The sequence below is a fragment of the Diceros bicornis genome, chromosome 37, assembly GCF_020826845.1.
Source record: "Diceros bicornis minor isolate mBicDic1 chromosome 37, mDicBic1.mat.cur, whole genome shotgun sequence".
NCBI classification, from domain to species: domain Eukaryota; kingdom Metazoa; phylum Chordata; class Mammalia; order Perissodactyla; family Rhinocerotidae; genus Diceros; species Diceros bicornis.
Genome location: NC_080776.1, coordinates 4,370,913 through 5,524,345, shown reverse-complemented (window position 1 = coordinate 5,524,345; position 1,153,433 = coordinate 4,370,913). Strand labels below are relative to the sequence as shown.

The 1,153,433-nt window shown below is 36.3% G+C and overlaps 3 protein-coding genes across 12 annotated transcripts; all 3 read right to left on the bottom strand.

Moving 5' to 3' along the window:
- Positions 1-174,115: 174,115 nt before the first annotated feature.
- Positions 174,116-197,440, bottom strand: VWC2L (von Willebrand factor C domain containing 2 like). Its single transcript, XM_058532948.1, has 2 exons — positions 197,049-197,440; positions 174,116-174,273 (listed from the first exon to the last, which is right to left on the bottom strand). The coding sequence occupies exons 1-2, from the start codon at positions 197,436-197,438 to the stop codon at positions 174,124-174,126; spliced, it is 540 nt and encodes a 179-aa protein (XP_058388931.1). The 5' UTR covers positions 197,439-197,440; the 3' UTR covers positions 174,116-174,123.
- A 3,701-nt stretch (positions 197,441-201,141) lies between these two features.
- Positions 201,142-799,366, bottom strand: LOC131398997 (sperm-associated antigen 16 protein-like). 4 transcript variants are annotated; one of them, XM_058532944.1, is made up of 7 exons: positions 799,231-799,364; positions 671,541-671,684; positions 624,878-625,063; positions 561,243-561,369; positions 484,240-484,305; positions 450,193-450,319; positions 201,142-201,502 (listed from the first exon to the last, which is right to left on the bottom strand). In XM_058532944.1, the coding sequence occupies exons 1-7, from the start codon at positions 799,338-799,340 to the stop codon at positions 201,327-201,329; spliced, it is 936 nt and encodes a 311-aa protein (XP_058388927.1). In that variant the 5' UTR covers positions 799,341-799,364; the 3' UTR covers positions 201,142-201,326. The 4 variants fall into 4 exon arrangements, with proteins under 4 accessions (XP_058388927.1, XP_058388928.1, XP_058388930.1 ...); XM_058532947.1 differs by lacking the exon at positions 201,142-201,502 and adding an exon at positions 343,317-343,815 and having other exon boundaries at positions 799,231-799,363; XM_058532946.1 differs by lacking the exon at positions 201,142-201,502 and adding an exon at positions 345,334-345,377 and having other exon boundaries at positions 799,231-799,363.
- Positions 799,367-1,049,538: 250,172 nt separating this feature from the next.
- Positions 1,049,539-1,151,330, bottom strand: SPAG16 (sperm associated antigen 16). 7 transcript variants are annotated; one of them, XM_058532937.1, is made up of 12 exons: positions 1,151,215-1,151,330; positions 1,113,386-1,113,907; positions 1,103,200-1,103,246; positions 1,101,946-1,102,041; positions 1,097,158-1,097,276; positions 1,089,439-1,089,576; positions 1,078,815-1,078,922; positions 1,076,613-1,076,730; positions 1,069,775-1,069,844; positions 1,061,090-1,061,199; positions 1,052,019-1,052,101; positions 1,049,539-1,050,499 (listed from the first exon to the last, which is right to left on the bottom strand). In XM_058532937.1, the coding sequence occupies exons 2-12, from the start codon at positions 1,113,510-1,113,512 to the stop codon at positions 1,050,319-1,050,321; spliced, it is 1,197 nt and encodes a 398-aa protein (XP_058388920.1). In that variant the 5' UTR covers positions 1,113,513-1,113,907; positions 1,151,215-1,151,330; the 3' UTR covers positions 1,049,539-1,050,318. The 7 variants fall into 7 exon arrangements, with proteins under 7 accessions (XP_058388920.1, XP_058388921.1, XP_058388925.1 ...); XM_058532938.1 differs by lacking the exon at positions 1,151,215-1,151,330 and adding an exon at positions 1,118,858-1,119,604; XM_058532940.1 differs by having other exon boundaries at positions 1,050,435-1,050,496.
- Between the last annotated feature and the right edge of the window lie 2,103 nt (positions 1,151,331-1,153,433).

Genomic DNA, 1,153,433 nt, shown 5'->3' with positions numbered 1-1,153,433 from the left:
TGGTCTGTTGGGCCTGCCTCCAGGATCAACACTTGGAAATTACACAGCATATTCCCAGCAAGCTTACTACAATGATGCCTGCTTTCAAACTTCAGAGCTCTCTTGGATGTATCTTTCTCCATGCCCTACTGTCCCATTCACTTTACTCACTAATTTTCCCACTTGAGACCTTTGGCAGAAGCTTCCTCTTCCTTGTTCCTCTCATTCATTCCCTCATTTCTATTTCCAGAGCTACCATCTTAGTTAAGACTTGTTCCTTTGTACTTGGACTATTGCTTTAATATCCTAGCTGATTTCATGGATCTGTGGTCATCATCTTCTCTAGTCTTTGCTGCGTCTTTGATGGCAGATACATCTTCTTAAAGTACAGTTCTGATATGTCAGTCTCCTCAGAACTTTCCATGGCACGTGTATTCCTACTGAAAAAAATCTCAACTCTTCAGATTTACACTCCAAATCCAAACTTTCAGTACAATTTTCTCCCCTTCAGACATCCTACATTTCAGTTAAACTGTATTATTCTTTTCCAAACACACCCCATGCTGTCTAACTTTTGTGTCTTTTGCTAATGAGGTTCCCTCCATCTGGAATATCTTCCTGAAATATGTCATCTGTCAAATTCCATCTTTAAAGATCCATCCAAAATGCCACCTACTTCATTAAGCCATTCTTGAGTTCCCCAACAAGATATGTTGTCTCATTTTTTTTTAGCCTCTCAGCAGACAAATACTGATAAAAGACAGCTTGTAAACAGGTGTTCATTTAGGCAGCTACTTATTAAATAAATTAAAAGAAAACACTGTACCAGGTACACTTTTTTATTTATCATGTATATACTTATCACATTCTGTCTTATAATCTTGTAAACTTTAGGCTCATCCATTCATTCATCCTACAAATATTTGTCAGGCACTTGCTATGTTCCAGGCACTCTGCATATGAGTGGACAAAAATGGGAAGCTCCTAAGTCTGTAAAGCAGGAACACGTAAGGAGAGATGGTTTCAGTGCTTGCTCGATAGGAATTTTAAGATCTGGAACCTGGACAAGTATTTCCTAAGTGGCAGAATTATTGTTTTTGTATATTAAATAAAGTGTGTCTGGGTGCTGAAGTGGTTGGCTGTATATAAGACAGCAAGCCCACAGTTCCAGCTCTTCTAGAGTGGTAGTTAATTCATTCTGCGCCTTAGCTGCACCCCTGGCGGTGACAACGGGGGCCATGCTATTCCTTTGTATCAGTGTTTGTATCTTTGTCCTCTGTACATCCTATGTTCTGCTTATTTGCTGATTTAAGAGTAAACCAAAATAAAAGCCCATTTCATACTATGTTCAAATGATAATTCTTACCCAGGACATATCTGCTTAGGGTCTTCAGTACCCTATTTTTGAAAAGTCAAGCCTCACAAAGGTGAGGGGCAGGCTTTGGCACTCAATACCACAGGAGACATCTTGGTCTTACTTCATTATCTACAGAATTACACTAGACCCCACTGGAACTTCCATTTTCAGAAGCTGATGCATCACACTTTTTAGAGCAATAGAGAGAAGAGACTCTGGTCCTGTGACCTTAGTTGACTGCACGTATTTTTCTGTATATAGATAAGCCCCAAAGCTGCCCTTTTCTTTCAGGGGAACAAGATTTTCTGCATTTAGTTTCCATCGGGAGGGATCTCTCTTAAACACTCCTAACTCTCTCTGTACCATCTCCTCCTCCTCCTCTGCACAGAACTAGAAAGAGTTACCGGGGTGGTGGGGTGATGGAGGAAGTTAATTTATCAAAAGTCTGTGCAAGGCAAGTTTAGCATGAAGTGAATAAAGTGTTATGCTCCTCATTTGCAAAGACCACTTTCAAGGCCCTGATTAGAGACTCTTCAATTCAAAGAGTGTTTAAGGTTAGTTGCTGCAATGATATACTTAAAATGCCCTAAAATCCTGCAGCTCATATTGCTACCAGGTGGGCTGGCTGGATGTTCTAGGTTCTTATTCCGTGTGTTGCAAAGGAATTTGTGAGCGAACACAAGCAAGAAAGTTTTAAGCAGGAGTTTATTGGCAAGGCGAAAGTACATTCTGAGAGAGGGAGCTGGCAGGCTCAAGGTGAGTGACTGCCCCGAGGTTTGAGTAAATTTTAGATTATATAGGTGGTGGAGGGGTAAAGGAGGGGATTGAAGGAGGTCTATCCAATTGGCTTGTTGCCTCCTCCCTCACGTCGGGAGGGGGATTTTTTTCCCTTAGATGGTCCCTATTGGAACTGTCATGGTATCCATCCCCCACAAGGGGGGTCAAAATCGCAATGTAAATTTATTATGATTTTAGTATAATAAGGGTGAGGTCAGGGCAGGTCATGTGGTGGCTCTTTGTGCACCTGCTCTGCTGCTGGGGATCTTTAGTTTTTCACGGCTAGGTGTCAGGATTTGTGGGTTTCTCTCGCTCATAGCTAGCTCCCTGCCTGGCTGCAAAACAGGACGTTGTGGGTGTTAGGTGTTAGGTGGCCCTCCCAGGAGGCTTCTTTTATGTCGACTTGTCAGCTTTTCTCTCTTCCCCTGCTCATGTCTGACTTAGGACCTACATGTAACAATATATGAACGAGACTTAGAAGTTTTCTCAAATTCGTCAACAACCCCAAAGACACCTCTACTAAACCCTCAAAAAAAAATCACTATGCTAGAGGAAAGAATGAATTATCATTTTTATCTCTGTAGAAAATATTACAAAATTTTCATCCTATGAAAAGGCAATGAAAGAGTATTCAGTGAAAAAAAAAGTAAGAAGAGTGTTAGGAGTCCCAGAAAATAAATTAATAAAAGTATTATCGTGTAGTTTGTGATGCTTGTCAGCACTGAATTTTTAAAAATTTGTTATGATTTCTCTGATTCTAAATGAATACTTACTTTGCACCTAATTTTGTATTTTTTTTCCTTAAAAAAAGTTCTTGAAATTGTGTTGACTTCAAGCTCCTCAAAGCCTGGATCCACCCCTGGCTTTCTGCATCTTACACTCTAAATCAGTGAGGGGTGACAGTCCTAGGTAAGTGTGTCTACTCTGCAGATCCAAACTTTCTCTGGGTAGGCTGTTCCAAGTTTTAGATCAGTGGTTCTCAAACTTTAGCGTTGGTCAGAATCAGTTGGACCGTCTGTTCTGCTACCCACCATCCCCAAAGTTTCCGATTCAGTAGGTCTGGGTTGGGATGTAATTTACATTTTTAACAAGATCCACAGGATACTGAGGCTGCTGTTCCAGGTACCCTACTTTGAGAACCACTACTCTAAACCACTGGTTCTCAACTTTGGCTGCACAGTGGAAGCACCTGGGGAGATTTTTAAAATATTGATGTCTGGGGCAAGTCCTTAGTGAGCATTCTGATTTAATTGTCCTGAACATGACGCATTTTATATGCTCTCCAGGTGATGCTAATATGCAGCTGAGATTGAGAACCAGTGGTCTAGACTGTGGGGCAGGATTCTTACCCAACTTGTGCAGTAGATCTAAACTATACCCTTGAATATAGCATTATCAGTATTAAGGGTGACATTTTACACGTTATTTGTTGTGCCCGTGAAAGTCCTCTGATGATAACATGTGACATATGTTAACTAAGAAGCCTTTGTTATATGAAACAATTGTACATACCATTACACCACCTATAGCTTTTTATATTTTCAAAATATAATGTCAATGTGTATTTGGAAAAGAAACAATTTATATTTTCAAGTGAATTTTTTGAGGAGGTCGTGTTAGAATTCATTAAATGGAAGACATTCTATAAGAACTCAGCAAATTAACAATCTTTATCTCTGACTAGAAGATGGATTTTGTAGACTTCGGGTTGGTGTGCGTATTGCATACGTAATTTACCATGCTCTGGAAATCTGAAGTAGCTTGAAGTTTCTTAATAACTTTTTTTGTATTATAATTTTATCTTGTCAACTAATTTCATGTCATTTTCCTATTTGATCTTGAAAATGTATTATTGTACTTTATTTAATGCTCAATTTATAATTTTTTCTCACCAGAAACTAAATCTCTTATGATGGGTTTTCTACAACATAGCTGTTAGCCTTACTCACCAAAAACCAAAAGGATTGTGGCATCTCTAGATTTCTCTTTTCCAGAGCCCTAAAACAGCTGGCCATTGACCCTCTAGTGAGCAGTGGTTTGAGGTGAAAGTAATTTCTTCCTTTGAAGATCTGGGTGCCTCATGGAGATGGGAAGTCTTTACATCTTACATCTCTATACTTATTATCATTCCATTTGGAAAAACGTGTCACATAGGGCCAAACAGATCCAGTTATACTGTGGATTCTGCTTAAATGAATACCTGATGAAGCGGTAAACATTTTAAAATGAATTTGCTGCTCCCATCAGTTCTTTGCAACTCTGTTGCAAGCCTGAAAAATGTATCAAATAATGAAACTTGATAATCTGACCCTGCTAAATGCTGCAAGCAATGTCCCAGGCTGCACATATGGTGAGCCCTTTATTTATTTAATTCTTAATTTAAAAAAAAAAAACCAAAACTCTCTGTAGAGAAATGTGGTTTCCATCTTCCAGATAATGCATTCAAAAATCTGGCTACCCATGAAACTTAAACAAATTGTATTGGGTTATTTGGACAAATATAGAATTAATTTAAATTACGTATAGTGTGACACTATCATTGACTATGACAGAGGCCAGTATTAAAATGGGAGCGAAAAATGCCTGGCTCTAACCCTCGAAGGAGGCCAAGTTTCAAACAGGGATGTTGTCTTAATTGGCAGTTGAAAGCCCACCTAGGGAGGTTAGCTTCTCTCTCATAGCCGTTTGAACTCCATGTGAATAGTCCTTGGGGTGAGGGAACATATTCTGCTACAAAAGTCATTATCAGGGCTGGAAATTCATGCCTCCCAGAAGCACAACTTGTATCCAAGTGCCTCATTTTACCCTGGTGAGGGATTAGCATGCCTCACAGGGGCATTGAAACTAATTGTTACAACAAGTTAATTAATGACATGCACAGAAGGAGTTATTCTCTTGCATGGAGAGGGCTAGAAAGCCAGCATATATCATTTTTCTTAATAATTTAATTCTAATGGAATGATCATGATACCACCTTGTTTCTGTGGGTCTTCAAAAATTGAAAGCTTAGGTGTGATTTTATTCGTGGCTGGGGATGAGTTAAACAGTCTTTCAATGTCACTCTTCATTTTCTGTTTTCTCATACCTACAGAGCAGCTTTTGAATGATAACCACGACTTATCATAATTACTTGTCCATATGAAAATGCAGTGTTGACCCTTCAGCAGTAGAAAATGGATTTTTTTTTGTGTGTGAGGAAGATCAGTCCTGAGCTAACATCCATGCCAGTCCTCCTCTTTTTGCTGAGGAAGACCGGCTCTGAGCTAACATCTATTGCCAATCCTCCTCCTTTTTTTCCCCAAAGCCCCAGTGGATAGCTGTGTGTCATAGTTGCACATCTTTCTAGTTGCTGTATGTGGGACACGGCCTCAGCATGGCCGGAGAAGCGGTGCGTCCATGCGCGCGGGATCCGAACCTGGGCGGCAAGTAGCAGAGCAGGGCACTTAACTGCCAAGCCACGGGGCCGGCCCGAAAATGGATTTTTAATTTATTTTTTTCCAGTTATAATGATGAGTTTGTACTGAGCTTGTTTTGGACTCTACGCTCTTTGCGACTAATAGTATTTTTTTTTTTTTTTGAGATAGTGTAAGCCTTTGATAGTGGATATCTATTGCTTTCGTCTGCCATTTCTCCTTCTGATAACAGTACCTCAATTTTCCTTTGGTGAACCAGCCCATGCCCATTTCAATTCATATGGTTGGGGCGGGGTTTGATCCCTCTCCTGGGCTCTGGGGGCAGGTACACGGACCATGTATGGTAGATGAGAGCCCACCATCTGTTTAGACACACTGATTGGTTCAGGGATAGGCATGTGATCATGAAACCTGGGATTCTTCCTGGAAATTTCAGAAAAGAGAAGTCTTATATTTTTCTTTTGGTGTTGCTAAATTGGTAGGATGTGATTTGAGAGCTGCTGTTGGACCTCTGTGTCAATAATTGAGGAAAGACTATCTGAAGAAAGTAGACCCAAGAGATGGAGGGGTACAGATGCCTGAAGTTTGAGCACCTGGATCCAATCGTGCCTGAAGTAGACCCCGGACTTTTGAATTATGAGTGTCAAAAATTCTTCTTTTTGTTGAATTGAATTGGGTTTCTGTTACTTGTAACCAAGAGTACTCTCACACATAAGTTCTCTGGTTATCATTCCTAGGATATTAACAAAGACAAAAGTGCAAATAGAGTTCCCCCAAATTACATGCATGTACTGAAGTGTCCAGTGCGTTGTGTTCCTAGCTGATTTCTCTGCATTATAATCCACATCAATTCTAAGGCCCAGAGACTCTGAGGCAGGAGGGAGCTAAGAGTTTCTTACTTTAAGGAGGAAAAACTTGGAAATGTGGAATGCTTTCATGAGACATTAGGAACATTATTACCTCCTTCTGCGTCTAAATGTGAAAACCCTTGTCTTTATTTATAAGCAAGATTTGACCAAAACAAACAAAAAATAAGAGAGAGAAGTAGAGACATTTCTTTTTTGTAAAGTTTATAAATAGCTTATTCTGCAGAACGCCCAATCTTTGACAGAGGAGAAAGCTGGAATGGTTGATAAATGGGGGTAAATGTTTCTAAGCAATGATTATTCCGTTTAAACTTATTTTCAGTTATTTTAATACAAAAAGATATTTAATTAGGTGGAAAAGAAATGACCACAGGAGAAGCGTGTTGTTAACCCCAGGCAATGGTATCTTCAGGTCATTTTATCTGAATTTGCTGCTCCCTTTCATGCGTTTGTATAGACTGTTCCATTCTGTGAAGACTTTTTGCACCGTGTTAATCTCCTGGCCATCGAAGTCTGAAAGAACATAAGAGGGTCATTTGAACGGGGATAACAGTAGCCTCCTGTTGCCTTTTTCCTGCTTCTAGGTTATAAATTCTGGGGCTCAGAACAGAAGTCAAGTCTTTCTGAACAGCCAGTGCCCTGTTACATATTGGCCTCAGTGGTTCCATGGGTCAGCGGGCAAGAGCTAAGTGGAGACTACTTGTAGGGATGAGCGAAGCTAATTAGCTCTGATGGGAATCAAACGTGGGATCTTGGCATTGCTAGCATTATCCTCCATCCCCCTGAGCACACTGGATGTAGAGAGACAAATGAGAAGCTGGCTGGTCCAGCCTTTTGCTGGCCGTAGGGCTCACCAACACAGGTGTCAGTGCCTCTGAAAAGGAAGGAGCTGAAATCAAAAACCTCATTCCACCACTCCTCAGCCCCATCTCCTAACATTTGACCAGTGAATTAATATCAGTAAATTAAATCCACTTTTAGTGGGGGAGGAACTTAACCTCCTTAAAGAAAACTTTTTTTTTTTTTACATATATTTTAAGTATCTACTATATGCCGTAGGTGTTATGGGTTGAATTGTATCCTCCCAAAATTCGTATGTAGAAGTCCTAACGGCCAGTACTTCAGAATGTGACTTTACTTGGAGATAGGCTCTTTACAGAGACAATCAAGTTAAAATGAGGTAATTATGGTGGGCCCTAATCCAGTATGACTGGCAAGATTATAAGAGGGGAAAATTTGGACACAGACACGCATAGAGGGAAGAAGATGTGAAGAAATATAGGGGTATCATCTACAAGCCAAGAAGAGAAGTCTAGACCAGATCCTTCCCTCATACCTCTCAGAAGGAATCAATCTTGCTGATACCTTGATTTTGAACTTTTGTCCCCAGAACTCAGACCATAAATATCTGTTATTGAAGCCAAGCAGTTTGTGGCGCCTTGTTATGGTAGTCCTACTGCTAATACAGTTATCAGGATATCTCATTTAATCACCCTCTTTAAGATAGTTATTACATTTCCACGTAAAATTCAGGAGACTTGTCCATGGACACACAGCTAACTAGTAGAAGAGCCTGGATTATAACCCAAGAATTTGATTTTAAGTTTAGTGGGCTTTCCTCTCCCAAAAAACAACTTCAGGAAGCTAAGGTAAACAAATTAATTCTCTCAAAAAAGGAAAAATATAAAAATTTTAGAAGAGCACAAACAAAATTAATGTTAATGACCACTCATAGGGTCCATCCAAATTTAACAAATGTTAACATATTATATTTCCTTCAGATTTTTTCTTAAATAAATTTCAAATATTTCTCTTATGTTTCTGTTTATAAATCATTTTTTCCTCTTCCCCAAAGGCACACACAACCATTAATTTGGTTTATATTCAGTCCATATTTTAATATTTTCACCATATATATTCTCTAGTAAAAATAATTCTGTGCAAGGTAATGCTGTAATGGAAATCATTAAGCACGTCCTTTGGGTATGTGTGAAAGAGTTCTATTTAGGTTAATACACCTAGAAACCAAATTGATGGGTTACAGGTAGGAACTTCTCCATTTTTACTAAATATTACCAAATTGATCTTCAAGTGGGTCTTACCAAGTTATACTTTAATTTACAGCATATGAGAATTAGTGTTTCCTCACATCCTTGGTATTGTTGGACGTTAAGTTTTTGGCAATCTGATATAATTTAAAAATATATCATATACATACACATGCATAATATATATGTGTGTATATATGTACACATTTTATATAGTACTATTTTCACATTTTAAAATTATGTGCTAAAGGTATTATACTTTATTTATTCTATTCCAATTTGCTTTTTTCACTCAATGTATTTGGGAGATTTATTTAAGTTGATGTGTACTGTTTTAGTTCATTCATTTTTACTGCTATATAATATTCCCCTCTATAAACATATCATAGTTTATTTATACATTCTCCTCTTGATGGATATTGAGGTTGGTTCTAATTTTCTGACAGTGGCCATCAATATTGTTGTGAACCTACTCACGCATGGCTCCTTGGACATACATGTGCGAGTTCCTCTATATGTCCAGGAATGGAATTGTTGAGTCATAGGATAAATATGCCTTCAATTTTACAGATATTGCCAAATTGTTCTCTCAAGTAATTCAATTATTTTGCAGCCCTAACAGCAGAGTATGAGAATTCCCATTGTTTTACCCCCTTGTTAACAACACTTGGCATTGTTCCATTTAAAACTTTTTGTCAATCTGATAGATGTGAAATATCATTCTGAGATGAAGCCAGTGTATGCTGGTAAACTGGCAAATAGCTAAAAAAAAAAAAAAAGTCTCCAATATGTAGTATTTGTCCACTTGCATGGTGTAAATGTTCCACTATGGTCAATCTCAAGCTACCATCATGGCGTCACTGAATGTGACAATGTGGAGATGGAAGAGACGGGTACCAGGAGCTCTAGCATGATGGTTCAAGCTGTTTTCCTTTGGCACACTACTGGTTAAATTCATATTTTTCTGATTACTAGTTAGATTAAGCATCTTTCCATTCTTTTTTTTTTTTTACCATTTGTGTTTCTTATCCTATGAAATTCCTGCTCATGCTTATGACCATTTTTCTCTGGGGCTGTTGGTCTATTATTGATTTGTGAAAGTTCATTATGTACTTTGCGTAATAATTATTTGTTGGTTATGTATAACAAATATCTCCTCCCAGCTTATCTTATCTTTTCACTTGTTTTAATGGCATTTTTTGTTGCACAGGAGTTTTTCATTTTAATGTAGGTGAGTTTATCATTCTTAGTTTATTGTTTATCCTGTGTGTGTTTAAAATTATCTCCTACCACAAGTTTGTGAATACGTTTTCACAAGTTTTATTTTAAAGTTTTTGCCTCTATTTTAACATAGTTAATCCTCTTGGAATTAATTTTTTTTATGGCATGAAGTAGGGGATCTTATTTCAATTGCTCCAGTAATGTTTGTTTAATATGCTGTTATTTCTCATAAATCAAATATGTAGGCTGCTTGTAGCTTCTTCAGTTTGTTTCATTGGTCTATTTACTTATTTATGCACAAATATCACACGATTTCAAGCTATAGTGATAAAGATACCTCCCCATGCCCCACCAGGTTCTTTCGCAAAGTTATTTTGGTGCTCTGGGTGGTATGGTATAGTAGTTCAGGGCAAACTGGAGACAAATTGGAGAAGAATCTTCATTCTTCTATTACTATCTTTCTGACCTTGGATAAGATTTTAATCTCTCTGTGCCTCAGTTTTCTCATATGTAAAATGGGGATAAAACCGTCCCTAACTTATACATATGGTTATTACGGATTAAAGAGTTGTGTGTGAAGTTCTTAAATAAGTACCCGATTCACAGAAAATGCTGTTAATTATTTGCTGTTATTCCATAACTAAATTCAGAGTCAGTTTATCAGGTTTCCTAAAATATTCTACCAAGATTTTCATTGAATTTATATGTTAATTTGGGGAACAAGTGACATCTTATGATATTGAGTTTTCCTTTTCATGCAAATAGCATATTTTTTTATATAACTGTCTTTATTTTCAAAGTTTTAAAATTTCATATGTAATACTAACATAGATCTTTAGTTGTATCTCATATAAAGTACCTTTTATTCTTTGCCATTACTATAAATTGTGCCTTAAAATTGTAGACATTTTCTTTGGTATTAGTTTTATTTTTTATTTTTTTCATAATTAGTTGTTTATTTGTTTTAATTTTTATTTTTTTTAATTTTTTTTATCGCAGTAACATTGGTTTATAGCATTGTATAAATTTCAGGTGTACATCATTATACTACTATTTCTGCATGGATTACATCATGTTCTCAAGTTCACCACCCAAATACTAATTACAATCCATCACCACACACATGTGCCTAATTATCCCTTTCACCCTCCTTCCTGCCCCCTTCCCCTCTGGTAACCACCAATCCAATCTCTGTCGCTATGTGTTTGTTTTTTGTTGTTGTTATTATCTGCTACTTAATGAGTGAGATCATACGGTATTTGACCTTCTCCCTCTGACTTATTTCACTTTGCATAATACCCTCAATGGCCATGCATGTTGTCACAAATGGCTGGATTTCATCGTTTCTTATGGCTGAGTAGTATTCCATTGTGTATATATACCACATCTTCTTTATCCATTCGTCCCTTGATGGGCACTTAGGTTGCTTCCATATCTTGGCTATTGTGAATAATGCTGCAATGAACACAGGGGTGCACATATCATTACGCATTGGTGTTTTCACGTTCCTTGGATAGATACCCAACAGTGGAATAGCTGGAACGTATGGTAGTTTGTCTTGACATGAGTACAGCCATGTTTGGCTGCTCCATTGACCTACAGCCACTAGCACAAACAGAAATACCAAGCTGCTTTCCGTGTGGTGGGAACTGGCCCTTCCCCCACAGAGAGAGTTGCAAGTTGTAACATTTCAAGGCTCTTGGAGCGTCGTAGCACGGGATGGACTGGCCATCTGTGCCGGGCTGGGACGATAACCAAAGAGAACAATGCACGTACACAACTACTGGGCTGGGACGTTAGCCAGGGGGCTCAGTGCACATACGCCACTGATAACCATTTTGTGCATGGAAACACTAAATGCTTGCTCTGCAAACTCTGTAATTGCTTACTCTGAAAATTACTGATGGTATAAAAACTGCTGGAAACTGAGACCCGGTGAGAGTTCCACCTGTGGAAGGGACACCTTGCCCAGGACGTGTGATCCTTGCCCAGCTGTGTCGATTGACAGGGCTCTCCCGGCAGTGGGGCGTGGATGCTGTGAGTAACTGATTTGATGTGAAGCAATTGATTTGATATGAAGTAATTGATTTGATGTGTTCTCTTTTCGGTCAACCTGGTGTTTCTCTTTCTGGTTGATTTGTGTCATTTCTCTTCAGCCGATGTGGGTGTTTTCCCTTTCCAGTCGGGCTGATGTTTTTTCCCTTCTAATACTTGACCTATCTAGATCTGTTTGCAGACTGTCACCTTTACTATCCTTTATATAATAAAATATACCTCCAGTCCATTTGTTTGGAGTGGAAAGTGTCTTTTACGTCTCCGATCGAATCCTCGAACCTCTCATAACATAGTTCTATCCTTAATTTTTTGAGGAATCTTCATACTGTTTTCCATAGTGGCTGCACCAGTTTGCACTCCCAACAGCAGTGTGTGAGAGTTCCCTTCTCTCCACATCCTCTCCAACACTTGTTGTTTCCTGTCTTGTTAATTATAGCCATTCTGATGGGCGTGAGGTGATATCTCATTGTAATTTTGATTTACATTTCCCTGATAGTTAATGATTTTGAACATCTTTTCATGTGCCTGTTGGCCATCTGTATATCTTCTTTGGAGAAATGTCTGTTCAGGTCTTTTGCCCATTTTTTAATTGGGTTGTTAGTTTTTTTGTTGTTGAGATGCATGTGTTCTTTATATATTTTGGAGATTAACCCCTCATGAGATGTATGGTTTGCAAATATCTTCTCCCAATTGTTAGGTTGTCTTTTCCTTTTGTTGATGGTTTCCTTTGCTGTGCAGAAGCTTTTTAGTTTGACGTAGTTCCATTTGTTTATTATTTGTATTGTTTCTCTTGCCCAGTCAGACATGGCGCTTGAAAATATGTTGATAAGACTGATGTCGAAGAGCATACTGCCTATGTTTTCTTCTAGAAGTTTCATAGTTTCAGGTCTTACATTCAAGTCTTTAATCCATTTTGAGTTAATTTTTGTGTATGGTGTAAGGTAACGGTCTACTTTCATTTTTTTTGCCGGTGTCTGTCCAGTTTTCCCAACACCATTTGTTGAAGAGACTTTCCTTTCTCCGTTGTATGTTCTTGGTTCTTTTTTCAAAGATTAGCTGTCCATAGATGTGTGGGTTTTTTTCTGGGCTTTCGATTCCATTCCATTGATCTGTGTGTCTGTTTTTGTGCCAATACCATGCTGTTTTGGTCACTATAGCTTTGTAGTATATTTTGAAATCAGGGCCTGTGATACCTCCAGCTTGGTTCTTTTTTCTCAGGATTCCTTTAGCTATTTGGGGTTTTTTGTTGTTCCATATCAATCTTAGGATTCTTTGTTCTATTTCTATGAAAAATGTTGTTGGAACTTTGATAGAGATTGCACTGAATCTACAGATTGCTTTGGGAAGTATGGACATCTTAGCTATGTTAATTCTTCCAATCCAAGAGCATGGAATATCTTTCCATTTCTTTGTGTCTTCTTCAATTTCTTTCAGCAATGTTTTATAGTTTTCGGTGTACAGATCTTTAACCTCTTTGGTTAAGTTTATTTCTAGGTATTTTATTCTTTTTGTTGCAATTGTAAATGGGATTATATTCTTAATTTCTCTTTCTGCTACTTCGTTGTTAGTGTATAGAAATGCAACTGATTTTTGTATGCTGATTTTGTATCCTGCAATTTTACTTTATTCGTTTATTACTTCTCAAAATTTTTTGGTGGATTCTTTAGGGTTTTCTATATATAAAATCATGTCATCTGCAAATAGTGAGAGTTTCACTTCTTCCTTTCCAATTTGGATCCCTTTTATTGCCTGATTGCTCTAGCTAGGACTTCCAATACTATGTTCAATAGTAGTGGTGAGAGTGGACGTCCTTGTCTGGTTCCTGTTCTTAGAGCGATAGGTTTCAGTTTTTCACCATTGAGGATGATATTAGCTGTGGGTTTGTCATATGTGGCCTTTATTATGTTGAGGTATTTTCCTTCTATACCCATTTTATTCAGAGTTTTTATCATAAATGGATGCTGTATCTTGTCAAATGCTTTCTCTGCATCTATTGAGATGATCATGTGATTTTTATTCTATATTTTATTAATGTGGTATATCACCTTGATTGATTTGCGAATGTTGAACAATTCCTGCATCCCTGGAATAAATCCCACTTGATCACGGTGTATAATCTTTTTAATGTATTGTTGTATGTGATTTGCTAGTATTTTATTGAGGATTTTTGCATTGATGTTCATCAGTGATATTGGCCTGCAATTTTCTTTTTTTGTCTTGTCCTTGTCTGGTTTTGGTATCTGGGTAATGTCGGCTTTGTAGAATGAGAAGGAGCTTCCCCTCCTCCTCAATTTTTTGGAAGAGTTTGAGAAGGATAAGTATTAAGTCTTCTTTGAATATTTGGTAGAATTCACCAGGGAAGCCGACTGGTCCTGGACTCTTATTTTTGGGGAGGTTTTTGATTACTGTTTCAATCTCCTTACTGGTGATTGGTCTATTCAAATTCTCTATTTCTTCTTGATCCAGTGTTGGAAGGTTGTATGATTCTAAGAATTTATCCATTTCTTCCAGGTTGTCCAATTTGTTGGCATACAGCTTTACATAGAATTCTCTTAAAATCTTTTGTATTTCTGAGATGTCTGTTGTAATTTCTCCTCTTTCATTTCTGATTTTACTTATTTGAGCCTTCTCTCTTTTTTTCTTGGTGAGTCTAGCTCAAGGTTTGTCAATTTTGTTTATCTTTTCAAAGAACCAGCTCTTGGTTTTATTAATTTATTCTATTGTTTTTTTAGTCTCTATTTCATTTATTTCTGCTCTGATTCTTATTATTTCCCTTCCTCTACTGATTTGGGGCTTTATCTGTTCTTCTTTTTCCAGTTCCTCTAGGTGCATTTTTAGATTGTTTATTTGAGATTTTTCTTGTTTCTTGAGAGAGGCCTGTATTGCTATAAACTTCCCTCTTAGGACTGCTTTTGCTGTATCCCGTAAATTCTGGCATGTCCTATTTTCATTTTCATTTGTTTCCAGGTATTTTTTGATGTCTCCTTGATTTCTTCATTGACCCAATTGTTGTTCAGTAGCATTTTGTTTAATCTCCACAAATTTGTGGCTTTTTTTTGTTGTTGTTGTTGTTTAATCTCTACATATTTGTGCATTTGTATCCATTACCCTCTTATCATGGAAATAGATAATTTTTCTTATTTGTGGTCTTCTCTTTTCCCCTTAAATAAGTCCCTTTAGCATTTCTTGTAGTACTGGTTTCTTGGTGACAAACTCTTTTAATTCTTGCTTGTCTGCAAAACTTTTTATCTCTTTCCATTTTGAATGATAACCTTGCCAGGTCAAGTATTCTTAGCTGTAAGTTTTTCCTTTTAACACTTTAAATATATCATGCCACTCTCTTCTAGCCTGTAAGGTTTCTGCTGAGAAGTGATATGAGTTTTAGAATCAGTTTAAATTTAATAAAATATTTAGGTGATTTTTATAACAACTTTTTGAATTTGTGAATAATTTGGGGGAAAATATTTTATAATATTTCCTTCATGATCATGGTGTACCTCTTTATTTAATTTAAATTTTTTTAAGTCCTTGATTAATGTCATGCAAGACATGTTAGTTATCCTTAGGTACCTTACAGTTTTTAATTGCCACTGTGAATGAAATCTTTATTTCTGTTACATTTCCCACTTGGGTATAACTGTAGATAGGAATGCTATTGATTTTTGCATATTGATCCTGTTGCTGAACTCTATTATTAGTTTTTGTAGTTTGTCTGACATTTTCTTGATTTTTTCTATGTCGCCTATCCCATCATCTGCAAATAATGACAATTGCATCTCTTCCTTTGTATAACTCATGTCATTTCTTTTTAATATATTTTATTGACTAGCGAATCTAAAGAAATGTTGAGCAGTGGGAGTTGTAGAAGATAATTTTGGACATTTTTCTTTGATACTATAGCAAAACTGACAGTGGCAAGGTGAAATCTAAAATCATACCAATAACCCATTTGTACTCTGTCACACAAATATCTGTTGAATTATCTTGCATTTTGAATAGGTCGTTTACCTATGCTTGATTTTTTATCACTATGCATTATCATTTAAAAAATATTGGTTCACTGAGTTATGCAGATATTCTAAATGACAAATTTCATTATAAAGCATAAGAAAATTACATTCATTTAACATAATCACTTATCTCATCAGAAGAGTCTTCAAATATTGGGATGCTATCAAACTCATGGTCATGAATACAAGATTTCCAAAATGCGAATTTTCCCTTGAAAGCTCAGATTTTATCAATTGGCAATATATATTGTTAATTGTCAGTTTTCCTTGAAATGACAGACTTTCTACTGTATATTTTAAGAAAATATATGTCAAAAACAAACTGTTGATAACAACAGTTTGTCTATCAGTCATTTTTTTAAGTAAAAACAGTGTTCCATGGAAAAAGTGGTAATTCATTTCTCATTCAAAACAATTAAACAGTAGCTTTTTCTCAAGATAACTTGAGTATGTCAATGTGCTGCAGAAAGTGCTTTACATATACTTCTCACTTTGTCACATTGAATACTAAAAAGATATGTACCCAAAGATGGAGATTTAATAAAATTAATAATAGATCACTTTGTGAAGGTCATTCTTAAGCAAAACTGGCTTTTTTGGGGGGTTGTTTTCTGCAAGTTCATGGCAGTGAAATAGAAAATGACTACTAGTACAGTTTAGTGTCAGTGCCTTGGTTTCAGCAGTTTCACCCATCGGTGCTTTTGTTAATATCAGTGCAAATGTTAACACCATGAAATCAGCAAATAACATCCTAATATTATTATAAACATAATTTTGACCTTGTCTATCTTTTCTAATCCCTTTATTTAAACTTTCAGTATTATTATGTTTTAGGTGTTTCTGTCCTAAGTAACATAATGCTGAAATAAAAAAAAACATTTGATGGTCTTTTATTAGGTAATTTTAACCCATTTATATTTGTTGCTATTACTGGTTTATTTGAACTTAATTCACATTTTTTAATTTTTCTATCACCATATTATTTTGTCTTATTCTTCCCCTTTCTTACCTTATTTTCATTTATTTTTATGGAGTGGATTGATATTTTTTTCTCAACTTTTTTTTCTACTAGTTTGAAAATTTGATGTTTGATTTCTTTTTTTAAGTATTTCATTAAGCAGTTTAATATTATTATCACCATCATTGTTGTTATATCTTACCTTTTCTTTTATATTTTATTTCTTTATTTCTCTGTGCTTCATTCTGGGTGAATACTTTTTTTTTTTTTTAAGATTTTTAAGACTTTATTTTATTTATTTATTTTTTAAATTTTTTGTTTATTGTAGTAACATTGGTTTATAACATTGTATAAATTTCAGGTGTACATCATTATACTTATACTTCTGCATAGATTACATCATGTTCACCACCCAAATATGAATTACAATCCATCACCACACACATGTGCCTAATCATCCCTTTCTCTCTCCTCCCTCCCCCCTTCCCCTCTGGCAACCACCAATTCAATCTCTGTCTCTATGTGTTTGTTTGTTGTTATTATCTACTACTTAATGAGTGAGATCATACGGTATATGACCTTAGGGTGAATACTTTCATACCTGCCTTCAAATTAATTATTTCTCACTTTGTATCTAGTGAATTATTTATAATATATATGGAAATTTTTATTTTAGCTAATTTTTAATATCTAGAATTCTAATTGGCTTTTTTTCTCTTACCTATCTATTTTTGATTCATCTCTGATTGCTTTGGTTTTATAACTTTTGTTCCTATTTTATAAAAGTTATTCTTTTATTTCTTTGAGAATGTAAAACATACCTACTTTAAAGTTATTTTCAACATTTCCTAATTAGATTTTCTTCCCTTAGCTCTGTTATTTATCATATACTTGACATTTTAGTTTGCAAGTTCATCTTGAGTGACAATTATTTTTCCTGTTCTCTGTGCTGGTTCCTTCCTGTCTGTGGTTTTGTAGAGGCCTCTACACAGACTCTGCGTTCTCCAGTGTAGAGCCAGGTTTCATACTGATGCCTGTGTGTTCTTGTCTCGTGGTGATATAGGAGAAAATACAGACGCAATAGTGAGCTTTTGGGCAGCCTGGCTGGGGTTCCACTAGCATGGCTGTCTCTGTGCCACCTAAGTATATTGCATCATATAAACCAATGTCCTGGGAATTTGCATAGCTTTTTCAGCTTCTTTTTAATGCTTCTGATGCCTTATTTTCAGGTCCTTAGTTTAACGCAATTAGTCTGGTTCTGTTACTTCCCCACATCCCACAGGAATCAAAATCTCAACTGTTCTTTCCAGTTTTTAATTCTGCATATTTTGTTTTAAATATAAGAATGTGCTGTTGTGGGATAAACATTTGTCCCCACCCCCCCACCTCAAATGCATATGTTGAAGCCCTAACCCCTAATGTGATGATATTTGGAGATGGAACCTTTGAGAGATAATTAGGTTTAGATGAAGTGATGAGGGTAGGGCCCTCATGATGGGATTGGTGCCCTTACAAAAAGAAGGAGAGACATGAGAGCTTTCTCTCTCCAAGATCATGCACTGAGGAAAGGCAATGGGTGCATGCAGCAAGAAGGTGGCCGTACACAAACCAGAAAGAGGGACCTCACCAGGAAGTGAATCTTAACCTTGACCTTAGACTTCCCAGACTCCAGAACTGTGAGAAATAAATTCCCGTTGTTGAAGCTACCCAGTCTGTAGTATTTTGTTATAGCAGCCTGAGCTGTCTAAGACATGTACCAAGAACAATTCTGGAATCTGGTTGATCTGGTGGCTGTAGCCCCCACTTGCCTCTGTTTCTGTTCTAATTCCAGCGTTTGCACATACTTATACATTTTTAAAAATGTCAAAGGAGAAAAGCAAGACAAAGGGGCAGAGAATCTATTTGAAGAATAATAGACGAAAACTTCCCTAACCTAAAGAAGGAAACTGACATGTAGCTACAGGAAGCACAGAGAGCACCAAACAAGATAAACCCAAAGAAGCCCACACCAAGACACATCATAATTAAAATGTCCACAATTAAAGATAAAGAGAGAATCCTAAAAGCCGCAAGAGAAAGGCAAGTTACATACAAAGGAAACCCCAAAAGGCTATCAGCTGACTTCTCAGCAGAAACCTTCAGGCAAGAAGAGAGTGGCATAATATATTTAAAGTGCTAAAAGGAAAAAAATTACAGCTAAGGATACTCTACATGGCAAGGTTATCATTAAAAATGGAAGGAGAGATAAAAAGTTTCCCAGCCAAGCAAAAATTAAAAGTGTTTGTCACCAAGAAACCAGTACTACAAGAAATGCTGAAGGGACTTACATAAGGGGAAAAGAGAAGACCACAAATAGGAAAAATTATCTATTTCCATGATAAGAGGGTAATGGATACAAATGCACAAAAAAGAGGTTAGATATGATATCAAAAACATAAAATGAGGGAGGAGGGGAGTTAAAGAGTAGAGCTTTCACACAGAGGTCAAACTAAAGAGACTATCAACTCTGTATATGGACCCCATGGTAATCACAAACCAGAAACCTACAATAAATACCCAAAAACTAAGAGAAAGGAACCCAAACATAATACTAAAGAAAGCTATCAAACCACAATGGAAGAGAGCAAGAGAAGAAGAAAGGAACAGAGAAGGACTACTAAAATACTAAGAAAAAAAGTTAAAAAATGGCAGTAAGTACATACTTATCAATGGCTACTTTAAAAGTCAATGGACTAAATGCTCCAATTAAAAGACATAGGGTGGCTGATTGGATAAAAAAATAAGACCCATATATATGCTGCATACAAGAGACACACTTCAGATCTAAAGACACTCACAAACTGAAAATAAAGGGATGGAAAAAGATACTCCATGCAAATGGCAATGAAAGGAAAGCTGAGGTAGCAATTCTCATATCAGACAAAATAGACTTTAAAAGAAAAACTGTAAAAAGAGACAAAGAAAGGCATTACATAATGATCAAGGGAACAACCCAACAAGAGGATATAACACTTGTAAATATCTACTCACCCAATGTAGGGGCACCTAAATATATAAAGCAATTATTAACAGACATAAAAAGAGAAATAGATGGTAACACAATAATAGTAGAGGAATTTAACACTCCACTTACACCAACAGATAGATCATCCAAATAGAATATCAATAAGGAAACATTGGCCTTAAATGACACACTAGAACAGATGGACCTAGTAGATATATACAGAGCATTCCATCCAAAAACCGAACAATACACATTCTTTTCAAATGCACATGGAACATTCTCCAGGATTGATCACGTATTAGGCCACAAAACAAGTCTCCATAAATTTAAGAAGATTGAAATAATACCAAGCATCTTTTCTGACCACAACGGTATGAAACTAGAAATCAACTATAGGGAGAAAATCAGAAAAGCCACACATATGTGGATATTAAATAAAATGCTACTGAACAACAATTGGGTCAAAAAAGAAATCAAAGGACAAGTCAAAAAATACCTGGAGACAAATGAAAATGAAACTAGGACATGCCAGAATTTATGGGATACAGCAAAAGCAGTTCTAAGAGGGAAGTTTATAGCGATACAGGCCTATCTCAACAAACAAGAAAAATCTCAAATAAACAATCTAACAATGAACCTAGCAGAAATGGAAAAAGATGAACAGACAAAGCCCCAAATCAGTAGAAGAAGGGAAATAATAAGAACCAGAGGAAAAATAAATGAAATAGAGACTAAAAAAACAATAGAATAAATTAATAAAACCAAGAGCCGGTTCTTTGAAAAGATAAACAAAGTTGACAAACCTTTAGCTAGACTCACCAAGAAAAAAAGAGAGAAGGCTCAAATAAGTAAAACCAGAAATGAAACAGGAGAAATTACAACAGACACCTCAGAAATACAAAAGATTATAAGAGAATACTATGAAAAGCTATATGCCAACAAATTGGACAATCTGGAAGAAATCAATAAATTCTTAGAATCATACAACCTTCCAAAACTGGATCAAGAAGAAATAGAGAATTTGAATAGACCAATCACCAGTAAGGAGAAAAAAACAGTAATCATAAATCTCCCCAAAAATAAAAGACCCGGACCAGATGGCTTCCCTGGTGAATTCTACCAAACATTCAAAGAAGACTTAATACCTAATCTTCTCAAACTCTTCCAAAAAATTGAGGAAGGTGGGAAGCTCCCTAACTCATTCTATGAAGCTGACATTACCCAGATACGAAACAGACAAGGACAACACAAAAAAAAAAGAAAATTGCAGGCCAATATCACTGATGAACATCAATGCAAAAATTCTCAGCAAAACACTAGCAAATTGCAACAACAATACATTAAAAAGATTATACACCATGATCAAGAGGGATTTATTCCAGGGATTCAGGGATAATTCAATATTCGCAAATCAATCAACGTGATATACCACATTAATAAAATGAAGAATAAAAATCACATGTTCATCTCAATAGAAGCGGAGAAAGCATTTGACAAGATACAGCATCCATTTATTCTAAAAACTCTGAATTAAGTGGGTATAGAAGGGAAGCACCTCGACATAATAAAGGCCATATATGACAAACCCACAGCTAATATCATCCTCAATGGTGAAAAACGGAAAACAATCCCTTTAAGAACAGAAACCAGACTAGGATGCCCACTCTCACCATTCCTATTTAACATAGTATTGGAAGTCCTAGCCAGAACAATCAGGCAAGAAAAAGAAATAAAAGGGATCCAAATTAGAAAGGAAGAAGTGAAAAGGTCACTATTTGCAGATGACATGATTTTATATACAGAAAACCCTAAAGAATCCACCAAAAAACTTTGAGAAGTAATAAACCAATATGGTAAAGTTGCAGGATACAAAATCAACAGCAGGAATCAGTTGCATTTCTATACACTAACAACGAAGTAGCAGAAAGAGAAATTAAGAATACAATCCATTTACAATTGCAACAAAAAGAATAAAACACCTAGGAATAAACTTAACCAAAGAGGGGAAATATCTGTACACCAAAAACTATAAAACATTGCTGAAAGAAATTGAAGAAGACACAAAGAAATGGAAAGATATTCCACGCTCTTGGATTGGAAGAATTAACATAGCTAAGATATCCATACTTCCTAACACAACCTATAGATTCAATGCAATCTCTATCAAATTTCCAACAACACTTTTCATAGAAATAGAACAAAGAATCCTAAAATTTATATGAAACAACAAAAGACCCCCAATAGCTAAAGCAATCCTGAGGAAAAAGAACAAAGATGGAGGTATCACACGCCCTGATTTCAAAATATACTACAAAGCTATAGTAACCAAAACAGCATGGTACTGGCACAAAAACAGACACACAGATCAATGGAATAGAATCAAAGCCCAGGAATAAACCCACACATCTATGGACAGCTAATCTTCGACAAAGGAGCCAAGAACATACAATGGAGAAAGGAAAGTCTCTTCAACAAATGGTGTTTGGAAAACTGGACACCACATGAAAAAAAAATGAAAGTAGACCATTATCTTACACCATACACAAAAATTAACTCAAAATGGATTAAAGACTAGAATGTAAGACCTGAAATTCTGAAACTTCTAGAAGAAAACATAGGCAGTATGCTCTTCGACTTCGGTCTTATCAACATATTTTCAAGCACTATGTCTGACCGGGCAAGAGAAACAATAGAAAAAATAAACAAATGGGACTACATCAAACTAAAAAGCTTCTGCACAACAAAGGAAACCATTGACAAAATGAAAAGACAACCTAACAATTACAAGAAGATATTTGCAAACCATACATCTGATAAGGGGTTAATCTCCAAAATATATAAAGAACTCATGCATCTCAACAACAAAAAAACTAACAACCCAATTAAAAATGGGCAAAAGACCTGAACAGACATTTCTCCAAAGAAGATATACAGATGGCCAACAGGCACATGAAAAGATGTTCAACATTGTTAACTATCAGGGAAATGCAAATCAAAACTACAATGAGATATCACCTCATGCCCCTCAGAATGGCTATAATTAACAAGACAGGAAACAACAAGTGTTGGAGAGGATTTGGAGAGAAGAGAACTCTCATACACTGCTGGTAGGAGTGCATACTGGTGCAGCCACTATGGAAAACAGTATGGGGATTCCTCAAAAAATTAAGGATAGAACTACCATATGATCCAGCTATTCCACTGCTGGTTATATATCTGAAGAACTTGAAAACACCAATGCGTAAAGATACATGCACCCCTGTGTTCATTGCAGTGTTATTCACAATAGCCAAGCCTTGGAAGCAACCTAAGTGCCCATCAAGGGACGAATGGATAAAGAAGATATATATACACAATGGAATACTACTCAGCCATAAGAAACGATAAAATCCAGCCATTTGTGACAACATGGATGGACATTGAGGGTATTATGCAAAGTGACATAAGTCAGAGGGAGAAGGTGAAATACTGTATGATCTCACTAGTTAAGTAGTAGATAATAACAACAAGAAACAAACACATAGAGACAGAGATTGGATTGGTGGTTACCAGATGGGAAGGGTGGAGGGAGGAGGGTGAAAGGGATAATTAGGCACATGTGTGTGGTGATGGATTGTAATTAGTATTTGGGTGGTGAACATGAGAACATGATGTAATCCATGCAGAAATAGAAGTATAATGATGTACACCTGAAATTTATACAATGTTATAAACCAGTGTTACTGCAATACACAAAAAATTAAAAAAATTAATTAATTAATTTAAAAAAATGTGTTTTAAACATATTTTTTTCTTTCTTTCTTTTTTTTTTTGTGAGGAAGATTAGCCCTGAGCTAACATGTGATGCCGATGCTCTTCTTGTTGCTGAGGAAGATTGGCCCTGAGCTAACATCCATGCCTATCTGCCTCTATTTTATATGGGACGCCACCACAGCATGGCTTGAGAAGTGGTGTGTCAGTGCACTCCTGGGATCTGAACCTGCGAAGTCTGGGCCACTGAAGCAGAGCGTGCACTTAAACATTTTTTAAAGTAGCTAATTTTTCAGTACTGTGTGTGTGAGTGTGTCATAGAAAAGGTTGAAGCGTTCATTCAAAGCACCATCTCGACTGGAAGCTTTTAGCTTATTTTTTTAGGAAGTTCTGTTAAATGGTAATACAACAGAGGTAGAGGTCCTGGATTCATTAGTAGAGCATTTAGGATAGGGGCAATTATGCATATTGAATTCTCTGCAGCACTTGCCACAATGTCTTGCATGGAATTGGTACTCGTAATCCATTAAACCCCTGGCATTTGTCAATTTAATATTCGTCGTTTGAATTTTTCCAAGCGACCTCCAGGTGGCCCTGGAATTTTGCTGCTCCCAGCGTGTCCATCTCAACATGACTTTGTGGTTCTCTATTCTTTATCAAGTGATCTTTATTGCATATCACCATCAAGTGCTCACAACTGAACTTTTTCATGTGTGTAAAACAGAGGTGAAATAAGAGACATGATTTAATAAAAAATTAAAAAGCAGTAAACTTATGGCTTGGATATGGAAGGGAAACAGGTGATTCTCAACAGAATGTCTTTCTGGAGAAAACCAAGATCCTTTGCAAAATGTTCTGAAATAGTGAATTCAAGGATATGTAGGGGACTCTGCAAGTATTCCTAATGAATGTCAAATGTCCAATGTAAATATTTGGTGATTGAAATAATTTGAATTAGTCTTGGAAGTTGCCTATGTGATATGATTTGAGAAACAATAGGAAGACTCCACTGCCCCTAAATTTCTCCCCTAGTGTCATAGTGTCTGATATTTTGTCATGAGAGATTGATTACTTGTGCTAAGTATTGACCTTTCTCTGAAGACATATCTTAAGATTTATATCCATCTGTTGTGAAGGGAGCAAGCACATTGCCACCAACACTGTAGGCTAAAGGTTTTGAGGTCCATGGACCCAACACTTCTTGAACATCTCTTAAGTGCCAGAGACTCTTCTAGATGCTGTAGATGACACAAAGGTGAAACATAGGTACTTGTCTTTTCGAAACGCACAGTCCAGTGGAAAAATGGATGAAATGAAATATTAAGACATAATGTAATATGTGATATAAAATGTGTGAACAAAGCTATCCTCTGGCAGCTTAGAAGAGGGAACAATAAATGGTTCCAGGAGAAACGAGGAAAGTCTTCAGAGAGGAGGCCACATTTGTGTCTTGTGAAGGATCAGGGGAATTTGCTTACTAGGAAGAGATGGAAATGACTCTTCTCAGGATTCTGAGAACCCTAAGTCCAGATCTGGAAGGTGAGAAGATGGGGAGAGAAATAGGTCTCTGGGAAAAGGGGTAGGAATGTTAGAGACAGAGTTTCCTTCTCAATTGTGCTGTTGTCTGTTCCAGCCAGTTAAGAAACATAAGAAAAATCCTTTATTCCATGACACTAGGCACTATTCCTAGCCTAAGACCTCAATGATTTTATTTTACTTATTTATTGTCACCACATACTTGGGGTAGACTGAAGATAAAGCTTGCCTAGAAGTCTGAAGGCTTAGCTTCTAGAACAATTGCACCATTTATTAATCATGTAATTCTGTGCAAACCATTTAACCTCTTGGAGCTTCAGGTTCCCCAATAAGATAATGCAATAATAACAGCTGCTCTGTCATTACAGTGAGTTCTTAGGATACAAAATTAAATAGCAAATTTGAAGATACATTGAAAATTACAAAGGACTACACAAATATAAAATTAGGTATGAAGCATCATTCAGCAAGTTATTGGGTCAGACTAATGCAAAGATCACCGGGGATGATGGGTCAGTAAAGGATGGTTTAAGGCACACAAGCTAGTAGAATGCTACAGGATGTTTTTTTCCCTGAATATATTTTCTGAATTGTCTTTGAACTGCTGCCAGGATGAGTGCTCATCTACTATACACTTGGGTATCCCAACCTGAGTCCTATTTCTAATCTGCCATTTTGCAAATGAGGATATGAATATAGCTGGGGATATGTAAACTCATCTTTAATAATAAAGAAATAATTTAAGGGAATGCCACTTGGCCAGAGGGGCAGGGCACCACCTTTGTAAACAGACAACCACTACTTTAGTCATGAGGAAAAGTGATTTGAGCTGTTCTTTCTTAGCACATACTTGCTAATTCAGCAGAAATCGGGACCCACATCTCCCATTACACTGTTGTCTTTTGAGGAAAACAGCATTCCTACTTTTGTTTTCTGTACATGATACAAAATTAGCTAAAGGCTAATAAGCTAAAGTGGTAACCTTGAATTTTGTGAAAGTTAGGGAAAATTTAATGCCAAGAGTTTTACGTCTGCAACTGAAATTAGTCCCAGTGCACCCCTTCTGCTCTCAGATTCTGGGCATGCCAATAAAATACCAGAAGACATGCAACACAATGAAAATTGGTTCTTTGGGTATCGTAGCATCTTGACTTAGAAGGGCTTTAACCTTGGCCTCATACTTCCTGCAGGGGCTTGTTGCCGATGCTGTGTAAGTGCTAGAACTATCAAACAGCACTCAGAATTTTTCATCTGAGTAAAATTAAAAATGAAACCTTCAAAGTCCTATCGATTTTAAACATGTTCTATATGCATTAAATTGAACTGAATGGGCTGAGAAATGAGCATTTCAGCACGTATAGGTAAGAATTATTTGTGTGAGAAGAAATTACTCACATGCTGTATATCCAGTGATGTACGTATTTATCTACATGGGTAGGTAACACCAAAGCATTCTGTTGACTCTCTCTGAGATAACTAAGAAGCAGTTTTCATTCAGGCCACTTAAATTTTGCTCAAAATTAATCTATCATTAGCTCTTGGCTTTGCTTCTCTAAAACATAAGTGGACAAGACTTAATGAAAATTTTGACCATTGGAAACTCTGAGTAAGGGCTTCAGCATGAATAGAATACAGAAAAATGTGAGGCTATACAGATTCATGATCTCCTGATCATTGTCTCATAAGTCTTAATTTGGCTGGTTTCTCTATGTTATAATTGGTATTTTCCCATCATATAGTCTTGTGCAAGCTTATCTGTTTCATGATTTTAACTGTTTTCTGTATTCTTAGAACTCCTCGACCTGCATCCCAGTCTTGAGGTTGGCCTTGAACTTCAAACTTGTATATCCAATGGACTGCAGGAGAAAGCTATTTAGAAATCTCACTGTCCCCTGCAATTCAACATGTCTAAAGTTTGACTTCTTATATTCCCACAGACCCAACCTATTCTTCCCCTTGTATTTCAGGTCTCACTCAGGCTGTACTGCTCCTCTCTCAACTTCCATATTCAACTCTCAAGTCCTCATTATTTTAGTGCCTAAATTTAGCACACGTGGATCCACTTCTTTTTATCCCTATAAACAATGCTCTTGTGTAGACTCTCTCTCTTTTTTTGAGTGCTGTGCTGTCTAATCCTGCTTCCAGTATAGTGTCACTTTCCCCAGATGCGTTTTCATCGTGTAGCCAGAACCGGAATTCTCTCTCCGACGTGCAGATTTGACTATGTAGCTCTCTCTTTAGAATCTCTCAGTGGTTTCCTAACATCTGCAGACTGAAGTTTAACTTCTTAACAGGGCTCGCAAGGTCCTGCCTGATTGACCTACACCTGCCTTATTAGCTTCATCTCTCAGTCCGGGCGCACCATGGGTTTGCTCGTAACGCTCCACACTTGCACTGCTGCTTCCCACAGCGTGTCTTGATTCGTGGTGTTCCCTCAGCTGCAGCAGCCTGCTCATCTCTCTGCATCGAGTTAGCTCTTGTGCATCTTTCAAGACTCAGGTGCAGCATCTTATTCTCCTGAAATCCTTCTCCAAAATCCAATTTGAAGTAATTAATCCTCTTTTATGCCCCACTGCATCCTATGCAAACCTCTGTATATTGAAATTTTGACAGTTTTGTTTGTGTCTCTACTTCGCTAAGCTGTAAAGTTTTTGAGAAAAAGACTATTTTGTACTCAGCTTAGTACCTCAATATAAAGCTGAATGCCTTTCATTTGGTAAATGATTAAAAATGCTCGTTAAATTGTCTTTGAGTTAAATTAATACATTTAATAGTTTTACATAAGATTTCATTTCCTTTGGCTGGGAGTCTTGAATAATTGTGTAAATTATTGAAAAAAACCTTGGATGAATTCTTAATTTAGATACTCTGTGTCACTCATACATTGAAAACAGGTTTTAAGAGCAAGCATTGTTTTAAAAAAAATAGTCCTAAAGAATATACATCAAAATTTCAGCTTAGTTTTTTAAGATATTGGCTAAAAGTTTCTGGGAACTGGTTGCACTGCCAGAATTATAGGATGTTGCTATCACATGTAAAACATGTAGTATAAATTTATTTTAATTATTAGAAATGTGAATACCTTTATGTGTAAATTATTGTTCATAATTCTCATCAGATTAAATAACTCACAGCCTCTGAGGCCCCTTCTAGTTTGGAAATTTTAGGAATCCCTTGCTCCCAAAGAAACCTCAGAATAAAAAATGTTTTAGCTTGACCATAGCTGCCAGATCAGACCATTGCTTGGTCATGTTGGTCGTCTATAATTGCAAAGACCGGACCCATCATTTGACCACCTGTATCACTCTTGAAGAAAGCCCAAATGCTTTGTGTTAGCATGCTCTCTTGGTCATTTTACCAAATTTCCTCACAGTCTAAGGATCTTGAAAGTAAAGAGGCCACAGGGTCTAATTTCTCTGAAGAAACAGTAGGTTAATTTAAAAACATAACCATACACAACACCTTAACTGTTTCCTCTCTCTGCCAAATACTTTGTCCGAAATGGATCCGCTAGATGTGAGGAGGGGTTTGCACATTACAAGTCTTTTTAAAGACATCATTGTGATAGTCTATTTTGGTGCTTCTGTCCGAGATGGAGTAATATACTTCTTTCTAATCAAATGGGTTTGCTCTGCTGACCTTCCATCCATTTGGTGAGTTTTGGCACCAAAATGCTGAGCAGCTGGATCTCTAATTTAAGAAACCTATAATTCACATATTCCTGGAAATGAGGAAGCATTTTATGTTTAGAATGAAGAGGATTAATGCAACACTCAAGAATTTTTTTTAGAGAGACTTACATATCCCTCCTGAAATAAGAACGCCAAGAAGAAGGAAGTAAGTCAGCAGGTTCAGGGGTAAAACTGATTTTGTATCTTGAGGATGCCTGCAATATTGATGTAATTTTTTTCCTTCATTAATTCACTCATTCGAGAAATATTAGTTGAACATCTGTTATGTGCCAGTCACACTGCTTAATGTCTCATTAACTTGTAGCGTGATGGAGGGGACATCTAAAGAATGATTTACTTATGTAGCCATGAATTTTCCAAAAAGAGAAGTCTAGAAGCTATGGGAGACCATCATGAGGGAACTGACCCAATTGGGGTGTGAGGCTAATGCTCCCTAATAAGTGGCATTTAGGCTGAGTACTGGGGGATGGAAAAGAGAGAACCAGGGGAAGGAGTGCAGGGTGGGGTAGGTCAAGGTGTTCCAGGCAGAGATTATAGAGCACACAGTTCCCTCTAGGGTGAGCTGTCCTGGTCACGCTGAGCTTTGACACTCCCTCTAGTCTCCAATGACCCTTCCCTGGATGTCACCATGCTTTTTCCTTCTGTGTTTCAGATCTGACCTTTCTGAGCTCATCAGTCAGGACATCTTGCTTCTTTTTCTAGGCCAGTGTAAGACTTTACTGAAGAGCGAAGGGAGAAAGTGGTAAATGACAAATTCAGCTAGAAGTAATGAAATACTACAGTGAAGGATGAACCCTCTCCTTAAAAATAGAAACTTAGGGGCTGGCTGGGTGGCGTAATGGTTAAGTTCATGCGCTCTGCTTCTGTGTCCTGGAGTTCGCAGGTTTGGATCCTGGGCCCAGACCTACACACTGCTCATCAAGCCATGCTGTGGTGGCATCTCATATACAAAATAGAGGAAGACTGGCACAGATGTTAGCTCAGGGCTAATCTTCCTCACGCACACAAAAAAGAAACTTAGCTTCAATGTGCTCTTTAACATTTCCCTCTGCTTAGAAGCAGCTCCCAATGTAGGAGTCCAGTAAATGCCTAAATTAATATATATCATTAAATTCCTAGAAGAGGAAAAAATTTTAAGTTTGTAGAGTTCCCCCCATTTCTTTATAATCTCTGATCATTGGGCGAGATTTTAGATTTTTAATACTAATAATTTCATTTCACCTATGACATAAAGAATGTAACTCTGTCAATGAAGTCAAATTTCCTTTTTCATAAAGAATATAAAGACATGCAATAATAATGGGTGAATTCCACAAACAAAATATTGAACGAAAGGTGCCAGGTTCAATAGATACCTACCGTATGATTCTGTTTACTACATAGAGTTTCAAAACAGGCAAGAGGGGTGCTGTCTGGAAGTTCACACATTCTTGGTAGGGGTTATCCTTGGTGGTGGTGAGAGTGTTGCCTAGAAAAGGGCACATGGGCACTTTTGGGGTGCTAGTGATGTACTCTATACATCCCATGTTATAAGTATTCTTATCATATGTGCACGTTTAGGTATACATAGTGTAAGTCAATAAAAAGTTTTAAAGAAAAGATATCCACTTACAGTGAATCTTTTATATAAAGGAAGAAAGCATTTGGCATTGCAAACGCATTCTGGCAATATCTACAGAGCCATTAAGAACTGGGTCTTTACAATGATCCAGCTCAATAGACACAAATCAAGTCTCAAAGAAAATTACATTGAACTAGATTATTTTAGTTTAACTTCAGATCTGGTGATGCTAAATATACAATTGCTCAAACTAACCAAAGAGTTTTAAAAACTGTATCTCAAAGTGTGCCAGAGTAGAGGGTTTGAGAACACATTTCTAGGTTGTATTTTGTTTCATGCGTGATGCGTTTCCAACATGCCCTTTTATTTCTCCAGAAGACAGCTAAAGGAAACTGTATGGTGCTGTATACACCCAGCCTACACACAGTAAATTTATATATACCGAAATATAGATTTTATGGTAAACAAAGAATATTTTTCTGAGTTGACATCATTTCAATAGGCGTATGAGTTTGATGACTAGCTTCCCATTTTCTGTGAGAGCAAATCAATGGGATGGAATATATGATTACAGATATATGTTCTGGTTTTACTTTCACAAGTGCAAAGCAGGGAAATGTATCATCGCACGCTGCATTGATGTTGTGAAATGTCGTAATTCTGTGCACCTCCCCTGTTTTTTAAGATACGTTATGCTTTTCAGATGTATCATTCCACAGCTTTGCTGCTGTGACCCTGGCCTTCCTGCTGGTTGAAGGATAGCTGAAGGTTTAAAAAAAAAAAAAGGAAAACCCAGTCATAATGTTCTAACAAAGCTACTATAAGCTGCTGACTCCAGAGTCTTGGTAGCTAGTGCCCCAGCTTCCGATGAAATGCACAGTTCTGGAAGAAAGCGAGTGGGGAATGGAACACTGGTTGTCTCTGCCCTCATTCACAAGTGATGCTGGGCCTCTCATACTACTATTTATATCTGAAGTGTGCCTTGTAGAGCTGCTCAATAACTCATGAGCTGGAAGGTACAAGTGAGTATCTAAAGCAAACTTAGGCAATTAAGGTTAACATGCCTGAGAGCAGAATACTTGTCAGGCTGAGAAACAGGCAATTGAGTGGTGAGAACCTCCTGGAACATTGCTGAGTTCTCTGGAGAACTGAAAGAGCACCCAGCCCAACCAACAGGATAGGAGTGCACCTTATGTAAACAAGTGAAGTGGCTTGGAGAACATTCTCCAACTGCATGCAAGTGCCTATCTGGATACCCAGGGAAGACATTCTCTGTTCATATTATAGGAGTGGTGCCCTGCAGGGCCACATCAGGTAGTAAACAGACCAGGTAAATGGAAGATAAGTCATCTTGAGCAGAAATGATTGTCTAGTTGCAAAAACGAAAAACCCAAACAAAAGCAAGCAAAAACCCCAGGATTATGTTTATGTTAATATTTTGTACATTTAATAAGAAATATTTATATTTATATATATCTTATTGTCATTGCAATCACTTTAGGTTCCACAGCAGCCTAATTTTTCATTCCCCTCTGCAACTCGCCTTTGCACATGTTCAGCCTCCCTCTGAAATAGATGGACCACATGAGCCACAAATGATTAGGGACGGGAAATTAAATCTATGAACAAGCAGATCTAATGAAATGCTTCACAGCAAGGCAAAGGTGGGTTAAGAATTACCGTAGGCTAAACAAACCTGCAATTGTTAGGTACAAAAGATAGAAAAAAGTATGCTAGCTCTATGGAGATATAGCAAGTATGTGATCTTCATGACATAGCCATCAGTCCGTAATATCTATAGCATTTTACATTTCTCTCTCTATATAAAAACCCGTACTATTCACACATAGATACAAATATACACACACACGCGCCTTAGACATTTGATACTTGCAGTTTGTAAATCATACGTCTTATATTTATATATCCAATAACCTCAAATGTTATCTATAAGATACTGCCTAGCATCTTTTTGTTATCTGTCTGTAAAATTGGAACACAGGAAACTTCTTGACAATTGGTTTCAAGACTAGTCTTGTGAGTTTACAGAGCACATGGCCATCCTCACATTGTCATTTCCAAAAATTTGGAAAGGGATCCTTGCTCAAAAATATGTCTCTTGTTTGCCTCCTGATGCTTTAACAGGGGCCGCAGATTTCCATTCCACAGTTGAGCCTGGTACCAAGTAGAAAGAGTCAATAGATCAGGCCAACAATGCAAATACCATTGAAGGATGACATTACCCAAATTTCGACTGAGATGCAAGGACAAGTTTTCATCAAATGCAGTGTACTGGGTACTCAAAATTGGGTGGAAGAGAGGGAATTCCACTAGTCAGTGAACTGACCATAGAGAAGAAGGGCTAATGGCACCAGGACAAGTAAGTGATTCCTTCACAAGATGGAGGTGACACATCTTTGCTTTTTTAATTTGCTTTAAGCTCTTGGTTTTGTGCCAGGCACATATCTACTGATTTAGATGGATTTCATTATTAGCAAAATGGGACAGTTACATGGGCTGAGCTACATCAGTAGAAACTTCACTTTATAAATTGCAAGAGGGCATTGACTACCTCCTTCGTTCTTTATCTAGTCTATTCCTCTCTTAAAACTCACAAGTTTCGTCTCCCAGGAAGCCTTCCAACAGGCCCAGGATGATGCGCTGGCCTTTCCCAAATATTCCCAGTGTACCTGTTCATACCTAGAGCACAGCACTTCCCTCTCTGTTATGGTGGACTTGTCTTGTTTTTTTGCCCATCAGACTGTAAGCTCCTTGAGAGCAGGAAAAAAGTAATGCCTCATTTAGTTTTAACCACAGTGCCTAGTTTCCTACCTGGAACCTTGTTTATTGAATAATTGAATAAACTCTTTAATTAATATGACAGACTAAAGGAATAGACTGGATTTCAGTGGTTGGGTTTTATTAACATAATGCATGTTAAAAAGTCAAATATATTTTTCCGAATTGAAAAAGGACTTAGTAGTATTTTCCTGAGATCCTGATCTATAACATTTGCGTCATGAGCTTGCAGTGGAGGAATCTTAGAGTCTGGATGAACTTTGTTGTGATAACTGCAAATGCCCTAGAGAGTGGTGACTTTTGAAATGGCTACTAGGTTATGAGAAAAGTAGGAGGTTGAGGGCGACCTTTGCCTAGTAGCTAAAGAAACTGTGTGTGTGGATACCTTTCCCTTGAGATGGTAGCTACTAGAAGCCAGTGACAGACCTTTCAACAAGATTAAAGAGATGCTATTAATTGCTATCGATCATGGGTCAACAAATTAAATTGCATCTGCAGCTGCATCTCTGAAAGGTCTAAATGAGAAATGCAGTTAATGGGTCTGGCTGACCCATTGTGATTAATTAAAAAGGGAATGAAACCAAAAAACAAACAATGGCAAAGAAAAATGTAACGGGAGCAGGGTGGGCATCCTTGGAAATCTCAAATTGAAAGGCTCTCCCAGGACTGATATTTGCCATTTAATCCTATATGGCTGGGGGAAAAAAAAAACAGAGAAGGCCACAGCTGGCTAAATATAGTCATGCGTCACTTAATGACATTAAATCATTAGGCGATTTCATTGTTGTGTGGATATCATATTGTGTACTTACACAAACCTAGATGGTACAGCCTACTACACACCTAGGCTATTTGGTACTAATCTTATGGGACCACTGTTGTATATGTGGTCTGTCGCTGACTGAAACGTTGTTATGCAGAACATTACTATAATCCCGTTTTTGAATTTCCAGAAGCTGATGAACAACAATATGAAAATGAAACAGACATTTTATGTTTGAAGGGACGTGAGCAGAGAGAGGTGTTGGAAATTTATAAGCAGTTTCTATCACAATATGCAAATAAATTTTGCTTCACTGTGGGTGAGATTAACATTTGCCACCAATCAGTGAAGAATTCTGTTATTCTTGCCGTTTCAATCTTTGACTTCCATTTCAGGAATACTATAAAAAAATGTATGACCAGTGGAGAACTTTGGTTATTCAAATGACAATTATTCAAACTAAGATGAATAGAATAGAATTGGCAAATAGAAACAAAGTGGGCTGCCCTGGCGATAAGCCTATCTGACATTGATCTTAAATACCTGATGTTATCAGCATCTTTGGCATAAAATCTAAAATGAGATTATGTACCGCCTCCAAGGAAAGCATGAGTTCCACATTTTTGGTGGTTGTTATTAGCATCAATATCCTTCTAATCCCTTGAACTAGAAATGTAGTCTATTTGAATTCTTGAATCTCCATTTGATCTTCCATGAAGTCCTATTGCCCCAACTGGTCTGTTCAAGTCTTACCACTACAGGATCAGATCCCCATTATTCTTTCCAGGACTTTTGTAATTGCCTCTCATTAGTGTCCTCACCTCTCTATCCCCAGACCCCAGTCTACCCTTCACTCTGCTATCAGAATTGTTATTCCAAGACACAAATATGGCCATATCACCCTCTTTTTTGACATTAGCTAATCTACAGTATCAATAAAATTTTCTCATTAGTTAATCTACAGTATCAATAAAAACCAAGTCGTCATCTTCTAGGGCCAAACAGTGGGATATTCTTCCTGGACACATTCCTCACTGTGTCCCCCCATCTCCAACCTCACACTCACATCACACCTGCCTGCTTGTCACACTCCAAATATACTATTCATTTTTTTCTGTGCTACAGTATCATCCCCTAAATACCTGCCCAACTTGTACCCAAGCTACAAGGTCTAAGTCCAGAATTATCTTATCCATGAGATCTCTCTTATAATGTCACTAGTCCTAAGGATAGCTAACGTATAATAGGCTCTTCTTATGTGCCAGGCTCTATTCTAAGCTATGTTATGGGTAGTAGTCTGTTTAATACTTATAACTCCCTGATATGAAAGCTGATTTTGCCTCTTACTAATTGTGTGAGCCTGAGAAAAGCATAAAATCTCTCTGAATCTCCGTGTTCCAGTCTGCAAAATGGGAATGCCAGTTCATAATAATGGTGGTTATAGGGACGGCTGAAGTAGTGAATACAAATCATCGTCTCATGTAAAGTAGCCAATACAGAAGGGGCTCAAGAAATAGCAGCTGAACTTTATCTCCAAATTCCTCCCAACCCCATGTACCTCGCATAACTAATTATCTGGAAGGTTTTAAAACTCAAACTTACTTCTAAAAGTACAGCTTTTAAAAAATGCCCCTACTCAAAGCTAGATAGTAATGCAAGTACTGGGATTAATTAAATTGGTGTTTGAGCTTCAAAGAACTACAAGTTTAAGATTTTCAAAAGTTAAAAAAGAAAGCCATTATTTGACCCCTCTCACCCATTTCTCTCCCCCCTACCCTTTAAAAAGAAAAAAATAATAGGAGCCGACCTGGTGGCATAGTGGTTAAGTTTGTGCATTCTGCTTTGGCGGCCCGGGGTTCACCAGTTTGAATCCTGGCTGTGGACATCTCACCGCACATCAGGCCGTGCTGTGGTGGCGTCCCACAGAGAGCAACTAGAAGGGTGTGCAACTACGACATACAACTATCTATTGGGGTTTGGGGAAAAAAAGGAGGAAGATTGGCAACAGATGTTAGCTCAGGGCCAATCTTCCTCAAAAAAAAAAAAGAAGAAAAAAGACTAATTTGGGGGAAGTGAGAGGTGATAATACACGAAATAAGCCTAGCCATGAGTTAATTGTTGAAACTGAGTGATTTTAAATTGGGTTCATTATAGTCTTCTTAAAAAAAAAAGGAACTGCACGGTTTACACCTGTATGTAGAATTTGGTTTATACCAGGAGTTGCCCAAGCTATTCATGGAGAGAGAGCTCTCCACAATACAGAACAAGCTCTGTATACCTTAGTTTAGGGCTCCCTGATAAGACCGAATCAATAATTTTTGACAAAAGGACTATTAAAACTAAACTAGCAATTAAGGAAAGTTGTGGCAACACTATTTTTTTTTTTTAAGATTTCACAAAACACGCAGATGGCTTAAGAAGCTAGATCTGGAGACACCCACAGGTGATTTTCTGGGAGGTTGTTTTCTCTAAAAAGTAGACGCTGTCATTCTCTGGAATTTTTTAAATCAAAATTGTAAATTAGTTTCTATTATCTCTAGCTTCCCTTCTTTTCCTCGCTACTATAATGGTAATCAAAAATCAAAAAATCAAAACCATTTCTAACTTTTCTATCTTCTACCGTCACTCTCTGGTTCTTTAATCCATAATACATTTATTTGTTTTCCTGCCATAAAAAAAAAAGCCATCAAATCATTACCATAACTGAGAATATTTGGAATATAAAACAAATTATGAATCCGTAAAATTAAATGAAAGAAATTTCTTTAATTCGGTTCATTTAACTCTTATTCTGTGAAAGGCACTATGGCACGAGCTATGTCTTGTTCGTCAAAAGAACAATATGCCTTTTAGGTGTGCAAGATGGAGCAGGGAGAATCAGGTGTTCATAGCAGACGGTACAGTTTGAGGCTCACTGATAAGACTGTTACCTCAATTTGAGATATAAATTCCTTACAGATGTGGTAAGAAAGTATTAGGTGAGGTTGCTGGCTCAGAGAGAGCATTTGTCTTTCAAAATTGTAACCACAGGCCCTCCAGGACCAGTTCAACGGAACCCATCTTATTGACAGAGTAATTAAGAGTGGTCTTTGAGGAACAGAGACCTCTTGTCCGGTTCAGACCAGTTGAGACCACCAACCCATCAACTGGGCCTGTGCAAATGCTTGATAAGTGACCCTTTTGAGGTCAAGGAGCTAAAATCTCCACCTTCAGATCACGGTAACTCTGCCATTTTGTGAACACGTGTCCTATGAAGAGCCATGAAACTTGACTACGCTTGAGCAGATCATCAATTACTTCACTTCTCCTTACCTCCAATCATCTATCTCCACACTTCAGACCACCCTGCCCTTCATCCCATAAATCGTGCCCCAAGCCCTGGATCGGGGAGACAGATCTGAGAACCTATGCCCTTGTCTCCTTGCAGATCGATCTAGCCATAATGCTGATTTCTTTTCCCCAAAGCTGATGCCATAATAATTGGCTTTTTTAATGCACATTGGGCAAGAGAACCCCAATTTTGTGCCGTAGCAAAATCATGAAGGCACCTTTCTTTAAAAGAGTAATATTCCTAACATGAACCTTAAATACCAACAAACACAGGTCTCTGTCACAGTTCATAATTTTCTCTCCTGTGCTTTGAAGTTCCCTCCCATGAAACTTGAATCAAAAATGTCCTATAAACAATCCTTTGCAAGGGACATAGGGAGCAGAGAATCGGACTCTTGGGAAATTGAAAAACAAGAGAGTCTAATCTTGTTTTAAGAAAATGTTGGTGGAGTGGAGATGTGTATACATATATGTGCAGATTCCATGCTGACGTTTTCTTAGTGGTTGGCTTTCCTCTTTCTTCCTCCAGCAATGCAGAAGATGATGGCCATTTATAAAATATCGTTCAGTTTTACTCTGTGTAGGCAGCATGTTTGTCTCAAGGAGAAGAAAAATAAGTTTGTTCTTACTCTGTAAGGAAAGCTTATGCACATATAAAAGACAGCATCCTCTGGGTGCTGATCATCAGCAACAGTTCTTGCTCTGGGGCTCTGTTGCCCCTAGGAGGTCAATTGGTAGAAAGCCTCTTGTCTGCTGCTTGTCCTACTCAGCGTCTAGAAGGGAGTTTAACATGAGATTCAAAAGAGTGATTTTCCCAGCACAAACCCCCCAATAACAACAAACCCAGGACTCTGTCAGAGTTCACAGCTCTCAGTTGGCAGGTTCAAATCCCTACTGGACTTCAGAGGCATTACAACCAAATACAGTGCAATGGATGGTTTAGATCATAAGAACACCCCCCCCCTCAAATTTCAGAAAATCTAAGAAATTTAAATATAGAGTGTATATGAGATGATTTTAAGGAGTTATTACTAATTTTGTTAGGTTTTGGTAATATAACATATAACATGATTTTGTAAGAAACTATCCCTTCTTTTCGAAGAGATGATTACTTCAAGATGTAGGGCTGCAATGACATGATGCTTGATATTAGCTTTAAAATACTTAAGGGAAAAGAAGACTAGATGAAACATTATGCAAAACCTTGATTCTGCATTAAAAAAACTGTTGATTCTGGGCAATAGATAAATGGACGTTCTTTATACTCTTTTCTCGATTTTTGCTTATGTTTGAAAATTTTTCTAATAGAAAATTCCTGCTTTGCCGTTTACTAACCTATGACCTTGGACAAATCACTTAACTTCTTTGTATTCTGATTTCATGAACAGCAAAGCAGAGATAATAAGAGTCCCTCTCTCGTAGGTGTCCTGTGTGGGTTGAACAGGATGTTCTGCATTCAGTGCGTAGCACAGGGCCTGCCACAGAGCAAGCACTCAATAATTATAAATTATTATTAGTATTGTGCATGGATATGGGGCCAGGAAAATATTTTTCCTATCACTTACACTCTCACTGCTGGTTTATTTGAGCTTCCTCTCTGATCCCCAAGTCAGCCTTGCCTTATATTATGAAAAATGAAAATGTACACAGGCAAATGCTAAAGCTAATGCTTAATTCTAATTGCATATAGCTCTAGTGACACATGTACTTTCAGATGATAGAAGTCACTGAGAATTAGTCATTAAGTAATGAGGACAAGAAAGAAAATTGGGAAGGAAAATATACCACAAACAACGTTTGCTGGTTAACACACTTTATATTTAACAAAATAATTTTTTAATAATATATTCTTTTACACATCAAATATTGTTGCTAGAATCCCGTTTTTACAGTTTAGCGTTTAGTTTGTTTTTTGTTTTTCTCACTAGTTTTCAGGCACACCATTTTTCAAAGATTTTAGAAACTGAATCGTTTTTAACAGGCGTCAGCTGACAAACAGGATGTTGATCCCTTATTTAAACATAGCTGTAGTTAAAGCCGAGAACCAAAGGCGGAGGAGGAACAGGAGGACAGAGGGGACAGTGTGGCTGCCAACAAAGCCTTCAAAAGAACAAAAAAACAACAACAGATGAGACCAGAACTCTGTTGTTCAGAGTTTGGAAAGAATTTCTCAATGACCTGGGTAGAAGGAAGGTGTAAAATGTTTATCGGTTGATGAGAAATTCTGTCACAGTATAAGTTCATCTTTCCCTAAAGGGGGAAAAATGTCAGCGCTACAAAGTCTTAAAGGAAACAGCTTGTGGTGAAACTCTGAGAGAAAAAAAAAATCCAACAACAACAATAAAAAAAAATCCCTCTCTCTGGCTGGTAACAGAGGCCACTGAGCAGCCTTCATTCCGCAAACTCTCTGAAGAGAGTTTCTTGATGGATATTATACTCCACTCTAGTAAATTCTTGCTGGGACTATCACTGTGCCAAGACTTTGATGCAAAATTTCTGTACCCTGGCTTCCCAGTTGCACTTTCTTTCTGTTTTCTAAAAAGGGCATAGTAACTCCTTAATAATAGATAGAGTACTATGCTGCATGGCTCTGTTAATGATATTTTCTGGGTTTCAAACCTTACTCCTGTCATTTATTATTATTATTATTTCTTTCCGAGAGTGTGGATTTTTGAAGCTGGCAACAGGCAACCTCAGGGCAGAGAAAGCTCTATAATACATCTCTGTCTAGACACAAGCTGAAGTGTGGAATGCCTTTACTTTGGAGTGCAGGAATAAATCATGCAGAATTGTTCATGAATGATTCATGACTGTCTATATGATGTATCCGTGGTGGCAACGAAAGGCACCAACCTTGCTGCAAATTGGTGTTCTAAGGGAAGGCGGCTTGATGTTCTTCCCCAGATGGCGCCAGCATGGCTGTTTGTATCATAACACAAGCACAGTGTGCGTGAGAAGTGTCAGGTCCAACTCATCAACACATTGATTTTGGAAAAGACAACTCTTTCTTGATGACAGAAGGTGCTTCCGGGAAGGAGAGGCTGACAATTTTAAATGAAAACCCGGTTGATGAGACTAAAGAAATACGTGTCCTGAGGGTGGACCTGTGGCATGGAAGCATCTCTCCCTTTGGAGGAGACTGATCCCACCCTCTTGGGGCTTCTGATTGTGCATGTCCCAAATGGTTCAGAGGTCACCAAAGCCACAGGCTCAGCCAGAGCTTGCCTGGTATGTCCCCTTGGCAGAAACCACTTTACACTGATTTTTCTAGACCATTGGTTCTCAAGCAGGTGAAATTTTGCCCCCTTCTCCACTCCTTGGGGACATTTGGCAATGTCTGGAGACATTCTGTTGTTACAACTAGGGTGTTGCTATTGGCAATTAATGGATAGAGGCCAAGGATGCTGCTAAACACCCTAAAGATGCTCAGGACAGCCCCCAACAACAATTAATTGGCCCAAAAAGTCAATAGCACTAAGGTTGAGAAACCTTGTTCTAGAATGTGGCACTCCACAGGAGCTATGGCAGAGCCCAGGTTGGGGTAGGAGCAGAAAGGAGAGAACATCGATAATGAAGACAACCTTCAAGTTTCCTCAAGGACCCTATAGATGTACACCAGGGTTTTCACAACAGGAGAGTGGAATAAGCAGCTAACTATGCCATGTAGTTTCAGAATTGCTAAATTTGCACTTGAATCGAGGTGGCATCAGATACCCTGTGTATTTTATTTTTTCTGTTACTCTACTAGCAGCATTACCAGGGCAACCTTGAGACTCTTCAAAGGTTCAGTTTAATTGTTCAGTATCTAATATATACATTTTAAAAAATGTTCAACAAATGGAATCGTATTGTGCAAGACTCACTCTACCCTAATCTTGAGTTGAAATCAGCACTTGAGGTGGAAAGAGTGTCCTGAATCTGTGTTTTAGACGTAGGGCTGAGTGGTCATTACTATAACATGGCAAACACAGTCCCGAGCCATAAAAACTGCCTGTGTCTACTGCTGGCTTCCAGCTAAATGTGAACTCAAAAGCCAGAAGTGTTCAGAAGGATTCAGATTCACAGTGGGGCTACTCACTCTGGTTCTGGTATTTATAGTGCCAAGTGACAGAGTGGGTTTAGAGCATGTTTAGTTACAATTTGAACTTAAATTCAGCATCATGAGAAAGTCTGGTGATTAATGCTACGATTTTGAATACTCGTCACACTTTGGATTCTCTAGTCAAGCTTATGATGTTCTTCTTGTATTGGTTTTTGATTGGCAGTTTCAAGGTTTTGGGTATGAAATTTGTGGTTTGTAAGAATCAAATTGTGAGCCCCCACATCATACACCAAGCACCAGTTCCCCACCCTGCCCAGCAGTGGGTCCATCTGTGTGCACCTCTCTTTTCTGACCCTACAGGGCAGGATTCACTCAAGGGAAGTGACTGGTTAGATGCTTTTGCGTCTTCCTGGTCAGGAAGGGTCCTCTCCCCTGACATTCCTTTACAAAAGCTTGTTTTACACAACTCAAAACCTTACTGTGTGGTCAAATCTGGCCCCTTAGACTCTAAAGATGAAAAAAAAAATTGCTACAGGAGAAAAATGCCATATACGACGTATAGAAGAGTAAAAACAGAGTAAGTCGGTAGACGGTGAGCTGGCAGGCCAGAGGTGTCACCAGAGAAGGAGCCTGTCCAAGGCTATTTCTTTCTTTTTGTTCCACAAATCCAGTCATCAAGTCACCATCAAGCATGGATAATTACAAAAGCGGTTTTGATAGCTATATAATCTCTATATTTTATATAGCAAGAGAGAAAGAAATTTCCTCTTAGTAAAATATTCACTTTTGTCAACCCTAAAAGGTTTGCTGGTGACCCTGTTGTAGCTGGCAGGAGTTTGTTTGTTTGTTTTGTTTTGTTTTAAACATGTGCACTGTAGAAGCCATAGCATCCTTTCCTCATCGGTTGGGAATTTGTTCTACACAGTCTGCTTGCCTTGGCATTCGCGCTTTGAACACTGAGCAGGCTTCCACCAATCCCCGTTGTGACAGTGACAGATGTTACATTCATCCACTTTCACTTCAATGCCAGCCGGAATTATGGTAGTTCCTGCAAAGCAGTTTGGACCTGGAACACACACATACATTGATCAGTTGATTAAATCTGAGAGGCTCTCTTTCTCCCTTCCCACCCCACCCCTCCAAAAAATCCAACCCCCGAGGTCAGACTACTCATACTGGTTTATTATCAAGGAATTTTCTAGCCATCTCCACAAATGCAAACTTTCAACCTTACTATCTTTTGCACACAGGTCATATTCTCCATGTTCATCATGCATTTTTTTTTTTTAAAAAGATCCAATGCTCAAAAAATCTTATTGTCTGTTACTGAGTGTTGCAATTTTCTGAAGTAAGGTTCTATGGAATAAACTCTGTTTGCTTTATCCGGGGGGGGGTGTAAAGGCTGCTGAAGTGTCCCCTGAAACTCGAGTGAGGGTCTAGTATGATCTGCCTCAGACGATGTTCGCTGTGGTCTGTCCTCTTGCTTCCTGTGGTGGGTATGAGGCAGTGAACTCACTCACTCCCGTTTCGGCAGCACCCTAAGCCCAGTTCCTGGAATCCGGAGCTTGTTTCTTGATGACAATGAATAATTCATGACCAGATGATTTATTCATGTCCCAAACAAGCTTTGTTAGAGGTTCATTTGATTTTTATAAATGGAGTTCCTTTAATCTGCTGGCTATCTATTTTTTTTCAAGAATGACCCAAATGGTTGGCTTTTGAAAGTCAGTAGGAATTTTATTTTACTATTTCAGATTCAGAAAAGCCTTCCTGAAAATGTCACTTGCTCATCATAGATGGATGTTCTTAAAATTCACCAATCTCAGTTTTTTACTTCTTGTCTTTCCTTTCCATTTATTTATTTTCTTTCTCCTTTTTTTTCTTTTAACGCTCCCAGTGTAGAAATGCCCGTGTTCAGTGTTGGTGATATAATTTCTCAAATTCAAATGGAATTGCAGAAATAGAAGTACAATGATGTACACCTGAAATTTTTACAATATCATAAACCAATGTTACTGCAATAAACAAAAAATTAAAAAAAAATGCAATAAAAATTGCTTCCCAAGGTGCATTATAGTGGAGTGGTACAAACTGCTGTTTCTTTGAAACGATTTGCTATGTGTCTGAAGCACATATTTGGATAAGAGAAGGAGCATTGAGCTGTATCTACTAGTGATTTATTAATCCAGCATTACTGGCCACTTGCCATAACCACTACGAAGCAACATGGCAACACAGATCGATATCAGTGCCCTACTTTCACTTTCTCACCACTTGATAAAAATTTACAAGACTATCTTTACCACCAAATAAATGAAATCAGGGGCGATTTGTGGTTCCACTTCATGATTGGAATCTTGCTCTTACAACAACGGTGACTATTGAGTTACAATGTCTGTTTATCAACACGAGACTATTTAACATGCATGGCTTTAATTGCCCATTATTTCAGAGCTCCCACACCTCAATTGTGCACACACTTACCAATGGTGTTTGTGAACCCATGCCTTTCCGTGGACAAACACGTGGGGCATGTGCCTGGGCATGGAGAGCCAGCAAGAGTAAGAGGGTTGTAGTGGGTCAAGGCTGACAATTAAACAGCTAGCCAACTGTCTGCTTTTGCCCAGGGGGGCATTTCTTATGATGCCATGGTTGTAAGTCCCTGATGACCCTAATTGCTGATTATTTAAGGATCACTATATCAATTCCATAAGTCTTAGGAGTTAGTTATTGTTTGATAGATTGCACTGTCTTTGGGACTACATGTCCCTGGGGAAATTCCACACCAAATCATGAATTTGTTCTGTTACCAGAGAGTTCTGTTACCAGGGAGTCCTCAGAGAACTTGGCAAGGAGGCTTTTTTAGAATGTTGCTGGTTCTCCCATGGCTGTTGTTGACAGACCTCTTTCAGCCCAGCCAGTTGCAGGTGCCCGAGCCAAACTAGCTTCAGAGATCAACCTAGATGACCACTACCTTCTGTTTTCCTGGAGCCACTCCAGAGGAGGTAGTGGTTTCTCTCTCCATCTCCCCACTTCTAACCAACTCTTTTCATTCCAATTGTGTACTTTTAACTTTTCCAGATGGGGAAAGAAGAAAATATATTTTTTCTAAACAGTGGTTCTAAAGCAAAGAAGTCCCTGAAACAGGCAGAATATTAGCCAGTAAGAGTTTTTCCAGTTTGTTGAGAGGATTTGGAAATTTTCCAGAAGAATCTTAACTCTGTGCGTGTGTGTGTGTGTGTGTGTGTGTGTGTGTGTGTAGAGGCATGCTGCTTGCTCACAGGGGGCAGGTTCATCTCTATGGCACAATAAGAGAAAAAGGCAGGGAGGGATCTTGATGAAAAGAGGTTTCTGACAAGTCATCATGCATGTCTTGAAGAGAGATTTTACTTGGGCTCTGGTTTTCATATCTGCCCCTTTCTGCATATGTCAGTGCCATATGATCAGAATGTATTTGATCAGCCTCAGTACATCTTTCTTAAGAGTGATTTAGAATTGGCTGCACTCTCAGCTCAGGAAATATTAATTTATATTGATTGACAGAATGCGAAGAAAGACGCACTTTGCCGGGATTGACTAGTCAAAGGCCCTGCCTATAAATAACATAGCAACCTCTCAACCGTCTACTTGGCAGCCAGAGGTATTTTACAGAATCGAAAACTCCTCTTTGATCTCATTAGCCGTGATTTTATTAGCACCCTTCTGAGAACTTCAGGTGTAACTAAAGCAAACCTCAAGTTTGCAGTTAATAGTCTTATCTGCTTAAAAGTAATTTAGATAATTGTCAAGCAGAATGGTTGGCACTATTTAGAAACCGTTCTGGTTTGGGACCTTCCTCTTTAGTAGTGGTGACAGTAAATGGTAATTTGCTTTGAGCACGTGAGTGTCCTACATGAGTTCTTTACATAAGAAGTATATCCTTCTGTCTATTCTATTTTTTTAATTTGAGAGCTGCTTTCCTTTTGTCTCGGTTTATGTGAAAGAATAAGTTGCTTAGAAGAGTGAACTCAGCAGCAAAAGCAACATGTTTTAATGCAGAAGACTTGGAGAGACTCCAGAGGGAAGCAGTGAAAATGATTAAACTGAAGGCTGGCAAATAGGACCTCTGAGAAAAGGTTAAAGGGATTGGAATTATTTAATCTAAAAAGAGAAGATAGAGGAATAACTCAATGACTCTCAGGGAATAAAGTCTTATTATGTGAACAGTGGTGACCGACAGATCGTTCTTTCTTCTGACGCCTAGAATAAGAGGAAATGGAGATACATTGATTCTCAAGGAATTCGAAACATGCACACGCACACATACACACACAGGTGATTTGCTCAGAGAACTGAGAATTGAGTGTGGCAGTTACCAACAGTGTGATGAGAAGTTCTCTCTTAGAAATCTATAGGAACGTAGGAGGTCTCCTCTGTCAAATAGATTAAGGTCATCAGCTCCTTGAAAACAGGAATGAAATATCTGTCATTTCTTATGGTCCAGGCCTAATGCTGTGTCTGGCAAATATTAAAAAATCAGTGTGTGTTTGTTTAACTGAATGAAACAGTATGAACTAGCTAGTTATGTATTGGAAGCAAAATTATTTTCTGGTCTTATGTATATATCAGGCCTACCCCTAGTAATATAGGTATAGAAATATTTGTTAATTAATGTTAACACATAGTAATAATTTCTTGAGCGCTTACTTCATGCCAGGAATTTGTCCCATTTAATCTTTCCAATAAACTGTATAAGATGCACATTGTCATGCTCAGGATACTGAGCCTCAGACATAGAAAATAACTTTTTCCTGAGGTCACTTATCCAGGGAGTGGCATCAATGGGATATAAACTCAAATCTCTCTGACCTATAAGATGCTTTTAATTGCCCAGGGAAGGAGGCAGATGTCTAGGAATGCATTGTTGGGTTCCTTTGCCCAGATCCTGAGCTTCTGATCCGAATTTAGAAGTCCAGATGGCTTTAGTATCGAGGATGCAGACTGAGATAAGAGATTGGATGGCTAAAAAGAAATGAGACTGTTTTTCTATAGATCTTTATCAGATTTACTGGTTTTATATTGTGTATCCATATAGTCTCCAGAAATCATAATTTATCTAAAAACTGAAAGAAATTTGCCATGGAGTAGATGCTTGGGCAGTGAGGCTTCAGCTTTCCTTTGAGCAACAGTGAAGTTCTCACTGGTCTTGAAAGTAGACTGACGAAGAAGCAGAGTGAAGGTGGACTATGACTCAGGAGACCTGGCTCAAGTTGTGGTTCTATGATTGATAATGTATGTGAATCTCAGGCAAGCACTCTGTAACCCAAATACAAACAAAGGCCCATATAGAGTCTAGTCTCAGAAAGGATTATTATTTTTGAAAACACAATAAAATTGGAAATGCAATTGAAATCTTTACTGGGAGTTTGAGCAAGGAGAGAAGAAGGAAAAGCAGGCTAGGAATTCTCATACGTGAAAGAATTTCTCCATGAAACACATAAATTAATCTATCTATTATTCTGTACTTCTCTGAGCACTTATTTTGCACACCTACACATAAAAACAAGTTTGTAAACATTTTTTTCTGCAATAGAACTCATTCCAAAGAAATCTTATAAGGAAGATCAATATGTGAAATATATAAGAGCGGAACTTCTCTGTTGAGGTGGCTGTGGGGAGACTGCAGCTCTGTCTTTTCAGCCGTTCTTTTTCCCACCTTCCCACCTCAACCTCACAGAGGTAGCCCATGAGGCATCTGCATAGAATATCTAGTGATCAGAGAAAAATCATTTGGAATGATCTCCTCCAGCTTCAATAATCTAAGAAACCAGGAGGAAATAGAAGAGATTCTGTCCTATTTGTGCTTGTAAGAACTGAGCAGATTTGCTCAGCCACTAGAGTTTTCTTTTTGGTAAGCTCTGAAATTTCCCTCATAAAAGGGTGTGTAGAAACTATATGAAAAAGGAAGTCTACAGCTACCCTGCTCACACCTCCTGCAGATCCATGCTTGCTTACGATGTTAAACATCACGTCGGTTACATGAAGAAACAGATACATAACCTGAAATAAGTGCTCTGAAGGAGAGGATCACAGGGCTGTGGAAGGTTGTAACAGAGAACATGACCTAGGCTGTGGGTCTGTGGAAAGATTAGAGGGGTGTGTTTGTGTATGTAGGGAGAGGGAAAATATGATCCATTGAGGAAATTGACAAATCTAATGGAGTTATAGTGGTGAGTGTAGTAAGAAGTGACTAGGAAAAAAGTTCTAGTGGCTATGGGGAAACAGGGTGTGCTAGAGGCAGTGGCTCATATTGGCTTGCGAGAGCCAATTGTTAAATATTCAGGAGTTTTGTAACCACACTGACGTTATTTTGGTAGCTTGAAAGTGCCCATGATGGGAGTATTCATGCCACCAAAATCAGAAAATCGACAAATCAGGATTTTAACCACCCTTCCCTCCACCTGAGGGCCAGTTGTTAAACATTTATGAGAGCCAGTTGTTAAACATTTGTGTCACTAGGTTAGGGCTCAAGATTCTGGCCTTGTTGGCCATGTTACAGATTTTGCTCTTTATTCCAAAAGCAAAGGGAAGCCATTGAAGTATTTTAAGTTGGTGTGTGTGTGTGTGTGTGTGTGTGTGTGTGTGTGTTTGTAATAATGAAGTAAAGACATTGATTCATAAACTGCAGCAGAGTCACTATATGTTTGGTCCACAGAGCATCTACAGTTGGATTAGACATGATTAGTCTTGATAGATGCAGGACCTTTGAGATTGCAGACAAAGACTAGAACTCTCACAGGCTCTGGCACTGTGTGATGGTAAAAGCACATACCTTTCTCCTTTGCTTTGAGGCATTCAAAGCATCTGCTAAGATGCTGTGGTGATATTAAATTAGTGTCAGCAATCAACACATTGGCTTGAATTAATTGATCAGATGATCTCTTATAAAAAGTAAGGTCCTAAGGGAAAAAAAGTCCCAGGAAATGTGTAATTTGTTCTGAGGGAAGAAGAAGGAGAAGAGCTGGAGTGGGGAGCTAATCTCTAGAAGGACAGCTTAGTTGGGGTCCCTTTGGGGACCAGGATCATGTCAATCTGATGGAGATACTGGTCTGTTTGGGGAAGAGGAGGATTCTATCAGTCAGTCACCGAAACCAATCCTGGATAAAAGGTACTAATTAAAGGAAGTTGTATCTAGAGAATATCCAGAATAGCCAAGAGAACGAAGCTTGGGGGGGGTGGTAACTCAATAAGGAGCAAGGGCCAAAATCATGCCACAGATCTGCCCCAGTGAAGGCACACCTTGGGTGCAGATATAGCAGCTTTCATCATCATTATCACGAACCCAGGACCCTGGATGCAGCTGCTAGAACCATCAGCACAGCTGCCTCTCTTACCGGTATTGCCAGAATGGAGACAATGTGGTCCTATGCTTCTTGAAATTACTAGCTTAGAATTCAAAGTCTGCAGCAGGTAAGCCTGGGGACTGAGGCTCGTCAAGCATCTGCACCCTAGCTGCAAGGGATGCTGGAACATGAACATCTGACCTTTGTAGCTTCTCTAGGGAGAGATAGACTTTCTTCAAACATGGAGGATAACCCAATCACAAGAAAGAGGCAATTGTTCATTTCTAATGCTAAGATGGATGGAGAGAGGGATCAATGAGGGCAAACTTCTTCTGCTTCAAATTTTTTTCTGGTACTAACTGCCAGTATGCTTGTCTAGCAATCAGGTAACAAAATAAATATTCAGAGCAAGACTGCTCTAAGCATGAGTAATATAGCTGCTAATAAGACAGAGTTTCTGCTTTCATGGAGTTGACATTCTAGTGGGGTGAATCAGAGAAAAAGCACAAAAACAAATAAACAAAGCCATTTCAAGTCATTCCGTGCTACGAAGAAAATAAACAAGACAATGGAGTCGAGGGCCTAGACCCAAAGTGGGAAACTTCTTTATAGTTCACAGACCATATTCGTATATATTTTCTTATTTCATATTCCCCATCATGCTGTGAGGTGGTTATCATGAATCCTGTAGTACAAGAGAGGAAAGTAAAGCTTAGAGAGGAAGAGACTTGATAAAGGGCAGAGAACTAAACAACACGAGGGCTGCAGTTCCAACCCTCATATCTGACCCCCGGTTGACTACTTTCCCTGAAGAAAATCTTTCTTTGTGCCTGCTATTATTCACTCTAAATGTTGGTCATAATCGTACGTGCTCCAGTCTCCAACTCCTCAGCTTTCTCTTGCAGGAAGCTCAGATGAAATCTACATCCAGTTGACAACACTGAATGCAATGAACACTTTTTGAATTCTGTTTAAGCATTTTCATGCATGACCTTATTTCCCCCTCACATGAGCTCCTATTTTCTTTGTTTTATAGTTGGGACAGTGAGATATAGAAATTTCAAGGGACTTTCCCAAAGTCACACAGCCAGTGTGACTGAGTTGCTTTTCCATGCTCCACCCCAGAAGTCAATCTTTCTGTGTAGGAGCTACTTTTCATTTCCTCCAAGTTTTAATAGCACCGGGGATGGTGTGGGATGTATTAGTGGGAAAAGGCTAGGATATTTACATTCTTGTTTCTTAAGAGTGTGTGTGTGTGTGTGTGTGTGTGTGTGTGTGTGTAGATAAAGGGGTGAAGAGGCAGATGGATGAATGGAAAGGGGAGGTCTAGCAAAAAAAATTCCCCCAGTGGGCCCCTCCAACAGCTTTATTCAACCTCTTCTCCATAACCACAAAGCAGGAATTGCTCCCAATAGGCAGACATAACCGAGAAGGCAGTGTGGTTGTAGCCATCATCTCGGAAGGCAGCCAGGTTGGCACTGAGATCTCTCAGTAGGAGATGGCTTGTTCTTGTTGTTTGTTGATCCAGATGCTCTTTACAGTCAAGCCTTCTCCTTCACAGAGACTAGCAAAGCCGGGCCAATCATGACTACTTTATGGACGCTTCTGGATTGTAAATTAGCATGCTGTCCCTGAAAATCCTCCTTCTGACAACAACTTCATAATGCTTAATAGCCCCCTTTTGAGTATTGCAATTTCTGGCCTTGATTTGAAAATTTATTATTGACGCTCGGTGTCTTTTAGAAATTGGTTGTAAATGATCTTCCTGCTGTATAAATGAGGCAGATTTCTATTGTGTGAGGCCATAAACATCCTACATTTATTCGGCAGAGCATCTAAATCATTGTTTCAGCATATAGTAGGCTTGTGGGCCTCAGTCTGTGGTTGAGTTGGATTGGTTATGTTCTTCCTCTTAACTGATTTTAATGCTCTACGTCATGAAGTCTGATAGATGTTAGTGTGCTATGGAAAAGCAAATAAGCTTTCTGATCAGGTGTGCTTATTTCTAACTATTCAAATCTTCGAGAAAATGTTTCTAGAAAAACAATAATTAGAGCTGATTGCGGTTAAAATTGAGCTAAGTGACAGAAACCTCCCAAGTAACCTGTTCCGGTGGCCTTGTTAGGCCTGGGCAGAGAGCAGTGACGAGATTCCAATTGCTGAAGAAGCTTCCAGAATGGAGAATAGAAAGCCTCTCTCCACCTGCTCTTAGTCACTCAGCCCTACGTTACTTTCCAACCATTTTATTTAACCTAAGAACAAAGAGCTTCCTTCGATTAAGGTGGCAAGATTCAGGAAGGATTGTTTTCTCTGAGGCTGCCCTAAAGGTGCCTGTTAATCATTTTATTTGAAAATTCAATATTGCTGAACTCCCACACAAATTTCAGCGTGAGAGCTCCAGAGAGTTTTCTGGCCCTTAAGTATGTAAGATTTATAGCCTGGTGCTCCAGTTAAGTAAAATGCAATGGCTGGGGTGGAGAGAGGAAGGACGCGGTCAAGCTACACAATAGAGGTGAAGGTTGGCTGCGCTTTTTCTGATTTCAGGCGAATCAGCAGGCTGTGAGACCTGGCATATTTCATGTTCTGCGTTAGCTGGCCATATATGTCCAGTCTTACCTTCAGAAGGATGTTTGTGGTCAGAAAACGGCTTGCCATTGTGTAAAACACTTTATCTGCTTAGTTTTTGCTCTGAATGATGAAAGAATATCAGCCAAATTTTCCAAGCTTGAAACAAGAGTACCTCCCTTTGTGAGAGCTTTTAATGGTTTTCAAACCACTTTCCTATTTCTCCTCAGCAATCCTAAAGGCAGGTAGAGCTGGTGTTACTGTACCCATCTCACACACAGTTGGGGGCACTGAGGTTCAAAGGGAGAGGAGGCAAAGTGATTTACTGCTCACTTATTTACAAGATGAGGTGATTTACTTCTAGGCGAGGGCATTAGGACTCCTGAGTCATACTGTCCACATTTCAATACTGCTTCCACCATTCACTGGAGAAATGATCTCAATGTCCTCAGCCATAAAGTGGGAATAATACTAAAATAACGAGTGCCTACCTAATGGAGGTCTTGAAGGAGTAAATGAATTAATATATATAAAGTACTTAGAACAGTGCCTCTCTCATACTAACACTCATTAAATGTTAGTTGTTGCTGTGTTTCATTCTGATTATTATTATTACCTGAATTACAATCTACGCTCCTTTGGGTAGGTTATGGATTCCAGGTCCTTTGATTTCTAGTCGAATTTTTCTTTTTTTAATTTTAAAACATCAGTGAAGAAATGAATCTTGTTAATGTCAAGTAATATTTTTTGCAAAGTGAGTGGGCATACAACAGCAAAACCATTTATCTGTGGATTTTCCCAGGCTTGTTCACTATTCACCATGAAGCTGGGCAGATGAAGAGAATCCCAGAATGGAGAGATCATCGCTGGGGAGGGGTCAGAGAGAAGATCTACTGGTCTGAACCAGTTGTTGACTGAGGAAGGGTTCATTAGGAAAATGATTTAAAATGGTTTGCTTGGACTGCTAATGATAACTGCTTTCATTTGTTGGAAGCAAAAGGCACAGGTATGGTGGGAGAGAATCTAAGTCAAAGGTTAACAAGAGACTGCAAGCTAAATAAAAAAGAAAATAGGCAATTATATACAACTATATATCTAAATATCTATTATCTATCCAGAGTTTTTTGCAGCATTTTTCTCAGTGCTTAAAAAAAGCAGAGAAAAGTGTGAATGCCCATCAATAATAGAGATATTGAATAAATTATGGTGCCCCACTCCATGGACTCTTCTAGAGCCATTAAAAAGAATGAATGACAACCTCCAGCTGACTTGCAGAGATTTTTGTGTGATATTGTTGGAAAAAAAAGGAATTATGCAGAGAAATGGGTATAACATCCTATTTCAGTAAAACAAATATAGACAAACAAACTTCTGTGTAAATGTTTGCATAGGATTATACGAGGATGGAGGAAAAATAAGGAAGCACAAATACTACATTGTTAACATGGAATATGTTTCTGGAAGAAGGGATAGCTGTTAGGGGAGGAGATGAGCAGGACGAGTAGCAGGAGAAAAACAAGTGCATCATGACGTGTTTATATTTGGTTCTAGGTATAAAACTAAGGAGAGAAAATGCTTATACTGGCATGCATTTTAAAATCAATATGTACATTTAATGACATGATGGTTCCTTTTTTTCCTTAAAATCTGGTATTAAACTCATAATGCATCTAATAATCAGGCCCATCTTAGAACCGAGGAAATGTAGGGAAAGTCACAGTGAGGGGCAGACTAAGCAGAGCCCTCAAGACTCTAGTTTCCTTGGATCTAAAGTTCCAGGGCTATGCTGTGCATTACAGCAGCCACTAGCCATGTGTGGCTATGGAGCACTTGAAATGTGGCTAGTCCAAAATGAGAGGTGCTGTAAGTGTAAACAATACACATCAGATGTCAAAGGCTTGATATGTCTTTGAATATAAGAAAAAGAAGAATGTAAAATCACTCCTTGATTTTTTTTATATTGATTGCATGTTGGATGAAAATATTTTGAATATATTGAGTGAAATGAAATATACTATTAAAATTAATTTCATCTCTTTCTTTTTTTAATGTGCTAATTTAGAAAATTTGATTTTAGGAAATTTATTTAAATTTAAAATTAAATTTAGAAAATTTAAAATTATCTGTGTGGCTTGCATGATATTTCTATTGAACAGTACCAGCCTAAAGGAATTACAAAAGGCTATAGAGGTGTTAGTTGTGGCCGAGAGGAAAGTAATTTTTACATAATTTGGTAGGAAGGAATGCTGGGTGTTGTGGGAAAGGGCGTATCTTTAGGACGAGGTTCTCAAAGTGTGGGCCCTTCATCAACATCATCAGCATCACTGGGAACAACCTTGAAATGCAAATTCTCCAGCCCAGTCGACACCTACTGAATCAGAAACTCTTCGTATGGGGCCCAGCAATCTGTATGTTAACATTCCAGGTGATTCTGATGCCGAATGATTGATAGCGTAGTTAGTCTGAGTTTTGGAAGATGCCTCAAAATAGATTGAGTTTATCCAAAAGGCAATGAATTCAGCATGTTACAAGAATATAGGCTTCTAGCAATGGGTCATTCCTGAGGAGAAATTCTGAGCAAGAAAATGGTGGTTAAATGGTTCAATTACCTTCAAGTTTTGGCATCAGCCTCTGAGCTGTCATTATTGTGTTTCTTTGCTAAGTGTGATTTTTACCCACCTGACAGCTCGAGAATCAAAAAGTCGTGTGTGAAACTTGGTATTTGGAACCATTTTGGATGCTTTAATGACCTCATTTTCCTATAAACAAGTTGGTTATCACTGCAAAAAAAAATAGTATATATTTATCTTTGGGAGAGAAACGGTTAGAAAAGATGGTATTACTCAGTTTTTATCTAACTTCTATATAAAAAATAAAATTTCTGTAGGCAACAAACTTTCTACTTCTGACAGCTAACTTAGTATCATCTTGGAAAATGTTTACTTCATTGATGAGAAATTGCAGACCTATTTTCATCTCCTTAAAATAACGTGCTTGAGTGAACACACTAGAATGGAAGTCACATCTTCCCTGGGGGAGAGGGGCATGGGATATGGGGTATGCTTGTCAACTAAGTGGGCATCACCACACACACACACGCACACGCACACACATACACTACACACACAACACATTTCATAATGGAGATGAAACAGAAAACTTTCCATTTTTATTTTCCATGTTCAAAGACACAAACTGCCACACAACTGAAAAAAATATAATGAACAGGTTATTTCATTATTGGATCATAATGGCCAAAGATGCCCTATTGACATTTCTGTGATTTTCATAGTAATTATTAGATATGCCATGGGTAAATTAAGTAACAAAGTGACATTTTCTTTAATGTCCATCTAAGAATGCCTGTAAATTGCTAATAACTATGACACAGAAGTGATGACAAGATTAGTAAAAATAAATAGTCTACACCTATATAATGAATCTAGACTAGAAATATTTCTAGTCTAGAAGTATAACTTCTAGACCAGACAAACATATTTCCTTCCAGTATGGATATGGCAAAAGTAGATATTGAATATAGATAACATTATAGGATAAAATTTATGAAAAATAAAACAGAGTACACATCATAAGGAGATTTAATCTAGTCTAGAAGTTGGGGAAGGGTGCCTTAAGGAAGTTATGGGTGATAATGGGAGCGAGGAGGCTCATGTGAGGAGCTCATGTGAACAGCTCCTAAGTGCAATAAAAGCTTGGCGCATAAGGAAGCATTTGAGATACTACAGAGTAGGGAGCTGGTGGAAGAGGGACCAAAGATAAGAGTAGAGACATAGGTAGGAGCTAGTTCTTAGTGATTTTAAAAACTATATTTGGGATTTTTGATTGCATCTAAAGGGCAATTGAAACCAGGACATCACCAGATTTACTTTTTAAATAGATGACACTGGCTTCAATGTAGATAATGAGTTGGAGCAGATGTGAGGGCCATGTTGCTGAAAGTAGACCAATTTAATCAATTCTTCCACTAGTCCAGGCAAAGATAATCATGGGCTAGACTAGGGTGGTGGCCATGGTCATGGAGAGAAGTGAATGGATGGAACAATATTTAGAATATAGAGTCAACGTGATTTGGTGGTAGACTGAATGTGTGGAATAAAGTAGAAGATGCTCCTCAAGTTCCTGGTTTATATAGAGATACAGGACACTGATGAAAGAGCAGAGATTGGGGGAAAGAATGCTGGGCAGAGAGAGTTGGAAGTCCCTGGCAAAATGGTAATTGAAGCCAAGGCAGCAGATGAGGTTTCCCTGGAGCATTTGGTGTAGTGCAAAAAGAAAGAGAGCCCAGGACAGCAGACAGAAGAGTTGGTGCCAGTTAAATGACTAAAAATAAGTCTACAAAGAGGAAGGAGAAAAAATAACAGAATGTGGTGTCAGAGAAGCAAAGGAAAGGAAATGTTTCTGGTAAGAGGTGTGACAGCAGTGTCAAAGGCAGCTGAGATGGGGCTGAGACAAATTTATTGGTGATACACAACAGCAATTTCTGTGGGGCAGTGAAGGCAAAGCCAGGTTGAAGGAGATTGAGGAATGGATGGGCAGTGGGGGATGCAGACGTAAAGAAAACCCAGTCAGTAGTTGTACAAGGCCAGGATTGAGGGAGGAGATAAATATGTTTAAATGCTGGTGGGAGGAATCAGCAGGGAGAGAGAGGTTGAATACACAAAGGTGGGTGGGAGGGAATAATTGATAGAACAGAGTCCCTGAGAAAGCAAAAGGACATGGAATCCTGTGTTTTTAGATGGGAGATGGGGAACTTCTTTCATTGTAATAGGCAATAGGAAGCTGAAGGAGTTTCTGTCTGATAATTTCTCTTTTCTCTGCGAAGTAGGAGGGGCACTAATCTTCCAAGAGCGAAGGGAGATGAGGAAAGGAGAGAGTTGAGGCAGTCATTCGGGAGGATGAAAAGATTGCTGACTAGGGAAGCATAATGAAATTTTTGAGCAGGGTGAAGGTCCAGATGAGGATGGTGGCTAAAATTTGTAGTGGTTCTGATTTGATTGCTGGTGTGGTCTTTCCTGCTGACGTTCAGTAATATTGTGGAACAGCATTCCAGGCACGTAGTCATTGTTTAATATCTGTGTGACCTCAGGCAAGTCATTTATTCTATGTCTGTTTCCATGTCTGTGAACTGGGAACAATGAGAGTACCCACCTGATAGGATTGTTGGGATTATTAAATGAGTTAATACACATAAAGTGCTGGGAATGGTTAGCATATGGTGTGCACTCTGTAAGTGTTAGCTCTTCTCCAGCTTTGGAGTTTTGGCAGGCACGGGGTGGTAGAAGCAAAAGAGTGGGAAATATTAACAAGAGAGTGGTTGAAATTGTAGACCAAGGAGTTCAACTGGAGCACAAGAGAAGCGAAGCCATTGATTTGGGAAATCACTAGATTATTTTGTATTTGCTGGAAGTCCTCCTGGCATGGATTCCTGGTTTAAGACTACCGTATGCTGGTTTTGTTGATGGAATTAGAATGTTGATGGAAAATGGATAACATTATCCAAGCTCTGTCATTGCAGTCCTATTTTATACTTTGGCTATGGTACTCAATACGTAATTTACACTAAAAAGATGTCGTTGGGGCTGGCCCAGTGACGTAGTGGTTAAGTTTGCATGCTCTGCTTCGGCGGCCTGGGGTTCACAGGTTTGAATCCCAGGCACAGACTGATGCACTGCTCATCAAGCCATGCTGTGGCGACAGCCCACATACAAAATGGAGGAAGATGGGCACAGATGTTGGCTCAGAGCCAATCTTCCTCACCAACCCCCCCCCCAAAAAAACAGATGTTGTTGTGTCTTTGTTTTTAGGTTTTTTTTTTTTTTTGATTACTTTGGCTTGATGCAGATACTATGTGTGTCACTTCATGTTCTGAATTCCTGTGAAATGGGAAAGTTTTTAAAAAGAGAAAAAAAATATAAGAAGCAATATTAAGGGAATCCCCTCTAGTTAAGGCAATTTTGTTTAAAGGCTGAAAATTTGCCAACTGTTTATGTTCTTTTCCTTGAGGTGCGCAATGCAATTTAAACCAGAAAAACAATCAGTTTGGCCCAAGCTTGAATTGCTACGGAATAAACAACCTCCAAAACGGAACTTTAAAAGGAACTGTCTGCACTGCTGCTGTGCTGGGGCACTCAGAAGTGCTATTTTGTCTCCAAGAATACATTTTGTACAGTCATTCAGATCACGCATTGGGACCCTGGCCTTTTATCATAAATGTAAATGGACTTAGGACACCAACATTTATTTCCAGGTAGGAAAGTGATTCAGGTTTTATATGGTAAAAATATTACTGAAGAGCCCATTGAGCTCTCCGAAAATAGAAAAATAGTTTCATGCACTAACAAGCAAATAAATCAAGTACAACTATAGACTAGGGCCTGGCCTCTTGGGGTTCTAGAAATCTTGATTTTATTCTTGCTTGTGCAAATGATTTTTCCTTGAATTTAGAGGAAACATTTAGAGGTGGGGAGGTTGGAGAGAAGAGAGATTAGGATAGTCCACCTTAGGTGCAATACTGCCACTCTTATCTCAAAGATTTCCCTGAATCTCCTGCCTTCCCAGGAATTGCCAACGGACAGATGTCAATCATTAAAGATAGTTTATTTATTTAATTATTCATAAGCATTTATTGAAGCCTTTCTATATGCCAGAGACTGTGCAAACCACTGGAGATACAGTGATAACAAGACATATTCCCAGCTCTCAATGGGCTTATACTCTAGTAGAAGTGAGGCAGGTACAAAGGTAGAGATAGGATTTTATAGAATGTAGGAGCTGAAGCTTATGGTCCCGGGAGGAGTATGGGGAGCTGAGGCTGGAAGAGAAGGAAGGGCAGTGGCCAGGCTCTGGAAGACCTTGTAAGCTGTACTGAGTAGAAGGGACTTGACTGTTAAAGCATTGAAGGATTTTTAAGTAGTGAAGTAGTATAACCGTATTTATGCTTTAACCAGACCACTCCTGCTGCTCTGTGGGCTGGGGTTGGAAGATGCCCAAGCTAGAGGGAGCAAGAGCAGTAATCACTCCAGGGGAAAAATGGGAAAGGCCTGCACTGAACCAGTGGTGGTAGGAGTGGAGAAGAGGGGACAAGCTGGGGTGATTTTTTTAAAGGAAGTAGAATTGATAGAATGTGGATGTAAGTGGTATGGAAGAGGAAGGAAATGAAACGATGTCCATATTTCTTGCTTATGTACTGCATGCCAGGTGGTATCTTTCAGGGAGAGAAGAAATATAGGAAAGGCAAGTTTAGGTGGAAGGTCTGGGGGCTCAGTTCCAGGCATGTTGAGTTTTAAATGTCTTTGACTTATAACAAGTGGAAGCTTAGAGTAAGTAGTGGGATCTAAGGAATGAGATCTCAGTGGAGATGTCTGAACTGGGGGCATCAGTTGAGAAGTCTTTAGGATACAGATGATGATTGAATCTGTGAAAATGGCTTCCTAGGAAGAGAAAGAATAAATAATGGGAAGATTACCATTGATGGAACCCCAAGGAACTAACATTTAAGTCATGAGTAGAGGAATGGAACCCCGAGCAGGGGGCTGTGAATGAACGGTTATAGAAACGGGAGTAAGATGATCTAAGAGAAGTTAATGGAGAAGAAGGTTTCAATAAGGAGTCAAATGCTGCTAGGATGTTAAATAAAATAAGGGTTGACCATTTCCACTGAATTAGTATCCAGCAGGCCCTGGATGGTCTTGGCAAAAGCAATTTCCATATCTTTGTGAGGATGAAGCTGGACTTCAGTAGGTTTAAAAGTGGTGTAGAAAAATGTATGTAAACTACACATTCAAGAAAACTTGTTTTGTAAAGAAAGTGAGATGATGTAGGGCTAAATGACGAGAGAGAACCTATTGGGCTGGAATTTATCCATTTAGTCAACTTCTGGGGCTTTTTTTTTTTTTTTTTTTTTTTTTTTAAGATCAGGGGAATGTGCCCATCTATATGTTGAGAGGAAAGAGCTCTTAGTGAGGGCAAATTGCAGGTTTGGAGAAGAGGAAGTTCTGGGTGTTCTGACAAGGAAGGAGTTGTAGGACTTGCTAACAAAGATCTCTGAGTGGGCAGCAGGAGCATCACCAGAGAGCTTGTTGGGAATGAGGAGGAGTGTCAGCTCCCACCCCAGACTTAGTAAACCAGAATCCACCTTTTAACAAGAAAGACAATTCTTCTGAGATATGAAGGTAAGGAAGATAAGATGTGAAGGCAAGGACAGATAAGTTGATGTTGGCAAGGAAGGGAGTTAAAGTGATGCTATCTCATTTTGCTGTGAAGGAATGGAGTGATCTACTGAGAGGGATAGGGGAGTATGTGCATGTGGGAAAGAGACCCAGCTCTTGAGGTTTGGATGGGCTGCACTGAAAGCTTGACTGAGAGAGGACCCCTGGAGTTTATTGTGATATGCCACTGCCTGTTTGTGTGTTGTCTCCAACAGCCCAGGGCTGGTGTTGGAGGAGGCAGACACTTAGGTTGATGTAGGTTTGGGATCTTGCTAGGCAAGTGGGAGTCAGCAAGAAAGAGGGTGAATTAATGAACCACAGGGTCTAGGTTGGAAAGAGAAGTCAATAAATTCAATGGGAACTGATGGATTGGAAGGAAATGGGGGTCAAACATAGTCATTAATAGAAATGAGAAATATTACACTGCCAGGCACAGTGGCTGCTTGTCCAAAAAAGAGCTATTCCCTCTCAATGCACAGTCTGTTAGTCTGTATGTTTTACAAATAACCTATCTAAAACATGTGCCATTCTCTCCCTTCTCCAGTCACTTATCCAACCAGAGTCTGAGGCTGCTGCCGGCACTGAAACTGCCCACTAAGATAGCTTCTGCACTACAAATTCTACTACAACGTGGTTCTTTAAATAGGAATAAGAAGACTTGTAAAATCTGACTGAGGACTTTAAAGATCAGAATGATGTTCTTTCCTATCTTGAATGCCCCTTATTTTCTTTCAACTATTTTCAAAATTTATACTTAAATTATGTTATGAATGCTACACTGATTCCCACCCAAAAATGTTCTTTCTTTAGCTTTTGAACCTCAAAGCATTTCATTCCCCCCTTATGACACTATTTAACTATATATATATATATTTTTTTTTTTTTTTAACATAGTTCAACAATTTTATCCCTTTTATGAGATTGTAAAATCTTGAATAGCGGCAGCTGTCTTCCTAACTTTTGTTGCAGTGTTGGGCAAAGAGAAGGTTTTGCAGCTGAATCACAGGGTTCAGGAATGGGGTGGGAGGCCCAGAAAAATAATGCTAGAGAGAGAAATGGTGGAAGATTATGAAAGGCTTTTTATACCAAAATTAAATATTTGGATTTTTTTTTTTCCTTTGCTGAGGAAGATTCACCTGAGCTAACATCTGTTGCCTATCTTCCTCTTTTTGCTGAGGAGTATTTGCCCTGAGCTTACATCTGTGCCCTTCTTCTTCTGTTTTGTACGTGGGTCGCCTCCACAGCATGGCTGCTAACAAGTGGTGTAGGTCCGCGCCCAGGATCCGAACCAGGGCCGCTGAAGTCGAGTGTGCCAAACCTAACCACTAGGCCACAGGTCCAGCCCCAAATATTTGGATTTTAACCCCTAAAATGGGAACCGCTGAAAAGTTTGAAGCAGGGAAATGACGTGATATGAATGTGTTTGAATGTTCACTGTGTCTAGAGTGTGGAGGACTGAACAGAGTATGCAAGATGAGAGGCAAGGATATGAGTTAGAACATTATTGTGATCATCCAGTTGAGAGACAAGAGTCTGAAGTAAAGGCGTAACTCTGGGTACAGACAGGAAAATTCTCATTCAATATATTGTAGGACTTAATGACATTGGGTATAGAGGATGAGGCGCGGGAAGGAGTCTTAGCTTGTCCCTCATTTCTGGATTGGGTGACACATGTAATGCCATTCACTGAGAAGGACAGACAGAGAAACAGGTCCAGGGAAGAGGAAGGGGATGGTGATGATATGTGGAGAGTGAGGAGTGATGAGTTCAATTTTAGATATTTTAAAACATTTTACTTGTGGTGATAAATGTTGGTTGAATACATTAGAAAAAAATTGAATGTGAGATTGTGTTTTGAACTTTAAAGAAGAGCCAAGGTTGAAATGGAAACATGTTATTAAAAATATTTACATTTGTTTCCCCCAAGTGAAATTTATAAACCACTCCTACTGCCAAGTATGTGGTGGGGAAGCAAAACATCTGGTTGAAATTCCACTGACCTGTAGATACACCTGAGTTTTCATATGATGCTGATTTTCCTTCCAAATGGCACAGCACAGCCCTAGGGTTTGTACTTTCTGGAGCATTTGAGCAATAAAGAGAATTTGTGCAGCACTTGCATTTCACATGCAGGAATGCCAGCCAACTTGGTTCTAAACACTGAGTTAGGCACTTTTTAAACATTTGCATATCTGAATTTGTCTCTTCTTTGCAGCAGAATGTTTCCAGAATCACATAGAGACACAGATTGGACTGGTGGTTACCAGAGGAGAAGTGCGGAGGGAAGAGGGTGAAAGGGGTGACTGGGCACATGTGTGTGGTGATGGATTATAATTAGTCTTTGGATGGTGAACATGATGTAACCTACACAGAAATCAAAATATAATAATGCACACCTGAAATTTATATAATGTTATAAACCAATGTTACCTTAACAAAAAAATTAAAAAAAAAAAAAAAGTAAGTTTGGAGAGTGATGGTGAACAACATTAGGAAGTCAAGTCTTGGATCTGGCTCAGCGTTTTCTCTGAGCCTCAGCAGGGGTATCTAGATAGGACAATAAAAGGAGGGTCAAGGATGTCATGTCCAGGAATCAAGAAGGAAGATCCAAGAAATGCACCCTTTAATTCTACCCAGATCTCAATCTTTTATAACATACCTATGTGGTTAGGATAACTTCCTAATACAGTCTGTGTGCAGTAGCATAACTTGATGTTGTCCTAGTTGCTTCTTTTCATCCATGATTCTCCAATGCTTTAGAAGGGGAAATAATGTCCTAAACAGGTGGATCTGCTGTTTTTGTGTCCTCTTTGGTATACCCGCCTGTGGTAGGTTGAATGATGGCCTCCTAAGGTGTCTACCTCCTAATCGCTGGAGCCTGTGAATGCGTGACCCTACGTGGTCAAAGGCAGTTTGCAGATGTGATTAAGTTAAGGATTTTCAGATGGGGAGAGTATCACGGATTATCCAGGTGGGCCCAATGTAGTCACAAGAGTACTTAGAAGAAGGAGGCAGGAGGATAAGGGTCAGTAGTAGGAGATGTGATGAAGGAAACAAGAGTTTGGGGCGATGAGAGAGAGGGGTCATGAACCGAGTAATGCCAGTGGCCTCAGAAGCTCAAAAATGCAAGGAAACGGATCTAGCCTGAAGCATCCAGAAGGAATGCACCAGCCCAGTCTACATCTTAACTTTAGACTTCTGACTGCCAGAACTGTATGAGAATAAATTTGTTGTGGTAATTTGTTACAGAAGCAATAGGAAACTAAAACTAAAACACCCTTGAGTCAAATTTTAGATGATGCTAAAGCAGGAAGGGTAAATTTAGTCATTAAGTAGAATTTTCCAACGGATTTTTAAAAATTTCAAACTGTGCATTGATTATTAATGCTGTTATTAGTACTTTTAAAAAGAATTTTTGGAAGTGTAAATGTTTAGTCAGCCTAAACACAGAAGGTCAAAATAGCTGTTATCATGGTAGGCACTTGACAAATTGTCTGTGTTAACAACTTGGTTGGATTTGACTGAAGCATTTGTGGTCTGCCCTTAACTTAGAAGGGCTAAAGAATACTAAAAAAAATAATCAAGGATCCGGGGCTGGCCTGGTGGCATAGTGGTTTAAGTTCATGTGCTCCACTTCGGCAGCCCACGGTTCATGGGTTTGAATCCTGGGCATGGACTTACACCACTCATTGGTGGCCATGCTGTGGCAGCTTCCTACATGCAAAATAGAGGAAGACTGGCACAGATGTTAGCTCAGGGCCAATCTTCCTCACCACAAAAAAAAAAATATCAAGGATCCTTCAGTGCTCTCAGAATGGTACCTCAACCCACTAGATTTTGTTGAATTCCCTGCTCAGATTTGAATTTGTGGGCAGCATTTTAGAGTATTTATAACCTGCAGGGAAAACATGGAAATTTATTTATGAATTGTAAGTCCTGGCTTGCACTCTTCATTTTTAGAAATCAAAAGTACATCATCTCTGCCAACACGCAGAGTTTTAAAAAAAAAATGCCCACATGGATCCTAGCGAATATTGGCATAAAAGTTTTTTAAAAATTGTGCAAATATTTTCAGCTTGTAAATTGCATGCCTTGTGTTGTCAAGCAGTGATGGAATACCCATAACACGAGGAGAGACGATGAGTCACAGGGTTTAGCAGAACTAACAAGAGTTCTGAGTAGGACCAGTGACTAATTGCTCTGTGAGCATACTACTGGCTATAAGCCCCAGAAAGGAAAACATCCATGAGTCATACAACTTTTGTAGATTTAATGACAACCCTAGAGTTGCATTGGCGTTGCCTCCAAATTGAGAAGACAATTGAAGAAAGCAGAATTCACGTTAACTGGTGTAACTCAGTGTGAAATCTGAATCAGTGAAAGAAGCTAGAAGAAGGAATAAAAACTCTCATGCATACAGAAGAGGAAAATCTTCATGTATTTATGGATTCACTTAACAAGCTCTGCTCAGTGCCTGTTGTATACTACACACTGTGCTTTTTTAGGACAAAATGATTTGCGTCCAACTATTCATACGAGAGAATGGTCATACTAAGCTAAGAACGAATAATGTCTTGGCAAGACTGTTTTCCACTGAAATTCAGATACTTAGAGAATGTTCTTTTACCTGTTTGCTTCCCATGGAATCTCTGCACTTTCAGGTATCTGTGACATTGAATACACTTAGAACACCTTAATGATCGAGTCCTCTTAGTAGGGGAGAAAGGTAGATAGAATTTTGCTGAGTTTTGCTCTATAATGGTCTTCTGCGAGTGCTGCTCAATTGATCTCCTCCTACCCAGTAACTTTCAGGTTGAGGCCAACATTTATCGTTAAAAAATTAATTGTAGGTGCCAGCCTAGTGGCGTAGTGGTTAAGTTCGCATACTCCGCTTTGACTGCCCAGGTTCACAGGTTCTGATCCCAGGCGCAGACATACACACCGCTTGTCAAGCCATGCTGTGGCAGGCATCCCACATATAAAGTAGAGGAAAATGGGCATGGATGTTAGCCCAGGGCCAATCTTCCTCAGCAAAAAGAGGAGGATTGGCAACAGGTGTTAGCTCAGGGCTAGTCTTCTTCACAAAAAAAAAAAAAAGAAAGAAAAAAAAAAAGAAAGAAAAAATATTAATTGTAGCACTTATTTTTAAAAAGCACCAGGAACACAGATGTTAACAATCACAGATCACTTGGTGAAGTGTTTGAATATCTCCTGTGCTTTCAGACCTAGTAAATTTTACCTTGCCCCAGATTGTATATGGAAAACTCTCTCCAGCCCACTCTGGGCTGTATGCACCTATGCCTATCTGATTTGTTCTACTGTTGCTTATAATTATCCTTGCTTTAGTTATAGGGTTGATTCAAGCATTTTAGGAGGGTGTAAACTCAAAAGTTTGAGGATGTAACCCCAAGTGTTCTATTTGTTTTCCTAGAATTTACTCAAGCCCCCAGCTCAACGCTGAATTTATATGGCATTCATGGGGACTTTCAGATCCTGATTAACAAAATTCCACCCATTTGAGCTGACCATCCTTAGGGCCTTAAGGTCTTTCCTGTGTTGTGCTCTGTATCTCTATTATGGAATCTGGCACAGAAGGGCATTTATGTACACGTCATTTCCATGCTGGATTTTGACCACCACAAAGGCACACAGCACAGTATAGTAGGAGTTCAGTAAATGACTGTAGCATTTATTCAACAGTACTCCTTAAAGTAGGTTTTGTGTCCAGTATTAAAATTAGGGTATCATCCTCCTTGGTATTTCCTCTGTGATGGTTGTTTGGGCATAGAATCCCTCGAACCTACCAACTCTACCAACAAGAACCCTTCTCAGTCAGGCGCTTACATGGGTTTGTAACATTCAATGTTCTCGGTGTTTGCTGAAAATGATGTTTATAAAAACTGGAACTTCAGGAATGACATTCACTCAAATATGCAAATATCATAATATTAATCACATGACAATGTTTCTGAACAATACATTCATTTTTCCGTTGTTGTTAAAAATCTGATAGTTGCAATAATTACTTGGCCCGCCTATGAATATTACACTTCATTTTGATGAAACCCACAGTCACTGGCGATGAGGACAACTGCCTCGTAGAAGTGCAATATTGTTCCTATGTTGGCCATTTCTATAATAAAAACGGAGGTTTTGCATGCTCCCCACTAAAGCATCATTGAGAAAGGAGGGAAACAGTTAGAATTCAGGAGAATCTAGGAGAAGCTAAAAGAAACAGTAAACAAGATCTAGGGAGCATTTGGCTGAAAAGAAAATTAACACAATGAACATATGGTAATCAAACTGCAGGTCTGTACGTCTTGGCCGCTTTGTGCCAAATGCCATGGCAGTTCCTCCTCACGGCTTAGTGAATGGGCCTAACCATGAGGAAATGAAAGATTCAACAGCACGAGGAAGCAGAAATCATTTAGGCTTAGCTCACTGGACTGTTGAAGGGCAGTTAATTTCCTAGAGCTATGCTTGCCTTGTTTTTCCCCTTGTTTATACAAATTACCTCCCCCTCTCAACTCCAAGCTTGCTAATATTCATGCTCTGGTATGGGATGGCAAACCAAATCCAGAAGTTAGTGAGCAGGACGGGAGATGGAGGTGATGGGAGGGTGGATATAGAAATGCCTTTCAGGAAGGGAATCAATTATTTTTGGTGAGCATACCTCAGTTACTTTTGTTGGATCAGGCATAAAAAATTTGAATCAGTTGATGCTGAATGATTAAATGATTTCATGGTTTCTTTTTTTTTTTGCTGTGAGGGAGATCAGCCCTGAGCTAACATCCGTGCTAGTCCTCCTCTTTTTTTTTGCTGAGGAAGACCGGCTCTGAGCTAACATCCATTGCCAATCCTCCTCCTCTTTCTCCCCAAAGCCCCCCAGTAGATAGTTGTATGTCACAGTTGCACATCCTTCTAGTTGCTGTATGTGGGACACAGCCTCAGCCTGGCCGGAGAAGCAGTGCGTCTGTGCGTGCCCAGGATCCCAACCCCGGCCGCCAGTAGCGGAGCGCGTGCACTTAACCGCTAAGCCACCAGGGCGGCCCTCTTTTTTCCTTTAGGGTGTGGGCATAAAGAAAATCAGGAATTTCCTCAAGTCATGTAGTGAGTTGGTTATCATGGTTTTCTTTGTGGTTAGATTCTTGGAATATAGTCACCAAGGATATTTATAGAATTTCTTGATTTCCCCGAAAGTCCCACCAGGAAAGTTTTTTTAAATCATATTTTCAATTTGGTTGAAATCAATAGAAAATTTATAAAATGGCCATAAAAGTAAATTTTTTTTCAGGAGAGACATCAGTGCTTTTTTTTGGGTTTCAGCCAGCTCTGAAATGTCAGAAATATCATATTTTTAAAAATATTTTGTTTCACGTAAGATGCTATATATTTGTTTAGATGTAGTATTACTGTCAAAGATAGTTTTTGTGTCTTGAGCAAAATGACGTCTTGCTTAAAACACACACTTTACAATAATCATGTGTTACTGTGATACTTGGTAAAAAATAATTTGTCATTAATCCAAACAGCAACAGCCATAGATCATTCTATATTTTCTATAACAGCTTAGATACAACTGCTAGTCACAGTGTTGGCAGAGATATTACTTAAAGAGGAGTAATCAACAACAACAGCTTTCAAAGTGAGAGTGTACACAGACACAGCACAAGGCAACGCCCTTAACGTACCTGGTAGATTTCTTTTTCTATTTAACTAATCTCTACAAAATACGTTTGCCACAGATAATTCAACTTTCCAGACTGACTTTGAAGAATTAAAAATAGAAGATAAAAGCAAAGTAGTGAAATAGTCAAAGTTCTATATGAGTCATGTACTCTTCGTAACACTTACCCTTTAATTGCTAGAAAATGTATCTAGCAATGAATTCCTGGAGATTGGGCATTTTAGACCCTGCTACCCAAATTAAATCTAAAAGGCTTGGTAGTTTAAGTGGCATGGAGTATGTGAAAAATCAGGATAATTGGGAAGCAGCATAGCTTGGGTTCACATCTCATTTTTGCTACCTACCAGCCACATACCATTGTCCAAGTTACTTAAATCCTCTATGCTATAGTTTTCTCTTTTGCAAATGAGATAATAATAGTCCTCAGCTCATGGGGTTGCTGTAGGGCATAGAATAGTGCCTAATCCATACCACAATATAAGAGATTAATCCATCAACCTTTTGTAATCTTCTCAGCAAATTTGCAAAGAACACAGTGGCGTCCCCCGTTATAGTCGAGAAGATTGGAACTCAGAGAGGTTGAGAGACTTGTCCCAGGTCACTTCCAAGTCCTATGCACCATTCACCATTATTCAATCACCTGTTTGATTACCCAGTCTTGGCTCGAGACTCTTCACCCTACCATGAGGGTGGAGTGCAATTTCAGGGAGTATCAAGTGCACGAGTCTCAGGCTGGAATGTCCTGGGAAAGACAGCCAGGCTTATGGGGAGTTTCCTGGAAGACTACCAGGCCTAAGGAACTTCCTAGTCACAGAAGGGCTGAAGAGAGGGGCTGTATTGACCAACGTGGGTCAGTAGCTCCAACTGGCTACTTGCCAGCAGCCAGCTACTGCCTTCTTGAAGTCTTTGTAAACCAGATCTCACAGCTTTGGGCTCTAGCTAAAAAATCAATCAGCACCTCTGAGGCTACACCTCTATTAAAACAGGGCTGCCTACTCTATGCCTGTGCAGACACACGCCCAGATTATTCTCAATTCTGGGTTTTGGCTGTCCATGCCTGAAGTCCCTCCCTTGTCCCTCTTGACAAGCACAAAGCAAAGGACTTGGCATCAGAAGCCAGGGACTCTGGTTTCAGTTGTGTGTCTTTTCAGCTGTGTGATCTTTCTGAATCTTAATTCCTCATTTTGAGACAGGGATAGTGATATCATACCTGTATTTTTATCCTCATAGGGTTGCAGGATTACCAAGTAAAATAATAAGTGGGAAAACATTCCAGTAACTTGCAGAGCGCTGTGGTCTTCTTATCATTTCCATAGTCACAGTGTTGGCAAAGAATCCCACTTCTGGGCGCACCATAAGGATGTTGAGTTTTCCCTTTATCCAGGAACACAGTGAAAGTAAAGCCATTTGGCAGATCTGGCTGAAAGCCAGGACTTCTTAATGCCCTGTAGGAACCACTTAGCCCTTTAAAATCAGCCAAACTGGTTTGGCTTTGAAAGGGCATGTAGTTTACTATTTGGAATTCCCTCTTTTATTCAATTAAGTCGAGAGACCTTGACAATCATCTTCATTTTCCTCTCTGTCTTTTATTTCTCTTGCTCTCTTTGGTTAGCATATTCAGCTAGAGGATGACTAATCTATACGTTTTCTGGGAGCAAATACAACATAGTTTGTGTTTCTGGAAAGTGCTCTGGATAAGACAAATAATTTTTGTTGACTATTACATTCAATAACTATCTTCAAAAAACCCTGTTTATAAAATGTAAAGGGAAGGACCTGATGATATTGATTAGGTTAGCTCGATTAGCTTTTTAAAGTTGTGAAATAGAATTAGCTTTTCTCTGTAATATCTATTAAATTGAACCACATCCATGTGAAATTACTGTTATTATAGGTAAGTTTTATATAGTTAAATCAAGTATATTTAAAGGAAAACACTCCTCGGAGAATTGAGAATTCAAGTTTGGCTAGGTTGAAAGTTACATTTGAACACATCTGAATGAAATTAAGAACGCTGGAGGAAGGGGGTAGTGTATATCAATGGGAGGGGTCTTTCTGTATTCTGACTCAGAAATCAACTTTTCACATTAACCTAAAAAAGCTGCTGTCACTAGATTGCTGAGCTACTGAATGTCTGCCAGAGAGACGAATGCAAACTGAGTCCAGCACTACATTCTTTTAGGTGCAAGTCATTCTATGAGCAGGATTTAGATTTTTCAATGACAACTCTCAGAAACTTGCAAAGAAAAGGCATTTGTGTGATACGATGTTACCCTAATACAGGGTGGGTATGCCATAAACGTTTGCTGAATAAATGAACCTCCAGTTGGCACATCATTTCTAAATTGTGCACACATTTCAGTAATGGGAAGGTTTATAAAAATATGTCTTGGATGAAAGTGTACGAAAATTGTACAGCCATCAGCTGTAATCACCCGGGGATAAATCCATCCCTGGAGTAGGAGAGACAGAGAGAGTATGAAGGTTGAAAGGTTGGAAAAGGCATAGGAGAGGCACACTTAGGGGGATAATAAGATGCAGGGAGCTTGTTTTGACTGGTACTTGCAGTGATTTTCGCTTGCCCGGGGGACCCCTGTCACTGCATGGTGGACACTAGCTAAATTAGGAACTCCGTCGGCCTTGGCGGCTCTAACACCGGCGTCTGCATCTTGCATTAACTGCACGTGTCTGAACGATGTCGGGGTCAATCCGAACCAGGCAGCAGCAGGAGAAGTTCTCAGTCCCTTCCGCTGTGCTCCTGCCTCTGTGTTAGGACCGTCAAAGTCTTGTCAGCAGCAATGATGGCTCACCGATGCGTCAAGCGTGGAGGACGGAAAGGCGATTGGCAGTGCTGGTCCCCAGACAGGCAGAACAGCTGCTGAATCAGGCACCTGAGAGGGACTGGGTCCGGGTAGGTTTTGGAGGTGTTTATGCAATTTTCCAAGCTGCCTGAAAGTCTGGTGGGTTGTGCATAAATGATCAGATGCAAATCCTCCCCAGTGGTCACAGCTTGTTTTTCAAAATTTTACCGCACTGCACACAAGGACAAGCTGCAGGGACTCTGTTAATAATCTATTGGCGAGAGCTACCTGTAATGAGGGGACGCCGTTAACGCCAGGCAGACTGCCATCGGTATTACATTCACCGGAGGAGCCAACACTGTCCCATAATGAACGACCTCTTCCAGCTGAGTAAAACCAAACGACGACACAACTCTTCAGCAGCTGAACTTCCCTTCTGGTGGCTGTTTATTATTATTCTGAATTAGATTTAACACTTTCACCTCAGGAGGGAAAAAAAAAATAAACAGTGCTTACACTTCCCCAGAATTCTAATGCTATTCTAAAATTCACCCAGAATATATCCGATTCAATGACTCATATTAAAATCTTCACATTGTGAATGCAAATGCATGAACTACTTACCACCAAAAAAATAAAATAAAATAAAAGCACTATTATGGTGTATTTTCCTGGTGTCAGGCACAGAGCTGAGCCTGGTACATGCTAATTGTCCCAGTTTTAGAGATGGGGAAACCAAGGTTTGGTGGGGTTGAGTGACTTGCCCAGGGCCCCTAGCTAATACATGGCGGAGCAAGGATGCAGAATGAAGACGGCCCTACTCCAAAGCTCGTTATTCACCACTATACCTACTGCCATTTTTACCCATGCACTACCCAGAAAATTCTCTCCAAGCTCATCTTCCATTGTAAATTGCAAGTTCATTCAATCATTTCTTGACAAACGTTGTTTGAGTTCCTATTCTATCCCAGGAAGCATGCAAATCAATGAATCAAGACTGCATGGAGCAGTGAGGCAGTTATAATGGGAAGGGGATAAGGAGCCCTCACATGTGCAGAAGGACATATGCCTGCAAGTTTCAGCCTCATGTGGAAATAGCCAAATGTCGCTCAGAGAAATGAACAAGGAGAAGACAAAGAAGGCAGAGGCTTTGTTTCTGTTTTCCTATTAGAGTGGTACCAAGACAGGAAACAAAATGAGCGAATGAAAAGGGATGAAAGAATAAACTATGTAAAGAGCCAAAGGACCTTGACAAGTGATGGCAAAATAGAGGACATACTGCTCTCCAACCCAGCCCAGGTAGTCATCTTATACAGCATCCCACCACTCGGAGCCAAAGTATTTCTTTTTTTTTTTTCAGGTGTACATGATTATATTTTGATTTCTGTGTAGATAACATCATGTCCACCACCCAAAGACTAATTACAATCCATGACCACACACATGTGCTTAGTCACCCCTTTCACCCTCCTACCTCCCTCCTTCCCCTCTGGTAACCACCAGTCCAATCTCTATCTCTATGTGATTGTTTGTTGTTGTTTTTATCTTCTATTTATGAGTGAGATCATACGATATTTGACTTTCTCCCTCTCACTTATTTCGCTTAGCATAATACCCTCAAGGTCCATCCATGTTGTCGCAAATGCCTGGACTTTTGTCTTTTTTTAAGGCTGAGTAGTATTCCATTGTGTGTATATACCACATCTTCTTTATCCATTCATCCTTTGATGGGCACCTAGGTTGATTCCAAGTCTTGGAGCCAAAGCATTTCTGGAGTTGGTATAAACAAGACGCCCTGAATTTTATTAGCTGAAGTACCAATGTTTTGTGATTTTATCTCTTCCAAGTATTAGCATCTAATTAGTGGATTTCAAGAAAAAAATAAAGTGCCACCTGCAATGGGAGAGGAAAAGCTAAATTTAAAGACATTGAGGGGTAAAAGAAAGTGACATACATGGGGGCCTTTATTGGCTTCTTTTTCTGTGCTGTTAAAGAAAGGCTTTAGTCCTACTGCGGTCACTGTTTTGTGAAGGAGAGAACATTTTGACGCTGCTGAGGGCACAAGTTACATCATCATAAAATCTATCCCCAGTCTCTCTCGTCTTGCTTTTCAATGTATTGTTTACAGATGTTAGGCATTTTAGAAGAAAAGCTGTCTGCTATTTACCACACATTTCTCAGGGAGCAAATTAATTTGCCTGGGATTCCTCTAATGCGGATGAGGTCTGCCTTCTTCTCATGTAAATCTTAGTGAGAATTTAACATTCACTAGCACTAAGAAACAAACTCTGGAAATAAATGTCTCCCATCCAGGTACAGATGTGGTTATATATAAGAGTTAAAGACACCAATTCTCCAATATGTGTCTGCCATATGCAATGGGAAGCCATCTTATCTGGGAAAAGATAGTGTCCGTCTTTAGGCAGCATTACACTGTGGTTCCCAGTGGGGACCTAGAATCACATTGCTTGGGTCTGGTTCTTGTTTCAGAATTTGCTACCTGTAGGACCTTGCCCAGATTACCTCATTTCTCTGAGCTTTAGTGTCCTCAGAACGGGGTGTTCTGCACATAAGTTATTGTGAAGATTCAACAGATAATGCGTGTAAAGATTCTGGTAAACGCTCAGTAAAGGTTAAATATTATTTTTGATGGTATAATTTGTTATCTTCTTTCAGACTTTTTTTCAGCCAAGTTTTCCAATACAAAGGGCTTATGTGATATCCTTAGGAGATGCAGGTTCTATTCGATAAAGATTAGAGATTAGCCACTATTGTTCATGGGCCTCTCACCAAACAGATATCAACACTTCCGGGGTGATACTCAATTCCAAGTAGGCTTTCTCGGGAAGGATGAATTAGAAGTGGTAGTTTCTAAATTCCTTGAGCTGATTCTAATTTATCTGATATCTTTAAGTTTTCTGTTTTAATTTTACCAATGCAAAACACACACAAACAAGCTCCATGCGGCATTAAAAAAAATATGCCCAAGATCAAATCTTAATTTTTACTTTAAAAAATCATTTTAGAGGTGAAATTTAAACTGTTTAAATTGTGTAATACACTGTGTTTTCCAATATCAGTGATGCTTAAAAGTTGTAATTTATTTTAAAGGATGATAAAACAGTCCATTTCAGGAAAGTTAGTATCCTCGTTAAAATATTAGCTGTAAAAAGTTTATGCAATCTAATTACAAGCTGCCTATCAAAAGGAAGTACAGCAAGGGCATACAGAATACCAAAGAAAACTCTCAGCTTAGATTAGCTACTAAGCAAGGTCAGGATAACTTTGTTATTCACGAACAAGTTTGTGGATAAATACTGAAATTGTTGGTTCTCAGTTTAATGTTTCAGAATAGTAGATAGTCAGACAGTAATGGAAGCAAAAGGTCTCTTTCATTCTCATTGATCTTTTTTCCTAATTAGTACATGGTACACACAAAGATTTCGCTAGCAGCAACAACTGTACTAACAGTGAATTCATCACAGTACTTATTTTGCATTTGCATTTTGATGGTGGCAAATTTGGGGAAAAGGAATGAAATTTTGTTAAGGCCTATCAAAATAATTTTGTAAACTTTTCTGCGACTGAATTGAACGCATTTAGGGAGTACATGGTTTCCCTTGATGCCAACTGGGTTATGCTTTGTTGCTCCTCTGAGTTGATTTACATCTCCTTTGCAATGTTACCAACTGTTTGTTATCATTCTCATGCAAGCATAGTAGTCCCCAAACAAATCAGAGGCAGTGTGGCATCCAAGGAGAGTACCATAATACTGCCTTTTAAAAAAATTAATTGATTGTATAGTTGCTTAATTTTATGAGGAGGCGTCGCAGCAAGCATCGCTAGATATGAAGCCAGATATCCATTCACGCGAGGAAGATCTATAGATGTAATTTAAAAGTGCTCAGTCTAGAAATTAGGAGGGTTTTTCCCCAATGGAAATTTTAATGTGAGTTGTACAAATAGGGTAGACAGCTAATTTCTCTCTCAAATAACTGAGAACTGAGGAATTTGACAGAAGTGACCCTGCATTCACCCACTTAACTACTAGCTCTTAAATAACTTCAAGTTGACAAAGCAGAGTACCAAAATTGAGATAACAGGAAGTAAAATGTTTTATAAATGTACTTGGGAGAAGGTAGAGAAAACATTCCATTCTGACACCTTTCTTTAAGTAAAAGTATACTATTATACTAAATTATATATAGTACTAAATATATATGTACTAATTAGTATATATACTAAATTATACTAAATTTATACTGACAATGAACTCTAAGGATCTCTTTGCATTTTTATTTATTTGCTTTGCAATAGTAACCCAATAAAAATATTTGTTCTAATCAGAATATTTTTATTTAGAGTATGTCCTCACTCACAGTATTTGGAGCCACAAAGTTACCCGCTCAACACACTTTTGCTGAATTGATTGAATCAGAGACATTCTAACACGATAGTATTTGTTTAACCTGCATGAAATAGGCTGAGCATCTCACTGTCTCTCTATTCATACAAGAAGCCAAGTGCACTCACACACAGAGTGTAGGAGGCTGTCTGTGGGTACGTCTAATCAAAGTGATAACTTTCTAGAGTGATAACAGCTCCCAAGTATGTGAGCAAATTAATAGTCCGTGAGGAGCCATTTGGCACTTGTCAATGGATCGCGCTCAGTCCCTCTCTCCGTCTCTTATTTTGTCTATCACAGCCATGCAGACATTGAGATATATGCTTGCCACATGGTTAGCCGCATCTTCTCACCGTCCAGTTTCAAGCAAAATCATCCCATCTCCTACAGTGCTTTCAGGAAAAATGGCAATAGGAATCCACATACCCCAAAGAGGAGACTGGAGAAGGAAAAACCTGCTTGGGGGGATGAACATGCACGGTGACATACAGATTTACTCAGTATCCAGTTCAAAATCTTATCCATAGCAAGCCCACCAAAAACAGTCCACTACCAATCCATTTGGAAGCAACCTGCTTGTCCTTGGTTGCTCTGTTTGGCTTTATGCATTGGGTTAATAGGTTGGATAGGAAATCTATGAGGAATTTTTTGGGATGAAGTATAAACAAATAAAAAAGTATGGATATATTCATTTATTCCATTAATATTTATTGAGTTTTGACTATAATAATAAGTATTATGCTGAATGCTAGGATTCAAAGACATTAAGACTCAGGCCTTGCCTCCCAAGACCTTACAGACTATTGGAGATGGTGAAGAGACAAATGAGTTACGATAGTACAGGGTTTATCTAAGAGGGCCACCCAACCCAGATTATGGGAGGGAGTGATGGTTGAGGACTTGTTAAGTGTTTTTGGAAGAATGATCCCTGAGCTAATTAAAAAGATGAAGAGAGGTTAGCCATGTGTATGTGCGTGTGTGTGTGTGTGTGTGTCTAGGATATGAGTTTGTTGACTAGGGAGAGAGAGGCATTGAGTAGGGAGAGAGAGGTATTCTCACACACAGATGACAAGAAGGAGAAAAAAGAAATGTGTATTTGGGAACTTCCACTATTACAGATTTATTTGGGGGTAGTGGTGGTTACTATTGGGAAGAGTGCTAGGGCATGAGCTTGCCGAATAAGCAGGGGCCAGAACATCAAGCTTTTAGTAAGTCAAACTATAAATCTGGACTTTATGCTGAAGGCATTTGGGGGAATTTTAAGCATGCAGTGAAAAGATCAGATATATATTTTTAGAAAACTCTCCCAGAGGTAGTGAGGGTGAATCACCTTTGTAGGATCATAATAAAAATGTTAATAATTTTTGTCCTAGAAGGAGAAATAAAGGAATCTGTATATTTTTTTTCTACAAAAGAAATAGATGATAAATCTTCATTTCTATTTTTTTTCCTATTTTTACCCACAAATGTTAAGTTTTTGAGCATCAACTGGATGCTCCCCAAGTATGACATTTCTCATAGAGGATTAAGTAGGTACTGGCTGAGAGGAGGCGGTCTCTTAGCTGGCAGAGCAGTACACAAACACTATAGGAAGTAGCCCAGGCCCTGAAGTTCACTCCTACTCATGGTGATCACGAGGAATACAGAAGGGACTGCTGGGCTAAGAACTGAACTCAAGTCCATCTGAGCTTTATTCTCATCCTAAAAGCTGACCTTGAATTGAAACTGCACTACAATTTATATACACATTTATCAAGTGCTGCTATATGCCTGGAAAGACCTGCGGTAGGTACTCAATAAATGAGTTTGTTTTTTTAAACAAAAAAAATAAACTTTTTCATGCAGTAATCCAACAAATATTTACTGAGCGGTTACTATGGGTCATGCGATATGCTAGCCACTGGGACTCCAAGGTCAACAAAGGTCAACAAAAGTAGGTCCCCACGGGACTCACAGTGTAATGTAATAATGGATGGATAAGAAGAACGTTAGGAGAAACACACCTCCTTGTACCAATAAAAGATATTGGAAAATATTTAAATGAGTATTCCGGGAGGACTGTCCAGGGCGAAGCTTAGCCTTAAATAGAAAGCCTGAGACACTGAGACAATGTATGCTCGTTCTCGTTTAGAAAAGAGTATATGTTACTCATTTTGTAAGGTCAGAGCCCTAAGTCTCCTCTTCTCTCTTGGATGTTCCCAGGTGTAGAATGCCGTGTGTGCGTGTGTTTTCGTTTTTGTAACTTGTGTTTGAAATTCTATCACGATTTTGTTAACTTCTGTTGTCAAACTCCATTTATGTAATTGAGCTCAACACCCTATAGCCATATCCAGCCTGAGTTAGGATGTCAGCCCAATAGCTAATGTTTGAAATTGGGATGCCTTGTGCAATTTTAAGAATCACTCTTCTGCTTACATTTCTAAAACAAAAGCTCATGGTTTATAAGCAATCATAGTGCCACTTGGATTACAGTCTTTAAAGTGGATACTAAGTCTGTTTGACTAAACCTGGTGTTTCCCATCAGGAGGCCAAGTCTGGCTTACATTTCAACAGGCCAGTGTGGATACAACAGATTCTCCTCTGGGAAGTGTGGCGCCATGCAGTATGAGAATCTTGGACCAGCGGAGTCAAGAGAGATATGAGCAATTTCACAAAAAAGTATCTTCAGTATATCTACTCCTTTTATAAATCAAACGGCAGAATGTTTAGCTCAATAAAGAATTTGGCTGGTGGTGTGCAGAAGTTAGTTTGAGAAAACGTTGTAAAGAACATAGTTTAAAAACACACACACATATATATACATATAAAATCTCACTACCCCAAATCAAGGATGTTGCTTTGTTTTGTGTTTGATTTAAAGCAGACTTCATTATTTCGCTCATAGAATATATTTCCAGCTTGGGTGAAACAAACTTCCTAAAATCATTTTTGAAATACTGTCTGTATTGCTTCAATGGAACTTTGCTTTTCTTCGTGATTCCATTCTGTCTTTCATTTTCTGCAATATTTTCATTAGCTGTGAAAGAAACTAAACTGATCAGGCAATCTAGGGATTTAACTTCTTGCCAAAGGCCTACTTTAAAATAAATAAGGATTGTTTGCAATTTCTTTCTGTTTCCATGAATATGACACTACTTACAAGAAGACTGCTTAAAAGAGAAATATTTGCATCTGTCCTATCACTTGATGTTTATTAATTGTCCTTGACTCAGAATTCAGAGTTTAAGAGCTGGAGTTAATACTGGAGATGATCTCATGAAAACTCCTTGTTTAAGATGAGAAAAGTCAGACACAGTGAGCAGAATGGGAACCTATGTCTCCCAGATGGACATTTCTAACTTATTTGATTCAGTTTTCTTTAGGAAGATTTCCCTAGGGATATCTGTGATCTTGCAGGATTTCTTCACCGCACAACTCCAGGGGGCACCATTCACAGTGCGATCAGAGTAGATGGTGCCCCTGAGAGTTGTGCGGCAACTTTAAGTTGCACGTTATCTGTACCCTCCACTATTGCTTTCTCATTGGTGGTGATGTATTTCTTTCTGTTCAAGTGGAAGGTGCTGCAATGCATTCCCTAAGACTTCATCCCTATTACAACTTCAGTTTTTAAATGTTTTGTCAAAGAATGCAGAGATACTAGGCAATGACTTGGAAACACAAGGAATATAATAATTTCTTTCAAATCTTAAATTTTAATTGCAGCATGTGCAATTAAAATGCGTAGAGCCCAGGAGAGCAATGATCTGAGTAATAAATGCTGCAGCACGATTGGCATTAGGATGCGACATGGCTTTTCAACACAGTGAGTGGTGTGCTGGCTGTATTTTACCATCTTGGCTGCAGCATTATCAGTACCTTGGACACTTAGCACACGTCTCAGAGATACACGGTGTGAATCGGAGGGTCCAATTTGGCCCTACGTATGTCCCCTCTGTGAAAGTTTTCTGGGGCCTGCCCCTGGATTCCAGCCACCAATATCTGCAACTGAAGGGAATGAAGCAGCGCTAGGGTTCTGAAGCTATGACCAAGGAAGAAAAAGAGAATTGACGGTGTTTCATCCATTTTATTGGCAATGAGTCAAGGAAAACAGCTGAGAAATATTTGTTAGAAGAGGGGCTCAGGAAGTCACAGTTACTTGGAAAGTTTATGGCTAAACTCTGCCTGCCGTTATCCTTCGATAACCCCAACAATTTAAATTACAGAAGCCACATTCGAGTAATTCAGGGCGAAGTTATAGGCATTCTCTAAAACCTCCTGGTTCTTCAGTTGGTTGGCTGAAACCAGAAAAATGTCTATGACTATTACGAGGCAAATGCCGTAAATCAGAGAATTCCATTGATTTTACTCTTGGGCTGAATTTGCATTTACGTGAATAGAAATAACAAGTGTGTATTTGAAGGATGGATCCTGTCTGTTATTGTTTTTTTCAATTACACTTATTAAATCCTTTGGCTTTTTTGTTTTCACCTCCTTAACCCTGCAAGGGAGTTGATCACTTTAGGTTGTTTTAAGGATGAATTTTGAGGCAGAGAGAATCCAAAGGGAAAGTAACATAGAGCAAGTCAGTGGCAGAGCCTGAGAGGTGAGATCTGGGAAGACCAGCTCTAAGTCCTGCTGTTTAATACCAGCAGCCTCGTGTAGAGAGCAGAGCATTACAGCGGCAGGCTTTTCGGTTATTCTGACTTTATCTTTAAATATAGCTGGAGCACCTTATAAAGCTACAGAGCTGTAATACATACATACATATATGTGAAAGTGTGTGTGTATGTGTAAATATATAAAATTACTGCTCAAAACAGTGCCAGGAGGTAGAGTGCATATTACTGTGTTTCTAGGTTACGAAAGAAACTGGAGCGTGGAGAGGTTAAGTGGTTTGTCAGGTAATTGTGAGCACAACTGTGAATCACACACAGTGATGTAGGCAGAATTTCATTCTGTTCGTCTACAGAGGTTGTGGGCATTCCCAGGTTTCATTCCATGAAAGGAGCCATGTCTTTGGAAGTTGGTGTATGTATCAGAAAGTATTTGGATTGAGTGAAGAAGTCGTAAAAATGACTGCAGAAGTCAGCCCACCAGGGGCCTACCCCTCAAACACAAGGTCACTGGCTCTGGCATCTGTGTCACCAACCCAGCCTCCAGGGTTAATGGGGTTGCCTCTGGCTTTTCCTATCCAGTCTCAGGGGGCAAAGACTCAGGTGGGAGAAAGTTTTAAGTTTGTGCACTGACATATGAAATGAACTCTGCTCATTTCTCTCCACCCCGTCTCCAATCCCAGTTAGTTAAAACCACCAAATAGATAAAGTTGCCGTGGTCAATTTTTTCCATTCATAAATATGTGACTTAAAAACAAAACATACAACTTTAATACACAAAAAATTCTTGACAGTTTTGTAAAAGCCTGCAAAATTATCATGGAGCTAATAATGAAGAGATATTAGCCTTTCCCCTTATCTCCTAATTTTGGTACCAACAGAGAGTGGAAATGGATTTAAAAGACACTTCAATGCAATTGGAAAGATTACGTTCAACTGTTGAAAGGAAAGGTGGGAATTTGCTTGATCACTCACGTCAGTGGAAAAGCTACTCGAGGAACGTCTGTGATATCTGTTTCTTAGCGTAGCTCCAATGAAGTGAGTTATTATTTTTTTCACAGTACATTTACCAAAAAAAGCACATTCTTACCTCAGTAATATCCACGTGAGCAAAGCAAGAAATCATGTTTTATTACCAGTTTTTACATCTAGAATCTGAAGTAATCAGGATGATGATTCTCCTAATATTATTACTACCCTTCCCATGACTTCTAGTTATTTCTTACTTCCCTACCAGGTCCTGTGTGGGCATTTCACTGTGGCCGGAAGTGCATTATGTCAAGTCTTAGAGCAGGCTTTTGTCAGTGCCTGCTCTATTTCCTATCTCCACAGCCACCTTTGCATTTTGTGATCTCAAAATTTATAACCATGCTTTCTGAACGTTCCCAGAGAGTGGACCTCTTTTTCTTCCTTCAGTCTTACTGAGCCTACAGAGAAATAGCAAGTATTATGAGATAGCTCCCTATGGAGGAAAGTTGGAAGACTGTGAATTGCAGAAATATAAAATTAGTGTGTGAGTGGAAATACTATAACACTGCAATTGGATATGTTACTATAGTTTTCATTTCCACTCATCCTTTAAAATCTGATAGCTAGGGTAACTCTGGGAACCTGAACCCCTGACAATTCAACCTGTTCTGTTTCAATAAGAAAGTAAGACGCTGGTAGCTTCCATTCACAGTCATGGTTTTGTACAGGTTCTCCCCAGACAATTAGTCACACGAGAAACTGCCCCAGTTGTAGCGTCCGGTGGGCCACTTGTAGCTCTGGCTCTGCCTTAATGTGAAGCAAACCACTTCTGCAAAGAACCCATTAAGAAATGGCTTTGCCTAACATCTGCCTACTGAAGAGTTCACCATCCCTAAAAAATAAAACACTTTACTCGCAGGAAAGTTGATTGCCTGCGGAATGGACCTAATATTCCAATACAAAGAAAATGAGAAATTGCTTCTTTTATTTTCACATTTTTCCACTGTGCCAGCATGAATTACCTATTCTTCTATACATTTGGAAGAAGGAATGTCATACTAAGGAAAAAATAACTTGATCTAAAAGGCGTTCGTTACTTCCAAGCGATAATTATTTGGCAGTGTTTCTTCGCATCCTCAGCAGAAAAATTTGCCCTGACTAACACAGTCCACACACCATTGGAACGTGTTTACACATGGAAAATCCAACAGATATGTGCTGGTTAGGTAGGGATTGTTAGCTGCTCTGCCTGTTCTGCATTGCTTGCATTTTTCAAGTTTTCTGTGATCCCAACACAAGTCAAGATTTGTAAAGGTGTAAGTGGGAAGGTCCTTGGGGTGTAACAACTTTCCTTTTCAATCTTATTGAATCTATGGAAAAGTAGCCATCAATGCCAAAACACAATGAAGTTCACTTTAGGATGAAAATGGAAATATCCTAGATTTGAGAAACATTAAAATTACTGTGTAGGTGGCAATATTAAACCACGCCTATTGTAGACATTCCTGTGTTTTTCATTTCCACTTATTCATCCTAACATAATTGCCAATGCTGCTTACTAAAACACCCATAAAGTTAATATGGCCATGTAAGCAATGGTTTGGAGATATTGGGGTCTCCCTTATATATGGTTGCCATGTTAATGTTGTCTTAGCAATGAGCTTTACTCATGGGTGTGCATGTTTTATGTATACCTACACCATTACCCTGCTATGGGCTGGAAACAGATATAACTGGGTACTTGTGACACTGATTTATTTTGAGAACTTACATGAGTTACGTATAATTTGCTGAAATTGCTCTCCATCCCTAATTTTTCTTAATCTTTCTATTTATCCTCTCACTGCCTGAAAGCTTCATCTTCTGATTCCCCAAGTGGCTCCTCTCCTCTGGCTCCTTTCCTCTATTTGCTCCCACACTTAGTTATGAGCCCATGAGTTAGGAGTGGGTGGCCAGTTCTGCCTATCTTTCCAGCTTCATCAGTGCTAAGAATGTGTTTATAATCAAGGACCAGCTGCTATGGCATTGGAACAGAGACAAACATTACCTAATATGCACTGTAAACAAATGTCTAAATGATGATCAATAGTTAATACTAGAAAATGAGGACTCTGCCATCACTTGCAAGTGAACTCAACAGGTAATCTCAACCCCTTCTCCTTTTGGCATTAACTTGCCCTCCTCATGGAATAATTGCTGGTGTCTTTGTTACCCACAGTCTACAAGGCCATGGACATGGTGATGCTGTCACAGAGTCTACATTTTAACTAGGGAAAGGTGAGCTGTGAAGGAGAGAACGTTTGGCTTGAGCCCCACTTGGCACAAATTCATGTTAAAAGTACTTTGCAAAGGAAACGGAGACCTAAGGACAGAGTAATTTCATTTTTTCCCTGCACGGTAAGTCATTCTCTGAACTACTGTAATTCTTATGACTTTGACATGGTTATTGCTATTTCGGCTGCTGCTGCTGCTCTGAGATCTGAAGAACCACCACTTTGGAGGAAGCTCGTGTTTTTAAACTTAAGATGCTATTGAATCTATGAAATCTATGAAGCCTTATGATGGAGGGTTCTGGAACTGCCAGTCCCTCACCTGATAGAAGATGAAGGATGAAATTCTCAAATAATCTGAGCTTAAGCATGAATCACGTTAACAGATGTGCATTCATGATTTGATAATTCCATCGATCTGAGATATAAATTAAAGAAATCATAGTGACTATTTGACTTCCTCAAACATTACCACGATACCCCTGTGTAGGATCAATGCAATAATGAAAACGACTCAGCACCTTCCCTATGAACCCAGTTTGTAAAAAACCTTCATAATTTGGATATAAAACTGCAATGGAACAAAACCTGGACCTGGCAATGGCCTTGGTCCCAGCACTTTTTGCCTTCCAAGCTTTTTGAAATCGTCTCCGTGGTTTCCACTGCTTAAAGATGTAAAACAAATATGCCTTCTTGTGTATTTGTAAGAAGAAATGGCTTATAAAAAATACATTAAAGGAGAAAGCAGATTCTGGTTATTTAGTTTTCTGTTGACTTTTTCAAGTTAAAAAAAATCCAGAAAACCCCACAAAACCAGGAACTATTAATAGTAAAGGCAAATGGTGGCAGAGAAATACTGACATTGTCACCCTGGCTGAGAGTGCCTTGCCCTGGAGTCGGAGCTCCTAGCTCCCTGATTTGTGATTTGGGTCAAGTTAGTAAACTTCTCTGAGATTCAGTTTCTAGATTTTTAATATGGAGAAGATGATGGAGTCTACCCTGCAATATGACACATTCACTTCCTCTCCAGGAATCTGAAAGGCTGCCCTCTGGTGGAGGCCCCCTGAGATGGTGACAAGAGCCTTGGGTCAGGAGTCTGGCTCCTTATCCTGGTGTTGTCATTACCGAGCTTGTGATCTTAGGCAAGTTACTTACTCTCTATTAAATAATTTCTTCACCTGAACAATGTTGATTGCATATTTTGTTTACATATGCCTGATATATTAAGTCCAGCCCTAAGAAATTGCTATTTCTTTCAGCTTTATTGTGATATAATTGATATATAACTTTGTGTAAGTTTAAGGCGTTCAGTGTGTCGATTTGGTACAGTTATATATTGTGAAATGATTACCACCATCACGGTAGCTAACACCTTCATCACCTCACGTAATTAGCATTTTTTTTTTTTTGTGGTGAGAACAATTAAGACCTACTCCCTTTGCAACTTTCGAATATACAATACAGTATTGTTAACTATAGTCACCATGCTGTACATTAGATCCACAGAACTTATTCATCTTATAACTAGAAGTTTGTACCCTTTGATCAACATCTCCTCATTTCCCCTACCTGGTAACTACCATGCTACTCTCTGTTTCTATGAGTTTGGCTTTTTTACATTCCACATGTGAGAACATTCAGTATTTATCTTTCTCTATATGATTTATTTCACTTAATATAGTGCCCTCAAGGTCATCCATGTTGTCATAAATGGCAGAATTTCCTTCTTTCTTGTGGCTGAATAATATTCCCTTGTATGTATATACATACGCCACATCTTTTTATCCATTCATCCATTGACAGATACTTAGGTTGTTTCCATATCTTGGCTATTGTGAACAATACTGCAGTGAACACTTGTGCACATGTCTCTTCGATATCTTGTTTTCATTTCCTTTGGATTTATACCCAGAAGTGGGATTGCTGGATCGTATGGTAGTTCTATTTTTAATTTTTTGAGGAACCTGCATATTGTTTTCCATAGTGGCTGCACCAATTTACATTCCCACCAACAGTGCACAAAGGTTCCCTTTTCTCCACATCCTCGCTAACACTTATCTCATGTCTTTTTTATAGTAACCATTCTAACAGATGTGAGGTGATATCTCATTGTGGCTTTGATTTAGAAATTGCTATTTTTATAGGTTAAAATAACCACATATTGGCAATTTCATATAGTTCAAACTAAGCAGAATTTTTTATCTCTACAAATTTAGGGAGAAGGCTATTATAGTGGTCTTAAACTTAGTTGCAAAAAAATAAAGAGACTAGAAATAATTAGAGATGGTGGGGGGTTGGGAGTGAGAGAGAGACCAGTATTCTCCAGGTTCTTCCCTTTTGTTTTTTTCCCTCTCTGTGTGCTAAACTCCTGGTTGCTTTTATAGACTTTGTTGTTATTGTTTTGACATCATGAACACAGGTTTTGAAAGACTGCTTTATTCTGCAGTGATCCAGTTACCTGTGACAAAGGGTTCATTTCTGGGCTTCACGGGCTAAGAGGGCTATAGAGGAAGTGGTATAAATTAAGAAGATTGCTCCCTGATGAGAATTTGAAACAGCAGTATATTAGTGGAAGAACTAAAAACATTATCCCAGAGAAGAAAAAAGTTAAGGGGATATTACAATTGTCTTCAGAAATCTAAATGGCTGCTGTGTATGAGATTAGTTTATTCAACTGGGATTTAAGATATTGGAATAAGACAAATGGATAGAAGTTACTATGAGGCCTGTCTTATCTCATCTTTTAAGGATTTCTACAAGTCAGAAATCTCCAAAGAAGAAAGGGTTACCTCAAGGGGCTGTGAATTCCTTATTAATGGAGAATAACCACTTGGTAGGAATATCATGGAAGGGATTCAAATATTAGATGACTGGCTGGTTCTAAGGCTTTTGTGTTTTCTTTCAGTGCTGAAATTGTATGATTTCGTGAATTCTTGATCCTTCCAAGATTGTTATGGGGTCAACCAACAGAGCAAACAGGCCCATTTGAAAACTGTAAGACACTTTGCTAATGGAATATGAGCTTCAGTTTCCTCTACATGTTACTATTATTCCTATACTCAAGAGATTGCTTTAAAATTAATGTTAAGAGTTATATACCTTGTAATTTATTGTGAATGATAAAAATGAGTTAATGTTTATCACAGTGGCTGAGACTTATAGGTCAATAGCAACAACTAAATAAGGATGACCTCTCCCTTAAGTAGAACAGATATGGAAGACTTCATTTGTGCTGTGGAGATAACTAACTAGAATAATTTTGATGCTGATATTAATTTATTAGTTAATGTCAAATAAATATTGGTACTTTAAGGAAAATAAAACTGGTGGTATGATAGTCTCAAGCAGGGAGAAGATAGAGAATGGTCAGGAAATGCCTGTTGAAAGAGATGTCATTTATTGTCTCTTTCCAGCTCAGATGGTAAGATGGAGTCAGGTCAGGTATGATCTGAGGGATGGGATCAGAAGCAATGGCAAGTGCAAAGTCTCTGAGGCAGGAAGAAGCTTGGTCCAAGGAACAGATAATAGGCCAAGGTGGGGAAGAGTGGTGTGAGATGAGAGCAGCAGCAGGCCACATCACGTGGGGCTGTGTAGACTGAGTTAAGGATTCTCTTCTAAGCACAAGAAGAAGTCACTGGAGAGTTATGCAGAGGAGCAAGCTGCCTATCATGGGATCAGTGGGTTTTAGTGAGGTGAGAAAGCACTGGGAAAGCGAGACCAGTAGGAGGAAGTGGAGAGTTTCCCCAGTCTCTTCTAGTTGAGTTTATGATGATGAGTCAGGGTAGGGTAGAATTAAGCTAGGTTTCAGTTATCTATCAGTCTTAGGCTTTTTGTCCTTATATCAATAATGATGACTTTTTTTTTTTTTTATAGTAGGCTGTGGTTTTGCCATTAAATGCCCCAGGTCCCAATTGTGTCATCTATTTTATTTTACACTAAAGGAAGTACATAATGCCAAAGCAATGTTGTATGAAGATGGGGAGATGTTGGCAGGGAGAACTGACCCATTTTCATTTCGCTCTTTCACCAAGCTTCTAAATGTTGATGTAGCTCTGTACATCTGTGCACAATGAAATGGAAGTGTATCTAACTTGCTGGATAAGAAATGGCTGTTTTGCCAAATATCTGACCTTTTTCCCCAAATGTTTCAATTTACATTCAGATATTCTAAGAAAGGGTAGCCACTGCTTTTGAAAATATTAATACTTATCACCTCTCTGTGGCTACATAAAAACTTCTGAGCTAGTCAAGTGATATGTAAGCAACAAAATGTATTAATATAACGACAGAAAATGAAAATTCTAGCCGATATTTTTGGGGGCATTTATATGCTGGACACTATTCGAAGTACTTTACATGTATTAACTCATTTAATTCTCACAATAATAGCATGTGGTAGGTACTAATTTTATCCATAGTTGACATGTCAGAATACTGAGGCAGAGAAAGGCTGAGAAATTGCTCTAACCACATCCATGTTGCATGTCAGAGGCCAAAGGTTTAAATAAAAAGTGAAAAGTTCCATTAAAACAAGTGGATACTTATTTGTTTTTAATGCCCATGTTTCAGCAATCATTGACTATTAATCTTAACATTATTGACTGACTTTTCTCTCATAGCAGATGATCTTCTGCCAGATTCAGTTGATGGATCCAGGAGCGTGGTAGGGACACAAGGAATGAATTATTTCTCAGTGTTTCTTAGGACATCAGTTAGAAAAGGCAATTCAAGGGTGGGTGTTGAAAGGGGGTTCAGTGCTCAGAACGCTTAGGGACCTGCTGCATACACACCATCTTTTTAGGGGGTACAGTACACATTACTATACTACAGAATTTAGAAAAATCATTTTGAAAAATCATTTTTATGCCCAGCATCTCCCAGACTCATTCACCAGGAGAACATTTTCCTTCCAAGTAATAGTAATACCAAGTTTTGTAGAACACACTTTATGAAATGCAGTCTTTTGAATACTCTGCTAGGAGTTGCTTAACTTGGGGTCCATGAACTTCTTAACACTTTACAAAAAAATTCGTATATATGTACTTATTGCACACATGTACTTCCCACCTTCTCCAGCTCTCCCTCCCTCCCAGGCCTCAAGTTCATTGCCTTCCTCTGATTCTCAAAAGAATCTCTGACCCCAAGATGGTTGGTTTAGAATCCCAGACAAGGACTTTCTCTGCAGAAAAACAGAGCGGGTAGGATGAAATCCTTTTTTAGCTAGTGTAAGAAGAATTTATGAGGAACTAATGAGCTCATTATTTATTTAAAGTTAGAAAAACAAAAGAGAGAAAGCTCCCTCTCACCACCTCACCCCTGCCCCCAGGCTTCTCCTCAACACAAACCACTCAATAAGTGCGCGGACCTATTTTGTACTTAGCATTTCTAAAATGCATGAAGTCAGCCGAAGTGCCCTTGACTCTGAAGCTGTCAACGAAGAAATGAAAGTGAAATGTTTTTGTGTTCCTCTACCCTTTGTTTGAGCCAAGATTATAACTGTCTACAATATACTTCGTTTGATGGTCAAATGGTCTGATTCTTTTAAATAAGCTGTGAAAAGTGGAGTCTTGCACTTGAAGAGACGAGGGTATTAATGAGAAAACGGCAGTAACCAGGGCAGTGAGGCAACACCAGCGTTTCCCTCACGAGGGGTCGTTAGGTGCCGCCAGGGACCCGTGCTTCTTGCTCCCATCGTGTCCTTAGCACCTAACACAGTGCCTGGCACATAGCAGTACTTAATAAATATTTGTGGAATGAATGCAAAGTAGGTTAGAATCAGAATCGGGTGAATTTTCATTTTATTGCCAAAAAAGTTCAGGGAGTCCTTCTGGCTTAATCCTTTCATTTTTATAAGAAAACCTAGGCTCCTACTCAGACTATGGGAGATAAATTTTCAGAACTTGGCTAAGATCTAAGAATTTTAACTCTTGGAAAAGGAATTACCAGAACCAGGCCCAGTCATCTTTAGAAAACTGAGATATTGTTCTTCCTAGTGTTAAGGGGACATTATGTGCTTGAACTTCAACTTGGATGGGCAGAACCAGAAAATGGAAAGGTTGACAAGCTACAAATCAAAGACGGGACAAGTGTACCATGAGTTTTATTGCTGTTAGATGACAAAGTATGTATTATGATCATTTGCTTTTTTAAAATTACCTTATATAACAGGATGTGGTATTGTTCAATGTTGAAATTTTCTTTTCTAGTTTTGTTCTTCTGAAATGAATAGACAATGATTTCTTTAAAATAAGCTTATGGCTATATGAGACATGAATTTCTTAATTTTCCTGCCCAAATTAACATTAAATCATTCCATCTACTATGTTTCCTTTCATAGTTATAGCTAACCCAGTAAAAGCAGACAATTTGGCAAAATTTGAATCTTTTTAAGACTTAAGCAATAATTTCATATTAATTTCTCTTTAGCATCTCAAATCATTTCTTTTTGCATCTTATAAAAAATATGCTTCTCAATTAAAAAAGTAGACATTAGGATTTCTAAAATAATTTGCTAAGGAGGAGTCCTCACATTTAAAATGCAAGGAACAACTAGCAAATAAGAAGCTTGTGAGATTATTGTAAACGTGTTGGGCATCTTAGGGGAATGAAGAAAAGCACAGCTTTTTCAGATTCCCAGACTTTTATGACTCTTGGACATCATGAAATGAGTAACTCAGTGGCACTTTTCTCAAGAATGTGAATGTCCCGAAGGGTTCTGTGCATTGATTCACGTTGTCACAGAGGTCAAACAATTAGCAGGTGACTGGAGTTAAAATGAAATGAGACGATGGCATGCGGCCAGGGTAATAGGGCCTGGACGTTGACAGTTTAGCCTTAGAAAGAGACAGAAGCCACTACTAAATGACAGACTCATTATGAAGAGTTATTTCTCTTCTGGCAAAAGTCAAGAGTAGATGTTCACCTGGTTCCTTTCACCTAAGGAAGGAACTTTACTAACAAAGTCTGGTTTGTTAATGCATATTTCTATATTGATATAATGTCTGACGATGTGTTTGGATATATTACGTACAGAAATAGTCAACATGTTCTTTGAATATTAAAAAAGTTAGCTTAGAGACTTTTCACTCACATACAAATATTCTTTATTTCTTCCTTATTGTTCTGTGTATTGTGTTTTCAGTATAAATATTTAACACATCAATATTTAATAAAACCGAAAGCAAAAATAACAGTTTGAAAAGTAGTTTCTTATTCTATAAAAATGCTATTGTATTCATTTATGTGCAAACTTGTATTTTCATAGCTCATAGTAATCAAGTAGTATATTTGTAAAAATTTACCCAAATATATCTTTTAAAGACAAGTTAGAATCATTCCTTTGCAGATATGCTAGGGTTTTTTTTTTTTTTTTTTTTTTTTTTTTTTTTTCTGGTACATAGCGTATTTAAAATATTGTGTGAACGTTTAAAGACTACCATAGAAGGGCTGGCCCAGTGGCACAGTGGTTAAGTTCAGTGCACTGCACTTCAGCAGCCCAGGGTTTGCAGGTCTGGATCCCGGGTGTGGACCTACACCACTCATCAAGTCATGCTGTGGAGGCATCCCACATACAAAAAAATAGAGGAAGATAGGCACAGATATTAGCCCAGCGTCACACTTCCTCAAGCAAAAAGAGGAAAATTGGCAACAGGTGTTAGCTCAGGGCCAATATTCTTCACCAAAAAAAAAAAAAAAAAAAAAAAGACAACCATAAAAATTGTCTAGCTGTTATCTGGACTTCAATAATAATAGAAGCAAGCATGTCATTTATAAGCATGAGAACACATCATATTTACATCATTGCTTCCTGTCTGCTGCCTTCTTGAAAATTATTAAAATCAATATTAATATAGAGAAAACACAATCATCCTATTAATGCAGGAAGGGCAACAGCTTGGATTCTGACTGTCTATCTTTGATGTAGCCACTTTGCTCACAGAGGCCATATTTCTCACGGTCAGAGCAAAATGCTACAAGCCAAGGCCCAGTTATTGTCTACTGGGATAAGCAGACACCCACCTGGTATGGTTTTGGGGGTGCCAGGAAGTGATGCTTCAAGTAATGATGCTGATGATCCCCAGCATTCGGGCAGCCCATGGTCACTGTGGAACATTCAAAGTTTCTCATTTTCACATCTCCTTGAGCTGGAGAATAAGCTTCTTTTCTGGGAACACTGGTCAAATTTTATTAACAGCAGTTTTAGCAAGGGACTCTTTTATTTGGGAATGGCTGTAAAAACTTTTATTGCTTTTATGATTTTATAAAGAACAACTGCTCATTGACAAAAAAGTAAAAATGTGGGAAAGTAGGAGGAAGAAGAGAAAAAAAGCAGGAACTGTGGAATTAATTATGCTAGAGTTTCTTTTTTTTAAATTTTTTGTTTATTGCAGTAACATTGGTTTATAACATTGTATAAATTTCAGGTGTACATCCTTATACTTCTATTTCTGCATGGATTACATCATGTTCTCATGTTCACCACCCAAATACTAATTACAATCCATCACCACACACATGTGCCTAGTTATCCCTTTTGCACTCCCCCATCCCCTCTTCCCCTCTGGTAACCACGAATCCAATCTCTGCCTCTACGTGTTTGTTTGTTGCTGTTATTATCTACTACTTGATGAGTGAAATCATATGGTATTTGACCTTCTCCCTCTGACTTATTTCACTTTGCATCATACCCTCAACGTCCATCCATGTTGTCACAAATGGCTGGATTTCATCGTTTCTTATGGCTGAGTAGTATTCCATTGTGTATATATACTACATCTTCTTTATCCATTCGTCCCTTGGTGGGCACTTAGATTGCTTCCAAGTCTTGGCTATTGTGAATAACGCTGCAATGAACACAGGGGTGCATGTATCTCTATGCATTGGTGTTTTCAAGTTCTTTGGATAAATACCCAGCAGTGGAATAGCTGGATCATATGGTAGTTCTATCCTTAATTTTTTGAGGAATCTCTATACTGTTTTCCATAGTGGCTGCACCAGTTTGCACTCCCACCAGCAGTGTATGAGAGTTCCCTTCTCTCCACATCCTCTCCAACACTTGTTGTTTCCTATCTTGTTAATTATAGCCATTCTAATGGGCGTGAGGTGATATCTCATTGTAGTTTTGATTTGCATTTCCCTGATAGTTAATGATGTTGAACATCTTTTCTGCATATCTTCTTTGGAGAAATATCTGTTCAGGTCTTTTGCCCATTTTTTAATTGGGTTGTTAGTTTTTTTGTTGTTGAGATGCACGTGTTCTTTATATATTTTGGAGATTAACCCCTTATCAGACGTATGGTTTGCAAATATCTCCACCCAATTGTTAGGTTGTCTTTTTGTTTTGTTGATGGTTTCCTTTGCTGTGCAGAAGATTTTTAGTTTGATGTAGTTCCATTTGTTTATTTTTTGTATTGTTTCTCTAGCCTGGTCAGACATGGTGGTTGAAAGTATGTTGCTAAGACAGATGTCGAAGAGTGTACTGCCTATGTTTTCTTCTAGAAGTTTCATAGTTTCAGGTCTTACATTCAAGTCTTAATCCATTTGGAGTTAATCTTTGTGTATGGTGTGAGGTAATGGTCTAATAAAACCAAGAGCTGGTTCTTTGAAAAGATAAACAAAATTGACAAACCTTTAGCTAGACTCACCAAGAAAAAAAGAAAGAAGGCTCAAATAAGTAAAATCAGAAATGAAAGAGGAGAAATAACAACGGACACCTCAGGAATACAAAAGATTATAAGAGAATACTATGAAAAGCTATATGCCAACTAATTCGACAATCTGGAAGAAATGGATAAATTGTTAGAATCTTACAACCTTCCAAAACTGGATTAAGCTAGAGTTTAAATCCTGGCCTCTATCTAGTTTTCTTGGCTTAGTCATGTTCTTCTGTAAATGGAGTAATAAAACTTTGTAGGCTTTTGAGGATTAAATGAGATGCTGCATGTAAATTACCTAGCATGTTTCCTGAAGCATGGTAGCGTTTCAATACATTTGCTGCTGTTAGTGCTGTCAAGTCAATTCCAACTCCTAGCAACCCTGTACACACAGAGCAGAACCCTGCCTGGTCTTTTTGCGCCATCCTCTCACCTTCCTGTACTATATCAGACAATGCTCTGCTGTTATTCATAGGGTTTTCATGGCCAATTTTTTTGGAAGTGGGTGGCCAGGTCCTTCTTCCTACTCTGTCTTAGTCTGGAAGCTCCGCTGAAATCTGTCCACCATGGGTGACCCTGCTGGTATTTGAAATACCAATGACATAGTTTTCAGCATCACAGCAACATGCAGCTGCCATGGTATGACACCCACAGAGGGGTGGTGTGGTTCCCTGACCAGAAACGAATCCAGGCTGAGGCAGTGAGAACCCCGAATCTTAACCACTAGACCACCAGGGCTGTTTTGAATACATGGTACATATAATAGTATTAATATTAACTTCATTGTTATATGAAAATAGCAGTAATCTATTGTTCTACCACCAAGAGCTAAACATTTTAACATTTTCGTGTATTTCCTTCCATTTGTTTTTTTCTAGGCATAATTTTACACTGTCGAGATCATGTTGCATGTACAGTTTTGTATAATTTGTTTTATTTAACATAATATAGCATCAGAAAGAGGTACTGTTTTTCACCTATCAAATTGGCAATGGTGATTAAAGATAACATTCTATGCTGGCAAGACTGAGAAGTATAGGCGCCATCGTACATCACTGGTAAGAGTATCAGCCAGTACAACCTTTCTGGAAAGCAATTTAGGACATAGATTTCAAGAGCATTAAAAATCGTTTACCTTTTGACCTGGTAATTTTACTTCTATGTAGCCAGTCTCAGGAAATAAGTGAATATATGAACAAAGACTTATGATCAAGGAAGTTCATTGACAAGTCATTTATAACAACAAGAGGACAAAAATCATTACTGTCCACCATAAGGAAACTGCTAAATAAATTATACTATATTCAAAAGATGAAATATTATATAGATTTTAAAATCAAATTTACAAAGAATAATTAATAAATGGAAAAGCATTCTTGATATTATATTACATGGAATGAGCATAACTCAAAACTACAGTATTCCAATTTTGTTTTACAAAAAGCAAGCATGTATGGATAATGGCCTGGAAAAATATATGCCTAAATATTAGTAATGATTATATCCGGCTGGTGGGATTATATATATTTCTTTAAGTATTTATTTGTTTATTTGTATTTCTCAAATTTCTATTTTGAGCACAGGCTTATGTAAATATAAAAGGCAAATATGTATGTATGCATACACATAAATACACATATACACTCATACACACATATACATACATATATATACATTCATATACATCCATGTATATATATACATACCTATACATTCATATACATCCGTGTATATATATACATACCTATCCACTTTTTATGTTCACATAAGCTCATGCTCAAAGTGGAGGATTTGAGAAATATAAATACACACATATGTGCATACATATATATATACACATATGTGTGTACACACACAAACACACCTCCGAAACAGAAGCAAACATTATATCCCAAGAATTTTCCCATGCCATTAAATAGTCTTACAATTTCAGAACTATGTTTTTTTTTTTTTTTTTTGTGAGGAGATCAGCCCTGTGCTAACATCTGCCAATCCTCCTCTTTTTTTTGCTGAGGAAGACTGGCCCTGGGCTAACATCTGTGCCCATCTTCCTCCACTTTGTATGGGATGCCACCACAGCATGGCTTGCCAAGCGGTGCGTCGGTGCACACCCGGGATCCGAACCGGCGAACCCTGGGCTGCCACAGTGGAGCGCGTGCACTTAACCACTTGCTCCACAGGGCCAGCCCCAGAACTATGTATTTTTAATAGCTTTAGAGTGTCTCATTTTGTAGATATACCATAATGTACTTAACCCTTTTGGGTATTGTTTAAAATATGTAGGTGATTGTAATGTATGTCTTTGCACATAAATATCTTTGCATTTCTAGACCACTTCCTTTGTAGTGCGAATGCATCATTGGGTCATGTAAGCAAATCTTGGGGGTGTATGTTTGGGTGCATGCATACACACAACTGGACATGCACCTTCAGGAGCAGGAGGGAGAAAATGAGGCATACTTCAGACAGTGGGAAGGTATCCCTTCAGAGAGCGGAAAGAAATGATGTGGCGTCTCTGGGGAGGCAGGGAGAGAGTTTTCTCATTGGAAACCAGGGTACTCTGAGGATGACCTACTTCTTGAAGGAGAATTTAACAAGCATGCTGCTGTGGCCACTTTATGGTTTTGTTTTGTTCTTTCTTTTATCTTGAAAATTCTTTACAGATTTCTGTGCCTGGCTAGGCTCTTATCTTTCAAGACCCACTTATAATGGTTTCCATTGTGGGCTGAGAGCGGTGCTCTCGCAGCACCCTGTGACTACTTCCATCTTTGCAATTTCTCTGTTATATCAAACTGATCTAGTTACTTAAGGGCTCTGCACACCCTACTCTCTTGCACGCTTCTCAGGGGCAGAGACCAGCTGTTATTCATCTTTATATCTCCAGTGCCGTGAGAGGTGCTTGATGCATAGTGAGTGATCCATGAAGTTTTTGGTGACCAGCAATACATTGGTAAGAAGTGAAAATCCCAAATGGAAGGACAGGATTGGACACTGGACAGGCTTTGTGCTTCTAGGGACACATGTATCCCCATGTTTTCTCTCTTACCTTTGCTCCCTAATCACACTGATTAGGAATAAATCAGCATGGTTTTCATGGTAAGACTTTTCAAAAGAACAGAAGCTTTCACAAGCAATCTGCAAATGTGCTTTTTGCTACAATGCTCACTGCAGTCAAGTCTTTTTCCTATAAGTCTTGTATGAATGTGCTGCTGGTAAGGAACATAGGCTTTCAGTAAGATCCAGGATGCTCTTTGCTGGGCATATGGCTTATAAAGCAGGTTACTCCCCTAAGTAACTTGAGGGCTTTGTAGAAGGAAGTTATCCAATGTGAAGGTTAATGTTTGTATTGTAATTTATAAATTAAAAGTGATTTCGTCTACATTATCTCACCTAATTTGCTGATTGCTAACATTCCTTTGAGGATAAAGCCATTCATTCCACAGTTTCAGATAGAACTTTAAGATATAGTCCTACTGAGAAAAGTAATCCCAGTAATGGTACTGCTATCAGATCACTTCCTACTGGGGGGTATTTGCAAGTGGAAAAATCCTGATCTTGAAGGACAGGAAAAGGGGAGAATGACGTAAAGGAGAAAGCACACACCAATCAGAGATAAGTTTTTCATGATTCACAATGTTCCTTGTGTTGGTTCTGGTTGGAGGAAGAAAATCCAGCTTAGCATCTATCACGGTTCTCTTAAAATTGGAAGCCCAAATGTGGGCAAACTTCTCAACTTAATTCTTTCAACTTTTGCGAAGGTCTACATCATCATCACCACCATCACCATCGTCATCATCATTATCATCACCATCATCACCATCACCATCATCAACATTTAATGTGTTTACTATGAGTCAAATGCTGTTCTAAGAGCCATATATGAATTATCTAAATTAATCCTCCAAGAAACTTAAGTTTATTTTTATATACATATTACAGATGAGGAAACTGAGGCACCTTGCCTAAGGTCAAACAAAGTGGGGAGACAGAAATTCAAATCCAGCCAATCTGATTCCAGTCTTTCTATCAATTGATACACAGCACGATTTCTCTTAATTTTCATCTTTACTTTATCATGAGCCCACATTATCTATGGTTGTTCTGAATCTCTTAAGTAGTACTTTATAAGTATACCTTTTATGGCATCTTTTAAATAATAGTCTGTCTTGTATTATAGTCATTGGTGTACAGATATTATATTCTCATTACTTTCTTTGCTCCAGCAACAGTGACATTTGTCAGGCTTTGGGATTCATTTACCTGCTACCTCCCCTATGGAGCTTTTCTATAAACTGCTCCCTCCCCTTGGGATCTGCCTTTATTTCTCCTTCTTCATCTAAATCAAAGTTTCTCAGTGTTGGTTGCATTTTGTAATCACCTGGGGAGCCTTAAATAATACTGATGCCTGGGTCTCACCCCCAGAGATTCTGGTGTGGCCAGGACATCATGATTTCCAAGATCTCCCCAAGTGATTCAAATGTGCAAGGTCTGAACATTTCCTACTTCCTCTTTGTATCTCACCTGCAGTATCTCCACCTGCCTCATTAGGGTTCAAGGTCCCTATCCTAGCTGTCATAACCCAGTGGAGCTCTCCTTTATAGCCCTTAGATGACTGGAATTGGTAGTGCCCACAGGGAGGAGGGAAGCCCTGAGAGTCTGGGGTACTGAAAGCCATGTGGAAAAAGTATATTAAGGAGGAGGGGTTGATTGACTGTGTCATCTGCTACATCAAGTAAGATGACAGTAAAGATTTAGCAATATGGAGGTCACCGGTAACCTTGACAAGATCAACAGAGGTCATTAGAATGATGGGAAATAAAACCCTGAGTACAGAACAAAAAATTGATGATGCAGGAGGGAGAGGAAGAGAATTGCCAGAGCAAAATTCTTGTGTAGGCAAAACGAGTTGGAGTTTAGTGCACTTCATCTCATTTAGTACTTGCAGTAAGCCTAAGAGGCAGATATTATTTTCATTTTCACTTTACATGTGAGGAAAAAGAAGCTTAGAGAAGTTATTTACTTGTCCGAGGTCAGGGAGCTCATGGTTGTCAGAGCTGGGATCAAACCTATGTCGACCTGCCTACAAAGCTCTTAGCAACTATATCCCCTTGACTCTTGTTGATGAGAAATATCCTTTTGGTCACAGCTGAGTCAGCTCTATATACATTTCTTTCTCAGATTCTTAATTTCAAGAACCTGTTTCTCCCGTAGCAAAATTTTGCTTAATGATAAGCTATGTATAACCTACATAAACTACATAAAAGATACCAGTGCATTCTTTAGGTTAAATTAAATAAATCTTTGGAAACTAAAGCTCCGACAAAACTGTTGAGCATCCTAGCTTTCCTTAAGTCAGTGACAAAACTGTCTGTTTTGGTATTCTTGACTTCAGGTGTCCTGATAGAGCCCTAACTCCAAGAAACAGGTAATTCTCAACATCCCTTATAGTCTTGGAGGAGCCTCATAGAAGCTCCTTGCAAGCTGTGCTGCAAATGACTGAGAGTTGATAACTGGAGACCAGGGGGTAGGGGATGAGTGTTGGGAGGTGAGTGCACCTGATCTGCCATGAGTGACTCCCGGCTGGTGCAATAAGAGGAGTGAAGTCCTGATAAATGTTTAACCACCAGCTCTAGGGGAAAGAAGAACTCTGATTTGCCCACTTCTCTGGTGTAAATACTCCCACTATCACTAATTTCAAGCTCTCAACCTGAAGTCAGTAAATGTGAGTCAGGAAGAGATGAGAACAATCAACTCTCAAGAGTCTGTGAAAACTGGCTCCAGCACACCATCAGATAAGAAATTAAAAGGTTTTCCCTGCATACATGGCTGGTGGGAGTGCAAACTGGTGCAGCCACTATGGAAAACAGTATGGAGTTTCCTCAGAAAATTAAGAATAGAACTACTATATGATCCAGCTATTCCACTGCTGGGTATTTATCCAAAGAACATGAAAACACCAATGCATAAAGATACATGCACCACCTTGTTCATTGCAGCATTATTCACAATAGCCAAGACTTGGAAGCAACCTAAGTGCCCATCAAGGGACGAATGGATAAAGAAGATGTGGTATATATACACAATGGAATACTACTCAGCCATAAGAAACGATGAAATCCAGCTATTTGTGACAACATGGTGGACATTGAGGGTATAATGCAAAGTGAGATAAGTCAGAGGGAGAAAGTCAAATACTGTATGATCTCACTCATATGTAGAAGATAAAAACAACAACAAAGAATCATATAGAGACAGAGATTGGATTGGTGGTTACCAGAAGGGAAGGGGAGAGGGAGGAGGATGAAAGGGATGATTAGGCACAGGTGTGTGGTGATGGATTGTAATTAGTCTTTGGGTGGTGAACATAATGTAATCTATGCAGAAATAGAAGTATAATGATGTACACCTGAAATTTATAGAATGTTATAAACCAATGTCACTGCAATAAAAAAAAAATTAAAAATTAAAAAAAAAAAAGGTTTTTCCCTGTATCTCTTAATGGACATTCTCTCTCATTCCTTGAGATGTCAAGCTCTTCCTGAAGCAGCATAAAGAGGTAGAAAGAACACTGTATTCAAATTCCAGAGAATAGTGGTCTGGTTCTGTTTCAGTCAATATTAACTGTGTCGCCTTTGCCAACTCACTTATTTTCTTTAGACCCCAGTTGGGAGATGAAGCAGCTGGCCCTTTAAGGCTCTTGAGAGTTTGAAGATGCTGTTAAGCATTGGCACAGAGGATGCTAAAAGTCAGCCATCTCCTCTGTAGGGGTGGAGAAAATCTCCTTGTACAACTGTATGCTGCATTGTGCTTTTGGGTTTCAGATGAAAACGTTGTCTTTCCTCAGTAGGTTGCCCATGCTGTTCTCTCTCGCTGTGGCCTTTGAGATTTCTCAAAGAAACCGGCAGGGATTTTTGAGATTGTTCACGTATAACATTCCCAACGAGGCATTCTAAATAATGAAAAGGAGTATGCAATCACACCAGATAACTTCTCATTCTGAGGATAGATAGAACTGCAGTCTTAACCTTTAATTTTATGGCTTACCCATCTTTTGCTAACCCTTTAACATTATATTAACAAAAGATGCACTGGGCGGGGGCAGGGAGGGACTTAATGCTCTTTATGATCTATTTTAACATTTTTATCTCTCTTTAAAAAAATAAATTTGCCATAAGAATTAAAACTGTATTTTATTCTTTTAAATGCAGCCCTAGATGATGTATGTAACTGCACTGGCAGCAAGTCAAGTCTATACAAAACCCAAATTGAATCTTTCTTCTGACTACAGCTCTGCATGATATTTTATGCAATTTTTTATGCTGGTTATAAACGTGGTGGAAACTGTGATTATGCCAATTTTGGAATAAAACATTTCCACCAAAAAAGCGACTGCCCATTTTCAGACGTGTATGTATTTACAGTATCCAGCCCTTCTTTTCTCATCACTAGATCGCATGCTGTTGACCTAATGAGAGATTTCTGGGTAAAGTACTATAGACACTTAATATCCTCCTCCTGTAGAACATAGGATTGCAGAAAAGTATCATGATTTCCTCTTACAACAATATCTGTTTGGCAAAATGTAGCCCCTTAGGTACTGAATATTCTGAAGTAGGGGGTGGGATTTAGTTGTAAAAATAATACTATTCAATTATACATGTAGAATTATCTGTTTATCTATCTATCTATCTATCTATCTATCTATCTATCTATCTATCTATATATCATCTATCTAGACTAGGACCAAAATGAATGGAAAAGGAGGTTTAAAAATATGGAAATATGCCCTGATATTCAAATATCATATTTCACTATGTTACGTTAAATGGTGTCAAGATAGAAGAAGAAAAATATTACATAAAGATCAGAAATTGATGCTTTTCTGTTTCTTTTGTCTATGCTTGACACAATGCAGATGCTTTCTGTCTATATCTGGTATTAACACAGAGATTATCTTTAAACAATTTAAATTGGAAGGCTTGAGGGGGAAAAATTAAAATGTTAAGTAAACGATTACAGAAAAAATAAACCTATGATATGAATCTTAACAACCATTTATCCAAATTAACATGACATTACATTGAGTTCTGTAAAGAGGAAGCCATTAGCATGAGTGTGTGTATATGGCCTGAACCATCAATTGGTTCTCACTGATAAATAAAACTGACAGCCAAAGATATTTGCTCCACCAATACCCTGCTGTCATCCTGCAGACCGCCTCTGGCAGAATGGCAGCCCTTTAAGTTGCTGACTGAACTGAGCATGTCATGTGACTGGCAGAGAGCACTGTGGCTGCCAGAGATCCAATGGGGGCAGATTGCATACGTCTGAGAATTTGTCTTTAGAGCTTTCTGGAAGGTTTTAACCAGAGACTGGATGACCACTTACTGGGGGTGCTGAAGACAATACTATTGCATTAGATAGAGAGTTCTGTTCTATAATTTGTAAATTTTTTCCCCAAGTTGGTCCTTTATTCCATAAAGAAGAGATACATGGCTCAATCCATCAGTGGCAACCTTCGTTTGGCACTGAGTAGCTCTCCAAAATTATATGTTAAATATTTGAATGAATAAATGAATAACAGATCTGGCCAGATACCATGTTGAACTCTACTCAACTCATGTCATACCTCTGAGGAACATCAATAGTGAGAATCTTCTCTGCCACATTATGAATGTTCATATGTAATTCCTGCACTGCAGATGAAATATTAGGTGATGAGGACCTTTTTCCCTCTGATATTAGCCTAAAGGAAAAATGAATCATACCTTGTACATCTTCAGAAACATTACTCGGGACTGTTATTTTGGTATCTTAGGCATCATTTAATAATTAATTCACAAACACATTAGCCTGGCTTGCATAATGTTAGATGTTCCTGATTGGGAAGCCTGATTGATTGAATTTCAAGATGAAGGAAATAAAGCTTGAAGGTCAGGTTAAAGGTCTAGTGAATGTAATGATTGGGGAGACATTGCTGGTTCTCCTTGACCTTAAAGGAATCACTTGTCTGACCAAAATGACATTCATTTCTAAAATGTTACCATCAATACTAGGACATTTCTAAGGCTTCCCTTGTTTGTAGCTGTGCAATAATCTTTTATCTAACTGAGCTTAATGACCAAGATTCAGGCTTCCTTTATCAATAGGTCATTGCTGCCTTTGTCTGCTCACGATTAGTTGGATTACCACTACAGTGGATTCTATAAGCATTCACCCCTGAAAAGCACCAGAGTTTCAGTGGATTCTGTAAGGACTCAGCCTTGAAAACTACTGATGTTTCAGGAGGAACTTTCTAGCACATATTTCACTTAGATACTGTAGTTTATGTGATCTTTTTACTTCCAGCTATAATTCATCATGCCACCTTTGATACATAAAGTCATAAATGATTCAGTTTCCAGTTACATTATACATTCTTCTTGTGGTCTATCAGTGTTGTATAGGAAAACTACTCCTTTTGACAGCCCTTAGATGTGAAATTCTTGGGTGTTGAATTTAATACATCTCCTCTTGAATTTTATATTTCAACCTGATAGTACTGGTCTTTGGTTTGTAGTACAAACTCTATTATTCATCAGCAGGTACCTGTCACATTGATAAAAGAATTTTAAGAAAGTGATAGTGATTGATTTGGAAATGCAGGTGATTCTTATCACATCACAATAGTGGAGGCACCATGAGGGTAGAATAAACATGGTGAACAAAAGACCTGCTGGCCTATTTTGGCTTGAGAAGGTAGCAAAACAGTTGCTTCCCAGCTAATTTGTTGTAAAAAGAAAAATTCATTTCAATCTCTCTAGTATGCATTACCTGAAAGCATAATCAAATGAGATCAAGACTATAATCAAATAAGATCAAGTGAAATGGATGGTCCATTTGTGAGAGAGGGATAGTTTGTAAATAACATGTCTCAAAAAGAGAAGCACAAATGGCAACGACAAGGATTACATTCATCACTCTTGGGAGAAAGGCCAAAACGTCATGTTTTGGTGTTTTTATTTCATCCAATTCAATATATTTACACTTTTAGTTTAAATAATGCAGGATTTCATGAGATTATGTACCTCTTATGGGGAAATATATTGTAATCTCTTTTCCAGTTGTGTGTGTTAGTCTGTTTTGGCTGCCATGACAAAATACCATAGACTGGGTGGCTTAAACAATAGAAATTTATTTCTCACAGTTCTAGAGCTGGAAAATCTGAGATCAAGTGCCAGCCAATTCAGTTTCTGGTAAGGGTTTTCTTCCTGGCTCCTAGCAGTGTCCTCACATGGCAGAGATAGAGAGAGAGAGAAATCTCTTCTTCTTATAAAGCTATAGTCCTATCAGATTAGGGCCCCACTCTTATGACTTCATTTAACCTTAATTACTTCCTAATAGCCCCACCTCCAAATACAGTCACCTTGGGGGTTAAGACTTTAACATCTGAATTTGTGGGGACAGAATTCAGTCCACAGCAGTGTGGTTATAAGTTTTCATTTCCTTGTCACCTTAACAAATATTTGTTCAAGAGTTACATTGATGAGTAAAAAGATAAGTAAGACAGGATTCTTACCCTCAAGGATCTTACAGTAAAGCTTGCTGACTTTGTGCTCTCAAGGGAATTATAATGCAAAAAGGAGTAAGAGACATAAAAGAAACATCAAAATAGGCAATGAAAGTTAACAAAAAGGAAAGACCAATTTATTTGGAGAGAAGAAGACATGAAGGGGCTCATGGGCAAGTGGCACTTACAATGGGTGTTGGAGGATGGATAGACTTTTCAACAAGCAGGAACAAAAGTGAGGATATTTCCATGGTAGGCAGAAATACAAGGAAAAAGAAACAATGGAAATATAGAACAACCAAAAAACAAAAGATAAAATGGCAGTATTAAGCCCTCATATATCAATCATCACTCTAAATGTAAATGGATTGAATTCACCAATCAAAAGATGTAGAGGGGCTGGATGGATTAAAAAACAAGACCCAACAGGATGCTTCCTCCAGGAAACACATCTCAGCTCTAAAGGCATAGGCTCAAAGTGAAGGGATGGAAGATGACACTCTAAACAAATGGTAAGCAAAAGAAAGCAGATGTAGCCACACTTAGACAAAACAGACTTCAAGACAAAAAAGGTAACAAGAGACAAATATGGGCATAATATAATGGTAAAAGGGACATTCCACCGAGAAAACATGACACTTATTAATGCATGTGCTCCTAACACAGGAGCAACAAAGTATATAAAATAACTATTAACAGACCTAAAGAGAGAAATTGACAGCAATGCAATAATAGTAGAGAACCTTAACACTCCACTTATGTCAATGGATAGATCATACAGACAAAAAGTCAACAAAGAAACAGTGGACTTAAATGAAACACTAGACCATACAGCCTTAATAGATATATATAGAACATTCCATCCCAAAACAGGAGAATACACATTCTTCTCAACTGCACATGGAACATTCTCAAAGATAGACCATATGTTGGGAAACAAAGCAAGCCTCAATAAATTTAAGAAGATTGAAATCATATCAAGTATCTTTCCAGACCACAAGGGTGTGAAACTAGAAATCAACTACAAGAAAAAAGCTGGAAAAGTCACAAATATGTGGAGACTAAACAACATGCCACTGAACAACAATTGGATCAATGAAGAAATCAAAGGAGAAATAAAAAAATACCTAGAGACAAATGAAAATGAAAATGCAACATACCAAACTTATGAGATGGAGCAAAAGTGGTACTAAGAGGGAAGTGCAAAGCAATACAGGCCTACCTCAAGAAACTAGAAAAATATCCAATAAACAATCTTACACTGTACCTAAGAAAAATAGAAAAAGAAGAACCAACAAAGCCCAAAGTCAGTAGAAGGAAGGAAATACTAAAAATCAGAGCAGAAACAAATGAAGTAGTGACTAAAAAAAAAAAGAAAAAGAAAAAAAAAGAAAAGAAAGAATCAATGAAACTAAGAGCTAGTTCTTTGAGAAGATAAACAAAATGCACAAACCCTTAGCCAGACTCACAAAGAAAAAAAGAGAGAAGACTCAAATAAAATCAGAAATGAAAGAGAAGAAATTACAATGGAAACCAGAGAAATACAAAGGATTATAAGAGAATACTATGAAAAGCTAAATGTTAACAAGTTGGATAACCTAGAAGAAATGGATAAATTTTTAGAATCATACAACCTCCCAAAACTGAATCAAGAAGAAATAGACCAATCACAAGTAAAGAGATTGAAACAGTAGTCAAAAACCTCTCAAAATACAGAAGGCTAGGACCAGACAGCTTCTCTGGTGAATTCTACAAAAGATTCAAAATTTTAATACCTATCCTTCTCAAAGTATTTAAAAATATTGAAGAGAATGGGATGCTTCCTACTCATTTTATGAGGCCAACATTACCCTGATACCAAAACCAGGCAAGGACAACACAAAAAAGGAAAATTGCAGGCCAATATTGCTGATGAACATAGATGCAAAAACCCTCAACAAAATAATAGCAAACTGAATACAACAATACATTAAAATGACCATACCCCATGACCATGTGGGATTTATTCCAGAGACACAGGGACAGTTTAACATCCACAAATCAAATAACATGATACACCACATTAACAAAATGAAGAATAAAAATCATATGATCATCTCAATAGATGCAGAGAAAGCATTTGACAGGATCCAACATCCAACTATGACAAAAAATCTGAATAAAATGGGTATAGAAGGAAAGTACCTCAAGATAATAAAGGCCATATATTACAAACCCACAGCCCACATCATACTCAACAGTGAAAAACTTAAAGCTATTCCTCTGAGAACAGGAACAAGACAAGGATGCCCATTCTTGCCACTCTTATTCATCATAGTACTAGATGTTTTAGCCAGAGCAATTAGGCAAGAAAAAGAAATAAAAAGAAAGATAGGAAAGGAAGAATAAAACTGTCACTATTTGTGGATGACATGATTCTATATATAGGAAACTCTAGAGAATCCACCAAAAAACTATTAGAAATAATCAGTGAATAAAGTTGCAGGGTATAAAATCAATATACAAAAATCAGTTGCATTTCTATACACTAATAACAAAATAACAGAAAGAGAAATCAAGAATACAATCCCATTTACAATCACAGCAAAAACAATAAAATACCTAGGAATAAATTTAACCAAGGAGATGAAAGACCTATACATGGAAAACTACAACACACTGAGGAAAGAAATCAAAGAAGACATAAAGAAACGGAAAGATATTCCATGCTCATGGATTGGAAGAATAAACATAGTTAAAATACCCACATTTCCTAAAGCAATCTACAGATTCAATGCAATCCCTATCAGAATCCCAATGACATTCTTCACAGAAATAGGACAAAGAATCCTAAAATTTATATGGAACAACAAAAGACCCTGCATAGCCGAAGCTTTCCTGAGGAAAAAAAACGAAGTTGGAGGTATCATACTCCCTAATTTCAACACATATTGCAAAGCTATAGTAATCAAAACAGCATGGTACAGCAGAAAACCAGACACATGGATCAATGGAATAGAATTGAAAGCCCAGAAATAAAACCACACATCTAGGGACAGCTAATCTTGACAAAGGAGCCAAGAACACACAATAGAGAAAGGAAAGTCTCTTCAATTAATGGTGTTGGGAAAACTGGACAGTCACATGCAAAAGAATGAAAGTAGACCATTGTCTTACACCATACACAAAAATTAACTCACAATGGCTTAAAGACTTGAATGTAAGACCTGAAACCGTGAAACTCCTAGAACAAAATATAGGCAGTACGCTCTTTGACATCAGTCTTAGCAGTAACTTTTTGAATACCATGTCTACTCAGGCAAGGGAAACAAAAGAAAAAATAAACAAATGGGGCTACGTCAGACTAAAAAGCTTCTGCACAACAAAGGAAATCATCAACAAAACAAAAAGACAACCTAAAAACTGGGAGAAAATATTTGTAAATCATACATCTGACAAGAGGTTAATTTCTGAAATATATAAAGAACTCATACAACTCAATAACAAAAAATGAACCATCCAATGAAAACATGGGCAGAGTATATGAACAGACATTTTTCCCAAGAAGATGTATGGATGGCCAACAGGCACATGAAAAGATGTTCAACATCACTAATCATCAGGGAAATGCAAATCAAAACTACAATGAGATATCACCTCATGCCTCTAAGAATGATTATAATTAACAAGACAAGAAATAACAAGTGTTTGAGAGGATGTGGAGAAAAAGGAACCCTCATACACTGCTGGAGGGAGTGCAGCCACTATGGAAAATAGTATGGAGATTTCTCAAAAAACTAAAAATAGAAATACCATATGATCTAGCTATTCCACTTCTGGGTATTTATCCAAAGAACATGAATCAATAATTCAAGAAGAACAAAGTTATGCACCCCTGTGTTTATCACAACATTGTTCACAATTGCCGAGACATGGAAGCAATCCAAATGCCCATCAGTGGATGAATGGATGAAGAGGATGTGGTATATATATATAATGGAATACTACTCAGCCATAAAAAGACAAAATCATGTCATTTTTGACAACATGGATGGACCTCGAGGGTATTAAGCTAAGCAAAATAAGTCAGAAAGAGAAAGTCAAATACCATATGATTTCACTCATGTGGAAGATGAACAAACACATAGATAAGGAGAACAGATTATTGGTTACCAGAGGGGAAGATGGTGGGGGGAGGGTGAAAGCGGTCAAAGGACACATATGTATGGTGACAGGTAAAAACTAGACTATCGGTGGTGAACATGATGCAGTCTATACAGAAACTGAAATATAATAACGTACACCTGAAATTTACACAATGTTATAAGCCAATATGACTTTAATAAAATAATTAAAAAAAAATAAGAATATCTTAGGCACAGAGGCCAAACGTATATTATTCTCTATGGATGCTGTAACAAATTACCACAAACTTATTGGCCTTAAACAACACAAATCTATTAAATTACAGTTCTGTAGGTTAAAAGTCTGTCACTCTAGGCTAAAATCAAGGTGTCAGCAGGGCTACATTTCTCTCTGGAGGTTCTAGAGGAGAATTCATTTCTCTGCCTTTGCTACATTCTAGAGGCCACCTCAATTCCTTGGCTCGTGGCCCCTTCCTCCATCTTTAAATCCAGCAAGATGGCATTTCTCTGACCATAGCTGGGAAAAGTTCTCTGCTTTTAAGGATTGATGTGATTAGACTGGCTCTACCTGAATAATCCAGGCTATTCTCAAGGTCATCTCAAGGTCAATGACCTTAATTATATTTGTAAAGTACATTTTGCCATGTAAGGTAATATGTTTATAGGTTCTGGGGATTAGGATGTGGACAGCTTTGGAGGAGCCATTATCTGCCTACTATATGGGCCAAGGGGTAGAGCTATTTTAGGATTCATTTGTTTATTCAGTAATTATCTGTTAGGGAGTGAATATGTGCCAGGCAATACACTCTGCAGGTGCTTTGTTAAATGGCTGAGGATGCGATTCCAGTTGACTAGAGGAGCCACTGGAATGTAGCTATGAGGGTCAGTAAAAGTCCCAAGTAAGATTAACCTCTCTCTCAGTGTTTTACATTACATTAAGCAGTCTTTCCTAGAACTGTGAGAGGGGAAACTTGGAGTAAGTTAATTTACTACATCAAGTCTCCTTTTAAATAGAGGAGAACTAAATCTCAGAACCACAAAGTACCTTGTCTACTTTACCTACAAAGATAAATTGAAGGATAGGATGTGGGAGAGAAACTGGAAATAATATAGTTTTCTCAGGAGACTTTCTAGAACTAACAGAAAGCAGCTCCAAAAAGAGACGTTAGATAACATGTGAATGAATACTTAATGCATAATACTTAATGCATCAGGGGGAATAAATTGTAATTTGTAAACATTTCAGCAGAGCCACAGAGAGCCCAGAAGTACAAACATAATTGATCTTCACAATCTCTGATAGTCAATTCAGCTTACATCTGGATCCCATTAATGAGTTATTAGGATTCAAAAGTTTTTAGAACGAGTATCAAATGGCTTTATGATTCTGAAGAAAGAGAGACAAAATAAAATTATAATGAAGCTTGGGATACAACAGAGATTTAACTAAAAAGTAAGGCCCATCAAAATTAAGACAGGTGCCTTCTGCACCAAAATTGTATATATTTTATAATCCTCTAGTTACATGTGGGATTTTTTTTAATAGTTCATAGTTATATAAGGCATAAAGTACATTTTGCTGATAACATTATTTTAAAAAAGGGAACAGCTAGCTTCCATTTTCGTATGACACTCTGATCATGTGTTTGTTTCCTTTCTTTCAAGAGGCCATCCTTAGATTAATCATAAAGCAATTAACTTAAAAATGTATAAATCTACAATCTTGAAGAGAATAGGAGGGGAGCCATCATCAGCAGGAAATTTTGACAATGATCTGGAAGAAGGAGAAGGTTGTCTTGAAATCAATTGTATCCCCCTTATCACCCCACATACCCTTCCAAATCTGCAACACCCAGTCAAGACATTTACCTCCCAGGCAAATTCAACACCAACAGCAAATTCAACATCAATGGTAAACGATTTTTTTTTAATAGTAAAATTTTTCTTTAAAGAAATAGAAAAAAAACTCACTGTCTTGGGGGTGTATGGGTAGTGGCTTAGGAACCAGAGGCTATGACAGGTAGTAAAGGTATTAGTGCTAAAGAGCAAAAAATCTAAATTTCATTAAGAAGGAATCTTCCAACAAAAGGGATGCCTTATCACCAGGGACTCAGTTGCTTCACATTTCATGTGAATGGGCAAAGATCTGGCACACTTGAGAAAACTGACTGTCTTGGTTTAGATGCAAGTAGTTTATCTGGGAGGTGATCTCTAGAAACTCTGGTGGGACAGTAATGAAGTGAGAATAGGAAGGGAAGGAGGCTAATAAGAGCCTGTGCACAGCTGGGGCCCAATCTCACTGAGGAACTCTCCGGCACAGTGTGAAAACTTGACACAGAGTGATTCAAACAAGAAGCAGGGATCTGGTGGGCTGCTATACTCAGAAAATGAAAGAGAAAGACAAGGAAGTGAGGCAAGGAGGAAGGGAGGAAAGAAGGGATGGAAAGAGAAGAAAGAAAGAAAAATCATTGAGAAAATAGCACCCTTTGGGGAATAGGTTAGAACTTCCAAAATAAAATTCAGGTTAAATTCTCAAGCAGATTTGAGAAAAAAAAATCTTTGTTAGTAAAAAGAGAACAGTATACTATATAAAAAGCAAAATCAGAAAACTTGAAAGATCTCTCAGAAGTTAAAAATGATTATGATAAAAAAAAATCCATGGAAGTATTAGAAGAAAAGTCAAAGAATTTTATGAGAAAAAGGAAAAATAAGAGGAAAAGGAAATGGGACACTAGGGTAAAACAAACATACACTAGTCATATAGGAAGGGAAATGTGATTACAGTAAACTACTTAGTTGTTAGTAAAAAAGAATTATGTTGTCAGTTATAATGTTACTCTATTTATAGTTCCATCATTTAGAATCATCCTGTGAACAAAGCTTGACAGACAGAATGTTGTTACCGACATTGATCATGTGAAAGTACAGACGGCAGTTCTGAGAAGCAGAAAGGGAAAGATGGAGTGAAAGGAAGGAGGAGAGACTCTCCTATCTTCGTCTTACCAAATGGGCAATCCAGAGATCATTTCTATAGTTTGGGAATAAGAAATAAAAATCACTGTATCATTTAAAAGTTCAAAAAGATAGTGATAATTTAAGCTCTTATATTAATTGGCTTTTATTTTTTAATTTATTTTTTCCCCCAAAGCCCCAGTAGATAGTTGTACGTCATAGTTGCACAGCCTTCTAGTTGCTGTATGTGGGACACGGCCTCAGCATGGCCAGAGAAGCGGTGCGTCGGTGTGCGCCCAGGATCCGAACCGAGGCCGCCAGCAGCGGAGCCCGCGCGCTTAACTGCTAAGCCACGGGGCCGGCCCTTAACTGGCTTTTTAAACAATGTGAATGTAATATCTTAAGATTTTGCTAAAATTACATTAAAAAATGTGGCAAATAGCTGCAAATTCTCTGAAACCCATTCATGAGAGGAGAAGCAGGCTACATGCCATCTAGTGGAAACTTAAGCCCACTTCAGGCTCAAGGCTGAAGCCCACTTACGTCTCCAAGGCTGTTGAGTAGAAATGTGTGTTGTTGATCAAACTCACCAGCCACAGATGATGGACACTTAACTTTAAGAGCAAATATTTTTGGTAGAATCAGATGAGTGGATAAGAGAGAGTGATTATTTTAGAGTGCCAGATGGAACATTGGTGCAAACTCTGGATTTGGTCCAGGGTTAGAAATCAGGGTAAAAAGTCAAGATCTCATTCCATCACTGACTTGCCAAGAGACCTTGGGCAACTCCATTCATTTTGCTCTAATTTCTCTGTGTCTCTGATTGGAAAAGCATTATTCCTGTTTGATATGAGGGTCAAATATAGCAATATTTGAAAATGATTATTAATCTTTATTCCTGTGATCATTCTATACATGCCATTGTTCTATCTGTTTCATAATTAGCGGATATCCAAATTGTTTAGCACAGAATAAAGGACTCTAAATACAGGTCAATTTGAAATTATCTGATTATGTTAGGTAGATATTGAATATTGAGTCCTTAAGGTCTTCTGATATACAGATTAAATATTTTCAATTACATTTAATTGTGGCAGCAGTCTAATTTTAAAAATATGCTTCTGCTCTAATATTTATTGCTTCCAAGAAACATATTGATCTCGACTTTGTTTTAGAAAATCAATTTTATATTTTGCAATCATAAAATAGCACATTTTCCTTGTAGAGCATTTTACAAAAATTAGAGGAGAAAATTTCCAGTAATTTCAACCACTCAGACATAATTTCTGTGAATATTTTAACGTATTGCTATTCTCTTAGATACACTTAGGTTTTTAAAAAAAATTTGGATAATACAGTTTTGTGTTTTCCATAAAACACTGTACCATAAGTCTTCCTCTATGTCATTATGTATTCTTCAGAAATATTTTTATTGGTATAATATTCAAACTAATGGATGATCAATATATATTTTAAACTTTACTGTTGGCATTTAGATTATTTCCTTTTTTTATTTTACAATTTTATTATGATATTTGCTAGGATAAATAACTTACTATATAAGTCCTTCACTTCATCTTTGAAAACTTCTTCAAAAAAAATTCTTAGAAGTAAAATTACTGAGTCAAAGCATGTACTGATTTCTAAAGCTGTTGATACATATAGCTGAAGTGCTCTGCAGAAAGATAGATCATTTGCAGTCCCAACACCGATGGATCAGAGTATCCATTTCACCATAGCCTCTTCAAACACTGAATATTATGATTTTAAGAAATTCTCAGTAATGATATTAGAGTTAAGGGTTATCTCATTTTGATTTGTATTTCTTTGATTACTAGTGAAATTGATCTATTTTGTGTTTATTAGCCATCGTTGTTGTTTGTATGTGATTCTGTCTGTTCGTGCCCTTTGCCTGCCTGTGTTGGTATTTTTATATTATCTTACAGCTCTGTATCAGCTTTTCACATGCTAAACATTATATCCTTCATCTGTCATTCTTGTTATATTTTATTTCTATTTTTGCCTGCATAAAAATCATTATGTGTCATTTAAAGTGAAAAGATAAAGTTTATGTATGTTACAGAAAATAGCCTTATGAAAGACTAAAGATGGAAACATAAGATGATATTTTCCAAATTCTTTATTAAACTGTCCTTCATGAGACGTGGTTATTGTTGTTAGAGTTACTCATATGTAGGATATTTCCATATATATTATTAAGCAATAGAGTCAGATTGCTAGGTATGAAAATAAGTTCATCTTCTTCCCAACACTCCTTGCTATCCCCTGCCCCCACACCCACGATCCCTAAGAGATTTGGAGATTTAAAAAATCTCCAAAATCTGATATCATAGCTTGGAGATTTGATCATTTTAAATAATCTTACTAGAATAAGAGGCTATGGGAACGTTCTTTATCCCTTTCTCTGCCCTCTCCCTCCCACCATTCTTATGCTGTGGCTTTTTGCGCTCTTTTCTTTTAGAGATTGGGAATGACATTGAATTTAATACAGTGACAGAACATGATCTACAAAAAAGGATAATTTTATAAGACAGTTAAAATTTTCTCGTTGACATTTTCTATTGTAACTCACAACGCCAATTAATTTCTTAATTCATTAGCAATGTAACAGAAGAAAAGACTTTGAAAACACTGTGCTTTGTGTAGATGTCTTTTAATTATGGCTAATTAAATACTGTGGAAGGACCTGATTATACCTTTGAGTATTTCTTAGTCTGAAAGATAAAAAAGAACCCGTCTTGTAGTCATGAATACATTGAACAAAAGCTGAATTCAACAACTCTTTATAAAAAACAAAAACTGCAAAAAAAGGAACAAATTATAGAGTAGCACTGGGGGAATATTCTCTAAATATGTGTGCAGATTCTCCATGGAGGCTTATGCACCACTGTTTGTTTTGGTTATTAGGCAGAATCTCAAGTAAACTCAAGTAGAAATCACACTGCTTCTGAAAATGAAGAGCAGTACCAGTGGGTAAACAGTTTCAGGGCAAACTGATGCAATATTCCCTGAAGTTAGGAACAGATTTTTCCAGATGGCCACTGTGCATATGGTTGGGGGTACTGTGGTAGCCAAAATAGGAAATGAGGACACGATTCTTTCCAATTAAATCAACACTGTCCTTGAGAAAAGAAATTTCAGGGAACATGTCCATGGGGATGGCGGTGGACAAAAAATAGCGTTCAAGTCCATCAAGACATCTTTAACCAATTATGATATCTTTTGAAATGTTCAAACCAGTCAGATTTATTTTGGGATGTTAGGCAAGCAAGGCAATGAGCTAAATGATGTACTAGAAATTCACAGCTCAAAACTGGACTTGTCTATCCTCTTTCCTTCTGGAACAGTGGATGAGTTACTTAATCTCTCTCTGATTGTCTCCTGTGTAAAGTGGGAATTGCATCCCCAGGCTGCCCAACAGGCTTGTTGTGAAGATACAATAATGAATGTCCTGAGGTACTTTGCAAACATAAAATACTGGATTGTATTTCCCAGGACTTGGAGGGAATAACCAATATCTCCAGTTCATGCTGTGGAACACATCATGGTCTCTCCTAGGGAAGATGTTACTATTTACTGTGGGGTAAGATTTCTAGCTCTGTTCAGGCCCTGCCCCCTGACAAATCCTTTGCTGGTTATCCAAATTCATCTTAATTAAGGAATAATTTACTGGCCTGCGTATAATCAGCTTGGCTGGAAGCTGACTTTTGCTGGGTAATCTGGTTGAACTTCTTAATAAATTTCAGCTTCCCAAAACAGCAGCCACATATGCAGCAATTAAGCACCCTATCACAAGCGAGCAATCAGATGGAGATCCTAAATACTCATAGATGGAGAAAGCTCATCTTTGCAGGGTCTTTGATTCTCCAACGAGTGTGTGGGTCACGGGTGGCTAGTTTCAACATCAGTCATTCCAATCCAACTATTTTGTGTTCTCTTTGCCTTGTACGTCTTGATTTCACTCTTCTCTTAGGGAAACAAAAACATCTAAAACTTTCAAAATTAACAAAAAGAAACTTTTTGTCTTTTTTATTTGAAACCTGCATTTTTTTCATTTTTGTTTTTTGTTTATCATTTCAATCATGTTCCCAGCTGGTCCCATTTGTATGTAGACCCAGCTACAATTTGTAAAATGTGCTTTAATCTCAGCTATTTTCAAGGCTGACCTGATATATCTTGTTTGCCAGTGTACAATTTAAGTGGTTGTCTTGAGTCAACAAATCGTGCTCCTCCCCTGCGGAATAACCTACCCACAGATAGAAAAATCTCAAGAGTACCAGATATACTGCTGATCATGGAGCCAACGGTTTCGTACTTGCCATACACGTGTGGTGAGAACAAATCAATTAGGACAAAAAAGTTATAACAGAAAGCAACATACTCTTACCTTCTTTGTTCCATCCTTCAACTCTGCTCCTTAGGGGTAAAAACTTTCATCATTTCTGGTTTTACTTCTTTAATTTTCCTCTAATTCAGTGTGTAGTAGAATTACCTAAATTGCCCATGTGGGAGATCAAAATTAGCCACCTCAAAATATGTCTTTTTGCCTTAGTTATTTTATTGATAGACTAGGAGGGTCCTTGCTAAGACCAAACATTTACATTTGTAGGGGAAATCTCCATTTGTAAAGGTATCTCCCTCTCTGTACCAGGAAGAAGGGGGGATGACCTTATCTCTAGAAACTCTTGTCAGTGCTAAATCTGCATACTTTTGATTACTGTGCTTTCTGGTAATCTCCTATAGCTGACTCCCCCACACCCAACATCCTCCTTTGTCTACCTGAATATGCTATTTAACGTGAAAAGCTCCGCCATTTGTCGAGAAACTCAATTTCCCTGATTTCTCCCATGTATACATGTTATAAAGCTTTGTTTGATTTTCTCCTGCTATTCGGTCTCATGTCAATTTAACTTGTAGCCCAGCCAGAAAGGACCCAGAGTGGGTAGGTGATAGTCTTCCTCCCCTTCACTAAGAATGCAGATTCCTGAGATTTATTCCAGCCCTGCTTAACAGAATTGCTGCTATTGTGGCTGAGAATGCATGAAAAAGCATCCTAGGAAATTCTAATGCCTTCTAAATTTTGATGACGATTAGCCTCATAAATCTTGGGCCATATTATAACTTTCATGGTCTCTGGGCACTTTTGCCTTTGTGAGTCTCTTCCTCCACAAAAAAATATTAAAAATTATATTTTACTACTGTGTTGGTATATAGAGGAATATATTAATATTATATATGAAAAATTTTTCTTCAACACAAGTTTATTTTTTCTTCTGATTAGGAAAAAAGAATGAAAACATTTTCGTGGGCCCCTAAAAATACTGTGGGCCTTAGGCACTGTGCCTCCCGTTTCTCCTACAGCCCAGAATGAATCAGGTCTAGTCAACATAGAAAATTGGCAACCTAATATTCTGAAAACTTAGGTTCTAAACATATCATATCTTTGACATACCATGAAGAGATCCAGGTCAAAAGTTGCTGGAGTTCAAGGGGTACGACTCTGCATGAAGATAATTTGCAGATTGTTCTTGTGCTTGTAGCTGAACTCCTAGATATGAAGGCAGGCAGTCAACTTTGAACTGACTTCTCAATACTAGCAAATGCAAAAGTGAGGAAGACACTGGGTCTCAACTTTGCTCAGATGTTACCATCCTATTTTAGGTGACACGTACTAACAAAAGCATATGACAACTACATACAAACACATACAAGTTTATGAAATACAGTCATGCACCACATAATGACATTTCGGTCAACGACAGACTGCATATATGACGGTGGTCACATAAGATTAGCACCATATAGCCTAGGTGTGTAGTAGGCTATACCATCTAGGTTTGTGTAAGTACACTCACGATGTTCACACAATGACAAAACTGCCTAATGACACATTTTTCAGAACATTGTCCCATTGTTAAGTGATGCATGACTGTATTAGGCTATGGGAATACCAGCTATTAGGGCTAGAGTCTGCCAAAGCTTCTTAGTGGAAATAGGAGAATAAGAGGAAAGAGAAAGAGAAGATGAAAAAAACATCTGATAAGAGAAGCTGATAAAAGGAAGTTCATAATATGAAGCAGGAACAGCCATGACAAGAACTTCTAAAAGGAAGCAAATAAGAAAGACTGGTCTGGTGTTGTACAAAAATAGAAGAGGGAGTGCAACTGACAGAAGACCATAAAAATGACAATTTTAGATCACTAGGAAGACTAGGTATTATTTTAGAGCTTCAAGAATGCAACTTGCAGCAAGCAATGCTCAAAAACGGTTATTACTCTGAATATTTACACTTACTCTACACTTGCCATTTGCAAAGTGCTTTATATAATAGTAGTTGGTATTTATTGGGAACTTGCCAATATTTCAAGTTCAGTGGTAATACTTAATGAAACCGAGACAAGAAGGAAACAGCATGAAATATTGTAGAAGAAACAGCAGCAGCATATAACTGCTTTGGATGTTGATTGTTCTGTAACAAACCACCCCCAAACTTAGTCATCTGAAACAACCACAATTTTATTTATTTGCTCCCATCTTGCCATCCGGGCTGACTGAGCTAGGCAACACTGCTCATCTTGCTGGTGGTCACTCACATGGCTGCAGTTAGCAGGTGAGTCAGTAGAGAGCTGGCGTAGCTGGAACCCTGGGACAGCAGGACTTCTCTCTCTTCCCCTGTGATCCCAGGGACCTTCCGTCTCTAAGTGGTCTTTCCGTGTGGCCTTTCCAGAAGGGTAGCTGGACTCTTAACTTATTGGCTCACAGGTCTCAAGAGAGCAATCAAAGCAGCAAGTGACCTTTTTAAGCCTTAGGCTTAGGGCTGACACATTCATTTGGTTCAAGCAGATTCAAGGGGGAGGGTACACACAAGGGCATGAATTCTGGGAGGTATGATTCCCTGGGGCCACCAGTGTACCAGACCCCACGAGTATTGGGGAGAATTTCTTACCCTCACCTCAGGTTTCTTTCCAGATGGTGGTGACAGTTAGTGAAATACTCTGTTACTGGACCAGTGGAGCGGCTTAGATGACGGTTAAATTTGTGGGAAATAACTGAACACGTGTGCCTCTTGGGGCTGAGCTTTGTCTGTAGGAGGAGTCCAGCATTGCCCGCAGGAAAGTTTCTACTATTTTCGAGTCCAGTATTAGCTACTTGCTAATAAACCTGAAACCACACCCTCCAACTTGGTCTCTATGAGTAAACAAAATGATATTTTGCCTCCATCTGCTCCTGCATTATTTTATTTCTCAATTCAGGGAAGAGAGATGCTATTTATAGGTCTCCTCAGGGGTTACAACAGCCTGAGATTACAAATGATGAGACATGTGTGGGGACTCAGAGAAGAGGATGGAGAGTAAGTGGTGGATACACTGAGAAAGGTGTTACGTAATCTAGGAAAGTTAAATAATTAGCAGAGTAATAGGGCTTTAGACTTATATTTTGTTATAGAATGGAGGTTGACCGTTTGTATACACCTCTTATGAAGCCATGGTGACTTGGTTTCGTGGTCTACTCATATGGATTCTCTCCTTCATCCTTATAGAACCCTGATCTTATTGAGGATAGCAAGGTATCCAGGTAAAAATATGTTTCCTATCCTTCCTTGCAGATAAAGGGGCCATATGACCCAACTGGCTGATGACAGATAAATAGAAGCAGTTAGGTGAGACTTGTAAGGAAGTTCCTCAGAACCTGGCAGTAGGGTTCCTACTCTGAACCTCCCTGGGTAGGGAGCTAGAGAGCAGATTCAGATAGAAGGCGCTTATTTGCTGTTGTTCCTACCTGGAATGCAGATGTAATGCTTACAGTTGCAGTGACCATATTGTGACCATGAGGGCTTTTTTTTTTTTTTTTTTTTTGGTGAGGAAGATTAGCCCTGAGCTAACATCTGTTGCCAATACTCCTCTTTTTGCTGAGGAAGATTGGGCCTGGGCTAAAATCTGTGCCCATCTTCCTCTACTTTATATGGGACACCGCCACAGCATGGCTTGATAAGTGGTGTGTAGGTCCACGCCCGGGATCCTAATCTGCAAACCCTGGGCTGCCAAAGCGGAGTGCACAAACTTAATCTCTACGCCACCAGGCCGGACCCAGACCATGAGGTAAATTTGAAGATGAAATCATGTACTAAGAATGGAAAAGCAAAAAGATAAGAGACTGGAACCTTGATTTTATGATGGAGCCCTGTACCAGCCCTCAGTCCTCTGCTCCCTGACTTCAATTTACATGAAGAAAATAAAATATCTCATTTTATTTAAGCTCCTATTTTTTACGTTTCTATTACTTTGCAGTTGAACACAGTTCCTAACTGACCATTTTATTAGAGAAGGCAAATAAAACTACATAGTTGATTCTTTTTCCAAGAAAGATGATGCCATTTAGGTGAAATATAGATTCAAAATAATGTGGGGGAGATTTTTTATATGCGCATATGTTAGAGATTTCTCATATAAGATATACTCTTCCATCAGAATATTAGCTCTTCCTCTCAGCTCTGCCTGATGTAATCTTCTCATGAATACTCACATGGCACACACCCTCCTTTTGCTGGGGTTTCTGCTCAAATGTCCACAACTCAGAATAGCCTTTTCTAATCATCCTCTGTATAATAATCACTCCCTATGACCTTACTCTGTTTTCTCCATACTCTTGATATTTTTTACTTTATTATTGTTCCTTATTGTCTCCTCAGTGCTTAGAGGAGCATCTTATGCTTAGTAGTTGCTCAATGAATGTTTGTTAAACAGTTGAATAAATACATGAATAAAGGCAAAACTAATGCACGTTTGATTCTGAAAATTTTCTAAGAAAACTGCCAACAAATCAGTGCATGTATAAAAAATTATCAGTTGTTTCAGGTTGAGAACTTGAAATATACTGTTAAACTTCAGAATAGCCTGTTAAAATAATATGCCTGTTACAATTGTTCAGTGTAACTCATAGTGTTTAAGGTAGAAGGCAATTTTTCAAACTTTGTTGATTTCTTCCCTTCAATTTTATCTGAAAGAAATAGGATGGTGAGATATAAGCCTCAAAAGGCACATGAAGGTATTCATAAATCGCCTTTATGTTGACTTGACCACGTAGTCTCTAATTTTTCTTGGGATGTTATACCCTGTGTCTCCTTAGCAATAAAGTGAACACAGAGCAATAGTTTACATTCATGAAAAATATATCCACCACTGGATTTTGTTACACACACACACAAAACAAATGCCAGTGGCAGAGATATATGTACATGTATGTACACATAATATGATTGATATATGTGTGCGTATATGTACACATAATATATGATTGATATATATATGTGTGCATATATATGTACAACATCCTTATTTTTCAATATCAGAAACATATTGAAAGATTTACCCACAAATTTTTATGTATTATAGTATTCATATAGCTCATCTCCAAAATTTAACAAAATCTGCCTGTGTTTGAAGATGGCCAGGCAGAATTGTTGAAAAAAAGAAATATCAAGAATTCAAATAGTTCTAGAGATAAACCTTGAGGGGATCCTGGCTTTCCTCCTTGGATAGGAAGTTCTGAAAATGAGGGTCCTTGAATAATAGGCTTCTGATCCTCTACAATATGTTGTGAAACCATGCACTTCATTTCTTAACCCTCTGGGAGGCAGTTAGTGGCAGAGATGCCAGGGGTCCATCCGAGTTTTGCTCCATGTCCATAGTGCACAGTGGTTGCTGGGAAGCAACTGCCCAGAGCCTGCATTTCCCAGCCCTTCCCAGGCATCGAGGTAGTGTCCCAAGTCCCACCATAGAGATATAGGCAGAAGTGACGGAAGCAACTTTCCGGCCAGGCCCATAAGCATCTCTTAGGTGATCCTCCATCCTCTTTTCCCCAGTTGACTGGCTGGATTTTTATGTGTAGGGTGACCTTGGGAAACATGTATTGGAGAAGGTAGAGCCTCTGTGAGGCACAGTCACATAAAGATTGTCTAGAAAAAATCAGCTCTCCCCACATATCTGTTGGGTTAAGCCACAGAGATTCAGCTTTTAATCTATTATAGCACCTAGCACTACCTCAACTAGTACACATATGCTATAACTTTTACAGAGGTTATGAGGTTACCATCATTTGGGAAAGCTGGCTGAGGCCAAGAACAGTAGTTCTCAAACTTCAAAATCTTTTGGGGAGAGTTTGTTATGAATACAAATTTCCAGGGCTCACTCTCAGATTCTGACTCATTAGATCTGGGGTGGGGCCCAGAAATAGGCATTTTAATCACCACTCCAGGTGACTTTGATGCACATTTGCAGGAATACCGATAAAGAGAGCGGATTTGCAGAAATGGCAGCTGGGAGTCTGGGGCTGGAAAAGGACAACAGATTATATCCTGAACCAAAGTGTGAGCTGGATGAATTAGGAGTCAGTGAGTACGTGGAAAAATTGTCCAAGTTCCGTACTGTAGCAATGAAGTGCTAATCCTCGGGCACCTATGACGCCGCCATATTTCAGGGAGGATAAAGGCTCAAAGATGGGGTTGCAAAAATGGGGTAAGGCCAAGAAGGAAGCAATTAACATTTAGAAAGGCAGGAGAGGATAGTTTCAGTGTGAACATTTGTAAGCAGAAGCCCATTTAAACGGGCATAACACAATTGAAATAGATCACTTAGGGGAAGAGATGGTTTTGAGGCCAACACCACTATAAACGCCCATTCGCCTATCACAGAAGAACAATATGTGGGAAGGCAGGAGCTTAAAATGAATGTTTTTTTCCTCTCCAATACACTATCAAATAAAAATGTTACAGTCCTAAATCCAAAGATTATTTTTGGATTGGATCTTTTCCAACGCTCTAAATTTAGCCAGCTGGGATTCTGTAAGTACCAGCCTCTTCAACCTTTTGAAATGTAGAATTTGCCTTTTAATGGGAAATCTGCATTTCACCTTAACCTGGAAGAGACTATCTTTTCCCCTCAAAGAAATATGGTCCTTTGATGCTGTATAATTAGCAGGATTAAAAGAAAGATTGTAGCAAGAGGTAAAAGGACCAAAATATACAAATCCACACATGTAATACCAAGGACCATGAAATGTACCTCTATTCCTGGTTAACTCCAGGCCATATCATGAATACTATTAGGTATTATTACTACCAAGTTTTTATTGAGAACCAAGTATCTGGCGAGAAGAGAATCTGAAAGAAGGGTACTTATAGAATACACGGTTGATAAAATTATAACTTTTTGTTTAAATTAAAGCATCACTCAATTATGAAAGATTTAATCCGTCAGCAACAATTTTAAGCAACAATATACAATTGCATAGGATTTCTCTTCAATCTTGCTTCTTTTGGGAAACCAGGTGCTCTAGTCAAAAACATCTTTGCTCTGTACGGTTGAAATCAAACCCCAAGGGAGATGAAGCAGAGAGGTGAACATGTTCTTAGAAACAGCAGATTAATTTAGGGGTCCATCAATGCTCTGAAAGCTGGTGCTCTTGGAGATTGACAGGTCTGGAGACCTAAGCATAACTGATATTTGTAAAATAATACAGTACAGCACCCGGGTGTCACGATCTGTGAGAAGGTGCCTGATATCTTGAGTAAGTTTAAAACCAAGTCATGGAGAGGAAGATGCTTTATGTTTGCAGCTACTCTATTGCATCTTTCTTTTCAAATATGCAGGATGTTCAATTCATGAAATGTCTAAACTGACGTGTTGTCTTTTTTGAAATGTTATTTCTTGTAATAATATTTATATATTTATACTGTTTTAAAGCTGGTCAGGAGGATTTTAGAAAGAGGTCATGCTGCTTTTCAAGCTTATATCTCTTCCATGTAAAATGATATAGTTTGGATGTGAATGTTTTGGATGCTTATGTTCCTTTAGGAAAAATGGTGGAAACATATTGGTGGAAATGCATTGCTTCTCATTTTACAGATGAGGAAACGGAAACAAAAAGAGATGAAGCAATCTGCTGAAAGATCGCACCACTAAACTCGTGGGACAGTGAGGTTGTCTGGCAGTGGTTCCCAAATACTGGTCAGTTGGCTGAGCAACACTGATCTTTGCAAGAGCCCCCTGATTCATTATCTTAGCAAGTAACAGAAAAATAAAATGACTTGAATTAAGAAATGTTTGTTGAGAAGATGCTCTGGCATTTCAGGGGAGGCAAAGATGAGAAAGCACATCCTTGCAATCAAGAAGCTCACAGTTCTCTAAGGGGAATAAAACAAATACTTATTTAACAGGCACTCAGCGCCATGCTGGCTCAGCAAGGGAAAATGGCAAATGGTGGGGGCAGAGGCAGCGGTGAGGGGTCAGCAAATGGTGGGGGGCAGGGATGGGCTTGGCAGCCTTTGTAGTTTAATTTCTGCAACTCTTTGTGACTTGACAGTGGGAGGAAAGAGTCTGCCAAGACTCTCTCCTTGACCAAACTTTAGTCGGGCTCCTGTGAACTCTCTTCCCAACTAGGACCTTTGGACTTTCATGTCCAACTTTGCATAGCCCAATTTTAGCAAGAATCATGCTAAGCTAGTTTACTGAGAACCCCCCCCTTCCCCCCGCACCGCCGACCCTGGATGTCTGATCACCCATCTTATTTCCCAAAACCCCCTGGTCTGCTTCTAGCAAGAATCCTGTCAAGCCTGTTTAGCCAGGAATCTCTCTTTACCTTTGATGTTTTCTCAGTAATTTTCCATTACTGGCCCCCCACCCTGCTCCTTGGCTGGAAATCCCCACTTGTCCATGTTGTATCTGGAATTGAAGCCGGTTCTATACTGAGGTCTCTTTTCCCCTATTGCAATAGTTCCTGAATAAAATCTGTTTTTACTGCTGTAACTACTGTCAGGCTCTGTTTTTTCTTTATCAAAGTACTAGTAGAATATTTTCCAATCCAGAGAAGTATAAAGTCAGATTAATGTGAAAAAGTAAAACACGACAAAAACCATTAAACTAGTCATTGACATAAAGGTATGAAACACTTAGTTGCTTATGAAAATTCTAGATGAATCAGACCACTTTGAAAGCACTAGCTAAAGACTATGATGTGGTATAAGATAGTTCAGAAAGAATCAAAAGCCTTGGAAATCTAAAAGTTATTTTACATGGAAATTTTAATGGGCAAATGAGAACAGCAGTGTACTTGTCACTTTTCCAGAAAGTTTTTCTACTTGAAGTATGCCCTTGAAAAGAGAAACAAGAAGAAAACACCCAAGATACCAAATTAGAAACTTAAAAAAAAAAAAGTACCCAGTGCTATAAAAAAAATAGTTGTGTAGCATTTCAAGGATGAATTTTAAGCACATTCAAGTCTTGAGGCAAACAACACCTGCCTGGTTCTAATAAACTTTAATTTCTGATTTGACTTTAAGGACCTCTGAGAGGAAAGAGTAAACAAAGCTGATCTGAAGAGACTCTGCGCCTCAAAGATGAGCTGAGAGATATTCCTCCCGATTGGAGAAGACTGTCATAAATATGAGTTGTTAAAGGAAACGGGCTCTGAAGAGGGTGAAGGTCAAAGTCATTCCTGATCCTCGATTGAGAACTCTTCAGCAACATGTAGAGCGGGATTTCGTTGTTTGGTTTGCTGCTAAAAAGCTTTTGACAGTGTGGTTGGCGAAATTTATCTGTTTTAAGTCATTCTAATAGCCTTGCTCTCGCTCTGCGTGGGAAAGCAGTTTGCTAAAAAAATTTCAAATCAGGATAATTGAGAAGTACTTTATTTCATGTCTGTGAGAATAAATTATAATATTTTATTACACCTAGGACTGGATAAATAATTGAAGGCATTGTAGCAAGAAACAAAACCTTAGATAAGCAATTTACAGTATTTCCTGTTCATATGGGAAGGAGGTTATACTAAATAAGACTACTATAGTCTCGTCATGTACTGATGAGGGTATGGTAGATGCATTTAGTGTAAAATACAGTAACTATAGCAATGTAGAGCAGACCTCTCCACTGAGTTCCTTTTAAACTTTAGAAAATTAGAAATAGGATTATAGCATTTGCCTGTATATTTGTTCTTTACCTTATTAGGAGCTGGTTCATCATGGAGACAGAATGAAAGAAGCAAGTGATGTGTGGTGAATAGGGTAAGACACAGCCTCACCCCAGAAACATTTACAGTAGAGTATTAGATGTACCTTGCTTGCTTATTTTCTGCTCGGCATCTCCTTGGTCAACAACGTATTCATCGTCTCTATAACAATCCTGTTCAGTTCATGAAGTTCAGGTGACCCCTCACCTCCTGCCCCCAGTACCTTAGATGGACAGATAATGAAAGCCTGGTCTTAGAATACACTTTTTTCTGGTTTCAGAGGTGGACACATGACTCAAGATCAATCAAATAGAATCCTCCTTGGATATTTTGCCAGGGCTATTAGAAAACATTCTCTTTTTCACTGTAGTTGCTAGGTTGGTAGGATATAAAAATGATAGTGGCCACCTTTGCCACAAAAATTGGTGGAAGTGGGAAATGTGCCTAAGAATGAAGGGGATAGAGAGAAATGTCAAAGTACTGAAAGAGAAAGGATCTTTAAGATATTTCTGGGAATGTTATAAACCAATGTTACTGCAATAAACAAAAAATTAAAAAAAAAAAAAAAGATATTTCTGGGCCTCTGGATCTAGCCATGCATAAAACTATACCTATTCTTGGATTTTTCAGTTACATGAACTAATAGTTTTCCTTTGGATCTTGTTAACATGGGGTTAGGTTTTGTCATTTGCACAAAGATGGCTGCCTACTCAAATAGTACATGAGTTAATAGGGATAATACTTATTGAACTAGTTGTAATTATTAAACCCTGCCTCTCACAAGCCGTAAAGTTCTTCAATGAGATAGTCTCCTGGGGGTGCAAGGTATGGTTACATTTTGCCTGGTTTTCTCAGGGAGGCTAGTCTAATCTAACCTGAGCTAGCATAATTTTTAAAGTTTAACAGATATGTATATGCAGGTGTACTCCACATTAAGAATATAAGTTATGATAGATTTTAATATAATTCTCAATTATTTGTCTCCCTCTCTCTGTAAAACAATTCTATTTCCCTGCCCCATTGACACAGGTTTGGCTGGGTGATTTGCTTTGACCAATGAAACGTAAATGGAAGGGATGAGCCCCATGTGTGAGCAGAACCTGTAAGAGATTCATCACGTTGTGCCACCATTGTTTTTTCCATCCTTGGCCAAGAAAAGTATGATTCCCAGAGAGGAAGTGCTCCTTCAGCCTAGACTCCAGAATGAAGAAATTATGAGAAGCAGAGTTATAGCCAACTCACATCTAACACGTAACGTAAACATGGAATAATAGTTTGTTGTAAGCTTCTGAGATTGAGGGTTTGTTTCTTATAACAGCAAAACCTAATAAACATTGTCTGATACATTAGGCATAGAGAAACCCTAAATTAAGAAAAAAATGATTAAAGTTCATGACTGATAGGATTAATGGGTGTCTTCTTTAGATTACAAGTTCCTCTGGTGCATTATAATATTCAATTTACCAAATAAAAATTTTATATAAGATAAATGAAAACATTCATTGCAAAGTTCTTCCCAGTCCTGAGTGTATTATAACTCCAGTTTCTTCCTTGGTTGTCTTTTCTAGGCTCTGGTTGTTCCATGCATCTCACAGATACAGGCCTCTGTGGGACTGAATTATTGATTTGGTAGATCTCTTTGATGCAGTGTTGGTCTAAGCTGACAGCTCCTCAGCTGCTCTGCCAACAAACGTCACAAGAGAAGACACTTGTCACAGCAGCACCTCCTTTGTGACAGCCCTTTGTGGTCATGGTTGATGGACTGTGGTGTTCTTTGAACATCTGGTCCCCATTGTCACACATCACACTCTGAGTGCTGTGCAACCTGAAACCAGCCCCTACCTCTGGGGACGCGCCCTCTTGCTTCCAAGAGAATTTTTATGTGCTTAGTGGGTCACCCATGTCACATGGTGCTTCCTAGAACTACATACAGAAAATCACTCTTTGACTTCTCCTTCTTTGATTTGTTAATCATGTTTAATTTTCTAAGATCAGCTGTCATCATGTTTACTTTAATCCCTCTGATATTATATTCCTGAAGCCGTAAAGTATTTCGAGTTATGCTGCTTTCCCTTTCATATCTTTGGCAAAGCACATATCTTGTGTTTTGTCAAATAAAAACACAACTCCTTATCAGTTGCTGTGTTTCTATAGATTTCAGCTACTTCATAATGGGGAGGGAACCAGAAAGAGAGGTTGGAATGCAGGAGGAAAAGGGGGAAAAGAAAGCTTATTATGTGCCTATTATTGGGCTAGGAACTGTAGTGACTAAAAGCAGGGAGATCTTATTCTCCCTATTTTATACACGTGGGAATAAATCTCAGAAGGTTACGTAATGTGACCCAGATGCCGTAAGTAATGGAGCTGAGATTCAAACTTACTTCCGTCTCGCTCCAAAGTTCTTTTCTTTCTTATTTATGATGCTGTTTCTTAGAATAGGTGAAAAAGGTTTCAGGGTATGAAGGGAAATCCTTAATTTGGGGAAAGTAAATTAAGCTTCCTAGTTAATGACGAGTTGAGAAAAATTTACTCCAAACTATAGCATTCTATGAATCTAAAATGGCTGCACTAAAGCCCATGTTCTTTATTCTGTTGGAGAAAACCAGAGATGTTTCTTCAATTCACTGTTCTTCTCCTAATGACCCTTTGGCTCCGGAACTCATTCACTCCCGTTCTCTGGTGGAAAAGGTGTCTTTTCACCAGTCCAAGTTTAATCTGTTACTTATGCTGTGCATCCTAAATATCCTCATCCAGTCAGGGCAAAGCACCAAACATTATCCTTTTCTTCTGCATATTTAACTTGTCCCTCCTTATTGTGTCTTTTCTTTCTACATGCAACACATTCAAGACTCGCGCATTAAAAAAGCCCTCCTCCCTCCCTGATCCACAGCCATATCACTTGCCATGTTTTTATAGGCTAGCTTTTTTAAAAATTGAGGTAAAATTCAGGTAACACAAAATTCACCATTTTAACCATTTTGAAGAGTATAATTCAGTGGCTTTTAGTGCATTCATAACCTTGCCCAACCATTATCACTAATTGCAGAATATTTTCATCACCGCAAAAAGAAACTCCACACTTACTAAGTAGTTGCTCTCTATTCTTCTTTCCCCCAGCACCTGGTAACCACTAGTCTGCTTTCTGTCTCTATGGATTTACCTATTCTGGAAATTTCATAGAAGTGGAGTTATACAATATGTGGCCTTTTGTGTTTGACTTCTTTCGCTTAGCATAATGTTTCCAAGATTCATCCTTATAGCTAAAGAGTAACTTTTTTTTTTTTTGGTATGGAAGATTAGCCCTGAGCTAACATCTGTTGCCAATCTTCCTCTTTTTGCTGAGGAAGATTGGCCCTGGGCTAACATCCATGCCCATCTTCCTCTACTTTATATGTGGGACGCCTGCCATAGCATGGCTTGATAAGTGGTGCGTGGGTCCGTGCCCAGGATCTGAATCTGTGAACCCCAGGCCACCAAAGTGGAGTGTGCAAACTTAACCACTACACCACCAGTCTGGCCCCTAGAGTAGCTTTTTAAAGCTTGTGCTCTTTTGACATTGATTCCAACTCCTGACCCTCATTCCTTCCGTCCACATTTGACTTGCCCTCTACACAGCATTCAAGACCTTGGCCCCCTCTTCTTCCTGAGCCTCTCTCCTTCCTGGGCTTTACATGCACTGAAGGTTCTTCTTTTGTAAATTTCTTTGCAGGCTCGTCTTCTTCAATCTGGCACTTAGTGGTTTTTCTAGGGTTCCAGCTGGAGTCCATTTCCCGTTATATTATCTTTCTGATCATTCACATCTTTACAAGGCTTCAGCTGTCACACTTATTCTGATCAGTCTCAGTAGTCTCAGTCTCAACCAACTTATTTGGTTGCCTGCCCAGTCCTGTTCCCCATTCTACCCTCTTCCCTACATCCCTCGGGCTTAATCCTCCTCTCCCACCCATCCATATGGTTTAATGAGACTCCTAGCAGCCAAGCTCCTATGACATGATTCAGCCAATTAAACAGTCATGGGATAGGTATGTGACGTACACAGGACCAGTCTTTCCTAGAAATTTGTAACTAGAACCAAAAAAGAGATTTAGATTGTCTTTTTTCATGTGCCTACCTAAAGTACACGAGGCTGGTAGCTCTCAGAGGTCATGTTTTCACCATGTGGCCTGAGAAACCAAGGAGGAGAGATGATATAAGGAGAGTGAGCTCTTACAAGTCCCGGTCTGTTCCTGGAGGTTGGCTGCATCCCTGCCCTTGGGATCCAACTGATCCGTTCCCAAATATAGTATCAGCTCAAAATTTGCTCTGTATGCCATTTGCACTCAACTATTTGTGGCGGAGACTGGCTAGATAATGCCTGTTTCTTCTTCTTCTCAGGCACGTAGCTAAATTATTCCCAGCCTCCTTTCATCCTCCCAGTCTCCTTGCATCCAGTGAGTAGTTCTTGCCAAAAGAATGTGACTAAAGGTGCTATGTTACTTCTAGGCTTAGATGCTTAAGTGTAGGTATGTTTTCTTCACTTTCTCTCTTCCTCTGTCTATTGCTGGACTGCCAAGGTGACCTTGAAGCCACACTTTGAAGATGGAAGGCCCTAAATGATTGCATGAGCAGATCGCCCTCTACCCTAAAACCAATTGAACAAGACATAAACTTTTATTGTGTTAAACCTCTGAGGTTTAGGAGGTTTAACTATAACAGTTATAACAACATTACTTACCATGACTAATGTGTTGTCTCACAGCCACTTCAAATTCAACATGCCCCAAACCACCTTTACAGTCTTCCCTTTCTCTCCAGTGTCCCTTATCTTAATGAATGGTCGGTGTTAGGAAAAACTCAGTCTTCCCTCCTGTATTTCTACTTTACTCTCACATTCCTACCACGCTCACAACACTTCTGACATCAGATGTGTGAGTGTTTTCTCCTACCAGACAATTCTTTGCAACACCAGCTGAGTGTCCTACAATTTAAGTCAATTCTGATGCTATCCACCCGGAGATATTGTCTGATTCCACAGGTTAAGGGCTCAGTCTCACAAGAGTGCTCCCACTCCACTTCAGATGCCAATCGCAAGTCCGGCTTGTCACCTGTGCTTCTGACTGCTCAGCTATAAATCTGAGGTTCCCATGATCCCCTCCTTGAGTTCAATTAATTTGCTAAAGTGGCTCACAGAACTCAGGGAAACACTTAACGTTTACCAGTTTATTAAAGATTATGATAAAAGATACAGATGACCAGCCAGATGAAGAGATCCATAGGTGAGATCTGGGAAGGTCTCAAGCACAGAAATTCAGTCCCCATGGAGTTGGGGCGGCATCACCCTCCCAGTACACAGATGTATTTGCTAACCTGGAAGCCCTCTTAACTCCATCCTACTGGAATTTTATGGAGGCTTCCTCATGTAGGCATGATCAATTATTAACTCCATTTCCAGCCCCTCTTCCCTCTCTAGAGAAGTGTGTGGCTGGGGGTGGGGGTGAAAATTCCAAGCTTCTAATCCTGACTTGGTCTTTCTGGTGACCAGCCCCCATCCATGAGCCCACCCAGAGTCGCCTCATTAGAACAAAAGATGCTCCTAGTGTTATCACTTAGGCGTTTACAAGGGTTTTAGGAGCTTTGTGTTGGGAACCAGGGTCAGAGAGCAATACATATATGTTCTATTATCTCACAAGTTCTAAGTCCGCTAAGCTAGAAATCTTAGCATCAGACTTGATGGCTCTATCTTTTATAATTTCCAAATATAGCTGGTCAGCAACTACTCTTAATTTGACATAATTAAAATTTCTCCTTTCTACCTCTTTTCTGCCATCACCACTGTCAATGCCTTAGTTCTAGTCCTTGGCATTTCTTGCTGGGTTGCCACAGTAGCTTTACAACTAGTCTCTGGGTACTCTCACTTCAAATTATTATTTTCTCTTTTGCTACAGTAAGCTTTTAAAACAAAAATTTGTATTTTATTTCTCAAAATCTTTTAATGACTCCTTAGCATCTTCTGGATAAAGTCTATGAAATTCCATTTGCCTACCACTGTCATAGCCCCCTTCTATACTAATCAGTTGGAATTATTTCTTTAAGCACCAATTGACAAGATTATGGCAAAAGATGATCAGAGGAGAAATAGGAGGCTGAACCAACAGCAGCCCTCCGGTTAGTGTGTAGCAGCTAATGAAGTAGCCTAGTGCTCCAACTCTGACCAACAGGGTTTCTCGATATTTGCTTGTGACTTATTGACTCAATCAGATTTTTGATCCTAGGGGGTTTACATGTGAGGCATACGAGAAACAAAAACAGTAAGAGCGTCACAGGAAATTAACTTATAGTGAAGTGCAGGGAATGAAGGCATCTGTGAGCAAAAACTGTGAAGCAATAGAAGCTGTAGGAAGCAGAATCCATGAGGCATAGAGGGAAGGAAAGAACTGGTGGGGGAGAAGATGTAGATTTCAGAATAGTACAATCCAACGCCAAGCAGAGTCAAATCCAAGGTGTAGTGAGCCCCTGGAGTAAGAGTAACAGACACCCATTTCCGAGATGAGTTTTGCTGAAGTAGCCAGAATATCAATAAGCCTGGAGCTGTTGTTGTAGGCTGATCGACATTCCTCTTTTCCAGTGAGACCTGACCGAGTGGATTAGGAGAGGTTTTCTGCGTTTCTTCACGCCTCCACCTAATCTAATAAAGCCCCGTCACTTGAGTTAAACTGAGCATTGCACCTTGGTTGCTTGTAACCAGAAGACATCATGGTCTACAAGGCATTGTGACTTGCCCTCTGCTTGCTTCTCCAGCTTCCTCTCCTGGAACTTCACTCACATCAGATGCTTTAATCACGTGGGCTGTGCGGTGCTCTCGAATGCACTGTGCCCAGGGACGCTTGCATTTTCAAATGTGGCTCCTTGTTTCATGGAAGGCCCCTCCGTCGTCGGCTGATTTCTACTCATTCTTCAAAGCATCGCTCTGTTGCAAACCTCTCTTGGATGCCTTGCCTGACGCCTTTCTCTCTCCAGCGTGTGTTGGGTTGTATGTCTCTCCTCTGTGTCCCCTTGGCACATTGGGCACGCCTCTGTTTTATTGCTAATTTATCACACTATATGATAATCATCTCTTCCTTTGTCTACCTTCTCTTATAGGCTTGCAAGCCTCCGAAGGGGAGCAGCTATGTCTTGTTCACCACTGTATGCCCAGCAACTGGACAGGGCCTGGTATGCAGTAGGTGCTCACTAAGTGATAGATTGAATACCTTCATTTCTTCAAGCCAATGCTTGCTGATTAGTAGTGAATGTAAAATTAAGATTACTAAATGTATTTGTTTGCTAGAGCGACCATAACAAAGTACCACAGGCTGAATGGCTTAAACCACAGAAATTTATTTTCTCACAATTTCGGAGTCTGGAAGTCTGAGATCAAGGTGTCAGCAGGGTTGGTTTCTTCTGATGCCTCTCTCCTTGGCTTGTAGATTGCTGTTTTCTTCCTGTGTCCTTACAGGGTTTTCCCTTTGTGCGTGTGTCCTAATCTCCCCTTATAAGGACACCAGCCATATTGGATTAGGGTCCACCCTAATAAGCTCATTTTAAATTAATTACCTCTTTAATGACCTTATCTGCAAATAAGGCCATATTCTGAGGTACTGGTGGTTAGGACTTCAACATATGAGAACATAATTCAGCCCATAACACTAAATTACCAAATTTGTCAAGTTGTTTCTTTGGAAGCTCTGACTTTTGCTTTAATTAAAGTGCAAAGCAGGTTAAAAGCAAAGTAAGTGCAGCTTAAAGCAGACCCAGTGATTACATAGAGAAGTTGCAGCTGACAATGAGGGAAAAAATAAATGAAAAGTGAAGGCCCAAACTGGACATCCACATGCAAAAACAAAATGAATTTAGACACAGACCTTATATCTTTCACAACAATTGACTCAAAATGGATCATAGACCTAAATTTAAAATGCAAAACTGTAAATCTCCTAGAAGGTAACATAGGAAAACATCTAGGTGAGCTTGGGTAGGGTGATGCCTTTTTAGATCAGATACCAAAGATACGGTAATGAAAGAAATAGTCAGTAAGCTAGACTTCACTAAAATTAAACACTTCTGCTCTATGAAAGACAATATCAAGAGAATTACAAGACAAGCCACAGACAGGGAAAAAATATTTGCAAAAGACACATCTGATAAAGGACTGCTATCCAAAATATACAAAGAACTCTTTAAACTCAACCATAAGGAAGCAAACAACCCAATTAAAAAATAGGCCAAAGACTTTGAGAGACACCAAAGATGATATACGGATGGCAAATAAGCGTATGAAAAGATGCTCCACATCATACGTCATCAGGGAAGTGCAAATTAAAACAACAATAAGACACCACTACACACCTATTAGAATGGCCAAAATCTGGAACACTGACAAAACTACGTGGCGGTGAGGATGTGGAACAACAGGAACTCTCATTCATGGCTGGTGGGAAGGCAAAATGGTGCAGCCACTTTGGAAGACAGTTTGGCAGTTTCTTACAAACTAAACATATGCTTACCAAATGATCCAGCAATCACACTCCTTGGTATTTACACAAAGGAGTTGAAATTTTATGTCCACACAAAAAGCTGCACATACATGTTTGTAGCAGCTTTATTCATAATTGCCCAAACTTAGCAGCAACCAAGATGTCCTTCAGTAGGTAAACGGATATATAAACTGTAGTACATCCAGACAATGGAATATTATTCAGCGCTAAAAAGAAATGAGCTATCAAGCTATGCAAAGACATAGAGAAATCTTAAATGCACACTAAGTGAAAGAAATCAATCTGAGAAGGCTATATACTGTATGATTCACACTATATGACATTCTGGAATAGGCATGGAGACAATAAAAGATTAGTGGAGACAATAGAAAGATCAGTGGTTGCCAGGGATTGGGAGAAGGAGAGGGATGAATAGGCAGATCACAGAAAAGTTTTAGGGCAGTAAAAATACTCTGTATGGTATTATAATGCTGGATATATGTTATTAAACATTTGTCCAAATCCATAGAATGTACAACACCAAGGGTGAACTCTAAAGTAAATTATGGACTTTGAGTGATTATGATTTGTGAATGTAGGTTCATCCTTGGTAAAAATTGTACCATTCTGGTTGGTGATGTTGATAATGGGGAGGGTTTGCATGTGTGGGGCAGGGAATGTGGGAAATCTCTGTATCCCCGTCTCAATTTTGTTGTAAACCTACACCTTCTCTAAAAATAAGTCTTTATAAACAACAAAGGCCCAGCTCATGAAGTCCATGGGCAACAAATATCAAGATCTCCTCCAGGCCTCCAGCATGTGGGGGAAGTAGGGTTCTCAGCCCTGCCTCCCCCATCAACTGCTAATTTCTACTCACTGATGCAGAATATGTAATACAGAGATACGTAATTACCAGAGCTTGCTGTTCTGAGCAGCTCTATGAAGCTGCCAGATGAACAAGATGGTCTGCTTGGTGCATAGGAAGAATTAAGAGAAGGTGGCAACCTGTCTCAGATCAATTTTCAACCCCTAGTCTCCTAAAATTTCTTGTAAGAACATACTATTACCAATAATGATAACTCATGTGCAGTGGTGCTGAGTGATAAATAGAGGATTCAAGGACTGTAAGTTCTAACTCCTGCTTTGCCATTGATTTACTGCACGCACCTCGCTAAGCCACTTAACCTTTCTATGGCTCGGGGTCTTCTCTGTAAAAGATGATGGTATCTGCAACATTCTTCATCAGGTTGTTGTGATAAATAAGCAATTAAAAGTGTTCTCAGTATACAATTACAGCGTAATACAGCAAGGGCTACTTTCTGTTTACACACACACACAGGATCTACACACGTATGTTACATGACATGGGAAGGAAAAAGACTTCTTAGAATTATTCTCAGATGAAATGATCAAATAACAAATTCATCAACTAGGGGTCAGGGTCTATGTGAACTGTACCTTTAATAATTTCTTTCTGTGAACAAACTCTTTCAGGTTTTATTACATCTTTTAATGTTTATTCATGAAATTAAAATTCCCCTAGTATTTATTTATTTGTAATTTTCACTTATTCACTCATTTGAGAGTGTTGACTCCGCTGGGCACCGAGAGAAAAAGACATAGGAGACATTGTTGTTGTGTTCAAGGAAAAGAAACACGAGAACAGTTACAATCCTAAACTCTGAGAGTAGGTAGAGATATACATAGGGTAGTGCTGGCACAGAGGAAGAAGAAAGCACATTTCCTAGGGAATGAGGCAAATGTGTGAATTTCAGCCTTAGACCACATTTTTCATTAGGATTCTCCTTCTTTTTCCCCTTTGTGACAGGCACTGAGCTAAATGAGTTTCATGCATTATTTTTCATCTCTTATGACCACCCTATGAGGAAAATATGTTTATTAGCCTCATTTTTCAGATGAGGAAAAAGAGACTCAGAGAGGTTAAATAACTTGCCTAAAGTCACACAGCTAATGAATGGCCAAGCTAGATATCAAATCCAGGCTTGTCTCTTTACTATTGCATACTATTTCTTCCCCAACAAGTTGTGTTTAAGATACAGAGTTCTAAAGGTAAGAATTGTTCTTCATGTCTCAGCTTTTAACACTCCATTAATAATTTTCATGATAATATATTTTTATACTTATAAAATTATACACGATCCAGGAAAAGGTATTGCTTAAAAATTCATTGTATGGAATGTTTGACATCAACAGTGTCTGGATGCCAAGAATTTGTGAGAACATGCAGCTTGCAAAGACCAAATTCAATTACGAAGAAACGTAACACAAATATTATCATGTTGCTTCACCTTTTACCGTGTCTTAGAAAAGCTTTTCCAAGGACTTTAAAATAAACATGTTAGAAATAAATTGTATTTTTTGAGCTGTAAAAAGTCCATCAATTTCTACCTGATGTGTATCTTAAGGTAGAACCCATGTGAAGGCCTAATTGAAATGTATGCTCTCATTGACTGAGCTACCTAACCGGAGACCATTTACCATTGTTCTGTTGCATGAGCACTGCTTCTTGCTTGGCTGGCCAGCTGGCTGGTGAATGTGTGCCATTGTTCATAAGGGGAAACTGGGACAGCTTAAATGGAGCGCGTGAGAGAATCACAAATGCCTAGAGTTTGAAGGGCTCTCAGAGAACATCTAGTTCAAAGCTCTTCATTATAAGGCAAGACGCTGAGGCCTGGAGTAGTAAAGTGAGCTGCCCAGTGTCACACAGTTAGCTAGTGACAGATCTCAGGGAAGAATTCAGACCACTTGAAGCCCTCACTAGCCTTCCTATACTGGGGTCTTCTCAAAATTCATGTCCACCCAGAACCTTGGAATGTGATCTTATTTGGAAATAACGTCTTTGCAGATGTAATATGTTAAAATGAGGTCACACTGGATTAGGGTGGGCCCTAATCCAATGACTGGTGTCCTTATAGGAAGAGAAAATAGACACACAGACACACAGGGAGGAAGGCTATGGAGGCAGAGATTGAAATGATGCATCTAAAAGTCTAGGAACACTAAGGATTGCCAGTAACTGCAGAAGCTCGAAGAGGCAAGGAATAATTCTTCCCCACCACCTCTGGAGGGAGGATGGGCCTGCCAAAACTTGGTTTCAGACTTCTAGTCTCCAGAACTGTGAGAGAATAAACTTTTGTTATTTTACCCACCCAGTTTCTGGTACTTTGCCATGGCAGCCCTAGGAAACCAATACAATCACTTCTGCTTGCCTATGGCTCATCTTGGGCATCCTTCTTACTAGATAAAGAGCCCAAAGTGTACCTCCACTGCCAGGAGGTTAAGAGTACTACCCGCAAATATGAAGAACAGCATTTTAATCTATAAACTGAATGGATCTTTCACTCACTCCTGACAAACACATTTACTGCTGTTTTTCTTGCAATTAGCCGTTAAGTCACCTTAAATCTCATCACAGGAAGCAGTGATCTATTTAAATGGAATGTAAATGTATTGCTGCTTGCTTTTATACCAAACAAGGATAAAATGTGGAGAAATTTCTTGCTAGGTATTGTGGGTCTTGAAATCTAGAATTGATAAGAAAGCATAGATTATTAGAGTCAGGGTAAGAGAAATATTGATATTCTTGGCACTAAATCCCAACAGAATTGACTGGCAAATTACAATTTTCTAAATCCTTTTTTTTTTTTTTTTTGCCAGATTGTTCTTATTTTTGGCATGCTCATTGAAGGTGAAAGTCTAGCAGAAAAAAAAAAATAGTTGAACCGTTAACTAAGGTTACTGTATTATGGTTTATCCAAGTCTAAATTCACCTCCAGCTCTCCATCTATTTCCCTCCTGGACACTGTCACAATAGCTGGTTACTCTTACTTGACACTCAATATGCAGCCACACAGGAGTAAGATAGGGTTGAAAGCTCGGGCTCTGTGACCAGAAATGCTATTTCAGACTGAAGCACTTAGGTTTTGTTTACATGACGCATAAACAACCCGTCAGTTAGAACTTCACATTTCAAGCCCCCTCATTCTTATAATGGGGATGCTAGGAAAGAAAGAGTATATTGATTTCAAGCCCACTGCTTGTTTACTGCCACTTGTGATCAAAGGAGAGAGAGGAAGGGGTAGAGGCTTTGCTGTCAGGAGTGGGCTGATAGCCTGAAGACAAGTGCTTTTAGTGCAAATGGTCCTTTGACACTTCTACTCGCCCCTGGAATGGATAGATGCTCAGAATCCAGGACAACAGGTCTTAGCGAAAAAAAAAAAATCAAACTGGGCATTAGGCTGGCCATTGACTAAAATCAATGTTGAATGAATATTTTTCTTTTATTTTATTTTTCTACCAGTTTGGAACAACATGCAGACATCGCTTTGCTTTTTTTGAGTAAAAGAGTAGGAGAGAGAGAAAGAGAAAATTTTCTCCAAGGCAGTGCTGGGGTCAGTCAGAGAGGGGATGGTTCGCATCCTCAATAAAGAGTTGTGACGGGGCTGGCTCCATGGCATAGTGGTTAAGTTTGGTGTGCTCCGCTTCAGCGGCCCAGGTTCGTGGGTTTGGATCTTGGGTGCAGACCTGCACCACTCATCAGCCATGCTGTGGCAATGACCCACATACAAAATAGACGAATATTGGCACAGATGGTAGCTCTGGGTAAATCTTCCTCAGCAAAAAAAAAAAAAAAAAAAAAGAGAGAGAAAAAGAGTTGTGACAAAGGAAAACTTGAGTAGCTTGTTTTAGGAGGAAGCTGGTCTGTTTTACATCTCCTTTGGGATGCTTTATTAGAACTTTTGAAAATCTTTTCACATATAGGGTTGGTGAGCATTGAGGAGGATGAAGGCCTAAGGGAATCCACACTTTTCTTAAGGTCATGAGTATAACCTTCTCATAACTGGCTGCTCTTTTGGTCTTTGGCCCTTCTTGACTATTCATGTTTGGTATGTCCACATAGCTTTGCTTATATGTTTGCCAACCTTTCAATTATCCATATCCCAGACCCTGGTATTATTTGCCCTTTTGGAATATGAGCTATAAATGAAGAAATTGGTTTGCTTTTGGCCAATACCCCCCACTCCCATTTATTGCCTTATCTTTCTTGTGTTGAACATTGCTTTACCTTGTTAACCAAGGACTTTTTTTTTTTTTTTTTTAAGTTATGCTAGGCACTAGAATCTGAGAAGAGGTGTCTTGTACAAACACGGTAATGAGGCTTTATGTTACTTTTATTCTCAAGAATTCAATAAGTATTTGTGACACCTTTCAAAGAAGGTAAACTTGATAGTACCAATGCTATCGTATTCCAAAATTAGAATTTGTCAATGTTTTCAATATTTGTAACAGAGTTTGTTTAACATCAGAACTATAAAGTGTATAAAATTTAAAAGCCAGCATCTCAAAGTATGTCAGATATCAAACGATTATTTGTGATGAATTTCAAGGATACCATTGTATCAGTTACCTGTGGCTGCATAGCAAACCACCCTAAAGCTTAGCGGATTAAAAGAGCAATGATTTATTACTTCTCATGTTCTGTGGGTTGACCGGGCAACGGGCCTCTCCCGAGCTCACTCACACGGCTTCAGTCAGCTGTCAGCTCAGATGGTGCTGGAAGGTCTAAAAATAGCCTCATTCACAAGTCTGAGATCCTGGTCTTTTTCTCTATGTGGTCTCTCATAATTCACTAATCTAGCTGGGTTTCCCCACATGATGGTGGGAGTGTTGCAAGAGGACGAAAATGGAAGCTGCAAAGTCTCTTAAGGCTCAGCCTTAGAAGTGTCACAAGATCATTTCTGCTGCATTCTGTTGGTCAAAGCAATTCCTAAGGTCAACTCAGATTCAAGGGGTGGAGAAATAGACTACAGCCCTGTTTAGTGGGACGATGGAAGAGTCACATTGAAAAGGGATGTGCCCAAAGGGAGGATATTAGGGTGATTATTGTGCATCCCTATCATCATTTTCTAAGCTGGTACCTTTTTTGGGAGTTTGCATTTCTCTCTGTCCCTATAGTCTGCTTCCCACTTGGCTGAGTACTCCGTATTTGGTTTTAGGTTATAAGAGTAAATAAAGCACTTTATCCTCCTGTGGCAGAGACTGCTAGTTGTCCTCCAAAATCCCTTCTTTCCTTTTTTGTCAGAAATAAATCCCTTGATTTTTTGGCTGGGCAGATGGACCTCTGGGTCTTGACCCCAAGAAATGCTACACATACTCTGGACTGATTTCTTCTAGATTTCTTGAATGTGAAAGAGAAATACATTTCTAAACTGTCTGAACACTATTCTGTGGGCACTTTTTGCAGATGAACCTGAATTAATATATCTCCCTTTGTTTTATAATTAGAGAGACATTCAGAATGTACCAAAATCATCATCAAATTGTCCTCCTCTTTTTTTTTTTTTTTGGTGAGGGAGATTGGCCATGAGCTAACATCCATCACCAATCTTTCTCTTTTTGCTGAGGAAGATTGGCCCTGAGCTAACATCTGTGCCCATCTTCCTCTATTTTGTATATGGGACGCCACCACAGCACAGCTTGATGAGTGGTGCGTAGGTCTGCACCCAGGATCCAAATTTGTGAACCTTAGGCTGCTGAAGCAGAGCATGCAAACTTGACCACTATGTCACCAGGCCTGCCCCAGCTGTTCCTCTTTTGATATGATATGGGGATGAGAACTTAGTTATTTCCTTGCATTTACTTAACTTTAACTTTAAAACACCACCAAAAAAAAGTGACTTTTGGGGTTTTCTAGTTTTGTTAATTCAAGTTATCTATCTCTTTTATTAGCATAGAAAATCAGGAACTAGTCATTATTTTTAAAAATACTAAAACATAGAAACTAATAAAATTACATTTGGTCGAACGTTCTTACTACTTGCTCCACTTCCTGATTATAAAAAAATTTAGAAACAATCAATTCTTTGAGAAAGTAGACCCTTTAATAGGTTTTATATTTTTAATTACTTTTTTTGTGGATGCAAAAAGAGATGAAACTTCAAAGTTTTACAATAAAAAAGGCACAACTATAAGGGATAAATACATAGTTACAGAAAATAAATAACGGGGAATATTATGCATCATTAAGATGATAAACACAATGACTGTAAGAAGAAAAGACATTTTTAGGAATAAAGTGAAATAGTAAAATATAATATTGTTGGTGTTCTATGAATATAACTGTAAAAGATATTATGATGGGAAGTTTGCTCCATCAGTTTTGAATCTTGTGATAGCATGATAACAAAAGAGTTTGAGATGACCTCACCCACGTGCAGAATTTGCAAAAGAAGCAAGCTGTTCCATGATTTTGGGCTCCTCTGCAAGATCAAGGATATTAGAGGGTGTGGAAAGTGGATCAGAGTGGAGAGGGACTTTTGTCAAAATAGCTGTTCTGCCTGAGTCCTCACCCCACTTTGGAAGAGGAATATGTGGTGGTACTAGTTCGTGACCCCAGACATAATGAGGGGGCCTAATTGAGAGCTTTGAAATAAGTCTCCTCCATTTGGGAGATATAGAAGACTGGTGCTTGACCTACACCTGGAAAGCTAAGGTGGCTTAGGGATTAGGGAAATAACAAGGGCAAGTGAATGGCTGACTGGCTCCTTTTGTGGCAGAACGAGGAGAGAGCTGCTGCTTGGAGACATTTCTCAAAGCAAGAGGGGCTTGAGTATGTCCCATCACACAGCTGGGGGCTATAAGAGAAAGTGAACCCATGTGGGGTTGTCTTGGGTTCTGCCTAGTAGTGTTGCCTGGAGGGTGGGGAAACCTCAGTGGAAAGCGAGGTTTGAGAGTGGGGAGAGGAGGAAAGCATAGGGAAAAGCACATAGCAGTAGGACCACACCTTCTCACCCATTCCTAGCTTCCAGATGAAAGCTGGAGAAATGGAGATTTCACATTAAATCAGGTTTGGAGTTTTGATGAATATCTTGGACTAGACATTCTAATTAATGAGTTGAGGCTACGTGTGTGACTTCATGTGCCCAAAGTCCTGGCTGAGTTTTCATTTAAGAGCTGAGAAAGGTAACTTACAGTGTAGAAATTTAAAGAGAAGGTAAGAGTCAAAAATAAAGTTGCATTTGTTCCTAATCTATGTTAGCCTTGATCACTAAACTACATGCAAAACATCATCTGAAAAAAAAAAATGACACTTTAACACAGCTGTTTCCAAAACCTCCCAACAAAGAAAAGGCCAGGACCAGACGGCTTCACTGGAGAATTCTACCAAACATATAAAGAAGAATTAACACCATCCTTCTCAAACTCTTCCAAAAAATTGAAGAAGAAGGAATACTTCCAAGCTCATTTTGTGAGGCCAGCACTACCCTGATACCAAAGCCAGACAAAGAAATGAAAAGGAAAGAAAACTACAGACCAATATCCCTGATGAATATAGATGCCAAAACCCTCAGCAACTACTAGCAAACTGAATCAAACAGCACATTAAAAGGATCATCCACCACGGCCAAGTGAGATTTATCTCTGGGATGCAAGGATGGTTCAACATAAGAAAATCAATTAACGTGATACACCGTATTAACAGAATAAAGGACAAAAAACACACAATCATCTCAATAGATGCAGAGAAAATGTCTGACAAAATTCACTCTTTCGTGATAAAAAATCTCAACAAACCAGGAAAAGAAGGAAATTACCCTGACATAACAAAGACCATATAGAAAGCCCACAGCTAACACCAACAGTGGAAACTGAAAGCTTTTCCTCTAAGATCAGGAAGAGGGCAAGGATGCCCACTTTCAGTACTTCTATTCAACGTCGTACTGGAAGTCTTCTCCAGAGCAACTAGTCAAGAAAAAGAAAAGACATCCAAACCAGAAAAGGAGACGTAAAAGTCAGTGTTTGCACATGACATGAGCATATATATAGAAAACCCTAAAGACCCTTCCACCCACAAATTGTTAGAACCAATGAAAGAATTCACTACAGTTGCAGGATACAAAATCAACATAAGAATTCATTTGCATTTCTATACACCGACAGTGAACTAACTGAAAAGGAAATTAGGAAAACAATCCCATTTACAACCGCACCAAAAAGAATAAAATACTTAGGAATAAACTGAACTATGGAGATGAAAGACATGTATACTGAAAACTATAAAACACTGATGAAAGAAATTAAACAAGACACAAACAAATCAAACGAGGTCTTGTGTTCATGGACTGAAAAACAATAAAATGTCCATGCTATTCAAAGCAATCTACAGATTCAATGCATTCTCTATCAAAATCCAAAGGGCATTTTTTTACATAAATAGAAAAAAAAACTCTAAAATTCATATGGAACTACAAAAGACCATGAGTAGCCAAATCAATCTTGAGAAAGAAGAATGAAGCTGGAGGCATCACACTTTCTGATTTCAAACTATGTTACAAAGCTACAGTAATCCAAACAGTATGGTATTAGCATAAAGACAGACTTGTAGACCAATGGAACATAATAGAGAGCCCAGAAATAAATTCATACATGTACAGTCAACTAATCTTTGACAAGGGAGCCAAGAATACACAATGGGAAAAGGATAGTCTCTTCAACAAATGGTGCTAGGAAAACTTATATCCATATGCAATGAAAGTGGACCCTTATCTTACACCATACACAAAAATCAACTCAAACAGGATTAAAGATGTAAACATAAGACCCAACTGTAAACTTCCTAGAAGAAAACATAGAGGAAAAGAAAGAAAGAAAAGTTCATGATGTTGGTCTTGGTCTTCATGGATATGACACCAAAAGCACAGGCAATAAAAACAAACAAGCAGCACTATATCAAACTAAAAATCTTCTGCACAAAAAGGGTACCATCAACAGAGTGAAAAAGCAATCTGTGGAATGGGAGGAAACAGTTGTAAACCATATATCTAATGAAGGGTTAATCTCCAAAATATGTAAGAAACTCCTAAAACTCAATAGTAAAAAAATTAATGACCAGATTTAAAAATGGACTAAGGACTTGAATAAACATTTTTCCAAAGAAGACATACAAATACCCAACAGGTATATGAGAAAATGCTCAGTGACACTAATCATCAGGGAAATGCAAATCAACACCACAATGAGATGTCACCTCACACCTGTCAGGACAGCTATTATCAAAAAAAACACAAAGACAGTAAGTGTTGGCAAGGATGTGGAAAAACTGAAGTGCTTGCACACTGTTGGTGGGAATGCAAAATGATGCAGCTGCTATGGGAAACACAGAAGTTTCCTCAAATAATTAAAAATAGAATTACCATATGATGCAGCAATCCCACTTTTGGATATTTATCCAAAAGAATTGAAATGAGGGTCTCAAAGAGATATTAGCACTCCTTTGTTCATTGCAGCACTATTCACAATAGCCAGGATATGGAAACAACCTAAATGTCCAACAGATAAATAGATAAAGAAAATACGGTATAGACATACAATGGAATACTATTCAGCCTTAAAAAAGAAGGAAATTCTGTAATATGCAATAACACGGATGAACCGTGAGGACATTATGCTAAGTGAGATAAGCCAGCCACTGCAAGACAAATACTCCATGATTCCACTTCTATGAGGTATCTAAAATAATCAAATTCGTAGAATCAAAGGTAGATTGGTGGTTGCCAAGGGCTAGGGGGAGAGGGGAAATGGGAAGTTACTAATCAACAGTTATAAAGTTTCAGTCAGGCAAGATGAAAAACTCTAGCAATCTGTTGTATAACATTGTACCTACAGTCAACAACAGTGTATTTTACGTTTAAAAATTTGTTGAGAGTAGATCTTATGTTAAATCTTCTTGCCACAATAAATATAAAATAAATATATATAAGAAAAGTGAAACAAACAAATAAAAAAAAAAACCCTAAAAAACAAATCACAGCTGGGAAATAGCCTAAATAGTTCCTTCAATGTTGCAGTGGTATTATTATCTAGGAATGAATGAAACTTAAAGAAAGATGAGGCTTTTCATTGTATGTTCAGGATAATGCAGGGATAAGAGTCAGCCTTCCTAGGTTCAAATCCTGCCACCTCATTTACTCGTTGTGTGATTTTAGGCAAGACACCTAAGATTTTTAAGCCTTAGTGTCTTCAACTGTGAAATGGGGATAATAATAATCATAGTTGCCTCATAAGCTTGTTGTGAGGATTAAATGACCTCATCCATAAAATACTAAGTGTTCTACACACGTTAGCTATAGTTTTTGTTATGGTTCCAGGGACCATGATGAAACGAAGCAGGATTTGCTCCTTCCCTGAGGTTGTAGTCAAAGGAGCAAAGGATATTTTCTTATAAATCAAGGAGGTGTTGTAAATCTCATACCAAAGATTTGTGCCAGAAAAACAAGTTGCTATTGGAGTTGAACCAAGGATGACCTCTACATATCTCTCAAGGCTCGCCTGCAATATGAATGCATAGCTGTAGCTTCCAGGAACGTGATGAGCTGGAGGAGAGAACATCCTGGCCCCTTCCACTCCTTGGGGAATTTTTCAACATTGTTATGGGGTAGTAAGAAGTCAGTCCACAGCCTCATTAGGGAGTGGAGTGTTCTTACAAATGGCATTCTCTGATTAATTGAGATCTATCCCTTTTCCCCTTACATATGTATTCCTGATGCTTCAGTTCTCCTGAAGGGTGGTATTAGCTGGAGGTGTCATATGCCTCTAGCAGATGGAAGACAAATTAACATTGGCGACCTTTTTCTTTTTTTTTGTTTTCAGTACTTTTGATTTCATCATAAAAGCCAATCTCCCTGAGCATGGGGTTCTAAAAGTGGCTTAGACGCTTAAGAGAAGTTAATTAATGCCCTTGGATGTGGAGAGAACACCTTGGTTCCAACTGCATAACCAATTGACAAAATAAATGTTTGAGGTTCAGCTTTTCTTACTGAGTTTCCACACTGTTAATAAGTAGAAGAAATATAAAAGTACTTCAATAGCTCAAAAGGAAAAAGAGAGGGAGTATGAGGAAGCCAGAGGAAAATGTAGTTTCTCTTCCAAATGCGCTGAATAAATATAATTACGGATGTAACAAGGCCAGCTTCAGGTTTTAATCACTGTTTCCCCACTACCTAATAATTTGTTATTCAGCACCTGCTGTCAGAGAGCTCTTGGGTTGGGTGGCATTAGCTCACCAGGTAACCACAAGTAATCTCTTTAGTTTAAGCCTGTGGTTCATCAGAGCATGAGAGGCTGGACAAATTAGATGTACTACATCCAAAAAAAATTCTTTTTATTAGTATTTGACATTTGGTGCCCTGATCTGTAACTAAATGAGTTTTTTTGCAATTGCTATGCTGTATGGAAACTATCATTTTGACCAGAATGTCAATATGTGGTCTGTAAGTTTCATACTGATTGTTAAAAACTATGCAAGCTAGCAGTTGGAATGTGCATGATTTTGTTCTAAATATATATCATTGAAAATATTGATTTAAATGATACAATATGTGCTTCTTGTACCAAACCTCTCTGCATATTGGCTGCAGTATATTTCCTTAAATCTACAAAGACATTAGCTATCGGGCAGGATATTGCTTTCTGTCAGTGTGAGAATGATTATCACACTAAGAAAGGAGAAAGGGGGTCTTATCATGTCCTGGATAAGAGATGAGAAAATGGAAAAATCTCTTGAGGGAAAAATAAAGTTGGAAGAAATAATAAGAACACATATGTTTAACTGTTCTGTTCTATCCTCATGCATTCTATTGTCAACAACGTTGTGGCTGGTTTAGATGAGAGAAGACAGACTAATTTTCCTGGGCTGGGGCCCGGGAGATTGGGGCTCAACTTCTGGATTTGCCAATATCGCTGCGACCTTGAGAAAGTCACGTAGCCTCCTCTGCAATTAGTTACTTCTCTGCAACAAGGGCTCCTGAAATTGTCAGCAATCACAAAGCCACATTTGGCCTACAAATATGTTTTTGTTGACCTGCATTATGTTTTTAAATTTTTCCAAGCCAATGCTAAAAAGTTAGGAGATTTCACTTAAAAACCAAATTTCTGACTTCCATTTAAAAATTGGAAGACTTAATACCGGTCTCACATTCTTACATGGCAAAATAGACCAGAGCAGAATGGTGCCTCCATTTCACAGGGTATGTGCTTTCTCTCATTTGTCTCAGTCTCCCCCACTCCTTATTGTCTCCCCAACATTGGAACTAAAGGCTAGTTCCACTTACTGTGCTTATTGTCGATTTTCTTATAGTATGGATATATTTTGCAGTCTCCACATCTCTATCTAAAGTGGAAAAGATAAAAGTCAAGACATTCAAAGGTTTCAAAAATATATGAGATGAGTACACTTCTTTTTATTTGATTTACTTATTTAATTCAATTAATTAATTAAGTTTTTAAATTTGTTTTTGCTAAGGAAGATTCTCCCTGAGCTACCATCTGTTGCCAGTCTTCCTCTATTTTGTATGTGAGCCGCTGCCACAGCGTGGCCACTGACGAGTGGTGTAGGTCCACGTCTGGGAACTGAATCCGGCTGCCAAAGAGGACCGTGCTGAACTTAACCACTGGGCCACCAGGTCTGGCCCAGCACATTTCTTTTTAAAATGCAGACTACCTCTTTGGTTTTAATATGCTAACAAAGAGAATCCCTACTGAAAGAACACAAGCCCTACTTCATTTATTTATGTTACTTGCCTGGCCTTTCTAGGCATTTAAATTTGCCATCACTGGTCCATTTAGGCATAAGATGCTACAATTCTATAACGTCATGAAGAAACTTCTCAACAGATGCCTTCTTTTTAAGTCCCATTGACGTCTAACAAAGAGAGAATTTCTTTGGGAAGATGTCGGGATCTAACAGCCAGAAGAAGGGCTTTTACACAGGCAACGTAAAGCTTTCAAAACAGGGGCTCTGGGGGCCAGAGAAGTAGCTTGCTGAACAGTTATAAGCAAATTGCATCGATTCAGAGGCCTTGGTGAGACCACTGTGTGCTAGAGAGAATGGTTTTCTAAAACTGGAATCCGTTTCTTCCTGTATTCCTTCATGTCCACAGTGAACCAAAGATTTCTGTCCTGCTTGGCACCGCATGGAGCATTTTCGGCAATCGTAGAGACCTCAGCAGGGTGGGAAGCCGGGAGAAGCAAGCCTGAGGTAAACAGCATCTCATACCCTTCCTGATAACAGACACAATAAATTGCTGGCATTTATTACGTGCCAGGTGCTATGCAAAGCATTTTACGTACGTTATCTCATTTAACCCCCATAATTACTTTATGAGGAATGTATTATTTTCCCCAATTCACATGAGGAGTCTAAGGTGCTGGGAGATTAAAGAGCTGGTTCAAGGTCACACAAGTAACAGCGGAGTGTCAGTCTCTCTATTGCCACAGGCTCTGCTCGTAACCACTTCACTATATTATTCGATGGCCTTCATGGTTTTGAAAAAGAAAGATCAGGGAACAAAATGAATGGCTTACTTACGCAATAATAGAAAGTATTTTTCCCCTCAAATGTTGTAATATTTTTCTACAAGTATGCATTTTTATCTTCCTATAACTCTTATTTGACAAAATACTTTCACACTCATCTAACTCTCACAGCAGACTCAGGAGGCAGGCAGGGGAGGTCTTGTTGACTTCATTTTGCAACTGAGAAAACCGAATCGGATAGAGATGAAGTGACTTGCTCAAGGTCGCACTGCTAATGGAATTGAACTCCAGTCCTCTATGCCACATCCTCATCATTTCCTAGCATGCCGTGCTGCCCTCTTCTTTTAGGCTAGCTGACTGGTAAGCTTCTATGCATATGAAAGAGCCTCTTCTCTTACAAGGTGAGGAAAAATGATCTGCCTTCTATGTAAAGAGTAACATATTTTCTCTTTTCTCTGTTTTTCTTTCACTGTTACAATGTGGATGGTAATTAAACAAAAATATTATTGGAAATTGGATTACACTGATATCAACAATCTGTTCATTTTAAACCCACAGACTCTTGATCTTTCATGGAGAAAATTTTCAGACTGGCATGACATCTTTGAGAGGTGTCTGTGATGATTAAGTTCTTTCCTCATTGTATCAGGAAACCTGTTTCTAATTGATTAGCTAACCTAGACAGGTGCTAATGAGACCAAGATGATCATTTAGCTTTGCTCGCGTCCATAGGTACAGATTGTCCCCCGACCTTGACCACGTTTCCCAAAGGTCACGGGGAAGACAAGAAAAGTGGGCCAATTTTTTGATACCACTGAAATTGTAAAACTTAGTGCTTTCCCTCCCAGACTCAGGACATTAGAAAACTGCATAAACTAGGTGTATCTCTGTATGTATTTTTACATGAATATTCACTGAGGAGGCTGCATAAAAATGCTCCATTTCTCAAACTGTGTTCTAAGAAAAGCTAATAGATGTTCCAAGCGAATAGAGAGATTATCCCCACCATGATGACAAAGAATACCAGTCTATTGAAGATAGGACTTGTGTTCTAGATCTCTTCAATCTGTCATCTGTCTTTGGGTGATGGTCTGCATCAGGATTTCTTGTATACAAAGGTGGTTCTCACTTATTGGGTATGAGTTGAACATGCAGAAGCATGACCATGATATATTTTGTTTCAAAGTTTGCTTGGTTTTAAATTATCCATGATGTGTTTGTCACTGTTATTGGCAAACATCTATAGCTTTGGTGCATGTGCACACAGACTTTTTTATCAAGTATTTCTATTTTCTTCCTAATTCTGAACTGGAGTGGAAATGTCATGTTTTTTGACATTAAGAAACATTGATCTTTTTTCTGCGTATAGCCCTCTTATTTTCTTTGGGAAAATACCCACCCTCACTACCAAGTGGCTCTGGTGGTATTGTCTGCATCCCCATCTTCAGGAATGAGGATGTTGTTCCAGCTTGGCCAACTGAGCATTGCATTCTTCTCTCCTGTGGGATTGGTTCAGGAGTCTGTTTATTTTCAATTCAGGCCAATGTGAGTCACATCAAATACTTATATTAGATAAAAGATCTGTCCATTCCCTTATCCTCCACTAGATATAGACATATGAGGAAGAAAGCCTGAACTTCCTGGCAGCCATCTTGTCACTATGATGGGCCTCAAAATGCAACCAACAAGAGAAATACAGAACAGAGAAATGACAAAAAATCAAGTCCTCATATTGTCTGAGTCCCTTGATTCAGCCTAGAGCCAGGTGCCCTTCTATTTTTCAGTTAGGTGAATCTTTTTGGCTTAAGGCAACTAGAGCTAGGTTTTTTTGTCATTTGCAACTGAGCTGGTCCTCACCAATGCAACCAGAGAAAATAAGAAAACTAAAGGTAGAGCGCAGGGCATATCTCTAGGGATTAAAGCCTATGGAATCCTATGAGCTTCTTCTAGAACTCCAAGCCCCCATTCAATTTGCCTTTTGTTAATGGAGTATATGAATGACAATGTTGCACCCAGGTAGTCTGCTCATAGAGCACACATTGGCTGTGTGGTTTAGTGGAAAGAGCATGGGCTTTGAACAGGAAATAGTGGTGAATATAGGTGCTACAACTTTCCAGCCATGTGGTCCAATGATAAGTAAGTTTCTAAGCCTCAGTCTTATCTATAAAAGGATTATTGGAAAGATTTTATGAAATTGTATGTGTACAGTAACTGATCTAGCTGCCCAACAAATGTCTATTTTACAGACAAATTTACCTTTTACGGGTTTACTTTGGTCTAACCTACTCATCCTACAGCATGTAAAACAATGCCTACTACTTTACCCATTCCTGCCTTAACTTATTCATTCATTCATTTATCAATTTTAGTCTCCACTGAGTTTCCATGAATAACCTTAGTCTTCTATTTAAATTACACATAATCATATACTCATGAGACGCAATGTAAGGAGTCTGCAAGCTCTAGGGAGGCATGATTTAGGCTTTGAAATTTTACTTCTCTCAATAGGTTTCCAGGAATGTAATGCAGCTTAGAGGATGGCCAATCTGGATAATGTCGTCTTCCTCTTGCTGGGAAGATTACTGAGACATTCTTACAAATAGTAAAAATTACTGAGAAACCATTGAGATAGCCTTTAAAAATCCTCATGGGTAAAAAGAGAGTTTGTAATCAAGAGGATATATTTCATTAATGTATGACCTTGAACCTAATTTTTAACCCAGTCTTAATCTGCCCAGGACATACTCATGTATCTGTCTCAATAGTGGGCTACAAAATGAAGTTCCGCTTACTTATTCTTTGAGAAGAGAATAGTTTTATCTTCCTATAGGGAGTCTTTCAAAAGACGAGGCATTTGCCGTTGAAGTCCCTGAAATAGTGGAAGTCAATATTTTCAAGTTTTAAGAATTAAAGGAACAAGTCACAGATGCTGTCATTTGGAATTTGATTGTTCTTTACCTGCTAGTGTTTGAGTGAAATTATAGACAATTTAAGCAGCTAGGACTGTCAGAGAACTCAAGGGAAGATGGTCGAGAAATATCAAGTGGCATGGGAGTGAAGAGAAGGCAACAAAAAGACTCACAGAAATTTTGTTTGTTTGTTTGTTTGTTTTTGTGAGGAAGATCAGCCCTGAGCTAACATCCATGTTAATCCTCCTCTTTTTGCTGAGGAAGACTGGCTCTGAGCTAACATCTATTGCCAATCCTCCTCCTTTTTTTTCCCCAAAGCCCCAATAGATAGTTGTATGTCATAGTTACACATCCTTCTAGTTGCTGTATGTGGGACGAGGCCTCAGCATGGCCGGAGAAGCAGTGCGTCGGTGCACGCCCGGGATCCGAACCCCAGGCGGCCAGTAGTAGAGCGCGCGCACTTAACCGCTAAGCCATGGGGCCGGCCCTCACAGAAATTTTAAAATAAACGTTCCAATTTGTATCTTCTTAATTTCCTGGGCTCTAATCTTTGTTCTTACTTTTATTATTTTCCTAAATACTCTCTATCATGTTTTTGTTTCTTATTGTGGGAGTAGAGAGCAGGAAGTAGTGCAAACATCTATTTGACCTGCCAATTCCTAACATTCTATCAAGTCTCTATGTAACCAGACACCAATAGAAAAGTATTAAACGTATTAAATTACAAGTACACGAAATCAATCTTTACAGCTGTGCTCAAACTAGTGGGCATAATGGTTTAAAGATTCTGCAGAAGGGAAATCATAAGGACCAATAGATTGCCCCATATTGGTTACTTAATTCTCTCCAATATAGCCAAAGTGACTTAAAGTTCTGTTTACTTCTTTCTCCCTCTAGGCACTCTTTAGCAGATTTTCCCTATAATTTCCTTCGAGCATATGGCAATGACAATAGCCTTTTTGCTTATTTGCTTGGCTGGATTTTCCTTAGAGCTAGAAGTTTCTTGAAGGTAGGGAATAATTTTGGTCACCGTTGTATTTCCAGCAGTTAGCACAATGCCTGGCTCACGGTGAGTGCTCAATAAATGTGTGTTGACGGAGTGAAGGAGGCCAATAAATACTTGGTAAACTGAATTGAGCTTGCTGTAAAAAGACGAAAGAGTTGATACTTTAATTTTATTGTGCTATGGAATATATTCAGCATGACAATAACAAAACATGCCACTAGAGTGATATGGATGCTAAAAAGGAACTCTCATTAGCCATTTTTCAACACTTCACTCAAAAATTGGGGGATCTCTTCTCCCAATAAATAATTTGAAATGGGTTTTTTTCTTTTCTTCAAAAGTTGGCTCTGGAGCATGGTGTTTCCCAAACCTATTAACATCCCCTAGTCTTCTTTAGCAAATGTTGCCATTAACATTCTAAGCACACGTTTTTACTTGTAGGTGCACAAGTACTTGCAAAATCAAAAATAACCTTAAGAATCATTTGATTGGCACTCAACACCCAGTGGCATATAAAAACAAATTAAATTCTATAAAATACTTGTCATAAAAATGTAGAAGCATTCCTATTAAGTGAAAACAAACCAACAAATACCTATGGGATAGCACCAAAATATGTATTTATTTAGCTTGAAACATGGGTCCCCTGAGAGTGAGCAGAGCTGGGTTCTAGTCCTAGCTCTTTCTGCTGCAGTCTTTTGAACGATTCACCTTTACTTTTCATCTTTGGGTTTTCTTCAAGTGCAAAATAAGAGATTTATATCAAATGATTTCCAAGATCTCTTTCAGTTTTAAAATTCTATTCGTCTATGATTTCCAATTTTATCTAGAAAGTAACTTGGAAAAAAAATCATTTGTGGAGTCTGCAGTGTGGCCCTTTTCTTAGAACTAAACTTATTCTGTAATGGATCCATACCTGTATCCACATTATCACCATAATGTTTTACATATATTAATAGTTCATCTGAGGACTTATATGTAACATCATTTTGCCCTTTGCCGTTTTTTTAAAGTCAAATCCCATTTAAAGGCATCGAAGTCTCTTCTCCCTCTAAAGGAGTTGGCTCTAAGTCCCTTGAATGCTTGAAGAATGGTGAGACATACGGAAAATCAGTTCTATTTCTATTTTTTACAACCATGCTGTAAAGAAAAATAATCATATCACGAGTATTCATTTGTACAGACAAGATTCTTTCTTAGGCCTCTCTTCAACAGGAATGAAATAGTCCTAAAACTTACATTTTGTTCCAATGTAGGAAATTTTAAATAGCTGGGAGGAATGGAGAGTAGTTCTGGAAAATTTACTATTTTGTCCTAATGCCTTTCAAGGTGATATTTTACTTTCAGTTATCCCTAAGGGAATATAGAGATCTGAAATGTTACATAGATTTTCTTTTCATTTTCTTATCTACAGGGTACCCATGATACTTTAAAGAGCTTTTAGTGAGGCGGTATGAATCTGAAGCAGACCCACTTCTTGTGTAAGGTTGTGGTTGACCGCATTAATTACATTGGAGCTAATTGGTCATTCCCCACTATTTGATAGAGTTATTTGCACAGTATGCATAGAATGTCCTTTTAGCTTTATTGAACTTTCTGTATTCGTCATTGGTTCAATTCAGTAGTAAAATGCAATTATTTGATGTTTTATAACAGTTGCAATAACATAAAAGTTTAAAAATGGTTATTTTTCGCACTGAAAATATTTATTAAATTTTTGTCTACTTAAAATATTTAAACCAAGATCTGAGAGTGTCTTTCAATTAAAAACATGAATTTTTGGTAATATTTTTAAGTCAAAATATTTGATATCTTTAATGAAGATTAAATTGGTAATATTAATTTCTAAAAAACTGAACATCTGAGAAGGGGTTTGTAAGCCACCAAAATAATATAGCTTCTAAAGAGTCCAAAAGTTTTGTTCTTAAGTCAGCAAACATGTGCTGTTTGGTGGTTTGTCAAATGAACCAATTTCCTCTCTTGAATCTTCCTTTGGATTTCTGCATCTCTGGGTCCCCTTCTCTTCTCCTGCAAATTCTTGTTCTCAGTATTTGGCATTAAACTGAGCGATAAAATTAACCACTTTATATTCTTTTCGTTTTATCACTTTTGTTCTTGCAATACAAATTTTCTTTCCTGGCTGATCTACGGAAAATGTCTTTTAAATTCTTCTAGTCAGCTAAATCTTGTAAGGTGGTAAGTTAGAAATGTTTTAATGTCCTTAGCTGGAAAGCATAATTAGAAAATCCATTACTAAATGTACTATTTCTATTTTATGGTAAATAATAACCATAGCACTATGGAAAGCACAGTCTTTGGAACCAGAAAAATCTGGATTTGAAAGCTACGTACGTCACTTACTGGGTTATATAGCACATTATTTCACATCCCTAAGCCTAATTTTCGTTATTTACATAAGAGAAAAAAAGAGATAAAACCTTATAATATGTGATTAAGAACAGAAGTAGGGGTTGGCCTGGTGGTGTAGTGGTTAAGTTCGTGCGCTCTACTCTGGCGGCCCAGGGTCTGCGAGTTTGGATTCTGGGCACGGACCTACACATTGCTCATCAAGCCATGCTTTGGTGACATCCCACATACAAAGTAGAGGAAGATTGGCACAGATGTTAGCTCAGGGCCAATCTTCCTCAGCAAAAAAAAAAAAAAAGAAAAAAAGAAAAAAAAATTAAAGAAATAAAATAATAGAAATAATTTGTGTAAACTATCTAACAAAATGGCTAAGACATAGTAGGTACTCAATATTTATTGAGTGACAACTATTTAGCAGTTTTTGTTGGGGCAATGAATGTTACTGTTGTGATTGATTTACCTATGAATTGCTCAGCATTGTTGTGACAAGTAGAGATTGAATGAGCCTGGATCTCTGTTGGAAAACACAGGTTATGAAATTAAACTATGCTCTTCCAGTTATGTTCAAGGTAGAGTAACTGAGCAGATTCACATCCCCACTGGAAATCAGGAAAAGCAAATACAATACAGGAAATTATGGTTTTCTTAGACATTGGACATCAGCCAAGGAAGGACAGTGATCCTTGAGAGATGGGAAAAAAAATAAGAGGGCTCTATGATTGCCCTACGTTTCTGCCTTGAGAGTTTCTAGGCCATAGTGCTGGATAGTGAAACCCAGGTGACTGCTAGAGTTGAGGAAACAGAGGTAATGTTTTGGGGAGACCAAGGCAGCTTGAGTTTGCAGGACAGAGTACTGGTGAGGAGACAGCTGCCCAGACACAGAGCCCTGGAGAACTTTGAATGGTTTCCCTTAAGTATTCAGCTGAGCATTGATCAGCATATGCACATGAGGAAGCTACCAAAGGCCGGGGAAAGAACCACCAGGGAATAGCTCTGGGAGAAGTGCCAGTCTCTACCAGCCAGACTAGTAAACCTTATAATTAATAGAGTATTGGGTAGAGTACTCAAAATTTCTTGCCTTAGTAGGAAAATAATTATCCCTAGACTGAGCACTAGGCTGAATCCAGAACTGAGCTCTGTTGTAGTCCTGCTGAACAATCTTGGAAGCCAGACATAAAAAGATCAAAGTATTTCCAAGTAACTTAACTTTTTACTACAGCTCAGAAATATTTATACAAAAACCAAGTGTCCAGCAACGTAAAATTTACCATGTCTGACATTCAATAAAAAATTACCAGGCATGCAAAGGAGCAGGAAAATATGACCCATAAAAAGGAGATAAAGCAATCAATAAAAAAAGATCTAGAGTTAACACAGTTATTATAATAAGCAGAAAAAATTAAATTAAAATAGTTATAAATTTATTCCACATATTCAAAAAACTTGAGAAGCCAGGAAAACAAAAACAAACAAAAAAATCAAATCTAACCTCTAGAGTTGAAAACTACAAAGTGTGAATATACTGGATATGGTTATTGGCAGATTAGACACTGCAGAAGAAAAGATTAGCAAGCTTTAAGACATAAATTATGCAAGATGAAAAAGAGAAAAGAGAATCAAAAAAAATGAATACAGCTGAGGCATGGCACAATTTTTGGCAGCCTAATATACGTATAATTGGGGTTCCTAAAGGTGAGGGAGAGATAAAAAATATTTGAAGAAATAAAGGCTGAAAAATTTCCAAATTTGGTAGAAACTATAAACCCACAGGTCCAAGAAGCTTAATGAATTACAAGCATAAGAAACACTAAGAAAACTACATCAAGACACATAATAATCACATTGCACAAAAACGGTAATAAAGACAAAAACCTTGAAAGCAGCCCGGGGTGGGGTTGGGGGAAAACATCTTACAGTCATAGAAATAAAGATAACATAACAGCTGATGTCAGAAAAACATGAAAGGGAGAAGATAGCGGAGCAACATCTTCAAAGTACTGAAAGAAAAAAAACCCTGTAACCAAGGATTCTATACCAATGAAGATATCTTTAAAAAATGAAGATTAAATATCTTTTTAGGCATGAGAAAGCTAAAAGAATTCCCCAACACTTTTACATTACAAGAAATAATAAAGTCATTCAGACTGAAGAAGAATAGAAGGAAATAGAAGCATTGGAAATTTACCTATGGGGTGTGAGTGTGTGTATATATATAATCTTTTATTATTATTTAAATCTCAACATATAGCTTACTATTTAAATAAAAATAAAATGAAGTATTGTAGGGTATATAACAGATGTAAAAGTAAAATGTATGACAACAGTCTTACAAAGATCAAGAGGGTTAAAATTCAAGCATACTATTGAAAGATTTTTATACTATACATGAAGTGATATAATATTAGATGAATGTCACGTGTGATGAGTTAAAGATGTATACTACAAACCCCAAAGAAACCAATAAAACAACAAAATAAAGAATTATAGCATAAATGGCCAAAAAAAAAAAATAAAACAGAATCATAAAATATTCAATTAATCTAAAAGAAAGCAGAAAAAGATGGAAAGAGAATGAAGAAAAGGGACAATTAGAAAAAGTAACCAATAATATAGATTTAAATCTAGCCACCTATCAGTAGTCACTTTAAATATAAGTGATTTAAATACTGCAATTAGAAGGCAGAGATGATCAGATTGGATTTAAAAGCAACAACCAAGTTCACGCTGCTGACAAGAAAAGGACTTCGAATATACAAACACAAGTAGATTAAAGTAGAATGATGGAACAAAATATAGCATACTAACACTAATCAAAAGGAAGCTGGACTGGCTATATTAATGTTAGGATAAAGTAAATTACTGAGCAAAGACTATAAAGGCATAATGAATGTTATTTAATAATTATAAAGGAGTCAACTTATGAAGAGGCCATAATGAATCCTAAGTATTGATGTATGTAATAGAAGAGTTTCAAAAGTATATGAAACAAAGCTGATAGAACTGGTATAAGAAATAGACAAATACAAGTATAGTCAGAGGTTTCAATACCCTTCTCTCAATAACTGATAGAACAAAGTAGACCGAAGATCAATAATATGAAAGACTTGAACAACTCTATCAACCAACTTGGCTTAATTAACAATTATAGAATACCATACTCAAAAAGAGAAGAATACACATTCTTTAGAACTACACACGGAATATTTACCAAGATAGAATATATTCTTGGCTATAAAACAAGTCTCAATAAATATAACAGAATTTGGGTAATAAAAGCATGTCTTTTCATCTTTGTGGAATTAAATCTGATGTCAATCACGAATTAAATCTGATGTCAATAACAAATAGATACCTAGGAAATATGCAATATTTAGAATTAACACATTCTAAATAATTCATGATTCAAAGAAGAAATCAAAGAAGAAACTAGAAAGTATTTTAAATTTAATGAATATGTAAACACAACATATCAAAATTTCACAGATGCTTCTAAAGTATAAGTTAAGCTGTTTATAGAAACACTTATATTAGAAAAGGAGAAAGGTCTCAAATTGTTTATGCCAGATCCTACCTTAAGAAACTAGAAAAAGAAAAGCAAATTAAACCCAAAGTAAGTAGAGGAAAGGAAACAATACGGACTAGAGCAGACAGCAATGAAATAGAAAACAGAAGATGTTAGAGAAAATCAATGAACCAATAGTTGATTATTTGAAAAAATAAAATGGATAAACCTCTATCCAGCCTAATCAGGAAAAAAAAAATATAGAAAGGAGAAGTTACCAATATCAGGAAGGAGAAAGATGAAATAACTACAGAATTTGAATATATTAAAAGGATACTAAGGGAATATTAACAACCTTATGATTATAAATTTAGCAACATAGATGAAATATTATAATTCCTTGAAGACACACATTTCCAAAGCTAGCTCAAGATGAAATAACCTAAATAACCCTATGTCTATTAAATAAATCAAATTTGTGGTAAAAACCTTTTCACAGAGAAATCTGCAGCTTAGATAACTTTATAGGTCATTGAATTCTGCCAAACATATAAGGGAAAATTCATACTAATTCTATACAACCTCTTTCAGAAAACTCAAAAAGGAGGTATTTTCCTAACTCATTTTATGTGGTCAGCAATACTTTGATACCTAAATCCAACAAAGACATTACAAAAAAACCCCCCAAAACAAACAAAAAAAATCCACTACAGACCAATATGACTCATAAACTTAGATGAAAGAAAATTTAAACATAAGTTTAGCAAATCAAATCAGACAATATATCAAAAGGATAGTACCTTATGGCAAAGTGTAGTTTGGTCCTTCATGACCGAGGAATGCAAGATTGGCTTAATATTTGAAAATCAATCATTGTAATTTACTGTATTAAAAACTATAAAAGAAAATCACATGATCATCTCAATAGATACTGAGAAAGCCTTTAACAAAATCCAATCTCCATTCCTGATAAAACCTCTTGGAAAAGGAGGAATGGAAGGGAACTTTCTCAGCCTGATATGGGCATCTGTGAAAAATCTACAAGTAAAATCACATTTAATTGGGAAAGACTGAATGATTTTCCTTTCATATCTGAACAGCATAAGGATGTGTGGTTTTAGCACTTCTATTCGACATTGTATGAAATGTTCTAGCAAGTGCAATAAGATAAGAAAGAGAACCAAAAGGCATCTAAATTGGTAAGGGAGAAATAGAACTGTCTTTATTTATAGGTAAAATAATTATCTACGTAGAAAGAACAAAGAAATATACCAAAAAAAAGGCAACTAGATCTAATAATTGAGTTCAGCAATGTTTCAGGATCCAAGATCAATATACAAATATCAATTTCATTTCTGTATGCTAGCAGTGAATAATTAGAGTATTTAAAAAATGCATACTAACTACACCAGCATTAAAAAAATGAAATACTTTGGAATAAATTGACCAAAGATGTGAAAGGCCTGTACACTAAAAACTACAAAACAATGCTGAGAGAAATTAAAGAAGAACTAAATAAACAGAGAGACATACCATGTCCATGAGTTGGAAGACTCATATTGTTAAAATGTCAATTCTTATCAAATTGATGTATACATTCAACATAATGCCAATCAAAATAGACTTTTTTTTTGTAGAAACTGATAAACTGATTTTAAAATTCAGATAGAAATGCAAAAGACCTAGACCAGCCAAAACAACTTCAGTGGAATAGAATGGTGAATTCAGAAATAAATGAAAATGTATATAGGCATATATGGACGACTGATTTTTAGCAAAGGTACAAATACAATTCAGTGGAGGAAGAATAGTCTTTTCAGCAAATGGTGCTAAAACAACTGGATATCCATATTAAAAAAAAAAACTCATATAAATTCCTTGTATCATCCTCACAAAATAACTCAAAATGGATCAGAGACCTAAATGTAAAATCTGAAACTAAAACATTTCTAGAAGAAAACATAGGAAAAATACTTTTGATTTTTAGTTAGGCCAAGATTTCTTGGTTAGAACACCAAAAGCACATTTTATAAATGAAAACATTGATAAACTGCATTTCATCATAATTAAAACTTCTCTTCAAACAACACTGTGAAGGAGATGAAAAAACACGCCACAGACTGGGAGAAAATATTTGCAAAGCATAAGTCTAATAAAGGGTTTGTCTCTAGAATACATAAAGAACTCTCCAAACTCAGTAATACAAAAACGAACAAGCCAATTAAAAAATGAGCAAATGATCTGAACAGACTTTCCTCTAAGGAAGATATACAGATGGAAAATTAGCATGTGAAAAGATGCTCAACATCAGTAGCCATTGGGAAAATGCAGTTTAACACCATCATGAAATATAGTACACATCCTTTAGAGTAGCTAAAATTAAACAAGACTGGTGATCCCAAGCATTGGTGAAGATGTATTGGAACTGGCACTCGCACACATTTTTCATGGCGATTTGAAATAGTACAGCCACTTTGAAACAGTTTGGCCTTAAAAAAAAAATAGTGAAATATACATCTACCATATGACCTAGCTTTCTACTTCTAGATATTTTCACAATAGACAACAAAGCATATATCCATACAAAGACTTGTGTAACAATGTTTAAAGCAGCTTTATTTGTAATAGTCAAAAACTGGAAACAACCCAAATGCTCATCAACCAGTAAACAGATAAATTATACTGTGGTACGTCTATATGATGAAGTACCATTCAGCAATAAAAAAGCAATGAACTACTGATACACGCTACAACATGGATGAATTTCAAAATAATCATGTTGAATGAAAGAATCCAGACAAAAGAGAGTACATACTGAATGATTCCATTTATGCAACGTTATAAGAAATGCAAATTTATATGTAATGACAGCAGAACAGAGGTTGCCTAGGATGGGATGGGGCAGAAAAAGGCTAGAGGGAAGAATTACAAAGGGACACGAAGAAAGTTTTGGGAATGATGGATATGGGCACTATCTTGACTATAGTAATGGTTTCACAGGTATACATATGTCAAAACATCACATTGTACAGTTTAATAATGTAGAGTTCATTTTATGTCTATTAAACCTCGATATAGCTGTTTAAAAAGATTAAAATATTCTTAAATATAATTATGACTTATAAAATGTTAATAGTTACCATAACTTAAATCCAGAAAAAATAATTCACTTCAAGCAATCACTTCTTCGTAATAGATTAGTAAAGAGGAACATGATGAATGATGAATGAAATAGTAACAGTGTGTTCATTTCATACTGCCTTTCTTGTCATTATTGTGTCTTCTCTAGTGACTTTTGCTGCCTTTAAAAATCAGTTGACTTTAGCTCTCAATGATCACAGCTTTCTCATTAAGAAATATCTTTAGGTCTGACCATTCCTGATAGCTTAACCTGAATATCATCTCCCACCTATATCAGTTCTAGGCCCTGGGGGACCTGCCTTTGCCTCCACTAGGATTTACCATTCCTAGATCCTGTCCACCTCAAGTGGCCTTGCTTTGACTTCAGGACATTTTGTGGTCTGATCTTTCCTTTCCAGCCTTGTCTTGCGTCTTGGCCTGGTATAACATTATCTCAGATACCACTGGTTGGTAATTATTTCAGCTTTTACTCTCCCCTTCTCTCGCATGTGCACACACACACACACACACTAACACACAGTTAGCCTTCATTTGAAAGAGAACAGACTCTAATAGACACCTGAGAAGACACACACGGTTCTCAAACTTTGAGCATCAGAATCACCTGAAGGGCTTGTAAGAGACAGAATGCTGGGTCCCATTCTCAGAATTTCTGATTCAGTAGATTTTGGATGAGTTCAGAAATTTGCATTTCTCACTAGTTCCCAGATAAAGGTGATGTTGCTGGCCTGGGGCTACTTTGAGAATTACTGGTTAAACATTACTGGCTTTGAAGTTTGATGGGGCAAGGTTCAAATCCCAGCTGTATATCTAAGGGTAATTTATTTAGTGTAGTCTCAGTTTCCTCCCCTGCAAATTAGCAATTATTATTGCTTCCTCTTTATAAGATTATTGTAAAGATTCAATATGTTAATATCTGCAAAGCACCTAGAACATATAAGGACTTAATAAAGGAAAGCTAGTGTTACTCTTAGTAGTTAGATTATTGTTAGACCAGTCATTGAGAAAATATATGAAAAAGGCAACTATTTCCCTCCGCGTGTGCCGTCGGCACACACCCCTTTCCATTTCAGTCTTCCAGCACTCATTCCTCCCTGACTCATCCTATAGGCACCTCGCCCAGGAGTTCTCTTTCTCTGGTCCAGAACCTTCCTACTGTCTCCCGTTATCCTGGGTTTACTCTTTTCCACATTTAAACTAATTGGGCCTATGTTTGATGACTTAGTCACCTGATAAACTCAAGAAAATATGTGTACCTTAATTGGTGTCCTTAATACCCGATGTCTCAGCTATTTTCCTCAAATTTTTAGTGACATTGATTATGAAAATTTTAGAAATTGTGAACATGAGCATATTTATGCATGTGTGTGTATGTGGACACGTACATTGGCAGGCTAGAAAGGGCACCATCTTTGAAGGGTTGAACAGCTTTTTAGTAATCCCAGATGACATTGCTTTGGGGGCTGATAACTCACTCAGCTCAGGGACCTGACTACTGCCTTTACTGGGAGTTAAAATGGAATCTAATTAAGTTTTTTACCATCAAGCTGCAGGAATTCTGGCTTGACAGGCTTGCATGCTCCTCTCTACACTGCAGCTTTCCTCTTCTGTTGCTTTGCGTTGTCCTCTCTCTCTATTCTTAAAGAAATCATCAAATCAAATCAAAGCAGGCAGGGCAAAGCAGACAGACACCGAGAACCTCACACCTTAAACATATGACATCAGTCCCTAGTGCCCTACATCTTGCCTCTAATTTAAATGCCAACACAGAAACTTGGAGCGAGGCAGGCTTTCAAGATTTGGATACAACACTGCTGACTACTGTTTTGTTATTTAATGATGTTGGGAACTAACTGAGCTTAGCATTCCAGAAGGCAGGTGTGTTGCTTTATGGACCTTTCTGCAGAACACATAAAAGTGAGGGGTGAAAGGAAGGGAGGACTCAGGGTTGGCTGGTTATCTACCCTGACAAGCAGCAGCATTTACGGCTGCTCTGTGCCATCACCTTGTACAAATGAAGCTCATGTAAGAAAAATAAGTATGCAGGCAGGAACTTCCCGTCTCCCTTTTCTCAATTGAGGGGCATCCAACCATAAATATGTCTCAAAAGAGGTTTAACATTTCTGATAGATTGATTTGAAGCAGCTCAGGGCTACATTTAAATATCAGAGGTCTTACTGCAAGGGCTTCCTGCCTCAGCCACAGCAATCCTTGGAGAGTTTCCCAATCGCTATATGCCGGGAAAGATACCGGTTAGCAAGTTTCCTTTGTCCCTGTTCTATGTCATATTTCTGATTTCTTTTCCAGTCACACAATTTGATTTCTAGAATTAAATATTATTCTCTGCAATCAGTTTTTATCTCTCTGCCCTAATATCAAGTCACATTTTCTGAATTTGTTTCACATCTTCACATTAAGTTCAGTTGATTTTACCAAATACTGACAAACCCCATATTCAGTCAATCCTCAGGGCTTTCCTAACTCTTAAAAAGTTCAATCCCTATTTTTAGATAGCATATATCATTAAGGATAATACTGGCTAAAGTATTTCATTAATTTTGCACTAAAGTAACCCATGCGTTACATGCAATCAGTTTTTAAGAAACAAGCCTTAGGTGTCCATGGCAAGATTATGAAGCAGTAAAATACCAATCTGGACTTGGTTTCCCCTGGCAATCAGCTTCTCTCTCTTAGAGCGCCTCGATATGCCTCCCATCAAACTCAGTTAAGAAGAAATCTTCTGATAAGCACCCTCCTTTCCATCGCACAATGCATCCTAGATTCTCCATATAAAAGCTCTTCTCTATGGCACAGAAGACTAATACTTTTCAAAAGAGAATTGAAAATAACTCAAGGAATCAAATTTCTTACTTAATTTTAGCTCTTCGAAAGGCACAATGTTGGTGTTTATTGATTCATTCACTTATTCAAAAACAGATATTTGCACCTACAACGTGTTGCAGGTAGGGGGAATACAACAGTGAACAAAAGACAAAAATCCTTGTCTGTATGGAGTTTATACTTGTGTGAAGAGGGGAGAGAAGCAATTAAATAAGTAAAATATACAGTATTCAGGTGGCAGTAGGTGTGATGGAGAACGAAAAATCAGGGAATTAGAATGGAAAGTTGTGGTTTGGGTGTTACCCCATAGCTCACAGAACCATCAGAATCCAGTGGAGGAGGGGTGCCCTGGTGGTCCTGGGCTCCTAGGAGCATCTGAGATAAGCAGAAGAAATTAGTCCTAATTGTCTCAAGCCTGATAGTGAGGGTGAGGCTGTGACTGTTGGCTGAAGAGGTGTTAGGATCTTTTTAGGAGCACCAGAGTTCCGAGTCCCTTCTTTCCCAATGATATGGGATGGGGGGACCCAAGAGGTTTGTCATATCAGTAAGAAAGGGAATCTGTGCCTCAGGGATGAGCCTGTTAGAGACTCTTCCTCCAGACCTCCGAAACTTCTGAGGAAGATACAGTAAAACCTTCCTCGAGGCCCTCCAGACTCACCTTGCCCAAGTATTTTTGAAGACATTTGAATTCACAGAAGGTCAAGGAATACTGTTTATATTTCAACTTTGTTTTGTTGTCTGACTGCACAAGGTTTATGCTAGTTAGTGAGGGGGGAAGGTGGTGGGATGGCGGGACACAGTTTGCTCTCTTCTACACGGCAATGCTGATGGGAGGTGAAGGAGTGAGTGCAACTTTCTAACGTGTCTATGGCAGACAGGAGGCTTGGATGAAGGGCGATTCTGTGCCTTAATTTGTGTCTTCATCATCAGCGGTGACCCACTGGTCTCTGGGTGCCTCTGAAGGCTACATGGAAGTCTGGGCTGTGTGAGTAAGAGCCTGTGGGTCCTTATGGACTGGCAGCTCCACATCCTGAAGTGAGCAGTTGTGTTGCACCTCAGTGAAGTGAGGCTCTCCCATGGCCAAGACTTAAGCCTCCCTTAGAGATAGAAGATTATTTTTAGGAGTTCCCGAATCTTGGCAAGACGGAATGTCTTGGCTTCCCAGTCAGACCTCACCCCACTTAATTACACCTAGAATCAAATCCAACTCCCAAGGAACCTGTTAGTGATCCCAATTGCCCTTTTACTGTCATCCCCAGTTCATAGAGGTGTTTTATTAGAGATTACTGTATATGATCCTAGAAGTCAGCAATATTCTAAAACTTAATTGAAGAGAGGATCAAGAATAAGAGAGAAGGTGGGGTTAAGAATAGAAATGTGTGGTCAGTTCTGGGAGATATATTCAACACTCTGCCAAGCTACTATTGTTGAATCAGATTATCTTTAAGGTTATACAAATGTTTAGGAACAAGACACACAGTACATATGTGTTCATTACCCTTCCTCCGGTTCTCAGGTGCCCTGTGGGTGGTGCGATGAACAAGTACTACACAGCCCTCAAGGAGTGAATGTGACTTCCTAACATATCTGATCTCAAGAGAGGAAGTATGTGCTTTGTGGGAGGACCAGACTCAGCATTCCCAATGTTTATGTAGAAAAAAAATAGTCCCTAAGCATCTCCTGTATCTTGAGGAAGAAATACAGAGGAAAAAGTTCACATTTTTGCACGTTGGCCTTCCTCCCTTCATCCTCTGAATGACTGGGTAGCCCTGATAATTAAAGAAGAGATGTGATTAGAGGGAACGATGTGGCATTAATTTTCATTGTGTCAACACTGCAAAATAATGTTTTTGAAATCTAATTTGCTGATGAATTGAGAGGGAATCCTGTCGGTTTAAGACAACATAAATATAAATATTTCCTTTCATATTTTGGAGGAAGTTTTATGAAAGCAATAGGAAATTATTGTTAGTGGCTCATTAAAATAGCTGTTTATAATTACTCTGTTTTGACATCTACTTTATACGGATATGATAATTCTGACCTTCAGTTATGGAGTCAATGAAATGCAGACTTTGAAACTGCCTTTCATGGACTGTGTTTTCATCATGAACTATTTCAGGGGATCTGTAGCAAATGGATATGTGCAGTTGTCAGGAAAATTTTCATTTTCGGTGCGTTTGTTTTATGTCTGTGTTTCACTTGTTACTAATTGTCTACCTAAGAGGAAGTGAGAAAATATCAAAGGTGAAAGATTTGCATCCAATTTTCAAACTTAAAAGGCTGATTTTGCAAAATAGCTTCATGAAAATGTAAATGAATATACTTAAGCCAATATTTTAACAATTGCCCTAATAGGTGCAAAAAATGGGTAATGAAGTTTTCCAAATCTTTTATAAAGAATCTCATAGTTAAAGGAGTTGAAAGTCAAGTAGTAGAATTATAAGTTAGTTAATTTATGGAGTACAAATTATAACAAGGAATCATAGTGCAGTCTCTAATAAGTGACCTGTCAATGATTAATTATTAAATTATGAAAATAGTGAAAAAAATTTTATATGATCTTTTTAAAGAATTTTTCTATTCTCTCTTTTAAATGGTAATTTTAAATCAGAGAGATAATACGTGTTTGTCATAGGAAATTTAGAAAATATGGGCTAGCAAAAGGAAGAAAGTAAAAATCATCCCTTAGCGTACTGGTCAGAGTTAACTACCATTAACATCTTAAAGTATTTTCTTCTAAGTCTTCTTCTATACATATGATATATTTTCTTTTTAACAAAATAGGATCATAATACATATTGCCTTCTGGCCTACTAGTTTAGTTTAATAATGTACTCTGAATGTGCATTTTTTTGTGGAGGATGTCCTCAATTTTTTTCTATAATATTATTTGTAATGTTTTCTTAGTAGTCAGTCCGTGTAGATACACTGTGGATTTTTTATTTTATTTTTGGTGAGGAAGATTGGCTCTGAGCTAACATCTGTGCCCATCTTCCTCTATTTTGTATGTGGGATGCTGCCACAGCATGGCTTGATGAGCGATATGTCGATCCATGCACAGGATTTGAACCTGTGAACGCGGGGGAACTGAAGCAGAGTGCGTGAAGTTAACCACTATGCCACTGGCCCAGCCCCTGTATACTGTGATTTTTTTAAACAACCACCTTATTGTTGAATATTTAGGTTTCAGGTTTTCCAAGTTTTTGCTATTATAAACAACTCTGTAATAAGTGTTTCAATATATACATCTTTATATACTTACCTGATTATTTCTCTTTGATCAGTTTCTAGAAGTGACACTGCTGGATCGAAGGTCTGCACAGTTTTATTGCCCTTCAGAGAGGATATGTCAGTTTACACTCTCACCAGTGGTGCATGAGAATGCCTGTTGCATTTTACCTTTCCAAAATTAGACTTTATCTTCTTTTAATTTATGAAGAAATTTATGGATAAAATTATGTTATCTAATTTGCATTTAAATTTTTCCTTTGATAAATTCTTTATTTGCTTTTATGTTTAAGAAGACCATCCCTATCCTGAGAATAAGTGAATATTTACATTATTCAAAAAATTCCTTTATGATTCCCCTTTTTTAGATTTAGATCTTTAATCCAATTGAAATTTATTTTTATATAATATGTAAGACAAGAATATAATTTCACTTTTTAAAAAAATGATTAACCTTCATAATATAGTTTTAGAATAGTACATTCTTTCATCAGATACTTGGATGTCACCTTAGTTGTATACCAAATTGTAATACAAATGTGAGTTACTTTCTGATTTTCTATACGTTTTATCTGTTTATTTTTGTTCCGCTATCACACTATTTAAAATTACTATAACTTTATATATTATTTTAATATATCTGGAAGTTTGAATTCCCAAACCTTACCAAGTGTATTCTTTTTCTTGTACTTAAATTTTTGAACTTGTGTCAACTTACAAAAAAAATTACATCACATAGAAAATTTCATAGAATTTCCATTTAATTTATCATTAGAGAAATAGCAACCTAACAAATTTGACTTTTCATTTAGAAATCTAGAATGTCTCTTTATTTATTATTTTTAAGTAGTTCTTAGTAAGAATTCGTGATTTTTGAACTGTATATATATATCCTCCAAACATTATTATTTATTTATCTTAATGTTATTTTTTTAAAGTAGCTTATCATCTATTGATGCTGAGTAGATTTTTAGTACATTCACAATTTTGAGCCATGAAATTAAAGTTCAAAGATGTGTTATATGAGATGAAAAAATAAAAGAAAGGTAAATGGAAGCTAATTAAATTATAATCCAATAAAAATATTTCATTGAGTATTTAAAGGAAGAAATTAGCCCTTTCTCGACTATCAACTAGTAGCATATTAAAAGAAAATTTAAATCTATACTTATTATTTCTACAAATTTTCTGATCATTTTTCATTAATCAGAAAACCTATGGACCGGTCCTGTGGCTTAGCGGTTAAGTGTGTGCCCTCTGCTACTGGCGGCCTGGGTTGGGATCCCGGGCACGCACCGACTCACCGCTTCTCCAGCCATGCTGAGGCCACGTCCCACATACAGCAACTAGAAGAATGTGCAACTATGACGTACAACTATGTACTGGGGCTTCAGGGTTAAAAAAAAAGGAGGAGGATTGGCAATAGATGTTAGCTCAGAGCCGGTCTTCCTCAGCAAAAAGGGAAGGATTAGCATGGATGTTAGCTCAGGGCTGATCTTCCTCACACACACACACAAAAAAACCCTAAAGTACAGCATAGAAAATGAGAAACATTGCACATTTGTCATTTCACATATCTGTAAATAAAAGTGGAATTGCTTAGGCAAAAGATATACGTACTTTAACTTTGACATATATTGTCAAATTTCCTTTCATGGGAATTATACCAATTTATACATCCACCAGCAATGTGAAAGATTGCTTGTTTTACCACAGTATCAACAACAAAGTGGGTTATTAAATTTTAAGGTTTTTGCCAATCTCTAAGTAAAAATATGGTATCAAATTTCATTTGCATTTTTCTTTTTATAAGTTGTTTGAGCAATTTTTCATATGTTTTAAGAAATTTTTTGTTTCATTTTTCTTTAGAATGACTTTTGAAGTTCTTTGCACATTCTTAAAATAGAGTTGTTGGTCTTTTACCTTAGCTATTTCTAAGAGCTCTTTATGTGTGGGAGAGATTAACCCTTTGGGATATAGGATTATTTTTTTCCCCTCAGTTTTTAATTTGTTAACAGTGTTTTTTTCTTTTGTTTTGTTTTGGTTTGTGGAGATTTTGGTTTGTTTGTTTTTAAAATCTAGCCACTTCAAGATTATATATCAAATTGTCCAGGTTTTCTTCTTGTGCTGTTTTGGAGAATAGTTTATATTTAAATCATTGTTGAATTGAAGTTTTTCCTGAATTATGAGATAAGGTAGGAATTTAAAATTATTTTTTTCAGACAACTCTCCAGTCATCCCAACACCATTTCTTCTACAAATTATCTTTCCCCCATTGATTTGAAATACTACTTCATCTATTATACACCAAATTTTCATATGTGGTTAGGTCTGTTATGAACTTTCTGTTATATGCCATTGATATCTCTGCATCATGTACCAGCACCACACTTTTATTTTAATAATACATATTATTAAATACCAAATATGTATATACATAATATAAATATTAAATAAATATAATACAAAAATTAATATGCTCATACTATTAATTATAACTGTTATGTTATATATGTTGTACATAATATTTATGTTACATATGTACACACGAATTATATATAGAGAGAGATGTGTACATTCATTTTATACCCCGCTATCTTACTAAATTTTCCTTATAGTAATTTTGAGTCTATTTTCTTGGGTTTTTCAAGTACACAATAATATCATATGAAAACGGTAACAGTTTTATCTCATTCTTTCCAATTTTTCTTCTCTGAATTCTTTCTTTTCTAATTATACTAGCTAGTTCATGTCTACTGTTTATCTGAAATTTTAAATAATAGTGGGCATCTTTGTCTCATTCCTGACTTTATCGAAAAGACTTTAGTGTTTATCTACTAAGCATGATTCTGTCTTTTGGAGCTGAAGTAGATATATTTTATCATGTAAAAAGTATCCACTTAGTCTTATTTTATTAAGAGTTTTTGTAATTAGTTTTTGCTAATTTAGGTCTAATGTCTTTATGTAGATATAGAAATGATAATACGATCTTTCTCTTCAATTTAGTAATAAGATAAATTATATTAATATGGTTCCTAATATTGAACTATCTTTGTAAACTTTACTTGGTCAGGATACACAATTATTTTAACCTGCTGCTAGATTCTGTTTGCTAACACAAATATACAATCCCTTTCCCACGATCTCTGAAAATTCAATGTTTTTTCGTAATTTTTATATCAAAATTCATTTGGGATTAAAAGCTGACCTGAGATGATGTGAGACTCTATATTTATTCTCCTTAGTCATTCTTCTTAGTATGATTATCATATCTTTTGTTGCAGAAATGTTCATGTGATCGATTGAAGAATCCTGCCCTAGACTGACTGGTGATGTAATATATTATATAATAGATAAACTCCATTACCTCTCTAAAATCCACAACCCAAGGGTTTTAGATTGGAGATTTTGCATTTTGATAGTTCCCCATTACCCACCATAAGTAAAGCTGCCCTCTACTTTCTTTTTCTTAATTTGTAATCTTTGATTTGTATCAATATTGTGCTCCAGGGGGGAAAAATATTGTTCTTGTCTCTCCTCTGGAAGAGTACTAATAACATTAAAATTACCTTTATTTAAAAATTTGATAAAACATTTTAAATTAGAAAAATAGAATAGTTTTTGCAAATTCGTTCAATACAGAGGCCCATGAAATAAAGTCAAAGTTATCTGTTTCCACCTTCTCACATCTACTCTCTCATTACTCTTCCGATCACTGGATAAATGTTAAAAATTTGGTGTGTATTCTTCCAGAACTTTCCCTATGCCACATACAAAAATAACAAAGAAGAGTGTAAAAAATAAAAATAATCTAATTTATCAGTGAAGCCGAATAGTTTTTATATTTTTGAACACTTTCGTTTTGTTTGTGAACTGTTTGTGTACTTTTCTGTTGTTTTTATTATTATCAATCTGTAAAAGTTTAATGTTTTACAGAGATTAGTTCTTGTCTCCCCTCCCTTGACCTTCTCACTTCTACTCCCTAAGAGTAATCATTGAATCAATGTTCTCTCATTGTATATCCACTGAGCTCTTTTCCTATGTACATACAAATTTAATATCTATTTAAAACTGTATGTCAGTTAAAAATAAAAATGTTTTCAATATATAGATCACTCAAAACATATGTATTATGTACAGGACGCATTATTGTCTTATGTATAAAATAATGCATAGTCTGCTATACGCTCCTTGCTTATTTTATTTTACACAGCAGTAAAAAATGTCAGCAGGGTCTTTTTAAAGGCTGCAATATATTTCATTACTCCATTGAAGGACTATTATGTTTTCTCCCATCTTTTTCCTCTTAAAATCTAGTGAAAATTTAGCACAAGAATGTGGGATAAAGCACGAGAGGTGGAATTGCTGATGTCAAGTTACGCAAAAATGTTGATAGAAAGTACCTTCTTAAAAGTTGTTCTGACATTTTCTCAACCCTTTTCTTAATACATTTGCTGATTTGAGGTATCATCAATCTCAAATTATTATCAATACAATGTTGGTATCTCATTGCTTCCATTTGTATTTCCCTGATTCCTTGTGAGGTTAAGCATATTTTCATATATTTATTAGACATTTGGTTTTCTTCTTCTGTGAATTTCCTTTAGATACCCTTTGTCCATTTCCTTCCCTGTGGAATTGCTTCTCTCTCTCTCTCTTATTTATTTCAGGGAGCTCTTTGTATATTAGGGAAATTAACAATTAGATGTGTCAAACGTTTTCTCCCAAGCACCTTTGGAAGGCATTTGATGCCTCCAAAGTCCCCTCTCTCTCTTATTTGTGCACTGCCCATCCTCTCTGTTGTCTTCTTTCTTTCCATTTGCCCTTTTGGATAGTCTATTTCCTGTGTTATTTGTTACCACTAAACTAGAAGAGAGTAAGGGATATGGAATTAAATATTTGAACAGGGCTTATGACAGCTTCAGTTTAGTTAGAAAGGATATGAAAACTCCTCCCTTAAAGTGTATGGAGGATTTTGTGGGTGTTTCCTGTCTATTCCAATTTTTCATGAAGTGACTTTTCCTTCAAAACCATGAGTAATGACTGACTATATATTCCAGTGAGAACACAGAACTCACTGACATACTGGCTGGTGAAAAGTGAAAAAATGCAGTTAGTCATTTGGTTGCTCTAGTGATCAAATATTTCACTAGTTAAAGGTATGGTCAGTTATCAAATATATGAAATATTTATATAACACTCCAAACTAGAATGTTTCCTTTAAGTGGATGCTGTGCTGATTCGTTTTTTCATTTATAAAAACAGAAATCTGTAAAGAGTATTCATTAATTCACAGGCAAAGAACTGGAGCTGAAAGATAGGTCAAAGCAACAAAATCTTGGGGGAAGAAACAGTCTTGAAAGGTCATATCTCTTAGGAAGACATTTGGATTGCTGGCTCTTGCAGATGTATAGAGGAGGAAGAAGCAAATACTTAATAATATTTTTAAAAACAGTAAATTTTTATGTCAATCCCCCTCAAATAAAAATTCCTGTCCTCTTTCTCCTCCTGTTTTGTGTGTGCCCCGCCATTTATATCTTTCCTTAATGTTTCTATTTTATTCAGACTAAATTGACGGTCTTGTCTTGGTGCTAAACTAACCTTAATGAGGATATAATCTGTATGTATAATCTCTTATGGAGAATAAAGACACGCTGTCATTGTTTATCTAGGGAACAGATTACTTTGCACTTTGTAATATTAAAAATACTTATTTCTAAAGATAATTGTTACGTTTCCATTGGTAAACTATTGTTTTCTGGGAAAACTACACATCTATCATTGTACTCCCCTGTTTTGTTTGCTCTTAAATAATCTGAGAACAAAGCTTTTGATATTAGCTGAATATTGAGTTTTAAGGTTAGGTGTGGTAGATTCTATCACTTTAAACTTTCATTTTACATCTTTAATGCCTTTTGGTCTTGGCAAGTTATAATTCAGGAAGGCAGAAAAATCAATCTTAGTATGCAAAAAGAAAGTATTTGGCAGCCAAAATAATCAGCATTTATGCAAACTGAAAATTTTCAACACTTATAAAGATTTAAGAAAATGTTATAGGACTGTTTACAAATTAAGATCTATTGCCTCTACCTTGAATCTATAGGGTAAATTTTTATCTTTTTTAATCTAAGAAAACAGCATCATACTTTAAAAAATAGTTTACACTCGAGTGGGCAAATTAATCTTGTCATATAAAATGAGATAGGCTTATCATGTGTTTGAAATTGAAGAAATTATTCTAGTTATATTCTGTCACAATAAACATCTATTACCCCTCTGGCTCTTCTACTCACGTGTCATCTGTTTCTGTTTTCAGGGGTAGGCTTACAACAAGAGCAGGCAAGACTTGGGGCTCAGTCTGTTCCCTCAATAAAAATACTGGTACCATTGGTTCTCATAACGATTCTCCAGTGGTCTTTAGTATGCTCTTCTTTGACAATGATTATACTTTGATATTTGGGCACAAGTGACTAATTAGTGGCATTTTAATAATAAAAAATGATAATGTTATGTCATTTTACAATCAGAGTTAGTCTTCCTACTAATTCTAATTCAGGTTCATTTTCCTTATTTAAAATAGAAAAAAGTTTGGGGCCAGCCGTGGACCAGTGGTTAAAATTCTGTGCACTCTGCTTTGGTGGCCCAGGTTTGCGGGTTCAGATCCTGGGCGTGGACCCACTCCACTCATCAACTATGCTGTGGCGGTATCCCACATACAAAATAGAGGAAGACTGGCACAGATGTTAGCTCAGGGCTAATCTTCCTCAAGCAAAAAAAAAAAAAAAGAGGAGGATTGGCAAGGGATGTTAGCTCAGGGCAAATCAGCCTCAGCAAAAATAAAAAAAAAAAAAAATAGAAAAAAATTTGCTTGGAAATGGCAAAAAGGAAGAAAAGTGGTCGTTTTGTAGTGCTTCATGAACAAAAAGTTTAAAAACTTAACTAATATATCTTGTTCTCTCAACATATGTTCTTCAGGAATACGAATGGGCTAATTAATTAACTAATTAATTGAACAATTAAAGTCCATTGATTATATGTTTTTGTGCAAAGAGGGTTGCATTTGAAGACGAATTTCTACTCTGGCATGTGATAGAGAGAAATAAAATAATCTTGGGTGACATCAAATTAAGTGTGACTAGTTTGTAGTCGCTGATTTAACATTTTTCATAGATGCTAACTCTGGATATGTTATAGGCTTTGGTGTGTAGTAGCTAGCATGATGTGGTAGCTGCACGTGTAAAACCTGTGTTCTAACTCTGTGATCTAGTATGCTTTAATTCTATGAGTATTCTGAGTATATTCAGACAAGAGTTTTTAACTATAAGCATAGTTTTGTTTACCCTAAATGTGAACAAAGCCTACCAGGGCCACCTAGGGAAGACAGGATCCTCAAGGACCTATTTAGACAGTTGCTTCTAGAGAAAAACAGTCTTCAGTCGAAGACTTGTCAATCCTATTTTAAAAGATTGATTAGGTAGCTGATTTTTAATTCCTTCTGTCCTTGGAGAAAATGAAAAATAACAGGTCTTCTTCCACTTTAGACTAACCATTCATATAGTTTATGACAGTTAGGTCTCCCGTGAGCCTTCTCTTCTCCGGGACAAATTATGCTAACTCCTTCAGTCTGTCCTCATAGGTCCTATTTTTCAACCATTAAATTATCTTATTGTTCTTCCCTGTATCTTTTCCAGTTTCTTCAAAATCCTTTTAAAAATATAAAGTCTTAAATTTGATATCTTTGCATATATTAGATAGGTTAGAACTTCAGGAGGGTATTTATTTCTACCTTCTAAGTCAGAGAGGTGGTCACCATGACACAGGTCAGTTGGATAAGTGAGATAAGAAGAAAAAGGGAAGCCAGATGAGTAGTTTAATATTCAAGTCAATGGATTTATATGATCAGAAGTAGTAAAAACTATGCCTGTAAAAATGTCATAAGGGTTCTTCATAGGTCCTTTGGGAAGATAGCAAAACACAAAAATTATTATAAAAACAACCAGAGCTGCTTTTGTTTTTTCTTTAACTAAATAACTTGATACCTCTCTTTACCAACTATAATTCTTCAAAGGGAAAGATTAGTAGGTGAACTAACATAATGCCAAATTCAGGACAAAAAATGTGTAATAGAGGAAGATGAGCATAACTAACTCAAGGAAGGGCATAGGAATTCAGCATTAGAATGCCTTCAGCTTAATTAAGAGCTAAAACCACATTCTCAAGCAGATATTAAGGCCAAAAGGGGGAATTTGTGAAATGTTACCTAGCAAAGCTTTATATTTTGGTAGTACATGGCCAGAAGGAAGAGTTTGATATTGGCTTTACTGATTTCCATCTGGGTTTACAGCATTGCATTGTCTTCTCTGCAACATCACCTTGCTTTTGGGTGATTAGCATACTGTAGTCATTTCAACCTCTCCATTCCATGAGGGCCAAAAAGGGACCCATAATCTTATAGACTAAGTTCCCCTCTATAGCAATTACTATGAGAGCAAAATTCCATTGCAATAAAAACCTAAAATAAAAGCCTAAACTTTCTAGTCTTTCTTAGTTCAACTTAAGTGCATTAATAATTGAATTTTGTATTTCTTTGATAACTTGAATCCTAAAGTCTTATCTTTGCCCAAAGCAAAATACTGGCATTTACCCTCTTCTCTATCCTGGGTTATGCACTATGAAATGGGGTGAACTGCTTTATAGCCTCCACAAGAGAGAAATTCAGTCACAACAAAAAGATAGCACTGTGTTCTTTCCAATATCCTCCTTAGTCAACAATAAATAATAGGGATCACAACAAAGTCAGCTTATAAGAGCTTTAATTCCCCAGATGGAAAGCTTCATGATTCACCCATTGCTGGTTTATTTGCACTTTACGGAGGGATAAAAATATAAGTTGCCCATGCCTGTATTGAAAATCCACAGGCAGATCTCAGAGGGCTCTTGCATCGAATGGTGTGCAGTGGTGAAATATTTATATTTTCACTAACCCCTCTTCGAAAGCTAATGCAGTATGGTCTTACCATTTTTGCAGACAGGACAACATTGCTCTGGTTCATAGACTGGGTTGACACACTCAGGAACTGCGCAGTCTGCTACAACACAGTGAACTTCATTGCTGGGCTCACAGCGACACCATTCACATGGAGAGGGCTAGGAACAAATCTAAAATTAGCCCCTTTTCTCCTATAACTTAATGCTTGCACATTCATATGCTGTCAGAAGAGAAAACATCAGTGTTTATATTGGCTTTACTGTATCAACTCCATTTACCATGAGTATGATCATTCTTCCCCAATGGAAGGCACCCAGGACATCCGAGCCAAGGTGGGTTGCCATGTGCAGCTCAGGTTGCAGTGAGCAACTGGGACACTCATGTACGACTTTTCCTAGGTCTTACGTTCCTACTCCCCAAAGAAATGTTTGGACAACTAATATGTCACCTCCTGGTTTGGCTTCTGGATGCACTGATTGCTCTGCCTTTCTCTGGTAAACAGGAATGATACTGGAACATGTGAAACAAGCGTTTGCCATTTGTCATTTTTCTTCCTAAGAAAGAAAAGGATTACTGAGAAACAAGAAAATGGTAAACGGACATCCTCTTTTGTATGAACTCTTTTTCAAGCTAACCTGGACTCCAAATGGCATTTTCTTCAATGTGAGTTTTAGAGGAGGTTGCATTTGGGATCCAAACATCCAGATACTGCCTCTTGAAAGATTTAATGAATACCTTTTATCTTGCCTGCTTGCTTTTATGAATGAACTAAAATCGATCGACTTAAAAAGCCACTATTTAAGAGTCAAAGACTCTAAAAATGGAATTGAAAAGGAATTAATTTAGAGGAAAAAATAAAATGCAGAAAACAATTTTTTTGTCTTCACAGTACTTACCAACGACCAATAGTGAGTTTGGGATTTTCTGTTTCTTTTCTAGAAACTGCCTGTCCCACAAATAATCTCGAGCAGTGGCCCCTCTGTGACTTTATCATCTCTTACGAGTTCTAGCTCTCTTTTCTCATGAAACAGAGGTTTAGAATTCTGGAATGAAAACTTGGAGGTCTCAGAAGTTATACAAGATCTAAACTCAAATTAAGCCGTTTGTTTCTAGAGAATTCTGCCTCCAGCCCTATGCTACAGTGCCTTGGTTCTTCACTTCCAAATAGTGTTAATTAAAGCCCTCTGCCTTTGTCTCAGTGGCTGCTGTCCATAATCTCTGTCAGCTCGTTTCTTCTTGAACCTGACACTTTGGGTAATATCAATGCTCCTTGACTCAGGTAGTCTGTGGGAGGGGAAACCTTTCAACTAATTATTTTTAAACTAACTTTATCTTTGCTTTCTGCTTGAAGAATGACAGTCTAGCTTTCAATTAATTATTTTACTTTCAAATTCAGTAGGAACCAGAGAATTAGCCAAAGGGTCTGTGGGGAAAGCATTGCTATTTCTTAACACGGTCAGTAAGTTTACTGAAGGGTACAGTTAAGCTCTTTACCACGTGGTGAGTCGTGTTAAGTATTTCAGAGGAATCTTTTGGGTCATCCCAAGGGCTGGGATTTTCCTGAAGCTCCTCTACTGAATAATCTTAGTAAATTATGCAAAAGGTTTGGTACCACAGCACATTACTTGATGAAGGAAATTTTGAATAAGGAAACATTGTGAGAAATGAAAATTCTTGCTGCTATAGTGCTCCTTATTTTGCAAGCCCCATTACGATAACTTAAATTCTCAAGCAAAATTGTCAGAAGGTGTCCCCCTTTCCTTGGTTAGTTGCAAAGAAGTATTTTTGCACAGCCTTCTGAACAGCAAGGCCTTGGCCTGCATTTATTGTTAATATGAGAGAAAAAAAGGAACTACTAATATCGCTTTCACACCCTGCCCTTCCACAGCGGTGATTATCTGTCCTTCTTGGTTCCCTTCTTGTTGAAGGAGGGGCTATCCGTGCAACTCTAGTGGACTGATTCTGGCATTAAAAATCCCAAAGAACCCCTAAATTTTCCAATGCAAAATGTTTTCCTCAAAGTAACTGTGGTCTTGGAGAAAGGTTTGTTAGACTGTTAGATTCCCAACACAGGCCAACAAAGAACCATTCTGATTCCGACAATGTTTTTGAACATTATTAACTACTGGGTATCGTACTAAACATCTTACCTATATCAACTTAATTGTTTCACGTAATAACACCATGAAGGAAGACTTGTTATTATCTCCACCTCACAGACGACGAAATAGGCTGAGAGAGGTTCAATAGCTTTCCCAGGTCCTATGGGCAGTAAGAGGCAGAGGCAGGATTTGAATCTAGGCTGACTAACCACTACACCTTATTGCCACAAATAGCAAGAATCGCTATTCTATGCAGACCTCTCCGAGCAGTTTCTTTTCCAATGCTTTGTGTGCTTCTCCATGCAGACCAGATCCACAGGAATAACTCTTAGCCACTGGATAACCGAGTTATAGAGGATAGATACTTCCCGCTAAGAAGGAGAATTTCACTAATGAGGGTAGTTAGTGCAAAAAGAGATTGTTATCCGGCTGTAGAGCTTTTTCACTTTCTGCAAATGTGAGTTCATAGGAAATTGTGGCAGCCTGAAGTTAGGTCGCCAAGAAGCTCACGTTCTTGGGGACCTTGGCATCTTCAAGCTTTGCAGCCTGGCAGCTACTCTCGTGGGTAGCCGGAAGAAGCACTAACAGATAATGGTCCAGCAGAGACTCTGGGGCAGCTGCCCAAGGTCGGTGGAGGCTGGATGTGCGTGCATTGGAATCCTGAGAAATACTCTGAGGAAGAGCTAAGATTACAAAGCTTAGTGATAAAAGTATGCCTGATTTTTTAAGGCATTTTGAATAATGAGATACATAAATTAGAAGAATAAAAATATCACCCTAGCCATCGGCAGCTTCTAATCCTTCCCTGACTCTGGCTTTATTCAGACCACCACACTCTGTCCCTTCCTGGCCTAGAATCTCTCGTCAGAAACATGTTATTTGCTCTTTTGCTTTCACCCAATTGTTTTTTCAAATTATGTCTCTGTTTCAATCCATTTCTTCTCATCTCGAGCCTCCTTGAGCCCTTTCCCTCCCCCTCTAAACACTCAATCAAATTTAACCCATTGACCTCACTCTAAAGCCCCTTCTGTACTCTCCAGCCTTGAGGATCCTCTTTCCTGTCATAAACACACCAGTTCTAACACCATGGTAGTTCTCTTGCCTAACTTGATTTCCTCCAGTGCCCCTGCCTTCCCCTGCATTCTGAAAAGACATTGCTTAAACAGTGAGAAGTTCCTAGGAGTGAGCAGTGTGCACTTTTACATTAAGTTCAGACTTTAAAAATTCTTCCCACCTTACAACATAAAACTCTGAAAGGTTTGGTGCTTTGAATAAATCTTTGCATCTTAAGCACTGAACTGGTTACAAATTTCCTTTTATCAGGCTCTTCAATGTGAAAACTATAGATTAAATCTGAAAATGTCCCTGTAAAAACCGAAGATTAAACAATAAAGCTATCCTTAGAGGAACAGAGAACCCTGAAACAAGTCCTTGGAAAAAAATTATTCTCGCTGGCTTCTTTCAGAAGAACCAGTGAAATTACGACTAGGATAGGGCTTTTGTCAGCTGGAGATTTGGTAAGTGAGATGATTAAAGGACACCATCCTAAAATTGTATACAAGGGAAATCTTTTTCTAAGAAATCTCACAGAACATTTGCTTTCTATGAAAGCTTTGGAAAATAAAGTAATATTCACTATATACAATTTTATATAAATTTTAATTGAAATTAGGATTAGAGGTCAAATTTATTTGTCAATGAATGTATTAGATGACCTGAGTATTGTATGTCTGTTCTGAATCTGTCCACCTCTAGCTTAGTGTTTTTGAACATCTAATGTGGGCCTCTGTTTAAGCAGAAACTGTGCATTTTATCTGTAATTTCTGCTGTCACTGAATACACTCACATGGCTAATAAATCCAAATGCTGTCCCAACTGCCCCCAAATTTCAAAGGGGTTTCCTTATATATATATCTATATATCTATATATATATACAGATATGTATTTATTTATTTTATAATTAATAGAGTAAAAGAGGACTCTTTCTTAAATATGGGTTTAAGTGACTAGAATCCAAATTTTCCTCCTTGGTATTAGAATGGAAACATGGCAATTCACATCATTTTAAAAACGGTTAACTTCTGAAGACCTTGAAACTGAAATCCCAATGTCACTGTTTGTGGTTTTTGAGAATTCTTGGAGAATTGGACAAGGGGCACTGGAATCCTGGAAACAATAGAATGCTCTATAATTTTTTAAAATGGAAAAAGTAGCCTGAGAAGTAGTAATTTAGGTTACTGGGATAACTGAATAATGCCAGAAAAATCATCAAATATGTTCTTTGTGAACATTTGGAAGCTATGGGGTCGTCACTAAAAGTCAACATAGGATTATTAGAACATATTGCAGAATGGCTGCACAGAGTTTTCCAAATGTTTATAGGAAATGTACATTTATTTTGTATTCTGAATACACCGAGACTTACTTATCCATACCTGAGGAAAGCCTGGACCTTTGGTCCATATAACAGTACCTAATGGCTTCATTATTTGTGTGGTGCCTGTTACTGGCATTGTTCATAGAGTGCCCGGGAGGAAATGCTCACAGTCTGTAAGGTTTGTGATACAAATTTAAACTTCAAAGGGACAAGGGACACAGCAGTGTTCAGTTTACTATTTTAATTTGGTGAAGTTGAAGATAACAGTATTCTTAGAAGTTGAGGAAGTCTAAATTAGGAAAAATAGAAAAATTATTTAGTTGGCTTTGTGTGGGTGGCTGTGGGATCCCGGTTAAAAGCAAATTCTCCACAGCCATAGTACTTGATTCCTATTCTCAGATGCTTTACTTATTGATTCAGAATCTCGGGAAAATTACATAATCTTTCTGTGCCTTAGTTTCTTACTCTATAGAATGGGAATACAAATGTTACCAGCTTCACAGAGTTATTGTGAAGCACATAAAAATATGTAAGAAATATCATAACATTATTATTATTCACTTGCATACTTATCCTAGCGATGGCTTTCTGAAAAAAATTCAACAAGTATAAAATTGGAAGCACAAGACTATGTTTAAAAGAATATTTAGGTTATTTCTCTTGCTCAAAGTAGCATCTGATTGCAGAGGCGGTTGCGATGAAGTTTTATAGGACTTGGTTTGGTGGGAGGATTTGTGAACTAATAGAATTAATCATGTCAGAAACGCATTGAGAAAAATTGTTATTAGAAGCCTCTAGATAAAGAGCAATTGTGAATGGTTAAAATGACCATTATAAATCACTCAGAAAAAAAAAAAAGGAAAGCAACAAACCCATTTTCTTTTCCCGAAGTCTCATCAATTAGATGTTAACTCAAATGACCTCTCTCCAGGGAGGTCTTCCCCGACTATTCCTCCCTCATCTCTCTCCACCACCTTGCTCTTTCAGAGCTCTCATCAGTTCATGAAATTATCTTACTGATTTGTTTATATTTGTTTATTTATTTATTCTTATCTGTCTTCCCCATAGATTATAAGCTTCTTATAGTATATTGTTCATTGCTGTATCCTCAGCACCAAGAAGACATCTTAGCACACAATAGTTACATAATAAAACATTTGTTAACATAATTGTAATCATTTATGCATGGTCTACGTTTTCTTACTTGTTAAACTGTACTTCTGGGAGCTTCATCTATGTTCACCATGGAGGAACAGGATTCTGATTCAATAAGGTGTTTGCATTTTATTTAAGTATTATAAAGGGCACTTTGGGGAGAAAGGTTTCTCACTATGAGTCATGAAAACACTATTTGGGTTCCAGTATTATGGCAATGACCATAAACTCACTCTCTACAGGTAATTTGAAATTCATAATATCCCTTGTGTGGATCACAAGGTAAGTCAATTTATAAGCACTCCATTGACTAGACTATCTAACAGTAGATGATTACAGACTTTTATTGCACTAGAAAATACCATAATAACTAAATTTAGGACAAGAACATGCAGAGGAATTGCTACAGGGTCTGAGAAAAAGCTAGTGTCATTTTACAATATGTGTCAAGTTTAATGGTTGCTTATTAAACAAAATGATTTTAGTATATTATAAAATATTTTTCAGGAAAAAGTCCTGATTTTAAACATGTTCATTTTCCTGAAGGATGAGTTAAAGTACAAAGTCCAGAAAAACACATCCTAAATATTCTGAGAAATAAAACTTGATTCCTGGAGAGCCCTCTGTGAGTATTGTTGAAGGCTGAAGGTGTGAATACATAAATGGATGGGATATAGTCTAAGTGCCAGGTTTCAGCACACTAACAACATCGATGGCTTTCCTTCTGACCAAGTGATATTAGGCTTTGGATATTATGTGGTGCTCCATTTCTTTGATAATGGGTAACAATTATCACAAAGAATATGGCTCAGATTGCTTTTCCAAAAACTTTCCATTTAGCAACTATTTAAAATCTGATCTCTACCAAGCAAAGGTACTGCTTTAAGAAACACTCTTCTTTTAGAGGTAATTTATGGCATAAATTTCATCACTTTATGGAACAAATCTCATTACTTTCAAACTGGATGAGAAATTTGGAAGACTCTATTTCAAAGTTGCTGATGCCTGTCGGGAATTGTACTGTTCACTTCATTAAAATATACATTAAATTACAGAGTACAAGAGTATTGAGCATCCACCGCCATTCCTGTAGCCAATAATTTGCATTTGGCAGATGTCACCTAATAATCAATGGATCCGATGGGTTTTAACCAAAATTCACAACCAGCTGAAAGAAGACCCATTGAGTCACTGATTAAAATGCTCCTCAGCGTCTTGTGTCTAGTGGGGTTGTGGTGACCTCTTCAGGGATCTGCCGTATTGACTGGAGCAGATTTGAAACACTGAGGTTGGAAGACTTATCCAATTATGGACATACAGCTGGGACTTCTTTAAGAATTTTAATACTGCCGAAGCAAATAAAAAAAATGGGTGCATAGATTTTTTTTTATAACCACCTCAGTGGGTCAGCAAATGTGTATGGTGGTATCATTTGAGCAACAAGTTAAGTAGTGGCTGTTCTGGCTTTTTCTGATTGAGGGTACTATGCAAAGTGAAATAAGTCAGAGGGAGAAGGTCAAATACCGTATGATCTCACTCATTAAGTAGTAGATAATAACAACAAACAAACACATACGGACAGAGATTGGATTGGTGGTTACCAGAGGGGATGAGGGGAGGGAGGAGGATGAAAGGGATAATTAGGCACATGTGTGCGGTGATGGATTGTAATTCCTATTTAGGTGGTGAACATGAGAACACAATGTAATCCATGCAGAAATAAAAGTATAATGATATACACCTGAAATTTATACAATGTTATAAACCAATGGTTTTTTTTTGTTTTTTTTTTGTGAGGAGTACCAGCCCTGAGCTAACATCCAATGCCAATCCTCCTCTTTTTTTTTGCTGAGGAAGACTGGCCCTGGGCTAACATCCATGCCCATCTTCCTCTATTTTATATGGGACGCCACCACAGCATGGCCTAACAAGCGGTGCGTCGGTGCGCACCCAGGATCCGAACCGGCGAACCCCGGGTCGCCGCAGCGGAACGTGCGCACCCAACCGCTTGCGCCACCAGGCCGGCCCCCAATGTTTTTTTTTTAAACAAACAATAAAATAAAACAATATATACCCCTCAAGAAAAAAGAAGTTGATATTTTGATAATACATTTTGGAATATTATTTATAGGGGGTTTGTCCAAAACCACTTCATGTTTGTTGAAAACATCAACATTTTAGCCAAGTAAATGTAAAGAGTGCACATAATTTTGCCCATGTCGATTTAATAAACTAGGTAGGTAATAACCTAAAATTCAGAAACAAGATATAAATTTTTAAAATTATGTATTCAGTATATTTTTAAATATGTACTATATACAAGACAATGTACATAAGGTATACCAGATGGACTATGTATCTAGGCTGCCCTCACAATCAACGACAATCTAAAGAACAGAAGTGACAATATATATATCTATAAGAATGTTTTGATTTTTTAAAACAAATGATTTCTTTTATAAGAATAACTGATGGTAGTATTATAATGGAAGACAGACATTGGAGTTCATCTTTCTATTTTTATTTGTGTTTACTCTGAGCTCATATAAAACATAAGAATATTGCAAAACAGTTGATGAAATACCCAATCTAAAATTATTAATTGTCAAGTACAAAAAAGTTCCCTCATTCTTGAAAATTCATCATTATAGTTGCAACATAACAATGACATTATTTTAATGGCTTGCTTTTTTCCTTAAAAATATTTTTTTCCTGAAAAAATTTATTTAAATATGTTTTGGCATACTTTTTAAGGGCAGGTAACTCTACAATTTTATATTGCCTATTCTCATAAACTGATGGTGTATAGAACCAATTTTTCTTTCCGAATGTTTTCAAGGAGTCTCACGACAGCAAAATGCATCTTTTTCTGTAATATGAAGACTAGCATACAGAAAAATAAAATATAGCCAAGGAGAATGTAAGCAAAAATATATTTCTTTAGTTGCAATCACAGATGTATTTTTTAAGTAGGCAAAGTACACTTACCAAGGAAGTATCAGTGTGTATTTAAGAGGAAAAAATAAGCTGTTTTAGCTGCCTCTAAGATCTTTGAAGGAGAACCCAAAGGTGTAGACGAAAGCTAGAGGATTCAAGATAAAGATTTTGATAAAGTCTCACACCTGTACTTGTGACATAGCGTAGAAAAGCAGCGGCCTTTAGTCCTTCAGTGATAAGCTGGATTGACAGTTGGCTTTAGTGTAAAAAACGTCTTTGACAATGGAGCTGAATATCTTGAGCAGAGGCTGTACGTCTCCATGCCAAGGATGCTCCACTTATCACTCATGTATGCAATGGGGAAAAAGCAAGCAACTGTGTAACTTCAAAACTTTTCTCTTGACACTGAAAAGGATAGATGGTTGATGGTATCAGTTAAAAAGCTAGTCATCTACAATAGCATTAAAACAAGGCCTTGTGTGGGTGGGGGACAATACATCACTCATAGAAAGAATCACGTAAGGGACAAATACTATTGGTCCTCCTCTACAGGAAACATTGAAAGGAGATGATAACAGAAAGGAGAGAGGACCATGACTCAGCCTGCTGGCCTTGCCTGGATAACACTGAATTCAGGGCATTTCAGGGTCTAGGAGGTAGGAGTTACAGGCCTGGAACAACCAATCCCATTTATATTGGGAGTGCCAATCAGATTATTACTTAAGAAATCTCTCTTTGCCACTGTCTCAGTATTGTTCTGGGCAAAAATTTTCCAAAAATTGTAATCTTTTCTTCATTTTCCATTTGCTAGTAACATTGTACTTTTACATGTTATGAAGAGAGAGTAATTAAAATTAATAAAATGAAGTGCTTTATAACTGCTAATATTAAAATATATTAATTTCCAATTTTAAGTCCAAACTGTAATTTCCTACTGAGTTTTATACTTCATTATTTGATGCTTAATTCATAGCTTCATTTCACAAAAATATATTGAGATGGCTTATGGGCAATAATAGAAAAATATATTTTAATCTAAAAAATCTTGACCAAGTAATGTCTTGATAAACCTCCAGACTTTGGTGTGTATTTTCTGTACAAGATACAGCAGAAGCAGTCATAGTTTTGTAACCATGTATAAAAATCATTAATGCTATTGCCAGTGGAATTTGGCTGTATGATAATGTGGAATAAACACATTTGGAGCTCAAGTTCTTCCATCAAACATTGTTGTATTACCTTGGAGAGGTTACTTGAACCTGGATTTTCTTATTTGTCAGGTGGATTTAATAATAACATAATGTTAATAAGGCCCCAATTTTCTTACTGGATTCTTATGAGACTAAAAGGAAATAATGTAATATGTGAAGGAACTTGTAACCCATGTAACATTGGTTAAATGACTATCATTGTCATCATAGCATTCAACATGACCAGTGTTTCTTTTATTTCCCTTTGTCCATTTTCAATGGCTGTGTATTTCTCAAGGAAGTATATTGATCATAAATTGTTTTTATTAAATTATACATACTCATTTCCATTATGAATTATTTGAAATACTGAATTTGTAAAGAATGTATCTTTTAGAGTTTGGAAAGCCATCTGTGTTGCATCTCGAACATCTAGCAATGTTTGCACTCAGATTGTGATTAGACCGAGAATGACATTGGACAACATTTTTAGATAGTTAATTAGATTCTTATTTCCAGAGATGAAACTTCAATCTTTAATCAGATTCTTGCCAAAAACAGATTTTTAACAGGGTAACTTGAGCTCACATTTTTTGGAGTCCTGATTTAAGTGTCTTCTAGTTTCAATGTGAACGTCCTAGAGCCTCATTAACAAAGGGAAAATTCTCTGTGATTGTCCTTTTTCTTCCTAATGAAGCTTTCTAAATCTCAGCAGTCAAAGGTTTGCTATTTTAGCAGGATTTTATTTTTAATGTTGGGTAAAAATTAAAGTTAGACTGAACAATTTTAATTTTTTCCCCTGTCATATTTAGGAAAGGGAAATTAAAGTAACATGCAGTGAAAATAAGAGTTTCAGAGAGCTGTGGCCGTTCTCTCACAACACAGAAATATGACCTAATTTGGTAACCACTATAAATTTTTATAATGACTATAGTATTTCTAAGACTGCAAAAATCATTATCAAGGCCCATGTTTTCTTTGCTGTTATTATTGTCTTTTAATTTGTTATTTCCCTGATGTATAAATTTTTTAAAAAGCCAAAAACTGAATTTGCAAAAAATATTTCTGGTCAATCTTCATTGTATTCAGAATGTGGTAGTTTTGTTTTTTTTTAAAAGGATAAGAATGTCCCTTAAATGTATACTTCTTTATGGCCATGGGGGGTTATTTTTTTCCCGTAATTTTATTGAGATCATAATGGTTTACAATACCGCGTAATTTCAGGTGTACATTATTGTTTATCAGTTTCTGGATAGACTTCATTGTGCTCACAAATGAAACAAATTGAGCTGTGTAAAACGTGGAGCAGGGAAAGAACTTTCCTTATGTTAGCAGTGTACTACATTGCTATCAGAAAGATATGGGACTTGACATGAAATATTTCAGTTATCATTGAACACCTATTCAAGTATATAGGACATGTATACACTCAGATGAAAAATAAGCCATCTCTGCCACATGTCTTGTGTAACGTTCGTTGTGAACTCACGGAAGCTGGTGTAGCGGAGAGAGCACTAGAGTTGGAGTAAGAAGCCCCTCCTTCTCATTTATAAAGTGAGAATAAAGTATCTTAGAACTAAATTAGTCAATATCGGAACACAGGTGCAAAAGATTGCCAGATATTATTTGGTTTGTGTCAGGCACAGATCTATTGTGTCACTTCCCTGATCCAGCCCCTTCGGTGGCTCTCTCCTTGGTCCAGGTTTGGGCCCAAGCTTCTTACCCTGGCATACACGCTGTGAGCTGGCCCCACACATCTCACTCTTATCTTTCGCTTTTTGCCTCTTCTGTACCCTATGTTTTGGCCACTTGGGTTAACTCACTTTTCTCTGAACGTCCTTTGCATTTGCTTTTGCCAGTTTTTTAATTTTGCCTAAAATGCTTTCAGTGCACTGAAATCCCGACTCTTAGGAGATCTTCCTAAGCCCTTCAGACTGAATTACTCCTTTCTTCACATTAGTTCCTTCACATGAGTTTGTTCCTAATGAACGTTACACAAGACATGTGGCAGAGATGGCTTATTTTTCATCTGAGTGTCATCACAGTTCTTCACAGAGCAGTCATCACAGGCTATCTGCTATTAGTGGTACGTGGTTCATCCCTTTTGATAGACTAGGAGCACCTTAAGGGTCACATTTATGTCTTATATGTTTTGTTACACCCCCCAAATACCTACCACTTCTCCACATAAGTGATATTTAGGACATTTAATGAAATAAAACTATGGATTATGTAAGTTGACTGGAAAAGATGTACTAATGGACTGAATACCTAAGTAAGCAGATGGTATATGTATTTTCACTTACTAATATAACAGGAAATATATCTATTGTATTACATTAAATTAAAAATATCTACTTGACTTGTCACACTATCAAAGGAGAGCACATGGGATAGCAAAATAACAGAAATTTTTATCATCTTTGCTTATCTGTTTCATCTGAAAATTCTCAGTAAGTGGAAAGTTATTCAATTATTATACATCAATGCAAAGAGCAAAGTTGGACTCCTTGGGGACAAGTGTGCAAAGAGATATGACTTAACACGACTGCTGCTAAGTGCATATAACACATTTAAAATAGGCAAATCTAGATGCCTTTTTAAATTTACATGTGTGAAAAGAAATCCCTGAGATCACCTTCAAATGAAGTTGGACCTATACCTATCAGTACCCAAAGAATTTGTAAGCTTCAAGAATGCAGGTTAGAAAGATTTGATGACAGTACAATTTGAGGGAAGCAGAAAGGGAAGAAGAAGAATTTGATCCTAGATCAGAATTTGGAAAACTTTTTCTATAGAGGGCCAGAGAGTAAATATTTTTGACCCATGTGAGTCATATAGTCTCCAGAGCAATTACTCAACTCTGCATTGCAGCCTAAAAGCCACCATAGACAAGACATAAATGAATAAGCATCACTGTTTTCCAATAAAACTCTATTTACAAAAGCAGGTGGTGAGCTGGATTTGGCTAATGGAATATAGTGTGCCGACCTCTGTCCTAGATTTATTTATTTATTTATTCTTTTGCTGAGGAAGATTGGCCCTGAGCTAATATCCATTGCCAATCTGCATCTTTTTTTTTTTCTTGAGGGAGATTCATCCTGAGCTAACATCTGTGCCAATCTTCTTCTATTTTGTATGTGGGTCACTGCCACAGCATGGCCACCAATGAGTGGTGTAGGTCTGCACCAGGGAACTGAACCTGGGCCGCTGAAACAGAGCATGCCGAACTTAACTATTAGGCCGTGGGGCCGGCCCTGGTCTTAGATTTTTGCTGTAACTGGCATCTTCATCATTATTCTTTTGAACAAGTCATTTTCCAATTAAATTGTTTTATGTAACACAAATTAATAAATTACCATAAATAATCACATTAATTGCAATTTGGGGAACTTAAAACAAGAACCGGATAATAAAAGATAAACTGAGACATAAAGATTTTTATCATTAACTGCCCATAAGAGTCAAATAAAGGATTATCTTGAATCACTAGCAAAATATTTCTTAAATGTGTTTCCTCGAACTCTTATGAACTTTAAGATGTTAATAGATGTTCTGAGAAAAAAAGTGTTCTACTGTCACATAAATTTGTGAAATACTGGATTAAATACAATTTAGTGTAATAGTAGTAAAAATGTCAGATAGCTTTTATGAATCCCTTATTGTGTGCCAAGTAGATTTTACTATTATCTCTGTTTTGGAGATGAGTACATTAAGACATGCAGAGGTAAAGTCATGTGTGCCCTAGGTCACTGAGCTGGTAATGGTAGAGCCTACCCTGAACTCCAATTTTCACTATAGTGTTGAGCTCTTAGCTGTTGAACTGTACTCAAACAAACCTTTTAAAAATACTCAAGCATTGTCAGTATACTAACGTGCACGCACATTTCCAAGAGACGATAAAGGATGCGTCATTTCTCAAATTTACTTGACCATGAAAAAAAATTGGAAATCCTTACTAAGAATCCCACGGGGTGCTAGTGCTCCCTGGGAAAGAGTCTGGAAAAGGTTGTTTAATGGCAGCGATTCCCAAATCTAGCTGATCATTAGAGTAATCTGGGAAACTTTAGAAAAATATAAATTTAAATAATTTTAATCTGAATTAAAGAGGGAGAGGTCAAGGAATCTGAATTTTTGCAACATCCCTTCCTTAGATGACACTGATCCTATGCCAGTTTAGGAATAGTTCTGTGTTCTAAGGCCATGGAACTAGAGATTTTTGTACACCTCACCCATTTTACACACTCCGTTCCTGCCTTATAGTGAGGGGTTGGAGTTTGCAGAGTGAAAAAATCAAGAACACAGATCCTCAGTTCCTAAAATCATCAAATATATGGCAAGAACAGCTAATTTAGTTCCTTTGTTACTTCGTAATATAAAGCGGTCTCTGTGAAAATAAATAGGATATGTAATCTAATGTATTTGTATTTTACTTTGGCCTATATTATTTGGTTTTATTACAGAATTTTTTATTTTTAGACAAAAGACTCCCTTTTTATCAGAGCCTTTGCAAACTTAGGTTCCTTTTGCAAATTGTACTCTGTGTCAAAGACTGCTTTTAGATATGCCAATATTTTATTGTTCTTGTCTACTTGTAATTCTGGGTTGTCATAGTGATAGGTGCTGATATCACATTTCTATAGACAATTGGTTGAAATAAATCTTTGCATCCAAGGTATTTATTGGAAAGAAAAATACAAATGAGCAGCATTTTCCTGTTAAACCTGAAAGTAGTAAAATGTAGAAAAAAGACCATAAGAAAGCAATGTATTAATATTGGCTTTGCAAATAATGAGCTATGTCATTGCAATGTTTTCAGTAACTTTCTGTTGGCCTTTCTTTTATCATCTATAAAATAAGGGAGTTAGACAAAATAATTTCAAAGTTCTTTTCCAGATCTAAAATTCTATGGTCAGCTCTTAAAAGTAAGGACTTAGACTATAAAAAATAAACCATAATGCTTGCCTTTCACAAATAGAAGAATTTATATAAACTCAGATGTTAGAAATCCAATCCGTGCCAACAAGTAACAATGGTAGTCAAAGGACAATATTAAAAAAAATGATTTCAAAATCCCAACCAAGCAATATTTAATGAAAAACACCTTTTGAGGAGGTAGAATTGTTAGTTATAAATTGATGCGTAATACTATAATTCTCAAATTCTCAATACTGTTTATTCTTTATAAGACATATATGATGACATTATTGTATCCATCTTATAGACAGAACAATTTAAATTGAGTTTTGTTCATGGTCACATAACATAATAGGGAGAAAATTAAGAGTTGTGTTCAGTGGGCTTTTATCCACTTTAGACAACTTTATACAACCATAAAATAATATCATCTGAAAACTTTTTTAGGAGATGAATTCTTTTTCTTGTCACTTTGGTACTTGATTCACTCTTTTCATGGTGTCATTAAATCTTTGCAAAGATTGCTTTATTGTGAAGTGCTATACAGCAGGCTGGAGGCAAGGGAACCAACAATGGAGGTGTGTCAGACTGAAATTACTGATGCTAATCGGTAGTGACGATAAAAGTCCAAAGTAAAGACTCTAAAATAAGCCAGTCACCAATTAATAATGGCTATTGTTTGAGAAAGGTCACCTGGATAAGCAAACCTACTGATCACTTCAAATTGCCTCTTAGTTATTTGTTTCAAGCTCTTCCTCAAAAGCTTGGCAAAGTACAACCAAAAAATAAACCTGTAGATTTTTCTTGTGCTCTCTTTCCTAAAACACACTGCCTGATGTATAAATCAAGCTGTGAGAAAACAAAACAAAACAAAAATAAAATATGGTCAGGGCAAATAAGGAGTAGTAGAAACAAAAGATTTACCTAATCTTAAAATAAGAACATTCCTGCTCCCTCAAATTTCACACACATACACAGACACAAACACACACACAAACACATACACATCAATGTATGTATATAGCAACTTCAATTTAGATTATATACACTATATAATCTACAAAATTTGCATAAAATATGTAGACCTGAGTTATAAAATAAGATATAGGAAATAGGAAAAAATTATACTTTTAATATCACACCATTGACCAATGATGTACTTTGGTGAGTAAAACTACAACTAAAAATAGGCAAATGTCTAACATATCCAAAACCTTGTACAACTGGAGTTAAAGTTTGGAAGGGAGACTACCACGTCACTCTTTTCAGTTTTTCCTCTTCTCACACTATGGGAGAGTCAGTAGGGAATGGGCAGCGTTGTCTGGTAACAGCTGATGGCTGATCTCAAGTCTGAGGGGGTCACCAAGCTCCACAAATCTCAGATGCAGCTGCAAATCAAACACCGATCGCCCCGTGTGCACAGGGCCCAGAAGCCCAGTCGCAAATTTCCATAGTCACTCTTATCACACAGTTATCACCATTAGCAGCAGCATCTTGCAATAGAAAAGACAGCAATAAATATCAGTGGGTGAACATGAAGAACTAGTCCTCCGTACAACTAACCAAAGGGCTTGCTGAACCATCAATTCTCTTAAATTTAAGCAAGAGACTCTTTCTGACTGGAAACAGACTGTTTTACCCCTTCAGGGGTTAACTTGGAAGCCATTTAGTTTTACAATTCTACTCCCTCATTTTAAAAAGTGTTAAATGAAGAAGATCATTCCCAATTGCCACTGGAGCTTTTGAAAAAATAAATTATTTTAAAAATCTGGTCTATTTCTTAGATTTAGTGTAGTTTTGTATAATTAAAAAATGCCAAATGAGCATAATATAAAAATGATAAAGGGCGAGAGGAACTTTATAAATTTAAGTTTTAAGGAAATTGACTTCTAATCTTGAAAGTGGTCAGAGATTATGCAATTTAAGCAGAGGTTTCTTAGTTATTTACAAAGATGGGAATTCCCCATGGAGAATATCATCCTGGGACTGGGCCTCAGATGAGCAACCCTAGTTACTGATTAAGATTACTTATCTCTGTTGTTTTGTAGCAACTTGAAAGGAGAAACCATCCCTGAATTTACTTAAAGACAATTTTAATATTGAAAACCACAACATGCTCTGCAAAACAGAAACGGTATTTTGCAGAGTCAACAATTGTGGAATTGTCTTTTCAACCCCTTAGCAAAGATCCTCAATTATCTTTGTTGTATGAAATTATGATTTTTTTCTAGGACTTTCTTTGGATAGAATCTTACAAATGCCCCTGGTGACTCCATTAATCATTTGTTAAGAACTTGTCCCTCTTGGAAAAAAATCTTTAAAAATCCCACCTATTTTCTCAAAATCCACCCATTTCTCTGTTATTAAAATAAATACAACCTTCATAACTCTGGAAAGATGCATTCTGTACCCCTTTGCCTAGTGCAAACATCTTAATCTCTGTGCTTTTCATAGAAACTGGGCAATGGCAGGTGGGTGAGTGGGGTGCAGTGAATTGTATATCTGTAAGGTGTTAACTATTAGTCTCCTCAATTGAGATTTCTTTACAGCCTCCGTTTTTCCTGTTCCTTCACAAAGTTGGTCATCAGCTCCTAGAATATGTTGCCTTCCATTTTTTCTCCATATTAAGACAAACAAACATCAAACAAATCTCCCAGACCTCCGTTCAAAAATCCTTTCTACTCAAACACTTTTACAGATTTAAGGTTACAATATTGGACATTAATGATGGGGCACAGATTAATGAGAAAGCTGGAAAATCTATCTTCCTCTGAATGTACTCATTGAAGAGCAAGTCAATTCTAAACCCTAACTGGCATCAACAATTTTTATGGGTGTGATGATTTGTCAAAATACTCCAAGTGATTAATTTTCTGTTCTCTTGCTTTTCCCCTCAGGATTTAAACATTACATATAAAATTCAAAAGCTAGGCAGCTTACTACAGCATGAAAACGTATTTATTTTTCAAAAAGCGAGAACATATGTACAAATTGCGCAGCGTGAGAAAAGAATCACACTGAACTTTTTAAAAATAAAAATCAGAAATCTGACCAATGGTCTTTAGCCCTTAGTGGGAAAAGCACAAATGCCAGTGCCTGCAGAGAAAGGCAGATTTTGAGCAAATCCAAATCCTGAATTAGGTACACTGGGTGTTGACTGCAGAAAATCATTTTAAAATAAGACAGGCTATGCAAAAGCTAAAATAAGAAGATCTCTTTCAGCTACATGTAGTATAACCTTCAGTGTTTGACCTGAAACTAAATCAGTGCAAGTTTTAAAGTATAAAAAAAGTCCCAAAAGCTAATTCTAGCTGAGTGAGAGTTATAAAAATACTGAGCAAAATAAGGAATAATTTTCTCTTTGGGAAACTCAGCATGAGATAGTGAGCCCAGAGCCAAAGCTGATAGTGCCTAGATTTCCAATCAACTTTTTAAAGAAAATGTTATTTTAATTTACTATTTATACTCCTTATTTCTTAAAAAGTAGGTTTCAGTGTCATTTTGTCAGGATAAACATAAAAGAGAGATGAGAGAACCTACCATACAGTGACCTTTACCTTAATACAATATTACTAGAACACTGGAAAATTTAGAGTTTTCAAAAAGAGTAGAGAGAAATCCATTTTCAAAGCTTGCATCAGCAAATGTTGGGGAAAAAAGCCAACCTGTATAAATAACATTATTCTTCCCATCCGGTGACACACATGGATCAATTTACACTTGAATTTGATGATCAGAAAAGACTGAAGTAGGGACATACGTTTTGCAACTGTATAGGGTGAGACAACACAGCTAAAACACCCGGTAGTCATTACAACCCTGGGATGGAGGTGGACTCCATGCTGGGTCGTGGTTAGGAGGGCTAGGAGAAGGAGTAGGAAGCAGCAGGATGGAAACAGGCGCTTCAGGAACAATGTGTGTCATCTTTAGGGGCCCAAAGAGCGCTCTTTATCTGAACTTTGAGTGCTGTAACTAATTAAAATGAAGAGATCAACACATAAGCAGAAAGGAAACTAAGACATTTTGAAGGAACTCTAATTTCTTTATTCTATGCAGTCGATTATAATCTGATCCATATGTCATTCACCAAAAATATACTGAATGCCTGTTATGTTGTGCTGGGGTTGGGAACAGAGAAGAAAAAAGAAGCCCTGTCCCTAGCTTCAAAGGGTTCACTGTCTAGTGGGAGAGACAGGTTGTTTCACATTATATTTTGCAATGTGATAGAGGCAGTAGAGGTGGTGAAGAGCATAGATTCTGCAGTCAGGCTGCCGGGGTTTCAATCCTAGTTCTTCTGCCTTAGAGCTGTATGATGTTGGGCAAACTACTTGCACTCTGATGCTTCAGTTTTCTTATCTGTAGAACAATGCTAATATAAGTATAACCCTCATAGTGTTATTATGAAATGAAATGCATTATAATACACATAATGGTCTTAACAGTGTCTGGCTATGATTACTGTTCTCGTTATAGTGGTGTGCACAGCATGCTGTGGGCACATACAGGAGAGGAGCAAGACCTAGCCAGGATAGAGTAGTAACACAGTCGGAGAGCCTTTCCAGTTGAGATGAGATTTAAATGGAGTTTTGAAGTAGTCTAGTAGGATTTATTCAGGTGTGCGGTGGTGAAAAAGTGTGGGATAGCACGTGCAAGCACACAGGAAGAGAAGTCACTGAGAGTTTGAGATACTTGGAAAGGTCAGTAAGTGGACTCTAGACTATACTAGGGAATTTAGATTTTTATTCTAAAGACTGTCCTGAATGTTTTTGACCTTATGCATGCTGGTTGTCTCATTCTTTGTGTTCTGTGACCTTCCCAGCCATTAATTTCTCTTCACCTATATTCCACTCTATACTTGGCTATATGGTAATCTTGTCTAAAAAACATAATTAACTAGGTCATCTCTATGCACAACAACCTGCATTTTATTCCTTGTTATTCTTTAGACTGAATCTAAATATTTTGGCCCAGTATTCAAGTTCCTCTCTCCACTGTCCAAAACACACATACAAATTAACCTCTCTCTTACTATAATAGCATCTTAGTAAGATCCAGCTTTCTGTTATTCCCCCCTTCCTCTTCTCTTTGCAGATTTTATTTATCCCAATCTCTGATTTTGCTCAAGCAGTTTCCTCTTTGGAATTTTATTCTCCCCAGATCAATCTTAATGACTTCTTTAAGAACAGGTTCAACTTTGACCATCCTGAAGAAAAAGAAACTTTGTTTGACCAAACCTCAAACCATGTTGATAAGCTTCTGACACCATAATCTCTTGGTGGTAAGCTCACAATCACATAATTCACTTGAGACTGCTTCCCCAGGACACTTCTCTATTCACATTGTTTATGTTTTCCTTGTGAGTGGAGATTTTGCGGTCTAGATACCTTACTTTCCCATGTAAGTACATCTACAGTAGTTTTTATACTAAACAGCCCAATAAATGCTTGTTGGATGAATATATTATGTGTAAAAATATATCATAATACAACCTCTTTAATAACATACCATGATTATGCGAAATTTCCACACATCTTTAGAAATTAGTTACCTGTCTCTTGTAAGCTGAATTGGAAGAGAATCAAGATGACAGATCAGGGCTGATATTTACTTAAGTGTATGTAGTTCACATAGATAAGCAGAACATTTTGAAAAGTAATTGGAATTCTTTTAATTGAATGACTTTTAAAGTTGAGCTTCCATTATAAAATGCAGGTGAAGACATAAAGGAATTTAGAACTTAGAGTAAGTCTTTGGACATTAGAGTTTATAAGAAAGGGAACAAACATTTATTCAATATCTGTTGTGTACCAGTCATCACAAGGCTGCTAACTTTGCATAAATTATCTCATTAAATTTTTCCAGTATCTCCTCTCAAGAGAAGTAATTATTATGATGGCCATTTTATAGCCAATGCCACTATGGCTCAAAAAGTTTAAGGACTCCTTCCAAAGTCATACATCCAAGTGATGAATTTGGGATTTGAAACCAGGTCTATATGACTTTAGAGCCAAAGTTCTTTGAGAGGTTATGTAGACTTTATTGTTAGGATGACAGTATTTAGAAATTGATTAAATAACTTGGCAATTTTGGACAAATAAACTTTCTTGGTCTCAGTTCCTCATTCTTACGAATTTGCCCTTGATAATCTCTAAAGCCCTCATAACTCTAAATCTTTGTGAAAAAGTGGCATCTGTTTTCTTTTTTATAAATCACGTTAAAAAATCTCATGGCATAGAGAATCAGGTGGAAAAGTTGTACACATCATGAATTACATATTGACTATAGTGGGGTCATACAGTTAGCGTGAAGGATTAATTTTTTTATATATTCTTTATTGTTTGACGTGGTAAGATAGTTATTACCTTTATAATAAAATATAATAAATAGAGGGAAAACTATAGCATTTTTACTAGTGAGTTGACTGAGATCAAATAATCAATATCTTCTTTCTTAAATATTGATTACCAAATTATATAAAACTCAGAAATTTTATTTGATGTACTTTTTTGTTTGGGCTAGGCTATCTTACATGCCTTTTGCATTCTACTCTAGAAAAATATGCATGTTAGAGGAGATTGACATGATTCTAGAATCAAGTCTAGAATCAAATCATATGTTGAGTATTTGCATTTACTTTCACGACCCTAAAAGGAAAAATAGCTAATGTCAAAATGTATCCAATATTTTAGAGATCATAAAGTCATGAATAACTGTACTATACTCTTAACTATTATTTGATGTCAATAGTGGTAATTTTACTAGAGTCTCAAAGTCTTGTCTCAATACTGTGCAACAAGGTATTATAATACATAAAAGAGAAAAGTCTAAAATAACATTTTTGTACAGCCATGCATTGCTTAACAACAGGGATATGTTCTGAGAAATGCATTGCTAGGCAATTTTGTCATTGTTTGAACACCAAAGAGTGTACTTTCACACAGCTAGATGGTATAGCCTTCTACAGCCCTAGGCCATATGGGACTATACTAATCTTATGGGACCACCGTTGCTGTCCGTTGTTGACCAAAACGTTGTATAAGAAAGTTGAATGTGATAATTATCACTAAAATTTCCCTCAGGTGCTAAGAAATCTAGTTAAAATGATTGGGTATTCTTGGGTAAATTAGAACTGGTTTGAATCCATAACCTGGAATGGGCTGAATGCAATGAAGTGCCAATACATGGAATACTCTGATCATTATCAGTTAAAACCTCTTTTCTACATATTGACTTCATCCGCCATTTGACTCTTGTGGTCAAGGAAGTTGGGTCAGTGCTAACAACCAAACAGTCTTCTCTCAAACACAAACAATCACGCTGAAAACTAGCTGTATCTTTTTTTGCCTATAAGGTTCTTATCACAGAACTTGGTTAGATGAAATGGAAATCTTTTATATCAAGTCATCAGTATGACAGACACTCCAAGGCACAAACTGCCATTACATTTAAGGAAGACATTTTGATATATTAATTTATACCCTCAGGGTTCAGATCTGGCTTGTATGAAACCCTAATTAAAACTAGCCATTGGAGAAAAGAGACTCCATGAAGAGATAAAAAGGAACTCCAAGTTACTTGAAAATATGACACAAGCATAAAAGACTAAGAAATACCATGGAAGCTGAAAAAATTACAGCTTTTTTTTTACTACCTTTTACAATGGACTATGATAAAAATTCACTTCTCTCTGGGGTCCTGTAAGTAAAAACAAATCTAACCAGCAGAGAACAGAGTGGGGACCGTGCTCTACAACAAGTAGGTCCAATGCGTATTGTTAGTATAAAGACCACAGCTCAGAACTGTGTCTCTGTAGAACTTGCATTTCCACACCCTACACAGATAACTTTAGACTCTAGTTAAATGGCTCTGAATACAGGCTAATAAGCCACACAAGAAATCTCACAAAATTTAAACATTAACTTAATAGATACACAGCCTATAAACAAAATTGTTTCCCTCAGAAAACATATTTTATAATAACACAGAAGAAATGTTTAAGGGCAAAAAGTAAAAGATGTTCAGCATGCCCTAAATAATTTTAAAGGCAAGGTTGTTGTGAAACCCTACAGATATTGATCAACAAACCACCTGGCTATGTGTTGACCACAATGGTACTTATGCTAATTGGAATCATATTGTTGTAAATTAAAGGGAAATTTTAAAATATGGTTCTCTAACATTAATTTTGATGTAGTAATCTGATAAATGTGGTGGGAAAAGTTAGTATTCAATAAATACAGAGGGTAACTCATACCTTAAATTCCTCCAAGATTTTGTAATTTTTCCCATGATATTCACAAAAGTTTTTCACTTCTTTGCACTCAGGGCAGCATCCATTGTGTTCCACTTTAGTACACTTTGGGTGAATTTTAGGGCATTCGGGTTGGTCGCAAACAGGTCCATCCAGAGCACAAACACATGGACAGTTGGAATGTCCTGGGAAAAATCGTTCTCCCAACTTATATACAAAGCCACTGTCATCCACACACCCTTTCCCTCGATAGTCGTCAAAGATCAGATTGTCATTACTGGAGGTCTGGTCACCTTCATCAGCAGGATAGTCTTCATGACTGATGGCAGCAGAGGTAACCAATCCAGGGATGACCAACAGAAGTATGCAAACTTCATGAATATGAAGAGCCATCCCCCTCCTCGAAGGCTTCTGGATGTGCTCCTAATATTAAATATACTCAGCTCCTTCCATGGGAACACAAGATGGGTAGGCTGAAAATAAATATTTAAAAAGAATAATTTGAAATATACGAAGAGAATATAGATTCGTTTAAGCTCATGTTCTTAACTTGTTTATTTGGGATCTATTTGGAAGATACTAAGATCTCAGATAGACTAAGTTCATGCAACTATCTATACTTTATTATGAAGTTTGGAGAGTTGATCCTTGGAAATATATGCATTAAAATTTGTCCTTTCTGGAGTCATTCCACCTAGGAATCTTCAGCTTGAAATTATCTTCTGAATTTCAAAGGTCTGGCTTTGTCTAAATTGTAAGAAGTGGTTTTACTGAGCCTCAAAAGGTAATTTTACAAGTAGTTACTTACAAATAACTCAAGAATATTTGAATTCACATTTCCTGTTATTCTTTAAACTGGACTAGTCAGTGATAGAATATATATATGTTACAATTATCTGTATGAAAACTCAAGAGATTAGTGAGAAAAAAATTTTACTTGTAAAAGAAAGGGAAGAAACCAACAATCGAATATAAATTATAATTGGGATGGAGCTAGTACAAAGGCCTTCCTACTTCTTTATGCCCAAAATTTGTGATCAACAATGGTCACAATATGGGTTACTTCTTTCAGTGAACGTGAATTTGGATTTTGAAACATAACTAACAAGAAAAATAGCACTATTTATAAAAACTATTTATCAGTGAATAAGAGAGAAAATTTAAAATAATAAATACTGCAAGAGAGCATGTATTGAAAGGGATTTGTTAAAAATAAATTTGTGCTATTGTCCACACTTTTATTTTACTCAGGAAGTAAGCTCCTAGTGGGCAGGAAAGATGTATCTGTGAATTTTTTTAATAGCAACTTGAATCTAGGACTCATGTAATACTATTTGAATTAATTACTTCACTATAAAATAAATCCCATTCACACAGTCTTGAAACCATAACTCTTTTGTGACGTGCCAAAGATATTTGCATTTGAGCAATTTGCACAAAAACGACAGTGTAAAATTATTAATTGAAGTTTCTTAAAATAATAATGAGGTGTTGCCATTCATAGAAAATATGCCTTATTAATTTGATGGCATTGACTCTTGTAAACTTCACTTGGTATTAGTGTTTGGTGTGGAGTGTTGGTAGTGGGCTCTTGTTTAAATGTTTAGAGTGGCTAACTCATACAAAGGCTCTGGGGAAGCTGTAACTTTAGGGATTAATAGATGAGGAAAAGTACTGTCAAATAGGTAATTTGTCTATTTAAGTGCTATTGGCTTTATGCCAATATTCCTAAGATTGTTTATAGAACATTTTCAGATCATTTATAAATGTTATTCAATGCTTTATTTTCAGACTATAATAAGAGCAATGATAGACTATTTCCTTTCAGTCTAACATATACAGATGATAATTTTAAAAAAGATAAAGATGCCATTAGGAAACTTCCTGAACTATTATAGTTGCATTTTAAGTTAGATATGCAAATCTAGTAATAGTAAAATGGAAGGTAGTACATTCATGCCCTCCTTCAAGAGAAAACTGCTCTCTGATATTAGAATTCCTTTTGGGTAGGTAATGATAAAGGAGATGGATTTCCTTTAAAATATGTCAAAAATAATGAGTCATGACAGAATAAAAAAATGCAAACCTATAATTCTACTTGAGAAGCTGGAAGCTGCCTTTGACAAAGCATTTTTTTTTCTTAAATTACTAGAGAGGCCACAAACAACAGAAGATTCTGAAAAAGCATAAATAATTTTACTAATTAAGGCATGCATTTATATATCTCTCACATATTTAGAAAGTTTATCTTGGAAGAAAAAGGAGCTATTGTGCTTCCTTATAGTATTCCAGTAGTATCTGTCAATACATGCAAGATAAGCCATATAAAGTACACATATCATTCTGCTTCAAAAGGACATAGACAGAAAATGATCTCTTCGCAAGCTACAGGTAGGCATTAATGTGTCAGGTTATGGTAAATGTAAACTTAAATGTAAAAATAAGAGTGTAATATCCACTTTATATAAACGTTAAACATTTTATTATATGAAATGCATTTTCAAATCTGCATGGAGAAAACAAGGTTTTTTTTTTTTAATCTACCAAAGTTCTTAGGCAATTTTTTAGAAAAATCTCTCTTCATATTGAGCTGCTCTAGTGCAGTTTAAGACACTGTTTATTTAAGAGAAGAAACATTAGATAAATCAAATAAAATGTTTATCTGAAGATTTTTAATAAGTAAGCAAACATTGCTAAACTGAGAATCACTTCCCAGCTAAACTTTCCCCCCTCCCTATATTGCTACATATGACTTAAAATGACTGCATCTATTTCTTTGAGAAAACAAACATAACTCATGTCGTAAGATACACTTACCTAATCACTCTGGAGGTTAATGGTGGTGGTGGGGGTCACAGACCAATATGAACTAAAAGATCAGGTATGTTTTAAGAAAACAGTTCCTCTTTAATTATCCAAAGGATACATTTTCAGGCTTGAATTAAAGGCAATCAATTCTCTCTACCTCCCATTTCAAAACACAGTCAAGAAGCAGTCTCCCGCCCTTCCAGAGAGAAACACAGCAGACACACATAAGAAATATGCTTTGGACCCGTCTTCAGAATTCAAAGCAAGAAGCAATGCTGGTCCTGTAGAAATCCAGATCCCAGGAGCAAAATCATGTTGAACTTATTTTTAGCATTTTCCCAGATCCTTCTATGAAATTTCCCGGCTGATTACGCCTCCTCCACACATGAGTTCACTTACACAGTGTTTGCTACGGCAGTAGAGGTGATTTGGCTAGGCTCTGAGGATCACCAACAGCAACAGCATGCTGTAGCTTAAACCCCGCTCCGCCAGCAATACCATCAGCATCATCCACAATGTGTTGCTTGAATCCCCTCTTACACACCAGAAAATACTAACTGTGGACGTAAAGGAAAGGAGCAACTTTAGCTGGGTTTCTGCATCACTGAGAGCAGTTTGCAGACTGCTGATTCGGAGCTCATTCTGCTGGCAGCCGGGAATTCCTCAGCACCACGGACAGCGCCAACAACTGGCTTCTGAGCCCAGCTCGGTCGAAATCCCGAGCTGCCGCTTTAGATCAGGCTGGAGTGTTGTCTAAGCAGCCGCACGTTATACAGCGGATGCGTGCATTGGGGGAAAGAAAGGCATTTTACGTGCGAGATACTTATTTGCACTGAAATTACAATAAAAAATTAAAAAAACATTGTAATTATACCTAACGCATTCTTGGATGGGCTGCAGATAATGCAAGTTCGGAAGAGCCTTGCATTTAGATTTAAGCCATCTGCAGTCTCTGATTATTAATAGATAAAGCATAATCACGGTCAAAGAATCTGTGAAAATGTATGCTTTCCAGTTTTATTTGACTCTTTGGCTGCAGAAAGACTTTCCCCATGCTGTGTGATTCAGCTTTGTGTCTTCCTGCAGCTTCGATTCGGTTTAAAAAAAGTAGCCCAGTTCTTCTGCAGTTTGTTCTCCAACATCAAAATCAATCTCCTGTAATTCATCTAGTCTGTCATTAGGCGTCATCGTAAAGCTGTTTCTTCCAAACCCCTAGCAAAGATGCTGTCTCTAAATTCTTATCAAAATGAGAAAGAGAAAAAAGACCCAGACACAAATAAATGAGCAGAAAGTTATTATTTTTTTTTTATTGGTAACGCGATGAGCGCTAAAATATATGTCCAAAGTATGTTTTAAAGCTAATTGTAAATGTTACCTGCTGGCATGTTTAACCAGATATTTACTGGTTTGGGACTATACGAGGCATTTTCAAGCCTTAGAGGGAATGCCCTCTGCAGTGGGATATGCTGACCGTCAAGACCACGTGAGAACGGTGCCGTCAGATCCTCCGGAAAACAGACTCTCTCCATCCTGAGAAAACACGACTGTGTGAGCCTCACTCTCGTGGCCCATCAGTTTGTGAATCTGCCCTGATTTAAGATCCAGCAAATGGATAACCCCATTGCCACTCGCCTGAGCTAAAACTCGACCTGAGAGAGAGAGCAAGAAAGAGAGAGAGAGAGAATGACAAAGTTTTATTTCAAGCAGTCACAGTTTATAAGCAATGAAATACATAGTTTTGTGACAATTATATTTCAACAAACTCGTTTTATGTCAGTCATTAAATATGAATTAACTCCTGTCTGTATAGGAAATAATTCCCATCAGAATTAAGACATGTCAATGATTAGATTACAAACTTTTTTTAAAAAATGAGGTAAAACCTAATGCTCTACCTATTTTATATGTAGAGGTCATGAAATGCCCTGCTAGTCTCCTTATGTTTGAGATTAATAAATAATTTTGAGAAGATGAGATTGAAAATAACTAAGCAACGCAGTTTTCCTTTTCAAGTGAATTATATGTGAAAAAGTGTTAAAAAACATAAGCCTCAAAATGTATCTATGGCAAAGATATATATATATACACACACACAAGTAATGGATAATTCATATTTTAAAATTTGTATTATACTTTAAACTTGTTTATTATAATTATGATAAATCATTACTTAAAATTATAATAATACACATTTATGCTTTAAAAATTGTGACACTCATGAACTCAACACATCTTTTTGGAGTTGAAGTGAAAATAAATACTTCATTTAGGTTTTTTTGCTCTAATTTATAATTCAATATTCTGTTAAACTAAATTGTTGTTACATAAGAGAGCTAAATACAGCATAGAGTATTCTCATAATTTGTATATCATGTATTTTTGAGTGAATAATTTCCTTCAAGTGAAAAACAAATCAGCAATCCAATTCTAACTAATATTTTTATTAAAGAAGTCCAGTAGCAAACTATCAGGGAATTTGGAGGTAAATAAAAGCAATAGAATATGTTTATATAAGCTCAATAAATGGGGTAAGTAAGAATAATAGTACTATCCATTGGATTATCTAATCTTACTTAGAAAGCATATTATCATTCCAGTAATAACTTTTAAAATTCATTAAACTCTTTCAATATGCTAGGTACTAGATTTAGTACCTGATGGGGATAATTCCATATAATCCTTACAATAATCCAATGATAAAGAAAATAATATTAACTCCCTTACATAGATGAAGAAAGAGAGGCTTGGAAAGGCTCTTGCTTAGGATGTAAGCAAGTAACTTGCTTAGAATGACATCCCAGGTATAGAAAAATCTACCATTTAATCAGAAGCACTTTGAATCCAGAGCCTGGGCTTTTAGTCATTACATTTTCCACATCCAGCACAGCAATGTTATTAATGATGCCTTCTTGACAGATTTTAAGTAGGTGATATATTGTGAAAATAAAATTTGTCCATTTCACAATAAAAATTTCATAATGATATCACCATAAAAGTCACAGTGAAATATTTAATCACAAATTATACCCCAAATTGTCATGAATATCTCTAAAACAGAGAAAAGTTACACAAGTTAAGCTAACCATGATAAATACGGCCTATTTGCAAACCTTTATAACTCCCGGGCTTCTTCATCTAGAACAAAGCCTGACACAGCAAAGATCCTTAGGATGGATTAGAGTGTCCAAAGCAGCAGATGTGAATATTTATTACAAGCCATCGTTTACTAAGTCTTTGCTGACAGAGGCATTACATATGGATTTCACTTCCAGCCTCACTCTATAGACAATTGCTGCTTGTGACTTTCCTAAGAATCAAACTAATAACTTTTTTCTTATAGTCTTTATACCACAGCTAGGCAGGGAGTAAATGCTATTTTCTATTTTTGAAACCAAACAGAATCAAAGCCTATAAGGACAAAGGAAAGGATTAAACTTTAAACCATTATCTTTTGTCAAAGTTAAATCTGTAAAAATCATAATTGGACATATTTATGAAGGTTCTTGGTGATTTCTGAAAGTTTGTTCAATAAGATAGAGAAAATGATAACATTGGAACCTTATGATAGGATTATATAATCCAGCAGCACCATGCCTCAGTTGTTTCAAAAATTTGCCTTTTTGCTAGAACAGATGTGAGTTAGCAAGTTTGTGGTGAGGTTTTTCAGGTTTACTTGAACTCATTTTCAGAAGATTGCAAGACTATGTATAAAACTAATTCCTAAAATGTATATAAATTTAAGATCATGTTAAACTTTAAGCATATTGGATTATTACATGGCATATAGTGTCTGACCTAAAAAATAGTTTTGTTGGGAATGGAGCAAAGAGTTTGCTGAACTCTTTCTAGGTTAGAAGATTTTCAAAATTACTTAGAGAATGTGTCAATTGCTACACTAGTATCTAGTTGGTGTGAAAGAGAGGTATCACTCAGAAAAAAAAATCACAATATGATTATTGGAGCATCTCTAGAAAGCAGAGTACTTACAAAGATGTGCATAGATATTTTTCTAAATACCCTGGTGATTGGCAATGAAAAATAAACCACAGTATGAATCATTTGTCATCCCAATGTCAGAGTCTTAATGATAAATTTAGGAAGAATAGAAAATTTATCTACATCAAAACTTGGTCAATGGAATGAAATTTTGGTAGAAATAAAATTTTAAATAGCACCATGAGAATTTATGTAAAACTTCTACTAATAATGTTCACGTTAAACTAAATATGCCTCTTTAAAATGTGAAATAAAAAATAAATGATGAATTATATTTATACTTTAAACATTTTATTAAAATGTTATAAAAACAAAATATAACCAATATAATTGTAACATGTAATTCCTGAATAGATTAAAATGATATTTAGCATAGTATTTTACCAAGAATAATTATACCAAATTATGAATACATACATTCCACAAATATCACATAGATTGAAAGTATATGATTAAAAAACATAGAATAGGGGCCGGCCCGGTGGCGCAAGCGGTTGGGTGCGCGCGCTCCGCTGCGGCGGCCCGGGGTTCGCTGGTTCGGATCCCGGGCGCGCACCGATGCACTGCTTGGTAAGCCATGCTGTGGCGGCGTCCCATATAAAGTGGAGGAAGATAGGCACCGATGTTAGCCCAGGGCCGTCTTCCTCAGCGAAAAAAGAGGAGGATTGGCGGATGTTAGCTCAGGGCTGATCTCCTCGCAAAAAAAAAAAAAAAAAAAAAAAAAAAAAAAAACATAGAATAGTATAGTTTATCAACATTGATTTCAAAATAAAAATAGCCAAATTGATTCATAAAGGTATTTTAAAATAAAATACAAATATATATTTGAATATTATGTAAAAAAATGATTTGCTTCTTTTCTTTTGTTATCATTTAAGTTACTAGGATGTCCAAACTTTTCACAGACTGGGAAGAAAATAAGCAGTCTGGGGAGAAGATTGATATAATTTTGTAATTGCTATTCTTTCATATAAATAGCTCAGTATCTATCCACAGCGAGTGATTATGACTATCTGTTCATTCACGTGTCTCTGAAAAACTTAATCAATACTCATTTTTATCTACCAAAGCTTCAGAATATTTTCTTGTTGGTTAAATCAGTAGCTTTTTTGTTGACCAATGGGGTTTGAACGAGGATAACATGGGTTGCTATCCATTTTACTCTGTTAGATGTATTTGCCAACTTCATCTGGCTTAGAAGACAAGCGCTAAATTTCGCCTACCCTCAAAGTATTGCTCTGCAGTTAAATGAGCCAGCCAACCTTTAAAAATTAGCAGTTTTCTCAAATTTTAGTTCCAAATAAACTTATAACTTACTTAAGATGATATAGCTTGTTTATACTTTGTTTTTTTTTTTCACCTGCACATTATTTATTTTTTTATTTTTTTTTAAATTTTTTGTTTATTGCAGTAACATTGCACGTCCTTCTAGTTGCTGTATGTGGGACACAGCCTCAGCGTGGCTGGAGAAGCAGTGCGTCGGTGCACGCCCGGGATCCGAACCCAGGCTGCCAGCAGTGGAGCAGGTGCACTTAACTGCTAAGCCACGGGGCCGGCCCCCAAAAATTGCTTTGTAAAACAAAGTATAAAGGTATATACTTCGTTTAAAGGTATATACTTCGTTTAAAGGTATATACTTCGTTTAAAGGTATATACTTCGTTTAAAGGTATATACTTCGTTTAAAGGTATATACTTCGTTTAAAGGTATATACTTCGTTTAAAGGTATATACTTCGTTTTACAAAGCAATTTTTGGGGGCCGGCCCCGTGGCTTAGCGGTTAAGTGCGCCTGCTCCACTGCTGGCAGCCTGGGTTCGGATCCCGGGCGTGCACCGACGCACTGCTTCTCCAGCCACGCTGAGGCTGTGTCCCACATACAGCAACTAGAAGGATGTGCAGCTATGACATACAACTATCTACCGGGGCTTTGAGGGAAAATAAATCAATAAATAAAATTATAAAAAAGCAATTTTTTGAAAAAAATAGGTCTAATCATATCTTGAAGTGAAGTAGTCTCAATCAGATTTGGTATAAAAACTGGAATATTTGAATGTACTTAAATTTAAGCATCATTAGCAACAGAATCTCTTGAAGTTTACAGGTTGAATTAGCCCATGGAAATCAAGTGGTAAAATTTTATCTGGATGTATGTAATCACTTTGGAAAAGCCAACATAAATAGGAAACTCAATCTTATCCTAATAAAATGTGCAAATAAAATATTGGCGCTTTTTCAAATTAAAGAATTTTTACTTAATTTTAGATACAAATTCAATTTGATTTTGAGAGTACATACCTAGAATAGCCAAGAGTTATCTTGATCTTTTCAACACATACTTGCCTCCTAACCTAGACAAATTATTCTTCAGGTTAGGAATTCTGCATGCTGCCCATTATTGCAATAATTTTCACACTAATCATGAAACTTGGCCTAATCATTGCTTAAACACATGCCTGTTGCAGCAGGAGTTGTGGTGTGATGTAAACAGGAGCCCAAAGACCCTTCTGATATTTTTTTAAAAAGAAAGAATATGAGCCCATTTCTTTGTCTTTCATCTCTACTGGAATGAGTTCATAGTAGCCATCATTTATTGAGCATCTAAAGCTCCGCATGGTACCTGTCACCTCGCATGTTCTGCCTGCAACCCCATGAGGTAGATATTCGCCCTTTTTAGCTGATGAAGAATGACACTCAGAGAAGGCAAAGCTGGGATTTAATTGAAATCTTTATTATTCAAAAGTCTTGCTTCATTTATTGGCTTTAAAGTTTCTTTTATATATTAAGACTCAGATAAGTGTGACACTTTGGGCTTCTCTATGAATGACACTGAATTTCCTGGGTAAATAGGCTCTTAAATTTAATGCTCATGTTAATCTCATAATCTTTTATTCTGTGTTGATTTTACTACTTCGTGAAACTCTGAAACTAAAACATCCATGTTCTTGCAGGAGTCATTCTTCATATATACATATATATATATATACACACACACACATATATATATATCCATTAATTCTTAAATACACATTCTAGTACATATATTGTGCATACTAAAAATTATACCTAACTGATAACTCAAAAGACTCATGTTACATCCCTTCCTGTAACTTCCTAGTTCTTCCATTTCTATTTTGAATATTTTGTTTTCTCTGTTTTCCAGAATCCAAACTACAGTGACATTCATTTCTCACCTTTTCTCTCTCCCCATTCCCAATTCAAGTTCTATCCATTTTTCTTCACTACATTTCTATAATTTGCCCATTTCCCACTATGTCCACAATATTGAAAAGTCCTTATTTTTAGATGCTGGGACCATTGAAAAAGATACTCTAAATGATTTTTTTTGTCATAATTTCTTTACTTTTAAACCTACCTATATTAATTCCTAAGGTGTTTCCTCAACTATGTCACTCCCATCTGAAAATACCATAAATTTGAGTAAAACAACAACAACAAAAAACACATCAGAAACAATGACAACACAGAGTCTCTTTACAACTCCGACATTCTCAGATTTTGTTTTAGATCCAATCATCTCATTTTACAAATAAAACAGCCGAGATGAAGTGACTTGACCAAGGTAAGAAAACATATTCACGGCCATTGTAGAACCTGGTTAAAATAAGATCTTTGACTGAATAATGCCCTAGTATCTTAGCATAACTTTTAAGACCACTACACTAGTACAAATTTGCATTTACTCACACATTACACTCTTACACGAACCCTGTGTTCTCCATCAAATGATTTGCCATTATTTCTTGAATATATTTTTCATTTCCTCACCTTTGGATTGTTGCTTATATTATTCCCTCTGGTGGAATATTTTCCTTAGCTGTCTCCACGCTCCCTCATCTTACCTTTTTAAGATAAGGGAACCCATTTATTAAATTCCATTTCAAAATAACTTGCTTCACCAAGTTGGCATCCCTAGTGAAGAAGATCTTCCTCTTCTGAGCATTTATTGCATTTTGTTCATACCATTCATGTAGTAATAAGATGTCATAAATTATAGTTAACTATGTATTTGTAATTACTCAGGAACAGGGGTCATGTCATGTATTTTTGCATTTCTCCCAGCTTAGCACCCAGGCTATTGTAGTCAATACTCAGTGGTAATCGTAACAATTTTCACAACTACCTTTGTAGTCCTTATTATTTGCCAAGCACTGTTCTAAGCCCTTTACACGCATTGTCTCATTTTGTCCTTACAGCAACTCTATGGGGTAGATATACACCTACACTATCCATTATAGCAGCCACCAATCTGTTGATTGAACACTTGAAATGCAGCTAGTGCAAACTGAAAAGTGCTGTAATTGTAAAATGCTCACCAGATTTTAAAGACTTACTATGAAAAAAGACTGTACAATATTTCATTAATAATGTTTATATTGATTACATATTGCAATGATACTATTTTGTATAATGAGTAAAATTATTTGAAAATTAATTTCACCTGTTTTTTAAAAAAATGTGGCTACCAAAAATTTAAAATTATATATATGGTTCACGTTATATTTTTATTGGACAGTGCTAGCACATATCCTGCTTCACAGAGGAGAAACATGAGGCTTAGAGAGATAAAAGCAACTTCTCCAAGGCCACACAGCTTATAAGTAGTGGCGTCTGGATTTGAGGCCTATATGACTCCAAAGCTCATGTTCTTATCTTCTACGTCATGCCCTAATACCTCTGGATGAAGGTTTATTGATTGGCTTAATGTCGTCTCTCCCACTGTGATTAAGCTGCCTTTAGTGAAATGCAACATGAGTCAGAGTAAACATCCCTTGGGTGTGCAGCTTCGGTTGCCAACTGAAGCTATGCTTGCTCCTAGGAATACTTTAAAATTAATTTCTCCTTAAGTACCATAAATATTTCAAAAATTTCATTTCTGTAGATACGCTAATGGCACTTATTGACTCACAGAATCTTACTGTACTATGAGCTTCCCGGGAATAAGTGAGAGACTCAGAAAAGCAGGTTTTATTCTTTTAGAGCTCAAAGAGCTCATCCAGCGTATCCAGAATTCAACAGTGCCATAGTGAGCAGAAAAGATATCTCCACATTTTTGGGTGTTTTATACTAAGATGTTATAAAAATTTACCGTTTCTTTTTTGCTCTGGGGGAAACAAACCAGAATATATCATCCTTCTGATGCTCATGCTTTCAACATTGACTAACACCCCCTCAGACTCACCCTAATAGTATATGTGAATACAGTGAACATTTTATCCAATTCCTTACAATGATTTTTCATGAAAAGAGAAACCGTTCTTGTTTTGTTGAAAGATTTCAACTTCATTTCTTTTGCATGAGAGACTCCTTCAGAATTAAAAAAAGATAAAATTAAACTATTAGATTGATAAAGTAAAATTATTTAAGGTAGAGAGATTGGGACCTCAATTGTCAATATGGCAATTCATATTCCCTAAAATTCCAAATAAAAAACATGAGATGAATGAGACCTTTTAATGAAGTAAAAATTGGTGATCAACTCATAATAAGGTACTGGTTCAGCACCACTTTTCATGGTAGTGTATTCACTGGCCAAAATAATGCTATTTTATAACGGAACATTCAGATAAGGAAAACAGGTAGTATAGGTTATAAAATTTACTAAATCTTGTTGAAAGGAATCTTTGATTATTTTTGTTACTGGAGGAATAATTCACAACACAAGTTAATACATCAAGAGCTAGAAGTTGAGCTTCCTTAGAAAAGTCTTTAATCGATCTAATAATATTCACCCAATGAGCCATCAGTTAGCAGGCACTACTATCCAAGGCAACTGTGGATACATATATTGTTTAAGTCAAAGATGAATAGAGTCCTATTTAATGAACCTCATTAAATGTTATATCTCTTGAAACTGTCAACTTATGGTTGTTTAGAAAATTAGTTTAGAAGATCTGCTTTTCTTATTATTCTATGTCTATACATTTAACACATATATTAGCAAAAAGGTCACAAAATTCACTTACATGTTTAATCATGTTACAAAAACATAGCTTTTCAGCAATACTATAAGTCAACGGCTGACTAAAACTATGCAGTTTTCTATCATTTATACCGTCATGAATAGCATTGTTCTGGATTAAATGCGTGTGTCTGCATGAATAGAATTCTGTTATAAGAAATAGAAGGAGACTCAAAACTTTTACGTTTATTACAAATAATGAAAACGTGAATGAAATACATCATTACATTTCTCATTAAAACAACTTCAGTAATTTCTCATGATTATTCATGCTTTGATTAAATTTATAGCAATATGTTCCCCCAAAGAAACAAAAACACCCATTTTACATTTCATTCAAATTAGTCTCATACACAGATCATAGGCAATTTGTTTATCACAAATACACAAAAATGAAGTCTAAAACAATCGTACGCCATATATGAAATAACAAATCAGAGAAGAGAAGCTTTGATCAATAAGGAAATGATTTTTGTACACATCAGAAACAATTTGAAGCAATTCTCTCGATCAATATAGATAGGCAGAAATGCTTCTCAGCATTTATTACCTGTGGAGAGCATTATTGATTAATTGTATCGATTTTTAGAATGCATGTGGAGAGGCATCCGTTGTTTCTTTAAAAGATGCCTCACAATGAAAAGTATCAAGAAACTACTTAGGTTTTGAGGATTTGCATTAATTGCTCAACCTGAGTCATTACTCAGAACTTCAAAAACACCATTGAAGGAGATGTGAGATTTGATTTAGTTTATTTTGCACCCTATTGCTGATCAACACATTTCAGAAAAAAAAAAAAATTACTTGGGAATTTAACTCGCCTAAGTGCTAGTAAAAATTTATAAACTTTTTCAGTATTTTTTACTATGTATACTCTTGCTAAAGGGTCTTAACTTTTCTCTTGTAGGTAGTACTGCTTGAACAAGGATTAATTTGTGTCAAACTGTAAATATAGGCTAAAAAATAAATGCATTTTAAATTTCTCTGAGTAGAAACTCATGTCATAAAAATGACACGAGAGACAGCAGGAAAACCTTCAATATCTTATCTTAGGACTCTAGTCAAGCAGATATAACTTTTTTAGAATAGTTAATATGTTTAATGGATATAACTAAGAGGTTGAAGATAAAATCTACCATTACTTAAACTTGGTATGGAATGTTATTTACTAAACAAGTGAATTTTGCTCCACAGAGTATGTTTTATATATTTTCCCTAAATAAAGTTTTAAACATAGTAATTACCTTTTGTCTTTCACAGGAAATCCACATGTTGTTTAGGAAGGCATTTCTTTGATACTGCAGAAATTCCTAAACTTTAGCAGGTGAATAAATCCAAGAATCAAAGTCTTTCCTTGGTAGGAACAGAACTTTTGGGCTTACTATCCATAGTTTTTAAATTATTTTCCTCTATTAGGAGAGCATGAATGAATATCTTCTTGAACAGGTGCTTTCCTACATGAGCTGTCTTCTGGATATTACAGAAATCCCTTGTGAGATGCACCTAAAGTCCTAAAAATGTTCTAACTAATTATTGAATCTGTTTAGAATATCAACAACCACCTGCTTTCATTAGGAAATCCTTGTAGACCTGTTTCCTAACTTGGTCTTCACCTATGCAGCTGATCAGTGTTGAAATAATATTTATTCACGGACTCCATGCACCTGGAGCTTTCCAAACATTTCAGAAGAGCTTTTGCTGGTGTTAGAGGAAAATCTAGTTTCAGTTCAGTTGTGGGGATCAGATAAGCTATGGTAAAGTGTAGTTCACAGCAAATCATAGACTGTGATATTTTCTTCCCCATTGTTCATGAGTAGAGAAAGAACCTGAAGGCTTATATTTTATACCAAAAATAATTAAAACTTTAATTTTTATATTGTTATAAAATAATAAAACCACCTTTAGCATTTCTCATTTTTCACTATTTCAACCATAAAATTTATTGCATTTTAAGACTCTAAAAGTCAGAGTTCTAATATTTGGGGGGTTTTTCTCCTCATGGACATTCGTGTCAGCACTAACTTCTCTGTAAGGGAATCCTCTTTCTGAAGGTGGAGTTTTGTCTGCGGGGAAGAAAATACTGTCAGCTCCTGTTAGCTAATGTTGAGATGGTGAGTTATTCATAATTGCATCCTTATTTTTAAAACTTCATCTTTCCTACTCTAGGGCAACATTGTCCATTGGGTGAAAGTGGTTAAGTGATAAATCAGCATCACTATATCATTAATAGTTACAGTCAAAAAGATGCAAATGTGTGCTCATAGAATTATAGCCAAGATGATACCCCTTCCCCCCAAAAGAGGAAAATAATGGCTGGCATAGCAAATGCTCAAGTCCTGCGTGAGTTTAGAGCGGCTAAATAAATTGGTTTGAGGATAGTACAATCTGCTGGGTTTTAGAAAATCAAACTCTTTGAAATCATAGAGAGATTAGACCAAATTCCAAATCTTTAATAATTTATTACCTGAGGAAATACACAGACCTAACACCTAATTGATATGTTACCTTCAAGATGATTGAAGTGGTTGATCAAACCACTCGTTTCCATTTATCTATGTTTTCCTGAATATTTTCTGCTATACTATGTAATCTTACAATCATGTGTGAAGAAATCATTATTTTCGTTTTATAGATGAAAATATTGCATCATAGAGAAGTAAATTCTTCAAGATAACAGAGTTAGTGTTACAGCAAGAATGCCAACCCAAGATTGTCTATAAACTTCTTCTGTTCTATAGCCTGGGGAGAAAGGAAAGTCATTATGCCAGAAAGCTAAGCTAATTTGGCTGCTACATGAAGTGTTAAATAAATTTATATTCACTCATAATTCTGTGAAAGCATCTCTATGGAAATCTAAACTAATATTCTAGTATATTGTTTTCTGATGACCTGACTTTGTATCTCATAGAAAATTTAAAGCAACATGTGATTAGTTTGTTCTTTAATCAGTCTCTCCCCATCACACTTTCTCAATCCTACCCTCTTAATCTGGCATTCCACTTGTATCAAATGGGCTTTTGCTAAAAGATAGGAGATAATTTGGGGCTGGCCCCGTGGCTTAGCGGTTAACTGCACGTGCTCCGCTACTGGCTGCACCGACGCACCGCTTCTCCGGCCATGCTGAGGCCGCGTCCCACATACAGCAACTAGAAGGATGTGCAACTATGATATACAACTATCTACTGGGGCTTTGGGGGAAGACAAAAAGGAGGAGGATTGGCAATAGATGTTAGCTCAGATCCGGTCTTCCTCAGCAAAAAGAGGAGGATTAGCATGGATGTTAGCTCAGGGCTGATCTTCCTCACCAAAAAAATACATAAATAAATAAAAGGAGATAATTTGAGATTAAGGGCACTGATGAATACTTGGGGTTAAAGTAATGAGACACAAATGATTTAGATATGTATATGAGGTGTAAAAATGGCAAAGTTGACATTGCAATTATTTTTTTAAAAAATAGAGTTTGACTTGTCTGAATTGATGGAATATTAGGACATTTTCAATTGAAGCGAAGGATAATCAACTCAAAGTGGCAAAGAGAAAAAATATACATTTATAACATAGAAATACAAGTAGACTGACTCCAGAATAGTTAGATCAAGAGGTTGGCATGCTGCTATCAGCGAGCTGTCTCTCACAGTCTCTCAGTTCTTTCCACAGTATGGATTCACGCTTAGGCAGGCACTCTCCACTTGATGGTCTCAGCAGGTTCAAATTCACAGCCTCCCAAATTCAAGGCCCATGGAAAGAGTACCTCTATTGCCCAACAGTTTCATATTGGGTAAAAAATGTCCCTCATTGGCTAGCTTGGATCATGTGCTTATCCCAGAACCAATTACTATGGCCTGCGGTGGAAGGGTGTGATGGACCAGACCAGGGCTGAGAGCCCACTACAGTGATTGAGAGTACACAAGGAGAATTACCCAGAGGGAGATCAAGATGCTGTTATTTAAGAGGAATGGACACTTTGCATTAAAAAAAAAAATCTACTTCAGATAGTCACTTCAGGAGTGCAAAACCAGAGACAATTTTTGCATTAAAGAAGAAAACAAACAAGAACAAGCCACATTCTGGGCCATTGAAATAATGCTTTCCTTTCCATTGTTTTTCCATTTGGCAATCCATCTCATTCCATACTCTTGCCACCAGAAGAATCTTATGCAAATAAACTGCATCTGGCTTTATGAAATCAGCAACAATTATTTTTTTAAAAAGTCTGCCCATGTTTGGGGTCCCTTGATTTGCAGTGAGGCTGTAAAATGCAGAAAAATCCCAAGGAAAACTTCAGGGAGGGTGGGGGTCAAAAGGGAATTACAGTTGCAAAGGAACAGAAAGAGTTGAACACCTATGTGACAAGCAATTTGTGTTTGGAAGTAAAAAATATTTCATAAGTTCAGGCCTCTTTTACATTAACTAGACACTATGGTCATTCATATCTGAATGGCATGCATACTCCAGATTCTACTCCCCAAAGAAACACCATCCCAAAAAGTCACATTCCTTTAAGTTAAACGGAGAATGAAATGATTATAATCTCTAAAATTAGAAACATATATCATACTTTTCATAAGGCTTTCCTAATAATCTCAATATTTTCAAGGAAAAAAATAAGAAAGGTGTCTTTTTAAGGGTTCCTCTATCTAGGTTGATATATTTTAAGTTTTAGTGACAATCTTGCACATATTCAAAAGACCTTGATGTGGTTCTATAAAGAGTTCTGCATACTAAAAAACGTATTACTTCAGCTGTTTCTAAAACAAAGAGACCATTTTCGGAAACAAAGTATAAAAATAAAAAAAAAGTTATTTTGTGAAGTCATTATCTTGAGAAACTATACTATTTTTGCTGTAGTCAGTGTTTAAACTTTAAAAATTTATTTCTTTGGAAATTGCTTCAAAATAAAACACATAGACTGTGAGGGGAGGGGATTGATGAAACAAAAGTGACAAAATCTTGGTATTTTGAACCTAGGTGATGGTAAATGAGATTACACTGTTTTCTCTACTTTTCTGTATGTTTGGAAAATAATAAAGTTTTAAAAATATTAGTCACATAATGAGATCAACATCATTACTGTGTAGTCATTTCTTATATTTAGAACTAAAAAAATGTTTGAATATTGTCCAAGAGAAGTATAAAGTGTTCTAGAACTAGGTATATATATAATGTGTCTAAGTAATTACGTTGACACCTATAGAGCCAGATAGTGATAACTGAAGATACTAAATATAATAACGTGTTAGAAAAACAAACTTAAAACCAAGTTGAGATTAATAGATCAGTTTTATTGTAATTAAAAAAATAAAATACATATCACTTAAGATATTACTAAATGCTGAAAAGTAGGTGCTCTGAATGTTTTTTTAGTCTATAATTCTTGTACGTAATTCTGAATTAACAGTCAAAACTAAGGTCTTTTCTAAATTGTGAACCATACCATATGATTTTAAATATTTAAAGTATTTAAATGAAATACTAAAATCTGTATATGGTATAGGGAGCAGTTCTTTACATAGTAGCAAACAGTTGATAGTAATAAGCCATGCTGATATTAAAAAATAATCAGAGGTAAAGTAAAAATTAGATTTCTAAAATCATCACCGTGTAGCTCCAACTGGACTTAAGAAAAAGAAAAGAGAGTTGTATATGTAGATACAGCTTGTACTACGGAAACTAAAATGATACAAAGATTTTCATTAAAAAACTATTACCCATCATAACCATAAAGCAGATTCAAAACACAGAATGAATTTCTTGGCCCACACTCTCCGAACTGGCCAATGGTAGTGCCTGAATATGCCAGATAATTGTTCCACCATCTGCTTCCCATTGATTACATAGTCCTGGTGGTACATTTCCTATGACTGGAGAAAGATTCCATTAAAAAAAAATTAGACATGATTTGGACTTTCTAAATTAGGAATCTCTTCAAAATAGCACAATATTAGCCCTTTAAAACTTTTGTTAAAGCAAATCTAATTTTTTTCTAGGAATTAATATCTTCAATATTTCTCATGTATAACATTTTCCTGTTTTTTTTTTTTTAACTTCATGTTATGAGTGTTGTAAAGCATGAGGGGTCTAAAATATTCCTAGTTTCAATCAAATGTATACACGCCTCTGAAGATATATAGGGTCACATTTAACCCTGCACACGAAACACATGCACATTTTGACTTAAATGATTCTAATTGATATGAATAGCAACTTACTGTACTAGATAACTATTTTGCAATTTTGGCAGAAATATTTATAAAAAATATTTTATTCTTTTCTTAGACCTCAAAAGACTAATTTTTATCTAGCATCTACTTAATCCAGTCAATATCATACCTTTTATGTTCAGTATGCAGGGAACTAGTCAGAGAGAAAAAAGAACTTTTTTTTTTTCTTTTTTTTTTACCCAACTCTAGATATTCTTGAACCAAGCTTTTCCAGCTGGTGATAGAAAGGACATGGCAAGACAAAGTCAAATCTTGCATATTTCCATCAGGGGCTGCCAGCCAAAAAGCAGGGCATAATTAGAGGAAAAGTATATTATAACATCCAACCAAGACAGGGATAAGCTACAGTCAGTCATCTGAGATTTATGAAAATGTCCTTAAGCTAATTTCAAGAAGAGAGATTGGAAGACTGCTTCCGTACAAGATATTTGCATTTTAAATTAATTTTAATTTTTGAGGAAATATATGACATGATTAAAGAAATCAACAAGTTCTATAGGCTTATAACGAAAAATAAAACTTTTCTGCCCTAAATCCTCTCACATCACACAGGCACATTCTCAGAAGCACCTATTTTAAATCTTAAGCTGCTTCTTTTGATATTTGCTTCCAGATTGGACAATATGTGACACTTCTTTTTCTTAATGTATCAATTTCAGACATTTTCTATGGAATTCTTATTAAGGGAGAATATTAGACTTAGATAATTACACCCATTTCTCGTCTCTCCACCCTTCCAACTAGCTTAGCTCACAATTCTAGGCTCAGTATTGACAAATTCAGTAGTGACATTATTATGACATCTATCCATATGGTTCACTGTTGAGCCAGTTAGGATACTCTGATTATATAGCCCTTGCTGTACAAGCTTACTTCCCAGATTTTTTTCCCCTTTCTTGTTTGTTTTTTCTATACCTAACACTAATCACTACTAAACTTTTCTCTAGAATTATAAAATTTCTTTCAACATTATTCTCCTCATGGATAAATGCATCAAGTTTATTTTTAGATCCTATTTCTTGGAGACCATACCTCCAAACAAGAGCTGGGTTGCATAGGAAAATCACATCTTCTGGGGGTTCCTGAGAAAAAGTGTGTATGGGGAATAAAATCCTGAGAGTGGGAGGCAGACTGACATTTTCATTGTGTGAGTCTCAAATGTCAGTGTCTGTAGGCATTTCCTTTGGGTCCTGTTCAGTTTCTCCAGCAAAGAATCCTGACTGGTGGCCTGTGTTCCAGGAGCTGGATGAGAAGGGAGGAGAGAATCTTCATAAAAATCCCTGTTTTGTGCTCAATTTTGTGCCCTGTGTTCCTGACGCCAGGTCTCCTTCTGATTCAGCTTTTCTGGAGAACACACCGCCTTTCTCTTGAGGGTTGTGGTTCAGAGGGGTAGTTGCTGGTTGAGCAGGTTTGGAAAGAAGATCTAAGGCATCTAACTGCTCTTTATATAAACGTGTCAGATCCATGCCTCCTCCCTAAATTCTTTATAGCAGGTGACATCAATTTCAGAATCATTGGGGAGCTTTATGGTGCAAATTTGCTCATTCATATTGACGTTTTCCCTTTTCTAGGCACTGGGATCCCAGCTTCCTCCACTTTGCCAAGCCACTTACCCCTCCTCCATCTGTTTTCCATTGATGTCTCTAGCCCATTGTGGTGTCCTGTCCTTTGTCTTTGTGTATTTATACCCATTTCCTTCTTTACTGTCATTGTAGTGGGCCTCTGGCATTTAATTTACCATATTTAATACATTCTCCAATGTGATATTTACATTTTGGTGGATTAAAAAGTGGTGCTAATTTTCCCATCTATATTCTATTCAATAAATTAGGTAATTTAAATTTTAAGTATGTACTTTTAAAAATTATTTGATAAGATCTTAAGAAATATTGATTTTAAATGAGAAAGATGAAACCCCAAAATACTTTTATTTTTCCCTACTTGACCTTTATCCTCACAGGTGTTTTACATGTATTAACCTATCTATGCCTGAAAATCATCCTAATGATTATCCGAATATTACAGAAGAGGAAATTAAACCCACAGAGCTTAAGGAAACTGCCTTGTGCCACGTATTTAGTCAGTAGTAGGGCCAACACTCACACCAAGAAGTTTGGGTCCTTGTATGGAACCACAAAAGAACACAGCCAAAGTAATCTTGAGGAAGAAGAACAAAGCTGGAGGCATCATATTTCCTGATTTCAAACTACATTACAAAGCTATAGTAGTCAAAACAATATGGTATTGGCATAAAACCTGACACATAGATCAATGGAACAGAATAGAAAGCCTAGAAAAAAACCCATGCATATATGGTCAATCAATCTATGACAAAGGAGCCAATAACACTCAATGGGGAAAGAATATTCTCTTCGATAAATGGTGTTAGGAAAACTGGACCCCTATCTTACATCATATGCAAAAATCAACTCAAAATGGATTAAAGACTTGCACATAAGACCTGAAACCATAAAACTCTTAGAAGAAAATATACAAGATAAGTTCCTTGAAATCAGCCTTGGCAAAGAGTTTTTAGATTTGACACCAAAAGCAAGGGCAACAAAAGCAAAAATCAACAAGTGGGACTACATCAAACTAAAAAGCTTTTTCATAGCAAAGGAAATCATCAACAAAATGAAAAGACAACCTACGGAATGGGAGAAAATATTTGCATTTCATCTATTTGATAACAAGTTAATTCCAAAAGTATATAAAAAACTCATACAACTCTATAGCAAATAAACAAACAATCCCATTAAAAAATGGGCAGAGGAACTGAATAGACATTTTTCCAAAGAAGACATACAAATGGCCAACAGGTATATAAAAAGGTGCTTAACATCACTAATCATCAGGGAAATGCAAATCAAAGCCACCATGAGATATAACTTCACACTTATAAGAATGACTGTCATCAAAAGGACAAGAAATAACAAACGTTGGGAGCAAGTAGAGAAAAGGAAACCCTGTGCACTGTTGGTGGGAATGTAAATTGGTGCAGCCACTATGAAAAACAGTATGGATGTTCCTCAAAAAATTAAAAATGGAACTGCCATATGATCCAGCAATTCCACTTCTGGTTATATATCCGAAGGAAATGAAATCATTATCTTGAAGAGATAGCTGCACCCCCATATTTATTGCATCATTATTTACAATAGCCAAGACATTGAAACAACCTCAGTATCCATTGACGGCTGGATGGATAAAGAAAGTGTGATACATCTATATCTATTTCTCTCTCTATATATATATCACAAAATATATATACAAAGAATATATTATTCAGCCATAAAAGAGAAAGATATCCTGCCATTTGTGACAATATGAATGGACCTTGAGGGTATTATGCTGAGTGAAATAAGTCAGACAGAGAAAGACAAATACTGTGTGATCTGACTTATATGTGGAATCTTAAAACCAAACAAAACCTAACTCATAGAAACAGAGAGGAGATTGATGGTTGCCAAAGGCTGGGGCTGGGGAAATGTGGGGTAAATGGGTGAAGATGGTCAAAAAATACAAACTTCCAGTTATATGATCGATAAGTTCTGGGGATGTAATGTATAGCATGGCAACTATAGTTAATAATACTGTATTGTATATTTGAAAGTTGCTAAGAGAGTAGATCTTAAAAATTCTCATCACAAAAAGAAATTTTGTAATTTGTAACTATGCATGGTGATGGATGTTAACTAGACTTATTGGGGCGATCATTTCACAATGTATATATATATATGAAATCATGTTGTATACCTTAAACTAATACAATATTATATGCCAATTATATCTCAATAAAACTGGGGGGGATATAAATAGATAGGTAGATAAATAGGTAGGTAGGTAGGTATATAGGTAGGTAGATAGACAGAGAGAGAAATAGAAATTCCTGGGTCAAAAAAAAAGTTAGGGTCTAAGATCTCTGCTCCTTACTATATGCGTACAGCCTGTTTAAGCTCAAGTCATAGTTTTGTGATCTTTAATGTGATAATAGTGTCCTCTACAGCCCTTAAGAGCTCTCAAGAACCACCATGTCTAAAACCACAGATATCTAATCAAGTACCCTCCTCAGCCAATTGATCACTACCTCAAGAATATCTCTGGCCTTTGCTCTGCACTTTCTTCAAGGCTACTTTCTCATGGAGCATTCCTTGTCTGTGCCTATTAGTTTCATATGTGGGTTTATCTCTTTTGCCAAGGCTCCTATAGATTGGCAGCTCAATTTTGGACCATCATTTTGAATCTGCTCTGCCTCTCGTTGGAACTGTGCTTTTGGTAACTTTCCCCTTGGACCCATACATTCTATCTAGTTGGACATTAGCACCATCACCAACACTCCCCTCTAGAACCAATGTTGTATTCCCTGACCACCACCTGCCCCTCCTATTTCTTTGGGGAGGGGAATGACAATGCTCTGTCGTTCTAATTGGATGGTGTTGGATTTTAACTGCCCCTTCCAATTATATTTTTAGTGATATTTAATTCAGCATTCAGAATATGACTGTTTTTAACCAATTTATTCTCAAAGTGAGCCTGAGATAAAATGGGAGCTGGGTGGTGTAGAAGAATAGTCACTTGTTTGGCTATCCAGGAAGCCAAGTTTAATTTTAGCCTTGAGAGAATTTAAAATCATTATAATTAGATGAGTATTAAAGCCCACAAATGAAAAGGACTCTTTTTTTTTTTTAAAGCATACCCATTCATTTAGCATCAATTCACAACTGGCAGTTCATTCTCCCAAATGCTCTATCACTGAGCTTGCATACAGAGAGTAAAACATTTCTGGAGGAGTTCAAGTAACTTGGAAGTAGGTCATTGCTGGAGATGTGATATGGACACTGTAATTAACGTGAATAGCTATAGAAATGAAAGAAATATAAAATTTACATGTATTTGTGGAGAGGAAGATTATACTGTTTCATACATTTTACTTATGGTACCAAATAATGGGATAGTTGGTTTAGAATGATTGCAGGGTAACCTGCACATAGTGTTGGGCTTCAATACAAATGTTGGGTAATAACCATTCTGAGCTTGGGTTCCAAGGTTAATTTGAAGTAGACTTCAAAAAATGAGGCAAGCACTTCACAGTCACTTCAAAATTCAGCATAAGTTCTGCTTCAGTCCAGACTAATGCCCTGATTGAAGAATGCAAATAATATGATAGTCTGAGGTATCTTGAAAAACAGATGAGTAAATACGACTAGCAGTTTAGTCTCCTACCCCTTGCAAAGAACTAAAAGGTGTCTTTGTAAGATTTAGAATACACCAGATTCAAAAATGGGCTTTGGAATTTCTAGTAGAAAATGAAAGCAAAGACCCTTCTTTTAACATAAGCATGTTATTGTCAACAGTGGCGTCTCTATTAAGCTTGTTCTCTTACCCAAACACTCCTATTACTGTCATCTCTCAGGTTTGTCATACTCACCACCCTGACAGTACAAACAGTCCACTGTAAAATCTCTCAAAGAGACCAGTTGATTTCCTACATCTCTGACACATGCTGCTCTTTAATATCAGCCTGTCAGAACACCTAAGAGAAAGGCCTCTGCTTTCACGCTTGGAGTTGAGGCTGGGACCACCATCGCACACACTGTAATCATTAGCCTTACGCTGCTGTTAAGTTCTGCCTTTTGGAACCATGGGTTCTTGTGCTGGAATGCTGTTGGCATAAATCTATCATGCAAGTTAGATTGCACATATTTTGGTGGGACTAGTTATTTTGAAAAACATTTTTTTCTGCTGTGAATCTGCTTTAATTTCTTCTTATGATAAGTTGTTTTGAACTGTGTATTGGATTTTTCTCTGCCACAATCGAGTGGTACCTGCATAGACGTCGAACGCAATATTTTTGGCTTAACTTGTCTTGATTACTGTCTATTCTTGCAGGTTATATATGCCTCTGCATTCATCTTAAGTTTGTCTTATCTAAGGAGGAATGTTCCTCTTGGTTTCAAAATGTGATTTAAGTAATTTCAGAGTGATATACTGGGCAGTCTTTTATTCACCAAAGATGGTTTTCCTGGCACCCCATTGATAGGCCATTGAGCTGTCACGTTCTCTCTTCTTATCTGGTTCTCTTGTGACGTGTTTATGGGAGGCCTGGGGAGCAGTCTATTAATATAAGAGATGTTCTTATAGAATAATTTGGCTAATTTTGTAGCAAATATAATAGAACTTCTAAAGCCAGTACATGTGATCTATATAGTCACCTTGGGGGGGGATGTGGACTTATCCCAAATACAATTATAGAATACCTTCTTCAGAAGGTCTTCAGAGTGTACAGCAGCAAATGTTTTTATTCCCTACTTAGTAAAGTTTATTTTAGTATTTGAAATTAAAAAGTTGCACATCACCATAATAATTAAAATAAACAAAAGCATCTAAAATAAAAATGATGAACACACATACACCCCCCCACATACACACACTCCACACCTTTCTTTAACACCTCCTTAACTCCTTGATGAGGCTGATTTTAATAATTTGGTTTGTATATCATTCCATAGTTTTCATCTGCTCTTAAAAAATATATATATATCATATAACAGCTTTAACTTTGTTTTAGGAGAATGTGAGATCATATATATTCTTTAACTTGTTCTTTTCCCCTTAACAATATATCACGAGCATGGGCACGTTTATTGTGAAATAAATGAACTGGGAATATCAGGGCTCTCACTTGCATGGGCCCCTTCCAAAGCCCTGGGAGGGAAAAGTCCTAGATTTTTAAATTCATAAATCTGTAGTTTTTTTTTTTCCTTAAAGAGGGCCTCTGGCCTTTTATGTTCCAGGCTCCAGAAAGTCTGGATCTATTCCTGAGCTTGAACATCTTTCTAGGCCAGTAGATCTGGAATATGTATATTCTTTTTGTTCTAGCCTTCTCACAAATGCGAATCTCTCCAACAGAAAGAATTGCCAAATATACAAAGAAATACGTATAAGGATCATTGTAGCATTTTTAAAGAATATGGCAAAAATCTGTCTTTTCATCACTTGGGGAGAAGTTAAAAAATCATGGTACAACCACACTTTGGAATACAGTCATGTGCTACATAATGACATTTTGGTCGATGATGGGCTGCATATACGACAATGGTCCCATAAGAGTAGTACAATATAGCCTAGCTGTGTAATAGGCTATACCATCTAGGTTTGTGTAAGTACACCCTATGATGTTTGCACAATGACGAAATCACCTAGTGATGCATTTCTCAGAATGTATTCTCATTGTTAAGTGAGACATGACCGTATAGCATGTGCTTTTCATTTTTTTTTTTTTAATTTTTCTCCCAAAGCCCCAGTAGATAGTTGTATGTCATAGCTGCACATCCTTCTAGTTGCTGTATGTGGCACGCGACCTCAGCATGGCCGGAGAAGCAGTGTGTTGGTGTACGCCCGGGATCCCAACCAGCAGCGGAGCGCGCGCACTTAACCACTAAGCCATGGGGCCGGCCCTCATTTTTTTAATTGAGGTAGCTTTGGTTTATAACATTATATAAATTTCCAGTGCACATCATTATATTTCAAATTCTGTATAAACTACATCACGTTCACCACCAAAAGTCTAGTTGCCATCATCATCATACAAATGTCCCCCTTTACCACTTTTGCCCTTCCCCTTCCCCTCTGATAACCACCAATCTGTTCTCTGTATCTATGTGTTTGTTGTAATTTTCTACATATGAGTAAAATCATATGGTATTTGTCTATCTCCATTTCACTTATTTTTCTTAGCATAGTATACTCAAGGTCCATCAATGTTGTGGCAAATGGCAAGATTTCATCTTTTTTATGGCTGAGTAGTATTCCATTATATGTATGTATGTATATATATATATGTGTGTATAATACACACATATATATATACACACACCACATATGCTTTATCCATCCATCTGTATATGGACACTTAGGTTGTTTCCAGTTCTTGGCTCTTGTGAGTAATGCTGTAATGAAAATAGGGGTACACATATCTTTTCAAATTAGTGTTTTTGTGTTCTTTGGATAAGTACCCAGAAGTGGAATACCTGGATCATTTGGTAGTTCTATTATTACTTTTTTGAGGAATCTCCACACTGTTTTCCATAGTGGCTGCACCAATTTACATTCTCACCAGCAGTGTACAAGTGTTCCCTTTTCTCCACATCCTCTCCAACACTTGTTATCTCTTGTCTTTTTAATAATAGTGATTCTGACAGGTGTGAGGTGATATCTCATTGTAGTTTTGATTTGCATTTCCCTAATAATTAGTGATATTGAACATCTTTTCATGTGCCTGTTGTCCATTTATATATTTTCTTTGGAAAAATATCTGTTCAGATCCTCTGCCCATTTTTCAATCAGGTTGTTTTGTCTTTGATGAGTGGTATGAGTTCTTTATACAATTTGGATATTAACCCCTTATCAGATACATGATTTACAAATATCTTCTCCAAATTGGCAGGCTGTCTTTTTGTTTTGTTGGTGTTTTGCTTGTTTTGTTTGATGGTTTCCTTTGCCATGCAGAAGATTTTTAGCCTGATGTAGTCCCATTTGTTTATTTTTTCTTTTGTTTCCCTTGCCTGAGGAGACATGATATTCCACAAGATACTGCTAAGACAGATGTCAAAGAGGATACTACCTATGTTTTCTTCTAGAAGTTTTATTGTTTCAAGTCTTGTGTTCAAGTCTTTCATCCATTTTGAGTTAATTTTTGTGTATAGTGTAAGATAGTGGTCTACTTTCATTCTTTTGCATGTGGCTGTCCAGTTTTCCCAACACCATTTATTGAAGAGACTTTCCTTTTTCCATTGTATGTTCTTGGCTCATTTGTCCAAAATTAGCTGTCCATAGATGTGTGGGTTTACTTCTGGTTTTCAATTCTGTTCCATTGATCTGTGTGTCTGGTTTTTTGCCAGTACCAGGGTATTTTGATTACTATAGCTTTGTGGTATATTTTGAAATCAGGGAGTATCATACGTCCAGCTTTGTTCTTTTTTCTCAGGATTGCTTTGGCTATATGAGTTCCTTTGTTTTTCCATATAAACTTTAAGATTCTTTGTTCTATTTCCATGAAAAATGTTTTGATAGGAATTACATTGAATCTTAGATTGATTTAGGTAATATGGATATTTTAACAATGTTAATTCTTCTCATCCATGAGCACAGAATATCTTTCCATTTCTTTATGTATTCTTTGATTTCTTTCAGCAATGTCTTATAGTTTTCATTGTATAGATCTTTCACCTCTTTGGTTAAATTTTTTCCTAGATATTTTGTTTTTTTTTTTGGTTGCAATTGTAAATGGGATTGTATTCTTGATTTCTCTTTCTACTAGTTCATTGTTATTGTATAGAAATGCAACAGATATTTTTTGTGAGGAAGATTAGCCCTGAGCAAACAACTGTTGCCAATCCTTCTTTTTTTTGCTGAGGAAGATTGGCCCTGAGCTAACATCTGTGCTCATCTTCCTCCACTTTATATGTGGGATGCCTGCCACAGCATGGCTTGATAAGCAGGGCATAGGTCAGCGCACGGGATGCGAACCTGTGAACCTCAGGCTGCCGAAGCAGAGCACATGAACTTAAACACTATACCACCAGATCAACCCCAAATGCAACAGATTTTTGTATTTGATTTTGTACCCTGCAACTTTAATGTATTTGTTTATTATTTCCAATAGTTTTTTGGTGGATTCTTTAGGGTCTTCTACATATAAAATTGTGTCATTCACAAATAGTGACAATTTTACTTCTTTTCCAATTTGGATAATTTTTTTGTTTTTCTTGCCTGATTGCTCTGGCTAAGACTTCCAAACTATGTCAAATAAGAGTGGCTAGAGTGGGCGTCCTTGTCTGGTTCCTGTTCTTAAAGGAAAAGCTTTCAGTTTTTCATCATTGAGTATGATATTAACTGTGGGTTTGTCATATATGGCCTATTTTACATTGAAATCCATTCCTTCTATAACCAATTTATTGGGAGTTTTTATCATAAGTGGATGTTGAATCTTGTCAAATGCTTTCTCTGCATCTTTTGAGATGATCATGTGATTTTTATTGTTCATTTTGTTAATGTAGTTTATCACATTGGTTGATTTGCAGATGTTGAACCATCCTTGTATCACTGGAATAAATCCCACTTGGTCATGGGGTATGATCCTTTTAATGTTTTGTGTTGCATTTGATTTGCTAATATTTTGTTGACAATATTTTTGCATCTATGTTCATCGGTGACATTGACCTGTACTTTTCTTTTTTTGTGTCATCCTCGTCTGATTTTGGTACCATGGTAATGTTGGCCTCGTAAAATGAGTTAGGAAGCATCTGGTTCTCTTCAATTTTTTGGAAGAGTTTGAGAAGGCTAGCTATTAAGTCTTCTTTGAATGTTTGATAGAATTCACCAGGGAAGGTTTCTCGTCCTGGACTTTCGTTTTTTGGGAAGTTTTGATTACTGTTTCAATCTCTTTACTTGTGATTGCTCTATTCAGATTCTCTATTTCTTCTTGATTCAGTTTTGGGACGTTGTATGATTCTAAGAATTTATCCATTTCTTCTAAGTTACCCAATTTGTTGGTGTATAGATTTCCATAGTATTCTCTACAATCTTTTGTATTTCTGTGGTATCCATCATAATTTCTCCTCTTTTGTTTCTGATTTTATTTATTTGAGCCCTTTTTTTCTTGGTCAGTCTAGCTAAAGGTTCCAATTTTGTTTATCTTTTCAAAGAAGCAACTCTTAGTTTCATCTTTTCTATTGTCTTTCTAGTCTCTATTTCATTTATTTCTGCTCTGATTTTTATTAATTCCTTCCTTCTACTGACTTTGGGCCTTGGTTCTTCCTTTCTCTAGTTCCTTTAGGTGTAATGTTACATTGTTTATTTGAGATTTTTGAGACATTAGTTATGTCTTCTTGATAGATTGTCCCTTTTATCATTATATAGTATCCATTTTTGTCTCCTGTTACCTTTTTTGGCTTAGAGTCTATTTTGTCTGATATAAATATGGCTATCTTCTCTTTTGGTTGCCATTTGCTTGAAGTATCATCTTCCATCCCTTCACGTTGAGACCGTGTTTGTCTTTAAAACTGAGATGGGTCTCCTGGAGGCAACATATTGTTGGGTCTTGCTTTTTAATCCACTCAGGCACTCTATGTCTTTTGATTGGTGAATTAAATCCATTTATATTTAGAGTGACTACTGATATGTGAAGACTGAATATTGCCATTTTATCTTTTGTTTTCTGGTTGTTCTATATTTTCATTGTTTCTTTTTCCTTGTGTTTCTGCCTGTCATTTCAGTTTGGTGGTTTTCTGTGATGTGTTTCCCAGATTCCTCTTTTTTATGTTTTGTGACTCTTCTCTGAATTTTTGTTTTGTGGTTACCATCCGGTTTGTATAAAAGCTCTCATAGATGAGATAGTCCTTTTTCTGCTGATAGCATCTTATCTTCATTTGCCTATTTCCTCTTCTCCTTCTGTTTTTGTTGTCACAAATTACTCCTTTTTGTGTTGTGAGTTTGTTACCAAATTGAAGTAGTTATAGTTATTTTTAATGTTTCCTTTCCCCTTAACCTTTATGTTATAATTAAGTGTTTCTGAACCTGTTCTGATATAGAGTTGCAATTTTCTGATTCTGTCTGTCTATTTATCACCTTACTCAAAGCTTTGCATACCTTTTCATTTCAGGTAGGAGGGCTCCTTTCAACATTTCTTGCAAGGCAGGTCTAGTGGTGATGAACTCCCTCAGCTTTGTTGTTTGTCTGGGAAAGCATTTATTTCTCCTTCATATTTGAAAATAACTTTGCTGGATAGAGTATTCTTGGCTGACAGTTTTTATCTTTCAACATTTTGAATATATCAACCCACTCTCTCCTGGTCTGTAGAGTTTCCACTGAGAAATCTGCTGATAGCCTAATGGGAATTCCCTTGTAGGTTATTTTTTTCCCCTTGGCTGCCTTTAATGTCCTTTCTTTGTCATTGACTTTTGACAGTTTCATTATCTTGTGTCTTGGAGAAGGTTTTTTGCATTGATATAACTGGGAGTTCTGTTACCTTCATGGATTTGTACAACCAGTTCCTTTCCTAGGTTTGGGAAGTTCTCAGCAATTATTTCTTTAAATAAGCTCTCTGCTCCCTTCTCTCTCTTCTTCTTCTAGGATACCCATTATCCTTATGTTCTCCCTTCTATTGGAGTTGAATAATTCTTGTAAAATTTCTACATTTCAAAACATGTTAGTTCTCTCTCCTCTCCTACCTGCATCATTTCTAGGTTTCTATCTTTGAGCTCGCTAATTCTCTCTTTGAGCGTGCTCTATTTCCACTGCTTTCTAATGCATTCTTCATCTCATTTATTGAGTTCTTCAGCTTCAGAATTTCTGTTTGGTTCTTTTTTAGAGTTTCAATCTCTTTGGTAAAGTATTCCTCTTTCACTGATTTTCATTCCTGAACTCATTGTACTACTTTCCTGAGTTTTCTTGTGGTTCATTTTCTTCATGACAGCTATTTTGAATTTTTTATCAGTTAGATCACAATCTTCCATGACTTTAGGCTTGGTTTCTGCAGAATTGTGATCTTCTTTTTGTGATGCTGTCTTATGGTGGCTTTTTGCGGTGCTTGCTGAGTTATTTCTCTGCCAGTGCATTTGTCATAGCAAATACTTTTCTTACTTAGGTATAGCTAGCTTTGTTCATTTTGACTCAAACTTTTCAGCTGGTTGGAGATTAGAGGCCTTTCTTTTGTTTTTCAGTAGGTGGTGCTATGGCACTAGTTTTTGGGTTTTCTGAGCTGCCTCTGGCTGTATTTGAGGATCTGAATGTTCCACCTTCCACTGCTTCTATTTGGGGTGTTGCTGGTACTCTCATCATTGCTGCCTGCACCTCTGGGGGTCACTGATGCCTTGCTGTTGCCTGTGTCACTGTAGTTGCTGGCTTCACTGCTGGGGGTACAGGGATTGCTGATGACTCTGCCACGTCTGGGATCACCTGGGTTGAAAGCTCCACTGCTGTGGCAAGGGGAGGGGATGATAGAGTGGGAACCGAGTTCCCACAGCACCACCTCTGCTGTTGTGTGTTACCTTGTGGCCACAAGTGCAGTTGAGATGTCAAAGTCCTGTGTGCATGTCTGCTCTTGCTACCAGGTTCTGAGGCATGGCTGGGGGCCTGGGATCATGGGGCTTTGCCTCCTCTGGTGCTCCACTCCCCATGGCTGCAGGTGCTGCCATGGCTGGCTGGCCAGTAGGCATCACGTATGCATCTCTGCTGCTTCCCATCAGATTCTCTGGGGCTGGGGGTGGCTGGCTTAGCCACTGCAGCTGGGGTCCAGAGTTTTGGACAATGTCTCTGCTATTCCCCCATTTAGCATCCTCTATGTGCTCCATTCCATTCACCTTCACACGTACTGATGTGTGGATCTCTCTGGCATCCTGGTGCATTGAGTCAATGTAGCCTTTGTTGGGTTATGGATGTTTTTACTTGCAGTAGTTTGAAGAGGAGAGACAAAGGGATCCTCTCAGGCCACCATGATGATGACATCCTGCATTTTCTAAGTGATGGCAAGTTGTTGGTTTCCAAGGATGGATTTGATTTTTTGAAGCAATCAAAAGGTATTCAGAGTCTGGTGGGAAGTAGAGGAGCAATTGGAATAGCATTGCCTTTGGTTAAAAATTATAATGTGTCTACAAAGTCATGGGATTATTTTATTTGGCCAACTTTTTCCTTCGACAGGCATGCATTGAGAACCTGCTCTGTTTCAAGTATCCTGGTGGATAAAAGAGGGCTCTATTTTTTAAAGTGGAAATAACATTTGCATGATAATCTCAATTTAATGCAGAGTGTCAGATAGCAGGCACTCGACGAATGTTTGTTAAAAGAATAGACAAGTAAGAGATCGGATTTGTGGTTACCAGAGGGGGTGGGAGGTCAGAATTGGTTGAAAGTGGTCAAAAGATACAAACTTTCAGTTATAAGATACATAAGTACTGGGGATGTAATGTACAATATGATGACTATGGTTAATACTTCTGTATAGTATATTTGAAACTTGTTAAGAGAGTAGACTCTAAGGGTTCTCATCACAAAGGAAACATTTTTTTCTTTTATTTTTTTTGTATCTATATGAGATGATGGATGTTAACTAAATTTGTTGTGGTAATCATTTCACAATACATGTAAGTCAAGTCATTATGCTGTACACCTTAAACTTATACAGTGCTGTATGTCAATTATATCTCAATAAAAGTGGAAAGAAATAAGTGAGTCAATAAAATGCCATAAGAGTATGTATATAACATCATAAAAGCACAAAAGCGGGAGAAATGTTAATTATCTAAGGGTGTTAGACAATGCTTGCGTCACAGAGAATACGATGTTTGAGATTAATCTTTAGAGATAAAAAGAAGTTAAAGAGAAAAAAGAATGTACTGAGAACATATTTTGGGCAGAAGGAAGTGGTATATAAAAAGACATAGATGGGTGGAGGAATTTGATTGTTTGGAGGAGTTAAATTAATTGGGTTTGGACTACAGAGTATCTGTATATGACTGGGATTAAAAAGTTAGGCAGCTGCCCAAAGACAAGTGGTCTTCCCCACTTCATATTCCTATATTATGTCTTTATCTTCATTCCTCAGTGGCCCCTGTTAGAACAAAATATCTTTATTGGATGAACTTTGTTTTCCACGTTCAGTTGATTTTTCCCTCTTCAGAGTGCAATGTTCTTTAAAAAAATAATATTCAGAACTTTTACTCTTTTGGAACATTATATGAAGTGGTTATTACCAAAGGTATTTACGATGTAAGAGCCAAATTGAAATATTAATAGAAAATCAAGATCATGAAAAAAGAGAATCCACCAATGGCAATCAGAAAATTCAAAACAATGTCTTCATTATTGAACTTCAAATTTGGATCTGTGCTTGTTTGCAGCTGAGTCAAAAAATAAGTTCATAGTTTTAATAAAAAGAGATGTAACTCTAAAAATAAAAATATCCTTTCTTGAGTCATTTTATAAAGAACAAATAGTTAAGGTCATGAGCTCCAGAGTCGGAATGCCTTGGTGGTAGTTACTTAAGCTCTCTGTGCCTCAGTTTCTTCCTATAGCAAATGGAGGTTTTGTGTGGTTTAAATGAGATACTAATAGGTAAGATTTACATAATGTTGAGTATGTGCTGGGAGCTGATCTAAGTACTTTATGTGTATTAAGTCATTTAATCCTTGTGATAACCCCAGAGGTGGGAACTGCCATCTTCTGCCCCATTTTACAAACGAAGCACTAAGTTAAGTCTCTCAAGAGCATACGGCAGTGAGTGATGGAGCCAGAATCCGAGCCTAGGTGGCCTGGCTCTGGAGCCAGGCTCTGAACTACGTGCCGTGCTGCCCATCGGGAACAATGAAACAGTGAGACAGTGCCTGGCACATCATGAGCGCTTAATATCTAATTAGCGCAGGCAGCCCTCCATATACGTGGTTCTGCAGCCCGGATTCAACCAACCAGGATCAAAAGGCCTACAATGGTTGCATCTCTACTGAACACGTACAGACTTTTTTCCCTTCTCATTATTCCCTAAACAATACAGTGTAACAAAGATTTACATAGTATTTACATTGTATTCGGTATTATAAGTAGTCTAGAGGTGATTTAAAGTATATCGGAGAATGTGTGTAGGTTATATGCAAATGATGCACCATTTTATATGAGACTTGAGTATCCATGGAGTTTGGTATCCATGGGGGTCCTGGAATCAATCCCTCATGGATACAGAGGAACAACTGTATTAGTGTTATGACAGTGGACAGAGAACATTTTCAATACTATTTGAAAGCAAACATAGTTATGAATTTTGTATGGCTGCCTATGTTACAAGTATAATATTAAAATGGAACTTGGTGACTGCAGTTCTGCAAAAGGCAAATCTAATGTGTTCCAAGTATGAGGACTTTAAGAATTCCAACTTGACCTGGAGATAGAACTTAGAACACATAGAAGAGTGACTCAGTTGTATGTGCTTTAGTTACTCTCTCCTAAATATGACTTTTAGTTCGTCTCCTACATTGTTGATTGAAGCAGCAGCCATATGCTTTGCAAACCAGATCAGCAGATGGCATGTTTGGTGACCTATTGCATAAATTGAAGAAATCAAAAAGTTTTCCTGCCTGGAAAACACGTTCTGCCGCTGGCATGTATGCACTTCCCTTCTGCCTGGAGAGGGATGCAGAGTGCTTATCAGGAGGGCATCCAAGATACTTAAGACATTTCTATATATTATATAAGTGGGATAGGGAGGGAGAAAGTAGAGGCAGGAGCTGTGAGGAGAAAAATTAGTTAAAGCTTCCTTCTTTGTATGAAATATGACACCAGCAGTTTCCTGAGTGAAAGATCGTGCCAGAGAAATAGGGGCATAGGTAGCAGTACATTCATATTAATTGTCCTACTGAACTTCCATAACCTGGTGTGTCAAAGGATCATCTCCAGACAAAAAATGAGTGCTAATAAGTGCTGGTGTTATTTAAGTAGAAAAGGAGAATTCCATATATCAAATGAAAATTAGTGGGGGAAAGTATCACAACAAATATAGTTCAGGTGATAATTGTCAAGCCTTGGTGAAGAGCAAGTCCTTTAAGACAACTCAAATATCTTTGTGTCCAAGACCAAAGGGAGGTAAAGTCTATTATATTTTAACAATGCTTTTAATTTTGCTCCACTTGATGTACTCATTCAAGAGCAGACTTGGTTTTAAATTGAAATGCTCTGGCATGGTCTTGGACAGGTTAGTAGCTCATATTCACAGTAATGATGCTATTTTAGAAGTTCTGGACCTAGTGTCTTAAATATGTATTAATCACCTGGAAGATGGAAGAAATATGTCAATGATAACAGGCTAATGGGCAAAGTTGTTTTATCAACAGAGATACACAGAGAGTTTGCCATGTTCATGAATTGTTGCAACAGCCTCCGCTCTGGTCCCCTGGCATCTTCTCTTATCACACTCTGAACAAATATCCAGTTGTAAGTTGTAAGAGTGAGTTGTAAGAAATCTAAATCTGATCACATCACTGCCTGTTTTTGATGGCTTCCAATTTGCCTTATGGTTTACATAATCTCCCTTCCGTTTACTTTTCACATCACTTGCCACCACCCTACTCCCACCTCCCAGACTTGACAAATTAGATCTCTCTGGCTTGAATGTTCTTCTCTCCAAGCAATTCCTTTGCCTCATTAAATGAGTTTCCTTCAAGTGTTAGTCTAAACATCCTTTTGGGAGTCACCTTTGATCTCTCAGACTATGTCCAGGATCTCCTATTATATGATAGTACCTGTGCCTCTTTCCAACATCATGCAACACTACTCAATAATTATTTATGATAATTTACATAAATTGTCTTCCCCACTAGACTATAAGTTCAGTGAAGGTTGGGAACATGTCTCTTTTGCTCACCTCTCTATTGCCAGGCACAAACACTGTGTGTTGTGCTCCATAAGCAGTTTACTGACCAAATAGAGTTGTATCTTATGGGATAAGAGAGTGAGGAAGGGGTGCTAAGGGGGAGTGGAGGTTTCAGTCTGAGCAAAAGCACAAGGTGGGGACCGCATGGCAAGCTCTTGGGTTTGCAACACTCGGTGCCCCGTTATGAAAGGCCATAGCGAGAGTTGTACTTAGAGAGGCAGAAGGGCAAACAAGCTAATCTCGTGGGCCCCTTTCTACTCTGTGATTTTCTCGATCTGGCACATCTTTTCACGACTCTTGGAGGAAAAAGCCTAGTCTTTCGCTGCATATTGAACAATTATTTGGAGACACAAAGGGACATGAAGGCAATGTTCTTCGTTTATATATATATATATATATATATATATATATATATATATATTTTTGGTGAGGAAGATCAGTCCTGAGCTAACATCTGTGCTAATCCTCCTCTTTTTACTGAGGAAGACTGGCTCTGAGCTAACATCTATTGCCAATCCTCCTCCTTTTTCCTCCCAAAAGCCCCAGTAGATAGTTGTGTGTCATAGTTGCACATCCTTCTAGTTGCTGTATGTGGGACGCGGCCTCAGCATGGCCGGAGAAGCGGTGCGTCAGTGCGCGCCCGGGATCGAACCCGGGCCACCAGCAGCGGAGTGCGCGCACTTAACCGCTAAGCCACGGGGCCGGCCCCATTCGTTTATAAAAAGAAGCTTGGATTCAATATGGAAACTTGCAGTGAGCACAAACCAATGTCATGTCCTTAATGGATACTCAATAACTGAGCTATTGTTGCCCAGAGTGGATGGCGCCATCTCTAAGAATCTCTCCACTACTATTGTCTTTTCAAGCACACCCTCCTCCATGAGAGTGTTTAAGCCCAAAGACTATTACCTGCAATCACAAAATCTGCTGCACGGAGCAGCATCTGCCATGAGTTATAAAGGTGCTTATTACACTAACCTTGAGTCACTGGATAGGGAACCACAAAATCTAAGGTTAGATCATGAAAAATGTAGGTTCTATTTTGTAACAAATATGTTTTGATTTAGAGATACTGAGCATTTTTTCACAGTGAAGTTATGTTAACAAAAAGCCATTTTGCAGGGATGAATTATGCTTCTTTACACATTTGTAATGAAATTTAGTTCTTAGCCAAACACGAAGCAGGTTAGAGCCATTCCTGATTAATCAGATTTCTTTAAGGATTTGATCTTTCTGGTCATTGGCATCATTCATGTCAGTGAGCCATAAATATTTTAATTATTTTTTATTCACCACACGGCATTGATTTTGATGACGGGAGGAATATTCGATGATTCTGTTGCTGCAAAAACCTGGCTAACAAATCACTGTGATATTTACTTTTCTTTTTCCAAATCTACAGGGAAATGAATTTATGGATCACTTAACCTTTTGCCCAGAGAACAAATCCAAGTCAGTTCTGAATTAATATTGCTCTGAGGATGCACAGCGAGGTGTGGTTTCAAAGTGAGGCTGAGGGTTAAGGCAACAATCCAGATCATAGAGGCAGAAACACTTGTCCTCATCTGATTTAAATGATTGTTCCAGCCCTTAGTGTATTCGCATAGACACCTAATAGAGTGTTTTCTGTTTGTTTTGCTTTACTTTGTTTAGCTTGTGTGAAGTAACAAATTGCTTACTACTTTGAATCGGGGTTCTCAAAGGCCAGAAAAACTATAGTCACCTATGTCCCGTTGGAGATGGCACAGATGCTGGTGCTCTCTCTCACCTGAGGATCCCTGATCTGGCTTCACCCGTATGATCTGGCTGCACTCAAAATCAGAAGATGTGGGGAATGCATCAATTATTTTATAGATAGTTCTGATTTCTACATTACATTCCAAAGTTTGCCAAATATGCTGTAAATGCGACGTTCCAGCTCCCTATTCAAATAAGGAAATCTCTTGGGCATTCCGAAAATATTTTACTCAAAATAAAAAATGTTGGCAGAAAAGAGGCAACCATCTTTGGGAATTATGCCTCCCCATATCTCACACTCTATGCAGGAAGAACTTGCCCATATGAAAAGACATCATTGCTCATTCATACTTGGAATAACTTTCCCAAAAGAAAAGCATCTCTTGGATTTTGCTGGGTTACTAAAGATCTGGTTTGACGTAGGAACTGTTGGAAATTTAGCTTTGGCATGCATTTACTTAATTGCAACTGGAAACAATTTAGAAATGGCACGTGCTTTGTACATTTCTGTCAACTATCCTCTGAACATACTCTGACTGTTCCTTAAGACGTGTGATAATCAATACTTTGAAAGGTACTGCTTCTTAGAATTGTTGTCACTAAGCATACCAATTTTCTTGAAAATAAAAAAAATAGTGTCATTCTGCTTTCTCTGACAAAGAGAAAAAGGATTTTACAGACATAGCACTACCAAGAATTCCCTTAGGATCTGGAGGGAGATAGGAGTGATTATCTATACCCAGTGGATTTGGCAGCAAATCGGGACCCCTTTTCCCTTCTTTACTAAAATTAACTTAATAAGTTCTCCTCTGGAGAGCAAGAACCAATTACACTAATGTAGAAGTGGAAGCAATAATTGACTTCCCATTGTGGAAAACATCCGCTGGAGATGGTGAGGGAAACAGTGGTGACCATGTTTGACTTACTCCTGTTGCTGATATATGCTCTGGTGTTTACCATTTCCATTTTGTGATTTCAAGGCACAACTGCCATGAAAAAATGTTTTGTGGATCCCGAGAGCCTCTGAGTCATCTCATTGTAAGGTATGCTCTGTTTTAACTTCTTAATACACTGATTTATTTCTAAATTAGAAATAAATTTAACAACATATATGCCAATAAATTATCTCTGGAAACTGACTCTAACAGGGATTTTACATTTTTTTTATTAAAAAATAAAATAATAGAACCTTGGGTCCCATTCTGTTGCTGGTTTTCCGAATATTAAAACTCTCACTCATTATTAACAGTCCTTGAACAATAAAGCAGAAGCGATCACACAGTACTACATAAAATTTAATTTCGGGAGAGTTCAATAGAAGCATTTCTGAAAATTGTTTTAGGCGTTTGCTTGAAGATTGCCAGTAAGTAGAAATGCTTTTCGAACACTAACATTTTGCAAAGCCCTGAGAATTCGTGTGATGCTTATTGGGTAAAAAGACCTTTCTTTTCTACCCCATGAATGCCAATAGTGGAATGTGCACTATTTTAAAGGTCATCACTATAGGTCTGGGTTTGCCTTGTTTAAGGCAAAATGTTCCATAATTTTTGTTGAATAATGACGCAAATCTAGCCCTGTTCACCACCATCTCACACTGCCCTTGTCTTCCTGTTTGCTAACAAAACATATGTTTACTAAGTTGTCCATCCTTTCCTTCACTTAGTCCTTCGTATAACAATAATGATTTGTTGCTGGTCAGGCACTGATCTGGGAACCACGGATGCAGCGTTCATAAGATGCAATCTTTGCCCTCATAAAACTCAGAGTCAAGCCCATTCATATTCTGTTCTCTGGATGCCTGGGCTCTCCTGAGATGTACAAATGTCTGGGGAAATTTGTGTGTAATTTCTGAAAGGGACCCCGGAAACAAAAGAATATTGAAAGGTAATTCTTTTCTATCTTTGATGTTAATCCTCTGCAAATGCTTAGGACTATGGTAGAGGAAGAATATGACCACCTAAAAGTCAAATTATCCTAATCGATCCTGATGGTCAATGTTATTGCAGTCAGGTTTCCCTTATAGTTAATTTGGGGTGGGACAGCCACTAGATCCATTCTAGCTTTCTTCTGGAGCTATTCTAGAGGAGCCTTTCCTCATCTCTCTCTTTGACATACTTGGGGAAAGTTTGATGCTCCTCAGATTTCTCAGTCTCCCTGTAGGACCTCTGGACCAGTTCTGGGATGAACCTTGAGTCATAGGGATAGTGTTAGGATGGGGCAGCTCTCGTAGGTCAACTCTATTCAGATATCCAGCACTGGGAGTGGCCCCTAGGAGTACAAAAGGAAGAAACTGGGCTTGGGAATCATGCTGCCTTAAGGTTAGTAACAGCTTGGACACTTACAAGCTTTGCAGCTTAGTTCCCAAATTTCCTCTTCTGTAAAATTGGAGAAAATAATGCATTGAAAATTGGAGATTAAATGAAATATCTTATACATAAAGCTTATAGCTCAGTACATACCTTATAACTACCCAATTAATATCTCCTCTGTCTCCCTTTTTCTCCGTGTAGTACTCTGCCGGGCTACAGAACTGGTTGCGTAGGAAATTCCTCAGAACTATCATATCAGATACTTGCAAAACATACATGAAGATGAAGATTTTGATGCAGTAATGCATATAAAGGAAAGTATCAGTTTTCAAAGAGAATGCACCATTTGTAGGGCGAATTCACGAGAGGCTCTCTGGTGTCAATCTAATCCAGAGTTCAGCAACCTGCGGCAGGTAGGCCAGACGGTGGAATCATGAGCCAAGGTGCTGGGCATGCTGCCATTCCCCAGGTGGAAAAAAGACCAGTCTGAGCCTGGCAGAATGAGTCCTGGGTTGTTCCTAACTGCTGCCGCTCCTTCTATTATACAACTGTCCTTACAGAGCAAGGGAAATAGTGCCAAGTACAAGCTGGAGATTGTTTCCTAGGCCTGGGACTGAGGGCACAGTAGCGCTGGGACTCGTTTAACCACTTTCATCCCAACACTCTCCTAAGCACAGGATTTTGTGATAAGCTTTGTGGGGCATTGCTGGTATCCTATCTAGCTACCTCCTCCTTTTCCATTTTCTAATAGAACTCTGACTTTGTTCAGGAACAGGTAGCCCTTGAGGGAAGCTCCAGGGATGGGCCCAGATTAGTCCAAGTCTATCAAGGTAGATATTTATGGGAAGCATGGCTGTTTTCTGCTAAAAATGAACAAGGAAGCATTCAACTCCAATTACTGCTGGAAGTCTTCCCAAATTTATAAAGAACCCAGTCTTAGGATGAAGCCAAGAGAATAGAAACACAGAGCAGAGATACAGAAAGAAATTAAATGGCATCACTGATGATGTCACTGAGACATAGAGTGACCCATTCATATCAGACTTCCTAATATGTAAACCAATGCACTTTTTTACTGTTTAAACCAGTTTGGGTTGAGATTCCTGCTATTTGAAGCCAAATTATGCCTAATTGATTTACCCGCTATGTTAGTTTCTTTTTGCTGCTGTAACACATTGTCACAAATTTAGTGGCTTAAAACACACAGGTTTATTATTTTGTGGTTCTAGAGATCTGAAGTCTAAGATGGATCAGCAGGGCTACATTCTTTCTGGAGGCTCTAGGGAAGAATATATTTTCTTGCCTTTCCCAGCTCCTAGTGGCTGCCCGCATTCCTTGGCTTACTCCTACCTCTACTTCTGTCTTCACATCTTTTCTGACTCTGATTCTCCTGCTCCCTCTTATCAGGACCTTTGTGATTATATTGGGCCCACTAGAGAAACCTGTGATAATCCCCCATCTCAAGATCCCTAATTTAATGACATTGCAAAATCCCTTTTGCCCCAGAAGGAAACATATCCTCAGATTCGGGTGATATCTTTAGGGGAGGCCATTATTCTGCTTGCCACACATGCTTAACATAGCCAGATGGCTACATTCCTAAGGGGTTTCTTTGTGGCACCACTAATATCAAGTTTTACATTTTTTAAAATTTGTCATTCAGCCATGTCATTTAACCAACATTTATAGAATACCACATGCTAGGCAAGGTGCTAAACATCTCGTTTACAAAGATGAATAGCTCCTTGTCCCTCTTCAGAAAGGGAAGACAGGCAAGTAGTCGGGAGATCTTACTAGAGAATCTTTAGTGCTGTAGTGGAAGCTGTGTGAACAGAGAGGAACTCTCGCTCTAAAGTGCTGGGTTAGACTATTTGGTTGTAATAAGGTCTTTTTAATCACAAATATAGAAAATAATATCACCACAACACAAGATTATCACCAAGAAAAAATATAGTCATATCAGTTTCCACTTTGGTCCTATTATTTTGAACTTTTCTTTTTAGGTTTCCACAGGTCTGCTTTCCTTAGGTCAAGCAGGCATAGTTTGAGAAAATGCCTAAGAAATCTGAGAAACATGGTCCAGGGAATTTTGGAGAATATATTTAAAAGCTAATTCACTTCATAATCTATTTATTCAACCAATGTTTGCCAAATTACTAAGTTACCAGGAAGTGTGCTGCCTCCCAGAGGTAATTCAAAGGTGATTAAGATATCGTGGTCTCTTGTACTCTAATTAGAGACAGGACAGGTGTACAAATAACTAAAACATTTAATACATCTTATGATACTTAATTCTGCCATGAATTGCTCCACTATTAGTGTCTATTTTGTTTTTCAGCATTTCCTCTCATTTTTTCCATTCATTATTTTTGATTCCTTCTTCTTTGATATTTACAATTTCAAAAACCCTGAAGATCACAGGAAAACAAAAATCATTTATAATGCAACTGTTTTAAGAACAGCAAATTTGAAGAATCCAAGGCACCTAGATTGTAAGATGCATCACTATTTTATGTGCCACCAAGAAGGAAAAAAACACTTCCAATTAAGGCAAAACACTGTCAATTGTAAAACAAATTCCCAATTGTAGAGATGTTAACTTGTAAAATTAGGAAAATCTCCCCTCTCCATATCTCTCATTCCGGAGGGAACTACTGTGCTTAGTTTCAATATCAACTTTAGATGTGTGGAAAAAACCCTACCGCGGATATGATGTTGTATAGTTCCCAATTTTCCATGGTTAATAATCAACATGCCTAAAATTTATATATGTATTGATAGACAACAAAGCATACCAGGGTTACTTTTTCCTTTCTCAATTGTTTCCACAACTTGACCATATGCGTCCACAGCATTTCAGGAATGGTGTTGTAGAACAGTGCTTTGTCTCATATGTGATGTGTGAGTAGGTGCGTACGTGTGTGTGTGTGCGTTGGGGGGGGGGAGTGTATAAGTGTCAGCATACATTCATGTGCTGGTGGAGAGTCTACTCTGTGTAGGAGGTGATATATCATGAAAAGCTATATTCTAGTCTCAGATCATAAAGAGAGAACATGAAAGCCAAAGTAAGGAAGAAATTAAATAAAATAAGAGAAAAATCTCTGCCCCCGCTTTGTAAACTGCTGTTTGACATCTGTTCCCTATTAAGTTTCTAAAAAAACAAAATAGCTTAGAGATACTTCAACTTGAACATTTTCTAACAATTCCACATATTTTCTTGGAAACCCAAACACTTTTATTTACACTAGAAAGCCATTTAAATTAAAACTCAGTTGCAAAATTAGTTGAGGTCTATAGAAGCCAGCAAGTGCTAGAGGAAGAGAAAGAGCTAAGGCTGCTGTCCATCCCCTAATCTTTAACGCTCAAGTGGCTGAAGATGTTGGCTCTATGGCCAATTAAAGGAGAGACTCTCTTTTCTGACTTTCTTGTCGAAGACTCAGATTTAAATTTATGCTAGCAAACTAAAACCATGGTTATCTTGAAGTCATTTTGATATTAAATGTCTTAAAGCACAGTGTATCTTTCTACAACATACTAAGGACTTAGATGACACGTGACCTTCATCTAACAGGATTTTGAATCACACAGACCTCGTCTCCATGTGCCAGGAAGTACACACACCAAAAATAAAAGACACAGTGCCTTCTTTAAGGAAAGAACTTAGATTTATTAAGTGCTTACTAAGAACCTCACATTGAGCTAAATGATTTTGTTTGTGGTGCTTTATTTAATCGAATGAGAGATGTATCTACTTTGATGTAACTTGGTGCAGAAATCAACTGTTCCATTTCACATAATGATTAGCTGAGTAAATTACTCTAGTGCGGCTCTGTTTGGGATCCCTGATTATTCAACACATTTGCTTTGCAGGTGCAGGCTGCCTCTCCAGCATTTTGTACATTTTGAGAAATTTAGAGTTTTTGATGTTCTGCTTGGCTCCATTTTATTTGATAAAAGAGGTTATGATACCAAATATTTTAGAAGAGAGAGATATTTAGGCAACAGGAGCTAGAGAAGTAAGCTGGTAAGGGATTTAAATGTGGGCAGACATATTTTTTATATCTGTTAAATATCCGGAAAGGTTAGTGTTCTTATGTTGGTAGTGTTACTGCACAAAAGGCACGATCTGCTCTCTGTGAGACAAAAGCCAGTCATCAAGAGTCAAGATGGTGCAAAAGAAAGAGTAGTTTATTACAGCTTGCTAGCAAGGGGGAAGATTGTTGACTAATGTCTCAAAGAACAATCTTAAGGGGGCACAAAATCTTACAGCAGTTATATAGGCTGGTGGGTTATAAGGGAGGGGGTTAGGAGTGTTGACCCTCTGGTGATACAGACTGGGAGTGCCACACCAGATCTTTCAGTTTTCATTGATGATGCCTCTCAGCATAGACTGTCTGTTAGGGGGTCATCACATTCCCAAGGAACTCAAAAGCACAAAAAGTTATCATCTTATCGCAGCTGGGAGGTACATGCACAAGCAGGGGTCGTAAAATCTACAGAGCAGTTAGATCTCCTGGCGGGTGCATATCCAGCTGGGTTAGTCAGTGAGAGGTCATTCAAAGTTACAATAGGGTTTCTTTTCTGCAATATGGCTTTGCTTATGTCAACCTTGTCTTGAGCCGGTATCAGTAGCCCCTCAAATTTCCAGCCTTTTTTAATGTGTATGAAGACATATTTCATTGTAAGGATTAATTTTAATGTCTGCCAAATAGATTTTGGACAAATGTGCTTACTTGGGAATTTAATCTGAAGAAAATCATTCTGGATATTTTTAGTCATTTCCAGATTCCCTTCCTGGCATATTGCTGCCAAGCAGATACTTTTAGATGTTCATTTAAAATAATTAGCATAAATACAGCATTTATAAGTTGCCCATAAGTGAAAATCCAGGTAGGTTGTTTGTAAGCTGGCCTCGACCTATCTCTAGCCCCGTTTCCAGCCGCTGCTCCTTACTGACTTTGCGTTGTTCTGTTTTAGCATTTTATCCTACTATGTTCTAATTTTACTTGTTTTTGATTCTCACTAAACTGACACAGTCAAGGGTAAAAGCCATGTGTGTTTTATTTGTCTCCATGTTCCAGAACATGATCAGTTTTGTGCACATAGTGGGAGTTCAAAGGATTATTGCTAAATGAAGGAACAATTTCTGATTATTCCAATTATAACCATGATTTATGAAACTATTGCTACGAGGAAGTGAAATCTGAAATTCTTCTATTCCATTCATCATTGGCAGGAGATAGAAAAGATGTGCAGCAAAAGTAAATTACTCACTTTCTGCACTTCTGCCTCTTCATGAAAGAGGGGCCCTCCCTCCAAGTTTGCATTTCCATCAGCAAAGTCATTTGCCTGTCTGTCTCCTTGGTGACCTACCAGAACTTTTGAATTACAAAGTAAAGGCCATTGTTCTAGTGGACTGGGGGCTTTGCTCTAAGATTTCTGTGCTCTTACTTCTATACATTGATAATAAGTTGAGCCTTGCAAGTCATGGACCACTTGTATAATAATTTAAGACATTTCTATTTTGCAAATTAAGAATTTATTAACTTTTATCCCGTACAAATGTACTAGATTTGACGTTGTTCTGAAAGGATGAGTTGCATTATAGGGTTCAACCATACTCTTGTAATCAGTTTCATGGCTTTATAGCCACATCTCATGTAATTAATAGTATCATGAAAGAGAAATGTAATCCTATATTTTTGCTTTGGCATGTAGCACCTCCCTATCATCTTCATAATATCTACTGGTGGTGACAAAGTGACATCTTATTAGATGTGTTGTAAAATTGCCCAAATTCCTCAGTATTATTAGTTTATTCTGAAAGCAATTTTTTCTGAAGCAATTATTTTTCTTTATTAAGAAAGTGCCAAGTCTGGAGGCATATTTAACCTCACTAGAATTTCATAAGGAAGAAAAACATATAATTTTAATGATTTTTTTGATATACTCTCTGATTTTCTCATAGACTTGGAGTTACCTGAAATACTCATCATGATTTTCTTTCCCTCTTGAATATTGCTTTGTCATTCCAGAGCATCAGTACATGTAGGTAGCACCATTTGCTGGTACATATATTTGAATATTTCAACTTAAATTAAAGTTTTATTTCTAATGTTAAAAACAACAAGATGGATAATGGAATACCGTGGCATTTACTTGCGGGGGAGGGTGATAACTGAGGAAGGGCTGAGGTTTTCTACTACGGGTTGGCAAAAAATATTCCATTTCCCTTACTCCTTTTGTCTAGGAATTATGTCATTATAAAACACTATAAATAGAAGAATGACATTATTTTGACCTAAATTGTAACCTTCTTGGGACCAAGTCTATGAAATCCATGTAATCCTCTCTGGATGAATGGATAAGCAACACAGAGAAAGGGCTGCAGGCAAGCCTTGACACTTGCCTTGGCATCCTCAACAAAAAATCGGCGTTTTTTCTGTTTGAAAAAATTCCCAGAGATATGTTTCAAATAACATTAAACAGGAAAGTTACGTGTTTTTCACTCTTTTCCTTCAAGCTTTTGTGGTATCCTTGATTACACGCAATTTGATTTTTTTGTTTGTTTAAGGAAAGGAAGTCTGATTTTGTTTAATTTTGAAACTTAAATAATAGAGACTAGTTACACTGTTATGATGCCTCAAGGAAAGCTGAGATCACTATATGTCCCATTTGGCCATGGAAAGGAAATAGAACAAACTACAGGCTATTTATACAATTTCTGTTATAGAGACGAAGCATAAAACAGCATGGAATTTAGGTCCCTAATGAGCTTTATCTATGATTCTCTAACTTCAATCCCGGCATGTGAGGAATCACTAATATCTGATTGCTGTATGAATCTGCTACGTGGTATACCAATTTTATTCAAAATAGAGACTTAATAGGAGAGATCTATGAGACTGAGATATATCTCAAAGTTAAGAGAAGACAAAGGAAGGTCTAGTAGCAAACTATACACAAGATATACACACACAAATACACACATACATATATCAGAATCTTCTAATTTGTACAGGAAAATAAATTTACATAAGCCAATGTTTTCAGTTTGACTGCTTTTACAGACAACCTCTAGCACAGAGTCTGGCAAAGAAGAGTAGGTGCTAATGTGGAACATAAGCTTATTGAGTAGGCTGATGTTACATAGGAACAACAGAGTTTCCCCATAGAGACTTATATTAGTGCAAGCTCATTGAAGAATATCCTTAGAGTTATTCTATATTTACGAGGACTTCAGTCAGACATAGTGAATTACCCCAGTAATAGTCCATCCTAGTCTGCGAACCTGACAATGACCCCACTAGAGTGGAAGCCTCTTCAGAGCTCTAAAATGACCTGCAACAACCACAGAGGATGGGGGCTGATATTCTGGAAGTTAAACATTCAGCTACAAATTGGCCTGAGAGTGTCAAAAAGTTTGGGACCAATATAAAAAACTTGGATGAAATGTGACTTCATTTGTTCATCCCCCCAATATAATCCTATTAGAACAAATTGTCATAACACATGTTCTTGAGAAATGCAGCAGGTTAGATTTTCCAGGAAAACTGATCAATGCTTGTTAGGGTGAGTGCTGCAGCTTTGTAAGATGCAGCATAGTAATTGAAGTGAGAGGCATGGTGGAGTCTGGATGTGGCTCAGGCATGGATGGGAGTGGTCTAACAGAAATAGCTTAAAAATTCTGTTGTGACTTCTTTTTCTAGAAACCACTCTACTTACTGAAAAATGGGCAGAACCCTACCACCTATTTACATCATGTCAGTCAATTTGGAGAGAGTTTTATGGAAAAATGGAAGAAGAGCAACTGGTCAAGACGGATAAACAAGATTAGTCAGGAAGCTAGGAGGAAATAACCTAGGAGTGGGAGATATTGTAGACATCAGAGAAAGGTGTTCTCAAGAGTAGGTTCTGGGCAATAATGTCAGGAGCTGCAGATAAAAAGACCAAGTGAAGTGTTACAGTCTGACAATCATCAGGTCATTTTTAACCTTCGCAAAAAAGAATTTCAATACTGAGATGAGGGCGAAAAAGTATATTGTTTATTTTTAAAATTTTTAAAGGATGAAGTAGATGGATAGAATGGGGTAATGATCCAAAGATGAGAGATTGATGATACCAATGGAGAAATAATTGATAGAGTATCATCTCAGAAGAGGCAAAAGATGATAAGCCCAATATTATTGATAGAGAGGTTGACCTTGGAAAGCAGTTACTTCTTCCCCTGAGATAGCATAGGTGAATATTTAGATAAGTTTGGAAGAAAAATTGAGGGCGTTCACAACCTCATGATTTATATTCTTCTGGTAGAAGAAAAAGAGCATGTCATAGTTGAGAATCAGGAACCAAGGTGTGGACCATGCGTCTTCGGAAAAAAAATTGAAATAAATTATTGTAGAGAACGAGAAAAAGCGTTAATCAAGGATCAATATTGAAAGAAAGCTGAAAAGTGAATAGGCCGTAGATTCTATCTCAGTGGAAAGGAAGGCAGAATCAATGCTTATTGTCTGCTCCGAGCCAGGGTATTTATATCATGTATCTTTCATAAAAACCCCATGATATGATAAAAAAAGTTATCTTCATTTTATGGATGAGAAAACTGAAGCTCTCAACATCACAAACCTAGTGGGTGGTAAGAATAAGATTCTGGTCCACGTTAGACTCCAAAGCCTGTTCTTTTTCTTCACATACAGTCTTGGACTTCAGACAGCCCTTAGGATAACAAGGGTGGAGACTGACAAGAGGTATGGCATCAGGTAAAGGAACACATCAGGATTCAGAGTCCAGGCAACAGTAGATGAAATAATTGATCATGGGATTCTGTTGTAGAAGATAAGAAGTAAATCTAAAAAGGGAGATGAATTCCATGAGTGTTGAGGAATTCTGGTGAAGAGAAGATTAAGGGGAGTAGCGGTGAGGGAGAAATGGAAAGCTAAGATATTGTAGCAGAGATGGGAATTTCAGAAAATCCTATAGGCGTAAGAGTTTTAGCTAGTAACAAAGTCCATGGTGTGGGCATGTGAGTTGGTTTCTAAAGTGAACTGAATTTTGTAACAGGAGTACAAGGAATCAAAGACTATGAAGTTCATTAATTAGGTAGATCATCTTGAGATTTTCTAAAGATGGTGGTAATAGTTAGTGGAGAGAGGATAACTGTGAACTAGGTACTCAGTCTTCCAAAAATCAGGAAAGATATCTTGGAGTTTGTTGATTAAAGTGGGATTAAGTTGATATGAATAGAAGCTTTTCAAATCAGGGTGGACTGCTCCAGGCTAGTTTTGAGATAAGTGTTCTGGGATAGGATAAAGTGAAGCAAAAATGTTGTAAATTTATCCTCATTACCCTCAAGGAGAGAAAAAAGGAAGACTAGCCTCCACTTGTGAAACTACATGTGGAGTATTATTATGAGAAAACACCAAGTTTCAACTAAGCAAAGTGGTAGATGGAGTGGTTTCAAGAGAGGAAGAAAATATTCAGATATTTCTTGAACATAGACTAGAAAATCAGCGGAGGTAGTATAGTAGAAAAGTTTGATAGGACCAGGAAGAGGAGAAGAAAAAATATGGGGTAGGAAGCTGAATGAAATGTATTTGAAAGTGTGAGTAGAGAAGAACATGGCATGTCTAAACAGATGTGACAATTTAAGAAAGAAAAATGTATATAGGGTGGTCAAGAAAAAGTGATTTCAAAATATGTTGATAAGGGATTGAAAAAGAGCCTTTTCATGTTATACATATGAAACTAAAGGGAGGGCTCAGTATGCTTTATACAATATCAAAAATGATAGGAACAATCCAATACCAAGATACCTGTCTTTAGAAAGAGAACATTTTTCTGTCCACCATATCCACACAAAAGCTTTCAAAACTTTTCACCATACGTTTACATCATTCTGACCTTCAAGATATAAGTTAGAGAATTGAGGAAAAATGTTCGCATATTGTGAGAATGAGATTTATTGTGGGAAGAGATGGAAATTGATAGAATTAGAACATTTAGAATAACTAGCCAGGGTTGAAAACAAGACAGCAGGCTCAAAACAAGCCCCATGTCACCAAACCAAGACTGAGTTACAGTTTTGGCCCCCTCAGAAATGGAATCTTAAGCCAGTCAATCAGGAATCACCTAATCAGCACTAGTTAGGTAATCTGCTTGATAGACCCCTGCCATCCCCTAAAGAAAGTGACCTTGCCATTACCAATCTGCTTTTTTTCTAGTATAACTTCTTATTCCCTCTCCCTTCTGCCTATAAAATTCTTCCATTTTTTACAGCTGCTCAGACATTCTTTCTATCTGCTAGATTGGATATTGCCCAATTCATGAATCACTGAATAAAGCCAATAAGATCTTTAAAATTTACTCAGTTGAATTTTGTTTTTTAACAGTTTGGTGGGGGCAGTGATGGAATCTGAAGGAGACTACTGATGGCTTTGAGAATGAGAAATGACAGGTGTTGGTACCCATGAACCCTTTGTTTTTCTCAATGTTTCTGAGGGCTGTGGGTAAGTTTCTTTCAGATCTGAGCTCCACTCTCTTGGCACTGAGCTCTTGGTCTAATTGGTTTTCCAGTCCAGAGTTAACAGGTCTATCTAGACCAACAGTAGGCTCTAACAGAAAGCCAGTCCTTAACCCCTGGTTAGTCCATGGTCTCAGTCCAAGGCTTAGCAGATCAGCTTGAGCTGGCAGATGCTTCCACCTGGAACTTGAGTCTGTAACACTTGGTTCAGTCTGCAGTCCCCATTTGTTGGGATCTGTTAGTTCAGTCCATAGTTCCACTTTGAGAACTGCTGGTAGTGTTCACCTAAGGCCTTCTCTTAGTCAGTTCTTTGGTTACTGCTGGTGTCCACAGTTCCATATCCTTGGTTACTGTTGGTTTCTGTTAATGTGTACATGAGGTAATAGAATAATAGATCTATTGTTAATGGGAATTTCAAAAGCCAAAGTTGCAAAATTGGCAAGCAAATGTCAACCACTTAAAGGCTGGTAGAGGGCCCACCACCTAACCCTAAGACTCCAGTGCTAGGATAAGTTGGTCAAAGAATGGGTTAGATTGATGGTAGGTCACCTGCCAACCTGAAGAAAATTCCTGTGCAGTGACGTACACTGAAAAATACCACACATTCCCTAACTCAGTGACACATCCCTCTTAGGTATTATTTTGGCTCCGAGAGACCTAAGGCTTAGCTAAAGAAATGATATCCCTCAAGTTTCAAAGAATTGAATGCTCCACCTTCTGCCACATGCTTGTTTTATATCTAAGAACTATGGTCTCAGAAAAAAATGTCAAAACCTTACTAAAGACAACATAGAATTACAATAGCCATTATGGGTTATGCTCCAATTAGACAAGATTGTCCATTTAAGAAGTGTACTTGAAAAGCAAGGACTCCCAAATCAAACAGAATGGGAAATATATTTTAATTGGTTTGCAGAAGCCTACAAAAGGCTTCAAGATTCCAAAATAGCTTCATTGAAAGATTCATTGCAAAAACCTAATGAAAAGTTAAAGACACAAACAGTACCTAAAACAGAAGATTAAAATTGACGTGACTTCTACCACTCCCGGCTATTCTCCTCTACCTGAATACTCAGAGTTTACTAATCCTCTATCTGAATTGCCTCTTCACTCTGAAAAGACTACAAGACTGTAAACAATAGTCCACCAAGTTAATGGCCTTACAGATGACCCCATATCTATGCCTCCATATGGGTCCCTTTCAAAGTTGATGAAACCCCAATGGATTCGCTGATAAACTGCTATCAGTTATTCTCTTAAACAGCCAAGGGAAAACTAAAATTAAAATTAACAAAAAAACTTTGCTAAATTCTGGTAGATAAGGGAGCTACACTCTCTACTTTAAACTTGGGAGCCTGTAAATGGGATCCTTGAAAAACTGGCAAGAGTCAGCTAAGGGTGATAATTCTCACCAGAGTTAGCTCTCCTGGATCTCTGTCTGTAGTGCCCAGTCAAGAAAGGAAGGTAAAATTCCACACTGTCCCTTTCTGTCCAAATCCAATCTCATTGGTTATCAATCCTTTCTGTCCCAGGGACAGCTATTGCCTTCTTGTATGTCTTGTTTTGTGTCCTGAGAACCTGGCTTGGCAACCTTCAGGTCAGGAGACCCCAAAAATATGGCCAGACAAAAATGTGGGTTGCACTCCATTTGCCACTGAGGTCCTACCATTTGCCAGCTCTCAGGGGAATTGTCTAAGTAAGTCTTTCTTTCTTTTGGTATCTTTAGGAGTGGCTCTGGATCTTGGGAGGATAATATCTTTGGCACCCTGTTTGGGGACGCCTCTTGGGTCCATGGCATTGTTCAATACTGCTAGGAATATTTACTGTTTGTCTCAGCTGAAACATGACAAGACACTTGAAAGAATTTTTTAAGTAGATCTATGGTCAGAAGTTGGCCAGATTGGAAGCTTATATTCAGAGCCTGATATGAATTTTTTAAGCTTTATCCCCTAAGCTAAATGTACCCAGAGGAAAAAGAAAACATTCCAAAGACAAAGCTTTAAATCTAGAACATAGGAATCTTTTGATTTCCATTTTAGTTGCAGATATTCTCCCTGATATAAAGAAGGAAACTGAAGATAATGTAGTCAGATGAGTGGGTCAGCACTTTGAAGTCATTTAGGTTGCAACTCTATTCTTTGAGGAATTAACAACTGTTCTTGTCTTATAAATTGAGTCTTTACAAGCACAAAAATGCAGCTCTGGAAGCAATTCAAAGCCTACGTATCTTGTTAACCAATCCTAAAACCTCACCTGTTTATCTCAAAAGGCTTGTAGATATTATAAAGTTCTGAATTTGGGAAACAAAAGTCCTTCTTGGAGGAACTTGTATTCTTTCCCTGTGCCTTTGAGATGTAAACGTTCTACCTTGTCTTCTCCAGGAACTCTTACCTAGGCCATCTCTGTTTTTTTTTTTTAATTTTATTTATTTTATGTTTTCTCCCAAAGCCCCAGTAGATAGTTGTAGGACATAGCTGCACATCCCTCTAGTTGCTGTATGTGGGACGCGGCCTCAGCATGGCCGGAGACGCGGTGCGTCGGTGCGCGCCCGGGATCCGAACCCAGGCCGCCAGCAGCGGAGTGCGCGCACTTAACCGCTACGCCATGGGGCCGGCCCAAGGCCATCTCTTTGAAAGGCAAACTTCAGGGAGGTAATTCTTATCAGAAGAAAAAAAGGTGGGGTGCTTATTTGGAAACTAGGCAAATAAAAAAATTTTAAGTGTCTCTTTCACAAATATTAGTAAAAAGCTTTAGCCATCTGAGCAGGAAACCTTAACTTATTCCATCTGCTAAAAACCCAATCTGGATTTAACTGTTCTTTGATAAACTAATGAGTTTTGCCTTATCATACCCGTCTCATGGCTGAAATTTTAACACCAAAGCTATAAAATCTCTGCTTGTGTCTGTCTATATGTTTATGTGTGTGTATGTATGTATGTTATAGATGTATAACGTTTTTCTACTTTCAGATGACATTGCCAAAATTAATTTGTAAAAGAGCTCTATTTGATTGGCTCCAAAAAAAAAAGCACTTATCAAATTAAGTATTCCTAAAACTCTCAGAAACGTACAAACTAACTCAAATGTTTTTCAAGTCCATGTGATCTGGGATAATCTTTGGTAAATAAAAGCTAGTTTACGTTTGTTGGTTTAATTAAAATAGACATGTCTTCAGAGTTATTAGCATTGAATTTAATACAGACATGCAACTTTTATTCTACCTGGGTTTGCTAGTCAAATAAATTCATATTATCTCTGTTACAAAATTTGTCAGCAAGAAAAGTAATTTAGCTTGATGGCTGACTTTGCCTAATGTCTCATGAAGTTTTTTGGGTAGTAAAATTGTTGGGAGCAAGTGATTGAAATGTAAAACCTGAGTTTTGCTAAGTTAAATTAAATGATGGGAAATTCATTGAATATCTAGATCACTTCCAAGTAAGATAAAATACTGAAATATTAATTACTAAACATAAGTTCACCTACTTTTGGCTTCTTATTATAGAGAAACTAGATAAATTTGAGCCTGTTAGTAAACACATCTTGTGCCACATTGAAAGATTGTACTATGAAAAAGCATATGCTTCTAGAAATTTTGAAATGTTCTCATAAGTTTGCCAATGTAAATGCTAGTGTAATAGACAGTTCACAGTTTCCTAGTTTTCACTAGAAATTAAAGTTTCTAAGACTTAAGAATTCTAATTAGTAAATGTAATTAAAGCTGCCAGAAATAATGAGGGAAACAACTCTGTATGCAAGGAAAGTAAGATGTGTTTTGGGTAAGAAAAGGTATGAGGTAGGAAGATGCAATTTTGTTGAGGGAAGAAAAGAGTAAATTTGTCCTAAAGTAAAGCTGGTTGCTTCAGAATGAGAAGGAGGAAAATGAAGGACAACTAAATGTATATAGAATGTTGAAGAGAAAGAGAATATTTTACCTTGTGTAGGCAAGTTGGCTAAAATTGAATTTTTAGGAGTTTTTTAAAAATAAGCTTTAATGTCAATAGTTTGTTTATGTAACTTTCTTTCACTTGATAAAAGAACAAAGTTTTCTTGGACTATTGGTCTGCTCTTGATAAGATCTTGTGAAAGGTTTTTTTTTTTTTTTTTTTACCTTTTAAGTAACCTGCCTAGAAAGCAAAGATTTTGTGTTTAATCAAAATAATTTCTTCTGCTTCATGTCATCTTTATCAGGTCCTTATTTAAGATTACTTAAGAAAACTGAGTCTTCTTAAGATTAAAAGAACTAAGTTTTGCTTACAACTATGTAACCTTTTGTATTTGCCTTTAAAATCTTTTGTCACTTTGATTAAATAGACAACTATTGTTTCATAATAGTCTGTGACCCTGTTTAGTCAAGTGTCCAAACCTTTTGATATTTTTGACAAACTGTCCCAAATTAAACACGAAATTAAGTCTTTTGACCTGAAAGTACATTTAGGATTATCCAAGGGGGTCCCTGGAACATCTCAAAAGATTTGTTCTCTCTCCTTACAAAAAGGGAGAAGTTAAACTCATTAGAGATGTTAAGCTTATTTGATATGTTAAATTACTTGGGAAGCATTGTCAAATAAGAAGTAATCATAAGCCTTCTTTATGTTGTATTTGTATAGGTATATGTTATGTGCTCTAGAAATTGTATGAAATTCTTAGAAATCTGATATGTTCTGGTATAATGTTATTAGTCACAATCTCAGTTACCTTAAAATGTCGTATACCCCAGAAATAACCAAATTTCTTTGTCAATTCCATTATAAAGAACTCTCATCATATCTTTAACCATGGGCATTTTTAAGTCTTTTGTCATTTACAGGCAGTTATTGTTTTTACTCTGACGTTTTTGCAAAAGTGAGATTCATGGAAAGGACCCTACCAAGTATTCTTGACCACTGACAATACCACCAAATTACAAGTTGTTGAAACTTGGGTGCATATTTCACAACTGACGGAAGTTCCACCTGACACCTGGTCCCGAGCAAATGCTGAAAATGTCAAAATAAAATTGACTAGGAAGAGAAATAGCCAACATTGAGGTAGACTGCTTCCCCCCAAGACATTGGATAAAGAACACTTCTTTCCATTCTTCTATCCCCCTCCAACCATCTTTTTCATAATTCTTACACCATGAAGGTCCTTATGATTCTTTTGTCCACCTTTGCCTTGCTCTGGCTTGGAAAGAAAATGCCATTGTTCACATATCTCAGGCCATTGCAAAGGGGAGTAATCTAACCTCCAAATGTCTGATGGATTTGCCATGATGCTGGTGATCCTGTAGTTCAGCCCATTACAAACTTCTTGATTCCCACTGCCTCAGTTTCTCTGGAACAAACTCAGCCCTCTCTCTATTGTATCAGACTCCTTAACCCTGGGGTTCCATTTCCTTGTCTCTGATTAACAACCCCAAACCCAGGGAACTTCGCATCCAGCCTCTGTACAAAGAAAGGGACACAGGTAAGGGTAACCAGAATAAAACCACCTGTGTAATCTATAGACCTTTAAATTTTACTGGCCTCCACGACTGTTACTTTTTCAGTCCTGAGCCACAGACTCAAATGAGAAATACCAGGAGGCATTCACGATTCAAAATTTGCTTTCTTTGGTAGACCCCCTACTCCCTTGGCTAGGAGTAACTGCAAATGAGGCTATGATCAGGAACCTCTCCTTAACTCTTAAAGATATTGCCAAGTCTGCTGCTAGAGCAATAGTTGCCCAACAAAAATCCCTAGACTCTGGCCAAGGTTGTTCTTGATAATAGGGTGGACCTTGATTATATTTCAGCTGAGCAAGGAGGTGTTCATGCTATGGCCAACATCACCTGCTGCACTTGGATTGACACTTCTGGGGAAGTTGAGACTCAGCTGCATAAGATCACTGAACAAGCCAATTGCCTTAAGAAAGTGACTCCTTCAATGGAGTTTTTCTTTAACTCCAGACATTAGGAATTATCCTGCTTATAATAATCACAGTAATCTCCCTGATGCACTGTATTCTCTCAAAAGCTTTAAATGGATGCTTGCAGCTTCTAACCACCAAGCAGATTATTTCCATAAAAATAGAACATCAGAAAAGGAACGAGAATGACCGACTTGAAGAACGTGAACCTGATGTCATGACATGTGAATACCACACAGAGATTCAGCAAAACAGAAACAAAAACTGTGAGAACTCCAGAGCGGTAGCTGGGAGTAGTGCTAATGCCTTAAATTTTGATCACATCTCTCAGGTTGAGAGTCTGATCGAAAGAGGGGAATTGTTAAAAACAAGACAATAGGCCCAAGGTGGAGTCACTGATAATAAGCCTCACCAAACCAAGACTTAACTTAATTACAGTTTCAGCTCTTCCAGAAATGGAATCTTAAACCAGGCAATCAGGAATCGCTTAATCATCACTAGTTAGGTAATCTGCCTGATAGACTCCTGCCATCCCCTAAAGGAAGGCGACCTTGCCATTACCAATTTGCTTTTTTGTCTAGTATAACTTCCCTGTTCCCTCTCCCTTCTGCCTATAAAAATCTTTCATTTTGTACAGCTCCTCAGAGCTCCCTTCTATCTGCTAGATTGGATGCTCCCCAATTTATGAATCACTGAATAAAGCCAATAAGATCTTTAAAATTTACTCAGTTGAATTTTGTTTTTCAACACCAGTAACAGAATTTTCTGAAGAAAAGGTTGCAACCGGTTGACACAGCAAGATTATGATCATAAGACAAGGTGTTACATCGGAACAAGTGGCCAGGTAAAGAGGTGCACGAGGGACCTGGGAGTGTGTTTATATGGGACAGCAGTACTAGTTTGTCTACGCAATAACAAACAGCATCTTGAGAGTAAAGGCATTACTTTATTTACATGCCTCAGAGCCTAGTCCACATTCCCCAAAGAAGATGCTTTGAGTTCAAAGAGGTTTCATCTTTTTTTCCTGTAGAACTGCCATTTGCAATCATATATCATAGAAGCCTTCTCTGCTTTTAGCTGTTTACTAAAAGGGAATCATAAGTACTAGAAATCATTAATCCATTAGGCTAATTACAGTCAGTTGAGTCTGATGTAGTTTCTTTAATTTCATGGAAGTATTCCCTCACCCTGTACTAGTATATGTGGTTTCCAACATGCATGAAGGATAATGAAAGCATGCTTTTACAGAAAACAAGGCAATATAAGTGCAGCTATCTCTGTGTTATTTACCTTGTGATAATAAATGTAAAGTTTACTGGCCACATAAATTGTTTAAGCGAGTTTCAAACTTTCCACTCTTAAAGCCATTTTTTAAAAATTGTTTTGACCTAACTGTTAACTTTTCCTATACAATAGCGTTAGGATATCACAGGTTGAATTCCCTCATATGGCATTTCAAGACAATAGGAATTTTGTCTCTGCTCACTTTCTGTAACCACAAGACCAGAAACAGAATTTGCCATACCAAAATATGTCTCTTTGGCATAAGGGTTATTTTAGGCTGATTATTTTTAAGAAACTGCAGACATAGGAGAAGCTCTGAAAACTGAGGAGAACTTACCCATTTGTAAGGGAAATTCATTTATAAGAAAAATCTCTGTTTGCAAGGGCGCCTTCCTCACTGTGCCAGGAAGGAGAAGACTACTAAATCTCTGGAAACTCTTATCAATAGAGAAGGCAATGACTTAAATCTACATAACAACTTTACCCTTGTTTAATGTGCTGACCTCATCTTAACAACAGAATATTAAGGCTATTTATGGGGTGCGGTGGGGGGAGTCGGGGTGGGTGGCGAGCCAGCCAGGAGCATGAGCAGAAGAGAAAATTTTGATTTGCCTATCAAAACTCATCCTGCCAGTGTTTCTGCATAGTAGCCTTCCCTCTCTGATCCCTTAAACCTTAACCCATATCCTGGATCGAGAAGACAGAGTTGAGAGCCTTTCCTTCTGTCTCCTTACCAACTGATTGCATAATAAACTGCTTCTTCTCTCCAAGACGGGTGTACAGTATCAGCTCACAGTATCAGCTTCTGTGAGCATTGGGTGGAGCGCCCTTGCTCAGTAACGTTTTCCATCCTGTCTCCTACTCATTCTTGAGAGAAACCCTCCTCTCTAGGCAGACCAAAGAGGAGCAGTTGGAGAGAGGCAAAGAGCAATGCCAGGAAGCTTTCTCCTTCTTTAACATCTCTACTTAGTTGGGCTCGAGAATTTAAGGCTTTGAATCTGGAAAGAGTCTTTATCACAGGCTTGGAATATAACATACTAGGAATGACTGCATGGGGGGAGGATTCATGCTAACAAATGTGTTTTGTTAAATTACATTGAGCTGTTTTGGTGCTCTGTGTAATCTAAAGAACAGTAGACGGTGGGATCTGAGCAATTGGCATTTAATGCCTTTACTTATCTTTTTGTGTATTCACATTTTCCCCCAGTGTTCTAATCATTTCCTTCCAATGATTGGAAATTCATTGCAGCAGCAATCAAACCAAGCTTTGGTTGATTTAATGGTAACTCAAACACACTCAGTGCATAAATGATACAATGCACAAAATTTAATACAATACATATTCATTAAATTCCAAATTCCCTTGGGTTGGCTATTGGAATTTTTATTTATGAATCCGTGTGCTTGCCCACTCTCACTCTTTATGCAATACACATACACATGCTATATATAGATATCTACTATATAGCACATATATCTATGTATAGCAGATCTCTGTATATGTACATAGATATCATTTATATATATATATGTGGTATAGATATCCTTTATATATGTGCTATGGATATCCTTTATATATATGTACTAGATATCTATGCACTATATATATACACTATATATATTTATATACACACATACTTTCATTTTACACTATGCTGGGTAATTTTTCTCTGAGGAAATGTTTAAATATTTCTAGTTTCAGTAATACTTTGAAAAAGTAGGTCATAACAAAACTATCAGTCAGTGGTAGAAAAGTCTTCTAGTAGAAGCTATACACTCACTCTCTGACTATAGTCACAATTTCAGTGATGTGTATGAAACACAGAGTAAAGATCTTTTCAAGATATCTGAAAAATATAGTTGTTCTGGTGACCAGCCTCTCACATTTTTCCTAGGTATGCATTTATGGAATTCCCTTTTATTTTCAGTTGTAAGGATAAATTTATTGGTGCTTTATCAAGGCTACTTAGAATTTGATAATAGAATGCATCAGACTCTCAATTTTGGAAAGAAGTAGACCTTGAAGAGAGTGAAGAACTAGTTTTATATGACAGCATAATAAAGATGTCATCTCTCCCTACAATCCTGTTCTTGAATGTCATTTTTCACAGAAGAGAAAATTAATATATTTCAAAAGATATAAAATATAGGAAATGGGCATCAGTCATCTTCATATTTTTTCTGGAAATAGCATGAAAAATCACAATTTTAATTAATTTGGGGGAATTAATATTCTCTTTTCATTTACTCAGTTCTTAACACTACTCCATATTATATAAGGAATATTCCTGAAACATGGATTTTCTTTTATTTAAAATTCTTAAGGTTGCATTTCTTATGGTTTGTGTTGATGTTGCTATTCACTTCATTGGTAGTGGTGATTTATGCTTCAACTGTTAGATTACATTTGGATGGCTACTTTCAATCAGTCAAGTGGCAGTCATTCATTGAAGGCTGGTGTTAGCAGGAGAATTTGGTCCTGAATATCCTACCAAGTGACAGTTCCCTAAGTCACTTAATAGGAAAAGGAAAGCAATCCTGATATGAAGAGTTTAAGTAAGTGCTGATATTCAAGTTCAAATTCATATTCAAACTCGCTGGGTCCAAAATTGAACTCATAATCTTCTTCTACAAACTTATGCTTCCTCTTGTATTTCCTATCTCTTGTTAAAAGCAAGAGCGTCCCTTCTGTCACTCAGACTTGAAACTTCATTTATCTTCTCTCTCTGTTATCCTCTAGCAGCCACGTTCCTTAGTCCTTTGGATGGTAACTACAATGTGTCTCCTATCATTCTCTCTTTTTCATTTCTCATTTACACATTTCTTCCTTTCTGGATTGTTGCAATATCTTTCTAACAGCTTTTGCAGGCTACATTCCATTCCATTCCATAAGACATACTAACATCAGAGTAATCTTCCTTAAGTTATACATTTGAATAAGCTACTTCTCTCTGCTCACAAACTGTATATAGCTCACCTCTGCCTAGAGGGAAAAAATAGAATAAATACACTTGTCTGCCATTCAAGGCACCCCATAATCATCTCTAATCTACTCTCCAACCTTATTTACCATGAATCCTTCCTCCAAAGTGTCTCCATATCTTAGCTGAGTTGGCCTTCTAGGTATTCTCAGAGAATACTCTGTACTTTCAATTTAATCAGAAAGTCATTCTCATTGTACCAGAATGGAATCCATTTCTAAAGCCCTGTTCAAATGCTGCCTCCTATGTGAAGCTTTCAGGAAACTCATATCCAACCAAACGTCTAACCATGCACTGACTCCTTCAAGCATTGTAAAGACGATGAAGATACCAAAAATAAATAACGCTCTGCCATCTATCTTCAAGAAGTGAAATGTCTAATGGAGAAAACAAAGAGTAACATCAATGTAACATAAATGGTACGTAACTCTTACCTATAATAGAGGTATTAACAAAGTACTGTGGGAACACAGAGGAATGTCTCTTAATCAGAGAGTCAGCGAACATTTTATAGAGCCAGTGTGAATTGAGCTATTTCTACAAGTAGAACAAAGGAAGGACATTCCACGTGGAGGAAACAGCATCCAAAAGCAGCAAAAGTTATTCTATTCAAAAAATATTTCTTGAGAATCTATGATATGTTAGACATTACTAATTACTAGGGATACTATAGTAGGAGGGATGGAGGGGAGCAGGAAGAATTGAGAGACATGTTTTAGCAGAACAGAGAGATAATGGTGACTCTTTAGTTGTATGAGGGTATGAAGCTGGAAAAGTCCACAAAGACTTTTGGGTTTCTAGATTGGGAGGAATGATGAACCCATTAATCATATTAGAGAATATCAGACAAGGAATATGTTTGGGTCATTTTTCAACCTATTAAGTTTTAATTACATGCCAGATGTCCATGTGGTGAATGGAAATGTGGGTCCAAAGGATTGGTCAATATTTAAATAGTATTTGAAGGCACGGAAATGGATTTTTTTTTTTAAAGAAGATGAATATTGAGACTAGAGGAGGTGTCTCAGAAACTAAGGGAAAAGATTGTTTAAAGATATAGAGTGGTCAACAGCTTTACATAGTGAAGAGCAGTCATGTAAATTACTGGATTCAGCCATTAAAAGGCCCTTTTTTTCCTCCCAAAAGCCCCAGTGCATGGTTGTATATCCTAGTCATAAGTCCTTCTAGTTCTTCTCTGTGAGCTGCTGCTACAGCATGGCAACTGACAGACGGGTGGTGTGGTTCTGCAACCAGGAAATGAACTCAGGCTCCCGAAGTGGTGAGAGTGCTGAACTTCAACCACTAGATCATCGGGGCTGGCTCAAGAGGCCCTTTTACTTTGGTCTTGGAGAGCACAGTTGTAAAAGGATTATGGCAGAGGCAGATTGCAGTGGTTTGAGTTGTGAATGAGAATTGAAGAAGTACAGGTAGTAAGTAGGTAGAGATTTCTAGCTCAAGAAGCTTTAAAACTAAAAGAAAGGTGAAATATAGATATGTTCAGGAAAAAACTATTTTTGTTGAGGAAGAAAACTTGGGTAAAGTGGGAAATGGAAGAGAACATAGTAATGAAAGGCAGAGATTAAAGCTATGGGAGAGAGGGAAGAAATGATGGATCTCACTCTGGAGAAGAAGGAGGAAATGCAATTAAGAGTCTTGGTGGAAAGAGTGGTCTAGAAAAGCTAGACAAAGACAAATAAGGATAGATGGCACTTTAGTTAAATTTAGAGATGGAAATGAGGAAAATCGGGGGAGTTCAATGGCTCCAATTTTATGTGTGTGCATGTGTGGTCTTATTGTGTTGTTATGGCATTTCCTATTTTTATTAAAAGCATTCATTACATTGTACATTGTACTGAATCATAGCTGTTTGTATTTGTTTTTTAATGCTTCCCAATCAAATAATAAGCTGTTTAAGATCTGGGACTGTGTCTAGTTTTCTTGTGTTTCCTCCATGCACCTAGGGCCATGCTTGGTAAATTGCAATTTTGTGGGAACTGACATAATAATAATAGTTAAATATATATTTGTTTCATAAATCCTTTATTGACTAGCCACAGTGAAGAGGAAACCATGAGCATAACACTAGGCTACGAGGCTGGAGAAGGGTGAGAGATTGTCAAAATTCTCTTCATTCAGGGAAAAAAAAAAAAGTTGTGAAAAATGGGATATCAAGTGGATCCATGCATGCAGTACAACCAGCAAGAGAAAGTTATGTTGACATATTTGACTTTCTTTCTATTCTTTCCCTCTATGATAGATTATATTATTGTTAAAGTAGTTGTTGCCTCTCCCTGAGGAAGGATTATACTTCCCTACCCACTGAATTCAGGCTTGGCTATAGACTTGCTTTGGCTCTTCGAGATGGGGGAAGGATATGTCCACACTCTGATGAACTCAGGAATGGCTGTATAACTTGCTTTGACCAACAAAGTGTGGAAGTGATATATTTTGACAATTTTCTTTTGTCTTCCTCTGCCATGAGATTGACAATATCCCAGATTAGTGGCTACCCCTCACCCTGTGTCCAGTGCTGAAGATGACAATGGAGTAGAACTTCAGCCCCTACAATGGGCATTTATGTGACTGAGAAATACAGCTTTGTTCCAGTAAGTTACTGAAATTTAGAGATTGTTTGTTACCACAGCAAACAATCCCGGCTGATGCATTCTTCTCCCCAGACCCCCTCCTTGGCAAGTCATCTGAGATGCCTTGAATCACGAAGATAAGGGCCTATTGCCTGGTACACATTTAATCCAGCTGCAGAGAAGATGTACAAAATGAAACAATTTACAAATAATATAAAGTAATTATCTCTAGGTGGAAAATAATATAATTTGAAGCTGATTTGTGAGAGCTGTGCATAAAGACTGGAAGTAGGTGGGGTAAATAAGTAAAGGCCTTCCAGAAGGAGTATATTTGGGGTTGAGTTTTAAAAGACATAAATGGCAACAGCTAAAGAGAAGAATGAGGACGTTGTCTCAGAAACACAGAATTTTATGTCCAGAATCTTCAAGCCTCCTAAATTTTCTAATTTTGAAAGTCTATCATCTCTACTAAAATAATCTTTCATATTGGTTTTCTGCTTAAATGAAATAAAAAAACCCAAGATTAGACTAGGAGTGTTCCTATAGTTGGACTAGCAATTTACATTCAATGTGACTCTATAATAATATAATGAACTTAGCAACAAAGGCAAAAATATAAATCAGTGTGAATTTACGTGTGTGTGTGGGGAGTGTGTGTAGTCTAAGAATTCTACGGTATTTCATATCTACATTCTAAATATTGTTATTGGTTTCCTGACCACTTGAACAATAATAAGGTTTTGGCAAACCAAGAAAGCACACATCAGAGATGAAGGGTTTTAATGTACTGATCAATACTGAATTGTTGGCAGCTTCTGACTAACACAAAGCAAAAGACAATTTTAAATTTTAACAACTGTATTATACTGAAGTAGTTTTATTCAGTTTGAAAATTTTGGGCCTTAGTATTCTACTCTAAGTATGTAACTCCACAGTGAGGGATTTTTAGGATAAATTGATTTGCATCTACTTTGGAATATCCTCTAAACAGCAATAGGAATTTGGCTCAAAAATACGATAAAGAGGCTATAGAATCTTGCTTCTGTGAAAATGTTAGATCTTCCTAAAATGTTGTAAATTATTTTAGAACTTGTTTATAAAGATGAAGTTAGTGGAAAGTTATAGAACACCTAGGCTTTTCGATTCATTTGCTTTGGTTAGAACGACAAAATTATGATTTGCAAAGGGGTGTCAATACCCCAGAGTGAGGTTATTTTTAGTGACTTTTTCTGTCTGTAGCTGTTTAAGAGTTAAAGAAATATGCTTGAATGTCTAAAATATTTTTTCTCTTGTCCAAAAGACTATTTCCCATATACTTTAAATCTATTAAAATATCAAGATGTACTGATTTTTAAAAATTCATATTCTGTTAGTTATTTGGCTGGCAGAGCCATTAAGGGGAAATTACTGATGCCCCAAAATTACAGATCATCTCATTTCACAATAATGATTCTTTGTGCCCTGTTCCCACAAATGACAGAACTGTGGTGATTTGTGACGGGCCAAGGGTAACAGGGTGAACTTGCCTACCAAGTTCTGCTCAAGAAGTTGGGAAGGAAAACTTCTGCTTGTTTTAGAGTTGAGCACCTGAGACCAATCTACATGTTGACAGTGCTCATTAGCAAGCAATTGTAGACTAAATCCTGTCCCTCAGAGGGACTTCCACCAAGTCAGAGCTCATTAGTGAGGAGTCCTTGGTGGCCAAACAAGTCTCCTGCAGATTATGTAGACCAAGCCTTCTTCATTTAAGTCAGTTTTATTGATTTCCTTCAAAATTTCTCTCAATTAGAGCAAATTGACACTACATTTTCCTTAATATATTTAATTAACTCTTTAATGATATATAGGGCATTGGGATACATTCTGTTGCTCTGATCACTTATTTCTCTTGAAAAATCTCTTGAATTTAATTTAGGCCTATGATCCTCTGATATTTTCTCTGTTAAAAATGTAAATACAACCCTGGAGCGACTAATTTGAAAGTTAATAGTTCATCTGCAACTGATGTAGAAATATAGGGCAGCACAGCCATGAGAATTAAACGCTCTTTGAAAGGCCAAAGCGTTACATTTTTTTCAGTTGTTAAAAATATTTTCTCTTGTGCTCTCAGTGTTGTATGAACTCTTTAGCATCACTGAAATGCATTTTTGTTGCTGTTTGGTTAAACAAAAATATTTACTCCCCAAATGCCCAATATGATTTCAGGAGCATAGCCTATTTGTGGCACAAAGAAAAGACATTAACTCTGGAGTCAGGCAGACCCGAGCTTAAACCCTGATCTGTCACTCACTAAGTATGTGAACTTGGAAAATTAACTTCTCTGAGATTATTTCTTCATCTATAAAATGGGGATAGAAATGACACCTCACAGGGTTGTTGTGAAGATTATACAATTTGACACATGTGAAACTCAGAGTAGTGATTGACACAGAGCAAGCTCTCAGGAAACGTAAGCTTGTATTACTGTTATTATTGTTGATACTATTATCTATAAAACAAGAATAATAAAAATAACTCATAGGTAGTGCCTAGCAGGTGCTTCTAGTAAGCCTTTTATAATTGATCCTTCCTTTCCTATACCTCTGAGTTGTGAAAACAATCAGTCATTTCTTTACAAGGAAACAAAACCTGAGCAAATTGATGTCAATGAGTTTCTTGCTATAAGGTCACAGATTTTAAACTAGTAGGCTAGTAGTAATATGAAATAACAACATGCATGGCAAGAAGAAACTGAAAACACCCAACATAGAGTCAACTGATCAACCTGACAAGTTAGAAGTACATCTTTCCCCTGTTGTGTCTTTCTGAACTCCCATCATTATTAGAGTCTCTGTAGACTCTCAGTGATGAAACAAAGCCACCAAAGTTCAGACGGCAGCAACATCCAGAGCTCCTAGATCTGGAGCCATAGCTAGTAAAGATCCTCTGCTCACAGGGGTGGTGTGAGCAGCAGCAATAACAGTGTCTATGTCTGTGATTTCAACAGTAGGTATGATAGACCAAATGTCCAGATAACCCCTTCCAGTACAAAACATACAACAATACTGTACAGACTACTCTAAAAAATATTTTTAAATGCATTGCTTGGCTTGCAGGGGAGAGTGGGCTACAGTTTAGGAAACAAACAAACACTAATAAGCAAAAATTCGGAAAGATAGATCGCTAAAGCTAGAGTTTGCAATGGGGATCTGTCTGCTCATTTCTGGTGACCTAGTAGAGCTTGTGTTCTAATGGACCAAGTGACCTGGGGGGAAAAAAACAAACTTGGGCCCAAACAAGGTGAGCAGTCACACCAGAGACTCATTTAAAATCAAGATGCCCAAATGGTGATGCTAAGACCATCACGTACGGTTGCAAACATCATGAATTGCTTAACCCTAGGGAATGCTCTTTTCATGGACCGCGATGAGAAAGTGGCCCAATGAAGTTATACATGGCAGCCCCAGGAAACACCAACATTGAGTGAATTAGAGAAAGACCTGAACTTCAGAAGGACACATCAAGGATATGTGCATGTTCCAGTCATGGCTCAGGGTAAAGAAGAAAAGATTTTTCTTTTTTAAATCCCCTAAAAATTGCTCATCATGAACTCACCCTTCTAAGAGTTTAGGCCCTAAATTCACATTAACCATGTGAGCTGAAGACTCCTGAATTCAACTATTTGAAGTTTTCCTGAGATAGTAACATCTCCAGACACTTGCCAGAAGAACAAGTAGATCCTCCGTAGCAGAATCTCTCAAATCTAATCCTCAATGAGTTCCTATGAAACAGAAGTCACCATAAAGAAAATCACAGAATAAATCAGGTAACAAGCCGCATGAGGGAGAGTTAGCAGAAATGACAGACTTAGCACATTAGACCCACAAAGACTGCAAATAATGATATTATCAATACAGAATATAAAATAGGCATATTGAATACATTTAAGAAAATAAGACACAGCATCAAGATATGATAAAGAAATAAGAGACTGTACAAATGACTAGGCACATTTGAAAAAGAACCAAATAACACTTACATGAATGAAAAAAGTGAATAATTGAAATTTGAAACTCAGTAGGTGCGGTAAAGAGCAGATTAGACACAGCTGAAGGGAGACTGAATAAACGAGTAGATAGATCAAAAGAAATTAAACAGAATGCAACACAGAGACACAAACAGATGGAAATATAAAAGCGAGGTGATAAGAAAAGGTGAATAGAGTGAAAATGTATAGCACATTTCTCATTGGCATTCCAGTAGGAGATAATAGAGGGGATGGGGAAAGAGAGTATTCCAAAAGAAAATCATCATTTTCCAGAAGTGATGAAAAGCACCAATCCTAAGAATAATAGATTTAAAGAAATTCTTACATTTCACATAGTGGTAAAATTGCGAAGTACCCAAGACGCAGAGGAGATCACAAGGCAGCCAGGAAAATGGCACCTTTCAAGGATGCCTTAGCTTGAAAGTGTTGTCTTCCTAACAGCAGTGGCAACCAGAAGAGAGAGGAATATCTTCAAGGTGCTGAAAGAAAACAGTTGATCTGCAAATCTATACTAACGAGACTTTCAAGACTGTAGGCAAAATGAGGATAGAGACAAACACTGAGAGGACTTAGGATAAACAGCACCAATAACATTTTCCAGAATGAAATTGACCACAAAATGAATGTATGAGATGGAAGAAGAAAACTTGAGCTAGGGATATAGTAATCATGTTGTTAATATTAAATCATTATTAAAATTTTTACATTTAGTGTTAAAAAATTGACAGAATTAAAATATCACCTTATAAAAGTTTAGTGGAGGGAAGATGACACAGTGGCTTGAGTTAAGTTGTTTAAATGTCCTTGCGTTGTTCTGGAGGAGATTTAATACAGATTATCTTTATGGTAAATATTTATGCTGAAATTTCTAGAGTAAACACTAAAAGAATAGAAATAAAGTATATAAATTCTGAATTAAGACAGAAGGAAATATGTTTTGAAGTGGGGGCTTTCAGTACATCCAAAAGAAGAAAAAAAGAAAAACAATGCATTTGAAAACATTAAAATTTTTTTCATAACTGTTTTACTCTCTGATATGCACTAAATGCCTTTCATAGAAAAGGTGGATAAATTAGGGGAAGCCTAGATATTTATGTACTTTCTTCCACTTTATGTGAGTTTGGAACCACTTAGATGCAATCCTACCTAGGGACAAGTTTTTCTCCTTTTTCTCTATAATTTCTGACTCTGTTCAAAAGGACAGGAAATGTGTTTATAGGACCTGTTTACTCTAGGGGAAAAATGTACATCTTTTTTGAGGAACATGAACAGAAGGACTCTGACATCAATGGAAATGATTGTTTTCTCCAGCCCACATTTTTAGATGTATATGTTTCATTAACATAATTCAATCACAGCTAAGAGACATGCTGCCCTGCTTAAAAGATAAACAGAAACAGGTTAGAAATTAGTGGCTTTGCTATATTTTATATGAAAATAACTGCAATCACAGGTTATCACTGACCATATAAATAACATGTAGATTTCCATGTGATTAAAGTGGAATTGAGATTCAGAGGAAGTTTAAATATCTTAGAAGTCTAAAGGAGGCGTTGTGTCTTTATGCAATTGTATCTTTCATTCCTGGGTGATTCAACTCTGCCTATTAGCATTTGATCCTTGACTGACTGGGTATTTTGTTGTCTATGAAATACAAGGCTTAATTTGTAAAGAGCATATGTGATCTGTGGACCTCTCTCTTGAAATAAAGAATGAATTCGCTGAGACCTTCACCAAGGATTGCCCACATCTCTTGCAGATAGATTCTGGGTACTGAACATTCTAAAATTTAAACCCTAAATTGTAGGTTTGAAAATGTGACTTTTTTTTATCCTTGATTATCCTTTGAGCATGGTAGTTAGGCTTAGGAAATTTGTTATACTGATCTCTCTGTGCACAGTGTTATCACAGGATTTAGAAAATGAAATCAGAGTTGATTTTTTTTCCTCAGCAACTTCATATGTAATTAGTAGTAAATTTAAGAAATGTCAAATGAATCAGCTTGATTTTTAGCCTTTCAGTAAAGATACCTCCCTCTTTTTTCCCTGCAGTTTTTTATGGTTTAGCATGAATTTTATGCACTAAAGAAACATTGACAGTTGGATCAAATCAATATGTAGATTAAGCCCCATTTGTAACAGGATGATATAAAAGAATTCTCTAGCACTCCTCAGATAAGGAACCAGAACATCCTGCCATTTGTGACAACATAGATGAACATGGAGGACATTATGCTAAGTGATAGACCAGACAAAGAAAGGCAAGTACTACATGACGCCATTTATGTGAGGAATCTAAAATAGTCAAAGTTGTAGAAGTAGAGAGGAGAATGGTGGCTGCCAGGGATTGAGGGGAAGGAAAAATGGGGAGGTGTTGGTCAAAATTTCAGTGATGCAAGATGAATAAGTACTAGAGATCTACTGTACATCATAGAGCTTATAGTTAATAATACTGTATCACATACTTAAAAATTTGCAAAGTGGGTAGATCTTACGTTGTGTTCTAATAATAATAACAATAACAATAACAATAATAATAATAATGAGCTGGAAGAGGAGGAGAAGCAGCAGCAGCAGCAATACAGAGGGCGGGAGGAATCTTCTGGAGGTGATAGATATGTTTATGGCATAGATTCCAGTGATAGTTTCATGGGTGTATACTTATCTCCAAACTCATCAAGTTGCATGAGTTAAATATTTCCAGCCTCTTATATGTCAATCATAAAAATAAAAAAAGAACCAGGAAAGATACAAGTAGAAAGGGCAGTGAGTCGCATATTAAATGTACTAAAGAATTTGTAAAGAAAAAAAAAAAAGTGGACCCATTTAGATAACAGATCTATTTAACATACACTTTAGATCTAGAATCATAGCAAAGAGCTAATATCACAAGGGTGATAGTATAGCAACTATTTGTATCTTTAAAGACTCTCTGTAAAAGTCATGAGAAAATAATTGAAAGCAAATTCAATGACAAAATAAAATGTATGTTAAAGTTAAATAATTAGCCTGAAGGCAGCATAAAAACTGAGGGAGTGTAAATAGTTTGTATAGCCAGCAGTAAAAGGGCAAAAATACAAATAAAAGGGAGAAGCAAAGCACATGGATTTACCAGGATTTGAAAAATATACTTTAAAATGTTAAACGATCTCAAAAAATAAAAAACTCGGGAGGACACTAAAGTGCTATAAGCAATAGCCACAGAAAATGAGAGAAGAAAAAAGTTTTAGGAAGGATCAAGGGAGAAACACACACACAGAAAGAATGAGAAAAAAAAAAAGCATTAATTTTCTTGTGCGACAAATGTTACAGTTCTGAGGTCTGACTATCAGGACAGGATTTAAAGATCAGAGAAAGTTGGAATAAAGGCAAAGTCTCTTTAAGGAGAATGCTGTGAAACCATTTGTGGATTCTCAAGTATATCATTTAATCAAGGGAACTAAAATGTGATTTATCACTTAAATATAGGAGGATAAAATACTTGGTCTCTCTAACGTGTCATCATTAAAATTAAAACTTTGAAAATGTGATAACTCTGAGGACCCAATTTGAATATCTAGGATATTTGGTTAACAAGAAAATAGTAACCCATATACCATTTAAAAAAATTATATTGCTTTTTTTCTGATGTAAACAGAGTACAAGTTAATTATAGAAAATTAGAAAACTAAAAATAATAGATAAAATTATCTCAGATATTACTGTCAATATTTCAGTATTATATTTTTGTATATATATAATAATCTATATGTGTGCAGAAACATAACATGAAGGTATATGATTGATAGTTTACTAATATATGGAGATAATTTGATAGAAATGATAGAAGTGATCCTACAATGCTATGGAATGCATGTATATATGCATATGTATATATACATATACACACACATACACATACACAGGCAGACACCAACCTTATTCTTTCTTCTTTTGTAATTTCACATTTGCTTTGTGCATTCATTTTTCCCCCCAGCTCTTAAATGAAATGTTAGACACATCTCATAGCTTTTCTGGTCATTTTTTGATTACAATAAAGTCTATTCTGGTCTATTATCCCCATTCCCATATGGTATCAAAATCCCCACCCCAATCCAATTAATGCTTCTCCCCTCTTCCAGCTCAGACCTGCAATAGACTGGATGCTTATACTGGAGGAGGAGTATCTGGTTCAATCTATTTCTTTTCTGACTCTAATTCGTCTCTTAGCTGATGTTTTAGGGCAACTCCAGATTGAGCTCAGAGGTGGATATCTTTCTTTCATGGGTCCTCTTTGGAGATTTCTTAGAGATCTCCTGCTGAGGTCAGAATGCCTATTGCAGATCCGTTGGCCTGGCGTTGCCTTTACTCCTCCTGGCTGTCAACAGTTTCCTCTTCAGTCTCTGGGCTTCCAAAAGTTCATTAATAAGTTGGGATCATGTGGCCTCCACGAGATTCTCTTAGGCAGAGCCCCTCTTAATATGAATCTGAGCCTTGCCGGGAGACAACATCTAGACCAAGGGAAATATGCCCCATTGCCTCTCTGTTTATGGGATGGAGCTCACTCTCAACCTAGCCTTCTTTCTCTTCTTCTGCCAATTGTATACAACTTCTTAGTTTCAGATATCTCCAGGTGAGATCAGACAACTCTTATGTCTCTCACATGGCAAAGGACATATCCACCCAGAGTGGTTTTCTTTTTTTGTGTGTGAGGAAGATCAGCCCTGAGCTAACATCTATTGCCAATCCTCCTCCTTTTTTTCCCCTTTTTCTCCCCAAAGCCCCCAGTAGATAGTTGTATGTCACAGCTGCACATCCTTCTAGTTGCTGTATGTGGGATGCTGCCTCAGCATGGCTGGACAAGTGGTGGGTCGGTGCGCGCCCGGGATCCGAACCTGAGCCTCAGTAGCGGAGCGTGCGCACTTTACCGCTAAGCCCCGGGGCCGGCTCCAGGGTGGTTCTCTTGAAGCCTGCTTACGAGGCTTAAGTAGAGAGGAAAATTCTAGAACTGAAAAATGCAATATCTGAAATAAAAATTCACTAGATGGGCTTAACAGCAGAATGGAGATGATAGAGGAAAGAGGGAGCAGACATGAAGAGAAAACAGAAACTATCCAATCTGAAGAACAGAGGAAAAAAAAAGGATGCCAAAAAAATAATATCAGAGCTTCAGGCACCCATGGGACAATACCAAAGGGTCTATTATATGTATAATTGGAGTCCCAGAAGAGAGGAAAAAGAGAATGGGGCAGAAAACTACTTGAAAAAATAATGTTTGAAAATTTCCCAAATTTATTGGAAAGTATAAATTATAGAATGAAGAAACTCAGTAAACCTCAAGCAGGAAAAATAAAAAGGAAACCTCACGTAAAGCACATTATAGTCAAACTGCTGACACTCAAAGTTAGTGAGAAAAATCCTCAAAGTAGCTAGAAAAAGAAAAGAAAAATTACATATAGGGAAATCATTTCCATAAAGATTTTAGAGGAAAACAAGGAGAACGTCATGCCTAGGGGATAGACAAAATCTTCTTAGACAATAATTATAAATGAAAACATTGATAAATTAAGTAAACCAAAGACTGGGAGAAAATATTCACAATACATACATCTGACAAAGGACTGTTTTTCAGATTATATAAAGCACTCCTATAACTTAATAAAATAAGCAACCCAATAACAAATGGCAAAAGATTTGTACAAATATTTCACAAAGAAAGACCTGTAAATGCCCACTAAACATGTGACAAGGTGTTTATCGTCATTTGTCATTAAATAAATGCAAATTGACATCACAATGAGATGCCATACACTCATTAGAACTGCTAAAACTAAAAAGACTGACAACACTAGATGTTGGTTAGGAGGGGTATCAAGTGGAACTCTCATATATTGCTGGTGGGAATATAAAATGGTGTAAACAATTTGGAAAAAAGTTTAGTAGTTTTGTTTTTTTTTTTTTTGTGAGGAAGATCAGCCCTGAGCTAACATTTGTGCTAATCCTCCTCTGTTTGCTGAGGAAGACTGGCTCTGAGCTAACATCTATTGCCAATCCTCCTCCTTTTTTTTTCCCCAAAGCCCCAGTAGATAGTTGTATGTCATAGTTGCACATCCTTCTAGTTGTTGTATGTGGGATGCGGCCTCAGCATGGCTGGAGAAGCGGTGCGTCGGTGCACGCCCAGGATCCGAACCCTAGGCTGCCAGTAGCGGAGCGCGTGCACTTAACCACTAAGCCACGGGGCTGGCCCTCTAGTAGTTTCTTATAAAATTAAACATATACCTACCCTATGACCCAGCAATTCCACTTCTATGCATTTACCCCAATGAAATGAAAATATATGCTCACAGAAATTGTTTTGCAAGAATGTCCATAACAACATTATTCATAATGGCCAAAAGTAAGAAATAGCCCAGGTGTCCATCAGTAGCAGGATGATAAATGGACTGTAATATATTCATACAACGGACTCAGCAATAAGAAGAAGCAAACTACTGATACTTGCAACAATGTGGATTAATCTCAAAAACATTATGTATAGTGAAAGAAGACACATAAAAGATTACAAGTTGTATGATTCCATTTATTTGAAATTCTGTTAGGCAAAATGAACCTATGAATTTTCTACATACAGAGTCATGCCTACCGCAAATGTTGACCGTTGTATTTCTTACTTTCCAATTCTTTTACATATTTGCTTATTTTTCTTGTCAGGAAATGGTAGGGGAATCCAGAGATTCTGGGCATTAGGGTTCTTGTCCTCAGGTCTGAGCTACAGGAAGTCCGTTCTCATGTGGGTAGCAGAAACAGAGCAAAGTACCAAGGTGCTGGGAGACAAGTGAGAAAGAATCTGAAAGGGTATATAAGATCTATGTGATACTACTGTCAATTTTCCCCTAATTGATATATCTATATCTATATCTATAATGGCATCTTAATCAGAATGTCAGCAAATTGTCATCCAAAAACATAGTTTTGTGTTTGGATATATGTGGGTTTGTGTGTATATAAATACGCTTGTTGTAAAATGTATATGGAAAAGCAAAGGATCAAGACTAGCCATGATAATACTGAAGAATAATAATAAACTGGGAGCACTTCAGATATCAACACTTACTAAAGTACGATAATTAAGATAGTGTTGAATTAGTGCAAGATAAACAAATAGATCGTGTAGATTGTAAATCTAATTGTAAAGGTAAAACAATAAAACTTCGGGAAGATAACACAGGAAAATGTTTTCATAACCTTGAACTAAACAAAGATCTCTAAACAGGAAGCAGCAAGTACTAAATATGTAGGACAAGACCAATAAATTAAAGTACATTAAAATTTAAACACATCTGCTTACCAAAAGACATATTTAAGAGAATTAAAAAATGAAACACAGAGTAGAATAAGATACTGCAAAACATTTGCTGACAAAAGGCTTGTAGCCAGAATATATAAAGAACTCCTACAAGTCAATAAGAAAAGACAGATAATTCCAGTTTGTATTACTGTGTAACAAACTACTCCAAATCGTATAGGCTTAAAAAACAATTATTTTATGATACATTTCATTATATTGTGGGTTGAGAATTTGAGCAGGGTATGGCTGGGTGATTCTTCTGTCCCACATGGCATCAAAGGGGTCCCCTAGCGGTATTTGCTGGCAGATGAGCTGGTGTGGAGGGTCCAAGACAGCTTCACTTACATTTCTGTCAGCTTGTAAGGGATGGCTGAGAGGCTGGGCCCAGCTGGGATGGGGTGGCTATGCCTGGCTTCTCCAGCATGGTATTCTCGAGGTAATTGGGCTTAATATGTGGCAACTCAGGGCTCCCAAACTGAACTTTTCAGCAGACAAAGAGGAAGCTTCGTGGCCTTTTATGATCTAGTCCTGGAAATCACATAGCATTTTTTCCTGCTTGTACTCTACTGGTCAAAATAGTCACAAGCCCTCTAAGGAGAACCTTAGACCCTGCTACTTGACTGAAGGAACATCAAACAATTTGTGGCCATGTTTTAAAACTGTCAGAGTCCATCATTTGGTCACAAATCACTTTCCTTCCTTCCATGTGAAAGATATTCTCATCCTCTATGCCTTAGGGTCAAGGTTCACAATCTTATCTTATCATCTGAATTATGCCCATGTGTGGAAGAGGCTCCTCAAGTTCATTTTATAGGGTACTATTCCTCTCCATCTGACACCCTGTGAGACAAATGGACAAGTTATCTGCCCCACCCCCAACCCCTAATGCAACCAGCATCTGATGGTGGAACAGCAGAGAATAGTGAAAACAGACGCTGCTGCTCAGAAAAGTGGAAGACACGAGGCACTAGTCCATACTAATCTTGGAATTCAGCAGAATACATGTTGCCAGTTTCTCGCTTAGGGCCCAGACCTGGCCCCCTGAGAACAATTCTCCAAGGCTCTCGGTTCTGCCCTCTGGGGTCTTGACTCTTCCTTCTGAGTCATCTTTCTTTTTCTCTAGAGAGTAGCTAATGTTTTCAGCTGAGTTTTCTCAGCCTGTTTCCTGTCCATAAAAGTTTGGGGTTCAAATGCCTTTTTTCATTGTGTACTGTGCCTATCCCCTCTAGTCTCAGCTATTATATTTCCTTTGAGTTGCTTATATATTCATTAATAAGCTACTCCATTAGACAAAAGTTTCACTCACAAATCTCTTTGAGATGAAACTCTTCCTACCTAGGGCTCATTGTGACAATACCTTTAGAACAACATCTGTAGAAGTTCTATGCTCTAGCAGAGAGTGTCTTAAAGCAGATCCTTAACATTCTTAAAGGCTTTTTTGTTTAAATGAGAAGGTATATGAGGCACTAGCTTAAATCTTGCTGAGGTCTTAACAAAGAATCTTATAGTCACATCTGGATTCCCTGAGGCAATGTTTTACTGGCAATGCTCCGAATTTGATTTTTGCTTTGAAGCTATCTTTTATCTTAGTGATATTTTGCTAAACGTAAAAACTACTCTGGGCCTTTACATTTCCTTCAAATTCTACTTCAAACTGAACAGTTTACTCTTTAGCTTGTTCATCTATTTCTGCCTCATCACTCATTTTATTAGAGGATGCAAGAAGCCACGCAGCATGTTCAACACTCTGCCCAGAAGGATCCTCAGCTTTATCATTGAGTTTATTAGGTACATTTCCTATTTCTCATGTTACCACAGGTGACAGTGTTGCCAAACTTTCCACAGCTACATAACCAGGGTCCCCTTAATTTCAGCTCCGATAATAGTTTCCTCGTTTTCTGTCTGGCTTCCATCAATAGCGATATCAAGGCTGCTGGCCATTTCCAAAACCAATGCTACATATTTTTGGTTTTATTAAGACAGCATCCCATTGTCTAGTAACAAACTCTGTTTCAGTTATCTATTGCTGCATGAAAAACCAACCTAAAACTTAATAGCTTAAAATAACAACCATTTTATTACGTGTCATGATTTTATCAATTAGAATTTAGGCAGGGCTTGACTAGGTGATTCTTTTGTTTCAAGTGGTGTCAATGGAGGTCATTCAATGGTTTCAGCTGGAGAATGAGGTAGTCTTGAGGGTCCAGAACAGCTTCACTTACTCATCTGGTGCCTTGTTGAGAATAGCTGAAAGAGGGGGCTTAGCTGCTGACAGGAGTGCCTACATGTGGCCTCTTTAGAACTGTAGCTTCAGAGTTGTTGGGTATGTATCTTGTGGCTCAGGGCTCCAAAAGCGAGTTTTCCAGTGAATGATGTAGAAGATGAATGGTCTTTTATGACCTAACCTCAGAAAACACATAGCATGACTTCACCGCTATTCTATTATTGAAGAAATCACCAAGATTCAAGAGGAGGGGATGTAGACCCTATCTTCTAATAGGAGGAGTGTCAAAGAACTTGTCGCCATGATTTAAAACCAAAAGAAGATACAAAGCCAATAAACATTTGAAAAATTATTCATCTAAAGCTGGAGGTATCACAGTCCCTGATTTCAAAATATACTACAAAGCTATAGTAATAAAAATAGCATGGTACTGGAAGAAAAACAGACACACAGATCAAGGGAACAGAATTGAAAGCCCAGAAATAAACTCACACATCTACGGATAGCTAATTTTCGACAAAGGAACCAAGAATATACAATGGAGAAAGGAAAGTCTCTTCAATAAATGGTGCTGGGAAAACTGGGAAGCCAGATGCAAAAGAATGAAAGTAGACCATTGTCTTACACTATACACAAAAATTAACTCAAAATGGATTAAAGACTTGAATATAAGATCTGAAACCATAAAACTCCTAGAAGAAAACAGGCACTACACTCTTCAACATCAGTCTCAGCAGTATCATTTTGAATATCATGTCTCCTCAGGCAAAGAAAATGAAAAAAATAAACAAATGGGACTAAATAAAACTAAAAACCTTCTGCACAGCAAAGGAAACCATCAACAAAATGAAAATACAACCTACCAATTAGGAGAAAATATTTGCAAATCATATACCAATAAAGTGTTACTATCCAAAATATATAAAGAACTCATACATCTCAACAACAAAAAAAACAAACAACCCAATCAAAATATGGGCAGAGGATCTGAACACATATTTTTCCAAAGATATACAGATGGCCAACAGGTGCATGAAAAGATGTTCAATGTCACTAATTACTAGGGAAACGCAAATCAAAACTACAGGAAGATATCACCTCTTTCCCATCAGAATGGCTATTATTAAAAAGACAAGAAATAACAAGTGTTGGAGAGGATGCAAAGACAAAGGAACTCTTGTACCCTGCTAGTGGGACTGTAAATTGGTGCAGCCACTGTAGAAAACAGTATGGAGACTCCTCAAAAAATTAAACATAGAATTACTATATGAGCCAGCTATTCCACTTCTAGGTATTTATCCAGAAAACATGAAAACACTAATTTGAAAAGATATATGCACCTCTATGTTAGTCACAGCATTATGCACAAGAGCCAAGACTTGGAAGCAACCTAAGTGCCCATCAATGGCTGAATGAATAAAGAAGATGTGGTATTTATATAATAATGGAATACTACTCAGCCACAAGAAAAGACAAAATCTTACCTTTTGAGACAAGATGGATAGACCCTGAGGGTATTACACCAAGTGAAATAAGTCAGACAGAGAAAGAAAATTACCATATGACTCCACTTATATGTGCAAGATAAACAAACAAACAAACACATAGATATAAAGATCAGATTGGTGGTTACCAGAGGGGAAGGGGATGGGGGGAAGGTGAAAAGGAAAAGAGGAGCATCTGTATGCTTACAGATGGCAACTAGACTTTTGTGTGTGTGTGTGAACACAATGCAGTCTATACAGAAGTCTAAATATAATGACGTACACCTGAAATTTATATAACATTATAAACCAGTGTGACTTCAATAAAAAAAAAATTATCAGTATTACATCATTCTTCTCCATATTCAGCTTGAAACGGGAAAAAGACTAGGATAAGAGTTTTCAAAAACACGAGCAGAAAGTATTTTAACTCAAGAGAAACACGAGGAGGTTTAGGAGGAATATGTGCCTGGAGTTGTCCTGGTCACAAGATCTACCAGGACACCAATCCTTTCAGAACAGTGGCTTTCAATGTTGGTTGCACAGTAGAAATATCCAGGCCTTACCCAGAGTGGGGCTCAAGCATCAGTATTGTTTAGAAGTTTCTCAGGTGATTCTACTGTGCAGCCAAGGTTCAGAACCACATGCTGAAGTAGCTGAGACAACATAGAGGAAATAGAAAGCCATTAATCCAGTAGTTCCCAAACTTATGTGCACATTGGAATCTTTAGAATCACCTGGAGAGCTTCAAAGCCTACTGATGCCTGTGTCTCACTGCCCAGATATGTGATTTTCTGTCGCCTGGACTTTGGAAGAGCGACATGGAAAATATCAAGAATGTTCACTTTTTAATTACAAATATAACTGTAGATTGTATTCAATAAAATTGAAAAGGTATGTGCTTAAAAAAATTACTCAACCTCACTAGTCATCAGAGAAATGAATATCAAAACCACAATGAAACACCACTACGCACCCGTTGGAGTGGCTAAAATTTAAAAGAATGACAAGACCAAGTATTTGAAAGCATGTGGGACTTCTCATACACATCTGGTGGGAGTATTTTGGCACAACCACGTTGGATAATTGTTTGGCATCAATTAAAATTGAACATGTACAAACTAAACAAAATAATTCACACTTAATCATAACCCAACAGAAAGGTATGCACATACATACTGAAAATTTGTACATGAATGTTCATATTAGCATTATTTTTAAGAGGCTAAGCTGGAAACAACTCAAATATCAGTCAACAATACAATGGATAAATAATTTGTGGTATATTCATAAAATGGAATCCTGCCTAGCAATGTACTAAATGAACTATGGCTAATGTAAAAAAAAGATGAATCACACATGAAGTTGAACGTAAGAAGATGGGTGCAGAATACATTATACATGCTTCTAGCTGTAGTTTGATAATAGGCCAAACTAATATATGGTGTTTCAGGAGGGCCAGAGGGCCATGGGGTGTGGATGAGTCTGAAGTCACTATGGAGTTATCTTGGGAGAGATCTCAAGCGACTTCCTCCACCATGAGAGGAGCCATCTACTGGAAAAGTCATGGGAGCCCAGGAGGGAGGTCCAAGGACAGCAGATCTGGTGGAGGAACTTGGTGTTTGGGGATCTGTGGATCCTGGGGGAAATTTGAAGCTGCCAGTTCTCTTTGAACCCTAAAAGGCTAAAGGGTCGGGATAATGGTTACCACTGGGGATGAGGGAGCAGAAAGTGATTGGGAAAGGGCTTGTGGGTTGCTTTTGTGGTGCTGGTAGCATTCTATTCCTGGACCTGAGTAGTGTTTTCAGAGGAGTATGTTCACCTTATAATAATTCATAGTACTTGACACAGGATTTGTGCTTTTTTGGGGGGTTGGGGGGTGAGGAAGATTAGCCCTGAGCTAACATCAGTTGCCAATCCTCCTCTTTTTATTGAGGAAGGATTGGCCTTGGGCTAACATCGATGCCCATCTTCCTCTACTTTATATGTGGGACGCCTGCCATAGCACAGCTTGATAAGCAGTGCATAGGTCTATGCCCAGGATCTGAACCCACAAGCCCGGGGCAGCTGAAGTGGAGTGCATAAACTTAACCAATATGCCACAGGGCCGGCCCCCATGATTTGTGCATTTTTGATGCAAGTTATATTAATTTTCGTAAAAAAAAAAAAGGCAGATAGATTATACATTGGAGTGGAAGAAACAAGACAGCAAGACTGTTTTGTAAAAATTTTATCTAGGCAAGAAATAAAGAGTTCAAGGCAAAGACTGGAGGAAGGGAGGCAAAGGGAGAGATGTGAGTCTGCTGGAAGCGTTTAATTGCTTGTCACTAAGACAGACAGAATGGGAACTATCACAGCCAAGAAATCAGAAATATTCATAGAGTCTGCATCTGTAATGAAGACAGGGACCAATAGCAGATAACAGCCCACAGTCCTGGCAAATGGTAAGTCAGCTTCAACAGAATCTGCCAGAAAACTATTAAAATCCAACTGTGAAAGGATGGGGCTTCCGGGACCCCAGTCCTGGAAGTACTAGAAAGACTGGGTTCTAGAAGCAGAACTGGGATACTAGGTTCAGTAGTCAAATAAGACTACGGACCTTCTAATTTACTCTCCCATTAGACTGTAAGTTTACTAAAGGATTATTGTTCCCAATGATAGTCTAACAAAGTGACATGTGCCTAGAATATAATAGGCATGTAATAAAAAAATTGATAAATAGGTCAATGAATACATAAATGACTGGGAATAAGAAAAAAACTCATTCACTTGAACTGAGGTTCAAGGGGAGGGCTTAGTCAAATGTGCATAAATTAAGATCCCAGTTACTAGAACAAAGGGAAATGATTTCTCTCAGATGAGGAGCAAGATTATCTGGAGTTCAAGATTGGGTCTATTTCCTTCTCTGTTGACAGGGAAGGGGTCAGAGGTTAGTTTGGTCTGAAACTGCAAGTAAGTTTTCAGTAGTTCCTGCTTTGTATATAATTCAGCTTTGAGAACAGAGTCACGCATATAGAAATGGCTTAGATTAAATTTCCATATTATAAACCATACATGAATTGTGATTTGCATGACACTTTAGACAAGATCATGTTAAAAAAAGACTGAAGTTTAACCTTGATTTCCATTATTTACTAAAAATAAGAGAAACATTAAATTTTAAAAATACTGAATTTGCTTCTGGCTAGTATTGAAGAAAGGCATAGAATCTAATTGAATAAAGTAGATTTTCAAAAGAACCTGTCAAAAGTTCATATTACAGTAGTAAAAAATGATAATTTCTCCAAACAATTCATATCTATAAAAAAGCAAGGAATTCTATACCCAAACTAAGTCTTCTGATTTTTTTTAAACCTTTAAAGGCAGAGTCACGCTGAAGCCTCCACAGTACTAGGAAAGCCAGTTATTATTTCAAATACTTCAAAGCTATGACATTCTGATTTTTAAAAGTTAAACAATTGAGAAGACTTTGACTTTATTAAGTGTTATCTCCTCTACACAAGAAAGTCGGGCTTTGAAAGGTCATTCAAATGCACAGCATCTACACATATCTCCTTTTTTCAATACATACTGACACTCTCTTGAATATAGAACAGTATTTTCAATAAATGGTACTTGATGATAAATGTGCTTTTACTGAAAGCATATGGGTTAAGAAAAAAGAAAAGTTCTATGGTGGAAATGGAAACCCAGTTTATTAAGGTAAGAGAACAAAAAAATCCATTTGTTCTTCACAAGACATTTGCATGTAGTCGAATTTGAGACTCAGAACCGCGTTCTGAATGCTGTCACCTCTTTGTCTTTGCTGGGTCCTTTCTGTCTCATTGTTCATTCTCCTTTGCCCAAGCTCAGTAAGCCAGACAGTCAATTTTATTAATTATGCTCAGTAGAATTATTTACTATATGGGAGTTAGTTATTTCAGTTATGGTTTATTTGAAATTTGGAAGATAATTTAGAGGACATTTGGAGTAGAAACTAGATTAAATAAATAGAAAAAGCTGTTAATTATTTTTTAAATCTAATACCCCATTGTATCTAAGTTTATCTGGTTGTCTTAAATGTGTGTCAGTTCCATAACCTACTAGGAATAATAATATAATTACTGATATATAACACCTATAGTAAAACTTTATCTACAAAATCAACATACAAAAATCAGTTGTGTTTCTATACACTTACGAAACTATCTGAAAAAGAAATAAAGAAAACAATACCACTTACAATAGCATTAAGAATAATAAAATACTTACGAATAAATCTAACCAAGGAGGTAAAAGATCTGTACACTAAAAATCATAAGACATTGATGAAAGAAATTGAATAAATGGAAAGATATCACATGTTCATGAATCAGAAGAATTAACATTGTTAAAATGTCCATACTATACAAAGCCATCTATAGATTTAATGCACTCCTTATCAAAATTCCAATGTCATTTTTCAAAGAAATAGAAAAAACAATCTTAAAATTCATATGGAACCATAAAAGATCCCAAATACCCAAAGAAATGCTGAGAAAGAAGAACAAAGCTGAAGGCATCACAGTTCCCAATTTCAAATTTTATTACAAAGCTATGGTTTTCAAAACAGTGTGTTACTGGCATAAAAACAGAAACATAGACCAATGGAACAGAATTGAAAGCCCAGAAATAAACCCACACATACACAGTCAACTAATGTTTGACAAGACGTCTAAGAATATTCATGGGAAAATGTAGTCTCTTCAATAAATTGTATTGGGAAAATTTGCAAAAGAATGAATTGGACCCTTATCTTACACTACTCACAAAAATTAATTCAAAATGGATTAAAGACTTAAACATATGACTTGAAACTGTAAAACTACTAAAAGAAAACATAAAGGAAAAAATTCCTTGACGCTGGTCCTACTAATAATTTTTTGAATATAACATCAAAAGTACAAGCAACAAAAGCAAAAATCAACAAGTGGAACTACATCAAACTAACAAGCTTCTACACAACAAAAGAAATAATCCTGGGGCCTGCCTGGTGGTGTAGTGCTTAAGTTCGCACACTCTGCTTCAGCGGCCCAGGGTTCACAGGTTCGGATCCCAGATGCGGGCCTATGCACCAGTTATCAGGTCATGCTGTGGCGGTGTCCCATGTAAAGTAGAGGAAGATGGGCATGGAGGTTAGCCCAGGGCCAACCTTCCTCAGCAAAAAGAGGAGAATTGGCAACAGATGTTAGCTCAGGAGTAACCTTCCTCACAAAAAACAAAAAAAGAAAGAATCAGCAAAATGAAAAGGAAACCTAGTGAATTGGAGAAAATATTTGTAAACCATCTATCTGATAATGGATTAATATAACTAGATAGCTAAAAAACCCCAAGCAACCCAATTAAAAAATGGGAAGAGGACTTGAATAGACATTTTTCCAAAGAAGACATCCAGATAGCAAATAGGTACATAAAAAGAAGATCAACATCATTAATTATCAGAGAAATGCAAATCAAAACCATAGGACATTACTTCACATCTGTTAAAATGGCTATTCTCAAAAAGATAAGAGACAATAAGAGTTCGTGATGTAGGGGAGGAAGACAAATCCTCTACCCTCTGGGTTCTTTTGGCTGGGCTATGAATTAAATTGGCATGAGACAGAATAACAGGACAAAAATCAAACAAAGCTTTATAACATGTATACACCTGAGAGACTCAGGAAAACTGAGTAACTAGCCAAAATGGCGGAGGCTGTCATCTTAAATACCATCTTCAGGTAAAAACAAATGAGGACGTTGAGGGTAGTGCTTTGGGACTTCAAAGAGGGGGAAGGCAATTCACTTGGAAATGGAAAAGCAAATGTTTGGTAAACAGAACTTTGATAAGAGTGGGCTTAGCAAGGACCCTTCCAGTCTATTGAGCCCAGAGTTTATCTATCTATCTATCTATCTATCTATCTATCTATCTATCTATCTAAAATTTCTTTTAGGCAGTTAGTGGGGGGAGGTCAAAGTTTCCATCAGAGTCTTTGGTTCTTGAAAATAATCAAGGCAAATAGACATATTTTGAGGTGACCAATTTTGATCCCCCACAGCAAGGATATGGAGAAAAGGAAACCCTTGTACATTGTGGGTGAGAATGTAAATTGGTGCAGCCACTATGGAAAACAGTATGGAGGTTCCTCAAAAAATTATAAATAGAACTACCATATGAGGCAGCAATCCCATTGCTGGGTATATATCCAAAGGAAATGAAATCGCTATCTCGAAGAGATAACTGCACCCCTATGTTCATTGCAGTATTATTTGCAACAGCCAAGACATGCATGAACTGATGAAAAGGACACTGTGTATATACACACTCACATATACAATGGAATATTATTCAGCCATAATAAAGAAGGAAATCCTGCCTTTTTGACAATATTAATGGAACTTGAGGGCATTATATTAAGTGAAATAAGTCAGAGAAAGACAAATCTTGTATGCTCTCATTTACATGTGGAATCTAAAAAGATCAAACTCATGGAACTAAAGAGTAGAATGGTGGTTGCCAAGGGCTGAGGAGGCGGGAGAAAGGGGAAGATCTTAGAGAGTGTAAACTTTCAGCTATAAGATGAATAAGATCTAGGGATCTAATGTACAGCATGGTGACCATAATTAACAGTACTGTATTATATACTTGAAAGTTCTTAAGAAAATAGATCTTAAATGTATCACCAACAACAACAAAAATGGTAATTATGTGAGGGGATGGAGGTGTGAATTAACCTTATTGTGGTAATCATTCTGTAATACATACATATATCAAATCATCATGTTAAACTGACATTTGTTATGTGTCAATAATATCTCAGTAAAGCTGGGAAAAAAAAAAAACTTTGTCAAAAATACCTTATTTGGGGACTGGCCTGATGTTGCAGTGGTTAAGTTCACATGCTCCACTTCAGTGGCCCAGGTTCGCAGGTTCAGATCCTGAGCACCGACCTACTCACCACTCACCAAGCCATGCTGTGGCGGCGTCCCACGTATAAAGCAGAGGAGGATGGGCATGGATGCTAGCCCAGGGCCAATCTTCCTCAGCAAAAAGAGGAGGATTGGCAACAGATGTTAGCTAGGTGCTGATCTTCCTCACACACACACACACAAATACCTTATTTGTAAAAACATGTACAAACGCAAGAGGATTGTAGTGTTTGGCCATGGTATTTTGTACTTTGGGTTTCAAATTTAATTTGTTTTTCCAATACAATTAAGTTTAAAATAATACACTTTATCGAAGTCATTCATGCTTATGAAAAACCAATATAGAAGAATCTATGATGACAGATAAGTCTCCTGACACCTCTCCAGATACCTGACTCTTCAGTTTCTGCATTTAGTTTTACAATTAGTTTGGTAACTCTAGTTAATAATGTGTACAACCCCATTTCTTGAGGACATATCTATTAATTCCTCCATATTGAAAGATAAGGAATTTTTTTCTTACAATACTCTTTTCTCCTTTCTCACTTGCCTAATGTTTGACAGTACCTTAAAATGTTTAAATAAGTTAGTTGTTATACTTTGATTTTTTCATAACATAGCATTTTTGACACTATCTTTTAACTTACCATTTTGTAAGATGTACATATTAAAGACTATACTTCCCTTCAATTCTTCTCCTGCACTCGACCCTCTTTCCCACCATCTCCCAAATCCTATCTTTGGCCAGCTACCCTTTTACATTGTCAGGGTTGTTAACAGTTACATTTAATCCTATGACTGGAAATGGTACCCCCGGCTTTCTTCGCAGGTTGGGTAAAAAGTTGATAATGTTGGAGAATGTTTATGTTGTTCTAACTATGTTGTGAAGGTATAAATATTGTTTAATGACAGGCCAGGTAGATAGAATTCTTTCTTTAGAATGTTGCAAACTGTAGGACACTTAGAGAATGATGTTTCTAGCATTAAATTCAAGTGAATTATCTTTTAAATACATCAATTATTTTAAATCATTTTAGTTTACAACATATTTAGATCATGAGTTTTTTGAGCAATTTTGTTTTTTTCCTGGAGTTTCTAATTGTCTTATTTTTTTTTTTTTTTGCATCACTTTTCTCTGTTATATCCCTAATAAAAAGAAAAGTTTTAGTAATGTCCTCTAGTCTTCTACTGACTCTACTTTTTTCCCTGGAGACTTCCCTATCAGAGCCCTTAGATCGTGGAACTTGTTTCCTAGGTCTGTGGGCAGTTATTCCAGAATTTTCCTCCATTGCTATCCCGGGGTGAACAGTGGTTTCGTGGTTGCTGTGTTTTCCTTCTTTCTGGCTGAGAGTAAGTTCTTTTGCTAGAGGACATCCCCAAGCAAGTTGCTAAGAAAAAAAAAAGTGCTCTGAGGGTAAACTTTCTTCTATGTCTGAAAATACGTTTATCATGATATCCCTCCAGGTTAATAATTTGGCTTGTTATAGAATTCTAAATTGAAAGTTATTTTCTCTCAGAGCTTGAAAAATATCAATTCATTTTGTTCCCCCAGAATCTGAGGTTGCTGATATGATGTCAAAACTCTAACCTGATTCACATTCCTTCATAGGTGACTTTTTATTTAATTTCAAAAGCATTTTAGAATATTATTATACCAGTTTCCATCTCCTTGAAAGTTTGAAGATTGCAGATTCCTTGAAAATTTGTGGTTTAATGGTAATTCTAACTGTGTGTCTGTTATTCACTCAATGTTCTGGGTGTTCAGGGAGTCCTTTGAATCTAAAGACTTGGGTCTTTCAGTTGTGGGAAATATTTTCCCATCATTGATCTTTTATCCTTTCTCCCATGTAATCTGTTCTTTCTAAGACTGCTCTTTTTTTTAATGATTTTTTACTTTATTTTTTTCCCCAAAGCCCCAGTAGATAGTTGTATATCATAGTTGCACATCCTTCTAGTTGCTGTATGTGGGACGTGGCCTCAGCATGGCCGGAGAAGTGGTGCGTCAGTGCACGCCTGGGATCCGAACCTGGGCCGCCAGCAGAGGAGCGTGTGCACTTAACCGCTAAGCCACGGGGCCGGCCCTCTAAGACTGCTCTTGGATGAATATTAGATCTCATGGATTAATGCTTGATGTGTCTTATATTTTCCATCTCTCTTTTCTTTTCTTTTTTCTTTTTTTGTTTACTTTCTGGGAGATTTCCAAATATTTATTTTCTAATCTTTCTACCTAAATTTTTATTTTGGCAATCATAGTTTTCAAGCTTTTGCAAAAAGTATTTTTTCTTTTTCTAGTTTTGTTCTTTTAATGGAGCTATGCAAGTTTTTGTATTAATTGGAATTTTTTAATGTTCGCTTCTGATTCCCAATGATCTCTGTCCTTCAGGGACAGGTTTTATTATCTTGATATTTCTTTTTCACATTACTGAGCTCTCCTCTTCTGCTTAGTGATCCTTTATTCACCATTAATATTGAGAAAGATGAGTCAGTGTTTACGTTGCTTTTATTTGGTTGTCAGGTAAGAAATACTGTTTCCAAGTGTAGATGAAGACTCAGCAGAGCAAAGAAGGGTAGATGTGGAGGGAACAGGTGGAAGGACTAGGCAGCACACAGCAGGCCTGCAGGAGCAACAGCAGATGTGCAGTTCCCTCATTGCCCGTCATGCTCTGCAGCAATGCGCAGCAATCTAGCAGGGCAAGTTGAAATATTCATATTCCTCTAAGAGTATTGCAATAGTCTAAATATATTTTGAAACTGTTTGATATATTTTATGATGTTCAGATTCGTTTAAGATTTCACAACTTCTTTTAAAAAGAAATGTTCATCCCTTTAGGAATTCTGTGTTAACTGTGATTTTAAAAGCTATTAATGCAAAAATAGATGATGTTGGGGCAGGTAAAAGGGTGTGTGAAATGTATGAAGAAAGGATGTGCAAATGTGTACCCTTCCCATATACTAAGAGCAGTAAGTAAGAGACTGGAGCGAAAGAATGAGTGTGGGTCTGTCTTCAAGGAAAGTTAAGGAACAGGGATCTGATGAGAAGACACTCATGAGTGACTTGTTACACGTATTTCTTATTCTCTTATCTTCTTGTTCTTTCTCCAATCCTTCCCACCTTTGCATACATAATGTATTAATTTTCTATTATTGTGTAACAAATTACTACATATTTAGTGACTTCATATAACAAATATTTATTATCTTGCACTTTCTATAAGTCAGGGGTCCAGCATGAAGTAGGTGGACTCTTTGCTTAGGGGCCCACATAGTTGCAATCCAGGTGTTGGCCAAGGCTGCTATTTCATCTGAGTCTGAAAATCCTCTCTCTCAAGCTCACTCAAGTTGTTAGCAGAATTCTGTTCCTTGTGGTTGTAGGACAGTGACCAGGGGCTGTTATCAGTTCCCAGAGACCACCCACTGCTGCCTCCACATGGCCCTCTCTACAACACGGTAGTTGCTTCTTGAAGACCAGCAGGAGAACACACCTGCTATATTGAATGTCTGACTTCCTCTCTCTCTGACATTTAGACTCAGATGTAAAGGGTTCATGTGATTAGGTGAGGCCAACTCAGATAATCTCCTCTTAGTTTACTTATCAGTTGACATTGAGTTAAACTAAATTGCATCTACAGAATTTCTTTTGCCATGTGACATAACATAGTTGACGGATTGATATCCCATCATAATTGGAAGTTCTGCCCACACTCCAGGGGAGGGACTTAAAGGAAGCAAGTGTCATTGTATATTACCTTAGAATTCTGCCAATCATATAGAACTAAAAGTAAATTTAAAGAAGACTTTAACATCACTAATCATCAGGGAAATGCAAATCAAGCCACAATAAGATATCACCTCGCACCTGTTAGGATGGCTATTATATGAAAAAAACATTCAAAAGGTAAGTGTTGGTAAGGATATTGAGAAAAGAGAACCCTTGTATACTGTTGGTGGGAATTTAAATTCGTACAGCCACTATGGAAAATAGTATGGAGGTTTCTCAAAAAATTAAAACTAGAACTACCATATGATCCAGCAATCCTACTTCTGGGTCTATATCTGAAAGAATTGAAATCAGGATCCCAAGGAGATATCTGCACTCCCATATTTATTGCGACATTATTCACAATAGCCAAGATGTGGAAGCAACTTAAATGTCTATCAATAGATAAATAGATAAAGAAAATGTAGTCTATACATACAATGGTATATTATTTAGCCTTAAGAAAGAAGGAAATCCTGCCATTTGTGACAACATGGAGGATATTATGCTAAGTGAAATAAGCCAGACACAGAAGACAAATACATGATACCATTTATATGAGAAATCTAAAATAGTCAAAGTCATAGAAGCAGGGAGTAGAATGTTGATTGCCAGGTGCTGGGAGAAGGGAAAATAGGGAGGTTTAGTCAAAAGTACAAAGTTTCAGTTATGCAAGACGATGAATAAATCTTAGAGATCTACCATACAAGCGTAGCGCCTATAGTTAATACCGTATTTCATATTTAAAATTTTGTCAATAGCGTAGACCTTATATTAACTGTTCTTATCACAAAAAAGAGTAATAAATGAAAAGGGCAAGAGGGAACTCTTGGAGGTGGTAGATATGTTTATGGCATATATTGTGGCGATAATTTCACAGATATATACATATCTCCAAACTCATCAAGTTGCATACATTAAATATTATACCTTTTTGTATGTCAATTATACCTTAACAAAGTGGTTAAAAGAAGACAAGGTGGTGACACAGAAGTGTCAGTTCCTGAAAGGGAAGAACCTGTATTGAGAAGTTAAGTTTTCAGGGAATGGTAGATAAATTAGATGCAGGCAAGAACCAATAAGCGTGTTCTACTGATCTCGCAAGCTGAGAAGTGTGCTTTGTTTGGTTGAAATAGAGATATTAAAGTTCTAAGAAGGCATCTTAGGACAAATTTCCTGTCAGGACACTTCCTAGAGTGGCTTGACTGTCTTAACAGAGATTAAATAGTGAGGCAAAATTAAATTACAACATTATTTGGATTTGATCAATAGACGGCCCATTCAGTCTAAGTCCTTTACTTTTTATAATGTTTAAAATTGGTCATCTCAGTAATTTTTGCTTTACTGCCATATTTTTATCCAGTGCCTGGTTCATTACAGACTGGGATTTGAGGAGTGAATAGATGAATTAATATATACCTGTATAGTACAAAAAAACTGTTTGAGGTTAACTTGGCTTTTTAGTTTTCTGTGATGGAAGACAAGCAGAAAGGCAACTCAGTCACCTCTTAGCTACTAACTCAAACCTCAGGCAATTGCTTAATAAAGAATGTAATCAACCTCTAAATAGTACCCTACTAAATTCAACACTCTTTGAGCAGGAGCAATCATCATAACTTCATTTGATTGGGTTTTTATTGATTTCTTAGTCTTGACTTATAACTTCTGGCTGCTGTGGTTGGATACTCATGAAGTATCAAAAATGTTCTCTGTTGGCAGAAACATCATTTACGCACAAAAAAAATGAAGCAGTATTAATAAAGCATTGGATTGGATATTATCACGTGTCAAAATGTATGGTCCAGACAATTAGTATAATTAATAGTTGTCCAAAAAAATCATTTAACAACAACAACTGCTATTCTTTAGTGGCAACGTTACATACTGGGACTGGGGGCATAGGAGACTCATAAGTAGTTAGGATTTCCAGTAATTACAGGCATACTTCAAAAAATTTTACGTTATTTCTACCAAACCATTTTAGGGACCCTTTACAAATAGAAAAGCTGACAGAGCTGGGGTTTGCCTTTTCATTCGATCCCTGTCCATCCTCAATTAGAAGTTAAGTTGTCTTTATCAAGACAGAAGCAACAGAATAGAGAGAAGCAAAAGATAGAAGGACCAATCTAACCTAATCTCTTAACTATAGGAGTCCTAGTAGAGAATTGTTTTCCTTGGGGGTTGCAGGAAATAGATGTATTATCAGTCGACATGGTTTTTTTTTTTTATAGATAATTTATAGATAATCTATTTTTTTACAGATAATTCTCAACTCTGTTGCCTCCCTTTTCAGAATGCATAAGATGAAATGAACTGCTTCCAAATAGAATAATGTAATTTTGGGTTTCATTTATCTATGCTTTTTTAAGTGGGTGGTATCTTTAAACTACAAAAAATATTCGAGCGTCCCGTTTGCACAAGTTTAGATAAAAATCTCACTATCCCTAGCACTAGTCATGTTTCTTTGGAAGAAATAGCCTTTTAACTTCCAGATGGAATCCAAGTTCTTGGCTTGAAAGAAAATTTATCTTAAGGCCTCAAGTAATTCTTTGGTCACCTAGTTTCACTCCCTTGTTTTCAGGTAGAAATGTTTATCATCCAGCTTAAAAATAAAAGAAGAAAAAAAAAAGTCATAGATTATGTTTGTTGATTTCCAAAGTGTAAATGCTTCCACCATGGCCAAAATCAATCTACCAATGTATCATCATGGAATGCAGACTTTAGAAGAGATGAGTACAATCAATTCTCCTGAGACAGTCAGAACTAGTACAGGATCATTCTCTATAGCTATGCTCTTCTTTGTTAAAAATATCCATAGGAGACGCACTGTGGTTTGTTTTGTTTTGTTTTCCCTAGAATGTCAGAATGGTAGAGCTAGTTTTAGAAGAACTAGACAACATTAATTCCTAGAGGGACACATAAATTAATTTGAAATGCAATAGGACATGACTGCCATTACGGTGTGGCTATTATCCTGCAATCGTGAGTCAGAGACAGCAAGCTATGTGCCTGGTATCTGCACAGAAAACAACAAAACATACTTGTGGAGGTCTTCAAAGTCATAATTTTTGAATCCTTCATTAACAGGGAAACTGTAGCCAAGAGGGGTCAAATGGCTTACTTAAGGTTAAGATTTTAGGAATGGATTTCTTAATAAGTTGATAAGTTCAGCGTTTTTCCAACAAACTTCTTAAACATTCTTTTTGCTTTAAGTGATGTGGTATTTTTTTACCCATTTGAAGTGAGAAAACTTTATTATAAAAGAGACAAAATTGGTTTAGATACAAGAATAACCTTAGCAACCCCCAAGAATTTATATAGATGGGATCAACACCATGATTTCTTATAAGTTCCAATGCGGCCCCAATACTATGAGGTTGTTCTTTCAGGAGTGTGGAAGTAGGGTCAAGAACTTGCAGGCAGGTGTCTGCATTGCTTCAATTTCTGTCTCTTTAGACTTGTCTGTGTTCAATTATATTGAAAGAGATGAGGCAGCCTAGGATGTTCATTCAGTAGTAGAGGGGAATTCCTACATCTCATAGTCTTTACAAAGTTGGCAAATTGTTGACATCTAACAACCCTTTTTGATTACTAACAAACATGTCTTCTTACCTTTAATCTTATTGGTAATTATTACAGAAAAACATTAAAGAGTGAGAAGATCAGAGTGGCAGCCAGAATGGCTTGACATGCAGAGCACTATGGGGATAGTTAGCAGAACACAGAGATCCCAAGTGCAAGACAGATAGACAGACAACGGGTGAGAGTATTTCTAAATCTATATAATCTAAAGAAATAATGTATGCATGATCATGAGGCTGAACTCAACTGTACCAATAAAAAGTCAATATCTCTTGATCTCAGTTACCAGACCTGAGTCAGTGCTCATATCTAGGACCTATTGACTGAAGGAAAGGCATGATCCCCTTGAAGAAAGATGTTGCAACATCATGGAAAGGGTATATGGTAATCATTCTCTTGGTCCTTCTCCAAAGCAACCTATGGCCATTTCCTCAGATAACATTAAGGGAAGGGAAAAATCTAGACAATTTAAGGACTGTTGACATTGATACCTAAAGACTGAAGCATCACATTATGACCCTCTTGTTAGACTTGTTGGAGCACATGAGCAAGGGAATTTGGATTCCTACCCAGTTGCAGGTCACAGTTGGTCCATGAACCCATATGGTGATTATTCCCTTGGCCACTGAATGTATAATTAGAATGCAATTACATGATAGTTGACAGAACTCTCACATTGGTTCCTTGACCTCTTGAACAAAAGCCATTATTACGGAGAAAGTCAAATGGGGAGGATTTGCAGAGAGTAGTGCCACTCTTAGAGACTTAATAGAATGAAATGTGGTAGTCCTCATAATATCCTCATGTAATTAACCAGTCTGATCTCTATAAGAACCAGACAGATCCTGATGAATTACGGTGGACTACTGCAAACTCAAACAACTACTTGTTCTAATGCACCTGGGACATCAGATGTAGTATCTTTGATAGAGCAGATGAACGTAGCTTCACGTGCCTGGTATGCAACCACTGTGTCCTCTTCCATCCCCATCAGGAAGGAGGATCAGAGGCAGTCTGCATCCACGTTGGATGGACAACAGTACACAATCATGATCTTGTCCCAAGGCTATGTTAACTCTTCTGCCCTCTGTCATAATGTAGTCTGAAGGGGTCTGGACTAACTGTATACATTAGTCCACTTATGATTCATATTAGTTAGACGAATTGAGCAACAAGTGGCAAAAATGTTGGAGGCCTTGGAAAAACATAAACACTCCAGAAAATGGGAGATAAATCCTGTGAATATATAGAAGTCTGCCACATCAGTGAAGTTTTTAGAGGTCCCTTGGTCTGGGGCATGTCAGGGCATCCCCTCTCAAAGTAAAGGATGAATTATTGCATCTCATAATTTCCACCACAAAGTAAGAAACGTAATGCCTGGTAAGCCTCTTTGGGCTCTAGAGGCAGCATATTCCACGCTTATAAATATAACTTCAACCCAGTTGCTGAGCGACGTGAAAAGCTGACATCTTGTAGTGGGTTCCAAAGTAGGAAAGAGATCTGCAGCAGGTCCATACAACCTGGCAGACCCTATAATAACAGGTATCTGTGGTTGGGAAAGATGTCCTTTGGGACCTAAGGCAAGCCTGTATAGGAGAATAAGCACACACAGACAGCTAGGTTTCTGGAGCAATATCATGCCATCTATCTCAGGGAACCATACACAACTCTAAAATCAACTGCTGACATGCTGTGTCCCTGGTAGAAACAGGCCACTGTCTCGGGGACATCAAATCACCATGTGGCCTAAAGTGCCCATCACAAGCTGGTTTCTGTCATATCCACTAAGTCATAAGGTTGGACGTGCCCAGTAGCAATCTGTAATAAGATGGGTGTGACACACCTGGGATAGTCACCAGTGGGAGCAGAAGGCACAAATAAACACAAGTAACTTGTATAAATGGCCCAGACCACCATATTATTATCTACTCCTGTGCCAGCAACTCTCCTTCAGCTCACACCTATGGCCACATGGGGGTCCCTTATGAGTAAATGACAGAAATGGTGAAAGGGCACGCTTGGCTCACTGATCAGTCAGATCAGTGTATGGTACAAAATGAAAATAGACCGCTGATTTGGCCCCACACAGGGTGGTCCTGAAAGTCAATGGGGAGGGGAAATCCTCCCAATGGACAGAGATTCAGGCAGTGTACCTGATTACACTTCACAGAAGAGCAGGTATGAAACTGGGCACAGGATAGAAGGATGCATAGGTCCTATCATATACTCTACCATGCCAAAGTTGTCTGCCTGAGAGTTGTAGGATGGCCTTTTGAAACTGCAGCTGAGAGGTCAGCTTGGATAGGATACGCTGCGTGAATGTGGGAGAACATTATTCCCAGGGACCCGTTGAGGAATTGCTGTTTTCTGTCCCTGCAACTTTAAGCAATGTGGATGTAGTTCCCAGGGGAGAACTCTTCAACTAGGGGACACAATTAAAATCCCATTAAACTTTAAGCTATGACCACTATCCCGTCACTTCATGCTCTTTGTTCAAAGAGCCCAGGAGGTAATCAGAGGAGCCACCACCCTGGCTGAAGTAATTGACCCTGATGATCAGGAAGAGGTAGGGTTGTGGTATATAACGGGATCAGCGAAGAGTACGTTTGGGACCCAGATGGTCCTCTTTGGCATTCCATGATTTTTCCTTTGTCCAATTTTGACAGTAAATGGATGAACAAAGCTATTGCAGCCTGAAAAGGACATGATGACCAGGTGCTCAGACCTGTCAGGAATAAGGGTCTGCATCACCCTAGTAGATCTACAGAGATGTTAACCAAGAGTGATGGAAATATAGAATGGTAGTAAAGAAGAGAATCAATGAGTGATTGGTTGCAGCCTCAGGAACAATTACATCGGTAGAGGCTGTCCCCTGTCTTAAAAAACCTTCCTCTTGTAAGTTTCTTCAGGAAAGAGATTAACCAGAATCTTTGAAGCACGGTTCTCAGACGGGGTGAATTTACTAAAGGAAGCAAGTAGATGTAAGAAGCACAGGGTTGAGCTCTAGTGGATGCTGTGATACCCTAGCCACATCCTCCATTTGGGGCTAACACAGTCATTCCCCCAGCTCTTGAGAACTGGCTCTGTAAGGCCCACAGCAGGGTCCAGCTCCAGATGTAGCCCTCCGCTAAAAGAAGCTGCCTTGCTCAAGATTTTGCTCCTTTCCTAAGGGCAGTCAGCACAGAATAACTGGTTGATGCAGGGTTCAAAGTCCCCACCCTCTTGCTTTGATTTGGAACAGTTCTGAAGGGCCATCCCAGTTCTAAAGCTTCCTGTAGGATCGACTGAAGCCTCTTTGCCAATGCATCGCAACTTCTCTCGCTGCCCAATTCTGTTTCTCTCATTCTCTTACAGGGGTTCCCAAGGGCAGTTTCCAATTAACCTCCATCTCAGAGTATTTTTTGGAGAACCTGACACAAGGCAGTGCCCTTTCATTTCCTCATAACATTTTCATTTTCCTAATTTATCTTCAGCTCTACTCCTATGGAGCTAAAAGATCTAGTTGTGCCTGTTCCACAAACTTTTCATTTGAAATTGTCCACTTTCTGGCCTCTTTCATCTATCTTCCCTTCCTTTTCTCTCTAATGGCCCCAACATACCTGGATTTTCAAGCTGACATCTCATTGATGATGTAGGGGCAAAGTTGGGGCCTTTGCTAAAAGCAGTCTTTTATAGTCTTGTGATATTTCACCAGGTGAGGATACCATTACAGGGCGGTGTCACATTGATTTATATACTCTGGGGAAAGTACTTAAAAAATCCTACCTGAAGGGAAGGCTTCAGCAGGATCCAACAGGACAAAAAAGCCACAATCTGAAACTTCCTATTCAATCTTTTTTCAAAGAAGTCTTTTTTTTAACCTTCTGTGCACAGCAGGACAAATATTTGACTGTTTATTCTAGAAACTTTTTTATTTCTCCCCCCACCATCCAAATCTGAGTGGCTTTCAGAAATTCTATGAAGTAGTGTATACAAACATCCACTAACTTCAATTTCCTTTTTTTTTTTTTTACCCTTTTGAGTTGCTGCCTTCTCGGCACAGAATATACTGCTGTTTGATTCCATCTTATCTATTCAGTCATTTGATTTAATCAAGTAGAATCAATGAATAACATTGAAGGTTAAATTGATTTGCCAAAAATATCGAAGAGAAGCTAACGAAGACAGGTTAAAAATATACATAAAAAATAACGATTCTTTTAAGGATTGGCACCATAAAGCTGTAAATAATTTTAGAGTTTTTTTAACTTTATTTTCTGCCGTGCTGGCTTGTCGTGTCATACTCTGCGCCCCACAGAGTTGATCTGAGATGGAGCAATCCTCTGTTTCAAAGGCAGCTTTGTTCTTGGAGCAGCTCTGCCTCTCACAGAATGGAATGAGAAACCTTTGTTTCTGCGTCACAGATTTGCTATTGTTTTTTCTGTCATAGAGATTGATGCTACAGTGATACACTTCTAACCATCTTGGTGTCCTTGGCTGGGCAAGTAATTTAGCTTCTCTGCGCCTTGGTTTTCTTATCTACATAATGAAGAATTTAGGCTAATTTCCTGTCACTTCAAGGCTAAAACACACACACTCACAATACATAGGAAAAGATATAAATGTTCTTTCACCAGTGCTTAGAACCTAATAAGTAGTTAATTAATGTTAGCTTTTATTATTGTTATTGCATGAATTGAAGCTTTCATGGAGTAAGAAGCTATAACAGAAAATATCAACCAAAAGGGGATTTGAACAATTATGATACATTCAAAAGAGAAACTAAAAATTCTCTGATGAACATAGACATTTCTTTCTTATCGTGTGAATTTGGAACTTTCAAATTTTATGAAACAGATTTAAAAATATAATTTGAGATAACAGATTTAAATACATACATCTCCAATTGAACTGCCCATTTTTTTTTTTTTGTGAGGAAGATTAGCCCTGAGCTAACATCTATGCCAATCCTCCTCTTTTTGCTGAGGAAGATTGGCCCTGGGCCAAAATCTGTGCCCATCTTCCTCTATTTTATATGGGATACCACCACAGCATGGCTTGACAAGCAGTGCGTCGGTGTGCACCCAGGATCCAAACCTGCGAACCCTGGGCCGCCGAAGTGGAACACGTGCACTTAACTGCTACACCAGCAGGCTGGCCCCTGAACTGCCCCAATTTTTAATGCTCATCTTTCAGTAAGCTCATGCAAGAGAATTATGGGAGCTTGGGGGTCCAAAGTATACTGGGATCCAAGATGATGTCCTTCCACCAGAATTTTCTTAAGGACTCCTACATATTATCAGTTACCTAATGTTCATGGACTACAATACAACACAAGTTCAGAAAAAAACCAGATTTAACCTAGATAAATAGCTTCTCTTTATTTTTAATTTATAAGCCTGCTCTTACCATACAGTCTCCAGAAACATCCACACAGATGACAGTGAATTGACTGTTAGACCGTCCGCTCCATAATCCACCCTGCTGATGCTCTAGCATCAATCAGACAAGCGACTGATTAACCAGATGGGCCTGTTGCAAAGTCCCCTGCAGGCCAACAAATTCCAGACTTTTCAAATAGGAAGGAGAAATCAATTTCAGAGAAATAAGCATTTGGGAAAAAAAAAAGTCTGCACTGTATTTTACCTTCTTACTCTCAAGGAAAATGCAGCCTCTTCTAATAGCAGATCTTTGAAAGTATTGTGACCCATGAGGGGATGTAAAGAATATAGAAAGATATTCATAATCTTATTGCTATATGATATTCAATATTTTCACCTAACATTTTGTCTTCTATGGAAGCTTGTAATAGTCTGACAACCAGTCAAATGCTGTAAGTTCTAGTATGCCAACTCTAGTATATAGAAGTGATATACTATCTGTATCATCTATCTGTATCATGCTGGGCTGAGACAACTTAGGCAAGTTACTTCACTCTAGACTTCTCTTTCCTTATCTCTAAGAATAAATTTCTAATATCTGTGCTCCTTCAGCTATTCAATCATTTCATGAATATTGGCTTTTTTGCTTACTGTATTAGCTTTCTTGGCTGCCATAACAAATTACCACAAACATAGTGACTTAAAACAACAGAAATGGATTCTCTCACAGTTCTGGAGGCCTGAAGTCTGAAAGCAGGGGTCAGCAGAGTCATTCTCCCTCCCGAGGCTGTAGGGGAGATTGTGTTCCCAGCTTCTCCCTTCTTGTGGCTGCTGTCGGCAATTGTGGCTTGTAGCTGTGTCGCTCTAGTGTCTGCCTCTGTCTTCGCATTGCTTCCTGCTGTGTGTGTCTGTTTAAGCTCCTCTTCTTTTTCTTATAAGGACACTTGTTGTTGGACTTAGGGTCCTCCTGTGTAATCCAGGATGATCTCATCTCAAGTAAGTTAGTTACATATGCAAAGACCCTTCTTCCAAATAAGGTCACATTCACAGGTTCTAGGAGGTTACACATCATTTTTGGGGGGCCACCGTTCAGCCCACTGCACCTACTATTTGCTGGGCACTGGGCGTGGATGCTAAGATTGCTTTTGGAGAAACAGGCGTAACTCTCAAGAGGGCAGTTTAATTGCTTCAAGAACTTTGGAAATTATGAAATACTATAAGAGTGGAAGTTATTATTCTCCCTTGAAATTAATATCTCCTTTTCTCTTCCTGCTTTTTGCCTTTGTTTGCTAATAAGAGAAAAAGAATTGGATGTCACACCAATGCTACTCTTCATTTGTGACTAGAATGCATGTCAAAGGAAGCTGATCAATAATAGGGAATTGTCTGGGAATAATCGAAGGAAGCATCAATCAGAAACACATGTTGATGAGGATGTTTTCCAAGTAGAATAAGAGTAATGATACTTAACGTGGCATGATGTGACCCAAGGACAAAATAACTTGCTTAATTAAGAAGTCAACACCCCCTTAAATGACGCCCCAATTACGTCATCATTACAGATTATTTTCTTTTCATCTTTAAAGATTTTCATCATAATACACTCCCCTCACCTCTCTTAAAAGTTCCAGAAAGGACAATGCCTTACAGGTTAGCTATTAACACTTGGGAGAAAATAGTTTTGTTCCTTGATGCTCAAAGTGTAGTCCACAGATCAGCAGGATCACTGTCACCTGGCAGCTTGTTAGAGATGCATAATCTCAGGCCCCACTCAGACCTTCCAAACCAGCCTGTACATTTTAACAAGATCCCTGGTAATCAGTAGGCACATTACATTTAGAAAAGTTAATTACATCCTTTCCAACTACTACAACATGTTGAAACAAGGCATTTGGTATGGTAGTTCTCAAAAGGCGGACTGCAGGCTTATGTTCATTTACGGCAAAGGTCACCAGGGTGTGAAAAATGAGAAAAATAAGTTTATTTAGTGAGTTTTGTGAAGCTAAACTTACTCAATTGAAAGAAATGTCTTGCATTCTGCTATTAAGAGTGTCCTACTATTTTTTCATTTCTTTTCTGAAATGATGATGACATAAGGCAGTCATGTGTGGCATGCATGGGTGTGTGTGTTTAATTCTTTCTTTACAAAATGAATTTGACAAACACTGACAGTATTTTTTCATTTTAAATTATTGACCCATAAAATCCAAAAGGGATGTGGATAGAAGATGAGCCACTGAAGAGAAGGGTGGAATTAGTAGGAGAGGAGGAGGTGAGCTGGAACATCAAAGAGGAATTTTTCTTTACATTTTTTCTTAATATTTTCTTTAATTTTTTTCCTTAGGCTGGACCTCTTTGGAAGAGACCAGACAGAAAAAGCTTGGCAAATTATTGTAAAGCCATTCAGCTTGAAAGTATTATTTGATAAGCTCTTCTTCATGCTAGAAATGTTCATAAAGTACAGATCATCCCATGAGTTACTGGAAAATGTCTTTTGAAGTAGAAGACCACGGTGTGGAAAGTATTCTCAAGTTCTAGGATTTTCTCAGAGAGGAAATCTTGCCTGTGCATATCCACCGAATATCCCTTTTTGTCGTTTGAACATAGAAGTCCATGTTCGAACCTTACCCTTCGCTTCAGAGGTGGCTCCATTTCAGTTTTCTTGTTAGTGCTGTAGAGTCGATTCTGACTCCTAGCGACACTGTGGACAGCACAGTGGAACCCTGCTTGGTTTTTTTTGCCATCGTCTCCCCTTCCCGTGCTCAGTCAGGCAATGCTCCACTGCTATTCATAGGGTTTTCACACCAATTTTTTCGGAAGTGGCCAGGTCCTTAGTCCTAATCTGTCTTAGTCTGGAAGCTCCGCTGAAACCTGTCCACCATGAGTGACCCTGCTGGTACATGAAATCCCTATGGCATAGCTTTCGGCATCACAGCAACAGGCAGCCACCACAGTGTGACAACCAACAGACAGGAGGTGTGGTTCCCTAACCAGGAAATGAACCCGGACTGTGGCAGTGAAATGGGGGATTCTTAATCACTAGACCACCAGGGACTGGCTATTTCAGTTATTCTGCGTCAATATAAAACATTAAAAACTAAAATGAAAACTATTCCAATATATAACATTTACACAAAAGTGTACTTTGAAAACGATATTAAAGGGAGGTGAAAGGTAAGAAGGCCCTTGAAAACGAATATCATAACATTTGTGCATTCTTTGAATAAACTAGTGACATTTAAGATTGCTAAATTAACATTTTAATTTTTCTGAAGCAACTCAGTGATTCTAAAGGCAAAATCCTAAGCTATTTTTCTTTTTTCCACAAACCCCATTGTTTCTGATGTAAATGTGTACAGTGCATTCATTAATTAAAGGTTTCTCTATAACAGATTCTTTTCTAATTTACCAAAGATCAGACCTTTTAATCATTAAGACAAGCGTGTTATTTAGTAAATAAAAAAATGCTTAGGGATCAAAGACCAAAACAATTCAAGTTTGGAAAATGATTCCTACAAGCTTCCTTACAAATAGTTAATGTTCCCTACCTTTCTCATAAAATTGGAAGTAAAACACAAACATATGGGTAAATAAATATTTGATCTTGCTTGGTACTTGCATCTTATAATTAATAATGTGATGGGATTTTAAATGTTAAGGAAATAATAATTTGCCATCAACAAAGATGGGAGAATTTTGTTTATTAGTTTAGTGTGATTCAATTTGTGAAAATGTGCTTCATTGATCTTCGCAAAGGAAATTTAATTGGAAATGAATATCGCAATCTATTTGCCACACCAATAAGCCCCACTTGCTACAGTTCATTAAGTACTACACCTGCTATTTAACTTTCCGCGGGGAGAAAAATCCCTGATTTAATACATTTAGGGGTGGCCAGGTGGGAGCTCAAAAACAGCAGTTTGAACTACTTATTTCTCCGTTTATCCAACTTGTAAAATATGCTCCAATTCCCTGCTTGAGATAAATGTGATCTAATACTTGATTTGGATATCCCCTTATCCTTTTGTATAGATACAAATTCTTAAAAACAAGTGTAATCCATTTAAACAATATTCTTTATAAAAAGGTCTCGCAGGGGCCGGCCCGGTGGCGTAGTGGTTAAGTGCGCGCGCTCTGCTGCTGGCGGCCCAGGTTCGGATCCCAGGAGCGCACTGATGCACCGCTTGTCAGGCCATGCTGTGGAGGCATCCGATATAAAGTGGAGGAAGATCGGCATGGATGTTAGCCCAGGGCTGATCTTCCTCACACACACAAAAAAAAGTCTCACAAATAAACAAGGAAAGTGTGTTTCTTAATACCAGTGCACACAGGGGTTGCTAGATCACCCTTTAAAAGCAATCTGGAGCTTAGTGGGGTGGGAAGAGGAGGGGAGCACAGGAGAAAGAGCCGGCTTTTTATATTGGGATTAAAACCATAGGACAGATACTAAACAAACAATATCAACAGCCGCCCCCAACAGGGCAGATACCCTTCAACAAATAATCAGGAAGCAGCGGTTGAGAATAAGCAACAAAGGACACAATAAATTCCTTTAGGTAACAGAGCTAAAAATAATGGTCTGAGTGCCCAAGAAAGATTTCCTAGCTTCTAGTTATACTGAAACATGAATTCCTACATCAGTCAGTAACTGGACTTATAGGGACCCTCTGGGCTTAAGTTTGAAACAAAACTACAGCCAAGGGCTTGGTCCCACATGGATCAATCAGCCCTGCCATGACGCAGTGATCTCCAGGCTATGGATTCCCATTGTGATTGTGAGCACAGTAAGGTCATGGTAGGGCATGGCTTATTACCAGCCCAACTTTTTTCCTGGAGCAGTAACTCTCACTGTGTAATTTTAATTTTTACAGATAATGGCTTGTACTTTTCTGGTGGTAGATGAAGTGGGAGGGTAAATATTTTAACCATATTTTAATTATATTGAAATATCCAATAAAATTTATAATTTAATCTTTTTAGAGCCAAATGTTCCTCTATCTGAAATACATTCCAACTTTCTATAAAACTATAAAAAAATGTAATTTAATTTTTGAAATATACTTTGCTATCAATTTTTCTGTGATGTATTTTTTTCCATAAGGTGAGGCATTTCTGTGTGCAAATTAGAAATATAAGATTTAGGTTTTCTCCATTCCAGTTCATCAAGGCAATTTTGTCTCTGTAAAAGCAAATTAATTCATTTATTCAACAACACATGGGTACCATTTTTTTATGAGACTTCAAGATGAGGAAGACAGAGGGATGGGGATACACAGATAAATCAGATGTTGTTAACAATTGGGATGGTTTTAAAAATGTGACACCTGGTTTTCACCTCAGTCAATCAGACCAATGAAATCAGAATTTGGGGAGGGAATGTCAGTATATTTGAATTTCTTGAAAAATGCCCTAGGTGATACTAATGCTCAGCCAGGGTTGAGACTCACTGGAAGAGAGTGTAAGAGATAGACCAAAACCAAATAATCGTAAAGCGATGTGGTAATAGCTTTGATACAAATATCCGCAAGACCGAGAAAAGGGTGGAAGCAAACCCACAAAATTAGTTCTCTGATTAACTCAGGACAGCTGGGTTTGGAAGAGAGGCACAGGAGGTTCTTAGCACTTTACACAACTCTGTATACATTCATTTGTTTCAAAATAACGGTGTTACCTTTGAAACTGAAAAGCCAGCAATACACTAGGAAGGTTGAAGTCACAATAATGGACGCACAAAGTGCTATAGAAGCACAGAGAAAGGCAGCTAATCCAGGTTGGGGTCGTGGAAATCTTTGTCAAGGAAACACAAGTTTAACCTTAAGGGTAAATGGAGTTATTTGGGTCCCTCACCTATTAATCCATCTGAAAACTATTTTGAATTTTCTTATCAATAAAATGTTATTTACATAAATATAAAGACAGCTCATTTGTAGCGTTTATTTAATTTCCATTAATATTCCAGTTTAATAAGCAAACAACTGTATTCTAATAAACAAAGGAAATTATGTTTCAGATTTATTATTGGAATCTATGTTAGTATTTCTACACATTAAAAAAGGTGATTGAAAGTAATTAAGATAAATGTTCATGACACATATTTTTTACTGTATAGTGGTTTTAAGGAAATTAAAATAATTTGGGCAATAGATTAATTTAACCTACTGAAAGGGGCAGAACCAGAGCCACCACGTTTGACTGTGTAGGTTTGAGCAGCCATACTTGTATCCCTAGGAAGAATTGCGCCAGAAACAGCGATTTGCAAATATGAACATTAACATCAACACGGAATGCCTGCTTTATCCTCTACGCCAAAGCCTACTACTATCTTTCATGGTCAAAGTGGTTAAATATTCAATCCTGGTTCTATCCTATCCATGCAGTTTTTGGTGGAATAAACGGTCCTAGGCCCCAGATGGCCTTGCCTATCTTAACCCTCATTGATCTAGCGTTCTCCTCCATGTATACCATGTATACTATAAACCAGCACTAATTGGGCTGATCTTCAGTATTCATGATTATTCCTACTGGTATTAGTATTGTCTCCCTGGCTGGATTCCTTGAGAGCAGGGACCAAATGCCCTACATGTTGGGTTTTTAGAAAGTATTTGGCTGGCTTGATTACAACACTTGTGTAAGATGGGAGATTTCAGGTTTTTTTTTTTTTTTTTTTTTTTTTTGTGAGGAAGATTAGCCCTGAGCTAACATCCATTGCCAAGCCTCCTCTTTTTGCTGAGGAAGACTGGCCCTGGGCTAACATCCATGCCCATCTTCCTTTACTTTATATGGGACGCCGCCACAGCATGGCTTGATAAGCAGTGCATTGGTCTGCACTCGGGATCCCAACCCGGGCCTCCGAAGTGGAGCGTGTGAACTTAACGGCTACACCACCGGGCTGGCCCCTTCAGTTCATTGTTCTGTGGTGCTGACCATTGTGTCTGTCCTGGCAGCACTAGGGAAAGGAGAGAAAGGAACAAGACCTTTGGAAGAGAAGGATGAGCCTACTTGCAACAATGAGTGTGTCTATTCACGACTTGTGCAAATTCCTTCCTCTCCTTGGATACATGAAGACACTCATCCTTCCTTTGTCACTGCTTTATTAAACCCCACATGTGAAATTCTTTTAATCATACTCTTGTCACACAAACTTACTTTTGATTAAGGTGTTCTAATTATTCTTTCTCTGGTAGCCATGATTTTGTTCTTTCTTTTTTCCTGGTAAGGAAATACTGAAATATAAACTAGATGAAATACTGTTTACCGCAGTCCTTTCATTGTGTTCCAATCTGTAGGCAATATTAACATAGCAACAGGCTTATGTGATTCTATAATTAGATTATAGACTTTCTAACAAACATTTATGTTTGCCAACCAAGACACTTAAAGTTATTTTTCTTCCTTAATTAATGCATGAATTAATTTAACAATGTTTACTGAGCTACTGCTAAGTATCAGGCTATGAACTACGAGCCTGTGAGAGTATGGTTAACAAGGAAGGAAGGGAGACAAACACAGAGGCAGTTAAATAGTGTGATGTGCACTATGTGAAGAAAGGCTAGTGTGTCATGGGAGCAGATGGAGGCACTTAGCCCAGATGTGAGAGCTCAGAGAGTTCTAGAAGGAAGTGACTAAGCTGAAATCTTAAGAAGCGCAGGACTGGACCAGGTAAAGGAAGAACTGGGGTAAAAATTTTCAGACAAAGGACCTGAAGAAAAGAGCATATGGCAATTAGAAATCGGAAGCGTTACTTTGGCTGGACAGAGAGATTTGGGGTTAGAGATAGAGTAAAGTTGTAAGAGGTGAGGCTGGAGGGTTTGGTGGAGGATGGATCACATGGGCTCTTGAAAGCACTGTTAAATATTGGCAGACTAACCTATATAGCAAAATCCTCCTGGGCTTGCATCCTGTGTGTCATTTCATGGCACAAGTCAAACATTTTAAGGAGTGTGTCAATAGAGAAATACTCTATGATATAGGTGAAAGTATCTTTTTAAAAAGAATACCCTGAAAAATGGTTTACAAGATTAACTTTCATTGTTAATTTACCATTGCTGTATTATAGTTTCAGAGATATATTAACAGCAATTAATTGATGAATAAACCTTCTATCTATTCATTAATATTAATGAGCATCTACTATTTCCCGAGCATTGTGTTAGATATTCTAGGGTTATGAAGATGAAAAGAATGCTGTCTTTCCTTTCAAGGAAGTATCAAAGTTAGAAAAAACAAAACCATAGATTCTCCTAAAACAATAAAACTCCACTTCTATCGTGGCCTCTGTCACCCAGGCTTGCCCACTAGAGTTAACTTCTACCACTACTTCCTATTTCCACCTAGTTTCCGTGTATAGTCCTCCATTAACTCCTATTATTATTCTTTTGTAATGGCGCCTTCTCCTGCGTCATTTCCTTGGTTTGGGATTTTATCACTTCCGTTTGATTTATGCAGAACTTCACTAACTGATTCTCTGCCTTTAGCCTCTTCATCTGTTCCACTCTCCCATCCCACACAGTCCAAACCACATTAGTCTCTCTGAAACCCTGATTTCACTCTTTCACTACCCTGTTTCAACACTTCCTCTCATTTTCTTAGTTCATTAATATAGAATCCAAATAATTTAGCCTAGCATTAAGAAACCCTTTAGAATCTAAACTCAACCTCACCTTTAAGATTTTTTCTCTACTTTGAAGCATAACTGGGAGGGGGAGGGGAAGGGATTGGTTATCCTGAACAAATTCTCAAAGCTGGCAGTTTCAAAAGTGTGTTAAGGTAACACGTCCACTTACAGGTTTCCAGCAACATAATGAGAGGGCTTTAGAAGAAGCAATGGCAAAAGCAAGATTTCCATCTAAAGAAAGCTGAAAAAGGGTGGCATCTTTTTAGTTGCTCATAATTTATCTAGCTCCTCACCCCAGGCTTGCCTTCCCTCCAGGTTAGGTTCTGGAAAAACCTATGTCAGGAACTTTCTGCTAAAGCCAAGCAAATCTATTCAGTGTCCTTTGAAGACAAAATGCCTATTCTTACCCCTGCCCACCCTACTTGGCAGACTTTAAAACACCATCCTGCTGCATTAAGTCTGGTTTAAATTATGAGCCAATATGGAGCCTGATTGTTAAAGAATCCATGCCCCTCTTCAAATGCAATTTCCAGGAGAGTCAATCAGATTATTCAGGGAGTGGGGGTGGGGAAGTGAATCAAAAATCTTCCATTATTGCTTAAGTTAAAAGTCTTGTTCTCCAACATTTGCTGAGTTTCCTGCTTCTGTGAGCAGAATAATGATTCCTCCAAGTATGGCATATCAGTCATAATTGGCACAGAAATTCATATTCCCAGGTGCTGTGTTATTGCATGAAATAGATGTTTCCAGATTTGTGGCAAGTAGTAGGAACCTGTCAGACGGCGATGAATTCTGGATTCTGACAACATCTTACATCCTCAAAATCTGGTAACAGAAACACGTGCCTAGTAATTAAGAAATATTCTCAAATTATGTGAACAAATCACCATCCTTCCTCAAATACTTCCTAACTCTTTTCATCAACAGAACTCTGATTTTATCCAGATACATGGAGGCTCTGTGCTTCAGGGAAATGAAGGTTGGTTATTCTAAGCAGATTGTGGTAATTCTATTTTCTTGACAATGATTGGTTTAGACAAGAACATGTGATGTAATTCTGGCTAATGAGCTGTGAGGGGAAATCTACTGGGGAGAGTGACTGGGAAAGTTGTCCTCTACTCCGAAAAAAGGGTACAGGCAGAGATTAGTCACTTTTGTTCCTGTCTATGGCTGCACATAATGCCAGGAAACATAGTGGTACCAGAAAAGCAAAGGCAGTAGAACCACGGAGAGCAAGAAACTTGACACTGTGAAACTGAAGACTTAACTAACTCTGGAATTTCCCAACCTCTGCTCTACTCGTTTTGTGAATTAATAAACCCGTTGTTGTTTACATCACTTTTAGAAGTAATCATTGGGATACTTGTGAGCTAAAGCATCTAAACTGTTCTAGAAACTTCCTAATATGAGTTTGGGAATCTTAAGTCTTAAGTGACTGACAGGCATCTCTCACAGGGAGGATGAGTCAAGAGCTGTGCTCACTTCATTTGGGAGACCCACCATTTAGTTCACACTATAATGGTTACATTCCTGGACTCAGATCGTATCTGATATTATAACAGTCTGTTTTCAATGGAGCATGTACTCAAATTGCTTTTATGTTAATGTTAATGACTTGTACTTTGTGGCAGTAAAATGAAGTGGAAAAAACATTGGGCTGGAAGTCAGAAGATTTGGATTTCTGTCCTTATGTTGACACAAAATCTCTGTGTGACCTTGGTCAGAAAATGGAACACTCTGGAATGTGGTTTTTTCAACTGCTAAGTTAGGAGGCTACGCCAGATTGTCTCTAATAGGGTTCTGGCTCTAATTTTCTAGAGTGCAAGCGTACTCACACTTTACATCCAGGAGTCAGGAGCAGGCACTGCAACCTGGCGTGTTTCTAACACAGGGATGTACTTTGTATACTGTCTACTTTTTATGTTGCATTATTTATCCATGCTTATTGCATAAAGTTTTGTCGTTAATCCAATAATGAGAGCCTTTATATTAACTAATTTAAATCACCTTGTTGTCTGTGCATGGTCTGGCAAAATCAGGCCTACTTACCTTTTAGTGAAGTGTTGGATACAGCAGATGTAAGCATGAAGGTAGAGACAATGAGAATGGCCAAGAGGTGGGCGTTATATATCAGCTGCTTTGGAAGTTATTGGATGAGGGTCAACATACGAGAATTTGTGTCATGTAGCACTAATAGAATCTTGAGATAAAACATCCAAGTGAAAATTAAAGAAAATCATGTTTATTTATTTATTTAAGATTGAGGATCTAGAAATCTGGTTTAGAGTTACAAAAATTAATGTGGGAAATATTTTCTTTAAAAAAAAAAAAACCTTTTATTCAAATCGTGGGGCCTAGAAAGTTAGGAGGAGGGAGAGGAGATTTCTTTGCAGTTACTACCTACAACTTTCATTCCTGATCCTTGTTATAAGAGCCCCAAATAAGGTGCTAGCAATAAAGCAAGCAAGAGTCACTACTCGTCAATAAACAGCAGCACGATAGCAAGGGGCTCCAACCCTAAATGAAAATGAAGATCCGTAGTTCAGCTACCTGCTGATGAAGTTAAGAGTCTCTCATTCAGCAGCTCATAGATGAGCCAGAATGTCCTCCCATCTCAATCAAACTGCTTTTTATATTATCTCTGACACAGGTTGCTTTTGTTAATAGGGTTACTGCTGTGTTGCATTTCTAGTGCACTGTTTTGCTGTATTACAACTTTGCATTATAGGCTAGCTACAGAGGCATTCGTTAAGGCACTTGGGATTCATAAGCTAGAAAAAAATCTTCTTAATAAAAAGGTCAGAAGGGAACGTGGTCACCAAGATGAACAACACTAGTATAATAAAGAAGCTGGTTATACAGAAGACTGCAAAATCAGTACCATCGCCCCTTTGTTACTAATGCTCCATGAACAAAACAAGCTAGCACAGATAAATGACAAGACATTTCCAATCTCATTTCACTTACCACTATCATTGGATGAGAAGCCAGAGGTCTATACTGCATTGAAAAGCACATTTCCATATTAAACTAAGTGCGAACAGCCAAAGCCAACAAGAGAAATATTTATGTATGATTTGGTATAAAGAAAAAAATTATATTCACCTCAAGCTAACCACATTGTCTCCCTAGATGACCTCATATTCCAGATGAAATCACTCATGCTTCTACTTCCATTTGGAGGGCAACAGAGAACCTTTTAAATTTTTTAAACTGAGATTATGACAACTGAACCAACTATAGAAAATTATAGTCTCTAAATCAGTTTGATGTGTTTAATAATAAATACCACCAACTCGTAAATTCAAGAGCAGGCTTGGTTTTCGGAAATGTTGTTAACAGGTGGAAAAAATAAGTGGTATAGGGCCGTATTCTCCGGTGCCTGTACAAAAGAAGGTCATTCAAGGCAACCCTGCTCTTATTCTGTCTCCTGACGGCTCCATTCCTAACACTTCCTGCCCATTTACTGATGCTTCTCTCACTTAGCTGTTAATTCCTTTCCTGTTACTGAAAAACAGTGGGGAAACAAAATGGATGAAACTAGGAATGGTGACTAGGAGGTGATGGGCTCTGGAGCCTCCATCCAGGCAATTCTTCCATTAAAATCTTTTCACATTTTTCCAATCCCTTCTGTTTTTTCACATGATCAAATTTAGTTTAACCTTCTTCACTACACATCGAGATAATACAGTAGCTACTTTCTTGCTTTAATGTCACTTATTGCTTATGAGTTTCTGTATGCATGAGTTACCTCTCATGGTAGTTTTAAAAGGACTCTCATCATGACACCCTCCTGTTCAACTGTTATTTTTCTAGATGTTCAAGGTCTTCCATAACATGAACCTACTCAATCTAACTACTATTTCGTAACATTTCATAACTCATTCCAATATGTGCATCCTCTGGCTTAGTCAAATACTTCTGTGGGTCTCCTGATTACTTCTTGCTTATGCTTTCATTATGATGTTTCACTTTATTGGGATTCCCTCTCTTCCCACCTCTACTTGTCTGAAAAGCAGTCATCCTTCCAAATTCAATGAGATATTCAAGAAATGAAGTAACGTGCTGAAGGTTTCTCTAGTAAATGGTAGAGTTGGAATTCATATCCAGAAAGACTGTCTCTAGTCTCTAGTCTGCATTCCTGACTATTGTTAAATAAGCATTAAAACTAAAAATTAAAAATAGAACTTTAGGACTTTATTGATGTTTTAGAATTTGGAGACTCTTAAGTCAGCACTTAGTATAAACTTAGGGCTTCCCAAAACAAATTTAGAAATCCTACATAAATAAGTATAACTCAGTACTAATGCTAACTGTCATCTGTAAGTTTTAACATTATGCAACTATAACTATAATTACATAAATGGAACTAACTTAAGAAAAAATATTTTAGATGTGTGAAAAATGTTATTCATGGGATAGTAATGATTCCATGTGTAAGAAAGCATAATCCAAGGCAAAATAGAGTTAAGTATCTATTTTTAGAAGTAAAATAAGATAAAATGACCTATGCTAATTTCCAAATTACCCGTCTATTACGCAATAACAATGGAATGTTTGTCATTAAAGCACAGGAAAATTTGTAAGAAATAAAAAGTTATCAGGCCTCGCTACAAATATAATGCCTCAAGTAGACAAGTCAGTAATACCACTGTGGAGATTTAATTTGAATAATTATTAGTGCATATGGATATATTTTGAATTATCAATAATGCTGTTAAATTATTTAAAAATCATTATAGGTAGCTTAATAAAGATACAAGTCATTGTCTCGTAATAGGAAAGCAAAAAAGAAAATAGAAACAAAATAACAGAAACGAACCTTGATCTTATATCAAGAAGTATTTAAAAAATAAAAAAAACAAACCAAAAACATTAACTGTCATGTTGCCATTCCTTGTTGGTGGTCATTAGCCTGAATAGGGAATTTATATTTAAATGCTCATTTCAGAAATTTTATTTTGGAAATAAACAAAAAGTACCTGGAAAAGAATCATGGATAGAGGAATTGAAAGAAGGTCATGTGAAATAAGAGAAAAAATAAAAATTATTTAATTTGGATAGAACTGTTAAGCTAGTGAATGTTAGAGATAATCAGCAGGAATAAAAAAATCTTCTCAAAATAGCTAATATTTATGGAACTGTGATGTGCCAAGGCTGTGCACTGTCTTATTTAAGCCTTACAACAAGGCTTAAGGTTGGCATAACATATCTCAATTTTACTAAAATTAAAATGACATTTTAGGAAAGTTTTCCCAATATATCTTATGAAACTATCTGAATAAATAAAATGTAATTGAATCCTTGGCAATTCTTTAGCAGGTGATAAGAGAAAGATCTAGGGAAAAAATGCCCTTTAAATTAAGCAACAAGTGATTTTAAATTCACAAAGCTCCTTTCCGGAATATATATATTACTGTTAGTTGGAATAACAAGTGTTTATTGCACCATTCACAAATATTAGTGGTGATTGTCATTTTCTTGAAGATGCCACTTAGCCATCTTCTGATTTTAGATAGATCATAATTTCAATTTCATTAAAGTAAATCTTTGCTTTGACTTACCTGGTTTTGAAAAAAATCTACTTGGAACAATTTTAACTCTTGTTCATTCATTTAAAATTGTGTAATGAGATATTTATAGATAGTTTTATTGGTTTTCTTTTCTGTTGTCATAATTTTTTTACACTAAGTGAGTTTTTTTTTGGCTTAGAATAAAAGAAAGGGTTGCTTCCATTTTCCACGTCACTTTGACAATGATAAGTGTGACTTCAATGCTTTGTCAGCAGGATATGTCCCAATAGAAATGAATTTAGGTAATCTGCCTCAAAGAAAGCAAGAAATGGAAAGACCATACAGAAATATGGTACTAATTATATTTCGATGTACAAAACTTTTTGGTTAGAATAACTGAATGATGCTTCAGAAAAATAAATATAAATCACTTATATTCTAAGGATAGATTGCTGTTCAAGTCAAATAATAACCCAGGGCCTTGGGCTCCACATACATAAAGTGATAAAAGATCATTAGTGTGGATGATCAAATTTCTAGAAATCAAATCAGTGCAGCTCAGCAGGCTAGGACACGTGGAGGGAGGTTTCTGTCCATAAGAATTGAGTGCTTAGAAGATTAATCTGATTTGGAATGTCCTAGACCTATACTAAACAAATATACCAAGAACTCTATGCAAAGGGCTCAAAGTCAGGCCCAGGTACACTTTGGAGATAACCAGATTTACCCAGGATGAAAATTATTCTCTCCATAGCCATTTGTATTCAAATTATTAAAATAATATAATGAGTTATCTTTACCTCTGCATGAAACCCAAGTATGCATAATGTAGCAGGTGAGTTTAGCAACTGGTATTCAAGTGCATAAACTCAGAGATAACACATTTCTAAAAATTACTAATTTACCCTGGGAGGGTACTTCTTTTGTTTTTAATTTGGAAGCCTCTGACACCCAATTTTCAGTTTGGATTTAGGAGATTGATCATAACTGTTAAAAGATATGATTCACATCATTAAACGTGATCATTTTTATCATAAAGGAGATGATTCACACACTGAAACCCATGCAAAATAGTCTAGTTTTTTCTTTGAATAATTCGACATTAGTACAGAAATACTTTTATCCTTGAATGTTTACAATTCTTCATTTTTACATGTACACAGTTAGTATTAATCTCTTCCATGTGATAACAATTTGTTTCATACTTTCTAATTAATAAAAAGAGTGAGCGTGTGTGAGGGTAGGTGTCACACTGTAAGTATACTGTGTGAGGGTAGGTGTCACACTGTCTGTAAGTATACTATGTATACTCAGTAGACTGAGAAGTTTAGTTGTGCATTTCAGCCACAAAAGAGTGAGGATTTATTATTTTGTGGCTGGTTTGATTCATGTCACAATTTGAACCTACCTAATTAAAGGGAAACTTTTAGAAAGATAAATTAACTGAGTATGGCCAAGAAAATGGTTTGAGAATGTATAACATATTGGGCACCCTGGCCTGATCTCCTACACCTTCTTTTCCAATTAAGGGGAGCTTGGGGAGGGAGGATATTCAGAATCTCTTAAGGATTGTTGATTGTGGGTAAGACGCAAAAAATGTACTTAAGAAGTGCTAATTAGAAAAAGATGTTTCATTAGACTATGGAATAAGTTTAGAAGTAAAAAAAAAAAAAAAAATCCCTCATGGTATGAGCAGAAAATCTGTTGTATAATAGAGCATGCATTGATTAAGCAGTTCTCACATAGATTCATCAGCCATAAAATGCCCTGTCCACTTTCTCTCCTTTGGTGACAACTGCATGACTTGTCAGAATGTGATGACAGAAGCAGAGATTCTGATCTCGAAAATGGAGTGAAGTGATAGACCTGAGCACTGTCTATCATGTACATGAACTAACTCTTAATGCTAGATCTGGGTGCCATCTCTTCTACCCTCAAGCTCACCATAGTTGATGGGCCTGATTACACCACCCTGTGCAAATAGCACCGTGACCGTGACTAGATCCAGTGGCCACACGAGGGTATGAGCACAACCTTTATTCTTCAATAAACCAAGCATTCTGCATTCTGTGAGGTACTAGAGTTAAGTAGGTATCAGAACAGTCATTAATGTTGGTTACATACTCAAGAGTCCAACCCAACTAGATTTGTAGTTTGGCATCAGACAAGCACCTTGGGAAAGGCAGTAAGATCAGACATCAGCATTATTATGTCTTGTTTGATAAACTCCCTTTTTTGGAGGAAGAGAGAAGCATGTGTAGGGATAAAGAAGGCTGTTTATAGCCGGATAAGCATGGAATATACACAGCCGAACATCAGGCCTTCAGTGCAGTCCCTGTGACTAAGTCCATGATTAGCTGCTGACTCAGGCTGGGTATCACCCATAGTCACGGTGACAGACAGCAAGCGAGCAGTGGCAAATCATGAACTCAAAGTGGCCAGGTGCTCACTGCTCGTCCTAGAGTTAGGTTCTCCCGAAAGTTTAGTTGGCATTTCAATTGAAACACTATAAGCTAATATTCATGAAAACTGGACTTTTTAATTTCCACACACACTCATTTTTCAAGTATATGAATCAAATTCCACTTCCAAAATGTAATTTTCTATTGGTGTTGATACTTTCATTGAAATGCACTAATGTGAATGCATTTGATTGTAATGATTAGACAGAAAATCAATATTTTACGATATTGAGACTCAAAAAAAATTCTACCTCAAGTAGATGAAAAGTGTTGCAATCTCAGACAGCCCACACCCAATTATGGTCTGATCAAGCCATGCTGGCAAAAAAAAAAAAAGCCACTCTGAGAAGATTGATTCCTTTTAAGGAGATTTAATCTCTTTGGATTCATTTAACTGCGAGACATTACTCCTTAAAAATGTGAATATATCAAAGGCAATAATAAATCTGTGAACTGTCAGCATATATTTTATTTCATGATGCCATTCTTATAATGGGATACAGAAAGAAATCACTGATAAGTTCTTATACTACAGAAAAGATAAAAGGAACAAAATGTGAAGAGTAGAGTTACTTTTACTCTCAGATACTTTCAGTGTGTATGTGGATAGAGCCCAGCAATCATTCAAAGTCAACGTTTTGATTGATATGGTCAATAGGAAGTGGGTTAGAAGGTAGCAGCAGATCATGCAAGGTGCTGGCAGTGCTAAACACATAGAAGGAAAGACAAGTAAGACAATTAAGATTTGTATTTTTGTGGGTGTAGTCACGAGATTTAGGAAATCTTATACCAAAATGAATAAGTGATTTAAAAAAATCCCTTCCAAAGAACTTTATTTATTAATCACTAGGCTCATCTTTCTAGCCTTAATTCTTAGCTAATTTAGTAATTCTAAAATAATTAGAAAATTATTTTACAATCTTTCAAGGCAGTTATAATTCAACTTAAGAGACAGAGAGATGGGATTCAACAAGTTGATTCACTATTAGCCAATTATGGGGAGCATTAATACTTTCCTGGATCTATCAATCATTTTTAATAATTCTAAAGCATTCAGTCAAGGAACATTAGAACAAGTTATCATCATTATTTAAAAAAAAACTTATTTAGTCCTTTTATGGTATTATTTGAGGTTTTGCATGGATTTTGGAGAAATCAATTAGATAAGAATTGATATAAACATTTTGAGATTACTAGAGATTCTTTGATAAAGGATAATTTCTTAATGAAGTTGGACTAAATTGGAAGAACCAACAGACATTCTTATTCAATGAAGGCATCAGTCATACTCCACTTAGTAAATATTTGGTTGCATTTTTAACCTTGTCCTTCTAGAGATCTTAACAGAACACTGCCCAAAGAACTTCAAAGAGGAAAACTCCTCAGTCGCTGCTTCCTTGTGTGAATTAGGACTAAGCCCACCTTCAAATGAATATGCACTTTTTGAAAAAATTTCAGCTTTACTGAGGTATAATTGACAAATAAAATTATAAGATATTTAAAGTGTACATTGTGGTGATTTGATACACATATACATTGTGAAAGGATTCCCCCAATCTAGTTAACATATCCATCACCTCACATATTTTTTGGGGGGGGCGGTGAGAACGTTTAAGTTCTACTCTCTTAGCAAATTTCCATTATACAATACAGTGTTATCAACTATAGTCACCATGTTTTGCATTAGATGCTCAGATTTTATTCATCTTGTAGCTGTAATTTTGTACCTTTAACCAACCTCTCCCATTTCCTCCACCCTCCAGCCCTGGCAAACACTTTTCTACTCTCTGTTTCTATGAGTTTGACTTTTTTTTTAGATTCCACATATAAGTGATATCATGCAGTATTTGTCTTTTTCTGACATTTCACTTAGCATAATGCCATGAAGGGCCATCTATGTTATGCAAATTGCAGAATTTCCTTCTTTCTCATGACTGAATAATATTTCATTGTATATATATATGTGTGTGTGTGTTTGTGTGTGTGTGTATCACATCTTCTTTATCCATTCATCTATGGATGGACACCTAGGTTATTTCCGTATCTTGGCTATTATGAATAACGCTGCAACAAACATAGGAGTGCAGATATCTCTTCAAGATCCTGTTTTCATTTTCTTTGGATATATTCCCAGAAGTGAGATTGCTGGATCATATGGTAGTCCATTTTTAATTTTTGCCAAACCTACATACTGTTTTCTATAGTAGCTGCATCAATTTACATTCCCACTAATAGCGCACAAGGGTTCCAGGGGCGGGGGGTGGGAGGGGAAGATAGGCTGGGGGCTGGTTTTCACAGCAAGTCTTTGGGAGCCCCATACTACCTTTTTACAGGTTTCATGGATACAAGCCCTGTTGGCTTTGAGAACTAGGTGTTTTGAGTGCCCTTCCCTCAGGTGGAAGTCTTAAAAGTTGGGGTGCTCGAGATGGGACCCAACCTTTTGCTTCTCGGGGAGAAGCTGGAGTTGTGAGTTCCCTCCTGATTGTATGTTGCTGTGCTGGGGTGAGGTTTATGTCACGAGTGTGTTTCAGTCTTTTCTACCTATTTTGATGTGGATATTTTCTCATTCGTCTGATGTGTAGGAGTCACTCAGCTAGTTTCTGTGTTTCTTTCAGAAGGAATTGCTCTGTGTGTAGCTGTAGATTTGGTGTGTCCATGGGAGGAAGTGAGTTCAGGAGCCTCTTATGTTGCTATCATGGACCAGAACTCAATACGCACTTTTTGAGCGGACAAAAGGATGAAGAGTGCTCCTGCTAGTCTCCTACCTGTGGCTCTGTGGTAAGGGCTGTGGAGTTAAAGAAACACGAGACAGAGCCACCACCTGCAAGGTGTGGATTATGTAATACACACGTAATCCCATAATTGGAATCAATAATTAACAGCAGAAATACCAAGTAACTGAGCGCTAGATGTGGTGTCTAGCCCTCAGTGCTGTGGAAAAGTCAAAGAAGAAAGAAATCAAACTAAGGAAAAACTTTAGAAACGAAATAATTAAACTGGGTTTTGTAGGACTGATAAAATTTGTGAAGACAAAAGGAAAAAGAAAAAGCAGTATGATGTAAAATCATGAGGTCTTATTAGTGACTTGGAAGGGAATCTTTATTTTGTGTTTTTCCCCACAGAGCAGACTCTTTCAGACAATATTCACTATCAGGTATGACCCCCTCAAAAAAAGGAGAGTGTTACATGAGGTTGTGGACTATTCATTAAAATCCCTGCGTATGTATGAATAGTGTTTATTGCTAAATGTTGTCTGAAAGTCTCTTTATCGAAGAGCTCTTGAATCAATAAGATACAATTTGATTATGAATCATTATTTTCATAATAACATTATAATGAATGCTTCCATTGTGCTTTATTTAATAAATTCCTGATTTTATTGCTGCCCTTTAAGCATTAGTAATTTTTTAAAGTTTATAATGTTAATTTCTTAAGTGTTGTATTTTTTCAGGTTAAATTCAGAGTGCTGTCGTACAAATAGGCAGCATTGGAATTATCACAAATGAGAAAGAAATTGGCTAAATATCTTTATCCTTCATGCCCCAGTGGTATATGTGTACTTAAAGCAATTTGCTCATTAAACAGAAACCATTAGAGCAGCAAAAATCCTGACAATATCAGCAGAAAGTATTAGTTCGGAATGCAACCATTCCTTTCAATTTTGACTAAAATGTCAAGCCCTTTTTTAAAAAGCAAATTTTACACATTTTAAAAGTGGTTAAGAGTATTATTTCAGAGTTTATCTTGCTCCACAACTTAGTATATCCTCCTCGGTTTCTTCATCTGTAAAATGGAATAAAAAGCACCACCCTTATAGGCTTTTGTGGCAATTAAAGGAGTTAAAATACGAAATTTATTTAGAATTATCTGAAGTATTTAAAGGTGTGAAAAATATGTCGTGTTATATAGTGCTAATTTGTAGCAAGCTTATATCTAACACCCTATAAGTATTTGCTGTTTTGTTGTTGTTGCTATTATTATTAAACTATAAATTAACAAGAAGAAACCAGAGTCCTTACACTTTCAAGAAAACTGGTTCACACATAGAATTATGATAATAATTCAGCAAAAGAACTAGCACAGGCAAGACAAACAAATTATCCAGTCAGGAAACCAGAGTAAAATCAATTTACTGACAGAAGACTGGTGAGCATGGAATTATTCATAATTACCTCGGTCATACACTTTTATGCTTCTGCTAGGCTGCAATTTTTTTTTTCCATATACAAATATTTTAGAGCGTAGGGTGCTGTCATCTGTACATCTCATACTGAGTAGGTATCAGATTTAGATTGTGAATCCCATCAATTTTTCATTGGAACCTGGTGTGGTCCTTTTTGTCTTCTCTCAACTAATCTGTCAGTCCAAGGTAAAGACGTGTTCAACCTATTTAGAAAATCCATTATGCTACCATACATAATATATCAAGTTGAAGTAGCCTGCATTATGTCTCAAAAAGAGTTTTAGGGTGGATGTTATGAGACTTGAATTTTGGTTCTAGCTCTGCCATTGATTATTATTCTTCAAATCCCAAGCTATTCATTTAAATTGGCCTCAAATGTGGCCTTTGTATAATGAGGTGATAGACTACAAGATTTCTCTGATCCTTTTCACTCCACATTTTTTATTCTAAGTTTGTAGGAAAAAATAAATTTAAGAATTAAACAACTGTATCTCTTTAAATCCTTAGTCAAAATCAAGAAGAATTATTTGAGAATCCATTTCCTGTTAGATAGGTAGCCAGGATAACTTGGAAATTACACAATTTCAAGAGAAAACTTCTTCTGCATTTAGAAGAAATGAACAACCTATCAATTGTCTAAACATGAATGTTTTATAAAATAGATTAATATTAAACTCATGGAATATTGAGTTAACAGAATAAAGAATCAGCAACAAAATCTACTGGTCCTCATCAATACTGTTTAAAATTTTTCCTCACTAGATTTATTGTGGCCATGTGAAAATATTATTTTATTTTTTCTTTCTTTTTTTGGTTACAAACTTTTTTCATCAATTTCCCTGGAATTGATTTAATCTGAATCATTTATAATTTCTACCTCATTTATGATATTTCTGGATTGTCTGAAGATTTTCATGTGTTTTATTAATATTTTAATGCTATTACTGAGGCATAATTGGTTACAATGAAATATACATATGTATATAAAGTGTACAGTCTCATAAATTTTAACATATGTATACATTTCTGAAGCCATTATCACAATCAAGATAGTGAATATATTCATCACCCCCGAAAGTTTCCTTGTGCTCCTTTGGAATCTGTTTCTCCAAACCACCTACCTCTCACTGCACTCTTTCCCCGGGAAAACACAGATCTCCTTTCAGTCGTATAGGTTGCATTGCATTTTCTTGAATTTATGTAAATGAAATCATACAGTATGTATTCTTTTTTTACTAACTTCTCTCACTCAGTATATTTCGACATTCATCCATGTTGTGTGTCAATAATTCAATACATTTTATTGTATGGATGTACTTCAATTTGGTTATCCAGTCACCTGTTGATGGGTGTTTGGGTTACTTCCAGTGTTTGACTATTACAAATAAAAATGCTATGAATATTTGGGTACAACTGTTTGTATGGACATATGCTTTTCTTTCTTTCCTCTTTTGGTAAATACCTAAGATTGAAATGCCTGGATGATATGGTATTTAACTTTTTAAAAAACTATCAAACTATTTTCCATAGCAATCATAACATTTACCTTCCCATCAGGAGTATGTGAGAATTCCATATCTTCCACATTCTCAACTTCGTCAAAAATCGGTTGTCCATATACATGTGTATCTCTTTCTGGAATCTCTATGCTGTTCCATTGATCTAGTTGTCTATCTTTATGCCAATTACACACTGCCTTAATTACTGTAGCATCCTAATAAATCTTGAAAGCGAGTAATGCTGTTCCTCCAAATTTGTTCTTCTTTTTCAAAATTGTTTTGGTGATTCTATGTCTTTTGTATTCCGTTTGAGTTTTAGAATCAGTTTGTAAATTTCTTGAATTAAAACCTGCTAGGATTTGGATTGTCATTGAATTTAATGTCTAGATAAGTTTGAGGAGAATTGACATCTTAACAATTTTGGATCTTCTAACTGATAAAGTATAGCTCTCCATTTAGGTCTTCTTTGTTTATTTATTTATTTGCAATGTTTTTCTCTTTTTTTTTAGCTTGTTTGTATGTTGAATTACATTGCTTGATTTCAAATTGTAAACCAGCCTCGCATTTCTGGGATCATGCCTATTTGGTCATGATTTCTGCTATGATATTTATTATTTCCTTTCTTCTACTTAGTTTGAATTTAATTTGCATGTCTTTTGAGTTCTTAAAGTGAAAGTTGGGATCATTAATTTGAGACCTTTTTGTCTTTTGGAGTATCAGCATTTAATGCTGTAAATTCCTCTCAAAGTACTGAAATAGTCCCATCCCATAGCTTTTGATACATTTGCATTTTCATTGTCATTCAGTTCCAATTACTGTATTATTTCCCTTTTGATTTCTTCTTTGATCTGTGGGTTATTTGATTTCCAAATATTGGGGGATCGATTGAATTCTAATATTTTTTTTAAATTTTTTGTTTATTGAAGTAACATTGGTTTATAACATTGTATAAATTTCAGGTGTACATCATTATACTTCTATTTCTGCATAGATTACATCATGTTCACCACCCAAATACTAACTACAACCCATTACCACACTCTTGTGCTGAATTATCCTTTTCGCCCTTCTCCCTCTCCCCCTTCCCCTCTGGTAACCACCAATCCAATCTCTGTCTCTATGTGTTTGTTTGTTGTTGTTATTATCTACTACTTAATGAGGAAAAGCATACGGTATTTGACCTTCTGCCTCTGACTTATTTCACTTTGCATAATACCCTCAATGTCCATCCATGTTGTCACAAATAGCTGGATTTCATCGTTTCATACGGCTGAGTAGTATTCCATTGTGTATATATACCACAGCTTCTTTATCCATTCGTCCCTTGATGGGCACTTAGGTTGCTTCCAAGTCTTGGCTATTGTGAATAACGCTGCAATTAACACAGGGGTGCATGTATCTTTACGCATTGGTGTTTACATGTTATTCGGATAAGTACCCAGCAGTGGAATAGCTGGATCATATGGTAGTTCTATCCTTAAATTTTGAGGAATCCCCATACTGTTTTCCATAGTGGCTGCACCAGTTTGCACTCCCACCAGCAGTGTGTGAGCGTTCCCTTCTCTCCACATCCTCTCCAACACATGTTGTTTCCTGTCTTGTTAATTATAGCCATTCTGACGGACGTGAGGTGATATCTCATTGTAGTTTTGATTTGCATTTCCTTGATAGTTAATGATGTTGAACATCTTTTCATGTGTCTGTTGGCCATCTGTATATCTTCTTTGGAGAAATGTCTGTTCAGGTCTTTTGCCCATTTTTTAATTGGGTTGTTAGTTTTTTTGTTGTTGAGATGCATGAGTTCTTTATATATTTTGGAGATTAACCCCTTGTCTGATGTCTGGCTTGCAAATATCTTCTCCCAATTGTTAGGTTGTCTTTTCGTTTTGTTGATGGTTTCCTTTGCTGTGCAGAAGCTTTTTAGTATGACGTAGTCCCATTTGCTTATTTTTTCTATTGTTTCTCTTGCCCGGTCAGACGTGGTACTTGAAAATATGTTGCTAAGACCGATGTCGAAGAGCGTACTGCCTATGATTTCTTCTAGAAGTTTCCTAGTTTCAGGTCTTACATTCAAGTCTTTAATCCATTTTGAGTTAATTTTTGTGTATGGTGTAAGGTAAGGGTCTACTTTCATTTTTTTGCATGTGGCTATCCAGTTTTCCCAACACCATTTGTTGAAGAGACTTTCTTTTCCCCATTGTATGTTCTTGGCTCCTTTGTCAAAGATTAGCTGTCCACAGATGTGTGGGTTTATTTCTGGGCCTTCGATTCTATTCCATTGAGCTGTGTGTTTGTTTTTGTGCCAGTACCATGCTGTTTTGGTTACTATAGATTTGTAGTATATTTTGAAATCAGGGAGTGTGATACCTCCAGCCTTGTTCTTTTTTCTCAGGATTCCTTTAGCTATTCGGGGTCTTTTGTTGTTCCATATAAATTTTAGGATTCTTTGTTCTATTTCTGTGAAAAATGTTGTTGGAACTTTGATAGGGATTGCATTGAATCTATAGATAGCTTTAGGAAGTATGGACATCTTAACTATGTTAATTCTTCCAATCCAAGAGCACGGAATATGTTTCCATTTCTTTGTGTCTTCTTCAATTTCTTTCAGAAATGTTTTATAGTTTTCGGTGTACAGATCTTTCACCACTTTGGTTAAGTTTATTCCTAGGTTTTTATTCTTTTTCTTTTGCAATTGTAAATGGGATGGTATTCTTAATTTCTCTTTCTGCTACTTCGTTGTTAGTGTATAGAAATGCAACTGATTTTTGTATGTTGATTTTGTATCCTGCAACTTTACCATATTCGTTTATTACTTCTAAAAGTTTTTTGGTGGATTCTTTAGGGTTTTCTATATATAAAATCATGTCATCTGCAAATAGTGTGAGTTTCACTTCTTCCTTTCCAATTTGGATCCCTTTATTTCTTTCTCTTGCCTGATTGCTCTGGCTAGGACTTCCAGTACTATGTTAAATAGGAGTGGTGACAGTGGGCATCCTTGTCTGGTTCCTGTTCTTAGAGGGATAGCTTTCAGTCTTTCACCATTGAGGATGATATTAGCTGTGGGTTTGTCATTTATGGCCTTTATTATGTTGAGGTACTTTCCTTCTATCCCCATTTTTTTCATAGTTTTTATCATAAATCGATGCTGTATCTTATCAAATGCTTTCTCTGCATCTATTTTTTTTTAAACAAATGTTATTACTGTTGTGTACAGACAGCTTTCTTTCTTTCTTTTTTTTTAATATTTTTATTTATTTATTTTTTTCTGCCAAAGCCCCAGTAGATAGTTGTATGTCATAGCTGCACATCCTTCTAGTTGCTGTATGTGGGACGCAGCCTCAGCATGGCCCGAGAAGCGGTGCATTGGTGCACGCCCAGGATCTGAACCCGGGCTGCCAGCAGCAGAGTACGTTTACTTACCCGCTAAGCCACGGGGCCGGCCCTCTCTGCATCTATTGAGATGATCATGTGATTTTTATTCTATATTTTATTAATGTGGTGTATTACGTTGATTGATTTGCGAATGTTGAACCATCCCTGCATACCTGGAATAAATCCCACTTGATCATGGTGTATAATCTTTTTAACGTATTGTTGTATGCAATTTGCTAGTATTTTGTTGAGGATTTTTGCATCGATGTTCATCAGTGATATTGGCCTGTAATTTTCTTTTTTTGCGTTGTCCTTGTCTGGTTTTGGTATCATGGTAATGTCAGCTTCGCAGAATGAATTAGGGAGCTTCCCACCCTTCTCAATTTTTTGGAAGAATTTGAGAAGGATAGGTATTAAGTCTTCTTTGAATGTTTGATAGAATTCACCAGGGAAGCCGTCTTGTCCTGGACTTTTATTTTTGGGGAGGTTTTTGATTACTGTTTCAATGTCCTTACTGGTGATTGGTCTATTCAAATTCTCTACTTCTTCTTGCTCCAGTTTTGGAAGGTTGTATGATTCTAAGAATTTATCCATTTCTTCCAGATTGTGGAATTGGTTGGCATATAGCTTTCCATAGTATTCTCTTATAATCTTTTGTATTTCTGAGGTGTCTGTTGTAATTTCTCCTCTTTCATTTCTGATTTTACTTATTTGTGCCTTCTCTGTTTTTTTCTTGGTGAGTCTAGCTAAAGGTTTGTCAATTTTGTTTATCTTTTCAAAGAACAGGCTCTTGGTTTTATTAATTTTTTTCTATTGTTTTTGTAGTCTCTATTTCATTTATTTCTGCTCTGATTTTTATTATTTCCCTTCTTCTACTGATTTTGGGCTTTGTTTGTTCTTCTTTTTCCAGTTCCTTTAGATGCCTTGTTAGATTGTTTATTTGAGATTTTTCTTGTTTGTTGAGATAGCCCTCTATTGCTATAAAGTTCCCTCTTAGAACCGCTTTTGCTGTATCCCATAAATTCTGGCATGTTGTATTTTCATTTTCATTTGTCTCCAGGTATTTTTTGATTTCTCCTTTGATTTCTTCATTGACCCATTTGTTGTTCAGTAGCATTTTGTTTAATCTCCATGTATTTGTGAGATTTCTGATTTTCTTCTTAAAGTTGATTTCCAGTTTCGTACCATTGTGGTCAGAAAAGATGCTTGGTATTATTTCAATCTTCTTAAATTTATGGAGACTTGTTTTGTGGCCTAATATGTGATCAATTCTGGAGAATGTTCCATGTGCATTTGAAAAGAACGTGTATTCTTTGGTTTTTGGATGGAATGCTCTGTATATATCTACTAGGTCCATCTGTTCTAGTGTGTCATTTAAGGCCAATGTTTCTTTATTGATCTTCTGTTTGGATGATCTATCCGTTGGTGTAAGTGGAGTGTTAAAGTCCCCTACTATTATTGTGTTACTGTCTATTTCTGTTTTTATGTCTGTTAATAATTGCTTTATATATTTAGATGCACCTACATTGGGTGCGTAGATATTTACAAGTATATTCTCTTGTTGGATTGTTCCCTTGATCATTATGTAATGCCCTTCTTTGTCTCTTTTTACAGTATTTGTTTTAAAGTCTATTTTTTTGGTATGAGTTTTGCTACCCCAGCTTTCTTTTCATTGCCATTTGAGTGGAGTATCTTTTTCCATCCCTTCACTTTTGGTTTGTGAGTGTCTTTAGGTCTGAAGTGTGTTTCGTGTATGCAGCATATATATGGGTCTCGTTGTTTTATCCAATCAGCCACTCTATGCCTTTTAATTGGAGCATTTAGTCCACTGACATTTAAAATAGCTATTGATAAGTATGTACTTACTGCCATTTTTTAACTTTTTTTTTCTCAGTGTTTTAGTAGTCCTTCTCTGTTCCTTTCTCCTTCTATACAGAATTGATGGTCTTTTTAGTTTGACCTCTCTCTGAAAGTTCTACTCTCTAACTCCCCTCCTCCCTCCTTTTATGTTTTTGATATCATATCTAACCTATTTTTTGTGCACTTGTATCCATTACATTCTTATCATGGAAATAGATAATTTTTTCTATTTATGGTCTTCTCTTTTCCCCTTAAATCAATCCCTTTAACATTTCTTGTCGCACTGGTTTCATGTTGACAAACTCCTTTAATTTTTGTTTATTTGGCAAATTTTTTATCTCTCCTTCCATTTTGAATGATAACCTTGCAGGGTAGAGTATTCTTGGCTGTAAGTTTTTTCCTTTTAGCACTTTCAATATATCGTGCCATTCTCTTCTAGCCTATAAGGTTTCCGCTGAGAAGTCAGCTGATGACCTCATGGGGCTACCTTTGTATGTAACTTGTCTTTCTCTTGCGGCTTTTAGGATTCTCTCTTTATCTTTAATTCTGAACATTTTGATTATGATGTGTCTTGGTGTGGGCCTCTTTGGATTTATCCTGTTTGGTGATCTCTGTGCTTCCTGTAACTGGATGTCTGTTACCTGCCTTAGGTTAGGGAAGTTTTCATCTATTTTTTCTTGAAATATATTCTATGCCCCTTTGTCTCGCTATTCTCCTTCTGGGACACCTATAACACGGATGTTAGTGTGCTTGATGTTGTCCCAGAGGTCCCTTAGACTGTCCTCATTCTTATTAATTCTTTTCTCTTTTACCTGCTCAGCTTGGGTAATTTCTTCTAGTCTTTCGTCCAGCTCGCAGATCCGTTATTCTGTATCCTCTACTCTGCTTTTGAGTCCCTCTAGCGAATTTTTCATTTCCAGCATTGTCTTCTTCATTTCTTATTTATTTTTTTTTTATAAATTTTTGTTTATTGCAGTAACATTGGTTTATAACATTGTAAAAATTTCAGGTGTACATCATTGTACTTCAATTTCTGCATGGACTACATCATGTTCACCACCAAAATACTAATTACAACCCATCACCACACATGTACCGAATTATCCCTTTCACCCTCCTCCCTCCACCCTTCCCCTCTGGTAACCACCAATCCAATCTCTGTCTCTATGTGTTTGTTTATTGTTGTTATTATCTACTACTTAATGAAGGAAATCATATGGTTTTTGACCTTCTCCCTCTGACTTATTTCACTTTGCATAATACCCTCAATGTCCATCCATGTAGTCACAAATGCCTGGATTTCATCGTTTCTTATGGCTGAGTAGTATTTCATTGTGTATATATACCACATCTTCTTTATCCATTCGTCCCTTGATGGGCACTTAGGTTGCTTCCAAGTCTTGGCTATTGTGAATAACGCTGCAATGAACACAGGGCTGCACGTACCTTTGAAAATTGGTGTTTTCAAGTTCTTTGGATAAATACCCAACAGTGGAATAGCTGGATCATGTGGTAGTTCTATCCTTGCTTTTTTGAGGAATCTCCATACTGTTTTCCATAGTGGCTGCACCAGTTTGCACTCCCACCAGCAGTGTATGAGAGTTCCCTTCTCTCCACATCCTCTCCAACACATATTGTTTCCTGTCTTGTTAATTATAGTCATTCTGACGGGCGTGAGGTGATATCTCATTGTAGTTTTGATTTGCATTTCCCTGATAGTTAGTGATTTTGAACATCTTTTCATGTGTCTGTTGGCCATCTGTATATCTTCTTTGGAGAAATGTCTGTTCAGGTCTTTTGCCCATTTTTTAATTGGGTTGGTAGTTTTTTTGTTGTTGAGATGCATGAGTTCTTTATATATTTTGGAGATTAAGCCCTTGTCTGATGTATGGTTTGCAAATATCTTCTCCCAATTGTTAGGTTGTCTTTTCGTTTTGTTGATGGTTTCCTTTGCTGTGCAGAAGCTTTTTAGTTTGATGTAGTCCCATTTGTTTATTTTTTCTATTGTTTCTCTTGCCCGGTCAGATGTGGTGTTTGAAAAGATGTTGCTAAGACCGATGTCGAAGAGCGTACTGCCTATGATTTCTTCTAGAAGTTTCCTAGTTTCAGGTCTTACATTTAAGTCTTTAATCCATTTTGAGTTAATTTTTGTGTATGGTGTAAGGTAAGGGTCTACTTTCATTTTTTTGCATGTGGCTATCCAGTTTTCCCAACACCATTTGTTGAAGAGACTTTCTTTTCCCCATTGTATGTTCTTGGCTCCTTTGTCAAAGATTAGTTGTCCATAGATGTGTGGGTTTATTTCTGGGCTTTCGATTCTATTCCATTGAGCTGTATGTCTGTTTTTGTGCCAGTACCATGCTGTTTTGGTTACTATAGCTTTGTAGTATATTTTGAAATCAGGGAGTGTGATACCTCCAGCTTTGTTCTTTTTTCTCACGATTCCTTTAGCTATTTGGGGTCTTTTGTTGTTCCATATAAATTTTAGGATTCTTTGTTCTATTTCTGTGAAAAATGTTGTTGGAACTTTGATAGGGATTGCATTGAATCTATAGATGGCTTTAGGAAGTATGGACATCTTAACTATGTTAATTCTTCCAATCCAAGAGCACGGAATATGTTTCCATTTCTTTGTGTCTTCTTCAATTTCTTTCAGAAATGTTTTATAGTTTTCGGTGTACAGATCTTTCACCACTTTGGTTAAGTTTATTCCTAAGTATTTTATTCTTTTTGTTGCAATTGTAAATGGGATGGTATTCTGAATTTCTCTTTCTGCTACTTCATTGTTAGTGTACAGAAATGCAACTGATTTTTGTATGTTGATTTTGTATCCTGCAACTTTACCATATTCGTTTATTACTTCTAAAAGTTTTCTGGTGGATTCTTTAGGGTTTTCTATATATAAAATCATGTCATCTGCAAATAGTGACAGTTTCACTTCTTCCTTTCCAATTTGGATCCCTTTTATTTCTTTCTCTTGCCTGATTGCTCTGGCTAGGACTTCCAGTACTATGTTAAATAGGAGTGGTGACAGTGGGCATCCTTGTCTGCTTCCTGTTCTTAGAGGGATAGCTTTCAGTTTTTCACCATTGAGGATGATCTTAGCTGTGGGTTTCTCATATATGGTCTTTATTATGTTTGGTACTTTCCTTCTATACCCATTTTATTCAGAGTTTTTATCATAAATGGATGCTGTATCTTGTCAAATGCTTTCTCTGCATCTATTGAGATGATCATGTGATTTTTGTTCTTCATTTTATTAATGTGGTGTATTACGTTGATTGATTTGCGAATGTTAAACCATCCCTGCATCCCTGGAATAAATCCCACTTGATCATGGTGTATAATCTTTTTAACATATTGTTGTATGCGATTTGCTAGTATTTTGTTGAGGATATTCGCATCGATGTTCATCAGTGATATTGGCCTGTAATTTTCTTTTTTTTTGTGTTGTCCTTGTCTGGTTTTGGTATCAGGGTAATGTCAGCTTCATAGAATGAGTTAGGGAGCTTCCCCCCCTCCTCAATTTTTTGGAAGAGTTTGAGCAGGATAGGTATTAAGTCTTCTTTGAATGTTTGGTAGAATTCACCAGGGAAGCCGTCTGGTCCTGGACTTTTATTTTTGGGGAGGTTTGTGATTACTGTTTCGATCTCCTTACTGGTGATTGGTCTATTCAAATTCTCTACTTCTTCTTGATCCAGTTTTGGAAGGTTGTATGATTCTAAGAGTTTATCCATTTCTTCCAGATTGTTGAATTGGTTGGCATATAGCTTTTCGTAGTATTCTCTTATAATCTTTTGTATTTCCGAGGTGTCTGTTGTAACCTCTCCTCTTTCATTTCTGATTTTACTTATTTGTGCCTTCTCTGTTTTTTTCTTGGTGAGTCTAGCTAAAGGTTTGTCTATTTTGTTTATCTTTTCAAAGAACCAGCTCTTGGTTTTATTAATTTTTTCTATTGTTTTTTTGGTCTCTATTTCATTTATTTCTGCTCTGATTTTTATTATTTCCCTTCTTCTACTGATTTTGGGCTTTGTTTGTTTTTCTTTTTCCAGTTCCTTTAGGTGCATTGTTAGATTGTTTATTTGAGATTTTTCTTGTTTGTTGAGATAGGCCTGTATCGCTATAAACTTCCCTCTTAGTACCGCTTTTGCTGTATCCCATAAATTCTGGCATGTCGTATTTTCATTTTCATTTGTTTCCAGGTATTTTTTGATTTCTTCTTTGATTTCTTCGTTAACCCAGTCGTTGTTCAGTAGCATTTTGTTTAATCTCCATGTATTTGTGGCTTTTCTGATTTTCTTCCTATAGTTGATTTCTAGTTTCATACCGTTGTGGTCAGAAAAGATGCTTGGTATTATTTCAATCTTCTTAAATTTATGGAGACTTGTTTTGTGGCCTAATATGTGATCAATCCTGGAGAATGTTCCCTGTGCATTTGAAAAGAATGTGTATTCTTCGGTTTTTGGATGGAATGCTCTGTATATATCTACTAGGTCCATCTGTTCTAGTGTGTCGTTTAAGGCCAATGTTTCCTTATTGATCTTCTGTTTGGATGATCTATCCGTTGGTGTAAGTGGAGTGTTAAAGTCCCCTACTATTATTGTGTTACTGTCTATTTCTGTTTTTATGTCTGTTAATAATTGCTTTATATATTTAGGTGCACCTACATTGGGTGTGTAGATATTTACAAGTGTTATATCCTCTTGTTGGATTGTTCCCTTGATCATTATGTAATGCCCTTCTTTGTCTCTTTTTACAGTTTTTGTTTTAAAGTCTATTATTTTGTCTGATATGAGTACTGCTACCTCAGCTTTCTTTTCATTGCCATTTGCATGGAGTATCTTTTTCCATCCCTTCACTTTCAGTTTGTGAGCATCTTTAGGTCTGAAGTGTGTCTCTTGTATGCAGCATATATATGGGTCTTGTTTTTTTATCGTCAGCCACCCTATGCCTTTTAATTGGAGCATTTAGTCCATTGACGTTTAAGGTAGCTATTGATAAGTATGTACTTACTGCCATTTTTTAACTTTTTTTTTTTCTCAGTGTTTTAGTAGTCCTTCTCTGTTCCTTACTTCTTCTATACAGAATTGATGGTCTCTTTAGTTTGACCTCTGTCTGAAAGCTGTACTCTTTAACTCCCCTCCTCCCTCCTTTTATGTTTTTGATATCATATCTAACCTCTTTTTTGTGTATTTGTATCCATCATGTTCTAATCATGGAAATAGATAATTTTTCCTATTTTTGGTCTTCTCTTTTCCCCTTAAATCAGTCCCTTTAACATTTCTTGTAGCACTGGTTTCTTGGTGACAAACTCCTTTAATTTTTGCTTATCTGGGAAAATTTTGATCTCTCCTTCCATTTTGAATGATAACCTTGCTGGGTAGAGTATCCTTGGCTGTAAGTTTTTTCCTTTTAGCACTTTAAATATATCGTGCCATTCTCTTCTAGCCTGTAAGGTTTCTGCTGAGAAGTCAGCTGATAGCCTTATGGGGTTTCCTTTGTATGTAACTTGACATTCTGTTGCGGCTTTTAGGATTCTCTCTTTATCTTTAATTCTGGACATTTTGATTATGATGTGTCTTGGTGTGGGCCTCTTTGGATTTATCTTGTTTGGAGCTCTCTGAGCTTCCTGTACCTGGACGTCTGGTTCCTTCCTTAGGTTAGGGAAGTTTTCATCTATTATTTCTTGAAATAGATTCTCTGCCCCCTTGTCTCGCTCTTCTCCTTCCGGGACACCTATAACACAGATGTTAGTGCACTTGGTGTTGTCCCAGAGGTCCCTTAGACTGTCCTCACTCTTTTTAATTCTTTTCTCTTTTACCTGTTCACCTTGGGTAATTTCTTCTAGTCTTTGTTCCTGCTCACAGATCCGTTTTTCTGTATCCTCTACTCTGCTTTTGAGTCCCTTTAATGAATTTTTCATTTCCAGTATTGTATTCGTCATTTCTGATTGGTTCTTTTTTATATCTTCCATTTCTTTATTGACATTCTCACTGAGTTCATCTATTCTTCTTCCCAGATCAGTGAGCATCCTTAACACTCTTAATTTGAACTCTCTGTCAGGTAGGTTGCTCATTTCTGTTTCACTTAGTTCCTTTTCTGGGGTTTTGTCCTGTTCCCTTACTTGGAATGTATTCTTTTGCCTCCTCATTTTACCACTTTCCCTGTGCTTGTGTCTACGTATTAGGTAGGTCAGCTACGTCTCCTGCTCTTGGATAGGTGACCTTATGTAAGTGATGCCTTAGGAGGCTTCCAGTGTGCTTCCCTCAGTTCTCAATCTTCCAGGGGTGGCCCCTATGTGGGCTACGTGTGTCTTTCTATTGTGGCCTGTTAGCTCTCCCTATAGGCGCCCAGGGAGGCTGAGTTATGCTCCTGGCCAGCTGTTGTTATGCTCAGCTGCTTGTAGTTGTTGTGGGCCCTTCAGTCTCTTTATCAAGTGTGGGGAGCCCCAGCACAGTTGGCTGTAAGTTCTAATACCACATTTATGTTGCAGTATTTCTTTTAAGTGAGTAGGCCCCCAGCATGGCAGGTTGTTAGGCTCAGGGCCTTACAATTGCTGTAAGCCTCTAGCCTATTAGGTTTCTTGTCAGCTCTCTGAGGATTGCAGCTGGGTGGGGCTGGCCTCAGGCACAGGAGCACCCAATTGTTTCAGGCTTTGGAAGGTGGGGCAAACCTCCTATGTGGGTCTTTGAGAAGCACAAGTCTTCTGCAGCTGACAAGCCCTGTTGCCCACAGGTCCACACACACAGTCAACACAGTCCTGCCCCCTGTGAGCGCCCCGACCTCCCCAAGCGGACCCAGTCTCACCACGGCGGGAGCGCCACACACTCCGCCACCGCCCCACACTCTCCACCCGCTCCTTGTGCACACCCTGCCCGCTCAAGTCGGCTCAGTTGCCAGGCTGCAGAGAATCCAGTCACCAATCTATGCAGGCCCACACGTTGCCTGAGGGCTTGTTGTTGGGTGGGGCCAGTCTCTAGGGTGGGCTGCCTGCCCTGGCTGAGCTGGATTAAATTTGTGCTCTAGTGGGTGGAGCAGACCCTGGGCTAGCAGGTCTCAGGGAGAACTCCAATGGCGTCTGTGTCAACATGCTCACACCAGGCCACAACAATGGCTGCCGCCAATGTCCCAGTCCCTGGAGAGGTCTCACCCCTCACCGAGATGCACTCAGGGCCTATTAGGTGAGTCTCTTGTCACCAAAGCACTGTGCACCTTTCTTTCTGGTGATTTTAGGATGCTTTCTGGAACAGGTGAGTTTGTGCGTGGGCCCTTTAAGAGCCAGTTTTAGTTTCTTTGTGAACCGGGTTTTCTGGGGGTGCTGCCCAATGCTTTAGTAGCAGGCAAAGTCAGATATTATGCCGCTGGTGTCGATTGTGCTGGGTCCACAAAATGCCCACAGCGGGGGCGCTCTCCGGCTCAGGGCCCCGCGCCTCCAGGGAGGGTGCGTACCTGTGAGCTGCTCCCGGCGGCCCTGAAGCTGGCGGCTTGTGAAGGCGGTGTTTTTCCTCTCCAGAAGGGAGACTCTGCCTCTTCTACCCCAGTTAGGATTGTCCGTTGTTGCAGGAGATCCTCTTATCCAGTTTTCAGTTCTGTCTCAGGGGTAATTTTTCCACGAGTAGTTGTAAATTGGCTGTGTCCACGGGAGGAGGTGAGTTCAGAGTCTGCCTACGCCGCCATCTTGACTCCTCTCGTCTTCTTCATTTCTAATTGGTTCTTTTTTATATCTTCAATTTCTTTGTTGACATTCTCATTGAGTTCATCTATTCTTCTTCCCACATCAGTGAGCATCCTTAACACTCTTAGTTTGAACTCTCTGTCAGATAGGTTGCTCGTTTCTGTTTCACTTAGTTCCTTTTCTGGAGTTTTGTCCTGTTCCCTTACTTGGAATGTATTCTTTTGCATCCTCATTTTGCCTCTTTCCCTGTGCTTGTGTCTATGTATTAGGTAGGTCAGCTACGTCTCCTGCTCTTGGATAGGTGACCTTATGTAAGTGATGCCTTAGGAGGCTTGCAGTATGCTTCCCTCAGTTCTCAATGTTCCAGGGGTGGCCCCTATGTGGGCTACGTGTGTCCTTCTGTTGTGGCCTGTTTGCTCTCCCTGTAGGTTCCCAGGGAGGCTGAGTTATGCTCCTGGCCAGCTGTTGTAATGCTCAGCTGCTTGTAGTTGCTGTGGGCCCTTCAGTCTCTTTATCAGGGGTGGGGAGCCCCAGCACAGTTGGCTGCAAGTTCTAATACCACATTTGTGTTGCAGTATTTCTTTTAAGTGAGTAGGCCCCCAGCATGGCAGGTTGTTAGGCTCAGGGCCTTACAATTGCTGTAAGCCTCCAGCTTTTAGATCTCTTGTCAGCTCTCTGAGGATTGCAGCTGGGTGGGGCTGGCCTCAGGCACAGGAGCACCCAATTGTTTCAGGCTTTGGAAGGTTGGGCAAACCCCGTATGTGGGTCTTTGAGAAGCACAAGTCTTCTGCAGCTGACAAGCCCTGCCACCCACAGGTCCACACTCACAGTCAACACAGTCCTGCCCAGTGTGTGTGCCCTGACTTCCTAAAGTGGACCCAGTCTCTCCATGGCGGGAGCCCCACCACTGCCCCACACTCTCCACCCGCTCCTTGTGCACACCCTGCCCCACTGAAGTTGGCTCAGTTACCAGGCTGCAGAGAATCCATTGACCAATCTATGCAGGCCCACAAGTTGCCTGAGGGCTCATTGGGTGGGGCCAGTCTCTACGGTGGGTTGCCTGCCCTGGCTGAGCTGGATTAAATCGGTGCTCTAGTGGGTGGGGCAGACCCTGAGCTAACAGGCCTCAGGGAGAACTCCAATGGCGTCTGTGTCAGCATGCCCACACCAGGCCACAACAATGCGCGCCATCAATGTCCCAGTCCCTGGAGAGGTCTCACCTCTCACTGTAATGCACTCAGAGCCTATCAGGTGAGTCTCTTTTCACCAAAGCACTGTGCACCTTTCTTTCTGGTCATTTTTGGTTGCTTTCTGAAACGAGTGAGTTTGCACATGGGAACTTTAAGAGCTGGTTTTAATTTCTTTGTGAACCAGCTTTTCTGGGGTTTAGTAATAGGCAAAGTCAGATATTATGCCACACATCTCAATTGTGCTGGGTCCACAAACTGCCTACAGTGGGGGTGCTCCCTGGCTCAGGGCCCAGCTCCTCCAGGGAGGGCTGTGTACCTGTGGGCTGCTCCCGGGTGATCGTGAGGCTGTCAGCTTGTGAAGGCGGTGTTTTTCCTCTCCAGAAGGGAGTTCCTGCCTCTTCCACCTCAATTAGGATTGTCCTTTGTTGCAAGAGTTCCTCTTATCCAGCTTTCAGTTCTGTCTCAGGGGTAATTTTTCCACGAGTAGTTGTAAATTGGCTGTGTTTATGGCAGGAGGTGAGTTCAGAGTCTGCTTACGCTGCCATCTTGACTTCTCTGGTCTGAATTCTAATTTAATTGTATTTTGGTCAACAAACTTCTTTGTGTGACTTGAATTATTTTAAATTCACTGAGACTTATTTTTTTTTTTTTTTTTTTTTTTTGTGAGGAGATCAGCCCTGAGCTAACATCCGCCAATCTTCCTCTTTTTTTTTTTTTTTTTTTTTCCCCCTGCTGAGGAAGACGGCCCTGGGCCAACATCGGTGCCCATCTTCCTCCACTTTATATGGGACGCCGCCACAGCATGGCCCACCAAGCAGTGCGTCGGTGCGCGCCCGGGATCCGAACCAGCGAACCCCGGGCCGCCGCAGCGGAGCGCGCGCACTTAACTGCTTGCGCCACCGGGCCGGCCCCTAACTGAGACTTATTTTTATTGTTCAGAATGTGACGTGTCTCTGTAAATATTTCATACACACTTCAGCTGTATATGTATTGTGCTGTTTTCAGGTGGAGTGTTCTATAAACGTCAATTAGGTCAAGTTGGCTGATAGTGTTCATCTTCTATGTCCTTATTGTGTTTCTGTCTATCAGTTCTGGTTCTATTAATTATTTAGAAAGGCGTATTTACATTTCCAAATATAATGCTGGATTTTTATCTATTAGTTTGTGCTTCATGTATTTTGAAACTATGTTATTAGGCACATAAACATTTAGGATTGTAAAGTCCTTTTAATGAGTTGTTTATTTATTGTTAGCAAATTTTATTTGTTAATATGATTATTATGAAATGACCCGATGCTGTACTTTGCTTTGAAAGCTACTTTGTCTGATATTAATATAGCCAGCTTTCTTTTGATTAGTTTTAGCATAGCATATTATTTTCCATCTATTTACTTTTAACTATTTGTATCTTTAAAGTGTGTTTATTATAAATAGAATATAGTTAGGTCGTGTTTTTTTTTTAAATTCAATCTTATAATCACTGGGTTTTTTTTTGTTTTTTTGTGAGGAAGAGCAGCCCTGAGCTAACACCTGCTGCCAATCTTCCTCTTTTTGCTGAGGAAGATTGGCCCTGGGCTAACATCTGTGCCCATCTTCCTCTACTTTATGTGGGATGCCTGCCACAGCATGGCTTGATGAGTGGTGTGTGGGTCTGCACCTGGGATCCGAACCTGTGAACCCCAGGCCACCAGAAGCGAAGCATACGAATTTAACCACTACACCACCAGACTGGCCCCATAATCACTGATTTTTAATTGCTATATTTAGACCAATTATGTTTAATGTGATTATTGATATGGTCAGGTTTAAATCTACAATCTTGTTATTTATTTTCTATTTTACGGTCTCTTCTTCATTACCCTTTTCATCTTTCCTCCCTTTTTAAAATTAATTTAATATTTTTTATGTTTCCACTTTATTTCCTTTGTGGGTTTATTCTAAAACTCTTTCTCTTTTGTTATTTTTGTGAAAGCTTTGGGATTTTATGCTTACTTCACTTATAGTATAAGAATCTTACATAGTGACACTTCTATTTCTCTTCTTTTGGCCTTTATGTTATTATTGTCACACATTTTATATGTATAGATATTGTAAATCTGGCATTGTCTTACTTTGTCCATTATCTATCTCCTAAAGGATTTAAGTACGATGGAAAAGAATCTTACATATTTACCTGTAATATCACCATTACTGGTACCATTTATTTCTCTGTATGTATTTATATTCCAACTTCTGTCATTTCCTTTTGATTGCATATCTGAAAAAGTCATTATTTTGCCTTCAATTTTGAGAGGTTTTTTTTGCTAGGCATAGAATTCTAAGGTGACAGATTTTGTTTTTCTTTTAATACTTTAAAGATGTTGCTCCAATGTCTTCTCATACTGTTTCTGACAATAAGTTTGCTATAATCTTTAATTCTGCTCCTCTTTACATAATGTGTCTCTTTTTTTTGGCTTCTTTTAAGAATTTCTTTTTATCAGTGAACAATTCGATTATGATATGTGCTGGGATAGTTTTCTTTATATTTCTTATGTTGGGGGTACAGTGAGCATCTTGGATTTGTGGGCTTACATTTTCCTCAGATTTTGAAAACTTTTGGACATTATTTCTTCAGATATTTTTTTCTGTTCCCACTGCATTTATTTTAGGGACTCCAAATACATCTATATTATGCTGCTTGGAAGTTCTCCCAGCTCTGACTGGTGCTCTGGTCAACAGATCCTCTTTTCTGTTTGTGTGTCATTTTGGATAGTTCCTCTTGCTATATCTTCAAGTTCAATATAGTTTTCTTTTACCATATATAAATCCCATATGTTAATCCCATTAGTTTATTTTCCATCTCAGACATTAAAGTTTTCATATCGAGAATTTTGATTTGGGTCTCTCTTATAGCTTCTATATATCTACTTACCATTTTGAACATATGGAATACAGTCACAATAAATGTTTTTAAATCCTTCTCTGCTACTTTTAGCATCTGTGTCAGTTCTGTGTTGGTTTCAATTGATTTTTTTCCTTCCTAATTATGAGTGTGTTTTCGTGCTTCTTTGCGTGTCTGTTATCTTTGATCACAATGACAGACATTGTGAATATTACCTTCTTAAGTGCTAGATATTTAAAAAATCTTATAAATATTCTTGAGCTTTCTGGGATGCAATTCAGTTACTTGGAAATAGTTTAATCCTTTTGGGTCTTGATTTTAATATTTATTGTCCTGAATCACAGGACTGAAATAAATCCTTCCAAATACTCTACTTAATACCCCATGAATTTTGAAATCTTCTGGTCTGGCTGGTGGAAATAGGTATTATTCCTAACCGTGTGTGGGCATTGTGAACACTTTCCTTTAATCCTCACAGATGATTCTTTTTTTTGCCTCCTGTAGTTTCCTTATGTGCATGTCCTGATCAGTACCCTGATGAATGCTTACTCTATGCAAATCCCTGGAGAACCTTGTATATCTAACTTGTCTCCAGAGCTCTATTCTGTGAATTCTGGAAGCCTTGATATCCCTAAACTCTCATTTCCATCCTCTCACTTTATAGAGTTCAGCAAGTTCCATCTGGGCCACCCTTCCTTAACTTGTGGCATAGAAACTCTCTCAAGGCAGTAAGCTGATGCAAATGTAGGGCTCACTTTATTTGTTTATAGTCTCTCTAGGATTGCTGTACTTCATTTCCTGATGTCCAGTATCTTGAAAATACTTGTGTCATATATTTTGACTGATTTTTTGTTGTTGCTGTTATTGTTTCAGGCAGGAGTGTAAATTCAATCACTGTTCCTCTATCTTAGATGGAAACAGAAGTCAAGCACTATTTTCAAAACAAGAAATATGCAAAGGTCCATAAAACATAGTATAGGAAAATCAGTGTTTGAATGAATTGCTTATGGTAATGTCTATAATCACAGTTCCACATTTAGGTTGAAATGTAGTAGTTTCTCACTATTTGAAAAATCTTATTTTCTGAAGTTTGAAATGCAGCTATTTCAAACCTTTGGGTTGAAATAGAAGCATTTAAAGGAAAGAAAAGAAATTATTTTATTTGAAAAGTGGGATTCATGTCTATGTACTTCAGAAAACCCTGAAATCAAATATGAGCTTAAAAGGGAATAATTGAGAGTGATGTCAGCATCATGCAGAGTGAGTTGTTCCCTTTGTCTCTCCCCTCTAAGTTACAACCAATTGGACATCCATTGACCAACAGAGGATTCCCTACAGAATCCTGCACAACAGAATGCATAAGAGATCCAGGCATCTATATGGTTGAAGGCAGATGGACTGGACCCCCAGGAGGCAATGGAACTAGGAGAGCAGGCTGCTGCCCCTCCTCCAGCAGCAGCTCATGGATTAGAAGAATAAACATAGTCAAAATGTCCATACTACTTAAAACAATCTACAGATTCAATGTAATCCAAATCAGAATCCCAAGACATTCTTCACAGAAATAGAACAGAGAATTCTAAAATTTATATAGAACTGAAGACCCTGAATAGTCAAAACAACCTGAGAAAAAAGAACAAATCTGGAGGTATTGCACTCCCTGACTTCAAAATATACTACAAAGCTGTAGCAATCAAAACAACATGTTACTGGAAGAAAAACAGATACACAGATCAATGGAACAGAATTCAAAGTCCAGAAATCAAACCACACCTCTATGGACAGCTAATCTTCCACAAACGAGCCAAGAACATACAAGGGAGAAAGGAAAGTCTCTTCAATAAATGGTGTTGGGAAAACTGGACATGCAAAAGAAAGAAAGTAGACCACTATCTTACACTATACATAAAAATTAACTCAAAATGGATTAAAGACTTGAAGGTAAGACCTGAAACCATAAAATTACTAGAAGAAAATATAGGCAGCATATTCTATGACATAGGTCTTAGCAGTATCTTTTCAAATACCATGTCTACTCAGGCAAGGGAAACAAAAGAAAAAATAAACAAATGGGAATACATCAGACTAAAAAGTTATGGCATGGAAACCATTAACATGGCAAAGGAAACCATTAACAAAATGAAAAGACAACCAACCAACTGCGAGAAAATATTTGCAAATCAGATATCTGACAAGGGGTTAATTTCCAAAATATATTAAGAATTCATATAACTCAACAACAAAAAAATCAACAACCTGATCAAAAAATGGGCAGAGGATATGAACAGACATTTTTCTAAAAAAGATATAGAGATGGCCAGCAAACACATGGAAAGATACTCCACATCATTAATTATCAGGGAAATGCAAATCAAAACCACATTGACATATCACCTCATGCCCATCAAAATGGCTACAGTTAACAAGACAAGAAATAACAAGTGCTGGAGAGTAGGGGGAAAAAAGGGAACCCTCATACACTGTTGGTGGGAATGAACACTGGTGCAGCCACTATGGAAAACCATATGGAGATTTCTCAAAAAATTAAAAATATAAATATCATATGATCCAGCAATTCCACTACTGGGTATTTATCCAAAGAAGATGAAACCAGCAATTCAAAAAAATATATGCACCCCTACGTTCAATGCAACATTATTCCCAATAGCCAAAACGTGGAAACAACCCAGGTGCCCCATCAACAGTTGAAAGCATAGAGAAGATGTGGTATATATACACAATGGAATACTACTCAGCCATAAAAAAGACAAAATTGTGTCATTTGTGACAACATGGATGGCTCTTGAGGGTATTACACTGAATGAAATAAGTCAGACAGAGAAAGACAAATACCATGTGATTTCACTCATATGTGGAAGATAAAGAAACAAACACATAGATAAGGAGAAGAGATTAGTGGTTACCAGAGGAAAAGGAGTAGGGGGTGGGTGAAAGGGGTTAAGGGGCACATATGTACTGTGATGGATGACAACTGGACTGTTGATGGTGAACATGATGCAGTCTATATAGAAACTGAAATATAGTGAGGTACACCTGAAATTTACACAATGTTGTAAGCCATTATGACCTCAATAAGATAATTGTTTACACCAATGGGTAAAGATACATGCACCCCTGTGTTCATTGCAGCGTTATTCACAATAGCCAAGACTTGGAAGCAACCTAAGTGCCCATCAAGGGATGAATGGATAAAGAAGATGTGGTATATATACAGAATGGAATACTGCTCAGCCATAAGAAATGATGAAATCCAGCCATTTGTGACAACATGGATGGACATTGAGGGTATTATGCAAAGTGAAATAAGTCAGAGGCAGAAGGTCAAATACCATATGATTTCCTTCATTAAGTAGTAGATAATAACAACAATAAACAAACACATAGAGACAGAGATTGGATTGGTGGTTACCAGAGGGGAAGAGGGGGAGGGAGGAGGGCGAAAGGGATAATTTGGCACATGTGTGTGGTGATGGGTTGTAATTAGTATTTGGGTGGTGAACATGATGTAATCCATGCAGAAATAGAAGTATAATGATGTACACCTGAAATTTATACAATGTTATAAACCAATGTTATTGCAATAAACAAAAAAAAAAAAGATAATTGTTTTAAGAAAGGGGAATACTTAAAAATTGAAAATTCTCATCTTTGCTGCTTCATATTTCCTTATTTTATTTACCAGAAAATAAGATTTTCCTAAAGATAGTGCTGCTTAAGTAAATATCAAGTTCTATAAGGCATTTAGATAATCTTATATTTTAATTATATATAGAAAGACTATGTCATTACCATAGCTGAAATATACTATTGTACTGATACAGTCCCTGTACCTTAGACAAAAGAAGGCTAACACTGTTCCATACCCTGCACCATGTTTTAAAAAAAGGCCAAATTGATAAATATTAATTTTAGTTTAAAATATACACAGACATAAATGGTACACTATGATATAAAATTTTCAAAGAAATATTCAGCATGTCTATGAAATATTGTCAACATTACAGCACTGTGTATTAAGATCACAAATTTCCTTATTTTATACAAAATTATTCTCACTGATGTCTTTGAAGTGGGATAGATACTATGAGAATCACGTATGTAGTGAAAACTCTTCAAAGTTCAACCTTTGGGCTTGTTAAACTCAGTGAAATTCATATAAAACAAAATCCTGCTGTTATTTCTTTTTTAATTTTTTTAGCCTCCTAGGATTTATTTTACTAAGGTTTCAATATATTGTTGGAAATCATCATTTTCTTTCATCTCATTAAAGGTAACAACTTTCTAATAAACTTCCAAATTTATGAAGTTTTGCCCAAGCTAATTATTAAAATTGATATAGATATGGAATTTAAAATACTTAATATTACAAGGCACTTATCTACATTCAAAAAATTTAAAAACAGATTTAGTTATTTCTTCTCTGAATAAAAACAAAGTGCACAGATCTCTGTTTTTCATCCCTATCATTAGCTTTGGAAAATCTCCTAACTTCACATGTCCCAGAGTCTCAATTGTTGAAATAATGATACAGTTCGGCTGGCTCACAATGTGGAATACTAACTAGTAATTAATTTTAGACAAACAAAAGTGCAAAAGAGCATAAGAATTATATCTCACTCTTCAAATTAATTTATTGCTTACATTAAGCTATTAAACGTAACATTTTTGCAGTAAATATTTGCTTATTTATTCTGCAAGTATTTGCTAGGTTCTTACTGTCCATCGGGCACTGTTTTTTGCACAGTAAGTATATCAGAGACAAAAGGTATAAAAAGATTCTTGTCCTCATGAAATTTACACTTTGTTGGAGAGGACAGCCAATGAGTATGATCATCATTGTGCTAAGTCTTCCTAAAAAAATAAAAAGGTTATGTGACAGCAGACAACTCTGGCGGGGAACTACTTTAGATAATGTGGTCAGGAAACATCTCCCTAGGGAGGGGTATGTAACCCAAGACCTGTAGGACTATGGAGTCAATCATGGGACTAATCAAAGGATAAGCATTCCAAGCTGATGGGAAAGTGTATAAAAAGTCCTAAGATGTCACAGAGTCGAGATAGTCTAGGAACAGAAAGATAGCTAATACTGTTGAAGCACAATAGGCTGAAAGAGGTAGGTTGATTGGAGATAAAGATGGACACGTAGTCAGGAGCCATATCACAGATGCTCACGTGTGCCATTTTGAAGGGTTTGGTTCTATCATAAGTGTAATACATTGTACGCACAGAGTGACAGAATGCTCAGATTGGCATCACATCCCAAGATACTTCTTCCATTTTGTCAACCAACAGGTTTCATCATTTCGCACATCTTCTTATGAAAGTCAAAAATACCCATGGAGGACTTCATTTTTACTTTTTAAATATGTTTGGATTATGGTCCAAAAGGAAGCTCGGAACTGTAAAATACTTGAACAAATACTATGCAAATGGAATTAACAGAGCTGTTGTTAAGATGCTGCCAACGTTCAACAACACCACCCTTTCAAGTCTAATCTGCCAACTGAGTATTTTATGTAAATAAGTAGACTCCATTGGAAAATTAGTCAATTCAACACATTTTTGAATGCATGATAGTGTATCTGCTGCTCTAAGGGACACTAAAATGAATATGACAAAGTTTTCATCTTAAAGGAATTTAGAGTCCAATGTGAGGAAACAAACTATGAGACTAAATACATTGATAATGATAAATCTGAAAGTCAAAAGACATTTTCTTTTCTCTTTTCCAAGTTCTATCTTTGGCACTAATTTATTATAGGATCTTGATCAGGAAGTGACATTTGCCCTTAAGCAAACATTTCAGGATAAGCTTCTTTACCAAATGTTAATTTTAAAGTAAATAGAGGATAAGAGATCCCCTCATGATTCAGAGGTCAATATTTAGACTGCCGGTGTCAGCTTAAGTGCATGAGGTTGTTTCTTCTCACAGACTTTCTCTTTGTTGCAATTATTTTCTCCTGAATGAAAATCACCTTTTGAAGTACTTGGGAAAAAACTTCCTCTATAGCCACATGACATATTTTATCACCCCTCCCCCCAATAGATAGACTGGAGTACAGATCCTCCTCGACTTATGATGGGGTTATGTCCTGATAAACCCATCATAAGTTGAAAATATCATAAGTCGAAAATGCATTTAATATACCTAAACTACTGAACATCATAGCTTAGTTGAGTCTACCTTAAATGTGCTCAGAACACCTACATTAGCCTACAGTTGGGTAAAATCATCTAACACAAAGCCTATTTTATAATAAAGTGTTAATGTTTCATGTAATTTATTGAATATTGTACTGAAAGTGAAAAACAGAATGGTTGTGTGGGTACAGAATGGTTGTAAGAGTATTGGTTGTTTACCCTTGTGATTGCGTGGCTGAACGGGAGCTGCAGCTCACTGCAACTTCCCAGCATCATAGGAGAGTATCATACCAAATATCGCTAGCCCTGGAAATGATCAAAATCCAAAATTTGAAGTACAGTCTCTACTGAATGCATATCCCTTTGGCACCATCGTAAATCAAAAAACCATAAGTTGAACCATCATAAGTCAGGGACCATCTGTAATAACATGCATGCAATGTAATTCCTATGGTGTTACAATTTGTAGTTTGATGTAGAGTGGATTGAAATAGTTTTGCAAAGTCAAATGTATACTAAATTTACTATATTAAATAAAAATGCATGCTTCAGAAAATATAGACATTTAACTAAATAGTAATGCAATTTATTTAAGCAACACAAACACACATTAGTGCACACACACACAATTCTATGTTCACTAACTCCAGCTGGTATAACCAAGCAAAGAAAAGGCACAGATCAAAAGGAAATAATCTAAAACAGAAATCTATTACTGTATTTGGGGCTGTGGGCTTAGGCTGGTGATTTATTTTCTTCTCTAAAAATCTTGTTCATGTTATAATGTTTTATAAGAAAAACTTTTCAAATGTCATTTCTCTTCAGGAAGATCATATTAGGTAGTTCCTTTTATTGTGATATGCTAGCTTACTTAGGATTTTCATGTTTAAACTGAAACAAATATATTTCACTTTCTATATATTGCACAGATACCCTAAGAACATAAATGTCCACCATTACAATTCAAATTTAAAGTGGGTTTTAAAAAATTTCTGAATTGTTCTCAGAAGATATTGTATTGAAAAGGCAAACGTCCAATGGCTGTATTTATGACAGCACTCTCTTTCCATAAGTGAAAAATCTGTTGAAGGGTTATTAAATGCAATTTTTAAGAATTTCTTCTATCATTTTAATGACAAGACACCAAATTTTAGACACTAAGGTAATCTGAGTAGTTAATTTGTTGAATCACAAATTTTAATCAAAAAAATCAGTAACATTTTCATGTAGTACTCTCTTGCTGTTTAAAAAAATATTACTGCCAAAAAAAAGGAATAAAAAGTCCTATACTATTCTTGCATGCATGGCAGATAATGAAAAAACCTAAAAGCTAATGGTATATCTAATGGCACATAAGTACACAAAGAAGAATGCACACACACACTCTTCAGACCCTTGCTGTCTTTTCTTATATTCATTAAGCCATAATTTCTCCATTGTTTACTTTTAGAATAAATATAAATGCCACTCACTTATTTGCAGTCACACTGATTCTTCTTTCCAGCCTTAGGAAGATAAAACAGTAAGTCTTGGAATGATCTGATTGTTCCTACATCATTTTCTACCAGGAATGCCTTTCCAGTGCTTGAAACAGTGCTTGGAACCATTTTGGTCATATAGTGGTTAGTCCAACAAGTATTGTTTTTTTTGTTTTTGAGGAAGATCGGCCCTGAGCTAACATCTGCCAATCCTCCTCTTTTTGCTGAGGAAGACTGGCCCTGGGCTAACATCCATGCCCATCTTCCTCCACTTTATATGGGACGCCGCCACAGCATGGCTTGACAAGTGGTGCATCGGTGCACGCCCGGGATCCGAACTGGCAAACCCTAGGCCGCCGCAGCAGAGTGCGTGCACTTAACCGCTTGCGCCACCGAGCCGGCCCCAATCCAACAAGTATTGTTGAATCTAATGTGCTTTATCGTACTATAGAAGGATAAATATTTCTCCCTCACTTCCTTCGTAAACATGTGCAGAATGACCTATAATCAGACTCAGTAGGAAAGACCAAAATAATTTCAATTTTTCTTTTTTATGGGTTGTGCACCATAAAAAAATGACCAGAAAGATTCAAGGGATAGATGACTAGTTGGTTCCAATAGGTATCTAGATTAAATGATAAGTTATTATATCCTTTTCCTACATAAGGAAATAATCATGTGACCCAATCTTTTTATAGCCTCTACTGAATCTTTGAACAAACCAAAAGCCATAGAGGTTTCATAATTGTTTCCTTGGCTGCTTATGGGCCATTCTGTAGAGATTTCTTGAATTTTGAAAGTATCTACAGTCAGATTTGCCTGCCATAGACCAGAGATGAGTGCCTGGTTTAAACTGTAGTCGTTATCATCAAAGTATCATTTAATCTAACCTAGATTACAAATACAGTCTTTTCCATTATTTGCTTAATAGAAACTCAACTAAAATTAGTCAGAGATAATTTGCATTTTGCGTAAAGGAGAAGCAATTTGTCTGAGTCTTCTATTGGCTGCTCAAAATGATTAAATATATCTTCTCAAAAATAAAGTCTATTGGCAATTGACCAGGGACTCTAAACACTTCCATGCAAATCATTTAATTTCCCTAAGAGTCACATTCTTCTTGTGGCACCAAATTTTAGATTCAGCTGGGCTTGATATGTGTTACAGGCAGAGCAAATAAAATAGCTATACTTTTGTTCTAATCTTGACGCCTTTTCTGTAGGCTCCTTTTTCATTTCTAAAAGTTTTCTGTCCTTGTTAATTATAAAGGGACTCACAGTCAAGGTCTTTAACATATTTCATGATGTGCTTGAGAGTTTTCTTAAGTGTATTTCTTGTTCATTTATTTATTCACCAAATATCTCTTTAATACATACCAAGCATTGTGTTAGGCACTAGAGATAGGGCACTAGACGAAATGGACTGAGTCTTGGCATCCATGGAACATGAACTCAAAATGGATCATAGACCTAAATGTAAAATGAAAAAGTATAAAACTTCTAGAATATAACAGGAGAAAATCTAGGTGACCTTCGGTTTGGTGAGGACTTATTAGATACAACACCCAAAGCACTATCCATGAAAGAAAAAAACTGATAGGATGGACTTCATTAAAATAAAGAACTTCTGCTCTACGACTAGCATTTTAAGAGAATAAAAAGATAAAACCACAGACTGAGAAAATATTTGCAAAGGACTTGTATCCAAAATTTACCAAGAACTCTGAAAACTCTACAATAAGAACACAAAGAACCCAGTTAAAAAATGGGCAAAAGATCTGCACAGGTACTCCACCAAAGAAGATATACAGAGGGCAAATAAGCATGTAAAGAGATGTTCTCCATCATATGTCACCAGGGAGCTGCAAAGTAAAACAATAATGAGGTACAATTACACACCTATGAGAATTGTTAAAATCCATAACCCCTGACAACAGGTAATGCTGGTGAGGATGTGGAGCAACAGGAACGCTCATTTTTTGCTGGTGGGAATGCAAAGTGTTTTAGACACTTTAGAAGACATGTTGACAGTTGCTTAGAAAACTAAACATACTCTTACCAAATGATTCAGCAATCACGCTCTTTCTTGTTATCCACCCAAGGGAGTTAAAAACTTATGTCTACCCAAAATTCTGCACATAGACGTTTATAGAAGATTTATTCATAATTGCCAAAACATAGAAGCAACCAACATGTCGTTCAATGGGTGAATGGATAAACAAATGGTGGTACATCCAGACAATGAAATTTTATTCAGCAATAAAAAGAAATGAGCTATCAAATCATGAAAAGATATGGAGGAACCCTAAATGTATATTACTAAGTGAAAGAAGCTAGTCTGCAAAGCCCACGTACTGTATGATTCCAACTCTATGACATTTTAGAAAAGTCAAAACTGTGGAGATGGTAAAAAGATTGATGGTTGCCAAGGGTTTAGTAGGATGGAAGGAGGGATGAATAGGTGAAACACGGGAATTTTAGAGCAGTGAAACTACTCTGTGTGATGCACAACGATAGATACATGACATTATGTATGTATCTATGAAAAAAGCATAGAACTTTACAACACAAAGAGTGAACCTTTATGCAAATCATAGACTTTAGGTAATAATAACATAGCAATATCTGGTCATTAATTATAACAAATGTACTACACTAATGCAGATGCTAATAACAGGGGAAACCGTGTAAGGGAGTGCAGAGGTGCAAAGGAAGAGTGGGGGAGAGAGAGTATATGAAAATTATCTGTACTTTCTGCCCAATTATTTTGTAAATCTAAAACTGCTCTAAAAATAAAGTCTATTAATTAAAAGAAAAAATCATTAGAAGATCTATGGGCAGGGGCAGGGCATCCTAGGCAAAAGGATTAGCAAACACAGCAGAAATACACTTGGCACGTGCAAACCAGTGTGGCTGGAATGCAGAGGAGAGAGGACTGGATGGATGACGTCTGTGAGGTGGATGCCGTCAGGAAAGCTCTCAGAGGCCATTCATTCAAGATGCAATGGGATGGGTGGTGAACATGAGGTAATCTATGCAGAAATAGAAGTGTAATGAAATTTATACAATGTTATAAACCCATGTTACTGCAATAAACAAAAAAATTTAAAAAAAAAGATGCAATGGGAAATCATTCTGGGGTTTTATATGGGATATTTGATCTGAATTCCCCAAAATCCATTTGGCTCTTAGGAACAGCATGGATTTCAGGATATGTGTGGAAGCACAGGCAGGGAGGGGGTTTAAGCAGAAAGAACAGTTAGGAGGTGGTTTCAATAGTCCAGGCAGCCATGCACATTTCGGTAGTTTAAATGTTTTGCAACTCAGTTTCTTGTTTCTAATTCTAATAGATGTCACTTTGTGCTTAATTTTTAAGTATGGACTCAATAATGCTTATAAATTGTTCATAGACCTACTTTAATTATACCCAGGATGTCAGCGAACTAAATATTCTCCAAGTGCATGCAAGTAAAAATCAAATATGTTGAAATACAATTCTTTATAAAATGACTAGTTTCAGAAGATGTAGGTACAAATGTCTGCGTTATTGTTCTCTGTTTTAACTGAACACTGCTTATTTTCACATGCGTTTCTATTTGCATTAAACAAGTTAAAAATCATTTAGAGAAGTCATCCTGAGGGAATTTAGCTCAAAATTCCCAAATTAACTCTGTTTCCAGGCATGTGCTGAGGAGTTGTCCATATGCTGCTGTTAAGCCTGAAAGATCTCAGATTACCCTGTTTGTAGCTGTGCTGCTATATTGCAATTCTGATCTATTCCATAGCTGCTAATGACTCAACACCTGAGACCTTGAAGTATAAGGGCCAAGGTTATTCTGCAATGTGATGCAATAAAATAAAGTAGGATCTCCTACATATGCAAAAGTACCCTGAAATTGCAAGGCTGATATAAAAACATATACTTCTATCAAGTGCTCGGAACACAAATGATTTCATTGCTACATGTCCACACACATATAATGATATGCAGAACTTATTGCAAACCTCGCAAACGATATAAAGCAGGCAAAGACATAAACAATCAGTAATTAAGAATTCACTAGCGAGGATAGATAGGAGGATTATGCTGAGTCAAGAAGCTGAAACGGAAATGTGAAATTTATGCATGTGTGAGGCCACTGCACTCATGCCCGCAGTGAACCATTCAATCAACAAGCACTGTTGAACATCAAGATTCTGTTGATTTGCAATAGCAGATCAGAAAAGATTACTCTAAAGAAACATTATTTATAGAGCGGAGCACTACATCTTGAGTCATTTGATACTTATTAACTGCATATAGTACTATTTGTTATTATATAATTATTTATTAGAATCAAATACTTTTGGAGCCAGAGAAGGTCTTAGAATCACACAGTCAATCTTGCTCCTATTTTGTAGGTAAGGAAACTGAGAGCAAAGAAAAAAATGGCCACTTTGACATGTCAACATTGTTTGACACGTTTAAGTTTGTATTGTTAAAATTTTGGTTAACAAGCCTCTTTAAAAATTTCATCATCATAAGAAAATTTTTAGTGGCCAGTTTGTATATAGTGCAAGGGCCATGGAAAATTTATTTCAGTCTGTGGTGGCTGCTATCTCTTGTTCACTGAAACAGGAATATCACATTATTAAGACAATAATAAAAGATAGACTGCTTTTTTCAAAGTACTTGAAACTTTTCAAAAAAATTAACAAGTGTATATCAAATTGAAATCAATTATATTACAAAAGTTAGGTAATTCAAGAGACTTTCCAAATATTTTTATAAATTTACAAAATCCACATTTTTAAAAATTCATTCAAGAAATTGACTCCAGGGGCCGGCCCGGTGGTGCAAGCAGTTAGGTGCACGAGCTCTGCTGCAGCAGCCTGGGGTTCGCTGGTTCAGATCCCAGGCGTGCACAGGCACACCACTTGTCAAACCATGCTGTGGCAGCGTCCCATATAAAGTGGAGGAAGGTGGGCATGGATGTTAGCCCAGGGCCAGTCTTCCTCAGCAAAAAGAGGAGGATTGGCAGATGTTAGCTCAGGGTGGATCTTTCTCACAAAAAAGATAATAGAAATTGACTCCAAAAGTTTTGATTTACCTACCCTCATTTCCAAAATTCCCTTTTTGCTTCTTGGCACATTATATTTTCTCATGGTAAGAACAGTTTGGAGAAACTTACATAAAATACTGGAATAAATAAAGGTAAACTTTAAAAAGAGAAAGTTGTTGGAAATAAGGGAAATTACAGAAAGATAATAATGATAAATTCATTAGGCTATTTAACGAATATTAGATGTGTTATCCGGTTATATATCTAATATATATGTCTAATATTTATACACTAACATATAGTGTATACGAAAGAGTAAAATAAAACTATTTGAAAGTTTCACTTTGTTTATGATGAAAATAAAACAATCTTCTACTTATAGAGATGCCTGTTTCATAATTCAGCATTGTGTCTTGGATTAGACAAATGGTCTATGTTGCCAACATTTTTTGGTTGATACTTATATCAAAATTGCATAGAGTTCTCTCATGAAACAAGTTATTTGGTATAACTCTTTATTTTTTTTTTTGGGGGGGGAGGGAGATCAGCCCTGAGCTAACATCCGTGCCAATCCTCCTCTTTTTGCTGAGGAAGACCAGCCCTGAGCTAACATCTATTGCCAATCCTCCTCCTTTCTTTTTTTTATTTCCCCAAAGCCCCGGTAGATAGTTGTATGTCATAGTTGCACATCCTTCTAGTTGCTGTATGTGGGACGCGGCCTCAGCATGGCCGGAGAAGCGGTGCATCAGCGCGTGCCCGGGCTCCGAACTCCGGCCGCCAGTAGTGGAGCACATTCACTTAACCGCTAACCCATGGGGCCGTCCCTGGCATAACTCTTATAAATGAGGTAACTAGAATATAATCTGTAAAACTCTTGACTGTAATTATACACACAGGTACACATATATTTATACTCTGATTTTTATTTTCAAGTTGTTAGAAAAAATTATTTAATAAACATCTAAATAAAAATTAGTTCTGTAAAATATTTGGATATTACTTTTATTTGAAAGGCAGAAATGAGAAATATAAAAACACCAAATGTATGTGGTTAGATAGTATTCCAAAATATTAACTGATATTCTCTACCTCTCCACCTCCAATTCCTAACCATCTTACAATCTTACTCCCTTCAAGCTAGATCTTGATTCTCCCATTAGTCCAAGGACTAAATAACTTTTTCTCTCCTTTGGTACCTATAAGCCCCCTAGAATGTGAAAATCACCTCTGAAAAAGAATGCAGAAGATGCTGAATGACTGAAATTAACTTCCCCGCTTGGTGGCAGAGGCTTATAATGGAAACTAAGTAGATTTTAGAAAATTTTTTAAAATTCCATTCCTTTACTCCTGAGGTTATGTGCTGAGGTTTTATCTGCTTCCTGTATAAAAGATAACACTGCCCCCAAATCAGAACAAAATCTTTATCATAAGTACTATTCATTTATTTTATTTAGCTACTAAATCACAAGAGAGTAGTTTAATCCTCTGCTAAACAGATTTGTTCTATTCCTTTGTGTTAAAACATTAAAAATTACATAATCCTGGTAAAATGGCAAAATTCTTCAACAAAGCGATTTCAAAACCACCTTATTGTCCCTGAAGTTTCGTAATAGAAGGGTTTGGTCAAAATAAGAGCTGCTTCAGACACACTGTCTGGCTCTCTATGTAGAGAACTATCTGGATAATTCAGAAGTTCACTTAGAAAATGAATCCCAACATATATTCCGGGATTTCTGATTTTGGATTTTTCCTATCCAGACGACCAAATTTAGACTTCAAACACACACACATGCGTGCGTGAGCGCACACACACACAACTTCTTGAAGACACTGGGGAGTGAAAAAACAGAAAAACAAGCAGAAAGACAGTGAAGGAGAGTGAATACTGGGATGAGGGACATGGCTCAGGATGTGTTATGCATTTTTTGGCTTTTAGCAAGAGGGAGGCCCCAGTCTGTAAGATGGGGACGGGTAAAACAGTAACAGAAAAATTTGCAGTCTTATCAGAGAACCAAAGGATAGAATTTGAGTCAAATATATCTACTGAAAAGTGTGTGTATGAGGTGGGGTGATCCAAAAAAGAAGAGAGGTGGAAACTGGAAGACCTCACATATGTACATAAACCTCACCCAAATATCTGGTTGACCCCTGAATCAAGCATGCAGAATGCAGACTCCAAGCAACTCAGCCGCAGTTAAAACAGCTGAACTGAGATTTGAGTTGCTGGCCACTTTCAGGGGAGACACACTTTGTAGTTTGAGTTCATGCAAATAAAATGCCTATAAAAACAAAAGCAATCAACACTCTTGGGGAAAAAATAACGGAATTTAGAGTATCTACAACCTATTATTAAGCAAATCAAAGATACAATCCAAAATAACTCAATATACAAAGAAAAAGAAACATGTGACCCATTCTTAAGAGAAAAAACCATCAATAGACTACAACCCCAAGATGAGCCAGATGTTGGAACGGGCAAAGGAGTCAAAAGAAACTAGGATAATTATGCTCAAAGATACAAAGGAAAATATGCTCACATAGAATAAAAATTTTAAATCTCAGTAGAGAAACAGAAACTGTTAAAAAAGACCAGATGGAAATTGTATGACAGAAAAGCACAATATCTGAAATACCAAATTCACTAGATAGGATTTTCTTTTTCTTTTGTGAGGAAGATCAGCCCTGAGCTAACATTCATGCCAATCCTCCTCGTTTTTTGCTGAGGAAGACTGGCCCTGGGATAACATCCATGCCCATCTTCCTCCACTTTATATGGATGCCGCCATAGTGTGGCCTGACAAGTGGTGCATCAGTGCACACCCAGGATCTGAACCTGGGCTGCCAGCAGCGGAGCGTGTGTACTTAACTGCTACACCATGGGGCCAGCCCCTAGATAGGATTAATAGCAGAATGGAGATGACTGAAGTAAGAGAAGACTGAAGGAAGGAAGATGATGGAAGATAGACCAATATAAATAATCCAATCTAAAGAGCAAAAACTAAAAATATTGAAAAATAATGAACAGTGTCTCAGGGACCCGTGGTACGACATTAAAAAACCCAAAACATGCCAATGTATTCTATAACATAAATGAAATGGACAAATTCTTTGAAAAAGAAAACTTACAGAAACTGACACAAAATGAATCATAAAATCTGAGTAGCTTTACATCTATTATATGTACAGTTGTTATCAAAAACATGCCCACAAAGAAAACTATAGGCCCATACAATTTTAGTAGTGAATTCTGGTAAACATTTAAAGGAAGAAATAACAACAATCCTACACAAACTTTTTGATCAAATAGAGGAGAATAGAACACTCCTCAATTGGTTTTATAAAGGGAACATAACCACAATACAGAATTTACAAAACATAAAGCTATAGATTAATATCCCTCATACCCTTTGAAAATATTATTAAAATTATCCTATAATATATAAAAATAATGATGCATCATGATCACGTTTTTATTGTCTGTTTTACATAAATTCAAGATTGGTTTAACATTTAAAAATCAATCATATCACTTACCATATTAAGAGACTAAATGAGAAAAATCATATGATCATTTCAATGAATACAGAAAGCATTTGGCAAAACTCAACACCTATTCATGATGCAAGTCTAAAGCACTTATTAAAAAAACTACAACTAAGGGGGCTGGCCGGTGGCGCAAGCAGTTAAGTGCGCGCACTCCGCTTTGGCATCCTGGGTTCACGGGTTCAGATCCCTGGTGTGCACCAACGCACTGCTTGTCACGCCATGCTGTGGTGGCGTCACATATGAAGTAGAGGAAGATGGGCACAGATGTTAGCTCAGGGCCAATCTTCCTTGGCAAAAACAAAGTGGAGGATTGGCATCAGATGTTAGCTCAGGGCTGATCTCCCTCATACACACACACACACACAAAAACTACAATTAACATCATATTTCATGGTGAAATATTGAATGTTCTAATCTAATATTGAGAACAAAGCAAGAATTTCTATGTACATTATTTCTATTCCACAATTGACTGGAAGACTTACCCAGCACAAAAGGCAAAAAAAGAGAAATAAAAAGCGTAAAGATTGGAAAGAAGTAAAATTCTATTTGCAGATGCTATGTTTGTTTATGTAGAAGATCCTAAGAACGCTACAAAACAACTGTTACAACTAATAAGTGAAATTACCAACGCCGCAGGATATAAGCAAAATGTACAAAATTCAATTGCAGTTTTCTATACTAGCAGCAAACAGTTGGAGAATGAAACTAAGGAAACAACTCAATTTATAAAGGCATAAAAGTACACAATATACTTAAGAATAAGATTAAAACAATACACATTGGACCTCTACACTGAAAACTACAAAACTGCTGAGAGAAATTAAATAACACATAAATAAATTGTGAGATATACAATATTCATGGATTGCAAGATACAATATAGTTGAGACATCAATTATCCCTCAATTAATCTATAGATTCAACACAACTTTTTTTTGATAGAAATTAAAGATTATTCTAAAATTTGTAAAGAAATTAGAATAGTCAAAACAATCTTGAAACGAAGGACAACTTTGGAGTACTTATACTACCTGACTCCAAGGTTTGCCAATGCCAGATTAATGAAGACACTGTGGTACTGACATGAGAATTGACAAATAGATCAATGTAACAAAATAGAGAGACAAGAAATAGGCTCACACTTTTATAGCTATTTCATTTTTTTTTTTTTGAGGAAGATTGTCCCTGAGCTAACATCTGTTGCCAATCTTCCTCCTTTTTTCTCCCCAAAGCCCCAGTAGATGTATGTTGTGGTTGTACGGCCTTCTATTTGCTCCATGCAGGACGCAGTATCAGCATGGCTTGATGAGCGGTAGGTAGGTCCGCACCCCGGATCCGACCCAGTGAACCCTGGGCCACCAAAGTGGAGCGAGCGAACTCAATCCCTATGCCACCTGGCCGGCCCCCAGCTCTTTCATTTTTGATAAAAGCACCAAAGAACACAAATGGAGAAAGGAAAGGTTTTATTTAACGTATGGTGCTGGAATACCTAGATAACAAAGAGCAAAAAAAAAAAAAAAAAAAATCCTTCATCAAAATTCACATCATACTGAAAAATTAATTTGAAATGGATCCCAGATTTATACATTAAAACTATAAAGCTTTTATAAGAAAGCAAAAGAGAATACCTTAGCACATTAAAAGTAAACAGGTTTTTAGGACAGGTCATAGAAGGCACTAACCAAAAAATAAATGATAATTTAAACTTCTTCAAAAGTAAAAACTGTAGCTCATCCAAATATATTGTTTAGAAAATGAATGAGCAAGCCATAAGATGGAAGAAAATATTTTCAAAGGATATATCTGGCAAAGGATCGATATCCAGCATATATAATGGAATTGTATAGTTCAGCAATAAAAAGACAACTCCATCAAAAATGGGCAAAACTTTTGAAAAATACTTCACTAAAGATATGCAAATGCCAATAAGCACATGAAAAGATGCTCAATGCCATTAGACATCAGGGAAATTCAAATCAAAACTATTATTGGATACTAATATGCATGCCCCAGAATGGTTAGATTTAAGAAGTTTCACAGCACCAAATGACGGTGAGAGTGTAGAGCAACTGGGCTTTCACATATTACTCATAGAAGTGTAAAATTATATCCCCACTATAGAAAAAGTGTGGATTTTTTTTAAACCTATACCAGCTCTATGATTTAGCTATCCCACTTCTCAGTACTTAAGCATGAGAAATGAAAACACATCCCGAAGAGACTATGTACAAAAATGTTCACAGCAGCTTTATTAATAATAGCCCAAAATTAAAAATAGCCTGTGCACATCAGTAAAGGAATTGATAATAAACTGATATATTTATACAATAGAATACTATTCAGAAATAAAAAAGAATGGACTACTGATAACAAGAACACAAATGAATTTCATAAACATTATGCTGAGTGAAAAAAAACCCTACATGAAAAATTCCATTTATTTGCAGCTCTACAACAGTCAAAATCTAACCTGTGGTTGAAATGTACTGGGTAATGGTTGCCGCTGAGGGATGTGGGTGGAGATTGAGTGGGAAGGGGCATGAGAGAACAATTTTCTGGGATAATAACATTCCATATCTGATCAAAGTTTGAGTTGCATTGCTTTATGCATATATTGGAGGTCAGCAAATGTTACACTTAAGATTTGTGCAAAACAAATATTGAACTCTAGTCAAATAATATACATGTTGAAGTATTTGGAGTAACTGTAATCATATGCAAACTTAATTTTAAATGCATTGATTAATGAGATGCATTGATGTAAGGATAGATAGATGGATTAATTAAGTATTGTAAAATGTTAATTGTGGAATGAATGTGGTGGATATATGGGCATTCACTGTTAAAATCTTTAAGCATTTCTCTGTTAGGAAAACAGTGGTGCAGAATCAACTCTGGTTGATTCCTTAGCTATCGGCAACAGAATAAGAGATCAGACCTCTCCAAGTCACAAAATGTATTCCCCACGGAAAGAGCTAGCGATGTTTCCAAAAGAAGGAAGTGGGCGTGCAGGAGAGACAAAGATGCCAGATAGTCACAGATCATATTGACAATGATTCACTGAAGATTTTTTCACACTAGTAACTTTGATGTAATAAAATACTATCTCATGTTGAAGCAACAATGATAATAATCATTGATAATGGAAGAATGCATTAGTTTATTATGTGTATTAAAATGCATTTTCCTCCCATTCTATAGATGCAGGAGATTAAGTGATTATTCCCCAGGCTAACAAGTGTGAAAACTGGCACCGAACTCAGACTTTTGACTGCAAATCTGGTGCTCTTTGTGCCATCATTTCACACTGCCTTTTGGAAACAGATGTGGTCTTGAAAATTACAAAGAATTTAATTTTTTAACAGACTTCGCCTATAAAATGCGAAATACATTCCTCTGAGAATATTTTCACAACTCAGGCATAGTAAAATTTTACTTACAGAGCAGAAATCTTTTGAATTCACCCATGTAAAAGAAAAATGATACTATTCAAAACATCAAATCAATTTGTTTAAGATTATTGTTATTTGGATGTAATTCCTCAGAATTTAAGGGAAATAATAAGTAAACTAAAGGCATTAGGATACTTTATAAGTGTTTTACTCCTAAAATTTTAGCAGGCAAAAATAAGTATCTCTTTGGTTACTTAGACTCTACTTTTTATCAATTTATGCTGTCTTTCAGGTAGGAATAGTTTAACCTTGAGCTGAAAAACAGACACAAACAGATCCACTGGAATATGAGGCAATGAGCGAAAGCAAGCAAGAACATTACAGGTGTACATTTGTTGGGCACAGAGCAAGCCCATGGGATGACTCTGTTCTTGAAATACATGAATGAGGAAACCACAAAATTCAGTAATGTGCCTCCTTTGTAACATATAAAATGAATTTACTGATTAATAATTTTTTAAATTAATTTTTACATATAAAGAATTTTGATACAATGAAATATGACCATGTAATCTTTATCGATAGTACTTAGTCATTATGGTTCTTAAGATTTTCAGGATAAGTTCTTGTTTTTGTTTGTTTGCTGAGAAAGAGTCTCTCTGAGCTAACATCTGCTGCCAATCTTCCTCTTTTTGTATGTGAGCCTCCACCACAGCATGGCCACTGACAGACGAGTAGTGTTGGTCCCCGCCCAAGAACCGAACCACTGCCTAAGCAGAGTGCACTGAACTTAAACACCAGGCCACTGGGGCTGGCCCAGGAGAAGTTTATTTTTATCCCGTGAAAATAAAGGTGAAAGTAAAAAAATAATTCTCAGTTCTTCTAGTCTTTTGCTTTTTATTATTTTTTTAATTTTTGAAATTGATCACATATCCTGTTTTTCAGTGACTTTTTTCTTTTTCTCTACCACACAGTCGCCCTAAATTTGCTCAAGTCCCAAAGCCTGAGAATTGAAGAATGTGTGTGTGCATGTGTGTGTGTGTGTGTGTATACTCACCCCACTCCTGACTTGAAAAGTATCTATTCACAGTTATAATCTACACTGCAACTTGTCATATGAATATGCATTTAAAACAAAACATGTTCCAGGTAAGGGATAAGGGAATATTTAAATATTTCCATTAAACTGTACTTATTTTATATGCTAAAATAATAATTCTTTATGTACACACTGGACAAAAGAAAAATTACAGTATTTTTTAGTGGTAAAAGTAGTTTGAAGCCAAACTTCTATCTTTTTAATGTGATACAGCATATTTTTCCAACGTAATAAACTGGGACAAACCCTCAAAATAATGAATCAAAATCTGAGAGAATCAGACAATCTAAGAGAAAACATGGCAAAAAATCACTTTGGTCTAAACTCTGCATCTTTCTAAACGTTAACATTTGGCCATTTATATATATACATATCTTTTCAAAGGAGCTTTAGGTCTTTGTTATATTGCAAACTTAAGTGGCATTGTTTTCTAATTGACAAAAAGTTAGTGAATTAATAACAATAAGATAGCTTTTAACTTCTGTTTTATTCCTTTTATAAATATTAAAATGTTAAATTTATTCCAATGTGATTAAGATTAGGAAACTGAGTAATTAACTAGAGAATTTGTGAACTCATTCACTCTACTATTTTCTATTCTTAGTAAATATTTAACATAAAACGTTAAAATGGAATTTATATTTACTTTAGTGCCAATAAAACTTGATCTCTGTTAGCACTGGCCTTAGACTTATAAGCCGGCATAGTTTGTCTTCAGGACTTTCAGATTCCTAGTTATCCATAATATTCCCCCTCCTAATGGTTTCCACTTTTTTCCACATTGTAGGGACTCATTTCCTTTTAACTTTCTTTTGAAACTTACTTGTCAAAACAAATGCAACTCTTTCATGTAAAATAATAAATATCAACAAATGTGGCAGAGACAGTGCTTACCAAATATCTGTGTGTGCACCTATTTTTACAGGCTTTCTTCTTGCTGACTGCGGCCATGTGAATAATTCTTGTCAATGAGAAGGTGAATGAAAGTGATGTGTGATTGCTGGTCTCAGGCACTCAAGAGAGGGTATGAGTTTTCCTGACCTTGAGCTCTGCTAACCTCTGGGCTGGAGGCAAATTTCAAGATGGTTGAGTTGCAACATGAACGTAGACTGAATCGTTGAATCATTATTGGAGGAAAGCCACCAAAAAGAGTCACCTAATCACATCTGACATTTCATGAGTGAAAAATAAACTTTCACTGGGCTAAACCACTGAAATTAGGGTTTAGTTGTTAACTGGAACATAGCTTGTCTTCTTCTAACTAATATAGTACCTAAAGCTACTTCTCCCAAAATAATATGTACTTAGGAGGCCCTGAATCAACAATATTTATCATAATTTAAATCCTTTCATCACATATTTTACTTCTACTACTAGTACTAGAAAATACTTGTACTTATATACTTCATATGTATCAGTTTAAACTTTAAAAAAATGTTTAAATGCTTTTCTCATTATTTTTATTTTCATGCTAAAGATAATGCAAACCATAATACTATTTAACTTTCATGTTATGGTCAATAGTCTTAGTCTTACCTTTCCATATAAACCTTTTTTAAATAATTAGTTAACTGAATTCATTGACGTTATCAATTTCTACATGTATGGTTGTTTCTGATTTCCTATTCATTTCCTTCTTCTTATTTTAGTATAAATCTGTGGGTGGTAAAGAGTCCTAAATTTATGCTGAAAAATGTCTTTCATTTGTCCTCACTATTGAATAAAAATATAAGCTTATTTTTATAAAAATCTAGGTTATGGTTTTTCCATCATCATTTTCAAAATAATCCTGCTGTGTGCCCTGGCCTCTATCTGATACTTCATTGAGGATAAACTGATACTTCGTTGAGGATAATCAGTCTGAATTTTCTCTCTGATAACTTTTAGTATTTTTGTTTTTATTGCTCAAGTTTTCCAGTTTCACATAGTGTGTCTAGGTGTAAATTTATATTTCCTTGCCTTTAGAGGGTACAATCAATCTGTGGTCCCACGGTTTTCCTCAGTTCTGGAATTCTTACCTATCGTTTCTTCAAATATTGTTTCTCTGCAACCCAAGCCCTTTTATTGTTCTTCAAGTATATCTCAACTATTCTTGCCTCACACCTTTTACCTTTTGTGATTCTGTTTTCGGAACAGTCTTCTCCTGGATATTTGCAAGGCTTACATCTTCAAGTGGCTTTAGCCTCTCCATAAATTTCACGGTATCCGAAAGTCCTTCCCTGACCATCTTATCTCAAATATCACTCTCTTCTCTATCACCTTCTCCTTTTTTACGCAGCTTTAAGTTTCTTCATAGTATTAATCACTTCTACACCTTATATATTTATTTGTTCATTTGTTTATCTTCTTATCCTTCTTCTAAAATTTAAATCCAATGATGATTTTTTTGTCTGTTTTTTCTTTCCTATATCAAGTGCTTAGAACAGTGTCTGGCACATAGTAGGTACTCAATAAATATTTTCAGAGTCAATGAAATTTCCTCTAACTTCTCAATTCTAGTGCTATTGTTAGATGCATACCGTACTTCCTGATATTTTTACATCTTGTTACCTTTTTTGTTCTGTTCGGTATGAATTCCTCGATACCATCTTATGTCTAGTCTAGAGCATACTCTGTTTACTTTGATTTTTTTTGTATTTCAATGACTACAAAATTCATTTCTATGATTTCTTTTTATCTTTTTTATATCAGCCTGTTCTTGTTTAATATCTGTGTTTTGTTGGCTGTGCTCTTTAATATTAGATGTTTTTTCAAATATTCTGGAGTTTTGGTTTTTAAGTTCATTTTTAATGTGATCCCCCACCAATCCTTTCTCTCTTTCTCCTCTGCTTTTGCTTCCCATTCTAGCTGTCTTGCAGTTGCCTTGTCCTCTTAGCCCTCTGTTCCAGACTAGGTCTTTATGTGGCATTTTGGAACTATTGTCTTGAGATAATATTGAGTCTTTCACGATGCTGTCTCATTTCAGTTCTGCTTGGAAAAATATGTCTGTCCCCCCACATTCCTAGTTCAGTGCTTGCTATAAAGCTATAGTTGCAGACAGTAGCTTGACATTAGTTGGAGAAGGAGTGTCTCAAACTATAAACTTATTGTATCTTCTTGATCAAAGTGTAATAACTATATACTGTGTGATTAATTTTAAAGTCACACTCTAATTAGTCATTTTTTCTTATAGGCTTTTATTCAGTCGTCAAATATTTATTAAACAGCTACTATTGGGAAGATATTTGGTAAGCATGAAGAATTAGCTCATAAATATGACAGTTATATTCCTCAAGAGACGATTAATATATGAAAGAGTCACACTAATGCAATATATAAAAACAGAAAATAAAACAAAAATTACTGGACCTCAGAGGACTCTATTCAGATTCTTTTTTGTTTTGGCCATGATAGAATATATCATCTCAATCATAGCTAACACATGACTCTTGAGATACATAACGAAATTGTTAACAGAGATTTCACTGGTGAAGATTCAGGGAGGCCAGGATTAAAAAGCAACAACAGAGTAGGAAGCAGGCCATACACATCCAGTCCGTAGCCCTTGGAAATGACATTTTCAGTTATAATTTACATATGGTTCTACTCCCGTAATGCTGCGTTGGGAATTGCACCTAATTCAACTAAAAGACATATTCTATTTCTTGATGAATCCATCATCAAATAAACCAGATTATTTTTATAGCATGTTTCCCCGAAACGATTCAAGGCACTTAGCTACTACATCTGTGCCAAAAACATTTACATAGTCAACTAAAAAGGGAGGATTTTGTTTTTTTCAAAGAGTGAAGAAACAGATTGTGGCATGAAATAGTTTTCTGTACCTCACAAATGCCACTGTATGCTGTATCACAAATCATTCCCAAATATAGCAGTTTAAAATAAAAAATATTCTATTATATTTCACATTTCCATGGCTCTGGAAGTCGAGAAGGTCTTGGCTGGATGGTTTGAGCTTAGAGTCTCTCATGTGGCTGCAGTCAGAGATTGGCTGAAGTTGAAACAATGGGAGGCTGGAGCAGCTGGGAGTTGGCTGGTTTTCTCCACATGATCTTTCTGTGTGATCTAGTTTAGGCTTCTTCAAAGTATGGATTCAGGGCAGGCAAAGGCTTATAGGATAGCTCAGGGCTCCAGTGCAAATGTTTCAGGAAACCAGGCCTGAATTACATTGTGTTTTCTGACCAAGCCTGAGAAGTTACCCAGAGTTACTTCTGCCACCTCTATTAGTGACGAGTGAGTCTCAAGCCCACCCAGATTCAAGGGAGGGATCCTAGACCTCACTTCTTGAGGGAAGGAGGACTGTCAAGATCACATTGTAGAGGAGCAGGTTGTATGGAAGATATTGTAGCAGCCATTTTTGGAAAATACAATCTGCCACAGCCACTAAGAGCTAAACAGCATCTGGTCCTCTTAATTTACAAATTTGTAAACTATGGGGTCCAGTGATTTGTCCAAAGTACCTCTGTTAGTGGCAGAGCTAGAAATAAAACATATTACCTCCTGACCTCCAGTCTCATTTTTCTCCTTCGTCAGCAGAGTGCCTCCTAGAGGGTACCAAAAGAAAATTCAGGACCTAGGAACACATGGTTGATCTGAATCCCTCTGGAATTCCTAAGGCACACAAAATGACTACAGAGCGTGGAAAAACTAAAGTACACATACAATGGGGACATATACTTGTAATCTGTCTGTCCATGGAATGTCTTAACTGAACATATGAATTCGACATTGGAAATTCATGCATTAGATTGCTTATTTATCCAAAACTTGTTTTTAGCCCTTTGAAGTGTGCTGGGGAGTATTTGAACACATATCAGGTAAATTAAAAAAATTTCCTCTGCTTATGGCTCTAATCCAATAAAAAAAGTATAAATGTCAAATATAATATATTATTGACATGAATCCCTAATTTGAAGAACCAAAAATTGTTTGCTTGAGTTGACCTGAAATATCCTTAGATTTTATCAGCAGATGGTCAGATGATGCTTTAGATACACACTAGAACTTATGTTCAGTATAATCTATAAAACAAAAGGGTATCCTCTTTATGTGTGGAGAATAGGTTATTTTTAAATCCAAAATAGTTTTTTATGGAAAAAACAGCTTCAGACTATGGCACAAGATAGAGTAACAATGCTCAATGCCTTCTATTTTCTTTAATTTCTCTTTTAAACAACTAATTTTTCAAAATACAAAAATGTATAATTAAGGTACATTAGTTCCTGAAAAAGGTGGTACCCATGGCATTTTAGCTGAAGATAACTGAGTTATCTTTGGGGATTTGGGGGAAGAGGTGATGGTGGAGAAAGGCAGGTAATCAGGGAACTGCAGAATATAGGGAGGACAGCTGTGCTGAGGAGAGGTAGATATTAAAAACATCTACAAAAATCTGCATAAATCCCAAATCCATGATTTCAGAATGTTGCTGTATAATCAGAATAATATTCCTGTGCAGTAATTTAGCAATTATGGAACAGTGTGCAGAAATGGAAGTTTATAGGTGGTGTTTGAGGAATATGCATTGTTTATAGTTAGAATGCAGATTCAGACAATCGTAGTTCAAGGACATTGGAACACAAGAAAAGCAACCGATGGTGCCAGGAAACCAAAAGATATCTAGGCATAATTTAAGGTTGGGGAAGATAGTTAACGAAAGTTTAGAGTTTGAAAGACATATTTGGAATAAAGAGTCATCTCTCTGAAGAAGAGGTAGATGAGATAAGACTACAGAAATATCTAAACATAACTTCCTGTTTAGAGTACAAAGAATAAAAATGTATGCTCAATATGGAAACTGACTAAAGCATAATGATAAAATCAGCTATATCAGTCACCAGGGAAGATCACTAGGATGAAAAATAGAATTTCTATCTTATTATTTACTGAAAACAAATAGAGTACTGGTAGTCATAACAAACGTTTCAAAATAGCAATAGATTTTCATGTAACTATTTTGAAAAGTTTTCTAAAAATTAATTTTTAATTACATTCTGAAAAATTTTAGTAGTATGAAAGCTCACTTACAGCAGTTGTGTATTCTACCAATATTTTAACTCATGATCATTTTTTTTTCATATTACATCCTTACTTTGCTTCATATCATAGTCTCAGGTACTATGTATAGTTTCCTAATTTCTCCAAAAAAGTGGAGAGCAATTTAAAAATCATATGCATACTCATTTGAAGTCTTTATTTATTTTCATAACTTCAGCTTATCGTTGAAGAAGTCACATGTTGAGTGAGTTGAAAATTCTATTAATTAGTTACACACTAGTAAGTAAGCTTTAAATCCCAATGCCAATTAAATCTATTTATAATTGCATTGGGAGCTGATTAATATAGAACACGTCTCCAATTTTCATATGGATTCTGCTCCATAGGACTATATATAAAAAAGTAATTATTTTAAATATATTCAATTTAAATGTTTATTTTCAATATATATATATATTTTTTTTAATAATCTGAAGGTTTCTCTTTATTTCTTATGCATATATCACTGATTGAGTGGAATCTCAAGAAAGCCATTATAGTAGGAGTTTGTGTGATACACAATGCATTGTGATTAAAATTATAAAATAATTTATAAATGGCTGTGAAAGTTCTAACTTTGAATCTCAGAAACATTACTGGTGATCACATTATGTTTTCATGTATTTTGGTCTGATATGTGAATTGGGGGCAAAACCTTACCCCTGTCCTACAGTGAGTGTGAAGATTTAAGAATTTCTTCATTCCCATTCCCAGGTTGCCTAGAGGCAGTCAATGTGCTGGAACTCTGAACTGAGACCATGAGTCCGATGAGAAATTCTGCGAAGAAGGGCTATGGGAACAGGATGATACTCTGTGCTATTTACTGGTGGAAGTCCAAACTCCACATTGTTTGATGTTTTATAAGACATAATTTAAAATATCTTCTTCAGGGGCTGGCTCCGGGGCATAGCGGTTAAGTGTGTGCGTTCTGCTGCTGGCGGCCCGGGTTCGGATCCCGGGCGCATACCGACGCACCACTTATCAGGCCATACTGTGGCTGCGTCCCACATAAAGTGGAGGAAGATGGGCACGGATGTTCTCTCAGGGCCAGTCTTCCTCAGCAAAAAGAGGAGGATTGGCATGGATGTTAGCTCAGGGCTGATGTTCCTCACAAAAAAATAAATAAATAAAATAAAATAAAATATCTTCTTCATTCAAATTCTCAGGAAATTATTTGCCTATCAACATTGATTGTATGTCATTGGCAAACTCTTGAAGGTAGATGTTGACATTTAAATATAAACTCTCAAACAGGAAGCGATATGTATGAATATATATTCTTAAGTTGACACCTGTGACATATATAGACTGAAATCCATTGTACATACATTATGGCCTTTTATGTGATTATCTGTATATCAAGGATATCATAAAAAGATGATTGATTATACTTATCAGTATAGGAGATTGACTAATGATTTGCATTAACATAATTAACATACAGCTCCTTGGAACTTTAGGCCAGGTTCTGTAGATGAATTTTAGGAACTGTTACTACAGGGAAACAAATTTATCCAAAAATAAACTGTACTTGGGGATGATTTTATAAATAAATATAGGCAAATTTGTATGTTATAATCAAGTTCTTTTGGTTCATATCTTGAGTTCATCTCAAGGGACAACTGAAAAAGATGGTGAGCACTTAATACCAGGATTTTCTTCCTTGATTATTGATACTGCTTAGAATAATGCTCCTTCTGGTTCTATTTCTACAGTCAAATTGGTTTATAGTCATTTATCACTATAAAGAGACTAATATTTCAAGATGTTGAACCAGGTTTTCAGGCTCTCTCCAGTCTCCTCAGTCTTTGAACACTTAGTTATCACTTTCATAAATTTGGACGATGCCTCAGGATCTTAGGATTTTATTATACTTGCTTTTCATTATGACTTTCCAATTATTGATTTTCCAAGTTCCAAGCTTAAGAGAATTCAATTTTCCTAATCAGCAAATCATTCTTGAGCTAAATTTTTCTTTTATCAACAGGATGAAACAATCAATGTAGGGCTGCTTCTATCCAAATGATAGCTACTAGATCACAATTAGCATCTGAGTAGAAGATACCAAATACTTGCTAACAGAAGTTATCACACATTTCGTGAGGTTTCTTTAATATAAGAGATTTAAGTATTTGAATTATAGAGACTTTGTGAAATATGGATTTTTACACAGTGGGATTTATTGTATTGTTTATAATATTAACCAGTTCATGTGCTGTTTTCATTTTCTTATACCCAGTGATTAAAGAGATTCTATTATTCAAAAATATAAGAAAATGCATTCATTTTTTTCCTTGATTGTTTATTTTTCGAAACAAAATATTTTGGTACGTTCAGTGAATATAATTGAGAGGTTTATTAACAATCAGGAATGAAGACATTGGAGAAGGAGCGAAATTCCAAATCATTGGTCGTAAATCTCTGAAGGAGAAAACAGGACAACCCTCTGGAGTTCCCTCTCTTTTCCTGATATAGGTGAATCAGAATTTGACAGGCTAATCTTAGCCTTTCTATGTTTTTGAAAAGCAAAAATTGTGATAAGCTTCCTCTGCTTTTGTGTGTATCTTCTTTTGGTGTTGAGAGTCCCGAACTCGCTGAGGCAACTTTTAGTAATTTGTGGGGATGAGTAGGTGCCTGGCCACTCAGAGTATCTTGTCTTGTGAATGAATGCAAGTTACAAGATAATTTGCCAAGGTCAGGAGAAGAGTCTATGATCTCAGAAGAAAGGGAGGCTAACAGGTTGGAAGAAGAATTAGACCTGTGACCTTGAACTCATAAAGCCCTCATTTTCTGATGGGCTGAGCAATCCAGTCTAGAAAATATAGGATCATAGCCACAGGAGGTTGGATTGGATTTCCTAGTTTTGACTAATTTATTTCCTTGCTTCTAGGCAAGAGAAAGTTAAGTTATACAAGACAATTGATTACCTACATCTTTCTTTAAACTCTCCAAGATATGAATGTCTGCAAGTTTCAGCTAGGAATCTGTTTCACTACTACTAACAAACTCTAGTCATCAGAATATTTATTTTCTACAACTTAACCTCTCTGATGGCAGTTCAAGTCTGTTTCCTTATCCTATACTTAGGGAAGATGCAAGGCAGTTAGTATGCTCTGTAAAATAATAAACTGCAAGGTTATTAATCTATTCTCCTGCCTCTTCTCTTCCAGTTTAAGAGAACTTTTAAAAACTTTCCTACGTCCATATATTTTATTTTTTAATTAATTGATTTTATTTCTTAGAGCAGTTTTAGATTTATAGAAAAATTGAACAGAAAGTACAGAGAGTTCCCATCATCAATTTATTTTTATTTAACTAAATAGTAAAAACTCTTATCCTTTTGAAAATGTTGTCACTGAAGAATTTATTTTAAGTCAAACAATAAAGCTGTATGTGCTGATACTGTGTGTAAATGTTATAACAACATAAAAGATGCTAGAAAAATGAGATGGGTACTTTTGAATAATAGTACATGACTAAATTGTGCTAGCTGACAATATTAAAGTCTACAAAGGTACAGTTGAAGGTTAGAAGAGACCTAATCGCTCCACTAAGTTTTCAGAAAGATGTAATTATCTATCTCTATGTACAGCTGAAGGAAAATAAATTATCTATATCTACTCTTATACATATTTCATTGAAAGAGTTGGGCTGTAGACGTAATTTCTAACCTACTCTTGAATATTAAGACAGATATTGGAAGGAAAATGTTGCCAAATAAAAGTAGTCCATCAGGATATGTATTTTTTATGATTATGAGCTTTTTCAACATACATTTACATTTAATTATGTATGTGCTGTGGAATGTATTCCTTTTTAATATAAAATAAATGCTTAGTAGGATTTCTATGAATTCTGGGTCTCTATTATACATTTTTGATAATGACTGATTTGCATTATGATCACATGATTTTTGTCTGGCACAATTGGCTACTTTCTAAATAGCATCTAGAAGTAAGTCAATTTCTGAGGTAGATTGTACAGGTAAATTTTATAAATCCTTAGAGAATTTGTAGAAGAAATAAAAAGGAAAACGTCACATTTCTTACTTTAAGACTTCTAGCTTGCTTTTCCATTCTGAGACACCCTTCCTAAACAATGCTCTGGTGGTGGTGTATACTAGACATGGAACTTGTGCAGTTGGAACAGAAATCAGATAGTTTTTCAGGTATTCTACTTGGAAGCCAATTATTCACTCATTCGTCAAACTGTCTTACCTATCCACCACAAGCCAGATACTGAGAAAGCCTGATGGATATAATGATGAAGAGGACATAGGCTCTGCCCTCAAAGGATAGACATTGTCTTCAGGAGCGTGTCTAAAAACAAATGAAATAACAAAGCCAACTGCAATGTGGCATTTGAATTATTCGGCTTTGGATTTTTTTCCATGGAATTAGTGTGAGGGAAATCAGAAACAATAATTCAGTCTTCTGAGGGCAGTTTTGTGCTGCTTTGAGACCCCTGGATTGGGGCTGATAAGGGAAAGCCTTTCCAACACGGCAAGGTGGAAAGAGCACTGAAAGATGAGGGAAAGGACGTGAATATTAGTCCCAGTCGTGTCCTTCAGTGCTCAGGTGAGTTTGGGAAGACACATTGATTTCTGTGGTTCAGTTTTCTCATCTTTCTTTAATTACCACCCCACATAGTCACACAGTGCTTGTCTGGGTTGAGTACTGGCTACTTGGACTGGGTGATGGAGGGTGTACCTGCTGGTTGCAGTTCTTACTACTTTCTGTTTTTTGTTTTCTCTCAATGAAAAATTTATGAATTTTAAACTGTCACAGTAAAACAGAAGTATGTCTACGCTTCCCAATTTATGTAGCTGATTTAAGGTACTTAATAATAACTAGATCCATTACATTTCCAACAATAATCACTTTCCTCTCTCAGGGATTCTGAGCAGGGACACGACAACCTGAGAGTCCTCTACCCCTGTCTCCAGAGCGATGCAAAATACTGTTCCATCTAAGCCAAAGGGACTGCAGGGAAAAAGCAAGGAAGTATTCTCTGTCAAGGTGCCCTGCAAACTGAAAACAGCTAGATGAATTATAGTTTGTTCTTATTAAAATAGTCTTAATACATGTCCATTAAAATGAGTGTTTATTTTTTGCTTTCTCAAAGTCAATTTAAAGCCCACTTGCATGGAAGAAAAAGGAACTAATAATGAAGAAGAGAGCTTTTCCAGCTCTAGAAAGGCAAACTAGTTTTAAAAATGGCGGTTCATTGTTCAATAGGTAGAGTTTCAGTTTTGCAAGATGAGAAAGTTCTAGAGAGCTGCTGCCCAATAATGTGAATATAGTCAACACTACTAAACTGTACATTTAAAAATAGCTAGGATGGTAAACTTTGTGTTTCTTTTTGCCATAATTAAGATCCATAAATAAATAAATAAAAAGCTGTTCAATGAGTAACTACATCAGAGCTATGACTCTAGTCGCCTCAAAGACCTCAAAATTAAATTTCTAAATCGACTTTCATGGTGAGCAGCCAGGTATGGCAACTGAATATCAATTTTCAAATAACAAATATCATTTACTCTAAGAAATGATAGCTGCAGATACGTTTATTGTTAGGAACAAAGATACTTCTATGAGGGAAAGTAGTCATTTAAAATGCTTATTAGCCTCATGAGTTAAATTTTTGTAAGTCAAGCAAAAAGGTCATGAATTTTGTGAGAAGAAGAAACTAGATAGTACGTGAAATCCTAAACAATCCAAGTGATCTGGTGTATAATTTAATTTATGCAATATTCACTTAATAGTGCCTTGTTAATGACAACTATAATGTTAATTTAACAAAATATCTTCAGCGTATATTTAATTAATTTTTCTGATTAAAGTGCAATTACAGTTTTGCCATCTGAACTTGGCACTGTTACTGATGCAATACATTAATACTGGGAAATCTAATTCTTACGCCATTGGAAAGGTAACACTAGGCTTGCTTATAATGATATAAAATAATTCACAAGATGATCCTGAGCATGAAAATAATTCCTAAATTAAAGACAGCTGGATTTCAAGGGATTGACAAGATTAGAGGGGAAAATTCCGTGGAAATTGGACAGTGTGAAAAACAGTAACAAAAGAGTAAAACTCAAGATGGAAAGTTACACATAAAATATCTTATTATTATACCTGTTCAGATTATATAGCCTACCATTAACAACTTGAGTTTGAGGTAACATTATAAAAGCTAAAGATAGTATATTTAAGTTGCTAAACTATGTGGAACTGTTGCATTTTCTGAAATAAAAACAAATTTTATGATTAAATAAATTAAAAGTTTTTTAATGCAATAAGAAATCTTCTTGATGTTAACGACAATCTAAATTACTATAGATTTTTTGCAGTATAAGATCTTGTTCATAATTCAAATGTTTGTTTTATAATTAGATATAATGCTCTGATCTCTAAATCAATAGCAGCAAGTTTGTAGATTTATAAGAATGATAATAAGTTTCTAAATGTGAAAAACAACAATTAAAATTACTGTAACTGTTAGTTTTAATCTTCATATCAGAACCTAAATCATATTGAATTTCTTTCCTTCTACATGTTCTTTCAAAAGCATACTTTTACATTGTACTTTTTGATCCCAGATGACTTTTTATAAAGAAAATTAGATGAAGTAAAGTTAAGATTACTCCCAGAAAGGGAATTATGAAATCATAGAAATGGAATTATGCTATGCATACTATTATTTGATTTGGTAAGTGACAAAAATTGAATCAACAAAATATTGGTCCCCAGATTTTTACCGCATTTTACAATGATGTAAGAGATAAGTACAATTTGCAATTTAATTTTTCCCATTTTCCAAGAGGATTATATGTGTTAAATATTTAAGTAAATTTATTACTATCATTTTAAAGGAAATTCATAGTTGTTTTCAGAAATCCAGTAATGCAGAATTAATTCTGAAAACATCTCAGAAATACTGTCTTATAAAGACATTCTCCATGAGAGTGATCATTAATGATTAAATGATGCTATTTATCTTATGAATAAAATACTAACAGCAATTAATGAATTAAAATCTGAGTTTTTTAATGTTTGATAGCCAGCGCATAAAACACTATTAACTGAAAAAATGTTCCAAGTCTCTTCTGAATCATATCTCAGAATGCTCTTAAGAAGCACATTCTTTATCTTTAGAAATACTACCTCATAAGAGAACAGACCCTACATCCAGTGCATAAGAAGAAGAGTAATAATATGGTGCAAAAGTGATAAAATTTTGCTTCCTTTGTTGCTGACTACATAAGGACTCACAATTCTCTAACTCTTGATTTTTCTGAAAAAAATAGCCTGGTTCTTAAAGTTCCACCCATCTTTTTATGATGAGATCCAAGGATCAGAAGTGTACATCATGGATATGGAAAGAAGAGGTCACTATGAGGAGAGTAAGTACCAGCAATAAAATGGGGAAATGCCAGGCGGGGAATTCAAAATAGACATCATGCAGTTTTTCTAAGGAAGATGGCATAAGCTCTTTGTCACTCTCAGCTTAGCCATAAGCCCTATGGTTATTTCTCATTCCACAGTCACTTTCAGGATGCAGGAAATATTCAGGGGACTCATTTGAATCCAGAGAACACCTAAAGCTTCATGATCTAAAAATCTCTGTGCACGATCAGCACCTTATTTGATGAGTCATGATGATAAATACTGGGCAATCAAAATATGGGAGGTGAATTCAAAAATTATATCTCTGAAGACTTTATTCATATCCAGTTTCCTTTTGCTAGTAATTCTTTATAATTACCTACATTCACTATAATTTTCATTGTATTAAACTTGAACAGCTTAAACTGTATCTATCACCATGCTTGGCACACAGGACATAAATGCTCACGAGACGTAGCTGTAATTATTACTGAGATTCAATTACAAGTACTAATTGATCTGAGTTTGCTAGTAGGGCAGCTGATGGGAATTATTTATGCAATAATGCGGTCTGGCAGATGGTTATGCTCTAGTTATCAAAGTCATGAATGAAATAAGTATATTTACACTCCTACCGTAATCCTTTAATATAAGATGCAGAATTTAATGTGCATTTTCTTCTCCAGAATAACAAACAATTTCCACCCCACCTCACTCTACACATGGTACTGCTATGTCCTTAAAATTAGCTCAAAATAAAATGAACAAATTAAAATTCTAATTGTACTAGTAGTTGTAGAACATAATGATAGATTTGGGTATATGTTATACTGCTGTGGTAGCTATAATAATAAAGACAACAAATAAACAATTTAATTTCATTGTTGGAAATAAATGTTATTGCTATGATCAAAAGAAACCTAAATAAAACCTAAATGGTTTAAATATTGTAATCTGCATTACTTTGTGAATGGGCATGATGATGAAAGGAAATTGATTTCTTGGTAACTGTTAAAACCTTGGTGACCACAGACCACTCCTCCATCCCACTACTGGTAAGATCTTCAGTTGCATAAAGGGGAGGTAGATACTCCTTTTTTAATTCCATTCAAACATATTTATGGAATTCATTCTAATAGTTAAGGGGTGAGGAACAGTCTTTAGAGCTTTAGGTATTTGGTGCAAGATATCTCGGTGCTCAAAGGACTGGTATAGTTCAATATTTATTTGAGAAAAGTAGGGTGCAATATCTATTTGAAGAATATTTATCATTTGAGAAAGGTATAATGCAATAATTATTTGGAAAATATTTTTAAATCAGAGAAATGTTAAGCTTGGACTTTCGTTTAAAAATAATCAATGTACATTTGATTCCAGTTATAGAAATTTGCCTTTGTCAAATGTGCTGTGGAACTCTTAGCTTGCTGTCAGTTAAAGCCATCTAAATCAATACTACAGAAGCATTCAGGTACAGTCTTTTAATAAGTATCACAAAATATAGGTATATATCAATTTATTAATCCACCAATGGCACTTAAATGCAAAATAAATTTATTTCCAAATTACTCAAAAGGATCATAATTTGAAAGAATTTTTCATAATTTTCAGGACTATGACAAATATTTCTGAAAACTGGTTATGGGTCATTAGTTGGTTCTTTCCTTCCTTCAGCATGTTAAAGCTAGCAACCAACAAAAAATAATTAAAAAATTAATAATTGCCTCTGTATTTGTACGTGTATTATTTGGGAGTGGGAGACGGGTCGAGGGAGATTTCTTGCTGTAGTAGAAACAGGCATATCTGAAGTCAATCCTTATTCTGGCATTTATCTTCCACAAGACCTGGGAACATCACTTGACCTCTTGGAATCTTGATTTTATCTGTAATATTGCTGTGAGATTAAATGGAGTATTATGAGAGAAAGTGTCTAGGACAGTGCCTGGCACAAAGAGGATGAGATGCTCAATAAATATCATTTCATTTCCTTATTCTAGACGTGCATATTTTGCAATCAGGTTGATGTCTGTAATGATGTATTTTCTTGCTATGTTCCTATAAACAGGAGTGACACTAGATGAATCCCAGCTAAGAATCTCTTTGCTCTTTTCTACTCCTTGACCATTTTTTTCCAACGCGCTTAGCTCTGACAAAGGGTAGAGGGAGTTTATGTGTGGGTGTGTGTGCGTGTGTGTGCAATAAAAATGATAATATCCTTTCCTTATTCATGACCACAATGTCTCGCTCAATGAAGGTTTGTTGAACAAAAACCTGAACGAATGCATGAAATATGTAAAAACACTTCATACTTTTGGGCAATTATAACTCTGACATTGTTTCCACATCTTCATGCATAGGGTTGAGGATTTGTGGTGAGAAGGATGAAGATGAGGAAATAATTATCTAAATAATTTTTATAGTCTCATTGAAATTATCACCACTTTCCTATAAATGATTATTATTGCCAGTTTGCAGATAAGAACCCTGAAGCTCAGAAAATTGAAGCAAATTTCCATGACACACACAATGTAAAGGTGTAAGCATGGATCTGGATTCTGAACCCAATTGTCCGTCTCTCTCTTAGTCTTCTTTCCAATGTGTCTCCTGTGACCCTTTCTGGTATATTTTCTATCGCAGTCCAACTGTACACCTTGGATGAAATAAACAACACATAAAGTACCTTGGATTTTTAAATTTTAATTCTTCTCTTTTCTTTTACATTTATCGATCTAATCTATCATCTACTTTTACTGAGAGTTAGCGCACACATACAGAAGACTATACAGATTAATGAATTATTGCAAAACAAATGTAAAAACACCCATGTAATTGCCACCCAGGTCAAGAAAGAGAACATTGCGAGTACCCCAGAAGTGCTCCCCTCTTGTGCCACTTCATGTTTCCAACCCCTTCTCTCCCTCCTGCAGGTAAGTCTGTGCTAACATTTATGGTCATCCTTTCCTTATCTTGCTGTGGAGTTCTGTATAGTAGGCATCCTTAAATAATAGTTTTGCCTGATTTTGAACTTTTTATAAAAGGAATCATAGACTATGTATTCTTCTTCCTTGATTTCTCTCACTTAACTTTATGTATTGCTGTGTGCACATTCATTTTTATCATTGCGTATTCCATTGCACGGATATATTACATTTTATTTATCCATTCTATTATTGATTGATGTTTAGATTACTTTCTTAGTTCTCTTTTTAACTAATGGTCTTGGTTTCTTGTAATATCTATTCAATAGCAAAAAATATAACACTTCATAATTTTGTGATGCTGTTTGTATTTGGGGTGATCTAAAATTACCAAAGAAGGAGTAGCAGGGTGATCCTAAAACTGTCATTGAATACACATTACATTTTATTTGTTATTATATATATGACACTAGTGATATTTAAAGAAGGTTAAGATGAATTGCTCTTCAAATCTGCATTTAGCACTTTTAGAATAGACAAAGCAAACGTAATATAATCAGAAAAACCTCCTCCCCGCAATTCAGAGGTCATTAGTGATTTAGTTAATATTTGAGTGCATTCCTCTAATTTACATTTCTCAATATAGTTTAAGGATCTGAAATATTCTCAAAAATTATTCCACAGTTATCAATTCCATGACTAACTGGACTTTCCATAGCCACTGAAAACTGTAACTCAAATTCACCACTAATGTTGCAGTTATCAAAAGAGAACATTAAACAGGAAAATGAAAGTGCTAAAAGCGAACCATATTTCAGTTGTGGATGAAAAAGTGAAATACCTACCAATTTAGAATATATTTAAGGTAAAAGATATTACACTCTAAGATAATCCTAGATTACAGTTCTAAATTTGACTTTTTATATTTCCAGAAAGGAGAATAAATAGCATTTACCATATGTTTACTTTTTCCTACAACTTCTCCCTTAGTTATGACTGCAAGGACAAGAAAGTGTATTTAGAGATTTATGTAACAGAAAATAGTCGTTAGTGCAGGCTAATATACTCTATGTGTTCATATGATGTTAAGTGTTCCTTCTATTCGTCTTAAAATGTCAGTTTAATTTTCCAAAATATATCTACTGCTAATGCATAAAATTAATTATATGAAATGTCTAGTTAATTATGTAATAATTGAATATAAAAACTATTTGAATAAAGCTTTATATACTGTCTTTTTCTTTTTTACAAAATAAACCAAATATAAACCAAAGAAAACAAAATTTTAAATTTTACTATCATTCATTGAAAAAATAAAAAGCACATTGAATTTTTAACTTTCAGTTTAGCAATAAAAATACATGATTACATTCTTATACTCTCTAAAAGAAATCAGATAATAGTCCCTGATGAAATCTGACAATGGATTTAAGAAAAACGTAATGTCTCTGGAAGCACAAAATGTGTGCAGTTTACTTTGTAAAGTTTCTTTTTGACCTTCCCCTACCCTAGTACCTCCCTTCTTCCTTTGGGGGCTCAATATTTTAGTGATACCTCCTGGCTACATGGGACCCCTAGCATAAATCACATTATATAATAGTCATAAACTTAAAAACGCTAGTATTATTTATTTGACCACATCTATTTCCAAATAGATACTATTTTTGCCTCATTTCTAAATCAAGGGTTTGCTCAGCCCATTCTGAAGTTTAATAAATTATATGACTTCATATCTAAGATAGTTCCTTAAGAAATCTCATGTCATAACACTTTTGTATTTAAAACATCTACTTGTAAAGTTAATTCTGATAATTTTCATCTCTATTCTACATTAATTTGTTAACTTTTTCATTACAGGCTGGATTCTATTTGAAATGTCTTTATCAACAAACAACATAGACAGTATCGAGCCCTGACCTAATCCCACACTCATTTCAGTTGTTTCCATTAAACATGGATGTAGGAAATGGTTGGCTGTTCCAAACTTGCCTAGATCCAATGAGATAGGACATCAAGAATCATTACAGACAGTATTGAGGATTGTAATAGGCTGAGGTGAGCTGGAGCTAGTCAATCAAAGAAGGCATCAGAACCCCTTATTCATGCTTCCAGTTAAGGTCTCTTGGAGGAACAGAGCTTCTCAATAACTCTCTCTCCCCCAATGGAATTGATACCCAATATGGTAGAGAGATGGTTTGTGTCTGCTTGACCCATCTTGTTTTCAAAATACAGTTTGCAAAACTTGACCCACAACAACTGCCAAATCTGCTATTTCTAAAACGCGCTCCTGCCCAATGCTTCCCAGTCAATATCTCCACAACTGTGGCCTCTCCATAGGACCAGACACCAAATTAGAACAGGACTGTATTTTCCTGCCTCTGTTTGGATCTAGTCTCAGAATTTTGGTGTCCTCTGGAGAGTTCCTGATCTACGTCTCATGCTTTCTGTAGCAGCATGTGCGTAGAGGTGAACTTTAATTCCCTGCTGGGGGAAAACTACTGAATTTATAAATATACAATTAGTTACGAATGAATTTTTAAACCATCATAATATTTTTCCTGAGATATCAGCACTTAAAAGTTTAATGTAATAAATTTTAATATCACTGACATATTTATTTATATTTCATCTTGTTGCAAAAGGAATTTGAGGCATAGTCATTCAGAACTGCACCCAACATTGATTTTACCTGACTAGTAGTGAAATTAATGTATACTTCAGATATTCTAGAACTCAGTATTTTTGTGGGCTAACAAATGGTTAGGGATGCTTTTTTTCTGTTGTCATGTTTGTTGGTCTATTAGCTACTCATTTTGGTTACTGTAGAAATTAGCTAGCTGATACAAATATTATCCAGGATGAGGTAGTAATAATGTCAAAAAATATAATTTAATACACAAAATATTCTAATCACCATGAGTTCATTGTGTAGAATAATTAAAATGGAAAGGCTGTTGCATATTAAATCTTCATTTTCAACGTCTCACCTATGGAAAATTTAGGGAAATCATTCTGATTTAGTCATTTTTTACTCCATCTGCTCCAATATAGTAGGTATTTGCCTGCTTTTCTGCATTCATCATTTATAATGTTGGAAAGTAAGAGAAAACTCAATATAAAATTGAATCAGCAAAAATGGAATAGTTCAACATCACTCTGCTGAACTTAGTTGATATTGTTATAGTTGATAAACACTTGAAGAACTCTGTAGCAGAGCAGAAGGTTACATAGATTATAGATCTTTTATTATAATTTATTTTACAACATGTTCAACGCTGTCTCCCACTTTTGCACTATGCAAATATTTCCTAACGGTATCAGGTCACCATTTGTATCTGATTCTCTCAAAATATGAAATAAGCACTAAATTATTAATTTCATTTTTAATATTCCAAATTACAGAGGATTTTTTAAGCAGAATGAGTGTATGCTTAATTTTTATGCTGTGGAATATTTAAATTATTGTATTCCAATAAGGGAATTCAACTCAAAACTTCTCTGGATTTCAAATTTATCTACGGACAATGGTCCTTCACAATAATGACACTTGAAAATTTATGCATGCTCCTTTAGATAAAAATTTGCAAGACAATAAGGATTCATGCCCATTCATTTTTTTCTCATATTGCTAGCTATTTCTACGAATTAAGATCTTTTCCCCTCTACTCTACTCTAAGATTCTATAACATTTCTGGAAGTGGTCTTTGAATCATTTGCCAACCTTTCCCTCAAATTCAGAGCCAAAAGAAGTGTTTTTGCCATGTGCTCATCATGGCATTCTTTATATATTGTAGCATATTTTGTTCTATATTGAAATTACCCGTTTTTTGTTCTTTTTCTCCCAGGAGACTGCAAGATCCTTGAGGGCAAGGACTGTGTCTTGCTTATGGTTGTATCTTCCATACTTAACACAGTCACTGATATGTTATTTGTTAAAAGAATGTAAATGTAAAAACGTTTCATAGCAGGAACTATATAACATAATTCTCTGCAGCTTTCATTCCATTGGGGAATTTCTCCCCTGTAGTGTGTACTCAGTGAATATTAGTGTGTTGATTGTCCTTCTGCTACTTTCAACATCATACCAAAGACAATGTCTTGCTTGACTTAGACTTTCCTTTTCCTTCAATTTTTCTGTCCAATTAAGGTGAAAATTATGAGTTTGTTCATGGAGACAGTGTCAGTGAAAGTGAAATCAGGTACCGGCTCTGTCATCAATTTAGCTGTGGAAATTTGAAGAAGTTAATCTTAATCTTGCTGAGTTTTAGGTTCCTCAACTGTTAAATGTGAATAACACTTTGACTTTTTAAATGCGGATTAAATGATATTACAATTGTAAGAGTGCTGGAAAAGGATAAATAACTCTATAGGACTCTGAGGTCAATGTAAAACGCTGATGGCTGGGCCGCTCCTTTAGAGTTTCTGACTCAGAAATTCTGGGGTCTGAGAGTCTGTGTTTCTCACAAGTTCCCAGGTACTGCTGATGTGCTAATACAAGCACCACACTTTGAGAAACACTGGTGTAGGGGATGGTTATTATATAATGGTTAAACAGTTTTGTTTGCTCCTGTATTGATATTATAATCCTTTAATATTCAAATATTTTAGTTATTCTACTCTCCTAGCTGAATATATTCTATGTCAATATTGAGTAGTTTGAAAACTTACTTATAAAAAATGAGGTAAACTATTTCCTACCCATACATTTTAATATACTAAAATGACAAATTATTTGATCAGCTGTGATATAATACTATCAAAATGAAAAAGAAAAAATGCTTTCAAGAAAACTTTTTCAATAGTATGCATATTGAATTATAGTTTAAATCCATGAGTCATAAAATATAGTTGAAACATGCAGAAAGTTAACAAACTTGAATAAGAATTAACTCACAATTGTACTAAGCTGTTAAGAAAGGTAGATTTGGATCATGAATTTAAACAATTTGATACATTAATTTACTTGGCCCACTCTACTAATTGGAATGCATGCTTGTCGCATACTATGTGACAGGCTTGGTGAAAGATTATTTCTTTGCCAGGGCATATTCAATATTCAATTATTTCCCTGTTAATAATTTATCGTGCATAATAGAGAAAACACTGTAAATAACCATCTGTCTCCAGGAGCAGCTTTTATATTTACAAATAGACACAGCACAGAATCTCAGCAAGGGGCATGTAGAAAGAAAAGACATTCCAGGTTAACTGCTTAAATAAGGGAATTTGCCAGACTTCCATCTCTAAATTAGTTGCTATTCTTAGCTCCTACTCTGGATAAAATGATGACTACCCAACATTGGTCTATAATGGAGGAGGATGGTATGGTAGGGAAATTAAAGGTTTTAGAGTATATACATACGTGCATATATAGTTACTTTCCACAAAGCAACAAAGTTTATTAATGGAACTCTTGGCTACCCTATGGGAAGTTGAAATTTTCAAAATAGCTGCCGTCTATGGCAGAAAGAAGAGAACGGCTATCGAGAGCAGCTGCAGCAAGGATTAGAGAGAACCAGGGAAAGAAAAAGCTGTGTCATGTTATAGAAAAAGTTGGACTATGCAAAGTCACCATGTTTGTCTCTGGAAGACGGGTGAGTACAGGCTACAGTCCGGACTGGAAAAGGAGTTAAAGCAAGGATGACAGGAGATAAAATATATGTAGCTTTTGAGAATAATATAATAAATTATTAATATTATTGGCATTTATTTATTCATTCCTATAGTGTCCTGAAAAGTGTTTTAGGAATATTTGGCAGCAAATGTTGAAACAGCTCCTAATACTGACTTTAGCTTATTAATTTTGACATTATTGAGGCAGCAAATTACTCCGATCATGGTTTATAGTCAGAATAAGATATACAGAAGATGCAGAATCTCTAAAATTTCCGCAATCACTATTTGACCACAAATTAATTGGAATAATTATCAAGAGGAAGACAGAATTTAACAAATTTTAGGCATGAAGTTTATATGGTTTTTAAGTCAATTAAGATAATTAATAATTTATATTATCTCTTTCTGAAAAACACTTTATGTATTGGACTTATTTACATTTTGTGGACTAGTTCTCTAGACTGGTGCATTGTTATGCCTTTGAGATGTCTGTAAGATTTTAATCATCTTTGAATTATTTTTATTCATACTTTATCATCAACTTAGCCATTGTTTGATATTAATAAAAGATAAGTAGAAAGGCCTAAGATATAAGAATGCATAAGTGCAACTTTCAAATATCTGATTAATGAAATTTTAAGCAACCAAGCACATTTGAAGACAGGGAATCAGTCTCAGCCAGAAAGCTTCTTTTCTTTTCTCAATGACTGAACTGCTATCTGAATAATCCTTGAATTTTATGTTTCCTGACTATTTCTTATTTTTCAACTAAGTGCTCAAAATATGACCTTATGTGATTCTATTAATGTGTTTACCAGGGTAAGTTTTTGGGGGAGTCTGTGTAAGTGCTTTAAATAGCCTCCTTTAAATCATTTTGTTGTTCTGGGCACAGCAACCAAATTTGAGTGAGCAGCAAAGGGTCAAGACTGGGAGTAAGGCCTTAACCAAAGCTGCTTGTCTTGCAGACTTGACACTTGAAAAAGAAATGGTGGCTGTAATGCTTTTTGTGTTTGTGATTAATGCCATTTGTTTTGTTTGCCCTTCACTTGTGACTTTGAATTTCTTCTCACTAAACGGTCAGAGCTTTTTCCTAACTCCTTACATCTAGGCTTGGCCATGTGACTTGCTTGGCCAAAGCCAGTAGGATCTTATCAGACTTGACATAAGCAGAGGCTTCAAAAAGTGCTGGGGCATTTTTTACTTTTCTCATGGACTTCCACCATCATCATGAGAAGAACTGTAGGCAAGACTCCCATAGGATGAGAGACCACAGGGGCAGAGCTGAGCATCCCCGCTAAGACCATCCTGGACCAGCCAGCCCCTGCCAACGCACCAGCAAACTGTGGACAGGTGAAGGACAGCTGAGATCTATTGAGATTTGTAAGAAATAATAAACACCTCATCTTTTAAGCCATAAATTTGGAGTGGTTTTTTATGCAGTGATTTGCAAATCAAATCCCTTTTAGATTCTGTCTTCAGCCTACACTTAAGTAAGGATTGAAGTTCCATTGTTGGCTTTCTTCCCAAGTAGTCAGACTCCTTGATTCAGGATGACTACCTAGCTAGGGAAAAAAGAGTATAATTTCTAGTCTGTATAAGGCCAAAATGTAAGAAATGATGTTATCAACTTATTTGTAATTTTTTCTGAATGTCTCCATAGGCATTTAGTTGGTAAATTTGATTTCGATAACATAGTTTAAATGATTGGAACAAAACAAACATTTATCCCCACTTTTTTATATATAAAAATATTATATATAAATATTTCATATATAAAATATCTATTATTTGTATATATTATATTATAAGCAAAATGAACTAATTTATGGGCCAGTGCATAGACTGAATACTCAACAATTACAAAGGTGGTTTTGCATCTCTCCTTTTTGATGTGTGAGGTCAAAGAAAAGTATATGAAATGTTGTCTGGTCTGTTCTAGGGGTAAAGAATCCTCTATGATTATTGTGCTTTTGGTAATATTAAAACTTTGCCACATATATGAAGACAATTTTAATGCATAAGTAGATAGTAATTCAATATTTCACATATTGATATCCCTACCTCTCACGTCTTCAAAATATATCCAGAACGCAACCGTTTGTCCTTGCCTTCCCTGCTTCCACTCTGGTCCCAGCCCCCATCATCTCCCTCCTGGGTTATAACAATAGACTCCTGACACCCTCATTCTCCATAGTCTAGTCTCAGGAGCAGCCAGATAGATTCTTCTAAAATGTAAGAGCCTCCAATGAACTCCTATCTTATTCACAGTAAAAAAGTAAAGTCCTGAGAACAGCCTGCAAGGCCCTACGAGCTTTGGCGCCATCTCCCTTACCCCATGCATTTTCATATTTTGTCCCTGTCTCCTGTCACCCATCCTATCATTGGCTCATTCTCTTCCAGCTGTGTTGGACTTTCTTGCTTCTCTTGGAACATTGGGGATCATGCTTGAACCTTAAGTTTTGTTCTCACTCCCCCTTCCATCTGTGTGGCTTAAATGTTGCCTTATCAGTGAGCCCTTCTCCAATGATTCTATAAAGTTAGCACCTTCCTCCTTCTGCCAGTAATCCGTACCTCTTTATCTTGCTTTTTTGTTTCAACAGCATCCATTGTCATATGATATATTATGCATTAGTTAATTTATTTTCTTACTGTTTGACTGTCTCCCTGCACCTATTATGACAATTGTCAGGAGGATGTGAGCCCTGTGAGGTCAGGGTTGATCCTACTGTGTTTCATTGCTACATGCTCTGTGCCTAGAACATTGCCTCACCCGTAGTGGGTGCTTTATAAATATTTGTTGAATGAATGAATGTTCGTTTCTAACATTCATTTACTTTCCACAAATAAAACATTTAAAAACTCAACATTTGCTAGGATTGTAAAATAAACCTTAAGACTAAAGTTGTTTTTCTTATCCAACGAACAAGCAACCAAACAAAGCTCTGTTCTTAGGATAATTATTTGTATAGCCTTTCCTCTAAAACCCCTTAGTTTTGCAATTCCTTCCTCTGACTTAAGTCTCAAGTTTTTCATATGATGCATGGATTATTTATTGGTTGGGAAATTATAAGCCTTCTTGAATGCCTTTGTTATAAAATAAATTTGTATTCGATACATGATTACATTTTAGACATGTCAAAATTATAGTACTTATACATAATGATGAAATCATAAATCTCAAGTATAGTGACTTATCTTTAATAGAATTAACTAATACGTACTAACATGTCTTTATGGGACATTCACTGTTTTGTTTTAATTTTAAATAAACCGAGTCATTGTTTGTAAAACATTTTAGTAATTTAGCAAATTCACTAATGTGAAAGAAAAACTGAAGTATGGGTATGTGGAGACAGCTTGGTGTCAGGCCCAGGAAAGCAGCTAAGAAATCAGAAGACTTAAGCAACTCAAAACTATATTGTGTGGATGGCGTTTCATTGCCCCTGGGAAGAAGATCAGAGTCCTTAGCATGACATTCAAGGTTCTTCGTGATTTGGGGTCAAAGTGATTGCAGCCCCACTGACAGCTGGCCTTTGCACTTGTACTCTAAGTTCTGGACATACTGAACAGCTGCAGAATGCTTTAAGTTCTATTGATTCACTTTACTCATTCTGCTCCCTATGGAAAACTTCTACTCATCCTTTGAAACCCATTTCAAATGCCTCTTCCTTTGGGCAGGCTTGCTCAGTGCTTCAGGGCTGAAACATGCCCTCTTCTGATCTTCACTCTCTATTAGTACAACACTCACTATATTGCAATTCTGATGCATACATCTGTGTCATCCATAGCATGGTGAACTATCTAAGAGCAGGAATCATCTCTTACCCATATCTATATCTCCTGTACAGTATCAGAATAGACTCAGCACTTAATAAATATTTCAGAAATTGTGATTTGGAATAGATATGTTATTATAATAGAAATATATTTTCTATGGGGCTATTCTATAGAATATAGAGTCTATTCTTTAGGGAATACTTAAATTTATTTTTAAATATTATTACCAAAATTATTTTTATTGCTTTGATTTTTGCTATTGAGCAACTACCTCATAAATTAAGTTTATCAGACATTCCATTCTAGTAGTTTGCATTTTATTGTTCTGAAGCAAAATGTTGGACCTCACTTTTTTTGTCTTTTTTTGTGTGTGTGTTTGAGGAAAATCAGCCCTGAGCTAACATCTGATGCCAATCCTCCTCTTTTTTTTGCTGAGGAAGATTGGCCCTGAGCTAACATCTGTGCCCATCTTCCTCTACTTTATATGGGACGCCACCACAGCACGGCTTGACAAGCAGTGCATTGGTGCGAGCCCGGGATCCGAACCGGCAAACCCCGGGCTGCCGCAGGGGAGCGGGCGCACTTAACCGCTTGTGCCACTGGGCCAGCCCCTTTCTGTCTTTTTTTTTATTCTTCTCTTGGTCTATATTCATTATTCCTCTTTTGATTTTGTTTATATACTATATGTATTCAGAAATAAGTTTAAAAGTGAATCCACTACAATAAAATATTGCAGAGTGCCCACGTGGAAAAATTACTATTCCAGGAAAATAAATCTCATAATAACGTAGTATTCATTATTATAATGAATACTTCAGTGAATACTTCAATTTCAGCTCTTTGCCAATGACTTGTATGCCCCAAGCCTTTCCGAAGAGCTTTCATTTTTTGAGTTAAGACTAAACATTGATTACCTCCCAGTGAGATAAAGTTCCCCCAGGAAAATCTGAATGAGCAAAAATAGTTAACAACAATGGAAAGCTTTTAAAATGCAGATGTTTGTGATTATCAAGGGTTTCTGTAACATGTTTCGTGTTAAAAATAAAAGGAAAAACATTTGACATTATCCATCAACACTAAGTGAATGTCTTTTTTGTCAAGGAAATGGTTCTCAACAAATGACTAAAAATCGAATAAGATTCTGAACATCCATTTGGCCCAAATAAATGCTATTTCACCTTGGTGGCACCTTAGAAGTACCTGGGGAGTTTTCAAAAACATAATTTGAGGCCCTATCTCCAAATAGTGCTGTTTAATTGGTATAGGGCATGTCCGGTGGGCATTTTATAGAAGCTCAAGGTAACTCTAAAATGCAATAGGTTAGAGAATCCCAAGGTAGATACCTCTCGGGTGAATCTCTTGAAAATATATGTGTTAGCTGGGTTAGTCACAGGACTTTACTGAAAATAGGTGTTTCTGACACTGTTCCCCATAATTACATTAAGAGTAGTAAGTGTTCTATAAGGTAAGCAACTACGTCATGATGTGTGCAAGAGAAAAAATAGTGTAAACAAGAAGCATTTACTTGAATTCTGTGTTTCACAGACTGAATGATAAAAATTGTCTTCTAAGAGAAAAATACGTTATAATTTGACTGAAAAGGATTAAGAAGAGTTTGTGTGGATGGCTAGATTGCTTTTGGCTCAAAATAGGTCATCTTTCCAAATCATGCTAGTGAATATCAAGCATCTTATTTCATGCTGCTGTGACACAATACCACAGACTGAGTGACCTATAAACAACAGAATGCTATTTCTCACAGTTCTGGTGGCTGGGGAGTTCAAGATCAACGCACTGGAAGAATTGGTGTCTGGGGGGCCTATTTCCTGGTTCATAGACCTCTGAGATACCACCACACACCTATCAGAATGGTCAAAATCTGGAACACTGACAGCAACAAATGATGAGGAGCACGTGGAGCAGCAGGAACTTTCACTCTGTGCTCGTGGGAATGCAAAATGGTATGGCCACTTTGGAAGATATTTTGCCAGTTTCTTATAAAGCTAAACATACTCTTACTATACAATACAGCAATCACGCTCCTTGATATTTACCCAGAGGAAATGACAAACTTACATCTACACAAAAACCTGCACACAGAAGTTTATAGCAACTTTATTCATAATTGCCAAAACTTGGAAGCAACTAAGATGTTCTTCACAGGTGAATGGATACATAAACTCTGGTACATCCAGGCAATGGATGTACTAAAAAGAATTGGGATGTTAAGCCATGAAAAGACATGGAGTAACCTTAAATGCATATTACTATGTGAAAAAAAGCAGATCTGAAAAGGCTTCATTCCGTATGATTCCAACTGTATGACACTCCGGAAAAGACAAAACTAAGGAGACAGTAAAAAGAGCAGAGGTTGCCCAGGGTTGTGGTGAGAGAGACAGACAACTAGGCAGCAGAGAGTATTTTCAGGTCACTGAAAATTCCCTGTATGATATTCTAATGATGGATACATGTCATTGTACATTTGTCCAAACCCATAGAATATACAACAGCAAGACTGAACTCTAAGGTAAACCATGGACTTTGGGTGATTATGGTGTGTTGATGTAGGTTCATCAATTGTAATAAATGTACAACTCTGGTGGGGGATGATAATAATAGAGGAGGCTGTGCATGTGTGGAAGCAGGGGTATATGGAAATCTCTGTACCTTCTTCTCAAGTTCTCCGTGAACCTAAAACCGCTCTAAAAACAAACAAAGCCCAAAACATTAGAAGAATGTGCACTAATAAGTACATAATTGAAATGCTAAAGTAAAAATAGTAAAGATAGGATGAAATATTTTTCTTACTCTTTAGCACTCCTCTGCTGTGTAAAGAGTTCTAAAGCCAGTTATGGTTGTACATAGGCCCTGGAATGTAAAAATATCATTTTATTCCTTTTTTGAGGGAAAAGGGGGAGAATCAGGAGTTAAATAAATACATTCAAAAGGAACAAATATCTACTCTTCAGCAGTTTCTCTCTTTTGATAAAGAAAGTTAAAAGAGAAAGATAAGCCATTACCAATATCCATGATATACTCTGAGGCCTCTTGCTTTAACCATTGTGTGAAATTTCTTTTTAAGGTAAATATTACTGAAGTGTGATATAGATGTACCTTTGTCTTTCTTTATCTTGAGTAAGAAAAATAGGCTGAAAAATAAAATCACTGGAGAAAAGAGAGACAAATGCCAAGCACGAGAAAGAGAAAAAAGGGGAAAATAAAATCCTCACATGGTAGACACTCAAGGAAGAAATGAGACAAGGTACAAAGAAAACACCCTTCTGTAAATCTGTGTTTAAGAAGAATTTGGCTCTGCTCAAAATATTTGAAACATTGTGAAAAGAAAAATAAATAAAAACTAGTTATGGGAGTTGAAAACTTTTTGTAGGCAATAAAACATCATGGCATATGCATACAAACTATAGTTAGGAAAGCACTGAAGTATGTGAACCTGATGAACATTTCTGATGAGGGAATTCTAAAATGCAGACAGTGTCTTAGCCAGGATACTGTTGAATGTATTTGACACCGAACTGGAATTATCTAAAGCAAAATAAAGGAATATATTGGCTCTCATAATCAAAACATCAGGGTAGGAAAGAAACTCCAAAAGTCCTGCTTCATATGCCCATCCTTAAGGTATGGAGATGGAGTCACTCTTTCAATCATATGGAAAAAGAATGCGGTAGAAGTATTCCCACAAGGATAAAGATAAAGAATAGCTAGAAAATAAAATATGTCCACCATACGACATGTGCTATCTTTTTTAGCATGTTAATTTTATTTTGCTTTTAAGTAAAAAGCCAATTGAAGATTAATTCATTAATCCCTATAAACACTTGTTGGGGATTTATTATTTCCCTGGCGCTACCCTAACCATTAGAGAAAGGAACCTAACAGAAACCTTTGATTTCCTGAAATTTGCAATCTGGTGTTTTAGCATATTCCACTATGACGAATTCCATAATAGTAGGATGTACAGTTTTATCAGAACACGGACGGCATGTTTAATTCTGACTGGGTGTGAGAGGTGTGAATGGGGAGTCTGAGAGGGCCTTGGGTAGGGGTAGGGGATGGCATGATATAACTTTCAGAGTATGTAAGTCACTGAGACTGTGGAGAATTTTATCAATTAAAAATTAACCCCTATATTCATTGCAGCATTTTCACAATAGCCAAGACTTGAAAACAACCTAAGTGCCCAACAACAGATGAATGGATAAAGAAGATGTGGTATGTATATACAATAGAATACTACTCAGCCATAAAAAAGATGAAATCCTGCCATCTGCAATGCTAAGCGAGATAAGTCAGATAGAGAAAGACAAATACTGTATGATTTCACTCATATGTGGAAAATAAACAAACAAGCACACACATAGATAGAAGAGATTAGTGGTTGTGGAAGGGGAAGGGGCGGGGAGTTGAAAGGGGTAAAGGGAGATAATTGTACGGTGATGGATGGCAGCTAGATTTTTGGTGGTGAACACGATGCAGTCTATACAGAAGTCAAAATATAATGATGTAAAACTGAAATTTATATAATGTTATAAACCAATGTTACCTCAATAAAAAGTAATAATAATAAATGAGTAGAAAAAGAAAGCATATTGAAAAAAATTAACAAGCTCAAATGCAATTGAAATAAGTCAAATGTTAAGGCTTCCATGCCTCAAGCAGACAAAGTATCAAAGCAGATACTTTGATATTCTCCAATATCTGAAACCATATACAGCCAATCAGAAGATTCAAGCAAGTTTTAAATGGCTGTGGGCAGGCTGAGGGGCCAGGCCGATTTTCTGGTAAAGGATCTAAACAGCTTAGATAAAAGACCATCTGGATCAAGGCTTTGGGGCTTTCTAAAAATGTGTCAACTTTCTTATTATAAGATAAAGTTTAAATAGTTACCAATAATAAAGTTTAGACTTGACATGAAGTCATATTACAGTCTTCTATTTTTAAACATCTTATTCTAAATCTTGTATTCTTTTAAAGTTAATATGTTGCTGTATTAAGTGTTTTTTCATCTATATGTGTAAAATTTCCTTATAAAATAAACTATCAGAAATGAGGGAGCATCAGCAAAAATAATAATTAAAACATAAAGTTTCTCTACGAGGCCAGCCCCGTGGTTTAGTGATTAGGTTCAGTGCACTCCACTTCTGCAGCCCCGGTTCGTGGGTTCGGATCCCAGGTGCAGACCTACACCATTTGTAAGCCATGCTGTGGCAGCAACCCACATACAAAATAGAGGAAGATTGGCACAGATGTTAGCTCAGGGCTAATCTTCCTCAAGCAAAAAAAAACAAGAGGAAGATTGGCAACAGATGTTAGCTCAGGGTGAATCTTCCTCAGCAAAAAAAATACATATATATACATAAAGTTTCTCTAGAGGGTAAACCTACCAATAGGTTTTTCTAACTTATCTTTGTTCATGCCTATTAGGTTTATTAATAAGGTTTATACTCTTTAAGCTTCCATCATCATATAATGACAGCTAAAGGAATAGTTGGCCTAGTATTTCAGATAGAAATAACCATCTGTGAGCTTGCCACATAGAATAATTTATTTCAGTGAGAGTAAATTCATGTAAATTATACTAAACACACAGACAGAGGGAAACTAGCAAGAATTTTTTCTAAGAATTTGGAGACTTTTATGGTATAAAATTTTGTACCGTGTAACATACACCGTCCCGTTCTAGTCTAGGCACTCTATCTTCAACGCCTAAAATAGTAACTGAAACAGAGCAGGCACCAATAAATTATCCTGGGTTTTTTGGTCATCTTTTTTTCTGTAATTGGTATTTGTAAGAAAGTATAAAAATAGCAAAAACTTCTATAGCACTTTGTATATGCCAAGCAGTTGTTCTAAGCCTTTTAAATCCTTCATAGGTCATCTTAAGTTACAGATAGTACAGAAAATTTCACATAAGCAGGAAAAATTAAATATATGTATGTGTGTGCGTGTGTGTGTGTGTATATATATGTATAAGTTGGTAATATCCCTATTTGATAAGTGGTTTCTGCCTTACTTTATAAAGTTTTTATAAATACTATCCAATCTAACTAATAACTAATATTTTTCAGCTTGTCCTAAAGATTAAATTTTAACCAAAGATTTCAAAACCACACCAAATTGAGAATTAAAAACAAGACTGATTATTCTAACATTGAATTTAAATATTGATTTATTATAGTAGACCCTTGACATTTTCAAATGCCCAAATTTGTGAATCCCACAATTATATTTAATTATCCTCATAAAATACAATAAAACTTAATTTAAGTGATATCTTTGGCTCTTCAATTATTTAATAAATATTAGACTGAAGTAAAACATGGAGATATTGCTTAAAAAGCAACATACTTAGATAGTTTCACTTTCGCTTTGTTTCCATTACCAAGACTGGTAGTTGGTTTTTCAATTTCCCAAGGCCATTTGTCATGAAACAGCAGGACTCTCCCGAATCCCAAGACTTCCAACAATGACTTTAATTATTGTAGGAACAGTTCTCCCCAGAAGAATGGTCATCAGTAAATTCCACTGGGATGGAGATGTTGGGGATCCAGTGAGCCCACCTGTCACGTGACTCTCACCCTTGCACACTAGCCTTGAGGCCTGCTCCAAAAGCATGCCTCAACAAAGTTACAAATGATTACATACCATACATCTTCATGACTACTTGTGAAATAGCAAATGTTAATTTGCATATATCAAGGATCTACAGTATTTAATAAATCAAACCACATTTCCCCCCAAAATGTACTATAGTAAAACCTCCACAGCATGAATGTGTTTTTACACAAATAGCTCTTGTCACCTCTCTTCAACTTCTTTTGTCAAATGAGTGCAGACTAGAGTTCTGATCATCTTGGCAGGAGTAAAGTGCACATGGGTTATAGCAGAGCAATGGACAGAAAACCAGGTTACAGGCAGCTTGAGGGCAAAAGGGAGGTCTCCAGGTCTCCAGTATTTTCCTAACCAAGTCCCCCAGATTTAGCAAGAAGCCAATACTAGAAACAGTCTGCTCTCCTCCCCTTTGCTTCTATCCTCCAGAAGAGCAACCCTTAAAGAGTGGTTTCAGGACTTTTGGGGGTCCACAAGACCCTTTCAGGGAGACCTCGAGGTCTTCCCTTTTCCAAACACAGATCTTTGTGAGGCCTGATTTCCTTTCTATGCTTCAACCAAAACAACGTATCACAAAAGATTGACTACAGAAGCTGATATTAGACTCTAGACCTCTTATGTTAGACATTAAAGAGGTTTGAAAATGTAACACAATGCCAATCTTGTCCCTTTTTTCTTTGTTCATTTATTTTGGAAAATATGGATTTTTATAAAATGTTTGTTTATATTAGGATCTAATGAGGTCATTACAATTATTTTGAATAAATTAATAAATACATATATTTGGGGGTCTGGCTTCGTGGTGTAGTGGTTAAGTCCAGCGCACTCTGCTTTGGTGGCCCAGGTTCGCAGGTTCAGATCTCAGGTATGCACCTAGACCACTTGTAAAACCACGCTGTGGTGGTGACCCACATACAAAGTAGAGGAAGATTGGCACAGATGTTAGCTCAGGGCTAGTTTTCCTCAAGCAAAAAAAAGAAGGAAGATGGGCAACAAATGTTCGCTCAGAGCGAATCTTCCTCACCAAAAAAATAAATAAATATTTAAAAAATTATACACACATTCAAATTTTAATTTAAAATTTAGTAAGTATTAAAAGATATAATCTAAATAAGCAAAAGGTCTTTGGGATCCTCAATAATTTTTAAGAGTGTAATATAATTTTAAGACCAGGACTTTGAGAACTATTGCCCCAGAAGCAGCTTCAAAAGCCCCTCAGAAGTCATAGCCAAACACCATAAATCAACCCCCAGAGAGCCTACAGGGAACTTCATCAGGCATCCCCCGACATTAACTTTTCCTCAATTCGAAGAATTGTCTTATAAAGTAGATCTCACCGTGCCCATTTTCAGGAAAGAAAATTGAGGTTTTTAGATGTCAACTTACAAAAACTGAAACCAGTTTAAGAGACAAAAGGTATATTTGGGATCAAAGAATTGCAGTTTGGGGAGCACAGATTCAGGTAGAAACCCAAATAGTGCCTCACTAGGGAGTAAAAGTCAGGGGATTTCAAAGGCAAAGAAGGGAGGGTGTATTACAAACAATTGTAATTGGGTTGGAGGCAGAGAGCTAGTCTTGGCTAAACGTTGATTGACGATTGAGTCTATCTTCAAAAAGTCCACACTCCTCAGTCTTTGTGATCAGGATGTCCATTCTCCTGCTGACTTCCCAAACAATTGCTTGAAAAACTATTGTCATTTTGGCCCAGTCCAAAGGTTTGGGCCAGTCCAAAGTTCAAGACATTAAGGCAGCTTCTCTGGAAAGACAGCTCTGACTCCATTTTAAAATGGCTCCACTGAGGTCAGTTTTTACATAAATATTAAATAACTGGGAAACATAACCCAACAAATTTGTGGCCTATTCTTTTACCATGTGGAAAGCATTTATAGCCTTGTGGAAGTTTATTCAAGTCAGTCTAATATGGTTCTTGTATGTATTAAGCACTCTTAAGAGTGGTGACATAAACTTTTACAAAATGTATTTAGATTTGGACATGACCATTTAAAAACAGCCAGACTGATAGGGATCCGATTTTTGGAGCACAATGGTATTTAAAAGATTGACACAACATAGTCAGAGTCAGTCACTTACATGCTTTCAAAGATGCAGAGCCCTTTCTTTAATTTTACCACTTTTTCTTTTTCCCTTTGCTTTTCCTTAAGTCAATTAAAATGCAAACAGGAGGTTTGATAAGAGGCAGCAAGACAAGTGAGGCACAGGACAGCATTAAAATATGACTGTCTAATGTATGCAGAGTAATAGCAATAATTGGATTTTTAAAGTCTGAGCATTGCATGCTTTACCCTTTATCTCCCATTAAATCGATTGGTGCCTTGCTCTTTTTATATCTAAAACGTTACCCTTTTTGAATTTTTAATAGCTAAAACTTTGTAACACTTTCATTAAAATGTGAGGTTGTATTAAGTCTGTCACTTGGCTTTTATAAATCATTGTCCCTTATCTCAAATAATGGATTTTAATGTCTGATGAAGTTTGTATTTGTTAATCTGTAAGATAATGATGGTAAAAATGACCCTATAATTTAACATTTTTATCACATTTTTATATACCCTGTGCCTATGCAGGATGCCTATGCAGAATTTTCATTCTCTGTTTCTCTCCAATACAATAACTTCAACCAATGAAAGAATAAGTTCAAAACTGTACCTAATGTTTTTGAATGTTCTCATATATTAACTGTACTTAAATGTTCAAAACATTTAGTGTTAAATATGCCTGTGTGGGGGATCAGATTTTGCCACGCCATAATGTGTCTGTTTAGCTTCATTATTTTTAAGAACAAAAGACTCAGAAAGAAACTTTGACCTTTCCCGTAGCTGCCTAAAAGAATTTAAAATAGAAGGCCTGTTCAAGGAAGGAGCTCTCACCGTAGATAACTATAGTATAATATGAACTCAGTGTGGAAGGAACCGACAGGGAGGAACCTAACAAGGCCCATTTGAACAAAGTCTCTCCATCTCTCATTGTCTTTACAAGGCATGGTCAACATTTGTTCACCAAACATTTGCTTTTCCATCCACGTGAACTGCCTTCCTCCCCTTTGAAGTCCCAAACCACTACCTCCAACACATCCTCACTTATCTTTAGCTAAAGATGCTATATAAGATGGTGGCTTCAGCCATTTTGGTGAGTTACTCAGTTTTTCTATGTTTCTCCCATGTATACATGTTATTAAATGTCCTTTTATTTTCTCCTGTTATTCTGTATCACGTCAATTTAATTCTTAGACCAGCCAGAAGAACCTAGAGGATAGAGGAATAGTTCATCCTCCCCTACACCTGACTGCACCCTACAATTAATATGAAGTTATAAAATCAGTTGAGAATTCAATTAATGCATTTTATGAAAGTAAGAAAATACTACAATTTTTACCCCAAACTTGGGAAATACATTTATACTGCAAAGATGTACTGTGCTCTAGAATTTCTTTTTAAGAATTACAGGACTCCAATGATTTTGGCTGAAAAACCTCAAATGTCTCCAAAATGATAGTTTCAGCACTTTTTCATTCACTATAAGATAATACTATTTGTGCATTTTGCCAATATCGGAAATTTCACACATAAAAATCAGAGCTCATGATCTTCATCTCAATCAATATCCACTCCTGACACGCTTCTTTTTTACAGCAATCCTGTGAATAAGAATCCTGGTCGCCTCCCAGCAGCATTATTTCCTCAGTCTGTCTTCTATTTTATTTTGTTTTGTTTTCCTCTTTTCCAATTTCTCCTTACCTCCATTTAACCTAATATCCTTAACAGTTTTATCATGTCCCCATCACGATCAAGCATTTCATGAAGTATTTTGGTCTTTTCTACTGAGTTCAATCACTTCTGTCTAACAATTGAGGCTATCACCTGAATATCTCCAACCTTCTCTCATTAGTCTATGAAGTTAAACTAAAATTAAACTAATTTTGTTGTCCTCAGGCACGAATTTCCAATTCCTCGCTGCAAGACTTCACATACAATTGTTGGCATCTGGAATGGCCTTCCTTTTATGTTTTGCTATTGGAATCTATACGGCCTTTCAAAACTAACTCACCTCCTCAATTTTAATTACAGAAAAGGAGTCAGGTTTTCTTGGGAGCTAAGCCAGGAAAAATTCCGAATGGATTAGGATCTAGCCTGAGTCATGAAGAAGGTGAGATTTAAGCCAAAATGAAGTTAGAGGTCAGAACTGGTTGATAATATTGATGAATTACAGTTACGGCTGACAGAGAAGTGGATTGTAGCAGGCAGAACAGTGTCAAAAACCAGAGTCCCCCTGGGTCAGGGGGACAGCGACAATGTTGTCTCTGCAGCAGCACAGTAAAGAGTTACAAAGGAAGCTGGTTACTTTGATACGAGTTCACCTTCATTCATTCTTTTTTTATTATTATTACTTTTTCAGTAATTCCACCATCAAACAAAAAATAAATCTGGGTTCAGTAAGGAGAGACTATTTAAACATTAGGGGACTTCCTTCAAGGCTGGAGAAAGGGACGAATGCAACAGAGAGACCTTTGTGATCATAAGATATGCAAGCTTCTCAAGAGTTAAACAAGAAGAGATTATCTATCTTTTATAGAGAGGAGTAAACAGCTAAAAAGAACCAGGCGTGGGCAAGTGGGATGAAAAGGTGGCATGATAGGATAGTAGGTCAGAGAACGTTGTACCCTGAGGACAGTCTATTCATATGAGGCGCTGTAGGCTGGTTCAGGCTGAAAGTGAGCCAAAGTTCACAGGCCTGGAGGAAGGACAGAAACTTAACCAAAGTTTGGTTAACAAGCAGTTTGTTCTAATTGATCAGTGGAGACAAGAAGTTCAGCTAGTCATTTCTGAGGCAAAGGATGGGAATTGGAGGGTCTGTGTCTGGCCTTGTCTTGTGTAAACAAGGGTGGCATCCATGGGTCTTATCTAAGTCATATTGGGAAGGGTGGTTCCTTGAAGTAAGTTTTTTTCTAGAACACAAAAGGGTGAGATTTCTTAACCTTCAAATAAAATTCAACGTTGTTACTGAAGCTGGGTACCTGAGGGTTACTGTAAATATTCAGCAAGAGGCACATGTGTGTAGTGTTGGATTGTAATTAGTATTTGGGTGGTGAACATGATGTGATCTATGCAGGAATAAACGTATAGTGATGTACACCTGAAATTTATACAATGTTGTAAACCAATGTTACTGCAATAAAAAAAAATACAAAAAATAAAAAAGAACATGATTACTCTTCGAACTTGTTCCCAACACAGACACAGATGAAAAGAAGTTAATCTTGTTAACTTGCTGTTTTCGAGTTTAACATGAGGGGTGACTCAAGGATCACAAGGATTTGTATGAGCTTGTTTTGCATGAGAAAAAGAATGCCTTTAAAGAAGTTCAAATCACCAGGTAACCAGCCCCCAGCTGCCATTGACTCCTAGAAGTCTGATTGCCCAAAGGCTTATCTGGAGTGAAAGAAATGTGGATTTCCCCTTTGCTTCTCTGAAACTCCTCCTCCCAAGCCCCTTACCTCTATAAAGACCCCTAACTTTCTTCTTTTGTTAAGGTGGATTTGAGAGAACCTCTCCTCCCACCTTCTCATTTGGGCCAATTTGAATAAAACTTTCTCCATCTCCAAGCACTCTTGTGTCAGTGATTGGCTTATTTCACATCAAGCACATGAACTGGAGATTAAGAGGTTCAGTATCATTACCACTAACATAGCACCTTCTATGGTCCAACTACTGTACTGGACATTGGATATTCAGAGATAAACTTCAAAAAAGTAGATTTATCATAAAGGTAACAAATCTTAAGCTGCGGGGCTTAATTGCAGAGAAATTTTGTGAAAGGCTGATAACTGCAGAGCATTCTAGATGGCAGGGAAAGCCAGGTTGCTATTAGGAAGTATTTCTATGTAAGCATTTCTGGTACATTGACTAAAGAGATCTTAGAAAAAAGGAGCCTGAATTTTTAAATTTCCAGTTATTTACTGTAATTTCTTTCCTAATTCTAAGTAAATATACCTGTAAATAATATGTGGCCCTCAGGTGTCTCATGTGAGACAGGTTGAAAAAACCAACTGACATTTATAAGAGAGAATAACCACTAAGACTTGGTGAATCAGAGAAGAGAGGAGCCTACTGGCCCAGAAAGGGGAGTTTCATGGAAGAAGAATAGTTGAGGAAACTTTTCCAATGTTATGGGAATTAATATGTCAGAGAAAATGTGCAAAATTGGGAAGGGAATTTTATGCAGAGGGAACAGCATATATGAATAAAATGAAGATATTGGAAAGCATTTTCTTGCCTATAAAATTTTTTAAAAAATGATACGATTGGGCATGGGACACACACAAGGGAGTAGTGTGGATTTAGGTTTGGGAAGTGAGTCTGAGCTCTATCACAAAAGGCATTATAAGTGAAAAAGAGTTTAACTTTAACAATGAAAGTAATGGTGCTCTGAAGAAAATAAGACCACTTTTTAAAATTCAGATCTATAAACAGATCACCTTAACCTACCAGTTTCACTCCTAATAGCTCCTTATTGGGTTATAAAATTCAGGACTTGTTAAAACTGGTTCAACTCTCTAAAGGGGAGGTGGAACTCACCTACTCGGGACCTCTTACTGCCGATTTTGAGAGGATAATAGCATATCCAATGGATGGAACTGATTTTTTTGAGTTACCAGACAAGTTCTTTCTCTGTACACAGTCATTCTCAACTGGGCACAATCCTTCCTCCAGCACGCGTGCACACACACACACACACACACACACACACACACACACCCCAGGGAACAGCTGTCAAAATCTGGCGATTTTTTGGTTGTCACAAAAGTGGTGGTACTGGCATCTAGTGCGTAGAGGCCAGGGATGCCAAACATGATACAATGCACAGGACAGCTCCTGTGCATTGAATATTCAGCCCAAAATGTCAATAGCAGTGCTATAGTCGAGAAACCTACCACAGACCTGTACTTGCTCCCTCGAGTTTGAGGCAGAATCCTCTGGTCTCTGGTCCTGGCTTTGACGCAGCTCCCTGCCTGTTCAGACTGCCTTATGTTACTACAGGGATGTGTTCAAAGTGCATGGAGCTCTGTGAAGTCATCGTCTTTGCTTGGAATGCAGGAATAAGTGGCAGCTTCCTGTGAACATTTGTATAAACAAAACCAGGAGTGTGGATAGGTGAATGACCAGTCTGCTTTAAGATTGGGTAGAGATGCAAGTATTATAGAATATGACGCATGTGGGAGACAGAAGTCAAGTGAACTCAATTTGGAAAAGATCAGAATTTCCTTCACAACTCTGAAATGATCTGCAAATCTGGAAGGGTTAGGAAGAGGAAGAAGCAGCCGAGGCAGGCAGCAGCTGAAAGGAATACACAACCACATACAGAACAAAGTACTCATCGGGGGAAGGAAAGGTCTTTGACTACATGGACAGTAATGGTGGCCCATGAGCATCCGGAGGTTGCCCTGGGAGATGAAAAGTTCATGCTGAGTGGAGTTCTACACCACAGTATTCTGGACTCAGAGTTGTGGAGTTTCGTGGATCTCCCCCCAAAATGGCTTGGGTCTTGAAACTGAATCTTCAGTTGGCTATGAGTCAGGGATCTTTCAGTTTCAAGTGAAAGAAATCATATTCAAATGAACTAAAGAGAAAAGGAGCACTTTTTTGGTTCACCTAACCAACAGATGAGAAAGAGAGAGGGTAGAGCTAGCTGGGATGATTCTGGGAACTAAAGCCCCACCAGGTGTCACCCTCACTGATCCCTATGCTTGGTGGCTTCATTCTATCCATCTGCAGCCTGACTTTCTCCATGCAGTGGGAATCAGATTGCCATGTGCCAGGCCCTGAGCACATTGCAGTAAACAAGACAGAGAAGTTCCTTGACCATGTGGAACTTCCATTTCAGCAAAAGTCAGACAATGAACATGTAACAGACTATCGGGTAGTGCTAAGTAAGTGCTGTGAACCAAAAGGGCAGAGACAGGCACAGAAATTAACGGGTGGTGGGCATGGGAGGGAGGAGTTATTTTCATTGAGAGGTCAAGGATGCTGCCTCTGAGGAGGTGATCTTAGAGCTAAAACCTGAAAGAAATAAGGGAGGGTGCCATTTGTAGGTCTGGTGATGAGCCATCCTCTTAGAGGAAAGAGCGAACATAAAGGCAAGGAAAGCTTGCCATGTTCAAGACATAGCAAGAAGGTTAGAATCCAGGGAGTGGGGGAAAAGGTGGACATGTTTGGAGAGGTAGGCAAGGGACAAACCAAGCAGGGGCTCGTCAAACTACAGAAGTGTGGATTTTGCTCCAAATGCCATGAGATTTCATTGGAGAATTATGAGCTGAATAATTACATGATTTGACTTTATGTTTTTAAAATATATTTGGCTCTGTGGACAATGGCTTTTAACACGGCAAGAATGGAGCGGAAGACTGAGTAGCATTGTAGCCCAAAACTAGAGAGGTACCCTGGAGAAGTGGGCAGATTTGGGAAGTATTGGGAAGGAAAAGCCAAGAGGACTTGCTGATGGAATGAACAAGGGGTGTGAAAGAAAGGGTTTTCTTACTCTGATCATGTGGAGGGAGTAATAGTGCCATTTTTTGGACAAGGAAAACTGGGATGGAGCAGGCCTACTTGACAATTTGCTGGCAACAACCAGAAAAAATCCTTGGTAATAGTGATTGGTCAAAGCCTGGACCACTTGTTGGACTAATAGGGAGAGAGGACCCCTGCGCTTTCCCAGCTTTAGTCACAGGCCTTCTTTATGATCAAGGAGCTGGTGTTTGTCACCACAAGAAGGGGGTGGAAAGTGCTAGAGGGATACAACAGTTACTACCACACTGATTCCAGTGGGCTTTTGCAAAAGAAGTAAAATCTCACAGAGCTAAGTTTACTGGGAAATAAGATATTAACTAGATTAGTCCTCTATCATCCTTGGTCACTCATTCACATGATTTCACTTAGTTCTCACAATATCCTGAGAAGCCACTATTATTTTCTTCAGGGCCAGTGGTACACAAAGGCCCATTTGTGGACTGATGCTGGTCTAGCCACTTAAGAACCACTTCAGAACCATGTTAAATAAACATCAACAACAAAACTAAAAAAACAAAACACATTTTGATTCAGCAAGTTGAGGTAAGTCTCAGAATTTCTTTTCAATGCTCCCCGATGATGATTCTAATATAGAAAATGATCTAGGCTAATAAATTCTAACATAGGTTTATTTCCTCCTTGCTGAAAATAATTTTTTCCTGATTAAAGTTATTGCGTGTTAACTGTGGGAAAAATGGAATATGTATGAGAGTCAAAAAACAAAATCAAATTAATTTCTTGCAATATCATCATCCATTCAGACATTATCAACTTCAAGGTTGATATGACACAACACACATTACCTTTGTTCATCACTTAAATATTATTCGAACATCTTTCCTTTGTTGTCAGATATACTACATTGATAGAATATTAACAGACACATAGTGTTTTGTATGAATGTCATAACATATCTATATGTATGTACACAGACACAGACACAGACACACACATACTAACAAATTCCAAACTGTGGCTCTTTTTGTTATTTCCCTATTACAAATAAGACCATCCTACATATGACCTTGTATCGGGCTTATTTCTCTTGGAAAAAATTCCGAGGAAAAGAATTCTTGTTTCAAAAGTATACAGATTTCCAAAGCTTTTGATATATACTGGTTCCCACCCACCAGTGAAAGATTATCTTAAAATACTCATTAGTTGTGGACACAAGTGCTCATTTTTCTGTAGGAATGGAGTGCCACTATTCTTTAAAAACCTTTTACAATTTAAATGGGACTTAACTTTTTAACACCAAAGTTGAAGTTTATACATACATTGCTCATTTGTGTTCTTCTCTGTGACCTATTTGTCTATTGCCCCATTTTTCTACTATATTTTTGTTTCTTGTTGATTCATAAGAGCTCTTTATATATTAAGAATATTAACCAATTTATATATTAAGGATTGTCACTTTTTCTGTTATATGTTACAAATAAATAATTTTTTCTCAGAGTATCTTTTGCTTTTAATTTTATTTTTATTGTATTGTTTGAAATACGTTTATTTTAATTGTATGTAGATCTGTCTGTGACTTTTTTAATGTTTACGCTATTTTTTGTTTTTTAGGATAACCAACCTAAGGCAATATGAAGATTCACTCTTACTTCTTCTAAATCTCTCAAGACTTTATTATTACACTTAGGTCTTTACTCCGTGTGTAATTCTTTTGGTGAAAGGCATAGGTAGGAATTCATCACTACTACTGCTAACATCATCACTGCCATAAAGGCGTAACCAAATGTCCCCAAATCATTTATTGAATAATTCTTCCTTTTTCCAATTATTTGCAATGCATAGGAGGTGTATCTCTTTTGGGTCACACGAATACGTTAACCTTTACTCAAACATTGCTCATGTAATGTTCTAATTAGAGCTTAGAAAACATTTTTTAGGACATGTTAAAACAGCATCTTATGCAGCTCAAATGATATTAGACAATATTCAAAATTTGTCATGAGGATATGAAAACACAGTCGTTCATGCTTATTTCTTCTTAAGAAAATTCTTTCGGATATTGACTAGAAATATGACCCTTCCCTCCTCTCTTCCTTACCTTCTAACCCTGTCCTGGAGTTTCAGCTGATACAATCATACTTACTCAAGCTGATCAAACAGGTTGAGGAAACTGTGGGAGGGTGTATTGATTTCAGACAGTGAGCTTGTTCAACATCTGGTATTCATTGCAAACATTAAATTCTCCATTTTTCTTGACAAGGAGGATAGTGCAAGGGTACAGTTGGTAAAGTTCAGGTGACAAACACAGTAGATGTATTTGAAGAATTTCCTTGGGGTTATCACATTTAAAAAGATAAATACACACACTTTACAGGAGTATAGGTTTTTGGTGTCAAATTAACAAATCATGTAATAATGACTATGGAAGGTTGATGGTTAATAACCTTACTTAGGCTTAATACAAGGTGGAAGTGCGAATGTTTCTGGCTAAAGCCAAGGCATTGCTATGGGCATTAGAACCAGTAACTAACCAATTGGGGGAATTGATCATATTGGCAACAATACCTGGAACCAAGAGTTAAGGTCCTCTACTATTGTGGTGAGACTAGGATAGCTGCAAAGGCAGATTCCTTTCTATGGCCCATAATACTTTTTCAAATTGTTGAAGAGAAAGAGAGAAGAGCAGAAGACATCTCCTTGTGGCTTATTTCATGAGTGGGTGTGCTTTTTGAACAGTTTTCCCAGAGTATTTAAACAGCTCTTGGTTAATGCACATTTTCAAAACTTCAAATAAATCAGAGCCTTGTCTACTGTCGTGTTATGATTCTGGAGATAGAGGTGGTGGAGTGTGAGACACAAGTGAAATCCCTATGTCTGATAGGTTGCTGTGAGTTTGTTTACAGTGAGACTGGAAAGTTTCTGCTCTTTGGTCTTATCCAGAGTTTCAGGTGTGTCTCCAGGATATTGGGGATGAAATAGCAACAAACTAAATTACATAGTGGCTGCGGAGGACTATATCCAGGCACGGAGAGGAACTTGAGAAGAGATGTATTTCAAGTCCCCACTCTAGGTAGGAAAGGATCCTTTCAGCTAATGGGATTTAAAATTTTATCATAGCTTTTGGGAAAAGAAAGATCTGTGTAGATATTTCAGCAGCCAGAAAACAGAATATAAACAAAAGATAATAATGAAAACAGAGCAATTGGGTTCAAGAAACAGAAACATCATCCCATAGCCATAAAAACAAAAACAGCTAGTATTCACTTACTGAACATTTACTGTGTGCCAGGCAATGTTACAATCACTTACTGCTTCCTCACCACAAACCTATGAGGTAGGTACTATTATAATCTCCATTTTAGGAAAGAAGAAACTGAGGCACAGGAAGATTTAAGTACCTTGCCCAGGGTCACATGGGCTATTAGTCCAGCTACTAAATGGAAGAGTTGGGATTCACATTCAGGCACTTTACCTCTAGAACCAACGTTCTTGACCATTATACTATGCTACGATAACCAATATTTTGATGGGCTCATTATGCAGAATAAAGCCTTCAGTTGAAATAGTTTGAAAAGACTCAGTTTGAAAAGACAAAGCTTCCACTTTGAGCATGCTGATAAAGAAAAGCTAAGCATGAAGAATAAGGATCTTCAATGAAAATAAAGCCACTCTTTTGGTGCTGGTAGTTGAGAAAAGCAACTGGGAAATATAAATTGATCGGCCCCACTGGTGAAGGAATAGGATCAATTTCTTAAAGAGCAAAAATGGAAACTTGGAATCAAAATCACTGTATATCTTCACTGAATACATAACAAAGTAGAGTGAACTATGGCTTTTATTGGTGGAGGAGGTAATGGGACGGGGAGAGTAATAGGACAGACAGGAAGGAAGGAGACAGTTAAAATAAACGTTTTGCTGCTTTGGTAAGTTTTGCATAAAACAATCTAGTCAGGACTTGTTTAAGAAGCAGCATCTGAACTGGGTGGACACTATCTGACGATTAGAATCAGGATTCTCGAACACAGTGTGGGCAGAAATAGGCAAATCATACCCCTTATAAAATTCCAATTTGAAGGTAATATTTTGGCCTGTGGGTACGTCTCGCTACATCATAGATCCAAAGAGAAGAATGGTTCATCCATGTAGACAGGCTGAAATCCAAATGTCATAGAAGTTAATGGGGATCATTTCAAGGTAAATCATCTTTTTGTGATAAGGCTCTGAAGCAATTAAAATATTTTTATCAGCAGGCTAAGGGACAAAGATATCTCAATTTTGAAGAACAAGGGCTAGTAAAACAAGTCTGATCCTCAAATGTCATAGGTTGAGGTCCAACATCCAGAACGCTTGGATGTATATAGTGTAATGACACAAATCTTTGAGGTAGAATTGAGTTCTCATGAGGTTTAGGTTTTCCAGCAGCTCTAAAAGAACTACCTCTTTAAGACTCTCACATTCTATCACATATACGATGGTGGTCCCATGAGATTAGTACCATATAGCCTAGGTGTGCAGTAGACTACACCATCTAGGTTTGTGTAGATACACTCTATGATGTTCACATGATGACGAAATCGCCTAACGAGGCATTTCTCAGAATGTATCCCCATTGTTATGTGACACATGACTGTATCTTATAAAGCTTTAATGAGGTTGAGATCAAATCTTTGGCAATGGTTCCCCTAACTTAGATCTTTATACATTTTTATAGGATTCATATTTTTAGATCAATATCTTAATGTCTTCTCAAAAATTGTAAAATATATAAACAATTAGCATATTTTGATGTATTATTTTAATCTATAGGAATAGCAAGTTATTACATGACTGTAGGTTTTGTATCCTCAACTAAAGTAAAAATGTCTTCAGGTGAGATGTTTCAAAAAAATTTTTTTAATATAGCCAAGTTGATGTGCATCTCATGCATCTATATGAACTATATAGTTTAAGGAAATATATTTATGAATAAAAATTGCATTTTAAATATACAATTTATAAATATAAAGATGAAAAGATGAGATCATTATGTTTGTCAGACAATGGTTTCTAACCTTCATGTTAATAAAAACAACTAGGAATCCAAAGTAATATGTTATCAACATAAACTGTTTAAAGAACTCTTTGAAATATGCCATAACCAGAAAATTAGATAAAATACATCCTTGAAAATAATATTGGAATTTATTTTTAAATTAGACATCATCCAATTATCTTCATTGTGATATAGTTATCTTCATCAACAATAATAAATCTCTCACATACATAGAAAAATGAGACTTTTTTCATTTAGTTTGAATGAATCATCTTTGTTGGCACCATAAAAGAGAATAATTTAAATCGCTACAGCTAAAAATCTCAATTTTGAATTTCTATACAGACTTCATCTGGTGGGAGATTTCAAAAAATAGAACTTTAGGAATATTTTTTTAGCACCAAAAGAGGTTAACTCTCTTAGGTCTGTTTTCCGGGATCATATTCTTTAACAGCTTAGCAGGTAGCAGAAAAAACATCTGTGATGCTTTCTGTGGTGGTACCAAGAGAAAAATCAAAAGAGAATATTTGTTTCCTTTGCTTTTCTATTTGAAAGTGCTTAGATATTAATGTTTTGAACATATTTGTGTATCCTGGATGCCATTCTGTCTCTTGGCCTTTAAAAATATAGACAAGATTAGCTCAAACCCAACTTTCATGTTTTGAGGAAAGTACAATATCCTTCTGAAAACTGGTCCAAATTTCTGCTGGTACATATAGTTTCATGATCACCTCCTGCTCCTACTCCTTGCCCCTACAGAATTCTTGCGCTTCAGTCTTTCTCTTTCAAAAGTTCCCTTTCCTCTGCTTTGATTTTGAGCATAGTGAGAATTCATCCCCTCTCCATGTTTTTTATTAAACACTCATCCAAGGCTTTTTTAGATATTAACAGATCTTACCTTGCTGAAGGCTTTTATATTCTAGGAATGTAGACAAATTGAAATTAAATGTTAGTCATTTTTGTTCTTAAACGTCCATCAGTAACTCTGCCATGTTGTTCAAACATCTTTCCTTACCCATATCATCTTTCCCCAGACAATTTTGTCTTCAATGTATATACAGACATGTCATAAAGCAACTGTCAAGTTAATGTCTTTCGTTCCTAAGAAATTTTTAAAGTTAAACTTTTTTCTAAATGACTGCTTTTATTGGTATAAATGACCTCCCCCCGCCCAAAAAAAATGGACTAAAAAATTAAAAATAGAATTACTATATGATCCAAACATTCCACTGCAGAGTATATACTGAGAAGAATTGAAAGCAGGGTCTCAAAGATGTATTTGTACACCCACGTTCATAACAGCATTATTCATAATAGCTAAAATGTGGAAGCAACCCAAGTGTCCATTGACAGATGAATGGAGAAACAAAATATGGTGAACACATACAATGGAATACTATTTAGCCTTAAAAATGAAGAAAACTGACATATGATACAACACAGATGAACCTTAAGGACATTATGCTAAATGAAATAAGCCAATGACAAAAAGACAAATACTGTATGATTCCATTTATACAAGATACCTCGAGTAGTCAAAATCATGGAGACCGAATGTAGAATGGTGGTTTCCAGGAGTGGGGGAGAGAGGGGAAAGGGAGTTATTGTTTATTGAGTACAGAGTTTCAGTTTTGCAAGATGAAAAAAGTTCTGGAGATGGATACTGGTGATTCTTGCACAACAGTATGAGTGTACTTACTACCACTGAATTGTACACTTAAAAATGATTAAGATGGTCAAGTTTGTGTTATACATATTTTACCATAATAAATATTGAAAAAAATGCTAATAGGCTGCTGGAGAAAGAGGCTGGCATTTGGAGTCAAATAATATTGACCGTGGATCCATGTTCTACATTCGTTTTAGAAATCTTAGAATTTATTCTGTGTCTTCAAAAACTCTGAAAAAACTACATTTTTATAAGATTATAATTTTTATAAATTTCTATTTTTATGAAATCTTTCAAAGAATTACAAAGAAATAAATAATTAACACTTTCAATCAATTTAGTTTTTGTTTCACTTATAAAGTAAAACAGTACAAATATTTCATATTTTGAAAATAGATTTGAGTGAACTAAGAATTGATATGTGCTTTTCAGAATTTTTAGTTATTATATTGGTCTAGATTTTCACTTGTATAGTTGGCTTATCTTCTACATTTTAAATAATTAAATGATAGGTCAATTCTGCTATCAAATTAGAAATGAAGTGGAAGTAAGTTATATATGAGATTATATATGATTTACATATGGAATCATAGAATAGTAAAACCTTGGGCCATTTTCGACCAATGGCCAGGTAAAACAATAGCAAATGTGGTGCAAATATTATCTTTCACTGTCAAAAGAAGTGAGAATAACTGTGATAATACTTATTTCATAATATATATATAATTGATTTTTAAAAATCGTGGTCTTCAATATTTTCATAAGCACTTTATGAATTAATGGATTGAATCAACAAAGAAAAACACAAAAACAGATGATTGTCACATAAACTGATATTGCTACACAGCTGTCACATGAATGTCAATAAAAAGTACTAAAGCATAGGGGCCAGCCGCATGGTGTAGTGGTTAAGTTTGGCTCACTCCACTTTAGCAGCCTGGGTTAGCGGGTTTGGATCCCAGGCACAGACCTACACCACTCATCAGCCACACTGCGGTGGCGACCCACATATAAAGTAGAGGAAGATTGGCACAGATGTTAGCTCAGGGCGAATCTTCCTCAGCAAAAAATAAATAAATAAATAAATAAAATTTTTAAAAAGTACTAAAGTATAAATAACAGAAGTAAAGCTCTAATGACATAGAAATCTGAAAAACGTTTTGTGAACTAAGTTATACAGAATACCTAGAAAAATTTTATTAATAGTGCCAATGATATTTTATTTGCAATGACAGTGATATTTTAACCTTTTCAGTAAAAACGTAGGAGATTTGGGAAAATTCGCTATGGGGATTTACTATTTAGTCCATTCATATTGTCGAACGTGTCCAAAAGAATGATGTTTTATTTAAATTGAACTTTATTGACTCAGAAATTCTGTAATTTCTAAATAGGACTAACAGCCTCTTAAAATCATATTAATGTCAAAATATGAATACAAATACGATAAGGACTTTTTCCATTTATTTTGTCTGTATAAATTGTATGTTCAGATTTATTTATTGATTTCTAGGTCATGACTGAATAGTGATTAGTTTAAATATATTGTTTCAGAACTCTAAATAATATTGTAAGTCAATTTCTGACCTACATTATTTTTGTAACATTTATTTATGCTCAGAAATTCAGTGGAATGCTGTCGGGTTAATTGCCCTAACTTTATCTGAGTAATGTTCCAAAGTGTCATATTGACAGGTGTCCCCGTCTTCTGTTAACTGTATGTCCCAGGGCCATTTAAGACTTTAACTGTTATTAATTGTGTCTGTTAGATTTATACATTAACATATAAATCTAGTATCAAGTAGGTTTCCCTCAACTTAGATTTCTCATCACTTATTTTTATTAGCATATACTCTGAAGTCATTTTTCAATCTAACATAAAGAAAGAAAATTGCAGGCTCTGTGGTTTTGATGAATTAGGTTGTGCTATATGATTCACTGCGTTATACTATCCTTCAGCTGTCTCTTACATTATTTTTAGCTCAAGCCTAAATTACTGTCCTGGTTTTGATACTTAAACATTAAATCCAATTAAGTTAAGATATTTACATAATTTGAATGTGATGCATTTTGTTTTTATTCAACTCCTAATAATGTAACAGGCATATAGATTAGTTTCGTCTTCTCATCTTTCTTCTCCACAGTTTTTCTATACTATTTCTGAGCATCTTGCGCAGTTTTCTTGGTTTGGAGTGTACCCTCAGTTGGAATTAGGAGAATGTTCTGGGGCTAGGTGGTGATATTTTATCACTCTATCATTCTGAATTAGGCAATGATTTTTGTCGCTATTCTGCATTTCCTTAACCATTAAATAGTCACTAGGAATAAACTCTGTGTCCGTTATCTTAGGGCAGTTTTCGTTTTTATCCCACTTGTTAAGTGGTATCTAAACCATCACGAAGCTTATTTAGATGTGGAAGAGACATGGCATCAAGATGTCAAATTCTTTTATGCTTAATTCCTGATGCTAAAGAGTGTAAGATGCCAAGGTCTCCCAAGGAGAAAATGGTGGAGGATTTCAAAGGACAAAGGGCATTTCTGTCTCTTCTGACACGTTTCTTGTCTCTGTTCTATACCCCCACTTTCCTGGGCATAGAATGCTGGTAATTATGACATGCAAAATGGGGTTAAAATCAGAACAGCAGCAAAAAATCTTTCAGAGATTAAAAGTCTTATTGTTAGTAAATAGGGTGATTCTGGCCCCAGTAACATTTTACACTCATTTTGAAAAATTTTATTAGAAAGCCGCATGACATAGTAGGAAGACCACTACGTACTGGTGTTCCTCAGGCTCAGTCCTGCTAATGTTTGCTAATCTCTTTCTCTGCCATCCTAGAAGATACCACTTATTTACTTGACTTGAAGTAAAATCTTATTGTTGGTGACTTCAAATTCATAACTGCGGCTGGAAATCCCCCTTCAGAATTCAGACATACATAGCCACTTTTCTACTTGAATCTTCATTTGGTTCTCATAAGACTCGACAACTCACCAAGTGTAAACATGAACTGCTGATTTTTGACCTCAGTCTTCTACATTTCCCCAATCTCCTTCACCTCAGTAATGGCTGAACACACCATTTAGTCACCCGGACAAGTCAGAGACCTGTCCTTACTCACCCTTTCCATGCCCATCTACAACCCATCACCATGTTCTGTAAGTTTTATCTCTGAAGTTTGTTCAAATATATATCACGTCTTCACTTCTCTCCACCCCCATTGCCTCTTTTGTAGTCCGGTCTTGCACTGCTGTCGTAGCCCCATCAGTGGTCTCCCCACATCAATTCCTCACCCTCTCCAATTCTTTTTCTACACAGTTGGTAGAGTGATCTTTTTAAAATGTAAATTAGATCATAACACTCTCCCCAGCTTAAACCTCTCAAACCTTCATTGAACTCGGAATAAAATCCAAACTCTTTAATGTGGCACCTGCCGATATTTCTGTCTTCATCTCTCCAATTGGCATCCATCACTGGTCACTCTGCCCCTCTTACACTTCATTTCTGACTCTTCCTAAAACTCACAAAGTACTTCCTGCCCTCAGGCCTTCCTCCAGATCACTCATTGTTACCTGTTCACTTGGCTGACTCTTCCTCATATTTTAGGTCTCATCTTAGACGTTCCTTCTTAAAGAAGCCATCCCTGTACGTTCTGCCAGTTATTTTCTTCCATTCTCTGTTCTTTTATTTCACGGCATTCAAGTTTTGTTATAACTGTTTTTGTAATTACTCGCATTATATCTGCCTGCGACATTATACTACAAGCTATAATCTTTATGAGGGGCAAGACGTTTGTTTTTACACCACTGACTCCCCACCGTCTAGTATAGTGGCTATCACATGTAGACGCTGCGTAAATAAATATGTGTTGACTAAAAGATATAGTCATGTATTCCAGTCCAAGGAGTAAATATGCAGAATTTTTTCCCATTGTCAAATGGATTCTGAAGCAGAGCTTTCTGAGTTACGAAAATAAAAGTCTCCTTCCTTAAAATCTAGCAATATGATAAGCATGTAGCCTAGGAGATCTAATAATGCATCTGAAATCCAGTATTGTGACTTTGCAAAATTCAAAAATATTCTGGGTCACTCTTCACATGTAAAATGAGAATATTTATTTGACGAGCAAACCCAATAGTGTATTTTAAAAGTCTAAAGTGATAATGTGCATAGATGTATCTTGTACTAGTAAAATATACACAAATTTGAAAATTTATTGCTCTGGGGCTGTTAGACGTCAATTTGAAAATGTGTAGGTTTATTGCAGGTACTTTCTTCTATCTCATTTTCCTGGTTCTAATTTACCTGTAATTTCAGACACCAAATATCCAAAGCTTACTATAACAGTTTGTAAACTAAGAGTAGGGTGTCTCTGAATGAGAGTTAAGGAGGGCATCCAGTAAATACTCCTTGAGTTTTATTCATATGTGTATTAGTACATAAACGTTGTGACTATTAGGATCCAGGTAGATGGATTTGGAGCTGATTTTGGAGACCTGAGGCATTTTTTTTTAACCTTTCAACAAGTCTGAAGTGAACTTTCATATATCGCCATCTAGTGGTGACCAGTAGAAAAGCAAAAGCCTCATGAATGGCTGTCATCTGTTCATGCCTATGGGTTACATAATAACGCACTGCTTTAGAAATGTGTCAGCGACTGTCTTAAATATCTCACCTAAGTTGTGTTTACCATTTGCTGACTACAGTATTTGAGTATTATATAAAACGCACTTCTCTTTAGAAATTTTAGAATGCCAACCAATTTTACTGATGCAATGGTGCGTTTGAATGGTGGGTTTCTTTATTCACCTCAGTAGCATCTGAGAACTTTATCATTTAAGACAAAAATGTAAAACTAAATGTTCTGATTTTTTCCATAGAGATGACACCCAGTGTTGAGCGTTTTTTCTGGTAGAGGTGATATTGGCTCTGACACAGCCATACTTTCTCTCTTGGTCTATTTTTTGTTTTCAAAGCAAGTGTCTGAGGTCATGAGACAGAGAACAATAAAATAACCTGCACTATACATAAAAAGGAGCCCCCATTTAGTGAGTATCTTCCTCTGGTCAGAAGTCTTGACACATATTCTCACAACAATCCATAGGAAGGTATTATGACTGTGATTGCAGAGATGATGAGCTGGATTCAAAAAAGTTAAGTAACTACTGAAGGTTACACAACAAATAAATCGTACACATCTATTACTGCCAGAGGCCTTTACTTTTTTAACTGAACCACTCTGCCTGAAACCTTGGCTGTAGGAGCCCTGAGCTCTACCAAATGAACCAAATTAATGTGCTCGCTCGTTCTCTCTCTCTCTCTCTCACACACACCCACCCACACATACCCACCCACCCACACACAGACCTACAGGTACCCACCCCCCACACACACACCCACACCCACACACACCCACACACACACACACACACACCCACACACACATACACACACCCACACCCACACACCCACACCCACACACACACACACATACACACACCCACACCCACACACCCACACCCACACACACATACACACACCCACACCCACACCCACACACACCCACACCCACACCCACACACACCCACACCCACACACACCCACACCCACACACACACACACACACACATACACACACCCACACCCACACCCACACCCACACACACCCACACACACACACACACACACACACACGTGCACGCTCCTTTGGATTGAATGCTAATGAATTTTAATGAAAGCTCTTAACATTTTCATTAACTGGCTCAGCAGCTGCAGCAGCTGTTGGGGCTCTAGCCAGGTCCCCTTTTTCTAGCCAGGGCAGCATCCATCCGCCAGCTGCTGGGCGTGTTGGCTGCTAATTGTTCATAGGCGAATTTTTTTTTTTTTTAAATGATCTGTTGCTAGAAGCCATCTTGCCTGGAAATGTCTGAGAAATTATGCCCCGCCCTTTACCCCCACAGGGCCCCCTGCTGCCAATCGCTGACTGATATAGGGGCACAAAGCTTGGCGACTTTGCCTCAAGGTTGGACAGTGCTGCAGCGTTAATCGTGCTCCAGAACTCCCTATGGTCAGGCTGAGGCTAGACTGGAGCCGACGCCTCAGGCTCCTTGGCTTCTGTTCCCTACCCTGCTTCCTTCACTCTACCACAAGTTTCTCCTAAGGGCACTCCTTTGCGTAAAAATCTCTGTCTCAGGGTGTCAAACTCTTCTTCTAGTGGAATCTCATGTAAACCAGAAGCTCACTGCAGTTTCACTACGTATTTTGAAAACTGCATTATGGCAACAGAGCAACAAGCTTATACAGGTACACTTTGGCAAATAGTATTTTGCTTACCCATGGATCCTTGTTAAACAGAAAAAATATCACATAAAAAAACTTAAAGACACCAAACCATCCCAAATGGCATAAAATATTAGAACTGTTTCTTTGGAAAAGTAAAAAAAAAAAAAAAAGATATAAAGGATTGTACAATGCCATTAAATGAAATAAACAGAACTAACTATAGAAGAAGAAAATAGCTTTTGAAGAAAATAATTTTTGGTAGAATATGTTACAAAAATATAGCTAAATGTAGTTAAATAAACTGTGCAAACAAAATACTATTTTCTCCTTGATTTTGCCCCCGGGGATGGCAGGACCAATCTTTTTAATAAAAGAAACAAATCTCCATTTCTCCTTAAGAAATAGAAAATAGAGTGTTTCACCAGATTGTAGTGTTACTCAGTAGCAACTTTAACATTATTTATTAATTATTTCACACAGGCATTATTTTCTTAAAGAATCAGGAAAAAAGAAACATTAAAGCAAGTAGAACAGTGAAGGGGAAAAATGACTACTTTGTTCTACAGCAATCATTTATGTGCCTTCCTTAATATTTTGTGAATTTATCACCAACATGCTGTCACTGGGAAGGTAGAATTGCTTGGTTTCTTGGAGCCCTCTATCATTTGTTCGAATTTTCATAAATTCCTGCTTAGAAAGGAATCATGGACTTCCATGCCTTCACAGAGTTTCAACCTCTGTGGTAAATCCTTCACCTTAATTTCTCTTAAAATAGTATTTATTTTCTTCCTCACCAATTCATTCCTTCACCCTGGTTCTGTTTTCTCAAAGTCAAGTCCAAGGATTCCTTCAGACTATTTGAATAAGAACTTATTGAAATTGAAGCTCAGGAATCTCCATATTAAAAACACTTTAAGCCCTTAAACTTACAGAATATTATATGTCAATTAAATCTCAATAAAGCTGGGCAGGGGGTGGCACTTGGAGCAATGGTCTTCAAAATTGGTGTACACATGTACCCTCAGGAGTCACAGAGAATTTCCTATGAGTACATGGGCATGTAGCTATAAGATAATCATTTTCTAGAACCTCAACTTCTACATGAACTCCTTCTTAAAATTGGTTCATACCATTCTGGTTCACAGCATCCTGGCTTTCTCTTTCCAACTTTCCATTTCTCAATCATCTTTTTCCTACTTTGCAAAGAAGAAGTATATACTTCTGATAAATAAATGGCAAGCAATAGGATATATTGGAGCATATGAGGAAGCCATTTGGTGTAAAATTAATTCAGCCTGAGTTTGTTTTTCCAAAAGGGCCTGTGGCCTTTGAACATGCATTGTATATTTGTTTTAAGCATTTAACATGTCACAAAGACAAGAACAAATGCCCTTAAGATATGGATGCAACTTCCCCAACATTGGCATTTCCTTAAGGATAAGCATTTCTCGATAGGCTAGGATTTGATTGCTGCGCTCATCCTGTGACTACCCAACTCAAGACAGTAGACCTGCTACCTGCCATGTCCATCAATCGCTGTGCCAACAGGGTAATCTGATAGGGCTATCTCTTGCGACTATTGTTAAAGGGACATTGCAATCATATGTGATTCATGCTCTTTGAAGGTATATAACTGCTCTGTATACCCCCCTTCTTTGGTTCCCTTCCATCCTTGGGGAAGGAAGGCCCTGGGCTATATGGTCCTCAAATTTGGCTCATAGTAAACTCACCCCCATTTTGACTTATAGATTGGTTATGGATTATTTGCATTGACATTTCCCTGGGTATAACCAAGTCAGTTGTGCCAAACCAAGGGACAATTGGAAAATGCATGGCTCCTACTGGAAGAGTCTTCCAGGGAAGCAAAGGGAGCTTTGGCAAGAGATACTGAAGGTGGCTGTGCCTTTCTTCCCACCAAACCAAAATCTCAGGGTAAGGTCCCAGGCTTCTGCTAGACAGTCTCTTTCTTATCTATCTATCTATCTACCTATCTACCTATCTATCCATCTGTCTGTCTATCTATCTGTCTACCTACCTATCATCTATCTATCATGCTACTGTTTTATTGTTTTATCTTCCTGTCTAGAATTCAGAAGAGATGGCCATGCTGAGAATATATATCGACATTTTTATTTGAATTGATAATGAAGTAAGCCTGATTTGGCTGATTGCTGTGATAAGGACTGGCTTTTTACCATCTACTATAAATTGAATAATTTAAATTTGCATCTACAAGCTTTTGGCAAAAATACATTTATAGTACAAATACAATATACAACATGCTGGAGATAACATCCTTTGTGATTACTTAATTTTATGAAACAATTTTAGTATCAACTTTGCTTGAGAATATATATTGTTTTTCAAAATTTTTAGGCATATGTGAGGGAAAAAAAATGATGCACACTGCTGTAAAATTTTCTAACCATCTCTCCTAGATAAGTTCCAAGGCAAACAATACAATCAGGCAAGTGAGGAAGAAAGGAAATCTGTGAAGGGCCTACTCATATTCCCTTTTAATCTTTATTATCTACCCTTCAGTCCGAGAGGATTAGCAAAGAGTGTCTGCATTGAGACAGACACAGAGGAAAGATCTGGAGAAAATTCCAGTGACCTTGTAGTATGGATGTTTAGAGAGTGATTGGTATCTGACTGCATATATCTGTATGCATGAATCAAGGTAGAAAAAAATAATGCAAAACAGGGATATGGAAGATAATTTCAGGGTAGGGTGGTCATTTTGAAGATTGGTTCACTCAATTAACATTTGTAATCATTCTATTATTTCCAACTATAAAATCTGAATTTGTGATAATTCTAAGTGGCATTAACTAGTTTTTAAAGGGGATTGTTGGTAGTCTTGATAACTCAAAAGATAAACTATGTTAGATCAGTTTTTGATAGAAAGAGAAGCATACACATCTACTTTAAGTAGTCACATAAATTAATTTACACGTAAAGGAGTTAAGTGTATAATTAAGTTGATTTTTTAGAAGAATCTCTCAAAAACCTCTCTCTTCCCTGGAGTATTTTCAATCACTCTATCAAAATATCATGGAGAAAAATATAAAAAAGGTGTTTATGAATTCAATACAGAAAAATCATGTTTAGCATTTGCTGTTTTTATGATAGTCTCCTAGGATCACATTTCACTGCAGTCTTAGAAAATTCTCCAATTCAAGCCCACATTTTAAAATGTGCAAAATGCACAGGTAAAGTGTAGGATTTTATCCAAAGACAAAGAGCACTGTTTACATGACTGGAATTTAAAATGGTTATCAAAAAATTCTCAACAACATTACTTGAAACATGAAAATCCTGAATGTCCTAGAAGAGACAGTGATAACCTTAGCTGACATGAAAAATAAGATACATTCAGTGTTTAATGGCTTTTGTGATTTTTTTTTAATGTGAACTGCATGTTTTATAAAAATCCCCTTTAGTCTTCTGTTCTCAAAAACCAGCTCTCCCATTATTATTCCACATTAGTTCCATTTGCTGATTTGATGAGTAAAGGCCTGTGGCCAGATGCAAATTCTGCTTTCTGATGTTAATCTAACAAGCAGAATAGCTGTGAGTGCATCATTCACCAGCCAAAAGCTTGGAGGAGTCACAAAGGATCATTGTGAGAAGGACTCCACAAATCTAAGCAACACACGGTAATTATACAAATTGACTTGTTACTTCTGAAAGTGAAAATTCATATGACAAAGTGAAAAAGTCATAATTTTTGTGTAAAGATTTGAGCTCTTTCTTGGTCAAGAGATGCTGCTAAGTACAAAATACTACTCATTTTCTCCTAAAGCACACCCAGACTTTCAAAATGAAGTACGGTATAAATGAAGCACAGAAAGAGATGAGGAATTCCACATTTGAATCAATGAGTGATTATCATGAAATCGGTTGATGACTCCGATATGCATAAAAGACAAGTTACAAGGATAGATGTGTTATTTAAGAAGTGTGGGATTAATTGTATTAACAGATTTTCGCATTTGAACAATGTTGACTAATGGGAGCTCAATATTCCTAAAATTAGTATTCAGGACTATAGCAGGTAAATACAAGGCTAAGGAGAGACTCATAGGTAAAGCTATCTTGCCTCTGAAGACTGAGCAATTACATTCACAAAGACTTTGCATTTTTATGAATATGAAGAAATATTCTATGTGGATTAGGTACCAAAGAATGTTTAGTTTTTGAAATATAAAGAAAAGAAATCCAGATATCTAGTTTAATGAGCTCCTGTCATTCTAAAATATGGAATTTCAATTGTTTTAATTTGTGATTTGAAGAATCAGAGATAATTAAAATAACTGCATCTAGACTTAATTTTCAGATATTGCCTTATGGTTGTGCCTAAACAAAGACAAAGTAGAGGGAACACATCCTTGGTTATACGGTGCTGGTCACACAGTACCTGCTTTATAAACATGTGCTGAATGACTGAATACATAACATCTTTGAAAGACTACCTGGAACAAAAATAAGTCTCCCTATAGATCCTCATTATACTTTCAAATATACTTAGTGGTATGTCTAATTAATGGTTTATTGGCAGTGCCTCTCAAATTTCAATTGCAGACTTTCATTCTCCAGCCTTAGTGAACCAATTTCACATGGTCAAGTCAGAGACTGAACTATGTGAGAGGCAGATATTCATGGAGAAGTGGAGACAGAAGAGAAGGGGGTGATCTGGGCAGAGGTGGTGGAGCAGACACTCTGACCTACTCAGTTTCTCCTAACCTGAGCTTCTTACGGTTCTGGATGGAGTTGCTGGAATACAGCCTCAGCTTTCAAAGTCATATGTTCTAAAAGTCTCTCCAATCTGAAAATCTTTAACTAGAATAAAATGCACTTTGATAATAAAAGAGAGGAGGTGGGGATAGAGTAAATAGCTCAAAGCATGACTTAGTACTTTGCACAAAAGTTGAGAAACAATATTGTTCTCCTTACTGTTTTCTCCTTACATTATTTTCCTCTGTCCAGCATGAAAATAGAAAGGCTGAGAGACGTGGAGTCACGAGAGTAATCTGAAAGAACTTGACAACTAAGATTTGGTTAGGCAGATTTGTCTTAACCTCAGGCTCTTTCTGTTAGTTATTATGGCAGATGTCGTATGCATAACAATTCCCAACCCTATTCTTTCTCACTACCTTCTGCGATAGAGGATGCAAGAGCCTCATTCCCAGTTTCCCTTGCTTCTAGGTAAGGTATATTGTTCATATCTGGCCCATGAGATGTAAACTATTTTTTTTTTTTTTGGTGAGGAAGATTCACCCTGAGCTAACATCTGTGCCAATCTTCCTCTATTTTGTATGTGGGTTGCCGCCACAGTACAGCTAACAAGTGGTATAAGTCTGCGCCCGGGATCTGAACTTGCGAACCCCGGCTGCCGTAGTGGAACACACCGAACTTAACCACTAGGCCATGGGGTTGGCCCCAGATGTAAACTTAACTTGCTGATCAATTCTGGAAAAGCTCTTACTTTCTGATAAATGGGACAAATGTTTGTTGAATGAATATTGAGTGGATGGATGAGTGCTGAGGTTTCATAATCAGAACAGATGGTAAAATTGGGTTGCCAAGATTTAATTTTCCCATTTTGGAGTGATTTACAACACCATTATGCCAGTATAAAATACTTATAGATAACTTACGACATAGTGCCTATCACACATATAGTATCCCATCATAGTGATTCCTGAGAGAGTAAACTTTGAAAAGCTTCTATTTGTCCCTTCTATTGAAACTATTTGCATATTGCATAACTTTCTGTATTGAGCTCTTTCTCATTTCATAGGGGAAACTCCATTTTGAGGATTTTTAGTGCACTAAGTCAACTTAACATTCATTCCCACATCCATCCTTTCTCTTCCAGGTGGCACATATGTTCTGGAGCACTTACATAACGTTACTGCAGTGTGAGGAAGGAGAAGCTGTGTAGTTCTTGGCCACTGTTATTCCTCCATGGTAACATCTACTGATTCATCCAAAAATCATTTAATTCCCTGGCCATATAATTTGTACCAGTCTACTGAATCATTTCATCATCATCACTCCCTATTGGTCTCAATCCCCAGTAAATTCTCTTTCTTTCTTACACTCTCTTCTTTTCTCCCTGGCCCATAGATTCCTTATTTAGCCTGGAGGAGAGGAAAACCCCAAATGATTAGATTTGCACAAATCTTTCTTTCTTACAGTTGGACTACAGATTTAAACTTTAAAGATAAGATGCTTTATACTCTGGCTTCACCATGAGCTATGATGACTCCTCTTCATGGCAGTAGAAAGCTCATTGAGAACAACAGTTCTGTGGGGAAAAACAGTGTGGTGGGGTGAAGGAGGCGTGGAATTCTTTGATTAATACTTGACAATGTTGTTCCACAATTTACCCAATAAAGTTTGTTAAAAGAATGCATCCTTTAATTTTCAGCTCATATTCATTAATTTATTAATTTGATTTTTATTTATTTATTTTTTTGGTGAGAAAGATTAGCCCTGAGCTAATATCTGTTGCCAATCTTCCCCGTTTTGCTGAGGAAGAGTGGCCCTGGGCTAACATCCATGCCCAACTTCCTCTACTTTATAGTAGGATGCGTGCCACAGCATGACTTGATAAGCAGTGTGTAGGTCTGCGCCCAGGATCCAAACCTGCAAACTGCGGGCTGCTGAAGTGGAGTGCATGAATTTAACCACTACGCCACTAGGCTGGCCCCTGACTTTTATTTTTTGAACACTGGCTATTTTATTTCACGTCTGGTGTAGTGCTAGCTATGTCTGAATAGAGTGCTGAAGAAGACAGATAAGGACTCTGCCTTAATAGAAATTACACTGTAGTTGGGGAGAGCAATTGTAAATTAAATAAATGGTAAAAGAAGATAATTGCAGAATGTGAAAACTGATATGAAGGAATAAACAGGTTGAAGGGATAGAGGGGTGATCATGTTGTGTATGTGTCATAGGGCTACTCTAATTATAATGATCAGGTCTCTCTGCTCTCTGATTTCCATATAGCTCTACATCTGTCCCATTCAGCCCTTTGCCTCTTAGTCCTGGATTATATAGGCACATTTGGTCAGGTCTCCACTAGTTCAGTCTCCTCCATCCTGTGAGTTTTGCATGCTCTGTGAAAACTTCTCAAACCACTCCAGTGCATGTACAGCTCTCCATTCTTTGGAATAAAATAATATATGGGCTCTTTAGATATCTGTTTAATGTAAGGAAATATCTCTTTGCAATGTCTCTAGTTCTTCTATCATGTCATCTCAATCGTCTCATCATCATTCTGTAAACTCATTTTATCAGGTAGGAATTAATCCAGGGACTTTTAATACAGGTATATCTGTTTGTGCTAGTATGTTTTGTTCTTTTTCTTATTTTGCTCCAAATTAGTATTCTTGTTTCCAAACGCCAAGTACTTCCACCCAGTAACTAAAAACTAAGCTTCTCTACAATAACCATAAGTTATCAAGTGAATATTATGTGGCAGGAATTGTACTCACTAATTTACATAAAACGTCTTATTTTATGCATATAATAACCTTATGAGAGAGGCAGACCCAAGCTCTGAAAGGTTATTTTCTTGAACTACCTGTACATGCTGGATTACAGTGGAATGTGCTTAGAAAGCAGTGCTGCCTCTAAAATAAGCACTTTTTGAAGCATTTTTCAGGCTCTGCATAAATTAAGTTTTTTGTGCAAATCTACCTTAATTGTCAATCAGTTATGCACATTAGTTTTTTGATGTTAAGCACAACTAATTATTGATGTTAATAAGCAATATGATCCTAAAAGGTCTAGCTGCCCTTTTTTATATCCATAGCAATATTCTAAATGCAAAAGCAAAAACTAAAATTCTTGTAAAGACTTAAAAATCATTATTTCTATTTTGTCATTAAATTACTTAAATTTTACTGAAGGCTTTCTACTGGAATTAAAACTCATTTTACAGAAGCCTATCTCCCTAAGAACTCAACAACTAAAAAGCAAAAATTTGAAAGCTGTAGATTTTCAGTGATAAAAGTGATTTGTTGAATTATATGCCAATAATTACACTTATAAATCCTACTATGAGATCAGTCAGCCATGTGCTGCCCTTTAAAAGAAACCAAAATTGCTGACAGATGTCTGCAAGCTATCAAGCAATGAGATTTTTATCAAATTATGCCCTTTTGTTTTTGGCACTGAAACTGGTTGCAGATTCACCCTTAAGAAATGTACAACTAATATTCAACCAACAGCCGGCTTTATAATATACTGTGGTTCTTCCTGAGAACGTTGTGGGGTGAAGAAGAAATGCTTACATTTTCGCTGTTATGTAAGGCAAAAGAAATCAGTCTAAACATTAATCTGTTATGGGTTAGCCCAGATATTCCAAATATGTTAACAGTAAACTAGTGAAGATTAGCAATTATAGAGAGACGATGTTGGCATGAGTGGTTGTTACCATTACCAATACAGCTTGAAAGGGTTTCAACTAACTTTCCATTTATGTGACATAAATAAGCCTTGGTGGCTTTTGATATCAGTTAATTATGATCAAATTTTATTTAAAGGTAGGAATCATTCATTTTATCATCTAGATAAAACAAACAGAGAGAGATGTTTCCCACGTATAAAGTGAAAAGCAAAATATCAGAATACTAGCATATTAACTTTCTGTGACATGTGGTTGGCAAACTGGCACTGATATGTCCATTCTTTGTTACTGGCCCATGATGAGATAAGTAAAGAAATTGACAGCAGACATTTAAGAATTTGTACTATAAATAAATGTATAGTAAACACCACATTTAGAATAGGAATGGACCTAGACTATATTGGGATAATGTGGCAACTTTTATGTCAAAACCCTCAAATGTTTGAAGAGATGTGCTTCTCAGGTGGCTTCGACTTACCTCAGCCAATTGCGATTGCTTCTTTATAATCACAGATGGGGTATTCTAGCCACAGAGGGTCAATGAAGGCTTTAGGCTTCATAAAAGCACATTTGAGGAAACAACAAGAAGGCTCTATTCCTTAGAGTAAAAACGTTGGGCATCGACAGCTGAGGCTACAAGCTCTGACCACAAGGATGCAGGGACTACGAACAGCCAGGCCAGCTTTCTGAGCCGATATGAGGGAAGAGGGAAGGGCTGACCTATCTCCTTCACCCTTTTCTCTGCCTTCCTTTCAGCCAGGGCTTGCTGTGTAACAAGGTTCAAGTCAATGGGGTATAAACAAAAGTCCGTTAGGGTTTTTCTGGGGGAGCTTTTGCTTTATTGAAGGTAAAGAGGCAGCTGAAGCCTCGTCTTTGCCTTCTTCCTGACGTGGACACGACTAGAGCTGTAGCAGCCACCTTGAGCCGAGAGAGAAAGGCTGAGAGACTTGCCAAGGTGCATGCCCTGACATCGCTGAGCCTCTTCACCAACACCTGCAACTATTTCTATCCAGTTGCGTTCTATTATAGAACGAAAATAACTCCTATTTCCTTACACTTCTCTTCACCAGATATTCTACTATTTGTCCCTGAGTGAGTTCTTTTCTGATAACAGGGTATGGGAATCTCAAGAAGAAAATTTAGGCAACATATAGAGACAGAAATGGATCCGCTTATGGTTAAGCCTGAGCTCAGATAACCACAATTGAAAAATATGTAGTAGGTGTTTAGATTTTCAAATTGAGAGAAGCAGGCAGCAACTCAAACAGTGACAGACCATCTAGAAACACCAGGATATGTTTTTAAAAGAGGAAGAATAATGAACCTGGAGATTACCACCAACCTGCTTTGTTAGGAAAATACACAAAGGTTGGAGTCATTTATTCCTCCAACAAGTATTTGAATATCTACTATATGCCAGGCACTTCATTGCTATGGTCTCCTGTAGAGTTCCTGATAATTTGGGATATAGGAAATACACAACCAATGGCCACAGTAATAAAATAACAATTTTAAAGTGTATATCATATTCATTCTTTCAAAATTTTTGCAGAGAAATTTGGAAAGGATCTGGGCAGTGGATCTGGTATTTATGTGTAATAAAGTGACATGATTTTGGAACCTTGTAAAGAGATCAATTCCTTAAACTGGCTAAAATGCAGAGCAAGTATGAAAATCACGGAATCTATTGAAACACTTGATTCGGTCTTGGTCTCAATACATCACATTAATACTCATATATCTTGTAAATCTGTGTCCTTCCAGCTGACACAATTATCTGGCAGCTGTGAAAAGATTGAAAGTAAAAAAAAAACAAAAACAAAAACTGGACTTTTGACTCAAAGATTTAGTCTTTCTCATCCTTATCATGAAATACATATACCTAATGCACATCTGTCATCTTGTAGCACTTACATTGCACAGAAGAAAGAATTGCAAGAAAGGCTTATTATTTTTTTTTATTTTATTGATGTCTTAATAGTTTATAACATTGTGAAATTTTGGTTGTACATTTTTGTTTGTCAATCACCATATACATGTCTCCCTTCACCCCGGTGCCCACCCCCCACCCGCTTTGCCCCTGGTAACCACAATACAGTTCTCTCTGACCATGTATTGGTTTATATTCCACATATGAGTGAAATCATGCAGTGTTTGGCTAAGAAAGGCTTATTATCTTTTAATCTGGGTTATATAAGGCACACAGTCTATCTGTTAATTATTCATGTCTATTTTAGATTATGCTCTCTGAAAAGGCGTAGACCATATTTGAGGATGTCCAGTGTACTACTAGAAGCCTCTATATAATTACTTTTAAAATGAGGAAAGTGATTATCTATAGTCTCAAAAATATAAGAATAACAAAATGAGTAAAGTCTTGATAACTATGGGGCTTATTATCTAGCATAAAATACATCTAGAATCTTCAGTTTTATTTTTCCCCTTTTTTTTGTTATAGTTTTTTTTTTTATCTCCAGCAAAAGGTAGAAAGGAGAAAGAGAAAGAGATAAACTGTTGGTTTATTTTACTCCACGATCAATCTAGTGGAAAATACATAGAAGATTAAAGACCATGAAACTTCTTAGATAACACAGGGTTTTAAATCATCGTTGCATTTCCTGTTCCCGATGAGTCTGTGTGTGTATGAGGAGAATGTGTGTGTTGGCGGCGGGTGGAATTTAATGGCATGCAGTATAATTTTAGGGGCCATCTAAAAATGTACTTCAGGTCACTGCGATGCAAGAGGCACGGCAGTTAGAGAAGCTTTCATTCCTAACCTTGACTAGGTCAGAATCATCTTTTAGACATTTCCTATTGTTTGTATTTTAATGCAAAAATTAAACCCATCTGCTTGACTACTTGGTATTTGCCTGGACTTGAATATACAGTTTTATATCTTATGAAAGTGACAATTGCAGAGAATTACGTGATTCTTTGTTTCATAAAATTCAAATCTAGATGTGTAAAGAAGGAAGTAAAAGTGGAGGAGGAAAAGATGAGAAAGTGTGTGGAATTAGAGCTATGTTCTAGCAACTCTTGTGCCCTTTGTAGAGAGTGCCTGTGAGTGGAGCAACTCTACGTGCTCCTCCAGTGAGTTTCTTCACTGTGTTCACATAGCAGTATCGGCAGCTGTCAGATCAGGAAGTGAGGAAAAAGACCGCTTATAAAACAGGAAGCTGTGTTAGAATCTCCCTTGAGATCATCTTGATAGAGAAAAGCACATACCTTTTCTGCTGTGTCAAATCAGAGGCCTCTATTTTGTACCATTACCTTTAACCAAGAAGTACGACCTCCCTTCTCTGTGCTCATTATCTCTTGTTAGGTTGGCATGCTTCTGTCAGTTTAGTACTATGGAGAGAGATGCGTTCTAAATACACAGATTTAAAATATAACAATCACATTTCTCATTTTAGATATTCCTTTGTTATATCTGCTCACGTTTATTGCTTTTCCTCCTTCCCAGGTGTTCCCTCCTAACCTATATTCTGACTATTGCTAATTTAATGCCTTTCAAACAATATTTATGTCATTTTTTGTAAAACCATTTCTAAATTTAGTTGGAAAACATAAACTAACGCCAAGGTAGTAAAATTAGCCAGAACTCTTCTTTTCTTTTGGATAGTACAGAACACTTGTGTCTTAATAAAATGGATAACTACACCAACCAGAGATGACTGAGAGAACGTAAGTGTTCAAATGAAATCCATTCAAGGTCAAAAATGGCCCCAGGTAGGTTTAGGTTGAGTTTAGACTAGGCAAAGGTCAAAGGTTATTTGCATCAGCATTAGAACTTTCACATTCAGCCTGAGTTATCAATTATTCCAGAAAAGTTCTTTATGTATAAGATAAGTCTAATTCTGGAACCTCCATCAGAGCCCACATTGCAACGATGACATCCACAATTTGTACCTTATTAAAATGATACATGGTTGGGTTGCCCAGCTCTGAGTATCCAGACATTCTTTTCCTTACTTTTGTGATTATTCTATATTACTACAGTACATGTTGGTTTCCTGAATGCTACCTTGGCTTACTGCTGCTGATAGCCCAGAGTCACAGTACATGTCAATATTTTGTGATAGTTATTGTCCATGAGAAAGCTTCCTATAGCCATATATCCATCCAAACACACTTACACTATACTCATTCTGTTGAGGGTTTTGTCTATCAGACGTGTTTTATTTCACGTCTTAAGTTATCTAGTGGCACCTTTGCTGGTTCTATAATAAACCACCCAGTTTAGAAGGATCAGAAAGAAGTGAAGACAAGAGAGGCCATTTTATGGAGAAAGGTGTATTGACATCATGGGGCAGTTCTTCGTGGAAGAGGAAGTGCTCCTCTGGGAAAAATGGTGGCTACAAACAGATGGTCTTTGCTAAGTAAAATTGACAAGCCTACAGGTCATGAGTTGCTTCTATAAAATAAGCTGTTCATCTATTGGCATTTCAGTACCACAGGGCCTAATTGTTCCAGACATACTGCCCATTTTATGCACTCAAAATATTCCGGCACAAAACTCAATGGAAACAGTGTAGGCTATAAAAACACTACCAGAGAATGGGTTCTTTTTGAACTCAGGTCCATCTATTCTTTCTAATTTTGCAAATGGTGAAGACCAAATGCTATTACAACAAATTATTAGGGACTAGTTGTTTTTTTTTTGTTTGTTTGTTTGTTTGCTTGTTTGTTTGCCTTATACACTTTTGTTTTACTAAATGTTTCTAGAAGTAAGCAAGTGATTGGAGCTTGGAAATATTTTTATCATTCAGACACCATAGCCGTAGTGTCTTGTTGTCCTGGACACACATATTCTTTGTTTTGGTGAAAGCTTAAGAAGGATTGCCTAGTAGGTCATCTTAGTTTGTAAAAGAAATGTTCACAAGTCAAATGAAAACTTTATAAGCACTCTGCTATATGACAGATGCAACTATGCTTTTACTTACATATTACATATAATAAACAGCACTTCTAGAAGAGGACTTTTAGAAGAATATATTTCCAGAAAATGTTTCTTTTTAAAAAATCATCAGAATATTTGTGTAAGAATGTTTAACTTCAGATACTGGGTATGAGAAATTAGAAGCATTATTTTAATATATATTTTTTTAAAACTGTGTGTGCTATAAAACAAACTTAGTTGTATGTACACATGTGACCTATCTATAAGATATTTTTTAGCAACATATTTCCCTGCACAGCTTACATGAATCAGCCTTATTACTTTATAGACATTCAAAAGCAGTATGGACTTAAAGATCACCTTGAAATTAAATTTTTGATTCAACTCTAATCATTCAAGAAATTTCTTGATTTTATTTCTTGTTAGCAAGTTCTAGCTCTGGGGTAAAACACACACATCCAGATGCTCCTTGTGCACAAGAGTGCTGAACCAAGGCCATATTATTTTTTGTTCAACCACCTGTGTATTAGCATCTGTTTCCAATTTTAGATATGCAGTTTTCTACATTGATTACCATCACTTTCATTATTTTACAAACTCCATAATGTAGCAACCACAAGACTCCTACATTCCAATTTCCTAGATTAGCTTATTATAAAACTACACCATAGTGTTTGCAGAAATCTAATATCTCCTATCTAAAGAAAGATAATTTAGTCAAATAAGAACTTTTTATTCCAAAAATATCCTAATTAGATTTGATTAGATTGAATAACATTTTTTAAAAAAATAAGATTTTTATGGGTAATAAAAATTAAATATTAATTAATTTAATTAAGGGTAATAAAAATTAAATTTATAGAAAATTTAGAAAAGATAATCACCTATGTTTTCTTTCAGTTTCTTCTTCTGTAGGTATGTAGATGTAAATATATATATATTTTTTAGCATGTGTATGTATATATATAACAAAATTGGGAGATACACACACACATTATATCCTACTTTTTTCATTTAAAATTTATCTTGAACATTTCTCTATAAATAGGAATTTATTAAATCACATGAAATTTCTGCTTAAATGAAGAAGTTCATGGTTTTCATTAGATTAGATTATTGTGAAAACTCATAGTAATGTTAATTTGACACTAGCAGAAGTGTTATCAATACTCCATAAGCCACAATACTAATATATAGTCACATGATAAACATATCAACACAAACTGGAAAGCAAATATAATAACCTGTATAAGGAGCTTTTTTTTTTGACAAAGGGGCTTCTTTGGGCACAATTCTTGCTGTGCTCCTAACGATCCGCCTTTCTGAGGTACAAAATCTCCCATTTCTCTTTAGGGCAGGCTACATGAGGAGCTCCGAAGTTGAAGGATCAGTGTCTTCTTGTTTTAGATTTTGCAATCATGGATTATAAACTTTATAATCTAATTATTATACATAAACTTAAGTCTTGTGGTTGCTACATTATGGAGTTTGTAAAATAATGAAAGTGATGGTAATCAATGTAGAAAACTGCATATCTAAAATTGGAAACAGATGCTAATACACAAGTGGTTGAACAAAAAATAATATGGCCCTGGTTCAGCACTCTTGTGCACAAGGAGCATCTGGATGTGTGTGTTTTATCCCAGAGCTAGAACTTGCTAACAAGAAATAAAATCAAGAAATTTCTTGAATGATTAGAGTTGAATCAAAAATTTAATTTCAAGGTGATCTTTAAGTCCATACTGCTTTTGAATGTCTATAAAGTAATAAGGCTGATTCATGTAAGCTGTGCAGGGAAATATGTTGCTAAAAAATATCTTATAGATAGGTCACATGTGTACATACAAGTCTAACGGACAATAGCATCATATCCCTTGGCAAGACAGATTGTTTTAGTTTTTATATGAATATAATAAGCTCACATACTGGAAGTAGCCATTAACAGAGTGTCATTCCAAACATTATCCTTGAAATTAGAACTTAATTAACTTTCTAATAATTGTTTCATATTCATGAGCATTCCTAGAATTAGGGTTTAGCTCTAATTATAAACAAATAAGAGATATTCCACAAATAGAAATTAAAAAATAAATAATCTAGCATGAAATTCTAGCCCCAGAAATCAGCTATTAATGTCTAGAAAAATCACTGTAACCTCAAAGAAAAACACTTTTTTTTGGTAAAGGACTCTTGTTAAGGAAACATATGTATAAATACACATGTATACAATAAATCCCACTAGAGTCTCTCATGGGAGAGTGAGCAAGCCCAGGAAGCTTGGAAAAAATTGACCATTACTGTACTTCTATTGTTACATGAGACACTTGAAGAAAGATTCAAGGGAAGATTGTCTTTTTGAGCTCCCAAAGGAAAAGAATGTACAACTGTACATTCATTGGAATCAAAGGAAAAGGAAAAGAATCTTATTAGCTCACCTTTAAAAAATCCACAAAATTATAGGGTTATTTCATTTTCTTTGTGCATAGAAGGAGCAGCCATTTGCTAAAATAAACCTTTGAAAGACAACTTAGTAGCCTACTCGGAAAACTACAACTACAGGGTAGAGTGAACTGATAAGAGGGGCATTTTAAGATCTGTTTTGCGGATTTTTTCACTGTAATTTTCACAATTTTCCACAGATCTATCCTGCAATTTTCAAACCTTTATTCATTTTTAGGGATAACTATCTATAGAAACTCTAACTCTAGCAATACTTTTTTTTTTTTATGAACAACTTCCTATCCTTTAGAGTTTCTTAAATTTTATCCACTTAGATATTGTTCATTTGGATCTATCTCACCCCATAGTTCTTTGATGGGCAATGAGGATAAATGTTATATTTGAGTATATTGTCATCAAAAGAAGCCTTTAATAGATCTGTACATAATCTGGAGACACTCTAGAAACACAGGTTAAAGAATGTATTTCTTGGTGGAATACAAATGAGTATATTCTAATATCTCTTTGGAAAAATATAATTTTATTTATAAACAGGAATAATCTTTTTTATTATGGAACATTCCCAGGAAATCACAACGTGTAAAATGATGACTACGTGAACTCTCACTGCTGTTTCCACCCACTTCCTAGTCAGTTTCCTTTGGTTGCAACCCCAGAATCCCCGCATCCAGTCATCCCTGCCTCACACAACAGAAAACATCCTCATCCACACTTTTTTTTTTTTTTTTTTTTTTTTTTTTTTTTGTGAGGAGATCAGCCCTGAGCTAACATCCGCCAATCCTCCTCTTTTTTTGCTGAGGAAGACGGCCCTGGGCTAACATCGGTGCCTATCTTCCTCCACTTTATATGGGACGCCACCACAGCATGGCTTACCAAGCAGTACTTCGGTGCGCGCCCGGGATCCGAACCAGCGAACCCCGGGCCGCCGCAGCGGAGCGCGCGCACTTAACCGCTTGCGCCACCGGGCCGGCCCCGTCATCCACACTTTTATACGAAAAGCAATTCAGCTTCTGAGAGAGTCACAATTTTATCTAAGGTCATCAAATTACAACAACAAAAAGGGAGAAGGATTTTATAACCCATAGATTACTCAATCCTTTATTAGAATTTGGATATTGATTTATTAGTTATTTCTCCAGGCTGTTTGGATCAGAAACGGTTTCTTGCCTTTGAATTTATTAAACTAAAAATAGTCTGGGATATCTGATTTTTTCAAAGGATCTATATTGTTTAATCTGCCTACCCTCTCTTATTCCTTTCTCTGACTGTGTCTGCACGTTGTCTTGGCTTTGGGGATCTTCCCGTCCCCCACTGGATACAATCTTAGAGGACTGCTAATCAAGGTACCCCAAGCTCTGCTGGCCAAGAGAAGAGAAAGCGACCTGCTAATCAGATGTTCTTTCCCTCAAACATTCTATCTGAATCCTGACAACTGGAATGATACCTGGGTTGAAAGTGGCGGGAACCATCTTATCTTGTTGCTAGGACTCTGAAGACCATTTTATTAATCAAGTCCTGTTATCCCTGTAGCTCCTCCCATTCCAGTATTTTCTGAGGCCTGGCTGTTCAGTTTAACCTTTCTTTTGCATTCTGCAAACGGCATCGTGTTCTTCTAATCTACTCCTTTCTTAGCTGAATTGGTAGAATCATTTTCTGTTGATTGCAACCCAAGAACAGTAACTGACAGCATGTGGTAGACACTGTTGGCTCTCCACCAAAGACTCAGACCCCTTTCCACAGAATAGAATTGTTGTTGGAAAATGGGCCATGAAACTAGTTCTTGCCAACTGAATGAAGTACATATTTATTGAGGGCCTGTGGCCCTGCTAGGAGAAAAGTTTTATTTTACATTTGTGCAAAGGTGATTAAGGAGCAGGCTTTCCTTTTCTTCCCTCCTCTCTCTTGTCTACTGGCTGGATGTTGATACCCAGAGTGACCTTTGAAACCGCGTGGTGAAAATGGAAGAGGCTTTGTCTGCCTGGGCCATGGCTGCACGGAACATAGCCCGCGTCACATTGGGTTGATGTGAGTGAGAAGTCAGCATTTTTGTGTTAAGCCATTGAATTTTGGATTGATTTTTTTCATCACCTGTCTTTATACTCACTAACACCTGCAGGTAACATTAACAGCTTTTTCAACATTAATAATTTTTCACTTTTATGATATTTATTTATTTATTGTTCTTAATAGAACTTCAGTAATACTTGATACACAGATATCAGTTGCAAATCAGTATCTTCAAATCTGATTCTTCAACCAGCAATTTATGGAACCACTGAATCTACAGGACAAGATAAAATCTTTACAACATAGGAGTAAAGCTAATTTGCCAGTATACTTTGTTAGTGCAAGAAGCCAAAGTTCTCCTTTACAAGCACGGCAAAGTTGCTGAAAAACATGCTCAAATTTAAACTTTTAAAGAGTCTAATAGGCACTTTTAGAAAGTCATCTAAGAAGCTCATGAAAAAGTACTGATAAGGACTAGGGTCAGAGGTCCTCAATAAAAGTTTTCTGTGTAATTATCTATCAACAAGCGTTTATTGAAATGCTAGTATCTGTACAAGGGGAATGCAAATAACTCAGTGAAGTACAGCAAAAGAACAAAATACATTTTGTAAATTAGAGAAAAGTACACAGAAAAAGAAGAGCTTTGACATTCTAGGCACCCATAAATCACCTATCTCTATGTAAAGGAGCCGAAAAGTAGTCTTTCAAGTTTTTACTGTCGTAACTGAGGTCCAACATAACTAAGGTGGTAGCCCCAAGTAAAAGTGACCAGCCCTGTAGATTACAATTTTCTTACCTTATCTCATTACCTTGAAGGTTGCATTATCTGGGAAAAATCACATTGACTCTAGTTTCAAGAGCTCAGGAGTCACTAAATATTGGGATCCTGTGAGGTGCCCTTGGAGATCAAGACAGAATAGCAATTTTCTGACCCTACACAACTTTCAGGAAATCCCACATGCATCCCTATTTCTCCATCCCAGTGCCATCTGGAAGCCTGCCCAGGATCTATGAAGATGATACTGGGACTGGAATTATGAAGTTCTAGGGATGGAAGCGGTAGGAGTTTTTAATTTCTAACACCCTGAAGAAATAGAATTATATCACAGGTCCTTTCCCAGTAGACTGGCACTTACAGTTTGCCCAGGTAGATTATCTCAAGTGCACAGGCAATAAGACTAAAGAGGGTACAGCAACACGTCATGTAATCACATTCACTGTTTCAAACCACAGGATATAATCACGAGCTTATAGCATACCAGTTCTATTTCACAGATCCAATTGACCTGAAATTGATTGATATTTGTGATACCCTGTAGATAGGCAGTCTAAATAGCATAAATAAAAGGCTTATTTGATGATAACCTTGTTTCCTAAATCACAGGTTTTTATTACCTTCTCTGAATGAAAGCAATATTCATTTTTATGTACGTATAACAGAGCAAGGAACACAAAGGCAGCAGAAACTAAGTTGTTGAACTTCAAGGGGTGCTTTCAGAAATGGAGGGATACGATGACCTTCAAGTTTTAGTATCTAACTGATTGTCTGCAGGAGCAAGCTAATCATAGATGAAGCTCTTGTATTTAACCCAGAGGCTGGATAGAACTGCAGCACCGGAATAAAATTAGATGATAGATAGATAGATAGATAGATAGATAGATAGATAGATAGATAGATAGATAGATAAATAGATAAAGTAGATAGATAGATTTATACCCCTCTCCCACAAAAAGTATTTTTTTTGACAACTGAAAAGCCATTTGAATTGAAATTTTTGCTAATTGAACCTCTTTGAAACAACAATAACATAATGCATATGGAGTCAGTTGGCATAAAGCATATTATTTATATGGCCTCATTTGAATTCTAACAAAGTATAACATTTTTAAATCAAAGAAAGACATCTTTGATTGAACTCATACAGGAGAGTCAGGTCACTGTCCAGCTAAATCCTACTGGTTGCGCAGACCTCCAAATAGTTCACTTGCATTTTTTTTTACTGTTTTGCTGGCAGAAATCAGGCCATTTTCTCCCTATTTTATGCCTAGGATAATTAACTTGCTCATCACCAAGTTGGCTGGCTTAATCACAACACAATCCAAGCTCTAACCCCTTTAAGGCTGTTTTCCACGCAAATGATACCAAATTTAACTTTGCAGGTTCAGATAAAATTAACAAGTCAGTGTAATGAGGCTCCCAATCATCTTAGAGAACTTTCTAATGTTGCATATATGTCTTTGAGAAGAGAATATTTAATACCATACTCTCTGCTAGACAAAAGCAGTTTCTACTCAATAGCTGTCCATCTTCCTATACTCAGGGGAAGGCAGCATTTCTCTCCTAAAAATGAAGAGAATATCAATGGGCTAATCTCTTCAAAGTGCTTAGAGCTCAAAGCAATTGCCTGCAGTTGTAAAGAGTCCCCACCCTCATAATCTCAGCAAAAGGAAAATGACCGAAATGCAAAATACTGCCTGGCTGTGGGGACAGCAATGCTCAAAGAAAGTTAAACATTCACCAACTCACGTCTGAGCTCAACACATTGAAATTGAATTTACTTCCTCAGAACAAAAGAGTTAAATAATGAACCTGTTTTTTCTTAATAAAAATGAGGAGTTAAAGTGGCACAAAATTAAACCATATTGGTCAGCATCAGATAAACTGATTAATTTACGTCTCAGATACTCTTATAGTCCAAGAAATAATGACTTACAATAATCATAAATGCCCAAGGATTATCCAATTATGGGTTGCACGATAACTAGTACTTTTCTAAGCATTTTATTTCGTATGAGAATTTACTCAATGTTCTAAACTACAAAACAGATAGGTGTTTCTAGGAGCCCCTAATAGAAGAAATTGGGAGACCATACAAAACCATGATTATTTAGTTTTAAAAATGACATAAAATGTTTAATTCATTGTTTAATCATAGAATCCCATAGGCAAATGGTTCTGGTGAAGTAGCAGCATTTGACTCAACAGATTCACTCAGGCTGCCCCGTCAGTTTCCCAAGATCCCCATTTCCCACCAGTACCAGCACATCCTTTAGAGGTTTGCTGGTATTGAGAGTCCGAACCTGCCTAAGGGGCTTGCTTCTCTTTACTCTCAGGTGATTCACCCAGCTACCTTCCCTCAGACCGACTCCCTCACAAGCCACACAGAGTAAAGAAAAAATAAAGAGGCAAATCAGGATACTGCTCTTCATGTGAACTTGATACAAAGAATTACCAGCATGAAGGAAGATTATGATGCATCTTGAGGTGTTATTGACACTGGCCCAAGAAATCTACTACTAGACCAGGATTTTTGCAGCTTGAAACCAATAACCAGGTCATGAAAAGTAATGTACTGATGCATTAAAAATGATATAACATAGATAGAAAATATCATTGTATGTATTAAGGATACATATCATTTTGTGAAACTTTTAATTCAGATATACATAACATATATCTAACATGTATTAGATATTTATAATAGATATATACATAATATATATAATATATATATATATATCTCAGTATATATACATATTTTGAGATTGTGTTTTAGAGTTGTAATGTAAACTGTATTTCCTACTGTGGGCTGTCCTTATAAAGAAGTTCTAAAGTCACTGCTTTAGTTCAAATCCCATTTGATGCTGTGATTTTTCTCTTTCCTATCCAAAGCAATGTTCCTCCAGCCTCCCCTCAAAGCATTTCTGGGGCAGATCCCAGGGGAAAGCTGACACCACTGCCTGATGTAAAAGTAATCATTCCCTTTTCTATGGCTTCATTCTGTGTGGACATGACCCATGACTCATGTGATGTGCGCATGACCCAATTCTGGCCCAAAAGACATGAGGGAAGCCCTACTTGGGGACTTTAAGAAACAGTTTTCTTTTTTCTGAGAGCCACAGGAAGAGACAGTCTCATCACTTCCCCTGGATGCTGTCTTGTCACAGTGTAATCCGTGTATAATCTGCAGAGATGCAAGGGCCACCTTGCTGCCAACACCGAGGATGGCAGAACAGAGAGAAAGAAAGACTCTGACTCCTCGAAAATATCTTAGATTTACCAAATCAACCAACTCTAAGTCAGCCCTACCTGTGGACTTGCTCTTGTGTGAGATAACAAGATTCTTTATTGTCAGTTCCAATTGGCGTTTCTGATATGTGTAGCCAAAAGTATCTTAACTAATACGTTAATCAATGAACAAGGGTAGTGAAGAACTCTCGGAAAAATAATACTAATTGAATGATACTTAATTTACCTAACATTAAAACACATTATAAAGAAACACAATTAATATAATGTGGAACTGGAAAACTAATTGAAAGAAAAATAGATGGGGTGGAGTACATAGTCTACTAACGTATTCTAGACCATATATGAAGTTTATTTTATACGACATAGCATATAATAAAGGCAGCAACACAAACCGTGTCATATTTCCCTAAATGCTGCAGGAAATATGTTTGAGATTGCCTTTTCTCACATATTATATCTAACGCATCAGCAAATTTTGTTGACTTGACTTTCAAATACATCATGGCGCTTTAACAGTTTCTCAGTTGTCAACGAGGTCCACTGATGTAAACGGCGGGGAGGGGCAATGGGAGAAATTTGCCCCTTTGATCACTGGTGTTTAGAATTGCTGGAAGTATGGTGATAATAAAAAGCAGACCATTTTATGATGGTTTTATTACTGTCTTTAGGTTCTCTACAGACAATGCACCCCAGTCGTTGCTCTCTGAAGGCCCCACCCTTGGAACACCACTGCCTTAGTCCAAGCTATCTTTAACTCTGTGTCATATGAACCTCCTCACTGTTCTCTCTGCTTCCACTCCTGCCCTGGATCCAGTGTCTACATAGTTGTCAACTTGCTTTTGGTTTGTCGGCTTGTTCTAATGTAAACCAAATTCCATTACCTCAAGCTTTTTTAACTCAGCTTAAAACTGTCCAACGTCTTCACATCACACTCATATAGACTCCAATCTTTTTACCATGGCCTGTGATGCCCCTCATGATCCAGCTCTTGCTTTTGTCTCCAAAGTCATCTCATGCCCACCTCTGCCTTATTCGTTCTGCTCTAGTCACATGGGACTCCTCAACCTCATTCTAATTCAAGGTCGGTCTACTTGGAGCCCTTTTCCTAGAATGTTCTTTCCCAAGATCTGTGTGTGACTTACATCCTCACTTCACGCAGGTTGCTCTTTCTCAGAGGTCTTCCCTGAAGATGTTATCCGAAATACCAGCACCCCAACCTTTCACCCTACATACTTACCACGGCTTTATTTTTCTATACCATTCATGCATGTCGGTTTGCGTGTGTGTGTGTGTGTGTATGTGTGTGCGTGAGAGAGAGAGAGAAAGAGAGAAGTAGAGAGAGACAGAGACAGACAGACAGACAGAGACAGGGAGACAGAGTAAATGTTCTGCTTCTCCCATTAGCATGTAAACACAGGAGGGCAGAGACTTAAGTCTTTTCACCATGTTTATATGGATTATCTCATTAATGCTCACAAAAAACCTAACAGGTACTCTTTTGTTATCCTCATTTCACAGAGGCGGAAATTTAGGCATAGAAAGATTAAGGAGCATGCCCAAGGTTAGAGAACTAATAAGTGGTAGAATCTGGATTCAAAACCAATCACTGTCACTCTGGAGGCTGTTGCTCTTAACTGCTCTACTGCATCTGTACATAATTAAAATGAAAAAAGGCCCAATATAAAGTGTAAAATATTGTATTGGTAGAACACTGTAGTACATAAGGTTGGATGTGGGAGATCATCAGGATATAAATATAAAGTGTAACATACTATGTTTTATATATATAGTATTTTTACTATATGTAGTTATGTATATAGTAATTTTACATTATACATATAATTATATATAGTAATTTTACATAGAGCTTCATAAGAAACATAAAGTTTTTTAACTCTGATTTGTGTGATTTCATATGATTTATTTTTCTTTTATACATTTTCCATACTGTTTTTTTTGCAAATGTCAGCAGTAATCACATAAAACATTTAGAATAACAAAAAAATACACATCTTAAAAAATAATGCCTCCTGTGGGCATATAAAAGGAATCTGAATGTTAGTGTGGTTTGAAAGCATCAGTAAAATACCCTTTCCTTTCCCGCCCAGCTTAGAACCACCTGAGGAATAGACACAGGAATTATAGGAGTGGAGATCAAAATATCACCTTTAATGTGATAAGGGTAAATTTAAAAATACAACATGAATGTGCAGCCTCGTCAGTGTCCTAACAGAGCTAACAATCAATTAATCCTGCCCAGCCAATTATTGGCAGAGTTGCAAAGACTCAGGCTTCTGCTATTGAAGTAGTCTGCTGGCAGTGATGGATGAAAGAACCTCTGTGATCAGAAGACAGGCTTTCCCAAGGAGACGGCCACAGAAGAAGCTATTCAGGGGGACTTGCTCAGTTCCTTCGGAACTCTTCAGTTAAGTAAGAAATCTCTTTCACAGAGGGAGGATGGAGGGATGGGCAAGGATGGAGAAGAGGGGCTAGAAATATTCTAGGTCTCTTTCCTCCATGCAAAAGTGAAAACTAGAGGGATTAAGTGTTGACCTCTCACAGGTACAAATGCCCCCTTCACATGGCTCCGATGAATCATCTTTATCTGCTCTTCCCCTCCTTTCTTTCTGGCTCGTTTTGGGAGGGGGTGGGTAGGACTTAGTGTTGGATGTAGGAGGTCATTAAGATTAATCTAGCCAACTACAAGAAGGGTTAAAAAGATACCAGCACCTCACTGTTTCATACCAGCATCATTTATTTGTATGTTATTTTTTTCTTTCATGTATTGGAATGTTTTTTACTTTATTTTCTTTATATTGGAAAATTATTACATATTTACTTTAGAAAATTTAGACCATAGGGAAAACACCTCACAGAGAACACCTACATACATTCTGGTGGCTGTAATGTCAGGCTTTTTATGTGCATCTGTCTCAGTCAGGGTCCTGGCGGGAAACAAAGACTACACGCTCAGATCTAAATTTTAAAGAGACTTACTAATGAAGGGACTATTTAGAGAGGGGAAAGATAGAGAAAAAATTAAGGAAATATATACATAAATTGGGAGCAGTGGAAAGTTGCTACCTACACTAGGCTTGAAGGGGCAAAGCGTGGAAATGACCTAAATGGCACCTGGTCGAGAACTGGAGCTCTAGAAGCAGCACTGCTTGACAGAAGCTGTAGCTGTCGAGCAATGCAGCCATCACCACAAAAGCGTCCAACATGGGAGAGAAGGAATAAATGCTCCAACCTTTCCTCCTGCCCTCTCTTCTCCTGTCAGTGCTTCTCATTGGTCAATTCTAAACATACGTCAATGGGCAAGTCAGCTTCCCCAGGGAAGAGAGGGCAGAGAAGAGCATAGAATGAGTGAGTGGAGGGACAGGGCCAGTGGAGAATGAGCAACACAACAGCCATCTGCCAGTCTGTCTATCTATCTGTCTATCTGGATACTCATTGAGAAATCATGACCTATGCTCTATTTTGTCACTACCTTTACCTTCACTATGTATCATGAAAATCTACCTTTGTACTTCATTATATACACATCTATGACCTTTTAATGGTCACATGGTATTCCATTGTATGAGCTATTTGAACAAGTCTTTTTTTTAATTAATAAATATTTTTAGAGGAGTTTTAAGCTTACAGAAAATTGAGTAGATAGCACAGAGTTCCCACATACCCCTCACTCATCCCCTAAAAGTTTCTCCTATTATTATCTTGCATTAATGTGGTATAACTGATGAACCACTATTGATACATTATTAGCTAAAGTCCATTAGGGTTCACTCTTTGTGTTGTACAGTTTTATGAGTTTTGACAAATGCATAATGTCATGTATCTATCAATACAATATCATACAGAATAGTTTTACTTCCCTAAAAATCCCCTGTGGGCCACCTGTTAATCATGCCCTCTCTCCCTCCCAAACCCCTGGAAACTACTGATCTTTTTATTGTCTCTGCAGTTTTGCCCTTTCCAGAATGTTATATAGTTGGCATCATTCAGTATGTGAACAAGTCCTATGCTTACACAATTAATTTATTTGCAAATTGCCTTCAGTTATTATCTTTTCATCATTGGTATTCAAAGATGCCCTTTTGAATCATTTTTGAGGATTATTTTATAATCAGTGTGAATGACGCTCTCTTTATTTTATCATTCAACACTTAAAATGAGAATCTCTAATAGTTTCTTCACATGAGAAAGCTAATTGACCTTGAATTGTAGCAAATATGGCTTTGTTAACACAAGTTTTACCTTCATTACTGAAAATAGTAGAGCAATATTTTAATCTGGTTGACTTAGATACGATGGGGCTATCGAGTACCACTGTCAACACAATAATCATCACATTCTGATCAATTGGCTGTTCCAAATGCCAAAGCTGGGTCAAGGCTTTCTTACAAGTAGCAATGTTTTTCAGGAGGGAAAAAAAAAACAACAGAGAAAAGTTACAGGATAGCTTGGGTCTAGGCAGAAGAATGGAGGTAACAAATCTAGAAACATGACCTAGCTCAACTGTCTCAAAACCAACTGAATGTCAACCATGGCAAACGAACAAAAAAAAAGTCAGTGCAAAACATTTTAAAATTTTAAAAGAGAAGACACTTTTGATAATGAAAAAACCCACAAGATCAAACATTGGAAGACATGTTGGCGAAAGGAATGATGTTAAACTTGATAAAGTGTTGTAAAGATAGAGGGTGTTATCACTAACAGGTGTCCCATGTTGAGATGAGGTCCCAGAACTCTTTCCCATTGCTGCACAGTTCCAGAATACATAACAAAATACTCCAAAATGCTCACTGTTATAATTTTCCCACTAAAATGGAAACACTTTCCCCCAAGTAAGCTTATACAGATGCAAATATCTTCAAGGAGATTCTTAAAAACAAATCAAACTAATTAAATCATAAACATTGCTGTCAGCTGCTAGTAGTAAAAGTTAAGCACCTCTAAATGTTATTGATGTCAAAATGTCTTTGTATGCGTTGCCATAGTGGTAATGAGGGGCAAATTGTCTGTTGATATGAGAGTGGAGAGTAGTAAATCCATGAACTGTCTTCTCCTCAACAGATTATTCAGCAACACTCGTATGCCTAAATATCGTATCAGTTTTTTAAAGAAAAAGAAGAAAGTATTGCAAAGGTAACTATAGTTTATAAAATTGCCCATCATCATGATGTTATCAATTGCTGTCTGTTAGCAGTGTCTGGATCATTTAGATTTCTATAATATTTCATATGGTTGAGTCTGTGACTTAAGTCCCACCAAGTCTTTAGACATAAATAAGGATAATAATTTTGCTGTGATTTAATCATCCGTAATTAATAGCAAACCAATTACTAATTGTTCTTTGACTTGATCAAATATATCGGCTCTCTTTTAAGTTTCATGTGTTATTCTCTTTTGGCAAGACTTTAATTTACCTATACTCCATAGAATATGCATGCATTTAAAATATTAAGATAAATGATTATAATAATACTTTTTAAGAATAAAGACCAGAGTTGGCACCATAGCCTCCAAAACCATCCATGATCTGGCCCTTGACTAGCACTTTGATGCCTCCTCCATAATTCACTTCATCTGGCCTCATACACAAAAAATATAGCTCTGACTTGGAGACTTGGTATTGCTGTTTTCTCTGCCTGGAACACTCTTCCCCCTGATAACCACTTGATCTATTCCCTCAGTTCCTTCAAGTCTCGCCTCACATATATCACTTCGTGGAGAAATCATCTCTGAACATTCTCTCTAAAGGAATAGTCTACCTCATCACTCTCCATTCTCTTAACTTGTCTTAATTTTTTATAGCACTTATCACTACTTAGCAAATATGTTGGTACTGATTCCAATAGTTATTTATCATCTACCTCCCTCTGAGCTTTCTCCCCTAAATAGGACGTAAGTTCCATGAGAACAAAAATTTATATATAAAAATATATATAGATATATATAATCTTTTTCACTGCTCTATCCTCAGCATCTAGACCGGGGTAAAATAAATATTTCTTGAAAGAATTAAGATCATCAAAAATAGTCAAGGGCCAGAAAGGTGTCAGAAAGGCATTGTGATGGTTGATTTTATGTGTCAACTTGGCCAGGCTATGGTACCCATGTTACCCAGTTTTTGATCAAACACCAGTCTAAATGTTGCTGTGGAGGTATTTTTATATGTGATTAATATTTAAATCAGTGGACCTCGAGTAAAGCATATTACCCTCTGTAATGTGGGCAGTCTTTATCCCATCAGTTGAAGGTTTTTTTTTTTTGTTTTTTTGGCTGAAGAAGATTCACCCTGAGCTAACATCCACTGCCGATCTTCCTCTTTTTGTATGTGAGCTGCCACCACAGCATGGCCACTGACAGACGAGTGGTGTAGGTCCACATCCATGAACCAAACCCGGGCCACTGAAGTGGAGCATGCCAAACTTAACCACTAGGCCACTGGGGTTGGCCAGAGTTGAAGGTCTTAAGAAACAAAGACTGAGGTCCTTGAGAAAAAGGGAATTCTGCCCCCATACTGCCTTTGGACTCAAGCTATACACACACACACACATATGTAATACATATAATACGCTTATATTATATTATATACACACCCTATTGGTTCTGTTTCTCTGGAGAGTCCTAATACAAGCATTTTTTAATGCAACATATTGATGTAGAAAAAAAAATCACTATTATAAGTAGATTAAATTTATCATTACAAAGACAGGGATATCAGATTGAAGAAAAAAGAAGCAAAAAATTAAAAAAATAACAGATAACAAATTCCCACAAAAAGATATAAACGGTAAACGTATGGAAAGAAAGTTTGTAAGGAAAATATGACCCAAAAGAAAATACGGTACCAATTTTTAATATGAGATTAAATAGAATTTAAGGCAAAATCATTATGAAGGTGATGTTCTGGGTTGATAAAAGGGAGAAATCTCTTTAATGATTGTGAATATATGTACCTAAAAACATAGCCTAAAATTATATGCATCAAAAACGGATAGAATTATAAGGATAAATTAACACTTGTGATTAAGGATTTTAACATATTCACCTCAGAAACTGCAAAGCTCAAGCAGTCAAAATAGAAGAAATGTTATAAATGATTTAAATAATCAGTAAATCAGCTCAAACTAAGAGTTCAGTAAAAATGTTTGAACCAACAAGGGATACACATATACTCAGTTCTTTCTGATTACGCAAAGAACATTGAACAGATTGTCTGTATTAGAGGCCATGGAAGATCAACCTAATGCAAACCATGTTCTCTGACACAATTTAACACAATTTGAAATTTTAAAAAGGATAATTCTAAAAATCCCCGGAGACAGGAAGCCTGATAGATACTTCTGAAAAACAAGAGCAGAGAGAGTAGCCTCACATTCATATATTAAATAATACTAGAACATCCAGTAATAAAAACAGAATTGTACTAGCTCAGAAACAATGTTACCCACAGATTAGAAAAAAGAATTTAGAAAAGACTCTTGTCTGTTTGTCTATCTCAGGTTGATATATGATAGGAGTGACATCTTATAACTTGCTATGAACTTGCTATGGACAAGGAGATATAACAGACAATATTTGTCACATCTGAAAAAAGATTTAAATGTGACTGGTTTTTCCTTTCCTGCTCTGCTTCCTGTATGAAGATAACATGCCCCACATAGAGGCCCTGGGGTCCGGAATGAGAAGACACATGAGCCCAGGAAAGTGCATCAGGTCTGACCTGACCTGAAGCCCTACCATAAGTGAACAAGAAACAGATGCTCTTATAAGTCAGGAAGATCCCAGTTTGTTTGTTATTGCAGGAAATGCTGACTGATCACACCGCCTTGCACCTTGAATCAAAGACCTAAAATGTCAAAGGCGCCGACATAAAGCTAAAAGAGGAGGATGCAGGAGAATACTGCTGTGACCTAACTGTGGGGACGATATTCTTAAGCCATCTCCCCAAAGGAAAAAAAAAATACTAAGATAAAAAGAAAATAGTTTGCTTCTACAAAATTTAAAGATTTCAATTCAAGAAAAGACACCATAGATGAGATCAGCAAACGGCAACTCTATAGGAGAAATCTACAACATTTAAAACCAACAATAGATTAATACACAAATACTTATTGCAAATCGGCGAGTCCTCAGAGAAAGGAAGCCCAATAGAAAAAATGGGCAAAGGCAATTAATTTGCAGATGAAGAAGCCTCAAAAGACTGAAAAGTATGTAAAAAGATGCTCAACATTACTAGTAATTCAGGAAATGCAATGTATACTGTGACCGCTATACTGGCAGAACTAAAAAATCAAATACTACCTGTATTAGTCTGTTGGGGCTGCCATAACAAAATATCTACTGAGTGGCTTAAACAACAGAATTTTATTTCCTTACAGTTCTAGAGGCTGGAAGTCTGAGATCAGGGTGCCAGCATGGTCAGGTTCTGGTGAAGGCTCTCGTCCTGGCTTGCAGACTGTGGCTTTCTTGTTGTGCATTCACATAGCATTTCCGCGTGCATGCACATGCCTCTTCTTATAAGACCACCAATCCTATAAGATCGGGGCCCCACTCTTATGACCTCATTTAACCTTAATTACCTCCTAAAAACCTTCTCTTCAAATACGGTCATGTTGAGGGCTAGGGCTTCAACATGTGAATTTTGGGGAGATACAATTCAGTCCATAGCACTACCAAATTTGATAATGAGGTTTCTTAAAGGACTATAAACTAGTACAGTGATTCTGAAGAATAATATGACAGTGCTTAGTGAAATTAAATAATGTACACTTTATGCCATAGCAGGTCCACTCCTGGGTATATACCACAGAGAACTCTCATAGGAGCCCATTACAGGGATATAATTAGCACAGCATACCTTGAAGTAGCAGGGGCTCATAGGGCTCTTAGGTGCCCAGCACTAGTGCAATGGATAAATAAAATGATAAGATGAATAAAATGGAATATTATTCAGTAGACAGAACTGTTACACCTGACAGACACATACTAATATGGATAAAACTTAAGAGCGTAGTATAGAATAAAAAAGCAAGAAACTGAATGAAATGTATAGCAAAATATAGTTTTTAGAAATCTTAGATACATAAATACACAAAATAATTCTACATATGCTTCAATGATACCTGCAAATCTAAGGAAACATGTCAAAGACATTTAACAACTCCCATGGAGGGTGGAGTGGAATGAGAGTAGGGATGGGACATCTAAGGAGAAAAATGATAAAGTCTGATGACAATTGTTTGTTATATACTGAGAAGTATGATTAACTCAGCTCTTTGTACATGAAGAAGAAGAAGAAGGAAAACAAGAAGGGAGAGGATAAGACGTGTGGAGAAGTGAGCTAAGGGGAAGAGGAGAAGGAGCAGGAAAAGACGCAAAAGACATAGAAGGAGCAGCAGAAGCAGCTGAAGTACCACTGTTACAACTCAATTTTGACGTGGATAAATGGTTCCTAATGAGCGTGGATGAAGGCATAAGTCAAACATATGGAAGGCATAGTGAAAAGATAACGGAAGAAAGAAAGAGTAATCAAAACTTGGAACTGAGTCTATGAGAACAGAAATGGGTAATTATATAGTTAACAATAAAGGAGTGCCCGTCTTTTTTCTCCAGCTCCGTCTACAGCTACGGGATACTCTTCTTTACAAGTAACACTCTGATGGCACACGTAGCATATTACACGCGGAACAGTTTAACTTACAGTTTTCAACACTCCCAGTTATTGCTTGCAGATTCACATCTATTGCTTCAATTCACTTGGTAAATAGAATCTTACCTATCTCTCCTTCAGGACTGAATCCCAGAATTTTGAACAGTGCCTGGCAGATAATGGGCTTACACTGAATATTTGTCAACTGAATTAACATAATTTCCACCATTACACCAATAAAAATACAAGAGAGAGAACGATAAAATTCTTACATAGAAGGCCTGAAATCTGTATCTATTATTCCAAGGGGTTTATCAAATTCATTATTTCAAAACATTTATAGAGTGATGATTTTCTTAATACCAATAGTAAGTTATTTCTTCTTTTTTATTTTTTTTTCTTTTGGTGGTAGGGTGCATGGTAAGGGATGTTGCATGAAGATGATTTTAAACAATTTTTGTTTACACTCCTCTTATATTATAAGTGAGAAAAGATACTCCTGAGCTCAATCAGATTTGAGTAAATCATATTTGAATATTGTTTGAAATTCAATTTTAGATAAATATGACTGCGAGTTATCACAAGTGCCAACTGTGCCGGCTCCATCTCCAAGAGTAACGTGCTATTTGTTCTGAGTTGATTTGCACATCTGTTGAACTGCAACTTCTCTTAAAGGATTATCCTATTAAAAAGTATCAGCTTGGCAGATTAAATATGATTATCTATTCAATTTTGTATACACAGTCTATTAAAAAGAAGACAAATTCTTGGGCTACTTTGGGCCATGCAGTGTGTGTGGACTGCAAATTTTATGTGTATTAATTTAAAATCTAATAATTATTGTATGCTATTAGATTAAAATAATACATTCTCCTTAATATAATAACTGTGTGCCCCTTAGAAAAATTCACAAGTTTTATTATGCTTTAATTCTTTATACAAATACTTTTTCTTGATTAATATAGATGTAAAAATGTCATTAGTCATATTTCAAAACGACCTATGCTCGCGTGTACATGCAATTTTTATTACATCTGCAAACACAACAGGCTCAGCTAATTATATGCATTGGGATATTTTATTGCCTAGATGATATTAAGATATAGATAGTCATGCAACTAATTTCTCATACTTGCTACATAAGAAAGAAATCTTTCTGAATTTCTTAAATGTGCTAAAAAATAATTTGGCAACAGCACATTAATTGTTATAAGCCTATAATTACTATAAATGCATTTGAAGAATATTTCTTACATCATACTGCAAAATAAATCTTCCTGAAATATGATGACACTAATTTAGAATTTTTCATATGGACATATGGACATATGTTGGATTTAAATTGTTTGTATATAGTTATGCATGTAAGCTTTGTAACGAACTTCCAAGGAGATATTTTACTTACATAGGAGAACATTTCCAAGTACCTTTTGACTGTGTATGCCTATAACATCACAATTTTACCTCTGTGTTGTACAACTACACCAGAGAGCTAAGCAACCATTATGACTATACTTGTTTTAAAAATACTACACAAAATTGAGGAGTTAACAATACAAATCTGACTTCTTTGTACCATCCAGGCAATTGCAGCTGCAATAATTTGTAGATTAATAAGTTATTTCCTGCTCTGATTTAACTAGAATGGGTTAGATTCCTACTATCTCATAGAGTCCTATAAGAAGAGTTTGATTGAGAAATTAATTTAATTTTTTAAAATGTTGGAACATATGCATTGTTTTGCCAAAATTCCCGTTGCTACAGAGATTGAATGTGTTGCCAAGCGTACAAGAATAAAAGTTTTATTTTGCTGAGCAATACTGCCATCATTTAAATTTGAGGTTCAATTTTTAAATAATCTTGACTTTTGTATCAAATTGTATTTCCCTTTTGGATCAAGGAGAAGTAGAATGTCTTACTTCTATTTTGATATTTTATTTTCAAATTTTAAATAGTACAAAAAGCATTCAAGTTTTATTTTAGAATATTATTTTTGTCTCAGGATACCATGTCCTAATGAACATACGGAAATACAGTGTAAAACTTAGGTGGTAAACCAGTTGATGAATCCAAATCTCATCCAAACCTCTCATTTTACAGATGATGAAGTTGAGGTCAACAGAGATTAAGTGTCCTGGTCAATTTCATGTTACAAATTATACATGAACAACATTCTTATTCTTTAGAGCCTTTCCTTATGCTTGATTCAAATGTCCTTTTCTGACTCACAGATGTCAATAATTTCTAGATGTTTCTACAAATTTAATCCAGACTCAGATAAGACATTTGTGAGTACTGGGGATATTAAATCATTGTTCTTAAAACTGAAGACAACTCCAAAAGGGAGGCTTCCCAGTTTGTGCAATGATGCTGTCATTAGATTAAGTATACAATCTTTCAAGGAACAAGGAACAAGACTTTGTTACGTGTATAAATTCTACTATATTTTGAAAAAGCCAATAACTTTTACTTAATCTGCCCTAACTTATGCAAATCAAATGCATTTCAGTTCTCAGAATTTATGATGCGTTATTGGGATGATAGTCTAAATATTTAACAGCTGATACAGCATTGCCACCAACCGATCAGATTGGACAACAGACCAGTTAGAACAGGCTCATGGCCATAACTTTGTACAACTATGAATATTATCCCTGAATTAATGTATCTTTTGTCAGTACACCTTTAATTAAAGTTTTCGAGGTGTCCTCACTATTATTAGCATGTTATTTTCCATACTTGCTGTCAGGTAAATAAAATTGCATCTAACGCAGGGGATAGCATAACAAAACCGAAGAGAAAAAGTAGTTATTTTACAGGTGAAGTATAAAGTCAGTCTCTACGAATCTCCAGAATTTTTTCTTTACAATTTCCTAGAGCTGAAGATGAAATGAAATGCAATTCAAGTCTTCACGGAACTGTATGAATGTGCATATTTGTTAATATACTTATGTAATTAAAGTTCTCAAAACTCTTTAAAATGAGAGAAATGGAACCAAACTCATAGGGCTGTGATGATTAAAGAGAAAGCACCTTGCCCAGTTCCTAGAGCATAGTATACTTCATTCTAGGTATTAATCATAGACTTGGGTCTCCAAGGGAGAAACATAATTTCCTTCAATACCTCCAGTTCCTTTCTCCAGTATTAGAGAGTCTCACATTCAACCCAAGAAGAAAATGGACTTGCATATGTAATAGAGCCACTCAAACAGGAGATGAAATAACAGGATTACAAATAATTGAGCAGGGTCATCTGATGACCTTTATCCTCTCTCCTTGTGACTCTCTTTCCCAGCAAATGGATGTGGTAGAATCAGCTTGCTCTTTGGAGGAGCAACTTAGGTTGTCTCTGCTTTATGCCTTAGAGATAACAGAAGTTAGTTTGCTTTCTTCTTTTCTTACTGATGTTTCTAATCAGCCCACAACTTAAAAAAATGGCAAAAAGAGGATCCCTGCAGGTACTCACAAAATCCAGCTCTGATAACTCATACTGAATAATTCATATTGAAATGTGGGGTTGGAGTTCCGGCTCCCAATAGGAACATACAGGTACTTAGGGATACCCTCTCATGCATAACAGACATCAAAAATCTGACAGATAATTCTAGGGAGAGTCTCTTTTCTTTTTTTCCTTCCAGAGACAACTGATTGACAACTAGTGACAGCATTCTGTGTCTTAGTCAGCTTTGAGTCAAACACTGCCAAGTGTTCATTAATGGGATTATTTCAATATTCATAGCAAATGAATCATTTCTCCTAACAGATGTCATATGTCAATATGAAACTGAATACTACTATTACAATGAGAGGCAGAACAATATAAAGTTTAAATTTTAGTCTCTAGAACTAGACTGTCTGGCTTTGAATTCTGACTCCACATTTGATCAGCTAGGTCATTGTCATTGGCCTTGTTGTTAACTTCTTTATGTCCCAGGTTCCTCACCTGTAGAAAGGGGATGACAGTAACAACTCATTGAGTTGTTGTAAAGGTTAAATAGGTTTTTACATGAGCCAACTTAGATGATTCAAAAGACAATAGTGAAGGGACTAGAAGCAGAGGTATGGGCTGATACTGCCTCGTTCTGAGGTAATACCCTTTGGGCCCTCTACCTCAGCAAATTTTTCTGTGAAGAGCCAGATAGCAAATATTTTAGGCTTCTCAGGCTACATGGTCTCTATGGCAAATACTCAACTCTGCTGGCATAGTGTGAAAGCAGCCTTAGATAATATGTAAGTGAATGAGTGTGGCTGTGTGCCATTAAAACCATATATAAACACAGGTCAAGCTGGCCCATGGGCAGTAGCATGCCAGTTCCTGCTCTATCCACTGTCCTTGTGAATTGCAAAGTTTCTCCAATCTGGTTGGTGGGAGTACAAACTATTCCTAGGCTTCTGTGAGCTCAGGGGATTTTTCCTTTTAACTCTTCAGACAGATTTTTCCCTGCACTTAGGCTGTCATTTACTGATCCTTGTTCAGTTAAAGCTCTGCAAATTTCCAGAGCTCTCTCTGTGCCGCTCTCTCCCGTCCGGTATTCTGCCCTGCAGACTCTAGCTGCCTTGGCCTCCCTGGACTGCCCACTCTGTCCCTAAACTCTGAGAGACTGCCAGGTCTCCCCTTGGTTTCTGTCCATCTCTGAGTTGCGACCCAGAAATTTTCTCCAGGCACTATTCTGGGGCAGTCATGGGGCTCATCTTACTTACTTCCCCTGTCTCAGACAGCACTGTATTTCATTGCCCAATATGCAATGTCTGAAAACCATTGTTTCATATATTTTGTCTGTTTTTCAGTTGCTTCAGGTAGGAGAGTAAATTCGGTCCCTGTTACTCTATCTTGGCTGGAAGTGGAAGTCCCAATAGGGTTTTAATATTTCACATAGAAGGAAACTGAGGCTCATAAATGCTAGAAATTTCACCAAGATTATTCAGCTGTTTAGTAGTGGAGAAAAAATTCAAAACAATAAACTGTAGCTTTTATTAACGGGAACTGATATATTAAATTTGACCTAAAAATTTTGGGGTTACCTTATATTTTGAAAAATTTTGGAGGAATCTGATACTTTTCGTATTTTGCAGTAGGGTCATTTTTTTTTCTCCCATTTTAGCATTTCTAATGTGATTCTGCTTGTAGAGCACATTTAGGATTATTTTCAAAAGGTGTGAAACCTTGCCCATTTTGATGATCTGATATTGATAAGCTTTCTATTGGAAAATCCCTTCTGGCTCGAACTTCAGTTCTTGCATTTTCTAGGGATGTGACTTCTTTGCAAATGTACTGGAATTACCTTTTTACAAAGGAGGGAAAATTATTGCTAAACTACATAAACATGATAAAATGAGAGATGTGGAAAAGTGCATATATAAATTCCCACAGTTCATTTTTATTACTTTCACTATCCAATTCCATCTAACATTTTCTGAAATAGTAATAAATTTTTGAAGGGTAAAACATATGGCATTTGAGTATGCCAAGTGAGAGAGATTATTTAGATAGTGAATATTTGCAAAAATGTGTGGCATTATAGTACCAGGAGGTTTTGTGTTTAATGAGAAAGGAACACTTATCCCTTTACAAATACACGAGTTATAAATATATACTAATATATGTACATATCTATAAACACAGATACTCTGTGTTTGTCACAAGCAATGTATTTTCAAATAAAACGTTATGTAAATAATGCTAAGCCCCATACAACACCTCTTTTAAATGTGTGAGAAGCTGATTTCTTACAGTAACAAAAAAGCTAAACCCTAGAGGGTGATTCATACATCTTTATATCTTTTTTATTTTAATGATATCTGTATATATAATATTATACATAAATTTATTTCTTAGTTAACTATCTAAATTGTTTTTAATATTACATGAAAATGAGGTTTGACCCTTGTTTCTTTTAATATTTATTCATTGGAGTTCATGCTTTCACTAGAAACCTCTTACACTAGCACACAGCCGTGGGCATCTAACTCTCACGCCAATATGTTCGCATATTCTTCTCTCCCCTAAACTGAATGGATGACTCCTAAGACCCTTTCAAGCTCCAGGATAAAACATGGTAGGTGCCTGTACCAGGATTTCCTCATCGCAGGATATACGTTGTCCCTTTGAAACACATCAGAACACCATAAGACAATAATCTCCTCGAGTATTTCTACGAGGAAACTTGGTTCAGGGAGATTAAATAATTTGCTTCAAGTCTAAAAGGTGGTGAAGAACTAAGGGTCTGACCTGTAGTCTATATTCTTTTTCTACACCACTGGTTTTTGAATATTTTTACCAAAGATACATTTTTAAAATGATACACTATGAGATTCTCAATTTTAAAACATATAAAGTATTATTTTATTAGTAAATATTTACTTTCATAAATTCAAAATGAAGATATTTACTTATGAGGTTAATAAATGAGACAATTTTGATATACATAAAAATTTGAAATCAAATGTTATGCATAACAGTTTCAGCCTTTTAATGACCTTTACTCCAATTTATTTCTACACTGTGTTGGATTTGCAGTGATAAGATATCCCTTTTTTATAAAAATAAGTCATTAGTATATGGAAACCGTTCTTTTTAAACAGCATTCTTCAAAATCTCAAGATGTCCTTCAGTTAGACTGACCCAAAGACATGAAATATGATTAGAAATTTTTGTTTCTATGATGATTACTTAGAATATCTAACGACTCACATTCCTTGTGTTAAATATCTCAGACAGAGTGCTATCAGTACAGTACTTCCACATGTATTATATGATATTATGATGACATTACATGTATGTTTTCAATGCCTTTTCCCCAGTCCAAGGGCAGACCTGAGACAGCAGACCTGTCTCACGCTAGTGAAGTTGTGACAAATAATGTCCTCAGTGTATATAACTGCACAGTTTACTTCTGTCATAGAATTTCAAGGAAACTTGATTTGGCACAACTTAACTACTGTGAGCCCTCAATAAATGTTAATTATTGTCCGTAGTGTCAATATACTCTTGTTTTTTGGGAAAATGATTATGTCACATATGCTTGTATTGGCTTATCACGGGGAATCAATAAAAATATGTCAAATGAATGACTATTCTGAGCTTATTAAGCTAGCTTTTATTATATCCTCATAGTCCAAATATTTTCGTGCTATAATTTAGTTATACTTTTCTTTTAAATAATCTTTGCCTGAATAAATGCAGATTAGAAGAGATCTCTGTGTCCCTCTCCTAATTTCAATTTTGTTTTGTTCTTGATTTCCCTCTTCTTTACTCTCTTGAGATGAACATAATTTCTGGTATCTTGTTTTGTGATATTCACCTCTCTGTTCAGACCCTCATTAGACCTTGTGTTTGCTCTCCCCGGGTCCTTTGACTTTTGATCTATTTCAACCTTTTTAAATGAAGAGTCACTGAAGACTTCTCCTGTGCAGAAGCACAAATTTCTCATTATTCAATAAGAAAAAAGCTTATGACGTTAGTTTCTCAAACACATAGCATTAAAATTAATTATAGTATGTTCTTTGAAGAAATGGTCCACGGGATGGGAAGGTCGGGTTGAAATTATATTCCCTCACACTGATGAAGTGTTTCCATTAACAGGATCCCTAGTTTACATTCTTTGTCTCGTGTGTCTATCATTGTTCTGCCCTTGATTCTGAGCTTTTCTTAATATTAGTGTATTGCCAAGACTATAGAAGCCATGGAGAGAAAAAATAGGTTTGTTGTACCAAGGACTTTAAGATAATATTGACTTGTATGACGGTAAGACAGATACTGATGTTTATTTAAAATCAGGTTTGCCTGGCTGTGAATGAAAAAACAACTTTTGTGCTGGATGACAAGGACAGGAAAAGGCAAGTGGCAACATATTTAATAACAACAGCAAAGTATATATCTATTAGTAGGTGTACAGCGTTTCAAAACACCCCTTAACTTCTATTATTAGAAAGTACAGCCAAACGTTTTGAAATTTCAGAGTTCAAAATTCAAGGAGATGAATACTTGGATGCTAGCTCAAGCTAATAAAAAGGGATTTTAAGATGTGAAAATGCTTGTGAAAACCAAGTTAAATCTCCTTTAGAACTGTGATGTCAATGCAGATTCTGTATATCGGAAAGTATAAACTGAAATGTTAACAGGCTTTCACATTACAAAATGAAAAATTCTCATAGTTGGGATCTTTTATTCTGTGCAGTGTTTTCTTTTTGAATTCTGGCAGACCATAAATTTTTTAATGTCAAGAACATTACTCAAAACATTTTAAAGAAGCCATTGTTATTAGCGTGGTTCATATGCCAAACTCTCAGGGGAACACAACTAAGTTTGTTAATTAGACAAACTTACTGTATTCTAAATTTTAGATATGTGATGGCAATATCATGAAACCAGTCCCATGAAACACACAATTATCTTATGGCTCTAGAATTACTCCTAGCATATTCATACTTTCTGCACTACAGAATTAATATGGACTATTTTAAAATAAAACATTATTATTTCCTTATACATATATTCTATCTTTATTTCTTCATCTATAATTACCATCTCTACAACTTCAATCTACCACAAATAAATCTCAAAAATTTAAAAAATTCTCAAAATTTAAAAAGTTTAAAACATGTATCACACTAGCAAAAGAAAGTTGTATTATCCAATAACAGATATACATTCTTTATTTAGCAAAGGCTATCATTAAATTATATAATTTATATAAATTATACAATTAGACAGATGTCACTATAACTTTAACATATTAAATGGACAGTTGGAACCATTGTGTGCTTGTTAAAATCTGTTGCTATGCTATTCATTATCAGCAAAGATAAAACATTTTATCTGATTGATAATGTTTATATTATTGCAAAAAAATGCTAAACAATCAAATAGTAACACTACAGAATGCAGAGCATATAATTGCAATGATAATATGAATATATATTTCAAATTAATTGTAAAACCTAGAGAACATGGGGTAATTTATTAAATTATTATGACTAAAATATTCCATTAAAATGTTTCAATTTCATTTTTGCAAAAATTTTGTTCTTCTCTACTCTCAGTCATTTTGCTTTCAAAAAAACCCAATTTACTTACCTTGGTTGGTGATTCTAAGAGATATAAACTCCAAATTATGCATGGCACTGCGAGGAACTTGCGTTATCTACATTAATACACACTTATTTCCTCTAATATTTCTTCCTTTACGTATACGATAAATATAATTCTTTCATGATATGATATATACTATGATAACATATGACAATGTAATATATTCTAATATAGTATTAAGAACAGAAATTTACATAGGAGGAAACACCAAGAACCTAAAATGGAAACAGAAAATAGTTTCTGTTTCCAGAACAAATATTAAAGTTGTTAGCTTGGTCATAAACGTTAAACAAAAAAGATCCTACCTGATGAATCAAAGTTCACCTCATTACCAGGACTTGGACCTACATCAATGGACACGATTGGTAAGAGCTTCCGAAAGTCCCACAGTTTTGTAACTCCACAGGCATCGCAGGATGCTATCATGTGACCCTTGAAAGTATTTTTTAAAAAGAGAGATATATATACATACATATGTATATTACATATATACAAATATATATAGTAACTCACAGACATAAAAGATCTGTTTTACAATTTTATTAAATCCACAAGAATACACTCTTTTAAACTAAAAAGTATTCATTGTACTTTTGTCTTGGACATAAAATTGTTATAAAATGATAACTTAAATATATAAAATCCTATACTAAATTTTGGAAGATGATCTTTCAGGACATCATTTTGATTATTTTAGTCATATGAGAAGATGTAATAAAACAAAAATATACACTCCCACATAATTTGTCTCTCTCTCTATATATATATGTGTCACATATCATACATATATGTGATCTACACATAAAAACTATATACATGAAATTATTGCACTGAAATTGCACCTCACTTTTTATGCTTGTAATTAATTAGTGTTGATGATTTATACCTCAGATAGAGTAAAAATAAAAACAGAGGTATGAACACAAACATACACAAGAAAAGAAGAGTTTTTACATAGAAGTAGAATGACTGGGGCCAGGCGAAATTGATGACAAAGAAGTGATGCCTATTGTGTTCTGTTAGACAAAATTATTAGAAATAATGGGGGCTATTTTCATATCATGTAGTAGGATAAGGAAGCAGGTACTTGGGTAAAGGGAATGGAAAACAAAAGGAAGGGTAGATGGGTTCCTGTTATGGAAACAGGGCAATATTTTCCCAGTATGGAAGCAGCCTCCTGGCAGCATCAGTTCAGAGCTCACGGTCTGTCTAGACCCCTCCTGCTGGCCTCTCAGGAGATGGTTACTGAGAATCCACTTCACGCCAGAGACAGGGATATAGTGTGAGTAAGGGGAGTTTCTGCTGTCCAGCAAATGTAATCTACACTCATTGTCATCATTCTGTCATTTAATTTCTGTGTCCACTGACCAATTGAATATGAGTATTGGCAACATCGGGCCCATACATCATGTTTATGATCAGTCATTATACTGTCTCCAATTTGATATACAGCTTCCCTTTCACTTCCAGCTTAATTTTTTTACTAAGTCAAAAATCATCCTCCCATTTCTTCCTAAATATTCTAAAATGTTAAAGATAAGAACTTGATTATTGTACAACTTTCCTTCTTCTCATTTGAAGTAGCTCACACAATGTTTTTTTCTCATTTACTCCTTGATTTCTATCCTTTCTGTAAAAACATACGCATCTTGCATTTCAGTCCAACTGGACTGTTTTTCCCTAAACACACCAATAATGCAACAAATGCCATTAGTTTTAAAATTTAATAACTGTCGTCACTGGCAAAGCAATACAACAACCTTGTCCCCAAACTAATAAATAGGGTGTTTAATCTTTTTTATGACTTAAAAGGAACATGAAGAACCTGGAATGTTTTCAAATATGTAAACATGTATGAATTGTGAAGAATCAGTGAATTTAATTTTCAGAAAAGAATAGTTCTCAGGATTAGCAGGGAATATTAATGTTAGAAATCAGAAAGAACTCTCTTCAGATACAAGGGCTTTCAAACATCTTTCAGAAGTCACAGAATGGGATCTTTTTCAATTTTGAGAAAAGAATAGATAAATTTTAATCAGAATTTAGTTTGGATGCCCTTCTCATCAAAGGAGAGTAATGGACTTGATCTACTTTTCTTGTCTGGATTCTACGAACTAAAGACAATTTTATGTCTTTATACCACTGAATGTGCTTTATACCACTGAATATTAAAATTTGAGGAAATACACTAAAAAGAAAAAATAGTTTCATCATTTTGGGGAGGTGAAAATGAATATTCAAATAGTTTTAATATTTTTACATTTAACTTTTACTGCTGTCAAATGATCAATGTGTAACAGTTTGATAATATTAAAATAATAGTCAATACTTATTAAATGTTTTTAATGAACCAAGTAATGTGCTTAATTATTTATTAATAAATAGTACGTATTATTTTAAACAATTTTGAGTAACTAACATCATTTAGCCAGATTTTTCCATCTCCCAAGGAACTTAGAAGCCATGATAAAGCCATGGTAAAACAAATATAATAACTTATTAAGTGGTAGAAATAAGTTTACGTTCATATTTGATAACTGAGAGAAAATTGGTAGTGAAAGAATATAGCTATACTTCCAGTTAGCCAGTGAGGCAGATGCAGTCCCTATCCAAGTGCCTGGAGCTCAAAAAATGTTTGTTAAACCAGTAGAAGATGAGTGCCTCACTGGAGCCTACTTAGAAGTTTTACCTTAGCCCAAGTCCTTCCACAGCAGTCTTAAGGTCAATATTAGTTCCAACACTGATGGTTCTGAGTAACTTTGTTAAAAGGAAGAGATAACGGATGTAGAGAATCCAGAATCAAAATCTTGGAATATCCTCAAGACCTTGTATCCCTCCCCCTCCCATCTCAGATGGACAACCATCTGCCAATCTCCTTCCACTGGGCAGAAGAAGATACTGGAATATCACGAATCCAAACTGCACAGTGCGGGTTTTGAGGGATCTGAGGATGGAGAGGTTGGGAAAGGGATTAGCTGACACCCTGGAGGAAAAGCAAATATTTTATCTAGAACTTATGTCAGGTGAGAAAACACAGACTAGCTATATAGTTAGGCACTTAAACTAAGAAAGATAGATTTCAAAGAAAATGTTTTTTTAGAGATACGGAATTGTGTGACAGTCTTTAAAAAAGTAAAGATTTAAGAGTTTTGGTAACCTCTCTGAAATATAATTCTGGTTTTGTCAATTGATACCAGTACTGATACTGAGGAGGGGAAGGTAGTTGTGTAGAAAACTCTTAAAGAAGTTCAAATTCAGATGAATGGCTGTTTTTTGAGACACTGAATCCCCAGCACCCAGCTTAGTTCCTGCAACATATTTCACATTTGATCTTGAATAAATCATTGAATGGATGAATATAAAGGGAATAGAGAGCAATCATTGTTGACTGTACATGGTCTAAAAGGATTTTTTCCAAATATAGAAGTATTAAATGAGCGGCAGCTCAGAAAAACATGTTTTTGTGATCGCAGACTCAAATAGTTAAATAAAGCAAGTGGAATTTAGCCAAGTGGAGACAGGGTACAGTTGAGATGAAAGTGAATAGTCACGACTCCTGACTGCCCCTGTTAAGGCTTCCTACTCCCAATTTAAAGATTCTACAGTGAGAAAAGCCATATAGACAGGAAGTTAATTAAGTCACAGTAGAGCAACATAAAATCAAGCTAGCTTCCTCTAGACTGCTAGAAATATGTTGGAGAAATATTTGGCCATACGTATCAAGGATTACAAAAGTGTTCATACTTTGAAATTTCTACTGCTACTTTTGCAGGAAAAAATTATAATCAAAAAAATTAAAGTAGCACTACTTATGAATAAAAAAATGGAAACAAGTGAGATTTGTAATAATCTAATATGGAAGAAATAAACTTTGTGCTTTCGTGGATCCAGAAAACTGCCAGAGGTACCTTTTGTGCAAACTTGATACCAACAGTGCAGGAGGACAAGCAGACTGAACTGCTGTCTCTCTGCGGAGAGGTTCTAAGCATATTGATACACCATAAAATAAAGCAAAGGAGAAAATTGGGATGCTAATGAGGTCATTTATAAATTAAATGAATAATTAAAAGACTATTTTCATAAACCAATAGTATCTTTAATATAAACATATTTTATGGCTTCACATAATTTGCAAAAACAGATTTTACAAGCTTGGACGTTAATATAAGTTTGGGGTTAAGAGGCAATTTTTCTGGTAGGGTAAAAAAACGTCATATGGTAATAAAATATTTTATATGAGACTCCTTATATCTTTATATTGCATGTCAGGAAGAAATACAGAGGATCTTAATTTATAATGGAAAAAACAGGTCCAATCTAATTGTACTTTGGACCTTCATCCTGATGAATCAGCTAAGCAGTTTCTTGGTTCAACTCACTAGGCTATACATATATATATACATACATATTATTTTTCCCATCTTCTCTTGGAAAGTTGATTTACAGAACAACATCTAAATAAGCAAAATATTTTTAGGTCCATGACATTACTTCTTTTCTGCAAAGGATCTTCAAAGCTGAATAACAGGATATATATAATATTTTCTTCTTAACGAGTTATACAGAGTAATAAAAAGTTAAATGAATGATTTCATATCAGCTATGCCCACATGGGAATGTTGTAAACTCTGTAAATGCAGGTACTTGGGCTTAGCAGTGCATTCCCATGACCTTGAATAGCACATAGTAAATGTTCAATAAATAACTGCAGTAGGAATGAATAAATACCCTAAATGAATTATTATGAAGCCATAAAAATAACAATTACAGAAACAATGTAAAACATGGAAAAATTTATGCTAAACTGTGGTTGCACTGATTAAAAGTATATAATACATATGTACAATGATTGAATGAGGAGATATGTTTATTAAAAAACTGCCCTGTATTTTGTTTTGAGACTTTTTTAAAGGCAGTTTTAGGTTCACAGCAAAATTGAGGGGAAGATACAGAGTTTTTCCATTTACATCTCATTACCCCCACCCCACACATATACACATGGCCTCCCCCATTTACAACATCTCCCACCAAAGTGGTCCATTTTCTACAATTGATGAACCTACATTGATGCATCATAATCATCCAAAGTCCATAGTTTACATTATGGTTCATTCTTGGTGTTGCACATTCTATGGATTTAGACAAATACATAGTGATATGTATCCATCACTGTGGTATCATATAGAGTATTTTCACTTACCCAAACACCCTCTGTGCTCCTCCATCCCCCACCTCAACCCAGCTCTTGGCAAACACTGATATTTTCACTGTCTCCACAGTTTTGCTTTTTCCAGAATGTCATATAGTTGGAATCATACAGTGTGTAGTATATTCAGATTGGCCTCTTTCACTTAGTATTATGCATTTGTTTCCTCCGTGTCTTTTCATGATTTAATAGCTCATTTCTTTTTAGAGTTGAATAATATTCCATTGTCTGAATGTTCCACAGTTTATTTATCTATTCATCTACTGAAGGACATCTTGATTGCTTCCAAGTTTTGGCAATTATGAATAAAGCTGCAATAAACATTTGTATGCAGGTTTTTGTGTAGACATAAGTTTTTATTTCCTTTGGATAAAGACCAAGGAACTTGATTGTTGGACGGTATGGTAAGGGTATATTTAGTTTTGTAAGAAACTGCCAAAATATCTTCCAAAGCTACTGTACCATTTGGCATTCCCACCAGCACAGAATGAGAGTTCCTGTTGCTCCACATCCTCATCAGCATTTGGTGTTGTCAGTCTTCCAGATTTTGGACATTTGAATTGGTATGTAATGGTATCTCGTTGTTGTTTTAATTTTCATTTCCCTTCTGACATGCAATGTGGAGCACCTTTTCATATGGTTATTTGCCATCTGTATATCTTCCTTTGTGAGGGGTCTGTTAAGGTCTTTGGCCCATTTTTTAATTGGTTTGCTTTCTTATTGCTGAGTTTTTAGAGTGTTTTGTATATTTTGGATAACTGTCCTTTATCAGATGTGTGTTTTGAAAATATTTTCTCCCCGTCTGTGGCTAATCTTCTTGTTCTCCTGATATTGTCTTCACAGAGAAGTTTTTAATTTTAATGCAATCTAGCTTATCAATTAATTCTTTCATGGCTCATGCCTTTGGTGTCGTATCTAAAAAGGCATTGCCATATCCTAGGTCATCTGGGTTTTCTCCTATGTTTTCTTATAGGAGTTTTATGCTTCTACATTTGGGTCTGTGATCCATTTTGAGTTCATTTTGTGAAGGGTCTAAGGTCTGTCTCTAGATTCACTTTTTTGCATGTGGATGTCCAGTTGTTCCAGCACTATTTGTTAAAAAGACTATCTTTGCTCCATTGTTTTGCCTTTGCTCCTTCTTCAAAGATCAGTTAACTATACTTGTGAGGGTCTATTTCCGGGCTCTCTATTCTTTTCCATTGATCTATTTGTCTATTCTTTCACCAATACCACACTGTCTTCATTACTGTTGCCTTATGTTAAGTATTGACCAGCCCTGCTGGTTTAGTGGTTAAAATTCAATGCTCTCACCACCATGGCCCAGCTTTGTGTCCTGGTCAGGGAACCACACCACCCATCTGTCAGCTTGTCACACTATGGCAGCTGCTGTGATGCTGAAAACTGTGACAAGGATATTTCAAATACCAGCACAGTCACCCATGGTGGACAGGTTTCAGCAGAGCTTCCAGAATAAGACAGACTAGGAACAAGGAACTGGCCATCCACTTCTGAAAAAATTGGCCGTGAATACCAGTGGAGCATTCACTCATAGAGGATGGTGCATAAAGGTCCAGGAAGTTTCCACTCCACTGTACAGAGGGTCACTAGGAGTCGGAATTGACTCAATGGTACCAACAACAAAAATAGTTAAGTCTTGAAGTCAGGTAGTGTCAGTCTTCCAATGCTGACTTTCTTCTTCTTCAGTATTGTATTGGCTATTCTGGGACTTTTGCCTCTCCATATAAACTTCAGAATCAGTTTATTGATATCCACAAAATACCTTGCTGGATTTTTATTGGGATTGCATTGAATTTATAGATCAATTTGGAAAGGACTGACATCTTTACAATATTGAGTGTTTCTATCCATGAACATGGAGTATCTCTCCATTAATTTAGTTCTTCTTTGATTTCATTCATAACAGTTTTACAGTTTTCCTCATATAGATATTGTACATATTTTGTTACACTTACCTAAGTATTTCATTTTTAGGGGTGCTAATGTAAATAATATTATGTTTTAAATTTCAAATTTCACTATTTCCTTGCTGGTGTATAGCAAAACAATTGACTTTGGTGTATTAACCTGGTATCTTGAAACTTGCTATAATAATTTATTAGTTCCAGGAGGTTTTTTTTTTTTTTTTTTTGCCATCAGTTCTTAGACAGTCATATTATCTGTGAACAAAGACAGTTTTATTTTTTTCCTTCTCAATCTGTATAACCTTTATTTCTTTTTTTTTTTTTGGTCTTATTGCATTATATAGAACTTCCAGTACAGTGTTGTAAAGGAGCGATAAGAGGGGGCATCCTTATCTTGTACCTGATCTTGGTGGGAAAGCTTCGAGTTTCTCACCATTAAGAATGATGTTAGCTGTAGGTTTCTTTTTAAACATTCAAGTTGTCAAATTGATAATTTCCCCTATATTGCTAGTTTACTGAGAATTTTTATCATGAATGGGTGTTGTATCTTTTTAAAAGGTTTTTCTGCATCTATTGATATGATCATGTGATTTTTCTTCTTTAGCCTATTGATGTAGTGGATTACATTACTTGATTTTTGAATGCTGAACCGGCCTTGCACACCTGGGATAAATCCCACTTGGTCATGGTGTATACTTCTTTTTATACATTGTTGGATTCACTTTGTTAATATTTTGTTGAGAATTTTTACACCCACGTGCATGATAGGTATTGGTCTGTAGTTTTCTTTTCTTGTAATTGTTGGATTTTGGTAATAGGGTAATGCTGACTTCATAGAATGAGTTAGTTTCTATTCTCTGAAAGAGATTGTAGAGAATTGGTATAATTTCTTCCTTAAATTGTTTGTAGAATTCACCAGTGATCCCATCTGGGCCTGGTGATTTCTGTTTTAGAAGGGTATTAATTATTGATTCAATTTATTTAATAGATATAGGCCTATCCAGATATCTATTTCTTGTCTGAGTTTTGGCAAATTGTCTTTCAAGAAATTGGTCCATTTCATCTAGTTTATCAAATTTGCTTTCAAGGCATATCTGCTGGCAACAAATTCCCTCAATTTTTGTTTATCTGAGAGAGTCTTTATTTCTCTTTTACTTTTGAAGGATAATTTCACAGGGAACAGAATTCTAGGTTGGTGTTTTTTTCTCTCAACACTTTAAATATTTTACTCCACTCTCTTACTTGCATGATTTCTTAGGAGATGTCAGATGTGATTCTTATCTTTGTTCTTCTATATGTGAGGGGTATGTTTCCCCTGGTTTCTTTCAGGATTTTTTTTTCTTTATCTTTGATATTCTGTAGTTTGAAAATGATATTCATAGGTCTATTTTTTTTCTTTTTGGCATTTATCCTATTTGGTATTTTCTGTGTTTCCTGTGGTTTGATGTGTGACATTAATTTGAGGAACTTCTCAGTCATTATTGTTTCAAATATTTCTTCTGTCCCTTTCTTTCTTTCTTCTCTTTCTGGTATTCCCCTTACATGTATGTTTCACTTTCTATAGTTGTACCAAAGTCTTTGGATATCTTGTTCTGTTTTCTCTTTTCTTTTCAGTCTTTGTTCTCTTTATTTTTCTTTTGAAAATTTTATTGATACCTCCTCCATCTCAGAGATTCTTTCATCAGCTGTGTCCAGTCTACTAACAAGCCCATCAAAGGCATTCTTCATTTCTGTTACATTGTTTTTATCTCTAGGATTTCTTTTTGGGCTTATCTAGGATATCCATCTCTCTGTTGACATTGCCCATCTGTTCTTTCATGCTATCTACTTTATCCATTAGAACTCTTAGCATATTAATCATAGTTGTTTTAAATTCCCAGTCTGATAATTCCAACTTTCCTGCCATGTATGGTTCTGATCCTTACTCTGTTTCTTCAAATTGTTTTTTTTTGCCTTTTGGCATGTCTTGTAATCTTTTCTCGATAGCCAGACATGATGTACTTGGAAAAAAGAACTGCTGTCAATAGGCTTTTAGTGATATGGCTGTGAGGTGTGGGATGGAGTAAGTGTTCTATAGTCCTATGATTAGGTCTTAGTCTTTTGGTGTGTCTATGCCTCTGGATCATGAACTTCACCAGTGTTTCTCAGTTTTTTTCCCCTCTTAGGTGGGATAGGATAGCTAGAGTGGTACACTTAAGTACTAAGTGGTACAGCTTACGGAGTTGGGTATTTCCCTTCTCCCACATGGAAGCTTGAGGCAGCTGTAATTGTGTATTTCCCTTCTCCTAGGTCAGTTAGGCTCTGATAATACCCCAGCAGGTTAGGCTCTATGTGTATTTTTTATAATGAGGAATAACGAGTAATGAGCAGAAAATCCTTTAATATTTTAAATGTTAAAAAATAACTATAAATAATTAAATTATTCAAAGAAGACAGTTATATATTATTCATATTTAATTGCCAAATATATTACTTTTTATTTCATGATACTTTAAAAATAAATGCAGGGCAATCATACATTGCATAGTACCTTATCTAATCTCACAATATGCAACTAAATAAGCTTTAGAGGAATTAAATAGTTTCTTGAAGGTCTCCTGGTCGAGATGGTCTTCAAAATAGAGCTAAAAAATGAGATAATTAATAAATAATAATAGTTAACACTACGTTGGTAATTACTATGTGCCACTCAGGCTTCCAAGCATTTGTATACATATATACATATATCAAGTAATTCAAAAAATCAAAACAAAACAAAAATACCATGGAATAGGTTGCTATTATTACCCTCATTATATGGATGAGGAAATTGAGCCACAGGAAACTTGAGTAACTTTCCTATTACCCATGCAGGTAAAAGAGGAAGAGCCATGATTTGAACCTGTTTGGCCCTAGAATCTGTGCTAACCGCTAAGCTATACTATGTCTCAAAGACAGAATTGTGCTAAAAAATTATTTTTAAAAGTATAAGATCTCAAAGAATTTGATGAAAGAATATTGGAATAATAATCATTACAGAAAAATAGAACAGAAACACAAAGAAGAGTCTAAGGATGAAACCATAGACCTCAGCTCCAAGTGTAGAAGCAGGTCCTAGAGACTCAGTTTCTGTAGGGTAGCAGTGACTAAAAGTACTTCGTGTCAGATGAGAGATAAATTCAACTTATTGTTAAAACCACAAAGAGTGTAAGTTTTCCTGACAATATAAGGCTGACAAAAGTTGCTGGATAATGCTGTTTGAAGCTACAATTTATACGAAGTTCTATATTTAATGAGTCTGGAGTTTATACACAGTCTCACAACCTGGATCTGAACCAAGTAACACACTTCAGTGACTCGATTTGTGGTTTTCAATACGAGAAGGCAGGATTCCTGAATCATAAATGTGAGACTAATCCTGAGAGTACACTGGGGTTATTGGCCTAGAAGACCTGGAGCAAAGGAAATAGGAACAATACTGAATGCTATGGAGGAGTAAGCACAAATAGAGAGCCAGATAGATAAAGGAAGAGAAAAGAGAGAACCACTCTTCAGACCCTACTCAAAAGAAGCTATGAAAAATTTTCCATAACATACAAAGAGATCTAAAGCTAATAAAGATAGTCAATAATTAGATGTTGAAATTAATCTGAGTGCATTAAAATTATAGAAAGACTGAAAAAGATTTTAAAATAAGTGTGTCTCAAAGATTTTAATGAAGAGCTAATACTCATTAAAAAATAAAAACAGTGTAAAGTTATCTGAGAAAAAACAAGAGAATTGAAATGTTAGTCATTGAAGAAAAAAGGGTCACTAGAAAGGATATACTCTAGACCAGACAAAGTTGAAAAGAGAGTTAGTGAATTGGAAGATCGTACTGGGAAATTCCAGCTAGATTAGTGATGTAGAGATAAAAGAATGAAAGCATGCAGACCATTAAGAGACTTAGGGATGTACGGAGCTGGGTATTCCAATATATATATGTCAAATAAGTATTACAAAAGAAAAGAATGTACAGACAGGCAGAAAAGCAGTATTTGAAGGTGTAATGGCTGAAACTTTTCCAGAATTGAAAAAAGATATATATTAAGAATAATAGTTCAGTTCAAGTATTGAGCATGATACATAAAAATAAAATCACTCCAGACATACAGACATTATAGACATAATGTAATGAAAAACATGGACCATTATGGATGAAAAAAAATTTATCTACAAGACAAAAATTATAGATTATCTATAAAAGAATGACAATTATATTGATAACGAAAACTAGATGCTAGAACCAGCGGAATAATGTCCACATTGTATGGGAAAATAAAATTCAACCTGAATTTATTTACTTAGCTAAATATGACTCTAGACTAAATGCATTTTCAGACATTCAGAGTAAAAAAGTCTAAATCTAAATATCTTATGTAAAGAAACATTAATAATTGTACTTTACCACAACTATTAATAGTAATATTGTCAGAAGATATAATGGTGAGCACGGATATTGAAAAATCAAGGATAATAATCAAGATAGCTAACTGTTGATCATAAAAGAGAAAACGCCCAAACCAAATCCTAACTCTAACCCTAATCTAACCTTAACCTTATTCTTAATTTTAAAACAACAGAAAAGAAGTAAAGAAAAAAATTAATGGAAGACACAGTAAGTTGTGATAGCAATAACTACCAATATATAAATAATCACACATACACACACACAAATGGGATATACTTAGCTATTTAAAGTAAGAGACAACTAAAATGGTTTAAAAAATAGAGAATATAACTATGTGCAACTTACAAGAGAAACATTATAAACAAACAACTGTAACAACAAAAATAAATAAAATAGAATGAAAATAAAGGAATTGAATTATTAAATACTAATTAAAAGCAAGCTAGTAGAATAGTATCAATATCAGAAAAAAAGAAATTTAAGTGAAAAAAAACCTTAGTAGAGCTAATTTCTAGAGAATAACAAAAGGAACATTCTATAAAAAAGATGTAACAATCATAATTTGTTATGTAACTAAAAATAAAGTCTCAAAATATAAAACAAAAGTTAGAATAACTATAAAGACAAATTATAATTTTCCCAGATGAGGGAAGATTTTAATACACGTCTATGTATGATAGATCATACCCAAAAAAAGCTTGATCTAAAACAGAAACCAATATTTATCAAATACATAATATATAATGTCATCAAGTGTACCTGAAATACTTACAAAAATGAACAGGATAGGCCACAAAGCAAGTCTTAAGAAATGTCAAAGAAGAAATGTCATAAAGGTCACATTTTCTCACAACAGTACAATTAAATTAAAAACTAAAAATTACACTAAAGTTTAAAAAAAAGTTTGGGAGCTGAAAGAAAAAAATCACAATGTAAATTATAAGTTTAGAATTAATTCAGATGAAAGAATTCATATAATATTTGTTGACTGAAGCTGAAGTCATCACTAATGGAAATTCTTGATTTTATATGCATTTTTTTAAGATTTAAAATAAATATATTAAATATCCAATTGAAGATGTTCTTTACTACAGATGAAATTAAAAAGGTAGACAGAAATAACTAAAATATGACAGAAATTTGTAGAGAAAACAAAACTATTAAAATAATAAATAGAGAAGATCAACAAAATCAAAAGCTGGTGTTTGAAAAGAATATGTAGATAGACAAATTGAAAGATTTGTCAAAAAGCAACAAAACAAAATAGTGACAAAAAATAGTGACAAAGAAAAAAGTCATAATTAAACAATATTATGAAATGAAAGAGCAACAATTAAAAATATGGTAGAGATTAAAGAAACCACACCAAAATGCTGTGAAGGACTTGACGCTAATTGTGAATTCTTCAGCAAAATGGAGTTTTCAGAACAACATAAGTTTTAAAATCATCTCACTACATAAACTCTGGAAAAACTGCCATAAATACCATGAAGAGCAGTAAAAAATTAAGAGGAAAAACACTAAACCGATAGAAAAATTGCTCTTCAAGTGAGCGGTAGACAGAGGAAAAGACTAACATACACTTGGAAAATCTTTTCACTAACTCTAGTAATATAGTTGGATTAAACAAGTTAAAACATCAAAGGTTATCTGTGGAGTAGATCAAGCTAGCTTGACTCTCCAGCCAAGATCACTCTAGTGGCCATGAGTGTGTGATCCTTAAACAACTGCCTCTTATCTCCTACGCTGTAGCTGGTCTCCTCACAGAAACCTTTCTCCATGGACAGAGTAAACGCTTAAGGCATGGATGTCTGGCTCAAATACGAGCAGTAAGAATACTTCCCCATATTTTTCAAACTAATGTTGAAAGAGATAAACTCTTTCCTCTCTGATTAAAAGGTGTCAAAAACCATGTAATTTACATAAACACATGTAATCTTTGTTCTAATGTACAAGTCCAGCACAGTGAAGAAATTAAGATTAAGAATATTCAGGGGCCGGCCCGGTAGCTTGTCAAGCCATGCCGTGGATGTTAGCCCAGGGCCAATCTTTCTCGGCAAAAAGAGGAAGATTGGTGATGGATATTAGCTCAGAGCTAATCTTCCTCGCAAAAAAAAATATTCAGGAAGTCTGGTGGCATTTGAATCTTGGCTCCAGCCAAACCTAAAGATCACGTCTTTCTGTCTGAAGTTCACGTCTGCCAGACAATGAACATCCTAATTTTGCTTAAGTTAGCTTGAGTATGGGTTTTTCACTTATAACTTGTCGTATTTTTTTCTATCAAATTAGAATAATTTTTAAATAACAATAGTGATATGGATAAGAGTACAAAAAACAAAAAGATTTGCATTCCTGGTGGGTACACAAATTAAGAGCTCAAAATTAACAGTTTTTATTGCCATAAAATATGCTCAATACTATTTACAGTATTATTTCATTATGTGTAATAATCCTATTTTACAGATAAGGAAAATAAAGTTTAAAGAGGTCAAATGACTTTCCTAAAATTACCTACGTAGAATGATTTAGAGTGAGGATTTAGGCATAGATCATAGACTTCAGAGTCTGAGATTTTAACCAATATATTGCATTCTATTTCCTGAAAATAATATAGCATAATATCACAAATGTTTAAATATATTGAATATATTTCCCATTAGGATAAGTCAATAACTCAATCAATATTTGTCAGAAAAATGTTCCTCACAATATTATTTATAATATGGGGCAGTAGAAATATAAGAAAATAATTCTTGATACATAGTTACACATGTATATTCATACATATATAAAACTGTAACATATACTATATAACTAAACTATTATCTTAACTATTATAATGGCATTTCCAAATGTTATTATACAAAGGAAAACATACATATGTAGTTCAATGAAAGAAGCAGCAAACAAAATTGTGTACACTGTCTGATACACACACGTAAAGCATATGTTGGAAATAAGATTCGTAGGAACTAAATCAGAAATGATTATCTTTAGGTGGAGGGATGAATCATTTTCCTTATATTTGTTCCTTTTCGCATTTTCAAAATTCAAATTTTGTGGAATCAGTATATGTTAATTGCTATAACCTGAAAAATATTTTTTGAATAAATAAATAGTGAAATCAAAACATCATATACAATACCTGCCAAGTGATCTAATTTTCATTCCCTAAAATTCTACTATGTAAAATGGGCAAGAAAGAGGGGTCATCAAGCAAATGGCAGAAACATTAAGCCCTAGAAACATCAGCTGCTTTCACTATGTGAAGCTAATGACCTGCAACTTGGTATTAAGGTATAACTATAATAAAATGTTTGGGCTCATTAAGAGGAAAATTAGTATTTCAAACATTTTTGGTACTGATGCGTTAGTGCATCTCTTAGGAGAGGCCTGTGCAGCATTAAGCATTAGCTCATTACACTATTTCCTCAGTACTCTAAGGGTACAAATAAGGCAAAGAAATTATGGAATTAGAATGGAAAGAGAAAGCAAAATTTGGAAATTCTCAGGAAGGCAAGGCTAAAGAAGGAGGGAATATAAAGCACTGGACAGATGTAGATAAGATTGCTCTTGTTGGTATACACTTCTTCCCTCTGCCATTGTCCATCTGTTAGGCATTAATAACTTGCATCACCAATAACGCCCCAGGGTTTGGGAGCTGAACATCTCAAAAGTAATTACTTACCATCTAGAGTACACAACACTACACTATGTAACCACGATAACTTGCTCGAAGTGATTTATACTTATTATCTCATTTAATCCTTCATCTCTACGATTAAATTATACTATTCTACTATTCAGATGAGAAAACCAAGATTTACAATGTTATGCAACATGTCCAAAGTCATTTTGTTTGTAAAACATAGACGCAGGATTCAAATCCAGCCAATCTGACTCGTGTCCAAGCTCTTAACCTCTTAACGGAAAAAAATATTTTGCGTGCCCTGCCTTAGGTGCTTTGGAGAATGGAAGCCTGTGAAGCACTTAAGTGCTTAAAGAGCATATTCTGTTATTGAGGTAGAACACCCTGAAAAAGCTAATAGCACTTTAACAGAATATCAACAAATGTGTATTAGCAAAGAACACATTGAGCAAGCAGGTATTTAAATTTATAAGGCAGAAGAATAATTAGAAGTAGATGAAGACAATTAACGTATATGAAGGAACAAATATTTACTGAGCTATACTATGTCCCTGGCTCGGGGCCAGGAGCAAGTGATACAATGGATATAAGCTAAAAGAGAGCTTATAGTTAGTTGTTGGAGACAGAGGAGTAATCAAACAATTGCAATGCAAAGTTAAACGCTGGAAGTAGGTAAAGGGTTGTTTAGGATACAAATTGAACACCTAACCCAAGCCTGTGGTATCAGATGTTTCTTTTAGTAATGCAGTCCTAGGATAGGTCTATCACGTGAATGCAGCTTTCTAGAAATGATAACATTACAGATAGAGCAAGATTATGACAGATATTAGTGAAGAGAAGGTGGGAGGGCAACATTAGGATTGAAAGTGGCAAGATGTCAGAGCACAAAAGCAGAAATTAACATATTTTGTGATGGGGAATATTGTCAATTTATGATGAGGTTAACAATGTGTAAAAATTCTGAAGAGTTTTTGGAGCCCACACTGAGAAATGTGAATTTTACATATGATGTAAAAATGTTGTGTGTTTTGAACATAAATGTTGATATGTTAAAAAGATGTTTGAAGGCCAGTAGTCTCAGTGAGTTAAACAGGTACTGCCAAATGTGAAATTGTGTCTCTGAGACCTCAAAAACAAGTGAACATTACTTTCTTGTGGTTTCCTAGTTTGTGCCATAAGTCTAAGCGAGAGCTTGACTGAACCCAGGCAAACGTGTCTTGACTAGTATGAATGACTATTACTTCATTCATCAAAGAAATATTGGTTGAGCCTATGAGGTGTTAGGCACTGATTTAAGTGTTGGATATACAGAAATGAACAAAAACAGACAGAAGTCCTGGCATCATGGAACTTGTATCCTTCTGGAGCGAATCATACAATAAATTATATAAATCACTAATATGTGGTACTTTAAACATTAATAAGAGTTTTGGAGAAAAAAAAATCTTAGACAAGGAATGTTTGGCAGAAACATTGTTCAAATGTAAACAGCCTGGTCAGGGAAGGTCTCACTAGGAATATGACCTTTGACCGTTCTACTGTAGGTGGGGACAAGCTGTGCTACAGAAGAAGAAAAGTAATCCAGGAAGAGGGAAGAGTGAGATCAAAGACCGCCAGGCAGAAGTACTGAGAGTAAATAAACCAGTGCAGCTGGACCTCAAAGTCCTTGATTGTACATGAAATCACGAAAAAAACAAAAAACAGAACAGAACAGGTGCTATGTGTTGAATAGATTGAATAGCGCTGTATTAGGAGATCAGATGGAAATGATGACAGTTGTCATTAAGTCTAGAGTGATGGGGGCAGAAGGAAACATTTTCATGATTTCCACTATTATCTAGATGTTTATGACTCCCAAACTTACATGTCCAGTTCACACTTCTCTTTTGAATTCCAGACCTTCATTTCCAACTACCCATGGAACACCTCCATTTGGAGGTTCCACAGATACCACAAGTCAGCATGTTCAAAGCCAAATTCATCTTTTCCTCAAATTTGATCTTTCTGCTGTACTTTCCATTTCTGTAAAAGGCTCCATGTTCCGTGCAGTCTCTAGAGCTTGTTACCCTATTCTCCGTCTCTCTCCTCTCCAATCCTGTTCAGTTGGCGTAGGCCTCCACTCCCCTCAGTCTCTTATTTCAGGCTCTTGTCCTCTCACACACAGACACTTGTAGTGACCTCCTGGCTTTCAACCTTACATCTTTGCAGGTCATTTTCACCACAGTGGTTCTTAACCGGGGTGATTTTGCCTCCCAGAAGACATTTGGTAGTGTCTAGACACATCTTTGATTGTCACAACCGGGGCCCCTGCCACTGGCATTCAGCTGGTAGAGGCCAGGAATGCTGATAAACATCTTACAATGCACAGGACAGCTCCCACCCCGACCCCCAACATGAAATCTCCAGGTCCATAATACCAATAATGCCATGATTGACAAACTAATGGCAGAGCATTTTTTTCTAAAATGCAAATTTGAGCCCCTGCTTGACCTGCCTCCCTCCTGCCCAGCACCTCCCACAACTTCCCCACTTGTTACTCTGCTTTCTGTCCCTCAAATACGTCACACCCTCACGCTTTTCTTCCTGCTATTTCTGCTGACTAAGATGCTCACTAGCTTTTTCTTTTTCTGGTAAATATTAAATATACTTAAAACTTGGTTCAAACACAACTTCTAAAGTAATCTAGGGAATATAAGGTATTCCTTCTCTTGCTTCCGTAGAACCACGTCATAAAAGTTACACAAGAAATTGTAATTTATTTTTGTGAGGAAGATCAGCCCTGAGCTAACATCCATGGCAATCCTCCTCTTTTTGCTGAGGAAGACTGGCCCTGAGCTAACATCTGCGTCGATCTTCCTCCACTTTATGTGGGACGCTGCCACAGCATGGCCTGACAAGCGGTGTGTTGGTGTGTGCCCAGGATCTGAACCCAGGACACCAGCAGCAGAGTGCGCGCACTTAACCACTACGCCACGGGACCGGCCCCAACAAATTGTAATTTTTTGTATACATGCCTGTCTTTTCCTTCTAGACCTATATATTCCAATACATGTGGCTATGAGTACTTGAAATATAATTATTGCAACTGAGGAACTGAATTTTTAATCTTATTTAATTTTAACTAGTTAAAATTGAAATTTCCTCATGTAGCTAGTCACTGCATTGGACATTTTAGATAAAGAACATTTCCCTCATTACAGAAAGTTCTATTTGACAGTACTGTTCTACACCATGTGTACTCAGTTTGGGGTTTATATTATACACTTAGTAAATATTTAAATAAATGAATTAATGAATCATGATTTCCATAGCTAAACAGTCAGAGCAAAACTTTTCCTAATAGTTGTGATTATACTCTCTCAAGAATTATACCAGATATTCCCATTGATTTCTAATTGGCGACATTTGGTACTTATAACTTGTTGCCTTACATTGATAGATACTTATCTACTTTGTGTATAGATTTTGATTCTTTAATTATGTTCTAGTTCATCAAGGAAAAGGACTAAATATTTTACTTGTTTGAATAGCCCACAAGACCTAGCATAATGCTTTTCATTTTGCAAATGGTAAATAAATTGTAAGCACACTTCTGGTAGAATTGACATGAGATTGGCCCAACATCCCGTCTGCCAAATATGGTGCAAAATTAGTGGATTTCTGAAGGTAAAGAGAAGAAAGTTTAATAAATCACTGAGAGTCTTTCTACTCTAAAGACAATTTTTGAAACTAGCGCTTTATTCAAGGAGAAATGGAAATTCCTAACATGGCATATGAAATTAATGCATTCTGCCTCTGGCAATGAGCCTCTTCTGAAAGCACTAAAGATAAATTTCCTGACTCTCGTGTGAGTTTACTTCATTTCCAGTGTCATTATTGGCGTTATTTCAGATATTCATGTATGAGAGCTTTGTCTTGTAGGTCCTTGGTGTTTTCTTCTGATGTGGCTTGTCACCTTGCAGCAGTCTTTCATGATACATTTACGTAGTAACATACCGTAACGTCGAAGTAGGGTAATAGGATCTCTAGAATATGAAGGAATAAACAGAAGAGATACAAAGCAAAAACTAAAGCTTAATGTTCAATATCTGAAGAGAGAACGGTGTTAAATTATTTCAGTGTGGCATTGCCAGGTATGTCAGAGGAAAGATTTCAGTTCTGCTGTTGGGTTTACTATTAAGTACTAAGTCACAAAGAATCTTTCAAATTTCAGAAAGACCAGATGTTGAAAATACATTCTTGTTTCCCTTAAAATCCTTCTAACTGATACACATTCAATAGCTTTTCTCAATTTCTAAAGAAAACATTAGTGATCATCGATACATTTCTGAAAGGGAATGTAAAGGTTGTCTAGATCAACGTCTCCCACAGATTAGAAAAGAGAAGATGTGAGAAATTAAGGGACTTGTCTAAGCCTTCACATGAAATTTGTGGTTCAACCAGCACAATAATTCAGATCTCCTGCAAACACACTGTCAACCTTTATCTTTTATAGAAGGAAGGGCTAACTATAAATTTTAAAAAGAATGCCCTTATCATTATAATCACATATCTTCTGGTTAAATCTGTTGACAATTAAAAGCAGATGATAAAAAGACTCTCATTGCCAGTCACAATGGAGTAACAGGGACTAGGTCTGCTCTCCTGCTTAAAACAACCAAAAAATGGACAAGATATAGGAAACAATGGTTTGCAAGACACTGTACATCAGGCAACAAAGGACAATAATCACTGAGAGACAGGGAACTAATGAGGGAGCCATAGAAGACCGCCACGACATACTTAACTGCCTTGACAGTTTCTAGCCCACAGCACAGGGAGAGAGAACCCAGACAGAGCACGGCTGACTCCCAATGTTGAGAGGACAGAGCTCAGTCTGGGGAGACATAGGCAGCTCAAGTTTGCAGGGCAGAGTACAGGAGAAGAGTTGTTCAGAGAGAACCCTGGAGATCTGCAGAACAACTTTCGCCAGTATTAGGCTGAGTACTGATTGGCATAGGCATATGAAGAAACTTTCTGGAGGCCTGAAAAAAAAAACCACCTGAAATGATTAGAGGGAACAGGAAAAGGCTCTCACACAAGGCTGGGAATTGTGCCTGCCCCAGCAGCCTGACTGAAAAATTCAAGATTTGGGGGTACTGGGTATATTAGAGCACAAAGAATGGTCTTTCTATGGTACTGGGGAGATAATTAGCTCTGGTCCCAACTCACAAATCTTAAAAGCAGACCTGAAAGAGCCAAACAGTTTCTAGGTAACTTCACAGCATCTCAGAACAAAGCTCAAGAATACATATAAAGGAATACAAAAATATCCCGCATCCAGCAAGGTTGACTTGATGAATTTATGAGGTACATGGTAATATTGTGATTTTATACATGAGAACATTGAGGCTATTTCTAATTCACACACCTGGTCAGTGGTAGCTGGGATCTGAAACTCAATCCGATTGAGTTCAAACCCATTAGATAAACAAGAAGAAAGTCAGCAACAAATTCATATGTAAATCAGATGGAAGGTCTTTATTCGGAGGTTTTTAATTTAATTTGGATGCACATTATTATTTGATGTTGGCACAGTGACTTTGGAACAAGCAGAAGCTGAGGGTGAAGATGAGTGGTGGGGGAAAGGGAGGGTGATGTAGTAGACCTTAGAGTGTTATAATTTTTCTTGTCACTTGCCCCGTTAAACTGGGATAGATAAGATTTAACAAAAACATGCCAATAGATTTTCCACCCAATCTTTAAGCAATCATAATATGACACATGTACACAATTAATGTGGTCACCCAACTGGTTAATTCACACACACACACACACAAACACACACTACACACACAGACACACGCACACAGCATTTATTTCCCTGAAATGATTATAACCTGAGAGACCTTTATCTTTGCCCGTCAACTTATTTTTTTCTAAACAAACTTTTCTAGATAAAGTGCTTCTGCCATGTTTATTCACATTTGAATGAAGGGTCTGCTGATAATCTTACTTCCCAAAAAACTCACAATGATGGGTGATTCAATTTGAGAATTAAAGGACATTCAAATGCTTTTAAAAACCAATTTATCAATTGGTCTTTGGTCCATTTAATCAAGCTGCTCTGATCCATCCTTCTAGAAGAGTACATCTCTATCCCTCCACTAGTCCACTAAACAAAAAAATCTGTACATAATTTTAAAAGATGATGAAAATTTTTTAAAGAACTCAGATGAAATTATTAGTCATTCATTAAATATTTATCAGACAAGTGTTCCCTGTTAGAAAGGCCCAGTGCCAGGCGATGGGTGGTGAGTGGGAGACAGGACAGGAAAGATGCAATATAGACATGGAAAAGGCATGATCCTAGACCTTCATGAGCTATGGAGTCATCTTTTTCAAACTAATTTGTAAACCTCCTAAGTGAAATGAAATGTATTGTCCTGTAACTTCACATTTTAGAAATATTTGTATATAAGTACAAAATAGATATAGGTGAATCTCTGTTTCAACACGCTTGAAAATACACATACCGTGCTTTCTTCCCCAATGCTCTTCATCCATGGTTGGACCAATATTCTGTTTGCTAACCTGTTACTCAGCACACTGCCACTTTGCTCGTTCCATTTATCAAATCAAGAAATAGAGCATTCCTTTTGAACTTTGAAACGAACAGCATGTGATACTGTTGGAACAGTTTTTGCATTAATTTACATAAGAAACTGGAGATCACAGGACACCCTGAAGAGTAAAAGCTAGCCACAGTTGGTACTGCACTTGAAATAGTAGACCAGGGATGACAATTTTAATGATGCAGGCGCTTAAATTCATTGATCTGTTGTCCTTTATCAAGGGAGCAAGTCAGTCGTTTTATATTCCCAGAGTAATGACGGGGGCAGGGCAGAGAATGAAAATTTGAGAAGAACGAGTCTTCTGCTGCAGTGACTACAGGTCAGAGAGGGACTTGGGACCTGGATGTCCACAGTAGCAGCTGACTTAGGGGCAGACTGCAAAATAGCCAGTCAAATCTCTTTCTTTCTTTGTTGGAAAAAGATATGATTTTTTTTGTTCACCTAAATCAATTTTACAAATATTTACAGAGTACTTACTATGAACAAGGTACAACTTCATATTTCTAGTAATTTCAAGATAATCATGTTTAAGTGTTTAGATACAGCTTTAAAAACACATATTTTTGAGCCAGCCCTGATGGCCTAGTGGTTCAAGTTCGGCACGCTCCACTCCGGTGACCCAGGTTCAGTTCCTGGGCACGCGGAACCATACTGCTCGTCTGTCAGTAGCCATGTTGTGGTGGTGGTTCACATAGAAGAACAAGAAGAACTTACAACTAGAATGTACAACTACGGACTGGGGCTTTGGGGAGGAAAAAAAATATGTATTTTTAACACTTCATGGTGAAATAAAACAAATCATCCAGCAAAGATGGTAGCAACATGTTAACTACTGTTCTTAATAACAGTTCTTTTCCTCTTTGTCCTTTTGCTCTTTAATCGTTGCAGAAGATATTACATGTCGATCCACACAAATTTCATTAAATCTGTTTTATTTATTGGGATAGCAACCTAAGGTGTTAATCCATTTGGTAGGAGCCTCATTTAAAGTAGCCAATTATTAATGATTAATATAGTGTCCACTGCAATAACATTGCTGCAAAAACCTGCATGAATTTTTTTTTCTCTTAATATGTACATAAGTACAGTTGCATAAATTCGGGGTAGTTCCACTATATACACAAAAGTAATAATTTATGAATAGGCTTGTGTCATCGCAATGTTACATTACTAGGGTTCATGTTTATGAAGATAGGCTATATTTGGCTGTTACCATATTGAAGTGACTGAATAAATAACCTCAAAACTACAGTTTGATTCATAAAAACATATTAGATGGTGGCACTATATATATTTAACTAAAATTCATAGCCTTTCTAAGAACTATTGCTTTACTAGGCTGTGCTTCTGTTTGCTTAGAATTTTTTAGAAACTTTAGATTTTTTTCACTAGAGAAACAATCATTTCCTTGAAGATGTGGAATCGTATCCATAAAATACTCTTTGGAGAAAGATAAGTTGCAATCCCAAAAAGGCACAGTATATTTTTACCATTTTGAGGTTTGCAAAACATAACATAACAGGGAAGTAATCCATAATTTAATGACTTGGTTTCTTTTGTAATTTTGTATTTGATTATGTAAACTAAAACCCAACTATTTCTATGGAGAAACTCTAACTCTCAGTCTAAGAAGAGAAAATTTTGAATGTCTTTGGTCAATTCCAACATTAAGCCCCATCAAAAAGAAACAGAGTCTATATTTAAGATTCTTTGTGGTCTTAATTTTCTCCAGCTCAGGTGAAGAAAAAGATCTAGAGGCAACCAGTATTTAAATTAGAAACAAAAGGTTCTTTTGCTTCACTACCACCCACGTACAAGTCAGGGACATTTGCAAATTCTTACCAAAAAAAAAATGAGTATGAAACCTTGAATATTTTAGGAAAAATATAATACATTTAGGTTTCTGAATGCAATCTAAATATAGCAGCTTAAATTCCTTTAGTCAGAAAACTGTTGTGTTTCTTAATACAGCCATCGAAATGGGGTGGGGTGAAAGGTGGATCCTGGTGGTGATTGACAGGCTGTGCCCCAAGACCACTGTGAAACCTGCCACAGGAAATTCCAGGCCATCTGCTGGGAGATGTAACGTTTAAAACATTTTCCCTGCAGGGCCACTCTGGCTATACAAATTAAATCTTTTGAAGAGGAAGGGCAGAGTCTCCTGCTCTGCCTCTAGTTTTGCATGTTAACTAGCAGTCACTTCTTGAAGTATGGATTCACAGGGTCACATTCACCTGGGAACACATAATTAACTGGGGAAAACTACATTAAAGAGGAAAATCAAGTTTTCTTATAATTATGCTTATGAGTAAACTGGTGTAACAATTCTTTTTGCTCTAATTATGTGATTCAGGGATAATATATGATGTGTTAGACATTATCCCCATATGTAAAATGATCTCTTAAAAAACTCAAGCTGGAGTCAGCTCTGATGGCCTAGTGGTTAAAATTCAGTGCTCACTGCTTCGGTAGCCCTGGTTCACTTCCCAGTTGCAGAGCCACACCACCCATCTGTCAGTTGCCATGCTGTGGCAGTGGCTCACCTAGAGGAACTAGACTTAACAACTAGGATATACATCCATGCACTGGGGCTTTAGGGAGGAAAAAAAAAAAAGAGGAGGATTGGCAACAGATGTTAGCTCAGGGTGGATCTTTCTCTGCAAAAAACAAAACAAAACAAAAAAACCTCATGCTGTTTATCATACATGCAGTTTTTCAAACTTTTAAAATCACATGCAAGATTGGACTGATTACAAGAAATCATGACCTGGGAGAAATGTATAATTTTATATTGATATTTTGACATTATTTACAACATTTTTGTACTGTGAAAACTGTTTAAATGAAACTTCATTGCATTGGAAGACTGCTTGCCTAAGTGGCCAAATATTCTGAGCAGTGATATTATTTCTTATAAACATAGTAAATGTATTTGGAACTATTTTTGGCAGCTATATGCTCAAAACAAACATGGGATGCCAGCAAAGTGCATTAAATTTTAAAATAATATTTTAAGATCAACAGTATAAAATAAATGTGTCATAGCAAACATTGTCCTAACTATGTCCACTTAAACACCCCTTGAGTTCTGACCTGTAGTGACTTTCTGATATTTCCTAATCAATGAATATTTATTGATTAATTTTTGTACCAAGAACTGTGCCAAGAGCTATGGAGTAAAAAAAAGTTAAGATATTACTCAGCTAAAACAATCTGTTTCACTTTTCATTGTTGGGACATTTTTGTATAAATAAACTGTTTAGAAGCCGTAGATGATGGTATGAGGTTATTCTAAAGTGGTTTCAACCATCCCACACTTAACAAATAAGAACAATCTAATCTAACAGTTATCTGTTAGACATAAGATATTCCACCTGCTTAACCTAATCCTAGTCCACTCCATGTGTCCTGTTACTCCGTTATGCCACACTTCTGCCACCTCAGAATTTGGCCTTTGCTGTTGTCTCTACTTGAGTTCTCTTAAGATCATTGCATGGTTTTCTTAAATGTCATTCTCTCAGAGAGCTCCTTCCTGACCGTTCCATTGTAAGCCCCAACTTTCACTTCATTACTCTTTTTTATAGTAATTTATTTTAGTTAAATAACACTTACTATTATTGAGACTACTCATTTATTTGCTTATTTACTGCCTCTGGTTCGTGCCAGAATATGAGGTCCACAAGGGCAGAACTTAGTATTGTTTGTTGGTGAGCCCTCAAAATTTAGAGCAGTGTCCAGGACATGGTAGGTGCTCAGTAGAGTTGCTGAGTAGAAATTCCATTACTGAATTTTTCATATATGCCAAAAAATTTTAAGTCATTCAAATGATGCATATATAGAAAAACAAACTATTAGTTTTATAATTATATAGTGAAAGAGGAAGTGTCAAGAAATATGACATAATCACGTTGCTTCTAATTTTCATGGAACCATCAACAAAATTACAAGTGCATGAAATTATCTCTCTCCACTGTAGAAGTTACTGAAGGTTAAACTTTGGAGATAGGGTGAAATGATCTTAAATGTATTATTTCTTCTTTGTCTTTTACAGTGTTAAATTTCTAAGAATAAAACAAAGTAGAACTAGAAGGAGAAGACCTCTCTCAATTTAGTACACTTAAAAATAATTTTCTAATTAATTTTTGATTGTATGCTTATACAAACTCTTTTTATTCCTTTGCTTTTTTTTAAATGTCACATTTTTCTAGCAGAAATTATTTTATTTGCAAAGTGTTGGGGCAAGAGGGTTATTCCATAAAAGATTTAGTTTAAGAATATCATACAGTATGGGATTCATTTAAAAGATAAAAATTAATTTTTAATATGTAGAAGCATTGAAATAATTCAGATATTATATAAAATAAAAACGGCATGTTACATTTCCCTTAATTTTCTATTCTTTTGTTGCCGGTTTCCCCAGATAGACAGAATCTGCTTTTGTGTTTTTCACCACACATCTAAAAGTTTTGAGTTATGCATCATCTAAGTGCTGTAATGAATAAGAACTGACATCAACTATCAATATTATTGGCTCGCTAAATGGTAGTTGACATCAAGTTGGATTGCTGAAGAAGTAAACAAAATTGAAATTTTCTTGGTGTATAAACACCACCTGACATCATTTGTCCTTCAGAGGATCAATGGTTGCATGAGCTAAGTGTTGTTTATATTTCCTTACGTAAAATGGCCAGAGATTGATACTAAGTACTTTCTGTTTGAGCTTGGATAACAAACGAAATTCAGGAAATCAGAAATTGAGCTTCTTTTGCTGAAATGATGTGAGGAGGATAACTTTTCTAGGTTGGCAATTGCAAGCATTTATTTATTTATGATTTAAGGAAAAGATAATGTGAATTAACGCATTTATGTCCACACACTGGCAATTTAGAAAAAGCGATTAACCCATCTCAGATTAAATTTAAAACTTAAATGCCTAATTATTAAATGGTATATTCTGATATGAAAAAGACAAAATACTCCTACTGAGGCTTATAATCATTTTTTTGTAAGATTTAGCTTGTTTAATACAATTGCATAGTTTCTTATCCAGAATAACTTTAGAATTCCATTTTTTTTACTTTTGTTAAAGTGCAAAATATATACCACAACTTTATGTTTATAACATCGATATTATGTTAAATGAAACTAAATTATGAGATACAAGAAATTCATCTTATATATTGGTGTGTGAGTGTGCGTTCTTTTATTTACTTTTACTTATTTGAACACAAATGACTAGAAACGAACATAATAGTAATAATAATAATAATGGGAGTGGTAGGAGTAAGAGAGGTAGCAATAGCATTTTCTAATTGCCAGGTATTACATTAAATACATTATATGTATTATCTAACACTAAGTGTTCTTTTTATCATTCATTGTTACAGAAGAAATGAATGATTTGCTCAAGATTATATATCTTGTGAATGGCTAAGCCAGAATCCAAAGGGTACTAAGAGGAGACAAGTATAACTGAAATTAGGTAACTTCCTAGTGCTCCAAAGTCATGGGACACTATGATGCTATAAAACATTTCTAAGGAGCAAATAATCTATCCTGAGAATTAAATGAGTTTAGTTTGCAATTCAATGTCTACAGAATTTGGAAAACCAGTAAAGTTAAAATAAATAAGATGCAATGATACAATGCTGTAATGAAATCCTTGTGCTTTCATTTGTTCAGAACTCTGTTTTCACTCTGTTTCAACTCTGTTTTCACATTTTTGTTTATTAAATATGCAAATTAAACCATATTTGATGTTGGAAATATTGAGTCACAAAAGATTTAAAATTTCCTTTTTCTCATTCATTTCCACTGCATTCTAGTGTAGGGAGATTTCTTTAAAAAAGTAAAAAGACAAAAAACACCAAGACAATTGTGAACTATGAGTAATCCTCTTGCTTCTGCGTTGAGATGAATAGGGCGACATTGACTAAGATGATAAGATAGGGAAAGAATCAGTTAGGATGAAGGAAAAGCAAGAGTTTCATTTTTAACATATTAAAATGAGATATTTCATAGATATTTAGGCTGAGATGCAAAATAGCTAATGGTGAATCTGGAGGTCAGAGAGGGATTTACTTGGAAACTATCATGTGTAGATGAAATTAAAAGTCACAGGTTTGAATGAGAGGATGTAAGAAGAGAATCTGCTATAGAACAGGATTTAAGATTGAGTCTTGATACAGATTAATAGCAAAGGAGGGTCCACAGTAGATTGAGAAGCAGTGACCATGGAGATTTTACCTCTCAGAATGCAAGAAGAGTATTGTGATTATGGAACGTCAAGTCTGATAATAATGGAGGAATAGTCATTGGATGTAACAATATAAAAATCAAGAGCAGTTTCAGTGGAGTTGTTAACTTGGAATTTATAGTTGAATGGTCGAGGAGAAAATGATAGTGGAGATTTCTGGGCAACATGGAGGAATAACATAATGCAGAAATAACACTGCCATTCAAAATTCAAAGAAATTATGGATGAAAAAGGAAAAGAAAAAAAAAATTAATATATATTTGAACTCAACAAAACATAATGAAACAAGGACAGGCAAATTTGAAAAGAATGAGAAATTCTATAAATGATAAATGTAGTAATAGAAATATAAAACTCAATAAAAGGATTAAGTAGTAAACTAGGTTCAGCCAAATAAAATTTAGTGAATTATAAGGCAAATCTTAAGACGTCCATCAGAATGCAGCGTAGAGAACTAAAGCATAGAAAATATAAAGAGAAGTTAAAAATATTGGAGAATTGAACAAAAAGTTGCCGTATAACCATAAAAGGAGAGTCTAGAAGAGAAACGAGGGGCAACTGACAAGCAACAATATTTAAAGAAATAATGGCTGAAGATTTTCCAGAATTGCAGCAAGACAAGTGTGCTAATACTGAGGAAGCACATCAAGTTTTGAGAAAGACAAAAAGAAGACAAATCCACATGTAGACACATTATAGAAATATTGAAAATAAAGTGTCAAATATATTAAACTGTATCAGAGAGAAATGTCAGACAGATTACCTACATAGGATCAACTACTACATTGAGAGTAGAATTTTATTGGCAAAAATAGTTCCAGAAGAAAATGGAATATCAGAATGAAAATAAAATACAGACAGTCCAAGAAAGTTTCAACCTCCCTGAAAGAATTACCAGAGAATATTCTTCAGCAACAAGAAAATGAAGCTCTGAAAGATGGAGAAAAAATAAATAAGTCAATTATAGGCAAAGAAATAATAAAATATATTGGTAGTTCTAATAAATACCAACTGTTTACATGACAAACTTTAAGGTGGGACCAAAATGAAAAATAAAAATAACATGGAATATGGAAAAGTAAAGTTTAGAAAAGAGTTTGGGTGTTTTAAGTTCTTTGCAGTGTTCTGGGGAGAATAGCAGTATTATTTAACTGTAGACATTTTAGAGAAATAAAATGTATGCATGTTAGCAACAGAAGGGCAACTATTAAAAATAGACATAAAAGACAAGAAGGAAAAAAGCAAGGAAATTACATAATCAATAGAATAAACAAAATAAAATGGTAAAAGAGAGCCCAAATATATTAAAAATTAAAATAAATGTAAACAAATTAAAGTCAGCTATTAAAAGACTTAGATTTTATTAAAAGCACAAAGTAAAACAGTATATACGGCTTATAAGAGAAATAAATGAAACCATAAAGAAGGAAGGAAATTGAGGGATGAAAAAAGATATATCATGTAAATACAATCAAAATAAACAATTTAAGGCAAAATGTTTTAATTGTGCCAAAGAGGGAAATTACATGAATCTCTAAAGAAGCATTCATGAGGAAGATATAAGTCATAAACTTATATGCAACTAACAATTTAGTCTCTATAAAGAGCAAAATGGCACCTGAAATTAAAAAATGTGAAAATCCATAATAAGGCTTTTTTTAAAGCTAATTGAAAATCCATAATAACGCTGAAAGATTTTAACATTCTTCTCTCATAATGTGAAAGATTAAACAGGCAAAAATCAGATTTTACATGATTTGCACTATAATTATGGTTATAGCAATCTTTATCTTAGATACAAAACTGGATGCCCCAAAACAGAACATGCATTCTTTCTAAGCCCACATAGGACATTTAAAAAAATGATTATTTGCAAGGCCACAAGCAAGTCCTACTAAATCTCCAAAATTGACATCATACAAGTTATTTTTCTGAGAATTATGTAATCAAATTATAAATCATCAGTTCTAAGAGAGCCCTCAAATTTTCCATATATATATATATATTTCATATATTTGGAACTAAGGGCAATTTTAAAAGAGTCCAAATTTACAGAAGAAATCAAGAGTATATGAAAGTAAGAAAAGCAAGACAGCAAAGTGATTGAGAGATGGAATGTCAAAATGGTTAAATACAGAAAATTTTGGAACATGTTTATACACAGACAGAAATAATCTGGTAGCAAGGTAAAGACAAAGAATAACTGAAAATGTAAACTTACGAAAGGAGTGAAACAATGAGATTTACAGTACAGCCTGAAATATGAAAATGCCTTAGAAGCTGATCTACTCCTTCCACGATTACTGGAGGGAGACACGGAAGATGCCTGGAGATGCTCATACATTTAGAGATGTAGTAATAGGAAGATATGAGATATATTCTTTGATGGCTTCTATTTTCTCATTAAAGAATGAGTCAAGGATATAAGAAGAGAGTTTGTGGAGGAGAGGGAAATGAGTGTGAGGATATTTAAGAAGAAGGTATAAAACAACCAAGTGAATAGAGAAGTGAACACATCAGAGAAATATAGTTTAAATGTTGACCAATAATTAGTAGCCATTTGTACTTTGGAGTCATAAATTTAAAGTTAATTTAAATAAAAAACATTAAATTGTATCATTCCCTGCAGAATTTTTTTTTAGTGTGAGGAAGATTGGCCCTGAGCTAACATCTGCCAATTCTCCTCTTTTTTTTCTGAGGAAGACTGGCCCTGGGCTAACATCCATGCCCATCTTCCTCTACTTTATATGGGACACCGCCACAGCATGGCTTGACAAGCGGTGCGTCAGTGCACGCCCGGGATCCGAACCGGCGAACCCTGGGCCACCGCAGCGGAGCGCACGCACTTAACCGCTTGTGCCACCAGGCCGGCCCTTCCTCTGGAATTTTTTAATCTGTTCTAGTACAGGCCAAAGAATGCAGATTTGCCAAGTAAGCATTGCAGGGGGAATGAGGTCATGTTGAACTCAAGTCCTTTGCAATGGAATTGCTAGAATGGCAGCAGAGGAAACTAAGCTGGGGTAAAATGATAAGTAAAGGCAGAAGGGGTGATAAGATGGGGAGTAAGATTTTGGCTGATGAGAGCTCTCAATGAAGTGGAAGCATTGTTGTACTGGGTTTACTCAAGAGCTGGAAAGACAGATATGTTCAGGAAAGCAGTGCTTGGAATTGAGTTCTTAGAGGTGATGCATTTACGGTGAATGACAAAGTATTCAGAGTTGACAGCAGGATTATGTAGCTGAGGACAAAAAGGGTGTTGGAGGAAAAGTGGTCAAGGAAGTAAGTGGTCAGAGTGCTATATGGGCCATATGTGCAGGGCAAGACAGTGATTTCAGGAACTCTAGTCTGCAAAGAATGAGGGAGAGTGACTGGGAGTCAGCAATGAATCTGTTCACAGCAGTGAATCTGCCTTAGGGAATCAGTGGGATTCTGGCATATTTTGAGTGTAAAACATCTCATTTGATCCATGATCCCCGACTTAATTCCGAAAACCTTTTCTTTCCTCAATGACCTTTGAACTGAAGCTGACTTAGACCACAGCTCCTGGATCAATTTCTTATCAAACAACCCTGATCCCTAGCCTCCGACACCTATAGGTAGGAAGTGCAGGGTAAGATACTTAAAGATAGGAAATACAGAGTGGACTTAACCTCTTTTCCATACCATCATTTTTTTTGAGTAGCTGACTTTTTGATGTTTTCATTTTGATTCTACGGCCATTTTGACATACATAATGTAAGTAATAGTTATATTTATTTTCATTATTGACAGACATCCAAGCCAGCATGTTTTCCCTTATTACTTAGACTCTTATCTCCAAAGATCTCTGTTTGTCCCTTAATCTGATTCCATTACTCTTCTGGTCTCTTACATACCCTTCTACTCCATTCTCTAGTGATCCATATACATGATGAGTCAATTCCCCAATAATGCCACTCTCTCCTCTAAACACTTCCTTCACCTTCTTGGCTTAAATTGTGACCTGAGCATTACCCATGATTACCACTTTCCTTCTAGTTCTCTAAAACAGGAAATTATTTCTCTTATCCTCCATATGACTCAAGGCCAACACAGGGGCGGTAGGTGTTGTCCTTGCTGCAAATTCCTATTAAACCCCTTTCCCTCTTATCGATTTAAAACTTCCAACTGCTGTAAAGATAAAACTGATAGTCTTCACCTTCCTTCACTCCTAGTGATGGCAGCTATAGTTTCCATGGAATTACACAGATGGGAAACAAGTTAGAATTTGACTTGTCTTCTATTAAGGCTGTATACTATTCACTCATTTTGGAATCAGAATATCCATATTTTATATAATTAGTTGCAGTAAAGATACACACCTCTACATTAAACAAATCATAATAACAATATTTGAATTAATACAAAGATCAATTAGAAGAAGTGAGAACAGGACTTGAGGCAGGTCTGAAGTCTTCTCTTTCATGAGCTAGTCAGAACCCCAGAACTACTGGAATTATCTTCGATCCTACACAGTCTTCCAATTTTGTTCAACGATCAATGAGTTGAGACTAAATTCCTGCAAGTCTCTATACTCTTTCAGTCACTCTGCCTCCCAACCTCTTGACATCCCTTAGCAGGTACGTGAACTAAAACAGTTTTCAAAACAATTGACATACATGACCGGAAAATTTCACTTAGGAGTAGTAGTCATGATAACAAAATATCATTTTCTTAAATACTTATTAAATATTTACAACAAAGAAGAGACAAATTAATGGAAAAATTCAGAGGCTTTGGGATGTTGATTTAGAACAGTGTTATAACAGTCTGTTTGGTATGAAAAAAGTGTGTAAACAAAAACAGGTAAGCTACTTTGATGTTGGAAAACTGGACCTCATCTTCATCATCTTGCCTTTGAAATATGTATAATTAATGTCTGTCTCTCTTGATTGCCAATTCAATAAATCTAATTTGGCTATTTCCATATTTATTAATTTTACTATTTGGAATGTTAAATAGCGTGTTTATTTCAGCTATGTTATTGCCTACCAAAATAAAATGCCTGACTTACAAAAATATTAGTTTACTTCATTTCAGCTTCCATTTAATTTTCCTAGGGTATGTGAAGCTGTAGGCCACTTAATAGATTTTTAGCATAAATGTCCTATATCATATGGGTCCACAGTGCTTAAATGGCTCTATATTCAGCTAGATATAAAATTTTACTCGGTATCTAGAACTAATCCATAATATATTAGCTCAATAGAGTAAATTAAATGGAAATTCCTTACTAAGATGAATTCATTAAAATATAATTGTAGTTGAGCCCATCGTTAACATTCCAGGACTGATTGTGACACCACCACAATTTCAGTTGGAGTAAATGTTTCTTTAGCAGAAATAATTTTTAGTGAGCATTTTTCCTCTTTCTAAAAAAATAATAACAGCATGATAGTAACAGAATTTTGACTATGCTGTCATTGTGAAGTTAGAAGTAGGTAATCCATCAGATTTCTTTTTTAGCTAATTGGAAAAGAAGAGGGATATGGAATATAAGATTCACACCCTACTGGGAACTTAGAGACAAATTAAAATGTTAGATATAATTAAATCATAGAGTTTGAAAAGACTTAAGAGGTCATCTATCTAGTCAAATAGCTTTCATCTGAGAAGGAACAAACTTAAATCATCCTTCCATAATTACTACCTGAGCTGTTTTAAAGACAACCCTAATTAGCTTAGCAACTCAAAGCGATGTTTAACAATCTTCATCGTTGGTGAAATCATCCTGATATCTGAATACCCCAAGTTGTGTATAAACACTTTTGCTATGTCATCAGTTTATATGAAGAAAGACATATTTGAAACCTTTCCTTGAGGAATTGAAAAGCTGTTAAATCAAGGTTGCTCTGTTTTAACCTGAAGAAAATCCCTGTTTCTTTAAGGGTTTTTTTTTCCTTGGGTTTCCTCTCAAGCATTTTCGTTATTTCTATGATTCTACATTAATGTTTACAAGTCTATATCCCACTTACTTTCTTGAAGCCCAAATTAGACAAGAAGCTTTAAGAAATGTGTTTAAGTGGAGTTAAGTACAATAGGAGAATTCCTCATTGTTTCTATCACTGTGTTTTATGTGTTTGTTTTACCTTCTGCAACACTCTACTATCTATATATTTTTTCAGTTGTCATAATTAATTCCCAAATTTGTTCTCCTCCTCACCCTGTTAACTTACCATTTCCCCTGGGACTTTGTTTCGTTAAAATGACTTTGCACATATGAAGAATTAAAAAAATTTATGGGAGAACTGAACTCACCCTAGGACTGAAGGTGGCATCATTGATAGAATGCATATGACCATAAAGTGACTGCTCGCATTTACCCTAGAAGACAAAGCAGACATAAAATCAAATTCCATTTAATATGTGAAAGGAAATTGAAGGATAATTAATTTTATTTGTTTCAAAGGAATGTTTTAGTCTGATAATAAAATTAATATATTCTCATGATAGAAAACATTAGCTTTTGCTATCAGCTACCATTCAGGATCAGACAGGGCTATGCTGGTGATCGTGCCACCAGTGTCTACACTGAAATTCTACTGTCCTCACCTTTGCACCAATGAGCTGGTAGGGAACTTGCGCTAAATGACTCCATTTTGCAGTTAGCATAGATTTCAAGCCATGGGGTCAACCAGTGAAGCCCTTAGAGAAGGTTCTTGTTTTCAGCACATCATTTCCACCACTGCTGGGGGTGTGGGGCTCTTTTTTCTTTTTTGTTTTTAATTCTTGAATTTTCACAGTTTGGCATTAATATCATTACATATATAAAAATGTTGTAAAACATGTATAGTAGTATTTGTTAACACAAAAGAAGCATTGGTCTTGTGAAAACCATAGTTCACACCTACCCATTTAGGTCTTCTTTTGCCAACAATAGCTAAAATTAACTACAAAAATTTCCAAAGCTTCAGTTTAAATGATTCCAGGAAAAATGGGCTCATAACACATTACAAAGGGGATTTACATGTGGGACTTCTCATTTTGACACCAATGTTCAAAGGGCACTCTTAACTATCTTAGGAAATAACCCAAATTCTGTAAAAGAACTGGAGAAAGTTATATCCAGAATATTGTTTGTAGTTCTTGTTATGGATTGAAATTCAGATTTAATTCAATAATGTACTCATTCAACAAATATTTTTGAGCAATTAATATATGTCAGGCACAATTCTAGGTGCTTAGGATATGTCAATAAATAAAACAAAGTACTTTGTTTTCACTGACCTTGCGTGATAGGGGGAGACAGAGGGAATAGACACTTAAAAAAAGTATAAAGTGTGTTAGAAGATAATAGGTAATATGAAAAGAAGAAAAGGCAGGCAGGGTAAGGAATATCATAAGTTTTGGGATTGAGGGGCTGAGAGCAAATCAGATTATCAAGTAGAGTGATGTGGTTTGACCACACTCAGAAAGTAAGGTTTGAACAAAGACAGAAGTCGGGAAGGGAGTTAGACAAGCAGACATCTGGAGAAAAAGCATTCTAGGAAGAAGGAAAAGCTAGAGCAAATGTCTCAAGGCAGGAGTTTGCCTCGTGTTTTTCTGGAATAACAAGAAGGCCAATGTGGCTGGAGAGAAGTCAGTCAGGAGAAGAGGTTTACTCGAAAAGCTTCATCTACTCTCATTCACTACCTAGGATTTATTAGTCCTAGACCATTTAAGGCTAGAAGAGACATTACAGATAAGACTACAAAATGAGATATTAAGGATCGAGGGTCATCATCATGTCCCCTGATTGTTACAGGACATTCACTGAATATTTTGGAACTAAGCAAATTTGTAAAAGCTTTACAGTTAAGCCCTATTTAGTCCTTACTATTGCTATTGCATTCAGCAAGTTGAATTTCAAATACCTATTTGCAGAATTAATGCATGCTATTAATCCCTTTTCACAGAATGCAAAATTTCCCCATATGAATTGAAATTTCATAAATTTAACATACAAATATGTTGAAACACTTTGGCAGTCTCTCAGGATCTCCCCTGCCTGTGTTATTTTGGTTCAGTATCTTCATACTGTTATAACTTTAAACCAATTATCCTGAGAAGTTCAAATCGTCCAAATTCCCAAAGTAGAAATAAATTACTTACAAAGCCAAAAAGGTAGAATATAATGTGTTATAATTAGCTTTCATATATTATCTTAGGAATTTTTATGGTTTATTTTCTTTGAGAACCAATATCGTATATAGTTATATAACATTATACTCGCATAACAAGTGTTAATACTTTAGAAAATATGTAAATTTGTCTTAAAATATTTTTTGCATTAATAAAAGTTTTACGTTTGGTCCTCTTCTAAATTGAAAATCTCTAAACTATTTAATTAACTGGTAAGGAAAATGGAGTTTTCTGATTCAAATCCTGAATGCCAAGTTTTAATTCAAAGTAGAATCTCTAAGGCACTCTTGAAAAGCCCTGGAAATATGGGGTTATAATGGAAATGCTGACGGACCACATTTGTGCTGCTATAACAGAACCTGACTTGAAGATAAATGTTTCATGAATTAAGAAAAGTTAAAAAAGATTTTCTATCCAGCTTTGTTCCCAAGATAAAAGTGATTCTCCTCTTTTTGTGGTATAGGGAATATGTGGGTTACTAAAATTCTTGTCTGCAAACAGCCTTAATCAAAAGTAATACCCAAACCAGGATGTTAAAATTTGGAATATCTTCTTTGATGAATTCTCGTCAGAATTGTTTTCTTTCAAAGAAGTGGAAAAAATAAAACAAAGGGAAGAGTCTTACAAAAAAACAGAAATCATGTGACCTAATATGTCATTGCTCCCCTACTTGATTCTCAGAGAAGCTGTGTGCAGTATGGTTGCTATTCCCCACTGGCCCTGGGGAGAGAAACATCTGGAACTTAATTCTTGGATCTGCTATCTAATAGCTCTGTGACCTTAAATTGCTTCACTTCACTGTCTTTCAGTTGCCTTATTTAATTCACAAAACAAACCTATAGGATAAATACCGGTACCCATGTCCAATGAGATAATGGTATTTAACCTATAGGTTTCTTTTGAGAATTAAATGAGATAAGGCATGTGAAATGTTGGTAGGGTGCCTAGAACAGAGTAAGAAGCTGATAAATATTATCTCTTAACTTGAAACATGAATCATTGAAATGCTATGACTTCCAAATCAACGTCTCCACCCTTAGTTATCTGTCTTCCTCTTTAAAGACCCCAGTAAGGAGTCTTAGGCATCAGTGCTGTTTATTCTGTTTGTCCCTCAGATTCATTCCCATGTGGCACTGCCCTGCTCTGTGCCCTGCTCTCTACTAACTACATCACCTTGGGCTCTCAGGCCCTCTGTCCTCTGGGGTCAGCCAGAGGAAAGCACCAGCAGGATATGGAAGAGTAGGAATATGCAGAGGATGGATAAATGACCACTTCAGCTCCTTTCCTGTTCAGCTGCGACTTTGTCAAGGGCCCTGTCTTCTATCTAATCCCACAACTCTTGTTGTGTGGGTCCTCTCCCATGGCCACAGCTCGTACTGTGTCCAGTAATGCTCTTCTTGACCTACCCCTTCAGACGCAGGGGTAGTAATGGCTTCCCATTGTTGCTAGCCTTTGGGTGTTGTGTTGGGTTCCTTAACGCTGTTCACGTTTCTGTGAACATTCAACTTGAGTTTACTCCATGTGTCATGTGTTTCCTGCTGGTGACCTGTCTGATACCGCATGTTAGACATAATATGCAAAAGCAGACTTTTTGATTTACTACTTCCCCACTGCCCATCTTGACCCTTGCCAAATCTTTCCCTCTAAGTAAATGGCATCACCAGCTGCTCAAGCAAAAATCCTAGGCAATCAAAAACCTGAGAATTAGATCCTCCACTCCCATCTCATCCTTCATCCAGTATATCAGCACTTTCTTCAACGTATAGCCCTACTCTGCCCACCTCTGTCACTCTCCACCATTACCACTGCGGTGCAGGGCATTATCCTATGGAGCGTGATGACACAGCAGGAGCAACCTTATTGATCTCCTTACTCCTACTCTCACCTCACTCCCCATCCATTCCTCTCACAGTCCCTAGAGTGATCAATAAAACCTGAATCAGATCATGCTGTGCTCCTGCTTACAGCCATTCAAACAATCACCATTGTTATCAGAACAAATTCTAAACTCTTTACTTAGGTCCAAATGCTGTATATTGTTTGGCTCCTGTCTGCCTATCTGACTTCATCCTTTATCATTCTCCTTTATGTCCTGTGTTCCATGAATATGTTCATGTTTCTACATGGTCAGGGCTTTCTGAGCAAAGAGTACTACACCTGGGTTAAAGGATGATTGAAGAGCAACCCTAAAGATAGAGACTTAGGGGCATCTCTCCTGAGGCATTTGTTCACATCCCAGGGGTTGGAAGCCTAGAGGCCTTCCCCTCCTCTTCCTAGAGAGGATGTTTTTATATTTCAGAACAACCATTCCTCTCTCTCTCTCTCCTTCCTGGAGAGGTGGAGGGGCTCTGAGTTTAATAATTTGGGAGGGTCCTTTCCGTAGTACATAGCCCCACTGTACCCCCGAGGTACACCTGGCTCTCTCACTGCTTCTCCCCACTGGGAATTGGGGGATGGCAAATCAACACCAGCTGCTCAGTGAGTAAATAAATGTTCTGATCTTGGATCTAGAAACCTCCTGTTTCCTGTCAGGATAAATAAGTAAATATAGACATAAAAACATAACACTGTCACATCGGTCTTCCTGTTCTTTTGACAGGCCTAGCATGTTCCTGCCTTTGTATTTCCTGTTTCTCCTACCTTGGATGTCTTCACATAGCCATAGACATATCCTTGTCCATCTTGCCATTCTGCTTTCAACTCCAACACAACCTTTTCTGTGATGTCTGGATCTAATATTCCTGCTCCCTCCCTTATATCCACTCATTACAGTAGCAGAAAATTTTATGAAAGCTCTTTCCTCTTCCTCTTGGGACTCAGCCAGACTTGAGGTCAGGGGTGGTCATGTGACTGAGTTCTGCCCAGTGAAATGTGGGCACTTGTGAAATAAGTCCCATGTAGACTTGGCCCTTAAAAGATCCCACACAATCCTCTAAGCTCTTTGTTTTTGTCTCTTTCCAGGCTGTAGGCAGAGGGGCCTTGGAAGATGGAGGAGCACAAATGGAAGGAGCCTGGGTTTCTGGACTGCCACAAGGAGAAAAGCCACCAATCAGGACCTTCTGACTGGACATTCCATGAATGAGAACAAAGCTTCTACTGTGTCAAGTCCCTGAGATCCTGGGTTTAACTGTTTCAACAGGTGTTGATACCCAACAAATAGGTTAGCCTGTTTTGTTTCTTTCATTAACTACAATGACTTAATGAATTTGTTTCCTTCTTTATTCATCTCGTTAGAATTAAGACCCACAAGAGAGAATTATTTGTCTTATCCACCACTCTATCATCTCCAAGGCCAAAGACAGCTCTGGTAAGATTTGATGAACAGTTGTTGAGTGAAAGAGTAAACAGTTACATGGAGATCACAACTGAAAATTGGAGGAAAAAAATCCACTCTCACCAGATATGCTTATTTTTAGACAAATAGCTTGGTCTTCTTCCCAATGTTTATTTTCATCTTGATCAGTCATGACATGAAATGTGCAGTCTTATTCACTCAACTCCTTTGCTGTAACTTGGTTTTAACACAGCAGCATATTTACCCATTGACTTTGCCATTGCCTCTTAACATTTTAAACAACTATATGATGGCAATTGGTGACTCCAGGTGAAGGAGGCAGCTGTACATTTATTGTTTATTATGTACCTAAAGTATTGTGCTAAGTGCTTTATTTTCATTGTCACATTTAATCTTCACAACAACTCAGTGTGATGGGTACCATTGTAATTCCCATTCTAGAGATGAGAAAACGGAAGTACTAATCCATGATGGCAGAGATGAAAAGTGCTAGAGCCGAGACAGTAACTGCATTTTGTTTAATTACAAAGTCATCTAACCCTTTAGGTGCGAGAAATTGAAGTGAGAGAGTGGAGGCAACTTATCAATGTCATTTGCCAAATTTTTCCAGTATTCCTCCTTTCTGGTAGATGTGCATCTCCTGGCCCCCATGTGGTTATGTGGGGCCACATAATGAGTTCTGGCCCAAGAATCGTGAGGGGAAATGACATGTAATAATCCTCTCAGGCTCTCTCCAATCCCACATTTATAGCATTTGATTAGAGGTACGATACCCTCCAGGGATCTCTTTTCCCTTTGGCAGAAACCAGCAGCGCTCAAGGTGGCTGCTAGGTCATCCTGGATCCCATGGTATGACGGGCAGAGCCCTTCCTCCCAACCCACAGAGAACATGGGCTATGAGTAAGATGTGAACGTTGCTGTGATTTGGAGGTTGTGTGTTACCATAACACAACCTAGCCCAGGCTGACTGACATAAACCCTATGTGGGAAGATTAGTCTTGTCTTCTCGAATATTAAAAGCTTTTCTATTACCAATAGTACCATGTGAAAAGTTGAAAAAATATTAAAACAATACTTGTCATAAGCCTAACACTCTGGACAAAAGTGTAAAAACTCTTAAACATTAGGCCTAATATAAAATCATAAAATAATCACAAAATATAAAATCATAAATAATTATAAAATAAGTAACCAAACATATTACCACTGAAATCATTAAATAGCTAATGTTCACAAACTTCCTTTTTCATTATAATGACTTATTTATTTAACTAATGGGCTTAATATTCTTTTGAAAATATTTAACAGACTTGAAATTATAAAGTGAGTCTTCCCAACTCAGAGATTTTGTTTAATGAGGTTATCTTTTAAAATGTCATTTTGATGTTTTAAAGTGTCTTTAGTGACACATAACATATAACTTACATACAGTAAAATGCTCAAATCCTCAGGGCTTAGCTCAATGAATTTTTGTCTATGTAGATATCTGTGTAACTGTTATTCAGATTAAGATATAGAACATTTCTATCACTCCAGAAAGTTCCTTCATGCCTTTCTTAGGAAAAACATCCCCCCAATTTTTTTTTGTTAACTATATTTTACTAAAGAAAAGAAATATAGGAATATGGTTGAAAAATCAAATAGAAGACTATCCACTGAAAACTTAGTCTCCCATCTCAGGTCATCCCTACATGGAACCTCTGTAAACAGTGTCTTTTATGTATTTCATGGAACAGTTGGTGCACATACATTCACTTTTCTTTACTGAGTGATGTTATCTTCCTCAGTTCTTGCATAAATGAAATTATACTATGTGTAGATTTTACTATAAGAGGTTGTATATTGTGGTGTTGAAGAATGTGATACTGGAGTGAAATGGCAGGGTTTAGAACTCAGCTTACTGGAAAATCATTGGTAATATTTCTCATTTATATAAATGCTATGCTAAGTACTTCACATATAGTAACTCCTTTAATCTCTACCATACGAAATTGGTAATATTTTAAATTCTCATTTACAGTTGGAGAAATTTGTCTAAAGTGATTATAACATAGTGCCTACACAAGTAGGATATTACCATTCATAGATTAATTTGTAATCTTCTATTCCTTCTATTCTATTCTAGTCCTCCATTTCTATTCCTATTTCTGTTTCTATTTTCTATTCTATTCTTTTGTATTCTAAAGTCTACTTTTCAATTTTTGTTGTCTACTGAGAATAAAAAAATCACCACTCTCTCAGGAAAAGACTAATTGTCCTAGCCATGGTAACAAACACCAGAACTAGTTTTAAACTTGTCCAATCAATTGGTAATGGCTCCATAGCTCTGCTTATAAGTAAACACCCAGAACTGGTTTTAAACCTATTTAGTTAATCAATGACAACTAACTTCAATAAACACTCCTCGAAAAGCCAAACAGCCTCAGACTCATGATTTGAAGGTCATCCAGTTGGCCAAAAATTCACTGTAGTGAACATGGTCCTAAGCGTGATATTAACCTTCTTCCGTCTCTGTAATGGATGAAAAAACAAGCCTCAATAACCAACATAACTACTCTTCTAAGACTGACCTAACCCGCTCCTGTCTCTATCACCAACACAATCCAAAGTAAACTCTTCACAAAAACTGAATAGAAGATCAGCAATTGGGTTTGCTCAATGAGTATGACTCTGACCAATATAACTCTTCCTCACTTAAGTGTATGATAAATTCAGCGGTTTTATTTCAGATATTGAGGGCCAGGCTCATCCTTTGACAGCACAGAGAGGATTAAGTGTGTGTTAGTTTGGGGTTGCCATAACAAAGTACCACAGACTGGGTGCTTAAACAACAAAAATCTATTTTCTCATAGTTCTGGCTCCTAGAAGTCCAAGATCAATGAAAAGTACTATTGAAGAAGAGAAAGCAAACTGTGTCCAAAGCTGCGTGGAAGTAAAGTTTACACCAGCTGTGAGAAAAACAATCTCCTACTTTTTACCAGCTGAATATAGCTTGTTTCTATTATAGCTATTACCTTAGTTATCAAGTTTAAAAATGAATGTCAAAGAATTTTATGAAGATCTTCTTTTAATTGAACAGGGTCAAATATTTAGTAGAGTAATTTATATAACATTCATATTTTCTGCAAAGCTTTTTAGAAAAGATAGCTTTGTAAAACCAAAGAATTTTAACCTCACATGTTTAGAAATTGTTAAAGAAAAATATACTCCGTTATTATTACTGAAATAATCCCACTAGCATATAAATTGGAAACAAAATAATCATTAACAAGGCTCCTGGTTTTTATTATTTCATATAAATAACTAACCATGTCTGTGAAAGATTAATTGCAGCTTTTAAAATGTTTGCTGAATCCATGTGTAATTAAGATGAGTTAAATATGCAAATCAAGCCTAACTAGCTTCATTTATTAATGTTAGTTTGCCTTGCCTCTACAAAATTTCTGCCGTGGATTTTTTTTTAGCACATAGTATTTTTGATTTCTTTGTTCTAGGTTGAATTGCTGAAGAAACAAGCTTTTCGTCCAGAAGGAGGAAAAGCTTTCACACGGGGTTCTGAGTGCCATTTACAAAGGAGCATTTTTTTAAAATGCTCCCAATAACATGAAAACTAAGTTGTTATCATATATATTTCCAACCACCTTCCTTTACACTGTATTTAATTAATTCCATTTCACCAAAGCAGCAAACCCTCTGGGAATTTCTTTTGATGAAAATGAGCCTTTTGTCACAATACGTCCAACACAGTGATTAAGTAAAACATGGGGATTGGGTAGAGCAGGTGGCATCAAATGACCCAAAGTTGTCTGTAGAAGTGCCTTTTCCTTAACAAAATAATTAAATTCTCCTGCACTAAAACAAACCTCTTTATGTAAAACCGCCAGCCTCACGTAATTCATGTGGGAAACGTTAAGTCAGGCATTTACAAGAAACATTGTTATTGGAAACAATGCCCAGGAAATATAGTATAAGGATAAGAGGGAAACACAACTATTAAGTTCAGAGTTAATCTCACTAGCTCCTGATAGGCAAAAGGGAGGAAAAACCACATTTCAGGACAAATAGATTTTAAGTTTCCACACTTGTCTTTGTATTATCTGTTTAATTAATTCTTCTCACCATTGTACCCTGCAATTTAAGCTTCCAAAATCCAGAAAATTGTTTTACATTACAATTTATTTTATTTCCTCCTTAAGGGTTAACTGTTACTTTTAGAAAATAATTTTTTTTCTAGTGGAAAAGAGGTCGTTTTTTCAATTTCCAAGGGGCTCTCTCTCTATATATACATCTTTCTCTCTATATATATGTATATTTTTAATTGTGGTTAAAAAATAATACAAACATATGACATGAGATCTACTCTTCTTCTATCAAGGTGGAGTCAGGAGTTAGAAACCATGCCATTTATTCCAAAAGAGAATTTAGGAGGAAAAATGTTATAAGTATAAATTTGCTAACCAGCTGGCTGAAAGGGCTAAAAGAGAACCCTAAAGCATCCTAGATGTAGTAACTGTAGGAAGTAGCTATCATCTCTAGGGCTGAGAGACCAAAGGGAAGAGATACGAGGTATTAAATCTTTAATATTTAGAAGAGCTTAAACTCAGACCTCCGAGAGGGGGCGCTGTTAGGCTGGGGTTAGTGTCTCTGAAGAGTCTGCAATGAGGCTAGTTCCGAGTATGGGAAAAACTGAAAATTGGATTCAGCTCCTGCCCTAGGAGGAGCCTGCTGCTGCGGGGATGGAGAAGCAAGCCACAGAAGCCACAGGAAGCCCGCAGGAAGTGTACAGGGAGGATCAAGTTTCCGCTTCCTCCTCCAGCCTTGCAATCTCTCTTAGCTCCTCCTACGGGCAGAGCTCAATGGAGAGAGCTGGTGAACAGAAATGTGGTTTGCAGGGTCTCAGCCTTGGGATCAAAGAGTGAACTCAGAAAGGTGGGTTTGGAGCTTACAGACAGTAAACTAATAATTGGCAGAAGTACAGAATGTGAATAGGCTAATTACCAAAACTTAAAAAAAAAAAAAAAAATCCTTTCAATGGCAAAATATACCACAAACAAGGCAAATGATGAAAATGTTTGTATATGATCTGGAACATTTCTTTAGAATAAATTTCAAGAAATATAATTTACTAGATAAGAAATTATGGATTCCTAAGGCTTTTAATACATAATGCAAAAATGCCCTGTTGATCAAATTTATCAATTTTAATCCCACAATAAGTTTATTTGAAGGCCAGTCTTCTACCCTTGTTCCAAATAGATATCATTTTAAAATTAATGTTGTTGCAGCTAGATTTAACTTATTTATAAATTCTTATATTATCAAATATATGCTTGAACATTAAAAAGTTCAAACAATATTTTAAAGTCATTTAAGCATTTAGGATCTTGCTTATAATACTGAAGAACGATTATAATACTGAAAAATGGCAGTCCCCTGCCCAGGCCTCAGCAATTCCACTCTCTGGAGACAACCAAGTTGAAATTCCTTTAGTTTTTTCAATTTACATAACCTTAGTATTCGCCTCCATATACCTAAATGGAGTCTTAACTGCTATTAAGTGATGCATAGATATTAGATATTGTCTTTTGATTTCTTATTTAGTATGGATAATTATTAAACTGTCTTAAAATAGCATCACATTTCCGCTCTCACATACTCATCTAACATTTATAGTTAAATCAATATGCTGTGTTTACATTATTAGGATTATGTTCATAATAATGCTCACTGCTAAGTCAAGTAATATATCAAGATTAGGATTATTTGCTTTACTTCTCTCCTCCAAATTAATAATTGACATTTTTTTATTTGCCAAGTTTTATTTGTACCTATTGCTGATGTCTCCTGTCACTCTTCAACAACCTCTCCATTCGATTTTCTACATATTAAGAGAGATATATTGATCACTCTGGCAAGGTATTGGGATGGGCACAGGGGATACAGAGGTGGCCAAGACAGATATAACCCCTGTCCTGCTCTACCATTAAGGAATTTACAGGTGAAGTGTTTGAGAAGGGGGGAATGGAAGGGATATAGGGGACATTAATGTATTTCCTATTAAGAAGCAATTATTGTTATTCTATAAGGTATCCAATTCTGACATTTTAATATAGTGCTAGATTTCAGTTTGCAAATATTTTCTTACTTTTTTACATTAGTATTCCAAAGAAAAATTGGTCTACCATTTTTATTTCTCTCATTTTGTTTTTCATATTTCAATATCATTGCTATGCCAGTTTTATAAAATGACAAGGATATTTTTCTATTCTTTCATGTCCTAGAATAGTTTGAATATCATTGGCATTATCTGTCCCTTGAAGGTGAGAGGACTCATTCGTAAAACCATCTGGTCCCAGCACCTGTTTTAGAAGTTAGATCTCTTCAGCTATTTCCAGTTCTTCCCAGGATATAGTCCTATTCAATTATGGACTTCCTTTGATTTTCGTTTGTTTCAATTTTGTTAATTTATAATTGTCTAGGACATTTATTCTTTCAACAAATATTGAGTGCTACTCTGCTAGACACTGCTCTAGTTGCTGTGGCTATGTTGTTGATTTTATTCCCATTTGAAATATTTTAAACCTTTAATATTATACATTTTAAAATTCTAGTCCTTATACACTGGTATTTTCTGTCCTTCAATTCGCGTTTGCATATATGTGTGTATTTTCCAGCATCTACTGGAAATTTGTTCCTGCACATGTAAAAGACAATTTGGTCTGTTATATAATCACCAAATCACATTGTTTTTCCCTTCAAATCTGTCCCTGTTGTACTCTGGCCTTTCATGTTTCAGAGGTAAACTATTTGTTCTTTAGTACGGCTAATGCATTTTATTCCTGTAGACTTGCAGATTTTTCTTTATTCTTTCAATTCAGGTGGCCTTCTAGAGAAAATGAACTTAGTGCTATGAGTTCTGGGGATTGGGTGCCCAAATCTGTGGAATAGAGTTGGTGTGGTGTTTTTCCATCTTTGTCTGCAGAAGTCTGTAGAGTTCTTTCAAACTGCATGTACAGAGGCTTCGTAAGGTTGGGAATAATTTTGGTTACATGTGTTCTGACATTTTCTTTTGAAATGCCACTTATCTGTGTGATGACTCTTTGTTTTCAGACCTTAATAATTGTCATCTTCTATGCCATTTTGCAACTCCTTTGTTCCGTTGCATACTATGAATGCTTCCATCCTCTTCCTCCATTCCCTGGAAATGGTTTTCAAAGTTTTCTTCCGCGTGCTGATTCACTTTTCTGTGGTATCAATTCTGCTGTCGCATAGTCAATGTCCTTTCAGTATATTTTTTAATTGGATTCCTCTTCCTTTTCACATTGCAATTTTCTTTTCATTCATTTCTGTCTCTTAGCTGTTTTCAAGTAAATATAATATCCTCTTAGATTTTATCAATGATATTTTTTTGGTTTTTTAATATATTTTTTCTAATTTGTACAGGAAACCGTTTTCCAAGGGATATTCTTCTTCTGGATCTTCTAGATGTCATTTCTGTTCATTGCCTCCAGGTGTGTTTTATTTTTATTCAGACTCAAAAAGGGTAACATTTGTCTCAATGTTGTTTTTGCCTATAGCATTCAGTGTCTGGATGGACAACTAAATTTCACTTGTTCCAAAATGGTTGACTTCCATTTTCAAACTTGTAACTGGAAGTTTCTTTTTATTCCCTGGTTAATTCCTGCTTTTGAACAGGAAGTAGTTTCTCATCTCCTTTGGCCGTCTCTCTGCCCCTTTTTGGTACTTTGGACACTCACTCATAATTCCCAGCATGAATGGTACCCCGATTTCTCTCTATCTCCACTCTTTTCTTTGCTGACTTGATTTATCATCATGGTGACATCTTGTAGGAAAGTGTCCATATGTTTTTATCTGCATATACTTAATAACTTGTACAGTTGCTTGAGATGTAGTAAATGCTTAATAAATACATACTAAATGAATAAACTAACACATGAATAAATTATCTCATAATCCATTTGCAATAATTGCTAATAGTTTACTGTCATGTTGTATAGGAGGCAAAAGTAGGAATGAAACAGTATCCATCATTTCTTCATGTAATAATGTTTTACTTTTCTTTGGTCTCTATATGTTTGTCTATACATTTTTCCTACATCATTTTATGGCTTCCTTAAATAAAGTTAGGATAGAAAATAATCTGCATTTAGGTTTCTGTTGTATTTATCATCACTACCATTTTGTCACAAGATTTAAAGACTTTATACTGAACCAAGAAATATATTCAGGATGTATATCGGTAAAGTACCCAAGGCTCTTCCATTTCAGGAGAGAAATGAGTAAAGGAGTTAAGAAATCATATAATAGAGTCAAAAAAGGAAAATCACAGAAGGGTCTGCACATTGCACTTTGAGGTAATGTGTCTCTCAATCTGGTAGTAACTACTTGACATCAAGGAGTTGACTGGTTAAAAAAAAAAAACTAAATCATACTGTTTGTTTGGCATTGCAAAATTTAAATTTTCTTTTTTCTCAGACTATAGTGCCTGAAGACACTTTCTGAGCGTCCAATTTGAAACACGATTAATCCAGTTTGCTTGGTTTCTTCACCTTCTAGGGGCAATACAGTAGAGGGAGACATCAAAAATATAGGTGACTGAATACAATTTTAAGGCCCTTCCTTCCTGCTTCGCACACAACAAATTACCATGACCAAACACATGGCCATCTTGAACTATGAAGGTTAACCAAAGAAAAAAGCATGGAGTGACCTCTTAAATTATGTTGAAAGTAACTATCCTAATTAACATATACTTTGGATAAGGCAATGTGTGAAATGAAATGAACAAAAATGCAAACCAGTAACTTAGTGTCACTCTCAAAAGTTCACATTCTATGGTAGTCGGTGGGGGGATGGCTGCTTCAGATACATTTTTAAGTCACATTATAAAAAAGGTAGAATGTGTCATAAAAGCAAAAAGAGACAACTTCATATCTTTGGAGTAATTTAAAACTTCAATCTTGGAAGAAGGTGTATTTTAAGATAAATTTTTAAGGATGGACAGAATTTCAAAAGGCAGAGAGGGGAAGATAGTATTCAAGGGAAAAGAAACACAAAAGCAAAGTCATAGGGGAGAGAAAGCTTCTGTCACGTACAAATATCAGGCAAAAGTGCTGCTTGGCTGTGACCCCGAACATGTCCACTTCATATTAGCAGATAATTAGATAGATAGGTCATTGAGGAAAGTCTTCAGAGTCCTGATGAAGACATTCCATCAATGTAGTAGTGGGATGCCCTAAAACTCCTATGATGGTGTGAATGACATGATTAGACTTGTTCTCTTTGAAGATGTCATCAAGTCCCATTTTAGTCTGGAGTCAGAGACCAGTAGTCTGATGCCCAAGGGAAAGGTACTGAGCTCCTGCCCCAGGATGGGGCAGTAGGATATAGACAGTAGGGAAAGATGTAAAAGACAATGTAAGGGCAGATCTGTAAGATTTAACAAATGATTGAATGCTTGGGAAATTGGAGAAGTAGAATCAAAGGTGACTATTTTCCCTACTCCATGTTGTTGCAAGGACAATTGCTCTAAAACCAAATTTGATCACAGGTTCAGTTGACCAGCATATAGAGACCACTACAATCACTCTTTAGACGCATTTTCCTTTGTCTTATCCTTTTCTGTTTCTATACTCCAGTCAAACCAAGTTTCATATGGCTTTATGCATCACTGACTTTATGAATGCTGTCCTAGCAGCCTCTTGGAAGTGTCTTCTCTACTTTTCAAATGCCCAATTCCTATTCAAGACACAACTGAAGTACCCACCTCATGTGAAGCATCCCTTCCAACTCCCCCACACAACATGAATCACTCTCTGCTGTATTCCGACAGCCTTTTAGTCATAGGTCTAGACCTGCACTTATCATGTACTTGTTTATTCATCAGTCTTCTTCCCCAGTACAGTATAAGATCACTGGAAGAGAGGGTTTTATTGTCCTTTGTTATTCCCAGGACACAAATGCACTCCTTGGCAAGGAGCAGGTACACAATGAATGATGAAGTTAATAAATGAATGTATGAAATGAGACTGACACTTTGAGCCTGAGTCATTAGGAAATGAAGTTGTCATTTACTGAAATAAGGAATAAAGAGTAAACTGAGAAATTGGGATAAAGACCTGTCGAGTTTAGGCCCAAGTGAATAATTATAAATATGATTATGAAGTGGGGGGGAGTGACGGCAGGTTTATATTGTCACCTACATAAGGATCTGAAGTCTAGGATATGGGTAGATTGGAAAAAGGGAAAAAGAGGAGAAAGGCAATGTGAGAACTAAAAAAAAAAAAGCCATCGATATGATGTTTATGATTGTATTGCTGAATTATAAATGAGCATTTCCATTGGTTAAATAATGTTGTGAGGAGTGAGAAAGAAATAAAAAAAATGGAATCAGCAAATCTAGGTGATTCAAGAATTATATGCTAAAGTGAGGGAAACAAAAAAGTCATTTCAAGGATTGAGGATTTTGTTTTCAGTCTACAGCCTTGTTTATTCTGCTCATGTTCGCAGGCGGAAGAAATTATTTTGCAGAGAGAGAGAGGTTAAACATGTAAACAAATGGGAGGGGTTGATGAAATGAAGTCTCAGAGAAGGGGGAGACTGAGAATGTCGTGAAGGAAATGAACGGTTGATCCTGAGAGAGAAGCACAAAGGAAGAGAAGATGGATGGAGATAAATTTTAAAGTTAAGAAGAGGAAAGTCAAGAGTGTAAATGTTGCATGGTTTCTTCAAAACTGTACGAACTGAGGTTATTCACTAAAAATTTGGGAGGGGGTAGATTTAGTAATAGAGCTTTAGTAGAATCAGGAAGCTGGAAACAGCTATGCGAAAGGAGCTACACAGTAAGCATATACAAGGAATAAAAAAAAAAAAGACAGAACGATGAGAGTCTACCTGAGTTTAAAAGTACAGAATTACAGTGGATCCAATAAGTATGACTGTGCATTTCTCTAACAGTGTGCAGCAACAAGAGTGGCTCGAGGACAGAAATCCTGTTTTGTGGGTTCCCAGATCAAATACTCAACAACAAGAGAGTGAATGGAGGTTAATTAGCTGAGTCTGTTGACTGATAGGGATGAGAATACAAGATTTGTTACTGTTATAGCTGAGTCAAAGAATATAGCTTGGAAACCCAGACCTAAGTATTTCTTCCGCTGAATTAAACTTATCCACATAGTCATTGGTGGAGCTGAAAAACTGTCCTTCTTACCGGGAGGAGAAGAAATAACTGTGCATCCTTAACTCAGGAGAGGGATAGAGACTGAGCCATAAGTACACAGGTTCTTCCTCCAGGCTTACCAATCAGACGCTTATCAATCATACCCTCCTTTGGGGTGTGTCTATGAGGGGCTCTGGGGAAGAGGCCTCAAGTATTCTTCCAATGCTGTCCTCCTAGGAAGCAGAAGTTCCTTCCCCTCTGTGGAGAAGTGATGAATTGCACAGAAAGCATTCCTTCCTAATAGACGGTAGCATTATTGAAATGACTGACCACATTTCTGGCTGTGTAGATCTGAAAGTAAAGTCATCAGGTATGAAAAATTAGAAAAAGTCAAGGAACGGTACAGGGTCATAATAAGAATTTAGAGCTTATTCATCGAAAGTGGAAAAGGTGAGAGAAAGGTTGCAATTAGTTCAATGTCAGAGATTGAGATTACGCTGGTAGAGGGTAGAGTTATTTCAAATTATGATGAGTTGTAGGGCATGTCTGAGTGATGGGGTAGGTGAAACAAAGTGACAACGCTTAGAATTGAAACTGAGGAACTGTGAGACTAGGAAGTAAGGGAGATCTTGATCATAGATGTTAAAACTGCTCGGCCAGTGGTTATCAACAATGGATGAACAGTTGAATTATCTGGGAAGTGATTTTAAAAATATCTGATGCTCGGGCCCTCTTCAATTAAATTTGGAATCTCTGGTAGCAGGGCTGTTGGAGAATCAGTTTTCTAAAGCTCAGGTCATTCTAATGTGCAGCCATTGTTGAGAACCACTGTATCAGGCAACAGTAAAAGGAAGAAGAGGGCGAAACAGGTGTTAAAGACAGTGATGAATGTGGGATGATGAAGAAAGAAGAAAGACAGAACAAGGAAGAGAAAAGGGCAAAAGTAGAGGAGATTACTGAGAGTAGGCAGTGAAACAACAGCCTGAAAATGGCAGTAAAACTAAAGTAATAGGAATTGCTGATCTTCTAGCGCCCCAAAAGTCAGGGGACACAGAGAAGGTAAACAAGTAGCGGAAAAGGATGTGAAAGATCTTGTGTTTTCAAGGTGCGGGCACATTTAGTTTAATGGAAGAAGACTAATGAAGAGAAATTTATTTATGGAAAGGCAAGGTTGAGTGGACCTTGTGGGTAAGGAGATGGTTACATTGTTAAGCGTGGACTCAGGGATAGACAGGGAAGAACTGGACAAATCCAAGTGGCAAGAGCCAAAAGTGAAGGGCAAGTGGAAAGTTTTACAAGATCCAACTGCAGGACACTGCAGGGGTATCAAAGCCAAGAGCAAGGGGTAGGAAGAGCCAGGAGGAAAGCCAAGGATCAGAGCCAGAAATAAGTAATTGAGCCTGGAGGTTGAAGCTAAGGGTGAAGGACAATTAAAACAGGGCCCAGAGCTTGAGAAACCTGATGTGGAGCCAGAGGGAAATGGTCAGAAGCATTTCCATAGTGGTACAGCCTTCGCAATTGCAGGCTGAGATGGTCACATTTGCCCCACCCACTTCTCGCATCCTTTCTTTCTTTAATGCAGCCCTCCTAAGGAAGAGAAAATAAAATGAGTGGGGGAGAAAATATGCTAAAAATGTTGACATTGGAAGCAAATTTGAGAGGTAGGCTGAGAATCTTGTAGGTCCTGGGGTAAGGAGGGTGTATTAGTTTGCTAGGGCTGCCATTACAAAGTACCACAAACTGGGTGACTTAAAACAAAACAAAAAAATTTATCCTCTCACAGTTCTGGAGGCTAGAAGTCTGAGACCAAGGTGTCAGCAGTGTTGGTTCCTTCTGAGGACTCTGAGGAAGATTATGTTCTATGCCTCTCTCTTAGCTTATGGTGATGTCTGTTAATCCTTGACTTTCCTTGGCTTGCAGATGCAATATTTCAATCTCTGCCTCCATCCACACATGGCATTCTCCCTCTGTGTCTCTCTGTCTTCTCCTCTTCTTACAAGGACATCAGTAATATTGAATTAGGCCCCACCCTACTTCAGTTTGACCTCATCCTAACTAATTACATCTGCAAAGACTCTATTTACAATCCAGTACCCCTCACAAGTACTGGGGGTTAGGACTTGAACACATCTTTTTGGGGAACACAATTCAACCAACAACAGAGGGTTTGTTGTTAGGTAAAATTTAGTTAATGAAAGGATTTAAAACACTATGCAGCTTGGAGTCTTCGTGTAATCCTACTTCTGGAAGGATCCTACTTCTGGATGAATCTCAGTTGAATTGTGGTTTTCAGGGAATGGATGGAGAAAGGAGACAGTTGGTTACCCTAAATATATATGTCCTTATGTTACGTAATTTTTGTATGCATAAATATTTGTTCCCGTTTATTTTACATTACTTTATAGCCTGGTATTTGAAAGCATCTAAGAGACTATTTCCTTATACAGTAGTTCTCAAAGTGTGGTCCCCAGTCCAAGTGCCTCAACATCATCTGGGAACTTGTTAGAAATGTACTCCAGACCCACTGTTTCAGAACTCTGGGGTTGTGCCCAGTCACTTGTGTTTTTCCAAGACTTCCTGGTGAGTCTGGTTTGAGAACCAAGTGCTTCTGCCTAGAGAATCCTGCCTGCCATCAGGGAAAGCAGCTGCTAGGTGAGGGTTGTGTTTGTTTGGGCTGTGGTACTTGGCCTGAAGACCTTGTGTCTTGAAGAGTTGGATTAATAAAGAGGATCAGCATAACACTGTTACCTTAAGTTATTCATAAAAGTTGAAATGAGCATTCTTTTAAAAGTCTTGTTAGTTCTGTAGAACTTATTTGAGAAAGTTCTAGGACTAGGTCTTGTACTGAAGTCTATTGGTGATTTTAACGTTTCAAGCCTTCAGATAATTCTACTGCCAACAAATTCTTGGCCTTACTTTTGTTTACCATATACCAGGTGCCCTATATATGTCATATATTAAGTGATGCATTTCATTTCTTACAAAACTTTTACCATAAATATTATCACCCTTTTAAGAACGAAGAAACGGAGATACCAAGAGGTTAAGTAAATTGCCCACATTTACACAGCGAGGGGTGACAAAAAATAGGTTTCAAATCCAATTTGACTGCCTGCAAAGCACATATTCCTTCAACTACACCACTCTGCTTCCGTTTAGAGACCTAAGTAGCTGATTAAACTGATCAGAATTAGTTTGCTTTTCTAAACTCTCTTTTCTCATCTAAAATAAGAACCGGGGACTGGGGTTGGGGCTGAAAGAATCAGTGTCTTCTCTCTGCTCTCCAGTTCCTAGATTCCTCTGAGTCTGAAATCCGACTGCTAAAAGAAGGCAATTAATAAAATAGGTAACGAAAGCCTATGATTTACATGAGATTCCATATTGTCTTTCATCCAGTCAATAGGAAACGTCTTAGCTGTGTTTCCAGTTTGCCTTAAGCATTGGCGTTTCAACAGGGATTGCCAGATTCTAGGTGTTGCTTGAATTTTATTACGAGTTTAAATACAATGATTAAATTTTTGCATTACTGCCTTCCCAGGAATTCTAACTTATAACTTGGTTTATTTAAGAATTGCTACAAGTAAGAGAACATTATAACTGTAGTAAAATTAAGCATTTTAAACATCATGAATCCAGAAGATAACAAATTATTTAAACAAAGTGATTTCCCTACCAGATTGTGAGACGATTCTTGCCAAGGGCAGTGACAGATAATTTGGTTAGTATTTATAGCCCTTCTATGGGGTTCTGCATATCGTCAGCTTCCTACAATTTGCTGAACACATTCAAGGGAAGAAAGAAAGCTCAATAGTGCCTTCTGATGGTGAGGTGGGATGTGAAGAAAAGTTAGGTAGTGATTTATTTTTTTTCTCAGTGCTTGGAAGATCTAATTTTGAAGTATTTCGTGTTTTTCTGTATTGCTTTCTCTCTTGCTATGACTGTCTTTACTCTTGCCCTCAACTATGCTTAGATGTGTCTTAGGATTACAAGAAGCCATGGAAGGGAAGAGATCTGAGGTGCCCTGAAAGATCTAAGCACGAATCCCACAGGTCACACGAAGATTGATCGCCAAGCCCCAACCCATCTTCTCACTGTTTTCTCCTCCATCCTCTACATTAGAAAGAGCAACTGTGCCAGTGTCTTCCCTACCTTACCTCAGCGAATTGAACTGAGTCAGTGACTGGATGGTTTTTGGAAATCCAAAAACTGTGCCCTGTAAGGAAATTATTTTGATAAGGACATATAATTACATCTGAAAGTAATTATATATACATTGAAAATAATTATATATTTTTAATTTCATAGAGAAATTTCCTAAAAATATATATATATGTATGTGTATGTATCTACCTATATGTATGTATGTATATCATGTCACTACCTCAATCTACAAAAATTATCAGTTATAATAAATTTCCCAGTATTATTTTATCACAGAATTATACCATATTTATCGTAACACTTGATCTGATCAGATTCATTCAACTGTTTAAAGAGAGAAAAATGTAAAATGGAAGCCCTTGCAATGATCAGACCCACAGGGAAGGAGTAATAACTAACAGAAAAATCTTTGATGACCACACTTTTAAGTTTTGTCAGATAGCTTTTGGGGTGTCTGACCTGATGGGAGTGGTTCTTTCTCCTCTGGAAACAGCCCCCCTCTGCCCCTCGAAGCCACAGACTCATATGGATGATCCCTGGCAGACATGTTGGGAGTACTTTGCCTTCCTTCCCCCTGCAGATAGAGTCAGAGAGGGTACTGGAGCCCATCTGAACAGAAAGCTGCCTCTCTTAGGCTGAGTTTCCTAGAAAACGGAGCCTGAAGCAAGGGTTAATGTGTTAATGCTTTATTTGGGAGGTGCAAACCCAGGGCAGTGAAGGTGAGAAATGAGAGAAGGGAGGCAGGGGCAGATGGGAAAAGAGGCTTTACTGCATTGGCTATACACAAAAAAGCACAGCGAGTGGTCAGCCATTGTGCCCCTTGGCATACAGGACTTTTGTGGACAGGATGCAGGAAACCTGTGACTCTGAATAAGCCATGGGAGGGAGGGAGGAGTGGGATTCAGTTAAAGTTTACTTCTCAGAAATCAAAGTCTCCTGTACGCCTGGAGGGCATCATTAGGTCCTTTGGCAGCTGTGTAATATGCCTGCTTCTGCGTCCTCCAGTGTGGTGTTTTATTTAAGTCTGAAAGTGGTCAGTGGAGTCAGAAGTCTTGACACATGGCTGGTCAGCCTGCCTGCATGGGGCATCAAGGGGAGGGGAGAGCTCAGCGCTCCCAGAACGAGGGACTGGATGTCTCTGGCCCAATAGTGTAGTCTGGCTGGTAGTTCTGGGACATTCAGAGAAAATGCATAGGATTTATATCTGAAACAATACCCTTTTCCCAAAACTCAGAATAAGGACTTACATTGTACTTTCATGTTGAGTTGACTTCTTGGATGGATGAGAACATAAAACCCAGAATCTGTGGTGTAATTGTCTTTTCAACGTGTGTTCAGAGGAACAAATGAAGACGTGCAGGTGGGCGCAGAGTCAAGCCTGAGAGAGCATACGCTCAGGGTCCCTGAAGGCATCTTATTGCTGGTTCCACTTCCTTACAGGGTACAGTTACATTCTGACCTTTAGATACCCAGAGACTTTTGTGACCTATTTTTTTATTAAATAATTTTTCTCTACTTGCTCAAATTTGCTTCTGTTTATTTGTACGTGGAGTCAAATGGTATGGATGGTATATCCATACCATCAGGTCATAAGACCCAAGATAAATATCTTCTTGGCCTCCCTTAAATGTTGTCCTTAGGTTTCTAGATTCTAAGCTCTCTTTTCATATGACACTCTCATCCTAGGGGCCTTGGTTCATCCCTACAGCTTCCTTTGCCAATAGGTATGATGACTCTGTAACTTACATCTCCAGCCCGGGTCTCTCTAAATTCAATTTGCTATTGATCATGGTACAGTTGGATGGTCCCATTACACTGACTATATCACACACTGAATTCATCATCTTCCACACAAACCTCTCTAACTTAACGATCTGACCTCTGCTTACTTATTGAGTTTGCCCCACCAAAAGCAAACTATTAATTTAAATGCTGTTGTGGCTAAATTCCCAAAATCATAGTCTAAGGCACATGCTATTACAAGAACTACAAGAGGCCAAGTAATTTGCTAACTCTCTTAAAAGTAGCAAGCTTAGTATTTGAATATTTGTTTGCCAAAATCTGAAGCCTCTGATCTTTTTATTATAGCACACACTCTTTCTCAACACACACACACACACACACACACACACACACACGCTCACACACAGGAAAAAAACTAAGAAGGATTAAAATTCCTTGAGATATCCTAATTTTCACTTTAGACCAATTTCTCAATTTCATTTAACGTTCAGCCATGCCCTTATTTTAATGATTGATTTTAATTTACAGCTAATTCACATTTATCAGTATGTTGCTGATCTTTTCAAATGAATATTTGTGTCAAATACTTAATCTCCAGATAACTTCTTTCTGTTAACCAATATATTGTAGATATAATTCTTCAAGATCAGGTGTTATGCCTTCAAGTAGTGCAGACTAATTTTAATATCAGGCTAAACAAACTGTAATCAAGAAGATAAATATGCCTTAAAAATTATGCAAGGCATTCTAAATTCAAATAGAAATGAAAATGATATTGGATTATCCATACCACTATTTTCCATTCATTCAAGATTGAATATATGTTTTTGTGTGACTATTTAAATATATACTCTACTATGTAAAATACATATTGAAATATATAAAATAGATATTTGCATATAAAAATACATTCAAATATAGACATATACTTAGCTTATTTTAATAAGTTTTTGATTCCATATAAGGGAATGTGACTGAAAGAAATTTTCTTATACTAATCAGTTATAATCAAGGCAAAAATCTTTACTTAAAAAAATTAACAATTACTTTTGAAAAGTTTAAACTAAAGCACAGTTTTTGAATTTACAATCTGTTCTTTCTTACTGCAGACAACAGAATGCATTTTTCCTTAAGCACAGCACATAAAGACATAAAGAGCTGTGATGATGTATACTGAGATAAAAATAAACCAGTTTTAGTTAGTTATCATCATCTTTGTAGTTCCTTGCCTTGGACTTAATGAGTGGGGCTGCATTTGAATTTTGCCTCTGTCTTATGGATGTATGTTTTATTTTTCCCCTGAGGGTGTGCAGTTCCTCTCTGCATATTTCTATTTTATTTTATAAGAAAACATTTTTACTGAAGTATAAAACCTGCACACAGCAAAGTGCTGAAATCATGCGTTTAAATTGATGAGTCTATGCCAAGTGAAAACACCTAGGTGAATGGTCATTATAGGTCCTTACTGGTACCCAGAATCCTTCCTCATGCCCCTCCCAATCACTATCTCCCCACAATATAACCATTACTTTGATTTTTATCAATACCGATTAGTTTTTCTAGTTTTGAATTTTATATAAATGGAATTACTAATTATATATTCTTTTAAATTTATGCTTATACGATTCATCCATGTTGTGTGTAGTAGTATTTTATTGTTTTTCCTTGTTTTATGATATTCTATTGTATGAAGCTACCCTATTTATTTATTGATTCTACCATTGATGGACATTTGAAGTTACCCTAGGTAATGGCTATTACAAATAATGCATACAAATATTCTTTTTCCATTTACTCTGCATCCTTGCCAAAAGTTAGTATTTCCCATATTTTTACTTTTAAGCATCATAGTGGTTGTATAGTGGTAATTCATTGTGTATTAATTTGCATTTCTTGATGACTAATGATGTTGAATACCATTTTTTTTTTTTTTTTTTTTTGGTGAGAAAGATTAGCCCTGAGCTAACATCTGTTGCCAATCTTCCTCTTTTTTGCTGAGGAAGAATGGCCCGGGGCTAACATCTGTGCCATCTTCCTCTACTTTATGTGAGACGCTGCCACAGCATGGCTTGATGAGCAATGCGTAGGTCCATGCCCGGGATCCTAACCTGTGACCCCCGGGCTGCCAGAAGTGGAATGGCTGAACTTAACCACTACACCACCGGGCCGGCCCCTCGATGTTGAATACCTTTTGATGTTAAATACCTTTTCATGTATCTGTTAGCCCTTTGAATATCTTCTTTTGTAAATGTCCTGTTAAAATCTCTTACCTGTTTTTTTTTTAATTGGAAATCGTCTATCTTTTTCTTATGATTTATGTTTTTGTTACTGTTGTAGAGTCGATTCCGACTTCTAGTGACCCTGTGCACAGCAGAGCGGAGCCCTGCTTGGTCTTTTTGCACCATCCTCTCACCTTCCCGTGTTATATTAAACAATGTTCTGCTGCTATTCACAGGGCTTCCATGGCCAATTTTTTCAGAAGCGGGTGCCAGGTCCTTCTTCCTAGTCTGTCTTAGTCTGGAAGCTCTGCTGAAAAGTGTCCACCATGGGTGACCCTGCTGGTATTTAAAATACCAGTGGCATAACTTTCAGCATCACAGCAACATGCAGCCTCCGTAGTATGACAACTGACAGAAGGGTGGTGTGGTTCCCTGACCGGGACACGAACCTGGGCTACGGCGATAAGAGCACCAAATCTTAACCACTAGACTACCAGGGCTGGCTTATGATTTATAGGAGTACTTTATTTTTCTGTATCCCACTCTTTTTTTCAGGTGTTTCTCCCACTCTGGTTGTCTTTTCTTCATAATGGTGTTATAAATGAACAGAATTTCTTGATTTTTATATCTAATTTATCAATCTTTTCTTTAAGTAGTAATATATTTTATGGCCTATTTAATAAATTCTCACCTACCTAAAAGTCAAAGATGATTAGACTATCCTTTTCTATTATCTTCTAGAAAATTTATTGACAATTTCTTTTTGGGGTCTATGATTTATTTGGAATTAATTTCTGTGTATTGTATAAGTTTTGGATAATAATTTATTATTTTCCATATAGATATAAAATTAGTCCTGCACCATTTGTAAAAACATCCTTTTTCTCAGTGTATTTCAGTGTTATTTTTTTCCTAGCTTTATTGAGACATAATTCACAAACAAAAATTGTATATATTTAAGGTGTACAATGTGATGATTTGATATACATATACACTGTGAAACAATTATCACAGTCAAGCTAATTAACACATCCATCAGCTGATAGTTACCTTTTTTTAGTGATAATACTAAGATCTACTCTTTTTTGGAAACTTGAAGTATATAATACAATATTACTAATTATAGTCACCATGCTGGATGTTAGATTCCCAGAACTTATTCATCGTATAACTAGAAGTTTGTGCTCTTTGACCCTTTGAATTTCCACATGAAATCTAGTATCAGCTTGTCTTTCCATAAAAGAAACTGATTGGGGGGGGGGGGTTGCTATTGCACTGAATTTATAAATGAGTTTGAGAAGAATTGACATCTTTATGATATTAAGTTCTTCCAATGAATTTACATGGCATAATCCTATATATATTTAGGTCTTTTAAAATTTATCCCAATAATATTTTGTGGTTTTTAGTGTACAGGATTTTCATATCCTTCATTAAATTAGTTGCTAGGTATTTGGGGATTTTTTAATGCTACTTTAAGTGATATCTTACTTTAAATTTACTTTTCTAATAGTTTGTTGCAAGTATACAGGACTATTATTTATTTTTGCATGTTGACCTTACATTCAGTGACTTTTTTAAGAGAGATAAAGGGCCCATAATTATCATTATAATTCTTAACTTTATGATAAAAATGTAAGAACAGGCTATATGTTTGTGTGTGTTCCTATTCACACATACTCTGAGTGGTTGTATGTATATGACTATATTAAAAAGGCAGACATTAAAATGTTATAGGAACTAAATGCAAATTCAGTTATTACTAAAAATTGGTGTTTCCCCTCTCTTTTATTGTTGAGATGCATTACATTTGACTTTTTAATCTTTTTTTTTAAATCCTAGTCTTCCTAATTAAAATATGTTTTCTTCTAGTTTTTCTGAGAATGACAATTTTTATGACATCACCTTGGATTCCTTTTTTATTTCCTTTGTTAATTTTTTTATTGATGTTTTAATAGTTTTTAACATTGTGAAATTTTGGGTTGTACATTTTTGTTTGTCCATCACCATATATATGTCTCCCTTCACCCCTTGTGCCCACCCGCCACCCTCATTGCCCCTGGTAACCACAATACAATTTTCTCTGTCCATGTGTTGGTTTATATTCCACATATGAGTGAGATCATACAGTGTTTGTCTTTCTCTTTCTGGCTTACTTCACTTAATACAGATGGCCAATAGACACATGAAAAGATGTTCAACATCACTAATCATCATGGAAATGCAAATCAAAACAATACTAAGATATCACCTCAAGCCCGTTAGAATGGCTATAATCACCAAGATAAAAAATAACAAATGTTGGAGAGGATGTGGAGAAACAGGAACCCTCATACACAGCTGGTGGGAATGCACACTGGTGCAGCCTCTATGGAAAATGGTATGGAGATTCCTCAAAGAATTAAAAATAGAGATGCCCTATGATCCAGCTATCTCACTACTGGGAATCTATCCAACGAACCTGAAATCAACAATCCGAAGAGGCTTATGCACCCCTATGTTCATTGCAGCATTATTCACTATAACCAAGAAGTGGATTCCACTTTTAAATACTTTAAATATCTATCTTCAAAAACCTTCACTCTGGTCACCTAAGTTTCTATAAAACATCTACATTTCTATCTTCAATTACCTATATTATTAAATTTATGGCAATTTTATTCAATAGCAGATTTCACTAAACAGATTTCCTGGTCCAGCATCTCCCTTTAATGTCAGTCTTAAGTGGTGGGTAACTGAAGGGCAAAGTCCTGGCAAATAATTTGTATGAGAGGCGAGTGGGATAGTTGTGGGTGTAGGTGTGGTGTGGTGTCATATGTTTAACAAGAGCATATGTTTCAGCAGTTTTCTTTAATAATTTGAGACTGAGATAATGGAACGTTATTTTGAGCATTAGAAAGACGGACTAGAAGCAGCAACAACTTTTCTCATATCCTTCATTAGATATTTCTATTGTCGTTTTATATAAGATCTAAAAATTTTGCTTTTCTTTACTTTGTTATAGTTTATCTGTCAGTTAGAGTATTTTTAAGGGACATTTACCTCTCTCACATAAAAGGTGCAAATTCTGTGCTTGCCACTTTAAAGATGTGTGACAATAGGACAATTGGAAATGTGGAGGGTCATGTATTTATCTCTAGAAAAGTACAGAGAGGATAAAAAGTAGCTTTTTGTATATAATACTTTTCTAAAAACTCAATTGGTGACTTTTGTGGTTAAGAATTTGTTTCTCAAAAAAAAAATGAGTTTGCATATATTCAGGATGAATTAACTTTCAACCAAAGAAAAAAAAATCCTACTACCTTTTGAAACCTAACCTAAAAGATTTTAATATTAGTTATAATTTCCTTTTGAATCAATGAGATAAATTCCTAATTGAATGACAGTATCTTGCCTTAATAAAAATAAGGCAGAAATAAAAGGATCTCTTTAGCAAAGGCAACAATTGGGTTCTTCATCCTAGCTCCTGATTGCAGTGACCAAAGACATACATATAAAAAATGGGAGTTGAAAATGAGGGGAAGGTGACATTCACTTACAAAAAAGTCATAGGGAATTTTAGCAATCCATTATGCCAATTGAAGGGAGATAGGTCATAGTTGCATCTCCCATGGAATTAGTACAGTAAACATGGAGACATCCACTAACAACTCCCAACTTCCTGTTGGAGTTCACATTGGTATAGAAATACTATACTATAGAAAATCAGTATTTTAGCTTTCCATGGTTAGTTACCTATGTAAATGGTTTCCCTCTGTTTGTTTACATTACATTTCCTTTCTCTCCTTCATTCTGGATGATCATCTCAAGCTTGTCTTGCACATCCCTTATATGATTTACTGTATTGTTTTATTCTTTATATCTGTTAATGCCGCACTTGGGACAAGTTCAGCTGTCTGAAGGCTTTTGGTCTAATACGGCTACATTTGTATTTAATGTGCTAGGCAGAACCACACTATTGCAGTGGCGGTAGAAATTTCAAATGTCGTCTGTCTACGGCCCTGTCTTTGCTTTTAGGTCTCCACCATTCAAATGAGGAGAGGCCTTTAGAGATCTGCCTAGATTTCCTTTACTTTCCTCCTGAGATATCCCACTATTTTCTTGGGACATGGAGTTGTCGGTTATCAATCTTGAAATTCTTTCAGTTGTTCCCACATGCAAGAGAAATTACTCAATATTGTCTATCTGGATAGACTCCTTTCCTAGTTTTCAGGAGTAGAGCAGGCTTTCCCTATCTTTATAATACATTGGTTATTTCTGTAGTTTTTGGGTGGGGGAAATGAAAAGGAAGAATTGAACATCTTAGTTGACTCAGCCATATCCTTAGAATTTTTTCTACGATATTTTCCAATTCATTTTATAAATCAAGAAGAAAAAACTTATAAAACCCTGGGCAGTGGCAGATCAAAAAGAAAATAATAGAACATTCTCAATTATACTATATATACAGAAATCCAAGGAATATTAGCAATGTGTTAATATAATAAAACCATAACCAGGTAGGATTTATTCTAGAAAAGTAAGGATGGTTAAATGTTAGAAATCCTATTAATATAGTTACACCATTATATTGATATATCAAAAGAAAGAAATTATATTATCAGCTCAATTGATGCTAAAAAGACAATTGAAAAAACTGAATAGTTATCTGATAAATGTTATAGTATTCTGAGAATAGTAGAACATTTTCTGATATTGGAGTAAATATAAATAAATGACTAGAACAGACTAAGAAGCCTAGTAATAGACACATATATAATGTATTTAGTTATTTACTAGGTTATAAACAAGATATTTCAAAGCAGCAGAGAAAGAATTTCATTTGACAAATGGTCTTTGGACAATTGGTTAAGTATTTGGAAAATAATAAATAAATATCTACCGCACGCCATATAACAAATGAATTATATTTGTTGTAAAAAACAAACCAGAATTACAGAAGAATGTAAGTAAATATTTATTTGATATCAGAGTAGGGATAGCTTTTCTAAACATAAAATTATGAAAGAGAATACTAAGGAAAATATGGATATATTTGATCAGACAGAGGAGTAAACAGATGTATGCATTAAGAATATAAAAATTAAAAGGCAAATGATAAGCTGGAAAAATATTTGCAGCAAGAAAAGAAGTAATAGTCTTCATATATCAAAATTTCTTTCAAATCAATCAGAAAAAAAATTCCAATAGGAAAATATGCAAAGGATAAAAACAGGCAATTAAAAAGAGAAGAAAAACAAAACTGCCAAAACACGGATAAAAAGAACTTAACTGCCTTCACAATCCAATGTTATTAAGTAATGTTACCAATCCAGCTTATTAAACAGAGATTCCCAGTGAGAACATCCTAGCTTTGCTCTGGTTGCTGTAAAGGATCTAGGTTATCCTGGGCATTTGCCTGCTGTCTGTCTGATGTTGAACACTGGAGAGGAAACTACATTCCTGAGAATTTTAATAAAACCTGAGATTTCTTAGAAAACCTAAATTGTTCAGTATTTATGAGTTTATAAAATACTGAGGGCTTAAAAAAAGAAGATAGAAGGGGAGATGCCTGGACAAATGAGAGCCCGGGATAATGCTTCCTCTACCCCTGAACCTTGGTCTATGATATTAGGTTGGCGCTGGGGTGAGGATGAAGGGATGAAATTGGAAAGGGACTGGTGAATTTCTGTTTAAAGCAGCTCTGAGTTCAACTACTCTTCTGCGTCATCCTTGGACCAGGCTTTTGCCTGACTCTTAGCTTATGAGAGATGTCACAGAGCCAATAAAATCTCCTGAGATGCCGTCTGCCAAACATTCCTTGCTTAGTCTCCACTACAGGGGAAGGGCTCATGAAAGCAAGACCAGAGATAGCTCTGGTTGAAGACTTAGGACTGGAAAGTAGTAATCTAACCTTTAAGAAGAACGTCGAAGGACTCTGTGATGCTCCTAACATAGATTGCCAATAATAAAATGCTGTACCAAGAGAAAAATGCAACCCTTTCAATGGTCTTAAAGAAATCAACAGCTAAATAATATACAGGTATCAGAATGATTAAAACCATTCTTAAGCATTATAAAAGGATTTAAATATCCTCAAGGATTTTAAACTTTATCTTGTGTAGGAAACAATCTCATCACACGGAAAGTTTGTGGGAGAGTAACAATTTATGTATCACTAAGAGCAAAACTACGTGAAATGTAATTTGATCATGGGCAATATAAAAAAGAAGCATATACTACTTGGGTATTTAGAAACCCAGACTTTATAATTTCTTTTCTTCGAAGTGGTACACTTTTAGAGTATATACAGTGTAACTAATTTCCGAGGTCATTTTTGACCTTTACTTCCTAGTGCATACAGTATTATTCTTCTGTAAAGCAGTTCATAGTTTAATGGATAAGGTGTCAGGGAATAAAAAAATGAGACTAAGCAAGAATACCCTGGTTCTTGAGTTCTCTGTTATAAATAATGCTCTCATTAAAATTCTGCCTCGGAAGACAGGCAAGTCCATTAGTCTGGGAGCTAATTTTTACTGGCTCCTTAGATGTATGCATATTAAAAATTCAGCTTTGATAATTGCCAGTCATCAACCACCTAGTCAATGCTGTTCTTGGAGTTTTTAATTATTTACTTCATTTGCATAGACACTCCAATTTATGATCAACCATTTAGTTATCAGGGGACAGTTTAGCAATTTTTCTTTTACATTTTTATTTATCCCTTTTGTATTCCTAGGAAAAGCTCTGAGTCAGACCTTGTATCACAGTGAATCTTATTAGGAAATAAAAACTACAGCCACTTCCATGAGTACTATGTGGAAACCATGGTTACTGATAGAACTTGGGCAAATTAGGGTTTTTTTAGAACAAACAAAGGCTCTATGTCTGGTTAAAATATGCTCTTTCTGAGTTCAGCATAATGGTTTGTGTGAAAATATCTAATAGCATAGTGCACACCATAGCACTTATTTTCTGTAATTTCCTTTTGGGAGGGAAGCTTTTTAGGAAAATAACAACAAAAATGGTATATTGAGCAACTAAAATACATTCACATGTTATTTGTCATCTCAATATTTTCATGATCTCTTATTGGCAATCGGTGTCATTGTTTCCATTTTTAATAATATGATTGGAAGACTCCAGATATTAAAGGACTAGCTCGCATGTTGTAGAAGCCAATGATGGCTGTGGGAATAAATTCTTTGTTCCATCCTGTACCATAGGATGTTGTCTGTTATACTGCATGGTTTCTAAACAGAATAAGTGTTTTCTCATCACTTCAAAAAATAAAAAAAGTTTGAGAGTTAAGCTCTAATTTGAATACTATTTACAAAGGTACACATTATTTTTATAGTTTTGCACCCTCTTCTCCAAGTAAGTACTGTCTTTCTAACCATTGAAGAATGTTTTATATTATCACTTCATCTCACTTGTAGCTAAGGTGGGTGTTACATTTGGTGGTAATGATGTGAAAGAATGAGGGAGAACATGGAGGTCCCCCAAAACAAACCAAGAAAAACACTGAAATTGCATTTATTTAGAACATTTGATAGCATAAAAAATTATTTCAACAAAGTCCTGGCAAGGTCCATCTTGAAGAGACTCTGATGTATTCAAATCCAGACAGATATTTCACCTCCATATCATTATGATAGCACTGTCATAACTTTAGTTTGTTTCAGAAAGAAGTAGATACACATACCCATGTGTATAAAATTCCTTTTTCTTATCTTTGCCCAAGTGTTGGGTGCATTTTATAAATTTACTCAATAGTAGTACCTTATCTGAATCATCCCTAATTTAGGGAATGTGCACCTTCCATTTTTCATGTGAACAGGTGTCACAGAGATCTTGGCTATATACCTGCTGCAGAGTTGATCCTCCCCAAATGAAATGAAATCTACCTTATAATCTTTGATATTTGCATAAGGTCCACTATTAAAACTTACATTTCTATTGTATTCACCCAATGTTTGAAATAAAATGCATATTTTCTGAAAGAGTAGAATATTAAAAAGGCTTCACCCATCCCCACCCCCCACAAGAAACAACTCAATTATTGAACAAAACCATTGTTTTGTCTATCATCTATGTTCTGCTACCAGCTCTGGCAGCAATAAAAGTGATTGATTTGTAATCCCTGGTCTTATCACGCTCCCTCCCTCTGCTCTATCTGGAGGCTTTCTTCACATAGAATGCTGAAAGGATAATGTGAATAGAGCCAAACAGCACCACCTGGAAAGTGGAGAATTGATTACCAAGACTTCCTGTGCTGCAAGACTTCAGTGCCACCGCGTCCAAAGCTCCTGGTGTGCAATCTGCTGAAAACTCCCAGACAGCATAGTGGGTGAAGGACAACAGTGTAACAAAGGATGACAGTTCTGAAAATTACAAAAGCACTCTTCCCCAATGCAGACAAACTTAGTACCTGAAAATAATTTTTCCCTGGAAACTTGAAATCAAAGAATAATTTTGATTTATTTTCCTTTTTGCTTTTCTTTTTCTCATTTCCAATATGACATCCATCTAAATTCGCCCAGTTGTCCATAAAAGTTTTATCATGTTCCACTTCTATAAGATAGAGATTATGTGTTCTCCCCTCTGCTATCCTTATTCTGTATATTTTAAGAATATTTTGTTGCAGTTTTTGAGTTTATTTGATATTTCAGTAAACAACACACATTTATTGTGTTGGATTTTCTTTTTCTGTAAGTATTGTCCTATGCCAGGGGCTGAAGGAGAAAAACTTAACCCATTGTACTTGTCCACCAAGGATTCAAGACCAGTAAGGAAATGCACGATGACAACTAAAATCAAGATGGGGAGCGGACACGCAGCAGATAGAGGTACGAATAACGTGGGGTGGGAATGATTCACTATAAGCTGGGAGTGAAATGGAGAAGACCAGGAAAGGCATCACGAAGAAGATGGCATTTTTCCTGAGCCTTGATCTTGGCGGAAGATTTTGATGGATGACGGCCAAGACATTTTAGAAACAGAGTTTAGAAACAGATTTTAGGTCAAAATTCTTTTGTAATTTTAGGACGATTTGTTTTTAAAGATAATCAGAAAGTCATTCGTTTTGCTACAGTAAATATTTGGCGACATAGTGCTTAAGACAAGGCTTTGGAGTGAAACCATAGAGAAGGTACGTGGCACTTGGGGCAGTTATACGGGCCTTTCTATGCTTGTAATTCAGATGTATTCGAGGACTGTGGAAAGGCGAGCCAGGAAAGATGGCTGGGCAAAGATTCTGGAATTCTTTAATTTCGGGAGGAAGCTTCACACCTGTTTTGTAGGTGACAAGGAATTAATAAGATTTAAGAACAGATCCTAATTCTAGGAAGATAAATGTGGTAACAGTGGGAAGTGAAGTGGGCTCCTAACACAAGGAGAAAATTTTGAAGGTGATCTCATTAGTTCTAGCAAAAGATGATGATGGGCACTAGTGAAGTGGTAGAAGGAATGAAAAGATGAGGTGAACTTGAGAATCGTTAACATGCATAGGCTCCAACATGACATGATATTTTGCAAGTGGTTGACAAGGTTTGGGGTGAGGAGTGGGTCAAATGGAAAATGAGGCATTATCAGTTTGCTTGACTATGCCAGAGTGATATTTCCAAGGCTAAGGCAAAGTCTCCTAATCTAATGGAGAAGAATGAGTGGCTCATTATATCTGGCTTCAGAGAGTGTTTCATATTTTAACTAGGCCCTCAAATATTTCAAGAGGCATAAAATTACCAGAGGAAATAAATAATTTTCTATCAAACTCAGGTGATTTCCTATCTTTTTAAATAGAGCTGTGTTATTATCTATGTAAAGTATTCAAAAATATAACTCTATGCAAAGACACCTCAGATAGGCATATCATGGAATATTCTGGCACTTTTGAGCTTTCTATTTATCTCTTGTTTCTACCTGATTCCAATGAAGTGAATTTTAATTCCCTTTATTTGTCTATTCCATTCTCAAATGGTAACATCTGTCCTTTGCATCTGTCCTTTCCTCTTTCTACAGCTTTTTTCTCTTCACTGTAAAGATTTAGAATGTTACAATAGACAAAATCTTTCATGATTTCATTGGTTCAAAATTGTTTATTGTGTACCTACTGTGTTCTAGTTGTTGTTCTAAGTGTTGTGTTACAATATTGCATATGTCAGTTTCATATAACTGACTTATAATAGATTTTAGGTCAAAATTCCTTTGTAATTTTAGGACTATTTATTTTTAAAGATAAGAAGTCATTGGTTTTGCTACAGTAAATATATTAGTGACATAGCGCTTAAGAACATGGCTTTGGAGTGATACCAAATATAGTATTTACATGTTGATTCTAATATTACAAGCTGGGTGGGCATGGGTAAGTTACCCCAACTCTTTAAACCTCAGCTTTCTCACCTGTAAAAATAGAGATAATATTGGTACCAACTTTATAGGCTTATTGTAGGAACCATAGAGGATAAAATATTTAAAGCTCTTAGCATACTGGCAATTCTAGGTACTACTTGAGTACTATTAATATTTCCATTTTTCAAAAGAAAAAAGTGAATTAAAGAATGTGCACCTTCTAAAGTAATAAAACAAAAGCTGCATTAAATAGTCCCTCTTTTCTTTGGGGCATATTTTCTTTTTAAATCAAACTATAGCTATTACTTGTGTAAAACACAAATCAGCTGTATTGCTGCACAGAGTATTTAAACATCTTCAGTGAATTTACAGAATTCTGTTTAATAGCAATTACAGGCTAGAAAATTGCCATGAGGCCCATTAAAACTAACTCAAGTCACTATATCAAATGGACAGCTGAAATCTGTTCATTTGTTTATGCGTGATTTCCGTAAGTCAGTTAGTAGGTCAACTTACAATTTAATTGCAAAGATTATGAAGTGAGGAACAGTTTATCAAATCACTTCTAGGAATTAAAATGATGAAATCCAGATGGCCCTATATTTACAATCAAAAACATGGTAGAATAATATATGTGCAATGTAGAGGTCTCAGTATATTTCTGGAGAAATACGTATAGGGCTATGCAATGGTGACCTCCAAGAAATGGAGTTTACCACCGTGAGTTAATTTTCAGAACAAGATTGTAGGTGCTCATAATATTTTATAGCTACTACCAGTCTTTAAACTTACACTAATGTTATATGATACACCATCATAAAGCTAAACTTTTATCTGCAGACATACATTTTGAAACAATAAAAAGATATGTTTATACAGTTCTTCAACATGTTGCCTTTTTTTTCCTTTACCAAAATGTCTCAAGTATCTCTCAAAGTCAATGTATATGACTCTACATTGTTAAATGACTGCATAGTATTACACTGCCTTTATTCTTTTCATTCACTCAACAAGTATTTATTGAGCATCTACTACATATTAGACATTATTTGAGAAGGTAGGGATACATAAATGAACAAAACAGTCCAAAATTTATCCCCTCATGGGAGAGATTCTAGTACAGGGTATAGACAGATAATAAACATGATAAATAAATAATTTATATATTACTAAAAGGTAATAAATGATATTTTGAAACTAAGCAGGTAAGGGGAATAGGAAATGTAATTATGGGATGAGGTAGGAAGTATCTTAAATAGAGTGGTCTAGCATGCCCTCACTGAGATGGTGACATTTAAAAAGAGACTAGAAATAGGCAAGAGAACAAGCCATGCACGTATCTATAGGAATGGCTCTAGGAAAGGGAAAAACATGCAGAAACATGCAAAGATGAGGCACAAGTATAGCTGGTATGTTCTAGGAATATCAAAGAAACCAGTGTGGCTAGAGAGGAATGAGCTGGAACTGTGTTGTTCAATATGGTGCCCACTAATCGCATGTGGCTATTGAGCTAATCCAATTTGAGGTGTGCTGTAAAATACTAAAGAATATCTTATTAAAATATTTATATTGATTATGTGTTGAAATAATATATGTGATATACTGGGTTAAATACAATAGGTTATTAAGTTAATTTCACCTGTTTTTGACTTTTTAGAATTGTGCTACTAAAAACGTTAGAATTGCATGTGTGACTCACATTACATTGCTATTGGGCAGTGCTGAGCTAGAAGAATGGTAGATATGGTCAGAGAGAAAGGGAAGGGGTGGATCATGTAGGCCATTAGAAAGACATTGGCTTTGATTTTATAAAATGGGGAGCCCTTGGTGAGACTCAACATAGGAGTGACTGATTAGAGTTTTGTTTTGCAAGAATCACTCTGGTTACCCTGTTAAGAATAAACTTGAAGGGAGCAGGGACTGAAATAAGAACAGTTAGAAGGCTATTAAAATAAAAGAGGTGGTACCAACAATATTTTGTGATGAATTGGATGTGGAATCAAAGAGAAAGATAAGAATAAAAAAATAACTCCAAGGTTTTTAGTGTGACCATCTGGAAGGATGGTGTTGCCGTCAATTGATAGAGGCAGCATGGTGGGAAACGCAGGTTTGGGGAAGTGGTAGTGGAGACCAGGAGCTTGGTTTTGAAACTTAAGTTTAAGATGCCTATTAAATATCAAAATGGAAATGTTGAGTAGACATTTGGGTACATCAGTGTAGAATTCAGAGGAAAGATATATACATGTCAATCTTTCCTTTGAATTCTACACACTGTGTGTATGTGTGTGTATAAATTTGGGAGTCATCAACATAGAGGTAGTGGTATTGAAAGCCATGAGACTTGAAGAAATCACCAACGGAGTAAATATAAAAAAGAAGAGGTCCAAAGGCTGACCTTTGGGGGACTCCATGGTTAAGAGAAGGAGACTACAAATAAGATAGAAGGCTCAGTATATGGGTATTGATATTTGTAGGTGGGTGAATGTGATGGGGGAAATTGTTCAAGTTTTCTTCTTGTTGCTTTGATTTTCTTGGTGACATAAAAAGCAGACATCAGATGAAAGTGAGGTAAAGGAGAAGAATGTTGGAGATTCTTCCAGGGGAGGTGGGAGAGTGAACGATTGCTGGACTTCGTTAAGGAACCACTTGAAGTTTAAGTTAAGACCATTCAGCCTGGCTCTGTGTTTTTTCCTCTGCCATATTTAGCTGCACTGGTGCAGGTATAGTTGGCAGAAATTTGGATGTAATTTAAGTAAGTCGAATAGGAGAATAGAGGGGATGTCAGGTGAGATACAGTAAAAGTGATGATTCAATGGATTTTAGGTCCTGGATCAGTGGAAGGAGTGTTGGCAAGATAGTCTGCAGAGTCCAAGAGTGAGATGACTGAAACTTAGACTGTGGAGAGGGTGTCATTGTTGGTAATGCCAATAAGCTAGACTATATTCATGGGAATGAGTGACTGATGTAGGCTGTAAGGTAAATCATTGGTGGGAAGAGGTCAATGAACTGAGAGGCCGCAGTGTTGGAAGGATCATCTATATGTATATGTAAACATAAACATATGCTCTATACAAGAAGAATTAGAGAAAGTGACTCTAGGCCAGAAGCTAAGATCTTCAAGAAGTAAGAGGGAGTTTCAGGGTGAGGGGTGTCAGTGAATAACAGCAACAATGAGGGGTGGTGGGTGGTACAGTCTTTAGATGTGGCAACAAAGAGTAAGGATACCTACCACATTTCTAGCCCCAGTGGAGGAGGGCTCTGAGAGAGCAAAATCAGCCACCAGCTGAGAGGGCTACATGGGAATCAGTGTCTTCAGGGTATATCTGGGATTGACAAAAGTAAAGAGCTGAAAGGGAGCTTCAAGGAATAAAGATATAATAGATTTTGCCAGTGCTGAACAGTGAGTTCCAGAAGTTACAGCAGACAGATTTGAGAAAGGTGAAAAAAGAACATATAGTTTATAGTCATGTCATAAACCTCATAAACCTATTGCCAATGTTTTTGTTTAAATAGTCAATTATCTTCTAAAGAGTTTTTTAAATTAAAAAAATTATATTTACCCATATAGCCAACATTTTCAGTGCCCTTTATTCCTTTGTATGGAACCATATTTCTGTCTGGTGTTACTTTCATTCTCCTATATATACCTATCTCCTATCGGTGCTGTTTTTCTGGAGAACCCTGACTAATAAACCCTGACTAATAAGACCTTCTTGAGTACTCAACCTAATACCTCATGAATTATGAGTTTTTCCCATCTGTCTGGTTGGAATAGGCACAATTTCCAGCAGCACATGAGCTTTAGGCACTGTTTCTTCTAATCTTTCCATATGGTTCTTTCCCCAAACTCAAGTAGTTTCCTCAGACGCAGTGTTGATCAGTATTCTGCTAAATGCTCGAGGGGTTCCCTTTTGAAGATCTTCAGAGTTCTCTGTGAGACACTCATCTCTCCAGTGCTCTGTCCTGCAAACCCTAGCCACCTTGGTTTCCCTAGACGTTCGACTCCCTCTTTTAACTTCAAAGAGTCTGCCACGTGCCACTGCCTAAAAACTCTCTCAAGAAAATAAGCTGAGTCACCGCTTGTGGGGTTCCCATCACTTGTTTCCATCAATCAGGTATCACAGTTCCTCACTGCCTGATGTCCAGTGTCTTGAAAACCATTGTTTCTGTCATGTTTCCCTTCACATCTATCACATTTTAATTGTCATAGTTTTACAGTATATTTTATCTTTGGAAAGAATTTTCTGACTCCTCTCACATGAAATACATCAGATACTTGAGATTCGTTTTGTATTATCTCATTCTAACTCTCTGCCCCATCACCACCCCCAAATAAGGAATCCTGTTGGAATGTTGAACAGTTGTTCTGATTTCGTAGAGATATTTGGGGAGATCTGATGTCTTTAGAATGTTAAATATTCTAATCCAGGACAAAGATCATCTTTCTATTTACACAAGTCTTTTTTGTTCCTCAAGAAAATTTTATAGTTTTATTATTATAAGGATTACACATTGCTTAATGATTCCATTCCAAGAGTTGTATGGTTTTGTTGTCATTTTAAATGGTCCTTTTTCTTTTATTAGTTTTTTGTTTTGTTTTGTTTTTGGTTTTATTTTTGGACACGCAGTAACTTGTCATCTTATTGAATTCTCTTATTATTTTTCAAAGGCATTTCAGTTTATTCTCTTGGGTTTTAGAGGTACACAATCACATTTTCCACAATTAATATTTTTACCTCCTTCTTTTCAAAATAAAGAACAGTAAGTTAAGCTCTCATCCCTGGATCTTTATCCCTCCTAACTCTGGAGAAGTTGAGACGGGACATGCAAGCTGGTGAATCCTTAAGGATGAATCTAATACTCTGGGGATGGGGTGGAGAAAAAATTCTCCTTAAGGAGAATCCACTAAAAGAAGCCTGAAAATTCCCTTGATGAGGAGGTACACTGGCTTTGTGTGGTCTTTTGAAGGTCTGCCTGATCCCAGTCACTCTCTTAGACTTGGACGAAACTTAGTCCCCCAGCACACATCTGCATTAGTGGGCTACACTGCCCCAAATTCCTGTGATTAACAGAGGACTTTTACTCATATCCAGGTAAAATAAGGACTGGGGAAGCTGTACTTCCATGCTTTAAGAGAGAACAACCCATTTGACAGATAACGCAACCTGACCCAAGAGCAAAAATGATGTGCTTTCCATTTTATGCACCCCCCACCCTGAAAGTGTGCCATGGCTGAAAACCCATAATATTCCCATGTGTATGAAGACCAAAGGCACATACAATGAAACACTGGCAAAACAAAAATAAAAAACACTTAAAGGATTTTAGTAACCTGAGAAATGGTGAGTAAGCCAAAATTCTATAAGTGACATTTCCTAATAAAGTAAAACTGATGAAGGAGTCAAAAGAAAATATCAGCATAAAATAGATGAGGACCATCAAAGGGATATAGTTAGAAAATATTCTACAACTAAATCCTGATGCATAAATAATAAATTAAAATAGTGGAACTGAAAAGATAAAAGGCCAGATATAGCTCAAAACCATATTTGTAATGATAAGATCAAGTAGAAGAAATAACTTAGGAAAAACGGAAGAATACAAGAATCATAAAGGAAAGATAAAAGAACTAGAAGATAGATCCCAGAGATACAGCATGCCCATAGTGAGCAATTCAGAAAAAGTAACAAATGGAGGTGAAATAATAAACAAATAATAGAATAACCCATAAACTGAAAAAAAGACCTGATCCTTCAGAAGCCCCAGGTTGGGATAAATATAAAAAAAAATCCTTGGTGACATACTAAGGATCAATCCACATAAAGAGCAAGATATTTAAAAAGCTAAGAATATTATACTGACGTCAGATTTTACATATGCTACTGGAAGCAAGAAATAGCAGAACAATACGTAGAGACTGGTGAGAGAGGACGGAGATCCTCAAAGGCTGTAACTAGCCAAGAACTCATTCATCTGCCAACACTGCTGTAGCGATCTTCTGAGGGTCCCTCAACATGGGTAATGCACTTAATAGGACCTATCTGCCTTTTGGTCTCAGAAGTTCATAGAAATCTCTGGTCTGTGGTGTCCTCATCTACTCTTCTCAGTATTTCTATGAATATAGTCGTGTGATTATTTGTTTTATTTTCTTTACTTCAATGGGATTTGGAGACGGTAGGTAGATAAATGCTTACACTTTTCTCTGTCTCTGTCTCTCTCTTTCTCTATGTCGTGCGTGCGTGCGTGTGTGTGTGTGTGTGTGTGTGTGTATGCATGTGTTTCTACTATATCTTTGCAAAAAAATTGAAAGCATTTTGGTTAACTGGTCATGCATAAAGACTGTAGGATGGTTTCCACTTTGCATATAAGGAGTTTATTGTCATGTTCTTTCAGTCGTTAGAAGATGAATTACATACATATAATAAAGGAGACGTTAAGAGTTAAAGCTTCCTGTCTTTACTTGCCATTCTGTGCTCCATTTAATAGATGAAAATTACTAGACAGAAGTATAGTAATTATCTGAACACCAACCAGGGATCATATCATTGAACTGATTATTTTAAATTACTGTTGATAGAATCCACTCCAACTAAACAAAACAATAGTGCTTCACTCTATACTGAAATTTTCCAAATTATTGATTTTTTCTATTAAAATATGTCTTTCATAAATGATGGCATAGTTGTTTTTCTGCAATTTCTCATTTAAAAGCTTTCATAATTTTATGTAGGAAAAACCAAGAAACATGCTCCAAAATAAGGATGTATGGTTAGAAAGCATTTATTAAGTTGGTTTGTTTGTAGGCAAAAGATTTTAAAAAATGATGGCAATATCTTTCTTTTGCTGGCAGCTACTATTGGCACTCAGCCACCCATGTCCTAATTTTGTAATTTTTATGCCTCTGTGCTAGGCAGATGTTTATCTAAATCATTTAAATCTCTGTCTCCTACATTTTAGACACATTTAGTATTAAGAGATGCTCCCTGTGTAACAGCATAGATTAAAAGTTAATTAAGAAGAAGTTAAAGAAGGAGAAAAGTAATTACTTTTTCCATAGGCATTTGTTTCATTTTTGGCAGGTTAAAATGAAGGAAGTAGAATACAGGCTTGGAAATCAGAAATATTTTTAAAAATCATTATTGTTGGCTTCTTTATATGCCAAGAAGTGCCACATTAATTGAGAAAAGTAATGCATTTAGTAATGCATGATGGCCAATGGATAAAGTAACCCTGTTTATTCAGTAGGATTATTTTATAGGATTGATGTTTTTAAAGTTCTATACCTAAATTACCCATCAAAAATGGAAATCACCAATACATACGTAATTGGAAATTCTCATAGGATGTCAAATATAGTAGAGTGCAAGAAGAGGAAGTTGGAGAGATTTCCCTGGGCACTTTTAAAATATATAAACTCTAGCTGAAAATTAAATGTAATGAAGTGATTTTACATATCTAATTTTATGCTATTGTGATTTAATGGGGAAAAATTCTGTTAAATGTCTGCAGAATTTAGGTTTCCCGTATATGCTCTGTCACTCTCCTGCTGTGAATATCTCTCTAACCTTTATAAATCCCTCGAGCTATTTCATACAGGGCGTTGTTAGGTCAAAGGAATTAGTCTACATATATTACGGATCTCAGAAAAAGTCTAGATTAGGACAAATTATTTTCAGCCTTCCCCAATAGAACACTGTTAATTGCCGTATATTTATATTAAATTCTTCATGATAATAAACACATAATTAGAAGTACAAAATTGCTGCCATTAAAAACCATTTTAATCACCTTAAATTTGCAAGAACAAAAGAAATCTCTTTGGACTGAAATGATATACGTAGCTATAGAAGCAGGGAGGAACATGATTACATTCTGATTTAGAGACATGGATTCTTCATGAGGAGCCAAGCCTACTGCTCATCAAAGCAGGTCGTGTTCAGCAAAAAGGCACAGAAATAGTAAACTAGATGCTCTCATTCCCTTGGGTTTAGTTAATAATTAATTAATAATTAATTAATTAATAAAAGGGTCCATTAGACCTCAAAAATATATTGAGCTTTGCAAAGGAAATATGTTATGCTCATATTTTCTCTTTTACACTCTTTAATGCTCTATGAAGCACTTTAAAAGCTTTGGATAGGAACAATTACAGAAATAAATCCTTGAACTAAGAATTCACTATGAATTTTCTAATTATTGGTTTGCATTTAGCAATAAAGAGATACAGAGCTTTAGAATTAAAAAGGAGGAGGGGAGAAGAAGCTACTTCATTGCTTCCTTATTAAGGTTTGAGTTCCACTTTGCACATTAAACAAAACTAAAATATTCAGCTCTATCATAGCGTCATGTATTAACACAACCCAAAGTTTGGGAAGGATTTTTAAACTTCACCTAGGTATACAGTGTGGAATGATGGAAAGAACATAAGCTTTGGCATCGATAGACTGATATTCTCATCTAAGCTTGCCATTTCCTGGCACTGCGAGTCTCATCAAGTTACTTCTCTGGGTCTCTGTTTCATCATTTTTACTATTGTGATCATAATGTGAGCAAATCTGTGTCAGCCTGGACCTTGACTCCTCATAATGTATGTGAGTATTGCAATCAGCACTGGGGTCTGTGGCTGGTACACCAAGTCAATTTTCCAGGAATGAATAATCTGGAAATGAGCTAGTTGAGTCCCAGGGACAAGGATTCTCTTTTGCTTTGTACTTCTCCGCCATGCTCTGGGTTAAATTAAAGGGAAGTCAAAAGCAGTGTGACTACATAGAGGTCGTAATACTTCTAGAAAGCTTACTCCTGCTTCAAACTGTCTGACACGCTGTAAGTACTGAACACATAGTCATACCTCTTCTCATCTATAACACATCTTTGCTTTCAAGCAGCATTAATTAAAGACACTTTTTGGTCAGTTCTTAATTATAAATAAAGAATATCTAGTTTTTGTTTTCCTTTATTATGGTCTAGTTAAGAAAATTTATTATGAATTGCAAATTGCTCCTGGTATAAATTAAAACTAAATTTAATTTTAGCTCACCTGGAACTAAATTTGAATCCCTGGTTCAAATGATATAGCTGTCTTCCATATTTTATGCAGTATCCCTACTTATGCTTGAATTATATTTCCCTTTAGTCTTTCTCTTCCAGGTAAAATAATCTCGTTTTCTTTAACTTTTCTTCAGAAGTTGTGGTTTTTGTGTCTTAGGCCAGTTTTTTGGTCCCATTTGAATTCTGGAACACTTCAGTTGTAGTCTCAAACAGGTAAAAATGTCAAGGCCTACACAGCGTTGAATGTAGGCAGAAGATCTTCTTGTCGTTTTTACAGGAAACGCCTTCAGTTTTTGCCTAAGTTTGCCTTTCTGCAGCACACGTCAACCACATTGCTGGGGTGTGAAAGAAATTTTATAGAAAATCAGCTAAGTTATGATTTTTTCACTTTTTATTCCTTTTTTGAATTATCTTGTATTCTTTATAATGGAACTCTGCTATAAGGAGCTGAGAATAAAAATCAGACTTGCATGGAGGTTGGGTATTAGCATATATGGGTGGAACCAAAGTATAATTAGAGAGGATTTTTTAGTTTACTATTAAAAAAAATTACACCTCTTCTGGATTGAATTCATACTCTTGTTATTATAATATTTGGTACAAAGGAAACACTTCTCCAAAACTAAGTCTGGGAGCAATGGGCTAGACCTTGACCCCAGATAATTTGTGAGCAACGCTGCCATCAGCACTGGAGTCTGTGGCTAATCCAGGCAACCCAGAGTTTCCCAGACATGAATTATCTGGAAACGAATTTGTTGTGCCCCAGGGCAAGGTGTCTCCTTGCCTTTGTAATTCTCTGCCACAGTCTGAGTTAAACCAGAAAAAGTCAAAAGCAGTGTGACTACAACAAAGGTCATAAGACTTCTAGAGGGTCCACTTCTGCTTCAAAGGTCACCTGATGGTTGGCCACTGGTCACCAAGCTCCTTGTCCAGTCGAGAACAACTGGGCCAGTTAATTCAATTTACTTTATCAAGCACTTATGAAGGATTATAGGAGGTACTAGGTGGAGAACGATGCTAATATTTATATTTTAAGAAGCTTTTTAAATTAGCTATCCTTCTCTGCTCCATGTAAAAATAGTCCCACCAATAAAAATGATTGCACAATAATAAAAAAATGAAAATCCTTGTTTTCATTGACATGAATAGAGCTTATATAGCATATTCACATGTTTGAAAACAATATACAAGTATGTTCCATTCAATAGAATTATGCCATATTACAAATCGTATAGGAAAAAAGGGAAATCTGTTTTTCCTTAAATAAACAGAAATTTGTTAAAATTAAGTGTGCCTCTTGGGCAAAAGTTATCAGCGCATCTAACAACATAGGATAAAAACCCTATGATATGCAGCTGCTTGGAGCCTGATGACAGATGACCAAGGAAAGTGACAGTAACGTGCGTCAGCCCTTAAGGCTGATCATCGGCAGGGATGTCATCTGTCAGACTCTGGAAGGCAGGTCCCCCACGGGTACGTCAGCATTCTTGCTGACTCAACTGCGTCTATCTGAACTTCCCCATCATGGGTCATCTACTCTCTAAGTGCAAGAAAAGCCCTATTTTGAGATTTTACACTATTCTAAGTACAACTGGAGAAGGCCTAATTAGAATGTTACAGCAGATGTGGTACATCATTTAGAAAAGCAAAATGAAAGTTAGCACCCACAAGGGAAGAGAGAATACAAACTTTGAAGTGAATGAGATGGGGAAGAAAATAGCAACTACGCAAACAAATGAGCTGCTTGACACCACTTGACTCTCTAAATTCGGCCAGTGCATTCTGTAAAGAATGTGCATCTGCAACCCTTCCTCACGTGGAGCTTTAGTGAAAGCTTTTCTTGGCAATACTTCTTGGTCTCTCTTTCTCTACCCTTAGTTTGATACATGTCTTTTCTTTTTAGATATTATCCCTTTGTTATAAAATGTTTTCAGAGAGAAAAAAAGACACAATGAGCTGAGTAAGAGACTGGCATGTAAAACACTAGCGTGAGGAAAACAGTACAGCACATCATCCTTGAAAGGGTAACTCCTAGGTGGAGGCCACAGGAGAGGTACCGTTAAATGGCAGAGATATTCTTAGAGCTAAATTAAAAGATAATAAACCATTGTGTCATCAATATTAAAGGGTAAGACACTGCTGTGATTGCTTGTTTCAAAAAGTGCAGTCATAACTAGTCCTCAGGGAAACAGTCAACCCCACTTTTCTGCACAGCTCACCGTTCTGCATTCTGAGTACCCAACAATAAGGTTTTAGAGTAAAAATGAGTCACGATTTGGCTCACACCCTATAATCTCTTCTGCAGGTTGAATTTTTTTTTTTTTTCAAAGCCCATAATGATTTTGGTCGGGAAAGAATTTAGTTTAATAACTTGGGGGAAGAAATGGTCTGATGACAGAGAAGGGCAGAAAGAAGATGGGGGGGGTGATTTTTAGCAGCACAGACTACCAAACTTCAGTGCATATCAAGAGTTAATAGTACCTCTTACCATTCTCAGGAAATGACTTTTATATTAATTGCTTTATTCTATAGTAATGAATGTGTTTCCTTACAGATTTATTGTGACTGTGACACAGGGTTAAAATTAACTAATTCATTCATAAAATGTTTATACGGGTTTTTAAAATGAGTATTAAACAAAGCTGGATAGTCAGAATTAAAGCAGACAGTAATAATCCAAACTGTATTCTCTTTGAGATTTAAGTTCATTCATTTATTAATTCACATATGCATGTATTTATTCAAAAATATTTATTAGGTTCCTATTCAGGGTTAAGTGCCCATCTGTAATATACATATGTGAGAGCACAAACAGACATAGTCCCTTTATGGAGCCTACAGTGTTGTGTGAAGAATTTGCATTTGACAAGTGACTTTAACAGGGAAATTTCACATAGTCAGACTTTCCTGAGGAAGTGATTTCAGTGCTGAGATCTAAAGGATTGGTAGGTGTTAACTAGGCAAAGAAAGGTAGGAAGACCACTATAAGTAGAGAGAACAACTTACGCAAAGGCCCTGCAGAGGACGTACATGGTGAATACAGAGACTGCAGGAAAATCAGCTGGACTGGGCCAAAGAGCTCGAGGAGAAGGATGATAGGAGATGAATTTGGAGAGGCGGGTAAAGGCCAGGTCATTTGAGGTCTTATAGGTCCTAATAGAAGATTTTGCTTCCTTTCTAAGAGCAAAGTGAAGCAATTTATGGTTCTGAAACTAGAGGGGGTGGGATTTGAGGGAGGTATGAATACACAAAATCAGAAAGCATGTTGGAAAATCACTATGACTACAATATGAAGAAAAGATGGGTATCAGGCAGACTATATATGGATAGATTAATAAGGCATTATTGCAGTAATAACTAAGGAGGTGGGCCTCTTCTCTGGAACTGAAGAGGAGATAGCCCTGCCTTCAGGGTCATTCTTCCCTTTTCTTAAAGGACAACACAGGTTCACAGTTAGATAGCTCCATTGTCCCATCTTGTAGAACCCCAGAAGTCCAACAGTCTTTCTTCATTTTGTCCCATCTCTGTCCCCTTGGGTCTAACCTGGCAGTGTTTCTGCTGAGATAGCTGATTAGTTTTGCAAGTCACACCCATAATCTCTTTCTAGAGTTACTGCCCAGCCACACCCATGGTGTTGTCCCTAGAACATATTTTCTTATTTTTTGCAATATGACTAGGCTGAGAATTTTTCAAATCTTCAAATTCTGGTTTCTTTTTGCTTAACTATTCCTTCTTCAATCTCTCTCTCTCCTCTCTCACATTTTACTATAAGCAGCAAGGAGAAATGAGGCTGTACCCTCAATACTTTGCTTAGAAAAATCTCCTCGGCTAAATATCCAAGTTTGTCACTTAGTACAGTAGTCCCCCTTATCCACAGGGGATACATTCGAAAACCCCCGGTGGATGCCTGAAACTGTGGATAGTACCAAATCCTATATATACTATGTTTTTCCCTATGCATACATACTTATGATAAAGTTTAATTTATAAATTAGGCACAGGAAGAGATTAACAACAATAACTAATAATAAAATAGAACAATTATTACAATATACTGTAATAAAAATTACCATAGATCTTAGCAACCTCAGCACATGATTTCTTTTCATGCACTATTAAGTTAAGATCTTTCACCTTTTCACTTAAAGGAAGCATTTTACAGCTTCTCTTTGGCATATCTGAATTGCCAGCATCACTACTGTTGTGCTTTGAGGACATTATTAAGTAAAATAAGTGTTACTTGAACACAAGCACTGCGATACCACGACAGCCGATCTGATAACCCAGACGGCTATTAAGTGACTAATGGGTGGGTAGCAAATGCAGCGTGGATCCACTGGAGAAAGGGATGATTCATGTCCTGAGTGGGATAGAGTGGGACGGCATGAGATTTCATTTTGCTACTCAGAACGGTGCACAATTTAAAACTTATGAATTGCTTATTTCTGGAATTTTCCATTTAATATTTTCAGACTACAGTTGACTGTGGATAACTGAAACCACAGAAAGGGAAACCACAGACAAGCTGGGCTACTGTACTTTCCACGAAACACTAGAACACAATTCAACCAAGTTCTTTGCTACTTTATAACAAGAATTGCATTTCCTCCAGTTTCTGAAAACGTGTTCCTCATTTTCATTTGAGGCCTCGACAGAAGCACCTTTAACATCTATATTTCTACCAACAATCGCTTTAAGGCATTCTAGGCTTTTTCTAACATGTGCCTCAAAACTCTTCCAATCTCTACTCATTAACCTGTTCCAAAGTCACTTCCACATTTTTAGTCATTTGTTACAACAGCGCCCTCTTCTTGGTACCAAAATCTCTATCAGTTTGCTAGGGCTGCCATAACAAAATTCCACAGAGTGGGTGGCTTAAACAAGGGAAATTTATTTTCTCACAATTCTGGAGACTGAACGTTTAAGCTCAAGGTGCCAGCAGAATTGGTTTCTTCTAAGGCCTCTCTCCTTGGCTTGCAGATGGCTGCCTTCTCACTAGGTCCTCTGTGGTTACACATCCCTGATGCCTCTTTGTCCAAATTTCCTCTTCTAATAAGGACATCAGTTATATTGGATTAATTTGACCTCATTTAACCTTAATTACTTCTTTAAAGTCCCTATCTCCAAATATATTTGCATTCTGAGTTACTGGGGGTTAGGGCTTCAACACATGAATTTGGGGGGGGATCCCAATTTAGAACGTAATAATCCTCTTCCCATGCTCCTGCTTAACTCCACCGTTCCTTACTAGGACACTCACCTGGAGCCCTGATCATCTCATCTGGATCCTGTTAGTCCTTTTATCCCATGGATGGACCCCACCTCTGGTACTCTTGTATCAAATGCTGTTAGGTTTTATATTCAGATATTCAGTACATAGATCTAGAATTCTGATTAGCTGTAATGAGAATGAGGTAAACTACATGTATATTTGTATATGTATAAATACATATATCAATATGTATGTATAAAACATGTTTACATATGTACATATAGAGAGTACATACACTGTTTTCTAACTTTCTATGGGACTTAACAAGAGTCCCAGTTCTATTCTCTGATTTCACGGATAATATCAATTACTTAAGGAATACAAATTATATCAAGTGCTTGGACGAGAACGTGATGACTTGAAGCTCTACTGCTGTGTTCTACCTGCGTTCCTCAGATCAGACCCTTTAGATACCGGTGCTGACGTAGAAAGGGCCAGGACGGTGTTCCGCAAAGTGTGCTCAGAGAATCACCTTAACCAGAACTACTTGTTAGAATACACATTCCTGAGTTCTTCAAGATAAACTTAATCAGAATTTCTCAAGCTAGGGCTCAGGACTCTGCATCTAAACACAACCTCATCAGACGAGTCTTAAGCACACTGAAGCTAAAGAGAAACTGGACTAGAATTTCCTTCACTCTTTGGTCTTGGGGATTGAGACTGCCATCGCGTCTCTAGGAAAGGCAGTCCTTTCTCTCTTACTGAAAGGAACAAACTACTGTAATGTAATTGGTACAAGTTTTGATAATATGGAATGTGAAAAATATGAAGTACAGTCACTTGGTTGATGCCCTTCATGAATAAAGAATTCTATCTAAAATGTATACAAGTAAAATCTAACTTTTATATATTCTTCTCTTCCATCAACTCTGTCTCTTGATACAGAACATATCTTATAACTCTTTTATATATTTTTCAAATGATGCTTCTATAAAATGTATAAGTTAACAAAGTACGCTTTTTCAAAAGTTTCTTTTTTCTTTTGCCTCCTAATTTGAGGCACGTTGTATAAGTTCTCTTCAAAAATTAGTTCTAGGTTGGGCCAGCCGGGGGGCGCAAGCAGTTAAGTGCCCGCGCTCCACTGCGGTGGCCCGGGGTTCGCCGGGTCGGATCCGGGCGCGCACTGACACACTGCTTGGCAAGCTATGCTGTGGTGGCGTCCCATATAAAGTGGAGGAAGATGGGCACGTATGTTAGCCCAGGGCCAGTCTTCCTCAGCGAAAAAAAAAAAAAAAACAAGAGGAGGATTGGCAGATGTTAGCACAGGGCTGATCTCCTCACAAAAAAAAACAAAAAAACAAAAGTTAGTTCTAGGTTGGTCCAATCTTGCCTTCCCAGGATTCCGACCCTCAAGAGTCCCCAGGGCTGCATCCCGCTTCCCTGCAGCAAAATCACGATGGCTGTGGGGCAGTCTGCTGGTTCCCAGCTACCTGGCATAAAGACCAATGAATGTAAACAGCAACATCTGGCTCTGAGACAACTTAGAAAAATGATACTATGTAAATGGAAAATATTTATTTGTAAGTATGTATTTTAAAATTCATGATTTATATCAATATAAACTTCCATCATCAACTAGGAATAGGAATATATCTACAATGAAAGATAAATAACCAGAATAATTAATTTATTTTTCATATATGTATAAATTTATATATCTATGATTTTCTTCAAAACAGTATGGTTATTTCTGAAACAAAACTCCAGAGACTATTGCAAATCTGAGGGCATAAGAATAATTATTAAAAAAAGTAGTTTTACAAGTGGGACTTTATCAGATTAAAGAGCTTTTATAAGACAAATGAAACCAGAATCAAGATGAACAGACAACCCACCAGCTGGGAGAGAATATTTGCAAAACATACATCTGACAAGGGGTTGATCTCCATAATATATAAAGAACTCACACAACTGAACAACAGAAAAACAAACAACCCGATCAAAAAATGGGCAGAGGAAATGAAGAGACACTTCTCCAAGGAAGATATACAGATGGCCAATAGGCACATGAAAAGATGCTCAACATCACTAGTCATCAGGGAAATGCAAATCAAAACAACACTAAGATACCACCTCACGCCCGTTAGAATGGCTATAATCACCAAGACAAAAAACAACAAATGTTGGAGAGTATGTGGAGAAACAGGAACCCTCATACACAGCTGGTGGGAATGCAAACTGGTGCAGCCTCTATGGAAAACGGTATGGAGATTCCTCAAAGAATTAAAAATAGAGATGCCCTATGATCCAGCCATCCCACTACTGGGAATCTATCCAACGCACCTGAAATCAACAATCCAAAGAGGCTTATGCACCCCTATGTTCATTGCAGCATTATTCACCATAGCCAAGAAGTGGAAGCAACCTAAGTGTCCCTCGACTGACGACTGGCTTAAGAAAATGTGGTATATATATACAATGGAATACTACTCAGCCATAAAAAAAAGACAAATTTGTTCCATTTGCAACAACATGGATGGGCCTGGAGCGTATTATGTTAAGGGAAATAAGCCAGAAAGAGAAAGACAAACACTGTATGATCTCACTCATATGTGGAATGTAAACCAACACATGGACAGAGAAAACTGGACTGTGGTTACCCAGGAAGTGGGGGTGGGGGGTGGGCGCAAGGGGTGAAGGGAGTCATATATGGGGTGAAGGACAAACAAAAATGTACAACCCAAAATCTCACAATGTTAGAAACCATTAAAACATCAATAAAAAAAAAAAAAGTAGTTTTAACTGGTATAGTCTGAGTGAGGAGCCAGATATTGAAGGTGAAGGAGAGATGCTTCTGCTCAAATAATTGAGATCACAACCACCTGTAATACCACCAAACCATTTAATTTCTTAACTGTTCCTTCTCGTCTATTGAGGCAAGCTTTTTCAGAATGTAAGTGTATTTTCACTTTAGAAAATGTCTAAACTACTCAATTCTTCTTAGATTTCACCAATGGGGAACAATGGATAAGAATTGTTTGTTCCTTTCTTAAAGGCCATCTACGAAGTTGTCTGGGAATGGATGTGACTTCAGAGACCCTCAGTAAGCAGGGGTCTATATATAGCTTGGGAGGAACTATAGCTTGGCAGCAGAGAGAAGACCAAAGTCGATGGTGTTCTATGAACTGGATTGACTAAGATGTAGTTTACCGCATTTCTCAACATTATTTTATAGCTTAGAGGATTGTAGAGTGTTTAGAGTAGTTTCTAGAGTTTTTTAACGCTTTATAAATTAAAAATTTTACTGATGTAAGGATTGTTATTATTATTTTCTTGACATTACATTTTTTGTGATAGAAAAATTTGACATGAAATAGAAGAGACAGAGAAGACAAGACCCTGAGGGAGTAATTCAACAGATCTTCTGCTCAGAAAACAGAACAATATCATAATTCTTATTCTACATGGAATTAGCGACTAAAAAACAGACAAGGACAGGAGGAGTTTATGTTCAGATAAGCATTATATACTTCTAGAATTTTGATTTACTGTAATGAGAATAAGAGAACCTATATGGATAAATATATGTGTGCATATGTCACATGGAGATATATATATATATATATATATATATATATATATATAAAACTCATATTTAGTATTATACATAGATAGACTACCTACATTTCTTTCTAACTTTTCAAAGGGACTTAATAAAAATCTCAATTCTGCCTCTGATACCATGGGTAACATCAATTACCTAAGCAACTAGGTCACTGCATTGTTCCTTCAGATGAATGAATCTTCAGGTATGAAGTCTGCTATTTATATGAACACAGACCAATGCTGCAACCAGGTAAACAAATGGTTTTAACTCTACGGTCTATTGACCAGGCTTTTCCTCAAACTTCCATTACATTATTTTTTCCACCAGTTATCCATTCAATACTTAATATTTTAGAAAAAATTAGAAAAATACAAAGAAAAGATGGTCACATCAGGTCACTGGAAGGAAGGAATTAAAGCAGCTGATCTACAATCCATTAACTCCCTGTCTCAGTCTGTTTGGGATGCTATAACAGAATACCACAGACTGGGTGGCTTATAAACAACAGAAATTTATTTCTTAGAGTTCTGGGTCTGAAAGTCCCAGATCAGGGTGCCAGGATGGTCAGGTGAGGGCTCTCTTCTGGCTTGTACACTTTTTGTTGAATCCTGACATGGTGGGAGGGGCTAGGAGCTCTGTGGAATCTCTTTTATAAGTGCACTCATTCTATTCATGAGGGTTCCACTCTCATGACTTAATCATCTCCTAAAGGCCCCATTTAGTAATACCATCACTTTTGGGGGGTTAGGATTTCAACATATGAATTTTGTGGGGACATAAACATTCAGACCATAGCATTCCCTTCGGGGAGTGAGTCCTCCCAGGGAAACGAATGTTGACAGGTGACTTATTCCAATCTCCTTGTTAAATGGACATTTGGGTACATAAACTATTGCTATTTTCTAGGAAGAAGAGAATTTATCTCTAAAATGCACTTCACAGGATGCCCTAGCTGAAGGTAAACTATAGAACCCAGGATCTATGAGGCTCAGCTTCCTGGAAAACGTGGTGTCAGCTATAAAGTGTTGGAGCCATGAGATGGAGGTGTTTCATAATTTAAATGTTCCCACTACATGAGGTGATCCCAAGACCCTCATATAGAGACCGCATCTACAATTCTTGGCCAGAAGTGCACGTCTAAGGTGGAAAGACAGGATCTGGGGAGCTGCCTTTGGCGTAGCAGACCTATCTCTCTACTTTGAGCTTTTTTGACATTATTTGGTAAAGCTTCTTACTAGGTGAGATCTCCGGTTCTTGTCAATCTGATTAGAAAATCCATTCTTTTACATTAGCTCACTACCCTCGAGAGATTTTTCTGTTAACAAGTATGGACTTTAAGGCTTTTTTTTCACCCACTATATTAAGGGGGTAAAAACAGGCTAAATTTCATCAGAACTGCCCTCTAACAAAAGTGGATATGGAAGCTCCTTTTTACTGCTGAGCACTTGGATGAACTTCGGTAGATAAATTTGGAGAAGAAACACAGGACAGCTGCATTGTTCTCCATACTAGAAAGAGAAGATTTGGGGATCTTGCAGCATGAGTCAAGAGGTGCAGAAAAAGGGGGAATAGAGCATAAAGCTAGCGCTGTCTTCTTCTAGCCTACTAAAATCTTAACAAAATCTACTACTAATATTCAAGAAATTATTGGACTATGTGTGTTTCTTATAGGAACTCACCCAAGGGATATTATTCCTTCCTATTACGAGACAGGGTAAAAAAAAAAAAAACAGAGAAACCATGCTTGGGAATAAAAAAGAAGGTGAAGACAAAAATATATACAAATTAGAGAAAAGCGTTCTTTTTTACTTCTTCATGTAGTGAAATTATACATTTGAAGTAAGTTTAATCAGATCTCCATTGTTTGGAGGACTTCCAGCTGATAAGTATATCAAAAGCTAGGTATGTTTGTATATATTATTTGGAAAGAATAGGAGTAAATAACACCTCCTATAATTTAGCCTACTTTTTTCATCTACAAATATTTCAGAAAAAGTCCTCCTGTGTCTGGAAATTCTGAAAAAGTACAGATCAGAGCAATGATTATAGGGAAGAGAAAGTGTGTAGAGAACACAAGGAGTCAGTCTTCGAGAAGAGAATCCAAAGGAAGAAAGAAATGCCCTTTGCACATGTGTGGTGAAGGCAAAAGGAAGTAAGAGAGAGAAATTCAGGACTCTGTAAGATAAAAGAAAATAAAGCACAACTGAAGGGTAATAACCCATCCCTTTGCAATGTCCTCACTCCCCACCCCAGTGCCCCCTACACACTCCACTCAATTTAAAAAAACTATGCCTTTTCACACTGACAACAGAGGGCATTTTTGAACCAACAATCTCAAAAACCACCACAAATCACCAGTCCAGGCCATGAAAACGCAAAAGCACTAACAGTCTTCATTAATTAACAACTACTGTAAAAATAAATCATAAAATGAGAGTACAAACAATTCAGTTGCTAAAACTCCTCTTCCACAACCCGCCAAAACCAATAGCAAAGAAGATGAAAACTGTAACACAACACTCCAAACTAATTATCCTCTAACAAGCATTTTGAGATGTGTGGAAGAAAAACAAAAACCTTGAACCAGAAATTCAAAAACTAAGAAGAGAAAAAAAAAAAGTTTTTAAAAAGACAAAATTATATAAAAAAATGAAAACTAAATTACAAGGTGCCCAAGGAAGAATGCGTTCAAGTGAAAACATAATAAAGTTCATTAAAAAATAGCAGGAAAACAAAAAAGAAAATGAAAACGAGATAAGGAAAGAAACAAAGAGTATCTGAAACAAAGTGGTTAAAATGGAAGATAGGCAAAGGAGATCCAATTCACTATAATTGGATTCTCTGAAGAAGATAATTAACAATGGAAAAGATACATTTTTAAAGCATAATCCAAGATAGCCTTCCAGAAATAAAAGGAGTCCTGAGTCCACATACTAAAAGGGATCACTGCATGACAGGGAAGTTGATGAGTAATGATTAATTTAAAGTGATATCATGGTAAAAATAATAAATTTTATAAATAAAAATGAAGGCTCAACAGATTCTAGCCAAAAAACAGATAGATGACAGATAGATAGATGATAGATTGTTAGATAGATAGATAGACAGGAAAACAAGGGCAAGATAACCAGTTAGTATCAGACTTCTAAAAGACCACATACAAAATAATGTACCAGTGGAATAGCATTTTAAAATAATTAAAGGAAAGAAAATGTGAACCAAAGATTTTATGGTTGGCTAAGTTGTCATTCAAGGGTTAATGCTATTGAAAAACAGTTTTAAATTCTCACAGGATCCAACCAAGAGATGAACTGGGAATTTTCAGCGATAGAACTGATGGTGAGCTTTTAATATATTTAATTGCAGATTTAAGACTAAAACAAAGATGAAGTTGAGGATGGAATAATAATGTTCTATGATATATGCTACGTAGTGTGTGTTGTATATTCTGACAAAGTAGAAATAATACAACTAAAAATGAGAGGAGAATGGAGAGGAAAGAGGGCAGTTGTTGTGTAGGCAAGAAGTTGGAGTTAAAAGTATGCCATTCAAAACTGCAAATAACATAGTAACGTTAAAAAAGCAAACAGAGAAACAAGAAAATTAAAAAAGAAATAAGTAAAAAGTTAGCGCATAGAACAAATATACAGTCTTTCCTAAAAAAAGAGCAAAAATAAAAGAGCAAAAAATCCACCTCGTATAGAGAAATACAGCAAACATAATATACATAATAACTATTACATAAAATAATATGACAAAGTTGCAATTAGACATTTCACATTTATCAATAAATGTGAATGAATGGCTTAACTCATCTACTAAAATGAAATGATTTTCAATCTGTCTGACAAAGCAAAACTCAAATACATTCTGCATATAAGACTCATAAAATGATTCAGAAAGGCTATAAATATAAAGAGATGGGCGTAGACAGACCAGACTTCTGGAAATAATAATAATAAAGCAGAGGCAATACCGATACCAAACAAAATAAACTTCAATCTAAAGTATAGTAAATGTGGCAAAGAATTATTGTTTTTAGTACTAAAAGCCTCAATTCACAATAAGAAATAACACTTGTGAATTTCTATGCACCAAAATAACACAGCAAACACCTTTTTAAGCCAAAACTACAAGAGATGCAGAGAGACATAGAAAGAAACATACTAACCATAGGAAATGTTACTACATCAGAATTAGTATGAGATAAATCAAGTGGACACAGGACAGGATAGAGAAGTCCTACAAAAGCTAATGAATTAGGTAGAAATTATGTTTACATAGAAATTTACACCCTGATAATAGTGAATATATCTTCTCAAGCACTTATGGAACAATCATAAAATTTGATTATATATTAACTCACAAAATATGTTTCATAATTATAAATATCACAGTTAAAACTAATAACTTTAAAAACTAGAAATTATTAAAAATATAAAAAATAAAAAGGTAATTTTGACTGGAAATAACAAAACAAAAAATCTTTTATTAAACAATTCTTGAGTGAATGTGGAAATACAAAAGAAAATTAAAGAATATGTTAGAAAAGAATGAAAATGAAAACTAACACACATATATATACTTATGTGTGTACATCAGAATATATATATATCAGAATCTATGAGACACAAAGCAGTAATTGAAGGAAATTATAACCTTAAACACTTTATCAATCAAAATAGAAGAATATGCTTATGTGAATGAAATCCTATGCTGGAAAATATAGAAATATAAAAAAGAAACTAAATCAAAAGAAAACACAAGGAAGGAAATAATACAGATGTAAGTAGAATTTAATGTAATTCTGACTTTTAGAATGTTAACATTTCACACTCAAAGAAAATGAAAAAAAAAAAAAAAAGGAAGGGTGGAAAATCCTAAAATTGAACACAAACAAAAACAAATGATCTAACATATTTCAAATAAATAGGATTTGAATAAATAACACTAACTAAGGGAGATGGGGTAGATGTAACCCAAATAACTGTTACACAGTGGTAGTTGGATTATTTACCTTCAGGCTAAAGACAAAAAGAACTCTAAACAAATATTGAATGCTAATTAGTAGGCTTCCTTTCTTAGGGGCCCGGGTTAGTAACCCTGAAACTACTTTCTGAACATTATAAGATTGAACATATAAGCAAATATATTGTGGATAAGGGGGACTATGTTTGCCACTGGCAGAAAGGAGTTTTAAATGCGGAAAAGGAGAAAACAGAATGAATTCTGTTACTGGATTGAAATTAGAGATATCAGTCTGAATCCATATTTTTTTATATAGTTAGCTGTATGGATAGATATAGGAGTGTGTGTGTGTGTGAATACATTCATCCTTATATCTATTTTTAGCTCTGTTTACTGAGAAGGACTAAAAGCAATGACTCCCCTGCAGTGATGAGAACATGTAGAACCCAGATCTTGATCTCTAGTAACATCTCCACTAAAAGGAACCGGGACTTCTTGGAGAAATGGCTGATTCCAGGATTAAGGCAAGGAAAGTACACGATGAGCCTGAAACATCTTTTGCTAGAAGTGAGGGAAGTGCTCAAAGAATTATGGGGACATGTTAGAAGGACACTGTGGCCCCCCTGAAGGAGATTTCATTAGCCAAGGATGAAAGAATTTGAGCATTAAAATAATGGCATAAAGGGATGTAACTTATTGAATAAAATATAAATACATTAACCCACTTTGATATAAATAAAAAATGAGGGAGAAGGGAAAGCTCTTCCTTTCAGTAGAAAACCAACTAATAAATGAAGAAGAAATGATGGAATTGGAAAATCGCCATTGACAATCATCATCATCATAATCGATGAAGGTGAGAATTATCAATAAATGCTAAAATGAATAGGTGAACTTTTAGAAAACACAGGATCTCTACATAGTCTCAAAGTAACAAGATATTTCTTAATTACAAAGGAAGTATTCAGCTCTGCAGTGGAAAGACTTAGCAGAGTCTACTATAACCACGTGATCAAAGTTAACATCACCAGGAAAGAGATAGATCAACATGTGCCTCCTGATATAATTCCTTGAAAAGGGCATCACTTTTGAGGTATTCCTGTTAAAGTTTCATAAACTGAATCTATTCAAGAGGAAATATCAGACAAACCCAAATTCAGGGACACTCTATAAATAATTAGTCTGTACTCTTCCAAAATGTCAATATCATAAAGCACAAAGAAAGACTGAGACTATCCCAGATTGAAGGGAACTAAAGAGACAATCGAATGCAACACATGATCCCGGATTTTCCTTTTTATAAAGGCATTATTGGGGCAGTTGGACAAATTTGGATTAAGATTCTGTAGATTAGATAATTGTATCAATGCCAACTTACTGATTTGGATAATTTTCCTGTGGTTAAGAGAATGTCTTTGTTTTTAGATACTACACAATGAATTTATGGGTAAAGGGATATCATGCCTACCATTTACTCTAAAATGTTTTGGAAAAACATATATGAATGTGTATATTCAGAAAGAAAAAAGATAAAGAACATACAGTAAAATGTTAACACTTGGGGAAACTGGGTGAAGTGTGTATTGTAGTATTCTTGTAACTTTTCAGTAAGACCGAACCTATGTCTAAATGAATGAATGACTGAATGCATAAATGTATGAATGAATAAATAAAACATTTTTTCATCATTTTTTCATCACCTCTACTGCTACCATCTTGTTCCAAGCCCACCAAAGTCTTCTGCCTGGATTGTTGTCTCCCTGCCCCCTTTCGGTCTATTCTCAACAGGACAGCCAGAGTAATCCTTTGAAAATATAAATCAGATTATGTCCCTCCTCTGCATGTATCTCTATTGAGGACCCAGTACTCTTTTCACACTGTACTGAAATAACTTGTTTACATATCTTTTTCAACCACTAAACTGTAAATTCCTCAAGGAAAGAACTGCACTTTATTCTTGCCTCATTTCCCCTTGTCCACACCTACACGCCTGTCAGAGTACTGACACTCCGTAAATGTTTGTATTGTGAAATTAATCTATTTAGTATCAATCATGGGGAAAACACATGCTCCTGTATTTGCTGCAATTTTTATCTATTTTTCAAGTTAATTAGTTGTTGCATAATATTACCTTAATTTGGTTCATGCTCCTTTGATCAGAAACATTTCACTTTTCCTATCACTGCAGGAAAATGATACAGGGCCTCTGACTTTAGAGAAACACTTTGGGTCTTTCTCTGCTTCCCGATTTATCTGAAAATCTTTTCATGACACAAGAATGTGCTCTCCATTAACAATTTCTCTGATCTCTAAACAAGTAGTGTCTTTCTGATTCTTCGTATAAAAGAAAAAACGGTCTTCTGTGTCATGGATATTTCTCTTCCTGAGGTTTAGATTATGACAGGAGAGGTAAAGAACAGGACCATTGAATACGTACTCATCCATAGTCCTTATATCTCACATTTTTCCAAACCAGAAACCCTTGTTATACCTCCAAAGTATATTAACAATAAAAATTAATATAGAATTAGGAGTTTCATTTTTATCTTTTATAATTCTTCATTTTCTTATAATTTCAGGATCTGATTTTTACCAAAGGCTTGCAGCACATGATTTCCCCAGAATTCAGTCAAACTGTGAATCTCGTTGTGCCATCCGTATGACTGTGGCACTTTAAATCCTCCCTAGCCTTACTCAGGATGCTAGAAACACGTAGTCCTCCTGCGAAGTCTCCCTTTTTCCTCTAAACGTGCCCAGGCTCCAAGCAGCTGTATTCTTGCTTCTCTGTTACTGATACGAGTGATCATTATATCTCCTCGGTATGCTCATAAATTTTCAGCTCCCTACTATTCATTCTGCAGTTCATGGCTGTGTTCACTTGTAACTATCAACAAAAAAGATTAATTATGGAAGTAGCACCCAATTCACCACTTGTAAAATGCATGCTAACACTAACAGTGCATTTGGTAGGGAAACAGAGCTATAACAGCTCTTTAAGATCCTGTGTTTCTGTCATGCTGGACAAAGTGAGACCCACAAGGGCAGAGAGGGGTCGAGTAAAGCCAATAGGGCCACTTGTCACATTTGCTTAGTTCCTGTGGAACAACCCAGAACTTTTGCTTTGTCAACCAGACATGAGTAACATGATGCAAGGTTCTCTGCCTGGCTTGGTGCGGGTCCCCCCAAAACATACCCCAAGACAGATACTTTGAAGGTCATGTATTTGAGAGGTGAACACAAAAGCACATGCAAGGGACCTTGAGGGTATTGTGCTAAGTGAAATAAGTCATCCAGAGAAAGACAAATACCGTATGATTTCACTCATATGTGAAAGATAAACAAACACTCATATAGATACAGAGAACAGTTGGGTGGTTACCAGAGGGAAAGTGGGGTGAGAGGAGGGCAAAAAGGGTAAAGGGGGACATTCGTACAATGGATGGAAACGAGACTTTTGGTGGTGAACAAAACGTAGTCATACAGAAGTCGAAAAACAATGATGTACACTTGAAATTTATATAATGTTATAAATCAATGTTACCTCAAAAATAAAGAAATCAACAAAGAAGAGAGAAATCCAATAAAGGGTGTGTTCTGGGCACATTATGAGCAGCTAGGACTAGGACCCACTGAGGATCCTAGGAGGAACCATAAAAAACATGCTTCACAATGGTCCCACTGGGGTACAGAGATGCTGAGCTATTTACCTGTCCCCAGAGGCATTAACTTGCTAGCACTTGAGCTAAGTAAACTGTGGCATCTAAGAAAGCCCTAAGGGAAGGAAATCTCAGAGAGACGCAGATGTGAGCCCTTGAGGTGGGACGTTGATAATGGCAGGCACCTGTCCAGCTTGGTTGCAGGTGAATTCGAGGTTATGGAGCAAGTCATCAACAGCATCTGCTCCAATCTCCTAGTTTTATTTTGGAGGCTGCCCCAGTGTGAATATTCCATCTCTGAACATAGGGCTTTTCACTGAACACTTGTAGAATTAAATTCACTTGAAAGGTGTAAGTCATTGATAGAAATCTTTGCAATTTTAGTATTGATTTCAGGTGGACCTCCAATTCATAACCATGGCACTAAAAATTAGCACTTCTTTATGTAATACATATAAAAGAATACACAAATTGACAATGGTTATCAGCAAGGGCAATATAGAATGCCAAAATAATAAATAAAAATAAGTGTGTTAAATTTATGTATGTTTTCCATTTATTTTTCTTTTCTGAGTGACTGAGTACATTCATGCACTGCCTAATAACATTTTGGTCAATGGTGGACCGCATATACGACAGTGGTCCCATAAGATTAATACCACATAGCCTAGGTGTGTAGTAGGCTGTACCATCTAGGTTTGTATAAGTACACTCTATGATGTTCGCACAACAACAACAACATTGCTTAACAACGTATTTCTCAGAAGGTATCCCTGTTGTTGAGTGACACATGACTGTGATCTGTGTTCTGTTTGCAGGTTGTATTAGTAGGGAAAAGCTGAGGGTTAAATTTGAGTGGGTTTTGTTTGTGGGGCAATTCCCCATTTTCTAAGCCTCTGTTCATTTTCTCTTCTCCTCATTCTTTTTCTTTTTGTATGTGTGTATGTGTGCGTGTATTTGTTTTTTCTTTAACCACGTCCCCCTCTCAGAGCTCCTTCTAGTCCAAGCCACTGTCATCTTTTGCATGGATGGATGACAAGGGCCAAGCTTGATTTTTCTGCTTCCACCATTGCTCCCCTCTCTCTCACCTTTAGACTGACGAAAAGTAAAGTCATTCCTTTGCTCAAAACTCTCCAATATCTTTCAAGAGCACCATTTTTGTTGTTGTTGTTGTGGTAACATTGGTTTATAACATTGTATAAATTTCAAGTGTACATCATTTTATTTCTGTTTCTTCATAGATTACATCATGTTCTCATGTTCACCACCCAAACCAACAGCACCTTGAGTAAGGGCCAAAGTCATCAAAATAACCTACAAGACTAGGGAAATTGCCCCCTACTTTTCCTACCCACAAACACCTCTCTGGCCTCATTTTACATTTTCCAACTGCTCTTCACCTCACTCACAAACACATACCGGGCATATTCCCACCCCAGGGTTTTTGTACTTGTGTTTTTTTTCTCTCTGGAACACTCTTCCCCCAGATGTCTACAGGGATCTCTCCCAAAACTTCTTTGGGCTTTAGTTCAAATTGTCTCAATTACAATTGCAATATCCTCTTCCCCACCAGCCAAACATCTTTTATCTCATTTCCCTGATTATTTTTTCTCTATAACATGTATCATCATCTAACACACTAGTTATTCTTCTTATTTAGTTTTTCATCTGCCTCTCTCCCCAAAAATTTCCCCAAAAGCAGGGATTTTTGTCTGTTTTATTTTTTTTAATTTTTGTAGCCACAGAGCTTAGAATAGTGCCTGCTGTTTATTAGGCATTCAATACTTAACATGTCCATTGATTTGATTACATTCAGTAGTAGAGACTTGTGTGTGTATGTGTGTGTACATACATGTATGTGTGTGTGTGTATATATATGTATATATATATATATACATATACATATATATATACGTACTTATTTAAAAACAAAAAGTCCTTTTCACATATAGCCTAGAAACAGTAAAATTATTGAGGATCCCAGATTAACTGATTTCAATTTCACTGCATCAGAGATATAGAGGATTCTTATTTAAGAATATTAAATAATATATTAATTTACCTAATTAACATTAAAATTTTATGAAATATACATTAAAATTAAAATCTTGGTTTGAGGCACTTGACATGAAATTGTAACTGGGTATCAGGATATATATAGTATTCACAAAGATGCAGAAAGAGACTAAAGCATGCAAACACATTAAAAAATTACTAATGGACAACCTAATTCCTAATTTTGCTGAGGTGAGAATCCTATTCAGGCTTTAGCACATGTCAGGCTATAGGTTTGCTTCATGGAAAGTGACTGACTATGAAAAGGCAGAGAAGGTATCTCCTACATGCCCCCCCATCTGCCCAATGACCCTGAGTCCTGTGGCCTCTATCGACTAAGACGTTGATAGCAGTGTGTTTCAACTCCCATGTGCTGAGGCAAGATACACAATACACTACTTCTGCTCCTTAGCATTCTGTCCATATTCCTCATAAACTGACCATCGTTTTCCATCAGATACTGCAAACCCCAGAAAATAACTACAGAAAATATGGGGAAGACATGACTGGTTCAGTGCAATCTGAGAACTGAAGTGGAGTGATTTAGGTACAACAGCATGTGCTAGCTTCCCCCAATCTCTCGCTGTCATCCAACCACCACCAGAAGCCGCAAATCCCAGAATATAGCTGGGAAGAAAGTAGGAAAACTGGAGGGTGATATTACAACAACTATATATATTTATATGTTATAATAAGTTAACTAAAAGAATACACTTAATCATGAATTGTACCATTAAAAGGATCACAATAAATTCCAAGAAAAACTAATTTCCCAAGATAAAGAGAGATAATATTAAATAAAAGAAATTTAGTCAAAAAATTCAACTGCTTTGCATTTAAAATAAAGAAACCAGTTAATGGAACTAAATTTTTAAAAATTGTCCAATTTCTATATCAAATAATTTAAACATCAATTACAGATTACATAGAAATTAACGTCAATGTAGCCTACATATCCAACATATGCTTAATGAATATATAAAAGATTTAAATAGCTTAATAATTATACAATTATATATTAAAACATTGACAGGATAATTTTTTTTATTTTTTCATTTTTTCCCCAAAGCCCCGGTAGATAGTTGTATGTCATAGCTGCACATCTTTCTACTTGCTGTATGTGGGACGCGGCCTCAGCATGGCCGGAGAAGCGGTGCATTGGTGCGCGCCCGGGATGCGAACCAGGGCCGCCAGCAGCAGAGCGCACACGCTTCACCGCTAAGCCACGGGGCCGGCCCTGACGGGATAGTTTTAACCTATCTAATTGCCAAAACCAAAGTAACAAGTGTGTGGGAAATTGGGCACACTCCTGGGTTGCTGGAGGGATTACATTAGTGGGTGTGGTCAATATTTTATTGAGCCTTGGCCAATGTGATTTAAATGCTTTCTTAAAATGTAAATCACACCACTTGTAAATATATCTCAGTGAACAGAGCCACAAATGTAAGAAGTGGACCTGCAAGGATGTTTTCTGCAGTCTTGTTGAGAGTATCAAATACTTAAGAAATAACCCAAATATCCAAGTAAGGGAGATAGTAAGAGATTGTCCAAGCCAACAGGGGTGCATCTATATAACTAACTACAATGTATTGGTGATACATTGATAATGAGAATGAGAATGTATATATAGTAATATTTAAAATAGTCAAAATATATTATTGAGTGAGGGACAATTAGCTTATGTAATACTAGGTATAGCACAATGCTACCATTACAAATATAGGAATTTTAATAATAACAATATCTATAGCATATAAAAATCTGAAAGATTATAGTACTAAAATTTTATTATTGGTTATCTTTAGGGTGGATTTTCTAGTATCTTCTTGAAAACTCTACTTTTTCTACATTTAACAATATTTTGCTTGTGTAATAAGGAAATAAAAACAATTAAAAAGCAAAAACTGATTGAACAGTGGCATAAAGACTCTGAAGAAGATCGAATTTTAACCAGCTACGCAAAGTCCAAAGATACACAGCATTTAGGTAGATGAGGATTTGGGAATCAGAAACAATGGACCAAAATGGGGAAAGGCTGAATATCTACTATGTACCATCACTTTACTTATTACATCTATGTAACGCTTACTCTTTTATACTATTTATAATTACTATTATATAAACAGTAATTACTATATATAATACTTTACATATAATTTATATAATTTACAGTATAATATAATATCCTATAAGTAAATAATTGATTACTATTATTCTCTATATTAGGAATTAAACAAATGAAGGTTTAGAAGAGCAGAATAAGTTGTCGAAGATCAGCCAACTGGTTGGTGGCAGAGTGAGGAGGCAGGCTGACCCTCCAACCTCAATTCTGTATTGTCATTTTATGACCTCTCATTTTTGTTGGTTCTCACTGAAAAATTAGAATAGTGTTCAAATGACATTTCAGTGAGAAAAGATGATTCAATATGCTAATATTTTCAAAAATATTGGTTTAACACTGTAATTTAGTGATTCACAAGTGGCATCTACGTTTGGATTTAGCAACTATCAGAGCTGCAAATGAGGCCTCGCAATACAAAACTTCCCTTTGAAATCAAGAGTTCATGTTGTACGCTGCATAGTTAGGATCTGTTTCATGGCTCTATATTCTATTTCATTGATTGAGTTATCCATCTTTCTTCTGTTTTCTAATGTTTCATTTCATAGTAACTTTAAATTATAATTTAATACCTAGTAAGCTTGTTTTCCCTATCAATCTTTTTTTTTTTTCAGTTTTATCAATTGTTCTTTTAGATAGAAAGGTTAGAATCACAATGTCGATATCAAAAACACCCAAAGCAAAAACAATATCAGGATCTTCCTTGGAATTTCATAAACCTGTAGGTTACTTTATTAAGAACTTAGGTGGTATGTTTGTCTCTAATAATCAAAGAATTTGGCAAGCCCTTACATGTGTGTCAATTTTTATTTACGTCTCTCATTGTTATTCTTATGGCTTTATTCTTATATGTTATACAAAATATTTGCTTACATAGTATATTTTTTTTGTTGATGCTGTTGATCTGCATTTTTAACTTTTGCTTTGCCAGCAGAGAGGAAAGCTACTGATTTTTTTTCATTTAATTTTACTGGGCTATCTTTATGACAATTAGTTCTAAAACTCTGAGTTGGTACTTGGTTCTTTACAATTTTCTACATAGATTATTGCAAATAATTATCTTTTCATCTCTTCCTCTCTCTGCACACACACATATATAGCTTGTACGTTATTGAAATAGTATAAATTATAAAAAGATGATAAATAATAGTGAGGTAAAGACAAAGCAGGTCTAAGTGCGGTTTGTAATTGGCTTTTCCAAAGAAACAGGTTTTGCATCAATAGATTCTACTTTCTCCTCCCCCATTAAATTAAGCTTTAATCTTTATTATTTTCTATTTGCTCCTATTTTAGTTAATTCATTGCATTGTGAAGTAGCTATTTTTAGGCTTTCTTGGACAGTAATGAAAGCATTTAAGACTATGACTTTTCTCCTAAGTACATTCATGGTCGTAGCTCATAAATTTTATTAGGAATTCCTCATTGTTGTTTTAAGAATTTGTTACTCTTTGGCCCATGAGTGTTGTAGGATGAAAATACATACATACACATAGTTTAGTATTAACAGATTTTCTTTGGTTCATAAGTCTTTATAAATACTGTGGTTTATGAATTCCTTTTTATTGTTGATTTACGCTTTCTTATTGCATTTGCTCAGCATCTGATAGACCATCTTTAATCATTTGGTACTATTTGAATTTTGATGTGTGTATCTTTCAGTGTTCGTGAATGTAAGTGACAGAAACTTACATTGATAACCACTACCCCCTCAAAAAAAAAAGGGAGAGAAAAATTTTACAAGGTTCGGAAAAAGTCCAAGAACCAAAGGAAACTAAGTAACAGTGACCATTGTCAAATTCCTGATAGGAACAGTCTGGTGAGGCCGCTGCCTTTGGTAAATGTGGACTCCCAACAATACAGTTTCCCATTTGATCCTCTGTCTTTGCATTGCTCCCCTCAAATTCAAAGTTCTAGATGGAAATGCTCGTCTGCTAAGTTTCCGGACACCACAAAAACAAACAAACAAAACAGAACAACCGAAAACAAACCCTAGAACTTTTCAGCCCTGCTTCCCACCAAGTTTCCTACATTGTTGATTTTCCCGTCAAATGAGAATATTTCTTAGATGCTGGGTAGTCAAATAAACAACGAATGGCCATTTCACTATATCTTTTACAGAAGCTTATAATTTCATTTTGTTGTATGACTAAATTTGAGATATTTTTGCCTTTAAATATAGAAGAAATAATTGTCACAAAATGACGTGTTTGATTTTACTTCAGTGTGCTAAGAATCCAGGTAATGTTATATAATGAGGAAGGGAGTGTACACAAGGCAGTATTTTCTTTATTGAATGAAAAGCTTGAGTATAATTAATGGTCAAAAAATGAGTATATGGAGTATTCATGATTATCCATTGGAAACGCACTTTAATTAATTGTCAATCATTTTCTGGTGCTACAGATCTACATAACATAACAAGAGGTGTAGTTTTACCTACACTGATCACAACCGCAGTAGGATGCCAGAAACACTTGCCAAAAATGCTGCATTTAATTTCTAGTTTCATCAGTTACCTAAAAATTATAATTAACATGTAACGCTACAATGAATTCAAAGTTAAGACTATCTTGAAGTACAGCCAAGCCATCACCATTGAAGCTTTAATGGGTTGAATGTATAAAAGAATAAATAACAAGAGACAAGATTATTCCTAAGTAATTTCTATATGTTGAACTGAAATTAGAGGAGTACAAGCAAGATAGGTCAAATAAACACTATACGGACAGTGGCATTACAAATGGATGCCATGAATTACAGTCACTGAGTTCTTGAAAGTGACAGCAACAGACAAAACACTGGAGGAAGCAATCTGCAATGGAGTTGTTCAATTTCATTAAGCATCATTTAACCCATCAACCAAAGAGACAAAACTACAAATCATGAGAAGACTTAGCACTTGCATTCTCAGTTACCAACAAAGGTAAAAGTAACTGTGCGTTTTTGACTTCCAAATACATACTCCCAGTGCTAACACTGTGATTCAATTATTATTTCCACTTAAAAAGAGAATGCTGAACTTTAAAGGTGTCGACAGAACCTGGATTCAGCCTCCATTCTTTTTGACTTCAAAGTCTATGTTTTCTCTACCCTATACTCAAGGAAGAAAGAGCTGGAGGTAATGCACTGGGGCTTCCTTTTGGTCAAACACATTCTATGTTTAAATACCCTCGATATTTGTACATGATAATCCTATATCTTATTCCATTCAAATAGGCCCAAAAATTTATTGTTGCCAAGAGACACTTAGGTTCTATTACATTTACAAAGGTGATATCCATGCCTCTCCTTTGGTTTTAACTTCCCACCAATCATCTATCTATATAATTTCACAGGCAATCTGAATAAAAGTAAGAAACGGTCATTTATATTATTCAAAAGAGGGAATGAAAAAACATCTCTGTTTAACTTTGGAATGTATTATATGATTCTTACAAGGATATGAAACTAAATAATTATGTTTTGCCATACATTAATCTTAACTCTTCTCTAAGAACATGTATTGTGATGAAGGGGGTAAAGTGATGAATTTGAATTAGACTTAGAGGGTTTTCACTTCATCTGGAATACTATCAAACCCAGTGTCACAGAGAGACGCTTACAAATACCTTTTGATGATCAGATTTCATTGACTATCATGTTAAAATAGAGGTAGGATATAGCAGTACAGGGACATGGGCTTTGATGCCAGAAGGAACAGGGTTGCAATCTCAAGACCACCAATTATAGTTGTAAACCTTTAAAAAAGTTATTTAACATCTCTGGTCCTCAGTTTCTTTATCTATAATATGATGAAAATATTCTCTAACTTGCAATGTTGTTTGTGATAATTAAATATAATCATGTGTCTAAAGTGCCTGACAGAATAAATACTAGCTATTTTTATTACAGCTGTTACTAAAGAACATAACAGGAACTGAATTGTCTACATCTGAGGTATATAAATTTCATACTCTCCTAGATGATCATTTCTCTCCTAATAATACAAATATTCTCACATTGACACAAGTAGCCCATTTCAGCAATAAAATAATATTTGGGCAAGCATATGGGGAAAATTTTTGGAGAAGATTTAGCCCATGTTATTTTTATTCAAAGAATGAGTTGTTAAAAGCTGGTATTTTTCTTTTGGATTGTTCCCTCCAATCCTAGAATTCAATCCAATCCATACAATTCAATGTCTTCAAAAGACAGTGGAAAGGGTTGTCTTAACCATGAAAAAAGTGAAGTCTTATCAAGAATATTCGAGTTGCCCTAAACAATTGGTTAGTGATTTTGCTTATTCTTATGCTCTCTTACATCATGACTTTACATCTTTATTGGATTAAATTTAAATAAATTGCATTAAGCATGAAGGAATTATTTCTAACTCTTACACAATTGGGATAATCTCATAAAACTAATCTATCTGTACGTTTCAGTTAGAAATACACAGTGATTAATAATCAGTTTCCATTATTGAATTATGACATTTTTTTCAAAGCCTAATACCCAGAAACAAAAATCTAGTCCTCCTACTGCTGGTCACTGTAATGCTACTTACATTAACTGCAAAGGATAAGAGGAAAAGAATGATGGTATTTGTGATATATATACAAAGATTTTATGTGGCATATACGAGATATATAAAGAAATGCAGCATTTTATGAGTTAACAATCTTTTGAAACCTTATAACACACTAAATTGATTTATTTACTATATGACCATTTTAATATGTATTAAAATGCTTATTTTTAATTTTTACAAAACAGTGGATTTTTCAGATAAAATGTTTTTCTACGTAAACGGCAAAATATCTGACTTATGGTCTCTCCCTCCCTTCATTCCTTCCTTCCTTCAACATCTATTGAGAATCTGTCATGTCAATCACTGTGAAAGTAGAGAAGAAAGATCAGAGTTTCATGACAGAGAAATATTAGTAGGAAACCAAGTATATCATATAACAGGTACTATAAGGATATCTAAAATATATTCAGTTCTTGTATCAGTCAATCTTCTAAGCACTTCATATGATTAACCATTTAACCCCCAGTTTTTACCCTTATGTGATAGGAACTACTACTATCTATATTTTACAAATGAGGAAATTGAGGCACAAAGATTTTAGACAATTATGGCCAAGGCCACATTGCTAGCAAGCAGCAGAATTTGGGTTTGAATCCAGGCGGAATAGCTGCATGCTGTTGCTGTGCTATACTGTCTGATACAAATACAAGATAATACCGAACGTGAGCCCAGGACTCTGTAGAAACAAAGTTAAATACATTTATTCTTCAATTATATCTGCTTGTACCACCTTACTGAAGCCATTAGTTATTAAACAAAAAGTCAGTAAATTGGCAAGATTTGTCTTTTTGTGAAAAAAAAAAAGTCTCACTTGTCAAGTTCAACATTTTACGAACTTTACCAAAAAAACTGGCAAAATTCTATGTGGCATAAAATTTTCTTGGCTGCCTCTTGGGACACCTAATCCAGAGGCGCAAACATGGAAAGCTTTTTAGGGGAGGTGAAGTAGGTCTTTAAGAATAGAAGCAAACTCTCCATTGGAAAGGTGGAAAAGGCACATTAGCTAGAAGAAACAGCAAATGCAAAACTTTTTCAAAAGAAAGATCATTGTATATATTGGCTAATTTCACAGGGTTAGGGTAGAGTGTGTTTGATAACTGATGGTAGCTGACATTTGTTTAGTGAGAGAGCAGTAAGCTTTGCATAGGATTTGTGCAATATAAAGGTCTTTGAATCTAAGCTTCCAAAGCCAGTTGCATTATAATATCTAGGAAAAGATAAAGCAAGGCTTTCCTAGTGTATTGCAATGTATTATTGAGGTTTGAAGCACTTTGGATATTTTTAAGTTGGATAATTTAATGCAAAGTAGTCCTATGATGATTAGAATCTTCACAGTCTTATGCAATGAATCAGAGAGGAACCAAGAAAATGTTTCATACCCCAACAGAATTTCAGTGTTACATTTTAGCAAAACATTTTTTAAAGTTGACCTTAAAGATGAGTTATGCTTTTTTCCCCAAAACACAAGTATTCCTAATTTGTTGACCTATTCTGTGATGACAGACATCTGTCAACCATGTACTATAAGCAGACATTTTTGAAAATAATAACAGTTAATCATCTCATTAAAGTAAAGGTGACATTTTAACAATGAATAACAACAAAAAAAATTTTCAAGAGAAACTTGCTCTATGGAATATTTGATAACAGTTGTTGAAAGTATTTCCTCTACCAAATCTATGTAAAGGCAATCGCCTTTAAAAGCTCTGCAATTCAAGTCTTTAAAAAACGTAGAAACAGACTGTTCTACTTTGTTTTAAAATATTTGAAAACTTCTGATTAGTTTACAAGACCAACTGACCTACCTCAGGATGAGAGAAATGCCTAGCAAAATTTTAACAAAAATGTCTTTGCATAATTAGTGGATGAATTTGAAAATCCAGTATGCAAATTGATAGCTACAGACCATGATGCGCTTTTTCCCTTTAGAGTTTTGTATCTTTGCGAGGGATCATTTGCAGCTCTGATAGTTACTAAATTCAAGCATAGATCCGACCTGTGAATCACTGAAATACAGTGTTAAAGGAATATTTTTGAAAATATAAGCATATTGAATCATCTTTTCTCACTGAAATGTCATTTGAACACTATTCTATCTTTTCAGTGAGAACCAACAAAAATTAGAGGCCATAAAATAACAATATGAAGTTGAGACTGGAGAGTCGGCCTGCCTCCTGACTCCACCACCGACCAGCTGGCTGATCTTGAGCAACTTATTTTACTCTTCTAAGCCTTTGGTTTTTTAAATCCTAATGTACATAATCATAGTAATTATAGTAAGTATTACATAGGTGTTATAGATAGGTATTCTAAATATGTATATATATATATATATAAAATACATAGATATTCAATAATTGTTCATCATAAAATCCCCTCTTGGAATAGTGAGCTTCAACACAAAAAGCCAAAGCTATAGTTATAGCGAGTACATAGCATTTACCATATTATTTTAAGATAATTTATCTTTGTGTCTGATCCCTAATAGACTGTGTTCATTGAGGGCAAGGACTCTGTCACAATCAACAATCCAGAACCCAGCCAGGATGTTGCCTGGTACAAACATCTTCAATACATTTTACTAAATTGAATGTGGCAGAGGAACAAAACCTATAGAAAGAAGGTACAAGCTCTGCCTTTGTTTCCACATTCTGGCTTCTGAATAATGTCCAGCTCTTCTGAGAGTTCACCAGATCCCATCTGGGGAAGCCAACAGGCCTATGCAGGGTACAGGTTGAAATGTGAGTCGACAACAAGTTAGGTACCAGACAAGACCCAAGAGTTTAACTTTTTTGGTGAGTTCTTAGTTTCTTCACTGTATAGAAACTCACAGTGATCACTTACTGGATCTTTTGGCTGAAGCTAAGTCAGGACAACTCTGTATGCTGGACGAGAGCCTGCAGTTAGTCTAGGGAGCAGGGCACGGCCACCAAAGGCAGTCCAGGCCATGAACTCTCTGTGTCTGATTCATTGCAAGAGACAAATGTTAGCTACTCTGACCATTGCCCCCCCAGCTCCGAACAACTCACAGATGTATTACTCATTCTAGTCCATGTTTTACTGTACAGTGAGCACATTCTTTTTTTAAAAAAAATTCAAAAGCCTTAATATTTTCATTGGACTTGCAAGTGACTCATATTCTTATTGCATTTATTTTAAATAGGCTTCCAAATCACTGATGTGTATCAAGATTTTTTCATGTCACTTTTTGAGAAGGCATTATAATTTTCATTAAATGTACTATATTATACATCATTTTCTGGCAATATTACAATCTTATTTTTCAATTTTTCAATTTCAATAAAATAATTTTACTGTTTTGTAACTTTGAGGAAAAATACTCTGCATGTAGACAGAGTGATTTCATGAGTTGCTAAATGGCAAGCTATTTAATAGCCTCCATTTGGTAATTATAAAGATTTATATCCCTCTCCTAACCTCCCACAGGATTCAGAGCTGATCTGTCCAGCTGACTCAGAGACTGACTTAGAGGTCTCCACATTCATTATCTTTGACAATAAGCTGTGAGATCGGGTTAGTGATTTAAGACTAGTATCTGTTTAGGAATGGGGGAAAGAGGTTTAAAACTAATTTATAGGAATATAATCCACTGGTCACTTTCACATCTAAGCAAAAAATATTTTAGAGGATGTCTCAATACTAATTGATCACATTGAGGTGACAAAATGTACTCTTTTCACTTTACTAAGAAGAGAAAGAAGTCATTTATCTCCTTTGATGTTCAGACTTTCAGTGTAACCTGACAGTTTATCATTTATCAAGGAATTAACATAATTTAAAAGTTATAAAGAAGAAGACTACCAGCATACTACACATACAGTCGATGTTACAAGTCAAGTAACATCATCCATATTAATTTGTTGTGCAGTTTTTTACTATTACATAGAAAAACTATAGCAACCCTGGTTACCCTTTTCTATATCTCACAATATCCAACTACAAAAATAAATTAATTTTTAACTCCTTCATGAATGATTGAGATATAAAAGAGTTAGTCATTCCATATTAAATAAACAACATATAACACGTACCCTTTTAAAACTATGTATATGATATGAATTTTTAAAAATCTGATTATTTCAAGGTTTTTTGTTTTGTGTTTTAAATAAATGAGGTAGATCTGAAACAATATCATCAGAACTGCCTAATGCAACTTAAGCAAAATGATTCTGTTTAACTCTAGAGTTGTTGTCATATATTATTTGTAGAATTTTATATCAATATTTTAGTTAACTTGCATTGTCTAGTTATTAATAACCTAAAGAAAGTGAATTTCCCTTTGTTTTACATGCTAATTATATATTACATAGATACCAACTTAAATATATATTTTTCACCATCTGGCTTGAAAATATTTTCAGAAAATAAACGCATTAAATGAACTTTATTTCTAATCATTGACGCATTTACCTTTACTTGTTAATAACATTTCTTTTATACCAAAGTATTTGAGTCCTTTTTCTAGTATTAATGAATATAAAGCTAGCATATATAGTAATAAAAAATTACTATAATAAAATTAATAATATAAATTTTAATTTGCTGTTATAAATTTAAAAATTATAATTAAAAATACATAATTGTATTCATTAAAGAAATATCCTGGGATTCACAACCTTTCTATGGGCATACATTTAATCCATGTGCTATGCTATTGTATGTTAATGGCGCTGTGCTGTGCTGAATCCCTTGTCTCTCTTGCTCTCAGAGATGCTATGGGGAATAAGAACAGCACACAAAAAGCTTGCAACATCAGGTGGCAAGGTCACTGTCAATAAACCACTCTCTGCATTTAAGGCAGATATACGAGAGGCAACTTCTGTTAAGAAGAGTTTTACCTCTGAGCATTAGTGCTTCAGTTTTTCACATGACAGAAAGTAAACAAGAGACACAACTTTTTGAGAACATTCAGTTACAGCACTTTGAGAGAGAAGGGAAAGAAACTGAAGAGAAAATGAACATAAAATTTAGGTCACTGCTAAATTAATATTTTCTTTATGGGTTTTTCTTTACCAATTGCTTTTATATGCACTTCACATCTAAGTATTTAGGCTAAATGCGTTGAAAATCTTGCTTTTCCATTGATGCTCCATTAGCAGGAGTGAACTCTGCTGCATCAGGGTCTAAGCTATTTTGAAACAAGGGGAGGTTGTGGGACCTTTGTACCCAAGAACAAATAATTCTGATTTCATTCTTAAGTCATGTCTGATACACTTTTCCCACAATGCCCTGTGACTTCTGCTTCCTCAGAAGAATCTCTGCAACATGTGAAGTTGGTGTCTAAGACATTTGTGGCTCTACTGTTAGCTTTTTTCTATACTGTGTGAACCTGAGGACTTCTTGTCCTCTATTCACCCTAAACAAATTTGCCTCTGAGGATTAAGTATGGCCTCTGATACTGAACTTAGGTCCCAGTTCACACCATTTGTCTGTTCATCACCATAGTCATTTATTGATGTCTATCATGTGTTGTATATGGGAAGATAAGGGGAAGAAATTACAAGCTGCATTTCTTTACTGACCCAGGAGCCAGAAACTATGCATATTTCTTCTTTTTTGTATAGTCTCCTAGAGTCCTTGTTTTCTTCATTATCTTCATCAAATGTCGCTAAGAAAGAATAGTTATATCTAGTATATAGCATATATACATTTGCATATATGAAAGTTTAGCATATCTTGGCATTTCTCAAGTTACTAAAATTTGTGCTCAATAAGCCTCTGTGTTCTCTGTTCTTTTTCCTGCATCTTCAATCCTTTCCTCTCACCTTGCTCTTACCCCTAAACAAATAAACCTGTTGTTTTCTTTCTGAACCACGGAGGACCCTTGACTTGATCCTAGCGCTACATCCTTTTCGTCTCTTCATCTTCGTAGCCAAACTATTTGAAAATGTAGTCCCCATCTTCTGTCTTCATTTATTCCCATCTAATTCACTCCTGAAGCCACAGCAATCCAGGGCTGTCTAGTTGTAGCACTGAAAATCCCATGACCCACAAAAACCCTCAGTCCTAGACAGACTGAGACGGTCAGGCACCTTAAACCTCTGCTCCTCCCATAATCCCCACCTCCAGTCACTCTTCGGATTCTGATGGTTAAACCTCCCACCTTTAACCCATTCTCTCCTTGTTATTCTCATGGACAATCTCCTAATTCAAATTCTCACCTGCTCATAGCCTGTTGTACTAGCCTCCTCAGTGAGACTGACTCCCTTACTCTACTGTCAAGTTAATCTTTCTAAAAGGCAAATCTGATTATGTTACCCTGTTTCCTTACACTCTTTAATAGATTCCCTCTGAAACAGTATAAAACTTCAATCAGATATTTCATGATCTTGTCCTTGTCTCTCTGTAGACTCTTGCCTGTCACGTCTTCCTTCTGCCTCAAGCTCTATTCATATACATTATTACTCCGAGAATATGCCATTGTAGCCTCCCACTTCTATGGCTTTGTACATGCACTGCCCTTTCCTAGAATTCATCCTTCTCAAGACTACCTGTGTATCCTACTTACCCTCCAAATCTCAGCTCAAGCACAGCCTCCTCTTGGAAGCCTTCCACACTCTTCCAGGCAGCTGAGGGTTCTTCTTGCTTTTGCCCCGTACCTTGTACATTTTTTCATTTTAACACATACTTCATGGCGTTGAAATACTCTCTTGTTTCTCTTTCCTTACCAAACTACAAGGTCCTTACGGAGAGGTACTATGTGTTTCCCTTTCATATTCCCTACACCAGCAGAGTTTCTATCTCAATAAATAATTGTCGAATTAATGTTTAACAAAGTAATTGCATTATTTTTATAGTTCTTACATTTAGAAGGCAGGTAGAATAGAGTACATAGACAGGATCTTGTAAATAGGAACTTACTACCATTCTGTTTCCCTACATGCCGTAGCGCAATTACTTTATACATTGCACCCAGTACCTGAGGAGTGACACCTGGAAAAAGGGTTGATGATTTGCTTACCGTTCTTGCATCCCATACAGACAGGGTCTTATCTGCAGAACCCGTGAGAAGAGTGTTGGAGCAAGGAAAAAACTCAATGCTGTTCACGGAATCTGTGTGTCCATACAATGTGCACCTGCATCTTTCACTGTATAGAGAGAAATTGAGAGTTTTAGGAGTTAGCACCTACATGTTTCTTATGCTGTCTATACAATGCTAATAAAGATAACTTAAGCGTCTGAGGCATAAAATAGTCTTATAAACGGCAAAAATGTACAAGGACATTTTAAAAGGAAAATTCTACAACCAACTTATATTCTAAGCACTTTATAGAATTAGTACCATAAAATTGACTAAACTTAAATTAATTACGTTCAATTTATAAAGTCACTTGGTAAAGCCATCTTGATACTATCTCATTTATTCCTTATCATGAAATGACTACATGAAAATCGTCCCCATCTAATAAAGGAGTATGCTGACAAAAGGAAACATTTCAGTAGTGTGTTAAGACCAGATAAACTTCTTTGTCATTCTGACTCTCTTCTTTTTTTCAGCATTGGGTGTATATTAGAATCACGTGAGACACTTTTAGCACCTAGCTTCAAGGCCCAGACATTCTATTTCAATTGGCCTGGGATGGAGCCTGCGCATTAGTGGGAATTAATGTCTCTTCTGGTGATTATAATTTGCCTTTAGGGATGAGAATAGAAACCAACGGTTCTCAAAGTGTTTTACCCAGACTAGCAGCATCAGCATCACTTGAGAACACGTCAGAAATGCAAAGTCTCTGGCCTCATCCTAAACCCACTGAATCAGAAACTTCGAGATTGGGGCCCAACAGAGAGCAGGAAAATTCCTCATTTGTACTGTTTGCTTGCTTTTAATTAACTTTATTTATAAAACTTTTTTAAAATAGAGAAAGAGTAGAAGCAGGATAACTAATAATGCTGAGAACAGAGGAGTCAATACAAGTACATTTCTAATATGCTAACCAGTTAGTCAAGCTCTCACCAACTGGTTCCTCTCTGGCTTGAGCCGTGCCATATGCGATAATATGGTGTAGTGGGAAAAACACTGAAATAGGAGCTAGGAGACTGGGTTCCAGCTCTAACTTCGACGGAAACTAGCAGGGGGAACCGTAGACAAGTTATTTAATCTCAGTGGCAGTAGGTCTCCTTCACGTGAGAATGAAATTATTTAATTTGATGCACTGGGTGTCAATCCAGCTCCCGCATTCTGAGATTCTATGACCAAGGCTGTAAATGTAAAACGGAAGGGGAGAAGTCACACTGAGCACAGCATCTGAGAACTGTTTGGAGTCAAGTTTGTTTCTCCTTACTTAAACTTTGTCATTTTTGAGAAGTCAAGAGATATTAAGATTCACGTGTACGTGAATATGTGTGTAAGTTACTCAGCGACACTCCTCTTAACTGAGCCTGTCTGTATCAAAGTTAAGTACTGTAGGAATTAATATCAGGAATAAGGAAATAAAAGCAATACATTCATTGATTAGAGGCACTTTGTATTAATTTCTTTATCTCAATATTTCTGAGACAGGCTGATAATATTTTGATCATTAAAATTGGTGATATGTCAATATATATCAGGGGTCAGCAAACCATGGACCATGGGCTGGTTGCTTATTTCTGCAAATAATGTTTTATTAGAACACGTCAATTTGTTCACACATGTCTATTTCTGCTTCCCCACCCAATAGCAGAATTGTACAGTTATAAGAAAGACCATATGGTTCACAAGCCTAAAATATTTAATATCTGGCCCTTTAAAAATATAATTTGGGTATTTATAAGTATGCTTGGATTTTACTTATGACATTTAACTGTTTTTGAGATGGGTAAAGACACTTACAGGATAAATTGTTATATTTTATTTTTAAAGAATTACTGGTTTATGTAGAAATTTTGCCTGCTATTTTCTAATGATTCTCAAAACATAAGTATAAAAAATTTCTTTAAAGATTTATGTTCCAAAGCCCACCATATTGAAATAATCATCTTTAACTATCAGAGTAATTGTTCCAGATATAGTTCTATGGAGAGATTTTACAGAAAAATGAGAATTATAATATATAGTAAATTATCAAGTTAAATTATATAAGATTTAACCATAAAACAAAACAAGTAGAATTAAAAATATTGCTGAAAGTCAAGTAAATATTTTATTATTATGAGAAATCATTCTCTAAAAGGCATCCTAACATTAAGAAAAATATTAAAATTAGATGTTATTTTTAAGCATATTTTCATTTATAGAAAGTATAATTAAATAAGGAAATGATTACATTTAATTATAAATGAATTCCTCCCGCTTTCCTTTTACTCACCCCCCAATTTTTTGAAATCATATTGTTAATCACATAATGTCAAAAATCATAACACATATTTGATCAGTAACCACAAATCCCATAGATGCTTAGTGGACCCCTTGTCCTCTTAGTGTTCATTCAATACCTATTTACATTAATCCTCTGCACCCATACATTTATAAATTTTTTTGATTATTCAGTACTTCAAGAGCAATTTTGACTGGTTATAATATATTGGGTCATTAGTTCTTCTCCTCAAATGTTTGCGGAGAAATGCCTCACTGTCTTGTACCACGGGCAAAGTCTGAGGCCACCCTAATCTCTCCTCCCTTCCCCATCCGACTTCCATTGTGGATGATTTGCTTTTTATGCTCAATAGCCCCTATAGTTTTTTCGCAAACACTGAAGTTAAGAAATTTCAGCATGGCATGATTTGATAGCTGTTTCCATCTGTTATTCTTAGACTTTTGTTATTCTAAGAAAGTTTCTTCCACTATTTCTATATTCTTTTCTCTTTCGTTTATTCTATTTATTTTTCTTTAGCAACACCAGCTATGTTTTATTTCCTCTCTTTTGCTTCTACATTTAACATTTTCTCTATAACCCTTGCATCCTTATATATTTTTTCATTTTTCACACCTGTTCTTAACAATTCTCAATTGTGTTTATTTTATTTGTGTGTGTGTGGCGGGAGCAATCGACAGCTGTTATGTCTGTTTTTTATTTTACTTATTCCCTGATCTTTCTAAGTCTGCTTTTAATCCGCATCTATTGTCTTATAAAATCATAATGGGATGCTTTAACTCTTTTGATGTTTTATTTTATTATATAAAATCAATTTAAAATATAGCATTTCTCTACTTTCTTTGAAAATATCAAGTTCTTTTTGTCTGAATTTTTGATGACTTTACTTAAGTAATTCCTTATGCACTGTGTGTTCTTCAGTGCAATTTGGTTTATATTTATTTATTCTTCAATTTTCGCAATTCTTCATAAGTCCTGGGTTGGTTTCTTTTTATTCTGACATCTTTGCATGGGGGCAGCTATCTGCTAAAGGTTAATGGCAGAAGGAGGCAAATTGGACTCAAGTTATCTCTAATTTCTAATCAGATTTGTTGTCTTCCACAAAGACTTCTCACGATGTATGTTACTGACTTTGTCTCTGAAGTTCATCTCTCCTCCATTTGTGTATTTCAAAGTATAGCTGTAGCTTGTTGCAAAACCCTTTGAGCCACAGGCTCTATATTAACTCCAAAGGCCCCTGCCTCCCTTACCAGACTCAACCTGCCCTACCTATGGCAGTCTACTTTATCTCTTATCTAACAATAAAAATATCTTGGTAGGATTTGTGCTTTAACTATGACAGAGTAACCAGTACTGTACTTCTCTTCCCACAATAAACAGCTATAAAGTTATACAAATTATATAAGGCAATTGTTTTCTGGCATTGAACTAAACACAGCACAGTATGGTAATCCTTGAGCGAAGGAAAAAGTCAACATGAGCTCCATGACTTCCTTGTCGTTCTGCTTGGAAGCACTTCCCCGCTATCAACTACTGTAGTGGAACCCGAGAGAATTGAAGTCTCGTTGAGCCCAGTGGCAGTGAGAATAGTCTGGGCTGCTGAAGTGCCTCAGGAAAGGGAGCTGGACTGGGAACGGCAGTAGTTTGTCGGGATTCACTGTGGATTGTTGGCCAAGATCCAGATGACATTTCTACAGAGTAAGATTCCATAAGGCCCAGCAGAGATTTTCTGCTCTGTGGTTGAAATCTGAACAGTGATGCCAGAGACCAGGCACCACTTGAAGACACTGGACTTTTATGTCAACCAAAGTGGAGAAAACTCACTGAGCACCTCAGACTTTCAGTTGGGACTCCAGAAAGGCCCCACCATAGAAGGAAGTGTCAGGTTCATGAATTAAGTTCAAAACCAAAGTAGACGTGTCATACCAAAGAATAAAACCAAGGCTAGAAGGGCAAGAATGATTTGCCTATACATAATTAAACTGATCGTTAAAATAGAACTCATTACCTTTTATAGAAAGACCACCTAACACAGAATCCCTACAATTTGCCATTAACAACATCCAGCATAAAATTAAAAAAAAAAAAAAAAATTACTACACATGAAGAGGTGGAAAATGTGATCCATATATATTTCTGTGAATAGTTGAATATTTATGGTGATCCTATTCTCTTCTCAAGTGTGTCTCTCATACATGCATGGCTCTAGTACATGCATCTTCACAGATGGACAGAGAATCTTTAATATTTGGAAGAGCTATTCCGTTAACGTATATAACTTCTGCTTTCTAAAGGCCTGCATTACATAGCTGCTGTGAGGTCGTTTTGTTTAATTAAAAAGGAAATAAAAAGGAAAGGAAACATAAAGAAATAGACAAAAATCCACAAAAGATTTAACAGAAAAACAAGTGAAAAGAAATAAAAGCAATACATATAATTGCTTTCAAAAAATGTCTATGAACAGCATTAACAAAATATTAAAGTATGGTTAATATTTCTAATTTCCCATGAGCTATTATTAAAATAGAGTTTCCCTTGTGACAAAATTAAGCATTACTATTTGTAAGTAGTTCATTAGTGATAACTTTTAAAAAGGCTATATTTATTAAATAGAATAAATGTGAATAGAATTTTTATTATTTTTTTAATTGAAGCAACTCAACCTATAAAGAATTATGCTCTTACCTTAAAATTTTTTGTACGGAATTTGCCGTTAAACTAAAGAAGCCTCCTATTTGCAAAATTTGATAGTATTTTTAAGGCAAGTGCAACAGTATTATAAACATATCTGTTTCATCACAATGAAGATCTAACCAACACACATACACAGAATTTGTATAATCTAGTAATGTGTGTCCTTACATATTATATGCACTACTGGTAAAATACTGTGCACATTCACAATTTATATTCAGGCTTTGTCTGTTGTCATTAAAACCCAATTCAATTATTTGGGAGTATATTCCTATATAGTGGTGGGAGAGAGGGAGCAATTCCTCAATGATATAGCTCACATAGTTTCCTAAATGAAAAGGAAAAGATGGGTCTCCACATAGCTTAAGAGAAGAAATAACTGTTTGAGGGGGAAAGAAAGCTGCTCGCGGTCACTGGCTTAAGGTGTGGGGTATTCCAGGCAGACGAGCGGCAAGAGTAGGCTTGTGAGAGATTAATTAGCTGCCAGACAAGGAAGTCTCGCTCAGAATTCCTTTGCAAGGTGAATATAGACTCAGGTGATGGAGCATGACAGCACTGAAAGGGATGGAAATGGTTTGTACATTTCCATCAAAAACATAAACACTAAAGCCTGATGCAATTTTCTCTCTTGCCCTGTCTGCTGTTTTCCTATCATTTTTGTAGGAAGGAGTTAGTTCACAAGCAATAGCCCTTTCTTAACTCACCTCCTGCTTTTCCTTCATTTCCCTTTGTCTCCTCTATTCTCTTCCCTTGCCCCCCTGATTTAATTTATTATTCTAGTAACTGAGTGATGGATATTTCACTGAACTTCCAACTCACTGTAAAACAAAGTTATCTACTCTTCTTAGAGCAGATATTATTTTCATTTAAAATATATTTCCCATATGTATGCTAACTCATAAGAAGACACCATTTTAACACATAGTTTTCCTTTGCAAAGCATTAAATTTTAGGGATTTTTATTTCCTTTGGTGTGTTTGTTTTAACACTGTCAATATTGAGTATGAAATTGCATCTTTAAAAGTTCAAGCTTATAGGAATTCACAGATCAACAAATGTGGTTAATGGAATTACGGAAATTTAGAAAAAGACAGCAGCAACATAATTTTAAGTGAATTTGAAGAGAAAGGGTCAAAAATATCTATCACTGTTTTGAAAAGGAGAATCGGAATTCATTATCTTATTAACCCTTACTAAGACCTGGATTTTAAGTAGTATTTATATAATTGAGTGAGCATATAATGATAAAATTTATCATGGTATTTATCTGAAATAAAAATTCTTTATGAAATACCTAAATCTAAGAATCTAACATGAACATAAGTGAAATCTTCTTAAATCCTCATACTGCAATTCATAACACCCAAGTTCAGTGAGGAATTCCTCCCATCCTCTGATTTATTTTTTAAAGTTCATATATAAAGAATTTGAAAAACCCACCATAATTTGCATCTCAGCAAGGGAAAGTCCTCAAGTGACACCCAAATTTTGACTTCAAAAGTTAATAGCATTTTAATAACAAGAGCCTTCTGTTTGTTTTATATCACCACAGATAATATAAAATCCTTCATCATCCAACAGTTTCCTTCTTTGTGATCACAGAATTCAGTTGAACATTTGGTGGAGGGGGTGATATTTAAATAAAATCTACCAGGGAGTCTGCCCCAAGCCCTATCTTAAAGTTCACCATAAGATATCATGAAATAATAATCTATGATGTGGTCTGAGTGTCTCACCCAGGAAGGGTCATAAATAGCTCACAGCTCCTAGATAAGGAAAGTTCTTGGCCAAAACCCTTGACAATAAACATACAGTCTGAGCATTACCCCTAAATGGTAATAAAACTCCACATACTTAGAGGGCAGATTCCTGGCAACCACAAATACTTGGAATGCAGCCAGGATGTTGGGAATGAAAGCAAAAGGTGAATGGATAAAATAACCATAATAGAGCTGGGGACTCAGTCAGAGCACCCTCAAGTCCTTACTCAGACTTCTTAGTCAATTGAATTGCTTTTGCAAAAGGTGTGGGTCCAGGGAGGGGTTGAGAGACCAAAGTAGTGTACACCGATAACCGTGAGAAAAAGTGGAAGCTTGGCAGTAAATGGCAGTAAACTGTTTAACAGAAACAACAAAATAAAAAGACCAAATATTGGAATGGCAACCTGAGGCAAATTAAAAAGGGTGAGAGCAAATAACTCTTATACTTCAACAGTTCCTACTTGTAATTTAAGCTGACATCTATTTTGCGCTTACAGTTCTAAGCAATTTACGTATCTTAGCACTGTGAAGTACAGTTGGCGCTCATTATTTGCAGATTCCGTATTTGCGAACTGCCTACTCGCTAATATTTATTTATGACCCAAATCAATGCTTTTTCAGGCATTCCCAGATGTGGGCCTGCACAGAGTGGCAAAAAAATTGAGTCACATGATGTGCACATTCCCCACTGATGTCGAACTAGGCAAAGCTCTGCCTTCTCATTTCAGCTCTCATACTGTGAACAGTGTCCTTTTTGCAGTCTATTTAGCACCATGTTTTTTGCATTTTTGTGCTTTTTGTGGTGATTTTGGTCTTTCAAATGGCCCCTAAATGTGTTATCTAGTGTTCTTAAGTGAAAGAAGGCTGTGATGGTGTATTAGGTAAGCTTTGTTCATGCACGAGCTGCTATAGCGCTGTTGACCATGAGTTCAGTGTTAACGAATCAACAGTATATATGAAATGGGTGTCTTTCAACACAAAGGATTATATTATCAACACAAATGATCCAAGAATTAATTCCCCTTGAAGGAACTATAGAAATTGCCAGTATTTTAGTTTTTATTTTCTCATCTAAAAGTAGAATTTAGTTAGCTTGAACTTCTGATCTTGATTTACAAGCTTACTCTTAGAAATGAAAGCTTCTTAAAAGTATTTTAAGAAGTATTAAATTGATAAATCGTACGTCACCATTCTTGATGGTATCAACCTGAGGGTCCCATTTTTCTATTGTGTTACTTTAATATGTCAGTGAAGGGGTTCAGAACAGGCCTCCCCAAGATGAGCCACTTTGGCCTGTGGAATATTTTGAGTCAAAGGCAGTCGAGAAACTGTAGGCTCAAGAGAAACTTCAACCTCTCCCTTAAAGAATTTAAATTGGGGGCCTTACCCATAATAAGAGTTATTACCAGAAGTAAATTTTTATGACCTACCCGTATGGCAGGACAAACATATAATTCCCAAGCATCTGCTCTTCTTATCGTCCTGTGACTTACCCGCCCCGCTAAAGCCTCAGACACCTATCCCATTCTTTAGCTCAAGGTGGCATATGTACTTCATTTTACCTTTTGGTCTCTGAACCTCTTATGTATGTTGGGTCTCTGACCCTTTCTCGTACGTATGTGGGGTTCCTGTGAGTACACAATTAAATTTGATTTTCTCCTGCTAATCTCTCTTATGTCAATTTAACTCCTAGACCAGTCAGAAGAACCTAGAAGAGTAGAGGAAAATTTATTCCTCTCCCACATCAGCAAAAATGAGCATTTTTAAATGTTTGAGTGAGGATAGAACCATTGGTAAAGAAAATGTGGTCATACATTTTAGGCCTATCATGAGACCTTCAGTTGTGCCACCATATGTTTAGTACACAACGTTCTCGAGATTTTATTTATCCTGTTATAGCCACCATCATCTGTCCAGAGTGACTTGATATAAAATGGTTAAATGAGAAGTTTATTTTTGGAAACTTAGCTCCCCACTGTCTGTCTCTTTCTGCTATGTACGCCTAACACTTCGGAGTTGAAAAAAAATGTCTTATACTAATACTTCACCTAGAGTCATTACCAATATCTAAAGGCAAATGGTATAGAACTATCTGTATACTCTCATTCCTGTCTCTAGCGTGTCTTACTATTTTCTTCTCTTCTTATTCTTTAATAAATTCTGTAATGACTGAAAGCAAGGGTGAAAGATGGTGATCATTGTCAGAAGTTGTGTAAAACTCTAAAAGGAATACAATTAAACCCAGCTTGAACTTCCTAAATTAGGAAACATTTCTTTATGAATGTCCTCCATAGAAATGAAAATACTGAAAATGGTAAACAATTTAAATACAAATCATTTTTCTCCATCAGTCCAAATTTCCTGTTTACCCAAAGGATGTCCTCTTCCTTTCCAGATCAGAGCTTTCTACCTATCAAACAAGAATATAAAATTATAAAAACATTTTGAAAAGACAGACTAAAACAGAAAGGGCGAACAGGTTTGGAATAGCTTTTATAGGAGAGCTTCCTCATTACTTTACTCTCTCTCATTTTAAGCAAGAGTCAGTGGCCAAGATATACCTGTCTTTATTCAATATCTCTTTATACTGAGTACAGTGACCATATATACCTTCCAGATTGTCCTGACAGTGTTGATTTTGTATAATTTTATTATTTTCAATAAATACAATATATCAAATACAATGTCTTAAATATGACATAATTTCCACATCTTTGAAATATTTACATGAATGATGCACAAATCAGACTAAACTCTTCGTCAGAATTTAGCCATCAGGTATTTGTTTTAAAATTACATTTTGGAATGAATTTCTTTATCATCAGTGTTCCTGGTGATATCAATGTGTGAGGTTATTCCTCTATTACAGTATAATTTATTAAAATATAAATTTACATTTATATTCTTGGTGTTTTCCCCCCAATCCCTCAGTTTAAGCAGGGTGACAGCCTTTGTAATTCTTTCCTTCTGGGATGTTGGATGAGCAGAGAGCAGAAACTACCTGTAGTCAAAGATGTTTCTCATCTTTTATAAAACTTTAAACTCAAGCTAGTTGTCTCTGAAGGGAAAGGGAAGCTGATGGGAACCTTTTAAGGACAAGCAGAAAGAGTAAAAGGGATTCCCTTGAAGTGGGAAGGGGGTATGGATGCTTGTCAGGCTCTGTGAGCAGGAAAGGATTTTGTGTCACTCCATTGCAATGCTTAGAGAAGGTAGCCAGATTTCAGAGGGAAAGGTCACATGGTTCGTGTGAGAGACTGGGTGCCAGGCCCAAGGCTTGGCCTTTGTCCAAAAATACTCAATGTATGACACCAAAGTAAGACACATCGCCATGAAGCTGGGACATTGGGCATCTCAGCAGTAGGCTGATAACCAATGACTAGGAAAGGCATTTGATGACTAGTGCTGAATAAAGGCTCTAGAACCTTGGCACAATTCTAGGGAAAGGATGCACTAAGAATAACTAAGGTAGAATTTCCAGCTAGACTGATGAGAAAAAGACTCAAGTCCAAATTCTCTTGACTTCTAGAACACAAGGAAATAAAATATTTCTCACACACCTGCTTTGTAGGCAGATTCATACTCAATGGTTATAAATATATTCATCATGTAATGAAAAATAATTCCATATATGTTATTCATGGCAGAGAGAGAGAGAAGTTAGGAGGCGTGAAATCAGTCTTTTCTATGCTACAATACGAGCACCTCCATGGCCCTCTCAAACTCTGGATCTTCTTTCTCTGATACCCTATGCTCCCTTGAGGCTTCCCTGGGCTCCTCCTCTATGGAAACCCACATGGCAAATAGCCCATGCTGCTCACCAGTTCCCTAAGTGTTTCTAACACACATTTATACTTAGTGGCTTTTCTACCTCGTAATTCTCAGGTCAGGCTTTGGTGAGCCACTAGCTAATTTAATAAATTAATCCACCCTAGCTAAATGAGACAAATGCATGCGAACCTTCCTTTAAACTTGCATCCTCCCTCCCATTTCTCCTGGGCCCATTCCACCAGCGCCTGTTTTTAATGGTTACTTTCTAAATATCATAATAAGTACTAGACAAGAACCATAATAAAGCTCTTGCTTTAGTCTTCTTTCTGGAGAAGTTATTCTAATTGCAGGGATCTTAGTCCATATAAAAAAAGAAACAAATAAGATAGTAAGCTAGCGGGAAAATAAATATGCAGGCTCACGCAGGACCTGATAATAACATTTAAATTGTATGATTAAGTCAATTGTCTGCATTTGGATCTGTTCTTGATTATAGAAATAATTTTGCTCCATTTACATCTTTAAACAAAATATATCCTTTATTTCCTTTATACTGTAACTGTATACAGAGAGCAAAATTTAAAATAGAGGGCACTTAACAAAAGCAGCTATGAAGGTGTAAGCAAATCAGTCAGATCTGTCAGATTCAGTGAAGAGAAGCAGATGCTTTAATAGTAATAATAGTAATTATTTTCTATTTGCACCTTAGTTTTCCAGGCAACTCAAGACAAATTATTTTTTCTCTCTGAAATGTCTATCTAAATAATAGTTGGATTGTAAGAGACATGACTTCTAAAAGTATCTCATTATTGATCTGTAACTAACTAGTTAATGGAACTTTGATCATCCTGTTGATCAGAAAGGATTAAATATCATAGGAATGATTTGATACAGCAAATTTTAAAGAATATTTTAAGAATCTGCTTTCTTACCTCAACTTCATTTATTCCATGGCCTCTACCTTTAACTTCTCTCTTTTCTTGATCATTCATTTATTATGCCATTAAAATATGTCGCCTGGTGTGTGTTACTCACCATTATTACAATGACTTATATGTTAGGGATCACTGCATTTTACTGCTACCGTGATGGCTACTCACATCTCCTCCCCATAAAAATCCCACAAACACTGAACTAATTAATGCTTTTAAAGGAAACTACCATCTGTGAAGAATATATTAAACCAAGTTTGAAAAAAAGACACAGGTGCTTTTCTTGATATTTATAACATCATGTTGAACTAACTTCTCTTAACTTTCACCTGCTGTTTTTGCATCACATATTGATTTGTTAGGATCTGAATATATTGTTGGAAAATTTCTGCAGGATCCTAAAGATTATTATAAATATAGATCATCACCTTGGTTGTGTGATAGAATGTAACCAATCTACAGATGAGAATCATAAACAGAATGACATTTGCGTCCTCCATCTACCTTGTGCTTTTTCCCTCTCATATGTGATGTGTTCAAATCAGGGGCAGAACTTCGTATTGAGGACCCATATACAAACATGGTAAAGTGGTCAGCTTATAATATTAAAATGCTGCTTTGTTTTATGAGGTTATAAATATATCCTATCATGTCTTTACATTTTATGACCTCTATTTTATTCCTTGGTAGATTCACATACGACATACCCAATTATTTATGTCAAGAATTTAAAACTATCAGCATTTCAAGAAAGAAGCACATACTATTATTTCTTTTTACTATACTTTATCATTGGATTCAATATTTTTCTCAAACAAAACCTAGATTTTATGTAAGAAAATATTGTTTTCCTATTAAGCATATCTTTCTTTAAAAGTGATATAGATATTTATGGAGTCAGTATTTCTTCCACTTAGAGTTGGATAGCCCTGCTTTTTGGCCTGGACTTGAAACTGAACTCAATCTGGGTACAATTTCCAGAACAGAAATTCGGGTTGAACATAGTGTATGGCTCTAGGACAGTGCCACTAAAATTATGCTTTAGAGTGTTTAGTTTTGAATGTCTATTTTTCTTAAGAACAATCATAATCAGCAAATTATTTATGCTTGTGCAAATGACCCATTCACAATAGTCCTGTTAAAATTACTCCAGCTACTCCACTGAATCATATAAATAGGGCAATATCTTCTACACTGTGGGATTGGGGTATTGACCTTAACGCTTCCTGTTCGTACGAGTGGGTCTGAAAAGGCTGATTCATGTTAGGCGATTGCTTCCTCACAAATTGCAGAAATGAATAAATATGCCTTCTATATGTTCCGCCCTCTGGGTGTTAGCAGCAGCCTTTACCTGCAGGGTGTCACACTCTGTAAGCTGTCTCTGAGTTTCATGCTGAGCATACTCTTCTGTTTAAACGAGGCAATGAAGCAGCTCAACTCTGCTAGCTTCAAGCCGGCGTGATCTGCTTATGCTTGTGCCTGTCACTTCTTCGCTCATTATGCTGCTGTTGGTTTTGCTTGAAATATTTTGTTCATCGTTTGGGTATGGCCGGCCTCCTTCAGATAGCCGCATAATTGTTTTCTCATTCAGGTGCCATCCATTTTCATTACATGACTGGTCAGCACGGCTGAAAGCTGATAAGGATGACTTATATGTCTATTAGACATGTGCATTATAAGCCAACTTTTATACCACTTTGTTTTGTCATTTATACATAGCATCATTTATACATGATGGAAATATCAATTGATGCATGTAAGTGTGTCAATTATTCCCAACAAATCTTGATTTCAGGCTTATCTAATTAGCACTTCCTATGTTCAGCTGGATAACTTATAATGCAATTTTGCACCTATTAGTCGGAACTAGTCTGCTTAATTACTTCATACTGTAATTCTTAATTCTACGATATCCAATGGTCCCTTTGACAAACTAGTATATTTAGACCTCCATCTACTATATTGACATAAAATTAATAGATAACAATAATTTTAAAAATCAGTGTATTGGCTTAACTGTAATGTAAAAAGAAATATAAAGTAAGTAATTTGTAACAAAATAATGTTTTTCAAAATATAAATGCTCAGGCCCAACTACATTAGGAGACATAATGATGGAGCCAGAGGCTCACACACATATGTGGAATTGTCATGGTTGTGACTGTCATAAATGCTAATTGTTAAGTTGTGCTGTCTAGGAGACTCAAATTCTAGTGGTCTTACTCCAACTGAGGTAATATTCTGCAATGGGAAACAACTCTTGGTAAAGTTCTGATAAAAATTTAATTAAATGTTCCCTTCATTTACAAAGTAGTTGCATTCCTGAAAAATAGTATATACTAAAACTTTGCAAACAATGCTTTGTGTTTATTTTTAATGTGGAGTTGGGTTCTAGGCTAAAAATAAAATTTAAAAAGGATCATCAGCTGGCTTTTTCCTTCAACTTCATGAATACGCATACAGGTATTTGGAAGTCATGAGGTACACAAGAATTTTTTCATTGTGCAGGACTTCCCTACTCAGCAAAATGTATGGCATGCCTGGTGCCCACCACCTCATGCCAGCAGCGCCCATGAATCACTGAAACAAGAAAAAACACTCTGTGGATTATCAAAACATCCCTTTGGGAGTGGTACTGCCCAGCGGCCTGGTGAACCACTGACAATGATTACATTGACCTTGCCATTTATTCTTGCTGCTCAATGCCTTGCCCAGAAAAGACGACTTTAAAACCCATCCATTGAAGTTTCCAGGAAAGCCAATTTTGTCTTCGTTATTGCTCTCCTTTAAGTCAGACTAAAATATGACGGTTGCGGTTGGGTGTGTGGCTCATGACTGTCACAGCTCCAGTAGCTAGGGGTGCCAGGAAAAGTTGGCAAAGCAGCATGAGACAAGCGAGGAGGACTAGGAGGACCAGGACGTGGGACACACAGGAAGTCAGACGAAGAAAAGGAATGCGAGGATGCCAAACCAAAGAAAGGTGGGAGCGGGAGGATTTAGACGAGGAAGAAGCTGGGGAAACTCTCCATCGCTATAAGGGACCACTTTTGTTGTTTCCATCATTCAAGACGATTGTGAAGAAAGTGGCTCCTGACAAAATTCTACAGCCGTTTGAAAAATTCCACTTAGAGTACCTTCTTGCCTGGTTTCTCAGAGAAATTATGAATGGATAGATTGCCAAAAGGTGATTAACCTCTGAGCTTCTAGTATGGTCATTCCCTGCAACGTAACTCTAGTATTTGGGCCAAAGGAAATTTATCACCCATGTTCAAATACAGTAATATTCAAATATAAGTCACATTTCTAGGTATATTATTTTATTTTTATAAAATCTGCCATTTGGGACCATTTCTGATTGTCCTTATGTCAGAGCAAGACATGAAGATACAGACATATGAAAGGGGAAGGTACTCAATTTAGATCTGACACTTTGCTAGCACAAAAAGATCACATTATGTCAAATCCTTTTTGAAATAAGGCAAAAAGTAACCTATTAACCATTGGAATCAAAGAAAAAAACTATACAAAATAAATGGATCTTCTAAAATCCAATGTAATTTTTTATTTGCCATGATATTGATGGTATGCTTACAGGACCGTTTAATAACGCTTTACTTCCTAAAGTTTTATAGGAAGTGTGTTAGATTTAAGATTTAGGGTTATGAACCAATTCTACCATTTACATGACTATAGGTAAAATTATATATACTCTACATTTATGTATAATCAGGATAAAATGAAAAATGTCCAAAAGAAATTTGAAAATTGTAAAAGCCTTGCTAAATATTAATCCATATCATTAACACCCCTTATCTGTCTGTCATGTGATAGGAGTTTGATTATTCCCATCAGGAATGATTTCTGGTAGAAGTCATATATTACCTGGACATAGTAGTCCAGGTACCACTCTTCCTAGCTGTGGTAAACTATGAAGACATGAGAATTAGTTGGGTCATGTGGAGTAGATATTTCTACTAAAGGCATGCTCAAATGAATTTATTAAATTGGAGCTTTAGAAACAAGACAATTTAAAAAACAAAAGGAAACCCCAGTGATAACACACCATGTGATAACGCAACTGTAGAAATAACACAATTGGTATTTGCTCTTGCTTCCTGCAAACTGGGCTAGATAAAGATCTTACCCTCTTCATGGTTGCCTGAAGGGGATACAGAGAAAAGGGTGAAGATAGCCAAGTAAACATTAGGTAATTCTCTCTTGGGAAATGAGAAAGCAAAAGGAGGGATACTGTATCCTCAGTTTCCCCAGGCCTAATCTTCAAAGATTGGGCTCACAAAACAAGCACTACTGGGCAATCATTCTAACTGCCCTAGTAGCTTCAGCCCACTATAGAATGCAGAATCATCCTTGTGCCCAGCAGAAGTTTGGATCAGCATTCAAACCCTTGCAATTGCTGGCATACTGGCTGCATAGCCTTGCCCTGGCTATTTCAATAACTGCAATAATACGACCCCCCGTTCTACACAGTTAAATTATTTGTCTACATTTATAAAAAGTATTTCTGGAATTTGATAGGAGTTTCAATAAACTTGTATATCAAATTGTGAAGAATTGCTATCTTTATTATATTAAGTCTTCCAAACCACGAACATGATCTGTCTCTTGTTTGTTGTAGTCTTGGATTTTTTTCATTAGTATTTTATAGTTTTCAGCATACAGATTTTGCACAATTTTAAAAAATCTGTACGTATTTCCATTTTTGGAGGTATTGTGGATAGATTCTTTTTTTAAATTTTGGTACAACTGTACATTTCTAATATATAGAAATTTTTGCATGTTAACTTGCATTCTGCAATCTTTCTGGACTTTATCCCACAAAATTTGATATTTTGTACTTTTATCCAATCATATTATTTCTAATTCTCCTGTGATTTCTTCTTTGACTTTTGAGTTATTTGAAATGAGTTTTTTAAATTTCAAAATATTTGGAGATATTCCAGATATCTTTCTTTTATTGATTTCCAATTTAATTCAATTTTGTACAGGAAACACACTTGGCATGGTTTAAATCATTTAAAATTTATTGATCTTTTTTTATGGTCCAACATACAATTCATCTTTGTGATGTTCCGTGTTTACTTAAAAGAATGTGTGTTCTGCTGTTGCTGGGTGGAGTGTTCTATAAATCTCAATTAGGGAAATTTGGTTGATGATAGTGTTCAAGTTTTCTATATCTTTACCGATTTTCTATCTGTCCTATCAAGTACTCAACAGCATATATTTGTATGGATGACCTTGGTTTATATAAAGGGTTAGAACACCCCCTTGCAAGAGCTTAGGCACTTATCCCACTAATTATCTGTTTGTATCTTATAGTACAATCATTTCAATGCCCTAGGTTTATGATCCCTTCCTTCTCCAATTTCAGTTGGCTACTTCCTGTCAGTGCAAAATGTATGTACTTAGAGTGTTTCCCCTACTCTAGAAAGTTTTTATGATCTGCTCAAATTAGATATAGTTCCTCTCTTAGGACGTTTAACACAGTCTTCCTTGTTTATACGTTGTTGTTAACACTATTTATTAAAATTTAAGGACTTTGTTGTTAAAGAATATGCATATCTTTTTTTGTGTGTGTGAGAAAGATCAGCCCTGAGCTAACATCTGCCAATCCTCCTCTTTTTGTTGTTTTTGCTCAGGAAGACTGGCCCTGGGCTAACATCCGTGCCCATCTTCCTTCACTTTATATGGGACGCTGCCACAGCATGGCTTGCCAAGCAGTGTGTCGGTGCGCGCCGGGATCCGAACCACCGAACCCCGGGCCACCACAGCAGAGTGCACGCACTTCACCTCTTGTGCCACCCGGCGGCCCCTGCATTTTTTTTTTTTTTTTTTTTTTTATTGTGGAGAAGAAGCCCTGAGCTAACATCTGCCAATCCTCCTCTTTTTGCTGAGGAAGACTGGCCCTGTGCTAACACCCATGCCCATCTTCCTCCACTTTATATGGGATGCCTCCATGGCATGACCTGCCAAGCAGTGTGTCTGCACACGCCCGGGATCCAAACCGGCAAACCCTGCGCCTCCTCATCCGAGTGCGCACACCCAACTGCTTGCGCCACCTGGTCAGTCCCCTGCATATCTTTTTTTTTTTTTTTTAATAATTTTATTTTTTTTTCCCCAAAGCCCCAGTAGATAGTTGTGTGTCATAGCTGCACATCCTTCTAGTTGCTGTATGTGGGACACGGCCTCAGCATGGCTGGAGAAGCGGTGCGTCGGTGTGCGCCTGGGATCGAACCTGGGCCGCCAGCAGCGGAGCCTGCACACTTAACCGCTAAGCCACGGGGCCGGCCCCCTGCATGTCTTTTTATAATACATGCAGAGCTCAATCTTATCCCTTGTTCACAGTGTCAAATATATGCTTAATTGAGAAATTAAATATAGGACAAGAGAGCAAAACCAGAATTGTCCGAGATTATGATTCTAGACCCAGACAAAAGAAAGAAAGCTAAAAACAGGAATATGAACTGTGGTGGATTAGTCTATGAATGAGTATTTAGAAAACTCAATCCAGAAATAGGAGGCACTACTGAACTTGACTTATCAAACATATTTGTTTTAAATTTAACTTGAATTATCAGAAAATTAGTCTAAGATTGAAAGCATAGGTAACATGGGTGGTTAAACAAGACACTGGATCCAAAATTCAACCTGCCTATCTCTCACAAGTTGCCGAGCCTCCAGGGTCCTGCTACCAATCCAATTCAGTTGAGGATGGGTGGGCAGGCAGCGGGTGTGGCTAAGAAGTTAGGACGTATTGGTGCCCAAGTAGAAATAACAACAGGGTTCAGGGCCAGGTGAAAATGAGTGAGTGTTAAGCTACAATGTCTAGTATATGGTAGGAGTTCAGACTACATTGAATTAATCAATGAATGGGTGATGAATGAATGAATGAATATCATGCATGACCAATTAACAAGACTATCATCATTTTGAACAAATGAACTTTAGGTGATCTTCTATTTCCTCCACTGAGATTCCTATTCAGGATAAGTATGCTCAGATCTCAAGATCAATAAAAAAATTGCTTTGCAACGTTTTGCTTTGTTCCTCTTTTATCATAAAATAAACTCACAAAAAATTTTGATACTTTCTTAGTTTTTTTGTAATACCTAGAGGCAGAAAAATTGGCTAGAAACTGCCTTCATTTAACTGGCATTGTTAAAAAAGACAGATGCTTATACTGCGTTTTATTGAACTGCTATAGTTATATACATAGTCTAATGTTTTTTCCCCATTTCACAAGTTGTAATAAGGCATGGTTTAAAACCTGGTTTTTCCTCCTAAAAAAATATGAAAACTTAAGCATTATTTAATTTAAGAATAATATGAAAAGAGCTATTTGGAGGCAAGGTTTCTCTCAAACAGTGTGCATTATTTCTGTCTTTGAAGTATTCTAAGAAATCATTTTGTTTCTTTTGTAACCATTCTAGTGTTTCATAGGTTTAAGGATAAGGCATTTTACAAGGTTTAAATTTCATCTTTTACCTAAAATATACTATAGGTTTTTCCCATGGATTTCAGTATACATCTAAGCTAAAGTACAAAGATGAACACATTTTAAAATATGGTATTTTAAAATCATTATATTTAAATGTATGTTAAATAAATATTTCTCTTGACAAATATATAACATAGAATTGAACAGTTTATTGTTAACTAAATTAATATAAAACATGTCAGAGAAAAAAACTAAAATTAATAGTGAGAACAATATAGTCCAGCCAGCCTTATCTACTCATCAGTTCTTTGCGTATTTCTGTTCCAGAGCTCACATTTTCTCATCTTAGAATGCCTCCCTGGCTCCTGGGAAATCCAAATTCTACCTAATTTTAAAGTCTCACGTCTGGTCCTAGCTTCTCTGTGAAGTCTTCCCTTATCACCTTGGAAAAGGTAAGGTCCTTTTCTGTATATTCCCACGGGACTACAAAGCCTCACTATTTTCACTTAGTGTTTACTGCTTCCTGCCTTGTATTAACCATTATAGTTTATTGACATACTGTGTGCATATTTCTTTCAGTGCAGAAAGACAACTCCTTTTCCTTATTCCTTATTACAGAAAGAACAGTTGCTATTTTGATTTATCAGCATCCATGACATTAAATATAGCAGGTTCACCAGTGTGGAGGCCAACGCATGTTGGAGGGTCATAGCCATATCTATCTCTACTCTTCCCCTAAGTCCTCAGCTCCTGAAGATATGAACATACCATTGTCCTGTCTGGCTCTCTTTTCTCCTTCACGTGTTAGAATTGAGGAAGAGGAGGATTTTCGGCCAATGTGAGTTCTGTTTTGTACATTCTCCCTGCATTTCCTCTCTTTGTTCATACACCCTAGAGGGCTGCTTATTGGTCCAGTTTGCATCCAGCCAGACTTTTGCATCATTCCAACTTCTAGATTCTGTCCATTGACTTTGGTGCTTTTGTGCATACCTCTGGGGGAATTTTATTTGGAGAAAATGATTCACAATGCAGGATTCAGGTTTATATGAGCCTTCCAGCAAAATAACATAAATTAAATTGTTGTCAAAACCCAACTGACACTACAAAAAATTAGGTTTATCTTTGCAAATAGATTTAGCAATCCTTGGGCACAAGGATGCTTTTATAAACAACTTTCATTTTATTTTTGTAAGATGATTTAATAATTTATAGAACTATTTTTAGTAGCATCAAAAGCATACTTAGAACTTGTGCTACCTAGTATCACAGGTTTTAACAAATCAAACCTTTTTTTCAAACTTTCTCCAGACACAGAGATTTTATTACAAAAGAAAGTGTACTGAAAAAAGCCCATTGTGTTAGTCAGAGAAATACAAAACGACAGCTGGTAGACACTGATGTGAAGGACCCACTTCTTCATTTATTCATTCAACAAATACTTTTTGTGTACCTCCTATTTTCTATACAATATTCTAAGCGGTGGAACATATCAGTATATTTCTGAGAAACCCCTCCTCTCATAAAGCTTTCATTCTTGTGTGTGTTAGTGTGAAACAATAAGCAGATAAATATTTAACATATCCTATTGTGGTAAGTTCAGCAAAGAAAAATAAAAGTAGTGTAAGGTACTATTTAGTTAGGTAGTCAGGGAGGTCCTCTCTGATAACATGATTCATAAACAGAGATTTGAATGAAGTGAGGGAATAAGCCATGTGGACATCTGAGGAAATGATTTCTGATGGAGTAAGGTCGCTGAGCCACAGGCTTATTTGGAGAAGAAGCAGAGAGGTCAGTGGCATCTGGACTGGAGTGAGGGTCTGGGAGAGTGGTAGCAGATGGGGTCAAAGACGAAGTGAGAAGTCACCTCACATAGGCCCTTAGAACCGCAGTAAGGATGTGAGTTTCTCTCTCCCACTATTTGCTTCACCAAAGCTATACCTAAGGCACCTCCTCTAAACACCTGTGACCACATGGAGCACCGTTTTAAAATGGCTGACATTGATAATCATAGCAGAAGATGCTCAAACTAGGATGATCCACTGACTGCTTCCCAAGTACCAAGTGATGTGCTGAGTTTTGGAGATACAGCCTTGTACAGGAGAGACAATGTCCACTGTGGAGCTATTTTACCAGACATACCAGAGGATGTATGGAAACTGGTGGTGCTGGAGAGTTTATGGTGAGCTTTGCTGTCTAGTCGTCCATGTTTCAAGGACACAAAGAAGGCTTTGAAATATTGCATACCTTTTTTATATTGGATGTATTTGAATATATTTGTGTATGTATACACACATATATGTGTAAATACACATGCAGGCATATATAAATATTTATACATATATGTATATGTGCCAAGCATTTTATTCCCATAAATCATAAATGAGTTATAGTCCTGCAGGCAATGTTAATTTGAAACATATTAGGAAGAATCTCTGTAATAAGTTTTCTAATCAGCAATTAGATTTTTTAGTCAGTTGATAATATTCATGTAAGTGGATTTGATAGAATAACATATCAATTATTTCAATCATATTCACTCATGCGTATAATGATATAAGCAGCATTCACTTTTCCACTGGGAATTCCAGCTAGAACACACAGAGAGTGCTATACTATGTAATCACAAAATCTCCCAGTCCTGAGGTTGATCTCACCCAGTTCCACTTACTCCTTTTACTTCATCTTCTCTTCTATTTTGATGTGTGTGACATGGATGGGAATTTATAATAAGTTGTATGTTTGTTCCAATGTCACTGCAATGATACTCCCATGATGCCCTACTCTTAGGAACCCAAGGTAGTGTCTTCATAATATTCTATTCTTCATTATATTTTGAACACTGGAGGATAAAAACAGTATGTCAAGGGCTTCCTCAACTCCCCCTGTTGTCTTGGTGCACAATAAATATTGTTTACTAATGACAAACAAGCTAAACAAACAACATAATAAAGCTTTGTTGACATTCAAGAAAAATGAATTTTATTTGGGGAAAGTTTGAAAATATTGATTCAAAAACTCATTCTGTTTGTAGATAGTAGAGTAATTGGTGCCACAGATTCTTCCTTCATGGAATATCATAGGCCTTTCAAAGTACCTTCACAGTTATGCTACATATGATTCTAATCTATGGACTATAAGAGGCTTTATAAGATTTTCAGGATGTTAAGAAGATCTTTTGATATGGACCATTTAAGTCATGGGTAGAAGTTATTGAGAAACCAAGGACAACAGTAGCAGAGTTGAGCATAAAGTGGCGCTTCAGACTGTAATGAGTTACTTTTACTATTATTATTATTACAAAACAAACTACCTCAAACTTTGTCTTAATGAAGACTAACTGGCTCATTCTAAACTTGTTACCTGATCTTCAAGGCAAAAATACCAAACTTTCAAGTGACCTTAAATGATTGATATATTTAGCATTTCCAACTAATTTTACCAACCCTAAATCTGCAAAACAGGGTACCACAATTCTTTCTTTTAAATCATAAACAAAAAGTTATAAGTTTAAGCCTTTATTAAAAAATTATTCTCATAAGTTTTCAATAGCAGCAACTAAAATTTATTATACATCCTATAACGTTGCTCACAAAAGCTTAGAATTTATAGAAGACAACGTGATTTTGTTAGGAGTTGTATTTTGGAATGTCTGGAATACTTCAGTATACTATTTAAAAGTATAGTAATAATGAAATTTGTTAAAATAATAATACTATTAAAATATATTTTTACAACTTTTCTATGACTTACTGTTTCATAGAAAAAATTTATTGGTGTCCATTAACAAATTAAAAGTGAAGCAAAGGATTTGTGATTGTTTCAAACTCCATAGAGGTTGGCTTTCAACTGTCATATTTTGCTCAAGATTTTGTGCTCTTATGTTGCCAAATGTGTTTGAGTCAAACACTTTGTTACTTTGTGATCTCAAATGAACCACACCATGCACACACTCCCTGCACCCCCCCCCCCCGACAAACACACACACACATGCACACACACCAGAAACTATACCTTGGGGACAGGTTTTATTTGTTTGTGTTTGTTTCATTTAATGGAAGATATATATTTGTTCCAAATAGTAATTGTTATAATTTCTTTTCAGAGCTAAAAAGTGCTTTAAAATTTTGTTGTAAATAAGTGTAAAATACAAAAGCATCTTCCAATTTGTTTTCAATTCCTAAGACATAATATCACGATTAACTCATAGTAAGAATAATAAAATTGATAATGTAATTAAGATACCTTAACAATTGATTTCTCAGAGTTGTTTTGACAGCAGGAATTAGAAAGAGAATTTTCTGGGATTTTTAATTGGAATAAAAAATGATTGCAGATAAATGGATCAAAACATATGGATACGTAGTAGCCTCATTTTTATTCTTAAAATTAGGAAAATAGATTCCTTTATGAGCTAAATTGGTTTACTTTAGAAGTGTCAAATAACACATTTGATTATTGTGAGCAGGTTTGTATGTATGTTGAGAAGGGGAATGTTGAGAATAGCTTAATGTGATCTACTACATTGTATCAATAGCCTTGTATAACAGTGAAATTATTATATATAATAGATTTGTTGTACTCTTTATATTAACATAAAATCAATCTGACTTTCTAATAAGGAGTCACTTAAGTGAATAAAACAAATTCAAGTCCACCTTCAAGTAACGCTATTTTCATTATTTTAATTTTACTTCATTACTACCCGTCTCTTGCACAGATGAATTTTGTTAATTTTCCTTTAAAACAAATGTGTTTTAAACTGCAATATATAATTCTAAGCTTAAGAAATTTTTTAAAACCTAAAATTCAAGAAATATATATTTCTTAAATAACAGCAATGATGGAACTCCATACATGGTGAGCAACTTACTCATCGGGAACACAAATATATGAAAAACCCACCTTCTGGACTAATATTGATAAAAATAACGTAAATAAACACAAGCTCCTTTGGAAAAAAAGCCCCTTGAAAGTTATAATGTTCCAAAATCCAAGTATTATATTTTCTCCTGATAGGAAGTGCTAAGGACTTGATGAACTAGGTCCCCCTAAATTCACATTGAAGCCCTAACCTCCGACGTGACTATCGGGAGTAAGGAAGTAATCAAGGTTGAATGAGGTCATAAAGGTGGAGCTATGACCTTATAGGATCGATTTTCTTATAAGAGACACCAGAGAGCTTTCTCCTTCTCTGCCATGTGAGAACACAAAGAGAAAGTAGCCATCTGCAAGCTAGGAAGAGAGCTCTCCTCAGGAACCGAATCTGCTGGAACCTGGAACTTCCCACCTCCAGAACTATGAGAAATAAATTTCTGTGGTTTTAAGCCATCCAATCTGTGGTATTTTGTTATGGCAGCCTGAGCAAACTGTATTTTCTCTCTGAATGTATTTACTCCTACTTTTCATGTGATTCTAACAAGTCTGGTTCTATAGTATGCACGTCTATTGCAAACAAAAACATAATAATCTGGAAAAGCAGAGAGAGAATTTGTCAGTCTGGAACGTTTATACTAGTGAAATATAGCAGAGAGTGGACTGAAGGCTAGAAGAGAAAGCAAAACTGGAAAACATAGTCACAACAGTTTTGGAAGCTCAGCAGTATAGGAATATTGTGAATGCTGGAAAACAGTACCACACACAGAGGTATACCTCTGGGGCGTCCTTTTTTATTGCAGGAGAAAAGCCACAACGTTTTAGGTCAGAAGACCTGGGTTAAATCTCAATTGTCTGAATAGTAGTGTCTTGGATGAGATTCCTAGCTTCTCTGAGACAAACTTTCGACGTTGTAGAATATAATCCTTACCAAAAAAATAAATAAATAAAAGAAAGAAAGAGGGACATGTCTCATTGGGTGCTAGAGGGTGGACTGTGGTGGCCAGTCTCTAAGAGGACCCCAATGATCTCCTGGTATTCCCCACCGTCATTGTACCAGAGTCACTGTATATGGCCGATGGAACATATCAGAAGTGGTGCTATGTCACTTCTGAGGTTAATGTATAAAAGATACTGAAGTTGCCATCTTTAGTTCTCTGTCTCTCTCTCTCTTTCTGTGTCTTTCGTTTTTAGACATTCCAGTTGTTTTTTCTAGCATACTGTGGCGGAATTTTTCCTCTCCCCATTAAAGATCCATTCTGGAATTTATCAATTTTTTCTTTTCTAACGTATTAACAGATTAATTTTGTTGTTTTCTCCTCTGGATTATTGGGTATGATACTTGTATTTATTTGTTTATTTATATTCTATCTTAATTATAAATGCCTTTAAGGTATTTCTTTGTGAACTGTTTTCTTACTACCGTTTGTAGTTTGGTATGTAATGTTGTTATTTCCCTTCATTATTCAAAAATTCTATATCACTTCAAAAATCCTAGAATTACATTTTGAAATTCTCTTACAACTATTTTAGGAATATGTTATTAAATTGTCATGTGATTAAATAACATTTTGTTATTAATTTCTAGTTATGTGTCAGCAGGACCTGAGAATGTGGTCTGCATATTTCTAATGCTTGAAAATTTTTGAATTAACTTTTTGCCCTAGGACATTATCATTTTATCACCTTTGTAACTGTTCTATAGGTATTCAAAAATAATATATACTATTTGTTTTTAGGGTGGAAAGTTTTATATCTATATCTATCTTATTATTGTGGATTATATTTAGTCTATATATTTTTATTTATTTTTCTCTTTTTGATCTGTTGAGGACTGAAAAATTAGAATATTATTATTGTACATCATTATTATTATGATGGTAGTTTTCTCTGCCTCTTTGTACAGATGTTGCCTTTTTGTTTTAGTGAGATCTTACCCAGGCACCTGACTCTTGATGGCTGCTACAAAGAAAGATAATGTAATGTAACAGTTCAGGTCAAAGTCTCTAGAGCCTGAGTGAATGGATTCAAATCCTAAGTCTACAGATTGCAAGTTCTCTGGCAAGGCAACTACCTGTCTTAGGTTCCTCATTCATAAGATGGGTGTGGTGGTAATAATGGTCCCTAACTGATAAGCTGCTGTGAGAGTTACTTGAGTAGCTTGCAAGCATTTAGAACAACGCCAGGCACATAGGAAGCACTCAATATGCATTGGCTCATAGTTTAACTATCTATACTGTGGATGTTAAATGTTATTTATATAAATATCTTTCTTGTATTATTTATTATATTTCCTTGAAATGTACCTGAATTGATATTGATTTTAACATAATTTGTTTTTTAATTGCATTTGCCTAGTATCTTGAAACTCCAGGTGTCATGATATTTTGGTGGGTTTTTAAATAAGTAAATTTAGTTCCTTGTTGACACAAACTGAGAGCCCCTGGATTTTAAGAAGGCTTAACATAATCACATTTGTTGTAATAGCTAATGCTATTATTTGTCATTTTATTTCATGCTTTCACTTTTCTTATTCTTTATCTTTTTAAAAACTTTTCTTTCTTTTACTAAGTTGCTTCTAATTTTGTTTCTTTTTTCTGTAACAAATAAGTTATAAATTATACTTTTCTTTAACTAACGGTCAAAAGTAAAACGGTATCCATTGACTTCTCTTTATGGAATGTGATAAATTTATTATATTTTACATCTTTTTCTCCAAACACCTCAAACTCTTCCAGGTTTTTATAGAAATAATCTTAGACATTTGATCCACATTATTTTAATCTCTTTTTATTCTGTTATAGAGTATTTAATATTTTTTTGAAATTTAATATCCATATTCATAATAAATATGAACTTAGTACTATATTCTTTTGTTTCTATCACTCTTTGTTTCATTCACATGTTTCTTGACTTCTTAATTTTAATTAATTACTAAGTTGGCTGGAATATTATTAGAAATGTTTGCAGGAAGGAAACGTAACCTTTCCTGAAAGCCAGTGAAGGACTAGGTATGAAATTTCTGAGTCCCAACCTCTTTTGTTTTCATTGTATGTATGTAGGTAGGTAAGTACGTATGTATGTATGTATATATTTAATGTCGTATAAGCTCACCATATTGTTCCTCTTCTATTCTGGTTTTTGATGAGCTACGTTTTACAAAACTCCTCAACATTTCTAGCATTTGGATGATGCATTTTCCTAATTTTGGTGGGAGTATATATTTTCTCTTTTCGTCTTCCTTTGCCATTGTCATGATAAATTTTAAGCAGAGAGTAAATTTCACAGGTCTGATAAATATCTTGGACTGGTAGTAACTCACATGTGATTTCTGAGGTTCCATTAGATAAGGTCCTGATATATTGTTTCTGCACACTGATACGCGTTATCTCTGGTCAGGTCTAAGTGTCATTTTGAAGGCATTTCAGCTGTGTTAATTATGGGTGACGCACAGCGGTGGGCATGCATGATACTAGTTTTGAACGGCTGCCCAGGATGGAGAGCCTTGCTGACTCTCTATACTACTTGGAAGTTATTTTTTCTTTCAGTCTGTTGAGGAACAGATGAATCTATTTTTGTCTTCGTTAGGTATTGCAACGAACTGCTGGAGATGGGAGGCAGCCACAAAAGAAGAGGTACTTCCCATTTTTGTTGTTGGAGTTGTACTCTTGATTGGTAGGAGGCAAGGCTGGGACAGGGCTGGTTTGGAAAGTGGGCTGGATTAATTAATATTTAAGGATCAAAGCACACAAAATAATTTTCACTACAATTATGGGGAATTTTTTAGTAACAATATTGCTTAACATTTGATTGTCAGAAAAGAACATTTATTAAGTATCCACTGTAGGTAAAATACGGTAGGGCATTAAAAACAAATTAGAAGTGATGCCACAAATAAAGCATGTTGTTAATTGACATAGACCTATTTAATAGAATTAATTAATATTTTGGAATATTTTTTAAAAGAAAATACTAGCTATTTCTAATCAGGGATCCAAAATACTATAATTAGAAGGTACTGAAAATTCTCTACACACTTCAATGTTGGCCTTTAAAGTCAGTGTACGAGACATTTATTAAATGAAAAATAGGGAAAAATATGCCAGCTATTGCTATGAACAATCTTTATTCATGAATAGAAATATAAATTTTTATTGCAAAATATAATCATTATATACTGTATTGTGTCAGATGTTATAAATGGAAAGTTTGCAATAGATTGATAACTCAATACTAGAAAATGGCTTTTATTTGCTTTATACTTTTAAACTATGCTGGATTTTTTTTTGTGTGTGTGAGGAAGATCAGCCCTGAGCTAACATCCATGCCAATCCTCCTCTTTTTGCTGAGGAAGACTGGCCCTGGGCTAACATCTGTGCCTGTCTTCCTCCACTTTATATGGGACACCGCCAGAGCACGGCCTGACAAGTGGTGCGTCGGTGCGCGCCCGGGATCCGAAACCGGGCTGCCAGCAGCAGAGCACGCACACTTAACTGCTACGCCACGGGGCCGGGCCCCAAACTATGCTGGATTTTTTAAGCTACTAATTTATTTAAATTCTCCAAATTAGGAGGAATTCTTAAGTACTCATACATAAAATACAAGAATTCAGCTACTAGGAAAAATATACGCATCTCAGTTCAACACGTACTTTAGTGTTCTCAATTCATTCTACACATCCCTGCCAAACTAAACTTTTGAAGCAATAGCATTTCTTTGTTTAAAAGGTTTTATTTTCATTGCCTTCTGAATAAAATATAAAAGTAATTATCATCTGACTTTATCTTCCACCAACACTCTACAAATAGCCTATGTACCCAACCAGAGCTCTTTTCTGTTCTTTTCTCATTCCTAGTGTTATACTTAAGCTGTCACTTCCAGCTGAACCTTTTCTCCCCATTATTGCCAATTATAAAAACCTTACTTAACCCCCAATGTTCACCTTAAAAGTCATCATTATTAATCCTTTTCCAACTCTCTTGGTTTACTGCAGGTCATAAACTACCTTGTACAATAGAAATTTATATGCATGTCATATGAGTCTCTAAATTCCTTGAGGGCCAGTCTTCCACCTGTATATCTCCTACAGTACTTAGGACAATGCCTGTCTTACAGTTTGCAGGCTATTTTTTAACTCCATTGACTATAGTTAAAATATAAAACTGTAACACAGGGGTGTGACATCAGCAACATGGCAGAGTACGTAGCTCCAAACACTCTTTGCAGTATACTTCTAGAAATGGAATTGCTGAATCATATGACTAAATCTATATTTTTGGCTTTTTGAGGTAAATTTCTGCTTGGGATGATTAAAAATTTTGAAATAGATTCTGGTGATGGTTGTACAACATTGTAATTGAAATTAATGCCATTGAAAATTGTACACTTCAACATGGTTAAAATGGCAAATTTTATGTTATATATATTTTACCATAATAAAACAACTATAGTGCATTCATTTTACATTCAAGTAGTATATGTAGTAGTTATATAAGCAGAAGATGGCAGATATAATTTCTAAGGATTTGGATAGTTCAGTTTCAAATATATGAATATTCCATAAATCATCAGTTTTGTTTTTTTTTAATTGAGGTAACATTGGTTTACAACATTATATAAATTTCAGGTGTCCATCATTATATGTCCATTTCTGTGTAGACCACATCATGTTCACCACCCAAAGACTAGTTATCCTCCATCACTGTACACGTGTTCCCTATTACCTCTTGCCCTCCCCCTCCCCTTGCCCCTCTGGTAACCAGCAATCTCATCTCTGTATCTGCGTGCTTGTTTGTTGTTGTTGTAGTTGTTTTTATTGTCTACTTATGAGTGAGGTCATACAGCATTTCACTTTCTCCGTATGACTTATTTCACTTAGCATAGTACCCTCAAGGTCCATCCACATTGTCACAAATGGAAAGATTTCATCTTTTTTTATATAGCTGAGTAGTATTCCATTGTGTATAAATATCACATATTCTTTATCCATTCATTATTTGATGGGCACTTAAGTTGTTTCCAAAACTCTGAATAAAATGAGTATAGAAGGAAAGTACCTCAACATAATAAAGGCCGTATATGACAAACCCACGGCTACATTATATTCAATGGAGAAAAACTGAAAGCTATCTCTTTAAGAACAGAAACCAGACAAGGATGCTCACTTTCACCACTCTTATTTAACATAGTATTAGAAGTCCTAGTCAGAACAATCAGGCAAGAAAAAAGAAATAAAAGGGATCCAAATTGTAAAGGAAGAAATAGAACTGTCACTATTTGCAGATGATGTGATTTTATACATAGAAAACTCTAAAGAATCCACCAAAAAAAACTATTAGAAATAATAAATGAATACTGTAAAGTTGCAGGATACAAAATCAACAAGAAAAATGAGTTTCGTTTCTATACACTAAAAATAAAGTAGCAGAAAGAGAAATTAACAACACCATCCCATTTACAATTACAACAAAAAGAATAAAATATCTAGGAATAAATTTAACCAAAGAAATGAAAGACCTGTACACTGAAAACTATAAAACAATATTGAAAGAAATTGAGGAAGACACAAAGAAATGGAAAGATATTCTGTGCTCATGGATTGGAAGAGTTAACATAGTTAAAATGTCCATACTTCCTAAAGCAATGTACAGATTTAATGCAATCTCTATCAAAGTCCCAATGACATTTTTCACAGAAATAGAACAAAGAATACTAAAATTTATGTGGAACAACAAAGGACCACGAATAGCCAAAGGAATCCTGAGAAAAAAGAATAAAGCTGAAGGTATCACACTCCCTGATTTCAAAATACACTACAAAGCTATAGTAATCAAAACAGCATGGTACTGGCACAAAAGCAGACAAAACAATGGAACAACATCAAGAGCCCAGAAATAAACCCACACATTTATGGACAGCTAATTTTCGACAAGGGAGATAAGAACATACAATGGAGAAAGGAAAATTTCTTCAATAAATGATGTTGGGAAAACAGCCATATGCAAAAGAATGAAAGTAGATCATTATCTTACATCGTACACAAAAATTAACTCAAAATAGATTAAAGACTTGAAATGTAAGACCTGAAACCATGAAACTTCTAGAAGAAAATATAGGCAGTACACTCTTCAATATTGGTCTTAGCAGCACATTTTCAAATACCATGTCTGACCAGTGAAGGGAAACGAAAGAAAAAATAAGCAAATGGGACTATATCAAGCTAAAAATCTTCTGCACAGCGAAGGAAACCATCAAAAAAATGAAAAGACAACCTAACAATTGAGAGAAAATATTTGCAAATCATATGTCTGATAACGGATTAATATCCAAAATATATAAAGAATACATACGTCTCAAAAACAAAGAGACAAACAACACAATTAAAAAATAAGAAAAGATCTGAACAGACATTTTTCCAAAGAAGGTATACAGATGTCAACAGGCACATGAAAAGATGTTCAACGTCACTAATTATTAAGGAAATGCAAATCAAAACTACAGTGAGAAATCACCTCACGCCCATCAGAATGGCTATAATTAACAAGACTATAATTAATAAGAAATAAGTGTTGGGGAGGATATGGAGAAAAGGGAACTCTCATACACTGCTGATGGTAATGTAAACTAGTGCAGCCAGTATGGAAAACAGTACGGAGATTCCTCAAAAAACTAAGAATAACACTACCATATTATCCAGCTATTCCACTGCTGAGTATTTATCCAAGGAACACAAAAACATGAATGTGTAAAGATATATGCACCTCTGTGTTCATTGCAGCAATATTCACATAAATCATCAGTTTTTTACAGGGTTTAACATATGTCATTCATTGAATGTGAAGGTAAAGAAAGTACTTAATTCAATTAGCAATAAGCAGTTTTGCATTAATGATGCAATAGTTTTGATTGAAAAGGTACTCTCAATATACTCTTAGATTTAGAATATCAACAACCTGATTTTCCTTGAAAATGTCTAATTAATATCTTTTAAAATTTATTAAAATCGTGTTTTCAAATAATAAACTAAATAAGCTTAGAGAAAACGGTGCTTATCTTAATTGTTAGCTAGCTGACTAGGAGCGCTATCAGTTGATTACATTTAAATTGAAATGAAAAATGAAATGAAACATATACCAATTTGTTAATATACATATTATATTCACTATCATCAAAAACAACCTAATTACTTTCTTGGGTATCAAAACAAGTATGGCATTAATATGATTAGTGTAGGAAAACTAGAGTCATGCTTAATGAAAATTAGGCCAGTTCTGTCAGTTTTATGAGTAAAAGGGGTAATTATGTAGGCTTAATGGCTAAATGTACTCTCTACCATTTATTAATTCAGCATATTTTTAAAGCATTTACTGTGTATGATAACATATGCATGCACATATTATGTGAATTGTCTGGGTTCAAGCATATATTTGGAAGAAGGACATCAACCAAATATTCCAATGAGGCCGAGATATACTTTTTCCTAAAGCACTGTGTCTGCACATTCTATTAACCAAGAGCTTACCCAGGCATTTCCATCAGTAGTATACTGTTATAAACTTTTAGCATTACGTGTCTATCAACATTTTACTACTGTGCCATTCTTTTACTGTTAAATACTTATAATCAGATTGGTTAAAGTGTGTTTTTTTCTTCCACATTTTACCCACATTCAGTTTGTTAAACTGTTACAGTTGAGTTGAGGGTTTCAGGTCTTAGGAAAGACTACCTGGCATCTTCTACTGTCGCCAGATTTTAGGTAAAAATGTATAAGGTGTAGGGATCAAATGGTCATAATCTGGATGCATAATCATTAAAAAGCTCCAACGGCTCCCCACTCAACCAAGTAGAAGGTCCAGACTCCAGCTTGGCCCCCATGGCTCTTTGTCTTCTGCTTCAAAATGTGTTACTAAACCTTAGCTCCTGCCACGTTTCCTCCTGTATCTACACTCTAGCCAAAATCAATCTCACACCGCTCCACAGCCATGGTAGTTCTTGCTCCCATTAAAATCTCATGATTTTACCTCTCTCTGAAGCTCTTTTTCTTCTCTTTAAAATCTCTACCACAAATGCCACCATGTTAGTCAAGTCTCTCATGCTTATTTTGATAGTTGTTCCTCTGCAAGCCTCCTGTAAATTCTGCAGGCTTGTACATTGTCTGATTCTTTGAATGAACATCACTTGTATTTGCCTCCTCAACCAAGATGTGAGCACTTCAAGGGAAAGTGTACTCAGCATAAAAATAGGCAACTAAATATATATACGCTACCTACAAAAGTTAGAATGAATCTCTGCAATTTACAAAATACTTTTATATTCATTATTTCATTTGTTTCTCTTAAGGTGATAGATATTATGATACCCATTTCACGAAGTGGGGCCGATGTTCATAGAAATCAAGAAATACGTCCAACGTATAACATCCAGTACACTAGATAGAGCCAGGATTTAAACCTAAGACTTTCAATTTCAAATTCATAGTTTTATATGACTTTGAGAAGAGAAATTAAAAAAAAAAGTTAGTTAAATCATTGCCCAAGGATATAGGATTTGAATTCAGTCCTTCTGAATCTAAGCCCAGTAAATTTTCTATTCTATCAGCTGAAGCCTAGTACAACACATTTAAAAGAAAGTAGTTGATATGAAAGGGTAGGTAAGTTAAAGGATTGAGACAGCTTTGTAGAGAGCTTCACACAATATGTTGGACATCATAGAAGTAGACTACCTTTACACATTGAAATACATTAATAATTGGCCATTAAATAAAATCAATCATTGATATGCCATAAAAGGAAGCACAACCCCTATAAACCCCTATTATCATTTAAAGTAATGCTATTGTCCTTCAAGTTCCATAAAATTGGCCTAAATGTAATGTACACAATGATTATGCAGAGCCTCAGTGTGTAATAAAATGTGCATAAAGCCCATAAAACACTATACTCCTACAGTAGATACTTAACTTAAAATAAGACGCTGGCTCTAATAAACATAAAAAATTTATGACAACTTAATTTATCTTACTTCATTTATTATCATAGCAGAGGTTAGAGTAGAATTTACATCTTAGTTTGTTCCCACTAAAGCTTATATTTAAGTGTTTTATTGTGTTTATACATTTTTCTGTATTAAACTATTTAAAATTGACCTTAGAATCACAAATAAAGAGGGTCTTTTTTTTCCCAAAATAGCTATGATAGTATTGGAATATTTTAAAGTCTTATAAATTATTTCATCTGTGAGTTTAACATGTCTCTCTTTTGGTATCTCTTTACTTTGATCTTTTTATTTACCTTTGAGATTTGGCTTCGTTGGATTTGAAGGGTTTTATTGGGTAAAATTCAAAGTGACAGAAAACCAATTCCCTAATGGATACCTAAGGAGAGAGAAATAGATTTGTTGACTTCCATACTTTATGAGTTCAACATAAAAAAGGTGCTGATGGGCGATTTCACCAGAGAGAATACAGTTTGACGTGGGGTAGTGATAGGATATAGTATAGTGTTTATGTTCTTACAGTGGAGTGTAAGAATAGGTACATCAGGTCTGTTAAATGATTTAACAGGTTCTAATGTAAAAATCACAAGAATAATGAAGAATACTTGAATTCACAGGCAGAAAAGTGGAACTGGACTGAACTAAGCTTCTCAAAAGCTGAAACAGCCTGGACCTCCTGCTGAGTCTAGTTAAACTTAAGGCTCAAAAGGTGAGGCCTGACTGCATCTCCCAAGGCTTCATGTGACCTGCACCAGCTGTATGCAGCTTGGAGCCAGAAGGAAAAAGAAGGAAATAACTGCTCAGGTGTGAATTTCATCTTCCCTTCATGCTTTGCTTACTGAACAGAGAAAGAGAGGTGGCCACAGTAGATCACATACTATATCAATCAAGATGAAACACTGAGACAGAGGAAGCAAAGGCAGAGTCAGAGACTGGGTAGAAACAATCAAGCCAGCAGCCAAGAAGCACTTAATGAAATTCATTCAAAGATTGAATAGGGTCTAAAAATGACTTTCTTATTTTTAATAATACTTACTTATCCAATTATTTAAGAAATAAATGTATATTGTAGAAGACTTGGAAAATGTGTAAAGATGTGTCAAAGAAAATAAAAATCACCCTTAATCACATGGCTCAGAAAAATTATTTGTAATATTTTGATATATTTAAGAAAATTATTTCTCTCTCTTATTCTCTCAGCTATGTTTGTATTAATATTTTTTCAAAAGGAGTATACAGTATATAAAGTTTTGCTTCTGCTTTTATATCTAATCTAATATTTGGGGTATTTTTCTTGCCATGAAATAAATTAATGTCTCATGATGTATATAAATATATAACACAAAATGTGTATAAATATATAACTCTTTAATTCATTGACTTTTTTATTTATACAGTAAAATTAGAATTTAACCTTGTGTTTTTTCCCCCAAACATTCACTAATTGTTTAAGCTCCTATTTTAATTATAATAGCTTTAGATACATTTTTGTATTCTCAGCACATCGTATATTTGATATACGAGTCAATTTCTACTCTATTATTTTCCATTATGGAATCCTTTTTGTAATTTTTCTTATTTTGCCTGAAAAATTTTAAAATCAATTTTGTTTTATCAAATTACAAAAAGAGTGCATGGGGTTAAAACTTCCAGGAATGAGAATGATGGTAGATTCTTTATATTACATCTGATTTTATCAGAAATACATTTAAAGTTTCAGCATTAAGGAAGATATTTTCAGTGAGTTTGAAAAAAACAATTTTATATAGTTAAGTAACATTTTCTCTATTACTTTTTTGTGAAAAGTTTTAAAATCAGGAATATATGTTGAATTTTATCTGTTCTTTTTGGCAAATATGAAGATGATTGCCTGGTTTCTTTAATTTACCATTTTTTCCTACAAAAACAAATTCTTAATTAAATTAATCTAACATAAGTCTTGCCTAGCCAATAATAATCATGCATTAAAGTGATGCATATTTTAAAATTATGGTAAAATATAAATAACACAAAATTTACCACCCTAACCATTTTTAAGTGTATACATTAATATCTCTAGAACTCTTTTCATCTTGCAAAACTGAAACTCTATATCCATTAAACAAATCCTCATTTCCCCCTCTCCTTAGCCATTGGCAACGACCAGTCTACTTTCTGTCTCTATGATTTGACTACTCTAGCTATCTCACATAAGTAGAATGATATAGTACTTATCTTTTTGTGACTGGCTTATTTCACTTAGCGTAATGTCCTTAAGGTTCAGGTTATGTTGAAGCAGGTGTCAGAATTTCCTTCATTTTTTAAGGCTGAATAATATTCCATTGTATGTATATACCACATGTTGTTTATCCATCTGTCCATCAATGGACACTTGGGTTGCTTCTACCTTTTGGCTATTGTGAGTAATTCTACTATGAACATCAGTGTACAAATATCTCTTTGAGACCTTCCTTTCAATTCTTCTGGCTACATACCCAGAAGTAGAATTGTTGGATTACATGGTAATTCTATTTTTAATTTTTGGAGGAACCATCATACTGTTTTCCATAGAGGCTGTACCATTTTATATGCCCATCAACAATGTATAAGGGTTCCAATTTCTCCACATCATCACCAACATGTTATTTTTTTTTTTATAGTAGCGATCTTAATAGGTGAAAAGTGATATCTTATTGTGGTTTTGATTTTTATTTCCCTAATGATTAGAGATGTAAGCACTTTTTCATGTGTTTGTTGGCCATTTGTATATCTTCTTTGGAGAAACGTCTACACACGTCCTCGGACAATTTTTTTGATTGGGTCATTTGGTTTTATTTATTGTTGGGTTGTAAGAGTTCTTTATATAATCTGGATATAACCCCTTATCAGATATATAATTTCCAAATATTTTCTCCCACTCCATAGTCTGCTTTTTAACTCTGCTGATTGTGTCTTTTGATGTATTGAAGTTTTCCATTTTAATGAGGTCCAAATTATCTATTTTTATTTTTGTTGCCTATGCTCTTGGTGTCATATCCAAGAAATCATTGCTGATTCTCATGTCATAAAGCTTTTCCCCTCTGTTTTCTTCTAAGATTTTTAGAGGTTTAACTCTTATGTTTAGGTGTTTGGCCCATTTTGAATTAATTTTTGTATATCATATAAGCTAAAGATCCGACTTCATTCTTTTGCTTATGGATATTCAGTTTTCTTAACACTATTTCCTGAAAAGACTGTCCTTTCTCCATTGAATGGTCTTGGTACCCTAGCAAAAAATTATTTGACCATGTATGCAGGAGTTTATTGGTGGGCTCTCTATTCTATTCCATTGGCCTATATGTCTGTCTTTATGCCAGTAACACACTACTTTGATTACTATAGTTTTGTAATAAGTTCATTTACTATTTTAATATGATGAATTATTTTTCTCAATACCGAACTGTCTTGCATTGTTAGAATAAATAATATTTAATTGTACTCTTTTATTATTACAACATTTCTAGAATGAACTTACTAAAATTTTACTCATGATTTTGGAGTCTATATTCATAAATATGTAAATGTATGTTTGTGCATATATGTGTGCTTGTGCTCTATTTATGATATTCTGTTGGCTATTTTCAGGGACTTCTTGAGTGAATTTTTGTGACATGAGAATTGGCTATTTATGAATCAATCAAGCTAGTTCAGAAGAATTTATACTACAAATAATTTAGCAATACCCATTAGTAATGGAAATATATTTTTATCTCTGATGAAAGTTTTCATTTCTAGTATTTTCTCTTACAAAAATAAGTGAGCAACAGTTCTTGCCTATGGAATCTTTGTGATAATAGTGAAAAATACTTAAATTAACTCAATTATCCCTCTAAATAAAGGATTGCTGAGAATAGGCTCTGGAGGAGGTTACGTGGAATCCAACACAGCTCCTCCTACATGGTACCAAGATGTAGGACCTTGCACAAATACCTACATGCTTTGCACTTCAGTTTCCTATGAGTAAAATGTGGATACTTAAAATATTACCTCACATAGTTCTTGTGAGAATTTAATGAATTAATAAATGTAAAATATTTATAACAATAGCTAGTACATAGAAATTATGTTGTCTCACCATAATGGAATTAAATTAGAAATCAATGACAAAGTGAAATGTGAGAAATTAAAAATATGTAGAAATTAAGCAACATACTCCTAAATATTTAATAGGTCAAATAATAAATCACAGGGGATATTAGAAAGTACTTTGAGATGAATGAAAATGAAAACATAACATACCAATACTATTGGATGCAGCTAAAGAAGACATAGAACAATAAGAGGATATAACATTGTAAATATTTATGCACCCAACATAGGAGCACCTAAATATATAAAGCAAATATTCACAGAGACATATATAAAGCAAATATTAACAGAGAAATATATAGCAACACAACAATAGCAGAGGATTCAAATACCCCACTTACATCACTGGATGGATCATTCAGACAGAAAATCGGTAAGGAAACATTGGCCTTAAATGACACATTAGACCAGATGGACTTAACAGAGATATATATAGAACATTCCACCCAAAAGCAACAGAATACACATTCTTTTCAAGTGCACATGGAACATTTTCTAGGATAGATTATATGTTAGGCCACAAAACAAGTTTTAATAAATTTAAGAGGATTGAAACTATATCAAGCATCTTTTCTGACCACAATGGTATGAAACTAGAAATTAATTAACCAAAGAAAACTGAAAAATTCACAAATATGTAGAGATTAAATAACTTGCTACTGAACAACAAATGGGCCAAAAAAGAAATCAAAAGGAAAATCAAAAAATGCTTGAGATAAAAATGGAAATATATCAAATTTGTGAAATGCAGCAAAAGTAGCTCTAAGAGGGATGTTCATAGCAATAAATGCCTACCTCAAGAAACAAGAAAAGTTTCAAAAACAGTCTAACTTTATATGTTAAGGAGCTAGAAAAAGAACAACAAATGAAGCCCAAAGTTATTAGAAGGAAGGAAATTACAAAGATTAGAGCAGAAATAAATGAAATAGAGACTAAAAAGACAATAGAGAAGATCAATGAAACCAAGAATTGTTTTTTTTTTAAGATAAACAAAATTGACAAGCATTTAGCTAGATTCACCAAGAAATAAAGAAGACTCAAAAAATTAAAATCAGAAATGAAAGAAAGGTTACACCTGATACCACAGAAATACAAAGGATCATAAGAGACTACTATAAACAATTATACACCAACAAATTGGACAACCTAGAAGAAATGGATAAATTCCTAGAAACATACAACCTACCAAGACTGAATCATAATGAAATAGAAAATCTGAACAGACTAATTACTAGCAAGGAGATTGAATCAGGCATCAAAAACATTCCAACAAAGAAAAGTCCAAGACCAGATGGTTTCACTGGTGAATTCTGCCAAACATTCAAAGAAGATTTAATACCAATCCTTCTCAAAGTCTTCCGAAAAAGAGAAGAGAAAGGAACTCTTCTAAACTCATTTTATGGTGTCAAAACCAGACAAGGATGCCACAAGAAACGAAAATTATAGGCCAATATCCCTAGTGAATATAGATGCAAAAATTCTCAACAAAATATTATGAAACTGAATTCAACAATATATTAAAAGGATCATACACCATAATTGAGTGGGATTTATTCCAGGGGTGCAAGAATGGTTCAACATCTGCAAATCAGTCAATGTGATACACCACATTAACAAAACAAAGGATGAAAATCATATGATCATCTCAACAGAAGCAGAAAAAGCATTTAACAAAATTCAATATCCATTTATGATAACTCTCAACAAAGTGGATATAGAGGGAATGTGACTCCATATAATAAAGGCTATATAGGACAAGCCCACAGCTAATATCACACTCAATGAGGAAAAGCTGAAAGCCTTTCCTCTAAGTTTGGGAACAAGACAAGGATGCCCACTCTCACCACTTTTACTCAAAATAGTATTGGAAGTCTTAGCCAAAGCCATTAGGTAAGAAAAAGAAATAAAAGGCATCCAAATTGGAAAGGAAGAAGTAAAACTGTCATTTTTTGCAGATGACATGATATTATATATAGAAAACCCTAAAGACTCCATCAAAAAACTGTTAGAACTAGTCAATGAATTCAGCAAAGTTGCAGGATCAATGAACAAAATCCATACAAAAATCTGTTGCATTCTCTACACTAATAATGAACTATCAGAAAGAGAAATAAAGAAAACAATCTCATTTACAATTGCATCAAAAAGAATAAAATACCTAAGAATAAATTTAACCAAAAGGTGAAAGACCTGATATTGAAAACTACAAGACATTACTGAAAGAAATTGAAGAAGACACAAATCAATGGAAAGCTATTCCATGCTCATAGATTGGAAGAGTGAATTTTGTTAAAATATTCATGCTACTCAAAACAATCTACACATTCAATGCAATTACTATCAAAATTCTAATGGCATTTTTCAATGAAACAGAACAAATAATCCTAAAAATTGTATGGAAACATATTTTACCCAAATAGCCAAAGCAATCCTGAGAAAGAACAAAGCTGGAGGCGTCACAGTCCCTTATTTCAAACTATATTACTATATATTACTACAAACTAGTAATTAAAACAGTACTGGCAGGAAAACAAAACATATAGATCAATGGAACAAAATAGAGAGCCCAGAAATAAACCCATACATATATGATCAATTAATTTACACAAAGGAGACAAGAATATACAATTGGGAAAGGACAGTTTCTTCAATAAATAAAAGGACAGTTTCTTCAAGGAAAACTGGACAGACACTTGCAAAAGAATGAAACTAGACCCTATCTTACACCATATACAAAAATCAGCTCAAAATGGATTACACTTGAGCATAAGAATTGAAACCATAAAACTCCTAGAAGAAAACATAGATGGTAAGCTCCTTGACTTAGGTCTTGGTGATGATTTTTTGAATCTGATACCAAAAGTAAAAGCAAGAACAGCAAAAATAAATGAGACTATGTCATACTAAGAAGCTTCTGCACAGCAAAGGAAAAAAATCAACAAAATAAAAAGGCAACCTACTGTACGGGAGAAAATATTAGCAAATCATACACCTGATAATGTGCTAATAGCCAAAATATATAAAGAACTCTTGTAACTCAATAGCAAAAAACCAAACAAATTGATTAAAAACTGGGCAGAAGATCTGAATTGACATTTATCCTAATAGGACATACAGATGGCCAACAGGTACATGAACCGATGCTCTACATTATTAATCATTAGGGAAATGCAAATCAAAACCACAATGAGATATCACCTCACACCTGTTAGAATGGCTATTATCCAAAAGACAAGAAATAACAAGCATTAGCGAGGATGTGAAGAAAAAGGGGATCCTTGTGCACTGTTGCTAGGAAGGTAAATTGATGCAGCCACTATGGAAAATAGTATGGAGATTCCTCAAAAAATTGGAAATAGAACTACCATATGATCCAGAAATTCCACTTCTAGTTATTTATCTGAATAAAATGAAAACACTAAGTCAAAAAGATATATATATATATATCAAAAAGATATATATATATATCATGGAATATTATTCAGCCATAAAAATATAAAATATGCAACAACATGGATGGACCTTGAGGGCATTATGCTAAGTAAAATAAGTGAGACAAAGAAAGACAAATACCATATGATCTCTTTTATATGTGGAATCTAAAAAAAAAAAAAAAATCTTATGGTTACAGAGAAAAGATTAGTGTTGTCAGAGGTAAGGGTGGGGGGGTGGCAGCAATGGGTGAAGGAGATCAAAAGGTAGAAAGAAAAAGAATAAAATGAGGAGCAAATCTTAGGAAAAAATATGTGGAAATTGAGCAACATACTTCTAAATATTTAATGGGTCCAAAAGAAATCACAAAGGATATTAGAAAATACTTTTAGATGAATGAGAATGAAAACATAACACCAATATTTATTAAATGCAGCTAAAGAAGTGCCCAGATGGAAATATATTACTGTAGATGCTTATATTTAAAAAGATCTCAAATCAATAACCTTAGTTTCTATCTTAAGACACTGGAGAAAGAAGAGCAAACTAAACCTTATCAAGTAGAAGACAGAAAATAATAAAGATTAGAGTGCAAATTAATGAAATAGAGAATGGAGAAATAATAGGAAAAAATCAATAAAACCAAAAGTAGTTTCTCTGAAAAGGTCAAACTGACAAACCTTTACTTAGATTGACCATGTGAAAAACAGAGAAGACTCAAATTATTAAAATCAGAAATAAAAAAGAGGAAATCACTGTCAACCTTACAGTGATAAAAAAAATTATGAGGAAACACTATGTAAAACTGTACCCTGACAAATTAGACAATATGGATTAAATGGGCAAATTTATAGAAAGACATAAGCTACTGAAACTGACTCAAGAAGAAATAGAAAATCTGAATAAACATATATCAAGTAAAGAGACTGAATTGGCACATTACTCAGTTAAGGCTGCCATAACAAAATACCACAGAGTGACATAAACAACCAAAATTTATTTATCACAGTTCTGGAGATTGGAAGTCCAAAATCAAGGTGTTATCAGGTTTGGGTTCTGAAGAGGCCTTTCTCCTTGGCTAGCAGATGTCCATCTTCTTGTTATACTTCACACAGCCTCTCTATCTCCAGATTACAGAATCTTATATATAGAAAATCCTAAGGAATCTACGGAAAAACTATCAAAACTAATGAGCAAATTCAACAAGGTTGCAGGATACATGATCAACTTAAAAAAACCAATTGGATTTTCAAATACTAGCAATGAACAAGCCAAAAATAAAATTAAGAAAACGATTCCCTTTCAAGTAGCATCATAAGAATTAAATATTTAGGAATAAATTTAACAAAAGAACTGCAAAATTTGTACTCTGAAAACTCCAAAACACTCGAAAGAAATTTAAACACCTAAATAAAGGGAAGAACATCTTATGTTCTTGGATCAAAAAACTAAAATTCTTTTTTTGCTGAGGAAGATGGTCCCTGAGCTAATAACATCTGTGCCAATCTTCCTCTACTTTGTATATGGGACGCTGAGACAACATGGCTTGGTGAGTGGTGTATAGGTCTGCGCCCAGGATCCGAAACTGCGAACCCTGGGCTGCCAAAGCAGAGCGTGCAAATTTAACCACGATGCACTGGGCTGGCCCCTAAAGTTTTTAAGATGATTATACTATCCAATTGATCTACAGATCTAACACAATTCCTATCAAAATCCTAGCTTTTTTTTTTGCAGAAATTTACAAGCCATCTAACATCCATATGGAAATGCAAGAAACTCAGAATAGCCAGGGTGATCTTGTAAAAGAAGAACAAAGTTGGAGAATTCACATTTCCTGATTTCAAAACTTACAAAAAAGCTACAGTAATTAAGACAGTGCGGTACTGTCATAAGGATAGACATATAGATCAATTGAATAGAATTGAGAGTCCAGAAATAAACTCTTACATTTATGGTTAATTAATTTTCAACAAGGATACCCATACAATTCAAAATGAAAATAATAGAATCTTCAGCAAATGTCCTTCAACAGAAATTGCAGCAACTGGACATCCACAAGCAACAGAATAAAGTTGGACAGCTTATTTACACCACAGACTAAATTTAACCCAAAATGGATCACAGACCTAATTGTAAAAGCCAAGTTTATAAAGCTCTTGGAAGAAAACATAAGAATAAATGTTTACGATCTTGGCTTTGGCAATAATTTCTTAGATGCAACACCAAAAGTACAAGCAATGAAAGAAACATTTGATAAATTGGACTTAGTCAAAATTTACAGCATTTGTGCATCCCTGAATGATTAACCATAGGTGATGTTCTTAGAATATATTTATGCATTATGAGGAGCTACACTATCAAACTTATCATTGCATCCATTATAAGAACATCGAGAACATCATTTAATGCAATTGCCTATGTTCTCTGATGAGCTTCATCAGTTAAAATCCTCCCTTAACACTAATAATTGTGTGTTTTTTTTTCCTTAAATACTTGGTTTGAGTGCATCTCAAGCATACTTAATTATGCAAATGAAAAGAAAAATGTCCTTTGCTTGGCTATTTGAAAGCTTAAAGCTACAAGTGTGACAGCAGTAACAAGTGAATTATTACAGCATGCATTTTGGTATATTCCTGGCTCCATCTTCTCTCAATGTTTATCTTTTCTTATTTCTTTCAACTTTATACTCATTTGTCATATTTTGTTTATTCTTGTAAACTGGTTTAAATATTTTCTGGAAAAAATAAGAATATAAATAAATCAAATTAACAGTGAAAATTAAGCCTGGCTCAGGCATCTTTTTGCTTCTCATTCGTATTTTATGTGTTTTATGTACTTTTATCTTTTGTGTGTTGTACAACTGTTTAAATTAGGAAGTGGAGAAATCACGGCAGGCTTGTTGTGTTGCTATTTTGATTTTGAACATTTCTCTGTCTTAAAGGAACATGTTACTATTCTAATCTTGAATTCAGGTACACTCTATATTTCTGCTATACTTAGAATAATTTTTAAATTCAGTTTATTATAATTGACAGTTCTATTTGAATGTTTATTTTGCGTCATCATAGTAGCCAAATTGTAAATACTACAGGTTTTTTAAATATGAAGGAAAATAGGTTTTATATTTTCCAGAACATTCCCCAATTTTCTTACTTATTCAGAGTTTACATGTCATTCCCCAATTATGAAATCTTAGATTTCAAATAGGAGAATTTGAGCCCTATTACCTAGTATGTTTGAATATGAGGACTGTATTTTAAAAATCTTGGTTATCAAACAAAAAGTGTTTCGAGGAATAAATATGAATCAACTTATGCCAAATAGATTATAAAGAAAAGTATGCCAAAGAGGAAATGAAAAACAACTTATTTCTAAAACAAAAGAGATGCTATCTTGAAAAATATTTTTTAAATGCCTTGCGAAGTTACAAAGGCAATTTAGAAGCTATTGACTTTAGCGCACTGCACTGGAGACCTTTTGAACAGGAAGAAGCCATTGCTGAAGGGTTATGTGACCTATGTTCTATTTCACCTGAAATAGACTGAATGAAGGGGAAGGGCTTAACCATGAGATGAATGTGTCTGTGCACACGTACCCCTCCAAAAGCACATGTTGGGACAGAAAAAAATCTATGACTATGTGAAGAGAAAAAATTCACCTGACAGTGTGAGATTTTTTTCAAAATCTCATTTCTCTTAATTCTTAGAAGAATAAAGGAAAATGAAGATGATTTGCAAAGATCGCCTCAGACCACAGCAACTGGATTCCAAATGAGAAGCACTGATATGTGCAAGCAGCTATTGCGTGAACCTTTTCTTTGATATAATATGATCAGCTCATCTAATTCCAAGCTGGAATATATTCATGGCTCATAACAGTTTAAGATTCAGGTAAATCCTCATTCTCATGCAGTAGAACTCATGAATAAGAAATATGTGCCAGTTCACGTCACCCAACTACAGATATATACAGTGAAAGAAGCTGCAGTTACTTCTGATCCAACATTATATATTTTTGTGTCATCTGAATAAAGGCTACAGTTTGTTCACACGTGTAAGGCTTGTACTCAGTGAAGAAGAGTTATACAGCAGAGATTTGCTAAAGGAGCGGAAAGAAGGAAATCATCTTAATTAATGTTGGTTTTAGAAAATAACCTGGATCTGCTGCTTAGCATTTCCTCACCTTCGTATAGAAGCACAGGCATCTCTGTACATAGTTTTTGTGTGTCTTTAATTTTGACAGTCTCAAATCTGCTTTCATACATCTCATACTGCAATCAAAATGAAGGGCACATGTAGGCATGGTAAGCAATAGTTGGAGTTAAATATTCAGTGAGAATATTCTTTCAATCCTGCAGTTGAAATTTATTTGCTTTGAGGAGAAAGTTTGGGTTCCAAAGATCTCATAGTGCAAACAAATACAAATCTGAAAGTGAAGAGTTGTGACCATTTTGGCAAAATGATTTTAATTCATTAGCAAATTCACTCATCCAGGGTTGGATGAGTAAAAATTGCACATTAAAAAGGAGTGTTACAGTTGAGTGGTGCCCCAGCCTCCAGAAAAGGTATATATTGTAGGCACCATTTTCATCTAATTTGAATTCTCTCATCACTCTATCTTGTAGATGTTAGTAAACTATCTGGAGAGAGAAAGTTTCAAAAGATGCTCAGATTTCCTTAGTTTACATTCAATATGGCTACGAGAACACAAGGCTGAAGAGACCATATTGCAGAAGATAATGGATCAAAAGAAGTTGTACAGGACCATTTACTTAAGTCCAGGCACTGCAGGATATATGTCTTTCTGATGAGGGAGTTGTGGAGGAGTAATTTAACTATTTGCAATCCGTGAAACAGCCGTAACAGAAATAGATATGGGAGAATGTAGAAAGTAACAGTTTATTTTGAAAAAGGGTAAATATTTAAGATTAGATTCTAAGGGAAAATGTGAAGCAGAAGATGAGATAACATGGCATGAGTTAACTAATAGGGGCTAAGAAGGGTATTTTAAAAGGTAGAGGAAAAAGGGATTATGATGTGGCAGAAGGACGACAAAGAGATACTAGATAAAGAGAACCAGAGCAGAAACATGAATGCTTTATGACATAGAACAGATTATTCACAGAAGCCAGCGTTAGATTACCCAGTAGAAAGAGGAAGCTTGAGGCACCAGCAAAGCAGCTATACCAAACTGGGGGGGGAGGATAAAGGGCAAAGAGAAAAAGGACAAAAAATGAGAGAGAATTTTTTAAAGAATTTTATACTTACTATAAAGTATAAGTAAATAGAGTAGCATCAAATGGGGTTTCATGGGGGAAAAATCAAATTTTGAGGGGCCTTCTTACGCACATCTTTTATTGTTTGTTTTAATTTTTTAAATTTGTCTTCTATTGAGGTCACATTGGTTTATAACATTGTGTAAATTTCAGGTGTACGTTATTATATTTCAGTTTCTGTATAGACTGCATCGTGTTCACCACCAATGGTCTAGTTTTTATCTGTCACCATACATGTGTGCCCTTTTACCCCTTGCATTCTCCCTCCTCCTCCCCTCCCCTCTGGTAACCACCAATCTGTTCTCCATATCTACGTGTTTGTTTGTTTACCTTCCACCTATGAGTGAAATCATACAGTATTTGGCTCTCTCTGTCTGGCTTATTTGACTTAGCATAATACCCTCAAGGTCCATCCATGTTGTTGCAAATGGCAAGATTTCATATTTTTTATGGCTGAGTAGTATTCCATTGTGTGTATATATATATATATATATATATATATATATATATCTTCTTTACACATCTTCTTTATCCATTCAACCATTGATGGGCACTTAGGCTGTTTTCAGGTCTTGGCTATTGTGAGTAATGCTGCAATGAACATAGAGGTGCATATATCTTTTCAAATTAGTGTTTTTGTGTTCTTTGCATAAATATCCAGAAGTGGAATAGCTGGATCACATGGTATTTCTATTTTTAATTTTTTGAGGAATCTCTATACTGTTTTTCATAGTGGCTGCACCAATATTCCCACTAGTAGTGTATGAGGGTTCCCTTTTCTCCATGTCTTCTCCAGTACTTGTTATTGCTTGTCTTTTTAATAATAGCTATTCTGACAGGCATGAGGTGATATCTCATTGTAGTTTGATTTGCATTTCCCTAATAAATAGTGATGATGAACGTCTTTTCATCTGCCTGTTGGCCATCTGTATATTTTCTTTGGAAAAATGTCTATTCTTCCCATTTTTTAATTAGGTTGTTTGTTTTGTTATCATTGAGTTGTATGAGTTTTTTATATATTTTGGAAATTAACCCCTTATCCAATACATGGTTTACAAATATTTTCTCCCAATTGGTAAGCTGTCTTTTCATTTTGTTGATAGTTTCTTCTCCTGTGCAGAAGCATTTTAGTTTGATGTAGTCCCATTTGTTTATTTTTTTCTTTATTTCCCTTTCCTGAGGATACATGATATTCAAAAAGATACTACTAAGATTGATGTCAAAGAGTGTATGGCCTGTATTTTCTTCTAGGAGTTTAATGGTTTCAGGTCTCACATTCAAGTCTTTAATCCATTTGGAGTTAATTTTTGTGTACAGTGTACATAATGGTCTACTTTCATTCTTTTGCGTGTGGCTGTCCAGTTTTCCCCAAACAATTTATTGAAGATACTTTCTTTTCTCCATTATACTTCTTAATTTTAATTTAAAATTTAATTTAATTTTAATTATACATGGAATGAGTGCAATTTTTTTTGCACGCTTAAGGCCTTAAAAACTCACAATCTGACTCTGCATAAGGAAAAGGAAATAGGAAAGAAAAGTGTGGCCATCACAGGTTGAGGTTAGACAGGGAGGCTTCTTAGGAGGGGATAGTCTTCAACTGAAATTTGGAAGAAAATAAAAAAATACAGGTAGATTACTGCAGAAGAGTCTAGAGGGAATTTACTTCTGAAAAGAAGCCTGAAAAAACAAGTAAGAATGGGGGCCGGCCTGGTGGTGTAGCAGTTAAAGTTCGCGAGTTCCGCTTCAGCAGCCCAGGGTTCGCCAGTTTGGATCCTGGGCACGGACCTACTCACCACCTATCAAGCCATGCTGAGGCGGCATCCCACGTAGAAGAGCTACACTCCACAACTATGATATACAACTACGTAGTGGGGCTTTGGGGAGAAAACAATAAAAAGAGGATGATTGGCAACAGATGTCAGTTGAGGGCCAATCTTCCTCAAAAAGAAAAAAAAAAGCAAGAATAAATAAGACACTAGTGAGGGTCAGAAATTTAAAAACTACTGACATTAATGAGAAAAGGAATATGGCAATTTACTGGCTGGGAAAACCAGGCTGAATTGATTTTAGATAAGGAAAAAAATTGGATTGGCAAGACAAAGGAACTAGAGCAGCCCAAACAATTGTGAAAAAAAAAAAAAAATGAAGGAATCACACTACCTGATTTTAAGATTTCTTACGTAGCTACAGTAATCAAGACTGTATAGTATTGGTGGAGGAATCAATGTATAGATCAGTAGATTATAATAGAGAACCCAGTCCCACATCAGTATAGTCAACTGATTTTTTTTCTACATGAAATCACTTTTGTGCCTTTCCAAAAATCAGTTTTTTTTTGTTTTTGCTTATGAATTTGTGTTGGAATAACTGGAAATGTATAAGCAAAAAAAAAAAAAAAAAAAATTCTCAGCCTAGATCCCACGCAAACCTCTCTAACAAAGGATGTGCACTCAATACATAAAAAACTTTCAACAGAAACTCAACAGGAAGAAAACAAATAATCCAATTAGAAAATGGGCCAGAACATGAACAGATATTTCATCAAAGAAGATACAGACAGCAAATAAGTACATGAAAAGATGTTCAATGTCATTAGCCACCAGAGAAATGCAAATTAAAACCATGATGAGATACCACCTCAGATCTATTATAATGGCTAAGATAATAAAAAGTACTGGTGGTACCAAATTCTGATGATGAGGAGGAGAAACTGGATTTCTCACGTATCGCTGGTGGGAATGTAAAATAGTATAGTTACACTGGAAAATAATTTGGCCGTTTTTTATAAAAGTAATCATATACTTACCAAAAAACCAGCAATTGCACTCTTGGGCATATATCTTAGAGAAACGAAGACTATGTTCATAGAAAAATCTGTACATGAATATTCATTGCAGCTTTATTGGTATTATCTCCAAATTGGAAATAAACAAAAAGTTCTTCAAGGAGCAAATGGATAAACTGTGGTATATCCATACAATGGATTATTTTTCAATAATACAAAAGAAGGAACTATTGATACACAAAATGGTAGAATGAATCTCAAGTGCATTTTGCTGGATAAAAAAAGAGCCAATCTCAGATGGTCACATACTGTATGGTTCAATTTATCTAATAATTGAATTGACAATTATAGTGATGGAGAACAGATCAGTGGTTGCCAAGGGTTAGGGCTGGGGGAAGAGTATGATCATTAAGGAGTAACATGAGGGAGTTTCTTTATAGTAATGGAAAAGTTGTATCCTGACTATGATGTCAATTACATCGGTTACTCTAAATTGTACATGTGATAAAATTTCATAGAACTATACATACACAAAACTGCATGTACAGGATCAGCCCCATGGTATAGGGGTTAAGTCTGGTGCACTCCACTTCGGTGGCCCAAGTTCACAGGTTCAGATCCCAGGCACAGACCTACACCATTCATCAAACCACGCTGTGGTGGGGTCCCACATACAAAATAGAGGAGGATTGGCACAGATGTTAGCTCAGAGCAAATCTTGCTCACGAAAAAAAAAAAATCCTTTAAAAAAAAAACAAAATAAAAAACTGCATGTAGAAACCGGTGAAATCTGATTAAGGGCTCTGCTTGAGTTAATAATATTATACCAATGTCAATTTCCTAGTTTTTATTATATACAAGGGTCAGGTATTATCATTGGGGGAATCTAAGTGAAGAGTACATGGAAATTTTACTGTTTTTCAACTTGTGATATTAAATGAATTCAAAATAAAAAAGTATAAAAAAGTAATAGAGATCATCTAAAATTTACTGAGTAGAGAAGCATAGACAGCCTAAAATTACTCCAATAACGTATTTAAAAGAATTTCTCCAACAATCTATTTGTAAGAATTGAGTCAAGAAGTCAGACTCCATTTTCTCCTAGGAATGATCATAAATACCTAGGTCAACAGAAGACACATCAATTCTATAAAAAAAAAAAAATAGCTAAAATACAAGTACAATACTGTATTTACATTTGCAAGGGAGTGATGTAAAAGGAATAAGGGGTTAGAGAGAGGGTGGATTATTTGTAAAATGGTTGCCATTATTCCTCTCCCTATATGCACACTCTTGGGTAGTCCCCTCCCACAACGACCCTGGTCTTGGCCACGTGACTTGTTTTAGTCAATAGGACAATAGCAAGTAGAGGCTTGAATAAGTTCTTGTTCATTGGGGCTTGCTCTTTCTTGCTGCTGGACCTTTTTAGCCACCATGTGGAGAAGCTCATGCTAGAGGATGAGAGACCACAGGGAATGTGACCCCAGCTGTCCCAGCTGAAGGTTCAGACGTCTGAGCAAGATCATCTTAAATCACCCATCCCCAGGCAAGCCAGTCCACAGTAGAACCACTCAGCCAACACTCAGAGAGTTGCCTACTCTATACTTGCACCTGGTAAGCTAAGCATGGCTAGGAAAAAAACAAAACAGAATCATGCTGATTGGTCTCACTTTATATTCATAACCTCAAGTCACAAGTTGAATCCTACTGCATTTCCTCTATCAATTAACTTTCTACCACATGAGATGAATATTTCATACATTTTGCTTCCATCTTCAAATCTCTAACACTCTCCCTACTCCTTTTTCCTCTGAGCTGATGATCTGGATTTTTATTTCACTGAGCTAATAGAAGCATCAGAAGAGAACTTACTAATCTTCCCATTACTGAATCCATCAGCATATGACTATTAACTAGAGGAGCAGCTAATGGTACAGTTTCAAAGCATGTGTTTCTAGGAGGCTATGGTTTGGGGAAAGGCGAGAGGAAGGAAAAGAGGTCCAGAAGTGACAGTGGAAAGCATGGAGGGGATGTAAATCATTACTTTACATATTAATTAAACAAATGTTTACTACTTTCCCAGTACGTTTCCAAGCTCTGTTGGGTACTGGGAACACATTAGTCAACAAACCTCCAGGTCCTGTGGTAGGCGGAATTTGTGTCATTATCCTCAAACAAATTTAACTTTGACTATCTTATATAAATGTATTAATATATGATAGATGTGTGCAAAATTCTAAAATAAATTTTATGTATGCACCTCAAAGACAGGGTCTACATGCTTAATAGTCATTATGAGTTGTCAATCTTTGGGGAAGGATTAAGGGGAGGGAGCTGCAGGCTCCATTAGAAGAGGGATTCAATCTCCTCAAGGGATAGCTAGTTTAGGCAAGAAGATGAAAGAGCACATTGAAGAGATTGACGATATTTTGCCGATGACAGGCACTGAATTCTAAAGCATACAGTGGAAGCAATATCAGAGGTGAGTAAAAGAGTAAGTCTTACTGGTGGATATATGGACAATATCTAGAATATTACAACTGACTTTATTGTGGTGATCCAAATAAACATGGCAGTTAGTCTGGTGGGATTAATACCAATGACCTCTTAAGGGACTGTGAGCCATCAGTCCCAATTTGGGGATTGGGTTCTTAGGTAGATTGTAGTTGTAAGAATATGAACATAGATAATAAGAGCCATTATAACTTGGATAATAATTAGAAGAGCTAATTTATTGTGGAGATGTCACTGAAAGCCTCAAGTCTAAGATGTCATAGCTTGCTTAGAAATGAGTAGGAGGGAATGAGGGCAAGGAGTAGAGATGGCTGCATATACAATTAACATGTTTGTTAGTTAACACTGTTTGTATAAGAGATTTACAATTCATAATAAATATTAAGCATGTAGGCAATATCTTTGGGGTGAAGACAATTTATTATTAAAGTTTTGCATATACTTACATATATTAATTCATATATGTAAAATAGTAAAGTTAAATTTATTCTGGAGACACTGACAATATTTGCTAAAAAGTGCATTTAATTTGCCACATGATAGCTATAGGAATAGACAAGGAAGTAAATTATACATTACCTCTAAAACTGGAAGCATTAGATGATTTTATAAATGTGTCAGAAATCTGGGCAAAGATAATCAAGAAAAATCTGTGAAATGCCCACTTTTACAGTAGTTATGGCTTTCATATAAAGATGTGTTTTGTGTTTCTAGGCTAAAACGTTGCACCTTTTAAAATGCATATTTAGATAATCACCATTGATTTCCAATCATAACTTTACATCTTAAATTTATGGGTAAGAAATTTTACCTGGACATGTATTCAGACAATAATACATAAAATAACTATAATTAACTCATTTTACTTCTTCAAGATTAATTTTTAAATGTCTCCATTACCTACCATAAGTAAGATAAAACAATTTTTGGATCCCTCTGAATCTGTCTGTATATTTAGGAAATCACATAATTTAGGTATGCATTTTACTACTAGAGGTAAAAAATTTAAACATAAACAGGGTGCGATACAACACATCTTAGTATAATTATTTCTAATTATTACTACTCAATAGCATTTTAGATTGATTCTTGCTAATGCATATTATTCTAAAATTCATCATATTTTTCCTTACTCAAAACAAAAACCAAACTGACAAAATAACCCCAAACCAAACTTAAGCAAAATTAAACTATCTTAACTGGGTGGTTTGGGTACCTACAGGCTCTTAATAAAACCCGAATGCCTATGAAAAAAGTTATCTTCGGAAAGATAAGAAGACAGCACCATTTTTAATGCCCATCTCATTGTGGTAATTACCCCTAAGGCTCTAGTTCTTTGCAATAACAGAGAAGCAGGACACACAACATCTCAGAATGCCAGTCACCCTCAGTGATAGTCACTTTGGGTTTCTAGGGGTAAAGAATTAATGGTTTTTTTTTTTTTAATTTTATTTATTTATTTTTCCCCCCAAAGCCCCACTAGATAGTTGTATGTCATAGTTGCACATCCTTCTAGTTGCTGTATGTGGGATGTGGCCTCAGCATGGCCAGAGAAGCGGTGCGTCGGTGCGCGCGCTGGAGCCGAACCAGGGCCACCAGCAGCGGAGTGCGTGCACTTAACCGCTAAGCCACGGGGCCAGCTCCAAGAATTAATCTTTTGATCAATGGCCAAGACAGACAGCCTGTCTAACAATTTATAAGATGTGGATAATCAGTGGCACCTTCTCCTATAATGTAAGCTCCACTAGGGCTGAGGCTTTGTTTATCCAATTCAGTGCTGTATCCCCAGCTCCAGCGATATGACTTGGTGCATAGCTGGCAAATGTTGAATAAATGAATGATTAATCAATTTCTAAGTAAGAAAGCAATTTTTAGTAATGCTGTGGTCAAACCTAGTAAATGATTCAAGAAATTATGGGGCAAAACAGAAGAGATGACTCTTCTAGAAGGTGAAATCCTACTAGAGGAATTGCTTCCTATAGGACCAGGTCTAGGTTGTGAGGCGACCAAAGGCCAGACCAGAGGGTAATCACTCCATGTTCCTTGCCTGAAGACAGTCTGGTTCATTTTCTACCCAAGACACACATTAACATATTCTGCTCTTATTGATACGTGTTAGGATTTTGCACAAACTCATGTCACACAGTCTAAAGTAACATCGTCTACAATTTCCATGGAAATTTTATTCCCTCGTGGTTTATTTAAGAAAACAGATTCACCTTTGTTATCTAAATAGGAAGTATTTCCTATCTAGCAACACGGTTTTATATAGGAAAGTGGTTTAATTCCACCTAAAATTGTCTTGGTTGCTATTTTTATATCAACCGGTTTACATCTTTTATTTTGATTTGATGCACTTGGACATTCAATTCATTTCAACAACAATTGAATCAAATCTTAGAGTTTTCTTTAAATGAAAACTATTATAGTAATTCCAAAACAAGGTTTCAGGGGCATAATAATACTCATTTTTTGCTGTCTTGAATAAATGGTTTTGAAACAAGTTGGGTTTTGGAGTCATAGATAAAGCATAAATAAATAAATAAAGTATCATTTTCATTAGATGATATTTAAAATATTTGAGACAGTCAAATAGTTACATTGCTATAAAATTAATTTAGAGTTGAATATTTAAACTCACTGCATTAATACTAATATATGTATATACATCAATAAGTGAATATACACACACACATATACATGATCAAACCTTAAATACAAAAATACATGCGATTTTAGTTTTTTATCTCAAGTATACTATGCCTATATATCATTTTGACATATATTAATGAAGAAATACATTAAAATCTTTAGTTATTAGCATTGGAGAGGACTGTACGTGGGACGCTGCCTCAGCATGGCCGGACAAGCAGTGTGTCGGTGCACGCCCGGGATCCAAACCCAGGCCGCCAATAGCGGAGAGCATGCACTTAACGGCTAAGCCACCGGGCCGGTCCCCCAAATTATTTCTAATATACAGTTTAGCTGGTTTGTGAGATAACAACGGAAAGTTGACCTTATTTAGTGCAAGTTAGATACAAATTACACAACTCATTTATATGAAATAGTATTTGTTTTATAAGTGTATACAGCTAAATTTTAAAATCTTAATGACATCTAATTCTTTTATTGATCAATCCCTGTATATTGATGGAAAAGACTGTTCACATCAAGTTTATTGGAGTGGACACTGTTGCTCGCAGCGTTCTTCACGCATACACACAAAGCCATATTGGTTGTGAGAGAGCTTCTTGATTTTTTAATCATGGTATAACTTGCTAAATGAAATCTGAATATTAGCTTTAATGTATTTTTCTTCATAAAATAGATATTTCTTGAATAGCGCTTACTAATTATGCACTGTTTCGAGGGGAAGATGACAGTGAAAAAAATACATGCTGTTTTCTTTTTTAAAATTTTTTGTGCTTATCCATGTATTTATGTTCAGTAATACTTAGATATCATTTAAAGCATATATTTCAAGGGGGAACTATTCATTTGAATACAAATGAAAATCCAAGAAGATGTAACAATTGATTTATTACCCACAGAACAGGATAAATTGATCATAAGAGGTCAATTTAAGTATGTTACCATTTCTTTTAATGTAATATAATAATGTTTCGAGCCTTGCTTTAGCAGTCTATTAATATATACCTCAGGTGCCTTTTCAAGTATAAGAAGGCAAACTGGGGACTCTTTACAACACAAGACGGGTATTAATGTACCAATAATCCATACCCTTGAGTCTAAATACTTCTTACGTTATTATGTTTGAAAAGCATTACTATTGTACAATATATCCTTCATCTCTAATGTATCCAACTTTGAAAATGAATCATAAAGAACATGAAATATATTATTAATGAAATATTTCATATTATAAATACTAATCTCCACTTTTGTAACATATTTGGTGCTATCTTAATATTACTGATTTTATAATAAAGAAATAAATTTCTCCCATTTTTGAGTCCACCTTGGTGCATTATTTGACGAAAAGAAATTAATGGTACATACTACTAAAAAAAAATAACTCACCACAAGAGAATCTTAATATTTCACATTTCCTTTTTCTCAATTTTAACTGTTCCCTTTACCTATAGCCTTCTGTTTCTCTCATCTCATCCAGCCCAGGGGTTAGGATTGGGAAATAAATTATTAAGAAGGAAGCAATGCTAGTGGGCAGGAGGGAACACTCCATTCTCTTCAGTGGAAATCACCTGTTAGGTGAACAATGAGAAGGCATTCCTCATTCTACAGGTTTTCTGGAAAGCCAGTTGATGAAACTGGTTGGAACAGTCTTTTATAAAAAAGTTCATACTAGTGTTTCAGTATAAAGAGAATCAGCCTTTTGCTTTTCAGGTGTCTGAAAATGTAACAGGTGATTTGTTTTCCCTCTTTCTCACAACTCACAAGACCTCAGCAATTCCTATTGGATTTATCTTCCAAATCTATCCAGAATACAAACGATTCTCACTACCTTCACTGTCCTCATCAATGCTCAAACATTCACTGTCTTTTGCCTGCATTGTTGCAATAGCTTCCCAGCTGGTCTTCCTGCTTTACCCTTGTCCCCCCACCCCTCCTCTGCCACAGCCTAATCTTAACACAGTAACCAGAGTCATCTTGTGAAAGCCTCTGATTATGTGACTCTTCTGCTCAAGACCCTCCAGTGGTTTCTCACCTCATTGAGAATAAATGTCAAAGTCATTCCAATGGTCTACAAGGCCCTATGTTACATGCGCACACTCATGTAATTGCCTTACATCTACCATTCACTCTCTGCTCATGCCACTCCAGTCACACTGGTCTCCTTGCTGTTCCTTAGTCACACGAGTCCTGCTACCACCATAAAGGGGCTCACTACTCAGAAGAGCTTGGAATGTTCTCCTTGATGTCTTCTCCGCTTGTCGCCTCGCCTGCTTCAGATTTCCCAAATGTCAACTTCGTGGTGAGAATTTCCCTGACCACTCTGTTTAAAATTACAATTCTTTCCAAGACCCACCATTCCTTTCCACCTTTCATATTTTATTTTTCTCCACCAAACTCAACATCCCTAAATACTATACTTAATAGTTTATTATTTTTGTTTTATTTGACATTTTATGCCTCTCAATAGAATACTATTCACATGAGGACAGGAGATTTTGTCTATTTTGTTTGCTGCTACAGCTTAGTGACTAGAACTTCTTATAGAACTTCTTACACATAATGGAGTAAGTGCTCAATGCATGTTGGCTGGACCTAGAAATACATTTTGAAAAAACAAACCTGTAAGGTCAACTACGGGAAAGACATTATTTGCATTCCATCAGCTTGACTGCGACCAGCAAAACTGATTCTCATTGGTAAATACAAGCAATGCCACTAAAAAACTGAGATTCTCAGGGTTTTTTTGATTGTTTAAATGGAATCATTTTTATCAAATCAGCTTTCCACTAATGGAGACACTAATATGTTATAGTTGCATATTTTCTTATAATTTACAGCTGCTTTTACAGGCATTAACTTTAATGCAAACCAATTATTTGACTTACAGGTATTGCTACTGGCAAGTAGGATTTTATAGGCTTCAACACTATTGCACAGACATTAAGAATGGGAAGTGAGAGGGGGCAAGGGAAAAGAAGCAGAGGGAGTTGAGTAGACATTTGTTATCACACTATGGGATTTTCTATTACTACCCCATCCAAATAATGTTGAGAATATTACAGGGCTTGTCTTAGTTGCCTTATTAGTATGTCATGAAGGGAAAACATACCTGAAAAATATTCACAGGGTGTCTATATTGGACTGGGTAGGCTAAAGTGCTGCAACAAATAGACTAGAAATATGTCTCAAATGAGAGAGAAGTTTGTTTTCTCTCTGCTGAAGAGTACAGAGAATGTTGCAGGCTAACTGGAGGTAGGGAATGGGAGTGGCTTTATTTCAAGCAGGCTGATGATCGTTCTATCATTTTCAATAATTGGCTTCTAAGATTACTCTGGTCATTGTCATTGACATCCCATCCCACCACAAGGGGGTAAGAACATAGAAATGGTACATACCCCTTCAACTAATATTTTATTATGGAGAATTTAGTGACATAACCACACTTAACTAAAAGGGAGGCTGGGTAATACCAATTAGGTAGACAACCACATACCCACCTAATATGGAGGAAGGAGAGAGTGGATTCTGGTGAACAGCTAGCAGTCTCTGCCAGTTTGGCCTTTTGCCCAGCAAATATCTCTTCCATCCTTCCTGCCACATGTAGAGTATTCACTGCCCGCCCCCGGTAGGAGACAACATAACATACCACTCATTTACCGCATGTATCTCACAGTCTATGATCCCTGTATGATGCACAACCTGCTCCACTGTGTTCAGAGGTGTCCCATGTTCTGATGACCAACTCAACAAAAGACAAGTTTTCTGCCTTCCCCACCACCACAAACACAATGTGCGATGGTGAAGCAAGAACAGAACAACTGCAATATAAACTCCAACACAGAGAGTAGAAAAATGGGAAACATACGAGTCACTAGTCCATATAGTGATAGAATTTTGGGGCAGGCATCATGAGGAACTTGGCTATGGCACTGAAGAGAGTTCTTTGATCGGATCATGCCTCTCTCCCTAAGAGGAGCTCCTTTGCCCATTGTTCTCTGAGGCCTCTGGCTTTGTTCCGTGGCAGGTTTTCCTCGTCCATTATCCTCTATGACCTCATCTGAAGTGGGTGCTGTGGTCTGTGCCTTCACTGCAAACTGGAAAACACTAGAAGTCCACTCTCTTTGGCTGCAAATTTGGGGCCCTGAGGACTGTTTTACATTTTGAAGAGTTGGGGGTTACTAAGGATAGGCTCATGGTTTCCTTGTCAATACAACTCTCTCAAAAACTTACCGGGTTTCCAACGTATTTGCTTCCAGTCAGTGCAATATAGCATTACTCACAAATTCCTTTTCTAAACACAGTTCTTAAATCTGATTTATTTTTCTCATTCAACTTAATCTTGAGGGCATCTGAAATAATGTCTCCCACTATTTGGGGTCCAGAAGCTATTGAATTTTGCAAGTCCCTCTATTTCCTTCCATCCTTGTTACAAAACACTCAATTCTTGCCTGTATAATATCTTGTTATAGCAAGGGAGGCAGCTACACTCAGTAACGTTTTGGCTGTTTCCAACCCCTTCCCCTCGAGCTAGAAGCTAAGCAGGCACATGGCCTGCTTTCCAAATATCAGAGTGACGGTGTGGTATAGCCACTCAGCCACATACCCAGCTACCTTGGAAGAAAAGCAACTAGGAGTCACCCAAAAAACCCTCATATTATAAATTGGAGATGAATTGCATATTCTCTGATTACTTCAAAACTGCTGCGTTTTTAAATTACTTGTAATTTCATTGAGGGAAGTAATGAAGTCTTAGAATTTTCTGCCTGTAACACAGCCTAACAGTCTTTTTGTGTGTGTGTGTGAGGAAGATTAGCCCTGAGCTAAGATCCATCACCAATCTTCCTCTTTTTGCTGAGGAAGATTGGCCCCGGGCTAACATCCGTTCTCATCTTCCTCTACTTTATGTGGGATGCTGCCACAGCATGGCTTGACAAGCAGTGCGTTGGTGCACACCCGGGATCCGAACCTGCGAACCCCGGACCTCTAAAGCGGAGGGCACGCACTTAACTGCTACGCCACCAGGCCAGCCCCTGAGCCTAACACTCTTGAGTCACTTCATGAATACTTATTGATAATCTTACGCTCTAAAGAAACACAAATTATTTTTTATAGCTGACTGAGATCTTTTCTGATTTTCCTATCTCATTTTAATTGTTTTATAGATCCATGTAGGATAAGACAGAACAATTACATTATAGTTTGAGTGTGGATGGGAGCAGGGAGAGCACTGTATTCATATATACATGCTGATTTTCTCTTCATCATTCATGCAACCAAACTGTCACGTGCCAAGAGCTCTCTGCTTAGGATACAATTGTGTGTGTGTGTGTGTGTGTGTGTAAGTGTGAATGTGTGCTTTAAGATTGATTTTTAATAAACATATTTGAAAATTAAGGTAGAAATCAATGATCACTAATTGAAACATATAAATTTTTGCTTTATATAAATGATAATTCAGAAGATCATCTAAGTACTATTGTTAGTTATTCATAGGAACCTTCTAGAAAAAAAAGAACAATAACAGACTGTAAGATCTAATAGATTGTAAAATATTATAGATTGTAACCAATTGGTTAACAACAAAATGAAATACTAAACTAAATTAAAGAACTTGAACCTTTATAACAATTTACAAAACTCTATTTAACCTAATAAATAAGAAAAATCTGCTTTGGATTACAAAAAAGAAACCTTCTAGAATGTCGACATAAGACTAAGAGAGCCGTAGATATTGTTCAGAGATTCTTATTAGCTCTTAGTTAACACAGCGCTTGATCTGGATATTTACATCGATTATGATTCCCACTTATCCAACTTTCTGGGGAGGAGCTAATTGGATGGTCTTGGCAGGTAACGTCTCATTGAGGAACAGGCACAGGACAAGGGACATGACATCAACTAAAGGATATTCCAGCTGAGCCAGGGGCTCAAAGAGAAGAGCGGACTGTAAACAAGAAGAATATATTCTAAACTCTTCCTTCTCTGGTGAACAGTAGAGTCTATCAATATAATTTTTTTTATTAAGAACTATATGGCATCAGGACGAGAGTGTATGACCCAGCATAGCTCAGCTTCTACCACCACCCTCTTACTAAGGCAAATAACCTCTCCCCTGAGATCAATAAGCCAGTCCCAATAACCTATGAAATTTTAAAGCAAAATACTAGTTTTAGACATATCTACAAAGTATTGATCCATGAGTAGTCACAAATTACAGCTCATTGCTTTGATTATGACTCTGAAAGATACATCAATAGCCACAATAGAAACAATTTCTCCCTTATTTGTCAATATTTATCCACTATCTGAACATCAAAATTGGTATAATTTTTTTGTCTTTGATGATGAAAGTGAGCTCTTGAGGTTGATGAGAAATGTGAGATGTAAAGTATTTTGGGCATCAATCAGGAGCAATTTGGATCTGTTGTATCAATATCTACCGGGCATTAATTGGAAGACAGTGTTTAGATATCAGGGTCATGGAGAAAAGTCATCAAGTCAAAGTGTTTGAGATCATTCTAAGTAGGGCTGAGTTTATTGGGAATCAGCTTTTTAACTACAGTTTGGTTTAAACACTCTGAATGATTAAGACATTTGAAGATGTATTATATTTTAGAATGGGCCACTATCTTTTATTAGGATCCTCACCTAAGCCAAAGGTGATAAAAATTAAAATTAGACACTAATGTTAAAATTTCAGTTATATAAGATGAGTAAGTCCTACAGATCTACTGTATAATGTACAGTATCTATAGTGAACAACACTGTATTGTATACTTAAAAACTTCCTAAAAGGCTGGATCTTATATTAAGTGTTCTTATCACAAATAATAATAATAATAAACAAGGAGGGTAGGAGGAAACTTTTGGAGATGATGGATACGTTTCTGTCATAGATTGTTGATGGTTTCATAGGTTTATACTTACCCCCAAACTCATCAAGTTGTATACATTAACTACGTACAGCTTTCTGTATGTCAATCACACCTCAATAAAATGGTTTTTAAAAATTCCAGTAATTTATTATGATAAATATTGATGAAATCTGGTTGCATAATATAGAAACATAATAAAATTAAGAATTACATATGACTGGTTATTCCAGCTAAGCAAATGGTACCCATTTGAGAATTAAAATATACCTTAAATTGTCACCATTTTAGATAGAAACAAGTTTAAAACGTATTGTTCAGAGCTATGTTTTCTCATACAGAGTAGGCCAAACATTATTTAGCTGTGTCTTTATAACTCAGGTGGATAATGATATTTATCCGTTAATGCCCGGTATCTGTCAAGGTCCAGTCAGGAGGCAGAACTTGCGTCTATCATTTTAATGCTAAGAATTTAAAATATGGGATTGTTAACCATGTATAAAGTTGTTAGCTAGGTAACTAAACAGAGAAAAAGAGAACATGAAGGTATGATGGAGAAAGCCACTGCAGGAAAGACATACCACCTGTAGGACAGAGGGAACAAAGGGAACAGGGTGGAATTATTGAGGCTTGGAACCTTGAAGAGGGGGGGCTGCAGAGCTGAAACTCAGCCCACTGAGGAGGCAGCACTTGTCTGCTGGTATTGCTGCTCCTCAGATTGGAAAAGGGGCCATGCGGAGCTGGGAACACAGACCTCTGAGAAGGCGGCACCCGTTTGCTCGAGCGAATGTCTTTGGCGACGGCATGATGCGGCTGTTTCTGCAAGCGTTGGAGAAACTGCCAACTGGAGTCAGCTGCTGTGATGGGAACAAACTGCTGTTGCCAAGGTGACGTGTTGCTGGGATGAGGCTCATAGAAATGCAAGTCCAGAAGAAGCCCATAGGAAGGAGGCAGCGAGGAGCAAGTGCCCTCTTCCTCCTCCAGACTCGCGGTCTCCTGCAGGCACCCCCTATTGCCAAAGCCTAACACAGAGTCAGCTGGCAAAGCAAAAACGTGGTTTGCAAAGTTCCACTTCTAGCATCACAAAAAAAGAGATAGAAGGGTGAGTTTGGTGCTGAAAGAAAACAGCATAATAAGTGGCACACGGCCTTAGGAGACAATGAGTGTATGCATAGGACAGAGCACACCCTGTCAATGAAGCCTCCTAGAGAACCTGCTGACATTTTGCAAGCACCTTATTTCTCTTCTCTTCTAAATAGGTTATTCATGATTTAGGGGAGAATGGAGAAAGCTCGTTCAAGGTACCTCTTTTACACATGACCCCAAAGCAACAGTGTCCAACTTTAAAGTGAGTCCATCTTTCTCTTACAAAATAAATTACATTGGCTAGTGACAATCATTTACCTAAATTTGTAGGAGTCATTATCACTTAGATTTGGAATCTGGGCATCATTTCAATAATTAAAGCATCAGAAGTCTGAATGATGATTTATAATTTCTTAGCTAGCTGAAGCAATCAGGATATTTCATAACTCTCTGTATCCAATTTGTATACCTAACAGGTTGTAATAATCATCCAAAAATACACGGATGACAGGTATTTTGACACTGTAAATATAAGAGATTTTTCCGTCTTGAATTAAGATCAAAACAAAATTTCTACACCCATACGATATTGTATAGGACTTTGCATACATAAATTTCATTAGTTCTTATAATTCGTAAATTGCCAAGAAACATTTAATTTGGGAAAATATTACAATATATCAAAATTAAGCATAAAGCAATTAATTATTTCTGCCATATCCATGTCTATCAAATTGTTAGTTTGGTAATATTTAGAGAGAGCAATCCTGTTCCCTGAAGGGAGAACTAAAAATGTAACTCTTTAAAATAAGTATTTGTTTCTATCCTGCTTAAAACAAACAGCTTTCCAATGAAGCAATTCTAATCTTATTACACAGGCTTGATCTTGATACCTACATTTTGAAAGGCCTCATTATATTAACAAAGATTAATGGAGTTAGAAATGGATTTCACAGAGATTAAGTAGCTCTCTATAATTTTATCAGCTGACAGTTTTTTTTTTTAATGTTTTCCCGTGGTAGTATTGAGGGAAAAAAACAACATTATGCATGTATACATGTCAAGATAGAGGATTAATAATATTTAAAGTACTCCTTACCTGTTGACATCCCAGATTTTACTAGTTGTATCCAGTGAGGAAGAAGCCACAAAATCACCACAGGAGTGCCACGTGCAGGACCACACTGCATGGTTGTGCCCTTCAAAGGTCAAAATGCAGTTGCCTTTGGTCAGGTCCCATAATTTAACCGTAGTGTCACCACTTGAAGTAGCCAACTTGTTGCCACTATTTGCAAGAACATGAAAAGGTAATTTGTTAAAAAAAATCACTTATAGTTAATTTATTTTTAGGGATGGTGCATTCTGTGAGTAATTTGTGTGTTTGTGTATCTGAGTTATTTTTACTTTTAATGCCATCTCTAACTGCCTGAATCTTATTTGAATCTATACAATTAGATACTTGTACTGTTTAGTAATTCAAGTTGATGAAAGACACTGCTGTTGCATACTTTCTAGATTGATTTTTCCATATTCTTCCAGGTTAATTCACTGAATCAGTATTTTTTTAGCATGAGTTGGGGTCAGGGCTATGTGATAAGCTCTGGGGATGATATGACCTCAGAATGATGAAAATTTAGATGTAGGCTAAGACAATTTCAAAAACATAATAAAATACAGAAAAGTAGGTCAGCATTCTTATGTTTGGATTAATTAAATGGTTCAGGAGTGCAGTTTGGATAATGAAGAAAGAAGTGAGTCAGGAATGAAGGGCTTTTGAGCTAGATCTCAAGAGATGAAAGATTTCGAAGTGCCGGGTAGTTGAGGATGAGTCATTAGATTTTCCAGTTAGGTCGTTAGTAGATGTTTAAAAAAGCAGTGGCTTTCACGAGGTGGACACAAAAGTTAGTTTAAGAAATGAGTGGGGATCAATGACATGAGCAACAATACCTGGTTTTTTTAGGTAAGACATCGACTACAAGAAAATTTCAATTTCATTATCTTCTCCACTTCCTTCTGCATTGCATGCGCCTTCTATGTGTTATTACTAACTTTTTTCTCATTGAATATAACGAACTGCTTATTTCCCACCTTTCCCTGTGTTTCTGATGGAGAATTATTTCTCCTTCCTCCAATTCTACAGCATTAGGCATTATGGTTGACCAACTGAAGTGCTCATTAGATGCTTCCAGGATGAATAAATATATGAATGAGTGAATGAAGTTATGCTATAAATGAAGAAGAAAAGGTGGCCCGTATTTCTAAGAGAGAGAATGACAGGATCAAGACAAGTCTTTTGCTTGCTTTTTTTTTTTTTTTGCTTATTTTTATGCTGAGAAGATTAAATATTTATGTGCAGAGGAGAAACAACCGCTGGAGAGGGAGAGATTAAAGGTGCTGCAGGCAAGGTGGATCATAGAGGGAAGAAGTCTCATTAAAGCTACAAAAAGGCATCTATTTTATTTTTCAAATTGCCGAGTTGAAAAATTACTCTATGACGGGTGGTCCCTCTCCGATAGATATTACAAGCTGTCCTTTGCTTTGTAGCTGTTGTTTATTTGCATATATGTTTGCCATTGAATATTTTACTTTTTAATATTACAGACTGAATAATACATTTTTCTAAAAATATCTGAACACAAAAATAAAAAATAATTTAATCATGCTTCTTTCTCAAATCTTCCTTTCTGATGGGCTAGCATACGTTTTGCTCCAGGAGAATAATTACTAGGGTATATTTCTGCCCGTAGCTGAAAAATCCTTTCAGATAAGTTCTATATGCTTCTCTCTTGCTTTAAACTATGTGACAAGAGAAGCAAAATTCACAATAGGAGTAATTACAACTGGAATGAAACAGTTGTAATTATCTTTATAAGTGCCATAAACTAATATTTTGTCAGCAATAAACATAAACAATATTTTTCATAAGTTTTTAGTATATTGATATCGTTGTTTATGTGTATGAAATGAAACAAATCCAAACTATGTAGAATATGAATTTATGAATTTCTTTGAAATGTTTTCGCTTTTCAAAAGGCGTGAACTGAAATATGGAAAACGGTAAACCTTTGCCTCACAAGAAAATAAAGACATCTCAGAGGGCTGAGAGAGAGCAAGAGAGAAAGAATGGTGAACTAAAATTCAAAAGGTGCTCTAAGTCATGCAAAAGTCAAGGTTTCCCTCTGCTCCACACAAAGAGGAGGAGCCAAAACCCTCAAAAAGGGCAAAAGTGGATCTAGATTGTTAGCATATAGATTAAATCATTCTAATTTAGGCCCTCAGCATTTTATAGAAAAAAACTCAACCAAATATAAGCTTACAAAAAAAAAAATTACCAAACACACAATGGGAAATAAAAAGCTATGACTGAAGGTGAGGTGATAAAATTAGCAAAGGCTTACACTCTGAAGGGCTATAGTTGTGGTAATTACAATGCACAGAATATAACTATGAATTAAATGTATAAAGAAATAACAGATGACATAAATTATCAAGCAACAAAAGATTATAAAATGAATCAGCAGATCTGAAACAAAATAGAACATTTAGAAATAAAAAAAATCTAATTATTGAAATTAAGAAATCAGTGGATGAGTTAAATAGCAGATTAGACACAGCAAAAGACACAGTAAATGCATTGGAAGATAACCTGAAAAAAACATTACCTTTCCTAGAGTATAAATAGACCAGGAAATGAAAACTGTATATTTCTTAGGTGGCTTGGGCTGCTGTATCTAAATAACATAGATTGGGTGTCGTAAACAATAGAAATTTATTTTTCACAGTTCTAGAGGCTGGAAAGTCCAAGATCAAGGTGTTAGCCAATTTGGTTCCTAGTAAGGGCTCTTCCTGGTTTTGTGGATAGCTGTCTTCTTGCTGTGTCCTCACATGGCAGAGAGAGAGGAAGCTCTGATGTCTCTTTCTCTTCTTATAAGGGCATTAATCTCATCACAGGACTCTACTCTTATGAGCTCAACTAAACCCAATTATCTCCTAAAAGTCCCACCTCCTTATACCATCTCATTGGCATTGTGGCTTCAACATATGAATTTAGGGGGGACACAGACATTCAGTCCATAACAGTATATAAGTTGAGAAATAGGGACGGTGGAATAAAAATATACATTTTTCTAATAAAAATATCAGAAGAGAATGATATAAAAATATGCATGCAACATTCAAAGAATTAAAAGTTGAGAATTTACAGAAACTAGAAAATTTAAGATTTAGAATGACAGATTCAGGAAGAAAAATATATACCAAGCAAAGTAAACAGTGCAAACAAAGAGAAATCTTTACTTAGATAAATTTCAGTCAACTACAGAGCACCATAGGCAACAACAATATTAATTAGAAGAATAAGGAGAAGAGGAAAAAAATAGAGGGAAAGGTTTTTTTTATTTACATAGTGCTTAATATGTGATAGAAACTCTGCTAAGCACATTGTACATATTCAATCCTCACAACCCTCCTATAGGACACCATTAGTATGTCCAAAACACTTGAACATCTCAGACCTAGTAAGTGGAAGATCTGGAATTTCTTCAAAGAGCTAACAGAAAATAATGTTACTCTAAAATTAACAAAATCTCTCTCAAAACTTAGGCAAATAAAAATGTCTTCAGCTAAACAAAGCAGTCTTCCCCTACAGGAACTACTAAGAATGTATTTCAGGGGAAAAAACAAAAAATCCTAGAAGGAAGATTTGAAATGAAGGAATGGTGATCAAAGAATTTGGTAAAGACGGCAGTATATCCAAATATTTGAGTACATAAATAGTGCTTGAAAAAATAAAAATTAAGAAAACAACAACAATCATACTGACAATAATGTTCCTGTGTTGTTTGGAAGGAAAGGTAATGCATTGATAAATTTTAGACTTTATTAAGTTTGCATAGTAAAATGTCAAGGGTAACCACTATAAGAACAGAAATAAAGTAGATACCTTCTAGACCACTACAAGAAAGAAGAAACAGGTAAGAAAAGCTAACAATTATAAACCTTTATCCAAAATAAAGCAATAAAGGAGGGGAAAAAATACTAGAATAAGTGGTAAAAATAGAAAATGAACAAATTAAAGACAGTAAAAAGAAATTCTAACATAATAAAACCAATAAATACAAATGGACTAAACTGGAAGTTAAAAAGCAAAGATTTGTCAGTTTGGCTGAAAAGTAACAAATTCAGCTACACATTGTTTACATGAGGCACAGTAAACTCCTATGGACATACAAGGTTGAAAGTAAAAACAAATGAAGAAAACACACCTAACCAAAAGGAAATGAAAATAAAGATGAAGTGGGTTACAATTGTCCCTCAGATGTCCAAAATCAGCAGGATACCAAAATCAGCAGTTGGTCAAGTCTCTTATATAAAATGGCGGGGTAGTTACATATAATTTACGCACATACTTTAGATCATCTCTAGATTACTTACAATACCTAACACAATGTAAATACTATGTAAATAGTTGTTATACTCTCTTGTTTAAGGAATAGTGACAAGAAAAAATGTCTGTACATATTCAGTACAGGCTCAACTATTTTAGGTCTTTCCAACAGTGTTTTTTGTTGTTGTTTTGTTTTGTTTATAATCTTTTTTTTTTTGGCTGAGGAAGATTCCCCCTGAGCTAACATCTGCTGCCAATCTTCCTCTATTTTGTATGTGAGTGGCCGCCACAGCATGGCCACTGACAGATAAGTGGTGCAGGTCCGTGCGTGGGAACTGAACCCAGGCCGCCGAAGCAAAGTGCACCAAACTTAACCGCTAGGCCACCGGAGCTGGCCCCCAACCATGGTTTTTTGAATCTGAGGATGCTGAACCCACTGATACCAAGGGCTGATTGTGTTAATATCAAACAGAAAAGACCTTAGGGCAAAAATGTGTTATTAGGGATAAAGAGAGTCCCTACATATGGGGGCCGGCCCGGTGGCGCAAGCGGTTAAGTGCGCGCGCTCCGCTGCGGCGGCCCGGGCTTCGCTGGTTCGGATCCCGGGCGCGCACCGACGCACTGCTTGGTAAGCCATGCTGTGGCGGCGTCCCATATAAAGTGGAGGAAGATAGGCACCGATGCTAGCCCAGGGCCGTCTTCCTCAGCAAAAAAAAAAAAAAAAGAGGAGGATTGGCAGATGTTAGCTCAGGGCTGATCTCCTCACAAAAAAAAAAAAAAAAAGAGTCCCTACATAATGATAAAATACTTCATTCTTAGAAAGGTTTAAAAACTAAATTATATAACAATACTAAATGCATCTTAACTAATAAAAAGTAACAATGTTAGAACCATAGAAACAAAAATAATGAATGTATTGTCAAAATGAAAGATTTGCACACCTGTCTCAATTTTGTTTCTAATTCAAAATATAAATAAAGATATACAATATTTAAGAAATAAAAATTACAAATCTTAATGGCCATATATAAAATCCTTCACCAAATAATTAGTGACTACACATTCTTCTCAAGCACATTTATAAAAATAGCTAATATAGTAAGCCATAAAGCAAGTCTCAACAAATTTAATGTAATTGTTACCATATTTTCTCATCATAATTCAATTGTTATAAATGAATAATAAAATTATATATTTTTAAAACCTATATATGTGTGAATTTTAAAACAAAGTTTAAATAACTTACATATCAAAGAAGAAATAATAATGAATGTTTGAAAATAATGAGAACTGAATAAAAACACAACATATCAAAACTACGAAGTGAAATCAAAATAGTATTTCAAAGGCAACTTAAATTTCTTACCTTCTTACAATGAAAAGAAGACAGCCTCAAAATTGTTCTGCTAAGCATGAGACTTTCAGTTTAGAAAAAATATACGATAAACAAATACAATGGAAGATAAAGACCAAAGTGGTTCTTTGAAAAATCTAATAAAATAAATCTCTGCTGAGGCTGAACAAGAAGCAAAGAAAAACGTCCCTGAAGATTACAATCTATTAAGCAAGATACTAAAGAGATTTTACACAAGTATAAAGTAGTGTCATTCTTTTCATTAGTGTTTTTTTTGTTGTTGTTTTGGGAATTATATTTATTTTTCATAAAAAGTGTTATTTATATTAACATCAACTTTTTGCAACTTATGAATGTCCACAAATAAATCATATCAAATTGGTTTGGGTCAAGCCAATTTATACTTGGCAAACAATAAGCCATAAGTATCAATTATTTTTAGAAATACTTTACACTTCCTATAATTGCTTTATTCCACATTTTGCATGTTCTCTACGCAAATTATTGACTTTTTTCAGACTTTAGCACATAACTGCAGAAATATGAGAGTTTGTTACTGTTGAAAATGACTTTAGTTTTGAGAATTAAGTACATTACAGATTCCAGATTGGTGCTAATTGGTTGTTTTTAAAGTAATGTGCTAAAATGTTTCATGAGAAGAGGCAGAAAGAAAGACTCAATGCCTCTCAGAGCAGGAAGTGGAAAGTGTTGAAACAAGGAGATGTGGTTGGCTTCTAATCCTGGCTCTGCTGGACAACCCACATGACCTTGGATAGGCCATTTAACATTTACATTTAACATCTCTGAAATTCATTGTCTTTATTTGGAAATATGGATGATCCGTTCTGCTCAATATAAAGTGTTGTTTTGAAGATCAAATAAGAGAATTCTTACAAGAGCCCATTTTAAATTCTGGGTACTATTCAAACTTGAGATTATTTTTAAAAGGATTATCTTGTTATCTCTAGTTCAGTTTTTATATGGAATTGCTTATCCACATTTCCATAAAAAGTGGAATGGAATCCAATTACTGCCATTATATTATAGTCTCATCTACTTGTGTCTATCTAATCAACCAGACTATCTGAATTTGTAAAAGTACTATCACTCGTGATGTTCTCAGTTACCATAGAGTATGTATTACTTTATGTAGCAGAATGACATACAACCAAAATCTAATTAAATTAAAATATTTTCTTGCACTGTTTTTGTGTACATAAAAGATGCAGTTCTGATTTCACTGACCTCATAAAATGATTATATTAGAAAAGCTTACATTTGGAATTTAGATTACTTGAAAAATATTAAGACACATTTACAGTACATTTAGTGTGCCCAGTTTGTCAGAGTCCCCCAAACTTTAAGTCAAGTTTTTGTGAGACAAAATGGCTGAGAATGCTTTCATACAAGTTACTCTAAACCCTTAACCTTTGATACAGAGCTGCTGGCTGCATTAGGGCTGGGGGTGAGGGCATTGTGGCGGAGTAGAGTAAGGTAAGTACAAGCCCACACAGAGAAGGGTCTGGGTGGGTTTTCTGAAGTAAACAGTGCTCACATGCAGGTGTTCTTCCTTTCACTCCCAAATGATACAAGCTTCTTTTATGTAGAAATCTGGAACCAACCAAAAGCCGCAAACAAAGTCAACTGAGAAGACAGCACTACGTGCGGATGTGACAGACTCTAGCAAAAGCAGAGAGCAGCATTGTGAGCTCAGGAAAGAAGGGCTGCTGCCTGAGTAGCTCAGAGAATTCAGAGAGTGTGTGATTACAGAGCAAGACTGAATTCAAGAAAGAAGTACAGGAGAGAAACACAGAAAATGGAAATAAATGTTAATTACAGCCAGCAAAGCCCTAGGAACATTTGTAATAATTTATCATTGAGTTTCTCGTAGAAGGGCAGGGCAGGGAGAGTTCAAAAGGAGAATATGTGCAGCACAGCACAGAGGAGGATGACCTCCACACTGTGGGCTTCCCTGCCTGGCTAGACAACTACTGCCCTTCCTTGGATGAGTGCATTGCTTGGGGCTCCAGGGTCACCTCTGTCAGTTGCTTGAGAATCTTCAGTTGGATTTGCAGCTCAGCCTTTCACCTTTCACACAGGAATGGCAAGACACTGGCAGGTGGACCAGACTCAACCTTCAAATGTGTTTGATTTTGACCCACAGGGTGTTCTATTGCTGGCTTCCTTTTTAATTGGAGGATCTCACAAATGACTAACATGAACAAAATCATCGGGAGCTGAGTAGCGCCTTCCCTTTTCACAGGACACGTACTTTCCACATCAACACAGTTCCCACCGTTCCCACTGTTTCACACCTTACATGCCTCTCTCATTCACACTACCTGCTGGTCAGCGATTTTCAACCACTGGTGTACCATCAACTTTGTAGACATAGAGACATAGGACACACTCATACGGTTGGACTATCTATAATGTTTAAATTTGCTTCTAGATTGCATCCAAGGAGACCTGATGATGAGGATGAGGAACGTTTTGTACCTAGATCTGTGGTGTAGTAAATTCTAAGGTGCCTGCACAGTGTAGAGTAGAAATGACGGAGAATTAGGTGACCCATACTTCCTTATCATTGCACTTGTTAAACTACTTAAACTACACAAGCGAAAGGACCACATCTGTTTTGTTCATTGTTGACTCCCCTGTGCCTGATATATGGTATTTATAGGACATGCTATTTATTGGGGGAATGCATGAATGATATATGTAATAAGGGAGGAAAGATTTCAATTGGAAATGGATCTGTGTTAATAGATTGGCATAACCTATATAGTTTAGGGTTGAACATATATGAACAAGTTTATATAGAACAAGACATCTTAGTACAGTGGAAAGAAAAAGAATTATAAAACTACTAACATGTTACTAATTCCTTTTATTCTGTTTTACCCTTCATATTTATCTTATTTTTTAGGTTGTAGATGCAGAAGAATAGAAATGGGTAGGTTATTTTATGAAACTTTATGTGGAGATGTTGAATAATGGTGTTGTCCTGGAAATAAGATAAAGTCCCCAGAATGCATTCAAACTTTAAAGTATTCATTTAAACCTTTGAGATTACTTTATTACTTAGTTATTAATTATTTTATTATTTAGTTAATAACTATTTTATTATTAAATTTTCTTATTGCACTCAACATACTTCTGAGTATCTCTAGTATGTACGTACATGACATTAAAATTGGATATTCTTGAACAACGATCTTCGGTAACTATAATATTTTGATATATATTCATAGTTACAAAAACATGGTTCTCATCCTTTTTTTATTAAGTTTCTATGCATACCTTAGGCTTTTGTGTGGAAAAAAATTATTTTCAGGATATTAAATCTAAATTTTTTCAGCTATCTCAAGACCTCTACATTTCAAGATTCCTTTTTGATCCAATATTCTAGGCAGAGCACAATTTGCAAGAACAGGCCCTGAGAAGGACATGACTTGCTCAAGGGGCTGAAAGATCAGTATGGCAGGGGGGCCGGAGGTAGAATGGAGGGTGGAGGTGGAGGTGTAGAAGGGGAGACCTAAGAAGTAGGAAGGGCCAGACCACTCAGAACATTGTTGGCCGTAGCGAGGAACTTGGAATTTAGCCTAAGTGCTGGGAGACTTCAAGGCACAGGAGATTCATTCATTTCACAGTTGGTTACAATACTCTAGACACTGTGCTAGACAGCTCAATCCAGCATCCCCCCCGTGTTTCTCAAACACAACAAGTATGCTCCCCTCAGGACATCTGCACACACTTCCTCTGGCACTAGGATGCTATTTCCTCCAGTTATTCCTGTGGCTTGCTCCACGACTTCAGTTAAGACCTTTTCCTCAACTTCACATTATCATGGAGGGCATCTCTGCTAGTTCCACTTAAAATACTGCATCACCCCGACTTCTTGCCTCTCCTTGTTGACTTTCATTGTATTATTTTTCTCTACAGCACTTATCACCTTCTATTAAACTATACATCCCTTTTTTATTCATCATCTCTCTCCCTGACAGAATGTAACATATATGAGGGCAGGAACTTTTTTTATTCACTGCTATATCCCCAATGTCTAGCATTGTACTTAGCATGTGGGGACTCTCAATAAATAGCTATTGAATCAATGAATGAAACACAATTATGAATATGATGTAGTCTCTAAACTACTGTTTCTAGTAGATAGCTCAAACATTACTTCTTCAGGGTTTATAAATACAAACAAAAAAAAACTGTATGCAAATGGATCCTATGTCCCATTTTACCCCTGGACATCTTATTTAGATATTCATTTTCTTAAAGAAGCTTTATTTCATGACATAATAAATTATTTCCTTCTGAATTTTGCCTGAGTTATTATACATATAAAAGTTCAGGCTGTGTTGGAGGATATTATCATATAGCCTCAGGAACATAGCACATCTTCCATCTACCTCATATCTTTTCTGGAAAGATGCAGGACACAAAAAAATTCAGTGAATAAATAACTAGCTCCCATAAACTAAGTTGCAGAAATAATATACCTTCTGTTCCTAGTGAAAAGTCAAGTTCATTGAATCTTTGGATCATCACAGTAGGGAATTTAGTAGAGTCATGTACTAACCAAATTCCAAGCCTTAGGTCTGAATCATACCAGTAGCCTCCTAGCCGGTCTTCCTGCTTCTGATCTTGTCCCTCTACAATCTATTTTCAGTACAGAAGCTTTAAAGATCCTGTCCATGCTGCTCTTCTGCTCAAAACTCTCCGATGGTTTCTCTTCTGCCAGAGTAAGAGCTAAAATCCTAACCACAAAAACAAGGCACTCCATGATCCACCCACCACCACCTAGCTACCACTCTGATTTTCTCCTCCTACTCTTCTCCTCACTCCCACCTCTAGCTACACAAGGCCTTTGCACTCGCTGTTCTTTCTTTCTGGAATGTTCTTTCCCAGAAAACCAATGACTGGTTTCCTCCCTTTCCTCAGGCCTTTACAGAAAGACCTCAAGGAGCCCTACCTAGATTGCAATCTCACCTCTGACGCTAGGCTCCTTTGCTGCATTGTTTTTTTCCGCAGCGCTTACCACTTACTATGTGTTTTGCCGATTTCTCTTATTTTCTGCTCTTAAGCTCTCACAGTTTTGTGGGGTTCTGCTTTACCTAGTTCTTTACTCTTTGGTATAGACACAGATAATGAATGCCTTTAAGTTAGATTCGACACCCTGCTTGAGTCCCGTTTTACAGAGACAAATGATTTACTAATAGCCTCAATGCCACCATCTTGCAGAATTTAAAATGACCATCTCTCCGGGTCTAGAATGTGAAGACCCACTATTGCCCCTGCTTCTCATAAAGTTCCAGGGGCTGCATCATTTTCATTCAGACCAGGACTCAAGCCTCCTTCTCATAGTCCAAAGGCAAGAGCTCTCCATTTCTACACCTCGTGTCTATTTCTGGCCCTGTGTTCATATGGCTTTTAAGACAGAGAAGCCACTCTTTATTGAGAATGATTTTTTTGCCATGTACACCAGAACTTTTCTACATTCAAACTTGGCCCTGCACACCACTGAGTCTGCTTACACACTGAGGCAATTTCTATACCACAACATCTTCTCTAGTGCTTGGATTCCCAACCAAGTCTATGCTATAATTAGATTATTGTGTTTTTTAAGCTCATTAATTTATTCAATTCCTCTTGGGTATCCACTATTTACCAGTTATACAAAGGATATGAAGGATATAAAGTACACATACTCCTCAAATTCTTTACATTCATTCTTTGGATTAAATTATGAGAGTCAGATGGTTGTAAATTCAGAAATAATTTTTTCTACCTCTCCTTCACCACCATAGATTTTCTTTTACTGAATTCCCTGCGACATTGTTCCATTGCCCTATAATAAGGGAATTTATAAAGTACAACACTATGAAAATCTGTATTACTTAAAGGTTGTTATCAAGGCTGTTGCTCTATAGTTTATATATTATACAGAGTATCATATACTCTTAACATGGACCCCATGGTGAAATGCCATTCAGGTCTTACTAGAGAGAATAGTTGCTGAACAGCTTGAGGTGATCTCTTATTAACAATGAAAACCACATAGCTGACTAGGTCTACTTCTTTTTGTTCACTGCTAGAATACTTAGGCCCAATGTTCAAGCCTCCCTTTAGCAATTAAAAAAATAACATTATGCGAGGACAGCCTGATGGCATAGTGGTTAAGATCATGCGCTCCACTTCAGTGGCCCAGGGTTTGCAGGTTCAGATCTCGGGCATGGACCTATGCACTGCTTATCAAGCCACACTATGGTGGTATCCCATATAAAGTAGAGGAAGATGGGCACGGATATTAGCCCAGGGCCAATGTTCCTCAGCAAAAAAGAGGAGGAGTGGCAACAGATGTTAGCTCAGGGCTAATCTTCCTCAAAAAAATAATAATAATAATAATAACATTATGCTACAGCTTTTATTAATTAATGAATGCCCATATAGCCAACCTTTAACACAAAGGATTTAAGGTAGATTATATGCATTTTATGTATTAACTTGACTCCTGGCTTCATCGTATTTTACCTGTTCTAAGTTATCCTTCACATTAATTGTCTCTCAAAGAACTTATCTTCCTATATTGGCAAGTTCTCTAAATTCTTTTGGAAAATAAATGATATAAAATATAATTTGAAATTCACAAAATGTACTATGTCCTGTGGATACAAAGAAGATTGAAATAAAATAGGCCCTCAAAGACCTCATGGTCTAATAGGTTACACAAATATATAATCAACTGATTATAATATTTTAATAAGTGTTTTAATAGGTGACATACAGGATAGAGTGACAGGACAGAGAAGGGTGTAATCAATTTTCTAGGCTTGGAGGGTGGTCATGAAGACTTTAAAAAGGTGAGCACATCTGAACAAACTCTACATGTGTAAGCAGGTGTTCACAACGTGGAAATAGGAAAGGAAAAAGGATGAGCACTTAGCATGTGGAAATTTTGGCATATTCAGAGATTTTTAAGTATTTTGCGTTCAAGAAGAGAATAATGGAAAAATTAGTCGTAATAGATAAACTATAGTCAAATAATAAAAAGCCTTTCCTACAGTCCCAAGTTTTAATCTGCAGGCTATCAGGAGAGATTAAAGAGTTTTAAGGGCAGTTGGTAAGGTAATCAGATATTAATTTTCGGAAGATAACTCTGGGAGCATGACGAACACCAGGTTTGTTGAAGGGAAAACAGAAAAAACATTAGAGAATTGACAGGGATATCTGTTATAGCCTTGCACTTAATTATTGAATTTAGTTATTTTGAGAGCTATACTTTTTATAATCAAAGTCATTCCCAGATTTTGGTAAATGATTCTCAAGGCAAAGTCTCAGCCTAACACTTGTCTTTTCTACTTTGCTAAAGGATTTTTCCAAGTCTAAATTGCGGTGAATGGGGACACGCCATTTTTCCAGTGGAAAGCCCCTCTGTAATGCTGCTCCTTCTCCACCTTCTTTTGACCTCTTATGGGAGTTAGTAAAAATTCTGAATTGCAGAATTTTCCAATGTACACTCTTCTGACTCTCAGGAGTACGTGGTAACCAAAACACGTGGGTGTGTGTCTTAGCAGGATTGATTTGACAATATTCAAGGTCAACAGAGGCAGTGTACATATTTCATCACCTGAAGCCTCTGACTAAATATAGAATGGAATGCTTTTTTAGCAGCTTCTGCTTTGGCATCAAGAGTTGTTGCACATAGCCGCAATAAAACAAGAAGTGTAGTGAAGAGCATTGCTTCTCGCAGACTTGTGCAAGTTCTAAGTGAAACTGGGACAATATTTTCCAAATAACTATTCCCCACATCCAGTCTGGAAAGGATATTTAGAAAAAGATTTTCTTTGTATGTTTGGGAAGGAATGTTCAGTCTTGGGCTCAGATTTTTTTCACGATCCACATCTGCCAAAGCCACACTGTCTAAAAGCCTTACGATGGATATGAGCAGGATATCAATATGGTTCCAGAAGCAACAGTGCCTCTGTTTCTGCTACAAAACAAGATGTTTTCCATAATTGGCAATATTATAATGACAATTAGGATACATTCAATACTGGCTTGGTGAAAGTATATCAGAGAATTCTAGAATCTCAATGCTGAAAGAGCCCTTAAATCCATCTAATCTAATCACATATCTCTCATTTTAATTATCTCTACCGATAAGCTAGGACTTCATTGCCCAGCCTCTGTTTAATACTTCTAGTAACAGGAAACCCAATTTATTTGGGTTTGAGTAGCTCTGTTAGAAAGTCTTCCTTTGATTAAACTTATTTTCTTCTATATAAAACTTTCTCTCTTTAAAGTTAGTTATAATTATTGGCATCATTCAGAATTCAAATAATCCCTCTTTCACTCAACAGTTTTCAGAGTAGAGGGGGAAAGACATCATGTCCTACAGATGACACGCCATTCATCTCCTTTCTTTATCACCCAAATATTCTCCTCCATGCTACGTCCACTGTAGAGGTGCATGGAAATCTAAGAAGCTGTACATCCACTCTACCTCGACTCATAACTGGTCTGTTTCTATTGAACAGGGTGTATGTTTCGATTACTCTGATTCATTCTTGTGTCCTATCTCTTCAAATCTTGATCATACATATTTCCATACATTAAAATATGAGATTCACTCTGCTTAATTTGTATTCCTTGAGGCATTAGATACTCTTTCTTACCCTTTCACTAATTATTTCTCATTTTTAATTTTTGAATTATTATTTTCCTTTCCATGACAGACTAATTTTTTCTAATGACCAGCCCCCACATTCAGGTTGAAGTTTTCTCGATAAGTTCAGTTTGTTGCAGGACAAACAAAGCTATTTCTAATATTCTGAGCTATGTTGAATTTTTACCTGGGAACCCAACTGAGCATTTCAGTTTATGAAGCCACTTTTCAGAAATCCGAAGTTCATTAATTTAAATCATGTTTAAAGCCAGCTGTTTACCTCACCTGTCCCTCTATTCCTACAAGTGTAGATAAAAGAAAGAAGTAATGGTAACAACACATGTATTCCCAAGTCCTCCAATTTCCTGTCAAAGATTTCATAATCGCCAAAAAGTTTTGCTGGTCTTTCTGGAGGTGTCCTCTGTTCCACCATAAAATCAGTGGATTGGATAGGGGGACAATAGATATGATTTCAGCAGATTCTCCAACACATTTCTAAGAAACTCTAGAAAAACAGCACAGATTTCACCTGAATTTGCCAAGTCTTCATAGATCAGATACCCTTTACCCGGACTGTACCATTCACCAAGGAATTAATAACCATCAGGGTAGGCATTTGTTTACTTTCTAACTGTATACATTCTCTACCTTAAGCTTTACAAGTGTAAGTAAATAAGGTCTTTTAGGTGTACTCAATAGCTCTTAATTGTTCTAGAAATAAGGTAAATTAGAGTATTAGCAGAAATTAGAACTCTTATGCTATCAGCACATCTTTGCCATTTACAAGCCTTATTGCTTGTAAAAACAAACTTAGACTCTCTGGAAGAAATTTCTAGAAAATAAAACAGTAGAACACTGAAAGCTTAAGGAAATGCATGCAGATGTAGAGATAAAAAGACAGGGAAATCTCATTTTTACAGATATAAAAACAAACAGCAAGGTCAGAGATATAAAACAATTGGGTGTGGAGAAAGCAATGAGGATGTTTGAAGTACTATTGTGCAAGATTCAAAGTAAAGACTGCAGAAACACAGTAGGCATAAGAAGCAGCGCTAGAACCAAATAGTACCTGATTATTACTATTGTGCACTTACTGAGGTGATATTGGTGTTCAAACTTGGCTACAGAGTACAGACAAATATACAGCAATGTTAATTTACTATTCATTACATCAAATTATGCATAACAGTATTTTTTTTAATTATTATTATTTTTTTTTTGTGTGAGGAAGATTCACCCCAAGCTAACATCCTTTGGCCATCTTCCTCTTTTTGCTTAAGGAAGATTAGCCCTGAGCTAACATCTGCGCCAGTCCTCCTCTATTTTGTATGTGAGACGCAGCCACAGCATGGCTGATGAGTGGAGTAGGTCTATGCCTGGGATCCAAACCCACAAACCTGGGCCTCTGAAGCAGAACACGTGGGACTTTAACCACAAAACCACAGGGCTGGCCCCCTAATTGTATTATTTTTGATCATCATCTTTTCTTTAAATATCAACTAAGGAATTCTAAACATATTTCATCTAGAGTAAAAGAATATGAATTTGAGTGACCTCTACTGGCACACTAGAATTGTGTCAGTTTAGAGTAAGATCATCACAGAATAGCTCTACCTACAGATCTGTCTACCTGGGTGATATGATTGGTGTCCTCAAATGTAACAATGACAAAATCACTTCGAAAACTGTAAAATATTACTTAAATATTTCACTCATCTTTGGCTAATAAGAGGATTGACACATTTGGGGACATACAGCATGCATGAAAATGACAAGCTTCTTCATTTTAGTTCCTACTCAAAGTTCCCATAAGTAGATTTTAAAATTTTATTTATATTGGCATTATTTGAGATTCTTAGCATGGCCCATTAAAATCATAAATAGGCAAAAGTAAAATTATGTTATTATGCTTTTTAATTTATATTTTTATGTATACAAAGTTATATTTAAAAAGATAAAAATTAAAATAGAAATAAAAATAACAACATCTAAAAATTAAAGATAATATATCAAAATTGAGAAATACTCTAAAGGAAACATAATTTAAAAATACACTGGACACCCCCCAAAAAATGAAATGCTAAGGTATAAATCTAAAAAATATGTATAAGATCTATCTGAGGAAAACTACATAATTCTGATAAATTAAAGCAAATAATAAATGGAGATCTATTTCATGTTCATAGATAGGATTATTCAATATTGTCAAGATGTCAGCTCTTCCCAACTTATCTGTAGATCCAATGCAATCCCAATCAATATCCCAGCAAACTATTTTGTAGATATTGACAAACTGATTCTAAAGTTTATGTGGAGAGGCAAAAGTCCCAGAATAGCCGACACAATATTGAAGAAGAACATAGTTGGAGGACTGCCACTACTCAACTTCAGGACTTACACTAAAGCTACAGTAATCAAGACAGTGTGGTATTGGTGAAAGAAGAAAAGATAGATCAATGGGCCAGAATAGACAGCCCAGAAATATGTCCCCATAAATATAGTCAACTGATCTTTGACAAAGGAGCAAGGGCAACACAATGGAGCAAGGATAATGCTGGAACAACTGGGCATCCACATACCAAAAATTGAATCTAGACACAGATCTTACATCTTTCACAAAAATGGACTCAAAAAGGATCATAGACCTAATGTAAAATATAAAACTATAAAATTCCTAGAAGACAACATAAGAGAAAACCTAGATGACCTTGCACATGGTGATGCCTTTACAAATATAACAACAAAGACATGATCCGTGAAAGAAATAATAGATAAGCTAGATTTCATTAAAATTAAAAACTTATGACCTGCAAAAGATAATGTCAAGAGAAGCCACAGACTGTGGAAAAATATTTGCAAAAGACACATCTAATAAAGGACTGTTATCCAAAGTATAGAAAGAACTCAAAACTCAATAATAAAAAAACATCTTGATCAAAAAATGGGCCAAAGACCTTAACAGACACCTCACCAAAGAAGATATACAGATGTCAAATAAGCATATGAAAAGATGCTCTATATGATATGTCATTAGGGAAATGCCAATTAGTACAACAGTGAGATACCACTACACACCTAATTAGAACAGTCAAAATCCAGAAAACTGGCAATACGATATCCTGGCAAGGATGTGGAGCAGCAGGAACTCTCATACATTACTGGTAGGAATGCAAAATGGTACAACCACTTTGCAAAACAGTTTAGTGGTTTCTTACAAAGCTAAACATACACTTACTACACAATCCAGCAGTGGCACACCTTGGTATTTACCCAAAGAACTTGCAAACTTATGTCCAGTCAAAAACCTGCACATGAGTGTTTATAGCTACTTTGTTCATAATTGCGGAAATGTGAAAGCAACCAAGATGTCCTTCAGTAGCGAATGGATAAATAAACATTGATGCATCCAGACAATAGAATGTTATTTAATCCTAAAAAGAAATGACTTTTCAAGCTGTGAAAAGACATGGAAGAAACTTAAATGCATATTTCTAAGTGAAAGAAGCCAGTCTGAAAGGCTACATACTATATGAGTCCAACTATATGACATTCTGGAAAAGGCGAAACTATTGAGATGATAAAAAGATCATTGGTGGCCAGGAGTTGGGGGGCAGAGAAAGATGAATAGAGAGAGCATGAAGGATGTTAGGGCAGTGAAAATACATGTATGATATTATAATGGTGGATATATGTCATTAAACTTTTGTCTAAACTCATAGAATGTACAACAACAAGAGTGAACCCTAAGGTAAATCTTGGATTTTTGGTGATTATGATTTGTCAATGTAGGTTAATCTTTGGTAAAAAAATGTATTATTCCCATAAGTGACGTTGATAATGAGGGAGGGTATGCATGTGTAGGGGTAGAGGGTATATCGGAAATCTCTGTGCCTCTTTCTCAATTTTGTTTAAACTTAAAACTGATGTTAAAAAAAAAAATAAAGTCTTAAAAAAATACACTGGAGGCCAGCCCTAGCGGCATAGTGGTTAAGTTGTGTGTGCTCCACTTCAGTGGCCCGGATTTTGTTCCCGGGCATGGACCTGCACTACTCTTCTATCAGTGGCCATGCTGTGGCAGTGGCTCAGATATAAAAAGAGGAAGATTGGCAGTGGATGTCAGCTCAGGGCAAACCTTCCTCAGCAGAAAAGAAAAATACACTGGAAAAGTAGAATAAGTGAATTGAATATTAATCAAATTGTAGGTGTGAGGGATGACTGTCTAAGCTCTACGTTCATGGAAAAAATCCCTCCATTTGCTCCAAAAATTACAAACTCCAAACTTCAATATACCAAAATTTAACTAATGAAAAAAAATAGACAAGTAAAACAAAATGTTACTAATATTTCATAAAAAGAGCAACTTATTTTTAATTATAAGTGGTTCATTCAAGTTGAAAATAATTCTACAAGAAAAATTAATAAATAGGCAATTAACAAATGAGAAAATACAATTCCTCTACACACAGAATAATGGTCAAGAAAATAATTGAAGAAATATAAATAGAAGTAAAATACATCTTTTCTGTCTACCAAAATAACAAATGAAAGTCGTTTTAAATTATTCTTATTCATGATTAAATCATTGTGTTTTTTGTGATGATATTGGAAGTTGGAAAGAGAACATCGGAAATACTTTGGTTCCATTACCTACTTTTGAGACTTCTCAGTTTTATAATAGACTGTTTACTAATAACTAATTGTGTTTTTTGTACCTCATACACATTTACTTACTTCTCAAATCCTGAACAATAATTCCTTGGTGCAAATAAATAATTGAAAGTCACTGAGAAATAACAATAAGATTACTGAAAGGAAAATATCACTTACTAACATGACCTTTCATATTTAACATGATAATTGTTCTATTGAAATTTCACATTTCTGTTTTAGGGTTTTCCCTCACACAACCTGTGGGTATTTAACAATACTACTCAAGGCATTAGCTTAGAAATTTTCTGAAAAGTGTCCCTTTCACTAAACTTGGCAATGTTTGTAAGGCTTGAAATTGCTCAAGTGGCTTGAAAGATGCCAATTTATGGCTGATATTTGTTTGCTGAAATTGAACTGAAATTACACAACTTTCATGAAGATAATTACAAAGCAAATTACTTAATGATCTTAATGTATTCCCATTACAATTATTCCATCTGCATATACTACCTATCACACTATAAAATTATTCCTCAATAATTTCATTTTTCAAGTAATATTATAGGGTATTTTTAATATTTTAGATATTTTAATATTTCAGAGGATATGAAACATTTTACAGCCATGTAATATTATATTGGGTATAAAGTTGAAATATTTCACAGATTAGAAGCTTCCCATAGAAAGATTTCTATGTCTATTTTTCTTAAACTTTCACATTTGGTAGAGTACTTTAAGTAGGTGTTGAATGTTAAAAAATAAAGATACATTTCATGAGACAACGGTTTGTTCTCAGCACTACTATTTTGCCTACGTTGAAAGATACTTAGTTGGGAAAAAATGTCTATTTTGCTGCTCAAGGAAATATCATAAGCATAAACCCAAGTTTTCCTTGATTGTTTAACATAATAACTACATGTCTGAATAATTCTTCTGAGGTTTTCTCAGAATGGTAAAATATGCAGAGTAGACAGTTTACATGGGAGTTTAGGTATCTTTTAGATGATACGTCCTATAATGAGAGAGTAGTTAAGTTGTTTTATACATAAAGTTAAAATGTTTTGTTTATTTTTAGAGGTAATTTTAATTCACATTTTGGATGCAAATGGTTTTTTATCTTTGCACAGTGCAATTTATTGACATTGTAATCACACTGCAAAGTTCAAGAATTGGAAACATTGCTTATGAAATTTATAATGTGAACACATTTAAGGTGGAGTCTTTTTTAAACCCCTTACAGTTCTTTATAAATATTTTATGGTGCTTTAAAATTAGTTAAAAATAAAAAGAACAAAGGTTATAGCAGAAATACAGTATATCATCATAGGTTATTCATATAAGTAGTATTTCAGTACTATGAAGTGGATTTGATTTTGTTCTGTACATTCAAGAATATATTAGCATTTTCCCCTTGTGGGAGTGAGGGAAGAAATATTTTCCTCCAAATCTGTTTTTATAATCTAGTCTAGTGAGCATCTCATTAGAATCATAGGCACGAATTGGCCCTACCCTCAACAACACTCTCCCTTGCCTAACTGTCAATCATGGCCTTCCTTTAAATATAATTTATTTCATTTTTAGATTGTATGGTTTATAGATTGTTCGAAGCTGTCTTAAAACATCTGCCTGAAATGAACTATTATTTCCCCTAATATAGAATTAAGAGCAAACCTTCTTTTTACATAACTTAGCAAAAAGTCCAATAACAATTAGTTATATATATGTATGTGTGTGTGTATATATATATATATACATACACATAAAAACATACTTATATATGCGTGTATTTATATATTTATTATCTAATTTATATTTATATGTAAATATATGTGAACTAATAACTGAGATTAAAACAATTATAAAATATATACCATGCATAATATATAATGTAAAACATGCATTAAATATTTGTTTATTTTTCTAAAGAACTAACAACTAAGATCAAGACAATCCTCTGTCCTGCCAGTCCGCAAAGAATAGCCTCAATGGAGTACAATTTCAGAATCAATTTGTAACCTAATTTATTTTTTTTTAGTGTGACAGTCACTTACATAACCCCGCTCAAAAGCATACAGAAATGGCCAGGCTGAGGACAGTTCTAATTAAGTATATGAAAGCTCTAACATATAACTGAGGGGCAAATCAATAATATACTAACAAATATAATTCTTAAAACAAAAGAAAAACATATTTTCATTAATATCTCACAATTAAATATATAGTAGCAGTACTAAAATTTAAATAACTGCACTGAAAACATCTAAGTACATGAAAAAGAATTAGTTTTAAAACAGTCTTCTCAACAGAAGCTTTGACAGAAAATGAAAGCATTGTTAAATAACTGCCATGGAAAAATAAAGAAGTCACAGATTATGCTGAGTTTCCCTAGGAGAAGAGGTTGTGAACAGATACACGATATGCTGGGACACGAAGAAGCACATGATCGTCTTCTTAAGGAAGTTTGCGTTTCACAGCTTAAAATGACCAGAGAAACTCCACATTTTATTCGGTTGTATTCGTGTTTCAGAGAAACACCCCTCAGGATAGGGCAAAGAGAACCTCTCTTCCAGCTTTGGTATCAATTAACCAGAAAACGTTACATAAGACAGAAAAGTGACTGCTTGAAAAGTTAAAAATTAAAAGATAATGGTTGATTGAAAGGTTAAAGATTTCAAGTTCAGGCTCATGCTGACTCGGACAGGCACAGTTGGAAGGGAAAGTATGTCAATACGAGAGCCTGACAGGCTGCTCGAGAGCCTTTCAATACAGCATCCCTAAGGGTCAGGGATTGGACGGGAAGACATTATGGTGGAGCATGGGTAGTTCAGGCAGAAAAGACGAATTTATTCTAACTAACTCACAGGACACGGATAAAAATAAAGCGTAATGACAATTTTTAGTACAAAACATAGCTGCTTGGCAAGCCACAATACTAGATCATCATATTCTCTCTTCCAAACTTAGAGTCTGAAATGGAAACCAATTTGTGGTTAGAATATTGTTTGGTGATCATGAAATTAGACAAAAAATGTTGAGTTGTTTAATACCTATGATGTGTAGATGCAATTATTGTTACTATATAAAGGTAGCCGTCACACATTATCTCCTCTAGAAGAAGCCTGCTGTACTGACAAAACCTTACTTTTGGCTACACTATTTCCATGAACACTTTTCTTCAGGTAACATAACACTTTCTCCAGACAAGCTACAATCCTCCTCCTTTTTTTTTACCCCAGAGCCCCCTCCAGTAGATAGTTGTATGTCATAGTTGCACATCCTTCTAGTTGCTGTATGTGGGATGCAGCCTCAGCATGGCCGGAGAAGTGGTGCGGATCGGAACCCAGGCCACCAGCAGCTGAAGCCGGCGCACTTAACCGCTAAGCCACGGAGCCGGCCCCCATTAATCACTTTCTACGCAAACCTTTCCCCAAGTTCCATCAGCAGTATAATAGGAGATGTCTCAAACTAATTGATTTCTTTAAGTTAAAAGCCCTAGTAAGTTTGGTCCAAAATGGCTTACAGAAGCATTTGTTTTAGTCCAATAGGTGGTGGTTGTTCTTTAACAAGATAATCCTGTTCATATATCAGATTTCATAAAAATTCTCAAATATAGGATTAACTGTAGTGAGAATTTTTGAAAACTTGAATGACATATGTGAATACTAAAATTTCCCAAAAGAAAAAGAAATTATTTATACGTGCCTTTAAATGAAGAGTGCCACTTTATGGCGGGTCCTTCAAAGTGCAGGGTTTCTTGGCAGATATCAATTCAATTCACAAATATTAAAGAATATATTTACTATGCTAGCCATCTTGCTTGCCGTCAAAGGTCCAATATAAATAAGATACCAATTATCCTTTCTCTCAAGAGTGTCACAATATAGTGAAGAAACTAACAATCTACCAAGTAACTGAAGCCTGTCACTTAGGAATATTGGCTCCCATTTGGAAATTTCCAGGTTCTTAGCCCATGAGAACAGTAATATATGCAATTTATTTCTAAAGCAATACAAATTCCCTGTAGAAAGTTTAGAACTACAGATAAGGAAATAAAAGTCTATGCAAAGCATCCACCATCTTTGAATCCTCAAGATAAGTAAACACTGCTTTAGTTGTATTTTTCCTGAATTATTTTCCTGAGAGATCTGAAGACAGCTAAAATATACAAAATGAAAAAGCATATGCTCAAAAACATTTAATTTCTTCTTTAACAAAAATTATGTATTCTTATTATAAAAGGAAATTAAAAATAAAACAAAACAGAAAATACACAGAACAAGTGAAAAAAGATAAATTATAATTTAATAATATACACAAAACATCCACCATTGAGGAATATCTGTAGTCAATATTTCTCAAAATTCATTTTAGACTTCTCTCTTTACATGTCTGCTGCTAGAAATAGAGATAGAACAAAAACAGAATTTTCTTAAAATAAGAATCATGCTCTACACCTTAATACAAGATTTTGCTAAAAATCACTATTACCTGAATTCACCCAAAGAAAAAAGAAATTAAACTGCAGGAATTTTTGAACTTCAAGTACATTTTTCTTCCACTCTAGTTTATGAAAAGTGTGAGTAGTTAATATTTTTTTTAAAGTTAAATATTTTATCCCCTAATATTATGTGTTGAAGACACATCACCTCTGTGCTGTTCTTCACAGAAATCATCTATCTATTTTCACAGAAAACATCAGACAAGCACAATTTGAGGGTCATTCTACAAAGTACATAACCAGCACTCTACCAAAATATCAAGATCATGAAAGACAAGGAAAGATAGAAGAACTGTCATAGACTGGAGGTGAAAGGTAAATTACAACTAAACGCAACAATGGATCCTGGATTGAATTTTAGAACAGAAAAAGACATCAGTGGAAAAACTGGAGAAATTTGATTAAGTCTATAGCTTAGTTAAGACTATTGAGTCAATTTCTTTGTTCTGTTACTTGTGCCATGGCTATACAAGGTTTTAACATTTGTTAGGGTAAGCTAGATGAAGATTATAAGGGAGCTCTCTGTACTATATTTACAATTCTTCTGTAGGTGTAAAATTATATCAAAATTTGAAAGTTTTTAAGGGGCCGGTCCAGTGGCACAGTGGTTAAGTTCACGCACTCAGCTTTGGCGGCCCAGGGTTTACGGGTTTGGATCCCGGGCATGGACCTACGCACTGCTTATCAAGCCATGCTGTGGTGGCATCCCATATAAAAGAGAGGAAGATGGGCACAGGTGTTAGCTCAAGGCTAATCTTCCTCACTGAAAAAAAATAGAGTTTTTAAAAATATCAAAAATATTACTTTTCACTTTTAGACTATTTCTGCCAACTCTCAGCTCTGAGCTCATAGAAATTAGAATTGTTAAACTTCTACTCTTCACCAGATTTTGGTAGTTGTAATATCTCTTTCCAAGTTTTAGAATACATGCTAATATATTGAGCACAGTTCTAATTTTAAATGGATTCAATCATCTTTACTAGTTCTTTATTCACTGCTTCTTTTTCTTGTGTTGTTTTTTGATTCCTCTTTTGGCTGGATAAATTTCATTGCCAAGTATTTTCTTTTTTCAAGAAGGGCTTACAAGTCCTCTGACCTCAAGTTCTATTGTGTTTAAGAAGATCTATTTGCTGCTGTAATAGTCTTGCTTGTTTTCTCTCAGAAGTTCGTTGGCACTGCTCCAGCATTTCCTGGCATCCAGTATTATGTTAGCCCTTGGTCACTGCACCTCCATTCATCATTTATTGGGTAGATATTAGTCTCATGTTTTTGCTGCTGACGCTGCCATGGTTGTTATTTGTTTGTTTTATTCAACAAGGCCAGGCTCATGGATTCTATGTTCTCTGAGTTCTTTAATATTTGGGAGCAATTTACAATGTTTGAGTAGACATAATGTGCAAGGATAATAGTTTTTTCTCCCTCAACACTTTGTAGATATTGCTATGTTATTTTCCGACATTGATGGTTTCTGTGGAAGAGTCTGAAATCAGACTGATTTTTTTCTTTGCAGGCAATTTCTTTTTCTACTTCTTTGTTTGAGGATTTCTTTATTTATCTTTGAAGTTCAATAATTAACAAAGATGTATCTTGGTATCAGTATATCCTAGAATAATTTACCATGTTGTTGTATAGATTTAGATCTTCCTTCATTTCAAGGAAATATTTTTTACATCTATGAATACACTTTCTGTTTTATATCAATGACACCAATTATTCTTATACTGGGACATTTGTTTATGTCCTCCACATATGTTACCTTTTCCCAAATGTTTCAATTATTTTTCCATTTCCTCTGCAGTTACAGTGATTATTGCAAGCTTTCTTGGAATGTATATCACTTTTATATCATCTCTCCCTTGAAAGATTAAAATTTATCTTTAGTTCTATATATTTGTTTTCTTATAAATATTTTGCTTTTATACTGTGGAAGTGAATTCTCCTTAACTCCTTCACCTACTTATCTGAGATCTGCTTGTCTTCCCCTCCAATCTAGAGTCTAAAAGCCAAGGATTTTATATTTTTCACTTTTATGCCACGAAAATCTGTGTGTGTGTGTGTGTGTGTGCATGCGCACGTGTAGGGGGAGCAGCTTACCTGGATCGTTTGAATTTTTGTTTGAGGGGGTAGAGAACTGAGATGTCCTGAGAACTACTATTTTTTCCGATTTTTAAAAATGTTGCTTATAAGTATTCACTTTCTTTAATCTAGAGTATTGTTTTCCCCTAAGGATAGCATGCCTTGGACCTTTCTTACAATTCACGTGGTCCCATGAAGGATGAGAGGGTCTCTAGTTTGTTCCTCTCACACTTAAAGAAAATCTGTGAGGGCAGAAAGTTACTTCTACTCTGAAGGCTTTTTCTTTATTTTTCTCTAGATGCCTAGATTCTCCGTTAAATATACGTATCCCCAAATTGTGGATTGTTGCTGAGAAGTCTTAACACATTCTGATTCACCTTTCGGAGCAATGTAGGTAGGATTGAGGCGAGCACTGGAGATTTAAAATGTTGGAACAGAATCTCTTTTTTTCTTTACCTAGTCTTTTTTAAAGTTTATGTCAGGGAGTTACATGCATTTCATTTTTTAATGGCAGCTGATTGTGTTGCCATGTATTACTGTTTTTGTTTATTTTTAACCAGCAAAAGGAGGGAAATATTATTTGATCCATCTTAATCTACAATATCCTTGAATTGCTCTCCAAAGTCTTCTTTTTCCTAAATCATATCAATTAGTTCTTATACTATGTTAATACTATGTTAACACCAAGCTGATCAAAAGTATGCATTTACAGTCATGAATTATCAATTAATATTTACGTAAGGGAAATTATTAATTGTTAATATATACAGTTTCTACATTTGTTTGCCATTTGGTTTTTCAAACCTCTGAAACATGGAAATGATAGAGGAAAACTAATATGTTCCTTTATAGTAAATTGTAAAACATGATAGAACCATAGCTAAAACAGTAGTATTTAATGGAAATTGAACAGAAGAAGAAATCACTGAAGACTGGACCCATCACAGAATGCTTCCTAGAAGGCACGAGGCATGCATGGACCTCAAAATGGGGAAGGCTCTAGATGGACAAATGAAAAGGTCTCCAAAGACCCTATTGGGCATCCAAAGTGAGTGGGGAAACAGGGTAGAAAGTCAAAATAAAGTCCGAGAGCAGGAATAGGTATTTTGTATCCAGTCTCTTAGTTACTTTGGCTAGGACTGTGTGCTTGTGTTGGAGAAAAGGGATATGCCAAGATCAGAAAATTGATCTGGGTCAAATTATGGAGGGCCTCAAATGTTACTCTAAGGAGCATCATTTTTTTTTTTTTGTCATAAATAACAGATGGTGACAGAGTGGTTGCACTGAAATATAAAATTATAAAAAGCAGTATTCTAGGATAACAAATCAGTCAAGGCTGGGCAATATGGACTTGAGAAAGGCAGGTCGAAAAGTAAGGTAATTTGTGCTGTGATCCATAAACGAGATCATGAAGTCTAAAAATAGCAATAGACCATTAGTATGATGACAAATATTTTTCAATTCCACAAGATGTTGGGAATACAGAAGTGAACATTATGGTTCCCAGTCCTGCTGTCCCAGAGTTCACAATCCAGCAGAGAAAACAGTTATTCTTTTTTTTTTTCCTCATATGATTAATGCTGATGAGATGTTAGGTGAAAAAGTATATCTGGGACATTATCCTAATCTGGGAGGATCAGAGAAGGATGCCCTTAAAAGTGACTTTGAAAGCTCAGTGCTATGGCCTGAATGTTTGTGTCCCTCCAAAATTCATATGCTGAAACCCTAACCCACAATGTGATAGTATTTGGAGATGGGGCTTTTGGAAGGTAATTATGTCACGATGGTGGAGCTCTCATGATGAGATGAGTGACTTTATAAGAAGAAGCACTAGAGAGTTTACTTCCTCTCTTTGCTCTCCTCTGTGTGAGGATACAATGAGAAGACGGCCATCTGCAAACCGGGAAGTAGGCTCTCACCAGACAGCCCATCTACACAGCACCTTGATCTCGGACTTCCCAGCCTCCAGAACTGTGAGAAATGTTGTTGTTTAAGCTATTCAGTCTATGGTAATTTGTAATAGCAAAATCAAACTGACAAGACACTTACTCCTGAAGGTAGATTAAGAGATAGTTATGCAAAGGACAAAGGGAGGGAGAGTTTGGAGAACATTCCAAGCAGAAAGAACAGACTATGCAAAAGTCTGCGGTGCTAGGTAAATATCATAATCAGTTTTCTGGAATTTTCTATGACGTCTAAGAGCCTTTGATGAGCAAAATGATTCAAAAGATTTTACTATAGCTGAGCTGAGCAAACTTGGGCAGAATTATCTCTCTTAGCTTGCTTTCTCTTCTGTAAAAATGACAAAATGCATTATAAAGATGGCAGAATCAAAATAAATAATTTGTATAAATGGGGTTTGTAAAACCTCTTTGAAGTCTGTTAACAAGTTCGGTGACACATAGTGTGACAACAGAACGTGAACCCCAATATTGAAATTATGGAGAGACAGGAAAGTATGTAATTCAGAAATGAGTTCTAAGGCATGTGGCGTTATGACAAGAAACAAGGGTAGCCAATAACCATAACAAAGATCAGATTAGTATGGGAAAGGGCTATTTAGCTTGGGAAGGAGGAGGGTGGAGGGGAAAAGTAAACATTTTAATCAAATCCAATACTTTGTTATTGATTTCTCTCTGCCAGACATACCTTGTAGAATACTTATAATGCTTTTGACATTGAGATATTTGGCCAAAGCTATTGGATTAGTCAAGGTAAAAGCTCGGCCCCTGGTGTAATCTCTTGTATTTCATTTATATGTGATTTATTCCTTTATCCACAAGAAGTCTCTTTTTATTGATAAAATAAATGAAATTGAGAATCCCAAAGGGAATTTGATGTCCACTCAGACAAAATAGGTTTGCAAAATGTAAGCAGCAGCCAAGAAAAAGGATTCAACTACGTGAAGATTGTGGGTTTCTTCTCTTTATTTTTTTTTCTTTTTTTTTTTGGTTACAAAGCCAACACTAGTCAGATTTTCTGTCCTTTTATGTGTTAGCCAGTTAGTTATCCTTGAAGTTTCAAATTACCAAAAGCTATGTTCCTACATTTCAAATGCCTGTTTTGTTACTCAAAAAATTTAATGTCATTTACCGCCATTAAGGCTGCACCTGCTCTTAGCTGGAAATTTTTATACAATGTCAAATCTGCAAAGCTTTTCAAAGTAAGCTCTCTACGGGGGAAGTTGGCATTTTCTTATTTCCCTCATCAAAGTTAGGACAATTGTCAAAAATATCTTCACAAGCCTTATAGCTGTCTTGTTTAATATGATCAGTAAGATTTTAGATCAGGCTGAGATATCACAGCTTCCCAAATGTTTCAAAATAATGTCCTGGTTAATATTTAATGTAACTACAGTAGGTCTTATTGAGTTTTATGTCAATCAGAGACATAAATACACGGACAAAAATGATTTTACAGTCATAATAAAAATCATAAAATAATTCCTAATGAATACACAGCAGACCATTTTTATTTAGTGTCAAAAATGATGGATAGGGAAGAAATACAAGCTACAGGCCTTGGTTCCTGCACATTTGGTTTTAGTCTGGAGGCAGTATTTAGTATTCAGGTCCTTAGAATGTTAGCACTCAAAGGACCTCATTCCTCAGAGCCCAGTCCCTTTTGTTTTAAATCTAGAACCAAAAATAATCAAATAAAAAGTTTCAACGTTAAATCAGTGTGAGAGCAAGAGCTAGAGTTGAACCTTTAATTCATTGCAACCACTCTTCTGAAATCTTCACTATGTCCACCAAAGACTCTTAACTGTCAAATGCAATAGACATATTCATTCCATGTCTTACACACCACCGTTCATTCTATATCTTCCGCACCGCCATTTCATGCATTGGTGGGGTTGACCTTATTGTTTAGCTCTCTATCAAGCATCTCCTCTCTCTCACTTCCTCAGATCTCTTCTGTGATTCATCTCCTGTTCCCTGACCTCCTTCATGGGCTCTAATCTTAAGTCATCTCTTCGGCTCACTTTGCACAATCTGCTTCATTGTATTCATCTATTCCTATTCAAACCCCTCCTAAATACAGGGCTCACATATAATATATCACTCTAATTGGAACAATTTTTAGAGTAAGAGGGGTTGTTATTAATAGTTCTATAAGATAACAGGAATAAACTGGGACTTTTCTGGGCAAACGTGAATGCATGATCATCCATCCATATGAAATGACAGAATGCAAAAATGATTTCAATTCTCCACCGCTTCCTGTATCCAAGCCCTTGACCCTGTAACTTTGTAGTCGCCACCCTCTCTCACTCCAGGCTTTGGCCAATGGAATAAGAAGGAAATGATGTTGTGCCAGTTCAATCCTAATCCTCAAGAGAATGTGTGCACATCTGTTGGTTTTCTTGCATAGGTAGGTATGCTTATCCTTGTACCTCAGCCTTTCTGTGAGAACACACCCAGCCTGGCCTGTGGGAGCAAGGTGAGAAGCATGTAGAGGATGAGACAAGTGGAAGATTCTGAAGGCACTCCAGCTGACGTCACCAGAAGCTTAGCTACCCAGCTGACTTGGCCTGAAAACAGAAATATGAAGGGGCCGAGCTGAGAGAGAAGATCTTCCCAAATAAGCCCAATCTTTACTACTGACCTACAAAGTTATGAGTTGAATAAATAATCCTTGTATTAAGCTAAAAATATTTGAGGTGGTTTATTATGCAACATTATTGTGGCTGTAGATCCCTTATATGCTAGCTCAAATCTCTCTCTTGAGATTCAGATTCATATACTAAATATCTTTACCTGAATGTCCCTCAGACATTTCAAACTCAATAAACCCAAAATAAACTTATGAAATTTTCCACAAATATATTCTTTTACCTTTATTCTTTATCTCAGAAATCTAGCTTTTCAAGTTAAAAATCTGAGACCATATTAAACTCTCACTCTTTCCCAATTCCAATTGGAGAGCTATTCTCATTGAGTCTATCTCTTACATGTCTTTATAAACCATTGTTTTCTTCTATTGCCACTCACTGGGCCTTGGCTGGACCTTCTTAATCGGGGCTCTTGCAAGAGAATTAAGCCTTAGTGTCCTAATGTACCCACTGAATGTAATACATTAATTTACCCCTTATACATCTGGAATTGGAGAATTGAGAAAACATCACTCAAATAATTTTCTCTAAGGCTTAATTCCCTTGAGGAATCCAGATTGAAAAAGGTAGGCAGGTCTTGCTCATTTCCACCTGGACTATTGCAATAGTCTACCTGTTTGTTCTGCCTTAAGCCTCACCCTCTTCTAGTTGGTCCTCCATAAGTTATGATTTGCTTTAGCCTTTGTCATTGTTCTTCACCTGTGAGTGAATTGTATTTCAGAAAAAAGTTAGATCCTCTCTGACAAGGATGCTATCAAAATTAAAACAATAGTATATTTAACATATTACTAATACCTTTATATTGCTTACCTCACTATTTATCAGTATTAATACTTATGTATGAAAACCTGCTGCTGTCATTTCATGGTCTTTATAACGGCTATTATTACTCTGTGATCAACTATGCTGAGCATTTGATATAGTCTTAGAAGAGAGTTGAAAACAAATGGAATAGCCATGCCATGAGCCAGTTTTCCCATATGGATATAGCCCTGGTGCAACATTTACATAAAAGCACATTGTAGATTCAGAATGACAACTCTTGATCTGAGGACTTGATATTGTCTTTCAAGGTGTTACATCCTCTCAACTAGAACACTTTCATATATATTAAAATGTCTTTCTGAGACAAGAGCTGTGAGCTTTACTAATATTTGTGAAGCAACAAAATTTTCTAGAAACTGCAGTAACTTGCCAAGGTTTCCTCTGTAATTTAATCAGGCCATCAATCAGCAAGGTTAGGTCATACAAGTTAATATTTCTTTACAGCTTAGATACAGTTGAATGATTTTTGGTTTAACTAGAGGCAAAATGTTAGTTCCTCATGACATTTAACAGTTCCTGGAGTCATTATTTTGACAGCATCTATTTGACCTGAGAAACCTCTTGCCTCCGGAAATAGTCTTAGGGAAAAATTTGCTTACATAAAAACTCAAGAATGAAAATGACCTTAAAGGTCAATTTTAATCATCTATTAAAAATAAATAAGGGCTTCTGAGTAGGAGGATGACATGGGCCCAGGCTTCTAACTCCCCTCACACAGAGTTTAGGAGAATGACCAGGAAAAAATGAAAACAAGGACCAACATGCTCTAAGCCTGGAAACTAGGAAACCTGTCATCAAATGCCTGAGATTTCAAGGAATGTCTGCTAAATACACTACACACCAAATTGATTGAAGAATGCATAAAGGTCTGGTTTGCAGTTTCCCCTTCCTAAAAGAACAGCAGCATTAAGAAGTACTCAGAAAAAGAGCCCGGAAAACTCCATTAATAAATCCTTAGAGAAAAGAGTGGAATTTATGGGACTAGTTGTCATAATACGCAGAAAGTCACTGCAGCAAGGGGTGTGTTCCTGGAACAAGTGTCTAAATTATAAGCAGAATACCCAGTGGGGGCTCCTTCTAGATTTGAATGGGTCACAAAATCTCAGAAGCAGGCTTTCCTTTTGGGTTAAGGACTAAAAGAAGCAGAGAGCTCATAAAGCTTAAGACTTCTTTCTGAAAGGCGCATATAAAATAAGCAGGAAGTCAGCACACTTAGACCAATTTCCAACTGAGGTATTTCTTCTTTATCTCGTTTTTTTCCTTAGACCATAAGATCTTTGAAACGATGCTAAAAGACAGAAAAAGGAGACAATTTTAAGGAATCAGAGAAAATAGCTTTCTCTGAAATCTATTCACTAACAAAGGAGAAAAAAATTAGAAAACTGCTGAATTATATTTCCAAAATGTTCAAGACAACTTAGCATCAAACAACTTCGCATCTATGAAGTTAGAGAAAGTAGTAGTGAGGTAGGAAAAATTGGAAATCAAGATCATGCAATGCATTGGGGGATAGGGGCGTTTGTAAAGATGGGATACAGGATGATCAACCCCACTCAGCGAAGGAAATAGAGACTACAAATAATTTCTATATATGTTGAATAGGTATTTTGTTAAGTTGAATGTATCAACTCCATGTGTTCAAATGTTTTCAGCTAACTGGATAAGTACCGCTAGTGGCTCACCCATCCGAGGTGTTTTATAACAAGTGTTTTATAAGAGTAAGCCTGTGGACAGCTTCTTAGGTTGGTCAGATAAGGCAAATGTCACAGTTTTCTGAACACGTATCAGCAGCTAGCTGAAGACTCAAGGGAGCTCAGGCTGGCTAACCAAGGACGTACCTTCCAAGCTATCTCACTCTTGTATCCCAAGGTGAAAAAAAATGTGGACAGGAACTATTGTATTCTGTCAAGCATGTCAAGTATGAATCTGTGACCTACATATATTACATATGTGGAAACTGATATCAGCCTGCCATGCAATAAGGCAGATTGGAATCAAATCTTGATATCTGGTAGAAAAAGCAGGATTGCATACAATGACAGCTCTAAGGAGGTGAAATAAGCTACCTTCATGTGGCTCCAATTAGAGCTCTTTGAGTGTGGGTCCCAATGTTGGCAGTGGCAGGTGGCAGACATGGGTGTGAATTGGGGACCTGGAGACAAAAGAGCTTAGCGGAGGCTACTTCTCAGCTCTCCAGGGAAATATGAAGAGCTCTCCTAAACTGAGTTGCATCTGTGGGGCTTAATTGTTTACAGACAATTTATAGAGCCATAATGACAGGTCTCTCCTGTGTAGCAAAGGAAAACATAATTATCAAATTAAAATACGCAAGGGAACTCCAAACATAAATATTATTTTATAAATGTTCATTAGTAAAACAAAAAACTCAATTTTTTAACTTTGCCCCCGACTGAGAGAAGGGCAAAGAGATGAATTAGATGAGGTTGATAAAAATAGATGATCGACTTGGGAAATCAAATATATGTTTATGAGCAATGCCAGAAAGAAAAAACAAAAGGATGAATCAGAAAAATTAATTAGTGAAATAATATGAATAAAAATGCCTTGAATTAGATAAAAGGTTGAATTAAGAAATACTATGGATCCATGCTTGAAGGGAATCCAATAACCACTAGGAGATGAACCAAAAAAAGAACTCAAGTATAGGAAATATTGGTATAAAAATACCAGCAGTAAATATCACCAACCAACCATAGAGTTGTTTAAATATCTAACATCAAAATAAATCTCAACAAATAAAGATAAATAATAAAAAGGAAGTTTAATTCAAACCTACAACTCATGTTGCACTTAATGGAAATAAAAATAGTTACATTCCTTCATTACATTCAGAATAAAACAAATTGATTAAATAGTGAAATTTAAAAAAAAATAAAACCATAAAAACAAGAATAAATGGTGAGGTAAAAGCTTTTATGTGCATTAAGGCAAAGAAAGAGTCATAAGATGATTGATTGATAGATAATACTACATAAACTTTTGGAAAGATTTAATGTCAAACAACAACAAAAACTATAAATAAAGATATTTATCAAACAAACAAAATACTCGATTAGTAAAAATTTATTTGAAAAGTAAGTCTAGGAGAACTTTACATATTACATAATGTAAAATGTTTATGTTTAACAAATAAAGCCTTCTTATAAATAAATAGAGCTTTAAAAAATAGAAATAATGTTAAGCTATTCACAAAACAAGAAATGCAAATAGCTAATATATAAGAAGAGATGAGTTTCACTAGTAATTTCAGTTTTAAACATCAATGGCATACTCATTACAAGTCCAAGATCTTGGGGAAAAATATTAAAATTCTGAGTTGACAATAATGGGCATTCATATACTAAGAAAGTGAGTACAAAATGGTACAAACTTAAAGCACAACATTACATATATATATTTTTTTGTTTTGTTTTCTTTTGTTTTGTTTTGTTTTGTTTTCTTTTGTTTTACTGCAGAGATTAACCTGGGTATCTGTTTGGATGAGGATAGCATAGAAAAATTATTCCATTGTTTCCTATATTCAATGATGTTCAAAATATTAAATATAAACAAAATTATCAAATACACAGTATTGCTTTTATTAAAATATTTTAAAAAATAGAAATGATGAACTTTTATAAGAAGGATATATATTAAACCCCTTAAAATTTTATAAATGACTCTCTTTATCCCCCTACAACACCATCAGGTCAGGATTTTGATAAATGCCCTTTGTACACAAACCTATGATTGGTTTTTAAAATAGAGCTTTATTGAGATATAATTCATAAATATCATAAAATTCACCCATATAAAGGGTAAATTCAACGGTTTTAAATATATTCCCTGAGTTGTGCAACCATCAACACTATCTCATTTCAGAACATTTTCATCACACCCAATGAAAACTTACATTCACTAGTTATTCCCCATTTCTCCTCTTTCTAGTCCCTGGTAACCACTTAAGATTATGTTTGTAGTAATTTGTTCCAGCAGTAATAAAAAACTAATATAAGACCCAAAATGTATGAAGCAAAAAGTGACATAATGAATTTAAGAAATAGAGAATTCAGCAATAATATTTGGAGACTTCAATATTCCACTTTTAATAATGGATGGAATAACAAGGCAGAAGAGTAACAAAGAAATATAAGACCTAACACCATAAACCAACTAGACCTAACAGACATCTATGGAAGACTTGACCCAATCAAAGCAGAATCCACTCACATGTACATTGAACTTTCTTCAGGACAGTATGTTTGTGTATAAAAAAAGCCTCAGTAAATTTAAAAGAATTAAATCATACAAAGTATGTTCTTCAACTACAATGGAGTTAAAATAAAAAGCAATTACAGAAGGAAATTTGGGAAATTCACAAATTTGTGGAAATCAAACAGCACATTCCTAGATAGCCAATGGGTCAAAGAGGAAATTTTATAAAGAAAACCAGAAAATACTTTGAAATGAATGCAAACAGAAACACAATAAACCAAAACTTATAGAATGCTTCTGTAGCATTCCTTAGAAGACAATTCATAGCTGTAAATGGTACATTTAACAAGAATAAAGATCTCAGATGATAACCTAACCCTCTATGTTAAGAAAGTAGAAAAAGAGAGAACTAAATCCAAAGCATGAAATAATAAATATGAGTGGAAATAAATAAAATAGGTAATTAAAAAATATATAGAAAATCAACAATAAAAGTTGGTTCTTTGAAAAGAGCAACAAAATTGATAAATCTTTAGCTATACTGATCAACAAAAAAAGAAAGATGACTCAAACGTTTAAAATCAAGAATGACAGAGAGACATCACTAGCAAATTTACAAAATTAAAAAGGATTATAAGGGAAACTATGAATAACATGGCAATAAATATGGCAACACATTAGATAACCTAAATGAAACGGACAAATCCTCAAATTGAATTAGTAATCAAAACCTTTCCACAAAGAAAATCCCAGGACCAGATGGCTTCACTGGTGAATTTTGCCAAATCTTTAAAGAATTGACACTAATCCTTCACAAATTCTTCCAAAAAATATGAGCAGAGGGAATACTTCCCAACTCATTCTGTGAGGCCAGTATTGCCCTGACTCCAAAACCAGAGACATCACAAGAAAACTACAAACCTCTATCTTTTATGAATATAGATTCAAACATCCTCAACAAAATACTAGCAAACTCAATCGAGCAACATTAAAAGGGTGATATACCATGACCAACTAGCATTTATTCCAGAAATGTAAAGTCAGTTCAACATATAAAAATCAATGTAAAACACCATATCAATGGAATAAGGAAAACTACATGATCGGTTTAATAGTTACAAGAAAAACACTTAATAAAATCCAACACCCTCTCATGATAAACACATTCAACAAATTGAGAATAGAAGGAAACTTCCTCAACCTGATAAAGGCATCTACAGAAAACTCACAGCTAACATCACACTTAACAGTGAAAATGGAACACTTTTCCTCTGAGATCAGAAATAAGATAAGGACATCTGTTCTTGCCACATCTATTCAACATTGTACTAGAGGTTTTAACCAACAGTTATATAAGAAAAAGAAATAAAAAGCATACATATTGGAAAATAAAAAGGAAAAAGAAAATTATCTTTGCTGATAACCTGATCTTGCATATACAAAATTCTAAGAAATCTACTAAAATATTAAAATTAATAAGTGAGGTTGTATATTCATTCAACATCAATATACAAAAATAACCTGTATTTCTACACCCTAGCATTGAACAATCTGAAAATTAGCATAAAAAAGAATAGTTAGGAGTTAATTTAACAATAGTAGTACAAGATTTTGTATTTGTTTTCTTTTTGCTGCTATAACAAGTTACCACAAACTTAGTGGCATAAAATAACACAAATTTATTATTTTCTAATTTTGGAGTCCAGAACTCTGAAGTCAGTTTCACTTGGCTGAAGTCAAGATGTCAAAAGAGCTGGTTCCTTCTGGTGTCTCAAAGGGAGAATCCCTACCTCACATCACATCATATCTCTCTTACTCTGGCCCTTTTCCCTTCCTCTTCTGCATTTAAAGGAGATTTGTGATTACATTGGGCCAGCCTGGATAAGCCAGGATAATCTCCTTAAGTTCAGCTGATTAGAAATCTTAATTCCATCTGTGATTGTAATTCCACTTTGGTATATAACATAACATATTTACAGGTTCTGTACATTGTCCTGCTTCTTTTCATGTTTTCTATTTTTTCTTCTTGTTGAAATCCTGATATTTTATAGTGTGGAAACTCTGGAAATCAGATTTCCTCCTCTCCGGGGTTTATTGTTGCTGCTGTCTGTTGTTGTTTGTTTGTTTTAGTGACTCTTCTGAAGCAATTCAATAAAGTCTATATTCTTTGTTGTGAGTGGTTATAGAAGTCTGCTTGTTTAGCTTAGTGTTTAACTAATGATTGGATAGGTAATGATTAAATACCTTGAACCAATAAGTCATCCAGTCTTTGGCAAGTGGCTCTGCATGCATGTTGGGGCACATCTTCAACACTCTGAAAGCTTACAATTCTGCCTCAGCCTTTACTTCCTGTTTGCACAAGTCCTCAAGGTCAGCCAGAGGTGAGAAATTAGGCCCTTTCTCAAGTCTTTCCTGGGCGTGTACACAGCCCTCCAAATGCATGTGCCCTTTGATATTCCTAGGAATATGACAGTGTTTCAAAGACTCCTATGAGCATTTTGGTTTAAAATTTTTGATCAACCTCTTTGCCTAACTGTTACTGTTGCCTAAGCAGCTGCAATATTAAACACTTACTGCTAGCTGTTTGCTGTAAATGCCCTGGCAAATCATTCATACAGAGAAGCTTTGACCCAGGTCGAATAAAAACAAGCCCAACAAAGGGGGATTTCCAGGAGGCTTGCAAAAAGTTCAAATAGTGACATTTTTCAGAAAATGGGACTTTTGGGGGATCTCCAAACTTCTTTTGTGCCTCTTGTCACCAATACTAGTTTTCACAGCTACCATGATTGTGAGGCAGTTGGTTTTCAAGGCTAAATGCAGAGCTGGGGAGAAGGCAATGGAAATGGGGCAAGTTAAAACATGAAAAAGCTTATGATTCTTACTCAGATTCAGCAATTTTTCTTGAATAAGTGCTCCTTGGATTGATGCAGGCTTTGGTTAAGTTCTAGAGTTCTGAAAAAGTTGGTTTTGACAATTTTTGCCAGTGTTCTTTCTGCTTACATGAAGGAGTAGATTTTTGAAGGTCCTTATTCTGCCATTCTGGAAGTTCTTCTCCTTATGATTAGGTTTTGACTGAAATTTATTCTCATTGTAATATTATTCAGAGAAGATTTTGTATTTTAGAGTTTTTATGTCAAATGAAGGATTAATATTCAATTTTGGGTTCCTTTGATAAAGTGATCTCAGGAGTAAGGAATGGTGTGTGTGAGTGTGTATGTATGTGTGTTTGTGAGTATATCCCTATAATCACACGATATTACCAGGAGTATGAGAGAAAGTGGTCACGTTCCTGGTCTAGCATCTTCAATTCTGTTCATTTTAATTAAATAAATATTCCAATTCCCTATAAAGTTTTGATTGACATGCTGTATCCCAAGGATACAAAGATGAGTAAGATACAGACTCTGCCCCCAGTGAGCCTATAGTATTCCTCAGATTTTTTTCCTGCTAGAAATAGGTGAGCCAGCCAATAGACCTGGAGACGATACCAGTTTCAGAGAAAACCAGATCTAGGCTAGAATCGGCCAAACAACACCAACAATGCTACTCTTACTACATTCTGAGCCCAGGACTGCTAAGTGTTTTACACAGATTTTCTCACACAGCCTTCATGAAAACCTTATGAAGTAGGTTATCCCCATTTTCAGATGAGCAACTGAGGCTCTCAGAGATTAAATAAAATGCCATTACTGGTTCCTTGTCACACCCACACTAGAAAACAAATCTGAGTTTACAAAGTGCTTCCTATGTAGAACCAGATCCTGCCACTTGCTTGAGGAGAGCCCATGGGCAGTCTCTCCAAGTTTTCACTGAGATGAGAGACTATGGGGAATATTTATTTTCCTAACACTTTTCTCTGTGGTGATCATGTATTACTTTTAGAGTTAGACCCAAAAATATATTTACAGAAGTATGCTGTTACTTTCAGGACTTAGCCCCTTCGCATAAAGGTGGCAAACTATATTAAGAACGGAAGCACAGCACATACCTCTCCAAAGGACGTAAAGTAGAAAATTATTATTGAATAGGCGCATCTCCAAATTCTCTTGGTAAAAGTCCACTGAGGTTCGCAGATTATGAAAGCTTCTCCCTCTGAAGGCCAGGTAGCAGCAGGACGTCACAACCTCAGGGAAGTGGTACATCTACTTTTTCATTATGTTTTGAAGTTGAACTCTTGGTTTTATGCTTACAGCAAAGAAAAAAGTTATCCACGCTTCTGGATTCATTTTAATAACTAAATGATGCACTTGTAAAGGAGCTTTCATACTATGGTTTTAGGCACTACATAAATACATGAATAGGTAGCTTGTACAGGGAAGAGAAAGTATGAGGGATTTTGTAGAGGCCCATTTATTCACAATTCATAAATCAGCTTATAAGAGCAGAAGTTATGTTTAACAGGATGCTGTCAGCTCCATTTCTGCCCCAGGCAGTGAACTCTGGAAAAAAATGCAGCACTGTGAAATTGTTTAAACCACTAATCCCAACTCCTTTCATTTCATAGAGATATTTGGGAAAATACAGGCTGTTTCACATAATAAGCTGTGGTCATACAAAAGCAAATGCAACCCCAAGCATCAGAGAACTGGACATTATGTTTACATTCAAAACTATGCTGCTGTCATTAGCAGTTCCCTGGCATAGCTAAAGACTGTGTGTTATTAAGGTGTGTAGTGTGTGTTTTATTGATCTATTAATATTAATCTGGAGATTGATATACAACGCTGTGTGTTCCAGTTGCCTAAAGCTGGTCTAAATGGACCAGCAATTATAAAACATGCCTGTGGATACAGGAGGTCAAACACTATATGCTTTATATTCCTCAAAAAACAGACCAAAAAAGGACTATTTTAAAGAGTAATTTTTTGGTGTTTCTGGCCAAGATTTTTTTTCCTTCTAAAACATAATCTAAAACCTAAAAAAAAAAGAAAAAATTGGAAATATGCAGAATTCTTTCTTTTGTAAAACCAAAATATGATGAGTTTATTGGTATACTTTTCAAAGAAACATTTATGTTAAGGGTTAAGAACAAATAGATAACATATACCTTTTCACATTAATTACATTTGTTTTTCAGTTTATAACTGTTATTTTGTTTAACTTCAGACATGAACTTATCAACTGATGTTTCATGATTTGATAGCATTCTTCTAATGGAGCTTGGGGTAACTCAGATGTCACAATATACTCTTCTTTCTTAGCCCTTTGTGTTTAAGGCCACCAGTTTTATAAAAATTTTTGAGCTGTCTCTAAGTTCTGAAAATATCTATCCATGAATAAAAAATAATTATAGGTAGCATTTACTGAGCGTATATGTGCCAGGCAATAGTACTTGTGTTTTTCATATATTACAGCATTTAGCCTTCACAATCAACCACTAAGTAGGTATCATTATTATACCCATTTCACAGATGAGAAAACTAGAAGCACTAGCAAAGGTGAAGCTAGGATTCTAACATGTGCAACCTGAAACAGATTCCATGTGTTAGCGGGTAAGAGTATGAGCTCTACCTTGCACTGGCGTATGCTTATAGTTCCTGCATTTTGGCATTATACTTTTCCCTCTTTCCACAGTGCAGTGGCAGTGCCAATGCACATCCTCAGCATTGCTCCACTCATCATTTTCAGCGACTGACGCATCACTTCCAACGGCTAGTTCATCAGTGTACCCAGTAATGCAAAGGGTGCTTTCTACCTTACCAATGTATAATCGCCACCTAGTAGTAAATATGTAATAATAGCCAGTTCTAGTGATTGAAGAGTTACCCATATCATTCCTAAAAAGTGTCTTGACACACAAATCCTTTAAACTTCAATACAAACGAAGCCAGTTCTACTGTAAGCAATAGATGACAATGATCAGTTGTGTGTATAACGTTATTTTAAAATAATACAGCCTTTGGGACACTGACATTTTTGTAGTAAGAGTTTTTAAATGCCTTCGGGTTGTATTGCCTGTATAATATCTGTATAATGTTTGTAGTTAAAAGTTTTCCACTTATGTTTTCTTTTTTGAGTTATAAATGTTAGAAAATGTCAGTGTTGAAACTATTTTGGTAAAAAATAATCATTGTCATTAAGGAAAAGAAACAAGTGTGGCTAACATTTATTGAGAACAAACCTCAACTGGAGAAGTACTTAGGCTTGCATAGACATGTGAGAGCTTGGACAAACGGGCCTTGCTCCTATCGTGATTTCAGGTGTTTTAGGTATTTTTGCCTGTTTGGTTTTATGTTCCCCACTTTGCCCTATTACCTCTAATCACCCATTTCTCTTTGATTCATCTAACTCCACGGCATCCAGATTTTACATTCACCTCCCAGATCTTCTTAGTTCCCAGCTCGTCCAAGATCCATCCTCCTTGTCAATTCCAACACATGGGGCTTAACAATATTTGCAAACATTGGTATCTTAAGCATAGATGCTAGATTTTTATCCAATCGTTTTAAAGTAACTTTCAATATCTGTTTATTAATATAATCTATAATACAATGTCCTTATATTTGGATGACTTATGTATTCCATGCTTTTCAAGTACAAATATTGAAAAGCATGGAATACATCTTACTTGGTCATTGTATATTATTGATTTTTTTAAGCATGCAACTGAATTCCATCTTCCACGTTCTTTTAAAAGTTTGCGTTTATAATTGTAAAATGGGCCTATAGTTGTGGCAGGGTACTACATTTGTTCAGTTTAGAATTATGTTTATGCTATATTTGTAAAACCAGTAGTAAAATTTCCTTTTATTTTCCTTGTCCTCAGGAAATTCAATGAACTTAAAAATTAACTGATTTATTTATTAGTTTTTTTAAAAAACTCAGTCATAAAACTGCTCAAGATGGGAACTCAAGGTAGAACTTCCAGAACTCAGTTTTTTCCACTCTTTTTAATCCATTCTGGGTTTCTGTTCCATCTTGATTCCATACTGGTAATGTTTACTTTCATAGAAATCTATTATTTTATCAAAAATTGCAAACATATATATCCTTTAGTCTCTGTATTTATGGCTTTAACCCCTTCCAAATTGCTAAGGTTTATATTTATGTTTCTTCACTTTTATTTTTCCAGCAGTTTTTTGAGATATAAATTTATTTTATTATATTTCCTTGTTTTACTATGTTTTCTTGAAAAAAAACTTCTGGATTAATATATATATGTATTTACTCTTTTTATTATAATTTATTAATTTCTACTTTTCATTTATTCATTCTTTAGCTTTTCTATATTTTCTTGACCAGTTGTACTTTTTTTTTTTTTGATGAGGAAGATTGGCCCTGAGCTAACATCTGTTGCCAATTATCCTCTTTTTGCTTGAGGAAGATTATTCCTGAGCTAACATCTGTGCCAATCTTCCTCTATTTTGTATGTGGGATGCTGCCACAGCATGGCTTGATGAGCAGTGTGTAGGTCTGCACCCTGGATCTGAACCTGTGAACCCTAGGCCACTGAAGCAGAGTGCACGAATTTAACCACTACGCCACTGGGCTGGACCTGCAGTTGTACTTTTTAATTTGAATTCATAATTCATTTACTTTCTTTTTGTTTGTTTGTTTAATAATAAAGCATTTAAAGCTATGAATTTTACTCTTAATACAGCTTTGGTTACATTTCATAAGTTTGATAACTATTGTGGTTGTGACTGTTTATCAACTAGGTAATAACAGTTTGTGGTTCCTCTTTGACCCAATATTCATTTATTTCCTTTTTTTTTTTTTTTGTGAGGAAGATCAGCCCTGAGCTAACATCTGTCTCCAATCTTCCTCTTTTTTGCTGAGGAAGACTGGCCCTGGGCCAACATCCATGCTCATCTTCCTCTACTTTATATGGGATGCTGCCATAGCATGGCTTAACAAGTGGTGTGTCGGTACATGCTGGGGATCTGAACCCTGGGCTGCTGCAGCAGAGCACGCACACTTAACCATTACACCACCAGGCCGGCCCTCTCATTTATCAACTTTTTAAAAATTCAAGTTTTATTATATTTTTATTGTTTATTTGTTATCATTTCCTTTTATTATTGAATCTTGCTCACAAACTATGGTTTGTATAATTACTATTCTGAAGAATTCATTTATGCTAAATTTTTGTTGTATGATTTATATATTTTAAAAAATATAACAATGAATGATTTCAAAGAATCTATGTTCTCTCTTCATCAGGTACAAAGTTCAATATTAAATACGCTTACTATTTCATTAATTCTTTTAATTCCACTGTCATTTGTTTACTTGATAGATTAAAAACTGAGAGAGATACTTTTAAGTCTTTGACTCTGATGACTATGGTTTTGTCAGAATCTTCTTGTATTTATAAAACCTTTTGTTTTATGTATTTCAACATCACATCATCTGAATCCTCAAGTGATAGTTATGCTCTCAGTTTATTTTCTACCTGTCAATCCTCCTTTGTCTGATTTTAATATTACTATGCCTGTTGTGTTTGTTGTTATATATTGAAGATGTCTGGTATGGCAACGGAAGGAGGACAGTGAAGACTGATTAGGGTCAGTCAGGATGTACCCCTGTCATATGTGGACCATGATAACAAAATGGAGTAACATATGTCAAGGCTTCTGAAATGGAGCTGGGAGGCCATTAAGGAAATGCAGTTATGCACGACCACCATGTCTCTACCCAGATGAAATGTAACTTTTGAATTGTGCTTCACTGCTGTCCTCTTGACCTTCTTTCAAGAAATACGCTTACTTCTATAGATAAGCCCTTTTTGCCTTAGAGGTAGCCTTAGCAACCAATCACACCTAGCCAAGACGTAACAGTTGTTGCCAGCAGCAATTACAAATTTTGCAAAACAACTTGTATAATTTAGCTCTTTTTGCCTTTATAAACCTTTGCCTCCTTTGTCTTCCTCGGAACACATTTTTGGGTTTCTGCCTGAATCTGTGTCTCTCAACTTGCAATTCGAATTGCCCAAGTAAATATCTGCTGTTTAAATTGCTGCGATTTTTCCTCAGTTGACAAGTAGGATTGACCCCCAAAAGAAATCTGGGTTATGTCATTGTGGCAGAAGAGAGTGGCTCGAATGTCATAGTAATCAGGAATATATGCAACTGGAAGTTACAGAAAATACCCAACTAGGAGCAATTGCAATTAAACATACAAAAAAGAAAATGTATGAGTTTATTTTTCTATGTGAAGAGCATAGGAACTAGGCAGTTGTCAATATTATAGTGTGTCCACTCTGGACCTCTTCCAAGGGAGCAGAATCAAGCTGATCACAAAGTTGGGCTCTGAGAAAGACTATGATTGAATTCATTAACCAAAGATCCAACTACGTTTTAAAGTATCATATTTGAATCAAATTTATTTTATGCTTGAATTTTTAAATATAGATGGGTATACAGATAGATAGGAAAAATATCTTATTCAACAATAAACTATTTTTTTTTACTGACCCAATCACCTAAGCCAAAATAAAAATCACTTGTTACAAATTTAAATTTCAGAAAGCATCAATTTCAACAACTTTTAAGATATAAATTGTTATATATGTACATATATTATATGTATATGGTCTTCCGCATTGATTTACATAAATTAAGCATTAAAAAATGTTTGAGGTCTGAAATATAAACTCTTTCAGAATTGATCTCTACCTCGAAAAAGAACTTTTTTGTTATTGTTTCTAATAATCATTTATTATTTTTCATTAATTCCACAAAAAGAACATTTGCTATTCAGTATCTCTCACGTAAAAATGCTTATGGTTAAATGTATTTTCTCCCATTATTTTTATCCCATGCACTAGAAAAAAGCAAACAGTGTAGTTGCATTTTACTACAATTCTGCCAAAGAAAGTACTGAATGTAAATTCATATTATGAGTGAATAATGATGTATTTCACCTCATTTTAATTTCAGTAATTGAGTGGGAAAACAGGAAGATCTATTAAAAGGACTCTGTACTGATCAAGCACTAATGAGAAAATCTCTGAGTCCCTGGCTGTCATGGTAACAGGGCATTATGGAAATCTGATTAGTATGCCTAACGGCTACAAAAGTGATAGACTACACTTCTAACTGTGTTGTCTCTGCAAGATGAGCTTTATGTTCCTAAGAGGTGAGAGATGGCACGGCTCTGTTTATCTGTACACCAGATACGGAATGCACTACATGTTCGAAAATTGAGTTAAAAGACCTAGTACTAAAGATAAATTATACTTTGAGAAGATTTACAAAAATTAAAATTAAAAAACAAATTAGTTCACTCTTCTCATTTAACTGACAAATTTCTGAACAATTTGTTTTATTTTTATTTCAATCTAATTTCATGGACATTCATACCAAAGATAAGACAAAGATGGTAAAAAGAAAAAAAAAAAGTTTTGTGAAAACAGGAAAATAAATCAATAGTGTCCTCTTAAGAACAAAATACCCCAGTGGAATGGGTTAGAAATTGCACTAAGAACTATGAGTCTCCAAGAGTAATTAGACCAGAGAGTGTTAGAAAGAGCTCGATGCAAGAGTGTTTACAAACGTAAAGTATAACAATGAGCAAGAGAAGACGGTCAGGATGGGGGGTAGGAGTTGACCACAAGCAACTGTGTGCCAAGCTCTCTGCCACCAGAAGTAATGTATCTGTCTGTTTAACAATATCTTTCCTTCTGTGCCCTTGGCCTTTAGGGTACAAAACTCAGTGAATTCTGAAAATTGCAAGGCTCAGTGCTTTCAGTTCTGCTTTGTTCTATTTAATACCTTGAGTGTCAATGAATTTTTAAAGAAATTGATCACGGCCTTCTGATCCTTTTTGGTAAATAAAGTAATTCTAAAAGGAAAACCTTTTAGATTAACAGAGGCAAAGTAAACACTGGCATGCATTATTGACTAGCAATCCGTGTGCCTTGTCAGACTTGTGGGTACAAGGAGCATTAATAATGCTTGTCTTGGGAAGCTTATTACTCTTGTTAAATGCATCAGCATGCGGACTAAGTTTTACGTGTACCAAATATCAAAAGCAATCAATCTAAAGTCAATATAATGAAAGCTAGAGGAGCATTTATCTACGTTTCGAAATTCAGTGGTGGCCGTGGGGTTGCAGAGAGAAAAGTGTCATTAAAGCCAGCAAAGTACAAAGTTTCATTTATACAAGATGAGTAAGTACAGCAAAGAGGCTATAGTTAACAATTCTGTACTGTATACTTAAAATTTTGCTAAGAGACTAGATCTTATGTTAAGTGTTTTTATAATAATAATAAAATAAATGCAGTGGGTGGCGGGAAACTTTTGGAGATGATAGATTCTTATGGCATAGATTGTGGTGATGGTTTAAAGGATGTACACTTATCCAAACTTATCAGGCTGTGTGCATTACATACGTACAGTTTTTTGTGTGTTATTCGTACTTCAATAAAGTGGTTTTTAAAAAAAGCCAACAGAGTGAAGAAACAGTGTAAACAAGTGCCTTCCTGGAGAGATGAGGCTGATTCAGGGGGCTGTGTGTACTGACCTGGGATGGAAGCAGCAGGTGGAAAGCCAGTCTGTGTGGCCGAATCCCGTGAGAAGCACGTTGCCTTTGGGGAGCCCCACCATCTTCCAGAGGCGATCTTCCCCACAGGAGACTAGGATGTCTCTGCGGGGATGCACGATGATGCTGTACAGGGAGACAGAAGAAGGAGAGTCAAGGGGAGATAACAGCAAATGGTTTTACATTGTGAATAAATGAAATGGCAGTGCTCATCCCATTTCTGCAAGGCAGGACGACTCATAGAGTGCTGGCTCAGAAGTCAGAAGAGCCGGGTTCTACATCCTGGCTGTAGCTCTAACGCTTATAGTTTTCTGATCGCCATTAACTAGTTAACTTCACTGGATCTCAAATTCCTCATTTGCAAAATGAGATGGTTGGTTTAGGTGAATGTTCATGTCTAATTTTGGTGTGAAAACAACAATTCTGGTTTTTCTTCTAGGGAGAAAATTTATGCCAATGATAATTTAGTGTTAGGATATTTGGACCGGTAGCCACGCTTATCATGGAAAATCAAAGTTCTTCTCAGACAACAGTATATCTTAAATCAGGCACTATCCAGGAAAAGATCATGAATCATAACCACATTATCATAATTCTATGATAAATATTATAAATGAAACATTAACTCCATGGCCCACTATCCACACAAAGCGAAGGAGCTCAAATTCTGTGCTAATATGCCACTTAAATTGGCTTCAGTCAATGCACAGTACACAAATTACGGTAATGAATTCAGGATGCAAAAGGCAATTCCCACTCTATAAAGGCATAGAGGGAAAAGAGAAAGAAGTATGTAAAATTAATGATTAACACATTAAGCAGTATTATTTGAGCCAGGCTATGATCATTGTGGCTATTTAAATATTGGAGCTACACCATTTTAAAATCAAGAGTTTACAAGGTTAATGCCTGATATTTTATCTACGGCAATGCTTTAATCTTATTTATGCAGAGTTTCATCTATGCCTTACAACGTAATGGGAACAAATATGCCCAATGTTAAACACCTATTGAAATACGAACCTAAATATTAGCAACAAATTGTTCAATTTCAACATAGCCAACTCAAATCAAAGACAGAATGCATTTACTTGCCTATATAGTGAAGTAAAACAAATATAACTTAAAAAATAAAAATTAGACATTCATTTCTCCCACAGTCCATTCTATGAATGGCCCTGTTCCTTTCTTCTATAATATGGATTTTAGGAAATCAATTTCCCAAAGAAGTCATGATCTCAGTCCATACCTACATGGGTAACTCCAGGGCTTGTGTGAGAGCAGAACTTTTCTCATTATGGATCCCTTCTAGTAATACCTTTAAACCCTCAAATTTTGCATTATATCTATACAGTTTTAGAAATCTGCTGGGGCCAATCAGTGTTGGAAACATTCAACTCACAGACATGTAACCACTATGAGCAGGGCCTTCCTCCTAGTGAAGGACTGTTTCATTTTTCTCCAGCACTTTGCTGCTCAAAATAAACACAGTAGAAGGGAAATTATTCATTTCACAATTCATCATAATGTTGGTTTGTGACTTTCAGAATGCCAATTCAGGAAAGGAATTTATTACAGCTCAAACCGAGTAGAGGATACATTTATAGAACTTAATTAGGAGAAAAATATGAGGAGAGGTAAAAAAATGTCAGATTGAAATGAATTCTATATTCAAATACACATAAGAAGGCAAAGCAAATCCTTGGAGCTACTGAGTATGATGTATGTTGGCTCACAGCATCCCTGGCAGACACACGCACACTTGACTCGATGATAAATTACCTTCTTTAAGTGAAGATAACTAAAATCATTGATGTCTTTACGAACTTTGAAAGCTAAGTTTCCAAAATGACTTTTGTGAAGGGAGCTATTTGTAGAACTTAAGGAAAGAATACAAACACAAACCCGTTGGTGGTTAATCAGTGTTTTTGCAGACTCTTCTGATCTCTTCTACTTTGGGGCTTCCTCCATACCACCTGTAACTTCTACTTCCTTTTCACATGGACTGATCATACTAATCACGCTCTGGTTTTTTTTGCCCATATACTCCTTTTCTAATGCTGACTTTTTTTTTTTAATATCTCTCATCTATAAATGACTTTTTTTTCTAATCATTCTGGACAAATTTCAGTCCAACACTGATATTCTATTCTTTAAAGAATATGATATTTTACTTCATCCATGAAATGGTCTTAAACTAAACAGAAATATTTCCAGCATATAGAGAAAGGAATTTAATGCTTCCTAACAATTGATTAATAAATACTTGTTACTGAATTAGTCACTGAATAAGTGCATCAGTAAAGACTGGGTCATAGTGATAAAGATCCCCAATCAAGAGTTGTAAATCCCAGCTTAAGTCACTCCACGTGGGGGATGATCAAGATGGGGATCACGGGGTAAAGGCCATGGACCAGAAATATTTCCCCAGATACAGAAGTTCAGTGTTATTATCAACTTCATAATGAGGCACTGCTATCTGAAATCTCCCTCCTCCTCTTCGTCGTCAATTAACAGTAATGATATCTAACATTGTTTGAAAACTTAATGTGCACCAGAATTTGTACCAAAAGCTTAACTCACAACAAGTAGAATACGAGCTCATGAGGGCAGGAATTTATGTCTGTCTGTTTGCTGAATACTTGCTGTGTACTCAACCCCAACAGAGGCTGGTACATAGTAATAACAATGATGTTGCAATAAATGATTGTCCAATGTCTGACTGAGTGATTTACTTTGGTACTATTACTTCTTTTATTTTATGAGTAAATAAGCAGAGGTTGAGATATTATGTAAATTGCTCAAGCTTACATGTGGTAATGGATGGATTCAACAACTTTGAATCCAGGACAGTCTGACTTCAAGGCTCATGATTTCAGCTACTTCTACTTAGTATCAGTCTTTCACAGTTTATTTATTATATGTGTGATTGTAAACATCAATAATTCTTATTACAGAGATTGGAGATGTTATCACTCCCAGAAAATACGTAAGTCATTTGGTCATTGTTAAACCCTGCGTTAAAGAGCGCGTCTAGGAATTGTCAGTGTAGATATAGAGCTGAGTGCCGCCTGACATAATCATCTTAAAGGGGTTAGAGGACCCTACTCTTTCCAATTAAAATGCTCTGCTGCTGTAGGAGAAACCAGGTGAGTAGCACCTCTCCTACATTCTACATAAAGCCTCTGTGCTGATGCCTACATGTTGCACTTAATAAGATCTCTAGTTTGCTTTCTTCTGCTAATATTATAAGCCTTATATTGTACTTCAAGTTGTCAGAGGGCATTGATTTTTTATCCACCTATTTTCATAGATCACTTTGTAAAGATTAATTGTAGAAGGATATTTAATAAGCATTGATTCCATAGGATTTTAATCTATTGAGAATTTCCCCAGTACACTCAGGCCTCAACTGTATCCCTCTGCTTATCTCTGAATCAGTTTTTCGAAGAAGCTGAAGAGTAGGAGAAATAACTAATACCTTATAGGAGTCAGTTCCTGATGCCCAAATTGCTTAAGTTAACTCATTTAATGGTCACAATACGCCTACGAGTTAGGTCGACTATTATCCCCACTTTGCAAGTGGGGGAACTGGGGCACATAGAGGGTAAATGATTTGCACAAGGTCATGAAGCCAGGAAGTGGCAGAACGTGGGTGGATTTGGGTGGAATTTCTCCACAGATGACCTCTCTCAGAGGGGTGAGCTCAGAGCCTCAATTGCCTTTTCCTTTTTTAGATGATAACAGGAGCAGAAGTCAAACTGAATGTTGTCTTATTTCTGTCTGGGGGATTTATTGAGATGCATTTTGAAGTTCCTAAAGAGCTGATCATTTTTTGTCATTTTCTAACGATGTGTGAAAGATTGTAACTATTGTCACTTGTCATTTTCTGGAAGTTGGGCTTTGGCTAGGTTCAGGGTGGTGGAGGGATGGATCAAAGATGATTGAGAAAGAAATACTTATGGTTTCAAACAGAAGTTGGACAACTTTTCTGTAAAGGGCCAGATAGTAAATCTTTTAGGCTTATGGACCATGTAGTCTCTTCCCTAACCACTCAGCTCTGCCGTTGTATCACGAAAGCAGCAACAGACAAAACATAAACGAATGAGCACAGCTGTGTTCCAATAAAACTTTATTTACAAAACCAGCTGGTGGGCCAGATGTGACCTCTGGGCCCTAGTTGGCCTACCCCTGTTCTAAAGCATTTGCACGGCATGGGACAGACTAGTGTTTAAGAGTGTGGGCTCCAGAATAAGAGTTTGAACTCTTGCTCCAGTGTTTACTTTCTAGGAATCCTTAGATAAGTTGTTACCAGCCTTTTCCTCAGGTTCCTCTTCTGAAAAATGGGAAGAAAATAGTATTGACCTCATAGGTTTGTTTTGAGAATTAAATAAGTAAATACATATAAGGGACTTAGAATAGTGTTAGACACAGAATGAAAAGTCAGTAACATTGTCTGGTTCAGAGACACAGGGTCCCTGAGGCCAGCCTGGCTAGTTTTGAATATTGGCCTACAATTTACTTACTAGCTAATTACATTGTACAATCTCTCAGCCTCAGGTTCCTGATTTGTGAAAAGGAGGGAATAATAAAATTGATTCATAGGGGTGCTGTGTTGTGAGGATAGAATAAGTTGATATATAGAAAGTGGTTGGAACAATACCTGAACGTGGTCAGCTCTCCGTGACTGTTAGCTGTTACTGTTATTCAACATGATTGCACTTCATTGTAACCTGGCCCTTCATGTAGGTAACTTCTGTAATCCATACCTGCCTCTTCTAAAGATCATGGGTAGTAAATTTAGTACTTACAATTGTAGATATTTAAAGAAAAATGGTGTTTCTGTGTGGTTTTGATAGACACTGGACATTGCTGTGCTTTATTTGATGTTAAATCCGCTGATGAAAATGCAGCCACATATATTATACTTTCACAAATGAACGTAGGTAAGTTTTGTGGTTGTTTCTGTCATGATACTGTTCTTAGGAACACATTGAGGGAAACAGTTACAGCCTGTACACACTGACTCCTATCCCTGCCTTCATGTATACAACTGGCACAAAGGAGTTGCTGGCAATGGAGGAAGGTTTCCTCTAGTCCCTGGGCATACTGAGATGAAGACAGCATAGTTCCTCTCCTCAAGCTCTGTCCACAAGTAAGTGTCCTTCTTGTAACCAAAAAACGACTTTCATTCTCAAAGATGTCTTCCCGAAGTTCTAATTAATAAGAATAATGAGCCCTTACTTAATATCTTCCTGGCAGCTGCCCTAAGTGCCACAAAGTCATTGTACTTTAAACTTTGAATATAAGTTTTCTGCTTCCCTTTAACTTACTATTAATTATAATTACAAGATTCAAAGACAAAGGCCCTGTCACCTCATTCCCGAGTTAATAAGCTTGTGACTAAGGTGAAAATAGTACGGGAAAGCATCTTAAGGATTCAAAAAAAGAAAATGTGGATGAACACTAGTCCTGCTTCTTAATCAAGTCATGTCCTGATGAGCTATCCATCGAGTGTTTTGTTAAACAATGTACCAGGCATGTTACATAAAATATTATGTTCTATCAGAGATTTTCTCTTTTATAATAGGACACACTCCTTATAATACTTCAAAAGGTCTCCTCTCTAATTGAAATTTTTCTTTCCAGTAGTGGCGTTACACAGAGATATTTTGGAGGGAAGATGCGTAGGTGTACGGCGAACACTATTAATTATCAGTAGAGTCGGTGACATAAGCAGCACTGTTAGACTTTTCAAAGAGAAGAATATTAATCCAAAAAAAGATTGTCACAAGAAAGACTAATTAGATACCTCTGTCTTCACTTTAGGTTATTCAGCATTGTAGATGTTTCCTTCACTTCAGCTCACAGGCTCTAATTATTTCCAACACAGAAGATGCACAGTAGGTTGAAAATGAATCAATATCAAAATGTGTGCCCCATGAACATTAGGTGACCACTTATCCACTCGTCCTTGAGGACAGCACACACTCACACACGACATCTGCTTTTATCCAGCTTACTAGGACGAATATACACAAAAAACTTGGCTGGCTGTTGTCCAGCTGATGTTCGCATCTTATCTTTGGCTATACACCAGGATTTATGAAGCACTCTAACATGAAGCTTTTTTTCATTATTTCAACAAGTATGTATCAAAGGCCTCCTTTGCAGTATGCAAAACTGACAGGGGTATCACTTTCAGGGAGCTTACATATGAACGGGGGAAACAAGCAGCAACAATAAAATAACTGAGCAAAATGACCCAGCTATAAGAAAAAAGTAACATGGAGATATGACAGTGATTTGGGGGAGAATGTTATCTTCAATGAGGTGGTTAGGGGGGGTCCTCACTGAAGACATGACATTTAGCTGAGATCAGCATGGCAAGAAGGAAGAAGCATCTTTAGGACAATTTAGAGGCAAGTGGTTTCAGGCACAGGTGACCGCACGTGTAAAAGTGCTCAGGCTGAAAGGAGTTGGTGTTCTCAAGGGATAGAGGAAGGCCAGGGTGACTGCAGAGAGCAGGCAAGGAAGACTGCGTGGAGGACGGAGGAGGAGCAGTAGGAAGGCAAGGATCAGATCAGGTAGGGCCTCATGGGCTAAGAAAAGAAGACTGACATTTATCCTAACACCACCAAACGGTTTTAAGTAGGAGAATGATGTATGATTGATAATTATTTCAAAGCTCTCCAGCTGCTGTGTGGTAAATGAAAAAGTGGGGAGCAAGAGAAGAAACCAGAACATTAGCTAGGGGTGTACAGTAGTGACCTAAGAACAATGGCTTTAGATCCATTTAACAAACAGCTCCTCATATTATGACAGATGCTACCTTAGTATATTAACATTTTCACCATTATCTTTAGGAAGAGTCAACTCATAGTTATTCTCACCAACAAAGAATATTAAACAATTAAATGTACTTTAAAAAGTGCAAAGTAAAATGGAATGAAAGCCATAACACAAATATGTGCACAAAACAAAATAATTAGACATCTGTCAAAATAAGATATCAGGTTTCATTTATTTTCAGAAGTCAGCTAAGAAAACGTGAAAATATGAAATCTTAATACTTCTCTGGCACTTTAAGAATTGTGATATTATAGATGTTATTCAAAGCTAAGTAGGATTTATATTGTCGGGATCTGAAAAGTAGCACCTTCCTTTCACTTTTACTAAATAGGTGGGGCATTTTCACAGTTTATGGATTCATTAATAATGCCCTGGAGTATAGTCATAAAGTCCTTTTTATTGTTCTTGCCCAGTGTTCTTCCAATCATATATGTACAGTAAATTAGGAGTGAGTTGGTACCAAATAGTCCTCCCCTTGCCTCACTACCTGGCTGGTAGCACTAATCCCAACCATCAGTGAAGTAGAGGCAGGCAAGACTGGATGTGTATTCTGGCTCATCTGTGGGGAAAGGCCTTAGGCAGTGACGTAGATACTCAATAGATATTGTGATTCAAAAGTCCATTCCTCGAAAGAACAAATTCACACACATTAGGTAACATCATACCATTCATCCATATTATCAGTTTACAGACTAAACCCAAACCCCTTTTAACAAGATATAAATTGTTTGTTTTCTCACCCCACATAAATAAGCAATTCTGCACAACTTTCCAAAACTCTACATTTTATTCTTAAATTAGATAGTACACATTTATACTTTTAAACTAAAGTTTTAGTTTAATTTCAAACATTATCTGTTTTCTAGGAAAAGTCTTCAGGTTAAATAAAGTCAAATTTTAGCTATTTGCAATTAAATTAAATCAACTATAACTAAGGGTAATACTATTTTTATTATTTTAACAAAATACTATTTAGTTACCTCTTCTATAAATGCTCTGTTGAAAAATACAAATCTACAGTTTTGTATTTTTAGATTTTTAATTCCCCCAATACACGTACATGCATAAAGATTTTCCACCAACACTCAACTCAAACATCATTTATGGAAAGTCAACACGTATTCGAATATGTAGCCTAATAATCTTTCAAAATACACGTCACCTCATCTACACAGCTGGATCTCGTTGTTTCTCGGGATTGGGGAGCTTCCGCCCTAGTAAGTGCACAAGCCAGGCCATTTCACAGTTATCCTCCAAATGAAAATTCTTAAGACCTGGGGACCAATGGCCTTGAACAAAAGTCATTTGACTTTACTATGTTTCTGTTTCCTCACATTCAAAAATGTGGCATCATTTATCCTGTCTCCTTTGCTTCATTCTTGTTTTATTTATCTAATAAAACAAAACTTAGGAAAGGACACTTTTAATATGAACAATATCATTTCCATTTTATCCAGAAGTTTTGAACTTTCTATTAAGTTAAAGAAAGGCTATTTCAGAATACATGGACTATACAAGACAACTAAATATAATTTATAAACTCCAAAACAGGGGAAGCCAGGCCCCACTATTTTGGTAAATGGAATGAGGAAGATCAATGAAACAGGTTAATTATCTCCAGATTTATGAACACATCTCCTGGAACCTTTCTGCTAACTTAGCAGCTGAACATTTTATGCTACATAGTTTTATACACACTGTGCTCCATGTTATGAAATCGCTGAAGATTTATATGGTTTAACAAGTTTGAGAAGTGACATTACACATTTATGTTCTTAAGAAACCCATTTCAATAACAAAGTTTATTTGGTTGTTCCATGTTTCAGCAATTTACAAGAATTCTGTGCAGTCATGAATATAAAATTTTCTATTTCACATCTCCTTAGTATAATAGTGACACAGAGTAGATGATTTTTTAAGCTGAAGTCAAACTTCCCCAAGGTAAAAGCTCTATATAAAAATATCTCTTCCAGGAGGATGTTTAGAAATACAACCTACATATAACCTAGAAATAATTGGAAGTATTACTACTTAAGACTTGGAATTGACGTAAATTTACATGTTGAACAATAGTACAGAATTCTGTTCTGAACTTGGCCCAATTTATTAGAAACCACCAAGCCAATGTGATGATTGTGAAGATGTTTAACTATGGACAGCTTATTTTTGGTACCTATTTGATAAATAAATTAGAAAGCCAAAATTAACTATTTATGGTTGTTTTATTATTGAAGAGTCCTCAATAAAATTCAGCACTTTTTTACTAAGTAAGTTTTGGAATTTAGGAGATATATTGAAATGATCATAAGTTACGTAAATCATCCTGGGTCTCAATTTCTACACGAAAAGGTGTACTAAGACTGAACGAGTTCACATCATCTGGCCTCATTTGTCTCAGAGGCCATGTCGCAGGACTGATGGGGACAAGAAAAGGGAACCAATCTCTGAGTGTGGTACTCAGTGGCTGTATGTGGCTGGTGATGTCAGAGACGGAATCTGAAGAGCTGTAAGGAGAGAGCCCCCCTCAGTTTCCAGTGGAGGGGGGAGAGGAAAGGGAGTAGGAGAAAGGGGACAGGAGTAAGAACTGAGATGATAAAAACATCTCAATAAAGTTGCTAGAAAACACAAACAAGTTCAAGTCATGGTTGGCCACCAGGTGTATACAGCCAGAGTTGATGAACGCAATGAAAAGTGTAAGTTTAAGGAGTGGGATTAGGTGGCTGATAGGGCCAAGGTGAGAATAGATAAACACAGAAGACTGTGGGGCATAAATCCCGAAGAGGGAACCAACTAGACAGAAATGGGTCCAACTAATGCCAGATTAAGAATAGCAGGGAACAGACATGAAATGGGTCTGGATAATTTGCCATCGGTGAGATCCTGCTTTACCTGTATTTTATTTGCATGCATTTGTCTCGCGTCTTAAATGCTGCTGACATCTCCCAGGTACTCCACATGAAAGAAGCAAAAATAAAGTATGTATTGACTCCCTGTTCTATTCCAACTACGCACTCTGGGTTAGAAAAGGGAGAGAGGGAGCAATCCAATCGGCAAGCTGCTACAACCTCAAGTAAGCACCGGAGCTTCTGCTCTCATCCAGCTCAATATTACAACCGGTTAGACCAAGAGCAACTGCACAGATATTCAGTTCCGTGATTTATTATCTACCCTGAGTTCCACCACATTCAGTGGGAGAAATAAAAGGTATGCACCATTCCCAATTCTCTCAAGCACATCGTTTAATCAATTGTCTTTTTATGAATAACTCAAATTGCGGGGTTCACCATGTGCAGTGCAGACCCCAAAAGTGTTCCCTATCGCATATGGCTCTGACTGCAGTTACTTTTCGCATCATGTGCACGTGTATGCCTCTCTCTGGGGGTGTGTGTGTGTGTGTGTGTGTGTGTGTGTGTGTGTGTGTGTAGCTTGTTTGTTTCAACATTTTGTTGTCCTTAGCAAGGGAAGGGAATCTCAGAGCAAGGCAGCCAGGAGAGGGGGCAAGTGTTTGCTGGAGTGTTTATCAACCCCTTTATCCTGCTTGTTTAAACTCCCCCTGGGTCTTGTTGTTTCCTCTTTACCTCACTCATGTAGATATAAGAACACACAAGAGTCTATGGTCCTGTGCACACTCTGCTTTATCTCTTCTCAGTACAAGGTTTCGGTGACCCGTAAAATTTCATCTGATTTAATAACTTCACTTATTTTATTTTAACTCTACTTGCTAGCTTTCCATCCTCTTATATAACAGATCAGCTGCTCCTCCTGCCCCTCCCCCACATCTTTGTCAGTATTGCTAGTGCACTGAAGCAATGTGTAAAACACAGGGGAAAAAAAGAGTGATGTGGGTAGATAGTCACGGGAAATACTTCTTTAGTTCATTTTGGGTAAACTTAGGCACTGACAATTCTGAACTCCAAGTTGCAAATATATTAATAAAAATCATTCTTATTCTAGAACATTTTTACCAAAAGGAAATTATTTTTTATAGCATAAATATGTTATTAGTTTGACAAAAATAAAAAGGACTTCAGATGTTATGATAAAATATATTTTTTTTTTGGCTAAAACAATCACAGCAATAGTTTAAGCAACGGAGCTCTATATAGTAGTTACCCTGAAGACTCTGTGGTCTGTGTACCCTGGACCTGGCACTTGGAAAAGATACCTAAGCCTTGGTTTCCTCTTCCATAAAATAGGGATAATAAGTCTCTTTAACTCATACAGGAGATTAGATGAAATAATTCATGAACCATGTTAAGCGTAATGCCTGGTGTTCAATAAAGTTTAACTATTCCAATTATTATTTTAAATACCTTTGGCAGCTATTTCTCATATAGCAGATATTTAGTGAGTCCTTGTTGTACACGGAATTGTCTCCCAAAGATGCCCATGCCCCAGTCTCTGGAATCTGTGGATATGCCTATAGCAGGGAAAGCTACTGAAGGGTCTAGTCTAATCCCAGGAGCCACTAAAAGCAAGAAAAATAAGGCAGAAGTGTAATCAGAGAGATTCGAAGCCTGAGAAGGTTGATTCACCTCGCTGGCTTTAAAAAGGGAGGAAAGGAAACATGAGTCACAGAATGTGGCCAGCCTCTAGAAGATGAGACTATCCCCACCCTGAGAGCCAGCAAGGAAACAGGAACCTCCGTCTTACAACCACCCAGAACTGAATTCTGTCCACCATCTGAACGAGCCTGGTAGTGGATTCGCCTCAGGGCCTCCTGACAAGAGCCCAGAACTGCTGATGTGTTGATTTTAGCCCAGTGAGATTCTAAGCAGGGGACTCAGTGGGACGGCCCAGACTTCTGACCTACAAAACTGTGAGATAAGAAATTGACATTGGTTTAAGTCACTAAATTTGTGGTATTCTGTTGTAGCAGCAATAGAAAACTAAAACAGTCTTACAGTGAGTAACAAAGGAATTAAATTTCTTTCAAAACATATAGTCTCTTTCATGGAATATGAAATTATAGCTTCTAAAATTTTAAGTCTAATATGAAGAGGTCTCACTGTATTAGATCAGTTGTTTCTGATAATAACAGATCCATTAACATCTTAATTATAATTATATTATTTTTTGTTAAATTAATCAAACAATTCTAGATGGAAATCAGTTCTATGCCATGGACTGGTTTTCTTAATGATATTTTTTATCAGTTTTGAACCACACAAGAACACTGTAATTAAGTCAGAAAACTGTAGGCAAAGAAAGGGATGTGAAATAAACCACTTTAATTTCCTCCCCAATGAAATGATGAGGTGCATCTTGTTCTCAGAGGAGTTTCTTTAGGCACTTTAGGCAGGTAATTTCAGCAGGGGCAAAGACGTATATACTACATGTATATAATATTACGTATATTATATTATACTGTACCATAATATATTATATATGTATTTATATATTCTAAATCTTTCCAAACAGGCTTCAACTGGTTTTATTAGATTATTAAAAAATAATTGATTGTCAATGGTAAGCTCTCTTTACCAAAAAAATAGATATGAAACTAATTTTTGAAACAATAACTTTCAACCTCTCTAAGAATCACAGAAATTTTTGTATGTTTATGATAGTTTTTGATATATTTTAACTTGTGAAAAAGAATTGACAGATGAATTTACCTCACTTAAATCATCTGACTATGACTATGATTATGTTCTGCCTTGTGTAGCTATTTTTCCCCCAAATAACCTTTGATTATTCTCTTTATGACAAAAATATATGGCTCTGATATAAAAATACATACAATTGGGAATAATTATGAAGACTATTTTTCTTTTATTTTTGTTTAGCAACATTAATAAAAGTAAAAATATCCTTAAGAATAAACTGGGTCTGTTTGTTTGTTGTTGAGTTGTATCAGTCCTTTAATTTCCAAAATATATAAAGAAGTCATACAACTCAACAACAAAAAAAATGAACAACCTGATCAAAAAATGGGCAGAGGATATGAACAGCCATTTTTTCAAAGAAGATATACAGATGGCCAACAAACACATGAAAAGATGTTCAATGGCACTAATTGTTAGGGAAAAGCAAATCAAAACTACAATGAGATATTGCCTTACACCTGTCAGAATGGCTTTAATTAACAGGACAAAAAATAAAAAATGTTGGAGAGGATTTGGAGAAAAAGGAACCCTCATGCACTGCTGGTGGGAATGCAAACTGGTGCAGCCAAAATGGAAAATAGTGTGGAGATTTCTCAAAAAAATTAAAAATAGAAATACCACATGATCCAGCTATCCCACTACTGAGTATTTATCCAAAGAACATGAAATTGACAATTCAAAGAGATCTATGCACTGCTATTATCATTGCAGCATTATTCACAATAGCTAAGATGTGGAAGCAACCCAAGTGCCCATTAACTGATGAGTGGATAAAGAAGATGTGGTATATATTTACAATAGAATACTACTCAGCCATAAAAAAGACAAAATTGTCTCATTTGCAACAACATGGATGGCCCTTGAGGGTATGATGTTAAGCAAAATGATCCAGACAGAGAAAGACAAACACTGCATGATTTCACTCATATGTGGAAGATAAACAAACACATAGATAAAGAGAACAGATTAGTGGTTACCGGAGGGGAAGGGGGTGGGGGGGTGGGCAAAAGGGGTCAAGGGGCACATATGTATGGTGATGGATAAAAACTAGATCATTGGTGTTGAGCGTGATGCAGTCTACACAGAAACTGATATGTAATAATATATAATGTAATGATATAATAATGTACATCTGAAATTACACAATGTTATAAACCAATATGATCTCAATAAAATAATTTAAAAATAATAATAATATTAAACTGGGTCTTTTGATACAGTTGCAACTTTGCAATAATAGTTTTAGTCGAATTTTACATTTATTTCTCCTCTGAAATTTGTTTAATTCTATATAACGTAAATAAGGGGCTGGCCTGGTGGCATAGCAGTTAAGTTTGCGTGCTCCACTTCCGTGGCCTGGGGTTTGCCGGTTCGGATCCCGGGCACGGACTTACTCACCACTCATCAAGCCATGCTGAGGCGGTGTCCCACATGGTGCAACTAGAAGGATGTACAACCATGACATGCAACTATCTACTGGGGCTTTGGGGGGAAAAAAAGGAGGAAGATTGGCAACAGATGTTAGCTCAGGGCCAAACTTACTCAAAAAAAAAAAAATTACTATAATATAAATAAACATCAGCTCTTGAGACCATTGTTATTTTCTCTACCACCACCAATTCTGCACTTAATTGCTTTGCAACGTAACTTTGTGGTAACTCTCCCAACTCTGAATAGGGGACTGACCATGTGACTTGCACTAGCCAATGAGATGTTAGTCAATGTGGCACACTCAAATGGCTTGAAGAGTGTTTGCAATGATTAGGTTCTCTCTCCCTTCAGCCCTCTATCACTGGCATGAGAACGATGTACCTTCCCTAGCCTGACGGAGGATGAGAGACACATGGAGCAGAGCCAAGATGTCCTGATTTTCACCCCATGCCAGGTCAGCTGAGCCACACACATGTGAGGGAGCTCAGTCAAGATCAGAAGAACCACCATCCCAGCTACAAACAACAGAATTGCCTAGACAACTACCTCAGATGTCTGAGCATTAAACACTTACGGTTTATTACTGAGGGTTTATGGATTTTTTTTTTTACACAAATTTCAGATGAAAAAAACTAAATGATACAGATGCATTATTTTATAATACTTTGTGCCATTTGAGATACTTATTTTTTAGAATCAGAAAAAACATTCATTTTACATTTTCCCCATTGACTGTTACTGAAATAAAAATAATTCTTGTGTATATATTACTTTGAATTTATTATCACCTTTTGTGTTCATTGTGATTAAGAATGTAACTAGATATAGAAAAGCAAAATAAAATATTAACAATTTAAAAAGTTTTTTTCCGCTTAATATCATGTACATTTGTTTTGTATTGCAGTTTGAACAAGAGAAAAGAGTTTAAGTTATTGTATAAATCATAGCATTTAGAGTCACAGTCATCGGACATTGGGACTTCCTACTTGGATATGTACCACGTTATATGTGCGTTGTGAAAAACACAATTTTGTGTGTGTGCTCACTCTCCACTGCCACTCAGTATATTTTGGCGCTTCTTTCTTTTGGTGCTTCTTTCTTTTGGTGCTTCTTTCTGTGTTTTCAAGTTATCTGTATTGCTATGAATGTAAAATTATTTTATTACTATCCTATGATGACCTTTAATTTGGAAAGCAGTCAAGTTCAAAAAGAGTTATATAACATATAGACGAATAACTAAAAATTGATTTCAAAAAGTATTTACTATTTATGACAGTGTTTTTCTCCATTGATAAATATAGTAAAAACTTGGCTATAGCTTTGAATATTTAAAACTAATTTTTAAAATAATCTATGTCTCTTAGAGCCTACACCTTATCCATAATCAATTAGCATTTATTGACTATTTACTGTGAGTTCAGGATTTCACTAATCAACAAAATGAGGAGAAATAAAATATCCTTTCTGTTATTGGGTTTGTAATCTGAGGCATTTAATTTTGTCCTCTGAAAAGTGGTAGATACTGTGAATATTACATAAAATGATACATTTTTCAAATTTCATGTGAATTAATTTTCTGTGGCCTAATAATCTTTTACCAGTCAGAAATTCCAAAATATTTTGCTGTCAGTCTCTGCGTCCTGTTAGAAATCAGAGATGACTGAAATCACTGTTTTCATTCCTTTCTATCAACTGCAGTCCCTCTTTATCAATTACCGTAATTTCCCAGTGATTTTCGTTCTTCTTTCTTTCTGACTTCATCTTCTCCATCTGATCTTCAAGTGTTAACTTGGCTGAGGCAGAACTCTGGCACTGGAAACTCCTCCCACCTAGCTTTTCCCATACGCTATTTCAGGTTTCATTCGGTCATGCTACTGAGTTGCTGCGAACGTCAAGAGAAATGGAAAATCTTTGAGCAAAATGAGCGTTCCCTGTTCTAACCTTCTGCTCTCTGACCGTCTGAAGAGGTGAGGACGGCAATTAGAAGGCAACCAGCTCCTTCACCTTTAGGCTTTAGCTTCCTTATTCCTAATGTTACTGCCACTCACACCTGCTGCTCTGAACTAGGAACAAGCCACAAGTCTTACAGACGCTTTATATAACATCATTACAATTTCCACATTATAATTATAGTTATAATTTTTAGCGTAATTATAAAAGATTGTTAGAGGAAAGCCTCTCACCAGTCCCTGTGCTTTTAGGAGGATTTTCCTTTAAAGGTTGCACTCCTGGCGTCTCTCCAGCCCATCATTCACTCCTTCTGAGGATGCAGGAAAAACTTATCTGAGTGGCTGCATGGTAACCCTGGAGTAAAGAGTCAGCTTTACAATGCTCAGCTCCTTCTAGCTTCTTCCTCTTCTCTGGATCATTCTGCCTGCAGTGAACACACATTTTCAGCTCTTCCGTGTAAGCCAGGTATCACTCAGCGTTATCTTTCCCCCAGTAGGCTAGCCTATTTGAAAGAGTGGAGTAGTAGAAAGCCCATTGTGGCCACATATCAAAATATCCATCTAATCTAACCGTAATCGGTAAAAGCTAATATTTATCTCCATCTTTCAGAGTCTTGTGTTTAGCTCTCAATGAGTTCTTAACTTGATCAAGGAAAAAGGGTGTGTATTAATTAGCTCTCTGAATTCCAAATCTTGAAGAAAACGACAAGCACTAGCATTTGGAAGACTAAAATAACGTAGTTTCCATGATCTTGGGGCATGCTGCATCTGATCCTCATAGCTTTTAGGTAGCTGCTACTGTGCCCTGTGTTTCCAGGTTTGCTGCTGCTTTGATGAACTTGTAGATGGTTCTGACTAACGTGGGCCAATTGCGTGGCTTTAGACTCCATGGATTGTCTGGTTCTCTATGACTGGCTTTATGAAACAATTTCTGAAACAATATGAAACATTAAATTCTAAAAATCAGCTTTTTCCTAGAAATTACTTGTAGAAAAATAAGCTTTCTTGAGATATATAAGAAACAAGGCTTTTCCTTACTATAATTTTCTTAAGACTTCTAAAATAACGTTCTCCATACTTGGAACAGCTCACTTGAGTTACCTGTCTGTACATTTATTTCCTAGTTTGTAGAAGATAAATGTTGAGGATTAAATAAAATTTAAATTAAAGCACATAGAAAGCACTTAGGAAAGCATCTGTCACTTATTAGGTGCTCAATTGAATGTTTGTTCTTATTATGATTTTTGTTATTTCCACACTGACGAATCACTTTCAAATTTCTAAACTAATTTATTTTTCTAACTTTAAATCACATAATAATTGGGTTTAAAGTATCTCTTCAATTTCTTTAATACCTGAAGCCCTCAAACGTATGTAACAATGATGGTCTATATCTAGTGCTTAATGTGGGAGGGGGAAAAAGCCAGATGGTTATCTGCTGGTGTTTTCAGTCTTTTAATGCTCACCGGAAATGTAGACTCTAATGAAAAGAAGTGATTGATGGATTCTTGCTTCCTACCAACCCACCTAAAGAACTATCTCTATGGATTTCTTTCTAAGTTAGGTTACAGGCAAAGGCTGTAAAAGATCCGAAACTATTGATCAGTACTTTGCTGCGGGCATGTAACAGAGAATTGTTGGTTTTCTATTCCCTCTTCTGACAACAGTAATATACCCTTTCTCTATCTTTGTCATAGCTAATCATGAGAATTACTGGTTTAACAGACAGTGAAGAGTGGTGATGAATGTTATTCTATATAAACATCTCTAATAATCTTAAAAAATATTTTTTTGGATAAATTAGTTTTGCCTTTCAGCCCTTCTGGAAATACAGAAAACTTACATATTAACATCAGGGAAATGTCTACCTCTCCATTCAATGGCAGTTCATATACAGAAGGAGATGAACATACTACATTAATAGCTCCTCTTTCAATGCACAAACGTTCCACAATATCTAGTGTTGGATATTAACAAAATAATACTTTGGCAAGTGATACATTAAACATCATATAGTCATCTCCTATTTTTAACAATTCATTTCTTTAGTAAACTTATCTAAGTGGCAAGATATATGCAATAGAATTGAATGCTTATACACAAATTGTATATATAATTTTTTTTGGTAAAAAACATATACATCTTGTTTCTTACTATTAAATAAATCACGAAAATGAAAACAAAATAAAAGAAAAGATATATAAACACCAAATATCTCTGAGGAGACTGTCAAGAAAATAAATTTCCTTTCAAAATATACAAAACATAAGTGTGCAATATATGTTCCATGATAATGATATACATTATTCAGATCAAGTTCTCAGTCCCTTGCTTGTATTACTAATCCAGTAGATGCTCCTTCATATGAAAGAATTATATTTCATAAGATTCTAAAGCTTTGTGAATTCAAGAAAGAAATAAAATTATAATCTTTAGGACAAAATTATTCAAAACCCACAATTAACCCATGTATTATATGGAATGTTAGGTTGCTTTTGTATTTCATTAACCTCAAAAGAGATTATATGATGTAGACCTATTTTACAAGACTATAGAAATGAACACGAATGTTTGATTATGAATTTAAAACTCATTTAGTAGTTATATCCTGTCCCATTTCTGCCATTAAAATATTCTCTGTTTCTTACCATTAAGAGAAAGTGGATTCTAAAAAATGTAGAGGTTCAGAGAAATTTTTTTCTTATAAATATAACAGATTTTGGTTATATAAATATCTGTGCCACTAAACAAAAGCCCCAAAACAGTAATGTACAGATTTTATTATGGGGTTTAAAGGTCAAATAATGCATGCATAATTTGCCACAATGAACGTAGCCGTAATTACAGTCTAAAAGAAAGAGTATTCCCAGTACTTAAAAAATTAGTCCTCAATTACCAAATAAGCTGCCTTATATTTTATTAATATAACAATATAACTCTACTTTAAACCTGAAAAGTAATGAAACCTTAAAAATACATCAACAATTAAGTCAAAACAGCTTGCACGAAGAGTAATGCTAAACCCATGCAAGTTATGGTTACACTTAGGTGATTTCCAAATTTTAAGTCTTTTTCCATTAAAGTGATTATTTTACTCATTTTGAGGAAGAGATTTTTTTCAGGAAAAAAAATATGTCACTGATAACCATCACGCAATTAGGCAAGCAATTAAGCAGATCAAAGACCTAAAATGTGACCCATCAGCTTCCTACCAAGTGAAGAAAAAATCTTGCCAACATAAGTCTGCCTTTACCAGTCCATTGATCTTATCCTTTAGCCATAATTATCATGCTCATGGCTATTTTTTCATGGGTAGGGTGGAGCATGACAAAAAGCCTTTCTCTCTCTCTTTCTCTCTCTCTCTCTCTCTCTCTCTCTCTCTCTCTCTCGTCTGTCTAAGGGCAATCAATCAAAAAACAAAAAACAAAAAAGCACAACAATAACGGCAAAACTCTGTTTTCCACTGCAGGAATTAATAGAAATGGTATATACTTAGGTAAATTAGTTGGCAGTAAATGAACTTCATCAGATCCATAAAGTCTGTCTGAGACATTAGCAAAGGCTATGTTTTCAGACTGAGAAACATTTCAGGACCTACTATGTGCTTAGGCCTCAGCACAACTTTATTCATCCGTAGTGATCATTATTATTATAATTTCTGGTCTTAGTTTCCAGTGTTCTTCCACCAAACTACACTACTCTGATTCACAAACAAGCACAATAATACACACAAGGTACTTCTCAACCTGATTCTTTTGCTTCTGCTGCTAGTGATAGCTTGTTCCTGCATAAGATTCTCACTCACCAATCCTAGCCCTTTTTGAGTCTTAGAAATTCTATTTCAAGGATTACCTCTTCCAAGAAGTCTATCTTAGTTTCCTCTGACTGGTTATCTTCTTCCACATTTGAACCTCCAGGGTGTTTATTGTAGACATTTATGGGATTTACCTTACTCTGCCTTAAGTGGATTCTTTTACCTTCCCAAATTAGTGAACAGCGATCAAACTTTCTAAAATTCCCGGTGATTTTCCAAAGTCCAACAATTACTGTTTTATTTCTCGTTCATCTTTTAAATGACTTCTTATCAAAAGAGAAACCAATGCAAGAGTTTATCACAGACTGAAAAACAAGTTTGTCTCCCATTTTGTGTGGCTCAGAGCCTCTTGAACAAGCACTGTCAATTTCAGGCCTCGTATCTAGTATCTGGCTAACTACACAGGATAATATCCTCTGGATGGTTTCATCTCTGTTGTCAAGGTAGTTGCCTCAATTCTTTTTTTCACTGGGTAATAGAGACCTGGCCTATATATGGTTATTATTAAAGTCAAGTGAGTAAAAATATAAATTCCCTCTCTATCTACTTAATTTCCTATCAACATTTTAATGTGCATTCCTAATTTCCAAGTGTGAAAAGATTATCCAAATTTGAAACAACAACAAAAAATAGGCCTTCTTTCAGAAATGGCCTGGTTCAGAACCCTCAGGAACCTCAAGAGCGATTATGAAACTAGAACATGGAAAGCTTGCTGAGCATATGGCTTTCTCTCTAGAAATATTACCAATTTAAATGTTCTTTTCTTACCTCTTCTGTTTTTCTCTCCCTTTTCATTATAGGAAGAGCTTTCCCCCTCCACTTCCCCCCTCATCTCCTTTCTATAGCTGTTGGCAGGAAGTCGCAAATTTCATTTCAGAAAAGATGTTTTAAATGGTAGCTCATGAGAAAGTGAGTAATTTTCCGCTCTAGGATTGTACTGTAGTCTAATCAACCCCTGAAATTCCACTGATGGATGACACGGTTGGATGCATGCCACACACTGTATACATCAACTTTACTGCTGTGCAACAATAATGTCACATTCTAGGTTGTGAAATATGTTCTCTTTTAAGGAAACTCGCAATACATAATAAAAAAGATCTCATTTTAGAATTGTTGGTTTTGGCTGGATACTATATGTGAGAGAGCTCGCAAAACATTTCAGAATTTTGCAAGTTGATTAGCCTGCATAAATGTATGGATCATTTATTTTAAATCATTGTTACGCCTAAGATCTTGATAGAGAAATCTATTGAGATATTAGACATTTTCTTAGGAATTATTTGTGGCTCCAATACTTTTTTTTTTAATTAAGAGTGGGAAAGAGATTACGAAAAACGTAGTCTCATATGTAGAGAGGAAAATAATATATTTTTAGTAATTTCATTAAAATTCTACAAGTATTTTCTTTTTGAATCAAAGATCAATAAGAACAAAAGACTCAAGCAATAATTAATAAATCTGGTGACCATTCTCCATGTCTTTCTGCAGAAGCTCTCTGCAGAGAGTATTTTAAATAAGATTGGCAGTTGAAGAATTGTGGTATCTATAATAGAGTTAACCTCTCCATCTTACAGAAATCACTCATTTAAATTGGTACTTCGCAGTCTCTGAGGATTGGCTTCACAATGTCATTTCTCTTTCTTTTTTTCACTACAGAGCTTGGAAAGCTAAAACACCTTCCTTGACTATCTTCATAGTAACAATAACCACAAATCATAGTTCTGCTTAACAAGATATAGGCTGAAGTTCTTAGGAGAACATTGTAGGACTTGCTTTAATAAAGGACCATAGCAGTAGAAGAAGCCATGTTATTTAATATCTCTAAACATCTTGGAGCTCAATTTTATAGAGAAATTTGTCATATTCATTAAAAAAAAAAAATGGGCCTGCCCCAGTGGCCTAGTAGTTAAGGTCGGCACGTTCCACTTCAGCAGGCAGCCTGAGTTCGGTTCCCGGGTGTGGACCTACACCATTTGTTTGTCAGTGGTCATGCTGTGGTGACCACTTGCAAAAAGACGAAGATTGGCAATAGTCGTTAGCTTGGCCAAATCTTCCTCAGCGCAAAAAAAAAAACTTCACTAAAACATAAGACATAACCAGTAGTTTTTTAAAAGCATAAATACACAAAAGGATGAATGTACACATTCCTTCATTCATATATGCTCATTATTCATGCCTTCAAATGACACCCTGAGGTTTGCTGGTTGTATGTATGTCAATGTCATTGTGTGTGTATGGCTATCATTATCTTTTCTACATTTTCTGTTCCTTATATCTTTCCTATTTTTCATAAAAAGAAACTATAGAAATCAATTTGTAATATATACAATATATATTTGGAGAGAATGTATATGTAAGGTAGTAAATTGAATTACTGAGTGATAGATAAAAACTATTAGAAATCCTCCCATAAGTTATTTTTAGAAAATAATATTACTATGTAATTATGGTGTATTTACACCTATTAAATATACAAAAATTACTCCTTTTCTCTGTTTTTAAGTTTGTCTTTTTAAATATCAGGTTTTGTGAGGAAATCCTTTGCCCAAGACCTGGGTAAATTTCCCTGGGGGCAGCCGGTTCCTGCAAGCCAGTGTTTGACTGCTGATTCCTCTTGGCACTCCCATAAGCCTCTCATCACATTTCTAGAGCATTTATTACAGTAATATTGAACTTTGCAAGTGAAATGCTGACAACTGCATTCACCGCAAGGTCAGTGATAACATTTCCTAGAGTGATGAAATGTGAAAATATGCAGATTTTTAATCTGGGAACATAACCTTGTTATCACATGCTGTCAAAGCAGAGTGCCGCTGCAGGCCTAGAAAACAATATGTCTTCCTAACGATGTGCCTAAGAGATGCGTGTGCAGGCTGTCTTTCCATCACACAAAGATAGGAAATGATGTGGTCTGGATATTGGCATCAGTATTGCCTAGCATGCTGAGCAGATAGGTAGTATTAATCACTTAACACTATCAATTTTGAATCATGACAAGTTAACACTTCAAAGTAATACAAATTTCATATGTAGAGAAATAAATTCCATTTGAGAAAAATCTGTGTTTTGGGGAAAGTTGAACATGTGCATGTTCTATGATTTAACGATTGCCTTCCTAGGTGTACACCCCAAAAAAATACCTACATATTTTAACCAAAAGGCATGTACAAGAATGTTGATAGCTGCACACTGGAAATAGCTAAAATTGAAAACAACCATACCCATCAACAGTGGAATGGAAAAATGTTTGTAGTTTATTCATACAAAGCCTACTTATACAGCCAAGAGAATGACCAAGCTACAACTGATGTAATGACATGGAAGAATCTCACACATGTAATATTATGTATTTTTTTTAAAGCCAGAGACAAAAAAGTGTATACTGTGTGATTCCATTTATAAAAATTCAAAAAGAGCAATTACCTTTGGGGAGTGGGGAATGATTGCAAAGTGATTCTGTTTCTTGATCTGGGGTTACTTGAAAAATTATCTAGCTGTATAATTTGTGTGCATTTATGTATGTTAATCCTCAACAGCACATTTTTTAAAGCATCTCTGATTTGGCTAGTTCTTTGTTTAAATTAACATATAGTCACATTAACTATATTTGTTATAAACATAATAATATAGTCCTCGATTATGGGACACTGTTATGTAAATTTATTTCTACAAATGAAAAAATTAGAAAGGTGCCCTGGACAATGAACACCAAATTATAAATAATTATCCTATATACAATAAATAAAACTTTGATTAACAGGTCCAGTATTAAAGGAAAATAGGTAATTTGTGATCATCTTGAAATAAAAATTAATTGATCTGTTATTACAAACGGGCCATGAAGGTAGTTGTATCAAGTAAAAGAGAAGGCTAGGGTTCTCATAAGAAAAGCCCAAAGGGAGTTTTTTTGGTGCTAGGTACCACCTAGGTACTAGATAATCCACTGTTCTTTCACTCTTTTGAAAATCTCATAGAAGTCTGCTTGTGTGAAACATCCAAAACTGGAAAATTTTGCCTCAAAGGGAATACTTTAAAAATCAGGTTTACTGGAAGTATAATTTACCCATAATAAAATGTATATTTTACAAATGTACAGTTTTAACGAGTCTTGAAAACTTCACACAGTCCCACTAGAATCACAATATAGAAAATTTCCATCGCCCTCAAAATTCCCCTGTGCCCTTTGCTGTTGACTATCTTCTGAAACATCTAGCTCTTGGAAACCACTGATCTGTTTTCTGTCCCAATAGTTTCTCCTCTTCCAGAGTGTCAGACAAGTGAACTAGTACAATGTGGTGCCATTTGTGTCTGTGTTCTTTAATGTAATGCTCTCAAGATGCAAACTTATTGTTGTGTGTCTCCCTTGTCTCGATTCTTTTAAATTGTTTGAAACTTATTTGCCCAGAATATCTTTTTAAAAATTTTTTTAATTAATTAATTTTTTTATTGCAGTAACATTGGTTTGTAGCATTGTATAAATACAGTTTCAGGCATACGTCATTGTACTTCTATTTCTGCATGGATTACATCATGTTCACCACCCAAATACTAATTACAGCCCATCACCACGCACATGAGCCTAACCATCCCTTTCACCTTAGTCCCTCCCCCCTTCCCTTCTGGTAACCGCCAATCCAATCTCTGTCTCTATGTGTTTGTTTGTTGTTTTCATCTTCTATGTTGATGATTATTTATTCCTCTGTTGCTGGTTGTAATGTTTTATAATGTTAATTATGTCAAATTGGTTGATAGTGCTATTCAGGTCTTCTGTGTACAGATCTTCCTCGACTTATGATGGGGTTATGTCCTGATAAATCCCTTATGTTGGAGATATTGTGAGTTGAAAATGCATTTAATACAGCTAACCTACCAAACATCATAGCTTAGCCTAGCCTACCTTAAACGTTCTCAGAACAGATACATTAGCCTACTGTTGTGCAAAATCATCTAACACAAAATCGATTCTATAATAAATTATTGAATAGCTCATGTAATTTATTGAATACTGTACTGAAAGTGAAAAACTGAATGGTTGTGTGAGTACAGAATGGCTCTAAGTGTGTTGGTTGTTTACCCTCTTGATCACATGGCTGAGTGGGAGCTGAGGCTCGCTGCCACTGCCCAGTATCACGACCGACCATCTTACCAGGTATCGCTAGACTGGGAAAAAAGTCAAAATTCACAATTGGAAATATGGTTTCTACTGAATATGTATCACTTTTGCACCACCGTTAAGTCAAAAAATAGTAAGTAAGCGACTGTCTGTATTTTCTGGTTCTCTGTCTGCACGTTCTGCTGATTATTGAGAGAGAATATTTGAAGTTTCCTACTATAATTGTGGTATGTCTATTTTTCCTTCAGTTCTATCAGCTTTTGCTTCACGTGTTTAGAGGATATGGACATACATATTTAGGAATGTTATGTTCTCTTAAAGAATCGATCCCTTTATCTTCATGTAATGTTCCTTTTTGTCACTCTTAATGATTATTTTCTGAAGAGCACTTTTCTGATACTAATTGTGATGGTTAATTTTATATGTCAACTTGGCTAGGCTATGGTGCCCAGTTGTTTGCTCAAACACCAATCTAGATGTTGCTGTGAAGATATTTTTTAAGATGTGATTAACATTTAAATCAGTAGCATTGAGTAAAGCAGATTACCCTTCATGATGGGGGTGGGCCTCTTCAAACAAGTTGAAGGCCTTTAGAGAAAAGACTGAAGTTTCTCAAAAAAGAAGCGATTCTGCCTCAAGACTGCAACATAGAAACCCTGCCTGAGTTTCCGGCCTACATTTTTGACTCAAGACTGCAATATCAACTCATCCCTGAATTTCTAGCCTACTAGCCTGCTCTACAAATTATGGACTTGACCTCATAATTATGTCAGCCAATTCACACACATATGTACATATTATTGGTTATGTTTCTCTGGGGAACTCTAACTAATACACTAATATAGCCACTAGTTTTCTTATGACTGGTGTTTACATGGTATATATTTTTTGATCTTTTAACTTCTAAATCTGCATCTTTATATTCTAAAGTGAATGTCTTATAGATGGAAAATGAATGGCTGGGTCTTTTTTAAAAAAAAATCAGCTGATAATCCTGTCTTTTAATTGAGGTTTTAGATAAGTCATATTGAATGCAATAATTGATATAATTGGGTTTAAATCTACCATCATGTTATTTATTTTCTATTTGTTCTGTTCACTCTTTGTTGTTTTATTCTTCTTTTTCATAATTCTTCTAGATTGATTTCTTTTATTTTTATTGAGATCCAATTGACACATAACATTGTATAAGTTAAAGGAGTATAACAAGTTGATTTGATACATTTATATATTGCAATATGATTACTACAATAGCATAGCATTAGCTAGCACCTCTATGATGTCATATAATTAGTAGATTGATTTTTTATTATTCTATTTCATCTTCACTGTTGTCTTAGCTAGACCACTTTATCTTTTTGAGTCATTGCTGCAATAGAGTACAAATCTTTAACTATACAGTATATTTTGTGATACAACTTTATGTTTATTGTAAAAACCTAACAACTATATTTCTATGTCCTTGATTTCACCCTTTTTGCTAACTTTTGGTAACATTTTATTCCCACATTTGTTATAAACCCCAAATAAAGTGTTATTATTTTTGCTTTAAACAGAAATAATCTTTCAAATATATTAAAAATGAGAAAAATGCTGCTTATATTTACCCACATATTTAATCCATCTGGTCCTCTCCATTCCCTTGTGTAGATCTAGATTTCTATATGGTATCATTTTACTTCTTCCTAAAGAACTTTAACATTTCTTGTACCTAGAATCAAATTCTTTATTTATTTTTCTGAAAAAGTCCTTATTTCCTCTTCATTTTTAAAAGGTATTTCTGCAAAGTAAAGAATTCTAGGTTGGCAGTTATTTTTCTTTCAATGTTTTAAAGATGTTTCTCCGTTGTCTTCTAGTGTTCTCAGTTTTTGATCTTCACTGTTATTCTTTATAACGTGTTTCTTCTCTCTAGCTGCATTTCATATTTCTTCTGTCTTATTCTATCTTTTCCTCTTAGAACTCCAATAACATATATGTTAGGTATTTGATATTGTCTCTTGCTTTTTGGATAGTCTTTTTTTTCCCCACCCTTTTTTTCTTTTGATGCAGTTTGGATAATTCCTATTAACCTATACTCAAGTTCACTGATGCCTTCTTTTTCTGTGTCCAGTATGCTGAAAAGCCCATAGAAAGAGCTCGTTGTCTCTGATACTATGCTTTTTATATCTAGCATTTCCAAGGGACTCTTTTTTTCTTTTGTGGTTTCTATCTGTCTACAAAATTCCCCATCTGTTCATGCATAGTTTCCATATTCTCCAGTATGTCCTTTAACATAATAAGCAAAGCAATTTTAAAGTCTCTGACAGTTTTATCATCTGGGCCATCTCTGTATATGATTATATTACTGCTTTGTCTTTTGAGAATGGGTCATTTTTTTCTTGCTTTCTTTCTTTTTTGGTGTCTTATAATTTTGGATTCAAGGCTGGTTACTGCACACAGAAGTAAATGGTATTTACATACAGAGATGGACAAAGCTCTTCTTCTATCAGGTTGTTAACGTTGATCTAGTGAGTAGTTAGGCTGAGTTTGGGTTTTGTTATTGCTATAATTTCCTTCAGTACATCACGGAGATTTGAATTCCTCTAGAGGTGAACTGCTGTTTCTTGTGCTTATTGTGAGGCCTGAAGTACCCAAGAGCTTTTCATCACATTTTCATTCCATTCTTAGTCATCAGTAGTACCTACACATCTGCACTGCAGAGGGAGTAGCTCTCCATGGTCCTGACCCACCCCCAGCAGGAGAGTGTTGTTGTATGTTGCATGTTACTTGGTCCAAGGCTCATGACTGTCCAGGTCCAGCCTCCGTTTTAGGCGTACCTGTGCACCTGAGCCTCAGTGTTTAGATTTCTCAGAATTTCTGCCCTTCCTCTTGATGGCAGCTGAACTGTGCTCTGGGGGTGGGGGGCTTGCGTCATGTGAACAAGTTTCCTGCACTTCTCCAGTGGCAGCAGACCTCTGCTTTTTAACAGTGCAAGAGTCTGGAACTGAAAATGTTTCCTGCTCCTCTCTCATTGGTAAACAATGTTTGCTTCTACCTGTCTCCCAATTGCAGCTGATCTTTGCCTACAAACAGTGAACAGAAGGGTTTCCTACCCTTCCTCCAACAGCAGATGGCTTTTGCTTCAGTGAGAGATGGTGTGGAAAGCAGATGGAGTATTTGTCTGTGCACCACTGAAGGGAGCTTTTTCAGATCTCCCACCTGCCCCAAATCTTTCTCACGAACCCATGTTGGAAGCCTGTCGAACAGATTTGGTGAGTAGGTGCTGATTCACCTGGTGTCTGATGCTCCTAGGGATTCTAGTGTGCTACTTGACCTTTAAGAATTCATTTACATTTTAGTTCTTTGCTTCTTATCCACTTTCATGGTTTCCACTTTTTCCTCCCTTGCTCTGCTAAAGGTGATATAGCATGTGTGCCCTGCCTCTCTTTGAAGGACTCTATCACCCCTTGGAATTCAGTTCACCTGGTTTCCTGTGACCTTAGTTCTCTCATGGGCTTCAGAAATGTTATGATTTTGTAGCTTATCTGGTTTGTGCTCCTTGTTATGTTTAGAGTGACATTGTCATAAGTATTCTTCCTTTCTTCCTTTCTTCCTTTCTTTCTTTCTTTCTCTCTCTCTCTCTCCCTCTCTCTCCCCCTCCCTCCCTCCCTCCCTCTCTCTCTCTTTCTTTCTTTCTTTCTTTTTTTTCGGTGAGGAAGATTGGCCCTGAGCTAACATCTGTTGCCTGTCTTCCTCTATTTTGTACGTGGGATGCTGCCACAGCATGGTTGACGAGTGGTGTAGATCTTCACCCAGGATGTAAACCCACAAACCCCGGGGCTGCCAAAGCAGAGTGGGTGAACTTAACCACTACACTATCAGGCTGGCCCCATAAGTTTTCTATTTTTAAGATGAAACAGAATTTCTCAAAGGAAATTTTAAGTTGTGTAATAGAGTCAATTTTATAACCTCTGACTTTTTAATTTTAATTTTATAATTTTTGCTTACCAAATTTGAAACTATAAATTGAAGGTTGTTTCTCAATCTTTTAAAAATCCTAATCTTGTTTTTTAAACATGTAAATCTCATGACCTTCTTTCGTGTTATTTGAAATTCAAAAAACGTTGATAACAAAAGAAACAGTGAGTCAAAGAAAAGAGACAAAACATGTTTTGTTTTTAAATACTTGTCTCAGTTTCCTAAAGGGATAATAGGACTTCCTTAGTTATATATAATTAAAGGGCAAAACAATAAATATCTGTTGTATGAATGCATGAATGAAAGATCCAGAAGTTCTCTACTAGGTTAAGCAGCATTAAAAACATTTAGACACTAAACATTACAGATGTCAAGAGAGAAAAATTCCTAGTATGTTCTGAGGGAAAAAATACAGTGTCTTCCAAGAACCAATTCTCTGCACCGCCCTGCACCTTCTCCTCTAAAACCAACACACTTCTCCTCCAAGGTAATTATCATCCAGTAGCTGAAAGAATCACATTTCTCTCAAAATTAATTCTAATTACTTTTTAAAAGACGTTCTGGTTGTAACAGCCTACTAGATTTCCTATCCTTATCCTTGTCCATCACCTAGAGCTGAGCCTCTTAGCTCCAGCTACAGATTCAGTTCTGTATCAGGTAGAGACAAATATCCTCCTTAGTCAAACTCTGCTTTCATTTGCACAGGCAATTCAGTGTAATATTGGTCTTACAGCTTTGCTCTAATTCCAAGTCCCAGTTCTGCCAAATGGGCATTTTCTCAAGTTATTCCACACTTGGTCCTTCTCATCTTCCCCTGGGCTTTGCGTTGATAAATTTCCAGGGACCCTACTTCCTCTTATTCTGTGACCCTGAATCTCCCCCATCATTGTCCCCATTTCCCCTTCACTGTGCTGCTGACTCCTGCTGTTATGCCCACTCCTTAGCTCTTGTTGAACCTCCCCTCACTGTGCAAGCATGATATGCTGTCTCTCTTCATACTTTCTGCCTGCCTGAATTTCTTCCAGTAGCCTGCAGTTGAGTCAACGCATGCTGTCCAGCCACTTCTGTGCATTTTCCAGAACTGGCCTCTCACTGTTGACTTTACCCATTGCCTACCATGTTAAAGCTATCACTCAGCAATCTGATGGAGAGTTGCAGCTGATTTTATTTTAGGACAGTAAAGAAAATGTACAAATTATCATTGCAAAATCATCTCAGTTCTCCACCACCTGCTTGACTAAGTGCCACAGCTGGGGAGATTGCATTTCTTTCTGAGCAGGCAATTGGGACATCTGCCCCTTGTTCTTTTTTGGTTGCTCTCTTTCACCCTTTTCATCTCATCCCCTCACCTGTGGGCAGTGAAGTGTGCAGGAGTATAGAAGAAGGATGGGAAGGAATGGAGAAGAGAAAAGGGAAAACAAAAGAAGAGGGGAACGCCCAGCTTGTCATTACATGAGACCACTGGCCCTTCTCACTGTCCTGAGAGCCCAGCACTCTTGCTGCCACAACCACATTATGTGTAAAAAGCACACTTGCACACACATGCACAGACACATGGTATTTAAGAGTTTAAAAGAGAAAGGGTAAACTGGAGGGAAAGAGAAGGGAAGCAAACCCTCATGTTGCCATGGTTTATCTATCACAGTTAACGACTACTATGGTACATTTATTGTGGAACCTAATTACTGGTCTTTTAGAAAACATGTACTTTAATTATAGTCATTAGTAAATGAAAGAGATTTTGCATTTCCAAGAGGTATATTGAGTGACAAGCCTTAATGTTTACACTATTAAACCAGGAGAGAAGGCTTTGTTTAAAAATAAGCAGAAGTGTAAAAATTGAATATTAACGCATGTTTTAATTATTGCATTAACCATTGCTTACGTTTCATATCTAGAAAAGTCAGTATGAAAACAAGATTCCCAGAATGGTCTTCTAGCTTTCTCACTACTTCTCTCTCATTCCCCACGTTATACACAGCCAGGTCCAGGAGGAGGACCACATGACTGCACAACAAACACTCTTCCCCGCTGTCCTCGCTTCACCAGGGCCCTATCCCTGTTCCAATTCAGAACTGTACTTCTGAAAAACAAGAGTCTGGCCACAACTTTGAAATATCACCTCCACATTTCTGACACCAGGCCAGATATTGCCAGGGACCCTCGGCCAGTTCTGCAACCAAAACGTCTTAAACCAATATCAGAATCTTTGAAGCTAAACACAGTTAGTTATGCCCCCATCCCAGAAATCCTCCACCACCAAATTAAAGGCAAATCTTTCTCTGAGACTCTCATTTTTTGATATGCCTTTGCCCCGTGTTCTTCCTGCTGTCGTGGCTTCCTTCTCTCAAGCTCTTCTGATGTGACTTCTATATCTTCAAACTCTCTCCTCATCTACTGGCTGAACTGAGATTTTCTCTTCTTTGAGGAGGTGACACATGTCCCCACATCTGTCTCATTTTGGATACAGTGTGTGGGGCGTGGCAACATTCTCTAGAAAGCTTTCATCTCATAACATCTCGTCTTCTCTGAAAGCTCCTGCCATAATGTCATTATGACTCTCCTTTTTCCTTGTCTGCCATCAAGTGAATTCCCAATAAATCCTTTCAATTTGCCAAAAATTTGGAGACCTCTAATTTTTTCTTTCCATTATAATTCCCACTATAATATTAGAAGGTTTCAGAATTCATGTTAATGACTTATCCAATACTCCTAAACTCAAAAATCCCAGAGCTCCTTAATTCCAATGCTATTCTCAGTCCACTTTTGCAACAAAATCCTAATGTTATATTCTAGCTCTCACCTTAAACGGCTCTACCTAAAGCTATGCAAACACCAGCACTCCAGAGCCTGATAAAAGCCTCTAACTATCCTCGTACCTCATGTTCTCACTCTTATAATCCTTGGGACTTCTGAAATGGAGAGAATATTGGCCTCTCAATGCATCCTTTTCCCTTGATGGCTTCTATCCTTTTCCCACATGTGGATGCCATGGTGCATGGTTTATCATATGAACTAATCTCTCACAAGCTTCTTCAGTTACCATGGATCCCATCTTTCTATCACATATACCTAGAAAAATCTCAAATATGGACCAATTCTATAGCCACTTACTTGATTTCTATAAAGAGGCTAAATGTTGTTAAAGGAAAGCACACATAAACACACGCGTGTCAGTAGCCTTACAGTTCATAACCCTTCCCCAAATAAAAACCCATCATCTGGGCCCTCAGCATTGTTCATCAATCTTTTCATTTTTAATTAACTTCTCTCATTTCCTAACTGATAATTTTATTAAACTGTCATTATGTCCCTCAAGCTCTCCAGCACAATTCCTTCTATTCTCAGCAAGAGACCTTGCTGCCTATTTCATTGAGAAAATTGGGAACATCAGTTGCTTAAATTCCTGTTTCCCTGTCCCCTTCCCACCTCAAATACCTTTATTTTATATAATTACTTCTTTTCTCTAGTCTTGGATGGAGAGTCTCTTTACTTGTTCAAAGCTGTTATACTATTAGCAGAAATATTCAAAAATGATCATAGGTGCTTACCCTGAGTTGCATGCACAGTGAGCTTGCTAGAACCTGAGTGGGTTCTTCTTTCTCCCAGCTCAAGGAACACACCCAATTCCAGCTTCCCACAAAGCAATGGCTTCCTTCTCCAGCCAGGGTGGGCTAAAGAATTCCTCAGACCCCTCAGATCTCTATTTACCCGGGTATAGAGCATCTGGCTTTCCCAGAGAATTCCTAGCAATCGGCTGGAACACCAAATCCAGATCATCTGATGCCAAAAATCAATGTATTCCCTACTGACAAGGCCACTTCTCATGCTCGCTATATTAATAGCGAGGCACACAGAATTGAGAAGTTCTTCCACTAAAATGAAAATATGCCATGTCCAGCAGATGCTGTGTATGCCTCTCTGTGGGATGATAGAGACCAGGGGCACTTTTCTCTCTCTATCTTGCTAATTCCAGCCATGCAAGACTTTCCTTTCTCCAATAAACGTTCTACCATTAAGCCTTGACATGAAATTTTTCCCGATTTCTTGCATAACTTGAGACAGCTCTGATGGGATTCATCTGGCATGACAGGAGCCAACTCTTTCTGATTTAACTCTTGACACCTCAGCTAGGCTCTTACACAATTAGTCACTTTTCTTTGCCTGTTTCTTTAACCTCTCCTGATCTTCATTCTCCTTTATTCAAAGCTACATATACGCCTAAGAATTCTCAATCCTAAAAACATAAAAAGAAAAGCAAAACAGTACTACTTGGACCCTGTCATCCCCTCTAGTTACTCCTAAGCTCTCCTATTTGCCCCATTTGGGCACTTCCAAAAAAAAAAAAAAAACCTGTCAGTCTCTCTTGTTCCTCACTGGGCTGTTGTCCTAGCTTTCGGCTCCTACTCATGGTCCACACAGCAGCCAGAGCAATCATATATCATATCATGCTATCTTCTTAAAAGTTTTTACCGGCTTTTCTTTGGAATTTACCCTCCCCACATCATCTGGTCCCCTCCCACGTCTCTGGACATCTCTCACTCACAATACTCTAGCCCCATTGTCCTTCCCTTTTCTAGCTTCTACCTTAGGACATTTTCATTTGTTTTTCATGCTGCCTAAAATGTTCTTCCCCAAAATCTTTGTCAAACCGACATCTTTTTAGCATTCACAATCTCAGCTCAGTTGTCACCATCTCAAAGTGGCTTTCCAGGACCTCCCCAATCCACCCCACCCCAGAATGACACCTGTTTTATTAGCCCCATAGCTCTAGAACACTTATACCCACTTGAGATTATCTTGCATATTTATTTATTTGCTGATTTATTTGTCTTTGTGTCCCCATTGATTTGTACATCCCGTGACTGCAGAGACTTTGTCTGTCTTGTTTACTGTTGTATTTCAGGTGCTCAGGACAATACTTGGCGCATAATAGTGCTCATGTTAACACTGTTCTTCTTCATAAGGATGGCCTCACTCATAACTGGCCTAAATCATGGCCCCTTTGGTAAATGAATCCATGACTTTACAACCGCAGATCCCACTACCTCGTCTCATTCTGTCCACGTTTCTTGATTCAAATTCAAAGTGAGTCTGTGCTGTATCTTGCTCTCATTTGGGCAGGATATTTAGCACCAAGTCATGTCACAGGCCAGTAACTAGTTTTGTCGAGGGGTGGCTCTTGGGGGCTTTCCCACTCCAAGCCAGGTGAAACAATGAATATAAAATATATATTACAGACATATTCAAGTTGACAGGTCTTTCAATATAAAACAACTAGTATAAACCAAGAATCCTCACTTCAAACAAATTTATGAATTAATAAGTTTATTTATGAGTTAATACACACTGGCTCAAGTTTATATTTAGCCCTGAGATGTCTATTCTGTAATTAAATACCTCAGTTGTATAGCTATTAATACCCTAAGTAGAAATACATTTTCAGAATCCTTTATAAATATCCTACTTCCAGAGGAGAGTGATGAGTTTGGTCCCTCTATTGTACAGTTACGTTTTCTTACTTGTGATAAGAATGTAGGTTGTATGGTTTCTACTTTAGCATGTTTTAGACATTTTTACCAGAAGGTGGACGATTATGCAGGAAAATGAGCCTAGACCCTTCGTAAAACCAATGCCATCAAAAAAGAGAAAGTACTAGAATAAAAGACACTTAGTTCAAGGAGGCAGTTGGATATATGAATCTGGAGGTCAATGGAGAGAAGAGTGTTGGGATAAGCATTTGGGATATCTCATCGTATAGATAACATTTGGATGTGAGAGAATGAATAACACCACTCAGGGAAATGTTGTCGAGAGAGAAAACAAATGGTTCTATGATCTCTGACATCTGCAGGTAGGGTAGAAGACCAGAACCTCCTTCCACCAAATAGACTAACAAGGAATGCAAAGAGCAACATAACATAAAGGAGTGTGGTATCATACAAGGTAAGGAAGGATCATATTTTAAGAAGGAAAACAGAGCTCTGTCACATGCTACCGTGAGTTTAAAATCAAAATAGTCTGTTGGGTTGGCAAAGAAGAGGTTGTCCGTACAAATGACTCTAACCAGACAGACTTGCTGGATGTAAATATTTCCTCTGGCATAGTTAGGATGATAAGTCAGAGGTAGAGTGCTGAAGAGTCAATGGGACACAGGAAGTAGAATTTTTAAAGAACTGAACAAAAACACCAGAACAAAAATGTGAATTGATACAGAAAACAACTAATGCATCCTTCATCTTTAAAAGCATTTTTTGATAAGCCATAGCATTTACTACTTAGTAAAGAAAATGTGTATCCCTTTGGAATGGCTTTTAAAAATGCGTAGGGTCTAGACGAATTAATTTTATTATCTTTTTGACTTATTAAAGCTAGTCGGGGGCTGGCCCTGTGGCTTAGCGGTTAAGTGCGCGCGCTCCGCTACTGGCGGCCCGGGTTCGGATCCCGGGCGCGCACCGACGCACCGCTTCTCCGGCCATGCTGAGGCCGCGTCCCACATACAGCAACTAGAAGGATGTGCAGCTGTGACATACAACTATCTAGTGGGGCTTTGGGGGGAAAAAAAAAAGGAGGAGGATTGGCAATAGATATTAGCTCAGAGCCGGTCTTCCTCAGCAAAAAGAGGAGGATTGGCATGGATGTTAGCTCAGGGCTGATCTTCCTCACAGGAAAGAATAAATAAATAAAGCTAGTCTGGTAATTTTATATTACTGTACATGCAACTGTTTGAATCCTGTTTGTAACACTTGTAATTCTTTTTTAAATCATCTATGTCTTAACTCAATAACTATATTATCCATTTCTTTTTTGCTTTGTACTTTACGTGTGCATAATACTTTTAAATTTACCCCTATTTATGAGTCCACTGACCACCTTTAGAATGGAACTACATAAAGCAAGAATTGAAATATTTACCTCATGCACTAAAACGTGCCAGTGGGAATTCCTTGTGAAACTTTTCTTTTTTTAGTAAAGAAAACTACGTATTCTAAGAGAATACTTAAAAAAACATTGTGATGAATTTAATTCTAAAATCTCATCTTAGCTAATATTTTCCACCTTTACCTTTACTAAACTTGTTACAAGAGCTATTAAAAAATACTCAAATTGGCTGTTCTGATTTAATCTAATCATGTAAAAAATATTAAGGCATTTTAACTATAAATTTTTACTTAAGTAATGCCTACTTCTGCCATCTGGTGGCAGAAGCAAAAGGTATATTCATTACTGGTACCAAGGTTGCAAAACAGGCCTCATGGAGCAATTATCAACTAATCTCCCAGATTGCAGGTACCATCCTTCACTTGAAAAACTTCAACATTTATACTTTTGTTCTGTTTCTGTTTTCTAATAGGACGATGCTCTCTGCAGTTGTTGGGAACATAGCTAGCTGTGTGCTGAGGACATTAATCACGCCTCATGCTAACAAAGGAATCATCAATTTTATACCAACAATCAGGTTAGACACAAAAATCTGATAATAATTCTCCATTTATTTGACATATACAGCAATTTCTAGCATGTCTTTTTTTTTTTTACTCATAATCAACATATCTCAAGAAAGCTTTTAAGGGAATGGACATTTTATTATATAACCTGGTACTTCTAACTCACCACACTGCCTAGAAACTGGCTGTTAACTGTGCCGTAGGGATTATAACAACCATTGTTATATCAACATATTTTAAAAGAAAAAGAGAAAGTTTGAACTATTAGCAAGTTCATTTGCATTATAGGCATTTTACTGTATTTTTATACTTGGGTTCTTTTCTGCATTTAATGAATTTGAAACTTTACATGTAATTATGTACCAGAGAATCACAGAATTGAAGAGTTGGAAGGACTCTTAGCTATCATAAGGTTCATTTATCTACCCAGAGGATAAATGTTTTTTACAATATTATTAACGAGTGGTTATCTAGCTCTGCTTACATACTCTCAATAATAGGAAAATCTCACTGAAGTTTGGCAACACTCATCCCCAGAGGATTCTTCTAAGAACCTAAAATGCACTTCACTGTGTCTTACCCTCATTGGTCTTGGTCATTTCTGTGGAGCCCTGCAGAATAAATTCACGCTCTTCAATATTTGAAGATAATCGCCATGATCCAACCACCTACATTTTCTTTTCTTTAGGATAGACATATCTAGTTCCTTCAACTGTTCCTTACATGCCATAGCATCAATTTCTCCACCAACCTGGTCTTTCTCTCTTTTTTCTTCCAATTTGAAAATATGGAGCCCAAGACTGACCTCTCCTTTCCAGGGGTCATCTGACATTGAAATTGAACCACTGGTGTTTACCTTTAAGTCCTTTCTATGTGTGTTCTTCTGCTTTCACGTGAGGCAACTTGGATTAAAGAGAAGATCTCTAGGTGAGTTTCAGTCCCAGATCTGTCACTTATTAACTCTATGGTCATGAATATGCCTGATAATCTCTTTGAATTTTAGGTTCTTCAACAGTAAAATTGGTATCATAATATTTAATGAAATACAGGCCATTAGCCACATTGCAGCCAGCTAACATTTCTAATAAGCATTTCTCATTATTTTATTCCCTTGCTTAAAATCTTTCAATGGCCTCCCATTGCTCTGAAGATGAAGATAGAGCTTCTCCTCTTGGCTTAAAAGGTACTACATGAATCGGCCTCCGGGATCATTTCCCAAGCATCTCTCACTCAGGCATGTCAGTCTTCTCTCCGCCTCTTATTCTCACCACGCTGCACTGGGCTTTTGCATCTCTGTTTCCTCTTCCGGGAATGGTCTTCACTCTCCTCCTTCCTTAACGGCCCCTTGCCCATCCTTGATCAGAGACAAAGCATCATCTCCTCACCTCCCCGGCAAAGTCAAATCTACCTAAATATGTGGTTTTGCAGCACCTTGTACTTTCTTCCACTCATCTCAACTTCAGTTTTACTAGTGTTTATGTAATTACTTGATTATGTCTGAGTCCTCCAGTAGATTTTACATTGTATGAGGGCAAAGACCATGTCTGCTTTTCTTCTCCATTTTTCTCTAGCTCCTACCCTAGTATTTGGTCCATAATAATAGGTAGTCACTAAATATTTATAGATAATAAATTGGATTTCAAAGCTGCCAAAGAAACCAAAAACCAAAAGGTAGGATTCTGCAGAGAAGGAAAGGCACAAGGATATGAGACCATAATTTGGCAATGGTTTTCCCCTCAAAGAATTTGATTCGGTGCAAAGTGTGAGAAGCTAAGAAGTTAGGGAGAGCCGCTGAAAAACACACCAGAATTTTTAGTAAGTCTTGTGCTGGGAGAAAGTAATTGGCGGTAGGAATCTAGTGAGCCCCTCAGGCTCTCAGTTGGGACATCTGGGACTATTTAGGATTTTCCTCTCCTTGAGGCTTTGCCTCTTGAGGCTACTTGCAGTCTTTCAGAGGAGACTGAAACAGCAGAAAGTTTGGCTTACAATACAATTCAAAGGTAAAATGTATCTTTCAGCTCCTCTCTCACATTTGCACCTTCCTCCTCAGCACACAAGACCATCAGATCTTTGTCATAAGATATTTATCTCACTTTTCTACTTATTATGCCTCATTACCATCTCATTACATTGTAGTAGGATCATCATAAATTATCGACTCTCAGGAGATGGGGGATCTACTCTTGGCCTGGATCTACAATTCTTGTCCAATCTATCATGTTTCCATATTCCAAGGGACCTTAATTCTATATAGTTGCTACAGCTGGTCATTAAAGGTGATCTGTCCATTTTCTTACTTGCAGAGTACCTACTTTTGTTGGAATTATTTGGCTTCCTCAAATTTTCTGTTATTCACTTGTTTCTACTTATACATATATGTTGATATATTTACTTGATAGACAAAGGTTTAAGACAGAAAAAAAAAAAAAGATTCCTGTGTATTAGTACCCTGGAGTATAATCCATATGAAACAAAAGACCACCACTTCATTTAAAATAGCTGCCCAGACCTCTTTCATCTTCTTGAATGGTAACTTCATTCCCGATGTGCTAGTTTTTTAAAACTTTCTATTCTAACAACCATTATTCTGAATAGTAGAGAAAAAATAAAAGTTGTTACGATTTGGAGGTTTCCGTCTGTTTCTGCATCTTTAGTCCACTTTTTTTTTCTAGAAGTGATAAAAAGTGGTGAAAAGAAAGCATAAAGATAAATTGAAAGAGAGAGAAGTAGAGTCTGAATAATTTACCAAATGAAAAATGTACAAATTAAACTCTGAATAATCACAGACAGTATATATTTTATTCCTCTTAATATCTGTGCTTCTTTTGTAAAATTATGAGCATTCTTAACATTATTCCTCTTAGGGATCAGATGTTGGTTCTTTTAGACCAATATTAAGAGTATTCATTATTGTCTTGGTCTCCAAAATCAAGGTAGGTGCTTGTTTTAACTTTTCTCAAAAAAAAAAAAACTGTTGTTTTTCTCTCCGTGCCTGGAAAAATATAATAGTTGGCTATCTCAGAAAATTAGAGTTGTACAATCAGATCATGGTAAGAAATTGAACTCCAAGCTCATATATGTAAGAAGACATGAATCATTTCAGGGTATTTTTTAATAGAAATTTTGATTTCTCAGAAAGCCTGTGACTCAGATAAGGGGCAGTCGTAGGCAAAATGGTTAAGAAGGTTCAACGAATCACTAACTGCTGTGCACCTGCCATTTGTCTGACTGACCTCTTCTGATCTCTGTCTACTTGCCACTGTGGAGCCAGTGCGGAATGTGCCAAGATCTAAAAAATTCCTCCCTTGTCACTTCTCATCAACAAGTCCATTTCCTGAAAACCAACACAGCTAAAAAGCAGTTGAATGAGAAGATGAGCAGGGGAATATCTCCAGCTTTTCTTTATAGCATAAGAAAAGTGCAAACAAAAAATGTAGCCCCTTCTCATGATCTTTTCAATCATCATTTGTGTATTGATGAACCGAAAAAGTTAGAAGTAATTTTCCGAAAATGACCCGATGTTTGAGTAAATGTCTATGTTTTACATGGAATTTATAACCATGTGACTCGGCCTTCATAAAATGCTTCATTCTGATTTTATAAATGAGTAGAGCAAACTCAAAACTTCTCAAATATGCAAATTATTATTCACACTAAATATCTGGCTCCCACAATAACTGTCAGAATCTCAATTATTCCCAAGCTTAGGATACTTTCATTCCCACCCAAATTTGCTCCTAAGTTCGGGCACTATGACTATAAGTAGATGAGTCTGAGATTGGCAATTCAGTGCTCGTAAAGTTCCATCTCAGATGCTCTGCTCCTACCATCTTGCTCTCTTTCAACTTTCATTTTCTCCTGATATCTCAAACCTGGCCTCATTTTCTTTACCTTACTCTCTTTGGAATGTACCCTTAGCTCTTGTCTTCTTGGCTTGAAAGAAGGCTGTTTGGACAGCGTGGAAACATTTGTGCCTCATTTTGTAGGCTTGAAAAAGATTGCATACCTTGTGTTCTGCAAAACATATATTTGACTATGGAGCTAATATGGCATATGCCTGGACAATCTGTCAATCTTCAAAATATAGTTTTGTACTCCTTATCTTTCAGTGCATGATGAAAGCAATGGGAATAAATGACAGAACTTAGTGGCAGCTTTCAGATTTGCACTGCCAAGGAATGCATTATCATCTCTAAGACAGCTGATTCCTAGAATCATAAATTAGGAACTATGGAAAGTCTCTACTCCAGAAAAAAACAAGCACAAATTCTTCCTCACTCCTCTATTTCATACTTCAATATTCTTTACGATTACTTTGACAATAATTGTTTTCCAAGTATGCCAGACCATATCCAAAGATACATGTATAAAGACTTCTAAATGTCACCTATTTATTTTAATCCATACACATTCAAGTTACCAGCTGGGGAACTTAGACCCTTTAGCCTCTTGATGGGTTATTCTATATTTAGAAAATTTGGGGCACAAACCACAGAATCCCAAGTGCCTAACTTAGTTTTCTTCAAAACAGTTGCCATTATTGCTTTTATGCTACAGGTGATAATGATGAGATATCAAAATTCCAAAAAGATGGAGTCAATGGGAGACTAGGATTAGAAATATGATGTAAAATTCTTGAGTTTCACTGCTTGATGAATTGAATAAAATGTCGTCTTCTGCTGCAAAACATACGATACTTAGTAGAAAGCACATATAAACATTGGCACAGCTGACTCTCCTATGTTATGTGGAAGTGTAGAGCCAGTTTGTGCAGGACTGGGATGTTATATAAAGCACCATTGCAAATTTGGTATGAGATTTGGAATTGTATGGATAGAGTACACCTGGAAGGCAGGTTTGGTTCCAAACAATGTTTTCTGTTTAATTCTAGTTCAAGATACAGTCAAGAGATCCTGCTTAAGACTACACTACAGAGGGATGAAGTCAAAATGAAGAAACATAAGAAAGAAAAGTGGAAAGCACACAAGAAATATGGGAGAAGCATGATTCAACAAAATTTAATTTAATTTTATTTTGAATAATAAAAATGGTTTAGTATTTATTATTTTTGTTAAATTTGTTTAAGTTTGGGAGGAAATTAGAATAGAAGAAAGAGATGTGCATGGGACTGGCCCCGTGGCTTAGCGGTTAAGTGTGCACGCTCCGCTACTGGTGGCACGGGTTCAGATCCGGGGCACGCACTGACGCACCGCTTCTCCGGCCATGCTGAGGCCGTGTCTCACATACAGCAACTAGAGGGATGTGCAGCTATGACATACAACTATCTAGTGGGGCTTTGGGGAAAAAAAGGAAGAGGATTGGCAATAGATGTTAGCTCAGAGCCGGTCTTCCTCAGCAAAAAAAAAAAAAAAAAAAAAAAGACGTGCAGAAAGATTCAATACAACTTGAGTGGAACCAGTTTTTAACAAGTGACCTTGTGATACTAGTCTATGAAAAGCTCCCTCAGAAACCTCCGACATCCTCAGGGTCAAATGTCCGTAATAAAAAAAAAAAATTAATGAGGAGAAATAGCTGGGAGATTAGGTGATCACAAAATCCGTGTATTACAAGCCAAGACTATAATATTGCTGCATAAAAACAAAGGTTGCAGTAATAAAAGTGATAGTGATCCAGGAAAGGAGGTCAATGGTCCCACTGTGCTTTGGACAGGTTGAAGCAATCTGTCAACATCATAATTTAAGAGGGCCATAGATGAACAAAAGAGCTCACAAAAGAGGGTAACATGGATGGTGTGGGATGTGAAAAGCATTGTTTTTTCGTTCATCCAATAAATGTTAGTTAAGTAGCCATGGTTATTTAAAAGATTGAGTCTAGTAAAGGGGTCAGCAAACCATGAGTGGTGGGCTAGCCTCCTGTTTTAGTAACTAAAGTTGTATTGGATCAGCTGTGCTCCTTTGTTTATATATTGTCAATAAATGGGTTTGTGCTGCAGAGTCAGAGTTGAGTAGTTGCAACAGAGACTATATGGCCTGCAAGTCTAAAATATTTTCTATCTGGCCCTTTAAAGAAAAATTTCCTAACATCTGATATAGTAGAAGAAGTAAAGGCTATGTAGAGCATACTCACTAAAGTATTTAGACAAGTGTGTACCAATGCATGTATGTGAAGAAACTACTGTAGGCTGTATATTCTGTCTGAAGGTAGTATAACTGAGAATCGAGTAATAACCTCTTACATTTATGGTCATTCGATTTTTGACAAAGGTGCCAGGAAAATTAAATGGGAAAAGAATCGTCTTTTCAACAAATGGTGCAAATAGACATTTACATACAAAAATATGAATTTGGATTCCACCATCACCCATAAAAATTAACTAATGATGGACCACAGACCTAGTCATAAGAGTTAAAACTATAAAACTCTTAGAGAAAATAGGAGTAAATCTTCAGGATCTTAGGTTAGTTAGTAATTTCTTAGATTATACCAAATGTACAAATGATTTAAAAAATTGATAAATTAGACTTCATCAAAATTAAAAACTTTTGTGCTTCAAAAGACACCATATAATGAGAGAAAGTATTTGCAAGTCATATATCCGATAAGAGATTGGTATCCAAAATATATAAAGAACACTTACAACTTAATAATAAAAGAGTAAATAACTCAAAAAATGGGCAAAGGAATTGAATTGACATTTTTCCAAAGAAGATATAAAAATAGCCAATAAGTACATTAAAAGGTTCTCAAGGGGCCGGCCCGGTGGCACAAGCAGTTAAGTGCGCGCGCTCTGCTGCAGCGTCCCGGGGTTCGCTGGTTCGGCTCCTGGGCACGCACCAACACACCGCTTGGCAAGCCATGCTGTGGCAGTGTCCCATATAAAGTGGAGGGAGACGGGCACGGATGTTAGCCCAGGGCCAGTCTTCCTCAGCAAAAAAAGAGGAGGATTGGCAGATGTTAGCACAGGGCTGATCTCCCCACCAAAAAAAAAAAAAAAAAAAAGGTTCTCAAGAGTATTAGTCATTAGGAAAATGTACGTAAAAGCCACAATGATAGACCATGTCACACCCAACAGAATATAGTCAAAATAATGAGTGATAGTGAGGATGGGAGAAGTTGGAACACTCAAACATTACTGGTAGGAATGCAGAATGGTGTAGGCACTTTGGAAACAGTTTGCCAGGTTCCCAAAATGCTAAACATAGAATTTCCATGTAACCCAGCAACTCTACTCCTAGGTATCTACCCAGGAGAAGTGAAAACAGGTGTCGACATAAAGGCCTACACATGAATGTTCACAGAAGCATTATTCACAGTAGCCAAAAAGTTGAAAAAGTCCAATTATCCATCAACTAGTGAATGAATAAGCAAAATGTGGTATATATATATACATATATATGTATACATAGAATGGAATATTACTCAGCCATAAATATGAATGAAGTACTTATATATGTTACGACATGAATGAACATTGAAAACACTATGGTCCATGAAAGAAGCCAGACACATAAGTATGTGCATGACTCTACTTTATATAAAATGTCCAGAAAAGGCAAATATATAAAGACAAAAAGTAGATCAGTTGTTGCCTAAAAGTAGGGGTGAGAAGGGGAATTGACTGTCAATGACTATGGGTTTTCTTTTAGGGCTGATGGCAATATTCCAAAATTAGATTGTGTTGATGGTTGCAAAACTCTATGAATTTACTAAAAATCATTAAACTGTAGAATTAAAAGGGGCAAATTTTATAGAAAGGAAATTACCACAAAATCTCAATAGAGAGGTTAAAAAACAGAATCCAAAGAAAAAATTCTAATAAAAATTTTAATCGTATTTTGAGGGAGGCAAATATTATATTAAATGTTTTATTAACATATATCATGTCCTACAAAACAGTTATAATTATCTGACTTTTTTTCTTAAAAAATACAATATACATTCTAGAATTTCATGTGTGAAGAATGTGAGCAAGAATGAGCAAACAGAAAATTGTCCATAATTTCCGATAAAAGGAGTGGTGCATTTTCTGAAGACAGAAACTAGACCTTTTTATATAAGGGATATATTAATGCTAAATAGAAAAAGCTTGAATGTGGAAGGATTTAAGGTTCGCTTCTGATGTAAAACATAAATGTGTAGAAATGAGTAGTAGTGTTAGCATCAATTTTATGTATTGATTAATTACAATAGAATTTTACGTACTGCATACTGTGTAAACAGCTTACACCTAACGTTAATCTAAGGGTACAAACATATCATATAAATAATTTTTTTCCAGAATTTGCCAATACGAATCTTTAATCTTTGCTAAATGTAAAATCTTATTACTTGCAATATTTACAGAATTTATCTCACAACTACCACAGTGGACAGAATCTTCTTAGACTTTTAGAATTAACTCTCAATTATCTACAACAATATATTTAAATGAGGTTCACTCATCATTTTTTAAAAAAATATGCACTGGTTTTTATTATTCTCATCAGCTCACGTTATCACAGCAATTCTTCGCCATATATTATTCATCTATAATATATAGAAACTATATATTAATTTTAATAGTGGCCAAATAAAGAGGAAATTAACATTCTAAAGCCAAATTTAAATAAATTTCGGATAATCTAAAGCTTTAGATTCACTTCATTTAGTAATTTCAGAGAAATTAAAGCACGAATTTTATTTTGACAGACATATTCTAATTCTAAGTCCCTTCTCACTTGTAATCTTTATTTAGCTTACAAGTTGAAATCTGTTTCTTCATTTATAAGATGTAGGGCATAATTTTATTGCCTATTTCAAAGGGATGCTGTCAGTATTAAATGAGATAGTGCTTTAAAAGGTACTAAATAAAATTTATCCCTTTAACTTGTGAGATATCAGGTATATTCTCTAAAACATAGTTTGTTCTTTATGCTTCCAGTCCAACAATTTTCTTGCACCCATCTCAACAACTGTCTTTGGAGATAAGTATTTTGGAAAGAAAAGTTTAAAAGAAAATGATACAATCAACGTAAGGGAATGGAAAAAGGCAAAGCAAAATAGTAAAAAGACTAGGAAAGGGAAGATACAGAAAACCAAGAATCTATTTTTACTAGCTCCTTCTATTTGCAGAGAGCCTAGACACTTGTTTTAAAATACTGCTTATAAAATTGGGCTACCATTATGATTTGAGCTCCCATTTACATACTAAACTGCATAATGAGCATACAAGTTAGATCCAATACAATTTCACTTCTTGAATGAACTCATATGGAACAAACTGCCAGAAAGAAATATCATATTGACTTTTTTGTCACTGTAATTAAAATAATTTTCATTTCAAATTCAGGGAGTCTTTAGAATACAATAGGAAAATTATCAAAGTAATTCCCTGATATTAAGAGTGTTCTGAATAGGAATAAAATGAACAGTTAAGGACAAAGTCTGAACCTTAATACAAAACACTCTGGCTCTTTAAACACACCTTTTTGATATAGTGAGAAGTCTTTACTATGCTTTGTAAAAACTTGAAGAGTTTCTTAAATTTGGATTTGATGTAAGGGTTAAAAATTTAATGGATGATGTTTGTGAGCAAAAGACCTAGTCAAATTCAAAGGTATGAGTTATTTAAAAAAGAAATCAACCTAAGCCATTTAAGAAGTAACGCATATTTATAATCCATTGAGAAACGTCTAATTTATGCATGACCCATCAATAAATTATATAGGTATAGAAGAGTTACATGGAGGTGTTAAGATGTGATACTTTATGACTTCTGGGATATTCAAATAGGATGACAGGGAGAAAAAAACTAGCATTTAAAAAAGGCAACATGAACATTACCCTGTCTCTTTATATCTGATGTTAGAAATAAAATCTTGCTTTATCTACTTAACATCTTTTAGAGAATTCCTTTTTGAATTGTTATCAGTGCTTATAGTGATCACATGTGTAAGTAAACTATAAGTCTGATGTAAATTACAGAAACTTTGAAATTTGTAATCAGTTCTCTTGAAGTATGTTTCAAAGGATATTAAAGTTCTTACACAAAAACAAATAATTAGAGGCTAGCTATTGGAAAGTAAATTTGGGAGTAAATTACATATGCAGGAGCCAGATGGATAATTTATTTATTCAGAGTGACTAGAAGGTGAGGAGAAGAGATAGCAAGTATAGACTGTTCTTTCAAAGAAATTTGACTCCAAACGGGAGGAAAGAGAGATGATGGTAGCTGAAGGATATATATAGAATAAAGGTTTGCATGTTTTGTTTTGTATGTTTTTGGTGCTGTTTGTCTTGGTTTGATAGAAACAAAAACCTATTTTTTAAATATTGATGGAAAGAATCTAAAGGCAACAAACTCAATGAAAATATGAGATAGAGAAGCAAAATTTGCTTAGAGTTCTGAGAACACTGGAGAGGGTGGGAATCAGATGTCCTGTGACTGAAGGAAGTAGACCACCATTTTAATAGGAAGGGAAACACCGGCAAGACGTAAGTAAATTTTAGGGATGTGGCAGCAGGACCCTGAAGACTTCCTATAAGATTCACATTTTCACGAGAAGTAGGAAGCAGTGTCATTTGATGAGCCAGAGGAGTTTCCTCAGAGATGGGAGGAGAGTAGAACATGTTTAAAACAGTCATTTAGACTGGGTAAAACTGAACTGACTTGAAAACTTAAGGTTGCTACACAGTGTGAGGCCAAATTAGGTTGGAAAGCATGGGAATTTTTGTAGTACTTTCGGGCTGGTAAAATAAATTTCTGTGTATAATCTTCACAACAACACATTAAAGGAGGCACAATTGTTGCTGAGAAAATGAAAGTTCAGTGAGGTCAAATGGAAGATACCATAGTCAGTGCTGTGAATGTTACATTGACGTAAAATTTGCTTCCACCTAGCACCAGCCATGGGATTCCTCTGCAGTTTCATTTTATGTGTTAAAGACTGCAAGTCATTGCATAGAACTTCTTTCTTCAGTTTTGTTCTCTACTTGTACAGAAGATTATTTTTTTTTTAATTGATGACATTTTAAAACAGTGTTCCAGGGCATTTGTCTTGATGAATACTGGTTTGGTATTTGAGAAAAAAAAAATGTATTTGGTTGGGGAAGGTATCTTGTATTGAAATAATTTCGAGGAAAGTTGGCTTCCAATGTGTCAAAAAATGCTCAGAGTCCTTAATATGTTAATGAGTGACCTGACTTCAAAATAGGATGACATAATATGTGCAATATTTTTAAAACATTTATTCATGAACACTTTTTTTTTTCATTAAACATCTTGTAGGACTTATTTCCCACAGAACAAACTTCGGGAAATGTGACTTAAAACATTTTTACACTCACGCCTAATCCCTATAAGGACTTGTCTTACCATGCTTGGCTTATATTTTAAAATAATAGATTTTAGAAAATCCATATGGATATTATGAAAACATGTTTGTTATTTAAAATATTGAATGTATATTTAAGAATGAACATGTTTTTCATGTTTAAGATTAGGATGCAAACATTTCTTCTCCTATTCAAGTTCCGGATTTATGCAATTCACCCCATTACAGAGAGAACACTTGTCTAATCCCTTTACACGGTTTAATGCTCTTATTTTGTGTATCCTTTAAGCTGTTGTCAAATAGTATGCCCTAAAAATTATGATTACCTACTCAGTAGCTGAACTCAATGTACCATTTTATTCCTCAAATCTGGTTTCTTTGTATAAACAAACAAGAGACGTATTAAAGATCCATGATTGTATTTGCTTGCCACTTTCCCGAACATATCTCATGATTCAAAAATGAGTGGCGTATAAAAAGGATTTAAGTTGTCTTCAAACTTTAGTTTTCTCCAAAAAGACTTTTATTTTTCCACCATAAGCTTAGAAACACCCAGACAAACAAACACACACTCAATAAAGGTTTGGATTTGTAAAGAAGTCTTGACTATAAGGACCCCTGTATTAGTTTTGCTCTACAAGAAACTTGACAATCAAAACCACCCTAAACCCATGAAGGCTTGTTTAATTTTTTAACACTTATTGCCATGGCCACACCACTAAAAACTTATTGCTAAATTAACTGCATGTAGACCATTTCAAGTTGCTTCTATAAACACTCAGTGATAATTAAACCACCAGGGATTTCTCAGTGGCTACTTACATGCTATTTTCATCTAAAAGAATATTTCTAAATTAGCTGAGTAGAGAACAGATTAAAGCACAATATTCAGACAGCTGCTGGATAATGAGTTAACGTGAGACAATAAAGGTCAGAACAGGCAGAAGAAAGTTATTTAGGGCATCTTGATGTGCATCTTCAACTAATGTGGAGTCAGAGTTGGACCATGATGAAATTGTGAAACAGGCAAAGGTTACCTTCTCTAACTTGCACTACCTTCATTCTTCTACTTCTGTGTATACACACACACACACACAGACACACACATGCTTATGCGTGTATGAGCACATATACACACACTCCTAGTTATGTATACATTGCATACAATCAGATGTTTTTTTGCCCGTAATATAAAACAGAATTATACAAATATTACAATATATATTACAGAACTAACATTAATATTTTTAATACATTAATAAAAATGCAAGTACAGAAGAGGTAGACATTGACAAAAATTTCAGAAATAACCCATAAAACCTTTGTAAATTCTTTTTTTTTTAAGGTTTTTTTTTAATTTTATTTATTTTTCCCCCCAAAGCCCCAGTAGATAGTTGTACATCATAGTTGCACATCCTTCTAGTTGCTGTATGTGGGACACGGCCTCAGCATGGCCGGAGAAACGTCGGTGTGCGCCCAGGACCCAAACCCGGGGCCGCCAGCAGCGGAGCGTGCACGCTAAGCCATGGGGCCGGCCCCCCATAAAACCTTCAAGGAGAAGATAGCATTAAAATTAAACCAAAAAAATTTACTTTGATTATAATGGTCTGAGTTATGGAGAACATTTAAGATGGTGGGAATAGTGCTTTAGAAAGGAAAAGTTCTGAGAATGGTAAATGATCCACCGAGACTGAATCCAAGATAAAAATGTTAAGAGCTGAGATTTGAGGGTGGGGAGTTGAAAAAAATATACACGTGAATTACAGAGTTCAAAAACTAATGTAGGGAAGAGGCCAGCCCGGTGGCGTAGTGGTTAATTTCACCTGCTCTGCTTCAGTGGCCTGGGGTTTGCAGGTTTGGATCCTAGGCAGGGACCTACACACCACTCATCAAGCCATGCTGTAGCAGTGTCCCACATACAAAATAGAGGAAGATGGGCACAGATGTTAGCTTAGGGCCAATCTTCCTCAGCAAAAAATATGCATCTTATTTTAGAGGCAGTGATGAGTCATTAATGGTGTTTAAGAATTAAATTAAAACAATGAAATCCATGATTTGTAAGGGTCATTTTGGCCATTAGAAAAGTGTACTGTTCTGGGAAATGCCAAGGCAATGGGTGGTGTCACAGGATTGGGAGGTAACTGCAATAGCAATAATCAAGTTAAATGATATTGACGGGCAGTGACAGGTGGATGGAAAGGACAGAACAGATGAGAGGAGCAAGTCTAAACGTCATTTTTGGAAGTCAGATTTTAATATGAATGGTTAAGAAAGATTTAGAAAAGTGAAGAGTAAAAATAATGTCAAGGTTTGATCCAAAATGAGTTGGATGGTAAAAATGTCATTATTAAAAATTGGGAACATAAAGGATTCACACATTATTTTTAACTTTGAGGCAAAATAGATTAGTATATTTGGAGCTAAAAGTGGATAGGTAGATAGGATAAGTTCAATTTTAGTTGAAAAATGAATCTATTTGGAATTTCAAGCACCATAGAGCCTACGGCTAAAGTATAGTGGAGATATGAGAATATCAGGGAGAGTGCGTTTGAAACAACAGGAATCATTACATCATGTGAATAAACAAGGCTCATGAGCAGAACCGTCAAATATTGAATGCAGTTTACTGCATTCAGTGTGTGCCTTTTTTTAAGCTGCTAGTGAAACAAAAGATAGAATGACAAACAAATTTAAGTTCTGCAGTGTCTCCAGCAAAATACCAACCAATAGTCTCTTGTGTGACAAGAGGGACAATTCATCAGGAGAGATGGCAGACGTTGTCTCAGACACACGTTAACATAGAGGCAATGATAATTCTTAGCATTGTGGTTTTACTTATTAAACAAGCATAGCTACTGATTAGTCACTCTTATTGGTGAATATGGTTTTGGGAAAACTCAGTGAGAAACCATATAAATCACTGAAGTCAAATTTATTAAAATGCTTGATAAAACATCGAGACTCACACTAAATGTAAAAAACTGAATTCATCTTACTCAGCATTAAACCCAAAATGAAACACCATAGCCTACAGAAAGGATGGTTGTATTTCCAACTACAAAGTAATCAAATGGGTGAGTGCTTTTGAAGGAATTTTTAATCTATTTTTAGATTCCATTACATGCATTTTCAAGTCCTCCACTATAATCAGAGTGATTAAAATGGCCCTTCCAAAGTATTAGCATTCAATTGCTTATCTTTAAGTACACCAATATTTTTCTTTCTGTGATAGAGCAAACAGGAAAAATATTCAGACTTCTGTTTTTCATCTATCTTTATAAAGCAAACATGATACTAAAATAGGAGAGAGAAGGAATTATATTACTTAGAATTAATATAAAAGGAAAGACTCTACCCAAGGAAATTGAGGAATGATTTGAGAGCTATGATCTTAGTATTAATAACAGTGGGTTCATCTGCAAAATCAATAGTATTGATACCTTGCATGGTGATCAAGAATTTGATATAACTTGTAAAACAGAGGCAACTTTTATATGCAACCTTTTGAAGCTGACAGAGACTGGTTACATACATGAAAACCCAGACCAAAATGAAAATCAATTAAACAGCAAAAGAATTTGATGCCCTATGTGGCTGAATATGTGAACTTGTGATACTTCAAATTTTTTCAAAAACTTTCTGATAGATTTTAATGTCTCATACAAGTTTTTTAAAAATATTAATGCAAAGTAAGATTTGACAGTTATATCCTCCTGGATAGAGTCATGCCACATGCTAGATTCAAATGCAACATCCCACCATGAAGAAGCCACACAGTATACTGTCAATCTGTCACATCTACAAAGCAAGCAAACAAAACCAGTAACAAAAGCTGAGAGATTTGTTTAGAAGTTTCTCTAATTTTTTCACCATTTATGGATAATCCAATATATTCTAGGTAATGTATGAAGCAATTTTTGAACAATTAAGTCAGCCTTATGCAAATAATGATACCAAGAGCCCCAATGATCCAGTCTATCCTAAGGCCTTCCTGTGGAATTTAACATACTGGATAAATCCTCTAGGTGGAGAATTTATGAGCCTTCTGAAAGGACAAAGGCTTTATGAATGTTGGTTTTGAGATCTAGAATTCACATAAAACAATTTTTTAGTGTTTCTAATTAAATAAATAACAAATTGTTATTGTAGAAAAGTTAAGAATTAGAGATAAACACCACCACAAAAACAAAACACCACCTAAAATTCCGGCGTCATGGGTTTACTACTAACAAGACCTTGGTATAGGTTTTCACAATATTTATATTTATATATAATTGTATATATGTTTTATATGGGATTTGTATTGACATGGTTCTATAACTTTTTTCCCTTTTTGCAATGTAGTATGAGTGTCCTTTCATTTATATAAATGTTTATTATTGACTACATAAAATTCAACTGTGTAATGTAGCATGATGTATTTATCTGTCTTATTTTTCTTTCTAGTTTCTATTATAAATGACATTATCACGGCACATTTGTACTCAAATCTTTGAATATCAATCCAATACATTCCTTAGATTAGGTAACTAAAAGTTAAATTTCTGAGTCTGTCTTAAGTCTTTCTTAAAGGTCAAATTACCCTGCAGGAATATAACCAGGATTTAATCCAGCAGTGCATAAGCATGCCAATTTTCCTAACTATCCACAACACTAGGTGTTATGATTCCTTCTCATTATTTGTACATATGATAGATCATTCTTTCTCAAGTAGTGACATGATCTTCTAGGATATATATGGTTATCCTCAAACGTCTATTTATCATTAAATTTATGTGAGGAGAATCTAAAGTATAAATTCCAGCAGTTGTGTTCCTGAGTTAAAGGGTAGGTGATTTTTAAATTTCATTTCAGAATACAACATCTCCATCCACAAATGATTGTATCAACTTGTACTCCTAAAAACAGCATGTCTATTTCTTTACTGCATCACTAACATGAGGTTATGCTAAAACTTTAAGATGTTTTCCAATCTAATAATAAAATAAATCTAAATTTTATTTTGGTATATGACAGAAAACCATATGCAATCATATTTTTATCCTATCATATAATTTGACTGGTTATAACCCTCAGTGCTTTCCTACTGCCCATGGAATAAAGGACAACGACTTACATGACTGTCCAAAATCTACATCCTTCCTATTTCCAGGATCACTTCATCATGTTTCCCTTGAATCCCATGTTACAGCTATACTATATTTGCCTAAAAGAAAATAGTATACTAAAGTGACCTAGCATGAGATGACAATTCAGTAAGTAATAGCTCTAGATTTATTTCTACTTCAAATTTCCAAGAGCATATAGGAAGCATCAACGTTATTATCACTTATCATCATCATCATCTTCTTCTTTATCCTGGAAAGAGTGTGGAAATTTCTAATATATTTTTTTAATTTTCTAATGTATTTAGTAGTACTCAACTTGCATATAACAGATATCACACCTAATATTGGTTAAATAACTTTCCTTAGATCTTTCGTTCAAAAAAGATAGTAATCAATTTTATTTGTAAATCCTCATCTGTTTCAGTACCAATTTATATATTTTTAGCCCCTTCCACATGAAATTAATCAGAATTATTTTAACTTTCTTAACCGTTTCAAATCTTAAGTCCTCCAGTAAATTTAAATTTATATTATTCCAAGTTTTATAAACCATCAAATTAACGCACAAAGACATAATTAAGACTAAATCAAGTCAGTTTTTAAGGATATACAGTAGTCCCCCATTACACACAGGGATACATTTCAAGACCCCCAACGGCTACCTGAAACCTTGGATAGTACCGAAACCGATATATACTGTTTTTTCCTACACATACATATTTGTGATGTGGACAGCAAAACTAGCACAAATTTCTTTTTCCTTTTTCACAATTTCACAGTTAGAAGATTCATACTTACCATAGATCTCAGCAACCTCAGTATACAATTTTTTCTTCTTTCCTTATTAAGTTGAGAACGTTCATCTTTTCACTTAAAGGAGGCACTTTATGGCATCTCTTTGGCATATCCGAATTGCCAGCATCACTATTCTAGTGCTTTGGGGCCATTATTAAGTAAAATAAGGGTGACAAACAAAAGCACTACGAGACTGCAACTGTCGATCTGACAACCAAGACGGCTACTAAGTGACTAACAGGCTGGTGGTGTATACAGTGTGGATCCGCCAGACAAAGGGATGATTCACATCCCAGGAGGGTCAGTGCGAGATTTCATCACACTAGTCAGAATGGTGAGCAATTTAAAATTTATGAATTGTTTATTTCTGGAATTTTCCATTTAATATTTTCAGACCACTATTGACTGTGGGTAACTGAAACCATGGAAAGTGAAACTGTGGATAAGAGGAGACTACTGTAATTTATTCTGTTGTTGTATATTTATTTCCCATTAATCTACGTTGAATCATGTTATTAGACATATATTAAGCTTTTAGTCCACTATGATCCTTAGAGCTTTTCCGCCATATTTCGTTTGCGATTTGCTGTTTACATAGTTGTAATTTTTCCTCTAACTGAGGCCACATAATGTTTGTGCCATACCAAGTTTAATTCAATTACATAGTAATTTGTTGTAGTTTACCTACTTATTTACATTCCAAAATAAAAAAGGTACCAACTAGTTGACTATAACTTGTTTTAGGAAACAGAAAATTCACTCTTAATCATCCAACTTCTGTATGGCCAGCTAAAGTCTATTTAGTTCAATCATAACTCATTTATTCTTTACAGTATGCTATTTTTTATTTCTTTTAATTCTCACTAAAATATTTTATAATTTCCACACATAGCCTTTAGGTCAAAGCCACTACTCCAGCTCCAAAATACTGAGAAGGTACACTAGGTAGCACGGAGACTGAAGAGGGTTTACCTACTCTCTCTTTAAGTTAGAGAAAAAGTGCAATATTACATTAGCATCGAGACTGTCAATAGTCAAGTATCAGTAAAACAAAAGTAAAGGAAACTAGGAAAGACGTTTGAACTGATGTCTGTAAAGAAAAAAACCTTTGAACAATGGGAAACGGTGTAAAGTTCTTACTATTCATTTATTAAATATATGCTATCCAGATATCAACCCAAGGGATTAAGAATTATTTCTATTACTAAATGACCACACTCTCCAAAGTAGAAATATCTTTTTAATTGCTAGTCTAGAACCTAACGAATAGAAATGTCAGTTCTCATATTGAATTCGACTGGTAATATTACAATGAAAGTGAAAATACAATAACGCTTCATAATGAGAACAACTAATATTCACCTCTTGTCCTAATAAATTATAATGTTAATCCGAAATGAACGTTCCTGGTGTGACATGTAAAACACTATTAATAGTCTATACAACCTTCAAAGTTGCAAGGTCATCATTGAATCCAATTGTTTTCTTTTTACAGAAAGGCATTGAAGTAGTTTAATATTATAAAATAATATCAGAGTTTTTAATCACATAGAATTTCTATATTTTAAAGGGTTTTTTGTATTCTCAAAGCTTCTTATGAATTTAACTTAATTCAAAAATCACATTATATTTCTACATGTAAAAAATATCTAAGAGATTCTGAATCAAAATGTTAACAGCAGGGCAGTAGAAGAGGGTAAAAATGATGGAAAAGTTTCCCTTTTTACATTATATACTTGTATACTGCTTGAATTTTATACAAGATGTGTGTACCTTTCTAATGATAAACATACAATAAACGCACACATCTATTGAGTACTTACTGTATGTCAAGCATTGGGCTTGGCCTTGTAAAAGTAGGATAAGTAGGAACTAATCTTCACATTCAATAAGCTCAAGATATGATTAGAAATAGTTGTCAAATATAATTACAAATAATCGTAATACATGTAGAAACCATGAATAGTGTTATACACAGAATTCTAGGGGAACTTTGAAGCAGGAAAATTAGGGTTTCTTTCTCTTCCCTTTTCCTTAGACTGGAATTTCTTTGAGAACAAGGACCATGTCATTCCATCATGGAGATCCTGTAGTTCTTATCACTCTTTTATGGCAGAGGCACCCCAATGTTATATGAGAAAATGAAAGTCTCCTTTAGAAAAAAATCACAATTTTTTAATTCTTAAAAATCACAGGATTTTAGTTCTTACTTCAAGAGCATCCACTGGACAAAAAGAAATAGTATGGTCTAGTGAGAGTTTCACTAAACTTAGAATATTACCATCAATGTTCCACTGCCAGTTCTCTGGTATTTACTTTCATCATTGAGTCTCCCCTGAGCCTCAGTTTTATCATCTGTAAAACAGGCTAACATGTACTCTATCTATTCCCTAGGGTCATTGTGAGGCTTTCAAAAGTTCTATATTACAACCAGTATAGATATTCATAATTTCAACCTTTAATTCCACCTATCTTCATTACCTTTTTATTGATGAATGGTTTACAATTCTTTTTGACAAGAGTTACAGATCAGCATAAGAAAAAGAGTGCTTTTAAAGTTAGTGATGCAATCATTTTTGAGTTATTACATTTGGAACTATATAATTCCTCTTAGTTGCTTTCTGATTAAGTACCACATGTCACTGTATTAAATTCCCAGTTTCCTTTTGAGATTTCCCTATGGGAACATAGGGACTTAGATAATACCCTCTCTTTGGAGTAAGGTCTCTCCATGTCTCTACTTTGACATCTCCAGTAAATTTTACTTATTACTCAGATTAGTTTTACACTGTCAAAATTAAATCTCGGTACACAACAGATTGTCTGATATAAATGAGATTATATTGGAGGCGACATAAGGATGGCTCTCTTTAGGATCTCTCATATTGTTGTTCAGTGTGAGTGTTTTTGTCAAGATAACTTGCTATGACATTGCAAACAAAGAGAAACTAAAAGAAACAGGCTAACTCAAACCAAATTAAGGAGAGGTAAAAAACATCCTATTTTTCAGTCATGCAACATGTTGAGAGGAAGAACACTATTGCTCACATTTACTTTCTTTCTTTTTTTGATTTCTCCTTCTCTCCCTCCTTGTCACTCTTTCCTCCTCCCTCTCTCCCTGCCTCTCTCGCTGCCTTCCTTCCTTCCTTCTTCTTGTTAGTTAGTTTTTTTTTTTTTTAAACAATCTAAAGAGGACTATTACACCTTAGAGTACTAGGAAAATCGACTATAAGTAATAAAATAAATTTACAGACTTTGAAATGAGATAGTATTTCATTTTTGGCACATATTACGCTAATGCAAATTGAGGTGCTATAATTTAGTAAGCAGGAAGCTTTCCATCAATTTGACAGTCTTATTAGCCTCTGAAGAGGTGAAAATACAGAGGAGGGAGTTATTGTTATAGAAAACACGCCTCTGTTAGCTCTTTTATCTCTAGTCATAAAATGCACTATGGAATTATTTACCAAAAAGATTTTGGAGATTTTAAACTGTAATCTAAAATTTTACTAACTTTTGTTATTCCTTGGTTTATTTTGCCCTTGCTACTACAAAAGACAATCACAGGAAGAAAAAGCTCTTCAATAAACAAATTCAAGAATAGTTTTCCTCATGACCAAATTGTGAATAAAAAGTTGAACATATGATATGATTTCAGAAGTTCTGGAAATTATACCCAGCTCAGCGAATTCCTCTCCAGTTACTGGGCTGATGCCTGAAAGTTTAAAATTAAGGATTCTTCCCCTAAATATCAAATACTGCCTTCTGTTTGGATCTAAATACTGCTGTGAACAAGAGCCATGTTAAGATATTTTAGTGATTTATAAGGTATCCGTTCCTTCCATGGGAAGGTATGGACAGGGGAGAAATAAAGAGAAGGAAAACTCTAGATAACAGGGATGGACAGAAGAGAGTCCAAAGGGGGGCACTAAGTTTTTGCTTCCTTTTTTGAAGTTTTATTAAATTCAGGCAATGTTTTATATCCATTAATGCCATTCATCAGAAGCAAATTTTTTCTCAAGTCCTTGAGTGGCACATACAAAATATTACATATAAGTCCTCAATGGTTCTTATCCCTTCCCATAAGGGAGAAGTCTTAGACAAAAGCTAGTAGATTGCTTTGCATAAGAAAAAGGCAGTCACCAAAGAAGGGAAATGTGTATTCTGAGGACAGAGGCTTGAGGATGAAGGAATCAAGGGGAAGACATTTCCAAAGAGGATCTTTAAGTTTTGCTGAGTGTTATGCAACATATACAATGTCACTCCTGTTGCCAGATCCTCAAGAGGCAATTCTGTAGAAGCCCACATTATTTTTCAGGGCTTTTTAGAATGATATTGTCCTGAGATGGGCCTTCAGGCAGGAGCAAAAAGGCCTAGCTTTATGTGGATTACAATTAGTATCATATTGCACATGATGTACATCTACCAATAATACATAGTATAAGGTATTGATTGTGAACAAACCACCCTTTACCATTATGTGTGTAGTTGTTATATTATATTTTAGATTCCCTGATTGCCAAACTGTAAACGATTAGGTATTTATAAGACTAGTTCTCTGAGAGAAAAGAATACGGTTATCCTTAGGGAAACTAGAGCTCTCAGACTTGAGAACATGACTTAGAAAAGAAACAAAGTAATAGGACATAACTATTCTCCTTTGCAAATGCACAAAGAGGTAAATGCTTTCCCCCAATTCCGAAATCCAAAGTCAATAGGAATTTCCCAAGATATTTGAGATTTTCTACAGAACAGTAAAATAGTTTGGATCTGCTTTGGCAAAGGAGCAGATTTAGGAAGAATTTATTTGAACCCAACATCAGATTCCACCTGGCTAAATAAATATTGGGTCCAGAAAATAGTCAAGAATAATAGAAGAAAAAGGTATAATTGCTTAAGAGGAGAGGACACACTAAATATCAAGAAAGTATACATATTTTATGCAAGTGAAACAGAAAAATGGGCAGAGGCCTGGAATCAGAAAGACTGAAGATCGTTGAAAGGATACCCCTAAGGGTGGGCGAATTTGGACTTGGTAGAGACATCATGTGACAAATGTAAAAGAACCTCCATCCAAAGTTTGGGGTGGGTGGGAGACAGGGTGGCGAAAGGCCCCAGAGCTGGCTGAAGAGCAGCCAAGGTAAGAGCAAATCTAGACATTGCTCTCAAAGAGCATGAGGTTCGTGAGTAGCTCCCAGGATCAGTAACCCCAAGTCACCCCAGGAAAAGCTCCTCAGACAGGGTGAGTAAAGGAACAGGAGACAGCAGGCCTAGAACACTGTCTTAAGCAGTAAATTAGGAATTTGATTGGAATATTCATAGGATCTTGGAGCTGTACCTTTCTGTGCAATCATTTTTGTGCATTTGGGTTCACTGTATCATCTTGGTTTCTTTTTGTAATAGACACCATTGATGGCTTATCCAGCATCCCCCTTTTCTCATTACTGGGGAAAAAAGAAAGACAAAAAAACTCCCTCCTTTTTTTTAAAGTATTCATACTTCCACTACATAGTTCTTAGGACTCAGGAAATTTTAACCTTACCTTGAGCTCCAGACAAAGGGCATGAGTAAACTAAGCCAATCATAGCAAACCCATTCCTCTTGCCAATGATTGGTTCAGTTATCCAGGCATAAGGCAGATGATCTGCTCAGGGAATAATTTTTATTTTGTAGTTGGAGGAGACATTTCCTCTCCCTCTCTCTGCATGTTAACATGTTAGATGTTGCCTTAGTTGTGGGTGGCTGCCATCTTTTGACCATGAAGAACAAAGCCAGCACATAAAAGAGGGCAGAGCTAAACAAATCACAGAGGAATGAAACTGGAATCCTGACTGACTGGAAATCATCTTATGTCAGCTAAAAATTTCTTATTGTTTAGTCTATTTCAAGTCAGGGTTGCTATAATTTGCAGCTGAAACCTTACTAAATGATACAGACCTGAATATGGAATGTGGAGCTGGGGGAAGAGTTGGTTTGATTGTATTACCATTGCTATCGCTTTCTAATATAGAAGAATTGCAAACATATTCAAGAATTCAATAAAAGGCCTCGTGGACAAAGAGAAGTTAGAGATTAGCTTAAACAAGGGAGAGAAAAATGATGGAGTAAGGTCCTTGAGAAATATGAAGTAGAAAAGATGGCACCTCTCCTATTGTGAAAAAGAAAATAAGGAAAGTTGTAAAGGGTTGTAGTAGATGGAGACATCTGTGCAGGTCTGGTGGTAAGTTGATTACATTCTCTCAAGATGATTTTTATGTTATTTGGAAAGAAGTGGGTGAATTGATGGGATGAGAGTGAAATGACATATGGTGGCTGTGTAATTAGTTATGGAGAGCAGGCATGTTTTGAAATTATTGAACAGGGAAGAGGGGAGATGACTAAGAGGACAAAGGAGGCTTGCTGAGAAACATTGTGTATATGACACTGGAAATCATTAATTAATATTAATTCTCACCTTTCCAGTTGCATGAGAAAAAGTTACCTGGTAGACAGCTAGATTAACGCAGTTGGATCAATGGGGCAGATACAGGATAGTGGCAGAGTGTGGTTGAAGTGATGAGCCATGGATTCAGGTGGGGACAGAAGGGAAGGTAGGAAAAAATAAATATATGGAGAAGAAGAAGAAAATGGGTACTAATCAGAGTTAGTAAGCTCTTGGCTTACGGTCAGAGGGTTGGGTATTAAGAGTTATGATAAAGCCTAAGGTATAGTTATCGGAGCAGATGGATACAGATACAACACAGATGTAAGCACGAGGTTGATAATGTCACTAACAGTGAGTACTGCCCTTGAAAAGTAAACAGTATAAAGATTTTTGCCTCTATCATAAAGAATCAAAGATCATTCAACTTTATTGGGTCTACTTTTAAAGATTTTTCCCCATTATTCTGTCCTCATTATCAGGATTTCAGGCATCACTTCTCAAGAGAGCGTCAAAAAAAGTCCAGCAATGACTATCTTACTTTAACTGTAGCTGATTATACACTTAAAGCTAAAAAATCAGATGCTAATTGAAGACTTTAAGTACTTTCTGGAAATGACAGTGATCATGTGAGCTGATAATACAGGTATTTATACAATTCTTGTTTAGTATCAGGATATTTCAGAGTACAAAACTTTAATATCAAGCAATGTAAGAATTATCCTATTTATTTAGATTTCCTCTCACAACTCATCTGTAACTGGATTGTACAAGTTATGTATAGAGTGTTTTGGTATGGCCAGAAAAACTATACTGTTTTTCCGTATAGTTTTCCAGTACTGTTGCCAGGAAATTTATGACAATCTCAAAAGCAAAACTAAAAAGCCAGATTTCAATGATCCTCATGCTTCACTTTTCTGGAAGATGACATTTTAGAGTGCAACTGGATTGGTTGTAGAAAACTTTGAGTGCAGTTGAATTATGTACAATTGGAGTGCAATTAAATTATGCTTAAAAACTGGCCACTTGCTAGAAAAACATGGGATATTGGGGCTTTGCACAGTGTTAGAAAAGTTGGATTTTAGTAAGAAAAATAGCACTGTCTTTAAGAAATATTTTTCAAATGGTATAAATAAAAAAGGAAACCATGGTATAATGTTCTCAATTGGGAAGCAACAAACAAATCTATGAAGTTTTATTAACTAAGTTTGATGTCTTTCTAAAACTGAATCGCTTGCTTTACTTTTGCTCCTTTTTTGAATCTTGCACAGCCCCAAATGTACCCGTTTTCGACTATTTTAGATCCATTAAAAATATCTCATTCTGCTGTACTTATGTTTCATTGAGATTATGTTAATGATGTTATTTGGAACATTTATAAGTCATATATGAAGAATAATGCTCTGACCTTGAGGGGTATTGAATGTTGGAAAGAGAATGAATGTGTTATGAGGTCTTCTTTCCTTGGGGTTCTTCAGATTAAAAAAACATATATTACTCTACGCTAGCCTTTAAAATTAATGTTTACAAAAATGTTAATATTTCTTCCAGTGTTCTAACTTCTTTCTAATCTTATTCTCCTGGCAGACTAAAGATAGAAGAATAAGAGAAAAAAATTATTTTTTGTCATTTTGCCTCCCGAATTTGCAAAAATGGATATGCAAAAAATATTTTTTTGTTCTGGCCTTGTGTTAATTTTATATTGCTACTACAGCAAATTACCACAAACTTAGTGGCTTAAAACAACACAAGTTGATTATATTACGCTTCTGTAGGTTGGAAGTCCAACATGGGTCTCATGGACTAAAATCAAGGGGCCAGAAGAGCTGCATTTCTTTCTGGAGGCTCTAGGAGAGAACCCATTTCCCTGCTTTTTCCAGCTTCTAGTGGTTGCCCACACTCCTTGGCTTGTGAATTCCATGTTCAAAGCCAGCAATGTTGCATCTCTCTGATCAGTCTTTAGATTCATCTTCTTTTAATAACAGCCAGGAAAATTTCTCCAATTTAAGGACTCAGATGATTAGATTGGGCCCATCCAGATTATACAAGATAATTTTCCCAAATCAAAGTCCTTAAGCTTAATCACATTTGCAAAAACTCTTTTGCTATGAAAGGTAACATATTCATAGGTTCCAAGGATAAGGATGTAGACTTCTTTGGGGTGGGGAAAGGCATTATTAAGCCTACCACAGGCCTTGCATCATACTTAACTACATCCAGATGATTTGTAATGTTTTGTTTATCTAGTTTATATTTATGCCAATGTGGTAAATACACAGGCCTTGGGAAGAAAGCAGCTATCACAGCTATTTTGGGCTAATTTATTGGAGATTTACTAATAATCCTCAGATATGGAAATTTGCCAGAGGGTTTGTAGTTGGCGTTTCTTAGCTGTAAGGTTATACCGAAATATGAACAAAAAATTGCAGTTTCCTCTTAAAAAATCTAAGGAGAATTAGAAGTTTTCAAAAGGTCTTTAAAAAGAGTGTCAGTGACTTCTACATCCAAAGACGTAGAAAGTTTCAAGAACACTTCAATCTGACCCTAATAATAATAAGAAAATACAAGCTAACACACAAAATCATGATTTATAAAGCCCATCAGAGAACTGAGGATGCAAAGGAAATTAACAAACTAAAGTTAAAATGTAAAGAGTCCAATCTAGAAGAGAAGACATTGTCATGCTTTCATCCTTAGCAGAGCAGTACAAAGAGAAGAAAGTTATAAATGTGGGGAAGAAGAAAACAGTTGAACAAAGAGAGTCTGAACCTACTCATGAACTCTTTTCCACAAGCTTTCATAAGAAAACTCGAGACAAAACAGGAGTACTGATAGATATCCATCCCGAGGTACAGGTGTATTGAGCCTGCTGAAGACAGGGAGCTGGACAGGAGACGTGAGTAAAACTCTCCAGCATTCATGTCTCACGCACATACTAAAGAAAAGCTTGTAATTCTGCTCTCACATAACTTGAAATTTGAGAAGTGACTCTAATTAAAGTCTTGAGAAAGCCAGACCCAGATCAAATACAGACTAGATTGACTCAGCCTACCACACTAGTGGCCTCAGAAAAGATGGGCCATGTCCTTTTCTGGGTATAGGTATTGTTTACTTCGGTATCTATTGTTCTTTTACACAAAATATCTGGTATTTGATTTTAAAATGATGGCACAGGAGAAGAAACAAGAAAATGCAACTGTCATGGGTTAAGATGAGGTCACCCTGGAGTAAGATAGGCTCCTAAGCCAATAGGACTGTCATCCTCATAAGAAGATGGCCACCTGAAGACAGACAAACAGGGAAAACGCCATGAGAAGCAGAGGATTGGAGTGACCCAACTACAAGTCAAGGAATGCCTAAGATTGTTGGCAAGCCACCAGAAGCTAGAAAAGGCAAGGGAGAATTCTTCTACAGGTTTTAAAGGCAGTATGGCCCTGCTGACATCTTGACTTCAGCCTTCTAGCCTCCAGAATTACAAGACAATAAATTTCTATTGTTTTAAGGTTTATCATACCTAGTTACAGCAGCCCTAGGAAACTAACATAGTAACCAATGACCAAAAATAATAATAATAATAATAAAGAGAAGGAGACCAAATGATAGTCTGGATATTAGAATTATCTGACAAGAACATTAAAATAACTATAAAAAATATAGTATGCTATTTACAGTATATGTCAGTCGAAAAAATGAACAATAGGAGCAAATGGGTAGTGGATTTTAATACAACAAAGGAAGCTATAAAAACAAATTAAAAGGAAATATTAGAAACATATAATATAAAAAGAGAGATGAAAAATTCTTTTAGTTGGCTTATTTGTGGACTAGAAATGCAAGAGTAAAGAGTCAGTAAACTTGAAGAGAGTCAATAGAAATTATCTAAATTAAAACAAAAAGAAACACAGGTCCCAGGCAAAGGTAGACTGCCACTAATGGAGGAACATAGCAAAAGCACCTGCCTCTGGAAGAGAACTGAAACTCTCCCACACAAGTTTTCTCATACATTCCAGGAAGAGTGTGAATTCCTTGGGGGAAGAGGCACAAGTTCTGAGAAAACATCAGCAACCAAACAAATACATACAAAGCACCAAAAACTAAGACACAATGCCCAGCATTCAATACAAAATTATGGGACACAAAAAGAAAAAAAGAAAAAGAATTCTTTGTCAAGAGATAAACAGAATGGTGTCAAGATATGATGCCTCTATTGAAACTACCAGAGATTAAAATAAATATGATTAATATGTTAAAGGATTAAGTGAAAGAGATGAACCACATAAATGAACAGATGTGAAATTTTGGCATAATGAGGGAGAATATAAAAAGGAGTCAAGTAAAAATGCTAGCAATGGAAAATACAATATCAGAGATGAAGAATTTCTTTGATAGACTTATGAAAAGACTAGACATATTTGAATTTAGAAATGGGTCATAAAAATCACCGAAACTGAAACACCAGGAGAAAAAGATGGAAGAAAATATACCATACAAACACTGATGTTTTAAAAAGTCTATGTGAGTTTAGTAATATCGCACAAAATTGACTTGACAAAGAATAGTATCAGGGATAAAGAGAAACATTACATATGATAAAAAGGGACAATTATTCAAGACACAATAATCTTAATATATACATTTTTACCCTTATCTAGTATCATATCAAAAATTAAAGTAAAAAGGATCATAGATCTAAATATAAATCTACAACTACAAAACTTATTGAAGAAAGCAAAGGATAAGATCTTTGTGACTTGTTAGGCAAATTATTTGTAGACAGGATTCCAAAAACACAAACTATAAAAGAAAAATTTGTTAAATTTGATTTTGTAAAAATTAAAGACTTTTCTTCAAAATATGCTGTTGGGAAAATATAAAGACAAAACACATATCTATTAAAGGACTTGTTTACAAAATATATAAAGAATAATTACACCTTAATATTAAAAGGCAAACAATTCGATAAAAAATAGACATAAGTTTAGGACAGACATTTAAACCAAAAAAAGATATATGTAAAAATATCACAAAAATGCTCAACATCATTAGTCATTAGGGAAATGCAAATAAAAACAAAAATAAGATACCAGTACACACCCTCTAGAATGGCTAAAAAAAAAAAAAAATTGGACTGGCAATATCATGTGCTGATAAGGATACTGAGCCACTGGAAATCTCATATTTCACTGGTGGGAATGCAAAATTACATAGTTACTCTAGAAAACAGTTTGGCTGTTTATTATAGAGTCAAACATGCGCTTACTATGTGACCCAGCAATCATACTCCTAGGTGCACACACAAATAAAATGAAAATATATGTCCATACAAAGACATTTAAGGCAAACGTTTATATTAGTTTTATTCGTAATAATCCCACATTGGAACAAACCAAATGTCCATCAACCGCTGAAATGATAAGTAATTTGCAATGAGTTTTTGCTCAACAATAACAAAGAACAAACCATTATACACACAACAATCTGAAAAATCTCAAAAGAATTACACCAAATGGAAGAAGCCAGACACAAACAGTTACATGCTATGTGATTCCCCTCAGGACATTTCAGGAAAATGAAAAACTGTATATGGCAAAATCAGACCTGTAGTTCTAGAAGCAGAAATATGCTGCTGGGGAGTGACTGCCAACAGCTCCAAGAAAGTGTTTGGAGATGTTGAAATGTTCTTTATCCTGATTTTGGTTGAATTCACTGAAAAAGTGAATTTTACTGTACATGAGTTATACTTCAATATACTCACTTAAAAATAAAAAAATCCCAAAAGAAAATTCCAGGCCCAGATGGCTTCAGTGGTGAATTATATCAAAAATTTCCAAAGGAACTATTACCAATATAATCCAAATTCTTTCAGGAAATACAAGAGAAGGGAACTCTTCCCAACTCATTTAAGAAGCCGGTATAATCTTGATACTAAAACCAAAGATATTACAAGAAAAGGAAATTACAGTCCAATATGCCTCATGAATGTGGACACAAAAACCTTTACCAAAATACTAGCAAACCATATCAGTAATATAAAAGTATAATACATCATGACCACGTCAAGTTATCCAAGTAAGGCCTCTAGTTTTTCATATGAAAATCAGTGTAATTCATTTAACTAAAATAATAACAAGGTGATTTCATATGATCACTACAAGAGATGAAGAAAAAGCATTTGACATAGTTCAATATGTTATATTTTAAAAATTTCAGCAAAGTAAACAAAATATACTGCTGACCTTATAATTAATGGTAGAATTTTGAATGTTTCACCCCTAAGGATCAGGAACAGGGCAGGGATGGGCACATTTACCAATTCTGTTCAAAACAGTCCTGGACGTTTTAGCCATGGGGCAATAGGCAAGAAAAAGAAATAGAAGTCATAAAGATTTGAAAGGAAAAGATAAAGCTGTTATATTTGCAGACAGCAATATTATATACACAGAAAATCCTAAGAAATCATCCAAAAGATTAAGAATTAATGAAAAACTTAGCACAACTCTATACAAGGTCAGTAATAAAGTTATAGAAGTTTTTCTATATATTACTAACCATTAAAAAAGTAAAATTAAAAAATTAATCCAAAAAAAAGCATCAAAAAATTAATAGGGATATATTTAATGAAAGATATGCAAAACCACTGCAATGAAGCTATAGAATTCTGCGGAGAGGAATTCAAGGAGACCTCAGAAAATACCTGTAAATATATATCATGTTCATAGGTTAGAAGACATATTCCTAAGATGTCAATTTTCCTCAAATTGTATAAAGATTGAACTCAACCCTAATCAAAATGCCAGTAGGCTTTTTTTAATTGAAATCGACAAGTTGATTCTAAAATTTATATGGAAATTCAAAGGTGCTAGAATAGCCAAAAAAATTTTGAAAAGGAAGAAAAAAATTGAAGAATTTAATCTATCTGACATCAAGGCTTATTATAAAGCTACACGTATTAGAATATGTGTGTATTTACCAATACATGTGTGTATTGGTAAAAGGATAAACTAACATATCAATGGATCAGACATAGTCTCATGCATATTTAGTCAATTGGTTTTCAACGAGAGTATTAAAGCAATTCGATAAGGAAGAGAAAGTCTTTTCTGGTACTAGAACAACGGAACTATTTTTTCCATATGGAAATAATATGACTCTCAACTCTTACCTGAAACCATAAACAAAAATGAACTTAAAATGGAATTTTAAATTTAAACATAAAAGCTAAAATTATAAAACTTCTAGGCAAAAACACAGGAGAAAATCTTTGTGATCTCGGGTTTGGGAATTATTTCCTGCATAAGACACAAAATACATTAACCATAGAAGAAAAAAAATGATAAATTGGACTTCATCAAAAAGAACATTTGCTCTTTAAATGACAATGTTAAGAATATGAAAAGACACGCCAAAATCTGAAAGAAAATATTTAAATACATATTTCTGACAAAAGGCTTGTATCCAGAATATAGTAAAATTAAAAAAACTCTTAGAACTCAAAAATAAGAGGGCAAACCATCAGATTTAAAAAAAAAAATGAACAGATCAGCAAAAAACATGAACAGATCTGTCATTAAAAAATTGGTTAACAAATGCCAAGTAAACACAGGAAGAAGTATCATTATTCGCTATCACTTAAATGCAAACGGGAGCTAGAATGAGATTCCACTGCACATCCACAGTAAAAGCTAAAATTAACAAAAGTGACAATTGCAAACATTGTCAATGATGTAGAGCAACAGGACCTTTCAGCCATTACTGATGGAAGTGAAAAATCTTACAACTTTGAAAAACTGCATCTCAGTTTCTTAAAAAGTGAAACATACATCTACCCTGATGCTCAGCAGTTCCGCTTTTCTCCTACAAACACCCAATGGACATGACACATCTATGAAAACAAAAACATAAAGTAAATCAAAAAAACATGTACAAGAATGTTCAGAGCAGTTTTACTCATAATAGCCCCAAACTGGAAACAACTCAAGTGTCCATCAATAGATAAATGAATTAATAAACTGTGCTATATTCATATATTGAAATAAACTTAGCAGTAAAAAGACACAGAGCATTAATAAAATAACAACATGGATGAATCTTCAAAACTTTATGCTCAGTCAAAGAAGCCAGATACCAAAGAGTACATATTGTATGCTTCTGTTTATAGGAAGATTTAGAACAGACAACACTAACTTATGGTAATAATCAGATGCTGGTTGCATCAGGCGGAGTAGGGAGGTTGTCAGTGGGGTGTACATTGTGCATTGGTAGAAACGTTCTATATCTTGATAGGGGTTACATGGTTTTATCAGTTTGTCAAAGCGGATCAAACTGTACACTTAAGATCTGTGCATTTCACTTTATGTAAATTATACCTAAAAAAAAATTTATCAGAATTTTAGAGTGGAAGCAACAGAAACTGACAAAGTAATTAATTTAATTTAATTTAATTAAGCAGACAAAGACGTATTTAAAAGACATTAGGTAGCTAGCAATTTCCAGGAAACCTGGAGAACCAGGCTGGGAAAACCAGCAGGACACAAGGGATATTATGAATTCAGAACTATATTCAAAATCATGCCAGATACCTCATAGATGAAGGCTCCAATGTTATTGTCTCTGCTGCTGGTACTGAGAAGTAGTTTCCACAGCTTCTGCTTCTCAATCTGGTATACCTCCCAATCTGATATTCTGTCATCAATGCCACTGCCAGAAAATATACTCTATTGGTCCTGCTTCTTTTTATCAACAGCTCTCAACTCAACATCTGTTTGACTGAGTTTGTCACGTGTCCACATCTTACTGCAAATGAACTTAGGGTATGGCACATTAAGCCTCTATAGTTTTCACTATAATGGAAGGAGAACTGTACAGCCTACTGAGATGTAAAATAAGAAGGAATTCCTCAAGATAGAATTGGCCACACAAAATTGACAGGCGTGTCCCCAAACCTTTCACTGTTTAACTTCTCAGGAGTTGACTTTATTCACTCTACTGCCTCGTTCAATTCTCTGATGTTTGGATTTAGTCCCAGTATTTTACTGAAAGTGCTCTTGCCAAGCCTACCAATGACCTTGATGCTAAGCAAATGGGTTCCTTTCCAATCCTTTTCCCACCTAACCTCTAACTTGTTTCTAATACCATTGACTACTTCCTTCTTGTACCCATCTGTTTTCTTGGATTTCATGACACCCCTTTTCTGGTTTCCCTCTTACCTCTCTGACTCTTTCCTACTCATTCTCTATTGGATTGCCTCTTCACTTTGCCTTCTATTCACCTGGTTGCTATTTCAGGCATTCCTCTATGATGCTTATTTGTCCTGCATAACCCTATCTATTGCTATACATCTCTTACCATTAATAGATTGATGATTTCCAAATCTACAGCCACAACCAGATCTCTCCTCTGAGCCACGCACCTATGTACGTGATTGATCACAGGATATTTTCACTGGAATTTCTCATAGATATTACAAACTCAGCATATCTAAAATTTGTCATCTTCCCGGACCTATTCCTCTTTCTTTGTTCCCTTTTTGAGTAAACTGCACCACTGTCACCCAATTGCCCAAACCAGAAATTTAGATCCTGTCTCATACCTTCAATATCCGATCCCTAGCCCCCATGCATTTTAAATCCTAAAGATTTTTTGACTCTGTACACCATTCTCTATTGTGATGGCCACTATCCTCAATTAGAATACCATTACATTGCCTGAATTAATGCCACAGCTTTCAAAATAACTTTTCTGTCTTTGCTCTAGCTCATTTCCAATCCATTCTTGGTATTGACATCTGGAAGACTCTTTGTGAAATGTAAATCTGATTATTCATCACCCTATTTGATGACATTCAATCGTTTCCCTCTAATCTGTCTTAAAAGTCCTTCTTATTCAGTCCTCTCCTCTTTTCCCAGCTCCTGCCCTCACCAATCTCTTACCTAATCCTCCAAGCTCAAGCCATATGACACTCCGTTCAGGCCCCAGATGACACCTCAGTTTGTGGGTGTTGGCACACATCCTTTCCTTTTCACTAGATATCTTTTCCTTTTTATTGCTTTGTTTTCTATTTTCATTATTTAAGTTGGGGATAAGATCTCACTTTATCTAGGTAGCCATCCCTTAAAAGCCAGCCCAACTCTCTGACCCTTGCAAAACTGAGTTAAGGGCTATTCCAACGGACCTCTTTAACAAACTGCATTTCCCTCATCAGAGCATTTATTACACTATATTGTAATTGCCTAATTATATATACCACCCCCTGCTAGCCTATAGACTCAAAGAAGGTAGAGACTGTTTACTTCTTTACCATTTTATCACTTAACAGCCATCTTACTGTCATATTCATAATAAATTGCTCAATAAATATTGCATTAATTTGATTCACATTAATTTTACTTAGTCCAATGGAGAAAGTAGGCAAATATCTGTAATATCTTAACTTAAAACTTCTGCTTTTACTTATCTAAAAGATTAATAAATCCTTATATTTTATCTGAGTTTTTGTGCAGTGCTACTTTCTTAATTTTCTTTTTAATACACCTATCTATATAAGATAAGTGATCCGTAAGATCACTGAAGCCTTTTATTTGGTGTTCCCTCAACAGTGAGATGACTCCCAGGTCTACACTGACCAACCTGACGCTCAGCTATGGAGCAAACGGAACAAGGGGAGTGGGCACTTTATCCAGTTTTAGCCTCTTGCTTATACCATCGCAGTAAGTGATTAAAGGCTTAACTCTTCCATTTTGGCTTATTGCTTTAATAACCTGAGCCTGACAGCTCAGCTCTCTCTCCAGCTCAGCTGAGCTCCTGACAGAGCTCACTACAGGGACGTCCCCACTGATGACTAGATTTCTTTTTACTGAGATATAATTTACATAAATTCACCATTTAAAACCATACAATGCAGTGGGTTTTAGTATATTCACAAGGTTGTGAATATCACCACTATCTAATTCCAGAACATTTTTATCACCTGTAAAAGAAACCCATAGTGTTAGCAGTCGCTCCCTATTCTCCTGTGTCACCCCTCCCCCCCACACACACACGCACACCCACCACTACCACTCACTAAACTACTTTCTGTCTCTGTGGATTTGCCTGTTCTGGACATTTCATGTAAATGCAGTCATACAATAAGTGGCCTTCTGTACAAGCCCATGTGGAAGTCCGTTTGATTTTCAGAGCCCTGAGTACAGAACTCCACACACACACAGTCACTAAGGCAGCTAATGCAGTGTTAAGGCCGCTAGTTCTCAGCACCTGGAGCAGGAAGCAGAAGTTACACTTATCCTCTTCCGTCCAAGGTCAGTTCCAGGCAAATGTTACAATTGCCCTCATTTGACTTTGGCTTGTTCCCATTTACTGAACAACACTTTTCCATTTCTTGGCATCTCTCTTTCCCTGACCGCAGTGTCCTAAACCTATCTGTAGGGCTCCTTATTCAAGTTTGTTCTATCTCTGTAGTAACAGCTCCAACTACAAAAGCATTGACTTCCAGAACAATCACACCTCCATCACCGCCAAAAACAGAAACCCCCAGCGCTTCAGTTAGGAATGAAACAATTCTTCGGAATTAACTGAAAGTTACCATGACTGTGAAAGTCTTAACTCCAAAGGGGTTTGTATTTCTAAGAGAAGATATTTGGATGGGGAAAATGAGTGTATATTGGAGATATTTGAGAGAGTACAGCCCAGTAAAGAATAATGTATGTGCATAATCTGACAGGATACGAAGAGATTCTCTAACTGGGAATCTGCTCACTTTTTCTATCGCCATTCCTCTAAACCTGAGCAGAGTCACTGATGTCTCTGTTTTGCTTTTCCATTTTTGTATTGTCTTAGCTCATTTGTTGTTTGTTTCCATCTGATTCAGTTACATTGAGAGGAAACAGCCTGGAATCATAAGAAAGGGGCGCTTCAAACACAGCGGGGAGCAGCGACCTTTGCCCCCAGTTGAGAATTTATAATGGTCATGACGTTCTCCCAGACTTTTGTTCTTAAAATATTTATCCTCCTCAGAATGAGTATTCTTTGAGAAATGAAATATTAAGATGTAAAAGTTATAAATAAATGTTTTAGATGGCCATAAATTTATTAAAATAGCAAATAGATTATGTAATATTATTAAATATATTATCATTTATAATCCTGTATTTCACAGTTTTACAATCTTCTCTGTATTCTTTTGATAGATGCTAGCTTTGTGGGGAATAATCCAATTTCCTCTCAGCAGTTTCAAGTAGTTTGCTTTTATTCAAGGTAATAACACCAGAACTGAATTCAGAGAGAGCCCAACCTTAAAAAGGAACCAATTTAGCTATATAAATAAAAGAAGTTCCTAGAAGTTATTTCATCCCAAGGTTCTCTATTTTTCAGAGTCTGAAAACAATATTTGGAATAGAGTATATCATCTACTAAGGTGCAAAATGTAAACATAAGGCCATTCTAGCTCACTATCAATTGATTGTCTTTTGCAGATTATTCTCATATCCAGTAACAGACAACTTGAATTTCCTCACCTTTCTTTTCCCCTGAATGTGCGCAGTGTCACATACCCTGACTCAAGCTCTGCAAAGTAGTGTGGGGCAACAAAACAAAGCAAAAAAAGAAATGATTCCAGCAATCACTTGTGCTCTGTCTCAAAAACTATAAAAGAAAAAAAACCCCTAATGGAGAAAGCGGTGGAGAAATGAGGTAAAAGAGGAAAAAATAGCATAGTCAATATTTAAAAATCTGTTATTACTTCCTCATTTACAAAGTTAACATTTTTCTAAGTCATCGTATTAGTTTGACTTCATTGACTGAAAAGATACCTAACTAGTATTCGTAAGACCCTGAAGAGCAATAGCTCTGACTCTTTCAGAGTATCATAGAGATCTATTTGAGGCTGTGAAGAGAGAGATGAATTCACACCCTTAACATTTGGATTCGATTTCAGGTGGCCAATTCACAGTCCTGCTGCAGCCCAATTGTGTACATGTCGGTGAGGTGATCAAGGCTCCTCAGATTAAGAACCCCTGCATTAAAGCTTATTCATTGGATTCTTACAATAGCTCTAAACGAGTCAGTGCACCTAAGTAACCTGTCCTTGGTAAAGTGACTCAGCAAGAAACACAGCAAGTCTTAAATCCAGATCTTTGCATCGTAAGTACAGTGTTTTTTCCACAATCCTGTATTTCATCACAGCTGGAATTCTATTCCAAACTCCCAGTTCATGTCCTTACCCTCTCTTTCCTCCATAAAGGTAATCCCATGAAGTTTCCTTATGTCGAAGTATTTAAGGACACTTCTTAAGAGAGGCTAGTCGCTACCAACCTACTTGATGCCATCATTGAGATGTGGGTTTAAAATAACAATCATTACAGCACTTAACTTTAGTGTGAAGACTATATTTACGTTCTCCTTTTAGAAAAATATTCCAATGCCTTTTTTTATGAATACACATGCATATACCCACATAGCCTAGGTCATCAAATTTTAATCAATCTTTTATGTATTAACTATTTGGGACTCCCACTCCTAGAGATCCTATAATCTTTTGAAACTTTTGGAAAAGTCTAGCATCCGAATTAGTGTAGTGGGGTGGCTATCGACTTGCAAAAGTTACAGTCCACAGGTGCAAATCCAAACCAACAGTACCTCAAAGGCCTTGCTCAACTAGTATAGAGATTTGTCTGGGTATAAATTAGACTTTCTACATCCATCATGTTGCTGAAATTACTTATGTTTGAATATTTTAACTCCTCCTTGAAGGTCCCTAGCCTTTTGGTTTTTCATGTTCATGCTTACTGATACCCGACATCAGTATCAGGGGTCCCCACATCTAGTACGCAGTCCTAACTCGGCCAGCTAGTTAGTTGTATGATCTTGGACAGATTTCTAAACTATTTCATTAGACGCAGATATGAATACATAGATAATAGATGATAGATAGATAGATAGATAGGTAGAGATAGATAGATACATAGATAGATACATAGATAGATAGATAGGGCCACACGGACCGTGAATCCTTTTCTTTTCTTAGATTATATTGTTTTATAGATCTGAATCATTTGGTCATAGAAGTTCAATGTCTTAGGCTCAAAATCTAAGAGTTCTCACAGATTCCTCTCTGTTAATTGCACACCACATGCAATGCAATTGACATATCTGTAAAACATCTATTAAAGCCCCTACCCATCATCACCATTGCGGCCACTGTTGTCTGAGTCATCATTGTATCATCCTGAAACTGTTGTTCACTTGTTTACTTTCTATCTCCTCCATCAGAATATATGGTCTACAAGAACAAACCCCTTGTCTTCTTCACAACTCTATTCCCTGTGCCTAGGAGACTGCCTAAAACACCCTGAAATGATTACAAAAAGAGACAGGTTTCATTCTCTTTCACAGAAAAAAAAGTACTATGTATGATATATTTTCAGTGCAGAATTGAACTTTGTATTTGGAGTATTTACCTGTTTAGTGGGTCACTTATAATCTTTATATTTCATAGAAGAAATGATGATCCTACCAGGATTTTTTTTCAAAATAAACAACAATTTTTTTTCCACATTCCATTACACAGATACTTACAGCTTCCACATTTTTTACACAGAGTGCTATCAATAGAAAACTATTTTAAAATATTTACCTAGAATAACCAGGGACAAATATTTAAGTTTTAGCATAAAATTTCACTATCTTGCACTTTCTCAAAGCTATGATGCATAGACTCATAACACTGGCATAAAACATCTTTCTTTTTGAAAGACTAATCAATTTGGCAACTATAAAAACAATAATAATAACATCAGAGAACAAAACCTAACCTGCCGATGGCACTAAACATTCTTGCAGTAGCGTGTCGTTATATCATCAGAAAGATCAAAATTTAATAATAGTGACACAAAAATTGTTTTTATTATTTGATCACTATGCCTGTTTGTGTACTGCTTCTCAATACCTTTTAGACATATCTAGATTCAATAATGAAAACCTAGAATTACTTAGGAAATAGTAATTACAGGTTTGCAGAGACTGGATTACAACCTCCAGCAGAACGCTCAAGTGCCAACAGCATGATCTCACTGTCAGCTGGTTCTTATAATCAGTTGCCTTCAAAAAGTCAGCAGGTGAAGTCAAATCACATTTCTTAACATCTCCTAAAGCGCCTACAGTTTAATGCAGCTGAGCACACTTCAGATGATTTTACTCCAGCTAATAGGCTTTCGTGTATTCATCAGGGGAATGAAAAGAAACTAGTCATTGAGCTGTGAAACTTTATTTTTATTTCAACATCATATTTAAGACTTATTTTTGACTAATTTAAGACTAGTCTAGCTCTCATATTTATTAAAGAAAGAACAGATTTTTTTCATTTTCATGACGGTTACATGAAGTTAGATCTCATAAACGGTACTGTTTAAGATGTTCGTACATGGTTTGACATTGATTATGAAGCTACACCCATTAGACATAATCTTTAAGTACTTGCTATGGAAAGTGTAGTGGTATATGACGAAGCTAAAATGAGTTTTCATGTATTATTGCCTATTCAACTCATATAGAAAACAAAGTAAAGATGAGCCATCTCTTCTCAGTCCCATCCTTTTCTAGCTCCCTTCCATGGTGGGTATAAATGCTTTCAAATTATAGGCACTGTCTTTCCACTCCTTTGCCCACACTAACAAGGCTGACCGTGGATTAGCAAGACTGGCCTCAATACTCGAGTGAAGGGGAGTGAACAAGTGAAATAAAATGTCTGGCATTTGTCTTCCTGTCTTGAGCCCAGTATCTGGTATGCTTAGAGATGTGTTCCTAAATTTTACAATTTATAAGCATCTCCCAGGGAGTTTAATGCAGACTACTGGATCCTATCTCCAGCCTAACAACTGGAACAGGATTAAGTTTCTGAATTTTTAGCCAGAACTCCAGGGAATCATACTAGATCACATTTTGATATACACTAGGTTAAAATTAACTCCCAAGATACCTCCGTGCCCAGTGAGCTGTAGTCTCCTCTTCTGACCTATGCCATGGCTTACTAAATATCCAACTGGAATTATGCTTCTGTTTCTTCATTTTAGTCTATCTCCCTTACAAAGGTGGAACATTTTCCAGGTTCCTGATAACTTGGCTGTATTTTGCCGTCCTGTTCTCCTTAGGGAGAAGGACCTCAGGTCTTAGGACCACATATGTCTTCATGTCTAGTCAAATACAAATCATTCACACCATCTACAATTACAATGATGGCACCAATTCATCTACAAGTATACTGACTTGCCCTCGAGGAACCTGCTGCCACATCGGACATTGTCATCTATGTTACTGTCACTCCCTACAGGACTAGTCCTACAATTACGCAAGGTACCTGACTTTAGAGCCACATGTTCCTGGTTTCCTGGCTCTTCTCTACCTGTAACTACTGGAACTTTAGCATGCTTGAATGTTAATACTACAAGAAATATCCTTTATCTTAATATAGATTCTAATATTTGTAATACTAATTTATATAATAATTCATATACATATACATTAAAATTGCCTCACAAAGGGATGCAGAAATATCTTGTATAATCATAAATAACTTGAGGAATCATGAAAAAAATCCAGTGAAATCTCAACAGTGCCAAATTGCCTTAAGCATTTCTGTGAAAGAGAATACTAAGCTGAATGACAGAAGGTGGAAAAAATATCATAACTCTATGAGTTAGCATAGAATTAACTGATGAGCTTCAATATAAACAGCTACATGGCAAAATATTTTGGAAAAATAATCTGTTAACATAGAATGATGGCTTGTAAACTTTCAATTATTGGCCAGGAAAGGGAACAAGGAGTCTCTCTGTATTGTTCCCTGATGTCATTCTGCTGCAAATTAAATAAGGGTAACAAAGTGATGACCTGCTAGGTTTTGGAAACCCAAAATAAAGCATTAGCCTACTCTTTCTTGCCAAGTATAATTAGTTATGTTTTAGTGTACTGTGTAGTTCCTGGTGCTTCACAAAATACAAGGCAGAGGAAAAGATTAAGAGAACAGGCAATAAAAAACCACGGAGAACTGATTTTAAAGATCAGGCATTAAATGACAATGAGAAAAGGTAATAAAATAAAAGGTCTGATAAGAGAAACAAGACCTCATTATCAAATTTCAAAATGTTTAAAGAAAGCTTAAATATAGAAATTTTTAAGAGAAAGAAAGTGTGCTATTTACTATAATTATTATACTTATAACTGCAGGAAAAAAAACAATGGAGGTAGGAGTGGGAGAGAAGAGAGAGGTCAGGGAAGGATTGGGTGATATATCCTTATCTTACAAAGATGAGTGTCAAAATATTATTTCTAGAGTTAGTGAAATGGGGATAAAAGTATAGATATATTATTGAAAGTTACAAACATAATGAATAAGGGAATAAAAAATGGTGACATAACTATATTGGGTGATTGTGGGGAGAAGGGATAGGAAACAGCATAAGTACAATCTAGTGGAAAATCAACTGAACATGGGAGCAAATCAAGACTGTTGCACTTTTCACACTATTCAGAGATATGAGTAACCACCAAAAGAACAAAACTCTGAATATTTCAAAGTGATTGTCTCTAGCTACAGGATTGAATGTAAGTGTGGTGGGGCCAAGGAATTTCCACTTTTTATTATAGGATCATCTCTCCTTTTTTGGTTGGTTTATTTTACCATATGAATATGTTTCTCTGGTAAAAAATTTAACAACAAAAATAAGTAAATAAAATTTAAAATATATTATTGTTAATGATATCGGTTGGTTCTAAGGCAGAAGACACACTGCTACTATTTTCTGCTTTTTTTCAAGCAGAAAAAAGATGCATTGTGAACCCTGAAATGACTTTCAGAATCATAGTGAAGTCTGAAAAGACAGATACTAAATTGCATTTACGAGAACAACACTGAGGGCTTTGCCACAGAACTAGACCACCCAGGGAGTTAATGCATCTTCTTTGACTTAGATGCTGGTCATGATTAGGAAGTTGTTCTGAGGATACAGCCCTGATCATGGAAACCATGATCCTGGAAATGCGCCCTAGAGATATTAGATAATTCCACCAGGTGTTGATCGGCAGAAAAACCTCAGATGCATAGCCTAGACTCCTTTCCACTTTCCAAGTTTCACTCAAGTACTACATCTAATTGGCAGAACCCAAACTACACACAGAACTCGAGCTTCAAGTGGTTCTGAGAAAGGCAGCTTTTTAACCTCTCAGCCTCTGCAGGTCAGAAAGGTTGGAAAGAGAGAGGTGAGTAAGTATCAATCCACTATAGCCACCGCTGAGATAAAGGAATAGGAATTTTTAGTTTCTTGGGATTTACAAACAAGAGAACGTACCATAAAAGAGGATTAAAATAAGTTTAAAAACTTTACATTATAATAAAATATTATTTTAATCTTTTGCAAGTAGTTCTCCATAATAGAAATTCAAATATTCCATTTTGTGCATTTATAACAATCACAGCAGGTAACATGAAGGTATGCCTTAATTTCTTCATTTATAATTATGATACATGTTTCAATTTAATTTAACTCTTATTGTCTTTTTATTCAGTGTTTCATATAATATTGAAATTGAAGTTAAATTGTCTCTTCGAATGCAGACAGCTGGCACTACTAATCTTGTTAGGGAAAATATGCGCTTGCATAACTGTGGCAATGTTAATCTTTGCCAAGTCTTTGTATTGTATTTTCTGTGTTTACCACATTAACAACTCAGGTTTGATCCTGCCAGTACACAACAGAGCAAAAATTAATTATTATTTTTTATCTCTATTAGTCAATATAGTTATTCTTTCTAGGATACATAGAATATTCTACTTGGCTCACTGTAATATACAAAACATAGAATGGTGCCAGGTCTCAGGATGCAATCCAAGGGGGCAAAAAGGGTTGATGAGTGGAACATAAGACTAAAAGTATCTCAACCAAGGTTTCACTGATAATAAGCCACAGATTCTGCTACAGAATAAAACACACTTACTGAGTATCTACACAGGTTCTCATATCTCAATGTGTACAAAAACATGTGAAATTAGTCAGGTGGAGAATTGGCCAAGAGAAAACTCAGGCTTGAAAGTAATTCTTATAAGCCAAGTAAAGAAATTACAAAAACGATAAAAGGGGAACAGAATAAAATAGAATTTATAAAAATAATATCAATTTAAGATTCAATAAGCCAGGATATTTTCACAAAGAGTGGTAGCTAATAGCCAAGATGTTTAAAGCAGTTTCTATCTAATAAATTTTTATATTTGAATTAATAATATAAAACACAATTATTTTCTTTCTCATTTTAAGAAAAGAAGAATCATAAACTGATCCTAGACACTAGTTCAGACATATGTGGGATAGAACTTCTTTTTCATGCTTCTTTTACCTGGGCGCCGTCATTTACCTGCCCTCCTCAACCCTAACCCGGATCTGCAGCATCTATTGTGCCAAGCACAGACTCATACAGCAGGGATAGGAAACCTCGTTTGGATAACTGACAATGAGACCATCAAACTCCATTTACTCTGCCAGAGTATATTAACTAGGAAAATGTATGACAGTATCAAATAACCATTGATATAGTAGAAAAGGAAAAAAAGATACAAAGTGGAAACTAAGAGGCAGCAATTAAAGTTTTTCTGAATGATTTTTTAACAGGCACAGAGTAAGTCAAATGAACGTATTTTTACACACAAAAAAGATACTAAAATACTGTTGTTTTCGCTTAAGCCTTGAGTAATAAATTTGCTTTTTATATTATATATCTAACAAGGAACTAGAATAAATTGATTTTCTCTGTCAGTCAGTAATTTTAGCATATGTATGGATATCTGGATGTGGAAAATGATACACAATTGTATATAACAAGAGTTATAATTCTTTTCAGATTACATTCCTAATTTATGTTTCTTGTTAATAGATGATACAGGTAAAAATAAACACAGTAAATATAGTCTATGAATAACTTTCAGTGGCATGAGCTATTTTTACATATTCTGGTTGCATTTTACAAAGAACTAATAAAATAACCACTAACTATATTAATGATTGCTTCAGATTTTTCAAATTTGATTTAAAAATGTGGTTTAAGAAGGAAAAATATATAAATTCATAACAACGCAGATTTAAAAAAAAACAAAAACAATGTTTTGTTCCTGAGAAAAAAACCATTCGTGTTTTATCTAAAAAAGTCTAAACAGATGTTTACTCAAGTTCTATTCATTAAGGAGACTTGAATGAATGTGCTTCTGAAACATGCACCGGAAAGTGTTTTTTCATTTAGGGACATGTTCTCTCTCTTTTTTTTTTAAATATTTTAATGAAGTATTCTTGAATAAAACATCTAGACCCCCTATGTCTACATTCTGTAACCTGATATGTGGACCGTGCTGTAACATTATGAAGAGTACTGGAAGAAGAAAAAAATAAGAACTGATTTGATCAATTTTAAAATAATTAAAATAACAAAAAAGTGGGTAATTGCTAACAATAATCTGCCAACTTGAATAAGGTAGTTGCTATATAAGGTTGAGTTTTATACAGACAGCAATTTTCAAAGTCCAACCATCTCAAGGATAGGATACTTCTGAATGGCAAAATGTGTTTTATTGTGGCAAGAATTTAGAACATCAGATAAGCCAACTCAAATGCTATACATAAAGGATCCTTTATACCAAATTAATGAGACGGCTTTCAGATAGTATTATTCTCAATAATTTCAGAGCACTTCAACTTCAGATGGACTTATATGTATGGCATTTACATAAAAAAATTTAACATTCCAGAAGACTTCAATGCTTTAATGGATAAGGTAGGATGAGAAATACACGTTTTATTCCAAATAATGACTATATGTGTATGAGGGAAATTACTAGGGCTCAGAATTTTGGTAGATTTGTTTCTCCAGGTCCAATGATCACGGGTCAAACAGCATATATTATGAGCAATTGTGTCAATTAAATGTTGATTGGTTCATTTCAACCAGGCAAGATCTACAATACTGATGGTAAAATCAGAGCATGAATCAATTGTTTGAGAAATCAAGACATTAAAAAATCAGGGGCCGGCCCCGTGGCTTAGCGATTAAGTGCGGTTAAGTACTGGTGGCCGGGTTCAGATCCTGGGCCAAGGCACCGCTTGTCGGGCCACGCTGAGGCGGCATCCCACATAGATCAACTAGACGGATGTGGAACTATGACATACAACTACCTACTGGGGCTTTGGGGAGAAAAAGGGAAAAAAAGAAGGAAGATTGGCAACAGATGTTAGCTCAGGGCCAGTCTTCCTCAGCAAAAAGAGGTGGATTGGCGTGGATGTTAGCTTAGGGCTGATCTTCCTCACACACACACAAAAAAATCATGCCTATCGGCTCTACATAAGTGAATACACAAATCAGAGAAAATGTATGATAAAACTTCACTTTCAAATTGAAAGTACGTAGATTTACTCAGTTTGCTACCTCAGATAACTTCTTTTATTATCCCATTCTGACATTTTAGGTCAAGAAATTCTTCCCCTTGATTGAATGGATGTCTCCTTTTAAAGTTTATTATTATAAGATATTCTTGTAGTTACGGCATTTGAATAAGCCACCAGGCACTAAAGAAATACCCATAAATAAGTGAAAAATACAGGTGGAATTCAAAACTATTTGTAAATATAATAATTATGAAAAAATAAAGATGATAAGATTCTTTAAAATATTAAAATATCTATAATTTAAATGTATAAAATTAGAAGAATATTTAATAATAGATAGGAAATTACATAATGGAAAGGTGGATAGTCCATAAATAGACCAAATTAATTTATGAAACAGAATTCTAAAATAGTTACATACTATTTGTATTGAATAAATTGCACTGTAATGACTGGTTATCTCTTTGCAAAAAAAGAAAATGTTAATCTATAAAAAATAAATTCCTGATTAATTGAAAAATAGAGGTTAAGAAAGTGAAACCATAATGGTTACCAAAAAAAGAATAGGTGAATTTATGATTGATCTTTGAGTGGGGAAAGATCTATTTATATCATGCAAAACAAAATCCAGAAAGGATTATAAAATTTTTAAAATGGGCAAAAGTAGTTTTACAAATAAGCATGAATTTGTGCCTGAAATCCTATGAATGCCAGAATTTTATTCAAGATATTATTTTTAGTCACCAAAAAAAATATCACTAAGTATAGTGAAAAGTGTATCTAGTGGCAGTGTGAAAATTAACTAGATTCAAATCACACAGGTGCCAGTGCTTCTCTTCCAATGTCTTCCTCCTCACCTCTAATTGTTAACCAGTTTTCCTTTATGTTTTATGCATTAAACAATCTCTACTCTTCCCCATTGATTTGAAATTATTTCTAACAGCAGTGAAGCAGAAATACCATGGCTGATTAAGCTGTCAGATGGAATCACTAGTTGAAAGCTATTCAACATGATGATGCTAATATATCATCTTGTGCTTGCGTGTACGAGTATCTCACCAAAGACCCAACAAAAAAGTAAAGAGAGAAATCCAGAGAAGTTAGCAAAGCACTGAAGCTTATTTTGTCCATGAAATTTTCCAAACTTGGGGAACTCAAGCTTACATTTTCACAGGCTACCTGGGCAGGGGGGTAGGGAATGAGCTTGGGGTGGGAAGAGAGAAAGAAAGCAAAACTCAATTTCCAACCTAGGTGGAAAATCAAATTCTCAACAATAGATCTGTATCCGCAGAGGGCACAGGTGACCCAGAAGTAAGTGTACCCCATTTAACTGCAATCCCAAGACGGCTGAGAAAAGATGAAAAGAAAAGATGCCTTGGCACAGAGAAAAGCAGATGGATAAAAGATCCCTGAACTATCGCTAGCATAGATGTGCAATCCGATTTCACATCAACTGAGCAGACCAAAAAAAAGGCCTCTAGCCTTGAATTTAGCGTCAACTCTCAGACAGATAATGCCATTTAGCAAAAGCTAATCCTCTCAGAAGGAATACACATTCATTCTTAGCCTAAAATATTCCCACAAATAATTTTCCCGGGGAAAAACAGCAGCTCACCGGAAAACATAACTAAACAAGCAAGAAGCAAGGCACTGTCAAGGAGAACCAGCAGGAATATGAGTCAGCAGAAGCAGAGAAAATACTTGAAAGCCAGAGTGAAGTCTAACACATGTCAAATCAAAATTTAAAAGGAGGACAGATGGAAAATAGGATAGAAACAAGATTTGAAGAGACTGTGGCAGAGAATTTTTCAGAACCGATGAAAGAGAATCCATGGATTCAAGAAATCTAATGAACCCAAAAAAGAAAGATAAAAACAAAGAAATCCATACCAAACGCAACATTGTGAAAATGCAGAGTATCAAAGTGAAAAGAAGTTCTCAACAGTAGCCAGAGAAAAGATACAGATTATCACAAAGGTGAGACTTTTCGGCTGAGAGCTGACTGCTTAACAGCGAACATGGAAGCCAGATGTCAGAAAACTGATATCTTAAAAGTTTTAATGTAAAATAACAAACGCATTGAATTCTATACTGTGCTAAATATCTTTTAAGAATGAAAGAAAAAAAATTAGGGAGCATACCAACAAACATTTACAGAGGGAACTTCTAAAAGGTGTACTTTGGACAGAAGGATATTGATGTCAGGATGGAGCATAAAAGGTGTTAGAATAAATTAATACTTTTACTTAATAAGGACGTAATTTGTGCTTCCTGTATGGAGCAGGAACTGTTCCAGGTGCTTGGGGCAAATCCATGAACATGACTGAGAAAATCACTGCATTCAGAACTTACGTTTTAGTTGGGAAAAGAGATACAACAAACAATAAAATAATGTTCTAAAAAGACAGTCATGCAGCATGTTAGAAATTGGTATCTGTTACAGAATGAAAAAATAGACCAAAGTAAGAGGAGCAAAAGTGTGTATGTGGAGGTATTTGCAATCTTACTTGAGGATTGGATGTGGTAAATACATGAGTAAATCTAAATACTATTAATTGAATAAAGCAATTATTAAGACATCTTGCTAGATTATCATGATAATAGGATAAAATTAAAATATACAACAATGATAACATATAAGTCAGAAGGAGTGCAAACGAAGCTAAAGAATTTTAATATCACTGCAGTTTTGAGAGGGAGGATAAAATTAATATTAGAATTTAAGTACTTTAGTATATAACACATAATCTCTAGAGTAATCCTCAAAACATTAGTAAACAATTTATAAATGTCCCAAACTTTTTAGGAAAAAATGTAATTGAAAATACTTTTTATAATAAAAAGGAAGCCAAGAAAGGATAGTACAAGAAACATTGAACATACAGAATAAACAGCAAGTACAAAACCAGATGGCATATTTAAACCCAAACACATTAGTAGTATATGAAATGCAAATCAATTCAATGCTTCAATTTAAAAAATATATATTGATGGCTAGATTTAAAAACCAAAACTCTAAGACACTTACCAAAGATGTCTAAAACATAATTATACAGAAAGTTTCTAAAAAGAATGAAAAAAGATATACCATGTAAATACAAAGACAGTTAGTATAATATATTAATATCAGACAAAAGAGATTTTAAAGAAAAAAGACTTTATGAAAATAACTTCAGGGGGCCGGCCCAGTGGCGCAAGAGGTTAAGTACACGCGTTCCGCTTTGGCGGCCCGGGGTTCGCTGGTTCGGATCCCAGGCACGCACCAATGCACCTCTTGGCAAGCCATGCTGTGGCGGCGTCCCATATAACGTGGAGGAAGATGAGGCATGGATGTTAGCCCAGGGCCAGTCTTCCTCAGCAAAAAAAGAGGAGGATTGACAGATGTTAGCACAGGGCTGATCTTCCTCACAAAAAAAAAAAAGAACTTCAAAATGATAGAGGTTAATTCACTAGGTACATACAATTCCAAATATGAGTAGAATTAATAACATAAATTCTAAATACATAAAGCAGAATTTTAAAATACATATTGAGCTATTTGGCACATTCCTATAATGACAGTAACTACATACTTAGGGCTTTCATACTGCAATAAAAATAACCTTATTGGAAAGTTCAATTTTTTTTGCTTTTACTTTTCTTAGTCTGAAATCAGTATTATCACCTATGCTTTCTTTTATTTGCATTTGATTAATATGTCTTTGCCTAACCTTTAATTTTTAATCTCTCTGCGTCATTTTGTTTTAGTCAACAGTTTACTTTTTTTTTTTTCTTAATCTTTCAGTAGGTAAGCTTAACTCATTTAGAATTATGACCCTAACAGATTTGCTTGAACTTCTATTTTTAAGGCAATAGAGTGTACTCAGACTTCTGAAGGAAAAAACAAAACAAAACATCGGGTTCAATCCAAGTTCCAACATATAGTAGTGGGCGTAAAACTCAATCTCCATGTACCTAAATTCCTTTATTTTTTTTAAATAAAAACTTTATTTTTTAATGCATTTTTAGGTTTACAACAAAACTAAAAGGAAGACGCAAAGATTTCTCGTAACCCACTGCCCCACACATAACGTAGTCTCTCTCATTATCAACATCACTCACTAGAATGGTACATTTTTTACCAAAGATGAACATACATTGATCCATCATAATCACTTAAAGCCTAAAGTTTACTTAGGGTTCACTCTTGGTGTTGTACATTCCATGGATTTGGTATAATGACATATATTCAACATTATAATATCATGCAGAGTATTTTCACAGCCTTAAACATCCTCCGTGCTCTGCCTGTTCATTTCTTCCCATCCCCACTCTCGGCAACCACTGATCTTTTTTTGTCTTCATAGTTTTGCCTTCTCCAGGGTGTCATATAGTTGGAATCATAGAGTATATACCATCTTTTCAGATGGGCTTCTTTCACTTAGCAATATGCATGTAAGTTTCCTCCATGTCTTTTCACGGTTTGATAGCTCATGTTTTTCTAGTGCTGAAGAATATTCTATTTTCTGGATGTACTCACAGCCTATTTATCTGTTTTTCTACTAAAGGACATCCTGGGTGCTTCCAAGCTTTGACAATTATGGATAAAGCTGCTAGAGACATTCCTGTGCAGGTTTTTTGTGTGGATATAAGTTTTCAACTCCTCTGGGTAAATACCAAGGAGTGTAATTGCTGGATCATTTGGGAAGAGTATGTTTAGTTTACTAAGAAACCACCAAGCTGTCTTCCCAAGTGCTGTACCATTTTGTATTCCCACCACCAATGTGTGTGAGTTCCTGTTGCTGCACATCCTCACCACATTTGTTGTGGGCAGCGTTCTGGATTCTGGCCATTCTAATAAGTGTATGGTGGTATCTCATTGTCCTTTCAATTTGCATTTCCCTGATGACATATGATGTGGAGCAATTTTAATGAAGTCCAGCTTATCAATTATTCCTTTCATGGATTTTATCTTTGGTGTTTTATCTAAAAAGGCGTGACCATACCCAAGGTCATCTAGGTTTTGTCCTATTTTATCTTCTAGGAATTTTATGGTTTTGCCTTCTGCATTTAGGCCTATGATCCATTTTGAATTAACACTTATGAAGAGTGTAAGATCTGTGCCTAGATTTATTTTTTTACGTATGGATGTCCAGTTGTTCCAGCACCATTCGTTAAAGAAACTATCTTTGCTCCATTGGATTGCCTTTGCTCCTGTGTCAAAGATCAGATGACTATATTTATGGGGGGGGGGGTCTATTTCTGGACTCTCTATTCTGTTCCATTGATCTATTTATCTATACTTTCACCAATAACACACTGTGTTGATTACTGTACAGCTTTATAGAAGTCTTGAAGTCAGGTAGCATCAGTCCTTCAACTTTGTTCTTTTTCTTCAATATTGTGTTGGCCATTCTGGGTCATTTGTCTCTCCATATAAACTTTACAATCAGTTTCTTGATATCCACAAAATAACTTGCTGGGATTTTGATTGGAATTGCATTGAATCTATAGATCAGGCTGGTAAGAACTGACATCCTGACAATATTCAGTATCCTATCCAGGAACACAGAATCTCTCTGTTTGTTTAGTTTCACTTTGATTTCATTCATCAGAGTTGTATAGTTTTCCTCATAAAGATCTTGTGCATTTTTATTACATTTATACCTAAATATTTAATTTACTTGGGTTCTAATGTAAATGATATTGTATTTTTAATTTCAAATTCCACTTGTTCATTGTTGGTATATAGTAAAGCAAGTGGCTTTTGTCCATTAGCTTTGTATCCTTCAACCTTACTATAATTGCTTATTAGTGCCAAGAGGGCTTTTTTTTTGGTCAATTCTTTTGAATTTTCTACGTAGACAATCATGCCTTCTATGAACAAAGAAAATTTTATGTCTTCTTTCCCAATATGTATACCTTTTATTTCCTTTTCTTGCCTTATTTATTAGCAAGAACTTCCAGTTGAAAAAGAATGATGAGAAGGGACATCCTTGCCTTGTACCTTATCTTAGTGGGAAAGCTTCTAGTTTCTCACCATTAATTATGACATTAGCTATAGGTTTTTTGATGAGTCTTTATCAAGTTGAGATAGTTCTCCTCTATTCCTAGTTTATTGAGGATTTTTATCATGAGTGGGTATTGCATTTTGTCAATTGCTTTTTGGCATTTATTGATATGATCGTGTGATTTTTTCTTTTTAGTCTGTTAATGTGATGATTATGTTAATTGATTTTCAAATATTGAGCCACCCTTGCATACCTGGAATAAATCTCATTGCTCCTGGTGTATAATTCTTTTTATATTTTTTGGACCCAATTTACTAATATTTTGTTGACGATTTTTGCATATATGTTCATGAGATATTAGTCTGTAGTTTTCTTTCCTGTAATGTCTTTGTCCGGTTTTGGTAGTAGGTAAAGCTGACTTCATAGAATGAGTTAGGAAGTATTCCCCATACTTCTACAATCCGAAAGAGATTGTAGAAAATTGGTAAAATTTCTTCCTTAAGTGTTTGGTAGAACTCACTAGTGAACCCATCTGGGTCTGGTGCTTTAAGTTTTGGAAGGTATTAATTATTGATTTACTTTCTTTTAATAGATACATGCTTATTCAGATTTTTTGTTTCCTGTATGTTTTGGCAAATTGTGTCTTTTGAGGAACTGGCCCATTTCTTCTAGGTTATCAAATTTGTGGGCATTGAGTGGTTTGTAGTATTCCTCTATTATCCTTTTACTGTCCATGGGACTTCTCTTTCATTTAGTAGTGATTGTCCCCTCTTTAGTTTCTGATCTTAGTAATCTGTGTCTTCCTTTTTTCTTAGTTAGCTTGCCTAGAAGTTTATTGATTTTATTGATCTTTTCAAAGAACTAGCTTTTGGTTTCATTGATTTTTTTCTATTGATTTTGTGTTTTCAATTTTATTGATTTCTGTGCCAATTATTATTTTTTTCTTCTGGTTACTTTGGATTTAATTTGCTCTTCTTTTTCTAGTTTCCTAATGTGGAAACATTAATTTTATACCTTTCTTCTTTTCTAGTGTGTGCATTCAATGCTCTAAATTTCCCTTTAAGCACCACTTTTGCTGCATCTCACAATTTTTGATAAGTTGTATTATCATTTTCATTTTGTTCAAACTATTTTTTAATTTCTCCTGAGACTTATTCTTTGACTCATGGGTTATTTAGAAGTGTATTCTTTAAAATCCACATATTTGGGGATTTTCAAGCTGTCTTTCTGTTATCGATTTCTAGTATAATTCCATTGTGATCTAAGAGCAGACATTGTATTATTTCTATTCTATTAAATTTGTTAAGATGCATTTTATGACCAAGAATGTGATCTATTTTGGTGAATATTCCATGTGAGCTTGAGAAAAAATGTGAGTTCTACTGTTGTTGGATAAAATAGTCCATAGATGTCAATTATATCCAGTTGATTGATGGTGTTGCTAAGTTCTACTATGTCCTTATTGATTTTCTGCCTGCTGGATCTGCTCATTTTTAATAGAGGGGTGTTGACCTCTGCAATTATGATAGTGGATGCATCTAATTCTCCTTGTGGTTCTGTCAGTTTTTACCTCATGTAGTTTGATGCTTTGACGTTAAGCATTTGCATGTTAAGAATTATATCTTCTTGGAGAATTGAGCCCTTTATCATTAGATAATCCCTTTCCTTATCCCTTGTAACTTTCCTTACTTTGAAGTCTTCTCTGTCTGAAATTAATATAACTACTAATGCTTTCTTTAGATTAGTGCTAACACGGTATATTTTTATCCAACCATTTACTTCTTTTTTTTTTTGGTGAGGAAGATTAGCCCTGAGCTAACATCTGTTGCCAATCCTCTTCTTTTTGCTGAGGAAGATTGGCACTGAGCTAACATCTGTGCCCATAGTCCTCTATTTTATGTGGGACTCCTGCCACAGCATGGCTTGGTAAGTGGTGTGCAGGTCCGCACCCGGAATCCAAACCTGCAAACCCCAGGCTGCCAGAGCAGAGCATGCAAACTTAACCACTATGCCACCAAGCCGGCCCCCGTCGTTTACTTTTAATCTATATGTGTCTGTATATTTAAAGTGGTTTCTTGTAGACATGTTCTTTGATTTTTAAAATGGAAATAATAATAAATAGAATTGTTGTGATGATTAAATAAGCTTATACATATAAAATGTTTAAAATAGTGCCTGTAGATACACACTTATATCATATTGATTTTGTTCAGATTTTTAGTGTATTTTATTCCTCCCTTATCTTTAACAAACAGTAATAAGCTTTTCCTTTAATAAACATTTATTATATTTTCACTTCTTTTGATTACTATATTAATTAAAGTTATGGGGTATTAAATCAATATTTGAGTGGCTTAACACTCAGTACATGCTGTTTCATACCTAAAATTCTCCAACGTTTTGAAACTCATATCATGGTAAAATATACTTTTGAGAAACTTTTTAGAATATTTAAAGAGTGGGCACGTTCTGTTTCAGTTTTTTTGAAAACGTTATCTATCGCCTCAGCCATCCCTGACGGGTATGATTACAGTGTCGTACATACATGATGGTGAAACGAATTCCAGGTGCTGGGCCTCGTTCAGCCCACAGCCCATCCTCACCTTCAGGTCCCACGTCTTACTCCACACTCTTAGGTATTCAGCCAACACTTACTCTGCCTTTCGGCTTGCTGACTTTTCCACAGCTTTCTCATTAAGGAGGTTAGTGAGTTACCCATGGTATTTTCATATTAAATAGTCTATATTTTCTCTATATAGTAAAAGTCTGTGGCACATACTCCATGCAGATGCGGGTACTCTCCCACGCTTATTCATTTTCCTTGTATCATTTCAGTCAGTATGATCAGAGGGAGGCAAATATTGAAGGCCTGTGCTTATATCACAATTTTTTCCAAAATACTTAAAATTACTGCTTAAAAAGACACTTGCCTCTATCCACAGGCATTTGTTTGACTTACCTCTTTTTGGTAGTGGGCTGCTGTTCCTTTCAGGATTTTTCTGCTAACAGAGCCCTCAAATTTCATAAGATATCAATCTTTGTTTACAGCTTCTTTGTTACAGAACTTCCACTCAACTACTGTAGCCTCTACCTTAGATTGTATACTCCTAGAATCAAATGTTTAAACCTCAAAATAGAGGTTATATTGATTATTTTACCACTCTTAACTCTTACTCAGGAGAAATTATTGGAAATAATTTATAATTATAAATTATCTTACAGCTACAACTCTCATCTAACAAGATGATAAATTTAATGCTGACATTAAATTTAATTTGAGGATAAATATGATGCTGATTTTTCACTCTAGGGAAAGTCATTTTATAAAATCTTAATTATTAATAAGGATAAAATAAATCTTGGTTCTCTGAAAGAATTCATAGTAATCTTGCCCTAAAAAGCAAGATCTTCCAAGTGCATTTGAAATTCAAGTATATTAACATAAATCCCAATTATTTTTAACGTGTTAAGGAATATGTAGATATATCAAACGAGTACACACTATAACACAGTGTCAAAACACATTTTCCCAGGAATAATATGTCAAAATATGCTCCCTTATAAAATACACACCTGAAATATTCTCACAGATGAATCAATTATAGATTACTTTATAAAGAATTCCTGATAAACTTGTGGATATCTATAAAGTTCAACTAAAAGATAAATGGCACATAGAAAAGAAAGAAATGAAAAAATAAAGCAATAAGAGTGCATTCATTAATTTATTTAACGAACATTTATTCTGCAAATGAAATATTGCCATGCAGAAAAGACGTTTACTTCTGTAATGTATAAAAGTAATGAAACTTACATTATAAAATAAGTAGCTATAAATTAACTTGTTGGAGAATAAGTCATGGGGGGCAAATTAAATAAACCGTCCTTTCCCACTAAAATTACAGAGGAAAGAAATCAATAATTTTAAATCAGAACTCTTCATTAATCGTTTAGCATAAAGTGCTACTAGGACTAATTAGATAAACAAAAGATATGTATTCAAACACAACCAAGAACTGACTTTCCTGTAATGAGCAGATGATTGGTTATGCTGCAATAACAAACAATCCCCAGATCACGGTGGTTTAAATCAACAGAGGTTCATTGCTTGATGGTCCTCAAGTTCATCAAGAGCAACGTTGACAGAGCAGCCATTCTCTACAACAAAACGAGCTGTGGTGTCAGAGGGAAAATGAATTTCAGGGAATCTTGTGCTGCCAATGAAATCTGACCAGAAGTGGTACATGCTACTTCTGTTCAAAATTCACTGGCAAAAACCTGTCTGTTAGCCCTACCTCACTAACAAGGGGGCCCAAATGGATAGTCCTACCATATGCCCAGAAAATGGAGAATTGCAAATAATTGGTGAACAGCATTATAACTACCATATTTTTCATAAAGTAAAATTTTAGCTGTGTCAAACTTATAATAATAATAATAATAAATAGCAAACTAATACCAGAAGTCAATGGTGAATATTTTAAAGCTTTAAGATCAATGTTTTATGGCATCTCTACCTTGAGGTAAGTACTAAGGTTCTGATATATAGCCCACGCTTTCTAATATTTAAAACTCTATAGTGATAATTCTCAACACCGGATTTCTCATATGCCAAGAATATTATTTTAACACTGTTATGAAATTACCTCCTAAAAATAAACTATTTTTTTATCTTTATATGTATTATAGTTGAAGGAATGTGAAAAATTTATCACAGGTATATCAGTTGTCATCTTTATATGTTCTATTTATTACATGTTCTATAACACGTCATACTTAACTCTAATAGCTCTACAAAATGTTAAATAAAGAGATTCTGGAATGTAATCAATTTACAGGCAATGAAATCACGACCAGTGCAATTCAGATGATTTTGCACTATTAAAAAAAAGGACATTATTTGAATGCTAAGGTTGAGGGAGAGTGTTTGGAAAGAGAACAGACTTACTTAAAACTACGATGGGAAGAATCACTCAAGAAACTCAGCGAACAACTGACAATTAAAGCTAAGAAGAGACAGAAGCAGAAATCAAGATAATAAAGATAGGTAGCCATATTTGGGAGGAATAGAGAACGAGTTGAGCCAAAACGTCATGCTGACACGAATTGAAAATAACTTCTCAACCTATGTTTACCCATGCTGAGAAGAAAGTCTGCACACAAGAATAAGTAATAAGAAAATAAAAAGTTGTTATTGTTTAAATGGTTAAATGTGACCAATGATACAACAGCATAATGGAATGTTCTGAGGCCATTAAAAATGATCATTTTAAAGACCCTATAGAAATATAGAATTATACTAGGAAATAACAAAGAATATAAAGAGGTAAGTTTGCCATAATTGCAGACATGGAAAACATGTATTACATGAAGAAAACTAGTAAAAGAAAGAGCAAACAAGAATAGAGCACTATTAAGGTATAGTTTTTTTTTCTTCCTACTCTCTTGTATTCTTTAAAAGTTTTGTTGTATCATAATTTTTCTAAAAAGTTACCAGCTATAAAATTGTCACAATTCACAGAATTGCTATAGAAAAATAATGAATAGATATAAATCTATAATAAGATGTCATCTTGATGACACAGTGAATAAATCCAGAAACTGATAAAATGTTGGCTATTTTTATAGGGCTCCTAATAATATCTGTTAAAAAGATCAACAGAATTTTTAAACATATGTTTACCTCAGTTTGATTAATTTCTATATCCTCAGAGAAATTTTCTTAATTTGGTACTAAGATCTCCATTTTTTAAAAATGACTAATTTTTATTTATCTCCCTGAAACACACTTTCTGCAATTGTTATCTTATTAAAAATTGTACCTACAGCAATTAATAACTCAAGAATTGAAGCCATCATCTTTATCTTTATTATGATATTCCAAAGCACATTATAAAGTGGTCTAATTATTTATGTCACTTTATTAAAGAGTCTTTGATTTATCAGTGAAAATACAATAATAAGCGTGCCCTTTAGGAAAAAAAAAGTAACTAATTAAATTATTGAGTGGAGTAAGTGCAGTGTAGTGAGAAAAAAAGCAAACAAACACAGGTTTTAAAATTTTGATTAACCTGGGTTCAAATTCTACCTTAGTGACATTGAACAAGTTATCAATTTGTAGATTAATCTATAAATCTCAATTCCCTCATCTGCATAAGATGACATTTAAACTTAACTTTCTATACCCCATGTGTAATCCTCAAAACATCCCTATAAAGAACCTAGTTACAGTACTAGACTCTTCTAAGCATCGTGTATCTTTCAAATAGCTTAGTAATTCTCACAATCCTGTAAAACAGCTGCCGTAGCAAAGATTGACTAGCTGTTAATCAAATTCATCTCCTCTTTTCCTTGAACACAGAGATGGAGCATATTTCCCAGCTTCCCTAGCAGGTAGATGTGGTTATAGGACTGAGTTCCAGTCAGTAGAATGTGGACAGACGTAGTGTCCCACTTCCACGCTGGCCCATAAAGACTTCCCATGGACAATTCTCAATTACCTTCTCTTGACTGACAGCTGGATATCAACACCCAAGGCAACCTTGGAAGCTATGTCTGGGCTTAGAGTTGGTGGAGCCCATGATGGAAGAAACCAGCACCCAGAATAGTGCTGACACTCAGAACTCTCCTCTTCGAACTCACAGCAGTGAGAAATACACTTCTGTCGTATTGGAAACATCATACATTTGGGGGTTTTGTTACAGCAGTCAGCATTACTTTAACAAATTTAGGTGCTCTTATTTTTATTTTAAATTGAGAAAACCGAGGAATATTGATTTAATAAATCATTTACGATCACATCTTTTAAATAGTTAAGCTAGGATACTAACACAAACAGTTTGACTCTAGAGCCTGCACTCACACATTTTGTTAGGTGCTTGATGAATGATAACTATTATATTAATGAAATAAGGTATGTACTCTCAACCAGGACAATAGCATGCCGAAGGGGATGAAAGCTGGTTCATGGGGAGGGAATGAAAATTTTAGGTATTACAATGGTTTTTGGACCTCCCAAAGCCTGCAGTACATAAATATAGAGTATATCTGTAGTAGTAATAAAATTCCATGGGAGATGGAATGATTAATTAGGAAAAAATATCTTGAGAGGTACTGTGGAGGAATAATGAAAAAAAGGTTTGAGACATTGAAATAGGGGATGGAGATTCATAATTTTAACAGCATGTGTAACACAAATCAATCATTTTATTTTATTTAATTTGATTATCAACAAATACTGGATTAAATGTTACTTTTCCAGAGATTTAAAAATTATTTGAACAAATCAATAGCACATTGTCTGCCTTATAATGATACTGAAAACTGAAGAAATGCATATTCACACCAAAAATTCATGTCCAAATCCACATAAAATGAAAGAATGAGAAAAAAGAATCAGTTACATACCTATTTTTTTTGCATACAACCCCTTTATTGAAAATTGGATAAAACCAATGATTTAAATTTATAAAAGAAACTGACCTTTAAGATCTCTTATAACTCTGAAAATTTATGATTCTCTAAAATCTGTTAAGTTACAATTTTATACTGCAAGCATATGATTTCTAGTATTTTTCAAAAACATGTCTATATTTAGTAGTATATTTTGCACATTTTATTTATTTCATTTTTTTGAAGGGAAAATATTTAATCTTTGTACAATTTATCTCTATTCTACCTTTTTTGTTTGTTTGTTTGTTTGTTTGTTTTGTGAGGAAGATCAGCCCTGAGCTAACATCCATGCCAATCCTCCTCTTTTTGCTGAGGAAGACCGGCCCTGAGCTAACATCTATTGCCAATCCTCCTCCTTTTTTTTTCTTTTTCTCCCCAAAGCCCCAGTAGATAGTTGTATGTCATAGTTGCACATCCTTCTAGTTACTGTATGTGGGACGCCGCCTCAGCATGGACGGACAAGTGGTGTGTCGTGCGCACCCGGGATCCGAACCCGGGCCACCAGTAGCGGAGCGTGCACACCTAACTGCTAAGCCACAGGGCCGGCCCCCATAGCTTTGTTTTTGTTGGTGGCTCAGTTAAAAGAAATGTCTCAAGGATCTTGGTTGGAGGAAGGGAGTGAGTGTTAATTTCTCACTTCTAAGACTAGATATCCAACAGCTAAGAACTGAACTTAATATGTTAGAATTGAAGGTCAATGGAAGTTTTCATTTAGCATTTCTTCTCTTTGCTTGTTGGGTCTTATTCATGGCCAATTTTCTTTTATAATCCTTGTAATCCTCCACTCTCATTGCTCAGTCAAGAAGGAAAACTGTTAGATAGCCTAAATAACCTTACTTTTAGCTAATCTGTTAGACAATGAGGTACATAAGTGTGTAAGTCAAAAATGTAGGCCTAGGGGTGGGCCTGGTGGCATGGTGGTTAAGTTCGGCATGCTCTGCTTTGGCGGCTCAGGTTTATGGGTTCGGATCCTGGGCACGGACCTACGCCACCCATCAGCCATGCTGTGTGCACCCCACATACAAAATAGAGGAAGACTGGTGGCAGATGTTAGCTCAGGGTGGATCTTCCTCAGCAAACAAACAAACAAAAAATAAAGTAGGCCTAAACTAGATTCCCCCCAAAATTTAGACAGTGAAGCGACAGAAGTTACAACCACAGAGAATCATGCTAAGTCCTGATCTCATATTAACTTCTATCCCTAGTAAATCTCAGGACTGGTAAGGGACTCCTTTCTTTCTCTAGAGACCCATTCCCAAAACATGGAAGACAATGGTGGCTACAAAAAGGAATAAAGGACTTCTGGTTTCATCTCTGTTAGATAAAGAGCTTAGAAGTCATCATTCCTCCTTCAACAAGAAAAAGTTGAACAAACTGAAAATCAGTAACTTTTCTTGGACCCATAAGAGAACTGAAGTAGTAAGACAAACCACCACTCTTACACCTGTGAACACAGGCTCATCTAGAGAAACGCAACCAAGATCTCACCTGGGACAGAAGCCACTGGAGCCAAAAAGTGATTTAAAAAAACACATAAATGGAAATGTTGATGAATTTCTGGAGGATAAGTATGGACTACCTTGAGAGTGAGAAACTTCTGGGAGCCATAGTCCTGCGGATGTCTTTACAATTTCTTTGGCTTTACTTCCAAGATCCCCACCATGTTCTCACAGTGAAGATCCAAGAAAGATGCCTTTATGACTCTGGGAGGGAGAGTAAAGACATACTCATTGTGAAATACACCCAGGCTTATTCTCTGGGGAAAAATACTTTCCCAGACCCTTAATCCAACAGGAGGAAGGAAATTCCTCCCATTCCAACCTCTTCCATCCTTCCTGTCTCGCCAAAGGATGGGGGGCACAGTCATGAGGAGTCAGGTCTTCAAGCATATAGATTGGAATACTATAGCCAGGGAAGGGAGTAGGAGGTTGGAGGAAAAAAAATATGCTTGTGAAGGTTACATCCCCAAAACACAAACCCACATGAAAACAGATTTAATCCAAAGATGATAGAATCACCTCCCTTCTCCATGCATTATCGTCACGCCAACAAGAGGTCCAGTATTATAATAGTGGATTAGAGCTGAAAGAGCTACAAGCCACATACTCACTCTGAGGAGAAGTACTTAGAAAAGTCCAAATTCAAGACAAGAAAAAAAAAAAGACACAAGAGGAATTTGAAGACTCTAGTACCTATGGCTGCATCAAACATCAAACACAGCCCAACATCTAGCCAGATTAATGTAAATCCTCACACTAAAGACTTGTTTATCTCAGTTCTGCATCTCCATGTGCTCTGCTCTTTCTCAGCTATAGCAAGCCTTATAATAACACTCATTTATGCTTAACAGTGCTTGCATGTATAATATTTTATTTGTTTGCATAACCCTGTAAGGAGACCAGTCTAAGCAGTAGAATGTCCATTTCAGAATCAAAGACAGTAAATTTCAAAGAGGGTAAAGAGTCACCTAAAGTCATGCAGGAAGTACGTGTCAAAGGCCAAACCCTTGTATTCTAACCAATAATATTTTTCTCTTCCCAAAGAATATTCTATGGAACACTAGCTATGTGATATTGTCTATTAAAAAAATTCTTGAAGAATTCTTTCAAACAATTGTCCATTACATTTACCCTCAAGCAACAAAAAAACAAAAACAAAAAACAAACAAAAGCCCTTAAGCTTAATGAAAGTTGCGAGAAATCTTCTGTAGAGAAATCTAGCATTTCCCAATCATATTTGATCTCTGGAAAATTTTTCACATAGAATTTATTAATATTGCCTCTGCTCTGCCAAAAAAAGAAAAGGGAGTTTGGGAAATTCTTCAGTGCATCATCCTCCCTATATCCACTGCCATCACTGCGTTCCAGGCTGCCATCATCTCTCTTGGACGAAAGCAACAACCTCCTAAGTAGTGCCCCTGTTTCTGCCTTGTTCCCTATAGCAGAGACTATAGTCTGTTCTCCAAAACCCACTTCCTTTTCCTCCTGAACACAGATTTAGACAGCATTTCCTAGCCTACTGTGCTACGGTACAGCAATGTGATGGAGTTCCGGCAGGTGAATTATTGGTGGAAATAATACGCACTGCTTCTCAAGGGCTCTCCTTTCTTCCACTGAGTGCCAGAGAGGTAGAAGGAGGCAGCAGACACTCTGAGGGGCTGTGAGGGAGCCACAAGATACACAAGCCTGAGTCGCTCAATGACTACTTGGAGCAGATCTATTCTCTGCCAAACGCTCATATTCAGTTAGTTATATGTATAAGAAAAAAACAAAACAATTCTTATCATGTTAAGCCACTGTGACTTGCAGATGATTTTTTTAAGCCATCTGCCCAATCTGACTACATAATACACTCTATTCCTATTCTTAACACGTTAGCCAGATTGATGATACTAAAATATAAGTCAATTTATGTCACTCCTTTGCTCAGAATCCTCCAATGGTTTCCCACAGAGCTCACGTTAAGACTCAAGTCCTTAGAATGGTTCTCAGGGCCCTATATGATCAGGCCCATCACTATCTCTCTCACCATGTCTCCCATTATTCCTCGTCTCATTCATTCCTCTCCATGCGGCACTGACTTGGTGGCTGTGCAGAAACATTTCTACATTACCGCCTTTGCATCAGGTGTTCCCTCTGCTTGATATGCTCTTATGACAGATACTGGCATAGCTCACTCTCTCATCCCCTTCCTGTTTTTGCTGAATCATCTTCTTGGTGAGTTTTTCCCTGACCACTTTATTTAAAATTGCTTCAAGTCTCCAAACCCACCTCACCATGCCCTGTTACACTCTCTTGATTTATATATTTTTCCCCATAGCACTTGTCCCCATCTATATTATTTTTTTAACTTTTTTTTGGGGGGGCTGAGGAAGATTCGCCCTGAGCTAACATCTGTTGCCAATCTTCCTCTATTTTGTATGTGAGCCACCATGACAGCATGGCTATTGATAGACGGGTGGTGTACGTTCCTCCCTGGGAACCAAACCCGGGCCACTGAAGCAGAGCACGCCGAACTTAACCACTAGGCCACTGGGGCTGGCCCTTAATTTTTTTCTAACTTCCAGTTTCTCCTATAGAATTGCTCTCCATGGAGGCTGGTGTTTTTGGACTTATATTTCAGTCATTGCTCCATTTCTAGTGCCTGGCATAAATGACTGATTGAATGAATCAGTGAATGAAACTGGCTAGAACACTGACATTTCTACATAATATGAAATCTAAGGACTTATTTCCTCTAGGCATGTCTGGCAAGCAAATTTGTTCTAAATTTCAATATATGTTCATTATGTCCTGAGAAGTCTAGGATAGTGATTTGATAATGTCAGATTCATAACAAAACAACTTTAAAGACTATGATTGATATCAAGATTGAATGCATGAAATTGTTCATAAACTTTTCCAAAGGTAAAATTCTTCCTTGATTACATGCTGAAAATTAAACTTGCAGAGCAGGATGTCTATACGTGTTTAATGCATGTATATATCATTAGCCATCTTTTGAGAATCCTTAAATTGCAAGGAGTGAGTTAGAACAAAACAATCTGGCATTTGCCTCTGACATTTAGACTCCTCATTTCCCTCTAAAGAGCTCTAACTTTGTCAGATTCATCAGCTCCTCCAGCAGCATTTGGCGTTTTCAAATAACCTGTATGAGCGTGATCACACTCGTGACACCAAGTACCTTTCACTACTCGTCTTGACACAAGTAGTGTCATGTCACAGCTGCTTGACATCCTTGACATGGCTGCATCTGCAGTTCTGGGTCTTGAAACTTTCAAAGTCAATGCCCAATGTCAACTAGTGATCAGTGCAGTGTGGTGCCTGCAGGGGCAGATTTCTGCAAAGATCCCAACTTATTTTCATATTGCCCCAAAATTGATTGCAGTGGCTTTCCGCAGCTAAAATTCTTAGTTTTTTTTTTTTCTTCCAATAAGAAACTAATAATCTCTAACTATAGTCCCAAAGCCAAACACATTCAGTAAATGAGGTTTTGGGTCGGAATGGTTGTGTTCAGCTATCCTTTGCTACAGTAGTTCCAACTAAGACAAGAAAGGAAAGCAGCCAAGGAAGGGTATTTATCAAGCCAGCTCCCACTGTGGGGGGCTGGATCATACCCCTGTTGGAGAACCTCTGCAGTGTAGGACACATCCTCAGAGATATCCAACCTTAGGGGTGAGGGAAGTGGAGTATTTATACACTAAGTGCTGCCAGTCACTGACTGAGGGTTGCTCCCAGAAGGCTTTAAAGTCCCATCACGTCTTGACTGCCACAGGGGTGGGCAAAAGGCACTTCAGCAGTGAAAGGAAGCCCTCAGGGATTTCTTTGCCATCATGTTGGCAGTTGGAAATAAGGCTGGTGTTCACTGAAGGGGTAAAGGTGAGTGGATATCAACAGATCACTGATGACATATGCAACAGAGGGTAAAAGTGATCAAGAAGAGATGTCTCTTACATGATCTCTTGGTAAAGGATGGGCGTGGAAGGACATTCTGTAATGATGAAGTTCAGAATGTGGTTGTATCACTGAGGTCCGAGTCTGGGAGTAGTAAGTGATCACGTTAGAGAGACACATAGGAATTGAATAATGAAGGGCAGCAATTTCTGTTTGTTTTTTTTTTTATTTTCTGTAGCTGTTTTATTCACATCTATATTCCTCATGCCTAGAAATAACACAGAGCTTTATGTTCAATGTGCATTTCTTAACTGAATGAATGAACTATTAAATTTCTCTAATTCCCAAATTTTCGCATATTCCCCCATCCTGCTCTTTTCCAATACGTCAGCTTACTTCCTTTTGGATGACTGTCATATATTCTCACTCATGAAAAATTCACGTTCTTTTTTTCATGATTTTGACCCACTCTGCAAATATGCCATTTATTTCTATTTTACCACTTTCAGTTTCATCTCCTTCACCAGAAGTTGTAGGGGAACCTTTTGCTTTTACCTTTATTCTATTCTTAATGTTCAAGTTATCATTTTCTGCCATTTCTTTCTTTAAAATACCTTTGGGTTTCACCTCTCTCTCCCCATCGTCCTTGTCACTATCATAATGCTCAGACTCATCACGTCATGCATTCTGTCTGGTCAATCTGTCTCCATTTACTCACCCTTAAACTCTTCTGTAATGTCTGGCTAGGCTCTTCTTCCCACGACAATAGTTTTCTTATACTACTTCTGCTCATAACAAGTAACAATAGCTGTTCGGTTTAATGCCAGAAGCTGCACTATGTCTGTTCCCACTCTTCCACTCCTTACCCCAGTCTGCGGGAATTCAGTTGGTCTGGGGAGGAAGATGTGAAAGCAGTGGCTTGTGGTTTTTCTCTCTCTCTCTGATTACCAAGAGACACACACAGGGATAATTACCTGGGTTATCCTTCTTGTAAACATGTTGATAAAACATTTCCTCGTAAATAAACTAATGACATTTATTAGGAAGAGAGTGCTTAGCTGTAGAATGCTCTTAGCAGGATGTCCCTGATTTGGTTTGTTTACAGCAGACAAACCTAGAATCTGTGGATTTTTGAAGCACAGCTCCCTGTAAAATGTCACATAAGCCCTATAACAATCTGGCTATAAAAAACAGATGTTTCAGAACCTAAAAGTCCCTGCTAGATAAGGTGATCTGCAAACCTTTCTAGAAACTTCAACTATTACTCTGGGTTGGAATGCATGTCTGATGAGGCAAAGAAAGACCCGAGGAGCAACATAGCATGTTCTAGACCTCCTCCTTTTTTGTCTATGTTTCTTGATGGCTTGTATCCTTGAAATTATTGGTAAAATTTGACACTCAGTAAGCTGTCTGATTTTATGCATCTGATTTGACAATCTGATCTTTTGTGCTGGTTAGGGCACAATAATAACACTTATATTTTCCTTGGATTTCAGAAGCACATGAGACATGGACAGAAGAGTGTGATATAAAGAGAAACCTAGATTACAGAAAATGACTTTGATATGCAGACACAAGGGCTTCCTAATACCTTACCCTGGAGTTAGTAACTGAATCCCACTGAATGGCTAATCCCCTACAGCCACAGGCCATCCCTGCAGGGGCAGGCTGCTTGCTGGATGAGAGAGAGCAGTCCAGAGAGTTTATTTGATTATAAAATTAAAAGCAAGAAAGGAGCTCAAATTACCAATCAGATAAGTCACTCTTCATTCATAGGAGAAGAGAAAGTGAGGGATGGAGGGAAAGACCAGGAATGCTACTCTTTTCAAAATCCCTCCAAATGGAGGACCCTTCTTACGAGTCAGTTATGGTAGTTAATTTGAGAGCTCCTCATTCCCAGTTCAAGACCTGAGAAAAAACTTACAAATGCGCCCTAATTCAGAAGAATTGAGTTCAAACTTGAGGTTAGTTTTGTTGCTGATTCTCTCTGTTACAATTTTTTAGTAGATTAATGCCGGATCAGTACCTTGGTCATTGTTTCCATGCTTGGCTTCCTACATTTCTGAACCCCAGGCTTATTGCTTGAGTCCTTGGTTTATACTCCTTTATACCTCATTGGTATTGACCCTTACTGTGTTAAGTTTCCTGGACTAAACTCTGGACATCTCGATTTTCCTGCACAGCTCTGGCATATCCACACAGAGCCCAGTTCCACTGTTTGGATCATCATGACACACGTTCTGACCTGACAATTGGAGTCAGTCTGCATGTTACTCACATAGCTTATCCAGTACTGCCATATACTTGACTTCCTTCTTAGTCTTTTGATCTTCACTGGCTCCCTTGTCCAAAACCACATCTTAATCTTGATGTCTTCAGAGCTGCCCTTTCTTCTCGCTGTGCTCAGCAGCAGGTGGTGATCCCCTCCCAAGTACAAGGTGCTGAAGGCTGCCATAGTTTGGCCCATGCTCTGCATGCAATCCTATTTCCTACTAGTTCCTAACATATGTGGTCTGCACACTCCCTTCTGTTTCCTGCCCTGTATAGCAAGCTCTAGAATTTTAGAATTGAAGAACTGTAGAATAGTTAGGAAAACATCTTTTATAAATCTCTCATTTCACAAACGAGAAAATGTGATTCACAAAATACATATTAAGTTGCTCAACCTAGCACCAATTCTTATGCAATCTTTTTTTTTCTGAGGAAGATTGGCCCTGTGCTAACATCTGTTGTCAATCTTCCTCTTTTTTCTTTTTTATCCCCAAAGCCCCCGTACATAGTTATTTACCATAGTTGTAGAGTTGTAGCTCTTCTATGTGGGATGCCGCCTCAGCATGGCTTGATGAGCGGTGAGTAGGTCTGCGCCTGGGATCCGAACCGGTGAAGTCCGGGCTGCCGAAGTGGAATGCACAAACTTACCCACTATGCCACTGGGCTGGCCCCTAGCACCAACTCTAAATTCAGGTTTTCTGATCCTCAGTCCCATGCTTTTCCAAAAACGAGAAACAGATGCTGTCTTCTAAGTGGTGGTTTTTCATTTCTATCCTCCATCCACCTGTACCTTAGCCTTCAAATCTGAGTTCAAGTCTGACTCATCACTTCTATAATTACTCCTTTTTCTCTCATTTTTAACTTCTTACTTTGTATGTAGTTATTTCATAGAATTTAGACTATAATTAATCTCTAATTATTTGCATGATATTTTTTTTTTCCGGTTACTGAAATGTCAGCTACATTTAGAAAGAAAACATTTACTTTTTATAAATAATGTATTTTTTCATTTTATTATATCATTTCCTTTAAAATAAAGGATTGTAATATGATAGTGAGTTAATCACACATTTAAATGTGTTAACACTTTATTAAAAGCTTCCAGTTGTTCCTTTCATTCTTTTTGCTTCTAGGGGAAATTTGTGATTCTTGTATAAGATAAAATAAGTATTCATTAACATAAATGAATGCATTATACCCTGATAGTTTTACCACTTCAACGTGATGCTAATTAGCAATCTTGAAATTACTAATGATTGGCATACCAGGGTTCACTACTTGACTTGTACTTTTCCATGCTGAGAGAAAAACACATCCTCAGTACACCTCAGTGCTGACTAATGAAAACTACAAGTGAGTCAGTACATCCGTAGTTTGCCATGAATGGTTATTACCAAGATTCATTATTTCAAGAGGGAGGGTAGTATTATATGATTAAGTATCTTAACCAATCAGGTCAATGGAAGTACAAATTTGTCAATTACACCTATAATTCAAATTAGATCCTCTCTTAATGACCAACACTAAATATGAAATATAAGCACTTAAATTGTCTTTTTGGTTGATTGGGAAAATATACTGCTAAAATTGGAGTTATAATAACAATAACAATAGATAACTTTTTCAGGGCTTACTTGGGTCGGGCACGGGGCTAGAGGCTTTACATACATCTCAAACCCTTCTAACATCCCAGTGAGGTAGATATTTTATCTTCTTTTTACAAAATGGAAACCAAGAGCCCCAGAGGTTAGGTAACTTCACAATGCAAATCTTGCTTATTGAGCAGAGAGATATGTGTGTTACTCTGTATTGCTGTATCTGTGTCCCTTTGTTTATCGTTTCATATCTTAGGGATAATATCACTTACTTCCTAGAGCTATTATAGGGATTGATAGCAGATAACGGATGTTAAGATGTCTTAATATAGTAGAAGTATTAAGGTAAAACATTTAGAATACTCCTGGTCTTCCCTTCATCCTATTTATCCTTATAGCACCAAGTGTGGTCCCCAGAGCACCACCTGGAAACTTGTTAGAAAAACAGAATTTAGAGGTCTCCAGACCTCCTGACTCAGAATCTGCAGTTTTTGACAATTGTCAGGAGGCTGCTATGCACACTGAAGTTCGAAAAGTGCTGCTTTATACAGTAGGAGCACGTGGGGCGTGAGTCTCTCTGCAGTGGGGAACTCTCTATGGCCCTTGTATTGAGCCTTATAGAAACAAATGATTATCTATCTTTATTAATCTTTCTTAAATGATGCCTCTTGTCTTTTCAACTCTAAGCATATCAACCAACTCTATCAGGAAAAAATTAAAGCACAAACTATGAACCAAAGGATGCAAAGCAAAGGAAAGGAAAACTTCAAAGGCTTAGAGTGTGAAAGCGGTGGAATTCAGGGGTGCATGACTGCATTTCTCTTTCTCTCACTGAGATCAAAGAACTTATTTTCACCTGTCAATACATTTTAATTCATGCTGTGTTTACCACTCCAGGTCCCACAGATTGCAAATAGAATTTTTAGAATTGTACTGATGACAAGGTAGTGACAAGACAACTCCAGGATCTATAAAATGTAGCACAATGTGACTCAACTTGTATGGAGTTAATCTTCAAGGTAATTAGGAATGACAGATTAAAGAAAAGAAGTTAAATTGCCCTCACAAGAATTACAAACAAAAGATAAGCTGATTTACTCTCAAAAGCCAGTTGGTAAATGATTATAAATGATGCCAGAGCAATAGCAATTTAAGACATCAACTTCCTGGTTGGGGAAGATGCTTATCCTCCATCTTGGTTAAAGAAAACGTCTTACTTACTCGTTTTCTCCCCCTTGATTTTCTCTTGAATCCAAATTTTTGGTTTGCTTCTAGATTTAAGCACCTTTCAACTTACAATTGTTTAATTTGTTTACAGCCTGCACTTCTGTATACTATTCACTGACACTCTCAAATTACCTTGTACATCAGCTAATTAACTATTAAACATCATAGCTATTTCAAGCCATGATAAGATGGAGCTGTGTATCAATCTACGTCACTTTATCTCTGTTACCATTTCATATGTAGTGCAGTATTTTTGCAAGAAATTTAATATTGTATTGCATTTTAACCTTTTATATAATTAGAATGGTGGCATCCCAGGACCCCTTGCACTTGTATCATGCCAAAAGAGTAGTTTTGTGAGCAGATAATAGAGTCTAAAGAATCTACTCCATTTACACAAGAGCAATGAACAATCTGAATGAAATATCATCTTCCTTTGAGGGCAACCATGTGTCTTTAGTGATGTGTAGAAATTAATTTCAAAAAGCTCTATCACTGAAGTCAGGTAGATGAAAGGAAAGTAGTCTGGCAAAAGATGGGTAGTATTAATTGAGAGCTTTTGTGTGCCAGGAGCTGTGCTAATGTCTTGACAAGAATCACAAGAATCTTTTCATGCAATCCCCTCTATACACCCTGAGGAAGGTACTGGTGCTTCACAGATAAAGCAGAGGAGGTACAGAGGGTTCACATCACTTTCCCCAGGACATACCCAGGGTGCTAGAACCCAAGCTATTCCCACATCAGCAAACTGTCTTAGCCGTTTATAGTATACGGTGCCAAGTCTTAGTCATGAGTTATCTAATTTAATCCTTACTCTAACTTTATGATGTATTCTCTCAGTTTCATACAAAGAAGTTAATGACACATAATTCTTTCTTACTTCCACGTCCAGTCTATCATTAGGTTCTATGTATTCTATCACATACGTACATCTTGAATCTCTTCTCTTCTATCCATCTCATCTCCATTACCTAGTTAGGTAACCATCAGCTCACAATAGTCTTTCTAACCTACCTATACTCTTCCACTCTTGTACCCCTCCAAACCAATCTACACAGAGGTCAGAGTGATCACACTGAAAATCATATCCCATCATAGGAGAAATCATTTTAAAACTCTTTAATAGCTTCTAACAGCAAAAGGATAAGTACATAGAACAAGGAATTATAGTTGTAGAAGCAACTTTGTCATTGCTCCCTCTCTCTGGTCAAACCTGCTTAGTGGAGGGTGCATTCCCTATGTCTGGCATTTGATGAAAAATAGAGCAGGTCCGTGACATTTATCTTTACCTTTAGCATATAAAGTACTGGTCAGAATCACGTACACTGGAACCAGACTGCCCAGGTTTAAATCCAGAACTGTGTCATTTACAAATTGTATAACCTTGGGCAAGTCATTTAACGGTGCCTCAGTTTTCTCCTCTATAAAATGCAGAATATTATCAATTCCTACATCCTGGGGTTGTTGTGAATATTAAAAGAGTTAATAGAGGTAAAAACTCTTAGAACCATGCTTGGCACATGATAGAGACTATATGTGTTAGTTCTTGTTGTTAGGGAATGGGAAGATTTGGGTAACTTTTGAGTCAAAGACATAGTTCAGTAATTATAAATGCTCTACCCCATATGGTTAATCTAGATCTCCAATTTTGTTCAAATGTAAGATCTTTTTTACTGTTCTTCCCTATTGCTTGTTAGCTGCTGTTTCTATCTCCCCTCTAGGGTCAAAGAGGAAGAAAAAAGGAAACGTGAGAAGAGCATGAAAGTTCTTACTTGACAAGAATTATTGTAAGATGACTTAGTGATTTTTGAACATGACAGATTTTTAAAGCTTTCTTCCCCTTACGGGATGCTTTTGTGAGTTCTTGTAGACACCAAGAGAGAAAGTTGAGTACATTGAGAATATTCCACTGCACATTCTGAGGCACAAGCATTAGATTTTCCTCTAGTTTTTTGACCCCACTCAACCTCTAGTTTTCTGTCTTTCCACTCACTTCTTGGAGACATCTCACCTCTATAGTCAGTGTCTTAGACATGACTTACCATGGATCCAGGATCCCTCTCTCTTCACGTCCACCATCATGGAATAGTTGTCAGTAGAGTAGCTCAAATAGCTAGAAGCAAAAGTCTTTCTGTCCTCTCATCATATCCTTTATTTCCCAAATTATAGAACTTGTGCTACTTTGTTGTGATTGCTTTTTGTGACCAGTTACTAGAATGAACTAAGATGGATAAAGTGCAAAAAGAGCACAACTTGATACTTTTTCACAATTTCCCCTTTAAATAATATCTTCATTGTGATGGGTGGACTTTCAATGCTTTTCAAGTTACCTCGTGGATTAAAAATACCACGTCTGTTCTAGTCTAGTCTAATATAAAAACCATGACATCTCACCCACTTTAAATCTTCTATCTTCTAGTTGGGCTTGAAATGAGCAAGGCAGGAAGTCATTGTTTTCTTCTGTGGTTCTCTACCTTGATTAGTTACTGCATGCTGCCTCTGACTCCTCAGGTGGGATGGAGAAGACGTGAAGAGCAGAGAAAAGCCGAAACAACTGGCACAGTTGCCATATGTCATTGACACCCCCTGTAACGGCCAACGTCCGAAATCTGCTTTTTTTCCTTCTGTGGGGTACTTTCAATTTCTTTAGAGGGTTCCCCACTGGGGACCTCCATTTGTTATTCATAAGAACACGATTCCTCCCCACGTAGGCAACTTATAATGCCCCTTAATATTCTGCTTCCAGCCTCTTTTTGCTGTGATCACTACACCCCTTCAGAAGGTCATATTGGACAGAGCTCTTTTTACGACTGCTCAGTTATTTGTCTTGTATGGCATCCACATCCAATCTACAAGAAATATGACCCTTCTATGCCTTTCACAGGAAGTGCCCTTCATGCCTGGGGCAGTATCTCCTTGCCTTGCCTTCAGGCAAGCAATGCAGCTACCTATTCTCTTGCCTCAAGACACTTTTATTTTCATTTTATTTTGTTTTTTTAGTTAAGCATGAACCAGCTTTGATATTCCTCCAGTTCTAGAGGACTCAAGCAAATTCTCAGGATGGTTTCTTGGAGAAACCCTCACTTCACTTCGTATAAGAGGAAGAGAGAAGAGCCTTTCTCCTTACCTAGAGGGAAAAGAGGGCAAACATCACAGGACTCTGACTTGTCTCAAAAAAATCCTCTCTTCCGAATTTCAAATTTGAATGAACTCTCAGCCTGTTTTTATTAAGTGTGGAGGGTGGTGATACTAGCAGAACTGTTTCTCTGGTCACCTTTTACATTTCTGGCATAGACAGTTAGTACCCCCCTTTGGAATGCAAGGATACTTCCTGACTACTGTCTGCAGTCATAGAGCTGTTAAGCATTTTAGAGCTGCGGTAACAGTACTAATCTCCTTTTCACATTCTCCTCCACTATCACCTGTGATATTTTCAAGGGGGTAGGAATAACATCTATCTTGCTGACATATTGTTTCCCTAGCCCTTAGCTCAGTCTCAATAACATTCATATTTATTAAATAAATAATAAATGAGTTGAAATGCATTCAATTTTGAGGCTATTAGCCATAGTTTTATAGATAAATTGATAACACACCTATGGCTATTATATGTATGTATGTATATGTGTGTGTATACACAGAGACATAAGTACACATACATGGCCACAGTGTTGAACTTCTCTATGAGACACCATTCACATTGTGGTCTAGATAAATAGAGTTACACTCCTGAGAATGTTATTTACATAAATAATAGTGAGAATGGTGCACCCTGGAATTGTGAAAACCCTTGGACCTACTATATAAACGTAAAAGTATGCATTCTTCTGGCATCTGGAGATATTTCATATATTCCATTTATCACATTTATTAAATATCTACTATGTTTTAGGCATAGTGTTACATAATATGGATGGTGTTAAGTGTCCACATAGATAAATAAAACAGAATAGAAAATTGTAAAACAGACATAATGCCAAGTAAATGTAAAAATGTATATAACCATGGAAAATGATTAGAGTAAATTATATTAAAATGTTAATAATTGTTATGTTAGGTTAACTGGACATTACTTTTTACTTTTCTGTTTACTTTTAAATGTTTCTCTATACATGCATGTATGAATTTCATAGTGAAAAATACACATATTCTAAATGATCTAAGCCATTGATAGTTTAAGTTTTCGTATAAAATCAACACATATTTACCACCCAATATTTAAACATAATTTTAGCCAAAACAATTTATCCAAAAATCACTCTCCAGCACCTGAGAGAAAAATCCATCAACCTGAAAATTGGGTGACTGAGGCAACAAATTGGAAGACTGGGCCATGCTAATTTAAAAATATTAATTGCTCATGATCCTGTGCCACTAAGCAAACATCAACACTAAAATTACCTTAAATTGCAGCTGAAGATTTCTTTAATCAGTTTTTTACAAGGAATATCTAGAATAATTAGCATATTACAAACACACTAAAACATTTTTGATCACTTCCACAGTTTTTCATCATTAAGAGATTTTTGCTAAAAATAAGCTATTTATTTACCTTCTGTTTGCCTAGCATGTGATGAGAAAACAATATGGTCATTAGTTAACGATTTAAAAACTTACTAAATGGCTCATTTCAAATCACATCCCATAAGGATGGGAGAAAAGAAAATTGACCCCAGTGTCAAGATCTTGAGTCACTTCAATACCAGTCTAAGCCCTTAATATGGACTCCTAACACCAATGGTATGGATTTCTTGAGTTTTGAGCTTGCTAATCACTGAAGTTTTGCCATGAAAGTAAGAGCACTTCAGAGGAAAACTATTGTATCTTGGACCATAGGAGAACATCCATTTCACTAAAGTCTATTGAGAGAACTATGTCATATTTATTTACAATAACACATCAACACAACACATCCCAAAGTGCATTTTGAATATTGGATTATAACGGATATGACAAATGTTACATTATTACTTAATACGCAGATACAGATATACATTCTGGTGCTAGAGATCTTAGGTTTAGATATAATGAACTGAGCTAAAAAATCATGAAGTAATTGCTTATGAATTAAATATAACTCTGTAATTTTCCTTAAGATTTATGTCATCTCCTATAACTTCTAAATTTTTATATAGTAACTTGCACTTGCACATTGGTAGTTTCAATAACAAAATAAATACACAAACTGTAGTAAATTTTCTTTTCAAAATAAAATGTATTCTTTGAATTAAACGTTTGTATTTAGGGGCCGGCCCGGTGGTGCAAGTGGTTAAGTGCACGCACTCTACTGTGGCGGCCCAGGGTTTGCCGGTTCGGATCCCGGGCACACATCAACGCACCGCTTGTCAAGCCATGCTGTGGCGGCGTCCCATATAAAGTAGAGGAAGATACGCATGGATGTTAGTCCAGGGCCAGTCTTCCTCAGCAAAAAAACAGAGGAGGATTGGCATTGGATGTTAGCTCAGGGCTGGTCCTCTTCACAAAAAAAAAAAAAAAAGTTTGCATTTAGGGCTGGCCTGGGGTTCGCAGGTTCAGATCCCGGGCACAGACCTACTCACCGCTCATCAAGCCATGCTGTGGCAGGTGTCCCGCATATAAAGTAGAGGAAGATGGTCATGGATGTTAGCCCAGGGCCAATCTTCCTCAGCAAAAAGAGGAGGATTGGCAACAGATGTTAGCTCAGGGCTAAGCTTCCTCACCCAAAAGAACATTTGCATTTAGACTATGGTTAAACCAGTCCAAGAAATGCCCTTAAAAATTACAAAATCAAATATACTTTGTGAGTCATTAAAAGAAATATGTGTCACCATTCTCTGACTCTTTAGAAGAGCCTGGAGGATGAGGATTCAGGTGTATAAAAAAATCTGTAGTCTCCATAGTTTTTAATAACTTTTCTTTATTGGTTAATAAAATTCTACCTTTTTTACTAGAAAAGCTTTTGCTGGTGTTTATTTTTCCTCCTAGCATCTTGACTTCTTCTTAATATTTATTAAGTTGGCAAGAGTAAAATAACCCCCACTGAATCAACTGAACTTTGTACTGTGTGTCACAGTCTAAAACTTAGATGAGCTGAGCCATAACTCAAAATATTGGATTTGTTTCCTTTTTTGAAATTTCATAAGATACTTGTGAATTTGCAAGAATATGTCCAAATATCCCACATCTGAAAGAAAATTGTCTGTCCCTCCTATGAACAGATTTTATATAAATACCGTAGACAGAAAGAAGCCTTACACCTTCTTTTTCCATTCTATCTGTTATATCCATGTCTCAAACCACAAATGATCAAAGAACAATTTAAAAAATGCAGGCTACGTGATGTGTAAATGATACCAATATACCAGAGGGCCACAGATTACCATGCACTGGTTATCAAATCACGCGCAAAATTTTGCTCTCTGTAAATGCTGCACTGACAAAATTCACCGTAATTTTTCCAGTTTGGGGAGCTTTGATGAAAGTACCCACCCCCTAAGCTTATCTATGAGGCAGTCCAAGAATAAATGTGAGCCCCAAAGGATTAACACCAGAAATATCAGTCTAACAGAGACAAGTAAACAGCCAGGTTCAGTTCAGTCAGTTGGTATTTATCAATATCACATAAACCTACATGAAGAGCTTCCTCAGAAACTCCAGTCAGCAAGATGAGATGTGAACTATCTCCTTCCCTGTGTCCCTCTATTTATGTGTCATTTAACATTTAGTGAGAAACAGATACCCTAACACTTTTAAAATAATGAAAATATTGACTGAGGTATTACCATTGAAGTACTCTTCTTAAGTGCCACTATTCCTGTAAGTGCTATGCAGAGTAGGGTATCTTACTGGTGATTTGGCTACATTTAGTGACATGTTTAATGGTGGAAAAAGTGACATATGTAATGAAAGCATTTTAAATTCATTGAAATGTCTCTAAGTGATCTTTGTTTTGTACACTTAATACTACTACATTTTTCTAAAAGATGTTTTGTTCATTTTTAAAACTGGAATGTGAAAATAATATATAGGTGATACTAAATTCAAAGATATGAAAAATTTGACCCAGTCTATTTTAACTGCAGCATTGTAATTTCACAGCTTTGCAAGAAAAAATATTCTAATTTGGAAGAAAATCTTAATTGACTTTCACTGATTCTCAGAAGTCAGAGCATTGACCTGCAACTTAAAGAGATAAAATCATCTTCATATTTTGTCATTGATCATTGGAAGAAAAATATAGGATGTATATCTCTGGACTCAACAAATTACCAGTGTTATCCTACAGAGAACCAAACTCTAGTCTTGATTTATTACATTAGATTTTTCTTTTCTGTTTTTAATGTTTATAAAGAAAGGTAAGTTAAATAAAAATGATTATAGATGAGTTTAACTATTAGATCATGTCCATTTTCTTAGAAAATTAGGAGCAAATGTCACTTACTGAGAGGTAAGATATTGTTACATTCACTTGTATTATCGTTCATTCATTCATTCAACAAATATTTCTACATTTCATGCACGGGATGAGCAATGAGGCAGAATGATGAACAAAATATGCACAGCCCTTTCCTTCATTGATCTCAAAGGCTACTTGTCTATACACAACAAGGAAAAAAGTAATCATAAAAAATAAGCGTGATCAATGTTACAGTTAGAGAACGACAAGTCCTAGGGAGGCACAGAACCAAGTCACTCATCCATGGTTGGGAAGTCAAGGGGAACTTTCAGAAAAGAGTAATATCTAATAACCTGAAGAATGAGAAGGAGTGAGTCGATGAAAAGGACAGGTATGTGAGATCTGAAAAGAGAGTGAGAAGAGGATGGTACAACAGAAGAAGTGAATAAAGATTATTTTACGGCTTGAGCATGATACAGGCAGTGGCAGGATGAAGTTGAAGATGTAAGAAACGATCATATCATCAAGAGTTTTGTAAGCAACGACTAAGAGTTTGGACTTTATCCCAAAGTAAATAGGTGAAAACCAACTATGATAGCCAGCCTCCACGATCTTTGCCTCCTATTATTCACCTGCTTGTGTAGTTCCCTCCTACAACGAATCGATGTTGGCCCAGGTTCCCAACAGAATATAGCAGAAGTGATGAAGGAGGATCTGAGATTAGGTGATAAAAATCAGTGAAGAGTTCTGCCTTGCTTTCTTTTTTTTTTTTTTTTTTTTGGTGAGGAAGATCAGTCCTGAGCTAACATCTGTTGCCAATCCTCCTCTTTTTGCTGAAGAAGACCGGCCCTGGGCTAACATCCGTGCCCATCTTCCTGTACTTTATATGGGATGCCGCCACAGCATGGCCTGACAAGCGGTGCGTCGGTGCGCACCCGGGATCCGAAGCCGGCCGCCAGCTGCAGAGCGTGTGCACTTAACCCCTAGGCCACGGGACCGGCCCCCTGCCTTGTTTTCTTGAATCACTCACTCTGGGGCAAATCAGTCACCATGTTGTGAAGACACTCAAGCAGCCCTGTGGAAAGAAACCAAGTTGTGATCAGCAACTTAACAGCTATGCAAGTGAGCCTTCTTAGGAGGGGATTCCCCAGCCTCAGTCAAGCCTTCATATAACTGCATCTTCAGCCCATATGTCACCACTTCCTCAGAGAGACCTCTGGCCCGAACCATCCAGCCAAACCACTCCAGAACTGTGGACCCACAGAAATATTGAGAAAAGCAAATGATTTTTGTTGTTTTAAGCAACTAAGTTTTGGTGTTATTTCTTACGTAGCATTCAGTTAATGAGTTAACCTATTAAAGGTTTTTAAACAGGTGAGACATTGAGATATTTAATCAGGGAATGCCATGATAAGATTTTCATTTCAGAAATATCTCTTTGGCTACATTGTGTAGAAAGACCGCAGCAAGGCAAAATGGGAGGTAAGGAGACTATTTCCGTATTTCAATCAAGAGGTGATGGTGCCCCAAACTAGGGTAAATATTTAGTATTGCATTAATCTTCACGGCTACATTTGCATTTACTGATATTTTAAAAGTAAAATATAGATTCTTTCTGGAAAAATCTTAGAATGATAACAAATGAAAATTGAAAATCAATTATTGTTTAGTCTTCTCACTTAATTCAACACTCAGGAAACATCATGGGATTCTAGACGCGCAGGTTAGTAGAAGTTTTATTCACTCAACGGTTATCTCTCAAAGCTTTGCCAAGTGAAAATAAACTCTGGCATTTTTCTGCCTCTTGAAATTGATGTTAGCTATTCAGGAGACTCTGACAAAGAGCCCTGAAGTGCTAACACCCAGTGACCCTGACATCTCAGCTCTGCAAAAACTTTGGAAATCTCTGCCGTGGTGCTGCACAATAACCACACTCTGCAGCAATTTCCAGAATGATATACTTTTCCTTTGCCAGGTCCGTAACAGGTGCAACACCATTTGGTAAAGTGGACCTTGTTTCTTTACTTTTCCTACAACTATCTGTATTGCTTGAGATATAGACTCAAGTCACTACTCTTCGTGGCAAATATCTATTTATCCTGACTGCCAAATTTGATGGGATTTGCATCAATCCCAGAACTTTTTTTTCAAAGAAAACTTGGTTTTATTGGGTTTATTTATAAACTTGCTTAAAGTTTTTTCACAAACTAACCAACCCCCCCACTATGATTTTGAACCTCTCTTCACATTTAAGCACAGTTCTAAGATGCTAATAAATTCTCTTTGAAAAGACTAGACAAAAATATGTTTATTGCGTTAAGAGAGTTTAGAAGTAAATTGAGAGGCTAGAGGAACATAAAATGTTAAATGCACCTTATTTAGATTTTTGCCTGAAAAAAAGACTTTCTTACTAATGTCATAAATACACAAAGCTTCCAAAGCCAAGTTATTCTGAATCTCTTTTACTATATTCAAGCCTACAGTTCTACCTACCCTATTCCCTTCCCCTGCACTTTATCCCCCACCACTCTCTCTCTCTGAATAGATACCCTATAATTGAAAACAACTTGAGCAGTTACTGCATTCAAACAACTCCTTTTCACAAGTCAGTAACCTGAAGTCAAGACAAATTAAATGTGACAGATTTAATGTGACAGACTAATGTGACACAACTTAGTAGTAAGCTTAAGTGTATAATTTGAATTTCCTAAATTTTTTTTCAAATCTCTTTTTTCCCAATTCCAGTTGCTAATACCATAGTTCAGGCTACCCTCACCTTTAGTCTGGATAAATTCCACCATTTCCTTACCTCAACTCATGGCCAAGTTCCATTCATGGTTAAGTTCAATTCATTCACCACACTACTAGTATAGTCTCCTTTTTGGCATATAAATCTGAATGTCAGTTTTTTTCTTAATACTCTTCAATAACTTCCAATGCCTTCAAGGTAAGTACAAATTCCTTGAATTGGCTTTAAAGGGTGCTTCATTTCTTTATATTCAAATTACTCAGTTTTTTTTCCTTCCCCAATTTCGAAAATGACTAAATAATCGTAGTGGTTAACATTTATTGAGCCCATACTCTAACAAACGGCAAGCTTAAATCCATGGTGGGCACGTGGCTAAATTCTGTACAGGGCTCACTGAGGGAGGGGGTAGAGCAGAGTGGTTGAGTAAATGGGCTGTGAGGTCACTTGTCTGGGCCCCAGGCCCAGCTCAGCTTATTACTAGCTGTGTGTCACTTAGCCTCTCTTTGCCCTGGTAGCCTCACCTGCTGAGGGAATGAAACAAATTAGCACATGTAAAGCCTGACAAAAAGCGAGCACTTAGTGAACATTAGCTATGAATTCTTCTTGCAATTCTATGGGGAAGTTATCTCTGCTTTACACTTGAGAAAATCATCAAGGAGAACATTCCATTTCAAAACCTCAAAAGATCCAAGGATATGCGCTGAGATATATTGTTATATGGCTGCTCTAAGTTGTTGTTTCGTGATAAGGCATGATTATCCTGCTGATGGTAAAGCTGCCCGGTGAATAAACACAGACAAGAGTCAGGCACTGAGAATAAGGGCCATACAAAGAAGAGGAAGGGGTGAATATTCTTTTTTCAGTCCTGACTTTATATCAAGGAGGGCACTCCAAAAAGTAGGTAAGAATTGTGTAGGTTTGTTCCTCTGGAAAACAGATGCCAGGCCAAAGTTAGGATTACAAAATATCTTGGAAAGGAATATCTGTGAGGAAACAGGAGAAAGCAAGATTGGGCAGATGGCAACACAGATCTGATAGAATCTCTGCCAGCCCAACAGGGAGCCTCAGAAAAGATTACTCCTTAGAAAAGTCCCCTGTTGAAAGGAAATGGCTAGGTGCTTGCACCACATTATGGCTTAGTCACTGAGGCTACTCTAGGAGAAGATGGCTTTAGCTCAAGCTGAGGTAGACCTGAAGGAGTTAACAGATGGCCCTCACAACTCGACAATGAGTGCCTTCTTGAAGTGAGAGCTGATCTGTGCATCACTGTAGTGTCTGCCACAGATGGTAGGAGCCACTCAATTGCTAGCCAAAAGCAGAAACTAAAGACTGGACTTCTATCAAGATGTTTTTATCCTGGGGTTCAATATGGAATTGGTGAATCAGTAAAAATATGGGTAATTATACTAGATTGTGGGTTTGTTTCACAGTTTTCTGACACCTAGTTTTAGTAGAGCATTTTACGTGTTGGTGCTCTCTCAGTAATGGAGAATCAAGAGGAGTGTCTTTTGACACTTAGGTCAGAATATTCAAAGGAGAGTAGCGGCACTAGAGAACAGGACAGTGAAGTCCCTAATAATCTGAGCAAACCTGTGTCAGTGAAGCCAGTCCACGTTGTGCTTCAGTAAAAACGACTCCGAAATATCAGTGACTTATAACACAAAGGTTTATTTCTCACTCATCATATATGTCCATTGCCAATTGGCTGCCGTCTTGTTGTGTCAAATATATCTGTCACCATAAAAGAGGGACAAAGAGAGAACAGCAAAGCATGTGCCAACTCTTAAAGCTTCTGTAAGGAAGAAAGATCCTTCACTTGTGTTCACATTTCACTGACCAAAACACATCAGATGGGTACCCCTGGGTTCAGCTTTGCAGACAGGATAATCCTCCCACAGAGAAGGGCAGAGCACACAGGTGAACAATGGCACAGTCCCTGACAAAACCCAGGGAAGAGCCCACCTCAGTGGGTCTAGGTGCCAGCACTACTGTCAGGCTTTACCTCCCATGAGGAGATTGTTTTCTTAGATCCAATCTTAAATCCTCTTGATTTACATCAACTAAGAAAATAGGCCTTTCCAAAAAACGATCAAAAGAAAATCCATTCTGAGATTTTAATTTTGTCAAATTGCTCTCCCTTATTATTCCGTTAATTGGAATATATTGAAATCTCAGCTTCTGTGTGCTGCAGATTATGATATTTATATATTAGAAATATCACTATATGATGAAATAATTTTGAAAAGTTAAAAAGAGCTATACAAAAGTGGACTATTATTGTTATTACGTTGTATTTGGTATTGACTCCCCTTTCTCTTGAACCCAGACAGCTTTTTAGATTCTCAAGTCCTTGTAGACTATAATCCTCTCTACATGCACACTATCTTTAAAAAGATGTAAAAGGAAAGCAATGTTAAGCAATATCCAGCACCAGCCCTGGTGGCCTAGTGGTTAAGTTCGGCGCACTCCACTTCGATGGCCCAGGTTCGGTTCCCGGGCACAGACCTACACCACTTGTCCGCCAGTGGCCATGCGGTGGCGGCTCCCATACAAAAAGAGGAAGATTGGCAATGGATGTTAGCTCAGGTGAATCTTCCTCAGCCAAAAAAAGAGAACTATTCAAATCCTCAATAAAAGGAAATAGAGAATTTTAAAAATCTATAAAAGGAGGAAAGAAAAGGGCTTCTTGTAGATATTTGAATTCTTATCAATGGACAACACTCATTCTCATTTAAGAATATTTTTATTTTCCATTTGGTACATAATGCATTAAAAACACAAAAGAATGAAAATTGTTTCTCTGAAATGAAAGAATCACTGAGAAATAAATGTAATGTCCAAAATATAAAGCTTCACAGCTTGATTATCCTTTCATTAAGATATAAGCAACATTCTAGGACTTGTTGTGGTCCTAATTACAATATGATGGAATACACATTTGTCTGGAAAACAGCACACTTGAGAAATATGTAATATTCATTGCAACAGCAAGAAAAAAAAAGAAACAAATATGAGCAACTAGAAGGATGTGTAACTATGACATACAACTATCTAATGGGGCTTTGGGGAAAAAAATATATGGTGTGTTATATTTCTAAATATCATAAATAATACCTAAATAGTTTAGGCTAGAAATTTTGAAAGAAGATGGGACGTTTTGAAAATGAGCTAATCTCATTTGTAAATTTGGAAGATATGTAATTCAGTGAAGACATGCGTATATTTTTATGGAAATGATTTCTTTAGTAGTTAGAGGCTAAATGAATGAATTATTTATGTTTATTTTTTTAATAGTCAAAAATTCTAGAAGCTCTATAATAGCAAATCATTGGTCAGATTGATGTTTGCTCTTATGGCATTATGCATGCCCAAAGATATAGATGATGATGAATTGCATTATACACACGTATACACATTTCTTCACTGAATTATATATGATAATGTATTGCCTCGAAGGGAACTGGAGCCATTACAGATAGTTGTGTTGGAATCATAGCCTAGTATTGACTCAGATACCTACAGAGAAGTTTTCTAGCAACTTCAATCATCTGGAATGCCACCATATCTATTGAGAAAGCACAAAGGTTTGAATTGTCAAATCAGACTCACAAAATCATAAACCTTACCCAGTATGAAGCTTTACTAATGATTTCAAGGATACATGAAATCAAAAGGCACAGACAGAGCAGGGAAATATCCAGGATGACTAACACAACTTCCCAGGCCTTTCTTATCAATCAGGACACACTGGCCCAGATTAACAAATGAAGCCTTCAAAGGGATATGTATGGTCACATGGCTTACCCAAAAGGGAACTAATTTGGCACGAAACATTTCCATTTTATATTAGGAATGTGACATATTACATGTGACATTTCCAGAGGGCCATACCACGTAAATTCATAGACTCTAGGTTTGTTTTCCCTAAGCACCCTAGACACCCTGCTACAGCAGTCCACAGATAATGACTATCCCACTAGCACACAGCATTAGTGTTTGCCAGTGGTCTATCACTAACATACTTCAAGGAAATTTCTCTTCCAGGTCTGCCCTCAGTTAAGGGGGGCCTATGGTCCTGCTACTAATTATTCCTTTTCCATCTTCACTATAAATAATAGTGATAAAATAAATAGTAACTATGAAACCTAAGAAGCAGAACCTGACAGTGAGGAAGATGTCTCAAAGAGTGGTCTGTACTGTTGAGACTTGCAAAATCATTGGTGAAGAAAAAAGAGGAGAAGGAGGAGAGTGACAAAGGGAAAAGACAAAATAAGAGTGTGTGAGTGACAGGAAAAGTCACAGAGAAAAATGCAAAGAGGAATGGGGTGGCAGTGGTGGGCTGTGAACATTAAGTTGTGGAAGAGATTAGTAGCTACGACAGCAACGGTGATGCAAAGGAGAAGTGCCATGGTAGTAACTACCAGCAGACACAGTGCTTAGAGAGGAGAAGAAGAAAACTAGCAGTAATAATTGCCAATATTTATTAATCACCTACTGTGTGCCAGGTACTATGCCTTTTACTTGATGTGCATTATTTCACTTAATCATCAAAGTTTAGAGGGGTTTTATTATTTTACAGATTAAGATGGGAAATCACTTGCCCAAGATATTACAGGTAAGAAGGGAGCAAAGTCAGACTTCAATTCCGTTCAGTGACACCAGATCCAGTATTCTTAATCACTGCAGTCTAGCTTGAGGGTGCTGTGGAGCAGGACAACAGAGGCAGTCATTCCAGCTCAGGATATCTCAGTGTGACAGTGGGGTGTAAAGGAACAGAGTGTGTTTGACCTGGTGAGTACTCTGAGTGTCAGATAGAAAATCTGGAGTGAACAGTATCTAGATGGTAATTGAAGTTCTGGAAATAGACAAGATGGCTCAAGGACGGTGTGTAGAATGAGAAGAAAACAGAGCTGTGTTAAGAACACTAAGGAAAAAGTTGAAGGATGGCAGCCCATGAAAGAGACTAAAGAATGGCCAGAGAGGGGAAAAAAAAAACTAGAAAATCAGTAGGGTCATATAACCCAAGAGAAGAGAATATCACCAAAATGGGGGAATCAATTGATTAACCAAGAGGGTGAGAAAAGCAGAAGTGAAAAAAGTACACTGGAATTAAGAATGAAGGCACATTGCTGAATTTGAGAGAAGATTACTAGAGTAAAAAGTTGAAGACGGTTGGCAGTGGATTAAAGAATTGATGACAGGTGAGGAGGAGAAGGTAAAAATAAAATCCTTTAGTTGTAAAAACAACTATATTCAAGAGGATGGTAGTGAGAGCTAAGCACGTGAAGTTAAGTAATTTTATTTGTTTTATTTTGTTTTTGTTTGTTAATGCTCTTGTTTTTAAAAAAATATTCTTAAGCATGGTTACATGCCAATAGGAAATAGCGTGAAAGAAGGGACAGGTTAAAGATTCAGAGGAAGAGGAATTAATTAATTAATGGACTACATTAGTTACCCATTGCTGCGGTAATAAATTACCAAAACAAAAGAAATTTATTCTTATCATATTACTTTCTCCACTTTACTAATCAAGTCTTCTTCTGCCTACCTCTTTAAGGACACTTTGATTACATTTAGGACAGATTCAGATAATCCAAAACAATCTATCTCAAGATCCTTAGTTTAATCATCTATCTCAAGATCCCTAGTTACATCTCAAAATCCCTCGTCATATAAGGAAACATGCACAGGTTCCAGAGACTAGAATCTGGATATTTGGGGGACCATTATTCAGCCTACCACATGGCGCAAGCTTCATGATGCATGATAATGCTCTCTTGTCTCACTCTAAATACGTGACCATAAGTGACAAATGGTATTCTCTAATGCTCTGCACCTCCACTGCATTGTATAATTACTCTGACACTATCCAAAATGAGTATTTCATAACTTCTCCTTTGTCCAGTGGTGCCCTGACCTCCAGATCCACCTCCTTTCCACTCCCTCTCCCCTCTCAAATGATGATCCTGATAAAATAGATTCAGTCTAAAACTTCCTCACTTTCATCACAAAATTTACCCACATACATGAAACTGAGCCTCTGTCCATCCTCTATTTTTTCTGACAGTAAATGAAACGTCCCTGTTCATATCAAGCCTCTCCATTGGTGATCTAGCTCCCACCACTGCTCACCTTCTAATGAACTTGGCTCCTGCAATTATCCCCTCTCCTGCATCATCAGTTTCTTTCTACTGAATCAATCCTAGGAGCATACATAGAATCTTCCTACCTTATAAATTCCTCTATTAGCCCATAATTCCGGCAGCTATCATTCCTCTTCTTGGTTCCCTTTCATGATAAACTTATTGGAAGTGTTGTCTGTTGTCTCGATTTCTTCATCTTAACCTCCCACTCTTTCCTCAAGTGACTCCGTCATTCAACTTTAATAGCTCTTGTGACAAATGATGCCCCCACACTAACTTCAACAGCTGTTTTACTGTTTTAATTTTACTGGATCTGTCAGCTAAACAGTTGGCCATTCATTTTTTCTTGAACTACTTTCTTTCCTTGGCTTCTGTGGCATCACTCTTCCTTGGCTTTTACCTTCCTCACTAGTTATTTCTCAGTCCCCTTTGTTGGTTCCTCTATTATATAAATATTGGAGTGCCACAGTTATCCTAGGATTTTTTTCTCTTCTGTCTCTACAATTTTTCCTTAGATTATCTTACCTGGTTACATGGCTTTACCACCCATATGCCATTGAGTCTAAAATATTAATGGCCAGTGCTGATCTCTCTTCTGAACTCCAAACTCACATATCTAACTGCTGATTAGACACCCCTACTTGTATGTTTAATAAGCATCTCCAATTTAGCATGCCCAAAACTTAACTCTGAAATGCAACTTTGGATTTACCTTAAAAGTATTCCTCTTTCATTCTCCTCAATTCAGTGAATGATACCACAAAATAATTCAAGTGAAAAAAAATACAAACAAACTAGGAGTTATTCTATTCCTTTCTTTTACTCTCCTCCTACATCAAATACATCAACAAGTCTTTTCGTTTCTACCCTCTGAATGTATTCTTAATCTGTCAATCATTCTCTATTTTTCTATGATCACCCTAAAGTCAAGCCACCATTATCTCTCACCTACATTACTTGAATTACCTATTAAAGTATATCTCTTCTCCCATGCTTAGTTGCCTCCATCAATACTCAGAATGATTTGTTTTTGTTTGTTTGTGTGGTTTAATCTAAATTAGATCATGTCATTCATTCTCATGCTTAACAACCACTAAACACTTCCTACATAACTTATATTTGGTTCTTGATTGACTCTCTGACTTCATCTCTCAATGTACTGTCCCATGATCATTCGTGTATATCCACACTGACCTTGTGTCTACTCCTGAAACACACCAAGTCTGTTCCCAAGTTAGGACTCATGTGCCTGTTCTTCCCTATGAAATCATATGCTCCTCCTTCACACCTTCTCATGCCTGGCTCCACCTTGTCATTCAAATCTCTGATCAAATGGCACTTCCTCAGGGAAGCCTCTCTGCCCACCTGATACAAAAGTACCCACCCCAGGTACCCACCATCTAATACATGACCTTGTCTTATTACTCTTCAAAGCAGTTATTGTTAGACGAAACTAATCATGTTTTCCTAACAACTGATCATCTCCTCCAATAGAATACAAGGTCTCTGAGAATGGAGTCCTAATATGTGCTATTCATTGCTGTGGCCAAGCCTAAAAGAGTACCTGGAACAAAGTAGATGACAAATAGATACAAAATGAATGAATAAAAATTTATCTGGTTTTGGCAGATGGCATGCTGAGCATGGTTGAAGGAATTAGTTTAAGATAGAAATACAGCATTTCCATTTTTTTTTTCTTTACTGTGCTACCTTGCTAGTGTAGATAAGTTGGCAGATGAGGAAAGTGAGGAAATTAAGAGAGATTCTTCTGATGGTCATTGCTTATAAAAAGTTACAGTAGGAGCTTGACCTCAAACTAGTAAACTTTGGACCAAATTTAGTCTACAGAGATGTGTGTGTATGTGCGTGTGTGTATGTGCATGTGTGTGTTTCTTTTCTTTCTTTTTTTTTGCCTTACATAGAGCACAAAAGAATGAAATATATTTCCATATTTATTATTTAGGAGATTTGACATGATAAGTCTATATTTCTGGCTTTTCTTGCATAAACAAAATCCTTGGCATCCCTGGGCCCACATTGCAGCCTGGCAACTCTCTGGCAGAGGTGAGGGGTAGCTGTGCCATTTAGATAGTACTTACAAGCTTTAGTCCCCACTATGCCCACTTGACTCCTTTTCATTATGTTCCAGGCCCTGTGCGTTTGATTTTGGCTTCCCTCAATCAAAGCCGAAAAAGCAACTACCTAGCTTCACGCTGAAGAAGTGTTCTACCACCCAGGACTAAGTACTTTCAGTAACTCTTTATGTAAAACTCCATTTCCACTGGGGCGACCTGGCACTTGACTGACTTAAGTTAGTACCTGCTTATCAAGATACTCCACCCTATAAGGAAAGGATTGTAGGCTAAGGGTAATGTTAGGTTAGAATCTGCTGGTAGCACTTTAATTAGGTAGGTAGCACTGTTAATTATTTAGCAAACTACGTCATGTATTCCTGTTTAATGCCATTGTTTTTTATTTTGCTTTGTTTTGTAATGTGCAGGTTGTATGGTGGAAAGGTAAATAAATGAGAAATAGTCCTGTCTACATAGCAACCATGTAAAACTTGATTTTCACTGTGCTGCAGTGCAGCCTGGTCTTAATTTTGGTTTTGCCCCAAATTCAGGCTAAACCTTAGCCTTTGCCCTTTTGCTCATTTTATGACATTCTGATCTGTCTGGTGGTTCTGTGTGATCTATCCGTACTGATGTTTCTAAGCACCCCCAACCGTTGTGCCTCATTGCTTTAAGTTGCGTGTGCCCAATGACTGAATTCATTGAGCATGAGAGTTGATAAATTGCCCAAGCCAACCTGTAAGATAATCAAGTTTAGAAGTCAAAGAAGATTAAAATAAAATTCACATACATTCTAAGCTTACAGAGGCGTGCTTGGCATTTTTCTTTGTTATAGTTTGCTTGGAAATGCGTGTTGGCATGTGAATTAGAAGTCGAACATTGATGATTCTTTTACAATGATATCAAGATTCTAGTTATATATTCAAAAATAAATCTACCTGAACGTTTTAAAAATTCAGACCCTGTAGTTTTAAAAGAGTTTTCAGTGAACATTCTTAAAAAGTATTTTTTGTTCAAAACTCGTAGCCATTCTTCCTATCACTTACTTAACTACCTAAGAACTGAAATACAGTTTTCAAGATAAAACATCTTTAAGAAAACAGTAACACATCGCTCTTTCACAAAGAGCAAATTGAGCTGCCACCAAACACAATAAATCAGTGTCTCTCCTCTCCTTTTTTTAGATATATTTTATATATTTTGAGTACAAATTCAAGTCGATCTCCGCCAGACATTTATTAAATAATGCCAAACTAATGCTAATAAACATGGATAACTCAAATTACATTAACTCTTTAATAGCTCAAAAAAGGTACTACAATAAATTCTTCTATTGAAAAACTGTGGCTATATACTCTTCATCTTAAATTTTTTTTTTGTTACTTTCGGAAAAACAACATTCAGGTCTTTTATTTATTATGACTCCATAAAATTTTATACTAATATAAAATCACTACCAAGAGTCTTACAAAGGTCCAATATTTGAAAGCAATTTCAAACAGCTTCTATTTTTCCTAACAGTTACCTTCCAGTAACTGTCCTTAATTTAAAAGACACTCCGTGATATTTGTTGATGTCTTAATTTAGCATTTTGGTTTTGGGAATGTGCTACATTTCAGGTGAACTTGTGCTTATCTCTAGAATGACTCTGGTTTAACTTTTTATGATAGACTACTACCTTGTTCCTTCATTCTTTCTATCAGTATTTATTGAATCCTTACTGTGTACCAGGCAGAGACTGTTAGACACAATTGAGACATATCATGGAAGAAAACACAAGGATTTCTACCTTCTTAGAGTTTTAATCTGGTGGGGACAACCAAACAAAAAATAAATACTAAACATAATAAATTGGTAAATCATATAGTATGTTAAAGGATAATAAATACTCAGAAAAAAAAGAAAAAGTAAAGCAGGGAGTTTGAAATTAAACAGGGAAAAGGGGATTTCTAGTCATCCTTGACTGTAAACTACCCCAAAACTTAGTGGCTTAAAACAATCGATTATTACCTTCTGTAATACTGTGCTTTGTCTGGGCTTAGCTAGCTGTTCTCACTTGGGTTTCTCACTGCTTTGCAGGAAGATATTAGCCAGGGCTTTTGTCTGGGCTGGAGGTCCAAATGGCTTCCTCACATGGCCAGCCACTGAACCTCAGCTGAACTGATTGACTGCAGTGCCTACAGGTCACCTTTCCCCGTGACTTTGGCATCACAGCAAGGAGGCTGGGTCCTGAGAGAGAGTGCACTGTCAGCGACCGTGTTGAGAGCTAGTATTTCAAGAAACCAAGACTGAAGGTACAAAGCTTCCTCTGACTTCACCTCAGAAGTTCTAGACAGTCACAACTGATACATTCTATTGGTTACAAACAAGTCACAGGCCAGCCTGGATTCTGGTGGAGGGGACTACACAAGGTTCGTTGAGGGTCATCTTTAGAGACAGGCTATCCTAGGAAGTTGTTGCAATTTTAAGTAGGATGATCAGGCTTATTGACAATTTAAGTCTTGAAAAAGGGGAATGAGTTAGGCAGGCAGATATCTGAAGAAAGATCCTTTCAAGCAGAGGGAAGAGCCAGTGTAAATGCTCTAAGGAAAACCATGAATACTATGTCTGAGGAATTAAAAAGAAATGTAGTGGAGTGAGTGAGGGGAAGATTAATAAAAGATGAGGTCAAACATTAAGTGGCCAGATCCCCTAAGACAAAAATCAACCACTAGATTTAGCAAAATGATGGGCATGGGTGACTTGATAAGAATTTCAGAGCAAGTGAAAGCCAGATTGGAAGAGACGTAAAGGAGAAAATGAGTTATTTAAAGAAAGTATAAACAACCTTTTTGGGAGTAGACAAAGCTAGGGGTCTAAAGGGGCCAAGGTGGCTCATCTCTGTAGGGCAGCACACTGAAGAGAAGAGATCAGCAGAGAGAAAATTCCAGAGATTTGCACACATGTCCCTTTGAGTATTCAGCTGAGTCCTGATCAATGCATGTTTGTGAGGAAACTATCCCAGGCTGTGAAAATAAGCACATGAAAGGATTAGAGGAAACAACATTCAGAGCTCACACAGGGCTGGGAATTGTGAGTGTTTTTCAGACTAGGAGACCTCATAATTCATGAGGGTATTGGGGAGACTACTCAGAAAGATCCTGGCTTGGTAGTGGGACAAAAAAAAAAAAACACCCCCAGAACTAAATACTGTTCTGTTTTCACCTAAATTTAAAAGCAGGACCCAAAAGAATCAAACTGTGTCTAAGTAACTTCACCATTTCCCAGAGTAAAGATAAAGAATACTTATAGGGAAGCAAAAATATCCAGCACCCAAAAGGTAAAAATCATAATGCCTGGCATATAATAAAAAATTATCAGATATGCAAAGAAGTAAGAAAATGTGAACCATAATGAAGAGAAAAAATATCAATCAAAACCAATCCAGAACTTAATATTTAAATATATTCAAAAGATAATTGACCTGTGAGTTTTTTAACATAAGTAAAATAATAAGTATAACAATAATAACACTAAGGGCAGGAGAAGAGAAATATAAAAGTAACATATTCTTACAAGTTACGTGTACCAAATGTGAAGTGATACGTCACTTAACGTTAATTGAAGGTAGAAACAACCACTCAAATATCCAAAAAATAATAGCTAATAAGCCAACAATACACATAAAATGGAATGATAAAAATATTTAACCCAAAAGAAGGCAGAGAGAGACTCGAAGTCAAGATGGCAGTGTAAGCAGACTCTGAACTCACCTCCTCCCGCGGACACAGCCAATTTACAACTACTCGTGGAAAAATTACCCCTGAGACAGACCTGAAAACTGGATAAGAGGAACTCCTGCAACCATGGACAATCTTAATTGAGGTGAAAGAGGCAGAAACTCCCTTCTGGAGAGAAAAAATGCCGCCTTCACAAGCCACCAGCTTCAGGGCTGCCGGGAGCAGCTCACAGGTACGCAGCCTCCCTGGAGGCGCCGGGCCCTGAGCCAGGGAGCGCCCCCACTGTGGGCATTTTGTGGACCCAGCACAATTGAGACGAGTGGCATTATATCTGACTTTGCCTGCTACTAAAACATTGGGGAGTACCCCCAGAAAAGCTGGTTCATTAAGAAATTAAAACCGGCTCTTAAAGGGGCCACGTACAAACTCACCTGTTTCAGAAAGCAACCTAAAATTACCAGAAAGAAAGGTGCACAGCGCTTTGGTGAAAAGAGACTCACCTGATAGGCCCTGAGTGCATCTCAGTGAGAGATGAGACCTCTCCAGGGACTGGGACATTGGTGGCGGCCATTGTTGTGGCCCGGTGTGGGTGTGCTGACACAGACGCCATTGGAGTTCTCCCTGGGGCCTGCTAGCCGAGGTCTGCCACACCCACTAGAGCACGGATTTAATCCAGCTCAGCCAGGGCAGGCAGCCCACCCTAGAGACTGGCCCCACCCAACAAAAGCCCTCAGGTAACTTGTGGGCCTGCAGAGATTGGTGATTGGACTCACTGCAGCCTGGCAACTGAGCCGATTTCAGTGGGGCAGGGCGTGCACAAGGAGCAGGTGGAGAGTGTGGGGCGGTGGTGGAGTGTGTGGGGCTTCTGCGGTGGAGAGACTGGGTCCACTTCAGGAGGTCAGGGCGCACACACGGGGCAGGATTGTGTTGACTTGTGTGTGGACCTGTGGGTGGCAGGGCATGTCAGCTGCAGAAGACTTGTGCTTCTCAAAGACCCACATAGGGGGTTTGCCCCACCTTCCCAAGCCTGAAACAATTGAGTGCTCTTGTGCCTGAGGCCAGCCCCACCCAGCTGCAATCCTCAGAGAGCTGACAAGAGACCTAAAGGCTGGAGGCTTATAGCAATTGTAAGCCCCTGAGTCTAACAACCTGCCATGCTGGGGGTCTACTCATTTAAAAGAAATACTCAACACAAACGTGGTATTAGAACTTACAGCCAACTGTCCTAGGGCTCCCCACACCCAATAAAGAGACTGAAGGGACCACAACAACTACAAGCAGCTGAGCATTACAACAGCTAACCAGGAGCTTGACTCGGCCTCCCTAGGCGCCTACAGGGAGAGCAAACAGGCCACAACAGAAGGACACACGTAGCCCACATAGGGGTCACCCTAGGAATATTGAGAACTGAGGGAAGCACACTGCAGGCCTCCTAAGCCATCACTTACATAAGGTCACCTATCCAAGAGCAGGAGATGTAGCTGACCTACCTAATACGTAGACACAAGCACAGGGAAAGAGGCAAAATGAGGAGGCAAAGGAAAACATTCCAAGTAAGGGAACAGGACAAAACCCCAGAAAAGGAACTAAGTGAAACAGAAATGAGCAACCTACCTGACAGAGAGTTCAAACAAAGAGTGTTAAGGATGCTCACTGATCTGGGGAGAAGAATAGATGAACTCAGTGAGAATGTCAACAAAGAAATGGAAGATATAAAAAAGAACCAATCAGAAATGAATAATACAATACTGGAAATGAAAAATTCATTAGAGGGACTCAAAAGCAGAGAAGAGGATACAGAAGAATGGACCTGTGAGCTGGACGAAAGACTAGAAGAAATTACCCAAGGTGAACAGGTAAAAGAGAAAAGAATTAAAAAGAGTGAGGACAATCTAAGGGACCTCTGGGACAACATCAAGCGCACTAACATCCGTGTTATTGATGTCCCAGAAGGAGAAGAACAAGACAAAGGGGCAGAGAATATATTTCAAGAAATAATAGATGAAAACTTCCCTAACCTAAGGAAGGAAACAGACATCCAGGAAGCACAGAGAGCCCCAAATAAAATAAACCCAAAGAGGCCCACACCAAGACACATCATAATCAAAATGTCCAGAATTAAAGATAAAGAGAGAATCCTAAAAGCCACAAGAGAAAGACAAGTTACATACAAAGGAAACCCCATAAGGCTATCAGCTGACTTCTCAGCAGAAACCTTACAGGCTAGAAGAGAGTGGCACGATATATTTAAAGTGATGAAAGGAAAAAACTTACAGAAAAGAATACTCTACCCAGCAAGGTTATCATTCAAAATGGAAGGAGAGATCAAAAATTTCCCAGACAAGCAAAAATTAAAGGAGTTTGTAACCAAGAAACCAGCGCTACAAGAAATGTTAAAGGGACTGATTTAAGGGGAAAAAAGAATACCACAAATAGGAAAAATTATATATTTCCATGATAAGAGGGTAATGGATACAAATGCACAAAAAAGAAGTTAGATATGATATCAAAAATATAAAATGAGGGAGCAGAGGAGTTAAAGAGTAGAGCTTTCAGACAGAGGACAAACTAAAGAGACAGTCAATTTTGTATAGAAGGAGAAAGGAACAGAGAAGGACTACTAAAACACTGAGAAAAAAAAGTTAAAAATGGCAGTAAGTACATACTTATCAATAGCTACTTTAAACGTCAATGGACTAAATGCTCCAATTAAAAGGCATAGGGTGGCTGACTGGATAAAACAACAAGACCCATACATATGCTGCATACAAGAGACACACTTCAGACCTAAAGACACTCACAAACTGAAAGTGAAGGGATGGAAAAAGATACTCCATGCAAATGGCAATGAAAACAAAGCTGGGTTAGCAATACTCATATCAGACAAAATAAACTTTAAAACAAAAACTTTAAATAGAGACAAAGAAGGGCATTACAAAATGATCAAGTGAACAATCCAACAAGAGGATATAACACTTGTAAATATCTACGCACCCAATGTAGGTGCACCTAAATATATAAAGCAATTATTAACAGACATAAAAAGAGAAATAGACAGTAACACAATAATAGTAGGGGACTTTAACATTCCACTTACACCAACGGATAGATCATCCAAACAGATGATCAATAAGGAAATATTGGCCTTAAATGACACACTAGAACAGATGGACCTAGTAGATATATACAGAGCATTCCATCCAAAAACCAAAGAATACACATTCTTTTCAAATGCACATGGAACATTCTCCAGGATTGATCACATATTAGGCCACAAAACAAGTCTCCATAAAACTAAGAAGATTGAAATAATACCAAGCATCTTTTCTGACCACAACGGTATGAAACTAGAAATCAACTATAGGAAGAAAATCAGAAAAGTCACAAATACGTGGAGATTAAACAAAATGCTACTGAACAACGATTGGATCAACGAAGAAATCAAAGGAGAAATCAAAAAATACCTGGAGACAAATGAAAATGAATATATGACATGCCAGAATTTATGGGATACAGCAAAAGCAGTTCTAAGAGGGAAGTTTATAGCGATACAGGCCTATCTCAACAAGCAAGAAAAATCTCGAATAAACAATCTAACAATGCACCTAAAGGAACTAGAAAAAGAACAAATGAAGCCCAAAATCAGTAGAAGAAGGGAAATAATAAAAATCCGAGCAGAAATAAATGAAATAGAGACTAAAAAAACAATACAAAAAATCAATAAAACCAAGAGCTGGTTCTGTGAAAAGATAAACAAAATTGACAAACCTTTAGCTAGACCCACCAAGAAAAAAAGAGAGAAGACACAAATAAGTAAAATCAGAAATGAAAGAGGAGAAATTACAACAGACACCTCAGAAATACAAAAGATCATAAGAGAATACTAGGAAAAGCTATATGCCAACCAATTCGACAATCTGGAGGAAATGGATAAATTCTTAGAATCATACCACCTTCCAAAACTGGATCAAGAAGAAATAGAGAATTTGAATACATCAATCATCAGTAAGGAGATCGAAACAGTAATCAAAAACCTCCCCAAAAATAAAAGTCCAAGACCAGATGGCTTCCCTGGTAAATTCTACCAAAATTCAAAGAAGACTTAATACCTATCCTTTTCAAACTCTTCCAAAAAATTGAGGAGGGGTGGAAGCTCCGTAACTCATTCTACGAGGCCGACATTACCCTGATACCAAAACCAGACAAGGACAACACAAAAAAAGAAAATTACAGGCCAATATCACTGATGAACATCGATGCAAAAATCCTCAACAAAATACTAGCAAATCACATACAACAATACATTAAAAAGATTGTACACCATGATCAAGGGGGGTTTATTCCAGGTATGCAGGGATGGTTTAACATTCGCAAATCAATCAACGTAATACACCACATTAATAAAATGAAGAATAAAAATCACATGATCCTCTCAATAGATGCAGAGAAAGCATTTGACAAGATACAGCATCCATTTATGATAAAAACTCTGAATAAAATGGGTATAGAAAGAAAGTACCTCAACATAATAAAGGCCATGTATGAGAAACCTACAGGTAACATCATCCTCAATGGTGAAACACTGAAAGCTATCCCTCTAAGAACAGGAACCAGACAAGGATGCCCACTGTCACCACTCCTATTTAACATAGTACTGGAAGTCCTAGCCAGATCAATCAGGCAAGAAAAAGAAATAAAAGGGATCCAAATTGGAAATGAAGAAGTGAAACTCTCATTATTTGCAGATGACATGATTTTATATATAGAAAACCCTAAAGAATCCACCAAAAACCTTTTAGAAGTAATAAATGAATATGGTAAAGTTGCAGGATACAAAATCAACATACAAAAATCAGTTGCATTTCTATACACTAACAACGAAGTAGCAGAAAGAGAAATTAAGAATACAATCCCGTTTACAATTGCAACAAAAAGAATAAAATAACTAGGAATAAACTTAACCAAAGAAGTGAAAGACCTGTACACCAAAAACTATAAAACATTTCTGAAAGAAATTGAAGAAGACACAAAGAAATGGAAAGATATTCCGTGCTCTTGGATTGGAAGAATTAACATAGTTAAGATGTCCATACTTCCTAAAGCCATCTATAGATTCAATGCAATCCCTATCAAAGTTTCAACAACATTTTTCACAGAAATAGAACAAAGAATCCTAAAATTTATATGGAACAACAAAAGACCCCGAATAGCTAAAGGAATCCTGAGAAAAAAGAACAAAGCTGGAGGTATTACACTCCCTGATTTCAAAATATACTACAAAGCTATAGTAACCAAAAAAGCATGGTACTGGCACAAAAACACACACACAGATCAATGGAATAGAATCAAAAGCTTAGAAATAAACCCACACATCTATGGATAGCTAATCTTTGACAAAGCAGCCAAGAACATACAATGGGGAAAAGAAAGTCTCTTCAACAAATGGTTTTGGGAAAACTGGATAGCCACATGCAAAAGAATGAAAGTAGACCCTTACCTTACACCATACACAAAAATTAACTCCAAATGGATTAAAGACTTGAATGTAAGAACTGAAACTATGAAACTTCTAGAAGAAAACATAGGCAGTACACTCTTCGACATCGATCTTAGCAACATATTTTCAAGCACCAGGTCTGACCGGGCAAGAGAAATAATAGAAAAAATAAACAAATGGGACAACATAAAACTAAAAAGCTTCTGCACAGCATAGGAAACCATCAACAAAACGAAAAGACAACCTAACAATTGGGAGAAGATATTTGCAAACCGTACTTCTGATAAGTGCTTAATCTCCAAAATATATAAAGAACTCATGCATCTCAACAACAAAAAAACTACCAACCCAATTAAAAAATGGGCAAAAGACCTGAAGAGGCATTTCTCCAAAGAAGATAGACAGATGGCCAACAGACACATGAAAAGATATTCAACATCATTAACTATCATGGAAATGCAAATCAAAACTACAATGAGATATCACCTCACACCCGTCAGAATGGCTATAATTAAAAAGACAGGAAACAGCATGTGTTGGAGAGGATGTGGAGAGAAGGGAACTCTCATACACTGTGGGTGGGAGTGCAAACTGGTGCAGCCACTATGGAAAACAGTATGGAGATTCCTCAAAAAATTAAGGATAGAGCTACCATACGATCCAGCTATTCCACTGCTGCGTATTTATCCAAAGAACTTGAAAACACCAATGCATAAAGATACATGCACCCCTGTGTTCATTGCAGCATTATTCACAATAGCCAAGCCTTGGAAGCAACCTAAGTGCCCATCAAGGGACGAATGGATAAAGAAGCTGTGGTATATATACACAATGGAATACTACTCAGTCATAAGAAATGAAATTCAGCCATTTGTGACAACATGGATGGACATTGAGGGTATTATGCAAAGTGAAATAAGTCAGAGGGAGAAGGTCAAATACTGTATGATTTCCCTCATTAAGTAGTAGACAATGACAACAACAAAGAAACACATAGTGACAGAGTTTGGATTGGTGGTTACCAGAGGGGAATGGGGCAGGGGGGAGGGAAAAAGGGATCATTCGGCACATGTGTGTGGTGATGGGTTGTAATTAGTCTTTGGGTGGTGAACATGATGTAATCTATGCATAAATAGATTAATAGTATAATGTATGATAGTATAATATATAGTATAATAGTATAATAGTATACTATTATAATATATAGTATAATCGTATAATAGTATAATATAATATACTAATAGTATGTTATACTAGTATAATAGTATAATGTATAGTATAGTATAATGATGTACACCTGAAATTTATACCATGTTATAAGCCAATGTTACTGCAATAAACAAACACTTTAAAAAAATAAAAAAAATAAAAATAAAAAAAGAAAGGTTCAGGAAAAAAAAAAAGGCAGAGAAAGAGAAAAATACAAAGAACAAATAAGACAAATAGAAAGCAAGTAGCAAATGGTTGATTAATACTTAACCATGCCAATAGTCACATTAAATGTAAATAAACTAAACACTCCCAATTAAAAGGCAAAGATTATCTGATTAGACGAGAAAGCAAGACCCAGTTACTTGCTGTCTGCAAGGAACTCACTTTGATACAAAGATAAAAATAAGTGAAAAATAAAATGATGAACAATGATATGCCATGCTGATAATAAGCAGCAGAAAACCGGGGTGGCTATATTCATATCAGACAAAATAGATCTCAGAGAAAGGAATATTACCAGAGATAAAGAAAGTCATTATACAGGTGTACTAGGGAACTTTTGGGCTTGGATATGATCATTATCTTAATTGTGGTAATAGTTTCATGGTTATATAAATAGGTAAAAACTTATTAAACTTCACACTTTTAATATGTACATTATATGTCAACTATATCTCAATCAATCTGCTATCAACAACCAAAAAACAAAAATATAGGTGGAAGAAAGCAGTATGCTTTCATGCTGAGGAGAATGGTCCAGCATGGATTGAAAGATTGATGGTAAAAGAGATAGGATAGAATTCTGGAGTGATGTCCTTGAGTAAGCTTGCTTTTTAGTAGTTTAATCATATTTTTCAATCCACTTGCTTGTTCCCATTTGACTTCTCTTCATACCCATTACCACCACTCTTGTCCAAGCTACTATCATCATTCTTTTTGGACTGCTTAAATCCTTTGCTGTAAGAATAAAAACAAAACTCCTAAAAACGGCCTTTAGGACTCTCCGTGTCCAGGTCCCCACTTGTTGCTCCATCGTTTCTTCAGATAAACTTGCTTTTATTCTCCCTTTTCATCCACGCTAACCTGCTTTCCATCCCTGTGTTAGTTTCCTAAGGCTGCTGTAACAAAGCACCACAAACCGAGTGGCTTAGAACAACAGAAATTGATTGTCTCACAGTTCTGGAGGGCAGAAGTCCAAAATCAAGGTGTTAGAAGGATCTGTTCCAGTCTTCTCTTCAAGCTCCTGGTGGCCTCAGGCATTCCCTGGCTCAAAGATGTCTATCTTTTCCGTGTCTCTTCACATAGTCTTCTGTCTGTGTGCAAATCTTCCCTTTTTATAAAGACACCTATCATATCGGATTAGGGCCTACCATAATAACCTCATTTTAACTTTGTTAAACCTGAAAAGACCCTATTTCAAAATAAGCTCACATTCTTAGGTACTGGGGGTTGGGACTTCAGGACACCTTTTTGGGGTAACACAATTTCACCTATAACAGTCCCTATATTTGTTGACTCTGTTATGCCAGTGGGCCTTTGTGCAGCGCTTCTGCCTGAGCAAATCCTTCTCTGATTCTTTCCACCAGTAACTCCAACCAATCCTTCAGATCTAAACTCAAAGGTCGCCTTTTCAAGGCTTCCTTGATCTGCTTCATTATGTCAAATCTCCCTCTCACAGACTTGCACAGCCTTGGAAACCTCTCCTTCATAACACCTGTTAAGCCGCAATTTTGCGGTAGGACTATTTAAACACATATATTTTCCCCCACAACTGTTAAGTCCATAAGTATAGGTAATGTGTCTCTTTTGCTTACTAGTTTATCCCCATCACTGTGCAGAATACAGAGAACATAGTCCATTATCAATAAATATTTGTTACATAATAAATAAGCTTATTTTTAATTAAATAAGTTGCTTGTTAATGACTTCAGGTAAACAGAAGCTTTAAAAGTTATTTTTATTATTGCTACAAGAGAGCAAAAGAGTCACAAGGGCCTGGCAATTTAATTAATTTAACTTAATTAATTTAACATATAATTGAAGTAGAACTTCAACAAGTTTTTCACGGTATTATATTGTAGTAAGTTGAACATACGACGACGATGTAAACTATTTTCACTTTGTAGATGAAATTAAATTTGTTCTAATATGTAAATCAATTTGAAAGTTAAGTATAAAATCAATTCTGGAATGGTCTTCAAAGAAAAGAGATATTGTCCCCTATTTTTCTGGTTGTGGTAAATATTGAAATTAGTCTTGGCTGTGTGTATACTCTGATCTAATTTTAATTAAAAATCTTTCACATTCCTTTGCACACTGTTGCCTTTAGCATAAACTAAAAAAAGACCTATAATATGTTATTTCTTAACCATGAATATGCACACACACCACACAACATACAAGTTAGTGATACATTATAGTGATAGAACTGATTGATATTTTGAGTTTTATTAACAAGCAAATTTGGTTTAATTAATCCTTAATGAAATGTCAGTATTGACAGGATAATGTGAAGGTTTTACGAGCCTTTTTGAACTCTGCTAAGTCTCAATATGACAGGCAATGCTGACAACTTGTATCAGCTGTCAATCCAACATAATCGGTCTGGAGTCAGGATAAATTCTTTTTATGCACTAACAAATCCACAAAAACTGAAGAAACAAGTTACGGTTAGAACAACACAGAATCCTTTCCTAGAGTTGAAATTAGAATATTCTGAAATTTCTATAAGCTAAATGTTAATCCTTATATACTTAGAAGAGAAGTGACGTATTGAAGGATCTTTTGTTCAAGTTTTAAGAAAAATTTCAAAGAAAAACTTTTCTAAAGCTGATCATAGTACATTGTTCTAATTTCTCAAAATGTAACACTGCAAAATATCTACCAAATCACGTATGCATGTGTACAGGATCAGAAATACAGCATAAGAAAGCTAAAAGTCACTAGCTTCTACAGCTGAGAAGTAAGATGTGATTTGCACATGTATAGCCTTCACCTTTGAATTGCAAATAAGATGATACAAGAATAAAATATATTTCAATGTGAAAATATATAGAAAATCATTCATTCATTTCAATAAATTATATAGCTAATGGTATATATGTACCTTTCAATGCACGTTACCTTTGAAATAGTAATTACTTATTTAATTCAAACTTGTATTTTATATCAGATCTCATTAGATGATTTTTCTGCCCAGAATAAAACTTTATTGTTTTAATTAATTCTATTAGTTAAACCTATTTTCTTTTTAAATCAAAAGCTGTGTTTTCACTATAATAAAATGTTTCACTCGTCCTTTAATCAACAAGGGAGTTCTTTGTAATACCGCTGAAAAGATCAAGAATTCATTGTGGAGCTCACCATTCAGTTTGTGGCTTTAAGCTATTGATTTGACTTACTTAAGCCAGTCTGCTTTTCTACTCTGTGATCCCATTAGACAAAACATAATAACCATACTTAATTTCTTGTAAACAGATGAATCAAATAATCAATACAAATAACTCACTATTAATGCTTTCAAAGCATAAAGAAATCAACATTTGATGATGAAGACACCATCAAAAGTGTACGTGATTGAATGAGTGCTGGGGTAAAAAGAAACAGGGGACTTACTTCCTCTCCTCCAGGGGATCATAATCTGGTTTGGGAAACAGACGAATACAACAAAATATAACAATCCCGAGGGTTTTCATTATTTTTTAAATCTTGACCTCCTATCCTGTAATTCCAGTCTTAAATGGATGTAAAATTCCCTAGAGAGCCAGTTGCCCTTTTGTCATGAAGTAGAGCAGATACATAAAAACACAGAAGTCAATTCAAGGCACTGCTTTGAGGACAGCTCTGGAGGGATAGGGAGATGTATAAAGCAATTTATTGAAACTGTTGTTTCATTAGGATCAGTTGGTCTGGGCGTAGGAGGGGCTGGCAGGAAGAGGGTCTGGAGGCATTGGAGGACAGCTTTCACAGACCCCAGCTGAAAGGAAAGGGCCTGCACCAGAGTAATGGCTGTATATTTCAAAGGAAGAGAGAAATATTAAGGAAGACAACAACATATTCAGTACATCAAAATTAGAGAAAGAGAGGCAGTGGGCAGGAAAAAGAACAAAAAGACAGGCTAATTCACTAATTTGACTTGGTGGCTGAGAAATTATCGTATTTTCTGAAAGAGAAAACGGCAGAGAGGAACGGATTTGACGCTCTGAGGTCTTTTGCTGTGTACATTTCAGAAGGTCCTGCTTCCCATACCTTTCCTTGCTGAGGAAATCTTTGCCCTCAGTATCTGCTCCATTATTTAGCCATGTTTTGTCATATATCCCCAAGCCTACATCAGCTGAGGCAAGTATAATAAGAGTGGATGCCTGCCTCAGAAGTCGCTCATTCATAAGCTTGCTATAAGCACATGACTTGGACCAGTGTTGATGCCTCTGCGGCAATGCGCAAGTCTAAGAGCATCAGACACTCTTAGAAGCCTGAACCTGGAAGCATAGAAAGAGGTTGCCAGTTGTTAGCAGGTGTTAGAGCTAGAAAGTCAAGTACTTCTGAGGCTGAAGAGAGGGGTTCTTACGAGAAGCATCCAAGATTATTAGGAAGAGGAGGAGTCAACAGAGAGAGCAAGGATCAGAATCACATAGTTGAGCAGATCATCCATGAGAGGAGGAAAGGGAGTCCATCCTTTGAGAACACAGAACACACGTTTGGTCCCTGAGGTCTGGCCATAATTCTGGGCCTTGGATTTCCCTAAGGGTCTCTGTTTTGCCTTTACAATAAAACTTTATTTTTGAACTACCAGAGAAGATATTTGCTCTTCATAAACAAAAGACAATATAGTAGTCATTTTGTGTTGTAAGGCCTGAAACCGAGGCCTGACACTATGTGCTGCCTTGACATCTGGTGAAACTGGGAAGGCCCCCAATGCCCTAATTGTAAACTCCCTTCCTGACTCTGCTGCCTCAGATAAGGTCCCCTGGCCAAGCAAGCCTCCTTATGAAAAGGACTAGGCACAGTTTCTGCTTATCCCTGAGTGCTGGGTTTCATTTCCCCGCTAGCAGTGGAATTATTTAAAGAAGCCAACCACAATCTCCCTTAGTAACCAAGGGTCACCCTACCCTCTGGACACTACAGAACTTGCCTTCCACAACCCCTACTTGTTCACTCTGTTCCTGATTGCAACACCCATGTGGCCCAGAGGGGTGTGCCAGGTCCTCCTCTCTGGCTATAAGTTTCTGTGCTAATCTGCTGTGGATCTCACCTGTCTAGTGTCAGGTGGGTGTTGTGTTTTTGAACATCGCCACAATCCTAGCAAGAATCCCTTTCTCACCAATGGGGTGAACAGGAGGCGATGAAAACCTTTTACTTCTGTATCTGAACGCCTTAGGTGCTTCTGTGAGGTCCCTCCCATTTAGATTCCCACTTCAATCACCTTATCCTTAGGATCTCACCTACTTGTTGAAAAACAAATAAAAAATTTAAAAAATAGTCTCTATTTCTCTAAAACGATATCCTTATCACAATCATTTAAAAATATTAGTCCTAAATATCATACAGCCATAAAATTAATGGATGCAGTCTTCTTACCCTAGGTAACTTTACATTTTCACCATAGATAAAAATGGCAAACACATAAATCATTGGAACAACAGTGAATTGTGAAATACAGTTAGGACAAATGATTTATAAAGTGAAAAAAATAAAGTTTCTCAACAGATGCTTTTTAAACGTATTTACAGTTTCAATGCAGTCTGGTAAGTGTGAAAAAAGGAAGTTTAGGCAAAATTACAACTGTTTTTAGTATCAGGACCAGCAGTACAATTTTAAATCATATCGTACTATTTATTTGGCTGGTTCTGCTTTCTGGAGTACCAGACTTGCAGGAAGCAGCAAGACCGCAAAAGAATAGAAATTTTCAATTATTATCTGGTTCTTGGAAATACAATTCACATTTGGAGGGGAAGCAAAAAAACAAACAAAATTGTTACTAAAAAATATTTCTTCTAAAGTTTCCAGTAAAAGCAATTTTCGATGATTATAGCGTATAGATAACGTTAAGCAAACTTATAAATCTGTTTCATGTCACAGAACTGCAGGCTAAGCTTAAAGTGATATCTAGATCTATGTTAGAAACTGAGGCAGCCCCAGTTCTCCATTTTTAAAAGGAGATTTGCATTCCGGAAAGGTGTCGTTTATTAGGGAGGACTAAGGAGGATGTTTGGTGCATGCCTGTGTGCAGGAACCAGGTAGCAAGAAAAGGAAATTGCAGCAGACAGAAGGCACATTTCCCAGTGCAGCCTAAAGCTCTTCCAAGCCCTCCTAGAGGGTGGTTGTAGGGAAAGGAACTGCAGCCAAGCATTGTCACAGTGAGATCCAGGTTGAAGAGTTGAAGAGTAGAGTCTTCCCGCCCATTTCTGTATTACAAATGACAGGGCTCTGGTGAGGGAAAACCAAAAGTAAATGTTGCCCATTTTCAATCGTTCTGTTTTGCAGCTCTGGGAGCAGTGAGTGGTCACTGCCCTGAGGGGAGCTTCTCTGCAGCGGGAGGCTAGGAGAGAAAAGCATGAAAGAATGGATAATGGGTGAAGGTGAGACACGAAAGGACTTGCAGAACTAAACAAAGGTGAGTTTCCAGCATGAAACAAAGAGAGACTGTTGCTCTGAAGGTATATACATAGAGGTCATAAGCAGTAAAATTTGTGAGGCCTAGGCCATTTTAGGTCATAATGACTTATAAAAATAATTATCACATCTTTTCTTTTTTTTTTTTTGTTGGTGAGGAAGATTGGCCCTAAGCTAACATCTGTGCCAATCCACCTCTATTTTGTATGTGGGATGCTGCCACAGCATGGCTTGATGAGTGGTGTGTAGGTCCATGCCTGGGATCTGAACCTGTGAACCCCGGGCTGTCAAAGTGGAGTGCACAAACTTAACCACTATACCACCAGGCCGGTCCCTAATTATCACATCTTATTTGCTCCAAAATCTAATCACAAAAGAGTCAAGTATGTTGTTTTAGAGAATTGAATGAAATTCAAACTATAAAATATTATAACTACAAAGTTATAATAGCATATCATTTTGACTGATACAGACACAGTTACTATTATTGTTATTATTATTATAATTAACTGATTAAGTCTCCCTGTTCAACTGAAATACATATGGTAAATTAAATTTGTTTAAAGTTTGTTACATCTCCCAGGTAAAGCCAGGTATTTATTATATACTTTTCAATTAACTAATATCAATAACCTTAGGAACTTTAAAAAACAGGGCCAAAATAATGATTTTTTTTTTTTTTTTGCTGAGGAAGATTAGCCTTGAGCTAACATCTGTGCCAATCTTCCTCCTCTTTTTATGTGGGTCACCACCACAGCATGGCTGGCAAGTGGTGTAGGTCCGCACTCGGGATCTGAACCCACAAACTTGCATTGCCAAAGCAGAGCACCCCAAACATAACCACTATGCCATGGGGCTGGCCCCTGAAATAGTTTTAAAAATATCTCTACTTATAAATGAGGCTTGCAACTGTTAAGTATTAAAGCTGTTAATATTTTATATAGAAGGAACTATAATATGAGACTTTATTTTCATTGTTACAATAATTCAACAACTAGGGGTGAAATGAGCATGTCCTTTAAAGTTATAGGTATTTCTCAGCTGCTCTTTTCTTTCCTTATTTTGTTGTTTTGTAATACATTAGTTTTATTATAATATTAAGCCTATTGCAACATTTCAAAATGTAATGAAATGTATAAAGTAACTATTTCACTCCCCTAGTAGGAACCACTGTTGACAATTTGTTGCATAATTTTGAAGACCTTCCCTGTATATATATAAAATAAATGTGTGCTTATCTGTGTATGAACAGTTTTGTAAACACGTGATATTAAACTGTGTACCTTCTTCTGCAATGTGCTTTTTTCCCCCCACTGAACAATATTGCAGACCATATGTCAATATGGGTGTATCTTTCGTCTTCAAAACTGTGTAATGTTTCACTACATGGAACTATCATAATTTATTTTTCCAGTCTTTTATTAATGGACACTTGGATTTCATCAATTCCATTATAATATCTAGACTTGATAACTATATGAACCTGAAAATTAATATATATTAGCAGTACAAGCCTCTCTGCCTATAGTAACATTATAATGACCATATTAGGTTTGATTAGTCTAAAAAGTGACTTTTTGGTCAAAATTTTTTCATAAAAATATTCTATTTCTAGAAATATAACTTGTTATTTTTAAAATGTCTCTTTAATTTAATAATTGCTCATTTCTATGGTGTTAAGAAAATACAGTTACAGACAAAGATCATGAAAGACTACAGCAGTCAGGTAATTTCTTGAGTGTGGTGGCATGTGGGTCCTTGCATTTTGGGGAGAATTTGAATGTAGAGGAAAAGAGGGCAATCGTTTCCTGAACAAACATCAACGTGAACATTGTCAATAAAGGCAAAAAGTAGCAGAACTCTGAAATTCAAGAAAGAGGCTAAGGAGCAAGTCAGAGACCTGGCCGTTGATGAGAATCAGTTATCTGGAAGGGCCCTCCTGCGGGGTGGGGCAGATGATGCTGTAATTTTCAAATGCATTGAAGTGAGACACTAGTTAGACACCCATGTAAATATTTTCTAAGAAATTGGAAATACGATCAGGAACAGGTCATATAGGGTGAGGAGATGTAAAAATGCATGTCACAAGAAGAGACTTAATAGGATGGAAAAGCAGTGAAGTACAAATATAGAGCTTTAGTAGAATAGCAGTAGACGGTCAACAAGAGGGCAGAGGGAATCTAAAAATGGGACCAAATGAAGGACACAAAAGAAACAAATGCAGTGCGGGAGATTCCAAGGAAGGAAATCTTAACCTAAGAAGAGTTAATTGTCAAATGGTAATCTTAAAAAAAGTGTTAAAATAAAAATAAAAGTGAGAGAGATGAGAGAAGTATTTGTTCTACTGGGAGCCAATATATTTAAATTCTGATAAGGACTGAGTGAGGAAAAGAAGAGAATTCTAGACCAGGGCACAGCATGATAGTAATGAGCTCCTGGAAGGGACAGGAAAACCACAAAGGGAAATGAAAAATAGTCAAAGTGATTCAATAGATTCAGAAGTTGATTTTGAACACTTCACAACTTTCTAATAAGCCATTCCTACCTATAGTCCTTTAACTGCCCCTCCACATACTGGGGGCTATTTCACATATTAGTTCCCTAAAGGGAAAAGGCCTTTTATGTCAAAATCATTTTTAGTCACTTAACAATATCTTATGTGCTGCTGATCTATAATAAACATTTTTGGATAAATGGTGATAATATTTAATTAGCAATGAGCCTAACCAAAACTGGGCTGTAGTCTTGGATTTGTACTCATTTGCTGAATGATTATCCTTAGCCTTCAATTTCCCCATCGGTGACATTAGTGATGTCCTTGAGATGACATCAAACTGTCATCCTCGGCTCATGGCCAGTCTAAACGAATATGCCCTGATCACAGCCCCATGTAGATCTAGCGTCCCTGCACGACACTGGCCATAATTGAGTATGTTAAGAGTGGGGAGCCTACCTCAAGGCCATCTAAATTTAGAGGATGTGATGGTTAATTTCCTGTGTCAACTTGACTGGATCACAAGGTGCCCAGATTCTTGGCTAAACATGACTTCCAGGTGTGTCTCTGAGGGTGCTTTCAGACAAGGTTAGCGTTTGAATTGGTAGTAGACTCGGTAAAACAGATTGCCCTCCCCAGTGTGGTGGGAGTCATCTAATCCACTGAGGGCCTGAACAGAACAAGAGGCGGAGGAAGGGAGAATTCGCCCCTTGTGCCTGAGTGCTTCAGCTGGGACAGTGGTCTTCTCCTGCCCTCAGACTGAAACTTACACCATCAGCTCCCCTGCCTCTCAAGCCTTTAAATTCAGACTGAACTACTCCACCAGCCCTCCTGGGTCTCTAGCTCACAGACAGCGGACGGTGGGACTTCTCAGCCTCCATCATCACATGGGCCAATCCCTCATTATATATATGAAAGGAGGGTTAAAGAAAGAAGTCTTGTGGAGGAGACGACAGGGGATGGGAGGCAGCAGAAGTACCAGGGGAGAGAGAGACCAGGTTTCCAGGAGAGAGTGGTGAAAGAAGCAGCTCCAAAGTGTTGGTTTGGTTACTGTTCAAATCTCCACCCCAGTAATGTGTTTCCTCCCCAGAACAAGGCCTCTTGCTCCAAGCATCCTTTGAGAAATCTTGACTCCTTTCAATCAACTAATACCTATGGATGTGAAAGGGCCGCACTGGACCACCATTTCCTGAAGCTCCAAGAGTCATGTACCACCTTCAGAATGGCTGCCATAGTCAACCTCCCACTGCCTTATACTTTCCTTAATGTTTTCTTTTAAGTGACCTACTTTTTCACATATAAATGTTCTTTAGCTTTATATTAAACAACATCAGTCAAAGCTTTGTTTTAATATAGTAGTCATTTTTAAAAAACAGTTGTGGAACTATAACAGTTGTAGAGGCTTTTTTTTGCAGGGAAAGATTAGCCCTGAGCTAACATCTATCGGCAGTCTTCCTCTCTTTTTTTTTTCCCTCCAAAGCCCCAGTGCATAGTTGTATATCTTAGTTGTATTTCTAGTTCTATGTGAGCCACCACCACAGCATGGCAACTGACAGATGGGTAGTGTGGCTCTGTGACTGTGAAACGAACCCGGGCCACCAAAGTGGAGAGATCGCTGAACTTTAACCACTAGACCATCAGGGCTGGCTCAGTCACTTTTGTAGTGTATTAAAATAACGACACAGTTATCAAAATGAAGACTAGTCTATGTACCCACTTAAAACTTTTTATGTAATTTTGGGCCTCTTTCAATTTGAAAATTATCTAGGAATTGATCATGGATGATAGCAGTGAGTCATTTTCACAATTGTTTTAAAATTAAAGACACTTTGTTGCAACCACGTGGTGGTTCCTGACTTGTAGGGCAGGCTTCTAGAAATAACTGAGGAAGCACTCTGACCTCCTTTGATTTATCATGTGAGAATTACCTATATTTCTGTCTTGAAATTCCAATTCTGCTTTAATTTTCTAATGGCCTTTATTTTGCTTGCTGATTTGAGACATTCCAAAATGAACCTCAACATTCTAAAATATTGCAAACACATTTAAAAACTAGAAGTAGCACAGACGAGAGAGGTTGCATATTTGCATGCATAGGGTGAACAAATTAGTACTCCGATGATCAATCTGCAGTCGTTAGAGAGTCGGCTTTGGAATATTAACGTATGTATTATCAGTACGTGGACAAATCTCATATTTCCTAGAACACACAAAGCATACTAAATATTTAAACTCCAGAAAAACTTGGATTTTGAAACATCTAAAAATCATTGGAAAATTATCCTTTTAGAAAAAAATCACAAGTAATTTAAAACAAAATAAAATATGTCTCTCCTCAAGTTCTGGATTATAAGAGTGATACAACAGTTTATGAGCAACATTACTTTTGTGATGTGAAGCTAAGTATTAGTTTTTAAAAAGTACTTAACAATAATGAAATTACTCTATGCAACACACGATTACCTGTGCAATAATCATTTTCAGATGGATTTCCAGAATTAGAGAGAACATGTTTGCCAAATGAAAAGAAGCAAAGAGCCTCATTTTCGTTGATTTCTAAATCTTATCACCCAGGAGGAAGCATACAAAATCAGATGTTGCTAAGTCCAGGCTGGTTTTCTCTAGTTGCTCCCAGGAACGTGGAGTCAGTGAGAGGCACAGTTTCTATTGCAGGAGGTAAGAACGTAAGAGTGGGAGCAAGTGAGAGATGAGAGCAATGGTGTTTGCATGGGGAACAATACTGTGCTCATAAGCTAGCGCCTGGAGTTAAGAAATCCAGTTTCTTTTCATCCCAACAGAATGCCCCTCATTAAACGCAGTGACTTTTCACTCTCAATCTGAGAACCACCAGGACCAGTGCAAAATTTGTATTGTCCTATTTTAGCATTAAGGAATATCAAGTTTTGGGAGTTTTTATTTTCTTCTTCCTTTTTTGGTTAATAAAAAAGGCTCAGCAGAACATTTATTTGTGTTACCAAATATTACAGAGGTTTGTGCTTAACTATTAGTTTTCTATTTGTGGATATTTCTGAAAAGTCATTTTAAAAAAATGAAGAAAAGATTTCTGTAGACTTCTCATAGCTAAACCAAGATAAATGATGTTTTTCTTAGAGGCTGCCTTAGAGGGAATACCACAGCCAAGACAACAATGTCTCATGACAAGAGCAGTAATAAGAATTTGAAATTTTTACTCTTCTATCCCAAGGCGCAAACTTTAATAGCCATGTAGCTTTGGTAATATGCTACTAATATGAATCACAGTTTTTCTAAAGAAAACAAGATCAGGATTAAGGCAAACACAATATTCACACCATAGCTATGAGTTAAGAATGCTGCTGGGAAAGATTCCCAACTCCGGTTTAAAAATGTGAAAACAAATCCCCATGTAAACAAGATCAAACTGATTTTAACAATTTTTCTCAGCTAATACTTGTAAACAAGCAAATATGCAACTCAAAAAGTATTTTAAACTGTTAAGCAAGAGGCAAAATTTCCATTTTAATACAATAAGAAAATTTATGGGCTATCTTTTTTTGTACATACTATTCCATTTCTCACAAAATGTGCATTAATAATGCAATGTACTACCCAGAGAGCTATGCTGAATATTGATTACATGAGAGTAAAATGAAAATATACCACTCTAAAGATTTAATAGGATTCAATCTGTAAATAAAATTGGGTTGTCCGTCTTTAATTAAGACATTACACACTAATTTTCTTTGGATGTTCACAATCATAATTACTGCATGCATGGATGAATCCTCGAATTATTTTAATAGAATTTAATGTGTGTCCTTGTGTCTCTAAGGCCAATAGTGTGTGGATTAAAAAAAAAGAAAGCACCCATATCTATACTAAAACATAGAAAATTATCCAAATATGGATAAGATGTACGTTTTACAAACTAGGATTTTTAATTAAATGTGCTCTATTATAATGATATAAAATTAATTATGTACTCTATGTACCTCATCACTCTCTGAAGCATATTAAAGAAAGAATTTTGTAAAAATAGAAAAAAAACAATATCCACTGATGACATTTCTTCTCATCTCTATGTCTGTGAGTCATGGCTTGCCAATATTTACTGCTCTATTCAGCATATAAAGATTTTTACTTCTTTCTGGACCCTTTCCGCTTCCATTTTCCATAGCTTAGTTTTAATAAGGTGACACTTCAGGCGATCAAGAACCACTAAATTGCCAACCTCCTTGACTTTGTGGTCTCATCACTGTATTCTTTACAGCATCTAAGACGGGCACCTAGAACACAGTTTTCTCCCCTCTCCAGTGACATTGTCACTTGTGGAATAATAGGCGCGGGGGCTGTCTTAGCGATCACTTCATTTACTCAGGTCATTTTGCAAGTGCGGAACATGAAGCACCAAGAGGCTGGCTTGCCCAATTTCCCAGAGCGGGTGTGAGAACCTGGTTTGGATTTGGGGCCTCTGAGACCTCCTAACTCCCAGGGCTGCTCGCTCTTTACAGCTCTGTTTCAAAACTTCTCCTGGATTCCCTCAGTGCTCTACTTCATATTACATTAGATTAATTATTCCGTTTTACCCCCAACATTTGGCTCATGTCAGGGGTTCCCGTGGTTTAACTCTGTGACGGACACAAAAATATTACTCTCTATCCAGATTCGTGTCTATGTTTTATTCTTTTAAAACACTTTTTCTGTGAGAAATCCAAAACTAGATGCTCAAGAATGAGCATTTGATCATGAAAGAGCAACTGACGTTTCTCCATTACCCCCCAAACACCATCCTCATCCTAACAGACAAGAGGTCTTTGAGTATATTAACGCATTTCTGCACTTTATACAGAAGTACATTGGGCAACCAGATTATGGTGCTCCATTGTATCCAGCTGTCCACTCCATCATAATGTCCACTCTCCTAGGCCATGGATATGTCTCTTCACATCTACACTCCTGTATTTTCCTTTTGGCTGGCCATCTTTCCCCAGCTTCGGAGCCATGTAGCCAAGCCTCAGTGTGATTCCTAAAGTCTCTACTCCTCTTCCATTAACCACATCAAACCCTCTGTTGCGGTTATAAATAAAGAACTTTTGGACTTATTTGAAATGAATATCAGTGGACCTTGTTTTCTCCCCTCTGAACAAAACCAGTGTGTAGTTCAAAGCGGGTGAGGACAACACTCTATAAACCCACCAACTGGACACTGAGTCAAGTAAGGGTCAAGTAAATGTAAAAATGAAAGTAGACCCCTGATTGGAATATAGGTGTTAGTCAAAGGTTGAAGTGTCTTTATGGACATGATCCATGCATTTCTAGATTTTATAAGACTAAAGGTGGCATAACTGTTTATATCACTGGAGATTTTTTTTTTTTTTTTTTTGCAGTACCAGAGTTTCGCTCCCAGTTAAGAAATACCAGACTGAATAGCATGCATCCAAACTGTATGAGTTGGCAACAGAGAGATAACCAAATGGTTAAACACAGATAAAAGGGACCAGATCCAGAAATAGATTTACTGTGTCAGGCTATCCTTTACTCAAATAGACTTAAGAGAATGAAGCCACATCTCTTCATGATAAATTTTGCTTTTAGCATACAGATGGCTCTATAGTGATAACAGGTGCAACTGCTCAAATAAAATGAGGAGCAAAAGAGAGATGGTCTATCATAACAAAAACAAAGATTATAACAAATACGGTTCTGAAACAAATTTAGTTATGTGATATACTAAACAGCCAAGAGCGGATTTTCACTTTTTAGATCTGATCCAAAGATAGTAAATACAAAAGCCTAGTACTTAAGGTATTTGAATGTAAGGGACACTTGTTATTAAATGTGACATGCTTGTTAGGCCAGACATGTGAGCAAGAATAGAATATAAACAGAGGAGAAACAAAAACACTTAGACCTGTTGATAAAACAGGTAGGCTAAGTTCCATGAAGCAATAATCAATTTAAAAATCAATACAGAATTCCCATCTGCAAAGCCAGGGCAAATCACTGGGACATATAAAGACACATCCCTACTTTCAAAGTTCTCTCTGCGGTGGTTAAACCAAGTCAAGTAAGCAACTCTCTATATCACAAGGCACAAAAGAACATTACTTAGCTGGAGTAAAAGAATGTATGTGAATGCTCAGGGAAAGGAAAAGTGCAGTCTGCACTGGGCGGGTAGGGGTGTGGGGGTAGGGGTGATGTGGGCTACCATCAGGAAAGCACCTTGGAGATTCTAGCACTAAGATGCAAAGGATTTCAAAAAGTAGAAGAAAGGAGTTAATACTAGTCAACTGGCAGGCAACAGTAATTTCAAACTGCACTTACCCCAACCTGAGCCTTTGACTACCTCCCCAAACTTCCTTGAAGCTGCTCTTTAAATAGTCATCACGACTTCAGTACCTTAGCACCTACCAAGCTGACCAAGTTAGAAAGCTCTTTCTTCAGACACAAAAATTCAAATCAGTAATTCCTATCAATTCTACTTCCTAGAACAAATCCATCCATTCACCTCTCACTATCCTTACTTAGTCAAGCTTGGACTGTTACCATTAGCTTATAATTGGGTCTCTTGCTTCCTTTTTTGGCCCCTTTTAATCTACTCTTCACACAGCAGCCAAAGTAATATCATAAAATGAAAATAAACAACGTGACGGATGCTCCTTCTTAAAACTCTTCGCTGCCTTTCTATTTAACTTTGAATGAGTCAAATTTCCATAACATGGACCAGCTGTTCTGACCCTGCTTTGCATTTCAACATGATTTCTCACCATTTTGCCCATCATTCATGATGGTCAATTTAAACTTAGCTTTCTATCTTTCAATTTCTTGAAGAAACTTGAGCTCCTTTTTACCTCAGGACTTTAAAACTTTTTTGTGTGCCTGGAAATGTTTTTCCCTAACTCTTTCCCCAAAAGAGCCTTCTCACCCTTTATGCTAAAATAGTATTTTCTCAGAAAGTCCTAAACCAACCAAATTCAAGTCATTCTGCCACTTGTTCCTTACATGCAACACTTTTTTTTTTCTTTAACAGCAATGTATAATTACATTTATTTGCATATTTGCTTCATTAATGTTTTTCTACATCACTGTATTGTAGAATTATGTCTCTTATTAAACAATTGCATATCTAGCACCTAGTACAGCACTTAAGAATGTTTGAAGAATGAAAGAATAAATACATAAACATTAACACATCTAGCTCCGAGTTTGAGTTATCAGTGTACAACTTGTTTATTGACAGATAAATCTTGTTGAGGCATATTCTCAAGACCCAATCTTAGAGAAGCAAGTTGAGGGGTCCTGGGAATGCCCTCAGTCAGAGACCATAAGGACCACATTACTGAATTTTCCCCACATTCCTCATTTTCCCCACTCAGAAATAACACTGGGGGCCGGCCCCGTAGCTTAGTGGTTAAGTGTGCGCGCTCCGCTACTGGCGGCCCGGGTTTGGATCCCGGGCGGGCACTGATGCACCGCTTCTCCGGCCATGCTGAGGCTGCGTCCCACATACAGCAAGTAGAAGGATGTGCGACTCTAACATACAACTACCTACTGGGGCTTTGGGGGAAAAAAAAAGGAGGAGGATTGGCAATAGACGTTAGCTCAGGGCTGATCTTCCTCACAAAAAAAAAAAAAAAAAGAGGTGAATTCTGAAAAAAAAAAAAAATAACACTGGTCCCATCAGACGATTGCTGCAGACTAGAAAACAAGATAGTTTGCCAGCCGTGTGATAGATAATTTAAAAAATGGGAGTAGAGGGGCTGGCCCTGTGGTATAGTAGTTGACTTCAGTGCACTCTGATTCAGTGGCACAGGTTTGCGGGTTCGGATCCTGGGCATGGATCTAACACTCATCAGCCATGCTGTGGCTGTGACCCACGTACAAAATAGAGGAAGACTGGCACAGATGTTAGCTCAGGGTTAATCCTCCTCAGCAAAAAATAAGGAAGTAAAAAGATACTTTGTGCTTTAGCTAGTGTAACTTCCTTAAAGACAAAAGACTTCTCCCAGATAGGAAAAGTCAAAAAAGTAGTACCTACTCCTCAGGGCTGGCTTCACGAGCATCTAACAGGTACACTCACACAGGCTCCCATTCGCAGGAGAGCCATGTACTTAGGGTTAATGCTCTATGGTTGCCATGTTGAAATTCTTAATAATGTTATCTTTGAATTTGTATTTTGTAGGTGAAATTTGATGGGCCAACAGTATGTGCAAGAGGCTCGGAACCTTGACCCATGTGCAGCCCCGCCTCCAGCTACCTCCCCTGGAAGAGTCTTAGCCACTCCTGCTGCTCCCCCTCGGACCTCCAGGCTTCACCTAACACCCCTCCTGGTTCCCAATCAGCAACCAATGCCATCTTCTGCACCATCAAGAATTTTTTTTTCCTTAGAGAAAACCTTTAATGGCACAATGACATTTCTATATCTTTTTATTTTTATGAAAACAATCATATTCTCCAGTTTGTTATCAATTTGAGTAAACCCATTAGATATTTCTAATATTGAAAAAACACAGCTGAAAGTAATTAGTAAAAGAATCTCAATCAACTAATTAGTTATAGCCTACTTTTATTGTCAATTACTTTTATTTAGTTACAAAAAGTAATATTTTCACACATCCAGATTAATTTAGTTATGTCAGTAAATTCATATCATCTTCCAGTCTTACAAAATTTTATTTTTAAAATATTATATGAATTTGTTTTTATTGTAATAAAATTAAATTGTGTGGGAACACATGCCAATTGCAAAGCAATTATGCAGATAAAGAAAACTATTGATATTTTGAGCACAGTGAGTGTTGCGTTTGCAGCCTGGAAATAAATATCTTAATTCTCCTGGTCTCTGATTCTGAGCTTCATCTCTGTCTGAGAGATTGATTTCCCATCCCATAAATTTTCCATGCAACTCTTTGTTTTTCTTCTATTCTCTATGATGAGAATTTCTTTCTTGTCCATCCACTTACTTCTCTATCGCTGTTTGTCAATTAATAGAATCGTGTTTAACTTCCCAGATGGCCCCTTGTAAGATTTAGAGAAAGCATGGGAGGAAAAAGAGAGAGAGAAATCAGAGGTCAGAAGAAGTCGGGCAAGATTTAAAATCTGAATAGGTAAAGGTCATTTTGTATAATTTTTTTCACTAATTATTCTTATTAGGTTGGATTTTTAAGATTTACTAATTAAATTACTCCACTTTTTACATATGGCAGCAAGGTATAGTGGAAAGAGCGATGGAATGATCAAGAAAGAAGCTTGAATTCTAGTCCTGCCTCTGATGATCCTATGTTGCGAGAATTTGGACAAAGCATTTAACCTCTCTGGTCCTATTTATTCATCTATAAAATAAAGGAATTAAACCTGCTGATACCTTCCAGCTCGAAAGTAATTTGGTTTTTCAAACAATTGCTAAACAAATTAGCATTGGCCAAGTTCTGATGGGCACTGGCAAGCAAGGATGGGTGTGGAAATGCCTGGTCTCTTCAAGCAGAGGGAATGAATGCAGATGGGAACCTGCACTTACTATCTGAGTGAAGTGAGGTATTTTATAACACTTCCAAGAACCTCAGTTTCCTATTGCATAAATTGAGAATCATATCCACCTGACAAACTTATCATAAGGATTAAATGAAACAGCTTCACAAAGCCCTTACCCCAGTCATCTATTGCAAAATAAAATTTTAATAAATATTGCTCTCATACTCCTTTTCCCTCCCTAACTCAGATTTCCTTTACTATAAAAATAAATAGCAGGAGTGACGTCAGCGTCATGGTGGAGTGAGCTTTCTTGTAAACTCTTGCCCTGATAAGATACAATGAAAGGGACAGACACAGACCACCAAAGGACTCTTACACAGCAAAAAGGAAGATTGGAAAGACCCACACTGCCACACATCTGAGAGTGTACATGCTGAGGCCCCTGGAGAAAGTGGAGAGAGGTAAGGAGAAATCCTCTCCCTCCCCATCAGATCAGCGATCCCATCCATGCGGCTCCCAGAGATGGGGGAGGGGCAGCCCTCTGCAGGGAAATTGTAGCTCTTCAGTCTCTCTCAGCCAGTGGAAAACTCCCTCACAGAGGATTCAGAACTGCTGCAGGGTTGCCATCAACATTTGAGCACTCCAGGAGAGCAAATAATGAGGGGAGAGCGAGAAGCCCCCCACCCCAGAGACCCAGCGGGCAAAAGAGAGAACCCCCAGGTCCCCCCCATGCCTGACACTGCAGCTCAGCTGACCAGACAGAGCGGCCAGGGTGGATCACAGGCGGGCGGCCCGTGGCCATGAAGCAGCCCGGGTGGAGAGCAGAGGGCTCAGATTACACAGCCCTTAACCCCCACATGGTGGTGGCAGGTGGAAACTGCAACCAGATATTTCCAGGATGAGGAAAAACAAAGCGAATACAGGAACCACAATGCAAAGGTACATTAAATCGCCAGACCAGAAGGAAAATGACAAGCAACCAGAAATCAACTCTGAAGGCACAGAAATCCATAACCTAAATGACAGAGAATTCAAAATAGCTATCATAAAAAAGCTCAACAAAATACAAGAAAACACAGATAATTCAACGAAGTAAGGAGTTTCTTCACAAAAGAGATTGAAATCATAAAGAAAAACCAATCAATATTGATGGAGATGAAGAACACAATAGAGGAGATAAAGGAGAATCTGGAATCTTTAAAGAACAGAGCTGACAATATGGAGGAAAGAATTAACATTATAGAGGATAGGAATACAGATATGCTCCAGATGGAGGAGGAGCGAGAACTAAGACTAAAAAGAAAGTCTCCAAGAAATATCCAACTCAATTAGGAAATGTAACATAAGAATTATAGGTATTCCTGAGGGAGAAGAGAGGGGAAGAGGAACAGAGAGCCTATTCAAGGAAATAATAGCTGAGACCTTCCCAAATCTGGGGAAGGAGCAGGAAATACCAGTAAGTGAAGTCAATAGGTGGCCTAAATATGTCAACAGTCAAAGGCCCACTCCACGGCACATAGTGGTAAGGCTGGCTAAAGTCAATGACAAAAAAACAATATTAAGGGCAGCTGGAGAAAAACAAAAAATAATGTACAAAGGAACTCCTATTAGGCTCTTAGTGGATTTCTCAACAGAAACTTTACAGGCTAGGAGAGACTGGAATGATATATTCAAAATACTGAAAGACAAAAACTTGCAGCCAACAATACTCTATCCAGTAAAAATATCCTTCAAATATGATGGAGAAATAATAACATTCCAAGATAAACAAAAGCTAAGGGAGTTCATGGCCACGAGACCCCCCACTACAAGAAATGCTCAAGAAGGCCCTCAGGCCTGAAAAACAGAAGAGAAAGGGAATACAAAGCTTGGAGCAAGGAGAAAAATAGGTAGACAAAATCAGAAAAATAGTAGATCTTTACTGGAATACGTTAGCAACCACTTAAATACCAAAATCAAAGATCAAAGGAAGGAAAACACCAAAAATAAATACAACCTCATCACTGTAAACACACACACATAACACAAGATAGAATAAGTTGTAACAAGAATAAATTAGAAGGAGAAGGAAGAGATCAAATGGACTTAGCATATGGAAATAAGAGGCCTTCAGATAATGGACTATCTCATGCAAAAGACTTTTTATACAAACCCCAAATAACCAGTAAAAAAATAATCAAAACAAAATCACATATGATAAATAAAGAGAAAAGTAGAAGAGTCATAAGACAGAACAACCAAACTGAATTGGCAGTCTGAAACACATGGGGCAAGAAACAAAGGAAGTGCAAAAGAACTGGAAAATAAGTGACAAAACAGCAACATTAAGCCCTCATATATCAATAATTACCCTAAATGTAAATGGATTGAACTCTCCAATCCAAAGATACAGAGTGGCAGCATGGATTAAAAAGCAAGACCCAACGATATGCTGCCTCCAGGAAACACATCTCAGCTCTAAAGACAAGCACAGGCTCAGAGTGAAAGGATGGAAGACAATACTCCAAGCTAATGGCAAACAAAAGGAAGCAGGTGTTGCCATACTCATATGAGACAAAGTAGACTTCAAGATAAAACAGGTTAAGAGAGACAAAGAAGGGCAATATATAATGATAAAAGGGACACTCCACCAAGAAGACATATCAATTGTAAATATATATGCACCCAACATACGAGCACCAAAGTACATAAAGCAACTATTAACAAACCTAAAAGGAGATATTAACAACAACACAATAATAGTAGAGGATCTTAATACTCCACTTACATCAATGGATAGATTATCTAGACAAAAAGACAATAAAGAAACAGTGAACTTAAATGAAAAACTGGATGAGATACACCTAGTAGACATATACAGAGCACTCCATCCAAAAACAGCTGACTACACATTCTTCTCAAGCACGCATGGAACATTCTCAAGGATAGACCATACGTTGAGAAACAAAGCAAGCCTCAATAAATTTAAGAAAACTGAAATCATAAGAAGCATCTTTTCAGACCATAATGCTATGAAACTGGAAATCAACTACAAGAAAAAAACTGGGAAAGTGACAAAGATGTGGAGATTAAACAACATGCTACTGAACAACAAATGGATCATTGATGAAATTAAAGGAGAAATCAAAAAATATCTGCAAACTAATGAAAATGAAAATATGCCATACCAAATCATATGGGATGCAGCAAAAACAGACCCGAGAGGGAAACTCATAGCAATACAAGCCCACCTTAACAAACAACAAAAAGCCCAAATAAGCAACCTTAAATTACACCTAATAGAACTAGGAAAAGAAAAACAAAGTCCAAAGTCAGCAGAAGGAGATAGATAATAAAAATTAGAGAAGAAATAAATGAAATTGAGACCAAAAAAAAAGTAGAAATGATTAATGAAACAAAGAGTTGGTTCTTTGAGAAGATAAACAAAACTGACAAACCCTTAGCCAGCCTTACTAAGAGAAAAGGCTCAAATAAATAAAATTAGAAATGACAGAGGAGAAATTACAATGAATACCATGGATATACAAAGGATAATAGGAGAATACTATGAAAAACTATATGCAAACAAATTGGACAATCTAGAAGAAATGGATAAATTCTTAGACTCATACAACCTCCCAAAACTGAACCAAGGAGAAATGGAGAATCTGAATAGACCAATCACGAGTAAAGAGATTGAAATAGTAATCAAAAATCTCCCAAAAAATAAAAGTCCAGGACCAGATGGCTTCTCGGGTGAATTTTACCAAACATTCAAAGAAGATTTAATACCCATCCTTCTCAAACTATTCCAAAAAATAGAGGAAGATGGAACTTTTCCTAACTCATTCTATGAGGCCAACATCACTCTGATACCAAAGCCAGACAAAGACAACACAAAGAAGGAAAATTACAGGCCAATATCGCTGATGAACATAGATGCAAAAATCCTCAACAAAATATTGGTAAACTGAATACAGCAACACATTAAAAAGATCATACACCATGATCAAGTGGGATTTATACCAGGGACACAGGGACGGTTCAACATCCACAAATCAATCAACATGATACACCATATCAACAAAATGAAGAATAAAAACCACATGGTCATTTCAATAGATGCAGAGAAGGCATTTGACAAGATCCAACATCCATTTATAATAAAAACTCTCAACAAAATGGGTATAGAAGGAGGGGCCGGCCCGGTGGCGCAAGCGGTTAAGTGCGCGCGCTCCGCTGCGGCGGCCCGGGGTTCGCTGGTTCGGATCCCGGGCGCGCACCGACGCACTGCTTGGTAAGCCATGCTGTGGCGGCGTCCCATATAAAGTGGAGGAAGATGGGCACAGATGTTAGCCCAGGGCCGTCTTCCTCAGCAAAAAAAAAAGAGGAGGTTTGGCGGATGTTAGCTCAGGGCTGATCTCCTCACAAAAAAAAAAAAAAAAAAAAAAAAAAAAAAAAAAAAATGGGTATAGAAGGAAAGTACCTCAACATAGTAAAGGCTATTTATGACAAACCCACAGCCAACATCATACTCAATGGGAAAAGGCTGAAAGCCATTCCTCTAAGAACAGGAATGAGACAAGGCTACCCACTCTCATCACTCTTATTTAACATAGTACTGGAGGTTTTGGCCAGAGCAATTAGGCAAGAAAAAGGAATAAAATGAATCCAAATAGGCAACAAAAGAGTGAAACTCTCACTATTTGCAAGCGATATGATTTTATATATAGAAAACCCTAAAGAATCTATTGGAAAAGTATTAGAAATAAACATCAACTACACCAAAGTCTCAGAGTACAAAATCAATCTACAAAAATCAGTTGCATTTCTGTATGCTAATAACGAACTAACAGAAAGAGAGCTCAAAAAAATAACACCATTTACAATTGCATCAAAAAGAATAAGATAGCTAGGAATAAATCTTATCAAGGAGGTGAAAGACCTATACAATGAAAACTACAAGACATTATTGAAAGAAATTGATGAAGACATAAAGAAATGGAAAGACATCCCATGCACATGCATTAGAAGAACAAACATAGTTAAAATGTCTCTTTTACCTAAAGCAATCTACAGATTTAATGCAATCCCAATCAGAATCCCAATGACATTCTTCACTAAAATAGAAAAAAGAATACTAAAATCCATATGGGGTAACAAAAGACCCCGAATAGCTAAAGAAATCCTAAGAAAAAAGAATAAACCTGGAGGCATCACAATCCCTGACTTCAAAACATAATACAAAGCAATAGAAATCAAAACAGCATGGTACTGGTACAAAAACAGACAAATAGATCAATGGAACAGAATTCAAAGCCCAGAAATAAAACCACACATATACGCACAGCTAATTTTCGACAAAGGAGCTAAGAACATACAATGGAGAAAGGAAATTCTCTTCAATAAATGGTGTTGGGAAAACTGGACAGCCACATGCAAAAGAATGAAAGTGGATCATCTGCTATTGCCATTCACAAAAATTAACTCAAAATGGATCAAAGACCTGAAGGTGAGACCTGAAACTATAAAACTCATAGAAGAAAATATAGGCAACACACTATTTGACATTGGTCATAAAGGAATCTTTTTGGATGCCATGCCTACCCAGACTAGGGAAACTAAAGAAAAAATAAACAAGTGGGACTTTATCAGATTAAAGAGCTTCTATAAGACAAATGAAACCAGGATCAAAATGAATAGACAACCCACCAGCTGGGAGAAAATATTTGCAAAACATATATCTGACAAGGGGTTAATCTCCATAATATATAAAGAACTCACACAACTAAACAACAAAAAAACAAACAACCCCATCAAAAAATGGGCAGAAGAAATGAACAGACACTTCTCCAAGGAAGATATAGATGGCCAATAGGCACATGAAAAGATGTTCAACATCACTAATCATCAGGGAAATGTAAATCAAAACAACACTAAGATATCACCTCATGCCTGTTAGAATGGCTATAATCACCAAGACAAAAAAACAACAACTGTTGGAGAGGATGTGGAGAAACAGGAACCCTCATACACAGCTGGTAGGAATGCAAATTGGTGCAGCCTCTATGGAAAATGGTATGGAAATTCCTCAAAAAATTAAAAATAGAAATACCCTATGATCCAGATACCCCACTACTGGGAATCTATCCAACGAACCTGAAATCAACAATGCAAAGAGGCTTATTCACCCCTATGTTCATTGCAGCATTATTCACTATAGCCAAGAAGTGGAAGCAATCCAAGTGTCCCTTCACTGATGACTGGATCAAGAAGATATGGTATATATATATATATATATATATATATGTAAATATATATAATGGAATACTACTCAGCCATAAAAAAGACAAAATCATCCCATTTGCAACAACACGGATGGACCTGGAGGGTATCATGTTAAGTGAAGTAAGCCAGAAAGAGAAAGACAAACACTGTATGATCTCACGCATATGTGGAATATAAACCAACACATGTACAGAGAAAACTGTATTGTGGTTACCAGGGGCAATGGGGGTGGGGGTTGGACACAAGGGGTGAAGGGAGACATGTATATGGTGATCGACAAACAAAAATGTACAACCAAAATTTCACCATGTTATAAACTATTAAGACATCAATAAAAAATAAATAAATAGCAAACAGAAAAACCAAATAGATGCCCTAATGGGACTATGAGATGGGTATTTAGTTTTTTCACATATGTTTTAAAATGTTCAGCAAGAAAACAAAGAAACCGGATCATTTAAAAAAGAAAGTTTTCCTCTGAAAAGAAAGGCAGAAAATAGAAACATTTTAAAAAGTAGTAATTCAATTGGATCCACAAGGAGGAGAGAACAGTGATACTTTAAGAAGAGTGCATTGTGGAATCATCACTTTCATACAGTGAAATAGAATGCAACCATAATTTAGCTTCAAGTTAGAAAGCTAATAGAAACATAACATATGCTCCTCAAATTCCGTTTAACTTACAGTAGAGAAGTCAGAAAATGGATTAATCCATATCAGCACTAAGAATAGAAAAGAGTACTACCGGGGAACAAGAAACCTTTATAAATCTTAGTAAGCTGAAATGTGGAAAGAGAAATATTGAAATATTAAAAGAGAAGTCAGAGCAGAGGAAATGCAGTGCAAAACACGACAGATCTTTCAAAACCAGACTCCACAGATCCCGATGGCAGCCAAGTTGACCTGAGTAAATTAGTAAATAGAAAGATCAAACGGAATAAATCTCAGAATTTTGAAAAGACAGAGATAGAAAATATGACAGATTTTAAAAGACATGGAGAACCTACTCAGAAGGGTCAATATATATACAGAGAGACAGTTCCAGAAAGAGGAAAGAGAAAAAAAAAAATTAGAGAGAAAAAAATAGAGTTATAATAAAAGGAAATTTTCCTGTATTTAAGAAAAGTATTTATCTTAAGATTAGAGTCCAAGAATCTTTGAGTATAATGAATCAAAATGTCCACATCTAGAAACACGACGGTGACATTCCAGAACTATAAGTAAAAGGAGAAAAAAATTAAACTCTCGCAACATAACAAAAAAAAATCCATTTCAAAAATGGAAATCTTACTGAACTCAGATGGCTTATCATTTCTTATCACTAGTTGTATACTTAGGTGACCACTCATCTAGGTTTCTCAAGAACAGCTCCTGTTTACCTGTTGTCCTAAAATAATTATTAATAGTGTTCTCTTTCACTCTCAAGACTATCTTGGTTTAAATGGTAAATACAGTCACCCTGTGTGTGGTGGGCAGAATTATGTCCCCACAAAGATATCCACATCCTAATTCTCAGAACCTATATATATGTTACCTTATGTGGCAAAAGCGACTTGAAGATGTGATTAAGAATCTTGAGATGAGAAGATAATCCTGGATTATCTGGGGGGGCCCAATGTACACACAAGGGTACTATAAAAAGGAGGCTGAAGGGTCAGTGGTAGAGGATGTGACAACAGAAGCAGAAGGAGAAAATGTGACGTGATGAGGCGCTATGAGTCAAGAATGAGGACAGCCTCTGACAACTGTAAGGCAAGAAAACAAATTCTTCTCTAGAGCCTCCAGAAGGAACAAGCCCTACCAATACCCTGATTTTATTAGCCCACTGAGATTAATTTTAGACTTCTGAGTTTCAGAAATGTAAGATAATAAATTTGTGTTGTTTCAAGCTACTAAGTTTTAGCAATTTGTTACAGTGGCAATAGAAAACTGATACACTATGCACACTGTAGAGTTTAATTTCCTACTTTCTTCAACTAATGTAACATCATGAACCTTTTTTTAGGCCATTAAATTCTTTTTACACACTATTTTTATGGCGTTAGTAATAGCCCATCAAATGTATGAACCATTATTCTCTTAACTAACTCTGAATTTTTAGACATTTAGGTTGTTAGATTTTACTTAAGAAATACAAATAATTCACAATATATTTTTATTAATAAATTCTTATCAGAATGTTTCAATGTTTCTTGTGGAAGATCGTCAGAGTGTAATTATTGGGTCAAACAGGATGAATGTTTTTATGATCCTTGGTACATACATTATCAAATTGCTTTCATAAAAGTTTCAGCAATCACAATATACCTAAGCATGTTTGAGAGCAACCATTTCACTAGGTTTCAAATGATAAAAAGCCTTGATCTCACTTAAAAAAAAATATTAGCTAATTTTATATATGAAATGCATCAGGCTAATTTACTTTATTTAGTAACTGTCTTTAAACATCACTTACTGTTTAAATTATTTGAAAAGAATAGATTGCCGAATGCTATCATATTAACAAAATTTTTATATTCTTATACATCTAAATTGAGTCTGTGCATAAAACTTAAGAACATACTTGATAAAATTAGAGGAGCCATAGTATACAGGAGGAATTGAAACTCACTACAAAATTTCTCTTTTTTTTTCATTATAAAAATAAGATATGCATAACTGTCTGCCATGGGGCTGGGGAGGGGGTGATGTGTAGCTGCTACTATGCTAAGAGCTGAAATTGACCAAAATTAACCACAATTTATCTTTCAAGCCTTCTCTTGGAAGCTGCAAGCCTTCAATAGACTCCAGAGTTCCAAAACAATTACATCAGATAGTTTCTGACAGTGCAATTATTGTCTAGAAGGGGCACAGATTCCTCGTGCTTCCTACTCCATCGTCTTCCCAGAATCATCTTGTCTTGTTCATTCTTGGATCCATCTCTAATATGGTTGTATAACCTCTTGGAATACTCAATTCTATTATTTTACTCTTCAATTCAAAATCTTCTTTAGAACACTCAGCTACTCATAATCTGTCACACTTACTTGATGATAATTTGTAATATTTCTTATATTTTGTTTACTGTTATTAATTAGCATTTATTTATGTATTGTTTACCTAACTAAACTATACGATCCTTAAGAAAAGGAATATTACTGAATGCCAAGAAAAGAACATATAAATTATTAATTAATTTGCCCTAAGTATTGTCTTCAAGTTTCAGATGAAGCTTCCTTATTTAGTATTTGATACATGGGTAAGCATACCTGCACCCTTTATATTCCTATTAGATACTGCAAAGATTTTAACTGTACTGCTAACTAACATTTACTGGCTTTCTTTTGCCCGTGAGATAGCAACTGAAATCCTTAGCATAGCATATTTGAAACTGCATGGTGTGGCCTCTGCCAATCATCTAGCTTCATCTCTCACCCTTTTCCCCCTGGTCTGTGGTTCTCTTCTATACTGGCTTTATTTCAGTTCCTAGAATATTCTGTGCTCACTCTCCACACGGTCTTTCAGGTGCTTCACAGGCTAATCCTTTTGTTTGGGAGATCTTAATCTCCCCCACCCACCTCCTACATATTTCTTCTCATACTTTAGATCTCAGTTCTTTCTTTAATTTTGTTATGATTGGTGTCTATCTTCCCACATACCCCCCACCAATTCTGCAACGAGTGAACAGCCCAGTTAGTTGTGCACCTCTGAAACTTAACACCTAGACTAGTGTCTCTCTTCGAGAAGGTTTTTGATAAGGTTTATTGTTTATTGCATGTTACAGATTGAAACAGCTGCTGGGGGAAAATATATATATATTTATATATGTACACACATTATATATTAATTATAAATCCTAGGAAAATATCTCAGAGTAACACACAATAATCATAACCATCACCCTGGTATAAAAATAGCAGTATCTTTGAGGAGGAGGAAGGGTGGTACATATCCTCCTATAGACACCCAGTTCTCCTGGGTAATTACTATGTGGGTTAATTGAGGAATTATTGTTTATATTTTATTTACTGTCAATTGAACATAAATAACACAATTTTTCCCACAGACTAGAATATTTTAATTATTTTAATTAATTAGCATTATCTTTCAGGGAAAAATAATTACTGTCATTAAAATGTCATTTTTTTTTAAACAACTTTTAAACAAAAGACAGAATTGAGTGATGAAGGATATTTTTGGATTAAAGTGGCAGTAGAGCTTTAAGCCTATCTTAGGTATTAGATCTTCAAAATCTATTGTTTTTAAATCAAAAGAAACAAGACTATCCTATTTTCACATATTAGACCACATTAAATATTGATCAATCTATTTAAAATTGAGAATAAATTGAGGTATGATAGAGAAGTCCAATGAATTTATTTCTAGAATTATATTCATGCTAGAGAAAGATAAACACTTGGATACAATCTGATTATAAAATTAAATGTGAATCTTGTAATATGTACATTAGAATAATTATTAGTATAGATATTTCTTTTCAGTTTTTAGCCAGTATGAAAAAAAAAATTCTATTCAGTGAGAAAGCAATCTGTAATGTCACTGAGAACCACGGGAAATGTTTATTAACATCTGCGAAGACTTTCATTTGAAGTCTGTTAAGGTATATTCCATAAAGATTTTCCAACTTTTTTTTTCATAATTAGGTTACCTGTATGCACATCAAACATACATTTAAAACAGAAGTGGTGTGTAAGATTACACAAACACAATGGTGAAACACCAACCGGAGACCTGGCACCATCATGGACCAAGACCATTTAAATATATACACACATATGTAAGTACATATGCATACATACACACATGCATACATACCTATGTACATGCATGAATGCATATACAAACATAAATAAATAGCAAGGAATAATTAGTTTTGTTTAATTTTGCGTATTCATATAGTTAAATACAATCAACAGCACATCAATAAAATAAGTGCAATAATTAGACAACGGATTAAAAACCAACTGTAACACACATTATTGGAATAAAAAAATTCCATCTGCCTCATTTTTAGATGGCATTGTTTATTGTGCTTAACTGTGTTTTAAAAGCCCAGCAGGTTGCTTTGTAAATCAAAAATCACTTCCTAGGAGCCTTGATTAGTTCACTTTGGTTTTTAATACTTAGAGAACCATTTTTAGTTGTATCTTCCACAGGGAATCTAAAAATAAACATGATAACTCTGGCCACTGGGAGGTTTTAAAGAGGGTTCTATAGTTCAAAAATTTGATAATATGAATATCCTAACTTTGTAATTACAGAAGAATTTTCTTAACACAAAATCTGTTTTATATTCATTAATGCAGTATTTCTTATCTAAATGTTTATCAGTGAACCCACTCTATCAGTTAGTCAACTGGGATTCTTTCTTTTTCTTTTAAAGATTACTGGGGCCCCACCTTAATACTGTTGAATCAGAATATCTGGGAGGGAGGCCAGAGAGTGTATACTTTCTAAAGGTTTCTGCAGTGTTTCTATACACTTGAGAACTGCTTTCACACAAAACATAACAAAGAGATGCAGCAAAAGAAATTTGAAAAATCGATAGATATTTAGACATAAGAGTTATATTGAAGAATGCATAAAAATAGTGCAGAAAAAGTTTTAAACATCATTTAAAACATTCTCTAATTATACAACAGAGTGGCTCTTAATATTATTTTTGTAAAAAATACCCCAACTTTCTGCACTCTTTAGCTCACTTCTACAAAGGTGGTAGATCACAGTGGTTAAGCACAGAGGCTCTAGAGCAAGTTAGTTGCATCTCATCTATCTCCGCTTCCCATCCACTACTTACCTTTTCACTACCTCCGTTGCTCCACCTGTAAAACAGGATACTGCAATGAACCTAGCATGTTAGCGCATGTACAGTAGTTAGAACAGTGCTTGCCCCATGATGTTGGGCTCAATAAATGATGGCCTTTTATGGCACAGGGATAAAGAAGATAGATGTTCCTGCTCCTTGTGGCATGTAGCCATTATTTTATCACATATGCAAAAGTGTGAGGAGGGCCACAGAAGAGTACAAGAAAGGAGCCTGATCCAGTCTGGAGGAGTCGAGGAAGAAACTAGTAAACTGATACCCAAAGGAGGGATTCCTGAGGAGGGTATTCTGGGCACACAGCGCATCTTGAGCAAGGGAAAGAAGTAGCATGTGGGCCAGAGAGGAGAAGAGGGCTCAAGGTGAGAGTGGAGAAAAAATAGACTTGTAACATTTTAATTCAAGGGCAGAGAAAAGGCAAAAGATTTTATCCTGGTGAGCTGGGGCCTTTTTAATCATGAAGGAAACTTCTCCACTAGACCAGAATTGTGTTGCATGAGTAGCCTAGATGTAAGGAACCCTGGGAAATCAATAACTTAAGCTTTCCGCTCTGTGATGAAAGACAAAGGAGAAAGGAATTGTGAATGCATTTTGAGTAGCTAATACACACGGTATACCACATTTTTCTTTTTTAAAAAAATCGTAGGAGAGATTCCAGGTGAAACGACTCATTCTTGATCTTTATCAAGAGAACACTGAAACTACACTAACTCTTCCTCTGTTTCTCTCTCCTTTTAAAATATTTATAGAGAAGCTAGCGTGAATACAACCTAAGTGCTCATCAAGGGACGAATGGATGAAGAAGATGTGGTATATATACACGATGGAATACTACTCAGCCATAAGAAACGATGAAATCCAGCCATTTGTGACAACACGCAGGGACATTGAGGGTATTATGCTAAGCGAAATAAGTCAGAGGAAGAAGGTCAACTACCATACGATCTCACTCATACGTAGAACATAAAAACTACAACAAACAAACACATAGAGACAGAGATTGGATTGGTGGTTACCAGAGGGGAGGTAGGGAGGGAGGAGGGCAAAAGGGATGATTCAGCACATGTGTGTAGTGATGGATTGCAATTAGTATTTGGGTGGTGAACATGATGTAATCAATGCAGAAACAAAAGTATAATGATGTATGCCTGAAATTTATACACTGTTACAAACCAATGTTACTGCAATAAAAAATTAATTAAATATTTAAAAAAATAAACAAGTCTATATCTTTTCTCTCTTTACAAAGATTTGATTATGACAGTAAACCATTAAAAAGGGGAACTTTGGTTTTAAGAGGGGATTTAGGATCAAAAATTTTCCATGATCATTGTTTTCCTTTCTGTAAAGATTTTTCCAAAGAAAAGATTTCAAGACACTGAAACTAATAGTTCTGTGGGAACATGCTGCTGAAAGCACTTTGAAAGTTGCTAAAAGCGTGCAAAGCTTGCTTAGGTCATAAGAATTGAAGAGAGCAACCTTTGTACTTTACTTCAAATTATTGTGATTTTCTGTTTATTGAAAAATATCATTTTTAAAAGCCATCATATACATAGTCAAACATACAATATCACTGTAAAGTAGCCACGTAGTTAATACTCAATGAGCACTAATTATGAGTCAAGCAGTGTGCTAAGATTTTAAGAATATTATCTTATTTAACCTCCTGTAAAGTGGATATTATTATATCCCCCATTTTACAGACAAAGGAACTGAGTGAGAAAGAAAATTAACTTGATCAAGGCCACCACTCAAAAGTGGCTAAACTGATATTTGAATCTCTGAAATACGACTGTAAAGTTTGCATCTTTTAGAGAAAATCAATATTGTTTGGATTTCACGTTGTTTTAAAAAATATTAAGGGCCCAGGCCCATGGCCGAGTGGTTAAAGTTCCGCGCCCTCTGTTTTGGTAGCCCGGGTTCATGGGTTCGGATCCCGGGCGCAGACCTCCTCCACTCATCAGCCATGCTATGGAGGCGTCCCGCATACAAAACAGAGGAAGATTGGCACAGATGTTAGCTCAGGGCTAATCTTTCAAGCAAAAAAAAAAAAGGGGAAGATTGCCAACGGATGTTAGCTCAGAGCGAATCTTCCTCACACAAAAAAAGTATATTGATTTGTGTATGTTTATGAACCCAACCAGTTACATAATACATTCAATGGTGCACTTGTACTTATCATTTTATAGAATCAATTAATTTATTAACATGAAGAAAACATAATATAGAAATGGAAAACATAAGCCTAACAAACTCTGTTTTAGCCTTGGTAAAAATGAAAAGAAACTGTACAGGTCACCAAAATATTTTAAAGACTTGGAAAGAAAGAATTCTATCATGTCAAGTACTTGGGAATTTCAGGGAAGTGATGAAGAAGGGGTTGGAGAATATTTACATCCAAGTGATGTCAAGATCTGAAGAAACAGAAAGTTCAGACCAGCATGGAAAAGGTCTTATTTAAATTTAATTTTAAACAGTATCTGCTACTTACTTTGTTTGATATGGAACAGACACTTCCTGAGATTTTAGAGATTCTCTGTGAACTATTCAAAGTTCTTACTAACACGTACATTTAAAATATAAATTCCTAACATTAAAATGCCAATTTTGAACCGCATGCAATATTGAAATTTTTTAAATTATAGAATATTTCTGTTGTTTGAAATAGCATGTTTGCTCACTAAGTTGTAAATGAACTATAATCAAACCAGTTCCTATATAATTTATGTAAGCATCTCTTTAGTGAGGAAAGTCATACATCTGTAGGTTTAGTTTCTTTCCTTGCCCGCAGGGCAAACAAAATGAAAATGGCGTATATGAACATGTGTGAACACAAACACACCACAGAGTCAGGCTCCTTCAATAATCATAGAGGCAAAATGCTGTGCAATTCTGTCCAATAAGTGATTCTAGTCACACTAAAAAAGGCATATAGCAAAACAATTAATACTGGCATGTAATAATAGTAGAATGTGCTTTTGAAAGAACTGTATTTTCCTAAATATATTCACTTTAGTTTATGGTAGCATATTAGGACTGGGAAGAAAGTTTACAATATCTAAGATACTTTATCTTGAATGAAGACTACTAGCTATTAGAAATAAACAATTTCATAGCCAAAAAGACTGCCTTATAATCACATTTAATTTCAAAACTAAAAAAAAGAAATAAGTTCATAGAAATGCCTAGGAAATTCTAAAAGAGCCTCCAAATAATTGTTTCTTTTTTAATATGAAGTTAACATCAACTAAATCAACTCCCTTTTCACTTATGATATTGGAACTTGGCTCAGATCCAGTTAAGTCCTATTTACCTTTCTTACATATGATTAAAGATTGGGTACATTTAAATTTTAATAATTAAACTATATTTTTACAAGGCAGCTGATGAGATTTGATCAACCAAGGGGAGCCAACAAGAGTTGATTCAAGTACAGATTGTGAGGGAAAGCTCATTCTGAAACTGAACACACTTGTGTTACCAGCCTCAGGATCAAAGAAATGGAGTATCACCACCATTCCAGAAGCCCTCCTTTAAATAACTACCCCTGAAAGGGTAACCAATATCCTAACTTCCAACAGCATAGCACACCACCCCAACACGTCATTTAGTTACACACACATGAAACAAGTTGCCACCCAATGTTGGGAGGTAAAACTGTGGAGTACCTTGAATGCAGATATTTCAGTCCAAGAAGCTATAGTTTTCTCTTGTTTTTAGACATGTGTAATCTAGAATTGGGGACCAAGGTTTCAGGATAAATCATTTTATTTTTCTTCTGTCCTCTGATATCCAGCCAAAACAATTTTAAACAATAATTATTTCTGCTATTATCATTGTATTTCTGTTTTTCTGTATACTAACCAACCTCCGGGATAATATAATACAATATGCAATTAATATATTATAGCATACAATATTACTTTTATATTATATCATATTATATCACATTACATTATATTATACAGCAAGAGGCAAGATATCCCCTAAAAATCCTTAAATGTTGAGGGCTTGAGTGTATAATTTTTTTTTTATAATTTTATTTATTTCTTTTTCCCCCAAAGCCCCAGTAGATAGTTGTATGTCATAGCTGCACATCCTTCTAGTTGCTGTATGTGGGACGCTTCTCAGCATGGCTAGAGAAGTGGCGCGTTGGTGCCCGTTTGGGATCCGAACCCAGGCCACCGGCAGCGGAGCGCGCGCACTTAACCTCTAAGCCACGGGGCCAGCCCTAGAGTGTATAAATAAATGAACTAAGATAATACATTTTAGAAATTATGTAATTGGATTATGAAGTCAGTTCTAAATCTTACCTTCTCAACAACTATGCATTTTACATAGTTACAGATGACATCAGGAAAATATTTTTATTATAGTGACAACAACAAAAAAATATATGCATATACACACACACATACATACCTATATACACACATATGACATGTAATATACATTATATATTATATTCATACTGTATGCTATATGTAACTTTTATTATATGATGTTATGTAACATTATTGCATTTATTATACACTGTTAGGTTAAATGTGAATTGTCAGTTTTTGACTATTTTGGGTTGGAATATCTTCAAATCTTGCTTCTGCCCCATTTTCTATTTCTTCTCTTCTTGGGACTCCAATGGCAAATACATTAGACCTTCAACACATTCCATAGATTTCTTACACTCTTTTATTTTGAGGGAGTACTTCCCATCATTTTTAATCTTTGTGCTTGAATCTGAATTCTTTTTTATTGACCTATGTTCCAATTCATTGAGCGTTCAGTTTGCTTTGTATAATTTGCCATTAAATCCATTTATTGAATTTTTAATTTCAGTTATTGCACTTCTCAGTTATAGGATTTCCATTTGATGTTTCAAAGGTCTAGTTCTGTGGTACATTATGAAGCTTTTTAACCCCTTAACATATTAAAAATAGTAATTTTAAGATCCAATTTCTTAATTAGGTGCATGACTTGGATCTGTTCTAACGTAGGATTTTTCTCCTGGTTTGGGATCATTTGGTTCTATTTCCTAGCATACATGGTAATTTTTTTAAATGAATGTTGTGTATTTAATATTCTTCTTGTACGCATAAGGAGTATGAGTCAGTCATCTTTATATAAATAATGCTGACAATTGCCTATTTGCTCTATTTTTAAGGCTATGGCCATTAAAAACCAAAAAGCCCAAGGTTTTTAAAAGGGACCCTCTTACTTTTCAAGTCCTTCTCTCTAATTTTTGTTTCCTCAGTGTTATGAGACTGAAAAAAGCTGTTTCAGTTTTAAAGCTCTTAGCCTCAGCAGTTTGTCTCTCTGTCTCTTTTACTCAGTGTCTCATCCAACACATGTGCAGCTTAGGAGTCAACAAAATCCTTGAGGAGGAATTACATGCAAATTAGGCTTGCTACCCTAGGTTCCTTTGCTCTAGGCCCTTGGCCTCTTATTTTGCTGTCTTCATAGCCCTGTGCTCTTATCTAGGGAGACCACCAGGTTTAGTCTAATGCTTAATATTTGGTTTTCCACGCTCCAAGGGAATAAGATGCAGTGAATATAGAGCTCACCTGCATGGACTTCCTTCCTCTCTGAGATCTTATATTTTCATATTAGGGCCACCTCTGTTATACCTTCAATACCAGTGATTTACATTTAATCTACAGTAATATTCTAATATCAGCTATACGAGAGACAGATTATAAAGATCATGTGTTCAACTTTATTTTAATTCTTTAATGAGTCAATATAATTTAGTTCTAGTTAAATACTCATTTGTGTAGCAATGTCAGGATTATTTTTCGTGGAAATAACATTTTACGTACTATGAGTACCCCTTTAAATGTAGCTTGTTCTTATTTTAATCATTTGAAATTAAAAACCAAAACAAACCAAAAAACCCCTCCTACCCTGTAGACTAAATTGTCATGACTTTTTAAATCAGAACTTAATGCTCCCTGTGTGTCTTCTTGTGACTCAAGGTCATCACTACGACCATTAAATATTTTACTCGACCGTGCTCGTCACTTTCAATCCCTGTGGCCTTCTTATTCTCTCTTTATACTAAAATTCCTCTTAACTGCTATAGTTCTTTAATTATTTTCAATGATTTTTATGTTATTCTTTTTTTCCCTTCATCAAATATAATATTATAAATACAGTGGGTACTGCTTCTAGTTGTAAGAGGATGCCTGATTTTAACCATCCTCTGTCTACGTGGTGACTTCTAATTTGCTAACATTAGAAAAATACATGCCAAGTGTCCGTTAGATTTGTAGTTTACCTGAGTGATTCTCCTGAGAATTATTGTTCCATGGGTTTTGAAACATGTTATTTAGATGTTCAGAGCCCTTTATATTCACATACTGAGCTTTCATTGTGTTCTCAATAATTTAAGATTCAGGCTAGTGACATTTGAATAAGTGAATACAGATTAAAGCAATTTGGGAATTTTTTTACTCGTTACTGATTTAATATTGATTATCACAGATGTGAATAGAAAATGCAGCAGACTTTCTAATTTAAACTACAAACCTGGGGCTGGCCCGGTGGCACAAGCCGTTAAGTGCGCATGCTCCGCTGCACCGGCCGGGGTTCGCAGGTTCGGATCCCGGGCGCACACAGATGCACCGCATGTTAAACAGTCCTGTGGTGGTATCACATATAAGTAGAGGAAGATGGGCACAGATGTTAGCCCAGGGCCAATCTTCCTCAAGAAAAAAGGGGAGGATTGGCATCGGATGTTAGCTCAGGGCTAGTCCTCCTCACAAAAAATAAATAAATAAATAAACTACAAACTTGCAATCATCTACTTTGGAGTATACCAATTAATTTCTATATTTACAAAATGACAAATTTCATTTTTCTCAAATTCTGTTTCAAATTATCAAGGAGCTCTATTAAAAAAATATGGTAAAAATGCAAGTGTCAGACATCAGCATGACTTAAGTCAGACTTCAGCATGTTTTTTCATAGTCAAAAACACCTTCAATTATTGTGTAGAAAAGAAATGATAACTACATTCGAACTGTATGTTTTATTCACACAATATATCAAGAAAATGAATACAAAACATAAAGAATGTGGTTTATACAACAGAAATTAATCAGAAGCAGGGATTGTTTATAGTTCCAAAGAAAGGAAAAAAAATAATTAAAATGATAGCCAATTTAAGGGGTTGAGTCTCTTTGGAGTACAAAGTTACTGCACTTTTTTGGTACAATTTTGAGAGATGGATAAAATTTAGAATTTGCCACTATAGACATAGTTTTCTTCTCAAAGGTAGGTTTGGCTCAGTAAATAGCATTTCATAAAACACAAAGGACTTTAAGGCTTAAAATCTTAGAAAAGGTATTGACCTGTGTGAATTGGAATGAAAAATTTAAATACTGCCATGAATTATCCAAGTTGAATTATATATTCAAAGGTACGTGTATGGAGGGAGGAGGTGAGAAACTCAAATGTGAGTACAAGAGCTTAGAGCAACAAGGAGAAATGATTCAAGTCATTGCATTTAATATTTCAAAGAGCCAATGACAAGCATTTGTCCCAAAACTTATTCGTATTTATACATGTTTGAACTTACAAGAAATTGATCTTGATGAAAATTAGATTAATTTTCAAAACCAAACTTAGAAATATTAATTAATTGTACACACACAGTACACGAACAATACAGAAGCAAGCTAAAGACACTTTGTGACGGCTTAGTAATGGGTGGACTTGCCCAGGCTAAACTACCTTTCCTGGAGTTCTCTTCACCATATGTTTGAGACTGGAGTGGGCCGTAAGAGACCCTTGCGTGTCTTAGACATACAGGGAAGAAGCAATGCAGCAGCCATCTTGTTTCTCACGCTCTGAAGGAGGCTGCGGCAGAGTCGAGAGGTGTGGTTTTGTAGCTCACACTCGGTGTCACTTATCTGCTAGCTCAGCTGATGGGCATGGGACAGCAGCTGGGCCTCTGACTTCTCCACTTTGCCCTGGATCTTCCTTCAGCTTCTCAAGTTTTGTGCTTTCCTTCAAGAGGGCAGTACCAGTTTCTCCTGCAGGACGCCCATACCCTCAGGGTTGGGGCAATGAGAACGGACACCTGCTCCCGTGAGTCCTCACGGGCTTGTGGGTTTTAGCTTGTCTTTGTTTTCTCTCACTTACACCCTCCTTTTTCCTTTATGACTCTGCCTGCTGTACAGATTTCAAGCTCCAGCATTAGATGCAAAATCAACAGGCTTGCAGAGGCTGTTGTAACCAACTTCCATAATTGCATATTGGTCAATTCCTTGTAACAAATTGTGTGTGTGTGTGTGTGTGTGTGTGTGTGTGTGGCAGGTATGTGCAACCTTCTAGCGATTCTGCTTCTAATTGCTACAGTATTTGGTAAACATCAAAGGAAAATGTTTTCAGGGTTTTAAATTCCTAGCTGAAGTCCACTGAAGGGACATAACATCTAAGCCTGCCTTAAAAGAAATCCTTATCTCCTGTAACCTCAGATCTGACAGAACTAAAACCAAGTCTAATCACGATAGCTGAAGTACATTGCAAATTGAATTCCCAAACTCACAGGATCATTTTTGTTAAAGTTAGGACATTCATTGGAAAGGACTAGGACCCTGAAAATTAGGATGAGGACATGTGGGAAAACTTAGATGAAATGGGGACATTGAACCCCTAAATTCTGTCAACACTGCTTCGCCAGTAGAGGCACCCTTTCCACTCCCACCTGAGAAAGCTAGTCTTGCCTTGCCCGAAGAATCTCTAATGGCCTCACCCGAGGTAGTTGCTTTGTAAGGGACAGCTGAGAAGACAGAATAGGTAGTGCAAGAAGGTAGATGGAAATATCTCTACAACCACATGACCAACTGCAGAAATTATAACTGCAAGGCTGTAATTGTTACTTTTTCTTCCTTATTTTGAAGTGAATGAATGCTGTGTGTGTGCATGCATATGTGTGTGTGTGTATATATATATATAAATATATATATAAAACAAACATTGTTGTTTCCTATTCCCCTGATCGTTTAACACACAACGTGTTAATAGTAATTAACAAAATAAATCTCACTATTTAAGTTATAGGATATCAAAGGGGGAGTGTGAATCAGCTAAAAGAAGCAAACACATTTTTTAAAAATGGGACTTTGTATACTGTTTGGGGGAAGGAATGAGCACATGTTTGGTTATCGGGCAAGATAGTTGTGTCATATTTTCATAGAGGACAAAAGTGTGACTTTGTTTACTTGTAGATTAAGTGTGGCTTAAAAATATGTGTGCAGCTTTCAGGTTGAAGACGGTCGACTATAGTGGCTTTATAATGTGTCAACTGGGCCAGGTTGAACTGTGTTTCCCAGAATTCCCTTCTCTGTCTATTTCCAATTAGGGCGGACCACAGGGGTACTTTTTCCCATAAGATCTTGAGGAGAGAAGTAAAGCAGTGGTCATACTGATTGTTGCCCTGGAATGTCAGCGCAGGCTCGCCGGGGGCTCTTTCAGGTCATACGCATTGTTCGGTCACACGCGTCATCAATCTGCCTGCTCATCTCTTTGGCATGGGCAGCAGCCATGCAGCAATTGCTCCGCTTTACTTTGGATCCTCCTCCAATTTCTGGGCCAGGTGTGTGGTTAGCTCTGAGACAAAGGGTGCCAGCTTCTCTTGCAGGACATCACATCATCAAGGCTGGGGGCAATGAGAACCGACACGTGTTCGGTTCCCCCTTCCGGGATCCCTCTTGTCTTTGCTCTCCTCGCTTTACATCCACCTTCCCTTCCCAAATGCCTTCCCTGAAAACTGCAAGATCCAGCCTCAGATGCTAAGACAACAGACTTAACAGAGACTATTTAATCAGCTTCACAAATTGCATGTGGTCAAATCTCTGTTATAAATCCTTTATTCCATTACATTTCAGGGACTATTTATTGGTCCTTTACATTTACACAAACACCATTTCAAGGTAAGTAAAACATTTTTAAATTAACTTTTATTAGACATGAAAGAAATTAAACTAAAAACTGCCTTTCTCCCTCTTGAGAGTAGAATATAATAAAATCCAGGAACTCCCTTTTCTTCATTTTATAGAAGGATTGGCATGGAATGATAACACTTAAGGTCATGACAGTCCCTGGGCTCTTGTATTAAGAATGTACTCTGATGTTGAGTCCTGAATAACTGGATGAATCTCTTCTCGTAGTCCTGAATAACTACCTCTGCAGTGAGCTTCTTAATAAAATGAGCTGTGCAAAATCACATCTATTTTTACTCTAGTTTATTTTGCTGTTCTTGTATTTTCCATCTTCCAGCATTCTGCTTGACTATTTTTATCATAAAGGGGCATGATTTTCCATGATGAGCTGAGAAAAATTCCACCCATAACTATTGCAACCATTGAGGCAGACCGAATAGACTAATCATCAACCCCCTAACCCCTCATTGTGAACCATCCTGTAGAAACACAGACATATCCTTCTGCTCTAACTCTCCTCCCTTTATAACATTACATCTAGATGGTCACAATAGTCTCTTGTTTTTCCAGCTCTCTCCCCTCCAATCAATCCTGGAAGCTGCTACTAGTTAAAGTCTCATGAAACTCACTATTCAAAATGTCACTTTTCTGCTTAAAAATATTTTAAGTGATATCTTGGGCCAGCCTCATGGTTAAGTTCTTGGGCCTAGTGGTTAAGATTGGCATGCTCTGCTTCGGTGGCCCAGGTTCATTTCCCGGGTATGCACCTACACCACTCGTTGGTGGCCATGGTGTGGCAGCGACCCACATACAAAATAGAGGAAGACTGGCACAGATGTTAGCCCAAGGCAAATCTTCCCCAGCAAAAAGAGGAAGATTAACAACAGATGTTAGCTCAGGGTGCATGTTTCTCAGCAAATATATATATATATATAAATAAATAACATATATATATAAAATATATATAATATTTTAAGTGATATCTTAGTTTTCTCTGATGAGCAGTCATTATTTTTTTCCCAGTATGAACAGAAAATCTACTTCTCAATTTATAAGTGAGCAGTGCAGATTTTATAAAAAAAAAAATGAAGACAGAGAATTTACATTGTACATCTAACAATACATACATGCATCAATTGTCCTACATTGTTCATTTAGGTTATTTTTTCCAACAAAATAAATATTTTGGTCGCCTGCTCCTCCTACATTATAAGGTGGGTTTCTGCTATTGTGGCCACAGGATTAGGCAACTAAGCTAAACTGAGTCAACCAGGGTACACAATGCTGTTCAGAACAGCATGTGATGTGAGCTGAGTGAATAGGAGTACTTCCTTGGGATTTTTCAAATTTCAGTTGAGGGAATAAGATACACTGCTCTTTTCTGCTTTCAGTTTGTGAGTTTATGAACTTGGAAGGCCTTCAACCAAATATCCCATGTCTGACAGAATGAAGAAATAAAGAGAGAAGCAGAGATCAGAAAACTAATGTGCATGCCTTAGTGTATGTGTGTGTGTGAATGTGCCAAGGCTAGTGTGTGAATTTTTTTCCCCTTATTGTTATGCTTTTTTTAATCTAGGTATTACAGTGAATTTTTATACAGAAGCTAGTGAGTTCATTACATTGCTGAAGCTGCAGGTGGTCTATAGCTTAATCAAAGTGTTAATTGGCTGGCACTAAGTACGGTTGGAGGTTAGTGTGGCAGATGGAACCCGATGAACATAGAGTTTTGTTATACAAACTATAGATGTACTTAAGCTTTCTACATCTGTGTGGTATTTTTTTCAAATAGACGTAGGTGATAAAACACCTGTTACTTAATTAACACCCTTTGTAGTCATTCAGAAAGTTAGACTATTCTCAAACCTGCTCTGCCAGCTGTAAATGTTAAAACTTTGCTTGCTGTTCCTGCAGCTTTTTCTTTCCTTTATTTTGCAAAGTCTGAACTGAAAAATATTCCAGTCTAACAAATGAAGGAGAATAAAAATTATTAATGAAGGTGTGAATGAATAGATAGATAAATAGATAGGTAAAAAAGAAAATCTATGTAATTTTCAGCTGGTGATCCTATGAAAATAAAACCTGCAGTTAAACTAAAAGAACCTTTTCAGAAAGTAAACATTTCTATGAAAGTAGCAATTTTTAAATCTCCTGGCTTCTCTTCACTCTCAAGTCCAACACACATACCTCCTATGAGCCAAGAAGCTGCTGTGGCCAGAAGGGAGGAATAAATTAGAGGAGGCAACTGAGCCTCCAGGTCTCCTTTGGTCCTGATGAAGATACTGGGGCATGACTTGTATCCCTCAGGACAGACAGAGCCTGGGGCTGGGTGATGGAGAGACTCATGGTTTAGATTAGGCTGAAACTGATCTTGGCAAGAGCTTTGTCTTCCGAGATCCTCAGAGTTGGGGAAGGGTGCCATATGTCATGTCAATATGTCTTCAGATCTTGAAGAGGAGCTGCAAGGTTCTCTACACGACTAAGGCTAGGAGGCTACAAGGAGACTGGTGAACAGAGATGCTTTCCTTCTGGGGCTTCAACAAAGAACTCCCAATCTGCCTGTTGCTAAATCAGAGACCAAAAGGAGTAGAGCAAATGCGCCATCCACTACTATGGGATCACCACCATATAAGGTACACCAGCAGCTGGAGCTGAGTCCTAAACAAATGGACAAAAGAATAGCATAGTCCCAATGAGGGCTTAAAACAAAGGAGAAAGAACTGGTCCCTAGAAAAATAACACTCTGGAGTAAACAGATAGCAACTTTTTGTTTACACCATGGTGCATTGAATTTAATCAATTACAGGTCTTGGTGCATGACATTGTCATAACTGGTCCATGCATGGCCCTCTGTTCTTATTTATTCATTCATCCTTTTTGAGTAGTGTAACAAGCAACTGAGACCTCACCATACACAACGCAAAAAGTAGGATCTTACATTCACATTTATTTATGTGGTCTTCCCTCATCTAATTTCTTCTCTTCCCTCTCCCAAGAGAACAACCCTTCTGAAGCTTGTGTTTGTCATTTCCATTCTTTCTTTTTCATATAGTTTTCCCCATCTATATTTCTTAATAAAAATTTATTTTCATTTTAATTGTATTATGTTTAAATTGCTCAAGTTTGTATTGCTAGGATTCATGCATACCATTGTATGCCATTGGTATTAGGGTTCTCCAGAGAACAGAACCAATAGGATATATATGGATATACATAAGAGGAGATTTATTATAGGAATTGGATCATGGAGTTATAGAGGCCGAGGAGTCCCATAATCTGTCATCTGCAAGTTGGAGAACCAAGAAAGCTGGTGGTATAATTCATTCTGAGTACAAAGGCCTGAGAATCTGGGGATTCTATGGTGTAAATCCCTGTCCTAGTCCAAAAGCCTGAGAGTAGGGGTGAGGGGGCAATGGTGGTGTAAATCCCAGTCCAATTCTGAAGGCCCAAGAACCAGGAGCACCAATATCTGAGGGCAGGAGAAGCATGATGTCCCAGCTCAAACAGAGAGCTCAATTTTGCCCTTCTTCTGCCTTTTTGTTCTATTCAGGCCTTCAGTGGATTGGATGATGTACACTTTCATAGGTGAAGGCAATCTTCTTTACTCAGTCTACCGGTTCAAATCCTAATCTCTTCCAGAAAAACCCTCACAGACACATCCAGAAAGAATGTTTTACCAGCTATCTGGACATTCCTTAGCCCAGTCAAATTGACACATAAAATTAACCATCACACATTTACCACTTTATAACAGTCTATTCCACTGTATCAGCCACTATCCTGCTATGGAAGCATTTGATTTGCTTCCACATATTTGCTATTGTGAAGACAGCTGCTTTGAACATCCTTGTGCATGCCTCCAGTAGGAAAGATCTTCTCTTGGATATATAGCCAGAATAACTTCATCATAAGGCAAGGAAAACTACACACAATAATACTAAACTGCTTTCCAAAGCATTTGTACCACTTTATATTTAAAGAAACAAAGTATAAGAGACACTGAGGACTCACATCCTCTTAATCACCTGGTATAATTGAGTTTTTTATTTTTCCCCCAATCAAATGGATATAAAATAGAGCCCAATATGGAATGAAACATAATTCTCTGATCACTACTGTGCCCCAAAATCTCTTCAGATGTTTATTGGTAATACATATTTCCTCTTCTGAAAAGTACAATTCATGATTTATGCCCATTTTTCTATTGGATATTTTGTGCTTTGTTATTGATTTGCAGGATTTATTTATATATACTCGATACTTAGTACTTTGTTGGTTGTGTGTAACAAAAATGCCTTCTCTCAATCTGTAATTCATCTTTTAATTTCTTTAAGGTGTCTTTTACAGATCAAAAGTTAATGATGTTAATTCCAACATAATCAAATTTACCAATCTTCTCTTTTATAGTTAGTGTTTTTTGTGTCTTGTTTAGGAAATTCTTACCCCCTCCAAGTTTTAAAAGATAATTTGCCTTTAAAACTGTACTAAAAGTTTTACAATTTTGTTATTGACATTTCATTCCTAGGACTATCTAGAGTTGATCTTTGTGTATCGGAGTGCGCAGAAGTCAAATTACATCTTTTGTTGTTGCCATTATTCATATAGAAAACCATTTTCTGGGCCGGCCCCGTGGCTTGGCGGTTAAGTGCCCGGGCTCCGCTACTGGCGGCCCAGGTTCGGATCCCGGGCGCACACTGACACACTGCTTCTCCGGCCATGCTGAGGCCGCGTCCCACATACATCAACTAGAAGGATGTGCAACTATGATGTACAATTATCTACTGGGGGGCTTTGGGGAAAAAAAAAAGGAGAAGGATTGGCAATGGATGTTACCTCAGGGGTGATCTTCCTCACAAAAAAAAAAAAAAGAAAGACACTCCTGCTGTTATTTAAAAAAAAAAAAGAAAACCAGTTTCTGAGTCTCTACCAGAGAGACAGAAGTCCCACACAAAAGAGAAGTGTTTTTGGAACTAAAAAAAAAATCAGAAGCAAAAAAGTTCAGAAAATGAATTGAAGGACGGTCATGATTGACAATCATATTAGGGATCTGAAACGTTAAATGAGAGTAGCATCTGAAAGCATAAAGCAAAGCTACTCACTGATGGACATCATGAGGGAAAAAATACGAGGCTCAAGGGTTAAATCCAGAAAAACTAAACGAGACTTCTAGAAAGAAAAAAAAAAAAAAAAAAGAAAAGAATAGTTGCAAGAGAGATGACAATTAATCAGCAAAGAAAATTTCACTTGGTTACAAAGAAGGAAATCTCCAGATTGAAAGGATCAGCCATGGAGGTATAAATAATGAGAAAAATCATAACATTAGGTTTATTCTTTCCGAATTCCTGAACCCTAAGTGTTATCAAAGGGGGAAAAAAAACATTCACAAGCTTCCAGCAGAACAGAGAAAAGAAGAGAAAAAGACAAACAAAAAAAATTAACCAAAAAAAGAAAATATTAACACTCATGATAATAGATGCATTCCTCATATAAACTTTATAAAATTAGGAGTAGGCAAAAACAACAAATGCGATAAATATTCTTTATCATGATCAACAGAAAGTATCATTCAAAACAACAAAAACAGTAAAATCATTTCAATTACAATGAGGAAGTTTACAGTGGTAACTATCAACATTATTATTTAACATTGGAGTTTTGAGCAAGTTCAATAAGAAAAGAGAATTAAATAACAAATATAAAAATGTTTTTATGCTAATATGGTTTTATTAGCATAAAATTCTTAGACCTAGAAAGTCTAAGATATTCCCATAAACCACTAGTATTAATAGAATAATTGACATTTTTCCACAGAAGATACATGTACCAAAAAAAATACTGTTCTCAATTCTAGAAACAATAATTTAGAAATTAAAATACATATATCTGTATTTTCCTTCTTTCCCAATACAATTTTTAAAGGTCAAAAGGGTTAAGTTGCTTACTTACAAAATAATTCAATGCTATAATTGATATCATTGAACTAATTTTGTCTCTATTAAACAAAAATATAAGTAAAGAGGCATTAACAACTTCATAGATCTTTGAATGCCAATATAAGCTCTGTGTTTTTTAAGAAAGTATAGTTTGACTGTTTAGTTCAACAGTTGAACTTGACAAATGGTTACAAATTTAAATTTAGACAGTCTCACTCTAGAATCATTGCCATGTTAATCTAGGTGCTTTGACAAATGTAAGATTGCATAACCAACTAAGTAGTAGTATTATTGGGCTCATATTTTTCTTTTTAGACCAAAGTACCATAGAGAGGGACACATAAAAGTTACATTGACCTCTGTATTCTGACTCTTATCCTCTGAACTTCCTATGAAGTTACAGTCTGACTATCTTATTCAGCAAACTACTATATACCAGGCACTGTCCTGGTAAGACACAGTAGGGGAAATGAGACCACAGGAACTTACAATTTAGCACAATACCAGTACAGAACTAATTGTGATGCAAGATAGAATATACAAGAGATCCACACTGTTGAAGGGACTGCAAATGATACAAGATCGTACTCGGTAGAGGATCTTCATCACATGGTTGGGGAGATGGTTGCAACGGAGCAAGAGGCACATTCAGATTAAAATCAGCCTACATGACTCAGTGTTCTCAAAGCTGATTGCTAAAGATCTGAACTCTGAAATAAATACTAATTATTGTTCTAAACCACAGAGCAATAATTTCTTCTTGCCTGCCAGGGCTTTTTTCTTTCAGTAATTGGAGGAACGCTACTCATCATGTAAGCCTCTGGTCAAAGAGAATCATCGCTAATGAAGTCTCTCTTTTTGACTTCTTAAATTCCCCATACAAAATTAATCATTTGCTCATTTCTCCTCTCGAAACAGTTTTATCCGTTGTTTTAGCAATTTCCATGTGTATTATTTTAGTTGTCGTCCTCCTTTACCACCATGAACTCTTGGAGCATCATGTTGTTTTACGTCTAGTGTCTAAAAATAAAAGGAACTCAATAACTGTTGAAAGAATAAGGAGGAGTGAATAAATTGACAAACAAATGAGCTAAATAATGAAACAGTCTTGAGATTTCAGACAGACATAAAAACAAAAACAGTATGACAAGGGAACATTCTGTGTGGTAAATTTACCCACACTATAAATATCTTAAACCTCAAAAATGACATAGCCCATCTTTACATTCAGTCAAGCTCCCTGGTCTGGCTATCACAGCACAAAACAGCACAGAAGCTTCACGGCATCAGTGGCCCTGTTCTTCCCTCCAGTCCGTCAATCACCAACATCTAGAGTAGTATTTCTCTTTCCCTCCAATCCAGAAATGTCACCGCTGAAAGCTTATAGCATTTTAAAAAATGTAGTACTTTATCCACAGAATTCTATGCAATGAGAGAGAAAGATACAGGCCTTAGCACTGCCTTACCCATATCCTCATGCCCTGCATTGCTGAAAAAGCCAGTGAACAAGGCTGTGCCCTTTTAACACTGGTTTGAAATTTCATCTCTCACAGTTATCACAACCGAGCTTTCACAAATTTGTGAATATCTAGTTATGTTCAATCGTGAGATCAAATTTTCTCAGCGACTAGGTTTCCAGCCTTTTCTTATGAGGTCAGGAAAATCCTGAGTGTTTTCCGGGAGGCAAATGTTTCCAGTTTTACAAATAGCACAACGAGCTAAATGGGGCTCCTGATTCCCCCCAGGAGTCTAGTAAAGCACAGAGCAAATTCTACCTATTTATGACTCTTCTGTGCACCTAAAAACACAGCTAGTCATTCATAATTTTCATGCACTGAGGAGGGTTAGTCTCTTTATTATTTTTATATTTAACTCTATGAAGAGTCTTATTGCCCATCTGTATGGTCATTATTCAAAGCAGTGTACAATTTCACCAAAGAAAAGGCATGTTCCAGGTTTAGAAAATTGGTTAAGGAAACATAAGAGCCTAATGCCTGATCATAGCACACTGCACAGTGGACTCATTTATTTTGCATATCATTATAACTTACAGATCGGCACAATTTGTGTTTTACTTGTAATTTCCATCTTCTATTTCTTGACTTCGTTGCTTTGTCAAGTTTGCATCCAATAACTAGTCTTAACTGAATTCACTCTTTTTGTGTGACATTACATTTCTCCAAATGGTTTGGATCACTTTGAATTTTGGTAATATCTCTTTTTAAATAAATGCTGGCTGTAAAAGTATTAAACATGCTGTTTACCTCGTCAATAAGGAAACTGGATTGACCTAACCAAGGTACTCATTTTATTTACTCATTCATTCCCTTATTCATTCATTTATTCAAAGTGTGTCTGTTGAGAGGCTGTATATGCCAAACACTAAGGTAGGCGCTGAAAAAGAATATATAAATGACAGTGTACCTACCCTCACAGTATTGAAGCGAAAGAGAAAGAGAGAGGTGAACTATTACAGTGTTCCGGATGCTGTGACAGAGGTAAGGCAGGAACTTTTTCAGAGGAAGTGACACCTAAGCTAAGGACTGGAGAAAAAGCAGGAAGGAGTATTAAAATGTCAGCAGAGTGAAAAGAGCATAGGTTTTGGAGTCAGACACCTAGACCTCTCAGACAAACTCAGTATGTCATAATTGCTGACCTGTCCCTTCAACAGCCTTACCCATAATGGCGATGGACAGATTAGTCAGGGCGATAGCACCAAGAATCACAGTAGCCGCTTTCTCAGGCCACTGCCACCAAGGACTGTATGTGTTACTACCCATGGTTTAGCTGCGGCACCTAGCCAAGTGATTAACAACATTTAGGGGATAAATCTGGGAGTAAGAGCAGAACTCCAAATATATTCCAGAAGACTCCTGTGCACGATGCCAAAAGAGAGCCATGAAATTGACTTTATGTTCTTTAGAAACCTACACAAGGAGACAATGATTGGTGGCATAATTTAGTGCCTATTATATATAAACAACTCAGTTGCCACGACAGGCCACACCTATTTCCCAACCTGTGGACCGAGTACAGTTTGCACTTACGCTTCCTCAGGGAGTGGTGTGCCAATCCTGGGCCAGTTTGCCTTCAGCTCTGTTCCTCACCTCTCTCCTCCTCTGCTCAGTGCTGCAGGGGGCTGATACGAAAGCTGTTTTCCTCCTGGGTCCCCTATCAGCTGATTTCCAGCTGGCTTCAGTCAACAGAAAGTGCTAACTGGAGGTTGGAGGGTGACAGAAAGGGAGCAGCCAGGGTATTTCTTCCCCAACCTCTCTAATATGAAGTCTCTAGAAATTGCTGTGTCTCCGGCATGGCTCTGGCTCTCATTACACACCTGACCCCCTGGAGTCAGGAATGTCACCTACTCACTTTGTCCCTCCAGCCTCCAGGTAGCTAGTCTGTCACTATTTTTTCTTTTTTTTTTTTTTCCTATTTTTTTTTCACTTGCCTCATTGTCTTATTGGGTTTCTCAGTGTTTCCATCGCCCGTATGAACATTGCCCTGCATTAAATTCCCTCTCCTCTGTTTTAACTACTTAAAGTTTCAGTTTTCATAGACTGATATTGAGGACATAAGTCAAATCCTCACTTGCACCACTTTTGAAATGATAATGGTAGGTTTTATAAGTTTGTTTCTTATAACATTTCTTAGTGTGGGCTAGGACATAATGTGAAAACAGTTCAATAAAAGTGATTCTACAATTTTACAAGTAGCAACATGATGCCAGATACCCAGCTTGATGATGGCTGGTTAAAGAATTAGAGTAAAGCAAAGAATATCTAGAAGAGTAATTGATGCCAAGACCTCCAAAATGTATTTTTCCCCCACAACCAAGTTGTAGGTAAGTAGTTAGGAGCAGAGAGCACATGTTTCTAACCAGTACCTAGAGGACCATTAAGAGAACTGCCATACTCCTCAAGAGTCAGCTGAGTTGGAGGTAAGATTACGAATGAACGGCCTTCCCAGGACATGATCGCTGCCCGCTGAGGAGGTTACATTCAAGTAGGGAAATTAGGCAATAAACACACAAATAAATGAATATGAATGGAATTTAGGGTAAATGATAGAAGAAAATAATACACAGCAACAGGATGGAGAGTGACAAGGTGAGTTTGCTGTGGTGGTATTAGAATACTAGATTGGATGGTCAGGGAAGGCTATGCTAAAGAGGTGCCATGAAGCCGAGACCTGAACGATGAGATGGAGGCAGCTTTACGAAAAGCCAGGGAGAACGCTATTAGCAAAGTGACAGCAAACGCCAAGGCCCAAAGTGGAACACTTTTGGCCTGTTTTGACAACTAGAGAGACAAATTTGTTTCTGAATCAGAAACTTGTACTTGTACTCGCTAGTTTCTCAAATGGCACAAAGCACAGTAAAAGTACTAAAAAAACCACATGAGTTTGTACTCAAGTGGCAATAAATTTGTTTTTAAAAAGAAAAAAACAGAATCTGTAGCTGTGAACAATGTCAATACCCAAAAAACACTCTAAGATTGACAGCAGACATACCCCTAGGTGGTTATGTGAGTCTGCTGAATTACTTGGGCACCTACCATGTTCCGCAGTGAGTTCCATATTGTTCCATATTCCATATTGACTCTTATTGGTCTGTGCTCCATATTGACCATTCTGAGTGCTTTAAACGTAATTAATTCATTTAATCCTCACAGCAACCTTATGAAGTACTATTTTTATTATTATCTCCATTTAGCACTAAAAAACTGAGACACGGGATTTAAATAACTTGTCCAAGATCATGCAGCTGATAAGTATAGAGCAGGGGTTTGAACAGAGGTGATCTGGATCAACAAAATACCTTCTTAAGCATTACGTCAAAGTGTTGTGCTCAAAAGGTGGGGACTTGATTCAGATAAACCTGGGTTCAAATCTCAGCTTTCTCCCTTAGCAGTCGGCGTTCTAACATAATGTGCAAAAGGAAGGCATAATTTTTATCATTGTAATTAACTACTCCCCTCCTTATATTTTTCAATCTTTCCTTCCAAGGCGTCAGTGCTATTAACTTCATCCAAACTTTCCCACTTTTTCACTTCTGGAAGCATCAGCATCTAGCATTGCCTTAGCCTCTATGTCTTAACTTTTTAAAAGAATGTTAGAAATATATTCTTAGGGAACAGAAGACGTATGTTCCAAACAACTTTTGAAGATGCTTTTTAAAATTCTGCTTGCTTCTGGAGTCACACGGGAGATTAATATGTCTCTTAAGTGGGCTTTATTGTTATTTTACTTTTTCAAAGATGATGATAAATAGCTTGAATTATTCTTCAACCATTGATATTCTCCCTTTAAAGGAAAAAATTACCATAACATAATTTGTTCAAGTACAAGCATTTGTAATTTAGAATACTGATAATCAAAACCGAGACTGCAGATATTTTTCCTCTGGTTTAAATTTACAAGGTTTTCAGATATTAAAAAAAAATTCAAAGATAGAAAAAAAAGCATTTTCCTTAAATTGGTGTGAATGTGTTACACCATAGTTCAAACTAATTACTAATTAAGTCTCATGTAATTAATCTAATAAAGTACCTTTTAATTTTATTAACTTATCACATTGTTAAATTTGTACCATAAAGGAATAGCACCATATAATCTTCTAGTACATAAACTGTAAATGCCTAAATTTCATCCTTCAGCATATTTGTATTTATTGTTAGAGAATTTAGATACTGAAAAACAAGTAAAAGTTGAAAGCGGGTGGATTCATTGATGTCTACTCTGCAATGTCGTGGATTACAATGAATGCATCTTTTTATGATTTTTTTGTCAGTTTTCAAGCATTAACCAATATGGCTTGCATGCATTACTATAGCTTTTTAAAATGCCTAATGTACTCCTCATCAAATATTTATTACTAGAACAATCTGCCTCTTCATCCATTTAAATATTATTTATCAAAGTAGATCAAATACATTTGTGTCTGGAGGCCACTAGATGGCTTCAGGATGAGTGCTGGTCACCAGAAAGACCAGAGTATGATTAGAGGTTTGGAACTTTTAGCCCTACTTGATCTCTGGGGAGGGGAAGGGGGAGCTGGAGATTGAGTTAATCACTAATGGCTAATGATTTCATCAATTATGTCTACATAATGAGACCTCCATAAAAACCCCTAAACAATGAGGTTCAGAGAGCTTCTGAGTGGATGACATTAAGGTGGTGGGTGGGTGGCATGCCTGAAGAGGGTATGGAAGCTCCATGCCCCTTCCCCCATACCTTGCCCTATACATCTCTTCCATTTAGCTGTTCCTATGTTGTATCCTTTATAATAAACCATAATGGTAAGTAAGTAATAATAGTAAGTAAAGCACATTCCTGAGTTCCGTGAGTTGTTCTAGCAATTCATCACACCTGAGGAGAGAGTTGTAGGAAACCCCTGAATTGATAGTCAGTTGGTCAGAACTACAGGTGGTTAACATGGGGCTTGTGACTGACATCTGAAGTGGGGGCTGTCTTATAAGACTGAGCCCTTAAACTGCAAGGTCTGCGCTAACTCTGGGTAGTTAGTGTCAGAACTGAATTGAATTGTAGGGCAACCAGTGGTGTCCAGAGAGTTGAAGCACTGGTTGTTGGTGTGAAAAATCTCACGTCTTTGGTATCAGAGTGTTGTGACTAAAAACAGTTCAGATGGGTTTCTGTCTTAAATATCAGCAGCAATAGAAAAAAATCAAAATGACTTTACATGAGCAGTCAAGTCATAGAGAAGACAAATTCAGCATGTAACTCCACATGACGTGTTTCGTGACAGCCATACACTCATCAGTCATAGCGTACAGAGACTTTGAATACCGAATATCAAGACCAAGCAAATGGAAGATGTGGAAACAGTTTGATCTTTTTTAAGACCATATTTTTTTAGAGCAGTTTTAGGTTCACATTAAAATTAAGAGAAGGTAGAGAGACTCCCCATATACCCTCTGCCCCCACACATGCATAGCTTTCCCCATTATCAAGATCCCCTACCAGATTAGCACATTTTTACAATTGATAAACCTACACTGACAGGTCACAATCACCCAAGTCCATAGTTTACACCATTGGTTCACTCTTGCGTTGTACATTCTATGGGTTTGGACAAATGTATAATGACATGTATTCATCATTATAGTATCATACAGTATATTTTCACTGCCCTAAAAATCCTCTATGCTCCACCCATTCATCCTTCCCCTCCCCCCTCAACTCCTGGTGACTACTGATCTTTTTACTGTCTCCATAGTTTTGCCTTTTTTAAAATGTCATATAGTTGAAATCATACAGTATGTAGTGCTTTCAGATTTGCTACTTTCACTTAGTAAAATGCATTTTAAGTTTCATCCGTGTCTTTTCATAGCTTAATAGCCATTTTTTTTTCTTTTAGCTCTGAATAATATTCCATTATCTGGATGTACCACAGTTTATTAATCCATTCACCTACTGAAGAACATCTTAGTTGTGTCCAAGTTTTGGCAATTATGAATAAAGCTGCTATAAACATCCATGTTTGGGTTTTCTGTGTACATAAGTATCAACACCTTTGGGTAAATATCAAGGAGCACTGATTTGATTTTTCAAAGGAGAAAGAATAAAGGAGAGAAATTCACAGATTCTTGAATAACAAATTGAAGTCTTCATTATTCTTCACACACAGTCCACATATGCCTGACTGACTAACACACTAACACATTTGTGATCAATACACAAATGATTCAAATTGATGCATCAATAGTTAAAGATATGCAGTTGCATTTCTATTCTTAAATGTTTGTTTTAAACTTGTACTTCTAAAAAATATGTGAATTAAAAAACCCTAAAAACAAAATCTCAAGTGAAATTCCTAACTTGTTCACAAAAAAAGTAAATTTTCTTCTTCCATAGTTACAGGAATGGAATTGCTGATTTTGTATATTCTACAGATTCTATTTCATGCAACCAAGAGAGTCCTGATTAATATGGTGACAGTTTAACAAACGTGACCAATAATATTCTCTGAGGGCCTTGGCTCTGGACACAGGTTAAGAGAGAATCATAATTTATGATCACTTCAGATTTAGCATAGAAAAAGAGAACCACCTTCAATTGTTCAGGTGTACTGTTGAGTAAGAATGTTTGAGACGCTCTGTATTTGAAGACAAGTCCTGGAGAGGCATGAGATACAGGTGCTCTCGCAACTCCAAAGTAGAGCTCCACTGGCTATGATCTCTCCTCCAGTGGTTCTAGGACTTCATTGTGAAGTAAGAAATAGGAGATTTTGCTAAAAATTCATAGTCCTGGATCCCACGGAGACTTGCTGAATTAGAAGCCTGGGGTTTAGGGAACTTGAATACACACTTTTAGCAACTTCCCAGATAATATTATCATGAGGTCCACCTGTAGACACACTTTGAAAACAAATATATCCAATCTCTCTCCAAGAAATCTTCCAAAGATTCAAAAACTATTAAATGATCCACCATTGCTAAAGTATACAATTCCAATACTTAAACTCTTCAGAATTCCCTACATTCTATCCTAAACTACCTGCTCAAATATACCTCACTATTCCATACACAATTAATCCACTCTGGTCATATTCACATCCCCTGTCTCCCGGACCATTTCTATTTCCTGTTCTATCTCCCTCTATCAAATCTTTCTTGAAAGACTCATCTATCAGTATTCTGCTCCTGATAGTAAACAATTTTCTATGCCCGTTAAAAATCCTCAATCTATCATGATGTTTTCCACACTAGTCACACTAACACTAGCCTCTTTTAATGACAGCATCTTCTTTCTAAAAATAGAGTGACATATATAATATTTTGCCTTACTTATGAAGTATATTGCTTGCCTTGTTATTTATCTTTTCAGAGGGTATCACAGTTCCCCAAATAGACAGAAAACTCTAAAGGTTATGATCCCACAGTGTCTTTCTGAAACTTGAATAAAAATAAAGCTTTCTTCAATATTAGATTGCTAATTAATAAAAATGTACTTGTACCTTATAAATCAAATACACTAATCCATACACATATACAGTACACATGAAAACTTGTACTTTCAAAAGGATAAAGTTAACACATCTGATTATTTTCTGACTCATAATTAGCCAAAAATGTCTTCAGTCTTATTTTTCCTGATTGTGATAATTATTTTCATATTAATATGTATGTTTCTTTATAATAGTAGTAAATGTCACTGTACTCTATTTTCACTACAGGATTCCAAACCCATGAACTGAAGTGTGCACTTTCTATATTAATTGTTTCACTCCCAAGAACATTAATACATGTGGAAGATAAATGATAATATACTTTGTACTATTCTCTGAGAAAAGTGGTAATTACACTGAAACTGTAATAATTCAAATTTGATGAAATTATCTTTTCAAATTGACAATTTAATTTTAAATATTGATTATGTCAGTCACTAGAAATTTTAAAATAATTTAGCCTACTTAAACTATGCTCATTGATCTCTCTCCCAAATTCCTAAATGTGCAGAATCTTAAGAAATTTGTAGCATAAATTTTTTAAAAACATTAAAATTGTCGTAATATCTCCACTAGAAAACCATGATCACCCATGGTCAGAATTCATTGACCACGAATGAAGATTAATTTAAATATTTACCATTAATTTAATTTTTTGAAATAAATAATGAAATCTAAGCTCTTTTATTTTTGCCATCAAAATCCTAATTTTATACAAAATTATATTTCAATATAATTGAAATTGTTTGTCTAGCTTTTTTGAAAGTAGACAAACAAGCTTAAGAGCTTTCCTTATAAAATTAAAGGTAAATAATAAAACTAGCTTTTAATTAGAAAAAATAGACAAATCAAACTTGGCATAAATCAATAGAGAGTGACTTTTTAAATTGTCTGAATACTTAAGAATGGGCTCATCGAGTCCCTTGAAGGAGGACCCATACATTTGAATGTAAAATCCCTGTGTATCTGAATTTTGTAGGCATTGGAACTTATCTGCAGGGTCTAATGATCCTATTGTAAGCAAAAATAAAATAAAATTAGATTCAATTAAATATATATTTTTTTTTTTTTTCTTTTTTTTTTTTTTTTTTTTTTTTTTTTTTGTGAGGAGATCAGCCCTGAGCTAACATCCGCCAATCCTCCTCTTTTTTTGCTGAGGAAGACGGCCCTGGGCTAACATCTGTGCCTGTCTTCCTCCACTTTATATGGGACGCCGCCACAGCATGGCTTACCAAGCAGTGCGTCGGTGCGCGCCCGGGATCCGAACCAGCGAACCCCGGGCCGCCGCAGCGGAGCGCGCGCACTTAACCGCTTGCGCCACCGGGCCGGCCCCAAATATATATATTTTTAATATATAAATTTAAATATATTATATATGTAACATTATATAATCTAATTTTACATTTATATCATTATATATAAATGTATATATATTTGACTATAATAGCATAAACACTACTTTAATCAACACATGATAATGTTTCAGGTCTAACACCTTTTATCTTTCCTAATCATTGTTTAAAATTTAAACATTTGACTTGTGGTGAAACTCACTTACATTTTGCTTTATAGCTGTAATAACTTTTCCATTTAAACTTAGATTGAAGTTATTTTAAAATGGTTACACTCAGAACATAATACTTGTTTTAAAATAAAGTGCTTAACTTTGTTAATGTGAGGCAACTATCTAACCCCTTATTAGAACTAGTTACTAGGAGAATAACTAAATTACCGATTTGTAAAAGGCACAAACTCTTACTAAAGGAAAGGCAAGAAAATCTGGAGAGAAAATTTAGCAACGAAAAGAAGATAAACAAGACACAAAGAAATTATCGGGTGTTACAAGGTCTGGCAACCCAACTCCCCTGTGCCCTTTCTCTCTCTCTCGTTTTTTTTTTTTTTTTTTGGAACTCTTTGTGGAGGCAAAGAAAACAGAAATCTTCATGGAGAATGGAAGAGTGTACCATGTTCACCAAACTCTAAAGCACAGAGGTGTGGCTGAGGCACGGGGTGACTGGTGTGATATGGTTAAAGTTAGGATGGAGAACGGCCTTCCATGCCCCTGTGAAGGAGAAGGGCATTATGAGAACTGTGTATTCAAGAAAGAAGTATAGATTCACTAAGTCCTACTTGAAATAAGCGACGCCCTTAGACATACCAAGGAGAAGAAGGCAGACACTTTCTAGTTTATGGGGATGTTTGTGTGGTGGCGGGGGGAGGTTAGAGAACACGCACTAAACAAGTAAACCAAGGCACAAATAAATGCTCTCAGGTAATGACGAGTGCTATGAAGGAAACAGGCGGTGATGGACTAGGGAGTGACCTGGCCGTGGGGGCCCGGTGGGGGCAGGGGCAGGGGTGAAGAAGTATATGAAGATTTGATGGTTGGAAAGGTCTCCTTGAGAAAATTTCATTTGAGCTGAAATATGAATGCTGATAATGAGCCCAAAATGTTATGATCTAGAGGACTGTTCTAGGCAGAGGGAACGTTAAGGCAGAGGGCAGACAATGGAAACCCAATGGCATGGAGCCTATAGTTATGGGAATCATTAAACTTCCATCAGTAACTAACCAAAGCGGGCACTACTCCACAGAAAAAGTGATTTATCTCTGCTATCTTTTCACAACAAAATGTTATTGAATTAATCAATCTAGGGGCTGCAGCCTAAAACTCGACAGGCTCTCTTGTGGTGAGAATAGGGGAATAATTACCTGTGCACAAAGGAAAGCTGTGTGTACACCAAGCACCACCAAAGTGCTGAGGTAGAGCTGGACTGAGGCCTTTCAAAGCTCTAGCACTCATTGTCACTTGATGGTATTAGAGTTTATAACTGATAATTTAAATAAGCATTTAAATGCTTATTGTTTCTATAAGTGGAGGCCCCTTCCAGTGTAGATCTTATTGGGGTTGCTTGCAGAATGCAATATAGTAGTCCCTCCTCATCCTCGTTCCAAGACTCCCAGTGGATGACTAAAACAACAGATAGTACCGAACCCTATATATGCTATGTTTTTTCCTATACACACGTACCTATGATAAAGTTTAATTTATAAATTAGGCACAGTAAGAGACTAACCACAATAGCTAATAACAAAGCAGGACAATTTTATAACAATATAGAATCGCCAGCGTCACTACTCTTGTGCTTTGAGGCCATGATTAAGTAAAACAAGGAGGACTTGAACACCAGCACTGCGATACCGCGACAGTTGATCTGATAAGTGAGATGGCCACTAGGTGACTAATAGGTGGGTAGCATATACAGTGTGGATACACTGGACAAAGGCATGATTCATGTCCTGAGAGGGACAGAGCAACATGGCCGTGAGATTTCATCACGCTTACTCAGAACAGCGTGCAATTCAAAACCTCTGAATTGTTTATTTCTGGAATGTTCTATTTAATATTTTTAGACCTTGGTTGACCACGGGTAACTGAAACCACAAAAAGCAAAACCACGGATAAGGGAGGACTATTGTTTTAGGTGTCAGTTGATAATGAAACTAACCTCTTATGTACTATAGAGAGGGCAGCTGCGTTTGGACTGCTCAGCGTTGATTCCCCTTTCTAACAGCACCCAGATTCCACACTGGGATTGTCTTTTCCCCATGGGATCCAGCCCAGTCTGCAGGGGCCCAGCTACCCATTGGTCAAGGGGCCAGTACCTGACCTGTGCTACTCTTGGGAGGCAAAGACACTAAAAATGGTTGGCGTCCATCCAGTCTGAGCTGCAATGTCCTGAACAGACTGTCCATGTTGTGGTTTGCTAAACCCCAAGGATTAATTCGGTGTCTTCCTTTTTCCAATACTGCTTCTTCTGCCTCAGTTAACTTTTGAGGTCACTCAGTAAATTCCTATGTGTTTACATTAACCAGAGTACCCCAGTGCAGACAGAGTACCCAGCAGAAGCAAATTGACTCGGAATGAACTAGATATCAGAGAATGCATATTTAATATACCTGAAAGAAAAGAAAAAGTCACTTAGGGAGGTTTTACAAATGGCACATTGGGGACCCGGCAGTGACATTCAGATTCAGTGGTTGGGGCTGGAGCCCAGGAATCTGCATGTTTAATAAGCTTCCTCAGGGTTCTGAAGCAGATCACATTTTGAGAAAAAGTAGCAAGACTATCTTCTAGCTTCCCGCTTCTGGCACCTTCCTTCTATGTTACCGCTCTCTAATGTTTGAGGTGACACCCTCTCAGGGTGCCCAGGGCAGCTGTTGGGGCTGTCCTTGTCGCTGTGTTTGTTTCCCCACCTCTGGATTAAGGAAGTTAATGGGATGTTTCCGTTTGAAAGCCCTCCTGCAGAGTAGCAGACTCCACAGGGAAAGAAAAGTAAATAAGAAATAGTTAACTGTGCCAACACATTAATTTATACTATAATCTGCTTAATTATGCAGTAAAATTAGAACAATTTGCTGAAGGATATTTCTTTCCACACACAGAGAAGCAGGAACTGAGTTTACATATTCTCTCCTCTGTGTCTTGAAAAGAGCTCAGAAAATGGCACTAGAGGATGTGGGTTTGAATCCTCACTCTGTGCTTTCTAGTTGTACAGCTTTGAGCATCCATTAACCGGGTTGATCTCAGGTTTCCTCGCAGGCAAAAGGGACTAATTTCATAGAGTTATTGTGATAACTGCACAAAGTCACAATCATTTTGTAAACCATATAACACAATATGTATTCTATTATCTACAGCTCTATTCTAGTTCTGTACTCCACTTTAATGTACAGCTGCAATTTTTTACACAATTCAAACATATTTTCTGATGTTAAATAATACAATAAATCATTTAGCTAAAATTATTAGGTTATTTTATTTAAGTTATTAAGTTAAGTTATGTCTACAATTGCAAAATGAAGTTTGTTTTCAAAGATACGTCCAAGTAGCAAAATGTCAAGAATCCAAATACACTCTTCATTCCTAATAACAATTTCGGTATTCTCATTGGTGGGTCTTTCTTACTGGCAAATCATGAGGACTGAAACTGTGTTTATTGCCTCTGTCATTTCACCAGAATAACTGTGGCTATAGTAAGTGTTCAATAAACATGTACAGGTTAATGGTCTGACTGTCAACTGGATCTTGGGGAAACCATTGAACCACTGTGAGACTTTTAAGTTACTCATCAGAAAAATGGTCCTAATAATGTTGAAGCATTACTTTAAGAATTAATGTAAATGTATGAAAGCACCTAGCATAGTCCTCAGCAATGAGAAGTTCCAAAGAAACTCTGATTCCCTTCCCCACCCTCTACCCCACCATTGGGTAAAATGTTATGGAACCCACTGCCAATAACACCCGATTGGTTTTTTCAAACATAATTTCAATCATAAGTTCTCTTTGCTATAAGCATAAATTACGTGCTTACTGTGCATTAACTAATGTTTATTTATTAATGACCCATAATGTCTTATGAAAGCATAATAAGGGACTTTCAAAGATGAACTAAAATAAGAGTAAATCTTTTCAAAACATAAATGTCAAATTTATGTAATGACCTACCTGGGACTGTTCCCAAGCTTTCTGATGAAACAGACAAATAGACAGCATGCCCTGATGCCAAGAAACGGGCATCCAACTCCCAAGGAAAGTCACGGGGCTATTGTGATGAATATTCATTCTCTGATGCCTTCAAAGAACAGATGACAGAAAGAGCCAGACGCCAAAGTTGAATTGAGAAGAACTTAAAGTAAATCGCCTCCACTCTTTCTGCTTCAGATTGACTGAAGCCTATTGATTGCCATCAAGGATTGTCTTCTGGCGCAGCGTTGAGAGGTGCAAGGTAAGATGGGAAAAGGAAGAGATATGCCATTTATCTTATTATGACATTTGCATCCCTCTAAATGAAATTTGTTATAAAAATCTAGATGTTACAAGAGTTTAATTTAGTCAACCCATTGCAGGACATTGAGAAGTCTAGTGAATGCTGAGGACCTTCGTTTCCTGTTAGCAAAACAGACCTACCTTTGTGTAATTCCAGAACCCTCATTCTGCTACCCCATAGATATACCCCAGCCAACAAGATTTCAATGAGTAAGTAGTTTTGGAAACACTCTTTACCATACCCCCCATTCAGAATATTCTCCCAGCAAAACATGAGGACGGGATTTTAAAGTGGATTGCTATCCTGTTCACAAACCTACAGGGGCTCCTGCTCCCTGACCACAAGGTGTGAAAAAGAGACTGAACGGTAAGATTCATCTTAACATCAGAGTTTCTATTTAGAGCCTTTGAGCAGAGTACTTCCATTCTTAGTTTGCACTGAGCAATCCTCTCTCACCCACTTTCACATTTTCCTCCCAATGGGGGTGGAATAGGCAGACCTATTCATGCATCTACCAGATATTACTGAGCATCTATTAGGCGTCCAACACTGAGGGTACCGTAGTGAAACTAAAAAGGAAAAAACCCTTGACTTCATAGAAAATGTTTTCTGGAAGAGAGGCAGAGAACAAAAACCTAAATAGAAATATATGCTAAGGAGAAAGCAAAAGTGGAAAAGGGAGGTAGGAAGTGTCAGAGGACTTTTATGAGGTCAGAGTAACGGGGCTCCACATCATGGAAGGTCTTGTGAATTGGAAGGACTTTGACTTTTAAGTTTTATAAAGAGCCAACGGGTTTTGTGAGCAGAAGGGTAACGTGATTTGATTACATTTTAATGGGATCACTCTGGCTACTATTTTGAGAATAGACTTGTCTGGGGTTGAAGTTTGGAGGCAACAGTAATAATCTAGGTGATATGTAATGGTGGCTTAGACTATCAGTGTTTACAAATGGAGATGGTAAGGAATGGTCAGATACTGAATATAATCTGAAGGAAGACCTAATGGAATATTTGGTATGGAAGGAAGAGAGGACTCAAGAGTAATTCCAAGATTTTTGAGTGAATAGAGTTAAGAAACTAACCAAAATAGGAAAGCAGCAGGTTCAGCGGGTTATATCTGCCATATTAAGTTTGAAACGCCTTTTAGATCTCCAAGTGCTGAGGTAAAGTAAGCAGGTGGAGTTCAGAGGAGGTGTCTTGGCTGAAGATAAACATTTGGAAATCAATAAGTTAAAACTGGATATAATTCTAAGAGGAAGAAAAAAGAAAAATTCCAATGATTGATCCTGGGGCACTTAAAATTTTAGATGTTTGTATCTTATGTACAAAATATATTAATCTTAATATTTCCCTCTGAATATTATTTGAACACCTGTTACTTAGTTACTTAATACATGTTTGTTAATTAAGAAAAATAGGAGTCGGCCCTGTGGCCTAGTGGTTAAGTTCGGCACACTCCATCTCAGCAGCCCGGGTTCAGTTCCCAGGTGTGGACCGACACCACTGGTCAGTGGCCATGCTGTGGCAGCAACCTACATATAAAATGGAGGAAGATTGGCACAGATGTTAGCTCAGGGTGAATCTTCCTCAGCAAAAAAAAAAAAGAAAGAAAGAAAAATAAAGGCAAATTATCCACATCTAAGCTAAAGATGAGACGTAACATTTCAGATGGAAATACTCAACAATTGCTTCAAACTCCCACTCTATTTTTGCTGTAGGTATTTAATATGTATGAATCAGCCAAATTTTAATCTGCAGACAGACAGTTTTGAGATCAATAAACAAATGTTGCTGTATTTATATAAAGCACTACAACTTTTATTACTACTGTCATTATCAACAAGCTATTGCTTCTTTGCTTTCAGAGTGCCATCCTGAAAGTTTCACCACAAAAAAATTGATTGTGAAGAACATGCTAAAAAAACAGTATTAAAAATAGGTAGCTTTCTGTGAACCAAAGTAGAGAAGCTTGCTTTTAAAAGAAAAAAAAGTAAAGAAATCCCTGGTTTCAAATGTAAAATGGTAAAATGTTAAGAATATGAAACAAAAGATCTCTTTACGTCTCTAAAATGAAACCTAGTGTTGCCTGGTGTACATACTTGCATCTGTTACCCCATATCATTTCCTAATGTACTAATAGAATAGGTATGAATTACAAAAATGTGTTTCTTGGTGAAAAATTCTATTTCTTGCGGGAATTCTATTACTAGTTTACATAGCAAATCTCCTAAAAAAATAGGGTGGTAATGGTGTGGCTGTCTGTGAAGTAAATAAAACAGAAGACATAATTCATAGTATTATTAACTGAACATTCCATTTAAGCCAAACAAAGCCCTAAAAATGGATTGAAACCCTTTACACTGTATCTAATATAGCTTATCAAGATATTTAAGCCCTTTTCATTCTTCAATGTGGTAATCATTAGATTTATTTTTCAAGTAGTAGAGCATTACTACAGATTCCTGAATATAAAATCATACAGTAAAATACATGCGATTAATATATAATCATTGATCTTCTTCTTTATCAGTGTCTTTCACTATTTTATTCCAACCAAAAATATACTTAATAGTAAAATATTCAAGAATGTTATGATTAAAAAGGGAAAAAACGGAGGACAAAACAAATCTGTCAACAAACTTTGAAATTAAAGTGGCAGGAATATTTACATAAAAGTGGCCATAATTAGAACACTGAGACAGTGGTGGAGGGGCCAGTAGGAGTTGCCATCAGGAGCCTCAGCCAACCGTGATGGCGCCTGACTAAGCCTTAACTGGGAACTGCCTCTTCTGTGCTTTGGTGGTTACATCGGATGGATATTGAATAGAAGAGTAAATTTTATTCAGAGGATTGGAACCTGAAAAGGCTATGAATAAAACCACACATGCACGCAAACCACCAGAACACAGCCATCACTGCTATCACTAAAGTGATAGATCAATGTTCATGGCCGCATTATTTGTAATTAATAAAAATCTGGAAATAACATCCAAGAAGCATTTGAAAGAGTGCTCAAATCATTTGTTGTCAGAAAAGTGTGAATTAAAATACAATGAGATATCAACGTACATCATAGCTATAATCAAGAGGACTCACAATCAACTTTTGGCAAAGATGTAAAGTAACTAAAACTCTGATAAATTGTTTGTGGGAGTATAAATTGGTTAGGAGTAGGACTTGGAAAGATAGTTAGTGAGATATGGAAGTCAACAGATTGTCACTCGAGTCCAAGAGGGGAACTGGCTAGTCACTGTGGTGTGTAAGAACACTCACCAAACAACCAGAAGATGTGGTATTCAGAATAAATTTAAAAGGCCACACATAGGAAAACAGAGGGACATATTAAAAATATCCAGGGAAGAAAACAAAAGCCTAGAAAATTAAGATGGCAACAGCGGCATGGAATAATTTGCATATACAAAATTTATAAATGTAGAGTAAAAGAGGTTACTATTTCTCTAAAGTGAATTTAGTCAAATGTAAGGGAAAGGTTCCAACGGTCAATATAAACCACTGTTCTAGTAATTTAGAACAAATGTAGAGAATCAAGCTCATAGCTGCAAAAAGATTCCTGGGAGGCATCCAAGGGTGTGGAGTTTTCCTGGCTTAAATTTTCAGAATGGACAAATTCACTGGATAATATTCAGGCTCTTACTTGATTTTTGCTGTAAAGTCAAGCTTCTCAGATCAATGAATAACCAGTTTTATTATTACTTCTGCAAAATGACACAATACATAATTTTTTAAAGGGTTGTTCCTTTAAAAAGTTGCCTGCTTTTATTTACTGGTATATTTTGTTTTCTCTTTGAAAGTACAATATCTATCCCAGTTGGGAACCCCACCTCCCTGCTCCCCTCCTATCACACACACACACACACACACACACGCACACTTAGAGAAAACAAAATTAGAAAGCGTTGATGGGCATAGATTTGGATCTGTGGTCTCAAGAATTAATAGAGGTAAGTTCTCATGGAAAAAAATGTGTTATACTTCACACTATAAAGGACCATAGTTAAATTTAGTACCTTAGAAAATATTAAAAATGGATTGAGGTCCGGAAAACACAAAATTATACAACTATGAAAGGTGCTTATTAGCCTTAATGGAAAGGAAATTACTTAAATGACTTCCTGAAATCGGAGGCAGTTACAGATGACAAATTACCAAATTTCTCCAGAGAAAAATATAAGTGTTCCCTGCAATCTATGGGTAAAAGAAAATGAACACCTCTTGATCAGAACACCAACTGTATCCTAGATAGATTTTAAAAGGCATTAGGTATAGATCATGTAGTAAATAGAGGAGACAACTCACACTGAACAGAGGAATGGGCTTCAAATCTGTGGACTCATGTATTTCCAAGCTCTGCCCTTACTGGCTAAGTCAATTTGAGTAATTCCTTTGTCAGATATAGAATGACAATAATATTACTTACCAGCACTCTCTTTTATAAAAAGCAAATGATTAGATCATGCATGACAAAATTTGGTATGTTCTCACTAACACAGATGCTGTGAGCGAATGGACTTAATCTTTCCAAATTTCGCGGTCACAAGTGCAGACCATCTAACAATATTAATCTAGAAAGTTAACTCATATACTTCATTACTTAGGCACTGAGGAAACTATGGCTAAGTCTTTTTTTATATAGAAAAATTCAATAAAAAGAAGTCAAATATTTAACTAGAATATGTATTTATAGTTACATTAAATTTTTAACAATTGAATATACCTTTTAAAAATAAGAAAAAAATATAACGTAAAATATGCTCATGGAAGAAATTTAATTTGAGAACTGTTAATGGCTGGTTGCTCCCTATTTTCTATTAAATTAAATTGAAACACTTTGACCAAACTTCAGGGTATTTTACCAACTTGTCTCTTCCTTCATCTAACCAAAATATACCTTGTTCCTGATGAGTTAGACTCATGCTCTGTAAACTTTGCCAACTGATTTCTACTCTCTTACATACTTCTGCCATTTTTCTTCTCTGAGAATATTCTGCCCTTCTCTATCAATACCTTCTCTCATCTTTATTTTTATCTGATGATTCACGTAATACTCTGCGAATTAATTCATTCACCAGTGTTTCTGTTCTGATGAAGGTAAGATAGGAGTGCAGGGCAGATGAAGTTTTGTCTTTCACTGAGGATATGGATAAGACCAGAATTAGAGAATCATTCACCGCCTAAACCAGACAAGTTTAGGATCAGATGTAGATAATGAAATCTGGGGTTGAAGATGAGACTAGGAATCATGATCTGTAGTAGATCCAGCTGTAGATCAATAACAGGTTCAGGTGGACATTCAGTAACTGGGCCAGGTAAGGAGACATATACTAGTATGTTCATGACCACATTATTTAGTAAAAATCTAGAAATAATTTCCAAGAAGCATATGAAAGAGTGCTCAAATCATTTGTGATCAGAAAAGTGTCAATTAAAATACAATAAGATATCAACATACACCAATAGCTATAATCAAGAGGACTCAGAATATCAACTTTTGGCAAAGATGCAAAGTAACTGGAACTCTGATAAATTGCTTGTGGGAGTATAAATTGGTTCAACCATTTTGGAAAACAGTTGAATAATATTTACTAAACCTAAACATATATCTCCTCCATGATTCAGCATGTTTTCACCAAAAGACACATACATGAATGTTCACAGCAGCTTATTCATAGTAACCAAAAACTAAAAAGAACATAAACGACTTCAACAGAATTGTAGTGTATTTATATAATGGAACGCTACTCAATACCAAAAGAGAATTAATTAACAATACTCATATAACAACAGGGATAAATCTCAGAAATACTATGTCAAGTGAAAGAAACCAAACACCATAGGGACACTATTCAATTGCATTCATTTAAAGTTCATAAAGGCAAAACTAATCTATGTTCATTGAAATCAGAATAATATTTACCATGAGGGGTGTTATCTGGGAAGAGACACAAAGAAACCTTCTGGGTGGTATAAGTGTTCTATATTCCTAATATAGATTGTGTTTATTTGAGTGTGTGTGTGTGTGTATATATATATATATATATGTATGTATACAGTCAAATATAAATATATAAATAAATAATATATAATTTGATTTATATATAAATAAATAATATATTTACATATATATGTAAAGAGGTATCAAGCTGCATACTTAGTATTTGTACATTACTAACCGTAAGGTATATAATTTAATTAATTAAAAAGTCTTTGAGTTTTAGAAATACATTTCAAACTATTTACAGGTGAAATAATGTGTCTTATGTTTGCTTCAAAATTATCCAGTGTCTGGAGGGTAGTTGAGTGGGCATACCTGAAGCAAAATTTGCCATTTTTCACTAACTCTTAATGGGCACATGAAGTTCAATATATTATTGTTTCTGTTTTCATATCTGTTTGAAATCTTTCACAAATCAATCAATAATTATTATATAGAATATAATATAATAGAATAGAATCTATTATATGGAATATATATTGATTTGGAGTAAGGAAGGGAATACAATATGTACAGAAAATCCTTTGTGGAATTTTGCAGTGAAGAGAAGTGGATGGTAGCTGGAAGAGAATGTGGGATCAAAGGAATATTGTGTGTATATTATAAATATTGTGCTTTATTCTTGAAATCAATGGACAGGAGTTGAAGAACTATAATCAGGGAAGCCACATGATTAAAATTTTAGGAAGATCTGTGTAGACAGAGGATTGTAGGAGGGAAAAATGACAGAGAAGAAATAACAAATTAAGAAAGGATGTAGATCTATAATATGGCAGTAGCAATAAATTTGTTACGAAATGGACTCATGAAAATACAGAAGACATTGAATCTAGACAAATGGTGATCCATTGGATGGAAGTAAAAAAGAAATGAGGGCACATTATTCAATCATTTATTCATTCAGCACCTATAAATGCCAAGAATTATGATGTACTTCAAGGAGCAGTAGCGAATAAAATAGACATAATCTCTGCCTCATGAAGCTTGAGTACATGGAAAAGAAATCAATAGTAACCAAATGAACAAAAAAACAAAAATGAAAGAATAAATAAGTTCTGTAAAAAACAGATCCCCTTATGGAAAATGAATGGAAAAGCCAATTTAAATAGATTGGGCAGAAACGGCCTCCCTAAAACATAACATTTAAGCTGACAGACAAAGAATAAAGAGGTCAGTCCTTGTGCAGTAAGAGACGGATAATACAGGAAGAGAAATGAAAGTGGTCAGTATATGAAAAATGGAATTAAAGTCAGTATAATTGACTTAACAAGCCAGGGAAAGAATGGAATGAAATGAGTGAAAGTGGTAGGTCAGAGAATTCAGAGCCGAGGAAAAGAACTTGGACTTCATTTCTAAGTACAATAGGATGCCAAGGAATCGTGTCAAGAATGGATCTCATACTATCAATTATTCTTTTAAATAGTTTACTTGATATCTACTTTATTTCACCCAGACACACCAAAAACAAAACAGCCAAACAATAAATAGTTCTAGTTGGATAGAATTCCTTCAATAAGACAAAAATTTTTACAGAAAGAAAACAATTAATAAATGCAACTTTATTAAAAAATACACATGGGATTGGCCCGGCGGTGCCAGCAGTTAAGTGAGCGCGCTCTGTTGTGGCAGTCCAGGGTCCGCCGGTTCGGATCCTGGGCGCGCACTGATGCACCGCTTGTCAAGCCATGCTGTGGCCGTGTCCCATATAAAGTGGAGGAAGATGGGCAAGAATGTTAGCCCAGGGCCAGTCTTCCTCAGCAAAAAAAAAAAAAAAAAAAATAGGAGGATTGGCAGATGTTAGCACAGGGCTGATCTTCCTCACACACACACAAAAACTACATGACTGTTCATCAAAAAATAGCATAATCAAAGTGTCAAGCCACAGATTGGGAACGATATGGAAAATGCATATAAAGACAAAAAATTAGCAAAAAAATTTTTTAAATTTCCTTTAAATCAGTAATAAAAGCACAATTAACACAGTGAAAAAAAAGCAAAAGACATAAACTAGAATTTCACAGAAAGAAGAAAATATAGACTCTGTCCCTGACCTCTTAGGGTTTAAAGACTAAAGGGAGACAAATTTTAATGAAACAACCACTCTGCCTCAGATAGAGGCTGCTCCTTCAGCCTGGGACCCAACATTGAAGATATCAGCAGAGCCCCTCGGGGCTGACCCGCTCCTCATGTAAATGAACAATATATAAATGTTTGCTGTTGTAAGTCCACGAGATTTTGAAGTTACTTGTTGTCGTGAAAAAGCTGACCCAAACATGCACAATATGCAAATATGAACTCTAAGTAATTTAAAGACCTAAATGCATAATTTAAAGCCATAAAGGTAAGAGAAGACGCAGAAGAATATTATTGTAACCTAGTAGAGGAGAAGGAATTCTTAAGAAAGTACTCGAGTGGGGAAAAAATAAAACAAAACTAAAGTTAAAGATTTTATTCAATGAAGGATGCCATATACAAAACTAAGAAATAGGCATTTGAGAGACACATACAGCATTTAAAACCAACAATAGATTAATAGTATACAGGTAATTAGTACAAATTATTTTCTGCCTACTTTTGAGGGGAAAATGGTACCTAATAGTGGTTTAATTTTCTACTGCTGTTTTTAAGTTGTTTCAGATTTAAGGTGCTCAGAATTGAGCTGATATTACTTTTACTCAAAACTATGTTATTGAGAAACATCCGTGTTGCTTTATGAATATCTAGTTCTAATTGCTGCAGTGTGGTTCATCACATATCCTAGCATTGCACATTTAAAGTTGTATCTAGCTTCTAATCTATGATGAACACACACATACACACACAGAGAGAAACAGAGAGAGAGTACGTGTGTGTGTCTGCACTTGTGCAAAAATTTCTCTAGGGTGAACACCCAACCATTAGAATCTAAGGGATTTGCATGCTTAATTTCACCAAATACTGCCAAATTGCTCTCCAGACAATTTATATTTCCATCAATGGTACATTATCATTCCTATTTACCACATTGTCATCAACAATTAAATTATAGCAAAAAGTGGGTGTATAAAGTTGATAATTGAAAAATACTTAGCTTTGAAAAGAAAACTTATCTATACTTCCAGTTAGCTAGATGAGGCAGATTCAGTGTCTATCACAATGCCTGGAGATTGAAGAGCTCATTAAATATTTGTTAAGCAAATAGACAAGAAATGTCTCCTCAGAGCTTATCCAGAAGTCCAAAGCCTTCATAGCAATAAGCCAAAGGTAATTCTAACATTGATGGTTTTGAATCACTTAGGAAAAAGGAATAAATGAAGGTTCACAGAATCCACAACTGAAAACTTGGAAAATCCTCAAAATTGTATAGCCCTCCTCAGGGAAGAAGAATAAACTAGAATACTGTAAATCTGAACTACAGTGTGTGTGTGCGTGGGGGCTGGAGGGTGGGGTGGGACTTGTGATGGTTAATTTTTTTTTTTTGTGAGGGAGATCAGCCCTGAGCTAACATCCGTGCTAATCCTCCTCTTTTTGCTGAGGTAGACCGGCTCTGAGCTAACATCTATTGCCAATCCTCCTCCTTTTTTTTTTCCCCCAAAGCCCCAGTAGATAGTTGTATGTCATAGTTGCACATCCTTCTAGTTGCCGTATGTGGGACACAGCCTCAGCATGGCCAGAGAAGCGGTGTGTCAGTGCGTGCCCGAGATCCGAATCCAGGCCACCAGTAGCGGAGCGCACGCACTTAACCGCTAAGCCACGGGGCCGGCCCTGTGATGGTTAATTTTATGTATCAGCTTGAGTTGCTCAGAGGGTGCCCAGATATGTTGTTAAACATTATATCCGTGAGGATGTGTCTGGATGAGATTAACATTCGAATTGGTATACTGAGTAAAGCAGATTGCCCACTTCAACATGGGTGGGCCTCGTCCAATCTGTTGAATGCTTGAATAGAGCAAAATTTGCTCTCTCTGCCTGGCTGTCTTTGAGCTGGGACATGGGTCTTGTGCTACCTTCAGCCTTGGACTCACATTAGAACTTATACTATCGGCTCTCCTGCTTCTCAGGCCTTTAGACTCAGGCTGGAATTATACCATTGGCTGTCCTGGATCTCCAGCCTCCTGACTGCAGATCTTGATCCCCTATAATAAACTGTGCCTGTCTGTCTGTCTCTATCTCTCCCCATATATATGTATATATATATACACTATCGGTTCTGTTTCTCTGGAGAACCCTGACTACAACATACTACTCTTGGGATGGAGAGTTTGGAGAAAAGAGGATTGGCTAAGAAACCACAAAGATTATTTAGTCATCTCAATGTTTTATATAAAATCAAATTAAATCAAATTAAAATAAAAAATGTAAAGAGCAAGAAAATTTAAGCATGAACTTTTAGCCAATAATTTATTTCAGTGAGCCTGGGGTTAGTTTGGAATTACAAGTACTTTATAGTTGATATTTAAGAGAGCAGACAAGAAGAAGTATACAATTCTCACACAGCCCTCCAGATATTCCTTAATAATTGTCCCTCCTTTTCTTCATTCTGTAATCATCAGGCTATTTACATTTTCATATTATTACAAGTAAACTGAGTCCTAAAATGATATTTGCTTACCAAGTCTTTAAATTCTGAAAGGAATATTTTACCTGTGACTGTTTCTTCTTAAAGAACAAATAAAGAGATCATATGTATTTAATAATATAACAAAATGACACTGAAGAGATATAACCTTTCCTAATACACATTTGCTCAATTTAGATGACATAAAGCTAATACGTTCTAAAGGTCAACTTTCTCAGTCAAATATTTCATATTCAAAGGCAATAAGTAACTAAGTTGTCTACAGAGTTTATCTTCCCACCAAAGTTTATGTAACATGATGACGCCTACCAAAATTCAGCTACGTTTCATCTTTAGGACCCATAACCAAAACATGCCAATACCCTCCGTACAAAAATAAGAGACAATATATGCCATTCTAATTGTCTTATTCCATTTGAGATCTTGATTGACTTCAGTCTGAAAAATTTGCTTTGAACAAAAATTACAGTCTAGAACATAAAAGAAGCAATCCATGAGAGTAGTTCAGATCATTCTTATAACACTTCATTTAAGTCTTGAAAGTCAATTGGGTTCACAGACTTCAATCATCTGGAATTCTTCCCAGTGATCATCAGTGCTGAGTATTCTGACTTTTACACTCCTGTGAACCTGACATCTGGCAGTCTTGCCTCTGTAACCAATACCCTATTGTTTGACACATTGTTCATAAAGATTAATTGATTACCTCGAAAGGCATTTAAAACCACTCAGCGTATACATAAAATATTTTTTATTAATTCTAGTATTTGGAAACTATTTGATGAAAATAATTTGCATAATATGTAATAATATCTTTCTGTTTATTAAATAAAATACCAACATTTGTCAAGATTTCAGAGAAACAAAGTTCATGGACTTTAGTTACTATATATATAATTGGCCAAAATGATACTGAAGTAAATTAACTTTAGGAAAAAAAAATTCTAATAGATCAAGATAAAATTTGTAATTAAGATGCTAACTTTTAGCAAATTTCTAAAATTCAGAAATTGCTGTGTATGTGTTTTTAGCACACGCCATTCAGCATAGCTTTGTTAACTGTGTGAAATAAGATATTAAAAAATTCTGATGTTTCTAGAACTGTGGTTACCAAGTACAAGGACATAAGGTAAATTAAGGATGGAGAGAAAGTCATAAAAATATATACTAATTATATATTACATAAATCATAGGTGGACTATAAGTTCCATGAGGACAGAGATCTGGAATCTAATACTGTAGCCCCAGAGACCAGCAAAGTGCCTTGACCAAAAACGCATTTAGTAATTTTGTGTTGAATTAATAAATGAATAAGGATACAAATGAATGAATGAATAGATGAGTCTCTTTCAAAATATATCAGAGTTTAAGCACTAAAATCTTCTACAGCAAATGAAGCTCTCCTGAATTGCTATCATCTATCTGGAAAACCTCAGGCAACATTGCTTTACTGCTGAGGCAGTTTCTCATACCAGTTCTATTTCAGTTTGCACCTGTTCAAAAAAGTCAGTTTTTGGTGTCTTGAAATGTATATCTTGTATTTCCATTCTGGCCATTTTATTTTCACAATTCTCAGCAGATTGCTTTTGTTAGCCCTTTCGTAAACAGCGAGGTGATTGGCTGGCCAATGTTCAGCTGACCAGACATTCTCTCTGCAAGGAAAGAACTAAGGGGTAGGGGGGGTCAAATATTCAGAAGTTTGCTCAGTGACTGTGGAATCAGATTGATGGAAGTGTACTTAATTTCAAAGGTCTAATAACATTAACTAAGATCACCAGCTGCATTGTCTCCATAATTGGTGTATACCCATCCGAGGGTTCACTCCATGACTTTGGCTTTCATAAATCTCCTTTCCTTAGCTTTCCATACCAAACAATCCATGAGGTATCTCTTAGAATCCTTAATCATAATTTCCCCAGTGTCAAAAATAAGTAAATGAGCATCCAAAATTACTAACAATTTTGTACTCTGGTTGTTTTCATTTGAAAATTTATTTAATCACATTCTTAGATGTCAGTCCTAAAATATTATCTGAAATTTAGGTGAGAAAGAGAGGCCTCAGAGTTAAAGGATTTCAATCTCATATTTTCAGATTTTATACTCAAATGTGAGTATGTTCTGAAATGGTACTAGGGTGATCTGAAATGAAGATGACAACCAACTCGTCTATTTAAATGGAAACCTAAAATACTATTTTAATAAAAATTAACCCTTAAGTGTCCTAAAGAAACCATAATTTTAAAATAAATCAGATTTCAAGAGAGATACAAGGACACTACACAATTATTCAGGATTCAAATCATCCTATAAAAGTTCTGCACCATTACCCAAAAGCTTAACAACCTCCTTCTGCTTTCAATCAAGGAGTTATTATTCCCCAGAGAGAAATGTGCCTGGCCTTTTACTTATTAAATTAAAACGTATTATTTTATTTATCTGATATATTATCAGCTTGGTCTTTGAATTTGCTATAATAAGAAGTAAAATACAGAAACGTTGCTGGTAATTTATAATATTTTGTGATTTGGCAGTGATTACCAATATGATCTGTCTTCAGAAGACTGGTAGACATGATCAACATTAACTTTCAGTCAGTTACTAATTAGCGCAGCACAAAAGCACATTGATGAAATACACAATGGTGATCACAGTACAGTTTAATATATTATTGATAATGAAAACAATAACTTGCAGAATAAATACATTCTATTTTCATAAAAATTGCCATCTAATTTGCACAATAGTGATTTCTGCCATATATATATAAGGATTCCTTGATTAATATTTCCAGGGAATACAGTATAACAAACCCCAGAATATTTAAATTCTAATATTTGTTGGCCTAGCTGGAATTAAAAGTCTGGTATTTTACTTAAAGTAGCCATGTAATTTCTTCAATGTCTAGAAATACATTTTCTACTCTAGTGCTGTATGACTTTACAGGTGGTACAAAGAGCTTTATGTAGTATAACAATAAAATTCTAAAACTATTAGCTCTATAACGACTTTAAACTTAAATCATGTAAACTTCTGAACTTTTAAAAGTTCAGATTTTAAAGTAATCCTAAAAGGTGCAAAATATGTCGTTTCATATATGTTAAAAGAAAAGAAGCATTTCTTCTTCAGCTAATTGACAATAAAGAGTTACCTGTCTATCTGTCTTTGACTTTTTCTAGCTGGATAAATCAAATTGTTATTAAACTTGACAAAAAACAACAGTATTATTAATGAACATAACCACATGATGTTAAGTTTTTCACCACGATATCCCGGTAAGTTTTAATTAATTTCATGACAGTTAAGTTGGTGATAAGAGGAGTTCATAGGTGAGAATGTGAATTCTTTTGAGTTTGTTATTCTTATTTTTGGTGGGATAGCAGCCTATCATTTGCACGTTTCAAAAGTTAAATTATATCATGCCTCTAAATTATCATCTAAAATTTAAGTATGATTCTTTCCCTTCAGGAAACTCATATATTATACTTATTTAATAATACAGTTACATTTATGATGTGTCACACATTGACTGTTGAAAATCAAAGGAGCCCTCTAAAATCTTGAGCTAATTTAGATAGATAGATAGATAGATAGATAGATAGATAGATAGATAGATAGATAGATAGACGGACAGATAGATAGACAGACAGATAGATAGACAGACATGGATATGATTATTATAATATTAAGTGAATTCCAAAATTATTACAATCCTTATGACATTCAAAAACAAAAAAATTACATTAAAACTCTAAAGAAATATACTTTAAAACAACATGAATATTCAAAATGAAAGTTTTAAATAGAATGGAAAAGTTCAGTTTGGTTCAGTTCAACAAACATCTGTTGACTGTCTCTTTTGTGTTCAGCCCTATATCAGATCCCAGATACACACCTGCCAAGTCCCCGTTTCAAGAAGTGAAGCAGTCAAAAATATAAACTGACTAATTGCAATATTTATTGGGAGCCCAAAAGAGGAATCACTTAGTGAACCCAAAGGGAAATGGGAAAATCTTCAGGGAACAATGATACTTGAGATTTACAAGATGAATAGGGACTTGCCAGGTATAGCTAGAGGGGAAGACTGATGCAGGCAGAAGGGAAAGACAGAAACACGAGAAAATGCACAAAAGCATGGAAGGACATGGTCATTGGGAAACCATTTTCTTGTAATGAAACACGTGGCTTGTAATTGAGCACAAAGCATAGCGAAGAGCTATCTTGTACCAGCCCAACTCCAGGTCACAGAGGACCTGATATGCGATTCTGAGGAATCTGGACTTAAATCTGCAGATGATGGGGAGCTCTAGGAGATCTTATTTAGGAGAAAGATCTTTGAGAGAGATACCACTGGGTAGAAAGCAGAGATTAGACTGAAGAGGAAGGAGAAAAGTTGAAGGTGGGATGATAAAAGACCACTGAAATAATATGTGTGAGACATGACGATGGTCCGACCTACAGCAGTGCCAGTAGAGACGGAGAGAATGTGACACACTGAAAAATGTGTGGGAATTAAAGCCACAGGAATTGGTGTTTGATAAGATGTGGGGGGAGGGATGGAGGAAAAGGCTACTTTGATTCTCTGGTTAGGGTACAAACATTAGCTAAGATGGAATACAAAAGAAGAAACTGAGCAGGAAAAGAGAAGAAAATCATTCTGAAGAATTCCAGAGAAAATATTAGCAATTAAACTGGCAAACACGATGACCTACAATGGTGAAACAAATCTTCAGGAAAATCTAAATATAAACAATACAAAATTCATATCATTTCAATCTTGAAAGTAAAAATATCTAAAATTTTGCAAGTGAAAACATCTTCTAAAGTATATTGTGAACTTAACAGCCAAGTCATATTAAGAGCTCATGAGCAGAAGTGAGACATAGATGATGGGATGGAGAATAAAGGGAGAAGGAAAAAGGCATTTTACACATGATCAAAGTTGTGATTATCATTCAATGAATTTGACTGAGGTCAATACAGCATTTTAGTATGCAGGATCTGGTCAGGTGCCAGGAAAGGACACCGACCTATGGGAAAATTCAGTGTTACATTTGAAAGGGGTATTAGAAGTCACACGTGAAAATGGCAAGAAGCATTCATACCATGAAATAGAGCTCCAATGCATTACATCAGTTTTTCTTATTTCTGAGGCAGCTTCTGGGAAAAGACATTGTCTAATCTTTGAATGAGAAGTCGGTAAAGTAGGTGCTTTTCTACAAGTAGAAAAAAAATAGGACTGAGGCTGCTTTCCCTAATCAGATGAAAGCAGGGATACAGGAAACTCAGACAAACATGGTGGTGGTGACGGGGTGGGAGGGGTATCTATTAAAGCGGAGATTGATGTAGTTTTAAAAATCATTAAAATACACTACAATATATTATACCTGTCTGTTAGAAGAGCTGCCCCCAGATGGGAAGAAGAAAAGAGAGAAAAAGTCTCTGTGAATGCTCCCTGCTACAAGAACAGCATATTCAGCTGGGCTAGGTGGTTACTCCATTTTAGACATTCATTCACCTCAACAACCTCAAATTGCATGCTCTGTGTTGCACAGCAAGGAGCTTCATTAGTGCCATTCAAACTCTGAACTTTCTCCCTTCTTGGAGAACAGACATGGATAACAGTTCTTATCTGAAACTGAAGATCCTTCCTGTGGAGAGGGACTTCCTACAGGTCTCCACGGCACTTGAAAGCTAAAAGGGACTAAGGAGTCATCTCATCTATTACCCTCATTGTTCAGATTCCCAGAATCTTCACAGAATATTGAACATAAGGGTGTAGGGCAAGGACATAGACATTTAATTTGTTAAATGTATTCGCATTTTTCAACCAATAGTTTGACTTATTGACTATGCAGCTTTTATAAAGTTTTTAATTTTTAAGCAAATATTTTGGAACAAATATTAGTATACAGAATTATAAATACTTTATTTAATTTTTCCTAGCAGGAAGCTAAAATATCAGACGGATCTAACAGGAAGCTAAAATACTCGATGGATTCAATCAGAGATCCCTCGTAAAGGTATTTATTTCACACATGAGTAAAGCAGGTAGACTCATTTTTATGATTATGTATATGTGTACTTGTTTGTGTGATTGTTTATAGATTTTATATAGTTACATTTCAGTATCAGAGTACAGCATAGTTTTGTTTTCATACTGGAATTAGAAATCCTTTTTAAAATTGTTTTCCTATTCTTACACCCTAACTTTGTAATGGTGAAAGCTTTATTTTTGCATTACTTTTTTAAATATCAATAAAATTTCAAACATAAATGAGAGATATGGAGCAATGAATTTTAAACGTGGTAATCTTTTAAAATGGCATAATAGAAGTGAAATAACAATAACTGAATAACTATTCAATTTTATAATATATATTGGAATTTCATCCCTAATTTTGAGCCTCATGGCCTTCGTATCTTAGAGGCATTGTCTTCCCTTGAAATATATTGCTAAAAATTACCACTAGTTGATTTTGGCAAGGAACACAGAAACTAGAATTTGTGCAAATATGTGCCTATAAGTATGAATGTCTATTTAAAAATTTTCAAAACAGGGTCTTTTTAAGGGCCAGAATTAAATGATCTTTCCTTAACATAAGCAGGTAATGAACAGATTTTAAAATGTGTACTCTAGGATGTAATACAACTTAATTGGCAGATCTTAGTGCTTCTTATAGCCTAGAAGACAGAGATGACCAGAATATGGAACAAAAATGGACAATTATATGTAAAAACTGTTGGAATTTAGCTGTGATAGCCTTTGTAGGAAATCAGTCATTTTCTGGTATATTTTTCATAGCAAATGCTCTCAGCTTTTATATGTTAATGTGTCTTTTTTGACTATTGAGTTTGTTAAGGATCAGGAGAGGAACGTTAATACGTTCAAAAGATTCATGACTATGCAGATCTCAAGCAGAATTTCAGGGAATACTGTTACTCCTGAGGTATAGATGACAAAATTTGTAAACCCCGAAGACCACCCGGAGTCCCCAACGTTCAAGGGAAGTTATTCTCAAGGAAAGAAGAAGCTGTGGGGGAGTTCTTTAGGGAAGGAGGGTTGGGAAGTGGGGTCTGCTCAGGCACCGGAAATGGCTAAAGAAAATTTATTTGCCACAGACAGAGCTACAGTCATGGTCCCACCTGCTCCAATTTGTATTTTGAAATCAGGAGCAATTGACAAGGAGCAATATTGGGAGGAATTAGGAGTCAACTTGGATAGTTAACTAAAATTTAGAAATCTTTTAATTGACTTGAAAAATTAGTACCTTCCATGTGTTTATCAATAAAATACCTACAAATATTGAGCAAAGTAAATTGTAGACAAAATATTTCAAATATGAGAGTATATTTATGCTTCTGGTTCTATCATGTCACAAAACAGAGATATTTTTGTTTTCTCATCCACATTGTGATCTAATTTTCTGCTATTGTGAAGAAGGTTGGGAGATCTACATTAGCCCAACAGAACAGGGGAAACTTTATACGTGAACATAATCAAGTAAGTATTTTATGTTATTCTTTCTTTTTTGTTCACAAAAGAGTATTGTTGAATGTAATAAACAGTTCACTATACTTTTTATTTTTCTACAAAACCTAATAAATAATGTTTTAAAAAATCATTATCAACAATAAGGCTTTCTATTTCAAGAAACGGTTGATCAGATTATCATCTAAATTTGAACTCATTTTTCTAAACCAGCAATTTTCTATCATGTAAGAACTTTGATATAAGAACTGATTTTACTCTCTGATACTTTGCTATTCAATTGTAGTTTCTCAAAATGGATAGGAAGCTTTAGGACAATGGCATTATGTTGTACTTTTGGGTTTTCTTGCCAAAAAAAAAATCACAAATATATGAGGTGGCTAGTGTTTTGCTTAAAAATAATTTCAAAGTCTTCCAATAGTCTAAGTCATTGTCATATTAAACTACTAAAGGCTTTCATTGCAACGGTCCATATTCAATTTCCTGTTAATATAAGCATATGAGGATGTGTCTTCTCTGACTGATAAGTAATGGATGACATATAAATGTTCTATTAAAAAAGATACACAGGAGGAAATGAACTAACTGAAACTATCTTAAATTATTCATGTGCCTTTGATATCTAATATATTGTTTAAATTACGAAAAAATCCCTTCCACATACTACTCAGGTGACAATTTTAAAATCCCACAGGAGAATAATTTTCTCTATCTAATAGTAGAAATACACAGGAATAAGCGTAAGAACACTAGGTGACTCTCAAACTTATATCTTCAAAGCTCAGACATTTTTCCTGAGCTTCAGACATATATCCAATTTTCTACTAGTAATCTTCACTTTTCGTGCATTAAACTCATTATCTGTCTCTCCACCTCCACCATCCAGTCTTCCTCTTGTGCTTCTAATTTTAAGGAATGATACTACCATCCACTCAATGAACCAAGATGAAGACCAAGACTTCTTCCTATTCTTCACTTTAAGCATTCAATCTAGATACTCCCAAAATCCTTTTCAATTTGCCTAGGCTCTTCCTTCCCTAAGCAGTTAGGAGATTGCAGAATCTGTTTCTCACTAGAATTTCTATGATACCTTGTCTCTCTGATTCCAATATTAATAATTTCTAGCCCATCCTCTTTCTAAAATGTGTGCCATCATGTCATTCCTTTGCCTAAACTTCAAGTTAACTGTAAGACAAAGCTCAAACTCCTTTTTATAGAGAGCACAAAGCATCAATTGTGATTTGGCCTCCGACCACCACTTGAATCTCATCTCTCACTCATTTACATTTTTTTCTAACAATATTTAATTTCTTGCAGGTCTTTTTCACGACTAAGTTTTGTTCCAACATATTCAGTGTCTTGCAGTTCTCTCTATAAATATATGATTTTCAACATTTCTAGGTCTTTCTGAAACCTGGTGCTTTCTCTTTTCATCCTTTCATGATCATCCACTTTCTTTCCACCATCCAATCCACTGCCAAATCCTGGACTAAATTATAAAATTATCAGCTCAACAAGCATCTCTGTCAAAATACTTTCTCTGATTAACTCCACCCTCAGGCTGATTTAGGAATTCCTCCCCTGTTTTTGCATTTGAAATTGAGAATTTTAATTGTATTGTTGTTAGTTTTCTTCTCTTACTATGAATTCCTGGAGGTCAAGGACCAAGCCTTTGATGTCTGAATACCCAGAAGCTAGCATGGAACTTAGGACATAGTGGACTTTAATAAAAGAAGAATCTTAAAAATTTTTACACTTTGTCAAGAAATTATCAGATTTGTTAAAAGTTAGGCAATATAGAATTGTTCCTAACCTCAATAATTATTTCATTTTCTATAAGTTTCTGTCTTTATTTCGTATCTATAGACATCTTCTCTACACAATGGCAGAACTATAAACAGCTATGAAGATCCCAACATAAATATAATAGTCATTTAAATTATTTAATTAGAAAAACAGAATATTTTATTCATTGCTTAAATAGATGTTTACAAAATAGGTATAGGCTATTCTGGTTAACTGTTTATTGGAAACTACTTTTGCCAAACATGTCATTTAAAATAGCATACACAGTATCAGTGCAGTTTATATGATCGCATATTATAAATTGATTTAGCACCAACAGTTTAAGTATTTGACAAATCTCATAGTAATTGGGCCCCATTTTTTAGCCCCAAAGCAGATTTTTGCCACTCCCCAATAGTGAAGGTAATGAAAGACAAAGTGGAATGAATGTGAGAGGGTGAAATGCTTCAAACAACGGGAGGTTATTGAAAACGTTTAAATTACCAATTTTTTTTCCAATAAGTAACAATATAAATAATTTATTTAGCTGTGTTTTAGAGTTATAATTGTACATACTGCACAAGTAGATGAAAGATTGCCTATGTTAATACATTTTAGAATTTACCTGTTACCAATCTATTTCCTTCCTTAAAACTACAGTTTCTAGGTACCAAATGCAAATATTTGCTCTTTATACATTTCAATTAGGATTTATAAGATGTTAGAGCTATAGGGCACAATCACTTGTCAAGGTATATTTTAGGTTGGAGAAATATGAAATCATTTTGAATTGAAAGCATTACAGCAAGATTAACTTTTTGTAATTCTAATCGAGAAAAAAATCTCCTTATGCAAGCTGCAGTAGTTTTGCAGAAACAGATTGCACCTGTGAAGTTTACTAATTCAAGCACACCTTGTGAACTGTGGTGACCTCAAGTCATTCTTACTAGCTAGGCAGATTACCTACAAGACTCATCTTCTTGAGCTATGAAAGAAAAATATTCAGACAATACACCCTAGAGTGAGAGAGGATTTTTTAATCTTAAAAAACTCTAAGATAACTGCTAAGCTTAGGTTATCCAAGACTCAAATTGAATGTTATATTTCATTTTATATATCGACTCTATTAAAAAGAAGATCATTTTGAGATTGAGCAACAAACCATTAAATACATTTTATACTTGTAGGGGAGGAAAAAATTTTCCTTCTACCCTTTTAGGTTCTGTGGCTGGTCTAACAATAAGATGACATAAGGCAGATTAAAAGGAGAAAAACAAATTTAATCACATATGTACTGGAGCCCCACAAAGACAATGAGACCCAGGGGCAAGTTGGGCAGTTGAGGCTTATATGCCTTTCTGAGCTAAGGAATGGGATAGGGCGCTGGGGCTTCAAAGGGGAGGAGGGTAATTCACGGGATGATAAGAAGAGCAGATGTTTGGTAATTAGGTGTTTGTCCTGCCATACAAATAGGTCATTCAGATAAAAGGTTATCTCTGTTAATAGCTCTCTTTCTGGGCCAGGCCCTCTATCTAAATTCTTTTAGGTAGCGAAGGGAAAGGTAAAAGTTTTTCTTAAGTCTGCTGGGTATTGATGGCCTTCAGTTCGAAATAATCCACATGCCAAAGTGGCACATTCTGGGAAGACTGCTCTGAACCCCTTCACAATACAGTTAGTGAAATAATATGAGTTTATCTTATTGTAATCTAAGATCATCTTGATCAATCAGTTATTCTAACCTTTCCATCCCTGGCTGATCCTTTAAAGATTTTTTTAAGGGGCATACATTCAACAGAGAATTTTAGATTCTATTACATGCTGGCTGTTTAAAACATAAATTTTTGTTTCAAATATTAGCCAATTGTCTACTGAAAATTATCTTGGGATAAGATTTCAAATAACAGAGATTGCTATTGCCAAGAAGCATTTGAGTTGTATATACCATTTCTTTATACGTAATCTCTAAAAATAGGAATCTGATTGTATGGTATACTTCAGTACATTCATCACTATACACATCATAATATGTTATGAAGATGATTATATTAAATGCTTTCATTTGCAAAAATACTCCAGAGGGGGTGGATAATAAATGTTCAAAAGCCATCTCTTTTAATCCTGTTTGGTACTATTTCCTTGTCATGGACAAAGTCATAACTCAAACAAGTTCTGACAATTTTGTCACTTCCAAAAATTATTTGTTAACGTTAAACTTATGTAAATATAAATGTTTAAAAATTAATCTATTGATTTGACGGAGCCTGTATTTTACCACTCCAAGAACGGAAAACTTTGCTGTATTTTAGAGAGAGTGAAATTAAAGGAAAAAAAAAAAACTTGTTATGAGTTGTATGGATGAAATTAATATGTTTAGCAAGAAATATATGATATATTTGGTTGCCCTCAAATGTCTTTATACTTCTGAGAAACCTTTCACCATTCACAAATAAAAGTCAGGAAATTTTATATTTGGAGTCCTTTGAAAGCTATGGTTATCAGTTAAGAAATTAAAAAAGAGGAGAGCTCTTTTTAGCCATGCTTCTTCCAACACACCAAAACACACGCTAGGTGGACTCATTGCTATTAAGATATATTCTTAGCTGCCAATAAATCCTTAAAGTGAAGCCAGCAGTAAACAAAGCTGATGAATGAGTTGTCGAAATGGCCAAGTTCCTTCTTCTGAGAATATATAACCTAGATTTATAATAACCTTTTCTCAATCCTCCTTTCAAAGGGAGGATTTTCTTTTTTTTCTTTTTTTTCCCTTCTTTATTTTTACTAGCTAGTTTCTGCTACTTTCTCTTGGACAGACAATACTACAAAAAACTTCTGTGGTTTTATTTTTCCTCTAAGACTATTTGATCTCTCCCTTTTTTCTCATATATTAGAATCTTAATTTCCTGGGTGTCTCTGACCCCCAACCTCAATTTCGTTCTGAACCTCAAATTGTTTTCTCATTTTCTATTCGAGTCACAGTATGTTCCCATCACAGTTACAAGGCTCCAACTTCAGTAACCCAACTACATTTCTCAGAAGTTGGCTTCAAATGCTGATCATATAAAAACTCCAGTGAGGAGTAAGTTACTAGCAGGATAAAAACAATTCAAACAGATTTAGCCAATACTGTATATTAGAGGACTAGGCTCTCTGCTGGGTGACCAAGGGCATCAGAACTTGGTTGTCACATAATCCCTACTTTCAAGGATATTACAATCTTATTAAAATTTACATTTCTACAATTAGATTACTCCATGATTTTTCGTAAAGAGTCTGAGTGTCAGGTACTTTTTTCTTTAATTAGCTAAATGATGAGTGGAAGAGCCTGTACTCAGCTTGTTTGTAATCTATTGCCACCCTTTGAAACCTAAAATTATTTTTAACATTGTGCTAATGGTTTCTACAAAATATCTCGAGTTGTTTTAAAAAATCAGAGAATTCCAGATTTTCCACCAAATTTCTTCTTTCATTGTCTGCTTGAATTCTTTAAAAAAGTAATCAAGAGATCATAATGAGGATCAAATTTGGGGGAAAATAACTTTATAAGGAAGTTCATTTCTTTCTTTGCAAAAGGCATTGGGGATGTCGTCGAAACCTCAGAGGAGATGTTGTTTTCTACTTCAGTTACCTGAAAAAATACCAACATTCACTCTCTTATCATTTGTCTCTGCCACAATCCCTTTATTTTCAGATTTAGCAATGTATAAGGCATTACACAACCATTTGAGAGACAAAATGTTGCGTGGTTTTCTACCTTCTGTTATTTCTAAAGAAGATCAAAATGGTTAAAAGAATTTGGAAAAATACTGTAACACAATTGATATTTCCAAAGGCAATTGCAATGAACACTTAAAGGAAAATTGCCAACCACTGTCAAAATTTGAGAAAATATTAAACAATATACCATATATTTTTCTTTTGGATGCAGTGTAACTAATTATTTTCAAAACTAGATATAGACTGCTCATGCATTGGAAAGTTGACAAGTGTTTCATTCCATCTGGAAAGGAGCCTGTTTTTTTTTTTTTTTCAGGGAAAATGTATTCTTGGCAAAAAAAATCTTCAAAAAAGATTTTTTTGCTTCAAAAAAAAGCAGTCAATTTAACTTATCTATCAATATAGTGTATTGAGTTTTTCTTTTAAAATACACTCTAATTTACAGTATATATATACAGTATTCATATTTGAAACTACGGGAGTAAGATATAGAAACAATGGCCTAACTTGGTAAATGACTATAGCTATTAATTTGCCATTAAATACAAAATGAAATAACATTCAATGAGTGTTAACATGCTTCTTCCATTTTTTCATTCAAGTTATAATTTCATATCATCTTTTAAAAATTTTAAATGTTATAGCATTTATAGTATTGCTTCCAGAAATTGACATGCTGGCGGCTATTTATGTAATGAGTCACTGGTACCTAAATAAAAAGTTTGTAAATAAAAATGAACATCATACTTACTGTAAAACAGTGTTCCCTCCTATCAGAATGTAAGCAGGCTGAACAAGACAGTAACCTAAGTTCCTTCTCTTCCACTGAAGAAAATAATTTTCAACGACTAACAGGAATCACCCACGACCTCCTCCAACTGAATTTACTTCAATGCATTGAACATCATGCCATCCTGTGCACACAGTGCCCTTTCTAAAACACATTTATCTAGTACAGAAAACAATTTAAAACTGAATATCAAAAACTCCTGTTTTCAAAGTCCCTTGTTTTCCACTTCTGTCTTGGTTCTTGCCCCAATCTCCAATCGCTATCACTTATGATACAGCATAGTTTCAACTACCTCTTTGTCTCCCTGTCCCTTTCAGTTCATGACCTCAGAGCCTCATGTTTCATGGCTAAAGTTGTGTGCTCAGGTACCTTCCAATTAGAGGATGCTTTTGTGTAAAGAAGAATTTGGGGCCAGTTGTTAAAAATAAGTATTTTTTTCTTCCCACCACACTTGGCTGCTAAAAACTAAAGGCTATGCATAAAAGTAAGGTATATTGATTTGATCTGTGGTGATGTTAAAAAATAAGAAGGATACAATACAGGAGGAGAAGCCATATTATCTAAACTATAAAGTTGAAAGACTTACAGAAATTTTTAGATAGTATGAAAGGTACCATATATAGATTCTACATCGTACCTATTCTCTCTTTAAAAGAATTTCAAGATTAAAAGGTAAGCTTTTACATTGCAAATTAAACATAATATAATTTAAATTAAGGAAACTCAAAGGCAGATTGTGTTAGAACATTTAAGTATGAGATTCTCTCTCCATTCCATACTTCACATTTCATGATTAGGGAGGGTCTTTGATGACTCTTTGTGATGTACAGGGGACGGAAGAAGATCCATTTGAAAATGGCTTAATGTGAAAAAGGAATTTTTTGGCTTTTTTAACTGAAAGTTCCATTGATAGAGCTAGCTTCAGAGGGGGCTTGATCCACACCTCACATATCTCAGCATCTATGTCTGGGCTGTGCTTCTTTCAGGTATTAGTTCTGTCTTCAGCTGACTTCCATCATCATAGCAAGATGGCTGCAGATATTCTAAGTTTTACATCTTAGCACCACAGAAAGAGGAAAAGTGAAATGTGTCTTATTTGCTACTCCTCTACTCCCACTCCAACATTCCTTGGAGATCCATTGGCTCTAATTGGGCTGGAGAAGAGAAGCGATGTTTAGCTTAATCCAGTAAAGAACAACTTGGACTTGGGAGCAGGATCAACAGTACATGGCTGAAAAGGGTGGTTACCTAAAGAACATTTAGAGCCTTTAAATAGCAAGAGGGAAAATGTTGTCAGAAGCCTGATCACAGATGTTCAATAGAGCAGATGCCATATATTATCACAGTAGTTATGATAAATATAGCAAAGGTGATTAGTAATTGAAAGGAGCTATAGAGTTACTCAACAGAGCTTTTGAACTTTCTGTCTCTGTGTCTGCATTTGTAAAATTGTGTGATATTCTGACATTTAAACGTAATAAACTAAAAAAAAAAAAGGTTAATTTGAATTAGAATGAATGTTAAGCAAGACAAGAAGAAATTCATAAAGGAAAAGATAGGTTCAGTTAATTACGTAGAGTTTAATGTTTAAATGACAAGAAACAGAACAATGATAGGCTGGGATATATATGTGTAAAACCTCTGATTTATATAAGTAAATGTACGGCAAGAAGTACCTATAAATTTATATGAAAACAACTAATAAAAAAAATTTAAGCAAGAATACAAATAGGACTTTCACAGAAGAGGAAATGATCATGATCTATATACTTCTCAAACAATGATCTATCTTACCATTGTAACCATGGGACCTCTAGGATGAGTTCAACTGACCCCTTCTTATCAACAGAGTAATTAAGAGTGGTTTTTCAGGATCTGAGAAATGACTCTTTGTCCAGTTCAGGCCGGTTAAGACCACCAACCCATCAACTGGGCATGCACAAATGCCTGATAAATGACCCTTTTGATGTCAAGGGGCTGAAAATTCCACCCTCAGATCATACTAGCACCACCATTTTGTGAACATGTGTCCTATGAAGAGACATGAAGCTTGACTATGCTTGGGCAGATCATCAATTACCTCACTTCTCCTCACCTCCAATCATTTATCTCCACACTTCAGACCACCCTGCCCTTCATTCCATAAATTTTGCCCCAAGCCCTGGATTGAGGAGACAGATTTGAGAGTGTTGCCTCCTGTCTCCTTGCAGATCATTCTCATAATAAAGCCTTTTTTTCCTCCAAATTAATGCTGTAATAATTGGCATTTTTTATGTGCTTCGAGCAAGAGAACCCCAACTTTGTGTGGTAACAATTTTGACCACCATGAAGGGATTAGGTCCTGTGACCACCTGCTTGAGGCTCTGGAACCCCCAGCAGGATACAGGGTCTCTTTGTTGACCCTAAGTGGCTGCCTAGAAAATTCTAATTGGAGGCTTGGCTGATTAGGTTCCCATTTCCCACCATGGTGCTCCAGGCCCCTTGGTGCTTTCTTTCTTTTGAGAGAAGAAACAGTTTCTGGATCAAGATGTCTCTGGGCTCTGAGTGAGTAACTTTAAGAAAGTGACTGCCCCTTACCTTTTCTCTCTGGTTTGATTCCCTGGAAATATAATTTTGGCTTGCATTCTGGGGAATTCTGGCAGGCTGAGTCTCAGACCCTGGAACTGAACCACTCAAGGTAATTAGAGGCAGGATAAAAGGTTCACTCATGAATTTGCTTATGATTCTGAGTAACTCTTGGCACTGGTTCTGAGCTACTCCTGGAAATCTGGTTCTGAGTAACTCCTGGCACTGGTTCTGAGCTACTCTTGGCAAACTAACTAGTACTCTGGTCCATGTTAAATGCAGAGTTGTATTGTGTGTTAATGTTTGTCTAAATGGAATTCGCTATTTGGGGACTGAGTTTCTCGGTGACCATAGAAAACCCTCTTTACAAATTAATCTTATGAGAGTCTTCTGACTCCAAAGAAAAGAGGCACTGTTCCCTCTGGTTATTCGGGGTGTTCCCAGGAGACTGAGGATTTTCCAGAGGTGTTGGAGCGTCTGTCTGTGATGTGCAACAGCCTCATAGGGATCCCCTTCGGAAGAACATATCTTATTGGGTCCCCATTGTTTGTGGCAAAGCTGTTGGCCATGGTAGCTCATGTGGGGCTCACTCATCCAAACTTTGTGGGTGTCAGAACACATAAGGGAGAAAGCCAACCCCTTGGTTATTCTTGGGAGAGCTGTTTCCACAAGCACACTATCAGATCCTACATACTATACTCTAGAAAGACCTTGTTTGTTGTGGCTACGTTGGAAAAAGCTCCCTAGAATGGAAATAACTGTAAACATCTGGCGAAGTAACTAGGCTAATTTAAAATTACAGTGGCCACTTTGGGTTCTTTTTGAAATTTCAAATCAAGAAACAAAGAAATCTTTAATCTTTAAAGAGTCAAGCATGCCATCTTCTGGCACAATTGCTCAAAATCTAAAGGTCCCAGAAGCTGTCAATATTTACAACTAACTGCAAAATCTTGCTAAGCTTGTTTCATGTCCTGAGGGATTCACTTGATAATTGCCAGGGTCCCAAAATACAGTAGGACAAAAATGCAGATGTACCCCAGTTTGAAGTCAGAGATGGTCATACAGAAATGTGGGTTGCACTCCATTTGTGGCTAAGGGTCCTACCAAACTGCTCTCAGTCTCAGAGGAATTACTTTGGCCATTAGAAAGAACATTCTCATTAGATAAGATCATTTAAGAAGTGCACTTAAAGGCAAAAAATTCAAATTTCCAAGATAATCTTACTGAATTTTTGTTAAAAAAAAAGCTAAGGAAATATTAAGTTGTAAAAGGTACCTAAAAGAAAAGCATATTAGATTGTGACTTTACAGACATGCATGTAATCTACCTTCAAAGGAGGGCCCAATATGAGCCCCTCCCAGAGTTAATGAGACTTTGAGAAATCTTCTGGGAAACTGCTACCTTAAAGATTACCAGAATTTTTCAATATTGCCAGGTATAATTACTGCTTGTCCTGGGTGAAACCTGACAAGATATTTGAAAGGATTTAACAATGTAGAATCAGAAATTCAGACAAACCGGGTGCTGATATTCAGAGCCTGAAAGGAATTTTTTTTAGACCTTCTCCCCTAAGTTAAAATAAAACTAAGCACCCAAAGGGAAAGAAGCAAATTAGAGATGATGTAGTTGGACAGGTAGATTAGCCTATGATGTCATTTAAGTTACAACCCAATTTCTGAGGAATTAAGAGCAACTGTCCTTAAAAACATCCTTACAAAACTGGAAATACAGCTGTAGAGGAAGTTCAGATTCCACCCATTTCCTTTATCTTAAAAAGGCTGGTCACCTCGCTAGAGCTGTTATCTAGCCCATCACCAATTCCTAAGACTGAAGGAAAAAAAAGAAAAAGGAAAGAAAACTGCCTATAAGAGGGCCCTCACCCAAAATCTAGCATCTTGAGTGTCTTCTCCACAAATATTAGTAAAAAATAGCTTGAAAAAAATTGGATTCAATTATTATTTCATAACTAGTGAGCTTTATATTACTATACTTGATTCATGGCAGTAATTTTAAAACAATAGCTGTGAAATCTCTGTGTGTCTAAATATATTATATATGTGTCATATTATTACCTCTGGGTGGTATAGTTTCTAAAAGAGCTCTATTTAACTGACTTAAAGTAAGTGCTTATACAAATGTAATAGAAACTAACCCAAATGTTTTTCAAGCTAACATGACATAAAACGATCTTTGACAAGTGAAAACTTATTTAAGTTTGTTGGGTTGATTGAAATAAACATGTTTTCAGAGTTATCAGTATTGGATATGATACAGACATGTTATCTCTGTTACAAAACTTGTTAGCAAAATAATAACTTAGAATGACAGCTAATTTTATCTAATGTCTCATGAAGTTATATAGGCAATCTAAACAATTATTGGGAATAATTAAACTAAATAGATGTGAAAAGAAAGTTCAGGGTGAAATTTTTAACAATAACTTTGTGTTATGATATATGTACTTAACTTCAAAACCTTTTCAGTTTAGTTAAATGATAAAGTTTATTGAATATCTAGGTCATTTCCACATAAGATATAATATTAAATATTAATTACTAAACATAGATTTATTTACCATTGGCTTCATAATACAGAGAAACTGGAAAATACTTGGGTTTATTGATAAACATGTTTTGTGCCACACTGAGAAAACTTCTATGAGAAAGCATTTTTCTAGACAGTGTTTGTGGATCTGCCAGGCCACAGGATGACAATATATAAAAACGAAATAAAGTAAGATGTATGTTTTCAGTAGAGAAGATTTAAGGTATGGAGACATTTGTGTTTGTTTTGTTAAGAAAGATAAATTTGTCCTAAAGTACTAGGAAAGAAAGAAGGCATGGGACAAATTCTGAATGTAAAAGAAAGTTATAGAGGTTTGTGGAAGAGGAACCCTGAGGAAAGAGTTTTGTGCATGGTCAAGTTGACTAAGATCAAAATGAATTTAATTAAGTAAATGAGTTTTAATATGAAAAGGAAGCTGGTGCAAAATTAAAATTTTTCACTCTCTAAAAATGATAATTTTTTGAACTTTTAGTCTGCTCTTTATAAAGAGATTATAAAAGGTTTTTCTTTACCTTTGAGTAAGTCTCCCTAAAACACAGAAATTCTATGTTTTGTCAAAATAATTTCCTATGTTCCAAAAGGTTGAAATCTCCCTATTAAGAAAACTAAGGTTTTTTTAACTGCTTAACTCTGTATATTTACCTTCAACATCTTCTGTTGTCACTTTGGCCAAATGGATAACTAAGCATTGTCTCACAATGAGCATTGTTTCCTATTTGACCAAGTGTATCACATGGGTGAATTTTATTAATTTAAGTCTTTTAAAAATTTTATAACATTCCTAAAATTCTGATTTGTCCCGGCTGTCAGTCATAATTCTAGTTATTATCTCAAAGTGTTGTATGTCACAGAAATAGGCAAGTTTCTTTGTCAATTGCCATTTTTGAGTCTTTTGTCATTTGCAGAAAGTTGTTGTTTTATTCTGATGTTTTTGCAGATGAATTTCATCTTCAGAAAGATTCATGGAAAGGACTCTGACAGTTACTCTAGAATATAGGATTCTGATAAACTTTCAGATTGTAAAACTAAACTGGATAAGAAATTACAGTACTCTGACAGAGAAATTGATGGCCTCATAAAACTGCTAACAGAACATCAAGATCAAAAGTTGATTACCTGGGACTAAAGGAAGTGATGAGGATGATTATAATTTTTATGACATTTGTTTGAAATATTGCTTATTTTTTATTGCAGTAACATTGGTTTATAATATTATATAAATTTCAGGTATACATCATCATTATATTTCAATTTCTATATAGATTACATTATGTTCACCACCCAAAGACTAATTATAATCCATCACCACACACACGTGCCTAATCATCCCTTTCACCCTTCTCCTTCCCCCCTTCCCCTCTGGTAACCACCAATTCAACCTTTGTCTCTATGTGATTGTTTGTTGTTGTTTTTATCTTCTACTTATGAGTGAGATCATATGATATTTGACTTTCCCCCTCTGACTTATTTTGCTTAGCATAATATTCTCAAGGTCCCTCCATGTTGTCACAAGTGGCTGGATTTCATTATTTCTTATGGCTGAGTAGTATTCCATTGTGTATATATACCATATTTTCTTTATCCTTCATCCCTTGATGGGAACCTAGGTTGCTTCCAAGTCTTGGCTATTATGAATAATGCTGCAATGAACATAGGAGTGCATGTATCATTATACCTTCATGTTTTCATGTTCTTTGGATAAAGACCCAGCAGTGGAGTAGCTGGATCATATGGTAGTTCTATCCTTAATTTTTTGAGGAATTTCCATACGGTTTTTCATAGTGGCTGCACCAGTTTGCACTCCCACCAGCAGTGTATGAGAATTCCCTTCTCTCCACATCCTCTCCCACACTTGTTGTTTCCTGCCTTGTCAATTATAGCCATTCTGATGGGCATGAGGTGATAATCTCATTGTAGTTTTGATTTGCATTTCCCTCATAGTTAATGATGTTGAACATCTTTTCATGTGCCTGTTGGCCAACTGTATATCCTCTTTGGAGAACTGTCTGTCTAGCTCTTTCATCCATTTTTTAATTGGGTTGTTAATTTTTCTGTTGTTGAGATGTATGAGTTCTTTATATACTTTGGATATTAACCCCTTATCAGATATATGGTTTGCAAATATCTTCTCTCAATTGTTAGGTTGTCTTTTCATTTTGTTGATCGTTTCCTTTGCTGTGCAGAAGCTTTTCAGTTTGACGTAGTCCCACTTGTTTATTTTTCTATTGTTTCCCTTGCCCAGTCAGACATGGTACTTGAAAATATGTTGCTAAAACCAATGTCAAAGAGTGTACTGCCTATGTTTTCTTCTAGAAGTTTCATGGTTTCAGGTCTTACATTCAAGTCTTTAATCCATTTTGAGTTAATTTTTTGTATATGGTATAAAATAATGGTCTATTTCATTTTGTTGTGTGTGGCTGACAAGTTTTCCCAATACCATTTATTGAAGAGACTTTCCTTTCTCCATTGCATGTTCTTGGCTCCCTTGTCAAAAATTAGCTGTCCGTAGATGTGTGGGTTTATTTCTGAGATCTTGATTCTGTTATATTTATCTGTGTGTTTGTTTTTGTGCCAGTACCATGCTGTTTTGGTTACTATTTTTTTTTTAACACCTTCTTTTTCCAAATTGCTATAAGTCATAGTTAGCTTAAGAGAAAACGTTTCCTTAAATCTGGAAAAACATGGTTATTTTCTTAATATCTTATTTTTCCAGATTTAAGGAAACGTTTTCTCTTAAGCTAACTATGACTTATAGCAATTTGGTGATTATACCCTTGTAAGCAGAATTGAAACATTTGTCTTTTACTCCCCTACCTGATCCCTCTAGAATTTTGAAACTCTTGACGAGTAAGTATTCTTATTTTCATGGTAACATAGTCATTTGCATAATTTCAATACGAATCTGTTCTCCTTATAACAGGATACAATTGGAAACATTGGTTATATTACCAAGGCTTTGACTGGAATGTCATATTTGAGAAAAACATGTGTAGACTTGGATATGACCCAACAGCTTTAAGGAAAATGGTTGACTTTATGAAATAAAGCCACTTGAAAGTTGGCCTAGTACCTTGCTTACAGGGTTCCCAGCAACCTTACCAGGTGAGTGAAGAAGGTCATTCCCTGGAAGGTGCAAGAACCATGGGATATTTTAGAGAATCTCAAGAAGAGAGGAATCCACTCAAATCTATATGTATTGTAAACAAAGTCTGATGACAAGTCCTTGGTTTGGCTTTCCTGGCCTCAATAGGCCTTTAAGGTTCAATATGAGATTACTTATGAAAAGTTCCAGCAAAGTAGATTTAAAAGAGCCTATATAATCAATTGCTATTCTTGCTATACTTATGTAAATAATTAGGCCAAGTTCATTGAAACTAGACTTATTTTGCCAACCAATGAGTCTTAATTTGGCTATCTTTGGTAAAAATGAGAGTGATTTTAGAAGGAAAAATTATGTTTCAATAAAAACTATAGTACACATTTATGGAGATTAGATTCTTGTTCTATTAATTGTCTTAAAGGTTTTTGTCTTCTATCTGTAAACTAGACTGAATCCTCAATTCTCCTTGTCTCCTGAAATATTTGGCTACAAATCTCCAATCTAATGTTTTCAATTTTTTCCATCATCTTCATTTGGAATCACTGAGAACTAAAACCACCCTTTTTCTTGAAACCCTGAAGACTGAAGCTGGACAGCTTGATAGAAACTTAGGAGAGATTCATGCCTGTTACTGTGTAAGCCACTCAGAAAGATACCTGAACACTTGACAACATCATCAGAGACATTACAAACTGCAGTACTTTGACCCAGACATCTAGAAATATTTTCGACTGTATCCTGGCCTCAGGAACTGGTTTATAATTTTCTCCAACTATTAACCTTGCTTTTCTTTTTGTTTCTCTAGAAATGTTTCTTATTAAATACCTGGTTACTTGCTTACACTATATAGGCCTAACTTTCAGAGCCCACCTGCATCATCACATTACTAAGAGGCTGGTTCAATGAGATGGAACAAGCTATGCCCCTTACCAGCAGGAAACAGCTAGAGTGGTTTTCCTCCCTTTCCCTCAAGATTGAGGAATGAGCAACAAAAAGGGAAGATTTGTAACCATCGTCCCTGTAGTACTGGTTCAACTGACCCTATCTTATCAACAGAATGATTAAGAGTGGTTTTTCAGGAACTGAGAAATGACACCTTGTCTAGTTCAGGCCAGTTGAGACCACTAACACATCAACTGGGCCTGTGCAAGTGCCTAATAAATTACCCTTTTGATGTCAAGGAGCCGGAAACTCCAACCTCAGATCACACTAACACCCCCATTTTGTGAATATGCATCCTATGAAGAAACATGAAACTTGGCAATGCTCAGGCAGATCATCAATTACTTCACTTCTCTTTACCTCCAATCATCTATCTCCACACTTTAGACTACCCTGACCTTCATCCAGTAAATTTTGCCCCAAGCCCTGGATCAGGGAGACAGATCTGAGAGTGTTGCCTCCTGTGTCCTTGCAGATCAATTCACAGTAAAACCTTTTTTCTTTTCTCAAAAGCTGATGCTGTAATAATTGGTATTTTTTGCGCACATGGAGCAAGAGAATCCCAACTTTGCATGGTAACACTATAAGTCAGGAAACTGTAGGTTAAAACAACAGTGAATAACTCTTCATTCTGAGTATAAAAAAGTTATAAAGAACAATAACATGCATGCTGGCAAGGATTTAAAAAAATGGCACTCTATTTTTGGTGGGATCGTGAATCACTACAACCTTCTGGGAAATAATCAAGCAACATCCATTACAATAAAATTTTAGATACACTTGCCTGTGAAATTATGTAATGGGATAGTTAACGGTATTCAGATAAACAACATCAATCTTCTGATATTTCTGTAGAGTCATCATCAACAGCACAACTGTGTTTTTTATTTTGCTATCATACACGACCACAATGTCATGTCAATTAATATCAGATCATAGATAAAAAGTTGTTGATGAGGAGACACAGGGGAGAAAGAGAAGCAATGAAGATAGTACTCTAAAATTTGCACAATAGAATATCGATTCAGTTGTTTTTTTTCTTTTTATCTTAAAACATTGCAGTTTCTTAAAATTGCATTTACACTGAGAAATATTTAAATCGATTTTTATAACAAAACACACAAGTTACCTGGGCAAATACTATTAATTTTTCCTGAGCTATATTAATAGTACACATTAAACAAATGGGATGGAACTCTGGTCATTTATGTAAAAGAACAGATTTTCAAGGAAGTTGATATTTACTACTTTAATTTTTTTCAAAAACTAAAATCTTTATAAAAATATCAGCAGATAAAATTTTCTTTTTCTTCTGTCTCCATACTAATGAATTAAAACTAATAAAATCTTGATTTTCTTTATCCTTGAGTCACTCTTATTTCACTGAAGTGGCATTTTCACTAAAATAATGTCTTAAATCTTACGTTTTATTTGTAGTACCATAAAATAGGAATTTACTATACACATATTTCATGAGAAGCTTCCATCATTTTTAAAGTTTTAAATATTTTTTAACATTATAAGTAATATGAAAAATATAAGAAAACATAAAAATGACATTAATACAAGTCTTTATATAGCTGATATAATTTCAGTGGTTAAGTCTAGACAGCTCAGCACCTATTACGGACTGAACGCTTGCATCCTCCTAAAATTCATATGTTGAAACGCTACCCCTCCCCCATTGTGATGGTATTAGGAGATGGAGCCTTTGGGAGGTAATTAAGATTAGATGAGGTCATGAGGGTGGAGCCCTCATGAATGGGTTCAGTGCCCTTATAAGAGTCACTAGACAGCTTGCCTCCTCTCTCTGCTCTTTGTCACGTGAAGACACAATGAGAAGTTGGCAGTCTGCAACCCAGAAGGGGGTCCTCATCAGAACTCCTCCATACTAGCACCCTGATCTCAGACTTCCAGCTTCCAGACTGTGAGAAATAAATTTCTGTTGTTTATAAACCCTACCCAGTTTATGGTATTTTGTTATAACAGCTTGAACTAAGACAGCACCTTATCTTTTGTCATTTGATACTAATTTACAAAGTAGTTGTCTCACACTTTAAACAATTTCCTGTCAAGTGGCTTTTACAGATAGTTATTATCATGTCTAAAATTTAAATCATCAACATTGAAACAAGGTCTTTAAGATCCTCTGCTCTTTTCATTAAAGAAAACGTTACTTGTGAATAACTGATACTGCTAAGACATATATAGATCAAAATAGCAGATTACAGTGGTCATGTTTGAGAAACTTCTCTGCAAGGAAACTCTTTCATATGAATTGATCTTGGGCTGTTTGAGTCGTATGTCTTGCCTATTTCTTCTGTCACAGCTACTTGGAGGGGGGGTGGACATTTGACCATACAGAGTACTGTTATAATAATCAAGTTCATGCAAGAGTTTTAGTTATTGCAGAGCAAAAATCTAGTGAAAGTAGAGGAATCCTCTTCTTCTGAGAAGAGGCTGGAGCAGACATAGAGAAGGAAGTATGTGAAGCAGAGAGTTGGTGGCCCCAGGCAGAGAGTGAGAGGTAAAGAGTCATCATCTCTGTCCTCAGTGGCTTCCAACATCCTAGTGTCTCTCCAGAATGCCCAGTTGTACTTCATTTCCACAACACTGTTGTATCCTTAAATATTTAAGCTACTTTGAGTGGGTTTCTGTTTCTTGGAACCAAAGAGCCTTGAATGAAATGAAGTTGATTAAAATATGCTTGGTCAATATTTTCATGACTAAAATCAGAATAATATAAGAATAAAAAATATAACCATTGTCACTACCAGAGTTCTCCTAAGTTTCAGAACTGGATCTTTTTGTAAATCAGCCAGTATCTCTTGGAAGTCCCGGAGCAGACTTGGAAACAGGTAATGTAGCATCTGAACAGAAACAGATAGTTGTGAAATAGGGTCATGAGGAGACAGAGACAGATAGACAGTCAAACCCATTAGGAAACAGAGAAATGGGTGTTGGGAAAACACATGTGGGTCATGAAGTCTTGCCTGAGCAGGAGCAGCTGTCAAGTACGAGGTGCACAGGTGCCAAAGGGGAATCCATGTTCTGGTATGAGAAAGAAAAGCATCTACCACTCAAGTCCAATTTGGACTATAGATCTAAAGGGTACAATGGTACAGGAAGCAGATAATGATGCTCAAGTCAGGCAGAGTGTTTAGACCAAGGGTGTACTTCTAGCCATCTGTGTTTACATTACCAGGGAAGATTTTCCATAAGGAGCATATAATGCTGATCTGTCTACTGAAATGTACTCTTTTAGTATGTATTAATTTTGTGTTTATGACTATACTTAACTAAGAGGAAGAAGGAGAAAAATTGGATCTTATGCTTTTAACTTTGAAAAAATGGATTTCCAAATAAAAAGTAAAAAGGAAATTAAAATGGACTATGAAAAACCTAGGAATCAATTGAGTAATTTTATGGGCCCCTGGTATATGCTCATTATCAGAAATTCCATTTTATAATGCAAGAAGTATTTGGGAGAAAAAAAAGATTGATAAATGATAAACGACTATGTGCAATGATGTATTTGTGAAAAATGAGCATGGTGCTCAATGACTTTAAGCCTCATAAAATGTAGAAGAGCACCCCAAGATAATTGAGCTACCCCCATTACAGTGTATTGATGAATGGAAATAAACCATAATGTTGATATGAATTTCTGAATAACTCATTTGATGAACAATTGCATGAATAAAAATATGACATGGAATTATTTTGAAATCTAGCAATTAAAAATTGGCATGAAAATTCATAGACCAATAATGTGTCAATGTTTTATTAAATAGCCTGGACTTACAGTGAAAGTTACTGGAAAAATATGTATATTTAAAACCATTATAAACAAACTTCCTTTTGAGGCTATAATTGATCATATCTAATATAAGACTTATGAAAATGTAATCATCAATTGAAATGAGTAAAAGACAATAGAATTCTAATAGATAAAGAAAAGTTAAGAAAAATGCAAAAGAAAGTAATACATATCCATTAGTGTATAAAATACTAGACTATCATTTTAATGCTTTTAAAGTTACTTTCAAGGTATCAACATAATTATACTCCCCCAAAAAATCCTGTAAAGTACAAAGGTCACTGTGGGCTATTTGAGAGAATAAAAATTCACAGGTAATATAGTATCTTGATATCTAAACTAATGCATCCCATCTGGAATGCTAGTATTAGTTGGCTTCCGGAGAAATAAGTACCCTTACCAAATAGCCAGTCTCTTCTTGCTTATTTCACAGATAAGTAGTTATAACTCAAGAATTTTAGAGATACTGGTAGAATTGTAATGACGGATGATGGTTAATGGAGTTTTAGTTTACGGAAGAAGCAAGAAAAGGGCTACACTGGTCAGGCCCTTTTTCAATGCAAAAGGATCTCAGGTCTAAGGAGAAAGAGGTCAAATGGGAAATAAAGGCTAATGGCCATGGAAATTGCCCATATGTTGACCTCAGTGACGGAATGGGAAGGTAAACTTCAGAAACTCGTGTGAGCCGTTATTAGAGTTGTGTGCGTATGCATGAATATTATGTAAATACAAATTTATTTATACTTGTGTGTGTGTGTCTGTGTGCGTATGTGCAAAGAGGTATTGATTAGATGCTGACCTATGCTGCACGTTATAACTCTGGTTCACAACTGACCAAGAGGAAAATAAAGCTGGCCTTATACAGCTTATAATTTCTTGATGTGTATATATATATATGATATATACAGGAGATAAGTATATATGGTAATCCTCACAAGTAAGGGTGAGATATTAACATGAACGCAACTAGTGCGGTTTTAACATTATCTAGCAGCAAAAGAAAATACTGATGTGTATCTGAGGGTGTTCATTCCGTGATATCCATCTTGGCACATGGGATGCCCTCCCCTCCCAAACACCATGTTCAGATCCTTAAATACCAATGTCTCTAGCACCACAGATTCTCCTGTCACAACTACTCTGATGTAGAATGTTCCTGGTCTCCTTGAAAGCTTGGTTGTGCTCTCTATCCCCTAATTTGCTAAAGCAATGAGCATAAATAATCTTGGTTTGGAAATGAGTTGGATGATACAGAATATTAAGAGAACAGTCATGGAAAGGAATGTGGGCACAAATTTGATCATAGGTGGTCCCAGTAGGGTTGATGAAAAACTGGATAAACAAGATTAGACTGTTTTTCTAAGGAGTTTTATGACCAGAGGATAGGATAATAGTATATTATTTACAACTAGGGAAAATTAATATACTCCCTAAAATTCAAAGTTTTACTTGAGGAAAAAATAATCAAACATATCAAGACACAACATTATTTATATCTTTGTTTCCCAAATTATGGTCTGAGAACCAACAGCATAGGCATCACCTTAGAGCTTCTAGAAATGCATAATCTCAGACCTCACTTCATTCCTACTAAATCTGAACCTGACCTTTCAACAAGTGCCCCAGGTGACAAGTATGCACATTAAAGTTTGAACTACACTGGTTTAGATTACCTTAAACCTTAGAGTTTTCATATAGTTCATAAATAAGTTCATGTTGTTATCTAAATTAATTATTTATTCAAACTCCCTAAAAATGCTTAGGAAATCATCAAAAGTTTTTTATAACAGCAAAAAAAAAAGCATAGAAATTTATGACAAAATTAAGAGAATTCAAAATTTTGAAAAACAGGAGAAGAAATTACAGACCATAGACATGTCACCTATAAAATATACATGAAAAGGACATTCCCAAAGCAATGAGAGCAACAAGGAATGGATAGTACAATATTTCAAGAGAATTTTATGCAAGTCCAAAGTTAATGGCTGAGTTTTTAGCATTGATAAATGGCTACTATTTACCAAAATCAATTATATTTAGAATACAAGAAATAAAGGTCAGTAACACGCACCAATCACCTACAGATTAATGTCAATTTTGGTGAAAGAATTTTATTTACATTTCCTTTTTAAATAGTAGCACCCTATCGAAGAACAGAGATGTCAAAAATTATCAGAGCAATGAAAACGATTGTTATAGATGATTATAATTAATCGTGAGTTAAACTCTGATATCTGATTTCATTAGAATCTGTGTTGATTAGAAAAGAGCATCCAAATTTGTCTCCAGCGTTTTTGGTCACTCCATTATATTTCTGTTGGCATCTGACTCCTAATCAGAAGATTTAACCACCACTGGTAATGGCTCAAGATAAGCCAGAAGGATGAAAAGCATATCATCAGCAATTAATTATATGGGGATTATTTGAAACTGTTTGCCAACTCGGAAAAACAGCTTGATAAGAAAATCAAGTGTCAGAGTTAAAAGAAGTGTTGAGAAAATTAAACAATGAATTTTGATATTGGGTCTTACAATCTATTAAGATACAATAACGTATACCATTAGCCACATAAATTAAATCTTATAACCAAAACAGGAAAAACAAGCCAACTATTTTCAAATTGTACACTTTAGGAAAGGGCATTTTCTTAAGCCATGAATGTATCTTTCAAAACCACCACCAGAAAGACCATTTAATTTGGCTTTGAATCAAATTGTTATGCAGCTGTTGCACAAAATAATTAAAAATTCTAATTGATTGCTAGTCAACAGAAGGTATACCAGATGTTACACTGTGAGCTTAGGTCATTATTCTATTGTCAAAAATTACTGGGAAAAATAGCAATTTGCTTATGATTATAATAAAATAATAGCTGTGAAATTTAAAGTTTTCTCCTCTCAATATTTGAATTTTTAAAGTAGTTGAAAAATCCTCTTCCTCAAATTATTTATTTTTCTTAAACTAAGGACTGAAGAATAAAAACATTGAAGAGGAGGAGAGCAAAAAATGACCCTTAACCAAAGGATTAAGGTGGTTTTTTGTTTTGTTTTTTGGATTTTTTTTTTGTTTCTGAATGTTTCTCCTGTTAAAGACAAAATTTCCTCAGAGAAAATATGAATTACATAACTTTTCTATTACTTCTGACTCCTAGAGGCCTTGACTTCCACTCAATTTAATTCCTGCCAGCATTCCATGCAACTGCAGCATCCAATTTGGAAAATTCCTCCAACGAGCTAGCTGTGCATTTTCTGGATTTCTTCTTGTTCAATTATCTTCTCTTTCACCCCAGCAACCACTTTGCCATATCTGAATTTTGTCATCACTCAGTCCTTGAACTGTTCAATTGAGAAAACTAGCTTTCTGATCACAATTTCCAGCATCCAGTCACCATGACCTCCAGTTTTAAAGTCATTCCTATTCTCCCAGCCTATGAATTCTCTCTTGTTTTCACTCCCTTCCCAATTCAATATGGACCCAAAAGTCATTTAATTCAACACACCCTCAGCAGGATCAGCATTTTCCTCCCCTATTCTATTCTACCAAAACATCTCCATCATTACTTAGAATCAGCAATATGTCCTCTTTTGCTCTGGCATTCGATTAGGCTGGGGGAGATTATCTCCAAGGCCCTGAGCTGATTCAAAACTAGTCTTCAGTCCTTGTGAGGGCTAGGCTATTCCTGTTTCTTACTCATGGGCTGTACCCCTTCAGGGTCTCAACTGAAAGCCAAGGAGTTTGCAAGGGAGCTTGTCGGTTTGAAGGCCCTGATTACTTTCAATTTTTGATTGCTGAAAACCCTGTTTTCAGCTGTTTCTCAGGCTCTCAGTTTCCACTTCCTGCTCAGCCACCCAGCCTCTCATCAGCTGCTCTGGAATTGAACTCAGCAAGGGGAAAAGCTGCTTCAACTGTCAGGTTCACCTATTCAGGTTTCCCTTCACTCCCGGATTTTGACTCTTGCCTATCTTATTACTTGGGTAGCTCTCCCATGCCTTCTACCAGAAGGTATTTTATATTTTGCCTAGGTTTCTAGTTCTGAATGGAAGAATTACTCAGAAACAAAGCTAGTTTCATGCTGGAAGCAGAAGTCTATATTGAGTTTGTATTTACTCAGAGATTGTGCTTCCCACTAGAATATAAATTCCCTAAAGAAAATAACTTTGTCTTCTGTTCATTGCTGTCTCTCACACTCCTAGAATAGAGCCTGGAAGGTAGCATTTAATACATGTTTCATGAGGATTGAAGTGAACATGTAACAGAAGAAAGCTGAAGAGGAGAGAGGGTAAATAAATCGATACTAGGTGCAGAACTAGTATACGGTAGTAATGGACGTAGATCTAGGTCTAATCTTCTTGCCACGGAAAGTAACACTGACACATCACATTTGAACAACCCTTCTAAAAAAACAATTATTTCTAAATTTGTTAAAAATAAATATTTTGATATCAGTGACCATAAAACAACCAGTACGTTTTTGAATTTTCACATGCAAATTTATTTTTGTGACTATAACATTTCTATCACTGTACTGACGTAATTAAGTGTGTAGGCTCGGGGTTAGACCATAGGAATCTTGGCTGTCGTTTAGTGTTTGTTTCACCTTGAACAGGTCTCTTAACTTTCTTAGGTTCAGTTTCTCAGCCTGTAAAATGAAGTTATTAGTGATATAAAACTCACAGGATTCTTGTGTATATGAATGAAGTTAACACGGCTGGACACATGAGACATGTCAACAAATGCTAGGAAGTGGTGGTTGTTGTTACATCACGAACTACTTCTCTGTTTTGTGAGCTGCAAGACACGTATTACAAGCTGTCACCACTGTAATTTACAAGTAATTTCATTTAAAATATTATACCCATATATTAAGGTACTTCACAGATTTTTATGATTTAAAAAAATCAATAATATTCCCAAATATTTTTTAAATTTCTGGTTCAAGATGAGGGACTGGGCATATGTATTGCCCTCTGCTACCTCCTTCCATCTTTCAGTCAATCATTGAAATAATAGCAAGAACGGAAGACCTCTCTAGAAGTGCAGGGAAGGTGAATGGGACGGCACAAGAAGATTACCCATGCGGAGGGAGTCATAGCTCAGCTCAGCACAAGAGAGGCTTAACGAAGGTGGATACTGTTTTCTTTTTAGTGACAAAGCTCCCCTTCCTCCTCTCTGTCCCTAACTGGCAGGTAAGGAGGGCAGGAGAAGGAGCAAGTTTTTCATTCTGCACGTCGTTCCGCATGTATGGCACCTGAAATCAGCGCACTCAGAGGAGAGGGACGCAACGGCAGAGGAAACCAAAGAAGCCACCCATAGTGATCCATCTTATCCTTCGTTCTTAAACATGTGCAACCACAAACACTAAGGAGACGAATAGAACAAAAGCAAGAGAAGACAGAAAGACAAAGATAACACACTGGCAAGAGAGGAAGAGAAATAATTCAAAGTTCAGAAACAAATTAAAAGCGGCATTCTGAGAGAGATTCAAAAAGACACACTGCATGCGTGAAAAAAAAATCTATGATTTAAAAGAAGCAATAAGAGAATAAGACAGAGTTCCCAGAAATTAAAACTATAACAAGCAAAATAATATAAGTACTAAAAGAAAAAAACAAAAAATTTTCCCTCAATGTAAGGAAAAGATTGAAATGATGGAATAAAGAGGAAGAAAGAGAGAAGATCAATTTAAGAAGATCAACATCAATAAACATACTTTCCAGAAAAAGGGATCAGAGATAAGAGAGGAGTGGGAATAATTAAAGAAATAACATGAGGCTAAATAAAGATAGGAGTCTTCAGAATGAAAGATGTGACAAAGGGCAAAAGAAAACTGCACATCCTTAGACACATTTGGTTCAAGTTCGTAACAAGGATCAAGAGAAGATCCTAAAAATGTGCAGAACCTTTTTCTCTCCATCCTGCCAAAAAGAAGTCAGTCAGCATTTAATTCCTTATTAGCCACTCTGAATTCTGAAAGACAATGAGAAAACATCTTCACCACCCTGTGGGAAGTAATTTTGAATATTGAATTCTCTGGCCACGAAATTATCAAAGAAATATGAAAGCAAAAAAAGGACATTTCAGACATTTAAGAATTCAGAAAATGTATCTCCATGCTTTTTTCTTTTAAATTACTGGAAGACATTTTTACTCAAACAAAATGAATGAGTTCAGGAAAGAGGAATTGACAGGCAGAAACTGGAATTCAAGAAACTTTGTAGATGAGACAGGAATACAACCAACAGAAAGTTCAGAATGACAACTGACCACAGGATCTAGTAAGAAATCCTTACTGATTAGCACATTCAAGACATAATGTGATAAAAGAGCTAGAGTATATTAGTAATATGACAGAAGGCAAACTATTTTTTTCTGTCAAAAGAATAAAAATAAATGCAGTTAGAAATTCTTGGAAAAACAAAATATTGTTTTTAAAAATCCTTATTCAAATATAGCAAATGAAAATATGGCATGATTCTAAGCATGAGATTAAATTTAAGAGAAGAGAATCTTATTGTTCTACATGCATGCATATATCCCTTCAGGCAGAAAAGTTTTGCTAAAGGAAAAGAATGATACTTTTTTATGCACAGACTCACCCACATTACCTAGTCAACAGTATCTACATAATCACAATATTACAAATGCTATTTATTGAAATCTATTTTCAGACTCAAGCTACAGTAAAAATTTGAAGATAATTATAGCTAATATATATTTTAATACCTGAAATTATTCAAGTACTAGAATATCAGACAGAATTTGCAATGTGGAGGAAGATTGGAGGAAAGTTAGTACATGCTAAATTTCTCATCATTTATTGTGTGAAGTCAAAGAGAACTGTTTAAAATAGATGATAGGGCCAGCTCGGTGGTGTAGCAGTTAAGTTCGCGAGCTCCAATTTGACGGTTCAAGGTTCGCAAGCTCAGATCCCAGGCACAGACCTACACACTGCTCATCAAGCCATGCTGTGGCAGTATCTCACATACAAAAAAATAGAGGAAGATTGGCACACATGTTAGCTCAGTGACAATCTTCCTCAAGCAAAAAAAAAAAAGAGGAAGATTGGCAACAGATGTTAGTTAGCTCAGGGACTATATTCCTCACTGAAAGAATAAAATATAAAATAAAAATAAATAAAATAATAATAAAATAAAATAGATGGATACAGAAAGAAAGGTTAACTTTTATTAATTAAATTTATAAAGATATCCAACTGATAAAACAAAAACAAAAAATAAACTCTTAAGGGATAGAAATTGCAAGGAGTAAAGAGACTCACTTCTCACCTTCCATTTTGGAGAAACAGCAGATTTTACTTAGAGGAGACATAGCAAGAAATACACAGCATACAACTCTATCCCCAAAAGAAAAACAGAGATGGTCAAAAGGAGCAACATTTAAGAAAGGGAAGTAAGGATGTGGATTAAGAGGGATTTTTTTACTATTCATTTTTCTTCTTTAATGCTGTTTGAATTTTTAGTTCCATGTCATGTATTCCAATTATAAAATTGTATTTTTGAGGTTTGTTGAAACTTATTCCACTAATATGACTTGTATACCTAAATAGATTCTTTTCATCATTCTGGAATTGCTTGAAATACATGTGGATTTTTTTCCTATAAAGGAAAAATGACACATTTTGTTAGTTTTGTTAGTTGGAGTAGTTAGTTTCTTTTTAACCATGATTTCTAGCTTTATTTTTCTCCAAATCATAAACATTCCACCACTGTTTGTGACCCTCCATATCCTAATACTTAATGTTCTAGACTCTTTTTCTGGGATTCACAAGCCTATTAAACATTCCTTTTCTCCTACGGAGGTTTCGTAATAAAATGAAAATTACAAGTAAGAGGATAATTAAGGTAGATATGATGATATAATTTCACATGTTTGTGTTTCCTGAGTGCACACTCTATACACAATTCAATATCTATAATATTTAAGCAATAGAAGCTCAATATGTGTCCACATGCAGGCTGGGTGGGGTAGGGAACAGTTTGCATTTTCACCTTTGAATCTCACTTGACTTTTACAGTTGATTTTTATGTATGTAGGATTTATGGCCTAATAAGAGAAAAAAATACCTATATGAATTATAAGCATCCTAGCAGGATGTTTTAAGTAAATAATTTTATTTTTTAAATAAAAATTTTAAACTGTGTTTAAAATACTGATTATCACTCATAAAGTAATGCAAGAATAATTCTAAGTGTTCCTTTGTTTGCCATTAGCCAGTTTTTCGTCTTCAAAGTAATCGAATATGTATTTACATGTTTATAACTAGAAAAAGATCATCTCTATGAATTCTTAATCTAATATCCTACTGGGGAATCATATCTTTAGAAAAACAAACAGCCAATAAAAAATTTACAATGCTCTGGATATTTTTCGGTATGTTCCACATCTCTCAATGTGAGAATAATCAAAATTAAAATATGTGTACAATAATATTGCAAATATACTGAGGAAATCTTTTAAAATATCACCAACACCCAAAGTCTAAAAGATAATTTGTGATTTAGATTAAATATGTAAGTATTCAGACAAGCAAACATTTCCTTTAAAATTAGAATATAATTTTTAGATAAGTAACGTAATTTGAATTTATGTCATGATCTTTCTTTCCACTGTAATTCAGTTGCTGAAAAACAAAGTCCCACATAAGCTGCCAAATGGCTGTTAACTTTGTTTTTTTGGTCTGTGAGATTTCTCTTTCCTCGTTTCCCCTTGAAAATGATTGTAATTACCTATCGTGATTTGATGCACCTGACACTAATTGCATTCTTTCTCTGAAAACCTGCATGGCATCAAATGCCATCACAAAACAAGAAGTTTGTTCATTTGCTGACCTTCTAAGTTGAAATAAGAATAAACATGGCCCTTCCATTTGGAAACTGTGTAGATAATTCAGAGGTGTCGTCTCTCTGCAGGACGACAGGCGTTATTTTGCTTTAGAAGTTAAAGACATAAACAACAAGTTCCCATGATTTTCTTATTTTAATGAAAGGATAAAATAAACAGTCATTTCTTGAATGTTTCATTCACCGTTAGTATGGCTAAAATGAATTCTATACAAATGAAATTAAACAAGGACTAGGTCTTAGGTGATATTGAAGAATTATTGTCAATATTGTTCCTGTGATAATGCTATTATGGTACGGTACTTTTAAAGCTTCTATCTATTAGACATACACACTGAAGTATTTATAAATGAAATGATATGATGTTGGGATTTGTTTTAAAACATTTCAATAAAGAAGGAATAGAAAAAGAAAAGGGACAAAAATTTTACATGATATAAATCTGATGGGTTTTGAAGCTGAGTTACGGTACACGGATGTTCATTGCACCATTCTACTTTCATCGGTGTTTGAAATTTTCTACAATGAAAAAATAAAACAAACTAACTAAAAAAGAAATTCTGAACATGGCCAAATAGCTCAAAGAACCAAAAGTATTATACCTGTCTGTGATTTATATATTTATGACAGAAGCATACTATGTTGCTAATATTCTTAAATAGATTATAAACCTCTTGATGATAAAGACTTTATCTGTTTTGTTTTGCATTTTATTTATTTTTTTCGTGAGGAAGATCAGCCCTGAGCTAACATCCATGCCAATTCTCCTCTTTTTGCTGAGGAAGACTAGCCCTGGGCTAACATCTGCGCCTATCTTTCTCCACTTTATATGGGACGCTGCCACAGCATGGCTTGACAAGTGGTGCGTTGGTGCGTGCCAGGGATTGAACCGGAGGACCCCCGGCCACCCCAGCAGAGTTCGTGCACTTAATCACTTGCGCCATCGGGCCAGCCCCAAGACTTTATCTTTTACATTGTTTTTGTCTGCACATCCCTGGTACATAACCAATATGCAAAAAATGTTTAATAAAATGCTTGTAGAATGAATAAAGCAAATCAAGAAATATAAGTAATTAAAACATTTTATTAACATTTAATGATATTTATGTCATAAAAGCTTCTAATTTGTTCTTTTCATCATAAAACCATATGTCTTCTTAACAAATTTTTGGTGATATTTAAAAGACATCTCATGCTTAAATATGTTTTAATGAGTTCCCTTGTTTCATATTTTTAATTTTTAGAACTCATTAGTATAACGCTTTATGGGAGGTGAAAGGAAATCTGGTTGTGGAGATGTTTTTCACATAGTTACTTTATCATCAGTCACTAACATATTTATATTCATTCAAATACTAATATGTTTATAACACACTGATAAAATTTTACAAAGACATGATTAATAAAGTATTAAGTTACTGGATTACTATTTAATCTGTTACTCTGGAATCTTGGTTTCAAAAGAAACTTTCTTCCATTTCAAGTGGAAAACATATATGCTTTAGGAATGAAAACTCACAAAACACTTTTAAAGAACACTTTATTCTACTGTCCTGACTTCCTCCTCATTTAAAAGAAAACTTTTGCAAAGAGATAATAGGATTATGCTTATGAATATAAATCAAAAGAATGAATTTCCAGTGTGTGTAAGCTTGAGAAGAAAATAAATTTAGTGGTGCTAGACCAGTCAGTGCGCAGATTTTGTTGAATTTAAAAAAGAAGTCTTTTTAAAATGTAAACTCATTAAAGACATACAATCTGTGTTTTATTTTCATTTTACTGTATATAACTTTCCTCATCCTTATTTCTCATTCTGATTTTTCCTTGTACCGTACCCTGGGAAGAACTAGCAATTTTTAAGTTTTAAAAATATTCCATTCTTAGTGATTAAGACATACCCTATGGACATATCATTATATTTCATAAAAATGTAGGAAATAAGACAAAATATTTCAGAGGCTTACAATTTTCCAACTCTTCAAAATTGTCCCAAAAAATATAAAATTGAAGAGAATGGAGGGTGAGTATTCCTGTGTGTGGACATGTGTTTAGAAGGAAACAACATCAAAAATAGACTGAGAAAAACAAAGGGTAACTAAGATTAAAAAAGGAAATGGTTAGATCATTATTATGGAGATACCATCAGCTGGTAGATTTCAAGAGCTCTGAAGTGAGGATCTTTCTGACACTGTTCATCACTTAGTCACCTGAGGAAACAGAATCCACTTACTGAGGGAAAACCACAAGTAATGTAAGTGTGACTTTTTAGGCTAAGCTATACTAATTTTAATATATTCCAATGATGATGCTTAGTCAAATATTTTATTCCTGTGGAATACTTTTTTGACTTCCTGATATAATGTTATCAGGAATGACACTACTTTGTATCAGGCAGACAAATGAATTGAGAAATAAAAGAAGAAAGGAAGAAGGAAAATAAGTACAAGCAGAGATCTAAGTTGTAAATAGGTTTGTATTTGTGCTGCTTAGAATATGAAAAAACTGAATAAACACTCTTATCAGACAAAAAACATGTTCTCCTAAAACCTCTCAGCAAAGGTAAAAAACTAGCAAGAAAGCAATCTTAAGGCAATAGGCAATGAAGAAATAAATATAGGTAAGGCTTTCCTTAACTCAGAGTGGAACGGGGCATCTGGCCGTGGAATGATAAAGGAAGATAACTGATGTCCCATCAGACATAAATATAAATGAATGATCAAACCCTCAAAAAGCAGTCACATTCTTTGTTTAGTGACATATACTAATACAAGTTATAATGAAGAGATATTGAAAAAAAGGAAATTGGAGATTTGGATGATAAAAAGAAAGAAATTTTATTTAAATAGCAAGATTGGGATAGAGTAAAGGATTCTGATGCAAGCAGTTAAGAGCTAACATCTGTGCCAATCTTCCTGTATTTTGTATGTGGGACGCCACCACAGCATGGCTTGATGAGCAGCGTGTAGGTCCGCGCCTGGGATCCGAAGTTGTGAAGCTGGGGCCACCAAAGCAGAGTATGTGAACTTAACCAGTATGCAACTGGGCTGGCCCCAAGAACTACATTAAATTTTAAGGTCAAAACATCCACAAAGTGATTGGAGATTACCTTCAATATTCCTAGTATAATTTTGAAACACGCACATAAAATCAAAATTTTTTAAAGAATTAAAAATATCAATTGGAAGTTTTTGTTTTAAAATGGCACGTCTAGCTTACATATTTAAATTTATTTACCTCCAAATGCCAACTAAAATATATTTTTAAATGAATAAATTGTATCAGCTCTGGAAAACAGAGCTGATCAGTGGATAGAAACTTCTATAAGACAAGATAGAAATATAACTGAATTAAGGAAAGAAAGGATGAAATCTAACTACAGTGTATGCTAAGGAGAGTCCTACCAGGAAAGCAAGTGACTGAATCCTCCTATCGGTTTCTGCAGACAATCACAGAGCATGGGGAAGTCAGGCTTGGGAGAAGACTAGGTATTTGCGGTAGTTAGTTAGTGGGGACTGGGCAAATCAAGCAATTTTACAAACCTGCAGGATCTGCAATACGAAATGTAAACTCAATGCTCATCTCCACGGTATACTGGGTGCAGAGTGTGTGCTTATTAAAGCAGAGGAGAGAAGTCAGGCCAGAGAGATAAGTGTGTCTAAGCTATCATTGGGGGCTGGCCCCCTGGCTTAGCGGTTAAGTGCGCGCGCTCCGCTAGTGGCCGCCTGGTTCGGATCCCAGGCGCGCACCTACACACTGCTTCTCTGGCCATGCTGAGGCAGCGTCCCACATACAGCAACTAGAAGGATGTGCAACTATGACATACAACTATCTACTGGGGCCTTGGGGAGAAAAAGGGAAAAAAAGGAGGAGGATTGGCAACAGATGTTAGCTCAGGGCCGGTCTTCCTCAGCAGAAAGAGGAGGAATTGGCATGGATGCTAGCTCAGGGCTGATCTTCCTCACCAAAAATAATAATAATAATAAATAAATAAATAAGCTATCATTGGCCTGAAACAACAAAGGAGGAGTAGAGAGGAGAAAGAAGCTTCCCATAAGGTGGGGAATGTCTCTGCACATCCTCCTTATTTCCCACTTCCGTATTACCCACAAACAGTTTATATTAAAAAAATAAAGGAGGTGGAGGGAGTGCACCCAAACCTGGAGCGTCAAGGTGTGGAGGCGGATTTAGACAAGTGAAGCACGTGGCATGGAAGAAGTCCCTATCCTAAAAAGATCTTGGGAATGGCTGCTAGGCATAGTCATGGGAGCATCTACTAAGCTGAGGTCTGGCATCCTTTCAGCTAGTTCCTAAAAATGGTATTTAGGTCAAACAGAAGTGGAGTGGGGCAGATGCTATTCAAAATCTAACACACACAGAAAAGAAATTGGTCAGCAAACAAGTGAGTGTTCCTGCCGTATAGATGCATTCTTAGGAGCCCTCTCTACATTCTTACGGGCATCTGAAAATCCCGCTTCACAGAATAAGACGACAGGAAATAAAAGTTTTTCCAAATGTTAAGAATTTAAAGATCTGAATAGAAACTTACATAGTCTTTAACGGAACTATGAGATGACAGAATTGCCCTAAGTTCATTTAATCAGGCCAGCAAGCTCCTGATACCAAAATCTGACAAGGATAGTGATAAATTCTTAAAACCCCATTGACCAATCTCATACTATAAATGCAAACATATTAATAACATTTAGCAAGGAAAATACTGTTATGTACTTGGAATGAAGATCTATGGAATTTTCTGCCCAGCAACACTTTTCTTGGGAAATGCTGCCCGAATTAGTGAAAAATCCTATGGCTAATGCAGGAACCACCATATTGTGCTTGAGACACTTTAATCCTCATCCAAATTGCTTGGTCCGAGAGTTGAGAGAAAAGCCTTCTCAAAGATTTATGGACTTAGAGCCAGAAAAATCTTCAGAAGAGCCTGTCTCAAAGGACTGAAGCTCTCAGTAGCTTTGTTTTCTGTCACAGGAAGAAAACTATCTGCAGTAAAAGAAAAGGAAGACAAGAAAAAAAGAAAAAATGAAGAATTGGAAAGAAAATCTAGACACCTTCGAAATCCCTGGGTACTGGTATAAACACTGGACCAGTTTAAACTGGCCCCATATCTATAACAGAATGTTAAATGTTATCTCGGAGGGGCACGTCATGCAGCTGGAGTATTCTCAGAGGAAGAAATCTTGACCTGAGATAACACCCAGAACCAAACACTCTCCCCCTGCACAGAACCAAAGGACCAGGACACAACCAGAACTCAAAAGCCAGACCCTCTTCAGAAGCGAGGGGTCCACTGTCCAGGAAGATCTGGTGTTTAAGACCCTTTCCAAACCTTACCATAAATGGTCTTGTTTGGAGTCCTGCCAATCGAAACCCTCCCCATCAGTGCTTCTGTATACCAGCCTGCCCTCTCTAATCCCTTAAATTTTACCCCAAACCCTGGGCCTCGCAATAATTTCTTTTCTCAAAAGCCGGTGCCATAGTATTGGCTTCTATGCATGTCGGGTAGCAGATCCTTACCTGGTAACGCTGGGGTCAGGAAAATTCTGAAGTTTCCCAAAATATCTTGTTTCCATGAGCTATTTCTTTATTCTTCCTATAAATTAACTCATCTCCTTTTGCTCTTTTAAGCTAATTTCTATTGGGTTTCTGTCACTTACAGCCTAGACTCCCGAATATAAGAAGTGTGAAAGCCAAATACAACATTGCCAAGTGAGATTTATTCTGAGAACGCAAGAATGACACAATATTAGAAAATGGGGTAATACAATCAATTATTTTAATAGATGAAAGAGTGTTTATTAGAGATACCCAAATACACAGTCAGTATCATACTTACTATTGAAACTAGAGGAGCATTCCCAATGAAGTCAGCAATAATATAAAGGAGCTCACTGTTAGCTCCATTATTTTCATAAGGATATTTTTATGGAAATTATAGCAAATACATTTAGATGGATAAGTAAAATAAGAGCAATAAATGTTGAAACATACTATTCACAACTAAAAATAAACTTAACAGGAATTTTGCAGACCTGATATGATAAAAATGGCAAGTGTTTCTTGAGAGACAAAAAAAATACTCGAATAAATGGAGTGACATAACATATGTTTTAATGGGGTTACTCAGAATAAACATCTCAGGAGCATGTTTTGCTAATGACCCAAGTGAACTGCTAAAGGTTATCTGGAAGATGAAAATTCTAAGAGAAATGAGGAATAAATATTTAAATATGTATTAAAAGTTATCAAATAATTTGAATAGTAAAACAATACTGTCAGAATATAAAAAAGAAAAACTGGAATTCATAATATGATAACTGTAGCATTTAAACATTAGTGGAAAAGTACCACTGTTCAATAAATGAAGCTGGTTGATATGCTATTTGGAAGAACCACTACGCTATACTCCTAACTCAAATCTTATATGAAAACAAACTCCAGATGAAAATTTTAAGAGGAAGGAAGGAAGCAACATAAACATGGTATGAGAATAAAATAGGTAAATGTTTACTACTGAGCATACACACAGACACAAATACACTCACTCACACACACACACACAAACACAAAAACCCAGGTTCCAGTCCAAGACGATAATGTAGAAGGTTCCTGAACTCCCCTCTTCCCAAGGACACACTGAATCTACAGCTACACATGGCGCAACTTCCTCTGAAATAAATCCAGAAACAAGCTGAGCGACTCCTACACATCTACGCGTCGGGTTGAAGGGGAAGATACCCACACTGAAATGGGTAGGAAAGGCTGAGACACACTGTCACCATAAACCCCATCCTTGGCACAGTGCCATACAATCAGGAGGGGACTCCCAACTCCCCACTTCTCCCTGAGAAAGGTCTGGACCCCACATCTAGAGCTCCAACTTTTAAGACTCCCATCTGAGGGGCAGGACCCCAAAACACCTAGATCTGAAAGCTAACAAGGCTTGTGTCAATGAGACTCTCAAGACCATTGCAAACAAACAGTTCTTAACAGGCTCTAGAAGACTCACTGTGGCTAAACCTGCCAGGGCTCAGAGCCGAGGTCGGGCAGGCAGAAAATGCCCAGCTCCCAGTCTTCCCCTGGAAAGCGTCAACTTGTATACTTTAAAAGCTGCGGCCTGAGTTCAGGCTTCTAATTTAGCACACACGTAGGGGCTGACTGCCATCCATCCTGGAGACCAGGGAAGACGGTGGACACCTCCTCTGCCTTGTCCCACTAGCTCACTCCAAATTGCCAGTATCTCCCTGGAAGGAGCTTGTGCACATGTATGTGCCCCAACTGTACAGGCTGCTGCCCGAGGGACAGCTCCCTGGAAGGCCTGGTGAGTCCCATAGGACAGTAGGAAACAAAGAAGCAGTTCTTACCCGGCTATCCTCGAGGGCTCAGAGCAGAGGGGACAGACAGAAATACCCATCTCCCAGTCTTTCCCCAAAACCATTATCTTTGCACACTTTAAAAACTGCCGTCTGAGAGTCAAACTTCTAATATAACACACATTTAGGGGCTGACTGAGATCTTCCCCAGAGACCAGGGAAGCCTGTGGACCTGCCCTCTCCATCTAGCCCATTCCAAGTCACCAGTGTCTCCCTGGAAGGAGCTTGTACACTCAACTGGCGCCCCAGCTTTTGTGGCTGCTGCCCAACGGACGGGCTTCTGGATCAGCTGGCTCTGGTAGCCGACAGGGCTTGCACGCACAAGTCCCACAGGACTGTAGCAAACAAAGAAGCAGTTCTTAACGGGTGTGGGGGTACATAGCCTCCAACACCCCCACACACCCTGCAGCTATACACCCAGGCCAAGCACAGAGGGAGAAGGCAACAACACCCATCTCCCGGTTTCTCCCTGGAAGGGGCCCAACTACATACTTTCCCAGCAGCCGTGTGAGGTTCTGGCTTCCAACCACCCTGTACTAGGTGCTGAGTGTGATCCTCCCCTTTAGGACACTGCTGAGACCCGGCACAGCCTCAGCTGCTGGGAAGCACCGGGAACAAAGAGGGCAGCTTGGACAATCACAGATGTTTGAGACAACAAAGAGCTCAGGCCAGGCTGGTTGATGAGGTCCATCTCTTACAGAGAACACTCTGTCAAGACTGGGAGAGGCGGCTGTGTTATCTAACGTGCAGAGCAACACAGAGAATATAGGAAAATGAACAATCAGAGGAATACATTCCACCACCAGATGCCTTCACTGGTGAATTCTACCAAACATTTAAAGAAGAATTAATACCAATCCTTCCCAAAATCTTCTAAATAACAGAAGAGGAGGAAACATTTCCAAACTCATCTTACGGGGCCAGTGTTACCCTGACCCCAAAATGAGACAAGGACACTACAAAAAAAAGAAAATTACCACCAATATCCCTGTGAATATAGATGCAAAAATTCTCAGCAAAATATTAGCAAACTGAATTCAACAGTATAGTACATTAAAAGGATCATACACAATGACCAAGTGGTATTTATCCCATGGATACAAGCATGGTCAAAATCCACAAATCAAAGTGATACACCATAGTAACAAAATGAAGGATAATATTCATATGATCATCTCAATAGTCACAAAAAAAGCATCTGACAAAGTTCAACATCCTTTCATGATAAAACTCTCAAAAAACTGAGTATAGAGGGAACACACTTCAACATAATAAAGGCCATGCATGACAGCCCATAGCTAACATATATGTTAGCCCACAGCTATCATCATTCTCAATGGTGAAAAGCTGAAAGCTTTTCCTCCAAGATCAGGAACAAAATAAGGATGCCCACTTATAAAAGTTGCAGGATACGAAATCAAAATACAATAATCAGTTGCATTTCTATACACTAACAACAAACTATCAGAAAGAGAAGTTAAGAAAACAATCCCATTTATAATAGCATCAAAAGAATAAAATACTTAGGAATAAATTTAACCAAGGAGGTGAAAGGCATGCATACTGAAAACTATAAGATATTGATGAAAGAAATTGAAGAAGACACAAATAAACAGAAAGCTATTCTGTGCTCAAGGATTAGAAGAATTAATATTGTTAAAATGTCCGTACTCCTCAAAATGACCTACAGATTAAATGCAATCCCTATCAAAATTCCAATGACATTTTTCACAGAAATAGAACAAACAATCCTAAAATTTGTATGGAACCACAAAAGACCCCAAATAGCCTAAGTAATGTTGAGAAAGAAGAGCAAACGTGGAGGCATCACACTTCCTGATCTCAAACTATATTACAAAGTCATAGTAATCAAAACACTACGGCACTGGCATAAAAATAGACATATAGGTCAACGGAATAGAATAGAAAACCCAGAAATAAACCCATGCATATATGGTTATTTAATTTATGACAAAAGAATCAAGAATATACAATGTAGAAAGGATAGTCTTTTCAAAAAATGGTGTTGGGAAAACTGGACAGCCATATGCAAGAGAATCAAACTGGACACCTATCTTACACTATGTATGAAAATCAACTCAAAATGGATTAAAGACTTGAACAGAAGACTTGAAACCATAAAACTCTTAGAAGAAAACATAGGGAGCAAGCTCCTTGACATCAATCTTGGCAATGATTTTTCAGATTTGACACCAAAAGCAAAGGCAATAAAAGCAAAAGTAAACAAGTGGGACTACATCTAACTAAAAAGTTTCTGCACAGCAAAGGAGACCATCAACAAAATGAAAAGACAACTTTTTGAGAAATGGGAGAAAATATTTGCAAATCATATATCTAATAAGAATTTAATATCCAAAATATATCAAGAACTCATACAACTTAATTGGAAAAAAAAAACAATCTGATTAAAAAGTGAGCAGAGGAACTGAACAGACATTTTTTCCAAAGAAGACATACAAATGGCCAATAGGTATATGACAAGGTGCTCAACATCACTGATCATCAGGGAGATGTAAATCAAAAACACAAGGAGATATCACCTCACATCTGTTAGAATGGCTGTCATCAAAAGGACATGAGATAAGTGTTGGTGAGGATGTGGAGAAAAGGGAATTTTGTACAATGTTGATGGAAATGTTAATTGGTGCAGCCACAATGGAAAACAGTATGGAGGTTTCACAAAAAAGTTAAATTAGAACTACTATATGACCCAGCAATCCCACTTCTGGGTATATATCCAACAGAAAGGAAAACAGCATATTGAAAAGATATCTGCACTGCCATGTTCATTGCAGTATTATTCACAATACCTAAGATATAGAAACAACCTAAGTGTCCATGATGGATGAATGGATAAAAAAGATATGGTGCATATATACAATGGAATATTATTCAGCCATGAGAAAGAAGTGCATCCTGCTGTTTGCAACAACACAGATGGGACTCAAGGCCATTATGCTAAGTGAAATAAGTCAGACAGAGAAAGACAAATGCTATATGATCTCACTTATATGTGGCATCTAAAAAAGCTGAACTCATAGAAACAGAGAGTAGAACGGTGGTTACGAGGGGCTGGGGGTAGGGGAATTGGGAGATGTTGGTCAAAGAGAACAAACTGTACAGCACAATGATTATAGTTGATAACATGGTATTACATACTTGAAAGTTGCTTAAAGACTTGATCTTAAATGTTTTCACCACAAAAAAGAAATGGTAATTATATGACATGATGTCAGTGCTGGCTATGGTGGTAATCATTTTGCAATATAAGCGTATCAAATCAACAAGTTGCACAACTTAAACTTATACAATATTATATGTCAATAATATCTCAATAAAGTTAGAAAACACACACACACACAAATCATCTAAGGAAGACATTGATAGATTTAAACAAATAAAAAAACCTGAAAGCATCTTTTTGTCAAACAAAATCTTAAAATTAACAAAAGACAAACATCAACATCGAAAAAATATTTAGACCTCAAATGGCACGACAAGGATTAAAATCTTAAATTAAACTGTTACAAAAAGAATTAGAGAAAAATTATATGAAGAGGTAAATCACCTCCTCCAAATCATTAATATCCACTAACATGGAAAACTGTTTAAGCTTACTAGTAATCAAATGAATACAAATACAGACACACACTTACTACTAGATGCCGTTTTAAAATATTGGATTGGTAAAGTTTTATTATTTTAAAGCATATTTTCTGGTGTTAGGAAATGAGTGTCTAAACGCTACTATTGCAAGAGTAAATATGAGAAGCCATTCAAGGGTTTTAAGTTGATAGGGATGGTGGGGAGATAAGATGACTTTGGCTTTTTTAGAAGATCTCTTGCTTCCATATGGAGAAGGAACTTAAGCAGATAGCCTCATGCAGGACTTGTTGACCTAACGGAGGTGAGTGATGATGGTAATTTTGTCAGAGACAAAGACAGTGAGACTGGTGTTGGAGAAAAGAGACGTTTAGGAGTCAGAATCAGTAGGACCAGTGAGTGAGAAGGAGACAAAGACAACTCCCAGATGTGAGTCTCGACACTGGTACAGGATTAGGAGAGAACAATAAAATTCAATTTTAGAGATGTTGGTTTGAGGTATCTGTCATAATTAACTATTAAAAAATGTTAAAATAACTCATCAATTTGAGATTTCATTAATAATGCATAAAATCAAATTTGTGACAATATTTTAGAGAAAAATGTATAATAAAATTTTAAAAAACAAATTATAGGAAAATTACTTGAAATTCATAGTATAAAAATTCCTATCTGAATGTTATGAGTCTTTTCTCAAAATAATGATTTAAAATAAAAAAAGAATTGGATTACAAAAAAAACCAATCATGTTAAAATTAAGTTCTATTTTGTGTTCCATTGACTCTAGGCAGAAACCCAAAACATTCAGGAATATAGCATATGATTATAGTGACATCTTAAATATATCAATAAAAGAATGATTATATAAACAGTGTTGGAAGAACTCAGCGACATCTGGAAAAAATATTAAGTGGCATCCACACGTTATCTGAAAAACCAAGATAAAGTCTAAATGTATCACATATTAAATGTAAAATACACAATCATAAATATCAGAAGTCATGGGAGTAACTCTTCAAAACTTTGAATGGGAAAAGCTTTTAAATTTTTGACTCAAGAAAAATAGGAGTCAAGATGGCGGCATAAGCAGACTCTGAACTCACCTCCTCCCGTGGACACTGCCAATTTACAACTACTCGTGGAAAAATTACCCCTGAGACAGAATTGAAAACTGGATGAGAGGAACTCCTGCAACAACAGACAATCCTAACTGGGGTAGAAGAGGCAGAGTCTCCCTTCTGGAGAGGAAAAACGCCGCCTTCACAAGCCGCCAGCTTCACGGCCGCCGGAGCAGCTCACAGGTACGCAGCCTCCCTGGAGGCGTGGGGCCCTGAGCCAGGGAGCACCCCCGCTGTGGGCATTTTGTGGACCCAGCACAATCGAGACCAGCGGCATAATATCTGACTGTGCCTGCTACTAAAGCATTGGGGAGCACCCCCAGAAAACCCGGTTCACAAAGAAACTAAAACCGGCTCTTAAATGGCCCAAGCACAAACTCACCCGTTTCAGGAAGCACCCTAAAATCAGCAGAAAGAAAGGTGCACAGTGCTTTGGTGACAAGAGACTCCCTAATAGGCCCTGAGTGCATCTCGGTGAGGGGTGAGACCTCTCCAGGGACTGGGACGTTGGCAGTGGCCATTGTTGTGGCCTGGTGTGGGCGTGCTGACACAGACACCATTGGAGTTCTCCCTGAGGCCTGCTAGCCCAGGGCTGCCCCACCAGCTAGAGCACCGATTTAATCCAGCTCAGCTAGGGGAGGCAGCCCACTCTAGAGACTGGCCCCATCCAACAACAGGCCCTCAGGCAACTTGTGGGCCTGCGTAGATTGGTGACTGGATTCTCTGCAGCCTGGCAACTGAGCCGACTTGAGCGGGGCAGGGTGTTCACAAGGAGCGGGTGGAGAGTGTGGGGCAGTGGCGGAGTGTGTGGGGCTCCCGCCGTGGAGAGACTGGGTCCGCTTGGGGAGGTCCACATGGGGCAGGACTGTGTTGACTGTGTGTGTGGACCTGTGGGCAACAGGGCTTGTCAGCTGCAGAAGACTTGTGCTTCTCAAAGACCCACATAGGAGGTTTGCCCCACCTTCCAAAGCCTGAAACAATTGGGTGCTCCTGTGCCTGAGGCCAGCCCCACCCAGCTGCAATCCTCAGAGAGCTGACAAGAGACCTAATAGGCCAGAGGCTTACAGCAATTGTAAGGCCCTGAGCCTAACAACCTGCCACGCTGGGGGCCTACTCACTTAAAAGGAATACTGCAACACAAATGTGGTATTAGAACTTGCAGCCAACTGTCCTAGGGCTCCCCACACCCAATAAAGAGACTGAAGGGACCACAACAACTACAAGCAGCTGATCATTACAACAGCTGGCCAGGAGCATAACTCAACCTCCCTGGGTGCCTACAGGGAGAGCAAACAGGCCACAACAGAAGGACACACGTAGCCCACATAGGGGTCACCCCTGGAACATTGAGAACTGAGGGAAGCACACTGGAAGCCTCCTAAGGCATCACTTACATAAGGTCACCTATCCAAGAGCAGGAGACGTAGCTGACCTACCTAATACGTAGACACAAGAACAGGGAAAGAGGCAAAATGAGGAGGCAAAAGAATACATTCCAAGTAAGGGAACAGGACAAAACCCCAGAAAAGGAACTAAGTGAAACAGAAATGAGCAACCTACCCAACAGAGAGTTCAAACTAAGAGTGTTAAAGATGCTCACTGATCTGGGGAGAAGAATAGATGAACTCAGTGAGAATGTCAACAAAGAAATGGAAGATATAAAAAAGAAACAATCAGAAATGAAGAATACAGTACTGGAAATGAAAAATTCATTAGAGGGACTCAAAAGAAGAGTAGAGGATACAGAAGAACAGATCTGTGAGCTGGACGAAAGACTAGAAGAAATTACCCAAGCTGAACAGGTAAAGGAGAAAAGAATTAAAAAGAGTGAGGACAGTCTAAGGGACCTCTGGGACAACATCAAGCGCACTAACATCCGTGTTATAGGTGTCCTGGAAGGAGAAGAGCGAGACAAGGGGGCAGAGAATCTATTTCAAGAAATAATAGATGAAAACTGCCCTAACCTAAGGAAGGAAACAGACATCCAGGTACAGGAAGCACAGAGAGCCGCAAACAAAATAAACCCAAAGAGGCCCACACCAAGACACATCATAAGCAAAATGTCAAGAATTAAAGATAGAGAGAGAATCCTAAAAGCCGCAAGAGAATGTCAAGTTACATACAAAGGAAACCCCACAAGGCTATCAGCTGACTTCTCAGCAGAAACCTGACAGGCTAGAAGAGAATGGCACGATATAGTTAAAGTGCTAAAAGGAAAAAACGTACAGCCAAGAATACTCTACCCAGCAAGGTTATCATTCAAAATGGAAGGAGAGATCAAAATTTTCCCAGATAAGCAAAAATTAAAGGAGTTTGTCACCAAGAAACCAGTGCTACAAGAAATGTTAAAGGGACTGATTTAAGGGGAAAAGAGAAGACCACAAATAGGAAAAATTATCTATTTTCATGATTAGAACGTAATGGATACAAATGCACAAAAAAGAGGTTAGCTATGATATCAAAAACATGAGGGAGGAGGGGAGTTAAAGAGTACAGCTTTCAGACAGAGGTCAAACTAAAGTGACCATCAATTCTGTATAGAAGAAGAAAGGAACAGAGAAGGACTACTAAAACACTGAGAAAAAAAAAAAGTTAAAAAATGGCAGTAAGTACATACTTATCAATAGCTACTTTAAACGTCAATGGACTAAATGTTCCAATTAAAAGGCATAGGGTGGCTGACTGGATAAAACAACAAGACCCATATATATGCTGCATACAAGAGACACACTTCAGACCTAAAGACACTTACAAACTGAAAGTGAAGGGATGGAAAAAGATACTCCACGCAAATGGCAATGAAAAGAAAGCTGGGGTAGCAGTACTCATATCAGACAAAATAGACTTTAAAACAAAAACTGTAAAAAGAGACAAAGAAGGGCATTACATAATGATCAAGGGAACAATCCAACAAGAGGATATAACACTTGTAAATATCTACGCACCCAATGTAGGTGCACCTAAGTATATAAAGCAATTATTAACAGACATAAAAAGAGAAATAGACAGTAACACAATAATAGTAGGGGACTTTAACACTCCACTTACACCAATGGATAGATCATCCAAACAGAAGACCAATAAGGAAACATTGGCCTTAAATGACACACTAGAACAGATGGACCTAGTAGATATATACAGAGCATTCCATCCAAAAACCGAAGAATACATGTTCATTTCAAATGCACATGGAACATTCTCCAGGATTGATCACATATTAGGCCACAAAACAAGTCTCCATAAAACTAAGAAGATTGAAACAATATCAAGCATCTTTTCTGACCACAACGGTATGAAACTAGAAATCAACTATAGGAAGAAAATCAGAAAAGCCACAAATACGTGGAGATTAAACAAAATGCTACTGAACATCGACTGGGTTAATGAAGAAATCAAAAAATACCTGGAGACAAATGAAAATGAAAATACAACATGCCAGAATTTATGGGATACAGCAAAAGCGGTTCTAAGAGGGAAGTTTATAGCGATACAGGCCTATCTCAACAAACAAGAAAAATCTCAAATAAACAATCTAACAATGTACCTAAAGGAACTGGAAAAAGAAGAACAAACAAAGCCCAAAATCAGTAGAAGAAGGGAAATAATAAAAATCAGAGCAGAAATAAATGAAATAGAGACTAAAAAAACAATAGAAAAAATTAATAAAACCAAGAGCTGGTTTTTTGAAAAGATCAACAAAATAGACAAACCTTTAGCTAGACTCACCAAGAAAAAGAGAGAGAGGGCACAAATAAGTAAAATCAGAAATGAAAGAGGAGAGGTTACAACAGACACCTCAGAAATACAAAAGATTATAAGAGAATACTATGAAAAGCTATATGCCAACCAATTCGACAATCTGGAAGAAATGGATAAATTCTTAGAATCATACAACCTTCCAAAACTGGATCAAGAAGAAGTAGAGAATTTGAATAGACCAATCACCAGTAAGGAGATCGAAACAGTAATCAAAAACCTCCCCAAAAATAAAAGTCCAGGACCAGACGGCTTCCCTGGTGAATTCTGCCAAACATTCAAAGAAGACTTAATACCTATCCTTTTCAAACTCTTCCAAAAAATTGAGGAGGGGGGGAAGCTCCCTAACTCATTCTACGAAGCTGACATTACCCTGATACCAGAACCAGACAAGGACAACACAAAAAAAGAAAATTACAGGCCAATATCACTGATGAACATCGATGCAAAAAACCTCAACAAAATACTAGCAAATCTCATACAACAATGCGTTAAAAAGATTATACACCATGATCAAGTGGGATTTATTCCAGGGATGCAGGAATGGTTTAACATTCGCAAATCAATCAACGTAATACACCACATTAATAAAATGAAGAATAAAAATCACATGATCATCTCAATAGATGCAGAGAAGGCATTTAACAAGATACAGCATCCATTTATGATAAAAACTCTGAATAAAATGGGTATAGAAGGAAAGTACCTCAACATAATAAAGACCATATATGACAAACCCACAGCTAATACCATCCTCAATGATGAAAAACTGAAAGCTATCCCTCTAAGAACAGGAACCAGACAAGGATGCCCACTGTCACCACTCCTATTTAACATAGTATTGGAAGTCCTAGCCAGAGCAATCAGGCAAGAGAAAGAAATAAAAGGATCCAAACTGGAAAGGAAGAAGTGAAACTGTCACTATTTGCAGATGACATGATTTTATATATAGAAAACCCTAAAGAATCCACCAGAAAACTTTTAGAAGTAATAAACGAATATGGTAAATTTGCAGGATACAAAATCAACATACAAAAATCAGTTGCATTTCTGTACACTAACAACGAAGTAGCAGAAAGAGAAATTAAGAATACCATCCCATTTACAATTGCAACAAAAAGAATAAAATACCTAGGAATAAACTTAACCAAAGAGGTGAAAGATCTGTACACCGAAAACTATAAAACATTTCTGAAAGAAATTGAAGAAGACACAAAGAAATGGAAAGATATTCCGTGCTCTTGGATTGGAAGAATTAACATAGTTAAGATGTCCATACTTCCTAAAGCAATCTATAGATTCAATGCAATCCCTATCAAAGTTCCAACAACATTTTTCACAGAAATAGAACAAAGAATCCTAAAATGTATATGGAACAACAAAAGACCCCCAATAGCTAAAGGAATCCTGAGACAAAAGAACAAAGTTGGAGGTATCACACTCCCTGATTTCAAAATATACTACATAGCTATAGTAACCAAAACAGCATGGTACTGGCACAAAAACAGACACACAGATCAATGGAATAGAATCAAAAGACCAGAAATAAACCCACACATCTATGGACAGCTAATCTTTGACAAAGGAGCCAAGAACATACAATGGGGAAAAGAAAGTCTCTTCAACAAATGGTGTTGGGAAAACTGGATAGCCACATGCAAAAAAATGAAAGTAGACCCTTACCTTACACCATACACAAAAATTAACTCCAAATGGATTAAAGACTTGAATGTAAGACCTGAAACTGTGAAACTTCTAGAAGAAAACATAGGCAGTACGCTCTTCGACATCGGTCTTAGCAACATCTTTTCAAACACCAGGTCTGACCGGGCAAGAGAAACAATAGAAAAAATAAACAAATGGGACTACATTAAACTAAAAAGCTTCTGTACAGCAAAGGAAACCATCAACAAAACGAAAAGACAACCTAACAATTGGAAGAAGATATTTGCAAACCGTACTTCTGATAAGGGCTTAATCTCCAAAATATATAAAGAACTCATGCATCTCAACAACAAAAAAACTACCGACCCAATTAAAAAATGGGCAAAAAACCTGAACAGACATTTCTCCAAAGAAGATATACAGATGGCCAAAAGACACATGAAAAGATGTTCAAAATCACTAACTATCAGGGAAATGCAAATCAAAACTACAATGAGATATCAGCTCACGCCCATCAGAATGGCTATAATTAACAAGACAGGAAACAACATGTGTTGGAGAGGATGTGGAGAGAAGGGAACTCGCATACACTGCTGGTGGGAGTGCAAACTGGTGCAGCCACTATGGAAAACAGTATGGAGATTCTTCAAAAAATCAAGGATAGAACTACCATATGATCCAGCTATTCCACTGCTGGGTATTTATCCAAAAAACTTGAAAACACCAATTTGTAAAGGTACATGCACCCCTGTGTTCATTGCAGCGTTATTCACAATAGCCAGGACTTGGGAGCAACCTAAATGCCCATCAAGGGACGAATGGATAAAGAAGCTGTGGTATATATACACAATGTAATACTACTCAGCCATAAGAAACGATGAAATCCAGCCATTTGTGACAACATGGATGGACATTGAGGGTATAATGCAAAGTGAAATAAGTCAGAGGGAGAAGGTCAAATACCGCATGATTTCCTTCATTAAGTAGTAGATAATAACAACAATAAACAAACACATAGGGACAGAGATTGGATTGGTGGTTACCAGAGGGGAAGGGGGGAGGGAGGAGGGTGAAAGGGATAATTCGGTACATGTGTGTGGTGATGGGTTGTAATTAGTATTTTGGTGGTGAACATGATGTAATCTATGCAGAAATAGAAGTACAATGATGTACACCTGAAATTTTTACAATGTTATAAACCAATGTTACTGCAATAAACAAAAAATTTAAAAAGAAAAGAAATAAAATAAATGCCAAGTATGGTTAAAAAAAAAAATTTTGACTCAAAATTTAAAAATTAAGACCATAAGCAAACCAAAAGACAAATAACAAACTGGGAAAAATATTTGCAGTTTATAACATAGAAAAGCTAAATAAATTCTCTCATACATAAAGAGCTCTTAGAAACTGATAAAGTCAGCCCTAAAGAAAAATGGTGAGAATATATGAATAGAGATTCTGCAGAAAAAGAAACACAAATAGTGACTATTAAAATGAATCTCAACCTCACTGATAATATGAGAAATAAAATTAAAACTGTCCTGGTATATTATTCTTCACCTATCACATTGGTACAAACCCAAAAGCTTGAAAACCTATTGTAAGGAAATAACCTCTCTCAATTTTTGATGTGGAGAATATAAAATGATACAATGGGGGAAATCTGGCAATATTAATATTCATCAAAATTACAAAATCTGGACCTTTGTCTTCAGTAATTCCACCTCTGGGGCTATTCCTGCAGATTTATATATGCAAAACAACATAAGCATACGTCATTGATTGTAGTAGCAGTAAAAGATTGGAAAAAATCTAGATGTGCATCAATCAGACACAGATTAAAGGAATCTTGGCATATCATACAATTTAATACTATGTAGATATTAAATAAGTGAGGAAGCTCTTTATATTACCAATATAGAAAGACCTCCATGACACAAGTGGTAAAAAGAATGTGCAGAACAATTTTAAAATATGCTAAATTTTAGGTATGTAAGGGCAAGCAAGAATATATATTTAAGCTTGTTTGTATACGAATATAACCTCTGGAAAGAAACACAGGATGCAGTAAATGTTTACTTCCCAATGGAATATGAAGACTGGGTGGAGGCAGGACCACGGCGGGAGGGGGGATTTCACTCTGTACCTAGTTTTATATGTTCAATTTTGGAACTATATGTCTGATTCAATCTCAAACTTAAAAATACTCCTCACTTTAAAAACACACTCCTTCTATGTCAAATATACTGTTCTTTAAAAAGAAGTAAAAGAAAAAATGAAGTTAAAACACTTTAAACGTTTATGTTTAGTGATTTTAGTAGAAAAGTACTGATATTGGAGAACTCTTTTAAATCAAACCACTATCATACAATAAATGTCTGCAAGATATTCAAAAGAAAATAAATTATGAATTTAAATAGACCAAATAAATGTTCACTTTCAAAGCAATGTACAGGATAGTATTTGTTATTGTTTCTCTTGAATAAAACAGAACAAGACAATAGAACATACACCAGAACTACTTTTACTGGAAAAAAATGCATTTGGGGAGCCCTGTTTTATTTTATCACTTCAATTCTAAAAAAAGGTGATATTGCTAACCTTATATTTTGTCAATAATACTGTGACAGGAAGAAACTATATCAATGATATATTAGCTTATCTTCTGATAATGATTTTTTAAAAACCCTGAGGCTATTACTTAAATAGAAAAATTAAATGATATTTCATCTGAATTCTGAAGGGAGATCCAGAATAAAATACATTATTTTAATCTATGTTCCATAAGTGAGATGTAATCTATTTCTATTAGCCTCAGGTTTCTTTCCTTCTCTACTGCAGCTCCATAAACAAAGGAATACAACTGCATTATACATTTCTTTCAATAGCAACTTAGATTTCCAAAGGGTATTTAAACCACACATTCATTAAACACATTTATTTTTCCAATTCTCCAAAGGCAGGGAAAACAAGGAAGAGAGAAATACTTCTTGTAAAGTAATTATAACCCCTACTAATCATTACAAGTATCATTTTCATTTCTAAGTGAAATTTTTAGTGATTCATTTTATCCTTGTGTTAAGAAAATATTTAAAGAAGAAGGGGCCAGCCCAGTGGCGTAGTGGTTAAGTTCACACGCTCCACTTCAGCGCTCTGGGGTTCACAGGTTCGGATCTGGGGTACGGACCTACGCACCGCTCATCAAACTATGCTGTGGCAGACATTCCATAGAAAGTAGAGGAAGATGGGCACGGATGTTAGCCCAGGGCCAATTTTCCTCAGCAAAAAGAAGACATTTGGCATGGATTTTAGCTCAGGGCTAATCTTCCTCACCAAAAAAAAGAAGAAAGAAAAAAATGTTAACCAACAAGAGAGAGACTACCTTGAACAACCTGTTTAAAAATATCTTTCTAATCTGTTACTATCACTTTATCTGCTATATTTTTCTTTATAGCACTAATCACTAACTTGTATCATCATACAGTTAATATTTATTATTTTTTACCCACAAGACTTTAGTTCTCTATTGTCTAGCACAGTGATTGACACTTGGTAAAATATTTGTTAAATTAGATTATCATTACATGTTTGTATATGCTATCATAGAAATACATTCAATCTGAAACATTTATGGAATATTCCCTATGTGCAGAGACGAATATGTCTGCTATGAACAAATGCATAATGGAAAATATACACTTCTGACTTCCAGTTTTAACACAGTAAGGTAAAGATATATCAAAAAACAGGCAGAGCAATAACAAGCATACTGTGCTCGATGGAAGCAGGAGGCATCTGTAATTCCAACCTGCAATACAAGAAATAGGAAACAGATGGAGAAACAGTAATGACTTAGCAGAGGAGAAGAGAGCAAACGTAAGTGCTTACAGAGAGAGATAACAAAGAGGAGAAAGATTCAAGTACAAGACTCAAGAAAAGGCAGGGGCGATATACACAGGAATTGACTCAGTCTGTGTTAAAGGAGCAGTTAGAGCTGAGAGTCCTTGGTCCGACCCTCTCCACATGCATAGAAAAGTTGCAAGATATACTGGCTAAAGAAATTCAACAGTAGAGCCTCTAAACTCAGGGACCCCATTACAGAGTAGGGCAAAGGTGAGGTGCCAGACTGCGAACAAAGGGATTAAGTGATATTCTACAAATTGAATGGGAGCCACCCCCCCCAGAATTCCTTTCCTTCTAATCAGCTCTGGGACAATGGAAACCAGGATTATATCCCTGGAGATTCATATATGGTAGCTCATTCCCTGCAGAGAGAAATATCTAGAGATATTAACATTTGGGAAGCCCTAGTTAAAATGGTGGCTGACTACTAAGTCACACAAACTCCTCCCATGCATTAAGTGCTTCACTCTTAAATAGGAATAGTCAGCTAATGATCATCAGATATCAAAGGATAGCCTCCCACGTGAAAAACAGGGACCAAAACAAATGAACAGATAAAAAGTAACTCAGAATAAACAAAACAAGCAGAAAAATACTTCAAGAAACTCCATAATTAATATTCTCTGAGAAATAAAATAAGGTATTGTATTCATACCATGAATACTAGGATGAGAGAACACTCAGAAAACAAGAAAGAGTTTTGAAAACTAAATATATTAGTTATAATTAAAATGCTAATTGTGTTTGAAAAATAAAGTCAAGAAATTATTCAGAGTGGAACAATATGGACAAAAAAAAGACTGACTGAATAGGAGAGAAAAACAAAAAAAAATCAGAAAACCAATTCAACAGGTCCAACACTTGACTAATATGCGTTCTTAAGGAGAAGGCAAGAAAATTGTGAGGAACTCATTAAAGAAATTAAAGTATGCACAAGACTTTCATGGAGAAATATGCAAACCTCCTATTAAAATATTTGAAAAGATATACTATGTGCACGCATAAAACCATTTAGCATTGTAACTCTTCCAATTATCCCCAAATTAACCTGTAAATTCAACCCAATTCCAATAAAAATTCCATGTGGATATTTTTGAGGAGGTCAACATATTTAATCAAAAGTGTATATAGGAAAATAAAGGTCTATGAAGAGCTTGTGCCAAGTTTGAAAAAAAGAGCAAGGGAAGTGGGGAGGCTCATTAAACCACTATTAAAATATATTGAACAGCCACAGTAATGAAGCTGTTTGGTCAAGAACGATTAGACCAATGGAACAGGACAGAGAGCTCAAAAAATTACCCATATGAAGATGGATTGCCATACTAAATCTCAAACAAACCAGAATGCAAAGAAATTAAAGACATAAATCTAAATGGAAAGGTATAAAGCAAATAAATTAAAATGTATGAATATTTTTTTCATCTAGGGGTAGGGAAAGGTTAAACAAGACTCAAAAAGTAAAATTCATAAGGCATAAATTTAATGGATTTCAATACATGAAAATTAAGTACTTTTAATTCAATAAAGGACACCATAGATGAAACTAACCAATAGAAAATAGGGAGAAGGTACTTGCAGCATCTAAAACTGACAAGGGATCAATCTATAAAAAATAAAATTCAACAAGTAAAAAGAAAAATACTGTGTTCAATAGAAAAATGGGCAAAAGGTATGAAAAAGATTTTCATAAAAGAGCAATAAACTTAAAACGAGATGCTCAACCTCACCAATTTCTTTTTTTTAATGTAGCATTTTTTTATTCTTCAAAAATATTATAGATTGCAAGTTAACTTTGTTTTTATGATGGATTGAACCACTTGTATCTTTTTTTTTAATTTTTTGTTTATTGCAGTAACATTGGTTTATAACATTGTATAAATTTCATGTATACATCATTATACTTCTATTTCTGCATAGATTACATCATGTTCACCAGCCAAACACTAATTACAACCCATCACCACACACATGTGCCGAATTATCCCTTTCACCCTCCTCCCTCCCCCATTCCCCTCTGGTAACCACCAATCCAATCTCTGTCTCTATGTGTTTGTTTATTGTTGTTATTATCTACTACTTAATAAAGGAAATCATATGATATTTGACCTTCTCCCTCTGACTTATTACACTTTGCATAATACCCTCAATGTCCATCCATGTTGTCACAAATGGCTGGATTTCATCGTTTCTTATGGCTGAGTAGTATTCCATTGTGTATATACCACGTCTTCTTTATCCATTCGTCCCCTGATGGGCACTTAGGTTGCTTCCAAGTCTTGGCTAACCTCACCAATTTCTTTACTAGATACATAAAGAGCTATTCAATCATCTACCTTTTCTTGAGTGATCTTTAGTAGTTCGTGTCTTTCAAGGAATTTGCTTATTTCATCTAAGTTGTTGAATTTATTGGCTATAAAGTTGTTCTTAATATTCCCTGATTTTCCTCTAAATGTTTGCTGAACCTGTAATGATGGGCCCTCTATCATTCCTGAATTGGTAAATTGAATCTTCTCTCCTTTTTTTCTGACCAGTCTGGCTAGACATTTATCAATTTTATTGATCTTCTCCAAGAACCAGCTTTTTCATTTCACTGATGTCTCCATTCTTTCTCTATTTTCTATTTCCTTGGTTCATTTTATTTTTATTATTTCCTTTCTTCTGCTTACTTTGAGTTAATTTATTCTTCTTCTCTGACACAAATATTTCCATGTTTCAAATAAAACAAGAAAATGCATGGTATTGAGTGAGTGAAAAAAAAAACAAGTTAAGAACTATATTCAGTAACATCAAGTCCACTATCAGAGACATATATAGCTGAATCATCTCATTTTTTCCTTTGCCTTTGCATAACTGCAATGGAAATGTGCTTCATTTTTTAATTAAGAATATTTATACTTAGTATGAGTTGCTTTTATTTTTCTGGTCCTTCTGTTAACATTCTCATGATTAATGAGTCACAATTAGTGACATCAGTGAGGGAAAGGAATTGAGGAAGTTGTGCTAAGGCAAAGGCTTATTGGTGAGATTTTCTAGGCAATGAAAGAAGTAACAGAAACTAAGTAGCAACAGTAACTCAATATTTTGTTCCTTATTTTTCTTTATTTTAAACTTGAACTGTACAGGTTTTTAATCTCATAAATAAACTGTAATGTGAAATAATGCTTTCTTCTTAGTGAATAATAAAACACTAAAGAAAGCAAAGCTTTATGAAAATAATTATATTTGCCTGGTTTTATGTAACAAAAAATAAGAATGAAACAGATAAATGACCACAACTACCATCATTTTCAAAGGGATTTAGTATGCATTAACTTAGTTTAAATTATGTAATAGCAAAGATTTTTAAATTCCTTATTCATTCACATGTCTGAGACAGTTCCCCAAATAAAATACGTATTATTTACGTTTATTTTTAAATTCAAAATGAAAATTCTCATCAAACTAGTTTAAAAGTTCAAGTATAGCTCAGGTTTAATATTGAGGACTTAACTATGAAAAGCTACTTTTTTTCTGGATTAAACTAAGCCTGAATTTGTGGCAATTCACTTACAGGCAATGGCCCCTGGGTGATTTCCAGGACTAATGAAATAACCATAAAGATGGGGTCTCTCTCACCTTCCCCAGTCCAATTACACTTCACCCTCACTCAGGAAGGATTCTGTGGGTATAATTAAGTTATGGAAAGAAACAATTCCTCAACTGTTCAAAAACATTCCTTTATCTAAGCAAAAGAAGACGTGAAATGCCTACCAGTTTTCAAAAGAAGGGAAAAGAACCACTGTTGTTTTCTTTTTAGCTGTATGTTGACTGGGGTCTGACATTCTTGCTTTTTAGTTTTATTATACAACCTGGAAGGATCCTCCCCAATCTCCTCTATCTAGTCAAATCCTCCCCACCCTTTAAGAAATTTTGAGGGCCATATACTACCAGCATTCTCCACCTCCTATTAAGGAAGAAGCAGTATTATCACTTAAAACACAAATCTGGCAGTTAACTATGCAATTCTCCAAAGTAACTTCTGCATTCTATATTTTTTGTTATTTATTTTTTCATAGGTTCATGTGCTGTCTCTGCACCCTGACTGTAAGGTTTTTGAGAGTTTTTCCTCCAGAGATTAGGGGCCGTCTCCCGAAGACCGCCTTCAAACAGCCCACTGCCCTGTCACTACTCCAACTTATGTTTGTTCGTGGCCCCCATTCTCAGCCTGTACTTTTCACTGTAAAGGAAACAACCCCGGAAGTGTCAGAAACCAGAACAGGAAGATCATGGTACCTACAGTACTGACCTACTGAATGGCAGAAGCAGCACCTATAGAACAATATTAGCTATGCAGAGGTAAGCCACCTCGAGTCCTTACTTGTAACTCTGTGAGCACACACAAAAACTGAGAATACGAAAAATTAGGGAGCAATACGGAAACTACTTGCTGATGCATTCCAAACTCCATTTCTAACTGGAGCCCCAGAATCTACTCCGCCAGTTTTGTTCTTCTCATTTTCTACTTCACACTTCCTTATTTAATTGGCAAAGTTATTATAGGTAAAGGTGGTGAAGTATAGTTTCATTTTCATCTTAGGACTGTCTCCCTCAAACTTCTGATTCCTGGGTAGAGCTGGGAACCACAGCGTTCAAACAAGAGACTCCTGCCTTTTTTAGCACACCAGGAAACCTTTGCAGGTTGGGGAACAGAAAGAGTTGCCAAGTTTAGCTGAAAGAAAGGCTGACTGGGAGAAATTAACATTTGTGATTTTAAACACTTCAATTACTTTGGTCCAAAAGAGAAGACAATGTAAATGATTATATTTCCTCACAATATAAATCTTATACCCTCTTGATAATTTTTTATTCTAATTATAAAAGTGACTCCCCAAACTTAAATATCACTATCTCTGTATATATAACCATGACCCTGGGGTCACGCTGTACTGGAGGTGTTTGAGCAAAAGCCCTGGAACACGACTTCCAAAAATGTACACTACATCATTAAGGAGTAAAAAATAAATCAACAGACAAGGTTTAATTCCACCAGGACCTAGCATTTAAGAACAGACACAAACTTTCAAAATGTCAAATACTTTTCCATATGACCACTTAAGTATCGATTCGGGTAAATTAAAACTTTAAAGTGATGTTTTAATTGGGTCAGCCAGGTTTAGATTAATACAACTTTACTCTTTAGCAATAAAAATAATAAATAAAAATATAAGTTATTACCAAACCTGATAATTCACATAGTATTATGTATACAAGAATTTGGAAAAAAGTATTTCCAAGTTTAAATGATCAATATATTTTTATTTTAGGAAATTAGTTTTGGGTAAATAATATCATAATATTGGAAGAAATGAGATTTAATATTTCATTTTTTAAATCATAGCATTAACTACTATAATTAAATGCATAACTATATGCTAGTTCATTGAACATTATCTTTTTTAAATTGTGCAGAACTATCAATGAACACTTTTAAAGAGATAAAGTTTTATATTTTATAATATGGAAGTATTCCTTCAAATATTAAGGTCCTCTAATGAAAAATCATTACCAGAGGAATTAACTCAAGGTTGAGACACCTCTACTAATTAAAGATGAAAAGAAAATGACAAAAATGTAATATAAGAAAATGTGAAATGTTCATTGATTTATAAAAGGGTGAATTACATTGATCACTTCAGGGTAGTGTTTATGTTTATGAAAATAAATAACAATTATGTAATAAATATATATTCGTTATGTAATAAATATGCATACACATATTCCCAGGCTCAAGAAATATAGTGTCTTTTGGATCACTTCAAACTTGGTGCAATATAAGGATTCAGTTAGAAGTGCAACGTTTTTTTTTCAATGTAGCTTTTTAAAAAAAAAAAATTAAAACCAAAACAAAAGCAATAGCCTTAAATTGCTTGTGGGCTTGTGATTTTAACTCTATTAATGACCTCATTTAATTCTGCTTTCAACAGTAAAATATTGAGCTAATGGGAAAGCTCTATTTCACTTCATTTATCTGAATTGTGTTGACTAAGGTGATTATAACATGCAAAACATGTCAATGCATTAAAACAGCGGTGTGGAAAGATGAAATTCAAAAACTCATGATGCAAAATTTAGTATTTTAACTTCTGTTCTTTAGCAAAATGTTTAAAATTACATTATCTTTAATTTTTCAATATCAGTAACAATCTGAAAATAATTTTCATTAATGGTGTTCATTATTACTATTTGTTTAATCAAACTTTTAACAAAATTAATATACTAAATACCATAGTTTATTACCAAAGACAACTGTAGTGCACACTTTAGTTAGGTTACAACTCAGTGAAGAACTGAATTATTCTTGTTGCTGTGGGAAGTCATTTAATCATGCATTTTTTTTAAGTCAAAAAAACACGACTACCTGCTGTGTTTGCCAGACACCAAGATAGGCCTGAGGGGTACAGAGAAACAAACATTTCTGTAGTGAACATGTGTTTGGCCTTTTTCACAAAAATCTAGTGAGAGCTGTACAAGTTGAAAAGAGACTCAAGTAGCAGGGTTTTTTGTTTTTTGTTTTTTTTTGTGAGGAAGATCAGCCCTGAGCTAACATCCATGCTAATCCTCCTCTTTTTGCTGAGGAAGACCAGCCCTGAGCTAACATCTATTGTCAATCCTCCTCCCTTTTTTTTCCTTTTTGTCCCCAAAGCCCCAGCAGATACTTGTGTGTCATAGTTGCACATCCTTCTAGTTGCTGTATGTGGGACGCTGCTTCAGCATGGTTGGACAAGCGGTGCGTCAGCGCGCGCCCGGGATCCGAACCTGGGCCGCCAGTAGCGGAGTGCGTGCACTTAACTGCTAAGCCATGGGGCTTAGCATGGGGCCGGCCTCAAGTAGTGGGTTTTAAGCTAGATAAGTTTTACTTTAAATTTAGTGATGTTCAGGCAATGCGCCTAATAAACATTTAAACATTGTTGTCACATGCTGTAATTTCAGATAAAACGCATATTGGAGATTTGGAAGGTGGCCATAACGGGCAGTGTCCCATTGCCACAAGATAACTACTTACAGATTTGATATTCACTGCTATTACTAAAACCACCAATTCTAAAGGGATAATTTTACCACCACTGAAGAGTATACTGAAGCATGCATCTGTGAAATTTACAGTATTTAAGAGGACTTCTTCTTCCTTATTGCAAATTCAATCAGGGAATACATTGTTCAAACCCTGCCTGAAAGTACCAGAAGATGGGTCTTAATCTAAAAAAGTATATTACCTCTCTGAGAAGATAACCAGTATATATGCATTCTTGTACAACTGAATGAAATAAAATGCATTTTTATAGATCACTATTACATTTATACAGTACATTTCTGCTGATAAAATGTTTAGAGGGTAAATCTAACCAAAGAAGGCTACAAAAAGGAGGTGGTTTGTCCTAAATATTAATGATGATTACGCATGCGTGTCTGTATGTGTGTGGGCAGGTAGGTAGGTAGGTAGGTAGATAGGTAGGTAGATAGATAGATGATAGATAGTTGATAGTGTTGGGGAAGAGGGAGAATCCCCCTCGGCCCTTTCCCTTAAGGTTCTTATGGCTGGCCAAATAATTAAAAGACAGGTTAGCAGGAGAAAATAACACCAAGTTTAATAACACATATACATGGGAGAAACCAGGGAAACTGAGTTTCTCACTAAAATGGCCAAAGCCACCTACCTTAAATACCATCTTCAGCTAAAGACAAAGGAGGATATTGGGGGTAGTGGGGAGGGAAAGAGGAGGGAGACAGAAATCACAGTAATCAAGAGTATGCAGATTTAAGTCCTTTCCATCCGTACTAAGAGTTCCCAGAGATAAGGTCATTCCCCCCTCTTCCCAGTACACAGAGGGAGATACTTTTACAAACGTAAATGTTTGGTAAACAGAACTTTGATAAGAATGGGCTTAGTGAGGACCCTGCCAGTCTGTCCATACCCAGAGTTAAACTCCTGTAGGCAGTTAGTGGAGGAGGTCAAATGTCCGTCAGAGAAGATAATCAAGGTAAAGAGACATAGTTCAGGGTGGCCAATTTTGATCACCCACAATAGACAGTAAATAGATGTTTGTTATTACAAAACATCTCTGACTCTGTGAAGGGCAAATAGTAGGTTTTGTGAATGAATTGAACATAAAAAATGACAAATACCTTATATTAAATAAATCAATGCTAAAGCTATTTGTCCAAGGATAAAAAGGCAAGACAGGGAGGAAAAACTTAGGGTGATGGTAGAATCCTTTGATGCAGAAATTTTCTTTATTAAAAATAAGTGATTATTAATATAATTATTAAAATGCTTTCTCAGTAACCATGTGCAATAACTGACTTTCTCCAGATTATCTATGAATTGGTAAATTTTATTTTATTAGGAAAAAAGCTCTTATAAATTAACACTTTAGTCTTCATTTAAAATATGGAGGAAGTTACTCATAGAAAGTCATGAAATATACTCATTCCTAGGGCATGGGAAGATTTTCATTAAAATGTACCCTAGTTTCTTAAGAATACATGTAACAAATTTTACATACCGTGCCAACTTGAACATAGGTCTCTAACATTACATCCTACTTAACCTTAATTGAAATGACGAAAGGAATTTGAAGCAGGGGTTACTCTGAGTAACTCTGGTAACTAGAAAGACATGCCATGTACATATTCAGAGAATTTTATGCTATCTGTAGGGCAGTTGGAACCATATTGAAGGGTGACACTTAGAGTCGTTATCAAATATCCATTTCTGAGAAAGTGGGTTTAAATTTGAAAGATAATTTTTCACTCACCATAAGCTAGAATTAAATATTGCTTTATGCATTTATTTTGTGGTTGTTAGCCTAATCTGATAAGACTAAAACTAGAGATAGTATCTTTTTAATATTGTCAGTACCTAGGTCAGTATTGAACTAATACAGGAATGAATGAAAGAATGGATAAATAAAACCGCATTGACGCTTTCTGAATTAAAGAAGTAACAGCTGGATATAAGAGTCAGCTGAGGAAAGTCTGCTGCCATGAGGCTGAACTAGACTGTGAGGCAGCTGTCCTGAGATACTCAAGCAAAAACAACCAAACCAAGTATCAGGCCAGTAGACAACTGGAGCTTATGATCTCCACAGTCTTCCTTGATGGAACAGACCATCACATCAAAAAGCAGAGAAGCACAACCACAACTAGTTTCTAGATTGTAAACTAAGCCAACCTGAAATCAAGATACAGAAAAATGTGTTGAGACAAAGATGGCTTTGCCAAATAGAGACATCAGAAAAACAAAAACCCTGAATGACACTCACGCACACATATCTGCACCCATAAAGGGTATAGACTGGCATTTCAAATCCATGACATTCTGATAGATAACAATTAGCATTCTGAATATTGTTTAATAACACAGAAAAAATAAATTAGATCCTATTTCATACCTTACAAAATACATTTCAAGAGACACTTCAATACGGAATTGAAACTGCAAAGAAATTACAAGAAGGTTTGGGTGAACATATCACCTCAGATTGAGACGTGAAGTTAGCAAAACCACAAAGGAAAGCATAGACACAATTGACATTTTTCATCTCAGACCTTGTAACTTTTATCCCTAGAATTTGCATTTGTGTCTTTTTTATATCTTCCGTGTCTCTACTTCACATGTTTGAACTTTTAGTTTCTTGAACATGTGGAATGTAGCCATAATAAATGTTTTAATGTCCTTGCCTACTATTTCTATAATCTGTGTCATTTCCTGACCATTTTCAATTGATTGACGTTCTGTACTCATTTGGGGTCATATTTTTCTGCTTCTTTGCATGAATGGTAATTTTTGTTTGGATGTCGGTCATTGTGATTTTACTTTTTTGGGTTCTGGATAGTTTTAAACTTTTATAAATATTCTTGATCTTTGTTCTGGGATAAGGCTACACTCCTTTGGAACAGTTTTATCCCTTAGGGGCTTGCTTTGAGGCTTTGCTAGATGGGCAGAGTTTAGCATAAGGATAATTTGGCTCAAATACTGAAACAACACCTCTGATTACCACATGCCCTGTGAAAGATGAGGTTTTCCTTTCTGGCTGTGAGAACAGGAATATTCCCAGCCCTGCGTGAACTCTAGGGAGATTTTGCTCTCATCACTTTGGGTTCCTCAAGTAGTTTCTTCACACACATGCCCTGATAAGTACTCAGCTGGATACTCCAGGGGACCTTATGTAGATCTCTGAAGTTCTCTCTCTATACAGCTCCCTACTACCTGATACTCTGTCTTGAGAACTCTAGCTGCCTTGGCCTCTCTGAATTTTGAGCTCCATTTCTTCAGTTCAGGAAGACCACTGGGATCTGCCCGGACTCCCTAAAACTGTAAAATGGTCTGGAATTTTCTTCAGGCAGGAAGCAGGAAATTATTGTACGGCTCACTTCATTTATTTTCTATCCCTCAGTGAGAACCATCTTCATTGGTTAATGTCGAATATCTTCAAAACCATCAATTCATATGCTTTCTCTGTTCTTTTCTCATTATTTCAGTCAGGAGAGCAATTCATTCCCTGTTACTCTGCCTTGGCCACAAGTGGAAGTCTAATAATTGCAGTAATCTGCACAAATCTAGAGGGTAGATGTATTAATTTACCAGGGCTGCCATAACAAATAGCACAGACTGGGGGGCTTAAAGAATAAGAATTCATTTTCTTACAATTCTGGAGGCTGGAAGTCCGTAATCAAGATGTTGGAAGAGTTAGTTTCTTCTGAGGTCTCTCTCCTGGGCTTGTAGATGGCTGTCTTCTTTCTGTGTCTTCACATGGTCTTCCACTGTGTGTGTCTGTGTCCTAATCTTCTCTTATAAGGACACTAGTCATATTGGATTAGGGCCCACCTATGACCTCATTTTACCTTAATTACCACTCTAAAGGCTGTATCTCCAAATATAGTCACATTCTGAGGTACTGAAGGTTAAGACCTCAACATATGAATTTTGAAGGAACACAATTCAGTCCATAACAGTAGAATTCCTTGAATTGTGACAAATATAAACCCATGTAAGCAATGCCCCAAATGAGAAATAGACATTACCAAAACCTCTGAGAGTTCCCTTGTGTCTCTTTCCATTTGTTCTGCCTTCCCCTTCCATGAAGGTAACCATTCTCCTGATTTTTAACTCTATAGATCATTTATACCTGTTGTTGAACATCATAGAAATAGAATCACACAGTACATATTATTCTGTGTCTTGCTTTTTTCAATGAGCATGTTTTGGGATTCTTCTATGTTTTCTGTGAATCTGTCATTTATTTCTTATAATGCAGAGTAGCTGTCCGTTTTATGAATACAGCACAAATTTTTTTATCCATTCTTTTTTGGTGTAAATTTAAGTTGCTTCCAATAGTTTGTTGTTATGAAGAGTATTATAATGAACATTGTACAGTCTTTTGTGGGCATATGTTTTCACTTATTTGGGGTAAATCCCTAGAAGTAAAGTTGCTAGATAATAATGTAGTTATGTATTTAACTTTTTGAGAAATTGCCAACTTCTTCTCCATAGAGACTGTACTAAAATGGACATTTTAAACTAAAGTGCACTCAAAAATGACCACACCTATTACAAAGCGACTGAAAAAGTAGGAGAACTCATTTGCAACATATAGGATAGTCCAAAGACTAATACCATTATAAAAAATAAAAGAGTCTTCTAAATCAATAAGAAAACATACATTGAGATACAAAAAATGTGTTAAGGGCATGATCGAATTACACACACAAAAAAATAAATACAATAGTCAAAACCATTGTAGATGTGCATGAAAATTTATAAATGGATTTTATCATGGTATAATTTATAAGAGAAAAAATGAAAATGAAAATAACATAAATATCCAACAATAGAGGGTGATTACATGTTAGAATATACATAAGATGGAATGTCATGCATCCATTAAAAACCAAGCAAGCTGTATAGATTATTTTAATGACATATACAATGTCATTCAAAATTAAACAAAAAAGTCTGCAAATATAAACTGCATGATTTCAGAATTAAATATATATAAATCATGTTCATTCATTTCTATGATTAAAAAACATATAAAATATCAATAGAAAATATCTTTAGTAGGATTATAGATATTATTATTTCTTTTTGGTATTTTCTCATATTTTCATAGTTTCTAATAGAAACACACACTACATTTATATTCAGAGGAAAATAATGGTTCTTCCTAAAAAAGCATATGCAAAATAATCACCACATTACTTTTTAAATTTCAAAGATAGAAAATTTTGCGTGAACTCTTTAATATATACTATAATCAACTTCTGGTGTCATTTGGTTCATTACATGCAATTTCAGTAAGAAGATGCCAAATGTTACAGGGGCTTTGTAACAGACTAGAATGAGAATTGTGTTAGAGCAAGTGTCTCACCACCCAAGGAAAGTACTCCCAAATTGTTTGTCAGTGAAGATAAATGTTTCTGCCTTTCCACCTGAAAAGTGTCGGCCTAACCCTAACCACTCAATAAAAGCGAATGTGTGGTGCAGAATAATAAGGTGTGGGAGGAGCCAGGGAGAACTTCAAGCGTTCTGCTTAATCTGACCTTGAAAACATACACATACATACACCAAGAGAGTGTGTGTATACATCACCTACTTCCATATATGAGTTACGTTTTGTGTACGTATGAAACATAGGTGAGTACATCTGACTCGTATGCATGCAGAGATACGTTTTCATATTTAGTACTATGTATACACTTAAGCTATATACACAGATATAGGTATTTATGACACAGAGAAACTAAATTCAAAGAATAATCAGCTGCATTCATAGCAGCACACATGGAAATGAATGAGGTAAATAATATTTATCTTCTTGTCCAGTTGTATCATTTCTATAATTTACTGGAAAATATGAACACATTTTTCTTACATTAATTAACTTTGTTAAAAACGGTTAATCTTTGAATAACTAACCAATTAAATAACTACGAATGGTTAAAAGACAGTGGAGTAAGAGTTGCATTGTCTGGTTTAAAATACCTAGGAAATAAAATTATAGTTTATTATAAAATAATATACAAGTTTTTGAAACTCAATTGAACCAACACTCTTAGTCCATAAATTAAATTTATCTTCATAACACCAATTACTTTGGGTCCTCAAGTCCCTCTCAAAATCAAATTTTTTTTTAGAATAAGAATATATAATAATTAAAGTAGAGAATTAAAGAAATAATCCTTATAGTTCAGACCAAAATAAGATGACTACAAATATTTTCTAAGATTATTTGGCCAAATGAACCATTAAACAATACAAATTGATATTTTGATTGTGATAAAAATAGAAATCAGATCTAGCAACACAACATTGTAATAATTTGTAAGATTTTGTTTTGTTCTTCCAAATGAAGAGAACTTCATAAATGTATTCCAAAATTCACATATAATGCTTATACTTTTAAAAACCCAGAATTTGGAACACTAATTTGACAAATAGGGTACACATTTAGTTACAGAGCTCATATCAAATCCGAAAAGCATAACTACGTGCAGATACCAGATACAATGTGGCTAGCACTGAAGGAGGGTATTGAGATAGTTCATTGACTGTAAGATTTTAAATGGGTTCACTGTTCAATGGGTCCAATAATGATGAAGTTGCCATTCTAATGCCCAATTTATATTTCTTTATTTGCAGGAAAAAATGAAACAAACCCACAAAAAATAAGAATAAAAGAAGGACCCTTGGTGGATGAGAGATCTCAAGAATTTCTGGGGAAATGAAGGCAGACTGAAGCCTCCTTTGGTTGGAACAAAAAAAAATGAAGCCACAACTCAGATTGCATGGAAACAGTATTCCCCAGAGAAAGATGAATATACCCCTAGCAGAACTCCACAAAGTCACTGGGGTTGGTTTCTACAGGCACCATGCAAAAGCCTGCCAGACTGGGGGTGGAAGAAGGAGCAAACGACCGGTACCGATTCTGTCCACAAAACAGCTGCACCAGTCTACTCTCCCACAAGCCTCTTCCCCATCCATTCTTCTCTCTCTTCAACTCCTAAACTGCAAACTGCAGGCAACCTGGCACATACTGCCAAGGGGAATCGCACCCACACACCACACACACACACGCCACTTCTCTAAATAAATTGAAAGGTTGCCTGAGCAGAATCAATACTGGCCAGTTAAGATAATGTGATAAGGTCTAAAGCTTCTCATTCTGGCATTTGGGAGTACCCCAGGATGATCCCATATTGAAGCCTGAGGACTCTGCTCACCTATGAAAGGTTCTGAAAGTCCTGATATAAAATCTTGACAGAGAACTGGAGAGAATGCTCGAATCATCCAGCAGACAAATCAACCCAGGCCCACATTACTGAATATGAATAGACAACCAAAGGTCAACAGCTTTATGAAAACCAACAATACAAGGTAAAGCTCAAGAAAAAAAAAAACTAAAAGAAAAACTGATAATTCAGGATGTAGGAAAGATTATAAATAACTTGAACTAGAATCATAAGATTCAAGTAATACTATATCCATTAAACAAGAAGGCAATGCTAATAAAAACAAATAAGAGAAAAAGCACAAGTATATAATTGTATGACTGCTAAAAAAATCAAAGGAAGAAGTCAAACAGCAAAAAAGATGAATGAAAAATATGAAAGGAAAGAGAGAGTACCATTCACGATGACCTTATTTCCCACTAACAGGAATTGTAGAGGGCAGACAAAATGGAGGGGAGAAAGTTATTAGATAATAGAAAAACTTCCTAGTTGAAAGAGTTGCAAGTATTTGCATTGTTGCCAAATCAAGAAATAGCCATATTAGTACAGTATTTAGATTTTGAGGGAAACAGTAACCAACAGCACTACAAACAGAAACAGTTCAAAAGACTAACATCTGGGAAGCAGGATTAGGGTTGGTAGAAGGAGGTTTGAATTGTTTTTCATTACAAACTCTTCTGTTCCATTTGATTTTTTCATAAATGTGTTAATTTTGAGGGAAAAAAAGAAGAAATTTAAAAAAATGAATATATTAATCCAGTGTTATGCTGGAACTGGTTCACATAGCCAAGGAGAGCTGATTTTGAACTTCTTTCCTCAACTCTGCCTTCAGTGACATAAAATGGGTAGATTCAAGTCAGCTATGATAGGAGGATTTATACCACAGAAATTAGTAAATGTTACCAGTTAGGGCTTTTTTTGGGGGGGTGGGGGAGGACTGGTTTACCAGCAGAGCACTATTTATTCTGAAGTGGTCTTAAAATGAAGAACAATATTCATGGTAGCTGCATTTATTATGCTAAAAACATTGTAAGCATCCTAAGGTTTAGATTCACAAATTTATTTTATTCCTACTGGTCTTAAGCAAAGAATGGTTTTAATAATGTGTCAATTAAAAAAATTAAATCCCACACAGAACTATTATCAGCCTGAGCATCTGAAGTTCAATTTAAATCTACTCTAAAACATATACACATTATTATAATTTCATACACAGTAACATATTAAGTTCTTGTCTACTAAGAAATGAAATTTTCCAGGAATAGTATTTCTAATATTTCTCTCATTTAGATGCAAGGAAGGATTATAGGAAAGATATCCAGCTTGCTCAGGTTGCAAAATTAGAGGAGTAACACAAAGTCTACTGAAATAGTCTCCAGCAGGGAAGCAACAAGTGACTTCTGAATTTCTATATATGATTTTTCATGGCATTTTTCTGTATTGAGAAAGCAGTTAAATGAAAAAAGTATGGACTCAAGTGTAGAATGTATGCAAGACTGAATATAATTATAATATTATACACATATAGATAAATTAAAAAGTTAATGCTTGCTACTTTTGTAAGGCCAAAACAAGTTTCCCACTCTGAAAATTAAATGATACTTAAAAATACTTTATATTCTATTTGAAACAGTAAATTTGACTCAATTCTTATTTTTCCCCCAAAAGATGAGTTTTTCCAGATATTAATACCTTAGGAAGTGAATCTTATTTTCTATAAATACTGGAGTTTCACTTCCACTGGAAATTACCCACTGACTAGGTAGAATATCCTTCAGCCACAGAGGAGATTAAGATGATGGTCAGCCCAGTGAAAATTAGGTTTTGTTAAGAATTAGAATCCCACGTAGACTGTACATCTTCTGTTATATTCTGAAAGTCTACAGTTTATCAATATCCATCTTGTTTGATATTTATATCATGACTTTTCTTTCATTTGTCTAATCAGCTTCATTTATTTTTACATTTTTATTTATTTTTTCAAGGCTCTCACCCATAGCCCTGAAATTATTTCAACAAAGCTTATGACACATTTGGCTGCTTCTAATTTGACTTTCATTTCTATAGTGAGTTTACTTTTAAAAAATTCTGGGGAGGTGCTGTCAGCATCGTGGCAGAGTGAGTTGTTCCCTTTGTCTCTCCCCTATAAGTTATAACTAAACAGACATTCATTGACCAACATAGGATTCCCTACACAGCACAATAGGACTCCTGAGAGATCCATGCAGCCATACATCTGAAGGTGGGTGGACTGGATCCCCAAAAAGCAGTGGAACTAGGTGAGTGGACCCTTCCCCCACCCTGGTGGCAGCAATCCAGGTCGTGGGTCCTCATACAGTGGCCAGCTCAACTGTAAGAAAAGGTGGGGGCAGCCTGGCCTGTGTGCAAGGACTTTTGGAGCAGTAGCCCTGCCCATGGGAGCACCCACTGTGCTGCAGCAGTCTCGCCTGTGGGAACACTCCCCACTGAGTGGTGGCAGCTCAGCCTCTGCATAAGTGCCCCTGCCACCAAGCATTGCAGCTTAGATGAACCGCCCACAAGCGCAAGTGCAGCACTGGCCTCTGTGAAAGAAAGTGCTCTTCCTGCCTACCACAGCAACTCAGGCAGTCCCCTGCCAAGGTCAGCGGTCCTGCCTGCATGAGAGCAACCTACTGGCAGAGCACAGAGGCTCTGCCTGCGCATGCATGCATAACCCACCAAGTGGCTGCAGCCCAGCACACAAATGCAGAGGACCCCTACTGGCACAACTTCCAGCAGACAGGGTGGGATCAGAAAACACAGCTCCTGCACCCCTCCCCGCAAAGGTGGCAGGTGGAATCTGTGATCTGATACTACCACAAATGCACTGGCAAATTATCAATTCATCAAACACCATGAAGAACTACAGTAAGATTTCTGAGCAGAAGGAAAATGACAACTCTCCAGAAACCAATCCTGAAGTCACAGAAATTTACAACCTAAATGATGGAGAATTAAAAATGGTTGTCATAAAGAAACTCAGTGATTTACAAGAAAACTCAGAGAGACAGTTCAATGAGCTCAGGAATAAAATTAATGAGCAGAAGGAATACTTCACCAAAGAGATTGATGTTCTAATAAAAACAAAACAGAAATTCTGGATATGAAGAACATAATTAATGAGATAAAAACTCTAGAAACCATAAAAAGTAGAGTTGACATTATGGAGGATAGAATTAGTGACGTAGAGGATAGAAATATAAAAATGCTTCAGGTGGAGGAGGAGAGAGAACCAAGATTTTTAAAAACTGTAGAAATTCTTCAAGAAATATCTGACCCAATTAGGAAAAACAACATAAAGATTATAGGTATTCCAGAGGGAGAAAAGAAGGAGAAAGGAGCAGAAAGCTTGTTCAAAGCAATAACAGCTGAGAACTTCCCACACCTGGGGAAGAAACTGGACTTAAAGTACATGAAGCCAATAGAACTCTTAATTACATCAATGCAAACAGACCTTCTCCAAGGCATATAATATTAAAACTGGCAAAAATCAATGACAAAGAAAACATACGAAGGGTAGCAAGGCAGAGGATAATAATCTACAAAGAAACCCCTATCAGGCTTTCAGCAGATTTCTCAGCAGAAACCTTACAGGCTAGAAGAGAATGGAATACTGAAAGACAAAAACTTTCAGCCAAGAATACTCTATCCAGTGAAACTATCCTTCAGATATGATGCAGAAATAAAAGCTTTCCCAGATAAATAAAAGCTAAGGGAGTTCATTGCCACTAGACCGGCCTTACAAGAAACATTGAAAGGAGCCCTCTCATCTGAAACTAAAAAGCAAAGGTTTACAAAACCTTGAGCAAGGACATAAATAGATAGATAGAATCAGAAAATTGTATCTCTATATCAGTATAGATTAGTAAACACTTAATTGTAACATAAAAGATAAAGGGAAGGAAAGCATCAAAAATAACTATAAATCCTAACTTCAATTTAGTCAAAAACTCACAACACAAAAAAGAACAATTTGTGACAACAATAACTCAGTGGATAGGGATGGAACCTGCTTAGGCTAATGGAGATAAGAGGCTATCAGAAAATGGACCATCTCATCTATGAGATCTTTTAAACAAACCTCATGGTAACCACTAAACAAAAATTCAGAGCAAAGTGACAAATGATAAACAATGAGAAAACCATCACAGAAAACCACCAAACTGAAATGGCAGTCAGAAATATAAGAGAAAAGAAACAATGGAAATATAGAACAACTGGAAAACTAGAGATAAAATGGCAGTATTAATATATATATCAATACCCTCCTATATCAATAATCACTCTAAATGTAAATGGATTGAATTCTCCAATCAAAAGACACAGAGTGGCTGGATGGATTAAAAAACAAGACCCAACAAAATGCTGCCTCCAGGAAACACATCTCAGCTCTAAAGACAAACATATTCTCAGAGTTAAGGGATGGAAGAAGATACTCCAAGCAAATGGCAAGCAAAAGAAAGCAAGTGTTGCCATACTTATATCAGACAAAGCAGACTTCAAGATAAAAAATATAATGAGAGACAAAGAGGGGCACTATAAAATGATAAAAGGGACTTTTCAGCAAGAAGACATAAGACTTGTGAATATATATGCACCTAACACAGGAGCACCAAAGTATATAAAGCAATTATTAACATACCTAGAGGGAGAAACTGACAGCAACGCAATAATAGTAGGGGACTTCAACATCTGACTTACATCAATGGATAGATTATCCAGACGGAAAGTCAACAAGGAAACCCTGGCCTTCAATGAAACACTAGACCAAATGGACTTAATAAATATATATAGAGCATTCCATTCAAAAACAGCAGAATACACATTCTTCTCAAGTGCACATGGAACATTCTCAGAGATAGACCATACATTGGGAAACAAGGCAAGCCTCAATAAATTTGAGAAGATTGGAATCATATCAAGCATCTTTTCCAACAATAATGCTATGAAACTAGAAATCAACTATAAGAAAAAGGTTGGGAAAGTCACAGATATATGGAGACTAAACAATATGCTACTGAACAACCATTGGATCAATGAAGAAATCAAAGGAGAAATCAAAAAATACCTGAAGACAAATGAAAATGAAAACACAATATACCAACTCTTATAGGATGCAGCTAAAGCGGTACTAAGAGGGAAATTTATGGCAATAAAGGCCTACCTCAAAAAAATAAGAAAAATATTAAATAAGTAATCTTAAACTACACCTAACAGAACAAGAAAAAGAATAAACAAAACCCAAAGTCAACAGAAGGAGGGAAATAATAAAAATTAGACCAGAAATAAATGAAATAGAGACTAAAAAAAAAACACTAGAAAGGATCAATGAAACTAAGAGCTGTTTCTTTGAGAAGATAAACAAAATTGACAAACCCTTAGTCAGACTTACTAAGGAAAAAACAGAGAAGGCTCAAATACATAAAATCAGAAAAGAAAGAGGAGAAAATATAACAGATACTACAGAAATAGAAAGGAGTATAAGAGACTACTATGAAAAACTATATGCCCACAAATTGGATAACCCAGACAAAATAGATAAATTCTTAGACTCATACAACCTCCTAAAGCTGAATCAAGAAGAAACAGAGAATCTGAATAGACCACTCAGAAGTAAAGAGATTGAAACAGTAATCAAAAACCTCCTCCAAAACAAAAGTCCAGGACCAGATGGCTTCTCTGGAGAATGCTACCAAACATTCAAAGAAAATTTAATACCTATCCTTCTCAAACTATTCAAAATTGAAGAAGATGGAATGCTTCCTTCCTCATTCTATGAGGCCAACATTATCCTGATACCAAAACCAGATAATAAAAACATGAAGAAGGAAAATTACAGGCCAAGATCACTGATGAAAATAAATCTAAAAATCCTCAACAAAATATTCACAGATGGAATACAGTAATACATTAAAAGGATCATACACTGTGATCAAGTGGGATTTATACCAGAGATGCAGGGATGATTCAACATTCACAAATCAATCAATGGGATACACCACGTTAACAAAATGAGGAATAAAATCCCATTATCATCTCAATAGGTGCAGAGAAAGCATGTGACAAGATCCAACATCCATTTATGATAAAAACTCTCAATAAAATGAGTATAGAAGGAAAGTACCTTTAATACTTTTAAAGTACCTTTAGTAATAGCCATAATGACAAACCCACAACCAACATCACACTTAATGGTGAAAAACTGAAAGCCATCCCTCTGAGAATAGAAACAAAGCAAGGGTGCCCACTCTTGCCTCTCCTATTCAACATAGCACTGGAGGTTTTGGCCAGAGCAATTAGGCAGGAAAAAGAAATAAAAGGGACCCAAATTGGAAAGGAAGAATTAAAAGTCACACTGTTTGCATATGACATGGTTCTATACATAGAAAACCCTAAAGAATCCATCGGAAAACTATTAGAAATAATCAACAACTACAGCAAAGTTGCAGGATACAAAATCAACTCACAAAAATCAGTTGCATTCGTATACACTAACAATGAATTAGCATAAAGAGAAGTCAAGAATACAATGCCGTTTACAACTGCAAAAAAAAAGAAAAAAAATATCTAGGAATAAATTTAACAAAGGAGGTGAAAGATCTATACACTGAAAATTATAAGACATGATTGAAAGAAATTGAAGACAACATAAAGAAATGGAGAGATATTCCATGTCATGGATTGGAAGAATAAACACAGCTAAAATGTCCATATTACCTAAAGCAATCTACAGATTTAATGCAATCCCAATCAGAATCCCAAGGACATTCTTCACAGAAATAGACTAAGAATCCTAAAATTTATATGAAACAATAAACGACCTCAAACAGCTAATCTTGAGAAGAAATCCTGAGAAAAAAGAACAAAGCTGGAGGCATCACACTCCCTGACTTACAAAATAAACTACAAAGCTATAGTAATCAAAACAGCATGGTACTGGCACAAAAACAAACACACAGATCATTGGAACAGAATTGAAAGCCCAGAAATAAAACCACATATCTATGGACAGCTAGTCTTGGATAAAAGAGCCAAGAACATACAATGGAGAAAGTAAGTCTCTTCAATAAATGGTGTTGGGGAAACTGGACAGCCACATGCAAAAGAATGAAAGTCGACCATTATCTTACACCATATGCAAAGACTAACTCCAAATAGATTAAAGATTTGAATGTAAGAGCTGAAACCATGAAACTACTAGGTGAAAATATAGGCAGTACACTCTTTGGCATCAGTCTTAGCAGCATCTTTTCAAATACCATGTCTACTCAGGCATGTGAAACAAAAGAAAAAATAAATAACTGGGACTGCATTGGACTAAAAAGCCTCTGCAAGGCAAAGGAAGCAATGAACAAAAAGAAGACAACTCACCAACTGGGAGAAAATATTTGCAAAGCATATATCTGACTAGGGGTTAATTTCTAAAATATATAAAAAAAAAACCTCATGTAGCTCAACAAAAACAAACAAAAAAAACAACCTGATCAAAAAATGGGCAGAGGACATGAACAGACATTTTTCCAAAGAAGGTATACAGATGGCCAACAAACACATGAAAAGATATTCAACATCACTAATTATCAGGGAAAGGCAAATCAAAACTACAATGAGATATCACCTTATACTTGTCTGAATGGCTATAATTCACGAGACAAAAAATAACAAATGTTGGAGAAGATGTGGAGAAAAGTGCCCTCATACACTGCTGATAGGAATGCAAACTGGTGCAGTCACTATGGAAAAGAGTATGGAGATTTCTCAAAAAATTAAAAATAGAAATACCATATGATCCAGCTATCCCACTATTGGGTATTTATCCAAAGAACATGAAATCAACAGTACAAAGAGCTCTATGCACCCCTATGTTCACTGCAGCATTATTCACAATAACTAAGACATGGAAGCAACCCACATGCACATCAACTGATGAATGGGCAAAGAAGATGTGATATATATATTCAATGGAATATTACTTAGCCATAAAAAAGACAAAATCATCCCATTTGCAGCAACATGAATGGATCTTGAAGGTATTATGTTAAGTGAAATAAGCCAGACAGAGAAAGACAAACACCGTATGTTTTCACTCATATGTGGAGGATAAACAAACACATGGATCAAGAAAACAGATTAGTGGTTACCAGAGGGGATGGGGTGAGATAATGGGCGAAAGGGGTAAAGGGGTACATACGTACGGTGACGGACAAAAACTAGACTATTGGGGGGCTGGCCCGATGGTGTAGTGGTTGAGTTCACACACTCTGCTTCAGTGGCCTGGGGTTCACGGGTTCAGATCCTAGGTGCAGACCTACACACCACTCATCAAGCCATGCTGTGGCGGCATCTCACATACAAAATATAGGAAGACTGGCACAGATGTTAGCTCAGGGACAATCTTCTTCAAGCAAAAAGAGAAAGATTGGCAACTAACAAACAAACTAGACTATTGGTGGTGAGCACGATGCAATCTATACAGCAACTGATATATAATAATGTACCCCTGAAATTACACAACATTATAAACCAATATGACCTCAATGAAATAATTTTTAAAAAAAGAAAAATTCTGCATACTGCAAGAAATTTAAAAACGTTTGTGTTCTTAGCACCCTTACTTTCATAATTTGTTGCCTTTTTCCTGTATTATTTCCTATATTTCCTAAGCTATTCTTTACAGTATTCTTTTGGGAGTTGTGGCTGATGTCTAGTTTCATAATATTGGTGTCTTATTTTCTGTGTGTATGCTTTTTTTTTGCATACCACTTTTGTTTTTCAGGCCTGCTTTTAGAATAGAAAATGAAATAAAAACCTTCACTTTACCAAATTTAATCCTAATTTTTTGTACTATTATCAATATTTGTAATTTCAGGAAGAGAAATCCTTTAGCTGAGAGACAAAAAAGTGGGAATGTCCCTGAAATTGTTGACCAGAAGTTGCAATTTAAACGACACAATGGATGTAACTGCTTAACTCCTCTCCTCAAAACTCAACTAAAATGACAGGAGTAAATAGACAAAAATCCCACAAAGTCATAGAAAACATAAAAGAGCAACAGCAGTAGAGAGAAGATGAAATTTTGGAAATTGCAAAGCATATTGAGCAGTCCGGAGAAGGCTGAAAGCAAACAGCTTGCAGGAGTAACGTGCACAACAAGCAAGCCAGTTCTTTCTCCCAGAAGCTGGAAAATATACAGAATACGAGGCTGGAAAGTAAAGCTGGAAAGTGGCAGTGTTGTTGACATTTTACATCGACAACAGTAAGACTCCCTGATGCCCTCCCTCAACCTGTGCAACCTCCTTGGAAGAAGGCAAATGTTTCCGCTATGAAGACACTGAGCCGTGGTGGATATGGCCTCAAGGATACCAGGCCCAGCTGAAAGGCCTCAAGGATACTGACAACAGAGGGATTAACTGAAATTAAATTTTTTTTTTTTTTTTTTTTTGTGAGGAGATCAGCCCTGAGCTAAGATCCGCCAATTCTCCTCTTTTTTTTGCTGAGGAAGACGGCCCTGGGCTAACATCTGTGCCTATCTTCCTCCACTTTATATGGGACGCCGCCACAGCATGGCTTACCAAGCAGTGCGTCGGTGCGCGCCCGGGATCCGAACCAGCGAACCCCGGGCCGCCGCAGCGGAGCGCGCGCACTTAACCGCTTGCGCCACCGGGCCGGCCCCTGAAATTAAATTTTGAATAACGAGATTTTTCAGCGATCCTCTCCCCTTCAGCCAAAGCAGGGCATTGGATGCTTCTCTAGAAAACACAAATCAGCCTCGAGAAAACACCCCTGGATAGTGTCCTTTGGAGGTTCCCCACCTTACGCCGAGGTCGTCTTGACAAGCCCCATACACATTCTCAAGCTATACGACATTGTAGTAATTCTTCAACATTCTGAGGAAAAGCTATTTTTGACCTTGGAACTTGCTCAAATAATCAAGTATGAAGAATAAAGACATTTTCAGAATTTTAAGTTCTCAAAACCTTCTTCTTTGCCTTCTTTCTCAAAAGCCGGAATATGGTGGCAGAATAAGCCACTCTAAAATGTGCTTCTTTGGCATAAGGATTATTTTGAACCGATGGCACTGAAAAACAGCAAATGCAGGCAGGGGCTTTCTCTGAACTCCCCTTATCTGCCTAAAGACAGATCCTCCAAAAGGAACTCAAGCATCATGAATCCCCTCCCCAGGAGTCTTCTCAACCAGGGAAGATGACTTATCACAGGAGAGGAGACTAGAAGTCAACACCGCACCCAGACAAACTGTCACAAACTCTAACATCTCACATCTATTCTTCCAAAGGCCCATTCACCTTTCCTAAAAATCATTTACTCTCCCCTAGGTGGCCACATTCCCCCTCCTCTTCCCCTATTAAAAAAGTATATAATCTCTCAAATCTCATCACTTTTTTGGGTATTCACTTTCTTTTCCCCTGTGATGTCACTGTGCACTTAATACCAAAAATAAATAAATTTGTATACCTTTCTCATATTAATCAGCCTGTTTTCAGTGTATTTCATAGACCCGGCTATTGAACCTAAGAGGTAGAGGGAAAGTCTTTCCTCTCCTACAATGTACGGCACTGAAATGAGGGATAAATCAAGAAAGAACAAAATATGGTGTCTAGAAAATGGATTGAATAGAAAGAGGCCAAGGAATTTCCTAGGATGCTGCCAAAAGGAGGCTCTGAGATGACAGCTGTGCAGCCAACCCGGAGAGCAAGTGGTCCAGGCTGGGCAGAGGACAGAGGGTTGCAAGAACGATGTCTGTATCCAAGAGGAATAAACGTTGTGCAAAGGAGGAAACATTATCACAACTGGATTCAGCTGAAAACAGAACTTCCATGGTCATATGATGTAAATACTGATTATTGAATTAATGAGAAATTATGATACAATTATAAATTGGCAGCCTGGAGGAAAGAAAGTGTGTGGGTGGGTGGAGGAAAAAGAGGTGTGCAATGATTCAAGCAAGCTAGGTCTTCTACATTCGGAAATGAATAAACAAAGTTTAAAATAGAAAAATCAATTTTAAAAGGAGGTTATTTAGAAACGTAGTCGTAAATAAAGGTAAATAGGTAAAAGTGCCTGATTTTGGAGAAGGAGAATTTGAAATGGGGACGATTAGGTCGCAAAGGGCTCTTTTACAGCTGTCTGCCTTTGTTCTGTTGACTGTTTTGTTTTGATGTTCTAAGAATTATTTTGCCAGAAATGCATTGCTCTTTTTAATTTTTTTTTATTGAGGTAATATTGGTTTATAACGTTACATAAAAAGTTAAAATATCATATTTCATCAATTCTAAGATATTTTTTCTCCTTTTAGATCTCTAAGATTGAAAGGCATCCTACAATCTATACATGAAATCAGGTAAGTAGAATAAAATCAAAAGCATCTTTGTTTCTTTCCTGAAAAACAAGGGCTATTTTATTATTTTTATACTGTGGTATTCTTTGTCTCTTTTAAAACAAATTCATGTATGACCTGGTTAATTATAAAATTTGGAACAAGTAAAAAATTAAGTATATCTAAATCTATATATTTAAGAAAACACTTTCAAGTCCAAGAGTGGGGGAGAGGTAATGTAGAAAATTAGATGCTTGAAAATTAGAACATTATCAAATTAATTGGTAAATTTGGAAATCAATTATTTTGACAAAGTTTTTTTTAATTTAATGATGAGTAATTAATAGGCACTAAATTAATAACAATTATTTCACTCTCTGCCTCTCCATAATTTTGAAAGCATATAAAATTGTATGTATGTATTTGTTTGTTTGTTTTAGGCATTTTAGAATATATTCGAGCTCCATTTGCAAACCTCTCTAAAATGTGCATCTGGAGTGACAAGTGTGATAGTCACAAAGATGTGCCACCCAGACCCCCATTTCAAGGAACGCCCAGCACTGGGGAGTGTGAACAGCAGAGGGTGTCCAGCACTCAGCTCCTTCAGGGTCGGCCTCAGAGCTGCTGAGGGCTACCTTGCCCAAGGTCATATCCCTCCACCGGCCAGTAACCGAGAGAGAGACAGTGTTTAAAGGTCAGTCCATTTCAGTCAGACAAGGGGTAAAAGCCCCCTGTGTTGGCTGAGGCTTTGTCCACTTTTCCCTGGGACCGGTCCTGGTTCCCTCACCCCTCCATTTCACAGCTATTGACAGGACTGCCCCTAGGGGATAGGTGGCCCAAGGCAATTTTTATTTTTTTGAGGTCTTGTCTATAACAACAATTTTATTTAAAATACATTGTCTCATGTGAGGTACAATGATTTATCAATAAAGATTCAGAATGAAGAATAGAGAAGTACTTATATATTTATTACTAAATCAGCTCTATCTCTTCTCATTGAGATTCTGGAACACTCTCTGTGTTCTTTACTCTGAAGTGTGCCATTTGTGGCTAGAGTCTTTTATCTAGTCACAGGAAAGAGACAGTGATGCTATTATTATTCACAATGGCATCCTCTTCAGAACATGTTTATATTGAGCCGTACAGATATTCTTGGCTCTGCAGTTCTCTAATTCCATTTATTATTTGATGCGCACGTTACTGCTCATGACGCTGCATCATCCGTCATGAATATTAGTTTCCAATGACACTCTCAAAGCACCCTGCTATGCTTCATTGATGTGGACCACAAATGCAAGTCTTACCCAGAGCATGTAGAAAAGCAAGAACAATAGTTTTATTTTGTGGTCATGCTAACTTCACCATTTGGAATGGTAACACATAAATGTAAAGCAACACAATACACCATGGGAGCAGCATAAATGTAAAACAACACACTTTCAAACATAACTACTGTCAAACTCTTTAGGCCATAATCAGTGCATTTCTAGAATATGATCCCTTTCTGTGTTAACCCTGGCCCTCTACACACCACCACCAGCCAGGAGGATAGGCAAAGCCCGTGAGCAGTCCCATTCGTGCAAGGCCTGTCTGTCCCTCACTAGGAATGGCTTAAGATTGACCCGGAAGTACATAATATAACCGCGTGGATTGGACAAAAGAGATGTCATCAACTCGAGGGGCCTATGGCTTTGTGTGCAGCAGGAGTCTCAAAACCCTCAAAGGATTTAGGCCCCGCCATTCTGAAAGACTGCCTAAAACACGCTTCCAAGCCTGAGGAGGAGGTGGAGTGACTGTCCTTGGAGGCTATAAACTAGAATCAGCACTGCAAGTCAGAAGGTGGACAGGTGAGAGCTGACACATAGATGGACAAGAGTCCACACCCAGATCCCTGAATTGTCCAATTTGAGTGAGAAGTCACCCAAAATCAGCATGTCAGCCCCATTCTGGCAGCCCAATCCTGTGTGACCTGTGGAAGAATTACCATGCCAGTAAGCAGGAGCAATTCGCTGACCAGGCCACCTTCCTGGAACCAGGACCTAGACATTGGGGTCCTGAAAAGATCCCCAAGGCACAAGTTCAGGAAATCTTTGGGGCATCTGGTTGAATACACACGTAGGGTGGAGGATAAGAGAGGACTTCAAAAAAGAGAAATAGGGATGGGGCACCCTGACAAGCATGTCGTCCAGCAGATGGCACTGCCAGCCCCAGACATTCTCAGATAACAAAGGAAAACTAAAAATGCCAACTCATTCCAAAGGGTAAGACCCTCTGAGGCTCAGGGCAAGAGCAGGAAAACAATTTGCCCAGGTCTAAGGGTGATATTTGTTGTTTATCTTTAATAAACACACTTGGAACTCCATCTGAGTGATTGCTTTCAGACAAACCTGGGGTGACAATAATTTACTTGGGAAGTTACATAGAATAATCGCAAGTTATTTAAATGAATAACGAAAGCAAAGCTTGTGGATAGCTTGTTGTTTTGTGGGGGGGAACGTTTTGTCTTCAAGAAGTCTATGAGCAAGGCAATGGGAACTACCACAGGATTGATTTCCAAGGCTGTTATAACAAAGTATCACAAAGTGGGTGGCTAAAAAGAACAGAAACTTATTCTTTCACAGTTCTGGAGACTAGAAGTCTGAAGTTAAGGTACAGGCAAAGCCAGTTCCTTCTGAAGGCTGTGAAGGAGAAACTGTCCTATGACTCTCTCCTAACTTCTGATGGTGGCCTGCAGCCTGTCACCCCGTGGCTTGCGGCAGCATAACTCCAATCTCTGCCTCCACTGTCGCACGGCGTTCTGTGTGTGTGGGGGGGGGGGGGGTGGCAGGGGCGGGTATGTGGCTTCTCTTTTAAAGACACCAGTTATATTGGATTAGGTCCATCCTAATTCAGTATGACTTCAACTTCTTTATATCTGCAAAGACCTTATTTCCAAATATGATCACATTCACAGGTACCAGGGGTTAGGACTTCAACATATCTTTTTAGGAGACACACTTCAACCCAAAACAAACACTATCCTATAAAAACATGTTGGCTTTCATTTTCTTTTCTTGCATAGATTGTACAGGAGAATTAAATACAAAGACATTTAACATTGAAGAAAGATTGTTCCTAGGAGTAAACATTAAAATTCTTAGACCTAGTTTTAATTATAGCTTAAGGACAAAATGTTAATTCAATAAGAAAGTGTAAGGGGATGAATTGGCATAAAATTACAAGCTTTATATTCAACATTTCAGGAATGTTTCCAATGCAAAAAGTGATAGTAGATCACAGTGCATTAAATAAATTCATTAATATGAAAATCAATTACATTGAAACTTTTCCCATGTTTCCCATTTAATGAAAAAGCAACCAAATTATTCTCTTAAAAAAATTCAGGGGCCAGCCCGGTGGCACAAGCGGTTAAGTGCGCACGTTCCGCTGCGGCGGCCCGGGGTTCGCCGGTTCGGATCCCGGGTGCGCACCGACGCACCGCTTGTTAAGCCATGCTGTGGCGGCGTCCCATATAAAGTAGAGGAAGATGGGCATGGATGTTAGCCCAGGGCCAGTCTTCCTCAGCAAAAAAGGGGAGGATTGGCATTGGATGTTAGCTCAGGGCTGGTCCTCCTCACAAAAAAAAAAAAAAAAAAAATTCTGCCCCCCTCACCTAATACATACATTTCTCAATGCTTATACTCAAAGGCCAACTCAACAGGGAACTTTTTTGACATTCCACACCACCTTACAATTTGCTTTAGGCGGCCCCTAAGTGATGATTATATTGTTTTTATAAGTATGTCACTCCACTAGACTTTGAGTTCTTTGAGGATAGGAACTGTATTTCTGTAATTCCACCATCTATAATAATGCCTGACACATATTAATAGCTAAATAGGTATTCTAGAATGAATGAAAAAAATGAGTCTATAAATCGATGATTGAAAGGACTATGAGTAATTATAAATCAACCTGTAACTTAGAGTCATTCTTTACAAGGAAAGTAAGAAATGTAGATCATTCTCTTTAAAAGTAAAAAAGTATTAATATCAGTTCATTTTTCAAGAAATATACAAAAGAACTCGGGCTTCATTTTGTTATCAAACCTTAGTAAAATGTATGGGTAACTATTAAAAGTAAAAATGATTGGACCTCAGTGGTGAAATGATTATTTTTATTATACCATTACTTAAATACACACAAAGAACTATGTACAAATTTCCATAGCTGATGTGAATTTCAGAGTATAATTTCATGCGTGCAAGAAATGTAGCTTCTTTATTTTTCTCTGCCAACTGAATTTCTCCTTTGAGCATAATTTCTTTGGGTTTCCTATTCTGTATTAACACTGGGGATGGGACTATAAGGACCTAAATGTCTTCTGGCTTTATAGGTATCACTAAAACAATTTGTTAATAGTTCACAAAAGTCCCAAGGAGAACCTTTGGTTCCTTCCCTGTGGCCTGTTTTGGCTCAGTAGCTCACTTTCTGCTACTTCTGTTCCATTTTGGGAACACAGGAACCATTTGGAATCCCTATTCCATGCTGGAGGGCTGAAACTCTGCGATGCTATGTCTAGACACACCATGCAGTGATTTCTTGTCTGGGGTCTTGGCACATCCCTAGGGCTACACTTAGGAAATGAGGGACAGATCTGCCATGCTCTTGGACCTCACAAAATTATCCGGAGGGAAAAGGAAAGAGAGTGGGTCCTGCTATTAACTCATTATGTTTCCCTAATGTATTTTAACTATGCCCTGAGCCTTTTCTGCTCCCCTAAGGGTCGAAGCTCTCCTAAATAAGAAAGATTCTCTTTTTTCTCTCTCTCTCTACTTTTTCTATCATATTTTTTCCCTAGGCAGAAGTACTGAGCCAAACTGCTTCAACTAGGATAAAGGCAACAGGAAAGAGAAATTTCCAGAGTAAAAAAAAAAAAATCAGATACTATTTCAAGAATATTTTTGGCTCACATACCTTATGCTGTGTCAGGGGACATAGCAGATGCATAAGCAAGGCTCAGGAAGTCCTCCATCTGAGAGCAATGGAATGTGAAGCTAGCAAGGGAAGTAGGGGTTAAAGTACGGAGGAATTTGGTTGTCTTTCTTTGGTAACAGGAAGTCATCAAAGTCATATCAAAACAGGGTTCTTACATGGTAGGTTTTCCTGTTTCGAAAGAAGAATCTAGTGACTTTGGAGGATGAAGTTTGGAATTAGGAGAAAATAGTAGAAGGCTATTGAGTCCAAGTAAGAGATCAGGAAGACCTAATTAAAATAACTTTTACAATGATTCAGATAGCATGAGTTTTTACAAATATAAACTGTTTATTTAATAGTTTGAATATTTATTTAGGTCATTTCATGATTACACACAAGTTATGTGTTTTGTAGAAAATAAGTCATCTTATGATGTTATTTTGAATAAAAAAGTTAATTTACTTCTAAGTGATAAAATTTAAATATGATTATTAAGAGCGTTTAAAGACCCTTGATGCTGGTGTTAAGTGAACGATTATAATTCATCACATTAAAACAGCTTTAGAACAGCATCTATGATTAATCTAGAAAAATGTGTAGATTATTTATATTATCAAAATGATTACATCCATCATAGTAAAATAACTTAATGGGATTCCATTTTAGGAATGCATAATAATTAATTATCTGGGTTATTAGAGCAATTAGCATAGACTTATATCTGCACTATCACTAAATAATTTCAATTTTATAAATTATATTTCACTTTAGATATATGAGAATTGAAAAAGTTAAAAATTACAAATAATATACTGACATTTAGCTAAATTTCAATAGAATTGACTTTTTAATAAACTATAATCATCATAATATTTTTATGTTATCTTTACAGTTCAGTGTTCATTGTATTTAGCCTGAACTTTTATTGAGAATGAAATATTCATTTAGGGAAGAAAGTCAACTGCATGGAGGACAGCGTTCTGAATAAACACCATGGGCCCATTTCCTCAGCAACTAGGCGCTCCTCAATAAACCACAACGTGAGAAATAATCTCATGATTTCTTTTTTTTTTTTCTTGCTGGGAAAGATTCACCCTGAGCTAACATCTGTTGCCAACCTTCCTCTCTCTCTTTTTTTTTTTTTTTCGCTTCTCCCTAAAGCCCCAGTACATAGTAGTATATCCTAGTTGTAAGTCCTTGTAGTTCTATGTAGCCTGTGCCACAGCATGGCTACTGACAGACAAGTGGTGTGGTTCCGCACCCAGGAACCAAACCTGGGCCGCCAAAGTGGAGCCTGCCAAACTTTAACCACTAGTCCCTTAGGGCTGGGTCTCATGATTTCTTTTCGACTACTTATACTGAATTTACTAAGGGCCATCTAATTTCCAAAATCGGCCTTTTTAAAATCCTTATCTTATTTGAACTCTTCGCAAAAGATTGGCCACTCCATCTTTTCAAATCACTCTTCTCTCTCGGGTTTTGTGATACTATTCTGCCTGGACCTCTATCATGGTCACAGTTGACCTGCCTGGCATCTATTCACTGCTTCTTCCTTCCTTTATAGAAACCTGATTTCGTCCAGTATTCAACTCTTCTCCATATATCATTTACTTTCTGATCAAAGCTATAACAGGAGACTTAAAGTCCATGGTTAGAAGAGAGACTTTTTTTCTCTTTCCTATTGGATATACATTTGCTGCTGTAGTCATCTCATAAACGTGAAGGGAACCAGCCTAAGTATAAAACAGAAAGATGACATGACAGAGATTCTGCTACGTGCTTACTAACCTTAACACATGTTGCTCAGTTTCCCTTGCAGCTAACTCAACACCATGTGACTAAGTTCTAGTGGTGAGTAACACTCCCAGGGCTGGCTATAAAACCTCCAGAGGGATATTCTACTCTCTTTTTGCCCTTCTCAGAACCTTAAAGGTCATGTGTTGAAGATGTCAGTGTTACAAAAACAGACCCCAAATCCCTGAGACTCCCCAAGTCACCACTTGGAGAAGAGATGCTCAGGAAAGCTATCCGAATCGGAAAATCTCCATTGACTAGGTTTGAGTGAGAAATAAACTTTCATTGTGTAAGTTCCTGAACCTCAAATTGCCTAATGACATGTCTAGGAATGGAATATTGGAGGCCAAGATATAAAAGACTCTTCTGGAGAGCTTGTAGTTTACCATCCTCAAAGCGGTACATCCATCGAAAGAAAGCAGAGAATAGGTCAACCAAAATGCATGACCTTGTTAGCTTTGGAATGAATCTTTGCAAGTATAGAGTGCAGAGTATGTATATGCTAAGTTCTTTACAAACCTCAAGTCAAGGACAAAAGGGCAGGAAGTTAGGTAATAAAACTTACCAAAAAAAAAAAAACCCATATACAGATGATAGTGGACAAGAGGGTCAAGGAATAGATAGCATTAAACCTGACATAGCTTTAAAAATAGCTAACTGAGGGGCCGGCCTGATGGCACAGTGGTTAAGTTCATGTGCTCCGCTTCAGTGGTCCGGGGCTCGCAGGTTTGGATCCCGGGCACGGACCTACACACCGCTCATCAGGCCATGCTGTGGCAGCATCCCATATACAAAATAGAGGAAGATGGGCACAGATGTTAGCTCAGGGACAATTTTCCTCAACAAAAAAAATATATAAGGGCTGGCCCGGTGGCGCAAGCGGTTAAGTGCTTGCGCTCCGCTGCAGTGGCCCAGGGTTCACCGGTTCGGATCCTGGGCACACACCGACGCACTGCTTGGCAAAGCCATGCTGTGGTGGCATCCCATATAAAGTAGAGGAAGATGGGCATGGATGTTAGCCCAGGGCCAGTCTTCCTCAGCAAAAAGAGGAGGATTGGCAGATGTTAGCTCAGTGCCGATCTTCCACACACACACACACACACAAAAAAAAATAGAAGAAAAAATATACAGTTAGCTGAAGCCATTACAGCCAGACTCCAATAACCAATAACCAACTTCTACAGGTTCCAAGAGCACTCTGAGGGCCTCAGAGAACTATCCCTGCTGATACAACTAATACATATGGAAGAGAAGAAAGCCGAGGATATTGGGAGTTACCAGTAGTAGGATGGGGCTATTTCAAATCTTGGCAGCCAATGCAGAGCCAGCCATAAAGACTAGGTACGTGTGTTGGTATCCCTTTAAAGGCAATGGAGATGAAAAATTTCCAGGTCCCACCAAACACAAGAAGTCCCCAGAGAGGGTACGCCATGTTCTGTACAGCAGGAGGGGGTGATTTATAATGGAGGATACTTACTTTTGGAAAATCCTGGTAGTGTTTGGTAAAACAGCTAGGGACAACAGGCTGGAGTCAACCCAGCCTGCACAACACCGGCCTGTTCCCCTTTGTCTGATGCAGCCAGGCTCCATCCTTCCTGTACTCACTTCCAAGGGCAGTTCCTCCTTCCATCACAATTGCTAGGACCACAGATTAAGATGCCAATTCACACCGATGAACTTTATGCCAGGTGATTCGAGTCACCAGCTCAATCCTCTATCCTTTCTTTCAGTAATCATATGTGAAGAAGTTCTCTCACGGGACCCGACAGGTTTAGGGCTCTGCACCTTGAGTGCAGAGAACAATTTGTTGTTGCAATATAATTTGACAACTGAAGTTTACTTTGTTTTGAGTCTCTCTCTCTCTTGCTCTCTTTTTAATACTACATATTTGAAGTAGGGAACCAGTAAATTTATATACCACCTTATTAAAAGTCTAGTTGGTTTGTTATCTTCTTTCTCCTTTATATGCATTTCTACATATCATGACTTTTCAGTGCCATTGAAAATTTGCTTCATCATTGCAATAACAGACTTTAAGTATGACTTTTATATATTAATAACCATTTTAGCTAACCAAGTTAGTCGAGCTAAAATATAATCTGCACTTCTCTACAACAAGAATGTTATATTTTATTTCATTTTTCTCCTAAAGGGGAAACACATCTATGATCTTTTGTTGGGCTTCACACACAAAAAAAACAAAACTTAGAATCAAGGTATTGTGAATACATACATTTTAACAAAAAATAGGAGCTTGAAAAAAACACTGTATTTTTATATTTTATTATATATAGATTAGTTCCTCTATTTTACACAGTCCTAACCTATTACTTTATATAAAAGATGAGACTAGAATGAACATGAGATGCTAAAGGAAATACTGTACTTTTGAAAGGTGAGAAGTATCACCTGAATAATTTAAGCTTGATAGTAGAAAATTTTTAATTTAAAATATAATGCTAGAAAGGCATTGTTATATCAAGGATAAGAAATCCCAGAGAAAAACTCATCATGATACAAAGGCCCTTTCTAAGCAGCAACAATCCTTTCCCACATGCTTCAGGGTTAAAGAAAAATAAAATAAATAATAATTATGCAGTTGAAGAACCTAATATTCATTTTCCTAAATCAAATTTTGGTTTTAGAACCAACTTACTTCAAAACACGACTGAAAACGCAGAATTATAGTTCAAGAAGTCACTGAGTGATTAACTATATATATTTTCCAAATCTGGAAACAATGGTATTTTCTCTCAAACTGGCCTTCAAATCATATTAGTTTTTGCATTGATATTTCAAAAGTGGTGGCATTTGAAATTCATTCCTGCTCAAGATATCCAGACCCCTACCTGAGCTGTCTCCCCTTGTTTTGTTGACAGAAAAAGTTAATAACATCATATGAAAATGTTCTCTCCAGTTAGTCTGAGTATAAGTCAATGTGTAAACATCTGAATACCAAATAGGATAGCTTTGTGTGAAAGAGACAAATTATTAAAAATAAGTTGACCATCAAGGTTTAAGCTATGAAGAAAAGAAATACGCTATAAAGGGAATAATGTGGATTATTCCCTTGTTGATCAGGAAAGCTGTCTCTGAGGTAGTGACACTTAAGATGAACCTTAAGCAATGGGTAAAAATTGAAAAAAAATAAACTGAGATTTTTATATTAGTCCCTATACTCGCGTATACATATACCCATGCATCGTTGAAAGTAATTTCTTCAAAGGACTTTCAAAATTAAAATTAAAATGATATTATCAAGACTGAAACATTCTTATATATCATATTAATTTGTATGGCAATTTAAACATCACTAAATGGTAAAGCAAGTATTTTAATCTTTGGTTTCAATAAAATGAACCTTACTGAGCTTCCGGATTAGAAATACATTGGATTATTAGGAATGTAAGTAACATTACATATTAATTATATCTAGACAGACATAAGCAGATTGTATTAACTGCCTACCATACAACATATTGCATATTTCTCAATTCACACACAACTCTGTAGAGTTGGTGTTCTATGTTCAAGACCACTTGTTAGGGGAGAAAATCATGCCTGAGTGAAGTTCAGTCATTACCAGAAGATTGCACTGTATTACGGACTGAATGTTTGTGACCCCCTAAGATTCATATCTTGAAGCCCTAACCCCTAACGTGACTATATTTGAAGAAAGGACCTTTACATAAGTAACTAAGGTTACATGAGGTCATAAGGATCAGGCCCTGATCCAATAGGATTAGAATCCTTCAAAGAAGAGACACCAGAGAGCTCTTTCTCCTTCCCTGTGTGCATGCACTAAGGAAAGGCCATGAGAAGACAGCAAGAAGGCAGCTGTCTGCAAGCCAGGAAGAGAGCCCCACCAGAAACTGAACCCTGCTTGAATCCTGATCTTGGACTGCTAATCTCCATGACTATGAGAAATAAATTTCTGTTGTTTAAGCCTCCCAGGCTGTGGTAGTTTGTTATGGCAGCCTGAGCAGACTAATACATACAACAGGCAAATGATAAAGTTCAGGCAGTATAACTACAGAACCCACATTGCTAGTTCCTGAGCTAGCAAATAGCCAAGTTATTTTCAGTTACATATATCCAGAGTCAAATATATTCCATATCACATTGAAATTTAATATAAATTTCACGGACCTTAAAGAATCAAAATTCAACTTTAAAGTTCATTGTACACCTAACTAAGAGGTGACAGCATGTTACAGTAACATCTGTGACCATCATCTGTAAAAAAAACGTGTTAAATACTGAAAGATCGAATGTGGTTATACATCACCCTAAATTTATGAAATTATCTTAATCTAGCCTAGTACTTGTTAAAACCAAGCCAAACTGTGGCTGTGTCCCTTGGCTACTGTTGAGCGTTAAATCCCCATAAACTATGCTAGAATCTTAGGGCTATTATAGATGGATCGGAGTCTCCAGAAAGGGTTTTACAGTATATGAAAAGAATGAGGATTTCAGGTTTCATAAAGTAATATAGGAGGGATGTCCAAATTTCTCAGGAACCAGTAAAAATCATTTATCAAGTCAACAAAAATTTTACTTTTTTAAGTTCCTTAAAAAAACTGCTCCTAAAAAAAGAAAACTGATATTTTTGTTTTAATTTGTTTTACGGTCAGAATACATAAAATTAAACAAAAAATAAATTAGCATTTTATGGCTTCATACTATAAAAAAATGGCACATCAATGATAAATACATGTTCTATCAAGAGAACCATTGTTAATATTTTGATATTTATCCTTCTATTGATAGATGGGTGGATGGAGAATGGATAGATAGAGACATACATACATATACATATATATACTGTACACACATAAATATACATGGCTATCTTTTGCAAAATTGGTAGCATAATAAACATACTACTCACTAATACAACTTTGTTATGTAGCAACATACCATAGATGTTTTCCCTTAAAAATTTCTTTAAAACATTGTTTAACAAATTCACTACCATTCGATTTATGAGTTGCTCTCTAATATTTTTTTATTAAACATAATATCTTATGATCATCTTTTACCAATACGTGTGTGTGAATCTCTAGAGTAAAATTCTTATATGTTAAATCAATGAGAAAAATAGCAGGGACATTTTAAAGACCTTTAAATCAACTCCTTTTTTTTATTTTACGCACAGACAGCATACTTCGGGTAAGAAGAAAGCTTCCAGTTACACAGGTGCACAAAGGCCCATAATGTAGGGCTGCTCTGTCACACTCCAGACTTTGGACCCTAGTTGTTTAGCCTGGAAAAACAGTTGTCAGTAGATCTACATTAACTAAGCTCATAAACACTGATATACACACATACACATACTATTAATCTATTAATTTACAGTAAGAACAAAGCTTTGAAGCAGAGTAAATACTAGAACTCAGTACATTTTCCCTTTACAGACAAATCTTTAGGGGAACATAAAATAAGAAGATGTTTCCCTCTTGAAAATGGAATTAGAATAGGGTATTTAACTGTATCTCAGATCTTAATGACAACTGTCATGAGATTTATTGATGATGCATCAAGCTCTACAACAGCACTACATAAAACCAAAGCGTGTGTTTGTGGACCAAGACACCTCCCTCTGACAATGTTTTAGAGATACTTAGTTCAATTAACTCCTTGGACCTCCCTTATTAAACTCTATGCAGATCTCCTTTCTTAAAACATATTTACTTCTGACTGAATACAATAAAATTTCTTAGTTCTTAATTTAAATACAAAGCATTCATATTTGTCTGAAAGATGATTGGGATTAAATATTTTTGAACTCTTAGATAATACTTTAGGTGATTTCTACAAATAAGTGATCTTGCTTCTCACACCTTATTTTGCCTAATACCTTTCTCTTTCTCAAAGAATAACTTCACAGGTTCTTGTACCTATCTGATAGGCTGTACATTGCATACATGTAAAAGTTGTCAAATCATCCCACCAGAAAAGTTGAACAAATTAAAACACAAACACAATATGAGAGTATTACACCATCAATTATTAAAAATAATTCTAGGAGTCAAGATGGCGACGTAGGCAGACTCTGAACTCACCTCCTCCCGTGGACACAGCCAATTTACAACTACTCGTGGAAAAATTACCCCTGAGACAGAACTGAAAACTGGATGAGAGGAACTCCTGCAACAACGGACAATCCTAACTGGGGTAGAAGAGGCAGAGACTCCCTTCCGGAGAGAAAAACGCCGCCTTCACAAGCCGCCAGCTTCACGGCCGCTGGGAGCGGCTCACAGGTACGCAGCCTCCCTGGAGGCGCCGGGCCCTGAGCCGGGGAGCGCCCCCGCTGTGGGCATTTTGTGGACCCAGCACAATCGAGACCAGCGGCATAATATCTGACTTTGCCTGCTGCTAAAGCATTGGGGACCACCCCCAGAAAACCCGGTTCACAAAGAAACTAAAACTGGCTCTTAAAGGGCCCGCGCACAAACTCACCCGTTCCAGAAAGCATCCTAAAATCACCAGAAAGAAAGGTGCACAGTGCTTTGGTGACAAGAGACTCACCTAATAGGCCCTGAGTGCATCTCGGTGAGGGGTGAGACCTCTCCAGGGACTGGGACATTGGCGGCGGCCATTGTTGTGGCCTGGTGTGAGCGTGCTGGCACAGACGCCATTGGAGTTCTCCCTGAGGCCTGCTAGCCCAGGGTCTGCTCCACTCGCTAGAGCACGGATTTAATCCAGCTCAGCCAGGGCAGGCAGCACACCCTAAAGACTGGCCCCACCCAACAACAAGCCCTCAGGCAACTTGTGGGCCTGTATAGATTGGTGACTGGATTCTCTGCAGCCTGGCAACTGAGCCGACTTGAGCGGGGCAGGGTGTGCACAAGGAGCGGGTGGAGAGTGTGGGGCGGTGGCGGAGTGTGTGGGGCTCCCGCCGTGGAGAGACTGGGTCCGCTTGGGGAGATCGGGGCGCTCACACGGGGCAGGACTGTGTTGACTGTGTGTGTGGACCTGTGGGCAACAGGGCTTGTCAGCTGCAGAAGACTTGTGCTTCTCAAAGACCCACATAGGAGGTTTGCCCCACCTTCCAAAGCCTGAAACAATTGGGTGCTCCTGTGCCTAAGGCCAGCCCCACACAGCTGCAATCCTCAGAGAGCTGACAAGAGACCTAATAGGCTAGAGGCTTACAGCAATTGTAAGGCCCTGAGCCTAACAACCTGCCACGCTGGGGGCCTACTCACTTAAAAGAAATACTGCAACACAAATGTGGTATTAGAACTTGCAGCCAACTGTCCTAGGGCTCCCCACACCCAATAAAGAGACTGAAGGGCCCACAACAACTACAAGCAGCTGAGCATTACAACAGCTGGCCAGGAGCATAACTCAGCCTCCCAGGGCACCTACAGGGAGAGCAAACAGGCCACAACAGAAGGACACACGTAGCCCACATAGGGGCCACCCCTGGAACATTGAGAACTGAGGAAAGCACATGGGAAGCCTCCTAAGGCATCACTTACGTAAGGTCACCTATCCAAGAGCAGGAGACGTAGCTGACCTACCTAATACGTAGACACAAGCACAGGGAAAGAGGCAAAATGAGGAGGCAAAAGAATACATTGCAAGTAAGGGAACAGGACAAAACTCCAGAAAAGGAACTAAGTGAAACAGAAATGAGCAACCTACCTGACAGAGAGTTCAAACTAAGAGTGTTAAGGATGCTCACTGATCTGGGGAGAAGAATAGATGAACTCAGTGAGAATGTCAACAAAGAAATGGAAGATATAAAAAAGAAACAATCAGAAATGACGAATACAATACCGGAAATGAAAAATTCATTAAAGGGACTCAAAAGCAGAGTAGAGGATACATAAGAACGGATCTGTGAGCTGGAAGAAAGACTAGAAGAAATTACCCAAGCTGAACAGGTAAAAGAGAAAAGAATTAAAAAGAGTGAGGACAATCTAAGGGACCTCTGGGACAACATCAAGCACACTAACATCGTGTTATAGGTGTCCCGGAAGGAGAAGAGCGAGACAAGGGGGCAGAGAATCTATTTCAAGAAATAATAGATGAAAACTGCCCTAACCTAAGGAAGGAAACAGACATCCAGGTAGAGGAAGCACAGAGAGCCCCAAACAAGATAAACCCAAAGAGGCCCACACCAAGACACATCATAATCAAAATGTCAAGAATTAAAGATAAAGAGAGAATCCTAAAAGCCGCAAGAGAATGTCAAGTTACATACAAAGGAAATCCCATAAGGCTATCAGCTGACTTCTCAGCAGAAACCTTACAGGCTAGAAGAGAATGGCACGATATATTTAAAGTGCTAAAAGGAAAAAACTTACAGCCAAGAATACTCTACCCAGCAAGGTTATCATTCAAAATGGAAGGAGAGATCAAAATTTTCCCAGATAAGCAAAAATTAAAGGAGTTTGTCACCAAGAAACCAGTGCTACAAGAAATGTTAAAGGGACTGATTTAAGGGGAAAAGAGAAGACCACAAATAGGAAAAATTATCTATTTCCATGATAAGAGGGAAGTGGATACAAATGCACAAAAAAGAGGTTAGATATGATATCAAAAACATAAAAGGAGGGAGGAGGGGAGTTAAAGAGTACAGCTTTCAGACAGAGGTCAAACTAAAGTGACCATCAATTCTGTATAGAAGAAGTAAGGAACAGAGAAGGACTACTAAAACACTGAGAAAAAAAAAAAAAGTTAAAAAATGGCAGTAAGTACATACTTATCAATAGCTACTTTAAACGTCAATGGACTAAATGCTCCAATTAAAAGGCATAGGGTGGCTGACTGGATAAAAAAACAAGACCCATACATATGCTGCATACAAGAGACACACTTCAGACCTAAAGACACTCACAAACTAAAAGTGAAGGGATGGAAAAAGATACTCCGTGCAAATGGCAATGAAAAGAAAGCTGGGGTAGCAGTACTCTTATCAGACAAAATAGACTTTAAAACAAAAACTGTAAAAAGAGACAAAGAATGGCATTACACAATGATCAAGGGAACAATCCAACAAGAGGATATAACACTTGTAAATATCTACGCACCCAATGTAGGTGCACCTAAATATATAAAGCAATTATTAACAGACATAAAGAGAAATAGACAGTAACACAATAATAATAGGGGACTTTAACACTCCACTTACACCAACGGACAGATCATCTAAACAGAAGATCAATAAGGAAATATTGGCCTTAAACGACACACTAGAACAGATGGACCTAGTAGATATATACAGAGCATTCCATCCAAAAACCGAAGAATACACGTTCTTTTCAAATGCACAGGGAACATTCTCCAGGATTGATCACATATTAGGCCACAAAACAAGTCTCCATAAAACTAAGAAGATTGAAACAATACCAAGCATCTTTTCTGACCACAACGGTATGAAACTAGAAATCAACTATAGGAAGAAAATCAGAAAAGCCACAAATACATGGAGATTAAACAAAATGCTACTGAACAACGACTGGGTTAACGAAGAAATCAAAGAAGAAATCAAAAAATACCTGGAGACAAATGAAAATGAAAATACGACATGCCAGAATTTATGGGATACAGCAAAAGCGGTTCTAAGAGGGAAGTTTATAGCGATACAGGCCTATCTCAACAAACAAGAAAAATCTCAAATAAACAATCTAACAATGCACCTAAAGGAACTAGAAAAAGAAGAACAAACAAAGCCCCAAATCAGTAGAAGAAGGGAAATAATAAAAATCAGAGCAGAAATAAATGAAATAGAGACTACAAAAACAATAGAAAAAATTAATAAAACCAAGAGCTGGTTCTTTGAAAAGATCAACAAAATTAACAAACCTTTAGCTAGACTCACCAAGAAAAAGAGAGAGAAGGCACAAATAAGTAAAATCAGAAATGAAAGAGGAGAGGTTACAACAGACACCTCAGAAATACAAAAGATTACAAGAGAATACTATGAAAAGCTATATGCCAACCAATTCGACAATCTGGAAGAAATGGATAAATTCTTAGAATCATACAACCTTCCAAAACTGGATCAAGAAGAAGTAGAGAATTTGAATAGACCAATCACCAGTAAGGAGATGGAAACAGTAATCAAAAACCTCCCCAAAAATAAAAGTCCAGGACCAGATGGCTTCCCTGGTGAATTCTGCCAAACATTCAAAGAAGACTTAATACCTATCCTTCTCAAACTCTTCCAAAAAATTGAGGAGGGGGGGAAGCTCCCTAACTCATTCTACGAAGCTGACATTACCCTGATACCAAAACCAGACAAGGACAACACAAAAAAAAGAAAATTACAGGCCAATATCACTGATGAACATCGATGTGAAAATCCTCAACAAAATACTAGCAAATCGCATACAACAATACGTTAAAAAGATTATACACCATGATCAAGTGGGATTTATTCCAGGTATGCAGGGATGGTTTAACATTCGCAAATCAATCAACGTAATACACCACATTAATAAAATGAAGAACAAAAATCACATGATCATCTCAATAGATGCAGAGAAAGCATTTGACAAGATACAGCATCCATTTATGATAAAAACTCTGAATAAAATGGGTATAGAAGGAAAGTACCTCAACATAATAAAGACCCTATATGGCAAACCCACAGCTAATATCATCCTCATTGGTGAAAAACTGAAAGCTATCCCTCTAAGAACAGGAACCAGACAAGGATGCCCACTGTCACCACTCCTATTTAACATAGTATTGGAAGTCCTAGCCAGAGCAATCAGGCAAGAGAAAGAAATAAAAGGGATCCAAATTGGAAAGGAAGAAGTGAAACTGTCACTATTTGCAGATGACATGATTTTATATATAGAAAACCCTAAAGAATCCACCAGAAAACTTTTAGAAGTAATAAACGAATATGGTAAAGTTGCAGAATACAAAATCAACATACAAAAATCAGTTGCATTTCTGTACACTAACAACGAAGTAGCAGAAAGAGAAATTAAGAATACCATCCCATTTACAATTGCAAAAGAAAGAATAAAATACCTAGGAATAAACTTAACCAAAGAGCTGAAAGATCTGTACACCGAAAACTATAAAACATTTCTGAAAGAAATTGAAGAAGACACAAAGAAATGGAAAGATATTCCGTGCTCTTGGATTGGAAGAATTAACATAGTTAAGATGTCCATACTTCCTAAAGCCATCTGTAGATTCAATGCAATCCCTATCAAAGTTCCAACAACATTTTTCACAGAAATAGAACAAAGAATCCTAAAATTTATATGGAACAACAAAAGACCCCGAATAGCTAAAGGAATCCTGAGAAAAAAGAACAAAGCTGGAGGTATCACACTCCCTGATTTCAAAATATACTACAAAGCTATAGTAACCAAAACAGCATGGTACTGGCACAAAAACAGACACACAGATCAATAGAATAGAATCGAAAGCCCAGAAATAAACCCACACATCTATGGACAGCTAATCTTTGACAAAGGAGCCAAGAACATACAATGGGGAAAAGAAAGTCTCTTCAAGAAATGGTGTTGGGAAAACTGGATAGCCACATGCAAAAAAATGAAAGTAGACCCTTACCTTACACCATGCACAAAAATTAACTCCAAATGGATTAAAGACTTGAATGTAAGACCTGAAACTATGAAACTTCTAGAAGAAAACATAGGCAGTTCGCTCTTCCACATCGGTCTTAACAACATCTTTTCAAACACCACATCTGACCGGGCAAGAGAAACAATAGAAAAAATAAACAAATGGGACTACATCAAACTAAAAAGCTTCTGCACAGCAATGGAAACCATCAACAAAACGAAAAGACAACCTAACAATTGGGAGAAGATATTTGCAAACCATACATCTGATAAGGGCTTAATCTCCAAAATATATAAAGAACTCATGCATCTCAACAACAAAAAAACTACCAACCCAATTAAAAAATGGGCAAAAGACCTGAACAGACATTTCTCCAAAGAAGATATACAGATGGCCAACAGACACATGAAAAGATGTTCAAAATCACTAACTATCAGGGAAATGCAAATCAAAACTACAATGAGATATCACCTCACGCCCGTCAGAATGGCTATAATTAACAAGACAGGAAACAATATGTGTTGGAGAGGATGTGGAGAAAAGGGAACTCTCATACACTGCTGGTGGGAGTGCAAACTGGTGCAGCCACTATGGAAAACAGTATGGAGATTCCTCAAAAAATCAAGGATAGAACTACCATATGATCCAGCTATTCCACTGCTGGGTATTTATCCAAAGAACTTGAAAACACCAATTTGCAAAGGTACATGCGGCCCTGTGTTCATTGCAGCGTTATTCACAATAGCCAAGACTTGGAAGCAACCTAAGTGCCCATCAAGGGACGAATGGATAAAGAAGCTGTGGTATATATACACAATGGAATACTACTCAGCCATAAGAAACGATGAAATCCAGCCATTTGTGACAACATGGATGGACATTGAGGGTATAATGCAAAGTGAAATAAGTCAGAGGGAGAAGGTCAAATACCGCATGATTTCCTTCATTAAGTAGTAGATAATAACAACAATAAACAAACACATAGGGACAGAGAGTGGATTGGTGGTTACCAGAGGGGAAGGGGGGAGGGAGGAGGGTGAAAGGGATAATTCGGCACATGTGTGTGGTGATGGGTTGTAATTAGTATTTTGGTGGTGAACATGATTTAGTCCATGCAGAAATAGAAGTACAATGATGTACACCTGAAATTTATACAATGTTATAAACCAATGTTACTGCAATAAACAAAAAATTTAAAAAAAAAATAAAAAATAAAAAAAAATAAAAAAATAACTTGTTCATGATCAGAAAGCTAAAAAAAATAAAATAAAATAATTCTAGAATATTGTAGTTTGCATTTCTTACATTAAGTACCTTTTCATTTCCTAATTGGCTATTTGCAGTTTTTCTTATGTAAGAGATGGGTAGGTCTTTTACTTCTTTGCATGGAGATGATGTCTCTTTATTCATTTGTACAAAGTCTTTATATTATTAGCATCCCTCCACCTATACTTTAAATTCCTTCCATCCTATTCCTCTCATAAAGTTTACACTCAAATTTCTCCTATCAAACAATTAAATAAGAACTTCATCCAACACATTCCCCCTCTAGCTACTTTACTATGTTCTATTTTTATATCTCCTCTGAGGCAATATTTTAGAAATAATTGACTGTGCTCATTGTATTTCTTTTTTCATTTCCAATTGACTAAATAACCAAGCCCAGATTCATTGTGCCACTATCTCCATGAAAACATGACTCAGTAATATTTAAAGTGACTTGTAATAATATTACAGACATTTTTAGACCACATTGACTAACATCTCAGTGGCATGCAAGATTGTTGACCACGTCTTCCATTTAGTTTTCCATGACATATTGCTTTCTGAATTCACTCTTATCTCTGCCTATTCTTTTGCTGTCTTCTTTCAAACTCATTTTGACTACCCTACCATTAAATGAGTAATTCAAGCCTAATTTCAAGGTCGTCTACTCTTTCCCTCAAACATTCACATGAAGATGAATCACTTTTTAACCTTCAGCCTAGTCTCGCCTCTAAACTCCAGATTATATCAACTTGATGTCTCACAGGCATCTACAACCCACCTGCTTCACACTGACTACCTCTCCCAAACACTGTCTTCCATGACCACCACTAACCCTTTCTGAGGCTTTAGAGAGGATAACATAACAAAGAGCATGTACTTTTTCTAAGAATAAGGGTATAGCTGTATAACAATAGCTAAAATAGGCTTGTTATTCCAATCCATTATACACTCAAATTCTATTGAACATCTTTTAAGTTATAACCCAACAGAAAAATCTATAAACCATTAAAGGGAAAATTATCTATATCTTTGAGGAAACTGCTCATTTCTTTTTCTTCTCTGTTTTTGACCTTAATTCTTTCTAACTGAACTAAGGATTTCAGGCAAAGGTTTAATAAGGCATAGTGAATCTCTCAGAGATATTTACGAAACATGTTTCTGATGTGGTAAATTATTTTGGTCTACACCCAGAAATATTTATAGAAAATATCGACACAGTCAGTTAAAGGCTGTGGAACTTCTAATTATTATTACTTTTACTTACCATTTAAACTACCAGAGAAAAGAATACAATGTGATGGATACCATTTCCATTTAGTAAGCTTCAAGTATAAATTGTTTATTTTACCTGAAGAGCTTGCTCCAGCCAAATGAGTGATCTACTTCTCTGTCTAAAATTGTCATCTCTTACAATGCATTATTAATGCATGGCTGCTTACTTACAGAAAAATGAAGGAATAGAGAATGGTCAGAGCTGAAAAAAGACTTGCCTTCTAGAATCACACAGGTTAGAGCCTAAGTAGATTGCAATAGAGATTCAGTTGAGAGAGCAAGTCACACTATCCACAAATTAACCCAATCTCCAGTCAAACAGCACCAGAAATCCAAGGTGAGTCTCAACAAGTATAGGTATACTTACAGGTCTAGGTTAGCAAGTAAAGGATGTCTTAAAGATATATTCATAGGTAATGGAGGACCTGTCTCAGGTCACTACATCACATCTCAATTTATGTTGTATTTTCAGTCACTCTCAACATAAAGCATCCCAACTTATGGTAGCAGATGGGATCTCAGCATGGCTCAGGTGACAAACAGTCTCCAAAACGGACATCAGGAAAGTTACTTAACGAGCCCCAGTGCAGGAAGAGCTGAGACGAGGATGGGAGGTAAGATCAGGGGAGGGTGTCTAATCACCATGAGTTTGAGTGACCTTGCAGGGAGATCCGGGGGTCCATATGTGAAAAAGGCACAGGATGAAATTAGGTAGGAAGTAATGTATTTCTACTTGAAGATCATGAAAATGTAACCCTCATACATTTGCAATAAAATTTGTCAAGTGAAAGTACTTATACACATATCCTAGAATTATGAAATTTATATGATGTATATTTTTATAAAGATGAATAGTCCAAGATTTACTCTAACATGTATTCTAGCGAAAGAAGAAAATAAACTTACTAAAAGTCAATGTCTAAAATAATAAAGTGTTTCTATATAATACATAAAAATAAAAATATTTATTATTGCATCAAGAACTAACTAGTTTCTTGTATAGTGTCCTTATTTCTTTAAATTAAGCACAAGTATTAAAGAAAAATTTGTAGAAATAGGTTGTAGTTTAATTCTATAAGGTAATTTAACCCCAGAAACATATTGCTTTCATAAATATCTAATTCAAATAGGAAAACTGCAAAACGTCATTAATAATAAATTCAAATTAAACAGATAAGTACACAAAGACCTATGTAATATATAATTATAGCTGTGCTACTTATAAAGCGCTGAGATGATTAAATGGATTATTATATATTGATATATTAATATTAATCAGATATACAAAGAAGGATGGAATAGGTAATAGAAGGATATCCACAATGTCTTAACTGCTAAAGCAAGTTTCAGAACAGTCTTTGTAATATGATCCTAACTGAGGGTGGTGGGGTCAGAGAGGAAAGGAGATGGGGCTTTTAAGGGATTTCTGAAAGGGTAATAGTTACCTCACATGTTAATAGTGTTTATCTGTTTGGTATTTGAGAGGTGGATCAAGGCGGAGCATGTATTATTCTTGTAATAAGAAAACAAAGGAATGAAGGTATTTTAATTCTAAGAAATAATACCCCTAAGTAAACATCATCTCTAAACTTACAAAGTTGCTCAAAGTTGTATGTAATTATGTAATACTTATTAATTTCTCCTGCAATTAAAAACTGTCATGATCAACAACTCCTTCACGCTAACTGAATAAGTACTATTTTATCTTTTACAAAATTGTTGTCGAATCTATATTGTCAATACCATACAACTGACTATACAACCTTTTGAAATATGAGAAAGGCCAATAAAATACATTTGTATGGTAAAGTCTTGCAGAGTGATACGATCAGGATACAGTATAGCAGAATTTTACTCAGTATCTCCAAATAATTACAAAAGTACAAAGAAAACTAGAATAGATACATAGAGAGATAGAGAACTATAAAAATAAAATATGTGGTTCACACAAATCTCATTTCCACTGCAGCTAGTAGTTTTGACATTCTATACTTGAAATTGATACCCCGTCTCTATTTCTACAACAACCCTCTTTAATCTGAATCTCCATTATATGTAATCTGTACATTCCAGGTGAAATGAAAGGTCATGCTTGTCAAGTAGAAAGATCTACTTATGTTTATGTAAAATACTCACTGCTATAAATAGCAATGAATTCTGAAATGTCGATGATACATGTGATATTTTGAATGCACGCCAGTGTATAAATGCTCTTCCTTGAATGGAAATGAGTATTTATCTAGGTTGCGGAGCAAGTCTGAGGGCAAAAGATTACAGGGCAGTGAGCACATTACTGTGGACACGTCCAAAGGGCCTGAGTTTTTTGCCAACACGGGCAAGTCTGTGTCTCATTGATAGGAGGGCACGAGGTCAGCGTAAAGTAAAAGCCTGGTTTGCTCAGTGGCTCTGATAGAGATGTGCGTCTTGAGTGTCTCCATAGGGATGCTTAGCCAGGATTGAACCCCACTGGCCTATATCTCAGAGTTGTTATATGCTCTCCATTTTTTCACCTTGTTTTCTTACATCTTTACAGAATGTATAATTTCATCATCCAGCAGCAGCCTGCCATATTTTTAGTATTTCCAATTGCTTTGATTTGTGCTGGTTGTTTTATTTATTTTTTTTAAGATTTTATTTATTTATTTATTTTCCCCACAAAGCTCCAGTAGATAGTTGTATGTCATAGTTGCACATCCTTCCAGTTGCTGTATGTGGGACGCGGCCTCAGCGCAGCCGGAGAAGCGGTGCGTTGGTGCACGCCCGGGATCTGAACCTGGGCCGCCAGCAGCGGAGCACGCGCACTCAACCGCCAAGCCACGGGCCGGCCCCGTGCTGGTTGTTTTAAATTACTCCTCTTTCCAACTTCAGCCAGCTCACTCTATCTTTCATCTTTAGTCTTCCAATTCCCACTGATCTTCTTGACCTTTTCCTAACATGTACTTTTGTTTCTAAGGTGTATAAAGAAAACACCTCTAATTGTCTTCATTTTTACGGTGAAAACAATTCTAATTTTTAACCTTCTAGTATAACTTTTCTATTTTCTGGCTTCTTCTTTTAGGTTTTTAATCTATTGATTTATTTTATTTTACTACTTCTCATCTTTATTTCTTAAAAATTTTCCTTGATGGAAATTTAAAGATGTTTCATGTTTCTATTACCACATTTTAATTTATTTAATTTTTAAACTTTTAAACTTCTAGATTTTACTATTTAACTTTCATTTAAAATTTTCCTGGGGCTGGCCCGGTGGCATAGTGGTTAAGTTCACATGCTCCACTTCATTGACCCAGAGTTCGCAGGTTCGGATCCTGGGCGCAGACGTATGCACCGCTCTTCAAACCATGCTGTGTCAGGTGTCACATATAAAGTAGAGGAAGATGGGCATGGATGTTAGCCCAGGGCCAATCTTCCTCAGCAAAAAAAAGAGGAGGATTAGCAACAGATGTTAGCTCAGGGATAATCTTCCGCACCAAAAAAAAAAAAAAAATTCCCTTTATTCTTTGTCACAAAATTGTTCTCATTTTATAATTTGTTTTTGAGAGTACCACTAAGCTACAAGAAAATCTCCTCCAAACGAGGGAAGTTGGAGCCTTTGGCCCTCAGTTTCCCTGCAACATTCCCGTGGCTTCTGTAAGTGGGCTCTCAGCGTTTTCGTGAAAGCTTCTGCAGAAAGAAAAAACCAATCTCACCTCGGAATGTTTAGGGGATATTACCGCCTGAACCAGACCCGAGGGGGATGAGGGATGGTATGGAGCAATGGGAATGGTTGCCTCACTGTCAAAGATTCTTCCAAAGTCGTGCTTTCAGTACATTTTAAGGTAATATGTCAACATGACATTTTTTGTATGTGTAATGAGGAGAACTAAACAGAACCATTGTGAAAATAAGATGGTGACATATGTAGAGAAGGTAGCCAAAGAGCAAAACCCCAACCCTCTGAAATGTCTTCATCCTTTGCCTAACTCCTGCGTTCTCCGTGAGGATGCATCGCCCGCTCCCAAGGAAATGAAAATTGGTTCATGGGGGAAGGTGAAAAATATTACATATTGAAATGATTACGTACCTCTAAAGGCCATAGTCAGACATATAGGATGTCTGTGCTATTAAAATTCATGAGGCATGGAGTGTGATTAGGGAGAAAATGTCTAAGGTTGAGAAACTGGCTAACTCATATCTCTGTCAGAAGAGTCTTTAAATTTGGCCCATCTTTGGCCCATCTCTAGTGCACGTGACCAAGCCAGAAAACCTGCAGACTCTCCTTTTTCTAGGAATTCATTCATTTATTCACTCATTCATCTAACAACTATGTTTTAAGTGTCAACCATGTGTCACAAGCTATATGATGCACCAGGATACTATGGTAAAAGAAGGGCTGGTCCTTTCCCAAAGAAGCTGATAGCCAGTAGGAGATTCAGATGTGTAAGCGGGTCACTGCAATACACACTTTGATAAAAAATGACAACTATTCTTTGGAATTCCATGGGAGGGGAAGGCAATCTAAATTTGGTGGGTTAAGGAAGGCTTCTTGATGGCATGTTAACTAAGAATACAAGTTCAGGCAGTTGAAACAAATTACACAACATGTGAGAGCAAGACAAAGGATATGTTCAAGAAATGAATGCAGGTAATTAAAATCAGTATGGTTGGTGGGGTAGGTAACATCCAAAAATTTCTTCTCTCACTGTGGGCACATGGCACCCCACCCATCAAAAGTGCCCTTGAATCTTGGCTGGCCTGTGACTTGCGCCAACAGAATGCAACAAAAACCACCTCTCTGGGCCTTGCAGGCTCTAGGCCTTGCAGGTACAAGAGGAGTAGCAACTTTTGCTGCCTAGCTTTTGGAAGCCATCTACCATACTGTAAGGCAATCCAGGAAATCCTGCTGGAGAGACAGGGAGAGAAGGAGAGAGAAGGCGAGAAGAGGGGGAGGGAGGAGAAAAGGAAAGACAATGAGAGATAGAGAGAGAGAGCGGGGAAATGTGAAGAAATCCTGGGGAAGGAGATATCCCATGGGAAGAGGGAGAAACATGGGAGGAGACTGAGACACCAAACCTGTCAGTAGGTTTTCTTGAACTTTACATCCAGCAGCTGAGGGCAGCTGAATGAGTGACCTCAGCTGAGCCCCATGAAACAGTGCCACGTGGCTGAGCCTGATCAACACACAGAATCATGAGAAATAATCTAATGCTGTTGGTTTAACCACTGAGATTTGAAGAGGTCTGTTGCTGAAACACCTGGAGTGTAGAGTGTAGGGACATAGAGATGACGAGGTAAGCAAGAACCAGGTAAGAAAAAGTCTTGGGATCCTTGTTAAAGAGCTAAAGCTTTTTGTCCTGTGGACAACGGGCATTCTTTGAAGGTCCTTTAGAACAAAGTAATGCAATCAGGATCCAATGAGACAGGCTAGGTAGGATCTTCTCCAAACTGGAGGAACCAGGTTTGTCAGCTCTGGGGCAAGATGCTCCTATGGGAGCAGACGCTTTAATAAGAGCTAAGTTAGCTCTTATTAAAAGAACAAAAGCTGAATCCGCACCCAACGTCTTCTTTCCTAGATTCTAAAGGTGAGAATGTAAAGGTGGTGGACTTTTTTTATTTTAATGAGTGACTGCTAAAAGTATCAAGTCAAAATTATAGTTTGTCTCCAGCAAACGGTTAGTATCACTTGATATAGATTTTGTATAATAAACTGTCATTCCAAGTTTTATTTTCCTTTGTCATTTTTTTCTCAGTTATTTTATTTTATTTTAACTTACTGCCTTAAATGTACATTTTAACTACTTTTAATAATTTTTGACAATGTAGAATATACTGATACACTTTTCTGTCATTCTTCTAGGTTTGGATAAGATCATGACATTTCTTAATTGCTTAATGTAAACTACTGAGGTAAAATAATCTAAAAAAAATTTCTCTTGAAGTTTTAAACCTCAGATGACTAAATTCTTCTGTAAACACTGAAAACTGCTAAATATAAAATTCTGCCATCTTGAAATGTAAAATATTCCTTACTGAAAATTACAAAATGTTTTATCTGCAGTAAGTTCCTAATAGAAGCGATATAATTTAGCCATTCTTCTTAGAACTTTAAATTACTTCTTATTAAATAAACACATTTCGTATTTACAATGTGCTGGCTTATTTACAAATATTAATTCACTTAGACATCATAACAGCCCTGTGGGGTAGGTATAGTAATAGTTCTTGTTTTTTGGAATAGAAGTAAATAGAGGTTAAATATTTGCCCCAGGCGATAGGGCTAATGCAAAGAAACAGAGATACGTAAGTTCAGTAACTGCCTGAGGTCACAGCGTTAGGATGTAGTAGAACCACAAGTTGAACATAGGACCGCTGGCACCAGCATTTGTCATCTTAACCACTAACCTATACTGTTTCCCTAAATGTATGCCTTTTAAATTTAAAAAATTCACATTAATTGGGAATACAGGTGAAGCAAACACATAAGAATCAATGAAGAGTAAGATACTAAACATTCCAAAATCTCAGATGGGTAAATAACAGTACCATAATAAAGAATTTTTAATGAGGATTAAATGAGACGATATTCCAGAAGCCTTTGACACTGTGATTGGTTCAACTTCTCAATAAATGTCCATTGTGATTATTGTTGTATCAGCATCATCCAAGATTTAAGGATAAATGTTAGCTGATCGCTACTGTAAAGAGAGACTAATGAGCTGGTTCATAACCCACTATTTTATTTAGCCTATTATTTCAAAGTTTAGACTTTCAGCTAAATAACTTTGTGGTAGGGTAAACCAATAAAAAATAAATTCTTAAGTGTGGCTGTTTGTATAAAAGGTAAAACTTTTGAAATGGAAAAAAAGATTTTACTTACTATGTACTACTCCAGGGTAAAAGCCACTGTTTAAATGAAAAATCACTTTGGAAATACCCAGCCTAACAAAAATAAATTCAAGTAATTCTTAAATCACTTTGGTTAATAGCCTAAGACCTCATTTTTATTTGGACTAACCCAGTACCTAAATCTATGAATCAACAATTTACAGAATTTCTCTTACTGGTTTCTATTTCAAAAAATCAATAGATAAATCTCAAGATAACAAAGATTAAAATCAATAAAATTTGCTTCCTAGAATAACTAAGATTCAGTGTAATCAGTCTAATATCTACTTTCAATATCTACAAAAGCATTACAAATAAATGTATATTCTCTACCGAGCACAAAAGGAAAAAATATATGCTATGTCTCATACGAGACAACTAGATTTACATGTACTGCAGTACACTTCTCCCAAAAGAAAAAAGTTCTTGAAATTATCACCAAGAAATTGTGATGGACTCATTTCTCAATCACTCTTTCTGTTTAAATATGTAGAGCAGATCTTAAGACGTACAACATTCATCTTCCTCTGAAGAGAACTGCTGGCATTATTATGGCAGTTCCTGACAAGGTTTATATGAGAAAATATTAGGAAGAAAAGATGGAAAATTTCAGAAATAGACGAAATTTTTTTTTTCCACCAAGTGGTATGTTGGTTGTTTGGGTGTCCTTAAGCATAAATGCAAAGCAAATGCAGGTAATTTCTTTCTATTCCTAGGTCACAAATTCTCATGCAGTTAATATTATCAGTTTAAGAAATGTTCAGTATTATTAGTAAATCAAGGTTAGTGATGCTTAATTTATCACCAATTTGTTAGGCCCCTTGAGAAATCTTTGATATTAGTCTGGTTTCATATAATAGAATGAAAGTTATAAAACCTCCATGGGGGCAACGGCAGCTGCAAGAACTGTTGCAGATAGCACAGCTTTGACAGGTTTAATCTAGAACTTCACATTGCAATCAGAAATTTATGGTTACTTTTTTAAGTCTCTCCCCGTCCCCCAGAATTACCCATGTATTTGTGTAGGAAAAGCCTACATTCTATATCATCAACTCTATTTCTCATTACCCTTGACACTCACTGTTTAAACATCGTCTCCTCTTTCCAGACATTGCTCTGATGTGATTAGGAGCTAGAGATGTTTGGAGACCAGGAGGCCCACATCCTCACTCAGGCGCCCATTACCTTCTTCTGAAGAAAAGATTCAGAAAGAATGCTCCGGGTAAATGCAAACTGTTTAATCTATACTCCCAGATTTGTCGGCTGGACTCCTTTTGCGCTGCTCCCCGTAACGTTATCTGTACCCTAGGGCCTAAAATAACATCAATGTTCCTCCATACATCTCTTCTAGGCCCACAGTCAATAACTGGGTGTCTAGGTCTTGTTACTGCAATGATAAATAGAAACGCTGAAATCACTCAATTAATCAACCGCTCTCTCTCTCTCACCATTTTATTCTCAATCTTTAGAACAGGGTCTGACACATGGTAGGAATTTAATATACAATTTATTGAATGAATGAAGAAAATTGAAGGGAAAAGGTGTGTTCATCCCAATTCAAGACCACTTCTTTTCTCACTTATAGCTCCAGGCTTTAGCAATGTGACCCAATTATGTCCTCTCCTTGACCAGATCTATGCCCTTCCTCCTCAGGATGATCTAACTGGAAAAGGGAGGAGATTTTGACTATATTTCACTATCCCCTGCACCATATCCATGACATTCATATGTCAAAGGTACCTGGAATATCTAATTTGCCTTCTCACATATTCTTTATCAATTTAAAAGTCCTAAGTTCATGGATTCATTCCAGAAAGGCAATATATTCTAAATTTATATTTGTTGTTGAATTTCTCCATAAAAGCCTTCTTCAGATTTGTCAGGTATATCCTCACTCAAATGGAGAAAAATCTGGAATATAGTTGCCAAGAAAATCAGGTTGGACAGGTAAGGAAGAGATCTCAGAGATGACTGAGGGAAAGCCCAGGTTCCAGGTCACCAAGATCAGAGTTAAAAGTTACCAAGCTGTCAGAATTCAGAAACAAACCAAGGAGGCCAAATGGGTGAGGGAAAAGCAGAAGAGTCAAGCATCTGTAAGAGTCTTAGTAATACTTTAAAAAAAATCAGATATCTGGGAACTGGGAGGAGAAAGCATACATGAGAATAGGGGACTAACTATTGAGCATACAGCCAAAGAAGAGTAAGGAACCTAGAAAGTCAGGCAAAGAAGACAGGTGATAATAGAGGGGCCTCTTTTATACTTCCTGCAAATGTGAGAGAACTGGGCCTCGAGAGCGTCACAGCAGTAACTCTAGTTTCTGTGAGAGTAGTGTTTATAGCTACCCTATTTACACAGAGTGTGCCACTTACAGCTATGACTGTGAGTAGGAAAATTGGATCACAGACGTTCACAGAAATCATTGGACTTTCAAGTCAAGTTAAATTGAAGCAGGTGATACCTAGATTATAAGTGGATAATATATTTTAAAAGTTGGCTATAGAACTAATTATGGCTGCACATAATATGTTCACTCCTTCCATGCGCTCATTCCTTCAACACATACTAGGCACCTCTTACATGTCAGGGGCTATTCATAAAGAGACATGCTCTATCCCCTCAAGAGTCTTTGCTGAGGGCATAGACATATGAACAAATCATTGAGATTCAATAGGACCTGTTCTATGTGCTCCTATATTATTTATCTAGTACCAAGAGAACAGAAAGTAAGTTTGGTTTATAGATGGGGATTTCTTCAGATTGCTTGAGTATTTGCAAATAGAAAAAGGAGGTAAATGCATTCCAGTCAAAGGAACATGAGCCAAGACAGGAGAATGTGAAAAGATTTCATTGAGTCTAGAGCATAGTGGTATAGAGGCAAGGGGTATAATAGAGCCAAAAAAATAGGTTGGAGTAGATTGGGAAGAGCCAGGTGTGTCTCGAGGGCTTGAAATATTACTAAAGATTTTAAAGCAGAAATAAGATATCAGACCATTTGGAAAGATTACTATAATGGCAGTAGAGAAGATAAATTTGAGTTGGAGGAACCACTGGAGGCAGAGAGACTAGTAGGAAGCTGTTGGAAGAACCTAAGTGACAGATGATGGACTTTGACAGAAATGCGTGGATGCACAACTCAATTTGGATACAGAATACACAGATTTATGTGATTGACCGAATGCGATAGTGTGTGGTAAGGAGGACTTAACGATTCATAGATCACCTTAAGTGAATATATGGATGAGAATGACACTAACCCAAGTGGGAGAAAGAAGAAGGTGAGAGTGGAGGCAAAGGGGAGGGCGGAAAGAGAGAATTGGCTTTGAGACCTGCTAAGTTTGAGGTGCTCACGAGACATGCCAGTTGCAATATCCTATTTTACGAGGTACTCTGAGTTAATGGTTATTGCCTTGGGATAATGTCAGTAGTTTTAAATTAAGGTTGAATTCAGAGCACAAATATTGTTACGTGTATTGGGTGTATACGTCAAATAAAAAGTTTTATAGCTTACTTTTAGATTATAAAACACTATTGATATGAAAAAAAGTAATAATATAAAATGAACATGACAACATCATCCTAGTGATGGCCGTAAAAAAAACTGCCAAAATTGGTTTAAGATTTAAACGTTCAGAACAAGCACTGACATTTACAATACATTCACCATATAATTGTGAACAGCAAGAAAAAAAATAAATTATGAGGTACCATTCCACATGCATCAACTTTACCATGGATTAAAGACAAAGTCTTGGCAAGGTTACTTGAGGCACGCAACCAAGTAATGGCAGAAATTTCTGGAACCACTGATTACTTGTACTTGATCAAGTCTTACCACGTCTAATTATTTAAACTGAATTACCAGTATGTGTGTGAATATAATATAGTTTGAAATATTAAATAAATTGTTAAAGAGAAAAAGAGGTATATTGGTACTTGTCCTACACCATCTTCCCCACCATTCTGCATTACAAAGATTAATCTTTTCTCTTAACTTCCATTTCCCTTTCCACTACACAGTAGGTAATAGGAAATACCAGTACGCAGCTAAGCAAGAACGTGGAGTAAGAGATAGTTTCCATATTTACTGGAATATTATTCTGCATTTTCATTCCATGGAAATTTGACTTGCCTTATCATAATAATATCCTCCACAAAAAGCTTTATGCAAAAGCTGAATGACTTGTTTTTTTAAAAAAACTGAAACTATATCCTAAGGGAGACGAGCATAGTTTCATTTTCACCAACCTCAGTTAATAGGTGGGATTTTTATGCATTGTTGGCACTACACATAATTGCTGTATATAATTATAATATGTCCAACCATGCCTTCTTGTAGGTCACTGTGGTTATGACTACAGATCTAGATAATTAAAACAGAATGAAAAACTGTTATAGCCCCAGAAGGGCAACTGTCGGTCTCTCTCTGAGCCTATGAAACGCTGGAATTGAAAATGCTTTGTGCATCATCTGTGACCAATGAAAAAGGCTTTCCATAATTTTAGCTGTAAGTTGGCCCAAAAAACAAATCAGAGCACCTTCTGGAAGATGACAGCTGCTCAACAAACCCAAAGTGTCTAAGCAAACTTAGTTTAAAGTTGAAGGCAGATACATGCAAGGGCACTAAAGACAATCTGAAATAAATTGAAAATCTAATCTCCTAATTAGATGATGTATTTATTCATGGAACACACCCAAAAAGATAAACAGGTCATTAAAATGTATGTTTGCATTTACCATAAACTCATGTACCTCTTCCTTCTTAAAAGTCAATGGCATAAATATTATCATTATTTAATGGAAGCTAACTGAATACCTTAGTACTTTGATAGCAAACTACAAAACCAGCAGAATATATCTTTATATTATAGAAAATGTTTTAAATTATTCTGTACACTACTTATAAGTAGTGATTACAAATACTTTTATCTGCATGTAATTATTATCCTCCAAAGGAGCATTTTCTTGAAGCTTCAAGAAACTGTAAGTTCTTTCTCTAATAATTCAAAATTTAAATGTACCCTTTGCTCTAACATGTTGCTTGTTTGAGGGATATAAACATCATAAAAATTACAATATAATTTAAGCTTATTATAAATATGCATTGTAAAATACCAGTTTAATTTATAGTTATAAAAAAGATTTAATATTTAATTTTAAAACTCACATTTTAAAATATAACTAGTGGTTTCTTGAAAACATATATAATTTACAGCCAAAACAATAAGATTTATATTGACCCATGGTAAAATATTACATTTCTATAATGCCCATTTTTTTGCATTAAAAGCTACTTAGTCATTTCTTCTTTATTCTGATGTCTGCTTCCATGGAAGTTCACGAAATAGTACTGACATGAGCCTAACTACTTGCCAGACAGCACACACAGATGTGAACTGTGTTCATAGCACGGTCTAAGGGGTCCCATCTGCATCCGAGTCCATGTGGAAGTTTAATAGGCCTCCCAAATTTAACGTGCCCAACCTCTAATGTCAAACTCGCCCCTCCCCTAGTCTTTCCCATTGAAATTAATGGCCATTCTATTTTCACTTGCTCTCACCAAAAACCTTGGAGTCATCCTTAAATTGTCTCTCTCTCTCTCATCCCACATCCAGCCTTTCAGAAAATCCTGTTAACTCGCTCATCAAAAAATAAAAATCTGACCACGTAGCCTCTATATTACTGTCATCCTAGCCCAGAAAAATCTTTGTAACTATCTTGGATATTTCCTAACTAGGCTGCCAGCTTCCACACTTAGCCCCTACAGGAGCCTAATTTCCACACAGCGGTCAGAGCGATCCTATAAATCAAGTAGCATATTTCTTCTCAGAATCCTCTCATAGCTTTCCAATATTCTCAGAATAAAATTCAAAGTCCTCTTTACTGTGATCTCTAAGGCTCGAAGTCACACCCTCTTTGGTCCCCAAGTACTTCGTTTTCTTCTCTTCTCCGAGCTCACTTACTCTTTATACCGGAATCCTGTTAGAACAGTCGGGCCATGCTCCCTCCTCCAGGGCTTTGCATTTGCTGTTTCCTCGGACTCTGATTTTCTTCTTTAGTTCTCTGCATGTCTCACTTTCTCACCTACCTCAGGTTTTCATTACGTGTCATCTTCTCAGAATACTCCTGGCTGCTCTCTCTAAACCTGAAGGCACCCTGCACCCCATCTCCCTCTGTCCTGCTTTATGTTTCTCTCCAGCACTTATGGTCATCACACATACTATAGCTCATTACTGGTTTATTACCTGTTCCCTGCAACAAACGTAAGCTCCGCGGAAACAGATTTCTGTGTATTTAGTTAATTGCCCAAAATAGTACCTGACAAATGCTCAACAATTTTTTGTTGAATGAATGAGTGAATGTGAAAGTATCTTCAGTCTTTTTCTTTTTAATTTCATTCACCTTACATAGCCTAATTCATCTATTTTCACAAAAATACAGTGCATTAGTTAGGGCAATTAAAGCAGGACCCCAGTCAAAGCATGAGGAAGGCTGGGGAACTCTCCAAGCAACACATGACTCAGGGATCCATGCTCCTTCTGGCACTGGCTCATCACTTTCAAAGTCCTTTGATTTCCGCTATGCAGATGAAGATGCAAAGAGCAGAGAATCCCAGTGGAAGTCTTAGGGGTTAGGCTTGAAAATGGTTTATACTGGCTTTGGTCAGAATTAGTCACATAGCTTAACTCACTTCAGAAGCCGGGAGATATAATCTTTCAATGGGCCCAGGGAAGAGGAAACTGGGTTGGTGCGCATGTAGCCAGTCTCTGCGACACATAAATTAGAAAAACGCTAAAACATTTCATGTTCTTTTGTAAATTTTTATAAAATACTTTAAAATTTATGCTGCATGACTACTGTGAACCATGACAGAAATAAAGTAGTTTGATGAGATTGAAAGTGACTGGAGGAGTGAGGAGTAAAATATTAATTTCTCAGGGATGGCCTCTCTAAGGAGGTGACATTTGAGCTGAGATATCAGAGATAAGAAAGAGCCAGACATTAAAAAATTGGAGAAGTAACAACACAAGTAGCAAACAGAACTAGTGTAAAGACCTGGGGGCAGGAATAAGTGAGACATGTTTGCAAAATAGTGAGAAGACTGGGGTAGCTGAGGGTACTGGGCCAAGAATGTGGGAGAGTCTGTGGGCAAGGAGGTAAGCAGGACACTCAACCTGTAGAGGCTGGTAGGCCACTGTAAGAAGATTGGATTTTATTTTAAAACAAGGGCAAGACATTATTGTATTTAAAGCAGGGAATCTTATGATCTGATTTACATTTTTAAAAGGTCTGTTTGGCTATTGTGAAGTGAGTGAATTATTGCGGGGTAAGGTAGGGTGAACTAGTAGGCTTTTGCCATAGTGTGAGAGATGGAAAAAATGTAAATAGATTCTGGACGAAGAGCCCATAAGACTTACCGGTAGATTTAATAGTGGGAATTGCCAAGCACAAGAATGAGGAATCAAAATGACTCCTAGGTTTTTAGCTTGAGTAAATTCACATATTGCTTTTGCAAAAATGAGGAAGATTAGAAGACCAGGTTTTCTGGCTGGAAAAAAACAAGTTCTTTCTGGACATGATAATTTGGAGAAGGCTATTGATATTCAACTGCAGGGGAGATGTCAATGGTAGGGATAACACCATGGGAATTATTAACATATGAAGTGTATGTATAGCCTGGGAATGGAAGAGGCCACCTGAGAAAGTGTAGATAGTGAGAAGACAAAGCTGTGGGGGCGTTGGTTGGTGGTAATCAATCAGAAGTCTGGCAGAAGAGGAGCAGCCCACTGAAGACGCTGAGCAGGACAGCCTGGGAATCAGCAGAAAAACCAGGATCATACCAATAATGGGAGCCAGGAGAGGAAAAGCAGGCATGTTGGGTTGTACTGACTGCCTCTGAGAGGTGAAGAAAATGAGAACAGATAAGAGACTACTGGTGGTGGGCACGGAAGTAGCAACTGACTGACAAGAGTAGTTGCAGGGCAGAGGAGAGGAAGGGAACTCCACTTGGGGGGAGAAAGGGAAGAGCGAGTGGAGGCTGTAGTTCAGTCAGCACTTCCGCCAACCTTCTGAGCAGAGCAGTTTCTAAGAAAAGGGCATAGGTTTGGCAGGGGGTTGTCTGGTCAAGAAAAAAGAATTTTTTTTTTTTTTAGCTAATGGGAGTTCCTGGAGGACATTTTCTAGGCTGATGGGAACCATCTTGCAAAAGTAGGAGCAAGACATCCACCTACATCAGAACTTAAAAACTCTCTTAACTAATTTGATTTAAAATCCTTCTAGTACTTCAACCTATGAAACTGCTCTCTATAAAAATGCAAATTAGTAAGACATTAAGAATTTTTAAATTCTCTGGAATTTAATATGCATTTATTTTATTATGACCTTCTTAGAAAAACATAATAAAAATACATTTTAATAAATCTGTTTTTCCAGGGAAAGAACATATAATTAACAAATTCTGCACTTAAACACAATCTAATTAGTTATTTTAAGTTTAAAGCAATTATCCTAGGCCATGCTTGTCAGGGATAAAAAAGGATTTTGGCCAAACTCATAGGCCATAGAGTTGTATGTTACTGGTAAATTGTGTGCCCAATTTTAAAAACAGATACTATTTCCTCAGTATTTTTCTTTAAAACAAGGTGTGGCTTATTCACTATTTTGTAATTTGCTTTTGAGTTAACCAGACCTGACACAAATTCTTTCTTTATGAGTCTCAAAATCTCTGAGTCTCATTTGTGTGTGTGAGTGAGTGTGTGTGTGTGTGTGTGAGAGAGAGAGACAGAGACAGAGACAGAGACAGAGACAGAGATAGAGACAGAGAGAGAGAAGGAGAGAAATAGGGAAATTAATAACTGCCTTATAGAAATACAGAGGTCAAAGACAGTGTGTGTAAAGCAGTGGAATCCTGGCTTTTACAGATGCTTAGTAAATCCTAGTTTATTGTTATTATTGATATTTTTTCCTTATCGTTCTTATTCCTATTATTGTTATACTGATGAAGTTAAGGAGCCCATACACTATAGGGGAAGAACTTTATTTCCACTGATGCTAACTGAAAAACAAAAATAAACAAATAAATTCACAGTCATGGGTGATTTGATTTTAAAATTAAGAATAGAGAATATAAAATGATTTGAGAAACACTAACAATTTACAATTGAATTTCATATAATGGCTAGTTAAGGGCTGGTAGTATAGAACGAGAGTATAGAGAACGAAGTAGAATAAAATAGATGGGAGAGAGACAAGCACATGACAAAGAAAGAATAGTGGTATAAGGAACAGAAACTGAGACAAATCAGAAATGAAGATGGGCGAAAAAAAGCCCAGGTGAATGAGTTGTCTCGAGTCACAGCTTAATCTTCCTTCGAGGTATGTTACTCTAGAGATTGTGATTATTCTTGCTACTAGTGAGTCCTTCTTTTCACTTCCTAACTCGCAATGCCAGAGCCTTTTCTCCTAATGGGCTAACTAGTGAAGATGGCGGCAGAGAAATCACTCCCCGGGTTGCAGTACTAGTTATCAGGGCAGCTGTCTTTCCAAAGGCTGTGAATAAATTAAGCTAAAATCCAGATTTTGTCTTTGATTAAGAATTAAATGTTTCCCTCTTTCTCTTCTCCACATTTTCTTTAATAGAAGTTGTTTCCTTAACCTCCACTTAATTTTTGGACTAACATTTCCCTTTCTCTCTGTAAAACACCCTAGCTGTGCTCACTGCACCTGAAGGCCCAGAGTTCTCAGACCATGGCCAAGTAGACCAGCACAGGCTACTCCCACCAGCTAAGGTCCATGAGGACAAAGGATCAAAGCAGTTTGTTCCTCAACCTCCTCATAAGTCAGCTGGGTTTGCTGTTGTAAAGTAACTAAAGATTAATCAAGGTGATGAAATATGAGTGTGGTAAGGAGAATTGCTGTCAATGAAAATTAAATTAATGCCATGGAAAGCTGAGAAAATCATCTTAGGAGCGTCTGAAGTTCTTGTTTCAGATTAAGGAAATCACAAAATTCAAATCGTAAATGATGCATTATTGGGATAGCTTATGCAAGAAATATGGTGTAGAATTCCTATCAACAGTCACTTAATCAAAGAGAAAGCCAAGGCCTTACATCAAAAGACTGGCATGTGAATGCAAATGTACTCTTTTAAGTCGAAATAGAATCCTTAAGGTATGAATGTATCATTTTTATGGTTCTCTTTACTAACAGACCTTTGCAATTCATTAACCTACTGGTTTTGGTCATGGCAGATAAGATCCTATCTGCTGTGCTCTTAAGTAAGGCACTATAGACAATATTCTTGATACATGGAAACGAAAGTAAATTATAGAAATTATAAAGTAAATTATACACATGGTCATCAGAGCAGAGGAAACTTTGCAAATGAAAAACAGTAGCCAGGTAAATGTATGCAAGTTATTAGAGTTAGTTAACTTCTTATTCTGAGATATTTGTCCTCATTAATATAATAAGGCAATTATATAATGTTTGCCATACATTTTTGTACAAATCATAGATTTCTAGAAGATCGATGACATAAATTTAGGATTATATGAACAAATGCAAGAAAATAATATTACTCACCTAAACCATAATCAAAATAATATATCCATGATTATCTACAAAAGCTGACCACTTACTAAAATTTTAATGTACCACAGGACAATATGATAGAATACATATTTACAGATTCCTCACAGAAATATTTTTCTCAAAATCTCTGAATGCTAGTAGTATAAATTTTACAAGATTTAAAATGTTTCCTATGAATATAAATATGCAGATTCATAAAATAATGCATTTTAATAAATACCAAGTAATAAATTTTGTATTTAAATTGATGTGATTATGGTTTACAAAACTATGGTCCTCAAAACAAACGATTTGTTAATGAGGAAAAAAAACATACATTGGTAAAACTGTAAGTAAAACAATCAAATGAAATGCATATTTGCTGAGATCTTATCTTTAAAATAAATCCTACAAACCTTTCTAAAAATGATTTGTGCTTATTTTAAGCCAGAACTGCAACCTCTACAGTAAATATGCACCATGCACATAGTCTGCACTGCCACCAAGTGCCTAAACCAATTAGTTTTAAGATTCTTGCATCAGCTGTAAGTGGATTCTTTCACTAGTAATGAGTGGCAATTTGGAAACAGGCTAAGAGCAAACCACTTCGAGCATGAATGGCTATAAAGGCACCACAATTTAGACAAGACATGAGATCTCCAAGACATTAATAAAACATCGAGAATCCTACCAGCTCACTGGAAGTTCATGAAGTCTAAATATGTTATTCAGCTTGTAGTCAAATTTTGCTGGACCAATATTTTCTTTACATAAATACAGGTTTGGATGTGGCTGCATATCTGTGGGAAATTCGGAATCCTAGAGAAAAAATAAAGCAAGAGCTCTGTGTAAAATAGCAAACCACTGTACTCATTGGTATTGTCTTATTTAATATTAAATTACAACATAAACGTTACCATTATCTTCCCTTAGGACTTATCTTAAGTCCTTCATTTCCTATTTTAGTTTTGAGAAAATATGCAAAAAATATAAAATTTTAAATAAGGCACATATCTATTTGCATAAGTCTAAACTGCACGCTACATGGTAAAAATTATTTGACAACATGCCTTTATTGAATTACAATGAAGCACAATATAGCATTGTCTTATATTATTTGTCAATTGTGATTTTTCATCCCCAACAGTAATATCAGCAAAATCTGTGATTATCCTCATACTCCTTTTGTTATCTATAAATGGTGGACTAAAACATTTTCATTGGGTAACAAAGTAATAACATTGCTAATTGATTAATTATGGTTTTCTTCTTTAAATCTGAGGACACAGGGCTAATTTAAAGGCACTTACTGAAGGTAAAAGATTTCTATCATAATCACTTTCAAGCTCACGTACATTAGAATCCCCATCTGCCCTATATTGGTCACCTCCCTCCACACCAAGCAAACTCTCAAAGATCAAAGAGCTGAAAGATCATTTCAGTCCACCAGAGAGGAGTATCTCTTCAGTGGAAAGAAGACATATTATGAAGGCGCACTTAATTAATACTTAATGAAGGACAGAATAATTGCTCAAGTCTATGAGAAGAGGAAGTAATCAATCTCCCTATGCTTAATGCTTTAAGGTGGGGAGAGGGCGGAAGGCGTAAACCTGGTCATGTGTATGGTCACGAATGGAAACTAGACTTTTTTTTGGCGGTGACACGATGTAGTCTATACAGAAGTAGAATATAATGGTACACACTTGAAATTTATGTAACATTATAAACCAATGTTACCTCAATAAAATAAATTAATTAAAGAAATAAAATAAAATTGCCTTTAGAGAGCGAGGCATATCATTCATTTGTGCACTCATTCATTTATTCAAAAAATATTTATGAGTGCTACTTTATCCCAAACATTATTCTAGACGTGGGGAATCCACCAATGAACAGAGCAGACAAAAATTCTTGCTCTCGTATAGGTTACACTGCAATAGATTCCTTAATGTAGTCTCAGAGCTGGAAACTAATAAAGCCAGTTTTCATAAATGAAGTATTTTTCTGATTAACAAAGTAATGCATATTCATATAGAAATGTCATGCATTTCATAACACTACAAAGAAAAAAAATGAAAAGCAATCTAGTTCTCACCACCCAGATATAATTACTATGAACACTTTGGTTTAATCATTCGTCTCTCTCTCTCAATTTTTACAAAATTGAGACCAGGCTCTATTATCCACCCTCCATTTCTCATTTAACGTTATATCACTGCATTTTCACATTATTCAGTCTGTTTTGAAAGAATGACAAATGTCATATTTTATTTCACACTCAGCTATTTTTGTTTCCCTTATGATTATCAATTCTATGAAGAGAATTTTCTGTCTATAAACATGCACTTCACTGATTATATTTTTAAAGCACAGTTCTAGAAGTGTAAATAAATAATAATTTAAGTAAATAAATATTTAACAAAAAACATGATACCTCTTCAAAGATCACTCTTCAGAAATGTGATACGAATTTATACTCCTGCCAGTCATATAGTATCATGTGCAGTTCACCACATCTTTATTAATGGTGCCCACACACGCGCACACACACACACTCACTAATATTTAAAATAATCCATTCAGTAATTATTCCTTTTGACTAATATTTATTATTGTCTGTCTCACCGCAGGCACTGGTTTCAGCTCTTACGATACATCATTGAACAAAACAAGCAAAATCCCTCCCTCGTGGAGCTTACATTCTAGCGTGAGGACACCATGGACGATAAAAATAATAAATATGTAATTTATATTATGAGGCAAAAAGTCTATGGAAAAACTGTTGCTAATTTACATATAAAAATATATTCCATTGACATTTCTTAAATTAATTGATGAGGTTAAAATAGTTTTGTATTTCTTATTTCTTTTTGTACTTAATTTTTCTGTACTGTATATTTATGCCTTTGCCTATTTTTCTATTGTTGTGATGGTATTTCATTTTAATAATGTTGGTTTGGAAATGGAACGAGGACAAATTATTGTTTTGGAAAATATAGCAAGGTGGATCAGAATCCAGTCCCATATAATTTTTTTGACTACATGGAAATGTTTAGAACCATAAACTGATTATTTACCACCATTTTTATAAGCACTGTTAACCCCCACTGTTAAAAAATCATCATATAAAACTAATACAATGAGGCATTTAATAAAACTTAATCAACTAGGTTTAATAAAACCTGATCAACTACAGCCTATTTGGTGTAGCTGAGAGAATACAAGAAAATATAATAGTAACTGAACAACCATTTAAAAGAAAATTTACAACAAAAGCAGCAAAGGCCTAGTAAGAGCGATCCTATCTAAACAGTGAGGCACTTGCAGATGCAAACATAAGACCCCTTATGTCACCCAGCCTGTAGGTTGAAAGACTCAAGGAGACAACGGCCAACACATGGGCAGACGGGATCAGTCAGGGATACAGAAATAAGGACAGTGCATAGAGGATAGAGGAAGTGAAATCCATCTTAAAATTATTCTTTCAAGCTACATAACCATTACTGTTTCTTGGTATTGACAAGCTACAATTGGAGGGCAAAGCTAAGCTCTCAATAATGTGCTTTGATAGGTCAGTGGTTCTCAACTCTAACTACACACTGAAATCACCATGCAGCTTTTTAAAAAATAACAAATACCACGGGGCCCCACCCCAGACCAATTAAGCAATAACTTCTGAGGATGAGGCACGACATCGGTATTTATTTTAAAGCTCCCCACATAAAATAAAAGTTGAGATTGAAAATATTGGATTTCCCTAGTGATTCAGCTCCACCACAGCTCACCGGTATGTGAATTTAGTCAAGCTATTTAACAAACTTTCTAAGCTGTATTTTCCCCTCTGTAAAACGCAAACAAAATCATAGGCTGCTGTGAGCATTAAGTGAGGTAATCTCTGTAGAGCACTCACCACATGCTTGGCACCTAATAAATCCTTAATAAATATGAGCTATTTCTGCAGATATTTTTATTATTGTGGCAATTGGTGGCACATGTTAATTTCAACGGGTTACTAAATTCATTACGAGTTATTTCGTACTCTACTTATTTATTATAAAATATTCTATCTTAATCAAACTGCAGGTTAATATTCTCTGGGGTTATTGATTAAAGCGATGTTAGTATGATCTCACCCATCGGAACCCGAGTCCCATGTCTAGTTAACTGCTGGCTTGCTCTATTTGTCCCAGGATCAATAACAGAAGGAATTGTTGCTTCCAGGCCAGCCAGGATTAAATACAGTCTTGCTGCTTATATTCAAAGGATGAAAGACCTGATGGGTACCTCTCTCTCCATGTCAGTGATACATCAGTTAGGCGTCCTCCGTATCTATCCTGATTAGGAAGACAAACTATGTATTTGGCCTCCTTCTACATGAGTCTCTTGGATGCTCAGATTTCTCCCAGGCCCTGTGTCCATGCCATTTGACTCATGTCTGCTTCTCTACCTTGTTCTTTGCTTTCCATTGAACTAACATTCATGGGAATTACCCAGACCAATTTTGAACCTGAAGTTCAAAATTATTCACTTAGACATTCACTCAACACTTGAGTGTCTACTCCGTATTGGGCATTATGTTAGTTACCAGATCACAGATATAAGTAGAATGAACTCCTTTCATTCCAAGGACTCACAGTCTCATGAAATAAAAGCAAAAATGAGAAACCACATCATTGAGAAAAGCTGGAGTAAAAATATGCAGAAGATACTAAGGTGAGGAAATAAGCAATAAAGCTATTGGAATGAATTAGATAAAATTATCATTAATTTTCTAATCTGCAGCATTTCTTACAATATTAGATATTAAAAACAACGCAATTGTGCATCAGTATATCGATTTATTTAAAAATTATAGGGGCCGGCCCCGTGGCATAGCAGTTAAGCAGTTCGGATCCTGGGAGGTCACTGACGCACCGCTTGTCAGGCCATGCTGTGGCAGCATCCCATATAAAGTGGAGGAAGATGGGCACGGATGTTAGCCCAGGGCCAGTCTTCCTCAGCAAAAAAAAAAAAAAGAGGAGGATTGGCATGGATGTTAGCTCAGGGCTGATCTTCCTCACAACAACAACAACAAAATTACAGTACTATTCTTGTGTACTGCATTAAATAGAATGAGGTACATGCAGGGCTGATATAGCTCTGGTGTGCCAGTATGGCCTTGTTGGTTGTTAAAATACTGAAAGATGTTCATACTGCTTTGAAAATAGTTGATACCCGGAGCATCCTCCATGCTCCTCTCACCCCAACTACCCTAGCCCCTTCTTTGGGTACCACTCCCTGCCCCCGACTTATTTACCATCATGCCCTAATTAAGGTAATTCCTGGCACACCTGGGCCTCCAGGACCTTTCTCCCACCCTAGCTCTGGCATCCATCCTGATTGGTTAGTGTCCATGCTATAATCATTGTTAAATATTTTGAATATCATTCTAAATTTATATGTACTTATAGGGAATTATCTCTATGATATATTATTAACTTAAAAAAGAAAGTTACCGAATAGCATATAAACAAAGTCGTTCCATTTTTTATAAAATAAAAAGGATCTACATAGGTAAGTGTTAATGTATATATAAAACCTTTTTAGAGAGAGAAAGAATCTTAACAGTGGTCACCAATTGATGTAGAAAATGATCAGAGTAAAGAGAAGAGAATTAACTACTTTTTATATTATACATTTCTTTACTGTTTGAATATTTTACTGTATGCATGTATTATTTTTTCTTAAGTTTTCAAATAAAATAATGTATGTAAGAAAACTAGTCCTACACATATTAAATGATCTCAATGTATAGCTAGTATTTTCAAACTTAACTGGATATGATATAGTTAAAAACCTAGATTTAAATGACTACTCAAAAATGAAACAAGTTTGGTAGGTATAGCAGAGACTATTAAGAGCTTTTCTACATTTCCCAGCTTCCCTTGCAGTTAAATTGAGTTAAAGTGATTGGGTTCAGAAAAACAGGATGTGAGTACAAATGATGTAAGCCACTTCCCGTCCAAACCTTTAAAGATCCCAGTATAGTTCACCATTTCTCTTCCCCAGACACAATGACCTTGGAGAACTGTGTCCCAGACGGTGTAGGTACAAGATGGCTGCCCATGTCCCTGAGTCATTGAACTGAGGAGAGCCACACAGAGGAGGCACACCACTCACGAGTTAAGAACGAACCTTTGTTGTGAAAGTACTTTGGATTTGGGGGCTTATCACCAGCAGCAGCTAATGTTGTTTATACTGACTAGTACAGTTGGGAAATGATGATGATTAATCATTGGCCATTTACATTAATTTTTAAAAGTTCAAAGTTAAAAAATAAATGTTTTACAATAAACACTGCATTAAATAAATACCACATTAAAACAGGTTTTAATATAATTTTTCTCTCCTTGTCTTAAATCCCATGTGGAGAGGAATTTACCAGAAATGGAGAAGTTTTGTTCAGGCTTCTGCACCCTCGTTATTTCATTCATCACTCAAGCAGTCTGTTCCTGCTGACAAACTTCACACCTCACTAGGAATGACTGACAGCTGACATTATCAGCAAGACTTGATTGAGCTAATTGACATTCACAGTCTAAGTATGAAAATGACAGTGAGTCAGCGAATCTTCTTGCTTATGTATTTGTGCAATTGCTTGACCCTTAAGTCTGTTTACATTACTGTGGCCGAAGATTGTAGGGAGAAGGATTATACTTGAAAAATGCTGTATTCACATGTATTTAAGCATTTTTGATCTAACACTCTAATTCAAAATTATTGAATTAGATCAATAATTTTGATCTAATTATTATTTAAAGTTTCTACTCTATATGATATCAAGCAGAATAGTTTTAATGTCATTTAATGCTATCACTGAGTCATTCTTTACTTTGACCCATATCCAATTAGGCTAAAGCAAAAAGACTAACAAAAATAAAATGTACAACCAATAAACTATCACTTGGAAACTCCTCTGCTTATCACACTTTTAAAGTATATTTCTAGACTAAACTGCTTTTTTATATCATAAACTAATAGAACAGAGATCAAAGATTTGCTTGACTTAAAAGCATAGGAAATGATCATTAGATTTATACTTTCTCTTAGTATGTCCAGGATTTTGCATGAAAGGAATTAATTATTTTAAGAAATACTTTTAGAATACTATGAAAGGCAAACACAAAAACTGACCTTCTTAGAAAAAATTTAACATCTCAAGTTAAACAAGTGTATATTTTTGCTATGTTGAGTAATAATATTATTTGAAAACTAACTTCCATTAGTCAATTTCAGTGGTTCTCACAGAGTGGTCCTCTGACCAGAGCATCAACATCAGCTAAGTTATTTGAAATGCAAATTCTCAAGCCCCACGCAAAAATTACTAAATCAGAAACTCAGGGAAGGGGGCCCAGCAATCTGTGTTTGTAATGAACTCTCCAGGTGATTCTGACGTCCGATAAAGTTTGTGAACTACTGAAGTATTTGACCAACAATCCATCTTTCAAAATTTACCAAATTTAGCTAAAAGATTTATAAAGTATATTTCTAAGCATCTTTATAATAGGTATGATTGACGCTGTGTAATCAGAACTGGAGAAAAGAAATAAATTGTGGGTATTCAATATCTTAATCTCTATGATATCAAAATGAATTTATATTTATTAATAAAAATAATTATAATGCAAGTAATTTATATGATTCATTATACCCTTTTATTGTTTGTCTCATGAAGTATCATCAAAAGAACATAAGAAAACACTAGTCAGTCAGGAACTCAACTGAAAAATTCTTAATATTTTTTAGAAGAAAAAAGACTTCTTATCTTTTTCATTTATCATATATAATAATTTTTGTTCACATAACTATCCTCATTTTAAAAAGTCAACTTATCACTAAAGCTTAGGAGAGGAACAGATAAGAAGAACAGTAAAAGTTTGCAGTGTTAAGATTAATATTGAAAATAAGAACAGCTACCATTTCTTTTCTTTTTTTTTTTGTGAGGAAGATCAGCCCTGAGCTAACATCCGTGCTAATCCTCCTCTTTTTGCTGAGGAAGACCGGCTCTGAGCTAACATCTATTGCCAATCTTCCTCCCTTTTTTTTTCTCCCCAAAGCCCCAGTAGATAGTTGTATGTCACAGCTGCACATCCTTCTAGTTGCTGTATGTGGGACGCGGCCTCAGCATGGCCGGAGAAGCGGTGCGTCGGTGAGCGCCCGGGATCCGAACCCGGGCCACCAGTAGCAGAGCGCGCGCACTTAACCGCTAAGCCACGGGCCGGCCCCTATCATTTCTTTAATAACCTGCATCAAACTATCTCAAATTCTCACAACAGTTCTGCATATTGGATATTATCTCTCTTTTACAGACGGACAAAAATGGAGCTCAGGTTTAATAATGACTAACTGGTCAGTGATGGGACCAGGAATCGGATTCTATCTTCCTGGCCCCAAAGCCTGAGTTCTTTCATCTTTGCCCCACAGCTCCAGTAACGGTCAGTATTCTTGTGACTCCAATTGGGCCCTGTTAACTAAGACCCATTGATGAAATACCTAAGACTCAACTTTTCTTCCAGCTTAAAAGAATCATTTGGCTTAACTGATAGTGAAAACAAATAAACAAAAGCTCTGGGAACAGCTGAAGAGAATGCCACATCCATTTGGAATTTACAGAAACTTGGAAATTCACCTTGAAGCAGGCTTGGGGGTGAGGAGGAGGTGGAAGAGGGATGAACACAATGAGACTGTAAGTCGCTTCCATTACAACACCGCCATGCAAGGGTCATTTGTTCCCCTGTTTTGCAGATGGGTAAAATTAGGCTAAAATAATTTAATCCCTTTCCCAATGTCGTAGATTTGTTCGTTGAAGAAACTCAAATTAAAATCCAAGTTTGTTTGACCCCCAAATCCGTTTAATTATGCCATATTTTTTCCCAGCTCTTCATCAAGGCCTGCCATTTTAAACCTTTTCTTTTTTTATTAATGGGCTTCTTAAACAGAAAAGAGTAAAGACAATGAAACCATTTTTTGTAATGGCTCGGTAATCATTACAAACACTACTGTTGAGTAACACAACTTTGTCTACATTTTAGTTTTTCTGTCTCCTTGTAATTATAATAATTACAGTAATTTCGGCTCTTTTCTTGATCTCCTTTTCCTGCTGTTTCTAATCTGCTATAGGCCACAAAATACCACAACCAAATCTATTAAGAACATTATGTTAACTATGCCAATAAGGTTCTATATGAGGACCTTCTACACAGGAGCAGGCTGATTTTTAACGCAGGTCTTTGTCCCTGGTGAGATCCCCACGTTGTTGGTGTCCTTTGAGGTGTAAGTCTACTTTTGATGACTGAAGTCTCCAGAAAACTCTGTATGGATTATTCAATAAAAGTTGTGAACAAACTGGTTTAACTATTTGGGAAGAAAAGGTAGAATATTGCATCTTATCCTGCTCCTAAATTAATTCCAGCTGGATTAGAGTTCAATGTTAAAAAGAAAAAATATCATAAAAAACCCAGAAAGGATATATAAGTAAACATTTATATGCTCTTGGAATATGGAAGCCCTTCTATGCATAATATTAAGGAAGAAATGGTGAAGTAAAAGACAGTTATATTTGGTTACATAGTTTTTTAAGCTTCTAAAATAAAAGGAAAGGAAAAACAGCAAGAAAAATGTTAGTATGTAAAATTACACATACAGAGATTTTAAGATCAATCATAAAAAACTAAACTCTTTAGAAGAAAAAGGTATAGAGACTATGGATACACAAGTCACTCATAGAATAGTCAGTAAACACTTAAAGATTGTCTCACTAATAATTAAATACAAATTAAAATAACAAATGAGATATTATTCCTTTGCAAATTGGTAAACTATATTTTTTAAATGAGAAAATTGGTGAGGTGCATTGATACAGGTAGCCAGTCCTGATGGTCTAAAGGTTAAGATTCAGCTCTCTCATTGCCACAGGCCAGGGTTCATTTCTGGTCAGGGAACCACACCACCCGTCTGTCTGTTGTCATACAGAGGCAGCTGCGTGTTGCTGTGATGCTGAAAGCTATGCCACTGGTATGTCAAATACCAGCAGGGTCACCCATGGTGGGTAAGTTTCAGCGGAGCTTCCAGACAGACCTGGCCTGACCACCCACTTCTGAAAATATTGGCCATGACAACCCTATGAAGAGCAGTGGAGCATTGTCTGATAGGGCGCTGGAAGGGGAGAGGACGGCGCAGAAAGATGGAGCAGAGTTCTGCTCTGCTGTACACAGACTCACTAGGAGTTGGAATAGACTAGACGGCACCTGCAAAACAAAACTACACTGCTGGTAGAAACATATATTGTTATACACTATTTTCTAGAAATAAATTTGGCCATATGTATCAAACATATTAAAAAATTACCAAATGCCAAGTCTATTTCAAAAAATGTATTCTAAGAAAATGAAAATTTTCTTAGAAAATATTCCTGACCAATGTGCTAGGATATATATATAAAGATATCTATGAGCCATTATTTATTATAGTGAAGTAATTAAAACACCTAAATTCCAATAAAAAAGGATTAGTTAATTGAATTATAGGCTATGCATCCAGGTGATGGGGCACTATTTGGCTATTAATAATTATATTCACAAAGAGTATTTATGGACATAGAAGAGTATCCACATAATATAGAGAACATATGTATGATACATCTACATATATAAATGTACAACTAGAAGAAAGTGTATCAGAATATTAATAGTAACTCTGTATGCTTTCTATTTTATTTTGTATTCATTTCTGCATTTTCAAACACAGCTGGGTTTCTTATCCTTCTATATCTCTGGAAGCCATCCTGGTGGCTCCCAGAGTCCCCAGGATCCTAAACAGATGCTAATCAAAATCCAGGCAGGCTTCTAGGAGGTCACGGGGTCACTCACACAGTTTCTAGCTATTGTTCATGCCTAGCTATTAAAATATAGCTGTTTATTTTCCCAACAGTTTTAAAACAGGTCAGTTCGCTACTGTAAGAAAATGGTTATAACATCTTTTAAAATTTGATTTGATACAAAAATGCAAGCAATTAATTGAAAGATGACAAAAATCAATGAACTGGACACTTGCCAGGAAAGGACATAATCTATTTAGGTTTGTAGTAAGACAATTCTCTGCTAGCAGTTTTATTTGAAAATGAATGAAGATATTGATAAGCATTTATTAATCCCCCTCACCTAGCAGCATGTAAACAAAAATTGATAGATGTGGAAATTTCAGTGACTTTTGGATTATATTCCTCTCACTATTCCTTTCACTATTTGTAGAGTGAAAAAACAATTGTGTAACCTCTATGAAGCAGAGACCAAGAATAAGCCTTATAAAGGTTAAATTTGCCTGAAGATATACCTGACCAGCTAGAAATTGCTGAATTGGAACACCTGCCTAGTTGCATTCACTGCCTAATACATTCTCTAGTTGGAGGGCTTCCAAAATGAAAAATAAGCATGTATTTTTGCAATTGAAATTCCACACAATTCAGCTATCTTATCCTGACTTTAATGCCGTTAAATTAATAATTGCAATTTAATAAAAAATATTGTCTAATTTTTCATTTTTATAAAGCTTGTTATGCAATAATGCAAATATCTAAAAAGCATCAATTATATATTATATGTAAAATAATCCTAGACGATAAAATATAACTTTTGATTAACACTGTTATAATCACATAAAAGTGTGGCAAACTCAAAAATACTCAAAGGGAGGGTGAACGAAAGGGAGAGACAAGTAGCAGAAAGCACATGAAGGTTCATGACAGTGCACCATTATGATGACATGAGTGAACGTTTCTATCAGTGTCAGGCATTGAAGCCGTGCTAGACAACGCTTTATGCAAAAGTTAATAAATGGAGCAGCTTTTGGACATGGTGGCCCTGTTTTCAACAAATTTCCTAAATTAGCAATTCGCACTTTCACCTATTTGAGTTATGGCATTACTCTGAGTAAATGTCAAAGATTTTCTGATTAGTTTTGTGGATACAAAATATGGATAATTATTGACGTCTCTGCTCACTGGTTTATCTGCTTCCATTCCTCAAAGGTAACGCCAAACTTTGTTGTACGAGATTAAGTTATTTGCATTAGTGGCTTTGGAGATATGTCTAATGGTTCTGCTCCAATTGATTGGCATCTGTTTGCTTTACATGTCCAGATATAAATGCCAGCCTATGCCTAAAGTGATAATCATCTTAGCTAACTGAAGTTTTCACTGTCTATGGATGTCCACAAGGATGATCTGCTTGTGGCTTGGTGACTTATAACGTTATGAGGCCCCACAGTAAAATAACTTCCACTCTGATTACTCAAGGTACTTGCTATTAACGTGATCTTCTACAATTTATCTGCTTTTTATGCTTTATTTTATTTATGCTTCAATGACCCTTCTTATCTTTGACTTTTAAATAAGGTTGCAGTTATGACTATGTAGAGCAGGGTCAGACGTTCAAAAGCCAGGCATCAGGAAGATAATTCAGAATTAATTAGGTGGCCATTGAAAGATACACATTTTGTACTTTTAATACATAGATAAATTCTTCACTTCAACATAGAAATATGCTCTCCCACTTTTTTTAGTAAACATATAACTTCCCTACTCTTTCTTAATACCATGTTCCCTCTTTGAGTGAAGACATGAGTACAAGACATAATTAACTTTTCTCTTAACTCTACTGTAAGAGAAACAGAAGCAGAAATATGAAGAATAATTCCAATGCATATAAGCCTCAGAACTTGGAAGACAACTGGGATGGTGATGACTCTAGAGGCTGAGGAATGTGTGCATGTCTTGCTTAAGCACTTGTCACCTCTAAGTTCCAACTAATAGAGGCAATGCAGTAGGAATGTCATCCCGATGTCAAAAGATAGTACTTTTTTTTTTTCAAAAGAAGCCAGATATTTGGGTTTTTCATTGACTCATTCAACAAATATGTATTGATAGTCCTAATTTACCAGGCAGTATTCCAACTGCTTGAAATACACTAGCAAGCAAACAGAAAAACAAACATCCCAGCCCACATGTAGCTTACAACATACTGGGGAGACATGAAATAAACAATAAACATAAACTATCAGTAAATCACATAAAATGTTAGAATAAAAAAGCTGCTATGGAAAGAAAGAAAAAGAGCAGAGTAAGAGGAACTGGGAGCATATTGGGCAGGAGGAGAGTGTGCTGTGGGGATGGTTGTGAAGTTTTACATACAGGGTCCGAGTAAGCCTAGGTGACATTTGAGCAAAGACTTGAAGGCAGTGATGGAGCTGACAATGAAGATATGTAGGGGAAGAGCATTCCCGGCAGGAGGAAAGCCAGTTCAAAGACCCAAAGGAGGGAGTGAACATGGCATGTTCCAACATAAAAGGAGGCCAGTGTGGTTGGAGAAGAAGAAAGAGGAAGAACACATTTTTAGGTGAATTAGAATGAATTATAAATGTTGAAAACAAATTTATATAATAATGGTTTAATCCTGAGAAATGTCAACATTGGGAGGGCCAAACAAAATACATCCAGGGACTGCCAATTTTCTATCCCTACCCCTGATTTATAACTTATTAAACTTGCTAAAACTTTTTAGTTGGGATTATTTAAAACTATTAGTTTCATTCAAGTTTCCTAATAATATTCAGAAGATGAACACATGGTAATAATTAAATGAATCCTTCTTAATCTTAGCTCATTTTCTCCCACTCACAGTGTGGAAATAAAGTAGAAACTTACAGAACAGTCAAATGGTTTCTATTAATCTATTTAGAAAATGTATTAATGTGCAAGTGGTGTGCTAGATGAGTGGGAATATGGAGATATGGGGATATTCCCTGATCTCAAGGAGCTTACAGGTACCTAAAGAGAAACGGTTGCTAGTGAATTATGATCTTTGGGTGTAGAGACTAGGGAGTGAGTGAATACTTTTATAAATACTAGCTACCATCACCTTCATCTTCACTGGCTCCAACAACAAGCCACACTGCTACAATTTTTCCATTAGTGAAGACAGTACTCATTATTATGATATTATACAGTTTACAAAGTCCTTTCACATACATGCATGCATTGACATAGCTAACATTTTATTTTGCCATTTGGCTAGATTTAAGACAACAAAAATAGCTCTAATGGTTTGCTTATTAGAGTCAGAGTGACTTGACATAAACTAATTATAAAATAAAAAATGTGCTCATTTGTTTTTCTTTAATCTTTATAAGACTCCTGATACATAACCCCACCTAAAAGTTATCTCCCCCAAATAGAATCGAGGTTTTATTTTGTATACAACTTCTAAGAAAGGCCTAGAATGGGATGCCAGTCAATTTCTAGGAATTGTGTTAAGGTTTTCTTTTATGGCTGTGGGTGTCAATTAGGAATGACTGAATACAATCTGTCCAGATAATTCCATGTACTATCTGCACAGTTACATATGTTCTGTTTGATATAAAATATTGCCTTTGACTGTAGGAATTCCATACCCTGTCCCCAAAGTCTATCGTTTCTTTAGAAGTGGCCTTGGATAGCCTCGGGCAAGATAACAAGTCAATCTCTAAAAATCTGCACAACAGAATGCCTTTGCCTCTTATTCATTTGTTGTGGCTCTCACTATCACCACTTTAATAATAATCAGAATCCAGAGTTTCTAATATTTTTTCAATGTTTACCAAAGTCTCATTTATGACATATGATCTAATGGTAGCCATCAATTTCTCCGGCCTCTCCAGGCATTGTCACTGAGTTTAGTTTAGTCTTCAGACTACATATGTGGACCTGCCCCTTAGACACGGAGCTTCTCTACTGAGTCCACATCTGCTCTTCTCTTTCTCCTTCCACATCTAATCCTGTAGCATTTTTGTCCAAGCCTGAAGTTTACTTAATGTAAACTTAATGTATAAGTAATTAATAATATAATTAAGTATAATGTAATGAATACTTAATGTATTTCCTAGTTTTGTCTAACTTTACGTAAATGTCCCATAGGTGTCTCACTGTCTAACACTAAACATTTTTGCTTGTCTTTCACCTGAATCAGTTTCAATCTTTGAATTCACAATCATGATTAATGGCACTACTTTTCACTTGCAAGCCTGAAATTTGGCATCATTCGAATATTCCTTGAATCATAATTTTTTAAATTCATTCCTCCCTCTTCAGTTACTTGCTCGTTTCTCAGTATTGGTCTCCACTGTTTTCCACAAGAGGTTGCTGCAATCTCCAATATGTCTCCCTGCTTAAGGAACCTCCCCAGAAAGTGACATGACTAAAAGGCATATATAATCATATTTCATTCCTCCATGTGATTATCATCGAATGACTCCCTACTGTCCACAGGGTAAAGCTTAAACTCCTATAACACAAGGCCATCCGTGGGGATAACCACAGCCTAACTTCACCTTCCACTGCTTCCCTAAATATACAGCCATGTCACATTACTTCTTTCTTTGTGTCACCCCTGTTATTAATGTAGAACTGTACTTATTACAGAGTATTGCAGTTGGGCCATTCCATTCAACTACGAGCTATTGGAAGGCAGGTATGGCATATTATTCACTTTTGTCTCTCTAGTATAGTATCTTACACACAACAGGCACTCTACAAATGGCTATTTAGGGAACAAATGGCCTTCCCAAAAGTCAAAAGTCAATGTGTTGTTCATATCTCATTCACGGAACAGAGTCAATATATTCCTCTAAGGTAGAAATGGTATAAAAATAACTTTATAATTTATATTGTTGTGCATGGACTTACCTAGGAATTTCATTTCCCTAATTCAGTCACTAGCTGGTAAATCCTATATGAGACCGGCTAGAGACATTATTCATTTTTGCACTATGGAATGATAACGAGTATTAAAGATTTAGTGACTTTAAAAAATGCATCTACTGATTTACAATGACCAACAGTAACACTATGTAAATATGATCTTTTAAGCCATTATACATTTATATTTTAGTAATACCTTTCAGAGATTCTGATTTAATTTCTATCTTTTGACTTCTAGCCATGCACACATATGCCAAATTTACTATGTATTCATAACAAAATCAAAGATTAGACAGCAATAATTCAAAGTAGTCTGTGTTTCAGTGATTTCAAACTTTTGTCTCCTGGTCAAAATTAGCTTAATCACTTTGCCAAACGGTTGCTTTATTCCTGTTTGAATGTCCCTGCAACGTTAGTGGGCACATACAGAGGGGTGAAGCACATTACTCTACAGTCAGATAATTTTCAGCAGAGTGAGACAACAAGGAAGGAGCAGATGCCTGATAGGGATCTATCTTGACACAGTAATTAGGCTTGGTCTCAGGAGATAGACCAGTTAACTTCAAGCTCAAGAGAGTCACAGTCTTATAGACAGAAAATGGCATTTGAATAAGATGGCAGCAAAAAAACATGCATTAACCTAAAAAAGAATTTGGACTCTGGGAAAATCAAAACCTGGTACAGCAGATATTTTTAGAGACAGACAGAGTATGGGAATGAGAAATCTAAATGCAAGTGACAACAAATAAACGGAGAGTATAAGTAGGTAAGGATGGAAAGGCTGGAAAGGTGAATGGCAGAGGACCATGAAGGAACAAGAAAACCAGATAAAATAACTGGACTTTTACAGACACTAGAGGCACTGAAATTTCTGGGCAAAAATATGATTCCAGAAAATATATCACATTTTTCAACAAAAATATACTATTTTAAATTATTCAATACGTGGTACATCCTACATATAAATATAAAAATTTAAGCTTATAAGTATTTCTCCTCAAAGCAGAATAGAGTTTCAGTAATGATGAAGAAGGTTATGTGGAACAACCTTCCAGTTGAAAACATTCAGAAAATATGGTCAAAATTGTTTTTAGAAAATGTGTTTGAAAGCATCAGAGACTTGAACAATGTAGTGAAGAATAATGAGGTCAAGATCCAAGAGAAGAGAGACACCTATGGAGGCGAGCCTGGCATTGGGAGTTCGTTTTCACCTGAAGCTTTGGCTCCTGGCAGACAATTCTGATGGAGGAGGCTAAGAAATTGAGACAAGGGGGACTAAAATTGGAGGTGAGGGCTCTGCCAAAGGATGGGTTCTGGTAAACACTCTGCTAAACACTTTGGACTGAGAATCTGAGGAATGAGAGTGAACTAGAAATAGACTTAACCATCCAAGACTAAAGCTCAACTTTGAATCATCTCAGTCATTAATAGAAATCAGGTATAAAGCAACTGATAGTGCTTCCAGCACAGCTGCCTGCAAGATGCCAGCAGAAATCCTCTCTGGAAGAAGATGATATCACTCTTGGGCCTCAAAACAGACTTCTAATGTTTAAAGAAATACTATATTGTACTCAAAAAACAAAAACAAAACAAATCAACAAAACATGCACGTGGAATTCAAGACAATGTGACCGAAACCCAAGAGAAATGATGGACATTAGAAACTTGCCCATGAGGAATACAGCCGATGCTCAGTCACAGATGTTAATTTGTGAACTGGAAGACTGAGCCGAAGGAAACAACCTGGCTGACATAAGAAGAGGTTAAATACACAGAAAAGAACATAGGACACAAAGGGAATAAAGGGGAAAAACAATTTACAAAAATGTAAAGTGTAGTCGCAGATAGGAATAGAGAGAAAATGGTGAAGAAACAACATTTGGAGACACAATAGCTGGGAATTTTCCAAACTGATAAACAACATCAAGCCAGAAATCAAAAAGCATGTCAAACCACACGCAGTATAAATAAAAAGAAAATCATACTTATGTAAATCAAAATACAACGGCTGGAAATCAAAGAGAAAATCTTTAAAGAAGTCAGAGGGAAATGTAGATATGTTGTATTCAAAGGACGAATAGTAAGAATTAAAGCCAGCTTCTCCACGGAAACACGGGGAGCCAGGAGATGATAGAACAATATCTTCAAAGTGCTGAAAGAAAATATTTGCCACCCTAGAATGTGTACCCGGTGAAATTATCTTTCAAAATTGGAGGTAAAATAAAGGCATGTTCAGACAAAATCAACTGAGAGACTTTTTCACAAATAGGCCAACACTTAAGGCAACTTTTTTTTAAAACTTTCTTCAGTTAGAAGGAAAATGATCTCAGATGGAAACTCAAGGATACGAAATAATAATGAGAAATGAAATAGGTAAATACTTGAGTGTATCTAAAAGAAAATTGACTGTGTTAACTATAATGATGATGTCTTATAGAGTTTAAAATATATACAAATGAAGATATGTGACAACAGTAGAACAGTAAAAATGGAAAGGGAATAAATAAAATTCTAAGATCCTGGGAAGAGGTAAATTTGCATTAGAATTTGATGAGTAAAGGATTCAGGTAGTAATCTCTAAAATGCCTACCAAACATTTGCCAAGATGGTAGAGAGCAAAAACTGGAATAATAATAATAATTTTTTTAAAAAGGGGCCATAAAGAAGAAAGGAATATAAAATCAGAGAGGCAAATAAAAAAAAAATAATCTGACGGTAAAATTTAGCCCAATATATCATCTAATTACATTGAATGTCAATAGACTAAATGCTCTATTCAAAATAAGTAGGCTGACATACAGCGAGTAAAAGCAAAATTCAAGTATATGCTGTTCAAGATAAAAAGGTAAAATATATCGTATCGGGGCCGGACCAGTGGTGTAGTGGTTAAGTTTGCGTGCTCCGCTTCAGCGGCCTGGGGTTCCCCAGTTCAGACTCCAGGCACGGACCTACGCACCGCTCATCAAGCCATGCTGTGGCAGCATCCCACATACAAAATAGAGGAAGATGGGCTCAGGTGTTAGCTCTGGGCCCATCTTCCTCAGCAAAAAGAGGAGCATTGGCAACAGATGTTAGCTCAGGGCTAGTCTTCCTCACCAAAAACAAGAAAAAAAAAATCTAAAATACACTGTATCAAAAATGGTGAAAGTAAAATAATGAAAAAATACATACCACCCAAACACCAAAAAGAACTCTGATCTGGCTAGAATAATATAATACTTTAATACAAAAGTTTAAAACAACCAAAAAGGGACATCTATGGTATTAATAAATTAAATTCAATTCATTGGGTAGATAAAACAATTCTAAAGTTTCGGCACATTGCCTCAAAATGTAAAGCTCAATTGTGTCATGGGCCTGTTGAGCAGAGCACTGCTTCTCACACCTGGAGTCAGACTGGACCCTACCACCCTCTGTCCCAGGTCCACACTGATGTTCATGCAGTACCTGTTTTTTATGAGTCTGCCTTCACAAAGATGCGACATCTAAGGATGCCCTCCTCATGCTAATAGTTTGTGCCATGTCTAGGAGATGTCACTGTGTTTCTCTTGAAAATGTAAAATATCTTTCAGAGTCCCTGTGAGTTTACTCTGGTGCCCTAGAGCATGGCTGGTGTTTGATTTGGGAACCATGGGAATAGAAAGCAGTGCAAGTCAAAGAACATAGTTAAATAATAAAAAATAAATAACAAAAGGTTTAAATAAGAAAACAGGCTAATAAGTGCCTTTGAAAAGGTATAAGTTCAAAGGTAACCAGCAGAACAAAATTACAAACTTCCTAAAAACCAAAGTATATTTTTAATGAGAGAGAAAAATACACATCTCCTAGAGAAGAAAGCATAGCCCATATAACATAATATGCATGATCACTGCATACTATGGCAGAATTAAGACCAAACATGTCACACATTTCAGTAAATATAAATGGGCTTAACTTCCATACTAAAAAATATTTTTTCAATCTGGATCACAAATCAAGATGCAACTATATGCTACATGCAACTAAAACATCTAACACAATGGGATTTAGGGAAACTAAAAGAGATGCACAAAAGTATAACAGGCAAATGAAAAGTAAGACAGCAGGGTGAATAATCCTGATATCAGACAAAGTAAAATTTAAGTGAAAAAAATTTAATGTGACAAAGAAAGGAAATTTTTAACACTAAAAGTCACAATTCATAACAAAGATGTAACATTTATTAATATCTACATACAAATTAACATAGCAACTACCTTTATGAAGCAAAAACTACAGGTGATCTACAGAGACAGATAGAATGCTCATAGCAGCATGATGTTTAATAGCCCCAAATTGAAAATAAATTCAAATGTCCATCAACAGTGGAATAGAAAAATAAATTCTAATATATTCATATAATAAAATACTAACCTGCAATAAAAATGAACATACTATAGTTAGATACAACATGGAGGAATCTAACAAATATATTTTGAGTAAGAGAAGGCAGACACAAAGGCATACATACTCTATGTATTTATATAAATTCCGAACACAGGCAAATGTGACTACAGCGTTTGATGGCAGGATAGTTGTTAGTGGTAGGGAGGAGGGTGGGGATAGAAATTAGGAGGGGCCACGAAGGATTAGCTATAACTTTGTGTTCTGTTGTTCCGAATACATGTTATATTTCAATTTTAAAAGTATGTTTACAAAACAATTTTTTAAAGTCCAGGAAGAGACATCATTACTAAGATTGTGGATAAGCAGTGTTATAAACACTCGGATTTGCTCAATCTCCTATCTGGAAATTCACTTTTCCTCCCTTCTGATCCATGGAATCTTTTAAACTCATTCTTTCCTGCTTCCTCAATTTGATCCTGTTCTTTAAACTTGTTTCTCTGCATGTACAGCCACTTTTCTCTTTCCACAAAATTTCTCCCTTAGTTTCTGTAGCAGGAAGTAGTTTTCTGCTTTTATATGGGGTTCTTTGTTAAAAAGGCAAGAGACAAGGGACTGTGATTATAAAACAACGCAAGGAAAATTTGCTGAGAGTTACTTACACAATATTAGTGAGATACAATTTTGTAAGTGTGTGTATTTCAGTGTAAATATTCCAACTCTGAAGAATCTAAAAGACTTAAGCCTACCCATACTGATAGCGATGATGATCTACCACAGCCTTTCCAACAAGGATCTTGGCCAGGGTGTGTGTACGTGTGTTGCAGGTTGGGAGAAATACCAAAGGAGGACTTTCTGTTGCCCAACTAAGGTTTAATCAGTATGGCTTAACTTGAAGGGAAGGAGTAAAAAAAAAAAATTCCACAATTTTCTGGAAACAATCTTGATCCATTAACGGTAAGGTATTTTCTTTCTTTATTTTCTAGTATTGGGCTCACATGCTCTTTCAGACATTTTGGGGTATGACTGAAGGGTTAAACACTTCTATAATAATTACTTGGCTCCAGCCCATTTCTGGCTTCAGTTTGGGAACCCACATTCCCATCCTGACTCAATGGTAAACATTCAGACAAACACTGATGCTTCTTCCTTCTAAGTTTACTTCCTAGCCATTGATATTCTTTCCCCAGCCACACATACTGAATGAGGCTCCCTTAGTAGAGCTTGGGATTAAAGTGTATACCATTAATTATGTGTGTTCTTCCAGGTCACAGATCACAAATGGAGAGTAAGGTAAAGATTTTGGGGAACGTTTGAATATACAAGAAGAGCATGATTAAGAAGGTATGTAGGGGCCTGCCCCGTGGCTTAGCGGTTAAGTGCACATGCTCCGCTACTGGCGGCCCAGGTTGGGATCTCGGGCGCGCACCGATGCACCGTTTCTCTGGCCATGCTGAGGCCGCGTCCCACATACAGCAACTAGAAGGATGTGCCACTATGACATAGAACTACCTACTGGGGCTTCAGGGAGAAAAAAGGAGGAGGATTGGCAATAGATGTTAGCTCAGAGCCGGTCTTCCTCAGCAAAAAGAGGAGGATCGGCATGGATGTTAGCTCAGGGCTGATCTTCCTAACAAAAAAAAAAAAGAAAGTATGTTATACGGGCTGGCCCGGTGGTGTAGCAGTTAAGTTTGCGAGCTCTGCTTCAGTGGCCCAGGGTTCGCCAGTTTGGATCCTGGGCACGGACCAACCCACCACTTATCAAGCCATGCTGTGGTGGCATCCCACATATAAAATAGAGGAAGATGGGCACAGATGTTAGCCCAGGGCCAATTTTCCTCAGCAAAAAAGAGGAGGATTGGCAACAGATGTTAGCTCAGGGCTAATTTTCCTCACATACATACGAAAAAGAATGTTACTATAGAATTCAAAATCTTCTAAGCATACTGTTAGCAATAGGAGACATGAAAAATCTTACCTTTATAACAATATTCTTATGAATAATAATATAAGGTATAACATTTATCAAGTATCTTAAGCAAAAGAAGTACATTTGAGTTTTTCTTTTTCCTCAGGTAAACTTTCGATTACAATAATAAATTTTATCACATCCTTCAAGAAATTTAATTGATAATAAGAGAACTTCAAGCCTCTCTCTAGTTAAAGAGATAGGAAAAATGGGTAAAAGTTCAAATTTTAGAAAAACAGATTTTGTATCTGGCACTTGCTAAGTAGGTGGTTTTGAAATCTGGATTTCCAAAAATAAGACATTAAAATGACTTTTTTCCACTAAATTAGAATTAACTCCAGAAGTTTTCAAGGTCTTTAGAATGACTTTGGAAGTTTACAACACAGAAGCAGACAAAACCATAGGAGATAGACAAAACACAATTTAAACCTAGAAAAGAAGTGTGTAACAGATGGGAAGAATATGTATGTTTCTGAATAGAATGAAATCATAGCTAGATTAGTTGAATGGAATCTTGTGAAGCAACTTGTGCTTGGGTTACAAAATTTCATCCATTCTAATGAGGCAATAAAGAAACGAGGTAATAAGATATATGGTTTAAACCCAGGGGCACACAGAATCTGACCACTCCATTTCTAGGTTTGGGTGTGCCTTACAAAGTGACGGTGAATGAGGCGCGCAGCCTGTAGTCAGGCTTATGAGAAAAATTGGAGCCCAACCAGAATCTCTGCTAAATCAGCAACCTCAGGCTGCTCGGAAAGTCACTCTTAAGCAATATAATTATCCATCTGGTGACCAAATATCTTTAATTCTGGGAAAATTTAGAATAAGTATAGGGATGAAGAAGTAAACCTAATTTATATTATTAATTTGGGGTCATATTTCCAAAGCAATTCTGAAGACTTCACATCTAGAATACAAATACAGTGTCAACGTCAGTCCTATTAACTACCTTTTAAATATACAAAAAGTTATAAACTGCAGGACAAATATAGAGAAAATATAATCTTTATATTATTGTACAGACTAAAATCTAACTATGTATACTAAAAACCAAAGGAAATAAATAATATTTAAGGTGTTTAAGTGTTAGAATTTTGGAATAAAATATAAACTGCTCTTAAAATAATAGGTCCACATTTTGTTAACGTCAAAAACAAAGCACTGAAATTAATACAGTAAAATTCTTCTGTATTTTCTATTGCATAAAAATATTATACTCTACACGGTAAAGAGAGAAAAAGCTGCAGAAAATATGACCATGACCTCAACTTCACTGGGGGACTGTGGTTACACATCCCAAGAAGCCATTAGGAAAGGTACAGTGGGGGGCCGGCCCGGTGGCTTAGCGGTTAAGGGCGCGCGCTCCGCTGCTGGCGGCCAGGGTTCGGATCCCGGGCGCGCACCCACGCACCGCTTCTCTGGCCATGCTGAGGCCGCGTCCCACGTACAGCAACTAGAAGGATGTGCAGCTATGACATACAACTATCTACTGGGGCTTTGGGGAAAAAATAAATAAAATCTTAAAAAAAAAAAAAAGAAAAGGTACAGTGGGGATCACCGGCTATTACGGTACTTTCATACTAAAGCATTAGGAGTCACAGCAGAGGCAGGGAGAGTAGGAGGGAGAAGGAATAGAGGGATAGGAATAGATGGGGAGAGAGAAAGAGGAATAGACAGAGAGAATGAGAGTGAATTTTAAATTCTGTTGGCAGTGAACTCTAATACAGAATCTCCTCTGCTTCCCTCTGAGATGTTTTTGGACACAAGTGCAAGCACAAAATTGACCTATGTGTTTCGCCTGATGTGCTCTCCACAGAAAGAGTCCACTGTCATTGACTCACTCGGTCCACTCCACTTTGAGGCTGGGCCAACAGAGCAGCAAGGTGAGCTGTCAGGGCCATGTGCACTGCCTGGTGCCTGAGGCCCTCAAGGGCCATTGCTCTGCCCTCTGGCCTCCCAGCCAGCCCCCATAGGCAGATGTCCAGCAGGTCTGCCCTCAAGGGTCTCATCCTCCAAAAGTCTTCATATGCACCCCAGTATCTTTGTCACCGCAATGTCCCATTTCATTAATATTGCAAATTATGAAAAAACTCTGATTAAACTGGAAAAGCTAAGGATTCATATGTTGCTTTTGAGTATGTCCAGGACAAGTGCTGAACATTCAGTATGGTAATTTATTATTATAATATGCTAAAAATATACTGTCACTGCAGAATAGTGGTTTTAAAGTCAGATCTGATTTTAAATCCCAGCTCTCTCACTTAATAGCTCTTTATATTCATACACTCAAAAATCTATTATTATGAGCAAGACACTATGATATGTTGGAGGTATAGGAATGAGCAAAAAGAGATAGTCCCTGTCCTCTCAGAGCTTCCAATGAGAGAAAGAGACATTGATCAAGAATGGTACTAGTAAAGGTAGAATTATAAACTGAGATAACATTCTAAGAAAAGAAACATGGGTCTAGGTTCTGTGAGGTAGAAAATAAGGAAAGAACCTGACCTAGAATGAGTGGGCAGGTAATGCTTCCCTGAGGAAATGATGCTTGTGCTGATATCCGAAGGAAACATAGGAATTAATTAGGTCCTTAAAAGTTAATTCAAAAGATCTCCCCAAAAGAAAATGGAAATTTTACTATTTTATATAGTGTATTTTTTCTTTCTGTTTTTAACTTACTAGATTACTGATTATGTAAAGGATATGAATGAACTGCCAAATGAAGAGATACAGGGGCAAGGTTCTGAACACAGGAGATTCTGTCCCGGAGGAGTTTGTGGCCCGGCATGTGGCATTCTGGTTCACCAACCTGGAAGCTTCTGTGGTGTATTTTTTCATGTTATGTTAATAATAATAGAAAGAAATCATTATTTGGAGGATAACTTCTATTAGCCTAGTTGCCACAATACTCCGTCTTTCAAAGGCGGGTGATTTTATGTCAGGTGAGGCAAATGCAAAGGCCCAGTGACAGGAGGGGGGATGATGCCTCAGAGCACCTGAAAGAAGGCCCCTGAAAGCCAAGGGGAATTTGGTGCAAGGTTTAGTGAGCAAAGGCAGGGGCCAGAACACCTTACTAGCACATCTCTGAAAACAAACCTAACTGAGTCAAAGAGACGAAAGATTGAGGTGGATGGAAAAGCAAAGAGAGACAGGGAGATACAAAGAGTTGAAGAGAGACAAAGAAAACATGACAGCATTGTTTGAACCTCTCAGATCCAACCATCCCTAAATCCAGAACTGCACGTGGGCTTCTCAATTATATTAACCAGTGATTTCCTATCTTTTAGGTAAAACTAAGCTACTTTGAGATGAGTTTTGGCTTGAGCTAGTTTGAGATGAGTTTCTGCCTCTAGTAACCAGAAGAATCTGAACTGACAGCAACAGAGGGGCCCAAGCTTTAGACTGCATTAACGAATGAAAGCTGCCTACGCATTCTGCTTAGCCACAAAGTGGGCCGAGGGATGACGGTATGAGGAGTAAGATAAATTAAGAGGCAGGGAGAGCACTTTGATAACAAGGTAAAGTAAATCAAGATTTCCTAGGCATTTGCCTGACTCAAGAAGTCAGGATTTGTGGTAAAATAAATTGGGCTTAAGCGAGAACACAAAGCTTACAAAATGAAGAGACAAAAATATTTTTAAGAAACAATTTGAAAATATAGAAAGATTCTTATTTATAATAACAGTACGAAGGCTTGCCATGTGCTGAGCACCTGACTAAATGCTATGTAGACATTTTGTTATTTAAGTCTAATAAAAGTTATTTAAAAAGGAGGTATTATAATTCCGATTTTATAGATGATAAAATTGAAGGCCAGAGAAATTAATTTTCCCAAGGTCTCAAAGTTGTTAAGAGACAAGGCACGGGCAATGTGACTCTAAACCTCAGACTTTTCATCAAAATGCTTCAAGACTAGGAGCGTTTTCATTTCTGCATGGTGTTACATGCTATACTGAGAATCTACCAATCTTACTACTACCAATCTACTACCAATCAAGAAATGTAGAAGATTTAGTAAGAGTGCCACTAGCAACGATTAGTGCAAATGCTCCCATACAAGAAAAGGAATCTAATGGTATTTGAAAAGGAATTAAATTGTATTAGGAAAGGAATATCATTTCAGATAAAGATTCTCTAGTTGTGGGTACCATGAAGAAATACAATACATAATACAACACAATCAGTATTTCTGACCCTCAGATAACTCATAAGCTACTTGACTGGATAAGACATTAAGTCAAGTTTAATGGCATGATAAGAGTAAAAGAGCCCAACAATACAATTATATTAAAAGCAGTTTTATTGGTGTTAAATTGTATAGATTGAATGATACAGTATTAGAAGTCTACAGTGCTACACATTTTTATAAATGCCCAATATATTCATTGTTTGACATACAGGGCTCAAATAAATCTGACTGCTTTCAGAAGAAAGCAGCTTCGATCTTTCACGTCATCTCCCTCCCTACCCAATGCCTCCACCGGCCACAGAACTTGCTCCTTGCTCCTCACTCCCTCAAGTTTGAAAACCCCTACAATGGTTTTCAATTGCTCAATTTAGTCCTACTCACATCCTACATAAAACTGAAGAAAAAGCTGCAGCAAAATGTGATTGAGTGATTTACTTAAGATGAAACAGCTGATAAATAACAGTTTGAACTAAAACTCAGGGCTTATGATTCTAAGCCCAATGTACTTTCAGCTACATCAGAATGGAAATTTGAGAATAACTCGTTAGTTCTCAGACATCTAAGTTGGTCAGCACATAGGAATTAAAAGACATAAAGGATGTAGAGAATAAAAGACATATCTGCCTTTTGTAAAAGGGGGAGACAGTAGCTAAATGAAAAGCGAGCTGGTTCCAAAGACCAAAGTTAAGTTACTTGCCCAAGATTATACAGCTAGCAAGTAGTATTAGGATTACAGAGTCTGGACACACATCTTACAGATTGCCAACTCTGGCCCAAAATACATACTGTGTGACCTTTTCATTTGGTGAAACACATTAAAAAAGATAATTTGGTGTAGTCAAGTGAATTCAGATTTGTTTTCAGCCCTGAACAATTGGTGCAATGTAATACAATTCTATCGCTCGTTGTAGATTTCATAAATATTAAACTAAATTGTATTGAGCTCCAAATGGGTGAAAAATGCCCACATAACTAAACGAAATAATCGTTATCATTAAATACATTTTATCTTATTGCTTTTCTATATCAGCTCTTGATTATTTGTTTGATTTAACTACATAATAAGAGACAAGGGCTTTTATTTTCCATTCAGTACTATTTCCCTCAAAATCACTATCTAGAAAATAAGATGCACTATTTCTTAGATGAGTTTTATATCCAGCAAAAGAAATTAAGTTTGCACGGATATTTTAATGATAGTCATTTGGCAGAACAATCTTTCCTAAATATCATTATAAAGCAGACAAGATATTCAGTTTTGACAATTAGAGTTGAGATATCATGGAATATATCCCTATAATTTAATACAACAGCTATTCCTAGAGAGTAGCAACATTGTCCTTGCTTTCATTGTTTTGGGGACAGAAACCCAATAAGAATCATTTGAAATTCAATCTTTAACTCCATTCATGTTAGGAAAAAAAACACTTCATTATTGACTCAAGGAGCAAAATATCAAAGAAAAGATCCCAATGACTGTGGCCTTTTAAAGTGGGATATATATACGCCAGTTCTAACCTTTTAAAGAACAGTTCATGGAGAAAATTTATAGAGATGATGGTAGTACAAGAGAAGGTTATAATATCTGCCTTCTAGCTAGAGAAGCAAAAATATGGATAAAAATGTCATCATTATAGAAACTAGTCAGTAGTGCTACCACATAATACAAATTTAAAACAGTTTGGTCTGTGTAGATTGTAGATTTTCTCAAATCTGTATAGATTGAAGAAAAACAAACCATTTGCTGGCCATAGGAATAAAGAGAGCTTGATTATAACCTCACACCAGATATGCCAAAATAAATTCCACATAAATTAAAGACATAAATGTAAAATATAAAACCATAAAAGTACTAGAAGAAAATTTTGGCAATTATTATAATAATATTTGGATGAGGAAGAATGTTTTATGAAAATATCAAGAAAAAAATCCGATAAAATAATGAGTGATGAATTTGACAAAAATTAAAAAGCTCCCTTGGTGAACATTATCATACACCAATTAAAAAGAACAATAGAAAGCTGCCAAAATTATTTGCAATGTGCATGGAAGAGAGGAGGTTAGTACCCTTGTTCGAACAAGGGACATGTGCACATAATTCACTAAATGAGAACTGCAAATGGCCAAGAAACATAATAAAATGTTTAATTCGCTAATAATCAAAGAAATGCTAATTAAATAATGATAGCAAATATTTTTCTTTTGTCCTAATTGGCAAATATGATAAACACATATTGATGAGAATATAGGAAAATGAGCGCTTCCTTCTTTTTAGATACCAGATATAACTGGCATATCTTCCTGAGGTAAATTTTGTGATGGGTATAAAAATTTTACATGTATATACTGCTGGACATAGAAATTCCACTTGGAGGAGGTTGTGCTTTGGTAAAGGAGAAAAGGCCTTGATTTTTGCCACTCAAACCTGTTTTCCCTTATCCTGGTTCCCGCAGTCATACTGTGCTTGGGGGAATTATTCCTACTTTAGCATGCAGTCTCAGCTGGAGCCATCCATGGTACCTTGCCTTTTAAGGGATGACCCAAGCTCAGCTAGCAGGACACCTTCTCTGCAGAAAGTTAACATTGAGCCCATTGACCTAAAAACTGAGAAACAATAGCACTTAGAAATCCGCAAAGTAAAATAACTGTGGTTTCTCTCTTTTCCAAGAACTAGTGCTTCAAATTTTTCTTTATTTGTGTGAATTTACTCATTTCCTTCCAACAAATTGTTATGCTTTCATTAAGTTGTCTAAGTTTCTCCTGCTTACCACCTCAAAACCCTGATACAGAAATTGATAATTGACTAAAGATATATGTGCAAGGATTTGAGTGGCAATTATTTACAATATCAAGGAAATAGAGAAGAAAGCTTAAATATCAAAGATGTATGTTCTAAATAAATTATGCTACATCCAAATAGCGGTGTGCTAGACAATTACTAAAAATGACTAACTAAAAATGATATTGTGGAATAACATTGATTGACATGGAAAGATGTTCTTAAATTATTTTGAAATTTTTCTTTGATAAAGATTTGTCCATTTTCCCTTAATTATTTATTTATTTAATCACTGGTTTATGTTTCTTCATATCAGTATTGACTCATTATATTTATTTTATACTTGGAGTTATAATACAATACCAGTTATTTTGTTCAAATTGTTACAGCCTTAGTCATTGGTAGCTCCTTCAAGTTAACTCCTATGTCCTATGTCCCTTTGGTATGCCCACATGTTTTTTCCTCTGCTATCTGACACTATATCATTCTCTAGCTTCATCTTATATGTTCCCCGCTCTGGCTCTAGCATCAGCCATTTCTCCAGGAAGCCCTGTTTCCATTTAGTGGAAAGTGGATAGCACCATTTTTAACACAGTAAAATACAATATCAACATATGCAATAAGATTTTTAAAATTCATTAATTAATGTACTTAAAAGTCATATAGAATGTTAATAGAATAGTGGATAGAATGTTACTAGAATAGTATATAGAATGTTAGTATTACAGCACAAGTGGAGAAACAGAACCTTGGCTGCAAAAAGTTACACACCAACCACACATTCCCCTTCTGCCTTAAGTGTATCTCTTATTCCTGACAGAAACACTAGACACATTCCTACATCGAACGCCACAAATCTTGCTTGTTTTCAAAGACTCTCTAAACTGTAAATATTCCCCCAAACCCATGGCAAAGAAATAAATAAAACTCAGGGGTCAAATTCTCAACCTTCCTAAGCCCGGAGCCTCGGTGGAGCTCAAACCTCTGAACAAGATCCTTAAAATCACAGATTCTCAAAGCTCAGATTCTATAAGGATATCTTTGAAAAGGTGTGAGGAGTATGGCATCTCTAGAGTGGATTTCCATCTGTATGAAACGTTAACATCAGCCCGCTTATACTGGTAGATACATGTACGACGTATTTTTCATGTGATTAGAATCAGGTACTAGGAAATTAACATTTTCAAAGTTAAAGATGGGTTATCAAACAAAGAGTAAAAGAGTATACTTTAAAATAAGCTCTAATATCTATAAAAGATAATCTCTTCAGTAAATTAGCTATAAAGAGAAGAGCACTCATTTTATTAATTGAGAATGTTTTAATAATATATTTTAATATGACTCTGCTAACATAAAGAACAATTGTGTCCATCTTGTCATATTAGGTCATAAAGTCAGGTTTTAAAAATGAATATGATTAAATGTAGATTGAAATTGTTGGGTCTATAATGTTAAAATGATATATTCTTGCACAGATTATTTCATATTAAAAGTCATTTCATCTTCTCCAATCCCCGCTGATAATAATGATTTGGCCTAAACCACACTATGAAGCAGCTGAAGTGTGTTTGAAAACTTCCCTTTTCATATTCCTGCCCACCATTGGTTTCCTTCTCCCAACCTCCTTTCTCAAGCTGCCCCTTCAAGGCTCAAAGCATCCACTGTAGGGGCCGGCCCAGTGGTGCAAGTGGTTAAGTGCACGCGTTCCACTGGGGCCGCCCGGGGTTCGCCGGTTCGGATCCTGGCCGCACACCGACGCACCGCTTGTCAAGCCATGCTGTGGCGGCGTCCCATATAAAGCGGAGGAAGATGGGCATGGATGTTAGCACAGGGCCAGTCTTCCTCAGCAAAAAGAGGAGGATTGGTAGATGTTAGCTCAGGGTCGATCTTCCTCACACACACACAAAAAAAAGCATCCACTGTAGCATCCTGACTAGATCTAATTTCCCCTAAGATAATCCTTTGCTCCATCTGCTTTCTCTCTATCACTAGAGTAGGTATACAGGGAAATTAAGTTTTCCATGGAAAGTGCCCGAGTTCCCACATCACATCTTAAAGTTCAATAAGGCCAACTGTGAATATAAGATAAGCACACCTCTGAAATGATCTGTAAAAATAAAGCATCTTTGATAAGACTAGTTTTCACCAAGGACCTTCATTATAACACAGTCAGCAAATGAAGAAAGACTGTGTAATGAAGGAGAGAGCAAAGGCTTTGCAGGCAGAGTCTTGAATTTGAGCTTAGCTTTGCCCCATACTGACCGGATGATCTGCTGCAAATAAATAAAATTTCATGGGCATTAGTAGCCTTACCTACAAAATGAGAATAACATCTCCTCTTTCAGGATTATTGAAAGAATCCAAATGAAATAACATATTCAAAGTGTCTGTATTTCATAGTGTCATATTGTCACTATAATATCAGTGATAATAGGGCTGGCCCCGTGGCTTAGCGGTTAAGTGCACGCACTCCACTGCTTGTGGCCCGGGTTCGGAACCCCGGGCACACACCGACGCACCACTTCTCTGGCCATGCTGAGGCCGCGTCCCACGTACAGCAACTAGAAGGATGTGCAGCTATGACCATACAACTATCTACTGGGGCTTTGGAGGAAAATAAATAAATAAATAAAATTATATAAAAAAAATATATTAGTGATAATAGCTAACGGTTGAGAAAGGAACTGTTCTAAACATTTTAAACTTCACAATCACCATATGTGGTAGGTACAATGGTTAGCCTCCTTTTACAGATATAGACACTAGGCACAAAGAATCTTCTTAATTGAACCAAGGCCACAGAGCTAGTATGTGGCCAACCTAGCATCTGAGTGCAGGCACTATCCTTCTCTCCAAAGTCTCTTATTTTCATCACTCTGCTATACTATGTCATTAATTTTAAGGTAACTTAACCCTGTATTGAAATACTTCTTAAATATTTATTTGTTTATGTCTAATACTGAGAGTTGAATATAAAAAAAGTAAAGCAAGTTTTGATCTGTGAATGGGAATTTTCTTCCACATATTCGATTCCACCCTTGGAGAAAGAAATAGAAGCTAAAGCTAGACAAACATTCAGGTTTTAGGAAGCAAGAACATTTTTGGCTCAAAATGTAACATAAAATAAGAGATAATTTTGTCCTGGTCAACATAACACAGAGAAAAGAATGATCTATCTCCCCAGTGAGATAAAGACATTAAACGCACAACAGTCAAACCATCACTCCTCTGCCTGAGCCTCCTGAGGAAATAGGTCGACAAAAGACAAGCCTCTAGTGTTTGAGGCAACAGCCTGGAGAAAAAGTACTAGTGAGAAGATAGCCTCACTCTAATAGAGGAGAGCTAGGACGGGGAGGGAAGTATTTAGAAAAGTCTGAGCTGTCATCAAGGACTGAGGCTGCTGTTGGTGACGTTATATCCACCTCTGGAGGCCAAAGTTCTGAGACCAAATGCTAGCCCTCAGACTTGCACCAAGTTGGGAAAGATGGTATCCGGAGGGCTAAGCTTTGATCTAGAGGAACCATTAACTCCATGTCAGCCAAAGAGTAAAATGCACAGCCTACAGGAATCTTCTATTTTGGGGCTATAAATTGGAGAATGGCATGCTCGGGAAGAGGCTCTGTGATATCTGGTACCCTTTCTAGTTTTCCTGTCCATGCACCAAATAAACAGCTTGGCGGTTCTGTATACGTGTGTGTGAACATGCACGCTTAGGGGTACTGTGTCCTTGTTTTTTTAATTGCCTGTGGCATGATTAATTTTTCAAAAAGAATTTTTAAAAGCTAACACAAAGTTACTAAAATTAACCCAGAAGCCATTCTATAGCAAATATTTAATGCTTCTAGAAACTCTATAAGGGTATTAGGTTATTAAAAGAACTATAAGAACCTTGTGTATCATCACAGAATAATCCAATATATGGTTGCACAGAATGATCTTGGGAAACTTATTTAACTCCTTCAAGACAATTAAGGTGACTCTCATGATTCCCATATTCACATCCTTCATTGTTGTATAAATTCTAAAATCCCTTCTTGGCCTTTGTCTTCTAAAATGAAAATGTGTATATGCGCCTTCCAGTTTACAACAGCACTCTTTGTGAGTGATAATGCACTCATTTTTGCTCCATATAGCAACCCATTTTCTTCTGCTCTCTTTTTGTCATCTCAGAAATGGGTAATATCAGTCTCTGAAGAAAAATAAAGCATATAAATATGAGCACACACTCTAGGGACTATCTGACAGGGTGGTGTGATAGATTATTTCAAACAATACATATCACTGCTCTTATCCTTCATCATCAGATCAAATGCATCATTTATCCAGGGTTTATTCTCCGTGAAGAGTAAGTTCCAAAAGAAAGCAATAAACATCACTGCCATTTTGACATGCATTACAAATGTCAGGGGGAGATATGTCACATGCTAGGCAGAAATGCAGCTGAGATGTGGCAGAAATGCAGCTGAGATGTAGCATAAATGAAAATTGTAAACCAGTGTATATTCCTCGTACTATTGTTTAATGTTTGAAAAAATAAATGTATAATTTAATTTTATCTTGTATTAACTGAGAAAGCAATATTATCCATAGGGATTACAATAAATGCCACCTGTCATTTGTTCATCTGCTTTAGAAGCAGGAAGAAAACTACAGGTAACTCGTTCCCTGAATGCATCCTTTTGCAGGTGCAAGTCCCACACAGAGTCCAAGTTACTGTGGTAGTTAAAATAGGATGTATCCTTAACAGGACTTGTTCACAGTGATCTCTTATATTATTCAACTATCCTCATTTTGATGTTCAACATGTTCTTTTAAATCATGCTTTCAATTCAAAACCTATAATCTAATATGCCAAACCACAATCTATCTGTATTACAATAAGCAGCATGTATATAATGTGAATAGGTCTTTTTTTTAATTGAGATCACATTAGTTTATAACATTATATAAATTTCAGGTGTACATCATTATATTTCGATTTCTGTGTAGACTACATCATGTTCACCATCCAAAGACTAATTACTAAGACTAATGTATAGAGTTCTTTTCAAAGAAAAAAACAGTAAAGCATGCTTTTAATGCACAATATTTTACAGGGAAGAAGAATACTCATTTTCAAAAAACACACACCTTTTAATGTTATTGACCTCATTATTTCTTGAACGCCCTCCAGATCATAAGCACCCTAAAAATTTTACAAAGTTCAAAATATGATCCTTTCTTATAAATATCTTCCTTCTCACCCTTTATTTTTATTTGCCCTCAATTAGTGCTACTAAAATAATCTTCTGTATGAGCATATTAAGGAGGAAAATGGTAGTAGGATGAGAAGGCAAGTGGAAAGGACAATTAATAAAATATTTAATATAAAGGGAAAAAAAAGTATAACCCACAAAGATAAAGAAAACAAAATGTGGTATTGAGAAAGGAGAAAAAGTGATTGGAAGATATTGACTGAGGAAGTAAGAAGAGGGAACCACAGTCTAGAATTTTCAAGGAGCGGGTACAGTTCAAAGACAACCTACTTGACTTGTATATCCACGGAGAGGCAGGGCTAGAAAAAGCAGGAGAGCTTTAGAGTAGCAGTGAGAACAGGGGCTGAAAACAGAAGGTTCACTGATCTACACCAGAAAGCTGACTCCCTTGAACTCCCACTTCTCCCGGCTATCCCTACCCCTACTGAAACCAGCAAACAGTTAGCCATTGATAATTAAGCAGCTAGTAACTATGGGGGATTGGAATTGGCCACCTCAAAATATGTCTCTGCCTGAAAGACACTTTGACCCCCACTCCCACTAACTGACCAAAAGAGTTTGGGATGGGAGGCCTGCCCCCAGAACAGGCCATCACCATAGACATCTCTGGGTATGCTAAGCCCATTCTTAGTTCTGGTTACTCTTTGTAAGAGACATTTACATTTGTAAAGGAAATCTCCATTTGTAAGGGTGTCTTCTTCCCTGTACCAGGAAGAAGTAGGGGATGGCCTTACCTGGAAACTTATCAGAATGGAAGGTGAGGACCTAAATCTGCATGATAAACTTATCCGTTGTTAACTGTGCTGTTTAGGCAATATGCTGACTCCCAATAGATTCCTATGGATGACATCTCCCTGGAGCCTGGGTCACCATGGTAATGGGTGTTTGAGCTGTTTTTTTCAGGAATTAGAACCCCTGGTCCACTTCAGGCAAGATTGAGACCACCAAACCATCGACTGGGCGCATGCAGACATGTGTCAGATAAGCGACCTTTTGACATCAAGAGGTTGGAACTCCACCCTCAGGGCATGCTGATGCTGCCATTCTGTGAGCATGCCTCCTATGAAGAGGCATGAAGCCTGACTACGCTTGTGCAGATCACCAATTACCTTATCTCTCCTCACCTCCCATCATTTCAGACACCCTTGCTCCCTACTCTATAAATATCCCTGAGTCCCTATTTTCAGAGAAGCAGATTTGAGATTCATTCTCCCGTTTCCTCACTTGTCTGCGCTGTGATTAATAAACCCTCTCTCTCGGCAATCGCGTCATCTCGGTGACTGGCTTTCTGGGTGGTGGCCGAAAATGGACCTGGTGTGGTAACACCACCAGACTATTTCCGTAGCACAGAATGATCAGGATCCAGGCACTTAGATCGTGGGGGAAAAAAAGATGTTCACTTCTAAAGAAACTCATCAAAATGCTGGGAAAAGTAAGATCTAAATCAATCAGTAATTAGTAAATATTGATGACTCAGAGCAAGTCGCTTGAATTCTGGCATTTAAAAGCCCCATAACAATGATAGGCTGCCATTTACTCATCCTATACCAAGCTTGCCGGAGGACAAACACAGCAATTCCATGCAGAGATCCCACACAGACTTCATATTAAACCATTTTTAAAAGTAAACATACAATTAATAACCAGAAGCCACTTGAGAGAATCCTGTACCATTACAGAAGACAAGAAAACACATTTTATAAAATAAATGCAAGATTCCACATAAAAGACTAGTGCCAGGATCAAGAGATAATACAAAAAAAAATCTAATTATTACCCTTGAAGACTATATTGCATTCATTAAGGTCAATTAAGCAAGCACAAGAGGTCATGGAAAAAAAAATAACAGACAACAAGAAAGAGCCCTTTGAAATCAAATGTATCATTCTCAAAATACAACTTTTCAGTAGAAATGAAGATGTGAAATATGAGAGAAAGTAAAAGTGAAACAGAAGATTAATCCAGGAAGATCAACAAACAACTAAGAGTTCCAGAAAAGGAGAACAGATAAAAATATACAATATTTCTCAGACACATGATTCTACAAAGTGAAATTGCCTACTGAGTGGTTAGCAAGTTGAGTTAAAAAAAAAAAAAAAAGACTAGCATCAAGACTTCTCATAATGAAACTTTGGAAAACCAAGAATCAGAAAAGGAGAGAGGATTAGATTGGTTTCAGACTTGCTATTAGCATCATTGGAGGTTAGGACACAACAGATCAATTTATTCAAAGTTCTGAGCGAAAACTTTTTCAATCTGGAATTTCATCCTTGGCGAAAATTTAGATTAGTATGAATTGCACATTTTCTTAGAAAGTTACTTAAAAAAGTACATTAGCAAAATGAAAGTGAATTTCAGTAAAAAAAAAAATATGTATGTATGTGTGTATATATATATATATATGTGTGTGTGTGTGTGTGTGTGTGTGTATCTAGCCAGGAGGCAGCTAATGGAAGTGTCAGGATGACATTTAGGCAGCAGACCTAGACAGTAACCACTTCTGACAGAGCTGAAGGGAAGAAGATCTCCAGGAAAATGTGGAAACTGGGGACAAGGCGGTGGGGTGGATTTCATTAAATAGATATTTTGATACTATTGAGAGTTCAGAAAAACTTTAGGACATGATAAAGGAACAGAACATTAGGAAATTCAAAGGCAAAGAGAAATTTCAAGAAAATAAAAATCTGCATAGAAAAGTCAGTTCCAAGTATTTAAAGCAACCGACTCTCATTAGAGGAGGAAATCAGTGGGCTTCAAAAGAAGAATGTTATAGACTCCAGGCAACAGACACAATAACTATGAGAAATACAGAAAATAAGCCTACATTTATTCTTCCTACAGGAAACTGAGAAGGAAATTACAGATTTGAGTGGACAATATCTATACAAAAAAATGGTACAAATGTGAAAACTAATATCTAGCTCAATTTTGAGTATTCAGTGGAAGTGTGGAAACAGGACACTATGTGTGGACATTCTCTTTGGAGTAGCCCCAAAGCTTTGGCATAAAGAAAAAAACATGTATTCACACAACACGACTTGGCTCTATAGGAAACGATATTTACATCATCATAGTAACGAAAAAGGAGTTTACTGGTGTTCAATTTTTATAAACAGCTTATAGACAGAGAATGAAAGATTTAAATATTGGTTGCAGATTAGAATGTATATGTTATCAATCCTGAAAAATGTAAAAGCACAGCTGACTGATTTTATGAACTGTAAGGGATTATGAGAGGTAGAGGAATGGAGAGGAGCTCTAATAGTGTGATCTTATAAAGGAAAGACACAAGAGATACTACACTTCGTGAATCTAAACACAGAGGTTTAAATTTATTAGTTACTATTAAGTATTTTATTTTATTTACAGGGGAGGAATAAAGAAAGTAATACAACTATATCAAGAGAGGGACAAGGAGGTTAAAATTGTAAATGACTTAAATCTTCAATCAACATGGCAGGAAGTCAATAAATAACATGTAAAGTTGATAAGTCAAGAAATAAAATACGGGAAGTTTTTAGTAAGAAATGGGAGTTGACAATAAAGAGAAGCCCAAATACAAATCTTGAAAGATAGATGCCTTTCAAAAGGACAATTTGAGGTAGCTAAGAGTGGCATAGGGCAGTTGTAAGCTCTTCTGTACAATTTGATGTTTTTTCTTTTTTTAAATCCACGAGCAAGTAGAACATTCAAAAATATTTAACAACAGAAGACCCAAACGCCCATCAGAGCAGCAAACTGGAAAGAACAGGGGCCACACAGGAAGTTGGAAAAACCCACTGGACCTCTTCCTGAAAATCCTTCAGACTACATCCTGGAAACCCCCTAAAATGAGCTGGGAACGCCCTTTAGGGGTTCCAGTTTCTGCAACACAGCAGGATGCTCTTGCCATTGTAATGTGTGTGTGTGTGTGTGTGTGTGTGTGTCTATGTAGATAGATATAAATATCTATATCTGCAGATAAAAAAATACATGTATACATATATCTGTATGAGTGTTTACTAGTGTATGTATAATGTACAAATATATATTTTACAGTATAATTAGTACATTATATTCATATATAAAATAATATGCCTATGAAGCCAACTAAATATATACACTTTTAATATACATATATTATATAATATAGTATAAATTTAGACAAAATAATCACATACTTTTGGGAGCTATTGTTTATATAAGCATATATTTCCAATTAAGTTTTATATTCTTCATAAAGGAGCTTATTTCTAAAATAGAAACTGTTGTTCGCGAAATTAAAATGAGACAATGTAAGCTAAGCATGCAATGCAGTTCCTGGAACATAGTGCAAACTATTAAAATGCTAGTTACTTCCCTCTTATCTATGCTCAGTAACAGTCCACAGGACAGCCCTGTGTTATCCAATAACCTAATTTTAGAAAAATAAAACATAATGTACCACTTGCAGATTCTTATGCCATTTTCCTCTGTGTCAATACAACCACAAAATACGTTATCTGAACTTATGTTTCATAATATAATGTCTGTAAGAATTTTAATTCCCACTCGAATTATTTCCTCCAAATTATTTTAATAATTTAAAATAGAGATGAGCACTATAAGAAATCCAAGAAATCAAATTTTAAGTGGAAGAATGATATCATGTCTGATTTATCAACGCCACCTTCTAAAACAAATCAAACACTGAAAATCAGAAGTAAAATACTACTGTCAACTTTCTTTAAATAATAAGAAATTTTACTCTAGTTATATCATGTCTCTTTACTAATACCTAACCACTTAAAAATTGAATAACAATGAATTGTAAAGTTTGATCTTTGTTAAAAAGAAAAAAAAAGTAAATAGGAGGTAAAGATCTTTGATTTAAATGATGAATTATATTTATTTATATTATATTATATATTATATTATATCAGATATATTTATTCATCTGAAAACACAATACGTGAAAAAGCTTCCAAGTTATGCATAATATGGTTCCATTTTTGCAAAACCAAAATAGGCAAATGCATATGTAACCATGCATTAACAATTGTGTATTTTTAACACTGTATTGCCGACTAAATGAAAAACTAGTCACTTATATGATAATAATGACTAACTCAGAGTAGTAGAATTATACATGATTTTTGGTTTCTTCATTATTATTTTCTATATTTTCTGAATGTTTTGCAATGAGAATGTATTATTTTCTATTAAAAAAATTAAAGCTATTTAAGTTACAAAGAGATACTTTGTTATGATTTACCAAAATTAATTTATACCTATATCAGCAGGAATATACTTTTTCATATAGCAAGTTATATTCATTCGATATTTGTATATGACTATGTGACACTGAGAACTCTATAGTTCAAAAAGTAGAAAAACGTCTATTTCTCTGTGTAACATACATTGCACAACAGTAATTTCCTAGATACATGATACCATCTTCTCTATATGAGATACAAAATATGTGATTATGTGCAAGCAAAATTCACTAAGCAGTTATCAGAAGTCCCCAACATTGATGACAGCCCAGACCCCAAATCAGAAATACTTGGGACATGATATTCACAGGCCCTACGTGACCTACTGATCCATGAATTTTGGTACAGTGGAATACGAAAGGAGGATTATCATCTAAGGAGTTCAGAAATGCTTGGGGATATCTTTTCCTTCTCTTAATAGTCACAGCACTATATTAACATCTTTCTCCTGGAACTCATCATCCCGTATCATCCAGGTAAATCACTGAGGTACATCAATGTGTCGCCTTCCCTAAAACACCAAGCGCCTTGAAGATAGGTATAATATTACCTCTAATTCCTTTTAGTATCTTCTCAAAACAGAGCTTTCCAATTGGTTTGCCACAAATGGCTATGCCCAAAATATGGCTTCTCTTTAGTCCCCAGGGCAACCAGAAGAGGCCTAGGGCTGCCAGAGCCCAAGGTCTTGGCCTTCTCCATCAGTGAAAAGCCTTGTCTATTTACTTCAGTAGGTCATACAAATATTTTATCTGAGTGCTGTGGTGTGAAAAAAAAAAGTCAAGTAATACTGCCTAAAACATCAAGTGTTGTGGTATGCTGGGCTCACAAAATCAAGAGTAGGATCACATACCCTGGGAGAGTGTTTACAGTTAAAGCTCTTTTGGTTTTCCAGTAACCAATTTGGTCTATGACCTACTTTTGGCCCTAAAAGCAAGTTTATAGCTCCTGGGACTATACCTCTGAGCCGCATCACACAAACATCTGGCCCTTAATGCCTTCTGAGAGTCTGTGTAAACAGCAGTCCATGGCTCACAATTTGTGTGTGTGTGACAGAATTAGGCTATAGTTGAAGTCTCCTCCTCTACCACAGACTAAGACTTCGGAAATATAATCTATCAGACTCCTGAGAGGATATAAAGTCTCTCCCACCAGCAACCCCCCTCGCCCCCACCAGTCAAGCAAGGGCTTCTGCTACTGATATTTTTTGGCAACTTCAGGCCAGTAAACTCACTATGCACGATGTCCTACTCATCCAGGTGACCACTCAAGATGTGTGCCCCTTCTGACCTTCTACTCTCTCCCATCATCTCATCTTCACACCATTTCATGTTGTTCCTATTTTATGGTTAACAAACTCCCCTATGTCTTCAGAGTGTTCATGAAGCACTGCCTTCAGTTTCCCACCTTAATTAAAACCTGGTTCTCTCGCCATAGCAGTGGAGGCCCTTCATTTCCATACACCACATAGATCCTGAGGTGAGTTTCTCTCTTATCCTGAACTTCAGTCCCATGTATACAATAGTGAACTAGACAGCTTTACACAGATGCCCCACAGACACCCAAAGTTCATCATGTCACAAACCAACTAATAGTCTTTCCTCCAAATCTTCCCCTCATCCTGTGTCTTCTATCCCATTGAATGAGAACACTATCAATCCTGCTTCTCAAGGTAAAAACATGTGGAGTTTCCTCTCTTGCTCTCACACACTACATGAAACCACCGACACCCACCAGTTTGCCTCCAAAGTACTAAATCTGTCAACTCCTCTCCATCCTTACGCTGTTAAAATTTTTTAGCCACACTGTCCCCATCTCTCACTTAGATTTCTGCATTTATCCCTCATCTGACATTATTGCTTCCAATTTTGCTTCACTTCAATTCATTTTTCGTGGGCTAAAAAGTGACCTTTTAGGGACAAAGCTTCGGAGGACAGCCTCTTCTTCAGTGGAAGCCTGAGGGGTTATCTTAGAGTAAAGACCTAACTCTTCAGCATGGCTGCAAAAGACCTCCACAGCCAGGCCTAGGTCAACGGTGGATATCGCATGCTCCTTACGTGCTTTCCTGGCCACAGCGAAAAGCCTTGGGCAGACCTCTAGGACTCTGCACATACTGCCAGAGCCTCTCCTCCTCGTTACCTAGCTTGTTCCTACTTACCCCTACAGGCGTCAACTTAGAGGTCACTTAATGCAGAAAGCCTTTAGTGATCCCCCAGATTTAGCTCAATCACATGCTTCTCTGTGCTCCTTTCACACAGTACAATTCTCTCATCAACTGCTAGATTTTAAGGCTTAGAATCTATGCCAAATATGGGCAGAAACTGTGTTTGATTTATTCACTGTTACGCCAAAGTCAACCAGCACACGATATGTCTTCAAGAAAACTTCGGAGGGTGAAAGGGATGATTAGGCACATGTGTGTGGTGAAGGATTGTAATTAGTCTTTGGGTGGTAAACAAGATGTAATCTATACAGAAATCAAAATATAATGATGTATACTTGAAGTTTATATAATGTTATAAACCAATGTTACCACAATAAAAAAAAAAAGAAAGAAAACTTAGTTATCTGGAAAATCCCAAAATATGTGGAGATTAAACAACATACTTCTAAATGACACATGAGTCAAAGAGGAAATCTCAAGAGAATTTAAAAAATATTTTTAACTAAACAAAAATGAAAACACAATTTATCAAAATTTTTAGAATGTAGTGAAAGCAGTGCTGAGGGGGAAATTTATAGCATTGAATACATATATTAAAAAGAAGAAAGATCTAAAATGAATCATCAAAGTTTCTACTTTAGGAAACTAGAAAAAAAAGAGCAAATTAAATCCAATGTAAGCTGAAGAAAAGAAATGAGAATTAGAGCAGGGATCAATGAAATTGAAAACAGGAAATCAATAGAGAAAATCAACAAAACCAAAAGCTATTTCTTTAAAAAGATAAGTAAAATTGATAAGTCTCTGGCCAAGCTACTAAGATAAAAAGAGAGATAACACAAACTACTAATATCAGAAATGAAATAAGGACATCATTACAGATCACATGAACATTAAAAGAATAATAAAAATAATATGAATAACTCTATGCCCACAAAATGGGAAACATTGATGAAATGAAACAATTCCTTTGAAAGACATAATCTGCAAAAACTCACACAAAAGGAAACAGACAATCTGAATAGGCCTATAACTATTTAAGAAATTGAATCAATAATCTTCCCAAACAGAAAGCACCAGGCCCAGATGGGTTCACTGGTGAATTCTATCCGACATTTAAGGAAGAAATTTTACCAGTTTTCTACAATCTCTTCCAGAGGATAGAAGCAGAGGGAATACTTCCTAAATTATTCTATGAGGCCAGAATTACTCTTAATACTAAAACCAGGAAAGACATTACAAGAAAAGAAAACTACAGACCAATATCTTTGATGAACATAGATGAAAAAAACCCTCAACATAATATTAGCAAATCAAATACAATAATGTATAAAAAGAATTATATACCATGACCAAGTGGGATTTATTCTAGGTACGCAAGGCTGGTTCAACATTCAAAAATCAATTAATGTAATCCAGCACATCAAGAAGCTAAAGAAAAATAATCTCATGATCACACAAAAATAAATGCAGAGAAAGCAATTGAAAAACTGCAACACCCATTTACGACAAAAACTGTCAATAAACAGGAATAGAGGGGGACTTCTTCAACCTGATAAAGAATATCTATAAACAAACCTACAGCCAACATCATAGTTAATGGTGAGGAACTTGAAGGTTTCCCACTAAAATCAGGAACAAGGCAAGGATGCTCTGTCTCACTACTCCTTTTCAACATCATACTGGAAGTTGTTGCTAATGCAATTAGACAAGAAAAAGAAATAAAGAGTATACATATTGGGAAGGAAGAAATAAAACTGTCTATGTTCACAGATGACATTGTCTATGTAGAAAATCTGTAAGAAAGGACAAAGAAAAAAACTTTCAGAACTAAGTGATTATAGCAAGATTGCAGGATATGAGATTAATATACAAAAGTCAATCACTTTCTTATATAGCAGCAATGAAAAAGTGGAATTGGAAATTAAAAACACTACATTATTTACATTAGCACCCCCAAAAATGAAATACTTGGGTATAAATCTAATGAAGTATGGACAAAAGTTATATGAGAAAAACTACAAAACCTTGATGAACAAAATCAAAGAACTAAATAAAAGGAGAGATATTCCATGTTCATGGTAGGGTTACTAAATATGTCAAGATGTTAGTTCTTCCCAATTTGACCTACAGATTTTATGTAATGCCAATCAAAATCCAGGGAAGGTAATTTGTAGTTACTGAAAAACTGATTCTAAAACTTGTATGGAGATGCAAAAGACCCAGAATAGCCAACACAACACTGAAGAAGAAGAACAAAGTTAGAGGACTGACACTACCCAACTTCAAATCTTACTATAAAGCTACAGTAATCAATATAGTGTAGTATTCACAAAAGAATAGGCAGATAGATCAATGGAACAAAATAAAGAGCCTAGAAATAGATCCACATAAAACCAGTGAACTGATCTTTGACAAAGGAGCAAAGGTAATACCATGGATCAAAGATAGTCTTTTCAACAAACGTTCTGGAACAACTGAACATCCACATGCAAAAACAATGAATCTAGATACACAAATTACACCCTTCACAAAAGTTAATTTGAAATGGATCATAGACCTAAATGCAAAATGCAAAACTATAAAACTCCTAAAAGAGAAAACCCAGATGATCTTGAATATGGCGATGCCTTTTTAGATACAACACCAAAGGCATGATTCATGAAAGAAATAATTGATAAGTTGGATTTTATTAAAATTTAAAAATTCTGCTCTGCAAAAGACAGTGTGAAGAGAATGAGAAAACAAGTCACAGACTGGGGGACAATATTTGCAAAACACATATGATAAAGATTGTTCTCCAAAATATACAAAGAACTCTTAAAACTCAACAATAAGAAACCAAACAACCCAATTAAATAATGAACCAAAGACATTAAACCCCTCACAAAAGATAAACAGCAAATAAGCATATGAAAAGATGCTCCACATCATATGTCATCAGGGAAATGCAAATTAAAACAACAATGAGATATTACTACACACCAATTAGAAAGGCCAAAACCTGGAACGCTGACAACAACAAATGATGGTGAGGATGTGGAGCAGCAGGAACTCGCACTCTGTGCTGGTGGGAACGCAATATGGTACAGCTGTTTGGAAGATATTTTGGCAGTTTCTTACAAAACTGAATATACTCTTACCATGCAATCCAGAAATTATGCTCCTTGGTATTTACCCAAAGACACTGAAAACTTTTGCCCAAGCAAAAACCTGCACATGAATGTTTACAACAGCTTTATTCGTAATTTCCAAAACTTGGAAGTAACCAAGATATCCATCAGTAGATGAATATGGATAAACTGTGGTACATCCAGACAACAGAATATTATTCAGCACTAAAAGGAAATGAGCTATCATGTCATGAAAAGACATGGAGGAAACTTAAATGCATTACTAAGTCAAAAAAGCTAATCTGACAAGGCTACATACTGTATAATTGCAACTAGATGACACTCTGGAAAAGGTAAAACTATAGAGACAGTAAAAGGATCAGTGGTTGCCAGGGGTTGGGAGTAAGGAGGGATGAATGGGTGGAGCATAGAGGATTGTTAGGGCAGTGAAAATACTCTGTATGATACATATCATTATACGATTGTCCGACCTATATAATATACAACACCAAGAGTGAACCTTAATGTAAACCATGGACTTTGATGACTATGATGTGTCAATGTAGGTTCATGGATTGTGACAGATGTACCACTCTGATGAGGGATAATAGGGGAGGCTATGCATGTGTGGCGGCAGAAGCATATGGGAATTCTGTGTACCTTACCCGCAATTGTGCTGTCAACCTAAAAGTGCTCTAAAAAAAAGTCTTAAAAACATATTTATTATTTAAAAATTGTCTTAACCTTCTCCCTCTGACTTGTTTCACTTTGCATAATACCCTCAATGTCCATCCATGTTGTCACAAATGGCTGGATTTCATCATTTCTTATGGCTGAGTAGTATTCCACTGTGTATATATACCACATCTTAATTACCATATGATTTCCCTCATTAAGTAGTAGATAATAACAACAAACAAACAAACACATAGAGACAGAGATTGGATTGGTGGTTACCAGAGGGGAAGGGGGGAGGGAGAAGGGTGAAAGGGATAATTCGGCACATGTGTGTGGTGATGGGTTGTAATCAGTATTTGGGTGGTGAACATGATGTAATCTATGCAGAAATAGAAGTATAATGATGTACACCTGAAATTTATACAATGTTATAAACCAATGTTACTGCAATAAACAAAAAATTTTAAAAATAAGTAAAGTAAATAAATAAATAAACTGTCTTAGACCCATTAAATAAATTCCAAATTTTCTTAGTATTTTTTAGGCTTTTTTCTATCTTATGAGTAGATGTTACCTGAGTACTAAATTTGGTGTTTTACTTATCTAGTACACTAGTAAGATAATTTATTATTTAAAATATTAAGATAAATTATTAATTAAATTAATTAAGAGATAATTTATTGGTTATCCTCCCATTAATATTTTTAACTATGAGAAAAATTAATCATTTAAAATAAAAGAGGAAAAGACACAAAACAAAAATATTTGATTTTACAAAGACATAGGCTCCTAAGAGATAGGAGTCAAAGCCTATAAACACTCTTTAGTTCAAGTCAGAAACTGTCACCAGATTCTTGGTGTACTTTTTACTATATCACAAAATACACATAACACACTGTCCCAAGAATGGAGCAGTTTCATCAGCTACTTATATAGAAATAATCCATTAAGAATAAAGAAATTAGAGCTTGAGGTTCTCATCTATCATTTAGAAGGATCTAGGTCAGTTTATCAGGGGTTACTACTTATTTGATGTTAAACTTATATCAAACTCTGGGCTTCCTATTGAAGGCACAGTGCTTAAATTTTCACACTAGGAGTATATCACAACTCTGGGAATTTATCGGTTTTGTAACACAAAGTCATTTTTGTGTCAAATTAACCATGTGACAGTTATAACGTGGAGAAACAGAAATGTCCCTAAATACTTTGTTTTATATTAATTTTTCTATTTTAAAATGAGAATTTGAAAACCCCCAAATTCATAATCTAAGAATACCATAAAACGAAATTCATAATCAAGATATAATTTAAACTAAAACAAACACATTTTAATTCATAAATAACTGAGATTTATAAACATTCTACAGTGAAAAACGTCAAATTAATTCAAAGACTAATCTTAAAATTATGAAGAAATTTTCATACAACCTACTTAGATAAACTGGATTCAAAATAAACTACAAATTACTTCCAGGTAATTAATTCTAAAAGAAAGCTATTTATTGCTCTTGTGATAATCTTATTTTTTATATCATATTTTTTTGAACTTCAAAGTTGTAAGAGTATCTGTATATATTATAAAAACAATCAATATGTGTAATACCTAAGGGAACAATTAAGCAAAAATTATCACCTTTGCTCAAAGATATAGTAAGGTAGAGAAACTGTGAAATCTAAATGATGGAATGCTGTCTGCAACATACTGTAATTTTAATGATTAGCTAGGTTAGAGTCAATTACAGAAAAATCTCATTTTAGGACACTAAAATCCCACGACAAAGCACCCTCAGTAACTGATTTGGAACCTTACAGTTCTACTATATTGTGAGCTTGTACTTGTCAAACCAACATCATTTTTGTTTGAGTGTCCTAACGTGGCCCCAGAGAGTATAGAAACTGTTGAAGAACTTTGGAAAGGAAGAAGCTGAGAGATAAAGCTGGAATGATATAGATGCACACACAATGGTACATATATTTACATATTTGAAGAGCTTCAGTAAAAAGCAGTAGTAGGCATTCTGTGTATCTTAAAGAGAAGCACGAGAGGCAGGGAGGGGGGAGCAGACTATAGAATAAAGCAGACGCCTGACCTGCTACCCTAAATTGGACACGGTTGCTCCATGAACGGTGAATGCCTTGCCCTTAGAAATGACCACAATGAAAGGATGCTTTGTTTGGTTGAGTGATAAACAGAGACTGGTTCTCTCTCTCTCATATGTGCTAAGAAAATACTTTGCATATACTCATAATTATCTCTTGATGTGTTAACAAAACCCCATAAAACTTACTAGCTCAGAACACCCAGGTATTCTTACTGCTCATGTTCTATGAGTTGACTGGGCTCAGGTGGGTGGTTCCCATGTGGTGTGTCTCATGCAGTTACAATCTGTTTGGGGCTGGAGTCCACTGGCACAATGTCCAAGACGGCTTCTTCAATCACATGTCTGGTACCTCAGATAGGATGGCTGAAACAGCTAGCCAAGCCCCTTTCTCTCTTTCTCCACGTGGCCTCGCCATCGGGTGAGCTTCCTCACAGCACAGTGGTCTCAGGGTCATCAAGCTTGTTACACGATGGCTGATTCCCCCAGGGAGAGTGTTCAAGACACACTTGCAGAAATTGCAATCCTTTTTATGATCTAGTCTCAGAAGTCATGCATCATCAACTCAACTACCCTCCTTTGGTCACACAGGGTTAACCCAGATCCATTGTAGGAGGGACTACACTAGGGTGTGAAGACTGGGAGACACGGCTCATTGAGGGGTTTATCTTTAGCGAATGTCTACTACATACACCTTGCATTTAATTTTTCCTAATTTCTACACAGGAAGAAAGTGGTTAAAATGAATTATAAAACATAACATTGCTATGGTTCTTTGAGAAGATATGAATGAAATGGGAAAGCACATTTAGCTATTCCTTTGTATTTTTAGACACAGAGTTAAACATCAAGATTGTGAATATTTAGAGAATAATGATACTGTGATAATAACAGACAAGCTACTTGTATTTCTCCACACCCAGGGCTTTCAATCAATCTGCCACAACTTTGATTACCCTGTGAAGTGTCCCAGAGAACTGACAACATGGTTATAGGAGGTGACCAAACATCATGATATGGAAAAAAAGTAAAATTGTGGGCTTATGTTATCACAGCCAAATATAATGATGGTGTATGTAGTCAGGTCCATAATGCTGAGAGAGGAGGTGTAAAGGACCACATGCTCCTGTTTTGTTAATTTACCCTACCATCTTTTTAGCTCAGTTTCAACTTAAGAATTCTTTTTTAAATCACCAAATTTACCAGAAACCTTAATTATGTACTAATTTGCTGCTATAAGCATCTAGTTTTGAAACTAATCTTTTAAAAACAAACTTAAAATACAAGCAAAAATAAATAACTTTGAATAGTATATGAAATTTTCTCTACTGTTATAAGAAAGTTATAAAATTTTATATAGGGTAATTTAAAATTAGGAAACATATAAAACATACCTAAATCTAAATTGTTAACATTAAATATTGAACTTTTTTGTTGTTGTTGTTGTCAAGGAAGATTCACCATGAGCTACCATCTGTTGCCAGTCTTCCTCTATTTTATATGTGGGTCTCCGCCACAGCATGGCCGCTGATGTTTGGTGTAGGTCCAAACCTGGGCAGCTGAAGCAGAGCGTGCTGAACTAAACCACTGGCCACAGGGCTGGCCCCTAAATATTGAACTTTTGATTGAAGTAGTATACAAGACTACATACTCTGAAGGAGTCTTCTACTAAAACTAAGTAAAATATAATTTTATTGCATTATTGCACTCAACAGAAGTGAAAGAAGGCAAAAAAATAAGGGAAAATAGCTGAACTAACAGAGGAGCTATAGGCAGTAAGCACACGCAAAAGACAGGTTTCCATGATGGCAAACGCTGAGACCAGAACTGCAATCTGGAGGCTGAGCTTTAGGCCATAAGACAGGGAAGCAGAATCTTAGAAATGTTTAAAGAAATAAAAAATGTATATACAGACAAGTGCAAGCAACAAGGAACTATCAATATTTATCAATGACAGTCTTAAAAGAACAAAATGTAGACTGTAAAAGATAAAATTGTTCATATATAAAAACACAAAAGATGGATTAAAAAAAGATACAACATATATAAAGAAAAAATTGGAAGAATGAAGAAATTTCTGAAAATGTAGCACAAGGAGACAAGAATATAAAAAATTTGAATAAGAGGTTAAGAAATATGGAAGATAGAATGAGACAGTATAACCTACATCTACTTGCAGCCCTGGAAGGAATAAATATTTTTAAATGGAGGAAAGGCAATATTTACTGAAATAATGAGTGAGAATTTCGAGAAATGACAAAAAGACATCCTATTCAAATACAGGAAGCATAATATAATCCATGGGATAAATGAAAAAATATTATACCTATTATGGTAAAACTGTAGGACAAAAAAGACAAAGATGAAATCTTAAAAGTAGTAACAAAAATGAAATTAATAAATTTGTAGATAAATCTAAACAAGCAATGCTTTTATAAAGTAAATTACTCTATAAAATAACAATAATGTCTATTTTGTTATGTTAAAAAAACAGAATTAAATAACAGACAAAAACATATATGTAAATTGGGAGTATTTTGTTCAGAGTTAAAAGTTCTGAAGATCTTTGTATTAGTCAACTAATTGATTTAGACTGTATTACATGTGCATGCTAAATTTTTAAAGGTAAACACTAAAAGAAGGAAAATATGTGAGGAAAAAAATCAATGTATTTTAAATAAAGGAAAGATAAATCAAAGCATAAAAAGACAAGATAAATATAAAGCAAAACATAAGATGGTAGAAACAAGTCCAAATATATCAATAATCACAATAAGTGTAAAATACTTAAATAAATGTAAATGGACAAAATCACCAGATAAATAAAAGAGGTCGCCAACTAAATGCTATTTACTAGAGACAACAGCTAAAAATATCACAGAAATGTTGAAAATAAAGGTATGAAAAGATGTACTAATGCAAATACTAATCAAAGAAAAATGAAGTAGCTACATAGCAGCAGATAAAACAGCCCACAAGACAAAGCACTACTAGAAACAGAAGAGTTTGAGGTAAAGAAAAAATGTGTAGAATAAAAATGAATGAAAGGAACAGCCTTTGAAAGGGGATTTCTTTATATTTCACTTTCAAAATAAAGACTAGAACAAACACTTGTGTGTAATCTTTGACAACAACGCCAATTCTTGAGTTTTATCCTAAGGAAATAATCAGAGATATGAACAGATCTTTTATGTACAAGGATTGACTTCATGGGATAATTTGAAACAGCAAAATAATGGAAATAACCAAAATGAGTAGATATAGGAAGATAAAATACATTATGAGATATACAAATAATCAAGCATTATAAGGACATCGAATCTAGTGTTTCTGAAGAATATATATCATGATAAATGTTTATGATATGTTAAGTGAAAAATAAATGTACAAAACTGCATATAAAAATGTGTAAAAATATGCCTTTTTACTTGAAAAACTATATATAAAATGCCATACCAATGTTATTTACTTAAATGTATAATCTATATATGTGTATAAATATATGCATAAAAATATTGCTGGAAATAAAAAGATAGTATTGGTTATAAAAGTTTATTTAAAATCTAAAAAATTTAAAAGTTAAAAAGATTATTACAAAATGGTGCTTCAATTCATCCAGTTGATATAACAATTTTTAACTTATAAGCATCTAATAAAATAGCTTAAAAATATGTGAAGCAAAAATTGATGAATTTGTAAGGAAAAGATTGAAAAATCCATCAACTTACTCAAGATGACCAAAATGTAATACAGATAGAGAAGATGTGAATTATACAAAAATCAAACTGTATTGAATATATATAGAAGTCTGAAGCCCCAAATTAGAAAATACACAGTCTTCTCAAGTACACAAATTTACAAAAATAGACCATATACTAGTTGATAAAGCACTTGTACTAATAGAATAAAAAGTAAGCTTCAAAGAGACCTCAAAAAGGATGGGTTGAAACAAATATAAAATCTTCTCACAAGTACGTCTCCCAAGGTGAGTGACCAAAGTTGATGCACAGTTAAGCATGATGGATCAAGATGCCTTCTCTTTTTTGTTCATCCATTTAGGACACTGTCCTGGTCTGCATGGTCAAAGATGGGTTACAGACATATCCTTCTTCCATACAAACTGAAGGGAAGTGAGTATAAAGCAGTTCAAGGCCAACGCTCCATCAAGAACCAGACCGAGGAAGAGGCACTGTATCAGTTAGAGTCATATAATAAGCAATCACAGTAACTCTGTAGTTATATCTCCGTAGTATACAACAAGAAGCATTTATCTGACTCAAGCATTGTGGGACAGCTGGAGGTGAGTCGATTTGGACTGGGCCCCGTATGGCAGCACTGATTCTCACATCTTTCATCGGACCAGAGGTTAGCTGAGACATATTCTTCTCATGCCCGTGGCAGAGGTGCAAGCGAGCAAACCCAAAGGTGCAAGCACATCTCAATCCTCTGTTGTGTCAGATTTCTTAAGTTATCATTGGCCAAGACAAGCACACGACAAAGCTCTCCATCAATGATCAAGGAGCTGGTATAATTCCGACAGAGCCACACCAAGTAAGTGCATATTCTGCTGGCAAAATTTAGTGTCATGGTCACATCTAGGTGTAAAACAGGCTGAGAAATATAGTGTCTAACTATACGTCTAGCTATATCATAAAAAATATAGAATAAATACATTTTGGTGAAAAACTAGCAATCTCTGCTATAGCAACTCCCAACATTTTTCAAGAACTGCTTTCAAACAGACATGTGTTCTGACCATGGTTTATTTCAACTAGAAATATATAATAACCAAAAAAAGAAAAAAAAAGATAACCTAAAACCAATGGATATTTATCATTGAAAATATCCTCTAAATAAACCATGGGACAAAGAAGAAATCACAATGGAAATCTTAAAATACTTAAAAACTGAACAAAAGTTAAAATGCTATATAGAAGCACCTGCAGGATGCAGTTAAAACATATTTAACTTCATATACTACTTCGGAATTTTATAATACAAAATACTTAGAATAGTAGCAAGGCCAAAAATTAATGAGCTATGTATCCAACAAAAGAAGTGGAAAAAGAAGCAAAGAATAAACCCAAAGTGTGTTAACAGAAGGAGATCATAACAGTGAAAGCACAAAGTAATGAAAGAAAAAATGACATATAATAGAGGATCATAAAATTCAAAAGTTGGATCTTCAAAAATATCAATAAAATTCACATATCTCCAGGAAGACAGATAAGAGATGGGGGAAAGGGGTGTGAGGAGGGAACTCTAAGAAGGGAGGGAGAGAAATAGATATCACAAATAAAAAGAGAATGTAATTTTGGATCCATTAGAGATTTAAAAGAAAAAAATATGACAAATACTTTCATGTCGGTAAATTTGAAACTTTGACAAAATGGTTATATTCATGTAGATATATTACTTTATGACTTACCAAAATTGATTCAAGAAGAAATAATCTCTATAGTTCTAGTATATGAAAAAAATCTGAATCTGTACTATAAAATCTTCCTATAAATACACAACAACTCCTATTAATTTTAAATAAGACTTCTACCATACATTTAAAGAACAGGTCTTCCATAACATAAAAACTCTTCCAAAGAAGACACAAAGGGGGACTATTCCTTAACTCATTCAATGACACCAAAATTATTAAAAGACAGTGACTAAAAAGAGAAATTAAAGGCTAATTTTATTCATAAAATAGAAGTATCATAAGAAAAAACAGTGAACTGGATCCAGTGTTATACAAACGAGACAACACATGATGAATAAGTTACTTTTAGCCCAAGAATAGAAAAGCATGTTTACATTAGAAAATCCATTAAGTCATTTGCCACATTAAAATATTAACAGAGAAAATCATCTCAGAAACAGAAAATTCAATATTCATTGTTCATAGATGATATTATTGACAAGAAAAATCCAAAAAGAACTACTAACTATTGAAATAGAGAGTTTAGCAAGGTCACTGTATTTAAGATCAACTTAGAGCAGCTAATTTCATATCTATATAACAGTAACTAACAGATCACATATTTTTTTCATCTGTGCATTCATTTATATACAAATATTTATGGCATACTTACTATTTGCCAGTCATGTTTCTGGCACTGAGACGACAGCAATGAATAAAACAGATAAATATCCCTGCCCTCGTGGAGCTTACATTCTAGTGGGGAAGAGACACAACAAACAAGTTAATTAGTTCAACACAGCTGTGCAGGAGAAAGACACGTAAGATGTAAAGAAAGAAAACAAAGCAGGCGAGAGGCCCAGGAAGGATCAGGGAACGAGGGGCAGCATTAAAATTTAGATCAAGTGGCTCTGGAAGGTATCTCTAAAAGGAGACATTTGAGTCAAGCTGTAAAGGAAGCGAGGGGAGGAGACATTAGGATATCTGAGGGAAGACAACTCAGGCAGAGGAAACCTCAAGTGCAAAAGCCTGAAAGCGGGGCCGTGCCTAGAGTGTTCAACAAACACGAAGGAGGCTAACGTGGCTCCAGCTGAGTAAAAGATGGGAGAGTAGCAAGAGGTGAGGTCAGAGAGGTGAAAATGGGCCAGATCATGCAGGGCCTCAGAGGCTATAATGACCTTATCTGTAACTCTGAGCAAGTTAGGAAACCACTGCAAAGTTTTCAACAGAGAAATGTTATAGACACACTTATGTTTCAAGAGGATCACTCTGGATGCTGTGTTCAAATGAGACTGAAGGAAAACAAAAGACACAAGCAGAGAGACCAGTTAGGAGGCTACTGCAATAATCCAAGCAAGAAATGGTGGGAAAAAAAAAAAAAAAACAGAATCAATGGTGATAGTGGTAAGAAAAGATGGAAGTGTGGATATTTCAAAGATAAAACCAAAATAAATTCTTTTCACATCTGATGTGAAATGTGTAAGTGAGAAATGACTCAAAGATAACTCCAGAATTTTCTGGCTAAGTAACAGGAAGGATGGAGTTTCCATTAACTCAGATGGAGAAAATTGCAGGAGATAGAGCTTTAGTGGGGAATCCATACCCAACTACAGGCATCAAGCATACAGCTCGATATATAAAACTAGAGATCAAGGAGGGATGTCAGCTGAAGATGTAAATTAAGGAGTCATTAACATATAAGTGATTGAAAGTCATGGGACTGGATGAGATCACCTAGGGAGTGAAGACAGCAGAAAGAAGAGGCCCCAGAATTGAGCTCTACAACATCTCAATGTGCAGAAGTTGGGGAGATAAAGAGCAAACAGCAAAAGAAATGAAAAATAGTGGCAGTTATTGGCAATAACAAGGCCTACGAAGTGACCAGACCATGGGTGGCTGAGAAGGATGGAGAACAGGGTCACTACAGGAGATGCTGTCAAGGAACTAACTAAAAAGTCCAGACTGTTAGAAGGACCATGTATGTGAATATTTAAATAACAAAGAATTGTAGGAGAAATCCATTTTAAGAAAGTGACAATGTCACAGGGATTAATTTTTTAAATTTACCAAAAAAATGACCTGAGAAGAAGTATCCATAATACAAAGTTATAGTGAGTGGGATAATTAGATGAGATGAGATTCAAGGCAGGGTACACTCATGAAGGAGGGCAGGAGAAGGTGCTGAAAACAGCAATGAGAAGCTAAGGGACATTTATGTCACCCTCAGGTCCAAGGCCATGGCTGAGAGGGAAGTAGAGAACACAGTTACCCCTAAGAGTGCTGTAGGGCTGGTGTGCTGGACTATCTCAGGAGAGGTGACTGTGGACATCACTCCCAACTTCACATTTAGTGAAGTAATATGGTAGCTTGAGTGGCTATGGTGTATTTATAGCAGAGAAACTGGAAAACACGACAAAACACTAAAATCAAGTCTTTTTTTTTTCCTAAAGTGTTGATTGTTAAACATTTACCAGACCCCCCAATTGGCTGCAGGAGAAACTATAACTAGGGAAAAGCTAGATTTCCATTCACAGAAGGTGAAGGGAACATTCATAGAAGTTGAAAATACAGAGGATCTTGCTGATCAATGATTTTGAGTTCCAGAGAGTCAGAGAAAAAGTTTCGGAAGCCACGAAAGGGAAAGGAGAGATTGGATCAGAAAAAGTGATACAATGAACGCTGGGAGGATTAGAGTTCTGGAATAAATGATGAACTGGGACTCCTGGGCTCCTTCCGAAGAGTAAAAAGGACACGGATAAAGGGACGGGTGTTGAAGAAAGAGAGGATTTGGGGAGGACAGGCCAGGAACATGTGTTGCTCAGAGGTTCCCATTTGGCTCCTGCTGACAGATGCATGATATCCTGTAGATGGGCCGTCTTATTCTGAGTGCCTGGGCACTCTGTTGTCTCCTGCCAACGGTGTCCTGCAGAGGTGTGGCCTCATTCCAAGTTTGAGAGTTCCCTCTCCACTCCTGCTGATAGAGGAGCGGAGTTGGACAAAGGGCTGATCTTGCACTGAGCTCATAGGCTCCCTCTTGATTTCCGTTGAAGGAGGCCTCAAAGCCAACAAAGGGACAGGTTATTTAACTACTTGTAAATATTATTTATAATAGCAAAAATTATAAGGTACTTAGAATTACATTTAACAAACGTACAAGATCTGTATGTACAAAAGTATAAAAATGTTATTGAAAGACATTAAAGAAAATCTAAATATACAGGTAGATAATCCATGTTCATTCATGCATTGAAACACTCAATATCATAAAGATGCCAGTTATCTCTACATTGATCTATAAAACTAAAGCTATTCCAATAAAAGTCCCAAGAAAAAAATTTTTTAGCAATTTGGAAAGCTTATTTTAAAATTTATAGCAAATTACAGAATAGCTAAGACACTTCCAAAGATTAAGAATAAGGTTGAGGGAATTGCCCTAAGATATATCCAAACATTAAAAACCATAATAATTAAAAAGTATGGTACTGCCATAGGAGTCAGCAAACTCACCAATGGAACAGAAAAGAAAGTCCAAAAGCAAACCCATGTATACACGGAAACTGGTTAAATGATAGAGCTGGTACTGCAGACCATTGGGAAAAAGAAGAATCATATAATAAATTGTGCTGGGACAAGAAATTATCTGAATGAAACCAAGTGAAATTGGATTCTTATTACACTCTACATTAAAAAAAATTGATTTCAAGGTAATTAAATATTTAAAATTGGAAACCAAAACTTTATGAAGAGACGTCCAGTCTAGACAAGATGGTGTAGACTATGTCTCCTCCTGCTCTTTCCTGCTACGTGCAATTATAAACCCTGTAAATAATGCAAGACACAACTAAAGTGGAAATACGAAAAGTGGAAAGAGGAAGGTAAACTGGTTAGCGACGCCAGGATTAGAGGAATAGCATAATGGCAGGGTATTTTAACACCTCCTACCCAACAGACTAAGGTGACCCAGGTTGGCCCATAACCTAGCAACAAAAGGTAATGCATTCTCTGACCATAATTAAATCAAACTGGAAATAAAATTAAATCAAACAAAAAGACAACAGGAAAATCTCTTAAACGTGTGGAAATTAAGCAACACGCTTCTAAATAATCCGTAAGTCAAAGAGGAATTCTCAAAGCAAACAAAAATATATAGAATTGAATGAAAATTAAGTACAACATATCAAAATACATGAGACGTCACTAAGGTAGTGTTGAGAGGGAAATTTATAGCACTATCTGCTTACATTACGAAAGAGGAATCATTTTGAATCACCAATCTAAGCTTCTGCCTCAAGAAAGTAGAAAAGGAAGAACACAAGAAACCCAAAGCTCGAAGAAGAAGAAAGGAAATAATAAAGATGAAAGCAGGAATCACTGAAACAGAAAATAGGAAAACAATTCAGAAAATCATGAAACAAAAAGCTAGTTTTTTAAAAAAAATTCTGTAAAATTGGTAAAACTCTATATAGTAAGACTGACAAAAATAAAAAATATTTGTGCCTTCTCCAGGCACAAATAATAAATATCAAAAATGGAACAGAGAATATCACTATAGACTCTGCAGTCATTAAAAGTACAATAAAGGAATATTATCAGAAAATTTATACTCATAAATTTAACAATTTAAAAAGGACCAATTCCTCAAAAAACACAAATCACAAAGACTCAATTAAGATGAAATAATCTGAACAGTCTTATGATCATTAAAGAAATTAAATTTGCAATTAAAAAGCTCCTGAAAAAGAAGTGCTCAGGCCAAGATGGTTTCATTGGAGAATTCCACCAAATATTTAAAAAAGAATTAGCAACCAGTCACTAATATAAAAAAGAACAAACGATTGATCCATGCAACAGCTTTGAATAATCTCAAGGGAATCACGCTGACTGTAAAAGTCAACCCCCAAAAGTTAAATGCCATATGATTCTGTCTAAACAACGATCTTGAAATGACAAAATTATAGCGATGGAGACCAGATTACTGGCTGTCTAGGATCAGCAGCTAGGGGGAGTGGGGTGGAGAGAAGCCGGTATGACTATAAAAGGGCAACACCAGGGATCCTTGCAGCGATACAACTACTCCATACCTTGATTGTGTCAACGTCAATATCTGAATTGTGATATTGTACTTTAGTTTTCCAAGATGTTACCATTGGAGGAAAGCAGACGACGAGTACACGAGATCTCTGTATTATTTCTTACAATTGCACATACATCTACAACTATCTCAAAATCAAAAGGTTAGTTTAAAAAAAATTGCATTAGTGGAACACAGCAAAATTTGAAGAAATTCTGTAGATTAAATAATAGTACGGTATAAATGTTAATTTCTTGATTTAAATAATTATATTGTGTTTATGTAAGAGAAAGTCCATGTTTTTAGGAATTACAAGCTGAAATATTTGGTAAGGGGAAAAATAAGTAATAAACAAAAATACTAAAAGAAAATATACAAGTGAAGAATTCTGAGCTTGGGCTAGGAAAGGAACTCTTGAGCAGGTGTCAATAAATTTTACCATAAAACAAAGTATTGATAAATTTGATTACACTAAAATGAGGGACTTTTTTTTCTCGATTATTTTCCTTCATAAAAATTGTATATATTTAAGGTGTAAAACATGACAAAATGATGATCTTCCATTCATTAAAAGACACTACAGGGGCTGGCCCGGTAGCATAATGGTTAATTTTGCACACTCCACTTCGGCAGCCCAGGGTTTGCAGGTTCGGATCCCGGGCGCAAACCTACGCAACACTCATCAAGCCATGCTGTGGCAGGCATCACATATAAAGTAGAGGAAGATGGGCATGGATGTTAGCCCAGGGCCAATCTTCCTCAGCAAAGGGGGGAGGATTGGCAACAGATGTTAGCTCACGGCTAATCTTCCTCACCAAAAAAAAGACACTACAAAGAAATATAAAATATTAAGTTACCATCTGGGAAAAGATGTCTGCATTCATCTAAATGATCAAAGAATTAGTATCTAAAGTGCATTGCAAATAAAAGATTGGCAACCTAATAGAAAAATGGGAAAAATTTATGAACAGAAATTTCACAGGAGCTAACATATAAATTGCCTATAAACAAAGGAGAACATGTTCAATTTAATTATTAATCAGAAAAAAGAAAATTAAGACCCAATAGGTAGCATATTTTATTCACTGGATTGGCAAAAATCAGGAACCCCAGCAATATCAAGTGCTGGATAGGATGTTGAGTAATGGAAACTCTGTTGTGGGTTCATAAACAGGTTCAACTAATGTGGAAAAGAATATGACATTATCTAGTAAAATCCTCATCCCCAGGGATCCAGCAATTTCACTCCTAGATTAGTATCCTACAGAAAATCTTGCATATGTGCACCTGGAGACATACAAGAATATTCATGGAAGCACTGTTTATTACACCAAGACTTTGGAAACAACCTGAAAATGCGTTAATAACAGAACAGAAATGTGAATATTGTGAAATGAACTATAGCCACATATAACAACATGGAAGAATCTTAGAAACAAAACAGCAAATGAAAAAAACAAGTCATAGAAGACTGCATACATAGTGTATAACTTACATTTATGTTATATAATATACATGTATATTTATATATAATATTAAATATACACATACATTTAAATTAAATATTACTTGAACATATTTATTTTTTAAATTGTGGTATATTTAATCCACAAATCCATAGTTTTTCATAAAATGTTATTTTGAAATACAGATAATGTAGATATTGATATTGACTCAAGTTTTCAAAATATCGTAAAATGCTGAGCATCTTTTCATTGCAATCTCATTTTTGTATTTTCTAAATGATCCATGCTTATGCATAATTCGAAATAAATAGTAGAGTTAAAAAACTGAGAATAATATTTCTTAATTGCTTTTATTCTGATTCACATTTACTTCTTTTCATGTAAGCAGAATACATTTAATGTAATAGTGGATTTCTATTTATTTGGTTTTCTACTCAGAACAGAATTATAAACAAGTTGGCTTAATCCTTATGTATTTAACATGGCACAATATTATAAATAAATATTTTGATTAATGTATTTCCTCAGGAATTTTTAATGAATTATTTTAACTGCTGAAGACATTCAATATTATTATCAAATTATAGGCATTAAAATTCCCATTTGCACATGGTTATAGACTTTTTAATTCCTTTCATATTTCCAAGCTCTTAAAAAATGCAAAACTAATTTCCTTTTTAGCAACTTTAAGTCTGATAAATAAAATGATTTAGCATCCTAATCTAATATTCACCATTACTGGCAAAATGTTAACCAGATCCTTGGTTGATGCCAAAGTCACAATGATACTTTAAGTAAAAAATAATAATAACACCTGTATAGTAATATTCAAGAATATTGTACAAAATGCAACTGCATGTGCTCTAATAAATGCAAGATAATCGGCACTAAGTGCATTTAACTGTTCCTGAAGTGCACCATTAGCATGGCCAGTGTGTTGCCACGAACATGATGACATACACTGTCACGGAGTTGAAGAAATCCCTTCTCTCCTCTTCCCATTTTCATATCATTATACTTAAACCATAATCTATTTTACATAATCACTGGCAAATGTCATGACAAAGATATTAAATGATTCTAATTTTTCATTAAGTGAATTAAAATATAGAATAGGCCCTAAAGAAGTTAAGAGTTGTGTACAATTTTTATGAACATAAGAGCACTTTCAAACATGTAACAGGAAACATGCAAACATTAGAACCAGAAGTAGCCACCACAACACTTTAATCTCCATATCTCTGTTTGCACATAACTTGAATTAGGGAAACCCTACCTACAATCATAGAAAGCCATTGCTAAATTATTCAAGCCATTATATACTGAAATGACAAAAATGGTTAAAAGGAATGAATCTAGAAGTCTTTAACAGACTTCTATCCAGTGTTACCTATATCATATTTAACAAAAAAGAGTAAAATGGAATTAACAATTAAGTATTATTTATCTTCTGTTAAGTAACCTTTGCTGCAGAAACACTACCATTTCATAAGTATTGATTCTGTAATAGGCATTGCGCTAGATATATTACATATACTACTTTGTTGAGTCATGACAAAAACCCTTTGATGCACATATTATTCTTCGCAGTTTATAGAGATAGAAGCACAGAAGTTCAGTAATTTGCGCAGGTTTGTAAAGTAATAAGTGGTAGACCTGGGTTTCAAATACAGATTAGGTTTCAAAATAATCCATGCTCTAAATCAGCTTCTGCCAAAGTACATGCTGTTAATAGATGCTATGCTGAAGATAAAGGGATTATGATAGATAACTTACGCAAGGATAAGTTATGAAAGTACTAAATTAAGGATAAAAAAATATCCTTTTGCTCTCTTAAGAAAAGTTATAATTTTATATATATATATATATGTAACTTCAGATTAAAGGCAGGCTGAGGAGTGGGAAAGCTCCATGGTGGCAAGAGGGGAAAGTCTGTCCTCATGGCAGGTTGCCGGCGTGGGGAGGCAGGCTGACTAGAAGAGGGGATCTGCCTCAAATACCATAAATCCATAAACTAATAGTGATAACAGAGGAACAGTAAAATACTAATCTAAATAGTAAAAAAAGTGATTATCAGAGCCTTAGTATACCCTAAAAGTGTTTAGTCTATGTTTTATTCAAATATTATATATGATACTGGATTCCACTGTATACCTTTGAGGAAAAAATGTTATCGATATTAGCTAAGTAAATGATTTATTAAACTATTTGAATTCACAAAAATCTATTGTTCTTGTAGAATTACTCCTACTAAAAAGCTATTATAATTGTAAATATTTACATTTTTAAATGAATTCCAGATATTTTACAACCCAAAGGTAACAATTACTTTATAAGAAAATTCAGGGGCCAGCCTGGTGGCGTAGTCATTAGGTTCGCGCGTTCCGCTTCCCCGGCCCAGGGTTCTCGGGTTCGGATCCCAGGCGTGGACCTACGCACTGCTCATCAAGCCATGCTAAGGCAGCGTGCCGTAAATAAAACAGAGGAAGATTGGCACAGATATTAGCTCAAGGACCATCTTCCTCAAGCAAAAAGAGGAGGATTGGCAACAGATGCTAGCTCAGGTTCAATCTGCCTCACCCAAAAAAAAGAAAAAAAAAAATTCATTACCTCAGCTACACTTTTATGCAATTTTCATAACAAGAAACTAAACCCCTCACAGGTTTTATGTAATTTTGTTTCTTCCTTATTTTTGATCTGTCTGACTAGACATTTTTAATACTATTTTTCTTTAATCATTACAGAAGATTTTAACCATCAGCCTGATTGCAAAGCAAAGGCACTCAGATATAAAGAGATTCTTAAATGGAGCATAATTCTTTTCACTCTACTTTTAAAGAAGACTAAGAAAAGTTTGAAGTTATACTAAGAGCAAAGAAATAGGGACGATCTGGGAGTTATTTCCTTTGGACAGAGGTAATCTCAAGCAGAAGAGTGAACAGGTGAGCAGACATGGCTGTGACTAAGTTGGGGCACTCGGCAGAGTGACGCATTGAGCTGACTCTGCCACTAATAACCACGTGTCCCTCAATTAACTCGTTACTAGTAACGTTTGAGGATCTCAATTTTCCATCTGTAGACCGAGGGCCTTAGAATATATAACTTCTAGATTCCTTTTTTAGTAATATAATGATACTGTATGAGCCCATGGATCTGAAGATCTGAAAGTTAAGTACAAATTAATGGAAACAAAAATAAACACCATACCTTTGTATTATCTTTCATCTTTGTTTTACATTTGTTTTGTTCCCTGGCTTCACGGAGACCTTTCTGAGTAGGACCTTCTAGTTCATTTTCCTTTTCACAATTAGGAACAACTACAAGATAATACAATTTATTCTTAATACTTATACTGTTTGAAAGATATAAAATTATAACCAAACTATGAAAGCCAAAGTCATGATACATGTATTTTTAAACGTATTAAAGTAGTAATATTAAAACTATACCAAAATGTTTTAAGTGAAGTCTCAAATTCATTTCCCAAAAATGCAGGGTGACATTACCACAAGGTTATTGAAATGGCATGGCAAGCCAGTTAGAAGGCATAAGAGCCAATTTCCAGCTACATTATATCCAAATCCCTGTTACCATGAGATTTCATGTGTTTATAAACAAAGTTGAAGGACACAGGAGAGAATGGTAAGCAACGACAAAATTCCCCCAGTGGAACTAAATAATACATAAGAGATTTTTTAAAGAACATTGTACTAATAAAATATTATTCTCTATGCTTCTCAACGTTGAAAAAATCAGAAAGGAGAATACAGAGTAATATTCCACAGAGTAATATTCCAATATAGTTGTAATATTGGTCCCCAAACTCGGCTGGACATAAAGAGCACTCCTAGTAGAATCATCGAGGCAAAAATAAAAGCGATAGGAGCAATCTCTTTCTTTTTCACATCCTTCCATATACATATATGTTTAGGTGTATATAATTTTCCCTTGTATTTCTAAACATCAAGTCAATTTCAAATAACTAAAAAGGTTATAATTAACTCATAAATGAAAAACTAACTCAATGTTATAAATTATAACACTAGATTTATAATAGAGAAAAGATGATGAACACAAAAATATCTGGATGATTTCAATGTCAAGGCTTTCAAAGAATACTGAGGTTGCAAAGGTAAGGAAGCATATGGCTGGCATTGAGAGTCTTTCCTGATCTGACTCAGTTTCCCTATTCAGTACTAGTTCCAGACAAAGAAGAAAATCCTTAAAATAACCCACACAATAACATAAAAACAGAATGCTGCATAACTTAGTTCAACATGAAAGGACTCGAAAGACTGCGAACACTTGGGTATCCATACTGCCTGTCATCCCTCAGTGGAGCTACAAGGTAGAGCCCCACAGCACCTGGGAAGGCCAAGTGAGGGGGAAAGGCAACAATTACAGCTCGTTGAGGTTAAGGAAAATTTTTCACTTCAAATTCTCTTTTATTGTATTTTCCTCTTCAACGACCAAGAATGACAAACTGATAATGATAATAATTTTAAATAATAATTAGCATTTATGCCTCATTGATCTTTTACCATATAACAACCACTTAACAACCACTGGTCTAAACAATTTACACGTATTATTTCATGAAATCCTGTCAATAACTCTGTGAAAGTCACTACCTTTTGTTCCCTTTTACATAAGAGGAGAATCTGTATAGTAACATCTACAGGGAAGAAAGGAGAAAGCAGTAGGAAGAGAAACCCAGCATTCCAGCAGATAATCCTAGGAATATGAGTGGATCTCAGGTGGTATGCAATACATATATCACTAAGCACCACTTCACAAAAGAAATAAAACAAAAAGCAAGAAACAAACAAACAAAAATGGTAAAGAAAACAAATGAAAGTCAAAAACGGAAGAGAGGTTGGTTTATAAGTACATGTATTTGTTACACAAGCAAAATGAAATTACAAAAGTTCACACTTTAATAATATTTCAGGAAAAATCCAACATTTGGAACAAAAACATGAGAATAAACACGGCAGAATGTATGTGGAATTGGCAGAAAATAATGCCTCTCAATTATTTCTCAATGTAGCAAGAATAAACATGATTTCCACTCTCCCTCTGAGAAACACTGTTTTTACTTACAGAAAGATTTGTAGAATAATTGAGAGGCTCAGACATTAAAGTTTGTGTCACATTCATGGTTAAGTGCATAAAATTCTCAAATTCCACATAGTGCCTCTTAATGTTTAGTAATATCCTAGCAAAATCCATGTCTCTAGCATCCTCATGTTTATCACTGAAGGCTGATTAATGACAATAATATGCAGTACTGGCTGGTGCCACACAGTTCCCCAAAATTTACTTGGTTACAATCAACATCTTAAGGAAAGTACAGTTCCTTAAAAGAAATAAAGCAAACATCAAATAAACACATTTTAGGCCGGCCCCGTGGCTTAGCAGTTAAGTGCGCGCGCTCCACTACTGGCGGCCCAGGTTCCCACCGACACACCACTTCTCCGGCCATGCTGAGGCCACGTCCCACATACAGCAACTAGAAGGATGTGTAGCTATGACATACAACTATCTACTGGGGCTTTGGGGGAAACAAAAAAGGAGGAGGATTGGCAATAGGTGTTAGCTCAGAGCCAGTCTTCCTCAGCAAAAAGAGGAGGATTAGCATGGATGTTAGCTCAGGGCTGATCTTCCTCACAAAATATAAATAAATACATAAACAAATAAACACATTTTCACTTACAGACATTTTATTTATTGTACCTCCAGGGCTGAAATTCACCCATTCAACCATTCCTTCACAGAAGCACACATTCAACCAATGTTAACTGAACATGTTCAGGCCCCTGGTTAAACGTCAGAAATGAGTGAGTATATTCATTTAACAAATAAATACCTAAATATGTTGTGCCAGTCCCTGACTCCTTGAAAAGAGAATTATTAAACTAAAATAAGGTTTTAGAGAAATTATCCTTAATTTAGCCCAGGGAGATAAATAGAAAATATCTAAGAGATTAGGACATATGAAAGCTAAAATGAGAAGATCAAGCACACTCCTAATCAGAATTCAGAAAAAGGTAATAGAGGTAAAGATAAGAGTCTATACTTGAAATGATAATATCTCTTTCTAAACTGACCACATACTCCATTTATGTAGTCATGAAATTGGCATCTCATAATGTGATTCTGAGTGGCAACAAAATACCCAACTTAAAAAGCAGTAATTAATTAAACTAAAAACCTTAAGGGATATTTTGCTCTACTTTATATGACACCTATTTCCTCTGTCAAGCTCTGAAATAAGATTCTACAGTTTTTCACTTCATCAAACATTTCCGATTTCCGGCTGTTCACCCGGAATTCATAATTTCCTATCATAAATTACAAGATATATTAAAATATAATTATATGTACCTTTTTAACCTGCTTTGGAAATAGGCATTATTGCATTCAAATTGCAACCTCATAGGAAATTAAAGTAATATAAGTTAATAACCAACTCAAACATAGCAACCAAAACCAGCATATTCATAAACTTTTTGAAATTAAGTAATTTGCACAAAAAAGTTTTACCTCATAATATATAATACTAAAGTGCTTTCTGTGTAGTTTCTTGTAAGTATTTGGTACATATTACTTTTCATAACAGCAAAGAAAAACATAATACAAAACTGTCACTTCAAATATCCAGTCAATAATAATTCACTATTTCATAGTTTCTCTGAGGAATTTTTCTATTATTCTACATACCATATAAGAATTAATTAATTAATTAAAAACACTTTTAAGGTGAGAAAGTTGAGTACTAAAGCACTAATACTATTCTCTCTGGGTGGTAGCAATTATGGATAATTTTTAAAATGTATTTTATCATTTTAAAATTTTCTACAATAAGCATGTCACTTTGATAGTCAAAAAACATGGTATGTTTAAAATTCTTTGATAACTTTAGTCCAAATGAATCCAATTTTTGTATTATTTCCTAAATTCAGATTAAACAACAATTAATTTGTCTTTTTCCTAATTCAGAGTAAATGACAATCGACTCATTGTTCCCTAAGTACAGAGTGAATCACATTTAATTTGAAGAATCTCTACTGTCATTTCAACCTCTGCCCAAAATAAATGAATAGATGGACAGATGAATGACCAGATAGATAGATAAAAGATTTTAAAAATGAAACCAAAATGAGCAAAGGAAGATGGAAGGAGTTAAATATAAAAATAATTGTGAAGGACAGCAGGATTTACGAGGAACAACCAGATAACCAATAAACCAGTTTCTTTTCAAATTACAGTCCCTGGCTAAGTAAGGTTCCAAGTTGAGCAGGCAATCAGTAAGGACAGTCTGAGATTACACAGCCAAATGCTAACAGCAGAAGCTTAGGGAAAGGCACTGCAAGTCCCTATATCTAAAACTAGGGTGCGTGTTTTTTAAAAGCACAAAATTACTCAGTACAGAACTCAAGAAATTAATTTTATTCAGGTAATTGGGATTATGCAGCTAAAAGAAGCTATTTCTTCGTGTTGGGTTGGAATTTATTTGTTCTGACCAAAAACCACTTCAAAATATCACAGACCAAAATATAAATACAAATTTGATCTTCAAAGTAACTCATTAAATGTCAGTCCAGAAAAACATGCAATGTTTTTCTTTTATGAATTAGATTAAATACCAGGAGATAATTTCATAAAGAAGTTATCTGTAAGCCATCCATTTATTTTAATAGAGGCGTCAAGGATAAAGATATAAAATCAGAAACTATTAGAGTAGAATGTAGAATTGAAGATTAACTGATGCAAGCATCAACCCCATGCACAAAGTCCCTCAACTTTAAGCCTTCCAGATTTCTTATATATATTCTTTTTCACAATCTTTAGTCATTTAGGGGAGTTAGAGTTCCTGAGAGTATGACAGTTTTATAGCATCCTTTCACGTGTATATATGATTGTATTCTTAAAAGTTATCTACATATGAAACATAATTTTTTGATGTAAACAGAAATACATATTATTTGTAAAGAAAATACAATAAGGAAAAAACTGTAGAAAATTATCACATCACCCAAATAAAATTATGTAAACATTTTTGTGTGCATCCTCCCATCATTTTTCTTTACATATATTTAACAGACGTGTCCTTATACCATATAAATGTTTTCTTAACATTATAATAACAGTACATTATCACATAAGCATTTTCTTATGCATGATTTTTAAAGACTTTCTAGTATTGTATGATCAACTATATTTAAACATTCACTTGTGATTAAAGATTAAGATCGCTTGTATTGGTTTGTTACTATAGATATGACTGCAATAAACATCCTTGTGCATAGTCTCTTTAGGCATCATTGGGCATAACTACTATTACTTTATTTTATTTATTTTTTTTTTTGTGAGGAAGATCAGCCCTGAGCTAACATCCATGCTAATCCTCCTCTTTTTGCTGAGGAAGTCCGGCTCTGAGCTAACATCTGTTACCAATCCTCCTCCTTCCCCCCCCCCCCCCAAAGCCCCAGTAGATAGTTGTACGTCATAGCTGCACATCCTTCTAGTTGCTGTATGTGGGACACGGCCTCAGCATGGCCGGAGAAGCGGTGCATCGGTGCGCGCCGGGGATCCGAACCCGGGCCGCCAGTAGCGGAGCGCGCGCACTTAACCGCTAAACCACGGGGCCGGCCCTGCTACTATTACTTTAATATAAAATATTAGGAAAGGAACTATTGGATCAAGGCTAAGAAGAAAATTTCAATTATGAGAATGCTACATATTTCTTTTAAGCTTCAATTAATCAGAGAACACAAAGAACAATCATCTGGAAATAATAGGATTATTACTTAGAAAATTCACCATTTTGCAGTCTTTCTATATTTTAGAGTTTCCCATCATTCTTTTTTAAACCAACATTATTGAGGTATAATTTACATACAATAAAATACACACACTTCCCCCCAGTAAAGCTGGAGAAGTTTTGACAAAGATAAGCAGGCATATAACCACCACCAAAATCAAGATATAGAACATTTGCACCACCTCCAAAATTATTATTTTCTTATTTTTTACATACCTTATAAACATTACCTTGCAATGCTATAATTTTTTGTTTTTATCAGTCACTTTTACTTTAAGAAAATTAAGAAGAGGAAAACAATCTTTATATTAACCAGAATTTAACACTTCTAAACCCCTATATTCAATTCTGTAGATCTAAGTTTCCTTCTGGTATACTTTTCTTTTGGCCCAAAGAAAATCCTTTAGTATTTCCTGTACTTCAGAATGGCTTGCAACAAAATCTCCCAGCTTTCATTTATGTTAAAATGTCTGTATTTCACCCTAAGTTTAGAAGGCTGTTTTTATTGGATATAGAATTCTGAATTAAAATTTTTCCACATTTTAAAGAAGTCATTTCATGCAAATCAAAACTACAATGAGATATCACCTCACGCCCATCAGAATGGCTATAATTAACAAGACAGGAAACAACGTGTGTTGGAGAGGATGTGGAGAGAAGGGAACTCTCATATACTGCTGGTGGGAGTGCAAACTGGTGCAGCCACTATGGAAAACAGTATGGAGATTCCTCAAAAAAATCAAGGATAGAACTACCATATGATCCAGCTATTCCACTGCTGGGTATTTATCCAAAGAACTTGAAAACACCAATTTGTAAAGGTACATGCACCCCTGTGTTCATTGCAGCGTTATTCACAATAGCCAAGACTTGGAAGCAACCTAAGTGCCCATCAAGGGACGAATGGATAAAGAAGCTGTGGTATATATACACAATGGAATACTACTCAGCCATAAGAAATGATGAAATCCAGCCATTTGTGACAACATGGATGGACATTGAGGGTATAATGCAAAGTGAAGTAAGTCAGAGGGAGAAGGTCAAATACCGTATGATTTCCTTCATTAAGTAGTAGATAATAACAACAATAAACAAACACATAGGGACAGAGATTGGATTGGTGGTTACCAGAGGGGAAGGGGGGAGGGAGGAGGGTGAAAGGGATAATTCGGTACATGTGTGTGTTGATGTAATTAGTATTTTGGTGGTGAACATGATGTAATCTATGCAGAAATAGAAGTACAATGATGTACACCTGAAATTTTACAATGTCATAAACCAATGTTACTGCAATAAACAAAAAATTAAAAAAATTAAAAAAATAAAGAAGTCATTTCATTTCTTCTAGCCTCCATTATTTCTGATGAGAAATCAGCCTTTATTTGTATTATCGTTCCCCTGTATGTAACACATCTTTTCTTTCTTGCTGCTTTCAAAGGATTTTCTCACTTAAATTTTCAACAGTTTGGATATGATGCATCCAGGCATGATTTTGTGTGTGTGTGTTTGTAGTTAGCTTTTTTGAGGGGGCAGATCTGTAAGTTGATGGTTGACGTCAAGTTTAGAAAATTTTAGGTCATCTTTTGTTTCAATATTTTAATGCCCCATTCTCATTCTTTCCACTTTGGGACTCCGGTTACATGTACATTCAACAGGCAAGTTTTCCTTCCATGTTTTTCTTTCTCTCCTTTAGAATAGATTATTTTTATTGATGTCTCTTAAAATTCACTGACACTTCTGTCATCTCCAATCTGCTGTGAAGTGTAAAATTTTCATTTTAGTCATTGTATTTTTCAGTACTAGAATTTCTATGTCCTTCTTGTTTTTCCTTTTTTTTTTTTTTTGGAGTTTCCATTTATCTGCCAAGATTCCCTATCTCTTCATTTATTAATGTCATATTTTCCTTTAAGTCCTTGATCATATTCACTTTTAGCATTTTTATCTACTAAATCCAACACCTGGGCCCTCTCAGTGTGGTTTCCATTTATTACTTTTTGTCCTGATTGTGGATCATATTTTCCTGTTTCTACAACATATCGAGAAAATTTTAATTATGTACTGGGCAATTGTCTTCCTCTGAAGGGTACTGATTTTTGTTCTAATAGGCAGTTTAATTTTTTGATGACCACCTTGAAATTCTGGGCTTAATTTTACAATTTGTTAGGGTGGATCCAGGGAAAGCCCTATTTCCCAAAGCTAACTTGGCAAGATTCAAACTCTAATCTCTCTCTCCCCAAGGAATTCTGTGTAAGCTTTGTTGTGGGTTTTATAGGATGGGTACAGGATGCTGAATGTTAATATGGTGATAACAAGGTGTTTAAGAGGTCTCTCCACCCAGGCATGGCCAGAACTCCAATGTCTCCCATCACTGCTTGACCTCTAGGATCCCTGGGCCCCTCTTAGTCCTACAGAAGCCTCTCTCTCTGGTAAGCCTCAGGCAGTCGTGCACGTGTCGCCCAGGCATCAACTAAGGACTCACAGTAAACTCCCTCACAAACTGGGCCACTACTCACTGCAGCACCCTCTCAGCTGGTGTCCCTCCCTACAGATTCTAGCTGCTTCAACAACTTGTGAACTATGATCTTTGTCTTTCCAGATCACTGAGGACTGCCATGCTCTTCTAGACCTCCATCTCCACGGAGCTTGGTTGGGAAGGTTCCCCAGTCACAAAGCCATGGTGATGGTAGAGCTCCACTTATAAATTTTCCTCTGTCACTTGCCTTCAGTGACTTGTGCTGTTTTCCAATGCCCAAAAGTAGCTGCCGCATCTATATAGTCTAGTTTTTAGGGTTATTTATGGGGAGAAGGCTAGTTTAGTACCAGGTACTCCATCATGGCCAGAAGCAGAAGTTCTCCATTACGGTTTACAAATATTTTTCTCTAAAATTAATCCCTACAGTATCATATCTATGTTTCCTCTTGATCTTTTCACTAATATTATAATTTGTAAAATAGTTGCCACACCATTTATTCACTTTTAAATATCTCTAGAATTTTGAACTCTAATAAGTTTGAGAAATCACTAACCAATATTAAATTAGAGTTTTAACACATTTTAATTTTACCTCTAATTTCAGGAGTATAGACACTATGCTCTGTTTCCATATGCTTCAATGTTGCTTGAAGTCCGTAAATCTAAAAAATAAAATCCAAAGATATGGGGTTATATACTAAGTGACTCAAAAAAAGTTTTTAAAAAGGCAATGTTTAAATATTGATTGCAAAATATAAAAAAGTATTAATCTCTCAGATTAATTCCTATAAATTTAAAAAATTTAAATATGAATTGTAACACAAGGAAAACATAATTTTACGTTTAAATTCAATTCCATAGGCAATTATTAAGTATCTATATGGATAAGTATCTGAAACATTTATTTCATGCCATAGTTTCCTGAATCAAGAATACTCATCACACACTTTGACAATTACTCAGGTCTCTACTTTGAGAGAGTTTCTTCTCTGGTGAAATTAATTCACAACAACTTAATTCATCTTCAAGTCCCTAAAGATGAGGTAAGTATTAGTTGGGAAGTAAAATATGAAGAGACTGTTGTTTTCCTAAAACTCTTAGCTCATTTTCCACTCACAGACACTCCTCGTTTTATTATATGTTTGATAATTAAGAACATTTATTAGTTTGGCGGCATACCATTTACCTATATTTCCTGAACAATAGACTTCAATTAAAAATTCAACTTTAAAAAGCTATCTCATCCCTCATTGTATATGATTATACCAAAACAAAATACCATCTGTTTAATTATATACAAACACACACATTTTTCTACCATCAGAGTAGCAGCATTTCTTTATTTATAGAAAATAGCAGATAATAAATTGTAACCTACAGATTAGTGCTCATGAAACACCTAGGTAAAAAAAGAATGAAAAATTTCTATCTACACTTGGATGCCAAATGGAATATAAAATTTTTAAATGCACTTATTTAGAATAGTGTAAAATTGACATAAAAGTTACAAATATAGTACAGAGAGTTCCTGTACATCCTGCACCCCATTCCCTCTCTTAACGTCATGCATTACCATGCTACATCTGTCACAAGTAATGGACCAATATTGATATCTTATTATTAATAGAAGCCTATATTTTGTTCTAATTTCATTAATGTTTTCCTAATTTCCTTTTTCTGTTCCAGGATCCCATCCAGGATACTACCTTACATTTAGCCATCATGTCTTCTCAGCCTCCTCTGGACTGTGACAGTGTCTCAGACACTCCTTGATTTGGATGAACTTGACAATTTTGAGGAGTACTGGTCAGGTGATATTTTGCAGAATGTCCATAAATTTGGGGTTGTCTGATGTTTTTTCATGATTAGACTGGAGTTATAGGTTTTAGAGAGGAAGACCACAGGGCAGAAGTGCCATTATTAGCCCACCACATCAAGGGTATATGCTATCAATATAACTAAACACTGATGATATTAACCTTGATCACCTCCCTGAAGTAGTATTTGCCAGGTTTCTCCACTATAGAGTTACATTTTTCCCATTTCCACTGTACTTTTGGAAGGAAGTCATTAAGCGCAGCCAACACTTAGCTGAGACGACAAGCTTCACCTCCCTGAGGGAAAGATCATCTACGCATGTCGTTTGGGGTTCTTCTTTAAGGGAGACATTTTTCTTCTCCTCCAATTATGTACTCAATCATCTATTTATATCGTTATGAACTCAGACATTCATCTTATACTTTGGGTTATAATCCGACACTACATTATTCATTTTGTTGCTCAGTTCCAAATTTGACAATTGGGAGCTCTTTCAGGCTGATTCCTGTAATGAGTCTGACTCTGTTTTTGATATTTGACTGCTAACAGCTTTTAAGTTTTACTCCATCCACTCCTCCACTCCTCTTTGTGCCCCACATTTGCACAAGCTGATAGGAAATGCTGGGTGCTCCCTCCTTTGGCCCCTCCTCACACATGAGGACTCTTACCTTGACTCCCAATCCTAACCACAGTAAAACCTCCGAGCCAGTCTCCTTTCCTTGCTCTCTCAAGCCATTTCAGACCTGCACGGTAGGCATGTGCTGCTCTCCCTAGAGAATTCAAATATGCAAATAATAAATGTTTTCAACCCTCTTGGTGAGCGTATGGCAACATCTGGCTCAACATCTAAACCAGATTTGGGTGGTGGTCCATCCAACTCTGTAGATGCCCACAAGAGTCCCTTTGTCTCTTGACACGCCCATTGTTTTGTTGGGTATTTTCTTTCTTCCTTTTTTTTACTTTTTGAATATTTCCTAACTTTCTAGCACAATAGGATGCTCCAAATACTTTAGGCTCATCTTATCTTTTCCCTGCCCAGCCTATGATCAGCCACTTCTCCAAGGAGCCCTACTTCCTTTTATCAGAGAATGGTATTAGAAACTGATATCTGAGCACTGGTATACTTGTTGCTTCTAGAGTGTCATTACTTCTGGACCTTCTCAGCAGACAGACCTAGGAAATATATGTATGTATTTTTTAGACTATCTCCTGAATTAGAGCCTCATGATCCAAAAAAGATAAAATATAATTTATTATATATACTAACAAATTATATTTTATCTTTTTTCAAACATGGGGCTCTAATTCAGAATTTTGAACTTTTTCAATACTGTTCAAAACTGAAAATAATTAAATTATAGATTTTTCTGTAAGATTTAAATAAATTTAAAAGTTGCTACAGTTTATTATCTACAAACATAATTTGAAAACACATACTTATTAGATTTTTGTTATCTCAAAGTATATTTTCAGTGTTTTGTATAGAAACTGAATAGCATTAAAAAATTTTAAATTCTAACCTTTCTTCATGGAAGGTATTTGAGAGGTCTATATGTTTACAGAGAAACATAGTGAGCTAAATGCTCATTAAGAAAAGGTTTTTAGGGCCGGCCCGTGGCTTAGCAGTTAAGTGCGCGCGCTCCGCTGCTGGCGGCCTTGGTTCGGATCCCGGGCGCGCACCGACGCACTGCTTCTCTGGCCATGCTGAGGCCGCATCCCACATACAGCAACTAGAAGGATGTGCAGCTATGACGTACAACTATCTACTGGGGCTTTGGGGGAAAAAAATAAAATAAATAAAAATTAAAAAAAAAAAATAAAAGGTTTTTAAGGAAGAGATGATTAGGAATCCAGACAGAAAACATAAGATACTTCTTACTGCTCTAAGATCACATCCTACAAGTTTTGGTTAGAAGTGAATTTTCAAAGCATAACTACATCAAATACTGAAATAAAGACATAATCAAAAAATAAGCAGTCAAGTTGATATATCTTCCATTTCAGATCATAGAGGAACTTTTCATGTATTTTAAAATATTTTCACTTTAAAATAGTTTGAATAAATTCATTCTACAGCTTCATGAAACACTAATAGATTCAAGTTAAAAGGCTAATTTGTGGCTGTATACCCAGAGTATACCTGATAAGAATGCTCCAATAGAAAAAAAAAAGACTTGTTTGGTAATAAATCATTCTTTGTTTGAAGGGTTCCCAAAAAGGTTCAGCTCATTAAATGGTAACCTTGGTTTGTTCTCCAAAGACAGAGCTGATAGGACTCAGACGATATTCTCTATCCTAATTTGGAGACTATGCTAATTGATCCTAAGGTTAGACTGGTATAAGGGATATCTGACCATAATTTTGGCCACACAGCACCTTGGGTTTAGTGAATTGTGAGTCTCGCACCTTTCAATATAGATAGATACTTATCCACCCTTTCTCGTAACTAGGATACTAACAATACTGCATAGGCTCCACCAGTCAAGTGTACCCATTTTGGATCTTGAACAAAATCTGGTGAAGTACAGAAGCATGTATAATACAGAATTCATCCTCAGAATGGCAGCTGCTACATCCCCTTTCCACTGACAGCCATAAAACAGATCTAGAAGAGCATCCAAGTGCCCAGCATTAGCATTGTGCATAGTGAAACCTATGATGGCAGAAACGGCGTCTCCTACTCAAATGTGACTTTCTCAAACGACAGTGAATCTACCATCTTGAACAGAAGATTTGATAGAGAGAGGAAAGCTATTTCTATATCCTAACTGCTCCTTTTTAGATAAGAAGAAATAAACTCTTTAGAATTTTTTCATTAGTATTTTCCAAATTGAATCTTTTTTTAGGATAAAAGTGGAAGCTATTAATAATTACCCTGTGACAAAAGGTGTAAATTAAGACTGTCTGGGACAAATGGGGATGTAGAGTGACCAATGATGTCGAAGAGGACAGAAAGATGTCTCATCCAATAGAATAAAGACATATAAAGGATGCTGTGCCTGAGAAGCGGAAGAACCAAGAGGTCAGATTTGAGTGACCTGGTCCATCTCTCAAGCTAACAACCTAAATGGGCTAGTTGGAAGCAAAGCCAGATAGCTCAGGGATACTCCAAGTATAGACTATACTTGTTCCTAGCTTTTCAGGGAACAGTCTAAGAAAATTGACAGCCCCTTAAAGAGACCACTATATTTTGCATTGTGCTGGAAAAACATAATACCCTCCAGGTGGTGTCTGAAAATTGACTGAAGGAGGTGTGTCTACGCAGATAGACTATAAGTGATTTCCAACTTGCCTATGGTTTGTATTTGCCGTACAGAGAAATCAGAAGTGTCAACAAGTCTCAGTGGGTACATGAAAATGTTAACATTTGAAGCACTGAATCAGAGAAAGGATGAGAGCCAGGACAACGAAGCCACAGATGTTAAGGATCTCAAAGATGCTGTGGCAGAGGCCATGGATTTAGCAAGGTATTTTAGGTTCACATTCAAAAGAACCACCCAGAATCATGTACCCCAATACCAGGAAGACGACCAAACCAGTCACACTACACTAGAAAGTGAAGGCCAAGAGGGCAGCATGTAGACTTCAGGCCATATGGAAGCATAAGTGCCCCTTGTGTTAGAAACTTTCTGGGGGAAGAATGAGGGGAAGAAGGTGCCATTTGAAGACAGAAAATTAACACCGATAGTTATGTTTTAGCTAAACAGCCAGTTACTATAACACTCAAACACCCTGTGCTAAACCCAAAGAGACTATTTTAACCCAGAAATATCTGAATTGTCTTTAATAACAGGTTACATTTTCTTTTGCCCTCAGCAGGAATAGGGGTTCAAAGACAAAATAAAATAAGTTGCAAATGATAAAGAAGCAGTTCTTTGTACATCTGAAAGGTAGTGCGTAAAATTCAACCCTGCCTCATTGGGAGAATGATTTTAATTTTTTAAACATGTTTTGATTTTAGATGCATACCAATCACAAGGCAAGTAATTTTGTCTGTGTTTAATAGGTGAGAAAACAGACATATATGTAAAATGACCTGAATGTTCATATGGCTACTTTGCAGCACAGCCGGGACTCAGACCCACCACTCCCAATCCTGAGCACTTTTAACTAAACCAGTGAAGAGCAATCTGAAACCCAAAGACTGAATGTAGCCTAAATATGTTCTCAATATGGCCTTTGATCTAACCTCAGAAATTCCCCTCATATTAGAGATAGGGGAACTGATGGCCTTTCCAGGAAGATAACTTAGCCCTAATCACACAGAAGATGAGTGGCAGATCCAGTACTGGGCAGAGTGCAGACGGAGAAATCAACAGTCTGAAGGAGAGTGTAGGCACTGCCAGCATGGATGCTTGGAAGGTCCTGGTAGCCTTGAACATTGAAACTCAGGCTGAATGGCCTGTCAGAGATGCCAAAGTATAAGTGGTCACCTGGGAATGCATGGCCAGGTCACTGATGGATGCCTCCCTGGAGAAGGGTAATAGGGAGATAAGCATGAGACCAGGGGGATAAGGAGAGTTAAGATGGGTAGCAGAAGTCTAGGCTGCGTCTGTAGCAGGATAAGAGGCAGGAGCAACCTGAATCTAGCTCGCAGTACCCCAAGATGTAGAAATGCGCCTTTTGCTGGGAGGCTGGGGGGACAGGTTAGATGAAAAGGAGCAGGGAAATGAAATTCTGAAGGTTTGACATATAATGCCATTAAAATGTAAATTAATATTACACTCATTTTATGCAATACTACTACACAATTCAGACATTCAAGAATACAAAATTAAAATTCAAGCACAAAGAAGCACGGAGACAAGTGATGTTTTGCACTTCAGTAACGAAGAATTACACTCAAGAAAAGACAAAATACACTTGATTAAAGCGTGTCTTAACAATAAAATCATTCAAGGAAGAGTATAACCACCATGCAAGCTTTTGTAGCTTCTGAAAGTTTGGCCAAAGATGAAAATCTCCCGAAAACAATAAAAGAATGTTAAGCATAGTTGCAGTTTTTTATTTTCTAATAAACTGTTACATATTTTTAATGTGGCCCATAAACATTTTTGTTTTATTTTCCTTGAATTCTATACTAAATGTTCCTTTTCACCGCCCTAGGCCTACCCTATGTAAAAATCCTGCAAGAAGAATGGAAAAGGGTGTCTAGCAAAAATGAGCGCAAATTGAATCAGTAACTAGGCGATATTTATTTATTATCTTGTATAAGTTTCACAACAATATGAAAAGGTAGGTCATTGCGACTATACTTTACATATGAGAAATATGAGTTCAAAGGGTTTAAGTAAGGTCCGTGTTTATAGTCGTCAAAGCTGGCATTTAAACCCAAGTTTGACCACAATGGCTGAGTTTTTTCCTCCAACTATACTTTAATAATCTGCTATAAATTTATGTTTTAATTAAATAATATTTAAAAATAATCTTTGTAGGTTTAAAATAGATAAAATACTTTTTCTGAATGTTTCCAAATGAGTCTTTTTTGCAACATGGGAATTGGTGGAAACCTTTTTAAATTTCTCTCAGAAACAAAACCAATATTTTACTTATGCTATAAAAAAAATAAATGGTTAAAAATCAGTTTGAGGTAGCTTCTGCCATCTCTTTACCTGCCTGACTGCTCTGTCTCTTTCCAAGGAGGTTAGCATTTTCTGCTTCAGTAGAGTGTGGTGCTTCTCATGTAACACCCTCATTGTGGGTTCATAAGATGCATAATGTAACTTCAACCTAGGAAAAATAAAGGGCATCTTAAAGGGTAACTCAGTTAAATCAGTGATTTCCATCTAATATCTAAACTTCTTTTTTTCTTTTTTTTTTGCATTGGAATAAAAAATGAATAACTCCATAAAGGTCAGCACAACAGAGCCGAGAAGTGCAAGTAGTATTATTGGCATACCACTTCCCCGCACACGACTGTACTAAGTACTGACGCCTGCTTGTATTAGCACAGAGAGTGGGAGGAGAGTAAAACCTGCAATCTTTCCAACGAAAGAATGCGCTGTGATTCACTTATCACGTGTGTGTATGCATACACACACACACAAAACTATTAAAATATTATCTTTGGGCTTCTCCTCGGGGCAAATGGGTACCTTACTCTCATTGATGAGGGTACAGTAATTATTTATCTTTGGATAAGAAAAAGCTTAGCTACCTTTAAAGGACTTCTACATGACTTCAGAAGAGCCACAGGCCTCTTTATTGTCCTGAGTGTAGAATAATTCCCAAATTTAAAAGAATGAATTTTTAAAACAAAGTACAATATAAACACAGTTCTAAAAAGAGACCTGTATAAAAAGGCAAAAGGAAAATCTAGATGAAATTGTATATATTCAACACACATTTCCAATGTTAGGGGAGATGCAAAGTATCAACCATCTATTATGTTCCAGGCACTGTATCAGGTACTTTATACCCATCAATCCAAGATGTATTATCATCATTTTTACATGAAAGAAACAAAACTACAATGGGCACAAAAAGGTAAGCGGCAGAGCCAGGCTTCCAATGCTTACTTGATTCGAAAATCCAAGCTCTTTCCATTACATTGTACTACCTCTCAGTTAATGTTTATGTTAAAAGGGAAACAAATCATTTTGAAATTTTTTTCTGAATTTATCTGGACATAAAACAATTTTATGAACCAAAAAAAAAAAATTAGACTAAAATATGAGACCACAAGTATTGATTAAAGTCAAAGAATAAACATTCTCAAGGTCTTTTTTTAAAAATTAATGTAATCTCTCATTTAAAGTGGTGCTTTATTCCCACAGAGGTTCAGCTTAAGAAAAATCAAAAAAATTCTAGCTTCTAATACATTGCTAAGTTTGAGAGTACGTTGATTCTGAAACTCCAAGTGACAGTCTATGCTTAAGAAATCAAAATAGCTATAATAACCATGATAACCTACAAAAGACAGCAATTATCATTGCCATCCTTAAGCTGTGCTGTACAGTAGCCACTAGTCAAATGTAACTATTTAAATTTAAACTTAAATTAATTAAAATTAAATAAAATTAGAAATTTAATTCCTCTGTCATACTAGCCACCTTGCAAGTGCTTAACAGCACAAGTGGCTAGTGGCTATTGTTTTGCACAGAGCAGATATAGAATATTTATAACTTCACAGAAAGTTCTACTGGACAGCACTGCCCTAGAATAAGCAAAAGAGAATTTTAGTTAAGGATTATAAATTCTTTTCTTTGTTTTTTTGGCAGGAGGAGGGACGAGAAGAGGTAAAGTAAATCCGAATAATGGCTTGAGAATAATTCCTAGAAGCCTTAGCATAAATTCAGTCATTCAATATGTGCCCCCTCCACCTCACCCTTGTCAAGCCACATCTGCACTTTGCTCTCTATGCTCACAATTTGGTGAACGTGCCATGTCCCTTCACGACTTGGTGTCTTTGCACCATCTGCCCAGAGCACCCTGCTGACCCCACTCCCTCATTTGTTAACTCATACTTTAGAATTCAATTCCTCTGGAAATAGGTCTCTGAACCCTCCAATGCTCCAGTCTCGTTGGGGTGACTACCCTCTCGGTTGGCATAGCAACAAAGCAGGATATTCAGTACATTTCTGTTTAACTCCTTCCCCATCACACATCCCAATAGTCTCTGAGAACCCTGACAGCAGGGGCCTAAACTTACTTATCTTTGTATTTCAAATAAACAGTATAGTGTCTGGCACACAGTAGATGCTCAATAAGTGTGAATGCATAACTTTACCTGAAACCTTCTGCCACGGCCAAGGCACTTAACACTAATTAATCAACTCTTTAATAGATAATGCCAACAAATATCAACAGTTTACCCTTTGAGGTCATTAATTAATTTGTTTTTCTCCTGGACTATTCGCTTGTGGTGCATTCGATGAAAATCACGTTCTTTCTGAGTTTTAAGCAGATCTTCTCTAGCCTTACTGAAAAAGAAATAATAATAATAGTAACTTTAAAAATCACTGCTTATTTCTTTTCGAAAAATTATTTAGTCATTAGTTCAAATCAAGTATTGAGCAATTGAAAAGATGACTGAAAACAAAGATTCCATTATGATTCTCACTGAAAGATAACAACGAACATAATGCATATGTGTTGGGAGATGAACAGGCCAAAACCTATAGTTTCAAAAATATCATTCATTCGCATTTCATTTAAGTAAAGGGAAATTAAACATATGCTGCCAAAATAACTTATAATCCATCTACTTCAAAAGAGAATTTGTTTACAAAATTGAAATACATATAAAACAGGATAATTCAAAATAATTACAAATTAAAAAGATTTTACAAAATTTCATTCTGAACTTGCTTAAGTATATGGTTAAGAGGGAATATATTGGGTTCGTTAATTCTGATAATTGGGGAAAGAAAGTATATTCTGGAAAACCAATATTTTATTCTGGTAATGCATATGAAAAATATATACAACTTGCAGATCATATTACTAGAATAGTTGGTAACTTGATTAGAAAGGACTTCAATATCAGTATTGCAATAAAGAAGCATTCTTCAATGGCATATATCTTCTGCAAACCCCTGGCATAAAGCAAGCAAGAGTACTCTTTCTAAGCCTAGGCTGTATGGGAAAAATTAATGGGAATTTTTCACCCACCTCCATAATATGTTACTTTCAATATTAGAACATAAAACATAATTTATGATGAAAAGTAGTTATCTAACAGTCTGGGTTAACTGACAAAGTGCTACTGCATCGAGACTCACATTCTGGAAAATGGATGGACTGAATTAGAACACTGACATCTCACAAGAGGATCAAAATGGAGTAAATCTGCTTCTCTGTATCACAGTATTTCAAGATTCAGATTCACATAAAATAAATGCACACAAATAGGTTTCTGCTTGAGGAGCTTGTCAGAGCAAGCACTGAGCAGCAGTGACTGGGACGCTGCCAAGGAAGTGGGATGAGGTTCAATTTTCAAGCTCCTGATGGAGCATATTACAATCAGTGAGGCTTCCTGCTGCAAGATCAAGTCACATGTGGCATGTGGTGAAAATGTCTCATGCATTCTTCCAAGTCCCTTTCTTTCCTTCTTTCCCCCTACCCTTTCCCCTTTTCTTGGATGGCCTGTATTGTTCTTTATTTACTTCCAATGTTGTAGTCTTGATCGTATGTAGGTAAACAGTGTGTCACAGTACTCAAAGTCTATTCCTACCATCTAACTCTCAGCTTCATTTCCATGTCAACAATCTTCAAGGTGCAAGAAACTGTTGACTAAAATATTCAGTCTTCAAACATCGTCTGAAGAATATGCCCATTATTAGATGAACAAACAATTCATTCTTTCCAGGGTTTAATCCTCTGTGCGTGTGAGTGAAGATAGACCAGGAAAGAGAGAATTTCTGCCACCACCATGAGCCTAATAAGTAGTGGGTGGAGAGCAGCAGAGAGTTTAAGTAGAGCGACTGAAAAACATAAATGGCTGAGTTGACATTTTGTGGTGAAAACACAAGAAAATCACCTGAATTCTCATTCATGTAGAAGAAAAGTATGTAAAGAGGCTCACTTACGGTCTTGCACATAGAAAACACTCAATGAGTATTACTCTAATTGTCATCGTCATCATCTTACTATTACTATTTAGCATAGTAGAACAGATATATTAAATTCCTCTAACAGCTAGATTTATCCACCTAAAATAGGGGGCATGCCAGTAGATACGCTAATGGACCAAAAATATCAGGATACATGATTACTAGCAACACTGTATGTTTTTATAGAAGAATTTAAACTTTAATGAATATCTGTTTTGAGTCTATTAAAACTGCCTTACTTTCAATGACTTTATGAATTATATAAATGCACTTATGTTTTATTTATCTTATCTGAAACGTAAACCCATAGTAGGTTAAAAACATACTTAGAGAAACAATGCTGCAAAGTTTCTTAAGCAGAACCACAAATGTGCAGCATTGCATCAGCTCACTTTTTAAATATACATTTAGAGGCCTATTTGTACTCAACCCAGGAAAGAAAGTATAGGAATTCATTGAAGTATTAGACCTTAAAGTTTTTCTGACCATTAAATTGGTTTTCAGGGACTTGCTTTCTGTTTGCACAAATGAAGTCTACTCAGTAAAACAATTTAAATTCATTTCATGGTGATGATTCTCCTATTATGACCTTCCTGCTGCCTATCTGCTTAACAAAAGGAAAATAAAAGTCGTACCAAAAAATAAAGTTTAAAAGATTCATATAAGACAATTAATATTTTAAGCTATACAGTATTTTCTCATTACATTAGTAAAGCATCTTTGTGTTAAAAAAAAATTTTATTAAGACAGATACCAAATATATTCTATTTCAAGCACAATGAAGTAAGAGTTATTCAGGGAAAGATTCTATTTAGATTTGTATATCATAAAGAACACACCTCATACATGCTTTTTCTTAATGAAATATTAGAATGACTAACTTCCCCATTTCAGAAAACAAGCATATCAAAATGTATAACTAAAGTATAAAATAGTAAGATACTCATATCTTTATCATACTATAAAAGCATTGTCCTCAAAATTCCCAGTTTCAACATACGAATGTGATTTAACAGTGTGCTCTAAAAAATTATTTTTAAGTGAATGCACCCAGTAAAATAATTTTATTAACTGAATAGTTTTAACTAAAGATTTTGAAGTGATCATTTAATAATGTATTTATTGGGTTATTTTGTTATCATAACTTGGCAAAAGGAAGCATATAAACATTTTCTTGTTTACTGAACCAATCAAAGTAGGCCATCTTTGTCATGTAATCTTCTCTTGTGCACATTTGAATCAAAGAAATTTCTGATAACAGTAATATAATCATCAACTATTTCATTATCTTCAATTGGTTATAAATGAATTAGTTTAACCCACTAAAATTAATATTGGACTAATTGTTGGACAGCCAAAATGGAATTCAACCAGATTAGAGGAAAACTTTCATTATATTCTCACCAAAAAAGAAAGGGGTATACCCATGTCCAGAAAAAATACCTTTTTAATTTAACAAGCAATTACCTAAACACTAAAGCATGAAATTTTATGGCCCCCTTATTATCTTTATTTCCACAGTGTTTGTTTCTGAAAGTCATTAAATTAAATGGGTCTTTGGAAAAGCTGGGTACTCTTTGACCTTTTATAGAAGCAAATTTTATAAGTGAAATTAAGGGCCCTTAGTAAAGCACCTAAATTTTCCTCAATATTAATTGCTATTTAATTTTAGTTTTCTTTATGTCTATATTTTCGGGAAGAAAGTAAAAGAAAGTATTTCATTATTTTGAAAATGGTACATTTTAATCTTCTAATTAGTAATTCCAGTCAGTATTATTTTCTGTCAAATCTTCAGGACTCTCAATAAACCTTTTCTGGTCTGCATTATATTTCCTTGATGTAAAAGCCCACCAAAGGAAGACAGCACTCTGAATGGGGCAAGATTTAGCTTTATAGAAAGTTATTTAAATTCCAATTGTGAAAGGACAATAAGGCCTACTCCAAAGGAATGCTATGAAAGGGGCAAAAATCATCAATTAACTACTCTAAAAATTATTAAAAGTTTAACTAAAGAGCCAAAATGTTAACCACACACATTCACTTAAGCCCCTCCTATTTGCCAGGCACAGCTATAGGCCCTGGGGATATGTTGAGCACAGACACAGTCCCTATTATATGGAGCTCATAGTGTAACAACAAAATATATGCATTAGATAGCTAGATGTAAAGGGCATAAATTTCAAGCTCCTTCATAAATATATAGTATTAAATTAAAGATAACCTAGATAAAAGGAGAGATGTACCATGTAAACAGATTAGAAGACTAAAATGTATGAATACATTAATCCTTCTGCCCCCCAAAAAAATGTGTATATGTAAATACATGTGTAACACACACACACAAACACACACACATACTTTTCCCAAATTAAGTTACAGATTCAACTCAATCTCAATCCTAATGCCACCCATGCCTTTCTATAGAAATTGACAGAATGACTCTAAAATTTATACAGAAATACAAAGGACCTAGAATAGCCAAACTATCTTTAAAAAAGAAGAACAAAGCTGGAGGACTAACACTACCCGACTTTAAGAACTTACTTAAAGCTAAAATAATCAAGAGTGTGGTATCAGCATAAGGACAAACAAATAGATGAATGGAACAAAATAGAGTCTAGAAATAAATCCACGATTATAGTCCCTTGATTTTCAACAAAAATGCCAAAGAAATTCAATAAAGGATAAAAAACCTTTTTAAGAATGGTGCTGGAACAATTGGATATTCCTACAGGAAGGAAAGTTAAATTACAGCTCCTACCTCACACTATATACAAAAATTAAAGATAGATCATAGACTGAAATAAAAATTCTAAATCTTTAAAGGTTTTGGAAGAAAACATAGGAGAATATCTCTGCGACCTAACAGCAGCCAATGGTATCTTAGACAAAATATCAAAAGCAATACTATAAAAAAGATAAATTAGACTTCACCAAAATTTAAAACTTCTGCTCATCCAAAGACACCATTAAGAAATTGAAGAGTCTGGCCATTAACTGGGAGAAAATATTCACAATATTCTGACAAAAGACTTGTATCCAGAATATATAAGGAACTCTTACAACTCAACAGTAAGATAAACAATCCAATCAAAAATGGGCAAAAGACTTATACAGAAAGCAGGATAAACAAACGGCCAATAAGCACAAAAAAAATGTATTCGATATCATTAGTTATCAGGAAAATGCATATCAAAAGCACAAGTTGCTCCTGTACAACCACTAAAATGGCTAAAATTGAAAAGACTAACAACACTCAGTGTTGCTGGCCCTGTGGAACAAGCGGAGCTCTCATATGTCACTAATGGGAATATAAAATGACCCAATTTGAAAGCTGGAAAATGGAGTGGTAGTCTCTTATAAAGTTAAACATACTTCTACTGTTTGATCCAGACATTCCACTCCTAAGTTTGTATCCAAAAAAAGTGAGAACTCATTCCCACAACGAGACTTGTACACAAATGTTCATAGCAGTATTATTCATAATAACCACAGAAACAGCTCAATAGAAAACGGATAAATAAACTGTGGTATACACTATACAACAGAGTATATATATTGCTATACTCAGCAATAAAGGAACTCAAACTACTGATAAATGCAAAAATCATAGATAAATTTCACAGACTTCATGCTGAGTGTAAGACGCCAAACACAATGAAAAGAACATTCTGTGATTCCTTTTATGAAGTTCTCAAAAAGGCAAAACTAATCTAAGGTGAAAAAAATCAGAACAGTGACTGCCAGGGCAGGGAATGACTACGAAGGGACACGAGGGAAATTTCTGGATAGACAGAAATGTTGTATATTGAGATGGCTCTGGAGGTTACAAGACTTCATCTGTTTTTCAAAATTATATAGCTAAGACTTGTACATTTCAATTTACGTAAAATTATAACTCAAAATGAACTGTAAAACATAGTGTAATAACTGGGTGTGTGGTAGGGCATGGTGGGGTAGAAATGAGACAAGAACGGCAGAAAGTTGATAAGTTTTGAAACTCTCTGATAGGCCCATGAGATTCCCTGTTCTATTTTTATCCCTATTTTATTTTACTTTCTATATGCTTGATATTCTTTCAGAATTACAAAGGTAATATGTGTAAATAGATAAGTAAATTGCTATGTATCTGCCTTATAGAAGAAATGCCATCCTTGGTTGTTTATTCAGTGTTGCTGCTGCCACTAATAATAATGTTGATGATGATGATGCTATTCTATCCACTTGATACATGTTGTATACCAGGTACCATGCGTATTACACCATGATGGATAAAACAAGCACAATCTTTGCCTTCATTAAGTTTACAGGAGTATAGAGAAAATGAATAAGAAAATAAAATATACATTTAAATAATCGTACACTGTAGTGAGTGTTATGAAAGAAAAAAGGGGTGCTGTAATACTGAATACTGAGAATCTTCATTGAGCACTTACCATGTGACAGATATTGTGCTAAACACTTTTAAATGATTCCCTCAAGACAGGACTATTACCCCACTTACATATAAGGAGACTAAATGATAATTATATTCTTATATTTAATAAACGACAGAGTGTCATGTATGTGTTGCTCTATCTACAATACCTGATCTGATATCAATATCTGTCCCGAACCAAAGTCTAGTGGGGTTAGTGCCACGGAGTCTGACAACAGCAGATGTTGTCCTTTCAAGAACCTAACTGTCCCATAAGGAGCTTGTCTGATTTCATTATTACCACGTGGTACCCAGCTACACCAACGCATGAGAAGGTTATGCAGGATACAATGTTCTCCCTGTTTCCATCACGCCCCTCCATCCAGTCCATTTTCCACACAGAAGCCAGCTCACATTATGCTTCTCAAAACCATCCATTAAGCTCACAACCCACCCACAGGAAAGAAAGCAAAGGTCTAACGAAGGCCTCTACCACGTGCCCCCTGGTTCTGGTCACTATGGTCTCCTTGCTGGTCCCCTAACAAGCCAAGCTGTCCCCACCACAAGCTCTTTATACTGCCTCTTCCTTCTGCTTGGAATTCCCTTTTCTCAAGTTTACACATGGCCTTCTCCCTCAGTTTCTTCAGATATCTGAGAGGACTTCCCCCAGCACCCCATATAAAACAGCACACCATTTATCTCTGTCCCTTTACCCATGTTATTTTTCTTCACAGTACCCACCACCACCTGACACATGTTATACCTGTCAACATCCACACGTAGTTAGTGGCTATTCTCGTTGGACAGCACAGCCTTAGCGAGTGTCAACAGTGTGGAGGCAAGAACAGGAAAAGCAGCCTGTCCATGAGGGAGGAGGAGAGGCAGGACAGCATGCTGTCACAGAAGCTGAAGGACGAGAGGAACGAGAAATACGATGTCTACTTGAGTAGAAGAGGCGAGGTGAGAGCCAGCAGGATGTTAAAGAACAAGCACAATGGTGCTTTTGGGAGTAAACCATCCAACTGAGAATACTTGCAATGTCTACACTATGAGAAGAAGACGTAAAATGCTAGTTAAGATAGGAAACATGATCAAGCAAACACGTTCCTAATTAATAAAACTTGCAACAGTTTTATGGACCTCAGGCTGAGGTGAATATTGTGGCATGTCAACTACCAAATAAAATGCAGTTTATGAAATAGCGCCTTGGCTGTGAAAGGTACTGTAACTCTAAGTGACACTTTCTAGTCTTCATTCAACCAACAATTCTCTGCAAATGAGCCACAGGTCCCTTAAATTCTAGATCTCTGCATTCAAAATAACAATTGGTCTACATTTCAATAGAAAACCACACTTATATTCTCCTTTTCCAAGAAAGACTGTCACACTCCCACTCATATTATGCCTCTCCAGTATCTAGTATGTAATATACCTTTACCTTCACCGTAACTATGAATCTATTTTACAAGAATTTTTCCCCTTAAAACATCTATAAGAAAATTTTCCCAACAGTTATTTCCCAAACTTTATGTTTTAGAAGATAATCTACATTTGTAGCAAGTATAGGAACAACCTCCATTCTAAAATTGGCTTACAACAGAGAAAAAAAAAAAATTCTGGCATTAATTATTGCAATTCAAATGATATTTTAGAGTGAAATATTTTCCCCTTTCATGTCTTCCTTCATGCTTCATCACTGCTGAATTTCAAAAATATTAATGATGTGATGATTAAAAAATATCCAGGGATGACAGCCTTTAGAGATATTGATAGTAATAGCTAACATGTTCAAAGCAGTATGTGATTTACACAGCTCTTCAACATAGATTGTCTCATTTAATTATCACATCACTCTCTAGGAGTTAATAATATTATGTATAATTACTCCCAGTTGAACAATAAGAAAACTGACTTAATAAGTAGCAGAATATTGGAAGCTAGGTATTTGAACTTTAAGTTCAGTCTTCTTTCCACGGAAACTCTCCCCTAGATAAATATTAAGCTTATAGCTATACAATTTCTCTAGTTTTTCCAATACATTATTAAATACTACCAGTATCATCAAGGACAATATGTATCTAATATATTTGTAACCTGACTCTTTTTGCATATTAAATATTAACTATTATTAGAAAAGTATTTAACTTAAAAGTATTAAGTATTTAACACTTAATCTTGCTTTAAGAAATAGCCTTAATCCTAAAAAGGAAAACTTTAGGTTAAATTCCATAAAGAGAAACCAATGTTTATTACTAATTCCTATTGAAAAAATATCCTTATAAGGCAAATTGAAAAACCTGTGTGATGAAACATTACAATTTGGGGCAAAGTCATTGCATGTAGATGTAGTTTGGGGAATTTTTTACAAAATCTCATTCTCCATTTTCTGAGACTGTATCCAGCAGAATGAGGCTACAGGGAAACACTTCACAAAAGTTGCTGTGAAAGCACAGTGTGCTTCATATGCATTCAGTGACATAAATACTAGTCATCTACTAAGGGTCAAGCTGCTTTCCTTCAAATTTTCCGTGTCAGGTAGACTAAAGCAAGTAAATATTTTCCTTTTCTACTTTGTATAATTTTAAATTATACTGAATGAGATAGATTTGAGAGATAACCATAAGCGGTTGAAACTAAATCTATATTTTAGTAAGTAAAGTAATTTTTATAAACATTTAGTAATCTGATATTTTAGTAAATACAAACAAGAGACAGATTTCTTTTGAGTGATATCTGTTTTAATTATGGCTTCTTTTAACATTAAGTTAATAATTTGCATGGGTAATAGTTTACATGGTTTTTATTATAGTCATTAAATATAATATTCAATAAACAACGAGTAATCAACAATGATTATTTATGTTATTGGCGCAAAACTCATTGCACAAAGAGGCTACACTTATTCAAAAGAAAATTAGCAACCTCAAGCAATGATTCAAAGGAGATCAGGAACTGAAACAGTACACTTGGCAGCACACTGAAAAATGTGCTGTGTCAAACTCCCAGTGCATCCATGAATCACAGTGAGCGCCAGGGCCAACGGTGCAAACCCCTTCTGAGAAATGGAACCGAGAAGAGAGAGAATGCTGGCTCTAACAACATATTTTGTGGATCATCATACACTTCTACCCAAAGTACAAAATGCCAAATAGTACATCCATAGATAATATGAAATTTGTATAACTTGCAAAAAACCTTCTATAAGTACATATAATAACTTAATAAATGACTATACAAACTATCTTTTATTTACTACCACCTTTTCAAAGTAGGAGCTTAAACGTTTCCTCCACTTTGCAATGCAAAGTCTTGTTTCTTTACATTAAATTTTTTTACAAAGATCTTTAAACTATTTGTGTCCCTACATGGTAGTTCTGTTTATCTAATTTTTGATTTAATATGATTATTTTTAAAAAATTTTTAAATTTTTGTTATTGTGGTAACATTGGTTATAACATTGTATAAATTTCAGGTGTACATCATTATACTTCTATTTCTGCATAGATTACATCATGTTCACCACCCAAATACTAATTACAACCCATCACCACACACATGTGCCTAATCATCCCTTTTGCTCTCCTCCCTCCCCCTTCCCCTCTGGTAACCACCAATCCAATCTCTGTCACTATGTTTGTTTGTTCTTGTTTTTATCTTCTTTATCTTACGAGCGAGATCATATAGTATTTGACCTTCTCCCTCTGTCTTATTTCACTTAGCATAATACCCTCAACAGGGAAAGCCCCTCTCTAAATATATTTAATAAAAATTAATGAACAAAACATGAACTGTCTCTGCTCCATACCTAAGCACTGACTTTCCATCTAACATTGTCTTAGATGAGGAGAATCACTCCAAGTTAACACATTCACATATTTGTCTTTGATAGAATAATACTGTCTGTTTATCCAAATTTGTTCACCAAAAATTGCATGTCTTCCATTAATTTTAGAAATAAAGAAAGATATGAAGAGATTTGGCTTCTAACTGTTAGATTTCTCCTCTGTGCATAACTTCATGCTAGGAAATTACAAAACAATGGTTTCCTTCAGGGAATTTTAAAATACTAAAATTCCTCTACCAGGAATATTCTAGCTCCTTCCTTCCTTTCTTTCTATAATTTTATTATTATTTCAGAAATTAGCTTATCCTCACAGGGGAAGATTTCATAACCATGAAAAGATTATCAAAATACATAAGAAAGTGACTGTTATATAACAAATTAACCATCTCCTCCACAAACCCTGCATTCTACTCCTGTTGGTGAGTTGCAATTGTGCGAGTTCTGGTCACCTAGTGAATTAATTTGCTAGTGAAGCCTTTCACATTTTTTCCAACTAGAATTTAAATATAATTCAGTTCTCCAGAATAAAGCTCTGGTACATTAACCACCATCCACATATTAGCCTCATTTGACTGTTTTATTTAGTCCAAAATAAAAAGAAAGTCATTTAAAAAATAACATACTCAGCCGCCTGTTTGTAGTGCTTCAAGTCTTTCTTCAAATTTTTGTTCTCATTTTCTAAAAGCATATTCTGGGTGTAGACATCTGGAACATTCCCAGTCTCTCTAAGCTCAGTTACTCCCTTCTGTATCAACTCATACCTAGGATAAAATCAAACGAAAGGCTTTATGTTGTGTCTTTCTACTAAATTGGCTTAATATACGTATAATTCAAAAAATTAAGTCTTAGGGAATGCTTAATTACTTGCAGTATTACTTTTATAAATTAAAATGTCAACACATAATATATTTTTAAAATAAAATATTAATGAATTTCTAAGTACTAATATCATCATGGTACATAAAATATAACTGAACATCTATGTTCCAGGCACTAATCTAGACACTGGTGAAAGCAACAACAGTCCCCATCCCCATCTAATGGAGTTTTCATTCTAGTGTGGATGGTGAGACATTTTATGAAGTAAAATAAAGCAGGATAAGGGGCCAGCTGCACAGCCTAGTGGTTAAGTTTGGTGTCCTCTGCTTCGGTGGCCCGGGTTCGGTTACAGGTGCAGACCTACACCACTCGGGGGCAGCCATGCTATGGCAGGGACCCCCATACAAAATAGATGAAGACTGGCCCAGATCTTAGCTCAGGAAAAATCTCTTCCTCATCAAAATAAATAAATGAAATAAGTAAACAAATAAAAATAAAGCAGGATAAGAGGGATAGAGAGACTGAGGTGGACACTGATGGGGTGTTTGTGCTATTTTATATAAGATGATCAGAGAAAGTATGCCTGACAAAGCGGTGTTTGAGCAGAGAGCTGAAGGACCTGAGGGCCTAAGCCATGTGGATATGTGGGGGAGGAGCATTCTTGGCTGACAGAAAAGGACGTGTAAAGGCCCTGAGAAAGGAGGTGCTTGTTATGCACAAGGAAGAGCCAGGAGCCAGAATATCTGGAGTCTCCAGAGCCAACTAGGTGAGCAAGGGAGAGGGCGGTGAGAGACAGGTCAGGAAGACAGCAGGGAGCCAGAGAGGACACTATTTCACCCTGAATCAGACTGAAGCTCTTGGAAGGTTTTGAGAGACGAGTGACACTGGTCAGATTTATGTTTTAAAAGGATTAGTCTGGCGCTAGTCTGAAGAGACCGACTGTAGAGGAGCAACAGTAGACTCAGAGCGACTAGTTAGGAGGCTGCTGCAGTGGTCCAGGAGAGAGAGAATGGCGGCTTGAGCCAAGTGGGCAGTGGTGGAGATTATGAGAAATGGGTCCCTTCTGGACAAGCTGTAAGGTGGAGCCAATGGGGATCTCTTATGGATCAGCTGCCAGGTGTTGGTAAAAAAGAGGAGCCAAGCATGACTCCAAGGTTTTTTTTTGGCTGAGCAACAGACAGCCATTTACTGAGATGGGGACGAACACGCTAGGAGCTGGTGCTTGGAGAAATCAAGGCATTGTTTCTATTCACTGTAAATGCAATATGCCTAGCGGGCATTCAAGTGAAGATGGATATTGAGTATATACGTCCGGAGTTCAGGGAAAAAGTCAGGGCATGCCCTTTAAATTTGGGAATCATCAGTAAATAGATACTGTTTAAAGTCACAAGACTGGATAAGGCTAGCTAGGGAGTGAATGTAAATAGAGACGTGAAGAAGTCCTAGGACTGTTTCAAGACTGGGAAAAGAAGGAAACACTACCAACTAGAGACTAAGAAACAGAAGACAGAGAAGTAGTGGGAGAATATGAGACAGTTGTGGCTTAGGGACCAAGCAAATAAAGTGTAGCAAGAAGGAAGAAATGAACACCAGTGACAAATGCTGTAAAGAGGATGAATAAGGAGTACTGAGGATCAATCACTCAACTTGGCAACGTGAAGTCATTGAAAAGCGTTTCACTACAGTCATGGAGACGAAAGCAGAACTAGAGGAGGTATAAGAGAGTAGGAAATGAAGAAGCTGCAACAGTCTTTCAAGGAGCTATGCCATAAAGAACAGCCTAGGAAATCAAGATGATGTACCTAGAAAAAGATGTGGAGTCCAGGGTGATTTTTTTGTTTTCTTTCTTTTTTAATATACAATATATTATTGCACATCCATATGCTTATGGGAATGACCCAGCAGAGAGAGAAAAAATTGACAATGCAGGAAGGAGAAGGGACAATTACAGGAGCAATGTTCTTGAGTAGGTGAGGGGAGCTGGGATCCAGTAGACACAAGGAGGGTGGGCCTGGGATGACTGTGTATGGCTCAGTCTTGGGGACAGGAGAGAACAGAGAAACAGAGGCAGCAGGTTGGTACAGAGGAAGGCATGAGCTGTGGATCTTCTCTTCTACTTTCTCAGTGAAATAAAAAGAAACACCAGAGAATCACTTCCAGATTTATATATAATTACAATTTTAATCATTATATGTATAAATTAATAAAGCTAAATAAACAATCTGAGCTTTTCTATGCTTGTTTTTCTATACATTTCAAGTAATAAAGTTATTAAAGAAGAAATCCCAACAAAGCTTGCTATAGATGAGCTAAATACAGGTTTAAAATTTTTAATTATCAGTATTTTCATATTACAAATCATAACTTTATTAATATATTACACATTAACAGTCATATGTTTTTGTGTTACATATCTTATCTGATATTTAAAATAATCAGCAAGAGAACACATCCAGAACAGCCAGGTTAAGATAACTGAATCAATATTAAGTAATATTTGCCACAATTTATAAAATAACAAATAGATAACCATTTAATCATAAATTCACTATTTTATCCATATTTGGAATGTGATTTATACTTATTTCAGAAGAGAAGACATAAGGATCGATTGAAGTATTAGACCATAAAGTGTTTTAGACCATAAAATTGGTTTTCAGCAACTTGCTTTATTTAATGCAGAAAAAAAATCACTAAAGAAATTAATTTGAGGGCCAGCCCCACGGCTTAGCAGTTGGGTGCACGCGCTCCGCTGCTGGCGGCCTGGGTTCGGATCCCGGGCGCGCACCGACGCACCGCTTCTCCGGCCGTGCTGGGGCCGCGTCCCACATACAGCAACTAGAGGGATGTGCAGCTATGTCATACAACTATCTACTGGGGCTTTGGGGGAAAAAAATAAATAAATAAAATTATAAAAAAAAAAAGAAATTAATTTGATAAGAAAAAAAGTGATATGTAGTCTTATTAAATGCTATGTAAATAAATTAACATGTGGCAAAATAAGTACAAATCAAAACACAACACATACTACATCATATATATCTTAGGACGTTCAAAAATCATTTATCACACAAAATTTCTGCCACCCTTGTAAAAACATTAAACATGACTTTAAATTCACTAAAACTAATATATTAATATAAGATAATTGGGAATCTTAATCTACAAACTCTAGAAATATATTTCTCAGTAAAACCTGCATTTTCCCACACAAAACGTTTTGGTTTTGTTTCAGATATGTGTGTATATGTGCGTTTTAAAGAAATATAGTCTGGCCTTTTTATTTCTTTCTCCTTATACATCAACCCTTAGAATAAGACTGAAAAGTATTCAGATGAAAAGAAAAATTCTTGTAACTATTAGGAGTTTGAAATAAAATTTACCACCAACAGAACTGCCAATGAAATTATTGCCAATAAAATTACATTAATGATCTTCATATTTACCATAAGGTCTATAAACTCTTAGAATTATATAGAAATGGCGAATACACATGTATTTCAGGGAGAAAGTGCATAGGCTTTCATAAGATTTGTCTATGTACCAAAAGAGTTTAAGACCCACTGCTATGAATGGAGAATAGTATGACAGAATTTCAGCAAACACATAAATTGTGTATTAAGAGTAAGGATTATTTTTCCTTCAAGATGGTACTCAAGGCATAGGATGTAAAAGACAGGGAAACAGTAATCCAGATAATAAGAAGTATCAAATGAGAATTTTTCCTCCACGTCTTCAGAGAGAGTTAGGGAAATATTTCACCAACAAAGACAAAATTCCCTTAACTACTGCCCAACCTGAGGATACTGGCATCCCCAGCACCATCGCAATTTATCACTGTGAAGCAGAGAGTCCTTCACAGGAAAAACATAGTACAGTTGAACAAGTTCAGTACCGGCCCCATGATTCTTCAAAGGAGTATGGAAACTAGGCACAGATTTGGACTCTAAATCAAAATACTCCTTAAGTTCTTTCAGTCTCCAGTCAAGCTGAAAGGCACCTTTATTGATGTTTTGTTTTTTTTTTGATTCCCTCGTATAATTCCACAATTCAGCCTTGTGGTTAGGAGTTGGGTCTTTAGATCAGCCCAGCCTGAGCTGACTCTGCCCCTTACTGGTTGTGACTGGCTGCCACTTACCGAGGCCGATTTCCTAACCTGTCTAAGCCCATTTCCCCATCCATATAAAGGAGACAGAACAGGGGCTTCCTGCTACATGTAGCTGTTGGGAGAAGTAAATGAGATAATGCATGAGAACATACTGTGCTAACGAAAATGATACAAAGCACATTCCTGAGTGATAAGCCTAAGGCTTCATCTTCTTAAATATTTTTAAAACCTTCATATTTAATAAACACTATGTTAATTTTGTTACAAAATTTATGTTAAATATCCACTTACAAGGCTGCCTTCTTGATACAGTACATAAATAAATCTCTGCATATATATTTACAGAGCTCAAATTTGGCATATTGCAGGACGGTAAAAGTTAGCATTACAGAAGAGTCACAACATGCCTGTGTTTAACTTCTTCTTGATTGGGGAAAAAAATTCTTACAACATGACACATAACCAGAAGCCAACTCCCAGTCAGTTGAAGAACCAGCAATAGGTTTAAATGCTAAAGGAACAACTAGCTGAGTAGTTTCATTGAAGGACAGTACTGTGTACACAACACCACACATACTTCCCATACACACTGGGCAGCAAAAGGGAGTTTTCAAGGATAATTTTAATTCTCGGCCTGGCTTTAAAACCTAACCATTCCCAGAAAGTTGTAACTGCACTGCTCACATTTGAGTAATTGTATATTATGTCAAATTTTATTGGCTAAAAGAAGCAATATTTACCTCTTTCGAATAAAATTAAATAAATATACTAATTTATAAATTCTTCTATAATTAAAAAAAATTAAATGAGTAATTAAATATTACACATAACTGCACTACTACCTCTGATGGCATTTTTGTAACCACTCGACTTTCGCTCGAATGGAAGGAACAGAGGCCAAACTGGAGAGAACCAAGGACTGAACAGGAAGTAAAAGAGTAAAGAAACAAAGAAAAGAAAGACCCTGTTTTCAAAACATATGGCTGTAAAGGAAAGAACAGTCAGAGCAGGAGGTAACAAGAGGAAAGGCCAAGAAGAGCAAGAATGTCCGTCTCAGGTGAGTGAGTGCTATCCCGGCTGAGAGCCAGCAAAAACAGTCCACTGGAGACAAGACGCTTGACACACGGGCAGGTAAGGTACCTAACGTGCACTACCATATGTTTTCCAGTTTAACCCCTTCTCTAATTTTGCCCTCCCAGGAAATTATCATTGTCCACAGAGTACTTCGAAAATGGACATAAAAATATCATTGACTAAACCCACAGGGTAGACTTTTGTGGTTCACAGAAAAAAATCCCTGCTACATTCACACATATACATATAATCCTTTTTTGTAAATGGCCAGAAAATAAATATTTTAGAATTAGCAAAAAAGCTTTCCGGGCTATATGGTTTCCATTGTGACTAATTAACTTTGCTATTATATCATGAAAGCAGCCACAGACAGTATCTAAAAGAAAGGTCATGCTGTGTTCCAATAAAATTTTATTTACAAAAATAGAGAGCAAGCCAGATTTGGCTCAAAAGTCTTAGTTTGCATGAACCCAGATTTAAAGGATTTACTGCAATTACTGTTTGAGGATTGAAAGAACATAAGTCAAATTTGACTGCCCAGGGTTTTCGGATTTGGTTTGTTTTTTTATAAACAATGGAGAAATCTTGTTCTGTCACCTTCTGTAAGATTAAATGAATTCACAGAAATGATATAAGTGTTTTTCTCCACAATAGAAAATGGTAAAAATAATATATTTAATATTCCTATTGCCCTACTATGCAGAATAGGTAAAGGTTTCTGACCAAAGTCAAAAATGTTTCACTTTTAAATTTTGGAAATAAAAATAGCCAATACACTGTAATCTCATTACAAACAATTTGTAATCTCATTAAAAACTGGCAGCTAGGGATAATGATAAAATTATTTGAACTATTAGTAAACCCATATAATAAAGAAATATTTTATACAAACTTTATGATTGTTATATAATGCTAAATAGTATGCTTACTTAGGAGTTCTATAAATCCTAACACTATTGTAGTTTCCTGAAATTTCATCTCAATTCAAATTGCTAAATCTAAAAAGATAACATGACAACAAGCACCTAAGAGTATATTTGGTTCCAGATTTCTCCAAGGGAACCATTTCTGGCCAAACATGTAACCACTACACGTCCTGACACATATTCTTAGCAGAAAAAAAGGGAACTGAACCACATTAATATTTCATTTCATTAGTACCACAAATTAATCATCTACCTTTGGCTTCTGGTTATGTGTCATGTTGTAAGAATTTTTTTCCCCAATCAAGAAGAAGGTTTACAAAAATGTATTTTGTAATATAGTCATAATTATTTCCTGGGGACATTTTTATAAAAATCATTCACATAATTTTCAGATTTAATAGGAACAATATTATTTTTCTACCATCAAACTTGCTCTTTTTCCTAAATTGTATTAATGAAAAATGGTTCTCTTCATTAAATGTATTAATATTAGATATGCAATTTAAAATAAGGAAACTGATTTCTTCTATATGCATGGTCTCAGTAGATGAGAACTACAAGAAGCAGAAAATAAAAATTACATCACAGTTGGATTAGTAGAAGTTACAAATTGCCCCTCTATTTAAAATCGGGATTTAGCCCCAAAACACTAAAAACATCTTTAGATATCATATTATTCCCTCTTTCTGTAATATGCAATGGCTTTTAAATATTAAATATATTTTCATATCCAATTATTTAATAATATTTTGTTAAAGAATGTCAGGACTCAGAAAACATGCCTGGCGGCATTACTACTGTAGCAAAGAAATAAAGACAGCATGTCTGCTGATTTTCATAACTAATAAGTTATTAAAGTGTTCAATTATAACAAGAAAATCTTGTGTTTAGTATCTTTTGAAAATACAATTCCACTTACTTCTAAATGAAGAAATACTTATAGAAAAAGAATCAATCAGCTGTGTGAGTAGAGAAAGGCAGCCCATTACACTACAAGTATAACAAGCAAATTAGTACAGTTAGTAGGATGTCTTAATGCAGGAAATAATACCCTTAAAATTATGCAAAAGATATTAGGAAAGTATTTCATAAAATAGATTTGTATTATATAACTCCAGGAGATACTGTATTTTCATGATTTTTTAAAATCACCTAAATTTGAATATTTAGGAAAGATAGTTAATAACAATTTCTTTAAAATTCATATCCTTATCTGAGTGTGTATGTTTGGCAGTGGGTGTGTGTGTTTGTGTGTGTGTGTTATGGTTTTAGTGGTGGGGACAGGAAAGGTTTCCATCCATTTCATCCATTTTGTACAAGTTGAGTCAGTTCAAAGTCTTTTAAGACAGTTGAAAGAATACATGTTAAATAACGTTAGTATTTCTAGAGAACTATTTATCCACTTAATTGTTTACCATTCAGACTGAAAGCAATCAAGAGTTCTGGTCATTCCCATTTTGATGAGGAAATTACAGAGAAAGTCTTCTATTACTTCAGGAACTGTTTGCTTTGAAGGAAGAACTGTTTTCTGCTCCTGAAATTTAAATGTGCAATTATTTATTTTGAAAACATCAAAACTTTCATTAATGGTACAGATAGGCCTTTCATTCATTCATTCCCTCATTCACTTTTTAAATTATTTTTGTCAAGCGTTATGTTCCAGGGACTATTTTAATCACTAGGGATGAAGCAGTGATAAAAACAGACAGTCTTCCTATCTAAGTCAAGTGGATGGAGACAGAAAATGAATACATTAAAAATATACAGTATGGCAGATGGTACTAAGTGCTTTGGGGAGAAAAAGCAGAGGACTGAAGTGAGGGAGAGCCAGGTGTAGGGAAGATCTGCGTGTGCAGCTGGGCTGCTATGTTTATGCGGTGATGAAGGAAACTTTCAATGACCAAGTGGCATCTGAGCATAAATCAAAGAAGAGGTAGTCATGTTCCAGACACAGCACTAGCAAGTACAAAGGCCCTGAGGTAAGAGTGTGATTGGGTTGTCTGAAGAATAAGGAGGTCACTTGCCCTTTCAATAGCATAGAATATATTTTAAAAAGGAAAAAAATGTAGGGACGTTTTAATTCTTATATTATCATTATAAGAGAAAAAAACTCAGAAAAACAGATCAGACTTGTAGTTACCAGAGGTGGAGTCGGGGCAGTGGGAATTGCAGGAAGGTAGTCAAGAAGTACAAACTCCCAGTTATAAGATAAATAAGTACTGGGGATGTAACGTACAACAGGATGACTATAGCTAACACTGCTGTATGATATACAGAAACTTAAGAGAGTAATTCCTAAGAGTTCTCATCAAATAAATAATTATATATATATATATATATATAGAATGATTTTGGTGTGTTGATTCTTAGAAACACTATGGAAGAAATTATGGATGATGGAGGGGGCTTGCACTACTACATACATATTTTATAATGGAAGTAAGTAACTCTATCAACTAAATCAAGGGTCAAGGGTGAGCTAAACATTCTTGTAAATAAAGTTTAATAGAACACAGCCATGCCATTTGTTTACATATTGTCTACAGCTGCTTTTGCACTACATGAGAGAGTTGAGCAGTTGCAACAGAGATCTAATGGCCCTCAAAATCTAAAATATTTACTATATGACCCTTGAGAGAACAAGTGTACAGACCCTTAAACAAGAAAAACGGAGATATTTCAGCAAGTGAGATATGAAATTAGGACAGCCATAAAAACTACCAAATCACATGTCAGTGTATAAAATAAATTAAATGAGGAGTAGATTCTTAATAATATCAACAGCATCTTTTTCTCCAGAGTTTTCGTTTTCTTCTCATTGGCAAGAACTTACTCATCTAACCACTGATCATTTGGACAGACAGATCTATTTTTACCTACAGAAACTCAGCAGTGGACTTGCCTTCCTACTTTCCTTCCTGACCTGGTAATGGTTACACACCAGGTTACACAGAACGCACAGAATGGTTACACAGAAATTCATTAAGGATAGAGAATCTTCGTTGCCCCAAAAAGTTCTTTTCAAAAGTGCTATATATAGGGGCTGGCCCGGTGGCGCAAGCGGTTAAGTGCGCGCGCTCCGCTGCGGCGGCCCGGGGTTTGCTGGTTCGGATCCTGGGCGTGCACCGACGCACTGCTTGGTAAGCCATGCTGTGGCGGCATCCCATATAAAGTGGAGGAAGATGGGCACCGATGTTAGCCCAGGGCCGTCTTCCTCAGCAAAAAAAAGAGGAGGATTGGCGGATGTTAGCTCAGGGCTGATCTCCTCACAAAAAAAAAAAAAAGTGCTATATATAATTTAACACTGATGTTAATTATGAGTAGCTGCTATGATATTCAAAATAGTGGTAGCTGAAGCAAATTCGGGGGGCTACAGAAAATTCCTGACAGATGATTAGTGTTTTAGAATGAATGTTTTTTAAGCTCAAGCGGAATAATTTGGACTCTCTTTTCTAAGACCATTAATAAACAGTATTATATAACAGATCATAGGCAGGACCCTATTTAAACATCACGGGAGATGCCAAAGGAGCAGAGTACAGTATAACTGCTTTCAATTTTTTGCTTTGTGGTGAAAGATTATGTGTAATTGTTAGGTGAGGGCAAAGCACAGCTGGAAGCAAATATTCATTATACAATAATAAATGCTACCCTGGCATTTGTGGTCAAAAATTTGAATATGATATTTTAGGAGGAGATGGACAAGAGCTGAAGACATCAGGAACACAGGAGGAAAAAGGGGACAGAGAGCCTGGACCTACTGTAGTTTCTAAAGACGCCTGCGGGCTGCTTACAGGACGTTTGCATGTATGTATGTTGTATGGTTGCAACACAGCTGGTAGATTCCCGCCCTCTCAAATAAATGTTTTCTTTCTATCTCTTCCTAAATACATCTGATACACACTCCTCGAAACATCCAGAACAGAAATCCAATCACCTTAAACTCCATGGCTCTTGCTTATATATCAAGATTTATAATCCTGTTAATATAATGAAACTACATTTTATCTCAGAGTTCAGAACCCATGCACCTACTAAGGAAACTGATATTGTATAAAATACACAATTTAAAGTTTGTGAAATAAAATATGCAATCAATTCCCAAATTTTTCATCTATATCACCAAGGTTTAAAGAAAATCATAAGAATGTATTTAAATGTATGTCAACTATTAAATAAGTAGTCTTCGTTAATTTTTTAACAAATAAGACTATTTACATTATTTCCAACTTTCAACTTTTCAACTACTTCAACTATTTTTTACCTATTTTTCAACTATATTCAACTCTCCTAATAGTACGATGACCTTTTACTTGCAATCTTCAATGAGGATTTTAAAAGTCCTCGTTGAATAGGGACGACTGCGTCCTCTAACACAGAAGAAAATATATCTTATTTATAAACAGATGTAATAAGATCATAACAAAAGGAAGCTGGTTTCATAAGCAATAAATATTCTTTATAACAGAATGCCCATGGCACAACTCAAAGGTAGTTTTTGAAGATAAAATACTACAGAAATAAAAAAGTTAGAAATACATAACTGATACGCTTATCATAAAACTAACCCATATTTAGTTTTAAAAGCTTAAGAGCAATTTTTATGAATTTTCTGCATAGCATTGTTCCTCCAAAGAACTCAAAAATAGGTAAAAAGAAGTTAAATGAGAGTCAACCAGCTATAAAAAAGCCAGAAATTCGGAAAGTTAACTCTTGCAAGGTTATGATAAAAGAAAGCTTCTGAGAAATTGATGAGAGAATTACTGATATTTGGTTCAGTGGATATGACAGCCAGTGCCTTGTATTTCTTCCCCAGTGGTCCTTCTTGGATTCATCTTTGGATTTACAACACCTTCTAGCATGATACCACATACAAGGAAGCAATCACAGATTGGGTCATAATTTCTTCACTCAATGATTCATTTATCCATTCACTTACCCAACTGTTATTCACTTAGTGCCTAATACTTGCCAAGCACTGTGTCAGGCATATCTACTTTACCAAGTACCAATACAACTGAGTGGTACATAAAATATTTTTTTAAATCCTTCTTTACTTAATGATGCAAAGCAAGAGGGAAGATGACGAGCAGCAAATAAACATATCATGCAACTGACATGTTTATTTGTTGCTCATCATTCAAAATCCTATATTTTAAAACTATTCCTATAAATCATTGCACTGAGATATCCAACAGACTACTAGGTCTATGTAGTAGACCCCACTTTGTGTCTACCTAGAAGGAACTATATCTACAGGATACATTAGAGAATACATTAGATAATGCAGTTTACTATGAGCCCATTCATAACAGAATATAATCAATTCTGGATTCAAACCTCTTGAGCTTTTTTACATTTTGAGTGGAAAGATATTTTGGAAAGCAGTTACTGGATTTCTAGACTGAAGAAATCTACAAAATATGGAAAGACTGACACAGGACAGAGAATGGAGCGAAGTCTATCCCATACTATTTTGCACTGAGGAAGTCAAATCTGCAACTAAATAAGAGTATCACAATTTCCTCCACATTTCACAGTAGGAAAAGGTTTCATCATTGAAAAAAAGCATCCTTCTTAATTAGAGTTAGTATGAAAATATAAAGCACTTTTAAAAATATTTTTGCCATCATCATTAAACTATTGCCAATTTTTAAATGAGTTTTCAATTTTATAGGAATGCCATCATTTTATGTCTTTTAATTGGTGGCATTATAATCAGAAAGGATCCTCCACCATATTCTTTAGCAAAATTTGTTCATAAGACAAAAATCATGATATGTTAAGCATTCCCTGTAACCTAAATACTTCCATAAAAAAATAAAAAAAAAAAAAACACAGAATGCTTACAAAACAGACTGTAGAATCGGTATACAATACCAAATTCTGTACATGAGTGTTGGAAATCCTTGGTTTAACCTCCAGTGAGATTAAAGAGGCAGAGTTCTGAGGGCAGGCATCATTTGTTGCCAAGTTATGCAAGAGTGACCATGATGTGCACAGTGAGAATTCAAAGAAAAATAAATATGATTACTCAAAGTGAAGGTTTGATGATAAAGAAACAGGAGAGAAAAAGGCACAGCAGGTGATCAGGCTGCATTCAATAAATAGATGAAGTACTTAAAGTTTAAAAGACTTGCAAAATTTCACATAAAAAGTATCACTGCTAAACTTTAGGCTATGGTTGTGTTCAAAATTCTCACCAAAATTTGAGTATCTATAGCCTGTTCTTGGACCATGTGAATTGCTTTTGCCAGATCTTCTTCACCTTCTGGAATGCTAAAATTGTCATCTGGTATCTAAATAAATCACAGAGAAAAAGAAGGTTAGGAGAGTTAGCAGGAATATAAAAATACCTTATTTCATTTCAGAAATAATTTTTCCTCACAAAACAAAGGGTCAAAGAAACACACTTTATGTAAGACACCATGTCATTCTGCAGTTCTATGAAACATGGATAACTAACAAGCAGGAAGCTTTCTGACTTCCTTGTAAACATCACTCAGTGTCACTTCTAATAAACTCGAGATTATCTTATGAACATCTGCTCTTATTTATAAAGACAAATGTAGTTTAACAACGCTGTTGAAGAAAATCTTAGGCCATCTAAGTGCCACCATTCTCTCCTCATCCCAGGTTTTCTCCACCGTTACCTTTTTATAACTACTAGCAACTATAAATCTCTATTAAAAAACAGAACTCACTACCTGCATGTTAAGCTCTCGGGAGAATGTGATTGACTCTAATTATGATATTAATGATAGCTAACACTTTTTGCGTGCGTCTTCTCCACTGATCACAGTTCACATGTACTAGCTCATGCAGTGATTTCATGTGGCGTGTGTTAATGCTATCTCCACCTTACCAGCACTAATAGAAAAGTCTACCGTCTATGTTTGCGCTGTCTTTTGCTTGCCCAGGCCACAGACTGTCACACTTGCTTCCTCAGTTTCATGTGCAGCTTCTGTCATCTAGGAGTGACTTGACCTCCACTACTCTCAGAGGTAATGACAGGTCTCATTGGAAGAAGGAATTGAAGGAACAGTTTGAGACAGGAACCACCTTAGACAGAAGTACAGTTAAGCTGAGAGGAAGCACAGGGTCTGAGCTCCAGGGAGGGAGTGGGAATCTGGGATCCCCGCCAGGAGCAGGCTGCAGGAGAGGGAACGCCTGCTGGACAGAGATGACGGCGCGCAGGATGGATCCACCAGGCAGGTGATAAGGGCTGACTCTGAAGGACAATTAACGAAAAGAAACAAAAGAGCCAGATGCATCAACCAACCTAAATTCTTAAATAGATTTTTCATATTTCACTCTTAACCAGCTAATACTCAGCTAAATTCAGTTGAAAATCTAGCATCTCTTAACGAAAAAAAAGACAAAAACAAAACAAAATGAATATTTCACAAGAACGACTGTAATGAATTCAGAATAAACACCTAAAATGAACAAATTACCTCTTCATATTCATAATCATCTTCAGATGCTTCAGTTATGGTCACCTCTGAAATCTTGTCAAGTTTTAATCTCAAAATACATGGAATAAATGATTATATTTAAAACTGATTTGACCTTAAAATACAGTATTAGATCCACTTATCTTACCAAGTTGGTAAATATTGTAATTTAAGCTCTTTTTAAAAATTTTATCTTCCCCATACAGCCTACAAATAGAGGAGATGTTTTAAAGTAAAATATTTTATTTTAAATTATAGTTCTACACAACCCAAACCCATGAACTACATTTCTATTTACCACTTAAATATTTCCAACTCAATTCTAATAAGGCTTATAAAATAACGTATATAGTATCATAATATAAATTAGAAAGAGAGAAATGATGGATAGGAAAAATATGAAAGTAAATTTTTCAAATTTATCTCAAACTACACTAAATTTTCCAGAGTTCCTGAGTCATTCAAAATGCAGTGTGACTTCTTTATTTGTTTTAAAGTACTATGAATGAAAAAAACAAAAGCACACCAATATTTAAATATAAAAAATAGTAAAAAACACATTTCAATGTTTTCAGCAATAAAAGTTACTTAAATCTCTTTTTCTTATATATCTCAATTTTAAAATTACATTCTCTTCTCAGGAAAGGTGGCCTAATTTTTAAGCAAATATAAACTATAGAGTAATAATAATTCAGTAGTTCATAAATTATCAATAAGCATTAAAATATCAATGGAAATGATTCTAACAAATTCTAACAGCGCTGCTCTAAGACTTTCAAAAATTACAAGTTACTCTAATTACAAATGAAAACTTCAAGATAACATATAATTTTAAAAGAAATCACAACATACACCAGTAATGCAACTCTGCTGGTTGGCAGATTTCATTTTCTTCAATGTACAGACTTGGCTATGCCAAGTTTAAAAGGTATGAAATTAAACACTTTAACGCACAATGATGGTTATGAAAATCAAAGATGAAATTAGCCAGTTTTCATTTTGTTGCTGGTTATAGGAAATTGTCTCTGTTATTCTGTCTTCCAAGAGTTAGCTGAAAGCGCACATAACAACTTGTTGTTTGTAATAAGAACCGATAACACTTAATTGGCATTTAACAGAAGACAGGCACTGTCCTAAGGGTTTTACATGCATTCACTCATTTGATCCTCATCCTACCCATGAGGCTGGGACTATCACCATCTCCATTTTACAGATCAGGACTCAGAGGCACAAGGTTACACAGCCAGCACCTAGCAGAGTTGGGAATCAGCCCCAGAAGTTCAGGTTTCACTATCTAGACTACATCTCGTTATTCCGTATGGGCTTTCCGTGCTATGTAAACACTTGAAGTATTTGCCAGTCACCTTCCCCACAGTTCTAAACCTCTAAAAGACGGGTAATGCATTTCTCTTACTCAGCCCCATCATAAGCAATAACTCTTCACTGTTGGCTTTACCACTTGAGGTGACACTTGAGCCTAGTTCAGTTATGGCCAGTCCTCAGGAACCAGATACCTGTCAAAGGGCCAGTATTTTATTGTCAAACACAAGTGTCTAGCCCAATAATCTGAAGAAAAGTAATTTAGGCTCAAAAAATAACTAATTAAAAGCAGATTAAACTACCACAAGAAAAACAAGTTGCATACCTGCAGTCCATCCCATAACCTTGAACTCACCTCACCCCTATTCAATACCAGGAATGAAGTCCCTACTTATATTAGTTATCTATTGCTTTGGAACACTTTCCAATAACCCTTGCCTCACTCTCCCTTAGTCCCTTGCCAGCAGCCTCCTTAAAGACCGTCAGGCTCCCACTAACAGTCTGTTCAAGGTACTTTCGCTTTCACTAACATCCTACTTAAAGTACCAGCAACACCTGCCCAATGCTTAGTGTCAAAGCCATTCTGATACTTTAAAATATTTTAATGTTAGAACCCCACTTCTAGATACCAAAATCTGTATTTTTTATTTATTGCTGCATAACAAACTCCCCAAAACTGAGGGCTTAAAAGAAAAATAAGCATCCATTATCTCATAGTTTCTGTGGTCAAGAATTCGGTAGTGGCTTAGCTGGAGGATTCTGATTTGGAGTGTCTCATGAGGTCTCAGTCAAGATGGCAGACAGAATCACAGTCCAAGATGGCTCACTGACATTGTTGGCCAGAGGTCTCAGTTCCTCCCCATGTGGGTTTCTCCATGGGCTTCTTAAGAAGCTTAAGCATCCTCAAGACATGGTGGCCAGCTACCCCCAGAATAAGCAATCCAAGAAAACAAAGTGGAAACCACCATATCTTTCATCACCAAACATCACACATCATCATTTATTCAATATCCTACTGGTTACATAGGTCAACCGTATCCAGTATGTGAGGGGACTATACAAGAGCACGAATACCAGATCACGAAGTGGGAATCACTGGGCATCATTTTGGAGGCCAGCTACCACACTACCTTGCAGGGTTTCAAGAGTATTAAAAGAGTTAACATATGTAAATCTTTTAGAATGGTGCCTGGCTTATAGTAAATGCTATACAAGTGCTTCCTATTATTTTCCTTGTTCTAGAAAGAGATGAGTATCTGTGGAGAAGTCTCATAAGTCTCCCATGGCCTAATTCCTCCCTATGTTAAGATGAATGGATAAATAAATGACATTCTAAATCTTCTTCCTTTTCTAGATTTATATTTTTCTGACACATTTTCACTTGATAAGATAAAATTTCCTGAGGTTCAGCTACAGGAAGTCAGCCTCTCTTTTATGGAAAAGTATGCCCCCTTCTGCGAGACAGCTACCAGAGTTGCTTTTGTAAGAAGTCACTTGTCTTTAAGTCTCCAGAAAAGCAATGCCATCCTTTATCACAGCTCATACCATAACAAATTTCACAAAGAAATAAATATTCTAAAATTATCTGCATAGACTTTAAAATTGTAAATAATCCAACTGACAAGATTATTGTAAGCAAGAAACATCAAAGCATAGGTTGTTAAACATGGCACTGCGTAAAGGGAAAAAGTGATTTGTCCTCAAAGCTTCAGAAATATCAAACAACACTTGTACACTGCTATCCAGAAAATATGCAAGGCAACAGCTTTTAATCACTAGTAATATATTCTGTTTCCCCACAATCAAAAAGATTAAGTGAAAATATAACTACCATTTTATAAAGCTTAAAAAGTATTGTCACATGAACCGTAACCACATTTATTCTCACAACAATCCTGTGAGATTGAATGGCACAGATATAGTTATCTCTAAATAAAAAAAAAAAAAAACTGAATCAGAGAGATTACAAGATTTGCCAAAATTCACATAGCTATGAGTGACAAAGAGAAGTTTTCTGAATAAAAACATCACAAATTTTCTACTGTACCATACAGTTTCTAGAGTGACACAAAAGGAATGTGCAATTTTTACTAACTTCTTAGGTAACGAACTCTCATCTATTTGTTTTCTAAACTCTCCGGTGTGATATTCACAACGGCTAAAGCAAATCATTCAAATATCTCAATTTGAAGACCCTAAAGGAAGAAGAAGTATAAAAGAGCTACAGGGCTACAGACTCAAAGATTAAATTAACCAAGGACAAGAGATTAATGAGACAAAAGGTCAGGCAGAGGACAAATACTCAAAACAGGAACTAGTATTCTCCTTGGCTGGTATTTGTGGTATCCACAAAACGATTTGCACAGAAAATCTTCCCAGAAGCAACTCAGCTGAAATGTGATGTTGCAGCGTTAACTGAAGAAATAAGTATACTTTTTGGCATATATGTTTGTATGCTTCTGTTTATCTGGCTGGCCGGCCAGCAACACATGGACAAATGCACCAACGAATCCCCAAACGATGCTGCGGCAGCTTACAAACGTGCACACAGTACAAAATATAAAAATAAATGCATACGGAAATTAGAGGGAAAAAGGGAAATAGTAGAAATAAGATAAAGGAAAAGATGCAGTACATGCCATCAAGTCTCGTGAACTTCGTTAATCATAAGCCACAGGCCTGACCTGAAGCATCCCACTAGTCAGGGTAAAGAGGGGAACGTAATCAGATACCAATTCAGTATCCGCCCAACGAAAACAGATGAGTTTCTCAGCAGATGTACAGCAACTTCTGGTTCCAAAGCCTGAGAGAAATGACACTCTTAGCTTCTCATAAAAAGAACACTGCGGATTGTACAGATATTAATCCCCCTGGCCCTTGGGGGAGCCAGAAAGACAGAGTGAAGCAGGATCTGATGGAGCACCATGTGTGGAAAAGGCTGGAAAACACTGCTTTAGAAGCAATACCGCCAGAGTGGAAATGGGCAAGTCATCAAGAAATCCCTGAAAAATAAAACCTTTTATTCTGGTTCTACTTTTACTGGGCAACTTTCTCACGTGTAATCTAATCTCTCTGATCCTATTCTCCCGGAAACGTCTATACAATTAAGCTGCTCGCAGTTCTCACGCGAAGTTATTATTCCACTGCGGAGTAATAAACCAGCACTCTGGCTTAAAATCAGTTTCTTGATGCCAAGCCAACTCTGAGCCCTTACAAAACTCCCTTCCCATTATCTGCCTAGTATTCCTTCAAAGAATATCCTTGAACTCCATTTCCAAAATTCATTGTTTTCCACCCTGTCTATTCCCTTCAGATCTAGTTCTTACCTTTCTACCAGCTGGAACTTGACACTTAATATTGTGCCTGGTTTTCTAGTCTGCTCTTGCCAGGGTACTGACTGTGGCTCCCCTTCCTCTCTGGCCTGCAGCCACGGCCCACAGCACCACCCACTTCCAGGCCAGGGTCTATATCCTAGAGTCATAGCCTAGACTCAGACCGAGGGGCCCACTCCTCCACATCTCCACTTGCTCCAGACGGAATTTAGTAGTACTTGTGAGTTTGCAAATTATGAATCAGTTCCCTGTACTTTGTCACTGTGGGTGACGAGCAGAATCTGCACCAGATGCTGACCTTGTAGATCCTACCAGTAAATAGGCCAATATACACCCTGAGTCCATCACAGTACTACAGAAGACACAATGCAAGAAGCCCCACAGAAGCATTTCAGCTGGTCTCGTGGAGCAGAGCTTGAGGTGACAGTCGGTACGACGAGGTCACAGACAAGATTCTGCAAATGGACAAACAGCCAGAAAGAAATGAAGAATTTTCAGATGTGAGCAGCACACAAAGTTTCTCACACACTGGTCCTTTCCACTACTGCCTTTGTACATAGTGATCACTGCCAGGAGCAGCATCTTTATAAGAACTGGAGTGAAACATATAGCTAATTATATTTCACATGATTTCCCAAAGCTACTATAGACAGAAATTGCTTTGTAATCTTTGCCATCACTGCAGAGTCAACGCACACAGAGGCAATCTAAAATCTAGCCTGGATCTTCCGTGATTAACATTTTCCTTATTAAATTGAAATAAAAGACAAGTACTATAAATAGCAAACTTCACAGTGATGTTCCCTTTCTTAGGAATGCCAGTTTAAATAAAGTGAGTTAACTAAATAATATAGACCAAAGATGGAAAATAATTGGCACATTTGCTGCCACTTTTCCCATTGTAGTTTGCTTCCTGCAGTCTTTCCCACTGAGTCTTCATGAGGTCTCAGAATTCTTATTAACACCACATGCTAGGGAACCACTACCAATTCAACAGAACTGGCAAGAGTGGAAAATTATTGGCCACCTCTGCCCTAGACAGTTGTTGCACATCTTCTGTCTCAGAAGCTGGAAAATAACTTGCAACACATAAGACTTATAGTTCTCATAGTGGGTGGTGGTGTAAGTTTTTCCAACTTCTAAGCCAGGAGATCCAAAGATATGAGCTCTACACATTATGCCTCTATCTGAAAACATAAAGGCTAGAGGTTAAGATACTTGTCTACAGCCTTGCTACTCCAATTACAGTCCTTAGACCAGCAGCACCTGGGAGTTTGTTAACAATGCAGACTCTCAGCCCTGACCCGGACTTACTGAATTAGCATCTTCATCGAAAGATCCATATCTTTGATTCATATGCACATTAAAGTCTGCCTAGACTAGAGGACACAGAACAAAACACAATTTTTTCTCTCCAAATAGCCTATCATTTTCATCCATGTAAAATTCAGCACTTGGGTTTAGTAACAGGCCTCTTGGTCTAGATTCTACATTCAGATTGTCTCTCCTCTTTATCTGAATATATGTAGTGTGCAACTAAGCACCCATGGGCAAATTCAGTTTTCCAGTGATAATAAGAAATACACTACTTGAGTACACAATGATTATTAAGGATTTTACAAATATCTTCTCACTTAATACTATAAGCATTCCAGAGAAGTAACATCTTAGAGGGAAAAAAATAACTAAAGGTTAAAAGAAATAAATAATAAAATAATTGTTAAAAACAACAAAAGTTCCATTTTAATTAAAGTTATCAGTGAACATTACTATTGCAAAGAAAGAATGGCTAGGGATGTCACTTAAGAGGAGAAGCAATCATCTTGGATGGGATATCAGTTTAGTGTGATCACCATATTTCAGGGTCTGGAATCCTTAATTTTGCATTATCAGAAACAGTTAATTTTGGGACTACATCCAGAGTTGATTAGCCTCAAAGGACTGGCTTAAACTCACTCAAACCTCAGACACTGCTGTTGGGACCAGAGGAGATTTTTTCAGTGGCCAGTAAACTTATGTCCACAAGCTAAGAAGCCAAATTCTTACAGTCAGAATGCCTAGAAAGATGAAATAATAACCAAAGCTAGTTAGGGGAGCAGAGAAGCAGCATAAAGAGGTAAGTAACAAAACAATATTTTGGGGGCTCCATTTTCCTAGAGTCCATGTATTCCATTACTCTCCCTTGAACATCTTTCTTTAGACAAGTAGCAACAAAATCAATTAAGTGTTAGCTTTCCTAGTACAATTCATCCTAGCCTGCATCTGCCAATTGAATTGGGCAGTCCCAGATGTCTGCAGCCACACATTAATAGGCAGCTGATCAATACTGCAATTGAAAACCTCACCCAAGTTGTATTGATTTCTAATAAAGGACTCATTCACAAAAACAACCAACCTTCTTTACAAATTCTAGAAACACCTACCTGCCCCTTTACAGATCACATAGTTAAAATCGAGCCTTATATTTTACAATGCTGCAAATATCTTCCTAATGAAGAGTTCTCCAGAGGATTCGTCTATTCCATGACCAGATTTCTTAAAGCTCTGGAGATAGCTAAGTAAGATAAGAACTACGTCATGTACGTTTGTATCTTGCCTTGTGGAAGTTTAATACTTAAAAGCAATGATATCGTGAAGTGCTTCAGAAGACGAACAGGTAGCATCATTACAGCTAGGAGGTTACAAGGGAGGAGTGTTGCAAAGGTAAGAATTCTTTTTCCTGAACACATCCTCTAAACTGTCATAAAGAATGTGGGGCCTCTATTAACGAAGCCATTTCCCCCATGGTGGGTCCTGGCTATGTTTCTAGTTTGGGCCACATTAATCTATACATGTTCTTTATATTTGAATGTTTAAGAGCAAATAAAAGGGTGATTTCCTGGAGAATTCAAGTTAACTTCTTTCAAAGCCTTGCTAAACATTGACAGCTCATTGTCTAGTGTTCTAGGAGCATCTGTTCAGTCATAAATAAGGGAAGTCCAGGACCAAATGCAGTAGATTAGAAGTGATTAAGTATATGTGCAAAGTAGAGAACATCAGATTTCAGATTCATTTGGGCATATTATAATTTTTATTTATCCACTGCAATAGCTCAATTAAATTACCTGAGAGCTAAAGACTTTAAACCTAAGAAAATCTCACTTCAGCAACTATCATAATTGCCTTAAGAAACAATGTCAAATAATATTATACAGTCAACTCTTAATTGTGCATGTTAAGAGAGCCCAGGGATGCAGGGATAATTGGCATTCAAAAGTAATCCTCAACTTCATTTTAACTAAGAGTTAAAGTCTCTCCTATGACTAACCTTCTTACTGGAACATTGAACGTAGGAAAATTGATTGGTTAAATGTTTAGTTTTGTTACTCTCTGACTACTCTTTGGGTGAAACCCAAAAGAACAGTCAATCAACCATGGAGAGATGGAAGAAAAGCAAAGGTGCTCGATAATCCACAAACTAGAGAATAAAATCATGAAAAGTTAGAGTTCTTTATATTTGGAAATGTGATTATTTGCAGAAATCTTCGTAAGACAGGTTTTTTTGCAAACTGTGGTATGTTGGCAGCTGGGACTCAGTGATGTCCCTTCAAATTAAGTAAACCTGATTTTCATTGCTGAAAGTTGTGCTATATTGGAGTCCCACCATTAATTTCACAAAGATGTTTGCAAAAAGTTACCTCACTATGTGATGCTCATGTTAACAATTAAACTATGTGTGATAGGAATCATTTTAATGCATACAAAAATGATAAGATGCCTGATAAGAGCCCTGATAATATTCACTAGCAAGGACACTGGATACCTTTATACTTGATGTAGATAAGCTCTGGAAGAATTGTTGGCTTGTTTTAGAATTTAAAAAGGAATATTAGTGAAAAAGACAGCTTGTTAGAGCTACGAAAACCTAATATAAAATCTCATTTAAGACACTAGAGCACCCACATATATCATTCAAATTGATTTCAAACTATTCAAACTTGTATTCCTGTAACAATCATGTTTGCATGGAATAAAAAATACTACATATTTTCTTTGATCTTTTCAACTAAGTTCTTCAAAGCTCCCTGCAGCACGATGTGAACCGAGCCTGAGTCAGGACAGGTTAATCAGTGTGCCAGAGCCCACAAAATGAATCCCTGCTGGATCTCGGAAATCTTGAATTAAAGCTGGGGGGATTAGAGTTGGACAAAAAAAATAAGATAAGGTATATCTGGAGTTTCCTTATCTCTCTAAGAATAAAACAGATAACCATCTCTCTCCTATCTGCCTGAAAGAAAAGGTTAGATATCTTTTTCTCTTGAACCGTCCCCATCTCTCCAGTACCAGTACTCTGTAGGCCTAGAGGAGGGGAGCTCAGAAGCCTTACACAAAAAAATATGGAACGGCGGGGGGCCCTGGTGGCCTATCGCTTAAGTGTGCTGCTCTGCTGCCGTGACCCGGGGTTCACAGGTTCGGATCCTGGGCGCGCACCAACTCACCACTTGTTAAGCCATGCTGTGGCAGCATCCCTTATAAAGCACAGGAAGATGGGCACGGATGTTAGCCCGGGGCCAGTCTTCCTCAGCAAAAAGAGGCGGACTGGCATCGGGCGTTAGCTCAAGCTGGTCTTCCTCTCCCGCCAACCAAAAAAAAAATAATAATGGAATCTGGGGCTGGCCTGGGGGCATGCGGGTTAAGTTTACGCTCTGCCTCATCTTCCCGGGGTTCACAGGTTCAGATCCTAAGCAAGGACTTACGCACTGCTTATCAAGCCATGCTGTGGCAGGCGTCCCACGTACAAAGTAGAGGAAGATGGGCATGGATGTTAGCCCAGGGCCAACCTTCCTCAGCAAAAAGAGGACGATTGGCAACAGATGTTAGTTCAGGGCTACTCTTCCTCACCAAAAACACACATATCCAGATGTGGCTATTCCATTTTTCTGGTACTTCTACTGATAATTGCTCATCACCATCTGGTTTCTTCCTAACACCTCTGAGCCTTGTCAGCTCACCGGGCCATCATTTAATTGCTAACGGTTGGGGGGAGGGAGGGGCAGGGAAGAGTAATTATTATTATTAAATAGCCAAAATTGAAACTACCCAGGAAGTTGATGCTACCCAAACAAATCATTTAAGCACTGGACAAGGGGGCCATTTACAGGATCACAGGTCCGCCATTCAGAGCTTGAGCTCGTTCAAGCCCAAAGGCAGAGGGCTTTCCCTAAGCTCCTCACGGTCCCCTGTTGAATTTGTTCCCGCGGTATTCTGAAGCCTTGGGGCTTACTCAGGAAAACCACTACGGGAAAGGAGGGTTGGAACACTGTTGCGCTGCCTTAAATAAAACTTCCATCCCAAGTGTACTGAGCGGTTGCTGAACACAGACTCCTGAAGGTCTTCCGGCTCTTCTTCCAGCGGGAACACGACATTCCTACAGGGAGACAAACTCAGCGGGCAGCATCAGGGCACCAGGGACGGCTCGGTGGCCCCGAGGCCCACAGGGCGCCCCCCGAGGCGAGCCCGCGCCCTGGTCCCCAACAGCCCCCCGGGAAGGATACGCTCCAGGTAGTAGGCGCCCTCGGCGGCCACCGCATCCGCGGTGTCCCCGGCGGTGGTCAAGCCCACGCCCAACGCCTCTTCCAGGACCCGCAGGGCCGAGCTGGGCATCCCTTCGGGAGCGGCCATGGCGGAGCTCCCGGCCGCCAGCGCGTCGCTAAGGGCAACCCGAAGATGCCGGGCGACGGCCCCTCGCAGCTCTCGCGAGAGCCTGACACGCCCTCACCCCTCCCACCGGGAGCCCTCCGCGTCACCCAGGTTACCAGGGCAACGTCGTTGCCTAGTTACCCTGCGAGCTGGGGACGCCGCTCCTGCAGTGGACAAGATAAAATGGCAGGAACAGCCCGCTTGGATTATACACATTTTCTTACCCAGGCAGCTTGGTTTTCTTTCGTCTTGACCCTGTCGTTTCTGTCTCACTTCATTTTCTCCCTTAAATTGCCTTCTCTTGGTTCTTACATGCCCAGCATCGGTCCCCGGATTTTAGATGTGTGTAGAGCCCCAAAAGTCCTCAGGGAATACTCCTGAAAAAGAAAGGAAAAAAAAAAGTCTGGAAATCATAATTGAGAGATTGATCCAGGGGAACTGCCATCCTCGGACGCTTAGCAATAAAGAGCTAGGGTGGTCACCTTAGTCAACTCCATTCTTGTGCGCTTTGGAAGCATTTATCTGGACATCTGTTTTGACTTCGGTTTTATAACTAGGACTTGGAGCAATATTTGTAGTATTGATTCTTGCCAAGATAAATCCACTTTCATGAGAACTATGAAGTACAAATGGCCCTAACATAACGTATAATAAATACTCGCCCCATCCCATGCAGTCCTTTTGATAAGACAGGATCTTCCTCAGGTTTCTATTGTGTATGTAGCAGAAGCATCTCCAGGACCCTATTCTTTGCACACTGTTTTTCATTATACATTTCTTGATAAAAATTGAATGCCAAACAGAAACTCATTATAAAAGCTCCCGTTTATTACCAAAAAAATAGTGGTAACTTCCTAATGAGGTGATTGAGAGCCTGGGTGTTGGAACCAGAAAGGCTACGTTCAGAGCCTTACTCCATCACTTACTAGCTACGAAACCTCTGGCAAACTATTTAATGCCTCTAGGCCTCAGTTTCCTCATTTGTAAAATGGGGATAATAATATTACTTACCTCGAAGTGTTGCTGCAAGGAGTAAAACAACATAAAGCATTAAGAGTTTACCAGGCACATAGTAGACACTAAAAAATAGCTATTATTTCTATTGAATTCAATTGTTTGGTTTGGTTTGTCTTTTTAGAATAATTAAGGGTCACAATTAGACATAATAATTGGAAAATGTGTTTCTGGTGTTTATTCTTTTAATAACTCACTCTTTTTCCTTGAATTCTTGCATCAACCACATCCTGAACGAAAATAAGCATTAAATGCAAGGAACAATTATAAGAGGCTGAAATTACAGGAGAGAAACTCTGCAATTGGGGAATCCACTGCTTTTATAGAAAGCCTTCTGTTTATTCCAAAGGGAGGCATTACGTCATCCCTCAGGGTTACTTCCTATAAACAAGCCTGAGAAATGTCCTGGGTAAGGAGGGGTAAGGGCCTTGCACACCTAGAAAGCCTTGTAGAAGCATGGAAGAATCATGGAGGAGGGACTCTTCTGAACAACCAATGCTTACTTAAATTTTTTTTTTTGGTCTGTTACAATGGCTCTTCTCTTTTTTAGTTTTTAGATATAGTATGTCATATTCTACAGATAGATTTGAATCCTGGCTCTTCTGTATGACCATAATTAATTTAAGCTCTTTGAGCCTTAGTTTCCTCTTCTCTGAAATGGAGATTTTAATACCTACCTTCTTAAAATATAAAGAGTAAATGAAGTGAAATATGTAAAAAGCACTTATCATCACCATGTTCGGTATATCAAATATTTTCAATATATAATTGTAATAAAATTTACTTAAAATATTGAATGGATATGCTAATCCCAAGTTGTACATTATATTTGTGAGGAACTTACATTTTTGGAACATTTTTAAGACAAAACTTAAATATTTTTAGAATATCCAGCACTCGAAAAAGGGGAAGATTGTAATAGAGTCAAGAAAATAAATTATGGCCAGTATCCACTGCTTAAGGCAGAGAAGAATTGGGAAAGATTCTTGTCAAAAGAGCAAAAAAAAAAAAAAGTCTTCTAACTCAAAGTATCATTACTGCATTCCTCAAAAAAAAATTCTGGAAGTCTAATTTTCTAAGGGTTCCAAATCACCAAAGTTTTAATTCAGAGTTACCAATTTGATTAAGTCCATTTCATGGATTTTAAATTTAGAGGTCATCCAAGATATTTGTGGCTCAACTACAATTTGAACACATTTCACAGGGACCTAAGCAGCAATGCATTTAAAAATTCAAATTAGAAGCATTTTTAATATTTTGTTTTGTAATCGCTTAGATCCATGCAATGTATGAGTAGTTTTTTAAGAGCAATGAGATAAAAGCAAAAATAATCTTCACAAATATAAACAGAACTAATAATGGCCTTCAGATAAAAACGGACTCAACTTTTTGAAGTGACTGCTAATATCTTAAAACTAGCATGTCTTTGCAAGGGATGAATTTGAAAATAATCCTTTTACATTGGAATTCTTATTCTGTTAATTGTTGGTTTAATTAAAAAGGGGCATGAAAGCCTTACTAAAAAAAATCCCAAAAACTTCAGATCACACTAATAGTTTCAGTTATAATGCCATCCCATAATCCTTCCATCCTATAGACCTTCCTTTCTACAATATTTTACAAACTTCCTTGAAGTGGAAAAAAAGAAAGTGCCTTAACATTTTAATAAATGAACCTCAAGCTGTCTAGTTTCCCTTTGAATATGTTCTTGAAAGAGGTAAAGAAAGAAAACCACTGGAAAGAGTCAAAATGAAGCAGTAATCACAAAGGACAACAGATTTTATTCCCTCCCAGACTAAATGCTCCATTTTTGTAAAAGGGAAATTATCGTTAAAAGCAAACAGAAAGGAATCTGACAATGGATTTGCTCTCTGCATTTATAGTTTCAAAGTAGAAAATACTCATATGCAAAGATATAGTAAAGTACTATTCAATTTTCAGAAGTTATGAAGGTTCATTTGCTACCAATCGAGCCCAAGCCATTCACTGATGCATCTTTTTATAAAAGCAACCATTTTATTTTCTTTTAAAACTTCACAGTAAGTGGTAGGCTGTTTTAGAATTTCAGAATCCATAGAAGTAGTGGTAATTGGCTGTTGTGGAAATTATTATTTTTCAACCATACAACTATATTTTCCCTTTTTTCACTATCAACCATGTGAAAATCCACGTCTCCTGTGTTCTCAGACCGTGTGGTTTAAAATAGGGTCAATCTTCCAACCCTAGTGAGGAGCAAATGACCCAGGCTTAACCTGATAAGAACATCTGATTTCTCTTGGCTATAGTGATCAGTTGCCAAGTTGAAATGTTGCCTAAAAGGAACCAAGGAGACTTGGTGGGAATTTGTTGGGAATTCTGGGAAAGAGACTTTTACTCCATTCCTTGGGACTTAAGTTTTAAAGATGCCACAGCCACCTCGCAAGTATGAAAAATTTCTGTCCAAGCATTGAGTAAACATGGAGGGCCTGGGTGAAAGAAAGAGAAAACCTGAGTCCAGATAAAATCAGTTGAGTCTCCAGCACACACATATGCATTTCCTCGCTCTGTCAGCTAAGAGAGTCTAGACAACAACATCCCCATAGCAATGAGTGTACCTGGCACCCAGATCTTGGTTCCTAACACCATTTCCAGTAAAAAGAACAGCCATTGGAAAAATAGCAGTATCTAAGGCTGGCCTTGGAATGTACAAGATGAGCCTGAAAGTGCCAGAAAGTAAAAATATGCCCCACCTCACTAAAAAATCTCACAATAATGAGTGTATATCGAAGGGACACAGGAGCCAACTGAAAGAGCTTCCAAAAATGGACAAAGCTAGAACAATCTGAGCAACAAAATTAATAAAGTAGTAGTGGAGTATAACCTAAAGTATAAAACAAGCATCTATGAGTCTACACTGATAGAAATAAATGATTACATAAATAAATAAATGGAGGAGAATGGACACATCTCTTGTGAGAAAGAATTCCAAATAATGTGGTTAAAAACACCACATCCCAGGAGCGGAGCATAACTCCCCACGCCTTTAGTGTGGACTGTACATGGCGCCTTCCTTGAGAAGAGTATAATACAAAAAGGGAGAAAAAAGAGTGACTTTACAGTGGAGAAACCTGACAAATACTACCTCAAAAACCCAAAACCCCAGACTAATCATGAGAAAAACATGAGACAATTCTCAGTTGAGGGACATTCTACAAAATATCTTACTGGTACCTCTCAAAACAGTGAGAAACTGTCACAGCCAAGAAGCTTCTAAGGAGGCATGTTGACTAAATGTAATGTGGGATCCTGGAACAAAAAATGGGCATTAAGTAAAACCTAAGGACATTTGACTCAAGAATGGACTTTGGCTAATAACAATGTATCAGTGTTGGTTCATTAGACAAAACAAATGTACCATATTAATGTAAGATGTTAATAATAGGCAAAACTGGATGTGGGCACATGGACTTTCTATACTATGTTAGTAACTTTTTAGTAAATCTAAAACATTCTAAAATAAAAGGTTTATTTTTTTTAAATTACTTTTTAAAATTTTTTTAATTTCATAATTAATTTATTATTTCATAATTATCTTACATGAAACAATAAATTACTTTTGCTTACACAAGTCTCTGTTGGGGTTTTGGTCACTTGCCAGTCAACAAGACCTACCTGATACATTGAATCTATAGAGAATCTTTATTATTATTATTATCATTTTTCTTTGTGAGGAAGATCAGCCTTGAGCTAACATCTGATGCCAATCTTCCTCTTTTTTCCGAGGAAGATTGGCTCTGGGCTAACATCCGTGCCCATCTTCCTCTACTTTATATGGGACACCACCACAGCATGGCTCGACAAGCAGTGCATCTGTGCACGCCAGGGATCCCAACCAGCAAACTCCGGGCTGCCGCAGCAGAGCACGTGCACTTAACCGCCTGCGCCACCAGGCTTGTCCAAGAATCTTTATTATGTTCAGGCTATTTGAAGATATACTTTCCTGCTAAGGTTTTTTTCCTAAAAATGTCTGATATAACATACCTATATGCATTTAGACCTGAAGAAGCTTTTCTCCCCACATAGATGGAAGAAATACAGTTTGCTGTCACACATAGGAGAAACTGACTGGGCTAATTTAGACATCCAGGACACCCTCCTCTATCTTGTCCACTAGTCTGGCACTTCCCCATCTGAAGATTGAGAAGAGAAAGAGAAAAAGAAGTGGTGAAAGTAAAGGGAACAACAATGGCAATGATTGGAAGGACAGAGAAATTGTGCAGAGAGCAGGGGCAGGTTGGAGTTGGAGAAGGTGTAAGTAGAAAAGGAAGTCTGACCTGGGAGACCATCGGAAGAATTCCGGCAGTGATATCTAATGCACATCTAATGACCACTTCAAGCAATGGAGACCCGCTATGGAAATTCTGCTGTCCGATATTCACTGGGTACAGCAATTTCCAAGACAGCCGTGTTGGATGGAGCTTTCTTCGGAGTACTGCAGTTCAATTGCCACATTCTCATAATTGAAAGCAACAGAGCAGATTTATCTAAAGCACTTTATCATCCCTGATTGACTATATCTCTTAGCGTGTCCACAATTACTCACATTACTAGAAATAAAGAAGGAAGAAAAAAAGAATGAAAAGAAAAGAAAACCTTTCCTCTAAGCCATATACCTGTAATGCTCAATTCTTTGGGTATGAGTTTGAATTTTTGACCAGAGTTTGAATTTTTCATTTTTTTAAAGATAACTCTTTTTTTGACCCTCCAGTGGGAAATTAGGGTTTGTAGTGGGTAGGCCAGTTAGCACATTGTATTCAGAATGGTCAGTTCCTGGGAATGTTGGATTAGACAGTTGTATCTCAAAGAATTTCTCAAAGCCAGAGAGCTGTAAACTGAGTTTCTAAAGACAAAGCACAGAGCCACACGAGTCACAGATTCAAAGAAAATGCGAGTCGTGGATTAAATGGTAGGTAATGGGGGGAAATCCAAGACGACTATGTGAATTAAGAAAGGGTTACTCAGATTTTACTTATTGTAATGAAAAAATGTATTTATTGTGATAAACAAATTCTTCAGTTCAATATCCGTACTTGTTTTAAACCCTACTTTAAATCTAGGTTATTTTTGGTGTTAAAGTTCTAGATGCCCCTTCCTCCAACCTGACACAGATACATCCTGATTTTGAGGTCTTACCATTTGGTTTTTCTTATCAATAATTTTACAAATTAATTGGGCACAAGCAGATGCTTCTAAACTTTTGGTAGAATCTGCAGGAGAAAAATAACTCATGATTTACAAGAATATCAGGGGGACTTTGGAGACAGTAGGTGCTGATGACAGATGAGAGCAGGAGACGGGACCTGAGGTGGGCACGGCACAAGTGACAACTATGAAGGCTCCAATTTTCCCTACTTCAGCAGAAATCTATGAAAATTGACATTCTATCAATATTCTCTAACATTACCCTTGCATTTACAGCAGAATATTATTTTAAATTCTTTAATAACTCCAATATCCAAAGTTTTCTTATGCAAATTTATTCATTACCATTTTCTTCATATTTATATACTTTAAAAAGTCCTTGCATTGGAATGATTTTTTGTTTTTACATAGAACCATTTGAAATATAAAAAAGAAATAGAATATAAAATATTCACATGAGTGAACTTAGCAGCCAGAGAACATTTGAATAGGGACCACTATTCTCAGAGACTGAGGAGGATGAGAATTATTGCTGGATGATCAAGAAGTCTTAATAAACATACCAACAAGTCCAATGACTACTGGATTGTATCCTTGAATTTAGGAGGAAATAAATATTCTATTTTCTAAGAAAGATTCAGTCATGAAAAACAGACTCTTTTTAATAACATTATTCACAATTTTGGCTTCTGAGAGTGAAAAGTAATCTGGAAAATGCTTCTGAAAATCTGTCCTACATGGGTTTATGACTGTGGAGACCCCTCAGCTAACTGCCCACCACCCTCCAAAGCACTGTCGGCCTCTGCTGTCTACACACTGTTACCTCTGGGCCGTGGTAACACCACCACATGAAGACATTTACTTCTTGGAGTAGAGCAGGGCACGAGATAGAACCTTAAAGTAGGAGGGATTTCATGACTATTGTCGGTTTTTCAACGAAGAAAATAAGAATGATGACAGTTAACACTTACCAAGTGACTGAATGCTGTATCTGGAATACTTCATTCAATCTGCAACAATCCTTTGAAGCAGTTATTGAGGGAGAGATGAGGAAACAGATGCAGAGAGAATCAGTAACCTGCACAAACTCCCTCATCCGGGCAGTACTAACTAGATGAAATCTTCACCCCTGGGGCATGCAGGTGTCTTTGAAATGGGAGGATTAGCCTGGTGGTGAGGCTCACTAATGTCCCCCTCCTCTCATTCCAACTTGGAGCAGCCTTTCCTCTTACATTTGGTCTCTACCTGCAGTAACGAAGACACTTCCCTTGGAGTTAACCTGCTCAATCAGGGTCAGGATTCACATCAACCTTCACTAAATTCTAAACAAATAAAAGGTTTAGAGAGTGATGAGTCCATTTTCTTCTATTCTAACCAATTTGTTCTTCCCTTCAGAAAAAAGAAATGTTTCCAGTTTCTTGTATGTGTTTTCAAAGATATTCTGCAGTAAAGCGTGTATAGTATGCAACCATTTGTCTAAAGAAAAATGATCTGAATGCTTATATAGTCTTGGATATATTTTCTTAACAATGTGTTTCAGACATTAACTCTTGTCAGGATATAGAGAAATGGCACACTCTTTTTAGTGGCTATATAGTACTCCTCGATGCAGATGTATCATAATTTGTTTAAGCAGACTTTAGGCCTTTTTTCTGGTTTTATTTCAAGGCTTGGCACTCTACCCAAGCTTGGAATGAGAATAATCATCTTCCCTTCTTTCTAAACAAACCTGACTAGAGTGGAATGTTCAGGAATGCACCATGTACTTCTGGGGAAATGTCCCTCTTCTCATTTTCTGTCTCTGGAATTCCTTCAGCCAATTCATTGTTGAGTATTGTATGGAAGCTTCTCCTACACATATAATAAAATATTTAACATTTAGAGTTTTCAAAATTAGTCTGTGTTTTAAAATGTTAAAAAAAATTAAATGTAACACAATTAAATGTTCAGAGAGAATTTTGAAATTCTCTCTTCTGACAAAATTTCCCAACTTGTTTTCTTATTGTTAGCAATCATGGATGCCCTTCTTCAAAGCAACAAAGAATCATTACATTTTAAAAAGTGAATGCTTAGGTTGCAGTGATTTGTCAATTTTAATAAACAGAAGTGCTAAAATTATTTGCATATTCAGCAGAGCTCTTTCTGTACCATTCTTTGGAACATTAATGACAATTGTAATAAGGAAACACATATATCTTCCAAAAGTCACATTTCTAAATCAACTATAATATGACTAAAGGTTAGCAAATCAATGACTGAACATGTAACTTTTCTGGCTTCATGATCCTTGGCACAGTCAGGATGTGCAAAATGTCTGGTGTAGATCAATGGATGCAGTTAAAGATGAGGATAAGGAGTCAAGCAGGAATTATACATAGAAGCAGCTATAGGCCATATTAAGAAATTTGAACCTCATTCCAAAATTAATAGGAAGCCACTGAAGGATTTAAGTAAAAGAAAAATGGCCAGATGGCCATATTTTAGGTTCTTAACTTTTTAAAGGACTATTTGTAACCTATACTTTTAATTAAATATATCATTATAAATAAAAGCATATACATATACATGTGATCATTTGTGTGCTTGTTAAATACACTCTTTTTCATTCCATTTTTTTTGCCTCATCCTTCCCTATCTCCTCACCCTTCCCCCCCCCATATCAGCTCACACCCTCCAAGGTAATCCAAGTTAAAAATAAGAAATCCTTCTATATTTTTCTCCATGTTTATTTGCAGCCCACCATGGCCTCTAAGCATCACTTCATGTTCTTGCTGAGTGTGCCAGATTACAAGGCTTATCACCTCCCGATACTGAAGTTTCTCTAGTCACATGTGTAACTAAGGAGGTCACAGAGACTACAATTTGACTACCTGTTACAACTTTGCTATACCTCTCAGGTAACTGCTTGCTCCCCAGGGGGTAGGGGACTGGCTTATTTATGTAAATAAAGTTCACTTTTTTAGTGGCTGCATTTTATTTTTTAATGTATATATAATACAATTTATTTAACCTTCCACCATATAATGCCACCATGAGCAATATCAGAATAAAATCCATGTACATATAACCTTGATTAATGGTGCTTTGATTTCTATGGTATAGATTCTATAGAATGGTGGAAGATCTGGGTCAAATGATTTATTTATTTTTAATTTCAATAGATGTTGCTGGATTACTTTTCCCCAAAAAACTGTAAAACCTCACATTTATATCTGCAATGTATACAAAACTATACATGTATAGTTTTGTCTTTAATTTTTGACTCTCTACTGGGGGTAACATGACATCTCAATATTGTACTAATTTTCACACCCTGACAACCGCTGAACTATAGCATCTTTTTATGATTGTTGTCATTTCAATTTGCTATATTATAAAGTGTCTTTTATCTTCTTCTTTTCTATATTTTTTGTCAATTTGTGAGAGCTATTTGTAAATTATTGATATTAGGCCTTAGACAAATATTTGTAACAGAAGTGATAGGCTAAGACATTTATTATCTTGGTATTGACTTTATTTATAATATATTTTGAAATGAAAAACTTTCGATTTTCCTGTAGTCAATTATGGCTATATTTTCTTTTATGTCTTCTAGTTTTACAGTCTTGATAAAGAATATTTTGCCAAAACTTAGATATTACAAATACTCTTAAACTCTAAAAACTCTCGAGATTCTTATTTTTTTTGTTTTTCATATTTAAGTCTTTAATCACCTGGAGCTTACTTTTGTGTAGGACATAAAATAGATTCCAATTTTATTTCTTCCAGATGGATAGACAGTAATACCAGAATTAAAAATAACTTTGCTTTGGGAGCCAGCCCTGTGGCACAGCGGTTAAGTGCGTGCGATCAGCTTGGGCGGCCCGGGGTTCACAGGTTCAGATCCTGGGTGCGAATCGACACACTGCTTGTCAAGCCGTGCTGTGGTGGTGTCCCATATAAATGAGAGGCAGATGGATATGGATGTTAGCCCAGGGCCAATCTGCCTCGGCAAAAAGACGAAGATTGGCATCAGATGTTAGCTCAGGGTTCCCAAAAAAGAAAAAAAACTTCACTTTTCCCATTGAACATATCATTATTTTATACATTAAATTCTCACATTTACTGAGATTTAGTTATGAAATATTTATTCTATTCCTATAACTTGTTCATCTGTTTCTATCCCAATGCCATAGTGATTTGTGTTTAGTGGTTTTTCAGTTTTGATGTTCTGATATCTGGGAGATCGAGTCCGTTTTCCTGTTCCTCTTTTATACTTAGCTCTTTTTTGGCAATAAACATTAAGACTCAACCCACAAAACAGCACATTGGGGGCTGGCCTGGTGGCGTAGTTGTTGAGTTCACGCACTCCACTTTGGCGGCCTGGGGTTCACGGGTTTGGATCCCGGGCACGGACCTCTGCACTGCTCATCAAGTCAAGTTGTGGCGGCACCCCATATACAAAAAATAAAGGAAGATGGGCAAAGATGTTAGCTCAGGGCCAATCATCTTCAGCAAAAAGAGCAAGATTGGCAACAGGTTTTAGCTCAGGGCCACTGTATTACATATATATGTGTATGTGTTAAATTGAGAAGAATTGACTTCCTAATAAGTCTTCCTGTCCAAAGACATATTTAGCGTATCCATTTGTTCAAAGTTTTTTAGTTCTTTCAATAAGATTTTATATTTTTATACATGAAATATTTCAAACATATGTAGAAGTATGATAAATCATTTACTATGTACCTTTTACAGAGATAAAACAATTTTTTCACTAGAGAAAATATTTCATGCATAACAACTCCCAATTATAATGAGTCCTTTGATTTAAATCACTTTATTTTGCTCTGTTGAAGCATTTTCTTTGATTTCATTTCATTTCACTTATTTAATAGTTATTGAATTTAATCAGTGTCCTCTGGAAACTATTTTCGGGTAAAATTCTATTTAGTTTTTGGTTCTGTTCAAATTCATTTTTGATCAATTTATCTGCATTGATTGCTTCCTTTTGATATATTAAACTATAAAATACCAAATAAATAATAAAGAAATATGATCCATTCAGATAAAGGATTTAATATTAAGATCTGAATTGATTCAGGTTTAATTATTGCAGACTACCTTCTCTTTCTACAGACTTATTAGCCTTCCAGTCTTCTCTTGCTCCTTTTTTTGCCTTTTTCATATTCAAATTTCAAGCTATTTAAAAGTCTATATCTGACTTTTTTTGGTCTTTGAAAGAAGGAAGTAGAGTCAAAAATGTAATATTCAATGCAATACATATTTATTGATTTCTTCCTTGTACAACGCTCAGTATTAGGCATCAGTGAGAGGAAGGGAATAGAGATTCAAAAATGAATAGCACCTGGCTCCTTGTTCCAAGAAGCTTACAATCTAATAGAGAATTCTAATTTGAAAAATTACTCAAGAAAGAATGACTGTTCCAGCAATCTATAATAGCATAAAATTGGGAAATGTTACCAAAACAATGAGAGGGTGGAAAAAAGACACAGCTTGGGTTAAGAATAAAATGAAGACTAACAAGAAGAAAAAAAAAAATACAGAAAACTCCAAGAGGAAAAGTAGATTCTATAATATGTAATGGTGTGTAGCCATATAGAATACATTTTGAAAATACATTTAGAAAATTTGTGGTAGCATAGTTGAGTTTCTGTTTAACCCTGTAAACTGATCATATAATTTAAAGGTGCAAAACAATCATCCTTCACACAAGGTTTTCTCTAAGTGTAGTGTTCAAACCAGCAGCACATCACTTGAGAACTTGCTGGAAATGCAAATTCTAGGGCCCAACAGAGACTTACTGAATCAGAATCTCTGAGGTGAGGCCTGGTAATCTGTGTTTCAACTAGCTGTCCAGGTGATTCTGATGGACACTGATGTTTGAGAACCATTGTCCTACCACATTTTCCCACTAATTTTCCAACAGGTACCTTCAATGCATCCAGATATAAAGGATGCACAAACAGTGCTTGTTAACAGACGTTTGGTACAGTGTTTTCTACTGATTAACAGATGCTAGAGTTGTCTCTGGCCACTCATTAAGTAGTTGGTAGGTCACCAGCATATGCAAGAAATCCTCTTAACAAACTTTGATCTCTAGATAATCCAGCCTATCGTTTACTTCCTAATCATGAAATCTTTTCCCAATAGATAACTATGCCCGTGGTTACTTTAATTACTACTCAAAAGGAATGAGATGACATTGCCTTCAAAATGAGACATGATATTAATTCCACCTCCAAAATGGTTATTATTTACAGTGCCCTGGGGAGTGTCTATAAAAGAAATAAATAGCAAAATAACAATGAGAAGTCTCAAAGAGAAAACAAAACACAAAGAGTGAATGCATTTTATCAGCCTTGTATCACACTTCCTAAATAGCTAGGAATCTGAGCAAGACAATTAAAAGAACTAATCAAACCCAATCCCTGCTTTTGCTACTGAAATGATGCATGTGAGTGCATTAAAAAATATTTGAATGGATCTCATCCAGATTAAATTTGCAGGTGTGTTAAGTAAAACACTACAACTCTTAAGGCTAAAACATCCTTTCTTATAAGTATGTAAAGTTTTCTCCATTAATTTTACTGACTTATAAATACAAGTATCATAGGCATATTATGCCCCTTAACCAAACTATAAGCTTCGTCATCAGTGCTGGAGCTTCATTGTCATTATCTGGCAGGTGAAGTGGGTCAAAGGAAGGTGAAGACTAGAAACAACTTTTTGAACTGGCATTTGACGCCTGTCAGAGTCATAATGTGCAAGAAATAGAGGAAAAGCCCAAGGGCAAGAAGAGTACATTAGTGACTACAGGCAATACTGCACAGTCAGAGAGAGAGTAAGCTCTGGAGCCACCATTTACCAGCAGCGTGACATTGGAAAAGTTACTTAACCCTTGTGGGCCTCAATTACTCATCCATTAAATGGGATTGTAAAATAACTTATATGGAGTTGTAGCAAAGTTTCTGGAACACCATCGAAGTTCAATGAATCTTATATATTATTATTTTTATAGATTAATCTAACATCAGTATGCCTCCTGCGGCTTAGATCTGCCAAATTTCAACAATGGGCATAATGATAAAGCTGAGGATATATTCATTTCAAGCATCCCCAGATGTAGTCCCCTGGATTTCTGTTGCCCTTTCAACTTTTCAAGGAATTGAGCAAAAACAGGAAGCCTGAGGGCATTGATTCTCAAAGTGTGGTCCAGCCATCAGTAAAGTATATTTCACTAAAATGATTCCCATATTTTATTTATATCTATTTTAAAATAGAAGATAATTCTCCCCAGTAGAGCAAAAACTTTAGTGAGGAAATATTCTAACAGGTCACCCAGGGAGGTGAGAGTTCCAAAACTTCTCAAACATCACCAAATTTAGTGAAATTGACAGTGACTTAGCAGACTTATCTGGATTAATCTGGATTTCATCACACTCAAAATATTTGAAAATATTTGATTATCTAATCACTAAATTAAAAAGATGAATCATAATTTTTCAGTTAATTAGCTCACAGTCTTGAGTTTCTGACCACAGAAAGTATCCATTTCTTTCTAATAGTCAAATTCTAAAAACAGAATTATTTCTACTTCATTTCATTTTGATATTTAAATGTGTGACCACAAATAATATTTGGTATAAAAAGGACAAATATATTTATACAAGGAAAAAGGTATGATATGACACCATCAAAAATGAGAATTAGTCATTGATTTTGTAGAGGTTAGTATGTTGTTTCATTTATTTTGAAATATATTTGCTCCCAAACTAACTCAACAATATATCCAGAGCCACTGAACTGAGGCTTATAAGGTTATTTTTCAGCCTCTCAGAAAATATTTAATAATTGTCGAGAATTCAAAAAATAAATCAATTGCCCAAACCATTGTTAATTGAAATAAACAAGTCAAGAAATAAATCAGCATTATGTTAGAAATATATCAACACTTTTGGGTTGATGAATTTTTCCTTTGACATCATCATCATTATTCTGCTAGGAAATTCCCATTTGTAAATTGGAAAACACAACTTCTTTTCTTTCTCATTTGTTTCACCTATCATATGTTTAAGAGTTCAAATTTTTCTTCACCTATTCTTTCATCCATTGCTGTATTCATCTTCATGGTGCTAAGTTAAACAGTAAAAGGTTTGAGCTCTCACTATTTAAAAGCTTCTGATAAGTTGTATAAACACTCTAATTATTTCACATATGAAAGATAGCAGCAAAGCAGCCAAAACTATTGAAAAAGGGCAACATCTGACTTCACACTTGTCTTCCACTGTGACCTCCCTCCAAAGAGACTAGACTTTTCTGCTAAGGCTACGGGATTGTTACAACTGAAGCGCAAATTATAATCGATCTATATCTTATTTATAGGAAATGAAAGTTTTTGACTTGGAAAGAAAAAATCTCTCTCAAGTGAATTTACTTCCACGCCAAAGACAGATTAAATCAAAAGTGTAACGTTTTCCTAGTTAGAGTTGACCTTTGCTCAGTGAATCACATAGAAGATATCCTGATATTTTTGAAATAATGAGTTTCGAAAGGAAAAGAAGAGGGTAGAAGTAAAACTAGTGGTAGAACTAAAAGTCAAAGACCAGGTTTAATTCTTGGCAATGTGAAAATATTGTTTATAAAATTTTAAAGGAAACTATATGTTATAAATAAAATCATGAATCAATGAAATCTGGTGTAAAACTAAGAAATAGCAAACCAGAAAACAGAATATTTCAAAAAGCTAAGTATTGTGAAAACTCAGCTACCTAGGACTCTTTGAATAATTCGTTATTTTGGATGGTCAGATTTTACAGGCATATGATGTTTCACCTCTAAAAATTAAAAAGTAACAGTTTAGTACCCGAATGTTCCTAAAATGTATTGTACATTTCTCTGAATCCTTAAATAAAGAAATTTGCTGAAACTCTAAGTTGGCTTCCGGATGATAGAGGGTCATTATTATAAACATCTGCTCTTTCACTCTCCATAAATCACAGGTATGTAAAACTGACCCATTTTAAGAGTCTCTCGACTTTGTACTTTGAGATCACACAGCTGCTTTCAATAACTATGCAGTTTCCTCTTTGGTAGATAAACTGCTCTCTCTTACTTCCACACGCCAGCAATATACCTCCACGTAGCATCATCTAGAGGTTATTTTGTTGTTTCTGATCTGTAAAGGACATAGTAGAGTTGTGTACAAAATAATAATAAGTATCTTCTGAAAAAAGACCAAATGAAACAAGGTGCCATTAAACTAGGGGATATTTCTTTACGAGGAGCCTTTTCTGCTTATGTCCTGGTGGGAGGTAGAACTTCCACTTAGAGTAGGTAATATTGCTTGCCAGTGAATTCTAAATGGGTGAAATATTATCATTTGAGAACAATACAATTAGCATAAGAAAAATAATATATTTAGATTCAGGCTCTTAATGTAACCCGATTTATATAACAAAAAAATGCTTTAATTAAAGGATAAATTATACCAGTGTTTTTAAAGGCACTTGTCATAGACAACAAATAAAACAATAAAATAATCATCTTTAAATTGTTACAATTTGTGCACTTATTAAGAGAGATAAAGAACAAACAAATAAAAAATTGTTCCAGTAATTTTTTTACATATATGTTTGATCTCAAAATCTTAGAATCATAGTTTCAGACATGGAAATTTTAAAAGATGATCCTCTTCTTCTCTTTCTTTTATAGATGTCAGCCTGATGCATAGATCAACCTGTAAGGTAATGGTGGAGCAAAGAGAATTGGAAGCCAATAAACTCATAGCTAGTTTTTGCTATTCTTATTGATGTATGTATTAATTAATGCTCAATAGAATAATTTGAATTTATGTCAACTGCCAATTCCTACATAAAGACCACCAAAAAAACTGTTGATCAAGCAAAGCTAAACGCATTAAATTTACTGCAGCAGAGATTATCATCTTGACAGTCTTCGTAATATTTCAAAGGTAGAGGTTAGGGAAGAACATTTAGAGAGTTTGTAGTCTGCTTGCAAGTGGTTTAAATCTTTCAAGGGCAGATCTAGTTAGAATTGGACAAAGTTAATGCCCTAATAGTTTAGGATCCGAGGTGCAAGTCTTAACGGTAAGTCTTGATAAACTAATTGATGTCCTAATGGGTGAGTTGTTTACTCAGGTGAGCAAACCTGTATTCTGATGACATAGTTAGTGCCCAGATAAGCAAACTGTTTTTTCCAGAAAACTTGCTTTTTGAGAATCTTTTGAAGCAAACAGCAAAGACTTTTATTGGTTTGGAGTCTGATTTTAAATTTTCTGGCTCAAAGCAAAGTAATGTTGACACAAGTAGTCTCACATTACTTTCTAAGGTTTTGTCTGACCTCAGGAAAATCACTTAATCAGTTAGTCTCACTAGCAAAATGAAGCCCAAGTTCTTACCAGGCAATCAGAACATCTTGAACTCTTCATCAGTCAGCTATCGCCACAAGATTGTAGCTTTACAAAACACTCTGAAACTCAGAAGCAGACAGCAATAAGACTTGCTTTCTTGCTTATGCATGTGTGAGTCAGCTGGGGTTCAGCTGAGCTAGGCTAGGCTCAGTTAAGCTTGCCTCCAAAGCTTGGGTTGAATGCACGTTTTTTCCAGGTGTCTTTCATCCTTCTTGACAAGAGACTACACAAAGCATGTTCTTCTCTTGGCAAAAACAAAGAGCACAAGAGGACAAATTCAACTCGTGTAAGCACATTTCACATGTGAGCATGTCACATCTACTAACATCCCCATCGACCAAAGTAAAACTCAAAAATCTATCCAAAATAAAGGCTGAAAATCAAGCCAAGAAAGCACCGGCCATGAGGCCCTATCAAGGACTGAAGGATTGGGACTCAATAATTCAATCTACCAAATCTTTTAAAAGAAACACTCCTAAAGTTGGCCTCAACCAGCCCCAGTCAGAGATGGTTTGGTATACTAGAAAGTCTCTGTGCAGGCAGAGAAAAGTACTCAAATATGATTAACATGGATAGTTTCTCCCCCACCTCATTCATGATATCATTTTTACAAATCAGTTTCTAGCCTGTTAAAATTAGAATTTAATGAAATTTTTAGCACTGGACCAATCAAGGAAACTAGAAAATACTGAAATACTGATTTCACATGAGATCGTTTCTATGTTAAATCACTTTAAAGTGCCCAATAAATCTATCAGCTTATAATGAATATGTAAAAGTCTTACAGAGTTTATATAACCCTATCTACAAGATAAAACAGCTTCAGGTCCCCTTGATTATTCAAGTAGCCCCAAAAGAGCTATCACTGTTCAAGTTATAACCTTTCTTCTTTCTTTCCAAGCTCTCAATGGCTATTTCGAAAACGACAGTAGCCTTTTGCTCCCATGAGCATACACTATGTTTTTGGTGTAACTATAACAAAACTAAGGAGTACAGGGTGAATTAGAAACTATAAAATAATTTAAAATTCACATTAAAGTGACTAATAATTCAAGCCAAAATTATCAATGCACAGTTATAGTTTGTTATTTTTATAGAAGACAGTCCTGAAGCGGTTTTGGCCATAAATCTAAATATAGGCCCCAAAATGATGAGAGTGTCAAATTATTGTACCCACAGTCTACCAGTAGCCAAGACACAGTACTAAGATAACTCGCAACTTGGTGATAAAGCATTTTTTTTACTTTCTTGATAACAGCAGTAATTTATTAGCCCTAATAATTAATAAATGATAAGATTATATAGAAGAACTAGCAATATTGCTGAGATGCAGTCTCATATTAAGAAAATAGCTATTCAGAAGCTAAATTCTAATTCTAAAATGTTCAACAGAAGCCATTAGCTCTACAAAACAGTGACATCAATATTCCCACATTTTACCAGAATCTTCGATCATACACTTATAAAAATTACTTATATTAAATGTGAAAACACAGAAGTATGGTGTCTCTGCTACTTTTTGCCCTCTCCACATTAACTATTATTTAAGACCTTATACAATATTTCTATTAAATTATAGTTTAATATAACTTATAATTTAATAACCTTATATAACCACTAATAACTGGTTCATTTATTTGAAATTATCCTGAGCTCCTCCTGTATGCGTGGTGGGGTACTAGGCATGGGAGATACAAAGTTGAAGAAAACTCAATTTGGGAGTAATTGGAGTTTTACTGGAAAAGTGAACAGGTATGTTCCTTTTATTCAGCCATATCTTGAGCACACTCAATAAAACAAACACTCTCTGCAAACTATCCATGATGAGTAAGACATGACCGCTGTCCTCTACCAATCCCTGGGACAATAACAAGTAGAATACACAGCAGAAAACAGATGCATAAGAGAGGTATAAACCATATACTGTGGGGATTTCAAAGTCTGAACCGATCAGGCTTCATGAAGGGTCTACTTTTGAACTCGCCTTGAAGAATGTAAAGTTTTGGGAAAACATGGGAAAGGAAAGAAACCATAGCTGGTGAAGAAAGGCATATAAGCAAAAGTGCGAAAACAGGAAAGAAATTAATATTATCAAAGAACAGTAAATCATTTGGTTAAAACATCAGAGTAAAAGAAAGTGTCTTAATCCGTTTGGGCTGCTATACCAAAATACCACAGACTGGGTGGTTTAAAGCATATAAATTTATCTCTCACAGTTCTGGAGGCTGGAAGTCCAAGATCAAGGGGCCAGCATGGTCAATCAACTTCTGATGAGGACCCTCTTCCTGCTTCATAGCCAGCGCTCTTTCACTGCATCCTCACATAGTAGAAGGGGCTAGGGATCTCGCCAGCACTAATCCCATTCATGAGGATTCTACCCTGATGACTTAAGCACCTTCCAAAGGCCCTGCCTACTGATATCATCACCTTTGGGGGTTAGGATTTCAACACATAAACTCTGGGGGGACATAAACATTCAGACCATAGCAGAGAGGAAGAAATAAAAAGTAGTTATAATAATTGTGTTAAATACAGGAAGTAGTTCTTGATATATGCTTGCCCCTCCCACAATCTAACCCCTTTCTACCTCACCCCTCATCTCTCCCCATACCCTCCACGTTAGAGAGTTGTTTCTTTGGTGGTTTGGGGCTGTATTGGGAAATATGTCCACCCCATCATTCATTTAATCCAGCCACAATGACCTTCTTCCTGTTTCTTGGACAAAGCCATCTCATTCTTGCCTAAGGTCTTTGTGCTGCTATGCCCTCTGGCTGGAAATCTATTACCTCAGACAAACATCTTACATGGTATTTTTTTTATACCTTCTATTTCTTTATACCTTGCAGTTTGTATACATTTGTTTTCTTATCACTTTAGTGTCCATTTTCACCACCAACGCGGGACTTTATGTTATTCAGCCCTGGTGTTCCAGTACCCAAAATAGAGCCTAGCACTTGGTAGACCATCAATAACTATTCAGTGAGTCAGTGAATGAATGAATGAATTGGCGACTTTTATTCTCTAGCCTCTAAGAATCCCTAAACCAGAGAATAAATTTTTCAATAACATTTACTGAAGACAGTGTTCTCTTGAACAGTATCTTGAAAACCTAGTCAAGTCACCAATCAAAATTAGAAGACTTTTATAATTTGTCAGGCAAAATGAAGGCACTGTTTTATTTTTGCATGTTCATACTTAAGTAAGTTATAAGATTGTTACTAATCATTACCTTTCATGAAAATTAGTTGGAAATATTATTTTATCTTATTTACAAAATAGAAAATTGAAATACCATAACATCAAGACACAAATGAAGATAGAGACACTCTGGCTTGCAAAGGTGAAGGATATTTTACCGACCTTGTGATCCCAACAGCCTCCCGAGACCGGTTTATGTAATGTCTGTGTTCTCACTGACAGAATAATTTTCCGTGAAAGCTTAGCTAAGCAAGGCCCCTTTTTTCCATATCATAGCGGCTCCTTGGTTTCCCTGTGAGTTTAGGCCCTTCCAACACCATAGCAACGTATATTCGGGCAGTGCCATTACCAGGTGAGGCAGAATTTGAGCTTTTGGTATTTTATGTGCTACAGAAATTAGGCTGTAAAAACTCTATATGCATTACAGCTCTGACTATTTCACGTCTGAGACAGCCATTACAATTCCAGGTCCTTCCCCGCTATTGGGAACCTCACAACAAAATCCTAAATTACATAAATCTCATAAAGCAGCTAAGGATAAAAACATCTCCATCAACGTATTCCCATAAACACCAACCAGGCTGTAAAAAAGGAAAAATCTCCTAAAAGAAATGCTTTGATGGAGTGAGACCATGAAAATTGTAGGTTACAGGGGAAGGTATTCTCCAGCATAAGGGCATTTTACAAGGAGAAACAAAGGGAGACAGTCCATTACATTTGTAAAAAACCTTTACTAGGCAAGTCAATTACCAAATGCAGTTTACTCTATTCTGTTTGAACATCAAGCTACACAAAATCTGTTTAAACAGTATTCCTTCCCAATATAAGAGATTTCCTTTAAAATACGAATATGATATGGAAATAATGATAAGAATAGTACTACTAATAATACGAGATTTTCTCCAGCTTTTCAGATAAGGAAACTGTACACTGAAAGATTGAGAACTTTCCTAAGAACACCAAGCAACCAAGTGATGGCGCTGGGATTAGAACCCTGACAGTGAGCTTCAGACAACTTGACTTTCCTTTTGCATCTAGGAAGCAACCTACGACCCTACTGACCAGAGTCTCAATTTTCATCCGTCTTAGAGAACGTCCTTATCTAACAATAACTCATCATCTGGCGTATTGAATGCTCGCTGTGTACCAGACATAGCGCTAAACGCTTTGGGTGGATTAGACTCATCATACTCTATAAATTAGATGCTAAAGTCTCTATTCCACAGAAACTGAGGCATAGAGAAATTAAGTAATCTGCGCATGATACTCCCTTAAACATATGCTTGCCATATGATCCAATTTAGGTATTTACCCCAGGGAAATAAGAACATATAACCACATAAGGACTTGTATATAAACACTGAGAGCAGTTTTACTTATAATGCCCAAGAACTGAAAACAACCCAAATGTCCATCAACAGACGAATGGATAAACAAATCACGGTACACATTTAGTGAAATACTGCTCAGCTATAAAGAAATATATAATTGATAGACCTGCAACAACATGGATGATCTCAAAAACATTATGCTGAGCAAAAAAAAAAAAAGCCAGATACAAAAACTTATATACTGTATGACTCCATTTATACGAAATTCTAGAACAAGTAAAACTAATCAAGAGTGCTCTTAATCCAGTGGGAATGCACTGTGTATCTAAATGCAACAAAATACCTTTTTTCTCTATGTTTTTTGGAGGGAGGAAGCATTATTAGCATTAAGGTAGAAAAGTAAAACTTCTACGTTGATTATTGCTGGGAAATTTTCGTTCCTTTTTTTTTTTTTTAAAGCACAGAGATTTTTTGATTCTTTTTTGATTCTGTTGCCAATCTTCCTCTTTTTTTTGTTTCTCCCCAAAACCCCCTCAGTGCATGGTTGTATATCCTAGTTGTAAGTCCTTCTAGTTCTTCTATGTGAGCTGCCACCACAGCATGGCTACTGACAGACAAGTGGTGTGGTTCAGCAACCAGAAATGAACCCAGGCCACCAAAGCGGTGAGAGCGCTGAACTCGAACCACTATGACATCAGGGCTAGCTCTCCTTCCATCTTTCAGAAAACATGAGCTCTTTATTCTCTGCTTGTTTCCTGTGAGCCAATACAAAACTCCTGCCTCTGTCTTCTCCATCTCCTCCACCACCTTCCCCTGCAGCAGCAGCTATGGTTAAAATGTGTTTGCTTTAAACTGATGGAGTCAATGTTTCAGAGTCCCTTGTTTGCACATCACTTCCGAGTCCCTGGGAGAGGCCCTCAGAATGTATTTTCACTGGGGTACATTGTTGTAAATTTGCAAGAAATAAGCTGTTTTAACTACCATCAATGAAGACATCCATCTCTTTCCACCCTAATGTCCTCTGCATCATATTCCATCTTGTTTAAGAGCACATTGCAGTGGCCAACAGCATTTTGGGGGACCCTACTGAAGGAAAGGTGAGTTGGGACTATGTTTAGTTTGGGTAAAGTGGACTGTGTTTATCTGGTTCACAGTCATTTCTGTGTATAATGAAGTTATTGCTAGCCTTCCAGGTGTACTGTACCCACCATATCCCCTTGGTGACTTGCCCAGGATCGTGACAGTAACGTGACAAGGGAGAGGTTGTATTTCCAGAGGAATATGTCCTGTGGCACCAAGAACTGAAAAAATGAGTGAAGAGAAAGAAGAAAAAGATTTGAAATATGTGGACCTAGAAGTAAGTCTGTGGAAAATTCCTCCAGTTATCAAACCTGTAAAATTATGAGCAAAGGATTTAGCTCTCATGGTTGACTAGTCAAAACAGAAATGTCCTCTTGTCATGAATAAACTCAATAATGCCACATTTACCATTAGTAATTATTATTAACTTCTTGCATTTTATCTCTTTTTTGATGGCAATCAGGTGAAATAGAATTTATCAGAATTCCTGTACAGGACCCCATCCTGCAGCAAGACTGAGAAATGTCTGTGTTTAAATCACATGTTTTATTCATTGTGATATAACGGATCACAAACATAATAAATTGTGAGGCTGCAATAAACTTTTCTGAAATATCGGTAATAACAAACGAATGTCAATTTACCTACGGTAGAGAAAAACTAAATTATCTATTCCCTGTATAAAAAATAAGGTTAAAAACTCATCAGATGAAGAGTTTATCAAAGAATAGGTAGCCAAAAATGTAGGCTGAAAGGAATGTGATAAACACCTAATTAATAAACATATTGTATTTTTTTCTGGATTTTGTGATATTTGTCAGCTTTTAAAAATTTGTGATTTATTGTAATTTCTTTTTTCTCATTAAAAATAATTATTAATTTTTATGTTTACTTTTATTTTCATAATTCTGTATTCCTGTTCTTAAAGAGGGACCCTAAAATGATGTAAACTTCAAGCCCTACAAAACTGGAATCCACTCCTGAGCATATTACAAGCATTCACAGAGTTTGGGATTCTCAAGCAAAGAATAGACATAATACTAAAACAGTAGAGTTACAGATAAAAAATCTATACAGTAATTATTAAGGAAGCGGGCAATTTTGCCTCCTGGGAGACATCTGGCGATGTCTGGAGACACGTTTGATTGTCACAACTGGAGGGAGTGCTACCGGCATCTAGGATGTGAAGGTCAAGCATGTGGCAACAGTACACGAGACAGTTCTCCACAACTGTACAAATTGTCTGGTCCAAAATGTCAACAGTGGAAAGGTTGAGAAACCCTGGCCTCTACTAAAAATGCCAGACAGAAAATAAACTTGCAAATTATTATATCAGAGCTGATACAAGGAAACAGCCATTCTGACAGGGAACAGCATGAATTAAAACGAGATAGCGGACTCTCCTGGACTGTAGAAGCAGATGATGTAGGTCTGGGGCGATGGCAGGAGACAACAGACCAGAATTAGGAAACCTATTTCCCCGGTATTCATGCCTAAAACCCTCCCTAATATTCTAGAGCAAGAAGATTGATAGGTAACGTTGAATTCACACTGCCATCATGCCTCTCTATAATTTGTTGTTACAACATCTTTATCTTTCTAAATCTCAAAGTTTTCACCTGTAAAAAGGAGATAATAATTCTTTATAGAGTTGTTATAAAGACTTTTAGGGTGCCCAGTGCCCCTTCTTCTAGAGCTCATTACATTGTGTTAGGATGGGTGGTACCCAAAGCATGAGCTGAAGGTCTCCTTCCCATCTCAGACTCCCACACACACCCTTAACCCTGAAGGCCAACATTGCCAGAGTGAGAGATGTCGATAGAGAAGCCAGAAAACCTAGAGCAAAGTCTTAAGTTTTAAAAAGCCAGCCTAAGTGTTGAGTATTTAGAAGAATGGCTACTGAAGAAGGCGTTTGTTTTGTTTACTTTGCTTTTTGCCTGCCTTGTAGATCACAGAAGAGCTTCCAAGCTGGATGGAAGGAGAGAAGCAAAGGAGGTAGTGAGAGACTGACACCCTGATATGAGGAAGTCCTGGGTCTTGTCCTCTTTTAGGTCAAACAGATGAAGAGGGAACAGGGGGAGGTAGAGAGAAGAGGAGACTTCTAACTAAGGTTGATAATCCAAGGGGGGAGAAGAATGTCTCGCTGTCCTTCGGGAACTCCTGGAAGCAGTAGCCTCACACAGGCCACTACGCCATGGAGCAGGAGGGCAGAGGTGGCTGCAGGGGAAAGTTGGACAACTGAGGCAGCCCCAGCTACTGTTGCATAGCCCCAAAGGAGAACTTGAGACAGGTGCCCCTTCCTGGGGTCCATGAAGAGAGTGCAGAAGTTGGGAGAGAGAGGGAGAGAGACTTAGCGAATGTCACACAGATACGAGGAAGGGAGGCCACAATGAGAAGAGGGTTAAGCCCTCTCCCTCAGTAGCAAACAAGTCCTGTGAAGTCTAAGCATGTGCCAACGTGAAACAACTTGCCGCTTGAGAACTCTACAGAGCGACTGCCCTTCTCAGCAGAGGCCTGCGGAGAACTGATGAAGACTCACTCCCTGGAGGCTGTGTAAACTCCATGATTTAAAATCAAGTTCGGACAGAAGGAAGAGACAGAGCTAAAATCCTGAATTTAACTGAATTGAAACCTCAAATGCCTGAGAGAAATCTCAAAAATGACTAAAATTGCCAGGACATAACTTGATCACGTCTTCTAAATTTAGTTGTATGATGGCACATGTGTGTTTACAGCTTGTGAAAAATCATACACTATATACGTATATGGGTTCTATACTATTAAACTAATCTTTTGTATTGTCTTGATGAAGTCTCAAATTAAAAAATAAATGCAACTCAGCAACAAAAATCTCCAGGTATTTTTTAAAGAAAGGCACATAAGTCAAGGAGAACAGAACACTTCATGTTAGGGAGCTTCTTGGTCCCTAGAGAGGGTAGAAAAGAGAATCAACTCCTTTCTTAGAACACAGACTGATGTGGGGAGCCCCTGAGAGATTAAACTTTGAAGAGCAAATTGCCTAGCTTATCAGAGAGCCAGCTGTTCTGTTTAAAGCTTTAATAAATATTTGCTGAGCAACACACTAGCCCATATAAGGCATCACACTAGTCATGCGGCACAAAGAGAAGTAAGGACATTCCTTGACTCAAGGACTTTTTCTATTTTACCTGTAGCATAGCACCTATCACAGCTATAGAGATAAAAACCGTGTCTTATATGGATTCTGATGAAAACCAAGAGGTCAAAGTCTCGAACCTGACTGGATTGAACCAAACAGAAATAGAAATAGAAATTAGAGATGATTTTGTCTCAAATATCTCCACTCATTAAAAGGCTGAAGCATTCAACACCAGCTGCAGGCTATTTGGCATCTAATATTCATCCTAAATATAAAGAATAGCAGTAATTTTGTCCTGATTCAGCCAAACCTGTAGGATAGTACAGTTGAACGAAGCCAGGTATCTAAACAACAGGCAATGTCCAGTCTCTTTGAATATTCCTAGAAAAGTTTTCAACTTTGTTTGTACTATTTCTGTGTAAATACAAGATTGTCAAATCAGATATTTGAACGTTAGCTTCTTTCTTGTTTCTAGTAGTGGATGAGATTCAATGAAGAGATGACTCATAGGGTGTACTCTTTATGCTCAAGTTGCTTAGAATAAAATATGTCTTTGTAGCAGATGAAAGACATCCCAAGTGTGTTGAAGAAAATTACATACATACAAGGCCCAAACAGAATAGTCATTCGTCAAAACTCCAAGTTAGAAGGAAGCATAATGGCAAACAAAACAAAAACAGATAGTCTCCCCCGAGTTGTCTCCAAAGTACTCTTTTATCGATGCGTTATTTCACACCGTCAATCAACCATGAAAATCCTAGGAAGGCAAACTAGATGTCCATGATTGAAGGGAAATGAAAATTCTAGGATGGCAAACTCTATCTTTCTGACGGGAGAAAACCAAAAAATTGCAAGAAGGGATAGACATACTTAACTGCTCTGTAAAAGGAACATTAGCGAGGAGTTCTAGAGAAATGCTCGGAAATCCATTTATGCCTGTCAATAACATCCACTTTTTCAGCTATTAGTGACTAATGGCTGACTTGGTATTAAGCCTGACAATAGAAACAGCACAACCATCTCAGGGAAAAGTAGTAAACTAAGTTTTTGTTGTCATTGTTATTACTGTTTTATTCATTTTAAGATAAAAAGTAGCAGTAAATGGATTTGAGATTGACAAAAGAGCTGGTGGGCGGTAATTTCAGCAATTTGTAAAAAAAAATGTAAATACAGATAATCTTCCTGATGCAAACTGGATTGACTCTTGACCTTATGATCACTGCCATGTTATACACATAACGCTGTTGAAAAGGCATCATAATTATCAAAGATGAATAAAGAGTATTATTATCCTTACCATGAAGAGAGAGATTTTCCTTAGTGTCATTTCTGTAAGGCTTTGTTCTGTTGTGCCAGCAAAAGCCCTAAAATCATGTAAAAGGAAATCACTACGCATAAAAGAGTTTTGGGCTACCCCAGTGGAGCAGATGATAAAAGCAAAAGTGCGAGGGAAATTTTGTTCTTTTAAAACAGAGAGTGGCAAAAGAATGAAACTTTGATGTCATTTCAAATTAATAACGAGTTTCACGATTGGCTCTTGGATGGTAGTCCTTCTGTCCGTTAAATGAAAGAATGGGTCCCCTCTGAGCCTCGGCCACTCAGACGCCGCACATTGCTAGAAAATGACAATAGTGCCATCTACTGTCGAAGGACGGGATCACTCATTTCAAAATGACAAAATAGATTTTTCTACGAAATACCATGATAAAAATCTTTAAATTATGTAATAATGAGTGTAAATTCTCTAAAATATACAAGAATATGAGGAATCTCTTTCCACGTAGATAGGAAGTCCATTCTATGCTTTTGCCCACCAGTTATTTTTGTATGCACTTAAACGAAACACTGTTTTACAAACATTATAGAAAAATAAATTGAAAATATACCTTACATGGTAGCAGTAGAGATTTTATGGATAATTTTGGACTAATTTCCCCCTCTGTTAAATTTGTTTTTTCCATTAGTTTCCAGACTATTTTCTAAATCTAATTAGTAATGAAATTTTCCTTGTTAAATCGGGAGAATTTGTTTTTAAAGACAAATGCACAAAGCTAGATAGTAAAAGAAGCATATAGATGCGTTTATAACTTTATTGTATTGCTGTTAAACATTGTCAGTAATGAGTTTTAAATGGTAATTGAGAATCTCTTAATGTACTTTATATATTAACTATCCTATAGAAGAGATGAAGTTTGAAATCCCCGAATAAATAGACCACATACACGGAATTTTAATTAAAAGGCACACAGATTAATTGCATTTGTTATGTAAGTCACGAAGGGCTCATAGACCTAGAGGATGGCAAAAATTAACCAGGCCTAGAAAAAAACAATAGGTTTTAGTCAACAAATACTTTTTAAAAACATAAAATGTGACCTGAAGTGGAGTACTATCAAAGCCTATTGATACCAGAAGTGTCACAATTAGGCAGTTAGTAAGAAAATTAGTGGGTTGTCCTCAAGCTTGTTTTTAAGATTGCAAGTCAAGGATACTCTGCCACAGGTTTTAAAATGCAGGATATTTTCAAGGTCTACACTGGGCTGTGATAAATGATGGGGACACCCTCACATCTCATGCATCTTGCTGCTGCTAATGTGACCACTGCCACATCTTATCTTCCAAGTAAGGGACACTGCTATACTTTTTGCTTATTCCAGTCACCCTTGTCAGTATGAGCCAAGATAAACACTCTAAGGAGTCGTTATTATCGAAGCTCAGAAACTTGCTTATTATGCCATGGAAAGTCTTGAGATGAATGGGAGCGATAAGGTGTAACCATGTAGGGCTGTTAACGATGTGTAGCAGAAAGCCCTGCTTTTGCTCTCTGCAGATATGCTTTACAAGGATATTCCAGGAGTTATAAAATCTCTCCTTCCATTTCCACAGTCAGACAAGTGTTTACCTTGCCCAGGGGTGCCCAAATATTTTCTCCCCTTATTTTACTCTGGCTTCTTTAACCTCAAGCCAAAGCATCACCCAGGAATGCTGGAGTATTGGAGACTAAAATTCATTCTCTCTAGGTTCTCTCTCATTTTCCTTTTTTCATTTTATTTTATTGAAGTCACATTAGCTTCTAACAGTATGTAAATTTCAGGTGGGCATCATTATACAAATTCTTTTTTTTTCCCCCAGTAATTTTATTGAGATCATAATGGTTTATAACACTGTGTAATTTGGGGTGTACATTATTATTTATCAATTTCTGTGTAGACTACATTGTGCTTACCACCAGTAGTCTAATTTTTGTCCATCACTGTACATATGTGCCCTTTACCCCTTTTGCCCACTCCCCAATCCTCTTCTCCTCTGGTAACCACTAATCCGTTCTCTTTACCCATGTGTTTGTTTATCTTCCACATGTGAGTGAAATCATGCAGTATTTGTCTTTTCTGTCTGGATTATTTCACTTAACATCATACCCTCCAGGTCCTTCCATGTTGTTGCAAATGGGACAATTTTGTCTTTTTTATGACTGAGTAGTATTCCATTACATATATATACCACATCTTCTTTATCCATTCATCCATAGAAGGACACTTGGGTTGCTTCCACATCTTGGCTATTGTGACTAATGATGCAATGAACATAGGGGTGCATAAATCTCTTTGGATCATTGATTTCAAGTTCTTGGTTAAATACCCAGTAAAGGGATAGCTGGATCGTATAGTATTTCTATTTTTAATTTTTTGAGAAATCTCCACACTGTTTTCCACAGTGGCTGCACCAGTTTGCATTCCCACCAGCAGTGCACCTGTCAGAATGGCTATAATTACAAAAACAACAAATGCTGGAGAGGATGTGGAGAAAAGGGAACTCTCCAGGTTCTCTTCAGACTCCCCCAGCCCACCAGTTACGGAAGTCAACTGGGTTAACAGCTTCATTTCTTTTTCATCTCATTTTTCTCTTCACATTGTTGTTCCTTCAAGTTATAGAAACTGGCATGCCCTCCTATTTTGCTTCCTATCCAGCCAGTTTTTATCCACTATAAACTTACGTGTAACGTAATCTTGCTGCCTTCACTGATCGCGAGCATCTGCATAGCTATCAACTTGTTTAAAACAAATCCCATTTCAATCAAATCAAATGCAGGCAGCAGGCTTCGCTCAAATAACAGATCCTAACTGACTCCTGTTATGTTAATAACTTGCATCCAGGATTGATGCTAAGGTGAGCCTGTCAGCTCCAGAAAACAATGCAAGGATTTGGAGGTGGAAAAGTTTTGGAGGTGGAAATAGTGTCTTAAGAGTTATATTTTCAACAGATGATGAAACAAAAAAGGGAAATGGGGTGGGAACACAGACAGGAGAATGACCGCGTTGACCCCATTGCATTCGTGCCATAGGGGAGCCTGGCCTGAGAAAGGTGGAGAAGCCACATTGCAAGACACGGAGCAGCCAGTTAGCTAGGTGAGTGTCAGTGTCACCCGGACACTGGGGAAGTTGCGTCAGATCAAGACTGGGTAATCAAGGGAGAGCTCAGGTATGGGAGTGGCCTGGGAATTATGTGCACCCAAGTGAGTGATTCAAGTCAAGAAAGTTAAGCGAGTCTCAGAATCCATGGGATCCAAAGAGACGGCAAAACAGGCTGGTGAAGTCAAAGCAGAGACCACAAGTCTCAACAGTAAGGGGACAGGCACTGGGCAAGTCATCATATAACCTACATGGCTCAGGAAGCTGGTGGTAAGTGAGACCAGGAGGCAGGAATCCTGGGCTAAAGTTAAGAGTCTGCAGAGAGGTGACCAAAATTCATGCCACCATTTCTGCAAAAGTCACAGAATCTCAACAGCAAGAAAATGTTGATTTCAACGCCAAGGATGATAACTACGCTCAGCCTCTTCTCTCAAGACTCTCTACCATTTTTAACTTTCTGAAGCACAGACCAGCCTCTGAGGGAATCCAGCATATGTCCTCATAAATAGAAATGCACATAAGTTGCACATGATGACAAATGGGAGAGTGTGGAGTGGAGATAAATGTTACCATAAAGGGCGTGTGTTATGAAGGGCTCTGAAATCGTGAAGAGAAGGTCTTTGAAGGCCTTCACCAGGGAAGCGGTTCAACATACTCGTGGGGAACTCAGTCTGATACCAGCACCGCTGGAGGACGGGGAGCTAGGAGTGTGTTCCAGAGTCAGCCAACTGTTTTTGGAATACTAAAAAATATGTCTTCATGGTTAGGTCGAAGGCTTTTCTCTGCTTCACTCAAAGAGTGAAATATCATCTTTTGTAAGATATTTTTTTTTTACCAGATACTTCTTTTATAATCTTTTTTTGACTCTATTTTACAGAAGAGTCAAATATCTTCTATTTGAAAGACACGACTCATTCTTGCCCTTACTAGCTCACCATGCTGCATGGAAATTCTATTGTTCAAAACAGAAGATGCTCTAGAGGGAGATGTTTAATCCTGAGACATAACAAGATAGCACTGAGGGGAGAGGGGCAGAAGGAAGAAGGAATTACAAATCTCTTAATCTTCACCGCAGTAACACTTTTAAATTCACTAAACTGTATGTTTCTTGAGAATAAGGAACATGCCTTCTTTCTTTATGAAATTCCAGCACTTTCTGCCTCAAAATACAAGACACCCATAATGTTCATCGGAGTAAATTCCATAGATGATTTCTGTGTTTATATTTTAGAACGTTCTTTCATTACAAAGTTAAGTTTTGTAAAAAATTAACTATTTGGGTGGTGAACATGATGTAATCTATGCAGAAATAGAAGCATAATGATGTACACCTGAAATTTATACAATGTTATAAACCAATGTTACTGCAATAAACAAAAAATTTCATTGATATTGATATTAAAAAATAAAAAAAAATAAAATCCAAAGCAAGTAAAATGTTTGTCTCCTCAAATTCTTGAAACTACACAAAAAATTTATTTTAACATTAGTCAGTTTTGACCATATTCCAATTCTGGGTTTAATAAATTAGGAAACAAATGAAGAACTGAATCTTCTCAGAGTCGTTCATAGTTATAAGAAAGATAAATGTTGCTTTTTATTCTGATGAAAATATAATATTTTCATGGAAAATAAATTAGGGGGGCCAGCCCGGTGGCGCAAGCGTTAATTGTGCACTCCACTGCGGCTGCCCGGGGTTCACAGATTCAGATCCCGGGCGCGCACCCATGTACCACTTGTCAAGCCATGCTGTGGCGGCGTCCCATATAAAGTAGAGGAAGATGGGCACAGATGCTAGCCCAGGGCCAGTCTTCCTCAGCAAAAGAAGAGGAGGATTGGCAGATGTTAGCACAGGGCTGATCTCCTCACAAAAAAAAAAAATAATAAAATAAATTAGGCATTAGAAATATTTTTAAATTAGACATTGGAAACATTTTTATACGTCCTTTTAAAATATTTAACAAATCCATACTATAACAATAGCCAAGCATTTAAATTACAAAACTTAAGTTGAATATCTCTACAGAAAAATATTTGCCAAAGAAAAACTTTTACTACAACTGTGGGTGTGCAGAAATTATATATACAGCATAGAAAGCAGTTTATATTACTGTCACTATAAATCATAACATTTATTTTCAGGAAAAGAAAAATTTGTTGATGGCAAATGGTTTCAACCTGCATACATATTTACCAATTTTACTTAAATTTTGAATTACACCATTTACTCACAGATCACTACCACCCCCTTGTGGTCACAGATAAATATTTCTCATCAAGGTGCTTACGCACCAGAGAGAATACGTTCTTTGAAGTGCCTTGTTTTGAACAGACGATTATAAACGAATTCAAGTTAAATATTTATTCCTGTGTAAATACGGGGTATAATATATACATCCAAGTATATATATTATATATGTGTATATAGAGAACAATTTACATGTGCAAATAAATCTCAAAAGATCATGCAGTTCGTTTAAATGTCTATAAAATGTGTGATAGCCTCAGGAACATCTTCCAAGAATAGCTCCTGTCTCTTCTACTACTTGCAAAATTATATAGACAGAGGCTTTTCAGCTCCCAACAGCCATGATCGAAGAGTGGTTCTCAATCCTGATTGCATATTAGAATTACCAAGAGATTAATAATAATAATAATAATACCATCTCTGACCATCCCACAGAACATTAAATCAGAATTCCTCAGTCCAGGTCCAGGAGCCTATAGTCTTATAAGTGACTCAAATACTCAAATGCTTCAAACCTCTGATCTAAAAGGTGTGCATAAGGATGCTTCAGTTGGAACAGAATATATAAAATGCAGAGAAAAGATGAGCCTACATTACCTGGAGGTGAGAGGAGGGTAAAATGTTGAGTCTTGTCATTCAACACTACCTGTGCTGCTGCATCAGGACTGTGATTGTGAAATTACAAGAATGAAGAGAGGTGTTTCTTCTCCTAGAGACTTTGAGACTATATTACAAATGCACCAGGTTCACTCATAAAAATATATTATTGTGCAAAATGAGTAGAGATCATATAGAAAAAGATGTGGAAGGACTACATTTTCTTGGGAAAATCACTACTTGATTTGCACAAGATCTCGTCTTCTGTTTTAATCAGGCCCTGTGCATATGGACAGGTGTTTATTTTCAAGGTTCTTAAATAATTAGTGTGTAGTTTGAAACATTTAAAAACAATCAGCATTTATACCTTGGATGTTTAAAGGTGTTATGTGAACTTTTGGGCCATGTGTGAATGCCAACTTTTTTTAATGAAAAGGCTGGTTTTACTGCCAGTAGACACCTAAAAACACTCTGCAGTTCATATTAATAAGACTGAACGTAATTGAATGTCAGAAGATACGGTGATTTATAAAGTACTTTGTACCCTGTGTATAATGAAAACCCTTGGCACTGAATCCTAATATTTGATGAAACATGACAGTGGCTTTGTCTCCAATAGCTGACTTGACCTAGAACCTTCTATCATTTTTATAGTGAACTGTTTTACCCTGTTTCTACCTGTGACTCAAGTTTTCATCTACAATTAAGGAAAAATGGTACAATTTGAATTTTAGCTTTGTTTCTTCCTTCAGCTATTTGACATATTTTCAAGGCAATGAAATGAATATTTTAGTAAATATACCAGAATTGTATATACTTCTGAATGCAAACTCCTTGAAAGCAGACACCTGGGGGAAACTGACACTTACCCATTGATGCTGTCTGTTCCGAAAATGTTTTTTTGGAGCTTGTCTTTGGGAACTGCTTTCTATGCTGGTAGCACATTTTTTGAGTATCTGTTTCTATAGCAAAACTACACTTTGGGCGGTGGATTTGAACTTTTTGAACAGCATTAAAATGTATTTGCAGCCAAGACTAACGGGTAATTGAGATAAGCTGAGTAATGAGCAATTAAAATAAAATAAAACAAAACAAAACAAATAAAATACACGTGCGGGGCTATAATCTAGTACGCATGACATAGGTGGCGTGGCAGTTATAAAGCAACTTCAATGCTTTCTATTCAAACATTTATCAAAAATTATGTTGTAAAAGAAAAAGACACCATCCCACCCAACAACAACAAAAACTGAGAAAAAAATGCAATTGTAATTTAAAAAGCAAGATCATAGTTCATTTCACTCCATTAAAAAATAAAATATTTTAATTAATGGGATGCTTTTGACCAAGCATGCTTCATAAATACCTTGATAATTAAATATTTCATAAAAAGAAAATTGAGAAAGAACAAGAAGTGAAAAACAAATTTTGGTATGATCGCTAAGATTTTTCCATGGTCTTAAAATGTAAAATTCAAACTTGAAAGAAAAATTTCCTAAGGAATTTTGATAATGTTTGAATGTATTATTCATTTTATTGATTTTTGGGTATTCATGCATATTTTATTCATTCATTTAAATGCTTTATTCATTTTAATGTGAAAAAACAGTCTCCCCAAACTTTGATCTCAAACATTAATGGGCATCCTATCTACCTAGGAATATTGTTACCATGCAGATCCTGGTTCAAGACTCTGCATTTCGAAAGAGTTCCCAGTTGGTGCTCATGCTGCTGGATCTTGAATCATGTTTCCAGTAGCAAGACTCCAGCCTTCAACTTGTTATATTTATTCTCACATCATATTTTCTCCTTCTCTTCCTAGCTCTTTCACATATTTTTCCCAATGTCTGGACATGCCATTCATTTTTTTGCTTTTTCTTTCTTCCCTGGTTGGTAAAATAAATAAAAATCTCCCGTACTGTGGATTGCCTGAATCTAGGCTCTCAGTGGCAGAAATTCTCTCGAGAACCTCTCCAACCTTGGCCCATTCTCCTTCCATTCCCCATACCTGCAGCTTCCCCTCAGCACTCTGATGTCAGAACTTGGCCTCCAGTTCAGTTAATGCCCACTTTAATTCTACAGTGTGATTCTGTGTAGTAAAATGCAACTGTCATATCAATGTCCTGGGCCCATGCAGGTCAGAAAGCTCAATGATTCCTCTGTTAAAAAAATAAATTCTGCATAAAAGCAAACAAAACCCCAGGATTTCCAAAGCAACTGGTCTGTAATACTGCAGTTCATCTCCAAGTACCATCATCTGATAAATTTTGTACAACCTTGAAATACTACTTGCTTTTACGTTTTAGTTAATATAAAAGATATTTGTTCCTTTTATATCAATTCTGCAAGATTGAGGTGGAATGATGATTTCAAGTATGAAAAGAGGAGTCTATGCTAAGTTTAAAGGTTATAAGGCAAAAACAGAACATAAAATTATAAGTGCAATTATGACTGGATAGAGTATTAATAGTTTTGAATTGCTGGTTGCGTTTTTAAGTAATACAGAAATCTATCCTGTATAAACTTGTATCCAAACCTTTGTGATTAGGGCAATAAAAGGACAGGAAAGTTCAAACCGTAATAAAATAAAATCTCAAGAAATTTCTTTAAGGCCAAGGTTGGAGAATGAAAGAAAGAAAAGAAAAACTTACCAGTAAGATGGATACGTGGAATTATGTCTTATTCAGTAATTTGCTTACAATGGAATTTTCCAATCTTAAATCTTATAATTGTTAACAACTTATAATGAATCCATCTATAATCAACTCATAGAGATGTATAAATAATGATCAGAAAAATCAGTCAATTCTGAGGCTTTCGGAAAATCCAAGACTAATTTGTGTGTATTTTTATTAGATGTGTCTATGAATTGCTTCATTTTACCTCTCCAGTAATCTGACCCTAATTATTAATTCTCTTTATAGTTATGAAACAACAGTGACAAGTGAACATGTCAAAAACAATGAAATATTTCTCTGGTATGGCATAAAGAGACCTGGTCTGAGAACTGAAAACCTAGGATCTAATTTTGGCCCAGCACTAATTAGCTGGTGATCCTGAACACGTCAGCTAAATTCTCTGACTTCTGGTATCTGATTCTGGGACAAATCTTTGATAACAGACAGGAAGATTTTAAGAATCCCAAAAGTCAGCTCAGAATCAAATCTCATTCTGGCCTTAAAGCCAGCTTCTAAAAACTAGGTTCTTGGCTTGAGAAGCTAAGAACCTAAGAACTCTTAAGATGAGACATCTTAAGACCTTGCTTCTGGTAGAAGATTCTTGTCTCTTCCATGCTGTTCATGCTTCTGCCGTGGTTCCCATTCAAGCCTATAGTTGCTCTAGGACTAAAATGTCCTAGACTTGTTCCCCCCAACACTTTCCTAATACTTAAGATTTTCTTCCAAATCCCCATGCCCATAGCTACCTTCCTCACTTTGACTTCTAGGCTACCTAGACTTCTGGCTAATACTTCTTGCCCAAATCCTCTTGGTTCTGAGATTGCTCCCTCTGCCTAAGCTCTATCTGCTGCCAAGACACTCCTCACCACGCAGCCAGTCTTACTCGGGTGGGCAGGGTCCCACCTGGAACCAGCCAGTGATAACTACACAGGTGTTGAAATAACACTCACCTGAAGTATTAGGGGCCAGTCAGGGGATGGCAGTCTGAGGGTGACAAACTGAAGACACTACTGCAGCAAGGCAAACAGTCACATAAAAAAAAAAGTGAGGATGATGAATATGTTGATCACTTCAGTAGAATGTTTTCCTTGCTGAATATAATTGTCATGAAAAGTAGCAGATTAAGAAAACAAATATAGTTTAGACACCTGCCTGCCATCCGTCCTGAAATCATGGCCAAGTGAAGTTTATTTTCCCATGGTTCATTCAACTTCTGCTTCTTGGTTAAGTGCCAATATTCATAGCCATTATCTCTTCTAGAAAGCTCTCATTTAAATAAGTGGGAATACACTGAAAGAGAGAGCAGAACAAATTTCAGCACTAATCATTGAGGATTTATTGTATTAATCTACTTGCTCACATATTTCCTTTCCTTCACCTCTACTGCATACTGTGCATATATTTCACAAAAGCAAGAGCTCAAATACAGCAAACGCAATAGATAGGAACGTGTGCAACAAGCCAATGTTGAAACATCAGGACTGCCTCACACCAGGTACCTCTCTTTTCAGCAAACGCTCCTTCTGTCACTCACTATCACTTCTGATGACTTGATTATTTTAGAACTGTGCATCTGATTTTTTTGATCATTTTTTTGTATATGTTTAACAATAAATTTTTAGAGATATACACTTGTCTGTGCATAAAAATAAGGGTTCCTGGGTTTGCAGAGTTAAAATTCCCAAGCGTGAACTAGAATTTGCATGAACAGACGATTCAAGTCATTCTGGTGCTGCCTTTCCACAGAGGGCACTGGAGAACCACTGTGTCTATTCATTTTAATTTAGCCCCTCGGCCTGAAATGTTAGGGAGGCAAATGGTTTTGTTTGATGAGCACAGTGTTTTAAAAAATGAAGACTGAATTTAAACACCTTGAAGCAGAGTATGCCAACGTCTCAACTCAACTCTCACACCAACTCAGCGACTCCAGGAGGTGCTTATGTGCCTCGCCTCCAAGGCATTTGAACTTGCTACCTTTGATCTAAATTATCCCGGGAAAATTATCATTAATTTTCTGCAGAGAGGTATTAAGCAAATAAGGTAGACACGCAACTGCACCCATTTATATTATTTAGTTCAACTAGGCTTTCTTTCCTTTCTGTTCTGGAGATATCCAAAAGTTAGACGGTCAATAACCATTGTTATTTAAGTCTAAGTGTATGGATCATCTTTCAATTAAAGCATTTTCTTTTCAATAATGGATAGACTGAGCTACATTGACACAATGATATTACAATAAAGGCAACATACTTTTTAAAATTAATCTGTGATGTCTGAAATTAAATGAAATCACTCTTGAATAGTGGGCATTATTTTAAGTATGTGAAACTTAAGTGATTTTGAAAATTAAATAAATATTTATTAAATATCTACTATTTCTCAGATATTCAATAAAAGGTACCTCAGGGGCTCGCTCAGTGGTTAAGTTCGCACACTCTGCTTCAGTGGCCTGGGGTTCGCAGGTTCGGATCCTGGGCTCAGACCTGCACGCCGCTCATCAAGCCATGCTGTGGCAGCATCCTATATACAAAGTAGAGGAAGATGGGCACAGATGTTAGCGCAGGGACAATCTTCCTCAGCAAAAAGCGGAGGATTGGCAATGGATGTTAGCTCAGGGCCAATCTTCCTCACACACACACAAAAAAAAGATACTTCAGACCAAAATAGGGTGGCAACAGATTCAAACAAAAAATGCATACTATTTCTAATCTCCATTGGGTTAATGGGAGCTCATATATACATATATATATGTATATATGTGTGTACATATTTGTGTGCATAGATATAGATTGATAAATATTTCACTTTTAAATGCCTATTGATTTTCACCTAACAAAAACTTGTCTGATTATAAATATTTTACTGTGTCTTAAAGCATATCTTCACATTCTATGCAGTATCTATAAGCAGGAGATTTACAAAAATAACCACGCTTTAAAGTAGAAATGTCCAAAAAGCATAGACAGTGAGAACTGAACAATGCTCTCTTAAAGGAGAGAGAGTTTTAGCTCCAAACATTCACTTATTTTGGAGGCTCAGTATTTTTTAAAAGTTAGGCATTAACATTAAGTCATATAAAAATAGATCCAACCATTAAACAATAATTTTTGTCTTTTTATTCCATTTTTTTATATATACTTATTTTTAAATCAAAACCAAAGTCCTCAACCACTAACATTGTTCTGATATAAAAAAAAAAAAGCCTCCATACATGTCCCTGATTTCTAAACACACAGAAATGAGAAATGAGAAATGATGGGAAATCTACCTTGTTTTTGTATCTTCATGAGGACTTGGTGTTTACAACTGATTCTTTCATTTATCAACCAAAAACGAGCTGCCTCTCTTTTTATTATCTGAATAGTTCATTACATGGGTTTGGGGATAAAAATGACCCATTATCTTTTGTCCCATTCCAGAATATTCTGGAACAATTGCCATTTTTACAACATGAGTTAGTTCTAATTGTTCTTGTGTCAATAGGGCATATGATAGCTTGGTTTTAGGAAAACCCAACTTTCCAGTTTGGTAACCACGGAAAATTTCAAAATTCAGTTATCTCGTGAGAATAATTATTTGTATATTTTGCCACTCATGGTCACTGAATGTGAATGAATCTAATATTCAGATCCTTCAACATTGTGGCACTTACTCTTGAACTCTGGAGATGGCTTTGGCACCACCCCAAGCCTCAGTGCAAAGTGTGTTAGACATTTATCTGTTCGGATCCTAGGTTGAGCAACAAAACCGCTTTTGTTCAAAGAATAACTAACAGATGAGTAATGAAGTCACTTACCCAAAGCCAAATTCCATTGTCAATAAGAGGAGGTTTGGATTGTATAGTTTCATCTAACAACTATGTGGGAATTTAGATTTTCTAACAGAAGTCAGAAAGCAACTGTTATTTCAACCAGACTATTTTTTCTCAGGAATACATCAGCAATCCATGAAGGATTTTCATCTGTTCAGGTTTTTTAGAAGAGGATCTTGAACTTGTGTTATATTGTAAGTTTAACCCCCGAAACAAACTGATGTTTTCCCTGTTTATTGTCAATAGAGTTTTTCTTTCCAGCAGAGTTTTGGAAAGCTGTGGGGGCTTCTCCGTTATTGTTTAGTTTTGCTTTGTTTTTTTTTTAAAATAGCTTTTAAATGCTCGTTTAGCAACGGAGTCAAAGTGGAACTAGACAGGTAATTCCTTAAGAAGGTTTTTCCAAACTAAAAATTCCTGTGACTGTTACTCTGTCATAAGAATAATTTTGCTCTTAAGGCATGATACAGCTGGAGTTAGGACACATCCTCTATCAAAGTGCGGAAATGAAGCTCACTCCATTGGGGTTTGCTGCTTGGTATTAAATATATATACACTTAACGTTGCATCTTTACTGATCATGAAAAATGCCTAGAGCTTAGAGAGGGTAAGTTGATACTAACTTCTGTGCAGCACCCTTAGTCGGTTCCCTTCCGTTCAGCAGATTTAGTGCTTCTACTAAAAATAGGAGCAAGCTTTAAAAGATAATAGATAAAAATAGGACCTTCCTTCTTTCATGGAGACATCTACAATACTGCCCATGGAAAAGTTTCAAGCCGTTTATGCACACATTTTTACCACATAAATTCGCA

What these genes read in the sequence shown, in the direction of transcription:
- VWC2L (XM_058532948.1), bottom strand. Translation starts at nt 197,438, where the DNA reads ATGGCTCTTCATATTCATGAAGTTTGCATACTTCTGTTGGTCATCCCT. An exon ending in AAATCTTGGAGGAATTTAAG is followed by an intron (nt 174,274 to 197,048) that starts GTATGAGTTACC and finishes ATTTGTTCCTAG; the next exon opens with CCCTCTCCATGTGAATGGTG.
- LOC131398997 (XM_058532944.1), bottom strand. Translation starts at nt 799,340, where the DNA reads ATGGCGTCTGTGTCAGCACACCCACACCGGGCCACAACAATGGCCGCC. An exon ending in ATGCACTCAGGGCCTATCAG is followed by an intron (nt 671,685 to 799,230) that starts GTGAGTCTCTTT and finishes CTCCCTGTACAG; the next exon opens with CATCATCGTGCATCCCCGCA. An exon ending in AAAATCTGGGATGTCAACAG is followed by an intron (nt 561,370 to 624,877) that starts GTAAGGAGTACT and finishes CTCTCTATACAG; the next exon opens with TGAAAGATGCAGGTGCACAT.
- SPAG16 (XM_058532937.1), bottom strand. Translation starts at nt 1,113,512, where the DNA reads ATGGCCGCTCCCGAAGGGATGCCCAGCTCGGCCCTGCGGGTCCTGGAA. An exon ending in CTATAGATACTCAAATTTTG is followed by an intron (nt 1,097,277 to 1,101,945) that starts GTGAGAATTTTG and finishes TTTAAATTTCAG; the next exon opens with GAGCAGAAAACAGTTCTTCC. An exon ending in TTAATTAATGACCTCAAAGG is followed by an intron (nt 1,076,731 to 1,078,814) that starts GTAAACTGTTGA and finishes TATTTTTCCTAG; the next exon opens with GTTGAAGTTACATTATGCAT.